Below are 814258 nucleotides of genomic sequence, written 5' to 3' on the forward strand. Positions count from 1 at the left end.
ATAGCGTCTGTTTAGTTCTGTTCTTTTAAGCCTAGTGTGTAGGGGTTCCAAGTAAGTCTTCGGTCTAAAGCCCAAGGTAGCGGGCAACGTTTACTGCTGGTGTTAGGTTATAGAAGACTGGAGGAAGAGTAATGCGACAAAGAGTGATGGTGTTGTTTTGCGACTTGGTTTCATTAAGCTTTATAGCCCATTTCTTGAACCATTAATCTAATGAGGAGAGATGTGACTGCAGATTTCTGTTGGCTAGGACAGTAAGTCAGTGTCATCTGCGTATGTGAGAAGTGTAGTGTTAGGATCAGTTGGTATGTCTGAAGTGTAAATGGAGTAAAGAATAGGACCCAAAATGCTACCCTATAAAACTCCAGCGTCGATAGGTTTAGACTTAGAATTAATCTATTAAAAGCAAGAATCAAAGATTGAGTTCAAATGATTCATAAATTTATTTCTTTAAAAGCCCTTTATCATAACTTTTTTTTTTTCTTATGAGATCCAATATTAACGAAACAATTATTTTTCAGTACGCTTGATTAGGAGATCGAGACTAATTTGAAAGATCTTCCCCGTTTTTAAAAAGTGCCACAATCTATTTAATCGTTTCATCTTCATCATTTATTTCTTCAATCGTTTCATCTTCATCATTTATTTCTTCAATCGTTTCATCTTCTTCAATTATTTCATGTTTGGGGGTAAGTGATTCTTTTACGACATTCATATAATGTACTGGTAACCCTATTGTCACGTAGAATAAGGTTGAAATAATTTTATTCCACATTAATTGGGTTTTATATACAGCACGTCTAATATCTAAAAATCCAGGAGATGAATTCTGAAAAGGGTTAATTGCGTGAAATTAATTTACTAGTTTAATATTGCATAATATAATATAATATTTACTTGTTTTATTAAGTGAAACATGCATACTATCTTGTATACTGCACTGTGTATTTTTATTAAAATGTTATTAAATAACAGAATTTGTACAAAAGAGTCAACTTGGCGGATGGACCTTAGTCCAGGCTTAAGTGACTGAAATATTTGCAAAATAATATGTAATACTTGTTTCTCTGCAAACCACTTTTATTATTATTTATTTATTCCTAGTTATTATGGAATTAATTGCAGTAAGAAAAAGTTATACGAGTGATATGCTACAGTTAAAGATGTGGGTGAGAAAAGGAAGCTGTCACAAGATAATAATATTGAAAAACGCTTAAAAAGCAGAGTTGTTAATTCTCAAAAACGTTAGATAATGTTCTGATGCAACAACTCTGGAAATAACGAGAAAAAAAACAACAAAGTATTAAGATTGTGAACCGGATTTCAAGCATAAGTAAATCCTTTCAATTTTGTCGATGAATCACCACCGACAAGCAGATAATTTATATGACTAGAACAATTGTCTAGATTCGTTCCAAAACTTTGGTTTTACCATAATTATTGAAAAGTGTATATTTATGCCGGTAGGTGAACTATTAAGGATCCAAGCCTGCTTTGATTTCATGAATTTGGAAATGGGACTGAACCCATGGACAGGATGTTGTCAACTATTTAGCAGCGAAAATGAACAAAAGTCAAAAAGATATTGATTCTATGAACTCTATCCTTTAGTTAACTGGATGTTATCATAGAGATGCCTTTAATTTAGTCCTTTTTTGGTTGCGAGACATGACCATTATCTAACAGAAACGGATAGATAATAGCTCATGTCAATAATGAGGAAGCGTCAGTTAAAAACAAGAATAACTTTCAGAAGGAAAAAGTAAGGTGTCTGAAGTTGTACGCCTAGAAGAAAAGTATGAAAGAAGACCGTTGAACCTGAGAAACTTCTGAATTGTTAATCCTGTGTAAATAAGAAGTGAGATCGTTCGATGTAAAGTTAGGAAGAGAACCGATAAGATATTATCAATTATCACACGAGGCGATGTCATTAAAGTATTCTAGTACAAAAAAAAAAAAAAAAACTGATTGTATTAATGGAAAAAATATAAACCACAATTAAACAAATCGCTAACCGCTTTCAATTCTGAGTTCTCTTGTTCTCCATGAAGAATAGCATTCACGATACTCACATAATAGTTTGTTAAATTTGATGTATGATCAGCAGTACCCCATAGATGCTGATCAACAGTCCATCTGAAAATAGTTGTTTACTGAAGAAACTATATTTAACTTTGCAGCAAATAGTTAATAATATTTTCATTTAATATAAAAGTATAATATAACCTGCACTCAATTTTGAATCTTATTTTTATTAGAAAATAATTTGTTTTATAAGTGTGAACTCGATCAAGCAGTTTAAAATAATGATGTAAATAATTTATACATAAGAACTGATTTCTATATTCAGTAGATTTATCTCAAAAAATAAAAATAAAATAAAAAATAGTCTTGGCTAAACCAAAGAACTTAAAAAGTAATATTAGTGTGAATTCTAGTTAGTAGTGACATCTTGTGGCGAAGAGATTAAATAACTTTCCAGAATAGTCAGATTTTATTTTAAAAAATACTTCAATTTATACGAAAAATAAAATTATATTAGGTTACATTTTCTTTCCGTATTAATGATTTATTAATTATAATTATTTAGAAAAATTTATTCCACAATTTTCAATTAATAAAATAATTACTATATGTAAGAGAGGGTAAAAATTGTGCTTACAAAATGTTTTCTATCTGGCCATCTTTTGTTTTATAATGGAATTTAGTGTTTAGATTGAAATTTTTAAAGGGAGATCAACTACTTATTGTTTCATTGGCAACAAGTAGCCCCTTTTACTGATGGTAAAGTGAAAAAGCCCCCCAAATCTAGATTAAAATCTGAAACTCAAAGATGACTGCATAGAACAAACTCTTTCTCTACATAGCGATAATCAGGCCGACGATACTATAAAGTCTGCTGTGCCTGAAACCTGTCTTGTAATAGTAAAATCAAGATAAACCAAATTAAGAAAAAACAAATTTGCTTCTGACTCTATATGACTAGAATCAATTCCTACAATGAGATATCTTCCATAATTCCCGTACAATCCTTTATTCATAGCCGCCTGCTAAAAGTGTTCTCCACTCTAGATTTTATCGATCCCAATCCATTCTACGAATCAGCCACCTAAGATTAATCCATTCAAAAGAATTAAACTTTGTCTATTCCCCTCTATTGCAAATTATATCCTTGTTCAACGCCCTAAACTATTTAATGAAGGTTGTAGCATTAATATATTTAAACCTGATTATTTTTATAAGTAATGTTTATATTCTGAAATAAAGTTTAGATCTATTTATCTATATGTATATTAAGAATAAAACAACTGAATCCGGGTGTAAAACAGAGAGGGACCGAAAGTGATTCGCTGCAACCACTGCGCTTTGGCAACAGCACCTTATTGGCACTATTTAACTGACATCAATACCTAAACAAAGGGAACCTATGAGGAGCCATAGTTAAAGACTGTCCATAGTATATTAAGCGAACAAGTAGTTACAAATAACAAATCCACTTAAGGTGAAGAACTAACAATGATCACACCATCAACAACTTATAATCATCTCTACACACAGACATAAAAAAATAATTAATCAATATTTATTAAATAAAAATGCATTCTCTTTACAGAAGTAATAAGTTCGTAAATATACTTCTGAGCTTAACCCCTTATTTGTACATAATTAAAAAAGATAAGGGGAGTATTTTGTTGATTCGCAGATACCTGAAACTTCCAAAAAAAAGTACCGACTGGACACCAAGCAACAGCCTTTTCTCGGGTAATCTCCTAATTTTTCTTGCTTTGATTTTCCATGAACGAATTTCTTGATGCTTAGGAGTGAATTCATCACTCATAAAACTAGGAATGAATCAATTCGAAGTGATAAACATATTTAAAATATTTAAAAAAAAATATCCAAATACTATGTAAAACAACTCATTTAATCATACAAATAAACATTAACCTTGACTCTTCAAGTTATTAAGTATACTTCATAATATTTATTATTTAGTTCTGTCAATACAAATGAAGTCTTAAAAGGTAATAAGTTAGTCAGTGTTAGTTGCAGATCCATTTGTATTCGAAAGAAAGAAAATCTAACTCAGTTCACTAGATAAATTGACAAGGTTTAATTAAAATCATTTTTATTTTTCCTCCAAAATAGTTTTTAATTTATTAATTTTTAATTTTTGGCGCATTGATTACTGTAGTCATTAGTCTCATCAGCTTAGTTACGACACATTAATCATAAAAAGGATTGTCTTTAGTTGAACTGGTGTAAAAGAGAGTATTGAATAGAGGCTGGCAGTGTGCTCAAAAAAGCGATCATAATCACAATCAAAACTTTAAATAACTATAAACGAAAGTATTACTTGACCATCACGTAGAGAGCTGTGAGTTTTAGGCCAGTTTTCAGGTATGATTTTAATCGTTCCGCTGGTGTTGGACATATAGGACACGGTGGGCATACACATGGTACTGGAGGGCACACGAATTCCACTGTAGGACATTTGCATATCTGAGAACAAAATAATATACTTAAAATGTAAAACATGAATAATAATTTCACTTCAGGTAATATTACAAATCATTTTTCTCGCTATGAATTGCCATATTTAAACTTTTATCGAAACAAAACGAGAATCCTTATTTACTTTTATAAAGGGAAGCTTTAAGCTTAGACTGCCGATCGTGTCTGAACTCTAGCCATAGGATCCTAAATATTAATTGGGCTTTGCTGCTAATCAATATAATCAATTCCCTTTCCAAAAGTTCAGATTACTATTTCCGTACAGGTTTCTTGGCACATTTTCAATTTAGGAGAGTGGAGATTACTTACACATTCTGTGCATTATAAATTTTCTTCATATGCCCCGAAACTTTTCTCACTGATTCACTGTTCTTATACAGAAAGAACACTTACTTTTACAATTACACCTTTAATTTACCATTTTCAGAAAATCTAGACACACAGCAATAAACTAATGAACGAACTAGACCCAGTGCCATTACAATTCGCAACTTTCTTTGCATCTCTTGCTATACATAAGTGTATAATAAGTGTATAATGCTAATGTGTTTGCAGACCTGAAAAATTGATAAATTCCAACTAATTTCCAAAATGTTTTTTATGTAATTAATGAGTTGTGGTGTGCAGTGCAAAAAAAAAAAACACAATTCTCATGTATGTATTTATCAAAACATAGTTATATAAATTTGTTTTTTTAATAATAAAAAAAAAATAACTTCTTAATTTGGTGAATGTTTAAATTTATAAAAAATTGTTTGCTTTATCGTTATGCTTAAAAAAATTCTGACCTGTGACCCAAGAGCTTATTAAAACGTCCTACAGAATGCACTAGGCGACAGTGTTTCACTTTGTAAAGTACCATAACCCTTAACAAAGATTTATTTTGTGAATATTGAAACGTTGTAATTAATTAGATTTTGGATTAATCATAAAAAAGGTATTAATTTATTCTTCTATTAATTTAAGCAATACTTTTAGAAAGATTTTGATGAAATCTTAATATAAAAAAATAGTCATGAGACTATAGTTACTATAATTAAGGATAAGTGACAATTCCATATTTGTCTATTGTACTTACTTCAATTTGTTTTTTTACAATTCTTCTAATTGGTGCTGGTATTACTTGCGATTGTTTAACACAAGGATCACGACTACGTTTAGTTGGACATTCTATGTTTTTAATCATTGAGGCTCGTTTTTTTAATGAATCAATTGATTCAATTGCTAGATTTATCGTTAATTTCTTAGGGCTGCACATGTTCCTCAGTTGTATTAAGTAAAAAGCTAATGTAAACCTCTATAAATACTGAATTTAAAAAAAAATGAAATGCTCTATGAAAAAAGTTGTAGAAGTCATATGTTTCTAAAATAAATTGAATCGTATAAATAACTCTTCATCTTTACATAAAAAAAAAGAAAGAAGAAAATGATTATATGGAAGAAAAAATTAAGTAAAGAAAATAAATGCTTCGATAATGAAAATGGAATCACAATGAATTAGTAACATACTAATTTTTTTACCCAGATTGCATTTCATTTACCGATACAATTAATTTTACGCCATTCATTTTTACTAAGTTTAAAAAACCTTTACTTGTGTTCAAATGCTCTTTCTCCCTGAACACTTCCTCTCTAGATATTCAAAGGAGGATTCGCTTTGTGCGCCTCTTAACTTCAAGGGGACGGAGTGTAACAATGAGGAGAATAGGTTTCCTTCTGTAGAGCCAGTTTACTAATTTGTATGGGATTACCACCTTTAAATGTTTATAAAAATTAAACTTATTACTAAATTCTGAATTAAAACATCTCATCGATCAACAGAGATCTTGAATGTTTTCATTAGCTTTCGTATACCGACTACTCTATGTAAGTAAAAAAAAAACCATTGAACGTAATTTGCTATCTTTCTGTCCCCCCTCTACTAAAAACTAAAATTTAAAGGAGAGAAATACGTCAACAATTCTATTTTAATTTTTTTTTAAATCAGTTTTTAAACTAAATATTATTATTATTATTTTTCCAGATAATACGAAAGAAATTGAAATATAAACATTAGCAACACTGAACTGTTCACGGGGAGGTTCAGCATATCATTCGCCTCCCACTATAGGTTATTTACTAGTAAGGTTGACGTGTAGATGATTTTACATACAAAGCAAACAGTGAAGTGGATCAGACGAGTTTGGGTTGTGTTGCTTAACATATTATAAGCATTAAAATTTTTGTTAATTCGGTAGAAATTAGTTAATTTTTTTTAAATTTTTAAAAAAAAAATCCTGTAAACATGAAAACTGTCGTGCAATTATTATCTTTTGATAATCCTGTTTTTAAAGCATATCTATTTTATTGTGCCTTACTTGTATTAAAAGTAATGGTAATGGCACCTCTTACTGGTAGACTTCGGTTTTCTAAAGGTGTAAGTAATAAGCATTCAAGTATTCACATAAAAATAATAGCCAACACAACAGCGTAAGTTGTAATAAACTTTGGTTTTTTTAGATTTTTGCTTCTCCCGAGGATTGTGTACTCCGTCCAAAAAGCCGAGTAGTAAAAGATGATCCTGATATAGAGAGAGTAAGAAGGTACATTCATTCAAATTATTTAATTTTATTTTAGTATGATTTTGGAAATGGTTACTGAATGATGTTTCCTTAACCAGTTAAGCGTTGGTATACACGTCAAACCAAATCTCTATTAAGGTGCGTTCGACGTGTATACTCGTGAAAAATATAAAATTGCCATTAAATATAAAAGCTCGAAATTTTAATAAAATACTATAAGATTATTATTTGGTGGGATGTTTTCTTTACCTTACCAATAGAACTGCCAAGTATTTTATACGGAGGGGTTGGAGGGAGGCAGCCAAACGATAAGTGGTTGGTAGATGTTTGGTCTCCGCATTAGAGATTGGGGAATTACGCACTCAAATAGAAGCTCTCAACCCTTGTGCAATGCCCGTTTTTACCTCTTAGATAGAGGTTAAGACCTCAGTACGAGCATGATTTAATTTTGCACAGAATTCAAAGCCATTTTCTTCCTTGTAAAAGCTCTTGCGTCCCCTAGTTAACTATAGGCAATGCATACGTGAAGCAGTGCAAGATTTTGAAATGCTCTGTAATCTCAAGCCCCAAAGATTGCAGAGAAAGTGCTTGCAGTGACTATTATGACGTTGTAAACTTTTGGTTGTCTTGCCCTGCGTTCGAAGTGTATATATACACTTCATTGTCTGATTTTAATTCCGCACACTGTGGGTTTTTTTTAAAACTAAATTCTACGCTTAACTGGTTCAAGGATAGCACCTAGTGCATGTAAATTATTTAAAGTGCTTTAACTATTATTCTCTTAAGAATGTTTGCATGTCTGACTTTCTAGTTATTAATTAAGAGTAGTCACAAAATGATGAAGTAGAGATGCTCTTAAAAAACCTCACAGAATTAATCACTTTAATATTTTTTTCTAAAAATAAGTTCAAATTTTTATTGGAATAAGTAAAAATGTATTAATAAAAGAAATTAACTAAAATTGAGAGTTAGAAAATGTTCACAAAGAAATTTTATTTATAACCTATATTTTTCCCACGTTTTCTAAGTCTTATAATTGTTAGTGGCATGCAAGTCATCAGATATTATGTACAATGAATCAGCTAAATTTCCTTTCTTTATTCCTTACATAACGTCAAGCACTTAATAATTTGGCAATCTATACTTTGTTCTAAGTGGGTTTATTATCCTAGAATAGTTGCAAGGTACTTCACAAATTAATAGCACGTTAATGGAGCAAATAAACCTAGCATTGTTCGGGTGCTAAATGTTTAGCAATTACCAGCAGGATGGCATTAAACATATTATTGGAGGCTAGGTTTTCAGCTGTCGGAAAAAAAATGGTCAGTCCACCTAAGTGGGCTTTTTTATTTCATTCATTATGATGGTACACTAAAATCGGTTACCAAGACAAAAAAAAAAAAGGATTTTAAATGTTTCGCTTCAAATGTTCTCAAAATAACCAGCTTTGTCCAGAACAATTAGTTTAAGAAGTGTTCTGAGAGCAATATTCATAACTGTAAAATTGAAATCATAGGCTGATAATGGCCACATTCTCACAAGACATACCGTATTTGACGGCATATAAGACGCACTTTTTTGCCTAAATTAGGTCTCAAAAAAGTTACCTGCGTCTTATACGTGAAGGACACAGGTTAACTTTCAATACTGATTGCTATTTTTAGCCCGGATAAAGGTCTAGACACACACATAACCTTTTCTACATCTGCCATAATTATTTTATCAGGTTTGATAATGACTAAACTGCGTTGCTTTAATTTATAATTGACTGTTCATCCGAAAGGCTGGATGGATGAAGCTGGAATGAAACTGTGGTTACAGAACGTATGGGCGAGGCGACCTGGTGGACTCTTAAGAAAACCCTCTCTTTTGGTTTTGGATCAGTTTAGCGCCCATAGAACTGAAATTTACATATCATGTTCAAAATAGCTTGCCGTCTGTTAATTTTCCTTAATAAAAATATGTTTGGTAATTGCATTCAATGATTATTTGACTTTTACGAAACGTGAGAACTAAAAGAAACCACATTTTAAGTTATTGTGGTACCGCGCTGTCGCGCGGACTATTGAAATTGTTTTTCCTTGTGTGTGGCCTTCTAAATAAGGGTGCGTCTTATATGCCGTCAAATACGGTATTTTCCTTTTTACTATTTGCTCAGGACAACTAGACGTTAATCAATGATTTAAACAAAGTTTACCAAATAATTTAATTGTTCACATTAGATTTATCACATTTTCAATCTATTCCATATTTACTTTTCATACTTTGATCTCTAGAACATGATCTTAATTTGATCTACCATTAATTGTTTACAGTATGTCTATCATAAAATTGTTAATTTATTTCACAGAGCTCATCTAAATGATTTAGAAAATATACCAATATATTTCATAGCATCGCTAGCCTACCTACTGACCGAACCCAACGCCTGGCTGGCTATTAATCTTATGAGAGCGTTCACATTCGCTCGTATCGCTCATTCGTTTGTTTATGCTGTAGTTGTTGTGCCACAACCAGCCAGAGCGATCGCTTGGGGCATTGGTTACGCAATAACTGGATATATGGCCTATAAAGTTATGATGGAATTTTGGTAAGATATTTTTTTCAGGTATATAATAATATTTTAAATTATAATAAGTCTGTGAAGGGCAGTAGTTGTTAAAAAGGGTACTAATGGGTCAGGTGTTAACACAAAAGAAAACGTTTTGGTTGCGTTAATAATTTTACAATTCTAATTCAAGTAGCTATTACTTATGTATATTTCCATACTTACATAATATAATAATTTTGTTTTATAAATATTTGTTTCACTTCATTCCATTTGTGAAACAAAAAATAAAATAAATTGACCAATTGGTGAAATATTTGAACTTCATTATCTGAATATTATATAATCAAGCAATTGAAATATCAGTTGTTCATAATTTGAGACATTATCATTAAAATAATAATGTTCAACAAGTATTTTATTAGCCCCACAAATTTGTTCGTAGCTTGCACTAGATAAAATTTCCTCTTTTTCTTAATAACTTATTAAATGTTGTAAATTCTAAGGTATTATAGTACAAACTATAATTCTTGAAATAAGAAGGCATAATTATAAGTATAATTTATGGGGAAAAAAGTTTTTTAAAGTTAGATTTTAGTTTTCATAACCAAGTTTTTTTTTTTTAAGACTTTATTAGAAATATTAATTCTGCAGAAGCAATAAAAAAGTGGTGCTACTTCTTTTAAAGAGTAAATAATTTTTTAGTTTTCTGGATTAATATGACAAATATAGTTTTTTCTTATTCTTCTTGATTTTTCAAAGAATTATACCAAAATATTAAATGAATAATACTTAAAATTGTGTCTTCTTAGTAAGCCGAAAAAGAGGTAGAGAGAGAAAGAAAGCAAACAAAGAGTAAAACTTTCAAATTCTAAATTAATTAATTAATTTGGTAATTATTTGCTAAATTACAAATGGCAAAAATTGTCCAAAATTAGATTGCAACCAAATTATTATTACTTTTTTTTTAACTAAATGTCTTATCTTTAGATTTTTTTTAAAACCAGATAAAATGTTTCATATATTTGTACAGTTATTTATTTTTAATTATTAATGATTAAGATTATAAAATAATTTTATGATTTGAAGTACATTCTATAATTATATTTAGAATTCCTAATGATTCTAAATTTTAATTGGAAATCTTGTAGTCAAAATTTATTTTATTTATAATTTTACTTTACATTCGTAAAATTTTAGCTAAATGTTTTCTTCTGCTTTCACAATTTATAAAAATAAACAATTTTTTTTTTCAAAAAATTAGCGTGTTCTAACATGTTATTTTCTGTAGTGTACTACGGTATACATCCATTTTGTTCTAGTTTCAAATTAGATGATACGGACCTGATTTAAATTTCTCTTTTTCTTATTTTTAATTCGTATATATAATACGACTAATAATTCAAATATCCCCTAATTCAAAACAGGTAACTGATATTATCTGAAGTGTAGATATTTTTGATGTAATATAAGTTCTTTCTAAAATATAATTTCAGATTCATAGAACTTGTATTAAAGTAGAATTTTCTCTATAAAAAATATTTATTTTCTAACTACAGAATGTTATTATTCTAATTATTAATGTACTATTTAGCTTAATGATTATACAACCTAAAATGCTATTCAAAAACACTAAATACATTGTTTTATTAAATTATCAAAAAGTGACAATTGATTTTGCTTGGACTAAATTTATTTTATAATATATATTCTATTCAAATTTAAAAAAGTTCTTGTGTAAATAAATAAAAAATATATTTCATTTAGTGATTTTTAAGGTTATCCTAGAACCTCTTAGCTTAAAGACAGTTTTAAATTATTTGAGGTACAATCTACTTGCTGCTATAATCTTCTATACACTGAACGAATAGTTCTCATTTGAATGCAGTGAATAAATTTCTGAAATAAGGAAATGTTTAATTGTTTCGGACCGAACGAATGCTGATTATCAAACAATCTTGGGATAATATAATAATTTTTACAGGTTTTTATTTTTTTTTAAATAAAACACTGGTGTGTACGTTCACACGGCCTTCTATTGTACGATTTTCATGGTTCTGACTTTTTACATTTATTTCAAGGTTAATGGTGCACAAAATACATATTTTTTCAAAATCTGAATTTTAAATCATTTAATGCTTTTAAGATTAACAAGGTTATAAAATTTCGCATTACATACTTCCAAATCAATACTTTAAAGAGAACCTAGCACTCACACTCTAAATGCTCCATAAAAAAATTATTTTTTAATTAAAAGATATTGATCTTTATTTATGTTCGTAATATATTCAAAGTTTTTAGAAAGGCATCCATCCCTGGCTAAATGTTTTCCTTATCAAATAGGATGGATGCATTTCTCATTGATGGCTTTTTTCTACAACTCTACTTTCACTTCTTTTTTTAACGATCATGGATTTTATAGTGAATTATGGGATAAAGGATCAAAGCTGAATCCCCATTCTCCGCAAAGGTAGATAGTAACAGAGCATCTTTAGTAGAGTCATCTGACACTATGTGGTAAACAAAACCTTACTCTTTCAGCAAATTAATGAATGTGCTCTTCATTCAGTAATGGCTATGCGTCACAAGAGCAATATAAAGTATACAGAGTAAAAGTAAAGTAATGTCTATTTTGTTATATTAGGCGGCTTTATGCCAACCTACATAATCAGGTGTTATAGACAAAGGCGACTGGGTAACACTACTTTACTATTAAATTCTCATATTAACCAATAATAAAATCCAAGGCCTAGACAAGGAATTGAACTTAGTTTCACAATACATGTGTTAAATTCTTTCTGCAACATTAGTGCCATTGGGGTACACTACTGAGAGGGGCCGACGCACAAGCCTAGTAGATGTGTTCATCCTAGGTTGACGATGTTAGGACTCTGTCCTTACAATTCTGAGCTTACTTCAGGTAGTTGAAGATTTAACAACATTATCTACATAATTAGTGAGCCGTACAAATAAAAAAGGAGTAATAGATAAAATGTGTGTTATAAATTATTGATCTTTGCTAGTAAGAGAAAAATTGATACTACAAAATAAAATTTAATCAATTAGAGGAGACCACTAAACAACATCATTTGAACAATCAGAAAAATGATTCAGGTCACTCTGTAGTTTTTGGTAATACTAAATGAAATAAGAATTTAGAACATAATACTATTGTTTTTTAAATACTTAACCCTAAATAATGTTATTGTTTGGCACTATTTAGCTTAGTTTAAGTTTTTTTTGTATTATACATTACGATTTTTAAAATGCTAACGTTATATTTTGCAATAAATATTCTAACGAAATTGAATTAAATTATTAATCTATGAAAATCTGCTAGACTCTATCCAGGGGAAAAAATATTAAAAATGTACATCTAATGCCATCTAGCAAAAATCTTGCAAACTACATTTCTCTAGTAGTTCCAAAAATAGCCGCTAGATGGAATGAGCACACCAATTTCTAAATTAAAAATAATTCTATCCCCTTCTTTACACATTCTTTTCTTTTTGCATTATTTATAATTATAATTATTATAACCTTTTTCTTTTTGTAATTTAAAGGTTAAGGATAATAATGATTAGATTAAGAAAATACCAATCCACACCCCCATGACAAATATAATTATTAATAATTAATAAGCATGCACACAAGGATATAGAAGCAGGCTAACAATGGAACAACTAGGGATTGTCTTCTAACTTGACAAATCAAACAGTAATAACTATATCATAAAATAGGTTTACTTAAAACAGAGGTTTTTAAATAAAGTTTAAAAAAAAAATGAAAGACGTAAAAAATGTTACTTAGTTCACCAGCGAAGTTAATCAATTCTGTTTCTGGCCCTCAGAAAAGAACACAAGACTAGATAATACAATTGCTTTCCACTAAATATAAATAGTGACTATAACAAAGAGGGATAAAAGTAGAAATCTAGACGAAATGGAAGCCAATTCTGTAATTTTCCGTAGTATTTTACTGAACATTTACCAAAAGAAGGCTACCCTTTATGTATATTTTAGCTTTGGCATTAAAACTAGATAACAGAGGCAAAAGCAGTAGAAATCTAGACGAACTGGTAGCCAATTCAGTATTTTTCCGATGTATTTTACTTTACATTTTCCAAAAGAAAGCTACCATTTATGTATATTTTAGCTTTGGCCTTAAAACTAGATAACAGAGACAAACCAAGTAGAAATCTTGACCAACTGGAAGCCAATTCTGTATTTTTTCGTCGTATTTTGCTGAACATTTTCCAAAAGAAGGCTACCCTTTATGTATATTTTAGCTTTGGCCTTAAAGCTAGATGACAGAGACAAAACAAGTAGAAATCTAGACGAACTGGAAGCCAATTCGGTACTTTTCCATCGTATTTTACTTTACACTTTCCAAAATAAGACAACCCTTTATGTATATTTAAGCTTTGGCTTTAAAACTAGATAACAGAGGCAAAAGCAGTAGAAATCTAGACGAACTGGTAGCCAATTCAGTATTTTTCCGATGTATTTTACTTTACATTTTCCAAAAGAAGGCTACCCTTTATGTATATTTTAGCTTTGGCCTTAAAGCTAGATAACAGAGACAAAACAAGTAGAAATCTAGACGAACTGGAAGCCAATTCGGTACTTTTCCATCGTATTTTACTTTACATTTTCCAAAATAAGACAACCCTTTATGAATATTTAAGCTTTGGCTTTAAAACTAGATAACAGAGGCAAAAGCAGTAGAAATCTAGACGAACTGGTAGCCAATTCAGTATTTTTCCGATGTATTTTACTTTACATTTTCCAAAAGAAGGCTACCCTTTATGTATATTTTAGGTTTGGCCTTAAAGCTAGATAACCGAGACAAAACAAGTAGAAATCTAGACGAACTGGAAGCCAATTCGGTATTTTTCCGTCGTATTTTGCTGAACATTTTCCAAAAGAAGGCTACCCTTTATGTATATTTTAGGTTTGGCCCTAAAGCTAGATAACAGAGACAAAACAAGTAGAAATCTTGACCAACTGGAAGCCAATGCGGTACTTTTCCATCGTATTTTACTTTACATTTTCCAAAATAAGACAACCCTTTATGTATATTTAAGCTTTGGCTTTAAAACTAGATAACAGAGACAAAAGCAGTAGAAATCTGGACGAACTGGTAGCCAATTCAGTATTTTTCCGATGTATTTTACTTTACATTTTCCAAAAGAAGGCAACCCTTTATGTATATTTTAGCTTTGGCCGTAAAACTAGATAATAGAGACAAAACAAGTAGAAATCTTGACGAACTGGTAGCCAATTTGGTATTTTTCCGTCGTATTTTGCATTATCTTTTCCAAAAGAAGTCAACTCTTTATGTATATTTTAGCTTTGGCCTTAAAACTAGATAACAGAGACAAAACAAGTAGAAATCTAGACGAACTGGTAGCCAATTCTGTATTTTTCCATCTTATTTTACTGAACATTTACCAATACAAGGCAACCCTTTATATATATTTCAGCTTTGGTCTTAAAAATAGATGACAGACACAAAACAAGTAGAAATCTAGTCGAACTGGAAGCCAATTTGGTATTTTTCCGTCGTATTTTGCTTTACATTTTCCAAAACAAGGCAACCCTTTATGTATATTTTAGCTTTGGCCGTAAAACTAGATAACAGAGACAAAATAAGAAGAAATCTAGACGAACTGGTAGCCAATTCGGTATTTTTCCGTCGTATTTTGCTTTACATTTTCCAAAACAAGGCAACCCTTTATGTATATTTTAGCTTTGGCCTTAAAACAAGATAACAGAGACTAAACAAGTAGAAATCTAGACGAAATGGTAGCCAATTCGATATTTTTCCGTCGTATTTTACTTTACATTTTCCAAAAGAAGGCTACCCTTTATGTATATTTTAGGTTTGGCCCTAAAGCTAGATAACAGAGACAAAACAAGTAGAAATCTTGACCAACTGGAAGCCAATGCGGTACTTTTCCATCGTATTTTACTTTACATTTTCCAAAATAAGACAACCCTTTATGTATATTTAAGCTTTGGCTTTAAAACTAGATAACAGAGACAAAAGCAGTAGAAATCTGGACGAACTGGTAGCCAATTCAGTATTTTTCCGATGTATTTTACTTTACATTTTCCAAAAGAAGGCAACCCTTTATGTATATTTTAGCTTTGGCCGTAAAACTAGATAATAGAGACAAAACAAGTAGAAATCTTGACGAACTGGTAGCCAATTTGGTATTTTTCCGTCGTATTTTGCATTATCTTTTCCAAAAGAAGTCAACTCTTTATGTATATTTTAGCTTTGGCCTTAAAACTAGATAACAGAGACAAAACAAGTAGAAATCTAGACGAACTGGTAGCCAATTCTGTATTTTTCCATCGTATTTTACTGAACATTTACCAATACAAGGCAACCCTTTATATATATTTCAGCTTTGGTCTTAAAAATAGATGACAGACACAAAACAAGTAGAAATCTAGTCGAACTGGAAGCCAATTTGGTATTTTTCCGTCGTATTTTGCTTTACATTTTCCAAAACAAGGCAACCCTTTATGTATATTTTAGCTTTGGCCGTAAAACTAGATAACAGAGACAAAATAAGTAGAAATCTAGACGAACTGGTAGCCAATTCGGTATTTTTCCGTCGTATTTTGCTTTACATTTTCCAAAACAAGGCAACCCTTTATGTATATTTTAGCTTTGGCCTTAAAACAAGATAACAGAGACTAAACAAGTAGAAATCTAGACGAAATGGTAGCCAATTCGATATTTTTCCGTCGTATTTTACTTTACATTTTCCAAAACAAGACAACCCTTTATGTATATTTTAGCTTTTGCCTTAAAGCTAGATAAAAGAGACAAAACAAGTAGAAATCTTGACGAACTGGAAGCCAATTCTGTATTTTTCCGTCGTATTTTTCTGAACATTTTCCAAAAGAAAGCTACCCTTTATGTATATTTTAGCTTTGGCCGTAAAACTAGATAACAGAGACAAAATAAGTAGAAATCTAGACGAACTGGTAGCCAATTCTGTATTTTTCCGTCGTATTTTACTGAACATTTACCAATACAAGGCAACCCTTTATATATATTTTAGCTTTGGTCTTAAAAATAGATGACAGACACAAAACAAGTAGAAATCTAGTCGAACTGGAAGCCAATTTGGTATTTTTCCGTCGTATTTCACTTTACATTTTCGATAATAAGGTAACCCTTTATGTATATTTTAGCTTTGGCCGTAAAACTAGATAACAGAGACAAAACAAGTAGAAATCTTGACGAACTGGTAGCCAGTTTGGTATTTTTCCGTTGTATTTTGCTTTACCTTTTCCAAAAGAAGTCAACTCTTTATGTATATTTTAGCTTTGGCCTTAAAACAAGATAACAGAGACTAAACAAGTAGAAATCTAGACGAAATGGTAGCCAATTCTATATTTTTCAGTCGTATTTTGCTTTACATTTTCCAAAAGAAGGCAACCCTACAAGTATATTTTAGCATTGGACTTAAAACTAAATGACAGAGAGAAAACAAGTAGAAATCTAGACGAACTGGAAGCCAATTCTGTATTTTTCCGTCGTATTTTACTTTACATTTTCCAAAACAAGACAACCCTTTATGTACATTTTAGCTTTTGTCTTAAAGCTAGATAACAGAGACAAAACAAGTAGAAATCTTGACCAACTGGAAGCCAATTCTGTATTTTTCCGTCGTATTTTTCTGAACATTTTCCAAATGAAGGCTACCCTTTATGTATATTTTAGCTTTGGCCTTAAAACTAGATAACAGAGACAAACCAAGTAGAAATATAGACGAACTAGTAGCCAATTCGGTATTTTTCCGTCGTATTTTGCTTTACATTTTCCAAAAGAAAGCTACCATTTATGTTTATTTTAGCTTTGGCCTTAAAGCTAGATAACAGAGACAAAACAAGTAGAAATCTTGACCAACTGGAAGCCAATTCTGTATTTTTTCGTCGTATTTTGCTGAACATTTTCCAAAAGAAGGCTACCCTTTATGTATATTTTAGCTTTGGCCTTAAAACTAGATAACAGAGACAAACCAAGTAGAAATATAGACGAACTGGTAGCCAATTCGGTATTTTTCCGTCGTATTTTGCTTTACATTTTCCAAAAGAAGGCAACCCTTTATGTATATTTTAGTTTTGGCCCTAAAGCTAGATAACAGAGACAAAACAAGTAGAAATGTAGACGAACTGGTAGCCAATTCGGTATTTTTCCGTCGTATTTTGCTTTACATTTTCCAAAAGAAGGCAACCCTTTATGTATATTTTAGTTTTGGCCCTAAAGCTAGATAACAGAGACAAAACAAGTAGAAATGTAGACGAACTGGTAGCCAATTCTGTATTTTTCCGTCGTATTTTACTGAACATTTACCAATACAAGACAACCCTTTATATATATTTTAGCTTTGGTCTTAAAAATAGATGACAGACACAAAACAAGTAGAAATGTAGTCGAACTGGAAGCCAATTTGGTATTTTTCCGTCGTATTTTACTTTACATTTTCGATAATAAGGTAACCCTTTATGTATATTTTAGTTTGGCCTTAAAACTACATGACATGGAGAAAACAAGTAGAAATCTTGACGAACTTCATCCTAGTTTGGTATATTTCAAATGACAAGGCTAGATAATGCATTTTCTATTGCCTGAATATAGTGGTGATCAAAAATGGTTTTTCAAAGGCAAATAGCTGCATACGTAGCAATATGTATGTATTTTAACTAGCAAATATATCATTTTAATAATAATGTTTCCAGTAGGCCGGAAAATTGTAATTTCTACCTCTGGCACCCATTTATATAATTGTATATTCTATAACTATAGTTTCAGTAAACAGATTTTCCATAAAGAGAGAAATTCATATGTAATTAATGTGGAGAAGGTTTTTTTTTTGGTTTATTTGGATAAATCAAGAATCTATTAATTACTACCCAAATTTTAATTTTTCTTGATGGAAAACGGACAGAGTCATTTGTGTGGGTAACAGTGAGCGAGGTTAAAAAAAAGTGATTTCATCAGAAGCGACATTGGGAATTTCAGTATTCTGTTCACTTATTTTTTCGCACTCTCTTACACAAAACATGTGGTAAAAACTTTTTTTTTAGTTTTTGTCAAAGGTATCTGTAAAATAAATATCTGGTAGAAGTTCAATTTTGCTAATTTTACTTAATCACAATATTTCGTATTGCAGAAGTAGAAATAACTGTAACCATAATATTAATTATTTTTCGTTTTTAAAAATAAATATTCAGCTTTATTGTTTAAAAACTTGAATAAAATAATTGCTTGCACAAATAACTTTAGATCAAGGCTTGTTTCGTTTAAAAACTGTTTTGGTTTGGAAACTATTTTCCCTTTCTTCCGCATACAAGAAAGGAAAGAGCGCAAAAGACCTAGACATAGAAGATTTTAAAAGAAAGTTTATAAAAGTATATGCTAACTTGTTCTGCGGTTAAGTGGGGATAGGAAGGGAGTTAAACAAGGTGTAATGTGAAAGGAAGTTAGAGGAGGTGTAGGTAAAAGAAAGAAGTGCTCCCCCAGTCCTGATAATTGGCCTGGAAGGGGTCGGAGAAGAGGCTGGAAGAAAGCTGGACCGTGGTCCCCGTGAAAGGGGTCCTCTCCTCCCTAGCCAACGGCGGCTAGACGGTGTCCAACACTCTTACCGCTAGCACGCATGGCTCTACACTAATATCTCTTTTATCACAACTCGAGATAGTGCAATAATTAGTTGAAATCTATTAATATTAGTACGGGATTCGGGCAACAAGTGTTCTCAGGTGCTCTCTAAGCTATACATGTCTGTGGATATATCCAATACAGGTAATTTTTGATCTGCAATAATTATTTTAATACATTTGTTAGTAATTAATTACAATCAAGGCATGATTGGTATATCTCAAACCTCAGTAATTTTTTTAAAATCATTCAAATGCATATTATACGAATTATAATTAACAAACAAAACTGTTTACCAAGATATGATAACGGAACATTCATTCATTAGGTCCCATTATATTTCTTTTCATAGTTTGTTTACATTTTGTTAGGTTAGAACTAGATAACTAGTTCTTATATTTTGTTTATTATTTCTTGGTTATTCTTTGATTTTGGAATATGTTTTTTTTACTCGATTTTTATTCTTGAAAAATCCTAAAACGTAAATGTAACATTTAAGCGGCTTTCTTTACCTGCACATCTCGAAGATTAAAGTGATAGATATGTAACTCTGTTATCAAAGGCTATTTTCTTAACGATAGCTGTGGAAGAATTTATAGTCTTCAGAAGTTTATCTTTCCTTTTTTTGTGAGTTAGGACGAAAATTACCAATGTGTCTGGGTGATTTAATGTGTTTCTACAAAACAGTAGAAGATAAGTATTAATTCTATAATTTTGAGGAACCTGTAGCAATTGCAAAAAGCTTTTAAATTGGTGTTATCAGAATTCAATTTTTTCTGAATAAAAAATTATTGTAGAGGAAAGTATTTACTTGTAAAGAGCTGTGCTTGTTTGGTATTGAGGAAATGAAAACGCTAAGTACTCAAATCATTTACTTTAAAAACCTTTTCAAAGAGATACCTAAATTTATTTGTAGAAAAATATTTTTGAACCCAATTATTTTTTTTTACTAAATTGTGGTTGTAATACATGTGTCTAATATGTGTAAAATGTTTTGTAGAAAATCGTAGAACAAAAGCTCTACAGTTGCCTTACTTTCTTAAAACGATACTACCGATTGGGGAATTAAAAATTGCAAAGCCCTTATGATTTTCTTGCTCTATCAAAGTATTGAACTTAACCTGTCCCACTTTTCCTTTTCGTGCTATGTGTTCATACATGTGTACACTCAGGAAAAGTGCTCAAAAAATTTTGTCCCCAACAAAATTTCGAAAATGATCAAATCATAATACTTAGCTGTTAGAGAAGTAAAAATTAAAAACTAGAAATCTGAACAAGTGAGGTAGAAGCGTTTAAAAAACAAGAAGTTACAGTTTAAACTCGGTCGGTGCAACTCTTTCTTCCGATTGAAAGGGGTCAATATCTCTTAAGTCAAGTTAATGCATGGCTCTTAGATGTTTATATTTTATATCCGGTTAAAGTTTGTTTTATTATTTGTAATCAAAATTATTTTTTATCGAGATTTGAGAGCTCTAGATTTTTTTTTACAGTGTGTGCATTTTTGTCTAGGTCAGTGTAAATTACAAAACGGTTAATCATAGAATTGCGTGAACTTCACTTTTCCTTTTTACTCACTACAGTTGTAGTGGAAATATGTTTGGGAAAAACTGAAGAATTAAAATACATGTTTGATGTTGCCTGAACCTGAAGAAAAAGGGTTTTTTAGTCTGTGCGGACGCCATTTTAGAATTCATCTATAAGTCGCAGGTAACTCTAAATTGTTACCCATTTTGGTAACTATTATCGCATCAGTTACTAAAGTTTAATTCCTTACTCGGGGAGTGTGACTTACGAGGGTCGTTTGAAAAGTCCGTGCAAAGTCAGAGAGATAGCACTACTGGCGCGTATCGAGGTTATGTTTAGTTAGTAGCAACTCTTGGAAGAACACACACCAAGTTTCAGCCAGATCGGTCTATTTCTTTGTGATTGGCATTCGTTTGAATCGAGGAAGTCGAGTGATTTTCAAAAAATGGACGAAAAAGAATTTCGTGTGTTGATTAAACACTACTTTATAAAAGGCAAAACGCCTCAGGAGACTAAAGAGAAGCTTGATAAACATTATGGTGACTCTGCACCTTCGATTAGAACAGTTTATAAGTGGTTTCAAAATTTTCGGAGTGGCCATATGGGCACAAGTGACGCTGAACGTTCTGGACGCTCTGTTGAGGTTACTACTCCAGAAATCATTGATAAAATCCATGATATGGTGATGGATGACAGAAGAGTGAAGGTGCGTGAGATTGCTAGTGCTGTGGGCATCTCAAATGAACGGGTACATAATATTTTGCATCAACATTTGGACATGACAAAGCTATCCGCAAGATGGGTGCCGCGATTGTTCACGCTTGACCAAAAACGAAATCGTGTGAAGTGTTGCAAGGACGGTTTGCAGCTGTTCCAGAAGAATCCGCAGGACTTAAAGCGTCGTTTCGTCACTGTGGATGAAACATGGATGCATCACTACACTCCTGAGACCAAAGAATAATCTAAACAATGGGTTACCAAGGGGGAATCTGCGCCAAAAAAGGCGAAGACCGTTCCTTCGGCCGGAAAGATTATGGCGACTGTCTTTTGGGATTCGCAAGGAATAATCCTCATCGACTATCTGGAAAAGGGTAAAACTATTACAGGTGCATATTATTCATCGTTATTGGACCGTTTGAAAACCGAGCTGCAAGAAAAACGCCCACGATTGGCCCACAAAAAAGTCCTTTTCCATCACGACTACGCACCAGCTCACACCTCAGCAGTTGTGGTCGCAAAATTAATGGAAATAGGGTTCCAACTCGTTTCACATCCCCCCTATTCTCCAGACTTGGCTCCCTCGGACTACTATTTGCTCCCCAATATGAAGAAATGGCTGGCGGGAAAAAGATTTTATTCGAACGAGGAGGTGATTGCAGAAACGAATGGCTATTTTTCAGACTTGGACAAATCCTATTATTCGGAAGGGATCAACAAACTAGAGCAGCGTTGGACGAAGTGTATAAGCCTAAAAGGAGACTATGTTGAAAAATAAAAAAGGTTTACCCCAAAAAATTAAGTAGTTTTTATTTTTGCACGGACTTTTCAAACGACCCTCGTATACTGAAAGGGTTTTTCAGTTATTCAAAACCTTTTGAAAAGGATTTATAATTATATTCTTTGAACTTCCTGTAAACTGAATAATACCCTTCACATTTATCTCTGACGTTTTGGTTAGAGGAGTTTTCTGGGAAATGATGCGAAGATATTAAATTTTCTTTACCAATTTCTTTTTTACTATTCGTTGTTTACGTTTAAAAAATGCTACTACTATTCTGAAACATTTAAAGAAGGTTGTCCTGTACAGTTTAATTCATACTTCTAGATTGCTGATTCTGATCAAAAATTTTAGATGGTAATGCTCCCCGAAAATTGATTGTTATGGCTTGCTGTACCTTGAGAATTTCCCAAATTTTTCTATGGTTGATGAAATCAACAGTATGAAAACATCATAAATCAGCCAATAAATGTTTCGAGTTACTGACTTTTTGATTTAACTATATTCATATTTTTATTAAGATACAAGGATGAAACTGAAATGGAGTTTCAACCAAGGCAATATATTAACGGATTTTATTTTTTTCAATTGAAATTTTTAAATATTGTGGATTTACATTTGCGATGATTCGGTCAATAAATTAACTCTTATTTAAAAAAAATATTTTCGAACGGTAATCACTTTTTGCATTTAATTTATTTTATTTTTAATGACCATGTATTAATACAAAAAGATTAATAATTTAATAATATAAGATATTGAATTATTTCCTAATACCCGTCTATCGTTCTGGCACATTGTGCTGTGGGCGGAAGTATTAATCAGCATTAACATTGTGTAAGAACTTCAGCAGGTTTCTGCAGATAATTGTTAAAGGAAATATAGTTTGCACGCCATCCTTTCATAATTATTTTTTTACTTTCGTTTCCTATAAAATGTATTGTTATTATAGATTTCAGCTGGGTATAATTTTTTTATTAAATATATATTGTCAGGGTATAAAGTTAATGATTTCTAATTTATGGAGTTGTTTGAAAGATTAAATTAACTTAGAGTAAAGTGAGATCTGCTCTCAATTGTTGTCTTATTGAAACATTAAATAATTTAGATAACAGTTTCTTGCTTTTGTTTCCAAATTTAAGTCTATCGATTTGTACCAACCAGCACTAGCTTAGGTATTAGTTGATTTCATTGCGAGTGCGTTTAAGATGTTCCTATTTCTCAGTCAACCAAGATCTTAGAACAGACTCATGGTCCGTGTAAGATTGCAGACTCCAGCAGCAAATCCACTAGAGGCTAATTATTTTTTCAGGACTAGTTAATCAGATCTGCCCTTAAATTCCGTCAAATCTTGCATATACACTGTTAAATAGATTTTAAAGAGAAGTCTACTAGCCATATTCACTGCTAACTAAAGATCTATTTTTGTTTTGTTTTCTTTTTGTGGCATTGGCTTCCGCCATACAGCCAGCATCGTCTAGGTGCTTATCACTAGAATATCACTCACTCTCCATTCTTACTTATAAATACATCCGCTTCACACATTCATCCCTCTACTATATACAACTATTTACATAAACTACAACTAATGGATGGATCAGTACTCTATATTCCTGCCATCCTTTTAGCTTAACCGAAATTAAAATCACGTTATCCTTCTCTAATCATTTTCTTCCATTCATTCTATAACTTTTAAATAAATTCATATTCCATTGCTAGCTCTGCTATCGACTTAAGCACATGTTATATGTTGGTGGAGAATATTATGTCTTCGTAGCGAAATGGTGCATCTAAATACCTGTATATGTCGTCAAACATTCGTTTCCTTTCTACCACATAACGTGGACATATCATTATTATATGTTTGAAATCCTCCTCCTCATTGCAATCTACGCAAAGAGGAGAGGACCTTTTGTTGATCCTGTGTAGATCTATTTTAGTGTTTGCTTATAAATTTAATTGTTTGTGAAGTTTTAAATGAGACCGTTTAAGGATTAGTTGATAGTCAATTGATTGTCCCAGACAATGTAGGGTCGCTGCTGATTAATTGGCACAAAAAAAGACCCCTTTACCTTTACCTCGCAATTTGATCTTTTCTTTCCAAATAGTAGAGCCAATAATCGCATCTGCACGTGAGTTTATTATCTTCATAATCAAAGACTACAAAGTGGCCATTGAAGGAAAGAGTTAAGCCCCTTCTGGAGAGCAGCCGCGAGGAGTTGGAGTTGCTATCAGGATATTAACTGGGCCACGACTGTCCACAAAATCATCTACCCAGGATTGGCGATGCGTCCACAACCCCACTTGCCCACTGTACTTTGAAGCTCTCATTGGATCCAGCATCTTCCAGCGTTCCTCGCTCTAAGAGATATTCGTAAAGGGAAGACTTCACGTCTACGGGTGGCTAACAGCTAACAATAAATCGGCTTAGAATCGGTGTAGATTCTTCTTATGTTACATACTGGGAGATCCAATGACCCCCTGATGAATTGGACAGCTTATCTGTGAAAAAAAACCCATAGTTTTTCCTAATTTTTAAAAATCGCAAGTAACTCTTTTACTTTTTTCAAAATTCTCAGTTCGAATAAATAGAAAATCAATTTTTTTTAAAAAAATTATTTCTGGACATTGTTCTCCTCACTACAGACAATTCTAGTGAGCTGTAAGAAGCTCCTAGAAAGAGAAAATCTAAGGGTCACAGCAGCTGGATTCGAACCGGGGACCTCCGCGTGGGAATGCAATACGCTAACCTCATAGCTAATCCCTTCCCTACAATAAAAGTGGTTTAAACGCGATAAGTATCTACTTATTTGGCCTTTTTTTTTTAAATATTGCAGTCTTTCTTTCTTTCTCTCGAAATCGAGTGACATTTTAATCCATGGATTATAATCCATTTATAAATAAACATAAACAAAATAATGAACTTCTTTTGTTCACAATTTTAAAAAATGATAAATATATGTGTACACGAAGTAAACAAAGAAGTATGTCAACAGGACCGCGTAGTGGAGTAAGACAGAGATATATGTACTTAAGTTGTTTGTCTGTGTGTACATATGTAGGTCGGCCGACGGAACAAGTAGCTGCAGCTTGCACGACTCCATAGCACTACACATCTACGAAGCATCTAGACGTTGACATACTGGGTTTTCTGCTTTCATTGTCAAGCACCAGCGCTATCTATTTTATCTTTATTACTGATTTGTTATTCTTTTATTTATAAATTCTGTGTCGTTTAACGTTTGTCTGATAGAATTAAATAGTTTTGTCTTCTTTTTTTCCCTTTCTTTCATTAAAACATCTTTTATTTATTTATTACTGTATGGTATAATTTCTAAAGCATTTTTCTATTGGTGGGTTTGGTTTGAAAAGCAATAGTTTCCTGATTGTTAAACTTTTATTACAAAATACGTTCATTATTTACAAAAATAATGAAGTACCAATCCATTTACATTACAATGTTCATTATATAGTTTATGGAATGCTTAGGATGGAACAAGAATATAATTTGTAGAGGGAAAAAAGGTTAGAAAAAGACCCAGCTAGAGGAAAAAGTTGGATAACATGCCAATACAATTCTTTTGTTTCTGAAGGGAATTGAAGAATTGTATGGTGGCAGAGTGGGTTTAGGATTTAAATCTAAAGTGGAGAGGAATTTCAGTGGAAAGTTTTAGATGTAGGAAGGTACTGGAGATTGTGGAAGTAGTCATGGAGAGGCAGTCATAGTCTAAGAAATTTGTTGTCCTAGAGTTCCTTGTGGGTTAATACTACAGATCAGGCTCTCCAGGTGAAGGAGGCGTAGATTATCATTGGCCTGATGACCACTTTGTAGGTGAAGGAGTTCGTTCTGTACTGTCGATCTTCCGGAATTCACTTTATCGTGATAATAGTCTTTCACTTGTAAATACATCTGCTCTGTGGTAGCGCCGTTGCGTATCATTCAACAACAAATTCAAATTGTTGAATTTGATTCGTATCATTATTACTGCGTTGCATGATATCTATAAGCTTTTATTGAACATATCTGCGCTGACGTGCACAATAATCAAAATATGATAATCGAGCATATGGATTATTCACCTAGCGTTCCAAATTCGACCAAGGGTTTTACTTTTAGTTTGGTGAGTTTTTTTTTTGTAACTCCAATGTGTAGATCTTTAAGCTATATCGATTATTTCCAGTCGATAACACCATCTCGATGTAAGCAGGACAGAATTCTATAGAATTCAGAAAGTTTAAAGCGTTTAAAACTGGTAAAGAGGTTTCAAGTTAAGTTTTATGTCTCTTGAGACATAAGTTCATTTATTAAAAAAATAAAAATTAAAACCAACATTTAAATATCTTATTTATATTAAATGCGCTTGAAACTAAAAGAATTTATGGAGAATGCTCTAAAAGGATCAAGATAAATGTGTGATGAATAAATTGAAAAAATAATCCATAATAATAAATGTGAAAATGGAACTCTGGGTAATGAATTAGGTTATAATATAAAGGAAAAGGAAGGTTTCATTTTATATACATATATCTTAAAGAGTAGTAAATACCAGGCACTTGGAAGGAATTACGTGAAGTATAAATGTTATAAAAGAGAAACTTCCATTTCTTGTTTTATCTTGAACTTTATTTATTTACGCTTTAAGGAGTTTTTTTCTTTCTTAACTTGTCCTGTTACTATACTATAAAAGAACAAACATATCTTTAATTTACAGTAACATCAAAATTTCAAGAAATTCAGTTCTGAGGAAGTGACACTTAATTGTATACATAATGTTGTTTTTTGTTTATCATATTCTAAACTATCTTGATTGATAAAGTCAGTTTTGTGTATAAATCTAATTTAGTAAGCAGTGCGACATGGACTATGTACTCGTATAAATATTCTGTTTTAATCATGTTAAATGTGATAGGCGTAAATATTTTTTCCCTTATATTACCAAATTATTGATTTTATTCGCCATTGAACGAATTATAACCTTAACCATTTTAGGATGGGCTTTGTTTCATCATCAGAGGTAAATTAATTAGAAATATATTTTATTTTTTGTTTTTTTCTTTCACTTTGTTTATCAGCCATGGAATCCTGACAAAATTCAACCCTCCTTGAAAACCATTAATCTTAATAATAAGTAGAAAAACGGCCTTAATTCTTCAGTCCATACATTACTACCTCATATTTTCCTTGGCATAGTTAAATGTTTAATCACAAAAAATTAATTAGTTGCAATATGTGAGTTTAAATTGCTAATCAAATACTTAATTTAGAAACTACATAAATCATTAGAAAGTGCATAGAAGTTGTTAATTTGATTATTTGGACTGTTAATTTGGAATTTATTTTCTCTCATCACTGGTTGGCTATTAAAATTAAATATAATTATTTTGTACTAGATCTTCAGCAGTAAAACTGCAGTCAGATAACAAAATTTCACTAATAATTTTTGACTTTAAAATATTTTTAATATCCTAACTCTTCCATTATTTTAAAAGAGAAATATAGGTAACAATAAAGTTTACACATTAGATAGAGGTGACTCTATTGTTTTTGTTGGTGAAACTGAAAACTATGTCATTTCACGTTCTGTTAATGTTAGTTTCCATTATCGTATATACTTTGGCCTTAACACTTCTAGTATGTTGCGGATATATATATATATATCTAGTGCTTGTTTGTTATTTTCGTTTGTTCCAGTATTGTTGACATATTAGTCTGCTTAACCTACATATTTACTTGTACGCCATCATGCTGTCTTTTTCTTATAAAAAGAACTTTCCATAATTACCAACCTTTATGCTTCTTCTTATCGTTTCTATTCTTTTCATTCTATGCTATTAACTTTGATAATCTTGATAGTAACAATAGAATTTGCTAGGTAACAGCCATTTAACAAAATAACCATCTTATAAACACATAAAAGAAATGGATACTTTACTTTCTTCGTTCCTTTCCGAAATTGGAGATAGTATTGAATTAGTAAAGATTTTTTTCTTTTTTAAAAATGTCACCTTGAAATAATTTGTTTCGAGATTCTGTGAATACGCAATTTGGGTTGTTAGTCATTGGTTAGTGTAAGTAGAAAATTTTAAGTAGCTTTAATTTGAACTAAAGTTTAAATTTAAATGCCTTTAAAATTCACTGTAATAAATTGTTGGCCAAAACTTCTTTTTTTTTAAATTATAGGCGATTCTCTCAAGAAATATTACTGATCTAATCGCTACGTTAGTCCTTAGTTAAGTCTAGCTTTCCAACAACTTATAGGTAAAGAGGTCGCATATAATTTGATTTAAAGAATCCGTATAATCCCCCAATATTTCACGTTCTAATAATTGGTTAAACTTTCTGTTTCGGTTTTAACCAAATATAAAAGACGCCAAACGGATAAAATAATTTCTGTATGGCTAATTATTGTTCACCCAATGAAATAAATAATTGACGGAAGGAAATCGAAGAAAACAAGTTCCCCTAGAATTAAAAATTTAAATCAATACTTATGTATTTATTTATGATCTTTTGTTTATGCATGTGTGTGAGTTTAATGTATGCATATAATTGTTGCATGTAATTTATGCATTGCATTATAATGCTATTAAGTTATGAGAAGTCTCTATGATTACGTTCTGTTTTAGTCATTGATCCTTCCGGTATAGATGTCTATCTTCAGGATGTGTTGAGCTTTATATAATGTACTTGTAGCAAACGGCCTTATATATTGCAATGTGACCGATACTTAATGCATAATTATCGCGCAGTAAGTCTTAGCAATTTTGGTAACATTTGGAGATCTACAGCAGAGTTTCGCGACAGTTATGCCTCGATCCACCTTTACCGGTTGTTACCTGATCGTCTTTGTATTGGAACGTTCGAAAAAGCACGTATTTAAATAACATTTTATTACAATTGATATCATTTAAATAATTTTACTGCATTAAAGTTTCCATTAATTTTATTTAGAATTTATTGTCACAGACCCTATTGCTGGCCATTTTCATTTACAAAATATTTGTTCTGTAAATTGTAGGCTTCCATAAAGAGTTAAGTCTATATATTACAGCGAACTGGCTCTCTAATGTACTAACCCACTACCCCGCTCCCCCAAAAGTGCCCTTAATCGAAGTAATCCAAAAAAATGTTTCGCATAAAAGTTATAGAACTATTTGAGAGCTATAATTGTGACAAGTTCGAAGAAATTCTGAGGAGCGGTTTTTGAAAAAAAGTTAAAAAAGTGAAAAAGCTATTCAGTAAAGTGGTACTTCCGGTTGATCTATTTTGACCAAAAATTAATCGTCACTTCCTCTAGTTGAACCTAAATGAAATATCAAATTTGAGGTTTCTGCGATTTACCGTTCCCGAGATATAGTGGAAAAACTAACTGCAGAGTTGTAAAGTCAGTTCAAACCTATGCCATCAAGGCACGTTGGGTTAGAGAACTTCAATTTAGCTGGAAAATCAACAGATTTCTAGGAATTACTGGATCTGTAACCCAACCTGCCTTAGCCGTGCTTTTTTAATATCATTTTTCTCTCTCTTCTCTCTAACTAGCCGAATGCGATCGGTTATTGTCGACTATTTTCGGCCAAATTGACCATGTTTATTAACTTTATTTAATTTTTAACATCTAATAGATACACTCACACGACTTTTTTATTCCTATTTCTACAAGCCGAATGCGATCGGTTTCTGTCGGCTATTCTCGGCTCTACTGATATTAACTTTATTTCCAATTTAATTTTCAACATTTAATATGCACACTCACACGACTTTTTTATTTCTATTTCTAACAATCCGAATACGATCGGTTTCTGTCGGCTATTCTCGGCTCTACTGATATTAACTTTATTTCCAATTTATTTTTTAACATTTAATATGCACACTCACACGACTTTTTTTAATTAATACGTATGTAATAAGGTTAACTAGAATTTTTACCGAATAGTAGTTACTTTAACTTAACACAATACATTCTAATGGAACTATTTTAGAAATAAATATAATGATCACACTCACACGTTTAATCAACCCTTATACGTACACTTTATTAATAGTAAGTTTTTGTTAAAAAGATACTAATATACTTCATGAAAAGTACATTTTGTAGAAAATTGTGCATAGCCTTTTTCTTCTTTTTAAAAAATTAGGAAAACCAATTGTTGAAACTTTTTCTAGGAAAAATACAGTGCCAGCATGATAAAAGGAAATAATTACAACGAGTTACTAATGTTAATCTTCAGAAACGGAAATGAATATTAGTGCCCACACAATGTGTTCAATTATAATTTCACCTAACTATAACTTTCCAATTATGCTGATTTTGCATAGACAATATTACCTTTTTTTTTTTTTTTTTTTACTTAATTAACCTAATTTTGTGTATGTTTTCCTTTTTTATATAGTAATATGTATGAATTTTATTTTTTATAGGCAATAATGGGGGAAAAGTAAATCACAAGGAATAGTTTTAAGGATAAAATAAAGTTAAAAAAAGAAACAAGAGAATTGTAAGGAGGGCAGAGCTAATGGCTTACCATACATAAATTGCTTCACAAACGGAAGGCTGATTATATGGGCCGTTATAAATTGATTTTAAGCCACTCTATGTATACATATATATAATGTTCCATGTGTTTCGCTTGTTGCTTACGGTGAGGATGCGCGGAATTGTTATATATATATAAATATATGGTCTACTAAATATGATTGACCTACATTGTTTATTTACTTTAGTAAATAGTAACACATTTTTTCCTTTTTTTCGAAAGAATTTTGTATAGTTGGCGTTGTTATTGAGTAGTGAAGCCCTGGGGTATCGCATTGTGCGTTTTTTTGCTAACTCGTGTCTTCCCGGAAATGAATTCAAAATAAAATTAAAAAATTAATTCTTATTGAAGTAATACTTTTTTTTAAATAATTTCTTTTATTTATTCATTTTTGGTTCCAAATTTGAGTGACCACCGGAAATAATTCAGTTTTTCTGTACGTGAGAAATAAATGGATTTTAGAAAAATGGTTTATGTACGAGGGTCGTTTGAAAAGTCCGTGCAAAGTCAGAGAGATAGCACTACTGGCGCGTATCGAGGTTTTTTTGGGGTAAACCTTTTTTATTTTTCAACATAGTCTCCTTTTAGGCTTATACACTTCGTCCAACGCTGCTCTAGTTTGTTGATCCCTTCCGATTAATAGGATTTGTCCAAGTCTGAAAAATAGCCATTCGTTTCTGCAATCACCTCCTCGTTTGAATAAAATCTTTTTCCCGCCAGCCATTTCTTCATATTGGGGAACAAATAGTAGTCCGAGGGAGCCAAGTCTGGAGAATAGGGGGGATGTGAAACGAGTTGGAACCCTATTTCCATTAATTTTGCGACCACAACTGCTGAGGTGTGAGCTGGTGCGTTGTCGTGATGGAAAAGGACTTTTTTGTGGGCCAATCGTGGGCGTTTTTCTTGCAGCTCGGTTTTCAAACAGTCCAATAACGATGAATAATATGAATAATATAATAGTTTTACCCTTTTCCAGATAGTCGATGAGGATTATTCCTTGCGAATCCCAAAAGACAGTCGCCATAATCTTTCCGGCCGAAGGAACGGTCTTCGCCTTTTTTGGCGCAGATTCCCCCTTGGTAACCCATTGTTTAGATTGTTCTTTGGTCTCAGCAGTGTAGTGATGTATCCATGTTTCATCCACAGTGACGAAACGACGCTTAAAGCCCTGCGGATTCTTCTGGAACAGCTGCAAACCGTCCTTGCAACACTTCACACGATTTCGTTTTTGGTCAAGCGTGAGCAATCGCGGCACCCATCTTGCGGATAGCTTTGTCATGTCCAAATGTTGATGCAAAATATTATGTACCCGTTCATTCGAGATGCCCACAGCACTAGCAATCTCACGCACCTTCACTCTTCTGTCATCCATCACCATATCATGGATTTTATCAATGATTTCTGGAGAAGTAACCTCAACAGGGCATCCAGAACGTTCAGCGTCACTTCTGCCCATATGGCCACTCCGAAAATTTTGAAACCACTTATAAACTGTTCTAATCGAAGGTGCAGAGTCACCATAATGTTTATCAAGCTTTTCTTTAGTCTCCTGAGGCGTTTTGCTTTTCATAAAGTAGTGTTTAATCAACACACGAAATTCTTTTTCGTCCATTTTTTGAAAATCACTCGACTCCTCGATTCAAACGAATGCCAAACACAAAGAAATAGACCGATCCGGCTGAAACTTGGTGTGTGTTCTTCCAAGAGATGCTACTAACTAAACATAACCTCGATACGCGCCAGTAGTGCTATCTCTCTGACTTTGCACGGACTTTTCAAACGACCCTCGTATTTAAGTAAAATGAAATCTTAACAGAAGGCAGAAACTGATTGTAACTAAGTGGGCCAAAATACATATACCGGAAATAGAATGCTTACTAAATTGGGTTTTCCACTTTTATGAATTTTTTTATTTATTTTTGAACAAGCTTATGTCTATTGATTTCCAAATCTAGAAATTGTATTTAAAACATATTCATTGCATAATTTGATTAAGGACACTTCTGGATTATAGTGAAGGGTTAGGCTTTTTTCCAAAAGGGTTTTTATTATAGAACAGGATGTACGATTTCTAATTATTTGTAATGATTTAAGGCGCCCCAACATCTAAGGTTATTGGCGCCCGGAGCTTTTTTTCAGTGCACTGTACGGCCTCCGGACAGTGTTCTCTCGTTACAGACAACACTGACGCATCACCGGTGACAGTGAGCTGTGCGAAACTCCTAGGAAAAGAAAAATCTAAAGGTCAGCAGCTAGATTCGAACCCGGGTCCTCCGCTAGGGAGTCCAGTAACCTCATAGCTAATCCCATCCCTCCTATCGAGCTATTGTTTTGATTTTCACACTAATTAAATTTCCTTCAGTTAACAAAACTAATCGCGATTAATCTCAATTTTAAAAAAAGAAAATTACACACAAGAGGCCCATTCTCTTACAAAACCACAATATCCTGACCTTGATCTGTGGTAAATTTGCTAATATCTCAGAGCTATTGAATGAACATGTACAAAGATTATCTATCTTCCTGCCCCTGCTCTTTGTCTCTCTCTTTTTGTGTACCTTTTAAATAGTGTATCTTTGTTTAAATAGAAACACACGTAGCTTTTGATTAGCAAATCATTAAGGAACTTGTGCAAGTAAATTTGGTTGTTTATTAAAGAAAAGTTACAAAGATTCATTAATTAACTCTTTTAATAAGAAATCAGTAGTTTTAAAATTGATTTTATTTTTACACTAATGAAAAAGATATTTTCACTTTTTATCGCCAAAGAACTGATACTAATCGATCCAAATTTTTTTGATATATCGAATTATCACCGGAAATATCGTTTTGATATTTCCCCTTCAAAAAATCTATTCGTGTGTGCTTATCCTGTTTATGGAGTGCATTGAGCATAAATTGAAAACAAAAAAGTGGAAGTAAGTTTAAATTTTGATACCTTGTTTAGTTGTTTACTTATCGGACTCGGCTCGAAGGTTTTTTAGACAAAATTAGCCAATCAGAATTACCATTTTACACTGAATCGATTTTGTTACAATTTTCTCAAAAAATGGCGGCTTAACGATTTTTCCTTAACTTTTATTTTGAAATATTTCCGATATCAGTGTAATGTCCAGGTTTATGTCGTATTAAATTAAAACTGTTCAGGTAGGGCCATTGTATAAGGGTTGATCGTACAAAGACTGCACGATAAAGCGTGACTTTGAAAAACACACCCAACTTAGACAATTTTTTTCTCTTTTTCTATAAAAGATGGAATTCTCAAATTTTCTTTAAAATATAGGGCAAATCCTCCTTTATAAAGGTAATTTTTTTACAACCACCCACATCTAATAGGTTTCGAGAAATACGTTGCTGAAAATGAGCTAAAACGGCATTTTCAGAAAATTAGTTCTTCTACTTCTTCTTGTTACCTTTGTTGTAATAGCTCCTAGAAGCGTGAACCGATTTTCATGAATGAGGTATCATTCAATTCGAAATTTCATTTAGATATGCTTTTTGGGGGTCTCGACGCTGTAAATCAAATGGGAGAGGAGTTAGCCCCATGTATGTAAGGCCCCCACCAAAAATTATTACTAATAACTCTGTAAATCTCTAAAGCACGATTTTGATAAAATTTGGCATGATAAAAAAAAAAGTTAGAGCTCTCCTACATAACATTAAAGCGACGTTCAGCTCTTACACCTATTAAGAGGAAGTTTTGCAATAATTTCAAATTATCGTTTCGTGAACCTATTTTCTTCAATGAAGTGTTATTTGGTACAAAATTTTGTGTAGATTTACATTTTAGATTTTAATTAGGTTTAAATTTGTAACCTAAATTTAAATTTTAAATACAATTAGCTGACCGAAATTGCTGTTTTCAATTAATAGATTTTCTTGAAGTTTTTAGAGATTTCTTCGCCTTTTTAGGCTAATCTAAAATGTTTTTCTTTTACACGTCATAAAGATTTCTAATTAGTCGAAATGTCAACAGATAACTGTTCTATTTCTATTTTTCAATGACAACGTCTCCTAAGTCCTGAAGTATTGCCTTTTAAAATTCCATGATCTTTTAAAAGTATAGGAAATACTTATTTGCGAAACTATCATTAATGGACATCATTACGGAAAATTATTTATTTTTATTTTTTAATTGAGCCTTGATATTTTGTATCACAGGAGAAAGGTGAAAAGCTCTTGACTCCGCACGGAGCTAATAAAGAAATGTAAAAACAAAGAACTAGGTAAAGGTTCTGTTCTTGGTTTTACAGTAATTAATCAGGGTTAAGTTGATCTTTAAGATTGTTTAAATGTCGTTTTCTTAATTCTTTGAGCGAACGTTTTTTTTAAAAAAAGGCCCCAGAACCTTTTTTCAGTTGTAAAAATAAGTTTAGATATTTTATAGCTACGAATTGCTTTGACATTTGAATTGATTTTAATTTTACATAAATACAAACGAACATTTTTTTACTTACACAAAAAAATAGGAAGAAATCTTATTCAATATTCATAAAATACTTTAAAATAATTATTGATAAAATGTATTATTTAAGTTCTTCCGGTAATTAATAAGTAGAAGTTGGGCAAAGCAATAGGTACTTAGAAGTGAAGTTCGTAACAACGTAAACTTTCTGTAAGGGCTGATCAAAGGGCAAGGGAATAATAGAAGCCCTAATGGCTCTAGGCACTTTTTTATTGCAAAGGGCGCAAATTATATCAAAATACCATGAATATTTATTAAAAATGGATGCATAGGAGTTAACCAGATTTGACAACCCACTTTTACGATGGAGCAGTTATATTTATAGTAGGGTTCACCTTGCCCAAAGTAGAAATATGTTTACGTAATTACTATGATGAGTATTTCAAGTTCTTGTCTATAGGGACCCTTTTCCGGTGGTGACGTCACTACTTTTCAAAAACAAAAATTTCTTTAACCGCCTTTCAGATTCATTGACACTTTACTGACACTATAATGATCCATGAAGGACCCCAGCCTCAGCCACTACAGCTCACCATCTCTATCCCTTGCCGACGTTCTCTATTTCTGCTGGCCAAGGGCCTCCAAATTGTCCTGTACATCGCTCAAGTCGAGGCCTACCATCAGGGTGTCCATACAACGCTTTCCTGGGACTTCTAGTCCCCTCCAACAGGGAGCAAATGACCCAGCCATCGCAGTCTGGCTACTATATCTGACCTCACCGAACAGTTCAACCACTTCTTGGTTCGTCCTGACTTTATAGCCGTCTTGCGTTCCTGCAGATCCAAAAATCCTTCTTAAAACTTTCCATTCCTACCCTCACAACTTTTGTTCGTCCGCTTTGTTTAATATCCATACTTCCGAACCGTAGGTAACGATTTGCCGCAGTGTCGTCAGGTACATTCTTATCCTTTACTGCTCGGGGACAAGCAATTCCTTTTGAAAACTGGCTGCAGCACCCAGAGACATCTATTACCTGGCTGCGATTCTTTCACATAAATCTTCCCTAACACTGTTTGAGGCTAACATTGCCCCAAATATTTAAATTCTTTTACCTCTTCAAAAGAATACTCCGGAATATTCTTCTTCCCATTGTATTAATCGTATTCTTGGTCTCAGATTCATTGATCTCAAGAATAATTATGTACGAAGAACATTACGCTTGATTCCCATTCATTAAACAAAAATCAGCTATATTTTATTCGCTTTATATTTTGTATTAACTTGAATTTGGCCAGGAGTTCAAAGTTGCCAATTTTACCAATTAGTATTTTTATTAAAAATGACAGATTCGCTATGAATATCAGGATTTTTTTACTAGGATCTCCGCGTGGAAATCCAGTAGTAACCTCTGAGGCTAGTCTCCTCCAACTTCTGCAGATTTACCTGTATTTCACTTATTACGAAACGAATCCTTGCAATTAATTTTTTGGTTACTCCATGAATAGAAACGTAGGATAGGGAGTAATCAGGAGCTTCAAATGTTCTATCACTTTAAAACGGAAGTTGTTATTATGGATGTAATCCTGACATTGACATGAGTGTCTTCTAAGCCTAACTTCCCTTCCGTTTCGAGTAGTCCTTCCAAGTAACAATACCAAAAGGAAGCTTCTCAATAAATAATGATAAAAAAGATTAAAAATTGAAGATTAAAGTGTGCCTGCTAGAAGAATAGCGCGGAAATATAATATGCCCTCTATCTGGAACTAATCTAACCAATGTGGACAACAATAGCAAGCAATACGGGTACCGTTCTTCAGTTTAGTTCCACCGTATACATGTTTAGAACATAAAATATAAGCCTATAACAAGTTAAAGGAGGTTCTTCTCTATTTCGTTTCCTTCCTACTAATAATATTTTGTAGTTCACAGTCTTAGAAAATTAATGGCAAGTAGTGCGGCAAAGAGAAAATAATAGGAACACAGGTAACTGGAATATTCATGGCATTACGAGTTCTTCCATGCAATTCACTTAGGTATATAGTGTTGCCAAATCCTGCCAAAAACCTGCTGATCACTCGTGTCTAGAAGATTGTGTAGCTGCCCTATAATTTGGGAACAATACTTGATGGTAAAACATATCCAGCGTTAACATTTCATACGAGTGAACTCCTGGCTTAACTACCCTCTCCGTCAGAAGGGAGAAAATTGAACTAGAATGTGATTAGATGATGCTTGGACTAGAGGATTGTAATGAGAATCTTAATATTTGATTAGAATTCGGGCCGATCTGACACAAAAACGGAATCTGTTAGTATGTGTTGATGGTTAGATTAGTGACGTTTTAATGAATGGAGCGTTGACGATTTGGCTGAGCGAATGGATTGAATTAGTTGAAGATTGATCCACACGGTTAAATAAATGTAAATCCAGATAGGTTTTAGTTTAGAAGTAAGTGGGTAGCAGACATTTCTTTTTAAATTAGAGATTGGATTTTTGTTCGAGTAGTCGATTGCATCTGTTAACTGGGTTAAATGGGTTCTACACTTTACTGAAAAAATATATGAAAATGGCCAGCATAAGGGACTGTGACATCTAATAAATTCTACACAATATTAATGAAAATTTAATGCAGTAAAATGTTATAAGATTTGAATAAAAAAACTCCTGGATTTTTTTTACGTTTCCACTGGGTCAAACTCATCAAACTTCTCGGTCAGCCAGGCTGTTCTACGAGCTATTGGTTCTTACCAGGTTTACTGAAGGACTGTCAGGGTGCTCTGACAGAAATCAGTAACCACAATAAGGTTATTCTGGTGTGGGTACCCTTTCATTTAGGATATAAGGGAAACGAAGTGGTAGATGTGCTGGCCCGTGAAAATAGGGCTTCGTTGGCCCGGAGCCCTATTTTGGGGTTTCCAAAGTGTTTTAAGAGTGTGGCCATCAAACTATGGGTGCAGAGTAGGTCTCAAGAGTGGTGGTTGGCCATTACTGGGGCAGAGGCAGGCGTAGAAGGTTATTATGGGCTATTCGTCACAGCCACCTGCAGATTTAATCCGTCAAGGCTGTGTGGTTTTCTGGATAATTGTAGGCCTGTTAACCGGCCACTGTAGTCTCACAAAACACATGCGCCTGGCAGAGAATAGCCTTTGTAGGTTCTGTCAGGAGGAAACTTATTTGGATGTCACTACTGTGGGGGAAAACCAAGGCCTGAAAGCTTTACCCAGTAGTCGCTTTCCAGCATTAAGAGTCTGATTAAAAGGACGGGTCTGGAGGGCGTGCTCTAGAGTGGTGGGAGCCACAATAGATCCATCACAGTGGTGTAGGCCTTTAAGGCTGCCCTACTAGAATCTATTCTAATCTAAGTGGCTAAAATTACGAGCTGAAGTATGAATGAAATGTTGGGTACTTGCTGATTTGTGTACCTTTTTACGTTTAATCAACCCTTATGCCTTACCTTTTTAAAAAGTAAGTTTTTTGTTCCGCAGATCAATACATAATGCAATTAAATACATAAATGGAAATTATATATCCATCTTTGATCTCAAAAACATAGTTTATTATACTTTTACTCCCATTACACTTTCCTTTGTTCCCACACATATTCACTGTGGGAATGACTTTTGCACATTCAAGGCTACTGTCTTAGAAATTTAAGATTTTGTAAAGTTAAATGCATTCACGTGATTATCTAAACAAAACTTTTGTTTTCTATTTCTTTAATTTGGTTATTTATTCTTTGTGATTCATTGTATTTTCTTTTCTAGTTTATTTTCAGTCGTTTATGTTAGTAAAGTTAGGATTAGAGGAAACCAAAATTTTAAATATTCTTCCAAAAATTAAATTTTTTATTTCGACATTTCACTGGAGATTTCCAACGGATATCACTTTCTCTTTGTATATTATTCAACTGGTGAGAAAATTAATGCCAAATTTTCTCTTTTTCTCCGAACATTAATTCTGTCTTTTCTTTTAATTGTTGGAAAGAAACGAATAAGGCTGCCAAAGAGAATCTTTAAATTGAATTTAATGATGATAAGGCTTATTCCATCGATAAACTCCTGGCGTTTGAACGGTGACGCCCTTGTTCTCAACTAGCAGAACATCCTTCAGGATCTGTCTCTTTTTCCTTTTTACTCCTCCTCTTGTACAAAGTGTGAGGGAAAGTAAAGGAAAAAAGCAAAAGAAAGAGTTTCTAATTCTTGAAAATATATAGTCTAGTAAACCTAAAACCTGATGACCTAAAGAATTACCGCGCATACCACATGGACAGCCCCCCAGGTAAACAAGTCTATAGTTGTCTGTATAGAAAACACACAAGTTCAACTCTCTCCCTAATAGGGTCTGAGACATACTGACCATAAAAACCAGTTTGTATAGTTCGCTTCAGTATCAACTTTCTTTTCAAGGTCATCCTCTGCTTTCCTTTATCCTCTCAGTTTATCGAATAAAAGAATTCTTAATAAGAATTTTTATTTAATTACAGTGTGGTGTAGCCGTTTCTAATTTCTCTTGCTGTGTAACAGAAATAGATGGGGTTGCAATCGTTTAGATTGGGTTCTCACACAAGAAAGGTCAATTTTGAGAATTGTCTGTGGGCAAAAAAGAGCAGATTTCACGGAATGATCTACAGATGTACAGCGTCGAATAAATTTTCAAGAAGCTGTAAGTCGATGAAGTCATAATACCGCCTCTCGTTCAAAATAAATGGAGGCGGTTTCATTTGGTTATTTTCAAGAAATTGGCCCACAATTCTCTTTACTCGATTTATTGCTTCCATTTATCTCCTGCTGATTAGTTTTGCAGGATACAAATATAAATCCTGGTTAAGTTTCAGGAATAGAAAGAGGTACCTACTCAGGGATATAACCACTTCGTAATGTCCTATGCACATCCTACCACGATCTTCTAAACGTGGTTCCCCCTAATTTAAAGAAGTTTGGCAGTGTATTGAGAGGTATATTCACAATTGCCTTTGTAATACGTACGTATGTAATACGAGGTCCGTAAATTAAGTAATGAGACTGATTTTTTTAAAAAAATTTATTCAAAAAGAATTACAATTCTATATTGTCACCTTCAAAATAACTTCCTTCTGAAGCCACACAGCGCTGGAGACGTTTCTTCCACTCCTCATAGCAGTGCTCGAACTCCGGTACTGGAATAGCCTTCAGCTGGCCGGTTACAGCCGTTTGAATGTTTTCCACTGTCCCAAAATGAGTTCCCTTGAGGTGATTTTTCAACTTCGGGAAGAGAAAAAAGTCACAAGGACTCAAGTCAAGCGAATAAGGAGGGCTGAGGAGCAACAGGAATGTTTTTACTGGCCAAAAACTCGTTTATTGAAATTGCTGTGTGACAAGGAGCATTATCGTGATGCAACACCCACTTGTTCTTGATGTTTGGTCTCACACGAATGACCCTTTTACGAAGTTTTTCAAGAACCACTCGGTATAAGTGTTAATTGACCGTTTGACCTTGAGGTAGAAACTCTTTGTGGACGATTCCGTGAATATCGAAAAAATAAATCAGCAAGCAATTTCAATAAATGAGTTTTTGGCTAGTAAAAACATTCCTGTGGCTCCTCAGCCTCCTTATTTGCCTGACTTGAGTTCTTGTGACTTTTTTCTCTTCCCGAAGTTGAAAAATCACCTCAAGGGAACTCATTTTAGGACAGTCGAAAACATTCAAACGGCTGTAACCGACCAGCTGAAGGCTATTCCAGTATCGGAGTTCGAGCACTGCTAAGAGGAGTGGAAGAAACGTCTCCAGCGCTGTGTAGCTTCAGAAGGAAGTTATTTTGAAGGTGACAATATAGAATTGTAATTCTTGTTGAATAATTTTTTTTTTTTTTAAATCAGTCTCATTACTTAATTTACAGATCTCGTATAATCTGATTACCTTCTTAGATCTCTAGGATAATCCTAGAGAAGCGAAAGATGGCAATTAGGATAAAACCCAGCTGCTCTTAAAGGGAATATCTTTCTCTAGGTTTCTGGATAAGTTCCAAAACGCCTTACCTATCCATCGTTTCAAGAAAGGCTACTTATTCTGAAGGGACACCCTAATGTCAAGGAGACTCCGAGTTCGCCTCAAGCCACTTCTGTGCAACACCCATGCTTTAGCATGAGTTCGCTCTTTGGTTCCCAAATAGTTGCATCATCAGCTCTATCAAACCCTTTTTTTTTTTTCTGTGTTGTGTTCTGAGTATTTGTGGTGACAGTGACTGTTTGTTGTGAAGACTGGAATAACCGCAAGAATCTCAAGAAGTTACAGATCCACTTGCCCTTATGGGGGACTGATCTTGTTTCGGGGAATATATTATTTATTTTCCATAACGTTGACATATCTTAGAAGGGATAAAAAAAAAAAATGAAGCTCCTTAAACCCTTCATTGGCTAATGGTGCCTAAAGCCATTTTCAGTGCACAGCCGACTTCAGGTCGGCGTTCTTTCGTTACAGAAAATTACTGTCGTATCACCGGATGTAAGCTGTAAGAGGCTCCTAGGAACAGAAACTCTTAAATGTAGACAATTACAGTAACAGTAACTATTGTTAATGATATAGTGTTGCTATCAAGTAGGGAAAAAGATAATTCTATTTTAGAATAATGATAATTCTTTTAATAACAATAATTACTGTTGTAATTATCACTTTAAGTGCCATCATTATACTGTTTAAGCAATAAATTGTAATAAAAAATTGATCAATTCTTTTTTATGACTGAATTATATGTAATTACCACTCTGAACATATATTTTGTTGAACTTAAAAAGAAAGAGAGATATTTCTTACTTTATTGATTCCAAAAATAAATATGTCTTCATTTGTTGTACTTGTTTTGAACGGAATAAAATGATGTCCACATTATTCTTATGAATATTACTGATTATTGCGTCCAATTATAGGAAGGACTAGAGACCAAAGAATGCACAAACTGGTCGACTCCTAGCAGAAAAGAAGTAAGTTCCTGGTCACAGTGCTGTCTCAGGAGATGTCTCTTCATTCTGGTAAAATCATTAACTTATCTAATAAAATATCATTAGTCTGTTAATTACGTACGCTATTGGTAACACTGCTCGCTTCCGATTTGTTGTATGATTTCCGTTTCTTTTTAAGTATCTTGACGTAACAAGAAACTGAGTAAATTTTATATTGTTACTATTGTTATTAAAGCAGGAAATCTACCAATATAGTGGTTGATTACGGTTCTAAACACTCTAGATTTCCTGTAACTTCTTTTTCGTTTCCACTTCCTATTTGATATTCTGAAGCGCGACCCGTTTTGTACAGAATATTTTTCAATTATCCAATTATTTGTTGTTGTATACCCTTTCCAAGATGGCCATCACCAGTACAAACTGGTTAATTGTCTCAAGTATCTAGTTTCTCTCAGTGAAGAACTCTAGAACAAGTCCCTTAAACGAGACTACCTGCTATACACAGATCTTCTCCCTTCTACATCCAAGTTTTCTAACTATAAAGCGAGTGAAAGCCGTATTTTATTAAATAAGTTAGAAGAGTCTTCTTTGTAAAGAGTCTATGAGATTTCATGTCCAGATATGAAGCTACCATTGCTCGGTAAACACAGGTGTATAGTTACGGCGCTCATCAATAATACCAGGTATGTGTGGCGGTGTCTCGTTCTTTTTTCAGATTTTATTCGTATTTGATAATCTGATGATACTGTTATTGTTTTTCTGATATAAGCAGCCATTTTGTTTAAGCTTTACGAAATATAGTTACAAATAACCTGTAAAAATTACGCTGTAACAACTTTTTTTTGCACCAAAGCGGGTCACAAGTTCAAACTAAAATTTAGTTCATTCAAATTGATGTACTTTACCCAAGTTTTTCCAAAATCTTTAGCGGTGGTCTGTGCATCACCTTCATTTAGGAACAGCTAGAGAATAGATCTTAATTTGAGGCAAATTTTTTTTTTTTTTTTTTTAAAAAAAAGCAATTTTAGGGTTGTCCTTTTTAGACCTTTTTTTCTACCTCTTCAAATTTAATAGTTAAGACAGAGGTTCCCAATCTTTTTCGCTTTGCGGTTCTCTAAATAATCGGATTTTTTCCGCGGCGCCCTTAATACATAAGATTTTTTCTAAATTTTTGACTTTCTTGAAAAATTGGAAAACTTTCCTTTTCAAAAGCGATTTCCCATTTAACAGCGAAAAATTAAAAACAGATACTATTTTCCTTGGGATAATATAAAATATCTAATTTCAACTGTTTCGGTAATATCCATATCGAGTATGCATATAAATTGATGTACTTTACAACCACCATTTGGTTAGGTTAGGTGGAAAATAAATTAAACCCGAATTTTAAATTCACAGACAATTTATTGAACGTCCATTGATGATTAACATTATTAAAATTACTAATGGGATGGATGAGCTTGATGTTCACTACACCAACTTCTCAAATCTCGGAATAAAATTGGATACGGCTACCCTCATTTCTTGTTCACCGTTAATTTTCGAGCGATATTTACTTTTTATAACCGCGACCACCGAAAATCCAGCATCGCACCAATAGGATGTTGCAAATGGAATTAATATTCGTAGAGCTTTACCACTAAGCAGTGGATATTCCTTTCTTACTGATATCCAAAAATCAGAAAGTTCCATGCTACCAAATTGCCAAATTGTTTAATTGAATATTTCGCGGCGCCCTTATGACTGCACCGCGACGCTCCGGGGAGCCACGACGCACACTTTGGGAATCACTGGATTAAGAGAACAAATTTTAAGATTTATATTATGCTACAATCTTTCCTGGACAGGCTTAAAATGTTTCGAACACACATGTTCTCACATGAACAGTAATGCATTATGCAGTTGCTTTAAAATCTTAAATATTGCTTTTTTTAAAATCTTAAATTGTTTTGAAATTTCTAATTGGGCATCAAGGGTGCGTTTGTGTGTGAAAGAAACCAATTTTTATTTACTATCGTACACACTAACACATTTAACACATTTTATGCACAAACGTTCCATTTTAGGGAGCCACAATACATCTTATCGCTAGGGTAGCCTTTCCTTTTATGATCTAAAAACTAAATTGTGAGCTCAATACGAATGCAGCAATAAATGTAATCCAAAGACTACTTTTTTTTCAGGCGGGACTTAACGTCCAACTACCAAATTAGGTGTCGTGGACAGGGGGCAACTTGCAAACATACTTTACTGTAAAATTTCTTTTATTAACCATTAAATAAAATCCAAGGTCTAAGACCGGGGAATCGAACCCAAGTACCACAATACATATTAGCTTTACTGGTCTCGCCTCTAACCGCTCGGCCACCGTGGCGCCTCCAAACACTATTTGTTAAACTAAAATTTTGCAAGTAGATTTTTGTTTTATATTTTATTTCAGTAGAACTTTTTGAATTTAGTTACTGAGTCCTTGTTTTATGGTCTTTAGATACATATATATTTTTTTTTATTTTTTTTTAAAAAGTCATTTTCGCTTTAACACATTAATCATGCAAATTACATGCAAATATTTTAATGAAAATTGGACTTCATTTACATAAATTGTTCTTCTGTTCTGTGTCCGTATCTATTATGCAATTTGGTTATATTTCCTGAATCGACAGCTACATTCCCACAGACTAGATTCTTTTTTGTATAACTGGAATATTTTTATTTTTTTCATTGTTAGGATAATTATCTAAATACGTGATGGCTTCCTTAAGCTAGAGAAGAAAGTGCTTACGTTTAAATGTCAATTTTACTTTATTCGACCTCTTTTTTTTTTCTCCCATAGAAATTTAAAAAAATTTGAGCCCTCCATTGACTTCTTCGTTGTCCTAGTTTAGTATTTAAATTTTCGTGAACCCTAGAATTTGAGTGATGAGATACTCCGCTTCAGTAGTGTTCATCTTCCGCTTTGCCGTTGAAGGAAACGCAGTTTGAGAGCTTGAAAGTTCGACCCTTTTGAAGACCGTCTAGAGCAGCTGTGCGTAACCTTTCGACGCATTTCTCTGACCCCGATATTTGTCAATCAAAAGAGTAAATCAATTTTCAGACTTGAGATATTGTAAAACATTTATTTTCCTGTTTCTGACCTCCTAAGTAAAAAAAAAGTAAAGTAATCGCCTATTTTTTCAGGCGGGGCTTAACGTCCAACTGCCATTTACTAGGTGTCGTGGACGGAGGCGACTAGCAAACGTACTTTACTATTTCTCATTTAACCATTAAATAAAATCCAAGGCCAAGACCGGGAATCGAACCCAGTACCACAATGCATATTAGCTTTACAGGTCTCGCCTCTTAACCCGCTCGGCTACCGTGGCGCCTCTGTCCTCCTAAGTATTAACATTTTCAAAATTCATTTTACCATTGGGCATTGACGTTTAAGACTCCTTCGTTATTGATAGATTATCCTTGGGAATATCAGGATGCGGTCAAAAAAAAAATTGTAGAGAAATTTTTAATTCTCGTTGATTAACAATGGATCTTCGCTGCAATCAAAGTGCTGTTTTTTTTTTATATTTAACAAGAGCTCTTGTCCCTGCACTAACCTCCCTTCAAAATAGTCCTTGCAGACTGAGGCGCCGATGGCCTAGCGATCCATTCGGTATTTTGCTTTAACAGACTTATGATGGTCATCGTTGGATGGCCTTCATTCAAGCCCTTCCTGTGATTTTATTTTATTTTATTTTTACTTTATTTAATTTTTGTTTATATTACATATTTATGCTTTACTTCACCTTCGTCACATTTGCTTGTTGCGTCAATGTACGAGGGTCGTTTGAAAAGTCCGTGCAAAAATAAAAACTACTTAATTTTTTGGGGTAAACCTTTTTTATTTTTCAACATAATCTCCTTTTAGGCTTATACACTTCGTCCAACGCTGCTCTAGTTTGTTGATCCCTTCCGAATAATAGGATTTGTCCAAGTCTGAAAAATAGCCATTCGTTTCTGCAATCACCTCCTCGTTTGAATAAAATCATTTTTCCCGCCAGCCATTTCTTCATATTGGGGAACAAATAGTAGTCCGAGGGAGCCAAGTCTGGAGAATAGGGGGGATGTGAAACGAGTTGGAACCCTATTTCCATTAATTTTGCGGCTACAACTGCTGAGGTGTGAGCTGGTGCGTTGTCGTGATGGAAAAGGACTTTTTTGTGGGCCAATCGTGGGCGTTTTTCTTGCAGCTCGGTTTTCAAACGGTCCAATAACGATGAATAATATGCACCTGTAATAGTTTTACCCTTTTCCAGATAGTCGATGAGGATTATTCCTTGCGAATCTCAAAAGACAGTCGCCATAATCTTTCCGGCCGAAGGAACGGTCTTCGCCTTTTTTTGGCGCAGATTCCCCCTTGGTAACCCATTGTTTAGATTGTTCTTTAGTCTCAGGAGTGTAGTGATGTATCCATGTTTCATCCACAGTGACGAAACGACGCTTAAAGTCCTGCGGATTCTTCTGGAACAGCTGCAAACCGTCCTTGCAACAGTTCACACGATTTCGTTTTTGGTCAAGCGTGAGCAATCGCGGCACCCATCTTGCGGATAGCTTTGTCATGTCCAAATGTTGATGCAAAATTTTATGTACCCGTTCATTCGAGATGCCCACAGCACTAGCAATCTCACGCACCTTCACTCTTCTGTCATCCATCACCATATCATGGATTTTATCAATGATTTCTGGAGTAGTAACCTCAACAGGGCGTCCAGAACGTTCAGCGTCACTTGTGCCCATATGGCCACTCCGAAAATTTTGAAACCACTTATAAACTGTTCTAATCGAAGGTGCAGAGTCACCATAATGTTTATCAAGCTTCTCTTTAGTCTCCTGAGGCGTTTTGCCTTTCATAAAGTAGTGTTTAATCAACACACGAAATTCTTTTTCGTCCATTTTTTGAAAATCACTCGACTTCCTCGATTCAAACGAATGCCAAACACAAAGAAATAGACCGATCTGGCTGAAACTTGGTGTGTGTTCTTCCAAGAGATGCTACTAACTAAACATAACCTCGATACGCGCCAGTGGTGTTATCTCTCTGACTTTGCACGGACTTTACAAACGACCCTCGTATGTTATTAAAAAAAGGTAAAAAGAAGTAGCTACGCCTTTGACGGCCATTTCCCAAGTTTCTGGTAGGATTCCTTGCTGGATATTGTGGTTTGTAGAATACGTGAGGAGAAGAAGGTACCTCCTATTGGAGCTTTTACTGCTTGGGATGTGAGAAAATCAGTTTCAATGTCCTCTGGGTCTGATAAGATGTTGTGAAGAATTTAGGGTATTTTCTCCATATGGTTCCTATCAGAATCGAACGATTATTGCTTGATTTTATATTAATCCAGCATTCAACTACCTATTCAGATATCTGTTTATTCAAGATAAACAAGATTAGGGCAAAACACTAGTTATAATATCCATTCTGGTTAGAACCTTATTTGTCCTGGTTACTGAAGTTCAAGTTAATATAAGCATTTCACTTTAAAACTTCTCGGAGCTAAAGACAGAAAAAAAAGTCGTTCCTCATTCATCATTTCCTTACATTTGTCACGCCATTTTTTTGTGTTAATAAGCCAAACTTAAAAAAAAAAAAAAAGAACTTGCTAGAAATGATTAACGACTATTAATTTAAAATAGAAGAAATAGTTTTGAGCTCTGTCCGGGCTATAATGAAGCTTCTACAACATCTGGCCTCCTTCTGTTTTCTAACTGTGTTTATTGTTAATAACTGAGCTCTCTTTCTGTTATGTTAACCTGTCACTAGGACTTCAGTTTTTTTTTTACGACTTTATTGATCTTTTAGAGAATCTTTCATTAGACTTTCATTTGTTCAGAATTCACAAGATACATATTTGGCCCCATATCAACTATTTTATATACTACGTTATTTAAAAAAAAAAATAAAATAAAATGGTTAGTTTTAGAAAGCTTTTTGGAGAGGAAATGTTAATTTTGACCTATAAATTCCACATATAATTTACTGATAACCAATTCGCTTGAATACTCTTAGTTTCTGTTTGGTATTAGTTTCCTGGTATGACGATTTCTACTAGTGAGCTTCCTGAACTATTACGGGGAAGTAAGACTTATATTTGGATATTGAAATTCTGTAGATGCAACAAAGAATATTCGCTAGTTTCTAGTTGATCAGATGTTTACCAATTGGTTGTGTGTATTCTCGCTCCACTCGACTAAACAATGTGTACGGCATATCACCCTCTCCATCCCAAAACTTCCATATATTCGATCCTATCCCATATTTCAGATCCCTTAATTGCCATTCGATCCATCCAGTCATTCTCGTACCCTGGCTTTGCAAACGGAGTATAAAGTTCAACGAGGCCAAATCCTGTTACGTATCATTTGCTCTCCATCATATTGTATTCCCCCCCCCCAATCTATCGAGTGGCGCCAGGGTAACCCAGCAGTAGTATAGGCCAGGGGTGGCCAACAAGTCGATCGCGAGGCCAGTTTTGGGTCGATCTCTTCCAACTGCAGCTCGAAGGCCAACCAATGACTACATACCGATGTCAGATGGCTAAGCAGAGGTAAATTTCTGCTGCGATTTCGTGATTTATTGCCTGAAATTATAGATTTTCTTCACGAACTAGATGAAAACAGTGAAAATAATTATTGATGTTGGTTTTTACGTAGGTAGATAAGCCGTATATCTATATTTCAATACGAGGTGTACTCAGCGAGCTATTGATAGATTAGCTAAAAGTAAGTCATATTATTCTTTCATGATAAATTTTCCTGCCCCAGAAAAAACGCGAAATTGAAATATTGAAATCAAATTATCAGCCACACTGTGCATTTTTATAACAACTTTTTCATATTTACGAACAAATAGTACAACAACTAATACATTGCAGTTGATAAAAAAATTAAATTGCATTTTAAGTTAGTGAAAAGTGAAAAAGTGTCGGAAAATCGAATATTTTAGGTACCGCATGTACGGAATGCTGCCACCAAAAGTTGGGTCTGGAAATTTATTTTCTTCATGAGCCTATATCTCGAAAACTTAATGAGTGATTTAAAAAAATAATAATATTTTACTTATCTACCCATACCTCGCTGGAATGCACCTTATACTGAAACACAGTGTATAAACATAGTATGCATTTCACACCCCTTCTTCCCCCTTAGACTACGCCTGTGACAACAAGTCGATCGCGACACACTTTTAAGATAAAAAGTAGATCTTATATACAGAAAAGTTGGCCACCCCTGTATAGACCAATTAGAAGCAATGATTATGTGTTTTAGAATTAAGAGGTTTAGGTTTCGTTACTTGGCCAAAACGTTCTTCGTCTTTTCAGCCTTGAGTTGTATTAATCTCTCTAAGTATCATAATAGCAATATTCTCGAATTTAACACCCAAAGAATTATTTAAAATTTGTAAAAACACATTATTATTATTTACGAGAGTTTATAGAGCACTTGTTGAATATAATGGTTAAATATGTGCATAACAAATGGGTTAATAACACGGGGTGATGATCAATGTACAGGAAAGCATCACCTCCTAGATAAAGGCCATCATCACGAGAGGGAGTGAGTGCGTGCTGGGGGGTCGAGTGTGACAGAGTGAGCGGAGTGACGTATTGTTCATGCAACCTCATTAATGTTACATGATATTAAGTTAACACAATGACGTTGACCATGAAATTTTTTACTGCTTCACTAATGATACTATTTTTTCATCACATTATTAAATAAAGTAAAAAATATATTTTACTATACATTTTTAATTTAACCATTAAATAAAATCCAAGGCCTAGACCGGGAATCGAACCACAACCCAGCTTTACGGGACTCGTCTCTAACCACTTGGCTATCGCGGCTACCTAAATAATAATAATATTAAGTTTTATTGAAAAACTCAGAATACAAAAGACATTTTATAATAGCGGAGAGGGGGGCACATTTGAAGAGAATTTACATTTTCTGTTACAGAGTGCGCAGAATCGTATTATTGAACCTTTTTATTTAGTTTTCTACAACTTTCAAGTCTTCTCAACAGATATATATCAATAAACAGTTGGTACCTTACATACATATCTATATTTTTTTAATTTAAAAATGTTGTGTCAAATGTTAATATCTGCCCCACTAGTGGGGTAGCTTTGAACACAATATAAAATAGAAGGAAATGATATTACCTTTACTCTGAATCTACCTTCTATCAGTTATTTCTCTCGACTGCTACATTACTTTCTCTGTTTAAACCTCAGAAATCTAGTTCAAAAATCAAGAATGACTCAGTTTGGGGGATGTTGAACCCGAAGTGATGGGTTTAGTAAGTTTGAACAAAATATTCGGTTTGTTGCGCTACTTAATGTAGGTTCGGACCACTTTCCCCTTCTCTGCGATTGAACAAAAAAAAAGTCACAAACTTGCAGGTCGATAGGGCACATTTTAACTGTGATGTTGAAATGTGCCCCCTCTCATTCCATAATAGAAAATATACTATCCAACACTTTTTGCAAGCAAATTGTAAATGCTAGATTTAAGCATACGAATTCCAAATGTTAATATGGACTAACAATACTTACACCTTGTACACTACAATCTTCACAATACACTTCCAAAGATGCAAAAAAATATTTGACTTCCACCTTACAGAATATAACATTCCTCAATTCTGACTTTACCAAACAATGAAAACGAAGTGAAACTCTGCCCAAATATACAACAGGACTACCACAACATACAGGGAAAAGATTACCAATCATTAATATTTTAAATATTTGGCGAGAAATTAAAACTGTTCAAAGATGCCCCCCTCTCCCCTACGTGTTTCTTGACTGGCTGATTTTAATCGTCTGGGAGGATGATCTGGATGGTGATGGAGATGATAAATGGCGGACAAGAGGATTGGAATGAGAGTGATGAAGTTCTGATGAAAACTTTTACAGCGAGTTCGAGGCAACCTGGACCTACAAACGGAATTTCCAAAGTCTGTGCGGATAGTTAGATTTGAAAGGTAAAATGGAGCCGTTAACGATAGTGCGGAGAATTTTAGACTGAAGAGATTGAATACGTTGAAGATTGGAGCGTTTCATTGAACCCCACAGTTCAATACCGTAGATCTAGGCGGGTTTTAGTCAGTCGTTTTTTATTAAGTGCAAGTTTTGAACGTTGGTCTAGTAGTCTTTTAAGTAGTCGATAACGCCTGTTAACTTCATTTCGTTTAAGTCGTGTGTGCTGAGTTCCAAGTCAGTCTTTTGTCTAAATAAAGCCCAAGATAACGGACACAACATCGGCAGGAGGAATTGGAATTGAGTCCAAATAGAAGATCCGGAGGAAGAGTGATGCGGCGGAGAGTAAAAGTAATATTTTCGAGATTTTGTTTCATTTAACTTGAATTTCCATTTTCTTGAACCATTTCTCAAGAGAAAAGAGATGAGTTTTGAAGGTTTCTGTGTGAAGTTACCGGATCAATTTCAGGATGGATTGGTATGTCTGCTGTGTATATAACATATAGGATAAGTCCTACGAATGTTTCCTTGAGGAACAACCGCTTCAATACAAATATCAAAAATAAAAATAGAAATTGAACATCTTTTTATTACTTGCCTACTAAGGCTGCCTAACTAGGCGTTTATTTTCAAATATTTTGGACGCTACTGAAATACTTCATTCTTCTTACATCAGTAAGAGAAATTTAAGGCAAAGAAAGAGAAAGTATAATTGTGCCAAATTGTTTGCTTTTTTTTGGTTTCGAGTGTGTGTTAGAAAGTAGATAATTTGTTTCGTAAAGGTTGATTGGTTATAGATTTCTAGTTTTAAGTTGTTTTCAAATAATGTTAGAGAATTATAGTGGTAACAGCCAATGTCCTTGCGTTTTGGCCACCAGGTGACTCTAAACCACAAAATACTGGGACTGAGGATGACGTATCCTTTCTATCCTTTCACAAAGACACAAAACTTGACGCACTTCCTGCTTGCTTTACAAAACTTTCGCTTCTTATATTTAGATTATTTTTTTTGTTAGTTAAATATCCAATCTCCCCACTCTAACTGTTAAATAGGCCTTTAATGTTCGCCCTATTTTAATATAATCGGTGATAAACAGTGGTGAAAAATGATGTCAGGAAATTGTTTCTTTTTGTGCAGAAAAAAATTAACATAACGGTTTAAAGTTTTTTTTCCAGTGACGACATTGTCGTCAAAAACTGGCGACATCCAGTAAACACGTTGAGAAGAAGACCGTGGAGACAGGAGTCACGGGTCCCTGCTTCTTCCTATATCGCTCCCTCCCCATTGGCATGGAGTTGGCTCGTGTAACTAGTAAAACGCGTCTACTCTTTTAAATAAAAACAGTCAGCCAACTTCGTTCATTGGCTATAATCTTTTTTGGCCGTTTTGTGTTTATTTGTCAGGTTTTCTGTAGTGATTTATTTTTATGTATAAGTTGTAATCGCCTTTTTTTTTAAGTTGATTTCCCAGTCAAATTATATTGATGTGTTCTTTGTGTTAGAATCAGTTAATAATCTTTATGTTCAACAAGTTATTGTGTTAGTTGTGTGGTACATGTGGACACGTACTAGAATGTGTGGATACCAGGAGATACCCACAGTAAATGTGAGCCCCTCCAGGTATACTCAAAAAATAAATACTCTTTACTTTAGATCCTATTAAAACTATATCACTTAAACTTCTAATAACTATAACTTCAAATTATATTACTCATCTAACCAAAATTACAAATTAGCTGACCGAAAATACCATTTTCGAAAAGTTTACACTAATTTTTCAGGCGGGGCTTAACGTCCAACTACCAAATTAGGTGCCGTGGACGGAGGCGACTAGCAAACATACTTTACTGTAAAATTTCTTTTATTAACCATTAAATAAAATCCAAGGCCTATAGACCGGGGAATCGACCCCAGTACACACAATACATATTAGCTTTACAGGGTCTCGCCTCTAACCGCTCGGCTATCGTGGCGCCTAGTTTACACTAATAATGGTGCATCAAATACAAAATTTCCAAAAAAGTAATTCTAAATGCCAAGTATAAAAGTTCCACCCATAATGAACTTGGTTACAACGCTCTGAAAACTACATATTGCGGTTTTAGGATATAAAATTAAGTTCGTTTAATGTTTTATAATAAGTAATATTAAGTACTCTCCCTATTTACGAAAGTAATTAAGCTAGAACTAATTTTTTGTTCAGGCATCCAAAAAAGAAGTAGCACTGAAATTGGTTTCAATTTTAATGAGAATACAATTTTTAGAAATTTTAAAGAATCATTCATTAATAGATATAGTTCAACTAAATGCGATCTTTTAAAACTGAACGCAGATAAAGGGACACTCCATTTAAAAAACTAGATCACAAAGTCAGAGAATTGCATTGCTAAAACCATTCATTTCAATACCCTGGATGTTTTAGTGCAAACCTGTACCTAAATTATCCGCAATGGAAGACGAATATAAAGGTTTCACAACTGCTCCCTCTGTAACTGTTAAATGTTAAGTGCTCTCCAGATCGTTATCTCTAATTTACCATCGCTTGTTTGGTATATTTTGGGTGTAGATTTTGGACGATTTGGTGCTGAAGAAATGATAGCTTAGGGATCTGAGAAAGAGGCAATGGGTATGTACGAGGGTACGAGGTGCTGTGCCCCGCATGAAAAAAAGTAGGCGATTATTTTACTTTTCTTGATTAGAAAAGAATTTACCTTCTAGACCTAGAGATCGCCTCATTAGGCCTCTTTTTGGCTGCATTGCCTCGGTACTCCCGCTATGTTCAAATCTAATTCTATATTTCTCTTCCTATTCTAAACGAAGAGAAATACTCGTAAGTGGATTGTGGGATCTCGGAGGTATAAAGGATTGATATAGTAGCGAACTGCAATACTCTGTAAAAAAAATCCGCAATATTTCGTAAAAATCTGTATTCATTGCAATATTCCCTAAAAATATTAAATATTTCTTCCCCATAGAGAAACATTTGCATTTTCATGAATAACTTCTCTTAAACTATCACAAAAATTTTAATTCAAACATTTTTACTCGCAACTATAAGGGGGTGGTTTTTGTTTGGTTATTTAGTTTGGCTTCATTCTAAGTTTAAGGCAGTTATTACAGATTTCCACTATAATAATTAAGAACAATAATTCACAAAATCCAGACCGGAAATGGACCATGAATTGATCCACCTCATATTTTTCTGCAAATATGCAACTACTACCTCGGAAAGTTTTCCAAATCTATTTACCGAGATCACTTTTCTGTGTTGGTGATCTTCTAAAAAACTTAAAGTTATTTTGGATTACAATTTCAAAATTTTTTTAGAATTATTTAAGGAAAGAACAAGTCCAGATGTTTACAAACCGGTATATATTTTGCAACGCTGATTTGCTAAAAAAATGAGAAGAAATAAACAAATATTTCCAACAATATGGCGATGTTTTATTTTGCCAATTAAAATTAGGTCATTCAGCCCCTAATATTTTTTTTTATTAATTCTCTGTTATCTTTGGTTGAGAATCAAAATAAGAATTTCAAATGCCCAATTTTTTTTTAAATTTAATTTTGTAAAGCAGCCAATGAATATATAATAAATAGATTTAAATAAAAATGAACTAGAAGTAAATTGAATCATTTTCATTAAATTAAGTTTCAACAAAATACAGAATTTCTCAAGTTTCAAATCACATAGATTAGATTAGAATAGGGTGGCCTCAAGGCCTACGCCACTGCGACCCCTTTGGATCTATTGTGGCTCCCCTCACTCTAAAGCTCACCCTCCAGACCTGTCCTTTTAATCAGACTCTTAATGCTGGAGAGTGACTCTTGGGTAAAACTTACAGGCCTTGGTTTTTCCTCCCCGAGAAGTAACATCCTTAGCCATACAAGCCCCTCACACTGACACAACACGTGCCGAGCCGTTTCAGTGTCCTCCTCTTCCTGATAGAACTTACAGAGGCTATCATCTGCCAGGCCCATGCGATGCATGTGTTTTCTGAGCCTGCAGTGGCCCAGTTAATAGGCCTACAATAATTCTTATAGCCCCACGGTCTTGACGGATTAATTCTGCAGTCAGCCTCGGCGAATAGCCTTTAATAAACTCCTTCTAACTGTCTCTGCCCAGTGGTGGCAAGCCACCATTCCTGAGCCCTACTCTGCACCCATAAGTTAATGGTCGCAGCCTTAACACACTTCGGAACCCCAAAACAGGGCTCCGGGCTAACGAAGTGTCCCGCAGAGCCTTCCCAGGCCAATAAATCTGCCGTTTCTTTTCCCTTATTGTCCTGAATGACCAGGTACCCAGACCAGAAAGACCTTATATTTTGGTCACTAATTTCCTTCAGGGCACCCAGACAGTCCCAAACCAGCCTTGAGTTGACCTGGTAGGAACTAATTGCCCGTAGAGCAGCCTGACTATCCAAGAAAATTACGACCTCGCCCTTCAATTGACATAAATCGTTTTCAACAATAGGTTACCAAATTCCACAAGGTGTTCTTTCAAATTTTGGGAAAAAAATAGAGTTATCTATTATCATGCTACCAGAGAAAACAATAACAGAACAATCAAAAGTCATAACAAATCATTACTATTTAAAATATCATTTCGCTGTAGATGGCAGAAGGTACTTTTTTATTTTGATGGCGGAAGATTGTTCGTTATACCGGAAGAATAAAAAAAAAAAAAACTAACGCTAACAGTTCAAGGTTTTCCGGTCATCTACCGTCTAATTTTAGAATTTTAATCGTAATATTCTTTTTTTTTTTGTAAAATACTTGTATTTTGATCGATTACAAGTCAGTATTATCGATTACAAGTCAGTATTATCGATTACAAGTCAGTATTATCATTTATTTATTTCACTAAATGGAATTTTTGCTTTTTCTTTCTTTCTTTTTTTTTAATTTTGTGATTTCACTTTTATTATCCAATAAAAATGCCCATATTAACCAATAACAGGTTGTTAATTAACAATTTGAACGAAATATTAAGTTAATTGTAGGTTTTCAAATCTTATTAGATTCATTAAAATACTTTATTAGGAGATATTCATATATTTTTTTTTCTCTCGACAGGTTCAACTATAAGTTGTTCTTACAAGATTTAGTCAGCTTTCTTTCCGGTGTAATTTTTCAGAAAGTCACGATTTTAACTAAATGCTTAAAAAAAAATTATAAAATATATTCCTATATTTTTTAAACAACCATTACAAAACTTATTTGGTCTTGTTTGTTATTCTATTGCGGTTGGTTACTTAATAAAAAATAAAATATCTACTTACTAAGTTAAAGTAAAACATTTTGCTTACTTTCTTTTAGAACTATAAAATGTTTATTCATAATTTTAAATAATATTTCAAATTAAGGAGTGATCTTATTGTGATTATGACATATACGAGTACATTCAGTGCGTTACAAGGGCCGTTGTCGTTAGGCTTATGGAAGGACAAGCTCCTATTACCGTCAGGCATGGAGGAGCATATCAAGAGTTATATGAGGAGCTGGAGGCCTATCCTATTTTGGGCCTGCCTTCGGATTCTATGACTCCCAAATATAACTTCGACAAGCCTTTCAAAGTCTGTATTGGAGACCGGGAGGCTTGGAGACGTGGACCCCTCCAGTGTTGGGAGACTCGATGTGGTACACGGATGGCTCTAAGATGGAGAAGGGCGTGGGAGCGGGAGTGTACAGGGTGAAGCCGAAATGTAGCTTTTCGGTTAGCCTAGGAAAACTAGCTACAGTTTTTCAGGCTGAGCTAGCTGCAATTAGGTTCTGTGCTACCGAGACATAAGGGTAACAAAGCGGCAGATTTATTGACCCGGAAAGGCTCTGCGGGACACTTCGTTGGCCCGGAGCCCTGTTTTGGGGTTCCGAAGTGTGTTAAAACTATGACCATTAACTTATGGGTGCAGAGTTGGTCTCAGGAGTGGTGGCTTGCCACCATTGGACAGAGACAGGCGAAGGAGTTCACAACGGGCTATTCGCCAAAGCTGACTGCAGATTTAATCCAACAAGACCGTGGGGGCTATAAGGATGATTGTAGGCCTATTAACTGGCCACTGCAGACTCAGAAAACACATGCATCGCATGGGCCTGGCAGATGATAGCCTCTGTAGGTTCTGTCAGGAAGAGGAGGAAACGGCACTGCACTGGTTTTGTGTCAGTGTGAGGGGCTCGTATGGCTACGATAAGGATGTTACTTCTCGGGGAGGAAAAACTTGGCCTGTGAGCTTTACTCAAGAGCCGCTCTCTAGCATTAAGAGTCTGATTAAAAGGTTTAAAGTTAGGGGATTCACAATAGACCCAAAGGGGTCGCAGTGGCGTAGGCCTTGAGGACGCCCTAGTCTAATCTAATCTAATGTGTTTATGAAGACCATCCTGTGAAGTAGATGAGCTTCAGTTTGGGACTTTAAATTATTATTTATGAAAAAAACATTAATAGTCAAGTTTTTCCTTTCGCAACCTCTAATTTTGGTTAAAACATGTTAATTATTTACGTGTTTTCAACCCCTTTCTGCTGAAAACTGATTAGCTCGAACATAAAATTACTTGTTCAGGTCTCTGGATGAGACTCTGCCTAATTATTTTGGTCTTTAATATCAGCCAATGAAGGGCATTTAGCTTCAAAACTTCTTTTTTTAATTTGGAAATCAAACTGACATTTTTACGTTGTTTACTTTTTATTTTTAGGCAACATTATTTTAGTAATACTTAAAATATTTTGAAACTCTAAAATTTACAACATGATTGAGCGAAAGTGCATTCATTTTTCTAGCTTAACATGTCCAGTCCAAAATTACGTTGATTGATTCATGATGGAGTCTAGCTTAGCTTTGTCAAATTGTGGACATCACCGGAATAGATAGATATTGCTTGACTTAGACTTTATCCTAGAATCTAAGATGGATATCATGGAATTTATGAAGAAGGATAAATTCTCGATCTCATTTATCTAGAAACCGGAATCCTCTCCAGTGTAAGATACTATAGAATCTTTGGTAATTGATCTATTCTACTATTGATCTATTCTATTCTACTTCAGGAACACTTAACTCTTTGAGGCGCACGATTTTAAAGAAAATAAAAGCCCTAGTTGCACAGAATTTCTTTTATTATAAAAAAATGGAGAGGAAATGAGAGCTAACAATGAAACTAGGAAATTTTATGGAGCCATTAAGTTCATCAATCGAGGTTTTCAACCGAGAGTGGATACATGCAAGGATAAGCTTAGTAGGATCATAGAGGAGAAGTCCAAGGTAGTTGATAGATGGGCTGAATACTATGGAGAGATGCTTGGATGTAAGAGGGGTGTTGTGGAGGGCGTAAATGAAAACGAAAACGAAAATGAAAATGAAAACGATAATGTGGCAGAGGTGAATATTGTTTTGAGTGATGAGAATGATCTGGAGCCCCCAGACATGGAAGATTTTCTGGATGCTGTTGAAAGGTTGAAAAGTAACAAAGCACCGGGTGAGGACTGTCTAGTTGCTGAGTTCTTCAAGAATGGTGGTGAAATATTGTTAAACCAACTGTACTTGCTAGTGCTGGATATCTGGAAAGATGAGATAATGCCGAGGGAGTGGGCAACAAGTCTTATATGCCCAATGTATAAAAAAGGAGACAAGCTTGAGTGCGGGAATTACCGAGGTATCTCACTACTGGGTATTGCGTACAAAATCTTCTCCAACATCCTTCTAAAGATAACTAATATTTTTGCTGAACGTGTCTTAAAAGACTATCAATGCGGATTCCGGGGAGGTAGGGGAACGTCGGATCAAATATTCGTTGTAAGACAATTGCTCGAGAAGTGTTGGGAGTACAAAATCGGGTTACACATTCTCTTTGTGGACTATCGCCAGGCATTCGATAGTGTCAATAGAAATAAGATGATTGAAGCTCTACGCGAATTTGACTTTCCCTGCAAACTAGTTAGGCTCATTAAAATGACGTTAGACAATAGTAGTGCTAAAGTGCTCATCGGCGGTGGCCTGAGTCGGGAGTTCCCAGTAACGACAGGAGTGAGACAGGGCGACGCGCTCTCAGCCACGCTATTTAACCTCGTCCTCCATAAAGTCATGCTGAAGTTAAACCCTACTGGCAACATACTACGCTCATCCAGACAAATCTGTGCTTATGCGGACGATGTATGTTTGATCGCGCGAAATAGTGGGACGCTCAAGGAAATGCTGTTGGAGCTTGACACGGAAAGCAAAAGGATGGGCCTGCGAATAAACGAACAAAAAACAAAGTATTTGTGCACTTTAGGTGATAACACCGCTAGTTTCGCGGCACATGGGTACATTTTTGAGCGCGTTAAAAGCTTCACTTACCTAGGGTCTGAAATAAATGAGGAAAATAAAATTTCAATGGAAGTAAGCAAAAGAATCATGACGGCCAACCGCGCATTTTTTGCCAACCGAAAATTTTTTAAAACGCCTGACTTATCCCGGACTACTAAGGCTAGGATATATAAGACTTTAATAAGGCCGGTGCAAACCTATGGGGCAGAGACGTGGACCCTTACTGCTGCAATGGAAAACAGCCTCAGGATATTTGAACGGAAAATGCTAAGAAGAATATACGGACCTGTGTTAGACAGTGAGTCAGGCAACTGGAGAATCCGTAAAAATAGTGAGCTGTGCGAGCTATACCAGCTAGTTAGTGTCGTTCAATTTATCAAAATCCGACGTATTGAGTGGCTGGGCCATGTGGAGAGGATGCAGGACGATAGAATGCCCAAGCAAATGTTGTACGGGGACGTATATGGCACGAGAAGAAAAGGGCGCCCACGAAGAAGATGGCTTCAAGATGTTGAGGATGACCTAAGAACACTTTCCGTCCGCAGGTGGAAAGAAAAGGCCAAGGATAGAGATGTATGGAAAGGCATTATTAAGGAAGCCAAGGCCCACCCTGGGCTGTAGCGCTACATACAACAACAACTACAACATAAAAAAATGGAAATAAACATTCATTTCCATTATCTTACATATGTAATCATCCCTCTCAAATAATCATCACTCTCGAAATACGAAAAAAGGAAAAGAAAAAATTAATACCATTTCAATAGTCCTTTTTTAGTGTGGGACACTGGTATTGTATAATACCACTATGCAACTAATGCTTTATATGATGTTCATTCAAACACAACTTTTTACCAAAACAAAGCGGAATTTTGGTGACAGTACAGCACTGTCCTTCAGCGCTCTGTTCCTTGAAATGTTTAAGTTCCATGTTTTGGCCCAATTTTTTTATAAACAATATATGAATTAACAACAGCTGCATCCAAATAATAGAACAGTATGCGGTGCCATTTTTTACTATCGGTCAAGTTTATAATGAATATAAAAATTATTTCACTTATTTACGCATTTACCATTGGTGCATAGCACTGCCAACTGAATGAGAAACTTTAATTAACAAATTAAGCTGTATGTATGAATAACTTCCAACTTTTCGAGGTGGGCTAAAATATATCCCACCATGCAGCAAAAGGTGAGACAGTTTTTAACCCACCTAGCCGCAAAGAGTTAAAACAAGAAATTAGGTCGGCATTTACCGATTAAAATGATCTTTAAAGATAGACACAAGACAACGCTGTTTTTAAAAAAATAATTTCTTAATTATAAATCATTTGTATTCCATTATTCTTAGGTGCTGACTATAGCTTATTTATCATTACATTTCAGAATAAAATATTTAATTTTTACGTATCTTTTAAATCTTTTAATTACTTAAAATTATTTCATTTTTTTAATTACCATTTCAGCGAACAGTTTTTCGAAAATTAAAATATTATTCTTAGTTACTTTTAGGCCTAAATTGTAACTTTTAATTTCACTGTTATCTTTTTTTTTGCTTTAGACTTTTTTGTCCGTCTTCATTTAATGGGGTAGAATGTGATTCACGTCTTTATTTATTAGATTTAATTTGTAGAATTCGTGGTACATTAGTCATTAAAACAAAAACCCCCCCCAAAAAAAGAGAGCTTAATGACAATGAAAACAATGCAATAAGTGCATATGATGCGATTCGCTAGTCGACACGCTAGGATTACAAAGCACCCTTTAATTATCTTAGATCTTCAATCTAATTACCACTAATAGAAGGATATTAACACTTTCCAAAGAGAAATCCAAACACAGTTCTTCGTTAAAACTTTCAGATAGTACAATTTTAAATATCATGCTACAAAAGAAATAATAAAAAATTGAATCACTCAGCTGAAATTGGTGAAATATTGTTTGATAACAGAAACTTGCATTTCTGTTCTTGGTTGCAAGTCATTTTGTTTCTTAGACTAGGATTTAGTATTCTTTTTTTTTTTCGAGATAAATGGCTCGTTAGGAAAATGAATAGCGAAGTAGTTAGCGTAGTGGATCCAGGTTTCCAATTCATCTGCTGATTTTTCGTATCTTAGGAGCTTCTTACTGCTATCCACCATTGCCAACAGAAATACTGGGGGGCTTCTATCGTCAGAATTCTTTTCTCCCATTTCAGTTGATGAATTCTAGTACATGATATTTAAATTGCCTCAATATTCTTATTATTGCGAAGGCTAATGAGGTAAGCCGAGATATAGAAAGTAGAATAGTGGCCGGAAATAGGTGTCTGGGAGCGCTAAGGCGGGCATTCTATAATAGATCCCTTTCTAGAAAGTACAAATTGACGATCTAAAAGTCAGTGCTTAGACCCGTTGTAACGTAAGGCTCGGAATCGTGGACGTTGAGGCATGCAGACGAATCGGAATTGAACTGCTGGGAAAGAAAGGTATTGGAGGGCGGTCTATGGACCAGTGTGCTAAGATGGAGTCTGGAGGTGCCGAAAAAACGCGGAGTTAAAAGAGTTGTACGGGGAAGAGGATTTAGTGTCCGTCGTCAAACAGAGGGAAGGTTGCGTTGGGTGGGAAAAATGGAGAGTGAGAGAGCACCATGAAGAGCGATGGAGGGTCAACCTGGAGGCAGTAACCTACGCTGCATTGGATGTGCGATGTGGAAGAGGATCTCCGGGAACTAAATGTAAGACATGGAGAAGGAAGGCTTTGTATAGAGAGACTTGGGGTCAGGTACTGACGGAGGCCAAGGTCCTACATGGGCCTTAGTGCCTCAGTTGAGTTGAATTGAGTATTGCGAAGGCTCCACAGTCCATAGGATCTTCTGCATAAGCTAAAGCAATCTTATTTTAAGAGCCGTTTAAACTTATTTTAATTTCTTTAATCTCTCTCTGTGAAAAACCACTCCAAATTTACAAAATGGGTACAACATTAAATTGCTCATTATTCAATTGAAATCTTCAAGTTTCAAAAAAAACTTCTTGCATTGTCTATGAACAAGCATCTCTTTAACTAAACTACTTACAAATTCATTTTCCGAAATCACCAAGTTGCGCTAGTTACTCGTCATAGCGACTTCCTTTTTCGTGCAATAGCATCGTAGCATGGCGATGTAATTAGATATTATTTATTAAATTGATAAAAACAGAATCTGAATGTCGTACTTGTACAAAATTTGACGCCTATTCTCTTAGAAAAACAAAAAAAATCAAAAAGCAATAAAAAATTATGGACTAACACTAAAGCAATATAATTACTTTAAAATTTTTTATGGGAACTTATGCCTCACTTTCATTTAACAAAATCCCCATTAAGTCACTGTATGCTTAAATTTAATTCTATATTATTAAAATATAGCCTAAATTCAGTGTTTATTGATTGAAAGCGAAAAGTTTCCAAATTTCAGCAGCGAAACTTTCTCCTTGAACTTCAGATGATTTGCTTTAAGCGATAACTTTCTCAAATTTACTTAAAACTTATAAAGTACCTAAATAAGTACTTTCCGGCTAAAAATGAAAGTAAAATTGAAGTATAAAAAATGCTTGAGGCACCTAGAAACGTCTTGCAGGTGTTTTGAAGGTTTCGTTTATTACCATTTTGCGGTACAGTTTCTATAATTCCCAAACTTAGGAAGGCAATTTCCGACGGTTACTTTACACCCAAGTGAAAGTTTTAGGCGATCAGATATATTCACTGCTACACATATATAATTTAACTATTTTGAGAATACATAATGATTATGTAGACTTTATATTTAGTTGTTAAAAAACGATTTGAATTTAACGTTTTAGTTGGTGTCAGCTTTCCTTTTGCTGCTGTATTCCAATGGGATGGAGTCTGATATTACTACTTAATCTAAATACTTTACTTTCTATCCTAATTTTTTATTCTTAATTAATACTTATTCTGCACTAAATTACATTGAATTATAGATTGCTCTAACACCTGTAATTTTTGATTCACTGAACTTCTAACTAGGAACTCTCGTTTCGAATTTAACATTTTACATCATGTCGGAAGAGAATCCATATTCAGTGATTATCTATTCAAACACAACTTCCCTTTTTTTTAAATAGGTAGACAATCAAGAGTCTGCGTTCAGAGGAGCCAGCTATAGTTAACTCTTCGCTGACCCATCCCACTAATGCTTTCTAAAAATGAAGATTCCTTCAACACCGGGTAAATCACTAGACTCTCCCAGATATGCTCCTGATAGAGCACTTAGCATAACTGCTCAAACACTCCTTTGAGACAAACATACACCATCAATCCATTAGAGATAATATTTCGAGGATGGTTATCCCAGATTTAGTAAAGTTAAAATGGAAAATTGAGGCTCGGTAGTTGGGATTAACTACTCCTGATGTGTTCAAATTTAGATGTTTGGAGGATTTTGAGAACGCTGTGTAAATCACGCTAACCCTGGTAAACTATTCCTAGTCTCTTTGATGGAATTCAGGGTAACAAAAGCCGGCAATTAGAGATAATTATTCTCTGTTATGTCGGACATCTGGTATGGTTCTTTCTCCGGTACAGGCTCTCTTACTGGCCCCTAATTTGCCAGTAAAGGCTACTAGGTTCGAGCTGGTGGTTGCAGGCTTAATTCTAAACTCAGGTCAGGCCTCTGCGACATATAATCCTTCGGCGTGAGTTGCATGGATTAAACTGAGGTAGAGTTTACCTGTGGATTTGTTAAACCCGGAAAGTTGCTCTTTTTCAACTATCTCTGCACAGCTCTTTGTATAATGTGTGATTGTGTTGTTAGTCTGGTATACTCTCAATGACACCCATGATTCGTAAAGAAGGGGCTGCCGCTATCTAATCTCTGGTAGGCAAAATGAGTCCTCTTGTACTTGGAGACCAAAGAAGAAAATGCCTGAAGCAAGTAATGGAAAAACCCTAGTCCTCGTAAAAAGAATATACAAAAAGCGATGCCATCGTTGGTCTAATGGTTGTGAAACTTGAATTGGTAAGTGGAAGACCCCAGTTCCAATTCCGCTTGTGGCTACTTTTTTATTTCTTAGAAAGAATGTTCAATCTAAAATAGTTCGAACTATTGAACGCGCTCCATTTTATGTCTCCAACCTGGATTATACACACTGACCTTAACATTCCTTTTAATATATTGCACAAGTTGCTAAAACACGATACAGAAAACTTCATTTTAACCTATAACTTCATTTAAATCCTCTAGCTAACAAATCTTTCTTCTAGAACTCTTTCTGACAACCCGACAAGATCCATCTCTCCATTTCTGCTGACCAAGGGCTTCCAAATCGTCCTGTACATCGCTCAACCATCCTAGTCGAGGGGGCCTACCCTCGGCCTTTTTCCACCAAGGTGTCCATACAGTGCTTTCCTGGGACCTCTCCTCTTCTACATTCGGTGCAAATGTTCCAGCCATCTTAGTCTACCAGACTTTATAGTGGCTACTATATCAGGCTCAACGATCAGTTCAACGACTTAAGAGACAATGGCCTCGTGATTTCCTCTCTAGTGAAGAGAGTATCTAATAACTAGTTCACTATTAAGGAGTATTACCACTGCGGTAACTTCTCCACTCGTTTGTATCTACCATTCACTTCTATCATTGTTACTTATAGCGACAACTCGCTGATTGTACCACAAATAAACGCAAAAAGAAAAGAATATATTTAATAATAAATAGGATGAAAAAATAACTGTCAGTTTCAGTCATGATATACTCGTATTTTTATTTTGCCGAGCTTTCGACCTAGGTTCATTCAATGAACAGACAAGAGAGAAGACACACCAACCCTTTAATGATGTAAAATATTACATTGTAAATTAGCCCTGAAGATGACCTAGTCACTAGATCGAAAGCTCGGCACTATAAAAAATACAAAATATGACTGTAATGGGCAGTTATTTTTTCATCCTATTGAAACTATGAATCAGTCACCAAAAATAATGAACAGTTAATAATAAAGTATGAGCTTCCGCCCCCATTCTGTAACACCTAATTGGTAGTTGGGGGCTGTGCCCCGCATGAAAAAAATAGGCGATTATTTTACTTTTCTTGATTAGAAAAGAATTTGCCTTCTAGACCTAGAGATCGCCACATTAGGCCTCTTTTTGGCTGCATTGCCTCGGTACTCCCGCTATGTTCAAATCTAATTCTATATTTCTCTTCCTATTCTAAACGAAGAGAAATATTTAAAAGTAATAAACAGTTATTCTACTTTAATTGCCTAAAAATGGAAAAATTTTATCCAAATATAATAATAAAATATAATTTTATTCACATTTATGTGAATTATGAATAACACTAATATACAAAAACACTTTTATGTGCTAGCTTTAAATAAATTAACCATGCGAGAGGTCATGCGGTAAAAATGTATCACGTAATTGGCTGTAAGTGTTTCAAATTTTATCTTGATGGTACATTTAGGTGAAACTGCTGAAATGTGTTTTGAAATAAATAAACTTAGGCATTTTTTTAAAGGGGAAAAAAAACAAAATTACAATTTAATGCTTCATAAAACATAATTTTAGTATTAATGTTACTGTCAGCAAAACCACTTGAAATGTGTTCCGTGTCCATTTTGGAATACGTGTTTTTATGTTCCGTATTTAAAAAATTTAGTTGACCTTTATCTTAGAACATCTCTCCCAGTGGGTAAATGTTGAGTTTACAGTCGGCACCTGTTTCACTCTGAATAATTATTAAGTAAATTCAGACAGTACTATCTCTGCAACAATCACTGTTAGAATCACAGTTGATTGACTTTGAAGTCATTATTTATTATAGATTATATAAATCTAATAAAAAAAAAGACGTGTATAAGATTGTAAAAGGTGACGAATCATGGATATATGCGTATGAGCCGTAGACTAAACAGCAATCGACTGTATGGGTGTTTCAAGATGAACCAAATCCAACAAATGTTGTTCGCGCTCGAAGCACTTCGAAACAAATGGTCGCCTGTTTTTTTCGGAAAAACTGGTCATGTGGCAACAGTGCCTTTAGAGGAACGTAGAACGGTCAATTCTGAATGGTACACAACCATTTGTTTGCCGGAAGTCTTAGATGAAATAAGGAAAACAAACAAGCGCCGTCGGATAATTCTTTATCAAGACAATGCCAGCTGTCACACATCTCGTCTAACAACCGACTATTTGAGCACTCAAAAAATCGAATTAATGGGTCATACGCCGTACAGTCCTGATTTGGTACCAAATGACTTCTTTTTGTTTCCGAACATCAATAATAAATTACGTGGACAACGATTTTCGTCGGCAGAAGAAGCCGTTGATGCATTCAGAAAACCATGTTTTGGAGGTATCTCAAGCGGAATGGAATAAAAATGCTTTGACAAGTGGTTCGAACGCATGCAGAAGTGTATAGATCAAAAAGGAGAATATTTAGAAAAACAATAAAGACATTTTCAATGACAAATTACTGTTTTTTTTTATTATTAGGCTCAAAATATAATAAATATAAGTGCCCCTCGTACTTGTATTACTTGAATTTTTGATTTTTTTTCTTCCTCTACCAGGGTAAAATGGAAGTATTGAGCTCGTGTTCAAATTTTTCTATTTCGAAGAGGCCTCCCCTGAGTTCCAAAAAAGCTGTTGGGGCAAAACCAGTCAACGGAAGTCTCACTTCACTGAATCGATTTTCCCCAAAAAAACTACTTTTACGATTTCCTTTTAAAATAGTGTACTTATTGTACATAAATAGTTCTACAGCTTTTATACTAAAGATATTTCAGGTAAACTTTTATTAAGGGCCATTTCAAATTTTGTCACTATTAAATATTAATAAAGATTAATCCAAATTAATTAATAAATCCAAAATTGCTCACCGGAAATTCCATTTGTGTGGCTTACATTTTTCTTATGCTTAATTTTTAACAATTTTTTTTTTAACTTTTTAGTAAACATGCAAAATATTGAAGTCAACTACTCTTTAATACGTAGCAATATTTTAAAGAAATTGCAATAACGGGAACTGTTTTAAGAAATTGTCTAATGAGTGTTTCACCAGATTTTTCCTTATTACTAATTCTGTACGTATTCGAAGTGTGGATTTTCTAATTGAAAGTTTGAAAATGTTTTCCTTCCAGTTAGATTCTATTTTGCACAGCCTTCATGATAACCATTTAGGTTATCACTTCTTGTTAATTGGTAAAAACCAGGAGTTCTCCAACAGATCCTAGAATGGAACTTGTCTTAAGAGATAGATTTCTTTCGTAAAGCCAGTCGTACTACTTTCTCTTGCCGAGATAAATAAGGATTGGAGAAAGTTATTTAAAGCGATCACGAGGAGGATAAAAAAAAAATTAATTCCTCAGCTAGTCCATCACAGTTGGCCATTAATAACATAATTAGCTTCTTTTCTTATTTTTATTTATTTATTCAAGTTTAATCGCCAGTTTGAAGCCACGCCCCCAGAGAAAGGTACTAATTTGTCTCTTTAAATATTTATAGTGCATTTATTAGTGACTTTTTCCCCATCTTAGCCGGTTTATAATGATGGAAATGGTCCCATCTTTACAGCATCATTAAAAAAGAAAAGTAAAGTAAAGTAATGGCTATTTTTATCAGGCCAGGCTTTACGTCTAGCTACCAAGATACATAATCTTGGACGGAGGCGACTAGCAAATATACTTTACTGTAAATTTCTTTTATTAACTTACTTACTCAAGGGCTATAACGGGTCCATGAAGGACCCGAGCCTTAGCCACTACAGCTCTCCACCTATCTCTGTCCCTTGACGACGTACTCCATCTCTGCTGACCAATGGCCTCCAAATCGCCCTGTACGACGCTCAACCATCCTAGTCGGACTAATAGGGCCTACCCCTCCGTCTTTTTCCACTGTTCAGTGCTTTCCCTGGGACCTCTCGTCTCCTCCATTCGGTGCAAATGTAGTCTACCAGACTTATAGTGGCTAGTCTATATCAGGCTCAACGACTTCTCGATTCGTCTTGATTTCATAGCCTTTTATTAACCATTAAATAAAATTCAAGGCTTAAGACCGGGGAAGCGTACCCACTAAACCAACAATACATCTTAGCTTTACGGGCCTTGCCTATAACCGCTCGGCCACCTTAACTCCTTACAGCTTCATAATCTCTTGTACCTAAATTTATTTAAACATCTTTTTTTTTTTTTAAATTAAATCCATTTAAAACATATATATATATATATATATATATATAGGAATATAACTATTAGGATGAATGTACTTATTAGGATGAATGTATTTATTAGGATGATTGTATTTATTAGGATGATTGTATTTATTAGGATGATTGTATTTATTAGGATGATTGTATTTATTAGGATGATTGTATTTATTAGGATGAATGTAATTAATAAGATGAGTATATGAGTGTATATATAAATTTTGTGTAAATAGGTTTTTTTTTTAAATTTAGGTTAGATCTCTATGGGGTGCGAGGAATATCGAGTACTCCACCCCAACATTAGTTAGTTAGGTTAGAAGAAAATAGGAGTTAGGCTAACCGTTAGGTTTGTATCGATCAGATTGACTAGGTGTAGGTTACGCTGTGTAGTAAAGTGTCTATGCTACAGTATAGTTTAGGTGCAAAGGACCCTTGTTGTTGCGCACCTTACAAAACCCCAAAACAAACAAACATTTAAAACATCTGTTACAATGGTGCGTCCATATGTTTCAACCTTTCGAAGACTCAACTCTTGTAATATATCAGATGTTCAGTTTAACTTTAAAAAATACTGTTTTGAAAAAGAGCCATCTATAATGTAACTAATATCGCATAAGTCTGGTTTCAAAGATTTGTATTTGTAAAATTATTATTAATTTAAGGCGCGTCACTATCTGAGGTTATTGGCGCCCAGAGCTTTATTTTTGTTTGCAGTAGATTGCAGGGCCTTTGGTTGGTGTTCGGTTTTTGCAGACAGTGAGCTGTAAGAAGCTCCTAGGAAGAGAAAATCGAAAGGCCAGCTGTTGGATTTGAATCCAGGGTCTCCGCGTGGGAATCCAAATACTCCGATTCCTTCCTTGATAAATTAGTAGAATTATTACTACTATTTTTAAACGGAAAATCCGCAATATTTGTGGATAGCGGGAGGTATTCCCTAATTTTTCAATGAGCATCTCTAGAGTCTTTGCCAGTCTCTAGAGTCTAAAAAGGAATCTTTGCCTGATTCCTTTTTATAGATTTGCCAGCCACCACTGGTGTTCTGCAATTACAGACCCTTCTGTCAACTTACTTGCTGAGATAGCGAACCTACTGGCAACCTTCTCTGTACATAATCACGCACATAAATCACTCATACATTTAAACTTAACGTTTTACTGTTGCCCTATTTTTGTTTCTTTGCACAAACACTTACTTACTTACTCCATGGCTGTACAGCTCTTTTAGGGCCTTGGCCTCCTTCAACAATTCACTCCAAGCCGTTCTATCACTCGCTTTCCTTCTCCATCCTCCCGCATTTAACTTGGAGAGGTCCTCCTCCACCTTGTTCAACCATCTCTGTCTGCCTCCGGGATGCCCTTCATAGGCGATGCGAGGTGCTCTACCTTGGTCCATTTTGTGGAGGTGCCCCAACCAGCGTAGTCTTCTCAGCTTAATGCTCTTTACAATGTTCGCTTCCTTAAAAAGCTCCCTCAGCTCAGCATTTTTCCTACATCTATAAGTACCATTCTCCACCACCGGGCCATAAATCCTTCTCAATACCTTTCTCTCCCAGCAGTTTAGCGTACTTTCATCCGCTGAGGTTAGCGTCCATGTTTCTGAACCATATAATAGGACTGGTTTGATAAGGGTCTTGTACAAACACTGGACAGTAAAAAAACCAGGGAATCTCGAAACATTTATTTCTAGTCAATTTTGAAAATTTAACTCGTTCAAAACAGTTCTATAGTAACAAAAAGTGGTAACATCGTCTTAAATTTGTATTATGCATTATATATATTTCTTGTAAGAATTTAAATTTAGAAAGCATGGGATATCTTAATAGTTTATTAGAGAAATTCTTTTCTCTTTTAAATTAAAAAAAGCAAACTCTGTTAGAAACAACAAATTGCCAATTAAAATTATACCTTCAAAGTTCATTGTCCCATTTATGAAACGATGCGTAGATTTATTATATGTTATTTTATGATTCTTCCATTCTACATAATGCGATCATATTAATGGTTAAACTCATCTTGAACCATTTCTTATTTCTTGGAGTATAAAGTGAACTAGCGGCACAGTCTCTTGAACAAGTATGCTACCTGGTTCAATCATTTACTCCATTATATAAGCCAACATATACAGGGTGTTCATTTTAAGACGGCTCAAATGCATTTCATGCTTAAACGGTTAATCTGAGCAAAAAATGGTAGAGGAAAAATTTGTTGCCTGTCACCTCTAGTTTCAGAATATGTGACTTAATTTTAGATTCCTGCCCGCATACGCGGCTGACGCGCGACCAAAATTAAGGGTTCGCAGTTGACCCCAATTTTTATATACACAGTTTTAAGGAGTATAAAAAGTAATGAAAGAAACCGGAAACCGCAATTCGATATTTTCAAAAATAAAGGTGCTAGGCCATTTCAAAATCTGGTATTTTTAATCATATTTCAATTTTTTAACTTGTTATCAAAGAGAAAGAAGAGCACGCGATAGGTCATTTCTATGTATTTTTTCATCCTCTTTCTACTAAAAATATTGCCAAGGCCGTAAAGCTAGTATTTTTCTTAATATCAGGAAATAAGTCGTTTTCCGAGTGATTTTTCTAAGAAAAATCAAATGTTAAGAGCTTTAGATGTTCACAAACATACCCAATATGGCTAAAAAATAACCATTTTTTGCTCAGATTAACCGTTTAAGCATGAAATGCATTTGAGCCGTCTTAAAATGAACGCCCTGTATATACTTTGTTAGATCCGGATTTTAATTAATTCTTTTAATTTATGGAATCTTTGCCAGTTGCATTATTTTATAATAAGATTGCTGTTATTCTATTATATCTCATACTTGGTAGAAACTAGTGGTTCGCTTGCATGATCGATGCTCCTAAAGTAATGATTTTTTTTTCTTTTAATTTAAGGCGCATCAGCATCTAAGGACATTTGTGCCCGACGCTTTCTTTTTCACTGGACTTCCAGACTTTGGACAGTATTCTCTTGTTACATACAGTTAGCTGTAAAAAGCTCCTAGGAAGAGAAAAATTTATGGGCCAGCAGCTGGATTTGAACCCACGATCTCCGCGTTGGAATCCAGGATGCTTTACACTGAACTTATCATATACTTCCCTTTAAAGTAATAATTTTTAAGTACCAGCCGTAATGAATACACTTTTCGTTTAATACTTTTAAGATAATTGAAACAAAAAAGCCGCTTGTTTGACCGGAAGTCATGTTATTGTTCTACAATAAACGGAAGTGATATATTCCCATTATGAAAATAACTATATCATACCTCATAACTATTCTTCGATCCTAGTCATGCATTTAGATTAACTCAGTTATTTCGCTCCACCGCTGAACCAATCCTGTTCCTTCTTAAGTATTGCTATAATCCAAACTGAGGGCCTCCAATTTTGCCTAAAGTAGGCAATTAAAAATCAGATTTTATTGATCTGAAAAATGTCACTGAGGTTTAGCTCAGAGATTAGTGTACTGAATTCCCACGTGTAGATCCCAGTTTCGAGCGGTATCCCTTACATTTTCTCTTCCTTGAATCTTCCTACAGAAAACATTGTCCCGGTGATGGATAGTGTTGTCTGTAACAAGAGAATACTGACCAGAGGCCGGTAGTGCACTGAAAAAAAAGCTCCGGGCGCTAATGATCTCAGCTGCGGCAGCGCCTTAAATTAAGAAAAGAAAATGTAAGAATTGTCACGGAGTAAGGTATAGGTCCAACCAATAGATATATATCGCTTCCATTGAAGATGCGATGAAATAGTAAGACTTCTAGAGTAAAACTTACAGCTCTAAAATTTCAAATTTGAGACTTAATAGACACTCATTTTAGTTTATCTTTTAATTTTCCTTATCAGACCGTCCATTTTGTAAAAATCTCCTTTTTTGGTACCTAGGAGACCTTAGATTAGATTAGACTAGAGCGGCCTCAAGGCCTACGCCACTGCGACCCCTTTGGATCTATTGTGGCACCCCTCACTCTAATGCTCACCCTCCAGACCTGTCCTTTTAATCAGACTCTTAATGCTGGAGAGCGACTCTTGGTTTTTCCTCCCCGAGAAGTAACATCCTTAGCCCAGACAAGCCCCTCACACTGACACAACACGTGCAGTGCCGTTTCCTCCTCTTCCTGGCAGAACCTACAGAGGCTATCATCTGTCAGGCCCCATGCGATGCATGTGTTTTCTGGGGCCTGCAGAGTGGCCAGTTAATAGGCCTACAATTATCCTTTTAGCCCCACGGCCTTGACGGATTAATTCTGCACTCAGCCTCGGTAGGAGACCTTAAGCGAATATTTTTAGTAAATCCTTGAAATTGGAAATTTGCAAAGATTGCATTAGATGGAGAAAGTTAAGAAAATGCAATAATTTGTTCAAAGAAAAGTTGCATGACAATGACGCTAGAAACAATGGCTCTGCTATCAAGTGAAACTAAAATTCTAGACGCTGATGTCTTTTTTTTTTCTACTTTTCTCTACATACATTTATTGTATTTATTTATTTTTAACCTATTCAATCATAGTTTTCAATCTTATCTAAATTTCACGTAGTTTCCCGTAATCTACGAATATGAGAGTCTGCTAGTTCTTTTCATTGCTCAAATAGATTTAGCTACAATCATCATGACATGGTTATTGTATAGTTAATAACATCTTTTAAAGGCGCTACAATGAATGATGTTTTTTTTAAACATAATTATCTGCCTCAAACTAATCTCATACTTCACAAAAAAACATGCGATTTATAAAAATAAGCCTTCTCATTCTCGACATTATAATTTTTTTTTTTTTTTAATCTAATTTGGCAGTTTCATAAAGATTTGACATTTAAAAAAGTAACAAAAAAAATGGTAAACTTACTGAAATATCTTTAAGTTTAAATAATTCTTTTTTTAAGTCCAACTTTTGAACGAAATGGCTAAAAATAATACATTTACAAAAAGAGTAAATATTGCTGGACGAATAATGTATTTGTTTTTGATATTACATGTTTTTTCATTTTATTCTCTTTGGCTATATTTTTATCTCCTGTTCCTGGCTTACCTTATTCAGTCTTCCCGGAGGAGTCCTTTCAGCCCTTCTTTTCCCAAGAGAGCTAGCCAACAGACCCTCCAGCATTCTTTTTGCTGAATGCTGAAATCTTCCTCTTCAGCATTCTTCAACTTTTTTTTTTTTGTACTTCGAGTTTTTAAAATTATTATTATTGCTATTTTGAATTTCCTTTACCATTTTAAACTACTGAAATTACAAAATTTGCTATGGAAAGCTCATTGAAGCCTTTTAAAGATCAATTAAACTGCCTCATTTTCTCTTTCAAGTTTTTTGGTGAAAAAATATTTGGAGTTACAGCCGCTAATTGAAATTGAAAGCGGCTAGTAAATCTAAAATTTTGTCGTGGCAATGGGTTTCGATGCCCAGTTTTTGGCGGATAATTTTATTAAAAATCAACTTATAATTATGTATATTACCTTTTCTGCTTCTCTCCACTAGTTGATCGGTGCTAGGGTTAAAAACCGACTTAAAAAAAACAACACTTCCCAACCTTTTCTGGCTCCTGCACCAACAGGTAGTTGCATCATGCTAAATTGTACCACTTCGTCCAAAATGATTGTATTTAGTGAAATTTGTTATTCTATTTTATTATTATCTTTATTTGTATAGAGATTCAATGTATCTGTTAAATTCTATTAAATTTTCTTTATCTTTTATTGATAATGATGTAGCTTTTCTTAAATTTTCTTTATAGAAGGGGTTTGAAATCCGATTATCATTTGTGTTTTCGGGTTTTGGAAAATCCTCCGTGAAAGACAGTTTTAATCCTGTTAGAATTAGAATATTAGATGGGACGGGACCTACGCCCCACGGCACCGCAGCCACAAGAGGCTTATTGTGCCAGCACCTTCTTAGTTCCAGTAGGCGAACCCTCCCCTCATAAAGAGGTTGAGGACTTTACCTACTAGTTCTTTTTGCGCTACTATCTCCTTCGGCCTCTGCGTTCCAAAGGTTACATAGCGCAAACGCTCGATTACAACGCAATCTAACAACAGGTGAGAGGCCATTTCCTCCTCTTCCTGACATAATCTGCACAACGGTTTCGAGTTAATAAGCTCAGAATAAGTTCAGAAACCTACCGTGCCTCGTGAATAGGGCTGTAATCAGAGTAATCTGATTTCTACCCAAGCACAGGGTCTCTTTAGTAATCCTGTTAAATGTAACATTTTATTTTCTCGTATAACTTGAGACAGACTTACTGTACATATTAACTGCTTTACTGTAAAAAATTAATTTAAATAATTTTTATGAATTATAGGAAAAAGCGTTTCTTTATTTTTTATGATTTAATTTTTTAATATTTTTTATGTCCGCCATTGATTATTTTTCGGGTACCTCCAACCAGCAACTCGCGCACCGCAGGTTGGGAAACACTGATCTAGACAATACATTAATTTGGGTTATTCATATTATTATGAAATATTTAAATTGATTCATTTCATATTTCTTATTTTTAAAAAGCAGTTAACAGTTTTTTAAAAAAATCAAGAAATAAAGTTTTTTTGTTTTTTCTTTGGCATTGTCTTCCGCCATACAGCCAGCATCGTCTAGGTGCTTATCACTAGAATATCTATCACTCTCCATTCTTACTTATAAATACAGTCGCTTCACACATTCATCCCTCTACTATATACAACTACATAAACTACTGGATGGATCAGTACTCTATATTCCTGCCATCCTTATAGCTTAATCTGAATTAATATCACGTAATCCTTCACTAATCATTTTCTTGCATTCATTCTAGTCGGCTATAACTTTTAAATACATTCATATTTCATTGCTAGCTCTGCTATCGACTTAAGCACATAAATGTTGGTGGAGAATATAATTTCTTCGTAGCGAAATGGTGCATCTAAATACCTGTATATATCGTCAAACATTCGTTTCCTTTCTACTATACATAACGTGGACATATCATTATTACATGTTTGAAATCCTCCTCCTCATTGCAATCTACGCAAAGAGGAGAGGACCTTTTGTTGATCCTGTGAAGATACGATCCGCACACCGCGTGGTTCGCTCTCATTCTGCTTATTGTCGTAACAACCCACTTATTAGTGACAGTTCCCCTTAAACCATGGTTGTCTAGGTAACTGATCTGCCATAGTTTTATAGAATCTCCCTTTATTACCATTACTGTAATCTGTCTGCCATTTTTGTAGTGCTGTTTTAGCAATTGAACACTTGATATCGGTGTGTGGTAATTTATAGTTAGCCATTACCCCCACTATTGGTGGCTTCCTTTACAAGTTTATCAACAATTTCATTTTCTTTTATGCCACAATGACCCCCTTACCCACAAAAAATTAATGCAGACCCCCTTCTCTTTAAAAATGGCTATAATTTCTACAATCTCTGCGATAAAGAAATAAAGTTATTTCATATTTTTTATTGGTACATAAATAAAATCATAAGAAAAATAATATTCCAAAATCAATAAATCAAGCAGGGCCCTTGAGGTATAATCACTGTAATTTTGGATAAGGTTACAAAATAAGACGATAAAAAGTAACAGTTTGAACTTGGCCAATACTTTAAAGTGATCCAGTAATTGAAACCTCATTTCCATAATCGGTAAACGGCAGGAAAATAACAATGAAGAGTCGTTCTAGTTCAATAGTTCCACCATTTTTAGTGTGCCTAGTCTACCAAGTTGTTGCACTCTTATCTTCTCAGAATTATTACACTTTATTTTTATTATTTCTTTCTGTACATTGTTAAGTAATTTGCAGGTTTTATGAAGTAATAAGGCCGATTTGAATAGGTCATTACCATTATTGTTATTATTTTTTTACAGTTCTACATAAATAAAATGGACAATGGATTAGTTACTAACTGTAACTGTAACAAATTATTCTTTTTCTTTATTATTATTGCATAAATTACATGCAAATAAAGATCAGACCTAAAATAAAACCGGAATTCAAGAGGCTGGTAACTGGGAACTGATCTTTCCTTAGAGATCTGTTATTTTAAAAATTATACTTTCATCTAGGCAGTCTTGGGATCGATTTTTTTCGAAGATTCTATTCTGCAATTGATGGTTTAAGAAATTTATTTTTTTGGGGGGATCGTGACCCTGGTCATATCGAAGGATTTGGTCGTAACTCAATTCTTTCAATGTATCGTAATTAAAAATCCGCACTGACCCGATTCCCGATTCTGACGATTTGTCACGAGATTCACCGTTAATTATTTGGAGAGAAAATTCTCGCTAAACTCGAAATAATTTGTATTCAGCTCTATCTTTTAATTATTATTATTTTTTCTAACTTAGTTAATCAACCTCCCATCTTATCTGTCGATTTACCACAACTCAGCGGATAGCACGGCCATTCTAATTTGCTAATTAAAAAAATACTATTACAGTGAAAATTGGTAACCATGTGTGCGTGAAGCTGTGTATTTTTAACTCCCCTTAGAAAGTTAACTTACCTATTTTTCATAGGGTCAGAGTGTGGAGTGAATGGCAGTGTCGTCAGCGAAGGTGTAAATAGAGGTACTAAGGTTAGAAGGTAAGTCGGCAGTGTAGATTGTGTAAAGAAGAGGAGCTAAGACACTTCCCTGTGGTACACCAGCAAGGATTGGATGGATGGAAGAGTGAGTAGTGCCTTGAAGAACTTGAAAGAATCTGACAGAGAGATAAGAGCTGAGTATGAGGTAATAAGTGCTAGAATGGACGCGTTTGAGTTTCCATAGTAGACCTTCGTGCCAGACTCGATCAAAGGCTTGCGATACATCGAGGAATACTCCAGCGCAGTATTGTTTACGTTCGAGTGAAGAAGGGATGGTGTCTGCAACAAGATGGGCCTGCTGGATGTTACTAAATTAACTATATTTAAAAAGAATTCATCGTTTGGTTGTAAATCTCTCCTATGCTTTCTTAAGGTACCTATTTAACGAATTTACAGAATTTTATCTGTTAATCAAAGCGTTTAATTGCCGAAAAAAAATTATTGAATACATTCCAGTGAAATGTTTCAACATTCTCGTTCAAGATTCTTGAACTCGGTGCATGAAAAGAACATTTAATTTTACATGTACGAGTACAGTTTGTTAACAATGATTCTATTAAAATGAATGTGTATAATAAAATGAAATTTACAAAAATTACCTAAACTAGGTAAATAATGTTTGTAAACTTCGTTATTATACATATTCATTTCAATAGAACCATTGTTAACAAACTGTAAATATGTTCCACAGCCCTGAAGATGACCTAGTCCCTAGGTCGAAAGCTCGGCAAAATAAATGGCACTGGCTGAAATGGCAGTTATTTTTTCATCCTTTTGAAAAAAAAATTAAAATTAAAATCACCGTCAGTTCAAAAATTTACTTTTGGTGAAAATTCAAATTCGAAAATCTACCCTACGCTTCATCAGTAAGATTTCTCCTTCCTTTAGCTGTCCTTAATTGTGCCCTATCCTCAAATTGACTTAACTGAGTTTGGTAATTCAAAAAGTATTATTTTCCCGAGAGATTCTTTGTACATGCAGCAGAAAAAGTGCATCCATTCGCAAATCAGTTTTTTTTCCCCCCCATAACAGTAAAGTTTTAAATAATTCTAGCCGAACAGAAAACGAACCAATCTTGATCCTTGAACCAGATAAATAAATAAATGAAAAAACGCCCATTTTATTTACTTCCGGTTTTTATACTATACGTTACATTCGTGTTTAGTACAATGAACACTAGATTCACAAAACTTACTTCCGCAACAAAGTTAAATGATGTCATTTGTGATTCATTCGTTTGACTGTAAATTTTTTAGAATCGGGCTAGAGTTTTTTTTGGGGGGCAAAAAAGAATACAAATTACATGTGAGTTATTTATTTATTATTATATTTTTAATTAATAAAAAATATGCAAATTTTCTATAGGTATACAGCTAAGATTAGAGCTCATCTAATGAGAAAACATGCAATGATATTTTAGTTCTAAACTTTCGGCAATTAAATTTAAAAGAAATCTGTGTTCTACTAAAAATATGTAAGGAAAAATTGAAGTCGATGTTTCAGATCGATTCTTGTTAAAGTTAATAAGAATATACCTTTTGTGTTCCGTTTGTACGTAATTCTTTTTTTTTATTTTCATAAAATATCTTGATTTTTAATTATTACTTTTTACTCATGATACTAGACAAATACAAATTTCTTTTTTCTGCAACCATGTAGGGAAGTTCTCATTACTCAATTAAAATCAGCTGTGTAATGCCCAACTTCCCACACTAGTGGGGAAAAATTCCCATTAGTGTCACTTTCCTCACTAGCGAGTGGAAAAACTTTATTGTGCTTCCTTGATATAAGAAGTTTTGTTATTAACATAAATATTTTCTGTAAAACTTTAATAAGCTTATTTAACGTAACTAAATAATTAAAAAACGAATATTAAAAAATAAAATAAAAATTGAAAGGAATATAGAAATAAAAATAATACTTTAATAAATAATTAGATATTTTTAATTATAACAGTTAAAAAGGTTATAGTGTTACCTTATAGAAATTTAAAATGGATTCTAGTGATTCCTGTTTAGAAAACACTCCTCCATCAATAAAAGAAACAGCAGAAAATGTAATAAGTAATGTGAATACGTAAGTAATGTAAATAATTGTAATATAACAATAAATGTTTATAATAAATAAATTACTTTTTGTAGACTGTAAAAATGAAATTTTTAATTTTTTTAGTTATTAAATCTAATGGTTGCAGAAAAAATATAATATTTAACTCGAGTGTCAAGTATTTTCCTCACACTCGGCAATTTTCACTCGCCTCGCTTCGCTCGCTCGTGCGTGCAAACCCTGCCTCGCGTGAGGAAAAGTACTACTTTCCACACTTGTTAAATAAATAACTATTTGTACGTTAATTTTTAGTTAGTAATCTCATCTCTCCTCATTAGAACAGTGGTTCAAGAGATGGGCTATAAAGCTTAATGGAACTAAGTCGCAAAACATCACCATCATTCTTTGTCGCATTACTCCTCTATAACCTAACACCTCTACCAGTAGTGAACGTTGCTCGCTACCTTGGGCTTTACTTAGACCCGAAGACTTTCTTGGAATCCCCACACACTAGACTAAAAAGAACAGAACTAAACAGACGCTATCGACTACTTAAAAGACTCTTAGACGATAGATCAAAACTCTCTCTCTCGGGAAAACAAAAGACTGATTTATACTTCCATTTTGAAACCCATCTGGGCGTATGGAATAGAGCTGTGGGGTTCAACTCAATCTCTTCAATCTAAAATACTTCAAACTATTGTAAACGCTCCATTTTATGTCTCCAACCTGGACTATACACACTAACCTTAACATTCCTTTTGTCGCACAAGTTGCTAAAACAAGATACAGAAAACTCCACTTCAGCCTGCAATCTCATATAAATCCTCTAGCTCAAAATCTTTCTTCTAGAACTCTTCCTGATAACCCGGACAAGAAGATCTTAAAAGACAGTGGCCTCGTGAACTCCTCTCAAGTGAAGAGAGTGACCAATAGTCTAATGTTTTGGAGTGTTACCACTGGGTAACTTCTCCACTTGTTACCTTGTCATTTGTTACTCTGTTATCACTGTTACTTATAGCGCTAACTATAAAAAATATTTTAGTTAGTGATTAATATCTTTAATAAATTCTGAATGTTTGTGATCAGCAAGTAATTACTTCTTTAATTCATGATAAAAAGTAATTCTAAGATGTGGAAATGTTCTTTCGATTTGGGAAAATCGTTCTATTAGGATAAACGAGATAATTGGGACTAAAAAAAGGATATAAAACAGAATTGAAATCCGGTAATGAAGAAATTTTAAAAAAAAGAAGTTAAATTGAACCCACAAAGAAGTAATTTTTCTTCTTCTTCGTCTTTCTTTTTGTTTGCGAAAGAGTGTATCAGAGCTTGAAGACCTTCTGAATGGAGGTCGGCAATTAGTAATTGGTTTCAAATACACTCTAATAACGTCTTAATCAAAAACTACTTAGCGATAAACTACGTGAACTTTGTACAAATGAGGGAGTTTATTAAAAAAATAAACGTATAAATACTTCTTATTTTTTTCTTATCTATTATTAATTTCAAGCTCTATTTCATATTGATCTTTCAGAGCGTATCATCTGGGCAGGCAATTTTGCTTTTTTAACACAAAAGAAATGAACTTCCTCTGCAAAAAAGAAGACAAATAATTCCTGTTGGAAGTTAATTTTAAAGGAAGAACCGGAACTTCTATTGCAACAAAACTATCATTTATTTTGCCACATCGTACATCTGCTTTATTTCATTGTTATTAGACAATCTTGTGCATCGATTCTTATTTCTTTTAAAATGAAGTGTTATTTTCGCGTCAAATATTTTTTTTAAAAAAAATCTTTTATTGGAATTTACCAATGCAACAAGTTGTTGCAACAAGCAAATATGGTAAAAAAAATAGAAATAAAAGGAAATCATGAGTGGAGAAGGCACCCAGTGGTGTCACTCCAGTAACGTGCTTAAGATAAGAGAAGATCACGAGGCCATCTTCTCTTCAATCTCCTTAGAGGATTACCTGGTAATGTGGAGGCAGATAGGTGTTCTATGAGATGGTTAGGATGAGTTGCTGTAGACTGGAATGAAATTTGAGAAAACGAGTGTTAGCAAGATCTTGAATGAAAAGGATTTTGAGGTCATTATGGATGGTGAGGTTAGATACATAGAACGGATCTTTATTTGTAAATCCATTTAAATGATATTTTTTTAGTTTTTCTCAATTTTATTGTATATTTGTCTAATCATTCTCCCTAAACTTCAAACGCTATTTGAAACAATCAACTAAATACGTAACAGTTGGTATATTTTCATAGAAAAATTTATTTCTTGACAGTTTCCCTTGAATCTAATCTTAAGCAACTCTTCTCTAAAGATCTATACAGAACCAAGTTCTGTTCTATCAACTTGTGAAATACATTTTTTTTCCCCCCTCAGAGCGAGTTCAGAAGAAGTATTTTTAATTTACCTTAATTTGAAATGGAATCGTTCATATCACCTATCTTTTCTTCGTCTTGCATTCCCGTCACAACTTATTTGATTCTTTTTATTTAACATTTCTTAAGTAAAGAGCTAACAGAAGCAATAATTGACTCTCCAGATCGCGGTAGCGCTGACTTTTTGGCCTAACCTCATGGAATCTAAGAAGTTCTCAACAATTAGAATTGGATGCAATTAATTTTTGTTGCATTTCCAAAACCATGATTTTTGTTTGGACTTTGTATAACTTTTCTTTGCTGCTAGAAAAACAATAATTTATTATATAGCTACAAAATAAATTGATTAAGATATAGCAGAAGATTGCTTAAGGTTGTTAATTACTTTCTAGAATCTGTATAGTCATTGAAGTTATATCTGTCATTGTAACGGTTATCCAGTAGTAATTTTGTACTGTTGTATATTTGAATGTCTTCAGGCGAAAACTTCCTTTACTGGGAAGGCAAAGCTCAGTCATGTTTGGGGCGGGTGTGGGGAGAGTGGGAAATCTTTAGATTGCTTTTACTCATCTTCTTAGTGTATGGCGGTCTCTCTGGTGATATTGAAGCTAAGCGCGCTGCTACGGATGAGTTGAAGTGGTTTTTCCCCTGTCTACAGCCGCCAGTACTTTTTTTGGGCTTCATTCCTTCTTCCAAGTTATCCTAGTCTCAAAGAGACCATCTTATGCTTTCCAACTCTTCAAGTTCGAATCCTCGATCCATTCTCGCAATACGGAGGTGAGGCTATTAAATAACGAGACTATTGCTATAAAACATTTTATTTTAAATATATACATATTCAGTTATTATTACCTTCAATATACACCCCTCCTCTATCCCTATAACGCTCCATGCGAATTTACCATTGTCCGAAACAGTGCTAGAAGTCTTTTTCTGTCAGTTCCTGCATGACGCGTGCCGTTTTTTCTTTCACAGCTTCAGCGGACTGAAATCGTGTTCTTTTTAATGAAGATTTTGCTTTGGGGAATAGACAACAGTCATATGTGGCCATGTCAGGCGAATAAGGCCTAAAACTGGGATGTTGTACTTGGCTAGAAACGTCTTGACAGACAATGGGGTGAGCCGGCGCCGGTTGTCTTGATGGAGAACCCCGTGACTTGTTCTTCCACAAATCGGGTGTTTTTTCCTTACTCTTTCACGGAGTTGAGCAAGCACCTCACGGTAGTAATGTTGATTAATTATAATCGATATTTTCATCCGTTTTGGACGTGGAAGGGCGACCCTGGCGATCATCATCTCCGACCTCTTCTCGGCCATCTTGGAAACGCTTGAACTAATCAAAAACTTGCGCACGTGATAAATATTCATCACCAACAAACTTCTTTCAATAAAAGATCAAGTTTCAGTAACGGTTTTACCCAGTTTCATGTGAAATTTCACGACAATTCGTTGCTGTACTACATGTGTAGTATCATGTTTTCGACAAAACGAAACTAACACCTCTTACAAAAACGACGGTTCCGGTTAGACAGATTTCTCTACAAACACGTGAGACGCTGCAATCGAAAGAGAAGGCTTTACGCTGCACAGCTGTCGGTCGTTAGGATTTGGCGCATGCATAGTTCTTCTGTTGCAGCATCAGTCTCATTATTTAATAGCCACACCTCGTACTAGATATCGTCTTTTTGATCTCTATATTCCCTCACACCGTACTTCATCCTTTGACAAATCCTTCCTAATTCGCGCTACCTCTCTCTGGAACTCCTTACCATCATCTGTCCATCATGCTCCTACCCTTTCCATCTTTAAATCCCTTCTGTTCAATCATCTCCTTTCTACCCAGCTTCATCCGAATTAAATTCATGTATTTCGTTAATTTTAATTCTTATTTTTGTAAATACTTACTTATTTTTTGAATATAAATATCTAAAATACAGGCCAAACCAATAGGGCCTTCAATTACACATGTTTTTATTCAGAGGGAACCATGGTACCAGGATAATAAATTGATTTTCTTCTTCTTCTTATTCTTCTTCTTCTACATAACTAACTGGTATTACTAATTAACACATTACAATGTAACAAAGAAGATTAAAAAATAATATACTAATAATACAGAACTAAAAATTGAAAGCAATAATAAGATGTTGTAGGTGGTTGCGCTCTTGTTCTAGATCGGTGAAAGTTTGTGGGAACATTCTCCTAGATCCTCTTCTATCTTAGTAATGTTATTGTTTACAAAATATGATTAGGAGATTCTCTTTTATTAAAATGGAAATTTATTTATATTTTATAGAATGCATATGGAATTATAAACAGAATGAAAAGGCCACTGTTGATTATGGTCTTCGCGCAAAAGAAATCACTTTGCTATTTTGCTGTGGAAGCTTCGCTCGTACATTCACATTCCTTCGTAAGAGGAATATCGTATTTTTTGGGGCCTCCTGAGTACCAAAAAAAGTTTTGTTTTTTTGAATGTGGTTAGGCCCGCTGTTCTGGATAGTATCTTTCATTTTATACATCGTTGCAAGTAGATTTATATATTATTCACTATTTTAATTTCACAATTTTTTTTTTTTATAAAATTTATCTATTATGTGACCCATTCTTTTAACGAAGCTATGACTTAATTAAGTTTAAAATTAGAATATCTGGAATTATGATCGTGTTTTAATCATAAACGGATTTATTAGCTACTTATAAGTCTGACCGATATTTCTATTTCCACAATTTCAGAAAGCAGGCACTGCCCTTCAAAAATACAGTGGAACCTCGCATAACGAGCACCTCGCTTAACGAGTAATTCGCATAACGAGTAAAACAAATTGATTCTTATAGCGAGCGATGTTTCGCATAACGATAGTTTTCTAATGACATTTCGCTGACTGCGCAGTTTTCGCTGACTCATCGAAAACTGCGCATTCTTCGATTAGTCATTCCTGTTTACGCATATGCGTTTCATATTCTCCACGTATCTAATGCACTGATACAGTCGAAACCGAACTTCACCGAATGAGTGGTGTATAGGGAAAGTCCATATAGTGACATTTGTGTTTAAATATTGTAACGAAGTTGACCTGGGCAGAGAAGAAAGGCTTAGATTGTTCTTGGGGTTGAACGATCATAGTCAAGAGCTATCCACAGAGGAACTTGTTGAGTTGCAACACATTTCACAACAAGAATTGGTGGAAGAGAATTTATTAGACAAAGAGGAGAAAATATCAGAGGAACAACAATCTTCCAGCGCAATAAGAGAAATGTTGAAAGCATGGGAAACTGTTGCAACACACGTAGAAAACTATCACCCGAATAAGGCTGTGGCTATGCGATCTATAAATTTATTTAATGATAATGCTGTGTCACATTTTGAAGACATTTTGAAGCGACGGCAGAAACAAGGAACATTGGACAAATTTATAATTAAAAAGGATTAATTATGAATGTACATATTTATCTCAATTAATATATGTAATTTATATTATATTACATCATATGTACATATGTATATAATTTTTTCGAAATAAATGTTATAAAAAAAAATTTTATCAATATTTTTTTTGCATGGAACCAATTATCCCCTTTTATTTTAATTTAAATGAAAAAAATTGTTTCGCTTAACGAGTATTTCGCTTAACGAGTAAGGTTCTGGAACGAATTATGCTCGTTAAGCGAGGTTCGACTGTAATCAAATCTGTTGTAAACAATAGAAAAAGAAAGCCAAAATGCAATTATGATCTGAAGTTAAACGCTACGAAGTCAGTAAAAAGTCTATAAATTCGTCCTTCACACCACAATAAGAAACTTGTCCAACCGTTCAACTGTTTGAACTATTCAATTCATCTTAAATGAACCGTCTAATCGAATAAAAAAATAAAGAAGCCACATCTTTAGAACCAACTGACGTGTTACTTTTTTTATTTATTTTATTTTTTTCTGTTAAAAGAAATTTTAAAACTACAGCAATTTCATTGTGGAAAAACTAGCATAATTTCTTTGAACCTGCTACCAAGAAAATGAAAGATTTTTCTTTTTAGAAATATTCGCTACTACGACAGATAAAATTGCGATCAAATTTATTTAAAAGTCCAGATATTAATCTTATTTTCAGTCATAATCTTGGATGATTAATTACTGAAATTCAGACATCCTGTTTCATTAACTAACTCAGCTAAAATCTAAACCGTTGTCTGCACAGATACAGTGATGTTATAGTTGGAGTATTGTTATAGAAGTAGATAATTTTTAACTAAGTTTTGTTTTATTTTGAACCAAACGAGTTTTAGTGATTTCAATTTTTTATGGTCCAACATTGGCATAAAATATTTAGACTGTAATATTAATATATTTTTGAACTAACTGGCCTAGATGTAAATGATGTCTTTGTTAAGTAAACTAATCGCCTATTTTTTTCACGTACAAATACCTAATCAGGTGACGGTAGACTGTAGCCTAAGCCTTCAGAATTACCTCTTCCCTGGTTTGAGAATTTCAAAAGGCCTGTAACAATTGGCTCGGCTCAATAAAGTTCAGTTGGAATGGGTGCCGGGTCATGTGGGGATCAAGAGGGAATGAAAGAATTGATCAGCTGGCCATGAATGGAGCCAACACTCCTTTCACTGGCCCAGAACCTGTCCTGGGGATCACCAAGGCTGCTGCAGTTCGTGTGGCTCCCAGAAGCTGGATCTGGAGAGAGTATGAAAAGAACTGGGCGATATGTCCTGGGGTTAAACACGGCAAGAGTATTATGCCCTTGCTGTGCAAACAAAGAACCAAAGAGACTCTGTGCTTGGGTAGAAATCAGTTTACTGTGATCACAGGCCTATTCACAGGGCATGGTAGGTTCTAGGAAGCATCTGTACAAGGTGGGGGCTTATTAGCTTGGATCCGTAGTACAGATTGTGTCAGGAAGAGGAGGAAATGGCCTCTCACTTGTTATGAAATCTTATATTCTTATATTATGCGCTATGAAATCTTTGACTCTTTGAGACCAAAGGAGATAAAGAGCGCAAAAAGATTTTGTAGGGAAAGTCCTCAACCTCTTTAGAAGCGAAGGTTTCGCCTACTAGATCTAAAAAAAAGGGAAAGGCACAATTTATTTTTGCGGTGCCGTAGGGTATAGCTACCGTCCTCTTTTCTAATTCTAATCGCATAAACTGTACTTTGCAACCAGCTTTACAGGATCTTTAACTGAGAATCTATCTCTTAACAGTCTGCACTCATTATAGCTACCAAACTCTGTCCCTGTCAATACATTTACCTAACTTTAACAATCCTTTGTATCATTGTTTCTCTACTCTAAACGCAGTCATAAATGTTATTTCATCAATCAATGGCCGTTTAAAAACAGTCACTAATTATCTTTAAATCTTTGTATTACAGTACTCCCAAGCGTATTTCATGGTAACCAGATATTTGTTTAAAGTATATTGGTAACCTTCTATTTAACATAGCGCTAGAGAGGGTTATGAGAGAAACGGAAATTCAAATAGGAGGCACTATTTTCAATAAATCGGTGCAAGTGTTAGCTTACGCTGACGATGTTGATATTATTGGAAGATCTTACCGTGCAATGGAAGAAGCATTCCTAGCCCTTGAACACTCTGCTCGTAGGATAGGTCTCATTGTAAATGAAGAAAAAACTAAATACCTAGCGGCAGACGCGGATAGAAGGCTGCCGATGTCAATACCAATAGGCAGATACACATTTGAATCCGTCGATCACTTCACCTATTTGGGCTCTCAGGTCAACATTAATAATAACATAACAGCAGAAATAGCATGCCGAATCGTGGCGGCGAATCGGTGTTATTTTGGCCTGAAGCGCCAATTGTGTAGTCGCCTGGTATCCAGGAAAACGAAATGTTTAATGTACAAATCATTAATCCGCCCCATACTCACATACGGCTCAGAGACTTGGAGCTTTTCAAGAGCAGACGAGGATAAGCTCCTTATATTCGAACGGAAAATACTCCGCCGCATATACGGACCGGTTCGTTCCGAAGAAGGGTGGAGGAGAAGAACGAATTTAGAGTTAGCCAGCCTATATGCAGAAATAAATGTAGTAAAATTTATAAAGCTGGGTCGACTTAGATGGGCGGGCCATGTGGCCAGAATGAGAGAAGATGACATGCCCAAAAAGCTAATGTCAGCACAACCCCTTAGGGTAAGAAGGGTAGGCAGACCCCGGCTTCGATGGGTGGACTGCGTGGCTGAGGATAGTAGAGTACTGTTGGGGGTGAGGGACTGGAGAACGGCTGCACAGGAGAGGGAATCTTGGGCGAGACGTATTGAGGATGCCAGGACTCAGCAATGAGTTGTAGCGCCGCTGAAGAAGAAGATATTGGTAACCTCTATACTGTCAAAGCACCCTAATAAGTTCCCAAATTTGGGGTAGCGCAGAAAATCGTAGATACTAAATTGTAAAGGTAATTTTGTATCCCGTGCGAGAACATTTTGTATCAACAAGAACTAAAACTTAATTATCTTTAATCGCCTAGAGAAATTACTTCAATTACTCCGGTGGCCATTCACTACGTAAAAAGCAATTTGTTGAAGAGAGCATGCCGACCAGAAATGTAACAGTCATTCACAGTTTTACGCTTTGATATTATAGTTTATCCCTTCGCTGTTAAAGAGAATAAAGAAATTTAACTGAATACCTATTATTGTATAATACAACGATTAATATTAATTTCTTAAAGGTACGCTTTCACACGCTGTGAAAAGGTAATCTAGTTCTGTTGTAGTTCACAAGGTAATTACAGTTTAGCATTAATGTCTTCCATCTTTTTTTTTCCCTTCTTACAAATTTATCGTGAAGCAGTTTCCATATTAGCACTTTTAGTTTTAATGGAGAGACTTTGTTACATCTTTTAAAAGTAGCGAACTATTGGGTACATGTCAATTTTTTTAAATTGTGTTTACACCGAAATACAATTTTGTGGCTTCTGAATTAGAGAAAAATGGTAATTTTTTTATTCCACTTTAGTACAATTGAGGTATTTTCTTCGTTTTCCTTGTGATTTCTCCGCGTCTTCGAACTGTAAGTTATGGATGCCATTTAGAGACAGTAAACTGCTCTCATGCCATCGTAATTTCCAGATGAGCTCGGAAAAATATATTGCTCCGAGAGTCCAGTGCTTCAAAAGCCGTGCGAGAAGCTGGGAGACTTCGGGTTTTCTTTTTTACAAGACAGGCTCTTTGGTACATCTTTGGCATCCCTTTCAAAGTTCTTATTCCTCTCAGAGAGAGAGGTGGAACCATGGACAGCCAATGTCCGGTGACTTGATGGCTTCTAGACGGAGAAAGAGATGGGATTTTTACGGGGCTGAACCGTGGATTGTTGTTTTGAGTCTAGGTAGGCTTGCTACAGTCTCTCTGTGGAGCTAGTCTGCAATATAGAGGAAGAACAATTAACTCCAGGGTCGTCATTTTCAGGGTCATCTTTACTCATCATCGCCATCTTCAGGGCTATTAAGTTCTATACTATTTCAAGGCTGGCTTGAGACTGTTTCTTTTCTTTTTCGGGGTTGTCCCTGTTAAAATTTACGTTGCCTTCTTTACTGACGCCAGACAAGCTCCTAAAACATGCCCTCCAGTTACAAATGAAGAAATCCCAGGATTTGAGAGAGTGGAAAAGGCTACTTTGGTTCATGGATCTACTCCACGAGGGTAGAAAAATCCACACCGCCCTACTTAGCCCTGGAGCCCCCTCATCTTACTCCTAAAACCCTCGTACAATCCAAACTGACTCATAAGCTTAAACCGCTCGAGGCAAGTCAGATTCCCTACTAACAAAGCTTAATATCTATCTATAATTCCAGATTATGCCATATTTGACGTGTACTTTGTAATCATTTACTCGCCCAAAACGGTGCTTGAAGGTTTTCTGTTCGACATTCAAGCCAATTGACTTCCATCCTTTTTCAGTCTAAATGCCGAGTTTATCTACTTATTAGATGAAGGTCCAAAAGATATCTGAGACCGCTTAAGTCTTTTACAAAAAAAAATCTCTTCATTGTTTCCAGACGTCTACATCTGATCTAATGTTATCTTAGACAGGTTTTTACATGATAAAAAAATTATACTGCACTAAAAGTAAAGGGGGCGGTAAAAAAAATGAAAATACTCCCACGAGAACAACCTGTCGGAACTCCATATTATTTTGCGTACTATTTTCAAAAGTATAGTAATTTTAAAAAAGTGGTTGGGGAGAGAAGTGTATGACGGCGTTGTACAGAGAATGAAGGTATTCATGCCGATATCAAGACGGTTCTAAGTAATTTACAATTGCAGACATGTAGTTATGGAGTTACAGAAAGGAAAAACGGTACAACGTCCCTCTTTCACCCATCTAAGAGTTTTAATGTGTACCGTAACTTGCTGTAACTACTATACTTTCTGTAAATAATGTCATTTTTCTGCATAACAATTTGTTGCGAACAGATATTTTAATTATACATCCTTAAACAAGCACAATATTCTTTATTTTTCTATTTTATTTAAGTATTTATTTATTTTTTGTACGTTGGGTGTTAACAAAAAACATTGAATTCAGTCCCCAAAATCTTTGATTAATCTAGCAGAAAAAGACGTTTCGGATTTCCCTGCATTATTTTCAGTCTCACTTTTTTTGGGTTTTTGAAACAAAACAAAAATTAGTTAATTCTCAAAACGGGCACTCAAAATTCTGATTCTTTCTCACTCTTACCTAAATTATGTTTAACTATTCCTTTATAGACTAAAAAAGGATCTGAAGATGGATCCCGAAAGATTAGAAACATTTTAATTCATACAGGATGTTGTAAGGACAGATTCAATTGTCCTTTTGAAATTAAATACGACTTTATACTTTATATTAGTTCATTTTTATTTATTAGTACTTTTAAATATTATTTATTTTCGAAGATTTTGATTGAAACAGACTTGGTTTGAACTGGGAAGGTTTCCCAAAACCCTTTTTTTTAGGATAACATATTTTAAGTACATTTAGCTTCCATTACAGTTCTTCGATCAGAAAAACAAGACAGGTTATGGAGATTCTTTCCACTACACATTCTCTCATAGTTTCATTGACCTAGTCGATGTGGGTTAGTGATGGCATATTGTTTGTATCAAGTCTCATTTTAAAGTAACCTGTTTCATTGAGCAGTTTATTAAAAATACTTAGGGTTTTCTCGTTTGTTTAATCTGTAAACATCTTTACAGACATACTAATTAATTACACTTAAGGAGGCTGCTCGTTACACCGTTTATTTGGGATGTGCAGGAGTCTAAGCAAAATGTTCCTGCGCACCCAAAAATTAATTAAGCACTATCTAAACCTAATTAAGTTGAAATAATTCATTTTTTTTTTCAAATATCGAACACGACACGAAATAAGTGAAATTCTGTATTTCAGTGATGTTTTACATGATAGTAATAATCTTCTTCTATTCAGATCCATCATCTAACCCAGTGGTTCCCAAAGTGGTCTCTACGGACCCCCAGGGGTCCCCGGTATCATTCAGGGGGGTCCGTGGAAAATTAAAATTGATTTGGGGGTCCCTGAACAACGTCACGGGGGTCCGCGCAAGTTTCAATATAAAATAATAAAACTGTGATCCATTTTTATTATTAAGGAAATTAGAAACTAACAAGGTGGCCAATTAAATTTAATCAAAACTAAAAGCGTCATATCTCCGTTTGTTGTAAAACGTTTTCTGTAAAACCAAACCTTGGAAGAGGAGAATGTTCTCAGTTTCCAAATCTTTCGAAATTGCTAAAATAGAGATGAAGATTAGCTTGCTCACTGTCGAACGCTTAACGGCTCTTCATGCAGACCTGAACCAAAGATTACTCGTGGGGATTTGCGGTAGCTACTCACACACATTGAGCCGGATATAAATACACTCATAACATCTCATCACGTTCATCCAAATTATTAATTTTTATTAAATTTTATTTTAAACAAAAGTTATAATTTCAATAAATACTTCTTCAACAAAATGCTTTTTTAAATTTGTAATTTTTATACTATGCATTTATGTACCTTTTGACTTGGGGGTCCGTGGGCAAGTTTTGACCATAGAAAGGGGTCAATGGGTCAAAAAAGTTTGGGAACCACTGATCTAACCCATCGTGCACATCTTTTGTCTGAATAAACATCTCACTTGAATGTTGCTTGTAAACTACGTATAAACTAAGCTAGGTGATAATATTTGGCTACAATTTAATTTTCATTACAACTTCTGATCTTATGAAAAGTTATGAATAATCACCTTGTTTTTCAGGTATCCTCAAAGGAAATAGTCCATAGGTGTCAAATCCGGTGAACGAGGTGGCCATTGAATTGCCCCCCCCGTGTCGATATAACACCATCAGGCATGTAAAGAGATATCTCGATAGGCAATTTGATGGGCGTGTTATATCGACACGGGGGGGGCAATTCAATGGCCACCTCGTTCACCGGATTTGACACCTATGGACTATTTCCTTTGGGGATACCTGAAAAACAAGGTGATTATTCATAACTTTTTTCTTTCTTTCCTTATTTCTGCTTATCTAAAAGCATTACTAAATCTAGGTGCATCAGAATCAAGCCAGGATTGCATCTGTAGATGAACTAAAGCAAAGAATAATAGATGCCTGTAACTCGGTTAAAATCGAATCTATTTCTTTGGCAGTAAGGGCAATTGGCAGGAAAGAGCATGTCTATGCATCTCTAATGGTGGAGGCCATTTCGAGCATGATCTGTAATATTAATGAGGAGTAAAATTTATAATAAAATAGTACTTTTCTTCTTTTCAATCAAAATACCGTTATAATATTATCATTTTGACATTTCTTATAAGAATCATGTTTTCATTCATAACTTCTAAAATATCGCTCACAGAAAAAAACCGTTCAAGTAAATTTTTCTTTAAAAAAAAATAGAGGAATCTATTTCTGAAATAAAAACCGCACCTTTCCATTTGAAAAAATGAAGTTGGTGCCTGTATCTCGCTTCTGGAAGCACCGAACAAAATTTGCAAAGTAAATTTGGATTCCTAACAAAAAACTAAGGGAACACGTATTTTTTAGTTTTTTTCTAGCTATCTTAGTTTCCGAGAAAAAGTCGTTATCCATGTAGCTTGGGACACCCTGTATATAGAGATATCGTTTTAATGGGACGATTAACAAATCGTGAGATGCCAAATATTTTCACTAACTTTCTACTAAGCACCGGGTTGTAACCCTTTTTGATCTTTCTTGTCCACTTAGTGTGTAAATAATTAATCACTTTACTTAAAAAAAATATAAAAATTTTTTTTATTTATTATTTATTTCAATTTAATGTTTCTCTGGTATTTATTTACTTTTTTAAAAAAGTTAATAAATTACCAAGCGCATCCTAATTATCAATTTAAATTTGGAAGAGATAGTTTCTCAATTTCGTAGTAATGACCTTAAAAGAAAGTGAAAGACCGTAGGTAGATGGAACTTGCTGTGGAGTAGCGACGCCTCCAGACGATCTTACGATCTTGACCTTGTACTCGCGGCTAACCCCTGACCTCCACCATTCATCAAAATAATTACAACGAGGGAAGGTAACTTTTCTTGCATTGACTGGGGCTCACGCCATCGTTGAGTATTCACTTTCTATGGCTATGTTTCACCAGAATTGCACAATTGACCTTCCTCTTTGACCATAATTTTACTTTCTTCATTTTCTCTATCTATGGTTTCCATTTTCAGTTTCTGTCCAACAAGATAATTGTGGGGCTCTTTCTTTGATTTTTTAATTTATTCAAGATTTGCTTATTATTGAATTGACACATGATTTGATTAGGAAACTTTCTTAGTCTTAACTTTTTCATTTGCAAAAAGTTTCTTTATTTCGTGTTAAAAACTGGTCAGAAATTTTAGCGGTGATTCTAGGATTCGAAACCAGAAACACGAGTGCGGATTCTAAGATTGAATTAAATGTAATACTATCTAATATCTTTAATGATGAGCTCAGCAACCAGTTACTGATAAATCACAGCAAAACTGCCTTACTAAAAATGGTCTTGCCTTATACCATGGTTCTTGCACGTTGCACCGTGCATGTTCCTTCCTTATCATATTCTATCCTTAATTCTTTGCTAAGATTTTCATCCTTGGTCTTCGATCGCCCAGTGTTCCACTCAAATCAAGCTCTTTTCATTTCTTCCCCGTACTTATTTAAAATTTTATATAAGGAGCGTCCACCATTTATGGTCATTAGTGCCCAGAACTTTCTTCAGTGCACAGTCCAAAACGGGACAATAAGCCGCAAGAAGCTCCTAGAAAGAGAAAACAGCTTGATTCGAACCCAGGATCTGGCCTCTGTTTTCAAAACGCGCGTAAATGTTTCGCCTTTCCTTTCACTTATTATTATTAACCAATTAAGCGTTGGTTTGACGTGTATTCACGTCAAACCAAATCACTGTTACGGTGCGTTCGACGTGTATACTCTTTGTGAAAAATATAAAATTGCCATTAACTATAAGAACTCGAAATTTAAACAAAATAAAATAAGAATATTATTTGGTGGGATGTTTCCTTTATCTCACCAATAGAACTGCGGTGTGAGCCAGCCAAATGATGAGTGGTTGGTACATGTTTGGTCTCCTCATTAGAGGGATTGGGAATTACGCACACAAATAGAAGCTCTCATACCTTGTGCAATGCGGTGCAAGATTTTTGAATGAGCACAGAATGCTCTGTAATCTCAAGCCCCAGAAATTGCAGAAAAAGTCGCTTGCAGTGATTATTACATTACGATGTTGTAAACTTTTGGTTGTTTTGCCCTGCGTTCGATGTGTATACTACGTCATTGTCTGATTTTAATTCCATACACTGTGAGTGGTTTTTAAAAATTAAATTTCACATGCAACTGGTTAATTTTAGCAGAGCCTTCAAAATATAAATTCCTCACGTAAATCAGTGCCTTAGATTTGGGTAGAACCGTAATTTTGTGTCTTAATTAGTTTTTACAACTGGTAAAGATTTAGTTTTATGTCTTTATTTAAATAGCAATTTGTACGTCGATAAAAAACTGTTAATCCAAAGGTTAATGAGGTTAAACCGAAATTTATAACTAACTTGATTAATTTTTTTTAAATGAACTTGGTAATTACTGCTTTCACCGTTACATCCCTATAAACTGTGACGACCCCAAAAAAAATTTTTTCTGGTACTAAAGCAGTTTTAAGGTATTAAATTGATGTAACCTTACGAGATTTATGATTACGTACATGTTCGAAAGAAATGCAACTAGAGACATGCAGTTTTTTTTTTTTTTAGCTGTAACGTATTTATTATCCGTGATGACAGTAAGATTGTAAGAAGTGTAACCGGAGCAGCTGGCTAGAAGGAAATGGAGCTTTAATATTAAGGAGAACATAATGGCAGCTTAAAAGCACGGTCCGTTTTTCGACCGTCCAAACAGAGACAGATAGATTGAGGGGGTGCCTGCTGATGGACCGGTTTCACAGTAAGAGCTCCTATATCCCTTGCCTTCTATCACATTATCTGAAAGGATCCGTTAGACTATATTTTTCTGCATTCTTACACGACCACTTGTCAACTTTTATTCCTACAATACATATATTGTAGGCAATAATCTGAAATGTGCTCTACAATACTAAAACTAGCGGTATTAGAAGTTTCTTATTAACCTTATTAATGTAGTTTATATGTATGTGGGTAATTAGGTAGTTCTTTCACTCAGTTCTATATAGGAGTAAACTGTCATTTATATAATATATTGACTTATATTTAATTGGTAACCGTTATTGAACGTATTACAACCAAGTTTTTAGCAGAATTTTGTTAAACAGAAATCTTCATTACCAAAAAAATAATTTGAAAGTAATAATCAGCTACCTTTGCCAAAAAACACCTCCTTCATGAAAATCGGTTCACGCGTTTAGGCGCTACGTTGTTTACAAAAAAGGTAACAACAAGAAGAAGAAGAAGAAGAAGACCAATTTTTGAAAAAGCCGTTTTTGTCCATTTTCTCGAAATCTATTTAAACTGTGTTGTTGCAAAAAAAAAAAAATATAGTTATAAAGGATGGTTTGCTCTATTTTTTTAAAAGAAAATTTGGGAATTTTATCTTTTATAGAAAAAGAGAAAAAAATTGTCAAAGTTGGGTGTTTTTTCAACGTTACAGCTTTTTCGTGCAGTTTTTGATGATCAACCCTTATACAACTGTCCTGCCGGACAGTTTTAATTATTCAAAACAGATTCTTAAAATGTGTGACGCAGCGATTTCATCAAGGGATACTGTCAACAGAGGTCCCCTCATTCAGACATTTATTACATCCTTTGGGGTTACTAAGCGGCAGTCTGCTGAATCTTGGTGTCTTGATGAACATTAGCGTACTACTCGTATATTTGATGTATCGTTGACGCACTCGTTTTCGTGTGACTGGTCTATCTGGATCAGCGCTGGGTTCATGTACGCGTGTAATCATGACTGATTTATTGGAAGTATGCCGATTTATTATTTGGTAGATAAAGGTTATCATCCAATGACTGGGAAAAGAATTAAGGAAACTATTTGAAATTTATCCATTGTCTTTTACTAATTTTCTTGCATCTTGACGATCGCAAAAACCTCCAAATTCGTGATAAAATTTTATATAATTTACTAGCTTTTATATTATTTATTTAAAGTCTTAATTTATAAATATTACACACAATAATACAATAATCAAAATAACATAATAACCTCTAAAGACATCAACCATGATCAGAGACCGTCGGTGGAAATTTATTAAATTTATTTAGTACAAAAAAAATTTAAACATTATTAAAAAATTAAAATTTTTACTAAAACTAAATTTTCTCATACAACCTTAAAAACCAGGCTGTCTCTAAAACTGCTTCTAAATATTCAAACCATCGTGCAAATGCCTGCACCAATTTCATAACCTTCCTTTAATTTCACGTTTTGGCGAGGCTCTTGGTTTAGTATTTTTAAGGCCTAATTTTGAGTTCACTCATTTGTTAGCAGAGGGATGTCAGTTGGCAAATATTAAGTCACAGTGGTGCAATGAAGGGATTCAAAAAACCCAGGTGGTTTATTTTTTTTTTTCTTGGAGGCAATAAAACGTTATTTGTAATCAATTGATAGATTTGACAACTTAATAGCTGACTTAATTAATTTTTTTAATTGGTCAACGGTGCACTGTAACAGCACATTAAAGGAAAATCTACTGATCATCTCGCAGTGGTACCTTTATTCTAATTTCACGGCTACCTATATATTATCTATATTATCTATAAACTATATTAAATAAGTATATCCAGTTTAAAGAAAATTGTTGAACCCATTTTCCGAGAAAATGTCTAAACCATAAAATTGATTCAGTCAAGTGATATTTCCGTTTGACCCATATCCAGATAAACGGTCAGACCAATTTGTGGAAAAAAAAAATTGTTACTCTGAGAGGACCAAGTAGTTATTTCCGGTTTAAATTCAAAAGTGTAAAGTCTGCACGATTCCATTTCCTTCCTATAAGTCCAGTGGAGGGACGTATTTCGAAATTCAAGAAGAAATTTTGTAAACAGATATAGGTATAACTTGCGTAATTAATGTTCAAATTGAGGTAATTCTGTGGTTGAGTGTGAATAATTATAAATGAGATCTGGCTAATGATTAGTGCAACTGAATGTCTTAATTTGAATATACGAGCCCAATGTCTTATTATGCAAGCCAGAGTCCTGTTTTCGACACATGTTTGTTGGTATCATTGCTTCTGCTATCAGTAACATGGCCATTCGTATCTATACTAATAAAAAAAAAATTTGTTTACTTTATGAACTAAAAACAAGTCTTCATCAACTAACTTTGAACATAATCTGCAACGATAACTGTGAACGGTACCAGTGGTAACACTCCAAATCACTGAACTATTAGTCAAACATGAGAAGAACATGAGGACACTGTCTTGTTGGGAAGAGTTCTAGAAGAAAAATTTTGTGCTAGAGCAGAACCTTCTAGACTTTTAGGAACCCTTTTGAGCTCATGGTTTTCTCGAAGGACCTCATGACCTCAAGTTTAAGAAGCAGATAAAATTGTTTATCACAGCTTTTTTTCTACTCAAATTTCTTGTATAGATGATTTCCATTTTGCGGGCGTTTTGGCTGAGCAAATAGTGATCACTTGCGGAACTACTGTCAACGTTCCAGGGGACACTAGGATCTGCGGAACCCCAGTTTTAAGACCCCTGAGCTAGGGGATTTTCGTACGATTGTAGGTATCACGCCCATTCGTATCTATACTAATAAAAAAAACAAATTGTTTACTTCATTAACTAAAAACAACCGTCTTCATTAACTAACTTTGAACATAATCTGCAATGAAAGTGATTTTAGTAATAAGATTTTGCTGCATTATGAATTTACACGCAGCATCATTTCCTGTCTTCATACAACATTGAAGATGGTGCATAACATAATTTAATGTTAATAGCAAACAGTAGAATTTAACATTTTTGAATTTGAATTAGCCACCGACGGAGTATCTAAACGTACCACGTTTTCGTTCGTAATATTGTGATTCTATCTTCAAAGCACATTTCTACGTAATTATTTCGAAATTCCAAGGGGTTGTAGAAACCAGGGCTCTTCCAACAATGTAAGGAACTGTGAACAGGAGAAGTAAACTTTGTGAAGAAGTTAGTGGTAATACTCCTTGACAGTGATACTCTCTTCGCTAGAGAGGAGATCACAAGGTCACACTGTCTCTTTAGGCGTCTAGTTCGGGTTATCAGGGAGAGTTCTAGAAGAAAGATTTTGAGCTAGAAAAATTGAGTGTAACTGCAGCTTGAAGTGGAGTTTCCTGTATCGGGTTTGGGCGACTTGGGTGATAAAAGGAAAGTTGAAATCAGTCCGGTTAAAGACATAAAATGGAGCTTTCATTATGGATCGACGTATTTTACTCGTAGATTGTAGCGATTGAATTCTGTGGAAATTGGTACATTTGGTTGAACTCTTCTGTTCCATAGGGCTCTTCTTCCACTAGGATTTGCCTTAATCGTTGAGTGTTCCAAACTTGTGCTTGTGGATTCAACACAACGCACAAACATTTGCTTAAACCTAGGTTAAGGTAAATTAACTGCTCTCTGGCTTCTGGACACCACTGCAGACATCGAGATGAATGCAGTAGTTTTGGGCTCAGAAAGTCTAGTTATTGCACCTGGAATTTTTACTAAAATTAACTGCATTCTGTTCTCTTGCTTACATCCTGAAGATTTGTTTATTTGTCTCTGACATGACAATCTTCTTCACTTCCAAGCAGCGCGCTTTCCCTTGAGCTTTAAAAGACTAATCGCAAGTTTAAAGCTAGACCTTATTTTTTTTACAAATAGCCAGAGTCTCAAAAATAAATATTTCGCTACACTTCTCGACATAGCACAATCCCGGTTATGATCCCCAATTTCGAGAAGTAATAAACTCATTTATATTTGAATATGACACGAATAAATTCTGTATTTTATTAAAGCGGCACATACAAAGAAAGATAAAAAAACAAATTAACGGTATAAGAATATTGTTAAGTTGATGAAGTTTAATTAGGCCATCAGTGTAATCAGAGCAGCTACATCAATTAATAGCCATCTTCAGTAAACTTTGCTCTGAGATAAAGATGCTACAGCCAAATCTCATAGTGCGTATCTAGCACAAATTTTACATTTTCTCTTTCTTGTTATTTCTTTTTCCATTTCTTGTGATTTCTTTTTGTCTTGGATTTTGGGGGCAGGGCGTTACATGAATGAAGATTTAGGGAGACGCTAAAATCGAAAATCCGCTCGATTACAATACGTCCTATTATTATATCGAAGTAAGAGGAAGCAGAATTGGTAATTTGACTAATCTTATAGATTTGTAGAGTGAATAATTGGGTAAAATATATGCCAAAAAAAGAAGCTGAGCTGTGCAGTGGCCTTCTTTATCGATAAACGTCATTACTTCATAGAACTGAATATAGTATTGCATATAATTGTTTGATTTCTATAGCCAAATTGGAGCATAGTGGTCTTGTTAAGGAATTTTGCACGTTTTGTGAATTCCAAGTTAGGCGTTTGTCTATAAGTTACCCAAGGTAGCTCATCAGGAAGAGGATTGTTGTTGAAGAAGACAGAAGGACAGGAATCCTGCCAAAGACTAAACGTGGCAATCCTAGACATTTTTGTGGATCCAAAAAAAAAAATATCTAAATTTGATGTTAAATGAAACAAAATCTCAAAATATTACTTTTACTCTCCGCCGCATCACTCTTCCTCCGGATCTTCTATGACTCAATTCCTCCTGCCAATGTTGTCCGTTATCTTGGGCTGTATTTAGACAAAAGACTGACTTGGAACTCAGCACACACGACTTAAACGAACTGAAGTTAACAGGCGTTATCGACTACTTAAAAGACGTTCAAAACTTTCACTTAATAACAAACGACTGATTTACAATTCTATACTAAAACCTGGACGTACGATATTGAACTGTGGGGTTCAACGAAACGCTCCAATCTTCAACGAATTCAATCTTTTCAGTCTAAAATTCTCCGCACTTATCGTTAACGGCTCCATTTTACGTTTCAAATCTAACTATCCACACAGACCTGGAAATTCCGTTTGTAGGTCCAGGTTGCCTCGAACTCACTATAAAAGTTTTCATCAGAACTTCATCATTCTCATTCCAATCCTCTTGTCCACCATTTATCATCTCATCACCTTCCAGATCATCCTCCCAGACGATTAAAATCAGCCTGTGGCCTCACGATTTTCTCTCTTCTGAAGAGAGTAGCTAATCCTCGGAGACGACTTATGGAGTGTTATCACTGGGTGGGTAACTTCTCCCCTCAATTAGTGGAGTTTGTAGCGGTATCAGCTATTGTCATTGTTACTAATAGTGCATCTAGCGCTGGTGTAACTTAACTAATAAATTAAAAAAAAAAACGTTGATGTTACTTTTATAAAATCTATTCATCTAAAACAATTTAACTTTATTAATCCATTTTTTACTGTTTTTGTTACATAATAATGATGATGTTTGCATATTTGGTTATGGTTTTTTTAGTTTAATTGGAATAATATTCTACTGCATTTATTATTTATTCTGCAATGAAGATCGTACATTGTTTTACGCTTAGTAATTATTGTTGTATGCAATTTATGTTTAATATAAGGTCACTAACCTTTATTTTTAACGTTTAGTGATTATGAAGCTTCCATACGCCATATTAATAGGTAACTAAATTAGATATCGTTGTCAGTGGTGACTAGCAAACATACTTTACTATTAAATTCTCATGTTTACCATTAAATAAAATCCAAGGTCTATATTTTGAAAAATGCAAGTAAAGTTACGTAATCAAATAAATACATTATTGAAAAAAATAAAAGAAAGACCTGAGCGTACCATTAAATCTTGCAGTTATCTCGAGATAATGATTACAAAATATATACGTGTATAACTTGAGATATGTTTGATATTAGTGAGAACACTGTTGTTGTCCATAAACCTGACCGCAGAATTCATTTCACTTCTTAATCATAAACACTGGTGAAAGGAGAGTTTTACACCTGGTTCTTAATATTAGAGCAGATCAAACTTTCTCGACATAATTTACATGATTTATGTTCATTAGTTGACAATCTAATTATAAGTGTATAAATAAATAATACAGTACATATGGTTAAACTGCTTTTTAAAACCTTTAATCGGCATCGCATGGTTTTTTTTTTAAAATATCCTGTTTTAATGCTAAATTATAAAAAGGGATATAAGATGTATCTTGGAGCTATGATGTTCGACGATTTAAACAAGGGGTAAACTCGAGACTGAGTTGATGCAAAGGTCGCGTAACTCTATTTAGCAAGTTTTCTGAACTTAAAAGAGATCACGGTTCTCAAATTCATGAACATCGCGTGTGGAAAGAAGTAAAATGCTTCATCAACACTTTTAAAGTCTGAAATTATTTCTGCTGTTCAAAAAACAAAACAGATAAAATGAAATAGAAATAGAAACAGGATTCAGCCAAACGTTACAATCTCCAAAGAATTCAATCTCTACTATCTAAAATATGTCGATCCATAATGAAAGCTCCATTTTATGTCTTTAACCGAACTGATGCACACTGATTTCAACATTCCTTTTATCACCCAAGTCGCCCAAACCCGATACAGGAAACTCCACTTCAAGCTGCAGTTACACTCAATTTTTCTAGCTCAAAATCTTTCTTCTAGAACTCTTCCTGATAACCCGAACTAGACGCCTAAAGAGACAGTGTGACCTTGTGATCTCCTCTCTAGCGAAGAGAGTATCACTGTCAAGGAGTATTACCACTTACTTCTCCACTCGTATACTTCTACTGTTCACTTTTACATTGTTGGAAAAGCCCTGGTTTCTACAGCCCCTTGGAATTTCGAAATAATTACGTAGAAATGTGCTTTGAAGCTAGAATCACAATATTACGAACGAAAACGTGGTACGTTTGTATACCCCGTCAGTGGCTAATCTATTTGATCACTCTTTGCTGACGCCTTAAGAGACAGTGTGACCTTGTGATCTCCTCTCTAGTGAAGAGAGTATCTAATAGTTCACTGCCAAGGAGTATTACCACTAACTTCTCCACTCGTTTACTTCTCCTGTTCACAGTTCCTTACATTGTTGGAAGAGCCCTGGTTTCTACAACCCCTTGGAATTTCGAAATAATTACGTAGAAATGTGCTTTGAAGCTAGAATCACAATATTACGAACGAAAACGTGGTACGTTTAGATACTCCGTCAATGGCTAATTCAAATTCAAAAATGTTAAATTCTACTGTTTGCTATTAACATTAAATTATGTTATGCACCATCTTCAATGTTGTATGAAGACAGGAAATGATGCTGCGTGCAAATCATAATGCAGCAAAATCTCATTACTAAAATCACTTTCATTGCAGATTATGTTCAAAGTTAGTTAATGAAGACGGTTGTTTTTAGTTAATGAAGTAAACAATTTGTTTTTTTATTAGTGTAGATACGAATGGCCGTGATACCTACAATCGCACGAAAATCCCCTAGCTCAGGGGTCTTAAAACTGGGTTCCGCAGATCCTAGTGTCCCCTGAAACGTTGACAGTAGTTCCGCAAGTGATCACTATTTGCTCAGCCAAAACGCACGCAAAATGGAAATCATCTATACAAGAAATTTTAGTAGGAAAAAAGCTGTGATAAACAATTTTATCTGCTTCTTAAACTTGAGGTCATGAGGTCCTTCAAGAAAGACCATGAGCTCAAAAGGGTTCCTAAAAGTGTAAAAGGTTCTGCTCTAGCTCAAAATCTTTCTTCTAGAACTCCTCCAACAAGACAGTAACCTCGTGTTCTTCTTTCTGGTGAAGAGGGTGATTAATAGTTCAGTGTTTTGGAGTGTTACCACTGGTACCGTTCACAATTATCGTTGTTACGATACTTATAGCGCTAATTGTAGCACAAATAAAGGAGATTTAAAAAATTGTAAACAATATCTTTCTGAATTATAAACCTTCTTCTTTTTGTTTCTAATTTGCAGGGAAGGTGTAGCTTCTGTAGTGCGGTGGTTGCACTGGGAAGCAGCCATGCCATCCCTCGAGACTAGTCCGAATGGAGCCCTGGCGCTGCACTATGCCGCGGCCAGAGGATGTCTGGATTGTGCAAGATTGCTGGTCGATACTACCACTGGACTTACGTAAGTTACATGTTATTCCAATCATTAATTCAATTTTTAATTCAGTAAGAAATTCGTTTAAATTTCAATCTTGATATCCTAATAATTACATTCTTACCCTGGCACTGTAATCAATAGCACATTAATTGCATAAATTAGCCGTATTTATCTGCTTATATAATAAACATGGTGTAACAGTAGACGTTTAATATGATAATACTAATATATAGAAATGTTACCTTAAGATTTGCTCTACATTTAGTAGTTATTTGTAAAGTTAAAAGTAGAAAATTTTTTTATAATGAATCATTTTGGATTAACACTTGACAAATCTTATCAGAGGAGAACTATTGACATACTTCTTTCTCTCCTTTTAAAATATAAGATTACAAATGTGCTCATTCTACTTGAATATTTCATTTGCTTTAAATAATGCATTTCTGATAGCAAAGGGCTGCTCTAGCGGTACAATAAATGTTCAAAATATTATTTCCAGTCGCTACTTATTCTCGTCAGAGTTTAGTTTTAATCAGTTGCATTAACAGGTCTCTGTTCGAATTACAATAATTTCAACATCCACTTGGGCAACCAGATAGCATTAAAACTGTCACGAAAAACTGCACGAAAAAGCGTAACGTTGAAAAACACCCAACTTTGACAATTTTTTTCTCTTTTTCTATAAAAGATAAAATACCCAAATTTTCTTTAAAACATAGAGCAGATCTTCCTTTTATTTTTTGCGACAACATAGATTATACGTATTTCGAGAAATGCGTTGCTGAAAATTGGAAAAACGGCATTTTCAGAAAATTTTCTTGTTCTTGTTCTTCTTGTGACCTTTTTTTTTTTGTAAAGTATCGCCTAAATCGCCGACCGATTTTCTTGAATGAGGTGTCATTCGATTCGGAATTTTATTTAGATGTGCCCTCGTTTAATCAACCTTTCGGAAAGCAGTGATTTTGCAAGCACTATTGTCAAGCTGCTGCTTTCTTTTTCAGCCTTCTGCTACGATAATTTGTGTACCAAATTATTGCTATAGACTTCTTAGACCTGGATGTCTAGGAGTTTTCTCATTAGAATATAAATTTCCAACAGGAGATTGCTAATCGTTTAACTTTCTAGAAGATATTCAAGTCTTAGGCAGTAAATACTCAAAAATAAAAGAATGACTATAAGAGCAGATAATTTGTGAATGATTCAAGTAATGCTTAAAGTAGTTATCTTCAACCACTTGTTGAAGAGATTACTTATGTTATCAAACTTAACATGAAATAGTATTTTTTCTTTAAATTACTGGTTTTTGTGGGGCTTATCTGATAATCTCATAACCATTTAAAAAATGAATTGAATCGAATTCAGCTAAAAAGAAATTAACAACCAAATATTATAAAAATTAGACATACAGTGCTTATTTTGAATAAGTTCCTGAATGCTTTTCATGTCGTCAAAATCCGTCCCTAATTAAATGTTCTCTCCTTGTAAAAAAAAAAATTAATAATAATAATCATATAATTTTTCAGAGCGAATACGCAGATGGAAAATGACGTAACGCCGGTATATCTTGCAGCTCAAGAAGGGCATTTAGACGTTCTAAGGTTTTTAGTACTAGAAGCTGGTGGATCTTTGTACATAAGAGCGAAAGATGGAATGGCACCAGTCCATGCAGCCGCACAGATGGGATCCTTGTCTTGTCTTAAATGGATGGTACGTAAAGACTTCTAGCAGTTCACAAATTTTAATACTAGTAGCTTCTTAAAGGGACAATTATTTATTGTTATAGTTAAATTCTTGGAGTTAAATAATTGTATTTCGATTTGTTTAAAAATGATTTGACCAGCAGAAATATTATAATTATTTTTTTGTTATTTTTGGTACAGGTAGAAGACCAAGGAGTGGATCCTAATCTACGCGATGGTGACGGTGCCACTCCTCTTCATTTCGCCGCCAGTCGAGGTCATGTAGATTGTGTCCGATGGTTGTTAAGGCATGGTGCTCTTCTTCTACAAGATAACTATGGCAAAAGTCCCATTAATGATGCTGCAGAAAACCAACAAATGCAGGTATATTTACAAGACTGTCGTATTTCCATTTTCAGAAAGTGGTACTATAGTATAGCTTGTAATTTGTGATAATCTGTCATGTTTTAAAAAGGTATTTTCTCTATTTTTTGTTTTTTGTTTTGATTTAAGTGTTAATGTTCTTTTAAATTGAAATCATTACTGTTGATGTCCATAGAAAGTTGACTGACTGTTAGAATTTACTGTTTAATTATGAACAAGAAAAATTGTGTGCCAGCACACTTAACAGTTACTGCACTTTCACAGTTCTTATGCATAAATATTTTTAAAACTAAAACATTCAATTGACCAAAGCAAGTTAGCCATTTTAAAGAAAACTTTGCTTTTTTGACTTTTTCTTATTAATTTTGTAACCCAATTCGATCTTTTATTGATCATTACATTGTTTATTTTACCTCTATTTGGATTAGTGACTATAAAATTCGTACATAATTTTTATAAAATTATTCAACTCTAGTTATTAATTGTCGTTATCACATTGTGTTGTAGATGGCCTCCCACATTCCTTGCTGGACTTTTTGCTGTCTAATTTTTGGTTTCTCTACAGTTTAGGTCCTACCAAGCACCAAGAATTGGAAATCGGTTGTGTTCAGCTGAAAAGAAAATTATTGTTCTCTTCAGAGTTACAGAACCTTGAATATATTTCAGTATCCAGTATCTAGATGTTGCCCACTAAATTCTTTCAAGAATTTCAATTTTTGTTCATCTGATAGAGGTGTCACAACTTCATTCTTAAGGTTTATAGTTGAGGCTCCTCCTTTTGTAAAAAAAATAACACATTGTTATGCTAAATCTCTGCTCTCAATCATTAATTGTAGCTTTATGTTATAGGATCTCAGAAACTGATGCACATTTTGAGTTACAACAATTTGGTCAGCGATCAAAGTTTCGAAATCTTATTCATATTTATTTTTTTGATTTTTAATCAAAACTTTTATAACTATTTAAAGATATTAAATTCTTCGCATGAGTGATACGCGCCTCCCAAAAAAAGGCTCTCTGCTGGCAACCTGCTGACAGACAAAGAAGAGGAAGGCCTATGAATAGTTGGCTCGCGCAAGTAAAGGGAACGTAATGCTAGCGCTAGGTCTACGCGAAAGCGACGCTCAGAATAGGGAAGGATGGACGCAAAGGCGCAAGGAACCCTGGTTAGGGAAATACCTTGGAAGAAGAAGAAGAAGATACAGTACAACCTCGATTAACCGGGCTGACCTCCGGCTATCACCCCGGAAAACTGAAATCCTGGTTGAACCGAATACACAGTTATTACAAAGTACATTTGTACCTATGAATGTACATACGTATGTATATAAGTATGTATGTATTATACGGGTGCATAGGTAGACTCATCAGTAAGATGCCTATGTGAAAATATGTAAATTACAAAGCCGATTGTAAGTTATTTTGTAAGACCGTGGTAAATCCCAAGAAATTCAGTACTAATTGCACCATATTTTGGGTTTTTACATACATAATGACCCTTCAAGAAAATTAGGTATAAAAGAGTTGCTGCCACGCCTACAATTATGTTACATCGGAAGACAATAAAATTTTCCTATCGCCACCGAAAATTAACTTTTGTTTCGGCGCCGATCCAGGTGTTCTTATGATATTTACTCAACATGATCCCGGTTAATCCGAATCCCAGGCAATCCTACTCTAAAAATTATCCACAATCCATTGGGTACAACCTTCTCGAAAAAACGGTTTCCCATAAAATTGCCTTCCTTCTTGAGATTACCAGATATATTTTGTAATCATCACTGATCTCCCTCCCGTTTGTCGCGTTATTAAAATTGGATTAGTGCACTGCCAGCCTCCAGACTGACAGTGAACTGAAAAGAAGCTGGCAGGGAGAAAATCCATCAGAGCCGGCAGAGCAATTGAATATTATCATTTTTTAGAAAAAGAGACTATTACCTTTTATGACATAACATGTGCCATGAAATTATAGTTCTGCATAAATTAAAATGCACAAGAACTAAATAAGTAAATATTTATTTGCCATTTTAAATATATTTTTTTGCTCTCAGTCTATGTAGCGATACATTAGCTCCTAGAACGGAGATGCATAACAGAATAATGGTTAAATACGTCACCTCTATAAAACTACATGTGGGAACTGTTTTTTTACTCGAAACTATTAATAGAAGACTTTGTAATTTATTCCCCTGTTATGTAGCCATTGTATTAAACCCTTAAGGGTTAACGACAGTGAATTTTTTCCATTACTTACAACTTACACGATGTACGTACAGTTGATTACATTTCGGGGAAAACTGATGATCTACAGTGACGCTATAACAATGACATCCGAGGACGATGTACTCTGTTGAGTGGTGTTTAGTTACGGAGGTCTTCTTCCATTGTGTACATTACCACACGTCCTCTAGTGAACATGTCTTCGCCTAAACTTCTAAACATATTATGTATTGTTACATATGAATCGATTATGTTACCTAAAAGTTCCTTTCTGCTGTTAAATTATTTATTTTTCAACATTTTTTTTTTTTTTGGTCTTATTCTTTTAATTAAACCATTTTTTGTTTTTATTCTTCTGGCTAGTAAGCAAACTGTATTCAAAAAATAATGCGTCTCTTGAAACGTAAATTAATTTTTAGAAATAATTTATTGGTGATTTATAGTAATTTAAAACAGAACATCACTACGATCATGAACGGCTAAATTGGGCAGGTTCGCGAACCGGTTTTTCATGTTAAATTTTTGCTAATCATTTCCAGGGTTCAGAAAATAACTTCTAAATATAGCCTTTCGTCTTCTCAAGATCTTTTAAAACAATATTTCACTTCTTTACTGTGCTTTTAATGGTGTGTCCTTAATTATAAACTCTAAAAGCAATTTAACGCAATTTACAATCGTATAATCTTGCAAAGTTGTAGCTTGTTGAGTACATATATGTACTTTGTATCGTTACAGGATTTTTTTTTTTCTGTTGACATATATTTTAACGTGACCTTAAAAAAAAAACTGTAAAAATGCTAGCTTTCTAAAGTACATGCAACTGCAATTAGAACACTCCAGTGCAGTGTCCAAAATGATTCCCTACATCCATGTGTATGTATACCTTGTGTATTGATTTAGTTTGAAATTCCCCAAACATTTTTTTGTGAATTACAAAATTGAGATTGAGAATAATGCATTCATTTTTTTAGCCCATCAAGTTTCCCGCGCCTAAATGACAAATGTCTAAAAAAGCTGTCAAATAAAATACTAATATCGATTCTTAAAAATAATGCTAGATAAACTGCAGCCAAATAATGCATTGACTTGCCACATAATAGCAGTTCACTCTCAGCAACATTCTCGACTAATGAAAAAGGAATACAGAAAAGAATTCGCTTCGAATTATGGGGTGACTTCGTTAAAATTAATCAAAAAAAAAAATTATTAATTTCTGCCAAAATTTCGTTGTTATGGAAGTTAATTAATATATTTGACGAGTGGCCGGGCTTGTTTTAGAAGAAAGTTGTCCTGCCTGCAGAATTGAAATTGTAACATATAATATACAGGGTGTCCCAAGCTATATGGATAACGACTTTTTCTCGGAAACTATTAAAAGTTATGAATAATCACCTTGTTTTTTGGGTATCCCCAAAGGAAATAGTCCATAGATGTCAAATCCGGCGAACGAGATGGCCACTGAATAGCCTCCGTGATGGATATAACACCATCAGGCACGTAAAGAGATATCTCGATAGGCAATTTGATGGGCGTGTTATATCGACACGGGGGGCGATTCAGTGTCCACCTCGTTAACCGGATTTGACACCTATGGACTATTTCCTTTGGGGATACCTGAAAAACAAGGTGATTATTCATAACTTTTTTCTTTTTTTTCTTATTTCTGCTTATCTAAAAGCATTTCTAAATCTAGGTGCATCAGAATCAAGCCGGGATGGCATCTGTAGATGAACTAAAGCAGAGAATAATAGATGCCTGTAACTCGGTTAAAGCCGAATCTATTTCTTTGGCAGTAAGGGCAATTGGCAGGAAAGAGCATGTCTATGCATCTCTAATGGTGAAGGCCAGTTCGAGCATGATCTGTAATTTAATGAGGAGTAAAATTTATAATAAAATAGTACTTTTCTTCTTATTTAATCAAAAAACCGTTATAATATTATCATTTTGACATTTCTTATAAGAATCATGTTTTCATTCATAACTTCTAAAATATCGCTCACAGAAAAAAACCGTTCAAGTAAATTTTTCTTTAAAAAAATAGAGGAATCTATTTCTGAAATAAAAAACGCACCTTCCCATTTGAAAAAATGAAGTTGGTGCCTATATCTCGCTTCTGGAAGCACCGAAAAAAAAATACAAAGTAAATTTGGATGTCTAACAAAAAACTAAGGGAACACGTATTTTTTAGTTTTTTTCTAGCTATCTTAGTTTCCGTATAGCTTGGGACACCCTGTATATGCAACCAATTTTCCTTCATTAGATCTTTAAAACTTTAAATATTACCAAAGCCGCAGATAGTTGACTTTGTTTATGAATTTTCAACTTCAGGTAGAATTTAACTTCCAATTGAAAGACAAGCTTTTATAAACATTGCTAATATTCATGATAATTTTGTCCATATATTTACTAAATAAATGTAGAATAACTTGGTATTTAGTGCACGCCTTGCATTCATTGATAGTGCACCATTGAGCTGCTCTTAAATTCGTTTTTTAAACAATAAAATTGGTTCGTATTGTTCTTTGTGTGCATTTTATCAGTTTATATGGTTGAAATAAGCCCAATTTAAAGAAGAAAGTTAAATTCGCTATTGTTTCCCTAATATTAAATTAACCTCTCTAGAATAGTTTTCTAAAAAAGAATTATTTATAATATAATGTAAATAGTCATAATTTTCCCTAGTTGCTTTCACTGTAAATTCTATCATGCGCAAAAAAATAAAATTGCAATTTAATCATGCAAAATGCAACTTTCATACGATCATTAAATGTGATTTTATTCAGTGCATAGTAATAATTAAGTAAGTGCATTAAAAATTAGCCAAATCGAGTCAATTTGGAAATGAACTTACTTTCATCCAGACGATGATGGAGCCATCATTTTTCGGTCAACTTATTTTTAAATCAATTTACTCCTTTTTCCACTTTATTAAACCTTTTACTTTTCTTTCTATTAAAATATTGGCGAATTAATTGATTTCGCTTTCGATGATAAAAAAAAAGTTTTGTTTTTTTTTAGCCAGAAAATCGAATTAAGCGCATCTTTAACCTTGAATATTTCTTTAAAAAGTATAATTTGTGAGGAGAGAGCACAAGGGGATTTTAGAAAATGTATTGGGGCAAGCATAAACAGTGGCTCTAACCTATGGAGCTGCAAGTACTACATGAGAAGGTAACATTCTGTTAGGTTACAATCAAGTGATAACAACGTTCTGTTGCCGCACTGGGTTGGTACTGATTATGTAGTTTTATATCTATTTAGTTTAAGTTATTTATGTCTGTTATTTTAAACAACTGAGGTAGGATCTGTAATTAATTGAGATTGAGCTGTTGTATCATTACTTTTTATTAGTGCTAGAGTTTCAGAATTTAAATTTACGGTTGAACATTTTGACGTTTCATTTACCATCAATTTTGTTTGCCCGTTGCTTATTATTTCTTTCTTTTCTGCCAGTTTTTGTAAAGGCTGTTCAGTATACAATACTATGAAGTAGTTGCAGTTAATCAAGGACGTTAAGTTGGTTTGTATTTTGTGTGGAGTCTTGTTTTTTGTGTTGCGAATGTTGTCTTTATTTTGGGTATTTGTCTAGAATGCATATTGTCATTAAGTTCTTATTTAAACGTATATATTATTTATATTTCATAATAGATATTTGTAATTTTCTTGAATGCATTCATCTTTTAATCCGACTCCATCATTTTTTCTTTCGAATCATCGAATTCTTCTTCTTTCCGAGTGGTCGTCCATTTGTAAACTCTTTTTGTCCATTCAAAATATCATTTGTATTTCACTGTACCTAACTGCTTCTTAGACTCTGGCTGCTTCATAGACTATTTTTTCGTTAGCAATACACAGAATTTTAAAACCTTCAATTTCTTCTCTGTGGACGTTTAACCATAAAAATTTCAGCTTTAAGAAAATGTGTAGTCAAGAACTGTGAAATCTGTATCGCACAAACATCAGATAGGTTTCCTAACATTTAATTGATGATAGGAAAGTTCTAAAAAGAAAGAAAAAGAGATTTAAATAATTGAACATTGCTGCTATAATATAAATTTGATAAAGACATGAAAAATGAAATTATTTTTCAATTGCTATTCATTAACTTATACATAATAGTTTCTAAATAATGTTAACTCTTTAGATTATTTTAGTGTTTAAAAATAAGTAAGCAACTAATTATTTCTTTTCTTTTAATTTTAGTGTCTCAACGTGTTGGTACAACATGGCACCAGTCCTGATTATGGTGAAGAAGCTAGAAGATATGGCAGATTCCATGGATGTACGTGCAGGATAGCCGATCCAACAAATAGGGTAAGTCCAGAATAAAATTTTTAATGGAGAAAGTATCTCGTTATTCTGCTCTTGCCAGTAAAATAGAATTTATTTGGTTTGTAATTTGAATGGATCTTTCTTCACTTAGATTTCAATCCTGGTAACTCTTACTGATCTTTCGACAAATAACGCACAGTTGACATTTCTCTCTACACTATTGCAGAGATCGGAGAAGTAGGACTATCGAGAGTTAAGCAAAGTAGGCTTCGCTTATTCCTGTTTAACTATAACTTCTTTTACCTGTGGAAAGGCGATTATTTTTTTTTTTGCCAACGCAGTGATCAATTCCTGATACGGATCAATAAAACGAAATCTCCGCACAGACATGATAATGGCGTTGACAAAATATGTGTCAGGATTCTCAGCACGTAGTGTCTAACACAAAAATTAGTTAATACATTACAGAGGCCAGAGCTAAACGTGGAAATATCTTTGTTAATGTTACTATAACCTCCAGTTCTTTTAAATTGATAACACAAAGCTAGTTAATAGGATACATCACCTGTAATAATTATTTTCATGACTTGCATGGATACCAACAGTAATATATTTATGATGTATTGGATTTTGGAAGTCTATTTATTGCTTGGTATTCTTGCTTAAGCATGTTTAATTATTATTAATGCAGTTGACGTTAGATAAAGAACATGAATATTCGATGGACACTGCCCATTTTGACTTACTGAACGTTGTCATGACTGCAAAAAGTTCCAGAACCTTTAGACCAACTATTTTAAAATACTAACTGTATCTGCAATAATCTATCGTTTTATGTGAATCATTTTTGTGTGGAAAAAAAGTTTAAGATGTCCTTGTTTTTTTTTTTTTTATTTTTTATAAAACTGTTATTGGGAACAGTAATGGTGAACTGCAGGTGGTCTTAGATTGCAGCTATGTCCTCCTACCTTAGGATCGTCTAACATTTCTTATCTTTAATTCTAAACTTAGAATGAGAGTTCTAAATTTGAAACATTTATCAATTGATTGGTAACAGATATATTGTTGAGCACATCATCCTCATTTCATTTTTGTACCGTTATGGTCTTTTATCTAATCTCTTTATATCATCGACGAATTTTTCCTCACTTTTCTGTTTTAAAAGAAAATTTTATATACTTAAACGAGAGTTTATTTGCGCTAAAAGTAACAATGATAAACGTGAACAGTAAAAGTAAATGAGTGAAGTAACCAAGTGGTAGCTCTCCAAAACAGACTATTAGTCACTCTCTTCACTAGAGTGAAGATCATGAGGCCACTCTTTTTTTTTATGGCGTCTTGTTGGGTTGTCAGGAAGAGTTCTAGAAGAAAGATTTTCAGCGAGAGAATTTAGATGTGATTTCAGATCGAAGTGGAGTTTCCTGTATCGTGTTTTAGCGACTTGTGTGATAAAAAGAATGTTGAGATCAGTTTGTAATGGCCAGTTAGAGGCATAAAATGGAGCGTTTACCATGGATCGAACCTTTTTCGATTGTAGAGATTGAATTCTTTGGAGATTAGTGTGTGTTTGGATTAAACCGAGAGCCTACTATTCCTTACGCCCAGATAGGTTTTAAAGTATAGGTAGATCTATCTATTTAGAGTCTTTTAAGTTGGCAAAAGCGTCTTTTTAATTCTGTTCTTTTAAGTCTAATTAGGGATTCCAAGAAAGTCTTTGATTTAAGTAAAGCGCTAGGTATTGGGCTACCAGTGAACACTACTGGTAGAAGTGTTAGGTTATAGAAGCCTGGAAGAAGAGTAATGCGACAAAGAGTGAAGATGGTGTTTTGAGGCTTAGTTTCATTAAGCTTAATAACCAGTTTCTTGCACCATTGTTCTAATTTATATTTAATATTAATATATTCCAAATGATTTGACACTGTTTATGAAGGAGTCACACTTTTAGAAGAGTTTGCATTTTTAAACTTGAAACCCAGTAAAGTGTGACTTCATTTCCGTTATAATATCAAAGATATTGGCGAAGAATCAAAATATTAGTAGGTATTCTAATACGAATTTTTGAAGTTAGAAAATTGACAAAGCGCGAAGTTTGTAGATTCCTCTCCAGATTTCCTTTTCTAAAATTAACATCTTATTTATTTATTTACAGTATGGGCAATCACCCAGTTACAATGAAATATAATTTAAAGTAATTTATAAGTAACAAATAATATAATTTATAGAATATACATACGTACATTGTCATAGAACTAAAATATTTTAATAATACAACAATAGTAAAAATAAAATATTTTAGGCTTTTTGAGGAATATAATAAATTGAATGATGCAGTGTAACTAAAGTACTTTACTTAATTACTAAATTTTAATGATTGCAGAATTAATTGGAATATAATTCCCCTTAGGGACTAATCATTGTAAAATCAGTTATTTAAAAAACGTTTCAGTTCGACCATGTTTGAGTTGAATAAATCAAAAGCAGAGGGTAGATAATTAAGTTGATTAACTTATACTACTTTTAGTATTATTTAGACATTAAAGACTGGTATTACGCTTGAAGTCAGATTATTTCAAAGCCAACCAAGGTAGCTAACTTTGTGATCACTCAAAGGTTCCATGTTCTAAGATCTCATTGGTTGGAATTTAGTGGTTTTTGAGATTAGGTACCAAAATATCTCCTCTATCCAATTGATTGGTTTTTAGCTTAAGTTTAAGTCCACGGATTTCTCATCACTAGAATTCTTGAATGAGAGCTGAGAATGAATTGTGCAGGACTAAGCGCCTTTAGGTCTGCCATAATGAGAGGGTTTAAGAAACATGAAATAACTTTTGTAAAATTCCTACCACGATTATCGAACAAATATAGTATTGCCTTTTTTTGGGCCCATTTTTAATTTAAGATAAATGCCAGTCTACCAGATTAGAGGCTATATTGTTTTTTTTATATATATATTATTTAAGGCGCGTCAACATCTAAGGTTATTGGCGCCCGGAGCTTTTTTCAGTACACTGCCAGCCTCCGGGCAGTGTTCTCTCGGTACAGACAACACTGTCCATCTCCGCGGAAGCTCCTTAAAGCTTGAAGCTCCAGTGAGCTGTAAGAAGCTCCTAGGAAGAGAAAATCTAAGGGTCAGCAGCTGGATTCGAACCCGTCCGCGTGGAAGTCCAGTATGCTAACCTCATAGCTAATCCCTTCCCTGAGGCCTCTTCACTTCAAAGCCCCCTTCTTTTCCATCATTGCTAGGCTAGCTTTCTCATCGCAATAGCTAGGTTATCATCTTTTCCAGCATTGTTCAATTGCACGTAACATAAACGGCAACATATTCTTTTTTTCCTTCTTTCACTTTTACACGCTTTTAACGACTTTACTCTCATCAGAGATGTACCTCCATCAATATAGTCAGTTGTGAAAACACATTCAAAAAGTGTTGAGAAAAAATGAAACCTCCTTCATTAGCTCTTAATATTGGAGTGTTAAGGGCAAAACAGATAGCACTATTTCTATTCTGTAACTTTAGCGATATAATTGGAATTATTCAGTTGTAATTTTTCCAACCGAGCCAGTAAAATCTTTCACTCATTCTGTTCTTCTTCACAAATCTGTTTTTCTTATTTTCTCTTTGCTTATTAAATTCATTTGAATTTTATTTTAATATATTGTCACCATTATAACTCTACTAAGAACCAAATTTTCTATGCTTTTACGCAATTCCTTATTTGATCTTTTGGATTGTCCCTCGGCAGTTTGTTTTTACACTAACAACTGGTAACAGAAATTTTCATCCGTTTCCTACTACCGTATGATTCTGGTTCTTGGACCTCTGCGCACAGTTCTTTTCCTTCTATTTTCCAGGACTCCAGCTTAAAGTCCAGTTAAGTGTTTTATCAAATATCTGTGGCTAAATCTTTTACTTCAAATATTGGTAACAATTATCAACAGCCATCTAAGAAGAAGCGCTTCTTGATCAGTTTTTTTCAAAAATTAGAGCTCCCAAATTCGTCCACCTTTTTATGTCATCAATTCCGAGATTTACTTACCTAGTTCGTCTGATTTGATTTCTTTCTTCGGTCTACAATGTTTTTGACACTTCTTGGGTCAATATAAACTCTTACCCATCTATATCCATTCTTTGTCTCATACTTTTTTTCTCTCTTTTTCCCCAAAAAAATTGTAGAGAATTCTGGTTTTACCTCAATTCTTGGCCAGAAAATTGAATTTAAGGATCGTGACGAAATATTACAAGTAATATTAATTCAAGAATATTAAAGACTAAGGTGTAGTCATGACTTCATCCCTTAATTCTGTTTTACTCCCTTTTTATTTTCAAGATTAATCTACCCCATGCTACACTAGTGGGTACACAGATGGCTCCAAGATGGAGGAGGGTGTGGGAGCGGTGGTGTACGGGGTGAAGCCGGAATGTGGGTTTTCGGTTAGCCTAGCGGAAACTAGCTACAGTTTTTTCAGGCTGAGCTAGCTGCAATTAGGTTCTGCGCTGCCGAGATTAAGGGGCGAGGAATTATTAATTCTAAGGTCGTAATTTTCTCGGATAGTCAGGCTGCTCTACGAGCTATTAGTTCCTACCAGGCCAATTCAAGGCTGGTTTGGGACTGTCTGGGTGCCCTGAAGGAAATTAGTGACCAAAATAAGGTCTTTCTGATTTGGATACCTGGTCATTCAGGACATAAGGGAAACGAAGTGGCAAATGTGTTGGCCCGAGAAGGCTCTGCGGGACTCTTCGTTGGCCCGCAGCCCTGTTTTGGGGTGCCGAAGTGTGTGAAGTCTGCGGCCATTAACTTATAGGTGCAGAGTAGGTCTCAGGAGTGGTGGCTTGCCACCACTGGGTAGAGACAGGCGAAGGAGTTTATTAAAGGCTATTCGGCCGAGGCTGACTGCAGAATTAATCTGTCAAGGCCGCGTGGGGCTATAAGGATGATTGTAGGCCTATTAAACCGGTCCCTGTAGGCTCAGAAAACACATGCATCGCATGTGCCTGGCAGATGATAGCCTTTGCAGGTTCAGTCAGGAAGAGGAGGTGGAAACGGCACTGCACGTGTTGTGTCAGTTTGAGAGGCTCGTGTGGCTAATGATGTTATTTCTCGGGGAGGAAAAACCAAGGCCTGTGGAGCTTTACCCAAAAGCCGCTCTCCAGTATTAGGAGTCTGAACAAAAGGACAGATCTGGAGGGTGAGCTTTAGAGTGAGGGGATCCACAATAGATCCAAAGGGGTCGCAGTGGCGTAGGCCTTGAGGCCGCCCTAGTCTAATTTATGCTACACTAGTAAGATTTCTCCTCCCTTTAGCTGCCCTTAAATGTCTCCTATCCTCAAATTGACTTATGTAACTGAGTTAGGTAATTCAAAAACTATTTTCCCGAAAGAATCTTTGTTTTACAGCTGTTAATACAATAATAGAAAATAAAAATCTTCTATAATCTTCAAGCTTTTATTAATTTATATTAAAGATAATGCCGAGAGAATTATTTCTAGAAATAAAAATAATAATAATTACAGCTTGTACGTACTTTCAATTACCATTTACGCAAGCAAGCGAGAAGATTATTAGATATCCACTTGAAGGCGGAAATTATATTATATCGGGAGTTATTAGCTATGGTAGCTTACGTTTTCCAACGGTTAGCTTTATACTACACACAATCATATGTTTTTTAACATTACCTGCTCTCTGGGATACAGTTAGCTGTAGGCTTGCAACTGTAGCGGGCCCAAATGTAGTTCATCAGTTTCTGTTTTCTTTTACGAGTGTAAACATTTATTTTGTTTTTTTCTTCTCCATATGTGTGTTGTGTTTACTTTATTTATATTTAGTTTAAAGTTTATATCATCAACATGCGTCTACTTGTAATTTATATTCATAAAAAGGTGGGTGCTATAAAATAATATCTGTTTTATTAATAGTTTTTCTGTAATATTTTGTGTAGTTTTTTAATTATTTTTCTCTCTCCAGTAGTTTTCAATTTTTACAAACTGTTTTTCCTTGGTTTTTCTATTTCTAGAAATAGTTCTCTATCTTTAATATAAATTAATAAAAACTTGAAGATTATAGAAGATTTTTATTTTCTATTCACTATTTTTTATTATTTTAATGACAACTGTAAAACAAAGAATCTCTCGGGAAAATAATACTTTTTGAATTACCAAACTCAGTTAAGTCAATTTGAGGATAGGGCACAATTAAGGACAGCTAAAGGAAGGAGAAATCTTACTGATGAAGCGTAGGGTAGATTTTCGAATTTGAATTTTCACCAAAAGTAAATTTTTGAACTGACGGTGATTTTAATTTTTATTTTTTTTGAAAAGGATGAAAAAATAACTGCCATTTCAGTTAGTGCCATTTATTTTGCCGAGCTTTCGACCTAGGGACTAGGTCATCTTCAGGGCTGTGGAACATATTTACAGTTTGTTAACAATGGTTCTATTGAAATGAATATGTATAATAACGAAATTTACAAACATTATTTACCTATTTTAGGTAATTTTTGTAAATTTCATTTTATTATACATATTCATTTTAATAGAATCATTGTTAACAAACTGCTGAGGTGTGAGCTGGTGCGTTGTCGTGATGGAAAAGGACTTTTTTGTGGGCCAATCGTGGGCGTTTTTCTTGCAGCTCGGTTTTCAAACGGTCCAATAACGATGAATAATATGTACCTGTAATAGTTTTACCCTTTTCCAGATAGTCGATGAGGATTATTCCTTGCGAATCCCAAAAGACAGTCGCCATAATCTTTCCGGCCGAAGGTACGGTCTTCGCCTTTTTTGGCGCAGATTCCCCCTTGGTAACCCATTGTTTAGATTGTTCTTTGGTCTCAGGAGTGTAGTGATGTATCCATGTTTCATCCACAGTGACGAAACGACGCTTAAAGTTAGGCTTATGGATTCTTCTGGAACAGCTGCAAACCGTCCTTGCAACACTTCACACGATTTCGTTTTTGGTCAAGCGTGAGCAATCGCGGCACCCATCTTGCGGATAGCTTTGTCATGTCCAAATGTTGATGCAAAATATTATGTACCCGTTCATTCGAGATGCCCACAGCACTAGCAATCTCACGCACCTTCACTCTTCTGTCATCCATCACCATATCATGGATTTTATCAATGATTTCTGGAGTAGTAACCTCAACAGGGCGTCCAGAACGTTCAGCGTCACTTGTTACCCACATGACCACTCCGAAAATTTTGAAACCACTTATAAACTGTTCTAATCGAAGGTGCAGAGTCACCATAATGTTTATCAAGCTTCTCTTTAGTCTCCTGAGGCGTTTTGCCTTTCATAAAGTAGTGTTTAATCAACACACGAAATTCTTTTTCGTCCATTTTTTGAAAATCACTCGACTTCCTCGATTCAAACGAATGCCAAACACAAAGAAATAGACCGATCTGGCTGAAACTTGGTGTGTGTTCTTCCAAGAGATGCTACTAACTAAACATAACCTCGATACGCGCCAGTGGTGCTATCTCTCTGACTTTGCACGGACTTTTCAAACGACCCTCGTATTCGACTATCCGTCACGTGTCCGGTCCCGGTCATGACGGATAACCGAGACTCCACTGTACTTTAATAAGTTCAACGTAAGTTCCAACATGAATTTATTTACAGTGTTTTGAACTCAGTCCATAGAGATAAATACCTTTATAAACTCTATGGGCGCTTCTATTTCTATAAGACCGTTTTATTTTTTTACTCTAAAAATTATTATATACTTGGTAATTGGTTTTTTTTGCTAATTTCTTGCAATTTACAAAAAGATTTTTACTTGCGTTTAGTGTAAATTGGGTCACCCAGTGTAGAAAGCCTGTCATTTTAATGAAAGAAATAAATTTAAAGGAACACGACAAATAAATGTACATACTCGAATTCTGTAGAATAACCAAAATTATCACGTTTTCAAAAATCACTACCGGAACAGGTATTTGTAGATGAAATAGGAAATGTACTGTAAAATATAAATTTGTTTCTATTAATGCCCCCTCCTTATATTTCATTAATATATCAAGCAAAGGAAAACTGTTTGTGGTTATTAATAATTCAAAGCATTATTTCATTATTTCTGCATTTAAAAGCATTCATTAACGGTTAATGTTAGCAATTAACGCTGGGAATGTCTCTTCGGCAAACATAACTGTTCTAATCATTCTCCTGTCTGGATTCCACTTTTCTTTTCTAAGGTTCATGAATCTTCTTTAATTAGAATATGAAAATGGTGAGTGTGGCCAAACACCTACAAACTGTAGCAGCAAGCTCAGTGTTTGAAAGCAGATTCTATAGCCCCCTTTTAGTTCGTGGCCGAGAAAGTTTCAGTGCCTATTTGGAAGAATCTCAGCCTCAAAATAACAATGGACGTGGAATGGAATCTCTTCCTCAGTCAAGTAAAACCTACAAAGATCACTATCGATCAAAACCAAGAGGTTAATGTGTCTTACAACTCCAAGGCCCATATTAACAAGAGTCTGTGTCCTTAGTGAAATAAATCTGCTACCTTGTAACAGCATTCCCTGATAAATTCTTTGGTTGATGGTAGTGATAAATCCAGGTCCATCAAAGGTTTTTGAGACGTGGGTAAAATTTTGTTCATTTTTTTTTTTTTTTTTTTTTAGTACTAGCTCTTGGGTCACTAATGCCCATTTGCACAAGAGTTAAGTTTAAAGATTTTAAACTGAATATTTTCAAAACTAAACATCTTCAAAATTCAGTTGGCTGTACGGGTAAAACGGGGACGAAACAAGTGCTATGGAAGTCTCTTTTTACAAACATAACTGAACAAAACCTTACAAAAGTGTGTTTTATATGAAGAAAAATCTAAATATGGTTATTTGCTTTGGGTTGTCGATTTTTTTTAACAAACAAAATATGAGTAAAATTATACATTTTATTTGATATTTTAGTAAACACTTTTGCTTTATTTCAAATACTACAAAAGCATTTGTCGTCATTTGCGTTTTTGAAGTGCAATGATCAAACTAAAGGTTATAGATAGCATTTAAATTGCTTTTGTGTCAATGCGTGATTGAAAAAAATACAGATAGAATATAAATTATCCACATAATTAGAAAATCTAAATCAACCCGCGTAAACAAATGGTTGTCTAGCAATTGTGGGTCAGTGAAAAAGCTTGCGCGGGTCGTGAGGAACGCAAGCCTCGTACAGTCTTGCTGCAGGCTCAGGGAAATTATTTTTGAGCCTTCTGAGGCCATTTGTCCGCATCCTTATTGCTCTCGTGACTGCAAGCCGTTGCGCCAGGATAGTGAGAGCTTGCCCAGAGGCTGCCTTCCACTGAATACAATCTCACATCAGCTATCTTACGCTAATAATGCAGAGTGGATTATTTGAGATACAGACGGCATTGACGAGAACTTAGGAGCGGTTGAATTGTTAAGTTTATGCGTTCCTATGAAGTAGGGTGCAGTCGATATTCTAATCTCTAGAACATCCAATTATCTTGGATAAAGAAGTTCAAAAAAAAAAGGGGTTACTTTTATATTTCTCATATTACTCTAGAACTTAATTGACATCTTTCTATTACCAAACTTTTGTATGCAGAACTTTAACTAGGAAGAACTACTCAAGTAGGTGTGATTTAGAAGTTCTAGTTCCACTTATTCCCATTGGCTGAACAGGAGCAAACCATTTCTTCATGATTCTTAGCTTCACTGCGGGTATCCCAGCCCAACAACACAAACAGCTCTCACTATTTGTACCCAATTCTCACATGATGCTCTTGGCATCTCTATAAGTAGTTGTGCAACTTCTTAGATTCAGATTTTTGGTCACATACATTCCCATACTTACTTTATGAGTGTCCTTTTCACTTGCTGATGATTTAGGAAGTCTTTAAGTAACGTAAGGCTTCTTCCTTTCTAAATAATAAAAAGTAATAACCTTCCATTGTCAGAGTTAATTATTTCAAAATATTTAAACTTAATTTATTTATGAAAGAGTTTATTTGGGAGGTTACCTAAGAATTAAAAAAAAAATGCTTTAATTGCGCGCTGAAAAGACCTTATTTATAACAAGAATAACGATTGAATTCAAAAGTTAAATGTTAAATATGTTTTCTGTATTGGAAGAAAGCAATCATAAAATATTAAATAAAGATAATAATACTGAGTAAATTGAAAAACCATTTACATTATATTTATGAAGGAATTGTATTATCATTAAAGAAAGTTGAGGATAATTATATTGTAAAGGTTTTAATTTACAAGAAATATTTCTAAGAAACATTGACTTGGTTGATGTCAACAAAGGAAGAAGCAGAACTAAATCTTTATTATATAAACATTTCCTTAATTCCTTAACGGTGTTCTGTTTTAATAAGAAAAATATAATTCGTATAAATATTGGATATAACGAGGAGAACTTTTATTAATTTAAAATAATAACATATTAGTTACAGCTGACTTACTTAATTCTGGAGTTATATGGCGTGTTCTTCGTATTATCTTCGTATAAATATAACATTAAATTGATGATTTAATAAGGAAATAGGAACAACATTATTTTATTTTAATAAAGGATATTGTGTGTCTTGAAGTGGTTTATTGGGTTTGATTTAAAACTGTTCATTTTTCTTGAAATTTTTGTTGAGAATGCTGCAACTACTTCTGCCCTCGAAATGCTTTTAAATTTGGACTTAACTTTTGTTGCTTTCAATAAAAGGGCATATTCTTTTGGCTTTCATAATTTGCAAGAGAACCTATACCCAGTGGGAGCGTGCGAAATGTTGTTAAATATGGCATTAATTGAAGCTTTCTTTTGAGAGTTATTTTACCTTCAATTCGAATTACCTTGGATTTTATTTAATGGTTAAATGAGAAATAGTAAAGTGCGTTTGCTATTCGCCTCCGTCCACGACACCTAGTAAATGGTAGTTGGACGTTAAGCCCCGCCTGAAATTATAGGCGATTACTTTTACTTTTTACTAAATATTAATTCAAATAAAATAAGTTGATATTATTAAAAACGAAAGAAATAAACCCACTTCTTAAAAAATGAAAAAGAATACTAACTCAATATGACTACCGTCCAAAATAATTAAAAAAATGAAAAATGAAAAACACTAATAAAATATAAACATAAACTATTCATTCAAAATGAAGGACCTCAGTTTGAGCATATTCACAGTAAATAGAAATAAATTATCTTATTGGAGGGAAGGGATTAGCTATGTACGGTTAGTGTATTGGATTCCCACGCTGAGGTCCCGGGTTCGAATCCAGCTGCTGACCCTTAGATTTTCTCTTCCTAGTAGCTTCTTACAGCTCACTGGTGATGGACAGTGTTGTCTGTAACGAGAGAACACTGTCCGGAGGCCGTACAGTGCACTGAACAAAACTCCGGGTGCCAATAACCTTAGATGTTGACGCGCCTTAAATCATTTTTAAAAAAAATTATCATATTGATCGTTATCTGCTATGGATAGCAAACTGTCAACTTACTTAGGTTACACAGAGAGATAATGTGTGCTCTTAGTGGCTCATATCTTCTAAATTAAGCGGTTTTTCCCCAGATTCCCTAACTCTAATCAAACAGACAGGGGTAGTTTGGGGTCATCCAATTCTGGATATCCTATGAGAACTTTTAGATCGCTATGGAGTAAGCTAATAGTCATTCAATCGCACGTTATTAATTGTTGTAAATCGTTCTAGTGTATCTCGAAAAACTAAAAATAAGATATTCTTTCGATTAAATATTTGGTCTAAACCTTAATATCGATTGTGGTAAGTTTCTTGCAGATATTCTCTTATAATTTGCCCGGAAATTTCTCCCACTTTTCTAATTCAATTTTTTGACGAACACAATATTTCAAAAAATTATCGCGCAATTCCTAAATTGATAATAAAAAAGAAAAGTGACATAATCCCATAATTGTATTCATTAAATAATAGTAACATAAATTATGTAAGAATTAAGAATTCCGTTTGTGGTCATCTAGATTGCCCTAAGAATTAGGTAACAATTAAAATTCTGGCCAAAAACATAATATGCCAACCGTAAAGATCCAAATATAGTAAAAAAATGGACCAGTTATTTCAATATTGGAAGAGCTCGAGGATATAGAGTACAGAAATTTCCTCTTTAAAAACTGTTTTACATATTTATATAATATATACCGGAAACAAATCTTTTGTTCTTGTACAACTAATTCCATGTTGTTCCTTTTCAAATAAAATAATTAAATAAAATAAAAAAATAAACAGGTGCAATTAAGAAGGCATTTAGTTTTATATAACTTGGCCAAAAGTGTAAGCAGTAGCAATTCTAAAATGGAGTTACTAAGATGATTAGGAGAGATAATTTACTACGTTGTTTTTAACAATACATTTGATTTATGCTAAAAAGATAATACGGATACTGGGCAATATCATTATGTAAAGCAATGTTCAAGTAACGAAACGAAAGATTGGTAGATACTGACCTTTACCCCGCTATTCATGAGGAGATGAATGTCATATATTCTATAAAAAAAAACTATTTTGTCAATTTACACTGGTAACAATGAGTAATATTGCCAGTATTTTTTAAAGCTGTGTAGATGGTAGATTTGAATGTTACACTGATTTGGCACGTTAGGATGATGCTGAAGAACATGGATACCCTTAGAACTGACCTCCTTCCCTAAAAAAAAAAAAATTCTGGAGAATGGTTTCATACAAAAATGATAGGCTTTAATGTTAATTTGGAATATGAGAAATGGCAAAGCTAGAGGAGCAACTATGACGTTGAGTGGGTAGCTATGAAAGCAATGAAGTAAGAAAAGAAAAATGCTAGGAGCAGTTGTGATAAATAAGCAATCAAAATGTCGAAGCTGTAAAGTCTGGGGCCGCTAATAAGTGAAAACTGGGTATTTGTACCCAACAAATCCTTAAAATACGCAAAGCTTATTACACATCAGTTTTTAATAGAATTATTCCTTCGGATGCTATTAACTTAAGAATACTAGCGCTAACAAGTCAGTTGTTAATCATTCAATTCTCCTTGGTTTTCTAGCTCATATCTCCTTTTTGAAGAGCTATCTTTCTCACTGTTGCAGTAAACGTCTACTACATCTATCGTGGACGGAGGCGATTAGCAAACATATTTTACTATAATTTCTCATATTAATCTTTAAATAAAATCCAAGGCCTAAGACCGGGAATCGAACCCAGTACCACAATACATATTAGCTTTACTGGTCTCGCCTCTGACTACAGTGGCGCCTTCTATGCTAATATTATTAATATTTTCAATAATAATTAGCCGAACATTTCGGATAGATTTAGAAAATATTCCTCCTAAATTAAATATTGATTGGATGATATTAAGATAAGATAAGATAGTAGATGGGACGGGACCTATACCCCAAGGCACCGCAGCCACAGAAGACTTATTGTGCCAGTCCCTTCTTAGTTCTAGTAGGCGAACCCTCCCCTCCTAAAGAGGTCAAGGACTTTCCCTACTAGTTGTTTTTGCGCTACTATCTCCTTCGGCCTCAACGTTCCAAAGGTTTCATAGCGCAAACTTTCGATTGCAACGCAATCGAACAACAGGTGAGAGGCCGTTTCCTCCTCCTCCTGACATAATCTGCACAACGGCTCCGAGCTGATAAGCCCCACCTTGCGCAGATGCTTCTTGAACCTACCGTGCCCCGTGAATAGGCATGTAATCAGAGTAATCTGATTTCTGCCCAAACACAGGGTCTCTTTGGATCTTTGCTTACACAGCCAAGGCATCAAGGTCTTGCTGTGTTTAACCCCAGGACACATCACCCAGTTCTTTTCGTGCTCCCTCCAGATCCAATCTCTGAGAGCCGCGCGAACCGAACCCCTGGTGATCCCCAGGACAGGCTCTGGACCAATGAAAGGAGTGTTAGCCCCATTCCTGGCCAGATAATCAGCTTTTTCATTCCCTTTAATACCCACATGACCCGGCACCCATTCCAACCGAACTTTGTTGTGCCGCGCCAGTAGTTCTAGGGCCTTCCTGCATTTCCGGACCAGGGAAGAGGTGATTCTGAAGGATACGAGAGCCTTCAGTGCAGCCTGGCTGTCCGAAAAGATGCGAATCTCCCTATTTCTAGGTTCCATCCGCAGGTTTTCCTCAGCGCATATTTTAATAGCAAAATGGATGATATTACTACTTGACTTATACATAAACCTCGTCAACCACCTACAGTGTAGAGCAGTGATGGGCAAAGTACGGCCCGCGGGCCAACTCCGACCCACGAAAGTATTTAATCCGGCCCGCCGAGGGTCCATCGACATGGATAGTATATGGCCCGCTATAATTACGTTTTGACGGTCGAGAAGTATAAAGTAGATTCTACTTAGTAGAATAATAGATGCATAACCTATAGGTGAAGCTAAACTAGCCGCGTAGTTACACAGTGTGTAATGCTGTAATGTTTTTATAATATGATTAAAAGCTTTAACACAAAATTCATTTTTTCTATAATTCTGGCCCTCCCCTAGAATTTCTTAAACTTTGTGCCCCCCCCCCATTAAAAAAGTTTGCCCACCACTGGTGTAGAGGGTCTGCAGAAGAGTTGGCATTCTTCTATATCTGCTGCCATTGTTTTAATCTTAATCAGTTACTGGTTTAGATCCCTGTCGCGTTCAAAATTGCTCTTTTTGGGTTTGTTTCTATTTACATCCCAGACGTTTGTCTGAATCATCATTATAGGGGGGGCCTCTTTGTCAGCGATATGAAGGATTCGCATTCCGGATAACTTCTGATGGTGGTATTTCTTGCTTGGTCCATTTTTGTTTTACCCTCAGTTCGCCTGAAGTGCCTCATTTCCGAGCCTAACGCTGTTTAAACTGCTTTTGGTGTAGAGAATTCGACTTAAGTTGATATTTCCATCTCACAGTAAACTTGCTGGTTCTATTTCTCTATACCAAACTGCGAAGTAACAGCAAAATTAACCACTTTCTGATAATGGATAAAAGTTCGAAAAGTGTCAGGGATTCAATAAACAATAGTGCTGCTACAACGGATAAAATCAGCTACATTACCCCTGCACTTGTGAATCTGGCACATTTTCAGCATTAGCAAGATGGTTGTTTGTCTGTGAATTTATTTTTCAGAAGCATTCATTGCATTTTGCTTCTGCTTAATCATATATTTATAAAAGACTGCCTGGTTGTGCCGCCTCTAGATTGCAGAGATTCAAAGCAGTAAGCAAAACCAAGTTTGAAACCGTAGGTGGCCTAACAACAACGTTAACCTGAGTATTTTCTTACAATCTACCGAAGAGTATGAGAAGAACCTATTTTGGAACATTCTAAAAGTATTATTAAAAGCCTTATATTCATAAAAGTTTCATTTCTAACTGAGAAAAACTATTATTCCTAACCACAATATTAGTTGTAACACATTGTAGAGTTGAACACAAAATTAGATTTTAAAAAAAATCTCTCCATGTTATGAAGCAATGCGTAATATAAGTGGCTGCACTTAGACAATTATCTAAATTGTTAAAAATAAAACTATTACTACACCTTCAGAATTGGTGTTATACTCTATAAAACTAAATAATTATTTTATTGTTAAAGCAATTTGATGTTATATTTAGAAAGTTAAACATATTTATTATGTTCATATTGAATTTCTATTGCTTTACATTGTCGGTATTTTTTAAAAAATAATTTTCACATAAAGAAGTTGTTACTTACAATACTCAGTTATTCCAGTAACCACGAAAGAATTTGTTCTTCCTACTAATACTAAAGAGTAGTGATTAAAATCTATTTCTTAATGCGAGAGGAGAATTGTTGCAACCAGATGGGATCTCTGCTGGTGCTTTTTTTTTTTTTTTTTATCTAAACACTCTTCATTGACAAAGAATGAAAATTTCAGTTTATTGAAATGGTATTTTCTTATTTTATTGATTACTTTCGAATTATTCTGAAAGTAAAGTGTAAACTGTTTAGGAACAAAATTCGCACATTTCTCTTGAGGATTTATTTTTGATTTATTGATTCTGGGTGATTGCTTCATTATTAGAATGTAGAGCGCTATCAACATGATCCTGCATTATTGCCTAACTTCCTATTTTTTTACGTTCAGGATAGATAAATCTATTAAATTGAGGAAATGCAGATATTTTTAATAAATTAAAAAGTTTTAATTATAGAATCCGCATTCAGTTGAGCATTTAACAAGATTTGTGATGACAAAGAGGAAGAATTACGAAGAATATATGGTTGGAGGTCTTGGACTCTCAGAACTGAGGGGCAAAGAATGTTGTTGGTGACCGAAATGTGGTTGGCACCAGAAATGTCGAGAGTTTCTTCGAAGGACATTCAAGTTCGCTGAAGAAGTGGTCTCTATTCCATTTCCTGAACTATAATTTCTGTATAATAATTTCCCATCTTTATACTGAATGTTGTGATTATTCTTAACCTTACTTGACAACAAAATAAAGTAATTCTTCTTCTTCACAAGGCCTTTGACGTTATTCTCGGCCGTTCCTCCCTTTTCCGAGCCTTCACACACCTCCGATGTCATTTCCCATAAGATTAATCCAGCTATTCTTTTGTAGTTTCTTAACAATATGGTTTTTCTGGAGCAGGGTTGTTTAACCCCACGCCTAATCCCCGTTACCTTGGAGAACCAGTGGTTTTAAGGATTTACTTCCAAAAAATTTGAGGCGGGAACCCTGATTTATGTACCTACTGTAAGTGATCTTGTCTGTAGAGTGTGTTAGTTTTGGTATAATTGTATATGTACAGTTGTGGTAAGTGTGCAAGGTGTATGGAGGTGTGGTACCTCATGAGGTCGCCCAACAGTCGCGGGGGATCGTTTTTTCTGTTTCTTTGTAATTACATCCCAAAAAGTGAATCTTCAAGAATTTACTTGGTTAAGCCTTCGTAATGATTCTAACATTAGTCAACATTATAAAGTTCATTATCAATGAAAACATAAATATATGTATATTTAAAAAGGTATTTATATTAATTCTATTAATAAAAGAAATCCCAACAGAAAACAATTCTAAATAAAACTTAATTTCTTTTAAACAATGTCTGAGTCAATTAAGAAACTTAATAACTGGGAAAAATGAAAGTGAAAAGAATTTCTCATGGGTTCTTAAGTATTACATCATCATACATGTACATATATAATAATTTAATGCAGATGAAATATGAAGGTACAGGAGGTGAGAGCAGAAATTTTTAAGTAGAATAAATATTTGTTTAGGTTAAGTTTTTAACTATTTCTATCTGGCAATAATATATTGAAGGGAATCATTGAATAAAAAGCAATTTCCCAAGATAGTTAAAAAGTGTATCTATTAACAGTAAATTGGTATTAACTTGAAATTAGGGACCAGTATATTTAAACAAGTAATTATAGTTGATTTAAATATAATCCAGGGCTGCCTTTTTTCAGTAGAGAATGTTCCAGAATGTGTAAAATAAAGTTATTCGTGAAATTTCCTGTAATTACATTTAATTAAAAACTGAACTATTAAAATCAATCCCGTAATTATTTTATTTCAAATAACTTAAGACCTTAAATAATATTTAGTTAAGAACAATTCACTTTACTGGAGTAGTCTGCTATCTAGTGTCAGTTTTCTGAACTTTCATATCCCTAAATCATTAAACCTGTACTTGTCAACAAAATTATTTCTGATATGAAGTCTCAAGTGAATTTTGTAGCCTTTATTGATATTATTTTGTATTTATTTATTTCTTTTATTTTATTTTTAGTGTTCGTATGCGGATTGCGTGAACTATGCTACACCACACGAACCTTTCTACCTTCACTCTACCAAAGAAAATCCTTATATGACACCAATTGGTAATTAAATTTAAATTTATTACTTAGGATTAAGTATATTTGCTATAAAAGTATTATCTACATGAATGGAACATTTATAATACATGGAACTTGAATTATTCTCCAAATTCCTTAATTAACTAACCATCCTTAATTGGTTTACTAGCTCTGCTCACCTTGTTTAAAAAACTACATTCTTGATTTTTCTAAATTCAAAAATACTTTTTTTTTTTGTCATTGACCTTTCTCTCAGCTGTAAGGTCAGATTTTGACCATTTGTAAGGACACATTTATTAGACCTTTAGAAATTGAAGATTATCTTCGCTAATAATGAAAATATTTTACTTCAAAAACCTGAAGAAATAGCTGTCCAAAAACAATTCTTTATTATTTATTATTCATTTTCCTACCTCTTGAATAATATCCTTGCCATAGGTAACCTCACACTCAAGGTAAGTGAAACCCTTGACCTAACCTGAAGTAAACTCATTCCGTGATTCCTTGATTTTAATTAACATTTTGTATTTTTGTATATATATTTTTTACTTGTGTACCAGTTATGAACGTTGTGAACTTTTTTTCTATCTTAAAGTAGATTCGTCAGGTTTCTTCTAAAAAAATTGACTACGTTTTTTGTAAGAAACTTCACACATTTATCTTAAATGTATTTAGTTATTTATGATAAATGAACCTCATTTAAGAATTCTGAATCAGACAGATCAAACTTAATAAAACAACTTGATAATTACAAAATAAATAGAAGCAACCATATTTTCCGGCATTAATCATTACATGAGTAATTTATTTATTCACTTTAATTAAAATTATGACATCACTTATTAAATTGATTACTTCAACAGTGATTAAACAAATTTCTTGTTGAGTTGAAACTATTCGTAAAATTGTCCCTCACTCAATCCCTTCAGTACCTTGGCTACTCTTCTTTTTTTTTTGGTTTGTTTTTGTTTAACGCAGGAAGCGCTGGTCACGATCCATTCTATTTACATACGAAGCCTGGTCTGGGTGCAGCAGCACATGGATATGAACGAGTAAGACGACTATTCACAGAAAGAAGTGGCAATGGAGGATGTAATAGTAAATTGGGTGCACCAAATATCGGAGCATCTATACAAGTGCCTGTGGTACAAGCACCACTGTCGACGGCATCAAATTCATCATCAGCTGTACCATCACCATCACAATCACATCGTGTACAGTCACAACATCAAGCAATGTCGGCCATTAACTTGAAAGCAGGAGCTGTTGTTGTACCATCAATTAGTACAGTGTCACAACATGGAAATCTAACAACAGGTATGTTTTCCAGTGGGTTTTTCTTATATTTTATTTTTTCCCAATGTTTTTCTTTGGTATAATATAGTACTAAGGTTATGGCTGAAATTGAAATTCATCAACTAAAAGGATTTTTTTAGTTTTTCGCAATTTCTTTATAGTAGTTCGTTGGATGTTTATCGACATTGGCTTAAAAATTATTTAGCATTCAACATGAAAAAATTATGAAATAAATGCATAATGTTCTGGTGTAATGACTGAGAAAAAAAAGATGGATAAAAATTAACGAAAATGGCCAAATACAGTTCATTGTACAGCTAAATGTTTTTTTCCTTAAAAACATTGTCTAGAAAAATTGGATTATAAAGGCAATTCAGTGGAAGAGGTTTGCGCTTCCCTTTTTAATTACCTCTTTAGAGTAACTCACACAGACAAACCTTTTTGTAAGTAAATTAATCGACTATTTTTTCAGGCGGGGCTTAACATCCAACTACCAATTAGGTGTCGTGGATGGAGTCGACTAGCAAACGTAATAGATAATAGATAGATTAATAGATTAAATTAGGGCGGCCTCAAGACCTACGCCACTGCGACCCCTTTGGATCTATTGTGGCTCCCACTACTCTAGAGCTCGCCCTCCAGACCCGTCCGTTTAATCAGACTCTTAATTCTGAGACTAGCAAACATACTTTACTGTAAATTTCTTTTATTAACCATTAAATAAAATCCAAGGCCTAAGAACCGGGGGCATCGAACCCAGTACCACAATATTATTATTATTATTATTATTATTATTTTTGGCGCATCAACAGCTGAGGTTATTAGCGCCCGGAGCTTTTTCCAGTGCACTACCAGCCACTGGGTAAAGTTCTCTCGTTACAGACAACACTGTCCATCACCGGACAGTGAGCTGTAAGACAGTACCACAATACAAATTAGCTTCACAGGTCTTGCCTCTAACCGCTCGGCTACCGTAGCGCCTTCTTTAATGTTAAGTAGATTACCTTGTATTAGAAAAATGGAAAATACAAGGTGGCGGATATAAGGGTAGGGTAACTATCCAATTATTTGGTGAATAATATCCATGAAAAGAAGCTCACACTTTACTATAAACATTTCCCTCGGCCTTCCTGCTCTTCTAGTTCGGTGAATAGTCTTTACCTTTGATATAAGATTCCTCCATTCTAGCTATAAGTGGCCTACCCAGCTTAGTCTTCCTGTCTTTATAACTTTTAGAACATCCGCTTCGGCGTATACGTCGTGTACAGCTTTCTTATTCTTTAAACTTCTCCCCACTTTTACTGGGCCAAAAATTCTTCCCGTTGGATCGTTCTTCACGAAAATGGGCAAATTCTTCTCATCAATCACTTTTACTCAAGTTCCAAGTCTGGGAAGCATATATAAGTTCCGGGAGGATCCTCAGGTTTTTTACTGAGTGTATTTGGGTTGGCCTAGAAAGGAGCCTACTCTTTCATGTACTTTAGCAAACCAAAATAGCACCTGTTAGCCACTGCGATTCTTCTTTTAATTTCTGCGGATGTGTCATTCAACGAGTTTACCTGAGATCCAAGATATTTCAATTCATTCCCCTTTCAAATGCATTAAGGACTGAAGATACGTTTCAGCCCTGCAGACTTTTTTTGCGAATTATAGGAACAGAAAGTAGTGTATATTCATTTGTTTTAATTTAAAAAAATTAGTTTTATTTATTCCTTCAGTAAAGTATTTTTCTTTTTTTTATTTGTTTTCCAAGTTCTCTGCCATATTCGCTGGCAATTTTACAATCTAATTTTCCTAGTCAAAATTTTAATTGTAGTTTTCATTGTTTGGATAACAAAAACTGTACTTAACCCTGAATTTTTTGAATAACAATATAAAGTGGTTTAATGAAATTATCTATTTTTCTGATAGTCAAGGCTTTTTTTAGGTCAAGAAAGTGAAATATTATATAAAAAAACTACTTGGACATTAATTGGAACTAACTTATTCTTATATTCAATTTCAAGTATATTAACTATTCAACGAACCTGCACGAGTTCCCTTTACTTCAATTCTAATTGAAATCAAGTGTCAAGGATTCTTCATATTTAATTCACAGTTTTTTGGAATTCAGCTCAATTGGCTTCGAGTAATTCACGAAAATTGAAATAGAACGTTCAGGGAATCTGCATATCTGGAAATGACCGTTTTTTTTGTTCTTTCTTTGTTTGTTTTTTTTCAACTAGAAATATTAGTAATTCATTTAATCTTGTAAATATTATTATCTTAGATTCAATCTAAAGTCACTCTTTGATGGAAAATGCAATCAAATTCCCTTTTCTCTGAAGTGCTCTTTATCCAATTTGTTGTAGATAATTTTTTATTTATTTATTTATTTAAGGCGCGACCAAAAAATTGCCGTCATTTACTCCATCCATTTTTTTTTTTCAGTACACTGCCAGCCACTGGGTAAAGTTCTGTCGTTACAGACAAACACTCTCCATTACCATATTAACTTTCGTTATTTTGGATTTTTAATTTGCATTTTTTTTTTTTTTGTAACGATCACATTGTGTCTGTAAGTCTATCCTAAATACTTGTAAATGTTTTCAATTTACCATACACTAGATTAAAAGAATGAACCTTGCCTTTATAAAGCTTTCTAGCTATATTTGTTAAATAAGTTCGGGCAATCTATTAATTTTATTTTTAATCTTTTATTATAATTTACCACTGCAACAAGCAAATATGGTAAAAGAAAAAAGAAATAGAAGAAAATCATGTGTGGAGAAGGCACCCAGTGGTGTCACTCCAGTAACGTGCTTTGCTCTCACGATAAGAGTAGATCAAGAGGCCATATTCTCTTCAATCTCCTTAGAGGATTACCTGGTAATGTGGAGGAAGATAGGTGTTCTATGAGAGGGTTAGGACGAGCTGCTGTAGAGTGGAATGAAATTTGAGAAAACGAGTGTTAGCAAGATCTGTAATGAAAGGGATTTCTCTATATTATGAATAATCATATAATTATATAGAAAAAAATAGAAATTAAAAAAAATAATAAGATAAGTCAGTACTTAGGAGATATAAGGCGCCACAGTAGCCGAGCGATTAAGAGGCTTAGGATGATTAAAACTGTCGTCCAAGCCTGGGACTCCTCATCGCGGGACAACCGCAGAGAAGAGGTAGTGGTTTCTCGCCTGAGGATCGGCCATACCCGGTTGACCCATGGTTACCTCATGTGTCAGGATAGCCCTCCTACATGCGGTTCATGTAATGAACCCTTAACTGTGCAACATGTTCTGGTGGAATGTCCCGAGTATGAGCAATATAGACAGCGCCACGGTGTTCCGCACTCACTGGAGGAAGCCTTAGCAGATGACCAGAAAAGAATAGACAATGTAATAAAGTTTTTGAAGAACATTAAATTAATTAGCAGTGTATAGGAAAATAAATTAATATATAGAATCATGTATATACAAAAATTTTAAAAATGTATATATTGTATTTAATTGTATATAGGTATGAATGTGATTTATAGTGTGAATGAGTTAACTTTAAGTATAGTGTGTATAGCTTTAAGAATGGAGTTCCGTAAGTGGCTGTCCTAGCAAAACGTTGGGTATAAAGTTGGCATATGAACTGCCACAGAGAGGTGAAGGGCATAATAACCACCCAGGTTCATTGCCTTAAAAAAAAAAAAAAAAAAAAAAAAAAAAAAAGAGGCGAGACCTTAGAAGCTAATATGCATTGTGGTACTGGGTTCGATTCCCGGTCTTTAGGCCTGGGTTTTATTTAATGGTTAATAAAAGAAATTTACAGTAAAGTATGTTTGCTAGTCGCTTCCGTCCACGACACCTAATTGGTAGTTGAACGTAAAGCCAGCCAAAAAAATAGGCGATTACTACTCTACTACTTAGGATGTATACTTTGTTGCAAAATGTTTGTATTTATCTTTCACATTTGATGTAAGGCCAAACTCCCTCGTATTGGGGCTCTATGAACCCCCAATTGCTTATTTCTCAAAATCTACTTTATCTGGGTTGTTGCGAAAAAAATTACGAGCTATAAAGGAGGCTTTACCTTATATTTTAAAGAAAATTTGGGAATTTTATCTTTTATAGAAAAAGAGAAAAAAAATTGTCAAAGTTGGGTGTTTTTCTACGTTACGCTTTTTTGTGCAGATTTTGACTATCAACCCTTATACAACTGTCCTACCGGACAGTTTTAATTAATAAAATAAATAAAATAACGTTGCAATCTCCATTACCGTAGAATGAGCTTATAAAGAAGCTGCTAGGAAAAGTGAAATCTGTGGGCCAACAGTTGGATTCGAACCCGGGATTTCTGTTTTGGAATCCAGAATACAATAACCACAGAGTTGTTGCAATTTTTGTTTTTGTATTTTACTAAATAGCTCTACAGCTCTGATCGAGCCTTGGCCTCCCTGACAACCTCTAACCACCTCTCTCTGTCCACCACCATCCTCTTCCAATCAGTCACACCCAGCTTTCGCAAAACAGTCTCCACATCCTGCATCCAACGCCTTCTTGGCTGCCCTCTACCTCTTGTACCCTCCATTTTGGAGAAAAGTAGTTTTTTTTTTTTTGGCATCCGATTGTCCGGCATTCGCGCACCACCACCTAACCATTCAGTTCTTCTCGCCTTTATGAATTACACTATGTCACTTTCCAGATACATCTCATAAAGCTCCTTATTCGTTCTTATTTTCCACTCTCCCATCCACCGTATATCTTTTCTTAAAATCTTCCTTTCAAATATTCTTAACTGATTCACAGTCGCCACACAAATAGGTCCAAGTTTCCACGGAATATGTCTCGAATCAATGTTTTATATAAATTAATTTTTGTTTTGCTTGACCATAGAGAAGAACGGAATAGCTTAATATTGGGCGAAATAGGCACTGTATCCGGCCATGATCCTGCAATTCACCTCGGGTGCAATCCTGTTCTCTCTGTTAAGCTCAGCTCCCAAGTACTATATGAATGATTTCACCTTCTCGAAAGTGAACCCCGCTTACTTCAAGTTTTTGGGCTCTCCACAGTTACCATTTGGGCTTAAATTTTTTTTTGTGCTAGGTCTACACTTACGCCCAATTCTTTTGGAACACAGGGGACCCCTTAGAATGTGTGCTTCAGGTGATTTTTTAGCAGACCAAGAGAAAGTTAAAAGGATGACTGTCATCAGAGACAGCAATAACTGAGGTTATAGGACATAGGTTATAGGAAGACAAAAAAATAAAATAAAAAATCATTAACCTACCTCAGGCCTTACCTTATCAAAAAATGATTGTGAATATGATTTGTGTTAGTGTGTGTAAGCGAGAGAATGTGGTCTGCACAGCTGATTAGATAATGTGTCATTGAGGCGAACGTTTGAAGTGCTTTTTTTTTTTATTCTTTTTTTCGTAATTTATTTTATTTTAATTTTAGGTATGGTTTAGTTAGTTTAGTGCGTGGTAGAGTAATGAAGTGGGGAGTGTAAAATTTTATATCTATATAGTGGAAATGTGTTGCCCATGGTCAAAACAAAATGTAGAACAATTTAAAACAATCGAAGATGTAAATGGAATATTTGATGAAAACACTACTACGACTTCAGATGGCGGTGTAAATACTATATCTGGACAAATAGTTTTTGAACAACCATTAATCAATGATAATGGTATATGGAAAACTGTTGGACAAAATGATACAATGGTAAAAGATCCTCTAGCAGAAAGAAGAGTTTCTCAAGTATGTACAGCTACTGAATATATTGTTGAAACGGAAACTGTAGCCGAAGTGTTGACGCCAATTATTTTTGCTAAAGCACGATTATTTAAAGAAAAATCATTTAATGGTAATATTGATTATGATCAATGTTTAGAAGATAAATCAGAAGTGGCTCTTGTGAACACATCAATTGTACACGAGAATAGCAGTATACGTCGGACGGGTAATATTGAATCAATAAATTAAACTGAAAACAAAATTAAAAAAATAAAATAATCAAAGATAAAAAAACAAAAAAATCTAATCCAAAATTTTTATGGGACACAGTGAGTCAGACAATAATTATTTTTTTTATATATTCTTGTGAGTTGAAGTCCCCATTTGGGTTTTGTTGTCCCAGTCATGTCCGAGCATGTTTTGTTATTTTTAGCCAATCAAGTTTCTTTGCAAGGTATTTCTGGGGCTTTTTAATAATCAGACTGTTAAATTTACTGATTAAGGTGCTCATTTTTTCTCTTTCCAGATTAGTAAAAACAAAAATGCTAGGCCTAAACTAGTTGGGGGAAATACTTGAAGTCATTGATTACTCATTTGATTTGACTTAAGGGGTTATAGGCAGTCAGAGGCGCCAAAAAAGTCATTTTTTCAAATTTTTTTTGGGGAAAAACGTGTTTACTTTTTTATTCGGGAACTTTTGCGTCATATCAGTCCATGTTTAAGGAACTTATTGTAATTTTTTCGTTACAAATTAATATTAATTGTACTAATGGCGAATATTTTAATACAACACGTCAAAAAAATGCAACCCTCTCGTGGACATGATATCTGGAGACTGGATCAACTGAAATCAAAATTTCGAAAAGATTTCGTTAGTAGATGACTTTATCTCGTACTCGAACGAAGGATTTAGAAAAAAATTAGTAATATAAAAACGGTAACCTAGTTTAATAAACCAACTTTTACAACGCGACAAATCAAAATGAATAATTTTTTATCAAAATTTCCCCACTTCTATTTTTAAAAGTAAGGTTATAAGCATCTGAACAATAAATCTAGTAAATGAATGAGATAAAATCCTTCTAATGGTTTACTAATAAAAACTGAAAATACAGTAAGCCAGACACTATTATAAAGGCCAATAAATATTTTATTACTTCCTGTTGTGACCTTACTTATTATTATTAAGTACTTAAACATTTGTTAACATAAACAAGAAAAATTTCTACTTAAATATATCATTTAATGCAATATGTTTACACACTTCTAGGTTTTACATAAAAATGTTTTGGTTAATATACGAGAAGTTATTTGTTTGATTTTTAAAATTAAACTTAATTTATATTGATTAATATAATTTTTCTGGAAAAAAGATTTCAAATATCAGTGTACAGTATGTGAAAGAAAATTGTACGAACCGTGGTTAAGGGATTTTTAAGTCTAACGAGATCCCGTGGGTTCGGTGTCACTGTCATACCAAAAAGAAGTGTAAAGTTATTAAAATTCCTTCTTTTTTTGAACTAGTAATTCAGTAACCACACATAATGCCACCACTGGGCAGAGGCAGGCGAAGGAGTTTATTAAAAGCTATTCGCCGAGGCTGACTGCAGAATTAATCCGCCAAGGCCGTGTATGGCTATAAGGATGATTGTAGGACTATTAACTGGCCACCACTGCAGGCCCAGAAAGCACATGCATCACATGGGCCTGGCAGTTGATAGCCTCTGTAGGTTCTGTCAGGAAGAGGAGGAAACGGCACTGCACGTGTTGTGTCAGTGTGAGGGGCTCGTGTGGCTAAGGATGTTACTTCTCGGGGAGGTAAAACCAAGGACTGAGAGCTTTACCTAAAGAGTCGCTCTCCAGCATCAAGAGTCTGATTAAAAGGACAGGTCTGGAGATGTGAGCTTTAGAATGAGGGGAGCCACAATAGATCCAAAGGGGTCGCAGTGGCGTAGGCCTTGAGGCCGCCCTAGACTAATCTAATCTAATCTAACCACACACAATTCCTCCAAAAAACTGTTTTGCCTCTTTTTTAAAAAAACAAAACAAAAACAAAGTTTAGGAAGAGAAGGATTCGCCATCCTCTTTTGTCTGTGATTAGAGCCACAACTTTTCTGAAGAAAGTTTTCTTTTAGGCAAACACAACTTGTTTCTCGTCTTGCGCTTACTTTTGAGTTTCATGATCATTTCAGGTTTCTATGACTCAATCCAGAGCTACACACAGTCTTATTTACTCACCCGATCTCCTAAAATTCATGATGGAATGTACTATCTTTCAGCAGTTTTAAAAAAAAATGGCTTCCAAGCGTCTATTCAAAGAGAACCATTTTGAAACCTCGTTTGTTTACAACCCTTGTTGTGCTTGGTACGAGCCTGTTGCTGTTCTCTCTACAGCATTAACCTCAATACATTGGTACATCCACTGCCGCCTAGACACTCTTTTTTTTTATCTAAAGGAGTGAATAACCTTTTAAAATAGCATTTATCCTCCGACTCCCATGAAAAATAAATAAATAAATTCAAACTTAAGTTTGTTAAAATAATTAAACTAAAACTACTAAGGGATAAATTAGAATATAATAAAATTTAAAAGCAGTGCCTCAAATAATAAAAAAGGTCCACTATCTTTTTCTTTAATTGCCCTATACTATATTTTAAACATCTTTTTAGATGTGGGTTGTATCTAGGGTTAGATAGATAGATAGATAGATAGATAGATAGATTAAACTATGGCGGCCTCAAGGCCTACGCCACTGCGACCCCTTTGGATCTATTGTGGCTCCCCTCACTCTAAAGCTCACCCTCCAGACCTGTCCGGTTAGTCAGACTCTTGATGCTGGAGAGCGACTCTTGGGTAAAGCTCACAGGCCTTGCTTTTTCCTCCCCGAGAAGTAACATCCTTAGCCCAGACGAGCCCCTCACTGTGACGCATCACCAGTGCAGTGCCGTTTCCTTCTCCTCCTTCTGACAGAACTTACAGAGGCTATCATCCGCCAGGCCCATGCGATGCATGTGTTTCCTGAGCCTGCAGTGGCCAGTTAATTGGCCTAAAATAAAATCTAAAGTCAGCACGAATGCAATTCTAACGCTTAGAAAAAGTAGAGTGCCCCTTCCAGTATGCCCCAAAAGTTCCATTACTCCCCTCTGCAAACATCCGTGCAAAGTGTTCTTTTAACAGCATGTTTATTTTGAGAGAAGCTTTGAACTAGCATAAACAAATTACAAGTAACCATCATTTACTCCAGGCGTTAGAGTGTGCACACCGACATTTTTCTTTTTTGGAAAGGACAGTCCTTTATTAACACCTGGTTGTCCTTGTCCTTTCTTAAATTAGAAAAGGACGCCTTTTGTCCTTTTTTTCAGATATTATTCACACAAATCTAATTTATTTTATTGTATTTTTGATTCAAGTTCTGACTTCTGAGACTTCTTCATTTGACGTGTTGTTTTTCTGTTCTAACTGAACTGAATAGGTCAGCAGGTTAGATGTAACGATGAACTTTTCATGAATAAGTATGTAAGATATAAATGTACCCAGGCCATATTACAGACGTGAGGAGAGGGGACTTTTGCCCGGGGCCCGGAGCCGCAGTCTCTGCATGTACACCTAAAAAAAAAAGGGGCCCCAAAATCCTTTCGACGGTCCTGAATGTACCTAATTTTCTTAGGATGTCCTTTTTTGGAACTTTATAGAGTTGGCAACCCTAGACGTATCTAATTGTACAAATTTGTTAGTTAAAATTACCATTTTGTATTCGAGATTTCAAACCTTTATGCTATCTCTGAACTCAATTCGTACGCATTATGATGCAATACTTTATCACATTACCCAATTATTACTTTAATTTGTAAAAAGAGAAATTGTACTTTTTTTAAAACAAAGGATAATGAACAACATATTTTTTCTTCTTTTTTTCCCAAATAATATTTGATAAGAATATTTGCTGATTGCTGCTGCTACCTGCTTATCCAATCTATTACATAATCACATTTTATGGGTCTATAAATAAGGTTATGCTACTGCATGAGATGTAATTTAATGCTTTGTTTTTCCTCCTCCATCTTTCTTTATTTCTTTTCTATTTGTGTGTTTTTACAAAAAAAAGTACTCTTGTGGAGTTAATATTGGGATGCTTTATTTATGGGTTTTGTGAATTGTTATTAAAAATTGTCTGGGTAATTTTTTTTCTTTTATTGCAGTTTATCATTTATTATTCTTAAAACAAAAAAGAATAATGGAAAGTTATCTTGTATTTATCTCATCAAATATGACTTCTCCTGCTAATAGATTCTTAATAAAAAAAAAAAATTAAAGCAAGATGTCAATTTTCTTTTCTAACTATTGCTGAATCACTTTCATTGTTTGCAAAGATTTCAGAGTCTTTCTGTACTTAGTAAACTCTGTTCAATAATCTTACAGTACGTTTTTAAACGTGCAAGAGGCAATTTATAAGCATGTGCAATCGTTTATTACCTGTGGTATCCAATTAGGTAATTTAGTTTGCACGATTTTTTTTGCTCTATTCTTATACATCTTTGCAAACTGGAGGGCATTTTTTTTTTCACCCATTAGGGAAAAAATTCTGGTATCAGTTTATTGTAGGATCGTTTAAGATGGCGAAAGTAGGCCTATTTTCTCTCAACATATTGGTATTTGAATCGGTATTTGGTTTTGAATTTTTGCTTCTTTATTACCTTTGTCCTATAATAATGCTGATTTTGTGAGAAAAAAGAGGTAAGAATTGTCGAAAGTTGGGTGTTTTTCAACGTTACGCTTTTTCGTGCAGTTTTTTTTGACGATCAACCCTTATACAACTGTCCTACCCAGACAGTTTTAATCTATACATGGTTGATCGAGGATAAGGCAGTATTTCTCGCAACTTCTTTTTAGGCCCCTGCTTGGAATAGGCTTTGTGATTTAAAAAGAAAGCTTTAATTTAAAGGACTTAGGCTATATTATTTTTACACAATTCGTGAAAAAAAATGGAAACTTATTCGTAGAATTATATAGATATATCTAGCTGGAACAATATTTAATTCTGAAAAAATTAGATGCATCGTAGAGATCAGGTATTTACAGTCGAGCCTCCCATAAAGGACACTCTCATTAGCGGCCACCTCCATTTACGGACATTTTTTGGATTTCCCCTTTTTACCTTTATACACATTCTATATAAAAGAACCTCCGTCTAACGGACACTCTACATAGCGACCGCGGACATTGATTTTGGGGAACAGATTAAATGTTTCACCTCCCACCAACGACCACCTTATTATATTAAAAGTTGGTTTGACAGTCTATAATATGTATTTTTTTGATGATTTTTTTGGATAATTAAGAAAAAATGTAATGCATATCATATAGCTAAATAATTATGCAATTATGTACGTTTTTAAATCTATTAATAATAAACAATTTTTAAATAGATGTTTGGAAAAAAAAAACCATATTTTTTCATTATGAAACTTGCCTACCTCCTTCTAACGGCCACCTCCAAACAGCGGCCACTTTGCTTTCCTCCGCCAGTGTCCGTTATTGAGAGGTTCCACTGTAGTTCTCTTTAGAATTATGGTTTGAATTTTAGGTATTTTTTTGTTTTCTCTCTGCAGGAGAAAAATAAATAAATAATAGTAATACTTAGTCGTATTGGAATCAAGACAATATTACGAAGTAAAACATTATTATTTAGTAGAGTACTGATCGAAGAAATACCCATCTGCATAAAATCTCTGACCCTTGGTCGATTACACCTAGGTTATTATGGCAAATTTTGACAAACTTTAGAAACAACAATTAAATTCTCAGAGAAACAAATTCTTTAATTTCTGCTTGTTTGTCACACTGTTAGTAAATTATGTCTGCTTAACGGGATTATTTTTAATTTCATTAACTATTATATATTTAATTACTTTTCTAATAATGCATTTATTTTCTTTTTTGTTATATGAATAGTTCTGGTTGAAGTCCATCAAAGTTGCTCTAGTCCAGAACCAGAACCAGCATGCCCATCCAGTCCGACTAGTTCAACATCAGAAGAAACCACGGCCACAGCACCAGCTGGTGATACTCCACCATTGCCTTCAATCGTAACTAATGCAACAACTAAATCACTAATACCAGAAGAACCAACTTTGACCAAAACCGGTGTTGATAAATTCGATAGTAAAATTAATTCCAATTTGATATTAGAAGATGAAGGTTTAGGAAGAGGTAGTCAAGATGGACAGGATGTGCAAGAAGTGGAAGAACATGATTATGAAGATATTTACACAGTTAGGCGTAGAGATTCTGGCAGCCATTCAAGATCTGGTTCATTGTCCAGTGCAGGTTCTAATGAAGTCAGAAATCCTGTTACCAACAGTCAACTAACTGATTCTACAGGTATGACTTTTTAAATAAATTAAAAAAACTTAGTTTATCACTTAATATCAATTCATCCCCATCCGAAACTGGGCAATAATTCTGTGCCAGTATTAGATAGTAAATTGCTCGAAGTAAAATTACATTCCGATAGCATTGTAATCCGATATAATGTGTACAACATGTGTGTTGACCTGAGGTTCGCGAACTGTTTAGGCTTTCTAAAGTGATTTAAGCCATTTTATGCTGGGCAGCGTTCATTGATAGACCTGTGATTTTCACATTTTCATTTTTTTAGGGTTACAAAAAAAAAAGCTGAATTTTCTGTGGGAGAACTCATAGTTCTAGAATTTGTTTACAAACGATGCTCTTTATTGTAACTTTAAAAACTGTGTGTTATTCATTTGGCTGGATTAGAGTTAAGAGTGAATGTTTTAAATTCATCATTGTTTTAAATTATTCGCTCTAAATAATCATTTTTCAAAAATATTGCTTTGAATATTCTTATTTTAATTTGTTACATTTATTTTGTCAAATATCAATTACTTTTCCCAAAAAAGAAAACCATATTATTTTATTTTAATTTTTACTAGAATCTTTTGTGAAAATTATTTACAGAATCCGGAGTGTCGAGTCCATCACCATCCGAACTTGGCAATAAATCTGAACCAGAGGACAATGAGAAATCAAAATTAGAACTGAGACATACATTGCCAAATCAACAGATTGTTAATAATAGGTAAGTTAATATTTCTGTTAAAAATTATCAAAATATTAAAACCTTATTATTACAAAATTAAACTGTTATTTTTCACAAACTTGTTCCTATCAATTGCTCTATTTATTTATTTATTTATTTTTTAATTAAATGATAAAAGTAAAATTATTTACTTATGACAAGGATTTTGTAAATATAAAACAGTAAATATTTTTAGAGTAATTTTCAACCTCAAAAATTTCTCGTCAACTTAATAATATAAGGCAAGATTGGCAAATTATTAATTTTTAGTAAGTTATAATCACCAAAAAAGAAAAAGTTATTGAAATTCAGTTATTTATTTCAAATAAAAGTTATTAATTATTATGCTGCATAATTTCTATTAGGGCAGATTAACTTGTTTGTGTGAATTACTTCTTTAAAATATACAATTTTATCCAATGTTCAAAAATCATGGTCTTTTGTAGTAAACAGAGAGTATTTTAGTTAGTATTAATTAAAAATGTTATTGTTTATTTTGTATTATCTCTCGCAATTGCTTACATTGACGAATTTCAAAACAATTTGATATTTGGTGGACTTTGTTCGCATTATTTGTGCATTCGCATTATTATTATTATTATCATCATTATTTTAGTTACTTGATTATTTTTTTGTTTTTAGTTTTGGAAATATAACATAACAATACTGACTTACTTTTTATTCTATGGACACTGGGAGAAATATAGTTTACCACAGTATGGAGACTGTAGTAAAACAACAACCTTCCTGGTTTAAACGTTTTTTCAGACCCGGAGTGAAACGAACCGCCTCTGTGCCACCTCCACCACCTCCACCGCCTTCAGAAGAAACATCTTTGACTAGTCTACCGCCAGAACAGACACACACTTTATTGGCCAATCCACCACAGATGCCTTTACCACCGATTCCTGGACAAAATGATGTTAATTCTTTAACGCAAGCTGTGATCATCAATAATGGAGGTAAGTTCTTTGGGGATGTTTTTAATTTTTTTTTTTTTTTGGAAGTATTTAAGTGAAATAGAATGAATGTGTCAAATTTATCTTAATTTTGATAAAATTGTAATTTAAAATTTTGATATTAGTTCCAAACCATGTCCTATCGTTAGAAATAACTCGTGACAGTGATGTAGAATGTGCTTCAAGAAGCTCCTAGGCCAGGGATAGCGAACCTTTTTGAGACGTGGGTCAAATTTTGTTCATTTTTTTTTTAGTTCTAGCTCTTGGGTCACTAATGCCTATTTGCACAATAGTTAAGTTAAAACAATTTAAATTGAATATTTTCAAAACTAAACATCTTTAAAATTCAGTTGGCTTAACGGGGTAAAACGGGACGAAACAAGTGCTGTGGAAGTCTCTTTTTACAAACATAACTGAACAAAACCTTACAAAAGTGTGTTTTATCTGAAGAAAAATCTAAATATGGTTATTTGCTTTGGGTTGTCGATTTTTTTTAACAAACAAAATAAGTAAAATTATACATTTTATTTGATATTTTGTAAACACTTTTGCTTTATTTCAAATACTACAAAAGCAGAAGCATTTATCGTCATTTGCGTTTTAGAACTGTGATGATCAAACTAAAGGTTATAGATAGCATTTAAATTGCTTTTGTGTCGATTCGTGATTGAAAAAAATACAGATAGAATATAAATTATCCACACAATTAGAAAATCTAAATCAACCCGCTTAAACAAACAAATGGTTGCCTAGCAATTGTGGGTCAGTGAAAAAGCTTGCGCGGGTCATAGGTTCGCCATCACTGTTCTAGGCCTAGGAAGAAAAAAATCTAAGGCCCAGCAGCTGGATTCGAATCTGGGATCTTCGCGTTGAAATCCAGCACATGCTGAGCTAATCTCTTCCCTGCTAACATTTATTAACATATTTTCCCGTTCATGTAGACTTTTTAGGGTCTCTTCAAGGCTGGAACTTGAGGAATTAACTAAGAGCCACTTCAACGCAACGTAACAACTTCCTAATTAAAATTTTGCTACAAATTCCATCATTGAAGAAAAAAGTTACCCAATTAGATAACAATATATTTAGTTTCAACATTAGATTTTTACATTCCCGTTTCATTATACACCGAATGTGGACAATACCATGACAGAATTGATTACTGGAGTGTGTCCTGTCGGTTTTATTGAATATATTGTAAACTTAATTCCTAGCCATGTTTACTGTTGCTGCTGTGATTATTAGTTTTCAGTTAATAAATAGATGTCCATGCATCTTTCTATTGTTGTTAACAGTAATCGCTCGCCAGCCACTGTCACCTTTATCAGTAAGTCGTTTTCCTTCGATATTTCTCGAATAGTTTTCTGAAATGTGCCTTTTATTAAAGACATTAGCTCTTTGTCTCTGAATTATCTTTTTTTAAAGGAAAAATGTGGCCTAAATCTATAACAATAAAATTCTTTGTCTTTGGAAATGTTTTGCTACACTGTTATTTTATTATTATTAAGTAATGAATAATATTTATTAATAAATAATTATTAATAAATATTAAAATCGTTACCGAATTAAAAAAAACATAGGGTCGCATTATGCTTATACAAATTGAAAATGGTTTCCAAGAAGTTATAGTCACTTCGGATGAAACTTGAATTATCTATGCCAGAACCCCTTTTAATAAATATTCATTTTACCAACAAAAGCATTAGTTCTTTATTTGAGTCTATACAAGCAGTTAGAGGCATTGAAGCAAGTGAAATAAAAATATTTCGGATCATAAGGGATGATATTACTGGAAAAGTATTGCCTAAGTGGTTGCCTACAGCATTCCTAGGCGGAAATCCCGGCTTCTGGTTCTTAGATTTCTTCCTTCCTAGAAGCTCACTATTTGGTGATGGATAGTGTTGTCTTTAACGAGAGAATCTATTGTAGAGTACTTGTTTGTCTCCTGCTAGAGGAAATTTTGGGACAATCGGCTTTAATTATTTATCAATATTTTTATTGAGACTGTTAGAAGTTTTCAAGCCCTTATTAATTCTGAAAATTCGATTTAAGTTTAGCACTCCTTTCTTTTTTTTTCATTCAAATCTTCTTGTAAAAAGAAGCTGTCTTTTTTCTTTTATAAAACCTTGAAGTCCTCTGTAAAAAGGTTATACGTTGTGGTTAAAACAGAAATTAACCTTTTTAATGAACATTTTTTGGTAGAAACTATACAGTAAAACTTAAATAAATTTTATGAAATTCCGACCAAACTTTATTGCTAAAGCAATAAAAATTGAAATAAGAATTGTAATAAAAAAAAATAACGGGCAGAGAATTACAGCTGTTAGTATTTATTAATTGTTGAATTATTGATTTTTAGAAGAATCAGAATTGGTATTTTATTTATGTAACACCTAAATACAAAATATTATGTGATCTTTGCCATTTTAATTAAAATATAAATAAAAAAAAAAGATAATAAAAATAATAAAGAAAATAAAAAAAAAAAGAAGTAATTTATAGCAGTTAATTACATACATTTTTAATAATGACCTATTTCCTAATTAATGGTCTAACAGTTAAGTGTGTTGTGCTCGCCTGTTATTTTACAGATTATAGTAACTTTTACTGAATTATCTGCGCCTTGCCTCGGTACAGGTATTGATTCTGTTTGTCTATTTATTTAATATGGGTTTCTCCTTCATTACAATAAAATATCACTTTTATTACTCTATTAATGTTTACTTCAATTTAAAATGTTCATTCTTTAACGAGAAATCGGTTCGTATATTAGAAATTATTGCTTATCAGTTTTTGTTAGTGATGAACAAAATGTAATTTGATTTTTTTTTGTTTTTGCATTTAACATATTGTCGACATAATTTCTAAGTGACCAGTTTTGTGAACTTAAATAATCATCTGATGACTATACCTAGGCCAAGTACAGTCAGCATAGCATTTTATCTTTCTAGATCCTTATTTATTTGTTCTTGGAGGGACTCTAGGCTATTCAATGTCTTTGTGAACTCATAGATTATCGATTGATTACCGTGTGGTTCTGATTTGAGATTTCAAGTTTGAATTTGATTTCCTATTATTCAGTTCTGTGCTGTTTACACATAACTGAAGATATCAGTTTTTGTGAAAAGTACTTTTTCGGATTTGTAAGACTTCAATACTGATATTTTTGGGGAATACTCAAAATAGAAATATCTTCTTATACTAATAGAATAAGAGAAAGTAACGAAAGCCTAGGCTATAGAACGAGCCTAGGACAATATCATAACCCGGACCTCAGCCACCTAAGATTTATACGTTTTCCTGCCAAATCGTGCAACAATCCTAAGAGGAAACAGTTCTCAGTTATCCCACCAACAATCTCTTCCGACCAAAGATCACAAAGCTAATTTCCTTGCATGTCAATCTAACCATTATGAGAGTATTAATGTTCTCTCTAAATCACAGATTTTTCAAAAGGAGATTGATATGTGCCTCATTATGGAAAGATGTATTCTAACCTTATAGGGATCCAATCAATAGTTTTGAGAGATTGTTATCTTTGAAACAGACACAGAATCATCTCCTCTATAAGACCCATGTCTGCACCCACCCACCACTCAGCATGCATAGATGTCAACAACCCACTGAACTTATCAATCAGGATGAAAAAAAAAAACCATTCAGAGTTTCAATCTCCAGGTAGCCTATCTTCTCATCTCTTGAAGTATCCATCGTGACCAGTAATCCAGTACAGAAAAATAATTCTTAGTGGGTGATTCTTCCTCCAGTATCCAGGAAATATTTTTAGCAACAATTTGGTGGTGGGATTCAAGAATTTAGTACCTTCAGAGTCCCTTCTTCGTAGTTTTGAAGGCATGATTACCCTAGAACATGCATTCTTTTTCAATCTTCACTCTTGTATCCATTTTTTTTTTTTACACACACACACACACGTTCTGTTATTGTTATAAAGTGGAGGTGATTATAACCTGGCCGCTTCCTTATGACTTTTATTTAGTTATAACAGTAAATTACTGATATTAAGAGTTTGATTTAGTCAGCATATGTAAGAAATATTATGAAATCAATTCATCGGAGTGTAAAATTTTATGTTCTTATTCTCGTTTATTGGGGGATAAAATGAGTTGTTTGCTGCCGCCCTCTATCTCCTCAGTCTTGCATAAATAAATGCAACTGTAATTGGAACAGATTGCATAAAATATGCAACTTATTAATAGTAATTTAATAAAATCATTTAGTAATTAAGTAAATAATAGTTTACAGTTGTTTATTTTTAATTGCGACTTATAAACAATTTTTAACATTAGCGGTTTTCGTTTCTCTTTCATGCCGTTCTTTCTCACTCCTTCTCTTCAACGGAATTACGTATTGACGTTGCAAGGGCACCCAGTTCCGCCAGTAGATTGACTCTGGCTGATTATTAAGACTAGAAATTATAAAAAGTAAATATTTTAGGAAATTCCCAATGTGGTGATACTGTTGTCGGAAAATAATTATAGAGTTTATTGATACCTAATTCCTGTATCTTTTATCGCATGAAAATGTATATTTAAAATAAATTGTGTGAAAAGCATTTATAATTAGAAACATCATTAATTTATCAGGAGAAGGTTTGTTTATCAGCTGCCAGAGAAAACTATTTTTTTTCAGAAACTGTTGTTAATGCTCAATATTTTGGTAACCATTGTTCTGAAGCTTTTGTGGAACTTAAAAACTTAGTAAGAGGTAATAATAATGCTTTCGTTTGAGATTTTACCGAAATATGTTTGGCGAATCCGAGATTTTTGTTTTTTTTTTTATTTCAGAAGTTTAGTCATGCAGTGGTGATGTGTTCAATAATCTATATTAATTAAGTAATTTACGGTAGTTCGTTAACCTTACCTAAATAGCGTTGAAAAACCTTCTCTTTTTTTTACCCTAAATGCTGCCAATTCTTTTTGATAAAATCAGGTATTATCTATTTATTTATTTTTATATTCTCTTACAGTAGACACACCATCACCGGATAACGATCCAAAACAGAGTGCATCCACAAAAACTACATCATCGCAGGATGTACAACAATCAACGATCGCACAACAACAACCGTCCTTTCAACAACAGTGTCATAACAGTTCCAGCACTCAGGTATATTATTGTTTATTTAAAAGAGATTACAAAATTAAAAAGAATTATTTTAAATAAGATAGAAACTTTCAAATCACCATGCAAACAGTAATATTTCTGCTAAAATTTATTTTGTTGATTGAGAAGTACAATTAACAACGCAATGCTAAATAAAAACAAGAGATTTTAGTCAAATAGGTTCTTATCTTTCAGTTTGCCCAGTTTCGAATTATTCTCATCACTATTTAATTCATCAACTTTTTTTCCGTACGTTGATTAGCAATCAACAAAGTTTAGTCGAATGGTTTCGAGCGAGTGCATGTAATCTATTATAGTTCATCCAATGCAAACGATTTAATCGTGAAGTTATTTAAAAGTAAAAGTTATATATTTTATGTTCGACTGTTTTTATAAATAAATGTTGTAATTTTAGAATATTGTTCATCACTTATTAATCCAAAAGAAAAGGAAAAAAGATTGAAGTCAGTTTAGTACCTAAACAGTCTGGACAGGAGACTTCAATCTTTGATGTTAAAAATGAAGGTAGAATATTGCCAATTTCAGCCATATTTTTTTATTTATTTTTTGCCAAGCTTTCGACTAGGGACTAGACCACAGTCCTGATGATGATCTAGTCAATGTTCGATTAACAATACTCTACATTATAATGGTTATTAAGCATAAGACAAGATGATCCAGTCCCTAGGTCTAAAGCTTGACAAAAAATTAATAAAAAATACTGGCAGAATTTGGTATACAAGTTTGATTTTCTGCATCTTTTTTCAAAGATATTTTAATGTGATTTTATTAATGTGACATTATTTCAGTCGGTAGTTAGATTTTATTTTACATTAATAAACATACTTGTTTACATGAACATGAGGAAAAGTAAACTGAAATAGAAAAAACATTAAAAGTAATAGAAAATTATCGTTTCATAAATTACCGTGAAAGTGAAATACTAACGACCTTAAAATACATATTATAGTAGCGGGACAATATCAAGAATATGAGCATGTATATACATGTGTGTACAATTGCGCGTTTGTATGTGATAGCTGTTGTGTACTTGTTTCATGAAAGATATAATATAGGAACAAGGTGCCACTCTGGTGGATATAAATATAATTAAAGAAAGTATTTTCTCTTTTTTTATTATATACTAGAATTATATTTTGCGTTGTTATAAGTTCTACATAAGCAGTTTAATGAAAAATCATTTTAGTAAGGAGACTAAATGTTGGTAATGACTTTTGGTAGACTGATTTTTGTCGAAAAACTCTACTGATGGCTAAACTGTATATCAAGAACTCCTTTTGGGTGGTTTAGTTTTGAATAGTTCTGATCTCTTACTTCCAACAGATTGGACCGACTCACATACAAACATACTAAATAAATGAATAAAAACTGAAAGGATTCCTTTTTGTTTATCGTTATTATTAATAACAGAATTACAATGTTTATTTTGTTTTACTTCTCACTTTCTAAAATGTTTATCTTTAATGCATACAATTATTACCTTTCTCCCACATGATAGTTTAGTTAGAAAAGCTTAAGATATTAGATAAAGTTTTCTAATACCTCATGAGACATATTATAAGTGATAAACAATTACAATTCTACAACTAGAGTTCCTTTTAGTCGATAATGGTTAACTTTTACTTCTTTGAATTTTCTTACTGTTAAAATATCCGATTATTGCATTTTGTTAAATATACCAGTATCCAAGTAATGGGCAGTATTTTTAAACAATTTTTGAATGCTCTGTTATAAATTGGTAAGTCTTAAACCAGTTGGTAGACTTAATACAGAATGTCCAGATACACCATCGATTTTTTGCTTCTAATGATTTAATTGTTGATTAAACGATTAATTTTCTTGTATTTTTTTTTTCACAGGTGGGCCACTTAGTTAATAAACAAATGGTATTACCATTTATCCCGCCAAAATTTGGTGGGGGACATGATCCAGATGCATTGATAAAACCATCAGAATATCTAAGAAGTTTACAGTGTGCTAACAGCCTTCACGGTAGATGTAATGATGGTGAAATGAATAGCCATCAAGAAGAAGTTAATGATAACAGCGATAATATATGTACTAATAGATCTGTGGAAGTAGAAAATAATAATAATAATTGTAATGGAAATGGAGATTTACAAAAATCCCCACCAATAATGATGAATGGTACTAACGAAGATCTGGAAGGAGGCCGCCAGCAAGAGGTTCCCCTACCACCTCCCCCGCCCCCACCACCGCCTCCACACCAGCCTCTCTCCACCATCAGTATCCAGGACATTACCAGTGTACAGCTGAAGAGGACTAAACAGCCCGCAACCAAGGCAATGTCTTGTCCGCATCCTTCGTTAACAGGTAGGCCCCATGTTAAGAGCAAAAACATCATAACGCTTTACATTCACAATTCGACGGCACCTTTTGACATTTAGCACTTTTGACTTTTACATCTTGCAAAACTATTCTCCACTTGTGAACTATATATACATGTATAAAAAGAAGAAGAAGGTTATCTTGCAACTCCATAGGGCAAACGGTTAACTATTATTATTCTCAGGCAGGGTATTAAAAGAAAATCAGACCGCAGTAATATAAGATAAATGCGCTAATAATTTATAGCCGAAAGACCTAGAAACTCATTGGCCGAAGTATTAATTCATTAATTGAAGAAGGTTCCACATGGTGTGCTGTACGCATTTATTATTGACCACAAATTACACATACGATTCAACTGTTGACCTGAAATGGTTTCTTTTCTCTTTTTTCTTCAAATTGTTGACTCAAGAATTTTGTTTTTGTTCCTCTTTGTTGCAGTAACGGCCATATTGAATTAGAAAAATCTTTGTTATTATTTTTTTTTAATGTTTAAGGCGCGTCAACATCTAAGGTTATTGGCGCCTGGAGCTTTTTTCAGTGCATAGCCGGCCTCCGGACAGTGTTCTCTCGTTACAGACAACACTGTCCATCACCGGAGCTGTAAGAAGCTCCTAGGAAGAGGAAATCTAAGGGTCAGCAGCTGGATTCGAACCCGGGACCTCCGCGTGGGAGTCCAGTATGCTAACCTCATAGCTAATCCCTTCCCTGTTTTTATTATTATTATTTTTCGGCGCATCGACATCTCGGTCATTAGCGTCTATTATTATTATTATTATTATTATTTTTATTATTATTATTATTATTATTTGTTTGCCTTCCTTATCTTACTACTGTTATTTATTTATTTTAAATTGTTTAAACTATTCTGTGCATGGGGATAGAACATTAATTAGACTAGGACCGTGCCTGTTACACTTTTAAATGGTAGTGCTGATCCTCTCTCAAAAAAAAGTGCAGCTTTATTTTTAATATTGGAATTAAGTTTACCACTCATAGATCCAAGCAAGAAGATTATTATGAATAAACCAAAATATCGCTTACAGCAACTATTATAGCAGAATTCATCGTTTAGGTGTCATGTTGCTAGAGATTGATCAAAATAATCAATCAGATTTTCTATTAAATCAAGTTGTAGAGGTTAGTGGTTTTAAGGAAATAAAATAATATTTCAATGTGGAAAGTTGTAGAATTTCGGTCATTTTTTACAGGGCTGTCTGAATGTGAGCCCTAAGTAAGTTGTAAAATAGGCAATCAGTAAGCGTGACACCTCATGATTGGCAAGTTGGTGGGGGGGTTCACGTATCAGGGATGTTCTTGGGTCAGACTTGTATGTCCAGTTCGGGGACGGCTCTGTATCACCTTCTCTCGACGTTTAGTTTGTTGATATTGCGTCCACTTTCTCAATTTATTTCTCTTTCTCTGTATAAGAACGATGTAGCCCGAAGAGCTATACTTTACAGTTATAGCTCTTCTAATTGTGCGCTCTCAGCCTCCTCATTACCAGCACTCCCGCAGTACCCGCTGGCGTCCAAATAAATACGACCGAAATGTACATAGATTACAGCATTAAAGCTGAAATGCTGGTTTAATCGCGTGATCAAGATAGAATCTCATTAAAATCAAAAAGTTGCTAACTTTTCATTATTATTTATTTTCTAGCGTCACTAAATTTGTGAACTCTTATTTTCATTTAAAAAAGAAAAAAAAAACCGTGAGGAAATTGCATTTTTGGGGGGGGCCAACAGTAACTGCCAGGTTTTCTTCTATTGTATTTTATAAAATATTTTACTATTTTGCCACCTTTATTATCATTTAAAATACTGCTAACGATTCAAATTAAAATATATATATATATATATATATATATATATATATATATATATATATATATATATATATACATTAGTTAAATGAAATATGATTTTTCAGAGTAGATTTTGGGAGGTTTTTTCAATTAATTTTTTTCAAAAACTGCAACGGCGCATTCATTTTAATTTCATGTACTATACAGCCAACAAAGGGCTTAAATTTTTTTTCGGTTTTGTTTTCGTAGTTTAAAGGAGACCTTAGATGTCATTAGCGCCCAGAATAATCCTTATTCAACGCACTGCCAGCCTTTGGAAATTTTTTTCTCGTTACACTCAGTGAATTTTAAAAGTCTAATAGGAAGAGAAAAATCTAAGGTGAGGCAGCTGGAACTCGAGATCTTCTTTTCAAGAGGCCATTGATCAGTTCCCAATCTCTTGAAACTGGCGGCTATTACTATTATTTTTTTTTTTTTTTTTTTTTTTTAAAAAGTTTCCACTAAGAAAAAGAAAAGATTTTTCGTTGATTTGGACTCTGAAATATCTAAGTACACTTTAGTGAGCTTGATCTTGGATTCTGGGCTAAGTGCCGGTCAAGAGGGGTGAAGTGGTTCCCCTATCCAAGGCGTCTAAAAATAGCCTGAAAAAAGAGCCCAGAAAAGTTAAAAATTTTCATCATAGGCTTTTATTCCATTTTCCTTAAACCGCGCTAAAATAGTTAAGCCACAATGTTGTTCAGAAATTTAAAAAATCTCAAATAGAAGTAAGTATTAAAAATGGGGTCATAATTTTTCCAATTAACTAGAAGGTTGATGCTAAATTATAATTTAAAATAAGTTCTTATATGTGCGTATCATTCTTAATTTGGATCCTCACAAACTATAGCAAAACTCTTTAATCTTCCGCCCACAATTATTTTCCTTGTTTATTATTTTATACTTATATTTGTTTTTAAACTTCTGATTTTAAGCGTTGTTCACTTTCTATAATTATTACCTTTTCATATTTTTTAAAATAGCTACTTCTGTCATACCTTTAGTATTCGTCTGAATTATTCCTTTTTTTAGCTTCTCAAAAAATAAATAACCTCTTTAGAAGCTTAAGTTCACAAACGTTTACGTTCAAGAGCGTCCAGAGAGGTCCGTATAATCTGGACACTTTTGATGAGAGTTGAGGAAAATAAGTTTGAATAAGAACAGTTGAGAATTTTGGGGCAATAGATGCCGGATCTTCTATAATATATTCAGTTTCCTTAGCTTCTGTTTAAGGAGTTCATAAAAAAAAATAAAGGATTGGGAAATCAACTCTCAATGTGCATATTTTCATGGATATTATTCATCAAATAATTGGATTAGATACCCTACCCTTATACCCGCCATCTTGTAATTTCCATTTTTCCAATAAAAGGTAACCTACTTAACATTAAAGTAGGCGCCACGGTTAGAGGCAAGACCTGTGAAGCTAATTTGTATTATGGTACTGGGGTTCGATTCCCGGTCTTCAGGCCTTGGATTTTATTTAATGGTTAATGAAAGAAATTTACAGTAAAGTATGTTTGCTTAGTCGCTTCCGTCCATGACACCTAATTTGGTAGTTGGACTTTAAGCCCCTCCTGAAAAAATAGGCAATTACTTTACTTTAACATTAAACCGACTTTATTAGGCATATAAAATATTAATCATTTAGTATAACTCTTTTCCAAAAGAATCAACATAATTCTGTTTATCGTATTCAATAATTTTTTTTAAATTTTTTGAGGTAGCTTCGCTTTTAAAGTATTCAAGGCACTTAGCTTTTTCGAACTGAATCCATGATGTTTGCAGAATTTTTACGATTCTCTTTTTCTCTTTTTTATTTATTTTTTATAAACTTCTATTTCCTTTCAAGTGGCACTTAAATATCATAAATTTTTTATTACAACAATGAATTGCAACAATACTTGGAAAGTGATTCTAAATAGACATGATAAAATTTATCCTAAAAATTTAAAAAAATATATACATTGCTGATAAAAAAAAACACAATTTTTAATTGAATTGTAGTCTATTCTTGGTAAACACAAACAATAATTATCAAAAACATTTGGAAAATTCTTTATTATAGTGCCTGATAAATGATAAAATATTCCCTTATCTGTGACTATATATTCCAAGTTTCTTTAAAAGGTTATGCAAACTTGAGACTGCCGTATTTGCTTCCCAATTCTTAGGAATTTATTTGTGAACAGTTCCTACTGCTTATTTTAATAAATTAACTGTAGAATTAAAACGTTGTAATCTAATTTTACATTTAAAGCAGGTTACACGTTACCTAACGGATTTCTTTTAAATATGCATAATTTTTATTGAATATGGCCGTTAATGCACTGTTTATGGTCACTAGCGTGAGGAAATTAGATGGTGATATCCGTTTGTTTATATAAAAGGGTATATATATATATTTTTTTTTAAGCAAGGAAATTGTATTTTGATGATTTTCTATGTGTAGGAAATTTAGTTTACTTCTTAAATTTGATTGCTTACAGTTACTAATCGAAAGTAAGTGTCTCCGTATACTATTTTCTTTCAACTAAATACCCAACTTTTTATTATTTTCAAATATTTGAGTAATGAAACCATTCTCTCCGGTCCTCTAGGGAAGTTGCGAGGAACTGGCTTAGAGATAACCACTTCCGTATGCTAATTCCTTACCGCCCTCCCATGACCTTCTACATTTTCTGAGGATGGTTCCCCCAGATTAAAAGGGAAACTTGCCATGAAACTGCTTGGAAGAAGGGTACCGGCATTGTCAAAAGGCTAATGTCCATGTGCTCTCTTAAGTAATCTTTTTTTGAAAAATGTGTATCCGGCAATTACAAATCTGCATCTTAGTTGTAGTTGAAAACGTAATCACGTTGTAGTTGCTTAGTGAAATTTATTTGTATATTGTGTTGAATTCTTGTTGATAATTCGCCAAGAAAGATTTTGCAGTAATATTAAAGTATTATTTCGAGTACTAAATAGAACCTGTGGATATAAAGTTTAATTATAATAACCACCTGACCGTAACAAATATACTATAATATCAAACAAATGTCGAGTTTCATAAACTGTGTATTAAGTTATTTTATATAAAGTAGTTATAAATAGTTACAAAATAGTTGTAATAGCTCTATTTTTACAAGCATAGGTCTGTTCTAAAATTTAAAGGATAAAATTGGTTGGTTTAGTAAAAATATAATCCATTTTTATAGAAATGGTAATACAAAATCTAAAATCTTAAATTTGTATGTATTTACTTTTTTCTTCATTTAAAAAAGTCTTCTATTTATAGTATTTGTAAAGACGTAAAAAAAAAAATTAAAATAAAAAATTCCTCATATTAAACCAACATATCCGAGGTATGATATAAAGTATGTAGTTAGGTTGCAAGATGTTTTTAATTTGGACAGATTCCAATTACGAATTCCAGTAAATGGAGTGTTTCGTTGATTACATTTTCAAGAGTAATATGGTGGTGTTTGGCAGACTGGGCAACTGAGTGGGTCTGTTAAAGTTGGATACCAGCTTGAGGTGTTTTATTTTTCAAAAAAAAATTATTTTTTTTAAACAACCTTCTGAAAATAACAAATTAAAAATGGCGAAGGTTGCTCATCTTGTTTTTCTTGTCAGAAATATGCCTCTAATGGTGGGAGTAGTATTAAATTTGGTGTTCTTTACTTTTCTCTGGCAGTGTTAGTTAGTAATTTTCTCGTAATATTAAATATTTTGTGAAAACGGTTATGTGTTTTCTCCATTCTGTACTGTAAGGACCATATTGTGCCTGTTCAACATTACTTTCGTTAAAGGTAATCTGATCTTTTGCTATTTTTTTGTTTGTTTAATTTAAGGTACTTTTTAATCTAAGGTCGTAGGCGCCCGGAGCTTTTTTTTTTTTAATGCACGGCTGATCTCCGGACAGTGTTCACTCGTTGCTCTCCATAACCAGGCAGTGACTTGTAAGAAGCTCCTAGGAAGGGAAAATCTCCGCTTGGATCAGTCTTAGATATTACCCATTCACCTTATTGCCTATTGCCTTGACTTTTAACTCTAGAAGAATAGTCAGAAACTGAGTTAAAGTCAGAGTTACTAGAGAAATTGTTTTCCTGAATTGGATTGGATAGTTTTTCTTCGGCAAAATTGCATCCATTATGCAGAAATGCGTAATGTACGAGTGAGTATTTAGAAAGAAATGTTTTGAGAAGCAATTAATGACCCTTAAATCTCAAGGGATGTGTCCTCATTTATTGTCCTATGGACTACAGTCTTCACATATTTGACAGCAGAAAATTACTATCTCTGCCTTCACAAAGAATTTTTCAAAGGCATTCCCACTATGCATAAGTTACACGTAGCCTTTCTATCACTGCTAAGTATTTTCTTTAGGGGTAGAAACTGACCATGAATTATAAGCTGTTCAGCTAGCTGAAACACTGCCAAATATTGTTCAGAAAAGCAATCTCCATTCTCCATGAAGTTTGTTCAGAGGACCGCTTTGTTCTTGCCCATATTTTCAAGGTGTTCAGTATTTGAAAAATGATGCCAGCTGAATTGTAAAAATTTGTATTAATGAAAAACATTTAGAGGAATCATGCTAGACTAGTTAAACTTATTTGTTTTAAAAAAATAATAATAAAATAAAAGATCCTAATTTTCAAACTGTTCCTGTTCCAAATAAATTGCAGACAAGCATAGCAATCGTTTCTAAAAGGATGCAGAAAAAAATATAATGGTTAATAGAGAGAGAATTGGGAAAAAATACTGAATCAATAAGTAAGATATATAAAAAGCAATTAGCTGTACAATTAGAGCGGCGAGTGATCATAAGTTAATAATTAATTCTAAAGAGCGCGCTCTTCACGCGATGTAGAGGAAAAGAAAGCTTTAACTTATCTACATTCATCTACATTGTTATATTATGTATGTATTAACAACACAATACAGTATAACGCATTAAACAGAGCAAATCTTTTTTTTTTAGAAGTGTAACTTTTGCATGTTTATTCAACCTTCGGCGGTCTTGTAGTTGCATTTCTAGTTAGTGATAGTCTGATGATGATAGCAGGTTATGTTTTCAACATGAGGTAATATTTTGTTTAGAAGAAAGAGAGAGCATTGAGTATTTGCCTTCATTATCGCTGGCGACGTACAAACATTTGTAGTAGATTTGTAGAGCGTCAAAAGCCGGTGGTAATGTGTTCGATTGGGTAAGCCTGGCAAGGAGCAGCTATAAAGCCGAGGTTAAAACCTTGGGGCGACCTTGAGCCTTGCAAAAAAAAAAAAAAAAAAAGATTTCTACTTTTCTACTGAGAAGGCAGACCTAAACATTGTCACAAAAGATACGTTTCTTTTGATGACGATGTAGGGAAATGATCCACTTTGGGTTTACTTTTATCAAGTCGAACCTTTTCTCAAACACCCCCATTTTTTTTTCATAATATTTATTGTGGAATCTTTACTCATGCTCATGCTCTCCACGAAATCTTACCAATCATCGTTTCATAAATCAAGCTTGAATAGTTAATACAATAAATAATGCTAATATCAAAAAATAAATAAACTCTGAGGCTTTATTTACATATTAAATATTAACACAATGTGTCCAAAAAGCTGATCTGCAAAACTGCTGAAACTGAATAAAACAATGATATGCAAGGCTTAATTTACTTGTATAAAATTACAGTCTCTTTAGAGATTCAATTGAACCGTTAAATTATACACATTTTAATGACAATCAATAATTGTGCTGAAGGAAACAAAAACAACTAAAGTACTTCAAACTATATAAGGCTTGTGATACTTCTACTAGAAGCTCTTAAACGTGTAATTTTCTCAAAAACACTTTGTTACAACGATCCCAAGAAATATAGGTGGTACTTCAAGCCGATAATAAGTGTGCTGTGAAAATATTTGGCTTGAATCATTTTTTTGAAAGAGCAACAGTAACTCGAAACTAACTAAAAGTATTGCTTCTGTATAATCAAAGTGCAATATGATTGTATTATGTGATAAGAAATTATAAAATAGCAAATTTTAAGAATCACATGTTTTCTATTTGAGGAAAAAATGATTATTATTTGTTTACAAGTTGTGATTTCAGCTTATTTTTTTCTTTTTTTAAAAGTTATTAAACCAAGAAACTTAATTCGAATTATAGGATAAAAATATCTTTAAAGAACAAAATGTGTAAAAAAAATACTTAGCATAAAAAGATCTGTTAGAATTTTTAATCTACCTAAAATATACTATAAATGTAAGTGAATTTACTATAAATATTATGCATTAAATTGATAGATCTACATTTGCAATCAGTACACTTAAATTAAAGAAAATCGCTAGAAACTTTTTCTAAAAAAATCATAAAAATAAAAAGATCGTATTTAAATCTCAAAATGCGATAATATTAAATTTGAATTATCTTATATTATTATTATTTTATGCTTTTGATTCGCCATGATCACTCGCAAAAAAAAAAATTATATAAGATTTTTTTTGTACTCTTTGGATTTCCATAGGATCTGTTTCGTCCTAGTTCCTAACTTAAGAAATACTTCTCATGCAAGTGACTGTATCCTTTAGATCAGTATTATCTGCTTATCCAAGCATTATAACTAAGGGATTTAATATGATTGCTTTGCATAAAAATATCGACCGCCTTGGCAGGTATAGTAATAGAGATCCTCATCCAGTTTTTGTCTTATGTTTTAAACTAATTCTCCAGATATTTGATCCTGATGACCACATAGTTCGTGCTGACATTGTCATTGATCATTCATCAGTCGGACTAACATCAGAGTTATGTTCTCATAAAAAAAGGAGTGGTAGTTATGTGCTTTGGTTTACTTTTATTCAGTTTCTACATCTTACAGTGGATTAGAAATAGTGTAAGTCAAGTCTACTGTATCTGAAAAAGATCAATTGTGCCCTAAAGTGTAGTGTTGATGCTTGGGGAAAGTGGGCACATGTAAAATGTGACATATGGTAAATTGTTTGCATGATACTAAGCGAAAGTTTATCTGCTTATTCACTAATTCCAAATAATTGCGCACATCAACTATGACTGTATACCCTATGTATATTGTGGAAGTGTAAAAGTTGTTTGTGTTGTGAGGCTGAGTTAACCTCAGGGACTCCAAAGAGCCCTGACACAAAATTACTAGTTAACTTCTCCCAGAGGGGTTAAAATCACAAATTTTTAAATTCAAATTTTATCGGCAGCAATGAATATAGTAACCTAATTATAAATGAATATATAACCTATCCTACTTTATTTAATAGAAAAGTTATTTTATTTTTGCATAAATTTAATCGCTATCCTAATCTGGTTAATGTGAATCAAATCTAGTCGGTAACGATAAAATTATTAATGATTAGTTTATTTTGTATCTACACTTATAATCACTTGTACAATATTAAGTCACCAGTTTTTGAGTAGTTTTAGCAATCCAGCTTAAAAGCAAAACGACAGAAAAAAGAAAAGAATTTCATTTATTTCAATCAGAAATTTTTGGCATAATTCCAGCTGCTCACACGTTACTTAATATGAGATAAATGTTATTTCTAAATGCTCTGCTATCTTAGATACAATGTTCACTCACTGCAAAATTGAGATCATATGATGAAGTAAGAAGTTCAGCATAATATCATTCTACTCTAACCTAGATTTACAATAAAGCCAATTATAAAGAAAAATAATCACCTGTTTTTCTGGCAGGGCTTAACGTTCAACTTGAAATTAGGTGTCGTGGACGAGGGCTGAAGAATATATTTTATTATTCATAGGTTTTACAAATAAAAAGTAGCCATTAATAGGATTCAAATTTGGGATCCCCCTCTTACAAATACTTTGTGACTACTAAACTAACATTCGTCCTTTATTATATATTTTTATTTTATCATTATTGGTATTACTTATAAAAATACCTGAACGTTTTCATAGAAAGTAAGAATTGTGGTATTTAATTAATGTTCTTTACAAATTAATATTTTTCTTAATTTAAACTTAAGATAAAATATTAATGTTGCTTTATTTGTTTAATAGGAACTGTAGAAAGTCCTTTTCTTGCAGCCAAAGAAGATTTAATAGCTGAACTGAAAATGTCCAAAGATATATCTGGAATAAAAAAACTGAAAGTCGAAAGAGTAAAACAGGAAGAAAAACAAGGCAAAGAAATGGCATCTACGATATCAAAACAATTTACTGTGGATTATTTTGTAGATAAGGTAAATTTCTTTGCTAAATAAATCTAGTTTCTTTAATCTAGAATGTTTTGTTTAATAATGTTTTATTTTAGAACATAAAGAGATATTATTAGATGATCAAGGACCGAAATAAGCTCACTTACAAAAAGCTCAATGACAAATTTTATAAGTTTGAAATCTTTCTTCGACTCTTCCATGTCAATGATGAAATCAGTTTTCTTGGTCTGGTATCGACTTGTTAGCTAATAAGACGTTCAAAAAGGAGTTAAGCATACCTGCTTAAGCCTGTGGTTTTATTTAACTTTGAAAAGTATGTGGGTACTTGGGTTCTGCTGGTAGTTGGTCACTACAGGTTTTGCTCTAAAGTTATAGTCATACTTGTTATTAATATAGTTATTAATTCTTGCTGGATCCTCCCTATATTCTCGCTCTGAGAGCGATACTAGATACTTCTAAGTTGAGTCATCCTCCGTAGTGAGCTTCATCAAAGCACCTCCCAAGGAAAGAAGTAACCTGCTTAGCCAGTACTTGAGCTAGTGGTAAACATTTGTTGATCGCAGGATTTCAAAGTTAAGTTGTGGATTCCGGCGACGAGAATCCCCTAGAACCGATTTCCATTTTTCGCAGCATTATTTTTCTGCTCTACACCGTTAATTATTGCTTCAGTTTTTTCCATCATTATTTTGTTTTAATCTCTCATATGAGTTATTATATCATCTACAAATATTTTAAAGCAAAACTTATTTATTTATTTAATCTGTACTAAAATCAGTTTGAATGGATTTAACACTTCGGTTTAGTCGAGTGTCTATTCATCTCAACGAAATGAAATTCCTCATTTTAAATAATACGGTAATAAGAAAACTATATTGATTTATAATCATCAAAAGTATTAGTTTTAAAATTCGAATTGCCATAGAAAGTTGTCCATATTGCATGACTTTAATGTTATATCTGTCTACCATGTGATATGTTACACTTTCGTGACCATGATGTACTAATTGTTTAAAACAATAGCTTGTGAAATATCCAATAGCGAATAGTTCAGTAATTTATGCTATTAAAGGGAATTGAGAAATTAAAGTTCTGTAAAAGAAAACTGTACAATTTTAATAGTAAAAGATGGGCATATGCTTTAATTGGTTTCATTATATGAGAAATTTATGTTATTTTCATTTATATGAATACTCTAAATATTTGTGAGCTTATTTGTTAAATCTAGCTAGTCCTTAGGCTTAAAAAATTACTTTTTAAAAAAGTTTTTCTTCACAAGTAGTGGAATACCTTCATTGAAGACTTCACTTTTTCTTTCAGTACTGTCAGCCCATTTATTTATTTATAAAATGCATTTTTAAGCGCAGTATAGTTGTAATTGTCTAAGGTTTTTTTTCGTAGTATTATTATAATAAAACTAATAGTTGTATTAAAAGATTTAACTACAAGAAATCTGTTTTTACAAACCTTTACTCCATAGAAAGTTATCTTTGTTGTTACTTGTTCACAGATGCCGGATAAAGATGCAGCAGGTAATCCAATACCAGCATGGAAAAGACAAATGTTAGCTAAAAAAGCTGCCGAAAAGGCTAGAAAAGAAATGGAAGAAGAATTAGCAAGAGAAGCGGAAGCTAAGAGATTACAGGCAATACCTGCATGGAAAAGGCATTTATTGCAGAAAAAGTAAGCTTTCTATTTTTATAGACATTTAAATGAAAACAAAAAGCAAAAAACAAAAAATATATTTGAAAATTACAAAAAAAAAAAAAATTATTGGCATACTCATTTCTTGCGGTTGTGTGTTGTAGGAAAATTCTTTCTTGAATTTCACCCACTTAAAGGAAGAAATAAAACTTTAGTTAGATGTTATTATCTTCAAAATGTATTCAATGCAATAAAGGTTCAGTTCAAAATTATTGTATCTAGTAAATGTTTTCCTATTCATTTTCAAAAAGTTGTTTCTTTTCCTTTTTTTAATATTTTCTTTGAATTATTTAATATAATTGCATGTTTAAAAATTTCTTTACTAACCTAATTTTTACCTAAAGTTTTCAATTAAATTGTACTATATTACCAGAATATTCATGGATATTCAAACCTAAAAAATTTGGATAACTTTGTGCACTGTTCTGAAACTTGTTCTATTTTTTTCATCAGCTTACTCGTCGTTTTCTCAGTTTAAAATTTCTGTTAGAAATAAAATTTTCTTCAGAAGATTTCAAATGTAGTTATTTTTCTTGAATAGTTTTGGACCGCAGTTTAAGAAAAAAATTAATTTATTACTTTTTTTTTTCTTTTCTTTTGAAGAAAAGATGTTTTTTAACGTCCACAAATCTGCTTTAACTTTTTTAAATTTGTATACGTTTATTACTTGAATATTTTTTTAAGATAAATTAAAAGGACACCATTACATTTAGGAGTTACATTTGGGTATAAAGAACTCAAAATATTTCCTCATGATTATTTCACATTTTTTCAGAATGTACAGTTTAAAATAACCCAAGTTGGACCCAACTCTTCGAGGTTTCATCCAAAAATATTATTGCTTCTCAGTCTCCCTGCCATTCCTCCATTAAATAACAAAACTTTACTCAGTACTGCTTCCTTTTTTGGTACTGATCGGTTTTCGTAGTTTTCTCTAAAACTAATTCGTTTATTAAGTTGAATATATTTGCTGAGCTCTAAGAAGTGTGGTAGAAAGCAATGCTTGATTGCTCCTAAAATTAGCGAATAGAAAATAAAAGAATCAATTACGAGTCTATCTGGTTGAACCACTGGATTTAAGTTTCTGATTTGACGCTACTATTCATTATGGAAACATTACCATATATTATTGTGTTAGTGGAAGAATAAATGTTCTTAAAATTTGGTTAAACAATTAGTGGAATCACTGACTTAAGATTGATGATAATATTTGGGTTCTCGTTGAAAGAATGTCATCGCAAATGTAGCATATTTATCCTGGAAACATTGCTAATAGATAGTTATGATTTGTCATACCCTAGACATTAGGTTTTCAGCGCCAGCTATAGCTCAGTAATTGGATAATGATCTCACCTCATACTGTTCCCAATTCTTTTAATTATAGGGGAAGATCATTAAAGAAAATCGTTTTCGTTGGTCCTCAACTTCTTAAATTCAATTCTTGGCTCTATTTTTTCAAAATAAATATGTGATCTAGGCATGAGGACATTGATCAAACGTTCTTTATTAAATCATAGGTAACTCTCTAAAATAATAATGGTGACTATTTTTGGTGGAGGCGCAAAATATTTTTTGTTTTGTTTTTTGTTATACATTTTTATAAAAAGTAATTAAATGTTAACATTTTATATTTCCAATAATTCGCATAGACAATCTGAAGAACATCAAGCAAACGCCAACTTAAATACGACGACCACATCGACGAAACCAGTACACAACGGTTTTCAAAATGGCCATCACAATGGATTAGTCATACCACCGGCGCCACCATTTGAAAACAAAAAGAACAAAGAAAATAATCAACCTGCTGAAAGAAAAGAGCCTGAAGTCAGAAGGGACGAAGAAGAAACTACACCGATAATACCGTGGCGTGCTCAACTTAGAAAAACCAACAGCACGCTCAATCTATTAGAATAAAGAACTTACGAGTAAGCTACCAACAAAAACGAGGTTTATAAATAATTTATTTATAGATAAGATAAAATTTCAAAGAGGTCTGGTTGACCAGAGTAACCAAGAGGATTATTTAAAACTAGAGAAAATCTTGAAGCAGCAACTTTAGTTGAAGAAAATAAACTCGCCTCATTGTATTTATTTAAAAATATCTCTTTTATTTGTTCTTTACTGTATCGTATATTCCCGTCGATTTTATTCTTCAAGACTAATTTCTTCTTAATTCCCATCACGATCTTTGTCCAGATTAGGGTAGGCGGCAGGGGTTTCTATTAAGTAAATAGAATTGTATTTACGTTCAATAAATAAAAGTCAGGTCAACTTTTTTTTTTTTTTTTAATATAAATTGAATCAAAGTCTGATTACTCTTGAAACTTTGGTAAATCGAGAATTTACTTTAATCGCAAGACATTTTCAAAAACCAACTCAGCGATGGCTGAGTTTTATGATGAATTACGTTCGCATTTAATTAGGGTAATGCGATTGATTAGTACTCCTAAAATGATAAATTGTAATTTCTTTATTATAACTATGTTTTTTTTTTTATTAATCCTTTACGTACAGTTTAAGATTAATTTAGTTTGTATCAACAGTCTCGTCTTAGGTCAATCAAACTACTTGGTTAGCTACACAAAACAGCCATAATTTTGCTCCTTCACACTTGCTATAAGTTAAAGTAAATTAAAACTTGCCAAGTTTGAGATGTTTCTCTCTTTTTTGTTTGATCTAAACTGCTTCAAGTTATTGGTCATCATCAAGCCTTGGTTAATCAAAGTTTTATAGAAACGATGACTTCTACTTTTTCTACAAGGCTTTGGTTTGTATGACTTGGACCGTGGACAGAGACGAATACTCTTTCTTAAAACGTAGATTGCAACTACTGTTACAATAATTATAGCGTGCGCTTTTGATATTATTTTATTTCGTTATTTGTAACGAAATGGAGTAACCGTCAAAATTCAATCTGGAATTCGGTTAGTCGGAAATATTAATCTCATCTGAGAGAACAGCAAGCTATGATGGGCACATATTTTACTAGATACCATTGCCAAATTGTAAATTACGTACCGATTAGTAAAATTCTAAACTATTGCAAGGCAGAGATGTATAAAAAAAAAATTATACATTTATCAGCCATTTCGTAAAATATTTTCTGCCTCTAATTATTGTATTACAGACACAGAAATTTTATTCTACTCTCAACTGTTTTGTCAATCTTTGCTATTGACTATCAGTGTCCTTAAACACTTTTGGATGACACGTTACACAGGCCATTGGCTTGACCACCGTGTATTTGTGAAAAAGGAGCTTTCTTGTTGCTCCTTTAAAGACCAAGAAAAGCAAAAAGGTATATATTTATTTTATAGAAATTGCGCTTTTTCTCGAAAATTAACCCCAGGAGAAACTAATAATTTTTTCTTCCATGGTCGCTCTAATCTCATCTATTTATTTTTACTCCCTTTACGACAACTAAATGGATTGAGGTAATGTGTTAGATATTACCAAATTGTTAACCACAGTAGGTTTTCGTTTTTTGGAAACCCTGTAAGGTTACAAAAAAAAAAAAAAAAATTCACAAAAAATTCCTTTATGTAGAGAGTAAATTTTGTTTGCTAACAACCGTGATGAACAGTCCATAATGAGAGAGTGACTTTCAGATCCTCTTTGACTTATCTGTGTTTACTTTAATCCTTTGTAAATAAGCAATGTTTTTACTTTCTTTTATATTTTTCTGAACGATTCCTCTGCAATTAATTTATAAAAATGTAAACCAATCAAATATCGCCTTTATGTCCTAGTGATTGTTGTTATTGAGTGGAAAGAATTTAAAAAACTATATATAAATAATATACTATTTTTTTATTCAATGGATGCACTAATTTATTGATTGCACTCCTTGTAAATATAATTTTTAGAAAAGATGTTTAGCTGGGAATACATAAATGATCGTCATTATATAACTCTTTCAAAAAATATATACATGACTTATAAAAATCCCTATATATATATTCAGTTTTTAGTTAACATATATGAAAAATATTAATTATAAATTGATACAATTTTTAATTTTCACACTATTATCTATTCATGTTTTTAAAATTGATATTTTCATTTTTAAGTTAAATATATTTTTCTTTGTACAAACGAATTCTTGATTATTATTGTATTATATTTGTAAGTGGCACTTTTTCCAGAAAGGTGCAGAAAAGAAAGCAATAAAGTTGTTTTATTTGTAACCATGATGATTAAATTTTAACCCAATATGGTTTTCTTTTGTTTTCCTAGCTTAAGCGTTTTATAAATAGAGTGAAACTGAAACTTTAATAATTGTAGAGATGTGCAATTTTAATCAGTATAAGCTCTGCAGATGACATAATCCCTAGGTCGTATGCTCGCCGCAATAGATACAAAAATATGACTTTAATTGGCAATAATGTCTCTCTTTTTCCTACTAATGATTAAGAATGAATATGTATCATAATGGTTTGGGGTCATGCTTATTTTAAAAGTTATTCAAAACGTTTTAAGCATTAAATGATTTAAGTCTTCTGCACTGAGGGGGGAGAAATAATATACAATAGCCAAGAAGATATATTTATAATTATTTCAAAAAAAAATTATATAATATGATAAAAAGGCAGTTATCGTATCCTTCAAAAAAGAAATTAGGTTGTACTACCTTACATGTTTACTAAATTAACATTTTTAACGTTTGTAGCGTTAACATTTTTCTTTTTACGCATAGAAAGCAGTTATTTTGCTCAACTGCAAAACAAAATCATAATCCTTTCAAGATTATTTAATGACATTCAGGCTTTTTAATTTCGGATTGTCAAATATTAAAAAAGATAAGAAAGGAAATTAATTTGTGTTGGGCTATTTTTTTTTTTAAATTACAATTAGGTGGGTGTTGGGGTATTGATATTTTCAGCAGTACCTAACCGCCGAGGATCTTGTGACGGATAGTGGATAGTTGTGGTACCTGGAGGAGCTAACTGGTCTGGCGGCAGAGGCGGGGCGGTGCCTGGAGGACAGAGAGGCGGCACAGGAGGTTGTGGCGGAAATAGAGCGGCCGCCGTGGTAGGCATTCTGACTGGCGGGAAGAAGAATGGTGGTGGAGGCGGTGGAGGAGCAGGCTGTGGAGCGGGAGGTAAGAACATTGGGGGCGGCGGAGGCATGAGTGGAGGGTGTGGGGGAGCGGCCGGAATTTCCATGGCCGCCACCGCAGCTGCAGCACTCACTGCAGCTCCGCCGAGGTTCGCTCCTCCAGCTGCCTGCAAGTTGAAATAGTCACCAGCTCGCAGATCTATCGGAGGCGGAGGCAGAGCTCCCGGTAGTCCCGGCACAGGTTCATAGTTCTCGGCTACTTCAGCGCCCATCGCTGAGGTGCCCTGCCTTCCTTGAGATTTGCCCCATTTGATGTTCAAACGACGTCCACCTAATATCAACTTGTTGAATGTCTTTTCTGCAGCCAATTCAGCTGGTATGCGATTGACATACTGTATAAATGCGCACATCTGACGAGGTACAAGTGTCACAGACCTTATTTCTCCAAATTGATAAAAATGATCTCTGAAACAGTTAAATAACTCTATTAATATTTTATGAATTAAATATTAATTTCTTTTATTAATATATATTTATTTTATACTAGAGGCAAGTTCAGTGTTAAGTTAGCAAAGTAATTGGCATTGAGCACATTCAGAACATTATTTTTTATGAACTAGGCCACCCTCTCGTATAATCTTTTTGTTTGGAAGAATATCGTTATAACAATAATTAAATATATTTATACTTATATCTGAAAATGCTGGATTTAAGTATTAGACTGAAAATGAAAACGTTTCAAAAAATAACTTGATAAGTATGGTAAAAAAACCTAGCAAGATTATTTTTACAATCAAATAATACAATACGAAATGAAAATCTTTTTTAATAACCAGCGGCATAAGACAGAATTTTTTTCTGGAGGCTCAGAAAACCGTGATTTCGCATATAAGTATTTCACATATTTTAATACTACATCAAAATGGTTAAAGATGTTGCATAGAAAAATGCAGCATCCAAATAAAAGTATATGTTCAATGCCGAAGTAAACCCCAAAAAATAATTATTCAGCTATCGCGAATCAGGATTTGCTTAGACCGGTTCATGGAAAATTTTTGAAAGAAAAGCAATAATGTATAATATATAATAAAGAAGCAATCGTTTGCAAGCTGTGACTTTTATCATAAAAGTGCATAAATCTTTTATTTGCCTACTTTTGCCTATCAAATGATTTTCACTAATTGCAGAACTATACTAATTACATGTTTAAGTAAGTCTACAAAACAAAATATTTGAGCTGGGGTCAATAGAAACTTAAAAATGACAGAAATTGTATTATAAAATCAGCAAGTGTTCCAACTGGGTTTGTGTACTACATATACGCTGAAACCCAGCCATCTTCATTATAACTCTAAAACCTCTATACAATTAGATATTTATGCAACTAGTATAATAACCAGCGGCATAAGATAGAATTTTTTTCTGGTGTTTGACTGCTAAAACCTCATCGTTTATTCATTTACCCCATAATATTGAATATTGAATAAACAGTCTACTCTTGGAAGCTAGACCAGACATTGCAACTACAGATTAAAAGGTGGATGAAGGGCCCAGAAACGCCTAATTCTGCCCTCTCAACTTCCGAAATACCATATGTTGTGGTACCCAGGCTAGAAGGGCAATATAATATTTAGGAAAAAGAATTTTCAAACTTACCTCAACTCTTTCTCTCCAATTTTATCACTTAAATTGCCGACATACAAAGTTGTAATACTTTTATCTTCAGGTGGTTCTAATTTAGGCATTGTTGAAGCTCTTCTCATCAGTTTATGAGCAACTGGATCATTTACCCCATAATATCTAAACAGATAAGAACTTACTATAAATAATCAATCAAGAAATAATGATTTTTGAAATGGAAAACATCTTCAAACCTGTCCTTGATGTTTTGATCAGCCAAAGGATCGTCCGGATCTGTTGGGGTTTCGTGTCTATAAGGGCACTCTTCACCACGTCTACATTCCCCTCGCACCCAGAAAGAGCATACATGAGGTCTGTTCCTTTTGTAATAGGGCGTAGTCCTGGCCAACTTGAGTAACATGTCACTCGCTGCAGCTGATTTTCCTCCGCCAACCACCGGCTCTGTTTTGTCCAGTTTATTCATCTGGTCACATAGTGAAAAGTAAGGTTCTTGAATTAAGACTTTCTCTCAGTTAGCCCTCCAAGAGAACTTCTCTCCCAGTGAGTGTATATGAAAATGCAATAAGGAGTAGACATTGTAATAAATAACTAACCTCTGCATCAATGTTCTGTATGTAATACTCTTTATTTACATCGGATCTGGGTAGATCATCCTTTACTTTCATTGCTGCATCTCTTACCTATCACAGATATTAAATTAATATCAATAAAAATTTAACATAAATAAAACATGCTTGCGTTCTTTTAAACTAACTTGAATTGGAAGTCCATACTCCAAATCTAGTAAACAAGTCTGGCAAACATTTTTCATACGGCTACATGTTTGACAAACTTCAGTTTTTTTGTAGCGCATCCTAGCACCAGGGCACCAACGGAAAACTGTGAATGGTCTTGAACATATTTTGCACTCTTTTCCATAACGTTCTTTAGACTTATGAAAAGAAAAACAGCATTTTTAATATTAGAGATCAACAAATTAATACCGAAAGAAAATCATAACAATTAATTGATTAAAATGAAATAATACCATTCTAATGTAAGGATTGTCTCCAAGGCATGTTTGGCAAAGAATTGGGAATTCCTGGAAAGAAATGCAACCTTTTGTAAGTAAAAGTATGGTAATTACTATCACACCCAAAAAAACACACTAATAATTCTTAATTTGGGCATAACTCGAGAAACTACATCTATAACTTTTCAAGTTTATTCACAAATATCACAATAGTTTCTGCTGCAAAATCACAAACTTGCAATAAAACAAGCTAATATATTTAGCAGAATTCCTCTCCCTAGAGGAGAGAGAATTAGATAAAGGGAAAAACTAGCATAATAATCGAATATTTTTTAGTACTTACAGAATCTTCCCAATTCTGCCTATTGTACGTATTGGTTGATTTAGACGTTGCCATTATACGTAGAAGTACTAGAAAATAAAGTTTAATATTACTTATTCACAATAACATTGTCAATAACCTGCCAAGAGTGCACATCATTTTGGTCAACAAATTAAACGCTTTAAGTATTTAGCAGAATTTGATACCTAAATAAGAATTAAAAATTTTAATTGGTTTAATGAAAACATCACAAGACCCGTAATAAACAAGAAAAAATTATTATAATTGTAACTTTAACCACTACTACTGAAACGGGGCATCGCTTGGCTCTATTCACTACTTAACTTATGTTACTGCACAATTAATTTACCGCAGCAAGACTCCTAGCGAGTTCCATGATCCATCGATAGAAAGAATGATCGATTATTCAACAAACAATGAAGCAAGAAATCTATTTTGAAAATGGAACAAAAACTAATAAGAGAACTTTGTTTTTTGACTAATGTGACTTTAACTTAAAAACGTTAACTGATAATTATTGTCAGCAATCACGATAAAAATTTAGGATGTATCCCCAAGAAAAATTGCTCTTGCTTCTAAAAAATTATTGTTTTAGATGCTGTTCTGGAATGCATTATTGAAAGTTATAATTTTAATGTAAAAAGTAAACTTCCTTAGGGAATTCTCAAAAGTTCAGCTTAAAATTTATCTTATCTTGGCGAGAAATAAGCCGAATTTTTAAATTAACGCAATGTCCCTATGGGGGGAACGGTCTCTCCTTAGAGTCTTACAGCTCAGTCTGGTGATGAATAGAGTTGCCTTTTAACAGAGAATCCTGTCCTGAGACCTCTGACGTTGATGCGTCTTAAATTAAAAATACCACTGCGGCAGCAGATATTACGTGTGGAAGAATGAGTATTTAAAAGTACCTACTGTTATTTGCTAATTGATTTCTTATCTAAATGCATATCTTGAGCTAATGAAAGTTATGACTTATTTGAGTTTCAATTGTTTTCTAAGACTCGTGAGAGGTGATTGAACCCAATATAACTTAAGAGGTGCAATTTAAACGCTTCTGTAGATATTCTGTAGATGGTCTCAAGTCTTAATCCAAGAAATTTAACTCAAGTTGAATGGCTATTCTTTGTCTGCAACATAAAGAATACATCCGATAGAAGTTCCAAATGAGAATTTTAGATTTTATAAAATTTCTCTAACATATGTTATGGGAAAATTGTTTTAAGAAAATATCAGTGCACCTTGAAGGCTGTTTTGTCCTCATCAATCTTTTCCTAACCGTTCATTCTCAAGAAATGTATCCAACGTGTTTTCTTGTAATGAATTTAAGTGTAGAAAGTATCTTATTTTGACCAGTTTGATTCAATTAATATCCGTAGTTTGCCCTAATTTCAAAAATACCAATTTATGAAGAAGCCAGTAATCTTAATTTTTTTTTTTAATGAAGATAATTTATCACAACATTTAAAAATAGTCGTTAACTTATATCTCTCCCTAATTTAAAATACATCAAACCCAATTTTATATCGTATCAAAATATTAACAATAATGAATTGAACTTAAGAAAAAGGAATAAAATACTCAGTATGTTTCATAATTCATTTTTAGAACAGAAAGTTCAAAATGATAAAAAAGTAGAATGGTCAAGTCACTTGGGTAAGCCAGTTATGAAGCTTAGGTGAAAATTTCAAGCAAGAACTCAATTTTTTTTTATTGGAGAGAACAGTTCCTAGCTATGTAAACTGGTTTTTAGAGCAGTAGCCGACAAAGAATTTAGAGGATCGAAGAGTAAAAGACCCCTCAACTCCCATCCCCACTTTTCTATAAGTTTGTCTCTCTCTCCTTCTCACTCATCTGTGTAATCCAGGGGGTTTGTGTATTGATCTTTCCTTTACGTTTGTGCTTTGTCTTTTTCGTTTGGTTATTGTTGATATTTGTGTTCTTTTTTTAAAAAAATATATACATCATTTCATGTAACTTGTAAAGAAGAGGTTTTTTAGATACACCAAGGTAGGATTCAACAATACTTTTTTTCTTCACTTTTAGCAGAAAATGAAGTTTTAATAAATCCTAAGATGTCAATTCTTTTTTTTTATTATTATGAATTATCTTAATTACCTAGTCCGTTGATTGTTAGTTTTGCTTTACTTCTTTAATCATGTTATGTATGTTTAATTGAAAACGGCATTAACATTGTCCGCCGAATTCTACAATCGACATCTGCTATGGGTGCTTACCTTAGGGTTATGCTATTTTTCCTGTTGACATATTTTTCGGCTACCCCGACCACGCTTTCCTGGCTTGGATAATTTTTTGTTTGCATTTGTTCTCTTAATTATTGCCGTTAAATTTTTTTTAGCCCAATTATATTTTTTCATATTTATTAGCAGAAATGAGTAACATATTTTAATTATTAAGCAATGATCACATAAGAAATATTATTCAGGTCTTTACTTCTTTAATTAGCCCAATAAAAAGTAGATTTACGAAGTCTATTTATACATTTTGCCTAATTCTATTTACCTGTTAGTAGGATACATTTAGAATTATTTTTATTATATTTGAGATTTTTTAAAATGATAAAACATAAACTTAGGAAACAGTATTTTAAAGACACTGCAACAATTTTTTTTTTATCATTAAAAAAGTATTTGCCATTAGGCAAATGTTAGAAATTTTGTAATATTAATTGAGTTGGTGTATATTAGCACAGTTATGATAGCTTTAGAATGCGGATTGATTTGATGTAATTCTTGTTGGTATGGTAGTTGTTTAAAATTTTATTCCACTTTCTCTTTTCAATAAACTTTTATGTTAGCATGTTGTCTGTGTAAGTTTTGATCACATAAAGAGTAAATAATTATGCAACCAAATTTAAAGTCACTTAAACTCCCCGAACAAAGTAAAAGATGTAGTAGTGTTCGTTTTTTGTTTTCTATCGTAATTAAATGTAATACGATTGTGTGTAGAACGTTAATTAGAGAAGATAATTTGTTACCATATTGATTGTTTATTATAGTGGTGTAGAATCCTGTAATTTACTCGTAGATTTTTTGCTTCTGTTATACTTTTCTAAAAACTTTAGTTATGTTTCAAATATTTTTCTTTTCATTTATTTTCTATCAAGATGGACAAAATGACAGAGGCTCAGAAAGTGGCCTATCTAGAGGCCCATGCCGTCATGCAACAACAGATGATTCAACATGCCGCCACTTTGCAACAACAACAACAGGCGGCTGCTGCAGCCGCTGCAGCTCAAGTTGCAGTTCACCAGGCACATCAACAGCAACAATCTCAAGCTGCAGCCCAACAGTCAAAAGTGAAGATGGAATACGTGACTACATTGAAAGTTCCTGTTGTTCCACAGCCAGGTAGTCAAGCGGGCACAACTGCTCAGCAAGAGCACACTTTCACCATTGCAGATGATGGAACACTTGGTTATGATGATGGAGTTAGGGTGCTTAGATCTATTGGAACTTGGTCAGTTTTAAGTTTACTTCTTCCTTTGAATTATTCTTTAACATTAGTTCTAAAAAGTGCTTGATTGTGATATGCCACTGTTGAACTACTCAAAAATTTGCCCCACAGTTGTCAAAAGAGGGCTTCCTAGTTGGCATGAATCAAGTCCACCGTGTAAAAAATGTCTAAGGCGAGCTAAGTCTACATGGACTAGCATGATCCACGTCCAATACTTGAGGCTAGTTTCCGTGACATCTTTTTATTGGTGTGCCATTTGCCTTAACCAACAAGGCTAGTGCAGTAGATTATGAATCGTAAGCTGGCCTTGAGTATCCATTCAAAGCTCCAAGCACCATATTTTAGGGCAAAACCTGTTTTTTTTTTTTTTATTTGATTACGCTCGGAAAACATTTTCCCTCGTTTTATGTATTCCTCCGTGTTTATGAATAAGTCGCTGCACGTCTTCATTCTAATTGCAATGTCAATTTACTTCAATATCAACTTGATGAGCGTTGACAAAGCATTTTATTGCCTAAATTTGATGTATGATTTGAAAAATGCCTAAACTTTCATTACGATAGTAAAGTTGATGATCGTTAACTGCCTTATCTGTTTAGTGAAAGTGTTCAGTAATGGACATGTTTGATATTAGTAATGAGGGCTGATGAATAGGTTAGAAAAGTTATTAAAAATGCCTTTACAAAACTTTTTTTGTCCAGCAAGGCAGGGTGAAGCATAGGTGGGCATGTCTTTTTAAATTTAATTGAAAAAGCTGTTAAGAGAAGAAATTGTAAAATGCTGTTGTTTTATCCCTTGAAAGTAAGGTAAATGTAAATCAAAGTGTATTAATAAATCTTGGCTGAAAATAACTTATATTTCAGCAGTAGCTATTATAGTATTCTTTAGACATGTAAATAAGGTGAAATTTGCCTCACTTAGAGTGTAAATTTGGTATAACTGGAATAGTTTTGACTGATTTAACATTTTTAACTAGGGCTCCAGATTATACTAATCAAGTGTTCACGGCGAATGAAATACCAGGAGCTACTGGAATTTTTGCGGCAACTGGCGCAGAAGATCGCCAAGTAAAACATCAAACATCTACACAACCAAACCAAACTAATACCAGTGCCACTACAACGGTGCAAACCAAATCTAAAACTAAAGTTGAAAATAATAACAAAAGTTTTACGTGTACTGAATGCGGCAAAGGATTGGCCAGAAAAGATAAGTTGGTAAGTGAACTTTTACCAGTAGTTGGTAGTTATACTGTTCTATAAAGTTGGTACAGCCTTTAAGAGTACTAGATTCTCACTTGATGTAAGCACTCATTATTGCTTCTAGAATCCTAAAATTAAATGTTAATGTGTATGAATTAAACAGTAATATGGATGATACAATTTCTTATAAAAGTAAAAGAAATTCAGGTCTTTGGCATCTGGCATTTGAGGAATTTCTATTTCTGGATGAGATGTTATTTATTTGAAGAAGAATATCCTAGCTATCTGTGGTAAATTGAACATCCTTAAGCTCTAATTTAGACCATCCAAAATAGCAAAACCCAACATACTGATATCTTCAAAATGAGCATTGAGTGGGCATTATTATTGACGAATTAAGAAAATATAGTACATTAGTGTGAGAGGGATGATGCCCATGTTGCTCAAAGCCCCTATGAGTCGTTACCATTTTACTTTAGCAGTTCAAATGAATATTTGATTAAAAAATTATTATCTTTGGAAAATATTTTTATTTTCCGTCACGATAGTCCACTTCATAAAGATGTGATCGGCCCACACTCCCTGTTCTGAATCCCTTGCTGCATTTTCTCTTCGTTTCCTTCTCTCATTGGTATGTTTCTGCCAATGTCTCGTGTTTATTCTTTCATGGGCGCTTTCTTTGTATAGTGCTCCTCTATTTTTCCAGGCACGCTTTGGTTATTAAGCCGATCTATTAAACTTTAATATTGCCTATATGGTAATCAATTTTGATGCCCAAAATTCAGTTTTATAACCCTTGTTAGGATCTCTTTAAGTTTTCAGGGGCAGCCTATGTTGCTAGTGTCACACATCTTCATCGAATTACCTTCATGACTACGTGTAAATAGCGAAATTCTTCCTGTAATGTGCCCCGTTGTCTATGACGTCAGTAAACTCAGGTTATTTCGCAGCTAGCGATCTCTCTAGTAACTATTCCACTAAATACAACTGTTTCAGGATAAAGATTATTTGTAAAATATTAGAACCTGAAACATTTTTATTGGTCGAATGAATTCTTCTGACAGTTCTGCAGGTTACAATTTGTTTTTAATTGTTGATGATAATTGGTCCATTTTTTTGTTTTACCAGGTAATTCACATGCGTATTCATACTGGAGAAAAGCCTTATGTTTGTGAAGTTTGCAAGAAAGCTTTTGCACGAAGAGACAAATTGGTTATCCATGTGAATAAATTAAAACATATAACTCCATCAAATTTGGCTCCGTTAGCAAAAAGAAATCATACAATCGATACTAGTACAAACGCCACGAATACAAGTGGTTTAATAAATGGACAATCTGTAGCACCACCTCCTGTTACCAAGGTGTCTGGTTCAACTCAGACTGGAGATATGGATAAAGATACTCAGCAGCACGACACTCTGGTAGGTTTGGTTTATGTTTTGTAAAGTGTTTAAAGTAATCTGGATGAATTTTGCTGATACAATATTCACTTTCTAGATAACAATAGGATCTGGAAGTTGGAGCTGCGAATTATGTGGACGAGTTCTGGGTGGACGAGAGGAATGGTCAGAACATGCTAGAGCACACCTTGAAGCCCAAGCAGCGCCAGCTCCCTACCAACCTCCGCCATATCCTGCACCAGACAGACATTATTGCCTTATGTGCAGACAGGTATGTAAAGAATTTATCTCTTTAGTGCTTTTACTTTGCCAACTTGAAGTTCGTAATAAATATCTTTATTTTTTTTTTTACTCAGGATTTCGCTGATCGCACAGAATTTATGTTCCATCTTCGTGCCCATTTTAAAACACAAGATGTTATAGATACTGCAGGACTATGTACCTAAATATTTTATGAAATATTTCGACTGACAGTCTACTTCCTAGTAAGTCCGTAATTACTTTTATCTTTTACATAAATAAGAGAAAAACCGATGTATTTTTTATTTTCGAGTGCCATCATTAAACATACTTCTGCTATACGACTCTTTAGTAGAAAATATTTCATACTACGAAAGAATCTGTAAAATAAGAAGAATCTCTTTAGTTAGTCAGTTCAATCACAGTCAGTATTTATATTATGAATCTAAATTTAGGTCCATCTAAAAAAAATGTTTTTATTTCTTTCGTAGTTAACTATAAAATACGAATTATTTTGCATCCGAGCTTCTTAATTTTTATTAAAAATCTTTATTCTGTGAACAGAAATCTATGCTCTACATTCAAGCTTTTATTTTGTGAAGTTTTTGTGTTAAAAGAGTTTCATCATCCAGTTTCTAAAAATACCAGGTCAAATTGTATAAGGCAAAAGAATTTAAAGACCATTTTAATTTAGTCGAAAGTACTTTCTAGAAAAGCTGAGATTTTGTTTCGGTATTTTTTAAATTAAATGAGGGTGATCGTGAGGCGATACAACTGTAGAAACATTATGGAGCCAGATTCACAAGGTGGCATCTGAAATATAGTTCCAACCTTTGGGAACTTAAGTAAGTATTCTGCGGTGTGTGGGATGATCTTAGTAAAAAGAATTGGAAATCACTACTGTAACCGGTGGGTTTTGGTATGTTGTCCGATTCTTAGGGAATGGAAGTTAGCGGCCCTTTATGATTTTGTTCTACCAATCTCTAATATTTAAAAATCTAAAACAAGACTGAAGGCACATGCTTCAAGGGTATATTCTCAGGCAGCGATAAAAGAATGTTGTAAATTTTCTCTAACCCAACCAACATCTCGTCGAGAATATTCATAAGTACAAAGAGGATCTGGAGAAAGTATACTACAAGAGTAAATGTCCGGCTGCAGAGGATTTCTGTCTAGTGTGGAACCAAATGGAGTATGCTGGTTAAAACGGGACGGCATATGAGCAACACAGTGCTCTTATGAAAGTATTAAAAAGCAAGCGGCGGGATAGGTTTCAGAAATAAACTCTAGTATAACGGTAGATGGCAAGCTCTGGGCCGCAATTCTGGACGAAAAGACAGAATTTCCCGGTAACCTACGATGAAAATGGTGGCTCTACTTTCGATGACCACTGGTTTGTTGACGTACTATAAATGCCTGGTTTCGCGAAAATTAAAAACTCTTTTTCATACTTGAGGTTTTTGTAATAAGAGTTTAGTTTGATAAACTAGTCCCAGTGAAGAAAAGTTCCATTTTAGAAAAATATTTTTGACGTGAATGTTTACAAAATAGGTGTTAACTTGAATGCCCAATTTAGGAAATGGATGCAAAAAGGATGGCTTTTCAGATTTTATTGAATTCCATGCTCTTTAAAGTGTTTGGAAAATTTGTGAACATACTTAAGATTCTGGGGTTGAATAGTCAGGAAACACAAGATATTGCAATTTCCAAACTGTAGTCTATTATCCATATTTTTCCCATTCTTGATAGCGGCCATTGTGTGTATCTGGCTTTGACTAATTCTCAAAATATACTATTGACTTCGCATGTCGCACCACATTTGAATGGATAGTAACAGCACTTTCATTGCTCATTTAATTTATAAATTACTATATTTTTTTTTTTAATATTTGCAATTTTATATTTGATTTTTATTAATAATTCCTAAACTAAATGAGGGAAATTTTAGCTTTGAAGTATTGTAAAATTTCCTAGCCCGGGCCAAACTAAAAGAGGATAACCTCTGTAGGGCTCCTGTAAAAGAAAAACTATACAGGAGTAATCGCTGCTTATTTGAAAAATGCAATCCGTTTGCGTTATGTGAAATTATCACTCTAACCTGACACATTTGAAGTCCGATGTTTAGGATATTTTATCATTATATGCTTGGTAATTTAATAATAAAAATGTTAATTTTGATTCATTGGTTTGAGATAGAATTTGATTTTATGCCTCGTAAATTTAATTTATGCATTAAGTTAATTTGTAAACTCAGATTTGTGTTAAGTTTTTATTAATGTTATTTGTCTATTAAATAAAAACTCAAAACAAGTTATTGATTTACTATTGCAATTGAAGTCTCTAGTCATAGATAAGATCCTCAGACAAAAAACTGAAACAAATAAATTCTTTAGCAACAAAAGAGGGAGTTGAAAAAGATTCCGGAGACTCAGTATCCAATAAAGTGTGAAAAAATCCAGTGAAGCAGAATTTATTAAATTTCGTTCATTTTAAAGAAACTGTTTTATGAGGTTTTCTAATTGTTAACTTTTAAATTTGAAACAACTGTTGAAACTCCAAGAGGTATCACAGTTCTACATGTCAGATTAACTATTTTTGGTTAAAAGTCAATCACACTTCTTACACAAAATAAATTGTTTTATTAAAAGTGATTCGGTAGGATCAAACAAATTAAAAAAGAAATTTTTTAATGGTTCTTAAATTAATTTACCAATTTCTGTTTTGTCAGTTTTAAAGCCTTCTAGCAGCGAACAGTAGATGACCCAAACTCAAAAACAACAGGAACAGAAAAGAACGCGATTTTCTTCGTTTTGCAAACCCGTTCAATCTGATTACTAAGAATTCGTTTACAAATAGCTCAATTAATAGACACTGAGATTATATTTACTGCGAGTATAGAAATATTTAGAAGTGGGAGTCAATTTAAAAATTACTGACAGTCCGTCATAGTGAGGCACAGCTACAAAACTTCTTATAAGATTATATTATATGATTATATTTCTTGACAGAATTGCCAATTTTTATTTTACTTTTTGAATAGTTCAAGATCTGTTTTTAGGTTGTGTCTCGAGCGAAATCTCTTAATTACCTCCACAATTTGAAGGTTGTGCGATCGCTTTAAAAAAGAAAAGAAAAGAGAAAGTCATGAAATAAGTGTTCTGACTGTAATTTTCAATTTTCGAAGGGCGAGTCCACGAGGTGGTTGTAAGCGTGGACTTGTAAGGTTAGGATATTTGAATCCAGCGTGTGAGATTATCAAGTTTTTGTGTCTTAGAACCATATTTTCCGCACATATTTATAAATATAATTTGGAATTGGCTATTAAACTTTCTTGAAAACATAGGTATTACTTTAACTACATTTTCGTGACTTAGTCACCTTATATAACCAAAAATAATTTAAGAACCAGATAATAGAATTTCTGTGATAATTATTTCTAATGATATACATCTTAGCAAGATGCTCAAGTATTTTTGTTCGGTTATATTGGTTTCTTTCCCAAACAAATAGTAAGACAGAAAACATTTTGTTTTCAATGGAACATTACGCTAAAGATATTTAATTTGGACGAAAAACTTGTGTTTTTGGAGAATATTTAAGAAAGATTAATCAAACGTCCCCTATTCACTCATGAATCAAGTATGAAACTTCCCACCCTCAAAGTTATTCTTTATTATAGTATAGAAAATTACCATAATAAGTTATAAGAAAATGATAGATAATAGTTATATATATAAATATAATAAATGTTGGTATTCAATTAGTTAAGTGAGAGTGTTTGGTCAATTTCTTTTCTTTTTTTATTAAAAAAAAAGAATGGAACAGTAAGAAATATGTAAATATTTAAAAATAACAATTTCCTTATAATTAGCTGGCATTTCTTAAAAATATACATTTGGAATAGTTACTCTGAATGTAAATGGCACAAGATCTACTTTGTAAATATTAGTAATTAAAAAAAAAGAAAAATACATTTTAGTAATACTCCAAATGTATGGTACAAATTGAAATTTGTAATCCAGAATATATTAATTAAAAAAGAAAAAAAAAAAGAAAAGAATATTATAAAAGAGAAATATGTGCCTAAATAATTTATATAAAAAAAAAATTCCATGCATTGTTAAGAAGGACAAAACATGAAAATGTTGGAAAGTTTCAGAAAATTAAAATTAAAAGAGTGGATTGGTATGAATCAATAAGTCTTTAATCAATATGAATAAGATATTAATAAGAAAAAGTTAATTAAAATTAATTTTAAAAAATCTAGAATTTGGACTGCTTAAGATTATAAGAATATGGTTTTAGAAAATAATTAGTGATTTTTAGTAAACAAAATTAATGGAACATAGGTATTTTAATTATAATTATTGCAAAATTTCCATTCCTATGATGGGAATGTAAAGCAGAAAAAATAAATTCTTGACAATTATTTGAGACTAAAATAAGTAAGCCTTGCTGATGAATATCGCTAAATTGTCTCGTGAGAGGGGTTGTAACTGTAGATTTTTGTTTTGTTTAAAATCCTGCGACTTGTTTAAGAGCTATTTTTGGCTCATTTGCTAAATTTATGGCGTTAGTTTCGGTTTCTCCAGTTAATAGAAATTGAAGTAGGCAGTGGTAAAAAAAAAAAAAAAAAATCTTTCATAACCTAAGAACTTAGAAATGGTGTTCGTGGGTGATACTGCGGTTTATATTAAATAACGGCTTGGTTTCAACTGAATCCTTAATTTTTTAGGTTTATCAAAGAGGTATTGAGCCTGCTGGGTTGAATGTCATAACTTTCAAAGCTTGGTTTAGAACCATCCGAGTCTTATTTCTGTAAAAACTTTGAAAAAGTACCAGGGAATATAATCTTATGGTATAACTGGTTAGTTCCAAGGCTTCCGTTATTATTCCTATGCAGGCAAAGATTAGGCCCTACCTAATTAAGGCTTCCCTGAGCCCGTCTCCTATTCAATTAAAAAACCAAAACAGAACACAAGCCTGGACTAGGATAATAATCTCTTTCAGTGCTTCTGAATTTCTGAGGTATAGTCAAACAAAAGTTGTATTTAAGACTGCTGCATCTGTACACAAATCTGAAACAACTGTCGTATTTAGGCTTAATTACTTCGCATGTCCTATTCGAAGGAGCCAGTTATTATCAGGGGAGCATTGTTTTGACAGATTGATACTTGCAGCCTCAATTTTGGTAGCACTTCATTTGGAGGTACTAGTCTCTTATTCCTTAGAAGACATTAAAAGGCTCAAAAACAGATCCTATATAGCTTTGTATTAACTAGCCAGAGTTGCGTCCATTTTCCAACAATTGCTGCCCATCTATAGAGGCAAAGTGTGAGTGCTGTGGCATCTTCACATCCTAAAGGAGATGTATCGTACCCTAGTATTTTGCTTTGGCCAAAAATTCTTGCTACTATTTCTTTTTGCTGAGTCACTACATCAAATACTTTGATTTCCTTAACTTAAAAAAGCCAGTTACTTACTCCTGGAGCAAAATGTTACGAATTAAATTGTAGAAGCATCATTACATCAGCGGTTTGGTATAAGAAAATGAAATTTAACCTAAGGTGGATGGATACTAGAATATTGAAAATGAAAAATATCCTTAGTATCTTTTAGGCAAATAGATTGGTGGAAGATTCTCAGAACTCTTAAAACTTGGGAAATGAATTTGCGAGAGCAATTTGAGAGCGGGAAATTATTTAAAGGACTGAAACAATGACCCCTCATACCCATGAGCCCTTTCAACACAAGACTAAAAGAACTATAATTTGGAAGAAAAAAAAAAAAAAAAAATTAGACATTTTTACACCAGGTAGTATCAAGAATGTCACCTTGTTGGTAGCTGCTTTTGCAAGCATGAGTCCTTAAGAAGTTCCCTTGGAAGCTAGTGACCAAACGTTTTTACAAATTTACAGATGCAATCTCATAACGAAAGACTTTGATTGGTTTAATGCCTACAGTCTTTTAGTTTATTACATTAATAAAACGAGAAGCAATAAAAATATCATTTAAATATTTAATGGTACTCATCTTCAGCAAATAATCTGTTTTAATTTGTTTTTAAACTTATCAATTTGTTAGGGATAATTGGTTATTTAATAGGAATTTTTCTAGTACCTCATTTAATTACGAATAATTTAGCATCAAAACGATCGGTTGACTACTTCTTTAAATTATAAATCTTTAGGCTACATTGAGTTGTTTTACGAAGGTTCGTTCACAATGTAGACCATTGTTTGTTTTGTCATTTGATGTAATTTTTTTTTTTTTTTTTTTTCTGTATGACTATATTAATTCGCTAGCCACAGTATTTTGGAATGAGTTCCTAAAGGTAAATTTCTCCAATTTATTTCTCAAAAAATATTATTTTAAAATACTAAGCAGCTCTCTATACTTGTAAATTTTTCTCTGATTTTTTTCTTATAATTATTAATTTTGGAAGAAAATAAGACAATACTCAAATATTGTCGTACATAATCCGTATATAAATATATTTGATCTAGAATAGTTTAATTTTTTATTTCTTGATGTTTGTTTATACTTTATTATAAGCAGTATATCTTGTGGAATTTATATATACTATATACACTGGGCCAAAAAAGTCTGTGAACACTAACCTAAATTTTATTACTTTTATTATTATCTTATTAGAAACTTCTTTTATTTTCAAATGAAATATACTATTCGATAGACAGAAACCAGAGTTTTTCATTTTATATTCAATCTTTTATTTTTGTTCAGCAGGAATATCACAATTAAATGTTTAACAAAACAACACCCCAAACGAATGCAAAAAAAGTCTGTGAACAGCTGTATAAATATGTAAAAACATTAAGATAACAAACAGAAAAACGATTGAATAAAGTTTCAAAGTTCTCTATTGTATTGTAGAAACCACTACAGTCAGTTTTGTGAATAAATAATCTAATTAGTACATATTTAACCACTAATATGGAAGTTCCCAGACCAATTCGAGAACTTATTGTGACGTTGCGAAATGAAAGAAAAAGTATTCGAGAAATAGGGAAGATAGTTCAAAAAAACCCTTCAACGGTGCATAATATAATTAAAAAGTACGGAAATGTGATTAGTAGGCCACGCAGTGGACGGCCACCAAAACTTAATTCCTTTCATAAACTGCAAATTCTGAAGTCTGTTCGAGAAGAACCCAGGACAAGCGCTCAAAAAATCAGTCAAGAATTATCAAGTGGTTATGTGTAAGCGTAACACCACAGACAATTAGAAATAAATTACATGAATACGATTATTGCGGTCGAGTCCCGAGGAAAAAACCTTTAATCAATAAAATAAATAGTAACCGCCGATTGGATTTCGCGAAAGAATATGTTTCTAAGCTTTCTAGTTTCTGGGAAACCGTAATCTTTTCAGATGAGTCGAAATTCAATGTATGTGGGTCTGATTGACCACAAAAAGTGTGGCGAAAAAGAAATGAAGCTATGAAAATGAAAAATATGAAGCCTACTTTTAAGCATGGGGGAGGCAACATTCTGGTGTGGGGTGCATGAGTGCTAAAGGAGTGGGCAAGTTAGATCTAATTAATGGTATGATGGACCAATATGTGTATGTGGATATATTAAGACGCAATTTAAAAGAAAATTCAAAAAAATTAGGGTTGGAGGGAACGTTTGTCTTCCAACAAGACAATGACCCGAAACATACCGCACTAAAAACTCGGGAATGGCTTTTAAATAATACACTCTGGCGCCTAAACACCCCTCCACAATTGCCAGACCTTAACCCAATAGAACATTTGTGGGATGAAATCAGCCGCGAAATAAATAAACGAGGAATAAGAAACCGTGAACAACTAAAAAACGCTATTTTAGAAGAGTGGGATAAAATTCCAACATTGACGACCACAGGATCGATGAAAGCTCGCTTGTTGGAAGTGATTAGGAACATAGGAGGTCCTACAAGTTTTTAAAATTTATAATTCACGTACAATGTGTAAGAATGATTTATTTCCGCAAAGTGTTCACAGACTTTTTTTGCATTCGTTTGGGGTGTTGTTTTGTTAAACATTTAATTGTGATATTCCTGTTGAACAAAAATAAAAGATTGAATATAAAATGAAAAATTCTGGTTTCTCTCTATCGAATAGTATATTTCATTTGAAAATAAAAGAAGTTTCTAATAAGATAATAATAAAAGTAATAAAATTTAGGTTAGTGTTCACAGACTTTTTTGGCCCAGTGTATATATTTCCAATTTTGAAACAATTGTAAATTTATTAGATGTTTATTGGAAAGAAAATTTATCAAAAAGTTTGACTTTTTTTGCTGTATTATATGTTTAATTTTTAGCATTTTCGTTTTCTTTGCATTAAGTAGCCTTTAAAAATCATGGTTTGCATTTCTTTATTTTATTTATTTTTCTTCTTGGTTAAAATAGTGAATATATTATAAAAGAACTCTCCGGAGGTCGGCAGTGCACTGTAAAGGCTCCGGGCGCCAATTTCCTTTGATGTTGAAACGCCTTAAATAAAAAAATAAAAATGGTGTTCTTAATATGTAGAGTGGCTTAGCAAATTTTTTTTAGTCTTGTTCGAAAAAATATTGATTGATCTGCAACCTCTTTATATTGTAATTTCTTGTTATTAATAATCCCTAGAGCTTATCATTATCTATCTCAAATCCCTAATGTACAGTTATTCATACAAATCTCTTGTTTTTCAGGATTCTATGCTAGCACAACTTAATAGCATTGCTATTCGCAGGAGCCCCTTTAAAATGAGTATTTGATCTCTCGATCTGAGGATTTTGGCCTCAACTCAGGTCAGAAAGTGAGGACTTGTGATTCCTGTCAGGTATTCTGTAGTCATCTAAAGACTGTTCAGACAGTTTTCCTTCAAGCTTTGCAGATTGTCTGAAAAGAATTTATGTCATTCAGACATTATTAGTTGGCACTCATGTCAGCTTTCTATGAGGAGGAAGAAGTTTATTACCCTCTAGCTCTGATCAATTCTTCCTTTTTTTTCTGTGCTTAATCCAGGTTACAACCAAATTACTTTTGGTCCTTTCAGCTAAAAGTACTGTATTCAAATATTCTACTTCTATTAATATAAAGGACCGAATCATCTACGTCTATTTTGAGATCCTCTCTGTCAACTGGATTTATATTCTGGTTGTCTTAAACTTTATATTAAAATAGGATTTGTCGACAATAGGTAAGAGAAGTTAATCAATCATTACTTGCTAGATAAGACCGATTTAATCATCATCAACTCTATAGACATAGACAAAACCTTTAAACTAGATCCGCTTGCGGGACACTTCTGATTTTGCCCAACCATGCTTTGACGCTCCAAGTATTGGTTGTATGACTTTTATTTTTCTTGTATTTCCATAAGGCCAAACAAATGATAGTGTTAGGTGTTTAGTTTTTTTTTTTTTTTTTTTTAATTGAATAACCACAGTCTTTCAGCAAGAAATCCTGGATTGCTCATAGCAGTTTTAAATGTCGATCAATATTCTCTTGCTTCCAGAATCTTCTAAATTTGAAATTAAATCTGCGATAATGCCTTAAATCAAGAACTTCAGTTCTTACGCCACTCTACATATTAAGAATTTAAAAAAAAAAAATACCATATCCTGCCATTAACTCGCAATTTACGTGGAAGTTGCTACATCTTATGTTGCCATAAATATGTACCTGTATTTTTTTAGAATTTTATGTTTTACAATTATTATTACTACTTTATTTACTTTGTTTTCCTTGTTAAAATAAGTAAATAAATGATCCTCAAAACAAATTAAAAAAATATAGCCAGCAATTGTATAACAGATTATCTCAGTTTAAAGTTAACTTTTCAGGTCTTCCGCAATTGATTCAAATTTATTAGAAACTGGCTTCCAATGTTCTAAAAAATTAAAAATAAAAACAGAAGAGTTTAAAAATCTCCTATTTTTCTAAGTCTAAAAATTCAATTTTGAAAATTGTTACCTATTCTACCTCAAAGTTTCCTTCTTTTATTTTTTTAATTTTTAATAAACTAAAAAAAAAAATCACGAGAAAAAAAATTGTAATAATTTGTTTTGAGAGCAAGGAATATAACAGTCACATGGAACTTTTCCCAGATTTTAATATAGGTACTCATATCTACAGTTTATTATACTTTGTTAATAGACTGACATGTGTAGACTAATTTTGTCAATGTGTTTTCATAAATTAGCTCTTCCAAAAACCGAAATATTTTTAATTTTTTTAAATAAATCTATGAAGCTATAATTTTGTATGTTGCATGTTTTAAGTTTACTTTTAATAATTTATAATTTACTGTCTTTATCAAAACATTAGATTAAATATGCATTAAACCAGGCTTTTCTGTTTTATATAAACAAGTTTAAATTCCTTAAACTATTCTGGTTTTTTTACTTTGCAAATGTCGTCATCCTAGGTCCATTATTTATTTCATTTAAATAATTTAATTTAGACCTGTTATTGTGCTTTATTAATGAAACGGCTTGGTATTTTTATATCTATTTACATAATCATATTCACTCAACTTTTCCTTTTTTAGTACAGGTGCTGCCCGCAATGCTATTATAGATTTAATATTGTACCTAGTTTACTAATAAAAACTGTATTGTAAAATTATTAGTTTTAATTGTTCATTTTAATATTTTAAGAATTTTCCTTTTCTGAGTTTTTTTTTATTTTTTTAAAATACATATTAATATTTCATACATTATGGTATGTTTTTTTTTCTTTAAATTTGATCAGTTCCGGGTTTTCCTAAATTTCATAATTTCCTGTTAAACAAGTAAATACAAATTAGGGTAAAAATGTGCGGAAAGAAAGTATTAAGGCAATTATGGCAAAAAAATAAAAAAAAATTGTAGTAAATATACGAGGGTCGTTTGAAAAGTCCGTGCAAAAATAAAAAATACTTAATTTTTTGGGGTAAACCTTTTTTATTTTTCAACATAGTCTCCTTTTAGGCTTATACACTTCGTCCAACGCTGCTCTAGTTTGTTGATCCCTTCCGAATAATAGGATTTGTCCAAGTCTGAAAAATAGCCATTCGTTTCTGCAATCACCTCCTCGTTTGAATAAAATCTTTTTCCCGCCAGCCATTTCTTCATATTGGGGAACAAATAGTAGTCCGAGGAAGCCAAGTCTGGAGAATAGGGGGGATGTGAAACGAGTTGGAACCCTATTTCCATTAATTTTGCGACCACAACTGCTGAGGTGTGAGCTGGTGCGTTGTCGTGATGGAAAAGGACTTTTTTGTGGGCCAATCGTGGGCGTTTTTCTTGCAGCTCGGTTTTCAAACGGTCCAATAACGATGAATAATATGCACCTGTAATAGTTTTACCCTTTTCCACATAGTCGATGAGGATTATTCCTTGCGAATCCCAAAAGACAGTCGCCATAATCTTTCCGGCCGAAGGAACGGTCTTCGCCTTTTTTGGCGCAGATTCCCCCTTGGTAACCCATCGTTTAGATTGTTCTTTGGTCTCAGGAGTGTAGTGATGTATCCATGTTTCATCCACAGTGACGAAACGACGCTTAAAGTCCTGCGGATTCTTCTGGAACAGCTGCAAACCGTCCTTGCAACACTTCACACGATTTCGTTTTTGGTCAAGCGTGAGCAATCGCGGTACCCATCTTGCGGATAGCTTTGTCATGTCCAAATGTTGATGCAAAATATTATGTACCCGTTCATTCGAGATGCCCACAGCACTAGCAATCTCATCACCATATCATGGATTTTATCAATGATTTCTGGAGTAGTAACCTCAACAGGGCGTCCAGAACGTTCTCAGCGTCACTTGTGCCCATATGGCCACTCCGAAAATTTTGAAACCACTTATAAACTGTTCTAATCGAAGGTGCAGAGTCACCATAATGTTTATCAAGCTTCTCTTTAGTCTCCTGAGGCGTTTTGCCTTTCATAAAGTAGTGTTTAATCAACACACGAAATTCTTTTTCGTCCATTTTTTGAAAATCACTCGACTTCCTCGATTCAAACGAATGCCAAACACAAAGAAATAGACCGATCTGGCTGAAACTTGGTGTGTGTTCTTCCAAGAGATGCTACTAACTAAACATAACCTCGATACGCGCCAGTGGTGCTATCTCTCTGACTTTGCACGGACTTTTCAAACGACCCTCGTAGATTTCTAACAAGTTTTCCGGATAAAGCCCAAAGACTATTCTCGCTCCTGCAATCCAAATATTACAAAATGATTCCTAGGATAGGGATTAGTTTATTGCATTTGATTCTTATTCGGATTGTTAACCTGAATTTCCTCATACAGAATTAAATAATAAAGATTAGTGTTGTTTTTCATAAATAATTGATATTATCCAGTTAAGAGGCTCCAAACACCTACTCAACTTCATGTAATGTGAAGGTTGTGGTTTTAATAAAAAATCTTTCGAAAATGAATAGACAAAATGTTTACCAACTGCTACAGTACAATTTCTTCGCAACCAGAATATATGACATCATCTCTACATATAAAGCAAATAAATTCTTTCATAATTAAAAACTTATAAAAAAAATTGTCTTAAAATTCCGAACGACTGTGGTTTCTATGCCTATTAGTTAGTATTTGTATTATCTAATTTTGCCCACTGGTCTAATTATTCTATTTATTCTGCTGGCCTATAGAATTTCTCTTCGTAGGAGCTCCATACGGTTCACTGTCTTGCGATACTGTTGACTATAACGAAAGAAAATTGTCCACATGCCGACAGTGCACTAAATAAAGCTCCGGGCAACAATGACCTCAGATGTTGACGCGGCTTAAATTAAAATTATAATAATAAAAATGCGTAAGTATTGTTTATTTCTTTTTAGTTTGGTAAATATTAATCATTACAATAACTTGTAGAATACTTTTATAATGATGTTCATGTGGCTAGACTAGGATAGCAGCTACCTTCCCATTTTATAGGTGGTTACAATTAATACAGAAAATACCATTGTCTAACGTTTGTGTTGCAAAAAAGCTCGGGCAAAAAGCCGCATTAACTGGTTGAACATCTTTAATGGCATGATACAAAAATTATATTTATACAACAGAAATGAAATTCTGGAGAACAACGGCTGGAAATATGTCGTCTAGAGCGACATAGAATTTTGGTATGATACCTTTGAATAACTTTTTGAAGGAAGTAAGGTAAGGTTATTAATAAAGATGACTAATTCAAAATTTGAATATAGCTTAAACCGTGCTCCTCATTTTTGACTATTTTAATAGTTAGATGTAGATGTTCTCCTTGAGTCAGGTTTTTTTTATTCTGGGAGTGCAATCAAAAGAGGGATATTTGGCAACCTCTTATGGTTAAGTAAAACCTCTTCTTTTATATAAACCCTTTGAATTTCCACAACCTGTCATTTCGTCTAGTCTCGATCACACAGGTTTTAAAAGAACATTTCTCTTGTCAAAGACTAAACAGACGCTGGAGAACATTGCCTGCAAACATGTTAAGCACACTGTTAAGAATGTTTTTTAAAGGCTCTTCAGCCAAGTATTAAACAAGGAGGAAACTCGTCCAATGGATGCGGCTAACGTGATGGACTATATGGCGCTTGCTAGCATAAGGAACTCACCTCAAAAGATCCAAGGATTCAGCTGTTGTGATAGAATTAACTAAACAAAAAGATAATATACAAACTGCCAAACTAGACTTTGAAAAACCTCCTTGTATTTCTTATAAAAGAAGTAAAAATACTTCTCATGAAAATGTAGATAAAAGGCAACCAACCACTTTTAACTAAAATGTTAATGAAAATGAAACAAAACTGATCTACGTTTTAAACCAAATTAAATTTTTGAAGAGAATGAAATAAATATAAAATTAACATAGATATTAGAAAAAAGGGTAGTATTGAAAATCTTTACAAAAGATTCGTTATTTTGTACAATCTCAATTTGTTTCTCATGCCAAGCCATGACCTTACATAAAAATTGAGCCCTTTCTATTAGTAGATGTTCAGAAAAAAGTAAACAAATAGAATCTTGGCTAGTGTTATTGGAAATTCCTTATTTTTAACTTCCAAAGTTCGATTATAAGGCCAGGGGTTTATCATTCACATTAGGTCAGTTACTTTTGGTAGTAGAAGTTCAGAAAAAAAAATGGAAAATGTTGCCCAGTATTGCTAGAAGATCCTTATCGTAGATTTCCAACGTTCGATTTTCATGCCAGTGGTCGATCATAATCATAAGATCGGCTAGCTTGGGTAGTGAAGTTTAGAAAAAAAGGGAGAAATGAAAATCTTGTTTACATTTACTACAGATTCCTTATTTTTTACTTTAAAGTTCGTTTTTCATTCGACGGTTGTATGGTACTCTTAAAGTTGGCTTGTTTTGGAAGTAATAGTTCACAAAAAAAAAATAAATAAATAAATAGAAATCATGTCTCTTTTTTGCTAAAACTTCCTTATTTTACGTTTGCAGTTTGATTTTCCTTCCAGAGTAGTATGATATACATTAGGTCGGCTTGTTTTGGAAGGACTTCTAAAAAGAGAGCAAAAATCGAAAATCTGGGCTAGTTTCGCAAGAAAATCCTTACTTTTAGCTTCCAGTGTTCGATTTTCATTCCAAAGTGTATAATACACATTAAATCGGCTTATATTAGAAAGAGAACTTCACAAAAGTTGAAAAAGGCACGCTAGTGTTAAAAGAAATTCCTTACTTTTAGCTTCCACAGTTCGATTTTCATTCCACGATGTATAATATACATAAGATCTGCTTATTTTGGAAAAAGAACTTCATAAAAGAAAAAAAACATGGGAAATCAGGGCTAGTTTTACTAGAAATTCCTTACTTTTAGCTTGCGGAGTTCGATTTGAATGCAAGGGCATTACTATACTCTATAGGTCGGATTATTTTGGAAACAGAACTTCACAAGAGAGGGCAAAAGTGGAAAATCTGGGCTGGTTTTACAAGAAATTCCTTACTTTTAGCTTGCTGAGTTCGATTTTCATTCCAGGGTTGTATACTCTTTAGGTCGGCTTATTTTGAAAACAGAACTTCACAAAAGAGGGCAAAAATGGAAATTACTTTAGTTTTACCAGAAATTCCTTACTTTTAGCAAAGTGGACTTTGATTTGTATAATAGGGTTGTATAATACTCTTTAGGTAGGCTACCATTACCCAAAAAAATTTCAACTCTCAATATCTTCTCAACTTATGGATCTGTACTCAAGCAACCAATAGCATTCAACTCAGCAAAACAACGGGTGTAAGACCACAAAATTTCATACGAATAATATGATGTTTACTTAGGGAGTTATCAGGGCCCCATTTCACAGCAAAACCATGACCCAAAAAAATTTCAACTCTCAATATCTTCTCAACTTATGGATCTGTACTCAAACAAACTATAGCATACAACTCAATAAAACAGTGTGTAGGAGCACAAATTTTCATACGAATAAAATGATGTTTACTTAGGGTGTTATATGGGCCCCATTTCACAGAAAACCATGACCCAAAACAGTTTCAACTCTTAATATCTTCTCAAATTATGGATCTGTACTCAAAAAAGCTATAGCATACAGCTCAGTAAAATAACGCGTGTAAGAGCACAAAAGTTGATACGAATAATATGATGTTTACTTAGTGTGTTATAAGGGCCCTATTTCACAGCAAAACCATGACCAAAAAAATTTCAACTCTTAATATCTTCTCAAATTATGGATCAGTACTCAAGAAAGCTGTAGCATACAACTCAGCAAAACAACGTGTGTAAAAGCACAAAATATCATACGAATAATATGATGTTTACTTAGGGAGTTATAAGGACCCTATTTCACAAAAAAACCATGACCAAAAAAATTTCAACCCTTAATATCTTCTCAAATTATGGATCAGTACTCAAGAAAGCTATAGCATACAACTCAGCAAAACAACGTGTGTAAAAGCACAAAATTTCATACGAATAATATGATGATTACTTCGGGTGTTATAAGAGCCCCATTTCACAGCAAAACCATGACCCAAAAAAATTTCAACTCTCAATATCTTCTCAACTTATGGATCTGTACTCAAGCAAACTACAGCATTCAACTCAGCAAAACATCGGGTGTAAGAGCACAAAATTTCATACGAATAATATAATGTTTACTTATGTTGTTATAAGCACCTCTTTCACAGCAAAACCATGACCCAAAAAAATTTCAACTCTCAATATCTTCTTAGGTTATGGATCTGTACTCAAGAAAGCTATAGCATACAACTCAGCAAAACAACGTGTGTAAAAACACAAAATTTCATACGAATAAAATGATGTTTACTTAGGGAGTTATAAGGGCCCTATTTCAACGCAAAACCATGACCCAAAAAAATTCCATCTCTCAATATCTTCTCAACTTATGCATCTGTACTCAAGCAAACTATAGCATACAACTCAGCAAAACCGCAGGTGTAAGAGCACAAAATTTCATACGAATAATATGATGTTTACTTCGGGAGTTATAAGGGCCCCATTTCAAGCAAAACCATGACCCAAAAAAATTTCATCTCAATATCATCTCAACTTATGCATCTGTACTCAAGCAAACTATAGCACACAACTCAACAAAACCGCGGGTGTAAGAGCACAAAATTTCATACGAATAATATGATGTTTACTTATGTTGTTATAAGGACCCCCTTTAACAGCAAAACCATGACCCAAAAAAATTTCAACTCTCAATATCTTCTCAACTTATGGATCTGTACTCAAGCAAACTACAGCATTCAACTCAGCAAAACAACGGGTGTAAGAGCACAAAATTTCATACGAATAATATGATGTTTACTTATGTTGTTATAAGCACCCTCTTTCACAGCAAAACCATGACCCAAAAAAATTTCAACTCTCAATATCTTCTCAACATATGGATCTGTACTCAAGAAAGCTACAGCATACAACTCAGCAAAACAACGTGAGTAAAAGCACAAAATTTCATACGAATAATATGATGTTTACTTAGGGAGTTATAAGGACCCTATTTCACAAAAAAACCATGACCAAAAAAATTTCAACCCTTAATATCTTCTCAAATTATGGATCAGTACTCAAGAAAGCTATAGCATACAACTCAGCAAAACAACGTGTGTAAAAGCACAAAATTTCATACGAATAATATGATGATTACTTCGGGTGTTATAAGAGCCCTATTTCACAGCAAAACCATGACCCAAAAAAATTTCAACTCTCAATATCTTCTCAACTTATGGATCTGTACTCAAGCAAACTACAGCATTCAACTCAGCAAAACAACGGGTGTAAGAGCACAAAATTTCATACGAATAATATAATGTTTACTTATGTTGTTATAAGCACCTCTTTCACAGCAAAACCATGACCCAAAAAAATTTCAACTCTCAATATCTTCTTAGGTTATGGATCTGTACTCAAGAAAGCTATAGCATACAACTCAGCAAAACAACGTGTGTAAAAACACAAAATTTCATACGAATAAAATGATGTTTACTTAGGGAGGTATAAGGGCCCCATTTCACAGCTTAACCATGACCCAAAAAAATTCCATCTCTCAATATCTTCTCAACTTATGCATCTGTACTCAAGCAAACTATAGCATACAACTCAGCAAAACCGCAGGTGTAAGAGCACAAAATTTCATACGAATAATATGATGTTTACTTCGGGAGTTATAAGGGCCCCATTTCAAGCAAAACCATGACCCAAAAAAATTTCAACTCTCAATATCTTCTCAACTTATGGATCTGTACTCAAGCAAACTATAGCATACAACTCAGTAAAACAGATTGTGTAGGAGCACAAATTTTCATACGAATAACATGATGTTTACTTAGGGAGTTATAAGGGCCCCATTTCACAGCTTAACCATGACCCAAAAAAAATTCAACTCTCAATATCTTCTCAACTTATGGATCTGTACTCAAGCAAACTATAGCATAAAACTCAGCAAAACAACGTGTGTAAAAGCACAAAATTTGATACAAATAATATGATGTTTACTTAGGGAGTTATAAGAGCCCTATTTCAACGCAAAACCATGACCCAAAAAAATTTCATCTCTCAATATCATCTCAACTTATGCATCTGTACTCAAGCAAACTATAGCACACAACTCAACAAAACCGCGGGTGTAAGAGCACAAAATTTCATACGAATAATATGATGTTTACTTATGTTGTTATAAGGACCCCCTTTAACAGCAAAACCATGACCCAAAAAAATTTCAACTCTCAATATCTTCTCAACTTATGGATCTGTACTCAAGCAAACTACAGCATTCAACTCAGCAAAACAACGGGTGTAAGAGCACAAAATTTCATACGAATAATATGATGTTTACTAATGTTGTTATAAGCACCCTCTTTCACAGCAAAACCATGACCCAAAAAAATTTCAACTCTCAATATCTTCTCAACATATGGATCTGTACTCAAGAAAGCTACAGCATACAACTCAGCTAAACAACGTGAGTAAAAGCACAAAATTTCATACGAATAATATGATGTTTACTTAGGGTGTTATAAGGGCCCCATTTCAACGCAAAACCATGACCCAAAAAAATTTCATCTCTCAATATCTTCTCAACTTATGCATCTGTACTCAAGCAAACTATAGCATACAACTCAGCAAAACCGCGGGTGTAAGAGCACAAAATTTCATACGAATAATATGATGTTTACTTCGGGAGTTATAATGGCCCCATTTCACAGCAAAACCATGACCCAAAATAATTTCAACTCTCAATACCTTCTCAACTTATGGATCTGTACTCAAGCAAACTATAGCATACAACTCAGTAAAACAGAGTGTGTAGGAGCACAAATTTTCATACGAATAACATGATGTTTACTTAGGGAGGTATAAGGGCCCCATTTCACAGCTTAACCATGACCCAAAAAAATTTCAACTCTCAATATCTTCTCAACTTATGGATCTGTACTCAAGCAAACTATAGCATACAACTCAGCAAAACCGCGGGTGTAAGAGCACAAAATTTCATACGAATAATATAATGTTTATATATGATGTTATAAGGACCCCCTTTAACAGCAAAACCATGACCCAAAAAAATTTCAACTCTCAATATCTTCTTAGGTTATGGATCTGTACTCATGAAAGCTATAGCATACAACTCAGCAAAACAACGTGTGTAAAAGCACAAAATTTCATACGAATAATATGATGTTTACTTATGATGTTATAAGGACCCCCTTTAACAGCAAAACCATGACCCAAAAAAATTTCAACTCTCAATATCTTCTTAGGTTATGGATCTGTACTCATGAAAGGTATAGCATACAACTTAGCAAAACAACGTGTGTAAAAGCACAAAATTTCATACGAATAATATGATGTTTACTTCGGGAGTTATAAGGGCCCCATTTTACAGCAAAACCATGACCCAAAAAAATTTCAACTCTCAATATCTTCTCAACTTATGGATCTGTACTCAAGCAAACTATAGCATAAAACTCAGCAAAACAACGTGTGTAAAAGCACAAAATTTGATACGAATAATATGATGTTTACTTAGGGATTTATAAGAGCCCTATTTCAACGCAAAACCATGACCCAAAAAAATTTCATCTCTCAATATCTTCTCAACTTATGGATCTGTACTCAAGCAAACTATAGCATACAACTCAGCAAAACCGCGGGTGTAAGAGCACAAAATTTCATATGAATAATTTAATGTTTACTTATGATGTTATAAGGACCCCCTTTAACAGCAAAACCATGACCCAAAAAAATTTCAACTCTCAATATCTTCTTAGGTTATGGATCTGTACTCATGAAAGCTATAGCATACAACTCAGCAAAACAACGTGTGTAAAAGCACAAAATTTCATACGAATAATATGATGTTTACTTCGGGAGTTATAAGGGCCCCATTTTACAGCAAAACCATGACCCAAAAAAATTTCAACTCTCAATATCTTCTCAACTTATGGATCTGTACTCAAGCAAACTATAGCATTCAGCTCAGCAAAACTACGGGTGTAAGAGCACAAAATTTCATATGAGTGATATGATGTTTACTTAGGGTTTTATAAGGGCCTCATTTGACAGCAAGACCATGACCCAAAAAAATTTCAACTCTCAATATCTTCTCAACTTATGGATCTGTACTCAAGCAAACTATAGCATACAACTCAGCAAAACCGCGGGTGTAAGAGCACAAAATTTCATACGAATAATATAATGTTTACTTATGATGTTATAAGGACCCCCTTTAACAGCAAAACCATGACCCAAAAATATTTCAACTCTCAATATCTTCTTAGGTTATGGATCTGTACTCATGAAAGCTATAGGATACAACTCAGCAAAACAACGTGTGTAAAAGCACAAAATTTCATACGAATAATATGATGTTTACTTATGATGTTATAAGGACCCCCTTTAACAGCAAAACCATGACCCAAAAAAATTTCAACTCTCAATATCTTCTTAGGTTATGGATCTGTACTCATGAAAGTTATAGCATACAACTCAGCAAAACAACGTGTGTAAAAGCACAAAATTTCATACGAATAATATGATGTTTACTTCGGGAGTTATAAGGGCCCCATTTTACAGCAAAACCATGACCCAAAAAAATTTCAACTCTCAATATCTTCTCAACTTATGGATCTGTACTCAAGCAAACTATAGCATTCAGCTCAGCAAAACTACGGGTGTAAGAGCACAAAATTTCATATGAGTGATATGATGTTTACTTAGGGTTTTATAAGGGCCTCATTTGACAGCAAGACCATGACCCAAAAAAATTTCAACTCTCAATATCTACTCAACTTATGGATCTGCACTCAAGGAAACTATAGCATTCAACTCAGCAAAACAACGTGTGCAAGAGCACAAAATTTCATACGAATATTATGATGTTCACTTAGGGAGTTATAAGGGGGTTATAATTTCACTGCAAAACCATGACCCAAAAAAATTTCAACTCTCAATATCTTCTCAACTTATGGATCTGTACTCAAGCAAACTATAGCATACAACTCAGCAAAACAACGTGAGTAAAAGCACAAAATTTTATACGAATAATATGATGTTTACTTAGGGAGTTATAAGGGCCCCATTTCACAGCAAAACCATGACCCACAAAAATTTCAACTCTCAATATCTTCTCAACTTATGGATCTGTACTCAAGCAAACTATAGCATACAACTCAGCAAAACCGCGGGTGTAAGAGCACAAAATTTCATACGAATAATATAATGTTTACTTATGATGTTATAAGGACCCCCATTAACAGCAAAACCATGACCCAAAAAAATTTCAACTCTCAATATCTTCTTAGGTTATGGATCTGTACTAAAGAAAGCTATAGCATGCAACTCAGCAAAATAACGTGTGTAAAAGCACAAAATTTCATACGAATAATATGATGTTTACTTCGGGAGTTATAAGGGCCCCATTTTACAGCCAAACCATGACCCAAAAAAATTTCAACTCTCAATATCTTCTCAACTTATGGATCTGTACTCAAGCAAACTATAGCATTCAGCTCAGCAAAACTACGGGTGTAAGAGCACAAAATTTCATATGAGTGATATGATGTTTACTTAGGGTTTTATAAGGGCCCCATTTGACAGCAAGACCATGACCCAAAAAAATTTCAACTCTCAATATCTACTCAACTTATGGATCTGCACTCACGCAAACTATAGCATTCAACTCAGCAAAACAACATGTGTTTAAGCACAAAATTTCATACGAATAATATGATGTTTACTTCGGGAGTTATAAGGGCCTCATTTCACAGCAAAACTATGACCCAATAAAATTTCAACTCTCAATATCTTCTCAACTTATGGATCTGTACTCAAGCAAACTATAGCATAAAACTCAGCAAAACAACGTGTGGAAGAGCACAAAATTTAATGCGAATAATATGTTGTTTATTTAGGGAGTTATAAGGGGATTATAATTTCACAGCAAAACCATGACCCAAAAAAATTTCAACTCTCAATATCTTCTCAACTTATGGATCTGTACTCAAGCAAACTACAGCATTCAACTCAGTAAAACAACGGGTGTAAGAGCACAAAATTTTATACGAATAATATGATGTTTACTTAGGGAGTTATAAGGGCCCCATTTCACAGCAAAACCATGACCCACAAAAATTTCAACTCTCAATATCATCTCAACTTATGGATCTGTACTCAAGAAAACTATAGCATACAACTCAGTAAAACAGAGTGTGTAGGAGCACAAATTTTCATACTTATAACATGATGTTTACTTAGGGAGTTTAAGGGCCCTATTTCACAGCAAAACCATGACCCAAAAAAATTTCAACCCTTAATATCTTCTCAACTTATGGATCTGTACTCAAGATTAGTATAGGAAACAACTCAGTAAAACAATGGGAGTAAGAGCACAAAATTTCATACGAATAATATGATGCTTACTTAGGGAGTTTTACTAGAAATTCCTTACTTTTAGCTTGCAGAGTTCGATTTGAATGCCAGGGCAGTACTATACTCTTTAGGCTGAGTTGTTTTGGAAACAGAACTTCATAAAAGAGAGCAAAAGTGGAAAATCAGGGCTAGTTTTACTAGAAATTCCTTACTTTTAGCTTGCTGAGTACGATTTGAATGCCAGGGCAGTACTATACTCTTTAGCCTGGGTTGTTTTGGAAACAGAACTTCATAAAAGAGAGCAAAAGTGGAAAATCTGGGTTAGTTTTACAAGAATTTCCTTACTTTTAGCTTGCGGAGTTCGATTTGAATGCCAGGGCAGTACTATACTCTTTAGTTCGCCTTATTTTGGAAACAGAACTTCAAAAAAGGGGTAAAAGTAGAAAATCAGGGCTAGTTTTACTAGAAATTTCTTACTTTTAGCTGGCGGTGTTCGATTTGAATGCCAGGGCAGTACTATACTCTTTAGCCTGGGTTGTTTTGGAAACAGAACTTCATAAAAGAGAGCAAAAGTGGAAAATCAGGGCTAGTTTTACTAGAAATTTCTTACTTTTAGCTGGCGGTGTTCGATTTGAATGCCAGGGCAGTACTATACTCTTTAGTTCGGCTTATTTTGGAAACAGAACTTCATAAAAGAGAGCAAAAGTGGAAAATCAGGGCTAGTTTTACTAGAAATTTCTTACTTTTAGCTGGCGGTGTTCGATTTGAATTCCAGGGCAGTACTATACTCTTTAGTTCGGCTTATTTTGGAAACAGAACTTCATAAAATAGAGCAAAAGTGGAAAATCAGGGCTAGTTTTACTAGAAATTTCTTACTTTTAGCTGGCGGTGTTCGATTTGAATGCCAGGGCAGTACTATACTCTTTAGCCTGGGTTGTTTTGGAAACAGAACTTCATAAAAGAGAGCAAAAGTGGAAAATCAGGGCTAGTTTTACTAGAAATTTCTTACTTTTAGCTGGCGGTGTTCGATTTGAATGCCAGGGCAGTACTATACTCTTTACGTCGGCTTATTTTTGAAACAGAACTTCATAAAAGAGAGCAAAAGTGGAAAATCAGGGCTAGTTTTACTAGAAATTTCTTACTTTTAGCTTGCGGTGTTCGATTTGAATGCCAGGGCAGTACTATACTCTTTACGTCGGCTTATTTTTGAAACAGAACTTCATAAAAGAGAGCAAAAGTGGAAAATCAGGGCTAGTTTTACTAGAAATTTCTTACTTTTAGCTTGCGGTGTTCGATTTGAATGCCAGGGCAGTACTATACTCTTTACGTCGGCTTATTTTTGAAACAGAACTTCATAAAAGAGAGCAAAAGTGGAAAATCAGGGCTAGTTTTACTAGAAATTTCTTACTTTTAGCTGGCGGTGTTCGATTTGAATGCCAGGGCAGTACTATACTCTTTACGTCGGCTTATTTTTGAAACAGAACTTCATAAAAGAGAGCAAAAGTGGAAAATCAGGGCTAGTTTTACTAGAAATTTCTTACTTTTAGCTGGCGGTGTTCGATTTGAATGCCAGGGCAGTACTATACTCTTTACGTCGGCTTATTTTTGAAACAGAACTTCATAAAAGAGAGCAAAAGTGGAAAATCAGGGCTAGTTTTACTAGAAATTTCTTACTTTTAGCTGGCGGTGTTCGATTTGAATGCCAGGGCAGTACTATACTCTTTACGTCGGCTTATTTTTGAAACAGAACTTCATAAAAGAGAGCAAAAGTGGAAAATCAGGGCTAGTTTTACTAGAAATTTCTTACTTTTAGCTGGCGGTGTTCGATTTGAATGCCAGGGCAGTACTATACTCTTTACGTCGGCTTATTTTTGAAACAGAACTTCATAAAAGAGAGCAAAAGTGGAAAATCAGGGCTAGTTTTACTAGAAATTTCTTACTTTTAGCTTGCGGTGTTCGATTTGAATGCCAGGGCAGTACTATACTCTTTACGTCGGCTTATTTTTGAAACAGAACTTCATAAAAGAGAGCAAAAGTGGAAAATCAGGGCTAGTTTTACTAGAAATTTCTTACTTTTAGCTGGCGGTGTTCGATTTGAATGCCAGGGCAGTACTATACTCTTTACGTCGGCTTATTTTTGAAACAGAACTTCATAAAAGAGAGCAAAAGTGGAAAATCAGGGCTAGTTTTACTAGAAATTTCTTACTTTTAGCTGGCGGTGTTCGATTTGAATTCCAGGGCAGTACTATACTCTTTAGTTCGGCTTATTTTGGAAACAGAACTTCATAAAATAGAGCAAAAGTGGAAAATCAGGGCTAGTTTTACTAGAAATTTCTTACTTTTAGCTGGCGGTGTTCGATTTGAATGCCAGGGCAGTACTATACTCTTTAGCCTGGGTTGTTTTGGAAACAGAACTTCATAAAAGAGAGCAAAAGTGGAAAATCAGGGCTAGTTTTACTAGAAATTTCTTACTTTTAGCTGGCGGTGTTCGATTTGAATGCCAGGGCAGTACTATACTCTTTACGTCGGCTTATTTTTGAAACAGAACTTCATAAAAGAGAGCAAAAGTGGAAAATCAGGGCTAGTTTTACTAGAAATTTCTTACTTTTAGCTTGCGGTGTTCGATTTGAATGCCAGGGCAGTACTATACACTTTACGTCGGCTTATTTTTGAAACAGAACTTCATAAAAGAGAGCAAAAGTGGAAAATCAGGGCTAGTTTTACTAGAAATTTCTTACTTTTAGCTTGCGGTGTTCGATTTGAATGCCAGGGCAGTACTATACTCTTTACGTCGGCTTATTTTTGAAACAGAACTTCATAAAATAGAGCAAAAGTGGAAAATCAGGGCTAGTTTTACTAGAAATTTCTTACTTTTAGCTGGCGGTGTTCGATTTGAATGCCAGGGCAGTACTATACTTTTTACGTCGGCTTATTTTTGAAACAGAACTTCATAAAAGAGAGCAAAAGTGGAAAATCAGGGCTAGTTTTACTAGAAATTTCTTACTTTTAGCTGGCGGTGTTCGATTTGAATGCCAGGGCAGTACTATACTCTTTACGTCGGCTTATTTTTGAAACAGAACTTCATAAAAGAGAGCAAAAGTGGAAAATCAGGGCTAGTTTTACTAGAAATTTCTTACTTTTAGCTTGCGGTGTTCGATTTGAATGCCAGGGCAGTACTATACTCTTTACGTCGGCTTATTTTTGAAACAGAACTTCATAAAAGAGAGCAAAAGTGGAAAATCAGGGCTAGTTTTACTAGAAATTTCTTACTTTTAGCTGGCGGTGTTCGATTTGAATGCCAGGGCAGTACTATACTCTTTACGTCGGCTTATTTTTGAAACAGAACTTCATAAAACAGAGCAAAAGTGGAAAATCAGGGCTAGTTTTACTAGAAATTTCTTACTTTTAGCTGGCGGTGTTCGATTTGAATTCCAGGGCAGTACTATACTCTTTACGTCGGCTTATTTTTGAAACAGAACTTCATAAAAGAGAGCAAAAGTGGAAAATCAGGGCTAGTTTTACTAGAAATTTCTTACTTTTAGCTTGCGGTGTTCGATTTGAATGCCAGGGCAGTACTATACTCTTTACGTCGGCTTATTTTTGAAACAGAACTTCATAAAAGAGAGCAAAAGTGGAAAATCAGGGCTAGTTTTACTAGAAATTTCTTACTTTTAGCTGGCGGTGTTCGATTTGAATGCCAGGGCAGTACTATACTCTTTACGTCGGCTTATTTTTGAAACAGAACTTCATAAAAGAGAGCAAAAGTGGAAAATCAGGGCTAGTTTTACTAGAAATTTCTTACTTTTAGCTGGCGGTGTTCGATTTGAATGCCAGGGCAGTACTATACTCTTTACGTCGGCTTATTTTTGAAACAGAACTTCATAAAAGAGAGCAAAAGTGGAAAATCAGGGCTAGTTTTACTAGAAATTTCTTACTTTTAGCTGGCGGTGTTCGATTTGAATGCCAGGGCAGTACTATACTCTTTAGGCTGGGTTGTTTTGGTAACAGAACTTCAAAAAAGGGGGCAAAAGTGGAAAATTAGGGCTAGTTTTACTAGAAATTCCTTATTTTTAGTTTGCAGGGTTCGGTTGACATGCCAAGGTTTTACAATGTACATTAGTTCGCCTTGTTCTACAAGTAAAAGTTATTTAAAATAGAAAAAATGGAATATCTTAGTTACTTTTCTAAAACTTCCTTATTTTTAGCTTGAAGTGATTGATTTTAATTCCAGATTTGTATGATACTCTTTTGGTCGCCTGGTTCTGCATGTAAAATATAAAAAAAAAGACAATATGGAAAATACTTCTTTGAAAATGTAGATGATGAAAGGTAACCACTTTCTTTTAACTAAAATGTTAGCAAAAATGAAACAAAACTGTTTTATACTCTAAATCAAATTTATTGTTGAAGAGAGTAAAATATGTATAAAATTAACACGTCTCCATGATTCTGGAATATATGGTTGAATAAAAATTCCGGAAGCTTATCGCTTAGACGTGCTCAGAGATATTTGTCATTTTTGTGGTAATTTTTGCAACAAGAAATTTTTACTGGTAAATTGTTGGTAGTGTAAAGGTATTCATAGCAATAGAATGAGGTAAACAAAATAAAATGAATATTATTACCTAATACAATAGCACGTAGTGCAATGTTTTCATTAAATAACACGTTCATTAAACGCAATATTATACTTCATAATTTCATTGTTAAAAATATTAATGTTCTAATACTTTTAGGCATGCGTGTGTCTGTCTACTTTTCTTTAGATTTCTTTTGTTTTTTTTTATGACTAACTGGTTGAAATAATAGAAAAAATTTATTATAATTTTAGATTACTTCTAAGAAAAATTTGCAAATTTCAACCGCCTACAAGATTTTTGTCTAGAGGTCAGCATGGCGTCAAAGAATTAATAATTAAGAAAGTTTTATTGATACAATTATGGAAGAAATTGTATTACCTTGAAAATGAAGTGTAGTATACTGGAAGGAAATACTATATTAATATCTAATTGTAGTCGATCTTTCCTAACTCTAAAAAGTGTATTTAATTAATTAATACATAATAATAAAAAATTATTTTGGGATTATGCCCTTAAATCTATAAGTAGAAGGATTGAAGTGTTATAAACGCTGCCCAAAACTAAAAATTAAAAACTGTTCTTTTTAATTTGCATAACTATCAGCGGCATATTTCTGTCGTCTACCGTGACAGTTTTTGCCAATGACCATAACAATTGGAGCGCACAATATTTAACTATTGCTTATTTAAATGATGTTTACTTTTCCTTAAATTTCATAATGAAGAAAATAATTCATTCTTGCAAATTTGAGTTATCCCCTAAAAACTAATTTATGTTTAAAAACTAATTTGTATCTATCTGTTGAAAAGTTCAGAAAGTTCTTATTCAATATTGCTTTACCCCATATTACCTTAAGTAAGGTTCCAAAGAAAATCAAACGTTCTGAAGAAACATTGTGGAAACGAGCTTTCATCCCATAAGCTAGAGCTACCATTATTCAGTTTTGGTACAAAGGTTTCGGTTGGAATCCAATCCATCAGGAGTATGACTTTTCTGGTGCGTTTTTAATTTACCACAATTTTCTTGAAATTAACTCCGATTTTTTTATTTTAATTTGAAATTTGGTCCCAGGAGATTTGATTTATTTGAGCTGAATTCTTTCTCTAGCTTTCCTTCAGGGTTTTTCCCCCATATACTGTTTAAATCGGAATTTCCCCTAAACCAAAGACATTGGCTTCCCCCGAAGAACCCCCTTAGAATCAATTTTTAGACAAATATTTCATTTAAAAACGGTAATTGATATGTATAATATGTCGTTGTGTATCTAATTTTAGAAAATGTTCGTTTTTTTTTTTTCTAAACAATGTTTCCCTAAGATCATTAAAATTAAGAAAACCATTTCGCTTATTATGAAATGAATTTATTAATGAAACTCTTTTGGAGAGAAAAACAATATTATGAATGTAGAATTGAAGAGTAATGACGGCTCAGCAGAACTATTTTGTTTACTTTAATATCTAATATTTATAAACAAAATTGAAGTGAACAATTGTTAATTTAAAAAAGATGAATAATGACACGGAGTATAATTTGCTAATTGTAACTGTGAAAATTATTAAGTGTATTTTTTGTTTTATTTTAACTTTTATAAATAACAAAACTAATTATAGATTTTACAGGTCTTTCTATTCTTTCCCCCATTATTTTAAATGGACATTTAGTAATTAATCACAAGTGCTTACTACATATGTACACTTTACTAAAGAGATAAACTTACTATCCAGTAAAGTTTAGTTTTGAAATAACTGAAATACTTGTGCCGAGTACTCTTTTTCGCCTTAGAAAGAGTATTGCGAACGTAGTATGCCATCCTTACAAATTGAGTCAAATATTCCGAGGGTAAAGTCATTCAAATCCTGCCAACGCTGCTTCAAAATAATACTTGATCAAACCAGTACCTGGTTTTCCTATTAAGTATCCGACTAAACAGTTGTCGTATACTCCTACACTTAACCCTACGGAATAGAGCACTCTGATGATCTTAGCAAATACCATCCAATAAATTCATATATTAATTCAAAAGAACCCTAAAATTTATTTCTTTATATTTTTTAAAGAAATAAGTAGCGTTTTATTTTTGAAACGAAGTCGGCCACTTTATTTATTTATTATGAAGATAAAGATAAAATTTCAATTTGTTGTCTTCTTAATTTATTTGAAGGTATTTATTAAATAACATTTGCTGAAAGGTATTTAAGATCCAGTTGTAGATAAAATTGGTTGTTTAATTTAGAATGAGCGGAAACAAAGTTTTAAAAAAAAAAAAAGGAAAGAATAACAAGCTAAGAAATCCCTTCTTGTGAAAACTAAAAATGGACAGTACACAAAATAATATGGTGTGACTCACATTACTTTGAAGGATTTTGAATGAAATCTTCTGTTCATGTCAAAGCGAAATGATGAGGTGGCTACAAACATAGAACAATATCTAAAAACCCAATTTTTCAAACTCAAGAAAGCTTAAAAAAAGATATTTTCGGTGTAAAATAAAAATTCTGCACAATTATAATATTTTCTCTTAGGAGGATGAGAGAAAGTAAAAATCAAACTAATCAAGTGCTTTAATAAAGTAGATGAGCTAATTAGGAGTAAGCTAATAAAATATCACCTTTAATTTATGCATTTATATTGTAAAAATAAATAAGTAAAATCATTAAGAAAAAGATAATAATTAAATCCGTTACCGAATTGTCAGAGTGATATTTTATGTAGTTAAAAACGTTTCCTTATAGCCGGCTCGACTTCCGAGGTTATAAACTTATTTAATTTCAGTTAAATAACAATTTTTAAATCAGCAATTAATTTAGCAATACATAACTGGATAAGAATATTGGAGCAAATAAAACAAACAAATTGGAAACGAGAAAAATGCGACACAATTTGAATTAAAGATAAGTTCCTCCAGAAAACTTAAGCTTTTATATTTTAGGATCTGAAACTAGTATTAAAAACTCATCTTCAACTTCTCAATATGTGAATTTTTCTTATTAATAGCATTTTTCGACCACTACATTTCCTTTAATAAATGAACTTGATTTTTAAATTCAAGCAAATGGCATTGAAAGAACAATTTTTTTATGCTTGTTCTAAATGTCAAACAAGAATATTGGCTTAAAGAAAGAAGAATATGTTAATTTTCAATAGAGTTCGTAAGGAAGTGGAAACAGAAATAGGGAAAAAAAAATTCTAAATCTTAATAATTAGGAAAAGTTTTTCCTGAAATAATAAACGTAACATAATAAAATTAAAATACTCAATATTTCATAGTCATCAATTACAACAAAAGAATGTTTCTTTCATGTTAGAGCATCGTCAGTTATTAGTTATAATCTAATTTTTAAATTGTGAAGGTAATTGAAGGTAATTCATCAATTAGTGCTTCTTTACTTCTTTTCAAAAAGTTCAATATGTCAGGAGATTAATGCGCTGAACTGGTCACTCTCCAGATGGGTCGCTACATCTTTCCAAATATTCGTTATTTTTTGTCTTCATATTGCAGCTTGATTTTTTTCTTTTTGATTGATTTGTATCTTAATGTTACTTGCTTCTAAGAGGTGTTTGTTATACAGTCGTGGACCAGTCCTATCCTATTTTGAAACATCATCTTGCAAATATAACATACGTTTATAGATTATTGGTTTCTTATTCATTCAACGTCTCCGGATGACTTTAAAGCTCGTCCAGTTTCTATTTGCATCAGTGTATTTAGGTTTTGTTAAAGTAAAATTTACAAAAGCGAAATGGAACAAACAATATTTTGCTGGGGAGTTATTTCTGATGTTTTTAAACTAGTCGTTTGGGCTTTTTGATTTTTTCCTCGAAGAAATGCAAGTTATTGCTGGAATCTGAGAAATTGTGGAACTAATCAATGAGCCGGGAGAGCAGAAGTAATCTGGAATAGTGTTAGTAAGTGCAGTTAGCTGGATGGAGGATTTAGTAAAGTCCTTTATGGACGTTACAGCCCAAAAGTTGATGAGAAAATTAAGATGAACCCAAATGTGTTTCATGAGAAAAAACGCAAAAAAATTATTTACAACTTTAAATTATTTATTATCTAGGAAATTAAACAGCACTGTGGTCCTAACCACATTTTCAATTGTTTGGAAGGTACCAAGGTTAATACTTCTGCGTTGAGTTTACATTAATTTCTTCAGTATTAGGGAAACTTGAAAAAATATTAATATTAGTAAAATTATGCACGGAGCATGCAGTAAACTACCTTTTACTTTCATCCAATGCAGGAACAGATTAGAAAAACAAATATAGTAACATTCTTTTCTTAATATTTGGCATTAATACTTTCTTAATTTGGGTGAAAAATAGGTGTTAATGTTAGTGTTAAAATTCAGATTTTAATATAATGTCTAAGAAGAATAAATCTAGATCATATCTACTTTACTTTTGAAGCACACCAATCCTCAAACAATGCAGTTTCTTTAAGAAAAAAATAATAATATACTTTTAAAAAAAAGTAAAGGAAAATTATACTAAAATTCGAGGCAATTCGGAGGAAGTAAGTAATATGTACCAGGTTTCTGTCCCCTGAGGTATTAGCGTCGAAAGAGGGGGGATTAACTAACCCTGAACCTCCCTGCAGGAGTGTATGTATATAAGTGCCCTGCTACGTTCGCTCTTTCACATTTACAAATTAAGAGTTGCACCTAGTAAGTGAGAGCTCACAACATGATAAAGACTGTAAGTTCTTCTATTATATACTTTATAATTTCTTTTTTAAACAAAAGCATATTTATGACAGCAAAAACTTATAGTTTGTCAGAATATAATCCATATTACCACGCAGATAATATGTATTCAACAAAGATAATCATTATAAAGATTATTCGCACTAGTAAATTAGTTAAAATTTAATTAATAATGTTTTTTTTAAGGTAAAATCTCTTTGGAAAGTGATTAAGTCAAGAAACCTTTGCCCTTGCCTTACTAAATTAATTCGGGCAGTTAATGAAAGCGGTATTTCAACATTATGCTAATTACAATTCAATATCTCAAAGGTTTCAAAGTACCATTTTTTTTTTGCTAGTACTTCTGGGTTTTATCTATCTTTTTTTAAAAAAGAAAAAAGATTTAAGGGATTCTATGGCGCCTAATAACTGAGATTTTTAGTATAATACACAGTTAGTAATTTCAACTAGTGCTTAAAATATTGTCAGTTTGAAGAAAGTAGGTTGATTTCAGTGGAAGTGTGGTTTTTTGCTAAATTACTTGTTCGGTTTCCGGTATTATTATGACGAAAATTCCATTTTTATTTTTCTTCATTATAACTTCGTTATAAACATTTATCTATTCATTTCGCCCTTCCGCCTTTCAAATATATCATATCAGCCTAAAATCATTCTGAGACGGAGCGAACAAAAATCGTTATTTCTAGTTCGGCTACAGTTTGCTGGCCCCACTTAGAGAATCATTTTTGTGTAGAATACAAAGGGAGCCATCCTCCTCTGTGCTCTTCCTCCAAGGTGGTTCCTTTTTTAATCTCCTCCTATGTAGATGTTTCCTTAAAAAGCAATGTCCTGGGACTGGGCAGTGAATCATTCCTTTGAGCCAAATTGAAACATTTTTCCGAGCAACTACGATTTGGAAAAGCCTTGATCTTGAAGGTATTCTGGGAGAGGTTCAAGTCAAGTCTTCTATTCGTACGATGATGCATTTATAATATGAGTCGTACAGTATTTATGATATTGTATCAGTAAACCTTCATGTTTAAAAGAAATTTGACGAATAGATCGAAAGTTCCGTGAAAATGGTTTACGTTCTTTAGATTTTATTTATTTATTTTGATAAAAATGTTATATTGAGTCTTCTATTTTGTTTTAGTTAATCTTTTGTGGATTGGTGTATCTGGCTGTGTGCGACCAACAGGCCGGAGATGATGGGGATGATGGCACATATATCCCAGAGAAATATGAGAAACCATACTCCCATGCCGGCCCTGATAACACCTTATACCAGCCACAAGGTTACCAACAGCCAGCCCAGGGATACTATCCACAGCAAGCTCAACCAGCTTTCCGTCCTGCCGCACAGTATACTGGTGATGCTAGAAACGCTGCTATATTATCAGAGGAAAGATATCTGAATGGTGATGGAAAATTTGGTGCATCATACACCCAGGAAGATGGTGTGCAATTTAAAGAAGAATCCGATCCAGATGGTACAAGACGTGGCACTTATAGTTACGTAGATCCTTCTGGACAAAGGAGAACAGTCTCCTATGTAGCTGGTAAGAATGGTTTCCAGCCTAGCGGCGATCATTTACCAGTTGGTCCAGCACCTGTACCACAATTGGCTTCTGCTCCACAATACCAAGCTCAACCACAATACCAGCCTCAGCAACAATACCAACCTCAAGTGCAATACCAAGCCCAGCCTCAATACCAAGCTCAGCCACAATACCAGCCACAACCTCAAGCACAATACCAAGCTCAGCCACAATACCAGCAACCAGCTTATCAACCACAAGTCAAAGAACCTCTTGGCCAAAACAGTTTAGCTGTAGGTAGTGGTGGCTATACATTTAGTTCCAGTTACTAAATATTTGTGATCTTTTTGTTTTGGTATATAAAATTCAATCCTACCTCTATTGTCAACATATCGATAGACTGATAAAAAAAAAAAAATGTATATAAAAATGTACAGTCTAAACTTACAGACACGGGGTTGGATACGGCAATCAATGATTCCTAAGTCGTAGACTGCAACTCTAAATTACTTGTCCTTTCTACTAGGATACGGCTGTTTATGTAAAAAAATAGGTTAAATTATTATTTTTTTTATATGAGGTTATAGAATAAATTGTAAATGTATAGTTCAGAGTTTATTCTGTAAAAACCTATTCCCAAAATCTGAATTCTAATGAAAAAGCATTTTATAGCAATTATTTCATTGACCATGAAGCTTAAAGAATGAAGGTTGTCAAGTTCCTTAACAAAAAAATTAATTTCCCTTAGATATCCCATTAAAGTTAAGTTATCTTTCAAATTAGAAATGATCAGATTAAATTAATACGGCGATATAATTCTATAAAATATTCTAAAAGAAAGTTGACAATGATTATGAAAACAAATTTTAAGAAACAATATTACGACGAACAACTAGCGATTACATCAATCAAATAATGAGGTCTGCGGTCTATTTACACCATTATATAGTTTGAACGTTTCAAAATAAAAGGTAGTAAAATAATAAGAAGAAAATGAAATTAGGATGGCCAATTTATCTGTCAAAGATTCACTTCCTTTAATTATCTTCAGAGTTGAATGTTTTGCAATATTAAGGAAATAAAAATTTAAAACAAAAAATTGTTACATTTCTATTTCCTGGCTGAGTAGCAACATAATTATAGTAGTAACCTTGGCCAGAAAAAGTGAAAGAAAGGTAGGTCATCAGATTTAATATTATCATTATAATAGCACCTACATCAAAAGGAAATATGTAGTTTGGTTAACATCTGTTTGCACCTATGATTATTTATTTTATTCTTTTACAGAAAAATGAATGTATGGGACGATTCCAATCTACTTCTTAAATATATTTAGAATGATCTTCCTGAAAAGCCAAATATGTAAAGAAAGGCGAAGATTCTACTGAAACATTTGTGGAATTTTTGTTTTCACAGCAAGTGTTTCCGTACCTAGTTCTTTTTATTTTTGGAATTAATTACAGACTATTTGTAATGTCTATACATTTAAAATGGTCACGGAAGTAATCTCGGTGAATCAACGTCTTTCCTAAGGTTGCACACTCGTCAAGAAGTTAATTTCCCACGAGTAGAATGGATTTAATGAGAATATTCGTAAACAAAGAAAATTTATCGCTTTGGGCCATCTCTTATTTCGGCGTCTTAAGTGAGCCCCCACGCAGCGCAGCGTTAGTTCCTTGGCTGATCTAGCAGGAGTAAACCTTCTTCTTCATATTAATTAACGATTTTATCGCATTCTTTCTTCAAAGGGCCGTTTCTTTCTTCTCTCCATAATCTGCATAGAAGCCCTGATAATTAATCCCACCCAGAGGAGATGTTTTGGGTAAAGGCATTCAAACTGGTCAGGGACAATTACCAGAGGAACCTCTTAGAGGTGTGCCATTTTTGAAAGGAGAGGTTAGTGAGATGATCTTTATAGTCGCATACTGGCCTAAAGTGTCTACTTCTCCACTTGACAGTCCACAATGTTTTTGAGAAGTTTTCAATGTATCACACTTCGCGTGTAAATGATATTTAAATCAATTTTATATTATATCCACTTTATAATATACATTAATCCAGAAAAATATAGGTTGTAATTGACTTTACAATGTATAGTTTTGTAGGAGTATGCAGAATGTATGTTATGCCTGCCTGATATAATTGGCATTCGTTCATGTACACTAATCATATATTTTGAAATAGGTAGAATGGTTACGTGTTATTGTTAAGCAAAAATAATACATAATACATCAGAAGATTTACAAATGTACTAACAGTTTAAATCTCTCTTTTGCAAAAATTGATACGAGAGATTAGAAAGAAAATTACTGGTTCTTAGTTTTGATGTTTATTAAATACTTGTTAAATCTGATAGAAATCCAAAAAAAAAATAAACATTTGAAACTCCCAAGGTTTTTTTTCCTGAAAAATTCGATAAATATGTTTAATGCCTTTCTAATCCTACAAGAATTCTGCATCTACAAAAAATAAACTTAATGTGAACAGGTGCAATCAGTTAAATAAATCCTGTAAGCATTAACTGGTAATATAGAGATAAATTGTAACAGTATTTATGGAAGACTGTTCACTAATGTCTGTTTCTCTGATCGGATTACTCTCCGGTTCAATGTACTCCACGTCAGAAAGTCACTTTCATATATCAATGTATCCGAATCCTCATGAAGGAAAAGAACGAACGAAGAAGTCTCGCCAGATTCTTCTGAGGAAATTTAACACTGTCATCCTGAATAACTAAGTGATACGGTTAATGTGACGCTGGTTTTTGGCTGAATAAATTTATTATATTCTGAGGAAGAATGTAATCACATTTGTTTTCATTTATTTTAACTCTCCATTTCTTTAGCCATGGCTCAAAGAATTCTAAATGGGATTGAAGAGAGCGATTAACAAGGTCAGGGTTTTTTAGTGGGGATTGTCATGTCATCGACATAAGTAAAAAGAAAAGTGTAAGGATTGGTAATGATATCAGCGGTCAATAGAAATTAAATTTAAAACAAAAAAATATTAAAAATTCTATTCTATCTTCCTTCTTAGAGACCTTGAGCGATCAATTAATTGTACTAGACTTAGATGATCAATTTTGTTCTTATTGTGATAATCATTAAGAATGTTAATTTAATAATTAATTGTTGTGTTAATGAAAACCATTTGCATTGAACATGTAAAGCACCCTTTATTTTAATGAATTTATCAATAAGTTTTCTGTTTTATAGACCCAAATTAAAAGTACGTATAATATTTTACATCAAATTTTACTCTAGGCACTTTAGAAAGGCTTTAGATTTGCCCTTTTGTTTAACCTTTGATTCGCTAGACCGGTGTCTTCTAAAGAGAAAACAAATTCCATGAAAAGTCAAAACCAATTTCTTCTTCGAAACTTGCAGTTTTGGATAAATTAAAATGTCCTACATTAAAACCACTCTTGAAGTTTTGATAAAGAGTACAGTCATGTTCGAGGATTTGGAATTCAAATATTTGTTTGTGTAGATTTCCTAACTGATAGTTTTCACAATTTGTCCAAGCGATTTGTGTGCGACCAATTAATACACAAGTGTTGATGAAGAGCGGCACTTCTCCGATCTGCGGTGTCCAATATAATAAGCCTATTTTACTTCACCAGATCATCTAGTTTTATACTAAAAGTATAGATAAAATAATGTACATAATATACTTAAACATAAATGACTGAAGTAGGTTTTTCCAAGATAAAAACGGAATAATACTGAAAATAAACGTAAAATAACGTAAAACGCCAGTATAAAATAAATACTTTAAGTATTTAGTTGTGAATCTGGCGAGAAACACTCGAATCAGTGTTCGAACTTACAACTTTCTCTTACTGTAATTCTTAAGGTAATTCTAATTTGTAAATTTATTAAAACTAAAAATGTTTATCGTATAAATGTAGTTGTATAAATATAGTTTAACAACTTGGGAGTTTCTGGCAGGAAAGGAAGGAATAAAAAAGTTTTTTCGTGAGGTAGGTAAAAAAAGCAAGAATATTTCAGCTTTGAATCTAACGGTTATCCTTAATTATAGCTAAGGACAAGAAGTTATATATTAATCGGAAAGAACCTTGTACTTTCTGTAGGCCTAGAAGCAATTAAAAAAAAAAAAATGTAGAACCACAATTTATCATTGGTAATCATAACGACAGATAAGTGATAACTGTAGAAATGGGAGTCAAACTTCTCTACTTGCATTTGATGATTCAATCTCTAAAGATGGGATGTAAATGAAACCAGAATGGTCAAAATCATGCTTGCTATGCAATAAAATCATTGATATTATCAAGCATTTCGGATACAATCTTGAGTTTCTATTTATGTTGAGAAGATTGATTAGATTTTACTTGGGTGGGCCAAAAAGACTATATCTTCTCGACTCCGAGGGTCTATTTGGCTAGATAAGTTATGATCGTAATGAAAAGAATAATGATAGTATAACTGTAATGTTTATGACAAAATTATACCGAAAATGTCCGGCAAAATTGACCAGGCAATTATCAACCAAGATGCGTTAAGAAGTAGTATAGCTATCTGTTTTATGTCACGCTAATCTTTGGATTTATCCATTTAATACAATTATTCTGACGAAACTTCATCACTTTTCTTAGAGAAAGAGATGAGAAAATTCTTGCTAAAAAGAAAAGTAGGAACTGCTCTTGAAATATTTCTAATTTTACCTTCAGTTCAAAGAAATACTCTCAGACTTTTTGACTCTTACTAATGCCAAAACTGATTACTAGTCATTATTGTTCGAAATCTGTTTTAGTCTGTTCCAACTTTTTATCAAACGACTCTACCAACTAATATTGTAGTCTATGCAGAAGAAATTAGAATTAGGGAGCCACTTTAATTATTTTTTACAAGTAATCCCAATAAAAATAAACAATATTTTGCAAATCCAGCTGGAGCGGTAAATTGGAAGAAAAGATTTTTAAATGCCAAGGTATCTTTTAACTTTAGTAAAACATTCTTAGGTGCAAATGGACATGTCCGGTTAGTAACGGGGCACGCCCCTTTCGACAGCATAGGAACAAAACCAAGGTCATATTTCTGAAATGATATTTTACAGTAAACTAAATGAAAAGGAAAACCTTACTGCGGGTGCACCTTGACAGAGAAAAAGCTCTGTGAACTCTGTGAATTAATAAACCGAATCACTTATTTTGTGTAAAAAATTAATTTGTTAAAATACTTTTAAGAGGGTAAAAAAATTAGAAATAAACATATTATATATTTTAATTTAAAGAACCTCGACATCTGAGCTCATTAGCATCCGAAGTCTTTTTCAGTGACGGCCTCCAGTCAGAGTTACTGGTAACCCATCATTGGATCGTGTTAAAAAAGACTGTTGGAAGCAGAAAATCTAAGAGCAGCCTGGGATTTCCACGTAGGACTTAAGACCAATAACTCTTAAATAATCGCTTACCTACGTATAATGATTAATGTAAAAATAAATTAAATAATTTTTACGCTATAATCTCCGGTTATTAACAATAAAACTAAGAAGTCCAAAGAACATTAAATTACAAAGAACTTTTACAGTAAGAAAAAGTACTAAACGGTCAATGTCATATTCTTCACTGACCTTGTGAAATAAAATAAAAAACCGGTTCCGTAGATCATCATTACGAATTGCATTCGTAATTTTGGAGGCAGGGCTACTTTATAGTCCACCTGTATCTTTTTTCGGAAGCAAGTGTCCTGGGCCTGCAGGCAATCATTATGGTCTTCAAACTACTGATGTAGTATGTCCTAAGGAATTAAGAGCACTGGTGGTGCTTGGAGAGTTCGATTCTAGATCTAATAAATTCATAAGGCCACAAATAGTTGTTCATATGTTCAAATGCTGCTCCAAATGGAAATGAATTGTGCCTTTGCATTTATTTTTGTCACTAATGCTCCCTTTCTGCCAGGAATAAGTCTAAATCTAGCTGAGATTTGTATTCTTGTTTTAATTTCATCAAATATTCAGCATTAGTATAAATCTCAATTTTAATTCCAAACTAGGTACTTTTACTTCGTTAGAGCTTATATTTCTTGCAGTATCCTTGGATCTACATTTTGAAACTCCTACTGTCCTTGAATTTACATCTTTATGTGCAGAATTTATTGCTTTATAAAACAAAATTTCCTTCATTATTACATAAAAATAAAAAAAGAATGTCTAGAATGTATCAAAATTATTATTATACTTATTTAATAAATATATTATTTGGACTCAGGGCCATACCAATGGTAATGTCTGCTTTAAGCAGCATCTATTTTAGATTCGGTGTTAATGAAAAATTTGAATTGCATTATTTTAATAAAATCATCATAATACTTTATTACAAATTATTCAAAAGGAAATTTAGGTAAAATAAAAAAGGAAACGTTTACAACTAAAAAATTTATTTACAAAATTTTAATATCTTGTTTTAAAAACAGTTTTATTGTATACAAGAAAACAAATTTTGGACTTTTTCTTTTTTAAAGTTTCCTTAATATTATACAAGACAAATTAATAAAATCATAGCTTCGTATGAAGAGTGCAGTGTAATGACTAAACTAAGAGGCAAGAAATGTAATAGAAGGAGATAAGGAAGTGGAAGAGAAATAGAGATGTAATAATAGCTAAGGCAGTGTAGAATATATCCTTGAACAGAGGCGTGGCAGGAATAACGGAGTGACCAAGGACGCCTACCATGTCAGGAGAGATTTGAGGACCCTGTTCAAGGACATTTAGTTGGGCGATAAAAAAAAAAAGTGGACAAGAAGGAATTCTTAATGAAAAAAAATTTCGCTAATTATAACAATAACGAATTAAATAACGAATTTATTTTAAATATGTACACACAGCCGTGATTGGGCGATTAGCTTTTGCTTTTTTTTTTAGGAAAGGAAGGCTTTTTTTTACGTTTAGCTCTTATTGAAAGTATAACTGTAACCATCTGGTGACCTGTTCAAGCTCAGCTTACCAGGTGGGAAGAAACGATGAGGTGCTGGCGTTGTTGGTGCTGGTCTATATACTGGCTGTGATTGTGGTGGATTGTACGCAGGTTGGGGCTGTGGACGGTATACCTGTTGTGGTTGTGGCTGTGGACGGTATGCCGGTTGTGGCTGAGGTTGTGGACGGTACACCTGTTGTGGTGGAGGGTTGTATTGTGGTTGCGGTGGTGGATTATACTGTTGTGGTGCTGGCCTGTACTCTGGTTCTGCTGGTGGATTGTATCTAGGATCTGGAGTGTACTGTGGGATGGAAGCTGGACCAACTGGTAAATGGTCTCCAGATGCTAGAAATCCATGTTTGCCAGCTGTATAGGATACTGTTTTCCTCTGGCCAGACGGATCCACATAACTGTAGGTTCCTCTTCTGGTACCATCAGGATCGGATTCTTCTTTGAATTGTACACCATCTTCTTGTGTATAAGATGCGCCAAATTTTCCATCCCCATTTAGATATCTAGAATCGGTTAAAATAGCAGCATTCCTTGGATCACCTTGCTGGTATTGGGCCACTGTTAGGCCTGCTAACGCCACTAAACAAACCTGAAAATAGCATTAATATTATTAGATAGAAGTCTCAAAAGTTTTTAGGTCGATAAGCAAATCCAATATACACTTAATGTTATTAATAGATAAGGATAAATAGTAACCTGTGGTGCCCCATGTTAAGGTTGAAGTGGATAAGCCAAAGAAGAGTATGGATGCACATGACATCCTAAACGATTATTGTGTTATGGGAAACCAAAAATGCAAAAGATAAAAGAAAAACTCCTCTACATTGGCTAAAACTAGTAGAAAGGAACTAATGCATTAGTAATTAGTAGGCTACCCAGAAGAAATAAGAATTAGAGGAAGACTGTAGAGAAGGCCTTTGTGCTTATACTATTACTATCACACTACATTAATAATAAGATAGAGGAAAGAACGAGAAAGATTTGGAATTCATGTAAAGAACAAAAAAAAAAAAAATACTCAAAGCAAAGGTTAAAAATAGTCACCTGTCAGAAAGTATTTATATCAGGCAATCAAGAAACAAGAAACTAACAAATTTTAGATCAAAGTGCAAACGAGAGGGAATGCATACAGATTGCAAGGTCAACTGGATATTATATCACTAATAGCCAAGAAATTCCAAAAATATTTTATAGTATTGAATTAGTCAGAGAAAACAAAAAACATATATTGATCCAAAACACTCTAGTCAACAAAATTTTGCTAGTTATGGTATATCGGAGAGTTGTACAGTATATTTTATCAATAGGAACCAATTAAAATTATAATTTCTTCATATCGTAAATATCACAAATTAAGAAATTAGTTATCAGTTATTTACAATCTTGTTAAAATTAATCTTGTTAAAAAAAGTACTAATTAATAATAATAAGTGTAACTATTAAAATTTGTGATTGGCATATTTAAGCTGGTGAAAGTAAAAAACGAGAAGGTCAGATATGGACTTCCTTATGAATTGAGCCTTTGGACATACCGTTATGTTGCAACAATTAATTTATAGATGTATAGTCTAGTGGACGAGAAATAATACAAAATAACCCTTTCAAATAGTAGTATCATTATCATTTAGACAAAAAAAAAACTTCATGTACCGTTTCACCATAATTTGAAGATTACTATTATCTGAAAAGAATAATTCAATAACTATCAAGGTTGTAAGATTGACCACAGTAAACAAAAATCAGTAATTTTCAAGCAATCCAAATTAGACTGTGCTTTCAATTTAAAGGAAAATCTGGTGTGAAATTATTTCATCTACTTTAAATCAATAAGATTCTGTCATCTAAGCTCTCCTTTTCTATTATTCATTTTCGAAGATTGATAAAAGTTTGGTACTGCCTGTTTGTTTTCTGACGAGCTTTACGTCCTAAGTAATTATAGCTAATATAATTTAAAAATAAATTGCTTTTAAATTACGCCATTAAATAAAATCCGAGGCCTAGATCGCGAATGGAACCCAGTTTAAACGAATAAAAAATCCTAGATTAGTGGTCTATGTCCATATTAGCAAAAAATCTAAGATGAGAACCCCAAAATAACTTTCCCGGGAATTTTTTTTAAATTATTAGTGGAAAAAAAAAGAATAAAGTATATAGTGTAGGCAAAGTTAAGGAATCAAAATCAAAACGTATTAGTAAAAACTAAATGAGTAAAAATAGAATTTGAATTGAAACTTTTGCGATTTTTTTTAAACATAATCTTAAGGGAGACAAAAAATGCATTATTACATGCTCAGGAAAACTTAAAATGTACACTCCTTGTGTTAGTTCAATTTGGAATATTGATTGAAAACAAAATGAAAAAATACAAACATGAATAATGGTTATGTTTGAGTTCATTAAAAAATGATTAAATTAGTTTTATATTTCAGTTTAAATTTCTTTTATAGAAGAAATTGAAAGTTATTATTTTTATTAATATTTTCAATTTGTTCATCACTATATAAAGAAGTTGAACTACTAAAATTTAAGTTTTGCCAAATTGGGGGGCACTAATGAATAATAGTAAAAAATAATTAAAAGATACCAAGAAAATTATTTAAATTAAAAAAAAAATGCTCTTAGACCCAACATGATTTTAGATCCTTTAAATCCTTTTTATAAAATAGGAAAACTAATATGTCACATTACACAAATATAATCACAATGAAACGAAAAGTCTAAAATGATTTTTAAAAATCATTTAAAACCATCAATAAATGTTTTCCTCACGGGTTTTTTTTTCTTTTTGCTCTGTTTCACGTACAGGACAATAAATATATTCACACTTGCAGAAATCAAATAAAAAGAACACTCCTACTTCAAAATGTTTTCCATTTAAGTCAATTTCATCAATCACAGAATCAAAGAAGAAATTCCTTAGATTGCTCATTCACCTGTTCCTGAACTAAAATATAAAAGAAAGCTGCAAACCAAAAAAAAAAAAAAGAAGAAGATTAATAATAGATAGTAATAATTTAAAAAAAAACCTATACTTACAGTCCCTATCATGACGGCCAGGTGTGATTATGTGACGCACATGGAACGTTCTTACCGTTTCTTATATACTTGTCCACCACTCCTCAACTTCATGGCGTTATTCGTGCAAGGACACTAGGAAAAAGAGTTCTTGCCGAGTTATGTCCTACTAACTTAAGACAGGGAAATCTACTAGTACATCTTCAATTAGGTACTAAAAAAAAAGTTGCTTTTCTTGGCAATAATAACTTAGAATTACTAGAACTAATCAACAAATGAATGTAGGTTTTAAATGAAATTAAAGAATTACATATTTCAGTTAACCAACATCAACTTACGGAAGTTCTAAGTGTAAATTTCCTGACAACTTTCAGGGCCGATATTTAAAAATCAAACCACACCTCGTCATATACAATAGAAAATAATTAAGTTACTTTGCTAGAGCAAGTGTTGGTTTCAATTTGTACACAAAAAAATAAATAATATTAATAAAAGTAAAAATCGATACCAATAAAAGGCACTATTCTAAATAAGTGGGATTTAGTTCTTTTCTTTTTTTAGAGTTGATTAGAAAAATTATATTATCTCTATCTACGAGATTTGTCTCGTAAAACTTTAATTACGAAATTATAAACAAAAATTTTAAAAATTTAGCAAGTATTTTCTAACAGAGTAGATGACTTTAAAAAATTATCTGTTATTATATTGCAGAAAAACTTGTAACAGATCGATTCTTGACGCTAGATTACAACACTCTAGTCAGTTAAATTTACACGACATGGAGAAGTACTATTGTATTATCTCAACATGTTACAAAGGTCAAGGAAGCTGCAAATAATATAATGTTAATAAGCTACTTTAAATAAGCTGAGCAGGTACTTATATTTACTCATATACTGTAAACTACTTGCAATCCTATTCTTTACCAAAATGTTGCTTAAAATGGCCTGCTTCGCTCTAACTGAATAATTAAGCTATGGAGAGTGTTAAAAAATAGGCAGAACTTTCGAAATAGTGCGCCAACCGCCACAGTAAATTTTCTGTTTGTCACATTCTGCACCATACTTAAACTATTGTTCATCTCTGAACTAAGCAGAATTTGAAGCTGTTAAGCTACTATTCAACCGACTGATCTGTCATTGAAAGAGCTTGAAGTAAAAAATGTGTTTGTAGAAGTATTATTTTGTTACGAGTGTAAGGCTTTCACTCATGTATGGGAGGACGCCCAAGATGCGTTGGTTCTCCAAGAACATCGAGGATGGCGTAAGAACATTGGCGGTGGGAATAAGGAAAAATCAGGAAAAGGTTACTAACGAAATGGCCATCAATGTGGGATCTTATTAAGCAATTTTAAATACAGACACATCGTATCAGTGATCATCAGATTCTGTACTACCTATTTATCTCCTTGACTGTGACTTTTTTCTACCAAACTCAAAATGTGTCTTTTTAAACAAAATAGCCTTTTTTTAAACACCGAAGAGATTCAGGAAATACAACGAGAGGACTTAGCGTCATAAAAAAGAATTCCATGGGTCACCAGTGAAAGAGACAGTTGTGCCTGAAATGTTTTAAGGTATATCTTGAGGAATGGTTCGATCTTATTTTTAGGAACAAAGAGAAATTGTACAAACATACTCTTCAAAAATAAACAATCCGCCTACAAACGATTGCAATTGATTCAGGTTATTTAATAGCGCAAATATAATTTCAATCACTCCACATACTCGTATGTTCTGCATGCTCTCGATTACACATTATAATTTTTACATAATTGTTTCACCATTCACGGTTAGTAGAACAAGTTCCCTTTTTATGGTTCGTAACTTTTAGTTTTATTAGGGGCCTCCGTATTTAATACGTAATTTCCAAAACACTAATATTAATTAATCTTAAATACAAAATAATTAAAAAATATAAAAACTAATATTGCAAATCATTCAAATATTTATTCAAGAAAATGATAGACTGAATTAATGAAACAATTAAAACAAATATAAGTGACCTAAAACAAGGTGATACGGTTCAATGATTAGGTGGTATCTAGGGTAAAATTTAGATCGGTACCATTGCTTTGCAAAATCGCATTGCATTTTATTACAATGGATCCTGTTTCAGACTATCAAAAATATCATCCAGTAAGCTTGAGAAGGATGATTTCTACTTCTACAGATTTCAAGATCAATTATGGTGATGCAATTAATGAAGAGTTGTTCTCGCATAAATCGGGAATTTCAGCGATACATTCCTTACATTTTTAAGGACTCATTTAAGATAGAAGAATATTTTTATCATACATTCTTTCTTGACACACTTCTTCTCTCAAAAAACAATGAAGGGAAGCGAAAGAATCTACAAAAGTGAGGTCAGTTAATGATCAATGACTCCTAATAGATCCACATGATCAATCAACTGATTAGGTAAAACTGGGTGATAAAGGCACTTGCGCTTCCACAGCAATCTCAAGAAACCAGAAAAATTTGAAAACTTGGAATTAATCGGTGGAGCAGTTTCTGCACCAAAAAGTAGAAGGATAGATCAATTTTCACGCCATGGTTGTATGATACTCTTAAGGTTGGCTTGTTTAGAAAGTAATAGTTCACTAAAAAGGGAAAAAATACAAAATCATGGCCAGCTTTGCTAAAAGTTCCTTATTTTACGTTTTCAAAGTTCCATTTTCATTCCAGGGTTGTATGATATACATTAGGTCGGCTTCTTTTGGAAACAGAACTTCACAAAAGAGGACAAAAATGGAAAATCTGGGCTAGTTTTACTAGAAATTCCTTAGTTTTAGCTTGCGGAGTTCAATTTTCATCCCAGGGTTGTATGATATACATTAGGTCGGCTTATTTTGGAAACAGAACATCACAAAAGAGAGCAAAAATGGAAATCTGGGATAGTTATACTAGAAATTCCTTAGTTTTAGCTCGCGGAGTTCGATTTGAATGCCAGGGCAGTACTATACTCTTTAGGTCAGCTTATTTTGGAAACAGAACTTCACAAACTAGGGCAAAAGTGGAAAATCTGGGCTAGTTTTACAAGAATTTCCTTACTTATAGCTTGCGGAGTTCGATTTGAATGCCAGGGCAGTATTAAACTCTTTAGGTCGGCTTATTTTGGAAAACAGAACTTCACAAAAGTGGGTAAAAAAGGAAATCTTGGCTAGTTTTACAAGAAATTCCTTAGTTTTAGCTCGCAGAGTTCGATTTGAATGCCAGGGCAGTATTAAACTCTTTAGGTCGGCTTATTTTGGAAACAGAACATCACAAAAGAGAGCAAAAATGAAAATCTGGGATAGTTATACTAGAAATTCCTTAGTTTTAGCTCGCGGAGTTCGATTTGAATACCAGGGCAGTACTATACTCTTTAGGTCGGCTTATTTTGGAAACAGAACTTCACAAAATAGGGCAAAAGTGGAAAATCTGGGCTAGTTTTACAAGAATTTCCTTACTTATAGCTTGCGGAGTTTGATTTGAATGCCAGGGCAGTATTATACTCTTTAGGTCGGCTTATTTTGGAAAGAGAACTTCACAAAATAGGGCAAAAGTGGAAAATCTGGGCTATTTATACAAGAATTTCCTTACTTATAGCTTGCGGAGTTCGATTTGAATGCCAGGGCAGTATTATACTCTTTAGGTCGGCTTATTTTGGAAACAGAACTTCACAAAATAGGGCAAAAGTGGAAAATCTGGGCTAGTTTTACAAGAATTTCCTTACTTATAGCTTGCGGAGTTCGATTTGAATGCCAGGGCAGTATTATACTCTTTAGGTCGGCTTATTTTGGAAACAGAACTTCACAAAAGTGGGTAAAAAAGGAAATCTTGGCTAGTTTTACAAGAAATTCCTTACTTTTAGCTCGCGGAGTTCGATTTGAATGCCTGGGCAGTATTACACTCGTTAGGTCGGCTTCTTTTGGAAACAGAACTTCACAAAAGAGGACAAAAATGGAAAATCTGGGCTAGTTTTACTAGAAATTCCTTAGTTTTAGCTCGCAGAGTTCGATTTGAATGCCAGGGCAGTATTAAACTCTTTAGGTCGGCTTATTTTGGAAACAGAACATCACAAAAGAGAGCAAAAATGGAAATCTGGGATAGTTATACTAGAAATTCCTTAGTTTTAGCTCGCGGAGTTCGATTTGAATGCCAGGGCAGTACTATACTCTTTAGGTCGGCTTATTTGGAAACAGAACTTCACAAAATAGGGCAAAAGTGGAAAATCTGGGCTAGTTTTACAAGAATTTCCTTACTTATAGCTTGCGGAGTTCGATTTGAATGCCAGGGCAGTATTATACTCTTTAGGTCGGCTTATTTTGGAAACAGAACTTCACAAAATAGGGCAAAAGTGGAAAATCTGGGCTAGTTTTACAAGAATTTCCTTACTTATAGCTTGCGGAGTTCGATTTGAATGCCAGGGCAGTATTATATTCTTTAGGTCGGCTTATTTTGGAAACAGAACTTCACAAAATAGGGCAAAAGTGGAAAATCTGGGCTAGTTTTACAAGAATTTCCTTACTTATAGCTTGCGGAGTTCGATTTGAATGCCAGGGCAGTATTATACTCTTTAGGTCGGCTTATTTTGGAAACAGAACTTCACAAAAGTGGGTAAAAAAGGAAATCTTGGCTAGTTTTACAAGAAATTCCTTAGTTTTAGCTCGCAGAGTTCGATTTGAATGCCCGGGCAGTATTAAACTCTTTAGGTCGGCTTATTTTGGAAACAGAACATCACAAAAGAGAGCAAAAATGAAAATCTGGGATAGTTATACTAGAAATTCCTTAGTTTTAGCTCGCGGAGTTCGATTTGAATACCAGGGCAGTACTATACTCTTTAGGTCGGCTTATTTTGGAAACAGAACTTCACAAAATAGGGCAAAAGTGGAAAATCTGGGCTAGTTTTACAAGAATTTCCTTACTTATAGCTTGCGGAGTTTGATTTGAATGCCAGGGCAGTATTATACTCTTTAGGTCGGCTTATTTTGGAAACAGAACTTCACAAAATAGGGCAAAAGTGGAAAATCTGGGCTAGTTTTACAAGAATTTCCTTACTTATAGCTTGCGGAGTTCGATTTGAATGCCAGGGCAGTATTATACTCTTTAGGTCGGCTTATTTTGGAAAGAGAACTTCACAAAATAGGGCAAAAGTGGAAAATCTGGGCTAGTTTTACAAGAATTTCCTTACTTATAGCTTGCGGAGTTCGATTTGAATGCCAGGGCAGTATTATACTCTTTAGGTCGGCTTATTTTGGAAAGAGAACTTCACAAAATAGGGCAAAAGTGGAAAATCTGGGCTAGTTTTACAAGAATTTCCTTACTTATAGCTTGCGGAGTTTGATTTGAATGCCAGGGCAGTATTATACTCTTTAGGTCGGCTTATTTTGGAAAGAGAACTTCACAAAATAGGGCAAAAGTGGAAAATCTGGGCTATTTATACAAGAATTTCCTTACTTATAGCTTGCGGAGTTCGATTTGAATGCCAGGGCAGTATTATACTCTTTAGGTCGGCTTATTTTGGAAACAGAACTTCACAAAATAGGGCAAAAGTGGAAAATCTGGGCTAGTTTTACAAGAATTTCCTTACTTATAGCTTGCGGAGTTCGATTTGAATGCCAGGGCAGTATTATACTCTTTAGGTCGGCTTATTTTGGAAACAGAACTTCACAAAAGTGGGTAAAAAAGGAAATCTTGGCTAGTTTTACAAGAAATTCCTTACTTTTAGCTCGCGGAGTTCGATTTGAATGCCTGGGCAGTATTACACTCGTTAGGTCGGCTTCTTTTGGAAACAGAACTTCACAAAAGAGGACAAAAATGGAAAATCTGGGCTAGTTTTACTAGAAATTCCTTAGTTTTAGCTCGCAGAGTTCGATTTGAATGCCAGGGCAGTATTAAACTCTTTAGGTCGGCTTATTTTGGAAACAGAACATCACAAAAGAGAGCAAAAATGGAAATCTGGGATAGTTATACTAGAAATTCCTTAGTTTTAGCTCGCGGAGTTCGATTTGAATGCCAGGGCAGTACTATACTCTTTAGGTCGGCTTATTTGGAAACAGAACTTCACAAAATAGGGCAAAAGTGGAAAATCTGGGCTAGTTTTACAAGAATTTCCTTACTTATAGCTTGCGGAGTTCGATTTGAATGCCAGGGCAGTATTATACTCTTTAGGTCGGCTTATTTTGGAAACAGAACTTCACAAAATAGGGCAAAAGTGGAAAATCTGGGCTAGTTTTACAAGAATTTCCTTACTTATAGCTTGCGGAGTTCGATTTGAATGCCAGGGCAGTATTATATTCTTTAGGTCGGCTTATTTTGGAAACAGAACTTCACAAAATAGGGCAAAAGTGGAAAATCTGGGCTAGTTTTACAAGAATTTCCTTACTTATAGCTTGCGGAGTTCGATTTGAATGCCAGGGCAGTATTATACTCTTTAGGTCGGCTTATTTTGGAAACAGAACTTCACAAAAGTGGGTAAAAAAGGAAATCTTGGCTAGTTTTACAAGAAATTCCTTAGTTTTAGCTCGCAGAGTTCGATTTGAATGCCCGGGCAGTATTAAACTCTTTAGGTCGGCTTATTTTGGAAACAGAACATCACAAAAGAGAGCAAAAATGAAAATCTGGGATAGTTATACTAGAAATTCCTTAGTTTTAGCTCGCGGAGTTCGATTTGAATACCAGGGCAGTACTATACTCTTTAGGTCGGCTTATTTTGGAAACAGAACTTCACAAAATAGGGCAAAAGTGGAAAATCTGGGCTAGTTTTACAAGAATTTCCTTACTTATAGCTTGCGGAGTTTGATTTGAATGCCAGGGCAGTATTATACTCTTTAGGTCGGCTTATTTTGGAAACAGAACTTCACAAAATAGGGCAAAAGTGGAAAATCTGGGCTAGTTTTACAAGAATTTCCTTACTTATAGCTTGCGGAGTTCGATTTGAATGCCAGGGCAGTATTATACTCTTTAGGTCGGCTTATTTTGGAAAGAGAACTTCACAAAATAGGGCAAAAGTGGAAAATCTGGGCTAGTTTTACAAGAATTTCCTTACTTATAGCTTGCGGAGTTCGATTTGAATGCCAGGGCAGTATTATACTCTTTAGGTCGGCTTATTTTGGAAAGAGAACTTCACAAAATAGGGCAAAAGTGGAAAATCTGGGCTAGTTTTACAAGAATTTCCTTACTTATAGCTTGCGGAGTTCGATTTGAATGCCAGGGCAGTATTATACTCTTTAGGTCGGCTTATTTTGGAAACAGAACTTCACAAAATAGGGCAAAAGTGGAAAATCTGGGCTAGTTTTACAAGAATTTCCTTACTTATAGCTTGCGGAGTTCGATTTGAATGCCAGGGCAGTATTATACTCTTTAGGTCGGCTTATTTTGGAAACAGAACTTCACAAAAGTGGGTAAAAAAGGAAATCTTGGCTAGTTTTACAAGAAATTCCTTACTTTTAGCTCGCGGAGTTCGATTTGAATGCCTGGGCAGTATTACACTCGTTAGGTCGGCTTCTTTTGGAAACAGAACTTCACAAAAGAGGACAAAAATGGAAAATCTGGGCTAGTTTTACTAGAAATTCCTTAGTTTTAGCTCGCAGAGTTCGATTTGAATGCCAGGGCAGTATTAAACTCTTTAGGTCGGCTTATTTTGGAAACAGAACATCACAAAAGAGAGCAAAAATGGAAATCTGGGATAGTTATACTAGAAATTCCTTAGTTTTAGCTCGCGGAGTTCGATTTGAATGCCAGGGCAGTACTATACTCTTTAGGTCGGCTTATTTGGAAACAGAACTTCACAAAATAGGGCAAAAGTGGAAAATCTGGGCTAGTTTTACAAGAATTTCCTTACTTATAGCTTGCGGAGTTCGATTTGAATGCCAGGGCAGTATTATACTCTTTAGGTCGGCTTATTTTGGAAACAGAACTTCACAAAATAGGGCAAAAGTGGAAAATCTGGGCTAGTTTTACAAGAATTTCCTTACTTATAGCTTGCGGAGTTCGATTTGAATGCCAGGGCAGTATTATATTCTTTAGGTCGGCTTATTTTGGAAAGAGAACTTCACAAAAGAGGACAAAAGTGGAAAATCTGGGCTAGTTTTACAAGAATTTCCTTACTTATAGCTTGCGGAGTTCGATTTGAATGCCAGGGCAGTATTATACTCTTTAGGTCGGCTTATTTTGGAAACAGAACTTCACAAAATAGGGCAAAAGTGGAAAATCTGGGCTAGTTTTACAAGAATTTCCTTACTTATAGCTTGCGGAGTTCGATTTGAATGCCAGGGCAGTATTATACTCTTTAGGTCGGCTTATTTTGGAAACAGAACTTCACAAAAGTGGGTAAAAAAGGAAATCTTGGCTAGTTTTACAAGAAATTCCTTACTTTTAGCTCGCGGAGTTCGATTTGAATGCCTGGGCAGTATTACACTCGTTAGGTCGGCTTCTTTTGGAAACAGAACTTCACAAAAGAGGACAAAAATGGAAAATCTGGGCTAGTTTTACTAGAAATTCCTTAGTTTTAGCTCGCAGAGTTCGATTTGAATGCCAGGGCAGTATTAAACTCTTTAGGTAGGCTTATTTTGGAAACAGAACATCACAAAAGAGAGCAAAAATGGAAATCTGGGATAGTTATACTAGAAATTCCTTAGTTTTAGCTCGCGGAGTTCGATTTGAATGCCAGGGCAGTACTATACTCTTTAGGTCGGCTTATTTGGAAACAGAACTTCACAAAAGTGGGTAAAAAAGGAAATCTTGGCTAGTTTTACAAGACATTCCTTAGTTTTAGCTCGCAGAGTTCGATTTGAATGCCAGGGCAGTACTATACTCTTTAGGTCGGCTTATTTTGGAAACAGAACTTCACAAAAGTGGGTAAAAAAGGAAATCTGGGATAGTTATACTAGAAATTCCTTAGTTTTAGCTCGCGGAGTTCGATTTGAATGCCAGGGCAGTACTATACTCTTTAGGTCGGCTTATTTTGGAAACAGAACTTCACAAAAGTGGGTAAAAAAGGAAATCTTGGCTAGTTTTACAAGACATTCCTTAGTTTTAGCTCGCAGAGTTCGATTTGAATGCCAGGGCAGTACTATACTCTTTAGGTCGGCTTATTTTGGAAACAGAACTTCACAAAATAGGGCAAAAGTGGAAAATCTGGGCTAGTTTTACAAGAATTTCCTTACTTATAGCTTGCGGAGTTCGATTTGAATGCCAGGGCAGTATTATACTCTTTAGGTCGGCTTATTTGGAAACAGAACTTCACAAAATAGGGCAAAAGTGGAAAATCTGGGCTAGTTTTACAAGAATTTCCTTACTTATAGCTTGCGGAGTTCGATTTGAATGCCAGGGCAGTATTATACTCTTTAGGTCGGCTTATTTTGGAAACAGAACATCACAAAAGAGAGCAAAAATGAAAATCTGGGATAGTTATACTAGAAATTCCTTAGTTTTAGCTCGCGGAGTTCGATTTGAATGCCAGGGCAGTATTATACTCTTTAGGTCGGCTTATTTGGAAACAGAACTTCACAAACTAGGGCAAAAGTGGAAAATCTGGGCTAGTTTTACAAGAATTTCCTTACTTATAGCTTGCGGAGTTTGATTTGAATGCCAGGGCAGTATTATACTCTTTAGGTCGGCTTATTTTGGAAAGAGAACTTCACAAAATAGGGCAAAAGTGGAAAATCTGGGCTATTTATACAAGAATTTCCTTACTTATAGCTTGCGGAGTTCGATTTGAATGCCAGGGCAGTATTATACTCTTTAGGTCGGCTTATTTTGGAAACAGAACTTCACAAAATAGGGCAAAAGTGGAAAATCTGGGCTAGTTTTACAAGAATTTCCTTACTTATAGCTTGCGGAGTTCGATTTGAATGCCAGGGCAGTATTATACTCTTTAGGTCGGCTTATTTTGGAAACAGAACTTCACAAAAGTGGGTAAAAAAGGAAATCTTGGCTAGTTTTACAAGAAATTCCTTACTTTTAGCTCGCGGAGTTCGATTTGAATGCCTGGGCAGTATTACACTCGTTAGGTCGGCTTCTTTTGGAAACAGAACTTCACAAAAGAGGACAAAAATGGAAAATCTGGGCTAGTTTTACTAGAAATTCCTTAGTTTTAGCTCGCAGAGTTCGATTTGAATGCCAGGGCAGTATTAAACTCTTTAGGTCGGCTTATTTTGGAAACAGAACATCACAAAAGAGAGCAAAAATGGAAATCTGGGATAGTTATACTAGAAATTCCTTAGTTTTAGCTCGCGGAGTTCGATTTGAATGCCAGGGCAGTACTATACTCTTTAGGTCGGCTTATTTGGAAACAGAACTTCACAAAATAGGGCAAAAGTGGAAAATCTGGGCTAGTTTTACAAGAATTTCCTTACTTATAGCTTGCGGAGTTCGATTTGAATGCCAGGGCAGTATTATACTCTTTAGGTCGGCTTATTTTGGAAACAGAACTTCACAAAATAGGGCAAAAGTGGAAAATCTGGGCTAGTTTTACAAGAATTTCCTTACTTATAGCTTGCGGAGTTCGATTTGAATGCCAGGGCAGTATTATATTCTTTAGGTCGGCTTATTTTGGAAACAGAACTTCACAAAATAGGGCAAAAGTGGAAAATCTGGGCTAGTTTTACAAGAATTTCCTTACTTATAGCTTGCGGAGTTCGATTTGAATGCCAGGGCAGTATTATACTCTTTAGGTCGGCTTATTTTGGAAACAGAACTTCACAAAAGTGGGTAAAAAAGGAAATCTTGGCTAGTTTTACAAGAAATTCCTTAGTTTTAGCTCGCAGAGTTCGATTTGAATGCCCGGGCAGTATTAAACTCTTTAGGTCGGCTTATTTTGGAAACAGAACATCACAAAAGAGAGCAAAAATGAAAATCTGGGATAGTTATACTAGAAATTCCTTAGTTTTAGCTCGCGGAGTTCGATTTGAATACCAGGGCAGTACTATACTCTTTAGGTCGGCTTATTTTGGAAACAGAACTTCACAAAATAGGGCAAAAGTGGAAAATCTGGGCTAGTTTTACAAGAATTTCCTTACTTATAGCTTGCGGAGTTTGATTTGAATGCCAGGGCAGTATTATACTCTTTAGGTCGGCTTATTTTGGAAACAGAACTTCACAAAATAGGGCAAAAGTGGAAAATCTGGGCTAGTTTTACAAGAATTTCCTTACTTATAGCTTGCGGAGTTCGATTTGAATGCCAGGGCAGTATTATACTCTTTAGGTCTGCTTATTTTGGAAACAGAACTTCACAAAATAGGGCAAAAGTGGAAAATCTGGGCTAGTTTTACAAGAATTTCCTTACTTATAGCTTGCGGAGTTCGATTTGAATGCCAGGGCAGTATTATACTCTTTAGGTCGGCTTATTTTGGAAAGAGAACTTCACAAAATAGGGCAAAAGTGGAAAATCTGGGCTAGTTTTACAAGAATTTCCTTACTTATAGCTTGCGGAGTTCGATTTGAATGCCAGGGCAGTATTATACTCTTTAGGTCGGCTTATTTTGGAAACAGAACTTCACAAAATAGGGCAAAAGTGGAAAATCTGGGCTAGTTTTACAAGAATTTCCTTACTTATAGCTTGCGGAGTTCGATTTGAATGCCAGGGCAGTATTATACTCTTTAGGTCGGCTTATTTTGGAAACAGAACTTCACAAAAGTGGGTAAAAAAGGAAATCTTGGCTAGTTTTACAAGAAATTCCTTACTTTTAGCTCGCGGAGTTCGATTTGAATGCCTGGGCAGTATTACACTCGTTAGGTCGGCTTCTTTTGGAAACAGAACTTCACAAAAGAGGACAAAAATGGAAAATCTGGGCTAGTTTTACTAGAAATTCCTTAGTTTTAGCTCGCAGAGTTCGATTTGAATGCCAGGGCAGTATTAAACTCTTTAGGTCGGCTTATTTTGGAAACAGAACATCACAAAAGAGAGCAAAAATGGAAATCTGGGATAGTTATACTAGAAATTCCTTAGTTTTAGCTCGCGGAGTTCGATTTGAATGCCAGGGCAGTACTATACTCTTTAGGTCGGCTTATTTGGAAACAGAACTTCACAAAATAGGGCAAAAGTGGAAAATCTGGGCTAGTTTTACAAGAATTTCCTTACTTATAGCTTGCGGAGTTCGATTTGAATGCCAGGGCAGTATTATACTCTTTAGGTCGGCTTATTTTGGAAACAGAACTTCACAAAATAGGGCAAAAGTGGAAAATCTGGGCTAGTTTTACAAGAATTTCCTTACTTATAGCTTGCGGAGTTCGATTTGAATGCCAGGGCAGTATTATATTCTTTAGGTCGGCTTATTTTGGAAACAGAACTTCACAAAAGAGGACAAAAGTGGAAAATCTGGGCTAGTTTTACAAGAATTTCCTTACTTATAGCTTGCGGAGTTCGATTTGAATGCCAGGGCAGTATTATACTCTTTAGGTCGGCTTATTTTGGAAACAGAACTTCACAAAATAGGGCAAAAGTGGAAAATCTGGGCTAGTTTTACAAGAATTTCCTTACTTATAGCTTGCGGAGTTCGATTTGAATGCCAGGGCAGTATTATACTCTTTAGGTCGGCTTATTTTGGAAACAGAACTTCACAAAAGTGGGTAAAAAAGGAAATCTTGGCTAGTTTTACAAGAAATTCCTTACTTTTAGCTCGCGGAGTTCGATTTGAATGCCTGGGCAGTATTACACTCGTTAGGTCGGCTTCTTTTGGAAACAGAACTTCACAAAAGAGGACAAAAATGGAAAATCTGGGCTAGTTTTACTAGAAATTCCTTAATTTTAGCTCGCAGAGTTCGATTTGAATGCCAGGGCAGTATTAAACTCTTTAGGTCGGCTTATTTTGGAAACAGAACATCACAAAAGAGAGCAAAAATGGAAATCTGGGATAGTTATACTAGAAATTCCTTAGTTTTAGCTCGCGGAGTTCGATTTGAATGCCAGGGCAGTACTATACTCTTTAGGTCGGCTTATTTGGAAACAGAACTTCACAAAAGTGGGTAAAAAAGGAAATCTTGGCTAGTTTTACAAGACATTCCTTAGTTTTAGCTCGCAGAGTTCGATTTGAATGCCAGGGCAGTACTATACTCTTTAGGTCGGCTTATTTTGGAAACAGAACTTCACAAAAGTGGGTAAAAAAGGAAATCTGGGATAGTTATACTAGAAATTCCTTAGTTTTAGCTCGCGGAGTTCGATTTGAATGCCAGGGCAGTACTATACTCTTTAGGTCGGCTTATTTTGGAAACAGAACTTCACAAAAGTGGGTAAAAAAGGAAATCTTGGCTAGTTTTACAAGACATTCCTTAGTTTTAGCTCGCAGAGTTCGATTTGAATGCCAGGGCAGTACTATACTCTTTAGGTCGGCTTATTTTGGAAACAGAACTTCACAAAATAGGGCAAAAGTGGAAAATCTGGGCTAGTTTTACAAGAATTTCCTTACTTATAGCTTGCGGAGTTCGATTTGAATGCCAGGGCAGTATTATACTCTTTAGGTCGGCTTATTTGGAAACAGAACTTCACAAAATAGGGCAAAAGTGGAAAATCTGGGCTAGTTTTACAAGAATTTCCTTACTTATAGCTTGCGGAGTTCGATTTGAATGCCAGGGCAGTATTATACTCTTTAGGTCGGCTTATTTTGGAAACAGAACATCACAAAAGAGAGCAAAAATGAAAATCTGGGATAGTTATACTAGAAATTCCTTAGTTTTAGCTCGCGGAGTTCGATTTGAATGCCAGGGCAGTATTATACTCTTTAGGTCGGCTTATTTGGAAACAGAACTTCACAAACTAGGGCAAAAGTGGAAAATCTGGGCTAGTTTTACAAGAATTTCCTTACTTATAGCTTGCGGAGTTCTATTTGAATGCCAGGGCAGTATTATACTCTTTAGGTCGGCTTATTTGGAAACAGAACTTCACAAACTAGGGCAAAAGTGGAAAATCTGGGCTAGTTTTACAAGAATTTCCTTACTTATAGCTTGCGGAGTTCGATTTGAATGCCAGGGCAGTATTATACTCTTTAGGTCGGCTTATTTTGGAAACAGAACTTCACAAACTAGGGCAAAAGTGGAAAATCTGGGCTAGTTTTACAAGAATTTCCTTACTTATAGCTTGCGGAGTTCGATTTGAATGCCAGGGCAGTATTATACTCTTTAGGTCGGCTTATTTGGAAACAGAACTTCACAAACTAGGGCAAAAGTGGAAAATCTGGGCTAGTTTTACAAGAATTTCCTTACTTATAGCTTGCGGAGTTCGATTTGAATGCCAGGGCAGTATTATACTCTTTAGGTCGGCTTATTTGGAAACAGAACTTCACAAACTAGGGCAAAAGTGGAAAATCTGGGCTAGTTTTACAAGAATTTCCTTACTTATAGCTTGCGGAGTTCGATTTGAATGCCAGGGCAGTATTATACTCTTTAGGTCGGCTTATTTGGAAACAGAACTTCACAAACTAGGGCAAAAGTGGAAAATCTGGGCTAGTTTTACAAGAATTTCCTTACTTATAGCTTGCGGAGTTCGATTTGAATGCCAGGGCAGTATTATACTCTTTAGGTCGGCTTATTTGGAAACAGAACTTCACAAACTAGGGCAAAAGTGGAAAATCTGGGCTAGTTTTACAAGAATTTCCTTACTTATAGCTTGCGGAGTTCGATTTGAATGCCAGGGCAGTATTATACTCTTTAGGTCGGCTTATTTGGAAACAGAACTTCACAAACTAGGGCAAAAGTGGAAAATCTGGGCTAGTTTTACAAGAATTTCCTTACTTATAGCTTGCGGAGTTCGATTTGAATGCCAGGGCAGTATTATACTCTTTAGGTCGGCTTATTTGGAAACAGAACTTCACAAACTAGGGCAAAAGTGGAAAATCTGGGCTAGTTTTACTAGAAATTCCTTAGTTTTAGCTTGCGGAGTTCAATTTTCATCCCAGGGTTGTATGATATACATTAGGTCGGCTTATTTTGGAAACAGAACATCACAAAAGAGAGCAAAAATGGAAATCTGGGATAGTTATACTAGAAATTCCTTAGTTTTAGCTCGCGGAGTTCGATTTGAATGCCAGGGCAGTACTATACTCTTTAGGTCAGCTTATTTTGGAAACAGAACTTCACAAACTAGGGCAAAAGTGGAAAATCTGGGCTAGTTTTACAAGAATTTCCTTACTTATAGCTTGCGGAGTTCGATTTGAATGCCAGGGCAGTATTAAACTCTTTAGGTCGGCTTATTTTGGAAAACAGAACTTCACAAAAGTGGGTAAAAAAGGAAATCTTGGCTAGTTTTACAAGAAATTCCTTAGTTTTAGCTCGCAGAGTTCGATTTGAATGCCAGGGCAGTATTAAACTCTTTAGGTCGGCTTATTTTGGAAACAGAACATCACAAAAGAGAGCAAAAATGAAAATCTGGGATAGTTATACTAGAAATTCCTTAGTTTTAGCTCGCGGAGTTCGATTTGAATACCAGGGCAGTACTATACTCTTTAGGTCGGCTTATTTTGGAAACAGAACTTCACAAAATAGGGCAAAAGTGGAAAATCTGGGCTAGTTTTACAAGAATTTCCTTACTTATAGCTTGCGGAGTTTGATTTGAATGCCAGGGCAGTATTATACTCTTTAGGTCGGCTTATTTTGGAAAGAGAACTTCACAAAATAGGGCAAAAGTGGAAAATCTGGGCTATTTATACAAGAATTTCCTTACTTATAGCTTGCGGAGTTCGATTTGAATGCCAGGGCAGTATTATACTCTTTAGGTCGGCTTATTTTGGAAACAGAACTTCACAAAATAGGGCAAAAGTGGAAAATCTGGGCTAGTTTTACAAGAATTTCCTTACTTATAGCTTGCGGAGTTCGATTTGAATGCCAGGGCAGTATTATACTCTTTAGGTCGGCTTATTTTGGAAACAGAACTTCACAAAAGTGGGTAAAAAAGGAAATCTTGGCTAGTTTTACAAGAAATTCCTTACTTTTAGCTCGCGGAGTTCGATTTGAATGCCTGGGCAGTATTACACTCGTTAGGTCGGCTTCTTTTGGAAACAGAACTTCACAAAAGAGGACAAAAATGGAAAATCTGGGCTAGTTTTACTAGAAATTCCTTAGTTTTAGCTCGCAGAGTTCGATTTGAATGCCAGGGCAGTATTAAACTCTTTAGGTCGGCTTATTTTGGAAACAGAACATCACAAAAGAGAGCAAAAATGGAAATCTGGGATAGTTATACTAGAAATTCCTTAGTTTTAGCTCGCGGAGTTCGATTTGAATGCCAGGGCAGTACTATACTCTTTAGGTCGGCTTATTTGGAAACAGAACTTCACAAAATAGGGCAAAAGTGGAAAATCTGGGCTAGTTTTACAAGAATTTCCTTACTTATAGCTTGCGGAGTTCGATTTGAATGCCAGGGCAGTATTATACTCTTTAGGTCGGCTTATTTTGGAAACAGAACTTCACAAAATAGGGCAAAAGTGGAAAATCTGGGCTAGTTTTACAAGAATTTCCTTACTTATAGCTTGCGGAGTTCGATTTGAATGCCAGGGCAGTATTATATTCTTTAGGTCGGCTTATTTTGGAAACAGAACTTCACAAAATAGGGCAAAAGTGGAAAATCTGGGCTAGTTTTACAAGAATTTCCTTACTTATAGCTTGCGGAGTTCGATTTGAATGCCAGGGCAGTATTATACTCTTTAGGTCGGCTTATTTTGGAAACAGAACTTCACAAAAGTGGGTAAAAAAGGAAATCTTGGCTAGTTTTACAAGAAATTCCTTAGTTTTAGCTCGCAGAGTTCGATTTGAATGCCCGGGCAGTATTAAACTCTTTAGGTCGGCTTATTTTGGAAACAGAACATCACAAAAGAGAGCAAAAATGAAAATCTGGGATAGTTATACTAGAAATTCCTTAGTTTTAGCTCGCGGAGTTCGATTTGAATACCAGGGCAGTACTATACTCTTTAGGTCGGCTTATTTTGGAAACAGAACTTCACAAAATAGGGCAAAAGTGGAAAATCTGGGCTAGTTTTACAAGAATTTCCTTACTTATAGCTTGCGGAGTTTGATTTGAATGCCAGGGCAGTATTATACTCTTTAGGTCGGCTTATTTTGGAAACAGAACTTCACAAAATAGGGCAAAAGTGGAAAATCTGGGCTAGTTTTACAAGAATTTCCTTACTTATAGCTTGCGGAGTTCGATTTGAATGCCAGGGCAGTATTATACTCTTTAGGTCGGCTTATTTTGGAAACAGAACTTCACAAAATAGGGCAAAAGTGGAAAATCTGAGCTAGTTTTACAAGAATTTCCTTACTTATAGCTTGCGGAGTTCGATTTGAATGCCAGGGCAGTATTATACTCTTTAGGTCGGCTTATTTTGGAAAGAGAACTTCACAAAATAGGGCAATAGTGGAAAATCTGGGCTAGTTTTACAAGAATTTCCTTACTTATAGCTTGCGGAGTTCGATTTGAATGCCAGGGCAGTATTATACTCTTTAGGTCGGCTTATTTTGGAAACAGAACTTCACAAAATAGGGCAAAAGTGGAAAATCTGGGCTAGTTTTACAAGAATTTCCTTACTTATAGCTTGCGGAGTTCGATTTCAATGCCAGGGCAGTATTATACTCTTTAGGTCGGCTTATTTTGGAAACAGAACTTCACAAAAGTGGGTAAAAAAGGAAATCTTGGCTAGTTTTACAAGAAATTCCTTACTTTTAGCTCGCGGAGTTCGATTTGAATGCCTGGGCAGTATTACACTCGTTAGGTCGGCTTCTTTTGGAAACAGAACTTCACAAAAGAGGACAAAAATGGAAAATCTGGGCTAGTTTTACTAGAAATTCCTTAGTTTTAGCTCGCAGAGTTCGATTTGAATGCCAGGGCAGTATTAAACTCTTTAGGTCGGCTTATTTTGGAAACAGAACATCACAAAAGAGAGCAAAAATGGAAATCTGGGATAGTTATACTAGAAATTCCTTAGTTTTAGCTCGCGGAGTTCGATTTGAATGCCAGGGCAGTACTATACTCTTTAGGTCGGCTTATTTGGAAACAGAACTTCACAAAATGGGGCAAAAGTGGAAAATCTTGGCTAGTTTTACAAGAATTTCCTTACTTATAGCTTGCGGAGTTCGATTTGAATGCCAGGGCAGTATTATACTCTTTAGGTCGGCTTATTTTGGAAACAGAACTTCACAAAATAGGGCAAAAGTGGAAAATCTGGGCTAGTTTTACAAGAATTTCCTTACTTATAGCTTGCGGAGTTCGATTTGAATGCCAGGGCAGTATTATATTCTTTAGGTCGGCTTATTTTGGAAACAGAACTTCACAAAAGAGGACAAAAGTGGAAAATCTGGGCTAGTTTTACAAGAATTTCCTTACTTATAGCTTGCGGAGTTCGATTTGAATGCCAGGGCAGTATTATACTCTTTAGGTCGGCTTATTTTGGAAACAGAACTTCACAAAATAGGGCAAAAGTGGAAAATCTGGGCTAGTTTTACAAGAATTTCCTTACTTATAGCTTGCGGAGTTCGATTTGAATGCCAGGGCAGTATTATACTCTTTAGGTCGGCTTATTTTGGAAACAGAACTTCACAAAAGTGGGTAAAAAAGGAAATCTTGGCTAGTTTTACAAGAAATTCCTTACTTTTAGCTCGCGGAGTTCGATTTGAATGCCTGGGCAGTATTACACTCGTTAGGTCGGCTTCTTTTGGAAACAGAACTTCACAAAAGAGGACAAAAATGGAAAATCTGGGCTAGTTTTACTAGAAATTCCTTAGTTTTAGCTCGCAGAGTTCGATTTGAATGCCAGGGCAGTATTAAACTCTTTAGGTCGGCTTATTTTGGAAACAGAACATCACAAAAGAGAGCAAAAATGGAAATCTGGGATAGTTATACTAGAAATTCCTTAGTTTTAGCTCGCGGAGTTCGATTTGAATGCCAGGGCAGTACTATACTCTTTAGGTCGGCTTATTTGGAAACAGAACTTCACAAAAGTGGGTAAAAAAGGAAATCTTGGCTAGTTTTACAAGACATTCCTTAGTTTTAGCTCGCAGAGTTCGATTTGAATGCCAGGGCAGTACTATACTCTTTAGGTCGGCTTATTTTGGAAACAGAACTTCACAAAATAGGGCAAAAGTGGAAAATCTGGGCTAGTTTTACAAGAATTTCCTTACTTATAGCTTGCGGAGTTCGATTTGAATGCCAGGGCAGTATTATACTCTTTAGGTCGGCTTATTTGGAAACAGAACTTCACAAAATAGGGCAAAAGTGGAAAATCTGGGCTAGTTTTACAAGAATTTCCTTACTTATAGCTTGCGGAGTTCGATTTGAATGCCAGGGCAGTATTATACTCTTTAGGTCGGCTTATTTTGGAAACAGAACATCACAAAAGAGAGCAAAAATGAAAATCTGGGATAGTTATACTAGAAATTCCTTAGTTTTAGCTCGCGGAGTTCGATTTGAATGCCAGGGCAGTACTATACTCTTTAGGTCGGCTTATTTGGCAACAGAACTTCACAAAATAGGGCAAAAGTGGAAAATCTGGGCTAGTTTTACAAGAATTTCCTTACTTATAGCTTGCGGAGTTCGATTTGAATGCCAGGGCAGTATTATACTCTTTAGGTCGGCTTATTTTGGAAACAGAACTTCACAAAATAGGGCAAAAGTGGAAAATCTGGGCTAGTTTTACAAGAATTTCCTTACTTATAGCTTGCGGAGTTCGATTTGAATGCCAGGGCAGTATTATACTCTTTAGGTCGGCTTATTTTGGAAACAGAACTTCACAAACTAGGGCAAAAGTGGAAAATCTGGGCTAGTTTTACAAGAATTTCCTTACTTATAGCTTGCGGAGTTCGATTTGAATGCCAGGGCAGTATTATACTCTTTAGGTCGGCTTATTTGGAAACAGAACTTCACAAACTAGGGCAAAAGTGGAAAATCTGGGCTAGTTTTACAAGAATTTCCTTACTTATAGCTTGCGGAGTTCGATTTGAATGCCAGGGCAGTATTATACTCTTTAGGTCGGCTTATTTGGAAACAGAACTTCACAAACTAGGGCAAAAGTGGAAAATCTGGGCTAGTTTTACAAGAATTTCCTTACTTATAGCTTGCGGAGTTCGATTTGAATGCCAGGGCAGTATTATACTCTTTAGGTCGGCTTATTTGGAAACAGAACTTCACAAACTAGGGCAAAAGTGGAAAATCTGGGCTAGTTTTACAAGAATTTCCTTACTTATAGCTTGCGGAGTTCGATTTGAATGCCAGGGCAGTATTATACTCTTTAGGTCGGCTTATTTGGAAACAGAACTTCACAAACTAGGGCAAAAGTGGAAAATCTGGGCTAGTTTTACAAGAATTTCCTTACTTATAGCTTGCGGAGTTCGATTTGAATGCCAGGGCAGTATTATACTCTTTAGGTCGGCTTATTTGGAAACAGAACTTCACAAACTAGGGCAAAAGTGGAAAATCTGGGCTAGTTTTACAAGAATTTCCTTACTTATAGCTTGCGGAGTTCGATTTGAATGCCAGGGCAGTATTATACTCTTTAGGTCGGCTTATTTGGAAACAGAACTTCACAAACTAGGGCAAAAGTGGAAAATCTGGGCTAGTTTTACAAGAATTTCCTTACTTATAGCTTGCGGAGTTCGATTTGAATGCCAGGGCAGTATTATACTCTTTAGGTCGGCTTATTTGGAAACAGAACTTCACAAAATAGGGCAAAAGTGGAAAATCTGGGCTAGTTTTACAAGAATTTCCTTACTTATAGCTTGCGGAGTTCGATTTGAATGCCAGGGCAGTATTATACTCTTTAGGTCGGCTTATTTGGAAACAGAACTTCACAAACTAGGGCAAAAGTGGAAAATCTGGGCTAGTTTTACAAGAATTTCCTTACTTATAGCTTGCGGAGTTCGATTTGAATGCCAGGGCAGTATTATACTCTTTAGGTCGGCTTATTTTGGAAACAGAACTTCACAAACTAGGGCAAAAGTGGAAAATCTGGGCTAGTTTTACAAGAATTTCCTTACTTATAGCTTGCGGAGTTCGATTTGAATGCCAGGGCAGTATTATACTCTTTAGGTCGGCTTATTTGAAACAGAACTTCACAAACTAGGGCAAAAGTGGAAAATCTGGGCTAGTTTTACAAGAATTTCCTTACTTATAGCTTGCGGAGTTCGATTTGAATGCCAGGGCAGTATTATACTCTTTAGGTCGGCTTATTTGGAAACAGAACTTCACAAACTAGGGCAAAAGTGGAAAATCTGGGCTAGTTTTACAAGAATTTCCTTACTTATAGCTTGCGGAGTTCGATTTGAATGCCAGGGCAGTATTATACTCTTTAGGTCGGCTTATTTGGAAACAGAACTTCACAAACTAGGGCAAAAGTGGAAAATCTGGGCTAGTTTTACAAGAATTTCCTTACTTATAGCTTGCGGAGTTCGATTTGAATGCCAGGGCAGTATTATACTCTTTAGGTCGGCTTATTTGGAAACAGAACTTCACAAACTAGGGCAAAAGTGGAAAATCTGGGCTAGTTTTACAAGAATTTCCTTACTTATAGCTTGCGGAGTTCGATTTGAATGCCAGGGCAGTATTATACTCTTTAGGTCGGCTTATTTGGAAACAGAACTTCACAAACTAGGGCAAAAGTGGAAAATCTGGGCTAGTTTTACAAGAATTTCCTTACTTATAGCTTGCGGAGTTCGATTAGAATGCCAGGGCAGTATTATACTCTTTAGGTCGGCTTATTTGGAAACAGAACTTCACAAACTAGGGCAAAAGTGGAAAATCTGGGCTAGTTTTACAAGAATTTCCTTACTTATAGCTTGCGGAGTTCGATTTGAATGCCAGGGCAGTATTATACTCTTTAGGTCGGCTTATTTGGAAACAGAACTTCACAAACTAGGGCAAAAGTGGAAAATCTGGGCTAGTTTTACAAGAATTTCCTTACTTATAGCTTGCGGAGTTCGATTTGAATGCCAGGGCAGTACTATACTCTTTAGGTCGGCTTATTTGGAAACAGAACTTCACAAACTAGGGCAAAAGTGGAAAATCTGGGCTAGTTTTACAAGAATTTCCTTACTTATAGCTTGCGGAGTTCGATTTGAATGCCAGGGCAGTATTATACTCTTTAGGTCGGCTTATTTTGGAAACAGAACATCACAAAAGAGAGCAAAAATGAAAATCTGGGATAGTAATACTAGAAATTCCTTAGTTTTAGCTCGCGGAGTTCGATTTGAATGCCAGGGCAGTACTATACTCTTTAGGTCGGCTTATTTGGAAACAGAACTTCACAAAATAGGGCAAAAGTGGAAAATCTGGGCTAGTTTTACAAGAATTTCCTTACTTATAGCTTGCGGAGTTCGATTTGAATGCCAGGGCAGTATTATACTCTTTAGGTCGGCTTATTTTGGAAACAGAACTTCACAAAAGAGAGCAAAATTGAAAATCTGGGATAGTTATACTAGAAATTCCTTAGTTTTAGCTCGCGGAGTTCGATTTGAATGCCAGGGCAGTACTATACTCTTTAGGTCGGCTTATTTTGGAAACAGAACTTCACAAAAGTGGGTAAAAAAGGAAATCTTGGCTAGTTTTACAAGACATTCCTTAGTTTTAGCTCGCAGAGTTCGATTTGAATGCCAGGGCAGTACTATACTCTTTAGGTCGGCTTATTTTGGAAACAGAACTTCACAAAATAGGGCAAAAGTGGAAAATCTGGGCTAGTTTTACAAGAATTTCCTTACTTATAGCTTGCGGAGTTCGATTTGAATGCCTGGGCAGTATTATACTCGTTAGGTCGGCTTATTTTGGAAACCGAACATCACAAAAGAGAGCAAAAATGGAATATCAGGGCTACTTTTACTAGAAATTCCTTAGTTTTAGCTTGCGGAGTTCAATTTTCATCCCAGGGTTGTATGATATACATTAGGTCGGCTTATTTTGGAAACAGAACTTCACAAAAGTGGGTAAAAAAGGAAATCTGGGCTAGTTTTACAAGAATTTCCTTACTTATAGCTTGCGGAGTTCGATTTGAATGCCAGGGCAGTATTATACTCTTTAGGTCGGCTTATTTTGGAAACAGAACTTCACAAACTAGGGCAAAAGTGGAAAATCTGGGCTAGTTTTACAAGAATTTCCTTACTTATAGCTTGCGGAGTTCGATTTGAATGCCAGGGCAGTATTATACTCTTTAGGTCGGCTTATTTGAAACAGAACTTCACAAACTAGGGCAAAAGTGGAAAATCTGGGCTAGTTTTACAAGAATTTCCTTACTTATAGCTTGCGGAGTTCGATTTGAATGCCAGGGCAGTATTATACTCTTTAGGTCGGCTTATTTGGAAACAGAACTTCACAAACTAGGGCAAAAGTGGAAAATCTGGGCTAGTTTTACAAGAATTTCCTTACTTATAGCTTGCGGAGTTCGATTTGAATGCCAGGGCAGTATTATACTCTTTAGGTCGGCTTATTTGGAAACAGAACTTCACAAACTAGGGCAAAAGTGGAAAATCTGGGCTAGTTTTACAAGAATTTCCTTACTTATAGCTTGCGGAGTTCGATTTGAATGCCAGGGCAGTATTATACTCTTTAGGTCGGCTTATTTGGAAACAGAACTTCACAAACTAGGGCAAAAGTGGAAAATCTGGGCTAGTTTTACAAGAATTTCCTTACTTATAGCTTGCGGAGTTCGATTTGAATGCCAGGGCAGTATTATACTCTTTAGGTCGGCTTATTTGGAAACAGAACTTCACAAACTAGGGCAAAAGTGGAAAATCTGGGCTAGTTTTACAAGAATTTCCTTACTTATAGCTTGCGGAGTTCGATTAGAATGCCAGGGCAGTATTATACTCTTTAGGTCGGCTTATTTGGAAACAGAACTTCACAAACTAGGGCAAAAGTGGAAAATCTGGGCTAGTTTTACAAGAATTTCCTTACTTATAGCTTGCGGAGTTCGATTTGAATGCCAGGGCAGTATTATACTCTTTAGGTCGGCTTATTTGGAAACAGAACTTCACAAACTAGGGCAAAAGTGGAAAATCTGGGCTAGTTTTACAAGAATTTCCTTACTTATAGCTTGCGGAGTTCGATTTGAATGCCAGGGCAGTACTATACTCTTTAGGTCGGCTTATTTGGAAACAGAACTTCACAAACTAGGGCAAAAGTGGAAAATCTGGGCTAGTTTTACAAGAATTTCCTTACTTATAGCTTGCGGAGTTCGATTTGAATGCCAGGGCAGTATTATACTCTTTAGGTCGGCTTATTTTGGAAACAGAACATCACAAAAGAGAGCAAAAATGAAAATCTGGGATAGTAATACTAGAAATTCCTTAGTTTTAGCTCGCGGAGTTCGATTTGAATGCCAGGGCAGTACTATACTCTTTAGGTCGGCTTATTTGGAAACAGAACTTCACAAAATAGGGCAAAAGTGGAAAATCTGGGCTAGTTTTACAAGAATTTCCTTACTTATAGCTTGCGGAGTTCGATTTGAATGCCAGGGCAGTATTATACTCTTTAGGTCGGCTTATTTTGGAAACAGAACTTCACAAAAGAGAGCAAAATTGAAAATCTGGGATAGTTATACTAGAAATTCCTTAGTTTTAGCTCGCGGAGTTCGATTTGAATGCCAGGGCAGTACTATACTCTTTAGGTCGGCTTATTTTGGAAACAGAACTTCACAAAAGTGGGTAAAAAAGGAAATCTTGGCTAGTTTTACAAGACATTCCTTAGTTTTAGCTCGCAGAGTTCGATTTGAATGCCAGGGCAGTACTATACTCTTTAGGTCGGCTTATTTTGGAAACAGAACTTCACAAAATAGGGCAAAAGTGGAAAATCTGGGCTAGTTTTACAAGAATTTCCTTACTTATAGCTTGCGGAGTTCGATTTGAATGCCTGGGCAGTATTATACTCGTTAGGTCGGCTTATTTTGGAAACCGAACATCACAAAAGAGAGCAAAAATGGAATATCAGGGCTACTTTTACTAGAAATTCCTTAGTTTTAGCTTGCGGAGTTCAATTTTCATCCCAGGGTTGTATGATATACATTAGGTCGGCTTATTTTGGAAACAGAACTTCACAAAAGTGGGTAAAAAAGGAAATCTTGGCTAGTTTTACAAGAAATTCCTTACTTTTAGCTCGCGGAGTTCGATTTGAATGCCAGGGCAGTATTACACTCGTTAGGTCGGCTTATTTTGGAAACCGAACATCACAAAAGAGAGCAAAAATGGAATATCAGGGCTACTTTTACTAGAAATTCCTTAGTTTTAGCTTGCGGAGTTCGATTTGAATGCCTGGGCAGTATTACACTCGTTAGGTCGGCTTATTTTGGAAACCGAACATCACAAAAGAGAGCAAAAATGGAATATCAGGGCTACTTTTACTAGAAATTCCTTAGTTTTAGCTTGCGGAGTTCAATTTTCATCCCAGGGTTGTATGATATACATTAGGTCGGCTTATTTTGGAAACAGAACATCACAAAAGAGAGCAAAAATGAAAATCTGGGATAGTTATACTAGAAATTCCTTAGTTTTAGCTCGCGGAGTTCGATTTGAATGCCAGGGCAGTATTATACTCTTTCGGTCGGCTTATTTTGGAAACCGAACTTCACAAAATAGGGCAAAAGTGGAAAATCTGGGCTAGTTTTACAAGAATTTCCTTACTTATAGCTTGCGGAGTTCGATTGGAATGCCTGGGCAGTATTATACTCGTTAGGTCGGCTTATTTTGGAAACCGAACATCACAAAAGAGAGCAAAAATGGAATATCAGGGCTACTTTTACTAGAAATTCCTTAGTTTTAGCTTGCGGAGTTCGATTTTCATTCCTGGGTTGTATAATACTCTTTAGGATGACTTGTTTGGGAAGTAGTAGTTTGGAAGAGCAAAAAAACGGAAAATCTTGTCTAGTTTCAATAGAAGTTCCTCATTTTTGGCTTGAGGGGTTCGATTTTCATGTTAAGGTTGTATAATACACATTAGGTCGGCTTATTTTAGAAACAGCACTTCACAAAATTAGGCAAGACTGGAATATCAGAGCTACGTTTACTAGAAATTCCTTAGTTTTAGCTTGCGGAGTTCAATTTTCATTCCAGGGTTGTATGATATACATTAGGTCGGCTTATTTTGGAAACAGAACTTCATAAAAGAGAGCAAAAATGGAAATCTGGGCTAGTTTTACTAGAAATTCCTTACTTTTATTTTGCGGAGTTCGATTTGAATGCCAGGGCTGTATTATACTCTTCAGGTCGGCTTATTTTGGAAACAGAACTTCACAAAAGTGGGCAAAAATGAAAATCTGAACTAGTTTTACTAGAAATTCCTTACTTTTAGCTTGCGGAGTTTGATTTTTGGTCATGATTGTATTGTATCTAACATTCGGCTTGTTTTGAAAGTAGAAATTTAGAGAAAAGTGGAAAAATGGAATTTCTTTCTAAGTTTTCACTTCCAGTGTTGGAATTTCATTCCTGGGAAATCATAGACATTAGGTCGGTTTGTTTCTGATGTAGAAGTTCAGAAAAAAGGGAAAACTTTAAAATGTTGGCTAGTTTTACTTGAAATTTCTTAGTTTTGCCTTGTAACATTTTATTTTTTGGCCAGGCCCTTACAATATACAGAGTGAACCAGTAAGTATTGTCCATAGGCCTACTGTGTGTAGTACATCTAAAGTGGAGTTCAATGACGTATTGGCCGACTTCATATTTTCCTCTGTTCTTGAGTGACGTCACTTTAAAGTTTTTTTCTGAAATCATTACTTTTTTCCAATAAAAATGTTATTACTCAGAAAGTTTTAGTCCGAATTCGATTCTGATGACACGGTTAGAAAGACAGATAAATTTTCTAAAAATTGATACCATTTCGAAGCATATGTTATTCTCCAAACAGCCTCAATCTTCCTCCGGATGCTGGAAAAATAATAGTAATCGAAATTTTCAAGAAAACTCATTCGGCCCTTACGTGATCATTTTCAGACCTAGATGCTGGCACTTTTTATAAAAGTTTTCTTGTTTAATGGGCTTTCAAACGGCATATCATTTTCCAGGATTCCTTTTATCTTCGTATGAGAAATTACGTTTGTATTACCAGAAAACGTGTTCACGAGCACTCAACAGTGTTAGTTATCAAGTTGTTTAATTCATTGAAAACTCTTTTAGATGGACCAGTAGTCAATTTTAATGTAGACTGTCCTTAAATTAGGAACTGAAAAGTTACAAATTGCACTAAAAAAAAAAAAATCTAATTTCTCAAATTCTGAAATATTTGAGGAAATGTTAGGAAATATTTTAAACAAGTACTATTTTTATATAAAAAAAAAAAATGATATAGTTTGTATTTACTCCGAATTACAATTTCACACACAATACACTGTTGAAAAAGAAAAAAATGTAAATAAGCCTTAACCACCCTTTGAACCCCCTTTGAACCCTCTAACAGATAATCGTTGTATCTGAATTAGGTATTAACCAGTACAACTAGGTGCCTTACAAATAAACTTCACTTATCTGTTACTTTGGTTTCAAAATTTACTATCGTACCATAAACTGTTGAGTGCTCGTGAACAGGTTTTCTGGTAAAACAAACGTAATTTATCATACGAAGATAAAAGGAATCATGGAAAATAATACATCGTTTGAAAGCTCATTAAACAAGGAAACTTTTTATAAAAAGTGCCAGCACCTAGGTCTGATAATGATCACATAAGGGCTTAATGAGTTTTCTTAAAAAATTTCGATTACTTTTATTTGAGGAAGATTGAGGCTGTTTGGAGATTAATTTATGCTTCAAAATGATGTCAATTTTTAGAAAATTTATCTGTCTTTCTAACCGTGTCATCAGAATCGAATTGGGACTAAAACTTTCTGAGTAATAACATTTTTATTGGAAAAAAGTAATGATTTTAGAAAAAAACTTTAAAGTGACGACACACAAGAACAGAGGAAAATATGAAGTTGGCCAATACGTCATTGAACTCAACTTTAGATGTACTACACACAGTAGGCCTATGGACAATGCTTACTGGTTCACCCTGTATACTATTAGTCGGATAGTTTTGGACATAGAGATTCAGCAAAATGATACAATAAGTAAATTTGTCATCTTTTGCTAGTAATTCCTTATTTTCTCTTTCTAGAATTTCCTAGTGATAATTAAAGCTTCGTTGTAGTTTCGAGAATGCTTGTGAGATTTGGATATGAGGCACAAGAACTGTATTAAGTATTCAGATAAATAAAGGTTTTGGTCCGATAGTAATTTCGTCATATTGAAATCACTTTTCTCATATTTTAATTCTCTTTTGATTAATTGATCATAATTTTTTGGATCTGTAATTCTAAATCTCGACACTATTCTTGTAGAGTTTCAACTGATATAAAGAATTTCATGCCTATTCAAACCATTTTGTAGTCAACGTAGCCATCTTTTTTTGAGAGCCAAATTTTAGATGGGGTTGCTATTTCTCCCTAAGTTTGATCTGTTGAAAACCAAATATTGTTGCCACTTTCTGAAGTATTCGTGTGAATTGAAGAGACAAGGGACAAAGTGCAAAGTACATGCCTCTCTTGCATCAAAACATTGTGTAAACGAAGCCTTAAAGAAAAAGGTCTCATAATTTTGAAGTTATCAAGTATCATGAAGTTTGTCATATGGTTCAAGTGTTGAAACTTACTCAACTCTTGGTAACAAGGACAACTGCTTGCACTTTGCGTTGGTCTTTTATTTAGTCTAGTCAAGTAAGCTGGCAAATGGACTTTCATAATAATTAATTCTTTTGATAATTTATTTTCTAAAGTTCTAAAACTTTATTAACTCTCGGAATTGGTGGGAAAACTTTACAAAATGCTGTGTTATCATCTTTTATTCCCTACGAATAGTTGTCTGTATGGAACTTTCAATTTTAATAATAAAGGCTTTCTCTAAATTACAAAAAAGAAAAGTAAGAAATTTAAATAAATGAAATGAAAAGTTCACTTCAATTCAAACGTTCTGGAGTCATTTCGAATTTCGACTTCGATTCTACATATTAATCAAGTGTACGCCCACTTATCTTCAGAATGTCTCAATAGATCAAAAACAACGTCATATAATAACTGTATCAGGTACTTTCTGTTGCCGTACTCAAAGGCCTCAACAAATCTTAGTATATTATATATGTATTTATATAAAAAGAAACTGAGACAATGCTTCGGGCTGTAGAGGAGATGAAGAACCACTCAGAATTATGACAAACCAATGAAATCATACCTAAAAGGTGTTTTAAAATTACTCCGCTCTTCAATTGGAAGAGTCTGTGACAAGAGTCGCTATTCAGAAGCAACTGATCGCAACAAAAAGCAAACTACAGTGTTCTATTATAGTTTCTACAAAAAACAACTGAATTTTCGCGATTATAGGTTTCAAGGGTAGATCTGTGGGTAATAGGATTGACACTTGTCGCCAGCGTTGTCGCCAATATGAGCCTAGTTGACTTTTTTACTCGGTTTCAATCACTATTTGCCAAGTAAGTATTTGCCAAAATTTGCCTTTATTTAGAAATAGATATATACACACATTAAAGAACAAAGTCAGTTACAAAACTCTGAATGCATTAAATAATTTTAAGCATTCACTTAAATTTGGTTAAGCCTCAAGCGAAATTCTTTTAGTGCTCCAAGAAGTAACGTAACATTTCTTTTATTGCTAGATTTTTAAAGAATTATAAATAATAATTTAGTAATTTGTACTGTTAAATTGACTATAAAAAGTAAGGTGTCAAGTAAATTGATATTTGTTTGTTTACATATTTTCAAATCAGAAGGAGCTTCAGCAAGAATTGAGTATGAACCTCAATTTAAACAAGTGTTCATTTTATGAGAACAAATTTAGATTCGACCCAATATTTTCTAATTCGTCCACAGAAAACTATTACTGCTTCCATCTTTGTTAACAAAGATTCACAAAGGATGTTTTAATTATTGTTATTTCATTTTATAATAAGGAACAGAACAAAGAAAACTGAGAGCGGAAAAATGCACAATTTATTCTTTTGCATATATTCAAAATAAGTAAAACCAACAAGTTTTGCAATAAAATCTAGAACAAACCAGAAGGGGACACAAAGTTGTTTGTATTTTATTATAAATTTTACGCAATTTTAGTATTTTTGAATGTCAGTTCTGAATAAATGAGAACAGAGTTTTATTTAAGCAAAACACTATTAATTTTAGACTTCACTTTTCAAGCATCATTTTACAATATAATTTCCATTTTCATGTAAACAATACACAAGAGATGCTTACTCAAAACTGTGATTATAATGTTTCGTTTAACAGGTTTGATTACTGTTTCACATAAAATACAGAAAATAAATTAATACTACAATTCTTAATCAATAGAAAAGGAGGGATAAACATATAAACCTGCAATGGTTTTGGTTTTGTGCCTAACTTCTGTGCACAATTTGCGGTTACCTTGAATTAGCGAACATAATCGTCTGGTCTACATTCTGTACAAGGTTGTGTAACATTCTTTCATTCTCATATGGGTTGAGCATTTCTTTTGCAGATCAGAAACTTAAATATTGTCAGCTAAAGTTTAATAGTTGAATGCTTTTATTGTTTTAAGTAATTCGAAATTGTAGATTTAGTAAAAGAAAAAATGTACAGAAAATATTTTAGCTGCGACAGTTACTTTATTGATATAAAAGACAATGTTAAGAAAAAAATTAAAATTTAGCAAAAGGAAGGAAGTAATGAGTAAGAAAGAAGAAAAGTTGAATCATCAGAGAGAATTCCGCACTTACATGGAGGAGAGGGAGTAGTGAGGGAGAAAAGCTTAAATAATTTTTCTACAAAAGGAAGTCCTGTAAGCACATGCAACTACTGAGTTGGCCGATTGAGGTCATTGCAGTTTTTTTCTCCATGTGGGCGATGTATTGCATACATGTGGAGTATGTATTTAACAATAGAGCCTGCTTAAATGCTCTAGGCCAGTTAACACCTCAGCAATAGACTCTTGGTGACTATGAATCTCTTCATAACTCCATAACTTCATAGTTGACATGATTACGAACTCCCTTAAATCAAGAAATGAAAATATGCTTTATTTATCAAAACTATCCACAGATTTCTTAAGTTTCAACTAATTATTACATTATTATTAGCTTTTAAAAAGTTTTTTTTAAACAAAAGTTCAAATCAAGATTATATCTATTATTTGCGTCCACTATTTCTTTAAGATAAGGTTGCTAATCCAGTTGAAGGGCAGGTTGAAAGTCCTAAAATTGAAAGGGCCCTAAAATTTTGTTTTAACCTAGAATTCTTTTCTTTTAACCTCACATGAGGAAATAGTGTCAGATGTGTGAAGAAAATTGTTGGATCCATTTTAGAGAAATCTGAAAAATCGTATAACTAAAGTTGTACTTGCTGGTGGACGGATTTTGTTTAAAACCTTGGTGATAGAAGCGGCATTAGAACTAAACAGAAATACTAACTTTGAGCTTTGTACTTCTAGATATTATTTTCACGTAAAAAGAAAAACACACATTCGGAACTTGGGCTAAAACCAAGTTCTGTGTAAACTTTATTTCAAAAATTTAACGATCAGAACACTTCAACTTACCAGGAGTTACCAGGTAAGTTAATAATAAAGAGTGACAAACTAAAAGCAAAATTTTTAAAAGATTTAAAAGGTTATTCACCCGTAAATATGACAAATGTTCTTTAAAATTGGTGGTATCACTTGACAAGAAAGTATCTAATCTTAATTTCGTTAGAATGCGATTAAACAAATAAAAAAAAGCCCTTCATTTCGACCGTGACCTCGTGAATACAGTGGCGACCTCACTGTCTCCGACTTGATTTATTCACGTGTCTATTGCACGGGCTCACTTTACCACACACACTATCTCATTACAGCAACTGGAGTAGTTAGGTGCAAGTAGCTAGATCGCAAACCAATTGCAAGATATTATCCTGTTTGTCAACAGTAACTCAGCTTGTTGACTTAATCTGTTGAGAGAAGCTGTTATACAGTAATGAAAGGACTGGTCTGATTGTTAGCAGACTCATCTAAACACCATTTTTCTATCTTCTGGCAGTATTTTAATATTCAATTTAAAAAATTACTAAATAAGAGTAGAAAGTTACGGATTAATTAAAGTTTTTAAAATTAATAATTTCGTTTTTCGATCCATCCAAAAAAAAATCTGGTACATAAAGAGTGTGAAAAATTCAGTGAGCACACTTGTAACACTTGTTTTTGAACCACACAAGAACAAATTTCAATGTAACACGGAAACAATGACAAAAAAGTAATATTTTCTGCCAGATTTTGCGTTTTAATCGCTACTGTGCGACATACGTTTTCTGGTAATTGAATGAATAACACTAAGTTCAATTGCACTAAGTTGATAACTGTCTCCTTTTTGCCTTTAGGCCATGATGTTAATATTCAAAAACAACGTTTAGAAACGACCTTGAAAATGAAGAGAATTCTAAAAATACACACAGTTTCATAAAGACTTGTTATTCCTAATCTCATGAGATGGACTCCAAGTAATCCATCGCTCTGTTTCTGTCTTTAACTTCTTCCACCTGTTTCACGGTAACCTGTCCAAATTGTACAGAATATTCTTTTGTTTCTGCATGCCCTGAGAGTTTAGTTCTTTCTCTTTTTTCACTACATCTATTCATTTTTTTACCCCCTTATTATGTACATTCTTCTTTTTTAGAGGAAACATCTTCAATATATCTGCTTTTTGCTAGATTCGTGTAGATTTCTCTAGATTTTCGTAATTGAATTGTCCCAACAAATATTTTCAAATCCTTGATGTTGGAAAAAGTTTGGCTTGAAAGTGCAGTCGTAACAAGGCGTGAGAGGAAATGAGAGAGAGACACGCAGAGAAATCCTTAAAGAAACTTCAAATTCCTATAGATACTTCTCTAGTAACCCGACAAAATCTTATGAGAATTCGACAATCTGTCAACTCTAGTTCCAGTTTTCTAAATATTCTACCGTTTTCAGAATAGCCTTTTCTATAAGCAAATTTACTTTAGAACCTTATAGAGAGATAAAGCTAAAAGACTAGTTCTCACCAGTCTTATAGTAATAATATTTAATTTTTATAAATTTAATTTTTTATAATCCTGTTAAAACAATGTCAATAATTATTTTAACTACCTGTTATTTCTTACTTCATGCAATAGTTTGTTCATAATCAAATTGGTTTTTAATTTTTAAATTTTATAATTCTAATAGCTAGATAAACTTATTAGTTTTCAAAGCAGCCACTAGATGGCAGAAGATGGTTAATAAGTTACATGCAAACCAATAAGCTCAATTTTTATTTATTCTTCCTAGGATATATTTTAATAATGTAGTTTACAATAAAATGTATTTGATACAAATTACAGAATCTTATAGAGTATCTGTTTCATGGAATGACACCTGACAACACACCAGTAAGTTACTGCTAATTTAAAAATGTAATATTTTTTAGGAGTAATGTTCTTAGGTTTTAGGGATGTTCTCCAAGTGATAACTAAAATTTAAGTTACATCAGAAATTGGTCAATAGTTTTAGATTTCAGATTTAGAACTTTTTATAGTGACAATATCTATTTAATGCTCTATTTTAAACTTTCTTATAATCTCGATCCATTCATAAACCTTAGCCTGAAACTTCAATAACATTTTTAACATAGAATTGTAAATATTTGGAATGATATGTAGCTGAAATCTGCTGAAAATTAATCACATCTTTGAAAATTAAAAGAAAAAAAATCATGTCCGTATTAGCATCGCACTCAATTTAATTCTGAGCAGCTAATTTAAAAGTTTTGAGATTCTGATTGTTTCTGGTTGAGCACTTTTAAAAATATGGTAAATTATCATCATAAAAAAACAGTCGCCATTATCTAGATTTAATGTAACCAGTTTTTTTTATTACTTGGCTAAAAAAAAGAAAAAGTAAAGGATGATCTGAGTGCATACTGAGAGGGGAGATGTATACATTTTCATCTCTTATGTCAACACAGCCGTCCAATCTGTCAGTCTGTATTCATCCTTTCCTTTACTGGAAATGTACTCATGCTTATGTATTTCAAAATAATACAACCATTTAGCGTACATTCATTGTGGTTTTTACAGTTGTGAATGAGATCACTTTATTCAGAGTTACTGCGAACAGACATATTACTGAAGCTTCCCACCCATGAATGCATTATGTTTGTTGTCATCTAGTTTCTGCGACTTTAAGCTTCTACTGTTTTCATTACGCTTGAATTTTCTTCAATTACCAGGAACTGTATGAATAACACTATCAGAGGAGAATAAAAGTGGTTTTTACTCACTCTGAGAACATAAAAATTGGAATGTGATTAAATATGGGCCACCAGGGCAGGTCTTCTGTCTATCTCTAACAAAACTAGAAAGTATAATTACATGTAGCTATGAATTAACCTTTCAATAAACACGAATTTGAATTAATAACTCCAGATTATAATTCAAGTATGTCATTTAATTTCTAAACAAATGATTAAAGAGTTTTATTGAAAGATGGACATTATGGAGTTAGTAGGGAGAGAGGCAATCAGCTCTTCACTTTGTTAATAGACATAAGTATCACAGCAACAAAGGTGTGGATCTCGGAGCGGACTTGTGGTCAAAAGCCATTACGATGTTCTCTCATGTGCTTCATGGGCTCTTCTTTAACGATATAACATTTGTCAGAACGCTAAAAACACGCTGTAATTCGTTCAGTAATTTACTTCCTTAGACTCACAACGACGATGCTCGCCCAACCAAATCTCCTTTGCACAGAATAAAAGCAACTAAAAATGCTTGCAAACACAAAATATGAAGAGAAGGAATCAACAATTGAAACACCGTATGCCACTTTTAGTGATCCAACTGAGAGGTGGATTTTTATAATACCAACACAAATGGTTTCATTTGTTTTCCAGTTAAACCATTTCTTTTGAGTCCAATAAAAGGCGATGGAGAATATTATCGGTTGTAAACCTAAGTTAAAACCAATCAGCCAAATTCATATTTTGAGGTGATGCTAAATTGCCCAATTAAAAAAAAAATTCTTCCTTTGTTTAACAAGCGAAGTGAAAGTAAACTGCAAAATAATTGCATTCTTCTTATACACATCATTTAATTATTGTTTATGAAACCAAATACCTAATTTTGACAAATGCCTGTATGTGCTACTATAATAATTATGATGTGTACAGCCGATATTGCATGTAATTAGGGATAGGAGTGTGAATAACTAAAAGAGTTCTCTTTCCCTTGGTGTTATTTAAAGATAGAGTACAGCGAGGTCAATAAGGGGGTTGGTTTGGTAGAGTATTGTCTGACCCAATTAGGCAGTGGGCGGTCTATTTTCAACTGATGGCGTAGAGAAGTAGTACTATATACAGCACTACTATAGAATAATAAGTGAACATTGAACAGTGTACTGTGTGGTTTTGTGGAGAGGGAAACTAGAAATGTTAGTTAAAAGAGTGTATTACCAGCTGTTTAAGATTAGCAAGTAAACATACCTGACAGCGAAGCCAGAACCCCTGCCTATTTGTACCATTGTTATTTGTCAACACTATAATAAAATATCTTCAACTTTCCTACTAAAAGATTATTTATTTGACACCTCTTGTCCTTCAAATCATCTGCCATTATTTATGTAGGTTTAGAATGAAAGATTCATATTTAACAGAACATGTAATTGCTAGTGAAATTTTTAAACAAAAGGAACTCATTCTGCCTCCTTAGTTTTTAGTGTTAAGACAAATACACTTGAATGTTTGTTATATTGAGTGGGAAGTCAGTGATGAAGACATTGTAAGTCGTAACAAGGAGATACAATAGATTAATAGAGATTTGTAGGACAATTGGCTGTAAACTTCAATCAGTGAATTTCTTAACGCCATTTTTAGTCAATTTTTAGATTTTTGCACTATCTGTTGGTAGAGGCGTGAATTGGCTTGTTGAGAAAAGCTTGTATCTTATTCCAGACAACACAACACTGTCGATCACCGGACAGTGTGCTATAAAAAGCTCCTAGGAAGAGAAAATCTAAAGACCAGTAAGTGGATTCGAACCCATGATCTCCGCTTTGGAATCCAGTATACACACCACTGAGCTAATCCCTTCCCTATATAACTTTTAATTATTGAATTTTTACCAGAAAGATCTTCTAAAGTAAGATTGGAGTTGAATCTTTCTAAAAGTATCATTTAAGTTGGATGCAGGATTCATTACCTAAATAATATTATTAGAAATTCAGTATGTAAGTTTAATTTTTTTTTAAATTCTCACGAAAGGAAGTGCCATTTTAAAAAATAAAATTTGTGGTTTTCAGAGATTTTCTTCGCACTGCTTCAAGAAAATTTTATTAAGTAAACTGCGGAATGGTAGAGTCTTAGGAGCATTAACAAATAATAGATTTTTTTTTTTGTAAGAATTGCTCAAAAAATAACCATAGTTAGTTTTCTTGATAATTAAAATAAATTGCAATTGAAAGCAACTTAAGAAAAAAATTAACGCCCAACGTGGGGCTCGAACCCACGACCCTGAGATTAAGAGTCTCATGCTCTACCGACTGAGCTAGCCGGGCTGTTACGCTGAGGTGTGTCAATTATGTTCTAACACATTACACAAACATTTTTCGCTTTTTTTATATTGGTTTTCATTTAATTTAGATTTTCTATAGCTATCACAGAACTAATTTTAATATACACCTGTAATAAATAATTAATATTTTTACGTAATATCCAAATTACCAGCCCAGGATAAATTTAATGAAAATTTATTTTAGAAAAAGTACGTCAACTTCACATAATGCATATTCATTATTACATTCACGTTTCATTTTTATTCTAAAGCTATCTGAAATTATATGAACAGTACTTCTTTTTATTTTATTGAATTCTTAAGAATTAGTAAGAATAATGTTTAATAAGAAGTCAAGATAATTATTTCCATAAATTTTTCTAAACTCAGGAGAAAAGGTTGTACTGTCTCCAAATTTTCCTTTAAAAATTTCCAAAAAACTCTAGTAAATTTTAATTTAATAGAATCAATTAATTTGAGTTGGTAACACTGCATTACGTTGAGGTTATCTTATTGTTTTTTGTGCACTGAGCGCCAGAACAAGTAATTTGTTTAATACGCAGTGTTCTAATTCTTTGTTTGTATTCAATAAAATATTACAGTTAAATCGTGCGATATTTATCAAACCCAATAAATTTGCTCACTAGGCTTTCTCTGATTAACCAACCGAACCCATCCCCTACTTACTTGTATCAGTATTTCTGTAAAGATTGGAGTTATTCCTCCACTTATTTTTGTATCACAATAATATAGTAATTGAAAAAACACAAACTAATCTAAGGCATATCGTTAATGTTGAACCCCCATCTTGTATAATCGTTAAAGGTACGCCCGGAACTCGAAAAAAAAATTCCCTAATTCTGAATTATGTCTGTGTTTTAATCGTAAAAGACAAGTGTAAAGAGTAGCTCAAGACAAGTGGTAACGCACCATTTAATGTGCAATTGATTATTCATTTCTAAAAAATGTCTTCTTATGTTGAAACCACTCCTGTTCTTAGGAGCCGAAATTCAATTTACGTACATAATGAACTAAGATTTGAAGAAAATTGTTAGGCCCTTTTAGAAAAAAAAATGTAATTGCAATGGAGTATGATTTTTTCTACAACTACCTATTACTTTAAACAAATGGATGCGAACTTAAGGAGATGGGGTTTCAAAGTGAGTTATAATTTTTATTATTATGATTTCAATGTTTCCACTTCTTCGTATCATGTGATACATCAGTTTATGAGCTTTTGAAGACGATTTCCCCTTCTTATTATTGCATACATTCAAGATGGTGTCACCAAGTCAGAAATATGTTTAAATAGTCTTACAGCTAAGATGTTAGGTAGTCTGGCAAAGGAAGGGTAGGCGGTTATGTATTAAATAAAAAAAAAAAAATTAAAAAAGTTAAGTCAACCGAAGATGGGGGAGATTTGTAATGTGCTCTAAGTTTTTACTGAGCATGGTTAGGGTAGAAGCTATTGGGAGAGAGATTGGTTTAGCAAAGGCAGGTCAAAGTCATGAAACACCCTGAGGGCAAACCATGGGGACACCAGTTGTGTGCATTCCACTCTCCTTGCCTGCCCTCTTTTTTTCCTCCTATCTCTCTCATTCTCCTTTCTGCTCCCTCTCGGTGTGTGCCTGTAGTATTGAGTGCATAATGAGGTCGTCCCTATTTGTCGAGGATTATCTGTCGACAATAGACTCTGGCCGGCAACAGCAGCTGAGACCCTCCGGGGCCTGCCTTTGCCTTTGGGCAGCAGCCATATTGACTGACAGAGGGAGATGATCTCAGAATGGTAACCACACTAAATTGACAAAAATATACGTGTAGAACTTACACGCATAGATCAAAAGTATCAATAACATATCCTACTCTTAAATAATAAAATACACTTCTACAGTTATAAAATGCAGTTGATTAAAAATACTTCAAAGTTTCCCTAATTAAGCTGGTTTAAATATTTAAAGAACTTAAGTTGTGGAAAAATATAAAAAAAAAAACCTCAATCAACTGTCGTATACTTTATAATTAGACTTATTATGTCTAATATATTTTTTTAATTAAAATTAACTCGGACAATTCTCTAAATTATAAATAAGTCTTTTAAAATTGTTAGAGGTAGGACTACTCTATTCAACTGGCTTAGCTCATTCTTAACAATTCTGTTTAGTTATAAAAACAGTTAGGGAAACGGTGGAAAACAGCATTTTGGCAATTATCTAAATGAGTTGCCTTAATACGAGAACCAATGTTTTTTGTTTCTTAACTCAGTAAACTATTTAGTGAACAACTTCATCAAATTTTATACAAAGATTCGTACATCTCTTTCTAGCAAAACTTCTGTTTCTGTACAAAACTTATAAATTATAAATTTATTACAATTCTTTTTAAAATGAACTAGAATTTTCAGAAGCCTCCAGAAGACTCACTTAACTGTTAGATGATACTACATTTTAATCAATGATCCTTTATCAGCACCCAGAACCTTTAATCCTTCTTACATCCGAATGTGCACAGTTAAAAAAACTTAAATAAATGATAATAATAATGGACCTAATAATAAATAGGTCCATTATTGACTTTATTTTTCTCAGTAGGCTTGTAGTTCTGACTAATTATGGAAATATATCCATCAACAGAGGTTGATTAATAAGTTTTGCGTTAAAAATTTATTTTTGATGCCCAGTAAACAGAGTTTTTGTCGCATTTTGTGTGGGAGTTAAATTCTCAACAATATTTACGATTCTGATGAATCAGCCTCTGATTATGCATGAAAAAGCAAAACCAGAGATAGAAAATAAAACCAAGCGAGCTGTGTTTAATAAAGACAACAATATTGTCTAGCTTACGGACAAAACTACATTATCAAATGTGTAATATATTTAGAACCAGAATTGTAGCACTTCCTATTTTATATCCTGGGTTTATGTTCGGATATATTCGGGTTTATATCCTGGTTAAAGCTTCTATCTTATAAAATCCAAAAGAATGGTAGAAAACGTCCATTATTTTTCGATTGTTTTTTAGTTTGAATGAAGTAAGTTTAATTTAAGATTAACCTTGTTTTAAATTTACTACATAACTTTAATGTTATACCTAATTTTATACGTTTAAGAGGCTGTTATTTTATAGAGTGTATAAAAAAATCACCTTTTTACTTCATAAATACGTTAAATGTATTGTGTGGAAGTGTGTGGGAAAACTACACAAATCTTCTGGTTAATTACTGCGCACAATTAAATTTGATGCCAAGTTCCTGTGGGGTTGGAAATTTAAAAGGGAGACTACAGAAAACATAAGCGAAATGGTAAGGGGACGCAACGCTTCTTTTAGAAAAAAAGAAGGATTAAAACATATTACAAATCGTGTGTGTGACAGACATTCTACTCTGGAGAAATGTGTGCGAGTGTATGAAATGTTCTGCTATCCAGCCTATTATAATTATAATTACTGGAGGGTTTATATCCTGGTTAAACTGTAGGGATTATATATACTAAAGAGGGAATTGCTGTACAAGTGTGAGTGTGAAAAACACAACTAGGATGATGTGAGCAGTGGTTAGAACTGAAATGATGACGCGTTTTGCCTCTTGAACGCCATCATCAGCCAACAAAGAGAGTGTTGAGCCTTCAGTCTCTTGTATAAAACGGAGTGGAGTCGCTTATAGTTGGACGCCTTTTTCTACGCCCCTAATCACATCGGTCATAACAGTCTCCATTATGCTTGAACGCCTTCCCACTACTCACGTTAAATTAAACGATACGACATTAAAATAATAATAGGATCGAATCAGATTTTGTTGAGAGGGGATTTTTGACGAAAAAATTCTTTGATAGGGCTTACTTCCTTTTTTGTTATTTCCATCATTCATTATAAATTCAGAATTTAACAAGTACATCCCAGCTGGTGAAAGAACTTTACATAAAGCCGTATACAGTATTTTTAATAAATGCCTCTCCAAAATATTTGTAAATTTTACAGAAAACAGTAAGCTTTAAGAATTTAATGTTAGGACTTAAACCAAAAATGAATACTAAAGTTAAAAAATAAATGTTTTGTGTTTTTCACTTTATAGTTAAAAAATGGACCGATTGCACCCTTTTAAGCTTATTTCTCTCTATACAGGCCATTACTTTTTATATTTCTGAGCCAACAATTTCATGCTCTTTGGAAATCGACAGTGTAAAACTTTTTTTTCTTTCTATTAGAACATTTTTACCAAATGTAAAGTACGTCACAGACTATAAATGTAATAATCAGAGGTTGATAGGGTTTGGGAAAAATGTGATTGGAAGAAACTCAAAATAGAAATCTTTGATTACTGATTGTGATATGGTTTCTTCTTGAAGGAGTGCACTTTTCTAAATAACTGCTGAGGACATTTTTCAGCCAAAACAAAGCGATCGGTTCTAACTGAGTTCAGATGTTCAGTTTCTAACTGTCTCGGCTTTTATGAAACCAGCACAATGATGCTCTAACAGTTCCATCCGTCGTGTAGGTTGACAATATTAACATGAGTGGAGTCAACCCCAGTGATGTACTCTCTAAAAGTAATATTTATTTAGTAACTGCTATTGCCAAGAAAATTGCGCGAATGGGGTTATCAAGAGAAAATGAATTTTTTTGTAGAGAGACATAATTAGCTGTTTGGCGAATTGAAATGTCAAGATCATTGCGAATTGTTTTGTCAAAGAAATTACTTGCAATGGTTTTTCGGTGAAGAATTTTGGACTATAATGATTAGATAATACGGTAGATAGTGGAGTGCTTGACGATCCTCACGACCTCACTCCATATCATTCCTAACCATCAATTTGGCTTTCGCAACAATCCGTCTACCGTTCACCAAGCCCATGGAGTTATAGGTAGCATCGCTTCTTGCCTTGAGCAGAAGCAGTACTACCCGGCGGCATTCTTTGATATTTCTCAAACGTTTGACCGGGTCTGGCGGCTGGGATATCTGCGGATACATAAAGGCTATGTGATGTAAAAGTAAAAATAAATTCCTTTATTGTAGAAGTACATCTTATTGAAAAAAAAAAACTTCATACATGTGCTAGAATTACAAAGTTAGGGTACAAGTGTTACAAGTTACATTATTCATATTCACAAGTGGATTGGATAGCTGCATGTGGTTTCAAAAGTCTCCAGCAGATAGCACTGCAGGGAACTTTATTGTGTACAGTGTACGCTGATACGAAACTGGTAAACTCCCGCCAATAAACGAAGAATAACTATACTCTATCAACTATGCCATTTTATTTAATTATCATTGATGCAGTGTAACCATTACCCAATACCCAGTAAAGGTCTCATTTAAAGAAATTAGGTTAATGGCAAAATTTTGGAATGATAGAAGTAGTGAAACTACCTACTGCTGAATAATTTGCGAAAGATGTATGTTTAAACAAAAAGGTGAGAGTAAATTTTAGTTTCAAAGAATCTTAACGGTTAATTTCAAGTGATTATACTATTCCAGTCCTTTTTTATTCATTAATATTTGAATTGAAATTATGCATAAAAGAATGATTCAGTTATACCACTTAAAATGTATGGTAACAGTTTTAACCTTTAGAAAAAGTTTTAACATGTAAGGCTTAAAGGTAAGTTACTTTTTCCATTCTTCCCTAAGCCACATAGACGTCTTTCCTATATAGTGTACCACTATATGGGTTATTTTGACTGGTATAAAACAAATGTGTGCTTCTCTGCTTAATAGAATGTTATTCTATTAAGTGCATTTGCATATTGTGTGTAAGTACAATGCGCTGTGTGAAAACTTTTTCTATTTGTCTTTAAAACGAAGCAATAGTTACATTTTAACTGACCGAAGTGTAATTGAAAGTATAATAATAATCATTGTGTTTTCTTTTATCCATGGGTTATTCTTTAATTACAAGTGGTAAGGCAGATGTTTATTGATGTGTTATTTACACTTCTGACTCGTTACACTCAGTGATTCTTTTTCTTTTCGTTTTTTATCAGTGTTCGGCTGTTGAAATTTTTCATTGGAATTCATTAAATGTATTTATTTGACAAATTTGTCTGAATGGTTGACTATTTAAATTAAAGGATTTCCACGTGGAACCAGATCCGCTGGTTCGTGTCCAAACTCTGCTGCAAGCTAGCTCTTTCTAGTATTTCGTCTCAACACTTCTCGATGAGTTTTCTCAGAAATAACGTTTCTGTTATCATAAATAATTATTTCTTGTGATAGATTTATTTGTATAATTTAATCAACTTTTGCTATTAACTCAGTACTATTAATTAATAGTAAAAAAAAATAGTGTAATAGTAAATTAATAGGTTAGCTAAGTTGGCAGCGCGATGGACTAGTTACCCAGTTAAATCGATACTGCCCTTAGATTTTTCTTTTAGGAGCCTCTGCATCTCACTATTAGGTGATGACAGAGTTGGCCTGTAATAAGAGAAACGTCTGGAGGTCGGCAGTGCACTAAAAAAGACTTCGGGTGCCATTGATCTCAGATGTTGAACGTTAGTACTATAGATAAACACCCTAATCCAGGATATTGGCTTTTGAGAGACCTTATTCATAGGTTAGAACTGTTTTCTTGAAAATGTGGCTAAGAAAGTGAAACTTCATACTACCACTTTGGAGGATGGGTGCATTATGGTTCCTAATTAGTCCTCACTGATTGTTTTACGTCTTCTAACTGGGGTCGAACTGAGCGCCGAGCCCTTTGTTCGCTTCTTTGACGTCTTACGAACAGAGCTGATGTGAATTTTGTTTTGGGAGGGGAGCACAGTGAGCCTCTTGTGGCCTGAATACAACTTCATTTCGGAAGCCTCGATTTTAGAATAGAATAGATGAACATCCGGTCTGAAGAAAAAAAAGCCTTCAGCAATATGTTTAGAGTTAAAAGTAATTATACCTTTTTACCATCACAAAACCATTTTTTAATCGAATTTGGCCCTTGGGATAGTTATCTACGAAAGCTTTTATTTGTTTCTTGCAAAAGTGCTCAAACTCCAAATAAAAAGCAAAATATAACTATAAACCTTGCTATTTTAAAGATCAGATATTCCGAACTAAATTTTTTCCTTCACGTAAAGATAAAAATCTTTCTCACCATATATTCTCTTTATAATATTTCAATAATAAATAGATTTAACTGTTATATACTCAAAAATAAAGACATAAATATCCATTATTGTAAAAGAGCTAATAAAATTATTGATTTCAAATGAAGATTTGTGTTTGTTAGATGTTTTAATAGGTTATTGAGACATTAACTTTGTATAAATTATGGTACTTTTTCATTTTTAAGATAGGTCTGGTACTTTTATCTGACTCAGAATTATAACTTATTTTTATTAATTTTCTTCAGTAAGTAAATGTTTTATTACGTGTTTTTGTTTTTAGATTTCTGCTTAAGTCTATTTAGATATCTTAAGTGTGGTAAATTCAGAAATTGATCACTGCGAGGTTTTAATGATTTGAACTTTACGTTTGTTTATCTTAAACTCAGTTACAATAGTTTACTCTTTGTCCTCTCTTTGTAAAATAAATATTTTTTGTCTAAGCAAAATACCGTTTCAACTCTCTATTTTCTCTTACTTGTAGAAGTAGCGGTCATGTCCAGTTTTTGAAATCTAATATTCGTTGGAATAACAGGGTAAATTCAATTTCAAGTCTCAAGTCGTCATATATTCTTTAGTAATACATAAGTAATTTGTAGAACCGTAGCTGTTTGGAGAGAACATAGGACTGTTGATTCTCCAAAAGGAAAAAGAGAAAAGTTTTATTCGGAAAATTGGTCTTAAATAAATTTTTACGTTCTCTTTCTCGTGGTCATGGTTATGTACTTAATCTGAATAAACATTTCCTGATTATTGACTTATTTAGGTTTCTTAGGTTTTGTTGATCACTCAGTTGGAAATTTGAAGAAAAAAAACCTTGTCCTTTGACAGTTTGCTTTATTTATATTATAAAATAGAATAGGAAGAAATGAAGCTGAAAGAAATATGAGAAGTGACATGAAAATTGCTGATTTCCTGCAGGTTTAGAGAAATTTCAAGTTTTGTCCTTTCTTTGGAATGAAATGGTCCAGACTATAATAGAAAGAGTGACACTGTTAACGAATTGCTGGAAGTGATGACTAAGCTTGAAGTGGTTTATATTAATAAGCCGGATTTCTGCTAGAAAGATTAGTTGGAAGCTTCTAAGATTGAAAGAATTTTGTGGTTATGCCGAAAATGCAAAAGAATTAACACTTCATTACACCAAATAATATTTGAAGACTTGAAAGTTTTTCCACAACATTCCACTACACTTGCCATTTACTTGGGTACAACAAAAATATCATGATTATTGAAGAAATAACATCCTTTATCTTTTTTTTTTTACTTTGTAAGGAAAGTATTGTACGACATGTCGCCGGAAGCTGAAATATATTTCAATTTAGTCCAACCTGAAGTCTCGATTACCTAACAATTGTTTTTCTTAGTGGTGGTTTTCTTAATGGTGAATCCAAAGATGTATTCCATTTCAATGAAAATGTTGGGTCGTTTGGCTTTCGTCTTACATTCTATTATTCATAGCTTTTAGTGAGTGATTTATTAATTAATGTCTGATATAAGCAATATTATTTCTTCCTTCTGAATTAATGAATCAGTCACCAAAAACGATGAACAATACTCTGCAAACTATGAAACTTTTAAATCTGCAACTTTATTATTTTTAGGTAGTGAATTTTTGTCGACACTTTATTATAGAAATACTACTTTCTCTTGAATTTGTTTTGTCAGGAAATAGGAAGGACTGAGAAAAAGGTATTAAACGTTTTTCTTTCTTGTTACTGTCATTATATATTGACGAAACTCTGATTGAAAAACTATAATTAAATATGTTACTTTGTGGATAAAATCCCGATGGGAAATATCGGGATTCCCAGTACGTAGAACCCAAACCCAATGATAAAGATTCCTTTTTTTTATAATAAATTCTTAATCTTGTTTCTTGATAGTCACTGGTTAAAAATGAAAATGTATATAATGTACAAGTTACATAACCGAGTTATGCGGGATGCTTAACGAAAAAAAAAACACCTCCGTTCAATAGAAGTTAGATGACATTAAAATATCAATGGAGAATTGTTTGTAAAAGAAGAAACATCCTGGAACAATGGGTCAAAGGGTCAAGTGGTTTGCGCTGCTTACACAAACGTGAACATGTTTGGATATAGTATGAATATATTGCACATAGGACCCGTATCACTTGTGTTGAATTTCCCAGAGTTCTTCGTCACCCTTCTCAAGTTTATGCCGGGGCCACCCTGTGAGTGAAACAGAAGTAGACATCCTCTTGTAATCGCTAACGACAACACTATATACTGTTGAGTTTGAGAAGCAAATCAGGCGCTAAACTAAAAAATTATATTATATTGTATACAATAAACTTTCATTTGTTAAAATTCTCGCTAAGGGGAAAAAATTGCTAATCTTCGACTCCATTAATATGTTATGTAACCATTTAAAAGTGTTAATAAATGTAGGTAATAATATGAAATATTTTTAGTGGTTGAGTGCATAATTGGTGGTTTCTCTAAGAATATCTTTTGTTCATTCTCGGTCCAGCTTAATATTCATTGAAATAATTTCATCTCACTTTTTCTTTCTCTTTTAGGAAGAAAATTAACATTTTATTTACATTAATAAAAATTGGCCATTTAAGTTTTTTTTTTTCATATAGCCAGAAAGTCGGGAGTATCCAGGGATTATTAGATTTTTCAAAACTGATAGAATACAAAATTTTTGCGACCTCTCCCAACGTTACTGATTTTCACAAGCTTGCTAAAACAGATGTTGTTTATTACAGAAACAGCCCATAAGTTTTTTTGCCGCTTGTAGGTACAGAGAGAGCTAACCCACTGTCTTAAGTGTGCCACTGGTTACTCAGACTTCAGAGAATGAAGTGCTCTCTATAGATAAAAATGAAGTGTCGAATGTAGTGTCAGAAAATTTATTTAGTTTAGTTTTTGATTGCCAATGGAGTATAGTTTAAGATTAGATAAACTAGAATCTGGTTCCTTACAACTTTATTCTGAATGTACCTGAGTTTACTAAGTGTAATGCGTTCTAAGTGACATATCCCAAATAATGTTCAAAATATAAGGAACTTTTTTTTTTTTCATATCTTCGACGGATTGCAATTGCTAATAACAGTAAAACAGGTGTAAACTTTTTCTTACCCTAATTTTCAAGGTTCTAACTTGCAAACTTCGAATGTTTTCAACTCCATTAGTCGTAAATTTATATATATTATAAAACATTTGTGAATATTCAAGAGTTTTATGCCATTAGAAAACAATGAACTCTGTATAATTTGCCAAGACGTTTGTTGCAATAGAAATGATCTACTTACTTAGCCAATTTAACATTTTTGATTTTGTTTTTATGGTTAGGTGCGCTGGACTTTGGTCTTTGTTTTAACTTAAACAAAATGAGACTCGCCATTGAGGTTCTTCTGTAGCTGTGTACAGTATTATTATCATCTCATTGTCTTCAAATTCAGCATAGTCAGCGTTTGTTATTCTCATGAGAACCCCAACGTTGCTTCTACTCGCTTGATATGTATGTATTTTGTAATTAAGTGTACGAAATATATTTTATTATTATTATTATTATTATTTAAAATTAAACGCCCGAGGCAATTTTAATGAAAGTTGTTCGTATGAATGGATCTGTTACCTCGTGCACTTAGAATATTGAGTCTCTCATATACCCTTAGGCAGGCAGATGTTACCCCAGTTAAAATGTTCACCATGTTTACCTCTTAGATATAGACTGTCGGATTATTGTTTCCACTTGAAATATCAATTTGATTTTTGCACTACGTTTCATTGTTGTATAGCAAGGTAAACACAAGCTATTATTTATCCAAGCAAAATTTATTATAATTAATTTTATGCGGAGATCCCGGTTCCGAACCCTCAGCTGCTGATCCCTTAGACTTCCTCTACCTCTTAGCTTCTTACAGCTAACTGTTCGGTGATTGGGCAGTGTTATTTATAAAGAAGAGGCCAGCAGTGCTCCGGGCGCCAATGATACGCTCAGATTTGACGCGCTTTAAATTAAAAAAAAAAAAAATCACGTTATGAGATTCTTTAGTTCCTAAAACATTTCGAGCAAGGTGTTTGGACCATGTAATGACTTCACCTCTCTCCGCAGTCTTCTTGGCTAAAATAGCAAGAGAAAAAATCAAATTTCTATATTGTGTAAGAACACCTACTTCCGAATTTAATAGAACTTATTAAAAAAAATACATTTTCAGACGTTTTCAATGATTTTAAAAGCTCTTGATGCTGAAATTTTGCAGCCTTAGTGGTTAGCTGCTACAACTGAGTGAAGTAAAAGTATAAATTAGAGCAATTTCGGTAAATCTGTGTAAATAGATCAAATTTCTTCTGAGTGCCGACTTCCTTCGCCATTTAAAAAAAAAGGTTTCTTCCCTTTATATTTGTACCAGCAGGGACTGGATGCTCCCTTCTTACCGACAACTCTTACCTGTCTTTTCACCAAGTGCAAACTCCGTGAAAGGAGCCAAACTATTTAGCTTAGTTCATCAAAGGTAGGTACTAACAGGGAGTTAATCCAGAAAGATAGTGATCAACTAAATAAGTTAGGTTTTAGATTTCATTGTCCATTCTATTTAGAATACCGACCGACATACTAGCTAACATGTCTTTTCAACATGACTTGTTCAATAGAAGGTTTTGCTATAACTTTTTACTTTTGCGGCTTACTAATGAGGCTGTAGCCTATCTTTTGAACCTTGCCGATTTTGACGACTACTTGCCCATCTTTTTTCCGAGTCCATTTTTCAGGTAAATAATTCCACATCCTTTTTAATACAGTTTTTGTTAAAAACCGGCTTGTCAACGCTTCTAATATTTATAAAATAGAATAATGCAGAGACCGGGTGTGTACATTTTCAACAATACTAAAAGGCTTGTTTACCTTTCATAAAGCTTAGCGAAGGTAAATATAAGGGCGAGTTAGAAATAACTAGGGCGTCTTTTATAGTATTGAATACTTCCGCTTTCAGTTGGCGCTGACTTAGGAATTCTCTTAAAAGTTTTGCCATCGTTGACTGATGTTTAGGAAGTGTAGTGTTCTTGTCGAATTCTAAACATTGAATTTAAATCAAAGATACATAATTGAGGTTCTCTGAATGTCTGAACAACTAAAAAATTGTTGAGTTAATTGTTTTGGAAATGAAAAATTGTTATTTTGAGATACCATTTGGAAATGTCAGCCTGCTCAGTCAGCTCTAATTTGGACGAAATACCTTAACCATATATGACTTTATTTTTGGGTTTTAGTTGATACTTTCATAATTTTCCTTAATATATGGAGAAAATTTCTTAATTTTTTTTACACATTTTACAAAATTTAATTCTATCTCTCTTTTTGCTCTAATTACAGTTATTTAATTTCTTTTTAATTGTTTACTGGTATGGATGTTGTTCCGACATTCCCTTAGAGCACAATATTTGCATAAACCAAGATTCTTTCCGAAGCGTAGTGTTGCTCAGAATTCTGAATATAAATACATCATTGGTTGCTCAGTTGGACTGTTTTTTTTGTAATTAGATGTTAATTAAAAGATGATTTCTCGATAAAGAATTTGTTTTTTCGAATCAAATATTTTTTCTGTCATTAAATTTCTGGTAGAACAGAATTAAGGTGTAAGTATTGAAATTATCACTAATCGAACTTTAAGCCGAATGAATTTGGCCGAGTCATCAGCGAATTCAAGTGTATACAAAAGCAATCACCAAGCTAAAACTTTTTTCAGGATATTCTATTTGTTCTTTGTATTGAATTAAACTATGTAGGTGAACACTACACCTTTTTAAGAAATATTGTGGCCCCCTACTGTTGTCAGGGGAGTTTTTTTTTTCAGGGATGGCATATTCTCCTCTAGTACTTATTCTTAGTAACTGCCCTTTGTTACCAGCATCCTTGGATATTGGCATCGCAGAGTCAGGTGATACAAAAGGCGTTGCCTACAACTCCCACAGAATCTGCCATTGCTCTTTAGGTCCCCTCTGAGAAATGTTTCGTGAGTAAACCTTCAAAATTTCTGGTTATAGTTGCTCTTATGGATCTTTGCCTTGCCTGCCACAAAACAGGAAGGCCGGTCTAGAACTTAGCTCAGGCTTCCTCTCCCACTATTTCTGCATATATGTTTCACTTTTGTTGAAACCACTTCCGCGAAGTGGTATCAGAAATCGTCCTTTTTTTTTTTGTTTTAATCAAATTTAAAATAATAATTTCTACTCAAGAATACTTCATATTATCTTGTCTCTGTGGCAGAATTGCTTTTTGTACTTGATTTGTTCTGTACAATGTTTCACTACTTGTAATACTTGATTTAAATGAAACCTAAGTCGAGTCACTAGTACGAGCAACTCCTGCTAGGACTGTATTTTGTAGAATGAATTGCTTTATTAGTTTTCCCCAATTTTGGTGCTTGATATTCTGCTGCTGTATTTGAAATTCCCTCTCAGGTATAATATACCTAAAGGTGTAGGTACTTTCTTGGTACTTAATCTTTCCTCTAAAGCTTGGGTAGTTATTCCTCTCATTGAATTACACTTTCCTCTTCCGAAGTCACCATTTGAGGGTGTTACTTAAAATATAACCACAACTTAATGCTCTAAACAACATTGTGTGAATCCCTGCTTTTTCTAAGCATGTTATTTTGATAAAAACCTTATTTCTTGAACCAATACCATTTACTTTCAGCCTTAGTTATTGATTGTATTTATTTTTTTTAATAAAAATATATTACTTTCAAATAATCATCTCTTTCTTTTTCGGTTTGGCATGTCATGACTACCAAGATCAAATCTCGCATGGCAAAGAGGTTGACGAGAATCTATTCTATTTCCTATTTGATATTTTATCATTCTCTATGGTCTTTTAAGTCGTTAGGACTTACATTCGGGATATATTCTCGCAACATTTTTATTATTAAATTTATTATTCGATCACAAACATTATAATTCTAACAGCTTCATAATTAAACAACATTAAAAATGTTTAAAGGAGTTAAGATAATTTTTCTGAGGAATCTTGAGTTTTGGTCAAGATTTCTCAGAAGTAATATCTTATTAACGACTGGCCAAAGCACTACCATCTTAAAGGAGTTAAATTAACTGCACTTGCATTATTTATTTACATCAGTTTGAATACAAAAATATACATTAAAATGAGTTAATCTAAGTTAAATATGTTATTTACAAATAAAGTTTTTGCCAATTTAGAATAAATCATGAAATAAATTCTTATAATCACTATTGCACTAGTGGAGAAATCTCTTTATAATTAAGGCACAATTTAAAAGAAGAGTTCTCATTAAAAAAATTTGTTTTTATAAGTGCCAATCACAGATTTAATTCTTACTTTTACAATTTAAAAAAAAAAAAAGTACAAAAATTATAAAAATATATTTACATTAATTTATCTATTTTTATATTTATTGAAATATTTTTTTTACAAATGAAAGTTAAAAGTTTCCTAAATTGTTTCTTTAAATATTTCGTTGAGATCATGCTTTAGTATACATTTTTATTTTATCACTATTACATTAATAATTTTCACTGGTCTATTTTACTTTTTGGTTTTTTAGAAATAAATTCTTTTACTTTTAGATGTGGTCCCGGTTTATACAATTGTCCTAGTTCTACTTTATGGGCAGAAGTGTGCGAGTAAATGGCGTAATTCGCTCTAATGGGGATCTGCAATTAATCCAGGCTAGAGCAATAAGAAAAGTGGATTTTTCAAAAAAAATTTAAGCTATCACTGAGGTTTGAGCCTAAAAAGTTTGATTGTACTCAAGGCGAATGCCAGCTTAGGTGAGTAAAAACTTGACGGCTAACCTAACCAGTTGTTAGTTTGCAAGTTTTTTAAGTATTAGAACAGGCTAGTTGATACGCACTCTTTGGTGTTAATTGAAAGTAAAAAGTAACAATAAAGGAATTTAGGCGATTTTATGGGCTTTTCTGTAATTTATATTTGCGTATTTGAACACTTTTTCTGGCACTTAGATGTATTTACAGTATTGAACTGCAATGCCCAAATCCCAGATGTAAGTGGTCTTCATATCTGGCAGCCCTCTCTCTCGAGCTTATGCAATTATTTTAAAACGAAGTAATTTCCTAATGAATGATCTTCATTAACATCCAAAAAAATTGGTCAATTGAATAAACTTTTCTCTTAATATACATATGATAAAAATAAATTTCTTTGCTAAAAATTTACATTAAAAACAAGCTTTTTTTATGGTCCATTAGATTTATACATATCGCAAATAATTCTTTCAATGGTGACAGGACCAATGGTTCTTCTAAAAAACATTTCCTCTATGGTTCTAGGTGATACAGAGCGTAGTTCTGGTAACGCCAGTAACAGTTTCCCAAGTCTATAAGGTTGATCTGGATAAGAAGTGCTTATGTATTTACTCAGAGCGAAACTGGTTTGGTCTTGTAAGGCGGCCACTCCGGCAACGTCGACTAAAGACTTGCCTTCACCTTCTAATGCTAGGTAAACAAAAATTATAATTAAAATTAATTAAAAATATTGTTCTAATAAGCCAAGGATTACAAATGAGTAGTGAGAAAAAAAATTATTATTTCTCTAACAGGAAGTAATATAATATAATTATTATTCCTCCTTGATAAGGGACCATACCTTACGATGCCTAAAAATCTTTAGCCTTACATCACCCCTCAGTGACAGTATCAGGAGTGTTTGAGATTAATGGGTTGATGACCTAGTCTTTGTTTGTTAAGGGGTGTTAACCCAAAATAGCTGCCCATGTCAGCCATTTTTAGAAACTTTTTGTGTATTGTATATAGTTGGTGGAGTTCAGTGTGGTTTTTTGTAAAATGAGATTTGGTTCGAATTCCCTGGGACGCCCAGGTTCCAGAGGAATGGGCTACCACCTTGTCGAGATGAACTACAGAATTAGGGAAATTACTGTAAATGTCAAAATGATTTCCTGAAAAAAATCATGAATCAGTGCTTTTAAAACTATTGTGGGCAATGCACTTTGAGTCGAAGAAAATATTGGTCCAATTTTTGAACATAATTTTTTTTAAATTATTATTATTATTGAGTAATAATATTATCCAATTTCTGTTTAAAAATAAGAGAATTTTCGACCAATTGATTTCTAGATTAATAAAGATATTTACATTTACTCGATAGTTCTTTAAATTTATTATGTGTACGGTTAACAACTGATTATTCACATTTTTATTTACTTAGACTTGGTACATATAAAGGTAGAGTAGTTGTGCAGTGTCGGTGAGTGTGATATGATTAACTCATGAATAAATAATTAATTGACATTAATATTGAAGTAATAGCATAAATAAATAAATTATAAAGGAGGGGCTACAACAAATACTGAAGGGTGTATTTTAATAATTGTACTGTATTATTAAATAAATAATACAGCTCACGTCACTTATAGAGGTTATTTACGATGTTAATTTTATTGTACTGGTAATCATCAAAACAAACAGGTTTGTAACTGTCTGCCAGACAGAGATCTGTATCAGTGTCTGATTAATTAATGATATACTCGTCTCACTCACGGAAGAGAATTTTTTGACTCATTTATTGAATTTATTTATTTATTTTAGTTTGTTTTACTATTCTTGTCATTTATTTTAATAAATTTCTATTCCTCATAATAACGCCATTTCCTAAGAGAGCTATCCTTAAAGCCACACTGAACTATTACTTGTATGGTTGCAATTGAGTGAATGAATTACAATTCTTTTTAGTTCTGGAAGTACGAGCAAGCTCTTCGCTGTCTTTTAGACTGCCACACCTTGCCGTTAATATTATTGTAAAACGTTTACATTCGAAAAACTCAAAATCGAAAGAAAAATGTCTAATACTACTTACCAGTTTTAAAAAGTAGAACAGCTCTGAGGCAGGCAAATTCATGGTGATCCAATGTTAGGCTTCTTAATTTTGCCAAGCATTCTTGAAATAAGGCAGCTTGGCGTATCAGAGAAGAAGGTTGAGCATCAACTGAAGTGGACCTTAGGGCTATTAACTGTGTGAGATCTGTTGGTGGTAAAAGTTGAGCCCAACCCAAAAGAAATAATTCTCGCCAACTTTCCTCTAATAGAGTTACCTGTAATCACGAGATCGATGCTTGGTTTTGATCTAACATGAAAGTCTGTGGTGTCCGATGACTTAAGTACAACAAATTTTATGAAAAACCACATCTAATATGATGCCGCCAACTTACTTGATCTTTCATATTCAGTGTAGTAAACGCTGGAACATGTCTTGCCCATCTTACGTTCATAAACAAAAGTCTAGCAGCTGTTTCACATATAGATTCAGGTTCGCTTAGCGCTTCAGTTTCCTGTTAACATTTTACAGAATATTCTGGTAGTCTATAAATTGCTTAACCTTTCAAGACTTATTGCAAACTTCTATGCATGTACAGAAAGCTGAATTTAGAATAATTATTATTTTATTAATTGTACAGAGAAAACGGACTCAGATGGCGTGGAAAGGTGGTTGAAAGGAAAGACCATTTATGAGGCGAAGAGGCAGGGGCAGCGAGCAAGAGGACGGCAGCGGACTATGTGGAAAACGCACTTCAGGGCCAGCTGGTGCCATTATGGAAGGAACCTCTTAATCCTCAAGGTGAAAAACACATCAAATTAAATGAGGAAAATTAGAACAATTCTTAAGTTTTTTTCAAATTAAGAATTTGTACAGATGTTAGTTGCCCTTCAATTAACACTACTTTCATTCCTGCCCTTACGTTACCTAAAATGAATTTTCATGGTTCTGTTTCATCGCAAAGAGGAGTAACATGTTAAAAGAAAATCTTTGGAAAATTTTTCAAAAAATGTTTTAAAATCAAGAAAATAATAAGTTGAATAGCATTAACAGAAGAGAGATTTTGATCGCTTACTTTTTGTCAGATTTTTTTGTAGTACCAAAACGAAATTTAGAAACCCCCTGCTAATTTTTGTTTTTGAGTTACGTGAACATACAAATCCACAGAGGACAGAGATTTTTTTTTTTTCTAAAAAACACTTTTTCAGATTCATTAGATCTCAAAATGAATAATCTCGATGAAAACTCAATTTTAAAACATTTGACTCAAAACTTCGTCTTTAAAAAAAATAATTTTGGATAGTCGATGATTGTGCCTTTGGGCGATCCTTTGGGTCCATAATGCTCGAAAGTATTACTCGGTAACTTGCAATTATGATTTTCAAATATTGAAAACACAACCAGTTCTAAATATTTTTAAAAGGAAATTACTAAGATTATATTATTGATAGTTTTAAAAATGTTGAGAGCAGTTTGTTAGACATTAGAGTGTCCGTTTATTTTACATTATGGCTGGAATCTCATGTGATCCGCTTGTAATAGGTTTAATAGAGATTATTCAACTTCAGAGGTTTCTGTCACTAACTCAACTTCAAGTCATAGAAAGAAAAAATTGATATAATTTCTACCTGGTCTTTTTTAATTAAATTGGAATTTCCCAAAGCCAAAGCGGAAATTCCTAAAGTAGTATAACATGTAAGTTTTTTCCTTGATTATTAATTTTATCGGTATCGCCTAACCACAAAAATGTTCTTTAATAAAAGGTGTAACTTTCCTTAGAGGTAGTTAGGTAGATTCTTAAAGGATAATGAACTTACCACGATAGATGGCGGAGGGTAGAAATATCGTTGTGGAGATGCTGATAAATTTGGCATAGTCAAGTCAGTAGGTGACGCAGAACTGCTTGGCTCTTCCTTCATCATCAAGATCTGCCGTCTTAAAGTAGAATTTCTAGGCCCTCGTTCGTGTTGTACAGCTGGTTTAAAAATGATTACAAAGTCAGTATTTTAAACTAATTTGGTTGTTAATCTAGGAAAAAAAAAACATTACTGTTTATCTTCTTACCATCTCTATTCATACCAGCTTCAAGACATTTACGTAATCTACAAGCCCGACATTGATTTCTATGGGTTTTATCTACTAAACAGGTACCATCACCTTTCGCTTTGCAAACATATTGTCTATTCCGGCGAATTGATCTCTGCAAAATCAAAATTTATTGGCTATTTAATTTAAATATGATTAAAATATATTTTCCTGAGGTTACATTAGTAAATTCAGGATGTGTGTTTTTTAAAAGGCAAAATATTCCAGCCTATTTATACCTAATAGCACATGCAATACTGCCCGTTCCCTTAAACGCTAAGACTCTTTTCCAACTGCTGTATGCAGTTTAAAAGCCGCATTTACAAAATGGTAATAATTGTGCTGAAGATGGATAGCCAACGCTGCCAGTGGATACTTGGAAGTCTGTAGTCCTTGGTGCAGAATAACGATTTAAAGATTTGAAATAATCTTATTTTTCGAAGTACTCCTTAAAAGAACCTTTTTTTCTTGGTTCTTAATGTGACATATTACAGGCGAATGGATGGAGTTTGTTTCGGTGTCACATTGTTTTGCTGCATAGATTTTTTATTGACAATTTTCGATCAAGCAGAGTTCATCAAAATTTGATTTGAGAAATGCTCAATCTTCATTGGATAATTTAATCGGGTAAATGAATTCCGAGTTAAAGAATTTGAAAGTTAAAGAAATCTTTTGGAAGTGATTGGAGCTACGCGATTCAGAAACCTTTTGCAATTTTTAATTAATGTCTCGCATCTATGGTTAAAATAAGCCGGTTTGTGTAGATTTTTAGACCAAGAAGAGAGTTGATCATTAAAATATGCAACAATGCAATAAATTCTTGAATGGAAATATTAGAGGATTTATTTAAAAACTATAAAACTTCTAAGTAAAAAGTTTGTAAAGAACACTGAGAATGCTACAAAATGCATGCCTTAGAAGATCTCCGCCCTATATTACTTTATTTTTAAATTTCACTTTAGAAAGTTAAATTAACAAATTTGCAAGCAAATGAAACTGAAGTAAAATTCCAAAGAAACAGGTCAGGGAAGAAGTTCTAATAGAAGGTCAGTTAGAGTGACGAACGTAAATTTGGATTTTTATCTGTATTTTAACTCACTTGTTTGACAATTTCAAACAGTGATTTAAGCTCTAGTTAGTTAACTTTTATTAAATTAATTTTAACTTTTATGTTGACTTCTTTTTCAACAGTGAATACTTTTATGTTTACAACTGATAGTTAAGAAAATGAAATAAATAAATAACGAAACTCGAAAACAATCAATAAGGAAGTTTAAGTTAAAATAAATATAATAAAAAATAGATTAAATGTCTCTAGTCGGTAGGGCTTCTGTTCGATAGAATGTTTATTGTGTTAATATAGGTTTTTATAGCCTACTCACATATAAATATGTTGATATCATTTAGTAAATATTTGTGAAACAAATAATCAGTAAACTAATTTAGTGTTTAATTCAACTTAAAGTTTATCTGTATCCCCGGGTTATATTCATGCATTAATATAAAATATGTAAATAAATTGAACAAATAAGTGATAGAAATGCAAATTATTCACTTCTATATTATACGTGTATTCTAACAGGATATAAATTTACTTCTTTTTTTTTTTATTACACATCAATTATTTGTTGCCTATGATTCTAATTTAAAATAGTGGGTTATTTCTGTATCGATCATTTATTAAATTAGTTTTGTGTCAATGTTTAAAAGATCTAGAGCTAGAAAATCAGCAAGTAAAACTCTCTTTTTACGTAAATCAGATGAGAAAAAAGAAATCCATAGTCACATAAAATATCTATTGAGTGCTTAATCGTAGAATCGCTGATAATTGCTTCCTATTCTGACTTACTTACATTTCAGATACTATATTTCCTCTTTTAGCAGTAGATAATCTGATTTTGAACTATTGGATTTCAGAAAAGATCATTCTCCAACATTGCCATACGTAAAATTTTTTAAAAATTTAATTATTGATTGAATCTGAGCCTGTACTTTTGTAATAAGTTCTTATAAACGGCCGCTATACCCAATAATTTATATAGGTATGCAAAATATTTATTAAGACTGTATTGCAGTAAAATATATATTGTAAAGTATTGACTTTTTTGTGTAAAATAATTATAGCCCTGAGCAATGTTGACAGTAGCTTCAGGGCAACTATGAGAGAGTCGAACAAATACAGAAACAAATCAAAGCGAGTATATTTTGTCATTAGAAAACAGATTTATTCCAGCTCAGTAATTTCCGATACTCGATATAATTACTGAAATGTTCCCTTCCTCACTCCCGGCGGGGGTAGATATTTCTGTTGCCATCTTTAGAGTGATTTTATTTTTGTCCTAAAGTATACGTGTGCCAACTTGTCGGTGCATAGGTCTCAAAACCTATTTAAAGTTGCCTAATTAATTTGAAGTTTTAAAACTCATCCCAAAAGCGTTCTAAAATGATAGAAAGTTATGAATTCCTCTTTTTTCGTCTATTTTGTTTTGCTTTCGTTCTAACTTCTTATTCAAGATACAGTTTCACCTATGTATACTCTTAGAATTAATTAAGGTAATACATTTTAATTTTATTTAACCTTGTATCATTCGGTTAGAGCTATTAATGTTAGATATGGCAAGTAGTACATAGTTTCTTCTAAATTTTGTTCACAAAAGTCGTGTAAGTCGTGAGCATTTTTTCGATTATTTTTTTATTGGAATGGTCCTTTGCCGAAGCAATGCTCTTTGTTTAAACCAACGCTGCTCTCTAAAAGAGTGAAGTAAATGAAACTGCCTCCATTTTGTTTGACTTTATCTCCAACTGCTAGTAGCTGTAATGTGAAATTTTAGTGAAGAACTCTGTCACTGATGTTATATTTTGTCAAAATAATTTTTCATTACACGTTTTGAATTGATCCTTTTTTAAATTATTTGTTTATAAGAATAGCCAAAGCAGAAGTGCCGAATTAAATGTGTTCGTGGTGATATAAGCCCGATCTGATAATAATTTATTAACGAATCGAACAAATAGTTTAGGTCTTTAAAAAAAGCCGAGAACTTATGTCTATTCATGAAATGCACTGCCTACTACCTACTAGGTACAAAAGAAAGGGTGCTCTTACCTTAAAGAAACCAGCGCACCTGAAACAGAGGAAGAGAATGTTTTAGTGAACAATGAACGGAATAATAGATGAAGGATCTAAAAGGATAAAAAAAATATGTATGCATGTATAATATGAAAAAGTTGAACAAAAAAAAAAAAAAAAAAAAAGCATGCATTTTGTAAACACTTATCTTTATTGACAGTTTTGAGTCAAAATTTTTGAATGGATGTTTATTAAGAACTATAAAATAAAAACTGAAGTAAACTGTACTACAAATATCGGAGATTAGTAATTGAGAATGACGTGTTAATTCGTACGGTGAAAACAAATCAAGAGTTTAAGAGGTAATGTTCATTGCTTTAAGAAGAGTATTTCCACATTTTTGTTCCACAGTTTCAGAAAATAAGTCATATTTTCGATTTTGAATTTGCAACAGAAGTTTTCGTTTTGCGGTCTCCTCCGTTTCAGGGAAATATTTCTAACAAAAGTTTTCAGAATTGCTTGGGTGCAAATATGTATCGAAAGCAGTTGGGCCTAAAGCCCTCTTGAAATATTGGCATTATTTTATTTTAATTACAACAATAACGTTCTTATTAAAATCAACTTTAAACAAAAAGGCATTCAAGAATTGAAGTTTACTTTATGAATAAAATATCTTATCGAGACGGTATTTTAACTAACACTTGAACCTCTTGAAAAATAATAATAATAAAGTAATCGCTAATTTTTTCAAGCGAGGCTTAACGTCCAGGTACCAAATTAGATGTCGTGGACGAGGGTGAAAGCTCATACTTAACTTTTACGTTTTTTTTCTAAAAATTAAAAAGAATCACACGCGGGATTCGAACTGGGGATTTCCCACTTACAAATTCACGTTTCATAACCTCTACAGCAACAGCTCTCCAAATAATCTTATTATTAATAATAATAATAAAAGAAAATCTTATTATTTACCCATCACAGGCGAAAATTCCGTAATGTTTTCCTGATGAATGATCTTGACAAACCTTACAAGGTATGTCATATAGTATTCGACCTGTAATGAAAATAAATAAATTCTATTAATAGTTCAACTATGAATTATTTTCATAAATATTAATTTAATGATTTTATTAAATCTTGCAATGTTTTAATTATTTACTCCTCTGGACGAGGAAGAAAAACTATTTCATAGTTTTAGTACTCGGAGAAAATATCGTATTTTCTTAACTTAAAATAAATAAAATTTTCGAATTCTGAGCAAGGTATATTAGTTTAGAGGGTATATAAAATTCGCAAAAACTCTTGATCGGACAGTTAAATTTGTCACGAAAACAACTCTCTTATTCACCAAATAGACATAATAAAATCATATAGAAAAATCAACTTATACGAGTTAAAAATATAAACAGGTAAAAAAACTAAGTGGCGAGTTGCAATAAAAACACAGTAGGTATGAATTCAGTCAATCGTGACCAGCTGATTATCAGGTGATAGCACCAATTAGATCGTGTGAACTATGGGTTAATGCAGGCGCATCTGTCCTGTCCACTCTGTGAGTTGAACAAAAAAAAAATTAGAGCTCTTTAAAAAAACGATTATAGTGAGAACATATGGCAGTTGCACCCACGTATAGGTATGTGCTAGAGATGACCACTTTATCCATTCGTACATTGGAGGTTCACATAGCACGGCTAATTTTAAAGGTTTGACATGACAGTTGCATTGTTCTGTGAGAAAATTTAGTTTCTATTATTATTATTATTTTTATATCGTTAGATTCATCAACTAATCATTATTAAATATTTCATCACGAGAAACACATTATGTGTACTACCTAATAATTAACTTATTATTGACTAATATTTATCTTTTGTAAATATAAATATTATATTTCCAATTCCAGACATACATTTTTAATTAATAAATATGATACATAGCTCTGAAGATAACCTATAAGTACCTAGGTCGGAAAGCTTAGCAAAAAAATAAATAAAAAGTTGTGGCTGAAATTGGCAATAATCTTTCTTACCTTCAGAATATTTATGTACATTAAGTTTATGCATTTTAAATATTAGGGTAGCCATAAAATTTGTTTAAATAGTGCAATTAACCCAGATCAATCACTGGCACTGAAAATCTACTCGTGCCACACTTGCTGGCACTTTTTATTGCCTTATTCTTAGTGCTCCAAGAAGCTTTCCTTCTTTACCAGCTCTGAATTCAGCCCACCTTAATCGTAAGGTGACCCGAGAGCCAACAGAAGAGCGGTAGATACTCTCTTCTTCGATGAAACTACATTATACTAATCAAATAGATTAGTTATTGATTCTGTTTCTTTGATAATACGTACAATCCAATTATCAAATGGAATGAATCAAGAGAAATCAGTGTTTGTAAACTTTATTTTTCTTTTTAATTTATACTCTCATAATTCTCACAATTAGTTAAAAACGTGAGAGGTTGTATTTTTATTTACTTATTTTATTTTATTTTTTGCTATAAAGATTAAATATAGAGTAATTAAAGACAACAGTATTTAAGTAAAATAAAAAGCAGACATATTTACTGTTATTTCTATTAAGTGATTGGAGTTCAGCGAAGTATTTTGTAAATGTTTACAAAAAAAGTTATGTCGGTTTTATTGTAAAAGTAAAAATAGTTGATGCCTGAAGGAAAATTGCCCAAAAATAACTCACCTAATTTAAATAAATTGCCATATATTAGCCATTCCCAGTAATATATTATTATTGAGGCCAAGGAAATATGAATTAAATATTTAAAATATATAGAACAATATATAAATCTTATGTACGGTAATAACACTAATTGAATTATTGGTTCTATACATAAGTCCAATATATAAACCAAACAATCTTCCTACTTATTGTTTTTATTTTAATATTAAAATATTACTTGACCTTACTTTTTCTATAAAATATTTTATCAGCCCCTTAATCGCTCTAATTTATATTTACCATTGTTATTCAAAAAATTTTTTATTTGTTTTACAGTAATTTAATATCCAGTTATCTAATTATATATTATAGAGATTTATTTTTTTTCTAAATTCAGATTACTTCTCAAGATAATTTTTTTTTTTATCACTCGATAAACAAAATCAAAGCTATTTCAAATCATAGGCTCTGAGATACTTAGTCTCTGACTTTTTTGTATTCTGGGCGCATCATGTGTGTTCTATTTTGTGCTTGCTTTAGTCAACGCCCAAGAAAAACCTATTTGAAAAATATTTTTAAAAAACAAAACTATCTACAAACAACTATCAAGAAATATGATGTTTAATGTGAAAACGCAAACGCTTTCCCTGTCTACTTAGTTTCGAAACTGTAATTAGCTTTATACATCGATTTACCAAATCTTTCATCATTCCAAAATAAGTTGCTGTAACAAAATCATTGAAGAAACCCTTCTGTTTCATTTTTTCAGATCTTAAATTTAATTTTAATGAAACCTTTCATTCACTCAGTTAATTACGCCATTAATAGCAAGAACTTTTATTCATTTATTTATTATTTATTCTTATTTATGTTGTAAAACGTGCTCTATACGATTGCCAATATTGCTATATCAATAAATATATTTTTTCAGTATTTAGGTTTACATTTGGTAATTTTGATCTACCAATCAAATCATCAATACTCTGATTAGTTTCAATAACTTTGGCAAGTGATTGGTGGTGATCACTTAATAATTCCTGTATCTTAGCCTATTTCGCTTTCTGAACTTTCTGAATCCGAGGAAGGGATATTACTTAAAAAGAGACTTCTGAATATGACGGTGACGCTGCAATGTAGTGGTTAATGAAGCAACACTTCTTTGATTTTATAGATTGTAGCACGCATGCGAGTTAGCAAGTCTAGTGCGAGGCGGAAACTTGAGTGAAGTAGAAATTTCTTCAACAAACTGATTAATCTAATTCAAATCTAATCTTTGAAGATATATGAAAGTTCTAAACCGGTCAGAGATACAATAAACATGCGTGATATGATGGATAAAATTCCAGCCCTGCGAATCTAACCACTTTTCCTACATATTTAGTTCTGCCTAAGGGTATTTATGACAAGCATATCCCTTTACTTCATACACTAACTATACGATATATAATCGTCTAATTAAAAATTTAAGGCTATCATAAATGTCAAATAGAATGTGTTGATGTATTGATAATATTTGTAATTTTGATTTATTAAAAGTCTTCTTAGTGATATCTTAGAAGCCATAAAGTTTTCTCCTGAGTACTTAATTATTATTACTGATATTATTTTTTCTAATTGCAGAAAGAGGACTAGAAAAAAACATTTTGCCGTCACAAAAGAAACCTTAAAATGAGACCAACTCAAGACTTAGACCCGTCGAAGAATTGTTGGAAGAGCACCGGATGAGCTGTATGGCCATATGTCCAAAACGCCATCGGAGAGATTAGGAGAAGGAATAAAAAAGGCAGAAGGGAAGTGGGCCAGAGGAGTGGCATCAGTTGGCTCAAGATTGAAGTCATGATCAAACTGTTTAAGGATTCTTACGTTACAGATATGCGGAAGATTGGGTAGGTTAAGTAACAAAGTAAGAACAATATTAAACAAATTCTGATTCACTAAAAAAAGAAGAAGTTAAAATTCCAATTAATTTTATGCAAACTAGAATATTTAAGCAGACCAGTGTCTCCTCACTAGGCCTTCATTACTTTGGTGTAATGCCGCTTGTATAACGGCACGTTGGTTGTATATTTAGAAGCGATGAACCGTATTTAACTCTTACAGAATGGGTAGGTACATCAACCCATATGTAATACTGGGTCCTAGAGTTGTGCCTATATTAGTTGGTTACCCATTGCAGCCGGCCATCAAAAACTCTATAGGAACAGGTCAATCACCACCCTGGCGTTGACTAATTATTACATAGATAGCATGCTTTCAGATGAAAGGTTTATATATACATAGAGGTCCCCTTGTTAGTTAAAAAGCTTCTTTTAGCTTCTTTGTGGGATTTGTGGCTTATATACAAAATAAATATTTCCGGCTGGCTTGACGTGCATTATTATAATTGGGATGGTATAATGCCTCTTTTCATATTACCCATTATAGTTTTGTTAAATATATTTAAATAAAGCTCCTATTGTTAAATAATGCCATTTTACAACACTCATTGGAGAAAAAGCGTTGTGATCAAGTCAAATTTTGTGCATTCCCAAAAAATACTTGTTTTGAGTTCGGAAACCCTAGAGTGAAACAACCATAATTTTACAGCCTAAAAATGTCCGGTGTTAGAATTGAAATGTATTAATTTTTGCTATTAAGACAAATAATTCCAGTAGAATGTACATTCTTTGATATGCATTCAAGTCAAAAGTTTCAGAGCTTTAGAAATTACCCTCATTAAGGACTAGAATACAGTGCCTAACAAAAGCAGATGGTACTTATTTCATAGAGAAGGGTGACCAAAGAAGTAAGGGGAATGTACAGAGCTGCAGTCACCTAGTGGCTGGGTGAATCCAGTTGCAAAATCTTAAAAAAGATCTTTAAACATCAGGTTAAGTTAGAAGTAGTTATAAAGCCGGAGGTAGTAACTGAAAAATTCTTTTAAAAACTACCTAAGAAGTACCATTTTTGTATTTCAAGACTTTTTAAATAAGCTCCTGGTGTTATACAAAGTGAATTTAAGTTTGAGCAATTTTGATTGTTAAATCCTATTTTTTTCAGAATCGTACTCATTTTAACATAAAATCTTGACAGAATCATAAAAATTAAAATTAAGCATTCCAATTAAAATGTTTAAAACAAGGCATACTCGCAGATTTAGTTATTACTTTCTCTTAGAAGGTTTGCCAATGGTGTATGTAAATTCTGATAAACAAAATACGCCCTAATATACAAAGTATATTACTCGGCTTTTTCATTTGTTTTCTAATTCCAACTTAGTATTCTAGTTTCTATTTTTCTTTCATTAGTTTGTTTGATATACGTATATTGTCCTTATAATGTATATAATATGAAACAATAGAAGGTGCGTGTCGGACAAACCAAAATTGAATAAAATATTGATAAATTAAATTTTTAGGTGTTTAAAATAGAAGTCATTAAAACACATTGCTTCAGTAGTGGGAATGACACTACTATTAATAGCCATAGTTGGAGTGACACTACTATTAATAGCCAATCTCATGAGGTGTAACGAGTTTCATTGCATATATTTGTGAAGATTTCAGAACAAACATACAATTAAACACTTAATAAATAAATGAATTTACTTCATCCCATTGATTATAAAAGTAATTCCCGAAAAAAGAAGACAGTGGGTTTGGTTTAAATTATAAAAATAATATTACAATAAAAAGTTATTCAGTGTTACATCTATTTTATTAAAAAATTGTGAATTTAGTATTTTATACAAAATAAAAAGATTGGCTAAATTTACTACATAATTTTGAGCTAAAAGCAAGTGTAGCCAGATCACTAGCCCGGCTAGCTCAGTCGGTAGAGCATGAGACTCTTAATCTCAGGGTCGTGGGTTCGAGCCCCACGTTGGGCGCAAATATTTTACTTTGCAACCCTTATGGTTTGTGGTTAGTAATTAAGCTTGAAAACTTATTTTACTACTAATTCTTTATATTGTTTTTAGAGGGGAAGGATCGTGCCACTGACCTAATATATATATTTTTTTTGTCTTTGAATAGTTGAACTGAATAAAAGACTACTACAAATGCTTATTTTTTCATTGCGGGTTTTAGGGACGTATTGGCGGCTCTCCGGGCCTTTCTTCAAGTACGTTGGTATTAACCCAGTTATCAATTTAAAATTACTGACCTCTAAAAGTTGAACGAATATTGTATCGAATAAATTATGAACGAGTAAGCATTACTACCTCCGCTAATGGTTTTAAGTGAAGTTTTTAATGACACTAAGCAAGCATCATTAAGCAGTAAGCAGGCATCAAGTATCATTTCAATTTGAATCATTTTCGGGTGAAAAATAATATTAATGAACTGGAGGTATCTCCTAAAATAGTTTTAAAGAATTCCGAATGTAATGTAATTGATTAACTAAAAGGGCTTCTTTATAGAATAATTTTTTTTCCGACGATTAGTGACTTTCTATATAGCAATTACAACAAATGTATTTCAAAGAATCATTTTCCTGGGCAGTTTTCCATTCATTGGTTTTTGGGAGTTCTGGATATCCTCTTCCAACAAGAGTATATATTAGGAGAGAACTATAAGTAAAAAAATTTTTAATTTATTACCTTGAAAAGTACAGTTATAGAAAGAAGTCAGGTGAGTGTTCATTTTTTACTCTTACTGCTCTTAAGAAGATATGTTGCAATCGCGTTTCAACATATATATATATATATTTTATATATTCAGTAAACCAGTCCTAAAGTTAATTATTACAGCATCTCTCTAAACAGTGATTTACTAAATCAGAAAACTAGATAATTTGTTCACTCCTTGAGTACACTTTACCGTAAGCTACTTTAAAACTATAGTTTACATTATTTTATTAAAGTTTACGTTCCCCAAGTACCATTACTAATAGCAGTGCATAAGGAAATATTGTTGAGCATGTAGGGCCGCATTAGGCCCCTCTTAAAAGAAAAAATAAATAAATTAACTTGAACTATAGCATTGAATGGGATCTTAATAGTTAGTGGTGAAAAGGACCTGCAACTTCCGGTTTATTTCTATGAAAAGGAAGTGTGCAAGTGCTCCTTTCTTTCCAATGAAGACTTCGATGATTTATTCGACGTAATGATGATGATTTACATAAAACCTTTTTACATTTTGTTTTTATACATATATAGCTTTACTCTAAGTGTGGTTTTAGGAACTTATGGTTTTATTAATTATACAACAATAACGGGAATCAAATAAGTTAATTTTAACAAATTCGAGCAAAATGGCGTGACGGTGAAAGTGAATTTCTCGAAAGGTTCTTTCAATTTTTCGTGATTGTCTCGAAAACTTTAATTAAGTAATTCCTATTTTTCCAGGCGAGCTTTACTCCAACTACCAATTAGGTATCGTGGACGAAGTCAACTAGCAACCTATAAAGTTTTTCTTTATTATTAAAGTTTTCAAATTAAACATTAAAAAGAAGCCAAGGCCTAGACCTGGAATCGAACCTAGTAGCACAATACACCTTAATATTTATTAAATGCTGGTATCAAAGGCTACTTGTTTGTACCTTTTTTTTGTTATAAAATTCTTGTTTGTTTTTGTTTGTTGTATATTTAATATTTGTGAGAGAGAATTAAATATATTGGCCAAATCTCAAGTTAAAAGAATTTTCGATTGACAGTTGTGTGATGAAAGTCATTAAATAAATAGGCTCAAGTAAAGACGTATAGTTTTTGTTTTTGTTCTTTTCATGAAAATTGATATAATGTAGGGTTTCATGCTTCTCATTAATAATTTTTATTTACAAAAGACAACAAGAATTGAGTAAAAATTTGAAATTTAAAGAAACCTTAAGAATTTTAGTGAAAAAAATTATTCTATAAAAATATAAGAAAACGAGGATTAATTGAATGGTATCTGGATTACATAATTGATGATAACAGACCACGAATTTTTAAAAAACGACCGTTTCTGATTAAATTAATGATGCGTCCAACTTTATACACGACCATCTGGCGATCTATGGCATCCCATATCGCACCGCACATCCCTTGTGTAGATAATTATCGTAGATGCTCCAGTTCCCACACTGTTATTTTATTTTTTTTTTTCAATGTTTTCACTTTTAGGGTGGAAGAGTCCACTACCAGATACGTAATTTTACACAAACTACCTGCTATTTTTGTTTTGTTTTATTTATTAGCCGGGGAGTTATTTATATCAGATGTGTTAGTTTTTAAAGAGTAGTAGGGATCGTTACTGATCTATGGGAAAAATTACCCTTCTCACTAGAGGAGTATTACTTTACTATAGAAATGGTGACCAATTATGGCGGATTTTTACCCTACTGTTGGTCCGCATCCCCACCTATTTCTCTCTTTAGAGGAAATCTATCCATTACATAGACTGACCATTAATGGAATATGGAGAACAATATTTCTTCCTTGGCAATGCATTTATTTGGGGCAGAAAAATACATATGCAACTGACACGTTATTTTTTTTTTGTTTATCTCTATCTTTATCATATTGTTTCCTTTTGCTACTCTTATCGCTTGTAGGAGGAAATATTGCTATCATTTTGATTTTTTTTTTTTGTTATAAGTTTTCACTGTTGGACTCCTTTGAGGTCTCATGTGAACGAAATTGTAACTATTGTTTACTCTCTCATCTCTCATCTCAAAATCTGCCAAACAATGAAAATTGCTTCTTCTAATTTCTTAATGCACACTAATTGCATTCAAACAAATTTAAGTCCTACTTTTCTTGTTTTAATCGTACTTCATACAAGGGTATCTTCTAAAAAAGGAGATAGTTACTTTCCTCTAAATGCCTGCAGTTATGGTACTGACATCTAAGCAAATTTTAAACTTAAGTGGCTCTTCATTGACCGTCTGGACAAAGACAGTAGAACAAGAGAAACATACCCGGTAGCGTTGATTGGATATGTTTAGCAGAACTTCTATGATACGGGGAGTGTTTTCTTTGATTTACCTAGTCTGTACAACATGCTAAATCGGGAATGGACTCTGAACGAAGATAGATGTCCAGAAAGAGTGATTATAAATCCCTAATTATTGTTAGCTAAAAAAAAATCTAGTTTGGCTCGTTTTTGTTCTAGAGTTTGAGTGTATTACGTATTTAGTCAACTGAAAGGTTACAGTGTGCGTTTGAATGAACGGTTGAGGATTTGCCTATTGATTCTATTTAATTTGTAAATGAAGCGGCTACAAAGACAAATTGAATATGAACTAAAATGCATATTGCGACTCCCTCTGCTCGTAGAATGTATGCTTCGTACTGTGTGCAGTGTTTACCTGCGAGCTGATAAAGCATAATGAAACCTGTATTCCGTGAATATTACACGTAAAATAATTGTTTTTGCCGGGATATCCGCAGCGAAGCTAAAATCCCTGGGGGAAATGACTGGATCAGTTTTCCCCTAAGGAAATTGTCCAGGATATGCTAAACCAAGCAACTGCCCCTCTGCAAGTTTTGTATTGCTGCTGTGTAAGCGTAAGGTTGCTTTTTATTCTGAGCCAGGATACAAACTAGGGCGCCAAAATCACTTTCTATGGAAAACTAACATTTTTGTTTTGTTTTAGGCTGATGACGTAGGACATTATTAGGTGGACAAAATGACGGCACTACACTGCAGAACACGACGCTTATATCAATGTCAACTAAACATCCATTTAGAGGTAAGTACCAATAAATGTCTCAGATCTATTAAATCAAGAGTAAAATTACTCTGGGATGAAAGTTAAAACAGCAGCCATCCCTGAAATCTCTAATATATTTCTTTTAAAAAAAGAGGTTAAAATGAATTGCTTTCTTGTTCTTCCAGCTCTCAGGGAAGAACAAGAACAAGATTCTTAGGGAATCAGTTCATTCCAAATAAATCAAGATGCCCTAGGAAATACATTGCACTTTATTTAATATTTCTTATTGAGTGCGGTAGTACAGGATTGTATATGCTCTGGTCTTTACTTAGCGCAGTCTAGCGTCTTGAGCGTAGTGATGGCCGAAAGTCAATGGATTTATATATATAAGATTGTTTGTTAAGGATCTTGGTTCGATCGTTTTTAAGTTATTGCTGGAATAATATTCGTTGTATTTCCAAAGTTTACTTTATTCGATTTACTAATAGAGCATAGTCTTATTCTGTGCTTTTATGATTTTGGTATACGATATGTGGTCTAATCATAATTAAAATTAAATAATTTACTGTATAATTGACCTGAATAATTTCTTCAAATTGGTTATTGTTCTGCTTTTATAGGATCTATATGATTTATTTTATTTATTCATTAATGTTTTCAGGTATTTATTCGAGGAGTTTTGGGCCAATATATGTGCAAGGCTTCTGGCGAGCAAAAACCTTAAAGAATTTTATGAGCTATCATATGTTGAAGACATTAAAAAGCTTTATCACAAGTCGGAGGAATTATTTAGTTGGTAGCGCTGATCGATTGGAAGAGTACGCACTTCCTCCTCAGATGTTGGAGTGTTTCTTCGGGAAAAGAAGAAAAAAAGTGTCCGCGAAAACAGGATGATCTGACAATCTAGTCCTGATAAACTGATGAGCTCGGGATAAAGGACAAAGATACATGGAGTTCGATGGAGACGTTAAAGTAATTGTTAGCTGAGTAAGTACTTTATTGTTTTAATTAACCCCCATCTAAATTTGAAGACATTGATATTTACATTTAGGAGCCTCCACAGAGAAAACGCTGACCTCTAGAAAAGTGTTTTCTTTGTAGACCATAGTGCCTTTAATTGGGCCGCTAATTGTAGAGGCTGATAGGAAGTCAAATCGAACTGCTTTTATTCTTATCATAAACCTCCGGCGGTAGATCCAGCGCTACGTTAATAATATTAAAATATAAAATTAACAATAATAATATAAAATTTATATATGCAAATATTACTAGAATTTCATTTTTTCATTTGTCTAGTTTTTTTTTTATTAAAAAAAATATATATTTATTGCTAAAATTAAACTAATCAAAGCAGTGAATAATTTATTACCCGTTAGAAGTGCATTAATGTTTTTCATACATGCGCTGCAATTAATGGCGACGCATACAGGAAATAAAGGAAAAACCAATGAGTTACTATGCATATATTCTTCCAAAATTAATTTGCATTTTTAAATTGTGAATGAAATGATGTTTAACGAAAATTTTTATAAATTTGCTAAAGATCAAGAGAAGTATACTTTCCATTTTTAGAGATGTATGAAAATAGCTAGCCGTACCATTTAAATTACTAAATCAAAGTGGAGGGCACATAATCTATTCATATTTTTTTAAGAAATAAAGACTAGTAGTTTGATGTGGAGCTCGATTGGTGATCTTATTTACATTGGTGTTATAACCAAAAATACAATACCCCTGGTTAGTGAGTCGTATTTGTTTTTGGGGCTGTTAGAGTACGTTAGTTCTTGTATTTAAGATAGAATACACACAGTAGAGCACCACTTAGTAGAGTAATCAGAGATCTTTAAGAATCTATGCCCATAGATGAAGACACGCATTGCTGTAAAAAAGTTCTTTTACATTGATATGTTTACAACTCCGAGGTTAAACATTCATTGTCTCCAAAATTATATATAATCTTACGTTGCGGAACTTGTGCTTCAATTGTTGTTTCTTAGGTAACTGCAATTAAGTGAAACAACCATAAAGTCATGGCAAAAACAGTATTCGAATTTCTAGAATCCTGATATCCAAGTATTTACAATGATGGATAAACTTCTTTTTTTGTTGACATTGACTTGCTAATATTAATAATCAACAGGTATTAGTTTGAATTATACAATTTTAAAATATTTCTTCTAAAGTTATTGGGAATTAAAGTTAGTGCTAAAATAACTGAGATTAAATAAAAACGCCAGTTTATTAGTTAGAATTTATTGAACAATTTCTTTTTAACTCGTGTATTGTAAACCTAGGTAATGAAATTGCTTTAGTTTTAAACTTTTCTTTTTATGTGAGTGATAATTCTCGATATTTTGCTTATCAAACCTTATTAGTTCTGAATTATTTCAAAAATTTAATGATTAACCCTTACAATTCGATAAATTTACATTCTCGACGAAGAACTGTCATTTTTGTATGTTACTTAATAAATTCCATCAACCACTTATTGCGCATTACATGTTCATTGAAATCTTTCTGTCTTCGTATGACAGCCATCTTACTTGCTTTAGAGATATTTTTTTTTTTTTTTTTTTTCAGAATTAGTTCTCTAACACTTAACTTTTGAATTGTAACCTTAAAAAAATTATTATGAACTTACTTGATGTTCCTTGCAGTTTTGCATTTAACGAGCTATGGCCCATTTGCTCCATACTGCGCGACCAAAACATATAAATATCACTGGCTGAAAATACCTTTTAAAAAAGACAAAATGAAAACATAAAATAAAACCTCTTGGTCCAAACCAATTTTTTCACCCCCTAACTGGCTGACTTATCAGCTTAATACTGACTCTAGTTTAGTCAGTCAGTGACTCTAGGGTGCAATCACCCCCTAAATGCTAACACTTGATTGGTTAGCCGACATATAATTTAGCTCCGCCTACTTGACTAATAGTGGGGGGTTGATTTTTTTTTTCTTTTTTGCTTTTTAGGATGTCCTTTACAAAAGGGAAGAATACATCCCTCTCTACCAAATAAACAAGCTCTTTTTCTCCCTTCAGTTGTGCATCTTTCAGCTCTTGAGATTCTACTGTACTATACCCGACTTAGAAATCTCTTTCCCTTGACTTAGGATTTACTATTATGAGGGATGCAAGAAATCAAAAGGATACATTAACTAAATAGTAATTCTCTTTCAAGGAGGATTTGAGGCCAATTTTGCCTGAAACACAGGACATCAAGTTTGAAATTATTCAAGATAAGAGTGTTGCTTATTAAAAAAAATAAAAAATACTCAAATATCTCTTACTAACTTTAAACAATGTGTAAAACCACATCATTAATCGAAATGAACTTTAATTTAAGGCTACCATATTTTGTCTCAGAACAAACCTAAATAGAAATTTCCGCAAAAAATCATTTAAATAAAAGATTAGATTCAATATTTGTAATGTGTATACAAAGTTAGGGCGTTTGTGTAGTGATCAAGAGCGTGGCTTTGTAAGTGGGAGATCTTCAGTTCGAATCCCGAATATGACTACTTTTTTTGTTTTTGGAAAAATTGTTTTTAGTAAAGTATGAGCTTCCGCTCCCGTCCACACCTAATTGGTTGTTGGGCGTTAAGCTCTGCTTGAAAAAATAGGCGATTAATTTACTTACTTCACTATGCAAAGTTTAGAGCAATCATAAGAATCATTTTTGAGGGAACCTCAAAAATTGGAAGTCTATTTAGTAAGAAAGTATTTTATATCTAGAAATTTCATGCTCGGTATTTTAGCAACAATTTAACTCTTCTTAACTGTAAAAGTGATTATTAGATCTTAAAGTAAATCGAAATAGCACCTTAGAGAGAGCTTCATCTACTTTTCATTTTTGGTATTCTCTTTTTACACATACCACTCGCTTTAAAACATTTTTTGCTACTGAAAAGACTGAAAAATATGTACTTTTGTTGAAGACCTTACTTCAAAAATCAGAAACAATCAGAATACTTCCTCTTAAAAGTGATGGCTAAGAGAAATTAGTAGACTGAGTGCATTAAAATACAAAAAAAAAAACGCTAAAATTTTAAGAATTTAGTTTTTTATTTAGTTAAATTTTTTACTAACTTGAAGGCCGAAAATTGATATATTCCCTCAATAGTTAAAAATCTTATTTTTAAGTTACGCTCTTTTCTCAAATAAGATTAACTAAATTGAACTTCAACTATGACGAATTGTTCAAATCCAAATAGGACAATTGGTGTACGCAATATACCTGTCAGTATCTGGGAGGTCCTACATATCCACATGTTTCATGTTGGTTTAAGAAGGTATCCATCTTGAACCTGCAGACAATAAAATTTGTGAGAAAGTTTTAGTTGTAGGACATCTTTCTGTTACCTAACCTATTAATCTCTTTGTATTGAATGGTAGAAATATTTATTTATTTTTAAATTTTGGATTGCAAAGAATTGTGTAAATTGTATGCCCTTTTTTTCCTGGTAGTTAAAGAAGTTCCTATTATATACAGGTTGTACAGACCAAAGTGGAAAGAATTCTACTGAGTATTATTCTGCACTTTTACTGTAGACTGTTCAGTTTCAAATTAATAAGTTTTAAAAAAAACTATTAGTAAACTTAAATCTCGCTAGCGTTCTTGGAGTACTATTTATATTGAATAATTCCTAGTTCGCTGATTGCAGAATGCTACTACTTCTGTTTTGCTATCACTTCGGTTTACAAACATGGTAGTTGACCCTAAAGTATGAATGAATGAACTGGAATCTATGAGTTGTACGTCACAGGCAATTTGAAAATTGAGAAAATGAAATAGTAGTAATTGGATTCTTTTTTGAAATTTTATAGTTTTACTAATGTCCGAACTGATTAAGCAGTAAAATTGGAGAACTACAGTTTTGTTTTGTAAGAGAGAGATAATAAATAAAATATTTTACCCTCTTATTAACACTTCCTAAATGTTAATAGAGAGAGTGTTTTAAAAAGGAGCTGTTACTTAAAGTTACCCTCTTCGTTACTGCAGTTACTGGGGGTACTTGAAGTGGACTGGTACGATCGACGACAAACGTTCACTGCTAATACCTTTTTTTTTTTCATTGTCATTATTTATAAAAAATCTTTTGCGAACAGAGTATATGACAAATTTAGTAAGTCTCTCCTTTGTGAAGACTAGTAATAGGACAAACTTCAAACAGGAATTACGTGGTGTTTTCTGTGCACATATTTTTTTAGTTAGCGTTATTTCGATTATTGATCTTTATTTGGAGAAAATTTATGAATATTTTGTATAATTCTTTAGATTCTTTTTATTAAATGCCTACCAACAAATAGAGAATATTCTAAACAATGAGATCAGATTAATGATTACTTTTATTAACAAATCATGTTGGTGAAGACCAAAACTAAACTGCACTATAGAAACCCATTGCCAAACTACTTACCCCCAACGAAGAGATTCTCCTACACCTTGAAAATTCTTTAAGTTTTGACCAAATCCTCATCCTTATTGGCAACTTTTTAAGGTTAGCCAGCCTTAAATAATGGCTAGCAAATGATTAAATGGTTATATTTGTTGTCTGTTGTTTTTTGAGGCGCCCGGAGCTGACTCATAGCTCTTTCCAAATATGAGCTTTAGAAGCTCCTAGGGAAGATATCTGAGGCAGTTAGCTGGAATCCAACCCTGTACTTCCATGGGTACATCCTGAGCACCCATGGAGTATTAAATTTATCCTTTTTTTGTTCGTTCATTATACATTAAAAAAATAATGGAAGTATTAATCTTGGAACATAATGATTCACTTGTTGGATCAGATAAGATCGTTGTTCTCTTCTCATTACTGAGACAAATTTTACTGGCATTTGCAAAAGATGGGATATCAAAAACTGAGGAAATGCTAATGAAATTTGTTGTCTAAGTAGCGAGAGTTGAGTTCAAAAATAAAAAGAGGTAATCTTTGTAATGTTGATGAGTAGAGCTGGATGTTCATTAAAGTCTCTGCTGACCAACACAACTTCAATGGCTAATTCTTTAAAGAAGGACATAGTATTTAGATTTAAAAAACAATTAGCCAAACATTAGCTAAAAAGATTTAAATTAATCTATAATCGATGATATATCTAATCAAAGTAACAAAATCTCTTCTAATTAATTAAAAAATTGCTAAAAAAAATGAAAAATGGAGCATTAAACCATTTGATGTTTTCAGGCCCGACTGGATGGTTATGGATGGTTTAGGAAAGAAGAAACGAACAAAAACCAGTGAGTTAAAATCTTATGACGCCTTCTATCCCAAGGAATGGCTGTATCTTCTACAATTTCTAAAGAGGTACCAAAACTTCCCTTACCACCATGTTGTCAGAATCAATGGTGCCCCTACTAGTTTTTTGTCCCATATTTCTCTGGTAGATTATAAACGTCAACACTTGAACGATAATGTTCCCGCTGGTCTCTACTCAAGCTTCTTCGTGATCGGAGTAGTTTTTTTTTTATAAATCACTAAACATTTTCATGTTAGGGCATTCTGGCACAGTTCAACAATAGAGACATCAGTTTTTTTCTCTCTCACTCTATCTCCACTATGTCTATATATATATAATCGTATTGTTCCTACTTTGTAAGGCATTAGCTGTCAGTTTTTGTTGGGATAATTCAAACTGTCTTTAATTGTTCTTGTTGCTTTTGTATGTGATTCTTGTGGCTCAAACTTTTTAGCTTTTCGTTGCACTTTTATATTTTTAAAGATTGGAATGTATTTCTTCAGTATGTTAAATATCTCCATTAAAAGATTATTTTTTTTTTTAATCATTGAAATTATGACCAAGATCAAATAGAGTTAATGTTCTTAGAAAATGAAAATATCCGAAATATTCATGAAAAAGTCAACGAAAATTCTGAAAATAACTATTTCTAGACACATTTCCATTAGCAAATGATACCTCACATGTGCAAATTTGAGCTAAAATTACTTGCATTTAAAACATTTTACCTAGAACTTATTCTTTTGAAATTTTTAGGAGTTATGTAATCACTGAAATGCGACTTGTAAAAACTCATTGACGATACGTTCGTTTTTAGTTCTTGCATTCTTTTAAATCCATAGGGACACATAATTCTAAAATATTTTCATTAACATGGCAGTTCTTAATTGAAAAGTTTTTCAATTGTAGTACAGAATTCCAGGTTTGTACCTGTATTTATAAAGGAGATATCAGGTGATAAAGTCTAGGAGTTTTGCATCTCCTTCATTTTTCGAATTGCTGTATCTCGTGTCACATTAGTGTTAACTCTGCAAAAAGAAGTACAATTGTAGTACTCGTTTACCTCTACAATTGTACAGAATTCCAGGTTTCTAGCTGTATTTATAAAGAAGATATTAGGTGATAAAGTTTAGGAGTTTTGCATCTCCTTCATTTTTCGAATTGCTGTATCTCGTGTCACATTAGTGTTAACTCTGCAAAAAGAAGTACAATTGTAGTACTCGTTTACCTCTACAATTGTAGTACTCGTTTACCTCTACAATTGTAGTACTCGTTTACCTCTACAATTGTACAGAATTCCAGGTTTGTAGCTGTATTTATAAAGGAGATATAAGGTGAAAAAGTTTAGGCGTTTTGCATCTCCTTCATTTTTCGAATTGCTGTATCTCGTGTCACATTAGTGTTAACTCTGCGAAAAGATGTACAATTGTAGTACTCGTTTGCCTCTACAATTGTACAGAATTCCAGGTTTGTAGCTGTATTTATAAAGAAGATATTAGGTGATAAAGTTTAGGCGTTTTGCATCTCCTTCATTTTTCGAATTACTGTATCTCGTGTCACATTAGTGTTAACTCTGCGAAAAGACGTACAATTAGAGTACTCGTTTACCTCTACAATTGTACAGAATTCCAGTTTTCTAGCTGTATTTATAAAGGAGATATTGGGTGATAAAGTTTAGGCGCTTTGCATCTCCTTCATTTTTCGAATTTCTGTATCTCTTGTCACATTAGTGTTAACTCTGCAAAAAGAAGTACAATTGTAGTACTCGTTTGTCTCTACAATTGTACAGAATTCCAGGTTTCTAGATGTATTTATAAAGGAGATATTGGGTGATAAAGTTTAGGCGTTTTGCATCTACTTTATTTTTCGAATTGCTGTATCTCGTGTCACATTAGTGTTAACTCTGCAAAAAGAAGTACAATTGTAGTACTCGTTTACCTCTACAATTGTACAGAATTCCAGGTTTGTAGCTGTATTTATAAAGGAGATATTAGGTGATAAAGTTTAGGCGTTTTGCATCTCCTTCATTTTTCGAATTGCTGTATCTCGTGTCACATTAGTGTTAACTCTGCAAAAAGAAGTACAATTGTAGTACTCGTTTACCTCTACAATTGTACAGAATACCAGGTTTGTAGCTGTATTTATAAAGGAGATATTAGGTGATAAAGTTTAGGAGTTTTGCATCTCCTTCATTTTTCGAATTGCTGTATCTCGTGTCACATTAGTGTTAACTCTGCAAAAAGAAGTACAATTGTAGTACTCGTTTACCTCTACAATTGTAGTACTCGTTTACCTCTACAATTGTACAGAATTCCAGGTTTCTAGCTGTATTTATAAAGGAGATATTAGGTGATAAAGTTTAGGAGTTTTGCATCTCCTTCATTTTTCGAATTGCTGTATCTCGTGTCACATTAGTGTTAACTCTGCAAAAAGAAGTACAATTGTAGTACTCGTTTACCTCTACAATTGTAGTACTCGTTTACCTCTACAATTGTAGTACTCGTTTACCTCTACAATTGTAGTACTCGTTTACCTCTACAATTGTAGTACTCGTTTACCTCTACAATTGTAGTACTCGTTTACCTCTACAATTGTAGTACTCGTTTACCTCTACAATTGTAGTACTCGTTTACCTCTACAATTGTACAGAATTCCAGGTTTCTAGCTGTATTTATAAAGGAGATATTAGGTGATAAAGTTTAGGAGTTTTGCATCTCCTTCATTTTTCGAATTGCTGTATCTCGTGTCACATTAGTGTTAACTCTGCAAAAAGAAGTACAATTGTAGTACTCGTTTACCTCTACAATTGTAGTACTCGTTTACCTCTACAATTGTAGTACTCGTTTACCTCTACAATTGTACAGAATTCCAGGTTTGTAGCTGTATTTATAAAGGAGATATAAGGTGATAAAGTTTAGGCGTTTTGCATCTCCTTCATTTTTCGAATTGCTGTATCTGGTGTCACATTAGTGTTAACTCTGCGAAAAGACGTACAATTGTAGTACTCGTTTGCCTCTACAATTGTACAGAATTCCAGGTTTGTAGCTGTATTTATAAAGGAGATATTAGGTGATAAAGTTTAGGCGTTTTGCATCTCCTTCATTTTTCGAATTGCTGTATCTCGTGTCACATTAGTGTTACCTCTGCGAAAAGACGTACAATTAGAGTACTCGTTTACCTCTACAATTGTACAGAATTCCAGTTTTTTAGCTGTATTTATAAAGGAGATATTGGGTGATAAAGTTTAGGCGTTTTGCATCTCCTTCATTTTTCGAATTTCTGTATCTCTTGTCACATTAGTGTTAATTCTGCAAAAAGAAGTACAATTGTAGTACTCGTTTGTCTCTACAATTGTACAGAATTCCAGGTTTCTAGATGTATTTATAAAGCAGATATTGGGTGATAAAGTTTAGGCGTTTTGCATCTCCTTTATTTTTCGAATTGCTGTATCTCGTGTCACATTAGTGTTAACTCTGCAAAAAGAAGTACAATTGTAGTACTCGTTTGCCTCTACAATTGTACAGAATTCCAGGTTTGTAGCTGTATTTATAAAGGAGATATTAGGTGATAAAGTTTAGGCGTTTTGCATCTCCTTCATTTTTCGAATTGCTGTATCTCGTGTCACATTAGTGTTAACTCTGCAAAAAAAAGTACAATTGTAGTACTCGTTTGCCTCTACAATTGTACAGAATTCCAGGTTTGTAGCTGTATTTATAAAGGAGATATTAGGTGATAAAGTTTAGGCGTTTTGCATCTCCTTCATTTTTAGAATTGCTGTATCTCGTGTCACATTAGTGTTAACTCTGCAAAAAGAAGTACAATTGTAGTACTCGTTTACCTCTATAATTGTACAGAATTCCAGGTTTGTAGCTGTATTTATAAAGGAGATATTAGGTGATAAAGTTTAGGAGTTTTGCATCTCCTTCATTTTTCGAATTGCTGTATCTCGTGTCACATTAGTGTTAACTCTGCAAAAAGATGTACAATTGTAGTACTCGTTTACCTCTACAATTGTAGTACTCGTTTACCTCTACAATTGTAGTACTCGTTTACCTCTACAATTGTAGTACTCGTTTACCTCTACAATTGTACAGAATTCCAGGTTTGTAGCTGTATTTATAAAGGAGATATAAGGTGATAAAGTTTAGGCGTTTTGCATCTCCTTCATTTTTCGAATTGCTGTATCTCGTGTCACATTAGTGTTAACTCTGCGAAAAGACGTACAATTGTAGTACTCGTTTGCCTCTACAATTGTACAGAATTCCAGGTTTCTAGCTGTATTTATAAAGGAGATATTGGGTGATAAAGTTTAGGCGTTTTGCATCTCCTTTATTTTTCGAATTGCTGTATCTCGTGTCACATTAGTGGTAACTCTGCGAAAAGACGTACAATTGTAGTACTCGATTACCCCTACAATTGTACAGAATTCCAGCTTTCTAGCTGTATTAATAAAGGAGATATTAGATGATAAAGTTTAGGCGTTTTGCATCTCCATTATTTTTCGAATTGCTGTATCTCGTGTCACATTAGTGTTAACTCTACGAAAAGACGTACAATTATAGTAGTCGTTTACCTCTACAATTGTACAGAATTCCAGGTTTCTGGCTGTATTTATAAAGGAGATATAAGGTGATAAAGTTTAGGAGTTTTGCATCTCCTTCATTTTTTGAATTGCTGTATCTCGTGTCACATTAGTGTTAACTCTGCGAAAAGAAGTACAATTGTAGTACTCGTTTACCTCTACAATTGTAGTACTCGTTTACCTCTACAATTGTACAGAATTCCAGGTTTGTAGCTGTATTTATAAAGGAGATATAAGGTGATAAAGTTTAGGCGTTTTGCATCTGCTTCATTTTTCGAATTGCTGTATCTCGTGTCACATTAGTGTTAACTCTGCGAAAAGAAGTACAATTGTAGTACTCGTTTGCCTCTACAATTGTACAGAATTCCAGCTTTCTAGCTGTATTTATAAAGGAGATATTAGATGATAAAATTTAGGCGTTTTGCATCTCCTTTATTTTTCGAATTGCTGTATCTCGTGTCACATTAGTGTTAACTCTGCGAAAAGACGTACAATTGTAGTACTCGTTTGCCTCTACAATTGTACAGAATTCCAGCTTTCTAGCTCTATTTATAAAGGAGATATTAGATGATAAAATTTAGGCGTTTTGCATCTCCTTTATTTTTCGAATTGCTGTATCTCGTGTCACATTAGTGTTATCTCTGCGAAAAGACGTACAATTGTAGTACTCGTTTGCCTCTACAATTGTACAGAATTCCAGCTTTCTAGCTGTATTTATAAAGGAGATATTAGATGATAAAATTTAGGCGTTTTGCATCTCCTTTATTTTTCGAATTGCTGTATCTCGTGTCACATTAGTGTTAACTCTACGAAAAGACGTACAATTATAGTAGTCGTTTACCTCTACAATTGTACAGAATTTCAGGTTTCTGGCTGTATTTATAAAGGAGATATAAGGTGATAAAGTTTAGGAGTTTTGCATCTCCTTCATTTTTCGAATTGCTGTATCTCGTGTCATATTAGTGGTAACTCTGCGATAAGACGTACAATTGTAGTACTCGTTTGTCTTTACAATTGTACAGAATTCCACGTTTCTAGCTGTATTTATAAAGGAGATATTGGGTGATAAATTTTAGGCGTTTTGCATCTCCTTTATTTTTCGTGTCACATTAGTGTTAACTCTGCGAAAAGACGTACAATTGTAGTACTCGATTACCTCTACAATTGTACAGAATTCCAGCTTTCTAGCTGTATTTATAAAGGAGATATTAGGTGATAAAGTTTAGGAGTTTTGCATCTCCTTCATTTTTCGAATCGCTGTATCTCGTGTCACTTTAGTGTTAACTCTGCAAAAAGAAGTACAATTGTAGTACTCGTTTACCTCTACAATTGTAGTACTCGTTTACCTCTACAATTGTACAGAATTTCAGGTTTGTAGCTGTATTTATAAAGGAGATATAAGGTGATAAAGTTTAGGCGTTTTGCATCTCCTTCATTTTTCGAATTGCTGTATCTCGTGTCACATTAGTGTTAACTCGGCGAAAAGACGTACAATTGTAGTACTCGTTTGCCTCTACAATTGTACAGAATTCCAGGTTTCTAGCTGTATTTATAAAGGAGATATTGGGTGATAAAGTTTAGGCGTTTTGAATCTCCTTTATTTTTCGAATTGCTGTATCTCGTGTCACATTAGTGGTAACTCTGCGATAAGACGTACTATTGTAGTACTCGTTTGTCTCTACAATTGTACAGAATTCCAGGTTTCTAGCTGTATTTATAAAGGAGATATTGGGTGATAAAGTTTAGGCGTTTTGCATCTCCTTTATTTTTCGAATTGCTGTATCTCGTGTCACATTAGTGTTAACTCTGCGAAAAGACGTACAATTGTAGTACTCGATTACCTCTACAATTGTACAGAATTCCAGCTTTCTAGCTGTATTTATAAAGGAGATATTAGGTGATAAAGTTTAGGAGTTTTGCATCTCCTTCATTTTTCGAATTGCTGTATCTCGTGTCACATTAGTGTTAACCCTGCGAAAAGACGTACAATTGTAGTACTCGTTTACCTCTACAATTGTACAGAATTCCAGGTTTCTAGCTGTATTTATAAAGGAAATATAAGGTGATAAAGTTGGGAAGTTTAGCATTTCCTTCATTTTTCAAATTGCTGCGTAAATTTAAAGGTTTTCACTTTAAAGGAATAAATTTGATGACTTTTGTTTAAAAATCTCTTACGAGAGATACTTGGCCTTGCCGAGAACATAAGCTCCAAATTTCCGCAGTAAGTATTGATTGATTAAGTCTGCGTCTTTGACAAATTTGTGATTTATTGCTTTGATGTCTACTTTCGATAATGCATTGTTTGTGCATTTCGTCGAGATAGTGTTTTCCTTGGTAACTTAACGTGTGCTACAGAACCTCCTAGGAAGAGAATAATCCATAAATCAGTATATCATTACTGTATTTATTTAATTTTTGTTCTGAAAAAGATGAAGCAAACTGTGAATAAATTCTCAGTTTTTACCACTTAGTTTATAGTCTTGTTAAAAAAGGAAGTGACAGTTGCAAACCGCTACAATTCACTCTTCTACCGGCCCCCTTCGGTCTGCAAACTCAAAATAAAAAGATAAAAAGAGCCACTTGAAAATTCTGCCTTATATGTGTGATTGTCAGCGTATAGTTTAGTGCTTCTGTAGTCTGTAGACTATTGGTACACATACAGTAAATACTAACTGGCGTACACACCCGAAAAACTTACATTAACACAATAATAATGTGTATAAATGTGGCAAACAGCTGATACTGTAGTGTATGGCTGGCTATAAAGTGAACATACAGACAGACTGAGTGATTTTTCCTCTAGCGAGACACTTGAGTGCTTCTTCTATCTCTATCTCTCTTGCAAACTCTTTGTATCCCCACCATACGCAGGTGGTGATAATGTCAATACTAAAAACCGCTTATATTCGAAACCTCATGGGGTGAATTACTGGCTGAATTCATCACCCCCCCTGTACCCTCCCTTGTAGCTGCAATCTTCAACAGCATGCACTCTACTGTTCTGGTCATCGTATCTCTTATAAAAATCTCCCCAAGCTATCAGATACACAGCTATTTGATACTAAACCATATATTTAGGTGGGGTTGCTCTAGATCTATAATGTACTCTTATCTTGTGGTTTTCAACGAAAGAATCTTTATCAGTTTTTGTACGTTGTTAATCCTTTCGACAATATCTGCTAATAATGGACAATAAAGTTTTTTTTGGCTCTACTGATTTTGGACTAGTATGTGCAATGTTAGGAGTGAATGATTTAGCTGGTATTGAGTTATCAAATCTGTGGGTTCGGCTGACTTAAAGACCACTGGAAAATGTTGGGGTTAAACCGAACTGAACAATGTTCAGTTATTAGTGTCCAATGGCATACATTATAAAACTAGTTCTTTATTATCTACAGCAACGTCAATCTTTGTACTTGCTAATTTGAAGTTACGTACTACATCTCTCTCATCCATCTCTTTGTAATATTAGTTTTTATGGTGATATCATTTATTACTTTTATTTATTTATTTTTATTTTTTGTAATTGTTCATTACATCCCAGGAATTGCTCCAGTACATGGGATAAAATTTGTGTTTCAAAGTACTGATATAGTGTTAAGGAACATTTAGAAGATTTGATTTATTAGAATCCATTTATTAGATAATACGAAAATAAATTTACATTTTATTGTCTGCCCTATTTATTACATTACTGCAGAGCTTAATTAAACATATCCTTTTTTTCTAATTTTCATTTTGATTTTTGACAATATTTAAAGCTTTTTATTTTTTTATCTCAGCTTTTATTGTCCAGATAATAACTGAAAATAAATTCCTTCTGGCGCAAAACATTTTCAATAAAACTTCTATTGTTTGTTTACACTGGGAGTTCAATTTATTACAGTTCTTTTGTTTTGTTTTCAGAAAGCGCTTCAGTTGTTCAATCTAAGGATGTGCATAACTCAAGAAAATAGTTTTGGATACTTGGATTTTATCAAGTAAATTCAATTAGAATTCTTGGAGGAAAATTATGTTTACAAAGTTTCTTTTTTTAAAAAAATAAATATTTAATGAAGACCCACTCGATTAAAGAAGCCGACCTTTTAGGTAAGTAAGTGTACCGTAAGTTTTACACTTCACCAATTATATTTACATTATGAAAAGTTAGTCTGTTTTCCATACCCATTGCTTTCCAACGGACCACGTTAAGCCGGTTTAGTTATTTTGCAAAGTATTTATCCCTCAGGTACAGGGTAAGTTGTCCACACCTTTTATGGCGGTACTTTTTTGCTCAAACTGTTTACTAATTGTTATGAAAAACGGAAATTGCAAAAAATTATAACATTATAGAAATCCATTGTATTAAATGAAAGTTACTAAAATTAAACTTTTCTTTCTCTCATTTTAAACCCAAATATTGCAAATCCATGGTGCTTGGCTTATGCAGTAAATAAGAGAAACGTTACGGTATGTAGTGCTTTCACTAATTCTCTTCTTTACAATTTTGATTTACCAACGTTACTCTGAAGACAGGTTGATTACATAGTACAACCACAGTAAGCTGTACTAGTTGTTAATGGGGACTTATCTGAACGCGGTAGCCCAGCCATCCATTTTAGGTTCTTAATGCGCTAACTGCACACCCTCTTAGCTCTACAATTGTGCAGACTTGCAACTAGCAGACTAGCATAAATTTTATTCTTTAGTCCAAGAATTAAGTCAATTTTTCATTAATTTTCATTTATTACTTTTAATTAATAGAATAATTCTTCCACGTGGTTTTTTATTATTACTGTAATAATAATACCATAATTGTTAACTAACTGTAATCATATTTAGCATTAAAATTGTACTGTTATATTTTAATGAAGTGTTTTAAAATAGATTACAGAGTAAGGTATTAGCTAAAGTAGAGTTAATTCTTTTCGCTCAAACATTACGCAGGTACTTCCTTACTTTTTTTCTTTTCACAATCCGTTCTACTTTAAAGAACTCAAACCATATTCCAGTTTTAACTAATAACCATCTGATTATGGCATTTCTGTAATGTTTACCGTAATTCATTATTAGATCTTGTAATTTTTTTTTCTTCATTTTTTTCTAAGACTTAGTTAAGCTGGCGCCATTGCACATTGTTAAAAAGAGATTTAGTCTACATTTAACGGAACTTAAATTCTCTACTTAGTTTATTTTATCTAATTAACTTTTTAAGAAGCTTTAATTTTTTTTTTTTTTAAACAGATGGTGGATTGGCAACCTAAATGTTACCTATTTAAAATATTTTTTTCTTCAAAAATTTATCTATTCTCGAACTAATTGGAAGTCTCGTTGGTAAACAGTCTCATTATTCGTGCGCATTATTACTAACAATCGTAGTTAGAGCAATGTATGTGTTTGACTGTGATTAACATAAGATGTCTTAGTATTAATCAAAACCTATAGAAAAGTCAGGCGTAAGGACGAAAATAATGGCTCGAATCACGAGAATATATGATGTTGTTTCATCACATTTGTAGGCAAAACTAAACATATGAAATATTTAATTTTTTAATTACTGTATGAATAGCATCACGTGGAGTTGAGTTTGATGTAATCTCTTTGGAGTCAACGCTTATATATAATCTACAGGTGAATGAAGGGAAAATCCCCATATATTGCCAAAAATACGAGAATTTTGCGCAGATAATAAAAATTTTATCTTAGATTTTATTAGTCGTAGCACGCATGTTGCATCTCTGCCCGGTTTCGTACTTTCATTTATCATCAAATGATGCGTTCATTGAAGAGCTTTCGACTTCACTTACGCTACCGTCTCGCTACCACCGTTTTTGTCTTGGAGTCAGAGTTTTAAGACGTATTAAATCAAAGATATTACGCAGCACTACGAACCTAAAGGCACTTTCTATACAGAGTCTATTAAATTTTATTTCAGAAAAGCAACTCAGAGCCTATATTTCTAGTTTATTTATATGAAACATTTAAATAACTATGTACTTAAACTTACAGCTTTCTATAATGCAATTTCTAACCTGAGTTTTGCTAGTAAAGCTAAAAGCTTTTGCGTTTTCGAGAAACAGGTTAAATAATATTTCTTTTTCTTATTCCATAAAAGGTAAATTATTTATCGCAATTGTCACTGATTTTCTTATTATTCGATAGAATAATAGGAAATCAATGGGTAAAGGTTGTTCACTTATTACACCATTTTATCATCTTTTACTGATTATTTATTTTCAGTTGTAGCATACATTTGACAGTTTACTATAACTAACTGATTATTTATTTTCAGTTGTAGCATACATTTGACAGTTTACTATAACTAACTGATTATTTATTTTCAGTTGTAGCATACATTTGACGGTTTACTATAACTAACTGATTATTTATTTTCAGTTGTAGCCTACATTTGACAGTTTACTATAACTAACTCTAGGTATTCTTTAAAAACTTTTTCTTTTTTTTTAAGAGTACAGTAGCTGTAGCAGCAGTGGCAGCAGTAGCAATAGCAGCAGTTGCAGTAGTAGATGTGGTAGGAGCAGCTGTAGCAAAAGAAAAAGTTAACGTTGCAGCAGCAGCGACAACAACTTTGCAGTAGTTGCAATTGCAGTTTTGGCAGTAGCAACAGTGCAGTAAACAGTAGCGCTATTTCCTTTTCTTATTTAAGTAAAGATAAATTTTTTATCGCAATTGTCTCATTTTCTAATGTAATTTCGCTATGGAATTTCTTATCCTTGACTTGTTGACTCTAAAAAACTGGGATAGTTGCAGTTGCAGCTGTGGCAATAACAGTTGCGATTGGAGTAGCAGAAGCAGCAGTCGCGATTGCGGTAGCTGTAGAAGCTCTTGCAATTGCAATAATTGCAGTTGCGCGTGCAGTAGCTGTAGCTGCAATAGCGGCAGACGCGGTTGCAGTGGCTGTAGCATGAGTAGTAGTTGCAGTAACAGCAGCAGCTTTGGCCGCAATATCAGCAGCAGTTGCGGTAGGAGTAGCTGTAGAAGTAGCCGCAGTTGCTGTAGCAGCAATTTAAAAAAGAAGTAAGTAGATGCTCGTAATTCTTAATGGACCAGGACTTCAACCTCCTAAACAGAAGCAGAAGGCTGGGCAATTCATATTTCAATTTGTTATAAGCAGACTTATTGCGGTAATAAAGCAAATTTTAATTTTAATTTATGTCTTTAGTTCTTTATTATCAATCGGTTGAATAAAAGAAAATGAATTTATTATCTTGATTTGTTATTTCATGATCTGTCTTTCATTAATTATTTTCTTTCAGTTGTTGCATTCATTTAACTTTTTGCTGCATTTAACTGTAGAATTCCTTAAAAACATTTTGTATTTTTAAGAGTACCAGTAGCAGTGCTGGAGCAATGGCTGCAGCTGTAGCAGCAGTGGCAGAAGCAGTTGCGGTAGTTGTAGCAGTAGCAGCACTTGCGGTAGCTGTAACAGCAGCAGCAGTTGACGTTATAGCATAGCAGTAGAACTTTAGTCACGGTAGCAGTTGCTGTTGCAGCAGTGGCAGTAGCTGAGGCAGTTGAAGCAGCTGACGCGGTAGCAGCAATGGCAATAGCTGATGCAGTTGAAGCAATAGTCGCGGTAGCAGTTGTTGTCGTAGCAGTTGCTGTAGCAGCGGAAGCAGTGGCAGTAGCAAGTGCAATAACAGCAGCAGCAGCAGTGGCATCGGTTAGCAGCAGTTGCGGAAGCAGTGGCTGTAGAAGTTGCAGCTGTGGCAGTAGCAGCAATTGCAGTTGCGGCTGTAGTAGTAGCCGAGGCGTTATAGTAGCTGAAGCAGTGGCAGTAGCAAGTGCAATAGCAGCAGCAACAGTGGCTTTGGTTAGCAGCACTTGCGGAAGCAGTGGCTGTAGAAGTTGCAGCTGTGGCAGTAGCAGCAATTGCAGTTGTGGCTGTAGTAGTAGCCGAGGCGTTTTAGTAGCTGTAGCAGCGGAAGCAGTGGCAGTAGCAAGTGCAATAACAGCAGCAGCAGTGGCTTCGGTTAGCAGCACTTGCGGAAGCAGTGGCTGTAGAAATTGCAGCTGTTGCAGTAGCAGCAATTGCAGTTGCCGCAGTAGCAGTAGCCGAGGCGTTTGTAGTAGCTGCAGCAGCGGAAGCGTAGTTGCAATAGCGGCAGACGCAATAGCAGTAGCTGTAGCAGCATAAGTTGCAGTAACAGCAACAACTTTGTGGCATTCCGTGCACTGTTTATTTCAATTTAAAATAAGCAGACTTATTGCTGAAAGGTAGTATAATTTAAATATTACTCTAGTCTGTAGTTCTGGATTATCAAAAGGTAGAATAATAGGTAATGAATTTGTAAAGGTTGTTCTCTTGTTACATCATTTATCATCTTCTATTGATTATTTTATTTCAGCCGTAGCATTCATTTTCATTTTACTGTAATAACTCTAGATTTTCCTTAAAATAAATAAATAAATAGTACAGTGCTTAGTAGCAGTCGCAGTTGCAGTAGCAGTTTCTGTAGCGGCAGCAGCAGAAGCAGTTAACGTTGCAGCAGCTGCGGTAGCAGCTTTTTGGCAGCAGCTCTGCGGGAGCAGTTGCTGGTATAGCAGTCGCAGCAGTTGATATTACGGCAGTAGCAGTAGCCGTAGCTGCAGTAGCAGTTGATGTTACAGCAGTAGCAGTAGTAGCTTTGGCAGTATCTCAGTGGCAATCGTTGTAGCAGCAGCCGTTTTGGCAGTAGCTGTAGCAGTTGTAGCAGGTGAATTTTCAGAACTAGTAGTTGTAGTAGTATCAGTTGATTACCTTCCCTTGAAAATAGTTTTCCTAGGAAAATGTGTCATATTGGGATAGGGTAATAAAATGAAGAGTAGATTGGTTTGATGTAGTGTTTATATCGGCGGACTCGTCCGTCATGCCGGTTCCCGGAGGCAAAAGTGAAAGAATGAAGAGAAATTTTCGTCAATTCAGGGCTGTAATTCATATTTGTTAGAATTAATAGTTTATAATTAATAGTTCAAGCAGTGTATTCTCTTGCGGAGTGCACTACGAAGATGAGACCGTAAAAGACTTGACTTACCTAAAACGAGTTCAATACACAGAACCTGGGTATCAAAGAATCATGATAATTGTAATGTTGTGAACAGGAGTGACAAAGTGACGATCATCCTGCGTTGACTGTATATTATATCCAAGAAAGAAGAATAAGATTATAGGGATTCTGCTTTATGTAACTTTTCGTTTTTTAGTAATGTACAACAACTCATACTCACACAATACAAAAATACGCTAAAAAATCTTTTTTTCAAGTTTATGGGTTTCAAAAATATTTTTTTAGTAAGATAAGTAGCTGGCTGGAGATAAAATACCTACTATTTGGCAACACTAGTTGTTATGGATCAATTAATGAATAAATGCTGCCGTTGAGCTTAAAGATATGTTAAATCATAGGAATGGATATCTCCGCGCTTAAGATTTTCTATCAGCACATAACGGTTATGTATTCAAGGTGAACTTATAAAAAAAAAAAAATCAAAGTATTTAAAGGCAGAAAACAAAACTCCAAAGAGGGGCACTTTGAGTGACGAGAGTGTGTGACAAAACAAGAAGCAGGTTCTACCGGGACAGGTACTACAATTTCCTTTTTAAGATTAGGGTGTATTGTAGAGTAATATGTACACCGGAAGTATCTCCAGTTTCTAGTACACGCCTCCTACTAGCTCTTCATCTCATGAATGAATGAGTGAATATGTTTTTATGAATAGAAACGAGAGGGACAAAAAAATAAATACCACTCTATTATTATTATTATTTGTTCAGTGTATGTACTCCATTATTAGTACTTGGCATCAAAATTGTTAGTTAGCCATTCGCATTCGGTTGTAGTTATCTCTTCTTTTGGAAATTTCTTTCAACTGACAACTATCTAACTGAGTTCGCATCCTGTCTCTCAAATTTCATCTTCTGCCTTCAACGGACTTTTATCAAGTGTATTCTTGCAATACAAGACTTGTTAACTTACCTTTATTTTTTTACTTTTCACTCCTCTCTTTTGTGTAACATGCTTTTTAACAAAAGCACTTCCTCTCTGGTAAAAAAAAAAAAAAAGCATAGGTAAGTGACTGGTAAGAAGAATATTGAAGCCTGGTTGACTGATCTTTCCTTTCACACGTAACGGGTAATCGCAACGAAAGGAATACCAACAAATTTTCTTGAGTAATTTGAAAAAAAAAGTCATACCCAACAGTTATTGTACATTAACAATACTGGTAAACATTAATAACAAGTTTTAGGTTCTTTCTCTTAATCAAAACTGCTATTTTGGGTCAGATTTTCATCTGGAGACGACTTTAGAAACAACGTGTACAAATCATTTCATACGAAAGTAGCGTATTTCGAATTGAATTCGAAACTTATTTTGTTTTTTGATTTTTACATTTTTTTAAGATAAAATTTTATCTAAAAAATTCTAATAATGTACTTCTGGAAGGGGAATGAGTAGACTTCCCATTAAAGTACACTTGGAGTGTACTGTTTATCCAAATCAATTGTACATAATCGAAGTTCTGATTCCGTTTTTCTTTATACTTTTTACACTTATTCATAGATCAGTAACTTTTAGTGTTATATAATTATTTTTCTTGGGAAATTCTTTAACGGCAGTTCTAGAGAAACTAAACTAAAGGTTTAGTAAACTGTGTAATGGTTGAAAGAATTAAACATTGTATCCAAAATTTGTAGTTCATCCGAAAATGCAAGAGTTGCATAAGGAAGTCTTATAATATTGCATGTTTTCAAATTAGTGTTTTCACAAAAATTCACTATTTTGAAGAAGCTTGTTATGTTGTAAATGATGATCAGTATTGAAGGAAACATTTAAATGAGCCGTTTATTTTGAAAGTGGCCTAACTCCATTTGTCAATTTTTTCCGGTTGCCATGGTTACATATACAACTTCGTGTTATTTATCAGTAAAGCAATTCACGTTGCTCATATTCCGAGCAAATACGATAATTCTTGACACATAAGTTTTTAAAGTTAATTCAATAATTGAACCGTGTAGTTTGAAAGTGGCCTAACTCCATTTATACTTAAATCAAGGTAATCATATATTATTGATAATGTCTGAAGGTAGTAATTTTAATTAATTAGTATTTAACATGTTAACCTCAGTTTTTGGACAATTGCGTTAGATGAATAACCAGTACGTTTAATTAATAAAAAACTTAAAATTTAATATTAAATTTTAGAAATTATTTCACCCATGGGGAAGAACAGAACAAGACCATTCAGTTCAGATAGTGAAGAAGAAATAGTTTTAAAGATATATAAAATAAATTAAGTATGGTTTTTTTCAATTTGAAGCATCTTAAATTATGTTGAATGGACTTGGGCACCTTCAAATTTTATAATGAATCTGGATGTTAATTTTGAAAGTGGCCTAACTCCATTCTTGCTAAGAAAACGCATATTATTCAGTTAATAATTGCCACTGTTTTAATAGGAAATATAAATTTAACACCCGTAGATACACTTAAGCAGTATGGCTCATTAGTATCCTATTCGTATATTTTTAAATTCATTGAAACGCAAACCCATAAATATCTCAATTTGAAGATAAATGGAGTTAGGCCACTTTCAAAATAAACGGCTCAAATGATAAATTGAAAATTAATTGTTATAGAATGTGTACAATAAATTATTAACTTTCTTCCAGCACTGGAAGGCTATTTCAGACATCAGTCCCTTTCTTTTCTAGTAGTTACCTTGAAATATTACAAGTTTGGTACAGAATATTACTTCTAAACAATTAAATCTTAAATATGTAAATTTCCATCTTGGAAAAAGAAGGCAGGTAAACTTGACATAGGTCACTGGGCGGTACTTCACTGTCTTGACGTAGAAACCATCCCTGGGAACTTCTTCAGTAGTCGAATAGTAAATCCTGAAGAAAGTTTGTGATGTAGTAGTCCCAGAAATGTGGGCGGGACCATAATATCTACTTACAAACTCACACATACATACTCGTATGTACATATATATATATAGACATTACTATTCACATGTCTAGTGCGGGACCATTGTCATCAACTCCTTTTGTATAAACTATAAGCCTCTGGGAATATGTTTGACTCCATTGTCACTGGCCATGTCTAGATTAACATCTCCCAAACGCAGAGTAAGAAATTGTATTCTCCAGTCTGAAAAAGGATCCTGTTGGAAGGTTCCTTGTTTATCAAAATATCTGTCATAGATAATTTTTTTCTTCTCTCTTAATAAATATATTCTGATTCAATTTTTACATTCGTAGACCGATTATTTGCTTTTATTTTGACAGAAGAGAGGAGTGTTTATCTGCTTACCATCACGGCTACCTGTTTAAAGTTCCAGCATCAAAAGATGTCTAGATTATTTTAAGTTCTACTATAAAGTACATGAAATTGATTATATCTTGGCCATAAATATTCAATAAACACTTTTTGTTTTTTTAATGAAATGAAGGTACAAACTACTTCTAAATCTTTTAATTAATCTTTGTTATAGAACAATATTTCAATACTTAACGAAATTTAGTTAAAATTTTATGTAAATACTTTTTAGTACGAAATTGACGCAATTCTCTTCCTGAAGAATCGAGTTCTTAGTAAACGTGTACAAACGAAAATTTGAACCTCTCGTGTATAAGAGCGATCAATGCCTAAATAATCTCACAAGTAGAGAGAAGTGTTTCTCAGAGAAAACAGGAAATGATAACTCTTTGAATAGATCATGAGAAAGAAAATGGCTTTCCTACTTAACAGTCACTATTCAAGAATGTAGATTAAAATATAAGAAAATTAAACTTTTACATAATATATAAAACTGAAAACAAAAGATAAATTAGAAATGGCTAAGCTAGAGTTGTAAAAGGCAGATTTTAAAAACAGGGAGTGAAGGGACATGAGTCACAGATAGTACTGCTAAGCAGTACTAGAGGAAAGTGGCAAAAAAACTTACAGCTAACTTACATTGAAAACCACTGTAATCTATTCATTTTCCTGATAAGCACATAAAACGAAATATAAATTAAATTGCTCTCTTTAAACTTCTAATTAATATAATATATTTATTATTTAGGAGCACATAAAGTACCATTAATCTTTAAAGACTTTAGGAATTAGCTAAGTTAACCTGGACCAAGGGTTCAATGCCAGGCGTGCTGTGCTTATTTTTTTCTGTGGAATTTCAATAGCTCCATTGATGGACAGTGTTTCTTATTACTTTAAAAACACCATCTGTCTGACTCAGTGTATGCTCTGATGTCAATAACCTCAGATATCATCAGAGTAATTGTCTGTTGAGATGAAAATTCGATATTATCCATTTTATTGACACTCATAAATCTTGTCAATGTAGATCTAGTGACAGCTTTTTTGAAGCTTCTCATTGGGGAGCCTTGTTTCAGAAGGAACGGAAGAATAATGCCAATTTCAGTCATGATTTTTTTTTTTAAATTTTTTGCTGAGCTTTCGACCTAGGGACTAGGTCATCTTCAGGACTGTGCAACATATTTCACAGTATAGTTATAATAATTGTTTTATAATAAATTTGTTATAATGAATGGAATCCCCTATTACCGATTGTCTTTGGCGATCTTTTTAACCAAATTACAACCAACCAACCACACATTTACTTCGCCAAAAAATACGTACGTAGATGACACAATTTTATGCATCAATGCTACAAAAACACAAGAAATATACATTGCAACAACTATCACCTCTCCATATGATTGACAATAGAACAAGAAACAAAACCAAATTCGCTTTCTTGACCTCCTTCTCATGAGAACAGACACTGAACAAATTAACCCAAAACCTACATACTCTGGTCATCCTCTTATTTTTTCTCCAGCCAACCTCTAATACAGAAAACCAACTGAGCCGACGATTTCATTTCACGTAATCTAAAACTCACATCCGCCCAATATCACCAGGACATTATAGAAACTTCTAAAACAATACTTTAACTTAAAAAATACCCTCTCAAACACATAAACTAGACCACGGGAAATCATCACATATTCGATTTTCTAAACCCAAAGATACTAAAAACAGAGACAAACACACTAAAAAGGAAAGTACCAGAAATGATTAACATAGCAAAGACTGAAAATAGTATAAATTTCAAAACTGACACGAACAATCGTTATACACCAATTTAGTACAAAATACATAAAAGTACAAGTTGGCAACACTGACCTCTTCACAAACCTAACATAAAACCGATCACACCCAGTTCATTAGCAGACAGGGCAGGAGATTCGCTAACTTTGTAGCAATGTAAAATTGCATTGTAAATAAGGTAAATAATTTGTGTAAACTACATAACTTTAACAAAATATGTACCACAGTCCTGAAGATGATCTAGTCCCTAAGAAGATAGCTGGGCAAAATAATGCAAAAATTATTACTGGCATTATTCTTTTGTACCTTCTGGATTAATGAATCAGTCACCAAAAGCCATGAACTGTCCTTGCTTTTTAAATACTCATGGTATTTTGGTTGTAAGGAAATAATTACTATATGATAAATTAATTTAAAGTTGAAGATTTTTAAGACAATATACGAAATTTTTAAAATGTACTTAAATTTTGCTAATTAATCTTAGAAAAGGAAGCTTCATGATTTGGAAAAATTAAAGTAATAATGCTATTTCGTCAAGGCTTAGTTTGTACCTTCTTAATCATCTCTTGTTGGCTTATTTTCTAATGATGGAAGTAGTTTCTTTAAATCATTCTTTAGTTCAGTAGTACTAGACCTATTTTTAAAAGTGATGATAAACTTTTGCAACTTATGTATGACTGAATTGTTTGCTTAGGGATTTAAAATCCTTGAACTATACTAATCAAAACCGTAAGTAATTTATTGCAATGACAAAATTGCAAACTATAGTTCTAGGAAATAAAACAGTACTTTGATTATATCATTATTCGTATTGTGGCCCGTAGACGATTGTTAATATGTCAGTGTTATAAAGGAATGAATCATTCGTATTAGTTAATTTGCTTGAGAGACAAACTAATTCTTCCTTCTTAATGCAACTTTCAGTTACGCCTATTTGTGACATTGATAGTTTTTTGCAACATTTACTTGTTTAGAAAGCAGAAATGAATTATAAATTAAAAAATTTTGTTTGTGAACGTTTACTTTCTCTTCTGGTTTTATCTAATATTTATTATTTAGACTCATTAAAAGCATTGTGAATAGGAGTAGAATTTGTTTAAAGTTTGAAGAAAATAGATTATATAAGTGCAGCTTTGCAGAATACATCCATCCTTCCTCGGCGCTACAGCCCTCCTCGAGTCTTGCTCTCCAATAGAAACCACTCCCACTCATCGCTATCTAACCAACCAGGTCCAGCCATCATGACTTTGGCCTGCCGACCTTGCTTCTGCCCATGTGTTTATAATGTTAGACCTTTTTTGATTAACAGTCTGCAGACATCTTTTGCGAATGTCCTATCCAACAAAGTCTTTTTATTGGGATTGAAATACATTAAAGAGTAACCCTTAGATTTCAAGTTTAGTTCTTTCGCCAATTACCATTCTCTTGCACAGGATCAAAAATTTGTAACATTATTTTGAATTTTTCTAACATAGCTAATGTCTCTTCATCGGTTTTATTTATAACCTAACGTTTTATACAATGTAGCACTTGTTCCCTGAGCAGCCTAGATTCGTCTTTTAATCAATCTTCTATCTGTCAATCTAACAATTTTAATTTACGAATCATAAGGTTGATAGTAAATGGACAGGCTCTTGGAGGCATTACCGAAGAAGCTGTAGATGGTTGGACTAAAACTTTTAAAAAATGTTTTCGAATGTTTTGAAATTCTGGAAAAATGTGATTAACTTTGATTTCAAACCTTCTTATTTAAAAATTATTTAAATGATTTATAGAGGTTCTTCAGGCGATAAATTTAGTGCTGAAATTCAAACTATTCCCGAGTTTGATCGTAGCCTTGCAATGTGATGGACAGCTTAACTCCATTCATATACACGTTGGTAAATTTAAAATAGTTACTCAAAAATATGTTATTTATTAAAAACACAGTAAAGTTGAATGCTTTTTGAATACTTGTTAATTAAAATTGAAAAGGAAGAGATTAGTCAAATAGTTAGTACACTGGACTCTCACGCAGTGAGGTCCTGAGTTCAAGTCCATCAACCTGCCTTTAGTTTTCCGCTTTCTAGAAGGCTCTTACCGCTCACCGTCTGGTGTTAGGCAGTATTGTTTGTAACGAGGAACGCTGGCCATGAATTGATAGTGGCTGGAAATAAGCTTTAGCACCAACGACTCTTTGACGCGCCTTTTACGTATACTTATATAATAGGCTTATAATAATTAATGAAAATGGTCAAATTATCTTTATTAGATAAAGAATTAATTATTAATAATTTTTATTGGTGTCACATATTGTTTTTTACTTACAATATTTGCTTACCGACCGATTTGGTTGATTTTACGCTTTATTTAGGTCATAATCAGTCATTCGTAAAATCTTCGGGTTATTAATAATTTCATTTTTTATTATATCATAACCATGAGTCACGATTTCTTGTGTGAAAACAGTTATAATTGTATTATTTATAGGCTGTATTCTATCGACAATAGTTATTTGTTTTTTATACTTACTATTTAATATATCCATCATACGCTTCACTGTATAAGGTATTAAAACATATTATTAGCAACTGATGTCAGCACTTTGTCGGCAATATTATTATCACCTTTAGCGTTGCTATTGGCCACTTTACTGGTAATTATGAACTATTGTTTTCAACTTAATTAAAATTATATAGTTTTATGTTTATTTGTAATTGATGATAAAGTATTCCACTAAAAAACACTGCAGCGGCTTCTCTTATCGATCTTCAGAATAGCAGTAATTGAATTGTAATTCTAGTGAACAGAAAACGAGCAATAGATCAGAGAGAAAAGAAAGAAAATTTGATTGATTTTTCAAGAAAATCGTAGGGAAAAAAAGAAGCTGAAACAGAATATTCTTCAAGCAGGAGAATTTAGCAACTCATTTTATTCTTGTTCTTATCTGAATGATAAGTCCATGTACTTTAATGATACTTTTAGAGGAAGCCTTAACTCCTATCCCAGAATCCCCTTAATAAAATTTCTCAAAATATATATTTTTAAATCAAATTTGTGCTTTGCAATTAGTACACAAAGTTTCAAATTCATTAGAATAATGTATTTTGGGGCGGGTTTTGGGTAGCAATTATGAAACTTGTATTTATAAGTAGGAGATCCCTAGTTCGAATCCCGGTATATCTACTTGTTAGTAGTTAACTGAGTGCTTTCCGTCCACGGCACTTAATTGCTAGATGGATGCTAAACTTTGTAAAAAAATTAATAAACAAATAAAAAATAGGCGATTACTTTGGCCTAATGATTACTTTTCATATTTTACAAATTTGAAACCGATTTCGAGAAATTTTCAAAATGTTTAAAAGTCCATTCAGTAAAGTGGTTTACTCGTATATTGTTTTGTGAAAAGAATTTCTGCTTCTATGTTTCTGCCATAAAACTATCTCTTGCTGACGCCTGTATTCTGTGATTCAGCCAAATGAAACATTGAAAGTCAAATTCTCTACATAAAACCGGATAAATCTCTGATAAAGGATGAATATCCAAAATAGAGCAGAATCATACATATGTGCTACAATGGAAAAAAATTATAGAAAATTAATGGTTTTTAAATTAAGCAAATAGAAACAGAAAAAAGAAACATAATTGATCGAGCGCAAATCAAAAGAAACAGATTTTAAGATCTTGCGAGATTAGTACAAACAAATTACAGGTGTTTTTTTTGTTTTTTTTAATTCAAGAATTAAAAATCGCCCATTAAGGATATTAATTTAACCACTATATATTGCAAGTTTCCCTATTATTAGCATTTGATAATATAGCGCGATTTACAAAAAACATTATTTATTAATCCTCATATTAATTTATTACCATTATCTGATTTGAATAATCTGGTCACATCTTATTGCATAACTTTGTTTACTATTAAGTTTTTGCTTAACTCATTCTAATTTTGCAAAAATTCAGTTTATAATTTTTAAAAATATCAAATAACATAAAGAAGTTGAAATGTTTAATGCTTCTATTAGTGGCACTGTTTACTAGCCCCGAATAGATTTCCGTGTAGCAAGATGGATGGGAATTCGTTGTTCGCCTTGATTTTCAATATCGCTTTAGAAATGTTGTATTGGACAGTTTGACAGTTAGCTAGCTCTTATGGGAAGATAATAGGTTGAGTAGCTCTTGGCAAATGCAGACGTTACCTTCTAGAAGGTTTTAAAAAGGTTTGTTTAATTTAAGATCCTAGGATTATTTCTTAAAGATTGACAAACCTTTTCAAATGGTATCTACAAGGCTTCGATTTCAAATTACGCGCTGTTATTTCCGAAAATATAATTCGAATAACGAAATAAAGGCAATGATATTATGGAACTCTTGCGCTGACGAGACAATCAAAATTTCTTACTCATTTTCTTCATGTTACGTTGCGAGCTTCTTAAATGTCTAGAATTTTAACGAGAATAAACACTTTTTAAATGTCTGGAAATGGGAAAAAAATTATGTGCAGCCCAGTAAGAGGAGAAGGATACTGGAAAACACAGGTTCTATATAGAAGTTTTCGGGATTTGTTCTGAGATCAAGTTTTAGTGGGTACCACATAAAGTTGCTTTGGGCATTTTGTTTCATTGGGAGAAAATCGAATTTGAAGTAAGTTGTTTATTGGTCATGCGCAGGTAGCAAGGTAGGAGGAGGATAACATCACTTGAAATGACTAAGGTGAAACGGTTTTAAAGAAGCTTGGAATAAGAAGTAGCGTGATCATCTAAAGGGATGGTTGCTGGATGCCTTCTCCATGCGAAGGACGATGGATTTCGATCCAACGTATGATTTCTCGAAAAGAGAAACATGCTCTCATACCGAAAATATTTTCATTTTTAAGGTCTGTATTCTGCATATGAAGCTGTCTTCTCTGGTCGAAGTATTCGAAAATCAAACGGTGCAACTGTATACATATATAACCTAGAATATTCAGTCTGTGTTATAAAAATCTCCCTACAAAAAAGGGGCAATTAATTCTCCCACAAAAGGAGACTTATTGCCACAGTGTTTCATTGTACTTCTGCTCGGGGCACAAATAACGAATTTCTGCTACTATTTCGCCGGTAGTACTTCTAAATAATACAATTCTGTGGCAGTTAAAATTCATAGCTCCCTCATAAAATGTGTAACATATAATTTAGATTGACTTACTGCCTATTTTGACTGATAGTTATTGATTTGAAGTTTCATAAATCTGTCAGTATTATGAAAGAAATATATTTTTCTTGTTGGCTGTTTCTATTAAGTATTTATTATGCAGAAATTTAAAAAAAAACTCTATTAAGAACATATTTTTATTGTTTTAGTAACTCTTTTTAGCCTTGATAAAGATTTAATATTTGCGTCTTTAATAAATAATTCCAGAATGTGTGCATTCCTTCCTCCACATTATCAATGAATTGTCTAAAGAATTGCTTACTTCAGAAATTTAATACGTACGAGTAAATCATTGCTACCTTTAAATGTTATAATTTAATGACTTCATTTCATAAATAAAATTACACTTAAGGAAAATTAAATTACAATACTAAAATGCATCAATTTAAATCACTGAAGGTCTCCTATTGTAAATTTATTACTAAGTTTTGCAGTAACAATTTTTCATTTTTTTTCTGAATTGGTGCAAAATGTTATTTTAAACTAGTTTTAGAATATTTGAAGGAAATAGTAGAATAAAAACATTAATTTATTATCCTAACATTTTCATTCATTGTAATTAGGTATGTACATCTTAATATTTATTTAACATACCTCAGTGTCCCAAATATGAATATATAGGCTTCGTGACCGTAAATTATTAAACTAAGGATTCAAAATTGGCGAGGAATCGGTCAAATAAAAAACAACACGTCTTTTTTGCCAACGTTTCGACAAATATATTGCCTTCTTCAGGGCCTGGATATTACAATTTCAAAAATACAAACAATTTAGAGAATCAGTAACATAGAAAATCAGTAAAAAATCAGTAATATTATATATATATATATATAAATATAAATAATTCTATTCTAAATATAAATAAAAAAATATAAATAACAAATAAAAGGAATAATATTCCTCGCCAATCTTGAATCCTTAGTTAATTTATTTAACATTATTAAGTTAAGTTATTTCATGGACATTAATACTGTAAATAAACAGACTTCTTGTGTTGTTTGTAGGTAGGAACGATAAAACTGCTATTGTAAGAAGCAAAAGAGATAGACTAAACAATAAATTATAGAGAGGATGGACTGAAGAAGACGATTTAGAAGAAACAGTTGTTTATAGCTATTTCCATTCTAAAGTTGGTAAGTATTAGCATACTTTACGAGACAGAATCCCTTGTTAAAACTAATTATCATGAAAAGAATTTTAAACTATTGCTTACCTGAGTGGCAGTGTACAAGATCGTTGAAAATAAATCGATAAGTAAAAGTCTCACTAATATATAACATAGATAAAACCCTAAATTTTAGAAGAACTTGCTCTTTTTGCTAGTTTAAGTTTTTTTTTAAGGCTTATCCCTTCGGTGATGTAAGAAAATAATACTTTAGTAACAATTACTTAAAGAGTGTGAAAATTCCACTCTTTGCAATGTACTGTTTTTACAAATTATGTTATCTTAATAAGAATTAAATGTTTTAAGTCTCGCAATCTGTGGAAAATGGATTTAGTAGTCAGATCCTTGAGATATTATATTAAGAAAAATTCGTGAGTATGTGCAAATCTGTTCTTTCTGTGTTGAACTTGAAGTTAGCTATTAAAAGCAGTATAACTTTTAGACGTTGATTTGGACATTTGACCTCTGTTTACATTGTTCCACGGAAATAGTCTATAATCTGTACCAAACACTGTTATTAAGAAAAATTAGAATAATTAAATGAAATTAAGGTCAAATGGTTCATTGTTTGAATACATTAATAAGGCGCCATCAATCTGTTCGCTATTGTGGAAGAATTTTAGGTTAAATATTGAAGAAGGGTGTAGTCTGTTTTCTTATTTGGTCCAGTTACGTGAGCGGCGCGTTTTCGTATATAAATAAAAACTCCACTGGCCAGAAAATATCCTTGGAAAGAATGCGACTGAAGAAGCACGAACATTTCACGTGATAGACAGTGGCGGTCAGTTTGCTTTTCTTTTAGTGAAAAAAAAAAAAAAAAAAAAAAAAAAAAACCACGCCCCTTTTTTATTATCATTATTAAATGCTGTAAACACGCACGCGCAACAACAGTTCTTTTTCTTTTTACTTTTATTTTACGGAAACGGGTTTTATAAATTCAGCGTCGGAATATATATATGTTTCTTTCCTTTTATTTTATAACTGGCCTACGCCCTCTCCCATTTACGGATCTGTGAGACTGAATTGTTCCTTGGTACTCTCGTATTTTACCAGAGATTCAAAGGTTGTTTAGTGCGTGGAGCAATATTACTTAATACTATATTACAAAATTGATTACTAATAAATAACAAAAATTTTAATCTCCTTGAACTTGCGGTGTTATTCGTATAAAGCAGCACTAGTTATTTGTCTCATTGTCAAGGGCAACTATTATTGTTTCTTGTTACTTATCTTCAAAGTATGACAATAGTTTACCTTGTAATTTTTGTTTCGGTACAATAAAATTCCTTTTTTTATATATATATACTATGAGAAGGTCATTATGTAAATCTTTGGCATTTTAATTCAACTTTAAGTGACCATTAATTTGTCAATCCACACAGTAGAGGGGTTCTTTTATCCGTCGCTGGATCTGGCGACTTTCCGAATCTTATGCAATAAACCTTTTTCTGAATCATAATGGCCACATTTAGATTTTATTTTTCATTTTTTTCATGCTGATACAGAGAAATCTATTTTGGGAAATCGCTTGTGAATTTCGCATTTAGCTTCCCTAAGGAAATGTAAGTTGTAGATTTTCTGGTTACTCAGATCACGGATTAAACCTTTTCTTGAGATCTAAGTTAGTGAGTAAAGATAGAGATTCTATGAAAAACTCTTTTAATTTGGCATTTTCTATTTCATTGAAATCACAATTAGTTTTATTCACAAATAATTCATCACTATTAATTCTGATTTCTTATCTGACTCTAAATCATACTTGACTTTCGGTCTGAAAAATAACTTTTATAATCAAGGCTTCCTGCAACAAAATTTTTTAGCGTTTCATAACCATTTCGCTGAAGACTCTTGATTTTCAGTTTCATTATATTTTATTTTTTACCAGTATCCTGTGTCATTGGCGTTACCTCAATATAATATGTAAATTTAGGGGAACAAAACTTATCTGTAGTAAAGTAAAGTGATCGCTTATTTTTTCAGACGGAGCATAACGTCCAACTACCGGTGTCGTTGACGAAGGCGATTAGCAAACATACTTTACTGTAATTTCTCATATTAATTATTAAATAAAATCCAAGGCCTGAGACCGGGAATCGAACCCAGTACCACAATACATATTAGCTTCGCAGGTCTCGCCTCTAACCGCTCGGCTACCGTGGCTTTTTTTTTTTTTTTGGAGGGGGCGCATCGGTTACTGACGTCATTAGCGCCAGAATTGGTTGTCCGTCACTACCAAAAAGCATTCTAATTTCTCTTAACATTTAGGCGTATCTACATTTCCTTTACAATGCACATATTTATTTGAATGAAACTAAACATTTCAGTAAATTTATAATTTTTCCGTTGTAATTATTTGTATTTAAAAATTGGAGGTCTTTGAGACGCATAAGATTTTTCAGCTCATTAGTTAAGGACCCATCTTCATATTTTCTTGGAAACTGCTTATAAAAGCCTATAATGATAGTTTGGTTTATGGCCTTGTTTAGGCAACATTACTTCTTTTAATGTCTGTTTAAATTATTGTTTATTGTTCTGTCATATTTCTAAAATGGAATGTTGAGAATGAACTGAAATCAGGTATATCACATTATGATGCACAGACGCAGGCAGATAATGCAGTCTTGATTTATGTACAGGATCTCGAGTAGTACAATAGAATTGCGTGATCATTTGCAGTTATATTGACACATGTACGTTAGTCTATGTGCAAGGTCGTTATACAAATATAAACTTTATCTTTCTATAAATAAAAAAAAATTATTTTAAATAAATAAGTAATGTCAATTGAATTTGGGTAGTAGTTAATGCAATGAAAGTATAGAATAAATAACTTCTTCCTTCAAAGAGTAAGATTGCTTTAGCATAAATATAACTGTATCAAATAGTATCATTGTATTCAAAATATTTTACAGATGTTTGAGTGGGCACTTTTGTATTTAACTACGCTTATAACTGTACATCATATCTTTAAATGTTGGAATTCAATTAGCTTTTACGAGTATTATTCAATCTGTAAAATATTACAACAGTATAAAGCTCTTTCTTAGCATCTGCGTTCTCAATTACTCTTTCATTCTCTAGTTTGCTGAAATTGAGTTTTATTAGTAATACAAATTTGCATGTACATGATCTGAATGTGAAAGAAATGATTCTGTTGCTGTTTGAAGGTATTTATCTGCGTGAAGCAAAGATTTAATTAGGTTTCGTTAGGATAGATTCTGTTGCCTAAGCATTGCATCCAAAAGTGACTTATTGTGGAGGACCTCTTTGGTTCAAGTTGCAGACACCTCCAAGTATATCAAACGTTTCATGAAGCAAATCAAAGACAACAGCGCAAAAAAACCTAAATATAAGACGCCAGTTATGCTGCTCTTTTTTCACAATTTGCCCATTGATTATTGAGTAAAAGAAATGTAATGTAATGTGATAGCATGAACCTTATGTAAATTACATTTAGACGAGTTTAATTTGCTTGGTAATACCAGATTGTGTCTGAAAGCCTTTACTTCACTTGTAACCAAACTTAGGTATGTTAGACCCTGGAACTCAGCTAAAAACAAAACATAATACAAAACAAATAGCTCATCCTACCTGTTGTTACATCACCATATAGTTTTAGATATTCCCACTTCTGGTCAGGCAACAAAATTCTCAAACATAACGTTACGTGCATAAACATTACGTTTATAACTTGACTTTGACGCAGTATACTATCCCGCTATACACCAGTGTATTAAAGGCTTAGTTTAATTGCACTATGTAAGGCATTATTTTTGCCAAAATAATTAATTTGGGCACCTATTTAAAATTAAAATTACCCATAATTTAGGTAATTAATTTTTCTTAAAAGTTCTAACAATCTCTTTTATCAATGCTTGCAAATTCATTGAAAGTTAAGAAAAAGAAACAATATTTGAAAAATACCGTCGTAAAGTTTTATAAATAAAGTTAAACTAATTTTTATTAACAATTCAAAAGATAAAATTTGTAATATTATAAAAATTTAAATTCTTCTCGTGGGAGCGGTCATTATTATAAAATGCTGATTGTAAATTTTGGCCTCCGTTCAATATGGCCTTCGTTCGACCCATATTACTGTTATTTCTAAGTTTTATTAATTCTTTTATGTTGAGTTTTTAATTTCATAAAATAATTACTTGTTTCTTATATTTGGACATTTCTTGAATAATAATGAACTTCATCGTAATTTAAATGTTGGAATAATAGTTTTATAAAATGGAAAGAAAGAGTTTAAGCACTAATTTTAATAGTAATTTTTGATTTAACTTCTAATTTTGTTTTATTCCTTGGTTTTAAATTATTTAATTATTTTTAAATATAATTTAATAATGATAAGATCAACAATAAGAGCACTAAAGATAGAAGGAAATAGCTCAATGGTTAGTAGATTCCCACGCGGAGATCACGGAGTCGAAACCTACCACCTTCCCTTTGATGTTGTTGGACGTCCCAGCCCTAGGCAAAGACATGCACTCGTACTCGATATTAAAGAGTTGACGGCCGTCCCGCGGATATTCCTCCATCGTCTTTGGAACTATTGGGCTTGGGAGGTAGTTACTGAAGGCTAGCATCGACTCACAAATTCTTCCTACTAGCTTCTGCTTGTTGAGGCAAATTTACCTAGCATCCTAGCCCGTATATCCGCGGTCGTTATTCTGGCTAGGCCGAGTGCCTATTAGTGTCTTAAATAAACCCTTTTAGTCCAGAAAACATTTCTACTGGAGCCCCTGCGCATAGAGAAGGAAAAGGAAACGGTCATACCTTGCCTGATTGATGTCGTTAAACTCTCTAGTTTAAGATATGCGCCCTGTTCCAATGTTCTAATCTAAGAAATAACTTTCTTTAGAATGCACCAAATGTAAAAGTTAAGTAATGTAATCGCCTATTTTTTCAGGCGGGGCTTAACATCCAGCTACCCCGATTTGCATTAAATATACCTACTGATATTTAGATCAGTAGGAGAATCTATTGACGTTACCTCACCTAAGATAGAAATTACCTTCCTTTCGTAACGTCTGAGCTCTCATTTTACTTTTGAGATTGCAAACTCTTTAGTGATTGAATAAGGCAGAAATTAAAATCCTTATTATATTTGGTCAGACCAATACGACTTTCTTTACAATACAGTACAAATATTAAACATGTGCTAACTGCAAAAACTATTCAAATTTTTGTAAATTAAGTTAATTGGACAAAGAAATTCTCATAACATTGTAATATTAAAAGCTCAACCTAGGTTACAACTGCCTTGCCTTATGTAACATACCCTCATTAATAATTTGGGATCATAATTATACAAAAATGAAAAAATTAAATAAAATAAATCACTTAAGTCTGACCTTTATTACAGACCATAACCTTGGAATCTATTGAAAACTTGAATAATAGTGGCCTACCCAATCTTAATTAGTAATAAATATAAGGTTAAAGGTTTATTTTTATATTGACTTTATTAACTTAGAGTTTAAATGTCTAGATTTAATCAAATTATTTTCATTTAAGCTCTCTTTTAGTTAAATAAAGATATATTTGGTTTTCATACTTTGGTTAAGATGTTATTCACTGTAACTTTCTGCCTAAATTTATTACTTTCTTTAGTTTGAATTCATTGATGGGTTGGTAAGGTAATGTCCACGTACTTAAACTTGAAATAGGTATATAACTAGATTTCTACATAAAATTGAAATTAGAAAAAACGTTATCTTTTAGAAATTTTATAGATTTGTTTGTAAGCCTCTGCGAAGCTTTCAACGCCAAATTCCTATCAACATTTGACTGACAGTTCTTCTCATCCTTCTTGATTGTTTCGATATAAGATCTTATTTTTTCCGTAGAAGTATAGCATCTATTGGACTTATATATTTGGCCGTGCAGATTGATTAAACTGACTTAAATAATTAAGAATACTAAAATGTCTTGATGGAATAACAAGCCTTGTATCTTCCGCTTGTCATAAAGAAGCAAACTGTCAATCGACCTTAATACCTTATCCTTTACTGGCTAGATCCGATCCTTTAGTCTCTGTTCCTTGCAAGTACTCGACATTCTACTGAGACCGTTAAAACTTGGTAAAAGTAAATTACTCTACTAAGGGAGAAATCTCAAAAATTCTCCAAAAACTTACAAAAGTAACTGCTAAGGAAAAAAGTTTGTAAGAGGAAAGGCTTGACTTCTTAAAAAATTCCTTTGATATGGGGAGAGACTATTGTAAGATGGATCCATGTGTGTATGTACTTACGCTAGGTGGCAGAGTGTTTGTTATTGTTCTTAATTATGCTAAGGCATGTCTATAACTATAAATCTACTGCAATCTATATAAAACCCATCGATAAGATGTCTCTTGAGAGACATTTCTTATGAAAGCTCATATGTATATCTTGTTTCATTAGGACAACGTTCTTCATTCAACCTTGAAATCCATTATAGATCAAAGAATGTGTTTGTCGTGATTTCGTTCTTAAGAATATAACATGCCCCCTTAAAAAGTATTTCTGCCTATATTGTTATACATGACAGCCATCAAATAGATAAGCACTATTTCTTATCAGAGTGATTCCAAAACATACGATAACTACATAATGTAAACATACAAAAGGATTGTATTTATTGATTGATTGTAAGATCAAATTTATCATAAATATTTTGATTTATAATCTAATTAATAATTGCAGATATTATATTCTAAGGTCTTGAGATTCTAGATTCGTTTTATTGGTAGCAAAAATAAATTTATTATTAAAATTATAATATGGCTTAAAGAAGGTGTGTACGTGAACTATTTGTTATGTTTGTGGGAGGTAACCGGATCTAAATAAAATTGGTAACTGCCTTGGCAATATAAAACAATACAAAGCTAACGCACTACAAATATTATTTTATTGATTGACTTGAAGGAATATAAAAAGTTTAAGACTAATTGGTTATTTTTTTTATAGAAAGAATGTATTGAACTTTGCTAAAAGCACATACAATTTGTAGTTATTTTTTTGTTTTAATTCACACATACTTGCGATCTATTTGACAAAAACATTTTTTGGTTTCAATGGACCTCAAATGATGTATTTCAGATAAAATGCATTTAGATGCCTCCTCCTAATTGGCGCTACAACTCGCTTGCGCAAATTTTGGCTAATATTCTACGAAAAGTGTAAAAGAGTATTTACTCCATCTGTTCCGTGAAACCCAATTTTAAATTTGTATAATTTCTCTTTCTCACGATAAGACCTGCAAAAATCTTGGCTTTACTGAAAATAATCCGAACCATATTGTCTTTGTTTAACTTCCAATTTAACTTTAACAGATTTATTGCAGTATCTAACTCCATCAGTTTGAGTTTATTATTATACCACAATAAAACGATTAATATATCGCTAATAGTAAAAGTTCAAGATCATCAGTAAAGCAGATAATATGACCTTAAGAAAGTTGTATATTACTTACATTTTCTTTATTTATCACTTTTTGATCGCTGCACTTCTATAATTATAGTATTATTAAAAATATAATGCAAATATATTCATAACTACAAACAGTCCTAAATATGCTTTTATAAAAATCATACTAACATATAAATTGATTTGAAAAGGGTTTTCCTATAAATTAGTATCTCTAAGAGTTCAGAAATCTAGGTATAGAGAATTCTATTAAGTATGCGTCGTTCGTTATTTTGGGTTTTCTACAGATAAGGTTAATTTCTGATCACAACATAAATATCAAATATGGACAAAACTAAAATAGCTATTTCGATTAAGGCATAGATAGTTTGACGTTGGAAATCAAATGGCATTATCAAGGTCATTCAAGGGATGTGGATTAACTTGAGTTTCTTCTAGATGTTCAAACCACCAAAGAGACCACTTATTACATTCTAAAGTTCTTAGCTTACTTGGTAATCGGTCGGCTCTCGCTGGAGAGCCTGGGTATTACTAGGGTTGAGAAGTTATACCCTTCCTTCTAACTTCTTAGTTTAGGGTTCCTTATTTAGGAATACCTGGAAAGAGTGTTGCAGTGAGGGTTGCAATGAACATCTGGGTGTGTTATCCTAACTACTGACTTCACCCAATTCATAGAACTTCTCTGGAATAGTCTTGTTCTATTAATTTGAAAAAGCTGTCTTCAAAATGTCTAGAGCTTTAGGGTGATGTGAGTTACTGGAGTAGTTATAGCAAGCTGTCTACTTCTTGCTTCACCAAGGACTTCCTTGGATTGCCTAGGACAGTGGTTCTTAACCGGTGTTCCGCAGAACAGTGGTGTTCCGCGAAATTTCAATTTTAAATGTATTGAAAATTAGAAACTTAAGAAAAGTACGAAAACAAAAAATCGTTCCATTTTTTTAACAATTTGAATTTAATTTTAAGTTCTTGCTACATACCGAATTTCAAATTTTTTAATGTTAGTGTTCCGCGAAAAAAATATATAGATATTTTTAAAAGGTTAAGAACCACTGACCTAGGAAGTTGAAAGGTATTACAGGAAAATATAGTCTACCAAGAAACCTCCAAGTTTCTTCAATTATTTAGGGAGCCTCCTGAATATCTTAAAATCGCGTTAGAGAAGAGAAGTGCGTCAGAAGAAAGGTTCTAGCGCTGGAGAACTTGGTGAGTTATTTCATCACAGGTGAAACCTTCATCCCAGGAGAGAGCTTTTGAGATGAGTGGTCTTGCCTCTAATGAGAGGTTCTTTTGCTATTAAATTCAGTATTTTAAGAAATTTGCACTGCATTTCCCTAAATTGATTTTAATGTTCTCAGATCTTCGTTTATACTACCTAACTTGAACCAATAAATATAGAATTAAATTAATGTTGTTAAAAACAAATCTTTTGCTGATATCAGAAAGATAAAGAAAGCTGATTGCCAATGTTTAGACAATGAATTATTTTATCCTACAGAGTATGTTTTATTAATAAAGCAACACCATCTGAAATTAACGCTTTAAAAATTTGAAATAATGCAATTAGGTCTTCAAGTTCACTTTAACTCTAATCTTTAATTGCTTTTCGGTACGTCAATTTTTCAACCATTATAACATGTTTTTATTTGATAAAATTGACGCCATTATTGAATGTCGGTTTTTAAACTACGTAGTAATTTAAATTATAAGCACAGTAAGAAGAGAATCTGATAATATATGTATATATAATATAACTATTAAAGTTATTAGCAAATTACCTGACCAGTTAAGGAGAAACCTATAATTGGAGCAATTATTGATGTATATATACATATATTTTTCCAAATCTCATTTGTCTCTCGTAATAAAAACAAGTTTTGGCGGAAGTTAGTGAATCATATAAGGTTCTATTTTTTATTTGCTTCATTTGTTTTCAGACAGGAAGTTTACACCCTGTGCAGAATTTACCTCAAGGTGATTCCTCTGCTTCTTTTGTTTTTGGTTATTTCTGAATGGAAAAAATATATTCATTACTTTTTGTGAGATTGAAGGTTCAACCAGATGCTATTATTTGCCAAAAAAAGGGTGAAGGGATAAGTTATTTTAATGATGCTTAAACTGGTTTCTTCTTATAGTCTTCTTTCTTCTGGTACAAATCTGATGAATCATTCAAGGTCTAATCAATAGGTGATCTGCAGAGCTGAGATATGTTTGTCAAAGTGCCGCAGGTGTAAGAACTGAAATTGCCCAGTTAAAAAATGATAGAGCACTGAATAAATCTTCATAGTTTTTATTACATTAAGTCGTTGAGAAAGAAACGCCTTTATGGCACTTGAACATACGCCGAACTTTTGCTGCAGCACCTATTACAGTTTGCTTCTGAATACCTTGAGAAATGAGTGGTTTAGAATCTTAATCATTAATAGAGTATGAAAAAATCTATCGTAAGTTTTCCTGAAAGGCACTGTAAAACCTTTTAGGGCTTAAACCAGTGGGTGGACGAAAGTTAAGCTACCGTGGATCTCTCGAAAACGAGATAGGTCTCCTGAAGAAACATTTTATAGGCAATGAGCTCTGGAAAGAGAGAGACTCTGTCTTCTTTCTTGGAAGATAATGTTTTCTATGCTAAGAATTCCTGAAGTTTGGGCCTTTAAATTGATGGCTCAGCTGGCAGAGGAGAATTTCTCTGACCATAGCTCTAGAGTTTTTGGAGGACACATAGTTGACATGAGTTGAGCTTTTGAGACTTAATAGGATGCATCTTGACTTCTAAATTCATCCTCCGCTCTAACATTCTGATCCTAGATTGGGCTACATTTCTTCAAAAACCCATGTTCTAATTCAGTTTTTTTGGCAACTTTTTGTTTGCGTTAGCATGTACAGATATGGTATTCAAGCGCTCCTGAAGAATAGCTGAACAGTAGTTATCCTCCTGAGAGAAAAAAAGGGGAAACATTGTCCTTGGGATTTATAAGAACAGTAATGGGATAAACCACCTTCTAGTTAAGAATGTAAACAGATATTACAAAAAATTATTTTGGGTGTCACTACTAAATCTTTCCTAATTTCTGATTAATATTTTAAATAAATGAAGAGCTCAGAAAGTTTTTATTTTGTTCTTTACGTAAGAAGAGCGAATTTCGCTTTATTTGTTAGTAAAAGACATAAGTTCCGTTTTAAAAGATCATGTGGGCTGTTGTTACTTTTAGTTTTGTGACTCATTCGATAATAACAGTATGTCACCCATACTTAAATACGTTCTTCTCTACTATATGTATACTTACAAAAGATTAGAGCGTTTGTCAGTATGGTTGTTTAAAAGAGAGTAAAAAATATTAATGGCGCCATCTTATTTACATGAACATAAGGTATATTTCCATTCGCATAGTGTATCTCCATTGCCTGCCAATATTTCTGTCTGTTTGATCCCCTCACCATATATCTATATAACCTACCTCTACAGCCCACGCATGTTGTTAACAACAGAACATGCAAAACTATTACAGCTAACATTTAACCAAAGATATAATCTACACTAAGAAATAACCATCTTCCTAAATTCTATTTCTGCTTCTTTTTGGAATAATTGTTGTTATCGTTAGTGTTCCTCCAGCATATTACCACTACCCAATGAAACTTTATTCTCACTAGTTTACTCAAAACACACATGGAAGGAATTGTGTATTTTATACGGATAGTAAATATTTATGGTGCTTTATTTTGTAATCCTGTTTTTCATTTAACAACTTGTTCTACATACTGTGAACACTTTATAGTCTTGTTCCATCTAGGATTTCATACTTTTTGCAACAGTTTTGCTTTTATCAAAACAATAACGTCTTTCTCTGACTACGATTCTTAAGGTTCTAACTTTTAACATTTTCATAAAGTTAGAAATATGATTTTAAAATATATTTAAAAAGATTTAAATATTATCTAATTTTTAAACTGTACATACTTCCTCTTCTTCTTCTTTCTTGTCATTACAATTCATGGAGGGCCCTAGCCTCCTCAATTTTCCAATTGATGTTTCTAAACGTTTTGCAGGGTAGGGTTGTCGGCCCTAATCCCAACTCCTGAAACTATGGGGAACCTTGGATTTAAAGGGTTTACTCCCTTTGCCAAAGCTATCTCTAAAGGAAGGTATTCCTTGGGTGTGTAGTGTATAGGCCCTGGTGAGCTTGCTTGCGTGAATGTTGTTAAACTGTACAATATATAAAAAATTCTTGATATAGGATATCAATTGTACTCGAAACTTCAAAATTAGACTTCGTAATTTAATTTTTCTGAAAGTCTTGTGAGTCTTTGTATTTTATTTTAAGCTTCAGCGGTAAAGGTGGGTCAATTTCTAATTACTGCATTCTTCTTCTTTCTATTAAATTTAATGGTTTTATTTTAAATATTCATTGTATGTATGTAATGTAAACAGAATAAATAACATGTATTCATCATAACTGATGATAAATAGGCAATTAGAGGTGTGACAAGAATAAAAATTAATATTAGTGAACGAAAAACGGTTTAATGTTTAAAAAGTAATAGATGGAAAGAGCAAGCTTTATACACTAAGAATATACGGCCAGTTAATTTGCTTTACCAAATTTGAATGTAAAAATATATAACATTTGCTAACCACGTGATAAAGGAAGTATTTCATGGCAAATGCGTTGCAAATTGTTGTTAGTGACATTCCTTCTCGCCATGTAGTTCCCAAACACACTTATTTAGTTATGTATATATTTGATTATGTACAAATAATGTACATTTCTTTTTCTCTGTTAACGAATTTTATGTTGTTTCTAATAAGTCATTTATTTGCTTCTCATGGTTTCATTTCTTTGCAGATACCTCACCAATCTAGACAAAGACAAAAACGCCAAAAGAATAGCAACTTGCCAAATAAATAGCAATATAATGGTTGTGCTCGAAGATACTCGTGGTTTAAGAATAATGGAGGTGAGTTATATACTACAATAACACATGTAGTTAACTTATATAATATAATAACACTGTATACAATGTATGATACAATAATTACAATATCTACAATAATTATAGTAAACTATTACAAATAAAACTACAAATATTAATTAATAATAATAATAAAAGGAAGAACTCATGTCGATTTTTGTAGTTTCTGTTGATTTGGCTGCTTCACCCGGCGCACAGCATGATCTCTTCAAAGCGTGGAGATTAATGTCATTCTTGCTTTTTCGAAACAGTTCAAACCTCTTACGGGCTGATCTCCGGGAAAAAATCTCTTTCTTATTAATTCATTAATTTCAAGTCGAAAAGCTTTTTTAGGTATGTAAATAAGTAGGACAGAAGACACACAATGTAAAACAGATTATAATTGGTTATAAGCATAAGCCATAGAGATGACCTTATTAAAAATAAAATGATTACTGAAATCGGAAATAATTTTTCTCCCATTTGGATTAATAAATCAGTGGCAAACGCTGTTTTTCCTTTATACTTGTCTTGCAATCTGACGTAAGATCCATGATTGCATATAAATATTTACATTTCTGCCTTAAAGAAAAAAAATATCATATGGAGAACGTCAGCACTTAATTAATTTCCAAATCCACTTAGTTCGCAGTACTACAATTTATTAAAAATTATATACATTTACATATAGTTCCAATTATATGAAAACTCCGATTATGTAATACACCGAGTGTATTTCAAATTTTAACCAAGTCAATTAGTTTATTAAAGTCATTTTGAAATTTATTACAATTTTGATAAATAAATTAATCGAACAGTCCTTTTTTTTTTTCTTATTAATGGGTATACTGTTATATTTATGTAGAAGGCTTAAACAAATTTTTCTTTTGTTTTGAAGAACTTCGTTATTAATCTTATTAATAATATCTTAACATTTATCATTCGATGGCGTGAAATTATTTAATTTATTGTGGATAAATATTAATAAAAGATATATGTTTTTATAGGGTTGTAATAAATATCCCAGCTTAATTTTCGCAGTTTCTTTTTGTCGGATTTCTTTTGTTTACATTTATTTCTATAAACTGTTTACACCCTCGTTGTGTCCTTCCGCGCGTTGCAAGGCTTTAGGGAATTCGAAAATAGAGTTGGGATAAAGCAGTTTGCAGCCCTCTTTGTCGAGAAAAGAAAGAATAAGGAATAAGAATATCTTAATCTTTTAAATTATAAGATTTAAGCTTTGCAGATAATCTCTATCAAATGAGAAAAAGAATCTTCAGTACAATTTAAATATAATGCAAATAGAACTTAAGCGCAGTAACGTTAACTCGAATCAGTGCAAAAAGTTATGAAAACAGGTAGAAATAGCAGAAGGAAGATTCTATAGGAAAGGAATTGGAGTCTGGCGATAAATTTAAAATACTGTGTAGAAGTCGAGCTCATCAGATACTTGGATTGAAGAAATAACCAAGACGAAAATGCAATCGAGCGACGATCAATATAACTGGTTGTTCTGCTTTATAAAACCAACCTTCTCATCATTATTAAAAAGATGTATGGACTATTATATTTCTTATAAAAAAGTAAGTCCAAGAATCCAACTTATAAGATACCTTCTCCTAATAAGGAGTAATCATTAATTATTTTAATTTCAGATAAAAGTTTATTTAATATAATTATTTCCTTAATTAAACAAAAGATTTACTAACAAAATTTGCCACGAAAAAACAATAAATTGCTGATTCATTTAAGAACTATTTATTTGACAACCAAACCTAATACAATTAATTCACCTTCCTAACAGGTTTCTATATACTTATATATTGTTTATGCTGTGACCAATATTTAATCAATAGCCACATGTAATTGACTGTGAAACATTGTTAAAACTGTTTTTCGCTTATGTTTGGTCAGTGAGTTTAGTGAGGAAGGTAGTTCCAAATACTTCTAATTACTTTTTTAGCAGGTGGATTTTTTATTTAATTTTGTAAACATTTTTCGACATTATCTTTATTATCTGTTTTCATTACCGGCACTAATATCTTATTATACATTTATGGTTCCTTCTCTATTGAGAAACATCATGTTATAAATAAATTGATTAAAAATGTCTAGAGTCATTTCCTGACGTTTCTAGTAGTATTTATAAGTCACCCTCCTTTTGCTCTATTTATTTTTATTAGCACTAGTTTGGTTTAGTGTTTTAAAATGTCGTAATCTATTCACGTGCTTGTAGATCATATATTTATTACTAAGTAAGCCAGCTAGAGAGCAGTATAAGCTTTCTTTAAATTCCCCTAAAATTTTATAGAGAATAAAATAAATCGACAAATATCTACTAATGATAAATTTTACTGAACGCGGGTTAGTTCTGCCATAAATTGTAAATTTAGGCCAGTGACGTAGTTTCCTGTCAGATCCCATGGCTAAACATGCCCAAAATATTTTAAAAGAAAAAACCTATCAATAATCACTAGATTTTTCAGCACACAAATGTAGATTTTTTCATAAATTATTTTGAATTGCGCTCTCTAGGAATAAAAGAAGTCCAAATGTTCCATGTGCATTTAAATTTTTGTTCACGGTCATTGTTGTGTACCTTGTTTTAGATGTTTATAATTTATTGTTTATTTGTGTAATTATTAAGATGTTTATATAAATGGATTCCTTCATCTGTCAAGTTCCAATCAGCAGTTATCATTAGTCATTTCAGCCAAGTTGTAACAATCATTAGATATTCCTAACAGGTGTAGAATTAGTGAAGTCGTTTAATCACCTTTCAAAATCAACCTTTTGAATGGAATAGCAAATCTTTACTCTTTTTAAAGAGTCGGAATTATGTTATCTGTTTTTTGTAGTGTGATATCATTTCTTAGCAACTTAAACAGTAGTTAATATCATCTTTTATTGACGAGTCGTTATTTAATGTTTGTTTTTCTTTTTTATTTTTTGTTTGACTACTTAATTTTTTTTTTTGTATTATTTTCTTCAGCAAGGTCAATGAAATATCGTTTTCCTCCTAATGTGAGTACACAGTTTTTAAAGATTCAAGTGAAACGTAAAGTTTGCTGTTTATGTATTATTTATTTTGTTCATGGAAACGACATTAAACCTTGCTAATGTGATTTGTAATTCATTTTGATTCTACAGAATCCTTTTTTTCAATATGCAGGATTTCTGTACTCTTCGAGAAAATGAAACAAATAAACTTGCTCTACATAGACTTGAGTTATTTGTCGTAATTTCAAGTGTCTAGTAATTTGTTGTAAATTTATTTACGCAGAACTAAATATTAGATAATTTCTGGACATATTTAATAGCCATATTTTCTTTTATGACTGTATTTAGTTTCTGTTGAATAGTGGAAGATCTTCTGAGTGTTTGACGAACACAGAGAATTTCACATTATTGGAAACTTAATATGATCCTATTTATCAAAACATAAATTAGATTACTTATTACTTTTTTAAATATAATATTTTGGGTAAGTTCATTGATACCTAAAATTTATACATGTACTCGCACTTTTATTCTAAAAGTTATTGGACCCATACAAGGCACTAAGAAAATTTTAAGATGATGCTCTTTCTCCAATTATCACAATAAACAAATTTTAGTTCACCTCGGCAGGTACATTTTACGTCTTAGCAGGAGTAAATCATAAGTTAGTGATAGTCAAATCAGTATTTTAACAGAAAAGACTACCCTCCACCATTGATTCTCAACGTCATAGATTTTTTTATTTTAGAAACTAAAGGAAATTACTTTCTCCTCCCCCCTCAAAAATTGCCTTTCAACCATTTTTTGGGAAATGCTAAAAAATGTCGCATTATGGGTGCTTTTATAGAGATTTTAATGTTTGATGCTTTTACTAAACTGCTCCTCCTACTAGACTCCAGTTTAGGATTTGGCAACGTAATTTTTCTCTGATAAAAAAACAAAAATTACATACACCTTGTTGATAGACTTATCTACCCACAGCATTAAACTGATAATTGATTGTAATTAATGTAGTACGCCTACTCTCTCAGATCATTAATGTCCCTTTGCTTTTATAAATGTTCACGATTATTAAAAAAATAATACAGCTTTTTACAATATTTTATTTTGTTTTTAATATTTTTAACAATATATACTCCTCTCTCCTATTCTCTCTCTCTTTCTGGATGTACATGTAATAACCATTACAGGAAATATATGTACATTAACAATTACAATGCTCACGATCTCTCTAAACAAAAGCGTGCTTCTTTAAAAATGACCCAAGGACAAACCTCATGGTGGTAAAGATCATGTTATGAAGTTGGTTTGTAAAAATGTTATCTTTGCTTAGCCAGTTAAATTGTTATTTTGATGTTCAATGCATTTTTTTTGGACCTTTTTGATTTTCCATTTTAACTTAACTGAAGTTTTATACTCTTCTTTCTTTTTTTTGAGACGAATGATGTTCATACGAAAGTTAGCCCCTTTGTCAAATACAATAGCATTTATATTATACAAAATTTGCGGAATAAGTATTTTTTTTTTTTTCGTCAAACAGTCATTTGCAAACTAGGAAGTTATGAATGTGTTCAGAAGTTTAAATTGTTTAAGAATCCTAAGTTTCTCATCACGAACAGACTTAACTTGTGAAAAATTGAATAGACAACACAAATTCCCTTTTAATTTACTATAGTTTCCTCATTTAGCATTTAAACATAAAGGCGCCATAACCTTAGATGTTGAAGCTTATTAAATTTTAATAAATAATGAAAACTTTTTTCCATCTTGAAATTTTTAGTTTATTACCCCATCAAAGCGAGCCCGGGCTGCACATCTACCAAAACTTTTAATTGCAACCTAGTCTAGGACAAAAGGAACTTCTTGTCTTCCATTTATGATACTTTTAGTCAGAAATATGATCTCTATGGCGCATGTTCGTGCCGCTCTAATTCTATTTCAACTCCTCATCGTCCGATGCTCAGTCTTGAGTGATGGCGATCGTAGGTAACTCAAAGGAGTGGATAGCTCATACACTTTTTCATTACCTTCTGTATCTTCAAAATACATTATGTGAGTTTCTCCAACATATCTCCACTAAATTGGAGTACTGCCTGGATTAGCGTCTCACCACTTCAAAATCTCTGCAGCTTCTCCGATGGAAGAAGCATATGTTCCAATAATATTTCCTTATTCCTGGATGACTGTGTTTAAATCAACAAAAGCCACAGCTCTGCAGTAACTAACCTTCAAAATGGTCAGTCTGCAACCATCAAAATAACAGCCCATTGCGCTGATACTGTTCTTCATATTTAATCTTTTTCTTTCAGTATACAGGGTAAAATTTTGTGTATCTGCGATTAGGGTTTTTCAAATTATTAATAAGTCTAATTGAAACACCTTAACAGCTCGAAGGTTGAATCTTCACTCCTAAAAATTTCTCTAATGGTTTTAAGAAGTAGCTTATAATGGACAAATTGTTTCTAGCTTAGCAGTACTGTAAGTTCCTCTTACTTTAATTTAACACTTCTCAACCTTCTACGTAATAGTAGATTCCAATTGGTGCAAATCAGTAAGAATTCCAAATTTTAAGATAGTTGGCCAAATAGAACTCTTGAGATTGAGAAGAATAACTGGAGAAATCTGTGGTATTATTTTACTTTTTTTTTTTGACTCTCTGAACTTCGTAAAGGCTGTTTGTTACTTTATGAATGAATCATTTATCACTTCTAGACAAGCCTAAACTGCCAAAGTAATATATTTCAGATGGCGCGGCAAGAAACAGCAGGAGAGAAACCACAAAAGCAAAAATGGTTTTCTAAAAAAATCAAGATGAATGAATATTTAAATTGCCAGTAACCTCTTGAATCAGAGGTCAATTAGGTTTAGTTACTAGGAGTTTCTCCTAACAGTGTTACAGAAAAAAGAAAAAAATACCGACGCTTCGTATTTCTGAGATCGATCAACATTACATATTCTAGGCGAGAAATATAAATTAAAAAGAAAATGAAAAAAATAATTGTTTATAAGTTTCTTTCTTTTATTTTTTATTAAACCTTTTAAGATCTCAAATGCGACCCTGGCAATCATTTTCTCATACATGAGAAAACACCTCCAACCTCCCAATATCGCCGATATTAGTTCGATTAAATATCAATTTAAAAGTTCAAGGTAAATATGGAAAGCAATGTTTTATTAAAAGAAATAATGAACATTAATTAATTGCGGAAATATGAATAGAGTGTTGAAATTTTAAAACAGTCTGGAATAAATAATAACAAAAAAAAAAAAAAATGAAAATATTAGCGTGCTCCAAGTAATGAACAGTTAATAATTTGCTCACGTGTGATAAGAAAGTAACTCGTTGAAGTTAACCGTCAATTCACAATAATTGACATTGGTCAGAAACAGGCTATATCATGAAGTTGATTATCAGTTTAGTCACAAAAAAATTCAGTAGCTAGTTACTAAGTTTCTGTCGCATTTGGATAACTGCTTCCTAACATCGTGATATCTGTATGTTTAAAAATCCTAAGACCAGCCAGAAATTAACTAAACAAGCATACACTATATCAGATTTTATCAATTTTCTTTGCGGCACTGCGTATTCAACCTCATTTAATTCCTTATCTTACGTATAACTGGGTAGAAGAACTGAAACTGTTTACTATTTTATAAATTAAGATGTTTAAGAGTCACTAGTTTCTGGGCTGATTTGGTACCATATTTTGGATAAGTGTTCCGTAAAAGTCAAATTTAAAGAGGTGATAATTTTTTTTTTTTTTTTAGCTTACGGCTCAAAGTAACTTACAGATTAATTTAATAGTTTGACTATAAGTTTTCCGTCGAATTGAAAAATTGTCTGTACAATTTCTGAAAAAAGTCGGAATGCATTACTGGTATAGATACTGACAAACGCAATCTACGAAAGAACATAAATATGTAATCGAGTCGTTCTTGTTTTTTTTTCTCTCTCTAAAAGATTTCCTAATTTACTAATAAAACATTTCGATCTAAATGAAGGGACCATCTAGTTTTTCCTGCTTCGGAATCACTTTGAATTAAGAAGAGTTTTTTGGGTGCTTGCTTTGTTTTTAAGTTTATTTATTTATTTTTAAGGCGCTTCAACATCTGAAGTCATTGGTGCCCGGAACATTTTACAGTGCACTACCGGCCTCCGGGACGATTTCTCTCGTTACAGACTATACTATCCATCACCGGTCAGTGAGCTGTAAGAAACTTCTAGAAAAAAAAAATCTAAGGGCTAGCAACTGGATTAGAATCCGTGATCTCCGCGTTGGGATCCAGTTCACGATTACTTCTTCTCTACATTTTATTATTATTATTTTTTTGAACAGGTTTACAGTTTTTTTAAAAACCATTCTAATGGTTTAGATGTCCCTCATGTAGTTTGATTGTACTACTTCCAACTTCCTTCGTTATTAATTTTATGGAAAGGTACACGCCAAATAACTTTAAAGAGAGCTCAGTGGTTAGTGCACCTTAATCCCTCATGAGTTTGGCAAACCCTTGGATATTTTCTTGCTAAACAAATTTTTTCTTGTTTGAGCTCCCACCAGAAGAGCAAAATGTTACAGAATTAAATTTATTTCTGTACAATGTTCAATCAGCATTTCAGGGCATGTCAGTTATCTCACATATCACACAATGCTTGATTTTCTTTCATTTTAACATTTCTTATTTTCATTTAGTTTGGTACTTGAGTACGGAAATTTGAAACTATTATTATTCACGCACACAATGTGTAACCTCCCTCGATTGTGTTCATTTAATAAGATTGAACATAAATGGAGAATCTTTCTATTGGATCTCTAATAAACAGACAGTTCTTACAAATACTTTTTAATTCCAGGGTAATCGAATGAATTGCTCATTGCAAAAGAGAGATTTTTAGCATTGAACGTCAGGAGTGATTATCAAAAAGTTGGATTCAAAATCACTTGTGGATATAGCGCGACGCTGGGCATACCTAAGAGGATACATCCTGAGGTAACTTTACTTTTTAGTGTATATTATTCAATTAAAAAAAATATTTTCTTTCACATTTTAATTTAAGTAGTATCATCGTCCAAAGCCATTGCTGTCTTAGCTTTCTGTGTGCACTAAATTCTCGTAAATTGTGGTGTCCACCACCAATCAGTGTGGTGTAGTAGCTGCTGACAAAGGGTACATCAATTTTATCAAATATTTTTAATTTTAAAACTCTGAGAAGCGTCTTATTAGTTGATAATTGGTTCTCGAGCATTTTTAGACTTAGCTTGCAGTAAAGAATTCTTAATCTATTTGGGTTAGGGCGCGATCTGTTGTCAACTGATTTACAATTCTCCAAGAGTATGATCTTCCAAGAAATAGCTTGCCCTGTGTTTCATGATCCATTAACAAAAAAATGCGGACCATTATAACACTCGCAAGAATTTACTTATAAATTTTCTGAGTAATCCAGAATAGAAGTGTTCAATTTTTATGAATAATAATACATCCATTATGAATAATGCCTTTATTTATCTAAATATATTACTATGCACATTAGAATATAGAATCAGTCAATAATAGTTTGCTGAAGAGTCTATTCAAACACAATTGTATTGACCCATTCTAAAAGTAAATTTTAAATAAAAAATTTAAAAAAGAATGATCTTATAGTATGTTTTACTAAATTAATTGTGAATAATTATATAATATTATTCTTATTTTGTTTATATTCTACAATTTATTCAATTAAAAATGTTTTTCATAAAACATTTATTCAGACTATACAAAAATTACTTCTCAGATTTTATTTTTTAAAAATATTTGTTATAATGTGGATATTTCTTTCTATTGAGTTTTTTTTTTTTTAATTAGGTAAAAATAAAATATTCTGAATCTGCAGGAATGTAATACATTTATTTATTTAGTGGAATTAACACAATTAATGATTTTCCGCCCTTCCAAACTCAATATGGATTTCGTTATTCGTCATTTAAAGAAGAAAAGCTATAACATTTTCTATAAAATTGATTGCTATGTGAAACCCAATCATAATAAACACTAGAACTCCTGTGAGAACTTCATTTTTAACTCTGGTTAGATGTAGGACTTTAAAAATCGTTTTTATTTATTTGCCAGAACGGGTGGTGCGCTTCTTAGAGAGAGATGTATAATATATTTAAGTATCATTCAGAGTAGTTATAATCGATGAGGAAATTACTACAGGAATTTATTTCTTAAGTAATTCTCCTTGACTTCCTTAAAAAAGTTATGGAAGTCGAGAAGAATAAACACCTCTTTTTCTTTGCCAAAGTGAATATGTTATTCCTTTCTCATCCTTTCGGTGAAGAGGAGGCTGCGGAAAATATATAAGCAAATGCAGACACAATCGTAAAAGTAATATAATGATTACTGAAGGAAGTTTCTACTTGTTGCAGAAAGTCAAGTCTCCATTACGCCTAAAAGAAAGAGGTGGAGAAGGGAAAACATCATATTTCATTAAGCCACTGTGGGGATGAATCAGAAGAGGTGGTTAAAAAATGCACACACTCAGAAGGATATCAATCGTATAACATAAGGTACACATCACAGATCTTTACCATGTCAATCTTTTTAGTCAATCGCCTAGCTAGCCATAAATCAGCTTTTGCTCAACTTCGTTTTATTACATTATTCTCTTAAATAATCGTTTCTAGTGTTAATATAGTTTAGTACTATTTAATCAGTGCTTATCTTCCGTGAATGTATCTAATCTCTGTCGAATCTATAGTCCTTCCTATTAACTAAATATCTCCCTCACCATTACTTAAACATAATTATACAATATAACTTAATTAATTACAGAATCGACACATATAACAAAGCAGTTATATATCCATCTAATCTAAAAAAAACTCATGCCACCATTGCAGTCATGTGATTGTAACCGTATAGAGCATAACCTTCACCGTACTTTATACTTCTCACTCATGCAGTATATCTGCATACGAGCCACAATAGATGGGTTCGCGGTGGCGTAGACTTTTAAGGCCGCCCTGCTAGAGTTTAATACCTTCAATCAGATCTAGTGATTAGGGCCAGTTGGTGCTGAAACTTTTGGCAAATAAATAAATTAAAGATTTTTGACGACCAGAGTTCAAAACTTAGTAGAAAAAGAATGTAAGTTTAACAACCATACACGTTTTATTTCTTTTATGCGTAAGAATATCACATTTTGTATAAACATATGAATATTCAACCTGAGTTTCTTATAACACTACTTTTTTTATCATAAAGTAATATACTTAATGTTATCAATGTACATAATATTTACAAGCGATTTTAAAAAAGAGTACAGAGTAAAGCTCCTTTAACGATTTCGTACTTCTAACTAAATGAAAAAATGAATAATATACGTTTAGTTTATCAAAACATCTGTTCAAAGATTTAAATAAATCATTTTAATGACTGGAAATAGTTCTTTCAATAAATAACATAAGAACATCGGAGCAATAAAGTGCATACTTTTAATAAGTAATAATCTCCTAAATGTTCTATTGGTTTTATTTAATCTCCTCATTCTAATCTTCTACAATTAATCTGATGAAGAAGACAGTGAGAAAAAAATCATACAAAAAATAAAACGAAGTTTAAAAATAATAAATCAGTTATTTTCTACCGTGTTGTACTCTGTTATTTATTTCACCAAGTACTGCGAATGGGATTTATAAAAAATGTTATTCCAGTTGAATATTAAAATTTTTGCAGCACAAGCTAAAGAATGTTTTTGAAAATTAAACAAGAAAGGTTACCGTTTAAAAGCACATTTAACTTGGCTTTCGGCCACTCGCCACGTTGCTTTAGAAACTTAAGTCAGTCCCTGTTACAATAGGATAAAGGAGGCTTCAACCAGAGAGTCTATAACGTCTCCGAAAGTTGAAATGTTTCAAGAACTCTCCCTGAAGTAGCCAGAAAATATGAAAAAATTATACCAGAGATTGACACAAGAGCCCTTTATCGAAAAAAATTTTATTTAGTGTTAGGGCACCTCAAAACGTGTTTTATTATAAATAAAATAATTCAAAATCAAAAAACTGGAGAATCGTAATACTTTCTCTTTAAAAGACAAAGAGAAAGTGCTTTATTACTATACGCAAGATGAAATGATTTTTACAAATCTGGTTCAATTGTCATTCTGTCAGTGCTCTTGCGGTTAGGACTAAATGCTAATAGATAGCACTCTTAAAGAGTGAATTCCTGGGTTTCACTGTTTCGTAAGTATTTATGTGTAACTGTTACTATCTAAATGAAAGTTTAAAGCAAAATACTTGATCCTAAAGTTGTATATTTCACATCTTTTCTGCAGTAGTTGAAGCCATTAGTTAAAGTTAAAACCAAAAAGTGCGTCATCATACAAAGTCTGTTGCCCCCGTAGGTTTTTTTTAATTGAATGCTAATTTCTGTCAGGAGTTCTTTCAACATTGTCCATCATCGTACAGTGAGCTATTAGAGGCTGCTTTAGTTTGAGTATTATAAACGTTAGTTAATTGAGTGAGTTCAATCATTTTTGCAGTTAGTAGCAAATAAGAAAAAAAAAGAACTCGAATAAAGGTCAGTAACTTCCATCTTGGTTTAACGAAAGCATGGCGTGCCTGCCGGCCAAAACCTTTCCTCCTTAGAAGGAGACGACTGTTGTCAAGTTTTCATTTTACTCGAGAATTCCTAGTTTAAATTTATTTATTCATTAAAGAATATTTTTTTGTTTTGTACAGTTCTTTAGTTTTGACTTTTAAATTATTTTTTAGTTAATTTAAATTGCTTAATTATTATTATTATTATTTTAGGAAACATCCTTTGCCGTTGTTAGACTTTTTTAATTCCATTAAAACGTCTTTTTACTAGTTATGAAAGAATCCTGAAATTCATCTCAATTGTTTTGGTCATAATAGAGTTTTGAATAAAAAATATAAAACCAAGTTAATTAATGGAAATTAATTTTTTTTATTTCATGTTTACAATTGAGCTTTTTAAATTTTGAAATGTTCTATTAAAGAAGAATAAAAATAATAAAAAAATTATAGAAACAGATGTATTAACAAAATTGAAAGCAAGAAATGGGAGAATTAGCTCAAAAAAAGGAGCTGCTCACGCCTTTTAGAGCAATAGTACAATGTATATGTATACTTTCTTTAGAAAATATAAAGTCAAATATATTATGTACATAAAATTTAAAAAATAAAAAAGTCGTGAAAAGAAAAAAAGAAAACAGCGTATATTTAGATTGAGGGTAGGGGCTCTGGAGGCAAGCGAACCCGGACATGACGACCAATCCGGTGGGAAGGGCAGGACCGGGCGGGGGTCATGCGCAGCGCGGGAGAGGTCGCCTCCAGAGCCCGACCCTGAGACAACTCACTGCCACAATAGGAACACATAAAAAAAAAATAAAAAAGAAAAGAAAAAACGAATTTATTACTTTTTCATTTTGCAACTAAAAAGAGGAGATAACTTTTTATTTAACAAAACAAAAAAAAAAAAAATTATTTGAGCGATAGAAATTTAACGAGAGCATCATAAATTAGTCTTGGATTTATTGTCGAATCAGCGGTATATCTAACACCACGTAACGAGCCATCATCGTGACTAACCACACCATATTCACCAACTATAAAACCATCTGGCGTCTTTTCTTCCACTCTATATTTTCTATAGTTTCTATCGTCCACAACATAACCGAATTTATTATTGTCATCCTCTTCATCATCAGTCTGTCCATCTTTACCACCGTCACTTGTTGATGGCTGGATGGCCGGCACTGAACCACCATCTTGAGCCTCTGGCGTTTGGACGGTGGACACTCCTGATGGCGTCGGTTGTGACTGATGGTGGAGATGATGTTGGCGATCTTGAGGCTTGGGATGATGCTGTTGTACACCGTGCGCTCGACCGTTCGTCAGTACACTCACTGCCTCATCAACCTGTTCAACAAATATAAATAACAAATCATCTTAAAACATTTAAAATTAAATCTTTTCTCTCATAAGATAGAGAACAATATTGAGGACTTCACTCTGACTACTAATACAGTATTTCTAATTTATTTATTTAAGGCACTTCAACATCTGAGCGAAAGCCAAAGCACTTCTCCAATTTTGGAAAATATTAAAAAGAAGACTTAGGACAGTGTTGCATGAACTTAATCTCAGTGCATCACCAAGAGAATGAAATACTTGCCAACTTCTCAGAAAAAAAAGTCTATCAGGCAGTTGACTCTAGAAAAGAGAAGTGAATGCGATTAGAAGTGGATTTTTGTCGAAATAATGAGGTCAAGAAGTCAATGGATCCATTGGCATTTCTGGTTATCTCAAGAGGATAATTTGAGAAAAAGACGCGCGTTTTTTGGAGTTATTGTGAGGAAATTCACAATGCAATATGTTAAATTGATCCCTGATGAATTTAGCATGAATTCCGATCTTTGCTACTGCCACTTAAAAAGTTGAACAACCTTACAAAGAAGATTAGACACCGTGAAAGGCGTATATTCTTTATGGAAGGATGCATTGAGAGGGTCTAAAATAAAAAATTTTCTTAAGAAAATACAATTAGAAAGATACGTATAACATATCGCAAAATTTCTTATAGAATTTAGAGACAAGAAAATTATTCTAGATAGATAAACGTTTTAGCTCCAAATTACTAAAGTACACATAGAAATATAACCTACCAAATCAAGTACCTAATTTGCATAATGTTTATGAAATTATTCAAACAGAGAGCTTCACTAGATTACAAAGAACTGTTGCAGTCATTGAATGAATTATACTTGAAGTTTTACTGAACAAACACTCATCTGAAAAAGCACTACCCACTTAATTTGAAATATATTGAGTGGTTTATTTATCTAAATGTAAACTGTAACAATCTTCTACTTTACACTCAACTTCTTTAAGGCCACTGTAACTGCAGTCCAAATTAGTCAGTCTGATCCATTCAAATTCCCGACATTTACATATCTATTAATGTTGATTATTTACTTAAAATTTTGGAATTTCAAAAGCTTCCTTCTTCTTAGAAACATAATGGTCTGTGTATGTATGAAATTAAATTATAATTCATCATAGTCTACATATTTTAGTCATAAAGGTTAACTTATTTTATCTTTTGGATAAATAAAATCATTTTACTACTGTTTTAGGAATGGTTCGTTACAAGAATTGAAGAGTCAAAATCGAAAAGAACAAAGATCGTCAGCTAACCTAGGAATTCTGTTTTCACTAGAATCTGGAAGAAAAGAAAGGTAATAGTAAATAACTTAGTAACTTCTTAATTTGCTAAAGCTCCTGTTAAATCGGCAAGTGCTCGGCATTATAAGCTTTCACTTTGTTGGTTGCGTGGAAATATTGGCCATGGAATGCCATTTTCTTTGTATTTTGGAAAATACAAAGATTGAAAAATGAACTTATATCTAATTAAATTAACAATTTAAGACTTTGCTGAGTTAGATGCGAATTGTGTACCTTTTCTTCGAAACGACCATTAATGTAACAAAAAGATGAAACAAGAAAGAAATTTACCTCATAATTTTTCTCTGGTTGGCCGTAAACTTTCTCCTGAAACTGCTGCAAATCAAATCTTCTATCTTTTCTTTTTTCTGCAGCTTGTAACCTATACCCAGCTGGTTCACTGTAGAATTGTACTCTCGAACCAGATGTGGCTGAAGTGACGCTGGTTTCATAAGTAACTGGTGCACTTCCAGGATGTGTTTGTAAATCGACTGGATGATAGGTTAATGCTTGAGCTTGTGAATAATTTGGTACAGTCTGATGAGAAGGTACAGGTGATCTTGTTTCCGGATTTACTACTGGAGGTGCTGGCGATGTTAATTTCTCCAAAATCTGTCCTCTTAGGTTTGCTTGTGGAAGTTGTTGTTCAGGTCTTAGTTGAATTTGTTGTGGCAGTTGTTGTCTCAGTAGTTGTGGTTGAGGTTGCTGTTGCTGAGTGGGCTGTACTACAGTTTCACTAGCGAACTCTTGGCTTGCTTCAGCGAAACTATCTAGTTGTGTTTGCTGCTGTTGGCGAAGTTGATGATGTGTTAACAATGGTCTTCTACTGCTACTCTGTCTACCTTCTATCCTTAACACGGTGGCTTCTTGGGAATAGCTAACTCTTTCTTCTGGCTCATCACTAGTCACTTTATACACTGATCTAGGACCTTCTTCCACTCCGAAATGGCTACGTTGGATGGCCGCCGCTGTAAGGCCTGGTTCATCTTGGGTAGTTGCAATGCCGGGTTTTTCCTCTGCACGTGGCCTTTGGCGTACCACAGACGAAGATACACGAACTGATACAACCTGTGAAATAAATTTTGTTTTATAGGTAGCTACTGTTTATTATTTTTTTACATTAGATTTTGGTAAGGAAAATATTAATCTTATATTTCAATACTCATTTTTTTAGTTTTATTTTGGATGAAGAAATGCAATTGACATTGAATTTATGGCGATCCTGTAAACTCTAAAACAATACAACTCAAAAGAAAAAAAAAATGCAGAATTCATTTAATGTCATCCTCTGATAACTAGTGCTCTTTCTTGCCAAGTTCAGTAATTCTACGTAAAAGGTGTTTATGGATTATATTTAGGATTTATAGAATTTATAAGAATATTTCACAACAATGAGATTTTTCATTTATCACACTATATTATTTCAGTTTAAACCTGTTCGGTTTTTAAAGTCTTCTTTAAAAAAAAGAACACAAATGCACTATTCTGATTGTGTTGACATGATTATTGTCAAAGTATGAATACATCTAAATTTAGGAACCATATGGTTTGATTTTGTTAGCTTGTTTCGAATATTCTCCTTTTTATACCAATTTATGTGATTTTTTGCTGGTGATAAAAGAATTTTTATCTAAATATATTCATCTAATTACTTCAAAAACAAATTTTGAACATTAAAACTGGTTTTCTTGAAGATTGCCAGGCCAGAACGCCGTTGATGCAAAAAAAAAAAAAAAAAGTTTCGTAATGTTTGAATAAAATATTTTTTTTAAAATCAAACCTGGTGAAAAATTTCGAATTTCTGCGATTTTTCGTTTGTGAGTTATGCTAACTGTTTCTTTTTACGCAATCTTTAAAAAATAGTTGTCATTTTTTCACTTCAAAGGGTCCTAAAAATTTGACGAGTTCACTGTTGTTATTGTTACAGTATTAATAGAAGATAATAGTTTTCTTTGCATGTGGGCATAGAAAACATTAAACTTACTATAATTTCTCCTTTTCTTCACGATTTCTGTTTCCAAGTCTACTTATTGACGCGCATTAAGTCGCTATAAGAGGAAAACTTTACATTTTTAGGCTAGATAGTTGTGTTTAATGCATAACATTTTTAAGTAAGACAAATCTGGCTTTAGTATGTAAGCATTTATTTATCATTTATAAAATGCATAAAGCTTTAAAATTGAAATTGATTAGCCCCGGACTATCGGTATTTTTCCTCCAGTTATAAGTTTGAGTTAATTTTTTTTATGAAGAAGTTTTATTTATAATTTTCATACTTACGAAATCTTAAGATCTTTTAGTGATTTTTTGAATATGTTAATTTTTTAGTGTATTCAAAATTAAATATTAAACACTTACTTGAGATGGAAGTTCAGTATCCGTGTCCCAGTCTGGTTGCTCCGTGGTAGTGATGAGTGAGAATTCTGTAGTCACTAGGTCATCATCAGTCGGTGTGGTGGAACCATTCACTTCTTCAGCTGCTTCTTCTTCTATTTCATCTTTCGGTTTTTCTTCTTCATGGTTTTGTTTTTTCTTTTCAACTTCTATTCTTTCTTTTTCTATATGTGTTGATTTTGTTATAGTAGTACTACTTATCACATTGTCTTCATTAGCTAACCTATGATCGTCTCTATCTAATTCATAATCAACACCATCTTTATTATGTTGTATTAAATTACGATTTATATAATATGAAGAAGAAGGAACACTTCTAGTCCTTTGTGATGATCTCATGAAGACAGCGAGGAAATCCTGCCCGGACAGCACATCATTGGTGCTGGGTGCTGGAGCCGCCCAGCAAATATTCACCAATAATACACACACCGCCTGTAACAAAGAAAAAAGATTTTTGCATTAGTCGTTTGTTTTAATTTTTATTAAGCTATGTTCCTAAATTAGTTTAAATCTGAAGTTCTAAGAGTTTTTTTTGGGAATTACTGATTTTGTATTTCGTGAACCGATCGCTAGTAACGAAAGTGTGGTAATTTTTTTTTTAAATACTTTTATTCCTTTAAATGGTAGTGCTTCTACTAAGAATAATAATTCGAATTACTCCGTAAATCTTCATATTTAAAAAAATCTGGTTTAAAATGTTTACACGCCTCGGTCTTATTACTGTGCTCAAGATTCTAAAATACATTTTCATTTCTCGCGTGAATTTGTGATTTCCAAATGAATATCTAGACATTCTGCCGAAGAATGAATAGCCAAAAGCTGCTGGTTATTGGGAATAAAACAGGAAGAATTTCTCTGTAACCTTAGTAGTTTTTAATAAAGCCTAAGAAAAATGGAAACTAGTTCAGCCTACGTTGTAATTTTACGAAAAGTAATATTTGTTTTACTCTTAAATATGATTATTTTTTATTAATAAAAATGTAAATGTTACGGATTTCATGGCCAACATTTACATAAATTTCATGCATATTTAATTTCTTAAAATCTGCTTTAAATAAAAGTACACTCAAGTAAGAACCCTCTAGCATCTATGTCATCATTATTATTATTATTTTTGTGACCAAAACAGTTTAGGAATGTCCTTCTCTATGACATCTAAGAAAACCTTTTGGGATTTATGGAGACCGAGAATGTAACGATGGCAAAATAGTGTTGCCAAACATTGTCAATGTTAGTTTGATTTATTTGATTGACTTGTTTTTACTTTGTCTAAGAATAGTTTTTTTTCATTCTCTTCTACTACACTTATCATTAAAAACTTTTCCCTATAACAAACTATCCTTTCCCCCACCAGCATATCAAACAATTTTTTGATTTAATTCTGTTACCTTAAGAAAATAATGCAAGATATAAAAAAACAAAACAACAAACACAAACAGTTTGTCTTTTTGAACCTTGACATTTCAGTTTTTCCCCTCATACCTCAACAGTAATTGTAGGTTTTTTTTTTTTGTGTACAACTTAATTAATATTAGATAATTTATACTTAATATAATATCACCGGAATTTTCACATCATATTTTTTTTTTTTTTTAGACAAGCGCCACGCAAAATGTAATAGTGTCAATTAATTTCAACTGTCATTGAAATTATAAAAATAAATTCTATGTTATTTTCTCCAAATTATCACATCGACATGAAATAATTACAGAACTCTAAACTTACTAGGAAGTAAAATGCAGAATTAGGAACATAGGCAATATATTTTTTTAAAGTATATTTATTATAACTTCCACTGAGTGAAATGGAAATCTTGTGCGTTTTATTCCGTCATACTGTAGAGATAAGAGAAAGTATTGTGATTTTGTTAAATTTTCTGGATCTATTTATTTTGATCCAGAATATCCATTTTGCGATCTCCTAAGATCGAAAAATTGTTTTTTTAGTAGTCTGATCGTGTGTATATTTCAATAAGCTAACCGCAAGGCCAAAAATCGCAGGTAGCTTGAACATATTTCTATTAGGACCACCATGTTGTTTGATTTAGCGTTCCAAATCTCTCAGCAGGTAATACTATATTACAGAAGGATTTAATTTTTACATTTTCATAAAAAATGATACCATTGATTGCTTTTAATTTATGTTCAATCGGGGCACTTATGAAGATCTACATTTATTTGAGAACAGAAAAGTTCTATTTAGGGTACGTACTTCTGTGAGGGGAGGTTGAATAAGTGTTAAATACGGTCCTAAAACTTATGTACTATTAGGATAGGTTAACTATTAGGAAGGTTAACTTTATTCCTTAAATTACAATTTTGATAAAAATTCCTCTACCAGAAGTACTTAATTAGCCTTAATTGGACTTTTCACTTTTACAATTTTTGTTTTAAAAAACGTTTCCCTTGATCTTCATTAATCTGGGATACTAATAACATATATGTAGTATTTAAATTATTTGAATCATATTTTGTTTGTCCTAGGTCTGGATCAAAACATTTGAGTGACTGGTATGAGCCTGGAAAAGTACGTTTTCAACAGAGAAGGCGTCTTCCAGTCAAAATGTCTGGCAACAGATGTATAAAGCAGAGTTTTCTCTGCACCAGAATACATTCAGGTGAATTTTATTTTATATGTTTCACTAAATCATAAACTACCATCTACAAGTTATTATGGTCTTAGAACCTATCATATTAATTATTTAACGTCCCAGCAAGTCGCAAGCCAACTTGAACTCTGTAAAACCTTTTTTGAAAAACACAAGTGCTTTTAGTTTCATCAAAGGAATTAATTACAGGCTTATTCCAGGAATCTTTGGAAGAGTTGGGATACTGTTAAGATGGCCAAGTTGTCGTAGGATGTCTCGATAGATGGTAAGCAATCATAATTTTTCTAAAACGAGAATAACATAAAAGAAAAGTGAAAGAACTGGAGGCCGTTTGTGCACTGAAAAGACTATGCACCTTAAACACGCCTTAAATTTTTCAAAATTAAAGTACAAAAACTCTATTTCATCGTATAATTGGTTTACTCTCTCTTGTTTCTGATATCTTTGAAGTTTAAACTTGCTAATAATGCTACTTAGTATTGAATTAACAGTGGCTAATTACAGAACGTGGAATATTACAAAAGGAGTACACTTAGCTATAGTAATGGTACAAAACAAAACAGAAAACTACACTATTGCAATGCATGAAAGCATGGACAGTAGAGTGGAGAAGGTAGTGCAGAGTTACCTTGACACCTCCACCTCCAAGAGCAGGCCCTGTAGTGAAGGAGTCCTGGAGAGGGTGGACGTTCACATTCTTCATAGAACACTATCCATCCAGGCCATTCTCTTAATATGTTATTTTACTTTTTATATGCATAAATAGTTCGTAAGTGTAAGGTTGATTATGTTTCACTTTATCAGAAAGGGTTAAAGCAACTTTCTATCTATCTAAAAGGCTCATTCAATCAAATAAATGATCTCAAATCACGTGGGGTTGAACTTTATAGAGGTTAAGGGCGGGCGAAATGTGTATAAAAAATTTATTATTCAATTGAATATATCTAAGTGGACTTGCTTAAAATAATAAGAATAAGGAAGTTTACTGTTATTGTATTTTGTTTTTTTAAATTTTATTTTTCATAAGTATGTCGACAGAAACGGCCTTGCCCTATAGGCTGGAATTTATTATTTTCTTTTTTTGTACAGAAGAAAAAATTTAATCCAAAAAATGGCCTACCCAAGTATAGGAAGTAATTAAAGTAACCTGTAACTCTCGCAGAATTAGATTTCTGGATTTTTAGTTTCCCAACCAGTTGAATGTTTAAATGTTGCATACATTTCATAGTTTTGATACTTAAGTTTTGGCCAGAAGAAAGTGTTTTATTCTAGAATTATTATTTATCTTTCAACTTCCAATATTAAGGGGACAATATTAACTTCCAATATAAAGGGGAGTGGCATGGTAGCTATCATTTCAGCGCTCAACTCTGCGTTAGTCCCTAAACTTCGCTTATACTGGCGTCCACATCACTTATTGAGACGCCAGATGTATTTGATTTGTGGGTAGCTTCTTTTCTTTAGCGAACTCACTGGCACGCATTTGATAAGGATTGAGACTGCCAAATTACCGTACAGAGAATGGCTTTTTTCTATCTTTTTATTATTACGCTTCATTTCAACCAGATCTTTTTCGTGTTTCTTTTCTTGCAAATTCTGTTCTCTTCTACTTGTTTAATTGGTTATTAATAATTATTCAGGGTATGAATGATTTTAAAGAAATTTAATTTTGCAGATTTAAGAAATACTTAAATTTAATTTTTTTTTAGTTATATCTATAAATATTATAATATAATTGTTACGATATTGTATCTGAATATGCATTTTATTATTCCTTAATTTTCGCTATTATTATGCAATGTACCAATTATTATCTTTCATTCTGTAGAATAAAATTCCAAATTATCATTGTAAACTTTGTCACAGATCGTAATTTTGCTACAGTTTTCCTCGTGGTTGACAGCCGTAATTTCTAACGTGTGATGAATGGCCACTTTCATTTTCTACAGATTGCAGAATAAGAGTAAAGAAAGGCCGAGTTTATAAGGACAAAGGATTTAATTTTCTTAGAGTTAATTTGCTACTTTATTTTGAAAGCACATTTCTTCATCACAATTTTTATTTCCCTAAAGATCTTTCAAGTCCGAAATTCTCGAATATTTCAACTTTCCAACAATTACTTGCGTCGTTGTTTCAGCTCCATTGCTCGACTGATTTCTTTAAAGCTAACCGTCCTCTTCTGCTCGGTTTCTCTTCTCAGTTAAAACTAAAGACTGATTGTGATCACATAAAACTTATAAGATCGTTCAAAATGTGTGGAAATAAATTAAAAAATAAAAAGGGATTGACTGAATGGTTAGTTCTTCTAATCACACGTACATCACGCGTAGATTCCGGGTAAAAGTCCTGCCAATCATTAGATTTTTTTGTCTTCCTGTTTTCGTGGAGTTAACCGTACTCTTAACAATATCCGAATACAGCGTACAGTGAAAAGGACCTTAGGCCCCAGTGACCTTAGAAGTTAACGTCCTCTAAACAAAAATTCATAAATAGAAAGAAGGAAGGCGTTGGTTCACGTTGCATTTCCCTTTTTAAGTAAGAGTAGCAATATTCATTTTAAATTTAAATATTTGAATAACTTTTTTGTGTATGAACTTTTTATACAATTATAAATTTGATTTATTTTTCTACAATCCCTAATTCTTGATTTTTCTCAATGTTTTCACGCTTATTCCTGCATAAAATTTACCGAAACATACCTTTTTATACGCTACGATGAAGATATGTTTCAAAAAATTATAACTATATCGTACTTCCAGACTCTTAAACCAGTTATTTTACATGAAACATAATATGTAAGTTAAATATGCTTTTTGAAAAATCTTTTAGATAAAACGTCAACAAAAAATTTAGTTAAAAAAAACAAACTTTTGTTTAGATTAATGACTCTATTTGAATCATTTTCTAGTTTCATTCAAATATTTTAGATATGTAAATGTTGGTACATGTTTGCTGGCTTCAGTTAGGCAACTATTGTTTTGACGCAACACCGTAATATTATGTGAAGCAGAACGATGTTTTAACCACTTCTAAACTACCAAAGGCTTCTAGATTATTATTTAGAAATTAAAGAAACAAAAATAAGTGTATCATATAGAAAATTTAATTCACCAGCAGGGTACATCTGAAATTTTTGAAGTTAAAATTTCACCTATTCAATTTACTTGAACGTAATATTTACATATGTATAGCCTCATTCTTCTAACGATGGAGGAAATCACTGTACATTCTCACCAAAACTAGGGTTTCAAAGTTTTGAAAATGTGGTTAGGTCCGCAGAGCTAGATAATATCAAAAACTAGAGTTTGTTTATATTCTAAGTGACATGTTTCTCCTGATTAAGTAAGCAAATAGTTTTTTTTAGTTTAAGTGTGTTTATTTTAAAAATATTTAGTAACAGTCCAATATCTTTTTTTTTTTAAGTTACTAACGTCTTGACCTCTCACCCCACCATATAGGAGTGCAAGGTCGTTTGGATTAATTTACTTACCATAGGAACAAGTAAATGAAAGGTTGGGTGTGGGTAGCAGTTAAATACATTTATGTAGGTAATATTAAATTATATTGAATTGATTTACACAAAAGTTGCGTGCTCTTGTGTTTAGTTACAATAGATCAGTGCAAGTTCAAGTTGTAGAAAATAATAAATTTCTTTGTAACTTCAACTCGCGAAAATCTAAGTGAATTTTACTTATGTATGAATTACTCTAAATCTAAACCGCATTCTTAAAGAAAATTTTAAATTTGAAATTACTTTTCCTCCTGCTAAATATTTACCTGGTTCAAAATTTTGACAAATAATTAAAGAATGTTTGAATTCAATTAGTTATCGCAAAAAGCGTAAAGTGGTTTACTCATTATACAGTTTTGGGTCTTCGCGTATTTAGCGTAGCAACTGCATTCACACAATAATTAGGTGCCTGCAAAGATACGAAGGTCGTTTGAAAAGTCCGTGCAAAAATAAAAACTACTTAATTTTTTGGGGTAAACCTTTTTTATTTTTCAACATAGTCTCCTTTTAGGCTTATACACTTCGTCCAACGCTGCTCTAGTTTGTTGATCCCTTCAGAATAATAGGATTTGTCCAAGTCTGAAAAATAGCCATTCGTTTCTGCAATCACCTCCTCGTTTGAATAAAATCTTTTTCCCGCCAGCCATTTCTTCATATTGGGGAACAAATAGTAGTCCGAGGGAGCCAAGTCTGGAGAATAGGGGGGATGTGAAACGAGTTGGAACCCTATTTCCATTAATTTTGTGACCACAACTGCTGAGGTGTGGGCTGGTGCGTGATGGAAAAGGACTTTTTTGTGGGCCAATCGTGGGCGTTTTTCTTGCAGCTCGGTTTTCAAACGGTCCAATAACGATGAATAATATGCACCTGTAATAGTTTTACCCTTTTCCAGATAGTCGATGAGGATTATTCCTTGCGAATCCCAAAAGACAGCCGACAGGGCGTCCAGAACGTTCAGCGTCACTTGTGCCCATATGGCCACTCCGAAAATTTTGAAACCACTTATAAACTGTTCTAATCGAAGGTGCAGAGTCACCATAATGTTTATCAAGCTTCTCTTTAGTCTCCTGAGGCGTTTTGCCTTTCATAAAGTAGTGTTTAATCAACACACGAAATTCTTTTTCGTCCATTTTTTGAAAATCACTCGACTTCCTCGATTCAAACGAATGCCAAACACAAAGAAATAGACCGATCTGGCTGAAACTTGGTGTTTGTTCTTCCAAGAGATGCTACTAACTAAACATAACCTCGATACGCGCCAGTAGTGCTATCTCTCTGACTTTGCACGGACTTTTCAAACCACCCTCGTATAGTTATTTGTTTGATTTTTAAAATTAAACTTAATTTATATTGATTAATATAATTTTTCTGGAAAAAAGATTTCTTGCTCTTCAGGGCAATTCTTGTTCTTCAACATGCCCACTCACATTAGTACATTTTACAGCATATCATAAATCACTCAAGCGACTTAAAACAGATCTTTTAGGTCGCATTTTTGTCTAAATTGTTGAGCACTTTTAGTTGTTTAGGTCATTTTAGAGTACTACCAAGAATAGTGGCTTAGTAGGCAAGTATAACTAGCTAAAGTCTGGCTTAGAATCTGCTATTTTTCAGTCACATAAATATTTAGCGAAGATGATAGCGATTGATTGTGTCCAGTGAAAACTGTCTAAAGAAGGCAGAACTATACCTTACTTGTTGGTGATTGAGGTTGTACAGCCAAAACTACGAACCCCTAAAGTTCTAGGGTATCTGATTGATAAAGTTGTGGATTAAGTGAATTAGAAGAGCTTTGGACAATTTTCGTCGTGAGGTTAAAGTAATGAGAAGGATATATGCAGGAGCCATGTGTAGGACATTTTGATATGTTTATCTCCTGGAGATATTTAGGTGTCCATTTACACAAAATAGGCAGGACGATTAATTCTGAGTGCTAGAAGTTAATGAGGGGCTTTGGAAAACTGATCATTCAACGCCTACGTCAATATGTGTTAGTTTTAGTGTTGAGAAGAGGCACACTCTAAAAAACTATGTTTGAGAGATTTAGAGCTCAGGGATATTGCAGGGAGGATCCCTAGGGTGTCTTATGGAGGCGTGATTTAGGTTAGGATAGGGTTTATGCAATTAGATTTAGGTACCTGTAGTTAGCCTAATAAGTGCCAGTATCCTGTCAAGTTTGTTCATTAATAGTTACCCACCAATTTTGTATTTTTAGTAAACAAATTCGGAATTGAATCTTTTTTCACTAATAATATCAATATCAATTCCAAATTTGTGTTCAATATGACAGCTTTAAAAACAAAAAACAATTTTTGTCCATTGAAGTTGTGTAATTCAAGTGGAGAATGTAGAGAGAGTGGATTCTAATTTTGTATAAATCTAAGATTTTCTTTTTTAGTTCTATTGAAACTTTATGAAATATCTAAGCAATATCATGCCTGATTGGTGCAATCATTTTATAAACAAAACTTTTTAAGCCGAAATAAAACTCCTACATCTAATAAAAGAATGAACACACATTATGTTAATGAATGTAGAAGTTCAAAGAAGTCAAGGATGAGATTGGAAGAACATTGTAACCAGATTGGCATAAATAATTAACTGAGCGTATTTATCTTCGTCTACAGTAAATTAGTTTAACGACAACTACTTATTACCTTCTTAGTCCATTGCTAACTTCCCTTAATAAGAAAGATATTTTTTTAGTTTAAATTACGTGCTATAAATTTTGGTAAACTGTATTCATATTGTCTTATTATTTTGATTATTTTAAGGTTATATCTTAACTTTACTACAAAATTTACTGCTAATCGGTGTACATTATTCTTCACTTCTTTGAGCAACATCTGTTCTACTTATTTCATTAAAGTTGCTGCACTTCACTTACTTCTTTAACCTACTGTACTGTTCCCACTCGAGAAATTAGTTCTTTCTGAGAAAAAGGGTCCAGCCTTCTCTTGTATGCAACCTTCCTTCCCCACTTAAGAATATCAGTCCCTATATCTTCTAATCATCTCAACAAATCTCTTCAAATTGTCGAAAATTTGAAACAATGGCCATACTTCTCTTATCAAATCAGTAAGTAAAAATATTATGGTAAAAACTATCATCAACTATTGCCAAACATAAAGGAAAATTATTTGTTTCATTATGGTACTTCGTACTCTCTACAACTGGAATAGTACCTTGTCTTAATTTTTAAGGTCTTTCATCTCTCAAACTATCAAGGTTCTTGTATAATTTCTCTTCACCACCTTCAAATCGTAAATGTCAAGTATAGTGAAGCGATCAACAATAAACATGTTATGTGCATTATCTTAATGTTAGTTATTTTTCTGAGTTTTTTCGGATATAAATTGCAAGGAGAGAGAAGTATGATTGGGATTGCATCACTGCCATGTTTATTATTACTACTATTTCTTAAAAGTAAGTAAGAACCTAATAGGTTTGTGAAATTCGGAGATTAGAGAAAATGTTCCGAGTTGGTACCTTGAGAATTGTCAAAAAAGTAATAAATCGGGTGAGTGTTCTACAACCGCTTGTCTCTGTTGTAAAACGAGATATCAGTTGTGAACAATATCTATTAAAGAAAAAATAAGAGAATTAAATTGTTTTATCTTTAACAATGGTTTATTCAAATTTAATATTTAAACCTAAACAAAGTTGTAACATAGTTTCTTTAAACAGTAACACCGAGGGAACAAAAATATTAAACTTCTGTCATGTAATGTAAGAACTGTATGACTTAAGGAGGGAAGGGCACATTATCTGTTTGTTTTTTCCAGACATGTCTTTTTTTTTTATTTCCTAGAAATGTATGTGGCACAATGAAAGAAACATGAACCTTGCAGATTTTTTATTATTCTTATTCTTAGTGTAGTGCAATAAGAATAAAAAGCATGGCAGAATTTACAAGATACCCTGGTGGGTGTTGTATATCGTACATTGTGTATACAAATAAGACAACCTCTTACATGGGCAAAACTAAGGTCGTAAGCCTTTACTTACACGTTCTACACCCACTTTCGAGTTTGTCTCTCTCTGTCTTTTTCTCTCATTTCTATCGAAAAATACATAAGATTTAGAAAGAAGTAACTTAGAAGTGCAAAATAAGAAAAGGATTTTATTGGTGGAAGTCATTTATTTGCATAAAATTGTACTTTAGTATTAGCAAACTTCTGTCTACTGGGATAATATCATTTTACAAGGATTCATATGTAATGCAGGCACCTAACAGCATCTTGGTTACCCTTAGAAGTTAAATATTTGATTAATTTCTTTAATGTCAAAAATATTCTGCGAATACGAAGAAGTTATTTATATTTTATTAAGAAAATAATGTAAGGAAGAAAGATTGCCGATTTCTGCCATATATATTTTTATTATTTTTATATTTTTTGCCAAGCTTTCGACCTAGGACTAGACTATTCCCTATTCTCTAGATAGGAATCGTGGCAAAAAAAAAAACAGCATTTAATTCAAGAGGAACTGAAGCGTTTATTGCTTTCATTCCTCGTTTGAATTTGTACAAGCCAGTCAAATGAACCCAACTATCAAATTCCCCAGAACTTCTCAAAAATGTAGACTTTTCAGAAAAATGTACAAATAAAAATAATAAGCCTGCATTTGTGCAGTTAGTGTCTCCAGTTTAGCGAAAATCGTAAACATCATTTTTGGAGAAAATTCCAAAATAGAAAAAATTAAAAATTCGACATCTCACTTCCTACTAACCGTTGTTTCTTAAAGTTGGAAACCATGCTAAATGAAGTAAAGGTATGAAGTAAATCGGAAAGTACCAGGCATCAATGATTAGATGTCCGCGTACCTTAAAATTAAAGAAAAGAAAATTGTAAGTTTAACAAGCCAGTTACCTGAGGCTCTCCCTAAATCACTTTTTCAAACAAAACTTACTCCTCTTAGAGGAAGAGTTAAAACAAAGAGAAAATAAAATAAAATTTAAATTTTATATACAGGGTGTTCATTTTAAGACGGCTCAAATGCATTTCATGCTTAAACGGTTGTTCTGAGCGAAAAATGGTAGAGGAAAAATTTAATAATTTTTAATAGTTTAATAATTATTTGGTAATGTTGGGAGAGTTGCGTTTAATTACCAAAAAAATTGGAAACCTCCTGCCACATATTTAAGTGATCAATATCTTTCAAGTAAAGGATCAATCTTATTCCTTAATTTATCAAATAATGCACTTTTGCAGCATGAACTGTGTCTTGAAAGGTGCCTCCTCAGACTCGCAAGCCAGGTTAGCCTGGAGGTTATCAACTGCTCTCTGTATCTGAGGAGGCTCCTTTGAAGACACAGTATATGCATCACAAGTTGAGTAAAGTTCATTATTTGGTAAATTAAGGATTAAGTTTGATCCTTTACATGAAAGATATTGATCACTTAAATATGTGGCAGGAGGTTTCCAATTTTTTTTTTTGGTAATGAAACGCAACTCTCCCAAAATTACCAAATAATTATGAAACCTTCTTGTTTGTAACAGATGTAAAATTCATTTTTAGCCATTTTGTGTATGTTTGAGAACATCTGAAGCTCTTAACATTTGATTTTTCTTAGAAAAATCACTCGGAAAACGACTTATTTCCCGATATTAAGAAAAATACTAGCTTTACGGCCTTGGCAATATTTTTAGTAGAAAGGGGATGAAAAAATACATAAAAATGACCTATCGCGTGCTCTTCTTTCTCTTAGATAACAAGTTAAAAAAATTGAAATATGATTAAAAATACCAGATTTTGAAATGGCCTAGCACCTTTAATTTTGAAAATATCGAATTGCGGTTTCCGGTTTCTTTCATTACTTTTTATACTCTTTAAAACTGTGTATATGAAAATAGGGGTCAACTGCGAACCCTCACTTTTGGTCGCGCGTCAGCCGCGTATGCGGGCAGGAATCTAAAATCAAGTCACATATTCGGAAACTAGAGGTGACGGACAACAAATTTTACCTCTACCATTTTTCGCTCAGAACAACCGTTTAAGCATGAAATGCATTTGAGCCGTCTTAAAATGAACACCCTGTATATTAAAAAAAAGATAAAATTGAAAAGAAATCAAATCGTAATTGCTTGTTACAAAGCTCGATATATTGATATTCTTGTCTCTGAATGGACGGAAGGTAGCAGTTTGAGGAAGGTAAGATATGAAATAAGTGTTATGGGGCAGAAGGGGAACCAAAGATCTGGAGAAGAGGGACGAATGTTATACGTTTAGGTCAAGGTGTTTTCAAGGCCATGGTGGGTTAGACCGCTAACCACTTGAACTACTGTTACTTAACCAACAACTTATATTGGAAACCATCTCTACTTATTCATTTCATCCACTCAAATTATAATAAGGTATAGTATATTAAACCCTCCATATTAACTACAGCTCTAATTGGGTAGGATTTGGAGCAGATAAGATAAAGAAGAAAAAAAAATCAAAGTTATTATCTCAAAATTCAGGTTCAACATTCAACAATATCCCATCGTCGCCCATCATCGGCAGTGTAGGAAAGTAAAATCTAAGATTCTATACTTATTGGACTCGATTCTATGATCTCAGCGAGTAAATCCAGTGAACTACTAATGTGCTTAATCCCTTCATGCGTTGTTCTTTTTAATGACGCAATATTGGTATGATAGTGATAATTTTCCTGGTGTCCAGTCAATTTAAACCCAAATTTATCAATTTTCTTTGTACTCCGTTTGTCACATTCTTTTAATATTGAAGATTTTATATTTAAAATTAAGTCTATTATACTAGTTTATGTTTATTATTATTATTTTCTATTTATTTCTATGATTTAAGGTGCAACGGTACCCGGAGCTGCCTCAGTGTACTGCCGACCATCAGGCAATAGTTCTCTCGTTGCCGACAATTCTGTTCATTACCGGGACTGTGAGCTGAAAAGGTTATAGAAGAGGTAACTCTTATTTTCTTACTCAATTTTTTTAATTTTCTATATTATTGCTATTGCTACCATTTTTTAGTGCTATGTGCGAGATGTACCGAAAAAAAAAATTCTATGTACGTTTCCCATTTTGCATTCTTTTTGCCAGCAATGAAGGAAATAACATAAAAGTGCATATTATTATATGTAATGCATAAAATACTCATAATATGAACGTCTCTCTCCCTTCTCTTCAACGTAATAGTCACGACGTTGAAGCATACCTGGGTACTAATGGCAAAGGTGAAAAATTATTTTAATGTAGTTATTGAAATCTTTAAACACATCTATATTTAAGTATTAATAGTATTTTAAACCGTATCGAACATCCGCTTACTGTTTAATTTTTGAATAATTACTCCAATTATTATAAAATATCCAAAATTAATTATTAAACATAGCTGAACTTTTTTTAAAAAGCGTGTTTATTTTTGGATAATTCACAGTCTACCTATAACATCAACTTAAACAAATGTGCTGCTTAAAAAATACATTTTATTCGACTTATTGAAAAGGTTTCTTGTCACTGTTTTATTAGATATTCTTGTTTTAGATTTTCTCTCATATTTTGTTTTATGGGTCTCTAATGTTTGTGAGATTCTTCCAAAGAGCAATGTGCTTTTTCGACTATGTTTTGATTATTTTATTTTTGAAAGCTCAAAATGTATGTTGTGTGAAATTGTACTCAGTAATGTGACGTGTTTTTCTTAATAGATTTTTAGTGGCTGCGATATTACATTACTATTACTAAATTAGTTACTCACAACACAAATCAATATATATTTTGAGAGTCCAAAATTTAATAAAATTAAGGAAACGGGGGGAAACCACAACGAGCGTGAACTTCACAAACCTAATTTACTGTGACTGATAAAATTAATAAGCATCAAGTAATAATAATAATTATTATAATAAATTAAGTAAAAAGCTTGGTGCAGTTTCAATTGGCAGTAGTTTAGTAACGTGCACCATGATCTTAATACAATATCCTGGAAAGTGGTTTGTACATTGTATTCTTAATTTAGAGCTATCTCTTCAGAATGTTCTTCTTAAATTGGCTTATTAAAAAGACACTAATTCCCACAAATTGGTGCCACATACCTCTGCACATCTTCTGATTTGTTTTATGTTTAGTAACTGGATAGTTAAATCGATGATTGTTCTGTTTATTTGCTTCTCCATCATCATGCAATTGCAAATAATCTCATTAAGTTAAGAGAATCCAATACAAGAGTTTAGTGTTGTAACTACTTTGGCTTTTGAGAATAGCTTTAAATTTGGTGACTATTTCCCCAATTTTTTAGATCTTTAGCCATCCAAGCATAAAGTTGACAGCTATAATTTCTGCTTGGAAAAGTGATCCTTATCTCTTTTTAGACAGAACAAAAATCGAACGTTCGCTCTGGAAATTTTTTGTAGATTAAAGCTACCTATAAAAGCATCTTCAGAAAATAAGTACTTTCAAAACATGTGTGATATATGAGTATGCCAATTATTGCAGCATTATTTTTATTAGATGTAACAAAACGAATGATAATGGTAAAATAAAAATTTATAAGTACTAAAATAATTAGATATTCAAGGTGATGATAATTTCGTACATACAATCTCCACTAACTTTCATAGCTTGAGCACACTAAAATAATGATAGATTGGTTTTGAGTCACGATGACATTTTAAATTCTTTTTTTGTTTTCAAGCGTGAGAACTGTTTTCATCATTGTATTTTTTTTCACTGTTTTATTTCTAAGTTGTTATTTGTTTTATGTTTTGTTTACATTGCATAGAAGTTATTATGTATTGTACTTTCACAGTTATTGATGAAGGATTGTCAATTATGAAATCTATCGTTGTTTTGAAAAATAAATTTAAAACAAGCTAGATGATGGGATAGAGTCATTTGATCGCCAAGACGGTTGTACAAATGTGCAATATTTAGTATTAGCAACTTAAATACTAGTACTTATTTTCACTAAAGATTAAAGTGCAAAGTTATTGCCATTTTAATTAGCCGAGTGCAGACTAACTTCTCTATCAAATGTAGGGTATAAGATTAAGGAAGACACATGTTTCCGTACTGAAGTTAAGCTAAATATTAGTAAAAATATGTTGTGCGAAAAAGTTTTCACTAATGTTACATAAGTGAAATTCATATCGTACATTTCAAATCTTAATATATTTTTTTATATTTTATTTTATTATTTAAAATACTATTTTTTAAGTAAATCTAACGCGTTGGAATGAATTCTACAAAGCAGAATAGATTTTAAGTTGATAAACTTCTGTGGCTGTGATCACAGAGTTCTGTGAGCTTCATCTGGAATTTACCCATCTCCAACTCTGGTAGTTTAACCACAGACGACCCATTTTCTAGCGATCTCTAGTGCCTACGCTAACTAATTCTGGTTTTATGTTTTTTCAGAGGGCACGGACAAGCTCAAAAAAAGTCTCGCAACAGGGTGCCGAAAAAAAAGAAGATATTAATGCGTTTCACCTTACGTCTTCACAATCTAAAACCTTCTAGAGACCAGAGAAGTTGGTACGCAAAAACAACTGGGGTGGAAAAGCAAAAGAGAAGTACCAAGGTGAATACAAAGAGGTTATACATAATAAATAAACTTTGGTTGCAGTAGCTGAAGATCACGGTCTCTCTCCACATTCTAACCTAAATAATTGTATTTGAAAGTCGTGTTTTGGGGAAATTTATTGGCCAAGTAATATGTGAAGGATGATGAGATTAGTTTAACTCACAATGCTAACATTATAATAAGTGTTAATGACTTAAAATATATTTCAAAATTCCATTTTAAAGAGACACTTTTAATTTCTCGTTAGTCACTATCACAAAATGAACCTTATGGTTGAGTTAAATTGATACTTCTTGTTCAAAAAGTCAAAAACATTTCAATATTAGTCATATTTAGATTCACATTTAAAAAATGAATGGTTTGTATTGTCAGTCTTAGTATTGTATTGCGCTTCATTTACCCGATTCAGTTCCTTCAATGGTGTTTTTTTGCCATCATTCTAGAGACTTCGTTGTAACACGGGTTTAACACTTCTCTCAAACTTTGAAGATTGAATAACTTGAGTAAAGATAGTTGAAGGATTATTTATCTGAAATTTTGGTTTGCTCATTTGTTTCTATAAGTTTACAACATTCATTTGAATTTCTGATGTTAAATATGACAAATTCATTATTTTCACAAAAGGCGCGATCATAGCTAGTATAATACAGCTCAAAATAGTTCCGCTTCTTGACGTGAACCAGGCTATTTCTTTGCCTGTCATTTATCTAAAGCAGTAGCTTCTAGATTGCCTCATTGAATCACACCTACACTCTGGTTTTTATAAACTTTTTAGATTCTGTTAAATATTTATTATGTTTTTAATAAATTGTCCGTCCTTATTTTAGTACAATTCCTTTTTGTACTTTGTACTCAGAATCAACTTATCCATCTGTCTTGTCACAAACAATTATGTTAATTGTTCAACCATGTCAGACTACTTGTTCCCTTTGTCAGTTGGTGTTCGATTTGAATAATATAGATCTTTTTATTTTTATTTTGTTCTTGTTCTTGTCCATAATTGGTACCTTAGTTTGTACGTTGTCATTGTATTAGAAGAATTAATTTCATACCTTCCAAATAAAATCAAAAGTTATTGGAGGGAATTTTATTTTATTATTAGATTAAAAGATTAGAGCGCAGATACTTACAAAAGAATGTCGACGCTGTAATTGAAATTAATAAGAGTTAACACTTGCTGTTGATAATCAGGAAATTAAAAAAAAAAAAAAAAAATGGAGTAATAAAGTTAATAAAATCAGGTAACTACCAAATATACGTGATAAAGCAGTTTTATATGTTACTTATTATTAATTCTTTGAGATAGGTTGTCGATGAAGGTCATTGAAATTTGATTGGAAATAAAACTAGAAAACAAAATTATTTTCCAATTAAAGAGGTTTATAATTCGTGACTGGAGGGTGCAATAAGTATACTTTGACTAATAAATCTCATCTAAAGAAATCTATAAAAGCGCCATTATTTAATATTATTTCGTTTTAATTCTCGTAATGTTATTTTTTCTTCGTTAATCTATGGCAACTGTAAAGCTGCTTGTATGGCAAGCTGTATTCAGGAGGGGCAAGGTTTTCTTTTATTTCTTTGCATTTATTTTGTACATGAAATTTGAAACCTCATGTTGAGAACGTAGTTCCTGCTATTTAAATCAAATTGTTAGAAAAATATCTTATCTTGATATTGTTTTCTAATATCAGAACTTTTTAAATAGTATTGAATTATTTTCATGTTGTAAACTACTCTCACTTCATGTTCAAGCTTCAATGGATACCTATTAAATTCATTACTATGAAGAAGTGGACAGGTTGGTAAAAGAAGCAGCATTTAAAAAATAAGCTTCATGCTACCCTCCGCCTCAAAACGACGAACAGAATAAAGGCTTAACTGAAGGGCAAGTAATGGATAGAAAGAAAGCAGAAGAGTTAAGAGATGGAACGTAGAGAACAACACTGGGAGAAAACCCACATGGACTAAGATGACTCAGTTCAGGCGGCAGCTTTCTTTAGATTAGCATCTGGACTCAACTGGCTCCTAAAGCAACTTCCCACCTGAAAGATATTGTAGCCATATATCTTAAGAAATGCCTTCCCTTTCAAGATGAAGTTAATTTAACAATAATGTCTTGTTAATCTTCTCTGGATAGCTAGATAACAAGCCTTATAAATAACTTGTATAAATGCTGAGAGCCTAATAAATATAAAACGATATTAAGGTTTGGATGTACTCTTTTAAGACTTCAGATAATTCAAGATGTGGCATTCATTCTATATTTTTTCAACCTAGCGTGAACTTGTTCTTCCTTTCGCTGGTCGAAATAGGCACCCATCCATGACTGAAATAGGTAAAACAAAACGTTTTGGCTATCAAATGATTTTTTTGTTTTCTTGTCGTTTTAGATTATTTCTTGAGGTTTCCTCGGAGTTTCTACAGAATTGAAATCAGAGAAGTAGTCAATTAGTTTCAGTAGCTCAGATTCGTTAGCTAAATGCATCTGTTATGAAATTCTCAAATAACTTTAGTGAAGATTGTAGTTATAGATTATATTCTAAAGATCTCGTATCAATAGCAAGTAGTTAACGAATCCCTAACTTCTTCCTCCCTCGAACAAATCAAGTCCTCAAACAACCCCAAATCTCCCCCAAATATCATTCTTAAACTTATAGATTTAGAGCTGTGCAATTAGAATCTCAAGCTTAGAGAGAATCTTTATAGCTGTTTTAAATAAGCTAGAAAACGTATTTTTATATTAAATTAAATATGGACCAGCTCCACTAAAAGCTTTACATACAGTGAAAAATAGTTTCTACTGAAAATAATTTCAGATCAGACCTGAAGCAAAAGATTGATCTTTCTGCGATTTTAATTTTTGAGTTTTTTGTTCCTATTTCCGCAAAAAAAAAAACTTTTTAGGCAGAAGCACAATTTCGAATAATGTCTAGATTGCGTGTCTTCTTCTTACTAGATGTAGGAGAGAGTAAAAAAGATCAATTTACTAAATGTTACTTGCCATTTTTATCAGAAATTGCTGCTACTATAAATTTCGTCTTAAAGCGTTATCCTACACATCTAATATTACTCCCACATTATATTTGAACTTTTAGATACCTTCTGCTTATCCGTAAAGTTAAAATAAGAAATAAATTAAAACTGTCCGGTAGGACAGTTGTATAAGGGTTGACCATCAAAAACTGCACGAAAAAGCGTAACGTTGAAAAACACCCAACTTTGACAATTTTTTTCTCTTTTTCTATAAAAGATAAAATTCCCAAATTTTCTTTAAATCTTACTCCAAACCCTCCTTCATAACTGTAATTTTTTTGCAACCACCCAGATCTAATAGGTTTCGAGAAAAAAGTTGCCGAAAATGAGCAAAAACCGCTTTTTCAAAAAATGTTCTTGTTCTTCTTCTTCTTCTTCTTCTTCTTCTTGTTGTTCTTGTTCTTGTTGTTACCTTTTTTGTAAACAACGTAGCGCCTAAACGCGTGAACCGATTTTCATGAATGAGGTGTCATTCGATTGGGAATTTTATGTAGATGTGCCTTTTGGGGGTCTCGGCCCTGTGCATCGAATGGGAGAGGAGTTAGCCCCCTTTATGTAAGGCCCCCTCCAAAATTATTATTACTAATTACTCTGTAAATCTTGGCCCGATTTTGATAAAATTTGATAGGATGATAGGGTTAGGGCTCCCCTACCTAACAATAAAGCGACGATCTGCTCTTACACTTGTTAAGGGGAAGTATAGCAATCGTTTCAAATTATCGACACGTGAACCGATTTTCATGAATGAAGTGTCATTCGAATCGAAATTTTGTACAGATTTGTACTTTAAAAGTCTCGACGCTATGCCTCATAAGGAGGGGAGTTCGCCCCACCCAAATAAGGCCCTTTCTAAAACTATTATTACCAATATTTCTACAAAGCTTAGTCCGATTTTGATAAAATTTAGCACGAAGAAGTGATTAAAGCTCCTCTACGTGGCTGTGAAGTGCCATCATGCTCTTACACCTACTAAGAGGAAGTACTGCAATCGTTAAAATTATCAATGAGTGAACCGATTTACATCAATGAATTGTCGTTCGCTTCAAAATCTTTGCCTTTTAGGGAGAAGTACTGTAATCGCAGTTTATTTTTCTTGCTCCTCTTAAAAGGAAGTACTGAAATCGCAGTTTAATTTTGCTATTTACGTACAAATACCTTCCTATTTTATTCAAAACGCTTTCTCCAAAAAATGGTTATTGAGGATGGTTTGGGGACCGCAACTATAACCATTCTTTAAAAAGATCTCTCTAGTGGTAATTACGGTTCCGATTTAACACCTTATCAGGTTATAATGATAGAATAGCTTATTCCAAATTTTAAAAAAATCTGTAAAGCAGGCGTAACTTTGCTAATAGACAAAAAGGAAAATCTATCCAAAAGGTACAAAAATCTCCTTAACAAAAACTTACAGTTTAAAAAGTTAAGTATAAGGGTTGATTAAACGCCAAAAGGTACACAAATCAGCAAGTACCCAACATTTCATTAATACTTCATTGATATTATTTAAGTAATTTTACCGCATTAATTTTCATTAATATTTTTTAAGAATTTATTAGATGTCACATACCCTTATGCTGGCCAGTTCATTCATAATAGTTATAATTGTGATAAAATGTATATTATATCTTCGTATAAATAGGTACTTTATTTTAACTCTATTCCAAATTATTCTTCTGATTTCTCTTTAATGTGCCCTTTATTCTGAAGTTGTCACATATACATGCATGTTAAATTAGAAAAAGACAAATTTAGAGTCGGCTACTGTTTAAATTTGAATCACGGAGGATTTAAAACAATATTTCAGTCTTGAATTCGTCTTACCGAAATATTCGTGAGCACAATTACACACAGTTAATAACAAGTAGATTATTCAAAATTATTTATTCATTTCTCAATTGTAATTTAATTTAGTTCCCCTAATTTTACTTATAGTAAAATACTGGAATAATTAGCTGTCCTAAAAATATGCATATCTTATTTACTTTATATTACATATACACAACATTGTGGGAAGAACACCTAGATGGAGAATGTAATTGAAGACAACTATATTATTTACGATAAAGCCAGATTGACTACTACATAAAATAACAATTACTTTAATCGAAGAATGAACTTAAACCGACGATTTTTATTTAAAAATAAAAATAAATAAACAAAATCATTGATGTATGTTGGTGTAAGCATTTTTTAAAAAAAATTTTGAATTTTTAAGCCTCATATTTTTTTATTTTTTATAACGTTTTCTTTTTCACCTGTAATCAATAGTTTGATTATTATAGATAAATAGATATTACAGTCAATCTAAGTTAAATGGTGTGCTACTTGAACAAATATTTTGTAGATGAAAATGGCCAGCATAAGGGTATGTGACATCTAATAAATTCTTAAAAAATATTAATGAAAATTAATGCGGTAAAATTACTTAAATAATATCAATGAAGTATTAATGAAATGTTGGGTACTTGCTGATTTGTGTACCTTTTGGCGTTTAATCAACCCTTATACTTAACTTTTTAAACTGTAAGTTTTTGTTAAGGAGTACATACATGAAACCATTTATAGTAACGCTTGATAGCAATTCTTCTCTGTTCCCGACATCTGATCGGTAGTTTGACGTAAAGCCCGCCAGAATATATAAATATAAACAAACTATTGTAAAGAAAACCAACGAAATACATTTTATTTAACAGACATAAAATAAATAAAACACTAATATAAAATTTGAATAACATATGTCCATAGTGTGGGCAAGGTGTATTGTACTTAAGGCGTTAAAGTTTTTCGCATTAATAATTCAAAACTTTTTGATTGCAACCATTTTCGTTCCAGAGCTACCATATGAAAACTGCGTGTAATGTTATTATTATCTAATTACATTGATTATAATTTCTATTATGTTTTATAATTAAATAATAATTTAAGGTGTGTATCGAGTATGGTAATAACTTTCAACATTAACCTTTGCATTATTATTTCCCTATCCTTTAGGAAAAGCGTCACAGTACTGGCTCTATAGCTGGTTCTCGGTCCATCTTGTACTAATGCTTTGATATGAAATGTAATGCCTTTTTTTTTCAAGCGGGCTTTACGTCCAGCTGCCAAATAAGGTGCCGTGGATGGAAATGCTTTTATATCCGTCCTTTTTAGTCAATTATTGTCATTTTTTAAAGTATTTTTTTTTTTTTTTGGATACTGGATTATGGAAATGGACTTCATCTATTAGAAAGAGAAAGGATTGAAAGAGGAGCTTGTGGCATGCGAATATAAAGAAAAAGGTAGAGGCGCTAAAGAGACAACAATCAATGAAAATTTGGGAGGAAAGAGGCCATTAGGTAGACCAAGATTGGTGGGATTTTGAAAGTCCTTAGAAGGAGGAGATGGAGAAAATTGTTTGAGGATCACGGAAAATTTTTAGTGACACTGACTCTTATTCTTTAATGATCCGTATAGCCAGTAGTAAAATCGTAATTGTAGTGCAATTAAGTGCTAAGAAAATGGGCCTAAATTGATGATCTGTCTTGCAGGGTGACTGGTGGAAAACTTCGGACACCGTTTCACCAGTGAATATTTCCAAGTTTTGGCAAAAGAAGGTTGAGTTGCTGAGCCTTTTTGACTCGATGAGCTATCGAAGGGAAATACTTTCGATTTGTGGACATGACTGGTTTAAATGAGATCAGCAGCGGAGTGAACATCAGATATCATTCTAAGATGGTGAGTGTGGAATTTTAAAATTTATAATATGTTTCGTTTTATTTTTAATATTGAAAATGAATTAGAAGTGCTCATGCAGCAGCAAATAATTTAATCTCCAAATTAATGAATAATCTATCTACCTACAGAAAGTGTTATATGATTATTACAATTTAAACAATAACTAAGCATTATTCATACTTCTATTATTACAGTCAAACTAATATAAGTTACATATCTATCCTTACCTTACAATATAACTAGCATTTTATGTTGTACAGTGAAAATACAAACCTGCCTGTAATTTAGTTTCATTCATTATTGTATCTTTTGAACTTGGAAATAGTTTACTTAGCTGCCCTTGAACAGGGAGGTCTTTCTTGTCCGACTGGGATACAAACCCTGTCTATGCTTACATCAACCTTCCGGGTACGCCCCTAATTACTTTGATCTAAGCTATGTGCGCTGCTGTCAATTAGTTAATTTACAGTTCTTTTTAGGAAACAGGATTATTACTATTTTGGAGGAATTTTGAAAAGATCATTCTTGTTTTCTTTGACAGGAGTTCTAATTCTGATAAAAATAAATCATAGTTGCAAATTCAATTATTTCATCCTAAAAATAATTAATAAATACACGTCTATAAGTTAACCTTTTCAATGTCAACTTTAATGATTTCATTAATTAAAACCCATATGGGGGATAGCCTAAGCTATTTCCGATAACGTCGATTAAATTTTGTGCTAGTAACATAAGTATAGTAATTTTTAGATTGTATGGTTAGTGCTTATTTCTTTTCCTTGTTACTTATTAGTTACGGATTTTGATTGATCGTCAGAGCGTAGGTTCCAGATGTGTTGTTTTCCCGTTTTTAATTTTCCCTCATAGACTGTGCCGACCGACTTTTTGGTTTCTTCACTGATCTGGCTTAGTAACATCTATTCCACAACGTTTTCCCAACCGCTTGTCTAAGTAAAGGTACACTTGCATCATTAATGAGAAAGATTTGGAAGAAGGGCATCAGAAAACTAGATCCTAAATGAAAAGGGTGAGCAATAACAGTATGTTCGAGAGGAATTGAGAATATTTTATGGACCAGTAAAAGAAGACAAAAGAATTGGATTAGGAAAAAACAAGGAACTGCACATGTTTTACAGGAGACGCTAATTAAAGTAAAGAGGCAAAAAGTGGACTGCGTATATTGTTAGGTTGCGGGAGAAATTAGGCCCAAAAAAAGTTGTTCTTGTATAAAAACACATTGGCTTCAGCATTTTAGGTAGACCAAAAAGTAGATACGATAACTTGACCAGATCTATAGAGAAGCGAGATCAATTGGTGCTCACGTCTGACGAACTAAAGCGCTGGATAGAAGAGATGATTTGCGAACCTTCTCAGAGTAGGCCACAGCGGAGAAAGAAAAGCAGTAGCGCAACGATGTAAGTACGAATGTAGATAGAAGAAGAGTAGATATGTTTTTTTAAAGATTCCTACTTACCAGCAAATATCCTCATTGGAATTGCAAAAAGAAGAAATGTATGACGTTGGTTCCAGCTTAGAATTAGATTTTCGGGAGGTTAGATGGTGTTTTGAGTTTATTAAATCGTTTTTACAAAATATTGCTCAAGAAAATACTACTCATAATGTTTGAAAAATATTTAAATATTTTGCCTCAATATTTTCAACTATCACAAAAAATATATCTCTGACAAAAATGGGTTATTTTTAGAAACAGAAGTGTAAGCCAGAATAATGAGAACCACTTATATTTTTAGAATTTAAATCTAAAAATAAATCCAAATTAATACGAGATGAAGAAATGCTCAAAGAAAGAATGCAAATTAATCTAATGCAGATGGATTGTACAAAACATTCCAATAGCTGTTAATATTGAAATATGTTAAAAATAAAAAATATTGCAAGATAAACATTGGATTAAAATGTAACTTAAACTTCTAGTATTTATAGAAGGAAAAATGTTCTCATCTGTTAGCTGATGCCAAGCAGGATAGAATTTGTTTAATCCTTTATAATATGAGAGAAGTTCCTAATGGAGTTGATTCGAGAGGAGATGCTGTTCGTAATTATTATCATGTTTTTCTTGATAGTTCATTAGCTTCTCTAAAATGTTTTTCGGGAAGTGGCAGAACTCTAACAAGTTTTAAATAATAGTGTAGTTTTATTTTAATTCCTTCGAAAATATCTCCGGAAACTAAATCACCACTAATAAAGCTTACAAGTACCAGTTCAAGGTTATGTTTCGTCCTTTAATTTTTCAGTAAAATGTTTCAGTGTTGACAGCCATGGTAAAAAACACTGAAACTAAAAATCAGTAAAGTTATAGTTATTGGATGTTATCGAACTGTTCACTTTAGTACTCGTGATGGTAATAAACGGAATGACAAGTTTTGAGATGTTTTATTGTTAACGTATTCTGATTATAGCGAAATGTAAAACATTTCATCTCGGAATGGTTCAAAGCATTTGCCCAAGCTTCCTTTTCTTTTAAAAAGAACATCTTTTTAAAGCAACTAGAGGAAAACTATCGATACGTTATTGTGCTTCAGAAGATAGTTGCTGGCAATCTGCTGACTTACCCAACACCCAGGCCAAATTGACAAGTAACTACTTGAGCTTAGAAAACTCTAAATTTGAGTAACTTACAATGTTGTAAAAATAGAACATAAAAAAAAAGTGTTTTTGTTTGTGTTAATCGCATACCTCAGACCGGTACCCAACAATTTTTAAGAAATTATTTACTATAAAATTGTTCTACTAAGTATTTAAAGTGATAATAGCAGTAACAATAAAAAAGAAATCTCATCTTACAATTTCGTCACATTATACATTTAATTGCACTTATAAATAATTTATTTAAATAATTGTTCATTTACATAAATTGGCCATTTAAATTGTGTATTTGCAACTGTGTTATTTGTAATTCATTCAAATTCTACTGGGGATTCTCAATTAAATATCACAGCAGGACAGAATACATTTTGAAATACTCTCTTTTTACCGTTTATTTATTTTTATTTACTTTATAGTAAATTTTCATTTCACTGATACATTTTAAATGTGCCAAAGGTTTATATATGCCACTCACAGAAACGGACGATTGCCAAAGTGTGGCCAAATTATGCTGGATTGCTAGCTGCTGAATAAAGGAAATTTTATCGCCCTTAAAAAAGGAAACAAAAAACACTATTACTGTATCGTTTATGTTGCAGTATTTGAATTTATTCATGTTTTCAGCCTCCTTCGGCATTGAAAATACCAGTGAGAAAGTCTCACGTGTGTACTTGCTTGGAACAGAAAGGTTGAATCGCATGTTGAGAAGCTGGCGTTGTATTTCTTGTTAATGTCATTTAGTTCCTATATTACACAAAGAGCCGTGTTAATTTCTACTTATCCCTTGAGATAAAAAATTGAGATTCTGCTTTTCAGATTTTGACAAGTGCAAAAATCAATCCTATTGATGGGCAAAGCGAAGATTTAGGACTCCTTCCTTTTCCTAAAATAGCAGCAACTTTATTGGGTCTTAAGATAAGAAGAAATATATGTACACACCAGCTTCTTGGAAGAGATATCTGGGACATATCGATATTAATTAATTTGACTGACAAAAAAATATATTAATTTGACTGTTCTCGAAGGTAAAGGAGTTGAGGCTTAAAGAGTCCTTTTTCGGCAAGAACAGTCTGAAGACAAAAATTAGGCTCTACCAAACGCTCATTTTTCCCGCCTACTCTCTTCAAAGCAGTTGAAAAAAAAATCTTTTAAAGGAAAATACAAAAACAAAAGAAACCTGATTTATTTATTTTATTTTATTTATTTATTTATTTATTGTTATAGTGGTCTTGTTTGCACATTAACCATTACAAACCTGATTTAAATGATGAAAGAGTAATCCAACTTTGGTAAAGTCAGTCTATTGTAATTATTTTTTCTCAAACGATTGCTTTTATTTGATATCAAGTGATCATAGATTGCATTTCGAACAGATGTTACTTACTTTTGATCACCTGATTTCATCCGAATGTTATACTCTTTAATGTGCCTGCCATTGTAAAAAACAATTTAGTATCCAAAATGTCTTGAGTGCCTAAATTGACGTGCGTGTCTTTCTAGCTAACTCTCACACAACGTTGCTTGGAAAAATCATAAACATGATGGGAAAGTGATTCTCATAAATTATTTTATAAGATAAAAGGATATACAAAAATCACAGTTTAATTTAATTGTTTTAATTCTTGTGGTTTACAGGTTGCCTGCCGGTCGCTGTGTTTTAGCCAGCAGTGGATTTGACTTTGAGCCTGTTTCTCTTGAATGTACCATCAGTTTGTAGACATTCCATTCCTACTTCAAGTTCCATGTGCTGAAAACTATTTTTCATTAAGGACTTTTTAGGAATGTTTGAGACAAGTCGATTCAGAAGGTAACTTTCAATTAACAAGATTTTTGAGTTATTCGGGAATTTCTGAAAAATTGCTCAAATAATTTTCTGGAAACTTGAAATTCCCATAAAAACTGTGTTTTTAAGGCTTAACTCGAAGATATTTTAAAGTTTTCTTGGTTTTAATTAGTAGGTGACCTTACTCATTGTCGAGTATAAAATCGCATTAAGACCTCCGTTGGTAATTAACAAATTTTTGGAAAAGAAGTCTTTATTTCAGAAACAATTTTTCTTACTAGAGGTTAAATTAGACTAGGGATAATGATTTTTACTTTTACCAAAAAAACATTTCAAATAAAATGCTTATATTGAATACTATCTAGAAATTCCAACTCAGCAATAAAATAGCATTGTGTTTGTGCGTATTTAATGCCTTAAGTGTCCCAAGTATAATATACAAGTAGATAAATATACAAGGAGATATTAGCACTAACAAGGTTATATTTACCGGTTGAGACAGTTACGGCTGCTGGAAGTCCTTGAGATTTACTGCAGTCCAGCAGCAGTCCTTTGATACCTTACTTTAGCTTCCAACCTAACTGCTAATTCTAATAAAACATTAGGTAGTGTGTGTTTATTGTTTTCATGTACTTGAAATTACGTTTTGAAGATATATCGTTACTAAAGTATATTTATTTAATCTTTGATTATATGTTATGGTTGTTTATAATGCTACTCAAGTGCTATTGATGTGTATTTTTGTACTCTCGAATGCCACTCTTTCAACTTAAAAAGGTTTTCCAGAACAATTTTTTGTTAATGGTTACTGGAAAAATCTACAATTTTGATTTCACGTAGTGTAGAAATTTTGTTAACTGCTAGAATACAGCGAAGGTAGCAGGTGCATTACCTTCCAATCTATTGTATCTTCTGGGTAAGAAAATGGTAAAACTGCTGTGAGTGAAAGTCGTATAAGAATCCGTATTGAGTAAGCCTGGAAATTACTGGTACAAAATATATTTCGGGAATTCAACACGAACGTATATTTATATATATATATATTTTTAATAAAACAGAGAAATATCTTATTATTCAGTATAGAAAAAGTTTGAATAAGTTTAGTGTATACTTCAAAACAAAAGAGAATGATTGGACAATCAACTGGCGTTCTGTCAAGATAGTGTGGCTTTAATTAGCCACTAGAAGCACGCTATCACAGCTTCACAATTTCATTCACGCACGTTATATATTATTGTCATCAACAGTTAACACATTCCTGACGTACGTGATCACACGTACTGTAGGAATCTCATCTTGTTACTGTTACTCCTAGAATGTTCATCTTTTATGTACTAAACACCACTTCATTTGTTATATTTTAACAAAATTAATTACATTTCTGTTTAAAGGAAATTTGTCATATTTGCATTAGGAAAATTAAGCTTTAAGTCGCCAGTTATATTTTTTGATCAATGATATTCGATGATCTAATAATTTTTATCCTGCATAAAAAATGAATGTTATACGCAATGAGGTAAGTAATTTTTGTAAGACTTATTGATGGCGTAAATGATCGGATATTAATTAATTAGTTCTGTTAAATATTCATTGGAAACGTGACTGCTATTAAAACTTTAATTCGATGTAGATTTTGTAATTGAGGACATTTAATTAAAGTAAAATCCACGCTTGGACAATTTGTCTAGCGAGACGAAAAGTAACTTAGTTTTAACTTTAAAACTTAACAAAATAAAAAAAAAAAATTATTCTTTATGCGTGATGCAGAAACAAACTTGCTGGCACTAACGAAACATATATTTATGTACTGTGACTCAACTAGATTAGTGAAGGAAAAAATAAATAAATAAAACGCAGAACTGACGAAAAAAGTATATAGATATAGACAAGCAAACCTAATTGTTTTATTTGTACGATACGGTCAACGATGTATCGACACTTTCCAAATTGTAATTTTTTTTTTGTCTCGTATTTATTTCTTTTGCTATTTATGAACATTGAGCCTCCTCAGTTCGAGTTATTGCTACAGATTGAGTAAGTTATTGGTTTGGCGTAGCTTGCATTCCCAACCAAAATTAACCTTGTTAGGGAGAAAGGTATTTCAAACATGCGTAGACAAGGCACTTTAATAATCTAAATGTGTATTTGATGTAGTCTAAAAAAAAAAGCTTGGTTATGATTATAAAACTATTTTGTAACAATAATCATACAACTACAACCAGAATAAAAAAAAGAAAAAGCAATAATTTTTTACGCAATGAGTGAATTGATCTAAAAATGAGTGTGGATGTGGAATATCCAGAGAGAAATAGAAATCTTGCTGAGGGTTGAAGGTATTTATTGATGAGTGTATGTGGCACGTCAAAAAACATGGTGAAAGGTTGTACTACATTAGAAATAGTTACATGCTACATGGTAAGTACATAATACACGATCAAATCTGTACGATCAGCTATCCACGGTACTGCAAACTGTCCTTGGGAAACAGTGTGATTGTGCGCTGCTTCTCACCTACCCGAGGGTCTACAATGCACCTTCATCAAATTACTCTTTTTTGTTTTCTTTCGACCATGACTTTTTTCTACGTAACTACAGCACACTAACATTTATTTGTTTGTATTTTTTAGTTCTTTATACTTTTATTAAAGGAATCTGTGAGAAAGTGGAATCGTTTTCATTTTGGATATGTTTTGAACAATAAACTTCAAAGATGTATAGAAAGCGTCGAACATCACCCTTTCTCTGAAATGCTTCATCTCTTTTCTGGAAAAGGAATGCTGTAATTCAAAAGAACAGTAATCAAGTATTGGCCTGATTTCTATGCAATTTTCTTGACAAGTTATAGATCAGAGTTATTCTAGCAAATACCAAACTGGGAGAGCGAGCTTTTGGATTAGATCATTCCTCTTCAGAGAAGAGAAAACAGATAAGAACCTCAACTTGGAAGTAAATTGGATTTCATTCTTAAGCAGGTTGACCAGAAAGCCTACAACACGCGATCATGATTGTCACCTAGGAAATAAAGTCCTATTCCAATTCCATCTTTTTAATTGAACAGTAGTCTATTAAAGGGCCTCTGAACAAAGTATTGAAGACATGAATTTTTCTTCTCAAACGAAGAACTAAGCCATAAACCAGGCCTTCGCACTGACACAATAGGTACAATCTCTGTGCAATGGTTTCTCCTGACAGAACCTACACAGGCTATTCTCTAGCGTGATAAATCATTCTGTAGAATACTCAGATGATAGATAAATTCATTTCCCTCTCCGGGAAAATGGCCGCTTTACCCTAATCTAAGTACAGGAGATATAGCCATTAAAAAATTTGGCCAGCATTAAAATAATATTTGCTTCATTCAAGCGATTGCTAAATAATATAGAAGTAAAATATTTTTTAAAAAAATGTAAACTCCTGTCAGAAGCGAAACAAAAAGATGATGTCATTAGAAACGAAAGAGATGCGAAATTGATGCGTCCGGCCTCTACTCTGATGTAAATAACGTTCTTTAATCTATTATATTAAAACGAATGGATACATATAACTAAAAGTGATGATGATGAGGTGTAGAAATGGAGGGGCAAAGAATGGAGAGACCTCCAGAGGTCAAGGGTTACAACTTCGCAAAGAGAGGTTTTTATTATTCGAAAGGAAACTTTAGAGTATCATTTAAATTTTAAATTATTACACAAAAATGTGCATGTGTGATCATTTCTTGTAATATTATTTCCATGGTAGTGGTCATTTTATTGGAGCTAAGTATTATTTAACTTCTGTTTACTGTTTATAGCGCTCTATATTAAACTGCTGAAGTAACTAAAGTAGACTTTCTCAAGAATTTGATAAGATCAGCTTTATTTACTTTGTAAAGTAATGGTCCCAAATAATTGTCTGCTTTTTAGTAATTACTCGTAGGTCCTCCTCTAGTTTTCCAGGCTTTAAACGAACCACATTAAAATGTTTTATTGTTTTTAAAATGTTTTCCATATTTTTTTTCTTTCTATGCTGTGTACCATTGCATATCGAATTGCGAAATAATACCTCACCAGAATCCATTAACAAAAAATTACTGCAAGTTTACTTAACATTCGGTTTACAGGATTAGGTTTAGGTTTTATTTTTCTCGAACGCCAATAACTTTTAGAGTTTATAAAACCTAAATTTTTATTTGATTTGTTTTTTTGGAGAATATTTGCTAAGTGGTAGAAAGGAAATTTTAAATTATTATTTTACTAACTGCTGCCTCTGAAGGAAATGTTGAATTAGTGTTTGTTGATGATTTTTGTTTGAATAAACACATTCATCATGCATGACCAGCGATCCAAAAATGGATTATTTTAATTTTTAAAGCGAACTGCCCAAAAAGCCTCGATATCTTTGAAGTGTTTTCAATCCCTACAGAAGATTAATTAGGCCAGTTTAATAGTTGCTTCACTATCGTTGAAGGTTTTACTTTTTCACCGCCTCTAGATCTTTACTAATACTTCATATATCCTTGAATTCAGGCTCTAGCTAGGGATTGTGCTGTTGTCTCTAGCCTCGGTTCATCTTTGTTTAATTATTATTATTATTTATTTATTTTTAACGCTTGCAGCCAATTACATATTTCTTATTAGTCATATCTTATTTCGAGGATTATTTTAGTTCTCTAAGTGGACGTGTTGCGATTTCAACGAAAGTTTACTTTGGAATGCTAACAATTTGGAATGGCCTTGATTATGAAAAAGATATTTTAAACTATATCATTTTAAAGTGAATGGCATATTAACAATTAAATCAATTGTGACCAACATTTAGTGCTTTGTTAGCTTAAAAGTGTAACGTTCTTATAAGTCAATGTGAGATTTGTTCCACTCTTCGGTACGATAATGTCACCACTATTCTCTTCTTATATAGTGTGCTATTTATAGGTTTATGATAGACGGAAAAATAGGTAGCGGGAATTCGAAAGGCATCCTTATATTTTTAACAAGAAATGTGGCCATAACATTCACTCAGTTTGTCTTTCTACAATTCTCGTAGTCAATGATTAATAAATTTTTTTTAACCGGATTGATGATAACTAACCGTTTCATTATTTTTTGGTTACCAACAGATCTTCGAACCTTTTATTTTTAAGGTGCGTCAATATGTGTTTTACTGTGTACTGCCGACCCCCGGACTTTTAGGCTTCTTCTCGTTACAGACGACTCCGTCCATCACTGAACAGTGAGTTTTTAGTAGCCCCTATGAAGAGAAAATCTATACGACTAGAGCAGCTGGATTCGCATCTGGAATCTCCGCGTTGGAATCTAGTATGCGCTAACCACTGAGCCTTCCCTTGTACTGTTCATTGTCTCGAAATCGATAGTAGAGACTAAATCTTATGTCTAAGCTCTTGCTGAGTCAATTCCCTGTAAAATATGTAAAAATAAAATATTTTTTGAGATCTCTCACTCTCCACTATTTCTCTTTGGAAATAATCACACCTTTCTCTTAGAGCAGAAATGCGTTATCTAATGCAACTTAACCGATCAAAATGCATTCACTACCACTATAAGTATCTTAAAGAAATGTTCTTAAGATATAGTTAAGAAATGGTTACAAAATATGTTTTCTAACAGTGGAATCATTGTAGAATCGAAATCTTAATAAATTCTGATAACATTAAACGAAATGAAAAGATTAAATGTTAGTGATTAAATTTAGTAATAATAAGACGAAATATAAATAGCGCAGAAAGTGATTGTTGACCTTGGATTAAAGCCAATAGATAATAAACACCAATTATATAAAAGAAAAGGAGCGCTTTTTGTTTTGTTTGGTTTCTTTTACATCAACCGTAACTTGTCAGCTCACTATTATCAGAAAATGCATACACTTATTCGAGTTATTCACCAAAACATAGAGAAAAGTAAAAGAAAAGAAAAAGTTGGAGAAATACTTATAATTCTTAAGAGGAAGTGTTATTACCATCTTTAGATATTTCTCATAACATTTTAATTACCTGATTGCTACATCGTTAGATTTTAACTTAAAAAGAAAAAATTGTAAGCTGGAATGATTGGAGGACGTCTTTAAAAAACATAGTAATCTCTTAAAAACAGTTTTATTTGAGCTATGCTTGGTACCTTTCATTAAGATCTCTAAATGCAATTAATTAAATTTAACACTAAATTAGTTTTAAAAAAATTAATAGTATTTATTGAATTGGATCATTTTGCTGGCCAAATTATTTTAAGTTTAAAGGCATCGTAGACTATCGGAATTAACTATTAACCATAATCAAGTCGATGAGAAATAGCAAACGATCTTTATTGCTGAAGTTTGTTTAAAAATACGAGTAAAAATTCCAACAAATTTGTATCATAAGAAGGAAACAAAAAACACTTTATACTTTATAAAGTATTTTCTTTATATATAACTTCAAGAACGCATTCGCAAGTTTAGACTACCGCTGAGGCAATCACAACAATGCAGCACACACTTCTTGTGTTTCCAAGCCATTGCAACCGGGGTATGTTACTGTTTTTAATCAGTTTCATATTGTGCAACTTCACGTTTCCTCTCTTTAGACTAAAAAAAAAGAATGAAACAGACGGATCAGGAGATTAATGTTCCGTTTTTTAAGGACACAAATGGTAACCAACCGCATCGTGTAGAACATTAAGGCCAGCCAAAATAGTTTTATTAATAATTGTTCTAATAAATGTTCCGGTTGTAATATTAAAATTGTCTGTTAAAAGAAGTAATTTTTCTATATTTTAATTATTTCTGTTTGGTTGACCGATTCAATTGTTAGTGAGTTCATTAACTCATTGCGGAAACTCTCCGTAATGTATAGCGTTAAGTAAAATTAACAAAAAAGGCTACTCACAACCGCTGGCGATTATTACCATTTATCTAGCAAACTCGCTGTACGGAATAAGTAAAATTCTTTAAAGTAAACAGGGAACATCCAGTAAAAAAGCCCTCAGTTTACTAGTGCAGAGTGAGTGATCTTGTTTGTTATATTTTTGTGTATATATGCACATTGTCTTATGCAGTAACATTTAAGAAGTGACATCATCTAACTTGAGAAATATTGCAATAAAACAAGGTAAAAGATATTCCTTAGAAGTGTATGCTTATAGAGTTCTTCAATGATATTGACAATCCATCGGATGTCCTAGTCTCCCAATATAGATAATTCGAGTCCACACTCATTTCTAACATTACTACAATCTAGAACTAACATTCTACAACTTTTCAAGCACCAATTTTTCATATTTGTGTAGTTAGGCTCTTAAAGATGTTCACAAAATCTCGGGAGATAAAAGTCGATCCACTAGGTCCCAGAGAAAAGACCCTTCTGGCATCTATCATCTTGCTCAGATTATGAACTTGTACACTGCAAACCCAAATGGTATTTAATTTAGATTTATTTTTATTTTATCATATATTCGGCTTTCTTTCATCTAAAAGAAACATATTAGAACAGAATATTTGATAAATGTAAATTGTTGAAATGAAGTTGTAAGATGTGCATACGTATATTAATCATGAATTCATTATTGCTAATAATATTATTGTAAATGTGCTGTAAGAAATGTTATCGAGAAAAGCAGAATGCCCCTAAGGAGAGAACGGTTTCTATTTTAACATAAATCAAACTGATTAAAATTATCGATAAGTTAAGAAGAAAGGGAGCAGGGGTAATAATGATTTGTTTATATATTTTTTTTTTACTGTAAACACTTCGTTGATATTTTTTTTATATATGTAATAAATAATGTTAAAACAAAATATTTCATATTTTTCAGTTATTTATTTGGTGATACTTTAATCTTATTGAGATTTATTTTAAAGTACTCGGATGATTGGGTAATTAGGCATTTGGTAAATAAAAAAAAGAAAAAGTTAAAATAAAAACCAAACAAATTATTCCAAAAGTGAACGTTTTTGTAAATTTGAAAGCTACAATATGGCGAGAGTAACTAGGCGTGATGATGTAAGAAAGATTTACTAAATGGACTATAAACTGTGATTTATTGACCACAATTTATCTACATGTCTCTAATTAGTCTTATTGTAGGGTATATACAAGTTTAAAATTGTTAGAAAAATCTCTCTATAAATCTTGGGGTAAACAACAATCCTAACTATTCCTAATTTCTGTATGTAGGAACAGATATAAGTTAAAACTATGATAACAAAAGATCAAATCTATGTTCTTTTTTGTTTTGAAACATTGAAACTCAAATTAAGTTTGAAACATTAAAGTATTGTTAAAATGTACGTATAATTCCTTTTTTTAAAAGTCAAATATTGGAAGTTTCTCTTTACTCAATCGATTTTTTTAATAATTTATTTATTATTTAATGTGAAATGCGGGTAAACTAGTGGTATTAAGATTCAAAAGATAATACATTAATTGATTTTTTTTTACTTATATGACTTTTATAGTTGCAAATTAATCATTATTGTATCCGCTTTAAATGAATAAATACATATTTACATTTTTATTGCAAATTCAATAAATGGAAAATTAATTAGTTTACAACCTTGAATATTATAAAGTAAGATCCATTTTTAAAGAAAATGTCAACATGGCAGTAAAGGGATAGAAATGCAAGGAAAGAAAATAATACGTTCCAAAAAGCGCAGGATGTGAACTAAATACGAAAAACTAAATTTCTTATCATTCATTTTCCTAGGTTTGTTATCCGAAACGTATAAATTTAAATAAAATTTATTTATTTATTTCAGAAATCAAGGTTTGCACATGAATCAGAATGTAAAATTCCGTCATTAAATTGATATATTTAAAATTATTTACAATATTAAATAAGATTTAAGTACCTAAATTGTGGGGAACGTTAACTTAAAAACTGTAATCCCCCAAATAAAATTATTTATTTCATTTAAATTCTTTTTTACGGATATACTTTGAAAAAGTGGCATTAAACAAACTTATAAAAAATATTCAGATAGAGTTACACCTTCCCACGTAAGTGCAACTTGTAATGTTAAGATGATATGTTACTTTAATTGAAGGACTAATTTCTGTTACACAAATTTAAAAGAATAGTCATGTATGAATTAATGGGATGATTAATTTCAGGGACGAGTTTAACTTTTTCTATGAATATTTTATTGATATCACTCGGATGTTTAAAAATAACTTTTAATTTACATGAGTTAGTTATTAATAAAGTTAAGTGCACAACACCGACAATCTATTTATAATGAGGGATGAATTAAAAATTCTGTTTTAATTACAAAAAGAAAAGTTACAATTATGCAGTATAATAGGAGAATAGTAACATTGCACTTAATAAAATAGTTTTATTTAAAGCAAACCGACCCCGTAACAACGCAATACAATACATAAACTTTGTTTACCATAGTGAATTGAAATTAAGATAATACCTTCAGTTTCAACATACGAGAATTGGGTGAGCAAAATTAACTGACAGAAATGTCATAAAATTATTTCACAACTGTGTAATGATGATATATAAGTCGTAAAGTGTAGGATCACATATATATTTTTTAATGTTTGTTTGTGAACTCTACTATGAACAGAGAACTGCAGTATTTAAGTTATCTTTTCTTTTTCTTCTATAAATCTTTTTAAATCATGGTTACATGTAGGTTAATTTTTAATTAATTGTTCAGTATTTTATATGAATTAATAGTTTCAGCCTTATTAATTAGCTATTATTCCAATAGAAAGCTGAGGAATGATCTGACTTGAAGCGAATCAGTTTAAGCAGACTATAAAAGTAAGGAAATAATCGTAACCTGAAACTAAGCCGTATGATGATTTAACGAGTTCAGTTAAGGTTGCGAGAGGAACACGGATTGAGTTTTAAAGAGATAAACCCGTTCAGAAAGTCAGAGTAATTCTACAAGTACTCCTATTTGTAACCAATCAAATGAGATTTTATTTCCTCTCCAATCATTATATCTGTATCTGTATCTTGAAGAGCCTAAACTCAAGGAACTCATTCTCTTAGATTGCTTTATATTTTCGTCTTTTAGAGTACTTTATCTTTTAACCAGGGTACAGGTAGGTATTAGGTTATGGTATTAATTCATTTATTTGGACTGTACAGTGTCCAAATACTAAAAGACGCCGTACCCAGTTTGTACCATGAGTCTTGCGCTTTGTTTAAGCTTAATGGTAGAAGTAGTAGTAGACTTTATTTAAAGATATATTACAAATGATAATTAAAAGAATGTATTCTTTAAAAATTAAATAATAAAGACGTTTTCTATGATCAAAAGATCGTCGGTTGTTTAAGCTTAATATTTATATATTTACAAATTAAATATTGGCCAGTTTTCTAAGAGCTTTACATATATTAATTCATATTCCAAATGGAGTTCAGTTCTGCAAAGATGTGCATACAGTCTTCTTGCCAAGGTGGTAATGAGATGTGTGAAGGGCGAGGAAGAAGTTGTCCGTCATGTGAGTGTGAATGGCAAGGATGTCCAGTTCTCTGGGTATTAGTAAATTTCTAGTAAACCATTCAGTGCGATTCAGTGTAAATAGTTCATTTTCAGCGCGATTGGCTTTATTTTGAAAAGTCTGCAGTATATTTCGTCAGTAAATTATTAGATAAGGTATGTTAAAAGAGGATTCAGTCGAGTATATAAATTTTTTATCAAGGATTACGCCCCATTAGAACATTTCTTGATCCTTTTGTTTCCAGTGAATTTCCTGATTGTTGAGTTTCAATAGACGTAGATCTTCATTCCAGAACCTACGAAGGGAGAAAATTTTGTCTCAAATTTAGAAAAATTCAGTTTAAGCTTCATTCTTTGGAATCAGTTTGATACAGTGCCTACAGAGAATAAAATGTATAAAATTACTGTATTTAATTTAATATTGTTCAGATTTATTGGAAGATGGTTTAAAATTTACTTAAATACGACTTGCATAAACAAATACCATAGTCACCATTTACTACAAAATGAAATAACACATGGGTCTAATTTCAAACCTTAACGGGAAATACTGTGGAAAATGCAATATATCAATAAATAAATAAAAAGGAATGAAAAAACAGTTACGAAAATAAATTTTTCACTCTAGATAATTCAATTTTTATTTATTTATTTTTTTTTTTTATAGTTTTTAGGTGTTCTGTTGGGTGTAACAAGTTGATTTTGTAATAGTGATACAATTTTTATTGAATTTTTCTTTTATTATTATGTATCAATCTGCTTTTACAGTAACTAAAGCCAAAATTGGAGGTCGCCACATTGATTTGTTAAAATCGGTTCAGGGCGTGAACAAAAGAAAAAGAATTGCGTTATAAATCCAGAGACAAACACAAAATTAGAAGATCTATAAATCTAGGAAATGAAGATATCTTTTAATACTTGACGTTTCATTTATTATTTTGTCTTAAAATATTTTTTAAAATAAAATTTCATTGCAAATAGGAAGCACTTAGGTGAAAAGGCCCAATAAGGTGAATAAAAAATTTAACCTGCGATTTAATGGAATATCTACTCGGCTTGTTTAAAAAAAAATGTAGAAATTGAAGAGATTCCAGAAATTTTGTCTTTTTCCATTACTGTTTAAAAAAGAAATCAAACTGATCCCGAAAATTACTTAGTAGGACTTAGCCCTTTTTAATTGGTCTCTGTAGTATTTACCAAAATATTATGGTTGGGACTATCCAACTGAGCAAATACTTATAGTAAAATTCCCGAAATGCAAAGCAGTTTCGGAAATTCCCGTTGTTGCCAAGACAATTTGTTTGAATTGACTTCTAAAATGAAAAGACTTATGTGGTGAATGGCTTCGAAAGAAGTCCGATATGCAATTTCGATGAAAAAGAATACTTGAATCCTTTTTTTCAGATGACTTTTACTGCAAACCTGAGAGAAAGATTTCTTGTGGAATGTATTCAAAATCGCTATGCGTCTCACGTGAATATGATACAGGTATCAAGTTATTAGATGATATATTTTTTTGTTTTGTGAATAGATTATGCAAAATAAGAAACTCATTTTTAGATTTGTGAGTAATTTTTTCAACTCTATATTAATCAATTTTCGGTATAAAACCAATCATTTTTATTCTCGCAGTGTATCTTTAGTAATTTTTTCTTTTTGTTAGTTTGTAAGTGTCCATGATTAATTTCCAGTATTTTAAAAATGTACAAATCTTTTATATAGACCACAATCTTAAACAAACAAATAAATAAATTAACTAATTACAAAATATATACAAATAGGAGTTAGTATGTTGTTTGGTACATAAGGTAATAAATTGAAAGAGCACAATAAATTTTCTGGGTTAGAATGTGTCGTTATATAGGTCAATGTATCGCTTGAAGGTGTTGTTCACCCATAAAATTAAATAAGAAAACATCATTCTTACTTGTTGACTTTGTAATATAATACTGTTTTTGAATGACGAGCTAAATATACTACATTGTAAACAATCTAGTGAAATCACTTACATGACTTTTTCCCCGAAATTTTGTTAGAAAAATTTATTCGGGTAGATTAGGGAGTAAATTAATAGTGAAATAGAAAACTAGAAACAAATTCTCAAAACAGGTTCAATAATTTGAAAGCAATTATATATAATCAAGAGGGCAAGATCCTATTTACCATGGTTATCCAAAACTCTACTGGTACCTTATAATTAATATCACATTACACATTACCAAGCACTAGATTCCACTTTTGACTTGCATCATGTTGTGGCTTAGAGCAGCCAGTAAAATGTTAAATTTAATCATTTCATTCGATGTAAGTAATACATGTTTGGTTTAGTTCGAGTAATAAAACATTTTTTTAAAAAATGTGATGTAGAACAAAAATAAATAAAATCGCCTTTATTTAGCAGGCACCTTATTTCAGCTTTACAAAAATATATTAATAAATAAAACATACAAAAGTATTTGTGTAATTTAAATAGTAATAGTGTGTTAAGTACTATAGAACATCCTGCAGTAGTTTTAGTTTCACTGGTCTTCAGTATGTTTTCTTGCCGAGTTAGTTGTGTATTGGTCCTGCTTCCGAAGTTTACATGTTATCCAGGAGTGTTTGTACATTTCTGTGTCTATGCAGTCTTTAATTGTGGGTATTTCCAGCTCCGTGTATTGTAGTTTATGCAATTCGCATATGCAGTAGTTTATTTTGAAATAACTTTAACTTATCTATTGCCTTGTCACTAATCACGGGCCGGACGGAGCAAGCATATTTCAATAGTGGTTTAAGTATCGCGTTGTAGAGAAATTCGAAGCATTGCGTTCTCAGAGGCGTCCGTCGGTTAATTAGACTTTTTCATTGAGTTTTTTTTTTTTATCTTAACGTACCAAGAGAATAGACAGAGCACGTAATACTTTTTTTTTATTATTGACAAACCATGGAAGATATTACAGATAAATAGGGTCATAAGATGTGGCCGTGCGCAATAGCCACGATCTACAGCCACAGACATTCTATCTCTATCTCTTTCTTGAATACAGACATTGGCCGACACTGCTACATTAAGTGAGATCGGAGGTGGGATTTCTACCTATCACTAGAAATAGGTGGAAGAAGTGGAGAGGATAAACTGGTGATGTAATGTCTCGGCCTTGCAATGTCGGCGGAAAAAATAAAAGGCGCACTATCTCCGCGATTGAACATTTGGGCAACTTCTTTCTTCCCTCACTAATAACTAATATGTATTATTATGTTTCAATTTTTACCTAATTTACCTCAACTGTGGTGTTTTCTGTTTTTATTTTAAGGACTTCAGGTAAAAAATATTACGAAAATAATTTTTTGTTAAAAAATCTCATTACCTTCAGGTGTTTTTTGAAGTACGATACCAATATAGGATTTCTTATTCTATGATTACAAGTGTTTGAAGGGTTTGATCTTACTTCTGGGCTAAGTGAGGGACCTATAGAATTTATGTCTACGTTACCTGAACACTTTTATTTGAGGAAAACCGAATAAATAAATCAACCGGTGTAGTACTAGATTTTGCCAAGAATTAATTGTTGCTGACGAAATTCACCCCTTCCTGCAGTCAGAGATTGTAAAAGTCACTTCCGTTGAAGCTTTGTAAAGGCTTTAAAACCACTTTTGGCCAAAGATTATCGTAAAATTAAGAAAATATAAAAATAATCGAATATATATGTTTATAAAATGGAATACGTGAACGGCAATGAAACACTCGCGAAGTATGTACGGAATGTTGAATACCAAAGAGATTGGTAAAGGAGGAATAGGACGTGTTAGAACTACTTCTATTTCATTTTATCTCTCTCTCTTTCGCTCCCACCAATCCCCCCTCACCTTAATAACACAATCTGGGAAAATGAAGGCGGTGTTAGATTATCTACGGCCAAAGGGGAGACTGCAAGACTATAAGTCAATATCGTAGTAGGGGAATTTAGTTAGGATATGAGCAATAGAAGTTTTGTACAGAGGGTACTTGTATGTTACAAAGACGTCACGATCCGTTGGTCTAAAAGTGCATCTGCTGTTCACCTCACGAGTTCCAATAGTCTTAACTACATTACAATTCTTTTCTCTTGATTGTCTGCTAACAGTTCTAGACATCACAATATGTCTGTACTGTGTGTTTTTGTAAGTTACAGGAGTAATTAATGATTTCCGAAGCTATTATCAATATATTCTGTACCCATATTCTATTCTCTTCAGTGGCATATCCTGCATTTTCGCCATAGGCATGCAATATTTGTTCATATACTCTATTAACCTTTTGTTTACTAAGGTTTTGCTTTTCTTAAGGTTTTAAATAAATTAATTTACACCTCATGAGGATTTAATACATTAAAATATACACTTGGAAGTGCAAAAAAAATCATATTTATATTGTTCATTATGGATACTCATCTGGAACTCCAGGATCTAAGACAATATACCGCATATCTTTCTTAATCTTCTCTCTAACTAACTCTTCACGATTACCTGACTTACTTCTCTTAATTGTCTTGCTCTGTACCAAATAAAAAATTGATTTTACTTTATCTGTCTGCAAAATGTTTTTTTAAATAAAATTTTGCTCATTATAACGCAGAACGTAAATAAAAAAAAACAAGGTTTTTTTTTATTTATTTATAGTTGAAAACGTACTGTTTATCCATTGATTTTTTGGACGGAGGAAATAATTTTTATAATATTTTTACACCTTATATAAAAAATGTTAATACGTCAATAAATTATCTATTTAATTAAATCATCTTTGGCATATTCCCTTTTTTATAAAATTAAATTTTGTTGGATTTAAGTCCCTAAAAAATATTTTATTTAATTTTCTAATGATTCGACACGGATGTATATCGTTATTAGCTCTGTTCCATTTGGAGATGGTACTACTTGGAGTATCTCTTGTGGTTATAATCAGGTGACTAATGGCGGTATGTTGCAGTTTCATTATCTGTCAGAGCTTCTGATGTGGAGTTACATCTGTGTTGAAACGTATAGAAGTAAGATAAAAACACTTTCTTATCTACATCCAACAAGCCAAAGTTTGAAACGTGTTATTTTTAGCTATTATAACGTTTGGAACTTATATTTTGAGTTGTTACAGTACAACTGAGGTTGTTTGGCCAAGCTCTGAGAAGGCAAGGAGTCAGAATAGTCCAGCAACGTTTAAAGCAAGGGTCTGTGCAACAAGAAGAGAGTATTCAAGAACAAGAACTTATTCAACAAGAAATTATTTAAGATGCTAACCAATTCGCAGTGCTGGTTAGTATCGCTGATTTCATACGTTGTAATACCACGTTCTGACAGGTTTCTTACTTCAATCCGTCATAAGAGATTGATTAATTGATTGAGAGATTTTGACTTTAAAAAAGTTTACATCTCACACTAAACATCAAATTTTCTAGACCGAACTGATCAATCTACCTATGTTGATGAGTGAAACTGTAAAACCGGTCAAGAATACAAAATCATGCGATCTACGACGGATAAAATAAGTGGAATTTTTTGAAGTCCTTAAAGATCAGTGCAACCAAGAGTGAGTAGTTACAGAGCGGTAGTACTAACTAAAGAATGCTCTCAAAACGTGTAAAAGATGGAAGATAAAGGAGAAGAAAATGCATGTAAATAATAAAAACGCATAATTTTCATGATAGGATTTTGACTATGTAATGTCAGTGTTCCAAGCTCCTTACCACTAAAATTGGAAACTTTAAGATAGATTGCACATTGATCCTGAACGGCAAAGTCAAGTAAGCCAATGAAATTTTCTTAAGATTAAAAGGTTTGTTAAGGATTTAAACAGAAGGTCGGAATTGTTGAGAATACCTACCCTACTCCCCCCAATACTCGAAATTCTCTTATATTTATGGTTGTAATAAAACTTCTACTTAACCTTTGTAACAGATATTTCTTTTTTTAGGTTTGTAGAACCTAGCACCTATTTGTGATGAAGGCACAAGAATTTAAGGACTTCAGAACAGCATTCTGAGCTTACCCAAATACCTATTTGAGCACAACCCACAAACTGAATGGTTCACTGTCTTGCATTCTCAAAATCTATTGTCCGTTGCGGAACTAACCGATTTCAGCCAAAATAATAAACAGAAGATGTTATAGTATCACGCCAGGTGTTTAGACAATAACCTGTCTTCGTTAGAAGACAATCTTAATGGTAAGAAACCAAAGCATTTGTATTTTTATTAGAAGTAAAACCTGTAGCATAGACTTTTGAGAGCATCTCGCTAAGATTGGCAGAGTGGCCATATCGTTTACCTTGTCAAAAACCTGTTTAATAAATTTGTTTCTAAAACTGGCTTTCATTGCCAGGTTTTTCAACTTTAAAAGAAGAGGTAATCTTCCTCTTTTTACAAAAAAAAAAAATCCATTCAAATTTAGAACATTTCAGACTAAGTCAAATAAAGTAACAAAAATAAATACGAATGCATCTATTTAAATAAAACACATTAATAATGAGTTTAAAAAATCATACAGGTGTTTTGAATTGTAGCCTAATTGTATATTCAGCTATTCCAATGGTTGTGGGATGTTTGTTATTAGGAAGTAATGATACATTAAGGAGAATAAATAATAACAAATTATATATTATCCCATCGGCTCATTTATATACACCAACCGTTACAACTATGACTTTATTATACTCATAGATGTGGCAGTAATTTCCTTGTATAGACTGTTATTGTTTTTATTAAGGAATCTAAAGGTTTACAAAATGATAAATACAAATTATTGTGACTTTTTCTTACATCAGATTTTTCAATTGAAAAATATTTTATAAAATAAATGAGAAAAAATAAAAGGATTTTCTTATTTTTTTGGTTTATTATATTATCAAATTTTAGTAATTTGTTTCATCTTTTTCATCTTGTAAAACCACTTAAGCTCACTTTAAACAGATTAGTTAAACTTCATTTAACTTCAACCTTGAAGAGTTATTTCCTCGTTTCCTTGAATTAACTTGAAGGAATTTTCAATAATGTTAATTGTAGTTAATAATTTTTGGCGAATAGGTTATTTAATGTTAGAACGATTAAAATGTACTGATGTTTATCTTTGGCAGATTATTGGACTTATCCATAAATAGGTGATTTTGTGTAGAGATTTCTTTTATTTTCATATAAATATTAGTTTCACAATTCAAAAATGATTTTTTTTTTTAATTTTGTTAATTAAAACGAATATTTACATCACTATATTAGATATAAAGTGAAGATAACTTCAATATAAACTTCAACATTTCAATTACAGTGTCGTAGCAATACAAATAAAAATCTGATGTAAGGTACCAAACGAATCTTAAACTAAACCTAGCGTTTAAGTTCTCACCTGAAATTGACGTTTCCGTGAAAATGAAGAACACCCGAATCTCTGTGTTTTTATTTACTTCGAGACTAACTAAAACTTATTGGGAGATAATTAGTGTAGCTTACGTCCGAATAGAAGCACAAAAATGTGATATTCACATTAAGCTGATTCAAAAAAAAACCTTTTACATTATGAAAAGTTAAATTTAAGGTTTATTGATTTTTAAAAAGTGACCGACAAAGAAACCCATTAAACATCTGAAGTGTTCACACTTCACAACTATAGCAGGTTCAGGCAGAGATTGACAATCCAAGTACCTTGTTTGTTTATATTTATGGGCGAATATATTAATAAAGTGCACAACAAAATCAAGAATTTCCGTCAATGGAAACAGATAATAGGGAACTGGATATAATGGAATCAGAGTATTGAGCAGTTTAAACATTTAATAAAAAATATCTCATTTTTAAAGAAAGTTTACTATCAGAACGCCGAGAAAAACAGCGAAAGAAATTCATTTGATGAATTCAATGTTTTTCTTTCGTCTACTTTATCCAAACTACTTAATTTGTAAATAAATTCCTTCTTATACAATCTTTTCAAAATTTGGCCGGAAATCTAGCGTCTTATTTTTAACAAAATTAGTTGTTTTCCTTAATTTTGTCATTTTAGTGCAAAAGCAATGCAAAAAAAAAAGTTGTAGCAGTCAAATAATATTGCAATTCGCTTTTAAATACTAACCTTGTAACATATTTGTGGTAGAGACAGTAAATACAATGTCAGTGCTTTCTTATTTTGCTATTTATTCCAAATTATGTTCTTTTATTTATATATGTATTTAATTACATTTTATATCAGCGTCTTTGTACCTGGGCCTTCTCCCTACACATATGTATATATATGTTTAAATTCTCTTAATTGTGAAATAGATTTTACTTACGTTAAAAAAAAAAAAAAAGCGCGCAATTAGTTAATGAACACACCTACCTATTTAGAAAGAGACATTGTAAGAACACTAAATTATAAAAGCCAACATTTCAAAAATTGCCCAATACTATGATCCCAGTTTCCCAATAGAACTTCCCTAAATATTTTGGCCAAAGTGAAAACTTCTGGTAATGTTATAGACACTGCGACGTTTGGCTACGTGCATTGAGTCTACTATTGCACGTGCATATTAAAACACTTGTCCTGAATTAATGTAATTGTTAATCTAAATGCAATATTTGCAATCTGACCAAAAAATAATTTTTGAATTACAATGTAGAATTATTGGATATTTTAATTTATTTATTATTATTAATTGGCTTAATTTATCTCACTTAACTAAACATAACGTTTGATTATTATTTTTAATATTTTTCAGGAAATGTTGACATTTTTTTCAAAATTTGGCCGGAAATCAATCGTCTTATTTTTTACAAAATTATTTGTTTTTCCTTAATTTGTAATTTTGGTGTAAGGCATTGCAAAAAAAAAAAAATGGCTTATTAAATATTTATAAAACCGTTTATTGTAGTTTCGTAGCTACATAAGTAAAGTAAGTTTTACATAGTTCATGGTACAGGCCATTTCATGTAACATGTAATGTATTATAGACGTGAGAATTTTCATTCAAATGAGTATGTTTTAGCTGAATGTGTTAATCGTTTTAGTTTTTAACATTGAAAATTCTTTTTTATTATCTTTGTATTGTAATTTAATTAAAACATTCTTGTTCATTACCACCACTAGATTTCACGGAATCAGAGTCTCTGAATCCTCTTTAACTACTATTATGTTTATGTTATTTATGCTACTATTTATGTTTCCTACTCTCAATTCAGCTAGCAAAATATTCCAAAATAAACCCGCATGAATAAGTTGAATTTTATTGATTAGAATTTAGACAAGATGATCGGTCTTAGTTGCAAGTAACTTTCACAGATGGCACTCGATAACAAAGCTAATAACGCATTGTTGTTTAACAGGTGCATCCTGAGTTGAGCAGTGTAGAAATTGAGCCACTGAGAATTGCGAATGAAGACCTTTCTAAAACTCTGGTTGATAAAAATTTTTAACAGACAAGAAGAGTTTGCAGCGAGTTAAGTGTACTAAAACTTCAAGCAAGGTAAAAAAAAGTTGATTGTAATGATATCTCTCAACTTTCTTTTTGGAATTATCTAACTTACTGGTGTTTCCTCCATTTATCGCTGCTCTCCCAAATTATTTCTAATACGGAAAGTTTTGTGTTTGAAAACTCCTTTTCTATCGTATTCTCCGAAGTGGTCTTCTTCGAACCAGTCTAATTTCTTAACTAACCAAACCATCCTTTAATCTTCAGGTTATTGGCTTATTGTTTGATTCTAAGATTGATCTCGAATTAAAAGGATTCAAATATTCTATCTAAAATTGAGGGAAATGGTAGAAAACTCACAAAAGTATCATTTTCTTTTTCCGTAATACTTTCAGAAATAACTATTTTTGTATTTGTATTTGAATTCTGGCATTGTAGTGCTTAATAAGAATACACTTTAGAGACATTGAATCTCCAAAGATAATCACGGATTATTATTAATACATATGTAAAGTATAAAGTAAATAACTTTCACAAAAATATTCAAAATAAAATTAAATAATAATTTGTAGAAAATGTTGATAGTAAATCTGAAGATCAGATTATTTCAACGAAAGAACGATTATTTATCTCTAATGATCTGAGGATTAAATTTATCTAACATAATTGATAGATTAAAATATTTTAGAACTCGGAATAATTGATAATTTCTAAAAGTAGTAAATTCAGAGTTATTAATGTTACTGGAGACAATATTTTTTCCGGCTTTTAAGTAAACATAAAAATAGGAAAAATATTTTATAAAACACATTATTTATAGTAATTTTTAATAGTTTATGTCGAACTTGTATAAAAATTCTGTAAACATAAACCTTCGTACTGAGCTCTAAACCATTTTTTGCAATTTATGAAAAACTTCCATTAAAAATTGCATAACTCCACGTCTAACCATCCCAACCCAATTTCCATGCAGGCTCTTCTCTCTTGAAATAAAGAGCAGACCCCTCGGTCTCAAGTATTCTATTTTTTATCATTTGATTATTTTGTTTCATAATCATCTTGTTATTTTTCTATACAACTCTAAAAACAAAAATTCAGTAATTCAGGCCCACATGCAATATTGGATGCAATGCATCTAAAAGTTTCACATTAAATTTTGAAACTACATAAAATTATTTAACATCATATAAAAGCGACCTTTGTTTTGATTTACCATGAACGACCTTTCTTATATACTTATGTATACATTGAAAAACAAGCTGACAGATGTTTGAGTCAGTGTTATTTTTATTTCATTTTGTAACACCTTCAACGAGGGGAGATATTATTACTATATTCTTTTAAATATAGAAATTTATCTCTCATGGTGCACATAATTTCTTTTATTCTAAAACCTTGATATCTTACAATTTATTGTTTGAAAGTCCACACACCAAAAACAAATATTTTAACAAGATAAGAACTGCTAAGGTAGGATCATCATTAGCAATACGAAGCTATGTAATTTTTTTTTATATTTATATAATACATAAAGAATCAACTCTTCCTCAGAAGTAATTTACTTCTTCATCCCGAGCAGGATAGGTTTTCTTAAGTAAAATCTAATCCATTCATTCCTTTCCGTGGCCAATCTCAATCTTTCGCTCCACTTCAGATTTCTTTACTGGAAGGCATTTCTTCTACCATCCTCCATGTCTAGCTCGATTTACCCTTTCCTCTTCTTCATTCCATTTGAATTTCCTAGATGAGCTTTGCGGTCCATGCTTGGTCTAGAAGTGAATCACCTTAGCTTATTCTTTTCAGTACAATCCGCGGCAGTTTTCACACTTAAAATCTTTCTTCTTCTTTATCTTCTTCAAACATCGCATTTCATTTGCAGGGTGATAAGTATTAATATAAATTATTTTCGAGAGTTCTTTTGAGAGAAAACAGAGGAGCTAACAGGCAATGTGCAGCCATTTGTGTCATATCAATGAACTATAATTTTATTCAGCTATTGCCATAGAGGAAGTGATGTGTTCTTTTTGTTGTAAATTGATTTTACCTAATCTTTATCTAAAACTCCACTGTGCTTTATGGTTCAGGACTATAGTTTCTTATGGCTCTTTTTGTGCCATATATTGAAGCATACGACGAAAATATTTTTAATGAAGAATTGAAGTTGCAAGTAATTCTTAGGATTCACTATCCTATTTACTCTGGCAGGAGTTTTGGATGTTAATCTTGTACCTAGAAAATGAATTTTACCTGTCACATTGAAAAAATATTTGAAACAAACGTATGGTTAACATAGGTTTTGAGAGCATAGGTATACACCTATTAAGTTAAGTTTTACTATTACTTATTTATTGTTAATAGTTTTTTTTTTTAACACAGTTTCGTTACTTTACCACTATTTAAAAGAAATAGTGCTTGAAAGAATTGTATTGTCAATTATTACTACCACTGTTTCCGATCTTTATTTTTTAATAATTTTTTTTAACGGCTAAATACAGTTGTATTCTATTAAGTATTGAAAAAGTAAAATAAAAGAGGGGAGAGAGATCTGAGTGAGAAAGAGACATCAGTTCCGCTTTTACTAAAACAAGGCCATGAACAAGTTCGGAAGTTTTTTTGGATGTGTAGCATTTGAATTATTTGTATTTCAGATTTTATTCTTCTGTGCTCAAAAACAGAAGCGTTTTCAAATTGTTTTTGCTGAAACATTCAACTAGTGCATTTTTTGCTTTATAATTCGTTTTCTTCCAAGTACGGTTCTATGCGAAGGCTTTAAAAAAAGCGAAATTTCTTTGAAGGAAAAGTATAGATAGGATTATCTTAAGTGCTGTTTAAATGGCGAGCACTATTATTACTCTTTAACCGCTTGAACCCTATCTACTTTGACTTTTTTTTACTGTGAAGCTCATTGCTCTTTTTATGGTGGAGGTGTATCTGGTATTGTTAGGAAGATAAGAAAGCTAGTTATAAAAAACTTGCTCATCTCTATTCAGTCGATGCCATAAGGATATCCTTGGAGAGAACAGTTTTGTGATCTTATTTCCCATTTTAATTTTGCGATTGAAAGTTCTGTCAGCCCTTGAATGGACAAAAAACACCTACCTACTACTCAAGAGTAGAACCAAGGTTCTGAGGAGCTCTTCAGCTTGAGGCAAAAATTAATTTACCTTATCCTACAACAAAAGTGTCCTTAAAGTCTTGGGGGAAAGACCATCTAATTTCTTACGTTTAGAAGCGTCATTGAATAAGGTTAATTAGATGTATTTCAATACAAAAAAAAAGGGTCAACAGTTGGAAAAGTACCCTTCAAGTAACGTTCTTGTTAAGGTTAATTCTAACCTAGGAAATAGACGCCTTGTGATCTAACATGAACCAAAATAAGTCTTATTTCAATTAGCAGCAGTGGATATGGGCTCAAAGTGCATGTCTGGTCTCTTGAGTTGTACGAGCTGTTCATAGGTAATCCTTAGTCAGAAGCTGCTCACTTCATTTCAAAAGTCTTATTACATGTAGCTGTCAGAATATAGGTGCTCGTCGTATGTAGTACCAGGTATTGGGATATGTAGTATCTCAACAAAAGGCCCTGATTTCAATCCTTTTTTTTAGAAATATAAGCAATTATCTAAGGCAGTAAAAGCAAAGCTTTACTTATTAAGTAATACAAAGTTCAATTTACTCTCATATTAATATCGAAGTGAACTTCTATCGTAACAAAAAAAATAAATAAAAATAATACAAATGTTCTCTAATCAATTATGACAGTTATTAAAATAAATTATTTCAATAAATAACAATACGATACACATTAAACAATACAGAGTTCATCAAATATATCAACTTATGTAGGACGTGGTCAAGGTGACTCTTGTAGTGTGTATTAAAAGAGGCCCACTCCCTTAAAAAAAAATTAAAACAAAAAATCGGGTTATTTTTAAAGTTAAAAACTGAGAAAGTGCAAACCGGTTCGCAAGGTATAGTTAACCAGTTATGTAGGGGAACTGTACACACGGAAGGGCTACCACTGCTGTCTCGTATTATTAAATTTCTTTTTATTCATTTTTTTAAAAATATTTTAATATATTGGAATGAAATATAAATCTTAAAAGGAAATATTTCTATAACAAAGTTCAAGGTGTAGTTACGTTATTGTAATATATAATATACTAATAAAAGTATTGCTTTGTTCTGTTCAAAGAGAAAGTTATTTTTTTGTTACAATAAGAGAAGGTATGGTTACCACGCAGATTTGTGCCTTCGAGTTTTTACCGGATATATCCCTTTTGAGGTTCTCGTGAATTTTGAAAAAGTTGTTTTACAAAATTCCTTCTTTCTCGCGTGTGCGTGTGTGTCTGTCCCCACCGAAACTCAAAAGCAAGAAACCGCAAGAAGTGGAAACTTGATATTTCGCTTAGGAGGTAAAATAGGATGCCGCTATAAGTTTTGGTCAAACTGTAGACTTCCTAAAGAGCTGGTAGCCACAGTTTAAGGAATATTTGTATTAGGTTAGCAGTTATCAAGTGCAAGAAGTGTGCAAGGGACCTCCATGACTGCGAATCTATTGGATCTTAGCTTTGCAGACATTGTTTTACTGTAAATCAGATTTATATGGCACTCACTCACAAATACTTAGGTAATCTTATAAAAATTAATTATTTTCCATTATGAATGAATTGTGTACATCCAATAAATATTTCCTATCGGTTCACCGGGTATTGGTGTAATTATAGAAGTAAGAGACACCAATTTCTACGATTTACCCGTGACAAAGACAAGGCCATTTTGTAATGAAGTTTACGAACCTTATCGGAAAAAATTTCGCGACTGTAGAAGAAAGAACTCTGAATAAGAAATGAAGAACCAATAAAAAGTAAAAATCAGATTCGACCTTCGTTTAATGGGCGGGGCTTGTTACCAAAGAGTATAAAAATCTGAGTGACGGAGACGTTCCAAAAGGATACAGGGTCAAGTTAATGGGGCAGATAACTAAAATAATAAAAAAAAAAAAGCAGAGGAATAACATAGCGTGAAACATGATGGTAAAAAAATCGACTGATCTATACATAGCGGCAGGTTACTTTATCATTCTGGAGACAACAAAGAAACCGTGATCAGAAAAGTCTACAATAAAAGATTCCGTCTTTTTATTATGCATTTTTTCAATTGAAGTTTCCACATTTTCAATAAATTTGGAATCCAAACCCCTACATCATCTCAAAGATCAATTTTACCGGAAAATGTTTTAAATAAAAACTATATTTTTCAAAATCTTTATGCTCTTGAAGAAAGAACCGCGATAAACCATTCTACATGTTAGCAAAATATCTCGTTTGACCAGTATTGGGAAATATTTTAATTTCACCCTTATTTTTCAGTTCTTAAAAAACGGCCCTTAACGGTGTACCTTTAGCAGATAATTTGGTAGTTGAAGAAGTTGCTGGGATCAATCACGATCATAAAGAGTTTACAATGTCCTATAAGAAGAACATAGTATCATTTTACTTCTGAAAGAACTTGACCTGTATTTTTTGCAGGACTAATTTTGTACAAAAATTTGGCTCTATCAAAACTTTTTTACTAACTTTTGATAACTACACCTAGTACGCTCCTCCCAAGTGAATGTTCTTGGGATGTCTCCAGTGTTCGGCGAAGTAACTCGATCATCGTCTAAATGACGTTAGTATTTATACTTGGTGACTTTTACCTAATTCTAACGTTTACGTCCCCCTTTTCCTCGTAAAATGTTATTTTTGCAGTCGCATCAAGAAATATATATGCAACGTTATTTCAACTAACAATTTTATGAAACTATGAATTAGTTATCTATTTGATATTACAATTTTAATGCCTTTGAAGTGAGCGTTTCTATTTGCACGGATGCTAAACGTAGATACACCGCAGCAACATGAATAATAGTGTAAAGCTATCTCAATTTAGTCATTCTTGTTTGTAAATTCCTGGAATACTCGATGGATACCTCAAAATTGACCACAAGTTCGCTAATAGGAAAGAAACTCTTTAGAAGCCTTGAGAGATAGCATTTTTTTTTTTATTAACTTTTTAAAATGAAATCGTTTTTAGTTGACTGTTATAATAACTTAGTTAGCTAGAGGCGCGGACCGTCAGCTGAGGAATGTTGCGTAGTATTGATTCCCGACTTGGCCTTGGCTTCTTAAGATGGTGTCTAAGAATTAGAAATTCATAGTGAAGTGCAAATTGCTACCGATACTAGCACAGAAACTGATCACCAGTTACGTACCATGTCAGAAAAAGTACTACTTATTAGCATTATTAAAAACAATTTAACTCATCTGCATTCACCTTACCAATTTTTATTTTAAAAGGTTATTTTAAAGTACATTCTTATATATTCGGTGTAACCTACTGTACTTTACCATCTTCCCAACCTCTATAAACAAATTTCTGAAGAAAGATATAAGAGGTGTCCGAAACGTCGAATATGAAAAGAAATAATAATTTATTTAGCCCCTGCCAACTATTGCAGTTTGTATTGTAACGACGGTCAAATATCCAATTTGTTGATCAGTTAGAGTTGTTTTAATTTTTGTTGTTTAGCATTTTGAAGTTGATTCCATCGTAGCTAGTTAAGCAAGCCAATGAATATCCACTTGCGAGTGTCTGAGACAAATATTAATTTAAATAATCTCTAGAGTCTCATTCATAGTTGGGCTTGCCATTTTGTTTATATGCCAAGAATTCCAGAATGTTTTTATTTTTTTAGACCATTTCATTCATAAATACTTTATTCAGTAGATTGCTTGTCTCCAAAGCAGAAGTTATTTTAGATTTAATTTTACTGAATGTATAACTTCTTTTGCTTTCAGGTTCCTCAATTTATAGTATTCCTGATAGAAATATAATTTCGATGAGTGATCACCATTTCAAAAGTGTCTCCAGATTTAGCAGTAAGAGAAAGTAAACCAGCCATGGATAATTAGCTTACTAATTAACACCAGAGTGAAAGAAAAATGGAAGTGCCAAATTGCAACAAAAAAGAGATTCAGTTTATCTGGAAAATAATGTAAGCAAGGGTAGTAACAATACTACTGTTAAGTAATCAAACTGTAGATTTCAGTAATTAAATAATTACTGTACTTGGCCTGAATTCTTGGCATTTCTTTTTATTTCTACGTTGCAATAAAAAAAAAAAAAAAAAATGATTAAACACTTTTCCACTCTGAAGTTACAAATTAAAGAAAATTAGAAAAAATACTAATCACAAAATAACAACTAGTTTCATTTTGCAATATCCAAATATTGGTACAATGTGGTTTCATTTTAGATGAAAGAGGCAGATACTTTGTTACAGTTGGCATCATATCAAATACGAATAAGTACTTGGATTATTTTCATTATTATTGTCTGTGGTTAATTTTTGTTCTAATAATGTAACTATTAGTTTGTATGGCAACGGTCTCAAATGAAGTGCAGCAACATCCTTTAATAAAGTAGATTCAAATTATTTTTTTTAGGTCTGAAATTCAAAGGTTGAATGATAATCTGATTAGGAAATTTGCCTTCAAGGTACGGCAAAGATTATGACGAAACGAAAGTTGATGTAAATATGACGACTTTTTTCCCACTGAAATTAATTAAAATTCTAATTGGCAAATTTTACCTAATTGTGGCGAATTTTATCTAAACCATTGAGTTAGCTTTAACTAGATAGGATAGTTCTATCAGAAATTACATAGGTAATTATGGAGCTCATACTATAAATTACGCCCCTATTAAGTTCAATTTTTAAGATGAAACTATCGTTCCCAGAGCAACTTGAAATACTTTTTTCTTAAAATTATTTTTGAGAAAAAGTTTACCGTTTTCTAGGAAATGCAAAGCTTTTTCTAATTTTTTATTTTTGACACATTTTGTTTGTAACTATGTGAGTATTATTTACAATAAATCCATCCCAGATTGCAAAACAGCTGATTGCCAACCACCTTTGAACAGCTGGAATTTTTGTGTGTATGTAGCTTTGACTTAGAAAAGCCCAGCGTTATTGAAGTGATACTTGATTTTATATCAGTTTCCTGACTCCGCCAGTAGGATAATTGTACGACTCTACACATCGAAATTGATTAACCCGCAGATAATTGAAGAAATTGATTGGATATCCTAACCATGCATGTTATCCTGATCAGACTCGTGACAGATCATATTTTGTTCCTATTAAAGAATCATTTCCTTCTTGAATCGGTGTTTTACCAATTTAGAAGAAATCACAACTTCAATTCGTTTATTCATTTCTTTCGGAAATTCAAAAAAAATTCTGCATTGAATCTAACAGCTCGACAAACATTGGGAAAATACTGCTGGACATGATTTGTGTGTATTTTAAACTTAAGCATTGACTTGTAATGTTTTATAGAACTACACAATTTTGATTGGAACAAAATGACGGCTTTATTTATGCTTACCTACTATATTTTCGTTCAATGGGTAAAAAAGAACGCATAAACAACATTAGTAAAATTTAAAATCTGCGGAAATGGGGACAAAGAGACAAGCTGTTTAGATGTGCCAATGTCTCAGTACAGAGTTGAAACAAAAATAAAAACCTTCTCTTTAGAAAGACGTCTGTCTGGATATACTCAACTAGAATGGCGCAACTACAGCTAAAGGTTACAGACCGACCCAGCTTATAATGAGTGCAAGATATTCAGTGTGGATGATGTGAGATACACCCCTACTGTTGTATACCAGTTTGTGGAGGTTTGTGGTTTTTTTTCTTTTTTTATGACAAAAAAAACAGAAATGAAAAAATAAAACTAACGATACCTATGAGTGACCAATAATTTTTCGCGCACACCTTCATCAATTCCATTTCCCACGGAATGAGGAAAGAAATAAAAATAAAATACAAGACGTGATGTACAATGAAGGAGATATCATCTTCTCTGTGGTTTCATTTTCTATCCTCCCAGTTCTCTATCTCCCTAAAAAAAAAATATATATATATATATAATGTTTAACGAGCGCTAACACTCTTGGCAAGTTATCACATTATTTATTTCATTGAAAGACTTTCTATTTTTTTAATAATTTTTAATTATTGTTTGTACAAATTTACTTCTTTTTTGTTTAATTATTTTGCTTAATTACTAGTAATGACCAGCATTAAATTTAGAAATGATTGAATAGAGATCTCCATTTTGGTATTGTCTTGAATTGTGTATAACTAAAAAAAATTTGATTTTATTGTCAATGGTGAGTTGTAGTTCGTGATATTTGTAAGTGTGATATTCAAGTGTGAAAAAAAGTATGACTGGTTTACTTCGTCATAATAAGCTTGGTAAAACTTCTAAACGAGAACTGTTGAAATATCGAGAATAACTTATGGGGTAGAAGTGATGAGAAGAATGGTTTTGATTTTGTCTTGAAATTTTAATGGTGGCTAATTTAATGTTAAGTTTCAAAATCTGGTCTCTAATTTCTGTATTTTTTTTAACAACTGCATTGGGAACTACTAGGAGAATTGGGTTGACCGATATCTGGGCTTAAAAGAGAAGTTTTCACTTCTTATCTTTTGGTCGTCATGAAATTTTCAATATCTATGTCTTTTCTATACCTACCTAAAGCTATGTTTAACCAGGATAGTTTGAATTGAGCACGCATATTAAACCTCACTTAAATAAAATGGAATTTTGGTTATTTTAACCATAACTTGGAAACTCGAAATCTCACAAAGAATTTAATGATCAATTTCTTGAAGTTTGTATTACATCAACAGTAGGTTTTGCGAAAGAGCTCTTTTTTTTTAACCAATTTTCATCATGAACAGCTTCATCAAACAGTATTCCTTGTGAATTTCTGGTCTAAGCTTAAAAATTCAGCTACGCAATTTATGAAATATTTAGTATAACGTGATTTTGTTTCGAAAATTATATTTGTATTTTGGATTTTACTTAACAAGAGAAATTTGTAGCATTCAATGTATTCACTATCTTTCTCGGTCCACTACTCCTGATCAATAGTTGGACTTATAATAATGATCGATTGGTCTATGTTAAAAACGTTTTATATTTTCTGTTACTAATTATACAAATAACATCAATTATTATAAATTTGAATTAATGTATTGTGTAAAAATATCATTAAATTAAATTTTATTGCATTGCAGTAAAACTAACTAGTTATAAATTATTATGTTTCAGATGTGGTACTCTAACCACTAATCACACTCTTATCTCACGTGAATCCCAGACTAGTAGCTTGCAATGAAATGGAATACATGGAAGTGAAGTGGCATTTACTTAAGGGCTAATAGTAGGTAAATTATTTCTCAAGCAGTTATCTAATAGTTTTTGTTTCAATAAGAGTAACCTTATTAATTGTTTGAAGTTCACATAATTAAAACTTTGACCAGGTTCTTAAAAGAGATAATAACAAAAATAACTTTCTTCTTTTATTACTGTATAAGTTGCAAACTAAATACGAACAGTAAAGATAGTGAGAATTGATTTGAGAAGATAGGAAAGCGGAACGCTTACCTTCTTCAGCACAAAACTAAAAACGAAAATTTAAAAATTTGCTAAAACCAGCTAGTCAAAGTGATTGTTTATTACATTAGCAATTAGCGTACGAACTAGTTGATTTTGGTCGAAAGCTAGGCATTGAATGCGACCTTATAATATGAAGACCAATTCTGAACTTGCTAGTTATTCTGTTCACAGTCATACTCTAAAATATTTGTCACTATACTTCTGAATATCCATACCCGGGTAAACGCAATTTGGCTCGATTACAGTATTCTGTTCAATAGGAGTAAAAAAATTTAAGGATCTTATCATTTTAAATCATTTTCTGATATTATTTACTATTCTAGGTGCCCAAATAGTAATATCTGTGTAAAAACAATAATATACCCATGAAAAATCGGTACCAAAGATATTATTAGTTTAGAGTTTTAATTTGTAACAATTTAACGAGACTAGATGGACTAAAAATTGAATATTTTCTTCTTCCTTTGTTAAGAAAAGAGAAAGGGCTATTTCATTTGTGCAGCAGTCGTTATTACTATAACGGTTCTCTAGTAATTTTAGAAATATGACCGGTTCGTTACCCTTTAACATTGACCACTAGTTACAGTACACCAGATCTCATTACAGCAACTCCTTTCACGATGGACTAACTTACAAACTGTTTTAAAATTTATATTTCTTTATTAGATAATATTACATTTGAAGAATATCAACAAAATTATTATGAATTAAAATAGAATTTAGAAAGGTGAGCAAAAACTATTTGAATGTAATCTTTTTTAAATATCAAATTCATCCATTCTACTATTATTCTTAAAATAAATCTAATAAATTATTGCAAAATATGTAAATTAAATTCCATTTCGTTTATACTGTTTAATTTCTTTCCGCTCGCAGTGTTGTGTCTCTATATAAGTATTTTTTTAAACTATAAAATCATGCCTTGGTGAAAAAAAAAAATAATAAACAGCGTTAGTAATTAGTAAAGGTAGCAGAAAGTGAGAAATATTTGTCATGTAACTATGTTAGAAGTTGGATATCCTTCATTTTTATAGACCTTTCATTGACCTTCACCGCACCGAGCACTCACTCGCTAGAAAACTTCTTTTATTTTGTTTTTTTTAAACAAGCCTGCATTGTCATCTTCCGTCGCAATCATTCTAATTATTTTTTATCTACAGATTTTTACTCATATAAACAACAATTATCTTCTTAAATTTATTTTTTCAACTTTATTTTTTTGTGTAGTAAATCAAAAAATAAATATACCATTTCTGGTACATTATTTCGCAGTTGAATGTTCATTAGTGGTGAAGTTTTCATTTCCCAAGTCTGCCTGATGAGTGAAAGGATTGCGGTTTGCTGCAAATCTGCTATCAGAGGTTTATTTCCAATATCTGATTGCTTGTTACACTCCTAAGAAACACAGCACAGACCCCTGATAGACATAACGCTCAGTGCCAGTGGTCTTACTTTTCGCCACCTTATGGTTAGAATGCTCGTATAAGATTACTTGCTTCTTTGATTTATATATTGTGTACATTCACTCCATCATTTCTTTTATTATGCCATAATTCAGCCCTCTGATTGTAGCTGATCGTGTTGTCAGTGTCGCTAACCTTCCTTGCCAAGTAGGTTGAGGTTCTTCATTATATTGGATTCGCATCGACTAAGTCGTATCATTGAGATCGATTGTTAGTATCCTTCTTTTTGTAAAAACAATAAAATTTTAGCAGGTATTAACAATTAAATTAATTAATTCCGAAAGTGGAATCTGTTAGGAGTAACAATATTGCTGAACACTTTTAAGTTAATTTTTCTTAAAGCTATTTAAATTTTAAAAAAACACGTGGTTAGCGGAGGAGCGCAGGAGTCTTATTATGTGTTGCCTTAATAGGTAATTAACTCAATTATATATTCTCCTAGGAACATAGATACAAAAATAATAAATAAAAATAAAGATATGTTTCCTTTTTTTAACAATTAGCAGAAAATATTTGAATAAAACCTAAAAGTTCAACATTAGGATCTTAATTTAAAAATAATCCAAATTGGGACAAAATACCGGTCTTTATTTAAAATGCTAAACATCAACCTTCTCGAACAGCTGACTGTAGTCTAGCAGTAACATTGACCCAGTCACATCTCTTCTTCACACTTGTATACACTATTCCACTAACGTTACTCTCCCTGTGTTTTACATGTATGTTATAGTCAAATATGTTTCCTATTATTTAAAACTTCCCGTGCATTTTGAATTTTCTTTTTTAACATTTTGATGACTCAAACAATACTTCTTCAAATTTTGTTGGCCTTGCCCATGACTTGATTAAAATTTAAAAAAAATCCTTAGAAACTAACTTTCAACTAGACTCGATAAGGTCCTCCTATAGATTATAAAAAAACATTTTTTGTTTAAAATAAAGTTAGAAATAAATTTGGGTGTTATTATTGGTCTATCCGACAAATCAGTTTTGGTTCCCTAAAGATACCCCTGCCTGCCACTGTATTCCGTATAACGGATTGTGACAGTGAACTGTTTAGTCAGTTCTGAGGGTTCACTAAACCCTCTTAACATTACCAACTTTGATTAGGAGGACAACCATCCCGGTTTCGGTGGGCATATTCCGATTTAAAAAACCTTTCAGAATGATAGATTGTATCGCGTAGCCTCACAAGTCCTGCTACATTGAGGGGAGTCACCAGCCCTTCCTATCCCAGTAAAATAACGCTAGCAACTGGATTAGTAGAGTGAAATTCGTAAGTGGAAACTTTGTATGGAATTTTTATTTAATCAATTAATGAAATATAAAAAGTTTTAAAGATATTGATAAAATTTTATATCTAAAAATCATATCAGTTTTTCCTAAACCTGATTAACATTATTTTTCCCCAATTAATCGATTTCAAATCTGTATTTCCGACAAGGTTATTTAGATTTCTTAACTAGATTCTGAAAATATTTCCTTTCGTAATTTATAATTATTGAAGGCCACTGGCATAATTTATAATAATTATTTTTTAAAGCAATTTATAATTCATATTATGTGTAACAGTATTCAAATTTTTCTAGTTTGTCCGTAGCAAGTTCTTATTGCATTTTATAACTGGCAAGAATAAGGTAGAAAAACTAATCTGAATGCTTTTCCTACAATAGTGAACCTTTTTAATTTAAAGTTATCGAATTATTCGAAATATCTTTACATCACATATTTTTTGCAGGAGTATCCTTCACAACTGCTACAATTGGAGTTACAAGACTTTAAGGGTGAATTTTTCCGACAAGCATTCTCATGATCTCATATTTTCTAAACATCTTTCGGGAATCTATAAGCAATTACATTCTGGGATTTTTCTAACTACCAAATTCGTGGATTTATTTTTCTTTAAAGGTAAGTAACAATTATTTATTATTTATCTGTTAAAACAGTAACGTCAATTTATATTCTTCTTACCTAAGTTAGTTGTAATAATTCCAGTTATATTTAAAAAATATTGTACCTATAATGCTAGACTTTCAATGAAAATATATTTTACTACGTGGGATAGCACAGTAAAATTCTTGATATGTCAAATTCTTTAATTAGTAACAGTTCCAACGCAATGAGTTTTTCGGTTATTTCTTTTCTTCAGTCTTTTATATCAATTTTATTGAACGCATTGTATCAAGTGTTTTCTAACTGAAATATTTTATTACAAACCATTTCTTATTTCAATTAATAATTCCTTATTACCTTGAAATTCATATGAAAGTGAAGAAAAGTAATTCACATTAAAATCGTTTATGTAATACATTACTGGCGATTAATTAAATTGGTGGGGGCAATATTGGTTATCATTACTGCTGGAGAATTCGATTTTTAATAAACATCTAAACTAGGTTGTTTTTTTTTTAAATTAAATTTACGGGCAAACTAAATTTAAATTTACAGCAGAAAAAGTAACAAATGATTTGAATAATAATGCGATTATAGAACATTAATCCTGAAGTAAGTATTACCATATTGTTGCGCTCCTGAATCATCGATAAAATCAATTTTTTTGGAGGGCAAAAACAAGGAACGTTTGACATCAAAAACCTAAAGAAAAGTGTATTTCCGGTCATTTTATTTATATTTATGATCCTTTTAAGTCAATTTTTGGGTAATACGTTTTAATTTTAGATATCTATTTTATTAATATATTTAATTTTAAATTTATTTAAAGAAATAATAATATAAAACCTAAACATTTTGTTACTTTCTTCAATCTTAATTAGTCTGGAGAGTATTACAACTAGTAAATCCCAAATTTGTCTTTAAAATGTGACTTTTTTAGAGTAAAGACAGCGAAATTATTTATGGAACAATTTTACGTTAGGTAATTTGATTTATACTTTTTTATAAGAGCTTTTATATTTTTCGTTAAAATGTAAATGAAATAATACTGGCTGATAAGAGAGGGTTAAAGGATAATATCTGAAATTCTTTATTAAGTTCAGTTCAATATTATATTTTTTAATTGTTGAATAACTTATTTTTTATAAAACCGTTTAAATAAATCCTTTTAAAGTGAACATTTTAAATTTGTTAAGATTGCAGGTGCAATTTCAGATGCACCATCAACAAATTTGCATTATTGATGTTTGTTAACGACAAGATTTGTCTAATGATGTTTCGCGCTATTTATTAAGTTTGTAGATTACTTAGCAATATTTTCTTTGCTGGAGATCGTTCGCTTCCGAAAATGTTCTCCAAAAATTAAATTATAACTTTGATGTAAATTTGTGAATGGTTAACGGGCCTAATTTATATTCTGTAACATTGACAGTGATATTCATTGTAGAAGATGAATATTATCATTTTGAATGAGTATAAGGTGACAATACAATTGATCAGTATAAGAGAAGTTAACTCACAAGACTCGCCACCATTGTCATGTTGATTTCAGTTGTGATAAATACATGTCGCTGATAAGGCGCGGCGACTCTAGCCACTCTGAGAGTTCTGCTGTTTAGTTGACTGCGCGAAGGCCGGCACTACACTGGTTTTCTACCACCACTTTTCTGATCTAAAAGTTTCATTGGCGGTGGTAACAACATCCAACTTCAAAACTGTTTCTACTCCCCATTCAAAAATATAGATATATACAATTGTCCACTCAAGTTTTGCTCCCACTCTAAAAATATTGTGGAATTTCTTGCGTTGCATATCCTGGCCAACCTCCATGGAAATAAGTTTAAAGAAAAAGTGATGTACATTTTGCCAAAATTTTCTAAAAATCTAAACGTTCTTTGTTTAATTTATTTTCATTATTTTCTTCTCATTCTACTATTACTATAAACCAGTATTACTTTCTCTTATCCTCCAAAAGAGAAAGTATCGTAATCGTGCAGATTTTCGAAAAAGTGGTTTTTACAATTTGCTCTTTTCTCTTTCACTCATGTTCTTCTCTAAATATTCAGTTCTTTGCACCCCAAAATTCGTAATTAAAATGAATCAAGGCCATAGACCACCACAAACTAATCTTGATGGTACGATTTTATTTTTTCAAAAAATTTGATTTGGTCGGCCATAACTTCCAATAAAAAACAAAAAACTAAAATCCGCTTTTATTTACGCTGGGTAAGACTATGTCCAATATTATCTTGGTAACCATAAATAAACCGTTTATCTTTTTCTCCCTTCTGCCTGTGGTGCTTCACATTGTCTCTTTCATTTGTCCTCGATCTCCGAATGTTTTACCAAATTGCATTACATTTACATGTGTCTCGAAAAATGACTGTGCCCAACAAACTCCTCATTTACAAAGTGCTCATCAGGCCGATGTTACTATACACTTGCTCCGCCTGGAGCCTGACACTTGTAGTAACATCCATTTATTAATAGACTATATTCTAGTTTATTAAGTTTTTTGGGTAACATTTACTTTCTTAAAGACTAACTTGGCAGACGGACGTATGTCTATTGTCGAAAAATGTTTTTTTTATTTAATATGGTTTACTATGGTTTCTGTTCAAATAAACACTTATTATTATTATTATTATTATTTTTAATGATTTAAGGCGCATCAACATCAAAGGTTATTGGCGCCCGGAGCTTTTTTTTCAGTGCACTGCCGGCCTCCGGACAGTGTTCTCTCGTTACAGACAACACTGTCCATCATCGGACAGTGAGCTGTAAGAAACTCCTAGGAAGAGAAAATCTAAGGATCAGCAAGCTGGATTCGAACCCGGGACCTCCGCGAAGGAATCCCTAACCTCATACCTAATCCCTTCCCTTATTATTATTATTATTATTTACTTTCTTGTTATGATTCATGTCAAAATAGTGATAGGTCTGTGAAAATGTAACTACAGCGCTCTTTACAATAATATAATGTATATTTGTGACACGCCCTCAAAACCCCAAGTGTTCATAAGAGATGGAAAGAAATTAAGCTGAATTGGAGAATTTTAGCGCATTAACTTACGAGTTTTAAGGAAAAAAAATACTAGGGCAGTGGCAAACATTCTCTTTCACAAAACTAACATAATCACACAGACGGCCTTCAGAGGTCGCCCAGAAAACATGGAACCCCTTAATTAAAACCTAGTAATTGTGGTTACTACCACAGCCCAAATCATTAGTTACATTAGAAAATCTTTTTTATTTTTATTTTATATAATACTCAAATACACGCATTTTTTAAAAATAAAGGGGTAAAAAAATATGTGTAGAATACGTCGACATTAAAAGAACTTCTTGAAAAGGTTAAAAAAGGTCATCCTTTCCAATTGTATGGCAGTTATTAACCAGAGTAAGCTTATTGAGCCACTCAGGTAAAAATTTAAAAATTTTATGTATTTAAGAAAGAAACATGTAAATGTCATAAAGTAAAAAAAAAAGCTTCTGAGTTCTTGACAAGTATGTTGGGTTAGTTGAGTTTTTTTATTAGTTTTTGCAGAAGCTCGAGTTTTTTGAACCCACGATATTTTTTCCGCTCTGGCCAGTTTATATACAATGTAGGTACTATCACAGCCTAGGCACAGTATAGGCAAAGTAATTATAAAGTTATAATATCGCTGTTTTTTTTTTTTTATAAATTTAAAAATAATTTTAATATGTAAAAAAAGAAAAAGAACGCAGCATGAAGGATCTAGCTTGTTGCTTGTTCATTAATTATTTAAAGTTTTTCTTTTTAAGATTATACTTATTAACACGTTTATTAAATGATAAGACATACAATTCATATATTATTACAAAAAATATGTCTCTGTATAAACGAAATAAGTATTGTGATATGTATACTGCTAAAAATTTCATATCCCCCCCCATAGTAAAATCAACTTTAAAGTATACAATTCTAAAACATATCACAGCCCTTTAATAAACAAAACCCTTATATAAGTATTAGGTTTCATTAATTTTTTGTTTTATTAGTTTTACAAAATGTTTACGATTAATAAACTTAATTAACATGTTTATCCGCCATGTGACTGAAAGTTATCATGTAACCTCCCTCGCTCAGTCAGTAAGTGCAGTACGTGAGGTGAACAGTAGTGAAGGTGGTCATATACGAAATTATTAGAAGTAAAAAAGATTTCATACTGGAATCTACTTAATTAGTATTAGTATATTTTGGATCAGTCTACACCCACAGTGGTTTTAAAAGGTTTGAAGTAATTGATGCTTGTGACTAGTAAAACCTACGGAAGTAATAAATTAATTTTGATATCTTTTAAAACAAAAAGTCAAGTTTCATAATTAAAATTTGTGGATACAGAACAGTAGCTCGAATTAATACAAAAGGTTAACAACTTAGTACTCGCGAGTGACTTACATTACGTAATTTAAAGTTATAAAATTGTCCTTGTTTCCCAATTACATCTAACAAGTGATGGATTCTCTTTATCTATTATCGCAACTGATGACTTTCATCTTTCAGGAACTTGTCCGAATAAAGTTGGCCACTTCTTTATCAAATCCATTTGTCTAAAGTGTAGAGAAGAGTACTTGGCAGTTTCGTTAATTAAAAATAATTTGGAATCGTTCTAAACTTAGAAGTTTTCTTTCTAAAGTAAGTCTCTTTCAACATAAACTATTTTTTCAATTTCTTGAAAGATACTTTTCACGAACAAAAGATCTGTTAAAAGAAGGATGGAAGCCCAAGTGAAAAAGATGTAAAACATCAATCCAGTGTGAACATATCAATAAACCTTTGTCGTGAACATATCGCCCTACTCCCATCCTAGGCACCAGTCTTACTAAAGAAAAGTGGCTTCCGCACGTCAATATATAGTGTCTCAGCGCAACTGATGACCATAATTCGTATTAATACTTCTTTCATATACCTACTGGCGAATATGTGAACTAACCTTCCTTTTCAATTATAAAGTTTTGAAGTTATTTATTGAGTTTCAAATAAAAGACTGAATAGCGCAAAGCTATCCCTTCTGTTGTTCAATGATTGTAGAGTTAATAAAAAATTAAGAAAGAAACCTTCGGAGTTGGCATTACTATTGTAACAATTGTACACCCTACCAGTTTCTGTATCAAAATTTGGACTTTGATAAAAGAAGTAGTAGAAGAAAGGTTTAATTTAAATATTCAACGTTGAATGTACACGTGAATGTTCGTTTTTAGATTGGCTTTTTAGAAACGTGTTATCGGATTGTTCTTATGATTTATGTGCCTGCTTTTGTTGATGAAGTTAGGCGTATTGTTTTCATAGTGTGTGTAAAAAATACCGTAGAGATGCATTTGTCCGCTTTAGTGTGTGATTATTATCTTTTATTTTCTTTCTAGGTTATTTGCTGTGCTTAGTTCCTGATGCTCTGCATGGTTCTGAATCATCAATTTTGTATTTAGATTGTTGAAAATATCATCCGCTCATTGATTATTCGTGTTCTTGTTTATCATGTGCTGTTACTGCCATTCCTGCGTCAATTGCTGTTCAATATTTTTGATGCGATTATAATTTTTGGAATTATATCTAAGTCCATTGTCTTAAAAGTTTTGAATGTTGTTTTAGTAAGGTCCAAACAGACAATTAGATACTGTTTTAAAGTTTTCTATAAAAATTTTTACTTGATTACACACTTGCTTTATTATTTGAATCAATTATTTATCGTTATTTTATTTCAAAGTAATTATATTTCAGTACAAATGAAATAAGTTTACTTAAGAGTTTTTTGATTAAATTCCCCCCCCCCCCTACATAGTATAATATACAACTCCGACTTTACAATTTTAAACATTATAAATTAACTAAACGTTCAGAACTGTTTAATAAATTTTGGGATTAATTAATTAATATTTATTTCATTTTTACGATCAAGTAATAATTTGAATGGCACACATAACCACCATATAACCTTCCTAACTTATCAAGTGTAATGCAAGATGGCAACGTCACTGAGGTGATGGTCTAACAGATTAATCAATCCGACAGCTTAATTAGGTTGATAGATAAAATTCCAAAACCGGTCAGGGATAAATTAAACACAAAGGTAGATTTAGTTTAATAGAAAAATGCTTTGATTTCGTGTATAATAAATGGAAATTGGTGATGGATTATTCTTTTATCATTATCCATCCAGTGCTTTTATCAATTGGATTTTCGAACCTGCCTAGTAATGCTCAGCATTCATTGGAAAACTTAATGTATGTATGGGCTCTTCTTTACATCTAACAGCAAGTTGGCCAATATTGGACAATTCTTAACTATTCTAATCTGGAGATTGAAGAATACAAGGAAATCTACCTACCACTTGGACTGTGAAAATGTTCTACAGGTAATCTTATCAATTATTTAGTACGTTCTAAGTGTTACATTTTAAGCTAAAACTTTTTTTAAGATTATTTATCTTTTTATCTCATCGGAATAATTAATGTTTCTTTTTTAGTAAAAGAAAGGTTGATGTTTAATTTAAATAATCAACGATAATGTGAATGCTTGCATTTTTATTAAAATGAAACTCTTATTCAGCCAGTTTAAACTTCTTTTCAATAATTATTATTATTTCTTTATGGAATTCTAACTTTTTTGTTAACTTGAATTTCGTGGAAAACGTTATTTTATTTACAAAATTTAACATTCCAAGAATTTAAAAAATTGTATTTTTTAAGACAAATAAACCTAATTGACAATAAAATAAAGTAATTTTGTAGATTTAATTCGATTTTATTGGTATAAAAAAAGTAAATTCTTAAAATTCTGTTTATTAAAACATGTCAACTCTAGGTTTATTTCGTCCCAGTTCATTTATTTTGTTATAGAAGTATGAGATTAGTCGTGCCTTTTTCTGGTAATAAGCACATTGTGCGTATTTTCTACGTTTTAAATGAAATGTTTATGTAATAATGTAAATCAAATTCATGTTACTCTTATGTTTAATGTAATATTTTTTCCAGTTCATGCAGTGCTACCATCAATGGCCTTTTTGTCAACTTGCAGTCCTAAGCTTTTACCTGAGATAAATTTTTAAGGGTCCTTCTATATACTTCCAGCAGCACGACCATTAATATGAAGTTATTCAAATCGAGGTAAATCTTATCTTATTATTTATTATTTTAGGACCAACAAAAACCAAAACTTTTTTTCATACAAATTATTCTTTTTTTTTCTGAAAGAAGTTTTAATTTCTGTTGATTGTAGATAGCTGTAGTTCAACATCAAACATACATGTGAATCCTACATCATTTTCCAATCACAGAACTATTTTTAGTCGAATTTATAATTTTTTAATTAATTTTCAAAAAAATATTTCATAACAATGCTAGTAGATTAAGTGTGTTATTATATTTTTCCAATCAAATTAATTTTTTCCTAAGGAATAAGAGTGTTTTTTGGAAATATATTTCATTATCATTGAATGAGAAGGTTTAGGTTTAAAAAAAATCAATTCTTTAGTTTAATTACAGACGTCTTTATTAATTTTTCTAATATACATAAATTGTTACACACATTTTTCTTAATGCTAGGTAAAACTCACTAAACATAATTATTTAAATTACAATTAATAATTATTTTCAGAATCAATACTGGTGATACTAAGAGTACTGCCTCCAAAACTAGTCATCAGTGGTAGCCCAAGTGAAAAAGACGTAAAAGATCCTAGTTCACCACAATGTTTATTGGAGAACTACCTCTATGGACCCTTCTTACATTCAGCAGCTAGTTGGGAAATGTTGGGTGATTCTCATCCATTCTATTTTGGATAATAAAGAAGTAAAGGAAATCTATCTACCACTTGGGCTGTGGAAATGTTCTTCAGGTAATCTTATCCATTATTTAGTACGTTCAAATTATTACATTATAAACTAAAACTTTTTTTATGATAATTAATCTTTCCCTTTGAATCTGAATGAGTGACTTTCATAGAAGAAAAGTTCAAGTTTAATATAAATATTTGACGTTAAACTGTTAACATTAAATTAAAATTAAATCTGTTAAACTAATGCAACTGCATTTTTAATCAAATGAAACTGTTCATTCAGCCAGTTTAAACTTCTTTTCAATAATAATTATTTACACCTGTTTTGTTAAATTAAATTTCATGAAAAATGTTATTTTATTTAAAAATTGTGATATTTTTAAAATTTTTAATTCTTTGAACCCAATTGACAATAAAATAAAGAATTTTTGAAGATTTAATTCGATTATTTTAGTTTTAAAAAAACGTGTTGAATGACCAAGTTTATTTGGACCAATTACATTAATTTTGTGATATAATTATGTGTAATGGTCCGTACTTCTATTTTTAAAAATAAGAGCAAAATTTTGGAATAGTTTTTTTAAAAAAGATTTATATTAACAGATAAATTCTACGTTTTAAATATTGTATTAATATAGTGTGAATCAAATTCGTATTACTGCTTAGGTTTAATGTAGTATTTTTTCTTCATGTAGTGAGTGCTAACATCCAAGGGCTTTTTATTAACTTGCAGCTCCGTTAAGCTCAGTTTTTACCTGAGATGAATTCTTAAGAATCTTTCTATGGTTTCAGCAGCACTTTCATAAATACGAAGTGATTAGCGTCAATTGCATTTCTGAAAATAAACTAAATTGGGGACTCTGTCTTTGGAACTATTCTTCAGGTAATTTTTTATTTATTATGTTCTGAGTAATACAACGTAAACTTTTTATTTTTTTGTATCAGAAAAAAGTTTTAATTTTTGTTGAACTATCAAAATACTGCTACCTAAGCAGTAATTTAATTGAAAAATTCAACATGAAACATGCATGGCTATTCTGTATTCATTTCCAATCTCACCGAATTAATATTGTTATTCTAGCTTGTAATTTTAATTCATTTTCATCAGAGTAGCATTAGTAGGTTATATTTTTTCAATCATATTAATTTTATTCATAAGGAGTAAGTGTGTTTTTTGGAAATAAATTCATTACCATTGAATGAAAAGATGTAGGTTTTTTTAAATAAAAAGATTTAAATAAGCTATCAATTCTTTATTTAATTTTTATAATATACATAAATTATTACAGATGTTTTTATCTAGCTTTTTAATGCTGGGTGAAACTCCTTACAATATTTTAATTACAATAAATAATTATTTTCAGAATCAATACTGGTGATTCCAGAGTACTGCCTCCAAAACTGTTCATCAATGGAAGCAGAAGTAAAAAAGACGTAAAACATCCAATGTGAATATTCCAACAAACATTGGTTAGGAATCTATAAAAAAAAAAAAAAAAGGTAAGTGGTTATTATAGGAAATATGCATGTTTTTATCAAAATTAAAAATTGCATGTTAAAAAAAAAATAAAAAAGTATTTAAAAAAATTATTTTATTTATTTTTGTATTAAATCTGTTAATTAATATGAAAAAGTAAAAATAAAACGTAAAAAATTAATATTCTATTAATACTTCACAGTGATAAAGAAAACGCGAAGAAATAAAAAAGATAACCTAAAAGGAAGGTTACAAAGTCTAGAGAGTAGTAGAAGTAAAAAGATAACCTAAAAGGAAGGTTACAAAGTCTAGAGAGTAGTAGAAGTAAAAAAGATAACCTAAAAGGAAGGTTACAAAGTCTAGAGAGTAGTAGAAGTAATAAAAGGAAACCTAGAGGGAAGGTTTGTGGCCGACAGTGTCGTGAGAGTGTGCAAGAGGAACAGACCAGCTGGAGCGATCTAGCAGGCTACCGATCAGGTGAGTTTATTGGCCGCCATCTTGCTCTGGGAGGCTATATAACTAAGTTCGCTGGAAGGGCGGGGCAGGGTGGGGAGAACCGTCGAAGCGACAACATCTCCCCACTTCATGATTCTTTGAGAGAGAGGTGAAGGATGTTAGACTAGACTAGATAGATATTTTTGGGAGCGACAGAGCGACCTACCCCCCTGCATTGCTCAAGTCGTACTGACGAGAATCACCTGTGTTGCCGTATATATAGGGAAGGTTACAGCAATGCTACCTGGTGGCCATTTCTGGAACTATTTTCACACCTGTCTGATAAGTGGCGCCCTCTAACGGATTTTTTTGGAACTAATTTTTTACTTTTTTTTTATTTACCTTAATTTCTTTATTATTTTAAGTTTCTCTGTTAGTTTTAAACGTTTTTTATCACTTCTTATTCTATTTGATTAATTTATATGTATAATGTAAAATATGAAGTCAATGTAAAAACAAAATGGGCGTGCTAATAAATATTTTTTTTTATAAATTAAAGATTCTTATTATTTTAACTTTAAGTCAAAAAATCATTTGATATATAAGACTGTGATACAAACATGCATTTTAAAAATATCTTAATAATATATTTTTTTAGCAATTGATTCATAACAAAAGTTGTTTGTACATACTCATTTGATAGATGTATCCTCACCGTCTTTTTCATTTCCACTTCAGTTGATGAATGGTTTTACAGGTACAGTACTCCACAGTATTGGAAGTTTTCAATCTGAAATCATTATTCAATGAAATAAACAGTTTATATCGTTAATCTTAAATTAAAAAACATTCTATTCCATAACTCTACAAATTAAAACGCAACCATTAGTTTGAGATATATTTATATCTTTCAGAAAGAAGAAACAAATTAAAATCGAAAGTTATTTTCTTTGTATTTTATTAATGTATACCTATATGTATTTTTTCATCATAGAATGTAAAATATTAATATTATGTAACATAAAATAAATATGAAATAAATAATTTTTAAAAAAACTAAATGTTTTTCTTAATTCTCATGCTAAATAATACATTTTTTTCTAAGTCAATAAATCTTATAGTAAATAAGATAGTGACATAAACATGCATTTAGCAAATATCTAAATAATCATTTTTTTAGCAATTGATTCATAACAGAAGTTGCACATTTGCATCAGATAGATGTTATATTTAGATATTTCCAAATGCTTTTTTTTTTTCAGCTTTATTTGACTCAGCAGGCAGTACTCTAATTGGCTGTTTTCATTCTGAAAACCACCATTATTCAATGAAATAAAGGATTTATTACGTTGTTCTTGTAAAAAACAAAAACTTTGAATAAATGCTACATCTACTCAACCGTGTATTAAGTTACATTTTTATTGTTATATGAATGAAATCAAATACATTATATCTCTTAAATGAATAAGACTCATTTTGAGTTCGCAACGATGTTACGATGTCATGGTTCTGAATTTTTTTTCCAATCTAATGAGGTCTAAATCAAAATTAACCGTACTGCATTCAATTTCTTTCAAAAAAGTTTGATTTAGTTCAAAAGTATTGAACTGTAATAAAAAAAAAAGCGAGGAAATAACATGCATTACCCTTTAAAACGTATTTTTTATTTAAATTAAATGAAATTTAAATCTGACAGAAATAAAGCTACCATGTTATTATGTTTAGTAAAACTTATTCATTTATTTATTTAGAATGTATATATAAATTAGTATGCAAAAAAAAAAAAATAATAATGGATAACAGTACCTTAACAGAATATATAAAGTGGTAGGTAAATCTTCTTTACTTAGCTTATCGTCTGCAGCACAAATAGATGCGTATTCCCTCAAAATATGTGCAGACGTGCTGCTTTCTGGACATAGAAAGGGCCCATTGATGAAAGCACTGAAAATAAAGAGAAGAAATACTAAATTACATCTGCTGTTAAATTCTAATTTTCTTTTTTGTTTTAAACACTTCTTTTTGTATTTTATTAACTTATTCATATAAATTTTTACCAAGTCTATGTAAAGAAAAAAAACAAGCAAATAAAATTATTATTTTTTAAAAATTGAAGGTTGTTCTTTATTCTCCTAGGAGTAAATACATTTTCTATTTTTAATAAAAGACAAAAATAAAATAGCGTTCTATTCAATGAACTTCAAATAACTGCTTTCAAAGATATATTTTTATCTTACAGGAATGAAAGGAAAGCTTAAATCTTTTAAACGGATCATTATTTAAGAATGAATTCGTAGCATTTTAAAACATTCTGAAAGTTAATTATTTAAACTTAAATTACTCTACGTTGCAATTACTTGAAATGAAATTAAAAAATGTTAAGTTCCAACGAAAAGATAGATTATAGATAGATTCACTTTTTAAAAGTGAACGAATTCGATTGAAAAAGATTAGTGTTGAATGAAAAATAGTTGCAATTGATGATCAAATGCTAAACACTTCGAACGATCCACATTGTGTTATTCAATTAAATTCAAACCTTCATTCAACAAAATTTAAACTTTTCTCATTCCAACTTAAAGAGAAAGATTTTAATTATCTTTTTAAAATAAGAAAATTACTTCAACATGCTTTGGAAGTATTAAATAAAGGTACCTGAATGTATTAACTGAAAACTACCCTAAGAGCAGCTGTGTTAGACACTGATGGTAGAATGCTCACATTGTAATGCAGGAATAGATGATATTCAACTTTAATGCCTTTACAGAACACATTTTAGATGATAGGTGATCTGAACAACCAGCTAGCGAATGGCCAAAAAAGCAGCCCTGGACGAACGCACTGGATACAGAAAAACAAAATTATACATTAAACCTCAATACACTATTTAAATTTCATTCACAAATACGTAAATATATTTTAACAAATTTATCATTTGAAAGTGGAAAATTGCAATAAAGAATCTAAGTAGATCATAATCAAACTTACGGTTCGTATTAATTTACGTTTGAAGTTAATTTAAAAACTATTTCTTCAGAAGTGAATCTTTATAATCTGCACTCTCAGAAGGAAAAAAAATAATAGACAATTAGTGTGTTAGTTACTACCGATGTTATCTATAATCGGTTATTTAAAGTAACAAAAATGTAGGTAAATGATATATGAAATTAAACATGAATTCGACATACCTATGCGATCTAGTGGAAGACTTCAGAACTACTACTTACTGGGTAGTTCTTTACCTTGCCGATAGAGCGCTTTGCTAGTTGTGACTACTTTTATGTATTTTTTGTCCAGATTTCGATATGCATGCAATTTAAATTGTATTTTTCTTGCAATCATTAATGTGAAGCAATTTTTAAATCAAATTAAGTACTTTTCAAGATAAATGCTACAAATTCTCATTGACAATGATGTTAATAATAAATTTAGAAAGTACTTTGAACGATATTAACACTTTTTCCATTCAGAATCGAAGTAAGATTTAATAAATCTGAAAAAGTATTTTTTCCTTTTTAAATTTAATAGTATACGTTTTAATTAAGATATAATTACCTGAATGAAAAGTCCCACAAGATTGCGAGGATAGATTTTTTCCAGGAATGCGAAAATGTACGCGTTTCACATCAACTTATGTGGACATGTAAATGTAGTGTGATCGATCATAAAGGGTAGCTGCAAGTCAGCGAAGTGCTGGATGAACGTACTGTATAATAATAATACAAAATTAGTATAGTGACTGAACTTGATTCATTGATATGCTAAAAGTACTTTAAAATAAATAATTAATGGTACAACTTAAATAATCATTAAATGTTTTATGGGATTTAAACCTTTCTACAATATTGAAACTGTGAATTTCAATTTTTCTTAGAGATAGTTCCCTGACTGGTTCAGAATAAACTTCATCTTCAACTTTTGACATTTAGAAGCAAAAAGTAATAAAATTGAAAACCATAATTAGGGACGTTCACCTCACAACTCGATTAACTCCATAAAACAAAAAGTGGATCAAATAATGTACATTGATTTTTAAATTCCGTTTATAACATAATAAATTTACCATTATCATTCAGCGCCTGCTACAATATTAGATTGAAAAACAAATTGAATAGATTATGAATAATAGGTACTGACATGTTACATGGAACTGATGTACGGAGATACTGTTTATTACTTCTTGCATAGATAAATTTTTATAAATCAGTTTCTAATTAATTAATAATTAAGACTATTCCTTCTACACATCAAAGCCACTTAAATACCCTTACCTTAAGCTTTAATTTGTATCTTTCAGAAATTTAAGAGATAAATAAAATATGAAGGCTGAAATTTTAGATTAAATCTTTTAAAACGGATCAATCTTTTGTAACGAATTCATTGCATTGTGAAACATTAAATTATTTTAACATGAATTACTCCTACATACGTAGCTATTTAGCTGTTCTTACTAAACTTGTTTTGGTCATGTTACTGCCATAAATTTATTAGGTTTGTTAAAACCAAAATAAAACAATTTTTATTCAAGTTCAATTTTGTTCAAAATTCTTTCACTTAAAACTTAATTCGATTAAAAATAGTTTCATTTGGTTAAAAAATTACTCAGACTTTATATGCACGTAATTTTTGAATTTTTCAATTAACGTACTACTACCCACTTACACCAGAAATTAAAATTTTTTTGCAGATCTAATAGGAAAAATTGAATTAGTGTTAAAAAAAAAGAAAGTTTTACTTACTACTGTAATAATGTTACATATGAAACAATCGATAAGACAACCATAACAATTCCATAGACAGAATGGAAGGGAGGTATCTTCAACTTCTTATACTCCGGAATAGAAATGATGAGAATCGACTCATATTTGCCGGCCCATGAAGGGCATAGAGGTAACCATTTCAAAGGAGAAGTGAGCATCACTGTGCTGCAAGATGGAGTTGGGAAGGCCCATTGCTGAAGGCACTGGATAATGGGGAAAAAAATATTACATTAATAATTATAATGAAAGAATGTTGAAATCGAAGCATTTTTCTTTTAAACTAAATCTTTATCAGATTTCTATGAACGTACGTTTAACTTAAATATTTCAATCAAATATAATAATTTTTTAATCCAAAAATTAGATGTTAATTGAGTTAATTTGACTAAAACATATAATGTACTTTTACGTATTAGGATGAAATTTTAACTTCTTCCATGACATATACCGTAATGTAATCAAACTAACGAAGTTTGATGCATTGTACAAGATATTTTAGTATTCATAAATCATTAAAAAAATTTAAATTACTTTTAAGACAAAGTTAATGGAAACCATAGAACAAGGTAAACCCATCATCAGACGTTCATAAATAAGTTTAAATGTACACGGTATCGTGACTTCCACCTTAACCACACTCCTGCATCACACTTGCGACTGACTGAGTGAGGGAGGTTACTTTTTGGTTACTTACGAGATATCATATGATATTTATACAACTGAAATTGTTAGTAAACTGTAAAATAGGTATGTGTTTAAAAAAATAATGTAAAATAAAATTAATGAAACCTAATTGAATTTAAGGCTTGCAAAGATAAACAATTTTTTTTAATTTATTTTACATAGGGGGGCGCGCTTAATGTAAGCAGAAAACACTAAAGTAAACTAGGTTCATTTGTACAGCAGGGAAATATTGCAAAATGAAAAGAAATTATTATAAAATTAAACATTGATAAGCATGTTATTCTATTTGATTAATAAATAATTCGTAAATAGAACAATATTAACAGCTTTTAACATTGTTCAGTCGAACTCATCTTTTCGCGGCGCCCCCTCCTTTTAAATTTCGCGCCATGCTTTTCCCGCGTTTTGGTTTCCGCCAAACTTCTGTAGCCTCGCATCTTGTAACCTTCATTGTGTTTTCATTTCTCTTCTTTCAGGCTACAGTGCATCTCGTCATCGGCAAGAAGAAGGAGCAACAACCGCCTTCCAGTATCCTTTACATCACACTTCTCTTCAGCATCAGCTTTTCTCCATTTACATCTGCAGGGTTATCTCGGTGTCTTTTGTTTGCCCTCTTTATGGCCCTGGCCCTTCAGGCCTTGACCCCACTTGGTGTCCAACCTTGTCGAGGTGGTGGGGCTTACGCACTAAGGGTACTAGAGATTAACCCTCTCTAAAACTAACGCGTTTTCCGCTTCTGGGTGTAGGCGTCTTCGCGCGCCTACATTATGGTCCTCCGGGCCGGATATACTTCCGGTGCTTCATCTCAGGTCGCGCGGTTGATTGAATACTTCTCTTGCCTTTTCTTCGCATCTTTTACGCTTATTATTCTTAAGGGGGAGTAACTTGTATTTCAAGGAAGACGACCCATTCAGTGGTGCTTAACAGTCGTACTCTGCCCCCATTTATGCTTCGCCTACGCCCCCCGCCCACTCTACGCGTATTGCTGAAGCTGAGTCTTCAGGGCGGGCGGGATGTTCAGTCGAACTCATCTTTTCGCGGCGCCCCCATCCTTTTAAATTTTCGCGCCATGCTTTTCCCGCGTTTTGATCCCCGCCAAACTTCTGTAGCCTCGCATCTTGTAACCTTCATAGCGTTTTCACTTCTCTTCTTTCAGGCTACAGTGCATCTCGTCACCGGCAAGAAGAAGGAGCAACAACCGCCTTCCTGTATCCTTTACATCACACTTCTCTTCAGCATCAGCTTTTCTCCATTTACATCTGCAGGGTTATCTCGGTGTCTTTTGTTTGCCCTCTTTATGGCCCTGGCCCTTCAGGCCTTGACCCCACTTGGTGTCCAACCTTGTCGAGGTGGTGGGGCTTACGCACTAAGGGCACTAGAGATTAACCCTCTCTAAAACTATCGCGTTTTCCGCTTCTGGGTGTAGGCGTCTTCGCGCGCCTACAAACATTAAACAACAAGCGACATGCTGGAATATTCACGTATTTCATTTGATATTTTCCTATTCTATTTTATCGAATTTTTCGAGTATGTTTGGTACAGAATGACTTTAAACAGCGTGTCCGAGTAACATTTAAGTTTGGTCATTATACACTCGGCCAAAAAGTCTGTGAACACCTACCTAAATTTTATTACTTTTATTATTATCTTAGTAGGAACTCTTTTTTTCAAATGAAATATACTATTCGATACAGAAAAACCAGGGTTTTTATTTTATATAAAATCTTTAATTTTTTTTCAACAGGAATATCATAATGAAACGTTGAATGCAAAAAAAAAAAATCTAAGTCTTCTACAAGTCTTCTAAAATAGCAAACGCTGTTTATCAGTGTGGCAGGTGGAGGAGTAAGCTTGTAGTAGTAAAGTGAATGAATGTGGTTTTCAGTTATTTTTTACAACAGATTCTAAGGACGCCGGAGCTTTAGGATTTATTGAATCAAACGTCATATATATTATTGCGGTAACCTGGCTGAAGCATATAACAAATATTGAAAAATCTTGGCTCTCTTGTGATGTTAAAAAATAATTCAGATTTATTTCAATGAGTAAAGAAGTGAAAACAAAGCGAGTAAGGATCTAGAAGAAGCAATTTCTAGATATTTTCGGTTGTTTTTCATATAATTTTGTGCTTGCCAAACTTTCTAGTTTCATAAATAGCTAGGTAACTCACTACATTGTAAATTATCTGGGCATAAGAAGTTTTATACATATATTCCCAGTTGGCTTTGCCCAGAAACAAATAGTAGTCAGAGATCTGAGATCGAAGGCATTCTGCTTTAAGTCGACTCCTTTGCAAGTTGCGAAAGCATGAGATGTTTACGTGATCAGTTTGGTGAAGTAGATTGGATTAAAAATGGAAATATTTCCAACTCATGTAAAAATGGGTCTGTATCCAAAGGGTCTAGGGTTTTTCTTTCGCTTTGTTCGTTAGAATCTAGAATGGTTAATGGATTGATATTTTCGCAGCAGTTTGCGGTCAGAATATTTTAAAAATGATTGGACGTTGAAGCATTTTTTAATTTCGAAATACCAACTTATGAGGGTATTGCCAAAATACGAAAACGAAAGATTAATTTTTACCTAAAATAAAAAATTATAAAAAATATAATTTGAAATCCTTCATTTGTTACATCGATTGAATCATCAGCTATCGATTTCTTGTAGTCATGATTTTTCTTAACCTCTAACTTGTCATAAAATGTGTGCGTTTATAGTAAGTAGTTCGGCACCGTACATATTGTGGGAAAATGTGCAGTTGAATATCTTTGTTGCTAATGGAAATCTATTAAAAGTATGTTATACACCAAAAAGTTCAGATATAGTTTACGAGTTAATTTACTTGAGTGCACTGTGTGTTTAAACAATCACGTGCAGTGGATATTATTATAATGTGCATTAGAATTACTGTTAATAATTCACAGTGTATTGTATAGTTTAATAATTCAACTTTATAGGTTTTTAAAAGTATACTGATTATAAAAAAAAATTGTACAAAGGTACAAAAATTCTTTTCCAAAATAAGTGGTGGAAATAAATAAGAGAACCATGGAGAATTGGATCAATTTTGAGAGTAGAAGCAATGATTGATATAAATTTTGAAATGGGCAAGAAAAGGTCTCGTCAACAACAGTCTTCCCAATTACCAGTTGCTGCGGCAGATTCATCAGAATCTGGCGATGGTGCAACTGACAAAATTTCAAGTAAGATCTCCTTAGCTCTCAATATTTTACACTGATGCTCAGTTTTCTTTCTTGCCCTTTAAGGTAATAAAGAAATATTTGTTTTAGCAAATAAACAGTCTTGTTCTCACATTGCTAAATCAATTGATGGTAACCAAATTAAAAAAAATATTAGTTTATATATTACTGGCAAAAAATTGTGTCCTCATTGCAAGGAAGGAAATGAAGACGATATTAATAAATCTGTAGAGGTAATTTAAACCCATGTTAATGTTGGTAATATTTTATATTTTATCTTTTGTTAGTTATCAAAGATATTGAGTTTGAATAAAATTAGAATTGACGAATTGAGACAATAATTAATTTGATTTTTTTTTTGTTTCTTTTTTTACTTATCAAGCGATAAGATAGTAAAAATAGATCTCCTTATGTCAGCAATTGGTATAATAGAATATGAAATTTCAATTGTGATGTTTGCCTAAACTGTCGTTCTTTATTATTATTTAATTTTGTTCTAATTGTTTTAGGGTATTTTTGAGTTGTACTCTTACGAAATTCAACTTAAATAAGGGGGAATTTATATATCAAAGGTAGAATTTCAATTCAAAGCATCTCAAAGCTACAGATTTTGAAATGAATTGAAGTAACATTTGATTAGGCATGTAGAGAGACGAATGCCCTTACGAAATACTATTTACGTTTATAAAGGAGATGACCGAAAATTTCTTTGTTGAGAAGAAAGGTTCTAATTTTCAAAATAAGTACCATGTACGCCACTTTTAAAGTTTTATCCATTAGAAGGCAAAAAAAACTTTTCCACTGCGCTGTTTTTATTATATTAATTATTTTATGTTAAGTAAGTAGGGGTTAGGGCGCCTTAGTAATGGCAATAGTTCGCTGTTTAGATCTTTAATAATCAGAGAGGAACTTTCTTCCAACTGAAGTGATTCGCAGCAATTAATTTTTATTTAGTGAATTGAAATTAATTAGTTATCAGTCGCCTCTGTCTACGATAACTAATTTTGTAGTTGATAGTCTGTCGTAAAGCCCGCCTGAAAAAATTGGTAGTTTTTCTTTTAACTTTTTAGAAACTTGTTTAAATTGCAAGCATGAATGAAGCAGAACTTCTTAATTAAATTTGTAAGGCAAACAATTGAAATGAAACATTTTTCCTAATTTTGAAAAATTAACTTAGTAGTAATGAATCAAAAGTGTACCGATTGAAGATGAAATTCAGGCATATTTGGTTTTATGAATTTTTAAAGTATGAATAAAGTAAAAATTGTGTTCGTAAAAAAAAACGTTTCTCTTTCAATTCCAGGGAAGTGAAGATTTCTGGATTTGTTTACGTTGTGGTGCCAAAACTTGTTCCTTACAGCATTCATCTGCGCACTATGATGTGCCAAGATCGGATTCACACGCTTTAACTCTCAGAATACCGGCATTTACCGTTTGGTAAGTTTGCGTAAAAAATGTTATATTTTTTATTTGATCTAAAATAATTGTAATCAAAGTTAATTTTTCAATATTTTTATTAGAATAATTTTATTTCAATTAGGTGCCATGCATGTAAAGCGGATATACCGTCCGGATTCACCAAAAAACTCAAAACTTGTGTTAGTTCTGTAGAGCAACTTTATAATAAAGAAATAAACTTGCAACCTTTACCTTCACAAGAATCAAAGAACTCTTCGAATTCTAGTAAGTGGTTAATTTAAATTATAAATAAGTCTCACTGAGTCTCTTTTTCATTTTTCTCTTTCTCACCCACACTCATTCTCTCATTTACGTGCATTTCAGCATATCTGGAGAATGCGTCGTAGATGAATTAAGACGAATGTTATGTTAAGAAATTAATTCAGAAATTCTTCAAACTTAGGCTTTCCCCTAGTTTCACCATAACTTGCAATAATTTGCTTAAATAGATCATAAGTTTTAAAGTATGTGTAAAAAGTTATTCATTTTTTTACATTGCAGCGGAAGAGATTAATGACAATAAAGGAACTAAGTTAAACGAACCAATCCCGCTACCTCCACCCCCGAAGACTCCAGTTTCTGCTGCTCCAGCAGTTAGAGTAAGTTTTTTTTTAAAAAAAGATTCTTAGAATAATCCATTCCTAAGTTTACTTTTTATCTTTTTGTTTATTTTTTATTTTTTCTATTTCTTTATTCGTTAATAATTGTAGTTTCTTCTACCATTTTGCAGGGACTCACAAACCTTGGCAACACCTGTTTTTTCAATTCAGTTCTTCAATGTCTGGCTCAGACGCCTGGCTTGGTGGAAGCATTACGTCAAATGGAACTTCCTGACCAACAAGTTAACATTGTCCTTAGAAGTGGAGCTACGCTGGTTAGTGAGAAATAATCGAGACACTATTGAATAGTTATTCAGTAATAAGGCAGTGTTTTAACAACCTGTTTATTTATGTAAGGGTTTAATAAAAAAATTATCTTTATCTGGAACAGTTATAAGGTCTTCTCATTCTTAAAAGAAATTGCCCTTCATAATAGAAATTGCTTGAAATGGTAGAAGTAACTTGGTGTTGATTAAACGAGTAAAACAAAATTACTATCTTATTGAAATATTGGAAATAATTATTGAAAATTTGAGAAATACTTAATGATATGATTAAGTAAATTATACAAGTACTTTCTACTAGAATTTAACTAATATTACAAGAATATTGAAATAATGTGCCAGTTTTAAAGTGTTATGGGCAACCTGGTATCAGCAGTACATCAAACTCCAAATCTCAATGAAACAAAAACAGCTGTTTAAAATCGTTAAGTTAATTTATGTTATCTAGGCACCTAATGTAACATACACTTTTGGTGTGGTGCAAGACTCGCCGCTTCTAAATAAACACATTTTATTTATTTATTTTTATTTTTTTTACTATATATATGTATTTAAAAAAATGATAGAGAAATTTTAAATCAAGTTATGTCGAGCTAGTTTTGTTTCAAACTTTTATAAAGAGAGTTGATAAAAGAGAGAAAATTTTGAACACACTACATCGATAGATTGTATAACCTCAAGAAGAAAAAAAAAATCAAAATTGTCAAAATTTGTAGCTTAGCAAAATAACTGTTATAAAAAAAAAAAATAATTATGACGAAGTTAAATGTCATTGAGTTTTTCCTCGCTCGAATAACATTTATTCTTACGCGATTGGAAGTAGCTAGAGTTCTTTCGAAATATCAACGTAAAATTGTCAAGGAACTGTAAGAAGGAACTTCTTTTTAGTAGAGTTATCTTCTACTTTCTGTAATTTCATTCTGATTAGTTTGGTTAGGTAAAGAAGTAAGGTAATCGAAGCAACAGCCCAGTTTTGCATAGCAACCTGAAAATATTAATTTAAGGAACTTATGGTTGCTTAGTGCAAACACTCATTTGTGTGGTTTTTTTTTACCATAACTCAATAGCACAAACAGCTACATTAGAATATTTGCTCACTTTTGATAAAGAGCTACTGTCTTCGCGATTTTCGCACAAAATGGAACGAACCTTTTCTTTCAGTGTCTCTTATGGAAGTGTACTAGCTTTTCTTTTCGGGAATCTTGGTATCCTTATTGGTTTTCTCAGAATCTGACAAACCACTATTACACTCACCTATTATATTTAGAACTTGATGAGGTTGTTCATATGCGCAAGCATTTGGATTCAGCTTACGCACTTTAAAATCACCATTGTATTCATAGCCTTAAACATTGCAATACTGGGGAATCTATGTATATATTCCCGTACAAGTTTTAGTTTATCTGGTTTAAGCTCAATTGTAATAATACTTTAAGTTGGCTAAGTGCGTTTTTTCTTGATATTTGCTGTTAATTTTATTAAGATTGTAACCGTTAGCCTTTTATATTATTAGTATTATGCTTTAGCAAATGACAAAGAATAAAAAATGCTTGCTACGAAATTGAAATTTGAAGGATACAACCCTAAGGTTGAATTGAACAATGAATATTTATTAACCCATCAACAGAGATTCTAGGGTTCATATTCTAAAATAGGAGGCTTACAATATCCTGTGCAAATAGAAGGAGCCAAAGAACCATCGACTACAGAATGTTCAATTTATAAGGGTATTGTGAATGACTTATATTTGCGAGATAGAAGTACTTTGGCAATAAGGACACTGCACTGAAGATTAGCATTCATAGATTTACAGAAAATATGACCCTGTTTAATTTTAATTTTTGTTTAAATAATTGCAATTTCCAAAGTATCATTATTTTATTTTAATTTTTTTGTTATTATCATAATCATTTTACCGTTTTATTATTTACTATGATTTTTTTTTAGGCAGGAGAATTAGGCCAGTGGGATAGTTTTAGTGAATGTTTGGTTGATACTCTGGTAAAACTTCAATCTGGAGGACCTGTTTTAACGCCTGATCGTCTTCATTCCCTCTTAACTAAAACCCAGACTCAGTTCCAAGGATATCGCCAACACGATGCTCATGAGTTATTTACTTATCTAATAGATTCCGTCCGCATGACAGATCATAAAGTATATAAGATTTTATTTATTTTGCTTGAAGTATGGTAAATAAGTTTCTTGTTATTAATTTATTATGTAAATCACAGCGTTACAGGAAATTAATTCTTTCGTTATTTGGTCTTTTTGGGAAAATTGATCGACAAGAGGTACCCGAAGAGACGACAAAGAAATTGAAGGCATTAGATCATGAAGTCGCTGAAACTATTACTTTTGCACCAGAAAAAGTATTTAAGGGTCGCTTAGTGAATCGAATTGAATGTCAAGAATGTCGATCTGTAAAGACATTCGAAGAGAGTTTTCTAGACCTTTCGCTTCCTATAGTACCAGATAAAGTAAGTTTTTCTTTAATCTATTATTTTTCCTTCGCGTGAGCAAAGTAACTTTGGATCGACTGATCCAAAAATAATGAAATGAAATTTTAGATGAAAGCAAGAATCTATTGTAACCGCTACTAGTAAAATCAATAGTATTAAAATTAAGTTTTCACAAGTGCATGTTGCGGTCCCTTAATTGAATACAAACGATTTTAGCAAATTGTCTGAGTGTGGGTATGAAGAAACAATGCTAAAATCGAAGAAAGAAGCTTCAATTACGTTAAAATGTATCCGTTAAGTTTTATGAAAAAAGTGAATACTTACTCGTAGAAAGAGGTCACAAAATTTTAAGAATACTCTGGTTTGTTGGTCGCTTGTGACTCTACTGCAAATAGATCATTTTATTTTATTAAAGTTCAATTACAATATGAGCCAGTTAAGCAGTAAATGTTAAGTAAGAAGTAGCCTTATGAGTATTCACTAAAGATTTTATTTACGTCATACTTTCGAGAGGTTTCCGGATTCAGTGGCGTCTGCAAAACTGTTATATTTCCATAGAACAATTGATTTAGGATAACAGTTATATTTCCATAGAAAATTTAGGGGATCTAAAGCTACCAAGAATTTTCAGTAAGCTGCACACCTACCTCTGCAGGCCCCATGTGTACATTTGGGATCAGTGTTATATTGTACGTGTTATTAGGTTGTGATATCCTCAGGAATGTCTAGATCCCTAACTGCTTTCCTCTTAGGGTAGGGTACTTTTGCTAGGATTAAGAAAAAATTAAAGTTAGGTGTACATCATCAGAAACTAAAATAATATAAATTACTGTTCATAATCTTTTTTTTTTTAGCCTCAACCTCCCTGCATGCGTCGTAAAGGTGGTCATCAGCAGTATCATCAAAATCAGTCACATCTCTCAGAAAGTGTACAAGAAGAGAATAAAAACAACAATAACAATGGTACCAGACAAACAATGTCTAAAAGTCAGTTAAAAAAGGAAAGAAGATTACAGAAAATGATGAATCGGAATCAGGCCAAAAGTAATAATAATAATAGTAATGAAAAGGATTCTAAAAAAGAAGAAAGTGATTCGCCACCAGCTCTAGTTGAAGATCCATTAACCAAAGATGTAAAAAAGAATCACGAAGAACATCAAGGTATTGCTAACTTTATTGAAGAATTAACTTTGATAATGGAGTAAACTAAACTTCTCATATTTCTTGTAGTTTTCCAAATATTTTTTTATCTTTGACATATACATTTTTCTCTATAACTTTATAGACTTACTCCAATCTGTAACCTATACGAATACCAGTATCTGAATTTAAATAGGAGGCTTAGTTCATTTGTCGAACCTCAGGCCGTAGTGAGCTAAGTAGGTCATAATAGTTCACCCCTTCTAGACGGGGATTTTCATCGTACGTCTGTCGTGTTTTCCAATTTGCAAGCAAATAAAAAGAATCCCGCTTCTATTTTGGAGCCAAAATGCTGAAACGTTCTTATTGCCACGTTTTTTCGTTGGTATTGTGTTCACTTTTCAACGTTGAACACCGGCTAATTGTTCTTTAATTACTGAAGTATACTGTTTTATGATACTCAGTCCTTATTATGGAATGATCAAAAAAACTTTCTTTTAGACAAAATATTATCTAAAAAGTTTTATTCTTCTTAATCTGCTGGACATTTTCCTCAAATGTGAGATAACTTGACCAACACTTCAGCTTTGAGTTAACTTTGCCTACAGATACTGTTCAGAGGTTTTAAACATTTAGGAGATTAACAGTAGATTTTAAAAACATGCAGACGTTTCATTTGTAAACCAACAGAATAACTAAGCATCTTAGCCTTAATAATGGTACGTTGATAGATGACTGTTTGTCTCTTTCAAGGTTTCTGATGCTGCTAAAGATCAAAAAATATTTTTTTAAAGATGTTGCTTTAAATACGACCAAAGATAGAGGCACTATCATTGCATTATTTTTTATTGGTTATAAATAATATTTAACCTATCTTTTTTTTGTATTATTTGTTAGATAGCGATGTAGAAGGAGATGTAGAAGACAATTCAGAAGAAACGAATTGCGGCAGTAAAGGATCTAATCCTGCCAAAGACAATGAACTGACTACAGAAGTTGCTGTGAACTCTTCAGAAGTTAATTGTGGAAATCAAGGGGTTTGGTTTGATTCCAATGGGCCTAGTTCTGGTGCAACAATGAAGGATAATATTGAGAAACAAGAGACTGAATGCATTGTGAATACAACTAGTCAAAAAGAACAAGAATCCCTAATTGAAGATTTACTAGGAGTACAGAAAGAAACTAGAAAAGAGTGTAAAGATTGTCCAGAAATTAAAGAATTTTTTGATAAAAAAGAAAATCCTTCTGCTTTGTGTTCTCTTCGTTTACAAGATAATGATTTAGAACAAAATCTTGCAAGTGATGAACAGAAAAGAGATTGTGATGCCCAAGTCACTGCTTGGCTAAATACATCAAATTTAATAACTAATCCTGAAGTAGATGAAGGTACTAGAGAGTTGACTCCTCCAATAACTCATATAACCTCTGAAGGAGATGTAAGCGGTGGTGTAATAAGCCAAAACAGATTGTCGCCCCAGATTCACACTTCGATATGCTCTAATCATCATAGCTCCCATCCTTCGCTGGATGACACCAGATCCTCTCTTCTGTAAGTCCTTCTAATAAATTTGTATAAAATACTTGTTTTGAAAACGATTGAATGATTTATCTTGGTCATTTGGCTGTTCTATCAGCAGGACAGCCACTCAGGAAACTCAGGAATCTGGGTACTGTTCTGAAAAGTTGGGCTGTCCAGAATCGCCTCAGAGAGATGGCAGTCCTAGTTCTTTAGATAGATTTTCTCCTGCCTCGTCTGGAGTTGAGGGAGCTACTTCTTCCAGGTGATTATCCTTTTAAAATGTAATAATCTCACACCAGACATTGGGTAATTAAAATAAATGTGTTGCAGGTCTGAAATTAGTATTGAAGAAGTATTAAACAATACTACTACTGCAATTACTGAAGAAGATGAATCTGTCGAAACAACGGAAGTTGCAGTACTTCCCTTTAATGAAATATTGACTTCAGAAAAGTGAGTAATGGCGCTTCACATCTGAATATTATTCAAATTGTTTTATTGGAGACTTAAACTACTGAAATCTAGAAATTTTGGAGGAAAGCTCATCCAACACCTGAAAACATTCATAATACAAAACAAATAATTCAAATAAAAGTGTTAAAAATATTTTTACATCAACTTGCTGGCCAAAATGCTCAACAATTTCTCTTGTTTGTAGAAAGTTTCAGATTATTCTGTAGGTTTTAACTTGGGTCCTTATGTAGCTGTAGATTTTCGGGCAGCTAAGTGTAGGCCTCAGGTAATCCACTCCACCTTATAATTCCTTTAATAAGTCGATGATAACAAAAATTTATTTTACTCGTTAGACTGCTTGCTGCACTTCGTGTCTTCCATTATTTTCAGGCCTGACCTTCTTCAAGATTAAGTACGGGCTATTTTTGATGGTCTATAATATTCTTGAAAAATGTCATGAGAGTCTGTGATATCTTTTTTTTTATATCAAAATATTTTAAAGCTATTGATGTCACAGAAATAATTACGAATGAAGTTAGAATAAACCAGGAAATAATAAATTGTTAAATATTTTTAGTGGCGCACCCAAGATTACATACCCAAAGAAAGGCGGAAGTTGGATGCGAAGTTGTCACCCACCAGCCCACGTTAGAAGACGACCTCCATCACCACCGGCCGTTCAGAATGTAACAGTTCAAGAAGCCGAATGTAGTTCTACTGTAGAGTCTGCAGCAATGTGTTGTAAATGGGTAGAGGAAAGTACGAAAATGCCTACCTTCGATGAAAAAACGGAGATGCCAATGGATATTCCGTTTACAGATAAAGCAGAACTAGAAGGTAAGTAAAGGTCATTGTAATCTAAAAGCTTTTTACAATGAAAAATAATATGCTATTTTAAAATTGATGTATTTAAATTTCAGTAGGCAATAAACGTAATCAGAAATTATTAATGTATAATTTAGACGATATTTATGAACCAGCTCTTGATGATATTCCAGAAGAAGAAGTAACTAATTTTGATGTAGTTTACGGACCATTAAATAAAGATCAGATGGTGCTAGGCGATTTAGAAGAATCAGATAATTCGAACGAACTGGCTTCTGCTACTCAAGGTAGTCACTATAGATATTTATATTAAATTGACATTTTACTTTTACGCATAGAAATTTTATTTTAATTTTTTTTAATTGAACATATTGCCTGAAAACTGATCTATTCCCGATGCAATTTTTATTTTTTGTTTACAATTTTTATATATATGAAGAGTACAGTCTTATTTTCTTCTTTTGTTGATTAAACTGCTTTTCGACCTGGTCGCGGTTACTTATTGCCAAGTGGAATGATTGGAAGTTTAAAAAAAAAACCTTCCATTCAATAATTACCTAAAGTTACTGATGGACATTCATAGGATTGGGTTGAGAATGGGCCAAAACCAATCTTAGTTTGGTGCCTACTTGGTTTGCCCTTCATCCTACTTAGGGTAAATATTTTTCTTTCGTATCATAACAGGATTCCGTTTGCAACCTCAACTTTTCTTCATTATCCTAGTAAAAACATCATTTGCTAAAAAAAAAAGTTTCCTATTATTTCTCTGCAGCTCAAGATTAAATGATGTACTTGCAGTTCATGAATATTTTCTATAAATTTAGGAGAGGCGTTCTCGTAAGGTTAATCATTAAATTAATGTTAAAATTGTACTCATGCAATCCATCAGTTTCCGACATACGTCAGATGTTTTGAAAAGTCTAAATATTGTTATATTTTCCTTGTACTAAGTGTGATCTGTCTTATTCCGTATTGTATTCCTTTGTTTTCAGTACCCTAAAAATCCATTAGACTTCTGTTCATATTGTTTAAGGTTATTAGTGAATATTGTCATGTTTGCTTTTTGTAATAATACTATAACAAATGATTACTTTTTAAGGATTAATTGCTCGGCCAGGAAGTCCATGTGATGACTCAAATGAACCATCTGATCTCAAAAATTTAGAATTTACTTTTAACGAGGAAACCATCCCGCCTGTACATGAGGTAGAGGAGCAGTTAGTGGAAAAGGAAGCTGACCAGAATAGTGGCAGAGGTTCTGAAGCGTTAAATGCTCGAAACGCTGGTGGCGATAAAGAATCTGGAGGTAGTAATTATGAGTATTGCTAATTAGAAGTTTAATCAGAATTAATTGTGCATTATAAGAACGTAGGAAGTGCTTTTGGGAAGGGATTGAGTCAGTGGATTCCGAGTCAGAGCTCTTCTGCCGCCTCGTAGATTTCTACTTTCAGGGAGAACCTTGCCAGAGAGTGGTTCAGAATCTTTGCCCCATGTTCTGTCTACCTCCTTGAGGTACTGCATAAATCCTACTCGACTGTTAAACAGTGTTCTTAATAGCCAATTGCTAACCCTACCAAAATATCCGAAGATAGTCTATGGAAGCAATAATGACCTTTTCAATAAATATTAAATAATCAAATACCTGCCAGGAGTTACCCGAGTTATCCTCTTATGTGAAAAAATACTTCGCAGAATTGTAATTTAATGGCAGCTCGTTGGCAAAAAAAATAGACATTAATCAATAAGTCCCATTTTAACTTAACATCAGTCCCTTTTTGTTAATTACTCTTTATCAAAAAGCTAGATAAATTTTAATCGGTCAAAAATTCAACACATCCAATAGTTCGCCTAATTTTAAAGTGCAATTAAATTTCTAAGGAACAAGCCTTCTCATATAAGTATTTTTTACAGAAAGCGGTTGTGGTTGCAATAGAGTATCAAAACAAGACTCAGCCGATAGCTGCTGTCTGCATACTTCTCTTGCCCAATCAACTCAGGCTGAACTCATGACAGGATGCAATAAAATTGCTTGTGATACATGTTCTTCAGGTATAACTACTTTTATACATTCTAGTATAATAAGAGTTTTTACCCGTATCTGTTTTGTGGTCTCGTGAGTCTGAGAAAGGTTGTTTTTAAAAAAATGATGTATGTAAACAGTATAACCTAACAACGAAGAATGTTCAAAAATGTTTATTTCAATTTGGTACCAACAAGGATTAAGCTTTCGGACAAAGTCAGTCTAATCGAAGAGTCATTTTACTGCATAGGTTTATTTATTTTTTGAGAAGAATTTATAGTAAAAACTTTTCCATACGATTATAACATTTATTTCAAACATTTTACCTAGAAAATCAATTTAACGCAGTTTTTCTGGTAGAGAGGTTGATTAGGATTCTAATAATGAGTGGCTTCATTATCTATGTAATATGAGTAGGAATAAAATAAAGTTGGTTAAATTTGAAACTTGATGAAAATCTGTTAAGCGAAAGAATCACTTAGAGAAATTGATTTTTGGGGTGGTGATTTTTTTTTTTTTGCACAAAATAGATTAAAGTAGATATCAAGAAAGATTTAAAGTCGTGTGAGTGTATCTCACCAGACATCTAATTTTTTAATGCTACTTTTGATAAGAAATATATCCAAAACAATAATCTTCTCATTGTTTCAGGTAATCCAGATGGCAAATCTGTTTACACAAATTCAACGAAACAAATGTTAATCAGCCAAGCGCCGCCAGCTCTAGTGATTCATTTAAAGAGATTTCAAGTACAAATGATGACATGTCGTAAACTATGCCGGCATGTTTCTTTTCCACTTCAGCTCGATCTAACCCCATATTCTGTACCATCAGCATCTGTTCAAAAAAATACAGTAAGTTGTTGGTTTTAGTTAAAAGAGAAGTAAGTTTAGTTAAAAGAGATTTGCTTTGCTGATGGGGCATGCTTCTTTCTCTTTCTTTATGTCAGGGTTTCGGACTTTATAGCCATTTAAAAAAAAAGACAAAGATGATTATGTAGAGAATTAGACTTTCACTTAAAATGTTTCTTTCGTCTCTTACTTGATTGTGTTGGTTTTTATTTAATGGTTAATAAAAGAAATTTACAGTAAACTATGTTTGCGAGGCGCCTCCGTTCACGACACCTAATTTGGTAGTTGGACGTACAGCCTGCCTGAAAAAATAGGCAGTTACTTTACTAGTTACTTAATTCACTTTATTTGGAGGAGTTTTGTCATCTTTCAATATGTTCTCTACCCAATATTGGTAACATATTTTCAGTATTCTCATGTAAATGGTAAAGAAAGAAGGTAAGATAGGTTCAATCACGTGCGTATTGCAGCGATAGTTAACCGCCATCATAGAATTCCATCAGCTGATGCAAATGTCGTACCAAATAAGCTGTAATTTATAAATTAATTTACAAACATTTAATTATATTTATTTTATTAACCCCTAAAAAAAAATAATTAAAATGCATATATTAAATACTTTCAATTTTAAAAAGTATTATCGTTTGTGTAAACATTTTCAATTTATTAGGTCATTCACCTTGTTCTAGTCATGTGAGTGTTCTTGAAATTATAACTTATCTTAGGTAATTTTGAGTCAATTATTTCTTTCTTTATTTTCGTTATAAGTTCTCACATAAAAAATATATATTGCACAGTATGTGCAGGATTCTGCAACGATGTATTCTTACATCTTTAAATTGAAATATTTATTGACTATGTATGAACGCTGTTACTCGTACAATGGACAACGTGAGTATTTTATGGGAAACTGCTTTTAATGTTAATGCAATCCATAATATTCTTCTTCTTCTTTTTTTTTAATATAGTTTTAAGCTGAATATTATCTCGCATAGTTTCCCTACAGACATGGAGATTAACTCGACAGTATTTTCAAGAGGTTTATTATGAATTACAGCTAGTAAAAGTTACTTACTATTGAGTCCATGCGATATTAACGGAGAAGCAAGTTATTGCGATTGGATTGCTAGCATCGATTGTTGTGATAAGTTGTCCTATTTTATTCAGCGGGGAACGAACCACTCGAATGTTGTTTAACAGGTGCTTTAGATCCAGGGCATCGTTGATCCATATAGCATTTCCAAGTAGTTTACAAAATCTAGTCAAAATTTATGGTGAATTGACACCTTCATTGACGATGAATAGATTATTATTATTATCATTATTCGTTGAACAATGACCTGTGGTATCTTGGAATTTGTGCTTCTGAAGGACAGGAATTTCAAAGAAAGAATATTACATTAACCATTTGCATTTTGATTTGCAGGAGGGAACTAAGAAAGCTGACGATAATAAATCAGATCTCTTGTATACCCTGTATGGTCTAGTAGAACATAGCGGAACAATGAACGGAGGACATTACGTAGCTTACGTTAAGGTACGAAATTAATTAGATATTTAATTTTAGATTAACAGTTTATTTAAGTATTAAGTGTTCACTTTTTCTCGTTCGTTTACTAAAAGAATGTTCTGAACTAACGTAAACTCTTGTGAGGCAAATGCAATATTTGAATTTGATGTAAATATAAATGCAATCGCAATGATCATGCTAAGTATTCGAAATTGATGGTTTTCACCGGTTTTTACAATGTACGTATAACATAAACGAATTGAATTTGTATCAATTGAATTCCAAACTTGAAGAAAATTGAATGAGTGGAGCTCTGCCATTTTACTGAATAATAAGTTTTGTGGTTTCTGTAACTTTTCAATTGTCGATTGTCTTTCAGTTATTAAAAAGAAGATTCCAAGCAATTAGGAAAATAAGGCAGGAAGTTGAATAAATGGGTTAGTTTATTATTTAAAAAATATTAAAATGAACGAAGTAGGCGGTATTTTTTGTAAAACTTATGGTTATGACCTTGCAAGTCTGAAATGAAAGTCATTTTTGTAGAATCTTTTTCTTAGTTACTCGTTTATAAAAATATATTATTAAAACAATCTTTTTTTTCGCAATAAAATTCTCTAAACTGCAGCTAATTAAGAATATACACTGTTTTGCATTATTGTTGAAAGTTCGCTTACCTTACGAGTTATCACCAACGTTTCTATGTGGTTACCAGTTCGTTGAGGCTTTTAAAAACTCAAAGTAGACGTGTTACACATGCTTTAGCTATTGGAGAATGTCAAATGGAAAGAGTGTGAAATATGACAGCCTTAGTTCTCCATTTGGACCCTAAGATTTATCCCACAATTTTAGAATATTGCTATACTAATTCATTTATTTATGTTACAGATATGCCGTGACAGTACAAATTTATGGTATTGTATCAGTGATAGCCATGTTAGTCTGGTATCTGAAGCTAGAGTTTTATCAGCACAAGCGTATCTTCTATTCTATAAGAGGATCAATAATACATAACATATCCTTATCTCCTATTTCATTGTTATATTGTGTATATTATTCATATCATTTCGCTTTTTATATCCATCCCTCGTCTTCCTTTATGCAATTATCCTTTCGTAATCATTGCAGTCGACTCAATTTTGGTTACTGTCGGGTTTTACAATTATAAATTTTTTTTGTATAGAGTATGTAAAAAAAGAAAAGAAAAAGGAATTAAACCTACATTGTTGTTTTATTTATTTAAATCCTATTTAAACTACATTTATTCACTCTTATTTACGTTTTTCTTGAGGTACTAGTTATGCTGCATGGAAAAAAGGAACACTTCTATTAAATTAACTGAAGATTTAAAATTGCTTCACAACTGTGGACAATTATTGTCAAAAACTGTGTTTTAAATGAACTCATAAATTCCTGAACTTGTAAACTTCGCTTATTCTTTCTTTACTTTGAAAATTGACTGCGAAACACAGAGCTAGCTTCTGTTTAAAATCAAATTAGCAAAAGTTTACTTATATAAATATAAATTTGCATACATACCTACATATAAGAGTAACAGATTATTTACATCTATTCCACTTCCACTTGGCTCTTACTTACATTTTTCTCGAGGTAAGTATACTAGTATGTTGCATGGAAGAAAGGAACACTTCTATTTGTACTCCCAATTAGGTAGGTGAAAATGAATAATTTGTTAATGTTTTCGGCGCTCATTTACATCATATATAAGTATTAATTACATCTTATTAGCTGCAATTACAATATAATTTGCGCATTTAGAGCAAGTTTGGCATTTTGAAAGAAATTGGTACAAATTAAGTTGAATAGGGTCTCGCATATTGCATGCCTGTACAAACATATCATACAAATTAGCAATAGTTGTAAATCTTGGAGCAAATCTATCTATATGTGTTGAATAATTTAATATTTATTAGAAAACTAGGCACTTAAGAATTATAAAACGCATTGGATGTTCAAACGACGTCAAATTAAAAACTAGTTATAAGTACTTGTTATCTTTTTCCGGAACTTTATGGAGGAGAGCTACCACACAATGAATTATGAAATTCAAAACAATTTAAATGACTTGTCACTAGATTTCTGCAAACATTTAACTAAATATTATTTAGTTAAAAAATAATCTGCAACTTGTTATTTAGAAAAAAAAAATCTGACGTGAAGCTCATGCGTTTCACCAATATAATATTTGTAAAAACGAGCACACTTATAACTAATTGTTACTAAAAAAAAAAATGAAATTATAGTTAGTAGTGAGCAACACCTACCTGTAATTAGCAATTTTTATTCTTATTGATTTATTAAAACAAAGCCCACATAAACTTGCAGCCGAAAAGTGATATCTTGTCTAGAAAGTGCTGCTACCTGGTAGCGGATTGGTATAAAATAAAATGATTTTTACATTTCATTGTTTTAATTTGTTTATTATTTTAACTTCAAGAGTTTTTAAAATTAAATAATATTATAGTTAGGTGGTATTTTGTTATTATTTAATAATCATAACATAATTAAGGCAAAATAAAATTAACTTACGCTGAAAAAAGTGTATTAAATGAATGTTCCTTCTCGTCTGGACATTTGTAGTAGCGGCTTATTTAGGTAGTTTTGTTCACAGGGTGGTGAGGGTGGGGTATCTTTTTACTAGAGTTTTGTATAAAGAAACCCATATTCGTTTCAATTTTTTAGATCACTAGCATCATTTTTCAACCTTCCTTCAACCAGCATTAAACAACATATGTACCTTCCATCACAGGTATGTCATCTATTTGGGACGACTGGCAACAAAGAAGTATCCTCTCCCCTAGATTTCCTAGATCATACTGAAAGACATTTTTTTTTTTTTTTTGCAGTAATATATACACATCTAAGTTAAGGTAGAGTGATCTGGTGGCAGTTTTTGTAAACTTATTTAAAAGAATGTAGTTACCGTATGGTGGAGGCATCTGGCGAAAGTTTTTGTAAACATATTGCAAGTCCAGTAATCTTACACCCAGATATGTCATCTATTTGGGACGACTGGCAACAAAGAAGTATCCTCTCCCCTTGACTTCCTACATCATACTGAATTTTTTTTTTTTGCAGACACATCTAGTGTTAAGGTAGAGTGATCTGGTGGCAGTTTTTGTAAACTTATTTAAAAGAATGTAGTTACCGTAAGGTGGAGGCATCTGGCGAAAGTTTTTGTAAACATATTGCAAGTCCAGTAAGGTAATGAATCGCATTTCTCGAGAGGTGGAGACATCTGGTGTCAGTTACGGTAAACTGATTTCACAAAATAATAGAAGGTTATACTTTATTGATTTTAAATGGTAATGAAAAGAATGTAGCTCCCGTAAGGTGGAGGCATCTGGCGAAAGTTTTTGTAAACATATTGCAAGTCCAGTAATGTAAGGAATGGCATTTCTCGAGAGGTAGAGACATCTGGTGACCGTTGCTGTAAACTTATTTCACAAAATAGAAGGTTATACTTTGTTATTGATTTTGTTAGGTAATTTTTAATAACACTAGTAAATACTACAGATATTTTCCGTTTTTTAAAATAAATCTGCTTGCTTTATTTATGTATTTGTATGTATTACTTAATGATTATTAAAATTTTTTACTTGCATTTTGTGACGTTTATTGTAGCTTGTCGTTTATGTTGATAATAAAAATTTATAAAAATTGTGTATTTTTATTCGTTTTATTTTTGAATTTATTGTGTAACGGTGTCATAAGTAATATTATTATTATTAATTAATAATTGGTATTATTTGAAAAGAAGGTGTATAAATAAACGGAAAACTTACATAAATGATATAAAATAAGATCTTTTTAAAGCATAGAGTTATTGTTACATCTTAATAATCATACAAGTAATAAAGGACATCACTAAAACCTTTTTGAAAAAAGAAAAAAGGAAACTTGGGCTAAGAAAGAAAGAAATATATAAATATTCCGTATGAAGATTCTGGATGAAAAGGTTTGTAGTTTAATGATTTCTGCTTTACGTTAGTTATTAGACTTACATAATAGGGGTGCATCCATTATTATTTTAGTCTAACTTCAACAATGTATGAGAGTACATTTTACGACTGATGAGCTTGATTGTTTCTCCATTCGAGAAATAGTGATGAAATAAGTGCTCCAAATGCATTAATGTGGCCTTTATGTTGTTCTTCAACATCATGAGAGTCATGGTACTTTGCCTGACTAAAAAATAGATTAAAATAAAAGTTGTTAGATTTTTTAATGGAAACAAATTACTAGAAAATGTAATATTCAGAAAGAGAAAAAGATGTTGGACAAATTTTCAGATTAATCACAACCTAAAATTAAATAATTACATACAATTCTTACAAATGAAGTGATAATATGCGATTTGACATCTTCAACAAAGGTAAGTAGCAATTTTTACAAAATTGATAGTTCCACAAGATATATCTGCGGAACGACTTCAATTTTCTAAATGCATGCGTTCAGTTTGAAGTAGTACAATTCTCCTAGATCTACACAATCTCATAAGCGTCATGCAAGTGAGATTATAATTTTTTTGAATGGCTCGCAAAACGCACCTTTAAAGTTCATGGTGTGGAGAATAAGAGAGTGTGGCATTTCTAGACATCTGCATCTGTCAGATAATCTATACTACCTGTAATTGATAAGTCCAATTATAAACTTGCAAATATGCGTCTTAACTGAAGGTAAGACTTTTTAAATGAATCTACCAATTGTGTTCTAAAACCTATGGAAAAGTGGACTAACTACTTGTTCATGAGACTTGGCATCTCTACGGATATCCCAGTCTAACAACACTCAATATTGTACCAATTTACACGCAAACAGTATTACTTAGCTCCGCCTGGAGAGAGAGTTGATTGCAATTGTTTAAGATTTGAGTATGTAGTGAGTGGCTAATCTAGCTCATCATCACACTCAATTATTCCCATTTCAAACACTGGCACTTAAAGAGCCATGATAGATCTTCTAGGACGTAATTAAATAGGCGTTATTAAGCTACTCCCTCTTGAGTCCTGCAATCTAATGACTCCATCACTTTGTGCAATTTTTGAGCCACTTTATTAGAGAAAAAAGGATCCATCTATTTAGTTGTTAGTGCCCCTAAAGATTATCTTTCTATTTATTCAGAAAGGAGTGAGAGCATCTTATTAGGTGGAGATGGAATTTTCCGCTAATGTTGCAGTTTGTTCTTTGAGGAACTTTGACAGCCTAGTGCTTGTCCCTTCTCCACAAACAAATAATTATGAGAAATATTATATAGCTTAATGCCACCTTGAAAGTGATTGGAGGTTTACGAAAGACAATATACATACTTTCTTTTTTCAACCCAAAAAATAAATTATTGAAATACAAACTTCCAAAATTCAGTTGCATTCATCAAGTTAAAATTGAAAGCTTGGAACAGTTCTTCTTGTACTAGAATTACACAAAAAATGTTCCAGGTACTCCGCTTGAAACTAGATAATTTACTGTTTTCGAAATCTAATTGAGAGTTATCAACACTTTGTGGGAGCAATGAAGAAATACTTCTCTTTTTCTTTAATTTGATTTATTTTTAATCAATTCTCTTTTATAAATTGTACTGTAAATGTTTTATTCTTTCTTAAAAAAGATTCTTATTCCCACGAGTGGAGAATGATTGCAATTTTTTTTTTTACTTTACACACATACTTTGATCTAACCATAATTATAAGTGAAGTATAAACCAATCGTTAAGTACCTGGAGCCTAACACTCGTTATAAACCCACCATCCTATCTTTAATTTATGTTAACTTCATGCTAATTAAAAATACTATACGGACTTATCATTTAACTATTTCCTTTGTAGGTTTTGCTTTTTCAATCATATAGAGTAAATGCCTTCTACATGCAATGATTTTGTTTTCCTTTGGAATGGACTTCTAAAATTAATTTGCATTATCATGAACATTTACAGTGTATTTTTTTTTTTGTTACTTAAATAATTTTAAATAAATTAAAACTTATATTAAACATGAGGAATCAAGTGCCAAATGTTTATGTTAGTTGTTTCTCACAAATATTTAGATTTTACAAATGTTAATTTTCAATAAACTTTTGAAGTAGAATGTAGTCTTTTTTATATATATAAAAAGATAAAAATAAATTTAATTTTAAAAGAAGAAAATAATGTATGAACAGCAACACATTTTTCCTTTTGTTTTTTAAAACGCATCTAATTTATATTGAAAAAGCCCCATTACATTAAAATGCTAAATACTGTGCATTACACCATTATGCAGTTCAAATATTAACTTAATTAATTGGATTATACAAATTTAACACACCAAAATCTTACGTTTTATTTATATACTAATTGAAAAAGTGCTACATAACTTTTTTTTTACCTATTACCAACAGTGAATTAATCTTATTTGAAAAGTAAAAACATCTTGATTGCCGTCTAGTAGAAAGTGAAAGCCTCATTCAATAATTTGAACAATGAATGTTTACAGATTTCTCAATTATTTTATTTAAGAGAAATTTCTTCTTCAATTGTTTAATTGGAATGATAGGATTCTGATAAAAAGTGGATTTTTTAACGATAGAAACTAAAATGTTTGGTTAGTAAATTTGAATAAGGGTAACTAGATAATGAATTTAAACATACTTGCTTAAAAGGCCCCGCCACACAGAAAGCGATTTGGTCGTGGCACGATAACAGAAACGAAAGATATTGTCCTTACCATTCAAGGATTTGAATCGGAACAAAGTGTCCAACATTGGACCAAGTACATTGGTCAAATCAGACATATGCTTGGCTTCTTCCATTAAGTCATTCATTTATTCATAACATTCTCGCAACATATGAACAATTTAGAAAACCTATCATTGTGTGCGTTAAATCCAATCACAGGGTGGTAGTTCTTTCTTCAAATTGATATCATTCACACAACTTCAACTTTTTTTTTTTTTGCTTAGTTTGTAACGCTATTTAAAAGAATTTTTTTTTTTCATTACAAAAGATGCAGAATATAAGACAAATCCTAAGCGTACTAGCAAGGCCATCTGTTTAGAACAATCCCACAAATATCGTCCTGCAATGTCAAGTTCCAGACCACCATAAATCGCGTTCTATGTGCCAGGAGAGCGTGGTGAAAGATCAATATAGATTTAGAAAGATACATGTTGCCATTCTAACATTCACATTAGGACTGCAGCGTCTTGTTCAAATATGAACAATGAATGATTCTTATGTGTGCCTAAAAAAGACTTTTAAACAAGAGATTTTTTTTTTTGTTTCTAGCAGCGAAGTTACCTACAATCATTTCCACGACTTTTATAACAGTGGCCATGTGTTCTCTTTATGACTGTGCAGAATACCTCTATGGATATAATGCTTTATAACATATTCTTTCCGAAAGAGCCCCTTTAATATCTAATATTCATGATTGTATGTTGGTGAATGTCTTCAGCAATGCGGAGAAACAAAAATAAATACAACAAAAATTGGGACAGGATAAAATTTGGGACAGGAAAAAACTCAATTGAAGCCATTCACGAAAACTATCTTTGCCAAAGCCCATATTCGAAGATTTTCTGCATATTTTAGCTCCTCTGGCTTGGCAACGCTCTAGAGGATCCTAAATAACTAAATTACGGACTATAGACTTTGTTGGCCAAAATAAATGAAGACCACACCTAGCAATCAAAATGTTTATACCGATTTATTTTTGTATATAAAAGAAATTAAAAGAGAATCTGGAAATAATAGTTTAATTAAAAGAGTAATAATTTATTAAATAACTACACATAGAACACATTACATTACTAACTTTTCTGTTTGCTGTATCTTTTGAAAAACATACAGAAATTAAGATTTTGAATGTTTTTTCTTTTTTTATTTGTTCATTCAAAAAAGATACGATTTTCTTTTATAAGTAGAAAGCACCTACAGAGAGAAATTAGAAAAAACCCTTAATTATATTCGTATGGGGTATAGGAAGGAGGGTGGAGAATAAGACAGTGAACTCAACATGCATGCACTGGAAAAATTTGCTTACTACATAAATATGTATGCATTATACCTAATTAATTTTTATTTCTTTTTCTTAAAAATTCTAAGATTTATTGCCTGTCATGTAAATGTAAGGTTGAGCTGATTTTGAGGTTTGTACCAATTTACTTTTTTAAAACAAGAAATTAAAATATCCAAGAATAAAAATCGTCCAAAATTTTTAAAATATTTTTAAATCACAACATTTTTTTTCTTGTATTTTGAAAAAAGAGATTTACTAAAGTATAAACCAATTCGGATAATTATTAATTTTATTACGTTTAATATTATTACAGATCTCAACCTTAAATTCCAGACAACTAACATCACATATTTTAATAAACCAGTCAAATATTAATTATCTTAATACTAAATAAATATTATTTATAATAATCGTAACTAAAGTTTTTTTTTTGCATTTAACAGCCTTAGTTAACAATTTCTTTTTTCGTTTTTACCACTTGGCAAAAATTACATGGACATTTATTGAAACTTTCATCCCATAATATATTTACGTCCTAAACTAAATTATTACACATTTTCAAAATAATATGGTAATTGTAGCTTAACTTACATTACAAATGTGTTGACGAGATATTTCTCAAAAATTTCATTACCACTCCTTGAAAGCCTAGTCGGATAGTTTTTTTTTTTTCTTCTTCTTTTGAGGGGATATCAGAGTATCAGCTGTTATTTTAGAGAATCATCATTTAAATAAGATTTATATTAACACAATGAAATCACCAAATTATTGCTTCCATTCTTATCATGGGAAAATAATGTTATCTAAGAAATACTCATTGAAAAAGTATTTTTTTTCAAATCATCGCTTCTTTATTTGGAGTGGTAATTAGGAAATTAAAACACTTTGTGCAATTTGGAAATCTGATAAAACGCAATTTTAAAAGTCTATTCCTTTAAAAATTGGCATCGCAATTGTAAATTGCTAGCTATCACTTAGGATGGTATTTTATTTTATTCTTGAACAACCAATTTTATTAAAAGTAACTTTTCTATTTTTGTAGCACATCATCAATTAATATAAAAAACAATTATTAAAAATGATTACTGGTTTGATGTTTGCAGAAATTTCAATAAGCTAGAAACTAAATCGATAAAAATAAATATGGATTTACTTGATTCGTGAGGTCTTCTTCAACCCAAAAATCATACCAATTTTTTGTTTATTAAAGATCAAGTTTCACTACGAGTAGAATTATTAACGCAGAAAATAATACACCCAAAACATAATATTTTCAATGAATTTTATAAGAATAAGTCAGTTAGCTATAAAAACGACATCTCCTTTAATTAAAAATAGATGATAAATTTTTTCTCGCGTTTTATTTCATTTTAATTCATTTCGTATAGAAAAATTAATTGCACAAAATTAGAAACATCTTGTTTCACACATGAGAATCACACTTAATATTAATTACACGAAAGGAAGAGAAAAATAAGTTATACAAAAATAATTTTTAACTGAGAAAGAGAATATATCCAAGTTAAATGTATTTATTTAAGCAAAACCAGAGAAAATCTTAAGAACTAGATGTTTCTGAAATAATTGTGTACACATTGATTACACTAGTTTTACAGCTAATTCTTAGTAAACTTTAAATATAAAAAAGTGCCAGCACACAGTATTAATTTTAAAGTTTTAAAGAATTTTGAACATGGAAACATCTACAATTCCATTGTTTGATTTTTTAAATTTAACTAGTAAACAAAAATGTCTGTTATAGTTTGGGATGTAGCATCAATAATTATTTCTATTTCTAACAAATTGTTCTCAAAATCAGCCAATAATAACTAATAAAAAGCTTTTCCACTTCAATTTGAATTGAAAATTCATTAAATTAAGAATCAAAATAATTGAGTACTAAAAAATTATTCTTTAAAACAAAAAATAAATTAAAAACATAAACCACAAAATTAATTACCCTAATTAAACAAAATTGCCATTGCTGCATCGTCTTTAATTAAATAAATTTCTCTCCAAATGAGATGTACTTTTATTAAAGTTTATAAAAGTATAGATGAATATCTTTTTTCTTTTAAATCTATAATAAAAAAATATTTTATTGCACAATGCAACAACGGCATGTCAATTTTACAAATAAAGTAAAAATTATAAAAACAACTAAAAGGAGATAAGGCAGTTTAATTATATTTCAATTTTTGTTGCTTATTTAAAAAATTGTTACTGATAAGTCATTTAGAGGCCGCTTTATTTCAGATATTTAGGCGTTCATTTTATGTGGATGAGAGAGAGAATGAGAAACTAATTCCCATTAAGTTCTCAATTAAATTATTTTTTCAAATATAAATACATTAAAATGTTCCAAAAAATTCATGCACGTACATTTATCTTCGCGAAGTGAAAAATCTATTTTTGCAAAATAAAATGAAGCCATTTATTCTGAGAAAAGGAGAAATGAAAGGAATAAATACTCACTCTGGTTGGATGATTACAGAGAAACAACCCACGATGATTGTGAAGAAAAATGGCCCAATCAATGAGAAGTGTTAATAAAATTGGGCAGTCAAAATATTTCTTGTCTTCCATGAATTCCATATATATATATCATTTGGAATTCGAAACCTTATTGGGGATAAGCAACTGGTTTATCCAGGGGGTGGTGAAGAAAGAAGAAGAAGCAAGCAGGAAATTGATCTTTGGTATGATTTCCCTGGACTGAAACAGACGAAGAATTAATTTCCGGGTAATTTTAACCAAGCTGATAGCGTTTTCTTCCTCACGGGCACTGTAGACTTGGTGGATACTTGAAAGAAATGAGCCAGAAACATGTTAGAACTAGCGTATTCTGTGGGTAGATGGGAATCGAATGTTAAACTCCATGCGATGCCAACCGTTTAAAGAAGATTATGTATGTTTAGGCAGTTATTACCAGATAAAGTTGGGGACACCACTTCCCAGATTTTCTAACCTAAGGGAATGACATCAAAATGAAGCACTCTTCGATGCAATACTTTAAAGCATTTCTCCTTAACCCCCAAAAATCATTGACCAAGGTGAAAAAATAATAAATATAAAAAAAGAAACACTCCTTTCTTTTATTTATAGATATTGAAGTATGAATAAAGCACTGAAAATACTTCATTGCAAAATATTTTCTTTATTTTCCCTGAGTTTTTGATCAATTAATGATGATTGCTTTTTGGGGGTTTTAACAAGCCTGTAAAATTTGTTGGACGAATAGAGTGTGAAATATAACATTCCCTATTGGTTGTCGTATTCATTGATTGCTAACTTCTTGCAATAAATTTGATTTTTCATTTCGCCTCCATTCATAGATGTTTTTGTTTTGAATGACTCTACTTAAAAAGAAACATAAAAACAATTATTAGTTTGAAATTTACATGGTAATTTAAGTATACTATGGAATGACAACAAAGGGGAAGATTCCACCATTTTAAAAATTCTTAATAATGAAATACCACCGTTTCTCTCCTTAAATTCAAGTAAATAAATAAGAGAAAAAAGAATAATTGAGATCGAAATTGGTCTTACCTACAGCCAGCCAATAATTGGACAAGTTTAATGCCTTCTTTCTATTTTATTTTTTCATTTTTTTTTTTTTTTTTTTTAAGAAACCAAATAAACTGATACAATTATAGCTAACGAACCAGAATTGATATCCATCACTGGACTCTTTTAATCAAACCAAAATTTCTCTCTGTAAAATCCCCGACCTTAAAAAATCTAAGAGGAAAAAAAAGGATTTTATTAATTACTTAAGAAATATCGAACAATTAATTCTATAAATCTAAAAATTATAAAAATTAATTAAAGAACCCACATAGATATTTTTAATTTTATATTTGTACACGATCGTCATTGTTTTATTTAAAACAAAACAAGAAAGTAAATTAAATTCGAATAAAAATTAAAAGGAAACATTTAATAATAAATATTTTACTTAAATTTTTTATCTGGTTTAAGCTACATATCTTTTTTAAAAAAGAGAAAATATCCTGTAAAATCGTCTAGATAATTTTAAGAGATTTATTTATTTAGTCAGTGTACACACATCTTTGGTGGAAAGTAACAAGTTTTTTTTAAATTTATGGTTTCATTTTTAGATAAAGATATATTTGAACCATTAATTAACAATAAAATCATAAAATTGTTAAAGGGACTGGGTGATTTGCTATTTTGTCTGGCAACAATTATTGGGGTAATTAGGACATCTCATTTTGCAACAGAATAAGCCACAATTATTTTACCTTTTTTTTTGCAATTTGTATTTAGATTTAAAATGAAAAGAAATGTATTTATTTCTATGATAGTTTCTTTGACGTTAAATGAACCACAAATTTGACGAGACAGCTCGATTATATACCGCAAAATAATTATTTTTGACCAAATCTAAATTGTAGAGAGAGAGAGAGAGAGAGAGAGAGTGTGTGTTGTATTTACTAGATTTTTTTTGTAAATTTTCTTTTGATGCTAACATCAAGGTGGCCTTATTTGCTGTAAGACAACAGCATAACTTTATAAAAAAAAGTAATAAAATACGAAATTATTCAAGTTTTCAGAAAATTTTCCAAAAAGAGAAACAGACGCCAACACTCTCATTTTCCATCACTGTAGCTGAGTTACAAATTTCTTTAATAGGTAAACTAAAGAATATGGTTACTAGTCAAAGTAAAAAAAGTCATTCAATGAAAAACTTTTTCAACACACACAAAAAAATAAGAAGCATTTATTTAACCTGGACGGACTGTTATTACCAATTAATTTTTTCAAAACATAAAAGAACGAAAAGAATTTTCTCATTTAAAAATTTGTCATATCACAATCAAATTGGAAGAAATTGACGAAAACGTTGGAAAAAATGGTATAAGGTTAATGTGACTTTCCTTCGTACAAAACGAGATGTAGCTATTCCCTTGTCATTCTAATGAATCAATCACCCTTCTCCCAAATTCTATTTTAACTGTTTCACTTGGATTGGTACAGAGCGCTATAACTGATGTGAACTTCGTGCCTTCAATAGTTTTAAAATTATAAATATTTAAAAAAGAAAAAATAAAACAAAGTTGTATTTAGTCATATTTGTGCGTTTAAAACTTCCCACTTAAGACAAAAAAAATTATTCTGTAACTGCAATGTTCCTTTTCTCTGTTATTCGTTCACTATAAAATAAAACAAAATCAAACTTTAAAATTAGAGCTCTGTTTTAATAAATTCTTTTTTTTTTTGACATTACATTATTTTGTTGATTTGTTATAGTAATCAAAAGAAATATAATCATAGATGTTTGTATTTTCATTCCTTATAACAATTTAGATTTCTTTATTACAATATATCACACAGAGTTAATTTTCTTTTCTTATTGTTATTTGAAACAATTTTATTTTTAAAAAAAAGAAGAAAAATTGCAGAGTTTTTAAGAAAATTTTTTTCAAAACTTTCCTTTATACATGATACACAGTATAAATATAATTACATTAAATATATATGTTCGAAATATATAGTTATTATATAAAATAGTGGGTGTTTTATTTTAATTTTTATTATTTCTTTTATTTTTTTTTTTTTGTACTGTCGAGGCACTACTGTGTTGTCGGCCCGATAATATCGGATGATGAAGATGATGACGTGAGTATAGTTGTGCTTGGCCTATTATTGTTTAAGATCGCCCTACTTTGCGAACTTCGGGTTTTTCTTCGTTCTTGGCGTCTTTTTAGCGTACTTGTCGCCGTAACGTGTCGATGCTACCTACGTGTGGTTGGGATTATTCCGTTGGTTTGTACTGATGGCATCATTTCTAGCTCCACAAGTAATGGAAAATGATCTGAAATCAAATGTTAAATTCTAAAAAATTAAGAAACAATTCAGAACAAAATAGCATACTAAATTGCTCAAACTATAAATATTACTATTGCAATTTGTACAACATAAAAGATTAGGTTTACTTAAATTTCTTTGCTATTTTTGTTTGAACACAGAAATATGGTACATAAACAAAGGGTTTGTAGAACTCTCCACACAACAAAATATGTGAGCAGATAAACGCTAATTATTGCTTTGCTCTTCACTTATAGATGATTACACAAAATATATATTGCAACCTCTAATAAAAATTTCCACAATTTCAGATAGCAGACCTCAAACTTTTTGTTACAAGCACGGTGCTTAATGAACTTCTGAAACTTCTATATATACAGTTTTGATGATTCATATAGATCACTGAGTATATAATACGAGTATATTTAGAGTGTTCGATGTTAAACAGTCTTTTAAAAATATGGCTGAATATTCTAGAGGCACTAAAACTGAGGTACACGGCCAGCCTCTTTCAATCAAGCAGAATTCTTTTAGAATCTTCCGATACAACAACGAAAATACAGCACTTATAGTCTGCAAGAGAAAAATTGAACAATCTAAAAGTAAAGACTAGAATAGTCAGTTCAAGGAAATTACGTAATATTCCAATAAAGAGGAGAATGTGAGACGCTTTAACTCAAGCACTGATCACTCAATAGTAACTGAAACTACGATCTGAACTCTTCCCTTACCTTCTTAGGCTGGAAACATAGTGGAGCGGCGATGATAGCGAAGAGCAAAGCGGCGATGATAGCGAAAACAAACACTCTCTATAGATAGCGTTGCTCTACCTTCACTTTGCTTCCCACTATGCGCGGTCCTATATGTTAACTTGTGTTTGATTTCGCCGCTTTGCTCTTCGTTATCATCGCCGCTCCACTATGTTTCCAGCCTTAGAAGAATATTACACAGAGAAAATTTGATACATCTGTAACTTGGGCTATAAAACTATTTGCGGCAAAGCAAAAAGGTGAAAAGATTGGCGACAGAATATTAATATAATTTCTTATATTAAATATTTCTATTTGTAAAAGAATCTGCTTACTAATATTAGTTTTCTTAATCAGTAAGAGATCACAGCACTATATTTTAGAAATGAAAATGATATTGAAATAAAACAAGCCGAAAATAAGATAAGTTGGATCACACTGTAATCTATTGCAGTGGATGCTACAGTTTGAAGTCCAAGTTTTACTTATTAGTTTTACTAATAACTTATTAGTAACTAATAAGTTTTACTTATTAGCCTAAGTTTACTAATTACATTACCTGAAGGTATATGTGGATGTGGGCAACCAATGACTTTATTATCTTTCAGCCAATCGGCAGCAAGTGGACCGAGAAGTCCGAGTGGTGTCATACTTTGCTTGGAATAGAATATGTAGTCAATAATACCTTTGAAGTGAAATCTGCAAAAAAGTCAGAAAAGAATGTAATCTTTTTTATTTTTAATTGAGATCTGTTATAAATTGGGATGTAAGTTCCGTTAAATTATTACTTACGTGTAGTTCGTGTACGGCATGATATCCTCTGAATATGCGGACGCCAATTTAAAGGAATGTGTAAATTCATTTGGTTTTTCGCAGCCGGAGATCTTTTGCAGGACGGACTTGTAAGGGAGGTCCTTGAAATCTTGATGGTCAGAAAGGACTCGGCCAGACGAAAGGAACTCTATTACACCTAGAGTGAACAAAATATTACAATTTTTTTTTTTTTATTTCTTTAAAATGCAATCAACAATATTTTAGAGATAAATTGAAATCTGTACCAGAATCAGGTAGTGAATTAAAATCGCCGCAGAGTAACAACTGTACAGGAGCAGCTCTCAGTCTTATGGATGCCTCATCAAGAACTCCTTTTAGCGCATGAGACAACATCATCACCTGAATTAGTTTAACGTCACAAAACTCGGGATCCCAATGTATGTGGGCCGTACACACAAGCAGAGCCTGTTCAGCAATATGTGAGTCACGTGGACCTTCACAAACAAGCAATGAAAGCTTATATATAACATTTATTTCGAAATTAATCCTATATTATATATATAAGAGTCATTTATACCATAACAGACATAGAATATCTGATATGGAAAGGTCAGATACTGTTTCCTGGCAGCAAATGATTGCTATTTCACTCCCTTAGCGCAGAATTTGTTCAAGAAATTTGCTTGTAAACCTCATTATATCTATGCTAATTATAGGATATATTTATTTAAGGAAACCGATGATAAGAGAATACCATAAAAATTTACAACTTTAAAATATTTTTTGAGGTAAAACCCGGTGTATAAATGATTATAAATTTAAAAAACCTGGAGACTTCATTGTAGCCTCTTACTACAAAAATCTACTCTAATTCAATATCTACTATATTGACCCACATAAGATGCAGAACAGTATGTACAACCTACCATTAATGTTTGGAACTAATTACCTGAAATGAAGCCAGCAATAAAATACCTTAACTAAACTGGAGTTAAGTACTTTATCAAATTAATGTTACCATATTTGCTATTTTTAGTTGCCAACATTGTAAGGTCTCCTAAAAGATTTACTAGTTTAAATAACTCCTAAAAGATTTACTAGTTTAAATAACTCCTAAAAGATTTACTAGTTTAAATAACTCCTAAAAGATTTACTAGTTTAAATAACTCCTAAAAGATTTACTAGTTTAAATAAAACAATGTGAAATATATGATATATTACTAATTTAATTCTTTACGTACATCTCAAACTGCTACTACTAGATTTCTTTTTAATAGGTAAGGTTCAACAAAATGAAAAAATATCTTATTTAAACCCTGCAATTTACTAATTTTTATTTAGCATTAGTCAGTCTTTAACAATTTTAATTACATTTTGTCATGGAAGAAATAAACTTTACTAGAAGTTTTACTCAAAATTATAAATACTAAAACAATATAAACAGAACGAGCATTAGTACCTGAACTTAAACCAAGTGAAAGAATAAATAAATAATTTTAACAATTTTATTTATGCACAGCTATACTTACTTACATAGATTTAAATAAAAATTAATTTATAGCTTTTATAAAATGACGAGAATAGTAAATGCACCATAAAGCAATGCACATGGGTACATGATTAGTGGTCGTTGTGTAAAGTCCTCAGTTATAGTACAAAATATTTTTGAAGCTGCAAAACTGGCCCATCCAACTGCAATAGTTGCTAATGTATAACCGAAGTAATTATTCAAGTAAAAGAACACTCCCAGAGCCGACAATAAGACAACAGGCAGTATACAATAGCCCAGCGTTGATGCCACACCCATTACATTAATTGTATCACATTTTGTCATTGCTTTCAATATAAAGTACATCAGGATGCAACCAATTACACTTATACCGTACACATAACCAAAATTAAGTTTTCCACCAGACAGGAACATGGTGAAAGCCAAACACAGATAAAAGAATAACGGTCCACCCAAATCACAATCCATTGGAACATCATTTTTGAACGGATCTAAGACTACTTTAACTTTCTGTAATATCTGATCTGGAAATATTTCTAGTTCTTCCAACAGAGGTGGTTCATCGAATTGATAATATTCTTGGCCTTTTTGGTGTGGAAACTGGCTTTCATCTTTTGGAATGTTTCCAGTTAGTGAATAATGACTAGGCGGTTCATAGAAAAATGCCATTTTTGCTGAATGATTAGCATTATAATGTTGTTGATAGACTGCTCCATCTTCATTATAATCATTTTGTTGAAACGACAATTGACTTGTGTTAATCATCATTTCATTAGGACTATTACAAAAATTTTCATTAGAACTCCATCCATCATCTTCCCACATATTATAGTTATACTGTTGTCGAGACATTTTACTAAAGTATAAACCAGAAATCACATTGAAAAGCAAAACTACACTACTAACGATCCACTTTGGCAACAACGACGGCAGCCATATTAGTAACTGACTAACCTTCCCGTTACCTTACCCATATGATTCGCTTGGCGCTGCCCTAGATATATTATTGTACTTTATTTAATTCAAACTTCATTTTATCTTTTTATCCAAAATACGAATTCCTCTGAATTATTACTCTAATTTAAAGAAAAAAAAATTGTACGCTTAATAAGTTTAATTAATTACCTATTTTCCCTTTTAACATTATTACCTATTTTTCATTAAATTTTTTTTTTTTTTTTTAACTAAGGTTCACGCCCACTTAAATGTAAACGTTTGGAATAAACTTAAATTTCACTTTATTAAATTTATTGAACCAAAATAAAATTTGACAGACTAATATTGGATGTAAAAGTAATTAGCGAATTAAGATAAATTCTCTTCAGTTTCACAAGAAATTGGTCTAGCCACTTCTCAGTGATTTTCATGTCACTGCGGGAAATCCAGACTAACAACACAATCAACCCATAAAACGTAAACCATTAGATGGAAGTGTAGAAGTGCAAGACTAATGGAGAGTTTGTTTGAAGAGAAGTTGATATATGTATATGTACGACATTTTCCTGGGAGCCTGTCCAGGTGTGGAAGTTCATAGCGGACTAATAGCCTAAATCAAGTTAATGAAGTAAACCAAACTTACAATTCTCCCAAGCGGCTTCCTTTGTTTTAAGGAGTGCTGCTAGTCCGATGTTGTCTTTGGGCATCACCCTGTTTAACATGTCATCTGATCCTTCACTGTTTGCCATAGCAAGCTGATTGAATTCGACCAAGTGCTCTTGTATAAGCGTAAATCTAGAAATAAACCAGCAAAAAATTTAATATAAGATAAAATAATAATAATTATATCTTTATTTAATGCAAATGTCTTTATTATTGAAGATATATAAAAATTTACTGTACGAATAAGCAAAAAATAAAAATTGCATATTGGTTTTAAAGGAATTCGTAATAATAACGGAACGTAAAAAAGAGAAAGTAGTTTAACTTGGAGGTAAACAGAAGAGGTCTCTAAACTTTTTTATACATTTTTTTGTTAATTTTGGTTATTTGGCGAGTAGACAATAGTTTATGTATTTAAATGCTCTCTAAATAAGATATTGCATCATTTAATGGCCTGTGAGGCATTCTATTCCCAAATTCTTCACTCTGTTCTAAATGCCTGAGAAAGCCAAAAAAACAAAATAACTTTAATAAAAATATGTCTCGTAGAAATAATCTGAAAGCAGCAGTCTCTCAGCATGGGGAAAAGTCTGCAATCTGCAATGTGAATTTTTTAACATCCAAATAGGCAAAATCTGCTTTTAAACAAATATTCCAATCGATTGTTTTCTGGATATCAAAGCGCATTGTCAAATGGTTCAGAAACAGGTAAATATACAAAATCGTTGGCTAAAATATAACAACAGGCAAACAAAGCATATTTTTCAGATAATATAACTTTTATTTACTGACTTAGGGACGTGGAAATTTTCATCGTCTAATCGGAAAACGCAGTGTTTTGTAAATGAAAAGGTTTCTACTACCATAACTCTATTGGTCTTGGCCTTTTAAGCTTCTTTGGATGCAGTGGAGAACAGAACCCAATCCTAGTTTCTATGCTAATCTATTGGTGGCTAAGGTTTGGTTTCAGCCTCATATCCATGAACCCAATAGAACAGGAGTCGTCAACCTTTTACACTTTTAGGAACCCTTTGAGTCCATGGTTTTCTTGAAAGAATCTCATGTTTAAGTAGCAGAAAAATGTTTAAAATAGTTTATCAAAGCTTTTTTCTACTCAAATTCGCAAATTATTCTTGTAACTTTATTTAATCTTAATTCAAACATCTTAATAAGAGAATGAATAGTGAAGTAGCGAATCAGGTTTTATTTTATTTGATTTTTTAGAATTCATTTTATGAATAATTAACTTCTAAATTTTACAATAATTAATGCGTCTTGGTTGGTGTATTTGAAGCACGTGACTACTACCGAACTTCAAAATTTAATTTTATCCATAAAATATTTATTTTAAAAAAAAGTAAAATAATTGCCTATTTTTTCAGGCGGGGCTTTACGTCCTACTACCAATTAGGTGTCGCGGACGGAGGCGACTAGCAAACATACTTTACTGTAAATTTCTTTTATTAACCATTAAATAAAATCCAAGGCCTAAGACCGGGAATCGAACCCAGCACCACAATACATATTAGCTTCGCAGGTCTCGCTTCTAACCGCTCGGCTACCGTGGCGCCCAAAATATTTATTTATATTTATTCTTTACCATCAACTGCCTTTTTATATCCAATTTATATTAATATTGTAATTTTTACTTAAATATTATATTAATCTGATATTTTAATAAGACAATCCTCCACCCCGTTCCTACATGAAAAATTCTTTATATAGATGATTTCCATTTTACATGCATTTTGGCTGAGCAAATAGTGATCACTTGCGGAACCCCTAACAACTTTCCAGAGAACCCTAAGGTTCCGCAGAACCCTGGTTGAAGACCCTTGCAATAGAATATCAGAAAGCAGTCAAATGCAAATAGTTTTTTGAATAATGGATATTCATAAAAAATGGTATTAATTGGCACAAAGTGAAGAGACCCTTTTTACTTGAAGGTAGAATATTATTCTTATTAGCTGATAACTGTTTCGTTTCTATCAGGTGTTTTTTAAAAAATAATTTGTAAGAAAACATTGCCAATGGATTTATAGAGATTTTACCTATAAATGAAATTGCTAACTTCCAACAGTGATCTCTGGATAAATATAAAAAAAATTTAATGTACTTTATAAGTTCAAAAACATAGTACATACTTGGCAGTGCGATAGAAGATGGCACATCCGTCGACATACTTGCGTTCACTTTCTGACATTGTTTTAGCTCTGGATTTTGGTGAGAAAATGCCTTCATAACCGTCCCTCTTCAATTCTGGCAAGAAGAATTTGTAAAATTGATCGGTTTCCACTTCCTAATAACAAACATTTACATTATTAATTACATTATTGCTCTGATTCTACAAAAAAAAAAAAAAATTGCTTGGAATTTATTGCACTTTTTCAAAGTTTAAAGTTATGTAGAGGTAATTTAAGCAGCTGGTAAGTTGATTAGATCAATTATAAATGTTACCACTTCAAATAAAAAAGAAAAGAAAAAAATTAATTATATTTGGTATAAAAAACTGACCAAAGACAAAATTTTGCAAAGCATGATTATAAAGAACTTTATAATAATAATTAGCAAACAATTAAAACGGCAAACCAAATTTTTTATTATAAGAAGAAAAAAATAAATAAGGAAAAGCAAAAGAAAAATAAAATACAAAAACTAAACAAGCACATATGCAGCTTCAAATCTAAATTCCATACTCCTAAACGTGCTAGACATGCATTATAAGGACAATTTAAGATTACATGCAGTAAATTCATGCTATTATTAATAAATTAATTAAATAGTCATTCACATGCACTTCTAATTGGTAGTTATATTAACTACTAAATATTTAAAATTATTTAATAAAGCTGTAATAAGAATATAAGGCTATTTATAAAAGTTAGGCATGCTCTAACTGCCAAAGCCAGAATAAGCCAAAGAAATGGGAATACCGTCTGCAGAATTAGGTTTAACTTAACGTAGCTTAATGAAATCCAACTCAGAAACATACCATAACTTCTACTTCTCTGATTTCTCTATATTATTTATTAATGAATAGTAGTGGTATTTTCTGCGAGCTGATCTGTGCGGAAATTGATTTACTAAGAAAGATAACCATTAGCGTTATACAGTAATAGAGCTGTGATAAATTTCCTTCAGTTTCGGAGGTACTAACTGATGATACTCTAATGGTTTCGTTGAATCCAAATTTGTTATTTGGTGACTTGGCTTCTGGTACAAAGTTATTTGAAAATAAAATCTTCAGTATGTAACAGACAACCATCTCCGAAGCACCTTTCTTTTAAAAAGCAGAGCAAAAAAAAATTGCAAAAAGAGTGGTTAAACTTCCACAATTCTAAGTTTTTAATTTAAACAAATAATTATCAAGATAGTCAATTCATAAAGAAGCATGCTTATGTAACCATGAAAGCTTACCTGTAATCTAGAAGTGAAATAGCACATAGTTAAAATAATAAAATAACATTAGGATGTAATAAAAAAGCAGTATTTTATTCCGAAAAATGTCTACTTTACCCATAACTAAAAGATTCTCGTTAACTATCAACTTTTACTCCTCGTTCACATTTGTGATTAGCTTATTAAAAATGTATGTGCTTAAAAAAAAATAATGATCAATTGAATCTTGAAATTCGGCGTTTTATCCCTATTTTAAAATAAGGCTACAACGGCGGAATAAAAAACTTCGGAAGTTAATGTAACATTCTTGTTTCTTGTTCCAAACTCTTTAGACAGGGTGTATAAACCTGCCTTTCCATGGCATCCCTGGAAAGTAAAGCACTTCTGACGGAAAATGTAGAAGGAGATTCTTTGCAGCAACATCATTTAACCAGGAGCAACGAGGACGTAATTAATTTTGAGCTAGTACTGTTGATGGTCATGCCATAATATCCCAATTCTAAATTTTGACTCGGCCGAAAAAGTGTACACTCCGATTTGACTGAAAGATATCCCTCTTTGACTAGTCGAAAAATCAATACTTCTTCAACAAATCTACTTGTGGAAAAATTCAGTTATTGGTACTTCTTTCCTTTCCTAGGGCCCTTTTATAACCTCTTATAACCTACCACTTCTATGTCTTCAACAACTCAAAGTAACGAGTCCACTCTGTACCCTGCCATCTAGCGGATTTGTGACCTACTAATGTTAAAACTGCCGGCATCGGATCTCCATCTCTTTTAAATTGCACAGAGCCACCTTCGTTCTGCAATACTGGTAGGAACCAACAAAGTACTCTCCCGACTGCCTCGTCAAATTTACCATTCACTAGAATCTCGGAGTGCTTTCTTTAATTGCGTGAAGAAAATTTTCAAAATTTGGAAGAGCTAAAAATAGAATGGTTTTTTTTCGCAAAATGGGCTTCTGGTTAATAGAATTATTGCCTCAAAGGTGAGTTTAAGTTATAGAAAATTATGTCTACTTTTAGGGCGTGGGTTTAATAAGCCAGTCAACAAATCGCTGTTGAATTATAACAGGAAGAACGAACAGAAATGGTATTGTACATTATCGTAATATAAGGACTATTAGTAAAGAGATGGTATTTCAGATGAGACTCCAGTTTGGGCTTAGATGGAACCATGTTGATAATAATAACAATTTGCCTTTAAAGCAAAGATGGCTACTTCAATGACAATTCGATGGAAAGGATTTGCTGACTCTTTATGTATCTGTCACAGAATATATTGAGGTCTCCCTGTGAGAACTATCCTCAGTTATTAATTGCCAAACTGGCTCTCAGTTCTTCGGTGTCACTGAATACCGACTCAGTAACCAGGTTGAGGCAGCGGGAGGGTACTTTGTTGGTCCCTACCAGAATTACAGAACTAAGGTGGCTCTGTGCATTTTAAAAGAGATGGAGATCCGATTCCGGCTGCCGTTGGCTCTGTTCAAACATTAGTAGGTCACAAATCTGCCAGATGGCAGAGTACAGAGTGGACTCACCACTTTGGCGTACACCTATTGCGGTTTATCCCATGTAAGCTGTGCTTCCTTTGTAGAGGTTTGTTGCTCTTACAATAGAATGTGGGGAGGCAAGATTTCACATCATGAGGTTGTCGCTCTTCGTTAAGTGGACGAACATTCCTACTAACAAAAGTAATTCAAAGCACTAGTAGACTTAAGTTTCAACGATTCACGGCACTTCTTACGATAATTCTGTCATTTTTCCCCTACAGCGCTCTAGACATTCTTTAAAAGTGTAGTTAATTGTAATCGGCTAAAATACGTTATATTCCAATCTCTTAAAAAGTTACGCAACATTATATCCATTACGTTGAAGACTCAGTGTCAAAGTGACCGTTCTATGATCATTATTGATTTTCCAAAAGTCGGCTGTTATAGATAGGAGTGTTTTTAGGGAAAAATTACTGGTTTAAAAAGGAATCGTGAATTGTACAAGTAATGAGCTAAATTTCAAAAATAAAATGTACACCTTCAGAACGCAATCCGCCACCAAGATTATCTTAACAAAAATTTCTTAGTAAAATAAATTTAATTTAATTTCATGCAGACAAATATCAGAACTATTCATGCACAAATAATTTTAAGTATTTCATGCAGCTAAAAAACAACAAAAATTACAAAAAAGAAGCCATTTTGATTAATGTGTGACCGCGCCTAGTAAATAAATCGTACCTGTAATGATATGATGTCGGCAGTGTAGTGCCTGATTTCTGCGAGTATTGCCTTTTTCCTGTAATCCCAGGCTAAGGCCCAGGTAGGACAGTAACCGTACATCTGGCGTGTGGCGTATTTGTCACAAAGCACGTTGTAGCACATCACCGTCATCAAACCTTCGCCATAAAGTAAAGGCCAATGTCAGAATTTTGATTCCAAAAAGATTTTTTTGTTTTTTTGTTTCAATATATAAAATAAATTCTGTTTATCAATATTTCTAAGTTATAATATTAAGTTTTAAAACTATACCAATTTAAGTGCATGTAAATAACCTATTCTTAAATAGTTCTTTCAGACTGTGTAACTAGTCTAAAAGCAATTTGGAATTTTCAAACTGTTAAATACTGAGATGGAAAGCTTGCAGAGTCCAAGGCAATATTAGTGAACTCAAAAGAACAACAACAATTTTTTGAAATTAATATTTTTCAAAAGAAAAATTCAAATAAAAGGAGAAAAATCTTTAAAAAATATGGCAAACTGTTGGAAAAATCGTTAAAACAAAAATATTATTCATACAAAATTAAAGTTCGTCTATCTTAGATTAAAACTATATATGATCAGAGATTACACATGATCAACATAGAATTTGATTGATTCTTGTACAATCAAATTAATAATACAACTTTTTAAATAACAATAAATAATTTTTTCGGCCTTCTAAAGGTCTAGCACAAAAGATTACTTGTTAGTAGTACTTCGTTAGGACGAACATGTTTCATGTTTGAAGTTTTAGTGACGAATCGACGAGCAAGGTTTAACATTCCATAATAGATCGTTTGGAGGATGTTAAGGAAAAGATTGAGGTAGAAGTCTTACCCGTCTTTTTGCAATTGCTGTAAAACTCAGATTCCTGGAGACAAATTCAAAAAGCAATACTTTTCGGAAATGAATTGGAATAATAATGTGCAAATCTGGAAGGCACAGAATCTATTTGAGGCTAAAGAAAAGTTGATGGGATCTTTGCAGTGCCACAGTTTAAACTTAGTGGTCTTCTTCTTCTTCTTCTACGAACAACTGTTACAGGAAATACTTATCAAAACTTGCTGGTAAATTGGTATATGCCGCACTGGAAACCGACATTGTGGACATTATCTACCAGCAGAATGGTGATCCACTCTAGTTTCCATCGCGAAGTTCGGGAATTCTTAAACAGAAGATCGTAAGACCGATGGACCGGTCAATCTACCAGACTACAATTCATTAATGAAATCGCTTCAATAAATTAGAGTAACCTCTATATAACAGGGAAATCATGTAAATCATGATGAAGTATTTTGCAGAAATTCATCATTCACCATATTCAGGAGTTAATATTATTCACAAATGATGTAAAAATGCTAGTGTATGATTTTTCGCCTTTAAAAGAACGAAAATTATTTTTGTAAAACGTAAAACGAATATAATTTGTCGAACTGCATCTTAGCTCATGGGTTTATTTTAACACTTTAAACTGTTGTGAATGATAAAGGAAGAAGACGTTTATCTTTTAATATGCGTTTTAATGTGCAGTTCAAAACAAAAAATTTAACTGTTTACTGGAAATTAAACAAATTACTAATCGGTCAGCAATTTTATAAAAAATGTCAACGCAAGAAAATTCTTACAATCAAAGTTAGTTGCGTAATAATAATAAATTAAAACAAAAAAATCTTGTCCTAAAAAATTCTTATCAATAAATTAAAACGTCCACCAAAATAAAAAAAAATTACTTTATTATTTTTTAAATTCTACAAAAAATTATTGCTTATTAGTTAAATAATTTAGTAAAAATACTTACAGGAAGGTTTGGTAGAAGAAGGTCTGGCGAGTGGAATCCATGGCCTTTCAGGAGGCTGTGGTGCTCGCACTGGAACAGACAAAGAAACGACCAATCAGCTGAGAAGTTAGGAGATTACCCAATCATAATTTAGAAAAGTTAGGAATCTACTCAGAAAATAGATGATTTTTTTTAAATATTTTATTTGCTTTTTATTACAGAAATTATTTTGGTAAATTAGTAGACAAAATGTTCTTCATTTCCTAAGAAGTTTTCTTTTTAAAAATAAATATTCAAAATGGACATATGTATGCAAATTTTACTTTTTTGTCCATTCTGCTTTCTATCCTTTAAACTCTGAACAGTTTTTAGTTACCAACTCTCATACAGAAATCCTCAGACACTCAGGTAACCACCTAGAACTACTTTGGAAACCTTTATCCAAATTACAGTAAATATTTTACTTTAAATAGTATGATGAGGCAAAAAGAAGCATGGCAGACTTATTTTTGAATGTCCAGTACGGGAAAGTAAAGCTAATTCTATTATATACATACAAACAGGGCTTGATTTACGTACGCATTTGATCTACTTAATCTAGGCTAATCTTGGTAAGACGGTCAAATCCTTAATTTCCTGGATAAAGCTATAATGCCTAGTTTAATGATGCGACAGTAAGGGCACCAAGTAAGCAGCACACAGCTTGTAATGTGACCAAATTAAATCATGTTTCAGCCAACTTTAGCCTTTACTTCAATTAAATTAAGCCATTTTGCAAATTAAATTAACTTTTTCCAACATTTTTTATAAAAAGGTTGAATTTAGTCGAAAAAAATGTTCAGTTTAATAAGTTATAATTATATTATTTATATATCTTTTTTTTTTTCAAAAAATAATTCGAGCAAAAAAAGAAGCTATATTTTTTAAAAACCTTCGGCATTAGAGCTATTGATTATGTTAAAGTAAGTTAAACTAATATTACGAGGTGTTGTTTTAAGTTTATAAAATTGTTCGCGCATAAACTGAACTCCGACTTTACTTAAAAGAACTTATTGACCCATTTTAAGATTTTGTTTATTAAGTTTTTTATGATTAAGCTGCACTTATTTTAAATATAAATATCAACTTTGCAAAGGATATAAGCAACTCAAACTTTGCAAGCAAAAGTTTTAAAGCTTCATCCTATATTTTTTTTTTCTACCGGAACAATTTGTGCAAACACAAGAAGTTGTAGAAAATGAATATTCGAGAGGCACTGGGGTCTCCCCAACTGTTCTGGCCTCACCGAACTTACAGGCTCTTGAATTTGTTAATTATTATACTTTTATTTAACTAATAATGAAGTGATCTTTTATTTATATTTTCTTCTCTGCAAAATTTAAACTAAATATACGAGGGTCGTTTGAAAAGTCCGTGCAAAAATAAGAACTACTTAATTTTTTGGGGTAAACCTTTTTTATTTTTCAACATAGTCTCCTTTTAGGCTTATACACTTCGTCCAACGCTGCTCTAGTTTGTTGATCCCTTCCGAATAATAGGATTTGTCCAAGTCTGAAAAATAGCCATTCGTTTCTGCAATCACCTCCTCGTTTGAATAAAATATTTTTCCCGCCAGCCATTTCTTCATATTGGGGAACAAATAGTAGTCCGAGGGAGCCAAGTCTGGAGAATAGGGGGATGTGAAACGAGTTGGATAGCTTTGTCATGTCCAAATGTTGATGCAAAATATTATGTACCCGTTCATTCGAGATGCCCACAGCACTAGCAATCTCACGCACCTTCACTCTTCTGTCATCCATCACCATATCATGGATTTTATCAATGATTTCTGGAGTAGTAACCTCAACAAGGCGTCCAGAACGTTCAGCGTCACTTGTGCCCATATGGCCACTCCGAAAATTTTGAAACCACTTATAAACTGTTCTAATCGAAGGTGCAGAGTCACCATAATGTTTATCAAGCTTCTCTTTAGTCTCCTGAGGCGTTTTGCCTTTCATAAAGTAGTGTTTAATCAACACACGAAATTCTTTTTCGTCCATTTTTTGAAAAACACTCGACTTCCTCGATTCAAACGAATGCCAAACACAAAGAAATAGACCGATCTGGCTGAAACTTGGTGTGTGTTCTTCCAAGAGATGCTACTAACTAAACATAACCTCGATACGCGCCAGTAGTGCTATCTCTCTGACTTTGCACGGACTTTTCAAACGACCCTCGTATAACAAACAATTCCTGCTCTTAGAAGAGGTCCTAAACAAGTACATGTAGTTATAAAAACAAATATTTATACATTTATTTATTATTAATAATGTAAATTTGAGGAAAAAGTATCCCCATTTGGGCAAAGAGTTCTACTAAAGCAGACATCAAAACTCTTTTTGACTGACATTGATTGCCATGCATTCTTGGATAGCAGAGTCACCATAATCTGGTGCAGAGATCCGATGTGCTTACAAAGAGCGTTATTTGGCACTTGTTGATGGTCTAAAGATACACGAAAATGTCCATAAAATGTCGTATAACTGTTTTTAGAAAGAAATGCACAACTCTTTCTGTTGACTAGACGCCATCATTGCAACTGTTTTTAGAAAGAAATGCACAACTCTTTCTGTTGACTAGACGCCATCATTGCAACTGTTTTTAGAAAGAAATGCACAACTCTTTCTGTTGACTAGACGCCATCATTGCAACTGTTTTTAGAAAGAAATGCACAACTCTTTCTGTTGACTAGACGCCATCATTGCAACTGTTTTTAGAAAGAAATGCACAACTCTTTCTGTTGACTAGACGCCATCATTGCAACTGTTTTTAGAAAGAAATGCACAACTCTTTCTGTTGACTAGACGCCATCATTGCAACTGCTTTTAGAAAGAAATGCACAACTCTTTCTGTTGACTAGACGCCATCATTGCTTTTATTTTTATTTTTAAAATTTAAACCAAGGCGCAGAGTGACAGGAAATTATCATTGATTGAATTACCTAATCAACAGTTAAATTGAAATTAAGACGATTTATCTAAAAACACCTTACACCTCCTTTAAGCTTAGCTGAAAATCGTAAAGAATAACGCTAAATTAGGCAGCGATAGATTATCGAGAAAAACGCAAGCTGAAACTAGGAAAAATAAATGTTAAAATAAAAAAAAAAATTGAGGAAAATATGAGAAATATTTGAAGGGTTCCCCGTACAACAGGTGTGGATGAATTCCTCTAATACATCCCGTTTCACAGAAATGAACCTGAATCCTGAGTAATCGGCTGACGAAGTAGTAGATGGACTTAGAAGTAGGAAAGGCTGATCCGGAAGTAGGGCGTCATGCAGACACCCTGGCTAAAACCACTAACTACTATCACAAAGTCCATTGAATGGATTTAGAGTTAGTTGTTAGCATAGATTCTCTTAGTTCCTTGATTGTATCATTGAACTCCAAAATTGCTGTTAGTTTCTGTTCTTCTTTAACTGATATAACTATAATTGGAATTGGAAATTGTATCGCTAAAATTCGTAATCTTATTTAGTGTCGTGTAATTTTTTGATAAAATTCTACACAAACACACCAAAGCACACATTATAGACATTCAAAATGGTTAGGATCCTTTCTTCCAAACTAACGATGCTAAGCTTTACCCTCTTTGGTTTGTATAAAACCCTTAGTACGCCCCAGTACACCGGGAAGTTTATCAAGGCTATTTATCAACAGATTTTCGTAGTTGGATGAAGATCTGCAGCTCAGGAAGGAACAACAACAAAAATGGAGCATGTTACCTTGCAACACTTTTACAGAAATCTAAAAGATTTTTCTGAAAATAGTAAATTTTCTTCCGCAAAACATAATTTACTGTTAATGGTTGCTATTCCTCACCGTTATCACTTTCAGGCTGGGAGTACATATTTTAAGAAAATAAATATGATCAAAGATAACTTCAGATAAGTATAATTAATGTTTTAGTCGTGCTTGCACAATAATTCGAACATTAGACTGTAGTCTGTTCATTCATTTCTATAATAATCTCTTCAAACAATCAATTCTAAAAACTAGTAAATTATTAAACAAACAAATAAAAGTGTATAGTTTAATAAAATAGACACGAGTTTTGAAAGTCATTAAAATTGCAGACACAAAATAGTTGATAGCAGCAGATAACATGTTTGTGGTTGTGACAAGTTTATGGTGCAAAGTTAGTAGGTACAAGAAGTGCTGCTTAGTTACAAACCACATTTCACCAAACTTTGTATAAATAGAAAATTAAATAATAAATTACATTAAATATTACAGAATACATAAAATAATATTTGAATTTACATAATTAATTGAATTCCCCTTTAGGACTTATTAAAGGATATTAAATTTCAGCAAGGAACAATATGAATTATAATAAATTGTAACACGTTTAACTGACTTTAATATACATACAAGTATGGAGATGATAAACTAAGGCCTAGAACAGTTCTAAAGTCCACAGCCTCAGTTACGCAACCCAAAACTTTACCATACATTCTCAGATACCAACTATTCAACACAAAAACAAAAATTTTAAAAAATCAAATAAAAGTGATTGTTAATACAAGCAAGTAAAGCTTATTAAAGAGAAAGGGGTCTGCTTTAATTTTTTGTGGGTAAGGGGTCATTGTGTGGTATAAAAGAAAATGAAATTGTTGATAAACTTGCAAAGGAAGCCACCAGTAAGTGGGGGAAATGGCTAACTATAAATTACCACGCACCGATATCAAGTGTATAATTGCAAAAGCAGCACTACAAAAATGGCAGACAGATTACAGTAATGGTAATAAAGGAAGATTCTATAAAACTATGGCAGATCAGTTACCTAGACAACCATGGTTAACTTGTCACTAATAAATGGGTTGTTACGACAATAAGCAGGCTGAGAGCGAACCACGCGGTGTCTTCACAGGATCAACAAAAAGGTCCTCTCTCTCTCTCCTCTTTGCGTAGATTGCTGATGAGGAGGAGGATTTCAGGACATATAATAATGGATATGTCCACATTATGTAGTAGAAAGGAAACGAATGTTTGACGACTTATACAAGTATTTAGATGCAACATTTCGCTACGAAGACATAATATTCTCCACCAACATCTATGTAATTAAGTCTATAGCAGAGCTAGCAAAGAAATATGAATGTATTTAAAAGTTATAGAATGAGTGGAAGAAAATGATTAGAGAAGGATTACATGATTTTAATTTCGGTTAAGCTATAAGGATGGCAGGAGCACAGAGTACTGATCCATCCATTAGTTGTAGTTTATGTAAATAGTTGTTTATAGTAGAGGGATGAATGTATGAAGCGAATGTATTTATAAGTAAGAATGGAGAGTGAGTGATATTCTAGTTATAAGCACCTAGACGATGCTGGCTGTATGGCGAAAGCCAATGCCAAAAAAAAAGCTTATAGGGAATTATTTACAAAGGAAGGGCTTAGCTATGCGGTTAACGTATTGGATTACCACGCGGAGATCACGGGTTCGAATCCAGCTGCTGGCCTTTAGATTTTCTCTTTTTTAAGGGAGTTTCTTACAGCTCACTGTCCGATAATGAATGGTGTTGTCTGTAATGAGAGAACTTTGTCCATAGACAGTTCACAGAAACAAAGCTTCGGGCGCCAATAACTTCAGATATTGAAGCGCCTTAAAAATCATTAAATGAATACTCTATTTTCGAGAGAATTTCAAACAATTTAGAGAACTATTCGGTAAAGTTGCTTTCTCAGATAATGTAACTTTAATCAAAATTTCGCCAAGTTAGTCTTTTTGCTCAACACTTGCATTGAGTTTTTGAAAAGAATTTCGACCATCCTAAGTAAATGAAAACACAATGAATATCTAACATAAACCATCTAACTGAAAAACGTCATGGCTTACGATCTGGTGATTGCTCTAGAAGAGCATAAAATAATAGGAAGTAGACGACACAGAACCATAACTTCGGTAGGCTTTGGCAAAGATGAGGTGCCACTTTAATAAGGTGAAGCAAACAGCCATTTTGGGAGCGAGCCAGCTGAATTAGGCGATGGAACTCCTGTTTATAGCGACATCACTTGCGGCTCACAATAAATTCCTATTAAATGGGTTTGAGTTTAATAATAGTTATAGGAGGAACCTTACGTTATTAGTTCAAATTCTACTGTACGACGGCACCATCTTAGCTTACTGAACTTTTGTAAGTAAGTTAAGGATAAAGAGATACGAGGCACTAGTAAAAGTAGAATTATTCTTATAGTTTGTGTAAACAGAAATGAGGTCACCAAGAATATATAATATTCTTTTTGTTGACACGACGGTTTGATGGCACCTGTAATGAATGGGATAAAACTGGGATTACAATTTGTTCCCGTTGGAATACATAGTGATGGAAATAGAGCCGACACCAAACTGTAAGCAACGTAATGTAAATGAAAAAGGGATTTCCTCGAACAACCACTTCAAATAAACAGGCATCCTTCTTTTCATATCCTTTAATACCTTATCCTTCTTCTTTTATCCCAAAGTTTCCTTTTTACTACGTACTGTTCTCCTTACTTAAGCTAACTCAACTTTATACAGGCAAAAGCCAAGGATGTTTGTATGGAAATTCTTGTACGCTGTAGAGGTTACATCATCTCTTTTAAAACATTCTTTTTATTTTATTTTTTTTCTTCAAAGAAACCTTGAGGGAAATAAGAATGAAACAGAGGAAAATTCAATAATTCCATTTAGAAAAGGTGTCAAACTAAAGTAAAAACTGTAAAAGCTTTTCCATCAACGGAAACATGATATAAAACAAACAAGATCTGTCAAAAACTTTTGAAAAATACATTTAGTTCAACAAACTTAAAGAACTTTACTTATTTATGAGCACTGATAAGGGAAGTTGGCCAAAAATATTCTCTTTTATTTTTTAAAAAAATGTATCATATTTATATTTATTCTAAAAAAATGTTTAATAACTTTTTATAACTGAAGCAGTTCTATTCCCTGCGGCACTGCAGCCAAAAAAAAGATATCTGTAACATCCCCAAGATGCTGCAGTAGGTAAATCTACCCTTCTTACAAGGCCCAGGAGCTTCCAAATCAGTCTTCGTTACGATATGATATTCTCTAGCGACAGAAAGCTAAATTTTTCACATACTGTAGTCAAAGAGGATATGAGAAACCTTTTCCTATACTTCTGGGCAGAGATTTTGGATTAAATAACCCCACCGGATTTTTATTTTATCTGTCGTAGTACGTATGTTAATTTGAATACTCTGGATAGGTTTCTGTTTTGCATCCATTATCAGAGATTAATTCTTCAGTTTGGTGTAAAGAATTTGTTAGCCATTTATGTTTTTGTTGGTGTTGAAGCTAGTTCGGGTTGATGAGTCAATAAGTCATGACAGAATAATGGAATAATAAAATTAAAAACTGGTCACAATGTATAAGAAAGAGATGCATCTTACGGTGTACGACAGATCCAATCAACGATAAAATCCAGCATAGTGGACCAAACAAAATTTTGAACTCTCCACTACATCGGTAACTTTTAGCTCTTTGCAAGTTTCGACATTACCCACAGTTACTTTCGACTTTCTACAGCTGGAAACGAATTCCTTTCTTGAATTAAGAATTCAATTCGTTTTAATTTGAACACTGAATTGTCCAGCCAAATATTATTAAGTAAAATTGTAGCAAGAACTTACAATTTTTAAATTAAACTCCCTTTGTCTAAAAATTGAATGAACATTTAATTCTTTTCTCGCTTAATGAAATACAGTTAAATGGTCGTCTCGTTTAACTTGGTTGCTATAGATAAGCTTAAACTTGTAAAAAGCTCGTTGCTGGCCAACAACACTCTGGGAGACGACTGGGGGAACAAGAAAAGTGTCATTTCGTATCCCCCAAAGGCCAGATGACGAGACGAGTATAAAAGCAAAGCATAGGATTAATGATGGACCTCTTTTTTTTTTAATTAGTTTTAGCGAGAAACGAGTTCAACCGCTGAGTATAATGAATAACTTTACATCAGAGTTCTCCACAGCATAACTTACACATAGCTCGCGGGCTTTGTCCTGCTACATCAAGTAGGTATTCCCTTCGTACAACTTTTTTCCACTTTTTTTTTTGTTTTAACTTGGAGTACTTGAGCTTTAATATAGCATTTTGCCTGAAGGCGTTCCCAAGAAAATGGTAAGCATTTTGTATAAAGCAAGAGAAAAAATAAGAACAAAAAGGGCAAAACTTAGCTTTAAAAAAGAAGCTTAAAAATATTCATTATACTTATGCACTTAAAAAGGGTCATTATTTTCAGTGCTACTCAATCTAAAAGGTGGAATAAGTTTATAAAAGTTAAATTCAAGAATAACTCGACTATTTATCAAGAGGGAAATATCGCTGAGATGCCAATTATTGGAGGAAAATAAAGCTTAAGTTGCTCTTCGCCGAAGATTTAGAACGGCCTAGGCTACTTTTTCAGGATTTAGACTTCTCTGCCTAAAAAAACTAACACTATCTTAAGGAATCAAAGAATATTGCCAATTTCAGTCAAATTTGTTAATTTTTAAGGGTTCATTTTTCAGCTAAAATTATTTCATAACTTAAGCAAAATGAATGGATTACCTAAACATACTCTTCCAGAAACCAAGATAACAAGGTTCAAGAAAATGAAGAACAACCGAAGAGCAAAATGTTTCTTGTTCTTTACATTTATCTTTTTATTTTTTTTAAAATTTATTTCGTTATTTACAATCTGTGTAATACACTATACAATAAGTAAATAGGGAGAATGAAGTATAAAGGCGTGAAAGGCAGGAGGAAAGAAACTGCCCAGCGGTAGCACTCTCTACAGGATATGATTATTAGGCCTTTAGACTGTGAGGAAGTCGCGGGGCCACTGGCGATTCAGTCGGCGAGGAGGATTATTAGGGATGTCAGAGGAGGCGAGAGACTGTACTAGAGGATTGGAGCAAGTGGAGAGAGCAGTATGGAATTTTTGATATTTAGTCTTGGCGAATAGGTGTTCGAATGGGATGTTGAGGTCGTTGTGAAGAGTGAGGTTAGTCACCGTAGAAAGGAGCGTCAACTATCTGTCGGCAGGAGTTTTGACTGAAATGTCTGTACTGTCCGTATGTTTGTAGGTTTGGCTGAACCCCACAGCTCTAGTCCGTAAGTCAACATAGGTTTGAGAGTAGTGTTGTATATTAAACGTTTGAGTTCTATGAGCAATCGAGTTCTCGGAGTTTGAGTTCTCGGAGCGTCGTCCAAGTAGTCTGTAAAACAATTTCGCACATTTCGTCATTGCTTGTCTTTTAAGTCTAGTGTCTGGGTTCCACCGTGAGTCGCTTGTCTATGTAGAGCCCAAGGTAGCGCATCAGATCTGTACAAGGAAGAGGATTGCTGTTGAAGAGGACAGGTGGACAGGAGCCCCGCCGGAGAGTAAATGTGGCATGCTGGCATTTACATTTATCTAAATTCCAAAATTAGGCGAGAAATGACGAAGGAAATAATAATTTTAAAAACATTTATGTTTTTATGAAGCAAGAATTCACCATAAAAGATATCTGTGGTTTACATTCAAAAATAAAGATATTGTTTAAACTTAAATAAACCAGACATAAATGGAGCGATATAAAATATATAACTAGTAAAAAAATAAATAAAAGAATAATTGACGCGTAAAACAAATCATAAAAATAACCAGAGTATACAAAAAAATTGTTTACAGCTGGGAAAAATATATTAAAAAAATAAATAAATAAAATCTAAGTTTTATAGAGATTTACCATGGAGGAAATTGGTTCATTTCCTTGTGGTCAACGCTGATAGATAAAGATACCCTATTTCTTTAACTTATATTTCTTTAGCCCTTATCTCAGCATTATTTTTATTTTTAAGGGAAATAGAGGGAGATTTCGTCACTCGAAGTATTTGACAGGAAATGAAAGTGCTAACTTTATGCATTTCTCTTTTATTATTGCAAATGAACAAACTAATTTTGTTTAGAAAAATATTAAATTTCTTTTTCATTTAAACATTTCATTAATAAGAAATTATGAAGTTATCTGTTCAGTAAATAAAAGTGACCCTTTTTATTGGAGGAAGAGGTTGAGGAGAGAAAGAGATCTCAGGAGACGGTATATATTTAATTTTAAAATCAGCAGGGAGTCACTGTATTTCCGGCTCCAAGTTCACTCCAAGCTCCTTCCTGCCTAACTTTACTTCCAAGCTTTTCCAACTCAAAAGTTTACTTCAAGCAATTCCTGCTCTTGTTTCGCCCAAAATATTCTTGAAGACCTTAGTAGAGGACTAGTTTTTCCATTGGATGCCCAACTCCATTAATTTGGGTCTATAAGGCGTCAAAATAGAATTACCACTAGACTACGAGGTGTGGCTATTAAATAACGAGACTAATTGCTGTAAAACATTTTATTTTAAATTTATACATATTTAGTTATTATCACCTTCAATATACACCCCTCCCCTATCCCTACAACGCTCCATGCGAATTTACCATTGTTCGAAACAGTGCTGGAAGTCTTTTTCTGTCAGCTCCTGCATGACGCGTGCCGCTTTTTCTTTCATAGCTTCAACCGACTGAAATTGTGTTCCTTTTAATGCTGATTTGACTTTGGGGAACAGATAAAAGTCACATGAGGCCAGGTCAGGCGAATAAGGCGGTTGGCCTAAAACTGGGATGCTGTACTTGGCTGAAAACGTCTTGACAGACAATGCAGTGTGAGCTGGCGCGTTGTCTTGATGGAGAACCCATGACTTATTCTTCTACAAATCGGGTTGATTAATTATAATCGATATTTTCATCCGTTTTGGATGTGGAAGGGCGACCCGGGCGGTCATCATCTCCGAAGTCTTCTCGGCCATCTTGGAAACACTTGAACCACTCAAAAACTCGCGCCAGTGATTAACATTCATCACCATAAACTTCTTTTAATAAAAGATAAGTTTCAGTAGCGGTTTTACCCAGTTTCATGTGAAATTTCACGACAATTCGTTGCTCTACTACATGTGTAGTATATCATGTTTTCGGGCAAAACGAAACTAACACCTCTTACACAAAAAGACGGTTCCGGGTCAGACAGATTTCTCTACAAGCACGTGAGACGCTGCAATCGAAAGAGAAGGCTTTACGCTGCACAGCTGTCGGTCGTTAGCATGCATTGTTCTTCTGTAGCAGCATCAGTCTCGTTATTTAATAGCCACACCTCGTATTCCACATCTTAGGATCTTATGGAGGTTAACCTCTTGCAACATGCAGCCATCATTATTTTCTTGAATACAATTCCGATTCAGAACCACAAAAAAGAATTTGTTATCAGAAAAAAAAATGAAAAAAAATTCACTTTTCATTAAGTTAATTGGTTCAGTTATTTAATTACCACATAGTTAATTAGGAGGCAGGTTATTTGACCGAGTTATAAATTTTTCATGTACCTAATTAGTTCGGTTTCACATTTCAATTTTACAGCGGGAATTCGCTAGTAACTTAAAAATAAAAATACAAAATTTGAAACCTAAAAATTCTAAGCAAAATCCGACCAATTTAAAAAAAAATATATATATGAATAAAGAAATAAATTCTACTGAGTTGGTTAAACGATGAAAGTTTCGTGTCTTAATTATTAAAGATAAATACAGGGGTACATTGCTTTGCTACTTGGTAGATAGCAGTTTGATTTGCATCGTTCTTATGTTGAGGCACTTGGATGAATATGCAGGATGGAAATGCAGCAAGTTGCACTGCATTCAAACGGAGCAAGAAGCTGGACCAATGGAAGTACAAATTATCTGGTCAAACCCACGGAATCTTATCTTAGGCACCAGTGGACTACAATGGACAGACCTCTTCAACAACAAAGTGATTTTTAAATAAAAAATGGCACATTTGAAGAACTAACTTTAATTAAAATTGCAAGAATGGAGGGTGAGAACTCCGCCAACTTTCTTAATCTGCTTCATTTCATTTTCAAATATACAATTACAAGCTTTTATTTTTTTGCAACATTTAAGTGAACAACAGAAGCTCCATGGAACTAATTTAATGAGAAACTGAAAGGGCTAAAGGTATTGGAATTACTTATACTTTAAGGTGTAAAATCTAGTTATAAAGGGCAAGTTATAAAGGCAGGTCAAATCCTCGTGGTTCTCCGATTTCAATCGTAACCTTTAAGAAGTCCCTAGCAAAGTACGATAAATAGGCCACTAAATTACATTAAATACACCATTCATTATACATATATAACACTAAACATTTAGTAAAACCTCCTTTGTCATACGTAATCTTTTGAATCTAAGACAACCACTTTATAGAATTGCAGCTGTAGGCTCTCCAAGTGGTAAAAACTTAAGTTTTAAGCCCTCAAAGTAAGTACCAAGGAGAGTTTGAACGAAAGATCAAAGCTTAAGCAGTAAGTTTGCAAACTAAAGCAACTTTATGAATATTAAATAGCGTTCTAATAATTATTGAACATAAAATTAATTATATTTTAGTAAATTAGATACTCGTACAACAAGAATGGAATTTTCTTCAAAATGTCTACAAAATCGTTATCTTAATCCGTCATTTTTTCCTATTTCGAATATGAAAATCCGAATGATATGCCGATAAATAATTGAATCGATTCATTAAAGGAAGCCAAAACCGATTTAGAAATCTGCCCAGGAGAAATGATAAAAGTATTAAAATTCTTTCTTCATCTATTTTGTAACATTATAATTGCACAATTTAGTAAAACAAATTTACATTAAGTGTTAGGTTATATGACTACAGAAAATCTGCAATACAATGCAGTAATGCATCCCACAATATGCTCTAATGTCAATATTCATGCTGTTTCTATCAAACTGCGGTGTGCATGTTAATGTACATAACTAACAACAGTAATTGCATACCAATTTACATGTAATGTAGATAAATCTTCATCAATTACATTACACGTTATTGTATTGATGTATTACTATGTATTATATTACATGAACATGTTCATGCAAGTAAATTATATTATATAATACACTAAATTGGTTACTATTAATAATCAGTTAATTTAAAAACTATCTTAAACTAAAAATTAAATTAAAAATGTCATTCTGCCTATTGAAGAACTTTCAATATTTAATGTACCTAAAGAAAATTTGGAACTTTTTTTACATTTTCAAAACCTGTCAATATAAAAGTCTGAAATCAGAGTAACAATCGCATCTTCAATATTCAAAAGTCTTCAAACTTTTCGTCTATTTTTAATAAAATTCAAACTTATATCGTTTAAGTTTGCAACAGTTTTTGGAAGATAAGTTTTACCATTAGATATTTCACACTAGTGCATATTTATTATCGCTTAATTTTGATATAGAATGGGGGGGGGGGGGTAAAATGGACGTAAAAAGTAGGTTGAGAGGCAGAACATTTTGGGTTCCCATTTTTCTTGCTTGTTCCGCCCTGGTATTGCACCTGGTATTCCGTCTTTTCATCTTTGTTGCGATCCAAAATGGATCCTATCATTTCAACTGTTTCATTCGGCATTTTTTTTGTATCTTCTTCTGAAATTCTTTCGGCCTATTCAGGACACTTTTATTGCAATTTATAGCTCGGTCCCCGATTTCATGTTTCTTTTAGTTTTCAGATAAAAATTCGAGGGCTCTAACCATCTCCTTTTAAAAAATTAGCGTCCATGTTTGTCCATCATATATTACATTCTTATCATGAACAACCATACTATTATTTCATAGTAATTAATAATCCTAAATGGACTGAGAAATACAATGCAAATGTTCCAACAAACACATATTGCAATAATTGTGCAACTGTTGTTGGTGGCTGGTTATATTAATATTCTATGTACGAGTATATGCGGCAGATTCTAACTTGCCCTTATTAACTGCAATTATCTGCATTGTTATATGAACAGAATGGCGGTGCACATTTATTATAAATAACAGAATTATTTGCATAAAGAGAAATATATCTTTTAGCAAAGTGTCCTGCCTTGCACATGAACAAAAATCAATAAAATATATTAAAACTAGAAATTTACTTTACTACTTAAAACATTTTTTTTGTTTTTCACAATTGCAATACATTTCTGCAACAAGTGAAGCTGATACATGATACATGGTATAAATACATGATGAGTAGCATGAGGAGAGAATCCACTAATTGGTAAAACTCCCAAAGAAGAACAGTACACTAGATCATCTTGGCATTATTACAAATAAAAACATTATAACTGAAATAGACAATAATCTTTCTTCCCTATACAATTTAAAGATAACAAAGAGGCTGTTTAATTTAGAAGAAGCTCAGGCAGAATATTATTATGATAATATTATGATTATCTCTAGATTCTAAAGCTTTGTTAATGTTCTGGCTTTGTCAAATGCTTTAGAACTGCTAAACACTATACGCTCCTATAACTATCAGTAACCCTAATTAGGGACACCTCCCTATCCTAAAACTGGGTGCCAATCTAAGATGTTTTAGGGTACGTTTACAACGGAGCTGTGAGTATAGATGATAGCAGAGATGATAACTGATAGAGTAAAATATAATCGCTGATTAGTGTGCACAACGGAGCTGTGATACATGCAACATGTCCGAGAAGTGAAGAAGAGTTTTTATGTTCAGCAGCAACAAAAAGGTATATTTTAAAGAAAAAACGCTTTAGAAAATATCTTGTACATCCCATAAATAAAAAAACGAAGTACTTTGGGCGAATTTCACCATTTATATAAGGAACTTAGAAATTATCCGGATCGTTTTTTTGAATATGTGAGGATGGGTCCAACCACATTCGACTATATTTTAGAAAAAATAAGGTCAAAATTAAGAAAACTTTGGAAAAATTGTCATGGAAATCCTATAACCATAGAAGAAAAACTAGTGATTACTCTTAGGTTAGTAATGATTTTATTGAAAAAAAACAACAAATAAATAAACATGAAAATAAATGTAAGCACGATTTAAAAAACAAAATATTGTTTAAAAGTAAATAATAAAAAATAATGAGTAAAGACAGCGCTAAATAATTTTTCGACGTCCATTTTGAAGCTCCGATACTGGAGTTCAGCTAGCAGAAAAATGAAAAATTCAATTCTATCATCTATGCTCGTTTATAGCAGCGCGTATGAGTCACTAGTCGAAGCTTCGTTGTGCACGCTCACATAAGAATGTACTAGGTTATTCTATAAGCGCTGATGCATCACTGCTATCATCTCCGCTATCTATGCTCACAGCTCCGTTGTGAACGTACCCTTAGAAATACACAAAACCTCGTATAAGTGTTCTAATTTATTAGTGACGCACCAGATCATAATATTATCATCTAGTATAGTACAGCTATCCACGTATACCCTATAAACACCGATACTACTTGACAGGAGCAAAAAGGGAAAAAGTATCCCATTCCGGGATTTAACATTCACATTGTATCTAGGACTTTACATTATAGTAAAAGTATGCGACATTCTTGTATTCTAGGATAAGCATTTTACCCATTATTCCTTCTTAGAACCACGAGGCCGTATGTTCTGTTCCTGGATACTCCACACAGTACTACGGTATTTTACATCCACCCCAACTAAGCACTTCCTGAAATATATTTGTTGTACGTGCGAGAACACATTTCCTAACTGATTCACAATCCTTTATTGTACGAATAAAATTCGGATTCAACTAAACTTACCGATTACTTTAGTTTTCTAATTATAATTGGCTCTATTTATTGCAACGTATTGCAAATTTATCTGTTCTAGTTACAAGAGAAAGAGATGTTTTTTCTTTTTTTGCGTGGATAACTAATCGATTATAATTAGTTTATTAAATGGATTGCCATAAATTTGGGATTAAAGGTCATTTAGGTATAAAGCATGTGACCAATTAAAACAACTGATTTAAAAATAATTGAATGACCTGACTTTGTGGGCAGTAGATAAATGGATAGAAGTTTGCATTAAGTGTAGTTGCTCAATTCACCGCTAGATAGGGGGCGCATGCAATAATTTATGGTGACAGATTATTCTAGCTAGCTGATGTTGTTTTAATGATGTAATGAGGGAATATTTCAGGATTTTCAAATTCACAAAGGGTTTAAATTGTTAAAGATTAATCAATTTAACGTTTTTGCTTTCTCTGACTGAGTTACGAGCAGCATAACTTGGAAAAAAACGGAAAAGAGTTTATAAAAATTATAATATTTCGAATTGTTGCCACCCAATTGACTGGATGGAATCGGAAATAAGCTTTTAGACCAAAATCAGCCAACAAGAAGTATTCCACTTCTCAGTTTACTGATTAGATTTTGAGCTTTCCACGAAAATGGGCTCCGTAGAATTGGAATACTCTTCACAGCCAGTTGCTCAAAGCGAATCTTATGAGATCTCACCGCTCTTCCATGGTTAGAAATGGGCAATCGTGCACACATTTCCTTTAATTGAAGGCAGCTCTAGATAAAACAAAAAATTTCGTGCGAAGAAATAAATTAACTCATATCCTATGCTTTCGAATAATACAAACAATCCTTAAATATGCCCTAAGTAATCCTAAAGAAAAGTGGTAGAAACACTTGACTTTCATTTCTGAATTTAAAAAAGGCCCTTTTAAAAAACTTGTTTACATAAAAAAAATTATATTAATAAAGAAAAGAAAAATCTACGCTGAACATAAAAAAAAAGCAAAGTTAAGCAGAAAACATGCTTGCTAAGAGCGAACTTGGCTGGGTTTTAGCTTAAACCTGGATAACCCAGATAACACTAATCTTTCAATTAAGCCCTGTGCCTCTTAAATATTAAAAGTCTCCCCTCTCTCTTTCCTTTTTTTTTTAATCTTTACCTTCAAACTTCTTCTTTTGACACCTTTAACTTCACAGTTCTGCCAACTAAACAAAGCTGATTTCTTAATTATATGTACGATTTTTTTTTTTTTTTTGCTACAATTATTGCAGCCGTAATACTCTTTTACCTGTAAGAGGGACATTACTCACTCTTGCGGTCACTATTGTAGTCGCAAAAAGGCTGGACTGTCTGCTGTTCACATTGCTAAAATATTGACTTTAAGTGAGTGACTCTTAGAATTTAATTCTAAAACTAGATCTTCCCACCTTCTCTTCGGTAATCATTTCTTTGATTCCTTTCCATTTCAGATCTGGGTCAAGTGTCCCGATACCCGTTTGCTTTGTTCCCTTCACTGGACTGTGGAAATAGTGTTTTACGAGCTCCTCTATATTTTGACGATCTCTGCGTACGTTTGTGACACTTTTTTCCTTCTTCCTATTACTTGCCGTATTCTGTGACTCCATCTCCAAGTGAAGCGTAATTTCTTACACATCCTAGTGTACTAACAGCTGGCTTCAAGGAGAAGCAAAAGAACCTTATATGTCTAAAAATCCCCAGTTTTTGCTACGATTTTGACAACAGAACATAACAGTTCTACAGCCGAACTGATAGGAGTATTTACAAAGATTTCTGTTGTGTTGAAAATTAGGTTAGTCCTACAGTGCTGGGTTAGTTTGGATCTAACCCATCACAGTAGGTACGTTTATTGTATCCCTGATAGGTTTCGCTCATTCATCTATTGTCAGAGGTAGAATAATCATTAGGTGTAGAGATTTCAACTTCGCTGACTTCTGCAAATGTAGGGGCGGCGATATGGTGACGTAAGTGAATTCGAATTCTCTACACCAAACTAGTCTACCTTTAATGAAAGATAAAAGGCCGAAACCGTTCAGGAATGCATCAAACATGCGTGGTACGACGGATAAAATGTGTTGGTATTATCCAACACGAAGGACCTGACCATATTTTCAGTTAATAAATCTGACTAAAATAATTTATTGATGTACGGCTGAGATCTCGGGTTCGAATCTGGCCCTTAGATTTTTCTATTCCTAGGAGCTACTTAAAGCTCACTGTGTAACCGAAAAATAGTCATACATGGCAGGAGCTGCTGCATAATATAAATTTGACCTTTGAACTGCAAGACCGATGTGCTATTTACAGCTATCATTAAAAAAAAAATTCATTCTCGACCGTACGTTCGGCCTGGCCAGTATCCGCATATGTTATCGTCTGTGAGTCTTATATTTTCCTTATTATTATTTTGTATTTAGTGTAATTTTCCTTTCTGTATCAATCTTTTCTTAAGTAAAGGTATTCTGTTGATGGTTCAGTAAGCACAAGAAAGAATTTTATTTTACTCCCTGTCGCCCTGAGTGATTGTCTCTAGGACCCTCCCTCCTCTCACCAGTGAGCTATCCCGCCAGAGGCACTCTTAAGGGTATTTTTCTGTTTGAGGCTGGTTAGGGATCTCGTATCTGATAGCTTCGGCTATCTGGCGCCCGCAAGGGATACCGTCCCTTAAGAGAGAGGGATCCCACTCTCCCCTAGTTGGTCTCAACTGTCTGGTGATGGACAGTGTTGTCTGTAACGAGAGAACTCTGTCCGGAGGTCGGGAGCGCCAAAGATCTCAAATGTTGCCCCTTTTTTAATACACAGGTGGAACAAAAATAGATTTGTAATGACACTTCGAGTTTAAACTGAAATAGAAGAGTAAACAATTTCTTTAATCTTTACTCAGATTTCAGAGGAACACGAACAGAACGTTGTGTGTGCTGAGAATTAAATGTAATTAATACGAATATTGTGTATCAAAATAATAACACACACACGCGCCATGCACAACAGGAATATCGACGCACGATGAATGTAACAATGGGGCCTAGGGAGGGATTGAAAGATAGTGTTGGTGGTAAATCTTTCACTGGCAGGGTCCTGATTGAAAGTGTCCTGGGCAAGGCTTTGCTAATGTGATTATGTACACACACTTGGAGGCGGTGTTGGGCAATCGGGGGGGATGCTGTGTGGAGGGTGTGACTGATTGTCAGGAGAGTCCAAGGTGTTGAAGAGAGAAAGAGACAACAAATGAGCGGCAGCAAGGAGAGCGAGATGCAGGGACCCAGCAATAGCTGGCAATGAGTATTCCTGATGGATGAAGAGAGGTAAGCCAGGATTCGGTGTCTGACGTCACTGGAGTTACCATAGCAACAGTCCTCTTGGTTCCGCCACCATCAAAATGCTCTTATATTGCACATACCTTTTCTGTCCAAATAATTGGTTATTTATTTATTTTAAAAATTGCAAAATATTCACCATTTGATCTCTATATATAACAAGGAAGTGGAAAACGCTTTGATCTGTACAGGGCAAGATTTTAATTAAGTTCTAAGTTCAATTTATTACATTCTTCATCAAAAAAAGGTCCTGGACAAATGCTTTAAATTCCTGTGAAACACTAAATACTCTCAAATTGTTGGCAATTACGGTAAATATTTTACTAAAAGGGTATTACATGCTCTTAGTATCGACAATTAAAAGGAGATATAATTATTAATTTCAATTTGTTTAAATTTTTCTCTTTCATTTAGAGGTGAGTCCAAAATTATCCTCACTTTCACCAAATAACTCATCTTCAGGTTTGACCCATGGCCATATCCTTTATGAATGCAAGAAGTGTACTACTAACTGCTAAGGCGCCAAGTTTTTTTTTTAACCTTTCCCTCGATATTCGCGTTTTTCACCATAAAAACGACCGTAACTTTTCTATCCTTTATCCTACAACAAATCTACTTATTCCAAACGAAAGAGAATTAAATTTCCTATAAATCTGCTCAATACCGAGCCTCAAATCCTTTCTTATAACAATGAAATTTTTACTTTAATGTCCAAAAAATTCGTTCTCGATGATTTTTGTTAAAATTTTCAACTGTATTTATTCAATGATTAATGACATACATAAAGGTACAGTTGGAAATGAGATGGCCGACAAATTAGCGAAGGCTGCCTCCAGGAACATGGATTTGGATTGTACATATATAAAAATTCCGCGCTCAACTATAATCTCTAATTTAAAGATCTGAAAGTATTAGTGAATGGAATGAATGGTGGCAAGCGAGCGAGAAGGGAAGCACCACTAAACTCTTCTTCCCTACCATCTATGACCGACTGAAAGTGAGCCAGCTTCCGCTCGGCTTTAAGTTAACCCAGGTGCTGAGTGGCCATGGCAAGTTCCGGCAATACCTTCATCGCTTCCGCATTATTAGTGACCCCAGCTGACAGTGTGGAGATTTATCGAGTCAGACGGTCACCCATATTATTTTTGATTGCAGGCTGCTTGAAAATTTTCGCCTTCATTTAATTCAGGCTATTTTGGTAAATAACTTGGAATTGAGTCACTTGTCACTGCTGCATAACGAAATTCTACCGTTATTTGTGAAATTTGTAAATAACATCAATTTTGATAAATTGTAATTAAGTCAATCGACCCAAAAGTGATCTTTCTTTATTTAATTATCTTCCTTTTCTCTGTTTCTTTCTGTTTATCTTTCTTATAATTATCTTTCTTTCTGTTTTGATTATTATGATTTTAATTTCTTTATTATATTATCATTTAATATTATTTTATTATATCATTTAATTTAATATTATTATTTTGTTAGTATTATCAACTATTATTGATGTTAAATGTTGTATACCAGCATGTATTATACATTGTATGGAGCATGCAGAAATAAAAGTAAAAAAAAAAATTAATGAATCAAGGACTCACATAATTTCAGAAAAAGTTGCACATTTTTTGAGCTTCAAGACCATATGGATTTTTTTGGTTTTTAATAAAACCCTACCCCGAACAGAGGGGTGTAAATGCAGAAAACTAGGATTTTGCGTAACCGACTTTTCACTACTAATTTACTCAAATGTCAATTTTTGGAGAAGGCGCCACGATAGCTGAGCGGTTAGATGTTTTGTGGAATTAGGTTTAATTCTCCACTCTAGGCCTTAGATTTTATAGGAACAATTTATGGCAAAGTGTATTTTAGCTATCCGCTGCGACACCTAATTTGGTGGTTGGACGTTAAGCATGCCTAAAAAAAAATAGGCATTACTTAATTTTACTGCTATTTTCTCGTTTTTAATTTAAGACGCATCAAGATCTGAGAGTATTAACTCTTTTAACTTCATAGAAAGTCTTTCTGCAGGATGTGATAGCATCAACAGCTAGAACTATACTCCATTTTATCGAAAAATGATTCCTCTTATTGGAGTTTCGATTAGCCAAACTGTAAGTGTCCTCCGACCTCTACTTCTTCCATCATACCTACCATCTTTCCTCGGCATGTTCCTTAGCTTTTGAACTTTAAATTAAAAATAATAATGATTGCGCAGGGATTATTATTTATCAAGGAAGGGATTAGCTATGCGGTTAGCATATTGGATTTCCACGCGGAAGTCCCGAGTTCGAATCCAGCTGCTAATCGTTAGATTTTCTCTTCCTTCTTATAGCTCACTGTCCGGTGATGGACATGTTGTAACGAGTGCACACTGTCCGGAGGCTGGCAGAAAAAAGCTCCGGGCGCCAATAACCACAAATGTTGACGCGCTTTAAATAAATAAATAATAATAATAATGTTTTTTTTTCTCTCTCTCTCTCTCTCTCTTCCTAGGAGCTTCTTACAGCTCACTGTCCGGTGATGGACAGTGTTGTCTGTAACGAGAGAACACTGTCCGGAGGCCGGCAGTGCACTGGAAAAAGCTCCGGGCGCTAATAACCTCAGCTGTTGATGCGCCAAAAAAAAAAATAATAATAATGTTTATTATAATTATTCATTCCTTGAAGCTCTTCAGAATAAAATTATAGAACAGCTGGCTTATATAAAAAGACTTTCAACGATAAAGAAGTAAGGTAACTTACGGACCACTGCCTACTCAACAAAACGGTAACGATTATAGATTAGTTGAACCTCTCCAAACTTGTACTCCAATTATTATTTATTATTTAACAACCCTCATATAATTATTTGAAAATATTGATTTAAACGTCAATTAGTATGATTAAAACTGTCCGGCAGGACAGTTGTATAAGGGTTGACCATTAAAAACTGCACGAAAAAGCGTAACGTTGAAAAACACCCAACTTTGACAATTTTTTTCTCTTTTTCTATAAAAGATAAAATTCCCAAATTTTCTTTAAATCTTACTCCACACCCTCCTTTATAACTGTAAATTTTTTGCAACCACCCAGATCTAATAGGTTTCGAGAAAAAAGTTGCCGAAAATGAGCAAAAACGGCTTTTCCAAAAAATGTTCTTGTTGTTGTTGTTGTTGTTGTTGTTCTTGTTGTTACCTTTTTTGTAAACAACGTAGCGCCTAAACGCGTGAACCGATTTTCATGAATAAGGTGTCATTCGATTCAGTATTTTATGTAGATGTGCCTTTTGGGGGTCCCGACGCTGTACATCGAATGGGAGAGGAGTTAGCCCCCTTTATGTAAGGCCCCCTCCAAAATTATTATTACTAATTACTCTGTAAATCTTGGCCCGATTTTGATAAAATTTGGTAGGATGATAGAGTTAGGGCTCCCCTACGTAACACTAATGCGGCGATCAGCTCTTACACTTGTTAAGGGGAAGTATAGCAATCGTTTCAAATTATCGACACGTGAACCGATTTTTATGAATGAAGTGTCATTCGAATCGAAATTTTATACAGATTTGCACTTTAAAAGTCTCGGTAGCGTGCCTCATAAGGAGGGGAGTTTGCCCCACCCAAATAAGGCCCTTTCTAAAACTATTATTACCAATATTTCTATAACGCTTAGTCCGATTTTGATAAAATTCAGCTCGAATAAGTGGTTATAGCTCCTCTACGTTGCTGATTCTCTTGCTCCTACTAAGAGGAAGTACTGCAATCGTTTAAATTATCAATGAGTGAACCGATTTAAATCAATGAATTGTTCGATTAAAAAATCTTTGCCTCTTTGCCTTTTAGGGAGAAGTACTGCAATCCTAGTTTATTTTTCTTACTCCTCTTAAAAGGAAGTACTGAAATCGCAGTTTAATTTTGCTATTTACGTACAAATACCTTCCTATGTTATTCAAAACGCTTTCTCAAAAAAATTGTTATTGAGGATGGTTTGGGAGCCGCAACTACAATAATTCTTTAAAAAGATCTCTCCAGTGGTAGTTAACACCTTATCAGGTAATGATAGAATTGCTTATTCCAAATTTTAAAAAAATCTGTAAAGAAGATATGTAACTTTGTAAAATAGACAAAAAGGAAAATCTATCCAAAAGGTACAAAAATCTCCTTAACAAAAACTTACAGTTTAAAATGTTAAGTATAAGGGTTGATTAAACGCCAAAAGGTACACAAATCAGCGAGTACCCAACATTTCATTAATACTTCATTAATATTTAAGTAATTTTACTGCATTAATTTTCATTAATAAGTTATTTTTTAGAATTTATTAGATGTCACAGACCCTTATGCTGGCCACTTCATTTATCTTATATTTTTGTTATAATGATGATAAATCACATATACGTACATGCATGATAAAGTAAAGATAAAGTTAGAGTAGGCTACTGTCTTGAATTCGTCTTACCGAAATATTCGTGAGCACAATTAACACACAGTTAATAACAAGTAGATTATTAAACAATAATTATTCATTTCTCTATTGTAATTTAATTTAGTCCCCCTAATTTTACTTATAGTAAAATACTGGAATAATTAGCTGTCCTAAATATAAATATATAAATATATGCGTATCTTATTTACTTTATATTACATATATACAACATTGTGGGAAGAACACCTAGATGGAGAATGTAATTGAAGAAAACTATATTATTTGCGATAAAGCCAGATAATTATTACCTATTATTATAAACGTTTGACTACTACATAAAATAACAATTGCTTTAATCGAAGAATGAACTTAAACCGACGATTTTTATTTAAAAATAAAAATAAATAAAATCATTGATGTAAGTTGGTGTAAGCATTTTTTAAAAAAAGGTTTTGAATTTTTTAGCCTCATATTTTTATTTTATTTTTTATAACGTTTTTCTTTTTAACCTGTAATTAATAGTTTGATTATTATAAATAACTAGATATTACAGTCAATCTACAGTGCTACTTGAACATATATTTTGTAGACGAAAATGGCCAGCATAAGGGTCTGTGATATCTAATAAATTCTAAAAAATAACTTATTAATGAAAATTAATGCAGTAAAATTACTTAAATATTAATGAAGTATTAATGAAATGTTGGGTACTCGCTGATTTGTGTACCTTTTGGCGTTTAATCAACCCTTATACTTAACATTTTAAACTGTAAGTTTTTGTTAAGGAGTTTATTTACAGCTTTGAACATTTGTTTCACTGAAGTTAATGGAAACCATATTACAGTTTCTATTCAATTGGTTTCAGTTTAAATTGAATTTCTAGAGATGAAAATTGAAGACTGTAAAGAGCTATTTATTTATTTCAGATTCATGAGGCATTTTTTTTTTTTACAAAATTTTAATTTATAACACAAAATGGATGAACGTCTTTGATAAAGGTATTAGTTAAAAAGTAACTACAGCCAGGAAACATAAAATAACTCTAGATTGTTAAGTGTTTTTTAACATTTTCATACACTTTTCGCTGAGTTAACTGCCTTAGTTTTTCTTTGCGGATGGTTTTCCGATCGTGTCTCCAATTCCTGAACGATTCTGCTCCAAAGGGAGAAGCGTATTACGCCAATCTATTGATTGGGTAAATCGTTTTCATTTTTAATTAAATTTCTTTCAGTTTATTTAAATATTTATTGGCGTTATTTATATTCGAGTTTTTGGTACGGCTTTTGCTATTATTTTAACTAATAATTAGTTTTCCTTTATAATTGAAACAGTTTGTATAAGGAATAGTTGTACAAAGAAGTAAGTTGTAGAGATTGGTCAGTCTGCGACAGTATTAAAGTACTGGCAGCCCTGTTTATGAAGTTGGGGGTCTCTTCAATGTACGACCATAAGCTAGTGAAAGATGGATGATTAGAGAAAGGTTTTGACTGTTCAGCAAAATCATTTCTCGCTCGAAAGCTCGGTGCAAAGTTTAAATACACTGGACGAGTTTTAAAGTCATCTGAAGGCGTTGAAAGAATAAGAAACCAACAATCTGTAAACGTATGTTATATTTGCAAGATGATGTTTCAAAATAGGATAGAACTAGACCTCGACTGTCTAACAAACAATCGCAGAGATTGTAGAAACTATTGCCATTTTTAAAGAGAAGGGAGTCTGCATTAATTTTTTGTGGGTAAGGGGTCATTGTGGTATAAAAGAGAATGAAATTGTTGATACACTTGTAAAGGAAGCCACCAATAGTGGGGAAATGGCTAATTATAAATTACCACACACCGATATCAAGGGTATAATTGCAAAAGCAGCACTACAAAAATGGCAGACAGATTACAATAATGGTGATAAAGGTAGATTCTATAAAACTATGGCAGATCAGTTACCTAGACAACCATGGTTTAAGGGAACTGTCACTAATAAATGGGTTGTTACGACAATAAGCAGGCTGAGAGCGAACCACGCGGTGTGCGGATCGTATCTACACAGGATCAACAAAAGGTCCTCTCCTCTTTGCGTAGATTGCAATGAGGAGGAGGATTTCAAACATGTAATAATGATATGTCCACGTTATGTGGTAGAAAGGAAACGAATGTTTGACGATATATACAGGTATTTAGATGCACCATTTCGCTACGAAGACATTATATTCTCCACCAACATTTGTGTGCTTAAGTCGATAGCAGAGCTAGCAATGAAATATGAATGTATTTAAAAGCTATAGCCGAATTAGAATGAATGGAAGAAAATGCTTAGAGAAGGATTACGTGATTTTAATTTTGGTTAAGCTATAAGGATGGCAGGAGCACAGAGTGCTGCTCCATCCATTAGCAGTAGTTTATGTAAATAGCGGTATATAGTAGAATGATGAATGTGTGAAGCGAATGTATTTGTAGGTAAGAATGGAGAGTGAGTGATATTCTAGTGATAAGCACCTAGACGATGATGCTGGCTGTATGGCGGAAGCCAATGCCAAAAAAAGAAAAAAACCTCTTAGAAGCAAGTAACATTAAGATACAAATCAAACAAAAAGAAAAAATCAAGCTGCAATATGAAGACAAAAAATAACAAATATTTGGAAATATGTAGCGACCCGTCTGGAGACTGAATAGTCTTCAGTCTTCTGACATATTAGCTTTTTTTTTTTGAAAAGAAATAAAGAAGCCCTAGTTGTCGACTTACCTTCAACAAGGTTTATAACCAACGTCCCAAATTTGAGAATTTGGAGAAGATAGGAGCCAGTTGGTTTGTTCCCCTTTCTGAAAGTGTTTCGCAAAGAGTAAACTGCAAGCGTCAGTTTAGTGTAAAAGGGATTATGGACACTGCAACTCGGCGAACAATCCTCAGAATAAAGAAATAATTTTTTAATCAAATATACAGTCATAAATTGAAATCCAATCAATCAAGGATCAGCTAAAGATCTTTGTAGTCACATGATTCAGATTCACTCACTCGTATTATAACTTCGTATAAAACAGAGCCAAAGGTTTGGCACTATAAACGCTTCCGCAAGAGCCACAATATACCAAAATTAAATGAAACAATAATTATTGATGTATTTTACCATAAACGCAATTAATTATAGATATAATGAAACCACAAACATTTATAAAAAAAATAATTAGGCATTATAATAATAATTTAGGAAAATTTTAAAAGGCAAATGAATCATATAGGTAAAACTATAGTGAGTCATGAATCATTAAATGTTGCCTGTACTTATACTAGACTATAGTGTATGACTCACTATCGTGCTGATGTAAAAATTTGACCCCTTTAACTACCACCAATATGGGTAAAAGAAGAGAATAACTTTGGGCATACTTTATGTAAATTACAAGTTCCATGTATTTAGAAAACATGCAGTCTTTTGCTGTATTTATGACCAAATAAAAGACAACAAAATCAATATAAAGTTCTATCTAAATAATATGTTAACGGGAAAACACATTTTGTTGCAATAAAATGAAGGAAAATCAATTTATTACAGGAACATTACACACCTGCAAGTGAAATTTATGGCAGTTATTAAAGGATAACTAAAAAACGTACAACAATAATTAAAGCATAAGTAGAAAGTTTGTTAATTAGATTTTAAATGATTGCAATAAAAGAAAGTGATATAAAAGTGTACAGCTGATTGTTTACCCAATTTAAGCAAGATATATCTACTTTGGTGGATTTGTACATTAAATGAACTTGTAGAGCAGAGAGAATGAATGTACGAAGATAAGCTTAGTCCCATTAATTGACAAACCAAGAATGATTTTGAACCGCTAAGAGCTTAAAATGCCCATAAAATTTATACGAGCATTACTAAAGTAGAGCTTTAACATTAACCGCACCATTACTATTTTAAATAAAAAAATCTTCATTTAAGGACAAAACCTTTCTTTTAGTAAAACCCAGGATCCCTTCTCCCTGTTCTTCGCGCCCCCTCCTCAGAAAAAGAAGAACCTATTAAATGAAGTGTAAAAAGAGATAGTAGCTCGCCACCTAAATGTCCTCTAGTTTTTATAGAACTTGCGATGACTAAATTACATTTCGCTGGCACTTAGTAGTTTATAAAAAGGATAGATGTGTTTTATTGCCACCTATAATAACCAGTAAAGTGTAAGTTATAGCCTCCTGAGAAGGTACACGCACAGAAGTAAATAGCAGCTGCACAGACTCCATAGTAAACACAAAAGGTCGCTGAAATAAAGTAAGCTGAGCGTGACTCGTACGTTACGACGATTTATTGCGTTAACGTTTTGTTTGTTTACAAATGAAAGTAACGAAAATAATGGTGATTTATCGAATTAAAAAATAAGTAAGCAGTATTGGAAATACAAAAAAATATATATATTTCTTCGTATCCATCATTTATTTACTTGCAACTGAAATAACAAATAAATGCAAAACTTGAATAAAATGACATTTGTGATATTTGAAGCAGATACCCAGTGGTATCACTTCTTGACGATGGAATTAGTGACCACGAGGCCACTGGCGCTTCATCAGTCTCTAGGATTGAAAGCGGTTTTAAAGAAGATTATGCTCTTAGGAGGTTAAGAAGTTGCAGAATCTTTGATAGAATGGAACTTCTAAAACAAAATTTTGTTGGAAAAGAAGTTTCTTGATCGAAAGATTTGTTGAGAGTGGTTAATTAGCCACCTTTATCCAGAACATTTGGTGAAATGGTTTTGGAGAAAATGGTGGAAAAGTGAGAGAGCGCGACCAGTAAATCTGCATGTTCAGGTTATACAATTACCTTCAGGCCTTGGGCACACAGAAAGCGGTCTATCGCGGCGGGCAACGATCTCCGACCGAGGTGGTCAGGCGGTCTAGTTGTATTACACAATGTTGCATCATTTCTGTCAAACAGAACGCGGTCTAGTCTTTGTCGCGACGACAAGCCATCTGGTAGTACAAAATTACAGATTTCAATGTGACCGCCTTGCCACCTAGTAATATAAACTTTATTACTCATTTTTTATTTGATTCTCGCGACAGACGAAAATACTAGAAGAACCTATCTTCATGTGACTCCAGTTCGATACATAAGCAGTGGTATTCCCCTAATTGTTCTCTCTTCTTATTGATCTCATGCACCCAACTTCGTCTTTTCTTCTTTTTGCTTTACAAAACTAATAGCAGAAGGAGTTGCTCTTCGTCCGAGCTCATACTCAATTTACAAAAATTAAAACAAATAACAAGAAAACGCAATACCACTTCTCAAGAAGAAAGCTACCAAACTGAACCGCTCTAACCAAGATATCGCGTCCTGTGTGACCGTCTCCATATCGCAGACCGCTAGATCGCTGCCCGCCGCGACAGACCGCTTTCTGTGTGCCCAAGGCCTCAATTTCAGAACTTTAGAACATGTTTTTTAAGTCTCATTTAAAAGCAACTATGCTGGTGATAGATTTGTAATTTGCCCAAAAATGAAACATTAGAGTATCCCATATCTCCTACGGAATGATGATTTTTTTACAAAACCCACACAAATCGTCCAGTTAATTCCTTCTATAGCTCTATTTAACTAGACTAGACTAACTTAAGACTTCCGCCAATCATCACCTCCATTTCATCATGTCTTCCTTCTAGAGGAGAGTACATCGCCTAACCCGCTTTTGCTAACTCATAGAAGACAACCACCGCACACATCCATACTACCTCAGGTTTTTATTTACCAATCTTCCTGCGATATCCTCTTTTATCTCCATTTCTTTTCTTATTACACATTATATTTCTATTATTATACTTACAATTCCATTTCATCCTACTTCTGTTACACTATCCAAGCATACAGGAACCTGGCTTCTAACAACAAAAATTGCCAGTCAGATATCTCTTCTACCGCCATATTTCGCCAAATTCGTGCTTCCACTCTGACAAAGATCTTCTCCTAGTCTTTGAGCTAACTTATACAAAGTCTTTCTCTGATACTTCTTCTTCCAGAATGGCTCTCGTTCGCTTCCTTCGACCTCAATACACCTTTATACTATGTAGTTTAATATCTCTCTCCTCCAGCAGCTCAATTTCATCACCGAGGCACTCACTGGACAGTCTTATATTCGTAAACTTTGCTCTTGTTGTGTACTTATTTCTTTAGAGCAAAGAAGAAGGGCCGCGTTGGTGCTACGATTCTTAGACAGTCATCTTATGCGTGATCTTATTTCCATTCGTAGGATTCCAATAATTATTCCCAAAGGAGAGAATGCAAGGGAGAAAACACAATTGAAGACTAATTATAAGCAATTCGCAGTCTACTACATTCATTCACATAACTATATACTCACGCCAAACAAACATAAATAAATAATATAAAATACATACAAAATAGAAACATCATTTGAATAAAAACTTTACTTTCCACAAAAAAATAGACAAGCAACAATGATAAATGAAAGAAAAATATTTAAAATTACATATCACCATATTACGCGCATGAGTTATCTGTGTATTACACGAGGAAAAAGAGATATGTATCCAACATTGAATGGAGAAAAAGTGTCTGAAAGTTTTGAACTTTTAACTTAAGAAAAACTTATAATATGAAAGCTCTCCCTCTTGGTTCTATTCCTTTTCAAATATATGTATATTTACATCTTGTATGACGAGGGAACCATCCAATAATGTTTGACATACATTTTCTCTAGACTATATAGATCTCTGTTATTTATTTTGCATTCTGTGAACTCATCTTTTATTTTCTAAGAAAACAATTAATTCAATTAATATTTAAATTAAAAAAAAAAATCTTATTGAATACAGAGCGGACGTTTTAGCTGAGAATTTGTTATAAATCTGTGAATTGAGATGTTTCTTATTAAACCATCATTTTTACTTTATTCTGAAGGGGTGAAAAATATTAAAATAATAGAGAACATCAATCACATCTCTGTAGTCCAAAAGATAAATATCCCCTAGGCTCCTCTAAATCATAATCCACTTCAGAGATGAGTTAGGATGTATTGATTCTATTTGTAGTACCTTCAAAGCAGACAGTATGCCAGTAGTAGAGATTTTTTATACTTGAATACCAGAAATTTTTTTACAGTAACACGAATTATTTAAAAGAATGATCCTTGGTAATTATTAATATTGTACTCTTTAAATTAAATTATTTTTAAATTATCTCTCATCACTTTTGTTTGTTGTATTGGATACAGTTACAAAATGAAAAAACAAGGAAGATTTTAAATAATAATAAAAATAATTTAATAAATAAAAACCAGCCAATTTTAAAAAATAATCATCTAAATTGAGAGCAATGCAGATAAAGGTGATTAGAACATTGGACTCCCCTTATAGCTTTGCAAGCTGACAGAAAGAGCTTTCTGTAACTAGAAAGCAAGGAAAAAAGCTCAGAGCCTCAATGAGCTAAGAAATCGGGGCCTTTTACGCTTAAAAATAAAAAAAGTTACATTAATAAAAGTTTAGTCAAGATTTTTGTATTTATAAAATTAAGTAAGCGGGCGTCCGACAGGAATCTATTCGAAGCGTAACCCTTCATAAAAATTAAAATGGATTTAATTAAAAAAAAAAAAAATCAATAATTTCGAACTATAAGAAGGTATACAACAACTTCATGACGATCTCAACAGCATCGTAGGGTCTCAATTCTTGTAGCAATATTTCACAAAGTAATCTCTAGTAGAATATCGCTGGGAAAATTGCTGTATTATCTCCAATTACCAGATTTAGTTTACATAATTAGTCCACAACGGCAATTACAAAACAATTAACGCTAATAAATAACAATTACAAATTAGCTGATTAATTCAACAAATTCCCAAGCATTAAAATCCAATATTAAAAGAAAAATATATTTCATTAAGTATCAAGTAACCAGGGGTGGGAAAAACCCCTCTGAAACTTGCTTAATTCGTAGTGGAAAATTATATTTCAAGATAGTAATTCGATTTAGTCAACTTTTAAGGAAGGTTATATTACTAGTGAGCGGTAGGTTCCGGATGTTAAATTTACAGTAACATGGGAATGAGGTGGGATAAGGTTTTGGGTACTCGCAAATAACCTGGGGATAAAACTTCTATATTATCACATGGAAGATGCACCATCATCCTACTCAAATAACACTTCAGTTTACTTAAATCTGGTTAAGTGCCACCTAAACTTTCACAATATATAGAGAAAATAACATAAAAGAAAATGACAAGCACTGATACTTTTCGAAGATGGTATGTTCTCTGCTTAAAACTGGAAAAAGCCAGGAGATTCAACTGCTGATAATTAAATAGTAATTCGGAGAGGTAATTAAAGTGATATGCACTTTAAAACTTTTATAATTTACTTGATAAAGTACCACCCTGCTGCAGAGTAGAAAATACGAAGAGGACGCGTTCGAGAATCATCTGAATGTGATTTCTAGCTTTCCACGGCAGCCTGGTCCATTCGCGATTCAGACGAGGTCTACAAAGTGCTGGTCTACAATTCTTCAATTCCTCAATTAAAACTGTTTTCGAATTATCTCACACAGCGGACTTCGTGAAGAATCTTACAATTCTCTAAGTTATATTTGATAATCTCGTTCTGCATTTTTTCCTAAGCTTGATATAGTTTTTCAGCAATCTCTCCTTGGTCTGAAGAGTAGTCTCAGCGGTCAGTAAAAAAAAATTGTGTAAAAATGGAATACTGAAAAACCTTAACCATCATCGCTAACGCTAAATTCTTTCTCTACATGAATCGATACTTTACTAAAATCGGTGTTTATTCAAATTTCACGAAGGTTTACTGTTAAGTTTTAAAGTTACCGCAATTTAAAATTGCCCTCATTTGAAGAGTTGAACATTTCCATATGTATAGCTAGTCAGTTTTTATCCTTGGTCTTAAATAGGATCACACAAAAACTGTGAAGGCATACTTCCTTCCGGCGCTTTTATGGCGAATAAAAAAAATGTAAATTTCTATAAAAAAAAAAGAAAAATGTAAAAAGCAAAAATAAAATTACGCTTCTTTACACGCTATATTTTCCGCTATGTGAACTTAGTACTTACTTCAACTTGCATAGAAATACATAATACATATTACACTACATATAACACGTCCTGTTTGAGAATGTAGTCAGGAGAGTAATGAACGACAGAATGAATAATCAGTAAGAGCCACAAGGCCTAAAGAAAACGTTTTTCCTCTATTTTCAACACATGTCTGAAATTTTCTTGTAAATAATTGAAAATTTATGTTATTCTGTCGACCATTTTTGTTTTTCTCCACTTGTCCTTTTAAACTTTCTCACCATATTCATTATACCTACTTCGTCAAAATTATGTAGGATCAGTGATAATTGTGACGTTACACACCGGGCTTCATTTTCTATCTCCCCCCCCATTTCTCTCCAAAGTTTATGAATAAATTAACACGATTAAATATTATTATTATTATTATAAGAAGCTGGCAAATATTTACAGAGCTTTCTAGAGGGGCAGACCGGTACTGGGCGGAGTTACAGTTCAGTGAACATTTTGCAGTTGAGTGCACATATTGTAAATATAAGAAGCTTGTATCTTGCTAGACAATATTATTTACTTCAATAAATATATTCTTGATCATATTGAGTTCATATTGGAGCTGACAACAACCTAATAGGCTTACTTGAAGATTTACGTAAATCAAAGTACTAAACACACAAAGAAGTACATAAACTTTAAAAAACGTAGAAATAAATAGTAAGTATTACAATAAATGTATCCAAAACTAAGTAAATGAAATGGAAAAGTGCAATAATACGAGGGTCGTTTGAAAAGTCCGTGCAGAGTCAGAGAGATAGCACTACTGGCGCGTATCGAGGTTATGTTTAGTTAGTAGCATCTCTTAGAAGAACACACACCAAGTTTCAGCCAGATCGGTCTATTTCTTTGTGTTTGGCATTCGTTTGAATCGAGGAAGTCGAGTGATTTTCAAAAAATGGACGAAAAAGAATTTCGTGTGTCTTCTCAGGAGACTAAAGAGAAGCTTGATAAACATTATGGTGACTCTGCACCTTCGATTAGAACAGTTTATAAGTGGTTTAAAAATTTTCAGAGTGGCCATATGGGCACAAGTGACGCTGAACGTTCTGGACGCCCTGTTGAGGTTACTACTCCAGAAATCATTGATAAAATCCATGATATGGTGATGGATGACAGAAGAGTGAAGGTGCGTGAGATTGCTAGTGCTGTGGGCATCTCGAATGAACGGGTACATAATATTTTGCATCAACATTTGGACATGACAAAGCTATCCGCAAGATGGGTGCCGCGTGTGAAGTGTTGCAAGGACGGTTTGCAGCTGTTCCAGAAGAATCCGCAGGACTTTAAGCGTCGTTTCGTCACTGTGGATCACCCTCGGACTACTATTTGTTCCCCAATATGAAGAAATGGCTGGCGGGAAAAAGATTTTATTTAAACGAGGAGGTGATTGCAGAAACGAATGGCTATTTTTCAGACTTGGACAAATCCTATTATTCGGAAGGGATCAACAAACTAGAGCAGCGTTGGACGAAGTGTATAAGCCTAAAAGGAGACTATGTTGAAAAATAAAAAAGGTTTACCCCAAAAAATTAAGTAGTTTTTATTTTTGCACGGACTTTTCAAACGACCCTCGTATACGATATTGAATGCATTATTTGCATAATTGTAATTTTCCCTAAAAAATCATTCAAAAATAATATTAATCTGATAATAATCAGAAATTTTAAATCCATATTATTTTATAGATATTTAAGAAGGGTCCTAAGTTAAGACAATTATCTATATAATAAGAAAATCACTGATCTACGTTTCAACTACAATAAATCATATCAAAAAAGCCTAGTTTTGCATTTAAAAAACCTCCCAAAAGAGAACGTGAACAGTCTGAAGTTGAACTAATGCAATTTTTTCAACGAAATTTTGTACAATTAATGTCATGAAATACAGTTTATTGAATTGGAATGTTTCTAAGAGCTAAATTAAGCTGTTTGAACTCTTTAAATAATAAGTCGCTTTATTTAATTCAGAATTAACTTAATTTTTGATCATTTTAAGAAGTTCTTCTTCAAAATAATATAAATTTATTTAAAATACAAAATCTTCAAAATAGTACTGCCTAGTAGGGTTGTTGTGTAAGAATTGATCGACAAAAACTATACGAAAACGCGTAACGTTGAAAAACACAAAACTTTGACAATTATAAATGGATTTTTTGTTGTTGTTGTTATTTATTTAATTTGCAACAAGGCAAATTTAATTATTTTACTAGAAAAATTATTCTAAAAATTGGGCCAAAAACGGCATTTTCAAAAACTGTTGTAGTTAACTTTTTAAGCAAACAACGTAGGGCCTAAAAGTATGATCCGATTTTCATGAATTAGGTGTCATTAGATTAGGAATTTCATGTAGATGTGCCTTTTGGGAGGCCTCATCTTTGTAAAAACAAAGGAAAAAACTGATACCGCTACTTTGGCATCAAGTACTAATATTTATCAAACTTTTAATTTTTTAAACTATTAACCATAAACTATAGAATTTGATAAACTTCTCTTGACTACGAAAATGTAAGACGTAGAAAATATGTGACTGAAGATTGAAAAACATGACAGGGCACAAAAAAGACAGATGCATCATTTGTACAAATGAAGACTTCAGGCTTTCCATACGGAAGGGTTCTCAACAGCGCGAATAATCTCAACTTTACTCAAATAACTTTACACTAACGTGATAGATGGCTCTACAAAAACAAAAACTCCTGATGTACTTATAATGAAGATTGCAACGAGAATTAAGTTCAAAAATGCAGGGGAAAATAAAGAAAAAAAATTATAAGACTTGGCAAAATCGACACTAAGTATAGTTTAATAATAAGGAAGTTACGAGACTTACTGGCTACTTCCGGGTGAATACACTAGCAAAATGCCTATCGAGACACTATTTTCCATTCAATGGGGGAAAAGTACTAGAAGGCATTGAACTTGTAGGATATTTATCACAAATAGAAGCTGATCAGGAAAGCTTTTACAATGAAAATTCTATTTTTAAGCTTTTCCAAAAACTTCTAAGAGTAGAGTATTTCCGAAATATAGTCGTAGCCCTAAATTTGCAAACCAGAAACTTGCGAAAACTTCTTGGTAGCATTTGTAGAAGCTTTTCTCATAGACTGGAGTTTTTATATCGATTTTTTTTTTTCTCCTCAAAGGAAAATTTAAAAAATATAACTTAATTTGTTGGCTTTTGATATTATCTTAAAATTTTCCACCTTGTTCTAAAAAAGAAAAATTATAATTCGCTGAATTCGCTTGGATAGTAAGTTTAATTATAATTGCAAAGCAATATTGTAGATACATGACTTGAAATGTGCACTTTTTTGGACTTAATTAAGCATTCTTTTAATTAATTCATCTTATTTGTATTTCAGACTAACAGCCTATTTACATTAGACCAAAAGAGAAAAAGAATTTGTCTATAGTTAAATATGAAGCATATTTTACAAGTTAATTAAGAAAAATAATTAAAAAAAAACCTTAACAGGAAAATTATGTAATTTATAGCAAGATATGCTCCAGCCTTTTGTGTTTATTTTAACTTTTGTACAGCATTCTGTCTTTGTTACAGTCCACCATTTTGTCAATATGACTGCTTACACTGTTCGAACAAGGCTGAATAAATCTTTCAGTTAAGTTGTCAACAGTGGGTAGACACACTAGTAGCAGCATCTATCTCAGCATGTATGGTTAATCGGTGTCCATCTTCATTTTATTAATTATAGTATTAGAAAATAATTTATACTGTAAATTTTAAAACATTATTTAAATAAAGTATGAAGCTTTGGAGCAATAATAATGGAGCAGTTAGGTAGTGATTATAATTCTCTGGCCGAACATCGAAAAGGAAACGATAGATGCATTGTTACTATATGGGAAATATGTTCACCAATATTAATTGTCAAATATAGTCAAAATTAATTATTTAAATTATATTGTTAGTAATATGACAGAACAAACGAAAGTTGTCTCAAAAACAACTCAATAATTAATTATATTTCATTACTAAAAAAAGCATCCCAACCTAAAATAATATTTTCATTACCCAACTGTTTTCGTAGAGGTTGGGAAATCCAACTAATCTGTAAGGTCTTTTCCACCCAAAAAGAGTTGAAAATTTAATTATTTCCGAAGAAAAATGGTGCAATATTTTTCCTTACCTGTACGAAAAACAATCTTATTATAATATTTCAAAGCTATTTTTAACTAAAAAGAAAAAGTAATTGAATAATCTGAATTTAATTAACAAAAATTTCATTAAAAGATTATTTTTTTTTTTGTAAAACTTGATAAGTTTAAAGGAATTATCAAGTCCAGAAGAGTAACGGTGAAGGGCAGAGCAAGAGAAAGGAGTTGAGAGATTAGTTTACAGATTCCTTATTTAGTGTAGAGAGAGGAGGTTATATTCATTCTAGTTTAAAAGAGAAGTTCCTTTAGTTTGGAGTAACACGGTGACAGCGCTGTTTTCATTCCAAGTTGGAAGTTTTCGTCTACTCTTCACGAATATTAAATGAGATGTTAAAAGATTTTAGTTTTTAGTTTATTTTTATTATTTTTTTTAACAAGAAAAGCAAACTTGTGGTCACTGAATAATGAAGAAATAAATCTGGTCAGGCGCACTCTACAGACTTTCATTGGTTCAAGCTTATTTAATGGAATTGTCTTAAACAACATCGGTAAACAATAAACAGCATTTATTCAGTAAAACGCACTCCAGTACAATCGATTTTCTTCGTATGTGTAATCGATTTTTTTACAAATTGAATTCCTATTAGTGTTATAAGGGTAGTGAGGCCGTACATTACACTTAAATGGCACATTAAAGGAAGCTTGTCCGCCACCTTTCTGCCAGAATTGTTTGAAAAATAAATTTTTTAGAGTTTGGAATGTATTCAATGAGCATACGAAGTGTGTAAATTAAGTAATGAGACTGATTTTTTTAAAATTTTTTTATTCAAAAAGGATTACAATTCTATATTGTCACCTTCAAAATAACTTCCTTCTGAAGCCACACAGCGCTGGAGACGTTACTTCCACTCCACATAGCAGTGCTCGAACTCCGATACTGGAATAGCCTTCAGCTGGTCGGTTATTGCCGTTTGAATGTTTTCAATCTGTCCCAAAATGAGTTCCCTTGAGGTGATTTTAAAGCCACAAGGACTCAAGTCAGGCGAATAAGGAAGCTGAGGAGCCACAGGAATGTTTTTACTGGCCAAAAACTCGTTTATTGAAATTGCTGTGTAACAAGCGAGCATTATCGTGATGCAACATCCACTTGTTCTTGATGTTTTTGGGCTCACACGAATGACCCTTTTTCGAGAAGTTTTTCAAGAATCTCTCGGTAAAAGTGTTGATTGACCGTTTGACCTTGAGGTAGAAACTCTGTGGACGATTCCGTGGATGTCGAATAAAACAAATCAGCATGCAATTGATCTTCGACTTTGCCATCCTTGCTTTTTGTGGGCTTTGGAGAGGTTGAAGTGTGCCACATTCCATGCTCTGGCGCTTGGTTTCTGGGTCGTACTCAAACACCCAAGACTCGTCACCAGTAATGACACGTTCCAGAAAATGGGGGTCATTTTCAATTGAATCCAAAAAGTCAAGGCAGACAGTCGAAAACATTCAAACGGCTGTAACCGACCAGCTGAAGGCTATTCCTGTATTGGAGTTCGAGCACTGTTATGAGGAGTGGAAGAAACGTATCCAGCGCTGTGTGGTTTCAGAAGGAAGTTATTTTGAAGGTATTGAAGGAATTGTAATTCTTTTTGAATAATTTTTTTTTTAAAAAATCAGTCTCATTACTTAATTTACGGACCTCGTATTTACTTATTTCCAGGTTGATGCATGGTATTTGGGGGACCTAGGGCTACAGATGGACCCTCAACACCAACCAATAGGAAACTCTTATTCACATAACACGTCATAGATTTAATATTCACTTTTAAACCTGCCAATTTCGGTAAAATCAAAATCAAAAACCTGCTAAATACAATATCAATCTGGATCACGTCCTCACTAAATATTCACAGTTTGCAAAGCTCAAAGCGCTGGCTTTTCGCCGCAAATTATGTACCACACCCACACAATCTGTAGACTTGACGAGCTTACAGTGTTGACAATATACGTGCCGAATTATCTTAATGTTGAACAAATGACGAGCCATACGTATAAGCATTCCAGGAAAGTTGCTGGTCACGATTTCAAGCTTCTTCTCAGGCTATTTGGGCAGGAAAATCTGGCTAGAAGGAAGTCGAAGGTTGGAGGATGTCCAACAATAAGGCAAAGTAGTGCCAGGACAAAGGTGTCTAAACTTTTTTTCTATCTTTATTTGGAAATTTCTGATGATACAGCATCACTGGAGCCGTATACCATATGTGGGAGTCACCCATCAAATGAAGAAAATTCTAATAATTTGATAAAACTGTTTAATGAGGAGCTCTCGAGGTGCTTCAGCCGACTCAAAGATTTCCTGGATAGTGGATGGGGATTTAGTTGCAATAGAAAGAGGATTTATGAGGGGGGTGATAATCATTTTTGGAAATGTTTGTAAAGGAAACAGGAAAGGACTAGATTTTTTTTAACCCTCAGATATTGAGGGTTAAATTTGATAAATACCAGGATGCAAGGGTAAATTTTCAGCAGAAGTTTGAACTGGAGATATTGGATTCCTTAAAAAACTGGAACGCTTGGTGCGTGCGAAACCAAAAATGTAAATTACCAAATGGGAAACTCTGCCTTTCACGTAGTTTAGCCATTTTTCCTTAGTTATAATTGAATTAGTTAGGTTGCTAGTTTTGTACTGTAATTAACTCTCGTAATTAAGTTGGTGTTTAAGCCAGAAAATTAAACTATTAAATATTTAATCTACAGTGATTTCCACAAGACCTTTCTCATAGACAAGACCAAACTGCCCGGAAAACTATTTCATGAAATCGGTCAACGACAATAATTCCATGCCTACACCATTCCATAAATGAAAAACACAAAAAAAGTGTGACCAATAAAACAAAATTGTAAAATTTAGAGGAAACTTTTGAGAGCTGTGATGATGTCCTTTGTTTGGACAATGAGATGATGATGTCCTTTGGACAGTAAGAGACCAGTGAAGGCTCCCAGGAAGAGAGTATCTAAGGATCCCACCGGATCCTCCGCAAGTATACTACCATTTCTGAATCTTTTCCCACACATTGCTAAATTATTTTACCTCTTCCTGATCTAAATTAATCAAAAATAAAATCTGTAATCAGCTGGAAGTAAAATTTATTTCCCAGCTGAGAATAAAATTCTGAAAGATTTTCGAATTTATTAAAGTTTTCATTTAATTTATCCGACTTGAATTTTTTTTAACTTAAATTAAAAAGTGTAAATTAGTTAATTTATAAATGTAAGATAACCCGCAGTAAGAAATCTCATTCTATATTTTCTTTCTTATATAAAGAATATGAAATAAGAATTTTCTTTTCTTATTCAAAGTTTTCACCACTTATTTTTCTGCTTTCTTTAGGTCTAAGAAGAAATCCCTCCTTGGGATTTCCAACCTGCCCCTCCGAAGAAGATATACATATAGAACACCTTGTGTATACCTCTTTCTTCTACCTTGTATAACAAAAGATACTTTATATAACTTTTATAAACATTACAACATTCTGTTTTGATACTTTTATTCTTATTTCCACAAGTTTTTCCGTTTACTTTTCCGTCAGGGCTCTCTTTCTATCTTTAGTCAGAATTCTGGTTTATTGTTTTTGATGTGTATTATTTTGATTTTTTTTTAAATATACTTTTATCAGCCCTAATTTTTACTGTATTTTAGATATTTTCTTAAATGAATATATTCCTATACCAATATAAGCGCAAACATGCAGATAACTGTCTGGAAAACAGTTTTAAATCAGAAAAGGATATATTCTACAGCAACTTAAGAGCAACTATGCAAATAATAGTCAGCAAAACAGTCTTAAATCAGAAAAGGATGTATTCTATACCAAGTTAAGCGCAAAAATGCAAAATAAAAACAGTTGGTAAATAGTCTTAAAACAAATAAGGATGTACGATATTCTGTACAATTCATACACAAACATGCAGATAACTGTCTGGAAAACAGTTTTAAATCAGAAAAGGATATATTCTATAGCAACTTAAGAGCAACTATGCAAATAATAGTCAGCAAAACAGTCTTAAATCAGAAAAGGATGTATTCTATACCAACTTAAGCGCAAAAAATTCAGATAACAGTCTGTAAACAGTCTTAAATTAGAAAAGGATGTATTCTATACGACTCCTTCACGAAATTGCAGATAACAGTCTGGAAAATAGTAGAGGATGTATTGCGGACATTGAATTTTAATAAAAAAAATATATGATTCCGGAAAGTAGATGGATATTTTGATTTTGGGGGACGTAGTAAACTGATTTTATAGCAGCAAGTTCAAAAAATTCGTCAAAATTAAACAGTTCTCATCAATTAAGTGAATTTCATTGAAGAAATTTGGGTCTGAGACCTTTCGTGTCGAAAGTGCTGTGCTAGTAATCTAAACACAACATCATGTTTGAATTTTTCACGATTTTTCCTCTCGCTGGAGCTAGAGAATAACTGAAAAAAAAAATCCAACCACCTTGCTGGGAAAACCCTGTGTTTTTCCATTTATTTTCAATACATTAGAGATAAAAGTCAAGTACAATTTTCACAGGGTTAGATTCCTTTGGCTTGTACATCTACATTGTCAGAATGAATTTGGTAGTTCCTACATTGAAAGAAGAGTTTCAGTTTATTGAATAGACAAGCTCGGCTTTCCTGAGCACCCACTTCCCTTAGCAGTTTTCACATCTCTTTTATATCTTTCCATCTCTCAGTCGACTTTCCATGGTTTGCATGGCTGCTTCTCATATCCACTAACAAACACGAAACCTAAAACTTGATGACTGAAAACTTTGTATCACATCTCTATTACTTTAATTTATTTAATAACAGCTTTTATAGGATTGGCTTCAAAGGCGTATAGCTTTTATTTATATTGACAATTTTAATAAAAGAAATTTCTGGCAGAATTGGACCAGATTCGCGTGGAGAAGTCAAAGTGACTGTGTCCAGTACATTTGTTTTTTGTTTTTTTTTCTTTTTCGAATAAATTTTCGAGTTTATTATTGGCGGTCATCTGGAAGATATTCTCCAATGACTGACGAGCTACTAGTAATTTGTGAACCCAAACAAGTCCCTGGGAGCTAAATATGAAGAGAGATTGAGAATGAAAAAGAGCCTCTAATTATGAATGATGAATAAAGTTAGTGTGAGTTATGCAAGAAATCCTAATGCTGGTGAAGATGGCAGACGAAGTTTCTGAAACTTTAAGACTTTTTAAAGGAATTTTGATTAAAACAAACCTCTAGGTGAACATAAAAAAGTATTAAAAAAATATATAACTTTATTACGTAATTTTCTTTCCTGAATTATCAATTTTTTTTACTGAAATTTGGAGAGTTCATTTAATGTCGTTTTTTTTATTACATAATCTTGAATTAAAAATAAGGGGACAAAATGTTTAAACAATCCCTAATGAGGAACAGGTTGATGTAATACTTTGGGGAGAGAAAGAATAATGAAGACAACAAGGGAAGAGCTTAGTGACAAGATAATCTATTTCGCAGGAACGACGGCTGCTTGTAGACAGGTCCTTCCATCTCCGGCTATCCCCTGGGACATCCTCCAGGACATTCTGAGCTTTTCCAACAACTAGACAACTTGAAAACATACTACCTACTACTAAATCATTCACTTAATTAAAGTGCTTTCGTTAATTACATTTTAAACATTAAATTTATCATAAAAATATTTTAAGGTTTGATTTTTTTTTTTTTTTATCCGGAAGTCGTCAATCTTAATAATCTTTGTGGATCCTTTAAAGGAATCGTTTAAAATGGATTAAGAGAGGAGTTCAGCTCTAAAATATCAATTTGGGATCAGATTTAGATGAACAGGCTTCTTTGAAGTTCTCCATCGCCAAGAAGATGTCTTCTAGTACGAAGTGTGTTCAAAAAGTAACGGGAATTTTTAAATTTCGCGGGTTTGGAGAGTCTGATTGTAAATTTTTTTTTTTATTATGTTGGTACACATGCCCCTGAAGTACGATAAAATTTTCAGTAATATTCATTGTTTACTTCTTAAGTGGCAGCCGTTAAGGTTAGACGTGTTTTTCGAGCTTGGTGATTTTTGTTTGTTAAAAAAAATGGATCAAAGAATTTGTATTAAATTTTGCGTAAAAAATGAAATAAAGTGTAATAAAGTGTGTGAAATGTTAATAAAGGCATATGGTGAGTCTGCTATGAGTAAAACAAGGATTTACGAGTGGTATAAGCGTTTCCAAGATGGCCGCGAAAACGTTGAAGATGACGAACGACCTGGACGTCCAAGCACATCAACAACCGATGAAAACGTGAAAAAAGTGAAAGAAATGGTTATGAACGATCGCCGAATCACAATCAGAGAAGTCGCTGATGATGTTGCCATATCAATTGGCTCATGCCATGAAATTTTTTCGGATGTTTTGGGTATGAAACGTGTGGCAGCAAAATTTGTTCCAAAATTGTTGAATTTCGAACAAAAACAGCGGAGAATGGAAGTTGCTCAAGGGTCACTTAATGAAGTCGACAACGATGCGGATCTACTGAAACGTGTTATAACAGGTGACGAAACATGGGTTTACGGATATGATGTCGAAACTAAGGCTCAATCGTCCCAGTGGAGGCATTCTGGATCGCCAAGACCGAAAAAGGCTCGACAAGTGCGGTCGAATGTGAAGGTTATGGTCACTGTGTTCTTCGATTTTAATGGCATAGTGCATCATGAATTCTTGCCACAAGGTCAAACAATCAATAAGGAGTACTACCTACAAGTTCAACGCCGTTTGCGTGAAGCAATCCGAAAAAAACGCCCGGATTTGTGGCAAAACAATTCATGGATTTTGCACCACGATAATGCACCTGCTCACACTTCATTGCTTGTTCGTGAATTTTTGGCCAAAAACAAAACTTTAACGATGCCCCAGCCTCCATATTCGCCAGACATGGCTCCATGTGACTTTTTTCTATTTCCAAACATAAAGAGAACATTAAAAGGCCGTCGTTTTACAAGCATAGATGACATTAAAAGCGAATCGCTGAAAGAGCTGAAAGCTATCACAAAGATCGAGTTTCAGAAGTGTTTCGAGGATTGGAAAAAGCGCTGGCACAAGTGTATTGTATGCGAAGGGGACTACTTTGAAGGCGACAATATTAATGTAGATGAATAAATAAATATTTTTTTCAAAAAACGAAAATTCCCGTTACTTTTTGAACACACCTCGTACTTAAAGTATTTAATTATTATTAAAAAAAAAATGTATGAAAAGTACTAAAACAGACAGACTCTCATACAATCCGAAAACAACCTCCGCACTTGTATTCTCATATCTGTATCAAACATTTGACCAATGAAATCGTTTTTTGGGGAAAATTATTAATTTATTTTTCATTCTGCGATCCTATCTTTCGGATAGATTCCTTCAACTAAGTACTCGCTCATCAACCTCTCTCAACAGTGGAAGGCGGAAGTGCCACAAGGAAGTATATGTGGCCTCCATACTATACTGTAGAAGTCACAGCCATCAGCTTCACACAAGTTACAGACACACGTACTTTTAGAATCCTGGACAATGAAGTGGAGAATTAAAATGAATCCACAGACAAATGACAGCATGCTTTGTTTTTTTCTCTCTGGCAGGGCTCCTGTCCTCTACTGTCTTCTTCAACAGCACTCCTCTCTTCCTTGGTAACAGAACTGGTGCGCAACCATTGGGCTCTTTAAAGACAAACGGCTCACTTAGAACCCACATACTAGACGTAAAGAGACAAGCAATGAAAAAATGAACGATTAATAAACAATACTATCCTGAAACCTATGATCTGATGGACATACAGACTAGAACTGAGAAGCTCAGCGAAAGCGTACAAAAATACAGGCTGTACAGAGACAGTTCAATTAAAAACAATACCAACAGATAGTTGAGGCTCCTTTCTAAGTGAGAAACCATACTCTTCGCCATGACCTCAACAATCCATTCGTCCCGAACTCTAGCCAAGACGAATTATAGTTCCATTACTGCTCTATCTAATTGCTCTAATCCTCTTGTACTGTCTCTCGCCTCTACTGTCATTACTAACAATCCTCCTTGCCGACTGAATCGTCAGTGGTCCCAAGACTTCCTCGAGAACTAAAGATAATCGTCAACATCGATTTCTAGTAGAGATTGGTACCGCTGCAGTTTCTCTTCTATTGCTCTTCAGGCACCATTTATCTTCACTATTTTCTTATTTATGTACTGTAAATTACTAAATCAATTAAAACAAATTATTTATTTTTATTTTTTGCTAATTCGGAGCGAATGATGACTTTTTACTGGACAAGAAAAGTGGGTCAAAATCGGGGATCGTATTTCATCTTGCGAAAAAAATTAAATAATGAAAATCCTATATATAACAAGAAATTATCTGGGTAAAATGAGACCAGCGAATAAGCCAGGTTGAGAGGGGGGGAGAGTGCCCCAGCCCTTTGGGTTTAGGGTTAGCAGTTCAAAACCCAAACTTTTAAATTGCAAACACGTCGGCGCAGTAGGAACAGCGTTACAAAGTTATAATAGGTGGTCCCTATTAAAACTTCGGACTTTAAATAATTCCAACTCCTCATACTCTCCTCTGTAAGGCTCCCCGCAGCTCGCTTACACTTTTTCCTTCTTACAACATAATATTAACATAATCACACTTTGATAATTATTTTGAAAATTTTGTAAACTTAACGCTTTAATAAAACTGGGAAGCTACGCCTGTATCTTAGCAAAATATCGCCTTGTTAGACTTGTTTTCATAACTTTAATTTTCTTTCAAGTAAATTTCAGTAGAACCATAATCAGTAGTTATAATAATAACACAATAACATTAACAATAATAATAGAATAACAGAAAGAATATTAAAAAAAACTTTTATGAAGTTATAAAAAGTTTAAGTTGGTACAAATTCTTAGTAAAATTTATTTGAGTTGGAAAACGAGTCCCCTAAACAAGGAGAGTTAAGCAAGTTGGAAACTTTTTTGGGTGCAAAATGGCTGCCATGGCGGATAGAACGTTATTTCATATTTATTTATGAATATATAGGCTTCGTGACCGTAAATTATTAAACTAAGGATTCAAGATTGGCGAGGAATCGGTCATATAAAAACAACAACTCATCTTTTTGCCAACGTTTCGACCAATATATTGTCTTCTTCAGGGCCTGGATATTACAAATACAAACAATTTAGAGAATCAGTAACACAGAAAATCAGTAAAAACAAAAAAGTAATATAAAAATAAAATAAGAATTTCCCGTGTAAGTCCCGCTATATCTGTATATACGAGGGTCGTTTGAAAAGTCCTTGCAAAGTCAGAGAGATAGCACCACTGGCGCGTATCGAGGTTATGTTTAGTTAGTAGCATCTCTTGGAAGAACACACACCAAGTTTCAGCCAGATCGGTCTATTTCTTTGTGTTTGGCATTCGTTTGAATCGAGGAAGTCGAGTGATTTTCAAAAAATGGACGAAAAAGAATTTCGTGTGTTGATTAAACACTACTTTATGAAAGGCAAAACGCCTCAGGAGACTAAAGAGAAGCTTGATAAACATTAACACACCAAGTTTCAGCCAGATCGGTCTATTTCTTTGTGTTTGGCATTCGTTTGAATCGAGAAAGTCGAGTGATTTTCAAAAAATGGACGAAAAAGAATTTCGTGTGTTGATTAAACACTACTTTATAAAAGGCAAAACGCCTCAGCCGACTAAAGAGAAGCTTGATAAACATTATGGTGACTCTGCACCTTCGATTAGAACAGTTTATAAGTGGTTTCAAAATTTTCGGAGTGGCCATATGGGCACAAGTGACGCTGAACGTTCTGGACGCGCTGTTAAGGTTACTACTCCAGAAATCATTGATAAAATCCATGATATGGTGATGGATGACAGAAGAGTGAAGGTGTGTGAGATTGCTAGTGCTGTGGGCATCTCGAATGAACGGGTACATAATATTTTGCATCAACATTTGGACATGACAAAGCTATCCGCAAGATGGGTGCCGCGATTGCTCACGCTTGACCAAAAACGAAATCGTGTGAAGTGTTGCAAGGACGGTTTGCAGCTGTTCCAGAAGAATCCACAGGACTTTAAGCGTCGTTTTGTCACTGTGGATGAAACATGGATACATCACTACACTCCTGAGACCAAGGGGGAATCTACGCCAAAAAAGGCGAAGACCGTTCCTTCGGCCGGAAAGATTATAGCGACTGTCTTTTGGGATTCGCAAGGAATAATCCTCATCGACTATCTGGAAAAGGGTAAAACTATTACAGGTGTATATTATTCATCGTTATTGGACCGTTTGAAAACCGAGCTGCAAGAAAAACGCCCACGATTGGCCCACAAAAAAGTCCTTTTCCATCACGACAACGCACCAGCTCACACCTCAGCAGTTGTGGTCGCAAAATTAATGGAAATAGGGTTCCAACTCGTTTCACATCCCCCCTATTCTCCAGACTTGGCTCCCTCGGACTACTATTTGTTCCCGAATATGAAGAAATGGCTGGCGGGAAAAAGATTTTATTCAAACGAGGAGGTGATTGCAGAAACGAATGGCTATTTTTCAGACTTGGACAAATCCTATTATTCGGAAGGGATCAACAAACTAGAGCAGCGTTGGACGAAGTGTATAAGCCTAAAAGGAGACTATGTTGAAAAATAAAAAAGGTTTACCCCAAAAAATTAAGTAGTTTTTATTTTTGCACGGACTTTTCAAACGACCCTCGTATAAGTATGTTATACCTTCTTCTCCAGTTCTGGCTCTTCCAACCCACATAGCCACGTAAGTTTTTAATAATTATAAATAAATTATTGTATTTTATTTTTATTTTTATATTACTGTTTTTTACTGATTTTCTGTGTTACTGATTCTCTAAATTGTTTGTATTTGTGTATTTGTAATATCCAGGCCCTGAAGAAGACAATGTATTGGTTGAAATGTTGGCAAAAAGACGAGTTGTTTTTTTTATTTGACCGATTCCTCGCCAATCTTGAATCGTTAGTTTATTTTTTAATTTATTTTGTAATTTACAATCTGTATAAATATATACAATAAGTAAATAGGAGGTGAATGATATGAACTAGAGCGAGAAGAGCAGGAGGAGAGAAGCTACCCAGCGGTAGCACTCTCTATAGGAGAGAGGGGAATGTAAAGAGGAGAATGTGAGGAGGAGAGAGGAGAGATTTAGTTCTTCAGACTGTAAGGAAGTCGCGGGACCACTGGTGGTTCAGTCGGTGAGGAGTATTAGGGATGTCAGAGGAAGCGAGAGACAGTACAAGAGGATTAGAGCTAGTCGAGAGAATAGTATGGAATTTTTGATATTCAGTCTTGGAGTGTTGGTCTATGAAGGGAATGTTGAGGTCGTTGTGAAGAGTGAGGTTAGTCACCGTGGAAAGGAGTGTCAACTATCTGTCGGCAGTAGTTTTGATTGAAGTTATTTCATATAAAAATTAGGAATCAAAACTCTGGAAAAAATAATCTCTTTTTTAAAAAAATTTAATGAAAGATGAGTCCTTAGAGCTACAATTTTTGGAGGATACCCCAACGGAAGTCCAGAACGGCTTTCAACCAAGGAAAATTTATTTTTTAAAAAGTTAACGGATAAAAGAATTTAATATGATGTATAAACGGTGACCGAATTATGGGAACTGATAAAAGCGAATGCAGTAAATATGTAACGTATTTATAAAATGCGATAATACCCTTAAAGTAGCCGGGGTGTATTATCTATTTAGGAGGCCAGCAGGGTACTTATTTCTTAGGAGGCGCGTATAAAACCCAACATTGCATTTTTATATAATTCCTCCATACTCCTCAACATAATCTACTATTTCCTTTATATACTATTTATTTTTGTATCCCTTTCTGTAGTATACTTCTCTACAATGAGGGAAATTGAAGCCAGCAGCCAAGTACAGTACTAAAGAAAATACAAATTTGAATTGTAAATTTTATTTAACCCTTTAAGGGATAGAACCATGCCTTCTTTACTCACTCATGAAAGCCAAAAAGGAAAAGAAGTACAGCTCAAATGCAATTTATTGCCTCCTTATTCTTGTTTTCTGCAAAATATTTATTTATAAAAGTTAACAAGAAATGAAATGGAATTTTAGTTTTGGGCTATTGAGGTAGACTCTATTGATTTCGAAACTACTCCAGCTGTGAAGTTTACACTGCAATTTCAAGTGGAGAGATTACTCTAAACTTACAAGTATCTTTAAAGTTCCGCTCTTTATAGTTAAAGCTCCATCCAAACCCTACACTTTATTCGTATGCCGATGACACGGCCATCCTATCCCATAATTCAGATCCAGTGAATGCAATCCGATCCATCCAGTCTCATGGAGAATAAAGGTCAACGAGTCTAAATCCCATTACCTTTACCCTCAATCACAAGGTACTCCCACTAATCTATCTGAACCATATTCCTATTCCTCCGGCAGATAAGGTGCGTTATCTTGGACTTTTTCTTGACAAGCGCCTTACTTGGGAGCCCCACACTCGACTCAAGCGACAGGAACTTTACTTACGTTACCGTATGACCAAAAGACTCCTCGACAAACGCTCCAAATTGTCTATTACCAACAAAAAGAAAATCTACACAGCTCTACTAGACCCAATCTGGTACATACGGACTTGAAATATAAGGGTACTGCAAAGCGTTACCAATCTCAACCGTATCCAATCCCTTCAATTGAAAATCCTACGCACAATCCTTAACACTCTTTCTAAGTAAGCAATCACACCATCTACACTGACCTAAAAATCCTTTTTGTCCTTGACCTAATCCTTGAACAGCCACGGCCTAATTTAGGGCCATTCCAGAATTAAAATACAGGGTGTGTATTTTATGTAATGAGAATAAGTCCACAAAAAATAATTTATTAGAGATATCGCTACAAAACTTTAGTAGTCTTCAAAATATGCTCCTTGAGCATGAACACACTTCTGCAGGCGACGTTTCCACGCTTCGTACGCTCCCTGGAAGTCACCAACCGAAACATCCTTCAGAGCATGCGTGCAAGCCCTTTTGACATCATCCAGGGTCCCGTGTTGGCGCCCTTTGAGGGCGGTTTTCACTTTGGGGAAAAGGAAAAAGTCTGCTGAGGCAAGGTCGGGGTTGTAGGGAGGCTGTGGAATTGTTACGGTGCCATTTTTTGTCAAGTGATCGGTAACCACGAGCAGGTGTGAGATGGCGCATTGTCGTGGTGGAGCTTCCAATTGGCGGAAATTTCTGGTCTCACTCGGTTGACCCGTCGCTTCAATCTTTTTAACACTTCCACGTAGAAGGCACCAGTGACTGTCTGTCCTTCGGGCACAAATTCCGAGTGGACAACACCGTTCTTATCAAAGAAGACAATCAACATTGCTTTCATTCTCGACTTGGACATGCGAGCTTTCTTCTGTCGAGGCGATTGCGGAGTGTGCCATTCGATGCTCTAACGTTTTGTCTCGGGGTTGTACTGAAAGAACCAACATTCATCCCCGGTAATGATGTTGTCAAAAAAATGAGAGTCTTCTTCAATGCGTTCCAAAAGATCTTTTGAAACGGCCTCACGGTTTTCCTTTTGAACGTCCGTTAAAACTTTCGGCACGAGTTTGGCGCAAATCTTTCTCATCCCAAGATCCTCACTGATGATTTTGTGCACAACCATTTTATCCATTCCTAGCTGTTCTGCGATCATGCGAACACTTAAACGCCGGTCTGTGTACAGCAAATGTCACACACGTTGTTCGTTTTCTGCGGTTCTTGACCTGCACGGGGCTCGTCCTCCACGCTCTCCCGGCCTTCTTTAAACATTTTGTGACATCTAAAAACTTGAGCTTGCGATAAGCTTTCCCTGCCGTACGCTTGCTGAATCATTTCCAGCGTTGATGCACCCGATTTTCCAAGGCGAACGCAAAATTTGATTGCGTAACGCTGTTCAATGCTTTGCTGCATTTTGAACTTGCGGAGTGAAGCGTTATCAAGGTCGAAGGCCCCACTACCGACTACAACCGGTCGGAGCGCTCTCTGGCTTACAGCCGCGTCAGGACAAAAATATTCTCATTACTTAAAATACAAACCCTGTATAACAAAAACAAAATAAAATAAAAAAACTAAGAAAGAAAATGTTATGCATTTTAAATAATTACTCCTTATTTCGAACTTTTACTTAGAATTTACTAGAGAACCTGTTTATAATTTTTAATTAAGGAAACAAGCAATAAAGCGGACAAAAATGAATAATGGGACTTCAAACACGTAATCAAGCATTTCTGAGGATGCGTGCAACTTGTCAAGTGGAAAAAGGTTCGATATTGACTAAAGGCAAAGTTAGACTTTGTTTAAAAAAAAGGAAAAAGAAGGACCGAAGATGGAGGAAAAACCCTGGCCTTAGATCCAGCCCCAAAAAATGATGAAAAACTTGGTTATAGAACTTATTAAAAATAAACCAAAACTTTGTAAACTTTTCGCTAAATATTCTTAGTTAGTGATTTTACTTTTTATTTTTTAATCATGCTGAAAGAAAATATTGCTTTCTTGTCAGATATTCAATTGAGTTTTCTTTTTTAAAAAGAAAATTGTGAAAAATCTTCGGCAAAAAATGTTTTATAAAAACGTGTAAAGTATATGCTAAGTACATTCCGAAATTTGTGAAAGAGGACCAAATATAAAATCACTTGAGAATACAAATAAAAATCTTACAACTACAAATACTGCAAGGGTTTCTTCAATTTAGTTGTTAATTGTTATGTTTTACTGGCTTCCCAATAAATAAAATTTATCTAGCACCAACTATTTGTTGGGGAACAAATAGTAGTCCGAGGGAGCCAAGTCTGGAGAATAGGGGGGATGTGAAACGAGTTGGAACCCTATTTCCATTAATTTTGCGACCACAACTGCTGAGGTGTGAGCTGGTGCGTTGTCGTGATGGAAAAGGACTTTTTTGTGGGCCAATCGTGGGCGTTTTTCTTGCAGCTCGGTTTTCAAACGGACCAATAACGATGAATAATATGCACCTGTAATAGTTTTACCCTTTTCCAGATAGTCGATGAGGATTATTCCTTGCGAATCCCAAAAGACAGTCGCCATAATCTTTCCGGCCGAAGGAACGGTCTTCGCCTTTTTTTGGCGCAGATTCCCCCTTGGTAACCCATTGTTTAGATTGTTCTTTGGTCTCAGGAGTGTAGTGATGTATCCATGTTTCATCCACAGTGACGAAACGACGCTTAAAGTCCTGCGGATTCTTCTGGAACAGCTGCAAACCGTCCTTGCAACACTTCACACGATTTCGTTTTTGGTCAAGCGTGAGCAATCGCGGCACCCATCTTGCGGATAGCTTTGTCATGTCCAAATGTTGATGCAAAATATTATGTACCCGTTCATTCGAGATGCCCACAGCACTAGCAATGTCACACACCTTCACTCTTCTGTCATCCATCGCCATATCATGAATTTTATCAATGATTTCTGGAGTAGTAACCTCAACAGGGCGTCCAGAACGTTCAGCGTCACTTGTGCCCATATGGCCACTCCGAAAATTTTGAAACCATTTATAAACTGTTCTAATCGAAGGTGCAGAGTCACCATAATGTTTATCAAGCTTCTCTTTAGTCTTCTGAGGCGTTTTGCCTTTCATAAAGTAGTGTTTAATCAACACACGAAATTCTTTTTCGTCCATTTTTTGAAAATCACCCGACTTCCTCGATTCAAACGAATGCCAAACACAAATAAATAGACCGATCTTGCTGAAACTTGGTGTGTGTTCTTCCAAGAGATGCTACTAACTAAACATAACCTCGATACGCGCCAGTAGTGCTAACTCTCCGACTTTGCACGGACTTTTCAAACGACCCTCGTAAAGGTTCACAATAAGAAAAAGAAATTTTTTAAGAAAACATATTGTTTCGAAATTCCTAAATAAAGTATCAAACAAACAAAATAATTATGCCCATAATTGTGAGCGACTCTTTCTGGTGTCTGTAACTATAGGCCAGGGGTCCCCAAACTTTTTACCCAGGGGGGCCAGGTTCACTGTCCCTCAGACTGTTGGAGGGCCGGACTATAGAACAAACTATGAACTAATCTCTATGCACACTGCACATATCTCATTTTAAAGTAAAAAAACGAAACGGGAACAAATACAATATTTAAAATAAAGAACAAGTAATTCTGGCTAATGAGATGGTCAATATCCTGTTTAGTCATAGTGCTTTGCCTTTCTTCCTACTTCTACTGTTATTTTACACCTGTTTTCGGAGCCGTGCATTCCGCGTCATCGGGAAGTAGTACTGTACTCCAGTAATCCAGGAGCACTGGATGCGGATGTGCTTCTCTCACTGACCACCAATGAAAAAAAAGGTGCCTCTTCTGGAAGTGCGGCGGGGGCTGGATAAATGGCCCCGCATGTGGCCCGCGGGCCGTAGTTTGGGGACCCCTGCTAGAGGCTGAAGTGGTATACGTCGTATAAGAAATTCTAACATCCTGGCACCGCAATTCAACCTGAGAGTCCCGTTTTTCAGAAAATCATCTAATTTTGGTTGATTTTAATGTGATTGATAGTTCTAGACATTATATTGAAATAGGATAAGAATCAACGTTAACGAAATGTAAGGTTAATAAATAATTTGTGTTGCTTTAAGCGAATAGTTCAGGGGTGACTTGTTTCCAAATTCTAATAATAAAAAACAAAGGAAAAAATAATAATAAACCTTCATCCTACTTCACAATAAATCGTTTTATCACAACAATAGCTCATAAGTTGTGTATAAAACCCATTTAACAGCAAATCAAGATGGTGCCAGCCAGGTAGTACCTTAGTTTTATTACTAGCCGTTTTCTTCTTCAAACTGACATAAACAATAATGTCGCTCTCCGAATTTACAAAATAGGCACAACATTAGTTTTACATATTCCAGTTTAGAAGATCGCATGTTCCAAAGTTATTTTTATTCTCTGACTAGAGCGGAAGACAATCTTCTACAATATCAGGGAATTCGTTCATCAATTTCTAGCTAACAACAAAGTAATTCATTTTATAGGAGAATTTCATCAGATAAATAACAAAATAACTTCTACTCTCAATATATTCTGAAGACATAAGAATAATTTAAAGGTTTAATTGTTGCAAATACTAGTTGAGATTTAATAATAATAATTGCTGATCGACACTACAATTATCACTTCTTGTACTGACCCTAAGACAACTTCTACTCATCTACAAATTACGCCTAAAGCAAATAGAAGAACACTGGACAAAATACGCATTCTTTGTCAAGTATGACAAAGCATCATCAACTTTGTGGCTAACTTCCTGTCCTCTAAGTCAGTTTAAACCCAAACTTGGTTAAGAATATCTTGGAATGTTCACTCACTAGCTCCTAACTTTGAATTCACATACAAGCCTAATACGGGCATGGACTAAACAAACGAATAGTAGACTTGCAACGGTGGGGTTCAACCAAACGTTCATTGTTCAAAATTCAAATAGCGGAAAATACTTTTTATTTTTTAATTTTAATCTTTTATTGGAATTTACAACTGCAACAAGTTGTTGCAACAAGCAAATGTGGTACCTGATAAAAAAAAAAGAAGAAAATCACGAGTAGAGAAGGCACCCAGTGGTGTCACTCTAGTAACGCGCTCTTGCTATACTGCTCTCATGATAAGAGTAGATCACGAGGCCATCTACTCTTCAATTTCCTTAGAGGATTACCTGGTAATGTGGAGGAAGATAGGTGTTCTATGAAAGGAGTGAAATTTGAGAAAACAAGTGTTAGCAAGATCTGTAATGAAAGGGATGTTGAGGTCATTATGGATAGTGAGGTTAGATACGATACATAGAACGGAGCGTTAAGAAGTTTTCGAAGTAATTTTGACTGTAATGTCTGGAGGCGTAAAGAGTTGGAACAGAAAACACTTAATTAAAAAATACTCACCTAAAATATTAGCAACAAAAAAGTGAACAATATTTTTCTCTACCTGAAACAGAAATACAAATTACTTTTTAAAAAAGTTAAATTTTAAAATATATGAAACAAGTAATATGTAAATGAGCTTCTGCTCATCGTAAAGTTCTGATCTAAAGCTATTTATTCATAGATTTGAAATTAAAGTATTGTAATTTTAAATTTCTATTTCTCTTTTTCTGAATTAAGCAAGTAAAAATGGATTTCAGCGAAATGTCGTGAACTGAACAAGTAAAAAGGCGACAATAGTTTACATCCAGCATCAGTTACGATACATACATCATCAAAGTCTAGCGTCTTTCCAGTTACTTATTTGAAAGTTTGCGGTGCTTCTTACTAAGAACTGGCAAGACATGAAAAAGACATGAGACATAATCAAGAGTTTGGATCAGCCCCAAACGTTAATCTTGGTATACAAAGGTTTGCACAGCAGAGTGCTTGTAAAGAGGAATTGGTGGAAGAGACACGGACTAAATAGGACCCCTTACAATGGGGCCCTAATGAACTAGTGCTGAGAACAGAAATAGGTACTATTCAGCTAAGAGTCTTACAGCAGCATATAATCAACATTAACGAGCTACCGTCTACAACTCTTGTGGTACCAACAATACTCTAATACGTCATTCTTTGAAACATAACCCTGCCCCATATTAATATTCATTTCTAAAAATGATACTGATCTGAAGTCTTCAAAATTTTTTACAATACAAATAAAAAGACACAGGAAAACTGGTGCGCCATTGTACAGTTTAAATAAAATAATTATAATGAAACAAAGAGATTACATAAGTTTGTTACAATATTGTAAACAGGAGGTTAGGCACCCAAAAAAATAGGTACATTAACATAAAACGACACTGCCTATAAATAATTTATTTTTAGTGGTACATTGAACGGTATGTGTCAAAGGGAATCTTTTATTTATAGAGGAGAATGGAGTATTTGTTTTGTTAAGAGAAAGAATACGTAATCAACAGAGTGGTTGCGTTTATAAGATCTACTTTTATCCGTTTGAAAACAAATCTTACTACGTAACCTTTATTCCAGATAGAAAAATACTCCCTCCAGTTTTATCTGTCGTATCATTTATTAAAACCTGCAGCATTTATCGTTCGACAGTATATTCTCAATATTTAGGAATGCAGAATTTATTCTATGTTCTTCTGTACGTACACCAACAGTGCCTTAGGAAATTTTTAATAGTACAGATTATTCTTTTCAATTTTCTTTTTTTTTCAACATGATCCAAGAGAAAGACATAATATGTAGTCTAGCTAGAAAATGATATTTATTCAAATTATTTCCCTAAATCACGAACAGGAAGTCAAATAGATGTCCGAAACTGTATTATCAATCCCACAGTAGTTTATACTTTTGTCGTCTATGAATAATAAATAACTTTACTAAATTTGTACTCATTCTTATTATTATTATTTTTGCCCAGAACACGAACGTTTTTTATTATTTACTACACTTCTAAAGGGATTACCCACGCGGAAGTCCCGAGTTCGAATCCAGCTGCCTACTCTAAGATTTTTCTGTTCCTAGAAGCTTCTAATAGCTCACTGTCCGGTGATAGCATAGTGCTGTTTGTAACGAGAAATTACTGTCCGAAGGCCAGCAATGCACTGAAAAAAGCTCCAGGCGCTAATAACCTGAGATGTTGACGCGCCTTAAATCATTTAAAAAAAGAAATACAGTCGAGCATCCTATAAAGGACACTCTCACTAGCGACCACCTTACGGACAGTTTTTGGATTTCCCCGTTTTACCCCTATACACTTTCTATATAAAAGAACCTCCGCCTAACGGTCACTCTACATAGCGACCGCGGACATTGATTTTGGGGTACGGGTTATATGTTTCACCTCCCACCAACGACCACCTTATTATTAAAAGTTCGTTTGACGCGGCTATAAAAATAATTATCCCCTCTCAAGTTTTTTTTTTTTCTGGTTTTTCCTAAAATTTCCTATATAAGCTCCATACATCTTGTACCATTTTAATCATTTTTCAATATAACTTCGGAAGAACAATATTATTTTTTCCGATATGTCTCTCAAACGAAAGTGGTTAACTCTAGAATAGAAAATAAATGTGTTGGAAGATTTTACAAAAACCAAATCGAGCCATCGTCAACTTGCCGAAAGGTTTGTTCTATTTTTCTAATAATAGATGATAGTATGATGATAATTTTACCATATATCATTATTGTTATGAATAAATGTGATAATTATTATACAAATTATTAATTAAGTCAATAATATGTAGTTTTTTGATAAATTTTTTGGATAATTAAGAAAAACTTGATGCATATCATATAGCTAAACAATTATGCAATTATGTACGTTTTTAAATCTATTAATAATAAACAATTTTTAAATAGAAGTTTGGAAAAAAAACCCTTACTTTTTCATTATGAAACTTGCCTACCTCCTTCTAACGGCCACCTCCAAACAGCGGCCACTTTGCTTTCCCCCGCCAGTGTCCGTTATTGAGAAGTTCGACTGTATTTATACTTCTAAATGACAATAACGTTTGGTAAACCATTCTAAATTTTTTATTGCTTCTTGTTCAAAGCAATTTAAGCCATATTATGTGAATTATTCATATATATTGATGTTGGTTGATAAAAAATTATAATATATGGATTTTTATATAATGCCAACCTATTTTTAACCTCTTTACTTTCATGTATTAATCCAGTTGGTCTTCAAAAAACAGTTTTACAACAACAGGTAGAGATTGGTTTCATCTTGAGCGAGGATATGGGAATTAGGGGAAACATTCAGCTTTGATGGTAGCCTTCCAAAATTGCTCCTCATTCTTATTGAGGCGATTATTGCATCGACAATTATGTAGGATTGACGAGAACAGTTTTGTGTTTATTTTAATGCTGATAGCGCGGAGAAAATTTTTTTAGCCAAATCAGAGTCTGCAGATATTTGTTTACCGCTAAATTCTCTGTTTGAAGCAAAGTGGTCCCCTCCTTCCAAAAAACATGGTTTTTTTCGCGGGAATTTTGGTTGCAGTAATAAACACAATTATCCTCGTTTTGTTTTTAACTGTTTGTAGTTATCATCTCAATCCTTATAACCTTTTTGGTCTTGATGCGTGATTTAATATCTTGTATTGACAATCAATTAGTTGCACTCATTGATCAGCTTCTTCATTTACCTGCAGATCTGGGTGACGCCCTTTATCCAAATTAAATGAACAACTCTTCCTAGGTTCTGTAAAGTTGTCTGGTTAGTTGGATGGTTTCTAGCTGATTGATTCTGGGATTTTTTAGCTTTTTCTAAAGACATTTTTACTGTCAATAAATATTATTGCATTCCCTAGATATGCTGCGGGCTGCTTTAAAGCGAAACTAAAAGGTACTTTAAATCTATAATTATATAATTAAAAACTCATAAACTCATAATTTTGGAAAATGACTTTAGGTGAACTAGTTTTTAGCGTAGAAAAAAAATAGAATGGATCCTCAGGGAATTCTACTATTCCATCTCTTGTTCTTGTGTTCCAGAAACGATGGTATTTCCTTGGTAACAGTAGAAGGAAAACAACAACAATAACAGAAAAAAGGAAACAGTGTAATGTTGGCTGGATGTACATGTACAGAACAAGGCGCAGGTGGAGAGAATGTTACTTACTCTTTATTAGATGGGGAATGTGTGCAATCCCCAGTGATGGGCAGCCTGAAGCGGCGGGTGCTATGGGTTGCTTCATTACAAGGTAACGCTTTACTATTCACTAAAACCCACCCAACCCAACCCATCACACACACACCCAGTCATTGTGGGTCTATGCGCGACTGTCTACTACTATCGTTCTACATTCTCCTCAGGGACTGTGCAGCAGCTGATTTCTCTTTAATGAGACAGAACACCCCCTTTTACCTCCAGCGTCTTCCACCCCTTTTACAGCCGCCATTCCATACTCCCCTACTGTACAGTAATTTCTCCATTGCTAAAACTTTCGCTTAAAACAATAACTACTTCTGGCTTAGTTGCACCCGAAATAAAAACAGTGATTTGGAAGTTTTGAAACAAAACATTTTTAGTTATTTTCTTCAAGTTACTCAACTAATTGGTTCTTGGTACTGATTCTGCAACAATATCTCATACTGGATTCCAACGCGGGTGTAACAGATTCAAATCCAGTTACTGGCCCTTTGAATTTCTCTTTCTAGGAGCTTCATACAGCTTACTGCCAGATGATGTCTGTACACTGTCCGGAGACCAGCAGTGCACTGGAAAAAGCTCCGGGCGCTAGTGACCTCAGATGTTGACGCGCGTTAAATCATTAAACAAAATATCTGCTGCAATTCCACCTTTAGGTGAAAGCAAACAATGCAAAGGAATCTTTATATTCCTCAATGAAGAAATGCTATAATAACAACCTCTAACAAATTAATCAATACATTTTTCTTTATATTTGTGCATTTATTTTTGCATTAAAATAAAAAAAAGTGGTAAAAATGTTAATAATTTATTTCCCCCCCTCTCAACCCCCAAAAAGTAATATAACATGTTTTACATCAGATGCAGCTTCAATTGTTAATCCGCTTAAGCAAAATCTGTTGTCAGAAAGTCAGACAGCATCTCCCCTACGGGGATTTTTTTTTATTCATATTTTTACAAATTAAAATTGTGTGTGTGGGTTTTAAAAATATTTATTTGTTTTAACATACAAGGGTTGGCAGGCCTGGGTTTTTGTTGTAATAATACTCAATAAACATTTCAAAAATTTTACACAATGTAAAGCTTCCGAGCTTTGGGATCAGACTAATAGCAAGATCATAGCACAAGATTTCAGAATAAATGATACGATTAGCGATTGGTACTAACAGCAGTCCAAATAGTAAAAAAGAAGATCACGAAAGACTGCGAATTCGTTTAAATAAAGAGTAAACTTAGTGTAGCAATGGTACTAACTTTATTAAATAATAATTAATAAATCAACACTAAAATATAAAGAGCAATTTTTGAAAATGCCGTTTTTGCTCATTTTCAGCAACTATTTTCTCGTAATCTATTAAATCTGGGTTTTGCCAAAAAATTACAGTCACAAAGGAGGATTTGCCCTATAATTTAAAGGAAATTTGGGGAATTTTATCTTTTATTGAAAAAGAGAAAAAAATTGTCAAAGTTGGGTGTTTTTCAACGTTACGCTTTTTCGTGCAGTTTTTGACGATCAACCCTTATACGAGCCCTCGTACAACTGTTCTACCTGGACAGTTTTAATTTTGTAATATTAAATTTAAATATAATATTTTTTGAACAATTATTAGTAAAGAACTTCACTAATTATTTGATTACTAAAGTAATTTAAATGTTAAAAATATCCTTTTTTAGGACTCTCCGAGTGAGAAAAAGTGGCTTTAACTTTTATGGTAATCTCACATCATATATACAGGGTGTTCATTTTAAGACGGCTCAAATGCAACTCTAGTTTCAGAATATGTGACTTGATTTTAGATTCCTGCCCGCATACGCGGCTGACGCGCAACCAAAAGTGAGGGTTCGCAGTTGACCCCCATTTTCATATACACAGTTTTAAAGAGTATACAATGTAATGAAAGAAACCGGAAACCGTAATTCGATATTTTTAAAATTAAAGGTGCTAGGCCATTTCAAAATCTGGTAAGCTGCAAAAGCTGTAAAAGTGCATTATTTGATAAAGTAAGGAATAAATTTGATCCTTTACATGAAAGATATTGATCTCTTAAATATGTGGCAGGAGGTTTCCAATTTTTTTGGTAATTAAACGCAACTCTCCCAAAATTACCAAATAATTATTAAACCTACTTGTTTGTAACAGATGTAAAATTATTTTTTAGCCATTTTGAGTATGTTTGAGAACATCTAAAGCTCTTAACATTTGATTTTTCTTAGAAAAATCACTCGGAAAACGACTAATTTCCCGATATTAAGAAAAATACTAGCTTTAGCCTTGGCAATATTTTTAGTAGAAAGGGGATGAAAAAATACATAAAAATGGCCTATCGCGTGCTCTTCTTTCTCTTTGATAACAAGTTAAATAATTGAAATATGATTAAAAATACCAGATTTTGAAATGGCCTAGCACCTTTAATTTTGAAAATATCGAATTGCGGTTTCCGGTTTCTTTCATTACTTTGTATACTCTTTAAAACTGTGTATATGAAAATGGGGGTCAACTGCGAACCCTCACTTTTGGTCGCGCGTCAGCCGCGTATGCTGGCAGGAATCTAAAATCAAGTCACATATTCTGAAACTAGAGGTGACGGGCAACAAATTTTTTCCCTACCATTTTTTTGCTCAGAATAACCGTTTAAGCATGAAATGCATTTGAGCCGTCTTAAAATGAACACCCTGTATATAATGCACTGTTTTTAACCAAACTGCACAAAAATTAAAATTACATTATTTAAATTTACATTTATTACAATTAAACTGTACATGTGATAAAATGTACAAGCTAGAAGTTTGTAAATCATAAGGTGAGAAGTGTAAAACAACAGAATTTTGTTGTAAGAACTTTACAAAATATAGCCTATTGATCCATTTAATTAATTGTAATATAGGATAGTATTTATAAAATCGAACTGATAGAATGACGCGTCATTTTAATGCAACAGAAAATTTGGAACCACTGTCTGCTAGATAGTTTCGCCGATAGTTATGGGTGCGCTAGATACTTAAAAGTAAAAATAAGAGTATTATAACCTTCAACCACCCACAGAAGGAAAAGGTTTTACACGTCCGGCATCATCCAAAATAAATATTGTGCTTTTAGTATAATTATAAATCAACATTCTAAAAAGTTGCCTCTATTAAAGTATGAAGTATTTTATTATGTTTACAGGTGTCCTTCTCAAAGAGTTCAACCCATCCTGACATTCACTCCGAATTTGAATATAACCTACTGTTCAATATGGAACTTTTAAGGTCACGAATAACATCAAAACTATTACCAATTCATAACCTTTATGCCTTATAAGTATTAACCTTCATAAAGATAAATCTGTGTTGGTTCCTGTTAGTATAATGTAATATAGTATATTTTTGGCAATGAAATCTGTGTAATACTTATCACGCAATCTGCATATTTAGTACACCCAACTAAATAAGTATATCTAATTATATTTGAACATGTAAAATGATTTGCGGACTGATGTATGTATATAAATGACCTTTTCACATTTGAATTCAATAAAAAAATTTTCGTAAAACTTCTATAAATTTATTTAGTACGTAAAAGTAATGCCTAATTTTTCAGGCAGTCCTTACGTCTAAACTACCTAATTCGGTAGCATGGAAGGAGGCGTCTAGAAAAAATTACTGCTAAGTTCTCAAATTAACCATTAAATAAAATCTCTAAAACAGGGGAATCGAACCCACTAGACGGTCTTCAAACTACGGCCCGCGGGCCAAATGTGGCCCGCCTGAGGACGTTTATCCGGCCCCCGCCGTACTTCCGGAAGCAGAGTAAAATAACAGCCAGAAGTTGGAAGAAAGGCAAAGCACTATAACTAAACCGGACATTGACCATCTCATTAGCCAAAAGCAGGTCCATAGTTCCCACAGAAATACTGGGCAGTTTGGTGATTTAAATTTACTTGTTCTTTATTTGAAATATTCTATTTGTTCCCGTTTTGTTTTGTTTTACTTTAAAATAGTTTGTTTTATAGTCCGGCCCTCCAACGGTCTGAGGGACAGTGAACCCTGTGTAAAAAGTTTGGGGACCCCTGCACTAAACCAACAATACATCTTATCTTTGCGGGTCTAGCCTATATCCGCTCGGCTATCGTGGCGCCTAAATTTACTAAGGAAAATTAACTTATTCATATATAAGGCTTCTAATATACTGCACATGGACAGATCTAGAGAAAAGAGAGGGTATACACTACCCTTTCAAAGTAACATTACAATGTATTGTAAATGAATTACTAACCTTTGGAATATAAATAGTAAGAATTTAGTGTGTCCCTTAAAATGTTTTGAGTTTATAAAAAAATCCCTGGACCAGAAGAGTACCTCTTTCTTGGATTGATTTTGAGTTTCGCAGAAAAAGGTGGCATTAAACCTTATCACATTTTAACTGATTTAAACTGTTTTAAATTTATGCGTTTAAAGGTAAATATGAGTTAGAGTAGCGTTTCCCAATATGTGGTACGCGAGCCGCTGGTTGTTGGTACGCGAAAAATAATCAATAATGGCGGACATTAAAAAAAAATTAAAGCATAAAAATATCATAGAGAGGATTTTCCCCTATAATACATACAAATTATTTTAATTAATAATATTATACAGTAAAGTTGTTAATATGTACAGTAATAAGGTTAATCTAACTCGAGATATACGAGAAAATATAACAGCAAATTTAACAGGATTAAAATTGTCTTTCACGGAGTATTTTCCAAAACACGAAACCCAAATGATAATTGTATTTTAAACCCCTTTTAGAATTAGAATTGCCCATTAGAATGCTTATATCACAAACCTAATATTTCTATAATAAAACAGGGAACATTTGCTCTAAACTGATTTAAATAAAGTAAATAACATTATGTACAATATATTTTGGAATTCTCAAAATTTACTACAAAATGGTGGTCACAAATATTTAGATTAGATAATGAATAAGATATTTTAGTCTTTCTTCTCATTATTCGAGGACCAGCAGTGTCCGGAGCCTGACTAGTCAGTGATTTATTAATAATAGAATAAAATAAAGTTAAATTTATTGCGCAGTACAGTTTAAACGTAAAAACTTACGTTCTTCCATCAAAATCGACTATTTCGTCCCTAAAACGCATTTTTGGTTTTTTATTTTCCTACTAACTAGTAACTAGTGCAAAGATTTACATCATCATAAGATATTATTTCATTAGGATGGTGTAAAGCCGAGCCTTCTATCTCTTAGTTGTTGATAAAGATGATGAATTCATGATGAGAAGGTTCTAAATTTCACTTTGAGAGATCTTGAATTCCCCCTTATTGTTACAACAAACCTTCATCCCTTCCAACAAATCATTATAGCAAGGCAATGGAGCAATGCACAACCACAAATTGCAGCAATCAGTACAAGAAAGTTTATGCAAAACAAGAACATTTGTTCTGGAAGATTGCATATTTGCCTCAGGAGTGAATAACTTTACAGGATGAGAAATTATAAACAAAATTCTGGAACAGTGAGGGGGAAAAAAAATTAGCATGATGGAGTTAAAAGGAGTAAAATATGTTAGCAGCCTTCTTAGAGAAGGGACGAAAGATCGAGTGGATAACTGAAATATACGCCTATTGGATGGAGTTAAAACAGGAGATCAACTGTGGAGTGGAAGAACGGAGCAAATTCTAGAGCCTATCAGAGTGGGATGTCCAGGGCGAACAGGGCGCACTCTATCAAACGAGGTTATAGATTAAAATACAACTTAGTTATTCCAAGCTGGTGATTTGCTCACCAATCTAATGTTAGGTGCCATGGTTAAGGAGAAGAAGGGTGAAATTGACAAGGTATTTTGGGGAGAGGTTATTGACTGGAGCCCAGCCTAATCTAGTTACAGCGTCTGGGGGCGGCATGATGGAATGAATACTGTGATGAGTTAACTTGGAGGCGGGGCTCATGTAATACCGCTGCATATCATCAGCCCCCTATTCGTTACCGTCTACAAGGGGAATTATTGAATTCCACAAGTTTGGCAACAATATTACATTCTGGTTATTAAAACGCCAGAGGTTCTTACCTACCTTAAATGGTAAGAACCCTTGGTCTTTTTTTTTATTTACATTGATGGTCTCTTTAATTGGTCTTTTTAAATACTAATGTTTAATTAGATGATAAGTTACACCTTAGAGATCGGTTTTGCCAAGTCTGACAAGGATCTTATATTACAAGAGTTCTGCTCAGAAGTAGTTTCGGTCTTATTTTATATATTGTAGAATTCATCCTGCCTAGAACAGTAACTTCGACCTTCGATGATGCTTTCGCGATCTCCTTCTCGATCCTATCTCGGCCTTAGTTGACAGTTGGTTAACTCAAGGCTGGTATGGGGCTGCCTGGGTGTCCTTAGAGAAATCAGTGACCAAAATAACGTTTTTCTGGTGTGGGTACCCGATCATTTAGGATATAAAGGAAATGAAGCGGCAGATCTGCTGGCCTGTGAAGTCGCTGCGGGAGACTTCAATTTCCTGGCGCTCTATTTTGGGGTTCCTAGGTGCCATAAGAGTGCGGCCATTAAATTATGGGTGCAGAGTAAGTCTCAAGAGTGGTGGTTGGCCACCACTGGACCGAGACAGGCAAATAACTCCATTTTGGGCTATTCGCCAAAGCTGACTGCAAATTTAATCTGTCAACGCTCAGAAAACACATCTATCGCATGGACCTGGCAGATAATAGCCTTTATAGGTTCTGTCAAAATGAGGAGGAAATGTTGTGTCAGTGTGAGGAGCTTGACTGGCTAAGGATGTTACTTTTCGGGGAGGAAAAACCAAGGCCTGAGAGCTTTACCAAAGAGCCGCTCTCCAGAATTAAGAGTCTGATTAAACGGATGGGTCTGGAGGACGAGCTCTAGAGTAGTGGGAGCCACAACAGATCCTTGGGGTCGCGGTGGCGTACACCTTTAAGGCCACCCTACCAGAATCTAATCTAATCTAGTAGACAGTTAGTTAAGAAGTTTTGTTTATTTTTTTTTTTATATACATATATGCTACAGGTGATTTTGTTTTAAATAAGGTCTTATTTATTATGCCATTTTAAGGCACAAAATCGTCGGACACAGGATGTTCCATGAATTATGCATTTTAAATAATAACCGTAAGTCAAGGTAGTCTCTAGACATTAGGTAGAAAAGTCAATATTATTAAAATGTTTTCAGGCTTTATATTATCAGGTATTTTATTTTCTTAAATTCTTCTTCCCTTTAATATTCAGAGAGGAAACCATTATCTCCAAGTTTTTCCAACACATTTTCTATCTTTGCTTTACTTTAAAAGGTTTTTGAAAATTTTTTAATAAAAACATAAATATTTAAAAATTAAAAGCAAAAATATGTTTGAGTTAACTGTGAAATTGTTTTTCAAGAAATTTTAAGAGATAACGAAAGATCGAAAAACTGAAAGAATTCGATATTTCCTCTATCGAGGTAAATTATCGATAACTAAAATAATAAAATCCAAATCCTATTTGAAATTTCATAATTAGTACGTTTACTCTGTGACCAAATATCATCCAATGAAATTTATTTGATTAATAAATTATTTGTAAATATTTGAGTGTAAATAAATAAAATAAAACTTTTTTTTAAAAAACAGTGACGTATTTTTTTTCTTCTGTGTTTTTAATAAAATGGGGGGAAAAAAATCCAATGCAGATTGAAATAATATTTGCAGTAGAGTGATGGAGATGAGATTTATATCCAATATTATGTTTACATATCCAGTGGGGAATTTGAGGAGAAGGAGGGCTCTTACCTCTCTCTGGTCTGTTATTTGACAAGGTGGAGTGCTGCCCAGATCTACACACGCTCCAGGTGTACTGCGATTACGCAATAACAGAATTTTATTCACTACAATATTTCAATATTTTGCAAATAAAAATCTCATGTTCTGATTGTGAAATTAATAAAATTCCTACCGTTCACAAGTTCATAGTTAATGGCCGACTTGTACTAATGGTAAATTTGGAAGTAATCGCCACAGATTACTTGATTTCTGATCTTTTGTTAAGGCATTCATCTGCTTGCAAAGTTTAAGAAAGATCAGTTCCAGGAAAATTCAAAAAACTGAAAAATCTAAACAGAGAAATGCTAGTGCATTCCTTGGTGCTGATATTATCAACCGTTCTGACAACTGCTGCATGTCAGAGTTCAAATTACAATGAAAAGAAAACACTTTTTAGTAAAAATCTAACAGTTACCTATATCGACAGAAATGTATACTTCTTTCTTTAAATACTACGTTTAATATTATTGTTTTTATTACCTTGTGAAGGTTACAGTCAATGCTTGTCGAAATGTCGGAGAACAATAAAACAAAATGTGTTAACGGGATCTTGTTAGTAATTCAAGGTATGAGCTCGTACAAAAATGGCAGATAACCAACAACTTTTAAGAATATTGTTATTAATTTTGGAACCTTATAACCCTTTTTTAAGTACAAATTTGGTTTAAGTAGTCACTTGCTATTTCAATTATTATTATTGTGACAAAGATTGGCTCCTCCACAAGGGGGAAGGAACACAGGCAATCAATCCAAAATGCCCATTGTTCCCGCCACTCCCTGCGTAAGAGACACCGGTGCTTCAAGCCCAATAAATCCGGCTAAAAATTTGCTGGATAACAGTACAGTAAACTAATAAAGCAGTGACAGGACACTAGGTAGCATGGAAACTCAATCGCCACAGTGCACTGAATAAACCTAGAGAGCTCATAAAGAAGATTACCAGATGCCACAATCACCAGTTGCGAAACATTTAACCTACCGAAGATGAGGACTCTAGATTTAGAATAAATAGGACACTCTTCTACAAAGGGCCGCACAGTTTCATTGGACTCACCACAGCCAGCACAGATTGGCGACTAGGTAAGGCCATATTTGAAAAGGTGGTACCCTAAATTCGCATGTCCACTCAACACGTGAACCAACAGGAGGACCTGCTGAAGCCAACTATAGCCGTTTTAGACAGGCCAATAAATGTCCTTAGCCTGATGGCAATTATCTACACCGTTTCCTGAGTTCCTTTATCTTAGGCTATATAAAATGATTTTTAAAAACTATCACGTCCACAAAATGTATTATTACGTTATTATGTATTATGCAAAATAGAAGATACACAAAAAAAATCCTATAACAATTGATATAGCAATATTTACTTCCTAAATTATACGCAATATAACATCAATTCCCCATATTCTGCAAACCAATCTAATTACCACTACCTAATAAATATTAAATCTAATCAAATCCTATTAAATAGATAATATAAGATTTATGAAGGTTTATTCTGGTGGGAATATATATCTCTATTAAATTGGCAAATTCTCTCAATAATGCTTGGTAATATTAAGAGCAAACAATGCTCTAACGTTAGCCCATTGTCAGTGTTACCGTGCGTGAATTATAATATGTTAAGTCTGCACATACATTCTAACGTTAATATTAAAATAAAACTAAAAGGTAATTCATAATTCATGAGATTTTGAATGGAATTTTGATAATGTATATAGAAAGAGTCTGGAATTGTAAGCATCAAGGATTTGGTCGGTATTTAGTAGCAAAAACAGTGATTTAAAATGCGCATATTAAAGATAATAACAGCATCACTCATATAATGTGAAATTTGTATTCTTTATTAGATAAGAAGAAGTATTTTGATCTAGACTTGATTTAAATTCTCCATAGTTGGTGTAGTAGATAATTGTCTGTAGACATTAATCAATGTAGAGCTCGCTTATTCGACAATACAACTGGCCTTCAAACGAATGGAAAGGATTCGTTTTTCAAAGGGCTTTTCCGTTTTCAGGAAAAGTTAGGGAGATTTAGCACACAGTTTTTTCCAAATAATCAATTTTCTGAGCTTACTTTATACAGCTATACTGTAATTTTCAATCTTCTACCCTATTATTGCAATTCTTAATAAATTTCGATTAGATCTGAGTCTACCGAAGGAAATTCTAGAGAGAATTATTAAGCGCTCATTTACGATGATGCCCGTGTGTTGATGAAAAACGTAGCCTTAGAAATAAAACTCGGTAAGTGTGAAAATTTCCCTCAAAGAAAAAAAAAAGAAGAAAATTCCAAATTATATGCTACTTATTTTTCTTTAAGACTAAGCCTGATGTCCATAGAGAGGCATATAATACACACAAGTACCACAGCAAGATCTGTAGCCAACCTCCATTTCACTTTTTTTTTGAAGAAAAAAGTAGGCGAAATAAAACGGAAACAGGGCGAAAAAGTGAGATAGAGAAGGCAGAGTTCAGCTGTGAAAGATATGGGACCAATTTCCGGCGCACTAAAATGAAGAATGAATTTTTTATGGCGAACTTGTGGATGGCGGCGAGTGGAGAGGTAAAGGATCAAGGAGTCACATCCAACTTTAGTATGCATTCGTTTTTATGCATTTGTTATTTTCTTGGCAAAGAAACACTTGTTGGAACTGAAAATACCTATGTATAAATATATAAGACATTATCAAATGGAAGTATAAAAAGTCGAATAATAGTTATTTATTCGACATGTGAGTAAAGTAACGTTTTATTATTATTTTTTTCATACAAGTTTATATTAACTCACGAGTCCATGAGTAAAATAACATGGTTATTTTTTAACAATAATTATTTAATAAAACGGGAGTAAAAAATAAAGTAGCAATAAAACACAGAAGTGAAAAAGTACAATAGGCAGGTGCCTAGTTAAAATTGCTACAAAAATCGTTCGAACTATTCAAATAAGGAAGTGGGAAAGAATTGTGGCAAATTTTTAGTTTCTTGACTACAATTGTTTGTGCAACATATTTTAACGACATAATGGAGCTTTTTTTTTAATCAAAGTTAATTAATAATAATTCAAAACTAATCATTATGCCATTAAAATAAGTTGTACAAACAATTGTAGTCAACTACTGCGTTTTATTGGTAGTTTATTTTTTACTTCCGTTTTATTAAATAATTGTTAAAAACTAAAATGGTTACTTTTCTCTTTGTTCCTTCTCCAAAAATTGATATTTGAGTAAATTAGTAGTGAAAAGTCGGTTACGCAAAATCCCAGTTTTCTGCATTTACACCCCTCTGTTCGGGGTAGGGTTTTATTAAAAACCAAAAAAATCCATATGATCTTGAAGCTCAATAAATGCGCAACTTTTTCTGAAATTATGTGATTCCTTGATTCATTAATCATTGAAAAAATGAAGTTGAAAATTTTAACAGAAATCATCGAGAACGAAATTTTTAGACATTAAAGTAAGAATTTCATTATTTATAAGAAACGTTTTGAGGCTCTGTATTAGGCAAATTTATAGGAAATTTAATGCTCTTTCGTTTGGAACAAGCAGATTTGTTGTAGGATAAAGGATAGAAAAGTTACGGCCCGTTTTTATGGTGAAAAACGCGAATATCGACGGAAAAGTTAAAAATGCAAATATCTTGGACACTATTGAGAATCGGGCCAAAGTGAATAGAATATTTTTTGTTGCATTTGAGCTTCTGAATCACCTCCCGAAGTTTCGACCAATCCTCCGCATACACCCTGTATAAGACATTATCAAATATAATAATAAAAAGTCAAGTAAACTAAATGATCTTTTTGTAATCTCTTTAATGATGCTTGATGGCAAAATTTAACATCATTATCTAAAACAGTTCCGTAATAATAAAAAGTGAGCAAAAATAAAAAAGAGAAAAGCGATAAATCCATTCAGCCAAGTGGTAGTTTCAACCGAGGAACAGATATGGTCCCATTTCTGGGTCAGGTGATCTCAATACGGATAACTGCTGAGGAAAAGCTATTACGAAAATTCAGCACCATATTTTGTAGTAAGAAAAACTAGAAAGAACTCTATTTAATGAGAAAGCTGTGTCTTCATTGAAATGGATAAAAATAATTCTCTAAACCAATTGCTTATCTTAAAAGCACCACTACTGATTAATAATAACCTGAACATTTAGTAGCAGCGAAGCGAGGTTATTCTATAAGTACGCTGTAGCCGGAACTGAATCTTCTATTTTACATAATTAAAACACTATAATTCTTCTTATCATTCGAATGGCGTAATTATCTGGGCTATCGATCATAAAATTAAGGTCAAAAGAACATGTTAGAAGATGTCTCACAGTAACTGAACTTTTTTTGAAAGATTTTACATTAGAAAAGAAATGAAAGAACATTATTCAATTACTATACAGATTCATGGGTAATTGTTTGTAGATAGGAAACTGTTTTTTAAACAATGAATTGTAAATATCCTGTCAAGAATCCTTAAAAAGGGAATGCAATTAGGTTTTTTTGGGGTTCTATTTGTTTTATTGAATGAAGAAAGACGGTGATTCTTATTTAAGGGGACCCGTAAGAGCAATTAGAAAGAGAGCAGATTGGAAAATTGGGAATATTTGGTGTTGGCGAGTTTATTGCACGAACAGGAGGTCATTGTGAAGAGTGAGGTTAGTTAGAAAAGGAGCGCCAACTACTTGACATAGTTGTAAGAGAAAAAATCAATTCTTACGTTTTATACTAAGTTATAACAAACTGTCAGTTGAATTAATTTTCTTCTAAAAGAAATCAAAAATTGATCAACTGGTTTATAAATGAGTAATTACTCAAATAAAAACCAGGAATGAAGTCAATAAAGAAAATAACAATTAATGACGTAGTCTTATTACATTTCATAATCGTAAGAATTTCTTCTTAAAAGGGACAATTGGTGAGAACAATGCCTAAGAACTGCATAAAACATTACAACATCCACAAAAAAATGCATGTAAATGCATTTCTTACAATTTATCGCCACTTCATTTAATGATAGTGTAAAACTCTTTACAGTTTAAAGTCTCGAAAGCTACAGGAGCTTTAAAGTGAAGTACAGTTCTTATATGCCCGTCCTATTTAGTTCAATTAACTAGAATGTGGTTAGAAGTCACCCATTTTAATGGTCAAGAAAACCAACTTTTCTGTTGCTAATGAGATCCTTTACGATGAAGTAGGGCGGCGGGAAATACAAGGATTGCGTTTATACTTTCTTTAGGAATAATGCTCTAATGGGAGGATTTAATAGCGGACGGATAAGTGGTCCTTGTTAACTGCAAATCTTTGTAACCCCCTCAAAAACCTCAATTGGATTTTCGTTTGAATGTGAGATGAGGCTTATTTCTTTTTATCAAATGTTGACTAGATAATAGAAATTAAGTACAGCTAGATGTCCTTATAGAAGAGTGTAAATGCACTCTTGGACTTTTATTAAGAACCATTTTAGAAATAGTCTTGACGTACTTAAATTCCTGCAAAATACAATATTTAAAAGTGAAATTTTCCAATTCAAATTCATTTAATGGAACTTTTTGGATTAAAAGAGCCCAAATAATTTTTTATCTCATTGCAGGGCTTAGTAATCCAAAAAGTTTCATTAAATGAATTTGAATTGGAAAATTTCACTTTTTCCAGTGTATAAATATTGTATTTAGAGCCAAGTTTATCTTAGCGGCCAAGCACTTTGTAAAAAAAAGTTCTGTCGCTATGGCTTCCGTGTTGAGTCTCATAGCCAGATCCGGGTGCAACTCTTGGAGGGATAAGATGTACATCTTTGACAGTATGGTTTCGAGTGTTTTACTATATGCTTCGGAAATTTGGAGCCCTAATTATTTCGACCTTCTGGAAAGAGTGCATTTAAAATTCCTAAAATCGTTACTGCATCTTTCTCGCAATACGCCTGACGCTTTTGTCCGTTTGGAAAGTAATCGGCTGCATATTAAAGCTCTAATTTTTAAACGAATGTTGGGATTCTGGTCAAAAATCTTAAATCTACCTCATGATAGTCTACCAAGAGTCTGCTATAATGGTTTGTTTGAACAGTCAGATACTATTCAATTGCCTTATAACTGGGTAATGGAATTTAGAAGACTCTTATTTTCTATAGGTGGCGACGATGTGTGGCTAGCGCAAAGTTCGGAGGAATTAAGAAAAAGGAAAAACTCCTTGATAGAAAGTTTTAATAATAATTTGTTGAGTAAGGATGTACTTTCTGTGACTCATGCATCCTTTAATAGCTATTTTAGAAGCATAAGCCTTCTTGGTTTGCCTGAACCATACATCTACTTCAGATGTGATCCTAAATTTATTCGGACTTTGTCACAAATCCGCCTAATGAGCAAAATCAAACCTAGAATTTATCTAAAGGGAACTGTGCATAGCTTCAATCCTGATAATGTTTGTTCTTTATGTAAATGTTCTAAAGATGAATTTGCACATTTTTTGTTAGAGTGTACTGTATTATCTTTATTTAGGGTGTGATGTGATAACAGAAGAAAAAAATATAATTTTTAATTATAAAAATTATAACTAGTGGTGCCAGTCAGACGCTAGTGCCGCGGTCAGTGCACGGGCAAAAAGGGACCGCCCGCCAAAGACACACCGCTTTCAAAAGGGTCATTATACGGTCAGTATACAGTGACTACCTGGCTACAGCCCTTTGACAACATCCAACACCTTTCACCGGCCTATTCAAGACTAGGGTCAACACACGGCAAGAGATGTTTGAGTGTGACCCGTAATTACAAGACTTGTCAATGTGTGGTGAGGGCTATATATGGTCTCTCTACAGGAAGTGGGGCATCAGTCGATGATTATTCTTCAGATTTTTACCACCGTAACCTCAAGATTCTACCAGCGAGTTACACCGCGAGCGCGTCCCTATCTAAGTGTTTAAACATATATGTATTCAACGTCGTTATAGTTGTGCATTCTAGTTACAATTTAAATCATTCTAAATTATTGTTAAAATATATATATTTATTTTCCGAATATCCACTCTTTATCTATCTATCAAATCTCTAACTAATTCCCGCATCATAAACCTCCTCTTCAAGTCATCTGAACCCATTACAAGGGACACTTATTTAAGAAGTTATGTGCGATCGAATGTAAAGTTTCAAGACCAAGTGGAAGATCTCCTTTTTGTTGATAACTTGAGTAAATTAAAAAGTATATATTTTTATGTTTATAATGCATTAAGGCTAAGAGCTGTACTTGTGGGTTGATATTTCTTATTTGTTTGTTTTTTAAACGCAGATTTGTTTAATTTTTCTTTCTTTTTATTTGTATACTCTCTCTCATAGTTATTTAATTGTGTATAATTATTAGCAAATATATTATAAAATTGTATGTATCATTCTATTGTGTGTTGTATATATATATAGTAATGTGTAACCGAGACCAACCCTTGCTATGAATTGTACAAAATTTAAAAGCAATAAATAAATAAATAAATATTGTATTTTGCAGGAATTTTTCTCATTTTTGAAAAGTCCCATTCCCTTCCACAAAAAAAACCATGATTTATTTGTTAAGTAAGCTTTGAAATGCGAGAAACACCTTGTTTTTGCCTTAATTATGCTCAAAAATGTCTTTTTTAATGTCAAAATTTCATCTTTATCATTTATAAAATACATCAATCTGCCGGAAATTCCCTCAGCTTCAAAATGCATGCATTGGTTTTGCAAAAAACTGTATTGTTTTTCCATTTATTAGGCTTAACAATGCAAAAAAAAACACAAACGCTTTTCCCGTTTTTTGACCTGAAAAATTTAAAAAAAAAAATCCGCAACGTAAACGGATTTGGTTTTCATGTTGGTGAACTTTTCAATTAAAATCGTTCTAGGCTAGGCGAACCGTGACATACAGACAAAATATATAGTAAAAGCCAGAGAATACTACTCTAAGGACATAAACAAATGATAGAATATGTTTAAAAACAGCTGGTTTTGTTTATAAAACTATTCCATATGGTACAATTCTATCCTGTAAAAAATGTATAATATGGTAAAAGGCGAACGACCTCATTACTAACACTTTTTTAACAGTTATTTAAATTCATTACAAACAGAACATTATTCGTTTGGATTTAGACCGGAAATAGTTGCATACAAAATGTAAACAGCTGTCAGTAACAATAAACAATAGTAAAAGCAGTTACCATGATTACTGTTTAGTTATTTAGTGGTTACGCAGAGAGGGGATGAACCCTTTCTATTTCTATTCATTCATTTTTCAATCCCATTTATTTGTTATTGTTTTTATCGGTGTTTTGTCCGTATTCCATTATATTCTGCTCTCAATGTTTAAAAACCAGGGACCGGATTGTATATACTAAAAGAGTTGTTCAAATATGTCCGGGTTTTAATACTAATAATTACTTACAACTGATTAATTATACTGTTCGGACTAGTTTTTTATTACTTCCTGTTACTAGAAGTGAGAAGAACTGTTGCGTCACCTGTTTCGAGTCTATGTTTACAACAATATATTCGAGAAACACCCATCAGGATGATCAGAAAATCAACGAACCCTTCTTGTAAGCCTGATTTAGCATATAAAATATTGGAATAAATGAACTAAAAATACAAAAAAAAAAAAAAGTGATTAGGGGTCCGCATTTGATGGTAAACATCATTGATTGTAGAGAATTGATTGTCAACTATGATTCTGTTCTCAAAATCAGCAAGTTTGTTACTTAAAAACATAAGTGAAGTCGAGAATTCTCTACACCATCGTTTTCCAACCTTTTTTTGGCTCGCCTACCACTTGGTAGTACATCATGCTAAATTCTAACACTTCGTAAAAATGATTGTATTTCGTGAAATTTGTTATTCTGAGTGTGTTATTTTACTATAATTATCCTTATTTGGATAGAGATACAATGAATCTGTTACAAAGGAGTTCCAAGTTCATCTTCACTTTATAAACTTTGTAAAGTGTAAGATCTTAGTTTTAAAACTTTTTTTAAATTAAATTTAATGTTGCTTGGATAGAGCTTAATCATTACAATCAGTCTCTTTAACCCTTTAATGCACAGTTTTTTTCAAAAAACCGCTATATTAAATACTTTAATAAGTAAGTGTTATAGCTTACAATCCCATGTAAATGATAAATATCAATAAAACGATTGTTTTTCTTTTCTTTCACATTATTTTCAATTCTCGATTATATTCGAATGTGAAAAATTATAGCAGCATAAAGTACAACGCCGCTCGAATTGTCTCGAATGTGCACAGTTTGGCCAGTTTAGCGCGCTCGAGTTAACTCGAGCGTGCACGTTAAGGGGTTAAGCAGATCTTTACATAGTTATCATATAAGTTCTGTCACATGATAATTCTATTAAATTTTCTTTATCTTTTATCAATAATGGTGTAGCTTTTCCTAAATTTTCTTTATTTGAAATCCCTTTATAAAAAGGTGTTTTCGTGTTCTGGAAAATACTCCATGAAAGACCTATTAAATGTGCTATTATATTTTCTGGGATATCTTGAGACAAACTTACTTTATTCCTATATATATTAACAACTTTACTGTACAATATTTAATTAAAATAATTTTTATCAATTATAGGAAAAAACGTATCTATGTTATTTTTATGATTTAATTTTTTATGTCCGCCATTATTAATTATTTTTCGAGTACCACCAACCAGCAACTCGCGTACCACTGGTTGGGAAACGCTGCTCTACACCAAACTTATTAATCGACCTCTGACGATAAATGATAAAATTAAGTAAAAGAAATTAAAAAAATAAAAAAGAATCCATATTAAGTACAATTCGTAACATTGGATATTTACTTTATAAAATCAAAAAATTTATTTTGTCTTAAGAACTTATTATGCAACAGGTTAATCTTATCTTTTTCCCTAAAAATACTGATTGATTAAAAAAGAAAATACAAATGAAAAAGGAAACTTTCGACTTTTTCATCATGACGTGACAATCTCATTCAATCGAGTTAAGCTCCCTCCTTCTTTTTTTTCAACTCCATTTTTTCCTTTACTTTATGAGGTTACTTAGGAAAAGTTTTATAAAAAGGATAACTCCTGTATTTTACATCAATTTCCAAACAAGACAATACCTTTTGAAAGTATTGGAAGAGCTTTAAAGTATATACTTTAAAAAAGGGAACTATTCAGTATATATATTTTTAAAAATATGTCAGATAATATTGAAAAAGATCGATAGCAGAACTTTACAGAATGGAGGGCGCCAATAAATATGGCGGATATTATATAAAATTTAATTAAAATATGGGGGAAGAGCGCCGTTTTCTGAGTTTTGAACTCCTTTATAGAAGAAAAGAATCAAAATCACAAAATAAAATGCAAGTTTTTATGATCCATTAAAAATAACTTCTTAATTTGTATAATTATCAAACGGAAATATGTAAATTATAATTGAATAACGAGTAAATTTCCAGTTAGTTTGTAAAACAATTGAACAGAATATAAAACGATTTACTTTTTTACGATAGGTAACAGCTAGGAAAAGACGAATAGCTAAAAAAAAAACATCGACACTAACTGCATCTTGCAGCGACTGCATATCTTCGATTATAGCCCATAGAAGTAATCACATAACAGGTCTACAAGTACCCACCGTACATCAGCTTCATACAAGTTACAGACACAATTACATACAATAGAATGCAGGACAAAGAAGTGGCGAATTAAAATGAACCCACAGAAATAACAGCATGCCCCTTATAATCTGCTGTCTTCTTCAACAGCAATTCTTGCACAGATCTGGTGCGTTACTTTTGGCTCTTCATAGACAAATGTCTCACGCGAAACCCACAAACCAGATTTAAAAGACAAACAAAGATAAAACGTAAGAAACTTCTTTCCGATTTTTTTTGAAAATACGCTGTAAATTACCAACAGGAACTTTAGAAACTAAATGAACGTTACAAGGTTTTTAGAACTTTGTTTGCGATTTAGAAAGATTTACAGAAAACAACACTGTAGACCAAAAGACTCCAGTCCTCCATTTTGGGTTGTATCCAAACCAACAAAGATAGATATTCCAGACTAAGTTAATTCGAATAACGGTTGATGCTCCTCTGTACAACTTCACTCTTCTTCATTATAACTTCCACATTCCCTAAGACCGAGATCTCGCCATGATCACCAATACCACACAGCACTCTCTCACTGCTCTAATCATTTCGTGCTGCCTCTAATTCCTGAAAATCGTCCACGCTGAATGAATCGCCATAGTGTTCTCTTTTTACAGGGTGCGAAAAATATTCGGATACTGTACACTAAACAAAAAGTTTTTAGTTTGAAAAGGAATCAGAATTAAACTACTATCTTGAAGCAATTCTTTAACACTACAAGAATAAAGCCTGTTTGGGTTAGTAATTGATTACTGGTTATGAAGCTTGAATTTATAACTGGGAGATCCCCAGTTCGAATTCCGAGTAAAAACTTCTTATAACGTAGAAAAAATTGTTTATAGTAAAGTATGAGCTTCCGCCCTCGTCCACGACACCTATTAGGAGAGTAGTTAGGAGTTAAGCTTAGCCTGAAAAAAAATAGGCAATTAACTGAGCTCCATAATAGAATTTCACTAAGCTTCACACAAATTAAAATAAGAAACATTATGAAAACTGGAGAAAAATGAATTTTTATTTAACGATAGTAACTACTCTAAATATTCCAATAAAAACTGCATCAAAGGAAGGTACCACTGGATACCAGTGGAACTGTATCGAGATTATTGGAACCCTACCACCAAAAAATCTTCGGAACCATCACATTTACAAAACATTCTGTCCTTTTCCTTACTGCAGATAGAAAATATTGTGTTTACTGAGTGACTCCAGAATGAAGTAACAGGTAAAGGTGGCGCTCAGTGTTAAAATTAAATTAATAATGAATAAAAGTATGAAGCTGCTGATGCACGTTTAAGAAGTCTGTTTATAAGAAGATGATGATGTCCTGAAATAGAGAAGGAATATCCACATTATAAACGGCTGTCAGGACTATGGCGTAAAAAGGGAAGTACATAGCACATTATAATTACTAATGGTTATAGTGGGAGACAGGAGCTCTTTGTGCTAGCTGCAAACAGTGTACAGCGGGCGGCAGGCAGGCAGAATATAATAGCCGAAAAGGGGGGGCGCGGGCAGAGACAGGAAGATCCGGCGTGACGCTAACAAGCATTGAAGGAGAGAGAGGAGGAGGAGCCTTTATAATTAGTCGGTGTTGGCTGGGGGCCTGTTCGGAGCCACTGTATACTTGGGGACGGCGCAATACTGGCTCGCCAGCACATCTTCGGCCATCCCGTGGCCCATCCCCACACAACGCTGAAAACCTGCCATCTCTGGCACGCTTAAACTCCAGCAATTTTAAATAAATAATTCGCTTCTTTAATTAAAATTAAAAAAAAAATAGCAATGAAATTAATTATTATTAATAAATTACTCAGATCTCGACTATCATTTATATTAAAAAGACTTTAAATATTTATTGCTTATCTTCTCATCTAATTTATTCACAACTGTTACTAACAGTTAGCTAACGTGAAGATTTTCAATTCTGAGATTTCATGGGCTAATTCTGAGAACAAAAAAAAGTAATTTTAAAAAATGCAAAAAAGATGAATCGTGGATGAAACACGTTCATTTTGATATTTGATTTCCGATCAAATCGAACAATAACTTTAAGTGGAAAACAACTTAAGCCTAAGCCACTGCCTTCTACCATCAACTCCTTCAAAGATCCTGAATAGAACACAAAACATCAAGAGATAATTGGGTGTTTCCTCCTACATCTTACAAGGAATGTAGCATAATAAAGGCTCATTATGTAGAGGTAATATGTGCCTTTAACCACAATGTCCAGTAAGGATCCAAACAATAATTTTAGAGAGACTGCAGACAACCTACTAAGACCATCTTATACCCTGTAAGACTATCCATGCCTGGGAAGCTTTGGAATTAAAAAAGCAGAGAAGCGCCTACTTTTGGCCAACCCAAAATACCCAAAAAAATGCCCATGGATTTCCTAAAAAAAAATCTCCTGAAACATTTCCGCATCAAAAATTTCGAGGTGAAGCCGTAAGAAATTTAGTACCAATCTTTCCACGAAGCATCATTTCTGGAGGTCGTTCGGTGTTAAATTGTAGAAGGTTAGTAATTCAGCTTAACGGAAACCAATTGTAAAATATTATTTTCATTTTCCGGCGCATCACTCACCTTCCCAATTTACTGCAATATAACCCCTCCTCTACATACCAATGTGGCCCCTGTTCCCTTGGGTTATTCATTGAAAAAAGACAAAATTGGAAAACTCATATACGGCTAAAAAGACTTGAACTAAACAGAAATTGCAGACTATTGAAAACGCTTCTTGATCGCAGTTCTAACCTTTCAATGAACAACAAAACCACTTATATACGAGGGTCGTTTGAAAAGTCCGTGCAAAGTCAGAGAGATAGCACTACTGGCGCGTATCGAGGTTATGTTTAGTTAGTAGCATCTCTTGGAAGAACACACACCAAGTTTCATCCAGATCGGTCTATTTCTTTGTGTTTGGCATTCGTTTGAATCGAGGAAGTCGAGTGATTTTCAAAAAATGGACGAAAAAGAATTTCGTGTGTTGATTAAACACTACTTTATGAAAGGCAAAACGCCTCAGGAGACTAAAGAGAAGCTTGATAAACATTATGGTGACTCTGCACCTTCGATTAGAACAGTTTATAAGTGGTTTCAAAATTTTCGGAGTGGCCATATGGGCACAAGTGACGCTGAACGTTCTGTACGCCCTGTTGAGGTTACTACTCCAGAAATCATTGATAAAATCCATAATATGGTGATGGATGACAGAAGAGTGAAGGTGCGTGAGATTGCTAGTGCTGTGGGCATCTCGAATGAACGGGTACATAATATTTTGCATCAACATTTGGACATGAGAAAGCTATCCGCAAGATGGGTGCCGCGATTGCTCACGCTTGACCAAAAACGAAATCGTGTGAAGTGTAGCAAGGACGGTTTGCAGATGTTCCAGAAGAATCCGCAGGACTTTAAGCGTCGTTTCGTCACTGTGGATGAAACATGGATACATCACTACACTCCTGAGACCAAAGAACAATCTAAACAATGGGTTACCAAGGGGGAATCTGCGCCAAAAAAGGCGAAGACCGTTCCTTCGGCCGGAAAGATTATGGCGACTGTCTTTTGGGATTCGCAAGGAATAATCCTCATCGACTATCTGGAAAAGGGTAAAACTATTACAGGTGCATATTATTCATCGTTATTGGACCGTTTGAAAACCGAGCTGCAAGAAAAACGCCCACGATTGGCCCACAAAAAAGTCCTTTTCCATCACGACAACGCACCAGCTCACACCTCAGCAGTTGTGGTCGCAAAATTAATGGAAATAGGGTTCCAACTCGTTTCATATCCCCCCTATTCACCAGACTTGGCTCCCTCGGACTACTATTTGTTCCCCAATATGAAGAAATGGCTGGCGGGAAAAAGATTTTATTCAAACGAGGAGGTGATTGCAGAAACGAATGGCTATTTTTCAGACTTGGACAAATCCTATTATTCGGAAGGGATCAACAAACTAGAGCAGCGTTGGACGAAGTGTATAAGCCTAAAAGGAGACTATGTTGAAAAATAAAAAAGGTTTACCCCAAAAAATTAAGTAGTTTTTATTTTTGCACGGACTTTTCAAACGACCCTGTAATTTGTTTGTCCTCAACATCCTCACGGGGACGAAGAAAGTTATTTATATTCTCAAATATACGCACATCAAACAACCACTTACAAAATTTCAATTTTAGCTCTGCTTGCCCATTGGTAAACTATCTACATGGCAATTCAACAATGGAAAGCACCTGATATTGTAATTGGATCATCTGTACCATCCGTTCGTTCAAATATTCACCCTGAATTTTTATTGAGAGCGAGATGCACTGATTTGCACCAATTGAAGGGCTTCTACAAGTGGACAGCTGTCTGCGTTTTAATATTCTCTTCATTTTCTGTACCATGAACCATTTATTGATTAAATCGCTGTAAATATTTGAAATTTTTTATTTCCAATGAGTGTTAGAGCTCTAAAAGCTAGACTAAAAACACAAGTTTCCTTGTAATTGCAGAAACAAACAATTTGGGCGTAAATATTATATTGTTTATTTAAATAAATGGTAATTGAGAATGTAGTTTTTTTTTTTGCGCATCAACAGCTGAGGTTATTGGCGCCCGGAGCTTTTTCCAGTGCACTGCCGGCCTCCGGACAGAGTTCTCTCGTTACAGACAACACTGTCCATCACCGGACAGTGAGCTGTAAGAAGCTCCTAGGAAGAGAAAATCTAAGGGTCAGCTGCTGGATTCGAACCCGGGACCTCCGCGTGGTAGTCCTGTATGCTAACCTCATAGCTAATCCCTTCCCTGAGAATGTAGTTAAATTGATTAAAAATTACAACAGTTTTTTTTGTGAAACAAAGTAAAAAGCACAAAACAAGCAGGAGAAGCAGTAATTTTATATTATTTTTGTAACTTTAATACATTGAAATGTTATTTTCAGTACCGTAATTCTTGCTTATTAACAAAGTTGAGTGACTGTAGATGATTATAAAAAAAAAGACCTCTTTTTTAGGAATTGTTACACGATCTTGGTATATGATAAGCTCCTGCTTTTATATCAGTAAGTTAACTATGAGTTTTCGACAATTGATTTTAAATAAGGAGCAATATTTTCAGCCCAAATTCATACTAACCAATGTAATAAGTTATTGCATCGTGAAATAAGCCCACATTGAGGTTTCTCTTGGGTTATTGAAAATTTTGTACATTTATTAATTAATTATAATCTTAAATTCTTTTAATTTTTTAATGAATTTAACAATTACATAGATTTTATCCGCCGTATAATAAACATGCGTACTACTTTCCATTATTGCTGGCCTAACTCACATTTTCCAAAAATGTATCTATCAATTTTCAACAAACAATTTTTGGGGCAGGTGTTGGTCTAATGGTCAAGAGTGTGGCTTTGTAAGTGGGAGATCCCCAGTTGGAATCCCGTTTATGAATACTTTTTATTTTTGGTAAAAAAACAATTGTTTATAGTAAAGTATTAGCTTCCGCCCCCTGTCCACGACACCTAATTGGTAGTTAGACGTTAAGCCCCGCCTGAAAAAAAAAATAGCCGATTACTTAAAATCAATTTAAACAATGATTTTCATTAAATTTAGAATAATATTGGACCAATTATACGAGCGATATGAGATGGATTTTGAAGAATCGATGCCGCCAGAAAAAGAAGTTATCGGGGAAGTTATTGGTAGAATCAAAAGGAATAAAGCCCCCGGTTTGGATAGCATCCTGGCAGAATTTTTAATGGCTGTTGGGGATGAGCTCGTTAAGGAACTCTACAACTTGATCAGTCAAATTTGGCAGGAAGAGGTAATGCCAAAAGATTGGACAGAAGGAGCCATTGTACCAATTTTCAAAAAAGGAGATCCCACGTGCTGCGAAAATTATAGAGGCATAACTCTGCTGAATATCGCCTATAAGGTCTTTGCAATATGCCTTTATAACAGATTGGTCCCGTATGTGGAAAGAAGGTTGGCAGATTATCAAGGAGGTTTCAGAAGAGAGAGGTCCACAATCGACCAGATATTTGCTTTAAGGCAAGTCCAAGAAAAAATGAGAGAACATGGCATTACTGTCTGGATGTTGTTTGTGGATTTTAAGGCCGCATATGATACCGTATTTAGGAACGGACTCGTACAAGCTCTGAAAGACATGCTAATCCCGCCAAAACTAATAAGGCTTACTGAAATGACACTGCGAGGTTCTAGAGGACTAGTTATCTCCAGCGGAACTCTTTCGGACGCTTTCGATATCGGAAACGGGCTCAGGCAAGGAGATCCGATGTCGCCCCTCCTGTTTAACTGTCTGCTGCACAAGGTATGCAAGACTCATGAGATGGACCTCAATGGCACGCTGATTGATCGCACCTCTCAGATCATGGCGTATGCGGATGATGTGGTGATCATTGGTGGATCCCTGGCAGCCGTAAAAAGTATCTTCCTCACGCTGGAGCGAGAGGCCAAGCGCGTCGGGCTCCGCGTTAATGAGGGAAAGACGAAAGTGCTGGTGGCTAGGAGGAAGCCTCTGGTGCATCCCGCGACGTATTACGTCTTTGGGGATTACGAGTTCGAGGTTGTCTCCAACTTCCCCTACCTGGGCTCTATCATTTCGGACATAGCCGACGAAAAAGAAGAAGTCAGAAGAAGGATAGCAGCGGGAAACAGAGCGTACCACGGTCTATATAAAATAATGAGGAGCAGCCTGGTCAACCGAGGAACAAAGATCCAGATGTATAAGACCTTGATAAGGCCTGTCGTGACCTACGCAAGCGAAACATGGACACTGAATAAGGCAGCTTGTGAGAGGATTGACAGGTTTGAGAGGCGAGTCCTAAGGCGGATCTTTGGGCCGAAAATGGAAAACCAGAGATGGAAAAGAAGGCCAAATCAAGAGGTGTACGCCCTGTATGGGGAGCCAAGCATCACCGCGTTTGTGAAGGCCCAGCGACTGAAATGGTATGGGCATGTATGCCGGATTTCCGAGGAAAGGATAGCATCAAAGGTGCTAAAAGGAAAGTGGCACGGCTCTCGCCCCCGGGGACGTCCGAAGACCAGGTGGGTGGACAATGTGAGGGCGGATATGAGAAAGATAGGTTTGAGGGCCCACCTGGTGAATGATAGGGTTGAGTGGTCTACCCGCATAGAGCAGGCCATGGACCGTCTCGGTCTGTAGTGCCCATAGAAGAAGAAGATACGAGCGAATGCAGAACACTGTCCTTGGAAAAGAAAATATAAGATACAGCAGGCTAGATTCGATCCTGGGATCTTTGCGGGGGAATCCAGAACCCACGAAGCTAATCCCTTCCTGGCCAAACTAATAATTTTAATTCTTTTTAAATATTTCTCATGTATTGACTTCCACAGATAAAAAATTAAGACAGAGTACAAAAAAAATATTTGTTTTTTATCTGGTTGAAGTTTAAGTTTACTAAGATGAAAATAACATAATTTTAATAAAACTAAGAAAACTAACGTAATCAAATAAGATTACGAGCATCTAACCACCAATTTTCAGTCTATCAAAGCTGGTAAAAAAAAGGGTGAACCCACTGTGAATGATATCAGAGGATTTTTATACAGGTCTAATAGTGGAATGTACTTCAAATTTCGCCTGCCCACATGATTATATAATACTTCCTCAACGAAGGTGTCTTCCTCGAGAGTATCCTGAACCTTCAACAAGACGGCCCATTGGAAGTAACTCGATCTAAGCTCCATCAGTTACAGGAACTTAAACTGTTTATTGACCCTAACTACCATCCATTTTATGATTGTTTAAAGTTTAAAAAGTAATTCGTTTTGTTTTCATTCAACAATAATAAAATATAAATGTAAATTAGACATGTTTTTTTACCTAATAACTGCTATGTGCCATTAATTGACAATTTATAATCTGCTGTGTGCACAAATTACACTAATTTGGTAATAATAAATAAATTATTACAATTAAATTACTAAAAATCAACTAAAATAATGTGTAACACATATAACTTTAATTTAAATTACTTTTCTAAAATCTGCTTCATTTAAAATTTTTCAGGAGAACGTTTTTGTTCAATATCTCAAAGTTATCCATTTTTTGCGTATAGCAGATATTAGTTTGACAAAGACGATATGTATTTTACTAAGGTGGGCCAAGGCAACATATTTCTTGGCTGATTTTATTTGATAGAGGTAGACGATGAAAGTGGAAATATTGAGAATGGTAGTCATTTTATTGTTAGAACACAATAGTTTTTCAAAGACTAATATATAATAACTTGATCACTTCTTACTGCTGATATCACGGGAGCAATGTGTGCGATGGTGTGAAAAACTATTTTGTCAAGTCACTGATGCGTCATCGATGATCTTAGTCTTTTTCAGATATTGTGCTATGTGTGTGTAGAGTAATGTGTAAGTTAGTGGAAGGTTGAGCATTAGACAGGCCGTGACATACGATATATTTAGAGAGTAGATTCCTAGATCTACCTCCGTCCATCCTGGGACTGCTCCTGGTAGCCATAATGTCAAGAGAAGAAGAAGAAGAAGAAGACGGGCCCAGAATGGCAGTAAAGTGATGGATGGGGTCAGTAAACACACGTTCCACTAACCTCACTCCACATTTTCAGATATCATTTCACTTCCTCCCAGCCATGCCATCCTTATCTCCCATCTCATCCTACTTTTCCTTCTTCGTCTTCTGCATCATCAACATCTCCTTCTTTTTTTACTTACTTCTCCTTCCTGTCCCAGTTACTCCATTTTACATCAATGGCAGCACTACCAGCATCTGTTTTGCTCCACCTTCTTTTTCACCCAACTCTTTCACTGTCTTCCAACACTTTTTAAGACTCTTAAGCTAACCTACGATACTTCACACTAAATACACACGTTCACGCATGTTCCTGTAGAGATAGCGAGTGCTCATGAGTTATTTATCGTCCAGTTTAGGACCGCTGACTCCTCATCGCTCGCCCTACATTATCTACAACTCTCTGCTTAAGTAAAAATTACAACTCACTACAGTTTTATGCCCCAAAAGTACTACTTCACACCAACCGAGATAAGGTACACGTTAAACAACAGATAAGACATTTTTAGCTACATTTTCCTATTTTTTTGTTTTCCTTTTTTTAAAGCTAGTAAATAAATATATAAAGACCAAAAATTCTCGCCAACATTGAATGTAGTGCAATTCGTGCGGTAAAGTACAGCCAACGAAACAAAAAGTCAGTGTGACCATTGACAGTTTAGAGGTAATAAAAATGAAGCCTTGCACGAAAGAACAACACGAAGGTCAGGCAATAACAGTTAATGGTGCTCACTATCGCAACATGATAATCCAATTTTTTTTTTTGGTGCCTAAATTTCAAGATATGGATTTTTTTTTTTTTTAGCGCAGCAACAGCTGAGGTTATTAGCGCTTGAAGCTTATTTCAGTGCATTGCCGGCCTCCGGACAGTGAGCTGTAAGAAGCTCCTAGGAAGAGAAAATCTAAGGGTTAGCAGCTGGATTCGAACCCGGGACCTCCGCGTGGGAATCGAGTACGCTAACCACATAGCTAATCCCTCCCCTAAGATATGGATATAGATGTTCATGTTGTTTCAAAAAGATGGTACCACATGCCATACAACTCAATAAACAATTCACTTATTATTGCATGATTTCCTAGTCGAGTGATTTCCCATTTTTATGTGAACAGAATTGGCCGTCCAGATTTCTTTTCTAAGGACTACAGGGGGGTGTACACGGAGGAGAGAGGTCGAAACTTCCGGGAGGTGATTCAGCAGCTCAAATGCAACCAAAAATATTATATTCACTTTGGCCTGATTCTCAATAGTGTCCCAAGATATTTGCATTTTTAACTTTTTCGACGATATTCGCGTTTTCCGCCATAAAAACGGGCCGTAACTTTTCTATAAATCCGCTTAACCCAGAGCCACAAAACGTTTCTTATAAACAATGAAATTTTTACTTTAATGTCTCAAAAATTCGTTTTCGATAAGTTTTGTCAAAATTTTCAACTGTATAATTTCAATGATTAATGAATCAAGGAGTCACCTCTCGAAGTTTCGACCTCTCTCCTCCGTGTACACACTATATATGCCAACAAGTCCACGACCAAGTCTACGTCTTGAAGGAAGAAACTGAGAAATTGTATCAACGAAATTCAGCCAAATTTAGGCAAAACGGTTGTAGAAATTACAACAAAAGAGTACGTATGTGCAGCAAATCCTTTGAGACTCAATATGCTATTACCATAACCCTACACTAATTTATAATGTTTAATTATAAACCTGTTTCTCTATCAAAACTACTTTTTGCGTGAATTTTGGGCCACCTTTTACCGCATATAGTTCATATGGCCATAACATAAAAGACGAGTTTATTTTTCCCTCTCCAAAGCTAAAACTTCCTTTTCAATAAACAACACTTTTACGCCACCCAAGGGTGGAGTAAATCCTGCTTAAAGGTGCAGGCAACCAAGAACTACCAAAAAACACCTTCCTTACTAACAAAACAGAACAAGAAAATGGGGAAGTAACCCCTGAATGGAAAACTTAGCTTACAAGCTTAGAGGAAATAAGCTCCTAGGCTTTAGGAGATCCTTGGAGCGGTGAGGCTATAACCAATTCTTCTAAAATCTGAATCTATGGATTACTATATCACAAAGAAAACTGACAAAAATCGTCTTTTTTTTTTGTCATTTCTTTTATTAAATTGATATTATTATGCTACTTTGGTATTTTTATTAAAGCCTCTTTTTTGGTTTTACATTAGATTTAGACTGGATTCAAAAAAACCTTTCGTGATTGTGCGTGATTGCTCTTTGTCTGAGAGTTACTCTGAAGAGAATAAACATTTCATCACACCCAGAAATGGTATTTTGAACCTTCCAACAATATTTCTGAGCATAAGTAATAATGGCAGTAACTTCAATTGCTAATTTTTATTAATTTTAATTACTATTAAGCGAGCGATTTAGATAGAGACTCATCAAAGCCTATTTCTTTAATTTCTCCAATAGAAAAGTAAGTAAATTTGAAGTAATGCTTATTTTATGTAGAGACACGATTAGCGAACATGCTTTACTATTAATTTCTCGTAATAACCATTAAATAATATGAACAAGTCCTAGGCAAGGAATCGAAGTCAGCACCACAATACATCTTAGCTTCGCAGGTAACGCTTCTAACAGCTCGGCTACCGAGACGCCTATTTGAAGCGTAATAAAGACTTTTTAAATAATAAAAATTAATTTTGTTTATTTGTTTACATTTCAGTGGAGAGGACCGAAGATGTCACTGCCAATCTTTAGAGAGAAAATTGCATAAAGATTAATTCTAGACGCACTTATAATATTTTCTTTAATATTAAGCGTTGGTTTTTTATAAAATATCATCAGCTGCAGTGATTCTGTTTAAATTATTTTGCAGAGTTCGTTTTTTAGGTAGTCGACGTGCTAAGGAGTTTGGGGAAGGAATTAATTTGGTCACTATTATGCACCGAATTTGGGATATTTGGGTAAAGAAGCTCTTTAAGAGTACAGGTGTCGGTAATGATTGGGCATACTACTGACATTGGTCATCAGTCATCACCATCGGAAAGAAGGTGCTAGAGACCATGTTATCTGGCCCAGCTTTCTCGCTCAACGGTAAAACCAAGTACAGGACATTTGTTTCTGATCGAAAGACGATTTAGGCAGATTCGACAGACTACTCAAGAGACTTTGAAGGTTTTGAGGGGAAGGAAAATAGGGAATAAATGCCTCTGCCAGCTCAATTTCTCCGTATTTTGCGTCCCTCAATAATAATAACTGTAGATTTCGACTGCCCTCCAATTTAGAACACAATTTTAGACACAATTTTAAAAATTATTTCACTAATATTTGTTTAATAATGTTTTAGTAAAAAAAAAGACATCTAAATTAACCATAGTATTAAATGCTATTATCTAAGTATAATTTAATTGAAGATGTAAAGAATACAAAGTATAGTTGTTATGCAACTAAAGGAAATGTACAGCTCAGTTATTACTGCAGTTAATTGAACGTGCGTATGACAGCAGTAATAACAATTGAGTTTGTAAATACTAACACAGGAAATTGTACTCAATGGTAAGTAATGTCTTTACTACCCAACAATTTGGAAAAACAGAGCAGAGCATTGGGTCAATAACTCTTCTAAGCCTTCTAACTAGATGCATACAAACAAAAGTATGTTGTCGTATAGTAAAGAGAATTATAATTTATCTATTATCATAATCTAGGGCATGCAAATACCACAGGCGGATATCCTAATGTCCTTTACATACTTCCTTTCATATCCTCTAACAGGAAGTCTGTATTTGTGTCATCGTCATCAACGTTAGCGCTATCCTAGTCTTGGCCTCTTTAAACATGAGACCGTCTTATTTGTCTGGCTGCTACCAATCCTGTTGTACAACTGCAAGGAGAGTGCCAGCATTCGCCAGAGACCAGAGACTAAAAACGAAATAAATGCTCTTGTTTTCAGCATCCGACATTCTTACAGTTAGGACACATTATTGATTTTACTTATAGGGTACCAAAATCATACATTTTCCATAGAAAACTCAAAATTACGAAAATTTTGCAAATTAATGTAATTAATAAAATATGTCAATAAAATAATTGCCAATACTTTATAACTTAAAACTCTGCTATTTTTAGATAAAGCTGCGTTAAAGGGTAAACAGAAAAACTGTTTAGCTCGCTCAACTAAATAGACGTAAAACGATTATACGAGTACATTATCTCTTTCTATCCCAGCAGCTAATGGAATACCGCAGATTTTGCAATTAAATTTTAATCTCCCTCTCAAAGCCTCCAAAACACAAGCTCATTCAACGAGAGAGCAAGTTCAGATTATGAAACTAGTTACTAAGAAATTGGAGCTATTAACGATCTCTCTCAAGAGGTTTAGGAGTTGAATTTTACTATTTCAAACTAACTCCAAATAAATTCAGGTAAAATAGAAAATAAATAAATAAAGCACGTAAATGAATTGAGCTTTAATACATTTGAAAAAGCTGTTTGCTTTGTCAATAAGAAATGAAATCATTTATGTTTAAAGCTCCCAAGTTGTTTCACATTACCACCTTTGTTTGCTTTTAATAAAAAAAAAAAAAAAAGTAGAAGTAAACATAAAAACAATCTGTAAACCGGCTCTCAGGAGAGTGTTGGCCATCCATTACTGTGCCCAGTTCGGTTGGAATGTCACAAATGTTGGGACACTATTGGTCTGTAACTATCAGTTCTCTCTTGTAAGATAAATGATCGTCCTAGAAATGGTTTAACCCATTTCATCCTCTAATTCTTCATTCGTTCACTCTTTACTTTTCTTTTAAAGTAGGTATTTTCCATTATTCACTAAGTGATCCATCATTTTGGCCATTGTGTTGACAAATAACATTGTAGTATTTGAAGAGAAAAGTGAGAACAAAATTATGAAGATTTATTACAATAGGTTGAAACTTGATTACTTAAAATAATAATGCTGAAACAAGACGGCTAACTTAAAAGAAGGACGAAGTTATGCTGTTAAATGATTAAGGGGGATATGGCACGTGATTCTGCGAGTAGGGATGGTCGGGAAGAATTCAAAATAGACACTAATTTCGCACGGAATTGGGTCCAGTTTGAGACATAGCGGAAATTCAAATTTGAGTGGAAAGTACAGTTTAAAGGGGGCGCCACGGTAGCCGAGCGGTTAGAGGCGAGACCTGCGAAGCTAATATGTATTGTGCTAAAGGTTCAATTCCCGGTCTTTAGGCCTTGGATTTTATTTAATAAAAGAAATTTACAGTAAAGTACGTATGCTTTGCTAGTCGCATCCGTCCACGACACCTTTCAGGCCCCGCCTGAAAAAATAGGCGATTACTTAACTTTTTTTTTTACTTTTAAAGCTTAAAGGGTTTGTCCACTTCTTAAGTTTGTTCGTGAAAGGTACTCTTAAATTTTCCTCTAGTTTTTGATAGAGTCAAATTTAGTAAGTACGGCAAAGCAGTCTATTCAACATTTAATGTTCCGTTTCAGTCGTGTAAGCAGGTTCTCTGTTTGACGTTTACCCAATAAATACCGAGGTACTTTACCTGATTAACCTTGAGAATAAAGGGTGCGGTTGAGGTAAAGAGGGCGGAGAATTTTTGGGTTAAGGGTTTACGCTAAGTTTTTTAGATTTTTGTCCAACATAAACCATATCAAAGTTCTGAGTTCGAGGAATCGGAAATGATTTAATGGGTTACAAATGGTTGTGTCAGGTCTCTGTTGTGGTACAGTTAATGGAGATAGTCTTAAAACGTTTGGGAAGGTCAGCCTAATAAACAGTGTAAAGTGTTACAGAAGTTTGCGCTTTCCTGAGGAACATTTGATTACACAGGATAAATACAAGAGGAAGAGAGAACTAATGAAAGATATGGCAATGAACTAAGAAATAAGGATACAAAAAAAAGGATCCCTTGGTGCCTCAACCATTACAAAAGGTTTAAGAAATAGCAAAGAATATTTGGGAACAGCAATAAAAAGACCGAATAACTGGTTAATAAGAAACAACAAATCTGCAGCTCAGATTGGTTAGTAGACAGAATTAATTACTATACCTTCAAATTAATTATGTTAATGAAGACTATGAATTATGAAGACTGCATCACAAAAGATAAGAATGATTTTTTGTTCCATCAATATATTGACAGAACAACGAAGTCATTTAACTATAGAGTTCTGAATAAATAAGTTGATGCTATTGCAGCCTTTAAAACAAAGAAGTTGCAAAAAAGCGGACTCGAATTTCTCTCAAATTGATATTACTAACAATTTACTAGGAAAGTACCTCAGTTTTGAGTACACCGAATAAAAGTTCTGGATCAAAGATATGCTAAGATCTTGAATAATAGTGAACAGTGGTAGCCACATTTATCCAAGAAAGTAATTAGGAAAACTTAGGAATAGAAGAAGACTGGGATCCCAGAAAGGATAAAATACAACTAATTACGTTCAACCAAAAGAAACTTGGAATGGCTGAAGATCACTAAGTAGTTGGTACAGCACTCATAGAGAGCGTCATCTAATTTGTAAATACCATAATCAGGAGTATGTTAATGAGATAACTAAGGTAATCGAACGGTGGGAGAGACCAGAATGGTACAATGTTAGTACAGTTCATCCATTTGGAATAGAAGTAAATATTGCAAACGTGCCATTATTATCTCTTTCAGCAAACTGACTAACAACGGGCGAAAGGAGTTAGCTTATTACAAGAATGGAACAGTGGGACTCATTATAATGTATGCAAACGAGAAATGAAGATAGTGCACACTTCCCTAAGGAACAAGAACTAAGAGAGAGAGTAGCGAAATACAAAAGCAAAGAGGAATGTAAGTTAGTACGAACAGGCAGACAAATGGAAAGCTGAAGTAGCGCGTTCCAATATAGTGTGTATGCTATGGTACACTGGAGTATATAACAAGACTTTGTACTCAATATTGAGGCCACAAACTGAGACTTAAGAGAACACATACTGACATATTATAAAACACAAAGCCTAGCTCTTAGCTGGATCATTACTGTAAGTGAGCATACATCGCGATTTGCTATCCACCATTTCCTCAGAAATAAAATAGGTAAATAATACAAAAAATAAACAAGATAAAAATCCATCCTAAACTAAGAAATCCAAACAAAAATAGATTGCATTTGTTTTTTATGCAACTCTTCATCTTAAAGCCCCAAAACTACGAATGAATATCCAATATCATAACATTCATTTTATTTGTTTTATTTCAGATCCTTATTTTACAATGTACACAAGATCGAGGGGAACTTATTCTTTTATGCACACATACGAGGGTCGTTTGAAAAGTCCGTGCAAAAATAAAAACTACTTAATTTTTTGGGGTAAACCTTTTTTATTTTTCAACATAGTCTCCTTTTAGGCTTATACACTTCGTCCAACGCTGCTCTAGTTTGTTGATCCCTTCCGAATAATAGGATTTGTCCAAGTCTGAAAAATAGCCATTCGTTTCTGCAATAACCTCCTCGTTTGAATAAAATCTTTTTCCCGCCAGCCATTTCTTCATATTGGGGAACAAATACTAGTCCGAGGGAGCCAAGTCTGGAGAATAGGGGGGGGAATGTGAAACGAGTTGGAACCCTATTTCCATTAATTTTGCGACCACAACTGCTGAGGTGTGAGCTGGTGCGTTGTCGTGATGGAAAAGGACTTTTTTGTGGGCCAATCGTGGGCGTTTTTCTTGCAGCTCGGTTTTCAAACGGTCCAATAACGATGAATAATATGCACCTGTAATAGTTTTACCCTTTTCCAGATAGTCGATGAGGATTATTCCTTGCGAATACCAAAAGACAGTCGCCATAATCTTTCCGGCCGAAGGAACGGTCTTCGCCTTTTTTGGCGCAGATTCCCCCTTGTTTAGATTGTCTCAGGAGTGTAGTGATGTATCCATGTTTCATCCACAGTGACGAAACGACGCTTAAAGTCCTGCGGATTCTTCTGGAACAGCTGCAAACCGTCCTTGCAACACTTCACACGATTTCGTTTTTTGTCAAGCGTGAGCAATCGCGGTACCCATCTTGCGGATAGCTTTGTCATGTCCAAATGTTGATGCAAAATATTATGTACCCGTTCATTCGAGATGCCCACAGCACTAGCAATCTCACGCACCTTCACTCTTCTGTCATCCATCACCATATCATGGATTTTATCAATGATTTCTGGAGTAGTAACCTCAACAGGGCGTCCAGAACGTTCAGCGTCACTTGTGCCCATATGGCCACTTCGAAAATTTTGAAACCACTTATAAACTGTTCTAATTTGAAGGTGCAGAGTCACCATAATGTTTATCAAGCTTCTCTTTAGTCTCCTCAGGCGTTTTGCCTTTCATAAAGTAGTGTTTAATCAACACACGAAATTCTTTTTCGTCCATTTTTTGAAAATCACTCGACTTTCTCGATTCAAACGAATGCCAAACACAAAGAAATAGACCGATCTGGCTGAAACTTGGTGTGTGTTCTTCCAAGAGATGCTACTAACTAAACATAACCTCGATACGCGCCAATAGTGCTATCTCTCTGACTTTGCACGGACTTTTCAAACGACTCTCGTACTGCAAGAATAATTAATAACAATAATAATAGTAATAATAGCAAGATATGTGTGTGGCATCCCGATAGGACATTACATCTGTCTGCAGAGATCGACCTCACATTCACAAATACAAATATTTGTCATCAATGAAAACATTGTTTTTTAATTTTTACTACAAAATAAATAGCAACCGCAAAAATAATAACTGAGTAATTTAAATTAATTGTTGAATTCCACAAAATTTAATTAAAACCTTCATATAAATAAAGTAAATTTAAAAATTGAAATTAGAAATCAAAAACTGTCTGCATTAGCCACCAAGTGGTACATTAAAGGGGTTCAAAACTATTATTCTGCCCATTTAAGAAACTAATTATTAATACTAAAAATTAATTAAATTTAATTCTGTTTTAGCGTTCCATCCTAGGTCCTATCCTGTTTATCACCTACATAAATCTCTACCCAAACCTCCTCATGTCAACCTTTCCTTGTACGCTGATGACGTGGCCTTATACACGTCATCTTGGAGAATGGACACCATCACCAACAGACTTACTCTTGCAATAGACAGACTTACAAAATTCTGCAGCAAATGGAAAATTAAAATTAACCACGACAAGACAAACGCTATACTCTTCACCAAACGCAGACCCACTCTTAACCGACAAATCAGATGTAATAACACTCTCATTCCGTGGTCTACCCAAGAGTGAAGTACTTAGGGCTAACTTTAAGACAACAAACTGACTTTCACTACGTAAGTACAGGACAAAGTAAACGCAGGCAAACTGGACTACACGACTATTATTTCCTCTTCTCTCATCACGTGACTCCAAAATGCCTGTGACCAACAAACTCCTCCTCTACAAAGTAGTCATTACGCCGATGTTGCTCAGCGCCTGCTCTGCCTGGAGCCTGACACTTGTAGTAGCAACATCAAGAAACTTCAGATAACCCAAAACAAATTTCTCATACTCGCAACAGACTCTCCCCGACGCACTAGAATTGACTCACTCTACGAGACTGCGTCCATTATCCCCGTACACTCCTGTATCCAAAATCGTCTGCTCAAAACACCTTTCCATCCTAGACTGTCCACTCTGCCGCGACATAGCCTCCTACAGATCCTTCTACAACATACAGACACAGAAGACTAAAACATATCCTACTCTAACTCTCTACACTAGCTGCAGGTTTTTCCTCTCCTTTTTTCCCTGCAATCCAATCCTCCTCACCTAACTTTTCTCTTACTTCACTTAGTTAAGAAGGTTGAAATGTTTTTATACATTTATACTTCTATACTTATTTTATATATTGTATATATTTATTATAATAAATATTTATTCTATTCTATTCTTTTCAATTCTGTTTTAGTTTAAGTTTTCTTATTTAAATCACCGGATTCTAAATTCTTTAAGAATTGAACATTCAGCTACATAATGAAATAAATCATCAACTTCATTAAGATTACACATTGAACAGAGGTGACTCTCGCTTGAACGACCCACTCTATACTACCATATTTAACTTTGCATCATTAAAAAAGTGGACGTCAATATTAATAACGCTATAAACCATTCAAATTGTTTCTTAGTTGACAAGTTGGAACATGTTTATCAACAGAACTTCTGGACATGGTTTGAACTGAAGTTATTGAAGTATTCTCTTGTAAAATTCTGAGAGAAAAGTTATTTCTGTATTCAAGTACCATTTCTGGCTATTAAAGTTTCCAAAATTATGTTTAAAAAATTTCAAATTTTCGGGAGAAAAAAAGGAAGAAGAAAAAAGAGATCTTCAGAAGCGTAAGAATTGAAGTAAGAGCATGCTTATCACTGCTTATCTCAAGATTTATTTCACTTTAGCATTATTTCCGTTAAGAGATAGTAAATAAAATGTAAACAGAAGAAACAACGCAAAAAGTTAAATTAAATTTTAAGTGCGGTTCCCGTGCAGCAGTAAAACTAATTAAAATGCAAATTATAATAGCAAATAGAGAAAGTTGTAGAAAACAATAAGGTGTAATGTTTGTATAATTCTAGTTTGCGATAGCGGCGGACATTCTACTAAAAAGGGCTAGAGACTACAACACAAGAACCAGCCCGCAAGGGGGCTCCGCGCTGCTGAATATTCAATTCAACGTTAACCGCCAAACGTATGAATTAATAATAAAACGGTTAACCACCACGTAGATGGCTATTTTACACGACCCTACACTACTATACCTAGCGCATATTTTCACCCTTAATATTTATTTAAATACTATAGTTGTATAATAATGATGCCATAAAACAAGAGTTTATATATTAAGATCTTTTCAAGGGTTAGACTTAATTAAAGCATTTAATAATTAATTAATGGTGAAAGTGTTTAGCGCTTAATAACGGAAATGAATAATGAATTTAATGGGGCGGCCATTGAATCCAATTTGTTTAATTAGATAGCCAATTAATATCAGATGGTAATCAAAATTACCAATTGAAAGTTCATCATAACTATGAACAGAGTTGGTATCACTGCTGCCGAGTCCGTTACAGCTTTCATTTTGCTACTGTTAATATTTGCAAATGAGTAAATTTGTAAAATGTTGCTAAGTATTACCTTGAGACCGAAATATCTGAACATACATCCGACTTTAAGGGACTTCATTTTATTAAATATCCTAATTATAAGCTAGTTAGTGAGACATGGGTATTGACTGCAGAGAGCAAAAGGATGCCTGGGGGGTTGTAGGAGAGAAAGATATTTGGTCCAAGCTTAGTGAACGGTGGCTGGACGATTTACATAAACAAAGAATTGTACCAGCTGTACAAGAACTGAAAACAATCTTGACCTTAAGAAAGGTAGGTCGCCCAACGCTGGTTAGGTCATGTGGAAAGAATGGAGGTGAACAAAGTGCTTAAAAGGCTGGTTGACCAAGTGGAATTCTTCATAGAGTGAGAGAGAGAGAGACCACGCTTGCGTTGACTGGAGGACAATCTCCACAAGATGATCTCTTCTTGATGTGTGATAAACGGTGGAGAATGAAAGACCAAAGACGGGGGATGTCTGGCACAAGCTTGCGGACGAGGATCAGGTCCTTTAGAGCAATGGCGACGTAGACATAGTATAAACAGAATGATATTATTTTTAAGTGATTAAGGAGGAAACGACAAGTTATTAACTAAGAATACAGAAAAGTGCATAAAACAAGTGACCAAATTTTTTGAAGTTCCTTTATTAAAATTAGGGTAGTAATGAATCATTTAGTGACTACAGAATTTTATAGATACTTAAGCGTTAATATTCAGTTCTATACAATTTCTGTTTAGAAGTATGCCTTCGGTGACCGTACGTCCTTTATTTACGAGGACAGTCCTTTACGAGTATTTCACTGCTCTGTCCTCTAACTTTATTTATTTTCTAAAATGGGCCCTTTTTTGTCCTTCATTTTGTAATGTCTACGCAAAGTTTGAAGAAAATTCGAATATTTTCATTGGTGAATAATTTTGTGGACGAATGAAAAAAACCCCAGTTAAAGGTAAACACATTGTAAGCATGTATTTCCGTCAAATACAACTTTCAGAAGAACTGAATGGGATTTGATGACTTTTTAAAGCGTGAACCGGTGCTATTAAAAGAAATTAATTCTACTGAATAGTATCTAAATTAATGTTATTTAAATTTTTACAATTTGTTTGTGTAATAATTAAGGTTGTTTACAATTTAATGTAAGCATTGTTGTATTGCACTAATTTCGTAATCAATGCTTATAAACTTATTTCAGCAACTTTTTTCTCAAAATCTATTTAATCTACGTTGTTGCAACAAAATTACAGTTATAAAAGAGGATTTGCCCGATATTTTAAAGAAAATTTGGGAATTTTATCTTTTATAGAAAAAAGAGAAAAAAATTGTCAAAGTTGGGTGTGTTTTTGAACGTTACGCTTTTTCGTGCAATTTTTAACGATCAACCCTTATACAACTGTCCTACCTGGACAGTTTTAATGAAATTTATAAAGTATTTTTTTATTTTCTTCGATTTGTCCTTTATTTTTCCTCCCAAAAAAATGTATGGTCACCGTAAGTATGCCCAAAACTAAAGAAAAATTGTCAATTAATACGAGGGTAGTTTGAAAAGTCCGTGCAAAAATAAAAACTACTTAATTTTTTGGGGTAAACCTTTTTTATTTTTCAACATAGTCTCCTTTTAGGCTTAAACACTTCGTCCAACGCTGCTCTAGTTTGTTGATCCCTTCCGAATAATAGGATCTGTCCAAGCTCTGAAAAATAGCCATTCGTTTCTGCAATCACCTCCTCGTTTGAATAAAATCTTTTTCCCGCCAGCCATTTCTTCATATTGGGGAACAAATAGTAGTCCGAGGGAGCCAAGTCTGGAGAATAGGGGGGGATGAGAAACGAGTTGGAACCCTATTAAAACTGTCCGGTAGGACAGTTGTATAAGGGTTGATCGTCAAAAACTGCACGAAAAAGCGTAACGTTGAAAAACACCCAACTTTGACAATTTTTTTCTCTTTTTCTATAAAAGATAAAATTCCCAAATTTTCTTTAAAATATAGGGCAAACCCTCCTTTATAGCTGTAATTTTTTTGCAACCACCCAGATCTAATAGGTTTCGAGAAAAAAGTTGCTGAAAATGAGCAAAAACGGCTTTTTCAAAAAATGTTCTTGTTCTTGTTCTTGTTGTTGTTGTTGTTGTTGTTCTTCTTCTTCTTGTTACCTTTTTTGTAAACAACGTAGCGCCTAAACGCGTGAACCGATTTTCATGAATGAGGTGTCATTCGATTCGGAATTTTATGTAGATGTGCCTTTTGAGGGTCTCGATCCTGTACATCGAATGGGAGAGGAGTTAGCCCCCTTTATGTAAGGCCCCCTCCAAAATTATTATTACTAATTACTCTGTAAATCTTAGCCCGATTTTGATAAAATTTGGTAGGATGATAGGGTTAGGGCTCCCCTACGTAACATTAAAGCGGCAATCAGCTCTTACACTTGTTAAGGGGAAGTATAGGAATCGTTTCAAATTATCGACACGTGAACCGATTTTCATGAATGAAATGTCATTCGAATCGAAATTTTGTACAGATTTGCACTATAAAGGTCTCGACGCCGTGCCTCATAAGGAGGGGAGTTTGCCCCACCCAAATAAGGCCCTTTCTAAAACTATTATTACCAATATTTCTATAACGCTTAGTCCGATTTTGATAAAATTCAGCTCGAATAAGTGGTTAAAGCTCCTCTACATTGCTGATGCTCTTGCACCTACTAAGAGGAAGTACTGCAATCGTTTAAATTATCAATGAGTGAACCGATTTAAATCAATGAATTGTCGTTCGATTAAAAAATCTTTGCCTCTTTGCCTAGAAGTACTGCAATCGCAGTTTATTTTTCTTACTCCTCTTAAAAGGAAGTAATGAAATCGCAGTTTAATTTTGCTATTTACGCACAAATACCTTCCTATTTTATTCAAAACGCTTTTTCAAAAAAAGTTGTTACTGAGGATGGTTTGGGGGACCTTAACGATAATCATTCTTTAAAAAGATCTCTCTAGTGGTAGTTACGGTTCCGACTTACCATCTTATCAGGTTATAATGATAGAATTGCTTATTCCAAATTTAAAAAATTCTGTAAAGCAGATATGTAACTTTGTAAAATAGACAAAAAGGAAAATCTATCCAAAAGGTACAAAAATCTCTTTAACAAAAACTTACAGTTTAAAATGTTAAGTATAAGGGTTGATTAAACGCCAAAAGGTACACAAATCAGCAAGCACCCAACATTTCATTAATTCTTCATTAATATTTAAGTAATTTTACTGCATTAATTTTCATTAATATTTTTTAGAATTTATTAGATGTCACAGACCCTTATGCTGGCCACTTCATTTATATTTTTTTGTTATAATTATGATAAATCACACATATGTACATGCATGTTAAAGTAGAAAAAGACAAAGTTAGAGTAGGCTACTGTCTTGAATTCGTCTTACCGAAATATTCGTGAGCACAAATAACACACAGTTAATAACAAGTAGATTATTCAACAACAATTATTGATTTCTCAATTGTAATTTAATTTAGTCCCCCTAATTTTACTTATAGTAAAATACTGGAATAATTAGCTGTCCTAAAAATATACATATCTTATTTACTTTATATTACATATTACATTTTTTTTTATAAAAAAAAGTTTTGAATTTTTTAGCCTCATAATTTTTTTTTATTTTTTATAACGTTTTTCTTTTTAACCTGTATTTAATAGTTTGATTATTATAAATAACTAGATATTACAGTCAATCTACAGTGCTACTTGAACAAATATTTTGTAGACGAAAATGGCCAGCATAAGGGTCTGTGACATCTAATAAATTCTAAAAAATATTAATGAAAATTAATGCAGTAAAATTACTTAAATATTAATGAAGAATTAATGAAATGTTGGGTGCTTGCTGATTTGTGTACCTTTTGGCGTTTAATCAACCCTTATACTTAACATTTTAAACTGTAAGTTTTTGTTAAAGTTTCCATTAATTTTGCGACCACAACTGCTGAGGTGTGAGCTGGTGCGTTGTCGTAATGGAAAAGGACTTTTTTGTGGGCCAATCGTGGGCGTTTTTCTTGCAGCCCGGTTTTCAAACGATCCAATAACGATGAATAATATGCACCTGTAATAGTTTTACCCTTTTCCAGATAGTCGATGAGGATTATTCCTTGCGAATCCCAAAAGACAGTCGCCATAATCTTTCCGGCCGAAGGAACAGTCTTCGCCTTTTTTTGGCGCAGATTCCCCTTTGGTAACCCATTGTTTAGATTGTTCTTTGGTCTCAGGAGTGTAGTGATGTATCCATGTTTCATCCACAGTGACGAAACGACGCTTAAAGTCCTGCGGATTCTTCTGGAACAGCTGCAAACCGTCCTTGCAACACTTCACACGATTTCGTTTTTTGGTCAAGCGTGAGCAATCGCGGCACCCATCTTGCGGATAGCTTTGTCATGTCCAAATGTTGATGCAAAATATTATGTACCCGTTCATTCGAGATGCCCACAGCACTAGCAATCTCACGCACCTTCACTCTTCTGTCATCATGGATTTTATCAATGATTTCTGGAGTAGTAACCTCAACAGGGCGTCCAGAACGTTCAGCGTCACTTGTGCCCATATGGCCACTCCGAAAATTTTCAAACCACTTATAAACTGTTCTAATCGAAGGTGCAGAGTCAGTCACCATGTTTATCAAGCTTCTCTTTAGTCTCCTCAGGCGTTTAGCCTTTCATAAAGTAGTGTTTAATCAACACACGAAATTCTTTTTCGTCCATTTTTTGAAAATCACTCGATTTCCTCGATTCAAACGAATGCCAAACACAAAGAAATAGACCGATCTGGCTGAAACTTGGTTTGTGTTCTTCCAAGAGACGCTACTAACTAAACATAACCTCGATACGCGCCAGTGGTGCTATCTCTCTGACTTTGCACGGACTTTCCAAACGACCCTCGTATAATTGCACCAATTACAGGGTAACCACCCCAAATTTCTAAGAGGAGAGAAGATGAGTACTTTTTTGTTTTCCCTCCATTCAATAAAAATATCACAATAAAAATGTTATAAAAATATTCCTGATGTAATAAAATTCCTGTTTAACAAATCTTTTATCAAATTATTCTTGAATATAATTTTCACAATTTTACTTTGTGATTTTTCTTTAACTTTGAGAATATTTATCATGATTTTTATATTTATTTTATTTATTTATTTTTACAAGAATTCAAAAACAATTCTGTCAAATTTCTAAAAAGCAAGTCACGAATTAGAAAGCGAAAATTATAATTTTCACCCGCCCTAACCTCGTCATCAAAATTTCCCACACACACTAACCACAATAAATGTCGTAGTGTAATAAATTTTCCAAGATTAATGTTTAGTTTGTGTGAAAAAATTAAAAATGAAATATAAAAACGTGAAAATAGATTAGAATTTATTAAAATTTAGTAAAACAAAAAGGATATTTTTTTTTGTTTAATGAATGAAAGAAAGAGAAGGGGGGGTAACTAATGAATGTAAAGATAAACAAGGCTCCTGATAGACATTAATAATTTTACAACCGACAAGAGCTATAAAATGGGAGAAATACCATGGAAATCCCCACCCAGATTCTTAACTTTAATCGTAGAACAGTAGTTATACGACCAATCTCAGGACCTCTTCTTCCGCTTCTATATATTTCATCAGGATGTGATTTTTACAACTAGCCAGACCTTTAAATGGAACTATAGTCTTCAAAAAAAAAAAAAAAAAGTTTGTGTTTAAACTTTACTATGTTCATTATCATGTTGTAGCCCAATAAAGTAGTTTATTTTCTGAAATGAGGAGGAGGGGCCACAGTTATTAAAACTTTCCTCATAGTTTTTTTTTTGTATTTTACTTCGGGGGCCCTTCCAAGTCTTCAAAAATAATATTTATTGCGGAATATTTTATGTTATAGTTCGTAACAAATACGCTTTTTTTTTTGTTGCTTCCTTTTTAAACAACAGAAGTTTAAAGTGAATTCTCCTTCGACTTTATTTTACTGCGATTCTCGAGTTTTTTTGGGTCACAAGACTCTTTGAACTTCTCAAAATTGCTAAAAAAAAATTTCCCCCCCCCAAAAATGGAGTTTTCTGTATGGTATTTTAGCAACTTCGGTGATAAAAGGAATGTTAAGGTCAGTGTGTATAGCCCAGGTTGGAGACTTAAAATGGAGCGTGTACAATAGTTCCAAGTATTTTAGATTGAAGAGACTGAATCCTTTGGAGATTTGTGTGTTTGGTTGAACCCCACAGCTCTATTCCACACGCCCAGATTGGTTTTAAAAATAGAAGTATACGAGGGTCGTTTGAAAAGTCCGTGCAAAGTCAGAGAGATAGCACTACTGGCGCGTATCGAGGTTATGTTTAGTTAGTAGCGTCTCTTGGAAGAACACACACCAAGTTTCAACCAGATCGGTCTATTTCTTTGTGTTTGGCATTCGTTTGAATCGAGGAAGTCGAGTGGTTTGCAGCTGTTCCAGAAGAATCCGCAGGACTTTAAGCGTCGTTTCGTCACTGTGGATGAAACATGGATACATCACTACACTCCTGAGACAATCTAAACAAGGGGGAATCTGCGCCAAAAAAGGCGAAGACCGTTCCTTCGGCCGGAAAGATTATGGCGACTGTCTTTTGGGATTCGCAAGGAATAATCCTCATCAACTATCTGGAAAAGGGTAAAACTATTACAGGTGCATATTATTCATCGTTATTGGACCGTTTGAAAACCGAGCTGCAAGAAAAACGCCCACGATTGGCCCACAAAAAAGTCCTTTTCCATCACGACAACGCACCAGCTCACACCTCAGCAGTTGTGGTCGCAAAATTAATGGAAATAGGGTTCCAACTCGTTTCACATCCCCCCTATTCTCCAGACTTGGCTCCCTCGGACTACTATTTGTTCCCCAATGTAAAGAAATGGCTGGCGGGAAAAAGATTTTATTCAAACGAGGAGGTGATTGCAGAAACGAATGGCTATTTTTCAGACTTGGACAAATCCTATTATTCGGAAGGGATCAACAAACTAGAGCAGCGTTGGACGAAGTGTATAAGCCTAAAAGGAGACTATGTTGAAAAATAAAAAAGGTTTACCCCCAAAAATTAAGTAGTTTTTTTTTTTGCACGGACTTTTCAAACGACCCTCGTAAATCAGTCTTTTGCTGTCCAGAGAAAGTTTTGATCTGTCGTCTAAGAGTCTTTTAAGTAGTCGATAGCGTCTGTTTAGTTCTGTTCTTTTAGGCCAAGTGTGTGGGGATTCCAAGAAAGTCTTCGGGTCTAAGTAAAGCCCAAGGTAGCCGGGCAACGTTCACTACTGGTAGAGGTGTTAGGTTATAGAAGACTGGAGGAAGAGTAATGCGACGAAGAGTGAAAGTGATGTTTTGCGACTAAGTTTCATTAAGTTTTATAGTCCATTTCTTGAACCATTGCTCTAATGAGGAGAGCTGTGACTGCAGATTTCTGCGAGCTATTACAAGATGATGGTTTGTGGGAGAGTAAGGCGGTGTTATCTGCTTATCTGAGAAGTATAGTGTTAGAATCAGTTGGTATGTCTGAGTGTAAATGGAGTAGAGAATAGGGACCCAGAATGCTGCCCTGTGGAACTCCAGCGTCGATTGGTTTAAGTGGGGAGAAAGAAGATCCTATTTGCACTCGGAAGTATCTGTGGGACAAGTAAGTTATTCTAAATAAAACCTATTGATCTGTACGCCAAAATTAAGAGAAAATTCTACAAAACCCTCTTAATCGAATTCATGTTAAACAATGAATTTCAATAAATAACGCAGTTGCTTACTTATTATTTTTTCAAATTCGCTCAGAATTCGATTTTCATTTAATTTCTATCCTATTAATCTCTCCTCCTATCAGTAATTTCCTCCATTCACCTTACAACTTCTAATAACTCGCCTGTCTTTATCCTCCTTGGATGGTACCGAATGAAATTTATTCCACAACGAACGGCGCGGCGCATACCTTTTGACATTCTCACCTCGCTCGCTCGGCAGCTAATCTTTAAATACTAACCCCCCTCTTTGAACTTCCACTTCATTAAATTTTAGGAATTCTAAACATTCTAATCTCCGTTCAGGAATCTCAATTAAAAAAATTAATAATTAACTAATATCATTTTTAATTGGTAATTCCGGCATTCATTTATCGATTATTAAAAAAATAAAGTACGTTAGGAAATCAGTGCGACAATATTGATTTAAATAATTATTAAACTCTGCTGCCAGCTGATTATTTGCGTGTACGTGATGAATTTTAAGTGAATGTCACTGCTTTTCAATTTCAAAGAATGAATCATGAGGTGTTAGACAAGGAAATCTAACTTGCCTATTAGTACTCCACCATAAAATTGTTACTAAGACCAAAAGTGATACCCTGATTCTGTGTCAGACGTTTGCTTTGATCGGGAAATTAGAAATTCACAGGTATCTCATCGTCTATTCGAGATAAAGACCTTTTTTCCCTTTATTTTTGGTATCCCAAGACACCAAAAAAGTTTAAAAATCAGAAAAATGTTAAGCAAGAAGAAATTCAGGTAGTAGATTGTTTGTTGAGTTAAAGAGGAACGAACTAAGAATGAATATGTAGGTTTCGTGACTGTAAATTGTTAAACTTAGGATGGAAGATTTGCGAGGAATCGGTCAAATAAAACAGCCAACGTTTCGACAAATATATTGTCCTCTTCAGTGTAAGTCCCGCTATATCTGTATATATATATATATATATATATATATATATATATATATATATATATATATACCTGCTTCTCCATTTCTGGCTCTTAATTTTCTGTAACTCAACCAACCCGCATAGCCACGTAAGTTTCAATAATTATAAAGAATTTATTGTATTTTACTGTTTATTTTTGTATTACTGTTTTTTCTATGTTACTGGCTCTGTAAATTGTTTTGTATTTGTAATATCCAGGCCCTGAAGAGGACAATATATTTGTCGAAACGTTGGCAAAGAGAAGAGTTGTTTTATTTGACCGATTCCTCGCCAATCATCCATCCTAAGAAGTAAGAATGTTTTTTTTTTTAAGACCCTTAAACACGTGAGGTGATTAGCGCCTGGAGCTATATTGGCTATACCGGAACTGTAACAAGCTCCTAAGAACAGAAAATTTAAGAGTCAGCAGCTGGATTCGAATTTGCGATCTACGTGTGGGAATCCAGTACTTAAGCCACTGAGCTAACAACCTCTTCCGTAGATCTTGTTATTAACCTCATTTAAAGTAAACTTAGTGTTCAAACCAACAACAAAGAAATACATTTTTAAGTTGAAAGTTAGAAAAATAAAATTTTAAAAAATACATTCAGTATACCTAAATTTAGATTTGCTAACTACCTAGTCTCTCAATATTTTTGTTAAATTTTTCCCTCTACACTAAGTAAAACTACCTATATAAAAATTACGTTAAACCATGTTGACATTGTTCTTAATTAAATATATTTTTTAAACTTATCCAATACACTTCTAATTAAGTTCATGTGTTCCATTGTTCTCGTTTTTTTGCTTTAATTAAAAAAAGAAGTAAAATATTGAGAAATAAAATAGGAGGAGCTTTAATTTAAAGTTACAAGTGTAACTTGTTTTAATTAAATCTCTAGAATAGATGGTTAATTATAATTGAACAATAACATTTACATTAATTACTAACTTTTAAATATATAACAAGGAAAAGTGTGCAGCAAAGGCTCATTTAAGTTCCTCTAAACCGCAATTAAATGACAAAAAGATAGAGTCGATGAATAACGCTACCAAATGACTGGTTGTCCTGCAAAATTTTATATGAAAACAATTCATTCTAAGACAAAACTGGAATAGGGAATCAAGAATTTCGATTTTATTAAGAATCTAATTGCTCATTTTATGTTTTGAAACTACATGCAAGTAAACTTCACAGCTTACGGTTTTTTGTAAACAGTAATTGTATATTGATTTTTTGGTTTTATATGTATAAATTACTTTAATGAACTTTGATTGTCTGTAGTTAGGGATGTCAAATAAGACAGGTTAGAGAAATTAATAGTTAAAAGAACGAAGGTATAATTAAGTTAAACGCTTACGTCATTCACTAACTATGAATTATATATTGGCTGTTGATGTAATGTTGTTCGTACTAACAATTGAATGGTTTACTTGCCAAATCGATTTGACTCCATAAAACAACAAGTTGAGAAAATGATAAACTAGTATAATATTGTTTTTTTAAAATTCCTGTTAAACAGTAGATTCGAATAAAAGATGTAGACAGTATTGCTGCAGATGTATCTTTTATATAACGACATATTAAAAGTATAAGATTGATATATATCGTTATTATAACGACAATTTTCACGTGATTAACGGAGTTAATCGATTTGACAATTGAAGCATTTAATTAACAAGGAAACAACTGCTAAAGTAAGTGAAAATATTGCTCAGAATGCTCTGTACAATTTGCTAGAAGCAATAAATGTAAAGAACACAGCGTTATTCCGCTGTGATGAGCAATGTAAGTGAATTCTTTGCATTTCTATTTAATGCAATACATTAATTCTGCACCTTCATACACCGAAGTTGTGCGGGTTTAGTATATCTCCTTGTTATACTAATTCTGTTTCAACATTAAGCTTGAGTAATGCTAAAAATAGGCCAATTTTTGTCGACTTAATTCTAAATTTTTGATCCCGTTTTACCCGCTGTCCTCCAAGATATTCAAATAATAATTACCCTAGCTAATTTATATTACCCTGTCTTTAACGTACGCATTTCATTGTTCCCCTAACTTGGGACACTTGCTCTTGTCTCGATGAGAATCCAAGTGTTTTCAAACAAGGCTAGTTTATTCACTTGACAAATAATACTTTTTTTGGGATGAGGGGTTTCGGTTCTCCAATTGTTTCAATGAAAGGTTAAATTGTGTTATAACTGCGATTAGAGCAAAATTAAGCGTAGATATTAAAATCTAATAAGAAGCCCACAATACTGAATGAAATGCAGTTTTTTATTTTTCATAGAATTATGCAATCATCTAGTAGGTTGAAATCAACTATGCATGCGCCAAATCCTAACGACCGACAGCTGTGCAGCATCTCACGTGTTTGTAGAGAAATCTGTCTGACCGGAACCGTCGTTTGTGTAAGAGGTGTTAGTTTTGTTATGCCGAAAAACGTGGTACTACACATGAAGTAGAGCAACGAATTGTCGTGAAATTTCACATGAAACTGGGTAAAACCGCTACTGAAACTTATCTTTTATTAAAAGAAGTTTATGGCGATGAATGTTGTATCACTTGCGCGAGTTTTTGAGTGGTTCAAGCGTTTCCAGGATGGCCGAGAAGGCGTCGGCGATGATGACCGCCCGGGTCGCCCTTCCACGTCCAAAATGGATGAAAATATCGATTATAATTAAACAACATTACTACCGTGAGGTGATTGCTCAACTTCGTGAAAGATTAAGGAAAAAAAAACGATCCGATTTTGTGGAAGAACAAGTCATCTTGGGTTCTCTATCAAGACAACGCGCCGGCTCACACTGCATTGTCGTGTCAAGACGATTCTAGCCAAGTAAAACATCCCAGTTTTAGGCAATCCGACTTGTTCGCCTAACCTGGTCCCCTGTGACTTTTATCTGTTCCCCAAAGTCAAATCTGCATTAAAAAGAAACACAATTTCAGTCCGTTGAAGCTGTGAAAGAAAAAGCGGTACGCGTCATGCAGGAGCTCACAGAAAAAGACTTCCAGCACGGTTTCGATCAATGGTAAATTCGCATGGAGCGTTGAAGTGATAGGGGAGGGGTGTATATTGAAGGTGATAATAACTAAATATGTATAAATTTAGAATAAAATGTTTTACAGCAATAGTCTCGTTATTTAATAGCCACACCTCGTATTGCCTCAGAAAAGTGTCCAATGGAAGAATATGAAATGCGAAATTACCCAGATAAGTGGTTCTTAGGTTATTGAACAAGAATGCCTGAATTTTCATATAATATTAGAAAATTATTTATAATTTCACAAAGTATTTATTTTATAAATAAAGAATCTATTTGGTTAAAAATTGAAACAGCAAAATCTAATATTCAATTAAAAATATTCAACCAACACAGGGTTTTTTTCTAAAGTGCGTGACTGTAGGCAAACGTTGACATAAAAAAAAAAGAAGCTGTAAAAAAGTGAGATGAAAGTAAGCACTTTTTTAAAAAAGCAAATATTTGTTAAAAGTACAAAGAGCGGGGGAACAAAAAAACACGCGCGCAGCAATTTTAAAGATAAACAAAAAATGTTCGCTACCAAATATTGCCAACAATAGACGTGTTAACTGCCACCGCAACGCATAATCAGCGGCCTACAACTTCATACGCTCTGAAGACAAACTGAGAGAGGAAAAACAGGTGAGAATCATTAATTCCCTGATCTCTATTCAGGCGATTCAAATGTTTAACAGGTAAAATGTGAAATATTGACAGCTTATTTGTAAGTGCTGGATGGTTTAGGGCTGTATATTCTTTATAATAATTTAATTAAAACCTATTGTAGTTGCATATCTTTAAACAAATTAGTTTGACTATCACGATTTCATAATGGGGCCAAATCCAATATGTACCTTTTAGCGGTACCCACGGACAAATGGTCGTCTGCGGCCATTAACTTGTGGGTGCAGAGTAGGTCTCAGGAGTGGTGCCAGAGACAGGCGAAGGAGTTCATTAGAGGCTAGTCGCAGAGGCTGACTGCAGAATTAATCCGTCAAGGCCATGGGGCTATAAGGATAATTGTAGGCCTATTAATCGGCCACTGCAGGCTCAGAAAACACATGCATCGCATGGGCCTGGCAGATGATAGCCTTTGTAGATTCTGTCAGGAAGAGGAGGAAACGGTGCTGCACGTGTTGTGTCAGTGTGAGGCTTGTTTGGCTAAGGATGTCACACTGTCACACAAAGGTCTCGGGGAGGAAAAACCAAGGCCTGTGAGCTTTACCTAAGAATCGCTCTCCAGCATTAAGAGTCTGATTAAAAGGGCAGGTCTGGAAGGTGAGCTTTAGAGTGAGGGGAGCCACAATAGATCCAAAGGGGTCGTAGAGGCGTAGGCCTTGAGGCCGCCCTAATCTAATCTAATCTAATGGTCATAGTAGCAGGCCAGTAGAGAGAGTTTGAAGAATTATCCCAAAAGCGGGGATTGTGATTGGTTTAGTTCTGAATCGTCAACCTCTTAATCTTTCTGAGAGGTAGGCAAAGGTAGTCCAGTCACCCTCAGAAAAAAAAAAAAGAAACAGCGAAAAAAAGGAACTATACGATTTTAGGAAGCAATGTATCCCCAGAACTGCTGCTTTTCTTTACCCTGCACTTTGCAAGGCGTCTAGCAACCCTGGGCAAAAAGGATGAACGGTCCACGACTGACAAGTCGAAAATGATTGGCCAACTTCACTCGAATCGTTACCAGTATAGGAGAATTGTATATTCTCTCTTAAACACTCCAAATCTTTTACCTTGGAGGCCCACTTTAGAGTGTCTATGGCTTTGTGGGCCGGAGATATGGGACAGCCCAGAGAGAGATTAAACTTGCTCTCTCTCCACTCTTCCTAGAACTTCTCAGGGGGAGTTTGTTTTGCGGGTGATCTTGCGAAGCCCAACCCGTTAGTAAGGCCAAGTTGGGGTGCGGTGGAGATGAAGAATACCACTGCTTACTTTATGGTGCTTTGCTGACACTTATGCACGTTAAGAAGCCAGTTCTGGAAAGTGATGATGGAATTAGTGGATTTAATGGAAATTTGGATGGTTCTCCGGTACTCCTTCTAAATGACTGCAGTGCCATTGAAGATTAGACACTAGGAAATTACTGGAGAAGGATAAACCTGACAACAACAGCCTCATATCCTACAAAGTATTAATATTTTGGGCTTCCAAGCAGCACTTTTTTGTCCTAGTTCTAACTCATAGAATAAAAATTGTCCAAAATATCTTCCTCGATATATTGCTAGGATAAATATAAAGGTTATTAAAAAAAATGGCATAAACTTAAAAAGCGAAGTTTGCGATTAGATAGTGTACCAACAACACGGCATTAACACAGCATTGCCAATCTGGAGTCAGATTGCTCCAAAAAAAATATGAATGGTCTCTGTTTCCCCACATCTCATAGCTATCCTAAAATGCTCTTACGTAGATATGGTATCCCTACTCTCTCACCATTTGATAGTCACGAGCTGAAGACCGTAGAATTCTAAGTTTCTTTTTAGCAGATTAGTTTACTTGAATCATAGGAGTCATTCCGACCACAGATTGGCATTACACGTATCATAATTATTTCGACTCCTGATTGGTAATACTTAAAAGTAGATTTTCTGTTATTAACTTGACTCCAGATTATTGCCTAAATGCTTATTTGATAAATTTGCATAATTTTCATATAAAGTATCAAAGCACAAAAATCAAGCCTCTTTCTAGAATTGATTTTCTGTCCGAATTGCAGCAAAAACTTGCATCGAATAGGGTCATTTCCGATCCGGGTCAACAGCGCACAGTAATTGAAAAAATAGTGAATGTAATTATAAAAATTAAAAAAGTCCCTGATCAGAAGGCAGCCAATCAGGGTTCTACAAAATACTGAAATTACTGCGATCCTAAGTTGAAGTTAATTCCTTCTGCGTGAAATGTTAAGGCCGATTTGTGGTGTTTTCGTCCTTAATTCCTATTCTTTCTCATCCTTTAATGCAAATTTTATTATTAAAATTGGAAATCAATATAAAAAAATATAAAATAAATTATGGAGTCAATATGACTCCACATTGGCAATAACTGACTAAGTTCCAGCATTGGCAATCCAGTGTTAAGTAAATACTTTATTTAGACAACACTTTAAAAAGTAACCTCGTCAAAACTTTGGCTCCAATCTAATAATTCGCCGAGCTTCACGAGAGTATCATGTCAAAGGAATACAACTCATCTACTCTCCAAGGCATCGTCTCTGAAGAACTCAAGAATATGGTTGAATTAAAGTAAAAAAAATAAATAAATTTATAGCACGCCAAGTTTCCTTGGCAGGATCTAGAAATGACTTCCGGACGATAAGTTACAATTTAAAGACAATTATTTGTTTAGACATGAATTTGTTTGTTTTCTAATTGAAGACTAAAACTTTTAAGATAAACAACAGCAATATCGCAATAAAACTTTAACGCAAACTTTTGCGCTTCGCTTGGTTAAACAAACAGCACTACTTGGAATACTGCCTAACCAGCGATATACTTGGTAAAGAATCTAAAATATTCTCTCATTTTTTATAATTAAAAAAGTGGTTAGTTAAACAAAACCAAAATCTGTTTTCAAAATAAACAAAGAAATACCATGGACATTCAGTCCACGTACAGACAAGACAGAAGACACACCAACCCTCTAATGATGTAAAACAGTATATTGTAAATTAGCCCTGAAGATGACCTAGTCCCTAGTTCGAAAGCTCGGCATAATAAAGTTTATCATGACTGAAACTGGCATTAATTTTTCATCCTATTGAAACTATGATTCAGTCACCAAAAATAATGAACAGTAATTACAAAGAAATACATTGAATAACGAAATTTCAAGATCTTTGTCAGAATATGTAGTAGATTTTTGAAAATCAGCGGTAGCAGAAAATTGGTAGCGAGTGAGTCAGAAATAACAGAGATGGGTCGCTCACATATTTCTGGGCTCATGGGCGCGGAATATACACTAAGTTAAGGATAAGTTTGAGGGAATAGCTCACTGGTCAGCGTACTGGATTCTCACGCGGAAATCACGGGTTCAAATCCAGCTGAAGATTCTTTGATTTTATTTATCTAGGAGTTTAATAATACTGTCCGGTGATAAGACAATGTTGTCAGTGGAGGCCGGCAGAATACTGCAAAAAACTCTGGGCTGTAATGACCTTAGACGTTCACGCGCCTTGAATTAAAAAAAAAAAAGATACGTTAATTACTTTTTCTGCTGCAAACGTTGCCCAGTCAGTTCTGAAAAACGGGACAGCATTATCGGCGGACGCACTTGCTAAGATGATCTGCAGGAATCTGCACAAATGCAAGGATTTGTCCTACTGATCTCCTGGCAAAGAAGAGGAAAGTAAAAGGTTATAAAACCAGAGTAAAGAAACTGGCTGGGATCAACGACCAAGTCGCTGTAAAAAGGTCGCGAACTTAGAGACTAGCAGTGAGACAGTGGATAATGGTTATGGACAGATTGTGTCTTCACCGGACGAGAAGGGTTAATCGCCAATATTACCCGGGGAGTATCGAATGATGGCCACACACCTTCAATGTACGCAGCAGATGGATGACATCTGCGCATGTCTTTAGGTGTTGGGTGGTTGCGCTCGGGACAGTAATCATCGAGAAGATAATATGTAGAGAAGATATACCAAGAACTGTGTCTCACAGAGTGCCCCCGGGGAATTCTCCAGGTAGAAGAAGGACACAACCTACATCAGGCCAGAAGATGAATGATTAATGAGATGAGAGCCCGTTGGGCGCAGGACCTGAAGTAAAGTGATAAACGGTTTTCCCAGGGCAGTGTGAGGGTGTTTTGATGGAAACCCTACACTGTAGGCGCTGCTGGTACTTTTATCGCCCGCGTGAATAATAAATAAAATTCAAATTTTCTCCCCCGCCAAAAAAATAAATTACTTTCATTTACCGCCAGGAAAGAACGATTATTGCGATTCTGCCTATTTCCAATCATTTATTTCCTTATATAGGGGCCCCTGAATTTGAAAATGTGATCTATAAGAATTGGAGTGTTCTTTTATGATCAGCATTACTCAAATACAGAACATCGAGAAAAGTTAAGTTAAATTTGTCTCGATCAGAAAAAGCCACCACGGAGCCTGGAAATAAGTCCATGGACGATCTCAGCTACATGTTAACTACATTACTGAATTTGTATTTTTGAGCGGGGGAGTTTTCATGACGTAAGCAATATTCCAAATTTGAAGAGTAAGTAAAGTAATCGCCTATTTTTTCAGGCAAGCTTTACGTACAACTAATAAGGTATCGTGGACGGAGGCGACTAGCAAACATACTTTACTATATAATTTATTTTATTAACCATTAAATAAAATACAAAGCCTAAGACCGGGGAATCGAACCCACTAACCAATAATACATTTTAGCTTTACAGGTCTCGCCTCTAACCGCTCGGCTACCGTGGCAAATTTGAAGAGAATCCATTAAGTGAATGAACACGATTTCAAAATCAATTTTGAAGATTTTTTCGTTATTGTTACCATCTATTAATCAATTTAGTAAGAGTAGAATCGCAAACAAGCTTGAGTTTTCATGGGTAATATTATTTTAACGTGCTTTGAACCCAAAATAAGTATTTATTAAAAATTGACTTGTATGTGTGGTCTGCAGAACTGAAGAACGGAAAATCTTGGGAAATTTAAATTTGATAATTCAACTCGCGAAATCGTGAGTTCTGATGATAAGCTTTAGGATGGAAAAGCCTTTTTCAAAATTGACTTTTTCCCCATTTTAAAGATTTAGTAGAATCTGGTTGTACTAAACGGAAAACAGCAAAATGGTATCAATAAGACTAATAAAAATTATACTATTTCATCTAGCGCTGATTCTAACAGATTTATTAGTTAATATCACACTAGAGAATTGACACAATAACTAAAAATTGGCACTAATGCATTCTCCCCTTAAAATTTGCATATGGTAACTAGAAGATCTAGAGGTCTTTGTTGTAATAATGTCAGCTGGCTGTTACTAGTCTGAGGATAGGCAACAGTATAACACAATCTTTGTGAGGAAAGCTATGAATGAGATTGTCTGCATAATATTATTATTCAGAATTCTGAATAATATTGTAACGAAATTCCTCTTCCTCCTACCACACACACAACTTCTCCTAAAATGTGCAATATTCCTTCCTAAAATCCAGGAATATAAAATGATTGATGATATATTTACTTTGGATATTAAATTCAGGAAACATTCGCTTAACCAATAAATCAAATAAATCAAACTTAGCTACACAGTGAAATATTGTTCAATTTTTGTAATATTGGTTGTATTAAAATATGACATGATGATGATGATGCAAAAAAAAAAAAAAATATTGGATCAACATTACCCCAGCAGGCTAACAAAACTGATCGTCAGTATTACGGCCATCTTTAGGGGATGCGTTTTATGTTTAATGCACAAACGTTAATAATTTAGTGTGCTCAATCACTGAAATATTCTAAATTCTAACCTAATTTTAAAAATATACAATTCTGGCAAATGAAACCCCTGAAAATAAGGATCAGCCTTCAGAAATGCAACTTTAAAGAATAGTCTTTTTTTTTTTTTTACGAATTCCTCTAAAATGGCCGTGGGGCTATAAGGATAATTGTAGGCCTATTAACTGGCCACTGTAGGCTCAGAAAACACATGCAGCGCATGTGCCCTGGCGGACGATAGTCTTTGTAGGTTCTGACAGGAAGAAGAGGAAACGGCACTGCACGTGTTGTGTCAGTGTGAAGAGCTTGTCTGAGCTTAGGATGTTATTTCTCGGGGAGGAAAAAAACCAAGGCCTGAGAGCTTTACCCAGGAGCCACTCTCCAGAATTAAGAGTCTGATTAAGCGGACGGGTCTGGAGGGTGAGCTCTAAAATCGGGAAGCCACAATAGATCCAAAGGGGTCGCGGTGGAATAGGCCTTGAGGCCGCCCTAATTTAATCTAATTAATTATTTCCTGTACACTCGTAGCACATCGGTCTATAAATTATAATTGGAACATATTCACAGCAAACTGCTTCTTAAGATACTTTGAGAGGTGATGTTAGACTGAGCATCCCGCTTATACGCTTGTTAATTGAACTGAGCGATCGCATTACATGTATACGACACAAGTAAGAATACATAAATAAGATTCCAAATTTTTACCAAAAAAAAATCGATTGAGCAGAAGTGCCACAAAATGGTTTCCTTCCTTTTCATAGTAATTACATAACTTTATTTTATTTTTTTGGCACAAACTCCAACCTCCTTAAAATCCAGAAAATTCATAAACTATTCCCTGACGATGGAGGAAAATGTGAAACTTGTAAAAGGAGAATTTGTTGATGCTTTCTGCCCCCCCTCTCACCCCACTAAATGATCTCGTCCACATCTCAAGCTTTTAAAGTTTATATTCACGTTCAATTTAAATAATAATAATAATAAATAATCTAAATTACTTACAGAAGTACTGTTTACCATAAAAATTGCTTAGCCTTACCTGAAACAAATGGAAAAAAAGCATATTATAAATTATAATACAAATGGATAAAAAGCATTATAAATTAGAGTTAGAGCTAAGTATCTAGCAGTGGGGAGGTTAACAAAAATAAATCTTAAATATAAGTAACGTTATCTCAAAAATTATAACGAAATATTAAGCATAAACTTCAAATTTCTGCTTATATAAAAAAAAAGTAAAGTAATGCCTATTTTTTTTCAGGCAGGCTTTACGTCCAACCGCAATTGGGTGTCCGTGGACAGGGGCGATTAGCAAATAAACTGTAAAATTTTGATATTAACCATTAAACGAGGCCAACGTCGTTTTTTTGGACGTATTAAGGAAAGAGTTAGAGCTGTTGAATATGGACAGGATTGGTTACTGTGGAAACTGAGGAATCTATGAATGGATAGATTCCGTGATAGCGGATATTTAGATGGTTAGAATCATAATAAGGAGCCTGAGATAAGAGTCAGTAATAGGCAGCATTGACAATATGGCGGAGGACTTTTAAACACTTAATTTTAACATTAACTTTAACAATATTGTTGAATAAATCTAGAAAAATTCAATTTTAGATAACGCTACCATGAAAAAGAATTCCAGTTTTTTAATAAATTGAACTGTCGAGATGAACTTTTTAAATAACATCATTCTTGTTCTAGGAACCCATCAACCGTTAAAAAAAATAAAGGTTAACTATTCAGGAAAAATAACGACTGTTCCAACATTTGGAATAAACAAAACAGACACACAAAAACAGTGGGATAGAACAAGTTTGAAATTTAACCCGTCCACTTTCATGGGATTACGTAAGAGGAAACAAACAGGAAAATATGTTAAAACTACCACCGGAAGTTGGAAAATGGCCGCATACATTCAACAAATGTTGTACAGCATATACATTAGTATGGAGAGTTTATCAAAATGTAAAGAAAAGTTTTTTTGTATTTTAACAAAAAAAAAGAACAACGAAAAAAAATTAACTTGTTAGGAGGGAAAATTATTAATAAAAATAAAAATTTAGGGAATGGGATTTACTAATGCACGCGCAATATTCGAGCTGTTACTCTAAAAACAAGTTTGGTACAATTAAAAAAAAAACAAAAAAGTCAGTAAAAGAATTGTTTTAACGCCTATTCTTTTACTGGAACCCATTAAAACAAATGGGAATCCATTAAATCCATATAGGAATTAAAAATGAAGTAACAGGAATCAAACGTTACAACAATTACGCCAACGACGAGCCCAACCAGGACGATTAATGTATAAATCGTTAGAGAACTAAATCGTGTACAGGTCCAGTTACAGGCTTTAGGAGTAGTATTTATAGAGGAGTACCCAGAAATTTTTTTTGGGAGGAAAAAGGTTTCTAAGGTAAATGGGCGGGATCCCAGAGCACTCACAAAGGGAGTGATCGAATTACGACTAAGCTAGTTAATAGCTGTAGGAGAATAACTAACAAAGTTTATGATTTAGGAGCTCTCATAAGTTGACTACGTCGTTACTGCTATGCCTAGACGATATTTGTACGATCTTAGATCCCTTGATGGACCACTGCCGACTGTGTAAACTCATACATTGAAGGAATACTATGAGAGGAGAGTATTTGGAGTCTGGGTTAATGGCAGGTATGGACCAAGAGTTTTGGGTCTCTTTGGAGAGTAAAAACTCAAATTATATAAGAGTTCCTTAATCGGACTATTAAATGTACTCGACCAGACAGGACTGGACACTAGAGAGAGACAAGGTAGAGGGTGTGAAATTAGATCTCTTGGGCGCCTGACCGGTGAAACCGCACAGAATCTAATCAAAATTGACGTCAAAATTTTTAGATCAAAGAATTATGCTAAGATTGAAGGCTTCAGATGGATTCCTGTATCAGTACAAATGTAGAAAGAAAGAAAGAAAGCCATTTAATTTAGTGTTAGTTAAGATAAGATTCAGTTAGGGCGGCCTCAAGGCCTACGCCACTGCAACCCCTTTGGATCTATTGTGGCTCCCCTCACTCTAAAGTTCGCCCTTCAGACCCGTCCGTTTAATTCTGCAGAGCGACTCTTGGGTAAAGCTCACTGGCCTTGGTATTTCCTCCTCGAGAAGTAACATCCTTAGCCACACTAGCCCCTCACATTGACACAACACGTGCAGTGACGTTTCCTCCTCTTCCTGACAGAACCCTACAGAGGCTATTATCCGCCTGGGCCCATGCGATTGCTGGTGTGGCCAGTTAATAGGCCTACAATTGTCCTTATAGACCCACGGCATTGTCGGATTAATTCTGCAGTCAGCCATGGTGTTAGTTACAGTTGGAATTTCCTCAATAATGATTGTTGGCTACGTTACAATTACAATATTTTTCGTTTACAGCAAATTATAGGGAAAATGGGGTTCATTTATTTCCCCCCAAAAAATCTACCCCTAGGTGCGCCTATGATTCTGCTTGGATTTCTGTCAATTTTGGAGCTACATTCCGTGACCAGAATTATTCAGTTATATACAAAAATATGACTGATTTCAAGCTAAAAATAGACTGGGAGTCAGTATCGGTAAAAGATATTCTTAAAGATTCGAACAATGATATTAAAGAATTAGTAAAAGTAAAGTAATCGCCTATTTTTATTTTTGAGGCGGGGCTTATCATCCCAATTACTCATTAGGTGTCTCGGACGGGAGCGGAAGCAAATACTTTAATAATAAAATTTTTTATAACAGATAAAAAGTAGCTTTACGCGGGATTCGAACTGGGGATCTCCCAATTACAAATCTCTAGCTTCATTAGACAAATCTCCTCCACGATTAACGATATAAACTACGATAATAGTCCCAATTAATTTGGTAATTTGCAAACAATGTTGACAATAGTCAACGCGTACAAAGGGAAAACAGTACTGATAATGTTTAAAATGTATCTAGTCTTATTTCAGTGGAAGGCTTAAGTGTTGGGTATTGCTTAAAATTCTGTTGCTGTAAGGGAGATTGTCTTAACAATCTACCACAAAAAGGGATAAAACCTTATTCTTTTTTCACAAGTACAAATTGCTGTAGGAAATACAGTGGTCCCTTTACAGCACCACTCTTTACATCCTAACATAGTAAGAGAAGAGGCTCTCCCTTATTTTACCCTTGTGACTCTTTCCAACCCTTTTGGATGACCTTTACACGACATGTTGGCATTACACACTAACCTAACAAGATTCTCTCTCTTATTTAATTAAAGAAAGAGAAGTAATCTAAATGAAAGTGGATTTTAGTTGGTTAACATTAGCCGAATGCAAGAAAGGATAGAAAGCAGAATCAAGAAGAGAAGAAGGCAGGAGAAGAGTACAAGAAGAGAGGAAAAGCACTCAGAGTTAGATATTTAGGATTAGCTCAAGGATAAACTCTTGAAGCGAGCGAAGGAGTAAAGGCACACTATTGGGGTGACCCTTCTTAAAACCTTACAGCTTTATACCTCACCGCAATTAAAGGGACCATTTCCTCAGAAGGATCGCTAATTCTGTTTGTCCCAATTTGCTATAAATCATTACAATGGATGCTGCATCAGTGGCAACGCAATGAGGGCAAAAAAAGGAGCTTAAAAGCGATAGATAGCCAGATTATTAGCCAGAATCACTGTCTAGATGAGGCTACATTAGTTCAGATTTCAGAATTTGGGGAAACTAACATTCACAAAATGTTAACTAATATGTACTGTAAAATAATCAGCAAGAAAATGAAACAAAATTGTATTGTTACTGGAAAATGAATCTATTTGCCCTATTTTATGTTAATTAATTCATAGTATTACGAGCAAGGTACGAGTATTTTTGTTTCATTTAAAAGTAAATTAAACATATTTTGGTGTAAACCAATAAAAGGATATAAAAAGTAAAGTAAAGTAAAGTAATTGCCTATTTTTTCAGGCGGGTTTTACGTCCAACTACCAATTAGGTGTCGTGGACGGAGGCGACTAGCAAACATACTTTACTGTTAAATTTCTCATATTAACCATTAAATAAAATCCAAGGCCTAGACCGGGAATCGAACCCAGTACCACAATACGAGAGTCGTTTGAAAAGTCCGTGCAAAAATAAAAACTACTTAATTTTTTAGGGTAAACCTTTTTTATTTTTCAACATAGTCTCCTTTTAGGCTTATACACTTCGTCCAACGCTGCTCTAGTTTGTTGATCCCTTCCGAATAACAGGATTTGTCCAAGTCTGAAAAATAGTCATTCGTTTCTGCAATCACCTCCTCGTCTGAAAAATAGTCATTCGTTTCTGCAATCACCTCCTCGTTTGAATAAAATCTTTTTCCCGCCAGCCATTTCTTCACATTGGGGAACAAATAGTAGTCCGAAGGAGCCAAGTCTGGAGAATAGGGGGGATGTGAAACGAGTTGGAACCCTATTTCCATTAATTTTGCGACCACAACTGCTGAGGTGTGAGCTGGTGCGTTGTCGTGATGGAAAAGGACTTTTTTGTGGGCCAATCGTGGGCGTTTTTCTTGCAGCTCGGTTTTCAAACGGTCCAATAACGATGAATAATATGCACCTGTAATAGTTTTACCCTTTTCCAGATAGTCGATGAGGATTATTCCTTGCGAATCCCAAAAGACAGTCGCCATAATCTTTCCGGCCGAAGGAACGGTCTTCGCCTTTTTTGGCGCAGATTCCCCCCTTGGTAACCCATTGTTTAGATTGTTCTTTGGTCTCAGGAGTGTAGTGATGTATCCATGTTTCATCCACAGTGACGAAACGACGCTTAATGTCCTGCGGATTCTTCTGGAACAGCTGCAAACCGTCCTTGCAACACTTCACACGATTTCGTTTTTGGTCAAGTGTGCAATCGCGGCACCCATCTTGCGGATAGCTTTGTCATGTCCAAATGTTGAAGCAAAATATTATGTACCCGTTCATTCGAGATGCCCACAGCACTAGCAATCTCACGCACCTTCACTCTTCTGTCATCCATCACCATATCATGGATTTTATCAATGATTTTTGGAGTAGTAACCTCAACAGGGCGTCCATTACGTTCAGCGTCACTTGTGCCCATATGGCCACTCCGAAAATTTTGAAACTACTTATAAACTGTTCTAATCGAAGGTGCAGAGTCACCATAATGTTTATCAAGCTTCTCTTTAGTCTCCTGAGGCGTTTTGCCTTTCATAAAGTAGTGTTTAATCAACACACGAATTTCTTTTTCGTCCATTTTTTTGAAAATCACTCGACTTCTTAGATTCAAACGAATGCCAAACACAAAGAAATAGACCGATCTGGCTGAAACTTGGTGTGTGTTCTTCCAAGAGATGCTACTAACTAAACATAACCTCGATACGCGCCAGTGGTGCTATCTCTCTGACTTTGCACGGACTTTTCAAACGACCTTCGTACATATTAGCTTTACAGGTCTTGCGTCTAACCGCTCGGCTACCGTGGCGACTTAAATAATATAAGGATATATTGAAGAATATAATTTGGAGATGTTAAATTACGGGTAAACTAGAGACATTTGTTTTGGCAAATGTAAATTGAAAAAAATATTAGGCCGTTTTATCAAATTACTGCAGATCTGCCAACACTTTTCGATCCAAATTAGTTTGAAATGATATTAGAATCGATTATGTTCCATATTTGTAATCAACCAACGTAGTTTTTTATTTAAACCGTTATTTTACCTGTTTAATGCCGGATTTAATTATATTAACAAGACTCTCCTCTGACGGCTTACGACCAAGATGGTTGTCTTAAGCTCCAAATTTTAACAAAGTTTTGATGTCAAATATTTTATGGAAAATATTTTAAATGAATGTATATTTGTATATAGCAAAAATAATTTAATAAAAAGATTTAATATTATTATAGTTTATTTATTTATCCTTTTAATGTAATTTACACCTGTAACTATAGGTAAATGCGATAAGTGAATATGAACAGCGTGGCAGACGTGAATGACGGTCATCCAGCGATGGCCGCCATTAGTCACCCAGTTGGTCACTGGGCCAACGGCGCCTCAGCCGTCTTCGAGGATTGGAGGGTAGCGTAATTGAAGACCAAGTTTGCAGCTAAAGGGTTGGGATGAAATGAGAGTTTTTGATGAAAATTTTTATATCGAATTTTGGCAAGTTCGGAGATGAGTGGAATTTGGAGATCTGTATGTAATGTGTGGTTGCTAACATAAAATGGAGCGTCTACTATGCGGCGGAGTATTTTGGATTGTAGGGTTTGCAGTCTATTTGATGTTGGATTTTTTTAGCTGTTCCGTAAAGTTCGAGTCCGTAAGTCCATATTGGTGTGAGAAGAGCTGTATAGAGTCGTCGTTTGTTCTATAGTGAGAGTTTTGAGCGTTGGTCGAGTAGTCTGGCTAGAAGTTTTTGTATCGTTTGTTTAGTTCAGTACGTTTAAGTCTCGTATGGGGGTTCCCAGGTAAGTCTCTTGTCTAGGTACATTCCAAGATACCGCACATGGTCGGCTGGTGGGATAGGTGTATGATGTAAGAAGACAGGTGGTGGAGTTTGTCGTTTCATTGTGAAGACTATGTATTTAGACTTAGTTGGGTTAATTTTTATACGCCAGTTTTCTAACCAAGGTTCTATTGAGTGAAGGTGGGACTATAGTAAGCGTACTGCGAGGATCATGGTCAGAGTGTGTGGAGAGAATGGCAGTGCGTCAGCGAAGGTGTAATTATCATTTAAAATAAATTAATTTTTGTAATAATAATAGATGTAGGACAAAAAAAGGCAAGAGCAAGTTCTTGGTGGAGGCTGCAGCGCCGTATGTAACAATTTTATTCGACAAAATAATATAATAATAATAATAAATATAAAAAAGAGGTTAGCTCAGTGATTAGCGTACTGCATTCTCACGCGGAGATCCCAGGTTCGAAACCAGCTGACCCATAGATGTTTTCCTCCAACAGCTCACAGTCCGGTTATGGACTTTTCTCATTAAATTTTTGAATAAAAAAATAATAATCGCCCAATTATTTAGAGATTACTGGGGAAATTTTTTTGTTGATGCAGAATTCTTTTTATCTTATTATTGATTTTTCTACCTGATTTATTATTGAAAGGCAGAATCAGTTTGGGGCCAAGATAAATAACCAACGAAGGAACATTCCACTTGAACGATCTGCCCCCCTTATGTAAATTCTCTCTCCCTATCTCTCACCCAGCCTCTCTCTTTCTCTATTTCCAGTTTTGCATTTAAATGGAATCCATTAATCTTAATTGATCAACTATGCTTGAAAAATAGTGCTCATCATCTGCTAAACTTGAACCAGCGCTTAAGTGCTTTTAAACATATTGCTCTACTGTTTTCTGAAAATTACTTTTCTCCATGAATATTGCTTAAACATTTAAGATTGCTGTAAATAACTTGTTCTAAAAAAATTAACAAGATTTTCTCTCTTTTACTGCCATTAAATTAAATAAAATAATTTTTTACTAAGAATATTATTTAAACAGTTAGTCGACAAGCTTGCAAGAACAAAAAACGTTAGTTGTTAAATTTCTTTTAAGTATAATTTGACACTTAATGTAAATATACGTATAGGCGGATGTTAGTCTAGTGAAAGTAAGAGATCTCCATTTCGTATTCCGCGAGTTGCAACTTTATATTTGTTAGAAACAAATGTTAATAATAATAGTAATAATAATAATAATGATTTTTTGTGAATATCGAGGTGCGGTCTTAAATAAAAACAACTTTTTTGCTTTATACCAACGTTTCGGTAATTTTTACTACCTTCTTCAGGGGTCCTGTACAAGAGGAATGTTACACTAATATAGATAAAATTGAAAACCCAAAAAATACAAAAATAAATGAACTAAAAATTATTTCTACAACATAAAATTAAATAGATAGATAAATATAATTTGGAAAGAAATTATAAAAAAAGTTTATGAAGTTTTATGTAGAGCTACGAGTATATCATCGTAACTGTTAAGGATTCACGGAAAAGCGGGTTTATTTAGAGGTAAGGGAGGGGTGAAAACAATAGGGCTGGAAAACCCTAAGGTATGTGGTTAGTAATTTGTTAAGTTACTGTTTGAAGAATGTTATTGTAGAAATTTGAAAGATTGTTCTTGTCTGTCCTAAAGTTAATAGATTTTGGTAGTTTTTTAAATGTGTATCATTTCTAATATGTTCCGTTAGTTTCTGTTGGTGTTAGTTGCAAGTATGGAAGTGTTGTCAAAGTCAAATTCGTGTTGTAAGTGTAACAAAAAAGTTGTTTTTATTTAAGACCGCACCTCGATATTCACCAAAAATCATCTATCAACAACGGTCGAAAAAATCCAAAACCATCATTGAAATAATAATAATAATAGTAATAATAATAATAATAAGGAGGGAAGGGATTAGCTATGCGTTTAGCATACTGGACTCCCACGCGGAGGTCTCGCGTTCGAATCCAGCAGCTGACCCTTAGATTTTCTCTTCTTCTAGGAGTTTCTTACAGCTCACTGTCCGGTGATGGACAGTGTTGTATGTAACGAGAGAACACTGTCCGGAGGCCGGCAGTGCACTGGAAAAAGCTCCGGGCGCCAATAACCTTAGATGTTGACGCGCCTTAAATCATAAAAATAATAATAATAATATGTTTATTATGCCTTTGATGAACGTCAAAAAAGGAGAAACTTTTTAGATGATACCCTAAATGGATACTATTATCGTAAAGAAGCGAAGAGAACTCAAGTTTGAAACTCGGCGAAAGTTGTAAATAATGTATTTAAGATAAAAATTTTACCTTCTCAAAGAGCAGATTAAAAATGGAAAAAATAATATATTCAGACACAATACAGGGAATAACATAGAGATATCCACGCACAAAGTGGACGAGTTTTACGAGGTGCCTCTTTAGAAGAAAGAGACAGGAAAACAGGATATGATGGAAAACCGGTAAAATGAAGGAGCAGGATGTTCCCCGCCACATGGAATATCCTTCAATAGTAATAAACATATCATTACAACATTATAACCTATATTACTAGAAGCCAAGCTCCAGTGAGAGGAGTTCAGAATACAGTAGGCTGTGGTGTAAAGGGTGTACAGCTTCACGTGTGCAGAATACTTATCTCGCAACTGCCTTAGTATACTTATTACTTCACAGGCGGCCAGATGTCTCTTCTGATGCTTCAATCTTCCTCTTCGTATGAATATCTTAATAAGACTCGTGTCTTGACTAGATAATCCTCGACATGACAGTCTTGTACATCACCTAGCTCCCGCCAATCTTGTACAATCTCCACATACATACATCTCTTTAGAAATTCACATGAATCCAGATAGTTTCTTCAGTAATTTTTTAAATTATGCAAGTTTGATAAATTTTGTAGAATAGAATAGAGAAGCCATGGTTGCTTTGTTTTACATGAATTATGTAAATTTGAAATGGGCTGGCCCAATAAGAACTTGATGACTATCTTAATGGATTGCATATGTTTACAAGTTAACTCCGAGGCAGCGTTGCTCGATCTTTTTTCCACGAGTGGCACATTTCTGTATTTCATTCAATCAACCTAAAGAAAAACGATGATTATAACAGTAAAAGAAGGATGTGCGGAAGTCACAGTGTCATGGACTTATACCCTGGGATAATCGCCAGGGGGTTTCGAAATTCCTGAAGAAGTGATTAGCAGCCAAATTTACTTCCTTCTCAACTTTCTGAGTGGATAATTAGATCAACGCCCGATTGCTCGAGACACATAAAATGTTCTAATCAATTATGAATAGGGCAACCTAATACAATAATCTCTTGTACAGGATATTGATCCCACAAATTACTGGCGGATCTTCCAGCATAGTTTCAAGGGGTAAGACCAGGTATAGATGAATACCCTAAGGAGCAGATACTTCACTAAGTAATCTATGTTAATCTAATAGGTTGGCGAAGCGGAAACAAATTTGAGAAATGTGCACTAGATGTGCATTGTGAGTTAATGGTTTTGAATATTGACTTTAAAGTTAAGTTGGGTGAACTAATAGGCCATCACTATGATAGGCTAGAGAGGCGCTACAAGGCTTTATAAGGCAACACGCAGCGGCATGGCATATCTCCAACGGTACATTACTGAGTTACAAGCACACCATTGTTAGAATTACTTCTAGTTTCTGTAACATTAGTGTAAAGTTACTTCACTTGCCTTATTACTACCAACACAAGCACACCGATGTCATACCTATTACAAAGCAGTTTCAACGTCATTTCTCTTAACTACACTTGATAAAGCGCTATTTTCAATGTCTTATACGCCAATAACAGTTAACTATTAATTACACTGAAACTCGTTAGATAAGAATAACTTGTAATTAGATGAGCTGGAAACTGATATACAGTTCCCATTTTAAATAGGCCACATTAATGAGAACAATAAAGAAGTGTTTTCTTGAATTCCTAATGTTCTATTATACAATAAAAAGTGTTTAAATCAATCTAAGTCACTTCATTCAGAAAAATTCAGTTACTATTTTCGGCAATCGCTAAATAATGAGTCATTATTTTAAAAATAATCAAATCTAATATAAGAAGCACAATGCAAAGACTGCCACCAAAAATATATAGGTGAAACATAGCAGTGTTAAAAAGAAAAACTGTGCTTAGCAAGACACAAAACCAAAACAGAACACCACAGCACAGAGAATCGTTACATTTCCGATTTCCAAAACACAAAGATGCTGAAATCGGAGACAGACAAACACACAGAAAAGTCCCAGAATTGATTTACATCTCAAAGACTGAAAATAGTCTAAATTTTAAAACTGACACGAACAATCTAAACAACATTAAAGTCAAATTATTACCTAATACTTAAAAAAAGCATGTTTTTGGGAGGGGGGACACGTTGGCAACATTGGCCTGTTTACAAACCCAAACAATTAAAACCGACCTCAGTTCAAAAGCAGAACGGGCAGAAGACACACACCAACCTCAAGTAAAAAGTATTACAATGTCAATAGCGTAAGTGATTAATTTTTTTTTAAACTAATTGTTTACATCAAATCAATCAACTCCTACTGGACAGTTTTAATTTGTACCACAATCCTGAAGATAGCCTATAACTAGGTCGAAAACTCGACAAAAATACAAAATAACGACTGAAATTAGAAATAAAAATATATTTACACTCTGATCAGCTTTATTACCATTGCTGAAGAAGGATATATCCTCTCTAGAGGCATTGCTGGTAAGGAGATAGGGAGAGGTTATCAACCCTAACAGCCAGCTGCCCCGGGTTTGAGGGGCTTCCTAGGCGAGGACGAAGAATTAACATTATTCTTTTAGATTCTTTTCATTTGGAAGCAATCCTTTTTCATTACAGAATATCTTGGAGGTTAATGGACTAGGAATGGATTTGCTAGCGCAGTGATTGGTGATGCCGGATTACTAGCTCCTACCGCTTTTTCTAGAAGTTCCCTGCAGAAAACGAGAGGGGTTCTTCAGGTTTCAGCTTTCTTAACCCGAAGCTCTGCTTAAGTAAAACGAAATGGAAATCCATAGCAATAAATAACAACAATGGTGTGCAAAAATTTCTCACAATTTTTGAAAATAGATCATCTGTAGTGCTGCACGAGAAACGAGACCGAGACCGAGACGAGACTTGAGCAACCGAGACCGAGATCGAGACATGATATATATCTCGTCGAGAAATCTCGGTCTCGTCTCGGTTTTTCAAATATTAATTTTTAGCTACAAAATTATAAAATTGTGTTCTTTATTAATAAATAATCATTACGGGTATTGAATTAATTATTAAAAGATACAATTTTATTATATATGTTCAATATTACTACATCTATTTGACTTCGAATTACATAAGTAAAGTAAGCAAAGTAAAGTAATCGCCTATTTTTTCAGGCGGGGTTTTACGTCCAACTACCAATTAGGTGTCGCGGACGGAGGCGACTAGCAAACATACTTTACTGTAAATTTCTTCTACTAACCATTAAATAAAATCCAAGGCCTAAGACCGGGAATCGAACCCAGTACCACAATGCACATTAGCTTCGCAGGTCACGCACCGCTCGGCTACCGTAGCGCCCCCTTCGCATTACCTAATTTTTACATAAATTCACTAAATTTACTATTCATATCATTCATTCATTCAATTTCATAAATTTCACTATTGATAATCTAATACTTTGAACTTTGATATTATTTGAATTATATTTTAGAATTTTGGAATTAGTGAATTTGAAAAAAAAGACTTATCTATGCACCTAAAAAATATTGCCACAAATTTTCGTTTTTAAGATACACTTTGCCCAAGCATTGATACATAAAAGAGCTTTTACTGAGTCAGAAGTTAGAGAAGATCTTCTATTGGTCATTATCATCGCAGCTTGCGAAAATAATCTTTCCGATGGCACTGAAGTTGCACAGATACTAAAAATATCTCTCGCCATTCTAGACAAATTTTTGAAGGAATTCTCAAGTGTTTTCCACCATTCTAAAATGTCAACATCTACTGGTGCTTGGTCTAATTTGGTGTAATTAATTATTTCTGCCTTCCATGCTTCGGTGATATTTGCTGATTTTTGAGCAAATGGTGCAAAAATATTGATGCAGTCGTCGTCGTCGTCGTCAAAAGGTGAATCATCAGATTCTTTATCTTCACCAACAGCCATAACTAATGGAGCGGGAAGTTTGTTGGGAGGTGTATTTTTTATTTCACGAATCGACTTTGATATAGGAGGCAGATATGTTATTTGGGTCTTTCATTTGGCGCGTTTTTAACATCTTTTTGAAATTATAAAGATATATAACAGTAATAGTAACATATGATGCATTGAAGTGTAAGTAGTTGTCTTCTTTTACACACATTTTCATTACCAATATATAAATTAAAATATTTATTAGAAAATAATAACATTTTTTGAAAAGATTATTAATAGCAAACCGCTTTTAATACTTAAACAAAAATTCAAAAAAAAAACGAGACCGAGACCGAGATTTGAGCGACCGAGACCGAGATCGAGACTGCATAAAGTCTCGCCTCGTCTCGGTCTCGTGCAGCACTAATCATCTGTAATAATCGGGAAAATTTGTGGTGTACCGCGGGCAGAAAAGTAGCAAATTTTCTTCAAGCGATTACTTATTTTTTTCTTCATTTTTAAAAACAATCCGAAGTATAACTAGAAATAAGAGCACATTTTTAATATTAATATTATTTAAAAAAAAGGAACTGATTCTTATAAAATAATTTATTCAAAAAATGTTTAGAATAGGGCACTTACAATGTATTAGCCGTACTTATTAATGGATATGTTAAAGTTGGACCCAAGTACTCAGGAAGGCATTAAGCGAAGGGGAGTTTTCAAAGTAATTCTCTTTAACAGAAGTTTAGTAATGGCTCTGGAAGTTTGGTTAATATGCAGGGATTACATACATCGCTGGAATTAGGGATTTAGCTCGGATTTGAATAAAAAATTAGCTAAATGTCCTTAATGGACTTATGGAAGTCCCATGAAATTAATTAGATTTTTATATTGATCATTACATCAAGAACACATCATTTATTACGGTATAAGAAACCAAATACATAAGAATTATTAGATTAAGAATACGAAGTTTGATTCCATAGTAACTTCATGGATTTTAAAACCGAGAGAATTGATTTATTCAAACCATTATGATTACTCGAAACAAATGAAACCAAGCTTTGTGTAATTAGAATGAAAAAGAAGACACAACATACACTAGTGGAATAATTTGGAACAAGTCTACGCTCAGAAATAGGAATATCTAGGTTCCGTGACCGTAAATTATTGAACTAAGGATTAAAGATTGGGCGAGAAATCGGTCAAATAAAAACATCAACTCGTCTTTTTGCCAACGTTATAGTTGTACAAAAAAACCCAACAGTTTTCTGTAACTCAACCAACCCGCGTAGCCACGCCCTGAAGAAGACAATAAATTTGTCGAAACGTTAGCCAAAAAGGCGAGTTATTGTTCTTATTTGGACCGTTTCCTCGCCAAACTTGAATCCTTAGCCCAGAAATGGGTCTCATTTTTCATAGGTTTTGTTTTTGTTTCCAAAAATTTTAATTATTGTGTTTTTTGAAGGAACGTTTTTCCATTTTTAATTATGTAATTTGGTTTTTCTTTAATTTTCTGTATTTCTGCTTAAAGCACTAAGAATTTCATGAAATAAATCAACGAAGGCTGTAAAAACTAAAAATATTGTATTATTTAATCGATAACGACTACATCGATTCCCTTTAAACTTTATAGTCTATTTACCCATATAAATGCTCATCACTTTTATTTGAAACGTTTTTATTTGAATTAGGTAGTAAAGAATGCAACAATAGTGAAACCATTAAATTACAGCGAGTCTATCCTTATAAAAGGGGGTCACAATTAAGGAAGCAATAACGTCGATAAAAACAAAGGTTCATCTTTAAAAATAAAAAACAATAACTTTGGGGTGATATTACCAGTAATAAGTAGAAGGCGAAGAAATGTAGACGGCAGAGATCAAAGAATGGAAATTCTCTGGCAAGAACCTAGAGCGTGAGGAGAGAGTTTTTAAGGCCAAGGAAGAACGGAGAGATCTTTACCGGTAACATGGTGGAAGAAGTAGGATATATATATATATATATACATAGGTGGCTGACATAGGCCAGCTGCATAGACTCAGGCGAGACAGGGAAGTGTGTGGTAATGTGGCAGGTCCAATGTGCAGCCTCTAGAACTTCTACATCTTACAGATGGTTATAATGGACTTAGTAATCCCACCCTACAACTGTTTGGCCAGTCTTAGTGATATCCTCCAGAAGCACTAAGTACTTACAAACATCTCTCCTCTCCTGTGACAGGTCCTGTACATGTGCATCATCATGAAACATATCATCCTCAAGCTACTACATGTTTTTCCCACATGAAACACATCTCTTGCAAGAGTTTATCTCTTTATTTCCACTTCCTGTAGATGCAGGAAAAATATGGCATCCCGTTAGACTTTCTAGGATGCGTTTTTATTTTAAACATTCATTCAAAAATGAGTTTAGTATTAACGTCAATTGTACGAGAATGAGAGAAATTAATGTAAACTTAGCTAACATAAAGTGTTGCAAATATAACAACTTTTGCTTGAATTGGCTGATCATTACTCGTCTAAGTTTTCATTTTATTTTTTTGATAACTTTTTAGAAATCTACAACTGCTAATGCAACAAGTGAAAAGATGACTGGACAAGCGACATGAGAAGAGTCCATTATCCATCGGTGGCTCTCCAATTCGAGGTCATTAATATCAATAAAGTGTCGGAAAACCTTTGCAATAAATGCAGAATATAAATCTGATTTTATTCAGGCTGAATATAAATTTTATTAAGGTAGTCATTAGATAATGAATATAAAATAATGGAATTGTAAAAATAATCATTTAATCAGAGACTAAATGATTGAAAAGAAATATAATAAAATATTAACTGTTTCAATCTCCTTAAATATGAATCCAATAATGAAAATGGTTCTCAACAAAGTTGACTAAGTCTAAGTAGACAGAAGTTTGAGGAGCAGAAGTGGTGGGAGGAAAAAAATGAATTAAGTAAAGTTTCAAGAAGAAGGACTAAAGGTATTGTGAAGGGCTTTAAAAGAAATTCTAAAAGTATACGAAAAGTGGATAAAAAAAAATAGAGACAGCAAAAAGAAAGTCTGGTAATGAATATCTGGTCCCCGATATCTTCTGAAGAGTGTAACTAACCTGCCAAAGAATCACCAATGAAGAAGGGGGTTGGTAGCCAGACTTTGGCAAGAGAAGAAGAGGAAAGGGAAAAAAATTGAGACAGATTATAAGAAGTAGAAGAAAGTACAATGACTGTTGTAAAGTAGAAGAAGGAAGACACCAAATAACTTCCGATTTAAGTGCTCGAAGGAAGTCCTTCTTTATTTCTTTTTCTTTTATTTAGAAATCCACTTCAGTTTGGGGGGAGGCCGCTGGTAATAAATATGAAGAGAGCATTCAATCACTTGCTGTCAACCATAATTGATTCTTTTTTTTTATATATTAACAGACTCAAAAAATTTAAATTCTTATTCCCGTGCAGTGATTGGTGAAACAGGAAAATCTAGGCCCAGACTTCCCCCAGAACAATCCTAGTTAACTTCCTCCAGTTGTGAACTTTCTAGGTAAGAATGGTTGCTATGCAACTGAAAAACTGCAACTTCAGAGCAGCATTCGACGTGCAAAAATGCTAAACTTTAAACTTGAAAAAAACATTATGACGCTATTGCCTAGTAAGAGATGCAGCTTTTGAAAGCTTATGATCCCCTCCAAAAAAAGGTTTCTAATTTAAACTCAGTGCGACCTGTACAGTAACCACTATCTCACCCCAAAATCCCACTTTACGGACGGATTACTTTCAAAACTGTACAGGACCTTCTTGTCTTTTCGCATCAACCTGATCATGCGGATTTACCCCAAGCCAGGATATCTTAAGACTTTTAGCTGCCCATTACTGTGTTTCATCCTTTGCCAATTTACCACAGCATAGTGTTCTTTTTTACCTCCAATCTCTCATCTCTTGAGTCCTGGCTTTTGAAAGAACAAAATGAAATGAACGTTGGTAAATGCGAAAATATACCGTTTGCTATAATTAATTACCAGGTTTTACCGGTCTGAGGCCCCAAAAAAAGGTAGAAAAGCTGTTTTAAATTCTTCATCCCATTTACATCATTGGAACCTGTATTCCTCTTGTTGATCATGTATGTTATCTTAAACTATACCAAGACAAGAGACACCATCATACCTGACTAAAACTTAACAAAATGCAATCACTTTACCGACTTCTCTCTCTCTTAGATAAATTGGTTACTGCGCTACCTCAAGACTCCTTAAATATTACCAATATTTTGCACATTTCGAAGTTTGTAGAAACCCTATTAAAGTAAGTATTGTGTGAACGTTTACACCAGAACTTTATCGATCCAGTTCTGGGTCTATAATTTATTCTTGTAGCCAACCTAGAAGTGGCTGATGTCTAGAAATGCTTACACCTTCATTTGCTTTTGCTTTTTCCTTTTTCTTTTTATATTAACGTTCACTCTAATTTATGGGTAACAAATCATTTATGGACGTTCAACAACATGGCACTTAATTTAAAGGTTATATCACAGGCAAAAATTTAACGAGAGAATCGTTAGTTTAGTAAGGAAGCAAAGGGAGGTTTTGCGGATGGAGGTGAAATCTGAGATAAAGGGGACGGCGACTGGAAATGTGGGCAGATATTATTCATGCATACAAATCAAGTGTAAAACTGGCGGAGCCCCTCCTAAATACAGAGCGGTTAGTTGCCGATAGTTACTGTCGTCTTCATTCTAGCTGTGCCGCCTCCAGTCAGCATGCCAGATATAATCACCCTGTTCCTTTCGACTCGCTAATTACTTGCCACGTCCTCCAAGCCAAGCCACAACTTGCTCTGCTACCGTTTCTCCATAGGCCACTCTTCTACCGCTCTGCTGCCATTCCTTTCTCCAGCAAGACAGTGTAATCAGTGTCGCCTGCTACTCTACTTCCTGCTGCTTTTCGCTAAATATATCCTCACTCTCCCTGTTTAAATGTTCATCAAACAAAGTCCTTTCTCACCCTCGTCTTGTGCTGTAATGTTGGAAGATTCTAATTTTTTCTTCCCCCAACTCTCTTCTTCTGCATACTGTTCCGTTGTTCTGCCCGAAGGAACAATATTCATTCCTAGCTCTCTACTATTAAAAAGAAGAAATTGGTGTGACCACTCTCACGACATCCTTATTCTTATGGTAATATCTCACAAATTTTCTTCAACTGCGAACATTTGAATCATTTTTCATTCCTACCAACATTAAAAACTTTATAACCTTACTTTACAACACTGAATTTTAACCTTACAAGGCAGTCTATTCTGACGCTACCCCGAGAGCAGCTCTTTCACGATTTTTTTTTGTATATACAACAATCCCTATATGTGGTTTATTTTATTTATTGGGACAAGGAGCAGGTTTTCTTTCCCTAGGCACCGCCAAGAACCCAGAGGCATATTGGTACATCTCCTAGGTCAGGGGGTCTTAAACCTGGGTTCTGCGGAACGCTAGGGTTCTCTGGAAAATTGTCAGAGATTCCGCAAGTGATCACTATTTGTTTAGTCGAAACGCACGTAAAATGGAAATCACCTATACAAGGAAATTTTTATGTAGGAACGAGGTAGAGGACTGACTTATTAAAATTTGAGTAGAAAAAAAGCTGTGATAAACTATTTTGTCTGCTACTTAAACATGAGGTTCCTTCAAGAAAGACCATGCACTCCAAGGGCTCCTAAAAGTGTAAAAGGTTGAAGACCCCTGCCCTAGGTAAACTAGTTGGTAAATCCTACTAAATTCCCTTCTAGGTCTAGATTCTTAATCACCAGTAAGAGAAGTTCTTCAGCCAACAGGCTGAGTATCCCCTAGATAAAATATGGACGAAAAGGGTTCGCCAATCATACATTCATGATGACATGTCTACCGCCACGTCTTTATTCGACAGTAATGGCTGTTAGTTAAAATGATCCTTCTTTAAACTTTTGGCCCATATTACGAGCATCTAATTTATTTTAATGAATGAAAAACTTTTGTAGAAATTAGACAAGGGGAATAAAAAAAAAAAGTCATTCATTAAGTTTGGCACTTTGGTTTGCTTTCATTCTAGTATAACCTAATTCAAATTAGGCGAACAACTAATTCCAAAATTAACAAACCTGGTTATAACAATAGCTTTCAATGAATTATTAGAAGTTTGGAGTAATTATTACGCATATTAGGCAACCATCTTTAAATTAACAAAAGTAATACTTCTATCAAAATTAACATCAAATTGAACAATAAATCAATTATATTTAGAAAATTGATTATTTTAATCAAAATTCATTGGTTACCTAAATAACTTATATAAAATTAATAATCACTGAAGCATGATTGAACAGTAACTGACGCCATTAGATTCATTCATAAGTAATCGAAGAGGAAAACATGCAAATAATGTTATCATTAATTAATTCTCAAGTTAATTGATTTCTACAAAATAGAATTTACCTAAATAGTACTCAGATGTATATAAGTAAGAATTGGACCACAAATTTGGTCATTTCACGGAGGTATCTATATCAGAATACAGAGATTCAAAATTATTTACAATATATATAATGTATTGTTATAATGTAAGAAAGAAAATTATATTATGCTTCTTATCTATTTACTGTCCATGTTTGTTTCAGATTTACTTTGATAAATAACAAAAAAAATCTATAGTTGGTTGTAGATGGGTAGTATAATTCCTAGACATTATAATAGAGTCTAATTACAGAATATCTAATTTAGGTAAGAAAAATATTATTACTGGCAATATTTATTTGCTGTGCTAACTGTAATCGTTGGTACGAATACAATGAAATTGAAGAAGACCGTAGTAAAAAGAACTTAAATTTGGGCAGTCGAATATACTGTGGCAAAAAACTGGATGAAATAGTTAGCTATCACTGTAAAGGAATCTACAATGAACGATTTAAACGAAGTGACGACAAAAATAGGAAGAAAATTTTAGAAAAATCTGGTATTTGAGATCATATATTTATTGATTTATCTTTATTGAACTGTACAGATTACTTTACTTAGTCGACTGCAATCTCTGTCCAGTTTTCTGTTCACAAAATTTGTTTTCAATTTCAGAGATATTAAATAAAAAGGATTCATTAACGCCAAGTTCATTTCCATTCACTGACAAGAAATCAGCAATGAATATGTTGACAAGGAAAAAACGAGACAGTTTGAGGAATGAATGTTGCAGAAAAGCGTGTTCTGTCTCGGAGATTCTCTCCTACTGTGGGAAATGATGATGGTAGAAAACGCAAAGAAAACTCAAGAAAATGTAATGAATAAATAATAACCCTGTGGCAATGAAAATTATATCAATAAAAGGAGTTTTGTTTTGTTTTTTGTTTTTATAGTAAACTGCATTTTTAATGCACCCTCATTCTTTTATCTTTGATTTCAAACTAAGCGCCTGCCGATTGGTGCATAAGTAATTACAAGCGTAATTAATGGTAGGTTATTTTAAGTTAAAAATCACTAAAGCAGAATTTAGCTCAGAAAAAAAATTAGAATTCGTTGTGAATTTGACATTTAAAGTTCATAATAACTGCAATAGAAAGCAATCTACGAGTATGCACACAAGAAGGCAAATAATGAGCATCATAAGCTAAGATCATAGCCTATAACACCATTATCAGATCCATCATCAAATATGTCAGCGAAACGTGGGTTGGATTAGCAAAGAAAACGAAAAAAATCCTCAGGATTTGGGAGAAGGGGAAATATTTAAGAAAGATATTTGTGGCCGAAAAGCCCGTGAATAGAGTTTGGGAAATAAGAAAGAATCTAGAACTGTTTGGAGAATCAGACATGGTCGCCCAATAGGGGAGAAGATTGATATGGTTGGGACAAGTAGAGAGGGATGCCTGCGGGGAGAATACCCAGAATGCAGAAGAATTCGAGGGCGCTCTCGACTTAGATGGCTGGATGGAGATGATGGCGCCTTAACCAGTTAAGCGTGGAATTTAGTTTAAAAAGAAAAAAAAAAAAACCACAGTGTGCGGAATTAAAATCAAGACAATGACGTGTATACACGTGTCGAACGCAACAGGGCAAAACAACCAAAAGTTTACAACGTCATAATATAGTCACTGCAAGCGACTTTTTCTGCAATCTCTCTGGGGGGGCTTACAGATTACAGAGCATTCTGTGCTCATTCAAAATCTTACATCGCTTCACGTATGCATTGCTCTAGTTAACTAGAGACGCAAGAGCTTTTACAAAGGAAGAAAAGAGCTTTGAATTCTGTGCAAAATGAAATCATGCTCGTACTGAGGTCTGAACCTCTATCTAAAAGGTAAAAGCGGCATTGCACAAGGGTTTGTGAGCTTCTATTTGTGTGCGTAATTCCCCAATCTCTAATGCGGAGACCAAACATGTACCAACCAGTTATCATTTAGCTGGCTCCTATTTTATGGGTCAGTTTATTTAATAACTTTTGAAATTTTGTAATAGAGAATGCAATGAAATCGGAATGGAGTTTCTGATGACAACTAAATATTTGGTAGGTGTAATTTCTTTTTAGACCAGAAAGATACTCAAATATCAAATTTTTTACAGAAAAGTTGGCGTTTTTTTTATTGATAAAAGAGATTGGAAAGGCAAAAAACTTTATATTCTAATAAAATTTTGTATGTATATACAGGGTGTTCATTTTAAGACGGCTCAAATGCATTTCATGCTTAAACGGTTAATCTGAGCAAAAAATGGTAGAGGCAAAATTTGTTGCCCGTCACCTCTAGTTTCACAATATGTGACTTGATTTTAGATTTCTGCCCGCATACGCGGCTGACGCGCGATGAAAAGTGAGGGTTCGCAGTTGACCCCTATTTTCATATAAACAGTTTTAAAGAGTATACAAAGTTATGAAAGAAACCGGAAACCGCAATTCGATATTTTTAAAATTAAAGGTGCTAGGCAATTTCAAAATCCGGTATTTATTAATCATATTTCAATTTTTTTAACTTGTTATCAAAGAGAAAGAAGAGCACGCGATAGGTCATTTTTATGTACTTTTTCATCCCCTTTCTACTGAAAATATTGCCAAGGCAGTAAAGCTAGTATTTTTCTTAATATCGGGAAATAAGTCGTTTTCCGAGTAATTTTTCTAAGTAAAATCAAATGTTAAGAGCTTTAGATGTTCTCAAGCATACACAAAATGGCTAAAAATTAATTTTACATCTGTTACAAACAAGAAGGTTTAATAATTATTTGATAATTTTGGGAGAGTTGCGTTTAATTACCAAAAAAAATTGGAAACCTCCTGCCACATATTTAAGTGTTCAATATCTTTCATGTAAAGGATCAATCTTATTCCTTAATTTATCAAATAATGCACTTTTGCTGCTTTTGCAGCATGAACTGTGTCTTGAAAGTGCCTCCTCAGACTCGCAAGCCAGGTTAGCCAGGAGGTTATCAACTGCTCTCTGTATCTGAGGAGGCACCTTTACAGTACATGCTTCACAAGTTGAGTAAAGTGCATTATTTGATAAATTAAGGAATAAGATTGATCCTTTACATGAAAGATAATAATCACTTAAATATGTGGCAGGAGGTTTCCAATTTTTTTGGTAATTAAACGCAACTCTCCTAAAATTAACAAAAATTATTAAACATTCTTGTTTGTAACAGATGTAAAATTAATTTTTAGCCATTTTGTGTATGCTTGAGAACATGTAAATCTCGCAACATTTGATTTTTCTTAGAAAAATCACTCGGAAAACGACTTATTTCCCAATATTAAGAAAAATACTAGCTTTACTGCCTTGGCAATATTTTTAGTAGAAAGGGGATAAAAAAAATACATAAAAATGACCTGTCGCGTGCTCTTTTTTCTCTTTGATAAGAAGTTAAAAAATTGAAATATGATTAATAAATACCAGATTTTGAAATGGCCTAGCACCTTTAATTTTGAAGATATCGAATTGGGGTTTCCGGTTTCTTTTATAACTTTTTATACTCTTTAAAAGTGTGTACATGAAAATGGGGGTCAACTGCAAACCCACACTTTTCATCGCGCGTCAGTCGCGTATGCGGGCAAAAATCTAATAATAAGTCACATATTCTGAAACTAGAGGCGACGGGCAACAAATGTTTCCTCTACCATTTTTCGCTCAGATTAACCATTTAAGCATGAAATGCATTTGAGCCGTCTTAAAATGAACACCCTGTATAATAGTGTAATTGCATTAATTCCATAAATATTATTTACAGTATAATTACATAAAATAAATCAAATTAAATTAAATTGTTCATCTATTTTTTTATCTAGAGAAATTCTAAGCAAAATTATGAACAAAATATTCGTAGATTATGGAGGAAACCAATTAAATAAAATTGAATAGTCCAAATCATGGGTGTATTAAATTCTTCCATCCACATAAACTGACCATAACATAATCTCCTCTTATTAATTACGTAATTAAAAACATCTGTGGCTTTTAAAATCTATAAATAAACTGCATACACAAATATTAAATTATTTTAAAATATTTCTAAAACTAATTGAAACCAGATTACTAATCACTAAAATCTCCCAAGCCGTTTGAGATACGGGTCAGCTTCCACGGATTGTTTATTAAAAAAGCGCTCTCATCTTTGGTGAGCATGAGCTTCTTTCCAGATCAAAAACTCCGTAGTGTAAATTTCCGAAGCTAAGAATGTACAAAACCTTTCACTAATACTATGGTGCCCCTCAAATCAGCACTGTTATCATTTTCTTCATGTTAGAACTGTTTCTGTTCCGTTCGCTCAATGTTCTTGGGCTTATGTTTAATATATTATCGTCCAGATGGGTATCCCAAAATAAACCTTAAATACTCTTAATATATGACTTAATTAAAAAAAAATGAAATAAATAAATGAAACCGTAGATATATGGAAATCAATGAAAAATAAACTCTTCATCCTATTCTAATATATTTACGAAGTAAGCGAGCACTTTGCGATTCATTTTATAGCTAATTAAATCTAAAAGAACTTGACTGATGATGTTTTATTACACATCAATTAATTTTAATATAATTAATATTATGTCCATACAATGTTTGTAATAATTGCAATAAACAGCGTACTGTCATTAAAGTTAATGTTTGCATCATCTCCCCCAGGTACAGATCTGAATTCATTTTATTCACATAACATAATTAAATTCATCTATAAATTCATTCTGTTGCTAAAACAGAAACTGTTAAATTATGGAAGATGAACCACTAATTACAATAATTGTGTACTAACTACTAACTACATTTATGGTTTGTAAATGATTGTAGCTGGCAAAATGCACGTTAGTTTTATAGATGTCGATGTTACATGGGGTGAAATTATGTTGCTTTAATTAACGGAGCTCATTACTTAGTCAAATATCGTTCAAATTTACATATTGGAGATGGATTCTGTGCAATGGTTATGATCAAAGACTTGTAAATAAGAAATCTCAGTTGGGGGGTCCCACGTGTTGGATAAATTTTTCCATTCTCTTCAAAATTATTAAGATCGTGTAGATTTTCATTTAGATTTTTTCACCAGTAATATTTTCTTTTGAAGTCTTTTGGGTTCCAAAAACGTGTTTAGTAAAAACTAGGGTGACTAAGAGAAGATTAACTCAAAATTTAACAAAATCGTTGAAAGTATTAATTTAATATTTGGAATATGAGGTGCCATTTGATCTGCTAATAAAATAACTTTAAGACAATTCACTTAATTAACCAAACGTACCCTATTTTACTTCGTTCAATTTAGAATTACCGACTTTTAATTGAAACATACGAAGTGTGGTTATTAAATAACGAGACTGATGCTACTACAGAAGAACTATGCATGCGCCAAATCTTAACGGCCGACAGCTGTGCAGCGTAAAGCCTTTTCTTTCGAGAAGTTCACGTGTTTTTAGAGAAATCTGTCTGACTGGAACCGTCGTTTGTGTAAGAGGTGTTAGTTTCGTTTTGCCGAAAACATGATACTACACATGTAGTAGAGCAACGAATTGTCGTGAAATTTCACATCAAAACTGGGTAAAGCCGCTACTGAAACTTATCATTTATTAAAAGAAGTTAATGGCGATGAATGTTAATTAATGGGGTTTTTGAGTGGTTCAAGCGTATTCCAAGATGGCCAAGAAGACGTCGGAGATGATGACCTCCCGGGTCACCCTTCCACATCCAAAACTGATGAAAATATCGATTATAATTAATCAACATTACTACCGTGAGGTGCTTGCTCAACTCCGTGAAAGAGTAAGGAAAAAACGATTTGTGGAAGAACAAGTCATGGGTTCTCCATCAAGACAACGCGCCAGCTCATTGTCTGTCAAGACGTTTCTAGCCAAGTACAACATCCCAGTTTTAGGCCATCCGCCTTATTCGCCTGACCTGGGGCCCAATGTGACTTTTATCTGTTCCCCAAAGTCAAATCTGCATTAAATGGAACACGATTTTAGTCCGTTGAAGCTGTGAAAGAAAAAGCGGCACGCGTCATGCAGGAAAAGACTTCCAGCACGGTTTCGAGCGATGGTAAATTCGCATGGAGCGTTGTAGTGATAGGGGAGGTGTGTATATTGAAGGTGATAATAACTAAATATGTATAAATTTAAAATAAAATGTTTTACAGCAATAGTCTCGTTATTTAGTAGCCAAACCTCGTATTACCGGAAAAATGCATCTTATGTTAAAAGCAGTAATGGGTAAGAGATGGATAAAGCAACGCTTTGATTTGTCATTCATGAGCGTAAATCAGCATAACTAAGCGACCTCATTAGCAGCGTAATATTAATAGCAAAATAAATATGAAAGTAAAATTGAAAATTTCAAAAATAAAAAGATTATGAGGTTTTGCCTAAAAACGTTTTGTTTATTGCAATCCTCAACAGCTTCAATTATTCAATCATCATAAGGGGTACATTTATTAGTTTGGTGAAGAGAATTCGACTATCCTTATGTTTCCACCGTACACTGCACTTGTTGACTCAGAGGCAATTCACCTTTACTGCGATAATAAATAGTCGTGCGACTAGTTGGCACAACATCTAGTTATTATTTATTAGAAAAGAATTTAGTAGTAAAGTATGAGTATAATAGAAGTAAAGCTTCATCTGGAAAAACAGGCATTTCTTCCCATTAATCAATTATTTGGGATATTTTAGAAAACTCAAAACAACTTTAATAATGATTGTTGGGCGATTACAAAGCATTGGAAACTTATATTGATGTTTTCATGGGTTTACATCCCCTTAATAACTTCTCAATATTCAGTAGAAATTGTTTATATTTATATTATTTATTTAGTAAAAAAAAAAAATTATGTACGGCATTGAGCAAATACACAGGAGACAGCTATAGCGCACGAAAAATAAATAAAATCAGAGATAAAATTGTACGCCTGTCACCGGCACACTCACAGTGTCCTAAGATAACAAGGCACAGGAGGAAGTTCCCCTCGGGAAAGGTCCACGAAGAACTACGCAAGAAGAAAAGTAGGATTGAAAAAAAGAATCGAGCGGCTAATGGTATTTCATCTCTAGTACACTTATGCTTCCTACTAAGGATTTAATGAACCCTTTTTTATTTGAAAAGATACAAAGATATTTAGTTCCTTAAGAAATTCAGAGAGGAAGTTACTCTGTTGTCGTGAGGAACTAAGGACTAGAAAAGCGGCGTATTAAAATACGAGGGTCGTTTGAAAAGTCCGTGCAAAAATAAAAACTACTTAATTTTTTGGGTTAAACCTTTTTTATTCTTCAACATAGTCTCCTTTTAGGCTTATACACTTCGTCCAACGCTGCTCTAGTTTGTTGATCCCTTCCGAATAATAGGATTTGTCCAAGTCTGAAAAATAGCCATTCGTTTCTGCAATCACCTCCTCGTTTGAATAAAATCTTTTTCCCGCCAGCCATTTCTTCATATTGGGGAACAAATAGTAGTCCGAGGGAGCCAAGTCTGGAGAATAGGGGGGGATGTGAAACGAGTTGGAACCCTATTTCCATTAATTTTGCGACCACAACTGCTGAGGTGTGGGCTGGTGCGTTGTCGTGATGGAAAAGGACTTTTTTGTGGGCCAATCGTGGGCGTTTTTCTTGCAGCTCGGTTTTCAAACGGTCCAATAACGATGAATAATATGCACCTGTAATAGTTTTACCCTTTTCCAGATAGTCGATGAGGATTATTCCTTGCGAATCCCAAAAGACAGTCGCCATAATCTTTCCGGCCGAAGGAACGGTCTTCGCCTTTTTTGGCGCAGATTCCCCCTTGGTAACCCATTGTTTAGATTGTTCTTTGGTCTCAGGAGTGTAGTGATGTATCCATGTTTCATCCACAGTGACGAAACGACGCTTAAAGTCCTGCGGATTCTTCTGGAACAGCTGCAAACCGTCCTTGCAACACTTCACACGATTTCGTTTTTGGTCAAGCGTGAGCAATCGCGGCACCCATCTTGTGGATAGCTTTGTCATGTCCAAATGTTGATGCAAAATATTATGTACCCGTTCATTCGAGATGCCCACAGCACTAGCAATCTCACACACCTTCACTCTTCTGTCATCCATCACCATATCATGGATTTTATCAATGATTTCTGGTGTAGTAACCTCAACAGGGCGTCCAGAACGTTCAGCGTCACTTGTGCCCATATGGCCACTCCGAAAATTTTCAAACCACTTATAAACTGTTCTAATCGAAGGTGCAGAGTCACCATAATGTTTATCAAACTTCTCTTTAGTCTCCTCAGGCGTTTTGCCTTTCATAAAGTAGTGTTTAATCAACACACGAAATTCTTTTTCGTCCATTTTTTTGAAAATCACTCGACTTCCTCAATTCAAACGAATGCCAAACACAAAGAAATAGACCGATCTGGCTGAAACTTGGTGTGTGTTCTTCCAAGAGATGCTACTAACTAAACATAACCTCGATACGCGCCAGTAGTGCTATCTCTCTGACTTTGCACGGACTTTTCAAACGACCCTCGTAACTCGGAGTTACGTAAGGCCAATGATGGAGAATTATATATTTTTTTTTAGTTCTAGGATTTAGGATTTATAATCTGTAATTACAGTTTAATATCAGAAGTTATCTTTTTATTTCATTTAAATTAATTGCAAGTGAGTTTTCTGACAAGACCACCAAGATATTAGACAATGATGGATAGCTTTAAGGATTGAAAGAAATTTTGTTTCATATTACATTTTACACGAAAATTTTAAATAAGGTAATGACAAAATGTTTCCCATTAATCAGCGAATTATCCAGTACAATGAGAGATAAGATAAAATTTACAATGAAATATAGTGTAAAGTTTACACCAATAGTACAGGAGACTTGAAAAATTAATACAGCAACTTGAAAAATGAAGGAAATGCAAAACTCCCAGAATTCATTACCTTATATATCCTTTATAAATACTGATAGAAAGCTCGAATTTTGCTCAATCGTAGAGGTAAACGAGCACTATAACTGTATGTCTTTTGAAACATACTGGAAATTAATAACATTCCAGAAGTCCCCAATGAGAATATAAGTTATTAAAAGCTGGAATGGTATATAGCCGAATGGGGCAATTACTGAGTGTAATATGACCCAAAAAAATTTCAACACTCAATATCATCTCAACTTATGCATCTGTTCACAAGAAAACTACAGCATATAACTGAGTAAAGTATAGTGTATAAGAGGACAGAATTTCATCTCAATAATATGTTGTTTTCTTTGGGAGTTATAGCGGACGTAATTTCACAGCAAAATATGACCCAAAAAAATTTCAACACTCAATATCTTCTCAACTTATGGATCTGTACACAAGAATACTATAGCATATTACTGAGTGAAGTGTAGCGCTGTGATGGCGAATCTGTTGAACTCAGCATGTCCAAAATTTTGAAAAACCTTAACTTTACTCTGGTGCCCTGTGCCTCATATAGAAATATTCATAGTTTTTTGATATTTGCTACCCCATATTAGACATTAAGATTTAATAAATGACCTACATTATGTAAGGAATGTTTGCCAGATCCTTATTCTCAAAAAATACCGTAATTTCTTCCAAAATACTGCACATATCGCTACATTATTTAAAATTATATAATAATTTTCTGCCTTTGTCGATCCGCGTCACCTCTGACACGTGTGTCATAAGGTTAGCCATTACGGGACTATACACTAGGGATGTGAAGAATTATTTGTATTTGTTTTGTACGCCACAAATGGTAAAATATAAAATAAAAATAGTTCGAAAAGAATGCAAACATTACCACTAAACGATAATCGATTAAATAATAGATCGATTATACAAACAAACTCGAATGAACAGCTTAAAATTGATTATTATTCCCTGATGAGACGTTAAATTAGTAAATATTTCATAACTTATTATTTTTGATTAAATTAAAATAATAGCGCCAGCTTTTCCAATGAATATTTAGTGGAGCGTACCAACTGTGATAAGAGATGACGTTTTCTATCATTTTAATTAATGTAAATAATCCAGGTGAAGATTAGTGTAAAGCCGATAATTTTTGACATTTAATCACTTTACTTGTCATTTATAAAATAAATAACCTTTTAATATTAAATGAATAAAAGATTAAGTTAAGGGAAAGGTTATGGTAGTACAGTCGCCCTTGGAGGTTTTCTAGACTTGAATGGTATATAAGTGTTTGGTCCTTTGAATAGAGCGTCATTCTACTGACTAGTTTCATCCGAACAGCGTTCTAAAAATAAAATGAGCATTTTCCACATTCTACAACATTATTAGTTATAAAGTCTCTAGTTATCGTGAAAATTATCGGCGATTTATACGCGTACAGTTTACCAAGAAGAAGTAGACGCTTTTCTACAAACTGGGCTGGAGATTAACAACTTAGCGGTTAGTAAATACTGAACAGGTATTTGCTGGTGAGTACAGAACCATATTTTAGTATTTGATTTCCCGAATATTTTCTCCTAATGTTTGCTAATATTATGAATTAAATATTTTCCAAAGTTAAACTGAAAACTTAATTTGAGATTCTACGGAGTTTATTAGATAGGTTTAGACTTATAGTTTGGGATATTTAATATTTCATATGATTTTAGAAGTTCAAGTCCTTTTATTCTAAAAATAGAAGATAAATGAATTTAAAGAGTGGTTAAAAACAGAAGTAAAATACTTTGTTAAGCAATTGAAGAATCCTAAACGAGTAAAAAATTTTAAATAAATGTGGGCCGGATCAATTTCATTACAAAAACAGCTCAAATTTTTTATCGTTTATAATCTATACGCCAACTGAAAAAACAACAAAATCTTTAAGAAATTTTAAAACAAAACACAAGACGTCATATATAGACAATCAGCGGAGAATTTAGAAATAAAATTGATTGCTTCAGTGCAACTGAATATTGTTTGTTACCTCTGCTATGGTTACGCTTTTCTTGGTTCGAGATATTTCATAGAGTTTTCAGCTGCACATAGCAGAGGTTTAAAAAGAGGTAGGCCACAAATTTTGTGGCAAACATCGAGGAGGTAATTTTGGCAATGTAAAGAGAATATATGTATATAATCCAACGCATCTTTGAACACTGTGCTTCAGTAAGTAAAGATACATTACAAGAAACAAATTGTCTTTGTTTTTTAAATTCAAATTGCTGAAGATTTTGGTTCGTTTTTCATTGGTAAACAGATATATGCCTAAACTTAGATGCGATTTAGTAGAGCAGAAATTGCAATTTTATTCTCCGGCTAGACTTCATTCATAGTTTCACGACTGCTCCCATTTAACTCGTTATTCATAACACTGCGGAGAATGATGCGGAAATATTGTTGGATTTTTTGGACTTGCTGTTAGCTTTCTTCGATATTCGTGCATTTATTTTTATTTTTTTTTAAATTTTTGGAAAATTATTTTTAGCTGCACTACCATCAGCATCGCTCTCTCGGCTCGACTTTTAAGACATCGTCTGCATGAAGTAACTATTTTGGACTTCATTTCGAGAAATGACCCTGTTGCTCGATAAGAACGAGTCGACTGTTGTAGGAACAGATACAAAATGATAATACGACTACATGGCAAATGCTCGCAACACTAAAGAATAAAAGAAAACTTACGAATGCCTTAGACTCCTACGACTTCAAACTCTCTCCAATCTAGAATTTAACGAACAATGATAAATGCTTTATTTCACGTATCCAATCATACAATCTATAGCGACCTAAATAATCCATTTAAATGCAACCTAATCGAATCCTGCTGTTCGAAATTCCTCGTCAATTTATCTCTTCACTAAAGCCCGCTATCTATCCTCTTCAAAGATTCAAGTACTCAGCGATCTTCTGCTAACTACTAATCGGTTATAGAATTTAGTAAAGTAAATTAAGCTTAGCTCTCTCTTTCTCTGTGTCCTTTATTAAGAAAATACGGTTTCAGTACGCATATCTAGGACACGAAAGTGGTGAATAGTTCATTACAAACTATTCGACCAACTCCCAAACACTATGCCATCAAGATATGTATTGTAGTGTGGAAGCTCATCATGTTTTTCGAAGTTGGAAAACGTCAGGCAGCCCTCAAGTTTATTTTCTCGAAAAGGAATGATTAAGCATCAATTTGCGCTAAATTGTTTGATATAGTTCTCAGCTGTAAGACCAAGGCAGAAGGGAGCTCCTAACACCTCTTGGGAGGAAAACACTGTATTAACCTCAAGTCGAGAGAAATCAATGCGATTCGCTGTCCCGTTACAATAATAAATAACTCCTTAATTTTTTAAATAAAAATATAAATGCATTTCAATTAATTTTTCAATAAGAACTTCTTATGGAATATAATTAATCCATAATATTGCATTCGATTAATTTAAATAAGTTGAATTATTTATTAATAAACAAATTTGTACAATAATCTTGGGCAAACTTTCTTTTTTTTTCAATGTTTTGTTTAACAGTGGGCTTGATCAAAAAAACGTTGGAGGTTAAAAAGGTTTATAAATAATTCAAAATTTCTTTAGTTTTTCAAAGTAAAACTTAGAATTTTTTATCTTTTTGGTTTTATATAATGTTAATATAATAATCAAAGTTTATTTTACAATAGCAATTAACTATTAGAAGAATTCAAGGCACTATATGCTTCACTGATATGGATCAATTTCCATAAAACTAAATCCATTTTGGTTTGTTTCAGAATCCAAAAAGAAGAAGAATAAGTTGCAGAAATGAAGTAAAGATCAGCATAAACAGGAACCTATTGTTATCATATTAGTATTCAATTAGGGTTATTCATAATTTTAATTACTAACACTAATAATGCAAGAAATATAGTTATTAGAATAAAATAGATATTGGTGTTTTCCGAATAATAATTAGAAAATTTAAAAAAAAACAAAAAACAGAAATAATTTTAGTTTTTTTTTTTAAAACGTTTTATATAATTGAAATTCAATTTTTTTAATATGCAGGCACTGTTCTGGAAAGTATTGCTGTTGGCAGCTGTAATCTGTTGCGTTACATGTCAACAATGGTATCTATACAGCGACGAACCGCGCCAAATCGAAGCAAAACGGGGTGCACAGAAATACTGCGGGAGAATATTAGATGATACTTTGAAATTTATTTGCAGAGGAAAATATAATGAAAGATTTCCCTCTGGAAAAAAACGTGCTACTGGTAATTATTTTGATTTTTGTTTTTTTCTATTTGGAAGCTTCTATTTATGTTATTTTACAGTTGATATATTTCATTGTTATAACTTCAACGTTAAGAATTCACTACAACTTGATGTTAGTCTTGTTCATCTAGTTAATTTGATTTACTGTATTAGTTGAGCTCTAGCAACTTTTATCCTCTTACATATCCTGTACCCTACTCATCCCTAATCTTAAACGGTCCATCATATTATCCTTCTTACACTTGGTCGTACTCCTCTAAATAACACCCTCTATTTCCTAGATTATGATGGTTGCTAGAGCAGTAGCAGCGTACTTTACTGCGAGGCTTTTAAATATTTGACTGATAAAATTCCTTTCGCAGCACAATTAGAAGCAATAATTTATCCTTAAGTAAATACTCAAAACATTGCCGGCCAAGTATTCTGTACAACAAGAGCTTTGATATAATTTAATGATGACTAACAAGTGGTTAAAAAGGACCATTTAAAGTAAGCTGTAGATGAGAAAATGATGTTGATTGGAGTGAGTAATTTTACAACTCTATCCTGGAGTCGATTTTATTCCTGTTCAATGTTTACTGTGAAAATACTATAATTACGATCTATAACAATCGAGCAGTTTTGCAGTTCCAATCTAATGAGTAAAACTGATGAAGTAGAAGGTGTTTGCTTATGATTTCAAAAGTTAAATGATTGCACAAATCACCTCCTTAAAAACATGTTCTAAACAGAGCTTTGATGAGTGATTGGTGTGAATTAGATTAAACAGAGGCTAAAAGAAGTCCACAAATATTTTGATCTAAATTGTGAAATCTTTTGGTCACAAAAAAAAGGTTGACTACTGGACTTACGTAGTGCACGTTTTTTCCACAAAGCAACTTGATCCATTTAGCTGCAGCAAGCTTCTCCAAAATCTGACTAGAACACCCCGCTCCTGTAATCAGTGCTGTTTAAGAAGACTATATTGTAGTTTTTAATGTTCCAAGTTGGTCACTTTAGCGCGTGGTTTGTAGATGCTTAAAGGGGATGAACTCTCCAGTATCTGCTTTTTCCCTAGATCTTTGATTTTTTTTTTCGCTCCAGGCCCACGAAAACTGGTTTTCCCTCACAACTACAGGCTTGCATGTACCTGGACTGTGAGATTTATTTGATGATTCCGGGTCAATTCGTGCATCTAGGGATTGTGGAATAGTATAACAGCACAGAGATCCAAGTCGTTGACAAAATGTATTGCCTCCAGTCAAGTGAAATAAAATAACAATATTCTTAGCCCTTTTATCTAACATACGACATCGTATAACCCTTAACCAGTATATACACGTCAAACCAAATCTCTATTTCGGTGCGTTTGACGTGTATACTCGTTGTGAAATATATAAAGTTGCCATTAACTATAAAAACTCGAAATTTTAATAAAATACAATAAGAATTTTATTTGGTGGGATGTTTCCTTTATCTTACCAATAGAACTACCAAGTATTTTATACGGAGGGGGATGGTGGGAGTCAGCTAAATGATAAGTGGTTGGTATATGTTTGGTCTCCGTGTTAGAGATTGGGGAATTACGCACACAAATAGAAGCTCTCAACCCTTATGCAATGCCGTTTTTACCTCTTAGATAGAGATTCAGACCTCAGTACGAGCATGATTTCATTTTGCACAGAATTTAAAGCTCTTCCTTGTAAAAGCTCTTGCGTCCCCTAGTTAACTAGGCAATGCATATGTGAAGCGGTGCAAGAGTTTGAATGATCACAGAATGCTCTGGCAATCTCATGCCCCAGAGATTGCAGAAAAAGTGCTTGCAGCGACGTTGTAAACTTTTGGTTGTTTTTGCCCTGCTGCGTTCGACGTGCTGTATACACGTCATTGTCTGATTTTAATTCCGCACACTGTGGGTTTTTTTTTTTAAAACTAAATTCCACGCTTAACTGGTTAAGAATCCTGAATTAGTAATTTTTCCTCAAAGTATCCAAACTAAATACCGGTAAATAGTACAATATGACGGAGAATCAAAATAAATTTACGTATCTAAATGATGAAAGTAATTAAACAGAAAACATTGTTCACAGAATCCAACAAAGGCCTAGAAGATCTGGAAAGCTATTATGATAACTGGTATAAAAGTTTGGTAATGCCATCCTACTATACGGCCAGAGCCATCAAAAGGGGAGTACACACAGAATGCTGTGTAAGACCTTGCACCTTCGGCGACTTGGAGAAATATTGCGCTGAATAATTTCAATTTATTGTACGAATAAAATGAAATTATTAATTACACGAATAATTAAACAATATTAATTTCAAATAGTTATTTAGATTTAATTTAGTTCATAGTTGTAATAAACTTTAATTATATTACGATCGATGAAAAGTTTCTATTAAAAGTCGAGTCGTTATTTTAAATAATAAAATTAATAAAAAACCATAATTAAACTTCAATTAGAAGCAGTAAGTTTCATTATACAAAACAACAGAGCAAAAACGAAAAGCTAAATAATAATTAAATCTATAATAAAGTGTAATAAGATAAAGCAAAATATATTTTATTAAGATTATGTTTCTTGTATATTTAATTTACATAGACCTCATTTTCATGCAAAGTATTTGGGTTAAGAGATTTAAATTTATCTAAAAATTGAACTTTACGATGTAAGTATATGACACTAAACAATAGAATAGGACATTTTTTGGAAAAAAGTCCCGCATCATGCGCACATATAAGTTTTGTCGATTCAATAATATTTTATTTCAATAGGCTATAGAATAGCCTATCAGATGCATTTGATGTACTTCGTATGTAAGGACAAAATTACACAATAATTTAAGAGTAAAAAAGTGGGAACTTGAAGGGCTAAAAAAGATTTCTTTCAACAATTAAAATAAATCAAAATTGACTTTAATGTTTAATTTAATATTGACTTTGATTAATAATTTAATGTGACTTTATTTTTCTTTAATTTAATGTTTGGTCGAAGATTTCTGATCATACTACCTCTGACGATAGATGAATTTGCGAAACTTATCAGGGATACAATAAACGTACGTACTACGGACAGATAAAATCAACGCTAACCCAGCACTGTAGGACTAACCTCATTCTCATCACAACAGAAATCTTTACAAATACCCCAATATTTGTATTTGTAGATAACTTAGGCAGTTCGGCTGTAGAACTGTTATGTTTTGTTGTCAAAATCGTAGCAAAAACTGGGGATTTTTAGACATATAACCTTTTGTTGCTCCTCCTATGGTTGCAATCATGAAGTCAGCAGTAAATACACTAGGGTGTGGAAGAAAATACACTTCACTTGGCGTTAAGGAAAGCGACAAACGCAGAATATGGCGAGAAATAGGAAGACGAAACGAACGCAGAGATCGTAAAAATATAGAGAAGCTCGTAAAACACTATTTCCACAGTCCAGTGAAGGGAACAAAGCAAAGGGATATATCGGGACACTTGACCCAGATCTGAAATGGAAAGGAAACAAAGAAATGATTGCCGAAGAGAAGCGGGGAAGATCTAGTTTTAGAATTTAAATTCTAAGAGTCACTCACTTAAAGTCAATATGTTAGCAATGTGAACAGCAGACTATTCTTTTTCTTTTTTTAACTTTTTGTTTCAGCTGTCGCTCCCTGTTTTTATTCTTTCTGTAAATTTCCAGCCCGCGTCCCCCAAATACGGCGCGCTGTATTACTTTGGCTTATTTTCTGCCAGCTCACGTAGATATAACATCGTAATGGCCTTCTCACTCTTCACAATTTTTCAACAGCCAATTACTTTTTGGACCAAAAACCAACCATGGAAAAGTAAAATTCATTTTTCTTCATACGAAATAATGTCACCAGCATTTCCCAAAAAAATTACGTGAATATTGTTTTTAGAAGTATCGAATTTTATATCAATTAGAAATTAAATAATTTCCACAGATCTTACTATCTAATCTTCTCATTCCGATCCTCGTATTCGAGCTCTTCAAACGCACATCAATCAACCACTTACAGGACCGGCTTATCAAATGGCGAATCAAAATTGACGCTATTAAATCAAAATAAATAGTATTTACTCTTAGATAAAAAATTCTACCTCCCATCTTCATCAACCAATCAGTAGACAAAGTACGCTACCTTGGACTGTACCTAGGCAGACGGTTGCATGGAATTCCCAGACTAGACTGAAAAGACAAGAAACTAACCAACGCTACAAAACTTCTCGCCAGACTACTTGACCAAATATCTAAACTCAGCCAAAATAACAAAAGACTCTGTTATCTGCTGTTACTGCGACCAATTTAGTCGTTCGGCATCGAAGTATGAGGATAGACTAAACGTTCCAACTCTCTACGCCTCCAGAGATTACAGTAAAAAATACTTCGAAAACTTCTTAGCGCTCCGTTCTATGTATCTAACCTCACTATCCATAATGACCTCAAAATCCCTTTCATTACAGATCTAGCTAACACTAGTTTTCTCAAATTTCATTCCTCTACAGCAACTCATTCTAACCCTCTCATAGAATACCTATCTTCCTCCACAATACCAGTTAATCCTCCAAGGAGATTGAAGAGAAGATGGCCTCGCGAACTACTGTCATCATAATGGAGTGACACTACTGGGTGCCTTCTCCACTCGTATATTCTGAAATTTATTTTTATCATGCACCACATTTGCTTGTTGCAACAATCGTTGCAGTGGTAAATTCCAATAAAAGATTTTTTTAAAAAAAAATATATTTATTATAGCGATATTAATTGCTGAGGAGCAATCAATAGCATTTTAGTTGGGCAATTTAACATTTACCCCAATCGCTAGAACCACCTTTGTAGTAAATTCTACTAAAAAACTTCTGGGACAAAAATTTATCAAACTCAGTAAGAATGTTGAAAAAAAATATCAAGGAGGATAAAGAAAATTGTAGAAGCTGATCGCTGGAAATTGTAAAAACTATTAGAAAACTGAGAAAAATGGTATTTACTAAATTCAATTCTTCAAATCCGGAAGTGTGATCCGTTTTTTCGTAGCCCAAAAACAGATTGTCGCCATTTTAGCAACAAAAACGTACTTCATGATTTTCTAAAGAAATTTGTTGATTCAATGAAAGTAGACTAATCCATGGATGACATGCAACTTAAGAGTTTTTTAGCATTTGGCTTAACAGAAATGTCCGTACAGTACTTATCTGTTATTTCATTACTGATTTCTTCCAATAAAAACATTTTAACACGTAATGTTTAAAAATGGAAATTAAATTCGAATATACAAGAAGATAACCACTTCATCGAGAAGACTTGGAAGGTTGTAAACTAAAATACAAAAACAATTTAAATTTCTGATAAACTGCAATCAACTAATCCATTCATTTAGTAGAATTACTTTTACAAAACTTTAAATGTTAAAACTCTAAAGCTACTCAAGTCAAACCACACATTAAGTATGCAACCAGCGATAACATTCTCCTAGAAGATAAAACGGAGTGTACGCGTGAATAGACAGAGGTCACTAAAAAATAAATAAATAAATAATATTAAAAGAAGAAGAAGAAAATGTTTAAAATATTTATTCCAGAATAATGGTATGACCTATTTCTAGTGAAAATAAAGACAAAAATATGCACCGAAGGATGTTTATCTACGAAGAGAAAATGGAGAGGAAGGGACCACCCCCCTCCTGTCGTAATAATTCTTCTTCAAGTCGTGAATGACACATAATTTGAATCTTTCAAAAAGGATATATCTCTTACCTTGAAGGGACTAAACAGTTACAAGGGCCCTATCTTTTGTTTTCTTAGTCGATTTAAAAACTCATACACCATTTACTATTTACTTAAGAACTTATGAATATATAACTCAGTGCATTAGTAATGTTATTTTTACAGTATATGCATGAATAAACTATTTACTGGTTTAAAAAAGTAAATACACAAAGAAAGCCTCATTTTAAAGTCAAAGATGTTGGATTATTCAAAATAATATTGATATTCTATTCAGTATACTCCGTTGATGGCTGTTACTATTAATATCGTTATTGAAACTAACTCCATCTTCGGGCTCTGTCAAATACTGCCCAGGATAAGAAAACAACGTTCACAAAGCGGACAGACGGGCATAACTTACTGACCCCTTTACGGTGCATAAGATATTTAAAGTAATCGTATCCAGTAAATAGTGGTTGTTGTCACTTTTAGAGGATGCATTTATTTATTTTATAATAATAATTATTATTTTTAATGATTTAAGGCACGTCAACATCTGAAGTTATTGGCGCCCGGAGCTTTTTTGCAGTGCACTGTCCATCACCGGAAAGTGTTGTCTGTAAGAAGCTCCTAGGAAGAGAAAATCTAAGGGCCAGCAGGATTCGAACCCGAGATCTCCGCGTGGAAATCCAATACGCTAACCTCACAGCCAATCCCTTCCCTTATTTTTTTTTTTTTTTTTTTTTTTTTTTTTTTTTTTTTTTTTTTTTTTTTTTTGGCGCATCAACAGCTGAGGTTATTAGCGCCCGGAGCTTTTTCCAGTGCACTGCCGGCCTCCGGACAGTGTTCTCTCTTTACAGACAACACTGTCCATCACCGGACAGTGAGCTGTAAGAAGCTCCTAGGAAGAGAAAATCTAAGGGTCAGCTGCTGGATTCGAACCCGGGACCTCCGCGTGGGAGTCCAGTATGCTAACCTCATAGCTAATCCCTTCCCTCCCTTCCCTTATTATTATTATTTTTGGTAGCGCAGATTTCCTTTTGCTATCCTTCTGTTTCCTTCTGGACAAAGTGCAGGGTAATGAGCAGGGCGAGCGAGCAGCGATGTAATTACTGTGCAGGATGTTAGTTAAGCGATCTGTTTTCTGATCCTGCAATGACTAGAGGAACCAAGGACAATGTTCCATCACTACTCCAATGCGCAGCCAAAAGGAATACTCGTTCTCGTGCCATTTCCTAACTCCTGGTGTAAACAAGCGCCGACAGATCCAGCAGCAATTACCACCAATTTCTTTATACAGCGAGTTCTGCGGGCTGGACAGTGTGGCCACTTCACTAATCGAAATTACCGAAATGTGACATCTTTTACGAAAAAGCGCACTATACAGGGTGAACCAGTAAGTAATGTCCATAGGCCTACTGTGTGTAGTGCATCTACAATTTATGGACAATACTTACTGGTTCACCCTGTATACAACCTAAAGTGGAATCTATTTGTTCTGGCATTTTCCGTATGAAGTATCATCGTAAAGACCCTGTCCCCAGGATTGCTCTTTAACCTCCTAGCCCACTCTAAAAGTGGCCTTCCAGATGTCTAACACATCCCTGAGTTCAGTTCCCCTCTAGGCTATTTATTCATATTCTTTAAGAATGTAAATCCCATCTCTAGGGACACCCAATACTAGCGGCTGACTATTGGGTCCTGTCAGCTTAACCACTAAAACAATTCATTACAATATCCTGCTCCATGAGAAAAGGATATTATCCTCCACAATCTAACCACAGTTTCAACTCCATCACACTGACAACTCCAGATCTTCATTTATAAATTAAACTCAATGAAACTGGGAGTAATATTTTCGGGAAACCTTATAATCGATTATATTATTAAATTACCTATTCAACCTTAATTCAGTTTGAACTACAATTTTGAATATTTATCGATATTTTATCATTGAGTCACACGCTTTCTTTCCAACAGTAAGAAGTATAATATTTCCCATCTAATAATTTGTGCCCTACTTAGATTGAAAAAAAGTTCATCAAAATGATTTCCTATTAAGTCTAAAAGATTATTATATAACTAACTAATTTCCACCATCGCTAAATATTAATTACTGACAGAATATTAATGATTAAACCCTGGGCTCCATTTAGATATTACCCATCAAGTATTTCATCATTTCCGAGTCTAGATTCTAGAGTATTAGATGAGATTCTGGTGGATCTTCACTTGAGCTGACCAGCCCCTCTGCAGGCAGTTTAATTCAAATTGCATCATATTGATCACAAAATAATACTAATCGTCCTTTCTACCAATCTGTAACTTCTTCATTATTTGAGTAGGTCAATGAACACTTGTGGGACAGAAAATTTCTTAGAAAAAAAAAATTGGCATCTTTTCAGGGAAGCACTTTAAAAAAAAAAAAATTTAAATTTGGATGCTCTTCTAAATGCTGTGTATTGAGAATGAACAGTGGAGTAGCTAGGTCTTCAGGGATTAATAGCATGGAATAGGATAGCACCTAAAGGTAATATTGGCGCCTGAATGCAGGATGTAGCCAGTTTAAAGCTAAGTCAAACCAATACCAACAAAACGATTTAGTTTAACTTTTTTTTTTTTTTTTTTTTTTTTTTTTTTTTTTTTTTTTGGCGCATCAACAGCTGAGGTCATTAGCGCCCGGAGCTTTTTCCAGTGCACTGCCGGCCTCCGGACAGTGTTCTCTCGTTACAGACAGTTTAACTTTGATTTTAACCATCGTATGTTCATTGTATCCCATGTTTCGGACTTACATGCACCGAGCAAAGTTACGTTACGAACACCAGCATTTAGAATAATCTACCTCTGATAATGGTTGAAAGCCCCAAAACCTGTTAGGGATGCAATAACCAAGCGTCCAACAACGGATTTTTTTTTTTTTTTTTAGGGCACAAAGAAGAACTATTTGGATATTTGAGGAACATGGTTGTTGCAAGAAAAATATTGATAAAATATATATCCTAGATCATTAACAGAAGGAAAATAAAAACAGGATAAGGAGATGATCAAGGAACGGAGTAAGAAGATGAAGGCGGAATCGGAACTGATGGGTTTGGAGCTGATCAGGATGGCCTTTGATCGAAATAAGACATTTGATTCTCTCAAATATGCTCTTATATCATTTTTAACACATAATGACCTAAACTAGTTCACCAAGTTTTTTACATTATATTATATACATAAATGTGTGTATGTCTGGGTGGTGTTCACTATAGTATACACAGTTCAGACTTAGCAAACCACTTAAAGTAATAATTATCTGTAGTAAACAGTGTTACGGGGTTTCAAGGGGGACAATCAGACCCAGTGATATAATACCATGGTTTAATGTTTCTATTGCATAATTCACTAGATAACACACATACAGCTCGTTAGAGAGTTATACTATGAAGCTGTATAATAATGGTCCCTGTATAATACATTGTCATACTCTTCACCTTTAGTGTACAATTATCCAAAGGTTAGATTTTCCTTAAGTAAATAAGTATAATGACATAGCGTATGTAATTTATATATCTATTTATTTAATTTAACTAGAAAATAATGCAAAGAGATATTTCACGTAAACAATGTGACCAACATGTACGTATATAATTAATTTAACATACATAATTTTATTTCAGATAAAAATTTTTCATAAAATAAAAAAAAATACCATACGACCTTCCACAACTCAAAATCTACCACTTCATATCCGCACGCTAATCACGGCCAAAAGACGAGCTAGAAACCAATGGCAAAATCAAAGGTACCCATGAAACAAACGAACTTTGAACAGACTAACCAGACAACTAAAACTGGAGTTACAGAAATATTACAATGACAGGTACGCCGACTTCACTGGACAACTAACAACTGAAAATAAATCTCTATGGACCGTTACTAGAAAGAATATTGAAGTATAAGCAAATGTCATCTCCAGTTCGTCAAGATAATGGCACTTGGACCAAGTCCGACGAAGAGAAAGCCAACTTATTTGCAACTTACCTAAACGAATATCTTCTTACCACATATCGACATACTAGACCAGTGTCATGCAACAGACGTTAACCACCGACTGTATATTCCCCTCCAACTAAGCTTACCCCCTAAACCCTTTACACCTGCAGACAGTAATGTACGAAATACGCAGACTACCTAAAAAATCCCCTGCCTACGATCTCATAACCTCAACCATCTTAAACGAACTTCCAAGAAAAGCCATACTATTCCTCACACTGCTTTACAACACTGTCCTCAGAAAGACGCACTTTCCCAATCTGTGGAAATTCTCAATCATCAAAATGATACCAAAACCGACGAAACCCATCACTACTTCCTACCAACCAATCTGCTTCTTTCCAAAATCCTCGAATAGCTACTTCTTAAAAGACTTTATCCTTTAGCGTCAGAACAAAATTTAATTCCGGATCATCAATCCTCATAATCTCTTCATAAGAGCGGTGTAATACAATATTCACGATAATGGAGTGACACTACCGGGTGCCTTCTCCGATCCATATTCATGTTATTATTTTAACAGTTGTTGCAGTAGCGACTTCCAATAAAAGATTTAAAAAACAAAAAATTCTTTATTTTACTACCTGGAAAGTAATAAATAATAATGATTTGTTAATCAATTTATTTTATGGAAGAGAAAATAAGGTTTTTCTGCAACCATGTAAGGAAGTTCTCATTACTCAATTAAAATCAGCTTTGTAATGCCCAACTTCCCACACTAGTGGGGGGGAATTCCTATTAGTGTCACTTTCCGCACAAGTGAGTGGAAAAACTTTATTGTGCTTCCTTGATATAAGAAGTTTTGTTATTAACATAAATATTTTCTGTAAAACTCTAATAAGCTTATTTAAATTTATTTTATTTAAATAATTAAAAAACGAATATTAAAAAATAAAATAAAAATTGAAAGGAATATAGAAATAAAAATAATACTTTAATAAATAATTAGATATTTTTAATTATAACAGTTAAAAAGGTTATAGTGTTACCTTATAGAAATTTAAAATGGATTCTAGTGATGCCTGTTTAGAAAACACTCCTCCATCAATAAAAGAAACAGCAGAAAATGTAAAAAATAATGTAAATACGTAAGTAATGTAAATAATTGTAATATAACGATAAATGTTTATAATAAATAAATTACTTTTTGTAGACTGTAGAAATGAAATTTTTAATTTTATTAGTTAATAAATGGTTGCAGAAAAAATATAATATTTAACTCGAGTGTCAAGTATTTTCCTCACACTCGGCAATTTGCACTTGCACTCGCTTCGCTCGCTCGTGCGTGCAAACCCTGCCTCGCGTGAGGAAAAGTACTACTTTCCACACTTGTTAAATAAATAACTATTTAAGAGAAAAACTTCCAACAGTTTAGAATTAAAAAACTTTCTGCGTAATTTTCATCGTTTGGACAAAATTTACAGCTCAACGTAAAATGGTGAATATTTACAGTAATTTATTGTGAATAATTGCTAACTGAGAAGGAAATATAAGGAAACATATTTTAAATTAAAAAAAAATTAAAAAAGGTAGATATCTGATATGGAAACATGTATTAAAATTCTATGTAATGCTATTTACGCAAGAAAATTTTACTGCAACTATTTTATACGAAAAAATCGCTTTAAAAAACGCAAAATTAAACAGTAAAGATGTATATATTATTGAAAATTATAATGAAGGGTGCAAGTTTTAAGCCTTATTACGAGTATGTTACTTCTTCTCAGAGATTATTTTTTTCTTTACGAACGTTATACGAGGGTCGTTTGAAAAGTCCGTGCAAAAATAAAAACTACTTAATTTTTTGGGGTAAACCTTTTTTATTTTTCAACATAGTCTCCTTTTAGGCTTATACACTTCGTCCAACGCTGCTCTAGTTTGTTGATCCCTTCCGAATAATAGGATTTGTCCAAGTCTGAAAAATAGCCATTCGTTTCCGCAATCACCTCCTCGTTTGAATAAAATCTTTTTCCCGCCAGCCATTTCTTCATATTGGGGAAAAAATAGTAGTCCGAGGGAGCCAAGTCTGGAGAATAGGGGGGATGTGAAACGAGTTGGAACCCTATTTCCATTAATTTTGCGACCACAACTGCTGAGGTGTGAGCTGGTGCGTTGTCGTGATGGAAAAGGACTTTTTTGTGGGCCAATCGTGGGCGTTTTTCTTGCAGCTCGGTTTTCAAACGGTCCAATAACGATGAATAATATGCACCTGTAATAGTTTTACCCTTTTCCAGATAGTCGATGAGGATTATTCCTTGCGAATCCCAAAAGACAGTCGCCATAATCTTTCCGGCCGAAGGAACGGTCTTCGCCTTTTTTGGCGCAGATTCCCCCTTGGTAACCCATTGTTTAGATTGTTCTTTGGTCTCAGGAGTGTAGTGATGTATCCATGTTTCATCCACAGTGACGAAACGACGCTTAAAGTCCTGCGGATTCTTCTGGAACAGCTGCAAACCGTCCTTGCAGCTTTGTCATGTCCAAATGTTGATGCAAAATATTATGTACCCGTTCATTCGAGATGCCCACAGCACTAGCAATCTCACGCACCTTCACTCTTCTGTCATCCATCACCATATCATGGATTTTATCAATGATTTCTGGAGTAGTAACCTCAACAGGGCGTCCAGAACGTTCAGCGTCACTTGTGCCCATATGGCCACTCCGAAAATTTTGAAACCACTTATAAACTGTTCTAATCGAAGGTGCAGAGTCACCATAATGTTTATCAAGCTTCTCTTTAGTCTCCTCAGGCGTTTTGCCTTTCATAAAGTAGTGTTTAATCAACACACGAAATTCTTTTTCGTCCATTTTTTGAAAATCACTCGACTTCCTCGATTCAAACGAATGCCAAACACAAAGAAATAGACCGATCTGGCTGAAACTTGGTTTGTGTTCTTCCAAGAGATTCTACTAACTAAACATAACCTCGATACGCGCCAGTTATATGTTATTGGAGATCGTATAACCTAAATTATGGTTACAACCAATTACAGCTGCAACATATCCAAATAAACTAGTAAAAAGTTCAGTATAAATACTTATATTTATTTATACAAGTTGGGCATCATTAGGACAGAAATAATTTGTTATTTGAGATGAGAATTTTAATGAGGCAGGTCACTTGGGAGCTACTCGTTAAATAGAATAAAACTTTATTATTTTTTTACCATTCCCACAGGAACTGAAGTAAATTTCTAAAAAGATAATTTCCTTTACTTTTTTCATCGCTATTAAAGAAGTTAAATAAATTATAATGAATAGAATAAAATGACAGTAATGTTTCTTTTTATTGCAATGAAATATGAATATAACGTAATAAAACGGCCAACTTATAGATATCATTATAAAAAATAATGAATTAAGTATATTTTCAATGGCCAACCTGGGATGTACTTAAGCTACGGTCTACTACTGCCAACCTTTACTGTAGAACTATTACTTTATCCGGATGGAAGGTGGCCAGGGTGATTTTTTTTCACTTTTATATAAGTAAAACTCCTACAAAATGTGGACTTATCGGTACTGTAGTCATAAAAATAGGCCTTTAGATCATGTTAGCGCCGGAAAAAATAGGGCAGATATCGTAGAGCGGGTGGATACCTTCAACCTTTTACCTTTATCAATGGAGTGCCCTAGAAAAGGGGGAACTCAGGATAAAGAAATAAATAAAGTAGGAAAAGTCAAGCTTTGAAACAAACTTAGGAAAGGCAGAAGTCTTTAAAACGGAACTGTATAATGAGGGCATACTTCTGCTGATTCACAAATATTTCAAGAAGTCTTCTACCCACAGAACAAATCAAAGAAGCATGACCCAAGCTATGAAAACGTGATAAAACTTAGAGAAGAAAACAAGAAGGGAGAAGGCCAGAAATGTGAGAATAAGAAAATTTTACAAGTAAAGCAAAGATCGCTAGCCAGTTAGGTTGGTATGGATGGCCAAATACCAAGACTGGCTGGACAGAAAACTGGCAAGGAAGTTGTATGAGACTATAAGGAACAGTTATAGAAAGAGATGAAGAACTAGAGGAACTCGGAAACTGAATGTTCAGAAGATTTTCTAAGGCAAGAGAGTTGTGAATTGATGAAGAAGGAGTAAAATAGCAGAATCTCGACAACGCTTTAGCGGGGGTTAAGGAGTATAAAATTAGAATGAGGAAGAAGGGAAAATTTAGAAGATTCACTCAGTAAAATTTTAAATTTCAACAGAAAAATCTTTTAAAAAAAATTCTGTTACTGAAATAAACAAACACTAGCAAAAATGTTTTTTTTTTGGGGGGGGGAATGATGTGTAAATTTCCGACCATGGTTTACTAAAAAGGGGCAATGGGTTTAAATGTCAGATTTTTTGAATATTATCTTGATTTTTCCCTTCATTAATAAAAAATTATTAAATTAATTCTAAAATATTAAATAATGAATAAATTATTACGACTATATTTGTATTCTAAAATAGAATATTGTAACTGCGTAACAGACCAAACGGTAACAGACTATCCACTAAACATTTGCAGTTACAAGATAGAGACAATGTAATCTGTAACACGTCGAGGAAATGTCCATTGTGCGAACCATAACACACTCGCCATGTTTCCCTTTGTACAATATTCTACATATAAATCAATATATGAATAATAAAACGTGGAAAAAATGAATAAATAATTTTATACCTTCTACAATGCATGAATTTTAAATGAATTTTCAAACACGACTAACAAGCTTCGGGCGATGGGAGAATTAAAGAAAAAAAAATAAGTAGAAATAAAGGGCAAACATGTCTTCATTATCAACATGTAAAAGTTATTTCAACGAACAAAAATTTTAAAAAAATCTTCTTTTTTTTCGTTGAAAGTCTTGTTGAAAACAAAATATTCTCTCTTAGAATTAATAATAACAAATTACGAGAAAAGGGATTAACAAAGTTCCAGCACACTGGATTCCCATGAGGATATCCCGGGCTAGAACCCAGATCCAGGTCTTTAGATTTCTTTTTCTCTTCGTAGAAGCCTCTTACAGCAAAGGCAGTACATGCGCAGTTTTAAGAAAATTGTGGGATGATTCAAATCATTTTTTTAATACGAACTGGAATCTATAGACGTACTCACAGAGATACAAATTTTTTAAAGCCATTTTGATCGAAATCTCAAGGAGAATCTAATTTCAATATTTATTTATTTAGACACGATTGCAATTCTCCCGCAATTCACAAATAAGAGAATTTAAAAAGAATAAAGATTTTTTTATAAAGTGTAATTCAAACTGTCCGATAGGACATGTGTAAGGGTTGATCGTCAAAAACAGCACGAAAAAGCGTAACGTTGAAAAACGCCCAAACTTGACAATTTTTTTTATCTTTTTCTATAGAAGATAAAATTCCCAAATTTTCTTTATAATATAGGACAAATCCTCGTTTATAACTGTATTTTTTTTTTCAACAACCCAGATCTAATAGATTTTGAGAAAAAAGTTGCTGAAACTGTGCAAAAACGGCATCTTCAAAAATTGTTCTTCTTCGTGTTACTTTTTTTTTTTTATAAACAACGTAGCGCCTAAACGCGGGAACCGATTTTCATGACTGAGGTGTCATTCGATTTGGAATTTTATGTAGATGTGCCTTTTGGGGGGTCTCGATGCTGTACATCGAATGGGAGAGGAGTTAGCCCCATGTATATAAGGCCTCCCTCCAAAATTATTATTACTACTAACAACTCTGTAAATCTTAGCCCTGAGTTTGAAAAAAAAAAAATTGGCAGGATGAAAGGGATAGGGCTTCCCTACCTAACATTAAAACGACGTTCTGTTCTTACACCTATTGAGGGGAAGTTTTGAAAACATTTAAAATTATCGACTTGTGAACCGATTTTCATGAATTAAGTTTAGTTACATTAAACACATGCTTTTTCGAATGTTTCTAAATGGCTGAAATAACGAGTGGAAGTATAGATGAAATGTTGGGCACTTGCTGATTTGTGTACCCTTTGGCGTTTAATTAACACTTACTCTTCACTATTTAAACTGTAAGTTTTTGTTAAGGGAGTAAATGTATAATAACTAATAAAAGTACGTAATGAACGCAATTATTATTTTCTTTACAAATTTAAATATAAAAGTTGAAGTAACTTCAGGATAAAATGGTGGAAAAGGAAGAAGGAGAAGTAAAAGATTTTATTGGATGAGACGGGATGAGTGGATAGGAAAGAGTAAGAACTTTATTTTGTACCTGGAAGCATTCTACTCACAGGAGGAAAGAAGGTTGCTGTGTGGGGAGCTAACCTGGATACGGAGGCACAATATACTTAGCCTCATCCACAGTCGTCTCTATATACATCCTCAGAGAGAAGAAGAGCACGGACCCTCTTAGTAAAGTCTGTTAACTTATTTAATAAGAAAGGAGAACGCGAAGGGTAGCGGTGCAAGCTTTATATGTAGCAAGAATTTCCAACATTCCTGACACTAAACAGAAGTCAGTTGAGCGTGTATAACATTACTGAAAAGTGGGATTCAATTAAAAAACTTTCAACTTTTATTATTATTGGTACAGAAGAACGGAACTGTTACACAAAGTACAGCTTCCATAGATTCTATTACATACTATTAGCTATAATAAAAGTTTATAGTAATTCTTGTGCATGCTGTAAGAAACTGGCATTTCAAATACGAGGCCTGCTAGTTTAAGACCTGTGGCCTGTCACGATAAAATTTAATTGTTACAATTTAATGTTGACAATTAAACGTAGTCCATAACGCAGCCGTTGTCGGAAGTGTGGCAGCGGTGTCCAACAAGATGCGCAGTAGCCTAGCATTATGGCTTATGATGACTCGATGTGGACTTAGGGTACGTTCACAACGGAGCTGTGAGCAGAGATGATAGCGGAGATGATAGCAGTGATGCATCAGCGCTTATAGAATAACCTAGTACATTCTTATGTGAGCGTGCACAACGAAGCTTCGACTAGTGACTCATACGCGCTGCTATAAACGAGCATAGATGATAGAATTGAATTTTTCATTTTTCTGCTAGCTGAACTCCAGTATCGGAGCTTCAAAATGGACGTCAAAAAATTATTTAGTGCTGTCTTTACTCATTATTTTTGGTTATTATTTTATTATTTACTTTTAAACAATATTTTGTTTTTTAAATCGTACTTACATTTATTTTCATGTGTATTTATTTGTTGTTTTTTTTCATTAAAATCATTACTTACCTAAGAGTAATCAATAGTTTTTCTTCTATGGTTATAGGATTTCCATGACAATTTTTCCAAAGTTTTCTTAATTTTGACCTTATTTTTTCTAAAATATAGTCGAATGTGGGTGGACCCATCCTCACATATTCAAAAAAACGATCCGGATAATTTCTAAGTTCCTTATATAAATAGTGAAATTCGCCCAAAGTACTTCGTTTTTTATTTATGGGATGTACATGATATTTTCTAAAGCGTTTTTTCTTTAAAATATACCTTTTTGTTGCTGGTGAACATAAAAACTCTTCTTCACTTCTCGGACATGTTGCATGTATCACAGCTCTGTTGTGCACACTAATCAGCGATTATATATTACTCTATCAGTTATCATCTCTGCTATCATCTATACTCACAGCTCCGTTGTAAACGTACCCTTACTCGCTTCTTGCTCTCTGCGGCCAGTACTGGCAGTGTGTCAAATACAAAATATTACTTTGGGGTAAAACTACTTTAAGAAGAAAATTTATCCCAATTTTGATTGCTGCCAATCATTACTACAAAAAATGCCGAATTGGATATTTTCAAAATCAAATTAAATTATTTAAAAATAAAAGAATTTGAAAGAAGATTTTTGGATTTTAATAAATGTGTTAATCAATTTCAAATATTTACTTCTACTCTTTCAGTAGATGTTGAAATTGTTGATGAAACTTTACAAATAGAACTCATCGAAATTCAGGGCGATTCTGTTTTGAAACAAAAATTCACATAAGTTGGAATACCAAAATATTTATCAATCAACCATTTCCCAATATTTTATTATAAGCTAAGGCACGTTTTAGCCATATTCGGAAGCACATATTCGTGTGGGCAATCGTTTTCAATATTAAAAAATAATAAAAAGCCTGAAAGATCAAGATTAACAGATCAAGATTTTAAAAATCAAAACTGCCAATGAAATTCAACCAAATTTTTAAGATTTGGTTAAAGAAAAATGATTTTATAATTTTTTGTACGACTTTTTATATTATTTGACTTGATTCTATTTTCTCAATGTACTTTTTATGTTAATAATAGTAAATCAAAATTTTCTTAATTTGAGTTTTTTTTACGATGCGGCCCGCAGCTATTTGTGGAAATCTTAAAATGGTTCTTGAAGTTAAATGAGTTTGACATGCTTGCTGTAAAAGTAGCTCTAATTTATTGCAATACGACTAAACAATGGTGACACATGATATGGATAAATATTTAATGTCTATGTACATCCAATACGTCCACTTTACTTATATGGATAAAATGATTACGTCATACATTATAAGATGTAAAAAGGAAGTGGGAATATTCAACAACGTTTACCCCAAACGAACTTGAGCTCAGTGTACATCGTGTTCTTTTGGTGTAAAAGGTATTCCTTTAGTAGTTCTTAGAACGTTCTTGTTCTTATTTTTGTACAAACACACCTTTTTACAGTAGAAGTACATAATTGTTGGCATTCAAAGTACCATCCTACAACAATTCTAAATTCATTCAGGTCAACCCAAAAACCTATAGGTCCTAATTTAGTAGCATATACATTATGCGGAAGATATTCAATTTAATCTTGAATTTGAACTGGCATCCAAGCTGAACTGAAGAGGGTGATTCATCTAGCTTGTTTGCCTTCATTTTCCAAAGTAATTGAAACAAATCAATAACTTTATTATAAAGTGAAAGAAAAAATATTGGAGTTAAAGGGATAAAAACTTAAAAAATACTGAGTAAATAATTGTGAACAATAGTGAAGCGAGCCTCCAGACTATAGGTCGCAGACAGGGGAAAGCAACTATCTGTTTTTATGGAGGAAGAACACTATCTCAGCAGTTAGGGAAGTAAAGAACGGCGCTGAAGTATTGCTCTCTGTGGGGCTATCGCTTCGCCAGACATTGGGGATGGGGGAAAGCTAAGATTTCGGTGTTTCAAATCGAAAGGGGTCCATAAAAGTTAATCCTTAAGGCTTACAAATAATTGTGGAGCTTACCCATCGCAAAAATACAACAAAACTTTAGTAATGGCGAGAACACACGAACGATTTATTAATTACTATTATTCATTTGCCAAAAAATTTGCTGCTGAATAAGTTTCAGCCCCGGAACATTTTCAGCGTTCTAACTGAGACAAACTCTTGCAACATCTCATTTTTATAAGACGTCCAGTTGAAACATCAGCTGGCTGAAATTTACTGATTTACATTGAAGTCCACTAGATTCATCAATTCTTTATCACATAAATAAAATTATTTTAACGATTTGATGACAGATTGTTTATAAAGAGAGAAATAGCAAAAATCTTACCGCTGTGGGAAACAAGATTTGAATGTAGTTAATGATTGGGAGAGAAAAAAAAACATTAAAACAACTATAGTTACAGGGTGAACCAGTAACTAATGTCCATAGGCCTACTGTGTGTAGTACATCTAAAGTGGAGTTCAATGACGTACTGGCCAACCTCATATTTTCCACTGTTCTTGAGTGACGTCACTTTACATTTGTTTTTCTAAAATCATTACTTTTTTCCAATAAAAATGTTATTACTCAAAAAGTTGTAGTCCGAATTCGATTTTGATGACACGTTTAGAAAGACAGATAAATTTTCTAAAAATTGATACCATTTTGAAGCATAAATTGTTCTCCAAACAGCCTCAATCTACCTTCGGATAGTGGAAAAAATTTTAAAAAGCAATTATGACAAAATCAGGGAAGTTTCTTTATAAGGATACCTAGTTAATTCCAGATTCCGATATAAGGATTATCTGGTGTGGGTTTAAAGGGTTGTTAAGGCTTATTCACATTCTTATCTTTTTCAACAGTGCAGTTATGTGTTAAATTGTAATTTGGAGTAAATACAAGCTAAATGAATTTTTGTTTTACTTTAAAATATTTCCTAACATTTTCTCAAATATTTCAGAGAGATCAGAAGTAAATGTTTAAAGTGCAATTTGCAACCTTTCACTACCTTATTTTAAGTCAATCTACTTTAAAAATTGGCTACCGGTTTATTAAAGAGTTTTCAATGAATTAAAACAACTTGATAAACAACACTGTTGAGGGCTCGTGAACACGTTTTCTTGTAAAACAAACGTAATTTCTCTTACGAAGATAAAAAGGAATCCTGGAAAATGATATACCGTTTGAAAGCCCATTATTCAAGGAAACTTTTATAAAAAGTGCCAGCACCTAGGTCTGGATAATGATGACATAAGGGCCTAATGAGTTTTCTTAAAAAATTTCGATTACTTTTATTTTTCCAGCATTCGGAGGAAGATTGAGGCTGTTTGGAGATTAATTTATGCTTCAAAATGGTGTCAATTTTTAGAAAATTTATCTGTCTTTCTAACCGTGTCATCAGAATCGAATTCGGACTAAAACTTTCTGAGTAATAACATTTTTACTGGAAAAAAAGTAATGATTTTAGAAAAAAAAATTAAGTGACGTCACTCAAGAACAGTGGAAAATACGTCTTTGAAGTCCACTTCAGATGTACTACAACAGTAGGCCTATGGACATTACTTACTGGTTCACCCTGTACATTCAAGTATTCAATAAATTGATAAGAATTTATAAAATGATTTAATTCTGAAGATAAACTGTAATTAGAATTTAAATTCTATCAACCAATAGAAGGAAAGAGAAATAGACTAAGTAAAAAAAGAAATCCAATTAAAACAAAAATCAACTGACAGTTAATTGACTTTAATTAAAACAATGAGTCAATTTTAAGTAACAAGAAATTAGGAAGGAAATCAATTATTGCATTAAAGGAAGAGGAGAACAGAAATTGTTGGAGCTTAAAACATCACGGATGGAATACAGAGTCAGTTCGTCTCTTTAACGAACAATAATTAACAATAAAATTTAATTAGGCCTAATTTTACATCCCCATCCTTCTACTACTTCAGGTAATGTCCTTAATTAAGGCGTTTTTCTATTTTTTTGTTTTAAGCTTGATTGCTGTCAATGTATACTAATGATTTCTACCGTTTTTATAGGCAACCCACAACAGATTGTTTTTTGAAGTACCTGGGGACTCATCATGAACAAATGCTTAACCTGGAATCCACATACTAGACTCAAACGGAAAGAACTGAACAGACGATTCAAACATCTCTCTAGACTTCTCGATAAGCGATCTAAAATCTCACTACAGAATAAACGACTTATCTACACTATGACCCTGAAACCTGTCTGGACTTACGGAATGGAACTTTGGGGCTCAGCCAAAGCTTCCAATATCTACAAGAATCCAATCCTTCCAGTCAAAAAACACTCCGTCGAATCGCTAATGCTTCTTACTATGTCTCGTAACTCTACCTTGCACCGAGATTTCCTTGTTCCTTAGGTTTCAGAAGCTGTAAGGTCCCGTTATATTAATTTCCACACATCAGTCACCTCCTCACATCCTAATCCACTAGTGTCCCAACTTACTGCATTGTCTGGAAATACTCCCGAGACGGCTGAAGCGCAGATGGCCACGCGATCTTCTAAATGAAGTAAGCGCCATTGCACAATAGTGAACTCCTCTTTGGGAGTTTTCTTTGGGAATGGGTGAATTCTCCCCTCATGCTATTATCATGTAGTATATATCAGCTTCACTTATTGCAGAAATATATTGCAGTTGTGAAAGTAAATAAAGTAAAAAAAAATGTTTAGGCCAATAAAGGCCGTTTTAAAGATAATCAGTAGATTTTTGTGAATCGGATATTCTTTAGGTGATGGCATAGAAGAATTCACCCATTGGTGAAACTCCCAAAGAGGTATAGTTCACTATTGCCGACTGGCACTTACTTCATTTAGAAGATCGCGTGGCCACCTGCGCTTCTGCCGTCTCGGAGTATTTCCAGGCAATGCAGTAAGTTGGGATACTACTGGATTAGGATGTGAGGTGATTGAAGTATGGAATTTAATGTAACGGGATCTTATAGCTTCTGAAACCTAAGGAACAAGGAAATCTCGGTACAAGGTAAAGTTAGAGACATAGTAAGGAACATTAGCGATGCTTAATACTCAAGAACTCCACGAAATCAAAGGGTAACTGAGATTCCAACTATTACTTAATGCACTTCAATTACTTAATGCACTTCAATCACTTAATGCACTAAAGAGATTTCTACCGTTGTTTAACAACTAAAGACGTTTTAAAGATAATCAGTGGATATTTGCGAATTGCATGGTAACGATCTTATCCTAATATCTGGTTGTAAGGATGTTGGATGATAGATTTCATTTTTATTGAAGCCTCAATTCACTTTATTTGGCTCTCCACCCATTTTTTAAACCAAATGCCCAAGAAATATAAGTATATTTCCAAAAAAGTTTTTAAAAGTGAGTTATATTACATACGTATCAACTTAAATATATATTTTTTATCTCAAATGGAAGAAGAAGGAAAAGAAAGTTATTAATAAAATAGAAGGGGACAGCTCATGGCAGTATCACAAGCAACTAACTGGGGGAAGTAACGGGAGATCACCGTGGAGCAAAAGGAATAGAAGAGGAAGAAGTGGAGAGAAAGGTTACACAGACAGGAAGAAAAGGATGGGTCTGCTAGAAATGGGATTACTCGCGAAATGAAAACCCAACAAACTTTAAAAGGTTTACTTGGGACAAATTGGAAGCTAAGTGTGACGTCTTCAGAATTATCTTGTCAACGGTATGTTCAAACAGGGAAAGTCATCTAAGCAATATTAATGGTGTAACATTCTCCATTTCTAGTTCTTATTTTTTTTTGGCCAACTTATTCAAGAAATTTAGTGGGAAATCTATAGAAATTTACATGTCTGCACTCTTCTCTAATTCTAACTCCCAAAGTGAGCGATAACGCCCCCTTGTGAGCGCTGGAGGCCTACAAGGGGGCGGTAAATGGGCCAGAGAAAGTTGGGGGTTGTTGAAGAGGTTTAGGAGGCTGATTTGTGTTTTTTCTAATATTTTTAACTAAAATCAAAACCTGCCTAATGCACTACATCGATTAGTTCGTTAATTTTCGGCTACTAAAGGCAATCCCGCAATTGTACCCTGGATTGTGGTCGATTTGTACAACGATTTTTTGTTTTTATAGCATCACCATCGTCGTATTTATGTGAACGTGGATTTAGTGCTAACGCTGCTAACTAGAAAGAGAAATCGTTTGCATGTTACCGACCGCGATGACTTACGGCTGTTTTTTTTTTTTTGAGTAAATTCGAGCCTGATATACAGGGTGATCCATTTAAAACGCACCAATCGCTAATAACTTTTTTAGGAAAGCGGATTTCCGAAAAAAAACCCACGAAGTAAACTATATGATTTTTTTTTGGTCTAGTTTTCAAATTTTCCTCCCCCGATGCTTACGGAAGATATTCTTACCGTAATGTTAGGTCAAGAAGTCTTGTATAAGGCGTACGTTAAAATGATGTGATGATTGCTTTTATTTGATGATAAAACAAATTTATTTTTTCTGCAACCATGTAAGGAAGTTCTCATTACTCAATTAAAATCAGCTGTGTAATGCCCAACTTCCCTCACTAGTGGGGAAAAATTTCCATTAGTGTCACTTTCCTCACTAGTGAGTGAAAAAACTTTATTGTGCTACCTTGATATAAGAAGTTTTGTTATTAAATATTTTCTGTAAAACTTTAATAATCTTATTTAAATTTATTTTATCTAAATAATTAAAAAACGAATATTAAAAAAATTAAATAAAAATTGAAAGGAATATAGAAATAAAAATAATACTTTAATAAATAATTAGATATTTTTAATTATAACAGATAAAAAGGTTATAGTGTTACTTTATAGAAATTTAAAATGGATTCTAGTGATTCCTGTTTAGTTTTTTTTTTAGTTAATAACCCTAATGGTTGCAGAAAAAAATATAATATTTAACTCGAGTGTAAAGTATTTTCCGCACTTGTTAAATAAATAACTATTGATTCACCCATAACCATTACATTACACTACATTTTTTTAAATCTTCAATTATTATTTTTGTTCTTCGAGTCTCAAATAACATTTTTTGCAGTCAGAGTACCTCCCAAAACGTGTATTTCTGGTGGAAATTTAATATTGAAAACCGTTCACGAGTTGATAAAATAGTAACTTTGATCTTAAACATCTCAACTAATATTAGAGATATTGAAACGGGATTAAAGTCACTTTTCACAATTGTTTATGTAGTTTTTTTATAATCATTGTCAAAACCAGTGGTCCTTATGAAACCTTAATCAGGTTTTTGGCCGTAACACTGCTAAAAATGAAGATACAGCATCGGGGGGTGGAAAATTTTAAAAACTAAAAAAAACAACATATAGTTTACTTCGTGGGTTTTTTCGAAATTCCGCTTTCCTAAAAAGTTATTAGCGATTGGTGCGTTTTAAATGGATCACCCTGTATATTTAAAAAAAATAAATAAATAAACTATTATATTAATAGTTCTTTGAGGCAAAGTTTAGTAATTCTCTTGGTAATTCTAGGAGCTCTTTGAGGCACAGTTTAGTAATTCTCTTTGCTGAGGAGAAAGTCAATGAATGGCAGATGCAGGTATGGCCTTTCATTCGTCAAGGGTGAAGTCACCGATTGGATATAACTTTTTCATTTTTCTTTTTTTTAAAAAAAGCGCTCAATATTCCGCCTAGCCTGTGTCAACTCTTTGACTTTCGAATAGTAACCTAACTTTAACAAAACCTTCATCATGACAAATATTTACTTTAACAAGTCCACATGAATTCTTTACTGGAATGGCCGATGACCTCTTCCGCTCTTATATCAACAGTAATAACGAAGGCTGGCTCACAAAACTTTTTTAACTTAACTTCCTATTCCAATCTTTTACGGTCTTCATTAAGCCAGAAAATGTTGACGTAATGTTTTTTTCAAGTAGAGTACTTACAAAATTTCCTATTTCCTTTCTTTGTAATCACTCTATTTCCACGCTTGTGAACTTTCAAGTGGTTAGTTTCAAGCATTGCTCTTAATAAATTTCAAGTGATAATTTTCTAGTTGTATTCAAGTATCTAATTGAGAGATACACAAGCTTAGTACAAATATGAGAGCTATTTCTGTTATACCTGCATATAAAAGCACTAGTTTCTCTAAACAAAAGAGCTACCAACTTGATAATATTATAGACTAGGTAACCAATCTCTAACCTCTTCATATCTTCATTGTATGTCTGAGTACAATTAAGTGAGATTGCTATCGAAAAACCATCTCTAATAAGCTGAAAATTACTGCTCTAAATTTAGCTTTCTAATCAGAGATAGAGTATGACTGACTGAAGAGAGATTCTGATTTTAATTAAACCAAACCTAATGGATAGTGTTACCTATATATCGAGAGAACGCTATCCAGAGGCTAGAATTGCATGCAAAAAAATAAACTCCGGGTGCCAATCACTTCAGAACGCGCCTTAAATTTGGTGGGAAAATAAATATTTACCTAAGCTCCTTTCCCAAGGATTAATGGATGTTTTAGATACATTTTGTTAGTATATTTTATTTAAGCATGCAATTATTCCATTTCTGTTTTACATTTCGTACATCATTATTCCAAATTATTAATGTAATTATTGCTTCATCTCATTGTTGTTTCTTTCTCTTCTAAAACTCATAATTTTGTAACATAATGTTTACGCATTAAACATGTGTTATGTAAAATCTTTTGTGGACGTTAATTCGTTTCTAAAACCAATAATATCTGAATAATTCTCCGACATAAGCTTCCCCAATTGGAGTTTTACCATGGAGGTTAAAATTATTATTTATTATTTAACTTGTTTCTCTCTTTTTGTAAGTTTTCTAGTTTTCGTCTTGTCTTCGGTGAGTTATCCTACTTTTGGGTTTTCAAATTACTCTGAATTGTTATTCATTAGCTTGGGACAACAAACTGACTTTCACTACAAACATTCAGGACAAAAGTAAACTCAGGTAAACTGGACCACAAGACTATTATTTCCTCTACTCTCACGTGACTCCAAAATGACTGCGACTAACAAACTCCTCCACTACAAAGTAGACATTAGGCCATTATTGTTACTCTACGCCTGCTCCGCCTCTGGAGCCAGACACTTGTAGTAGTAACATCCAGAAACTCCAGGACAACACAGAACAGATTTCTCAGACTTGCGACAGACTCTCCTCGACGCACTAAAATCGATAATCACTCCACGAGACTGCATCCGTTATCCCCCGTACACTCCTAAATCCAAAAATCTTCTGCTCAAACTCCTTTGCCCACTCTAGACTGTCATCCTAATAAGCCGCGACATAGCCTACTACAGATTCTTCTATTTCCTACAGGCACAAAAGAATAAAACACATCCTTCTCTAAATTTCTACACTCTGTGCGGGTTTTTCCTTCCTTTTTCCCTGCATTCTGTATCCCTCACATCTTAGGCTTTCCCTTCATGTTTGTATTTATTGCAAATATTTATAAATAAAGATTTATTATCTGTTATTCATCTGGCCTGTAGCCTTTGCCCTTCAACGTTTATTTTACTTAACTTAATTCATCTTCAACTGACCAGTTTTGTGATTTCCACGTTGGCCAATCAGTATAACCGTGTCTTTTTAATAAATTCAACTCTAAATGGAAATCTTAGATTAGATTAGACTAGGGCGGCCTCAAGGCCTACGCCACTGCGGCCCCTTTGGATCTATTGTGGCTCCCCTCACTTTAAAGCCCACCCTCCAGACCTGTCCTTTTAATCAGACTCTTAATGCTGGAGAGCGACTCTTGGGTAAAGCTCACAGGTCTTGGTTTTTCCTCCCCGAGAAGTAACATTCTTAGCCACAACACGTGAAGTGCCATTTCTTCCTCTTCCTCACAGAAACTACGAGGGGGTACCCAAAAATAACCGGAATTGCGTTGCCGCGCATGGAGCTTATGTAGTACGCATTTCTGCCGCTAGACGTGTATAGCGCAATTCCTTGCCAGTTCAGTCCTGCCTGTGTTGTCTGCCTGGCTTGTTCTGTTCATCTGCAGTGATTGTTTTTACCAGCGCTGTTTTGTTCTTTTTTCGTTTTTTATGATGGCAAGTTTAAGTGAACAACGTGCAGCTCTGAAATTTTGTTTTCTACTCGGCAAAAATGCTGCTGAAAGTGTTTTAATGTTGAAAACAGCTTACAAAGATGACGCTATGGGAAAAACTCAAGTATACGAGTGGTTTACTCGGTTTAAAAATGGCGACATGTCGATTGATGACAAACCTCGTTCTGGATGTCCATCAACTGCCCGAATCGACGAAAATGTTGAAAAAATTCGAGAGCTGGTGTTCACAGACCGTCGACAGACAATTGATCAACTGTCAGAGAGTAGTGGGTTATCTTGGAGCTCGGTTCAGCGAATTTTAACGGAAGATTTGGGGATGAAAAGGGTTGCTGCCAAGTTTCTTCCTCGAGTTCTGACTGACAATCAAAAAGAACATCGAGTTGAAACAACAGCTTGAAACTGATCCAGACTTTCTGTCAAAGGTCATTACTGGTGATGAGTCATGGTGCTATGGTTATGACCCAGAAACAAAGCAACAGTCGAGCCAATGGAAGACGTCATCTTCACCCCGACCAAAAAAATGTCGTCAAGTCAAGTCAAACATCAAAACAATGCTGATTTGCTTTTTCGATGCCAAAGGCGTAGTCCATTCAGAGTTTGTCCCCCCAGGTCAGACCGTCAATCAAACCTTGTATTTGGAAGTTTTGAAAAGATTGCGCAATAGTGTTCGCCAAAAAAGACCCGATTTGTGGCAAACAGGAGACTGGTTCTACCACCACGACAATGCACCTGCACACACAGCCATCTCTGTTACACAGTTTTTGGCTAAAAATGGCATGGTTCCGCTGCCCCACGCACCTTACTCGCCTGACCTGGCTCCGTGCGACTTTTTCTTATTTCCACGCATGAAAAAGGGCATGAAAGGTCACCGATTTGACAACATTGAAGAGGTCAAGAAAAAAACGAAGAAGGAGCTGTCAGCCATTTTTAAAGATGACTACAAAAAATGTTTCGAACAGTGGAAGCACCGGTGGGACAAATGTATTAGTTGTAATGGAGAGTATTTTGAAGGGGATAAGGTTGTTCTGTAAAAAATTTGTAAATAAATAGCTTTTAAAAAATAATTCCGGTTTTTTTTGGGTACCCCCTCGTACAAAGGCTATCATCCGCCAGGCCCATGCGATGCATGTGTTTTCTGAACCTGCAGTGGCCAGTTAATAGGCCTACAATTAACCTTATAGCCCCACGCGGCCTTGACGGATTAATTCTGCAGTCAGCCTCGGCGAATAGCTTTTAATAAACTCCTTCGCCTGTCTCTGCCCAGTGGCGGGCAAGCCACCACTCCTGAGACCAAAACAGGGCTCCGGGTCAACGAAGTGTCCCGCAGAACCTTCCCGGGCCAAAAAATCCGCCACTTCCTTTCCCTTAAGTCCTGAATGACCAGGTACCCAAACCAGAAAGACCCTTCTTTTGGTCACTAATTTTGTTCAGGGCACCCAGAAAATCTTGTTCAAGAACTATCTTGAGGTCGGTTACATTGCGTCCCCAGAAATCAATGCCATCAATGCTTGAATGCTTCAGTTCAAGTGTCCTCGGCTTCTTCGGTAACATCATTCTGTCTCATTATTTATTTACTTTTTACACGTGTTACCGAATAAAATTCGGAAACAAAAATTGGTAACCATTTTAATTTCAAATAATGTTAAATAATTGGATTTAATGACAAGTGCATGCCAAGAATACATTTATGTGTACGTATTGATATGTACAATAGAGTATAATAGAGTAAAGTTGGACTTAGGTTTGTCGGCGAAGATGTAAACACAGCGGCGCGTGGGGGGGTGCGCGGAGCTCGCGAGAGAGAGAGTGTGAGTGAAGTAGCGCTTGAGAGAAGTGGTGCACTGGATTCCCTTTTTATCGGCTTGCCGGATGTGATTTTCTAATTTTTTTCGTATTAGGAAAATTGGGAAAATTCCGTAAAGTGAGTGCGTTACTAGTGGCATAGGACAGCCCTCTGGTAAGGTTTCCCATCGAGGGGATTACGCTCTACGGAAGAAACAACGGAAAGGGAAGAAGGAAAAGCACAGGAAAATCTTCATGTGGGATCCCGAAGAAAGAAGACGGCGCTTCGGAACACTGTAAATAGTCCTTTACTCTATTAAAGAAAAAAAAGTCAGGCTTGGGGTGAGTTTTCTGTTATTTTGAACATTTAAATAAGATAATTTCCCGTGTAGGAGAAGGGTTCTTACAGGCTATTTATAGTTACAGAATTTTATTTCTTTTGTTTTATTCTGTATCATTTTTCCTAGTTTGATTTATTGTGTTGTTGTATATAATTTTTTTTTATATTAGGCTTTTCTTTTAGAAAAGTAGTTTCTTTTATTATTTGTAATTTCTTTTCATTTTGATTGGTTTAAAAGTTTCAGGAAGCTTCCGGTTGTGTTTTTTTTCCTTAAGAAAGGTTTTTTTTTCCAATGATAAATAACAGTTTTCATGTAAATACGTTTTTTTTGTAAATATGCTTTTTTTTTATTTAGGGAGTAAGATTATTGTTTCCAGATAGATTATTAAATACCTAGTTACGTAATTAACGTAACGTTCGAACTGAACCAGTAAACAGAGCTGCATTTGTCATTATTTTTGTTTTTTTTATGCTTAATAGTTTTTTTTGTTATTATACGTATTACTTACTCCCACTTGCCTTTTTGTTTGTTTTTTTTTTACCTTCGTCCCCTTACCCCGTGGATTTCGCCGTTTGCTGCGGAAGTCTATTTTTAAACGGCGTGGCGCCCAAGCACCACATATACACCTATATATTTTCTTTTTTTTTGTTTTTGTTGATCTTATTTTACTTTTCTTGGTTTATATTTTTTTTGTGTGTGTCTACACCTCGGCCCACCCCCGTCTCCACGGAAGCTACGCCGGGGCAACGGAGTGTAGGGTAACATATTTTCTGGCGCCCAACGTGGGGCATAATAGAAATAATTTTTTTCTAAAATCTATTTTACGTTTTAATTATTTTTAAAATAATTTTATTTTAAGAAATAGGTCCAAATAATTGTCTCGCCTAAATTCTTTTTCATTTTCCCGACTGTGGAAGTTATTTATTTTTATTGTCAATCTAATTTTGTTCGTGTAACCTGACTTAGTTTAACAAATAATTTTGATTTTTGTTTTGAAGTTTTGTTTATTTACTTTTGCCTGTTTTTTTTAATAACATACTCAATTTATTTACTCAAGTATACGGTATTAAATTATATTTTACTTATATTGATATAGTGGTGCCATTCTTAAATATTTTATTTAATTCCTAATTTTCATTGGTCCTTTTCTTTTTTAAATTTATTTTCATGGATCCTTACAGATTATTAAAGGACGAGTTGGCCTATGAGCTAACCATTAGGGCTATTTCCGGTGAGGGTACAGTCCCCGATTTAAGAAAACGTTTAGTTAAGGCTCTGCAATCTAAGGTACTGCCTATCGGAAGACTGTTTTCTAGTCTACCTGCAAAACAGGAATTTGCACTATGCTGTCGGAAAGTTGAGGCTCTTAGGGAACAAACGGAAGTTATTGCGGAAGATGATCCCAACGAACTTAAGCGACTCAATACTCGACTTCTTCATGTTAAGCTCCGTTTAGAAAGGATCACCGAGCTCGAGGGTGATGAATTACAGGAACAGGAAGCTATGAAGGAGGAAGTAGGCCGGCTTTTGAGAGATATTAAAGAACTTCACGTAAAGTCTGAAGGGCAAATCCCACAGATGCCATCCGTATCAAAGGTAGGAACATTAACCACCTCTGCAATTTCCACGGAAGTAGATGCCAGTTATCATCCAACTCAACCACAGATCACGCGTGAGCCCAGCGGCGGGAGAGACTTAAAGCTCGACCGATGGGGCCTTAAATACACTGCCGATGACCACGAATTGTCACTATGCTCTTTTCTGGCAATGGTCGAAGATCGAAGGACAGCCAAGGGAATTTCTAAACATGAACTTTTCCGTTCGGCCAGCGAGTTGTTAGGAGGCACCGCACTTGTCTGGTATAGGTCAAAGCGGGACACAATAAGTAGCTGGGATGAACTCATAGCTAGGATGAGGCAAACCTTCTTGGATCCAGACTACGATTATCAGTTGATGGAGGAAATTCGCAAGCGTACCCAAGGACCTCAGGAAAGCATAGCGATCTACATTGCGAGGATGCAAGCGTTGTTCGCCCGACTTTCCAGGCCTCTCACTGAGGAGGAAAAATTCGAAATCATCAAGCGCAATGTAAAAAGAGAATATCGCGCGCTGCTTCCTTTGACATCTTCAAGTAATATTGAAGAATTGGAGACGGTGTTGAGAAATCTGGAAGTTGGAGCTACCATGGCCTCTCGCTATGAGGAGCCACCTCTTAAGGGATCCTTGGAGCCTGACCTTGCCTATCGCAGACCACCAGGGAAAAGCGTAAAGGCGAATCCGATAGTTACACCCATCACCTCCCCCACACCATCAGCGGAGCAGAAGAATTCAAGAACTACATTGAGATGTTGGACTTGTCATCAGATCGGCCATGTATCTAGGCTGTGTCCACAAAGAAACCGAGTCGAAGCAAGCTGCCCACACTGCAAGAAGTCGGGAAACGCCAAGGCCGACCGAGCATAAGTGGACTGAGCTCGAGTCGTGCGCCAAAGATGTCCACCACAGATCCGGAGTGGCGTGAATGGGTTTCAGTGGTGACAAATTTTATGCAAGGCAAAACTGCGAGACCACTACTTCAGATGGCAGAAAAGCAAGATGGAAGGCCGCATTTGCGAATTTTCATCTTCGGGTTAGGGTTTACAGCCTTGTTAGACTCAGGAGCCACACGTTCGCTTATTGGAGGAGCAGGTTGGAGAAAGTTAAAGAATTTGGGACTACCTTTGAAAAAAGAAGGTTCACTAAAAGTCACGACAGCAGACGGAAATCGCTGCGAGGTTCTTGGTTCGGTGGAAATCCCTGTGGAATTATCTGGAAAGATAAAGATAATTGAATTCCTCATAGTCCCTGCGTTGGTGAATTCAGTAATCTTAGGAGTGGATTTCTGGGAATCTATGAGTATTGTTCCAGACTTGAAAAATAGGAAGTGGACCTTTAGTGAAACTGTTAATGAGGATGTCCAGGTTTCTGCGGCCTTGGTAGAAAGAGCGAATTTGACGCTAGAACAAGAGAAAGATCTCCATGATTTCATGCAAGGTTGGCGAACAATATCAACTAAGTCAGATGGCACTGATCTCGTACAGCACACAATCGATACTGGTGACAACAAGCCCATAAAACAAAGGTATTACCCAGTATCTCCTGTAATCCAGGCCATAATCAACGAGGAGTTGGACAAGATGTTGGAAGCCGGGATAGTTGAACGATCCTCTAGTCCGTGGTCCTCGCCGGTTGTTATTGTGAAGAAACCGAATGGCGAGCACAGGTTTTGCGTCGATTTCCGAAAGCTTAATGCTGTCACAAAGAAAGACGCGTACCCGTTGCCATATGTGTCTCACATATTGGATAAGTTGAGAGAGGCGAGGTACCTATCATCGTTGGATTTGAAGTCAGCGTATTGGCAGGTGAAGGTGGAAAAAGAAGACCGAGAAAAGACAGCCTTCACTGTTCCGGGAAGAGGTCTTTTTCAATTTATACGCATGCCTTTTGGTCTCCATAATGCCCCAGCGACGTGGCAACGTTTGATTGATTCCGTCCTAGGACCAGAGTTGGAACCAAAAGTATTCGTATATCTTGATGACATCGTTGTGGCAACTCAGGATTTTAAAGACCATCTGGAGACATTGGAGTTGGTGCTGAGAAAACTTCAGGAGGCAGGGTTAGCGGTCAACTGGGAGAAGGCCCAAGTTTGTAGAGCGGAACTAAAGTATTTGGGCTACATTGTGGACCAGCACGGCTTACACGTAGACCCGGAGAAGGTGGCTGCCATATTAAACTTTCCTCAGCCTCGTACGGTCAAGCAAGTCAGGAGGTTCTTAGGTCTCGCTAGTTGGTACAGGAGATTCGTTCCGCATTTTGCCACCATAAGCTCACCTTTAACAGAGTTGACGAAAAAGAACAAGCGCTGGAATTGGGGAGAGGATCAAACCAGAGCGTTTATGGAACTTAAAAACATCTTAGTTTCTGCGCCGGTGCTGACTTGCCCTGATTTCAGTAAGCCCTTCTTACTCCAGACGGATGCCTCTGCTTCGGGATTGGGAGCCATACTTTCCCAAGTGTTTGAAGATGGGGAGAAGCCAATCGCTTATGCCAGCCGGAGTTTGACGAAAAACGAGAAGAACTTCTCTGTAACGGAACAGGAATGTTTGGCTGTGCTGTGGGCAATAGAGAAGTTTCGTCCATACCTGGAAGGAACAGAGTTTAACGTGGTAACCGATCACCATTCTCTCGTCTGGCTCCTTAACTTAAAAGACCCTCAGGGGAGGCTAGCCCGCTGGGCACTGAAGCTGCAACAGTATTCCTTCACCATCCAGCATCGACCTGGGAAACAGCATGCGGCGGCCGACGCATTATCCAGGATAAATGAAGAGCTGGTGGGAAGTATTGACCTAAGTTTTGATGACGTGGATGAGTGGTACGCTTCAATGCTCCGCAAGGTGAAAAAAGAACCAGCTAAGTACCCGAACTGGAGGATAGAAGAAAGCAGGAAGCTATTCAAGCGAGTGGCGGAAGGGCAAAACAAGATGTTGAGCGACCAACTGTCATCTTGGAAACTTGTAGTTCCGAAAAGACAACGTCTTGAGGTACTGCAAGAGTACCATGATAGTCCACTGTCCGGACATCTGGGAAGTTGGAAAACTCTCCAGCGAGTAAAAGAGCAATACTATTGGCCTGCAATGGCGGCAGATATAGCGCGCTATGTAGCCAGATGCAGCATCTGCCTCCAAAACAAGCCTTTGCAACAACAACCTGCAGGACTAATGGGCAAATCTAGACTTGTCGCCGAACCTTGGCAAGTCATTTCAACAGATCTAATGGGACCGCTACCTCTGTCATCAAAACAGAACCGATATCTTTTGGTGGTAGTGGATTACTTCACCAAATACAGCATCCTTCTACCCTTAAGGCAAGCTACTGCAAAGACTGTCACCAGGCTAATCGAAGAACAAGTCATCTTACGGTTTGGAGCTCCTCAGCGAGTGATATGCGACAATGGAACGCAGTTTGCCAGTCATGAGTTTAAAAATTTAATTGTAGATTACGGTGGGAAGATCTGGTTTACGGCCGCCTACCATCCACAGGCCAACCCAACCGAACGGGCCAACCGCGTCATAAAGACGATGATGGCATCCTACGTCAAGGACAACCACCGGACTTGGGATCGGGAAATAGCCAAGCTCAGCTTTGCTCTGCAAACAGCGGTGCACGAGGCCACCGGGTTTACGCCGGCCTATCTCAACTTCGGTCGAGAATTGAAGAGGTCGGGTAAAGAATACGCAGAATTGGACTCCAAAGAAGAGATTCCTGGGAGTAGTAGAGAGGAACGATTGGAGCAGCTAGCAAAGATGCCGCTTCTTTTCGAAGAAGTTAAAGACCGTTTGGCGAGGGCTTACGAAAAGGCAGCAAGAAATTATAATCTACGAAGAAGGCCTGCCAAATTTCAAGCCGGTGAAATAGTCTGGAAGAAGAGCCATGCGCAGTCGGACGCGAGTAGGTACTTCGCAAATAAACTTGCACCTAAATTCCAGCAGTGCAGAATTAAAAGGATGACGTCAAACGTAATTGCAGAGTTGGAAGACTTGGAGGGCAGGCCCTTAGGTTGCTGGCACGTGGACCAATTGAAACCCCATCCCCATCCCACTCCCTAATCCCGTTCCGTTCATTTCCTTTTCCATTCCCGACGTTCCTCTCCGGAGGCAAGGGGGGAATTGTTACCGAATAAAATTCGGAAACAAAAATTGGTAACCATTTTAATTTCAAATAATGTTAAATAATTGGATTTAATGACAAGTGCATGCCAAGAATACATTTATGTGTACGTATTGATATGTACAATAGAGTATAATAGAGTAAAGTTGGACTTAGGTTTGTCGGCGAAGATGTAAACACAGCGGCGCGTGGGGGGGTGCGCGGAGCTCGCGAGAGAGAGAGTGTGAGTGAAGTAGCGCTTGAGAGAAGTGGTGCACTGGATTCCCTTTTTATCGGCTTGCCGGATGTGATTTTCTAATTTTTTTCGTATTAGGAAAATTGGGAAAATTCCGTAAAGTGAGTGCGTTACTAGTGGCATAGGACAGCCCTCTGGTAAGGTTTCCCATCGAGGGGATTACGCTCTACGGAAGAAACAACGGAAAGGGAAGAAGGAAAAGCACAGGAAAATCTTCATGTGGGATCCCGAAGAAAGAAGACGGCGCTTCGGAACACTGTAAATAGTCCTTTACTCTATTAAAGAAAAAAAAGTCAGGCTTGGGGTGAGTTTTCTGTTATTTTGAACATTTAAATAAGATAATTTCCCGTGTAGGAGAAGGGTTCTTACAGGCTATTTATAGTTACAGAATTTTATTTCTTTTGTTTTATTCTGTATCATTTTTCCTAGTTTGATTTATTGTGTTGTTGTATATAATTTTTTTTTATATTAGGCTTTTCTTTTAGAAAAGTAGTTTCTTTTATTATTTGTAATTTCTTTTCATTTTGATTGGTTTAAAAGTTTCAGGAAGCTTCCGGTTGTGTTTTTTTTCCTTAAGAAAGGTTTTTTTTCCAATGATAAATAACAGTTTTCATGTAAATACGTTTTTTTTGTAAATATGCTTTTTTTTTATTTAGGGAGTAAGATTATTGTTTCCAGATAGATTATTAAATACCTAGTTACGTAATTAACGTAACGTTCGAACTGAACCAGTAAACAGAGCTGCATTTGTCATTATTTTTGTTTTTTTTATGCTTAATAGTTTTTTTTGTTATTATACGTATTACTTACTCCCACTTGCCTTTTTGTTTGTTTTTTTTTTACCTTCGTCCCCTTACCCCGTGGATTTCGCCGTTTGCTGCGGAAGTCTATTTTTAAACGGCGTGGCGCCCAAGCACCACATATACACCTATATATTTTCTTTTTTTTTGTTTTTGTTGATCTTATTTTACTTTTCTTGGTTTATATTTTTTTTGTGTGTGTCTACACCTCGGCCCACCCCCGTCTCCACGGAAGCTACGCCGGGGCAACGGAGTGTAGGGTAACACACGACCCATTCTTTTAATAAGATTTTCTTTAAAAAGACCTCTAAACCTAGCAATCGCTCACTCACTGCTAATTCCCATCATTCAGTTTGGTTTTTTCTTTTTTTTTAACTCAGCATTTGTAACAAAAACTTAGCCGTCCTTATATAAATAAAAGTAGCCGTGTACAATGTAGCGAAATTAGAGAGAACTTTAATTCTCAATGCCACTTCACCTACAAGTGCTCTTCATCAAGGTTTGCTGGAAATATTTATTTTAAATAGAAGTTGAAGACAAAATGAGAACAATGAGAATATAAAGTTTTCTAAAAAAAAACCTTCTAGTTTATTTTAATAAATAAGTTAATAATAAAAAGAACGCAGCTGCTGAATTGCAAAAAAATATTACTTCGCTTTTGTAAAGCTAATACAGAAGTTTCTTTTATAATTTGGCCGACAAGTAAATAATATTATATTTAATAATTTAAATCTAACGACTTCATGGCAGAAGATAAAATTCAATTATTCATAAATTTGTTTTACTTAGTTGTAAAGTTATAAGCATATTTCAGAGTTGGAAAAAAAACTTTTAATTTAAAACATACAGCCATTCGTAGTATTTTTTTTTAATGAAGGATAAATTGAATTTAAAAATTACAGGGATATATTTACTGTGAAATCCCTAACAGTAGGGAGTCTTCAACCTTTTACTTTTTCAGCCTTAGAGCTCATGGTCTTTCTTGAAGGAATCTCATGTTTAAGTAGCAGATAGAATAGATTATCACAGCTTTTCTTCTACACAAATTCGCAAATATATTCTTGTATCTTTATTTAATCTTAATAAGACAATTGTATAGATCAGGGGATCTTCAACCTTTTACACTTTTAGGAACCCTTCGAGCTCATGGTTTTTCTTGAAGGAATCTTACGAGGGTCGTTTGAAAAGTCCGTGCAAAAATAAAAACTACTTAATTTTGGGGGGTAAACCTTTTTTATTTTTCAACATAGTCTCCTTTTAGGCTTATACACTTCGTCCAACGCTGCCCTAGTTTGTTGATCCTTTCCGAATAATAGGATTTGTCCAAGTCTGAAAAATAGTCATTCGTTTCTGCAATCACCTCCTCGTTTGAATAAAATCTTTTTCCCGCCAGCCATTTCTTCATATTGGGGAACAAATAGTAGTCCGAGGGAGCCAAGTCTGGAGAATAGGGGGGGATGTGAAACGAATTGGAACCCTATTTCCATTAATTTTGCGACCACAACTGCTGAGGTGTGAACTGGTGCGTTGTCGTGATGGAAAAGGACTTTTTTGTGGGCCAATCGTGGGCGTTTTTCTTGCAGCTCGGTTTTCAAACGGTCCAATAACGATGAATAATATGCACCTGTAATAGTTTTACCCTTTTCCAGATAGTCGATGAGGATTATTCCTTGCGAATCCCAAAAGACAGTCGCTATAATCTTACCGGCCGAAGGAACGGTCTTCGCCTTTTTTTGGCGCAGATTTCCCCTTGGTAACCCATTGTTTAGATTGTTCTTTGGTCTCAGGAGTGTAGTGATGTATCCATGTTTCATCCACAGTGACGAAACGACGCTTAAAGTCCTGCGGATTCTTCTGGAACAGCTGCAAACCGTCCTTGCAACACTTCACACGATTTCGTTTTTGGTCAAGCGTGAGCAATCGCGGCACCCATCTTGCGGATAGCTTTGTCATGTCCAAATGTTGATGCGAAATATTATGTACCCGTTCATTCGAGATGCCCACATTACTAGCACTCTCACGCACCTTCACTCTTCTGTCATCCATCACCATATCATGGATTTTATCAATGATTTCTGGAGTAGTAACTTCAACAGGGCGTCCAGAACGTTCAGCGTCACTTGTGCCCATATGGCCACTTTGAAAATTTTGAAATTTTGAACTGTTCTAATTTGAAGGTGCAGAGTCACCATAATGTTTATCAAGCTTCTCTTTAGTCTCCTGAGGCGTTTTGCCTTTCATAAAGTAGTGTTTAATCAACACACGAAATTCTTTTTCGTCCATTTTTTTGAAAATCACTCGACTTCCTCGATTCAAACGAATGCCAAACACAAAGAAATAGACCGATCTGGCTGAAACTTGGTGTGTGTTCTTCCAAGAGATGCTACTAACTAAACATAACCTCGATACGCGCCAGTAGTGCTATCTCTCTGACTTTGCACGGACTTTTGAAACGACCCTCGTATGTTTAAGTTGCAGATAGAATAGTTTATCAAAGCATTTTTCTACTCAAATTCGCAAAATTATTTTAATATCTTTATTAAATCTTAATCCAAACATCTTAATGAGACAATTGTATAGTGAGGAAGCGAATCAGGTTTTATTTTATTTATTTTCTAGAATACATTTTATGAATAATTAACTTTTAAATTTTATAATAAACAATGCGTCTTGATTGGTGTATTTGAAGCACGACTTTTACCGAATTTCAAAATTTTATTTTCTCCATAAAATATTTATTTTTTACAATCAACTGCCTTTTTTTATATCCAATTTGTATTAATATTGTCATTTTTACTTGAATATTATATTAATCTAATATTTTAATAAGACAATCCTCTACCCCGTTCCTACATGAAAAATTCCTTTGATTATAGATGATTCCATTTTACATGCATTTTGGCTGAGTAAATAGTGATCACTTGTGGAACCCCTGACCAACTTTCCAGAGAACCCTAAGGTTCCGTAGAACCTAGGTTGAAGACCCCTGATTTAGAGGCTTCACTTTCATGCGAATGAAATGTTGGCCTTAATTAAATATGCTAGTAGTCAATTTTTATTATTACTTATACATTCTTATTATTTTTTTACACTTACGTCAAATTAAAGATTACATTTCTACTAATGTCCTTCGGGTAGGAAAAAAAAAGCTTTCACATAGCACAAATATTAGTAAGCGGAAGTAATAGTTTTATAATTAAAGTGAGATATATTAAGGAAGGGAGAAAAGCACAATCATGCGTACCAACAAAACGTAGATTAAACGGTGAACGTAAATTACAGAAATAAATTTTAGTATAGTTAAATAATATATTCTGAATATCACACAGGTTAAACGGAGTGAACAAGGAGTGATTACTTTCACTGCATAGAAGATTGTACTGGTCCAAGGATAGGAGATGCTGTACTGCCATCATAGCTACGTACCGTGGGAATTATAGATGAAATCAAGGACAACGTTTTACCAGTTAACTCATTTACCTATTTAAATAAACAATAACACTTAGAAACATTAAACTCCATGTTACTAAAATTTTGAAAAGAATGGCTAAATTAACTGTATTATCTACCAACAATCTGGGTACAATGTATTTATATTTAGTTAATAAAAGATGGAGAATGAATAGATAGATAAAGCAATACATAAAATTGACCTCTAAAAAAATAATACAATACAGTTTAATGGGGCCCTATAAACATTTAATATTAGTCATATTCATCTTATCAGATTAATTATTCAGATCACTATTCAGAAACTATATATTTACATTATAATGTTCATTTTAATGAGATTTAGGACCTATAATTTTAAATGATTAGATCCAAAATACGATCTAACTTTGATGATTTAAAATTCGAAACTATTTTGCATAATCCATACTGAATATTTAGTTTGGTACTTGCTCTTATTTTTCTATAAATAGGTTTAAACTATCTTTGGCATTACAATGAGATTGAAGCTGATTTCTTGACGATCAAAGAGATTGTGGATACGCAAAGCTTTCCTTTAGGTTATACTCCTATAAATAGTTCTACTAATTTACCTACCAACGTTCTTATTTCAAACAACTAACCGAATCGTATTTGTCTTTAGGAAACCAGCATTGGATGAGGATAAGCACACTTGAGTCCAGAGACAACTCTATACCAAAGACCGTTGAAGATTTAGAGCTTAAAGGTAAGTTGAAGACCAGTTTGCGACATACAAGTCCATCCCTTTGTAAATTATATAGGTCAAGGCAACTTACTAGTGGCTTCACCAAATAATTGTCGCGGATCTTAACCCAGACTATGGATTATGAGTGCTCATGAAGTCTTAATCTAGCCCAAAGTCATTTTAAAGGACATAATGGGGGTCTCAGTAAACCACAAATTGCTCCATTGTGACGGGTCCAATCCTGTGGAGACAATACAGAAAGAAAACGACTCCTATACCTGATAGAAAAATTGTGTTACAACTGATAGTTTGCATAAAGAGGCCTAGTTTGTATGCTGGGAAACCAGAGGAAATAATAGGCAAAAAGAAAATAGTAAGAAAAACCTTGCAACTTGTCAAAAGTTTTCCCTACTCCAGAACTAGCTCCAGGACCTCTGATTTTCATCAGGGAGGGATTTGATTAAACCCTAAAGTGCATGCTGCGACAAGAAGAATCGGGCCTTTTACATCCTGTTTGACCGCGTGACAATCGCTAATTTTCAATATTAGATCTTTGGCAACATGAGACCAGAGGAGATGAGCCGAATCGAGTATTAGAAGTGGCTAATACCTGGGCGTTGCAATGAGGGGAGAATTCACCTAACAGATGATGGTACAATGCAGCCATGGCTGCAGCCCATTGGTGGTAAAAACAGGTATGATATAATCTACTTCGAGTACCTAGTTTCATGGAGTTGGTAACAGATCACTGTTTATTGCAGTAAGATCGTTCTACGATAATTAAACTGCGTTGATCTTGTAGTTCAGCAAAACCAGTGGATTGTTGTTGGAACAAAAGGAAGTTGCTGGCTCTAACTCATGGAGATGAATCGTTCACACAGTGCGGAAAACTGAACAGCTTACTTGTGTGGATATTGCAAGGATACAGTGCTTTCAGTCACTAGTTTTACCCGAAAGGGTTCAAATCAAATACTTAGAAACCCAATATTAGACCAGCATCTCAATTATGGGCTATACTTCCTTGTGCTCCGAGAGAACATGCGTAGATCTACATCGTTTATTCGAGTTTATTATTACGCCTCTACAGCAACGTTAACGTTTCCATAACTAAAGCCATTAAATGTTTTTCAGATTCAAATTCCCACCATTGTCATTTCTGCGCGTAAATGTGAATAAATATTTTACATCTAGTGACAAACAAATACAAAAATAAAATTGGCATTGTAAAAAGGATGGCCACTGTTACTTCTAGTTGAAAGCCTTGGAATAAAAATTTCTATATAAATATACAATATAATAAAGTGAAGATGAAATCGTAGATATTGCATACATATGAAAACAATTTGTACAAGTCCATTGTAACAACGGGAATACAGATCGATCCCAGTCCACCTTAACACAACTGTACCAACATCACGCAGGCCAAAAAGGTATTTTAATGATGGCAAATGTGCCACCACAAATTGAATTTCTACAAAACATGTAGTTGGTGAGTGCATGTGTTTCAAAAGAGAAAATGGAAGGCAGTGTGACGACAGTTCTTTATTGTTGGAGTCGGATTAGTTTAATTAAATCGGTTGGTCACGAGATGCGGGCCGAAAGTACTGAGTTGGAGACTAGGGTGGGCTTTATGGAACATGTGCCGCAGGCGTTACTAGATTGCTTTGCCTCCCCGACCAAAGAGTACTTCGATTTTCATTTTGGAAGTTTCTAGGTTTGAAAATACAGGATAAAATGGAAACTGTTACAAGGAAAAACATTGATTTGATACTACTTTCACTTAAAGTACTTTATAGTGAAGTTCAACTGACTTAGCTACGATTTGCACAGTTCTGCTGAAAGAAAGTACAACTCAACCGACCATAATTACATATTTAAATCCAAAGTGAAGCCCTGAAATTTTTACCTAGTAAGAAGTAAAGAATTTACCAAGTAGACATTCAACAAGATGGTATAACAAGTCCTACTTAGGGATGACCTAATTCCTAGATCGAAAGCTTGGCATTAAATCAAATAAAATATTATAACCAACTAATCTTTCCTCCACTTGATTTTCTTTTTGCGTTTATAGGTGCTACACTCAGAGCGTTAGCGCTATATGTAACAGTGATAACAGAAACAATGAAGTAAACGAGTGGAGATGTTACCCAGTGGTAACACTCCAAAACATTAAGACTATTAGACCCTCTCTTCACTTGAGAGGAGATCACGAGGCCACTGTCTCTTTAGGCGTCTTGTCTCCAGGTTATCAGGAAGAGTTCTTGAAGAAAAATGTTTGAGCTAGAGGATTTATATGAGATTGCAGGTTGGAGTTTTCTGTATCTTGTTTTAGCAACTTGTGTGGACAAAAGGAATGTTAAGGTCAGTGTGTATAGTCAGGTTGGAGACATAAAATGGAGCGTTTACAATAGTTCGAAGAATTTTTAATTTATTTTATTTTTTATTTATTTATTATATAATGCTTTTGGGGCTTATCCCCTTAGCATGGAGTTTGACATAGAATGTTGACAAATAATTAATACATATATGCCAGATATAAAAATACGCAAAATAATAAATTTAAATTCAAGAAAACAAAGTTATATGAACTTCTCAAGAGTTATTCTTTTCCTATCTGTCTTACATCAGATCTTAGCTTTTATTAGTTTTCTTAGCTTTTTAAAAAATTACCACTCATTGAGTAAAAAACTTCTTATTTGTAAAGATAATTTGACACAATCAGCATTGATTTTATGTACAGAATTAATAGAAAATAGGTTCACACAGTTTTCTGAGTCAGGCAAAGCTGTTAGAATATAGTTGTTTAATTTATGTGATTGGAAAGGCTCGAAGACCTGGCAGGAGAAAAGGAAGTGGAGCAAGGAGTCTGAGACGTTATTTTTTGATAAAGTGCATATATTGGAGCTATCAAAGACATAAGTACCAGAGTTGAAATAAATTTTTGTTTTATTGAGGTTTGCTAATCTACGCTGCGATATTAAACGAATTTTTTTGATGGCGATAAGCCAAGATAGATGCTGTTCATTGCTGCCCAGACTACTTATGTGACGGTACAAAATATTGTATTTACACCGGTCAATTACATAGGCGATATCTCTACTTAAACTGTCATTCCAAAGTTGTTTTTCTAAGTTTTTAATTTGGGATTTAAGAATAATGGGATAATCTAAAGCACCTTTGGAACTTAAAATTGATTTAAACTGGGTGACCCAGTTGTATTGATCTTTATTAAACGGAAGAGTTTCTCAAGCGAGTAGAGCGTCAAAGCAGATGCAAGTTCGAAGTATTTTAGATTGAAGAGGTTGGATCCTTTGGAGATTGGAGCGTTTGGTTGAACCCCACAGCTCTATTCCATACGCCCAGATGGGTTTTAAAATAGAGGAATAAATCAGTCTTTTGTTATCCAAAGAGAGAGTTTTGATCTATCGTCTAAGTTTCTTTTAAGTAGTCGATAGCGTCTGTTTAGTTCTGTTCATTTTTTTTGAATTAAATTTTAAAGTTCAGGGATTTTCTGTTTTAGAGGAATGCTGATAACAAACTGTAGAAAAACAATTATTCTGGGGAAAAAAAAGAGTGCTTGTGAAAACTCAAAAAAGAGCGGAAAAATGCTCATCACGATTGCAATAGTATTAGCAGCGTAAAAGGAAGCAAAAACGAAACATTTCCAACTAAATTGAAAATAACTGTAATAAGAGCCAGTGGGAATTGAAACTGTGAGGACAACGGAAAAACGAAAAGAAAAAATCCTCAAAGGAATAAGTCAATCTGAATGTGTTTTCCTCAGCCAAGATTAAACAAAGTAAGAAAAAGTAAAAAAAAAAGAGGGAAAACATGGAAAAACTTAGTTGAATGCAGAATGTTATAGGAGTAAACAGGAGCAGTACAGAGTCCAGTTGGGATTATCTCGGAGGTAGAAGTGAGGGAAGCTGAGGGCGTACCAGATGAAGAGAATGGTACGAGAGAAGGGAAGAGACAATGTTCATGCATACAAAACTTTCATTAGGCAAAATTCAACTGGAATACTAACTGGGATGTGGTGTAACAGGGGAATATCGGCTTTCTGGGGAGCCTTTGGGTCGTTCCCTGCTCCCATTGTGTGTGTGTATATATATACAGCGTGAATGCACAAAAAAGTAAGGAATGAAAATTACCCTCTCGTTTTTGGATAGAATGTCCAAAGCTGGTTGGCGCCAGTGTTAAGCTAATGTACCCCCACAAATCATGTTCATATCTAGTTTCAACTTTGAAGGAACTACAAATTAACTGAAAAATGTAGTTGAGTACGAAGTTCTGGTTAATATCTTCTATTTTATCCGTCGTTGCACGCATATTTATTGCATTCCGGACCGTTTTCGGATTTTCAGTGATCAATAGAAGCGGAATTATCAGTTTGTGGTGTAGAGATTTCACAACTTCGCTTATGTTTCCGTTTCGCATTACACCAGGAGTGTTAAACTCAATTAAACCACGGGTCACTTGGTGCAACAGGCAATATTCACGCGGGCCCACAACATATTTACAAAAAATTTTCTAGTTTTCCAATTTCTGAATTTGGAGACTGAGTATAGACAATCTTCATTAACTTAGATAGGTGTTTATCTGTCAATTTTGATCTGTATGGCGTTTTGTTTAATTTCATAGACGGAAACAGGTGCTCACACAAGGACGTACTCCAAAAATATCAAAAGATTTGTACAGTAAACATTTTTGGATATTCCTCACCTAAATAAAAATATATTTTGGGAATTCCTACTTCGTCTTATGAAAAAACCGAATGATTCTGGAATTCCACTGAGAGTGGCAGACATATCGCTTCCAAAACGTCTCTGGAACTAAGTCAGCACGTTTATACAAGCCCACTGGCCCTCAAGTAAGGCCCTGGGCCACGTTTATTCTCGTCTTCAGTAGTTAACGGAAACTGGGAATTGTGTGTACAGTGGTGTCTCGATCCTCCCCTAAGCGCTATTTCCATCAATAAAACTTTTTCTATTTTCATTTTATTTCAGTACATCGTGGGCCACAAGGAATTACCTCGGGGGGCCGCCAGTAAAGTGAGAGTGTGTAAAAAAAAACGTAATATAAAATAAAGAATGACTGAAATTTGTTGAGAACTGCTGAAAACTGAATATAAAACCAACGGAATTAAATCCTTATTAATTCAAAGTGAATAAATTGAATATATAATGCAATACGGAACAGAATCATTAACTTGTTATTCATTAATGCACAAGAAAATAAGCCCTAATAGCCCGTAGCCCACCTATAGTTGTGTTGCGACTATTACAGGTAGAGGGCTAATTTAAATAATTCTATGGAGAATCGTTTTGAAGACGCTGGTTGGGAATAAAGTACATGGGTCACCTGATTAGAGTTATCCAGTTCTCATTTCTTTTTCAGTATCTCCTAAGTCGAGACAACTAGAGAGAGACTAGAAACAAAAGGGTGGCCCAAGAAAGGGGAGAAAAGCTAGGCTTGTTAAAAGTTATTAATGGCAACTTGTCGTCGAAACGGTAGCAATAAAATATTCATTATTTTTGGTAGTTGTAGTTTTCTATTTTGTAATTCACCGTCAGCAAGTTTACTGATAGGAAAGGGACAAAATTAATACCTAAACATTTTAAAAATGTTTAACTAGTTAATTTATAACCACTTTATCCCTTTTTTAGGTCCTTAGGAATGTTGGGTGTTCCTAAGGTTGTCCTTGAATAGATAATTGGTCATCAGTTGGTAATGAAAGTGTTGATCACTTTCCAAGGAATAGTGCATTGGCTCTATTCATTGGACCACGTGATTGGCTAAGCGAATAGGTCTTCAACAAAGGTTTTGGAAAAAAGTCCAACAGAACCTGGGAGCTCGTTCGATTATACCTGATCTATGCAAAAAATAAAAAATAAAAAATAAAAAAAGGATAAGATTAATCAGGAGATTGGCCTCCTTACATGGCACAGAAGGTTCAGAAAACATCTTCGAGGGTGGTTATTCAGTGGTTAAACGGAACCCCGTTTTAACTCTGTCAGAAGGAGAAGATAACGTGCTTATCATATCCTGTGTGCCTACGCAATTGAGATATGAGATATTTGGTTCTCGGTGATCAGGAAAAATCTTTTCGCCACAAAGACCGGTGGGGAAAGATTCTGGGCTTAGTGAGAAGAAGAGGATTTACGAGAAGAATAAGACCTGCCATATGATCCAGTAATGATAATAATAATTTTTAGTGGGCAAAAAATTATAGTACATGGAGAGAGTGAAAGAATTAGCTCAGTATGTAGAGCGATGGACAAGTAATCCATTTGCACGCTCTCTAAGAGTTTCTATAGTTCAACTTCCTGCGGTAGGAGAAAGTTATCCAAGAATCGGAAGTGCACTGAGCAAAATCTGGGTTGCAATGACTATAACATCAACGATCGATATTCAAATAATTTCTTGTAACAAAAAAAATAAACCTAAAGACAGAAATCCATAGCCCTACCCAATAAAAAATGTTGTCATAATAATACATCTTGAAAGAAGAAGTATTGTGTGCCCAAAGCTCTTTAGATAATGCTTAAAGACTTTCTGAAATCTTGTATTATTTTATTAAACTATTTATTTGCCTTCACAAACAAAAATTACTACCCAAGGAAAGTTTATCTTATGGAGCGTTTGAATTGGCAAATTGATTAAAATACCTAATTATATTTGTTATAATTATATATTCGACTAGTTGGCTCCACGAAAATCGTGCCCATTTAACATTCCGCTCTTATGTTAGGGCGATTTAAAAATCTGTGCCCACGATAGGTTAAATATAGTTATATAAATATAAAAATATCATGAAAATCGATTCAGTTTAGGCGCTACGTTGTTTTCCAAAAAAAGGTAATAAGAACAAGAACATTTTCTGAAAATGCCGTTTTTGCTCATTTTCAGCAATTTTTTTCTCGAAATCTATTAGATCTGGGTTGTTGTAAAAAAATTACAGTTATAAAGGAGGATTTGCCCTATATTTTAAAGAAAATTTGGGAATTTTATCTTTTATAGAAAAAGAGAAAAAAATTGTCAAATTTGGGTGTTTTTTCAACGTTACGCTTTTTCGTGCAGTTTTTGACTATCAACCTCCTACCGGACAGTTTTTAATTCACGTAAAAACAAAATAGACCATAAATAGACATACCAAAGGACAGCTACAGTGGAATTTTCCAGTAAGCTAAAGCAGAGCATCAACCCTTACCTGAAACACAAGAAGAAAACAATTCAATTTGTAATTAATTAAGTTTTTAATCAGAAGAAATTGATTGGCAGTGTAATTGAGTAAATGGAGAAAATGGAATTAAGTTGAAATACAAGTAGTGGGTAACATGGAGTAGAGTGTTACAACTATAAAAGGGTGGCGCAAGCATGCATACTGATTAGATTCAGGGATATTTTTAGATTAAGACCAGATGGATGACGAAGAAGGGCGGCGAATTAAAGGGATAAAGTACGTGTAATTCTAAATGGGAAGCCTGGAGTTTTATATACGAGTAAACACCCATATTAGGGTAACTTGTTCACACAAAGATGTTGGCAGGCCAATACGAGCCATAAGCACGATATCTGCTGTGTACGGGCGAGCACACCTTAACCATACAATTACATCAGCATGTATTATACTTGCCGTGTTCTATAGTTACACTTTCCATCATTAGCTTGCGGCCAACGTCCCCTTAAGGCTAACTTTGTTAATAACTATTGAGTAGAAGATAAGCTAAAACTTAATTTGAATGAATCAGAGGTATTTCATTCAGTATTTCATCCATTGATAATATGGTTACTTTCGCATAACAAATCAGAGTAATTGAGCCTTATAGCTCCGGAAGGGAGAAGCTGAGAGGTGAATGGCTGTCGTCAAAGCGGAGTACAAGTCCTGCTTCAATCGAATTTTACCTTTCTAGGAGCCTCTTATCACAGCTGGCTATCCGATGAGACTATGATTAGAGCAAACTAAAACCGAACATTGTCTATTCTCTAAAATAACAAAAAAAAAAAAAATACTCCAGGCCCCAATGACTTCAGACAGTGGCGCGCATAAAATTAAAACCCTTTTCCTACAAAAAAATGTCCTGCGATTGCAACCAAAAAGAAGAAGTTAGATTTCAAAAAATGAATGTAATGTTACCCACAGTTATCGCAAAAAAGTAAAAACTAGCATGAAGTTAAAAGATATAGTTGTATATTTTCTAACTTCTACGGAACTTACAAGAAGTTAGAGGGTCCAACAAACTTCGAACGCAAAAAAAGAATTTTACAGTAGAACCTCTTTTTTTGATCGGAAAGGCTCTCCAGTGATAACCGCCTCCAAAAATCCTTACTACATAGTTTTGTGAATTATCACGGTTCTTCTTTACACATTTACAAGTATACAGATAAGGTTAGTTTCATTGGGCAATTTGTGATCAGTTTGTTAAATGGTTTGTAATTATTTAGCTCGTGTACGTGAACTCCAAATTCCGCACTGTGATAAAAAAAAATAATTCAATTACTTGCGAAAATCCGAAAAAATTGTAAGACTTTTTTTTTGGTGCACTGATTGATTACAAATAATTTTGAAGTTGGTTCAAGTTCTAATGGTGCCAGCTGACAAAACATTGTAAATAGATTTGAATTTTGCTGGGACACCAAACTCTCATTGTTTATTCTTCTTCCTTATGCAATTACAGGTACTGATGGTACACAACTTATTTATAGCTTATTTTTTCATTTTACGTTTATATTCATTTATTATAAGAAATACGCACAAAAATATGTAGAATAGAATAAATATTTATTATAATAAATATATATATACATAAAATAAATATAGAAGTATAAATGTATAATACATTTCAACCTTCTTAACTAAGTGAATTAAGAGAAAAGTTAGGTGAGGAGGATTGGAATGCAGGGAAAAAAGGAGAGGAAAAACCTGCAGCTAGTGTAGAAAGTTAGAGTAGGATATGTTTTAGTCTTCTGTCTGTATGTTGTAGAAGGATCTGTAGGAGGCTATGTCGCGGCAGAGTGGACTAGGGTGACAGTCTAGGATGGAAAGGAGTTTGAGCAGACGATTTTGGATAAAGGAGTGTACGAGGGATAATGGACGCAGTCTCCGTGCAGTGAGTCAATTCTAGTGCGTCGTGGAGAGTCTGTTGCGAGTCTCAGAAATTTGTTCTAGGTTATCTGAAGTTTCTTGATGTTACTACTACAAGTGTCAGACTCCAGGCAGAGCAGGCGTAGAGCAAGATCGGCGTAATGACTACTTTGTAGAGGAGTAGTAGTCACAGTCATTTTGGAGTCACGTAAAAATATGTGCATTGTGTTTTAACTGACTACTATTACAAAGTAAATAGAAAGATGCGCGTGGCAAGTTTATCGCAGCTTTTTATTGATTGTATAGATTAGTTATTAAAATAAAAATAGACTCTTAAATGATCCTGAAGAAGAGTTTGTTGAGAAAATTGAATCTCTGATAAAATCCAAATGGAAATAAAAATATAACCACAATAATGAACAGAACGAGAGGTAAACTATAGTTATCTAGCCTTATTTTTCCTTTATAAGGGGGCGACCTTTTCTGCAAAAGGAATAAAATCAAAGAAAAGTCTATAAAACCGGAAAACAGCCTACGGTAAAACTTAAAGGGAAAAGGACTAAATATAAAGGTCCTTTTTTTGCGACAAAAAAAAAAAAATGGGTGAGGGAACAGACTGAAAGAGGGAAAGACACAAAAGAGATTTAAGGGTAAGATTGGTGGGGGGCGACACTCTGCATGTTATTGTACCATGTAAGCAAAAGGAAAATTCAAAAGGGGAGCACAATAAAAGAGACAGACACGACAAGATCAAGGAGAAAATCAAAATGCTATATAAAAATTTAGATCTAAAGGATAAAGGAACGCATTATTCCCATCCTTAGAAAGTAACAAAAGCTTGGAGATAGAGGAAAATGGACCCATCTTGGAACCCTGGGATATTATTTATATGACATGAACACAAACAGGTCTGGGATTGAACAATCAAAAGATTTTTATCCTATCAGAACTTTCTGAACTTACGGATTTGCTTATTGGGCAGGATTTGTCTGGCGAAGTACCGCGAACTTCTTTCCTTCCCATTGATTTTGTGCGGCAGACAAAGAAAACCTCCCAGGTTCCCCTCGCCCCTCAAAAAACTCTCAAGAAAATGATTTTTCCAATAAATATTGTCAAATAAAAGTTGGAAGATCCATCTAAGTGGTTTGCAGGAAGTCTGAATTAGGTATGTAAGTACAGAAATGCATGTATTTTTACCACCACCCAGCGTCATTCTTTCTATCCTACAGTAAACGTCATGACCTTTATTTGATGAGAGAACCAAAGTGTTATTTTATTTTTTATTTTGAGATTGCTCTAAAATACAATTTAATGAAATTTAAGGACATCACCAATTAAACTTTAATCAGGATTAAATAAGTAACCGTAATTACAGATTTGATTGAACTTAGCTGGTCACAAGTGGATCTTTGGCCATCAGATGATTTTAGGGGCTCACATCAACTATCTTTTTTGATTAAAAATTTAGGTCTCGTGAAAATTGTAATGACTCAAATTAAGGTAAGTAAAAATGGAGTGAATTTCCACTTTTATTTTTTGGGAGAAAATATAAATAATAATTTAATTTGGCAACATCCTCAAGGGTCAAAATGCAAAATGGTTGCCATTCACCACCACAATTAAGTAGAATAATGAGCTATTGACATTGGGATAACCACTGGTTTTCCATGTTGTTTATTTGATTTTCTTTTATTAGTTTTTCACCGCAATGGGGGCCCGAGGGTCATAAAACAGAGGGCGCAGCCTCTTTTAGTGCTTTTTCGTGTTTGCACACTGTTGTTTAATGTATTCACTGTTTTCATCTTTTGCAGTGTTTTATTTGGTTTTGGTTTTTCGTTTTTAATGCGGTATTATTGTCCGCTTTATGGTTTTATGCAAAAATGTTGGTCTGCCATTCTACATTTTACTCTTGTAGAAGATAGGCGATATCGAATAGGCGGTTAATTTGCCTACATTTTGCGGCCCCTTAAGTGCGAAAAGTGGGGGTTTACTCTCACACAGCACCCTTCTCACGCTCTCTTAAGAATATCTATGTTGTTGTGTGTGTAAAGAGTCCAATGTAACTCCAAAAATAAACATCGCAGAAAATCTCAATTTAATGGTTAGTTCAGGTGAAGAACGCCCATTATAAGATGAGTCCTGCAGGCTAAATAAGAATTGTGCTAACCTTTGGTGTCACGTGTCTCGAGCTAGAAACACCTGGACAGAGTGTTTCATTGGATAAGAAAAGAAATAAAGGTAGACAGTACTTAAGATACTCGAATCTCTGGATTTCCACTATTGTAAAAATACAAGATAATGTAAAAGTAAAGTGTTCATTAATTTTGGTAACTGAATCATAGTTTCAATAGGATGAAAAATTAATGCCAGTTTCAGCCATGATAAACTTTATTATGCCGAGCTTAGAAATGATATACATATCTAAGACAGAAAACAGTCTAAATTTCAAAACTGACACCAACAATTTAAACAACATACGAGAGTCGTTTGAAAAGTCCGTGCAAAGTCAGAGAGATAGCACTACTGGCACGTATCGAGGTTATGTTTAGTTAGTAGCATCTCTTGGAAGAACACACACCAAGTTTCAGCCAGATCGGTCTATTTCTTTGTGTTTGGCATTCGTTTGAATCGAGGAAGTCGAGTGATTTTCAAAAAATGGACGAAAAAGAATTTCGTGTGTTCATTAAACACTACTTTATGAAAGGCAAAACGCCTCAGGAGACTAAAGAGAAGCTTGATAAACATTATGGTGACTCTGCACCTTCGATTAGAACAGTTTATAAGTGGTTTCAAAATTTTCGGAGTGGCCATATGGGCACAAGTGACGCTGAACGTCCTGGACGCCCTGTTGAGGTTACTACTCCAGAAATCATTGATAAAATCAATGATGGATGACAGAAGAGTGAAGGTGCGTGTGAGATTGCTAGTGCTGTGGGCATCTCGAATGAACGGGTACATAATATTTTGCATCAACATTTGGATATGACAAAGCTATCCGCAAGATGGGTGCCGCGATTGCTCACGCTTGACCAAAAACGATATCGTGTGAAGTGTTGCAAGGACGGTTTGCAGCTGTTCCAGAAGAATCCGCAGGACTTTAAGCGTCGTTTCGTTACTGTGGATGAAACATGGATACATCACTACACTCCTGAGACCAAAGAACAATCTAAACAATGGGTTACCAAGGGGGAATCTGCGCCAAAAAAGGCGAAGACCGTTCCTTCGTCCGGAAAGATTATGGCGGCTGTCTTTTGGGATTCGCTAGGAATAATCCTCATCGACTATCTGGAAAAGGGTAAAACTATTACAGGTGCATATAATTCATCGTTATTGGACCGTTTGAAAACCGAGCTGCAAGAAAAACGCCCACGATTGGCCCACAAAAAAGTCCTTTTCCATCACGACAACGCACCAGCTCACACCTCAGCAGTTGTGGTCGCAAAATTAATGGAAATAGGGTTCCAACTCGTTTCACATCCCCCCTAATCTCCAGACTTGGCTCCCTCGGACTACTATTGGTTCCCCAATATGAAGAAATGGCTGGCGGGAAAAAGATTTTATTCAAACGAGGAGGTGATTGCAGAAACGAATGGCTATTTTTCAGACTTGGACAAATCCTATTATTCGGAAGGGATCAACAAACTAGAGCAGCGTTGGACGAAGTGTATAAGCCTAAAAGGAGACTATGTTGAAAAATAAAAAAGGTTTACCCCAAAAAATTAAGTAGTTTTTATTTTTGCACGGACTTTTCAAACGACCCTCGTATACGTCAATTACTACAAAATACTTGACAATTGGCAACACTGACTTCCACACAACCTAACACATATTTCACATAGACCGATCACACTCAGTCCATGAACAGACAAGACAGAAGACACACCAACCCTGAAATGTAATAATAGTATTACTTTCTAAACAAGGTAAATAATTTTTGTAAATTTCGTTTTATTACACATATTCATTTCGATAGAATCATTGTTAACACACTGTAAAAATGTTCCACAGCCCTGAAGATGACCTAGTCCCCAGGTAGAAAGCTCGGCATAAGAAAGTTAGTCATGCCTGAAACTGGTATTAATTTTTTATCCTGGTAAAAGTAAGGGAAAGTAATGCCTATTTTTTCAGGCGAACTTTACGTCCAACTACCAATTAGATGTCGTGGGCGGAGGCGACTATCAAACATACTTTACTGTAAATTTCTTTTATTAACCATTAAATAAAATCCAAGGCCTAAGACCCGGGAAACGAACCCAGTACAACAATGCATATTACAAGATAATGTTATTAATTCTCAGGTCAAATGCAAAATTATTGCCATTCGCCACAAATCCTATCATTAAGTAGAATAATGAGCTATTGAAATCGAATAATCATTGGTTAGATCTCGGATTAGAGATCAAACTGGAGTTCCAGAGCTAGGGATAAACAGATATGGAGAGCATTGGGAGAGACCTTTGCCCAGAAATTGGCCTAATTCCGAAAAACAGAAATTTTTATTATTTTGGTTCAATTTTATTCTTTCTTTAAAGTAATCGCCTATTTTTTCAGGCGGGGCTTTACGTCCAACTACCAATTAGGTGTAGTGGACGGAGGCGACTAGCAAACATACTTTACTGTTAATTTCTTTTATTAACCATTAAAAAAATCCAAGGCCTAAGACCCGGGAATCGAACCCAGTACCACAATACATATTAGCTTTACAGGTCTCGCCTCTAACCGCTCGGCTACTGTGGGTGGGGCCATTATTCTTTCTTTATAGGTCTATCAAAAATAAAAAGAAAGAAAGATATTTCTGTAATGTGATTTTGTAATTTTTTAGAATAAAGGCTTTATTTATTTATTTATAACCTTTGGTTTTAGTTTTACATCGGCTTTTCTTTAAGGCAATCCATTCAAATAGATATATAAGTTCTTTTATCGTTCTTTCCGAAAAAAACAAGAGTAAGTCTTGTAAGAGTTTCAAACCAGTTTTTTATTGGTTTAAAACTGGTAGGTAAATTGTTATTAAAGAGTTTACCAGCAAGAGATTTGGTCTGCTTTAACTAAATAGTAAAGAAGAAGATAGAATAGGAAAACCTTATGCACAGAGAATTATAGTGGGGAAATCCTTCCAAGATTCAGGTGGTAGGCAGCAAGTAAGGAATGAACATTCACGTAACAAACTCACCCACAATCTGTTACTGAAGGCAGAGATTTAGTACCATCCCGTTTTGGCGAAGGAAGGGAAGAAGGAAGTATGTACAGTACAGGGAGAATCCCTCTTGCACATTTTCTACAATCAAATGTAAATATTACTAGAAAGATTTACACAAAACCCACCCTTCAGACCTTTTGCTATTACAAATAACGTGGTGAATAGCAAAACGTTTTCCCCTTTCCTTCTAAAAGGAAAACCTGGATTTCCACAGCATAAATAGATATAAGAGCATAGAGCGCTGTTCACACACATCTAACCTACAAATAGACAGAGATGGATTTATTATATTATAGTTATATAGCTTCTACTACTGTTCTTATTAAATTTATATAAATATACATTAGGTGTTCGTTTAATGTCATTTTGTTTGAGTTTGAAAACCTTCCTGACTTCAGCTAATGGAATTAAGTAATATTAATTAAATATTACTATTTTGGAGTCAATAGAACTATGTAAAGGTTTAGATAAGTGGTTAGCAAATACTGGATTCCAATCATGGGTTCGAATCCAGCTTCTGGCCTCTTAGATTTTCTCTTCCTAGGAGTTTCTCTGTTCAGTGATGCACAGTGTTGTCCGTAACAAGAGAATACTGTCGGGAGGCCAGCAGTGCAGTGAAAAAAAGCTATAGGCGCAAATAAGATCTGATGTTGACGCGACTTAATAAATAAAGCCATTTATTGAGCTATACAAAATTGTAAAGTTTTTTAACAAAGAATACAGCTTTAATTGATCAGCTCAAATCAGCCGGTGAGACTGAGGCCTCTTCTTAATGAATGTTAACGGATACGCCACTTGTAAACTAAACATATTTACATATTAATATTACATTAACAATATAACACAATATAAAACTTAACATATCGTATTGATACATGACAAATGTTCGAAACTTAACCTACATAACAAAAGACTCTTATATCTACTGTTACTGCGACCTATTTGGTCATACGGCATCGAAGTTTGGGGATCGACTAAGCGTTCCAACTCACTACGCCTCCAGGGATTACAGTCAAAAATACTTCGAAAACAACGCTCCGTTCTATGTATCTAACCTCACCATCCCATAATGACCTCAAAATCCCTTTCATTCAAGATCTTGCTAACACTCGTTTTCTCAAATTTCATTCCACTCTACAGCAGCTCATCCTAACCATCTCATAGAACACCTATCTGCCTCCACATTACCAGGTAATCCTCTAAGGAGATTGAAGAGAAGGTGGCCCTCGTGATCTACTCTTATCGTGAGAGCAAAGCACGTTACTGGAGTAGCACCACTGGGTTCCTTCTCCACTCATGATTTCCTTTTATTTCTTTTTTCTTTTACCGTATTTGCTTGTTGCAACAACTGTTGCAGTGGTAAATTACAATAAAAGATTTTTAAAAAAATATTGATATTACACTCATTTTATACAATACATACTACATGTTGCTATTGTAATTATTAACTGATTATTAGATACTATTACTTAATTATTCTTTTTGTCCAAGAGGTTACCCTAAGAGTTGTCATTTCTATCAATTACTAAGTTCGTCCACTCTTATCTGTTCCTAGCACATCTCATCCAATTTGCTGTGCCACACCTCATCTTAAATTCCGAGTCCCATCAAAGATTTGGTCTACCCACTTTTCTTAATCTGTCTCTTGGATACCAGCTGATTATTTCTGTGGGGACCATCTTCCATCTTCACTTCTGCTAATATGGCCTGCCCAATTAGATTTCAGTAGCCATACCGTTTCACCAATATCTGAAATGCCTGATTGTGATCTTATCCAGCTGTTCCTCTTTTTATCCTTCAAGGAAATATTCAGCGCTATTTCCTCTCCACTTTTCCTTACGGCGGCCCTTAATTTTTCTACAATTTCTTTTTTTAATATCCAAGTTTCACAACCGTAGTTTATGGACGGAAGTTACACACTTCATGAGAAGGTACTTTTCTTTTTATTGGAATTGGGATATTTTTTGCATTTCATCAAATGAGTCTTTTAATAAAAAGACTCGTCTTATGTAAATTATTAAAAATAATAACAAAAAATGAACTATACACTCAAATCTTGGTTGTGATTTTACACGCAGAAGTGAACAATCACACAATTTACTAAATCTCACTTTACAACGTGCAAAATGCAGTTATAAAGAAAGCATTTGTAAGTAACGAAGGAGAAATGAAGTGAATTTTCAAAGAAATCACCAGATGGGTCATAGTGTGGCCTAAATGAAGAAGTGAAGAGTGAAGATCTGCAGGAGTTGTAGCGCCTGAAGATAATTGAAGATCATAAAGGGGGTTTTTGGGGAACAATGGACGAGAAGGTCGCCATTGATCGGAGAGTGAAGGTAGAGGGAGATGAGCGAGGGTGAACTGCAGAGGGTGGAAGGGTGAGAAAACTTTTCTCACATTATGGTCCAACTATTTCTCATTGCTAACTACTCCACACGATTAGCGAGATCAGAGGGCCACTCTGCTTAAAAAATACCACTTTAGATCTTTAGGCTTCGTTTCTGTTTTATTTCCTTGATTTCCTCCTGATTTACCGGAGAATTTAAAGAAAATTATTGCCTTTACTTCAACTGAGCTCATCCTTCAAGCTTAAGCTTATGTAAACTTAAAGAAGGAAGCAAGTAAGAGAGCTTAAATACAAGCTCTGCTTGAAAAGACTACTTTATTGTTGAAGGTGATTTCAATTAATATTTTCTGGACATCAACCTAAGAGGAAGAAAAATGCCGCTGATCTAATCTACTTAAAACGTCCGCTGGAGACCATCCATTATGTAGAAGGACCTCAAAGTGGTTAGTGCGCACTAATGATCGCCTTCTAACTATACCGCGCATTCCCAAAACTAAGGGCAAACCAAACTCAAAACCATGCATTTTTTCTTTTGAAACATAAAATATTGAAAGCCCTCAATTATGATTTCTGAAGTTGTGAATGTTGACGACTTATACAGTTATTTTTAGATGCACCATTTCGCTACGAAGACATAATATTCTCCAACAACATCTATATGCTTAAATCTATAGCAGAGCTAGATAAGAAATATGAATGTATTTAAAAGTTATAGCTGATTAGAATGAAAAGAAGAAAATGATTAGAGAAGGATTACGGTGATTTTAATTTCGGTTAAGCTATAAGGATGGCTGGAATATAGAGTACTGATCCATCCATTAGTTGTAAGCTTGTATGTAAATAGTTGTATATAGTAGAGGGATGAATGTGTGAAGCGAATGTATTTATAAGTAATAATGGATAGTGAGTGATATTCTAGTGATAAGCACCTAGATGATGCTGGCTGTTTGGCGAAAGCCAATGCCAAAAAAAAGAGTTGTGGTTTTAGAAGAAATAGAAAATGGAGAAATTCTTCATTTATCTTTATTTCATACTAGCCCTAGTATACATCTTGTTATATTTACCACTCGCTTACAAGAAGTGACTCCGTGGGATCTTGGTCTACATCAACATTTCTCAAGTCTGCAGCATTCAATTACAAGTGTTTGTTGTGTTGCTACAATTGGATGGATGGTCCCGCAGAAATAGCTAGATCCCAGAAGTATCTGTGCTTCAAATTCCCCCTACTAGATGCAAGGAGTTTTCCCCGGAAAATATTTAAGAGCCGTTTATCGAGGAGGAGATAAACTAAGAAATCGATTCAGTAAACGGGCGCGATTGATCGATATTACAGTAAAATGTTTTTGTTTTTTTTAGTGGACTTCTGTGGGTACCTAAACTAAATGTTGATTTATGCGCTACAGACAACAGTACAAACTCTGAACCCTCCCACATATGAGAGAGAATGAGACAGAGAAACACACCCTTGCGAACAGACTACGAGTGTAATTTGTACTCACCACTTTTCACACTAACCCCATAAACCTTCAAAAACATTCATTTCCGGAAAAAATGACCAAAACGGAAATCCGCACGATCGCAATAACCATTCTTACTAACAGAAAATTAAAGAAACAAGAAAAATAAACCTGTCAATTACTCAAGTTCTTTGACAATAATTCCCATCACGAGAATTTGCTCGGATTGCTAAAAAAGGAGACCATAAAAATCAATGGGGGAAATAAGGTTGACATTTAACGTGATTCCTTTTCAATTCTATATTTGGTAAAAAAATAAAGTAAAATAAAAATGTTAGCATCAACTCCACAGTACATCTATCTAATGTATTTGATGCAATTACAATTAAAACAAAATTCATCAACCCAGAGTCTAGAATGTAATAACATTTACTTCTAAATACCGACCCCCATACTGTGTGCTGAACTCGTAACGCTACTGATTTTCCCAAGAGACACCTAAATATGGCGTTCAGATAAGAAAACAATTCAGACTTTAAAAAATAATCGCACGAATCCCGTACTTAGCTAAACATTGCACGCATTTTCTGATTTATTAAGCGAAAAAAGGGAAAAGGTTATCGTACACTGCATTACAATGCAAAGATCCCGGATTCGAATCCAGCTATCTGTACTTAGATTTTCTCTTCTTACAGCTCACTGTCCGGTAATAGAAAGTCTTGTCTATAACGAGAGAACACTGTGCAATGAAGAAAGCACCAGGCGCCAATGATCTCAGATGTTGACGCTCCTTAAAGACATTAATCTCCCCAAAAAAACTGAATCATGCTTAGAATCTATCACGACTGATGTAAACATAACTTTGGGTAAAATTGGCCAAGTGAACAGCGTTAACGATTAAGTTCGTTGACATTTATTTAACAGAATATTACAAAATGTTCTCGCAAGAAATGTAACGATGGTAAAATTGATACAACTCATGCTAATAACAGATGTATTGCTCTAGACAATTTTGGTATTGCTATCCTGGTTTGAGATATTGTTACTGTTAAGTGTAGAGACATTAATCTGATTGAAATACGAACGCCTCGGTGATTTGAGCTATCAATATTAATAGTAAGTAATTAACTGTGATGAATTAATTTACAACTGTGGTTTTGGATATATATAGTTACAATCACTGATTGGAATTTGGATACTAGAATTTCAATGTAGAGATGGTGGAAATGGAGTATTGCGTTGCTAGGATACTCAGGATACTTGCAGAAGCCATTTAAGAGTTTTTGGAAAACGTGATAAGTACATTTTCTTACAGAGGTAGTGCTTCTTTGTTGAACTTTCCAATTAATTTAATATTTAACAATACAGTTCTGTCAGAGTACATTTTATAGAAATTTAAACCTTACAGGAAAGCCTTAGACTACCCTTCACCACTAGAGAACTGGCCTAAAACGAATTTTTCTAGAAAAATAATAAAATTTACAATTCTGTGCGTATGTAATGAACGTGGAATGAAATTTGAGAAAACGAGTGTTAGCAAGATCTTGAATGAAAGGGATTTTGAGGTCATTATGGATAGTGAGGTTAGATACATAGAATGGAGCGTTAAGAAGTTTTCGAAGTATTTTTTGACTGTAATGCCTGGAGGCGTAGTGAATTGGAACGGTTTAGTCGATCCCCATACTTCAATGCCGTATGATCAAATAGGTCGCAGTAACAGTAGATATAAGTAGTCTTTTGTTATGTAGGTTAAGTATCGAACGTTTGTCAAGTAGTCTGGCGAGAAGTTTGTAGCGTTGGTTAGTTTCTTGTCTTTTCAGTCTAATATGGGGGATTCCATGTCAACCGTTTGTCTAGGTGCAGTCCAAGGTAGCGTACTTTGTCCACAGTTGGTATAGGAGTTTGGTTCAAGATGATAGGAGGTAGGATTTTCCGTCTGAGAGTAAATACTATAAACTTAGACTTCGTAACGTTGGTTTTGATTCTCCATTTGAAAAGCCAGTCCTGTAAGTGTGTTTGTAGAGCTCGTGTAGTGTTAGTGTTAGTATTATTACTACTATTAGTATTATTATAATATGGCACCAGTTATTTGTGTGACGAGTTGCGAAAATTCCTACGAGTGCGGAATATTGCGATACGAGCCGAGAGGCAGAGCAATTTTTTTTGGTCTGCACCCCCACCTAACAGGAGAAAGTTAACATTAACGAGTCCGTGGAGGGGGAGAAATAACTTACTGATCTGATAAGAACATTTAAGTTCCATTTAGTAGTATGTAATTTATACTACAGATAAATATATTTTGCACTTTTATCTTTTACAAGCATAAATTACTGCATAAATTATTTACTACATTATCACAAATGATATAGTTGTGCACAATCCCCTCCACCTCTTTCACTCCTTCCAGTTTCACTATCATTGACATCACGAAAAATCCTAATGGAGGAGGAACTCTTTGCAAGGCAATGAAATTTAAGAAAGAGAATGTAATGGCGCAGGTCATAGTTCACATCGTGCTTTAGCGCACTTGTAATAACAATATTCTCGGCTATTACCATTGTGACTAGTTGCGTCTTTTTAACAGTTCACACTTAATGTATGCAATTTCACTTCTCCCAATATCTTGTTCTCTGTTTGGTGTAAAGTTCAAGGTCTTCTCTAGCACAGTTATAGGTTTCTAGCTCTTTCGCCTTCAATCGTTTACCGGATATTTTACTTCTTTTTGACATGCATTCTGTAATAATTTTACTTCTTTTTTTTTTTTGCTTTATGACAGGAGCTTAAGGCAACTATCTTGGTCATAGACTATCAGAGGAGAGTCTTAATAAAAATGAGAGATAAAAAACTACGTTGGTTGATTACAAATATGGAACATAATTAATTCTAATATCATTTCAAACTAATTTGGATCGAAAAGTGTTTGCAGATCTGCAGTAATTTGATAAAACTGCCCAATTTTTTCAATTCGTTAGATTACCAAAACTTTTACAACCATCATTTTCAAGGTAATGACTGTTTAGGGCGATTCTAAGGAAATGGAGGGAGCACTTCTTTCAGGCTAAAAGAGGATCAGCCTGAATGCAAAGGAGGGCGGTTTAAAAATTTGGGGATTTGAAGAAAATAGATGAGCCTAGTTACTTCGTGATTTATGGTAAAGAGAAGTCATATGAAGATTTTTGTAATTTTATTTTCAATCAAGCTGCTCAGAGAGAGGGTCCAGTTCTGCCCAATGTTCGCTTCCCTTAAATTGATAATCGGATTGCCCAGTCGATCGTACACTATTAGATGATGCCCTACCAATCCCAAATATAATACAATTAGTAAAGCAATTGAGACATCTAATCAGAAAACTATTAATAATTCAAAGATTAGATTAAATCATCCACAATTCACTATCTCCAAAACTAGACCCTAGTGACCGGAAAGAGCCCATATGCTTTGTAGTGGGTAAAGAGTGAGGATGGCACATTCCAGTTGATGGGCAAAGTTAAAGAGCATTAAAGCTATATATACTCTTTTGGACAGATACCACCCAGAGTATGGTTGAGATTTTGGTATGGTCCAAAGATTTCCTATCTCTCCCTCTCTATATCCATAAACATTAGGGTACACAACAGACATTTGACAAACATGGGTAAACTTGATGAGAGTGTGTGTATGTGTCCGTATTTTAGTCTGATAGTGTCAAGAGAGATGTGTTTTAGGAGCATGGACACACTAGGTTTTACTAGTTTGCCAGGACTGATAGCACACAATGTCTGCCGCCATCAGACTGCAATTTGACCAGTGTTACATTTCAATTGAGGATTAGTGGCACTAACCAAACTGAAGAGTGACTGTTGCTTGGGGAAGGGGTGTGTGGTAGAGCTCAGGGTAGTTAGTAATGCCTGGACGAATCTGTTTCCAAGCCAGTGCTAACGATTCTACACATGCAGACACCAAAACAGTATTGTGGTTAAAAGTCGGATTGTCTAACTGATGCCATTATCCTGTAATCCATTATTGATGCATTCAACGTTTAACTCTGTAATTCAAGTGCAAACTAACAGACTTCCACTATCCCCCCCTTCAAAATGAGGTAGTAAGGGGAGAGAACCAATCTAAATATACCCCAACTCAATCCACTTTAAAGCTACTATCGATTTGTCGCATGAGAAATACCAAGTTTACAAACTTGATGTACAAAAGGTACAGTCAAACCTGTTTTTGTACGGTATATGAATATTGTATCGAGATTCTAAATATTGCATCAGGCAATTTCATCGATGTATAAACCACGCTACTGCAGCGATTTAAATTCGTGCTGGAAAGCCTGAAATGTGCCATCGTCAATAGGAATGTAACCGAAAACACCTCCACGTTATCATTAGAAATCACATAACATCTGCGGAGAAGGTTTTGACATTATCAGCTAAAATGATCTTAATTGAAATGATTAAGGACGAAACCGTAAATGATAGTGAAATTGTCAATAACAACAGTTAATGAAGAGTAAGCGCCATGGTAGCCGAGCGGTTAAGAGGTAAGACCTGCAAAGCTAAGACCTGCTCGTAATATGCATTGTGGTACTGGGTTCGATTCCCGGTCTTAATGGTTAATATGTGAACTTTATAGTAAAGTATGTTTGCTAGTCGCCTCCGTCAACGACACCTAATTGGTAGTTGGACGTAAAGCCCGCCAGAGAAAATAGGCATTACTTTATTTACTTTACTTACAGTTCATGAAGACCAGACTAGAAGACCCGTTTCCTATGTCAGTGAATAAAATATTTAAAGAGATACAACAGATTGGAAAAGCTTTTTCTTAAAATAGATAACAGTTCCTAAAGAAGTTTGGATTCCTTTGTAGAGATCTAGGATTCGAATCAGGCTTCTCACCCTTAGATTTACCTCTTCCTAGAAGCTTCTTACAGCTCATCGGTGAGGTTTACAAATAGAGAACACTGTCTAGAGGCTGGCAGTTCACTGGAAAAAGTTCTAGGCACCAATGAATTTATTTATTTTTAATTTTTAGTAAAAAACACAGCGAGTGAAGCGTTGAGAATGCCGTATTAACTATAAAATTATACGCCATTTTTGACTATTCTGAATTTTAGGTGCAGCAGCATTAATCAGGTGAAAACATTGAAATTCCTTTTTGTTTGAATCAGAAAAAAAGAAAAAATAGATAATCAGATAAAAGAAAATTCTACTCATTTAATCGAAGAAGTCTAAAGGAGAATTACTTCAAACAAAAAATAAAAAGTCGAATGAAAAAACGTCACTGGCTCTTTTAGAACTGGATATAAAAGGCAAAAAAAGAAAAAAAGAAGAGCATTGACAACGGAAGCGGAAAGACCAAATTTCAGTCTATTTTCAGCAGTCTTTTTAACATTCAGCCTTTCAGTCTTTTTATAGTAAAAGGTGAGGAAAGCCCATGGTTCTCGTTAAATTTACAGCAGCGTTGATAGCACAGGCTGGAAAGAAAGGCTAAAAGTTCCGTAGTGAAGAGAGGTATGTCCTATTTAGCAGCCCTTTGACGTGCGCTAGTTCCTGAGGCAGGGTGACGCTTCATCCAGTGCTGGGTAAAACTAGTTGGAATGTGGTAGGGAGAGACATTTGACCAACCTCATCATCCCTTCATTCCGTTCGTCGTCACATCTCTCTGTGCATGGCGACCATCCCATCCATCATGTCTACTTGTCCTCATTTTTCTGTCTTCTTCTCCTTTTTTGCCTCCCCATTACGATTACCATTCTCTGGCATGAGACCACAATTTACGTTAGTGCCCAGTTTCAGAATAAAAAAAAAATACCCCCAAACTAACTGCAGTATTCCCCACCCTGGGTCTCCCCTTTTTAGCTGGGCATTGTTCATCGTTGTAAAAATGACCGAATGAAATTGGTCTGCTACAATAGTACAGAGGCTAATGTTAAACGGCCATCGTTTAGAAGACAGGAAGGGATACGGTGAAAAGTTAAACAGGGCGGAAAACTTCATGGACGATTTGGTCGTTATTGCAACTACGCAAGCATCCGATTATCTCATGTAAGGGAACGTGCAATAAAATAAAATAAAAGTGATGGTATAGAATAAAAATATAAAATATAGAACAAAATAATAGAGGCAATAACATTATCAATATTGATGTAGAACCGCAATCATTGCTGTGGTCTACATCAAGATAATAAGTACAAGATTCTCTTTCAAATAATTCCGATAGTTTTCATTAACAAATCGGGTCAGCAATAGCTGAAAATTTATTTAATTCTATAACAAAAAGAGGAAACATTGAGCATGCATTAATTTCAGCATTTTTTTTTTTTTTTTTCATGCTGAATGCTAAAAACCCCAAAAAATAAAAATAAAAATATTCCACAGGGTTATCAAAATGAAAAATCTTTCAAAGTCTTCTAAAATATTTTTTATTAATTTTGAACAATGAAGATTAATTTGGGAATATCTTCTTCGTTTTTATAGTAAATGGGTTAATATTAAAGCAGGTCTCAAAATTCATATTTAGGTATAAATAATGCTTTTAAAAGTAGGGAAAAAATTAAACGAAATGGTTGCTAAAAGTGGTAAGGATGGAAACTAAGTGGAAAAGGAGTAAAGGCTTTTCCTGTTAATCAAAAATAAAAATATGGCAAACAATTTACAGTAACCATTTTCCAAGGAAAACGAAAAATAATGGAGGTTTTTAGTCAAATGAAAAACTTTTAAATATTAAAAAAAATGTGTTAAAAGCATGAGATTTTTTTTTTTTTTTAAATTGCTGGATCGATTTTAATGTATTTTGTGTAAAGGCGGAAGAATAGTGAATTTGTGGAAGACGGTTTTTTTCCTTCTCTCTCTTCTATTACTACTTGATTTTTAAAGCTCCATTCACTAATTTATTTCCGACTGAATGGCAAAGAAGATGGTCGAAAGAAAGTAAAAGGTCCAAGGGAGACCCGGAAGTATATGATTGAGGAAAATGGTGGTAGGATCAGCGGGTGACGGAAAGAACTTGTAGCTAAAAATTATCATCGCTTACATGGCTACAGGAAACCACGAAACGAATACTGAAACCAATGTTACCTAAGAATCGTGAATTCTGTTTTAACAGCGAGGTACTGTTATTTAAAGAAAATCTATTAAATGGTTCCCTTAAAAAAAATGTAAAGACAGACTCAGGAATTCGAATCCTCGAAGATTTCATTAAAAACTCTCTTCAATCGGATCAATACACTAATTATTATTATTTTAAATATAAGGCGCATCAGAATCTGAGGTTACAGGCCCGAAACTTTTTTCAGAACACCGCTGGCCTGCGGACAGTGTTCTTTCATTACAGACAAGTTTGTCTATCATCGGACAATGAGCTCCTAAGGGTGGGCAAAAAAAATACCTTAGGGCCAGCAGCTGGATTCGAATCCCTTCATTTGATTATAAAACAATAATTTATCTTTTAAAATCGCTAAAATCCTAATTAGAATATAAAGGTTTTTTTTGGGCAACAAACTAACTTTGCCGAGATAACCGTCGATTACATAGTCACCACTTTCCAAACAAGGACTACGATTACGTGCTCGATGGACCAGAAAACATTCTATTGCAGGCGGAAACTATTGCGTAAATTGGAACGAATCCTCTAATACTTCAAGCGATAAAAGAATTTGCAAACAAAATAGCAGACATGGCGTCTACTTGAAGTTAAAAGAGCTGAACAAAGAATTATTTATCGATAAAAAAGAAAAACAAAAAACAAAAATCGATAGTGAGGTAACTTTTCGCTCAAAGGCACCCCCACCTAAATATCTTTTTAATAGAATTTCCAGCTTTTAAAAGAAACAAAAAAGAATTGCTAACTCACTCTGTCTGCAATATCTAGGTAAAAATCTTGGTTGTTAACAGACAATAAGAATACAATTTCATTTCTAATAAAAATTACAAAATTGCACATCGAAATATCTTGGTCTTAAAAAATAGAGGTAATATAACTTCTTCTTGCCTAAAAGCTCTAGGTCAGAGGTGTTCAACTTGGATTTCTGGAAAGTTGTCAGGGGTTCCGCAAGTGAGCACTATTTTGTTCAGCCAAAACGCATAAAAAATGGAAATCATCTACACAAGGAATCTGTCATATAAGAACGGTGTGGTGGACTGTCTTATTAAAATATTAGATTAATATAATACAAGAAACAAGAACATTTTCTGAAAATGCAGTTTTTGTTTCCAAATTTTCGGCAACTTTTTTCTCGAAATCTATTGGATCTTTGTTACCGCAAGAAATTACAGTTGTAAAGGAGGATTTGCCCTATATTTTAAAGAAAATTTAGGAATTTTATCTTTAACAGAAAAAGAGAAAAAAATTATCCAAGTTGGGTGTTTTTCAATGTAACGCTTTTCCGTGCACTTTTTTGACTATCGGACAGTTTTAATTTAAGTAAAGATTACAATATTAATATAAATTGGATATAAAAAGGCACTTGATTGTAAAAAATTAATATAAATACATATTTTATGGTTAAAATAAAATATTGTAATTCGGTAAAAGTCACGTGCTTCAAATACACCAATCAATACCAAGATTTGTAGATTAGTAAACCAGTTTTGAACCAAAGAATTGTGTTTTTAAAAAAATCATTTTCTCGAGTTTGATCTTCTATACTGGGGTAAGATTCTAATAGGGCAGCCCTTAAGGCCTACACCACTGCGACCCCTTTGGATCTATTATGGGCTCACTGGGGTAAGAATTACTATAAAAAGGAAGTATTAGAACTGTAGTTAACAACTGATTTTAATCGATTAAAACAGTTTTATCGAAATAACAACTTGAATGAACAAGTTCTTTTGCAATTATTTCTTTTTGTGGAAGACTGAAACTGTGTTTTCTGTTTTTTTAATTTGGATTCATTTATGCAAATACAGTTACTTTCTAAACATACGAGGGTCGTTTGAAAAGTCCGTGCAAAGTCAGAGAGATAGCACCACCGGCGCTTATCAAGGTTATGTTTAGTTAGTAGCATCTCTTGGAAGAACACACATCAAGTTTCAGCCAGATCGGTCTATTTCTTTGTGTTTGGCATTCGTTTGAATCGAGGAAGTCGAGTGATTTTAAAAAAATGGACGAAAAAGAATTTCGTGTGTTGATTAAACACTACTTTATGAAAGGCAAAACGCCTCAGGAGACTAAAGAGAAGCTTGATAAACATTATGGTGACTCTGCACCTTCGATTAGAACAGTTTATAAGTGGTTTCAAAATTTTCGGAGTGGCCATATGGGCACAAGTGACGCTGAACGTTCTGGACGCCCTGTTGAGGTTACTACTCCAGAAATCATTGATAAATTCCATGATATGGTGATGGATGACAGAAGAGTGAAGGTGCGTGAGATTGCTAGTGCTGTGGGCATCTCGAATGAACGGGTACATAATATTTTGCATCAACATTTGGACATGACAAAGCTATCCGCAAGATGGGTGCCGCGATTGCTCACCCTTGACCATAAACGAAATCGTGTGAAGTGTTGTAAGGACGGTTTGCAGCTGTTCTAGAAGAATCCGCAGGACTTTAAACGTCGTTTCGTCTCTGTGGATGAAACATGGATACATCACTACACTCCTGAGACCAAAGAACAATCTAAACAATGGGTTACCAAGGGGGAATCTGCGCCAAAAAAGGCGAAGACCGTTCCTTCGGCCGGAAAGATTATGGCGACTGTCTTTTGGGATTCGCAAGGAATAATCCTCATCGACTATCTGGAAAAGAGTAAAACTATTACAGGTGCATATTATTCATCGTTATTGGACCGTTTGAAAACCGAGCTGCAAGAAAAACGCCCACGATTGGCCCACAAAAAAGTCCTTTTCCATCACGACAACGCACCAGCTCACACCTCAGCAGTTGTGGTCGCAAAATTAATGGAAATAGGGTTCCAACTCGTTTCACATCCCCCCTATTCTCCAGACTTGGCTCCCTCGGACTACTATTTGTTCCCCAATATGAAAAAATGGCTGGCGGGAAAAAGATTTTATTCAAACGAGGAGGTGATTGCAGAAACGAATGGCTATTTTTCAGACTTGGACAAATCCTATTATACGGAAGGGATCAACAAACTAGAGCAGCGTTGGACGAAGTGTATAAGCCTAAAAGGAGACTATGTTGAAAAATAAAAAAGGTTTACCCTAAAAAATTAAGTAGTTTTTATTTTTGCACGGACTTTTCAAACGACCCTCGTACACCCTGGAATTCCTATTTTCCCAGACAAAAGCAATCTGAATAATAATAACAATAAAAGATGGCGCCACAAGCTATCATCTTATCCAAAAATCGATTTCTCTCAGGAAATTGGAAGATATTATTTGATTTTTCAGGTAAATTTTTACAGGAAGTTACTCTACAGAGAAGCATCTCCGTAAAAGGTTGACATTTTTTTTCGATGATATAGTGCAGGTTTTTTGTTTATTATTATTTATCTTCTGTAAATAAATGTATACAATGAGTAGATATGAGGGAAGGGATTAGCGTACTGGATGCATACACGGAGATCCTGGGTTCGAATCCCAGCTGTTAGCTCTAAGATAAGCTTCTTACAGCTCACTGTCTAAAAAATTGATAATGTTTAATTTTTAAAGACCCTTGAAACAAAATCAGAACTCTTCACGATTCTACCAATCGTTAATACTGTCTGAATTTGGAGACAAAAAAGAAAAAAAAAAAAAGTCAATGTGAACTGTAAGAATTGGAATAAAGCAAAAAGCCGTTTTATGTGTTTCACACCCGATTTACCCCCTGTCTTCTTCACAACCAACCAGAGAGAGACGGCAAGTTCCATCAGCTGGAGAATGGCAGCAAAATAAGACGACCATTACGATAACGTTAGGATTTCCACAGGAGGAGAAGGTCCTTGGGCAGGACCTTAAGAACTTTTCCCCTGATTGTTTTTATTTCCTTCGCAAGATTGCCTCCTTTTTTTAAACGAATTCAGTATTTCCTGTAATACTATTTTTTTGTTTTGCTGTTGGATAAAAAAGAGAGATGGTGGTCAAAGGACCTTTCTGCCATTTACTTTTTTTCGATTAAAATGAATTTTTCGACAAAAGTAAAAGAAAAAGTGTTCAATATTATTTATAAATTTCTTAACAAAAACTTACACTTTTAAAAGTTAACTATAACGGGTGATTTAACGTACGCAAATCAGCATGTACCCAATATTTCATTCATACTTCATTGACAACATTTAGGTAATTTTATTGCGTTAAGATTAAGAATGAGATTAAAAAAATAGCCGTACGGGACCTTTGCCCCACGGCACCGCAGCCAAAAATGGCTTATTGTGCCTTCCCCATTGGATTTAGTAGACGAAATCTCCTGTAGTAAAGAGGTTGAGGACTTTCCCTACTAGTTCTTTTTGCGCTACTATCTCCTTTGGTCTCAAAGTTCCAAATATATCATAGCGCAATCGAACAAGAGGTGAGAGGACGTTTCCACCTCTACCTGACACAATCTGAACAACGGTTCCGAGTTAATAAGCCCCCACCTTGTACAGATGCTTCCTGAACCTACCATGCCCTGTGAATAGGCCTGTGATCAGAGTATCTTTGGCACTTTGTTTACACAGCCAAGGCAACATACTCTTACTGTGTTTAACTCCAGGACACATCACCCAGTTCTTTTCATGTTCTCTCCAGATCACTGAGAACCAGACGAACTACACCATTGGTGATTTCCAGGACAGGTTCCAGGGAAATGAATGGAATGTTAGCTCCATTCATTGGCCAGTTGGTCAGCTATTTCATTCCCCCATAATTGCATTAACTTTTAATTAATATTTTATAGAATTTATTACATGTCACAGACTCTTGTGCTGGCCAGTTCACTCATAATAAATTTTTAGTTAAATTTACGATAAATATTTTATATCTTCATTAAAAAAACGGATACTTTATTTTAACTCTATTCCAAATTATTCTTCTGCTTTTTCTTATGTTCTTTATTCTGTATAATCATCACACACCGCATTAAAGTAGAAAATGGGAAAGTTGTAGCTGGTCTATTATTGTTCTAATTTGAATAACTGAGTTAAATTCAGTATTATTTATAAATGAAGACTGATTTCATATTTGATTTATGTTATCTTTTCAGCTCACAATAAACTTGATGACTAATTAATCAGACTCTAGGTTCGAAACTGCTCAGAAATCAAGGCGTCATATGACGGATGAAATTAAAGACATTACACACTTCTGAGAACCTGTACCACATTTTCAAAAGACTATTTATGTGAAAAAAAGTTCAATAATAGAAGAGCCTTTTATTTTGGTCATAGATTAAATTAAATAATAACAGTATGATAGATCATACTGTTGTTCTATGAGGTATTGATCGTGCTCCATATGTCTAACAAATAACAGCAGCGTATAAAAAGAAATACGTATATAAATGAACGTATTTTTCAAATCAAAACATGATTAAACTGAGTTATTTGCATTTACTATTGAACATAGAAACTTGCACTTACATATTTATTAGTTTAGCAACATTAGTTTTAGAAAGAGGATTGCATAGAAAGTCCCCAGAGAGTGTAAGAAGAGTGCCTTGCTCTGGTAGAGTTTAAACTAAACGAACAAACCATGTTCAGACTCCCTGGGGTTGCTCAAGATATTGAACAGACACGCTAAATACAAACAATAATTAATGTTACTATAGTAAGATCTTATCAGTTCAAAGTTCTTTCAAATAGAGTAATTAAAAAGAAACAAAAAAAACAGAAAAATGATGGTAATAATTCATAATTTTTTAAACAAAAAAGCTAGAAAGGTCAGAATATGGAAGTTAGAATAATAACAATGAACTTAAACGGCTGCATTACTCTTATATTTTTCCATTAATTTCTTCATAAGCTGTTATAAAAATACGATATCTGAAAATGTAATTTTTACTAAGTGAACATTTAGTACGTTTAAGGACACATTAGTGCCTTTAATGTACCTTAATAGTTCACTTAGACCAATGGTTGCTAAGATTTGTGTTTAGTGTACATTTCCGTAAATGTTACTGTTATAACAAAATTTATCAAAATAAAGTGCTCTCAAATTTAAAACAGGAAAAAACCAGATTATTACAAAAAGACAACAGAGCGCCATAAAATGAATAAAAACAAAACAAAACTTCCGTTTCCGGCAGCTTGAAATCCATAAATAAAGCAAAATAAGACAAAAAAGAAAAGCGAGAAAACAAGAGAACTTTTGGGTCGAATTGCACATTTACAAGACGTAAAACTTAGGGTGGTGAGCATTATATTCCAACAACACCAGACTCCTGAGGGAATAAGCGAAAACTAGACTGGTATAACCCGAGTTGTTCCAATAAATTTACCATCTATCCATTTGGACTAAGATTTAACACTCAAACCATACACCCAACCAACCTCAGACAAGATGAACAGAGAGTGAGGGGGTAAGCAAGCAACGCCATCCTTTTAACAATCCCTAACTTCCAGAGGGCTGTACCTAGTTCCGCTCTAGGTCTGAATAAAACATCTATGCTCAGCACAAACACAAAAAAAAAATTATATTTATATATATACATATAACTAACCATCCTCAGAATTCCGCTCAGCAAAACAAGGAACAGTAGTGCAGGGTTGTAGTACAACTAGAAAACCCTTTCAGTATTTCCTTATTTTCTTTATTGAGAACTTGCACAACCTATAGTTTTCTCCTAAAATATAGATCTCTAATAGTATGGAAATAAGGAGTTTCCCTACTTAGAAATTGCCTTTTCTCTGGAATACAGAGTGCTCCTGTTTGGAGAAAAACATTTAAGCACCAATGTTTCTTCTTTTCCAAAAAAAGAACTTATTTAGAGCCTACTTATGTAGTTTTTTTTCACTATCCCGTTTCATTGCACCAACGACGACCTTGCATTGATCATTACTTCGTACAGAACTGACATAGTATCCAAGTGACTCTTAAGAAGATTCCGTAATACTGCTTAAGAATAGACATCATGATAAAACTGAAGTCATTATGTTGACTAAACGCATTAAACACATGTTTAAGATGGAACTATATAAGTCTTGTTAGTCACCAAAATGAATACATGCGAGTGTAAGGGGAGATTTAGGTCTTGTGGGTATCCATCACAGGGAGTATAAGATGGAAGTATATAGGTCTAGTGAGTCTACAACATGGTTAAATGTGAGTATAAAATGGTCCTACATTTTTCCAGTGAGTCGCCAACATGCTTAAATATGAGTGTAAGGTGGAAGTTTATAGGTCTAGCTAGTCTCCAACATGGTTAAATGTGAGTATAAGGTGGAAGTTTATAGGACTAGCGAGTCTCCAACATGGTTAAATGTGAGTATAAAATGGTCCTACATTTTTCCAGTGAGTCGCCAACATGCTTAAATATGAGTGTAAGGTGGAAGTTTATAGGTCTAGCTAGTCTCCAACATGGTTAAATGTGAGTATAAGGTGGAAGTTAATAGGTCTAGCGAGTCTCCAACATGGTTAAATGTGAGTATAAGGTGGAAGTTTATAGGTCTAGCTAGTCTCCAACATGGTTAAATGTGAGTATAAGGTGGAAGTTTATAGGTCTAGCTAGTCTCCAACATGGTTAAATGTGAGTATAAGGTGGAAGTTTATAGGTCTAGCGAGTCTCCAACATGGTTAAATGTGAGTATAAAATGGTCCTACATTTTTCCAGTGAGTCGCCAACATGGTTAAATGTGAGTATAAGGTGGAAGTTTATAGGTCTAGCGAGTCTCCAACATGGTTAAATGTGAGTATAAGGTTGAAGTTTATAGGTCTAGCTAGTCTCCAACATGGTTAAATGTGAGTATAAGGTGGAAGTTCATAGGTCTAGCGAGTCTCCAACATGGTTAAATGTGAGTATAAGGTGGAAGTTTATAGGTCTAGCTAGTCTCCAACATGGTTAAATGTGAGTATAAGGTGGAAGTTTATAGGTCTAGCTAGTCTCCAACATGGTTAAATGTGAGTATAAAATGGTCCTACATTTTTCCAGTGAGTCGCCAACATGGTTAAATGTGAGTATAAGGTGGAAGTTTATAGGTCTAGCGAGTCTCCAACATGGTTAAATGTGAGTATAAGGTGGAAGTTTATAGGTCTAGCTAGTCTCCAACATGGTTAAATGTGAGTATAAGGTGGAAGTTTATAGGTCTAGCGAGTCTCCAACATGGTTAAATGTGAGTATAAGGTGGAAGTTTATAGGTCTAGCTAGTCTCCAACATGGTTAAATGTGAGTATAAGGTGGAAGTTTATAGGTCTAGCTAGTCTCCAACATGGTTAAATGTGAGTATAAGGTGGAAGTTTATAGGTCTAGCGAGTCTCCAACATGGTTAAATGTGAGTATAAAATGGTCCTACATTTTTCCAGTGAGTCGCCAACATGGTTAAATGTGAGTATAAGGTGGAAGTTTATAGGTCTAGCTAGTCTCCAACATGGTTAAATGTGAGTATAAGGTGGAAGTTTATAGGTCTAGCGAGTCTCCAACATGGTTAAATGTGAGTATAAGGTGGAAGTTTATAGGTCTAGCTAGTCTCCAACATGGTTAAATGTGAGTATAAGGTGGAAGTTTATAGGTCTAGCTAGTCTCCAACATGGTTAAATGTGAGTATAAGGTGGAAGTTTATAGGTCTAGCTAGTCTCCAACATGGTTAAATGTGAGTATAAGGTGGAAGTTTATAGGTCTAGCGAGTCTCCAACATGGTTAAATGTGAGTATAAGGTGGAAGTTTATAGGTCTAGCGAGTCTCCAACATGGTTAAATGTGAGTATAAGGTGGAAGTTTATAGGTCTAGCGAGTCTCCAGCATGGTTAAATGTGAGTATAAGGTGGAAGTTTATAGGTCTAGCGAGTCTCCAATTTGGTTAAATGAGTGTATAAAATGGTCCTACATTTTTCCAGTGAGTCGCCAACATGGTTAAATGTGAGTATAAGGTGGAAGTTTATAGGTCTAGCTAGTCTCCAACATGGTTAAATGTGAGTATAAGGTGGAAGTTTATAGGTCTAGCGAGTCTCCAACATGGTTAAATGTGAGTATAAGGTGGAAGTTTATAGGTCTAGCGAGTCTCCAACATGGTTAAATGTGAGTATAAGGTGGAAGTTTATAGGTCTAGCGAGTCTCCAACATGGTTAAATGTGAGTATAAAATGGTCCTACATTTTTCCAGTGAGTCGCCAACATGGTTAAATGTGAGTATAAGGTGGAAGTTTATAGGTCTAGCTAGTCTCCAACATGGTTAAATGTGAGTATAAGGTGGAAGTTTATAGGTCTAGCGAGTCTCCAACATGGTTAAATGTGAGTATGAGGTGGAAGTTTATAGGTCTAGCTAGTCTCCAACATGGTTAAATGTGAGTATAAGGTGGAAGTTTATAGGTCTAGCGAGTCTCCAACATGGTTAAATGTGAGTATAAGGTGGAAGTTTATAAGTCTAGCTAGTCGCCAACATGCTTAAATATGAGTGTAAGGTGGAAGTTTATAGGTCTAGCTAGTCTCCAACATGGTTAAATGTGAGTATAAGGTGGAAGTTAATAGGTCTAGCGAGTCTCCAACATGGTTAAATGTGAGTATAAGGTGGAAGTTTATAGGTCTAGCTAGTCTCCAACATGGTTAAATGTGAGTATAAGGTGGAAGTTTATAGGTCTAGCTAGTCTCCAACATGGTTAAATGTGAGTATAAGGTGGAAGTTTATAGGTCTAGCGAGTCTCCAACATGGTTAAATGTGAGTATAAGGTGGAAGTTTATAGGTCTAGCGAGTCTCCAACATGGTTAAATGTGAGTATAAAATGGTCCTACATTTTTCCAGTGAGTCGCCAACATGGTTAAATGTGAGTATAAGGTGGAAGTTTATAGGTCTAGCGAGTCTCCAACATGGTTAAATGTGAGTATAAGGTGGAAGTTTATAGGTCTAGCTAGTCTCCAACATGGTTAAATGTGAGTATAAGGTGGAAGTTCATAGGTCTAGCGAGTCTCCAACATGGTTAAATGTGAGTATAAAATGGTCCTACATTTTTCCAGTGAGTCGCCAACATGGTTAAATGTGAGTATAAGGTGGAAGTTTATAGGTCTAGCGAGTCTCCAACATGGTTAAATGTGAGTATAAGGTGGAAGTTTATAGGTCTAGCTAGTCTCCAACATGGTTAAATGTGAGTATAAGGTGGAAGTTTATAGGTCTAGCGAGTCTCCAACATGGTTAAATGTGAGTATAAGGTGGAAGTTTATAGGTCTAGCTAGTCTCCAACATGGTTAAATGTGAGTATAAGGTGGAAGTTTATAGGTCTAGCTAGTCTCCAACATGGTTAAATGTGAGTATAAGGTGGAAGTTTATAGGTCTAGCGAGTCTCCAACATGGTTAAATGTGAGTATAAAATGGTCCTACATTTTTCCAGTGAGTCGCCAACATGGTTAAATGTGAGTATAAGGTGGAAGTTTATAGGTCTAGCTAGTCTCCAACATGGTTAAATGTGAGTATAAGGTGGAAGTTTATAGGTCTAGCGAGTCTCCAACATGGTTAAATGTGAGTATAAAATGGTCCTACATTTTTCCAGTGAGTCGCCAACATGGTTAAATGTGAGTATAAGGTGGAAGTTTATAGGTCTAGCGAGTCTCCAACATGGTTAAATGTGAGTATAAGGTGGAAGTTTATAGGTCTAGCTAGTCTCCAACATGGTTAAATGTGAGTATAAGGTGGAAGTTCATAGGTCTAGCGAGTCTCCAACATGGTTAAATGTGAGTATAAAATGGTCCTACATTTTTCCAGTGAGTCGCCAACATGGTTAAATGTGAGTATAAGGTGGAAGTTTATAGGTCTAGCGAGTCTCCAACATGGTTAAATGTGAGTATAAGGTGGAAGTTTATAGGTCTAGCTAGTCTCCAACATGGTTAAATGTGAGTATAAGGTGGAAGTTTATAGGTCTAGCGAGTCTCCAACATGGTTAAATGTGAGTATAAGGTGGAAGTTTATAGGTCTAGCTAGTCTCCAACATGGTTAAATGTGAGTATAAGGTGGAAGTTTATAGGTCTAGCTAGTCTCCAACATGGTTAAATGTGAGTATAAGGTGGAAGTTTATAGGTCTAGCGAGTCTCCAACATGGTTAAATGTGAGTATAAAATGGTCCTACATTTTTCCAGTGAGTCGCCAACATGGTTAAATGTGAGTATAAGGTGGAAGTTTATAGGTCTAGCTAGTCTCCAACATGGTTAAATGTGAGTATAAGGTGGAAGTTTATAGGTCTAGCGAGTCTCCAACATGGTTAAATGTGAGTATAAGGTGGAAGTTTATAGGTCTAGCTAGTCTCCAACATGGTTAAATGTGAGTATAAGGTGGAAGTTTATAGGTCTAGCTAGTCTCCAACATGGTTAAATGTGAGTATAAAATGGTCCTACATTTTTCCAGTGAGTCGCCAACATGGTTAAATGTGAGTATAAGGTGGAAGTTTATAGGTCTAGCGAGTCTCCAACATGGTTAAATGTGAGTATAAGGTGGAAGTTTATAGGTCTAGCTAGTCTCCAACATGGTTAAATGTGAGTATAAGGTGGAAGTTTATAGGTCTAGCGAGTCTCCAACATGGTTAAATGTGAGTATAAGGTGGAAGTTTATAGGTCTAGCTAGTCTCCAACATGGTTAAATGTGAGTATAAGGTGGAAGTTTATAGGTCTAGCTAGTCTCCAACATGGTTAAATGTGAGTATAAGGTGGAAGTTTATAGGTCTAGCGAGTCTCCAACATGGTTAAATGTGAGTATAAAATGGTCCTACATTTTTCCAGTGAGTCGCCAACATGGTTAAATGTGAGTATAAGGTGGAAGTTTATAGGTCTAGCTAGTCTCCAACATGGTTAAATGTGAGTATAAGGTGGAAGTTTATAGGTCTAGCGAGTCTCCAACATGGTTAAATGTGAGTATAAGGTGGAAGTTTATAGGTCTAGCTAGTCTCCAACATGGTTAAATGTGAGTATAAGGTGGAAGTTTATAGGTCTAGCTAGTCTCCAACATGGTTAAATGTGAGTATAAGGTGGAAGTTTATAGGTCTAGCTAGTCTCCAACATGGTTAAATGTGAGTATAAGGTGGAAGTTTATAGGTCTAGCGAGTCTCCAACATGGTTAAATGTGAGTATAAGGTGGAAGTTTATAGGTCTAGCGAGTCTCCAACATGGTTAAATGTGAGTATAAGGTGGAAGTTTATAGGTCTAGCGAGTCTCCAGCATGGTTAAATGTGAGTATAAGGTGGAAGTTTATAGGTCTAGCGAGTCTCCAATTTGGTTAAATGAGTGTATAAAATGGTCCTACATTTTTCCAGTGAGTCGCCAACATGGTTAAATGTGAGTATAAGGTGGAAGTTTATAGGTCTAGCTAGTCTCCAACATGGTTAAATGTGAGTATAAGGTGGAAGTTTATAGGTCTAGCGAGTCTCCAACATGGTTAAATGTGAGTATAAGGTGGAAGTTTATAGGTCTAGCTAGTCTCCAACATGGTTAAATGTGAGTATAAGGTGGAAGTTTATAGGTCTAGCGAGTCTCCAACATGGTTAAATGTGAGTATAAAATGGTCCTACATTTTTCCAGTGAGTCTCCAACATGGTTAAATGTGAGTATAAGGTGGAAGTTTATAGGTCTAGCTAGTCTCCAACATGGTTAAATGTGAGTATAAGGTGGAAGTTTATAGGTCTAGCGAGTCTCCAACATGGTTAAATGTGAGTATAAGGTGGAAGTTTATAGGTCTAGCGAGTCTCCAACATGGTTAAATGTGAGTATAAGGTGGAAGTTTATAGGTCTAGCGAGTCTCCAACATGGTTAAATGTGAGTATAAAATGGTCCTACATTTTTCCAGTGAGTCGCCAACATGGTTAAATGTGAGTATAAGGTGGAAGTTTATAGGTCTAGCTAGTCTCCAACATGGTTAAATGTGAGTATAAGGTGGAAGTTTATAGGTCTAGCGAGTCTCCAACATGGTTAAATGTGAGTATGAGGTGGAAGTTTATAGGTCTAGCTAGTCTCCAACATGGTTAAATGTGAGTATAAGGTGGAAGTTTATAGGTCTAGCGAGTCTCCAACATGGTTAAATGTGAGTATAAGGTGGAAGTTTATAGGTCTAGCTAGTCTCCAACATGGTTAAATGTGAGTATAAGGTGGAAGTTTATAGGTCTAGCGAGTCTCCAACATGGTTAAATGTGAGTATAAGGTGGAAGTTTATAGGTCTAGCTAGTCTCCAACATGGTTAAATGTGAGTATAAGGTGGAAGTTTATAGGTCTAGCGAGTCTCCAACATGGTTAAATGTGAGTATAAGGTGGAAGTTTATAGGTCTAGCGAGTCTCCAACATGGTTAAATGTGAGTATAAGGTGGAAGTTTATAGGTCTAGCTAGTCTCCAACATGGTTAAATGTGAGTATAAGGTGGAAGTTTATAGGTCTAGCGAGTCTCCAACATGGTTAAATGTGAGTATAAGGTGGAAGTTTATAGGTCTAGCGAGTCTCCAACATGGTTAAATGTGAGTATAAGGTGGAAGTTTATAGGTCTAGCGAGTCTCCAACATGGTTAAATGTGAGTATAAGGTGGAAGTTTATAGGTCTAGCGAGTCTCCAACATGGTTAAATGTGAGTATAAGGTGGAAGTTTATAGGTCTAGCGAGTCTCCAACATGGTTAAATGTGAGTATAAGGTGGAAGTTTATAGGTCTAGCGAGTCTCCAACATGGTTAAATGTAAGTATAAGGTGGAAGTTTATAGGTCTAGCTAGTCTCCAACATGGTTAAATGTGAGTATAAGGTGGAAGTTTATAGGTCTAGCGAGTCTCCAACATGGTTAAATGTGAGTATAAGGTGGAAGTTTATAGGTCTAGCTAGTCTCCAACATGGTTAAATGTGAGTATAAGGTGGAAGTTTATAGGTCTAGCGAGTCTCCAACATGGTTAAATGTGAGTATAAGGTGGAAGTTTATAGGTCTAGCGAGTCTCCAACATGGTTAAATGTGAGTATAAGGTGGAAGTTTATAGGTCTAGCTAGTCTCCAACATGGTTAAATGTGAGTATAAGGTGGAAGTTTATAGGTCTAGCGAGTCTCCAACATGGTTAAATGTGAGTATAAGGTGGAAGTTTATAGGTCTAGCGAGTCTCCAACATGGTTAAATGTGAGTATAAGGTGGAAGTTTATAGGTCTAGCGTGTCTCCAACATGGTTAAATGTGAGTATAAGGTGGAAGTTTATAGGTCTAGCGAGTCTCCAACATAGTTAAATGTGAGTATAAGGTGGAAGTTTATAGGTCTAGCGAGTCTCCAACATGGTTAAATGTGAGTATAAGGTGGAAGTTTATAGGTCTAGCTAGTCTCCAACATGGTTAAATGTGAGTATAAGGTGGAAGTTTATAGGTCTAGCGAGTCTCCAACATGGTTAAATGTGAGTATAAGGTGGAAGTTTATAGGTCTAGCTAGTCTCCAACATGGTTAAATGTGAGTATAAGGTGGAAGTTTATAGGTCTAGCGAGTCTCCAACATGGTTAAATGTGAGTATAAGGTGGAAGTTTATAGGTCTAGCTAGTCTCCAACATGGTTAAATGTGAGTATAAGGTGGAAGTTTATAGGTCTAGCGAGTCTCCAACATGGTTAAATGTGAGTATAAGGTGGAAGTTTATAGGTCTAGCTAGTCTCCAACATGGTTAAATGTGAGTATAAGGTGGAAGTTTATAGGTCTAGCTAGTCTCCAACATGGTTAAATGTGAGTATAAGGTGGAAGTTTATAGGTCTAGCTAGTCTCCAACATGGTTAAATGTGAGTATAAGGTGGAAGTTTATAGGTCTAGCTAGTCTCCAACATGGTTAAATGTGAGTATAAGATGGAAGTTTATAGGTCTAGCGAGTCTCCAACATGGTTAAATGTGAGTATAAGGTGGAAGTTTATAGGTCTAGCGAGTCTCCAACATGGTTAAATGTGAGTATAAGGTGGAAGTTTATAGGTCTAGCGAGTCTCCAACATGGTTAAATGTGAGTATAAGGTGGAAGTTTATAGGTCTAGCGAGTCTCCAACATAGTTAAATGTGAGTATAAGGTGGAAGTTTATAGGTCTAGCGAGTCTCCAACATGGTTAAATGTGAGTATAAGGTGGAAGTTTATAGGTCTAGCTAGTCTCCAACATGGTTAAATGTGAGTATAAGGTGGAAGTTTATAGGTCTAGCGAGTCTCCAACATGGTTAAATGTGAGTATAAGGTGGAAGTTTATAGGTCTAGCTAGTCTCCAACATGGTTAAATGTGAGTATAAGGTGGAAGTTTATAGGTCTAGCGAGTCTCCAACATGGTTAAATGTGAGTATAAGGTGGAAGTTTATAGGTCTAGCTAGTCTCCAACATGGTTAAATGTGAGTATAAGGTGGAAGTTTATAGGTCTAGCGAGTCTCCAACATGGTTAAATGTGAGTATAAGGTGGAAGTTTATAGGTCTAGCTAGTCTCCAACATGGTTAAATGTGAGTATAAGGTGGAAGTTTATAGGTCTAGCTAGTCTCCAACATGGTTAAATGTGAGTATAAGGTGGAAGTTTATAGGTCTAGCTAGTCTCCAACATGGTTAAATGTGAGTATAAGGTGGAAGTTTATAGGTCTAGCTAGTCTCCAACATGGTTAAATGTGAGTATAAGATGGAAGTTTATAGGTCTAGCGAGTCTCCAACATGGTTAAATGTGAGTATAAAATGGTCCTACATTTTTCCAGTGAGTCGCCAACACGCTTAAATATGAGTGTAAGATAGTTCTATATAAGTCTAGTGAGTCATCAACATGGTTAAATATGAATGTAAGGTAGTCCTATATAAGTCTAGTGAGTCATCAACATGATTAAATGTGAGTGTAAGATAGACCTATTTAAGACTTTTGGGTCGTCAACATGGTTAAATACATGGTGTAAGATAGCTCTATATAAGTCTTGTGAGTAATCAACATGATTAGATGTAAGATATTAAGTTTAGTGAGTATAAGGTAGTCCAATTTAAGTCTAATGAGACTCTAATATGGTTAAATGTGAGTGTAAGGTGGTTCTGTATAAGTCTAGTGTGAGTAGTCAACATGGTTAAATGCACGTGTAAAGTAGTCCCCTATAAGTCTAATAAGTCGTCAACATGGTTAAATATGTGTGTCAGATAATCCTATATAAGTCTGGTGAGTAACCAACATATATAAATGCGAGAGTAAGACAGTCCTATATAAGTGTAGTGAGTCTCCAACATGGTTAAATGTGAGTATAAGGTGGTCCTACATAGTATGTCTATTGAGTCGACAACTTGGTTAATTGTGAATACAGTAACTGCATTTATGTTTACAGAAATTGCCAGAAGAGTTCTCCACCGGATGGAGCGTAATGTTAGCTTACAGCCTATTTAATGCCTATTACTCTATTATCTATTTAAGGATTAAACAACACAAATTCTGAAGTATTTTGTTTCTGTTGACGATAATTGCGTAAAAGAGGAAGTATTATTCCAAAAGAAATATTATTTATCGTATTTTTACAGGGATTTTTTTTTCTTGCTGTAATCGATAGTTTATCGAATACCTATGGGAGAAATGTGGAGAAAAAATTTTTAAATTAATTATTTCATTGCAATTATCACGTTTGAAGTAGTGGCCAATCACAGTGCAGTAAGGTGGCAGACGGTGGGCGGGTCATGCCCACCTCTAGTGTAGTCACGCCCCGTCCAATAGAAACCAGTTATGGGCTGATCACAACTGTTTTAACAATGGTGTTGCAATACTTTTCACTTATTTTTCTAAATCTTTTATTATTTTCTCATATTTTATTAACTTTTTTTTGTGACTTTAGAAATAGTAATAATCTTACGAAGATATTGAAAGAAAATGCTAATAAATTATTCTTAAAAAAAAAATATTATAAATTTTCGAGAGATGTTTTGTTAAGTTAAGATCGTTTTTTGAATAGTTTTCACCAATATTCGACCGTTTCACTTCACTTTCTCATGAAAAGAATTTCGAGTGAACACTCACAAGACTTTTTCTTACCATAATTTACGAATATAATTGAATTTTATTTCGAAACCTTATTTAGAAACAAAATAAATATTGCCAAAAAAGTATTAAAGGGCTTGTAAAGTAATTTCTTAATACCTCTTTTAATGCCCTCGGCATGTTCTTTTTCTTTTTATTAAAATTTTATTGAGTCAATTGAAGCCTTGCTAACTTCGTCAATTGTCTTATTGGCAAGATAAATTGTATTAAGTTATGTGTAACTCGTTATTGTTGGGAATCAAGTTGTGATGTATGGAAGGGGTAGAAACTTTCCAAACAACAAAGTTGATGTAATCACGCTTACATGGAAAGCAACTGAACAAAACATGTAAGAGATTATGAAATTAACAGTAATGCTCTAAAGTAGAAATCCTTTTTATTTAAATGCTAAGACGTTCTTAACATGCCTACGCCAAAAATAAAGAAGATGGCCGCACTGAGAGAAGAGATTATCTTGGTTCTGTATGAAAGAGCTCTGGTCTTATGATGTAGGTTATACAGTGCTAGAACTATGCGCTAGCTTTACATTCCACAGCGTGCTAATGGAATTAGAATTCCTGTATTATCCAAAATAGCTGCAAAGAAGAAGTGCCTTTTTCCCTGAATATATAATTTAAATTAAGAGATACAAGTGAAGTTTTGGGAAAACTTTTGTACGAAAAGTTACGAATTTCTTTGTTCAAACAGTTTTCTTGTTGTTGAATAACTCGAACTTCTTCAGTAATATTATAGATGGAAACTGAGGCGAAGAATAATATTCTATTAGATGTTGGATGTCTTGCTAGGTGGTAGTAGTTTAAAAAGATACGAGTATAATCCACCTGCTTTTAAGTTTTAAAAGGAAAAATTTAATAAATTCAAGAGTTCAATGGAGGAACATTATAGTAAGAAGTATTCAGTCTACGAAGTAAATTGAAAGAGGCATTCATTATTACAGCAATACTCATTAGTATGCTACTAAGTTTTATATAAGTAACTAATATATAGTAATTGTGTGTCAGAGTGTTACTAAAGTTATGGTATCATAGTATGAACAGAAAAGAATAGATGAAGGTGTACACCATAACAAAATCTCTTTTCCTACAAATTACTGTGTACTTAATGCACGGTACAACTGTCCTTCTGTAATAATATCTAATAATTAATCAAAAATGAGATTGAATTTGTAGATAATCAACTAACCGCTAGTGCCACTTCAACAAAAATTAAGGTTTCTCCACTTTTTTTTTTTAGAATTCCTTGCTAACGGCTCCGAAGATTTATTTAAACTTTGTAAAGTTATTACTAAGGAACGGATTTTTATGTATTTAAAAATGCCAAATATTTAATTAAAATATGCATTTATTTTCGTCAATTATGTGGAAAATATGTGATTTTCTTAAAATATTTTCTGGAATATTTAAGTAAAATGGACATTTTTTTTTTATGAAAATGGATTTTTTTTTTGTGGGGCAAGATATAATTATTTATACGAGAAAAGAACATTTTTACAATTTATAATAATTTATTAGGAACAAAATAATTTGTTTTTACAAGTTATAATGAATTATACAACAATGAACATTTTTACTATTTATAAAAAGATGTGTTAAATTTTCAATTTTGAAAACTTCACTCCTCGAAATTGTTTGCAACCACATGAAATTTCAAATGTTGTAACGTAAAGTGACGACGATCTGGGCGTAAGATGGACTTGTAACGACTAAAATCCTTTGAAATGAGGATTTTTAAGTTTGTGGAAAGGGATATCTGCTCTAACCAAAGCCCGACACAGATCTGTACTCAGAGTAGACTTACTTGATGATGGAGATGTAAGGAAGGCTTGATAGGACGTCCTCTCTTTCTTCCTGTTTTTATTCTCTATTTGCGATCCGGTGGCAGTATGTTGGGTGACTTGGGAACGTTGAGAGCAAGAAACGCGCTTGTCACAAGCTGTGCAGTATAAAATGTCTCCATCACTTCGAAAAAGTTCTGCTGGAAACTCGCGAAGATATTTAGCAACCAGTTGTTTGTTTGAGGCCGATGTTCGTGGCATTTCACCCAGAAAAGAATACACTAAGTGACCGAACGGAATGAATTGGACACTTCAACGAACGAGCTGAAAGAACAGACAACGTCAGATAACTTCAAAGAACTAACAAGTGCCCGTCACTGTTTAGCAGCATTCTGTGTAAATTACAATAACCATTGTACCCACTGTGATTCACAGCCCTACAGTCTGTGGTTCACAGTTCCTGTCAACCACCTCCCAATTATGAAATTATGCCCAAATGAAAAATATGAAAAAATATGTACATATTTTGATTAAATATGTAGAAATATTTATTTATTTTAATCAAATATGTATAAATATGCGATATCATCCAAATATGTGGAAATATGTGAAATAAAAGTAGACTCAAACAGCTTAAAAAGTGTCAGTATGTATACTTCTAGTTGAAAAACGTCTGTGAATTGCCTAGAAAAAAATATGTAAATACATACGAATCCGTTCCCTAGTTATTACACAACTAATACAGATAAATTTACAATTTTTATTAGATTATCAAAAAATCGATAGAATAGTGGTGGTGGGTAGATGTCTTTTAAAGTGTTTAAAATGATAAGAATTAAGTATAAATTCAACTTTCGAAGATTTAGGAAAACCTACGCGTTAGAACTTCGAGTAAGAAAAGGTGGAGCAAGTTTTTACACAAGAAGTTATTATTAAAACTGCTTAATAATAATAATAATGATAATAATAATACAGTTTACAAACTGATCATAAAGCAATATTTCCAATCAATATTTCAATACTGTATCAATATTTCCAACGAAATTAATAACAATATTATCAAGTAATTTGGAAATAAATGAAAAAGAGTCTTTAACAGAATATCCAAGCGAACATAAAAGTAATAATTCAAACTGGAGTGCAGAGAAATAATGTACTAAATTATGAATTATAGTTTTATCAGAGAAAGCAGACTAATCATAAAATCCGCCGTAATAACCACTTGTATTTGATACCCAGCCGTAACGTCGGTCAATGGCGACGGAAGCGGCGGTCCAGATGATAGAATGAAATATTGGACCAGATGTACTTTATGGTTAAATTCCCAATGGAGGTAATAATTCCAACCGAGGGGGCTGTTTAGAAGGTTTAATAACAACCACTGCTCCTAATAATCATCGGGCATTAATCCACATTTTCTATCAAACTGGGCGAGTATTTTTTTTTTTTTTTTTGGATCATATTTCTGGATTTATACAGGCTGCTAGAGTGCGGCACCAGAAATCTGTAAGACTTAATACAATTCTTAAGATTCTCAAACATTTTCTTTATATTAAGAATAGTGCTGCACGAGACCGAGACGAGGCGAGACTTTATGCAGATCTCGCCTCGGTCTTGTATGACAAGTGCTCGTCTCGGTCTCGGTCGCTCTAATCTCGGTCTCGGTCTCGTCGAGATATCTCGATAATAATTTTGAAAGGGGCCTTATATACATGGGGCTAACGCCTTCCCTTATTTCATATACAGCGTCGAGACTCCCAAAAGGCACATCTACATAAAATTCCGAATCGAATGACACCTCATTCATGAAAATCGGTTCACGCGTATAGGCGCTACGCAGTTTACAAAAAAGGTAACAATAACAATTTCTGAAAATGCCGTTTTTGCAAATTTTCGGCAACTTATTTCTCGAAATCTATTTCATCTATGTTGTTGCAAAAAATTACAGTTATAAAGGAGGATTTGCCCTATATTGTAAAGATAATTTGGGAATCTTATGTTTTATAGAAAAAGAGATAAAAATTGTCAAAGTTGGGTGTTTTTTAACGTTACGCTTTTTCACGATCAACCCTTATACAACTGTTCTATCGGACAGAATTATAGGCATTCCAATAAGATTTTTTTCAGAGATAATTGAAAGACATGTTTGACTTGAACAGTAATTGCATGCTGTATACTTACTTCAAACTCATGAGTTGGGTACATGATTAGTTGGGTATATTGCTATAACATCTTGCAACTTACCTGAAACCAAGAAAAATGCAGGCAATTAGAAACCTGATTTATATCTGTACTCAAAACAAGTAGAAAATTCAGTTATCTAATGGCAGATCATTGATCAATTGATGGATTTAATTCATCCCAAAATGTTTTTTTTTTCCCTTTTCACCGGCATTTTAGTCCCATTGATGATTAGAAGATAAAAGTACTGTCCTAATTTCTTTTTTTTTAGAAACTCTTGGACATCCCTCTAGCACAGGATGAGGAAGATAATCTTGTTAGCCAGCTTGCTGAACTCCTCATCCATAATATCTGCATCCAATCTCTGTCTGAAAATCAGTCTGCATCCAAGCGCAGTCAGGAAGTCAGTTAATCATTTTACGAACAGTTGAAATTGAAGGCTCCAACTAAATTTGCCATTAATTCATAATTATATTAGTGAATACTTATTTTGGGCTTATGTACACCAATGAACATCCGAGATCCACCTCTAATAAATTTTAGAATCTCAACATGAAGGTTGTTGCACGAACAAGACCCTGGAAAACGAACTTCTATTTACAGGAAACTTAAAAAAAAAAGAAATCTTCGCGATTAATATAAATGTATAGCTGGAACTGAATTTGCATTCATATTAAATTTATAAAAGAATGTAACCAAATTCGTATTTTTTTTTCCTTCTCATTTTCCCTTCATGTGCCACAATATGAATGATAAAAATATTTTATTCATTCACAAATATTGGAATTGTAACACAAGTTTCCCTTCCACTCCATGACACTTGTCTTTTATGAAGAAATAATGGAAATAATTTAAAAAAGCAACGCTGTTCACCTTTTTTTCTCCATTTTTTACATTCTCCTGTTTCCAGACAGAGAAATTATTGCGAGAGAGATAAATGATTAAAATAAGGTTTTTGGAAGTCTGCATGACGTATAAAGGCGTAGCTTTCCTTTAGGCTACAGAGCTACAAATATTTTTAGGATATTGAAAACAATGATCCTATTAGTGCGTTTTATAACTATATATATATGTATTTGCATGCCAGAGGTAGCAAAGATCTGGAAAGCTGTTATCAAGACAGGAAATTTTACTGCAAGTGATAACCAAAAGCAATTGTTATCTTGAACTTAGCGAAAAAAAGGCACTTGAACTATCGAAGAAGAACTTTGAATTCAAAGAATTGAACCTATCGATTGAATTAAAAAGACACGTACAAACTTGTAATAAGTTTGGAGTAAATCAACGTACGAGGGTCGGTTGAAAAGTCCGTGCAAAGTCAGAGAGAAAGCACTACTGGCGCGTATCGAGGTTATGTTTAGTTAGTAGCATCTCTTGGAAGAACACACACCAAGTTTCAGCCAAATCGGTCTATTTCTTTGTGTTTGGCATTCGTTTGAATCGAGGAAGTAGAGTGATTTTCAAAAAATGGACGAAAAAGAATTTCGTGTGTTGATTAAACACTACTTTATGAAAGGCAAAACGCCTCAGGAGACTAAAGAGAAGCTTGATAAACATTATGGTGACACTGCACCTTCGATTAGAACAGTTTATAAGTGGTTTCAAAATTTTCGGAGTGGCCATATGGGCACAAGTGACGCTGAACGTTCTGGACGCCCTGTTGAAGTTACTACTCCAGAAATCATTGATAAAATCCATGATATGGTGATGGATGATAGAAGACCGAAGGTGCGTGAGATTGCTAGTGCTGTGGGCATCTCGAATGAACGGGTACATAATATTTTGCATCAACATTTGGACATGACAAAGCTATCCGCAAGATGGGTGCCGCGATTGCTCACGCTTGACCAAAAACGAAATCGTGTAGCAAGGACGGTTTGCAGCTGTTCCAGAAGAATCCGCAGGACTTTAAACGTCGTTTCGTCTCTGTGGATGAAACATGGATATATCACTACACTCCTGAGACCAAAGAACAATCTAAACAATGGGTTACCAAGGGGGAATCTGCGCCAAAAAAGGCGAAGACCGTTCCTTCGGCCGGAAAGATTATGGCGACTGCCTTTTGGGATTCGCAAGGAATAATCCTCATCGACTATCTGGAAAAGGGTAAAACTATTACAGGTGCATATTATTCATCGTTATTGGACCGTTTGAAAACCGAGCTGCAAGAAAAACGCCCACGATTGCCCACAAAAAAGTCCTTTTCCATCACGACAACGCACCAGCTCACACCTCAGCAGTTGTGGTCGCAAAATTAATGGAAATAGGGTTCCAACTCGTTTCACATCCCCCCCTATTCACCAGACTTGCTCCCTCGGACTACTATTTGTTCCCCTATATGAAGAAATGGCTGGCGGGAAAAAGATTTTATTCAAACGAGGAGGTGATTGCAGAAACGAATGGCTATTTTTCAGACTTGGACAAATCCTATTATTCGGAAGGGATCAACAAACTAGAGCAGCATTGGACGAAGTGTATAAGCCTAAAAGGAGACTATGTTGAAAAATAAAAAAGGTTTACCCCAAAAAATTAAGTAGTTTTTATTTTTGCACGGACTTTTCAAACGACCCTCGTAATATCTTATTAATAAATAATATTTATTAAATGAGAAGTGACTACAACAAAAAGACAGATTTATATTTTATTTTCTTGCTAAAAATTGTGACCATTCTGTTTACTAACCTATTCTAAGGACTTAACCAAGCTATCCGACTAAGTACGGGTACCCTGTTGAGATCGTCCCCAGTCGACTAAGATCGTCCAACAATCGCTTCGCCATCGACTTGTTGGCCACACCTGGACTAGACAAAGCGAATCACTGGGTACAGCTGCTTTTATAGGGCTTACAGAAATTGACGACGGTACAGTGTACATTGAAAAGACCTTGTTACTCATGTGAAACTTCTAAAGTGGTGCAGTTCACTACTGCACATTGGCACTTACTTCACTTAGAAGATCGCGTGGCCACCTGCGCTTCAACCGCCCAGGAAAGGTTTTCCTGGTAGAGTAGTAAGTTGAGATACTACATGATTGGGATGTGAAGTAATTGGAGTATGGAATTTAATGTAACGGAATCTTTATAGCTTCTGAAACATAGGGAACCAGGAGATCTCGGTGCAAGATGGAGTTAGTGACATAGTAAGGAGCATTTGCGATTCGACGGAGTGTTTTTGACTGGAAGAATTGGATTCTATAGATATTGGAAGCTTTGGCTGAGCCCCAAAGTTCCATTCCGTTAGTCCAGGCAGGTTTCAGTAACATAGAGTAGATAAGTCGTTTATTCTGTAGGGAGAGTTTAGATCGTTTGTCAAGAAGTCTATGGAGAAGTCTGAATAGGATGAAAAAATAAATGCCAGTATTCAGTCGTGTCTGCCGAGCTTTCGACCTAGGGACTAGGTCATCTTCAGGGCTAGTTTACAAAGTAATATTTTACATTACAGGATTGGTTCAGTCCATGAACAGACAAGACAGAAGACACACCAACCCTGTAATGTAAAATATTACTTAGTAAACTAGCCCTGAAGATGACCTAGTCCCTAGGTCGAAAGCTCGGCAGAATAAATGTATCACGACTGAATACTATGAATCAGTCACCAAAAATAATGAATAGTAATTAAGAAAAGTTTGAATATAATCGTCTGCTCAGTTCTTTCTGTTTGAGTCTAGTCTGTGGATTCCAGGTTAGACGATTGTCCATGAAGAGTCCTAGGTACTTAACACAATCTGTTGCGGGAAGGAGTGAGGTTTAGGTAAACGAGTGGAAGAATAGTTCGCCTTAGGGGGAAGGCACCGGATATTACTGAAGAAGACCCAAAATCTGCACGATTATTTACCTTTAGTCTTGGTAAAATAAAGGAAAGTACAAGTTACTGACCCAATTATAATAGTGATTCTGCAATTTAGATAGTGTGATGATATTAGAAATAGTGCTGTTTCCACAGTAGGTAAACAGTCATGGAGGGTAACAGTCGTGATGACAGAGTAACAACATCTTAAAAATAGAAAGACGGAAGTCCCTTCACTCACGAAACCAACACACTTTCTTATCTTGATCTCCTTAGAACATCCTATAATGTTAGGCAATTCCCCCTACTTTTTTTTTTCGGCACACATATATTTGCTAGGCAAAATTAAAATCAGTTCACTTCTATTTGCACTAAACGCCTGTTTACTTTGTGGGTTATAAGTGTCATTGGTAAAAGTAGAAGGTAAACCTTATGGCGTAATTCAATATGTCAGAAGAGAAAGGCTGTGACAGTGTTACTATCCTCTCTATTTGCATCCGATAAGTGCATTATGTTTCAAACATCAGAATATGCACGACAACTTATGTGAAATCAGATAAAATTTAATTTACAAATACATTTAACGTAGCAAAATGGGGTTCGAGAATCTTTTCGATATCAGCTCTTACGATTTTATTTAAACTTCTTACAGTGACTACTAACTGCGATCTAGTTTTAGTTGAACTGAATTATTTGAATGCAAAGCACTATTAGTAATTAGTTCTTCGAATATTGTGGCATAAATCCACTCTGATGAAAGAGGCTGCGATACAAGTTCTACAGCAGAGGCTTTGAAGAAAACTGCGTTCTTTGTGGACAACCCAATTCTCGCCTTGACTTCTAGCTAGTGCCAATAGTCCAGAAAATGCTCCAAAGAGGGTTAACGCATTGTGAACATTCTAGTTGTAACAAGTAAGGATAGTCAGCGAAAGAGCAGGGCCCACATATTGCAATTGACATCTCAGTATCACACTAGGCCGTTAGATAGATAAAGAAGGAATGATTCAAGGAAAAGGTTGCTATTCTTTAACAGAATCCAAACTAAGTAGTGGGGTTTAATGACTAACATCCGCCTGGTCACAGAGCATAGTCACTAAACAAGCACTTCACCACCTCCGTTATGAGGCAGCTAATTCCAAAATGGATGCTATCCATTTCTTAGTTAACGCCCACATAAATGACGAAGACGAAGACAAAAAAAAAAAAGAAAAGTATTTAAGCAGGAAAATGGAAAGACTTCCGAAGATCCCAGTGTTGTGAAGCGAAAACATCTTCATAAAGTGCAGAATATTAGGTCGGACAATAGATGAAACTAACTTGGTATCTCTAAACTTTGTAAACAATTCTCTTACTTAGTTTTCTCAAGAAAAGTAAATAACAATAAAAAATTATACCAACAAGAATGTACATAGTTGAAGTATATATATGTATGGCTGTGGTTTAGTGAAAGTTACATCAAATTAATTAATAAAGAGAAGGAAAGGGAAGGCTTTGGTTGGAGTCTAAGTAGACGGAGTTGGTGAGAAAACTGTGGATTGGCGAGTGCCGAGCTGAGCTTACAGGGGGTGGGTGGATAAGAAGGAGAGGGAGAGAGAGACCAGGAAACAAAGTTTAGTAAACGTGTCTACTTAAACTGTTATCAGCAGAGGAAGTCTTATTACGATGATATACTACAAAGTTTTGTCCACAGCATCCAAAAGTTTTTGGGCATGTACACAGTCTGGAAAGTATGTGGCGGATACTATATATAATATACACGCATATTTGTGGTGTGTGAGTGGTGAAGGACTTGTAAGAGAAAGAAGATTTAGTGAACGTCTATGATGATACAAGCGGCAAGGAGAAGTAGAGATCTCTAGGAGTATAAGGGGAGAATGAATGTGGTGGCAGTTGTGGCAAAACTTAAATTTAAATCAAGTCCCACCAGCTGTAACCTCTAGCGCATGCCAGCCAGTTCAACTGTTCAAGTTGTTGTCGTTTTTGATTTAAATAAACATACTATGCTTACACTTCATGTGAAATGGACCTTTACGTAACGCAGGGACACCCACTAACTGTAGTAGCATAATTGGTAGCACAATCATAATTTAATTTAGGGCGCGACAACAACTGAGGTCATTTGCGCAAGGGGAGCGTTTTTTCCAGGACACTGCCGGCTTTCAAACAGTGTTTTCTTGTTAAAGAATGACCATCACCAGATAGTGAGCTAATAAGATGCACCTGATGAAGGATTTGAAATATAGTGAATACTCGTATATTTCAGTTGTGAGATACCCTAACCTGCTGGCAATGGAAGCAATAAAAAGAAAAGCATATTGGTATAAAGATCTGTGTTTTTTGAACAATGAACAAGGAACAATTATGAACATTTCTGTAACTGGAAAAAGGAATTTAGATTACTTAGGGAGCACATATCTAACTATCACAAACTGCAACGTATGTACATATAAAGCCCAAAATTCGCAGTCCCCAGTTGTTTATAAACATTTAAATTACAATTTAGATTCCAATAAATTTTATGTTAATGATAATTTTACAATAGACCACATAAATTGGATAATGAAATTAAGAGGGGATTTACTTAATCTAAAATACAGAAGATATGTTAATAGTGCAGATTCACAATTATGTTCGTTGTGCGATATGGGCGAAATAGTGCGCATTTCATTGCACACTGTCCGCGGCCTGTAAACCAATTAGATTCAGATATTTTAAAAAGGCAACTATCTCTAATGAAGAGTTAATCTTATATTTGGATGGAGAGTGTTGGGATAGAATGTTAGAATATTGTAAATCTGCATGGGTGTTTAGAAATAATAAAATTAATTAGTAATAAGTTGGATTAATTACATTCTTAACAGTTCTATATTTTGGTCTCTTTCATTTCTTTTATAATAAATATTTACTTGTTCATGTAAATAATTATTTCAGTTTTATTTAATTTAGTGAAGTTCCTAATGATTTTTCGCTGAAGACTAAAGAGACCAATTAAGGGCCACTACGCCAAAAAAAGGATGAAGAAGAAGAGTTGAAAAGTGGAATGTCTGATTAAAGCAAGAAGAAATGTGCTGCAGATGGAGAGGTAGCTGATTAAAGCAAGGAAAAATGTGCTGAAGATGGAGACGTAGCTGATTAAACAAGGAGAAATGTGCTGAAAATGGAGAGGTAGCTGATTAAAGCATGGAGAAATGTGCTGAAGATGGAGACGTAGCTGATTAAACAAGGAGAAATGTGCTGAAGATGGAGAGGTAGCTGATTAAAGCAAGGAAAAATGTGCTGAAGATGGAGACGTAGCTGATTAAACAAGGAGAAATGTGCTGAAGATGAAGAGAAATATATTTCAGTCGAATTTCATTATTGGACTGTTCAATAAATAGTTTTAAAAGTTATTTTTATTTCCTAATTACTATACATAGAAAGAGAAAATCTAAGTATGCACCAGTAGCTGGATTCGAACCGGGGATCTCCGCGTGGGAATCCAGTATGCTAACCACAAAAGGATTCCGAAAAGTCGAATATTTAAAAGAAAATTAATTCTTTTTGGTCCCAGCCATGATTGCAGTTTGAACAAAATTTCATCTTGACACGATTTTGCTCCAAACTTCGGAATCCTCAAAAAAGAAGATTAACTCTAACAGGGAGCTAAACGTGTTTAAGTTGTTTTCAAGGTTAGCAGCTAACACTCTTCAGATGATTTGACCTGGGTGACTTGGAGCAGGTAATAAAGTACACTATTTCTTATTAGTTGTGAACTATCAGTGGTCAAAATTTTGGCACAACCTTAACTGTTTTAAGCCAAAGACAAAATGAGTAACTTCAAAGTGAGTTATAGGCTTGTAGAATTGTGTAAATGTTACGCCGACTGTATAATTATATTGCTAACTATATAAATAGTTAAACCAACTATACTGAGTTTACAAGGGCATACATGGTGACCCAGACAGATAGAACTTAAATGCCACACTATAGTGACTATAACATTACAAGACTTTAGAGGCACTACTATGTTACTATCGTACTATACATTGGCACTATGCCAGAGCCAGTGCTGCCAAAACATCCTTCCTAGCCAATGTCCCCATGAATCCCCCCCCAACCCTCCAATTACAAACAACAGTACTATAGAAAAGCTACCCCCCACCAGGAAACTGTTACACGCTCCACGCAGTTGGTATTACTGTAGAATGTTAGCTTAGAAATCCGCCCAATACTCAAAGCACTAGTAACCAAAACATAGAATTGAAATAGATACACTGAAAGCGTATTGAACACTCTGAACTCAAATATGTCGGGAAGTTAGTGAAGAATGGAAGCTCCAGGCTCAATAGCTCCGGCCATTCCAGCGGATAATCGGAGAGGAATGTTTTGGTGAAATTAGCATGTTCAGTATGTTCACTTTAAAAGCAGTTTTTTGCAATACACTTAAAACTGCAATGCTATAGCATGATTTATACTTTGGTCAAGTGGCAATATACCAAACATAAAGTTGTTGGATTCTTCTAGACTCTTGGTTTAAAGAAAGGTAGGGAAAGCTTAAGTATAATATCTTAAAAGTGTCTTTGAAGTCTTTAAAAGACTATGAAGTGAATCAACCAAAGAGTAAAATGATCAATTCATTTTGAATTTATTTAGTATTTAAGTTTATTTTGGACTATTGCTAAACTCTCATCACTCGAAAGAGCAATGCTAAATTTTTGAATTAAAAAAAACTAATTTGCACAAGGTGGTTGATTGTGAAACAAGTCCTAATGATTTATGCAAAATTGATTCTGCACTAAACACGGATATTATTCTATTTATTCTGCTTTCTATTATTCTATTCCAGTAAAAATAACAATGTAAATTCGACAATTAGCAGGTACCATGAATAAATTTAATGCACTAATTAATGATTTGAAAATAGAATAAGCAGGAAAGAGAAATAAATAGTTAATGAAGGAAAACGATGTACAAGTGATTTAGGGATATCGTACGTTAAATTTGGTGAAAGATATAGCAAATGGATTTAGTACCTAGGATATCCTCTCTTAATATTAGAAATTTGGAGTACAAGGGTAATATCCTCTGCACTCTGATGATGACAAATAATATACCAAATTGTCCGATTTATCTATGTTCTATCTAGATCAATATCTAGATAATTTTTCTTGTGGAGATTAGCGCACTTAGGCCGGTAATCTCTGTAAAGCGTCCTCCCTATTGGCTATTATCAATTTTTTTTTAGTACAGTTTACATTGTGGGATCGAATCATACATTCAATTTACAATAATCAGAAGTGAGGTCATACCAAATTTTCTATCCAGAAATAGGCAATCTACAAAGGCTAATAATTTATGTATCGCAAGGCTCATCAAATAACAGTTTACGTGACGATTAATTCACTCTAAAATTGTAGTGAAATAATTGTTAGAATAGATAAATAATTTATTCATTTTAGTTCTATCACTGGTTGTTCAATTAGTTCAGAATTTTATCTGGTTAATAATTGAGATTTTTTTATTCTGTGGGAAAACGATCAGCTGTGCAGTACAAATGCACTTTTCTGCAACTGCACTCTCACCACCTAATTGATAAATTTTAATTCTAATCTGAATTTCTTTTTCGCAAACGTTTTGCAGTCCTTTTATTTAAATTTAAACAACTGCGAAATAGAAAACTATGTATTCAGGTGTTCTATGATTCTATTTTGTTCTAAAAATGTTTTATTTAAAATTTAGCTCATTAATCTTTAGAATCTCTAACATAGTAAAATGATTCTACTAAATGAAAACAGATAAACAATTTATAATCAGAGATAAGTAACCTAATTTATAATAATGTAATTCTATAGGATTATGCGCGCTGTACACATTAATCACAATGCCCTGCTTAATTATAATATACATTAAAGTTGCATGTATACAAGAGATGTAAACGTTGGCTGATTCATGTAACAGGAACGAGGTGCAGCAAAGATGAGATGTAGTTAAAGTATCTTAATTAGGATTAACAGCCGAACTAGTAAACGCTATCTTAACTGTAACTAAAGCTAGTAAACCTAGACAGATCTAGGATCCGTTTAAACTTTTAGTAAGGTTTCTAATTAAATTTAAATTAAAGTTTATGTTAGTGTAATACTCCCTTAATGTGACTTTCACTTCATCTTACTTGGCTAGAAGGAGAAAGATAGGACTGCAATCGAGTGAAATTTGTATTTCTCATGAAGAACATAGAGAAATGCCAGCAGCCAGGTTAATTCCAAGACCTCTTGCCTCTACTTTAACAGCAATCCTCTATCTTGGAAAGATCTGGGCGCTATGTTGGGCTTTTCATAGACAAAACACCTCACTTGGAAACGATATTTAAGAATTAAAAGACAAACAATGACGAAACTTGCATAATTTCTGTACAGACTGTTTGGATGACGCTCCAAATTGCACATAGAACTCATACGATTGGTATACAATACTATTCTCAAAACTATGTGGACTTACGGACCAGAGCTGTGGGGTTCGGCCAAAACTACAAACATACGGACTATACAGACATTTCAGTCAAAATTATTCCGACAGATAGTTGACGCTCCTTTCTACGGTGACTAACCTCACTCTTCACTACGATCTCAACATTCCCTTCATAGACCAACTCGCCAAGACAAAATATCAAAAATTCCATACTGCTCTCTCTACTTGCTCTAATCCTCTTGGAACAGTCGCTTCCCCTGACAAACCACTACGTCTTCTGAATTGCCAGTGACCTCAGGACTTCCTCGAGATTTGAAGATCATCGGCATCCTCTATATCCTGTAGGAGTGGTACCTCTAAAATAGTTTCTCTTCTCCTGCTTTTCACGCAACATTTTCATCTTCAACCATATTTACGAATTTTATATATTTTTCCTTTATTTTCATAAATCGGGTTGGCCAATAAGTTCGTTCGGTTTTTATTTTGGTACAGATTCATTCCGATTTTCTTTTTCCATTTTCGGCGCAAGCGCACAACTCGATTGCTCATTTGAAAGGTTATGTTAAGCATAACCTTTCTATGGATTTCGGTTTAATAAACATTACTATTGTGCTTGCTGCTTAGCTGTAAAGATGGAAGAAAATAAAGTGCATTTTCGTCATATTTTGCTCTATTATTTTAAAAAGGGCAAACGAGCGGCAGAGGCTCATAAAAAGATATGTTGTGTTTATGGTGATGATGCCCTAACAGAACGCGTGTGCCAAAAGTGGTTTGTCAATTTCTGTTCTGGAGATTTTGACATTAATGATGCGCCCCGCTCCGGTCGCCCGACCGAGATTAATTCAGATGATGACAAGGGCGTAATCGATAAAGATCCATGCGAATCGGTGAGAGAGATAGCAACAGCACTTAACATATCCTATACAAGCTCCAAAAATCATTTGCGCCGGCTGGGATACGTTTCTCGGCTCAATTTTTGGGTAGTGCATGAAGTAACCGAGGCCAACTTAGCCACTCGCATATCCATTTGCGATTCGTTGTGGAAACGTCAAAAAAATACCCATTTTTAAAGCGGATGGTAACGGGAGATGAAAAATGGATCGTCTACGATAATGTAGTGCGTAAAAGATCATGGAAGCACTGCAGTGAGCCGCCACAAACAAGCTTGAAGGCGGAATTGCATCCGAAGAAGATCGTGCTCTCCGGATGGTGGGATTATAAAGGTATCATCTATTACGAGCTGTTACCGTCAGGCAAAACAATTGCTTCAACCGCATACTACTTGCAGTTAACCAAATTGGACCGTGCTATCCGCACAAAACTTCCAGAATTGGCAAATTGCAAAGGTGTCGTCTCCCACCACAACAAGGCCAGACCGCATACGTCATTGACCACTCGGGATAAAATGCTGGGATGTTTTGCCTCATCCTCCGTATTCACTACTACATATATAGCTACCAGCTATGGTATAACCCTTTACTCGTTTGCCATCTTACTTGGATAAGCAAATCGTAAGAAAGAAGGGTTACTTACTGGTACAGGAATTTAAAGTCTGTAATATTACTTTACCAACACAGTTCAATAAATACAATTAAGCAAAATATTATAAGATAGTAAAAATATTTAATGCAGCTAATTCAGTCTCCGCATGCGAATTACCTTACGTATACTGCACGAATGTACGTATTTCAAAATTTAACCTGAACTACACGATTTTAAACTTGAAGTCGGGGAATAATTACACAGAAGATCGAATTATACCAAGTGGCAAGTGTTCTATACTGAAAGTTTGAGGGGTATCGTTATCGTTTAACTATTATATACCCTGGAGGCAGAATGGAAATTACACCTGTGCTCCTATGTGATCTAAAGGTGAGGTAGTAACATGATATACACTTTATTGGCGTGGGCTTCCACTTCGAGGTTTGTGTTTTAGAGTGATGTTTTTTGGCGTGACTGTGTTGAATTTGGAGGAGGTGCCGAGTTACATGGCTGGAGGATGAGATTGGCCCGTTTTACGTACAATAATCTAGCGCTAGTTTGTCTCCAGAGGCACAAATATGCAAATAGTGTGTAAAATACTTCTTCTACAATAGACAGTTTCAAAATGTAAACGATGGAACAATAGGGTTGAATACGTAAGCAGTCCCTTATACCTTTGTTAACTAACTATTAATTGGACCTTATTTTTTTTTATTATAATAGCTAAAAACAAATATATTAATAATAATGAGTGAATTAATTGCATTTAATAATCATAAAAACAAACTATTGAATACAAATGAAGCCCAACTCTACAGGCGGCTTTTGAAATCATTAGGCATCGTGTTTTGCGTTTGATTTTTTAGTATCTAAGTTAATACTTTATTTTTTTAAAAAAAGATTATAATTTGCTGTTAGAGTAATTGAAGTATTTTTGTGTTATAATAAACATCTTTTCTATCTCCTACCTAATCTATTCGCGTCTTATTGAATAATAAGAAGCGATTTTAGAGAGAAAAAAAAAGAAATACTTGGTCTTTTTTCAGTTCCTCACAAAACACATCCTCTGAGAGAGAAGAACAACTGTAAAACGGAACATGAAAGAAAATGGATACTTCGACTGTCGACGCGACTTTGCTGAATCGATTTTTTTAAAAGTTTAAAAAAAAAAAAACTTAATACGTCATTAACGGGCCTCTCTGATCCACGACATGAAAGTAAGACGATGTTATAGAGGATGCAGGAGGATTCTCCTCCAATACCTGGTAACTACCCAGTAGTTTAAATCTGGCCTTGGATATTGGCCTCGAAGGGAGTCAAGAGAGTATTTTGGAGTTTTCTACCAAATCTTCAGGCTCCACTACATTTCGAACCCATCTTCAGGGACTGTTTAAGACGACAACATCCTGTGTGGAAATTCTCTTAGCTTATTCATATGATAAACTATCCACCCGAAATATCTAGATCTAGAGAGCGTGAAGTTCTCCATCCATGCCGTTCCTCAATACTCTATAGATCTTCTAAGGATGGCTTTTCGAAAGATTACAGGAACCAAGCTCATTGCTAATTTAGAAAAGAACAGTGGTTAGAGAAACTGCTTGATAGTTTAATCAACTTTGAACTTTTTTTCTAATTTCAGCATACTCATCGAAGCCCTAAAACTTGGGCAATGTAGCTGAGAACTGATCTTATGGCTGAATTGAAAGCATAAAATGTTTTTGAAAATGAAATGTTTCTACACAAAAATACCGTGGTTCACAAACTATTGAGTAGTTAAGCGTGGAATTTAGTTTTTTTAAAAAAAAAACCCACAGTGTGCTAAATTAAAATCAGACAATGACGTGTATACACGACGAACGCAGCAGGGCAAAAACAACCAAAAGTTTACAACGTCGCTGCAAGCACTTTTTCTGCAATCTATGGGGCTTGAGATTACCAGAGTATTCTGTGCATTTCAAAAATCTTGCACCGCTTCACGTATGCATTGCTCTAGTTTAACTAGGGACGCAAGAGCTTTTACAAGGAAGAAAAGAGCTTTGAATTCTGTGAAAAATGAAATCATGCTCGTACTGAGGTCTGAACCTCTATCTAAGGTAAAAAACGGCATTGCACAAGGGTTGAGAGCTTCTATTTGTGTGCGTAATTCCCCAATCTCTAATGCGGAGACCAAACATGTACCAACCACTTATCATTTGGCTGACTCCCACCACCTCCCCTCCGTATAAAATACTTGGCAGTTCCATTGGTAAGATAAAAGAAACATCCCACCAAATAGTATTCTTATTGTATTTTATTAAAATTTCGAGTCTTTTTATAGTTAATGGCAATTTTATATTTTTCACAACGAGTATACACGTCAAACACGCTTAACTGGTAGACAGTAAATTTTGAAAGGAAGACATTTCCATACAATGCTGCTACAAATAGGTAAAGGGCTCAGAGTAATACGTAGAAATTATACCTATTTTCGTTACTGTAGTACCAAAATTTCCCACTTGAGCGCCTATCATTGGACTTCAAGAAAAGCGGTTCACCAGAAGTGAAAGATTAGAAACACAGGTTTCCACGACTGCAGCGATTTTCAATAAATTTCGACTGTTAAACACAGCAAATGATAAACTGAATTTGAGCTATAGGGCCATGTAGCCGGATTTCACGAGTTCTAAAATTCAATTTAGTTGCCAAGCTATTTCCGGCATAGTCCATATTCTAGAAATAAAAGCACCAGTTTTATTACTATTTGCCAAAGGATGTGAGAAGAATCCATATGTATGGAATGAGGAGATGAGGACACTGATGTAACCCAGTGAGGCACAATATTGCTACGCCGATCCCCGGAAATTAATACCTCATGCGAACCAAGCTATTTACTCTACAAGGCAATAATGTTCGGATATTCTAGCCAAACTATGAATAAAGTATCTCCTCAAATGGTTGAATAAAAAATTGTTAAATTTTTAAAAATGAAAAAAGAAAAACCTTAAGGGAAATTCAGTAAAGAAAGCTCAATGTACCTAAAATGGCCAATTAATTTCTAAAATCTAAAAATAAAATTCTTCCTCTGACGTCTAACGTGAGAAAGTCGGTCAATCTTGTCGATTATTTTTTAGTTAAAAAATGTTTTTTGACTAAAAAAATCTCGATGCTTATTAATTACTCAAAGAAAATTCCATTTTTAGAAAACCCAGTTTTCTCTTAGCAAAGTTTAGCCTCCCTCTGAAGGTGCCACTAGAATATCTTAATATACTGTCGGGTTTTATACAGGGTGAACCAGTAAGTATTGTCCATAGGCCTACTGTATGTAGTATGTACATCTAAAGTGGAGTTCAATGACATATTTTCCACTGTTCTTGAATGGCGTCACTTTAAATTTTTTTTCTAAAATCATTACTTTTTCCAATAAAAATGTTATTACTCAGAAAGTTTTAGTCCGAATTCGATTTTGATGACACGATTAGAAAGACAGATACATTTTCTAAATATTGACACCATTTCGAAACATAAGTTATTCTCCAAACAGCCTCAATCTTCTTCCGGTTGCTGTAAAAATAAAAGTAATTGAAATTTTTAAGAAAACTCATTAGGCCCTTATGTCATCATTATCAGACCTAGGTGCTGGCACTTTTTATAAAAGTTTCCTTGTCTAATGGGCTTTCAAACGGTATATCATTTTCCAGGATTCCTTTTATCTTCGTATGAGAAATTACGTTTGTTTCACAAGAAAACGTGTTCACGAGCACTCAACAGTGTTAGTTTATCAAGTTGTTTAATTCATTGAAAACTCTTTTAGATGGACCAATAGTCAATTTTAAAGTAGATTGTCTTAGAAATAAGGAAGTCAAAGGTTACAAATTGCACTTAAAAAAAAAAAATTACTTTTGATCTCTCTGAAATATTTGAGAAATTGTTAGGAAATATATTAAACAAATACTATTTTTATAATCGAAGGTTAATTTGCTTAGTTTCAAATAGGGTACAATGGAAAATTTCGAAACCAATTCTAACAGATAAGGGAAGTTTATTTGTAAGGCACTTAGTCGTAATTAGATATAACGATTGTCTGTTAATCGGTTCAAAGGGTTGTTAAAGCGTATTGACATTCTTTTTTTTTTCAACAGGTAGTTGTGTGTGAAATTGTAATTTGGAGTAAATACAAACTATATGAATTTTTGTTTATAAAAATAGTACTTGTTTAAAATATTGGATAGAATTTTACGGAAGTATAATATCATAAAATCAACAAAAACAAAGTTATTGGCTCCATCATGGGAAAAAGAAGCAAATATAAAAATAACTTGAAGGAAACAAACTGATGAAAATGAGACTAATTTTTTTTGTCGTTCATTCCGAATGAACAAATTTAATTAGAAAGATAGAGATTCAGAAAGTGAGAAGATTTGTAACTAAACATCAATCTGACTAAAAAAGTAAATATAAGGAAATATTAAACAATACTGTACAAAATGAAAGAAGTAAAAGACGTACAGACAAACCTTCAGCCAAGTGAAGGCAGAATAGGGGTTGAAACAGTATTGAAGTTACATGAAGTGTAAACTAAGATGACGTATTTAAGGCTTAAATTAGACAGCAAATGGCAAAGTGGGCCTTCAAATGGCAACGATTAGTCTTCAAGAACGTTCCTTCCATACCAATCTACAGCCGTTGGAGTTACCTACTTTAATATCCGGTTTGGATTTTAAAGGAAATGTATCCAAGTAAAATATAAACATTGGAAATGGGTTTGAGCAAGTAAGGAAAATGTAATTAAATACGTTTAGAAAACTCAATGAATATTAATTGAAGAAACAATTAGAGATGCTGCTGTAAAGTAGCAGATTAATTAATGTTGAATGGAAATTAATCTGAATAAATTAGAAATTAAAATCTATTTTCCGCGTCCAACAATTTGCAAAAACAGGAGAGAAAATTATGAAATACACTTTTAACCTACATTTTCTCAAAAAAGGTAATATTTGTTGTTTAAAAATGCAGAATGTGATTCGAAAATAATTCTTTTTCTGCAACCATGTAGGGAAGTTCTCATTACTCAATTAAAATCAGCTGTGTAATGCCCAACTTCCCACACTAGTGGGGGGAAATTCCCATTAGTGTCACTTTCCGCACAAGTGAGTGGAAAAACTTTATTGTGCTTCCTTGATATAAGAAGTTTTGTTATTAACATAAATATTTTCTGTAAAACTTTAATAAGCTTATTTAACGTAACTAAATAATTAAAAAACGAATATTAAAAAATAAAATAAAAATTGAAAGGAATATAGAAATAAAAATAATACTTTAATAAATAATTAGATATTTTTAATTATAACAGTTAAAAAGGTTATAGTGTTACCTTATAGAAATTTAAAATGGATTCTAGTGATGCCTGTTTAGAAAACACTCCTCCATCAATAAAAGAAACGGCAGAAAATGTAATAAGTAATGTAAATACGTAAGTAATGTAAATAATTGTAATGTAACAATAAATGTTTATAATAAATAAATTACTTTTTGTAGACTGTAAAAATGAAATTTTTAATTTTATTAGTTAATAAATCTAATGGTTGCAGAAAAAATATAATATTTAACTCTAGTGTAAAGTATTTTCCTCACACTCGGCAATTTGCACTTGCACTCGCATCGCTTCGCTCGCTCGTGCGTGCAAACCCTGCCTCGCGTGAGGAAAAGTACTACTTTCCACACTTGTTAAATAAAAAACTATTTCTGAATTAATTTTAAATAAGAACGATTTTATGAAATTCTTAATTGTTTTATAGCAGTAAGTTGTTGTTTTAAATTGTTCCAATTAGAAAATTAAGTTACAAAACAGATCTGGACAATCTAAATAACGCCAAATTACTACAAAACAGGTAGAAAACTAACATCTTTTTAATAATTTACAACATTGTACTCTTCATAAACCCAAACATTTTAAAACCAAGTACCTTTCAAACAGAAGAGACCTTTCATGTTAAAAATATTAAAAAATATAATATTTAATAAGCATAAGGTAAATAATTTTTGGTCAAAGTTGGGTGTTTTTGATCGTTACACTGTTTCGTGCAGTTTTTGACAATCAACCCTGACACAACTGTCATACTACCGGACAGTGAAAATATACACAGGGTGTTCATTTTTGAGACGGCACAAATGCATTTCATGCTTAAACGGTTAATCTGAGCGAAAAAATGGTAGAGAAAAAATTTGTAGCCCATCACCTCTAGTTTCAGAATATGTGACTTGATTTTAGATTCCTGCCCGCATACGCGGCTGAAGCGCGACCAAATGTAAGGGTACGCAGTTGACCTCCATTTTCATATACACAGTTTTAAAGAGTATAAAAAGTTATGAAAGATACCGAAAACCGCAATTCGATAACTTCAAAATTAAAGGTGCTAGGCTATTTCAAAATCTGGTATTTATTAATCATTTTTCAATTTTTTAACTTGTTATCAAAGAGAAAGAAGAGCACGCGATAGGTCATTTTTATGTATTTTTTCATCCCCTTTCTCCTAAAAATATTGCCAAGGCAGTAAAGCTAGTATTTTTCTTAATATCGGGAAATAAGTCGTTTTCCGAGTGATTTTCTAAGAAAAATAAAATGTTAATAGCTTTAGATGTTCTCAAGCTTGCACAAAATGGCTAAAAATTAATTTTACATCTGTTACAAACAATGAGGTTTAATAAATTTTTTGGTAATTTTGGGAGAGTTGCGTTTAATTACCAAAAAAAAATTGGAAACCTCCTGCCACATATTTAAGAGATCAATATCTTTCATTTAAAGGATCAAACCTTAATTTATCTCAAATAATGCACATTACGCAGCTTGTACAGCATGTACTGTGCCTTCAAAGGTGTCTCCTCTGGCTCGCAAGCCAGATTAGCCAGGAGGTTATCAACTGCTCTCTGTACCTGAGGAGGCACCTTTGAAGGCACAGTAAATGCTGCATAAGCTGCGTAAATTGTAATCTGGTTCTGTAAAACATATGTTCTAAAACCTAGATAATTAGGAAATTAAATATAAATTTAGGACTAAAAAAGTTAATAATATTTCTACCTTTAAGTATAAATATTACATAAATGTAATATTTAAATCATTTAAAGAGTAAAATTTATATTCTATATTGAGTAATATTGGCAAGAATTAAATATGTTTCATTTATATATATATATTTTTAATTGAGTTTGAAAACAATTGGTTAGTTACAGTTAGCACTTCAATAACTATAGTTACGAAAAGTCAAGGTGTATTTGCAAACATATTTTGGCCAAAAATCTGTATAAATTATTAACTAAAGCAGACTTGTAGTATATTATAACATCATTGATAAATGGAATCCAGCTGCTGACCCTTAGATTTTCTCTTCCTAGGAGCTTCTTACAGCTCACTGTCCGGTGATGGACAGTGTTGTCTGTAACGAGAGAACACTGTCCGGAGGCCGGCAGTGCACTGAAAAAAGCTCCGGGCGCCAATAACCTAAGATGTTGACGCGCCTTACATCTTTAAAAAAAAAAAAAAAATTGATAAATGGTCTTATCACATATTTGAACATGTTGAAGTTGGTAATATTAGTAAAAAGTTCAAACGGGACGAGCCATCTCTAGCTTAGTAATGGTTAAGCGAATGGAACAATACCATTGTAACTACAAAACATAAAGGATTCTCTTGAGATAGATGCATGAAAATGAACACTCTAGTTGGCTATGGATTATACAGGCGAACACACATGCAAACAGACATTGAGAGCTTGTTATAGACATTATACAAGTTACTATAGTAAATACATTACAATAGTATATAGTTCTCAGTATTGACATGTATTTATAACACTTTGTTCGTTAAATAAACTCAAAGTACATCGCTTAAAGCTCCATAGAAAGCATTAATCCAAAACTTTCAACAATAGGTTTCAAGCTTCTATTTAACTTAAACATTAGATGGCCCGATAGATTTACGTCTATTCCAGGTTGAAAAACTACGAATTTTAAAAGAAGTTAATTGAATGCAACAGCGGAACGGAGAACCAAGCAAAAGAAAACCCAGACTTAGCATAGCAATTTTAAAAATTTTAATTGAAAATATGTAGTACTTAGCAGGAAATATTTTGTAATAACAGTAATTATGAATTTCTGCAACTCACCTAAAACAAAACACAAAAAATTAACAGAAATGTAAATGTAAAAGCTGTATTGCATTATTCATTCAATATTACATGACAATGTAAAGGGAATAGTAAGAAACCGACAGATCCCAAAAATGATTAAATATGTAAAAGCTTTAATATAGAATTCTTAAAAAGAAACGGGTTTTTAATCTAAAAATGTTAATCTAATAAAAATAATAATCGTATTTTTAATTTTCTTATTTTTTTAAAGTTTCTCAAAATTATAACTAATAACTAATAAGTGAGATGCGTTGGAGAGGTCTCTGATCTTCATGCAATACACGCTGGCGTGCCACAGGGCAGCATACTTGGACCGATCCTAAACACCATCTATACTGCTGACATCCCTACCCATCCCCAAACCCTAATCACAACCTACGCCGATCGACACCGCTATACTACCTTCCAACCCTGATCCTCTTCAAGTCTCTAACATTGTCCAAGAACACCTTGAGCTCAGAGAAGCTTGGTGCAGAACTTGGAGGAATAAACTTAACACTACCAAATGTATACAGGTGACATTCACATTACGAAGACAGACCTGCCCTCTAACTAACTATTAACAATACTGACCTACCGACTTCCACACAGGTTCGTTATCTAGGGCTCTACCTAGACAGCCATCTAACCTGGAAACCTCACACAAGACTTAAAAGACAAGAACTGAACAGACGTTACGGACTACTTAAGGAGACTCCTTAGACCGAAATCATCCATGAACGTACAAAACAAACTTACACTTTACAAAACACTATTAACGACCAATATGGACATATGGAGCAGAATTGTGAGGCTCCGCCAAACCATCCAACATCCAACCTATTCAACCTTTCCAGTCTAAAGTCCTTCGTCGAATCGTTAACGCACCATTCTATGTCTCCAACCGCACCCTCACGATCTCAATATTCCGTATGTAAATGAATTAATCCACACCCTGATTCCTAAATTTCTACAGCAAACTCTCTGTGATCACCCAAATCCTTTGGCTCAATCTACTATCCACATCGTCCCATTCTGACAATCCTCCACGTCGCTTAAAACGGCGTTGGCCACGTGACCTTATTGCTTCCTAAACCCCCAATAAGTTCCTAGAGAGTTCCACAGCGCTGGCTGGTTTCTCTCATCCCGCATCCTGGTTGTGGCACTGAGCCAGCTCTGTGGCACAATCAAATGTTTATCTGTAAATACACATTTGCTAGATGTATATTTTGTACAGATGCAAATAAATGAATAAATAACTAATTAAAAAAGAATAATTAGCCTTAGCAAATGAGTTGTAAATGAAAAACATTAATTACGTATTTATAAATTCATATTTTTTTGAAATTAATTATTGTATAGGATTGTTCTTTTGGTGTCATCTTCCTTGGTACTGATTCATTAAGCAAAAAAGAAGAAATATTATTGCCAATTTCAGTCAGATTTTCATTTATTATTTCACCAAGCTCTCTACTAAGAGCTATTGCTCATTAAAAATTATATCCCTGGGCCGAAAGCTTTGTAAAAATAAATAACGTTGATTGAAACTGGCAATAATCTTACTTCCAATATAAATTATGTTTACCAACAATTTTCTACAAAACCCTTTGAAAGTAACCTTCATAATTGAATAAGAGGACAATTTCTTCCTAAGATACTAAGGTAAACACAAAATGGCAATAGATTTTAAGCTAGGAAGACTGGCAATAGAAATCCATTTGCTATATAAACGGTAGCCCTAATACCATCTATTCTCCGGTGCATACCCAGAATTTTTGGAGAATCCAGTGTTTGTATGTAGATTGTGCGGAGAGAAGGATGTGCTCCCATTTTACCTTCCTTGTGAGTTGTTAATCATTTTGTTCGAAGGCAAAACTGCCAGGAGTGTGTCGAAACATTCTCTTTTAACAAGTCTGGACACAATCAATGAAATCGAAATGCACAAAATATTTTGATCGAAGAGCATTATTTGTTATTGGAAACATGTTCTCTAGAACAAATTAGCAGCAAGTAGTGTTGCATAGTAAGTACTTGCATTTACCGTCCACGACACCTAATTGGTAGTTGCACGTTATACTACTACTTGCTTTTAAGAAAAACAAGATATGTGTCACAATCTCTTCTAGTTTCAAGTTTGTTTTTTATCTTCATTGAAGCACACATCTTTTCCATTCCTATCTATCTACAGTCAAGACTCTCGTTTCCGTCCAAGCATTTCCCTTTTTTCGCACGCCTGTTTTATGTTATCTTCGTAGCCATCCGGGTTTCTGGTGAAGAGTTTATGCTCGACCAGCACAGTCTGTTTTCTACTTCTTCCTCTGTATCTCCAGAACTGGAACTTGAAAACCTTCTCTCTTGACTTTTCCCACTTTTTCTCGATGAATTAGTGAATGTTGGAAGAAAGGCGATCCTCCAACATCTCCAAGATACAAGATATGACCAAGTTTATCTCCTAGACTAATTACTCTTCAAGGTTCTATGAAGCTTTATTTTCTCGGTGTTTTTCACCATGTTCACTCTGATTTCAGGAGAGCCAAATTGTAGATCATATCTAGGTTCTGGTTTAAAAGTAGCTGTCCAACTGTAAGTTTAGTAACCCGATTAGGGGGGGGGTCTTGATCGCTCAGATAATTTAATCTAAACCCCTATAGGAATAGCCATAGCTTATCTAGGAGTCCTCCTAACAAGCACTCCAAGGACCTAATGATGATTCCAGTCACTTTAAACATTCTATAACCGCCAAGAAGTGCCTAATACTTCTTAAATAAAGAGCCAACGCTTTCAATAAAACTTCCTTACGTAAACTACAAATTAGAAAAGTTATTTCGTATTTCAACATTTCTAATTTACTTAAAACAGATAGAGCTAATTTACTTCATGACACAAAATAAAGAGCAAAATGAAAACAACATCAGTCTAGAAATTATGAAATATTCACCAGATAAAAATGTCTAGCAATTTGAAATTTAGAGTCTAGAATCTCGTTTTCCTTGGTTACATTATTAAAGAAAGGGGAAAAAAAGACCAACTAATTTCAGCAGATGTAAGTGAAGTGGCCCAGTTCCTCATTATACTTTTAAATTTTAAAAAAACCTCAGAAATTAAGAAACAGGAATTTTAGATTTTTTTTTTTTTTATCAATAAATTTAAATTTCTTTCAAAAAAATTGAATAAAACATTAATAAACATTTTACAAGAATCTTTACATTCAGCGAAAAATTAAGTAGATTAAAACATTAAAAAAAGATGTAAGGTAAAATAAAATATGGATTTTTAACGAAATATATACTTTTGTTTAAGAAATTCATTATTTTGAACCTGAATTTGAACCAGAAGTTTTTTTTTGGCGTTTACTTTTGCCAGAATCAGCGCTTTGGTGCTATAATTAATAATGATAACACAGACAATGAAGCAAACGAGCGGAGAAGTTACACTTTCCTATAAACATTGGACTGTTAGTCACTCTTTTCACTAGAGAGGAGATCACGAGGACACTGTCTCTTAAGGCGTCTTGTCTGGGTTATCAGGAAGAGTTCTAGAAGATAGATTTTGAGCTAGAAGATTTATATGAGTTTGTAGGCTGAAGTGGAGTTAGATAAAAGGAATGTTAAGGTCAGTGTGTATAGTTCAGGTTAGGCGACATAAAATGGAGCGTTTACAATAGTTCGAAGTATTTTAGATTGAAGAGATTGAATTCTTTAGAGATTGGAGCGTTTACTTGAACCCCACAGCTCTATTCTATACACCCAGATGGGTTTTAAAGTAGAAGTATATATCAGTCTTTTGTTGTCCAGAGAGAGTTTTGATCTTTCGTCTAAGAGTCTTTTAAGTAGTCGATAGCGTCTGTTTAGTTGTTCTTTTTAGTCTAGTGTGGGAGTTAAGTTAAATTTAAATGTCATACTGTGTCTCCACTGTTTAAGTAAATTCCTCAGTTTTCAACCGTTTAAATAGAATAAATCCTTGAATTTTAGATACTGAACTAGTTCATAAAATGAAAATTATAGATCTAGATGTTGGTAGAGTAAAATTTGGAGAAAATTTTAGAAGCCATTATCCAGAAATTTAAAGCTTGTTAGCATCTAAGGTCATCGGAGATTTTTTTTTTCCAATGCATTGCCGGTGCCTTCCGATAGTGTTCCCTCGTTAAAGACAAAACTATCCATCAACACAGGTCAGTGAGCAGTAAGTAGCTCCTAGGAAGAAAAAAATCTAAGAGTCAGCAGCCTGGATTCGAACCCAGGATCTCCGAGTTGCAATCTAGTCTTTACTAAACACTGGGCTAATCCTTTACTTTATTATTACTGCTACTAACTCCAGATGGTAAATTTCTGCTCGATTGCAATAATACCTTCTCTAAGTGAGAGTAAGAAAAATAAATAATAAAAAATTATGTGACAGAAAATTCATTAAGGCCAACCAGTCTGCGCTAACATTTGTCCGCGTGTTAAATTTAAATTAATACCAAAAAGTAGTGTGAGGCAGTGCCTCTTCTTGCGCGCCATTTTTCTCCTTTTCCCACCCCCTCCGTCAACTGGTTAAACACAACCCTGGTCTCTCTCATCCATGTGCTAAATCCCCAAAGGCATACCAACCAGGTTTTGTCGGCAAGAAATTATCTTTAAATTAAATCGCCGTGTCTTAATATTTCCCAGCGCTTATCTGGTTAAGCCGTATTTATACATTAGTTTTTTTCTCTTTTTTTTTTTTTTTAAGGTTATACATGGAGCATACACAAGTTGGAAGTTTAAAGCAGAAGATATAGCCCGCCTCTAACTTGCCCGCCTGTAACCCCACTGAGCAACCACAGCCTTCATTATACAAACACTAAGGTTGCGTGGTGCGTCTTCATCAAGGCCTTCCCTATGATTCTTTTTTATTTTTTAGTTTACTTATTTCATTTTTTTAAAAAAAACGTAAATGTAGTTTTATTACATATTTTATTACATGCCATTATATTTAGCGTACGTTTTAGTTTTTTATGTATAAAATTTGTTAATTTACTTCAACATTTGTAACAGCATACACTAAAAATTAGGTTTTTTTTTTTTTTTATTAATTCATTTTTTGCCACGTTTACTCTCCGGCGGGGCTCCTGCCCGCCTATCCTCTTCAACAGCAATCCTCTTCCTTGTACAGATCTGGTGCGCTACCTTGGGCTCTACAAAGACAAAAGACTCACGTGTAACCCACACACTAGACTTAAAAGACAAGCAATGACGAAACGTGCGAAACTACTTTACAGACTTCTTGGTTCAAGCTCCAAATTGCCCATAGAACTCAAACGCTTAATATACAGTACTATCCTCTAACCTATGTGGACTTACGGACTAGAGATGTGGGGTTCAGCCAAACCTACAAACATACGGACAGTACAAATATTCAATCAAAACCCCTCCGACAGATAGCTGACGCACCTTTCTACGGTGACTAACCTCACCCTTCACACCGACCTCAACATTACCTTCATAGACCAACAAGCCAAGACTAAATATCAAAAATTCCATACTGCTATCTCTACTTGCCCAAATCCTCTTGTACAGTCTCTCGCTTCCTCTGATATCCCTAATACTCCTCGACGACTGAATCGCCAGGGGACCCGCGACTTCCTTGCAGTCTGAAGAACTAAATCTCTCCTCTCTCCTACTCATATTCTCCTCTTCACAATCCCCTATCTCATATAGAGAGTACTACCGCTGGGTAGCTTCTCTCCTTCTGCTCTTCCCGCACCAGTTCATCTCATTCTCCTCCTATTTACTTATTGTATATATTTATACAGATAGTAAATTACAAAATAAATTAAAAAAAAAAATCTTTTTAAAAAATGACATCAACATCTGAAGACACCTGAAGCCTATGAGAAAGCGAATATTACAATAAGCTGCTACGAAGAGATAATCTAAAGAGATGCAACTGGATTCGAATCCGGAATTTCCGTTTGGCAGGTCCATTAATGTATTCACAAATCACGCTACAGTTATTTTTTTTGAGAAGAAATGTCATTGGATTTTAATAAAAGTTTATTAATTACAAAGTAAAGGTGTTAAACTAGGTAAGAACTCGAGTTTTTGGCGTCTAAGGTTCCAAGTTGCTCGATATTAATCGATCCAAGATATTAATCGATTTCGGTTAAGGATTTATGAAAGTCTAATAGTCCAGGGAAGTGATATTCCAATTCTATTTGAACAATAACAAATTATTACTTCGCTAAAATGTTGACTCAGGTAGAACAGTTTACAACTAAAACGTTAAGCTAGTTGGAAAGTAAAACCAGGTTTTATATCTGGGTCTTGTTTAACCAGAGAGAGTTTGCGTCAGCTGTATTGTGACACTCGTCTAGAACAGCACCGTCTATCCCAAGGGAGCTACTTAACTGTTCCTATCCAACTTCAGTCACCCTTATAGTGACTGTTATCTTTGTATTCTGTTTACATTACATTATACTGTTACAGCCACGTTGTCAGTAATTGGTTTAATTTGATGAAAAAGCTTCTTCATAGACTTCTTCTTCCAATTGTTATTACTTTTTCCAAAAAAAAATCACAAAACTGACTCTCTGCGTTTAACACTGTCAAACATCAACTGTAACTGAGAAGATTGGAAATAATAAATTTCAACTTGAACTCCATTAAAACTTTACCAATGATGCCAAAAGTTTCATTCTCGAATTAGAGAGTTTTTTTTGGTTTTTTTGAGAGATTTTGTATAAAACAGCTTTATCGATTTTCTATCTTAGTTCTAGGGTTGAATTGAATCATGTTCCGTATTAAGTGATATTTAAATGAAATGTGTGGTCATTTATGAAATGTGTGCTACATTACCAGTATAATAATTAATGAGAATTAAGATAGAACTATCGCCAGGCATTTGATGGTGTGGATAGATCGAAATTAATTGAAGCACTATTGGAATTTCAGATCCCGCATAAATTGGTTAGATTAATCAGCAGGACCATGGACAATAATGACGGAAGAGTGCTAGTTGGCGGTAAGCTGAGCAGGACGTTCCCTATCTCGGCGGGAGTAAGACAAGGGCGATGCCCTTTCAGCTATTTCTCTTCAACCTGGCTCTTCATAGGGTGGTACGGGGGCTGAACCTTTCCGGGAACATCCTTCAATCATGCAGTCAGGTGTGTGCTGGTGCAGACGACATTTCTCTGATAGCTCGCAGTGTCCCAGCACTTAAGGAAACATTTAGGAATCTAAATGACGAGAATAAAAAGATGGGGCTAAGTATTAACGAATACAAAACAAAATACATGAGCACTAGCCCAGAGTGCAGCTGCGAGGTATTGAAAGTAGAAGGATTTACGTTGGAACGTGTTAAAAGCTTCACCTTCCTGGGGTCTGAACTAAAGGAGGAAAATGGAATGGTAAGCGAAGTGAATAGGAGAATAATGTCCGAGCAAACCGAGCTTACTTTGCTAACATGAGATTGTTTAAGACCTCCTATCTGTCCAGAACCTCGAAGACAAGGCTTTATAGAACCTTAATCAGGCCGGTTCTTACATACGGTGCTGAATCATGGACGTTTACATCTGCCATGATGAATAGTCTCAATGTTTTTGATCTTAAGGAGGATGTATGGTCCAGTTTTCGACAATACTTCTCGCACATGGAGACTCAGAAAGAACCGCGAACTTTATACTCTATATGGGGATGAGAATGAGGTACGATTGGAATGGTTAGGGGCCACTTTGCAAGAATGCCAGAAGACAGGATGCCGAGCAGACTGCTGCGTTGTACCGTCACAGGCATGAAGAAGAGAGTTGTCCGACCACGAAGATGGTGGCTTGACGATGTCGATAAGGACTTGAGAATCCTTGGAGTGTCGGGATGGAAAGCAAAAACACCCAATAGAGATGTCTGGAGACGAATTGTTAAGGAAGTCAAGGCCCACCCCGGGCTGTAGAGCTACGTAGTAAGTAACCAATTAGGTATCTTGGGCGGAGGAACATACTTTTAACATTAACATTTTTTCTAATAGCTACGCGGCATTCGTACTAAGGATCTCACACTTACAAAGCGACGTTTCATAACCACTTGGCTAACATCCGCCTCAAAAGAATTTAAATAAAATTCGAAATTTATAGATAATCGGTGCATGGAAGAAGTCCACTTATGTTTTAAACAAGTCTTTCACACAATTTTGTGAGTTCGTAAGAAAAACTCATTAATTACGGTAATAACTCGTAAAGTCAATATACATAAATATAAAGTAAAGATAATATAACATAGAATAAGTGTTCAAAGTTCAAATTTTATAACCGTAGATCATAATCGATAAAAAAATTAAGCCTGTCAGTTTTGGGGGGAAAACATGCGTCTAGATTTAGTTTGTTAGTTGGTGTTGTTAAAGTAGGAGAAGTTCGTTGAAAATTATTTTTAAAAATCGTTATCAATAAGGGCGATATGGTTCAATTAGTAAAGGCAAAGGGCAACAAATTCCGAAGTAAACTTAGTCCCATCTTTAACAATCCCACTGCAAGAACATCTCCTCTTGAGAGGCACAGAAAATAAACTACGAGCTGATAAAAGGTGTAAAAGATTTTTAAAGGAAACAGACGATGAAGAAGACAAAATAATTTCCTAACTTTACTGATAAACTGGAACTGATATAAAAACCGGAAATAGACTGGCCTACCACTTCCTGCTTCTTGGCAATTTCCACCAATATTAACATTCAAAGTTCAGCCTACTTACATTTAAGAAACAAGCACATTCTACCCACCACAATACTTGATAACAAGAATTAGTAACATTCCTAGTCCCTATGCAGGGCATACAAAACGGACTTCACTCTAGGATAGTTACATTCCCTTTATCTGCACCAAATAAAACGTTACATTTTAAGCTGTTCTGATTTAAATCAGTATTCAAACCGGTGAATTAAATAAAATAAACCCAGTGATATCTTGTTTTCATCCATTTTATACAGCAAACACGTTTTCTTAACGGGGCGCCACGGTAGCCGAGCGGTTAGAGGCGAGACTTGCGAAGCTAATATGTATTGTGGTACTGGGTTTGATTCCCCGGTCTTAGGCCTTGGATTTTATTTAATGGTTATTAAAAGAAATTTACAGTAAAGTATATTTGCTAGTCGCCTCCGTCCACGACACCTAATTGGTAGTTGGACGTTAAGCTCCGCCTGAAAAAATAGGCGATTACTTTACTTTTTACTTTTAATTTTTCTTATCGTCCTTCTAATATCCAGCGAGTACAAGGAAAGGATTAGCTATGCGTATGGCGAATTGGATTCCGGTGATCCCGGATTCGAATCCAGCGGCTAGATTAGATTATCGGGGTGGGACCCATGACCCATGGCACCGCAGAAACAAGAGGCTTTGGATCTAGTTTTTCCTCTCCTTTTTTCCCTGCATTCCAATCCTCCTCACCTAACTTTTCTCTTACTTCACTTAGTTAAGAAGGTTGAAATGTATTGTACATTTATACTTCTATATTTATTTTATGTATATATATTTATTATAATAAATATTTATTCTATTCTTCTTCTTCCGTGTTGTTGGGGTGTAACAGTATATGTTGCTCATGTTCATGTAGTTAGGTAGGGATACCCGCAGGGTCGCCAAGTACCCTGAAGAAGTGGCTAATCCACTTCCTCCTAAGGGGATCCAGCGGCTAGCTTTTATGTTTTCTTCCTAAGGCTGGAAACATAGTGGAGCGGCGAGCAAAGCGGCGTTGATAGCGAAGAGCAAAGCGGCGAAATCAAACACAAGTAAACATATGGGGCAGCGCATAGTGGCTAGCAAAGCGAAGATAGAGCAACGCTATCTATAGAGAGTAGAGCGAAGCGTTATGACATGTTTGATTTCTTCGCTCTCATCGCGCTCAATTTGTAAAGGTTATTTTTCAAATGTAATTTGGTTCTCAATCCCTTAATGCTAACTTTCATCTAAATACTAGGCAAAATTAAATTACATTTTCACGTCCTACTACTTCTAATCAGGACGAATTCTCCAATCCTTCTTCTGTAGCGTCGTATTACTCCAGTTTTTCAGCTGAATAACATTAATTTACGACAAATCATGGTGTAGCGATTTAATAAAATTATTGTGTTTTTTTAATTGACTAATTTCTTTTTATCTGCATATATTTCTATTTTATTTTTATTTATTTTGATTTTCTTATCTTAAAGTAACTGCTAGGATTAATGGGGTTACACAGATTTGTATTTAATTAATAACCTACATAGTTAATTTTTCTATATTGTGCCTAACTCTTGTTATGAGTTGTATTACTAAAAAACAATAAAATTTGATTTTGATTAATGGGGTTACACTGGGCTAGTATGTAATCAAATGTTGATAAAGACATTCGAAAATACGCATGAAACTTGCCAGGATGCTCCCGAAGTTGTTGGTACAAGTGATGAAATTCACCAAGTTCATTTCTAGACTTATTTATGTCATGTACACTGCAGCTCCTACTACTAAGCTGCTGCTAATACCAAAGTTTCAACGAAGAATTTTCATATAAAAATAGTCCCTCCATCTTGTTTTGTCAAAAGGAGAACGCGACTAAATTCGTCACTATGTGCATGCGAATCTTTGCTCGCTGCTCGTCGCTCTCTTTGATTTGAAGCAGCTATCATCGCCGCTTTGCTCGCCGCTCCACTATGTTTCCAGCCTAAGAGGAGCTTCTTTCAGCTCCAGTGTACAGTGTTGCCTATATCGAGAGAACACTGCCTGCAGGTAGTATTAAGTAAACTTAAATTCAAAGTTTCATCGTTACTTCAAATAAAAAAAGGACATGCCAGAGAAATATTAAAATGGAATCAGTGAGAATTAAAAAACAGATTGTTTTTTAAAATTAGATAAAGCTAAGTAATTAAAGCGCTGTATATGCTGTGTTTAGTTTGTTTAAATATTTATAAGAAAGAGGCGCTGCTGTCTTCTAGAATGGAAATACAGCTTTTCTTGTTGCAGCAAATCTGTATTAAACTTTTTCCATCCATCTTGTTTAGTTCATTTCTTGGCCTGGTCCAAGCTAGTAGAGAACTATCTACTCATTCTCCGACAACTTCCTCTACTCTTACTCTACTTCAAGATTTGCTGTATTTCACTTCCTTCCTATAACTTCCTCTTTTCGCTTCGTCCAACCCCACCAACCGCCCAGGCGTCCAAATGATATATCTTCCTTCTTTACAAACGTCAACTTCCCTCGCTTCCTGGAGTGCAATCATCATTTAGTTCCTCCGCACCGTTTCTCTATTAAACTTACTACAGTTTTCACTTGTTTAAATTAATGATACTGTACGTAAATCTAGTAATAATTCATTCTTCAATTAAAACGGGGGTTTTTTGCCTTAAAAGAGTTGAAATTAAGAAGGTTTCCAATAAAAAAAAAAATAATTAAAATCTTGAATCTTAAAATTACATAAAAAAAAGGAAAAAAAGATCAATTTAATAATATTGTTGGTAGAATGCGACACATTCCCTCTGAGCCAAACTATTAATTGAGAAAAAATTACAAGACAAACTGTCATTTAAGCTTAAGTACGCCTTTAGATGAGCTTTGTTGTAGATTCGATGTCAAGCCTTTCTGTGACTTTACTATAAAAAACAAAAAAGATCGCGTAAGTGATTTTTAGAGTGCGTTTACTGATTTCACATCTAGGGAATCCCTGATGCACGTATATTAGGCACGCATAAATTGGTCAAGTGTTCGGCATCAATGAAGAAGATGATGTATCGTTCAATTAGTGATTTTTTTATTTAATTTATTTGCTATTCACAATCTACAAAGAATAAAATGTAATAAGTGAATACGATAAAAGAACACTTCATGACTGGATCAGCTTGAGAAGAGAAGCTGCCCACCGGCAACACTCTCGCTGGAGTTTCTTGCACTACTGAAGCTGGTCGCGAGGCTAACAGCGTTTCAATCGTCGTGGAGGAAGATCTGGAATCGTTCTAGAGACGAGATTTCGAACAAGAGGATTGGTACAAATGGAAGAGAGTCAAAGAATTTTCTATATTTAGATTTAGATTCGTCAGTTACGTATGAGATTTTGAGGTCGTTATGGAGGGTGGAGTTAGAGACATAAAATGGAGAATTCGTAATTAGTGATTTAAGTTAACATTATTTATTTGGTAATCATCTAATATTCTGAAGAGTACCGTTAATAAGAAACTTCTTCTTGTAAACAAATAATATCCTCAAAGAGATATGATGTAAGAGTGAAGACTTGAAATTAGGGTGATCTCGCCTCTCCACAATCGCTTGGTTAACATCTAAGACCCTTACTCTATCCAATTGCTGATAACTCTGTCTAACCCCCCTTTGGCTGGGCCAATCACGATCCTAATTTAGCATGACACAACTTGGAGCGAGCGCCACTCTCTTAGCCAAAAAGCCTCTCTCTCTCTCTCTCCTTGGGAAACTGCTTCTAATCACAAGCCAAAACCAGTGCCTCCTCACCCATCTTATAACTTTAGGTCAATAACATAACATGGCCGCTCCTCCACTGGTTAAGAGTCAAACCAGAGGATAGGATATAGACATAGTCAGAGTGTGCTTTGTGTCTGTGTGTCAGTGTGTGTAAGAGAGAGAGAGAGAGAGAACTAGCAGACGCCCATGCCGATCCATAAGGCTTTGGCAAACCAGACCTTCCCCTCTACGACATACCCACAAACTTAAGGAACAAGCTAGCTCAAGTACTTATATCAGACCTAGCTCCTCTTTGCTGGCTGCTGTAATGTTGAATTTAACAAGGCCAAAACCAAACTTAGAGTAAGGGGAAAATCTATAATATATATAGAGTGGTTATATTCAACGTTTTAGACAGAATATCAAGGTCAAAGTTCCAATGCAGCACTTCAGACACATTTATTAATCAATTTGTTCAATCGGTGCAATCAACTAATATTAATAAATTACCTTGCCTAACTAATTATGGTTCTGTAAATTAATTGAATATTATATATTCGTTAAATTTTCAATTTCAATCCAATTTTAATTAATGTAGGTATCTTTTTTAGATGTATAGCAATATCGTTTCTATAATTTATATTTAAAGAACAAGATTGTGCTTAGGTTCATTACGGGTACGTCACGGTCAGTGGTTTATATGACGTCAGTTATAGTTGCAATCAATTTCATAATGGCGACTGTTGCTTCTACAGTTTTGAAAATGTTGTCTGCTTTATAATTAATAGACAGATTCTAAGACTACGAGATGTGGCTATTAAATAACGAGTGACTGATGCTGCTACAGAAGAACTATGCATGCGTCAAATCCTAACCACCGTCAGCTGTGCAGCGTAAAGCCTTCTCTTTCGATTGCAGCGTCTCTTGTAGAGAAATCTTCTGACCGGAACCGTCCTTTTGTGTAAGAGGTGTAAGTTTCGTTTTGCCGAAAACATGATACGAGGGGCGTTTGAAAAATCCGTGCAAAGTCAGAGAGATAGCACTACTGGCGCGTATCGAGGTTATGTTTAGTTAGTAGCATCTCTTGGACCAACACATACCAAGTTTCAGCCAGATCGGTCTATTTCTTTGTGTTTGGCATTCGTTTGAATCGAGGAAGTCGAGTGATTTTCAAAAAATGGACGAAAAAGAATTTCGTGTGTTGATTAAACACTACTTTATGAAAGGCAAAACGCCTCAGGAGACTAAAGAGAAGCTTGATAAACATTATGGTGACTCTGCACCTTCAATTAGAACAGTTTATAAGTGGTTTCAAAATTTTCGGAGTGGCCATATGGGCACAAGTGACGCTGAACGTTCTGGACGCCCTGTTGAGGTTACTACTCCAGAAATCATTGATAAAATCCATGATATGGTGATGGATGACAGAAGAGTGAAGGTGCGTGAGATTGCTAGTGCTGTGGGCATCTCGAATGAACGGGTACATAATATTTTGCATCAACATTTGGACATGACAAAGCTATCCGCAAGATAGGTGCCGCGATTTCTCACGCTTGAACAAAAAACGAAATCGTGTGAAGTGTTGCAAGGACGGTTTGCAGCTGTTCCAGAAGAATCCGCAGGACTTTAAGCGTCGTTTCGTCACTGTGGATGAAACATGGATATATCACTACACTCCTGAGACCAAAGAACAATCTAAACAATGGGTTACCAAGGGGGAATCTGCGCCAAAAAAGGCGAAGACCGTTCCTTCGGCCGGAAAGATTATGGCGACTGTCTTTTGGGATTCGCAAGGAATAATCCTCATCGACTATCTGGAAAAGGGTAAAACTATTACAGGTGCATATTATTCATCGTTATTGGACCGTTTGAAAACCGATTGGCCCAATTAAGTAGTTTTTATTTTTGCACGGACTTTTCAAACGACCCTCGTATACTACACATGTAGTAGAGCAACGAATTGTCGAGAAATTTCACATGAAACTGGGTAAAACCGATACTGAAACTTATCTTTTATTAAAAGAAGTTTATCATGTGCTCGAGTTTTTTGAGTGGTTCAAGCGTTTCCAAGATGGCCGAGAAGACGTCGGATGATGACCGCCCGGGTCGCCCTTCCACGTCCAAAACGAATGAAAATATCCATTATAATTGATCAACATCCGTGAGGTGCTTGCTCAACTCCGTAAAAGAATAAGGAGAAAACGGCCCGATTTGTGGAAGAACAAGTCTCGGGTTCTCCCATCAAGACAACGCGCCGCGGCTCACACTGCATTGTCTTGTCAAGACGTTTCTAGCCAAGTACAGTTCATCCCAGTTTTAGGCCATCCTCCTTATTCGTCTGACTTGGCCCCATGTGACTTTTATCTGTTCCCTAAACTCAAATCTGCATTAAAAGAAACACGATTTCAGTCCTTTGAAGCTGTGAAAGAAAAAGCGGCACGCGTCATGCAGGAGCTCACAGAAAAAGACTTCCAGCACTGTTTCGAACAATGGCAAATTTGCATGGAGCGTTGTAGAGATAGGGGAGGGGTGTATATTGAAGGTGAAAATAACTAAATATGTATAAATCTAAAATGAAATGTTTTACAGCAATAGTCTCGTTATTTAATAGCCACATCTCGTATTTATATCGTCTCTAATACTTATTCATTTCTTTGTCCGAAATGCTGTGGTTATTGAAGTTAAACTTTGCACTATAATCTTGCAGCTGCATTTCCTTCCTTTTATGCAAGCAGCTCTCGTAATGTTTTTTCTTTTTTTTTTCTCCCATCAAATGTTGCGAAGTCTGCCCAATGTAAGTAGCTGTACAATCGTCGCAGTTAATCTGGTTTGTTGTTTGAGATGTTTGATTCTCGCATTAATGGTCTTTTTTCTTTTTTGAGATATTGTTTGTAGATTCTATAAATGATTTGTTGACTGTTTTGAAGAAGCCAAGATGCATTAAATTAACTTTTCAATCCGGCTTGCTTCAGTCACTTGTTATTACTAGGATTTGTTGCATAAGTCTTAGAGTTTCAGCTCATAAGTGAAGTTCGTCGAATTAGGTTAAATTATAGAAAAACTGAGAAAAGAAATTAAGATATTTACATCAATAATAGATAAAAAAAAAAGACACGTATTTTTAAACCATACAGAATTATCATTCAGCAGTCGTCATCTGAGGTTGCTACCTCCAAATAGAATAACTTCTAAAAGGATCATTCATACTTCCCTCACGTATCGTACTTTCGCCACTGATAAGAGCAACAGAAAGAACAGTTTGGCCAACAGAGTAAAACACGAGTTTTTACAGCTACACCCAAAGCAACAATACAAATGAAAAAGCACGAATAAGTAATCGTATTACGATTTCTCTCCGTATAGGTCGATGCAAATTTTCCAAATAAAAAGAAAATGCATAAAGATTACCGATTATAATAACGTGGAAAGCTGGATTAGCGTTTAAATAGCAGAAAGTTGCAATATGCTAACCGTCAGAAGGAAATTGCTTTATACCGTGATGAAGGATAATTAGATTTTCTTTTTTCCGGAAAAGTAAGCAATCATCTTTAAATCTAATCCTAATAAATGATCTACTTAGTATGAGAATCCAATAATGTACAAGAAGATCCCCTTCTCTCCGTCAGATTTTTAAAAATATCCTTCTGTACCTCTTTTTTATTAATATATATAAAAAAAAGAATTACTATCTGAAGGGTATTACCAAGGATATAAGGAAGCGAAAGGTTGCCACTCCATATAAAATGGAAGAGTTCAGCGTTTAGTCAACGCCAGTTTAATCCAGGCCATACGTATATCGCTTCAACTGTTCACCAAAACGATCAGCTCAATTTGCATGCAAAGTGAATCCTCTGCCTGTATATTTTAGAATGGTTTGGGTGAAGAACAGTATAAATGAAAGAGTCTTCCATGACTAGCGAGAAAGTTAAGAGTTTTAAAAGCAATAAACCTTCAGCAGATTAATGAGATTAATAAACCACGCACTCCTCTACCCACTAAGTTCCTCCTAAGACAACGTCAAAACTATCAATGGGCAAGATTTCTCTCAATTGAAAGAGAATGATGGATCTAAACTCTTGGATAACTAAGACAATGAGCTGGTAATTGTTCTGTAGTAAACAATAGAGGAATTATAAAAGGATAGCAATATAAATTTAACAACAAGAATTTAACCGTTTCTCACGATTAATTCTGCTTTCTTGGTTGTGATAAAGGGAGACTAGAAGATTGTAGATGGCGAGATGAATTGATGCAACTGATCTGTAATTAAACTGGTGAACTGCTTATACTGAAATAGAGGGTAATCGATCATGGCCAAATAGTTGCCAACAGCAAATAGGATAAATTGTAATCTAAACCACGTGCAATATCCCATCCTTTAAAATCCTGCAATCCACAATCTATTAATAGGGAATGTTCAATATGCTAATTTCAATTAATTCAAAATAAACTTTAGTTAGTGCTAATTTAATTAAAAAACAAAAAAAATGTGAAAACTTAGACGACTTTCTTTCAATAAATACAACTTTCGAGTTTATAACTTAAAAAACTGTGACTTTATTCGAACTTTTTTTTTGCGTTTATCTATGCTACGATACAATCAGCGTGTTAGCGCTATAAGTAACAGTGATAACCTAGTAACAAATGATAAGGTAACGAGTGGAGAAGTTACCCAGTGGTAACACTCCAAAACATAATATGGTTAGTCACTCTCTTCACTTGAGAGGAGAACACGAGGCCACTGTCTTTTAAGACGTCTTGTTGGGTTGTCAGGAAGAGTTCTAGAAGAAAGATTTTGAGCTAGAGGATTTATATGAGATTGCAGACTGAAGTGGAGTTTTCTGTAAATGTGTTTTCAGCGATTTGTGTGACAAAAGGAATGTTAAGGTCAGGGTGTATAGTCCAGGTTGGGAGACATAAAATGGAGCGTTTACTATAGATCGAAGTATTTTAGATTGAAGAGATTGAATCCTTTGGAGATTTGTGCGTTTGCTTGAACCCCACAGCTCTGCTCCATACGCCCAGATGGGTTTTAAAGTAGAAGTATAAATCAGTCTTTTGTTGTCCAGAGAGAGTTTTGATCTTTCGTCTAAGAGTCTTTTAAGTAGTCGATAGCGTCTGTTTAGTTCTGTTCTTTTTAGTCTAGTGTGGGGGTTCGTATTTAATTAATAAAAACTGCACAAAACGCGGAAATGACATTTTTAGATGAGACCTTCCCATCATCAGTCGTCAAAATGTCAAAAAAATTACAAAAAGAATCATTTTTGATAAAAGTTATTGATCTTTAAGCGCATTTAGACAAACGTAGATGGAATTTAAGAAAATATTTATGTTTGGAAGTCCACGAATTGCAGACAGTCAGCGAGTTCATATATTTAGGAGAAGAAAATTAAGAGAGATTAAGAGGCCCAGAATGGCTTCCAGCCACAAGGACTATTACTCAATTCAGAAACAGGTGAAGAACAGAACGATAATCCTTATCTATAAAACAAACCTAAGATCCGTGCTCTCACATATTGTTGGTGAAACCTTGGTACTTATATGAAAGAAACAGAGAGAATGCTAAATATATGGGAAAAGAGAGGTACTTTCAGAAGAATATATGGACCTATCAGTGAGAATAGGGTATTTGAGGATAATAAGAAAGAACGCTGTGCTCCTTCGAATCTATAGAGAACCAGACTTTGGCATCCTTTTAGAAGTAAAAGTCCAGTCGAGATGGCTGAGGCATTAGAATGAATGCCCGAAGGTAGGAATCCAAAAAAGAGGGAAGGAAACCGTAGAAAAGAATGTGCCCGATTGAGATGGCTAGGAGATGTAAATCTATTGAAGAGTACAGAAGTCAGAAGATGGATAAGTCTTGCCCAGGAAAGAGAAGAGTGGAATAGAATAGAAAGAGGCTTAAGGGTCGAAAAGCCCCAAGGTAAGTAGCAGGTATTTTCACAAAATATCAAATAGAAAAATCCATGCAGTAGATAAGTATTTCCGGTTGGGCGTTTTCTAAACTACAAACAGTCTTCTTGGTGAAGCAAAATCGAATAAAATGATTTCTATTATACAATCTTGTTTTCATTCAACCCAAAAACAGAGCATTTTCTGAGAAAAATACTAATTAAGACAAAGAGAATCACAAAATGGTTATTTTCAGAGAAAAAAAGAAGCGCATATAAAATTTGGCATGATAGCAGCTCCTTCCTTTTCTCCACTTCCGGAAAAGACCGACAAATCAATAGTAATAAATAAATGCGTTAAGATTAGACATACGTGTGGTATCAATGGAACGTTTTTAAAAGTCAAAAATAAAACCTGAACCTTTGAGAACATAAATTTTGTAATATTACGTCGCCTAAGGACAGGATGTAGTTATTACGTCTCTCAGTCAGACTTTATGCACAAAGAGCAGCGAAAGGGAAGCTGCACGCCTAGCGCAAAATGCAATAAAGATAGATTTCTATACAATCTATTTTCTAGCAATAATAAATAACTATTGATTCTGTCTGGCATTTTCATTCTTTTTTATACGAGGGTCGTTTGAAAAGTCCGTGCAAAAATAAAAACTACTTAATTTTTTGGGGTAAACCTTTTTTATTTTTCAACATAGTCTCCTTTTAGGCTTATACACTTCGTCCAACGCTGCTCTACTTTGTTGATCCCTTCCGAATAATAGGATTTGTCCAAGTCTGAAAAATAGCCATTCGTTTCTGCAATCACCTCCTCGTTTGAATAAAATCTTTTTCCCGCCAGCCATTTCTTCATATTGGGGAACAAATAGTAGTCCGAGGGAGCCAAGTCTGGAGAATAGGGGGGATGTGAAACGAGTTGGAACCCTATTTCCATTAATTTTGCGACCACAACTGCTGAGGTGTGAGCTGGTGCGTTGTCGTGATGGAAAAGGACTTTTTTGTGGGCCAATCGTGGGCGTTTTTCTTGCAGCTCGGTTTTCAAACGGTCCAATAACGATGGAATAATATGCACCTTACCCTTTTCCAGATAGTCGATGAGGATTATTCCTTGCGAATCCCAAAAGACAGTCGACATAATCTTTCCGGCCGAAGGAACGGTCTTCGCCTTTTTTGGCGCAGATTCCCCTTTGGTAACCCATTGTTTAGATTGTTCTTTGGTCTCAGGAGTGTAGTGATGTATCCATGTTTCATCCACAGTGACGAAACGACGCTTAAAGTCCTGCGGATTCTTCTGGAACAGCTGCAAACCGTCCTTGCAACACTTCACACGATTTTGTTTTTGGTCAAGCGTGAGCAATCGCGGCACCCATCTTGCGGATAGCTTTGTCATGTCCAAATGTTGATGCAAAATATTATGTACCCGTTCATTCGAGATGCCCACAGCACTAGCAATCTCACGCACCTTCACTCTTCTGTCATCCATCACCATATCATGGATTTTATCAATGATTTCTGGAGTAGTAACCTCAACAGGGCGTCCAGAACGTTCAGCGTCACTTGTGCCCATATGGCCACTCCGAAAATTTTGAAACCACTTATAAACTGTTCTAATCGAAGGTGCAGAGTCACCATAATGTTTATCAAGCGTCTCTTTAGTCTCCTGAGGCGTTTTGCCTTTCATAAAGTAGTGTTTAATCAACACACGAAATTCTTTTTCGTCCATTTTTTGAAAATCACTCGACTTCCTCGATTCAAACGAATGCCAAACACAAAGAAATAGACCGATCTGACTGAAACTTGGTGTGTGTTCTTCCAAGAGATGCTACTAACTAAACATAACCTCGATACGCGCCAGTAGTGCTATCTCTCTGACTTTGCACGGACTTTTCAAACGACCCTCGTATTATTATTTTTTACGGCATGCACTGATTTAAGGAAAAATAGGGCGTAATTTCCGCCTGACTATATTTAAATTTTATCTTGAAATACTGGAAAAAAGAGGGAAATTTAGAATAGAGTGGTTGCTCACGAGGAGGGCTCTAATGAGGAAGGAAGGCAGGCGAAGAACTACCCATTGTACTCCGTCCGCTTATCTCCTCCTCTCCAGGCAGAGAACTGAAGAGTTCGATGATTATGAATGACTGAAATTAATAATAATAACATACCAAGAGGGTTAGGAGACATGGCAGTCTAGGTTTCCAATGCTTTGGTTATGAATCGAAAACGGTTTGTAGGAACCGTTTTAGCAGTTAAAAAAAATGAAAAAATCAAATCAGAAAAGTGGTATATCTGGTTGATCGATTTTCGACCGAACTCAACAATCTTGGGATGGAAAACGCTGGTCCCGAAGACAAGAAATATGGGTTCTAGAAGCGCAACTGGTATTAATTGCAATGTTTTTATGATAATAGTTAAATGAAATATTGAAGGCTAAATTTTGGAGGTTTTCGAAATCGTTCAAATTTCAAACCTTTGTATTTCTCTTCATATTGTTTAGTTTTAAATGATTTCTTTACCGTATTGTAGTGAAAAGTTTGCTCTTTAACTGGTATAAATTGCAGTGTTTTAATAATAATAGTTATCCGAGATATGGAAGGTTAAATTTTGGTGGTTTTGTAATTCGTTCAAATTTCAAATCTCTACATCTCTCTTCGCATTGTTCCGATTTTAATGAATTCTTTACTGAATTGTAAAAAAAAGTCTGTTTTATAACTAGTATAAATTGTAAGGTTTTAGAGATAATAGTAATTGAGATATAGAAGGTTAAATTTTGGAGGTTTTCATAGATTAATAGATATTACAGTCAATCTAAGTTAAATGGTGTGCTACTTGAAAAATCTATTGTAAGTATTAAAATTGCCAGCATTAGTTTACCTAATACATCTAATACATTCTAAAAAATATTAATGAAAAGTTAATACAGTAAAATTACTCAAATGATATCAATGAAATATTAAAGCAATGTTAGGTACTTGCTGAATCAACCCTTATACTTGATAACTTTTTAAACTGTAAGTTTTTGTTAGAAAGATATAGTGTAGATTACACGGAACACTCATTAGATAAAGACAGATAATAAATTGGAACGGAAATAGCCAATCGTAAGTGAGAGAATTTTGAATTTATAGCGGTACTTATCCAGTTACAACGTCTCCATCTACATGGTCTATGTTCACAGGCTGTACAGGGAAAGGGATAAAGGGATATCCCAGGAAAAGGGATAAAATGAAGAGCCCGGCCACCACATAATATATACAGTCACCTGTAACCAATACTTGCACACGCGTACAATAAACCCTAATTCTCCTACCACCAAGAAATAACAACTTCATGGACCAAGAAGCCACCTTTGTCCCCCCACAAATGGGCAATAAGCTTTTCCTTCTAAAATGGTAACTCTCCTGAAAGCCGCCATTAACTCTATTAACGTTTAGAATTATATCCAAATTTGGTGAACCAACTAAATATTCCTACCTTTATAATTCTCCACAATTAATTACAACCTTTAAAAACCACATTCTTCACTCTTATTGATCCTAAAAACTGAGTTTAATATTTTAATAAATTTTGTAAATAATTTCTACCAGTTTGTTAACGATATTGTCTAATGGTAGAACCAGCTGTCCACAGGCTAGAATGAGAGAAATGAAGGGATACCATTTATCCCAATCTCCAGCTTAAGGAAAGTCATTTGAAAGTCACGGACAGAAGCAAAGGATTTGTTCAGGACCACTTCAGAAAGATACAGGAATTACCAATCCCCATTCAACGCCACACTACCATTGCCTAAATTCTGATTCATATTTTTCATCCATAAGTTTTAATTAGGTAGCAAAGTTATTGTTAATTTATATGAGTCGACTGTGGATACCTTTTAATAAAAAATAAATAACGCAAGGAAATGAAAATATCTTTTAATCCACGATTCAAAAAATGATAATGTCATCTACACATTGCTTAATGATATTATGATATGATGATACATTTCAAGGCTAAGCCCTGTCTTAACTCTTCAATAACTTATCTTCTAGTCTCTTGCACATCCTGTCCACAATGGACCATAGTATACTTTGATGAATTCCCTCAACTTTGAGAACTGTTGCATTTTTGCTGTTTACTAGGTCACCAATTCCGTTACTAACTTAAGTCTCTTTGGATCCACACGTGATCTCCCAACTCCCATATGAACACTTTTAGATGGACATTCAGTCAATACTTCTGTTGCTTTAACCAAGAATTCTCAAGTAAATAAAACTGTTGGTTGTAAACGGTAGAATTGCACCTCCTAGCCGCTTAACGTGTCGCGCCTCGATTGCAGGTGATAAATAGTTACAATAGTAAGATTGGTGAAATTTACTCGGGGGTACAAGCTTATTAATGACTATCAAATTGTTACTAAGCCAAACTGCTTTGCTCATCATATTAACGCTAACTTAGAACAGTTTTTCGACATCCAGAGTGAGTGACCAATGAATTTTGAAAGAGAGGATTAAGAACTAAGACTTGGGCAATGACTGTAGTCATAAAAGATTGAAGAGCACGCTCTACTTGCCGCCAGCTAACTAAGTTTTTTTGGAAGATTTTCCAAACGGAAAAGCTAGATAATTAAACAAATAACAAATAATGAAGGACTAGTAAGAGGTTAAAGGTTAACCTACAATATTGAAAAATGAACAACCATTGAACATATAAGTATCTGAAAACAAGCTAGCTCATATTATGAACTTCATTGATTCAAATTACTTTGGTTCTTTAGCTTATTGGAATCACCGTAGTAACAAAACTAGACTAACTTTGTGAGAAGTTTTCCCATCAAATATTTGCCATCCATTCAATTATAGGAGAAGACTTACAGTTTCAAAGGATCAAAGACCCAAAGATCTGTAATTATACAACATCTCTGGAACTTGTAAATGAACCAATTATTGTAATACCAATGAAACATATAACAATAAGAGAAGCAGTATGACGCTCTGTGTAATATTGTTTAAATTAAATACAGGGAAGGGATTAGCTATGAGGTTAGCTTACTGGACTCCCACGCGGAGGTCCCGGGTTCGAATCCAGCAGCTGACACTTAGATTTTCTCTTCCTAGGAGCTTCTTACAGCTCACTGTCCGGTGATGGACAGTGTTGTCTGTAACGAGAGAACACTGTCCGGAGGCCGGCAGTGCACTGGAAAAAGCTCCGGGCGCTAATGACCTCAGCTGTTGATGCAAAAAAAAAAAAAAAAAAAAAAAAAAAATCGATAGAGTTACGGTCGAAATTGTTCAATCATAAGTACCTCTTTACTGAGTCAATTTTTTTTTGTTTTTAACTTCTTCGATTTTCACTAAACTCGAGGTAATAATAGTTGCAGCGCAGTTTTCATGGTAAAGATGACTGCATTTGTAAGGGGAATTATCCATTAAGAATTTATACCACGTAGACTAACTGTAACTGCAGACTTGGGGGTTTTGCACCGTTTTTGAGCCAGGATCCGGCGAGTTCATCCCCGAATATCGGAAGTTAAAGTCATGAACGCCATCGCACGACAATACACCGGCTAGCAAGAGTAAGATTGTACATGATTTCTTCGTTCACCACCCCAAATATTCGCCTCATTTAGCACACCCTGTGACTTGCGGCTATTTCCAAAAGTTGAAACTGGCAATGAAAGGAAGGAGTTTCGACTCAATGTTGGATATCCAGAAAGCTTCGACCACCATTTTGGACAGCACACCAAGAAATGAGTATACAGAGAGAGCTTCAAAACATTCTACCATAGGTTGCGGCGATGTGTTGACTCAGAAGGAGTATATTTTGAATAAAAATTATTATAAATTAAAAATAAATATAATCCAGTTTTCTATTTTATAGAAGTCGCCTTTTCCATGGGTTACCCTATGTATATGCAGAGTTATAACTTTACCAGCAACATTTTTCAGGAATAATTCTATTAACCAGTTAAGCGTGGAATTTAGTTTTAAAAAAACCCTTACAGTGTGCGGAATTAAAATCAGACAATGACATGTATACACGTCGAACGCAGCAGGGCAAAATAACCAAACGTTTACAACGTCATAATAGTCACTGCAAGCACTTTTTCTGCAATCTCTGGGGGGCTTGAGATTACCAGAGCATTCTATGCTCATTCAAAATCTTGCACCGCTTAACGTATGCACTGCTCTAGTTAACTAGGGGACGCAAGAGCTTTTACAAGGAAGAAAAGAGCTTTGAATTCTGTACAAAATGAAATCATGCTCGTACTGAGGTCTAAATCCCTATCTAAAAGGTAAAAACGGCATTGCACAAGGGTTGAGAGCTTCTATTTGTGTGCCTAATTCCCCAATTTCTAAAGCGGAGACTAAACATGTACCAACCACTTATCATTTGGCTGGCTCCCTCCACCGCCCTCCGTATAAGATACTTGGCAGTTCTATTGGTAAGATAAAGGAAACATTCCACCAAATAATATACTTAGTGTATTTTATTAAAATTTCGAGTTTTTATAGTTAATGGCAATTTTATATTTTTCACGAGTATACTCGTACACGTCGAACGCATCGTAATAGAAATTTGGTTTGAAGTGTATACACGTCAGAACGCTTAACTGGTTAAGGGCAATTCTGGGACAGAGTGTTTGACAGAAAGTGCCATTACTATCAGTATAATGTAGATAAGAATCAAATGTGGAATTAAATTTCCCAATTTAAAGTAAATGCTTTGCTGAAAAGATTTTCCCGCATTTTGAGGCTTTCTCAAAAATGACTTAAAATTTTAATGATGCAACCTGTAGTGATTACAAAACATAGGATTCAATTAAGGAGATCTCTGGGAAGAAGATTGGTAATTTTTTGTCTCAATTTAATATCCTATCTCGTTGCTACTATTTAGGTGGTTTAAATGTGTTGCTAAGATACCGAATTTAAAGAAAATTCGTGAGAAATTTGGAGAAAAAATTAAGAAAAGAAGGTCATACAACTGTGTTTACACCAAATTTTATTTAATTTTAAATTTAAATGAAAATGATAAAGAAAACAAAAAAGCCAGAGAACCGTTTTATTATAACGCAAAACCCATGGGAGGTTACGAAGGAATTACTTCCTAAACAGTCCATCCCTAGCTGGTGTCGGAAACTGGGAGCAAAGTTGACAAACTGAGACAATATTTTACCTCCATTACTAGGTTATTTATTCTCTACCAAATCCCTTGAGAGAATATAAAAAAGACCTAAAAAGGTATATATATTTATTATACATTACTTATTTATGCTTATATAAACTTTCTATATTTTAATGGCATTGCAAATTGTATAATGACTCAACTTTGTTAATTAGACGCAGAAATATAAAATACAATATAGTTAATTGGCTAGCCTTATATTTAAAATCTGGCAAAGGATAAACTGTCAGATATTACAAAAACTCTTCTGGATTAGCTGGTAAAGAAAATCCATGAGAAAAGGCGTGGAATAACAAAGGAAAAATCATCTTTCACGCCAGGCAATGCGCCAGTCCACAAAGTTGCTTTGGCAATGGGAAAACCGAAAGATTTATAGAGTACGGATTGTTGGGACGTCCCATTGTTGGTTCATTAGATTTGGCTGCCTTATCCTAAATATAAAGAAATTTTAGGGTACTATTTTGAATCAAATAAAGAAATAATATAATCATCAGAGTTAGATCGGTGGTACTTTGGTCAAATCCGAGAGCCACATTTATGGGATGAAATTCAAATTCGTAAAACGTTGGACGAAAACGAAGCAGCACATTTGTGCAATAAGAACGAACTATCCATTTTTTCTGATGAAAAGTGGATCCGGTACAAAGAATATGAAAGGTTTTGGAGAGTGGTTGGAGTTCCTCAAATATTACTTAAAATTCACAGCTCTCAGGAAATAATCAGTCGGCGATGACGCTATTCACTATACATCCGGCAAAAACAATGTAGAGAGAGAGATGACAACAGAGAGTTCGATCCTAGTGCATGTTACCTCCATCGAAGTTCACAAATAATCATTCAAAAAAGCGGATGGATTGGAAATTTAGTTCTAACTTATCCATCATACTTTCCGGGCTTTTCACTAATGGTTTTTCATCTCTTCATACCACTAGATAACCTTCTTCTTACTGGTAAGAACCTTAATCAATGAGAATCAAGACAGAAACTGCATACAAGGCACATCAAATTTTTGGTATTGCAATGATGCAACAAACCAAGTTATTTATCGATAAAAAAAATGTAGCCATGCTTTGGTGCTTATGTCTATCAAATTTCGAATCAGCGACGACCCAGATAAAACGCTCACATTCTCGAATAAATAAATTTAAAATCAACCAAAACATACCTTAATATTCTATGCATTCTGGAATCACCTGCTTACCTGAAACCAAAAAGAAATTGAATTAATGCAATAGATAAATAAGGACATTTTGATCAGCGCAGGAGTACCCGAATTAACCTTTATAATGTAAATTGGAGTATTTATCAAGTAAGATATCAACCCTATGGTCTTTACAAAATCCAAAATTCCGTGCAGCAGCTGCGATTTCAACACAGCTTTAGTGTTAACATTGCAAATGGCTTAGATCTCACAAAGTACACTAAATACTGAAAGTAATTGGCGTTGAGAGACAAAATAGATGCTTGCATAAAGAAGACTAAATTCAATTGCAACTTGGCTGCCAGTTCGTCTAGCTATTTATAACTGTTTAGTACAATACGTAATATTTAAATATTTCTGTTTAATTTTTATTTCTAACTTCCTAATTTTTTAATAAATAATTTTATTTGTTTAAACAAATTCATCTCATTCCGCGATAGTTTCAAAATTCATCAAACATCGCAAAGTCCTTTAAAGATACCACCACCGTTTACTAATCGTACATCTAGCCTAAATATTGTGTGTATTTCGTTTTTGAATTACTTTGTTAAAACATATTTATAGCCAGCTAATATTTCTAAATTTAAATTATAATTTCATATTTCTCTCACGTATAATATAAAAAAGTTAATTTATTTAAGTTGTCTTTGTTCTCTTTTTTGTAATTATATCTGTAAATGCTCGGGTCAACCCCTAGCTACAATTGTATTTAAGCAAGTAACAATAAATAAATAATAAAAATGTATCTTAAAAAAAAAATCAGTTAGGTAACAGAAACAGCGTTCTATAGAAAAAAAAGTAGTATTATACGAGTACATAATAAAAGGGAATAAAGTAAAACAAATTAACAAAAAATATCCTCTTTTTGATCAATATTGACAACTTAATAAAACACCATGAACACCAGATAGAATGTGGGTTCCAATTTAATACTACTTTGGTTATACAATATACACGGGCCCAGAAGACAGGAATGGAGATGGTTAAGAGAGAGAGGAAGAGGCAGTGAGAGAGATAACGAGATGGACACGTGCTGACACGTGTTTGTTTTTTTGGGTATTGACGTCATACCGAACATGGTATAAAGGTAGCTCCTTTCAGATATCTTATGAATATTAAACAGAAACAACCATTTACTTATGTAATTACACAGACATTATCTAACTTTTTTTTTCTTTTTTTTTTGGATGTCTTCATTTAAATGTCAAGAGCAATGAAAAAAGGCTTAATTTTGTGGAAAGTAATTATAATAATAATTTTTTGTCGTCCTTTGGGAAAATACACCAACTTTTTCTTCTCTACAGCTATTTGTTTAATTGAATTTTTAAAATATAATAATCAATCCCTAACACGTCAATTTGGCAAAGTGAGAGCATAAAATAGAAATCTATAAAGCCATTTTCATTGAAAAACCCAATGTTGCAAAAACAAAACAAAAAAATTAATATAGTTCTATCCACGGAAATCAGGGGAACATCGTTCAGAAGGATATTCCACGTCCGTTTTTATTAGAGAGGAAATATTTTGGTATTTTTTTTTGTATCCTGATACAGCATAAATTTAAGGCAATCATGGCCGGTTAGGGAACTTAAGTCTGCTTTCATACTATTCCCTAAAAAGGTTATTATTATACTTGTTAAAGAATTCAGCGTGAGCTGGAGAGGCTACAAGATATTTCAGGAGAACCTTGCCAGCGAGAGTATCAGCCACTTCATTACCAACTAACGATAGAAAAATGCAAGTTTGTAGCTAGTGATATTGCTCATGGAAACAATACAACAAGAAAGAAAACTATGGAACAGTGTGGGATAAACAATGTTTTTCCAAAATACCTGGTGGACTAATTTTAGACAGTTAAAAAGAGCTGCCGTGATAGAACAGGTTTATAAATTGATCTGCGATGTTTGGATTAGTGAAAGCATGCCAAAGGAATGGGGCAGGGCGATCTTGAGCCCTGTGTATAAAAAAGGCGATAAACTCAACTGCTAGAATTATCGAGGCATTGCTTTGCTCTCAGTGGCATAAAAATCCTGTCGATAGCAATTTACAGAAGATTAATCACAAAGGCGGAAAGCATACTGGGGGATTATCAGTGCGAGTTTAGACCGGGAAGGGCCACGACGGACCACAGCCTCACTTGTAGGCAAATATTTGAAAAGACCTATGAATATAATGTCGATCTTCAACATTTGTTCATAGACTTCAAACAGGCCTACGATAGCATCAATCGCCGAGTAGCGCTAGCGGACCTTAGAAAATGGTCCGGTTAGTGAGTTTAACCTGGAGAGATACATGTGGTCAGGTCAAAGTACAGAACTCGCTGTCTGAGAGCTTCCCCATTGAAAGAGGATTGAGACAAGGCGACCCGCTTTCTCCCTTGATATTCAACATATGCCTGGAAATGGCCATAAGAGCCATAAGAACGAACCAGGGGGGCACCATATACAACAGGATGACCCAACAAATATGAGGTTGACGTGTTAATTATTGCTAGGTCAAGGGCAGCATTAGGAGGAGTATTTGAAGAGTTTGAACTAGCGGCAAAAAAAAAACGAGGCCTAGAGATAAACCAAGAAAAGGCAAAAGCTTATGCGCACCTCAAGGCTCCATACTTAACGAGAAGAGCAAGTTCAGATTCTCAATTATACCTTGCTCCACATGCGACAAATTCAAATACCTTGACTCCGTACTGACAGCAAAAATTGTGACATAACCGCTAAAATAAAAGGAAGAGGAAACAGGTGTTTATATGCGTTACAAAACGTTTTGGCGGTTTAAGAATTTGTCACGTCCGGTGAAAAGTATTATTTATAAAACAATAATAAGGCCGATAGTGATGTACGGTAGCAAGTATCTTGGGCAATGACACAAGAATGTGGGAATAGTATGCTTAGGATATGGGAGCAAAAAATGTTGCGTAAAATCTATGGCCCGGTGTACATTGACGGGATGAGTGGAGGCTCCTAAAGAACGAAAATATCAAGAGACCATACAGAGAATCTGGACATAGTTTCTTGTACCAAAAAAGGCAGGCTGAGGTGGTTCGGCCATGTTGAACGGATGCCCCAACATCGAGTTCCGAGAAAAGTATTATACGTACAGGTCGTCCCAGGATAAGGTGGTTGGATGTCGCAGAAAGAGATCTGCGAAAGGTGGGTGTTAGAAGATGGCGGCTAAAAGCCGAGGACAGGGAAGAGTGGCACTCTCTCTTAAATGAGGTCCAGGTCCTCCTACTATAGGACTGCAGCACCACGGGAAGAGGAAGAAGAAAAATAGATTTTTAAGATTTAAAAAAAGTCATTAACACACTTAAAAATAAGCAAGAGGCGGAATCCAAAGTCCAACGAGGAATCCAAAGCAAAAAACTTGATGAAACAAATTTTCATCAACACAAAAAAAATCTGCTGAGAAACAAAAATCTATATAACAAAATAATGAAATAAAAAATAAAAATCAAAGCATGGCAGTTCTCTTATCCAGACAAACCTTTGATTATATTTTTTGCTTTTTTTGTACTGATTACAGCGTTAATACTTTGATCTTCAGCCAGGTGTGACGCCACGTTTTTACGCCAGAAAATTTAATTTTTTCCAGTATTTTCATTACATACTTTAAAGGAAATAAAAAAAAATCAGGACCTGATGTTACTTCTACAAAAGAAACGATTTTCTTTTTATCCCTTTATTATTTCTCCCAACTTGATGAGTAGGAATGAGAAAAAGTAAAGAAAACTTTCCACTAAGAGACTCCTAAAGTTTACCTAATATTAGAGAAACGTTTTTTCACATTAAAACGAAATAAATGTTAACTTTACTGTTGAAAAGAAGTAAAGAGCTGTGAGCAGGAGAATTATTAGCCGCGGACATTTTGATAAAAGAAATATGGCAAATAAAAAAAACTGATTTGAAACTATGAAAAGGAATTTTCACTCTTTATTCTTCATAATTATAACCTTTCTTATGAGAAAATTTTAAAGGCATTTGAAGGACGCTCAGTAAACTATCAATATTTCTATTTACTTTCTAAAAATTTTGTCAAAGCTTTATCGAGTATTCAAATACCAATTAAAAGAGAATTAATGGCCAACAAAACCAAAAACTGATGTCATACATTATTTTTTACTCCTACAGACGACACAGCAATACTAGCTTCATACAAGTTACAGACACACCTTACATAAAATAGAATCCTGGGCTAAGAAGTGGCGGATTAAAATGAACCCACAGAAATGCCAGCATGCCACGTTTACTCTCCGGCGGTGCTCCTGTCCACCTGTCCTCTTCAACAGCAATCCACTTCCTTGTACAGATCTCTGGTGCGCTGCCTTGGGGTCTACATAGACAAGCGACTCACGATGGAACCCACATACTAGACTTAAAAGACAAGCAATGACAAAACGTACGAAACTTCTTTACAGAAAATTTAGTAAACTATCTAGTATGATTAGATAGGCGAATAAGGCGGATGGCCTAAAACTGGGATGTTGTACTTGGCTAGAAACGTCTTAACAGAAAATGCAGTGTGAGCCGGCGCGTTTTCTTCATGGTAGAACCCATGACTTGTTCTTCCACAAATCGGGTCGTTTTTTCCTTACTCTTTCACGGAGTTGAGTAAGCACCTCACGGCAGTAATGTTGATTAATTATAATCGATATTTTCATCCGATTTGAACGTGGAAGGGGCCATCATCTCCGACGTCCAAAGACTACTTGGACGACGCTCCCAAATTGCCCTTTGAACTCAAACGCTTAATATACAGTACTATCCTCTAACCTATGTGGACTTACGGACTAGAGCTGTGGGGTTGAGCCAAACCTACAAACATAAGGACTGTGCAAGACGTTTCAATCAAAACTCCTCCGACAGATAGCTGACGCTCCTTTCTACGGTGACTAACCTCACTCTTCACAACGATCTCAACATTCCCTTCATAGACCAACTCGCTAAGACTAAATACCAAAAATTCCATACTGCTCTCTCGACTAGCTCTAATCCTCGTGTACTGTCTCTCACTTCTTCGGACATCCCTAATACTCCTCGCCGACTGAATCGCCAGTGGCCCCGCGACTTCCTTGTAGGCTGAAGACCTAAATTATTACTCTCTCCTCCTCACATTCTCCTCCACACATTCTCAGAGTGCTACCGCTGGGTAGTTTCTCCCCTCCTGCTCTCCTCCCGCACCAGTTCATCCCTCTCTCCATATTTACTTATTGTATACTGTATACAAATTGTAAATAAAAAAAAAAAAATTATTTTACTCCGTTGAGGCCATCACTTTGAAGTCAACTTATTTCTGAGAAGATGTCAAACTAATTATACCAAACCGAAATGCAACGGTGATCTTGAGCGCTAAAAATGCATCAGTAAATAATAATAAAATTAATTAATAATAATCAAAAAGTTAATTTTTGTAAACTGACCAACTGGTACACCTGCTTCCAATCAACAGTAAGAGATAACAATTAGTCTAAGTTCCATTCCCAACAATTTAGTAAAACTACGTACCAATTTTGATAAATTATCTTAATTATTTGGAGCACTTTCACGGACAAACACCAGCAAATTTACATTTATTAATTATTTTCTAATGCATGAAATGTTAGTAATTTTATGCAAGTCTGATCTTGAAAATTTGCAGAAGTTAAAAATTAATTATTAATTAAAATAGTTAATTAATTAGAGGTTAATTTTAATTATAGCGGATGTAGTTAAACATAATTAATCATTAAAAATTAATATTTTTTGGCAACTATCTCACAAGGGAACAACAACCCCTAGCCAGCAATTTCCTAATTACTGAGCAGGTGGGAGAGTAGTAGAGGTATCTAGGAAGCCATTTGGGATCTACCCAATTTTCTAATCCCATAAATTATTATTTGTGAGGTGAGAGAAAACCGAGCTCGCTACCCAAAACCTTTACGAGAGCCCATTTACAATAATATGTTCATATTTGTGGGTATTTTGTGTACGAGGTGTGGCTATTAAATAACGAGACTATTGCTGTAAAACATTTTATTTTAAATTTATACATATTTAGTTATTATCACCTTCAATATACACCCCTACCCTATCACTACAACGCTCCATGCGAATTTACCATTGTTCTGAAACAGTGCTGGAAGTCTGTTTCTGAGAGCTCCTGCATGACGCGTGCCGCTTTTTCTTTCACAGCTTCAACGGACTGAAATCGTGTTCCTTTTAAGGCAGATTTGACTTTGGGGAACAGATAAAAGTCACATGGGGCCAGGTCAGGCGAATAAGGCGGATGGCCTAAAACTGGGATGTTGTACTTGGCTAGAAACGTCTTAACAGAAAATGCAGTGTGAGCCGGCGCGTTGTCTTCATGGTAGAACCCATGACTTGTTCTTCCACAAATCGGGTCGTTTTTTCCTTACTCTTTCACGGAGTTGAGTAAGCACCTCACGGCAGTAATGTTGATTAATTATAATCGATATTTTCATCCGATTTGAACGTGGAAGGGGCCATCATCTCCGACGTCCAAGAACATGCGCCTAGATAGTGAACGGGGATTTGTAGGCTGGGAGTTCTGAAATAGGTAGAATGAAATGGGATCTTCCCGTTTAAAGGGTAAATTACTATATATTGGGATTGATATGTATTTATTTTAATTTTGGATTTTGTAAGCTAGGATTCGAGTGACCGCATATGGATTTGGCAAATAACGGAATTATTATGAGAGGTTAAAATTCCTGATATTCCTTAATTTCCTTTTTTTTTTTAGAGTAAATGAGTTTGCCATTCTCTTACGAACGAAGTCTTTAGCGATTACCCGGAAATTGTACATCATCAAGAATGGATACGGGTAGCCGTACAGGTGCGGGCTAGATGAATGCTGCAGCAAATAAGGAAGGAAGATAAGGAGATAAAGGATAAAAATAAAGGACTAAAGGACTTGCTATATGCCATATGCCTCACTTACTCTTCTAGCCAGGAGTCTCTGCGCTAAGCCAATTTTTTATTCCCCAAAGAAATTCTTCTCAACCGCATTTTGTTCAGAAAACTTTTTCTTTTTTTTTTCCTTTTGCTTACAAAACTCCCGAGGGAGTTCATGCTTTATTTTTCCCTTCAATGCGTTTTCTCGTTCAGCAATTTCCTCTCCTTTGCTTTTCCTTCAATAACTTTATCTTTGTTAACATTATTACAAGGCTACATAAGATACAAGTTCTTGTATCCTTCCTTCCTCATCTATTATTTTAAAGGATTTTTATTTTTACTAGACTAGTAAAGGACAAGTATTGAAATAGTAGATTTTTAATTTAGAAATTAATTTGAAGATAGATAAGTGAGCTATGAAAATTTAAAGAAAATATTGAGTCTATTTTCGGATAAATCTAAGAGAAATGACACTTTCAAATGATAGATTTTTAATACTAATTTACGTGCAGAAAGGACCCCAGCTAGAGGGGTCCAATCAGTGATATTTATCCGAAGCTACTTCCTCGAATATTACGCTCATCGTACGGCAAGAACAAATGCTTCCGATACCTAAAACATTTGATCCGATAGCCATAATTTCTCTTAGAAAATATCAGCTGTCAAACACTCAAAATGACCTACTCTTACTTTTCATCTTATAATTGTAATTACCAATATTATGATGATTTTCAGCTTTTTTTTTTTTTAAATTTATTTGTTAAGTTACACCAGCGCTAGATACCCTATTAGTAACAATGACAATAGCTAACACCACTACAAACTCCACTAATTGAGGGGAGAAGTTACCCAATAATAACACTCCCTAAGTCGTCTCCCAGGATTAGCTACTCTCTTCAGAAGAGAGAAAATCGCGAGGCCACAGGCTGATTTTAATCGCCTGGGAGGATGATATGGAAGGTAATGAGATGATAAATGGCGGACAAGAGGATTGGAAGGAGAACTGCAAGTTCTGATGTAAACTTTTATAGCGAGTTCGTATAACCTGGACCTAAAAACGGAATTTCCAAGTCTGTGTGGATAGTTAGTTTTGAAACGTAAAATGGAGCCGTTTAACAATAGTGAGGAGAATTTTAGACTGAAGAGATTGAATTCGTTGAAGATTTGGAACGTTTCGTTGAACCCCACAGTTCAATACCGTACGTCCAGGTGGGTTTTAGTATGGAATTGTAAATGAGTCGTTTGTTATTAAGTGAAAGATTTGAACGTTGGTCTAGTAGTCTTTTAAGTAGTCGATAACGTCTGTTAACTTCAGTTCGTTTAAGTCGTGTGTGCTGAGTTCCAAGTCAGTCTTTTGTCTAAATAAAGCCCCAAGATAACGGACAACATTGGCAGGAGGAATTGGAATTGAGTCATAGAAGATCGGAGGAAGAGTGATGCGGCGGAGAGTAAAAGTAATATTTTGAGATTTGGTTTCATTTAACTTGATTTTCCATTTTCTTGAATCATTCCTCAAGAGAAAAGAGATGAGTTTTGAAGGTTTCTGTGTGAAGTTACCGGATCACTGTGAGGAGAAAGTCTAGCGGTATCATCTGCATAAGTTAGAAGGACAGTTTCAGCTTTAATCACGAAATTTTAACCACTTTTAATTTTATTATTAGAACCGTTTCATCCAAAACTTATAATACCATAAATGAGATACTAATACACTTACTTCAAAAAAGTTCAGCTTGATTGGTTTTCGATAAAATCTTGATATCTTCATTGAGGTTATAAATATCAACCCAAATACAACTATCTTATTGGATAGTTTTAATGAAATAAGAGGCAGACATACAATTGCATTTTAAAGAAAACGTAACCACTTTCCTTTATAAGAAATAGCTTGATTAAGAAAGTTTTCTGGGTTTTCCAAATTGTGCAATCAAAACGCCAATCAGAAAGTAAATCATTTGAGCCGTTTTCGAAACATATTGAATTATTAGTAAAAACCACTTTACCTTGTTCAAGAATATTAAAAAGAAAAACGCAAATTTCATTTGTTAACCTTAAACCGGAAATTTACAATTGTACTTTTTAAGCAAGACATAAAAAGCAGTCAAAATATGGAATACGAATAAAAAGACAAGAGGCGCTCCTGTTGGCAATTAAGCGAATCTCAAGTTACCTTTTTACCTTAACTAAAAATTTAAACAATTTTGGGATATTAATTGTAATCAACTAAATAGAAATCATTTATTAAAGAATTTATTAAAAAGTTTATAAAACTGATTATAAACTTTTTAATGTATGAAATGAAAGCATGTTAAACTTTATTGTTGAACCAAGCCTAGCGGCGAAGTTAACCAATATAATACCATTATTAATCGTAAGAAATCTACACAGAATAATTCATTAATTTCAAAGAACTTGAAGGTTCATTTGATTGAAATCTTAAAAAATAATTAATATTTAAACTTGTTTAAAGAATTTAAAATTTCAGTTGGAACTTACCAAATCTCCAACCCCAGCAGTCTTGGAACTTCTTAAACTAATTTAACAACAAATCACAACACTTTTTCCATTAATACTGATTTCCACTGAACTAAAAACAACTTAAAATTCTTATAACAAAATTTCACATTAAAACTGATTAATATTCACTTAAAAATCACGTTTATAAAGAGAGATAATTTACCAAATAAAAGATGGACGCCCGTAACTGGCCAGTTCAGCTAGGAGGAACAAAGAGGTATACTGATAATCAGAGTTACCAACTTAATTTTAATGAAATTAATGAATAATATAACGTGTAATATAAACACAACAGTTCGCAGCATTGGTTTAATTTAATTTCTTATAACCTCTCAATACTGTTCACATTGACCACATTGTTTATCACTTGTTGATACCTAGCAATATTTTACAGCAAACCTTGTAACATTTTTAATTAAATAAACCCTCACTAGACATTCTTTTATCTCAGTTAATGTAATTAATTTTCCTTTATGTATTTATAAAAACACAGTTCACTTTAAAAATAATTGTACTATTTTCGCAACTAACCACAAGAAACTATTCAGTAAAATGCACTTATGGTCAGCTAATATTCTTTAAATTTGGTATATTGGTTACATATTTAATATTTTCACAGTGAAATTGCACTTTAAAGGAATACCTGGACCTAAGTTCTCTTTCGAAACTGTGTACACCACATAAAGACCATTTTTCAAAAAATTACTTTTGCCGACTTAAACATCCTTAAGGAGGATATTTTAAGGGAAAACTTGACACCAAAAATTTGACATGATGGCAGCATTTTCCTTCTCAGTAAGCTGTAAGGGAAAGTAAAAGTCTGATTTGACAGGCAGAACCTCAATTCCTATCTAATAACTATTTTAGAAATTTGCTTACTGTGCTAGACATATTTAATAACTCTGAAATTTATGTTTAAAAAAAATTAGATTGACGACAGCATTGGTAGGTACAATTTAACAACATAAATATGTTAGAAGCGAACAGAATTAGGATATTGTTGTTAATATTGAAGGGTAATGGCCATAGATTTGCATCGTAAGATTCATAATAGAGCCCTCAGACCGTACAGGGAGAAGGAGTCTTTGTGTGTCTGTATGTGTGAAGAGGGGGAATCTTTGCATAGTAAAAGAGAGTAAGGAGAGCAGAGAAAGAGAGGGCTGGACCTTAAGAGGGTTAGTACGTGCGTACGTGATCTGTTCAAGATCAAAACCGGATCTGTAAGATACGGGAGGGGGTCACGTGCAGGGTGTGTAAGATCGGCTAAGATGGTTTTGGAAATGTAAGTAGGAAAGGCGGTTGGAAGTTGCTAAAGAGAACGTAAAGTAGGAATGAGGAGGGGAGGTTCATGCTTACTGAGCGATGGTATAATGGGGTAAGGTGGGGGGAGGGTTAGTGAGTTTGGCGAGGTGTACACTTGAAGTTTGTACGTGAGTTCAATTCAACTCACTGCAGAGTCCCTCCTTGTATTGCCACCACACTACCCAGACATCTTTAACTTCGTAGAGGCCAGTGAGGAGACACTACTACAGTTGGACCGGTCGCTACAGTCTGCAAACCACTCTGTATGAACTTCTTAGCCACTACGCACACGTCGCCAAATAACTAGCAGCCCAAACTTCTTTTGATTCCTTCATTGTAGTAGCATCATTTAAATTCTTAACACTAAGACCCCATTATCTTTGATTGTAACTGGCGAACAATTCATAACTCAGTAGTAACAGGAAGGACGCACACCAAAGTAATACTGAGAAGTAAGAAATCTAGGAGAATACATTTGGAACGTGATGTGTGAAAGAAATTGCAGACATAGCTGGTATATTGTGGGTAATGAATAGACCTTATCATAAGGTAATAATAACTAATTTCAGAAGAAAACTAGATAGAATGTTACAGCATTCAATTCACGTCTACATTAAAAATTTTACATCTAAAACCTAATTAAAACAGAAAATTTAATTTCCTGTCTAGACTTGTTTGCAAGTAATAATAACAATGAAATTCATTCAAGAGTGAAGTAATGTCAAATTTGGTTTACCATTTTCCATTCTCTAGAACCCTAATATTTGATTATTCATCAAAAGGATTCTAAACCGGGAGCCAGGTCCACTGATGGAGAAGCTGATCTCATTAATCATTGCAAGGGAAGTGAGGTTGGAGCAAGAGGTATTGACTCCCTCAATGCGCAGGTTAACTTTACCACTGTTTATATTATAACAAGGATTTACAAGGACTGAGCAAATTTGAATAGAGTTCTAGGCAGTGCTAATATTTTACCCAAGGCTATGTTACATTGCTGAGGCTAACTAGCCTCCGCCAACCATCCCAATCCTGCACTTTAGTTAGCCAATTCCAATTATAATCCTGCATTGCCTATTGTCTTGGTCAAGCTACTACTTGGTTTACCTAAGACTAGTGTCAGTATCTCAATAAAGGAGCTACATTTTAGGAATCTTCACACAGACACTCTCTCTCCACATTCTACCAATATGTGCTGAACACTTTCGTCTATAAATTTTCATCATGCTGACAACCAAATCATCTTCTTACAGTTCGTCAAGCTACTTATCTTCAACTGAATGCAAGTAAATGTACATAACCAAAGTTTATGTCTCCTGCAGTTTATTAAAACATAAAGAACCAATTATTTAGAAGAAGCTGGAACAGTGGTTATTTAACAAGATGGTAAAGAGATCCTGGGGCAAAGAAAGTGAGGAACCACTGAATAATAAGGAAGCTTCACTAAATGACAACTGCATTAAAAATAATTAATCTAAAAAATTGGGCATTTTTCCATTGTTTTTGGTGATGCATTTCTAATTAAGGTCTAACCTAGTTGTATCATTTAACACTGGCCTAAATAGCAGTTGTCATCTCCCCTAAGTCTTCGTTCTTCTCCAAACTAGCTCAAAGTTCCTAATTTTTTCATTGTTTTTGATGATGCACTTCTAATTAAGGTCTAACCTAGTTGTATCATTTGACACTGGCAGTTGTTCTTGAAAAACTACTCTTTTTGTAGAAAAAAGTACTCTAAATTGGAGAAGATGGTTAAAAGAGATGTTAAACTGCGACTTCAGTAGATGGAGAAAAGTATGCAAAAAAGTAGAGGTACGAAAATATGGAAAAGTAAAATAATAACAAGAGTGGAAGGAGAAAAATGTGAGCCTTTTGTTAAGGACTGCAAGAAAAGAGCTGACTTGGCCCATCAATGCACAATTTCCAGGCGTTGAAGAAAAGCAACAACCCGCAAGAATTTTTCCTGCATTCCCCGCCAGCCTTCAGCCGTTCTATAGTCTGTGCACGTAAATTACCATTTCTATTCACCATGCTGATTCGTCTTTTGATAGCACTTCATTCACAAGCGTACATACGCTGTCAGTAGTCCAACTATCGAACCAAATTGTAACAGCTATTCGTAAATTAGACAATCTGGCAAACAATACATAGGAATTCAGTTAACTCTCAATCTTCAACATTCTGTCAGACTTCTAAGGGCACGTGCTGCTCAAACATTAAGGGTACAGATGACACATCTGTTGCACCAATCGTAAAAGGGCATTAAGCTAAAGGTAATTCATAATTTGTCTTAGCACTAAATTCGTTGGATATATAAATTGGTAAGTTCTCAACACTGGTGCTTACCAACTACGACAATTCTCGTTTATTGAATAATATAAAGTATCCAAACCACAGCCCCCATTCTAGACTGTATACAACCTTCCACTATAATATTCGCAAATTAAGCCAGTGCTACGTAAATCATACAACTAAGATTGATCTAAATTACAAATACATTGATAAAAACCATAGAAAAATAAGCAACTTCAAGTTGCATTGGGCAGAAAAAGAGTAGTTTTTGCTGAACACATCTGCTATTTAGGCCAGTGCTAAATCATACAACTAAGATTGATCTAAATTACAAATACACAGATAAAAACCATGGAAAAATAAGCAACTTCAAGTTACTTTGGGCAGTAAAAGAGTAGTTTTTGCAGAACACATCTGCTATTTAGGCCAGTGCTAAATCATACAACTAAGATTGATCTAAATTACAAATACACAGATAAAAACCATGGAAAAATAAGCAACTTCAAGTTACTTTGGACAGTAAAAGAGTAGTTTTTGCAGAACACATCTGCTATTTAGGCCAGTGCTAAATCATACAACTAAGATTGATCTAAATTACAAATACATTGATAAAAACCAAGGAAAAATATGCAACTTCAAGGTGCATTGGTCAGAAAAAGAGCAGTTTTTGCAGAACACATCTGCTATTTAAACCAATAGTGTATGATACAACTAGGATTGGTCGAAATTACAAATACACAGATAAAAACCATGGAAAAATAAGGAACTTCAAGTTACTTTGGGCAGAAAAAGAGTAGTTTTTGCAGAACACATCTGCTATTTAGGCCAGTGCTAAATCATACAACTAAGATTGATCTAAATTACAAATACACAGATAAAAACCATGGAAAAATAAGCAACTTCAAGTTACTTTGGGCAGTAAAAGAGTAGTTTTTGCAGAACACATCTGCTATTTAGGCCAGTGCTAAATCATACAACTAAGATTGATCTAAATTACAAATACATTGATAAAAACCAAGGAAAAATATGCAACTTCAAGGTGCATTGGTCAGAAAAAGAGCAGTTTTTGCAGAACACATCTGCTATTTAAACCAATAGTGTATGATACAACTAGGATTGGTCGAAATTACAAATACACAGATAAAAACCATGGAAAAATAAGGAACTTCAAGTTACTTTGGGCAGAAAAAGAGTAGTTTTTGCAGAACACATCTGCTATTTAGGCCAGTGCTAAATCATACAACTAAGATTGATCTAAATTACAAATACACAGATAAAAACAATGGAAAAATAAGCAACTTCAAGTTACTTTGGGCAGTAAAAGAGTAGTTTTTGCAGAACACATCTGCTATTTAGGCCAGTGCTAAATCATACAACTAAGATTGATCTAAATTACAAATACACAGATAAAAACCATGGAAAAATAAGCAACTTCAAGTTACTTTGGACAGTAAAAGAGTAGTTTTTGCAGAACACATCTGCTATTTAGGCCAGTGCTAAATCATACAACTAAGATTGATCTAAATTACAAATACATTGATAAAAACCAAGGAAAAATATGCAACTTCAAGGTGCATTGGTCAGAAAAAGAGCAGTTTTTGCAGAACACATCTGCTATTTAAACCAATAGTGTATGATACAACTAGGATTGGTCGAAATTACAAATACACAGATAAAAACCATGGAAAAATAAGCAACTTCAAGTTACTTTGGGCAGTAAAAGAGTAGTTTTTGCAGAACACATCTGCTATTTAGGCCAGTGCTAAATCATACAACTAAGATTGATCTAAATTACAAATACACAGATAAAAACCATGGAAAAATAAGCAACTTCAAGTTACTTTGGGCAGTAAAAGAGTAGTTTTTGCAGAACACATCTGCTATTTAGGCCAGTGCTAAATCATACAACTAAGATTGATCTAAATTACAAATACACAGATAAAAACCATAGAAAAATAAGCAACTTCAAGGTGCATTGGTCAGAAAAAGAGTAGTTTTTGTAGAACACATCTGCTATTTAAGCCAATAGTGTATGATACAACTAGGATTGGTCTAAATTACAAATACATTGATAAAAACCAAGGAAAACTAAGCAACTTCAAGGTACTTTGGCCAGAAAAAGAGTAGTTTTTGAAGAATACATCTTCTATTTAGGCCAGTGCTAAATCATACAACTAAGATTGATCTAAATTACAAATACACTGATAATAACCATGGAAAAATAAGCAACTTTAAGGTACTTTGGTCAGAAAAAGAGCAGTTTTTGCAGAAGATATATGCTATTTAGGCTAGTGTTACATTATACAACCAAGATTGATCTAAATTATGAATACACAGATAAAAACCATGGAAAAATAAGGTAGTATAAGTTCTTCATGTAAAGTGAAAAGATATCCTCACAATGAAATAATTAAGTTAAAAGGGAACATTGCATGCAAGCTGTTCTGTTGTTTAAGATAAAATAATGGTAGAACTGCTGGAGCAAAAGGAACAAAGATAAAGAATTCACAAAAGTTTTTTTTTTAGTATATATAAGATAGTATCTGTAAGTTAGTGTCCGTGCTCGTGGAGCGAGGAAGATGTAAAGGGTGCCCAGCTTGGGGGCGGTAGTAACGCCAGCGGCAGCCACCTATCTGGGATATTAAGTATGCAAAATATCTTGTACATTCACCGACACATTCTTTCCGAGCTAGCCGGGGCCGGGGCCGGGGCCGGGGCCGGTATTCTCTCTTATAAAACATCATTTCTTACTTTTTTTTTCATCCAAACAGCCAACTACACTGCCTCACCGTCCATGTAATTCCTTCGAGGCCTTCTCCATAGAAAATGCTACTTTTGTAAAACATAAACCAACAAACCTTCTTCTTGGTCAGGTCAACAACAATTCTCGTTTCTAAAACTCTTTAAATATAAAAAAAGTTTAGATCTTTTTAAAGATTTATTACAATTTACATTATTTCTCATTTTGTTTTATATAAGAAACGCACAAAATTATCTTCTTTTTTTTTCTCATTCATTTCAATTTTCTTTGTTTTATAATTTGAGGCAAATCAACATCTGAGATCATTGAAGTCCCGAGTGTTTTCAGTGCACAGCCGGCTTCTCTCGTTACAGACAACACTGTCCATTACCGGAACAGGGAGCTGTAAGAAGCTACAAGGAAGTGAAAATCTAAGATTCGGCAGCTGAATTCAAACCGGATAACGCCGCATAGGTCTCTAGTATACCCTAGCGACTGGGCTAATCCCCTTCCATCGCACTAATTATTATTATTATTTCAGAATAAATGAGTCAGGCAGGAAAATTATGGTAAAAATAATGAGGACTTGAAATAACTGAAAGAGATCTAGAAAGGAAATACAGAAAGAAAAGCCATTGAAAAAGAAAATGGCTTCGTTAAGCTTTTCATGATGGAAAATAGCACATAATGGAAATTATCATAAAATGAAAAGTCTGCTGTGGACAGTCATACGACTGTTATTCCCATATTCCTAAGTTATTTAATTATTATCTCTTAAGAAGAAATCTCCGTCACTTCGCTTTGTCAGAAGTGTCTATATAAAGTTTTTCGTACCTCACTTCGGGCAGGATTCAAGGGAAGAGTAGTCTGAGGACAGATTGTTTATGAGCGGATTGAAGTGTTGAGCGGAAAGTTTGGAATGAAATTTGGTGCAGCAGGATTTGGCTAGGTCAAGGACCAAAAAGGGATTTTTAGGTCAGAGTGGATAGTGTGATTGCTTACGTAGAAAGGAGCGTTAATGATGGTGCTTTGGGTTTTCGATTGAAGGGATTTGATGCGGTTGAGATTGGAACGCTTTGCAGAATCGTACAGTTCAAGTCCGTACGAGGTGTGGCTATTAAATAACGAGACTATTGCTGTAAAACATTTTATTTTAAATTTATACATATTTACTTATTATCATCTTCAATATAAGTACACCCCTCCCCTATCCCTACAACGAATGCGAATTTACCATTGTTCGCAAACAGTGCTGGAAGTCTTTTTCTGAGAGCTCCTGCATGATGCGTGCCGCTTTTTCTTTCACAGTTTCAACGGACTAAAATCTTGTTCCTTTTAATGCAGATTTGACTTTGGGGAACCGATTTCATGACAATTTGTTGCTCTACTACATGTGTAGTATCCGTGTTTTCGGCAAAACGAAACTAACACCTCTTACACAAAAACGACGGTTCCGGTCAGACAGATTTCTCTACAAACACGCTGAGACGGTGCAATCGAAAGAGAAGGCTTCACGCTGCACGCACAGCTGTCTGTCGTTAGGATTTGACGCATGAATAGTTTTTCTGTAGCAGCATCAATCTCGTTATTTAATAGCCAGACCTCGTATATCCAGATTGGGGCTAGTAGAGCTGTGTAGAGTTTCTTTTTGTTGGTAAGAGACAATTTGGAGCGTTTGTCGAGGAGTCTTTTGGTAATTCGGTAACGTGAGTAATTTGAAATTAGAAATTTATTTACAATTTAAAATAGATATTTAAAAGGAGTTTGCTGGCTGCTGTGCCCATAGAAACTCCACATTGAATTAAGTACATTTTGAATTTAAATTGAAATTGAATTATATTTTATAATTTTTCGTGCAGTTTTTGATGATCAACCCTGGATGATACAACTGACTACTGGATAGTTTTAATCAAAATTAATACAGCAAGTTGGCTGAATTTCTATACCGTCTTTGAAGTAAGCAAAGGACCTTCTTCGTTTATTTATTAATCAGACTGGATCTGAAATAGGAGTGAAAAATAAGACCCGTTTATTTAAATAACTCAAATCAAACTAAGTAATTGTTCATAAATAAGCCATTTATTAATCTATAAAAATAGCATAACCATAGAACCAACCAAAAACAATAGAACAATCTAATTAACTTTGATTTACCCAAATTCACAAGAATAAAAGGAGCTATTGTAATGTTCAGCAAATAGCTTTAGTTTATGTATGAAACAAATGAAACACTGCTAATTAATTTGAAAATCATTAAGGTCCTTTCCATCTAACTAAAATAAATAACCTAGCGTAATAATAAAGAACCAATCTTACATGACCAGTGTGGTGGCCGTACCAAATCCCAAAACCAATTCTAACATTCTGTATCAAGGATACAGAAAAAAAAATAAGGAATTTCAAATTGGCCGAACAACCAATTTTATTGGAAATCTCAGGGGAACGTATCACATCTTGTATTCAATTTTCTCCAAGAGCAGTCGCTTATCTCACTGCTAGACTTTTCCTTCAATAGAGAACTATTGCCTGAAGGTAATCTGATCTTACAAAGGGCACATCTATTGGCCCTCTATATATATACTTTATCTTCTATATATACCTATATAGAGTTACATACTAGTATATACTGTGTTAAACGCTATTCCTTATCTTCTTCTTTAAATATTAGCAATATTACAGAAATACGTAGCTGCACTGATTTTTCTGTGAATCTAACAATTAAGAAAAGATTTTTGGAGACTGCAGAGATTTTGGAATATTTTAAGATAAAAATGTTTTACTTAGCCTTGACTCTTGCAATTTAAAACAAGAAAAGAAGGAAATCGATTGTGCAGATTTTTTGTTTTATAGTCCATTTTCAGCAGAAAAATATCGATTTTTGAAACATCTAAATCTGGAAAAATGATTTAAACAAATTAGTCTGACAATCGCCATTCTAAGCTATCATAAGATGCTGTCATTTATCGTTATTAGGAAATTAACATTAGAATAACATTTAGAACTGTTTATTGTACAATTGTACAATAATGTGATTACAGACCCATGTTTTTATTTTAACCAATTGTTTAAATTATATTAGATAGATTAAATTAGGGCGGCCTCAAGGCCTACGCCACTGCGTCCCCTTTGAATCTATTGTGGCTCCCCTCACTCTAAAGCTCACCCTCCAGACCTGTCCTTTTAAACAGACTCTTGATGCTGGAGAGCGACTCTTGGGTAAAGCTCCTTAGGCCTTGGTTTTTCCACCCCGAGAAGTAACATCCTTAGCCATACCAGTCCCTCGCACTGACACAACACCAGTTTCCTCCTCTTCCTTACAGAACCTGCAAAGGCTATCATCTGCCAGGCCCATGCGATGCATGTATTTCCTGAGGCCTGCAGTGGCCAGTTAATAGGCCTACAATCATCCTTATAGCCCCACGCGGCCTTGACGGATTAATTCTGAAGTCAGCTTTGGCGAATAGCCTTTAATGAACTCCTTCGCCTGCCTCTGCCCAGTGGTGGCAAGCCACCACTCTTGAGACCTACTCTGCTAGTTAATGGCCGCAGTCTTCACCCACTTCGGAACCCTAAAACAGGGCTCCGGGCCAAAGAAGTGTATTATATTAGATGAAAACAATAATTAAATACGACTGAAATATATTTTACAGTAATTAAAAGTTTCAGACAAAATCAGCTAACCTAAAGTGTCAATTTACTAAATTAATTCTTCAGTTATTTTTTTAAAATTTTCTTCTTTACCTAAACTAGGCTCATTGTATACGTATGGATCTATAACTTTTATATAAAAACATTTTCCCCAGGGAAAAGCTTGTTGAGACACAGTTTTCTTAGGTCCCAAGCTTTCCTCCAAAGTGGCTATTAGGCGTAATGAGAGGCCCCATTGCTTGCGTAATATTAAAATTAGATTATAAAATTCAAAAAAAAGGGTGAAAAATTCATTTAAGTAAAGTGGTGCTTGCAGTTTTGCAATTTTCTTCATACTATGAATATTAACAACATAATTAACTCCAGCTTTATAAAGTATAAGAATCAAGATCGTACATTATACTGACGTGATCCTAGAGAGAAAAAGTTTTATCTAACTCTTTCTCCCACTAGTGACCCCCAAAAAAATGAATAAAAGAAAAATCCTAAGAGTCAATCTTAGAAGGGAAGAAAAGATTTAAAATCTAATTTAAAAAAGTAGGATTTCAGTATAAGCGATTTTGATCGCTAAGTTACAATCAGATCCTCTGGTGGTAACTAGGAAACTAGAATTGGGAAGTTCAAAAATTGGAAAAAAGAGGCTGTGAAACGTTTAAAGGGTTAAAGCCCAGGTAGGGCTTAGAACAATAGAAGCTGCCCTAGCATTACAGTATATAAGGACGCCAGACCACCGCTCGGGACACTCAATCGCATTCAGGGCATTGCATTCACTCACTGAGGATTCATTCTTACACTCTCTTGCACGATGTTACTCTACTCGTCATTCAGTTTAGTCAATTCTTTTAGAAATAGTTTATACTTAGTTTACCCTAGTTAGTTCTTGTAACTTCCGCTCGTTCTCCTAAGTCAGTGTTAATGCTAGTCATTCTACTCATAGTCTGTAATTCTATCTTTTATTCTACGAGGTGTGGCTATTAAATAAGAGACTGATGCTGCAACAGAAGAACTATGCATTAGCCAAACCCTAACGACCGACAGCTGTGCAGCGTACAGCCTTCTCTTTCGATTGCAGCGTCTCACAAGTTTGTAGAGAAATCTGTCTGACCGGAACCATCGTTTGAGTAAGAGATGTTAGTTTCGTTTTGCCCGAAAACATGATACTACACATGTAGTAGAGTAACGACTTGTCATAAAATTTCACATGAAACTGGGTAAAACCACTACTGAAACTTATCTTTTATTAGAAGAAGTTTATGGCGATGAATGTTTATCACATGCGCAAGTTTTTGAGTGGTTCAAGCATTTCCAATATGGCCGAGAAGATGTCGGAGATGATGACCGCCTCGGTCGCCCTTCCACGTCCAAAACGGATGAAAATATCGATTATAATTAATCAACATTACTACCGTGAGGTGCTTGCTCAACTCCGTGAAAGAGTAAGGAAAAAACTATCTGATTTGTGGAAGAACAAGTCATGAATTCTCCATCAAGACAACGCGCCGGCTCACACTGCATTGTCTGTCAAGTCGTTTCTAGCCAAGTACAACATCCCAGTTTTAGGCCATCCGCCTTATTCGCCTGACCTGACCACATATGACTTTTATCTGTTCCCCAAAGTCAAATCTGCTTTAAAAGCAATGTTTCGTACAATGGTAAATTCGCATGGAGCGTTGTAGGGATAGGGGAGAGGTGTGTATTGAAGGTGATAATAACTAAATACGTATAAATTTAAAATAAAATTATTTACAGCAATAGTCTCGTTATTTTATAGCCACACCTCGTATTTAGCTCTTCTTCCTTCCTAATCAAATCAAAAGTTCCGCTAGTCTATAGATAACAAACACAGACCTAATCAATGTACGTATAAAGTACCAGATTACTGTGTTTGTTTAGTTTTCTAGATATTTTATTCATCTATAAGATTATTTGCGAACTTAAGAGCCTTCAAGTAGGATATTCTTGTTCAAAATTCGAGATAGAAGATTTGACAAGAAAGCAATACTTTCCTTGAACAGTAAATAGAAATGAAGAATAATGGAAATACGAGAATAGAATTCGTCTAGTGTATGAGAGGAACGTTAAAAAATAGTATTATTATACTAATAATAAACGAAGAAGTTGAAGTCGATAAGAAATGAGGGGAGAATGAGAAGCAATTGTAAGGAAGAAGAAGTGAGTGGTCGAAAGAATAATAAGGCGATGGGGAAGAAGTAAACAGAAGAATGAATGCGACCTTCTACATACTCCAGTTTTTCAGTCCTCTCCAGTCAAACTATAGTGGTAGTACTATAGAGCCAGCAGCAGTAAGTAGTCTGACCGACCTCTGAGTGCCTAAAGTGGGCTGGATACCACTCTGGAATACAGATCAGTCCCACCATACTCCAGTCTCTCGGGCGTATACACACGCACGAGAAAGTTCCCTCCTAGCAACTTACAAAATATCCCTCAACTACTCTTCTTCCCTTATACTGGAACGTGGGCTTTATCAGTCAAATACCAGACGACAATTGATAAAAATATTGTTAGCGTGAAGCTATTCAATTCATGCGCTTATTAAGATTCTAACCCCTTGGATATAATGTCGACAGGCAGTGTTATTCAAGAAGTCTCGGTTATAATAGATTTCATTTTGGCACATTAGTAAGTCCATTTATATTAAAAATATTTGTAAATAATCAATCAATATAAAAGTAAATAATTGGACAAAAGTGTGTGCGGCCAATAAATGAATACTACCCTGCCTTAAAAGAAAGTACTGGAATTTGCAGATTTTTGTTGAAGTCTGTTTTAACTTTAGCTGAAGGGATCTATAATGATCTAACAACCTACATTAAATAAATACCAATCAAGGATCAATTCCATATAGGAACTCATTGGTTATCGAGTGTCTGGATTCAAGGAGGAACAGGAACAGTAGACAGGAAACTTGATTTTTTTACAAGACGGTTTGAGGCAGGCAAGTCTTACAGAAACTGTAGCGTGGATTAAAGACAAGGAAGATCAGCCTACTTCTGGGTCTTAAGCAGAATTTCTGGAGTGTGGCTCGCTTGGTGACCAGAGAACAACAGTTTAGTGAAGTCTCAGGCCGTTTTGAAAACCTTTGATAACCAGAGTCTTGATCAAAGTTGTTTAAAAGAATGTAGAAGAAGACCTAATGAATTAAACCAAAAGAAAACAGTCTTTTTTTCTAGATTCTCGGGCATATCATGGGAACCAGAAAAGATAGATAAGTAGCTGAAGTTGGTTCTTAACTCTGTGAAGCCCTAGAACCCGTGTGTTGCCAAATTTCTAGAAGCTATTACAAGAAATGGACATACGATGAAGCCAACTTAACTCTAGCGCCCTTTCGAAGAGATTCCTGCAAAACAACTTAAGGATTCTAAACAGTTTTCAGTTGGCCCCGAAATGCTTGCCAACTGTTTGGTTCTTTTAGAAACAGGCGTTGATCACCTTGAAGATTTGGTTATTAAGAGAACGTGTAATTGGTTTATTAAAATGAAAAAGACGATACACTGACTAGAATGTGTCTGCTAAAATTGGTTGAATTGGATTTTTGCTCCTAAAAAATAAAATACAATTTAATTGGTTTTCTCAATTTAAATTAAATCTGGAGCTCCAATTGGTGCTGAAAACATTCTTCACATGACCAATGTAGACATACTTAAAAAAGAAATTTCTAACATATCAGAGAGAGTCAGAAATCATAAGAATTCAGTAGATATTAATTCTGTATTCAATTCAAACAGTAATCCGTTTTATACAATCTAGGTTTGAGAGAACATTACTTAGAGATCAGATCTCCAATAATAAAACAAAGAGTGATAAGCCAGTTAAGGTTAGCTAACCCTTTAAATGCAAAATTGTATTATAGAAGTCATAGTTACAGTTTAAATAATAAAGAAATCTTTTACGATCTATGTAATTTAAAGGAATCTAATAATGTTTTTCATTTTTTATTTGTTTGCCTAATATTTAAAAATATTGAAAGAAATATTTAGATTTGAATTTGAAATCCAATTTAGGAAAAGAGGAAATTTTACAGAACTTTCTTGTTGTAAATGAAGCAGAAAAAATGAATAATTTATTTTATTTTGTAAATTCAGCGTTGAAGTTCAAAGATTTCTCTAATAGTTTGTAAGTTTTACTCCTTTATTATTATTATAGATGAGAAACCCTTCATCATCTTTAAAAGATGAACATGTAGTAAAATAATGTGCAAACTAGTGGAAACTGTTTAGAAGGTACAACCCTAGAATAGTGGTACTTGTTAACATAGAATGCGCAATGAAACGTTAACCTAAAATGGATAAATTTTACACTTTACATCTACTTCCAGAGATTTTTACAATACAAAGACGCAAAGTGACATAGTGGGACCGAGAAAATCGGATACATAATATCTAGGAGGACATAATATTGGGCTTTCTAAAAGCAAATTACTAATAATTTTATCTCAAACTAAAAAAGAAAGAAAATAAATCCCTCAGCAAGTGTTACTGTGGGTGTTTGTAAGAGAAAGTGTAAGAGAAAAAGATGGAGATCAAGTGAGAAATCATTTAATTTAAACAAATCCTGTTTGAATAATCATTCGACTTTATTCGACCAGTTTGCCTAATTAAATGGAGGCTCAGATTCTTCTCATTTTTCTTCTCCCAGATGGATAAGCAATTATAGTTGAATATGGAGGAGAGATATGCCGTGAGGAAGTAGAAGGAGACCGCCAGCCGAGTGCTAATAAAATTGAACTCTGAAGAAGAGACTTCGGCTAGTTGCAGAAAGGATGGATGTGGGAATCGGGCCGTTCTTAACGAGATGAATATGCAGTTATGCGGAGGAGATGATGATGGTGATGTTGATGATGGTGGTGGTGGCAGTGGTGATGATGACTTCACACACACACAAACTGTTCAACACGGAAATGGTTCTCACTAGGGCAGAAACCACAGGATGGGATTATATGGACAACCGAGGTTAGGGGAGAGGTTTTTAATGCGGGGAAAGTGGAAAGAGCTGGCTAGTATAGTCAGAGAGGAGGGGATGGAGGGGTAAAGGAAAACTACAGGACCCTTTATATATACGATGCTGTAGCTTTTCACTACCCTACACCAACTTCTCCACCACCGTTTCACTACTTCACCGATAAAATTGTAAATTGAAAATGTGGTGATGCCCCAGACCGTTCGTTCCTCTTAGCCTGCGTAAAATTTGTGTAATAGAACGCAGTCATGTGTACTTGGGGTACAGAACTACGGTGCAAGAGCTATGATGGTTGCTGTGTCTGCTGGATAAGAGTGTTGGTACGTAGTATTTATGTATACGGCAAATATACAGCAGGGGAGAGAGGAATGAAACCTTATAATATACATATAAACTGAGAGCTTGGATGGTATGTACGCAGAATGTAATAAAAACAGTAACAGTTATGGAATATGTAAATAATTTGTATTATATTTGGAATTGTAAAATAGAAATTACAAACACAAAAAAAAATTAAATCTGGTATGTAACGACCTCCCACAACCGCAGCCTCATATTGAATACCTCCAACATCGAAATAACTACTCTATATGCGTAAAGATTTACAATTACAAACTGTTGAAATGGTTAAAATGTGCTAGTTATGGCATTTCATTCAATAGGAAGACAGATAGTTCCATATTTCCGCATGATAAAACCAAGGATAAATATTAGAAAATTAAAAATAGAAAATAAGAAAATTTAAAGTAAAACTAGCAGAGGAAATTTCCAATATTTCTTTTTGAACTACTATTTCCAAAACTAGCCGACCTAATGTGAATGATCAAGCACCAGTTAGAAAAACGAATTCCGGATTTATAAATTACGGAAAAACTAGCAGAGATTTCCATTTGTTCCCAATTTCCTGGACCGCTACTAATAGAACACAAACTAATGTGTGGGATAAAGCGCTGGCATAATAATGGAAAACAAGAAATTCGAGTGAATTTGTTGATACTTTTCTTACTTTTCACTTTTTTCTGAACCTCAACTTCAAAAAGCTGACGACTTGATGTGTAAGAAGTAAGTCTGACCTAATAATTTAACTTTAGGAACAGAAAATAAGGAAATCGGAGTGAAACTGTTGATGGTTTTCTTATTTTACCTTTCTTAGTGAACCTCTACTTCCAAAAGCAGACGACCTGATGTGTATGAAGTAAGTCTGGCCTAATAATTGAACTTTAGGAACAGAAAATAAGGAAATTGGACTGAATCAGTTGATGGTTTTCTTATTTTTCTCTTCTTTGTGAACCTCTACTTCCAAAAGCAGACGACCTGATGTGTATGAAAAAAGTCTGGCCTAATAATTTAACTTTAGGAACAGAAAATAAGGAAATCGGAGTGAAACTGTTGATGGTTTTCTTATTTTTCCTTTCTTAGTGAACCTCTACTTCCAAAAGCAGACGACCTGATGTGTATGAAGTAAGTCTGGCCTAATAATTGAACTTTAGGAACAGAAAATAAGGAAATTGGACTGAATCAGTTGATGGTTTTCTTATTTTTCTCTTCTTTGTAAACCTCTACTGCCAAAAGCAGACGACCTGATGTGTATGAAGTAAGTCTGGCCTAATAATTGAACTTTAGGAACAGAAAATAAGGAAATTGGACTGAATCAGTTGATGGTTTTCTTATTTTTCTCTTCTTTGTGAACCTCTACTTCCAAAAGCAGACGAAATAAAACATATCCCGCAATCATTGATGAACAGTAATTGATGGTCCACCATCTTCAAAACAATTTATTATTGTTTTTGCATAATTTCATTCTTTATTAAATACCTATGGAGGAAAAAATAGTGAAAAAATTCTAGAGTACATTTTTGTGACGAATATTTAGTGTAAAAAGTCATAATGGTGGAACTTAGTAATGGTAGGTGGGCGTGTCATTGGGCGTGGATTACCCCCACTCTACATACGGTTCTATTGGCCAGTATACACGCCCACAAGGCGTTTGTTCGATCTGCCATTGGGATTTTTATTGCTTATTTTCTCTATTAAAACAACAGTTTATTTTTTCCTCCGTAGGTGTTTCATAAAGAATCAATTTATGCAATAAAAAAAATTGTCTACAAAAATTATTGTAATTTTTAAATTAACTGTTTTAGATGACCGCAAATTATATTAAGTGGCATTTATGGTTTGCTGTTTGTCTCTAAAAGCTAATTTTGGAAATATATTGATACCAAAACCAAATATCAAATTTGAATTGACTGTATTTTTCGATGTTTTAGTTATGCTGTGCACGAAACACACAGATGGATACAAACATGGAGTCAAATCAGTCTAAAATGTTTTCTTTTTATACTGCAATGCGGATATTTTCGTTTAAAAGACGAATCACGATCACGATTCTTCCTGCAACCAAATGTAGTAAAAGAAATGATATAAAGATAATTTTAAACGCAAAAAGATAATATCATTAAGTAATCAAATGTCTTTTATTTAACTTAAAATTATGTCAATAAGTTTGCGGCCTTTTTAACCAATGGTGAGGGTTACAGACATTTGGCATTTATAAATTGATTGTCAATAGTTAAAAAGAGTTATTTGTTAAATGGAACGCAACTTTCAAATACAAAAAAGTCTTTAACGATATATTATTCAGTAAGGTTTTGTTAAATATTCTTTTAAGTCTAAAAAACTGGACATGAAATGAATAGATAACAACCCAATTCTCTCATATTTTCATGTCTTTTATTCCTACAGGTTAGTGAATCGATTTAATAATAACTCGTACATCACTGCTCACATCAAATTTCACTTGCAAATAAAGTCAACTGCTTTCTTACCGATAATGAAATCGATAAAAGTAGATTGATTTTAAATTTACCGAATACAATTTATTGAGCAAACAAAATGTGCTGGGAATGTGATAAACAAATAACAAGGCTTTGGATTCTAATAACAGTATTATTATTAAATTCTTATATTGAAATAAAACATTTTTAGACAATACATATGTACATTTTGTAACAATATACGTTGACGTAATACATATTGATGCCATCCTCTGTCGAGATTGAGAGCAATGACTTCTCAAGAGAAAAGTTGAAGGACCTAAGGAGTTATATAAGAAAAGTTTGTAACATATTTAACGTTCATTAAATATCTCTCGTCTAATTTCAATAATGAAATTGATTTCGACTGATTAATTAATTGTATGACGTACATCTAACTGATACAATTGTCAAAAGGCTTTTTATTTATTTAGTTCATCATTTAAGAGATCAATAATCAAGGTAAATTAGACGTTACTTATTGTATTACTAATATTTGTTTCAGCAAGCACTAATATAAGCAGTATTGAATAATATAACCATTAAATGAAGTATTCTGCAGGAGGTTAGACTATTTTTAAAAGAACATGGACCCAGTCGTTCCCCAAGAACTATAGCCGAAAAGGTCCTTTGTTGCTGACCTCCTTGTAAGTCCAAAAAGAGGAACCACTCCATGATTAGCCACAGGTGTTCTCCTCAGATCTACAAAAAGCTTAATTTCTTAAACAAGCCACAGCCACCTTACAAGACAGGAACTAGAAGACCGTCTGTCTTTCTCTGAGCCTGGTCATTGCCACTCTCTCCACTATAGAGAGGTTTCCTGAATCAAACGCGCCCTAAAAATAAAAGCATGTCTTTTGATTGGTGACCAGTTACTAGCTGGCGGCAGGATCTAGAAAGGTGTGTCAATTAGCCAGCAGACTTATAGTCTGCCTTATAGTATAGATGGCCTCTTATAGTTACATGGCTTCTCAACAAGATAATATGATAAAAACTAATTTTTCGCCTTAAATTAATTAAAATAGCAATAATGAAGTTGAAGCTCGCTTTCAGAGCTGAAAAAACTCTTCTGTTGGGCTCATATTTACTTTTTATTAAATAAAAAAATGTGACGAAGCTATTTCATTAAATCCCTCAACTGAAAGAAAATGAAAGGTGGAAAAACTTGAGCCAATTAGAAAGAAAATCCAAGAAAACCGAGAGAAAAGAGCGATAACTTTTTTATTTCTGGTAAAATAAATATTAAAAGGAAAAGTTAAAATTAACAATACAAAGATGGCTTTTCATTACAAGATTACAAGGACTCAAGTCAGGCGAATAAGGAGGGCTGAGGAGCCACAGGAATGTTTTTACTGGCCAAAAACTCAGTTTATTGAAATTGCTGTGTGACAAGGAGCATTATCGAAGTCGAAGGTCAAATGCATGCTGATTTGTATTTTCGATATCCACGGAATCATCCACAAAGAGTTTCTACCTCAACATCAAACGGTCAATCAACACTTTTACCGAGAGGTTCTTGAAAAACTTCGAAAAAGGGTCATTCGTGTGAGACCAAACATCAAGAACAAGGGGTGTTGCATCACGATAATGCTCCTTGTCACACAGCAATTTCAATAAACTGAGTTTTTGGCCAGTAAAAACATTCCTGTGGCTCTTCACAGCCTCCTTATTCGCCTGACTTGAGTCCTTGTGACTTTTTTCTCTTCCCGAAGTTGCAAAATCACCTCAAGGGAATTATTTTGGGACAGCCGAAAACATTCAAACGGCTGTAACCGACCAGCTGAAGGCTATTCCAGTATCGGAGTTCAGCACTGCTATTAGGAGTGGAAGAAACGTCTCCAGTGCTGTGCGGCTTCAGAAGGAAGTTATTTTGAATACGACAATATACAATTGTAATTCTTTTTGAATAAAAAAATGTAAAAAAATCAGTCTCATTACTTTCATTACTTAATTTACAGACCTCGTATATCCATTTTAACCTGGTTATGGTAACAATCTATAATAGATTAAAGGTAAATTTACTGGGTGAAATTGTTTTCCAGAGTTTGCTTAAATAAACAGTAATAATGTACAAAGAAAATTACATGTAATATATTAGTGAAAACATGTTGCATTAGCCATGTTTCAACATATATTTAGTGCTTTGTGGTGCATATAACCCGAGCATAAATATTAGGTAGTTCTATATATGTACGTGGTGTATTAAGTGGTGAGGTGATGTAGCAGCAAATGAGATGTAAAGTACCATGATATTAATGGACGATAATAAATAACTATTCCAACCATTCCATGTTTCAACATAAGCGGCTGCTAGTAACCTTCCAAAATTTTAACCTACTTGATATAAAGCTGAAGTGAGTTAAATATTACGAGGCCTAATTTACAACAGCCACCTAATTTACAACAGGCCACCAACAGAAATCTATAATGGCTGAGCACTTTGAATGGAACACAAATATTTAGATGTTCTTTTGTAATTAATTATTTTGTACTTTATTTTACAATACCAGGTAAGCGGAAGTACTGCTAGGGGGTCAAATTTTCGATATAAAGTATTTTTACCGGAAATATTAATTTTAATGTCCCATTAGATCTAAAAATGGTTGTTTTGGTAACAAATCGATCAGGATCTCTCTTTCTTTCCCCTGATCACGCACTCTAAGATTACTTCAGGTACCATCAAATCATTAATACACTTTAAGGCAATCAGCTAAACGAAAATACCACTAAATTTGATCGATTTTTTTTCAATTCCTTGAGATATTCTCGTAAAAAGGCTGTTATTATTTCTTTTTTTTAAATTTTGTTAACTTGGTATACTTATTGTGTATAAAAGGTCCTATAACTTTGGGTAGAGCAGCGTTTCCCAACCTGTGGTACACGAAAAATAATCAATTATGGCGGACATAAAAAATTAAATCTTAAAAATATAGAAACGTTTTTTCCTATATAATACATAAAAATTATTTTAATTAATAATATTATACAGCAAAGTTGTTAATAAGTGCAGTAATAAAATTGGTCTGTCTCAAGTCTCAAGATATACGAGAAAATATAATGACACATTTAGCAGGATTAAAATTTTCTTTCATGGAGTATTTTCCAAAATCCGATTATTGGATTTCAAACCTCTTCTATAAAGAAAATTTAGGAAAAACTACATCATTATCAACAAAAGAAAAAGAAAATTTAATAGAATTGTCATGTGACAGAACTTAAATGATAACTATGTAAAAATCTGCTTAAAGAGACTGATTGTAATGAGTAAGCTCTATCCAAGCAACATTAAATTTAATTGGTACTTACAGAGGTAGTTTAATGCTTAAAAGATATTAATTTAGAAGATTTGGGCACAAATATAATAAACCTAAAGAAGAACTTTGTAAATTAATTAATAATTTTGAAGAGAAAAATATGTACGCAATTTTTAATTATTTAAAAAAAGTTTTTAAACTAAGATCTTACACTTTACAAAGTTTATAAAGTGAACATGAACTTGGAACTCCTTTGTAACAGATACATTGTATCTCTTCACAAATAAAGATAGTAATAGTAAAATAACATGTTCGGTCGCGATTGGAGACGTTCGGCCAGTTCGGCTGGCTATGACTTCGCGCTGGTCGGCCCATCGCCCGCGCGCGTACTGACGTTCGCCTCCGCTGGTTGGACTTTCAGCTTTGTATATATTTTAACTTATTTTCGATGTTATTCTATGCCAATCTCACGCTGCCCCACTACCCCCTCTACCTCCTCTTAGACCATAGGGTCACCTCCTTATCTATTGAGGGAGTCCTGTACGGTGCTTGGTCTGCTGTATGTGCTTTTGAGCCTGCTGGTTTTACTGTGCTTCTTACCGCTTCTCTACGCTGCTACGCTTCGCTTCCGCCTTGGTGGTATACACGTACCATCACTCGATTGCCATCCAGGGACACCACCCCAATTATTCTACGCTTCACGGGCCACTCCGTGGACCCGCTTCCGGTGCAAGGTTCGTTCTTTCCTTACGCCTTTCCTGAGATTTCCCTCTTCTTCCCGCTACGCTTATCCCCCGGCACGCATACGAGTACAGTTACCACTTCCGCTTTCCTCAGACAAGTATATACAGTTACTATTTCCGCTTTTCTTTTAGACGTAGATACATGTACTATTTCCGCTTTCCTTAGAGACGCTTATACCTCTACCATATCCGCTGTCCTGGCATTCGCCCTTATACCTCTAGCACTGCGCTTCAGGAGCTTCACTTCCAGCCGCAAGGGTAAGTGTTACTCATTCCTACCTCTGCTCTACTCTCTATATATATTTGCATGTACGAGTATTTAATTGTGAACTACATATTTCCGATTACTGGAACCTACTACGCCACTTCCGGTTTTATCGGCTGGCGCATAGCGCCCCGCCTTACGCTTCGCTTTGGGATGTAAACGTTCACGCGCTGACATAACACATTCGGAATAACAAATTTCACGAAATACAATCATTTTTACAAAGTGGTAGAATTTAGCATGATGTCCCTCCAAGTGGCAAGCGAGCCAAAAAAAGGTTGGGAAACGCTGGTGTAGAGGATTTAATTAAGGACTTCTAAAATACAATAATACGATCTAGAAAGCGCAATAAACTTGCATAAAAACAAACAATAAATTTGGATTTAGCGATTGTTTGGAAAATGAAACATTAGCTAAGTAATTGCAATATCTAAAGGCAAAAAGTAAAAATGCTTTTCTCGCTCTAAAAAGAGAAAAGGGCAAAAAGAAGCCATTGAGGAAGCATGTTTATGGAGAAAGTGATTAGAGGCCATCCTATACAGAGCGCTGAATGAATGCTGACTTTGTGCCAATATAAAAGAAAACCTTTGACGCAAAATACCATCATGAATCATATTTCAAACATTCCTCTATTGAATGAAGTCTAAAACTTCATAAGAAACTTTCCAGTAGAGTTCTGTTTGATACCAATATTACTCCTATCAAAGCTTCTAGCTTAAAAAAATTGGCAACGCTTTATAAATAGTTTCATCTTGTCGTTAAGATTAAATCTAGGATAATGAGCCATCATTTGGTTTCTTAGATGAGCACAAATTTCGAGAGGCGTTGATTAATCCATTCCGCTGACCAGCTTCTATTCATCACAGGACGCTGAAGCTGCTCTTGTAAGATGATATAAGAAATCTCTATAGGTTACGTGCCAATTCGCATCACAGAACTGACAATGGTCTTGATTTTTACAGGTGCTGAAGTGGTGTTAGGTTTGATAATGGACCCAGTAGAATACAGAGGTCATCAAAGGCTGCATACTAAAGGAGGACGTTCCATGAGATGAAAGAGGTTTATGGTGATGATTCACCATTATAGTTAATAACTAGCATCATCAATTTTAAAATTGTGGCCATTGTAAACAGCTGCGATTCTAGGCACACAGTATTTTGGGGACCAGCACAATATTGATGTATTTCCTGTGCAATGGGTACCATGCTTCACTGCTGCGGGAATTGTGGGAGGCCATCAAAACCAAGAGACGTGACATGCTCTGTTGTGCTGCTAGTAACCTTCCTAGTAACCTAGTGTATATAGAGGGAAGGTAAAACCAAAGGTGTCCACATTTTGCCCAAATGGAAGCATACCAAGGCTTTGAAACCCGACCGTATCTCCCCTATTCTCACGCCATCCGACATCCACCCCTTTCCAACAATGAACTTTTTTATTTTCTATTTTCTGAAGGCCAAGCATTTTCCAGATGATAAAACTCTGATTTCCGGAGTCAAAACGTAACTTTTGGAGCAACCTGTCGACTTCTGCAAGCAAAGCATAGTTACTATGCCAAGTTTCATGGCTCCTCAGACCACAGGTGGTGGAGGCCAGGAAGGCCTTTAATGTACACCGCTCGGGCACACAGTAAATACCAAATAAATAACTACTAGTAATAATAATTCATTTCTAAACTATAATTAAATGCAGTCCCTTTAATTGAGTACTTACAAATAAGTTTTATAATCAAGTAATTACTCAAGTATAAAATCTAAAAACTGAATATAGTGGATATTTTACAGAAGATATGCGACACTGATTTGTACCTCATTGATTCCAAGAGATATTAAAATGGATGAAGCCATAAGTATTCCTCAATCAAGTATATCTTTTTTTTAACTTGGATAATATTAATTTTTGTAACTTTATTGCATAGATTCACACATACAGATCAATTTTTAAAAACTCAATTTCCATTCTCAGAACTCCTCAGAACACTGTCGATTACAATACGACTTCTTATCAATTTTCATTCCCAGGAGACCTCAATCAAAACTCTGTCGATTACAATATGACTTCTTACAAAAGAGTTGTTGTAGTAAAGCTAAAAACACTTTAAAGAATATAAACTTTTGAATGACCATAAAATACTAAACGCATAGAATGAGTGTCACGGTCAGGAATTGTAAACCTCTTACATATAAAACAATAAATACTGGGACACTTAAGAGTGTAAAAATATTTGAAGTTAACAAAACAAAATTGTAGATATTACTGTTGGAGACAGGCTCTGTAACTTCGCCAAGAGGACCTGGAAGAGGCTTTATAGTTTATTTATCTAGGTTAGTATATAGAGGGAGAGGTATATCTATGAGGTGATCTTGATAATAACGAAAGGTTACGGGCAAGAGCGGCGTCACAGCTTTAAACATGTCCAAACATGTTGGCCATTACAATTGTTAGTGGAGAGGTTATATTTAGACGGTATAAATAAAAGAGTACTATAATATACACACACACACACACACACACACAACTAACATAAGTACGCACATAACATTAGAACTCAGTGCCACACTATAAAGCTCCACTACTTGTCCCCCAAAAAAATCCTCATGTACACTTCAGTTGTCATATAAAGGAATAGCAGAGCGTATTGCAGGTATTGTGGTTGGCTGTTGGTAGTCGCCATTACTGCAAAGAGAAAAAGGGTAGTTATTTCAAAAGGTACCAGAAAAGCGGGTAAATAACTTTAAAACTCAAGAGAAAGAACTCAAAATAAGCAAAATACATGCATGCATGAACACAATCCGTTCGCTTGCAAAAAAGGAATAGAAAAAAGCTTGGCTTAATTAAAATTCCAACTTTGTTCTTCTACTAGGCATTCAAGAGCTGCCTGCCTATTTTTCTTCTTTTCAAATAACATTTATAAAACTAATGGTTGACAACAAGATCAAATATCATTAAACACACGTGGAAAACTAGAGGCTTTTGTAATTTAACACAATTAATTTCTTGACGTTAAGTTAATTTAAAATTGTAAATCAAAGCGGCGAGAACTGCTTTGAAGCTAAGTACAGCTGGTACATGTGCACCAAAGCACCAAATAAAGATCGGTGTTGTCAGAAAAAAGAACTTAACTAACACGATAATGTCAATTAACCTCTCCTATAATCACACATCATCAAGTAGTTTTTCCAACTTGGAATTTGTACTAAAAAGATTGCCTTCAATAGCAAATAATATTCATTTTGAAAAAGAAAATAATTCTGCTTGATTCCGCAGTTTTATTCAGCCAGAATCAGGCTGAAATCATTGTTCGCTGAAACATTTTCAAACCAAATCGATTGGGCCTATTGTATGTCTGTGCCCTGACCAATCGAAACCGATAACAACTGGCAAGACTGTTGGACTATTGTACCATTCCCAATTTAATTTTTTACAAAACGTTTGATACCTCATTGTGTGGGGGTTAAAGGCAAAATCCGATTTCTATTTCCTCTTGACAGGGAAGCTGGTACTCCAAGAAGCAGATCGGGTTTAGCTGATAGCCGGGTTTAGAATCCTCATTCGAACACATCTCATCTTTCTGAGAGGTGGACAATGGGAGTCTATTTTAGGATATAAGAGAAAGGATATTTAGGGGAGTACGGAGAGGCAAAAGGCTGTTCCCCACTCTTTTTTTTTTGGTAATTGTCTAGCCCAATCCAAGGATATTCGGAGTGCTGTACTGGATAGGTGGCTTCGGGAGTGACTGGTAGGAATTAGTTGACTGTATAGTAGTATAGTTAACTCTAACTGTTAGCTCCCAGATCTCTTTCTCAAATTTCCCTAGAGTCTCTAGATGGAGTAGTTGTATCTCCTGGAGTGCTGTAGAGTCTCACCAGTCACACAAGAGTTCTAATAAACGACGCAGTACAGGATAACCAGTCAAATAAAAAAAAAGAAAGAAAAAGAAGTTATTTCTGGCGTAGTAATGTTGGAAAAATACATCAAACGGTACGTCAGAGGACATACTTAGTTTCACTTCTCGCATAGAACCACGCTTAAATAAGGTTACAAACTAAAGGAAAAGATTTACATATTTACAACGAGTTTAAAGCAAATCTTAAAAACCGTTTTTGAAAAACTACTTACTTACTTACTTACTTATTCTCTTCCTCTTCTACCTTGCAGTGTAGAGGATTGCAAAAAAAGTTTCCATCCGTCCCTATCTCTGGCCATTGTCTTGGCTTTGTTGACTGTTATTCCAGTCTTATTAAGGCTCTCTGTCACATTGTCCGACCATGTCGTTCTTCTCCTTCCTCTCGGTCTCTTACCCGAACATCTGGCTTCATAGGCTCGTTTAGGATGTCTTGTGTCCTCCATTCTGTTCATATGTCCAAACCATCTTAGTTGGGTGCGCATAATCCGCTCCACCACTGCTTCGCAACCCAGATTACTCCTAATGGTAGTGTTCCTTACGCGGTCCCTTCTTGTTTTTCCCTCAACTCTCCGGAGGTATCGCATTTCTGCCGCTTGTATGCGGTTTTTGCTATTTTTTGTTAGGGCCCAGGACTCACACCCATATGTAAGGGTTGGGAGGTATATTGAGTTGAATATCCTAAGCTTAGTTTGCTTAGATACCTCTCTTTTGCTGACAAATTTTTTATTGATGGCTTGGAATAACTTCCCCGATGCCGCACATCTTGAGTTAAGCTCGTCTTTAACTCTACCATCCGAGCTAATCAAAACTCCTAAATATTTATAAACACCTACTTGTTCCAGTGTCTTTCCTAAAACTAAAAAACTAAAAAACCCCAAAAAATCCCTGAACGTCTAGAAAATAAACTAGGTAAAACGAAACATACCAATGGCTGATTTTTTTTGAAAAAGTTATTGATGGTTTCTCACAGAGGTATTGAGTCAAACATTTTCCGTGGTTTTCTTAGTTATGCTAATCATCCACACGTTTACTTCTGAGCAACTTTTAAAACCTGACGTTTCCATTGAAAAATCTTTACTTCCGCAATGGAATAAACTTCAATTCTTATTCAGGAATTACCGCAAAATTAAGTCCACTGAAATGTACAAGTTCCGTAAATTTGAAAACTATCTCAATAAATTCTTCTTGACAGTAATAATAATAAAAAAGAAAACTATAAATAATTAATGTCTATTAAAATGAAAACTCAAGGTGATAAACCCAGTCTTTAAAGTAAAAATAAAAAAAAAAAGGTCACACTTTGAGAAGCACATTCCTTTAAAAGAAAAGCTTATTTCAAAAGAATGCCCTAGCAAGAATGAAATTAGAAAGACCCAAGAACAGAAAATAAAAATAATGGATAAAAATAAATGAGATTCAAACTGAAATATTACCAAGCTCAAGTGCTTACTAAGGACGTAAGCTTCAAAAGAAAAATAAAGAAAAGCTGCACAGGGTTTAAATAGAAATAAAGATTTTATATCATTCTTTTCATCCACTTAACTCTGATTTCATTAAATTAAAAGGTGGGTAAAAAGGTTTCGAGTCCATTTTGCAGCCACCTCTTATTCCACTAGCCAACTTTTTCTTTTAAATTATATTTAGTTCAGAACACCAACACTCACTTAACACTGACAGTACACTAGCAATGCTTGCTTGCATTTTTAATTTTAGATTACCTTTTTCAAAAGCATCTCGCAATCACAGAAACATGCAAAATGAACAGTTAAATCAAATGTTTATAAAGGTACAACAAAAATGTTCAGTCAAACTTTTTAATAACGTGTCGAAATTATTGATTCAAAAGCAAATAAACCCACACACTAGACTTAAAAGACAAGCTATGACGAAACGTGCGAAACTGCTTTACAGACTACTTGGACGACGCTCCAAATTGCCCATAGAACTCAACGGGTTGATAACAATAACGGATGACATATAATACTATCCTCAAACCTATGTGGACTTACGGACTAGAGCTGTGGGGTTCAGCCAAACCTTCAAACATACAGACTGTGCAGACATTTCGGTCAAAACTCCTTCGACAGATAGTTGGCGCTCCTTTCTACGGTGACTAACCTCACTCTTCGCACCTCAACATTCCCTTCATAGACCAACTCGCCAAGACTAAATAGCAAAAATTCGTTACTACTCTCTCGACTAGCTCTAATACTCTTGTACTGTCTCTCGCCTCCTCTGACATCCCCAATGCTCCTCGCCGACTGAATCGCCAGTGGCCCCGCGACTTCCTTGTAGTCTGAAGGCCTAAACGCCATTATTGTCCTATCTCTCCTCTCTCCTCCTCACATTCTTCTCTCTCCTATAGAGAGTGCTACCACTGGGTAGTTTCTCTCCTCCTGCTCTCCACCCGCACCAGTTCATCGCTCTCTCCATATTTACTTATTGTATACATTGTATACAGATTGTAAATTACAAAATAAATTTAAAAAAAAAAAAAAGAAAAAAGCAAATAAGTTTATATTTTGTAGGAACGTATTGATTACATAAGACGGAAAGTAAGCTGTTAATACTTTTAGTCATGAGTTGTATTTAAGTAATATTCAACACTAACTTTTAGGGCGACTAGATCTGAAATTGGTATTTAGAAACCACGACTATTTATAGTTATAAACTAAGTCGTAATTTTCTCGGATAGTCAGGCTGCTCTACGGGCAATTAGTTCCTATCAGGTTAACTCAAAACTGGTTTGGGACTGTCTGGGTGCCCTGAAGGAAATTAGTGACCAAAATAAGGTCTTTCTGGTCTGGGTACCTGGTCATTCAGGACATAAGGGTAACGAAGCGGCAGATTTATTGGCCCGGGAAGGCTCTGCGAGATACTTCGTTGGCCCGGAGCCCTGTTTTGGGGTTCCGAAGTGTATTAAGACTGCGACCATTAACTTATGGGTGCAGAGTAGGTCTCAGGAGTGGTGGTCTGCCACCACTGGACAGAGACAGGCGAAGGAGTTTATTAAAGGCTATTCGCCGAGGCTGACTGCAGAATTAATCCGCCAAGGCAGTGGGGTTATCAGGATGATTGTAGGTCTATTAACTGGCCACTGCAGACTCAGAAAACCCATGCATCGCATGGGCCTGGCAGATGATAGCCTCTGTAGGTTCTGTCAGGAAGAGGAGGAAACAGCACTGCACGTGTTGTGCCAGTGTGAGGGGCTTGTTTGGCTAAGGATGTTACTTCTCGGGGAGGAAAAACCAAGGCCTGTGAGCTTTACCCAAGAGTCGCTCTCTAGCATTAAGAGTCTAATTAAAAGGACAGGTCTGGAGGGTGAGGTTTAAAGTTAGGGGAGCCACAATAGACCCAAAGGGGTCGCAGTGGCGTAGGCCCTGAGGCCGCCCTAGTCCAATCTAATCTAATAGTTATAAACTGAAGAAATGACTGGCCAGAACTTTCTTATTAAATTTACTGTAATAAAGTACAAGGCCCTTTATTAAAACAATTACAGGTAAAAGTTATTAAATAAAGCATTAATTAAAAATAAAATAAAGAAAAAATGAGAGCACAGAAGTAAAAACATTAATCATAAAGAAGTTAATGTCTGTTACAAGACTAGTAAGTAGAAAGGTTAACGTTTTGTTGCAGGTGAGAAGTAATTTATTGTAGAAACTTCCGCTCTGTCGGTTATCAGGTGAAGATTAAGGAGTCCTCAAGAGGATAGAAAGAGAGAGAGTGAGCAGGAGGAGAAAAGAGGTACATTAATTTCATAATAGCGTCATAAAGTCTAAACAAAAAAATCAGCCCGCCAAAATTAAGTGAGAAGTCTAAAAATGTATTTGGTGATTACAAAACGTAAAAATCGACAATCTTTTATTTGAAACATTTAATTAAGGCAATGCATGTAGACTAGCCTCTAAAGTGCCACTTGTGTGAAAAGTACAATCATATCACTTATATACTGTTAAGAGAGGTTGAATTTATTGCTAATACCAAGTAAGGAGAGAATTCCTTTTCAGCTTTTTGTGTGTATGGTTTAATTAAAAACTTTAATTGACAACTAAAATTTATCAGACACCTAATCTTTAAGGACGCTTAAACAGAAATGTACAGCAATTTCCCAAAATTGTTGCCAAGAAATTAGACCCGGAGAGTCAGCACCATTGAGTCTACCAAAATAATGAATACAAACATACATACAAAAACAGAATAAGTACAGATACAAAACACAAATTACATCCATAATGGTATTTTCTCTGATAATATTATTTTGATTCTCTGATAATATTATTTTGATGCCCCCAAATTTTTGTAAAAGATTCTATTGTCCTTGAAAAGTTCAATTTATTAATTTTATTTTTATTTGCCACAATCACATTATTGCCCTTAAACGAGTAGAATGTCGCTAGAGTGAGTTAAGTCCTTTATAAAAGCAAGGCAAGCTCGGAGCATCTGCATTTGACAGGATATCTGTATGATCGTTTTCCTATTATATGTAGCTCGCAATGCTGTTCGATTCACTCCCAATACGTTCACAATTAATAACATGAAGCCAATGGTTTTGATTCGTGTTATGATTTAGGGACTTTTATCTACTAGAAGCATATAGTGATTGAAATAGAGAATTGCGGCCATCCAGAAATTGTTAAGAAGTTTAAGCTTAATGTAAAGAAGAGTTAAGAAGTTCTTATGCTTGAGTTGAACTCTTGTTTTGTTTTTAAGTTGTACTTTTATGGGCTAGAATACATATATACAAGAAGGAAGCAAATGGCAACAAGAGAGAGGGAAATATTCCTGTCAGCTACTTCCCTAACTTCTAGCCCAATCGAAGATGTCATGCGATGTGTGCCGAAGAATCGATGGCAAAAGGGTGGCTGTCTTGAAATCGAAGCCACCAAGATTCTGGGCGCCCACTCGAAGTAAATAGTCTTTTTACAATAAAAGAAGCATTGAAGTGCTTTGACCCTTCCTTCGATGGAGCGTTCGTACTCTTGGGCGATGAAAGTAAAGGCTTTTTAGATAGGGATTATTTCCACCCTTCTTGAAAATGGATTCCTCCCGCTTTCTTGGGTGGTTTTCAGATAACCTAGGAGATTTTCAGTTGTACATGTCTTTTCTGAGAAATCGGTGGAGGTACCTGAGGCCGAGGAGGGATTGCCTGATCTGCCTGCTTTTAACATCCAAGAGATTTTCCTTTATTATCCAAGTTTGAGGGAAATCAGAGATTTTAATACCTCCAGCCCTATTTTCAACAGGCTTCTTAGAGAGCTTAGTGCCATTTTCCTGGGAGAGACATCCATAGACATGAGTGGAGTGCTCTCATACTTCTGAGGGATCCTGGGTAAGTTACCGGTGGTTCAAAGGTAGTACACCCAATCTAGAACCTTCTTGGAATATTCAGAAGGGGCAATTGGGATAGGGATGAGTTGGCTAGCTTATCCTTTACTGTCGGCTCCCATTTAGTCCAGAGTTACCTCGATGAGCTGTTTCATCAACTTGGAATGCTGCAAGGCCACCCTCGAATCTGGTGGTAGGCACAATAGATCTAATAAAGGTCCCAGTACCAAATGCTCCTAAGCAAAAAATCGCCTAGATTAAAAAATATAAAGTTTCTAATAACAGAGGAACAAAAAAGATATATCAGGTAATAGGGACAAAGCAATAGCAATCTCTTATTCGTAGAAATACTCTAAAAAACCTAATAGAGGAGGATATGTGCACTTCTTTCAGGGTGTTGGCTGCTTGTGTAAGGAAAAGCGAGCGCCTAAAGGCGGCGAACTAAGTGGAAGGATGGAATGTGCACGCGTGGAATTTATCGATAACCGATATTAGAATGGCCGTTCGATTGGGAAAATTCGAGTGAATGCGGGATGAGAGACGGGGAGCAAAGGCATTTGTTATGTTTCCTCTTTGCGTTTTCTCACCCTAGGGAGAACAGTGATTGGTATATTTAAAATATTCAGACCAATCCCTGGACGTGTAAAGGGGAAATTTATTGCAAGAGAGTAAAATAACAAAAAAGGTTTTCCGGAAATGAAAATTGTTATAGAAGAGTAGTAAATCACACGTCAAATGATAGATTCATCAAATTTTTGTAAATAATTGAGTTATTATAAAATATATGAAATTGTTTTTACTCTTTCTTGTTTGAAGAGCGAAAAGAAGGAACTACAGTGATGGCGTCGCTTTTTTTGGAAATTATATTATGTACATTGTTCTTTGCTGAAATGTTTTTGTTTTTCATTAAAACGAATTGTAAATTTTAATGAAAAGTAGATCCTGTACTACAATAAGAACAATAAGAAATCGTCTTTCCTGTGATTGGACAAGATTAACAAATACTTTTCAAAATCCAAACCCCACTTTTTAAAATAATTAAAAAGAATACGAAGAAGACTAATGTCCTCCACAATCCATTTTGAAAACCATTAATGTAGAGCGAGAAAGGTATGGCTCAAGAATGCGACGACGTACATATATCGGCCAACAATAACCTGCATAGTTACCAGAAATAACCGGGATAGTTAATGCTTCTCTTATATGGATAAAGCTCGCCCCAAATAGTTTAAAAACAAAAAATCACTCATCCAAAAACTGAATGAATTGATCATCAAAGTTCTGACTTCATATTCTCCGGACCACTTGCCAAAGGATTATAATCTTTTCAAGCAACTCGGTAACTTTCTTACTGTAAGTACCCTCGTCACTGGGGACCTAGCCAAAAACGGTAATCGTTGATTTTTTTTTCTTGGGACTTTGAATATCCAATTTACACCGTGATAGGATAAATTGACTGGTTTCTTGATGGCAAAGTCAGTGATTCTCAACCACTGTGCCGCGGCACTTTTGCGTGCCGCGAATGTTTTGAAGTGTGCCGCCAAAATTTTAGAAATGCATACAATAAAAATTATATATTAAATGTAGAAGACGATATGAGAGTAGCATCATCATTTATACGACCAAATATAAACGAAATTATCAATAAACATCAAGCTCAAATTTCTCATTAAAAGTATTCTTATTATTAACTTGTAATTAATACCTTAATAAACATAAACTGTTGTATATTTTGTAGTACATATTATTTTATTTTATATTGAAAATAAACTAACTATTTTACACAGTGTATTATGGATAAGTAAAATACTTTAAAACATATCTTATTGTTAGTGTACCGCCAAATTTTGAAATTGTTAAAAGTGTGCCACGACAAAAAAAAGGTTGAGAATCACTGGTCTAGGTGATACTAATGGAGCTTACGAGGGTCGTTTGAAAAGTCCGTGCAAAAATAAAAACTACTTAATTTTTTGGGGTAAACCTTTTTTATTTTTCAACATAGTCTCCTTTTAGGCTTATACACTTCGTCCAACGCTGCTCTAGTTTGTTGATCCCTTCCGAATAATAGGATTTGTCCAAGTCTGAAAAATAGCCATTCGTTTCTGCAATCACCTCCTCGTTTGAATAAAATCTTTTTCCCGACAGCCATTACTTCATATTGGAGAACAAATAGTAGTCCGAGGGAGCCAAGTCTGGAGAATAAGGGGGATGTGAAACGAGTTGGAACCCTATTTCCATTAATTTTGCGACCACAACTGCTGAGGTGTGAGCTGGTGCGTTGTCGTGATGGAAAAGGACTTTTTTGTGGGCCAATCGTGGGCGTTTTTCTTGCAGCTCGGTTTTCAAACGGTCCAATAACGATGAATAATATGCACCTGTAATAGTTTTACCCTTTTCCAGATAGTCGATGAGGATTATTCCTTGCGAATCCCAAAAGACAGTCGCCATAATCTTTCCGGCCGAAGGAACGGTCTTCGCCTTTTTTGGCGCAGATTCCCCCTTGGTAACCCATTGTTTAGATTGTTCTTTGGTCTCAGGAGTGTAGTGATGTATCCATGTTTCATCCACAGTGACGAAACGACGCTTAAAGTCCTGCGGATTCTTCTGGAACAGCTGCAAACCGTCCTTGCAACACTTCACACGATTTCGTTTTTGGTCAAGCGTGAGCAATCGCGGCACCCATCTTGCGGATAGCTTTGTCATGTCCAAATGTTGATGCAAAATATTATGTACCCGTTCATTCGAGATGCCCACAGCACTAGCAATCTCACGCACCTTCACTCTTCTGTCATCCATCACCATATCATGGATTTTATCAATGATTTCTGGAGTAGTAACCTCAACAGGGCGTCCAGAACGTTCAGCGTCACTTGTGCCCATATGGCCACTCCGAAAATTTTGAAACCACTTATAAACTGTTCTAATCGAAGGTGCAGAATCACCATAATGTTTATCAACCTTCTCTTTAGTCTCCTGAGGCGTTTTGCCTTTCATAAAGTAGTGTTTAATCAACACACGAAATTCTTTTTCGTCCATTTTTTGAAAATCACTCGACTTCCTCGATTCAAACGAATGCCAAACACAAAGAAATAGACCGATCTGGCTGAAACTTGGTGTGTGTTCTTCCAAGAGATGCTACTAACTAAACATAACCTCGATACGCGCCAGTGGTGCTATCTCTCTGACTTTGCACGGACTTTTCAAACGACCCTCGTATTTCGATGAAATTGAACTAGTATTATTGAGTTTTAGAATTTTAAAGTATACCTTCTGAAAACCGCCAAACTTTCTTTTTAACTAATAAAAGTAACTCAAAATCATATAAACAGAAAAGTTAAGAACTATCCTAATAAAATCTCCGGAAATAGGAAGAAAACATCAAAATAAAAACAGGATAAAATAAACCAAACTTAGCCAAAAAAAAAAAGATTAATTTTTGTTTATATGAAAAGACGGATTAAGTGAGAAAATACAAAATGTCGGATGAAAGACTGCCAACACAGATAAGAACTAAATGGAAACACAGCAGTGAATGTGCAGCCGAGTCCGTGGCAGACGAGGGCTAGCAGTCTTGCGTTCGCAAGATAATATTTTACGACACTATCAAGTCAATGTGTGTGTGTGTGTGTGTGTGTGTATGTCGAAAACGTTAGGAAGGCACCATATCTTGACAGGAGGTTTCTCTAAACCCAGCTGGAGTGTAGTTTGCGGCCATGTTCTATCTCTACTTTTATGGATATAACTCAACTTAAGGAGTAATTTTTTTTTGGGAGGAAAAAAAGAAGGACACAGCTGTATCACAGTTGAAAGCTATAAAAATAATATTTCTGTTAAACTCGCTTAAGGATTGAAGATTTCCTTATTTTGGGCATAGCAGTAGCGGGTTAGAAGATGAGCCACTAGACTTACCTTTTATTAAGACCCTTGAATAAAGGTGGCATATCAAGAGTATGTGCTCGGCATTCTTTCTTTAGTTCTTGCCGCCTCCAAAGGAGCACTCAAAAGGAGAATACAATCAAGTTTTAAACGCGCAAAACTAAAGAATTGTAATGGTTGAGGAGAGTGAGGAGAGAGTTGTTGGTTGTAGATGTTGATTGATAAATAACACTTTTAGTATCGGTATAAGATATTATATTTGTATGTGACTGACTGCCAAGGACTGTATACTTTACACAAGAACTGAACAGACTGACTGACGTGGCTAAACGATGTGTACAACTGAAGTGTAAGACTTTGAGCAGAAACTTCGAACTGAATTCTCGAACTGAATATGTAACGCAATATCAATATGATCTATCACTGAAGTGAATCCCATCTGAATATCCTCTTGTTCTTATATACCTTCGTCGAGCCTCCCTTCTCTGTGTGCCAAGGGGGCTGAACCTCTCCCTCTGGCTAGAGTGGATGAGTGGTGGGGTTTCACTACCCCTACGCTAGGGTGGATGAGTTGTGGGGGGTTCACTACCCCTACAGAATTTAGAACTCCTTTATTCGCAAAAAAAAATTGTGTTTACAAAATACATCAAAAATGTCCAAAAAACGCAGAAAAAAGCTTTATACTTTGATTTGTACAAAAAATCTCACCAGAAAATCCGATTGTAACTAGCTGAACAAAATTCTTCAAACGAAAGTAAATCATTTACTCCTGTTTTAGTATTGTTTTCTATCCTCACCTTGAAAGTAATTAGCATCCTCTAAAAATATGAAATCTAAAGAAAATTAAGCAATTACAATTATTATTTTTAAAAAAAGAGAGATTAAGTCGTGAAAGTGTTTAGATAAATGATCAAACAATTTGGAGAAACTAGAGATAAATTGGTCCATACTAGTAGAAGTACAAGTAGAAGTGACATTGCAGCATCAATAGCAGAATAATCTCCGTCCACTGTGTAGTAGATCTGTCGGCTTGTACAGGTGTATATTCATAATGAGCAAAGAGGTGGGTGTTACTTTAGAGAACAGATGCTGTAAATAACAAACGGTGAACAAGCATGTTGTTCGCAGAACGTTGCTCTATAGTTCCTCCAACAAACAGGCAGCTCTATTATAAATATATATACATATACATATATATAAATAGCACCGCCATTAACTGTTTGTTCGGTATACCATTGCTTCTGTAATGACGTATGTCCTCTAGCATTTGCCAACACATAATAATGCTCTATGACGTAGTTTGTTTGCTTTAACGACTGTCCATTGTCATATACAACTCTATTAGTATACTTATTGTTCATTTTAATATATACACATAAAGTGAGTGTATAATAATATCATTTTGTGCCCAATTATGGTACATGAATTACAAATATAGTTTGAAAACAATCTGTATTGTGAACATAATATCTTCTTACAACTAGGAACATTTGAATTGCACATAATTCTGATCCATTTTGAAGGAATCAATCCATTCCCTCTATCTCAGAAGTCCCTCTATTCAAATTTTATGGAAATATGCACAAAGTAAAAGTTATAAATTTTGACCATCGCCCAGATAAATTCTAATAGGTACGAAGATGTTCGTTGGGGGGGAAGTTTTACTATTAAAAATGGGATATTCACTTCATCAGCACCCTAAAAATGGGATATTCACTTCATCAGCACCCTAAAAATGGGATATTCACTTCATCAGCACCCTAAAAATGGGATATTCACTTCATCAGCACCCTAAAAATAATAAAATAAATCTCGATCAAAAGGATACTTAAATTTTTATAAATCCACCACCGATATATCTGGGAAGAACGAAGCCACAGTGAGCCAACATTGACGGCACAGAAAGTGCATATATCGTATACCAATTGCAGCCGATTGTTATCAAAACCTAAGTAGTCACGCGTCAACCTTGTAACGGCCATAGATTCAGGAGAAAATTATTTTCTAATTATTAATCTAGATGTTCTTCCAACAACATTACATATATGTAACATAAAATATATATACATATTTTTAGTTGGTTACAAAACTTCTTTACAACAAGTACTCAATTAAAGGGTTACATTAAATTAAAGTTTTAAAATGAATGCACAAGTATTATTAATACTAACTATGTAATTTGTGCTCACGTAAGTCGAATTCAAGACTGAAATTTCGTTCTAACTCTGTAATTAAAATCGCAACAGTAAAAGACCAACTCTAACGTTCCCTATTTCTTCCTTAATGTGCGAGTGAATGTGATGATTATTCAGAATAAAGATAAATCACAAGAATAATTTAGAATAGAGTTAAAATGAAATGCCTTTTTAATACTAACTATGCTGATGAGATACATCTTTTATTATTCTAACTGAAAAATATTTATAGGTGATGAAAGGCTAGCACAAGGGTCTGTGATATCTAATAGATTCTAAAAAATATGATACTAGAAGTATGAATGAAATGTTGGGTACTAGCTGATTTGGGTACCTTTGGCGTTTAATCAACCCTTATACTTAACTTTTAAAACTGTAAGTTTTTGTTAAGGAGATTATAAAGATGCCATTTTTCTGCCATCATTTAATGCAATTTCACGATGCATGTGTTACTAGCCAATGATCTCAGAAGTTGACGCTTCACAAATAATAAAAAAAAATTGAGTATACTAATTTCTAGAACTTGTCTCGATAACTGCATACTAAAATATATTGGACGGAAGATAGCAACATAATTAAACATAAAACGGAAAAACGCGAAAAGAAATCTAACCAATCATGTCACCACTACGACTAAGCAAACCTCATATCACAAGAAAAACTTCTTTACGAAAAATTTATTTTCGAACATCTGTTACGGGATCAGAATGCATTTTATGTATTGGGGTGAGAGAAATGCAATCTGTGAAATATGAGCTAGAACATCCGTTGTGCAGGAATGGCTACGAACCAATAGTCTACCATATCTAATAGAAATGAATGTGTTTCATATTCTTTTCCCCTTTTCAGTGTCATTTTTGATGACGATAACAAAAAAAAGAAAATTACAGAACAAATCAGACAAGAAAAGGTTACAGCCAAATCGTGGTAGAAAAAGATTTAATAAAAACAAGTTATTTCAATTTACTTTTTTGCTGTAGATGTCACTCATTTTGGGGGAAATATTCACCTGACTTATTCTTATGGTTTTAACCAAAAACCAATTTTCTTTAAAGCCAGGAGTTTTTGTTTCTTAATATCAGTAACTTAAGCCTTGTATTATTCTTTTAATAAAACTAGTTAGCCACGAGCTTAACGCTACCTCTTGCCAGCGCGTACCACATACATAAAATGATAAGAGTTGCACAACGTGCCAGTAATATACATAAAAATTGCCTAACACTAAAAAATCAAAGTGCATCCTACATACGAAGATGAAACATATAAGTGGAAGGAAATAAAGATGAAGGAGTAACAGGATAAGAAAATAAGGACTACTCCCGCGCCTTATAGAGCACAGGATGGGCTCCTTCATCACCGCCCTTCCACCCAACACAATTCCTTCTTCATAGGAATCATCCTGCTTTTTATCGCCAGCTCGAATTTCACTGAGAAAATTGGCTAGGGAATATGATGGCATCCGCTGCTAGGGTTACTATACATAGATTTTATAGATCGGAACATATATAATATATAACACATGTAGAGTCACCCACGGGCAAAATATATCATACATACTGCTATACATATTTCCAGACCGTCACCCAGATAAGCATCAATAATTTAATGCACGAAGACTCTAAAAAAAAACTGCATAATTAAACATCAAAAATACAAACGATCAGATTATTTCATATTCTAAAAAATAGAGAGCCAGAGAATATGAATGAATATTGGCATAAGACTGATCGATAGTTACCATACATACCTTAAAAAAATAAATAACATGATAAGTTAATTTAAAATCTCCATATCAACAACAAGACCATCAACAGATTCACTCAAATTTCCTTATTTTAAGTTCCTAAAGTTCAAGTATTAGGCCAGACTCACTTCTTACACATCAGGTCGTCTAGTTTTGGAAGTAGTGGTTTACAAAGAAGGGAAAAATATGAAAACCATCAACAGATTCACTCCAATTTCCTTATTTTCTCTTCCCAAAGTTCAATTATAATGTCTGACTTACTTCTTACACATCAGGTCGTCTGCTTTTGGAAGTAGTGGTTTACAAAGAAGGGAAAAATACGAAAACCATCAACAGATTCACACCAATTTCCTTATTTTCTGTTCCCAAAGTTCAATTATTAGGTCAGACTCACTTCTTACACATCAGTTCGTCTGCATTTGGAAGTAGAGGTTTACAAAGAAGGGAAAAATAAGAAAACCATCAACCGATTCACTCCAATTTCTTTATTTTCTGTTCCCAAAGTTTAATTATTAGGTCAGACTTACTTCATACACATAAGGTCGTCTGCTTTTGGAAGTAGTGGTTTACAAAGAAGGGAAAAATAAGAAAACCATCAACAGATTCACTCCAATTTCATTATTTTCTCTTCCCAAAGTTCAATTATAAGGCCAGACTTACTTCTTACACATCAGGTCGTCTGCTTTTGGAAGTAGAGGTTCACTAAGAAGGGAAAAATAAGAAAACCATCAACAGATTCACTCCAATTTCCTTATTTTCTGTTCCCAAAGTTCAATTATTAGGCCAGACTTACTTCTTACACATCAGGTCGTCTGCTTTTGGAAGTAGTGGTTTACAAAGAAGGGAAAAATAAGAAAACCATCAACAGATTCACACCAATTTCCTTATTTTCTGTCCCCAAAGTTCAATTATTAGGTCAGACTCACTTCTTACACATCAGGTCGTCTAGATTTGGAAGTAGTGGTTTACAAAGAAGGGAAAAATAAGAAAACCATCAACAGATTCACTCCAATTTCCTTATTTTCTGTTCCCAAAGTTCAATTATTAGGTCAGACTCACTTCTTACACATCAGGTCGTCTAGATTTGGAAGTAGTGGTTTACAAAGAAGGGAAAAATAAGAAAACCATCAACAGATTCACTCCAATTTCCTTATTTTCTGTTCCCAAAGTTCAATTATTAGGTCAGACTCACTTCTTACACATCAGGTCGTCTAGATTTGGAAGTAGTGGTTTACAAAGAAGGGAAAAATAAGAAAACCATCAACAGATTCACTCCAATTTCCTTATTTTCTGTTCCCAAAGTTCAATTATTAGGTCAGACTCACTTCTTACACATCAGGTCGTCTAGATTTAGAAGTTGTGGTTTACGAAGAAGGGAAAAATAAGAAAACCATCAACAGACTCACTCCAATTTCCTTATTTTCTGTTCCCAAAGTTCAATCATTAGGTCAAACTTACTTCTTACACATCAGGTCGTCTGCTTTTGGAAGTAGTGGTTTACAAAGAAGGGAAAAATAAGAAAACCATCAACAGATTCACTCCAATTTTCTTATTTTCTGTTCCCAAAGTTCAATTATTAGGTCAAACTTACTTCTTTCACATCAAGTCGTCTGCTTTTGGAAGTAGTGGTTTACAAAGAAGGGAAAAATAAGAAAACCATCAACAGATTCACTCCAATTTTCTTATTTTCTGTTCCCAAAGTTCAATCATTAGGTCAAACTTACTTCTTACACATCAGGTCGTCTGCTTTTGGAAGTAGTGGTTTACAAAGAAGGGAAAAATAAGAAAACCATCAACAGACTCACTCCAATTTCCTTATTTTCTGTTCCCAAAGTTCAATCATTAGGTCAAACTTACTTCTTACACATCAGGTCGTCTGCTTTTGGAAGTAGTGGTTTACAAAGAAGGGAAAAATAAGAAAACCATCAACAGATTCACTCCAATTTTCTTATTTTCTGTTCCCAAAGTTCAATCATTAGGTCAAACTTACTTCTTACACATCAGGTCGTCTGCTTTTGGAAGTAGTGGTTTACAAAGAAGGGAAAAATAAGAAAACCATCAACAGATTCACTCCAATTTCCTTATTTTCTGTTCCCAAAGTTCAATCATTAGGCCAGACTTAATTCATAGAGATTAAGTCGTTTTGGTATTAGAGCCTTGTACAGTTTGATAACACTCCATTCCTTAAATGATTTTCGTACGCCAATCATTTTCTTTAACTTAAGTAGATAGAATTGAAATCTTTCACGGTGTCTTAAAACAAGCCCTTAACTAGTAAAATTCTACACGATCTCAAAGATCTTCACTTATCAGATGTAAGGACAAATAAGTATACAAAATTATGAAATATTGTGAGCGACGATGAAGTTTTAGGATGTCTTTACAATGTCATGGAGAACAAAATCTTCAGCATTAGAACGCAGAGGATGGTGGCATCTTATACAAACTGAACATTATTTATATAAATTAGAAATTAACAATAATGTGAACAAGAAATTTTAACTGCCAACTCCTTTAAAAGCGACATAATTCGAAATCATTATGCCGTAAAGGAATTAACCAGAAACGAAGACGATTCCAACAGATTTTGTGTTTGTCTACTCCTCAGGAGAATAACTTTCAGCATTTATAACTAAGCGCAAGCATTTATAATTAAAGAGTAAAGCGTATATTGTAATTTAGACAACTTGTTTACCATAGTCAGTGCTACTGATTTTACTGAATACATAACAAACTGGATGAGAAGGTGAATTATGTTTGAAATTACTTATTACATTTAAACCACACGGAGCAGTGATTTGATTTGTGTATTCAGTTACCACATATGTTTCAAACAGGCAGCAACATTTAGTTAATATAAATTGTATTAATAAACAAAAGTTATAAGATGAATATCAAATCTGGTTTGTATTCATATTGTTTGTAGTCTTTTGCAATTTACTAATTAAATACTTTTGAATCTAGATATTTTTAATTGATGGCTTCAATATTAAATATTGAAGAAATTCGTAATGTCAATAGCTTCTCACAAAAATAAATATTCTTCGAGAAAAAGTTTAAAATCGGAGAAAACCTTTAAACACCAGGGAAAACTGCATGATTGATATTATTGACTGATGTTTTGTCCACGTTTTAAATTCCTGATCAATAATATAAACAATGGAACCGTACAACATAATGAATACAACACGATAAGGGAAACTAATTTCGCTTTTCCGCAATAACTCGCTTAATTCAAATGTTACGGGAAATATTTTTCAATAAAATAAATAAATAACAGATCTAGTTATATCTCACTTTGTGCTGCCGAAAATTAGTACCTGAATTAACATCTTGTCAGGCAGATAGCCATTCTCGCAGGCTATCAAGGCCCTAGATAGACTAGCCTAGGCCTAGCCTAGTTCTGTGCAGGAAAACGTAACGAGAATGTAGTAGCCCAAATAATTGCCTAGGTACCCGGGATTTGGATTTAAGAAGCAATAATGTGGGCAGATAGTTTGGTCCAGGACTACTTCTCTAGCCTAGACAGTGTATTCATTAGAGAAGTTATCGAAAAATTGGTGGAGAGAAAACAGTGGCCAGACGCCGGAAAAAATGTTTATTTCACACGATTAAACTTAATGCGATATGTTTTATTTTATTTTGCAGCAAGGACTAAAATAAACCCATGATCCTGATAGAGAACAGTTTGTGCTAGTTCAGTCAGGAAGAAGATGATAGATCGCTGCATGTTTTGTGATATGCTGAATGTATAGTTTGACTCAGGGTCGGACGAGAACCGGTGTATTTAACATGGTATGGCCATTGACATGGTAAGCAAAGTGCCAAAGAGTTCTTGTGTTTGAGCAGAAATCAGATTACTCTGATTACAGGGCCTATTCACCGGGGCATTGTAGTTTCAGGAAAACATCTGTACATGGTGGGGGCTTATCAGCTCGGAACTGTTGTGCAGATTGTGTCAGGAAGAGGAGAAAACGGCCTATTACTTGCTGTTCGATTGTGTTGCAATCGAAAGACTGCGCTACGATATCTTTGGAACTTTGAGGCCAAAGGAGATAGTGGTGCAAAAGGAACTGATAGGAGAAGTCCTCAACCTTTTTAGAAGGGGAGGTTTCAACTACTAGACCCAAAAGGGGAAGGCACAATAAGCCTCTAGTGGCTGCGGTGCCGTGGGGCATAGGTCCCGTCCCGATAATCTAATCTTAATCTTAGCTCAGAGTTCGGCTCTTCGGAGAAGAAAAATTAACGCCTTCATGCATTGCGTAGGAGCCTTCCCATCAGACTAGTTAATCAGACAGGACTGTCACAAGTGCTCTCAATTAGAAGAGGATGCCGCAATAGATCTATCTACCTTCTGGCCAACCTTTCTTCAAATCCATTCTAACAGACAAACAATGATCTAGCGCGTTTAAATCAAAATCATCATTTCAACGAATCGCAATTTAAAGGTCTACGCAATTCCGTGACTGAATTATGACAATGTCCGGTTTAAACAAGTACAGATAATTATATACCTCTATGTACTATAAACAGATACAAAAATATTTAAACCTAAAATTGAATACAGGAGACTTTTTTTTTAAACTCTCAATAAAAAGAAATAATTACAATGTCTATAATTACAATAAATTGTACCGAAATAGAACAAACTTATATTACAGAAAATACTGCAGTAGGTTTTTCTTATTTAAATGTATAAATGCTTCCTAGAAAAGCAATAGTCCTCCTTACAACCATCTACAATTCAATACTGAGAACTACCTATTATCCTATTCTTTGGAAATTCTCCACCATCTGTATGATACCTAAACCTTCAAAACCCACGCATCTACCTTCCTCTTACCGCCCTATCAGCCTCCTTTCGATTCTAGGCAAAATTTTTGAGAGACTCCTCCTACCACGCCTTCAAGAAAGTTTTGATGGCCTTGAAATTATCCCAAATCATCAATTTGGTTTTCGCAGTTGCCACTCTACAATCCAGCAGGCCCATCGCGTTGAGGACACCATCGCTACATCACTGGAGCTTAAACATTTCTGCGCTGGAGTATTCTTGGATGTCTCACAGGCCTTTGACCGAGTATGGCACAAGGGTTTGCTATGGAAGCTTAAGGGTATTCTACCAAGCACATACTATCTTATACTCAAATCCTATCTCTCTGACCGATTCTTCCTAGTAACTCAAGGCTCTTCTCGATCATCTATTTTTCCTGTCCTTGCTGGTGTACCACAAGGTAGCGTCTTAGCTCCTCTTCTCTACACAATCTTTACAGCCGACTTACCTTCAAATCCCAACACCTCCATATACACCTTCGCTGACGACACTGCCATTCTCTCCACACATACTGATCCTGTCTTCGCTATCCGCTCTCTACAATCTCACCTTCACTCACTAGAACCCTGGCTACAAAAATGGCGAATAAAAATCAACCCAAACAAATCCAAACACAAAGTCTTCACACTCAAACGAACAACTCTTGGACCTGTCTTCTTATATAACACTCCTATCCCACCAGCCGACCATGTGCGGTACCTTGGACTGTACCTAGACAAAAGACTAACTTGGAACCCTCATACGAGACTTAAACGGGCTGAATTACACAAACGATACAAACTCCTTGCTAGACTACTGGACAAACGCTCAAAACTAACACTACAGAACAAGCGTCGACTGTACACTTCCCTTCTTGCTCCAATATGGACTTACGGACCTGAACTTTACGGGACAGCTAAACGATCTAACATCAACAGATTACAAACACTCCAATCTAAAATACTCCGCCGCATTGTAAACGCTCCCTTTTATGTCAGTAACCACTCCATACACACAGACCTCAACATTCCATTTATACCAGAACTTGCCAAAACCCGCTACAACACATTCCACCAAAAACTATCATTTCACCCTAATCCTTTAGCTGCAAACCTATTCTCAACCACACTTCCCTCCAACCCCCAAAGACGGCTGAGGCGCCGTTGGCCCCGTGACCAACTGGTAGACTAATGATGGTCATCACTGGATGATCATCATTCATGATTGCCACGCCATTTTTATTGTTCGCCCAGCATATTTACTTATTGTACTGTACGAGTGCAGGTGTAAATTTCAAATAAAAGATAAAAAAAAAAAAAAAAAAAAAAAAAAATGTATAAAAGACTCAACACGAATTGCTTAAATATTAAGATTAAATAATAAACAGGAAAGAAAATTTTCATTTTGATATAAATACATGTATTCGCAATACGAGCAAACGTGACTGTTCATAATAACAGCTGGCTCGCTTTTCCTTTGGGCAAAGAGAAACTGAGAAACATGCAAAGTTTAGTATAATGGTCAACTTGACTGTACCTAATTCAGATTTTAAAAAAAATAGCATAACTAATAATAATCAATTATACTCCTCTAACTAAACGTTAATTTAGATTTACTGCGCTGGAAATTTGCAATGATTTTTCCTTTGGTTAAATTCCACCAGTTTTATTAATAACTTTGTGGTTAAAATTAATCAGCAAAACGGTAATGATTTTGCGGTTTAACTAAAAAAACCAAAGGAGGGGTCGAACACACAAATTTAATTTATTTTTTTACAATTTTCGAAGTTCTTTAAATTGTAAATTTTTGTAAACTCTATTTTGTAAAACATTACAACGAAATGACAGATAACAGCGCAATGCCTGAACCGAAATGATATTTAAAAGGAAAACTTGGTCAACCTTAGCCTAGAAGTTGCCTTAAAAGTATTGTGCTGAGCACAATGATGTATTAACGTAGAATAGAGACAATCTTAGTAGGGGGACCCATTTTCAAAGAATCTCCCCCCCCCCAAAAAAAGTGAAAGATATTCCGTGAAAAACTAATAAGTTCCCAAAATTGTAGAATTTTAATTGCTAATTCCTCTTTTTTGGCCACAGAGATCTCAAAAACGGATATTACCCGCATAGCTAAACCTAAAATTAATAAATCGAACATTAGATCTAAGACTCACACGACTATTTTCACAGAAATCTACTTCATAAAATGTGAGCGGAATTCTGGAATAAAACTAAGAATAAGTAATAATTGCATTATGAAACAATCATTATATTAATTTAATTTACAACTGTGTGTACCACTAATAAGTTAGTCTTACCTCAACACTCATGAATTTTAGCATAAATTCACCTACCTGCAACAAAAATAACAGTTATTATTATTGTAACCCACAAATTTCATACATTTAACAATTAAAGACTAAGCAGAAAACGGGAACTATTTAGAAAGGCTAAGTTTTTATTTTATATTTCATTTGAATATTAACCCTCAAACCACAAGATGCGGGTCGGATCCGACCCAAGGCGAAAATATATTTCCATTGTTCCCCCCACAATTAACTCTTAGCGATCAGATTCGGTATACCCTTTCTGTGAGTCCTTAGGAAGAGCCCACACTGTTTCCGCCGATTCGGTAAGTGTCACTCCGCTCTCTAGGTTCTTATTTTTGTCAGTAAGTCAGATTCTAGGTCGGATCCGACCCGACCTTGGTATTAACGTTATACGTTTCGTCCTGTACAAATGGAACAAAAATGAAGAAAGTTACTCTGGAGATGCACGTTCGACGTTTCTCAAGAACCTTGCGTTTTCCTTGACGCAACCTCTTGTAGGAAAAAGACTGAAAAACGAGCGTTTTCCAAAGGAATTACTCCTTACGATTGGAAAATATGTCCTACTTGATCCCACTGATAATGGCGAACAATAATATGATTTTTTTTCCATAACGACGCGATAATTTTGTTACCACACAACTATTTTACTTTAATTTTCATTCAACCTTTTTGTAAACTGTTTTGTTTTTATTGAGACAAGGTTCCTTTTTCAAGTTCATTTCTTCATGTATTAGTCTATTCTAAGCCATAAAATTATACAATTTATTAAAAAATGTATACATTTTAAATAGAAATAAATGTGTTATTTTGAGTTATATTTGGGTTTTTCACTGTAAGTAAGAAAATATAGTATCGGGTCGGATCCGACCCTACCTTAGTGTTCGTTTCACTAAAATTCATCTTGTGGTTTGAGGGTTAAGAATAATTTATATAATTCCATTTATACAGCGGCACTCTAACTAACAAAACTATAAAGGGATTTAGAAGCTGCCGACGCGAGATCATAAAATAAGTATATCCATTACAAAGTAACTGTAAAGCAGACTAAATAATTCCATTTTTTTAAATTAAGTAAATTCAAGTTCTAAGACAAGATTAACGGGCTTAAAACATGGGCAAGTCCTATGGATTGCTATTTTGGGGTGCAACTGAAAAACTCTAAATATTTGAAAATCTTAGGGCGAAGGTTCTTTTTTTTTAAAAGAAAATAAAAAATAAGGGCAATTTTTACAGTTTAGAAAGGTCACAAAAAACCAGATTCTTTTTGTGGTGGTGAACGCCAACGCTCGAACGAGTAAAGCACAAAAATAGTTAAGAATACTTCCTTTACAGTAAGCAGTAAGATGAACTGAATGAAACTTATATCTCATACAGACCGCTAACTTTTTTATTTATCAAGTTACCGCTAAAACATCAAAGGAGCTTATTTTAAAAAAACACACACAGGAGAATGTTACAACTTCTGGATAAAACGTATAGCTCTTACAGAGAACCTTTAGCGGACAAGAGAAAGGAGAAAGAGAATTGTTCTATAACCTGGTATTTGGTACTCTGTCTGTGACAGGATTTCGTAACATTGAAAACATAAATACAAAGAAAGTTTCCTAAAATATAAATAATATAAAAACAAAAAAAACTAGGATATCTGTCCAATCTTGTAAAAAAAGGAAACATCTGCTCCAGGCGGAAATAAAAAAAAAGAAAAGAAAAAGTTATACGCTGACCGCTGATTTTTTATTAAAAATGTTTGCAATAATTGTAAATGGATAATCTTGAAATGCGGTGATATTTATAATTTACAACTAAAGCATCAACTTCTTATAGTTTAATTTGAAACTTGATTCCACAAAACGGAAAAGGATAAAAAAGGAAGAGGTGAAATAGCTGGAATGCAAATAGACTATAAATCTCTAGAAATATGATGCTTAAAGGAGATATCTAATTTCCTAAGAATAGAGATTTTTTTTTTCTTCTTCATTTTAATCTAATATCCTTATATAAAGATAGAGGCAGGAAATAAAAATAGAAGAAGAGTTTAGTATCAAAGGGGTTTTTAAAAAGGAAATTAAATTCATGCGACATATCCGGCTTAATCAAAACTAGTCAAAGTGATGAAAAAAATAAAGAGACAAAAGCAAAAAACAAAAAGCAGGAAAGGGAGAAGCGTTCCCAAAAGATAAAAGAGGTGGTTCTGATATTCTGATGAAAAACTTCGCACGAAAAAGCGCAACATAGGGCTTATCCTCGTTTATACGTGTAATGTTCCTGTAACTACGCAGAATCTAAAAAGTTGCCGAAAATGTGCACAAAAATACGGCATTTTCAGAAATTGTTCTTGTTAATTTTTTTTTTGCAAATGTGATGTGATAACAGAAGAAAAATATATAATTTTTAATTATAAAAATTATAACTAGTGGTGCCAGTCAGACGCTAGTATTTAGACCAAGTGCCGCGGTCAGTGCACGGGCAAAAAGGGACCGCCCGCCAAAGACACGCCGCTTTCAAAAGGGCCATTATACGGTCAGTATACAGTGACCACCTGGCTACAAACACTCAAAAGACCGAATACCTGGCTACAGCCCTTTGATAACTTCCAACGCCTGTCACCCGGCCTATTCAAGACTAGGGTCAACACACGGCAAGAGATGTTTGAGTGTGACCCGTAATTACAAGACTTGTCAATGTGTGGTGATGGCTATATATGGTCTCTCTACAGGAAGTGGGGGATCAGTCGATGATTATTCTTCAGTATTTTACCAGCGTAACATCAAGATTCTACCAGCGAGTTACACCGCGAGCGCGTCCATATCTAAGTATTTAAACATATATCTATTTAACGTCATTATAGTTGTGCATTCTAGTTACAATTCAAATCATTTTAAATTATTGTAGTATATCTTTACAAACGTCTAAATTATTGTTAAAATATATATATTTATTTATTTTCGTAAACTCGTAATTCATATTCCGAATATCAACTCATTAAAATCTCTAACTAATTCCCGCATCATAAACCTCCTCTTCAAGTCATCTGAACCCATTACACAAACAACGTAGAGCGTAAACTCGTGGACTAATTTTTCATGAATGAGGTGTCATTCGATTCTTAATTTCCTGTTGGTGTGTCTTTTAGGGGTCTCGATGGGTGGAGGAGTTAGCCCCATGCATGTAAAGGCCTCCCCTTTTAAAACTATTATATTTACTAATAACTCTGTAAATCTCAGCCCGAATTTGATAAAATTTGGGACTACTATTGGGGCTAAGTCTTCCCTACGTAATTTTAATACTAAAGTAAGAGATGAATATATTTTTTTTTTTTTTGGCGTTTATTTTTGCTACAATCAGCGCGTTGGCGCTATGAGTAACAGTGATAACAGAACTATGGATTACAGAGGTATACGAGTGGAGAAGTTACCCAGTGGTAACACTCCAAGACATTAGACCGTTAGTCACTCTCTTCACTTGAGAGGAGATCACGAGGCCAGTGTCTCTTAAGGCGTCTTATCCAGGTTATCAGGAAGAGTTCTAGAAAAAAGATTTTTAGCTAGAAGATTTATATTGAGATTGCAGGTTGAAGTGAAGTTTTCTGTATCTTGTTTTCAGCGACTTGTGTGACAAAAGGAATGTTAAGGTCAGTGTGTAGAGTGAGGTTGGAGACATAAAAAGGAGCGTGTACAATAGTTCGAAGTATTTTAGATTGTAGAGATTGAATCCTTTCGGAGATTGGAGCGTTTGGTTGAACCCCCACAGATGAATATTTAAATTTAAAATCAGATACTGCTTCAAGTATTCATTTTCTTAGTTGCCATAGTCAATTACCTAAAATATAGTAAATCCCAAGAGAAATATGTCTACATCTTTGTACAACCGGTTCGCCTAGGTCATTCCATCTAACACAGTGTAAAACATTTTTTCTTTCAATCTGAAAAAGCTCCTAGATAGAGAAAATCCAAAAGAGCCTGCAGCTGGATTCGAGCCCTGGATCTCCGCATTGGAATCCAGTTTACGCTAACCACAGCGCTAATCCATTTTCTATTTGCCCTGTAATAATACCAGAGTAAAAAAAGTTTATAGAGAAGCACATTCTGTCCTGAATAATTAAATAATTCTAGACAGTATCAATTAGTACAAGTGTCTAATCATTAATAAACTCTAGGCGAAGGGTGTAGTATACAGAGTAACAGATGCGCCATCATTAAGCTGGGCAAGATGAAGGATTCCAAATTTTAATCGACTTTGATTAATGGCGTTCATTTTAAATTGTGACGGCGGAAAATTAGGGAGAATTCCTTGCTATACTTTCAAAATTATCTTTGCTATAAACCTAGAAAACTCCATTAATTTGTAACTATATTTGCAATCTAATCACTTCAGTAGATGATTGTTGATAATTTCAGTTGATGATTGATTCTACCAGCGAGAAAATATTAATACAAATTAAAACTGTCCGGTAGGACAGTTGTATAAGGGTTGATCATCAAAAACTGCACGAAAAAGCGTAACGTTGAAAAACACCCAACTTTGACAATTTTTTTCTCTTTTTCTATAAAAGATAAAATTCCCAAATTTTCTTTAAATTATAGGGCAAACCCTCCTTTATAACTGTAATTTTTTTGCAACAACCCAGATCTAATAGGTTTTGAGAAAAAAGTTGCCGAAAATGAGCAAAAACTGCAATTTCAAAAAATGTTCTTGTTCTTGTTGTTGTTGTTGTTCTTCTTCTTCTTCTTCTTGTTACCTTTTTTGTAAACAACGTAGCGCCTAAACGCGTGAACCGATTTTCATGAATGAGGTGTCATTCGAATCGGAATTTTTAGAAAGATTGTAACAAGAAATAAATTTTGAGGAATAAGGAATCTTTTAAAGATAAATTAGTTCATGTCATCAAAGCTGTACGGATTTTGGAAAAAAAATGAAAATTTAGCAATTTCACTTTAATAAAATTCTTGAAACTAAAATGAATGAACCCCCCTCCTGATCAGAATTTGGAGTCTAAAAGAAACTGCTCTTCACGATTTTTTCCTCCAAAAATCTTTGAAGTAAATGAACAAAATTTCTTCTCCAATCCAAGAGATTATCATCGATTGCAGAGTTTTCTGATAAAAACTGTCACGCCCATCAAATCTTCTTTTTCTGTTTTTAGTTTCAAAAATAATAACCTAAGCGGTTATCTAACTCACAGCCATTTCTCCGGTCTTGCTGAAGAATGTTCGAATAATGGCTCTTGATTTAATGGATAGAACTAGACAATATAATTTGCACCAAACTTAGCAGCAAAAATGTCACTTAATTCAATCAATGTTTGATTTTTAAATCCGCTAAGATTTTATACCAATCAGATGCAGCATTGTAGACTTTAATTAAAAAACGTTTTCGAAAAGATTCCTTTGAAGGTACTTTTAAGAGAAAAGAGGACGCAAGCAATCCTTTGAAGAGCTACTGCAATTTAACTAAGGTACCATCAACAGGATTATAATAATTTAAATTCACTATGTAAACACAATTTAAAATTTGAAGACAATGGGTAATCAGGTAAGAGCACTTAATAACTTAAGCGATTTCACTTGTTGATTGCAATCAATTCACATTTGTGAGTACCTTTAGCTAAACCATTTGATTCATAATTTAAACTTAAATGCACAATTTAATTTTGAAACCATCAAACTTCATTAAGATCTTCAAATTCAGATATCAGCTGTCTCTGTCTCTAGAACAAACTTGGCACCAACCAACTGTACACATTCTGACACAAACGAGCAGCACCGGCATTCTCTACAAAACTGAGAGAACGAGAGAAATAACCCTTCCCGCCATCAAAATGTCTAAATACTAAGGGCGGGATATAATTCAATTAGAAACTCAAATGTTTACTACCTACAGCCAGCCCTCCGGGGACACCCTTTAGAACTTCTATTTCTAAATATAGGCATTCATAATTAAAATTTATGCTCTTAGGAATATGGAGAGACACAATAATAACAGCCAACTCATCCATACCCAAGGATAACATTATTCATATTTATATTGAACAGGATATTCTTTAATTTCTACAATGAATTTGTATGCATCCTCTATCACTTTAAATATCTACCTTCATACTCATTCAATAATTATGATAACTTAATCAATTATTATGTACATTCTTTTTGGTGAATGATTCATAGTTGCAATATGATGAAAAAAATAATTGCCATTTCAGTCGTGATACAATTATTCTGCCGAGCTTTCGACTTATGAATGAACAGACAAGACAGAAGACACACCAACCCTATAATGTAAAATATTACTTTGTAAACTAGCCCTGAAGATGTAAACTAGTCCCTAGGTCGAAAGCTCGGCATGAATAAATGTATCACGACTGAAATGGCAATTATTTTTTCATCCTATTTAGTCAATTATAGATTATGTCAGCCAGTTACGGATTAAACATGAACTCGAACGATCCATTAATTTGGGAGAAAATGCAAGTTAAAGTTAAAGATTAGGTTGGGAAAATAAAATTGGGCCCTTCTTCACTGACAGGGTAAATTATAAATTACTAATATTTATCGAATTATGAGCTTAGTTTTAGAAATAGTTATGAAACAAAATGATTCCTTAAAGTTTAAAGACTGGGATGTGCAGCGGAGTTCCGGATCTTGAGTTCATCTTGCAGCCCTTAAGTTTATTTTAGTAATAATTTGGTGTATAGGGTGATATTCAACCAATAACTAAACTTCGCAGTTGTTTATTTCCAAGTTAGCTCAAATCTGAGCTTAATGTTTATTGAATGTAAAATAGTTAGCGTATTGAATTGCGTCAAACGCTTATTTTGACAATACCAACCTTTGGAAATTCAACTAATACAGAGAAACATGTGAATGTGAAGGAGAGAAAAGAACTAAACGTATTTCGTTCTAGAGAAAATTCAATTTGGAAAATCTGATACGATTGCAATAGTTTCTTTCACACTAGTAAAAGAAAATGGAAAAAACAAATGAAAAGATGAAGAAAAATAAGTTCTAGAACTCAGCAAATGGTAGGAAATAGGTAAAAAAGAAAAAGGGAGTGCAGTACTAGCTATAATGAAAACACCCTTAAAATGGAGCCAAAGAATAACAGAAATAGTTGCTGAACAAAACCACTGGCTGACTGGCTAGCAGGCAGATCTGAGTAGATGAGTGAAATTGTGTGGAGAAGGCAGAAGTGTGGCACACAGGTGTTTGTAGGCTTCACATTGTGGCTAGCCTTTTTCACTGTGAAGCCTTGCCTACACCTTTTCATTTATAAACCAAAATAGAATTGTCTTCTTCCTTCTCATCACAAATTATCTTCTAAATATAAAAATGGAAGTGTTAAGGGTTGGCAGTCCTTATTGTAAACTTTATTCGCCATAGTTCGCAACCATATCTCTCTAACCGGTGTCAGGTTTCATCTATCATGAGTAGCATACGACAGCCTGTTTCAGACTTTAAACTAGCCACTTAGTTTGGGGTTACTGTATATTACTAAGATATTTAGAAAGAACAAAGAGATTAGAAATTTTTAACAAAACAAACCTAGGTACGTGGACTTTAAGATAACTAATTTAATTGTCAGAACGATTACTGGTAATCTAGTCATAGATCTCTTAGATCTTTCTTACAAGGTGCCACATATCTTGGGACTTTGCAGCGAGAGAAATATGAGGTTCTCAGTAAATGAGGAGACACCAACTCACCTCTTTAACATAAAATAAATGCAAGATCTTAATGGCATATTTCTCTTTCAAGTATTTGATTCTTAACTACGCAAATTCCATAAAGTAGACCAAGTAACATTGAACGTACTGTAGGTGTAGCGAACGGTAAATAAATTTAGGAAAAAGTGGGTAAATTGTGTGACCCAGTATCCAGAGAAAACGTCAGTAGGTAGAAGATCATATCTACGAACATAACGAACGGTACTGTAACGCCCACTAGATTAAAAAGAAAAAAAAATGGATTATATTAAAAATATGGATTCATTAATTTTACAAACTTTTGGTAGTCAAATATTTATTCAAATTTTCAAACTAACCAGGAAAGTACTTCAATCATGATTTCGGATTTGCAACGAAAAACATCTTTTTAATGGCCTCACTGAATTCGAGAAAAAGGTTTTAAAGACTTTTCTGGTTGTATGAACGAAATATCTCCGAGACTAAGTCATTGCAGAAAGCTGAAACGTCTAAGAAGCGAAAAAAGTTGTCAACATTGTATTATGTTTATTACTCCTAAATTTTCCTTATTTTTAATTTAAAACTATACTTTATTTAACTTATACTTTTAATTTAAAAAAATGAAATTAAATAAAGTTTGAAATGGATATAAAATAAGAAATTTAAGAAGACCAAAATTCATTTCAACAAAGTAATCCGGACCACATTAAAATTTAAGATTTTAATAAGGCTTATTTACATTCCTTGTGTTTATCACTGCTTACTTAAGACCTAATATCGAGCTTACAAAGTTTTTTAAAGTAATCCTGATAGACATTTTCAAACTGCTCCATTAGAGCAAAAATCCTAGACTCGGAGCGTTTTTCATTTTATTATTTTTCTTAAAGAAAATGCTGGACATCCCTTTATTTATCTTGACAGCTCTTTCTGTAGGTATTTACTGGGATTAGATCTGGAATAAATGCTGGCCACTTAAAACCTCTCTGGCTGAAACAATGCTTGCTGAATGTGGTCCAGCATCATCGTGCATTTTCACTCTCCTTGTACAAATAGGACAACAACCCTCATCCAAAAGAATGTCCTGCGTGTTAAACAACATCTTCTTACAAGTCAGCATCTTAAAGAGAATTACTGCAATAACAGTAAATTCTGTAATTATCCAATCAAAATTTATTTGTTGCGCTACATGTATATTTCAAGTAGAAATGATGGTGTATTTTGAAAAGTTTGTAAGCAAGAAGATAGCTAAAGAAGAACTCTTACTAAAGTAGAAATGCTTAAGACAGCTGGAAAACTAATTTAATCTCGTGCAGATTCTTTAAGGCTCACGAATAAAGCCAATTAAAGATTTCAGACCTCCGAAATCTGTCAAAAAGTTTGCTACAGAAGGCTGTCTGTCATACGCTATTTCTAAGGCTATATTCACCGAGTTATTTCTTCTTGGACTTGGAAAGATTTAATTCAAATTCTTATTATATTTTCTTAAATATAATAAAGAACGTCCTTGAACTAGAAATAACTAAAGTAGTAAATGGCACCTGCTGCGACAGGCAGCTGACAATGTGCACGACAAGATAAGAGGGCGTTTCATCTCAATCCAGACTCTCTATCCTGTTATGGTAAGACTGTTAAGAAAAATCAATAGACCAGTTTGCAAAACGGAAAAAGTGTTCGAAAAGCTACGGCTTTGTTAATAAACCTTAACTAAACTAATTTATAAATTTTATTTTAAATTAAAATTTTATGAGAGAGACTCTCTTAATAGGTTTATAAGTTACAAAACAACGTCCCAAAGAAATAATAAATTCCAAACAATTTAGAACAGGCCTTTATTTTAACGACTGACTAATTGTTGGTTAACAAATTTATTATTAACAAATTAATTCACAAAGATAGGAAAACCAAAAGCTTTAAAAATATTCATGCATTCAAGTTTTGTTTTTTTAATGAATAATTCATGGTTCTATGAATTACAATAAATAATTGTGAATTATATAAACCATTGCAATAAATTTTACAGCTTTTGAAAGAATTTATTTTATAGTTTTAAACTTTAACTTTGCTTTATAAACTTTAAATTCATAAATTTTTCTTAAAACTGAAATGTTATTTATAAATTTGAAAGCAAATTTGTTTATTATTGATAGAGTCCAAAGTACAGTACACTGAAAAGTCACTTTAGACGTTAGCCTTCCATTTATAGAATGAATTTTAACCAAAGAAATGGTAATCTACTCACAATGTAATGGATACACAATTGAAAAGAAATGTAAAATAACTCTCAAGAAAA

The 814258-nt window shown here is 33.9% G+C and overlaps 15 protein-coding genes, 5 long non-coding RNA genes and 2 other non-coding genes across 82 annotated transcripts; 9 read left to right on the plus strand and 13 right to left on the minus strand.

Moving 5' to 3' along the window:
• Positions 1–421: 421 nt before the first annotated feature.
• LOC141457687 (uncharacterized) lies at positions 422–5886 on the minus strand. Its single transcript, XM_074134895.1, has 4 exons — positions 5591–5886; positions 4355–4500; positions 2013–2133; positions 422–826 (listed from the first exon to the last, which is right to left on the minus strand). The coding sequence occupies exons 1-4, from the start codon at positions 5768–5770 to the stop codon at positions 584–586; spliced, it is 690 nt and encodes a 229-aa protein (XP_073990996.1). The 5' UTR covers positions 5771–5886; the 3' UTR covers positions 422–583.
• A 705-nt stretch (positions 5887–6591) lies between these two features.
• Positions 6592–10068, plus strand: LOC141457688 (microsomal glutathione S-transferase 1-like). The gene is made up of 3 exons (XM_074134896.1): positions 6592–6928; positions 7012–7094; positions 9424–10068. The coding sequence occupies exons 1-3, from the start codon at positions 6797–6799 to the stop codon at positions 9665–9667; spliced, it is 459 nt and encodes a 152-aa protein (XP_073990997.1). The 5' UTR covers positions 6592–6796; the 3' UTR covers positions 9668–10068.
• Positions 10069–18620: 8552 nt separating this feature from the next.
• f (espin protein forked) lies at positions 18621–168188 on the plus strand. 6 transcript variants are annotated; one of them, XM_074137364.1, is made up of 16 exons: positions 18621–19449; positions 42170–42271; positions 103246–103401; positions 104901–105084; positions 105258–105440; positions 111864–111974; positions 129652–129742; positions 130697–131035; positions 142676–143104; positions 143702–143822; positions 144591–144784; positions 149766–149905; positions 151783–152257; positions 162139–162320; positions 163804–163976; positions 164102–164214. In XM_074137364.1, the coding sequence occupies exons 3-16, from the start codon at positions 103292–103294 to the stop codon at positions 164115–164117; spliced, it is 2748 nt and encodes a 915-aa protein (XP_073993465.1). In that variant the 5' UTR covers positions 18621–19449; positions 42170–42271; positions 103246–103291; the 3' UTR covers positions 164118–164214. The 6 variants fall into 6 exon arrangements, with proteins under 6 accessions (XP_073993465.1, XP_073993464.1, XP_073993462.1 ...); XM_074137363.1 differs by lacking the exon at positions 164102–164214 and adding an exon at positions 165647–168188 and having other exon boundaries at positions 18624–19449; positions 162166–162320; XM_074137361.1 differs by lacking the exon at positions 164102–164214 and adding an exon at positions 165647–168188 and having other exon boundaries at positions 18625–19449.
• LOC141458839 (uncharacterized) lies at positions 105459–110866 on the minus strand. Of its 3 annotated transcripts, none has more exons than XR_012461216.1 (3): positions 110512–110866; positions 107702–107874; positions 105459–106215 (listed from the first exon to the last, which is right to left on the minus strand). It is a non-coding gene; the product is annotated as an uncharacterized lncRNA (long non-coding RNA). The 3 variants fall into 3 exon arrangements; XR_012461215.1 differs by having other exon boundaries at positions 105459–106051; positions 107695–107874; positions 110512–110865; XR_012461214.1 differs by having other exon boundaries at positions 105459–106051; positions 110512–110862.
• On the minus strand, positions 146464–148092 carry LOC141458840 (uncharacterized). Its single transcript, XR_012461217.1, has 2 exons — positions 147296–148092; positions 146464–146914 (listed from the first exon to the last, which is right to left on the minus strand). It is a non-coding gene; the product is annotated as an uncharacterized lncRNA (long non-coding RNA).
• LOC141458838 (pre-mRNA-splicing factor RBM22-like) lies at positions 167790–172396 on the minus strand. Of its 2 annotated transcripts, XM_074137369.1 has the most exons (8): positions 172240–172396; positions 172055–172122; positions 171727–171780; positions 171454–171630; positions 171293–171379; positions 170933–171162; positions 170715–170858; positions 167790–169523 (listed from the first exon to the last, which is right to left on the minus strand). In XM_074137369.1, the coding sequence occupies exons 2-8, from the start codon at positions 172106–172108 to the stop codon at positions 168851–168853; spliced, it is 1419 nt and encodes a 472-aa protein (XP_073993470.1). In that variant the 5' UTR covers positions 172109–172122; positions 172240–172396; the 3' UTR covers positions 167790–168850. The 2 variants fall into 2 exon arrangements, with proteins under 2 accessions (XP_073993470.1, XP_073993469.1); XM_074137368.1 differs by having other exon boundaries at positions 172055–172388.
• Positions 172397–173919: 1523 nt separating this feature from the next.
• Positions 173920–188014, plus strand: LOC141458746 (uncharacterized). 3 transcript variants are annotated; one of them, XM_074137122.1, is made up of 7 exons: positions 173920–174061; positions 175179–175531; positions 176505–176745; positions 177859–178152; positions 178229–178402; positions 178488–178616; positions 187071–188014. In XM_074137122.1, the coding sequence occupies exons 2-6, from the start codon at positions 175179–175181 to the stop codon at positions 178575–178577; spliced, it is 1152 nt and encodes a 383-aa protein (XP_073993223.1). In that variant the 5' UTR covers positions 173920–174061; the 3' UTR covers positions 178578–178616; positions 187071–188014. The 3 variants fall into 3 exon arrangements, with proteins under 3 accessions (XP_073993223.1, XP_073993225.1, XP_073993222.1); XM_074137124.1 differs by lacking the exon at positions 187071–188014 and adding an exon at positions 181100–181622; XM_074137121.1 differs by lacking the exon at positions 187071–188014 and having other exon boundaries at positions 178488–180038.
• A 21819-nt stretch (positions 188015–209833) lies between these two features.
• LOC141458747 (uncharacterized) lies at positions 209834–212121 on the plus strand. Its single transcript, XM_074137125.1, has 2 exons — positions 209834–209990; positions 211131–212121. Exons 1-2 carry the CDS (start codon positions 209979–209981, stop codon positions 211845–211847), a joined length of 729 nt encoding a protein of 242 aa, XP_073993226.1. The 5' UTR covers positions 209834–209978; the 3' UTR covers positions 211848–212121.
• Positions 212122–218311: 6190 nt separating this feature from the next.
• On the minus strand, positions 218312–221642 carry Cpr100A (Cuticular protein 100A). Its single transcript, XM_074134977.1, has 2 exons — positions 221501–221642; positions 218312–219053 (listed from the first exon to the last, which is right to left on the minus strand). The coding sequence occupies exons 1-2, from the start codon at positions 221510–221512 to the stop codon at positions 218424–218426; spliced, it is 642 nt and encodes a 213-aa protein (XP_073991078.1). The 5' UTR covers positions 221513–221642; the 3' UTR covers positions 218312–218423.
• Positions 221643–257898: 36256 nt separating this feature from the next.
• TRNAK-CUU (transfer RNA lysine (anticodon CUU)) lies at positions 257899–257971 on the minus strand. The gene has a single exon. It is a non-coding gene; the product is annotated as a tRNA-Lys (tRNA).
• A 5151-nt stretch (positions 257972–263122) lies between these two features.
• LOC141458524 (uncharacterized) lies at positions 263123–421304 on the plus strand. 42 transcript variants are annotated; one of them, XM_074136620.1, is made up of 34 exons: positions 273391–273531; positions 275504–275664; positions 284311–284576; positions 290248–290343; positions 290966–291291; positions 296491–296610; positions 305031–305213; positions 307573–308141; positions 308451–309341; positions 309544–309820; positions 321403–321531; positions 333820–333931; positions 341778–341914; positions 348066–348167; positions 353031–353164; positions 353356–353420; positions 363477–363591; positions 366041–366203; positions 372770–372956; positions 377199–377370; positions 389185–389268; positions 392888–393045; positions 393704–393955; positions 397077–397216; positions 404002–404198; positions 407332–407447; positions 410881–411050; positions 415564–415695; positions 415772–417412; positions 418032–418163; positions 418654–418894; positions 419530–419717; positions 420199–420334; positions 420514–421304. In XM_074136620.1, exon 9 carries the CDS (start codon positions 308665–308667, stop codon positions 309259–309261), a length of 597 nt encoding a protein of 198 aa, XP_073992721.1. In that variant the 5' UTR covers positions 273391–273531; positions 275504–275664; positions 284311–284576; positions 290248–290343; positions 290966–291291; positions 296491–296610; positions 305031–305213; positions 307573–308141; positions 308451–308664; the 3' UTR covers positions 309262–309341; positions 309544–309820; positions 321403–321531; positions 333820–333931; positions 341778–341914; positions 348066–348167; positions 353031–353164; positions 353356–353420; positions 363477–363591; positions 366041–366203; positions 372770–372956; positions 377199–377370; positions 389185–389268; positions 392888–393045; positions 393704–393955; positions 397077–397216; positions 404002–404198; positions 407332–407447; positions 410881–411050; positions 415564–415695; positions 415772–417412; positions 418032–418163; positions 418654–418894; positions 419530–419717; positions 420199–420334; positions 420514–421304. The 42 variants fall into 42 exon arrangements, with proteins under 42 accessions (XP_073992723.1, XP_073992725.1, XP_073992721.1 ...); XM_074136622.1 differs by lacking the exon at positions 273391–273531 and adding exons at positions 263123–263373; positions 268383–268551 and having other exon boundaries at positions 307573–309820; XM_074136608.1 differs by adding an exon at positions 319876–320081 and having other exon boundaries at positions 307573–309820.
• Positions 272841–292997, minus strand: tll (nuclear receptor subfamily 2 group E member tailless). The gene is made up of 8 exons (XM_074136638.1): positions 292946–292997; positions 280988–281069; positions 280052–280070; positions 276928–277063; positions 276681–276838; positions 275258–275377; positions 274906–275140; positions 272841–273527 (listed from the first exon to the last, which is right to left on the minus strand). Exons 1-8 carry the CDS (start codon positions 292995–292997, stop codon positions 273268–273270), a joined length of 1062 nt encoding a protein of 353 aa, XP_073992739.1. The 3' UTR covers positions 272841–273267.
• Positions 286486–286558, plus strand: TRNAK-CUU (transfer RNA lysine (anticodon CUU)). Its single transcript has one exon. It is a non-coding gene; the product is annotated as a tRNA-Lys (tRNA).
• Positions 343520–412716, minus strand: LOC141458522 (uncharacterized). The gene is made up of 4 exons (XM_074136592.1): positions 412556–412716; positions 350512–350979; positions 348445–349221; positions 343520–346848 (listed from the first exon to the last, which is right to left on the minus strand). Exons 1-4 carry the CDS (start codon positions 412574–412576, stop codon positions 346411–346413), a joined length of 1704 nt encoding a protein of 567 aa, XP_073992693.1. The 5' UTR covers positions 412577–412716; the 3' UTR covers positions 343520–346410.
• Positions 373868–377204, minus strand: LOC141458530 (uncharacterized). Its single transcript, XR_012461044.1, has 2 exons — positions 376819–377204; positions 373868–376740 (listed from the first exon to the last, which is right to left on the minus strand). It is a non-coding gene; the product is annotated as an uncharacterized lncRNA (long non-coding RNA).
• LOC141458529 (uncharacterized) lies at positions 420073–426195 on the minus strand. Of its 4 annotated transcripts, XM_074136642.1 has the most exons (8): positions 426038–426195; positions 425486–425709; positions 424302–424452; positions 423735–423800; positions 423402–423587; positions 422553–422690; positions 421439–421536; positions 420073–420313 (listed from the first exon to the last, which is right to left on the minus strand). In XM_074136642.1, the coding sequence occupies exons 1-3, from the start codon at positions 426083–426085 to the stop codon at positions 424368–424370; spliced, it is 357 nt and encodes a 118-aa protein (XP_073992743.1). In that variant the 5' UTR covers positions 426086–426195; the 3' UTR covers positions 420073–420313; positions 421439–421536; positions 422553–422690; positions 423402–423587; positions 423735–423800; positions 424302–424367. The 4 variants fall into 4 exon arrangements, with proteins under 4 accessions (XP_073992743.1, XP_073992744.1, XP_073992741.1 ...); XM_074136643.1 differs by lacking the exon at positions 423735–423800 and having other exon boundaries at positions 423426–423587; XM_074136640.1 differs by lacking the exon at positions 423735–423800.
• A 2635-nt stretch (positions 426196–428830) lies between these two features.
• Usp16-45 (ubiquitin specific protease 16/45) lies at positions 428831–443723 on the plus strand. Of its 7 annotated transcripts, XM_074136429.1 has the most exons (20): positions 428831–428981; positions 429145–429390; positions 429478–429620; positions 430691–430824; positions 430928–431070; positions 431347–431444; positions 431576–431719; positions 433676–433882; positions 433960–434205; positions 435042–435348; positions 436225–436876; positions 436962–437108; positions 437177–437299; positions 437877–438136; positions 438220–438411; positions 439224–439430; positions 440036–440173; positions 440796–440998; positions 442422–442532; positions 443391–443723. In XM_074136429.1, exons 2-20 carry the CDS (start codon positions 429270–429272, stop codon positions 443514–443516), a joined length of 3702 nt encoding a protein of 1233 aa, XP_073992530.1. In that variant the 5' UTR covers positions 428831–428981; positions 429145–429269; the 3' UTR covers positions 443517–443723. The 7 variants fall into 7 exon arrangements, with proteins under 7 accessions (XP_073992530.1, XP_073992532.1, XP_073992534.1 ...); XM_074136431.1 differs by having other exon boundaries at positions 428864–429390; positions 438262–438411; XM_074136433.1 differs by having other exon boundaries at positions 428864–429390; positions 438280–438411.
• On the minus strand, positions 442092–447028 carry LOC141458455 (uncharacterized). The gene is made up of 3 exons (XR_012460979.1): positions 445447–447028; positions 443180–445339; positions 442092–442253 (listed from the first exon to the last, which is right to left on the minus strand). It is a non-coding gene; the product is annotated as an uncharacterized lncRNA (long non-coding RNA).
• Positions 447029–454114: 7086 nt separating this feature from the next.
• twin (CCR4-NOT transcription complex subunit 6-like twin) lies at positions 454115–804301 on the minus strand. Its single transcript, XM_074136437.1, has 9 exons — positions 804279–804301; positions 468439–468507; positions 466620–466777; positions 463130–463284; positions 460966–461117; positions 458161–458370; positions 457895–458072; positions 457662–457801; positions 454115–456360 (listed from the first exon to the last, which is right to left on the minus strand). Exons 3-9 carry the CDS (start codon positions 466770–466772, stop codon positions 456281–456283), a joined length of 1068 nt encoding a protein of 355 aa, XP_073992538.1. The 5' UTR covers positions 466773–466777; positions 468439–468507; positions 804279–804301; the 3' UTR covers positions 454115–456280.
• Positions 459180–460348, minus strand: LOC141458454 (protein YIPF5 homolog). The gene has a single exon (XM_074136438.1). The coding sequence runs from the start codon at positions 460236–460238 to the stop codon at positions 459441–459443; it is 798 nt and encodes a 265-aa protein (XP_073992539.1). The 5' UTR covers positions 460239–460348; the 3' UTR covers positions 459180–459440.
• Positions 594758–595459, plus strand: LOC141458506 (uncharacterized). The gene is made up of 2 exons (XR_012461028.1): positions 594758–594899; positions 595261–595459. It is a non-coding gene; the product is annotated as an uncharacterized lncRNA (long non-coding RNA).
• Positions 613225–618715, plus strand: Ilp3 (Insulin-like peptide 3). Its single transcript, XM_074134976.1, has 3 exons — positions 613225–613419; positions 615678–616159; positions 618230–618715. The coding sequence occupies exons 2-3, from the start codon at positions 615946–615948 to the stop codon at positions 618394–618396; spliced, it is 381 nt and encodes a 126-aa protein (XP_073991077.1). The 5' UTR covers positions 613225–613419; positions 615678–615945; the 3' UTR covers positions 618397–618715.
• Positions 804302–814258: the final 9957 nt, after the last annotated feature.

This window comes from Rhodnius prolixus, unplaced genomic scaffold (genome assembly GCF_049639745.1).
Source record: "Rhodnius prolixus isolate KJV_2025 unplaced genomic scaffold, Rpr scaffold_5, whole genome shotgun sequence".
In the NCBI taxonomy this organism is placed as follows: domain Eukaryota; kingdom Metazoa; phylum Arthropoda; class Insecta; order Hemiptera; family Reduviidae; genus Rhodnius; species Rhodnius prolixus.

Coding starts and splice junctions, on each gene's coding strand:
- LOC141457687 (XM_074134895.1), bottom strand. CDS start 5,770: ATGTGCAGCCCTAAGAAATTAACGATAAATCTAGCAATTGAATCAATT. Junction 2,134..4,354: donor GCTCTCTACGTGATGGTCAA/GTAATACTTTCG, acceptor AACTATTTTCAG/ATGGACTGTTGATCAGCATC. Junction 827..2,012: donor AGAACTCAGAATTGAAAGCG/GTTAGCGATTTG, acceptor AACCCTTTTCAG/AATTCATCTCCTGGATTTTT.
- LOC141457688 (XM_074134896.1), top strand. CDS start 6,797: ATGAAAACTGTCGTGCAATTATTATCTTTTGATAATCCTGTTTTTAAA. Junction 6,929..7,011: donor GACTTCGGTTTTCTAAAGGT/GTAAGTAATAAG, acceptor TGGTTTTTTTAG/ATTTTTGCTTCTCCCGAGGA. Junction 7,095..9,423: donor GATATAGAGAGAGTAAGAAG/GTACATTCATTC, acceptor TTTATTTCACAG/AGCTCATCTAAATGATTTAG.
- f (XM_074137361.1), top strand. CDS start 103,292: ATGCCATCCCTCGAGACTAGTCCGAATGGAGCCCTGGCGCTGCACTAT. Junction 162,321..163,803: donor TGGATTATTTTGTAGATAAG/GTAAATTTCTTT, acceptor ACTTGTTCACAG/ATGCCGGATAAAGATGCAGC. Junction 163,977..165,646: donor AGGCATTTATTGCAGAAAAA/GTAAGCTTTCTA, acceptor TAATTCGCATAG/ACAATCTGAAGAACATCAAG.
- LOC141458838 (XM_074137369.1), bottom strand. CDS start 172,108: ATGGCAACGTCTAAATCAACCAATACGTACAATAGGCAGAATTGGGAA. Junction 171,163..171,292: donor TACAGAACATTGATGCAGAG/GTTAGTTATTTA, acceptor CTATGTGACCAG/ATGAATAAACTGGACAAAAC. Junction 169,524..170,714: donor ATTGGAGAGAAAGAGTTGAG/GTAAGTTTGAAA, acceptor TAACTGTTTCAG/AGATCATTTTTATCAATTTG.
- LOC141458746 (XM_074137122.1), top strand. CDS start 175,179: ATGGACAAAATGACAGAGGCTCAGAAAGTGGCCTATCTAGAGGCCCAT. Junction 175,532..176,504: donor CTTAGATCTATTGGAACTTG/GTCAGTTTTAAG, acceptor ATTTTTAACTAG/GGCTCCAGATTATACTAATC. Junction 176,746..177,858: donor TGGCCAGAAAAGATAAGTTG/GTAAGTGAACTT, acceptor TTGTTTTACCAG/GTAATTCACATGCGTATTCA.
- tll (XM_074136638.1), bottom strand. CDS start 292,997: ATGGAGCAAATGGGCCATAGCTCGTTAAATGCAAAACTGCAAGGAACA. Junction 275,378..276,680: donor ACCCTCCGCCATCTATCGTG/GTAAGTTCATTA, acceptor AAATGTTAACAG/GAAACTGAAGCGCTAAGCGA. Junction 273,528..274,905: donor TGTTCTACTTTTTAAAACTG/GTAAGTAGTATT, acceptor TTGTTTACCTAG/CATTAGAAGGTGAAGGCAAG.
- LOC141458524 (XM_074136622.1), top strand. CDS start 308,665: ATGGCAATAGCTGATGCAGTTGAAGCAATAGTCGCGGTAGCAGTTGTT.
- LOC141458522 (XM_074136592.1), bottom strand. CDS start 412,576: ATGACAATGGTGGCGAGTCTT. Junction 350,980..412,555: donor TGACAATGGTGGCGAGTCTT/GTGAGTTAACTT, acceptor TCTTTGTTACAG/GCGGTGTGTGTATTATTGGT. Junction 346,849..348,444: donor AACCAGAGAAAAATTATGAG/GTAAATTTCTTT, acceptor TTTGTTGAACAG/GTTGATGAGGCAGTGAGTGT.
- LOC141458529 (XM_074136643.1), bottom strand. CDS start 426,085: ATGATGGGTTTACCTTGTTCTATGGTTTCCATTAACTTTGTCTTAAAA. Junction 425,710..426,037: donor CCATTAACTTTGTCTTAAAA/GTAATTTAAATT, acceptor CCCATTATCCAG/TGCCTTCAGCAATGGGCCTT. Junction 424,453..425,485: donor TATGTAACATTATTACAGTA/GTAAGTAAAACT, acceptor ATTATTATACAG/TACGTTCATCCAGCACTTCG.
- Usp16-45 (XM_074136429.1), top strand. CDS start 429,270: ATGATTGATATAAATTTTGAAATGGGCAAGAAAAGGTCTCGTCAACAA. Junction 430,825..430,927: donor ATACCGGCATTTACCGTTTG/GTAAGTTTGCGT, acceptor TATTTCAATTAG/GTGCCATGCATGTAAAGCGG. Junction 439,431..440,035: donor TGGCGATAAAGAATCTGGAG/GTAGTAATTATG, acceptor TATTTTTTACAG/AAAGCGGTTGTGGTTGCAAT.
- LOC141458454 (XM_074136438.1), bottom strand. CDS start 460,238: ATGTCTCGACAACAGTATAACTATAATATGTGGGAAGATGATGGATGG.
- twin (XM_074136437.1), bottom strand. CDS start 466,772: ATGACGGTGATGTGCTACAACGTGCTTTGTGACAAATACGCCACACGC. Junction 458,371..460,965: donor GGAAGCCGCTTGGGAGAATT/GTAAGTTTGGTT, acceptor TTGTTTGTGAAG/GTCCACGTGACTCACATATT. Junction 458,073..458,160: donor TAATTCACTACCTGATTCTG/GTACAGATTTCA, acceptor TGTTCACTCTAG/GTGTAATAGAGTTCCTTTCG.
- Ilp3 (XM_074134976.1), top strand. CDS start 615,946: ATGCAGGCACTGTTCTGGAAAGTATTGCTGTTGGCAGCTGTAATCTGT. Junction 616,160..618,229: donor TGGAAAAAAACGTGCTACTG/GTAATTATTTTG, acceptor CATTGTTCACAG/AATCCAACAAAGGCCTAGAA.